This window comes from Seriola aureovittata, chromosome 4, assembly GCF_021018895.1.
Source record: "Seriola aureovittata isolate HTS-2021-v1 ecotype China chromosome 4, ASM2101889v1, whole genome shotgun sequence".
In the NCBI taxonomy this organism is placed as follows: domain Eukaryota; kingdom Metazoa; phylum Chordata; class Actinopteri; order Carangiformes; family Carangidae; genus Seriola; species Seriola aureovittata.
The window spans coordinates 11,569,124-12,584,123 of NC_079367.1; the positions used below are offsets into that span (position 1 = coordinate 11,569,124).

Consider the following 1,015,000-nt stretch of genomic DNA (forward strand, 5'->3'; position numbering starts at 1 on the left):
CAGATGGGGATAATGTTGGATGAATATGAGCTACACAGAGAAGGAGCAAGGAAGGAAACACAAAAAAGCAGAATGACAAGAAATCAACCCAGTAAATGATGATCCCAACTCAATTTGACAGACTTATAGACACGGTGACAACAAAAACAAACCTGAAGTGGGTTTTTTTTCACTCAAAATAATGTACTACAGAGCGCGAAATAGAGATGTGAAGAAAAGAAAATGAAGAAACACTAAAAAGAGGCAACAAAGGGCAAGAGAGAGGGAGGCCAGTCAGTAATTATTGTAAGAGAAATGTGTTATCATAAGTCTTTACCCTTGGTAGAGGAAGAGATTGGTGGCACATATGGGCCAGGAGAACAGTAGAAACTTAAAAGGATGAGTGGAATTCAGCAATCATTCCTTTCATTATTTACACATCTGCTTTTACTACCATGACTGCTGTTCAGGGGAAAAGGCCGATGGTGGATGTTGAGTGGAGCCACACGTGACCGAAATCATACAGAATAACATAGAGTGTTCATAAATGAGCGTAGCAGTAGCTATGCACTGTACACTGTATCATATGTAAGTGTGTGTATGTGTGTGTGTGTGTGTGTGCGTGTGTGTGCGTGTGTGTGTGTGTGTGTATTTGTGCGCACATTGTCTCTCAACTCTGAAAATGATAACCAAACCTTACTGAGTGTGGAGCATGGAAACAAACACAGACTCACTGTTTGGTTGATGTAAGTTGCTGATGTGTAATAAAGTTTGCAGTTTTTTTCTGCAGGAGTCTGTAGCTTTCATTGAAAAACAAAATTTGTTTTTTCTGTCACGCTTCCTTCAATAGAGGAAGAACAGACTAAAGTAAGAAAACACAAGTGAATGAGGAAGATAGACAATGATTTAATGTGTTTTTTCTTTTCTTTTAATTAGTTCCAGAGAAAACTTTTTTTGTTTTGTTTGATTTGCCTTTCTCCATCTTATATCGTCTCTTTCTATTTAACACTCATGCACACACACACACACACACACACACACAGACACACACACACACACACACACACACACACACACACACACACACACACACACACACACACACACACACACACACTATGTATGTATTTCTATCTTTGTTAGGACACTCATTGACATAATGCATTCCTTAACCCCTCACCCAAACCTTAACCTTCACATCTGAATGTCTGTGCAACCCAAAACCAAGTCTTAACCCTCAAACAGCTCTTTGAAGTTTCAAATTCAAACTTGTCCTCACAAAGATAGAAGTAGAAGTGCATACACACAGACACTTTTACACACCTATACACTTGATCCAGTACGCAAACGCTCCAATAGAAAAAGTTTCATCCTTTCAGTATAAGTAAGGATCATGATATATGATATAAATATATATGTATAGATCATCTGCCATATGGAAATCCATTTCTTGAGAAAAATATGAAGCCAGAATAAATGTAAAAAAACAGGGTGCTTTTACTGTGAAGGAAAAAAGAATGGTGATGTTTCTTATTATATATTTAATTCTTTCAAGACTGTTCTTTTCCCAACTGTGCTGGCTTTTGAACACAGAAACGCATTAGCAACAGAAAGCTGAGGAAAAATCTCTTGATTTTACCCTCATTTACACTGGGTCCCTTTAAGGCGAAGCTGAAAGGGAAAGGGACATGTGGCTGTGGCAGAAAAGAACATATGGCATCTGCTCTAGTGGAAAACCTTAATACGGGTAGAGTATTGGCACCCGTCGCCTCACTAGCATTAACATGCTGTCAGAGTTGTTCTGGCAGAACAAAAAGTGGAGCACACTTGCCCAGCACTGTTCCCAAGAGTGTTGCAGTGTGTCCCTTCCCACTTGCCATCCATCTTGGACCATCTTATCAGTGCTGTTATGGAAAGGCGAGAATTCAAACATGCTGGAGGAGCTCTGTTATCAGATTTCCAGCCAAAGATCCAGTCATAAGCACTGGTCTTGTTAACTTGGTGAGACAAAATAAAGACAGAAAAAACAGAAAGCTGGTAAAAATGAGAAGACCCACTGTAAGGTACCAGAGAAGTGGAGTTATACTTACACAAGCTGCAGCAATAGTATGGATATTTGCACAGTGTAATAGCTTATTCAAAGTCTACACCAGGCTATAATTTTTGTTTTAAGTGAGCAGCAACAAAAGTTACAAGCCCAGGTTGCATTTTGAAGAAACTTGCTTTTGGCTTTGTCCACAGCAAAAGACGGACATAGTGTGGGGCTTTAACTGAACATGCAGATAGGCAACATGTTTTGAGTTAACTCATTTTCTCGCAGGCAGCATAAAAAGGTAGTGAAATGGGACACTGGAAGATTTAAAAAAGATGGAAAGTGGGACAAGTGACATGAGCGTATCTGGGACAGACCACATTATATTAAAAAGACACACATTATAGAAAGAAACAGGCGTAACAATATAGAGAAAAAAATAAAAGGTAGGTATAATAAACATAACGTTCCATAGTCATAAGATAATGGCAAAAGCTCAACATTTCTAAATGAGTAAAAACAGCAGAAGCATCAATAGGAGAGACCCTGCATCCCCTCTAGCTAAGCATTTCCCACAGTGTGGACATTTGGTCGCAGAATTAAAATTCTGGTCCATACACATTATCAGTCCCCCGCCATCAGAGGTGGAGAACACAACCTGTTCTCTTTAGAGCAAAAGTTAAGTGGGTTTTTGATCTGGGTACTATGACTCCAGAGGGAGTTCAAGAGGAATGTGATCTTTGTTGAGATTTTCATGCAAAACTATCATTTGTGGGATAGTTTTGTGGTCTGCTCTCTTGGTCTCTTATTATTCTTGTCATTATCCTCATCATTGCCATAGCACTGCTGATGTGATCTTGATCATTATTTGTGTATGAGTTACCAAATGTGCTTTTTCTTAAACACTTGAGAGAAAAAGAAATAAATGTAAAGAATGACAAAAGATTGTTTTGAGCTGAGAAAGATGGCTGGCTGTGTAACAATGAGTACTGTGAGAGGCATTTGGAAGTATGATGAAGGGTGATGAAGTGTTTCACAGAATGTTAAAAAACAGAAGGAAAGTGAACGTTAGACTGCCGCTCTTTGACTATCTTTGCCTCTCATTATGCACTTCTCAGGGTTGTAACCGTGCAACTGGGTGACTCCAAGAACAGAGCACTTTTTTTTAATTATCGTCTGACCGGTGTGTGTGTGTGCGTGTGTGTGAGTGTTTGTGTTTCTGAGCATTTGTATGTATCTAAAATGTGTGTTTATGTGCATGTACGCACATCTTTCAATATTCATCAGACTTGACTTTAGGCTGTAATTAACAAAGTCATCCAGCCAAAGTAAACCAAAAGTCATCATTATCCAGATGATTAAGCCTTCTTCTTCTACTTTCATGTTAGGGGCAGAAAGCAACAGAAGGACATAAGCAAGAGAGAGTTTACTACAAAAAGTAGATCGTAACAAATGTTGCCTATTCCAAGGCTGCATTCACACCTCTACTTATTGAAGGTCTGATGTTCATTGTATATTCATTTGGTTCATTTAACAAGCCATGCAGATAATTGACATTGCCATCCTTGGTAGTTTTTAACACACTAGTTTCTGTCACACTAGTGCCTCCTCAGGGCTGCAATGTTCCGCCGGGAAGTAGCATATTCAACCATTTATTTGAGAAGTGGTCATTTCTTTGAATATAACAGAGTTGTTTAGGCTGTAGGAATGGTCTATGGACACCTTTATATGGTATATTTTGACACATCTATTCTCTTTCATGACCCTGGGTCACCATTTCAATCCATTGTAGCTGCTCTGAATCCACACTGACTAAAGCTATCAGTTTTCCGCGCCCCCTTTCAAACATGCAATGAATATTTGATATTCAAAGGTGAAGTAGCCCTTTAAGTAAAGCCAGATTTGAACAGTCAGCAGCAGTATGAATGATGGACTGGTCAAAATGGAGGAGCGAAGGGGGAGACTGACATCCAGAGCAGAGATAAGTGATATTGCTGGGGTGTAATATCTATGGTGATGTCAGTGTGATTGGCTGTAAATATAAAATGCTTTAACAGATTGCTGATGTTGCTTTGCTGTGGGACCTTTTAACCCCCCCTCACAACGGCTGAATGACACGGCTCAGTAGGAAACAAATTGCATCTCTGCTTGTCATTATCACATTAACTCTGCATCAGCTGTCAACAAAGGGCCGCAGCGTACGCATGCTTATTCGCATACACACAAACACACACACACACACACTCATCATCTTTCTTCTCCTTGACTAATCTCCAAACAAAGCTGGGAATGTTAGCCTCTAAAATCCTTTTACTTTGAATTTTGTTGAAAAAAAGAAATCCCTGGAGAAGAATAAAGAAGGACGACGCGGGCAAAGAAAGAGATGAAGAGACGAGCGCTGGCCAACTCCTGCTGAGACCTCTTTGATAGATGCAGTTTTTTGAAAAGGGAGTTTGGTTCATTTGCAAATCTCTCTGCTTGGGCTGTGGGCATTTTGTGTGTCTATTTGTATGTGACTCTATGTGTATGAGTCTGTTTTTTCAGTCACTGTGTATATACTGTATACACACACCAGGCCACTGCAGAGCTTTCTTGTGTTCCTACGCACATTTTTCTAGGGGATAACAGTTTTGTTCTTTCTTTTATTTGCTTATTTTGGGTAGCCCTCATTATCTGAATGCTGGACTCCTCATTGTGTAATCTGTCTTGTATCCTTTAAAGAGCCATTAGATTACCTTGATGTTTTACAATACTGCAAATTAGGCTTACTGGAATCCCAACACTAATAAGATTAAGCCTTCCTTTTCACTGTTAAAAAAGTCTACAAAATGTGAGATTGTACAGTTCCTCTGCTAAACTCTCAAAGCTGGGGAGTCCTGGTTTTACCCGCTCTGCATGAGAGAGAAGTAATTAGATCCCTCTACTTTGCTGCCAGATTTAAACGAATGGAGCACAAACGGTGACCTGCATATTTGATTAGAGCCGCTACTATCCCGTGCTTGAAGAGAAGAGAAGAGAAGGGAAGGGAAGGGAAGAGAAGAGAAGCTGTTAATAAGAGAGGGATACAGCCATAAGAGAAGTTATCAAACAGGAAGGAACAGGAAGAATGAAAGTAGCTACTGGGATTTCATGTGAGATTTTAGGTACTTGTTCTGCCACTGTCAGACTCAGACATGGTTTGGTGTAAGGATTTCCTTGGTTTCATATTGTACATGGTGTGGGAAGATATTATCATCCCTCCGCTTTGTTTCCACACCTGCGCAGGATCTGATGATAGCCTCAGTGTAATCCGTAGTGCTTTCCTTACATATTTTACAGTAAATTACTGTTTTCACAGATATGTTACTAAATCAATATTGAAATCTCAGGCAGAATACCTTAGATTAGCTCCTATTACTGACTTAAAGATATCACACACAATGACTTTTTTTTTATTTTTTTTATTGCAATGCAGACTCTTGTTGAACCAATTAAAACATTTAGAGTCTCATGTGACCAAACACCAGATGCCAATACTTTGCTTTCCTGTCGAGTTACCCCATTTCCTAAACAAATCCCACTTGTTTAACAAGGTTTAGTTCTTTAAATCTGTCACAGACTGAAAGTCACAGGCGTTTAAGCCTAGTGATGTCTCAGCACATAACACAGACCTGATATGAATAAAAAGCCAGGATTATGTGGGTTTACTGTAAGGACATAGGCTACATAAATTATAAGTAGTGTGACGAGCCCAGGTCTGATCACAAGTATGTGAAGTACTTAAATAAAACTGACGAGACACAGGAAGGTCATGGTCACAACAAAACCTGCAACAAAATGACATAAAAATCATGCAAAGTACAATGATTAGAATTTGATTTTATTTGCTACTTAACTGTAACCTGTTATAACTAAACTGTTAAATGGCTAAAAAGTTATTCTTCTGGTGCTTTGGGTAACAGTTACCAAACTGTTTCAGGTGCCTTACAGCTCTGTAGTGCTAGATTGGAATAGGGTTTAAGATTTGAATCTAAGGAAATGTGAGGCAGAAGCAATCAGATTTGAGTCCTGGGTAGCAGAGATACATGTCATGTGGCTGAATGTAAACAAAATTCAAAGAGTAAAAACTGGAAAGTCAGATTGTTTTCCAGAATTGTGGATGGGAATCTGGAGATTTTGGTGGAAAAAACAAAACATAAATGAGAATTACCACAATAACTACAATAGGAAATCATGACATTGTAACTGAGTTCTTCACAATCTTAGCGTGAGTTAGCTAAATTAGCATGAGCCAAGATGCCTCCCTCTCCTCTCTGTCTCTTAGCTCAGTCTTTGGCTATACCGATGGCTGAGTAGACCACCATGGCCTGTGTGTGTGTGTGTGTGTGTGTGTGTGTGTGTGTGTGTGTGTGTGTGTGTGTGTGTGTGTGTGTGTGTGTGTGTGTGTGTGTTTATCAATATGCTGTGTTGATGCGGTCATATTGCATAATTGTATTGTACCTTTGTGTCTTGGATTTATAGCTGTGTGTTATGTTACAGCCAGGGGTATGGAGTTGCTGTGTCACTGCAGGCCCTCTACACAGACAGAATAATCACCATAAACTGGTCCCACTGGGCCCATGAATAAATTAAGACTTTGTGGTGGTGTTTTATTTCACTTAAAAGGCCTCTGCAGCCACGCCCAGGCAGGACGCTGCCACAGCTCAGCAGTTAACCGCAATTTGAACTCAGGGAGACGCAAAGTCAATAAATCAGCGGCATCTTCTGTGACGGAGAGTGTCAGCTGTACTTCTTGTCACCTTGACAGATGAATGACACGTCTCCTTGTTATCCCATTGAAGATCTATACTTTTATCATTTCTCTACCTCTGTCTTATCCCCTTTACCTCTGTTCTCATTTGTCTTTATTTCTGTCTCTTGCACCGTGTCTCACTTGTACACTTGGCTCTAATGAATTCTTTCTTCCTGTACTTTTTGTAACTTTTGTCTATTCAACTGTCTTTTCTTTTAGCTTACTTTCACGTCCTTCCTCCTTCCTATTTTTCTTTGTCTCTTGCTTTTCTTCTTGGTGTTTTGTCTTCAAATCCTTCTGGTTATCTGAGGACATGGCACAGCATCATGTCTCAGGCCACTGGAGGACTTTTAGAAGTCAACAAGAGAGACGCTGTCATGGTCTCCCGGGTTCCTGCACACGCACACACACACACACACACACATACGCATGCACACACACACACACACACACACACACACACACACACACACACACACACACCAGTGTTAAGTTCTCCAATTCCCCTCAAAGAGCTTCACTCCCACAAGGCAAGATGCCACAGAGAGAAAAACAAAGAGATGGAATATTTTCTCCCTATCCTCCCCTTTCCTTATATTTCTCTCCTCCTCTCGCTGTAGTCTTCAGCACTTCTCTGCAGTGCAGTACAAACATGAGTGATCAAAGAGTCTGGGGTGTCAGAAGCGAGGGACAAGACGGACGTGTGTGGAAGACATGATGAGAAAGGGAGGCAGGAGAACAGAGCTGTCAATCAAACTTCCTATCAAACTCAGTGGAGCTTGTGTCCCAGTGGCACGTCAGCGGACTTCTGAGCTTACTTGGAGGACCATCAGTGTACTATCATACCTGCACCTTTGTTGTCACTCCTGGGCTTCCGTACGTCTATATTCAGGGGACTGACAGAAATGTGTGGAAATAATCTTTGTGCAAGATTTCTGTATGTCTGTATGTCTGTGCTTTGTCCAGAAAAAATATACACTTTAAATAAAAAAAATTATACTTTTGATCAAAATTCTGATTGAAAAAAAACCCGTCATATTAATAATTGATGATGATAATAATAATTAATAATGTTAAAGGAAAAGTTCCTCAATTTTCTCCTTTTCTCACTGGATAATAGTATGGAGAACTGAAACAATGACATACACCAGGTCTCCTCAAATAGCCTACAGTTGACTTTCCACATCTATTTGTGTTTGTTATCACGAGAAAATGCCTTTAAGTCTCCTCTAATGTGACCAGTTTAAAGTGTAATGAAAAGTACATTCATTAGGGAAAACTACCCCAGACCAAATTTAATTCCATCATTAACTAACTCACTGTGTAAAAAGAGCATTTTATCTTTGGCTTGAATGCTGATGCTGATGCTTAATAAGCTGAGGAAAACTTGTAGGGTAAGTTTGTTCAGAAAGAAGTCAAATTAATAATGTTTAAATTATGACAGTTTTATTCCAAAGCATGGCTGTGTGAACCATGGAGTCACAGCACCCTCTTCTGGATCCAGTGAGAAAAACATCTACAGTTGTACTTTTCAGGCTGTTTTATGTTCTCTGTGTGTTTTCTGCATTTTTGCGGATATTCACCTACATATATACAAAGGAATCATGAAGGAACCGTGTTTTATTTACCTTTACTGAAGATTAAATGTATTGTAATCACCATGTCAGATTTTTAAATAATTAAGACCAACATACTCATGGTTAAACTATCATAGCTCATTTTACTTGTGTTGCATACAAGGTACAAAATAAATAAAAAGTACTTGATTTAATGCTAATCTAAACTATGTACTTTTCTGTCTATTTATAATATAGTCAACCAACTATCCATGACTTTCTCACTCTTCGGCATTGCTCTTCTTTCTCATCCTCTCAACTCCTCAGGCCGCAGAGAAGAAAGCTCTGTGGGATTAGTGATGAAATCTCAACATCTGTGAGTGAGCAGTCCCAAAATTTTATCTGCCCTGATTCAGGGTGTAACTGAACAGGAAAATCTTCAGCACGACGATTGCATGTGACTGCGTGCTGTCCTAATAACACTGACTACACAAGGGCAGAAAAAAAAGAATAATTATTACAAAGCACTTTGAAACTAGCAATGGATTATAGCTGTGTCTTTTATTTAATGTGCAGAGAGGTGGGTTTTGAGTTAAAAGAATAGACAGTGTGCCATGGCTTACCTCTCATATACTTACTACAGACAAAATCAGGTCCTGGATTGGCTGCAGAACATCGTCCATGATTGGTCCAGTGGAGATGGAGGCCAGAATGACCCTTCTCATTTTCCCCAGATTAGATTGTCTAGCTCCACAAAGACCAAAATTAATAGCAATTTAGGTGCTTCTGTGTGAACTTGTAAAATCAAACTTTTCCAGTTTTAAGTTTTTTAAACTGTAAATAATATTGGTGATAAACTAGGGCTAGGTTTTGTGATACTTTTATACTATTAATTGTGATTTTTCAAAAAGACATGATGGGGTACTGGCAATTAGTGTTCAAGGTTAACATCACAATAAATATACCCATGTACATTTTATCTGTACAGCCCTGCAGGCAGACTACTAACAGGAGTAAAAAGGGGCAGCTGTGCCTGGCTTCCATTATTTATACTATGGAGTGGGTTTTTCTCCAGTGTAGTTCAGATAATACATTTATTATTGACAATTGAACCACCCCAACTCATATGTATATCTGGAGAATTTTACGAACTGACATGGATTAACTGAAACCTTCATTACAGTAAAAAGTTATAAAATATGTAATACAGACGGCTGCAAAGAACCAGTGTGTAAGATTTAGGGGGATCTATTGGCAGAAATTGAATAGAATATTAGCATAATATGAACTCACTTGAAAATAGTTTAAATGAGCCCTTCATATTTACACCTGGAGCAGGTCCTCTTCCATGGAGACTACCATGTTGAACCGTCATTTTTTTTACAGTAGCCCAGAATGGACAAACTAAATACTGACTCTAGGGAAGGGCTTGTCTTTTTATGTCACTGTCAAGGCCACTGTACGTTCTCCTACACACTTGGAAAGGGAGGGGTCAGGGGACGGGTATTCAGTTGGTTGTAATCTGTAAACTCACCACTAAAGCCTACAGACTGGCCCTTTAAATTTGCTAATCAGTGGATTTACCTGATTGGAAATGGTTGATTGACTATGATGGAATGCTGATGTGAATATTTCTGGCATATGCCATTATCACAGGTTTAAAGTGTTATGCAATTTATTATCCTGGCTCATACAGTAGTGGCTGTCAGAGATAACTGTCTTAAGGAGTCAGCTCACCAAAATCATAAATATATATTTTTTCTCATATATCTTTAGAAGATAAAAACCTCAAACCACTACAATAAAAAATCTGCTGATGAATCTAAATAATTTCTGAATCCTGGAAAGGAGACAAACTATTGGTATACCAATTAAAACTATTTGCAAAATAAAACACTGACCTAAAGTGTTTTCAATGAGATATTGAATTATGATTTTAAATTGTGCTCTAACTTGTGCTGTTTTTTACAGGCAGAGCCTGTTTGCCCACCACTATATCTGAGACCTTAAGAGTCTATTATCTTAACAGACCTCTTACCTCTGATTGTCTGTATAAAATCAGCAACAGTCAGCAGGATGCACTCTTATACAACATCCCTGCTGCCTAGCAACAAAGGAGCACTCTTTATAGTACATTTCTTCTCACTGCAGAAAGACAGGGGAGACAGAGACAGAGAGAAAGAGAACAATTATTGTGTTATTTTATTGATTTGCTTTACTCTAATAGCCAAAAGTTAGTTGTATTTTTATTTCTCATGTCAGTGGTTCAATTTTCAATTTCATTGGTTAGGTTGGTGTTGTAGAATAAGTGCTGGCAAAGGCTCTCTACACTGAGTGGTGAAATTCATCACCATGGAGAGTGACACAGTCATAAGATACATTCAACACCATGGACAGTGACAGTGGCAGCCCTGCCAACCAGGCTAAAAGAAACATTTGTTTTTCCACAGCGTGGTACCAACTCTACTCCACTCTCCTTGCTTTGGGTACCAGCTAATTCTTTTTCTACCGCAGATAGTACCCCCTCAATGCAGCGTCGTTACTATAGTGATGATGCACAAAGTTACTGTGACATCATCATTTGCCCAACGGTAAACCAAAAAAGGCAAGTAGAGTTGGGTCGAGTTGAGCCAGTACCAGACAGTGGAAAAAAATGTACTATTATTTTACAAAACAGTGCCATCCAACACTTATAACCATATACCATAAACACTCTGCTCACAGTAGAGTTTCATACAGACTTAAAATAAGAGGATTGATATGAGATTTTTGCCGATAATGTAGACACAGTAACTGTTGTAAGAAGTTTTTATTGTTTCTACTCTACCAGATTTATCCTTAACATTTCAAATTATATTAAAAAAGACTAAATAAGCCACTACTAGAAGCTCCAAAAGATTATTACAAACCACCACACAAAATGATTTGAAGAAAGAATGCATGCAAAATTTACTTTATGACCTGAGGCACTGTCCAAAATGAAAAGGATTCACTGACTAGGGAACCTGAATGTGTGCATTTCATGGCAATAATATGTTACTATTTTTGTGCAGCATTACACAGAACTCGATACCATTTGTTGCAGGGTCATTGGATTAGAGTAGGTATTTTTGTTCTTGTGTCCACCCTCTGTCTAAATGCATGTTTAAGCTAGTGGATGACCTGCCAGTAGATGGTCTACAACACTGCTGTGACAGTAATTTGAAAGCTCTTTCTCACTGTGGTCAGCAATGTTGTTATGCTAACCACATGGCTGGCAACCAGCCCACCCTCCCCCTCCACTTCCTCTCTGCTCTAAATGACTTAATGTTTTCAAACCACTCTCCATCCCAAGTCCCTCTTGCCGCTTACATTTCCTCTCTTCCTGTCTTGGCATTTTCTCTAATTCTCCTCTCCTCATTCCATTATCCTTACATCACCCACTTTTCTGAAAGCTGAGATTACCAGTCTGCTCAGAGGAATTATTGAGTCTTCTCCTCTGCCTCTATCCTCTACCCTCTTTGCCTCCACTAAGTAACAAGTGAAAAGGGGGATGAAAAGGTAATACATGTGACAACCAGTTAGTGTTTGCCTCTTTTATTTCCCAGTATCCTCTTCTCCTTCCTCCCTCCCAGGAAGGATGGATGGGGGAATGGATTAAAGGAGGGAGTTTGGGATGGTCTGTTTAATTTTTTGTTTGGCTGCATGGCAGTCTGGTTTCTCCAAGTAAGGTCTCCTCACCCATACACGTGTTGTACTTACCCAAAACGTATGCTTACTTTGGTGTTGTTACTTTTTATTTTTAATCAGAAAGGTAAATCTTATTTGGTTTTGATTCATGAAAATTCCGACATACAACAGTTATTGCTCACACGAGATCCTTTATTGATATGAATATGCCTGTCATCTTGATTTACGTGTATATATACAAAAGTGACACATTAAAGTAAAAACGACTATTAAATGCCTTTGTTTGGTCACCACAAGTCTCCAGAAAAGCATCAGTAGTCTTTGGCATTGACTCAATAGTGCTCTGGAGCTCTAATGGAAGGAAGGACATGTAGGGTATCTGAAGTACTGTATATTCTGTCATTTAGTGCTGTGATGATAGTAGCGGAGAATGCTGTGTAACACATCTCTCCAAAATTTTACATAGATGTTCAGTTTGCTTAAGATTTGTCATGGTCACAGTCACCTCCATGACACACAGAGATAAACTCATAAATCAGCTGTGGCAATGTATTTTAGCTTATTGCTGATATCAGTATCAATGTATATATTAACCACTAATAAAAAGAAATTGCAGTGCAGAACTGTAAAACTAGGTTTAAAGTAATTTATAAACTGAATGACATCCACCAGAGCATTGTGATCCTCGTAGCCTATTTTGTATGGAAGATAACAGTAGACTACATTTGATGTTTTTCCATTCAACTTTTCACTTTTACACCCATTTTATCTATTCCTGTTTTAATCTTATTCATTGCTCTTTAGTATACTTTAGTATACTCATCTACTATCCCTATAAGTCATTTGTTTACACCTTATCTGTGAGGGAGACAGCCTCCCTCTTATTGGAGTGCCCCCCCCCCCCTGCCCTCCCTTCTCAATCGCAAACAAAACCGACAACCACAAGATCAACCGCCATAAGGCTAAAGACACTGCCAGCCATGTCCTGCCTCTAAAACAAAAATACAGGGTTTTATTAGCATTTTAACGCATTCACTAAGAGCAGACCTGCTTCTCTTTTTCTATATATATATATTTTTTCTAGAGATAACAAGAAAAAAAACAGAAGGAGAGAAAATGTCTTCCCCCGCGCAGGAGAGGAGCTGTGGCGTTCAGCTGCTGAGCGCGGTGCTGCTGCTGCTCTCGCTCTCCGGTAAGAAACAAAAACAGTCATCGAAGCGATGATGCTCTGTTACATTGATACGCGGATCAACAGCTCGATTGGATGATAGCCCTCGCACACTGCTCCACTCTTAGGCATTCTCCTGTCATTTATGAGACTCGATATATATATATATATATATATATATATATATGTGTGTGTGTGTGTGTGTGTGTGTGTGTGTGTGTGTGTGTGACAGAGAGGAAGAGAGAGGAGGCGGTAATGGGTGTAATGTGAGATGATTTCGGTTAATTGTTAGTAGGCTGTTCCCGCATTTAGCCAATTTGATCAGACCGTGCATTAAAACAAGACGGTTGTGGCCGTCTTCCAAGACTTTTAGCAAAGCTGATTTGTGATCAGTTGTGTTAGTTCTGTAAGGTCTTATTTTCCTCATACGTCTCTGTTTAGCTTGTGTTGACAGCTAAATGAGCGCCCTGTTGTATCACAACCTTTAAACAGCGTTATGATGCACTACATAAAAATAAATATTGGCTTCGGCTGCAAACAGAACCATAGTGTACTCTGGGGCTCTGTGACTCCGTGTTGTGAGAGATGGATAGAAATAGGCCGGTAATAAGGTGCTAACAATGTGCTGCAGATATTTATAGGCCATGTATTCAGTAACAGGCTTATAAACCTACATATGTGGTCACCTGTAATAGGTCTATGGATTTCTACATGAACGCATGAAACAGAGAGCAGATGTGAACAGGTTGATATCCAGCCCACACTGGTTCATGATAATTCACAGATCAAAACACGCTTCCACAGTGTGACCCACATCTGATCAAACCCACAGCATCATTGCACAAATTCAGATGGGCCTTACTATAAAACCAGTGCTCTCCAGCCGATTTACAAACAAAGGCCAACCAGCAGTGTGCATAATTGAATAATAAATAATTAAATGCTACAGTAAAGCCACTTCCTGTCAATTTCAAAACTGTAACATGTATGTGCAACAAAAAACTCATAAAACTCAACAAGAATGAAATCTTCCTGGTATTTTGATAAGGGAAATTAGTAAGTGATCATTTCTTGTGCAGAGACCGACACCACCGCCTGATGCCAACTTACTGACGAAATAATAGTAGCACACTAGTTTGGGAAACTGAGTTTAATGAAGGTAAGTCGTCAAATTAACTTAACGATTTTATTGTGGGGTTTTGTCCTTCTTCACTGGGTGTCATATCCCAGCCAAGGTGAGATTATCAGCCTGAGCAGGAAAGATAATGTTGGCTAGAGTCATCATGCTGGGAGAGAGATCATTCAGTGGTTGAACCAGAGGGTTAGTAGTTAGGGAGTGAAAGGTATGGCAGGGGCAGAGGAGTGGGATCATTTCATTATCTTTGATGGTTTTAGCATCTGAATTTTTATTTACAGTTATTATGTAATTTACACCACAAGGCGATCATTGAAGACTACATTTTCAAGCATGTAAAAATAAAGGAGAAAAAATATCAGGCATATTTTGGGAGATTTAATTTTCATCCAATTTCATTGTCCCTTCAAAGCCATAGCTTACTGAATTTTGGGTTGAGTGAGACTGTGAGGAAATACTTGGCCCAGCTTGATACCACGCAAGCTAATGGAGTTGGGGAAATAGAGTTGAAATTTGTCTCCAATTGGTCCTTTTGTCTTCTTGTCTCATTGAATGTTGCAGTTCATTGGTTGGGTAATTATATAGGAGTGCTCACACAAGTGTATTTTTAGATGGTGTCAGCACCCTTGGCTTCTTCACCTATGCCAACTGAAAATAGATACCCAAAAGTTTACTGTTGCTGGGAAGATGGTTGCCCCTTTCTTTCTCTTTTCAACACAATGTAGCCTTTGCTAAATTAAAAATTAAAGATTACTACATTCCTCTTCAATTCGTATTTGTTAGCTGCGTTATTATCCAAATTAAAGAATATTACATAAAATACATTTTAAAAAAAATACATCTTTCATAGGCATCATCACTTTGAGGTATCAAAAACAAAATCTTGTTACATTCTCAAATATCTGGACCCATTAGTCGACTGTAACTTTCTTTAATTTTAAATGTATATATATTCATATGTATTAAAAGTTTAGACTGTTATATGCCCCTATGCTTCATGTCTGGACAAAAGATGTGGATCCAGACCCTGAGCTCTAAGGTCAACTAACTAAGGTCAGTAAAAGCAGCACTGCACACGTGGGAGCAAGGACAAAAGTTTCTGCCACTCACAAGGCAGCATTTTATAGACTCATTTCCATTAAACACACACACACTAACACTCCTTTCTGGGCATTTAAATCAGAGGAGAAAGCACTCAGTCACTCAGTTATGCAGTTTGATAGTAATTATGGTTACATTTTTTCTGTTGTGGGTTGTCTATCAGAAGAGCACTAACTGTAGCAAAGTGTGGCAGGGTAGTATTCCAATGGACTATGTGGTTATATTCCTTCTGCCCATTAGTATTATAACTTTCCTTTGCAACCACACGGTTGCAGTTACCACAGAGAGGCACTAGAGGGCAGCAGCACACTTAGAAGAGAGGGCATGTAAGCCCAGTGCTAAATGCACTGGCATGGACCTCAAACAAGCCAAAGTGCAAACTTTGCATGTGCGCACTGCATTGCCACAGTTCAGTCAAAACTTTAATGTAACAACTACATTTGTTTTTTCTAATGTTCCAAACAGTTGACTTTGGACTCTAGCCAGCAGAAAGATATATCTGTGAAGTGGGAGCCAACCACCGGCGCTGTGGCTTAGTTGGTTAAAGCGCCTGTCTAGTAAACAGGAGATCCTGGGTTCGAATCCCAGCAGTGCCTTTTCTCCATAGAAGTACACTTCCCACGGTGTCAACATGCCATTCAGAAGAAGTGTAGTTTTATCTTGAAAACATTAATCCTAGCCTATGATTTAATACTCCTTTAATAAGAGTAACATTCTTAAGATACCCTCCTCAACAGTTGAGAAACTAGCATTGTAAGACATATAGTTTAAAGAAATGTAGCAAATCCTTGGTTGTTAATAAAAGAAGTAAGTTACAGTTAATTTCATGCCAATTCCAAATGTAAAAAGGTTTATATGGGTATATATAAAGCTATATATTATCTAACAATAAACCTTTTAAATTAAATTTTCTTTTGCACTTTTCACCTGCATTCCTGTATTGAACTATCACTATTTCACTTTTTTCCCCCTGCAGTCCCACTATATTATAGTATATTCACCTCTCTAGTACAGAATTATAAACTTCAGTAATTTTTCTAATGTGTTAAAAACTGAATTTGTGAAACAAATCACTTAAGAGAGAAAATGAGCAAAAAAGGAAAGCTGCTGATGTTTCCTTGTTTTTTAGATGTCAATGGAACCAGGTTTTCTCTTCAGATTCCCATTCAGGAGATATAAATTGAAGTGAAATTTGGTGAACAATGAATTGAAACTTAACTGATGTTCATTGACATTGAGTTTACTCTGCTGATAATGTTTAACACTACCACCATCAAAACTAGAGGCCTTAGTGTACCTTTATGTCCATCTGTGTACGTCTGATTCCAGATGTAGATTCAACTCAAACGCTGTAGGTGCTTCTTGAAGGTTTAAAATGTACTGTATGTTAAAGCAGCCAGACTTTGTGACTCTGCTATAAGTAGACCAACTGTCGATAATGCATAAGAGTGAAAGACTGGAGGGGAGAGGAGGACAGGGAACGCAAAGTTCCTTTCAACTCTAACTCAGTCTGGTCAATACTTTCCTTGTTTGGTATTTTCAGTATTGATCATAAATGAGATTTTAAAAGGAGTACGGGCTTGTGCAGTTATTATGCCTGTAACATAGCATGGTGAAATAAGGTCAGTATGCTGGATAATGCATCCCTGTCTCCCACATGTAGCGGTGTTCACTCAACACTAATATTGCAGTAACATATCGATAACAAACAAAGATTCTGCAGGCTCACATAGTACTGTTTGTGTTTATAACTTTATCCCTATCCCAGTCTAGTCATTACATAATCAGAGAAAAGCTTTTTCCATCCCACAGGATTCCTGCAACTCCTCCATGAATCCCTGACAGATGTTATATTTTTGTAGGGAGCTGTATTGATTTCTGACTGCCCCCGCTTCTGGCACCTGAGGGTAGCGTGGTGCAGTGTGCAGAATGCAGTGCTACTTTCTCCAAAGCAGGGGGCAGTAGAGCTGAGCCCAACAGAACACAACTGAATCACAACTAAACAATTCCAGAACTGCAAGAATTTAAAAGACAGCATACAGGGGTCAACATATCAGCCACAAAAAAATAGATTTGTGCGGTAAAGCTGCAAATATAAAACTAATGATTCACGTTTGCGCCAGTCTTCTTCTGGTGTTAAGAGGCAAAAGCAAAAACAATGCTCTGTGCTGCTTGAGCAATACTTCTTGCTCTCTTTCCTCCCATTTGCATTCGAATTTGTGGACAGCTGCCAAAATACCAAATGGACAATTGGAATTTGTCAGCTGTTATACTTGGCATCACAGCGGTGAAGTTGAAGCGAAGTGAGTTACAAACAATGCGTTGTCTCTCTCTAAACTAACAAACCTCCAACACACATCATTTTTTTACCTGTGGCATAGAAAACCAAACATCCAGCTCTTCTTCATCAGACTCTGTCCCCCTGACTGCAGCCTGGCACTTAAAAAAATTCAACAAGCAATCTGAGAGCACATCTGGTGTTATGGCCTAACTCCTTGTGGTGCAATCATCATTAAGCTAACGACTCTGGGGACACATGACATTTACAAGTGCTCCCAGTTAGAGTGGGTTGTACTGTAGAGGCAGGTTCTGAAGGAGGTAAAGCAGCAGCCACCATTTAGTGTTGCTCAGCACTCTATAGATAGGACAAAAAAACAAACTTATCAAGCAGGAGGTTACCCATTTGATAACCCTGAACTGTCAACCCACTCAAGACCAGCATTTATGCCATCAAACCACTCAGGACCTGTAACTATCATACCTTAAATACAGTAAGAATCATCTTCATCACCAGAACATGCAAGTGGTGGTGCTTTTAGGGCTTGTATTCAGTCCTAGTAAATTATCGTTTTGGAACCTCCTCTAAATACTTGGCTGCAGCCCTTTGTGCCCTTAAAGCAGCTTTAAATCACTTTCAGAAGAAACCTTCAAAGAATGCTGTCAGTGATTTTGTCAAATTGGTCTTCAGGTCTCTGACTCAGGTATCCATATACTGTTTATTGCCTCCCTTTTTTTTTTTTAAATACAAATTGGAACATTATATTTTTTTACCTCATAGTTGTAATGATTGGCAGTACCATCTGGTACCAGTGAGGCAGGCAAATAGGCTTTACCCTTGTTACACCAGCTCTTTTAAATTAAAACTGATAGGATTACATGTATATGTAAAGCCTAATGAAAATGTGGTCATGCGGAGTAGGAAAAGAGGAATGGGGAGGGCAGGGAAGGATGATGTAACAGACCTACCTACGTTTTGCCTTTTTTTTCTGCATTGACCTTGTGAGAGAAGCGAACAATGGAGGAAAAAAGAAGGACGTAAGAGAGAATTGCATGGAGTGCTGAAAAGCGTAGATGGGGAGAGACAGAAAAACTGTAATATAGAGGGTAGTAGAGGGGTCAGACAGAAGAGGTACTAGGAAAGAGGCGTGAGAGGTAGCAAGAGAGGTGGACAAAGATGGGAGAGGAAAGAGGGAGGGGCAGAGAGAGGGAGGAGTCGCATGAGGCTGCTTCACTGCAGTATTTCATCTGTTAGCAAGTCTCTGTCTCTCTCCGTCTCTGCATCTGCCTCTCTTTCTCACCATCCACAGGACTGCTGAGTCAGCAGGACCTGTATCAAACTGTTTTTCACATCGTATATCTCTGTACGACTTACAGAAGCAAAGGCACATATGTGTATAGAGCGTGTGTGTGTTTGTGGCTGGGACAGTGGTGTCAGCTTGAAAGTGTCAGTGTTAGCTATATGTACAGATAGGTCAGTATGCAGGGATGACATTGACATAGCACAGCTAGCATGCTTAGCTCACTGCTGACAGTACACACCTTGTGGGATTACATGTATGAATTTGCATGTGTGTGTTTATTTGAGAGTGAGAGAGCAAGAAACAGGTGCTTCGCTGCATCACAAGACACCTGCCTGTGGTGAACTGTGTGCATGGAAAATTTGGTGCGTTTGTGTGTGTGTGTGTGTGTGTGTGTGTGTGTGTGTGTGTGTGTGTGTGTGTGTGTGTAAATTATACATATGGACGGTGGGTGGGGATGGGGATGTAGCAAGTGCGTGTGTGTGTGTGTGTGTGTGTGTGTGTGTGTGTGTGTGTGTGTGTGTGTGTGTCTGTGTGTGTTTGTGTGTGTGTGGTGCAGAGAGGCAGGCCTGTGGAGTGGTGCAGCAGCAGTGGGAAGGGAGCCAGAAACACCCGACTGCAGAGGAGAGAATGGTGCAGAGTCCCATCACACACATACACACACACACACACACACACAAACACACACACACACACACACACACACACACACACACACACACACACTGAGAGAGAGGAAGAGATTCTGTCTGGGGAGTGTAAACCCATGCGGAGACATAATGCTAGAGGGGAGGAGGAAACTAAACAATACTTTTATTTAATTTCAAGTTATATCAAGACGTATGCTTTTGACTTTCATTTTGGAATGTTAAACTCAAGATGTTTCCTAAAGTGGCTTAGTGGAGAGGTCTATGCACTTTTCTAACAGAGTCTCTAGGTACTATTGTACAAAACCTATCATGATGATGAGATTCTCTTCCAGTGTTCCAGATATACTATCCTGCCATGCTGACAACTTAATCAACTGCAGAGATTGTAATTACTTTGAATACACTTTACACAATAAGTTAAACATATTCCTTCAATTGATAAAAACATGCTTTTAAAAATCACATTCCCACAACACATAAGTGACACTCACTAACTGCACTTAATTCAACTGCTTCCGGGCCAAATTTCATTCATGCCAGATCACAGCGCCAAAAATCATCATGCCCCAGTTTCATCAAAGTTTCATCAAAATCATATCCATGATAACTGAAATGTTACATTTGACTGCCATCAGTCTGTTATATTTAACTGTTTTTTAGGACACAGTTTTGATGATTTAAGCAACACATACACAAAAATACTACAATGAAAATATGGCATCAATTTCATCTGAGTCTGAGAGTTTAAGGATCTCTTCTTCTAAGTTTTTGCTGTTGCTTAGCCAACATTAGCATTAACAGCTGTTTTCTTTCCAGTCTAGCAGAAATGTTGCAAGTTCAGCTTCAAACTTCATTCCTTTACCCAACAAGAGCTGTCTCCAGTGGGGGAAATAAACCCTCTGGTTTTGCTTCTATTTCTATCACTGTTTTTCTTCTACTGAAGTTAGCATGCTAACAAGCCCAGTTGGCCTGTCTCATCACTTTCCGATACTGAGTCACTGTAGAGTTTAAGCCTTTGCGCTGCTTAGAGGGTGTATTATAACCTCTTGTCTTCTAGATGCAACGATGGCCAAAGCTCCTGCAAATAAACAGTTGTAAACAGCTGTTAATGCTAACGTTGGCTATGTAGCAATAGTAAAACTTACAAATAGCTCCATTAAACCTGCTTACAATGATACAGTGAAAAACAATGAATCATGGCCACCACTACACTGATTATCCATATTATTCCATACATGGGCTTTGACATATTTTTGACATATCCTTAATTTATATAATTCATGCCACATACATAATTTGGCATAATTACAACATAACCCAATTCAAGGTGAAAAATACAATTCAATCGCTACCTGCTACATTTCAATGTAAAAAAAAAACAACTTTAAAACTGAAATCCCTGTGTTGGATGTCACATTTTCAAGCAGCATCACATAACTAGACAGAAATTATGTTTAAGCTCCCAGCCAAAATAGTGTTGTTCTTGTGAAAACTTGTGTAAAAGCCTGTTCTTTCTCTTGACAGCCATTGCTTGGAAAATGCAATATGCAAATCCATTTATGAAATATAGGCTCTTGCTGTAGATTTTAATAGATTAAACAAACAACACTACTTTCTGCTTGCTATGTTTTGAACAGACAGTACACGGCAGGAATGTTGCTTGATCTACAGCCACCTTGCAGGACTTGCCACATTTAAATGTGTTCTGTGAGTTGAAGAATTCACATCAAATGACTGTCAGCCTAAAAGACAGCACTCTCCAGATGTGTGGAGAGTGCAGAAGAACAGTCAGCAGTTTCATGGAGAAACACATCCCCATTAGAGTACGTATTGGCAAGTTTAAACTGCTGAGGAACTGCACATTTTACTTCTTTTCTTAACGTTGTTTTGCAGTATGTGCAGTTAAACACAAAGCTCTAAAATATCCTAGTTTTGGGTATTTAATCAGAAACCTATAGATGAAGCTAAATGAGGTACTACACTATACAACACATCGGCGGTGTGAACTTCATTTGCTCTACACAACTTTGACTACAGTCACAAATCGAACGTCCCTGGACTCACACTGACTAATTCAAAAGACAATTTCTACTTTCCATTGACTTTACCTAGAGACTAGTGATTTTACTTTTGGCATGGAGCATCTCCCCATACCTAAACTTGTGCAAGGAATTTCCTTTTCGGTATTTAGATTTATCTTCTTTTATATGTCTTAAACAATTACATTAATAAACACAATCTACCAATCTGTTATTGAGATCCATCATTTTCTGATGTAAAAATACGCATCAGTAATGGTCTTAGTCATGGCAAATATTTTGTCAAATTTGTTTCAGTCTTTACCACTGAGATATTTTATTGTTGTTGCTGCTTATTACCATTGTTGTTGTTTTTATTTATAGGTTGTTCAAGCATGGATGTGATCGTGGTCAATTCCATTAATGCACTGAATGGAACAACTGTCAAAATCCCCTGCACATTCACTTCCTGCTACAGGATGGATACTACCAAATTTTCCATGAACTGGACCTACCAAGAATCAATCAACGATACAGAGGAGATGGTAAAATGACTAGTCTTTGCATAATTAAAAACCCCAAAAACTTGGGGCACCTACATTTTAAATCTCTAAGCCAGTTATAAACTCTCTCTCTCTCTCTCTCTCTCTCTCTCTTTCTCACTCCATAGTTTATGACATACTATAAGAAAAAAGGGATGGTGCCTCTGCGTTCAGACCGGTTTGGAGAGCGTGTCATGTTTGCTGGGAACCTGGATAAGAATGATCTGTCAATCACCCTATCAGACGTCCAGGTGGAGGATGTGGGAATTTACAACTGCTATGTGAGAAACCCCCCAGACCGCATCCAGGGACATGGCGTCATACAGCTCAATGTTGTCACTGAACGTAAGATACTAACCCTAACTTCTGAAGATACAAAACTGTAATAGTCTATAAATCCTAACCCTTTCCTTAAAGATACACTTACTGTTTTAATTGGGCAACTCAACACTAATCCAGACATGCATTTTTGAGGTAGAGTGCTAGTGAGAAATATGTAGCATTGGATGTCTAGTCTTGGGTGAATATTGACTCACTGTGTCACTTATTTTATTCCCTCTTTCACAGACTTTATTTATGTGATGACCTTTTGAGCAGAACATTCATTGGCTGTTACATTAAGCATCTTCTGGGTCTAAATCAAGCATTTATAATATTTGTGGCTCATGAATAATTTCCAAACTTGCACCAACATATCGCTAAAAGACAAATTGTTAGGCAAGATTAGCTGTTTATGCTGCAGTATAAGTCGATAGAAGCTACAAATGGACAAAATGAATAACATAACATTTAAAGACTGAAAAGAACTGAACCCAAAATATGGACTTATTAAAGACATTTACTCTAAATATGACATACTGTATGAGCTGTCAACAGGGACGTGAAAATTAGCATCATTTGATTGTGTTTTGGAGTGCACCGATCTCTCTTGGCCACCGTACATTAAGGATAAATGCTATACAATAATTCTAACATACTCTGTGTGTTTCCTGAAGCACGATGACCTCGTGGTGATGAGTCAGCTCTTTACTTATTAATGACCAACAAGAGGTAGAACTTAGTCCCTCAGCATCTCTCTCTCCAACGCATGCACACAGTCGCATACACACACTCACGCATATGACACAGGCTAACTCAGCAGCACTTTCTTTCTTTCCACTCTGTTTAATCAGCCCAGTAGAGCTTTCAGCCAGCACTGCACTTGTCTCCATCCTTTGTCTAAAAAATATTTAACCCGCTCCTCTCCTCAGTTCCCCCTCCGAGGGATTCAACTATAGCAGTTGCGATTGGGGCATCAGTGGGCGGAGCATTGGCACTGCTGATCCTTTCCATGGTGGTAGTGAAATGTCTTCGTCGACACCGGAAACAGGAGCTGATTTCGGAAGAGAAGATGGAGGAGGAGGGAAAACTGGAGGCTGAGGGTGTTGCAGAGGAGGGAACCAAGTAAGAAATCTCACCATAAAATCTTTAATCAATCAATCAGTACTCAATCAGAAATCGTCAGTAGGACCAGGGTCAATAAGTAGCAATTGATATGCAACTTTTGTTTCAGTGGCACAAGCAAATTATCAATGGTACACCCAATTAGTATGCAGCTGCTGGTCTAGTGGCATATGCCATTTATAAGCAAAATGTCATTTTAGTTCTGGCAGATACCACTAGTGTATACTGATTTTTACTGCCATATTCCACTGGTGATTATGATATGCCATCACTGTGTTGCAGTTACAAAAAAATCTTACTAACATATGCCACTGCTGATTTAATTTAAGCCTATCTGCTGCATGCCACTCAAACAACATGTCAGTGATGGCCCACTGACAGATACTACTTCTACATTAAACAATTTAAAGAAAAAGATGTGTTATAGTGCAAGTTTTATTGACTGAAGTCCTGCTATATACAACAGTTTCTGTCCACAATATTATTTGCACAAAAGAAAAACCACACAGCTCAGACATTACTATGACTGAAGCACCTTCCTTCTCTTCTATAATTGAATTACAAAACTACGCAAAACTTCTCTCTATTGACTGAAAGCTAACCTGTTGTCATGATGTTGGGCATCTCTTCTTGTATATTTATAGACAACCATAGCTGGGAATTGTGATTGATCCAGGAGAATGTGGAGCTCTCACCCCCAACACCTCCTCTGGTAAATACATGCTCATGTCTACCAGTCTTGACTGTTGTTGTTGACTGCCATGAACACCATGTCTATCATAGAGCTTAGCAAAGTACCAGTCGAAGTCAAACATAAAGGACAGGAAATTGGTGTATTTGCAAGTTGCATGTTACACTAGGAATAGCAGAAAAATGGTAATCTTCTCTCTGTATGTATGCCAAATGTGCGTGCATGGGTGCAGAAGGGCATCTATCAAGCATTTTACTAGTTTCTCTGTTTTCTTTCAGACGTGTACCCCCCTCCCGAAGATCTATCGTAAACACTGCTTGAATCATTGTCCACTGATACTTCCATCTCCTCTGCATGTGTGTGTGTGCCGTAGCACACAAGTGTGCTGCTTCGTGTGTATGTGTGTGTAGCGTGCGTACTGAATGTGTCTATGTGTGCGTGCCTAATTCCGTATGTCTGTGTGAGATCTTGTGTGTCTCTTTCCATGAAATAAAGCAGGGAACACTTTCTGCAGCTTAACCACTAACCGCATATTAGTTTTTCATAGCAACAAGTCAATATCAAGCATAAGCATTAGAGGTCTCATGATAAGCGATGGCATTTTCATAGCACACTATAGGCTAGGGCTGGGCGGTATGATCTTAAACATATACCATGGTATATTTTGAATATGGAATGGCAACAATACCACAGCATCCCAACCTCTAATTTTAGCTCTCAAACTTTAATAGCAATTCAGTCCAGGGCTTTGGGACTGTTTATTGCCTCAAGTCCATTATTAACCGACTATTTAAACTTAACAGTGGTTATAGAGGCAGAGCTTCATAGCTGATAGAAGTTAAAAGCTTATCACACTGCAGAGCAGATGTTGTTGTTGTGTGTATCTGTTGTGTGATGGGATGCCGTCTGCTCCACTGTCTCACAACAGCTGCAGTCCAGCTTTGGGATTTTGTTTTGGGTGAAGTGTTTTGGTTTAACATACTGTGAATCCATTGCCTTAATGCCATGTTTCCCTGGGTACCATGTCTTAACATAGCTGCAGACATAATGCATGTGTGGTGTCCTTCCACATGTGCTTTTGCGAAATTATGTCTACATGTCTAAATGGTGTCAACTTCAAACATTCCTTAAAGGCATGGAGGTTTTTATAGCAAAAACAGTTGCCCTGCATAATGACTTGTTACAATAGGAAAAGCACAGATACTGCTAATCACATAAATGCTGGCTCTGTTTTATTCAAGTGTCCCATTAAGTCAATGACACTAGCTGTGTCCGAAATCACTGCCTATTTAGTATATAGTGCACTATATTCAGCCTTCACCATTTTCTTTGTATGTGTAAAATGTAGTCACTATATAGTGCCCCCAAAAAAATCCCACAATGGAACAAAAAAGTAGTGACAATACATTGTCTTATTTTGAAAAAGTGAAATTTATAGTCCAATAACATTAGTTTTTGGAAACACAAAATTTATTTTCATTCAAGTTTCTTAAATTTCTAAGTGTAGAATGAACAATTATATGAATGAATGAGAGAGCCGGTGTGACATTGAGTCAGCATGCACAATACCAGGACCCTGAACTTGAAGCAGCTAAATGGAGTTCAGCCATTAATCATTTTATTATTTACACCTGTGCTTTTTCTTCTGTGATAAGTCAGAAAGTCTTCTGTGCAAAGGGCAGCTGATGTTATCCAATTATCTCTTGGTCTTGCCTGTGTCTTTTATTTGTTTTTTTTTATTCATTCACTTTTAGTTAACAATCAAAAGTGTTTTTTTAGTGTAAAAGTTGTATGCTTGCTCTAAAAATAAGGGCAACTGCATTGGTTATAATGTGGTGAGTTGTAGAGATGCTTTCAGAGCACTTCATGTGACCTTATATTTATTTAATTCAGAACAAACAGCATAGCCAAATATATATACATATATATATATATATATATATATATATGTATTGTTGTCATTATAGGTTATACCATCCACCCCTATACTGGGTACTTGATCATCCAGCCTGGCCTTGTACAAAGGTTTGACATGTTAGTGAACCTGATACAGAGGTTGCAGTAGCAGGCACAGATTTCAGTTCAGTCTAGCAAGGGTTACAATTAGTCTTCATTCTTTAAGAGCATACAATACTTGCAATATTTGTAACTGCAATACATCGTACTACCATTTGCACATACTGCATAGGAAAAACAGTGACAGTGTTGAGCTTTCCTCTCAGAATATTTCCCTACAATACAAATAAAGCGGGAACTGGAGGACTATGAGGTTCAAGATAAAATGAGGTGAATTATTGTTGACTACATGAGTCAAAAACATATCAAAGACAATTTAAAGTGAAAATCTCACATTGCACCCACAATCATATAAGTCATGTTCATGTTAGCCTGTATTTATAATTATAGAGATAGAATTAAATAAAGGCTGCCTAAACAGAGACCTACACAGACAACAGTAGCACAACAACAACAGTAACCTTTACCATGACCCATATCACACACAGATAAGAGCCAAGTCCCACTAAAGACTAATTTAGGAAGTAATACTAAACAATGATCATAATTAAAATATAAGATGTTTATATTTATGACTGACAGAGAAGAGCTTATTGATGAATGTTTGGTTTGGTTAGTGTCTCCCTATAAATTGTAGTTGTTGTATCCACCTAACAAGTAGAATATGTTATTTTGGTTAAATGATGCCTGTACAATGTAATATAGTGCCATGAATTCATGTCAAACAATGCATATCAAAAAGAAAAATGTAATTAAAGAAAGTGAGAAAAATCTGTTCTGTTAGTTTTCCCAAAAAACCACAGTAATGTCAGTCAGCATGTTTAAGATGGTGTCATTTTTTATTAAATATTATGATACCTGATTTTCATTTTTAATTTAATTTTGATACATGCATATATATATATTTTGCTTGTGTATATCATTTATAGCGTGTCAGAGGTATTTGGTTGCAATTTGATATAATTAATTTGTCTCTTGTTAACTATCAATAAACAACTAAATCTTATATATTTCATATCATGAAAAAACATCCATACAAGCTCTTAAAATCTAAATCTTTTTACTCGTATTTCAACCAGAGTCCAGTTGGAACCAGAGATTTTTATGCATTTTAAAGCCATGGCACCTAGATACAATACACTTTTTTGTGTCTATTTTAAAGCAGATTAACATGTTAAACGTTGTAAGGATACAGGTTTTAAACCTTATATCCTAGCTCTTTCTCCAAAGTAATGCCTTTACCTCAACAGTGGTGTTTATAACTGTAGATATTGTTTTGCACATTAACACATTGACACCTAAATATAATCATAATGGAGAGCATGTAAATATAAAGGAAATGGAGAACACATATAAAGCTAACCTTATCAAGATGGTATATTGGAATGTGTGGCTGTCTTAACAGAAATATGTCATGGGATTGTATGGTTAAATGGGAAATGTATCAGTAGCTTACTTATTTGATCATTTATTTGGTTGGAGCACCTTGAATGTTACAAAATATATATATTCTCTTTAAAAAAACACTGAATCACTATTTAATGTCACTTTTACATGTTATAGCATGTGAGCTTTGTTAATCTCTGAATGTCCTATGATGTTTTAACTACAACAGGCCAGCTGTGTCTGTGCTACCTGTGATGTGTCATGCTGGTTAGCTGTGTCATCAAGCTATTGGAGGGTGGATAGTGCTTCCATATCTGGTGGCTGGGGCATTGCTGATTTTTGACATCGTTATAAAAAAAAACTGTGTACAGGTCTGTGTTTAGGCCTTTTAATGGTTTTTGTCATTTATGATTTTATAATCTATGTTTTCCAAAACTAAATGTGATGTATTGTGTGATTTCCTGACATATCAAAAGTGCATCTTTTGCATCAAAATAATATAAAATTCACAATTACGTGTTGCTCTGTAATGATCGATAAAGCTAGTGGTAATTTAAAGGAGCTATTTGTTAGTTTTGCTATTGCTACATAACTAACGTTAGCATTACCAGCTGTTTACTTCCCAGGTTTGCCGAGAGGTTCAGACATCATTGCATTTACAATACAAGAGGTTATAGTATGCCCTCTGAGCACTACTTCTTCAGGGCAGCCGTGACATTACGGTGATTTGGTTTCGAAACATTAAGACCGGGCCTAGCTGGTTAGCATGGTATATTCAATAGAAGAAAGGATGTGATAGAATAGAAGCAAAAAAAAGGATTGCTTTTCACTGCTGGAGACAACGCTTAGTGTGTTAAGGAAAGAAATTTGATGCAGAACTTGCAATGTTTCTTCTAGCCTGATAAGTAAACAGCTGTTAATGCTAACGTTAGCTATGTAACAATAGCAAAACTTACAAATACTCCTTTGAAACTATCATGCTGTGAAGAACAAAAATAAAGTGGCAGTTTATTGACATTTACAGAGTTGTTTGGTTGGGAGAGCCTTAATTCTGTCACATTTCCTGAGACACTGCTGTCTGTGTGTGATCATGCATGTTTAAGTTGCAGGGTTTGGGTGATAGACCCATAAGGTGATGACACGTAAACATTTGGGACAAATTTGCTTTGCAGTTTTTACCAGGAAGGTTTTGTTGTTAACATGAAGTCATACACACTACTGTATATATTATCTAGTCTGTTTGTCATTCAGAGGCAATTAAACAAAGAAAAACATTAATATCATGTTCTAGACAGATTTATCGGTGTACATCACTGTTTCCCACCTCTGGCTATGAAATTTGCCCTGAATAGTTGCTCTTGTATCACTTTAAATGTTAGTGGACACCAAACTAATGCTTGCACTGTGCTGCCTCTGAAAAAGCAGCTGCCATTACATTATGTATTTTAAATAAAGATGATTTAGGAAAATATCTGTTTGTCTGTACTTTCTTTTTTTTTTTTATCAAACCATCAAGGGGCTGGAGCCATTCCCAGATCAGATTGGTCACAAAGCAGGGAACACCACTGCACACCACCAGTCTATCACTGGACTGACAAATATTGGAAAGGCAGTTTGGAGTTCTCACTTTACCTATTGTAATGCCTTTGCACTGTAAGAGAAAACTGACAAAGAGATGGATAGATGTGCAAACTCAAGACCCGAGCAATTCCCTAATGGGCCCAGTCAGCATGTGGATTCGAACTCTTCACACCACAACCTCTTGTGAGGTGACCCTGCTAACAACTACACCACTGTGCCTCCTTACTTTATTATAGCTTCCTCATATCTTTCACCTCCTATGGCGTTTAATTTAGTTTAACAAAATGTCCTCTGGTGCATCATGTAAGACCAACCATTGCGTCTCCTCAGTGGCAGTACCACATATTTTGCTTTACTCTAACAGAATGTCATATTGCCAACATAGTGTATCATAGAGTATCAGAATTTTGGCTGTACATGTGCTTTATCTTTGACTACAACAAGTCAAGTATTGCATGTATGTGAGCAGTAAGCAGTCTCAAACCCATTAAGCCTGGTTGCTGATCTCATCAGGGAGGACAACCTGGAGCTGCTCCACTGAGAATCAGTCAGAGGTGACTTTGGGAATGTAGAGTATGTATATTCAGCTTTTGCAGCCAAACAGGATTCATTTTGGTTCTGAACTATAGCCCAGACCAAAAACAACCCTGCATTAAAACAATGCAATGGCTGTGATGGTGGGGGTGAATTGTTTTAATAATAATGAGATAATGCAATACAACCCAGAGGGGTCAGTTTGAGTAATTAATCCATGAGTTTCATAATTCTGTTAAATAGGATTTTAGAACTCTACAAGAGTTGTAAATAGCTGAAAATAATTTTAGCTTTTATTGCAACAATTGCAAGGTCAACAGTAGGAAAACAATGTTCACATTACAAACCAGTCTTTCACGTGCTTGCACATGTTTGACCGCCAGTGGTGCACCGATCCAGATGACAGTGCAATGTGTTGCAGTTACAGTTGAGTCTGGTTCAACTTTTTTCCAGATGGCCCTGCATTTTTTTTCCCAGAGCCCAGTGGCCTTATTCAAATATATGTGTTTTCTTTTTTTTTTTTACGCAATGCTGTTGTCTAAATATGGCATAAGAAATTTTGATTGATAATCACTCTAGCTTATAACCAATGTATATTGCTTAAAACAACATAGGTACTACAGGAAAATAGGCCACTGCACAGAATGTCAATGAGGCACAAAGTGAGAAAATAAATGTTATCCATCTATTTTTTTTGGCAAAACTGTTTCAAGTAAATAAATAGTGGGAATTAGGCATCTTTAAAAATTAAAATTGTAGCCCGAGATTTCATAGTTTTCATTGCATATTCAAGGAACAATTATGGAAGTAATTATTTAACATCCATTTTCAAAAATCACAATAAAAACACTTAACAATTAAATTGCAAAGTGTGCAGTTAATGATGGAAGTAGTATGACATATTTCATTCACTTAAATACATAATATTGTATCAGATTAAAAGATTAAATTAACGTTTCTTGTGAATATATAAGCCAGTGAAACACATAGTAAAACAATACTTAGAAGAAGAAGAAGAAGAAGAAGAAGCAGAAGAAGAAGAAGAAAGACATTGTAACATTGTGTCTGTGCACACACTCACACACCCCACAGACCTTGCAGTCTTTTTTAACATTTTAGTTAGTTAAACCATTTCCACACCCAGCCAACGTCTTCCCAAAGTTATGCCAACATCATGCAAAACATCGCCAATTTTAAAACACCCTCCTAACACCCAACTTCAAATCTGCACAACAATGCAAAATATGAAGCTGCAAGCATCCAAATCTCACCACCACCAAGAGAGCATGTTCTGCACTGGTTTCATTACATATCAGCACTGGAGTCTGGTACTTACAACTCTAACTTCCAAAGCGTGTGTGTGTGTGTGTGTGTGTGTGTGTGTGTGTGTGTGTGTGTGTGTGTGTGTGTGTTGTGTGTGTGTGTGTGTGTGTGTGTGTGTGTGTGTGTGTGTGTATCGGTATGTACTGCAGACCAGCTCTTAACTTTAGACAGGACTCACCTTTTGATGGTCACTGTTCCCCACTGACAGATGGATGGACGGACAGACATTAAAACAACAGGAGCACAAACCGCAGGGACAAAATAGATTGGAAGGACGCAAGGACAAGAAGAACAAGAACAGAACAGAAGAACAACAAGCACATGCATGCAACATTTAAAAGCAACAAAAAGAAGGTAAAATGAAAATGGGTACTGGAGAAACTAGTAAAGACAGATTGACCCGCCCAGATGAAGAAAAAGAGGAAGGCAAGATGAAAAGAGAGGTAGGCAGAGGCCCACCCCACTTGTCCTCCTTCACTCAGGATGCTTTCTGAAATCTGCTCACTCACCGGCTGGTGCAAAGAGAGAGAGAGAGAGAGAGAGAGAGCGGGAAGGGACGGGGGAGGGGGGGATAGAGCAGGTCCAAGTGTAGGGTGAGAGGAAGGTTAATCAGCGTGGAAGGTGATGGGTGGTGGGTGGTGGGTGGTGGGTGGTGGGTGGGAGACGATGAAGGAAGGGGCCGAGAGCTCAGATTCTCTGAGTAGCTGTGTTCGGACCGGCTCAGCTATGTAGCTTCACTGCAGCATTTCACTGCCTTGGCCGTCCCAAAAACGGATCCACCACTCCCTCCCTCCGCCTCTCATCTCACCTCCCTCCTTTGCCTCCTGTCATATCTCCTCCTCTCGCTCCCGTCGCCCCCCCACCTTCTCTCCTTCTCCTCTGTCAACTTTAGTCTCCTATACCTATCCTTTCATCTCCTTGAACTTCTCTGTTCCTCTCACCCCTCCTTATCCCTAACATTCTCCTTTCCTTTCCTTTCCTCTCCTCTCCTCTCCTCTCCTCTTCTCTCATCAGTGTAATGTCCTCTTTTGCTCCGCCTTCCTTCTATACACAGCATCCAAGGTCACCCTGTCCAGAGGCAGGTGTGTGTGCTTGTGCTCACATGAGACTATGTATTGGTGTGCATATGCAAAGATGCATGTGCGTACATATCCCTGTATGTTTGCATCTCATTCTCGCAATCTTTATATACTGTATATCTGTATCTGTGTATTTATTTCTAGTATCTATCTTCATTTTTATCTTATATGAGTTTGGGGGAGGTCAAGCATCCACCATCATGTCACTATGGATAGACAGGGGAATAGTTTAAAAAAAAAAAAAATAAGAACTGGAAAATGGTAATAAAACATCATAGTATAATAAGGAATAGAAGCGTCATAGTGTAATAACAAATAACAACGTCATATTCTAGTAAGGTAGAAAACATTATAGTATGTAATGAATAAAAAGGCCATATTCTAGTAATGTAATAGTATATTAAGACAAAAAATCTTATAAACATGATAATAAGTTATAAAATGTCATAGTATAGTAAGGCAAAAAATGTGATAAAACACAATAATAAGGTTTAAAATGTCATAGTATAGTAAGGCATAAAAACATCGTACTATAGTAAGGCTTAAAATACATTGTATAGCAAAGCATAAAAAGGTCATAGTATATTAAGTCTTGGATTGTGATAATATAATAAGGTATAAAAAGTCGTAAAAACATCATATTAGAATAGGACATGAAATGTCAGAAGATTGTCATAGTATACTAAGGCATAAAAATGCATAAAAACAACAAAGTACAGTAAACCGTAAAAAGTTAGAAAACTGACATGGTATAGTATGGCATAAAAAGTCATAAAATTGTCATAGTATAATAAGGCATAGAAAGTCATAAAATTGTCATGGTATGATAAGGCATAAAAACAAATGGTATAGTAAGGCATGAAAAGTCATAAAACAGCATAGTGTAATAAGGTATAAAAACGACATAGTATAGTATGGCATAAAAAGTCAAAAAAATGTCATAGTATAATAAGGCATAAAAAGTCATAAAATTTTCATATTATAGTAAGGCAAAAAAAAAATAGTATAGTAAGGCAAAAAAATTAATAAAACAGCACAGTGTAAAAAAGCATAAAAACGACATAGTATAGTATGGCATAAAAAGTCATAAAATTGTCATAGTATGGTAAGGCAAAAAAATTACATAGTATAGTAAGGCATAAAAATGCATAAAAACAACATAGTGTAATAAGGCACAAAAACGACATAGTATAGTATGGCATAAAAAGTAAAAAAAAATGTCATAGTATAATAAGGCATAAAAAGTCATAACATTGTCAGGGTATGATAAGGCATTAAAACAAATAGTATAGTAAGACATAAAAATGCATAAAAACAACATAGTGTAATAAGGCATAAAAACGACAATGTATAGTATGGCATAAAAAGTCAAAAAACAGCATAGTATAGTAAGGAATAAAAATGACATAGTATAGTATGGCATAAAAAGCCAAAAATATATCATAGTATAATAAGGCATAAAAAGTCATAAAATTGTCATAGTATAGTAAGGCATAAAAATGCCATGGTATAATAAGGCATAAAAAGTCATAAAATTGTCATAGTGTGTTAAGACATAAAAATGTCATACTATAGTATGGCATAAAAAGTCCAAAAAATGTCATAGTATAATAAGGCATAAAAAGTCATAAAATTGTCATAGTATGGTAAGGCATGAAAACAAATAGTATAGTAAGGCATAAAAAGGCATAAAACATCATAGTGTAATAAGTCATAAAAACGACATAGTATAGTATGGCATGAAAAGTAAAAAAATGTCATAGTATAATAAGTAATAAAAAGTCATAAAATTGTCATAGCATAGTAAGGCATAAAAATGTCATGGTATAATAAGACATAAAAAGTCATAAAATTGTCATAGTGTGGTAAGACATAAAAATGACATAGTATAGTATGGCATAAAAAGTCCAAAAAATGTCATGGTATAATGAGGCATAAAAAGTCATAAAATTGTCATAGTATGGTAAGGCATAAAAAGTCATAAAACAGCATAGTGTACTAAGGCATAAAAACCACAAAGTATAGTATGGCATAAAAAGTCAAAAATATGTCACACTACAAAAAGGCATAACAAGTCATAAAATTGTCACAGTATGGTAAGGCATGAAAACAAATAGTATAGTAAGGCATAAAAACGTCATAGTATAGTAAGGCATAAAAACTCATAAAAGCATAGTGTAATAAGGCATAAAAACGACATAGCATAGTATTACATAAAAAGTCAAAAATATGTTATAGTATAAAAAGGCATAAAAAGTCATAAAATTCTCATAGTTTGGTAAGGCATAAAAACAAATAGTATACTAAGGCATAAGAAGTCATAAAATAATCATAATATAGTAAGGCATAAAAACAACATAGTATAGTATGGCATAAAAAGTCAAAAATATGTCATAGTATAATAAGGCAAAAAAAGTCATAAAATTGTCATGGTATGACAAGGCACTAAAACAAATAGTATAGTAAGGCATAAAAATGCATAAAAACAACAAAGTGTAATAAGGCATAAAAATGACATAGTATAGTATGGCATAAAAAGTCAAAAATATGTTATAGTATAAAAAGGCATAAAAAGTCATAAAATTGTCATAGTATTGTAAGGCATAAAAACAAATAGTATAATAAGGCATAAGAAGTCAGTAATAAAACAACATATTGTAAAAAGGTTGAAAAACGACATAGTATAGTATGGCATAAAAAGTCAAAAATATGTTATAGTATAAAAAGGCATAAAAAGTCATAAAATTGTCATAGTATTGTAAGGCATAAAAACAAATAGTATAATATGGCATAAAAAGTCAAAAATATGTCATAGTATAATAAGGCATAAAAAGTCATAAAATTGTCATGGTATTAAGAGGCATTAAAACAAATTGTATAGTAAGGCATAAAAATGCATAAAAACTGTATAGTGTAATTAGGCATAAAAATGACATAGTATAGTATGGCATAAAAAGTCATAAAATTGTCATAGTATGGTAAGGCATGAAAAAAAATAGTATAGTAAGGCATAAAAAGTAATAAAACAGCATATTGTAAAAAGGTTGAAAAACGACATAGTATAGTATGGCATAAAAAGTAAAAAATGTCATTTTATAATGAGGCATAAAAAGTCATAAAATTGTCATGGTATGATAAGGCATTAAACAAATAGTATAGTAAGGCATAAAAATGTATAAAAACTGCATAGTGTAATTAGGCATAAAAACGACAGTACAATATGGCATAAAAAGTCAAAAAAATGTCATAGTATAAAAAGGCATAAAAAGTCATAAAATTGTCATAGTATGGTAAGGCATGAAAAAAAATAATATAGTAAGGCATAAAAAGTAATAAAACAACATATTGTGAAAAGGCAGAAAAACGACATAGTATAGTATGGCATAAAAAGTCATAAAATTGTCATAGTATGGTAAGGCATGAAAAAAAATAATATAGTAAGGCATAAAAAGTAATAAAACAACATATTGTAAAAAGGTTGAAAAACGACATAGTATAGTATGGCATGAAAAGTCAAAAAAATGTCATTTTATAATGAGGCATAAAAAGTCATAAAATTGTCATGGTATGATAAGGCATTAAAAAAATAGTATAGTAAGGCATAAAAATGCATAAAAACTGCATAGTGTAATTAGGCATAAAAACGACATAGTATAGCATGGCATAAAAAGTCAAAGAAATGTCATAGTATAAAAAGGCATAAAAAGTCATAAAATTCTCATAGTATGGTAAGGCATGAAAGTAAATAGTATAGTATGGCATAAAAATGCATAAAAACTGTATAGTGTAATTAGGCATAAAAACGACATAGTATAGTATGGCATAAAAAGTCATAAAAACGACAATGTATAGTATGGCATAAAAAGTCATAAAATTGTCATGGTATGATAAGGCATTAAAAAAATAGTATAGTAAGGCATAAAAACAACATAGTGTAAAAAGGCATAAAAAGTCATAAAAACGACAGTACAATATGGCATAAAAAGTCAAAAAAATGTCATAGTATGAAAAGGCATAAAAAGTCAAAAAAATGTCATAGTATAAAAAGGCATAAAAAGTCATAAAATTGTCATGGTATGATAAGGCATTAAAAAAATAGTATAGTAAGGCATAAAAATGCATAAAAACTGCATAGTGTAATTAGGCATAAAAACGACATAGTATAGCATGGCATAAAAAGTCAAAAAAATGTCATAGTATAAAAAGGCATAAAAAGTCATAAAATTGTCATGGTATGATAAGGCATTAAAACAAATAGTATAGTAAGGCATAAAAATGCATAAAAACTGTATAGTGTAATTAGGCATAAAAACGACATAGTATAGCATGGCATAAAAAGTCAAAAAAATGTCATAGTATAAAAAGGCATAAAAAGTCATAAAATTGTCATAGTATGGTAAGGCATGAAAAAAAATAATATAGTAAGGCATAAAAAGTAATAAAACAACATATTGTAAAAAGGTTGAAAAACGACATAGTATAGTATGGCATAAAAAGTCAAAAAAAAGTCATTTTATAATGAGGCATAAAAAGTCATAAAATTGTCATGGTATGATAAGGCATTAAAACAAATAGTATAGTAAGGCATAAAAATGCATAAAAACAACATAGTGTAAAAAGGCATAAAAACGACATAGTATAGTATGGCATAAAAAGTCAAAAAAATGTCATAGTATAAAAAGGCATAAAAAGTCATAAAATTGTCATGGTATGATAAGGCATTAAAACAAATAGTATAGTAAGGCATAAAAATGCATAAAAACTGTATAGTGTAATTAGGCATAAAAACGACATAGTATAGCATGGCATAAAAAGTCAAAAAAATGTCATAGTATAAAAAGGCATAAAAAGTCATAAAATTGTCATAGTATGGTAAGGCATGAAAAAAAATAATATAGTAAGGCATAAAAAGTAATAAAACAACATATTGTAAAAAGGTTGAAAAACGACATAGTATAGTATGGCATAAAAAGTCAAAAAAATGTCATAGTATAAAAAGGCATAAAAAGTCATAAAATTGTCATGGTATGATAAGGCATTAAAACAAATAGTATAGTAAGGCATAAAAATGCATAAAAACAGCATAGTGTAATAAGGCATAAAAACGACATAGTATAGCATGGCATAAAAAGTCAAAAATATGTCATAGTATAATAAGGCATAAAAAGTCATAAAATTGTCATGGTATTACAAGGCATTAAAACTAATAGTATAGTAAGGCATAAAAATGCATAAAAACTGTATAGTGTAATTAGGCATAAAAACGACATAGTATAGTATGGCATAAAAAGTCAAAAAAATGTCATAGTATAATAAGGCAAAAAACATCCAGATATGACATGGTTTATTAAGTCATAAAAACGACATAGTATAGTTAGACATAAAAATGCATAAAAACAACATTGTGTAATAAGGCATAAAAACGACATAGTATAGTATGGCATGAAAAGTCAAAAAAATGTCATTGTATAATGAGGCATAAAAAGTCATAAAATTGTCATGGTATGATAAGGCATTAAAACAAATAGTATAGTAAGGCATAAAAATGCATAAAAACTGCATAGTGTAATTAGGCATAAAAACGACATAGTATAGCATGGCATAAAAAGTCAAAAAAATGTCATAGTATAAAAAGGCATAAAAAGTCATAAAATTCTCATAGTATGGTAAGGCATGAAAGTAAATAGTATAGTAAGGCATAAAAAGTCATAAAAACTGTATAGTGTAATTAGGCATAAAAACGACATAGTATAGCATGGCATAAAAAGTCAAAAAAATGTCATAGTATAAAAAGGCATAAAAAGTCATAAAATTGTCATAGTATGGTAAGGCATGAAAAAAAATAATATAGTAAGGCATAAAAAGTAATAAAACAACATATTGTAAAAAGGTTGAAAAACGACATAGTATAGTATGGCATAAAAAGTCAAAAAAAAGTCATTTTATAATGAGGCATAAAAAGTCATAAAATTGTCATGGTATGATAAGGCATTAAAACAAATAGTATAGTAAGGCATAAAAATGCATAAAAACAACATAGTGTAAAAAGGCATAAAAACGACATAGTATAGTATGGCATAAAAAGTCAAAAAAATGTCATAGTATGAAAAGGCATAAAAAGTCATAAAATTGTCAGGGTATGATAAGGCATTAAACAAATAGTATAGTAAGGCATAAAAATGTATAAAAACTGCATAGTGTAATTAGGCATAAAAACGACATAGTATAGCATGGCATAAAAAGTCAAAAAAATGTCATAGTATAAAAAGGCATAAAAAGTCATAAAATTGTCATAGTATGGTAAGGCATGAAAAAAAATAATATAGTAAGGCATAAAAAGTAATAAAACAACATATTGTAAAAAGGTTGAAAAACGACATAGTATAGTATGGCATAAAAAGTCAAAAAAATGTCATTTTATAATGAGGCATAAAAAGTCATAAAATTGTCATGGTATGATAAGGCATTAAAACAAATAGTATAGTAAGGCATAAAAATGCATAAAAACAACATATTGTAATAAGGCATAAAAACAACATAGTATAGTATGGCATAAAAAGTCAAAAATATGTCATAGTATAATAAGGCATAAAAAGTCATAAAATTGTCATGGTATTACAAGGCATTAAAACTAATAGTATAGTAAGGCATAAAAATGCATAAAAACTGTATAGTGTAATTAGGCATAAAAACGACATAGTATAGTATGGCATAAAAAGTCAAAAAAATGTCATAGTATAATAAGGCAAAAAACATCCAGATATGTCATGGTTTATTAAGGCATTAAAACTAATAGTATAGTAAGGCATAAAAATGCATAAAAACAACATAGTGTAATAGGCATAAAAACGACATAGTATAGTATTGCATAAAAAGTCAAAAAAATGTTATAGTATAATAAGGCAAAAAACATCCAGATATGACATGGTTTATTAAGGCATAAAAACGAATAGTATAGTTAGACATAAAAATGCATAAAAACAACATTGTGTAATAAGGCATAAAAACGACATAGTATAGTATGGCATGAAAAGTCAAAAAAATGTCATTGTATAATGAGGCATAAAAAGTCATAAAATTGTCATGGTATGATAAGGCATTAAAACAAATAGTATAGTAAGGCATAAAAATGCATAAAAACTGCATAGTGTAATTAGGCATAAAAACGACATAGTATAGCATGGCATAAAAAGTCAAAAAAATGTCATAGTATAAAAAGGCATAAAAAGTCATAAAATTCTCATAGTATGGTAAGGCATGAAAGTAAATAGTATAGTAAGGCATAAAAAGTCATAAAAACTGTATAGTGTAATTAGGCATAAAAACGACATAGTATAGCATGGCATAAAAAGTCAAAAAAATGTCATAGTATAAAAAGGCATAAAAAGTCATAAAATTGTCATAGTATGGTAAGGCATGAAAAAAAATAATATAGTAAGGCATAAAAAGTAATAAAACAACATATTGTAAAAAGGTTGAAAAACGACATAGTATAGTATGGCATAAAAAGTCAAAAAAAAGTCATTTTATAATGAGGCATAAAAAGTCATAAAATTGTCATGGTATGATAAGGCATTAAAACAAATAGTATAGTAAGGCATAAAAATGCATAAAAACAACATAGTGTAAAAAGGCATAAAAACGACATAGTATAGTATGGCATAAAAAGTCAAAAAAATGTCATAGTATGAAAAGGCATAAAAAGTCATAAAATTGTCAGGGTATGATAAGGCATTAAAACAAATAGTATAGTAAGGCATAAAAATGTATAAAAACTGCATAGTGTAATTAGGCATAAAAACGACATAGTATAGCATGGCATAAAAAGTCAAAAAAATGTCATAGTATAAAAAGGCATAAAAAGTCATAAAATTGTCATAGTATGGTAAGGCATGAAAAAAAATAATATAGTAAGGCATAAAAAGTAATAAAACAACATATTGTAAAAAGGTTGAAAAACGACATAGTATAGTATGGCATAAAAAGTCAAAAAAATGTCATTTTATAATGAGGCATAAAAAGTCATAAAATTGTCATGGTATGATAAGGCATTAAAACAAATAGTATAGTAAGGCATAAAAATGCATAAAAACAACATATTGTAATAAGGCATAAAAACAACATAGTATAGTATGGCATAAAAAGTCAAAAAAATGTCATAGTATAAAAAGGCATAAAAAGTCATAAAATTGTCATGGTATTACAAGGCATTAAAAAAATAGTATAGTAAGGCATAAAAATGCATAAAAACTGCATAGTGTAATTAGGCATAAAAACGACATAGTATAGCATGGCATAAAAAGTCAAAAAAATGTCATAGTATAAAAAGGCATAAAAAGTCATAAAATTCTCATAGTATGGTAAGGCATGAAAGTAAATAGTATAGTAAGGCATAAAAAGTCATAAAAACTGTATAGTGTAATTAGGCATAAAAACGACATAGTATAGCATGGCATAAAAAGTCAAAAAAATGTCATAGTATAAAAAGGCATAAAAAGTCATAAAATTGTCATAGTATGGTAAGGCATGAAAAAAAATAATATAGTAAGGCATAAAAAGTAATAAAACAACATATTGTAAAAAGGTTGAAAAACGACATAGTATAGTATGGCATAAAAAGTCAAAAAAAAGTCATTTTATAATGAGGCATAAAAAGTCATAAAATTGTCATGGTATGATAAGGCATTAAAACAAATAGTATAGTAAGGCATAAAAATGCATAAAAACAACATAGTGTAAAAAGGCATAAAAACGACATAGTATAGTATGGCATAAAAAGTCAAAAAAATGTCATAGTATGAAAAGGCATAAAAAGTCATAAAATTGTCAGGTATGATAAGGCATTAAACAAATAGTATAGTAAGGCATAAAAATGTATAAAAACTGCATAGTGTAATTAGGCATAAAAACGACATAGTATAGCATGGCATAAAAAGTCAAAAAAATGTCATAGTATAAAAAGGCATAAAAAGTCATAAAATTGTCATAGTATGGTAAGGCATGAAAAAAAATAATATAGTAAGGCATAAAAAGTAATAAAACAACATATTGTAAAAAGGTTGAAAAACGACATAGTATAGTATGGCATAAAAAGTCAAAAAAATGTCATTTTATAATGAGGCATAAAAAGTCATAAAATTGTCATGGTATGATAAGGCATTAAAACAAATAGTATAGTAAGGCATAAAAATGCATAAAAACTGCATAGTGTAATTAGGCATAAAAACGACATAGTATAGTATGGCATAAAAAGTCAAAAAAATGTCATAGTATAATAAGGCATAAAAAGTCATAAAATTGTCATGGTATTACAAGGCATTAAAACTAATAGTATAGTAAGGCATAAAAATGCATAAAAACTGTATAGTGTAATTAGGCATAAAAACGACATAGTATAGCATGGCATAAAAAGTCAAAAAAATGTCATAGTATAAAAAGGCATAAAAAGTCATAAAATTGTCATAGTATAAAAAGGCATAAAAACAACATAGTGTAAAAAGGCATAAAAAGTAAAAAATGTCATAGTATAATAAGGCATAAAAAGTCATAAAAACTGTATAATGTAATTTGGCATAAAAACGACATAGTATAGCATGGCATAAAAAGTCAAAAAAATGTCATAGTATAAAAAGGCATAAAAAGTCATAAAATTGTCATAGTATGGTAAGGCATGAAAAAAAATAATATAGTAAGGCATAAAAAGGCATAAAAATGCATAAAAACAACATATTGTAAAAAGGTTGAAAAACGACATAGTATAGTATGGCATAAAAAGTCAAAAAAATGTCATTTTATAATGAGGCATAAAAAGTCATAAAATTGTCATGGTATGATAAGGCATTAAAACAAATAGTATAGTAAGGCATAAAAATGCATAAAAACAACATAGTGTAAAAAGGCATAAAAACGACATAGTATAGTATGGCATAAAAAGTCAAAAAAATGTCATAGTATAAAAAGGCATAAAAAGTCATAAAATTGTCATGGTATGATAAGGCATTAAAACAAATAGTATAGTAAGGCATAAAAATGTATAAAAACTGCATAGTGTAATTAGGCATAAAAACGACATAGTATAGTATGGCATAAAAAGTCAAAAAAATGTCATAGTATAATAAGGCATAAAAAGTCATAAAATTGTCATGGTTTATTAAGGCATAAAAACAAATAGTATAGTAAGGCATAAAAATGTATAAAAACTGCATAGTGTAATTAGGCATAAAAACGACATAGTATAGTATGGCATAAAAAGTCAAAAAAATGTCATAGTATAAAAAGGCATAAAAAGTCATAAAATTGTCATGGTATTACAAGGCATTAAAACTAATAGTATAGTAAGACATAAAAATGCATAAAAACAACATTGTGTAATAAGGCATAAAAACGACATAGTATAGTATGGCATAAAAAGTCAAAAAAAAGTCATTTTATAATGAGGCATAAAAAGTCATAAAATTGTCATGGTATGATAAGGCATTAAAACAAATAGTATAGTAAGGCATAAAAATGCATAAAAACAACATAGTGTAAAAAGGCATAAAAACGACATAGTATAGTATGGCATAAAAAGTCAAAAAAATGTCATAGTATGAAAAGGCATAAAAAGTCATAAAATTGTCAGGGTATGATAAGGCATTAAACAAATAGTATAGTAAGGCATAAAAATGTATAAAAACTGCATAGTGTAATTAGGCATAAAAACGACATAGTATAGCATGGCATAAAAAGTCAAAAAAATGTCATAGTATAAAAAGGCATAAAAAGTCATAAAATTGTCATAGTATGGTAAGGCATGAAAAAAAATAATATAGTAAGGCATAAAAAGTAATAAAACAACATATTGTAAAAAGTTGAAAAACGACATAGTATAGTATGGCATAAAAAGTCAAAAAAATGTCATTTTATAATGAGGCATAAAAAGTCATAAAATTGTCATGGTATGATAAGGCATTAAAACAAATAGTATAGTAAGGCATAAAAATGCATAAAAACAACATATTGTAATAAGGCATAAAAACAACATAGTATAGTATGGCATAAAAAGTCAAAAAAATGTCATAGTATAAAAAGGCATAAAAAGTCATAAAATTGTCATAGTATGGTAAGGCATGAAAAAAAATAGTATAGTAAGGCATAAAACGTAATAAAACAGCATATTGTAAAAAGGTTGAAAAACGACATAGTATAGTATGGCATAAAAAGTAAAAAATGTCATTTTATAATGAGGCATAAAAAGTCATAAAATTGTCATGGTATGATAAGGCATTAAAACAAATAGTATAGTAAGGCATAAAAATGCATAAAAACTGTATAGTGTAATTAGGCATAAAAACGACATAGTATAGTATGGCATAAAAAGTCAAAAAAATGTCATAGTATGAAATGGCATAAAAAGTCATAAAATTGTCAGGGTATGATAAGGCATTAAACAAATAGTATAGTAAGGCATAAAAATGTATAAAAACTGAATAGTGTAATTAGGCATAAAAACGACATAGTATAGTATGGCATAAAGAGTCAAAAAAATGTCATAGTATAAAAAGGCATAAAAAGTCATAAAATTGTCATAGTATGGTAAGGCATGAAAAAAAATAGTATAGTAAGGCATAAAACGTAATAAAACAGCATATTGTAAAAAGGTTGAAAAACGACATAGTATAGTATGGCATAAAAAGTAAAAAATATCATTTTATAATGAGGCATAAAAAGTCATAAAATTGTCATGGTATGATAAGGCATTAAAACAAATAGTATAGTAAGGCATAAAAATGCATAAAAACTGTATAGTGTAATTAGGCATAAAAACGACATAGTATAGTATGGCATAAAAAGTCAAAAAAATGTCATAGTATAAAAAGGCATAAAAAGTCATAAAATTGTCATAGTATGGTAAGGCATGAAAACAAATAGTATAGTAAGGCATAAAAAGTCATAAAAACTGTATAGTGTAATTAGGCATAAAAACGACATAGTATAGTATGGCATAAAAAGTCAAAAAAATGTCATAGTATGAAAAGGCATAAAAAGTCATAAAATTGTCAGGGTATGATAAGGCATTAAACAAATAGTATAGTAAGGCATAAAAATGTATAAAAACTGAATAGTGTAATTAGGCATAAAAACGACATAGTATAGTATGGCATAAAGAGTCAAAAAAATGTCATAGTATAAAAAGGCATAAAAAGTCATAAAATTGTCATAGTATGGTAAGGCATGAAAAAAAATAGTATAGTAAGGCATAAAACGTAATAAAACAGCATATTGTAAAAAGGTTGAAAAACGACATAGTATAGTATGGCATAAAAAGTAAAAAATATCATTTTATAATGAGGCATAAAAAGTCATAAAATTGTCATGGTATGATAAGGCATTAAAACAAATAGTATAGTAAGGCATAAAAATGCATAAAAACTGTATAGTGTAATTAGGCATAAAAACGACATAGTATAGTATGGCATAAAAAGTCAAAAAAATGTCATAGTATGAAATGGCATAAAAAGTCATAAAATTGTCAGGGTATGATAAGGCATTAAACAAATAGTATAGTAAGGCATAAAAATGTATAAAAACTGAAAAGTGTAATTAGGCATAAAAACGACATAGTATAGTATGGCATAAAGAGTAAAAAAAATGTCATAGTATAATAAGGCAAAAAACATCCAGATATGACATGGTTTATTAAGTCATAAAAACGACATAGTATATTTAGACATAAAAAGTCGTAAAAACTGTATAGTGTAATTAGGCATAAAAACGACATAGTATAGTATGGCATAAAAAGTCAAAAAAATGTCATTGTATAATGAGGCATAAAAAGTCATAAAATTGTCATGGTATGATAAGGCATTAAAACAAATAGTATAGTAAGGCATAAAAATGTATAAAAACATAATAGTGTAATTAGGCATAAAAACGACATAGTATAGTATGGCATAAAGAGTCAAAAAAATGTCATAGTATAATAAGGCAAAAAACATCCAGATATGACATGGTTTATTAATTCATAAAAACGACATAGTATAGTTAGACATAAAAATGCATAAAAACAACATTGTGTAATAAGGCATAAAAACGACATAGTATAGTATGGCATAAAAAGTCAAAAAACAGCATATTGTAAAAAGGTTGAAAAACGACATAGTATAGTATGGCATAAAAAGTAAAAAATGTCATTTTATAATGAGGCATAAAAAGTCAAAAAAATGTCACAGTATGAAAAGGCATAAAAAGTCATAAAATTGTCAGGGTATGATAAGGCATTAAAACAAATAGTATAGTAAGGCATAAAAATATATAAAAACTGAATAGTGTAATTAGGCATAAAAACGACATAGTATAGTATGGCATAAAGAGTCAAAAAAATGTCATAGTATAATAAGGCAAAAAACATCCAGATATGACATAGTTTATTAAGTCATAAAAACGACATAGTATAGTTAGACATAAAAATGCATAAAAACAACATTGTGTAATAAGGCATAAAAACGACATAGTATAGTATGGCATGAAAAGTCAAAAAAATGTCATTGTATAATGAGGCATAAAAAGTCATAAAATTGTCATGGTATGATAAGGCATTAAAACAAATAGTATAGTAAGGCATAAAAATGTATAAAAACTGCATAGTGTAATTAGGCATAAAAACGACATAGTATAGTATGGCATAAAAAGTCAAAAAAATGTCATAGTATAAAAAGGCATAAAAAGTCATAAAATTGTAATAGTATGGTAAGGCATGAAAAAAAATAATATAGTAAGGCATAAAAAGTAATAAAACAACATATTGTAAAAAGGTTGAAAAACGACATAGTATAGTATGGCATAAAAAGTCAAAAAAATGTCATAGTATGAAAAGGCATAAAAAGTCATAAAATTGTCAGGGTATGATAAGGCATTAAAACAAATAGTATAGTAAGGCAAAAAATGTATAAAAACTAAATAGTGTAATTAGGCATAAAAACGACATAGTATAGTATGGCATAAAAAGTCAAAAAAATGTCATAGTATAAAAAGGCATAAAAAGTCATAAAATTGTCATGGTATGATAAGGCATTAAAACAAATAGTATAGTAAGGCATAAAAAGTCATAAAACAGCATATTGTAAAAAGGCAGAAAAACGACATAGTATAGTATGGCATAAAAAGTCAAAAAAATGTCATAGTATGAAAAGGCATAAAAAGTCATAAAACTTTCAGGGTATGATAAGGCATTAAACAAATAGTATAGTAAGGCATAAAAAGTAATAAAACAACATATTATAAAAAGGTTGAAAAACGACATAGTATAGTATGGCATAAAAAGTCAAAAAAAAGTCATTTTATAATGAGGCATAAAAAGTCATAAAATTGTCATGGTATGATAAGGCATTAAAACAAATAGTATAGTAAGGCATAAAAATGCATAAAAACAACATATTGTAATAAGGCATAAAAACGACATAGTATAGTATGGCATAAAAAGTCAAAAAAATGTCATAGTATAAAAAGGCATAAAAAGTCATAAAATTGTCATAGTATGGTAAGGCATGAAAAAAAATAGTATAGTAAGGCATAAAAAGTCATAAAAAATCACATAGTATAGTAAGGCATAAAAACAACATAGTATAGTATGGCATAAAAAGTCAAAAATATGTCATAGTATAATAAGGCATAAAAAGTCATAAAATTGTCATGGTATTACAAGGCATTAAAACTAATAGTATAGTAAGGCATAAAAATGTATAAAAACTGAATAGTGTAATTAGGCATAAAAACGACATAGTATAGTATGGCATAAAGAGTCAAAAAAATGTCATAGTATAATAAGGCAAAAAACATCCAGATATGACATGGTTTATTAAGTCATAAAAACGACATAGTATAGTAAGGCATAAAAAGTCATAAAAACTGTATAGTGTAATTAGGCATAAAAACGACATAGTATAGTATGGCATAAAAAGTCAAAAAAATGTCATTGTATAATGAGGCATAAAAAGTCATAAAATTGTCATGGTATGATAAGGCATTAAACAAATAGTATAGTAAGGCATAAAAATGTATAAAAACTGCATAGTGTAATTAGGCATAAAAACGACATAGTATAGAATGGCATAAAAAGTCAAAAAAATGTCATAGTATAATAAGGCAAAAAACATCCAGATATGACATGGTTTATTAAATCATAAAAACGACATAGTATACTTAGACATAAAAATGCATAAAAACAACATTGTGTAATAAGGCATAAAAACGACATAGTATAGTATGCATAAAAAGTCAAAAAACAGCATATTGTAAAAAGGTTGAAAAACGACATAGTATAGTATGGCATAAAAAGTAAAAAATGTCATTTTATAATGAGGCATAAAAAGTCAAAAAAATGTCACAGTATGAAAAGGCATAAAAAGTCATAAAATTGTCAGGGTATGATAAGGCATTAAACAAATAGTATAGTAAGGCATAAAAATATATAAAAACTGAATAGTGTAATTAGGCATAAAAACGACATAGTATAGTATGGCATAAAGAGTCAAAAAAATGTCATAGTATAATAAGGCAAAAAACATCCAGATATGACATAGTTTATTAAGTCATAAAAACGACATAGTATAGTTAGACATAAAAATGCATAAAAACAACATTGTGTAATAAGGCATAAAAACGACATAGTATAGTATGGCATAAAAAGTCAAAAAAATGTCATAGTATAAAAAGGCATAAAAAGTCATAAAATTGTCATAGTATTGTAAGGCATAAAACAAATAGTATAATAAGGCATAAAAATGCATAAAAACAACATAGTATAGTAAGGCATAAAAACAACATAGTATAGTAAGGCATAAAAAGTCATAAAATTGTCATGGTATTACAAGGCATTAAACAAATTGTATAGTAAGGCATAAAAATGCATAAAAACTGTATAGTGTAATTAGGCATAAAAACGACATAGTATAGTATGGCATAAAAAGTCAAAAAACAGCATATTGTAAAAAGGTTGAAAAACGACATAGTATAGTATGGCATAAAAAGTAAAAAATGTCATTTTATAATGAGGCATAAAAAGTCAAAAAAATGTCACAGTATGAAAAGGCATAAAAAGTCATAAAATTGTCAGGGTATGATAAGGCATTAAACAAATAGTATAGTAAGGCATAAAAATATATAAAAACTGAATAGTGTAATTAGGCATAAAAACGACATAGTATAGTATGGCATAAAGAGTCAAAAAAATGTCATAGTATAATAAGGCAAAAAACATCCAGATATGACATAGTTTATTAAGTCATAAAAACGACATAGTATAGTTAGACATAAAAATGCATAAAAACAACATTGTGTAATAAGGCATAAAAACGACATAGTATAGTATGGCATGAAAAGTCAAAAAAATGTCATTGTATAATGAGGCATAAAAAGTCATAAAATTGTCATGGTATGATAAGGCATTAAACAAATAGTATAGTAAGGCATAAAAATGTATAAAAACTGCATAGTGTAATTAGGCATAAAAACGACATAGTATAGTATGGCATAAAAAGTCAAAAAAATGTCATAGTATAAAAAGGCATAAAAAGTCATAAAATTGTAATAGTATGGTAAGGCATGAAAAAAAATAATATAGTAAGGCATAAAAAGTAATAAAACAACATATTGTAAAAAGGTTGAAAAACGACATAGTATAGTATGGCATAAAAAGTCAAAAAAATGTCATTTTATAATGAGGCATAAAAAGTCATAAAATTGTCATGGTATGATAAGGCATTAAACAAATAGTATAGTAAGGCATAAAAATGCATAAAAACAACATATTGTAATAGGCATAAAAACAACATAGTATAGTATGGCATAAAAAGTCAAAAATATGTCATAGTATAATAAGGCATAAAAAGTCATAAAATTGTCATGGTATTACAAGGCATTAAAACTAATAGTATAGTAAGGCATAAAAATGCATAAAAACTGTATAGTGTAATTAGGCATAAAAACGACATAGTATAGTATGGCATAAAAAGTCAAAAAAATGTCATAGTATAAAAAGGCATAAAAAGTCATAAAATTCTCATAGTATGGTAAGGCATGAAAGTAAATAGTATAATAAGGCATAAAAATGCATAAAAAGTCATAAAAACTGTATAGTGTAATTAGGCATAAAAACGACATAGTATAGCATGGCATAAAAAGTCAAAAAAATGTCATAGTATAAAAAGGCATAAAAAGTCATAAAATTGTCATAGTATGGTAAGGCATGAAAAAAAATAATATAGTAAGGCATAAAAAGTAATAAAACAACATATTGTAAAAAGGTTGAAAAACGACATAGTATAGTATGGCATAAAAAGTCAAAAAAAAGTCATTTTATAATGAGGCATAAAAAGTCATAAAATTGTCATGGTATGATAAGGCATTAAAACAAATAGTATAGTAAGGCATAAAAATGCATAAAAACAACATAGTGTAAAAAGGCATAAAAACGACATAGTATAGTATGGCATAAAAAGTCAAAAAAATGTCATAGTATGAAAAGGCATAAAAAGTCATAAAATTGTCAGGGTATGATAAGGCATTAAACAAATAGTATAGTAAGGCATAAAAATGTATAAAAACTGCATAGTGTAATTAGGCATAAAAACGACATAGTATAGCATGGCATAAAAAGTCAAAAAAATGTCATAGTATAAAAAGGCATAAAAAGTCATAAAATTGTCATAGTATGGTAAGGCATGAAAAAAAATAATATAGTAAGGCATAAAAAGTAATAAAACAACATATTGTAAAAAGGTTGAAAAACGACATAGTATAGTATGGCATAAAAAGTCAAAAAAATGTCATTTTATAATGAGGCATAAAAAGTCATAAAATTGTCATGGTATGATAAGGCATTAAACAAATAGTATAGTAAGGCATAAAAATGCATAAAAACAACATATTGTAATAAGGCATAAAAACAACATAGTATAGTATGGCATAAAAAGTCAAAAATATGTCATAGTATAATAAGGCATAAAAAGTCATAAAATTGTCATGGTATTACAAGGCATTAAAACTAATAGTATAGTAAGGCATAAAAATGCATAAAAACTGTATAGTGTAATTAGGCATAAAAACGACATAGTATAGTATGGCATAAAAAGTCAAAAAAATGTCATAGTATAATAAGGCAAAAAACATCCAGATATGACATGGTTTATTAAATCATAAAAACGACATAGTATACTTAGACATAAAAATGCATAAAAACAACATTGTGTAATAAGGCATAAAAACGACATAGTATAGTATGGCATGAAAAGTCAAAAAAATGTCATTGTATAATGAGGCATAAAAAGTCATAAAATTGTCATGGTATGATAAGGCATTAAACAAATAGTATAGTAAGGCATAAAAATGCATAAAAACTGCATAGTGTAATTAGGCATAAAAACGACATAGTATAGTATGGCATAAAAAGTCAAAAAAATGTCATAGTATAAAAAGGCATAAAAAGTCATAAAATTGTCATAGTATGGTAAGGCATGAAAACAAATAGTATAGTAAGGCATAAAAAGTCATAAAAACTGTATAGTGTAATTAGGCATAAAAACGACATAGTATAGTATGGCATAAAAAGTCAAAAAAATGTCATAGTATGAAAAGGCATAAAAAGTCATAAAATTGTCAGGGTATGATAAGGCATTAAACAAATAGTATAGTAAGGCATAAAAATGTATAAAAACTGAATAGTGTAATTAGGCATAAAAACGACATAGTATAGTATGGCATAAAAAGTCAAAAAAATGTCATAGTATAAAAAGGCATAAAAAGTCATAAAATTGTCATAGTATGGTAAGGCATGAAAAAAAATAGTATAGTAAGGCATAAAACGTAATAAAACAGCATATTGTAAAAAGGTTGAAAAACGACATAGTATAGTATGGCATAAAAAGTAAAAAATATCATTTTATAATGAGGCATAATAAGTCATAAAATTGTCATGGTATGATAAGGCATTAAACAAATAGTAAGTAAGGCATAAAAATGCATAAAAACTGTATAGTGTAATTAGGCATAAAAACGACATAGTATAGTATGGCATAAAAAGTCAAAAAAATGTCATAGTATGAAATGGCATAAAAAGTCATAAAATTGTCAGGGTATGATAAGGCATTAAACAAATAGTATAGTAAGGCATAAAAATGTATAAAAACTGAATAGTGTAATTAGGCATAAAAACGACATAGTATAGTATGGCATAAAGAGTCAAAAAAATGTCATAGTATAATAAGGCAAAAAACATCCAGATATGACATGGTTTATTAAGTCATAAAAACGACATAGTATAGTTAGACATAAAAAGTCGTAAAAACTGTATAGTGTAATTAGGCATAAAAACGACATAGTATAGTATGGCATAAAAAGTCAAAAAAATGTCATTGTATAATGAGGCATAAAAAGTCATAAAATTGTCATGGTATGATAAGGCATTAAACAAATAGTATAGTAAGGCATAAAAATGTATAAAAACATAATAGTGTAATTAGGCATAAAAACGACATAGTATAGTATGGCATAAAGAGTCAAAAAAATGTCATAGTATAATAAGGCAAAAAACATCCAGATATGACATGGTTTATTAATTCATAAAAACGACATAGTATAGTTAGACATAAAAATGCATAAAAACAACATTGTGTAATAAGGCATAAAAACGACATAGTATAGTATGGCATAAAAAGTCAAAAAACAGCATATTGTAAAAAGGTTGAAAAACGACATAGTATAGTATGGCATAAAAAGTAAAAAATGTCATTTTATAATGAGGCATAAAAAGTCAAAAAAATGTCACAGTATGAAAAGGCATAAAAAGTCATAAAATTGTCAGGGTATGATAAGGCATTAAACAAATAGTATAGTAAGGCATAAAAATATATAAAAACTGAATAGTGTAATTAGGCATAAAAACGACATAGTATAGTATGGCATAAAGAGTCAAAAAAATGTCATAGTATAATAAGGCAAAAAACATCCAGATATGACATAGTTTATTAAGTCATAAAAACGACATAGTATAGTTAGACATAAAAATGCATAAAAACAACATTGTGTAATAAGGCATAAAAACGACATAGTATAGTATGGCATGAAAAGTCAAAAAAATGTCATTGTATAATGAGGCATAAAAAGTCATAAAATTGTCATGGTATGATAAGGCATTAAACAAATAGTATAGTAAGGCATAAAAATGTATAAAAACTGCATAGTGTAATTAGGCATAAAAACGACATAGTATAGTATGGCATAAAAAGTCAAAAAAATGTCATAGTATAAAAAGGCATAAAAAGTCATAAAATTGTAATAGTATGGTAAGGCATGAAAAAAAATAATATAGTAAGGCATAAAAAGTAATAAAACAACATATTGTAAAAAGGTTGAAAAACGACATAGTATAGTATGGCATAAAAAGTCAAAAAAATGTCATAGTATGAAAAGGCATAAAAAGTCATAAAACTTTCAGGGTATGATAAGGCATTAAACAAATAGTATAGTAAGGCATAAAAATGTATAAAAACTAAATAGTGTAATTAGGCATAAAAACGATATAGTATAGTATGGCATAAAGAGTCAAAAAAATGTCATAGTATAATAAGGCAAAAAACATCCAGATATGACATGGTTTATTAAGTCATAAAAACGACATAGTATAGTTAGACATAAAAATGCATAAAAACTGCATAGTGTAATTAGGCATAAAAACGACATAGTATAGTATGGCATAAAAAGTCAAAAAAATGTCATAGTATAAAAAGGCATAAAAAGTCATAAAATTGTAATAGTATGGTAAGGCATGAAAAAAAATAATATAGTAAGGCATAAAAAGTAATAAAACAACATATTGTAAAAAGGTTGAAAAACGACATAGTATAGTATGGCATAAAAAGTCAAAAAAATGTCATAGTATGAAAAGGCATAAAAAGTCATAAAACTTTCAGGGTATGATAAGGCATTAAACAAATAGTATAGTAAGGCATAAAAATGTATAAAAACTAAATAGTGTAATTAGGCATAAAAACGATATAGTATAGTATGGCATAAAGAGTAAAAAAAAAGTCATAGTATAATAAGGCAAAAAACATCCAGATATGACATGGTTTATTAAGTCATAAAAACGACATATTATAGTTAGACATAAAAATGCATAAAAACTGCATAGTGTAATTTGGCATAAAAACGACATAGTATAGTATGGCATAAAAAGTCAAAAAAATGTCATAGTATAAAAAGGCATAAAAAGTCATAAAATTGTCATAGTATGGTAAGGCATGAAAAAAAATAATATAGTAAGGCATAAGAAGTCATAAAATAATCATGGTATAGTAAGGCATAAAAACAACATAGTATAGTATGGCATAAAAAGTCAAAAAATGTCATAGTATAAAAAGGCATAAACAGTCATAAAATTGACATAGTATGGTAAGGCATTAAACAAATAGTATAGTAAGGCATAAAAATGTATAAAAACTAAATAGTGTAATTAGGCATAAAAACGATATAGTATAGTATGGCATAAACAGTCAAAAAAATGTCATAGTATAATAAGGCAAAAAACATCCAGATATGACATGGTATATTAAGTCATAAAAACGACATAGTATAGTTAGACATAAAAATGCATAAAAACAACATTGTGTAATAAGGCATAAAAACGACATAGTATAGTTTGGCATGAAAAGTCAAAAAAATGTCATTGTATAATGAGGCATAAAAAGTCATAAAATTGTCATGGTATGATAAGGCATTAAACAAATAGTATAGTAAGGCATTAAAATGTATAAAAACTGCATAGTGTAATTAGGCATAAAAACGACATATTATAGTATGGCATAAAAAGTCAAAAAAATGTCATAGTATAAAAAGGCATAAAAAGTCATAAAATTGTCATAGTATGGTAAGGCATGAAAAAAAATAATATAGTAAGGCATAAGAAGTCATAAAATAATCATGGTATAGTAAGGCATAAAAACAACATAGTATAGTATGGCATGAAAAGTCAAAAATATGTCATAGTATAATAAGGCATAAAAAGTCATAAAATTGTCATGGTATTACAAGGCATTAAAACAAATAGTATAGTAAGGCATAAAAATGCATAAAACTGTATAGTGTAATTAGGCATAAAAACGACATAGTATAGTATGGCATAAAAAGTCAAAAAATGTCATAGTATAAAAAGGCATAAACAGTCATAAAATTGACATAGTATGGTAAGGCATGAAAACAAATAGTATAGTAAGGCATAAAAAGTCATAAAACAGCATATTGTAAAAAGGCAGAAAAACGACATAGTATAGTATGGCATAAAAAGTCAAAAAAAAGTCATTGTATAATGAGGCATAAAAAGTCATAAAATTGTCATGGTATGATAAGGCATTAAACAAATAGTATAGTAAGGCATAAAAATGCATAAAAAGTGCATAGTGTAATTAGGCATAAAAACGACATAGTATAGCATGGCATAAAAAGTCAAAAAAATGTCATATTATAAAAAGGCATAAAAAGTCATAAAATTGTCATAGTATGGTAAGGCATGAAAAAAAATAATATAGTAAGGCATAAAAAGTAATAAAACAACATATTATAAAAAGGTTGAAAAACGACATAGTATAGTATGGCATAAAAAGTAAAAAAAAAGTCATTTTATAATGAGGCATAAAAAGTCATAAAATTGTCATGGTATGATAAGGCATTAAAACAAATAGTATAGTAAGGCATAAAAATGCATAAAAACAACATATTGTAATAAGGCATAAAAACGACATAGTATAGTATGGCATAAAAAGTCAAAAATATGTTATAGTATAAAAAGGCATAAAAAGTCATAAAATTGTCATAGTATTGTAAGGCATAAAAACAAATAGTATAATAAGGCATAAGAAGTCATAAAATAAACATAGTATAGTAAGGCATAAAAACAACATAGTATAGTATGGCATAAAAAGTCATAAAATTGTCATGGTATTACGAGGCATTAAAACAAATTGTATAGTAAGGCATAAAAATGCATAAAAACTGTATAGTGTAATTAGGCATAAATACGACATAGTATAGTATGGCATAAAAAGTCAAAAAACAGCATATTGTAAAAAGGTTGAAAAACGACATAGTATAGTATGGCATAAAAAGTAAAAAATGTCATTTTATAATGAGGCATAAAAAGTCATAAAATTGTCATGGTATGATAAGGCATTAAAACAAATAGTATAGTAAGACATAAAAATGCATAAAAACAACATAGTGTAATAAGGCATAAAAACGACATAGTATAGTATGGCATAAAAAGTCAAAAAAATGTCATTTTATAATGAGGCATAAAAAGTCATAAAATTGTCATGGTATTACGAGGCATTAAAACAAATAGTATAGTAAGACATAAAAATGCATAAAAACAACATAGTGTAATAAGGCATAAAAACGACATAGTATAGTATGGCATAAAAAGTCAAAAAAATGTCATTTTATAATGAGGCATAAAAAGTCATAAAATTGTCATGGTATTACGAGGCATTAAAACAAATAGTATAGTAAGGCATAAAAATGCATAAAAACTGTATAGTGTAATTGGGGATAAAAACGACATAGTATAGTATGGCATAAAAAGTCAAAAAAATGTCATAGTATAAAAAGGCATAAAAAGTCATAAAATTGTCATAGTATGGTAAGGCATGAAAACAAATAGTATAGTAAGGCATAAAAAGTCATAAAACAGCACATTGTAAAAAGGCAGAAAAACGACATAGTATAGTATGGCATAAAAAGTCAAAAATATGTTATAGTATAAAAAGGCATAAAAAGTCATAAAATTGTCATAGTATTGTAAGGCATAAAAACAAATAGTATAATAAGGCATAAGAAGTCATAAAATAAACATAGTATAGTAAGGCATAAAAACAACATAGTATAGCATGGCATAAAAAGTCAAAAAAATGTCATAGTATAAAAAGGCATAAAAAGTCATAAAATTGTCATAGTATGGTAAGGCATGAAAACAAATAGTATAGTAAGGCATAAAAAGTCATAAAACAGCACATTGTAAAAAGGCAGAAAAACGACATAGTATAGTATGGCATAAAAAGTCAAAAATATGTTATAGTATAAAAAGGCATAAAAAGTCATAAAATTGTCATAGTATTGTAAGGCATAAAAACAAATAGTATAATAAGGCATAAGAAGTCATAAAATAAACATAGTATAGTAAGGCATAAAAACAACATAGTATAGTAAGGCATAAAAAGTCATAAAATTGTCATGGTATTACGAGGCATTAAAACAAATTGTATAGTAAGGCATAAAAATGCATAAAAACTGTATAGTGTAATTAGGCATAAATACGACATAGTATAGTATGGCATAAAAAGTCAAAAAACAGCATATTGTAAAAAGGTTGAAAAACGACATAGTATAGTATGGCATAAAAAGTAAAAAATGTCATTTTATAATGAGGCATAAAAAGTCATAAAATTGTCATGGTATGATAAGGCATTAAAACAAATAGTATAGTAAGACATAAAAATGCATAAAAACAACATAGTGTAATAAGGCATAAAAACGACATAGTATAGTATGGCATAAAAAGTCAAAAAAATGTCATTTTATAATGAGGCATAAAAAGTCATAAAATTGTCATGGTATTACGAGGCATTAAAACAAATAGTATAGTAAGACATAAAAATGCATAAAAACAACATAGTGTAATAAGGCATAAAAACGACATAGTATAGTATGGCATAAAAAGTCAAAAAAATGTCATTTTATAATGAGGCATAAAAAGTCATAAAATTGTCATGGTATTACGAGGCATTAAAACAAATAGTATAGTAAGGCATAAAAATGCATAAAAACTGTATAGTGTAATTGGGGATAAAAACGACATAGTATAGTATGGCATAAAAAGTCAAAAAAATGTCATAGTATAAAAAGGCATAAAAAGTCATAAAATTGTCATAGTATGGTAAGGCATGAAAACAAATAGTATAGTAAGGCATAAAAAGTCATAAAACAGCACATTGTAAAAAGGCAGAAAAACGACATAGTATAGTATGGCATAAAAAGTCAAAAATATGTTATAGTATAAAAAGGCATAAAAAGTCATAAAATTGTCATAGTATTGTAAGGCATAAAAACAAATAGTATAATAAGGCATAAGAAGTCATAAAATAAACATAGTATAGTAAGGCATAAAAACAACATAGTATAGTATGGCATAAAAAGTCAAAAATATGTCATAGTATAATAAGGCATAAAAAGTCATAAAATTGTCATGGTATTACAAGGCATTAAAACAAATAGTATAGTAAGGCATAAAAAGTCGTAAAAACTGTATAGTGTAATTAGGCATAAAAACGACATAGTATAGTATGGCATAAAAAGTCAAAAAAATGTCATAGTATAAAAAGGCATAAAAAGTCATAAAATTGTCATAGTATGGTAAGGCATAAAAACAAATAGTATAGTAAGGCATAAAAAGTCATAAAACAGCACATTGTAAAAAGGCAGAAAAACGACATAGTATAGTATGGCATAAAAAGTCAAAAAAATGTCATAGTATAAAAAGGCATAAAAAGTCATAAAATTGTCATAGTATGGTAAGGCATGAAAAAAAATAGTATAGTAAGGCATAAAAAGTAATAAAACAGCATATTGTAAAAAGGTTGAAAAACGACATAGTATACTATGGCATAAAAAGTCAAAAAATGTCATAGTATAAAAAGGCATAAAAAGACATAAAATTGTCATGGTATGATAAGGCATTAAAACAAATAGTATAGTAAGACATAAAAATGCATAAAAACAACATAGTGTAATAAGGCATAAAAACTACATAGTATAGTATGGCATAAAAAGTCAAAAAAATGTCATTGTATAATGAGGCATAAAAAGTCATAAAATTGTCAGGGTATGATAAGGCATTAAACAAATAGTATAGTAAGGCATAAAAATGCATAAAAACTGCATAGTGTAATTAGGCATAAAAACGACATAGTATAGCATGGCATAAAAAGTCAAAAAAATGTCATAGTATAAAAAGGCATAAACAGTCATAAAATTGACATAGTATGGTAAGGCATGAAAACAAATAGTATAGTAAGGCATAAAAAGTCATAAAACAGCATATTGTAAAAAGGCAGAAAAACGACATAGTATAGTATGGCATAAAAAGGTAAAAAAATGTCATAGTATAATAAGGCAAAAAAAGTCCAGATATGACATGGTTTATTAAGTCATAAAAACGACATTTTATAGTAAGACATAAAAATGCATTAAAAACGACGTAGTATAGTATGGCATAAAAAGTCAAAAATATGTTATAGTATAAAAAGGCATGAAAAGTCAGAAAATTGTCATAGTATGGTAAGGCATAAAAACAAATAGTATAATAAGGCATAAGAAGTCATAAAATAATCATGGTATAGTAAGGCATAAAAACGACATAGTATAGTTTGGCATAAAAAGTCAAAAAAATGTCATTGTATGGTAAGGCATAAAAACAAATAGTATAGTAAGGCATAAAAAGTCATAAAACAGCACATTGTAAAAAGGCAGAAAAACGACATAGTATAGTATGGCATAAAAAGTCAAAAAAATGTCATAGTATAAAAAGGCATAAAAAGTCATAAAATTGTCATAGTATGGTAAGGCATGAAAAAAAATAGTATAGTAAGGCATAAAAAGTAATAAAACAGCATATTGTAAAAAGGTTGAAAAACGACATAGTATACTATGGCATAAAAAGTCAAAAAATGTCATAGTATAAAAAGGCATAAAAAGACATAAAATTGTCATGGTATGATAAGGCATTAAAACAAATAGTATAGTAAGACATAAAAATGCATAAAAACAACATAGTGTAATAAGGCATAAAAACTACATAGTATAGTATGGCATAAAAAGTCAAAAAAATGTCATTGTATAATGAGGCATAAAAAGTCATAAAATTGTCAGGGTATGATAAGGCATTAAAACAAATAGTATAGTAAGGCATAAAAATGCATAAAAACTGCATAGTGTAATTAGGCATAAAAACGACATAGTATAGCATGGCATAAAAAGTCAAAAAAATGTCATAGTATAAAAAGGCATAAACAGTCATAAAATTGACATAGTATGGTAAGGCATGAAAACAAATAGTATAGTAAGGCATAAAAAGTCATAAAACAGCATATTGTAAAAAGGCAGAAAAACGACATAGTATAGTATGGCATAAAAAGGTAAAAAAAATGTCATAGTATAATAAGGCAAAAAAAGTCCAGATATGACATGGTTTATTAAGTCATAAAAACGACATTTTATAGTAAGACATAAAAATGCATTAAAAACGACGTAGTATAGTATGGCATAAAAAGTCAAAAATATGTTATAGTATAAAAAGGCATGAAAAGTCAGAAAATTGTCATAGTATGGTAAGGCATAAAAACAAATAGTATAATAAGGCATAAGAAGTCATAAAATAATCATGGTATAGTAAGGCATAAAAACGACATAGTATAGTTTGGCATAAAAAGTCAAAAAAATGTCATTGTATAATGAGGCATAAAAAGTCATAAAATTGTCATGGTACGATAAGGCATTAAACAAATATTATAGTAAGGCATAAAAATGCATAAAAACTGCATAGTGTAATTAGGCATAAAAACGACATAGTATAGTATGGCATAAAAAGTCAAAAAAATGTCATAGTATAAAAAGGCATAAAAAGTCATAAAATTGTCATAGTATGGTAAGGCATGAAAAAAAATAGTATAGTAAGGCATAAAAAGTAATAAAACAGCATATTGTAAAAAGGTTGAAAAACGACATAGTATACTATGGCATAAAAAGTCAAAAAATGTCATAGTATAAAAAGGCATAAAAAGTCATAAAATTGTCATGGTATGATAAGGCATTAAAACAAATAGTATAGTAAGACATAAAAATGCATAAAAACAACATAGTGTAATAAGGCATAAAAACTACATAGTATAGTATGGCATAAAAAGTCAAAAAAATGTCATTGTATAATGAGGCATAAAAAGTCATAAAATTGTCAGGGTATGATAAGGCATTAAAACAAATAGTATAGTAAGGCATAAAAAGTCATAAAATAGCAAGGTGTAAAAAAGCATAAAAACGATATAGTATAGTATGGCATAAAAAGTCATAAAATTGTCATAGTATGGTAAGGCATAAAAACAAATAGTATAGTAAGGCTTAAAAATGCATAAAAACAACATTGTGTAATAAGGCATAAAAACGACATAGTATAGTATGGCATAAAAAGTAAAAAAAATGTTATAGAATAAAAGGGAATAAAAAGTCATAAAATTGTCATAGGATGGTAAGGCATAAAAACAAATAGTATAGTAAGGCATAAAAATCCATAAAATTGACATAGTATAGTAAGGCATTAAAACAAATAGTATAGTAAGGCATAAAAAGTCATAAAACAGCATAGTATAGTAAGGCATAAAAACGACATAGTATAGTATGGCATAAAAACTCAAAAAAGTGTCATAGTATAATAAGGCATAAAAAGTCATAAAATTGTCATAGTATGGTAAGGCATAGAATAAAATGTATAGTAAGGCATAAAAAGTCATAAAACAGCATAGTGTAATATGGCAGAAAAACGACATAGTATAGTATGGCATAAAAGTAAAAAAAAATGTCATAGTACAATAATGCATAAAAAGTCATAAAATAGTCATAGTAAAGTAAGGCATAAAAACGGCATGGTACAGTTAAGCATAAATACGACATAGTATATCAAGGCATAAAATCTCATTAAACAACATAGTATAGTAAGGCATAAAAACGGCCTAGTATAGTATGGCATAAAAAGTCATGAAACAACATTGTATAGTAAGGCATAAAAATGACATAGTATGTCTGGCATAAAAAGTCAAAAATATGTCATAGTATAATATGGCATAAAAAGTGATAAAATTGTGATAGTATGATAAGGCATTAAAACAAATAGTATAGTAAGGCATAAAAAGTCATAGTATAGTAATGCATAAAAAGTCATAAAATTGACATAGTAGAGTAAGGCATTAAAGCAAATAGTATAGTAAGGCATAAAAAGTCATAAAACAGCATAGTATAGTAAGGCACAAAAACAACATAGTATAATATGGCATAAAAACTGATAAAATTGTTATAGTATGGTAAGGCATAAAAATGACATAGTATAGTAAGGCATAAAAATGCACAAAAACAACATAGTGTAATAAGGCATAAAAATGACATTGTATAGTATGGCATAAAAAGTCAAAAAATTTCAGTATAATAAGGCATAAAAAGTCAGAAAATTGTCATAGTATAGTAAGGCATGAGAACGATATAGTATAGTAAGGCCTAACAATGACATAGTACAGTAAGGCATAAAAGTCACAAAACAACACACTTTAATAAGGCATAAGAAGTCAAAAAAATGTCATAATGGGGCGTCGTGTGGTGTAGTGGTCTAAGCAGGCGCCCCATGTGTAGAGGCTACAGTCCTCGCTGCAGTTGGCCCCGGTTCGAATCCCGCATCGGACGGCCCTTCGCTGCATGTCATTCCCCCTCTCTCTGCCTCCCCATTTCCTGTCTCTTTCAACTATACTGTCCAATAAAGGCATAAAAAGCCCCAAAAAATATACTTTAAAAGAAAAAAAAAAAAAAAGTCATAATATAATAAGGTATAAAAAGTCATAAGTCAAAAAAACGATAGTATAGTAAGGAATAAAAACAACGTAGTATAGTAAGGCATAAAAAGTAAAAAAAAAAAAAGCATAGTATAGTAAGGCATAAAAAATCATAAAATAACATACTATAGTAAGGTATAAAAACGTCAAAAAACGTCATAGTATAGTAATGCATAAAAACATCAAAAAACGTCATAGTATAGTAGGCCTAAGGCATAAAAACCTCAAAAAAAGTCATAGTATATGAGGCATTAAAAGTCATAAAAACATCATAGTTTAATAAGGCATAAAAAGCCATCAAAATTTCACAGTATAATAAGTGATAAAAATACATTAAGAAGTCATAAAACCATGATAGTATAACAAGGATTAAAAAGTCATAGTATAGTAACGCATAAAAACTGATAAAAACCTCATACTATAATCAGGCATAAAAAGTCATAAAATAGTCATAGTAAAGTAAGGCATAAAAACGGCATGGTACAGTTAAGCATAAATACGACATAGTATATCAAGGCATAAAATCTCATTAAACAACATAGTATAGTAAGGCATAAAAACGGCCTAGTATAGTATGGCATAAAAAGTCATGAAACAACATTGTATAGTAAGGCATAAAAATGACATAGTATGTCTGGCATAAAAAGTCAAAAATATGTCATAGTATAATATGGCATAAAAAGTGATAAAATTGTGATAGTATGATAAGGCATTAAAACAAATAGTATAGTAAGGCATAAAAATGCATAAAATTGACATAGTAGAGTAAGGCATTAAAGCAAATAGTATAGTAAGGCATAAAAAGTCATAAAACAGCATAGTATAGTAAGGCACAAAAACAACATAGTATAATATGGCATAAAAACTGATAAAATTGTTATAGTATGGTAAGGCATAAAAATGACATAGTATAGTAAGGCATAAAAATGCACAAAAACAACATAGTGTAATAAGGCATAAAAATGACATTGTATAGTATGGCATAAAAAAGTCAAAAAATTTCAGTATAATAAGGCATAAAAAGTCAGAAAATTGTCATAGTATAGTAAGGCATGAGAACGATATAGTATAGTAAGGCCTAACAATGACATAGTACAGTAAGGCATAAAAGTCACAAAACAACACACTTTAATAAGGCATAAGAAGTCAAAAAAATGTCATAATGGGGCGTCGTGTGGTGTAGTGGTCTAAGCAGGCGCCCCATGTGTAGAGGCTACAGTCCTCGCTGCAGTTGGCCCCGGTTCGAATCCCGCATCGGACGGCCCTTCGCTGCATGTCATTCCCCCTCTCTCTGCCTCCCCATTTCCTGTCTCTTTCAACTATACTGTCCAATAAAGGCATAAAAAGCCCCAAAAAATATACTTTAAAAGAAAAAAAAAAAAAAAAGTCATAATATAATAAGGTATAAAAAGTCATAAGTCAAAAAAACGATAGTATAGTAAGGAATAAAAACAACGTAGTATAGTAAGGCATAAAAAGTAAAAAAAAAAAAAGCATAGTATAGTAAGGCATAAAAAATCATAAAATAACATACTATAGTAAGGTATAAAAACGTCAAAAAACGTCATAGTATAGTAATGCATAAAAACATCAAAAAACGTCATAGTATAGTAGGCCTAAGGCATAAAAACCTCAAAAAAAGTCATAGTATATGAGGCATTAAAAGTCATAAAAACATCATAGTTTAATAAGGCATAAAAAGCCATCAAAATTTCACAGTATAATAAGTGATAAAAATACATTAAGAAGTCATAAAACCATGATAGTATAACAAGGATTAAAAAGTCATAGTATAGTAACGCATAAAAACTGATAAAAACCTCATACTATAATCAGGCATAAAAAAGTCATACGATATTAATTTATGAAAAGTCATAAAAACATCACAGTATAGTAAAGCATAAAAAGTCATATTATAGTAAGGCATAAAAAGTCATAAAACCATCATAGTATAATAAGGCATAAAAAGTCATAGTATAGTAAGGCATAAAAAGTCATAGTTTAGTAAGGCATTAAAGTCAGGGTTTAGTAAGGCATAAAAAGTCTTAAAAACATTATACTATAATAAGGCCTAAAAGAGTCATAGTATACTAAGGTATAAAAAGTCATAAAAATGTCATAGTACTGTAAGGCGTAAGAAATCATAGTATACTTAGTCAAAAGTCAAAAGACGTAAAAACCTCATAGTATAATGACGCATAACAAAGTCATAGTATAATAAGGCATAAAATGTCATAGTATAGTAAGGCATAAAAAGCCATAAAAATGTTGCAGTATTCTAAAGCATAAAAAGTCATAGTACAGTAATGCATAAAAACGTCATAGTACTAATATATTAGGCAAAGAAAATCAAAGACAATATATCATAAACTGTGCGTATTCGCCATTACCATTTAATTTTTTTCTTGTATTATGTTGAAATATGGCTCTCCACATTGAGAAAGTGAGTATAGTTAGAATATGGGCGTGAGATAATCACAGAATGAGCTTTAACCCACAATGTGCCAAAACTCCAGGGAGCGTAAAGTGATGCCAAAACATCACATATTTCTATAGTTCCAAGTCATCACAGAAATCATAAAAACCTGTTGTGTGATGCCAAGTCAACACGGAAATGTATAGTGTCTATTTAGGAAGACAAATAGTTGTTGCAATAAAAAGAAACATTGAAATACATGCCGAAGTATATAGGGAATTTCTATAGAATATAATAGAATAGAATAAAAATTCTACACCAGAAAGGTACAGTACAGTATGGTCAGATATATCTTATGTATAGGACTCAAGTGTTACAATACATGTTGCTATTTGGATCAGCAATGGGAAAAAACATTTTTTAACATGCCCTAGCATCTCATTGCTTTGTTCCTGCAACCAGACAAGCAGAACAAAGATGCAATGTGGTGGGTGGGCTGAGTCTGAAGTGATTGTTCTGACTTTGTGTATGACTATTCTGATGCATGAATACATTTATGTGAGATGTGGATGGGGCAAAAGGTTGGGTTCAGTTATATTCCACCGTACAGTAGGTGGTGGTGAGATTGCACTCGGTGTGTTAGCAGCTTAATGAGAGTTCCATTAGACAAGCCTATGCAAGTCTACGTTATATAACAATGTCCAACAAGATATCTCCTTCCACGTATTTAGCCGCAACCTCACTACAGGTCATCAGGGGAAGTAAAGGCTGGTAGACCTTGAAAAATCCCTTGCTTTTAATGTTAAGTTTTACTTTACCAGTAAGTAAAATGGGAAGTTGTTTAGGGTCTGCAGAAATGGTCTTCAGATGTCACTCTGTGTGGCCCTGATGTTGGTGATGACACTGTTGATGTGTCAGTCAATTGGTGAGGAAGTCATGAATCCTGTGAATGAGGTCAGACTGCACATTCAGGCTGTGGACTTTGGTGACCATTTACTGCTACAGGGCTGTGTTGAAGGCTGAGTTGAGATTGATGAAAGGTATGCTATAATTGTCCTGATGGTTCCATGTTTTGTAACACAGTGTGAAGGACACATTACTGCCCCTATGTGCCTTGGAGGCACGCTGTAAGGCATTTAATCTAGGAGCAGTTCCTTAAGGGGAGTTTGTGTCAAAGTCAGCGCCCTGGGTTTTGAACACAGGGTCTGTTATGGAGGTCCTCTATTGTGTAGTAACCTTTGTTCATTGTACAGATTTTATGAACAGATGATGTAAGATAGGCTGAACTTGAGTTGTCTGGGCCCTCTGTGTCTTGTTTGGCTTGCACCTACTGAGCATCAGACAAAAGTCATGTGGCAACGTTGAAATCTCAGAGATATGTATGAAAAGTAAAAAGTCTGTAGTATCAAAATGGATTCATCAAGTTTTGAGACACTCTGTGAAAGTAACAGCTAGTTCTGTTTTAATCAATTGTACCATGCAAATCATACTAACATTCCAATTATTTTACAGGAAGTCTTATGCCAATCACAATTTAAAGGTACAATAAACTATGTGTAGGGATGACAGAAGAATTAGTAACAAGGTAGAATTTTCTATATCAAACTCGACAGTATAACCTTTACCCTCCAAAAAACAGAGTTCTTCAACTGAGGAGGGAAAAGGGAAGGAGAGAGTTAAAACATGAGTCATTTGATCAAGATCCAATCTTGCCAATGCATTAGCCTACGACTACGGAGGTTTTAGTAGAAGCATGAAATGATAGAAGCAAGAAAGTGGAGACAGGACTAAAGGATGCAGTAAAGACAGGGGGTTATGGTATGGGTGAAGCACACAGCCTGTGTCCGACTCAGAGACCCTCTTGAGTAAGGCTGACTCAGCCTTACTGTGCTGGGTGCATATGTGTTTGTGCGTGCAATATGTGTTTGTACGTGCATGTGACAGCAGTTATCGCCCCCCCACCCCCCACCCCATTCCATTCTATCTCCTCCTCTCACTCACTCTCCTCATCTCTACCTCTGCAGTACCTCTCTTGCTCATTCCTCCCTGTGCCGGCTGGGGAGACACGCGTTTTCTGCTTTTCTGCCTGGCTGCTGGCTCTTCTCCAGCATCCCTGTGTGCCTCTCGTGTGCTATCCTCCCCCCTCCAGCCTATGTCTCCCCCTGAGGGGTTTGTTGGCCAGCCTGCTTCCCTGGTTGTTGCTGCTGCGCCGCTCCTGCTCTGCCTCGCTTCTCCTCTCTGCCTTTCGCCTCACACTCTGCTTTGCTGGATAATCAGCCACTGAGTCTGCCAAAGACAGCAACAGAGGACAGGAAGGGAGGGAGGCAGAAAGACAGAGAGCCTGCACTCTTCATTCAGCTGCTGCATTCTTCTGTCTTTTCCTTCGTTTTCCTTGGCTGCCAGAGTGCAGTGCAGGGAACGACTGAACGGGAGAGGGCTCCCCGAAGGAATCTATCCTCCCCTCTTTGCACTTCCTCCCGCTGTTCATTCCTGGGACAGAGTGCAGAAGAGAAGAGGGAGGGACTGGGAGCGGGACTTCAGACTCTGCCTTCAGCTGCACAGCTCAGTGTCCCACCTTGCTCCAGGGACACATGAGACAAACACACAGAGACACACGCACATTCAAATTAGATTAGACACGGCTCAAGCTGACCAGACTAGCAGAAAGGGGGACAGATTGACAAAGACACACAATATATAAATACAGAGACACAGACAAGACCACAGACAGACAGACAGACAGACAGGGGGTGTCATGGCGTCAGTGGACAGCACCGGTTCGAGTGTCTCTGGTCGGCTGAGATCAGGGGATCTACTACATGCTGGTCTGGCAGTTGCACTGCTGCTTGGTGAGTTATACTTCTCTCTATACCTTAAGCTGCCCTGTCATTCCTCACTCTTCCACTATATGGCTACATTACACCAGAATATTGTTCTTCTATGCCTCTGTTAAATGCTTTCATGTCAGCTCGTGGTTGGGTGAATCCTTTAAATTGTCTTCACATTTAAACTAGTTTCTGTGTCCTCTACACCTTCCTCTTTTGCTCCCTTTATTTCAGTGTTTTTTTTATGCCCATCTCAGTGGGTGGCTCATTGCTGTCATGGTAAATCCATAGCTTTATATTTTTTTATTGCTCCATACAAACATCTGCTGTTCTCTGCTTCAACAATGATGAGGCATCATTCTCTTTCCACACCTGAAGGCTAAAATGTGTGGTGATGTCACAGCTGATGTTTACTTGTTGCTGTACTGAGGGCATCAAGGTCAATAACATTCAACCCTCGGCCGATCTGAACTTGGACATGTTAGATATCTGGTTGCTGAGCTGGATTTCTCTTTATGGATGCACTTAATGAGGTGCCTTTTTCAAGGGGAAGATGAATAAAACTGAGAGAATATAATGCAGAAAAACTTTTGGTTTGAATGTACATAAAAACATATTTGTTGGAGCTACAGCCCATGTATGTGTGTGTGCGTGCGTATGTGTGGTGGTACTATTACTGGTAGTGACGTAGTGGTGCAGTGGTGATCTGTGCTTTTGCTCATACACTCCCTGATTTTGTTGTAGTGCCCAATAGTGCCCCCACATCACAAAATTTCTTCCTTGAGCCCAGTTGTTTGAAAACTTAGCACAGTTCAGAGTTGAGCTTTATGGCACAAAAACAAGATCAACGGGAGTATGTGAGGTACTTCATTTCAGTGCCACCCCTAGGTGAACTACATCATATTATGATATTTCAGTGATAGAATTAACCTCAAATGAAACAAAATAGGTTTCTGCTTTTTGAATTGTTCACTGCCACATTTTCCACAAATATTTAGCCACAGCTACCAGTAAAATTCACATTGTTTATGTTGTCCAACCAGGACATTAAGAAACCAGTTCATGCCCCACATCAAAGCAATTTAGATGGATAAAAGTCATTAGGGTTACACATTGGTCAAAGGAAGGTCTAGATAACAGATCACTGAGCATTTTCAGGAGTAACTCCCACCAAAACAGCATTTGTCACAATGGCCTCCGGTAAGACCCGTCTGTCTGCAGCTTATCACACACTAAATGCTTGTACAACCCTCACATGAGGAAAAATCTGCTTACTTTTTAAGGATTAAACATTAATGATGAGCATGTAAAATAAGACAAATGTTTACCATGAAATATTTATTCAGCAAAGACAGAAAAATACATAGGATGTGGGCACTAGGTCGTACACAGAGAAAAGTGCAGGAAAAGTGCAAAATCCAACACCATCTTGTCATTTTCTGTGCCATTTTGCCAGTAACATTTTGACATTATGCTTTATTTAGGATGGGTAAAACCATTGTGTTGAAATGTCAGTAGAACTTATCTTGAAATGTCAGTTAATAAAATATCATACATACAAGAATATGAGGCATTATTTTTTTAACTATCAGACAAATAGCTTTACAGTCGATCATGTTTTGCGATTGGCTGCAGAGCACGACTTTAGACTATGCTGACCTCATATTATAAGCATGAGTGGCCATTATTCAAAAGCTATAAAAAGATGTGCATAACAGTACTTTTATACCCTAATGTAAAATACAACTTTAGTTCCTGTCAGTGTTTTTCTTCCCAAAGCATCTTACTACAGTTGCATGTTGAAAAAATTTGGCATTGATATTTATATTATTTATATATATTCCATTCCCAACAGCTATTAAAAAGTACAAAAATAATAAAAGTGATGATAAAAATTTACAATTACCGATGGATAAATTACAGCATGCACTCAATGTGAGAAAAATGTAATGTAAGTCATACCAAGGGTCAGTTTTATGAAGCTGGTAATCCTGAGCAGGTCAATCTACATTGGTCCATGTTCCAGATTTTAGGGTTTACTGGATTTTATTCAGCAAATTCTGCCACACCAAAATTTGTTTTTTGAAAATGATTTGTTAGGATACTGTGGAGTTGTCAATCTGTGTCTTTAGTTGTGTTGTTTACCCCTTGGGATAGTTGCTGTTGTAATTAGTAGGTCACCATTTATTTTCGACTTAATTGCAGCAAGGTCTGGTAAATTCTGATGCATTCGATCCAGCTGAGGCAAGTTAATAAAATCTAATTTCAAAGGTAAAACAACAAACACAAATCCAGAAAGTTAAAAGATGTCACAGTCCTGTATAGTAATATGGGTTCATTTTAAGCTGGACAAACAAGGTATAACAAAGCCAAATAAATAAATAAGAGTTTAGTCACTGGTGTGAAAGTTATCAGTCTCTAGTGTGCTGATTGTGTTTTACAGGAACACACTCCAATTCAGATCTAGATCTGAAAATTCTGATCCAAAAACAATCCAGGTCCCAGTGGCAGCAACTGTGGTGCCTTCCTTACTGTCAATCAATTATCATCATTCCCTTGTTTTTGTATTGATCTTCTAAAGACCGTTGACCAAACTAATACTGAACACCATCAAATATGCTTTGGCAGCCATCTTGGGGCATCAATCAAATAACTATTCATTAGCTCTGATTTGTTTTATATACTGTCATTCCAGTCTTTGCAGTACTGTGGTTTGTTACTTAATTATCATGTCCACTATGTTATGCTGTCATAATGAATTCCCATCACTATTCAAGACCTCCAGTTTATCGCTGCTGTGGCACTCTCCAGTATTATAGCACTTAACATCACTTTTTGTTCTTCATATCCTATTCTGCAATGTCCTATATTCTATTTTAGACAGCATATGGTTATTTATCTGTATATGCACATTACACATCTGTTGACATTTCATGCCTGCATAGAAATGCACAACTGATTCTCTTCTTGAATTATTTTCCTAGACTTCTATAATCTTTGCCAGAAACACTGCAGCAATCTCTCTCAACAGACCCTTTGGCAACAGAAATGAAGCCAGGAAAAAACACGAGTGAAACAAAGTCCCATTTAAAGCTAGATGTGGAATGAAAGGAAAATACACTGAAAATCAGCAATCTTTCATTTATTACTGAAAGTTCTGCCTTTTAAACTACTTAACAATAAACCCTTTCATTGCAGTAATTTAAAGCTGCCACAACAATTAGAGATATGATACATGTATGTGAAAAATAACCGTAACTTGCCACATCCAAAGACCAAGATTATGACCTTGGAACTATTGTTCATCCTCAAAGTATCACTCCTTATTTGCATTAGACATGTAGAGATGTCGATGACGTCACAAACCCTCATTATAACAGATCCCCCTCAGAAAACAAAGATCAGCAATCCAAAAAGATCTGAGACATGCAAACGCACAGAAAAACTGTCACTTCAACCCTGACATAAAACTACTGTAATATTCTCCACCTTCCCTAGCCTCACTCCTTGTTGCCATATATAAATATAATGGCTTGTGCAGCAGAGAATAAACAACAAACAGCAGATAAAGTAGGAGCTGTGATACAACAAGCAATGAGGCAAACAGTTGTAGAGCAGTCCAGGTTGTAACTCAGCAAATACCAGTAATATTTTGCCAGTAGCTGGCATGTAGATGTGGTCATCATGTTGTCACCTGTTTATGTGGGGATCATATTACGTAAGTGTGTATCCGTATGTGTATGCGCAGTGTGAACGTGACCCCCACCCTCTCCACCAACACCCGCAGCTCTGTCGATTGAGTTACTCAGCTGCTGTTGTAATTCTCTGCCCTGCTGTCACTCATTCACCTTGGAGAGGACATCTCACTTCCTCTACCTCTCCCTATCCATCCCTGTGTTCTTCCCTAGTGACCCCCCTCCATCACTTCCTACACATTCTACCTCCTCCGTTACACCTGCCCCCCCCATTCATCTCTCTTATATTCTCCTCCTCCCTTCTCCCCCAACCCTCCCATCACTTCTCCCTCCCTCTCTCTCTCTCTCTCTCTCTCTCTCTCTGCCTCCCTTTCTTCTCTCATAGAGGTAACAGTGTCCTCGCCAGTTCTCTATGGGTTCAACTCAGAAATACATTAACCCCTCAATCTCTGGCCTACTTATCAAAAAAAAAAAAAGAAACACCTCACCTTGACAGTCAGCCAAGGACAAACAGGCACACACACACACACACAGTCAGTTGCCTTTTCTCCCATCAGTGATTCAGATATTGATGTTTCCCAAATGGGACAAAGAGATATTTGATAGTTGAGCTAAAAATATCAGACATTCCAACCTATTCCTCATGTTAGACACACACAAACACACACACACACACACACACACACACACACACACACACACACACACACACACACACACACACACACACACACACACAAACACAAACACACACACACACAAACACAAATACACACACACAAGTACATGCGCACACATACAAAGACAACCATGCATACATAACTAGCATAAGACATTACTGGAGCATGTGAATCTGTGGGTTTTGTCAGGATAAACTCTTAAGATAGAAGAAGAGCAGAGAAGAGGAAGGGGGCGGAGAGAAAAGGGATAGTAGAGAGAAGAGGTGTGAAACGAGGGAGGTGTGAAATCTATTTCTAGGCATGGGGGGGGGGGGGTTCCTCTCAGATATGTAAAAGATCATCATGCACTTGGTCACTAACCTTGCTCGCTGGCATTGTTCCACTAATTATGGACAGAGGGCAATTACTGTACTTTGCTCAGAGTTTAAAAGGCACTGAAAGGATTCCAGCAAGTAGCAAACTACAGGAAACATCTCAACCCTCTGAGCTGTCACTGAATCAACCACTGTCCCACAGAAAATAAATAAACACAAACATGAACAGTGGCTCCTCACATCTCTCCTCTTCTTATTTAGTTGTAGCGTCCCAGAGGAACAAGTTTTCAGTGCAAGAGAGACAGAAAGATTGAGTAGAAGGAGAGAGAGAGAGTGCCCAGTGCTGTGAAAAAGAAAAAAAAAAGCATAGTAAGAGCCCATTAAAAGAGAGCAAAACCAGAAACAGAAAAGAACAAGCAGAACCCAAGTGGCCTCGGTTGCTACTGAAAGTAAAGGAGACAAGTCTAGATGACAACAGAGGAGAGGTAAAAATATCAGATTTTAGAAGACGAGAGGAAGGGGTGAGACTGAGGAGACGCAGGAGCAAATTCAGGAAAATGATGAAAAAGAAAAAGTACAGCCAAACACACTGATAGCCCTTTTACCATGTACTTTTAATAGAACATTCAGAGATTTAACACTTAAGTGCCACATCAAATTGATATTTACTGGAAAATGGTAAAATATCTACCAGGGATAAATAATGTACTGTATATACTCTGCACTTGGGCATTATAAAGTTGAGTCATACACAGTACAGGTAATCTCTAAGATCTGGTTGTCTTCGACCATTTCTCTGTTAATCACCAAATCCTTAAGAATTGAATTAGCAATGAACTTGATGACCAAGTGAGGGATGGCTGCACACACAAATTTGAATTTACAGATTTGCATGTGTGTTTGTGTGTGTGTGTATTTGAAACATACCTGGTACTGTCATAACCTGAGATTATACAAAATTATAACAGCTGTGTTATAATGATACAATTTCTCTACCATTTGCTAGCTTCTAAGTGGTCAAACCATACTCATCACCCTTACCATAAGACATTTATTTTGATAGAACAACACCCTGAGTCTGCTACACACTGCAGTAAATTATAAATAACTACTTTTTGAGCTAGCTCAGTTAGCCCAGTTTTTGCTCCAACATACTGGTTCCTTGGTTTAGGTCCCAACTCGTAACATTCTTGACACTGGAGATGTTTTTTCAATTTTATATATATGCTTGAATGGGAAAGTGGTCTCAGACTTTTGGACCCCACTGTATATATATTTTAGTATCCACAGTTGCACTTGGCAATGTGCCACATAATCACAGTAACTTCAATTTACCTATTTTAGAATGTCAAAAAAAAGTCTGAAAATGTCAATTTATCCCACTTTTAAAGTGAGTGACCCAAACTGATTAGTGTGTCTAGAGCATTTAACACCTAACCTGCAACAGTAAACAGTGATTTGACCCAAAATGACCAGAGGGATTACACTGTTGTCTTCACACACAGGTGGTGCGAAATTCTTATATAGTTGTAAGTCCTTCAGAAACACATAGGCATACATGTCCTCTAATGCTGTTTGCACCATGCCTAAGTGCAATGTGATCCTGAGCAGGTCAGTGTGGAGGAGAGCATTTATAAATAGGCCCCAAGTGTGTGAGAGACACCAGAGCAACAATCTGGGAATTACACCAGCTGGCATTGCAAAACCAACATAACCCGCCCAGCAAGACCCAAATACCAATACAAGACATGCTGTCACTCTTTTGGAAATTAAACACTTTCTATGTGTTTTCTGCTTTGCGTAACAATATCGCAGGAAACCAGTAATATTATCTAATAAACTTGATTTATGTTTTTGTTTTGATTTGGGGACATTTCTGTCTGGCTGTTTAAGGGTAACGACGCTTTAAAATAGATCAGTCAGTACTGGCTTGTTCGTCATGTTAGTCATTCTCAGTCATTCTCAGTCAGTCAGCTGGTCAGTCGGTCAGTTATCTAAGTGTTACACACAGTCTGGTCACCTTGCTTGGTGTGCATACAGGAGCTGGATACACTGAGATATATGAGGAATTCATGTGAAATCAAGTCAAATGGATTATAAAGACCAGTGTGAGGGCAGGTGCTCATGTTTCTAGTATTGAGTGTTTTAAATTTGTAGTTGGTGACTCATGAGTTATTGAATGCTGTAAATACTTACAAAGTTTATAAGTATATTGTAGCACATTTGTATCGTATCATATTTTAAAAGAAGCTTGAATCCCTCCCAAAATCCAGTGACACTTTCTCCTCAGTAACATGTTTTCCACATCTTCCCTCTTCTTGACTCAATCACTGCATTGTGTAATTCATTTTTATGGAACTATGCAAAATGTCATGAGGAGACAGGAGGAAGTCAACTAGTCAAATAGAACTACTGTTTGGCTCTGAAAGAGATTCTAGATTTCCTGGAAACAGCATAAAAAATGAGGACATTATATTTTGCACAGAACTGCCATTTTGACGTAAAGCCAGAAAGATACAATAGTAGTCTCAAACAGAAGAAGCAGAGAGTAGAAGAGACGTAACTGGTGCCCTTAGAGTCAGAGTCAGAGTCAGAGAGTGGGTCAAAGTGGGCATCGCAATAACAATTTCAGAAGAAGACAGAAGAATGAGACATTTCGACCAGTTTTTTTTTAATATTTATAATTATAATGCCGCAGATATACCATAGTCATTGATCAGATGAATGTGTTTCATTATACAAACTGCATACCAAATTGCACAATTGTGTATCTAGCCAAAAAAAACATAGTCTGGCATGAAATACATTTTTGTTTTTTTCTAAATTTGGATCCCACAGTTCATGCTTTGGAGAAGACTCCAAAGAGTTTCTTTCAAAATCCTGCAACAGTGACAGTGAAAAAATTCCTCTGTTAAACTGGCCAAACAGTTAATGGCAATGAACCAAGACTTCTGTCTCTCTAAATGGATACAAATCTGGTAATGATGGCTGCATCATCAGTCATACACTGAATTTGAGTTTCAACTCAACTCAGAAAATCCAAAAAACTGATAACAGCATCTTTTATTTAGTTGATATCATAATTTAAAATGAAAATGGAGTAGTGGAGGAAAGAAAGTTGTCATTTCATGATTTGAACTTCAAGCAACATAAGCTAACTTTGTAATTCCAACTCAGTTGTACTCATCTTTTACAGCAACCCTAGCTGGACAATAACCCAGAGTCCCATCATAAAATCATTAATTTATCTTTTGTCATTTTTGTCCTAAAATGGTTTGAAATCAGTGTAGCCCGAACTATAATTGCTGACTTCTGCTTAGAGCGTGTTGTTTTGGGTTGGTGCTGTACTGTGACTTTTACTTTCTGTTTATTACTGTTCTGTTTATTTTCTTCACCGTTTACATTCTCTCTTGGTTCAGGTGTGTGGAGTGTTGGTGGGCTGGAGGTGTCAACAGGTAAAGTGTCTACAGTTGAAGCAATGAATGGCTCCACAGTTCTGCTGCCCTGCACCTACTCCTCCTGTATTGGCATCAAAAACCTATACTTCAACTGGCACTATAATGACAATGGAACCATGATGAGGGTACAATGCACATACACACGCATACACACACACACACACACACACACACACACACACACACACACCCACACACACACACCTGTAATAGCAACGTAGAGATGCTTTGGATACATTTAAGCATAGATAACTGATCTGTTTATATCTACATATGTACAAACGTGTGTGTGTGTGTGTGTAGTTATGTGAAGCAGAGATCCCTATGGAGGGTGTGGAGCCCAAGGTCTTTGTGTACCATGAACGTGTGGAGTTTGTCGGCTCCTCAAAGAGCAACAACATCTCCATCCTGCTGTGGAACATCACCTTTGAAGACCAAGGAGAGTACATCTGTTTCGCCAGAAACCCAAAAGAGAAGAACCGCAACCACAGTGCTGTCTTCACTCTTATAGTGGTGGACCAAAGTATGTGACAGATACACACACTTGCATACACTTGGCACACAAAAATACAACTTTATATGACAGTGCTTATGCTCTTAGACAGACACAGAACCTAGGTCTTCTCAATCTTGTTAACTCTTTCTCCACATTGTTTACATCATCTCCCTCTCCTTGTCTTTCTCTCTCACAATGTGTTTCCCTTCTCTTTTCAGTGAAGGAGGTTGACAACACTTTGACAGTCATCATTGTCTCAGTGCTGGGTGGAGTCATTGGCTTAGTTATCATTGTCATGGTGATAAAGGCCTTGGTTGTTCACTTCCTGCTGAAGGATGATGAGAAGAAGTGAGTAAATTCCTGACTATGGTCATAAGCACAGTTATAGGCTGGTTACCAAATATATTCCCGCTGATACTTGCTACCTGTACATAGTAATCTTTGCTCTTTTACTTTTTCATTTCAAATATTGTGATAATTTTATGTCCTTGGCTGTGTTTCTATGTAAATTATCGGGGTTGACCAACTGAACTGATGACAGTAATAATGTTATAGTGACAAATGACAGTGTGAACTGCAGTAATGTGACTATTAATCTATAAAATGACTATTAATATTATTAGTAAAAAAAGTTTTTAACGCTGTTTACAAACAAGTCCACTCATTCTCACTTATGATCTACAGAGCATTGCTGAAATAATGACAAAAATAGCACTTTTCACAATTTGTTACAACATCAGCTCCCTTCATTTATTCAACCTCAGAGTCTTCTTTCTGTCACATTGTGACAGTGGCTATTAACATACTCTTCAGAAACTTACTTTATACGAATGTGAGTGTAAACTCAGACAGCAGAGCTTGCATCATCAAGCTGTGAAAACTCACAACGAGAGACACAGATCAGTAAGGAGTACAAAATGATCTTCAGTAATGTGACTAAAAATAGAATCATCCAAATGTCTTAATTTGATAATGCCTACTATGATTTTATTTGGATTGAAAAAAAGTTTCATGGCCATTTCTAAATTAAAATGGCATCTTAATTTGGTTAATATGAGACTATTGTTGGCCATGTTGAAAAGGGATATTTGCTATAAATGTGAAAAATTTTAACTCACATAGCTGCAAATCCATCATAAAAATAATGTTTGACTACTCAGTGAAGATTGCAGCTAATAAAACAACAGCCAGAAATAACGAGACTGTTTATACTGTTTATTTGTCTTTTCACATCAATCACAGTTGTTATGTCAATAGTGAGCTGCAAATCATTCAGTACATCTATTAATGAAATATCATACATATCTATGATCCATATATAGTATACAAAATGTTATTAATAATGTGAGAATGGTAAGGCTTTCAATTAACTTCTTTGACATGTGTTGAAGTAAAATCTTAATTACATATTCCCAATTTGTGTCCAACACAAGATTATTATTTGGGGCTATGAGGGTCAGGCTATGCAAAATCCCTGCAGTATATATATAGAGCACTTATCACTCTTTAGTTCCTCCCATTACAGGTGTACATCTTAACCTCTGGTTTCTCTGTGCCCTGCAGTAAAGAGTGCCTGGTGAGCTCCTCAGGGAATGACAACACAGAAAATGGACTTTCAGGAGCCAAAGCGGACAACAAAGGGACACCAAAGGCATGAGCAAAATGCAAAGTATGTCTGTATGTTTGTATATATGTTAGACAAATGTACACGCTCAGAGGAAATGCTGTTAACAGTGGACTGTTTTATCTTACTAGTGGCTAACTAATACAACATGTAAATGTCTCTTTTAAATCATGCTTGAGATTTGGGAAGTGTGAGATGTGCATAGGCCTGGATCACTCCCTCACTTACATAGCAGCCCATTTGTTACAGTGTACAGCCTCTGTCATCAAATTTTGCTTTTCATCTTATAGAAATTCACTTACTCTACAGATCAGTCTCATGTGTTACATATATATAAATATATATATATATATAAGGCTTAATTTGGAATGTATAGGGCTGGTGTTATTCACAACTTCAATTCAAACTTGAACCCAAACAATCCTGACCAGTGGCAACACGCACACTTTGATATCATGATGAATTACCATAATCTATAAACTGCCATGTCAACTGGAAAACAGCACAAAACTGCTGAAATGCTTTTTTGTAACCCTCAAATGACACTGACAAATGAAAACTAACAGATATACATTTACATGCTCACTATTCTTGTGAGTAACTAGCTAAACTGCTGGCTTTCTAGAGGTCTTTGAAGCTATGTTTTCCGGATCTTTTTGATCTGATCTAACCATTGACCTTGATCTCTGCCATGCCAGCCTGAACTTTAACTTCATCAAGTTTACTGCTGGTTCCAGGTTTGACACACTGTCAGGATGTGCTTGGTTCATTAACGGCTAACAGCAGATTTTGATCAACTACTGGCAAGCTAAGGCTGACAACTGGGCTGCCTTCTTAGGTGACTAAAAGGATCCAGTTCTGCACAGGATTTATTGTTTTGCTTTAGATGAAACACAGGTGCCTGTTCTGCTTCTGCTCCCTCTGCTGGTGGGAGGATAAAAACACAAAAAAATTATAAAAATATTACCAACCCTCACCCTCATCAAAGACAATCCCCAGACTACCCAGCTCCCTATAGAAAGGAATGAACTTAATCATGCTGCTTCTTACTAATAACCAATGCATTTTTAGCATGTGCCGCATTTTATATAATGTCATATAAGTATATGTTGTCAAGTACCACAGTACAGGAACATTTATGTGTGTCTTTGTATGGCCCCATTTAACCCTTCACATCAACCTCAACTGACTGAAGCTCTGTCAATGCCTGATAAGCACCTCCCAACACTGCTATAACTTTTCTTACCCCTTTAACCAGGTCAGGGTGATTGAAAGGTGACTCCTCTTTTAGATTAATGGCCTGCAGGTGTTTGTGGGAAAAAGAGGGTGACATTTTACACTTACTAAACCGGAAGAACTTTTAAGTATCTTTAGATTTTAATCATCCAAGTTGATAAACTCTGCCAGAGAAGTTTATGAGGTTGGCACTTTGTTCGCATCAGCAGGATATACTGTAAGTGGGGAGAGCAACACACATATGCGGTTCTCCAGATAGCAATTCACTTTTACATTTCCACATTTGTATGCGGATTCTAACTGGCTCTGATGACCGAAAACACTTTAACAATACAGTACACATGCATTTTTAATTATGTTAAAGAGTCCAAATACGTCCGCTGATACAGCCTCTGTAATACAGGTAGCACAGCATTGGGACAGATCACTGCAAAAGAATGTAAAGACTCTGTCAGGGAATATATGTTAAATATTGTCCAAAAAGTATATTTTAATTCATTACAAAAATAATAAACAATGTGTTAGTGTTATTATAAAATGAATGTTTGAATATCTTAATAGGCCAGTAGGTAATTTTTCTTTGCCAACTGTCTTGGTCTGTGCACCTCTACAACCAGCCAATACTTTCAGTGTTTCACTCAGTTCAGAGTTCAGATCAACCAACAACTACTTGCTGTGACTGTATTTAAAAACGTAAGGCGCTGAAGATTATAAGATGTTTATTGTGAATTTCTAAATAGTACTAGTGTCTTAGCACTAAAAACTTAACTATTCAAGAGTTTGGTGGGAGCCGAGAGTGGTTGGGAGTAAATTGACAAATTGAAAACTATATATAGAGTAAATTTAAGCAGTAATCACATTTTGTTCAAGAAAAGAAAAAGTCAACAAAGTCTTTATAATATCACGTCTGTACTTAATCCTGTGATAAGTCAACAGGGATGAACTTAGTGCTAAAATATCCATTGGAGACTAGAATCTTTCTATGTGACTCTCAGTATGAGAGGTCACTTCTGTGAAGCTGGCAGACATGATCCGCCACACCCGTATACATAGCTTGAATAGCTATGACAGCTGAAAGCTACTCACAAACATACGCACACATATATATGCCTACACGTGTAACTCAGATACTAAGAAACAGTTTGATACCAGAGAGTAGTACACTGGCCTTGCATACAAACAATACAGCACTTTACCACTGTTCAGAGTGGCTGCACAAAACAGGAAATCATGGGAAAGATTTCACAGTCATCGTTCTTTTATAATATATTACGAGAGTTAACAAAAAACAACATTTTCAAATTTTGTTTGTCATGTTCGACTGAGCACCTGACAAAAGCATTATGTCAAAATGGTTTTAGCATTGTGTGACTACATGTTATCTCACTGGAATAGAGCTCTATGGGAAGATTTTATCTTATTTTTCTAAGTGTTCACTTCTGTCAGCCTGCTGCCCTCTAGTACTGGAGAGCATTTCCCTTCTTGCTTTCAATGGAAGCAATATGACAGACATCAGATTATGCAATAAACTGTTATAAGGCACTTTAGATGTGTCTGGACTGGCTGTGATGGCAACTCTGTCTGTCCAAGGCACTGTTCATTGTACGGTTGTATTTATCTACACTGGAGTAATGTATCTCAGTTGGATCGACATTAAGTTCATATATCTACATTAGACAGATTTAATGGCATTGGATCAATCTATATCAGATCCCATTTACACTTGGCATAAAATTCCCTGAGCAGATGGAAGATACATTAAGACGAGCTAGAGATTTAGGCTACATTATAAAACACCTCTGACTCCCTTGTATTGACCGAAGATAACTCTACAGTCAATTTCTGATAACCAATGTCTGTAATGGAATTTTCATATTCATCCTAATATGAAAAAACCTAAATTATGTGACCAAATACACAAAAATCAAGTAGGCTAAAAGACCACTGACAAAATTCAAAAACTCAAAACAGCTGCTCATGGGAAATTTATGAAAATAGTCCTAATGTTCTTGTGTCTATATTGGCCCATGTGCACCTAGTTGTTTCATGAAACTTATATACAGAGTACATTCTGATATAGTATGTAATCATACTACATCACAGCACAGTAAATACGGTATGACTGCCACCTAGTGGTAAATGCATCAAATAATAATCTCTAGCAGAGGCTGATGAGACATCATGTGCTTATTGAATTTTGATAAAGACTATAAAGGGTTGAATACAACTAAAATTATAATCTTATGTAACTGAGTGACAAAAATATTGCAACCCTTTTCACGTCTAAATTTCAGCTGGGTTCCAAAGAGCCTGACTGAAATCTGTCTGCTGTTTGCCACCTATAAAATGCCATTCAAGACAAACAATGTCCAGTGTCCCTCTCGGCACTTGTGATTTACAATTTCATGGTTTGCATTCTTATGTGATGGACTGATAGGACTTTTGGTTGCCATTATTGGCTTGGAGAGACATATGGATTTACTTGAAAACAATTTGAATAAAATGTGTCTCAGACAACATCCTGAATTGGTTCAGGTAATTAGATTGCAGATGCTTAAGAAGCATGAAACAACACAGGTTAAAATGGGCCACATGTTGGTGTCAAATGTTGCCCATTGGACAATTTAAGTGTATTTCAATTGGAATTTTATTGCTAGGTATAAATGGGATCAAGGCGGATCAATGTTCATAGAACTGAGGTAATATCTGATATGTGATGTACAACTGTGAGTGAAACCTGTAATAGCTACTAACATTGTAACTGTGCAGGGTTAGAAGTGATACAGTATCCTTGTTGTGTTGTAAAACTGTGAATGTTATGAATATGGAAGGAAGCACTACACACACACACACACACACACACACACACACACACACACACACACACACACACACACACACACACACACACACACACACACACACACACACACACACACACACACACACACTTGCTTCCTCATCTAACCAGTCATGTGCAAATCCCTCTGTAAAGAGGGTATATATGTACATCCAAAGTCTTCCTGTAGGGAAAAGCAATACTGTGGAGTTGATCTGTCTGTTACTAATAACCCTGATATAACATAGCAAATAGGTGGTTTCATGTAGGGATTGTGATGCATAACATGTATATTTGTGAGTACACATTCATTAGTCCCCATTTTTGTCTGTAACTCCTAACCAGATTTTTCAGTTTTTCTGGAGTGAGGCCCATTAACCCTGCCTTACAGTTTCAGGAAAGACTTTCTGATCTATGACTTGCTCTTACCGTATGGATTTATTTCCCTTAAGTAAAACTACTGACAAAGTGACAAAAAAAACACCATATCAAAAGGCATGTGAGGAGGGCGTAAGAGTGATGTTCTGTTTTAATGAAGGCCAAGGTACAGTATCTATGTGACAAATAGCATAATGTTACCTGAGTTCATGTATGAATGCAGTCTAGATCCAGTTGTGGAACGGCTGCCTTCTTAACCCCATCAAATTGTACTGGGTTATGAAACCACCAAAAGCAATGGCTGTTTTAACTTTTAAAATAAGATTTTTGTTTTCTCCCCACTACATTCTGACCTGCATGTCTTTCTCCAAGAAATCTTTGCCCTGAACCGAACATGAGTTTTGATGTCAGCCAACTGCTTGCAGTGATTGCTGCAGTACTGAGTCTGCCCTGAACAGTGTCGAATGCTCCTCTGCAGGGATGCAGTAGAGCACAGTAATACAGAATGACTGCCACCCAGTGGTGAATGACAAACACATCAAATAATCTTACATCTAGCAGAAGCTGATGAGACATACAACATGCGCTTATTGCAGTTTAATTCAGACTTTAAGGGTTGCATAATGAAAAAAACAGTGTCAGTTACAACTAAAGCTAAAACTATAATTTTATGTAACTGAGTGATACAATCATACAACAGTTTTCACACATCAATGTATGTCTATAAATAGTATTGAAACTGATGCTGATCGCTTTACATATAACTACTAGTTTATAAATATGCATAATTTAATCCTTGTGCCCATTTGGTGTTTTAACTACATTTAATATGGGGTGAACCACAATGCATACGTTTACACAGAATCTATTAGGAAAAGGATACATGAAACAATTTGTAGAAACATGGATTCTTCAAGAAATGGCTCCTAGTTGACAGCTATAGTGAGCTTAAAGAGTCACAGATAGTCGCATTTTTCACAAAAATAACAAAGTGTTGAGAGTTCTGACTGACCACTATGATTCTTTAGAGTTAGTATTGCTCTTACTGCCAGAGCGGCTGAAACTCATACTGCCAGTCCAAGAGTCTCATGTCTGCTGTTGTTATGACACTATTACAATGACACTCAACTCACTTTGTACACTTACACTATTAAAACATATTGTATTACGGTCTTCAGCTGTATTGATGGCATTTCAGTACTAAATTGTATATGATATTGCTCTATACTACTTATGTATTTCTAGCAGCTGAAACTCACACTGCCAAGCCAAGAGTCTGACGTCTGCTCTCTGCTTCCCACATTCCACACAGATCAAAAGATCGAACCACTGATCTAATGTTGGTTTAGTTGAGCAATAGGTTAATTTTACTACAATCCTGATGCAAGACAGTTATACATAAATGAGATTAAATAGGAGCAATATGTTCTTATTTTGGCTCAAATGCAATTGTTTCCATTGTGAGAATTTTGAGATAGCTAACAAAATGGTGAAAACAATTATTGTTAGCAATGCCAAACTATGATGCATATTGTGACATATTGTGTGTCAATATTACATCACAAGCCTAGCAAACTGCCTCCTCTAACTCTTAAAAGAGATTATTTTACAGACCAAGGCTAGCTAGCTACAGATTTGAATTATAAGCACAGACTGAGACTGACCTCTCCACCTTTTCTCACTGCAGTCCTGCATTTTGAACAATTTCAACAATATTTTTTACGCATCCAGCATCTGAAAATGTAATTATATCTTAACCCAAATAACAAATTCATATCTACACATCTTATCTTACGCTATATAACTCCACTAATGGTACACAAATAATAGTACTTTATAGTAGGTTGAAATCTTGCAGCAAATTCCTATATTTTGCTTTCATCAGTACAGTCCATTCAACACAATCACACACACAAAACAAATCTGCAACCCCAGGTTTCCTGGATCAACTTTTCTCTGAATGTTCAGCTGTTTGTCTGTGTTGTGACCATGTTGCTCATGCTCCCTTCATGACTATGCACCTCAAACTTTTGACTTGTTAAAAAAATACATACTGAAAATAAAATGTTGATTCCCAGAGCGTTGCTGAGTCTCATTTGTTTCTTTATCCAACTTTAGAGAATGTTCCTTCATTCAGTCTCTTCAAGATAGATAGATAGATCGATAGATAGATATTTTATTTATCCCCTAGGGGAAATTCATGTGTCCATTAGCTCACTGTTGATAATAATAAAAACAGTTAATAATAGATAAACAATAATAATTAGATTAGTCCACTTCCTTTGGCTGAGGTGTTGTATAGCCTGATGGCAGTGGGAACAAAGGATCTCCAGAACCGCTCTATTCTGCAGATGAGACGTTTGTTGCACCTGTAGCTGCTTCTCTGTACGGCCAGAATGTTGTGGAGAGGATGGTTGGTATTGTCTAAGATGGCCTCTATATTACATTGCATGTATCTCTCCGCAACAGTCCTGAGTCCAGACTCCTGCCAAGCACAGACCCAGCCTTTTTGATCAGCTTGTCCAGTCTCCTTGTGTTCATGTTGGACATGCTGCCGCCTCAGCAGACTGCAGCATAAAAAGTACACTGGCCACCACTGACTGATAAAACATGCGCAGCGTTTCACTGCAGACGTCAAAGGACCTGAGCTTCCTGAGGAAAAAGAGCTGAGTCTGCCCTTTCCGGTAGATGATCCAGTTTACTGTACAGGTGAACACCTAGGTATTTATAAGTGCGCACCACCTTAATGTCCTTCCCTTAAATGTTGACTGGCTGAAGGGCGGGCCTAGACCTCTGAAAGTCAACAACCATCTTCTTGGCCTTGGAGGTGTTCAGAAGGAGGCAGTTCTTGTTGCTCCATTCACTGAAGGCTATCGTCAGATTCCTGTACTCCTCATCCTGCCCGTTCCTGATACGCGCCACAATAGCTGTGTCATCTGAGTATTTCTGGATGTGGCAAAACTCAGAGTTGTATTTAAAGTCCACCATATACAGAGTGAGCATGAGTGCTAATCAATACTTGCACCATAATGATTCCTACAAAGACAATAAATCAAAAAATTTGAGTGAAATTCACAGATAGCTTTTAAAGTCTAGACTTAAGTTGGCTGGCATATTAATTGAATGGGAAATAAGATTGTATTCTTGGATTCTTGAAAAAAAATCACTGTGGTAGATGGGTGCAAATATCAAAATTAAAAACTATTTTACTACGGTTTGCAGTAGTTATGCTAGTTCTAACATCCTACTCACTCATCACTTACACCAAGCAAGATTCTTTCCACCTGCAGTTGTTCAGCCACATCTGTTCGTTTGGGAAGGAGAAAAACAGCCATTCTCAATTCTCTCCAAATATCTCAATTTAATGCCAAAGAAGAAGTTACAACTGCACAACTGTTTTTGTTGCGAAGCATCTGCCCTGTTAGCCTTAGCTATTCAAAAACACAATATGATAAGTAAATGGGGTGACATAAAAAGCCAAACTTCCAATGCCAAAAATAACACATTTTGTGTTGCTATTCACATATGTTATGTTGGTAACGGTCACATAAAATGTCCCAAATGCCATTTTCTGTGAGGCAGCCAGACATGTCGGGAAAAAAAACAAAAAATAACCGCAAACTGATTCTCATGTGCTTTGGCAATAGCTAATTCATGCCTCTTTCCTGGTTAACCCATTTAGAAAAGAAAGCCAAAGCCTGCTTATTAATTTTATCCTCTTAAGTTCTCATATCCCCATCTGTCATATTGTGTCATGTCACGCATGACGGATGGGATAAATGTGTATAATCAGATGGTATGTTAGATCTACTGAATTTGTATTAATGCGACTTGTAAAATAAAAAAATAAAACAATGGAAGACCTAATCATAATCTTTTCACTGTCACCAATGCCCACTGCGGAACTTAATGACAGGTCAAAACATAATTTAACATAAACATAGGGCTTCCATATATGTTCACCTAACTTCTGGCACATTGTCTATTTGATAAGACAATTTGACCAGTTTCCATGATTGTCAGTGAATAGATGAGATAATATAAAATAAGGATGTCCGGGTGGTTATTTTGGCAAATGATAAATCAACATCACCATTCCTTTAAATTGAGGAACATGTGATTATCAGCTAGCTCGATACAGCCACCTTGTGGAGGTTTCGTAGAACTGCGCCATGTTGGTTCCTGTCCTTGGAATCCGCTGCAGTCAACATAATTTCGGTCGACACATGGATAACACAGTTTGCGTGGTATTTTTGTGATCATACTCTGAATTTCCTTCCTCAAATCTAATGAAACAGAGCTGGCAGATATTGCCATGAACAAACATATGCAATCACGAAGAAAAAACGACCATACTTTTACAAAGGTGGCAAGCGATAACTGCGGCGTCAGTATGACGACATTTGAACCTTTTCAACCGAAAAAGAAAAAACCATAAAGGAAGGAAGTAGCTGTTCCCGCCCGGTTTCGAACCGAGAACCTTTCGCGTGTTAGGCGAACGTGATAACCACTACACTACGGGAACTTGCTACCGCAGAATTGTGGTAGGTGCAATCACGACGACATGACTAGTGTGCACATTAAACACATGGATCCAAAAGCCGTTTAACCATTTATTTTGTTCAGGAAATTCAGCAAAGAACTGATGGTAGGACAATGGGTGGATGATTTCTTCTGTACAACAAACAAAAGTAAATATCTTGCATACCACAAAAATAATAAAGAAAGGGTAATTAAAACATCTTACATTCTTAATGCATCCAAAGGAAAAAACGAATCTCTCTGAAACATTCACCAGGGTCCTGCTTATCCTGTTAACAAAGGACATATTTAAATACAGGATACAACTTATCTACTTCTGGTTCTAAATTAAAACAATTTGCCTTACTAGCATTGTTAATTAAAATTAATTGAAGGTAAACACAATTTGAAAGAAATTAACAATGAATAATATCAAAACAAAGGATATTAGTTTCCAGCATCTTACTGGTGAGGCAGCATGGTCTCTAACGATGGATTTCAGTTGTACACACCCAGTGCTTTTTTAAACTCCCCGATGCAATCTCCACCCACCCAGTTTGACATGTCAGCTTGAGATTTTGGAACAATAATAGAGTACAACACAATATAATAGAATATTTACACACTTTTTTGGCTGTAGTATCTGTTTTCAGAGAAATAGCTGTAAAAAGCCACTGTCTACTATGTCCTCAGCAGCAAACAGCAGACAGACAGTCAGAGAGTTGGTGAACGTAGTGGAGCATTTAGAAGCTTAAGAGACAGATTTCCCTCAGGAGGGACTACCAAGTCCTCATAGTCCCTCTGGACCACGTAGCCACTGGGTGAAGACAGCAGAGCTGGTTGCAAATGGCCTCCAACAGGCTGCTGGCACTGGGCCAGTTTGCTGGATGCGGAGAGAATCCAGCAACGGGACGTCCAGGGTGACATGGCGATCCGGACAAGGAGGGCCATCTCCTCTGCCCCATGCATCCTCTTCTGACAGTGGAGCCTCCACTCCTCCCACGAGATCCTCTGGATCACCTCAGAGTCAGTCAGGCCAAACATCCTGTGCTTCCCATACAGCTGGGACCACTAGGCACCTCCAGGGTCCACCTTAAAGATGCGGCCTCATCAATCAAGCCGCGATCCTGGAAAGGCCCCTCAGAGCCCTTGGAGAGGACGCTGATAAACACCTGGCCCGTACTCGATACCAACATTGGTAAGCCAGGCAGCCGTGTCAGAAGCAGCACCAGCGAGATTCTATTTTCACCTGGACAGAGAAAGTTTCAAATGTTAATATTTGTGTGTGAATTTAATATACACACAGCTGTGTTGTAAATGCAGCTGTAACAACATAATAAACTCTGATAAACTTTACTTGCCTTCATAATGCTTATGCTAATGCGCAAGCTAGCTGCCAAGGGAAGTGGCTAGCTTGCCCCCAGTGGGCCATGCGCCCAGCCAGCAAGCTGGCTGCCTGGGGAGGTGGCTAACCATGCGCCCACTTAAACAAAGACACAGGGAAAGAAATGCTTTTGTGGATGTCTGTATGTCTGACAAGTATGAATTTTGATCCTTGTAACTTCAGTGTCACATACTGCGGTAACTTTTGAAGAGAGTTTTACAGTTTTCTGCTCTGTATCAGGACAGATGTTAACTAAACCATTTCTTCTTTTTCAGTGTCTCGGTTTAACCTAAACACTGATCATTTGTTCAGTTTTGATTCAGACAAATACAAATCTCTTTGCCACAAGCACAATTTTTTCACGTGCACAAACTTGAATTTCGCATGCAGATTTATTTTACAGGTTTACAAAGGTTGATTTACAACTACAAACATTGGAATCATTTGTGAACATCACTTTACAAGTTCAAAATCATTTTGACCCTAATTTGAGCCTACATATGTATGGGTTGGAGTCATGCGCATGACTTACCATTTTTTGCTGGTTGTGGGAGACCATGAGGTTGGACTCTGGCATCCCATTGAAAACACAATGATAATCGTATTAAAATAAAATGACTTTCGGTTGCAAGGTGAACAAAGACATTTTAAGGAGCTCTTCTTTTGACTATGTTATGGTTTTGAAGAAATGTAAGGACATAAAACATTTATCAATCATTCATTTAAACATCATTTAGCATATACTACAAGTACAAAAGTATGAAAATTTACTAATATAAAATGTACCTATCAGTAGCTACAGCTAACAACAGTTTTTAAAAAGATCTGCTGCTAAACTAACATACATATGTTGACACCACATTTCTCAGCATAAACAGGCTATATTTAACCTTACATTAGTTGGATGTGGTTTAAATGGTAGTTTACAGTTTGTAGAGCTTTGGTCGGTGAAGTGTTAAACAGAGTTGTTACTGAGGAGTCTTCTGAGTCATCACTATATCACAATAAGGTCCTCAACAACAAATCAAAGACAGCAAGTTTCCAAACAAGTATTTTAACTATAGTATTCAAACCACATATACATTTAAAAAAAAAAAAAAAAAAAAAAAAAAAAAAGTAATATTCACATCCACGTTGTTTTCTGATGCATTAGTGATGATGATGATGATGATGATGACTTAAAAAAATAAATGTAACAAAAAGAATGTCATTTTAACTCATTTTCAATATTAAACTATGATCTGTGTGAAAATGCAATTACACAGTTTATATACTGCTTTTATTTTAGTAGATTTTCAAAATGGACAACAGCATAGGCTTGAAAATCTACTACACCTTTCAGGATATGCTGTGGATATGAAGGCAACAGAACCACCTGCCTGCTGAATGGATTCTGCTTTGTGATTGGACTGTCATAGTCCAGTTAGATTCAGGTGTCACACACTGTGTGGGAACTTTGACCACGAAGTTTTACACAAAACACTTTGTCTTTCACATTGTCTGTGTGTTACCTCACCACTGGTCATTTGCTCGTTTTATTCACAAAGCCTGTTTTTCTTTTTACAAATGCAAAACTTGTTCGCAGTGTTTCATTGACAGTAATTTGCAACACATTACAGCAGAACTCTGATGTATCACTTTACTGACCGAGGCTATACAACTGTAAAAACAACCACAATATGTTGATGGATTTCACTCTAGTTTACAATACAGTTCTGTTGTAATGTGTTGCAAATTACTCTCAACGACCATAAAATACTGTGAACGAGTTTTGCATTTGTAAAAAGAAAAACAAGAGTTTGTGAATAAAACCGAATAAATGACCAGTGGTGAAGTAACACACAGACACTGTGAAAGACAAAGTGCTTTGTGTAAAACGTTGTGCTCAAAGTTCTGACAGTGTGTGACATGGAAGTTACAAGTATAATTTTTTACACCTAAATCTAACTCGATAATGACAGGCCAATCACAAAACAGACTCCAATTAGAGGGCAAGTGCTTTTTTTGCCTTCTACCGATGAAGGCACCTGCCCTCTGCTTGTACTTTCCTCATTGATTCTACTTTAGCTTCAATGTCACACTGTCTGGGAGCTTTGAGCACTGGGTTTTCTGCTCTATATCTGTACACAGATGTTGACAAAAGCATTTCTTTCACACTCAGTGTGTTACCTCACCATTCAACAATATCATTCAACAAAAATATCACTTCAATGATTCAGCAACAACAAAAATTCAGTTCAATTTATTCAGCGTAGCGCTCTTCTCGAACAATCAATGTTTCAGTTCTTTTCAATTCATTGTTTTTACCCTATGCTTTTACCATGCAAGTGAGCCATCTTCCCAATCAAAATAGATCTCTGTTAGACTCTAAAACTCCGACCTGTCGGACTTACCTGCGGTACCAGGCAGTTGATTTCTTCTTACAGGTTGAGAGGGTTCCTGGAGACTGGCGTGATGAAGAGGCGGAGATCCACGTATATTCCTTATTAACCACGGCTTGTACACCGAGCCAGGGGTGATTCACTGACGCTATCATGAGTTTGTCGTCCATATTTAAATCTGAAATGGCGCCAACACTGCCCAATCACCACATGAGGGCAATGTATAGTGTTGCTCCCCGGTGCTCGGTTTCTTCCCCTCCCTTTCCTGCTCTTTACAGGTGTTCGTTTGTTCCCCACCATGGATATATTACTTGAACCTAATATGTCTTATAATAGGCCTACATCCATCCCACATCGATGGTTCCACAGTTTATTTTTTTATGCTGTTATTCATATGACTCGGCTGAGTCCGGAGTTGTAACGAGTTTTACCGCTTTGTCTCATTGATACAAAAGGAAAGAGTGAACCAGCAAACATGAAGTCCATCTGCAAGTGACACAAAATCCATAACGGAACGTTCAAAATTCATAAACTGCAGCTAAAATCCATGAACTGCAGAGGGAAAATTTATTCCCGACCAGTTGTGGGCTATGAATTATGTTCATTATTTAAACAGTTTGTTTCCGTTTGCTCAAAACGCGCACTTTGACGACGAGCTATCTCTGTTTCCGGCTCTCGACTTCCTTGTTCAATTTTCGTTGTACAAGTTGGATAATGGGTTAAGCTAACGCTTTGGCGCGCTGAATTGAATTGCACGATTTCATTCAATGGGACAATAACACACGTAAAGCGCTAACGACGTTTAGGCATCATTGGCTAATGAAGAAGGAGCTCACAAACTTCAACATACATTTGCACTAACACAAGTAGGACAATTAAATTAGGCAATACCTCCTAAGCTGGCATTTTGATTAACAACGTGAACAACTGCAGAAGAATTATACTTCACACACAGATCGTCTCAGTGGTTCCAGTTAACTTGAGTTACAAAATGGTTGCTAGCTAATAGCCTACGAATTAAGCTAACTCGTTATGCTATTTCACATAGACCTACTGTCACAAAGCCCGGACAGACCATAAATGGCACACGAAAATATTAAGAAATGGACCTCAATGAACGCAATTTCGGCAATGACGTATGCAAAAAAAAAACATCGCGTAAGTCAAGCGCGGTAGCCTTAAGCTAGCAAAGACTTCAAGGCCTCAGTGACCTCAGTCAAAGTTGTTTATGATTGTAGGAACTGAACGGGTGTGCCGGCGTTGTCGAAGTATGTATGTAGCTGTATCACAACAAAATGGATAATTTTACTGAGTGTAGACTTCACAGAGTAACAAATCTCGTTGCAGCTTACAAAGTTAGCTAAAAACATCTGCAAATGTGTTAGGAAATAATTGCGTTGTGTCCTGCCATGAAGGAAACTGTTCCCGGTATGTTTGTGGTGTGCTTTGTTTGGCTAGATAAGCATAGGCTGGGCTGTGATTTTGTATATAATAATGTTTTGTCTTGTGTAAGCCATGACAATGTGACCAAGCACCAATATGCATAATGGCTATACAGATTTTTGTCTTGGGTGTGGAGCCCTATACAATATAATCCATGAAATAATTAAAGTATTTTTGCTTATTAGTGCTAACATGCATCAGAACATGACATGACAACAACCAAATGTTGGGTTTAGTTTTTGGTAGACTATTGATTATTTTACTCTGCCTACATTCACAAAAATACAGCATCACTGGCCTCTGGAGAAAATGATGCTCTCTGCTGCATTCCCTCCTGTGGACACTTTGATTCTTCTGCTGACTTGTTGATGTTTCTACGGACAGGTAAGTTAGACAAACTACCAATCTCTACCTCTACTATCTCCTCCACCTCCAACACACCTCACTAGCACTTACAATGCGGTTTGGTGCACTAAGTGCTTTCTGTGCACTTCTTTACCTGATCTTGCAGTTACTGAATAGATGTAGTACTTAGTATTTACACAAAGGTCTCCTACTAACCTAAAGCTTTAGTGTTGTCCCTTGTAAGTTGCTTTGGTTAAAGGGGTCTGCTAAATGTGCGACTATCACTTCATTGACTGCAGATATCTCTTAGAGCTTCAATTGTGGATGATGATAAAGATTATCTTACAACTTGGGAAACCTCTTAATGTACAGTGTCTATAATGTACAGAGCAATTTATTGATTTTTATCTTGTCCGTTTTGAGTTCAGCTGAACTTTTTTGTAAGCAGTCAGCTACAGGCACTGTCGTGGGTTATTGACCAGTTTTCTCTCTGTGTCCTAAGCATCCCATCTGTCCGTATGTTCTTTTAATTGCCCTGCAACCGGGAACCTGACAAGGATCCCACTGTCTGCTGTTACTGGAAACAACGATAAATAAACTTGATCGACTGTCCTATTGATTACTTGCCACATCTTTCTGTTGACGATACTGGTGCGAGGGGAACATCAGTTGAAATTGATGGGGATGAGTTTGTATATCTTGAGTTGTGTGTGTGTATGTATGTATGTACGTGGGTAGGACCTTCTCATCAAGCAGTCTTCAGAGATAGATACGTCTATGGCCAACACCAGCCCTATCAATACTACTTTCACAAATTGTCTCTGGAGCGCATCGTAATCTGTCTCCCATGCTGGATACTGAGTCCACAAGCGGTTGTTAAAATGCACTTTACTTCAGTACAAGCCAGGCCAGCTCATCAATCTGTCACATGTTCCTTTCTGTGTTTGAATCTATTCACTTGATCCACACAAAGCCTTCAAATGATAAAACCCACAATTAGATGGACCTAATTTTCCTATTCCTCATAAAGTCAGGATATGGGCCTCTACAATATAGATCTCAGAAATAAATAAATATAGATATGCTAGCATAACATAGGCTATATGCTAATATATTATAATGGTGAGTTTGATAGGGCTGCAAGGCCTGAACTTTGAATGTTGCATACAGACTTATCTATCAGTCACTCAACCACTTCATCACAGTATGTCAAACAGTACTGGATGGTATCCACTAGATGGCGGAAGAGTATAAGAATTTTTATTAACAAGCTCTGCCGTCTTTTCACATCGACTCTGCTTCATGCAATAAGTAGCACAAGCACTAATGCAGAACCATATCGCAATATTTGGTCTTGGCGCTGCATGTTCAAGGATCTTTATGGTTTTCATAATTTCCAAACCTGCAAGTAAAATAAATTTAAATGTTTTGTTTTTTTTTTTACTTTAATTTGGTAAATTAGGGCCATCTTTGCGTCTTGTTATTTAACCGCCCACAAGTAAGAGAAAAATATGTCGTCTTAGTACAGTCCGCATGGCCCTATTTTGGGGAAAATACAGTGATTTTATTTATTATCTTATTTTCATCCTGAAATTGCATGAACACATTTATGCTAAACAAATGCATTCGTTTAAATGCAAATGGTCAAATTGATTATGTCTTCATTAAAAATATGTTTTTATATGATGATATAGAAATACAAGCCCTCATAGCATTATTCATCTAGAATAAATAGCTATAACATCACGTAAAATTCTCCCAAAACATCTAGCATAACAGGCGATTTTATCGGACGTGTGGAGCGAGACATGATTTTTCTTGGCTTATCTCAAGCTTTTATACATGGTCTATACATGGTCAAAATCTTGTGTATATAAAATCCATCTAACCTATGTGCTTTGATATAGGCCTGCAATGTCTTCTTTCGGTTTTCTTAGGACCCCCTCGCCTTGAAATTGTCCAGGCGTTTAAAATATGATTTTTATCCACTATTCCCTTGATGTCGCCCTCATTTTTGATTCATGTGCTGTCAAAAATACAACATAAAAATACATCTAATAAAAAACTTAAATTCGGATGTTGAATTTTTGTCAGAGATAGCCTACCTCCTCTTTTACAATTGCAGTGAAATGTATTTTAACTGGAATCATATCATTTGCCCAGTGAAGATGGATTATTTTCTCCACCAGAGAGATATTTTATTGCATTAGCTGCTCATTGGAAGCTACTGCGTTTGATTGGGTCGATAATTCTCCACACAGGGGCAGCATGCACTGGGTCAAATAGATCGTTGCAGGTTCTCACAATACGCACAGAAAAATTTAAATGAGAGGGAAATCATTACAATATTATAATTGACAAATAGGTGTGATAATAGATAGTAAAAATAAATACTTGATTGGACACATGATCCTAACATTTGTCTAAAATGCAGAAGGCCCATGATATGTAGAATAGCAAAGCAGTAATGGCCAAGATCAAATGTGGGCCTCCAGTGTTGATATTAAGCTGATTTCTGATTCCTATTAGGCCTAGTAATTTTAGACCTGTCTGTTTTAGCTTATTTAGACCAGATTTAAAGAAGAGGAAAATATGCATTATTATTATTATTATTATTATTATTATTATTATTATTATTATTATTTACCTTACAAGACAGGTTTAATTAAATTTACCCTTTTATGTTTATGATTTTATTTCTGGTGTTTTTAACCAAGTTAATAGAATATCAGAATGTCCATAACCTAATTTTTCAGTTTTGTTCCTAGACACAGGTTTGGTTGGACAAAGCAGTGATAAATATCCCTGTTGATCAGTTGATTGATTACCTTGCTCAAAGGTCACGCGGGCGCTGGTAATTTCCTTGTGCCGGAGGCTCCCTTTTCACTTTTAGTCTGCCTCGACAGCCCCAATACAGATCATGTTATTCTTTTAACCCCTGAACAGCTGAGTCCGCTACCACTGTAATACAGTAAAATCTAGTCTACCAAAACCTTTCTGTTTGAAGATCCCTCTGCTTTAAACATAAAGGCCTATAGAATCAGACTCGTTTGTTAACTGGTGTGTGTTCGCAAATTTAACGGCAAGTGCAAAAGTGAGGCAGTCTTTTAGTTTATACTTGCAACCGTGGGGGTCTCGAACCCAATTAATTTCTAATAATTACAAGCCACGGGGCTGCGGGGATCCGCGCACCGCTCCGCCCTGCCACCGGGTTCAGCGCATCATAATAAAATATGTATTGAGAAAGTGCTTCAGAGGGGAGAAGAGACGAGGGAAGAGGAGAGTGAGTTATTGCGGTGAATGAAAACTGTTTCCATTTAGGCTAATTGAGCGCGCCGCCTGAAGCTCTCTCTCTCTCTCTCTCTCTCTCTCTCTCTCTCTCTCTCTCCTCTCTCTCTCTCTCTCTCCCCCCCCGTGTTTGTGCTTGCGCGCGGCGCGCCACCCTCTCTAGTATAGGCCCAACTCACTTAATAGCACAATTTATGTCATTACAATAGAGGTAGGGTGAGGTACAACCACAATAAAGTATCATATTGACCTCTCTTAACTCGACCATTTAAATGAGGAATAGCGGTTCAAGGATGTCTCAGTTTTGGTAACTTTATTTTAATTTAGTTTTTTGAGCGTGGAACTACATCTTATAAAAAATGTAAAATTGAAAATGTAAATAAATCGAACGAAATACTTTTTGGAGCGTTATTTGCCCAGATCAGACATGCAAATATTTTTATTTACAACTCTGCACTGAAAGTGCCTTTTTCCTCAGAGGACCTTGAAATCATACAAAAATACATTGTGGCCTGTTTGGTTTCCTAATTGCTCACAGTGCACAGAGAGAGAGAGAGAGAAATTGTCTGCGCTGAAACTGGCTCTGCCACATTACCTTATGGCATGCTTTGGTTTTGGTCAGCCCTTATAGTTGATTTTTTTTCATGACATTGCATGATGTCACGTCTTCAATCAGTTTCAACACACTTTGGAATCGATAACTCGAGTTCACAACCCATTAAAGAGTTCATCTGCAAGGTCACGATGATCTCATGCGGATCTAATTAATTGCCAATTACTTTAATTATACAGTGTCACTATTTAGGGACGTATAAGCTACGCCTTTATGAGGTCAATGTGTGGACTGATGTGTGGATAAAATTTCTCCGTTTCTTTTTTCATACATTTTAGCAATAAAATGAATATTAACAAATCATGAATTGCTGGTTCTGTACCTGAATGGTACTCTATTTTGCTGCTATATGACTCAGTATCTAAATATGCCTCTATAAAATGTTTATGTGATAACAGCAGACATGCAGTGATTTTATTGACTTTTAGTGCCTGGATGGCATGCATTTATGAGTGTGGCCTTTTTTCTTAGAATCCAGAGCGGAAAAAAAAGTTGTTTCAAACATTATTTCACCGGCTGAGATGAAGGTTTAGTCAAAAGTCTTTTTCTTTCTCTCTTTTGATAGAGCCCTTTCTCCTTCCAAGTTAAATCAAGTAAAAACATCTTTATCGAGCCTTCAGCAGTTACCAAGTGATGGAATTTACACACTGCAACAGAGAAGTCTCAAACAGGCATTAATACTAAGCACTTAACATATTAATAATTGTCAGCACAAAGACAGAGAGAGAGAGAGAGAAAACTCTCATATTAGAGCTGTCAGTCGGGTGCCCAAGCGGGAGAGGGAGGGGGGGAAGTTTTTCATTCATTTTCTAGTGCTCGGTGTAATGGTCAAAACACAATTAAAATATATAAAATCTTTAATGACTATATTCAGCATTGGTAATTTAAGTGAACATTGATTAATGTGACTTCATTTCAAGAGAAAAGGTGCGCAGCAAGGATTGAGAATAAGGATCGTTATAATTAATGTCGTCTGCACTCTGTAGATCCGGGGTGCTGGCTGCACTGCAAAAAATATCCATCTTGACAAAGCTTTTCATTTAGTGCTCAGACTCAAAAACTTTTTTTTAATCTTTCAAAAAAAAAAGAAAACAACCCTGCCTGCCTGCTGCATAAGGAAAGCTCATTTGATTTAAGTTGTAAAATATTGTTTTTGCAGTTTCACTCATTTTGTTTCTTTATTTTTGGATACATGGCTTTTGTTTCGAGATGAGCCATGAAACAAGTCAAAGCTGCAGTGGAGGCATCTCAATTACAAAGTTTTCTCACGCGTTAAGTAAACAAGAACACGCAGGACTTGAAACTGACGCTGCAACATCGTTGGGACATTTTTTGCAGTGTGCCCCGCTTTCTCCTTCAGCGACCCTTTGAAAAGTTGACACGAAAGGAGATGTCGGCGATTCACCCATCTTGACCGGATCAGGTTAATATCAAAGTGATAAATCGTCCCAAACTTTTTCTGGCACTTGCTGCCGGCAGATTTCGAGCTGTGCGCATGTGCGAAGGTGTCCAGACTGACAATGCTGGAGAGATAGCGCGTTTGGATTGAGAAACCCAGAGAAAAAGGACAGAGAAAAAACAAAAAGGAGGAAAAAAGATCCAAGAAAAAATCCAAACAAACCCACGCCGAGAGACTGGCACCATGAGGTCCAAAGGCAGGGCACGGAAACTGGCCACGAGTAGGTGCAACATCCCTTTCTTTTTCCTTTTCAAACATGCCATCTTATATACCTATATACTGTCGCTGTTATCACTGCGTCTACTCATGGTTTCTGTTACGATTTCGTTGCCACCAGAAAACCATAATCGTCACTTTCACCCCGTTAGAAGCGACAGAATGGTGACATCGTCGCGAAGAAAAAAAAAAATGCTGTCACAAGAGTAGTGTAAACTTTAAAGTTGAGGGAGCGATGGAGGAACTTTCTGCAGGGCGTCCGCTCCTGTATTGGAATTGCTCGTTGCATGTAGTGGGCGCTGTAGTGTAATGTAGTGTATTGTAGGTTAAAATCCCATGTCCCGTGCATCGGCAGTTGTATTGCTATTGCTGCACACTGCTGCAGTGTGCTGCTGGTCTCTTCAGTTTGCGGGGAGCAACTTGGGGGAAAAAACAGGTTGATGGAGAGAAAAAAGGAGAAAACGAGGATTTAGGCAGGCATGGTAAATGTTTGAGTGACGGGCTGATCTTGTTTGTAACTGTTTGTGTATGTTAGTCATGTAGTGCGTTCCGAGCTCTTATTAATGTACAATGTGTGTTGATTGTTAGAGTACACGCCATTCTGAAAAAAACAAATTCAGACATTGATGTTTTTAATTCTTTTTATTCTCCAATGTTACGGTTTACATACTTTCGACTTCATGTCAGGACGCAGCTCCTTCACTATTAGCAAAATTCATTTAGGATAAAATTATAACTTCAAATATTCAATGGCTTTGATTAAATTAAGTATAATATCGAAACACTCTCGTCATTAAATCGATTTAATTACTTGAACGCAATCAACTAGAAGAATTTATGCAAGCAGATGATTGATATGGCTATTCATCCATTGATTTGCTGCAATAAATTATCAAGAATTATATTCTGTTTTTCTAAAGCTGTTTCAATCAAGCTCCAGTCCGCATGATGTAGATATATTTTTCATGAGTGGTGCGAACATTTCTGTGTTTTCATTTGAGTTTTGACTCTGAAGGCTGACTTTTAACTGTTGAGGTTCTGACTGCAGAATTCAAACCATGAATCCGATTGCATTGCAGTTTTTTTTTTCCTTTGCAAGAAATTATGCAGAGGTCAAACTCATACAGGCAACAGTGTAATGACCCTGCCTGCGATATTTTAGTCTTTGTAGAAATGTTAAAGGAGGTTATGATTTTCATGAGTTCATAGAGTTTCAGTCAGTTCAGCGTTTACATCCCGTGGCGTGTAGACCTGTATTTTTGCATAAAGATAAAGCTAAATAAACAGAATAAAACAATATGCTGCGACATATGCCAGTTAACGCCAGTAAGCAGCAGGTTATGAAGACGTTGTTTCATGTGGTCAGTTAAAAATAAGTTACTGTTTAATTAGTTTACATCACAGAAAAGTAGAAGCTGTAACACAGACATCGTGATGAAGTTTAATAAACATATCAAGTATGAATGCACAACTACTTTATTGTGATTCTATTGAGTGTTTAGAAAATATTGTGACATGAAATAAGAGAATAGGTGCAGAAACGAACACACACACACACACACACACACACAGAGTCATCATCATCATCATCATCTGCAGCAGCAGCAACAACAACAACAGGAAAAACACTTGTTTTTCTGTGCAGCGGCCCTCCAGGTCTCTGTACAGTGAAACACAACACTTTGTTTTAGAGTCGAGTTTTTATTAGCGTGTAGGAACGCACACAAAGAAGAGCAAGCAGCAACTGCACCAACTTCTCTAAATATTTTCGAGCCATTAAAGTCATTGAGAGAATATAGAAGGTAGTCTATTATTCACCGTGTATTGAAAGATTATTATTCTTGAGATGGAGGAGGAAGATTTCTACCTCTTCAGTCAGAATAGGGGAGTGTTCTGGGTCCCCGGAGGAGCGGGCCCGCTCTGGCCCTCAGCCAGGTCTGCACAGTGTCAACAGTGAATATTTAAATTCCCAGATCCCTCATAAGGGCTCTGCTGGTAAATGCGTTCAGTGTGTGCCTCCCGCCTGTCCGGAGAAGTCGTGTTAAAACGGGCATGTTCGGGGCCTCCTTGCAGAACAGTCGTGTGATTAAAAAAGGGGGGGATGTAATAGAGGAGGTGATGGAGAGGTGGTAAACGTAAGAGTGATTGATGGAGGCTAACTGATTAGCCCGCACGTCCAGATGTAATGCGGTGCGCCACAAAACTCGCTTTAGCTTCCCAACTATGTCCAGCCAAGGCGTGCAGGCTGCACCCCGTGGTGGATTGTGGGCTCCGGAAAGATGGAGGAGGAGGGCTTTGATGATCCAAACTTTGGTGCAGGCCTAATTAAAGATCCACTTAGCATATTTGTGTCTCAATAAAAACCTTTCTGATTGTAATGTGTTCGGGGGCTTTGATAATTTGTTAGGAATAATTTCAATAACGATTAATCTGACACAACCCACTTAGAGTAGTAATACTGTGATTTACAGACTTCTAGCATGTAAATCTTAATTTAGGGAAAATATAGACTTAAAGGAGAAGTTCCATGAAAAATATCTGGAAGCTTAACAAGTGGCTGTGGAGCGTTCAAATCCAGTTTGTGTCCCAAGGCCCAGACTTGTGCATTTGATAATAATTTTTCACATTCACCACAGTATTTTGTCAGTCATCACTCACTGATCCGCCTGTCTCCAGAAATGTGGAGTTATAGGCTGTCACGTTTTAGATGCATTATCTTTCAAATTGACACCCCTGATTGGCCCGCGAGAAGCTGTGCGTGCGTGCGTGCGTGCGTGCGTGCGTGCGTGAGTGGGCGCGCGTGCGTGTGTTTGAGGGAGAGAGAGGGAGAGAGGGAGGCCTCGCGCGCCTCGGGGTTTCGCTGTCTGTCAGCGCCTCTCCTCTCCTCTCCGGAGCTGAGAAGTGCGTCGTCCTCCCCACATTGTGCAATGGGCCATGCATCTCGCGTTTGTCTGGCGGAGCTCATTAAAACGGTTAATAGATCGGCCCATTTAAAAGGTGAGAAGGAGCGGGCCGGCGCGAGGAAAGTGAAATAGAGACCCCATTAAACAGCCCTTGTTGTCCCGGAGCGGAGCTCTTTGCCTGCGCTCTGCTTGGTGCCAAGCCCTGTATACAAATGTCCCATATCTCCCTCAGTAATGGAGTGGGTCAGGAATCATTGAGGCCCACGACAGAGGTTACTCCTCTCTGTTCTCTTGGCTTGGTTGCTTTGCATTTGTTTTCTGATGCAAAGAAATAACAATATAGCCAAATAATCTTTTTTTTTTTTCTTTCATCAAATGTTTCCAAAATTAGTTGTTTTGAATTTGAAACACAATTAATTGTTACACATCACTGGCAGGATAACTAGCTATTTAAAAGATTTTTGTTATTTATTTTTAAGGCTTCAGTGCAAAATTGAGTTTATGTGTTTGTTTTAGGTGAAATGCTCACTTAAACTTAAAGAAGCAGCACGTGTGGTGTGACACAAAAGCTTGTGTGAATAGGTGTAAAAGGGTTTCTGTCAGTACCTGTAGAACAGTTACATTTTTCCACTTCAGTGTCATGGCCACAAGTATGTGGTCTGTCTGCAAAGGGGTAAAAGTGACAAAGCATATTTATAAACATGCAGTGCAGCATTTCTGCTTGTTATAGTAGCTTATGATAGGAAGGCTGCAGAATGCTTGTCAAACCAGGTGTCAAGCATATCGCAGAGACATATGCTCACAGATGCACATGCAGCCTTTGTTGGGTGTATTAGCTGTGTTCTGAGGTATGTGTGTGTGCGCGCGCGTGTGTGTGTGTGTGTGTGTGTGTGTGTGTGTGTGTGTGTTAGTTAGTGGGTTTTGGGTGGCGGGGGCAGGTTGACTATGACCTAGGCCCTCTCATCTATCAACGCCCCCATCTGTCTGACATGTCGTCCACTCTCCTCCTCTCTTACGATGGGAGAACCGTTTCTCTCTCCCTCCCTCTCTCAGAAAATGGCTCTTTTGGAAGGTCTCTGATGTTAATGAGTCGTCCAGGACTCGGTCTCAGGGCTGTAAACACAGAGCTGACGAGGTTAGTGGTTTGTTTATGCACTGTTGTCACCCGCTTGAAGGATGGCCCCTGTCCCAAGCAACTAGGGAGCTACCAGGCCTCGTCGTGAGTCCCCTCTCAGGCCCTGACACAGCGGCCCTGCCCCAGGGGCTTCTCTCTCGTCTCTACTCCCTCTTGTCCAACTGCACTCCCGTATCTCAGTCCATCATGTATGTCAGGAATTTCATAATGCAAAAGAGCACCTAGGAAAGCATTAGTTTTTGAATGCTACTCAGGTGGCAGGTGAAAAAGTGAGAGTGTGTAGTTGTGCTGTCATTGCATGTTACACTTACAGACAACGGCATAGTGTTTGTGTGTTGATGGTGCTGTGTGTGTGTGAGTGTGTGTGTGTGTTGTTGTTGGGGGGGGGGGGTGCAGCAACCCAGACAGGGCAGTGTGGGAACACCAAGGGATGGATGGAGGGAAGGGAGGGTGGGAGGGAGGGTGTGCAGCAACATGTCAAGCCTGGGAACCGCTGTGTGTTTACCACAGGGAAACCGTACCAACACAGAACAATGAGAGAGCCTTACCCCTTCTAAATAAAAAAGGCATTTCTGCTTTCTTCCCCCCCCTAAAGGTCATGGAGTTAGAGATAGGGAGTCCACACAAAAGCCTCCTGTCTGTCGGCAGTCTGGTCTGGCCCAGTCCGGTGCCAAGGCTGAGGTCATTATCAACAGAGCAGTCCCAAGCTAAGCATATTTTTATAGATTGTGCTTGTGTGTGTGTGTGTGTGTGTGTGTGTGTGTGTGTGTGTGTGTGTGTGTGTGTGTGTGTGTGTGTGTGTGTATATGTGTGTGTATGTGTGTGTATGTGTATGTGTGTGTGTGTGTGTGTGTGTGTGTGTGTGTGTGTGTGTGTGTGTTTGCTAGAAAGGGAGGTGAGTGTGTGTATGTGCTTATTTGGTCGGGCTGAGTGTGTATGTGTGAGTTTCAGTGCATGTGCACAAAACAAAGGCGCTCTGCAGAGTATACAAGTACGGCGTAGTTGTCAAATGTGTGACACGCCGCCATTTTCTCATCACAAATTGGTCTAAGATAAATGGCATTTTGCTGAGTTGAAAAGTTTACCCAGACATCAAACTGATTTGTGTGTCGTTATGATGTCTGAGGAGTTATAATGTCAACAGATTGCTGATGGTGCGGTTCGCCCGGGCTATTAATGAGGCAGTGTGAAGTTAGTACTCCTTGGCATGCTTTGAGAAGAGATGTCTGTTAGCTAATTAAAGAAACTCAATCATTTTATACACCAATCAATTACCTGGAGCAGGTGGTAGAAACAGGGCCCGACACTCTGGCCCCATGTCTCACATCAGCTAACTACCCGAAGTCACTTTACTACATTGTTGAGTGCTTTTATGGGGAGGAAGACTAAACAAGAGGCTTGATGTGACTTTATGCTGGCTGCCAATCTTTGTGTGCTACACTTTACTCTGGACTGCAGATAATGATGTTATTTTTTGCATGTCAGTGTACAGGTGGAAGTGGGACCACTGAACTTTTTAAATATCTACCCCCCAGTAACCCCAGAATGGAATTAAGTGGGCACAGCAAATGAAACAATTCCATCAATTAATGATAAATATCTTTATACTGGCAGGTATGCTAAAGTCGCATGTGTTTGCTTGTGAACCTTGCTTTGTAATCACTCTCCTGGAGGGTTGACAGTGAGAACACTGTTTTTTTCACTCTTACACACTGGAGGGAGCACATTGCTATAAACAGGAATTACCCAACAATCGCTTTGTGAATGTGGTGATAACAGCGTGTTCCAGCACTGCTCGGGGATCTCCCTGGGTGGAGCAGCCTGGCCCAAGGGATGGAAGGAGTGAGGGAGGGAGGCACGGTCATTTCTGATTAACAGGGGCAAAACAGGGCATCAGGTAATGCCCATCTGTAGCACATGAGGTAGGACAGGACAGGACAGGACAGGACAGGACAGGGAAAATTTAGCCACAGGTACATTCATGTTTTTATGTGCTGTGTGTATTCCCCCCACTCTCCAGCCCGAAGCTCATTAAGTGGTGACCTCTCACCCCCACAAGGCGGGAAAGATGAGGGGAGGAGGTGTGATCAAAACCGGGGCCTTCCTGATGAAGTTTGTGCTATACCTCCTTCACCTGATTGGATCTGATAGCAGCTGTCGTGCCTCTGTTGAAGTTTGGCAATGGGACACAGAGATGAAAATTGATGAAAGTCAATTCTTTACCAAAGGCAAGATATTCATAAAGAGTAAGGCTGAAGTTTAAAGATTCAGATAAATCCATATGTTGCATTTTTTGGCAGGGGGTTATCACAGTACTCTTATGTTTTGTGGAACAACTTTTACATCGATGACTCCCTAATGAGAAATAATGTAGAAATTTCTTTTTTTATGCTTTATGAACCAAATTTTCTTATTGTGTTGCCAGTTCCCTGGACTCTGTTTTGAGGAGGTGGATCATCTTTTCACCATTTGTGAGACATGTACCATCAATATTCACCTCACTGTTCCACTCCCAATCCCAATGTCTGAGAAAAGGAAACACCACGTCCCTGTCCTCAGAGATCTGTCTTGATGACTTCCCCTTTGTGTATGTGTGTGACTGTATAAGCCGTGCAGCTTCTGTGTGTGCGCGTGTGTTGTTGGTCAGCCAGGGTCGCAGCAGAGGAAAGAATGCGGCCGTGGAAAGGAATGCTGGGCTGATTAGCGCTGCTTACCTGTAAGTGAACTGGACGTGCCGGCGTGTGATGAGACCGAGGAAACAAGGGAACAATAGGACAGTAGAGATTCCTTTCCACGCTGCATTCCAGCGATCCTGAAGCCGGGGCCCCCCGCTCGGAGCTTTGATGAACCCTTCTCGCGGCTTCCTGGGATTGTCGCTCCTCCACAAACACAAAAACATAAAGCGGTCGGTGAGCGGGGTCCAGGGAAGAGAGAGCACGGCCCTCCTCAGGATGTCCTGTTTTGATTAGCGTTAGCATCCTAAAAGCACCATAGAAATATTATTCTAACACGGAGAAGAGCTTAGTGGTGACACATCCACTTCTTTCCACTCTGTGACCTCCAGGGTCAGATACACTACAATGAGCCAGGAATCAAAGAGGTGCTCCTCACCCAGTGATATGACTGAGGAAATCATGTGAGGAAACCAAGGCGATGAAACGATAGGGAGAGATTTCAGGGCCTGCCAACAGGTGGAAGTTTGTCCGGACAGTGCTTTTAGAATTTTCTAAGAAATACATGACAATTTCTGGACATATTATTTAAATAACATATTGATGGCATCTCTAAAAACTGTTGTGTTTTTATTTGGATGACAAGAAGTAGTGAGTGGTGAAAGTAGTTTGAAGAAAATGCTTCCCTATAATAGGTTGGAAATTAAACTTGTGTTTTTGCATTTTGTTCCACCTTAATAACTACTGACAGCAAACAGTCTTGACTAAATTTTTACTTGATTCATTCTTTCATAAGACATAGTGTTAGAGAACTAATAGAGCTAGTGTTTATAACAATATAAGAGCCAAATGACTCAAATAGCTTTTATTCTCATAAAACTTTTCCTTTGAGTGAGCACCGTAGTTCTGTGTGTCGAGCACCAGCTCTTCCAACCAGTGTCCTTTTTCAGCAGCCCACACTACATCTTTTCTGTCTCCTGTGGAATCAGGGAGCAGTGAAGCATTGCAGCATAGTTTGTTGTTCTGCTGTTGCTTGAGGGCTTTAGTTTGACAGGAGGGCACCACTTTGTTCACCTCAGTGTCCAGAAGGGACCCCTAGGGACCCCTGGGCCTGGACGTCTCTGTCAGGGCTGTGGCAGGACTAGGGCAATGGGGGGCCCCGCTGCTCAATGGGTCAGTGGACAAGCTAATCGATTTTATCTCCGTTTCACACACCACGCCAAACCCCTACTGGCCTGATATTCACATGTTCACTGTTCAGAAGATTATGCTCCTTCCATCTTCTGTTTTTTTTTCTCTTTCTCTTTCAGTTTCTTTTTCTTTCTCTCCCACCACATTTCTTGTGTTTCTGGTTTGTCTTTTTTCTGTTCTGTTTTGTCTACCATTTCTCTTGTGTTTTATCTCCCTCCCTCTCTCCTTCCCTCACTCCATTTCTCTTTCCCCCCTTTTGGAGGGAGTGTTTTAAATTTAGCCTCCGTGCCCGTCTCCATGTTGGCGCTCCCCTTTTGGGAGGCTGGTGGGCAGGCGGAGGAGACCATGTTTTCTCGGCCATTCCTCTGGATGAAGCGTTGGAACAAGGGAATGAAAGCTTTGGGAAAGGTCTGGAAACTTCCCATTCATCAGTGTAAGGAGATACTGCGCTGACAGTTAGCAAACGGCCAGCCAAGTACAACACGGGACAGCCGCGTGGGCCTGCAGCGCTCAGCTCAACAGACAGACAGAGCGAGACCAGACCAAACACCCCACTCATCTCTGATCGGGGGAAATAACATATGTTAGCATTTTAGGCACTTATTCTGATTCTCTTGCGTGGAGTGACTCAAGTGCGAACAGTAGAATAAGTGAATGATTATGGGTGCAATCATAACTAATATAGTAATAAAGAAGAGCAGGGGGCAACAAAGTTATAGCACTGCAGACAAATAATGATCATATGCTGTCATTTAAGTAGTGGAGCAAGTTGTGGTAGGTTCAGTTATTTTCTGATTTGGCAAAATTGGCAACTTTTTGAACTTTGGTGCTAAAAGTGCATTGTGAGTTCTGTACTTGACTTTTTTTTTTTCTTGTCCTTTCTCCAGTCCCGCTGAGCCTCTCACCATATACTTCCCATCAGCCACTGCAGCAGGGCAGAATGCATTTATGAAATTATATGCAACATAAACTCATGCATGTTTGAATATTTATCCATCTTAACAAGAAATTTGGACACAGCATACTCAGATACAAATGCAGACACGTACCTGTATAGGGTGAGCTGAGATGGGACAGAGGATTGGCAGGGCCGTGCAGGGTGGGACATTGCAGGTGTGAGCCTGTGTCTCTCTGCCCAGCCATTAATCGCTGCCATCTGACAGTTCAATCTACGAGGGGCTGAGCAGAGCAGCCGGCTGGTTACCAGGGCAGGTCATTACTGAGCATGGAGGCAGCCAATCGCATCAGCGATCAATGACAAAGGCAGTAGAGGAGGAGAGAGCAAAAAGTGAGAAGAGAAGTGGAGGGAGCTAGGGTTGAAAGAGATAGGGGGTGAGAGAGGCAATGGAGATGTGAGGATGAAGGGAGTGGAGAGGAGAGGTATGGCAGGATAAAGGCAGTAATGCTGCTGAAGGTCAGTTCTTGGTTGTGGAGTGGATGACAAACAGGCTGTCAGCTGCCAAGAAATGGAGATATTCATCCGATGCTGCACAACAAAAAATATGGCCCCTTGCACGTGCGCACATAAATGCGCACAGACACAGCCATTGCCATAGAAGCTTGATTGAGAATGCAGCAGGGGAATTTAGTGTGAGCCATTGTTTTATGAATTCCATATACAAGGTGTTGGCAGTCTGCGCCGCCCTTTTAGTGGTCAGTTCGGGCTGCGCTGTGGTAAAAGTAATGACTGGCTGTGAATAAAAAAAATCAGTTCATGAAAACGCCACAACTCCCCTGTGGCTCCGCCTCCGCTGCCCACCACGTTACCACGGGAACAGCTGCCATGGCAAGGTCCGTCCAGTGGTGTTTACCCAGCTCCAAGAAGTCAAACACAGGCTCCCTCTAACAGAAGGAATTCCATACGCTTTACGACATTTATCATATTTCATTACCCAGCGAATGTCATTTTCACCTCCTCCCATATTTTTTCTCTGACTTTTTTATAAAAATGTTGACGAGGGAATTAATTGACGTTGTGGGTGACATTATTTGGCCAGGGCTCTGGTAAAACAACAGGGAGATCTCTCTTTTCTCCCCAGAGGCCTAGAATAGCAGAGCTGGTCGGTCGTTTATCCTGCACTATCTCTCAGCAAATCCACTGGCCCTCTCTCCCAGACACAGATTCTCACACACACACGCACGCACACACACACACACACACACACACACACACACACACACACACACACACACACACACACACACACACATACACACACACACACACACACACACACAAACAAATACATAGAGAGAGAGAGAGACCATGAGACCATCCCAGCGTGGACACCACTGAGTGATGATGAGTCATTATAGAGAGGGTGCCCTTCGACCTCCTCCAGTCTTTATGGATCACTCTCTGGCAGAATCATATTCCCTAATGCCAAGTTCCTGTCCATCTGCCTGCCTGTCTGTCAGACAGTCAGGCCCCTTAGTCTCTCTGTCTCTCTCTCCCATACTCTTTCACTTTCCCGCTCTCTCCCCTGAGTTTCACACACCAGTTCATCCCAGACATCTCTGTCTCTGTTTATTTTAATAACAAACAGGAAAAATATCTCCTTTTCCCATTACCAAATGTTTGAATTTGATAGTTTTCATGTATTCCATAGTGAGAATAATGGACATAAGTGTTGATTTGGTCTAAGGTCATTTTTAGATGAACTTGAGAAAGGCTTCAAAAGTTGTCTGTTATCCAAGGGTGTGGTAATTTAGAAGATTAATTGTATCTACTCATTCTAACTTACCATGTACTTCAATGTTGAGATTGGCATGCAGCATCACTTCAGCTGAATTCACAGTAATCCAATACATCTCTTAGCATGTAAGTGTTTTCCCCACATCTATTTCCTCACTTGCATGCGATCATGGTAATTCGTGCGCAGAGGAGCAGAGCAGCAAGGGAACGCAGAGGAAAGGAGTCAGTTTGGATTTCTACACATCCTCTTCTCTTATTCGATGTTACTTTGTTAATCCAATACTACCACTATGCCAAGGGTATTTGGTGTGGATCAGGCTGCTAATATGTTTGTTGTGGGCGCTAGCCATTTGATCCTTCTCTCGACAAATGCAATTTGCTTGGCTTGATTTGATCAGTTGCAGCAGCATATTTCCGTGCAGGCGGGAGCATGTAAACCTTCCATACAAAAGGAGTTAAAATGTTTTTGTGTCTGTGAAAGGGGAAACTCTATTACAGGTGTCCTGGACCACGGGGCCCTGCTGTCTCTGATGAAATGCTCTTTGGGTGTTAATGTAATTCTGATTTCGACTAGCCTGGAGACTAGCCACCTCTTGGGTTTTAAAACTGGCTCAGAAAGGCAGAAAACAAAGTCTGGATCTAAACCGTACAATTACAGTGGTGGAAACTTCGAAGGGCACTTCCTGATGTAACGTAGTAATCTCCCTCAGGAGAGACACCAGAGAATGATGCTGTATAATTTTGGTAATGTTTTTGTGGACTAAGCATTGTTGTATGTATGCAAAGTGCATGCAACTTAAGTGGCACTGTCCACAGCCAATGACATTGTATGCCCTTGACATGGAATATATTGTGTAAAACATAAGCAGGCTGGCATGAACACTGGTAAGATCACAGCCAATGAAAACAGGAAAACATTGTTGCTTGACTGAGGCTTTCTGGTAAAAGTATAGTCAGGAATCCATAAGGCCAGCAGGATTCTGTGTCTTTATAACAATAACGTCTGATTCGACAACTACTTGAAACTGTTGCAGTGGATGCAAAATCCACCACTGACAAAGCTAGGTTTTCATCCAACAGCGTACACCAGAGTTGTTAGGTCTGTGCACTGTAACAGAGTAGCACCAGCAAAACAGGAAAAACAACACCTTGCTCACAAGCAAAGTTGAGCCAGTTACTAAGGTAATATGTGTTTTAATGTATACTTTCTGTGATTAACAGCCACTGTATAATCACCTGTGAATGGCAGATGCCGTACTGAGACATAACTAGAAACATCATGTTTACTTTTAACATACAGTATATATATTATGAACATACAGTATTGAATTATTGAATAATTTTAGTGGTGACTGTTCACTCATTAGCTAGTGTTAAAACTGAAATTCTATAGCACCGTCTTGCTGTCAATAGGACGTGGTTGACTTAAGTTTGAATTGTCTCTCCTATACTTTCAGCTTTCATTAGACAATTGAATAAACTTGGTTTGATTTTTTGATTTTTTTCAAACTCACATTAAAAGCAAACCTCACTACAGTTGTGCCCAGAATTATATATCACTGAAAATACAACTGCTCTGTAAAACAAGTGACCCATTTCAGCCCCCTAGGGGTTCAGAGACATGGGGTACATGCTAGCTGTCACATAGTCAGCTCGCCCAGGGCCCCACAGATCAAATACAGGTATGATTTATGTCTGCTGTCTCAGCCTTCACACTGCATGTTCTCCTGCATTGGAGCTGTTGGTCAAACCCAACTGCAGTAGTAATTTGTCTCCTTACATGTGTAGGAGGTTAAGGGCGAAGGTCAGTGAAATGAAAATGACCAGACCTGACTTAATTGTTGTATCTATTTGCAGTTCGAGACAGGATGTCTGTCTGAATGTCTATCTGTCTATTTGTCCATCTGTCTCGCTTCTCTCTTGGCGCCATGTTTTGTGTCAGTGGGTCGAGACCCTCTGGCTGCAGTCAGCCATTATAGGCACTGATCTGATCCAGCAGGAGTACAGAGTTCACTGAAGAGATCTATTCGCGCCAGATAGCATCATTATCACAACACAGCCTGATGGAAAAGTTTTCTCTGGTTTCTCAGGCCTTTAATTGTTCTCCTGTTTACCCAAACAACAAACGTCCCATGCAAAAAATTACCTACAAAATAGATTTTTTTGTAATAATTTTTATTTATCACAATAATTATTATAATAATAATTTATTTATTATTCTCGTGTAAATTCTGTGAAGTCTACCGAATGTACTTTTTCATATATGAAGCTTCAACACCATTATGCCTCCAATTTCCTTGCCAGCTTGGCACATCTGACAGGGTTAAGCCAGTAAATTGTGGAGAGAAATGCTTCCTGTGTGTAATTACATTTATCATCTATAATTAGGAAGTTCTGCTCTGTCTACACATGATGACCCTTGACCTTGAATGTGACAGTTTTAGGCTGGTGTTGCCAGACACCCGAATGTGTTGTCCAGGTCGTGCTACTCCACAAAGTCTGGTTTCCGTTGCGGGATTGAGTATCTCAGCTTGGCTTTCTCTCTAAGCCTTTTGATTCGACAAACTTCTCTGTGATTCCTATGTTCGCAGAGAAGATGCGTGAATTCGGACCAGAATTTTAGATAAACTAGCAAAATCTAAAATTGTATTTTATTCATATGTAGATTGGTTTTGCTTGTAAATTTGTTTGGTTTGACATAGTTATGGAATAGTCATGTTTGCTGAGTGTAATTCTGTGTTTGATAGGGTTGTTGCTGTAGATGTTGTTAAAATAGGTAGCTGCTATGCTGTTTTTACTCTGGAGATGAATGTTGGATGGTGACTGTGAGGAATAAAAGGATTTGGTTCTAGCAACAGTTTCCAAGCGTACAATGGAGAAATGTATTACTGCTAAAGGTTGTGTGTCTCCACCAATATTTACGAGAGTTAGAGTACGTTTACTACAGTAAATAGCCCTTCAGTGAGTCTAAAGTTAATTTGGTTTCACTCTTTAAGCAAAGCAGTGTCAGCAGTGTAAAACCCTGGCCCTCAACAGTCTTTCTCCATTTGTTGATTCAGTGTGAAACACAGCTCTACGGCTATACTTTGCTAATTATTTAAGTCCTTCTCTAAATCTTAGGCTTTCTTTCTTCCTTTGTTTCCTTCCCTTTATCTTTCCCTCCTCCTGTCCATTGCTCTGTCATTTGTTCTTCCTTTTCCTTTGCGCTTGTACCCTTTTTGTGTTATAATTCCCACCTATTATTTCTGTCCCAGGCCCTCATTAGTCATGTCGCTGTCAGCCGCCAGCTGCAGACACACACACACACACACACAACGGCATATATTCTTGCACATGCACAGGTATGGAAGTCATCAAGGCAAGGTCAAAGGTCTGTCTCATTACCCAGCTCCAGTGAAAACTTTTGGTGTGTTTTATGCACTGGTATCAGAGAGCAGGAGGAGGGAAATGAGGGGGGGGGGGTGCGGTTTAGAAAAAGCAAGATAATGAAGAGGACTGATGTGATTTTAGGAGGACATAAGGGAAGTATCTGCATCATACCTGTTAACCAGATCAATATGTCCCAGTTACATGATGGGAAATTGGGGTTGGGTGGAGGGTTTGGGGGGTTGAATTGAGCTCTGAGGATGAAGGCCTACTAGTCTCACACTGCCAACCCCACAGACGCTGCTGGCAGCATACATGACTGGTGTTTCCTGACGTTAAACACAACATCTCTAAATAAAGTCATTAGGAGCAGTCCAACAGAAGCCCATTCATTCATTCATTCATTCACTCATTCGCTCATTCTCTTCTGCTCACACACACACACACCCACACACACACACACACACACACACACACACACACACACACACACACACTCATATACAGTACAGAGACTTCAAGTCTGCTTGGGACATGATACGCTGACATGTGACAGAAAGCAAAGCAGGAGTGGTAGTGCATGTTCAAGTTCAGCCTGGGAGGTCATAGAGGTGTGTGTGTGTGTGTGTGTGTGTGTGTGTGTGTGTGTGTGTGTGTGTGTGTGTGTGTGTGTGTCTGCTGGGGGCGTCAGCTGGGAGCAGTCAGGGGGGACACTGGTGATGCAGACTGACGGGGGACATAAACACTCAGTAGTATGCTGAAGGGGCCCATTGTCTCAATCGCCGCCATGCCAGGCTTTCTGTGTAATGGAATGATCTGTCTCTGTATGTTTGTCTAATTGCCCAATCTGTCTCTCTGTCTGTCTGTCTTCTGACATGTCTATCTCACTGTTTGACTGTGCCTTTCCATCTCCACTTCACTTTGCTTCTGTTCTGTCTATACTTACGCTCACATTTGAGGTATGAAGTAGATCTTCTAATCCCAAATGTCTGCTGGATGATCTGCCAATTTCATGACAGCTGTGTCAGTTTCTTTTATGTGTGTGTTGTTAACATGTGTTTTCCGCATCTCATGTCAGTTTTTCTAGGATGCACAGTCACACATCTGGTGTCTCAGCACACCTTACATTAAAAGAGAATTATACATGTGCAAATAATAAGAAAACATACAAAGAAATACAACAGTAGGCATACATGAGAGAATGACAGTAACAAAACTTTGGATTTTTGATTACGAGAAGTCCCATAGTTAGTAGTTAGTGGCAGAAGGGACCGTTAACAAGGCCAGTGGTACAGAACATGCAAGGGAGTTATTAGTTGTGGGATTTCAGAGCTGTGGCTGAGCCCAGAAAGGAGGTAAAGGTGTGTGGAGGATATGAGATCTTTGGGGTTGAGGTGCCGGGACTGTGATGAGGTGTGCGAGATTAATGCGAGTAAAGTTGTAAAAGAGTGGGAGGCAAGTAAGGGTGAGGTGCTGAGGACATGCCGAATGGCTGTTAGGGATTTACGTCCCTGTTTCTGTGTGTGTAGGTTTGCGTTTCTGTACTCGTGTATAAGTCGACACACACATTCACACGGGCTCACTGCTGATTGGAAGACAATCGTAATTCAAATTTTTAGTGGTGTTCTCACCTGAATTCAGGCTTGAGATCCTTAACCCAACGCCCTGTAACATCAACTCAAAATCCCACCGTGTAATATGAAAAATGTACGGTTGTCAAATCTGAAACCAGGCTGTTTTATTCATTCCTCACTAAGATTTCATTCAGCAGCAGAAACATGTGTTTAAAAAAAAAAAAAAAAAGAGAGAGAGAGAGAAAGTATTAGGATGTCTGAATTGAGGGGTTTACAGGCAAGTATGGAGGTGTTTAGGGAAGGCCAAAGTTCACCCATGTCTCTGGGCTGTTTTATGTGTTTGCTGCCACTCTCCATCTCAAGCTAGCACCGTCTTTTTTTTGCCAGTTAAATACTGTTACTGTTTGTTTTTTGAAATAGAAATTCAGCTTACCACATTTTAATAAACAAATATTTAAAACATATGGGCTGTTTATAATTTACATTTTTAGACAATTAAATAGTTTTAAAAGTGACCACATCCCTTAAAAAAATTATATAGCACAGTTTATGTTTTATACTCTTTAAAGTACTTCCAGGTGCTATTTCAGAAACTCATACACTTTTACTAAGACTCCTTTTTCTTTCTGCTTTCATTTTCTTTCCTCACACAGTTACCAGCTAGAGTTACTGGCACTACCATGTTTAGAAACAGAGAGGCTAAACTGTAGTAATAATCCAATTAGAATAATAAGTAGCCCATTGATTGACACTTCAGTCAAACACTGAAGGGGTTTTACGGCCATGTCTCTTGAAGGACATGTTTCCGTATGTTGGCCTCCTGTTCACACACACACACACACACACACACACACACACACACACACACACACACAGATGTCCAGATGAGTGGCTTCAGCTTAGCTTCTCTCTCTCAGTAGTTCGCAGTGTCTGTTTATTGTAGATGAGGTGTGGATGTTTATACTTTCTATGGAGCAAAACAAACTAGTCTGAAGTGTGAGTGAGGTGATTGTAAAATAATCCTCCCACTTCTTTGGCAAATTGACACCATGTCGTCCCTACTTGTATTATTTGCTCATTTTGTTCCTATAAATTCACTTACTCATTCACTTCCTCTGAGAGCAATGGCTAAAAGAAACAGCTTATACATACATATACTGGCTACCTGACCCGGTAATAATGTTAGTACCTTGTGTCTCTAAAGTCCATTGTTTTGTGACAGGTGATTTTTTTTTCCTGTTAAAACATAACAAATTTGTTGAAGATATACAGTAAATTATCTGTAGATATATAGTGTGACAGCTTCACTACTACATTGTCTGTATATCTTGCCTTTAAAATAAATGCATAAGGGAAGCTGACATATTGTTTTAAAGTCGTGAGATTAAAAAACACTTGATTATAATACCTGTTGTTGTTTGGAACTATATATTTTTTTATAAACAAATCGTAACATAATGTGTTTGGTTGTAGCAGCTGATACACATCATCGCATCATCACACTGAACAAATCAAATGAATAATTTAATTATCGTGGTATTCACATTTAACTAGGAAATAAGAATCAGTTGTTCTCAATGTCATAAAGGGTTGATATTGATTTTACAGTGCTTTGTGTCATCAAAGCACATTAAGGCTCAGAAGGTCACAGAGGCTACAATGTATCATGAAATCAAAACAAATGATGTTGTGTGGATATCTTTTCACACTGTCTAGCTTCTTTTCCCCCAGTTGCCAGTGCATTAACGTTTGTATAAATACATCATAGAAACACACACAATGGCCGAGGAGGGGTGGATGTCAGTGGTCAGAGCAGATAAGAATGACAAAGCTCTACACTAAGCCACGTCACCACCAGGCCTCTCACCTGCCTGTCTGTCACACAGAGTCACTCAACCATCACCGAGTGATTGTTTGTGCCCATGCATGTGTGTGTGTATGTGTGTGATTGATGCGCTTTGCCTTCCATCAACTTTACCCCCCCCCCCCCCCCCCGCTCCCTCTTGTCCCACCTCAGTCTGGACTGTCAAAGAAACATGAGGCCTTGGGAGATAGCAGCGCGCTCTCCTGGCCGGCCCTCGGCCCACTCTGTCTCTTTTTCTCTTCCTTGTGCCAGTCACCTACTGCTGTGGGAAAAGCAGAGGAGATGAGGCCTTAAAAAACAGATCATTGTCCGCCTTCTAGATTAAAGCCAGAGAATGTGAGCATTGTCCACTGAATGGCTAAACCTTCCTGCTGTCACTCAAACGCTGCTCTGAGCGCTACTTCATGTCTAAGAGGCTTATCTGCACTGAAAGGCCCCTAGCTGCTCTGGGGAGAGAGGACGTAATGAAGCGTGTTTTTTTTTTTTTTTTTTTTTTTTTTTTTTCCTCTGTAGGGAGAAACCTGCTGCTGGGGGGGTGGTGGTGGTGGTGGGTGTTTAGGGGATTCAGGGGGTGGACGTGGCCAGTGGGACAGCTGCAGAACCAAGCCCCTCTACCCCACCCCTCGCCCCAACCGCTCCCAATCCTTCTAACTGCCCCTCTCGAGAGAATTGTCATTTATCTAGTCTCACATGAGAGGGAGCGCCGTATACATGGCATACTGGCCTAACCCAGTGTGAGCAGGATGGGGGGACATGGGGACATTATGTGGGGACGTGCCTAGGGACCTGCCTGTTGTCCGCGCTCAGCCGTCTGTGGGGATGATCAGCAGGCCACTGATGTGGTCCTCTCTTTGTGCTACCCTGTTTGAAAAGGGGAAAGTTTAAGTGCTGCTTGCATTCAGGGCTGAGGGCCGGCCAGGCTTGGAGGGTTAGCTAAGCCCTGAGGCCTCTCTGTGTGTGTGTGCTCACATTATCATAGCCTGTATAAGAAAAACTGTACTTTTCTGTATCAGCATATGTGTAATATGTGCAATTTTATGGTTATACGTATGGTTTTATGCCATCACATTCTCATACCTGAGCTTTTTAAATTTTGTAACATCAATTTGTAATCTGTGAAATTGGCCCTTTGATGATTTCTAGCAAGTGTTCCCAAAACGCAAAACTTGTAAATCACCCAAAAAAAAATTTAATTTATTTTTTAACATAGAAGATCTGTTTTGTTTTATCAATGTAAACAAGAGGCCTTTGCTTATTGAAATGGTCCTTGTTTAGATAGTTTCTCTAATGCACTTTACCTCACAGCCCATATTTAGTTGATTCTGCTCAATCTGTTGATGGACGCTTAACTTTGTCAGTGATGGGACCACTGACCCCGCTTGCCGAGTTATGAAACATCTGCCGTGATCTCTGCTACAGCTGTGACATGCCACGTGTGGTTTCCCACAGTGGGTCCACATACATACTAGTTTCTGGATGATTTACAAAAGCCATTAGATTGTGTCTGTGTCACAACGGACACACCTGTGTCCTCCGCAGCCTCCTCTAACCTAACCTCCTCTAACCTAGCTATAAACTCTGTGTTCTTCCTGTCTGCTGAGGTGCTACGCCATTGACACAGGCCCTATAACAGAGCTGGCATACACAGTACACAGTGTGTTTGAATTTTGTTCTATTATTAAATCCTCAAACTAAATTCTTTATCTGTAATCTACATCTGAAACTAGGTTCTCACTCTTCTTCTGTTTTTTTATCGCCTTTTAAAAATGTGACTTTTTTCTGTCGTGTTGTATGGGTAAGAGAAGGGATGACAGATTGATTCAGTTTATGATCACAGAGATGATGTTTGCTCACTCTTCTCCCCATCACACCACGAGCCATGCATGCACTCTCCTAACGTGACCTTTGACCCAGGCATCTTGTGGGGTTAGTCCTGCCTCTGCCTATTCTGTGCTGTGTCGGGAGGTCGAGTGGGCTGGAAAGCCTCGGAGTAGACCAGAGGGGTTGTCGGCTGGAGGAGGATGGGAGGGGGATGTTAAGTGGTGTGGCCCAGCTGTGGAGGGTGGCCCAGTGGTCCATTTAGAGCTCCAACACCATGCTGGGAGATGGTACATCCTGACAAGCTGAGGGGACTCTATGGTACCAGCATGTTCTTGGCTCTGTCAAAATATGAATGTCAAATTGTAGGAACATCACTTGTGCAGCATGTTAAAATGGGAGCTCCAGGTGTCCTGTGGTGCTCTATCATTCATTTGTGGCTTCAAGAGCTTCAGACTAAGAAGAGGCACAACAACTAAGAAGCAAAGGTTTAATTTTAAAGAGCATTTGGACTATACTGATGACTGAGCTGCAGATATCCCCTTATAAAATTCAGTCTGTTGTGTAACAAAATAACAATATTCAAATGACGTTTATCTCACAAAATGTTTTTGTTTATCTCAAGAGGATGAGAATCGGATTCCTGAGAATTTGAATGTTAAATAGAAAATGATTCATGGGAATGATCGCTACATATCAATGATTCACATAACACAATGTGTCCATGCACCCAAGAGTGATAGGTGCCACATTGTGCAGGAGCTGGAGAGTGGATTTGAAGGTTCTTTTTCAGTAAACATTTAAAAGAGTGGAGAAGTGAACAAAAGCGTTAAGAAGGAGCTGTTTTGTTGCCCCTTTTTTAACCTAAATAGGCGGTCTGTCCGACCGAGGCCTTGGCTTCAAAGTATTATCCCACACATGCAATTACCATTTCTATCAACTGGGGAGAAAGATTATGCTTTTTGGGTGTTCTTCTGCGTTTCTTCCAGTGGATTCACTTGGTGAATGTGACACGTTTTGTGTCTCACCCCTATTGAATTTAAAAGTTCTCTATTCTCCGAGTGAGCTGAGGAGAGTCCTACACGCGGGCTGAATAGACACTAAATCTTTCAAGGTTAGGACTTAACCTTCTCCCACTCTAATTCATCTTCAAACTTTAGTCTGAAACCAATCAATATCAGATGATTGGTAAACAATGTGCAGTGTCTGATAGGCAGGTACCAAGGGCCCTCAATGGGATTGCAAATGCTTTGTGCGTCCCAAGTCGCTTTTGCTCTAAAGCACTGTCACAAAAAGTGAAATTACCATTCGCTTGGAATGATGCCATTCATCTTTGTCAGAGCGCCAAGCTCAGCACGCAAGCCGCTCCCCTCAAATTAATTCCTTGTTTTGCATCAGCTGAATTTGCCCAAATCCAGGAGGATGGCTCCGGCTACACCTCAGCTGCATTCTTTAATGTTGCAATTCCAGCTGATTTCAATATGCACAGGGCCCCATGGCTTTATTTACTGCCTAATTCACAAAGAAAAGGAAATAGATATGAAAATAAGTTGGGAAAATAAGATAAATCTGGTTGAGAAATTTCAGAGGCTGTGCATGTTCCAACCAGCAGAGTTAGAGTAGCATAATACACATAGCTGGCCCCTGAGAGCCCAGTGTGATGCTATTGTCAATTTGTCATTTCATGTTGCAAGAGCTCCTGTACAAAGGTAATGTCTTCCCAGAGGCTCTTACCCATGTAATATAAAGGGAAAACATTGTAGAATGAATGTCTGAGGGATTCATTTGTTATCCAGCATAAGATATTCTTCAATATGTCAGGACAGTTAAAGTATAATTTAGAAAGAAAACATAGTAAACAAAACACGGGGATTTATTTTCCTTTTTTATCAACACTTTGATGTGCAACCCTCAAGTAAAATGTGCATCACAGCAAATCAGTCTGCATTTGAAAGAAAAAGACTAAATTGTCTCTACTAACACGTTTAACATGAAACTCTTTGATGAGACAAGTCTCTTACAATAGTAGAATTCCATTTTCTCTTTTAATGTGCCAGAAACAGAACTAGTTGAGACATTTCCACTAGGGGGCTTTGACTTGATTTGTTCTTTCGTTCCCTCTCTTCTGTACTTCACTGAAGTCACTCTTGTCTGCCGGGTAACCCAGCCCTGCCCTCATAGGCCCGCCAGCATTTTAGTGGTTACATCTTTGTTGTTCTCTCCCTCCAGCTCATGTAGATGTTATCCCAGTGTCGTTTCATGGTGCAGAGCCCATAGTGACAGCAGTGATGAGATTTTAAAGAGCGGGTTGTCCTCTCTTTTCACCGTCCTCTCCCTGTTGGACTTAAATGCTAAAAATGGTTCTGAGACTAATTTATGGTTGTGGTGACTGTGACCGCTGATTTCTGATCCCCTATGTTTGTGTTTATGGAACATGGCTTATTTTCTTCATCTTATCTGCCGGCAGATGGACAACATGGTTTGACAGGGTTTATTTAGATGTTTGCTTTTTCCGGCACAAAGTATGATGGAGTGCAATTGCCAAGAATGTAGAATGAAGCCCTGGGGTCAAAGGCCTTTTCCTGTCTCCCTCCCTGGCATGAGTGGACCAATGTCTCTGTACCCAATTCCATGTTTAGGTTACAGAGACATCTGTACATCATCACAGCATTTCTCAGCATAGCAAAGTGAGGTGTATGCAGTGTTTACTCTAGGATTTTTTTCAGCAGCAGGGGCATCGGCGAAAAATATAAAAATACAGTAGTAAAAATACAGTCTATAACTTCAGCTTAGATTACTGAGAAGAAGACATCTCACTCTGTTTGTATGAACTAAAGAAACGCTCACATTTCTGGTTGTACAGTGGTGTTAGAGAGTGGAGCTTCTTCCCTCACAAACTATCTTTGACACAGTGGCGTGCAGAGGTCACACAAACCAACAACAGCCAAGTTTAATTTAGGCCTGACATCAAGTTGCTGACTAAATTAACATTAGTGACAACTGATTTGTCATTTTAACCACCAAGACCAACACTCAGCTACTATGGATAGTATGGAAAGCCGATTGAACCAAGCAAAGTCGTGTAATTGTGACTTCATGACATTTTGTACAATTCTGAAGCAGCAGTGGCAATAATTTTGCAACAGCGGCCCACCACTGCAAAATGTATATAGAGGAAACATTGGTATGGCCATTTTACATGTACATTTTAAGAATCTGAAGGTCTTGTTTGGAGGAATGTGATCAGGGACAGTAACATGAGAAGAGAAGGAGAAGGAGAAGGAGAAGAAGAAGAAGAAGAAGAAGAAGAAGAAGAAGAAGAAGAAGAGAAGCTCCTTTGGATAAGTGGGTCATGCCTGAGAGACTGTTCTTCACCTCAGACACCTGCACCTCTCCACAGAGCCCCCATCAAGGACTCACTTTGTCCCCAGGCTGCACCATTGTCAGCTGAAGGGCCCTCCAGACTTTGCTCTGAATACCTCCCTGTGCTACTCCAAGTGGACTGAGCCCAGCTTTTTCCCCAAGAGACAGACAAAACAGCGGATTCCAAAGCGCTGGCCCCTTGGCATTCCCCTGCCTTTGGGAGATAAAGAGGGGAACTTCGGCCTGATTCACTCCTCCACTCTTCATCCCTCTCCACAGTCCCCCAAAAACTTGGAGATGAGGAGGAGGAGCAGAAGAGGAGACTTGTGAGGGGTAGCAGAGGGGTGGTCTCAGAGGGTCACGGAGTTAGCAGTGAAGGGCAGATTGACGCTCCTTTTCCCCTTTGGTCCTCCTCCTCTGTGGTCACTGAGAAATGACTTCCACTGGGCTTACTGGGGAGTGTGGGTGGAGAGGGAAGTGGAGGAATTATTCCCTTCTGTCCGTCTGTCTGGACTATATTTAACCTGCCTGACAAGATGGATGTTTCCAGGGGAATGCTCCCCTCAGCATAAATGAAGCCATTATACTCGGCTCTCTTGTTCTCTCCTAAGCTTTTCATTAGAAACTGAGAGTTTATGATGAAATGTCAGGAGGACATTCAGAGTCAGGCTGAAATACAACCTGAGCACAAACGCAGACAAGCTGGGTCACCGCAGGCTCTGGTATGAATGTGTATGTTAATATTGCTAATTTTACTGCTTATTTTACATGAGACAAATCTATATCTGCACACTTTACGCATGTATAGTAGTGGGCCACAAAGTTTTTTCACATAGCACAACAGCACACGCATACAGCTGGGCTCACACGCAGTTAAACACACACTGGCATTTATACATGCACACAGACTCCCGCTGTAGTCCTGGTGTGGCCAGCCGGTGCAGGCCGTACGTAGGACTGGTGTGGAGGAGTTGGAAGTGATTAGGGAGAAATATGCCTGTCTCCCTGTAATGTCAGTAATAGGCAGCAGCACATCAAAGTCCAGCCCTGTCAGAATGATCCGGATCAAACCGGCCCCCATCTGGAAGCCATAACTGACTTTTCACTCATTTAAACACTCTTAAAACACACTGAACAGACATGGAGCTCCCGTCTCTACTCACCACTCACCACCACTCATATCAGCAGCCTCTGCCCTCTGCATCTGTGTGCGTGCGCGTGTGTGTGTGCGTGCGTGTGTGTGTGTGTGTGTGTGTGTGTGTGTGTGTGTGCGTGTGTGCGTGTGTGTGTGTGTGTGTGTGTGTGTGTGTGTGTGTGTGTGTGTGTGTGTGTGTGTGTCTCAGTACTCTCTCACTCCCTGCTTATTGTCCACCTCCGTATGTATTTTCACTTTTAATGGTAAGCCCATATGTTTCAGATTTGTATATTAGGCTACTAATTTCTGATGATGAATGTTTTCAGTCACACTCTCAGCCTCGTTTTTATAGAATGTAGGAGAAATACCTCCATTTACAGTGCGCCACTGATCCTGTTTTGACAGTTAAAATGATATCTATACATTGCTTAATGTGCAGGCAGATATTTTTAAAGCAGTATAAACATCTGCTGAACCATGAAATCAAAGATAATATTATTCTTTCTGGAGGGGATAAAAATTGGAATCAAGTGCAGGCCTGTTTTTCAGCTTTAGCTTAGAGTCAAGATAAGTATCTTGTCTGTGCATTAATGACGCTGTGCTTTCTGAGACAATGATGCAGAGTGCTTCCCTCTTGCCTGCTTGCTCACACCGTGTTGACTGGACTCCTGGACATATATTATCTTTCCAAACACAAGTCGGACATGGCTCTAAGTGTATTTTAATTGGCTTTGAGCCGCCTTCCTAAAGCAAACAGCTCGTGGTGTGGCTGGTGGTGCGGTGTGCGTGGTGACTGACGGGTGGCCCGCAGTCAGAGTAGGGTGGAGTCCAATTGCCTGTCTGTCCACTCCACTGACAATCAGGGCAATACAGGACTCCATTGTGTTTGTGTGTGTGTTTGTTTAATCTGACAACATGTCTGCGTACATGTACACATCTCACTTTCTGTGTGGGTGAGGCTGAATATCTTTCTGTCACTCCAGGGTGTTTCACATTTTTGTAGCGCTCAATCGCTACTGTTAAAGATCTTAACGCCTGGCAGATAGCATCTGCAGTTTAAGTGCAAGTGATTTAATACTAACAATTAAAGTAGGCATGTCAGTGGGCAGCCCAGGCCCCTGCTGCGGCCGGACAGGGAGGAAGCCCTCTCTCATATCTCCACCAGACAGGGAGACAGGGGGGCCCCTGGCTCCAGACATCACTGATGCTGCTAACGCACGCTACTTTTGAGAAATAGTCTTCTTGCTTTCTTTGTTTTTTATGCTTTGTAAAAATACATCATCCATGGACCAGAAATACCAGTTCCCATTGTCAAAAGATGTAATACTTCTTTTGTTTTGTTTTCTTTTTAAACATATATTTTATTTTGATTGACACAGGGGTACACAGTTGCTGGCCAACACTGTTAAGCAATTATGTATGTTGATGTTGATGTTGGATGTAGAGTCAAAAACAAGACTTCTGTTGGATTCATGAACTGGGGGGCCGGTAGAAAATGGAGTGGAGTGGTTTGGAGAAAAGGAAGACAGGATGGCAAGCAGAAGAAAACATTTTCAGAGCCTGAGCTCAGCATATGGAAAAAAGCCCTAAAAAACGATTCGTTTTACAAGAACCAAGGATCTCACTCCTAACATGGCCAACTCCACTCTCATAAAATCTATAGACATCCATTATAAAACACACAGGCCCTTATGAGTTGCTTTGCCCGAACCCAGCAACGGGCCTGTCTGCCTCCAAATCCCCTCTGGAAGTGTTTGAAAAACAAAGCGAGGCTTCACTTCAACCTCATTAACTAGTTATAATAAACAAAACAATGTGTTTTTAATGGATGGCAACTCCTGTCTCCCCCTACCCCTTCCAACTCTCGTCCAGAGTGACTGGCCAGTGGTGGGTTTCCCATGACTGCAGCTTGTGGTGTCATGATGATGGATGGGTAAGGTTGGTGGGGGCTGCCTCTTAACCTTCTCCTCTGGGACGTCCAATGGACTGACAGGCACATTGTGGCATACGACCCGTGCTGACGTACTGCTCCGCCCGCTGGCACAACCACAGACAGCCCCAGAAAATGCCCGCTTTTTCACTTTCACACTCACCACTGAGCAATGCACGCAGAAGCATAAGAAAGAGACAAACACAGTGTAGAGGAGTCAGTGGATACACAATGCAACATTGTTCCACTATATGAGGTAATTATGCAGAAAATGACACTGAATTAACCAAGAATCACGGTGGGTTGATTTTAAAAGTTTTGATTCTGTGATAATGTTGAATATTTAGCAGAGCAGATTTCATTGGTGTAGCTTTGGGGTTTGCGTGCGGAGCGATCACCTGAGCACCTGAGGACCCCTGCTGGCCCTCTGCGGGGGAGACATTAGCTTCCTGATGAGTAAACATCAACAGAAGCTCACCAGCCACAAGACGCACTCCTAATGCTGTTACACAAGCTTATGAGTAGCACACATGTTCAGATACGCTTCTCTCTCTCCTTCTCTTTCCCTCTGACTCAGTCAAACACACTCAACACCACACAGAGTGCCTCTGGAATAAAATTCTCCCGGCTAGTGTAAAACAATCCAATAACAGCCAGCACCTCTCAAAATAAAACAATAGCTCAGCTCATGCTGGTGTTGTAAAACAGCTCAGCCTATTACATGCACGTACATGTAACTATACTGTAAATTTGCCCTTTGGGTAATAGCATATTTTTCCTTCATTTGGTGATTTTGGGATTATAATAATAGCGATGCTTGTGTGTGTGTGTGTGTGTGTGTGTGTGTGTGTGTGTCTGTGTGTGTCTGTGTGTGTGTGTGTGTGGCAAGGTTAGTTCAGGTGTGTGTGGCAAGCGTTTTTCACACTTATTCTTTCATTGTTTTATGCACGTACATGCCTCTGGTTCAGTTTGTTGCTGCAGAGTGATGCCAAGCCAGCTACATCCTTTTTGAGTGTTCATATTTTTTTCCCAGGGGTAGTGATGTTGAATGCTTCATTAGGCCAAAGGTCATTTGAATAGAGGGATAAGATATAAGACTCAGACAGACAGAGTGTGAGGGTGTGAGTGACCATGACCCCTGCGACACTGCTCAACATGTTTGTAAACAGGATGTCATTAACACTGGGAACCGGCCAGGCTCACAATGACTTTTGTCTCCTTCAGTGTGTGTGTGTGTGTGTGTGTGTGTGTGTGTGTGTGTGTGTGTGTTTCTAGAGAGGGGTGAGGAGGGAGGGTGGAGGCCAGAGGAAGAGAGAGAGAGAGAGAGGGTGGGTGGGTGGAGGTGAGGTTGATAAAATTTCAAATAAAACACTTCACATACTTCCACTGATAAATCAGCACCCTCACAGTTTTCTCAGAACTGCCCTTGTACTTCTCTGTCTAAACAACATCCAGGTTAACTTTGTCACATCAGATAAGCACTGGCTAATGTGATGAAATTTATGGCTTGGCGTGGCTGCTGTACTAATACAGTGGTGGATTGTGTGAAGCTGGACTAAGTGCACTCAACTGTCAGCTCTTATTGTGGTGTCAGTCCTTCCTTCTAATTAGTGTCCTCAGCAGGCAGGAAGTGGGCCTGGGCTGGACTAATCTGTCAGTGAGGCCAGACCATCCTCGCCCCAGCGACTGTTTCCTTAGATAAACCCAGAGCCCTTTATCTAAAAGAGTTGCGACACTCAGGGGGTCTGGGAAGCCCCTAGCGATTCTGTTATTACTTCTTGGATCAAAATTTTGATGAATTTGATGTATAGCATATTTCAGTTTTAATCTAAGAGGCAATAACAAAGGTGGGATTTCTGTGAGTTAATCAGCACACCACTTTGAGATGTGCAGCAGCCACTTCAGGCACTGGGTTCATGTCATGGTACTGATCACCGTGGTGACAGGTGTTGATTGAGCATGAGAGGGAGGAAGTGTAGCGAAGGACACTTCCTGGCAGACAGTTTTATCAGTAAGGGAGCGGAGGGGTCAGAGAAAGGGTGGATGAGGTTATCACACTCTGGTAGTCATGTACTGTATGCGGTGCACCGAGAGCTTTTGGAGGCCTGGCAGCAGCCCAGAGTTGCTGACCAACGTAACTGTCTCTTTCATATAAACATTGTGTGAGTTATAGCCACATGTTGGGACTATCAAGTACTAAAGTCGTTTTTTTCTGCTTGGTTTATACTGTGCTGCCATGATTCAACAGGTCATGAAATAGGTGCTTGTATATGTATTGTCTAAGGGCACTGACACATCCTGGAGAGATATCTCATGCTTGTACAGCAAGGCCGTCTTTCAGTGACTAATGTGCGAACAAAACAGGCAGTTTGAGAAGCAAAACATGTATTTTAAAGTTTTTGACTCATTGTGACACTAGTCACAAAATAAAGTCAGTTAACAGGCTCAGGCAGGAAAAGAGAGAAAAGAAAGTGAGAGAGGAGGAGAAGGAGAGTGATGGGGGTGCTTTTCCCCACTCTCTCATTTGCACCCACCCTCCCTCCATCCTTCTTTCCCTCCTTTTCTCCTTTCCTACTCTCACCACCAGCAGGGTCCAATTCCTCCACTTGAGCGCTCAGGGCCAGCAGTGGACTGATTAGACCCACACCCCCAGCCGCGCTTCGCTGAGGACTCTGCAGCGGGACGACTTCAAATGCACCTCGCTCCTGCCACCCCAAATAAAACCTGACTGGTCCTAATGGACACGTTTTAATCTCCCTGGGTTATTTGAAGATTTCTCCAGCCCGCTGCTGGCCACAGCAGAAACAAATTCCTCTCGCTTTGTTGATTAAACCGCTGCCTCTCCACCATTGCTTATCGTCCAGCAACGAGCCGCTCTTTTTAATTAAAAGTGAGACACCACAAGTGTGCAATTAACAGCTGGTAATTATAGAGCTCTTCAGAAGTGCAACACTCCACCTTCATTTCAATTATATAATGGACAAGTGGCTTTTTGATCTCCAAATTAGTGAACTCTTGTAATATTTGTTTTGTGGCAGATTTGGAGGGTTAATAGTGGCCTATGGTGGCCTCCCTCCTCCATGATTGATGTAAGAGCAGAAAGAGGGATATTAAAAACTGGAACAGTCCATCAGGAAATGCAAATCACACCTTCATGTTAATGAGCAGGCAATGGGCCGGGCTGGCCAGCCGTGGCGTTTCATGTGGGAAAAACAAGCGCCCACTCTGCCGCAAACTGATTAGTACATTTGAATTTGAAAGTTTAATTAAGTGCTTCTAATACAGATCGTTTTGGAGAGTGACACATAACATTAAATTGTTTGATACTTAATTTAGCTGCCTTTTGATTGCAAAGCAAGCACGGGAAAATTTGCAACGCAAGTGTGGAGGCATTGAGTGCTATCCCAAAGGAGGCAGAAGCTATGGACTTCATTTAAAACCTTTAACTGATAACTGATGAAAATGTATTTAATGACCAATGCAGTCTTTGAGTGTATAAAGCGGAACACTTGTTCAGTTTTAATTACAATTGATTTCCATCTATGTACATGGTTGTGGCATTGTTAGTTTAGAGTTAGCGTTCTTTCACTCTACACAGTCCATCAATATGAAAAAAGTGGACCTTGATTGATTTTTGGCTGCATGAGTGCATGCAGCAGGTTAAAATGAGGCGATTATTAATTGGCTGCAACACTTTAATGTCTTTGGGGGATGCTTTCCATTCTGGCCCGTTTTACTGGATTGTCGATGTATCAAGTGGCTCAAAAGAAGTTTAATCTTTGTGCTGTTGTGATTTGTAATTGCTTTATTTCCCTAGTCAATGCAGTTCTTATAAAAATGCTTTTCTACTATGGGGGAGGTATAAAGGCACCTGCATTGCACTTGGCCATGTACCTATCGCGTCTTTAAGATTTGATGTCAGATTTTTGAAATGTATTCATTTGTGTTGAAACTTCATGCATTTTCATACATGATCACTCTGAAATTAAGTCAGCATTTCTTTACATAAATCTAATAAGATGTTAGACATAATTAAATATGATTAATTTGCCTTTATTCAATGAAGCTGTCAAATATAAAGAAATACAGTTTCAGGAATATAAGAACCATATTTTGGTGAAATTTAAGTCCAAGGATTAGAGCCCACTTGTAGAAATAACACCAAATCAAATTCATGAGCGTAAGAGATCGCCTGATAATCTGTTTTACTTTATGCTTAACATGTTCATGTTCAGGCAATCTGTCATTAATTCCACAGTCATGCCACTCCAAATATGTACAAAACAGGAAAACCAAAGAGAGAGAAAAAGCATGAAGTCAACAGTCTCAAGTCACTCAAGCACTTTGGAATTTTGCATTGGTGAATATTGGCAGCTCATTGCGAAATAAACACCAAGTTTTTAAATTCAAACCAGGTCATTATGGATAGTTCTTAAACAAAATGTCAGTCATTAGGGGAAGCCATGTGGCTCTGCTTAGAGACCCTGTTTGTTTGAATTAGGAAGAAGAAACGGGGGATTTCTGTGATCCTTCTCATCTGTCTGAATGACACACTGAGCACTCGTTACAGGACCGCATTTCCCATCTACCCCACTGAGCGCAGAGTAGGATCGTGATGTTCTTTGGAGTGTGTGTGTGTGTGTGTGTGTGTGTGTGTGTGTGTGTGTGCGCGCGTGTGTGTGTGTGTGCGTGTGTGTGTGTGTGTGTGTGTGTGTGTGTGTGTGTGCGTGTGCGCGCGCACTCGTGTATGTGATCTCAGTCTAATCTGAGTTGCTGTTACTGTCATGTTCCTCTCTGTCCCTCACTGTCCTTCTGCATTCCCACCTCAATCTCACTGTCATTTGGCAGCTGTCACTCTCCATTAATGTCTCGCCCCTACCCTCCTTCAAGCACACACACACACTCACATACTTCCATTCCTTTGGAGGCGTAAAATGCAAATAAGAATAAAACAGCCTGCTGGTTTTCACTGTGTCAAATTCGAAAGAAGAATTTGAATAATACAAAATATAAGAAAATTAATGCAAGTTTTTTTGTAATGCACATTTGTCATCCAATTAATGCATTAATTGACTGGTCTACATACTTTTACTATCTCTTAGCAAATTCAGATATGCATTTCATATATTACAACAGAAATTATTATGGAATTTAATAATATTCAAATCACAGTATAGTCTTGAATCACCAGGTCTGAACATTTAAATGTTAAAGTAATACAACTTTAAACACAACTCACAACTCACTGTAGTGACAGATTTTCCTGCAGTCTTGACAATGACCCACACTGTTTATGTCCAGTGTCATGCAGAGTTGTGCGGCGTTCTACACAGGGAGACAACAATCCCCACACAAGAGCGCAATCCTACTGTATTGTCCAGTTAAATCACCTCCTAAATAGAGGGAAATTGACATCCATAACAAATAACATAAACAGCTTCAGTGCTCCGAGGGGGATTTTGTTGCTCGGGGCGCAGGACTGAATGTTAGCCTTCCAACAATCATTAAACAAACATCCTCCCCAGGACCTTTCCATGCCCGGGTCTATTCCACATGTCGCACTGTGGTTTGGAAAGTCTCTGTAGCCGTGGACATTATTGTATGTAACAAGTTCGGTAACAAAGTTAAGGTGGAATTGGCCTGCTGCTGCGGTAGTGCTCGAGGCAGGCAGACCCTGAGAGTGGAAAAGCAACCCTCAGACAAAGTCTATTCGTATCTGAAAATATTAAATGGAAGATGTCAGGTTGGTAGTAGGTGGTCAGCTTGTCACATTAAAAATACTCCCGCTTTCCAATACTGTTTCTTTCTTTGCCATACACCAGCCCTTGCTTCTGATTGAATTCAGCTTGTTAAATGAGTATCAGGCCTGCTGTCTTGAATCTGTATCAGACATTTTTCTCAGAGTCTGTATTTGCTCACGCATCCGAATACTTGTAGAGGGGGGGGTTTCTGAATTCATGTAGCCCATTGTGCATGTGAAACAATGCCTGTATTGATAACCTCTGACTTGCCACTGTAGTGCCACAACAGCAAAATTAAGGGCCCTTTTTCAACAGTTTCGAGAGGCTGCCAGAGGTGAGAGAAAAGACTCATTAAATGTAGCTGAGCAAAGAAATGGGAAGCGGGGCTTTTTAAAGGTCCAGAGGTTCATTCACAAGAAGAAGCTTGTTAAAAGAGATGGGAGAGCTATGCAGGTTCAGCACCACTATGACTGCACAGTGTAGATAATTAAATTGTCAAATGCTATGTTGCTTTATGGAGTATCTGTGTGTGTTTGTGTTGTGTCTGTCTGTTGTTGCCTATGTGTGTTTAAGGTGTCCAAGTGATGAGTTTGAGTTTGTCAGATGCCTCAGCCCTGAGTTGAGGGCCATTTGTCATTGGTGGGATTCATTATACATGTCCCTAACCCCCCCTCAGCTGGGCAGTGTGATCACCACTGACCCCCTGTGACAACCACAGCACCTTCATTATGTCACAGCAACCACCCTGTCACTACAGCAACTCTCTAACTGTCTGGGTGACACCCCTGGGTGGGACTCCAATCTCTCATCTAGGGGCCTGTCTGTCTCTGAGCTTGTCACTGTGTGTGTGTGTGTGTGTGTGTGTGTGTGTGTGTGTGTGTGTGTGTGTGTGTGTGTGTGTCTTTAGGCATTACTCTTTGGTTTGTGTATTTTATTTTATTTCTATTTTATTATTTCTCAATAAATTTCTCACTTGGATGGTTTTGTTGGTCGGTTCAGTTTAGTTTCCTGTGACAAACAGATTGCCTGGCTGAATTATCTTAATATGGTCATCCACCTGGTTCCCCAAACAAGTATAAACAACGCTTTTCTTTTCCAGATTTTGCACCATCTCATATATTATCCCTTAACAATAATTTCAAGCGTAAAGTGACCCTTAAATTAATGAAATCATTTCCCAGTAGGTTTTAGGTGTATGTAGATTTAAATTTTTTGTTATTCCTTCCTCTGCTATATTATCATATTGTTCTTCCCAATGGGATAATTTCAGATAACACACTGGACACTGCTTTACTATTACCTCTCCCCCTATTTTCTAATCAGCAATTATTCAATTATGTCCCATTAGTTGGAGGGTGTTACCAATGTCGCCACCCTGGGCGTTTAGCCCCTGCTCTCTGTCAGGGGGAGAACCCGAGGGCCCCGCAGAACGCCTGTGATTAGTGTTGCGTCTGCAGAGAGGTGACAGAATCCCTCTTCAAATATTTTGTCTTCATTTTACGGCTCTGAGATGCAATTATGGAGCAGCAGTTCATTACGGCAGCACGCGGCGCTTCATGTTTTATGCATGCTGCCTCATTTAGGGCCTTTATTAACGAGCCAGGTCTGACCAGGCTGCTTTACTGCAGGCTGCGCTATGGCCACCACCGCTTGTGTGTGTGTGTGTGTGTGTGTGTGTGTGTGTGTGTGTGTGTGTGTGTGTGTGTGTGTGTGTGTGTCTGTGTGTGTGTGTGTGTGCTGGCAATATGAGTAAGCAAGAGTGAGGGAGTGAGTAAGAATGAAGTCTAGATGGAAAATAAGAAAAAGAAAGAAAAATGTGATTGAGAGAAAAGTGAATGATGCAGAGTGTGTGTGTGGTCAGTGTAGTGGTCACTTCACCGCTGTGCCCTCTTTGTCCCAGCAGCCGGCCTCATAACGTGGCTCTATAGTGTGGAGAGTGGCGCGGGCTGGCTTGGCTTTAAGGCAGTAGATTGAAGAGGTGGGGGCAGCAGGGGTGACTAACTGCACCTCCCTCAGCAGAAGAAACTCCATCTGCATCCAACATTGAGACAGATGAGGCCAATTTGGCTCCTTAAATTTCTGGGCTGTGATGGATGTGGGGTGGCTGTGCACACTGAGAGGTTGGTAGAAGGGGGCGAAAGCAGCGGGGGAGAGAGGGGAGACAGGTGAGAAAAGGGAGACAGAGTGAGATATCCCATGTAAGAAAGAAAGAGAGAATGAGAGTGAAGGAGACTCACCCCTGAGAATGAGCGGTTTGAATTTATTACTTAAACTGATTTATTTATTTATTTATTTAATGTACAAAACAGATACAGAAAGTTGGGGAAGAGCGACATGGTAGAAAAGTTTAGAGCTGGACTTTGATACTTTATAATAACTTGTGAGTGTGTTGAACTCACATATGAGTTATGTAGGTCATATGAGGTAGATATTGTACAGTATCCTATGTGATCCAACCCTCTGACCGGACAAATTAAGCTACAGGTCTAACAACAAACAGCAGTATATAATTTTGCCTGTGCCAATATACAGTATGTGTTGACACTGGCTTTCCAGGTTTCAACTGAGGCATATCTAAAGCTAATGTGCCGTAGCCGGAAATTTGTGTAGCCAAAAATTGTCTTTGATGGAAAATTTTCAGTTGGGAGGGTGGCCAACGGCATAATGTGCTCAATGCCCACCAGGCTTTTCTCTTCTGTAGCGTTCAGTGTTTGTATAGTGCACAATGCAAACATGTGGGGACAAGGTTATTGAGTCACTGATATACAGTACGGCTTCATGCATTTGATTCCAATCAGGTGTGCCTGATTATTCATGTCAAACACTTGAATGTGCTCAAGCTTGGTTGCATGACTTACAAAATAACATTTTTTATGTTACCAATACAAATTTCAAGTAGTCAGGTTGTATTTGCCTGCAGTTTTGCCCAGCTTTAACTGACTGATGGCCTTCTCACTGCAGACCGGCCAGAGCTCCCATCTGCACTGCAGATCCGCCCCCTTTTGATTAGAACTACCATCCTCAGGCCTACATAAATATTTTATCAAGTATAATGGAAATTGTCAAATCAATCTAATTGTGTAATGCATTATGAAGACATCAAACTTAAACAAAGCACATATGCTATCATTTCTTTTAACGACTGGGCCAGGTTGAGCTGGCGGTTTGGTACCCAGGGGGCCCTCCATAGGGCTGGGGGGAGGGGGGGAGGCGGCTGGCAGCAACCACTCTGGATATATACGTCTCTCTCTGCTCTGCCCAGACCTGCCTCGCTCACATTTCATCAAAGGAATCAATTTCTCAAATGTGCACAACTGTGAGCCATAATTATATTAGGGCCCAATGGCAGTCAGCCATGACATGAAAGAGGGAGAGAGGAAAGAGGGAGAGAGAGAATGCTCATCTATGCATGTTTGCATTGACATGTATTGTTACTAGTATAGCTTTGCAATAAACATTTGGTTTTACTTTTACTTTTAAATGCAGCTTTCCACAAAGTGTCTTTTTTCTGATGATTGTCAAATATATTTTCCAGATTGGTGTGTCACCTTTCTGTGGTGTTCGGCATTGAGTTGTTGTTTTCTTTTTTCTTTGGTGGGGGGAGGGATATTGCTGTTGTTGCTGTCTAAAAAGATAGAGGGATGGGGATGGAGGAACACGAAGAGCGATGGAAGGAATGGCACAGGTAACCAGAACAAACAAATCAAAAAGCTTAGGATGTGTGACATGTAGCAGGGTGCTGAGTTGGGATTGAATCAGAGGCAAAGACAGAAGAGACGATGGGATTAATGACCTTTGTCAACATGTTCTCTGTACGTCATGTTAAAGAAGAAACCAAATCAATGCTTTCAAAGACGTGTGTATATGCAGATGATACACACTCATACATCACTGACTCACGCACACAATAAGCACATGCAACAACTAAGATTTTTCTGCTCAACGTACAAATTTACAGCATATTGAGAGGCACAAACATGCATGGTCACAAGGACATTATTTTCCCTAATTTTAAATAGTTACAATAATCAAAATACCAAATCGCTACACCTCCACTTCACACTTAAAGTATAATCCTATTCCCCAGCTTTTTCCTCTTCTTCCCCCTCTCATCCTCTATCCCCCCTCTTTCCGATTTCTCCCACTCTTTCCTCTCATCTTCTCTATCCCGGGGTCAGTGTGTGATTCGGAGGGCCCTCCCTCTAAGCCCCCGGCTGATGTATGGCTTGTGGAAACAATGTGAGCGCCGGGTTGTTATTCTGTTTGCTTTACATTTGACAGGCTTGAGTTAGCGTCCGACTGGGATCCTATCTCATTAGGCCAAATGCGGGGCTAAACCAATCATAAAAATCGTTTGGCAACTGGCATCTCACTTAGGAACACCTGTCAACATACAGGCAGGAGATAAACTCTGCAAATTAGAGTCAGGACTGAGATTGAATCAGAGAGAGGGGCAGAGATGGAGGGAGGAGGGAGAGAGAGACATGCCCATATGCTCCATGTTGTTAGAGAGTTAATGATATGAAGTGGTTGGGCTGATGTGGAGGCTTCCTCGTTGATGATATTGATTGTGGTTTTAGGACGTAAACTGTGTATGTGTGTGTTTGTGTGTTGCACATCCATCTCTGTGTTCATCAGGACTTCATTCATTTGCATTTCATTAAAAATAAATGTAGTTTGTTAATCCGTCATATTGATTATCCCAAACAACCGCAGAAGTAGAAGCAAAGCAATTTGTCTTTAAATACAAATGTATCAAGTAGAGACAAATTTTTCAATAAAAGGTGTGTGTGTGTGTGTCACTCGGTAGCTTACAATTGCATGAATCAGTGCAAGTCTCCGCTAACTCTAACATACTTATTTTTCTTCTTTTATGCAAACACACATTCTCTCTCTCTCTCTCTCTCTCTCTCTCTCTCTCTCTCTCTCTCTCTCTCTCTCTCTCTCTCTCTCTCTCTCTCTCCCTCCCTCCCACGCACACACTTCTCTCTTTTCCTCTGCAGTATCTTCCCCTCCTCACCCTGTCCAAACATACATCTTTATCAAGCGGCTGTTGTCAGACAACATTAGATAATTAATAGGCCATTTGTCAGGCCTGTGAGAAACATGTTAAAATCCCCGAGCAGCTCCCCAGATAAATCCTGCTGCGCACACAGACGCCTTTGTTGTGTCAGCCTGCCATCGGAGCTGCAGATTTACCATTAAAGGACCCTCATTATTAATCACAACTAATGCTAATTAATTAGGTGTCTGTGTGTGTGTGTGTGTGTGTGTGTGTGTGTGTGTGTGTGTGTGTGTGTGTGTGTGTGTGTGTGTGTGTGTGTGTGTGTGTGTGTGTGTGTGTGTGTGTGTGTCTGTGTGTGTGTGTGTCCGCGCACATAGAGGGACCAGCTCTAAGTTTCAGTTTGTTGTGCAGTGTTAATTGGTTACTCGGCCCAGGGCCCTTAATGGAGTGTTTTCCATTTGGAATGGGGAGTAGTTGACTAACACAGGGGTGAAAAAACATGGACAATGCTCTCATTAATTAAGACTGCTCAGCTCATGTTACTCTGTGGTCTGTGTGTGTGCTTAAACAGTCTGTGCATTGTGAGCGCCTGTTTGTGAGCATATGCATGTGAAGACTTGTAAATAAAACTGCCTGTATGGCATTTCATTCTGACATACAGTACCTGTAATATTACCTGTTTTTTTCCTTAATTCTAGGAGTAGTTGCAGTTTTTCAGCTCTGCAAAATTACATCAAAGGCTAAAGTGTAAAGTTTAAAGCAACAGGCAAATACTAGCATGAAAGTAAACTTACTAGAACTACTTTTATGTTTTAAAAATAAGGTTAATTTGGGTAGCATTTATCCACGACTTTGCTTTTCTATTAAGGGTTTTTTGTTTTTTTGTTTTTTTGTTTTTTTTTACCATTTCTGCTTTAATGGATATTTTATAGTATTAAAAAGACAAAATGGGAAAAACAACACTGACAAAAGTCCAATTTTATTTGAAAATTTCACTTTTTTATGACATCATTCTAAATGATAAATTATGGACAACTGGCCAAAATGTTGTGTATACAGCTACCTAAGGCTATGAATCTTTGTGGTGTGTATCAGTCAGTTCCACAGTCACCCCAGTGGACCCACGCACCAAAAGACTCCCCAAAAGCAGCGCTAAGGCCTCCATTAAGCACAAAGACAGAGTTAATTAGGAAGCTTATTGCCTCTCCTGGGGGCATGGGGCTCCAAACACTCTCCTATACACCCTGCTGAGGGAATCTAGGCACAAAATGATGCACTGTAATTAACAGTGCTTAGCAAATCAACAGCAGCCATTTTCTGATTGGCAGTAGCTGTGAGAGTGTTGAAATTAACCAAATGAAAGATAATTATTTTTTATTTTCTTTTGAATAGAGTCACAATGAGTTGTCTCTCCCAGATGTCTACGCCTACGTCTCCCTGAGGGCATCCTCGTTTTTCAGGCAAATTACTCAATATACAATAACAGTAATTATGCCCCCCCCCATTCAATCCCTTCCACATATTTTGAATTCTCTAAATAATACCTGCATCGGTTTAACAACAGTGCAGTGACCGTGATAAAAATTATACTTCAACTGTGGTTCTGGTTCTTTTATTTTCAGTGGATATCTACCGCTAGATATTACATTTGTTGCAGAGTAATTTCTTTCTACCAGCACAAACACACACTCATGATGTCTTGGTGTAGAGCTATAGATAGGAAGCAGAAGAAGATGAAGGGTGCAGTTTCAGAGTTTGGATGATGACTAATGGAGGGGATCATTTGTGATTATGTATGACCTGTAGTACAAGGGTAAGCCCCCCGTCCCATTTGTCTGCTATCACAGGCAACAAATGATATCTAGAGATAAGCGTGAGGGCCAGTCCTCATAAGGTGAGGAGTTCATTTCCATATTTCATGATCTGAGACCCCATCAGTCAAGTGTTAGACCTCTGGATCTGGCTAGATGAAGTGATTTGTGAATTGGGTCCAGGCTAAGTAGATGAATAATGTTCTCACCTTGCACCTTACGGTGTTACAGCCTGTCTGGCATTGTACACTATAAGCAGAGATACAGTAGTGGAACATAAAGAAAATTTTAATTCAGTTAATCAAACTTTGAAATGTACAAATTTTTCTTTTGGTTTTAGCATTTTGTGAGTAAAGATACCAATTTCTGTATTTCCATGATTCAGTGTTACATTACAGATTATTTAAAAAACGTCAGTATTTTAAACGTAAGTGTTTTAATATAATTCCAGTCATGTGCTGTCAGAGATTTAAAAAGATCATATACCAAAAATGTAACGAAAAGACAGCAATGGAGTAAGAGCCAGAAAGACACAAGTACAGCCAAAATGAGGGGGGGTAGGGGTTGACTATGTCTACAGGTAGGTTATTTCTCAGTGTAAACATATGTATCCATTTGTCCCGTGGGTGCGTCCCCTTGGCGTCCCGTTGGCAGTGGCTGGGTCACACCTCCATTAGGGGCTTTGTCACAGTGATTAATAGCTCTTTCTATCATCTTTAATTCACTCCCTGATGATGGCGGCCCTGCTCGCTGCTCGGGGTAATCGTGTGATGTATGAGTCCGCCCAACACCTCATGGCAGAGGTGAAAATCATTCCACCCATGCAGATAGCAGCCCCGGGAACAAATGTTTTCCCTCTTAATAAAAATTAATGAATTTGGCGTTTAGCGCGAGCATTTGAATACATGCGATATAAGCGTGCGTGTGTGCTCGCGTGATTTTGATGGGGAGATAATATTGTTTTCCTTATTGTTTTACACTAAATCTTTTGTGTTGTCTTTTGAATACATCAGCATCAAAGTTTTTTTTTTTTTTTCTTTACACGTGCTTCCTTGTACTATCACGATGTGTCATCTATGTTATTAATGTAGTTAAAGTCTTGATGCTGCTCCCAGCTGGAGTTCCCCGTCTCAACCCAGAATTCTTTTAGAGTTCCTCTTTGATGAAGGGCGTCAGCTTGTAATGATGAAGTAATGTCCATCGCTGAACAAACAAACAGAACTATTTGCTTTAAGTATGCAGATACACACTGAAATACACACACACACACACACACACACACACACACACACACACACAAACAAACGTTCCAATATCATCGTCTGTGTGCAGTGTCTCTGCCGCCCTACACGTCTAAGCAGAGCTACGGACTTTGACTTATCAATCATCTGCACATGAAACCACAATTTTCAAAACTCTGAACATAGCATATTTGCTTTCAGCTAACGTTTACCTTACAGAAACATATATGTTTATGAGCTGAAATGCTCTCATTGAGTCCAGTGGACCAGGGGAATTTCTGGTCTAAATCAAATATAAACTTGGAGACCAGCGTGAGGGGGGAAATGTCAGAGGAGAAACAGCAATGGAGGGATACGGTTACCTTTAAAAGCTCTTGTCCCTCTACCATATGGCAAGCTTCACATCCAAGACTATAACCGCGTTACACAGTCTCTGTGCTGAAAATCATTACATTGACTCCCAGAGCCACATAGGGTTTCATGCCCGGCCCAGCTCAGCAGAGTTTCTAAAAGACTTACCCTCAAACACGCTGGGCCCACACAGCGCGTGTGTCAAACACAATAGATACGCAGACACTGTGATCAGGTATTGCTGCAGGGAATGACAACGAGAAATACTTAAGTTATAGATGTAGTCAAATACACACACACTATACTGCGTAACACAGAAAACACAGCCAGATATCTGTAATACACATTTCATTCAGCACAATGTGTTCGTGCATAGGTTTATTTCCCCACAGCAAATGCACATTTTGACAGGAATTATGATTTAACTGTCAGAGGAAAACACCTCATGTACTACTTATGCAATAGTTGACAGTTTTGCATTCCTTTTCACCAGACATTGTGCTTCGACCTTGCCAAAGTGGAAGCTGCACATTTAAGGATATTTACATACAATGCACTTGGCTTATCTTGCGCTTCAAGTAATGTGTCAACGTTTGTAACAGGAGGAGAGCGCACATGAAAAAGTTCAGTGATTCTGTCCAGGTCTTGAGTTAATCTTTCAGGTTAGTTTATGACCACCTGTGGCCAATCACAGTGACCCGTTCAGTCAATCAGAAGCATAGTTACTTCATGGCCAGTGAACAAGAAGTGTGTGTGTGTATCTTTGTGGATCAAAGGTTCCATGGCTGACAGCGCAGCGGTACAGTGTCACACAGGCAGCCCTTCAGGAATGTTCCTCAGCGCAGGGATGGGTTGTGGAGCCTCATTAGCAGAGCCCCCTCTCCCCTCGGCCTGTCAGCCTGCGTTAGGCACAGCCCACCACAGATGCACGCTGGGGGAGCGGCAGCTTCCTGTGGATCATTTCCGGCTTTTAGTGTCTATCTGTCTCACCGTGTGACACCTGGCTGGCGTCTTCATTAGCTTGTTGTCCGTCTGTATGTGAACTTTCTGCCTGTCTTCTTAATGTATGCTTTTTTTCTGATTTCTGTGCTTCTGTCTACCTACCTGCATTTAGGAGACAAACATTTTCAACTCTTAAGACCTGAGAGCAGTTCTACTCTGCTCTACCTGTGCACTGTGTCAGCACTGAATGAGTCAGTCCCTCTTCCACCATTAAGCCCCACCAGCCACGTGTGCCATTCTGAAGAAGCCCAGTGTGGGTTCAAGGGTCGTATTTCTATGTCCTGTTTCACTCTATTCACAATTAACCCTGGTGTGCTTCCCTCTGTTTTCACTGTACAGTGGAGAAAGAGTTCAGGAAAAGGAAACATAAAACAGTCAGAGCAGTACAATGCTGAGCAGACCCTGCTCGCCCACCTTGGCATCAGCTCAACCAAATGGCAAACATGCCATGTTGCTACTGCAGGTTTTTTCTTTTTGTTGTTGTTTGTTTATGACATATGTATGAAGTCTTATTTAAAATTTTGATTTTGATTTAAATGTGTGAGTTGGGTGTTTCTTATAGAACATACCCAGCAAGTACACATTAGAAACAAGCGTGCTTACTTCATGATCTCTGGTTCTCTTTACTACTAAGCTCAATCAAAACAGGATCAAGGCTTTGTTACGTAATGCACTTTTTTTCATTGTCAAACCTGTTGCTATCTATTTGACCATGTTAATACATGTCCACTTTGTATGTTTCACTCATTTGTCAGGAAGCTTCTTTAGAGTTTTTGTCAGTGCAGGCAGTTTCCTGACCGGAAACATAAACTGTTAATCCACCAATCACAAAGATGTCAGTGAGCATCAACCCTCACATAGAGACTCTTTCTATTTCTTTCACAGGTGATGGTGATGATGAGTTTGCCCTCTACTCGTCCGACATCTTAGATGATGTGTGTGGCTCTGATGGTGATCCTACACCTTCTTCGGCCCTGGCGGAGGACCCAGTGTCCCCTCCGCTGTCTGATGATGAGGCTTCACCCCAGGACTCCTTGTCATTCCAACACCCGAGCATCTTTTTATCCCAAGAAGATTTGACCATTCCCCTGGACTTTGAACTGCGGGAGTCAGCAGTTCCAGGAGGAGGCCTGGGCATCTGGAGCGGCAGGAAGGTAAACGTCGGGGAGCGTTTCGGACCATACGAAGGAGAGCACAGGCCTTGTCTCCGAGACCCTTCTCAAGGCTGGGAGGTAGGAACATAATAGATAACGAAGAGTTTGTGTGCATATTGTTAATGTGTTCTGAAATTATTGCTTTGCAGAGTCAGTACCTTCGTACACATAGATACTGACAGACACTTATGTTTCCTTAAGTGTGTTGCAGTTGAAAATCAAGAATTCATAGAGGAGGGAATTTTTATCAGCGGGCACCACATTTTTCAATGGTTTTGGGATATATTTCATGTCTGCTAGGTCAGAGAAATTTGCTGTACTTGTAACAGAGCAGCTTACGCTTTGGTTCAAATATAAACATGAAAATTATAGTCACGAGGTTTTCTCATCCAGTCGTAGCACACTTTCTGACAAGAGGGGTTTTCTTTGGCCAATATACACTGTAGCATTCACATCAGTCCTCTTTTTATTTCCTCCCATGTCGTCATGTTCACATTTAGCCCAGTGACCGCAAAGCTGTTGTTGTCGTTTGTTGCCCAGTGATGTAATGTTAGCTCAGTGCCACTGAAAGAAAGGGAGTCGAGGTTGTGCTCTTAACTCAATTAAAATGAAAAGCCATAAATCCCTTCTTCATCCTGGTTAGGGACCCAGTGCGGCCATTGGCAAATCACATATTGGTCAGCCGGCACAAAAAATCGAAGGCAGGGTCACAGGACAAGGTCAAAGGTTAGATGTGGTCTCTGTCAGTGTCAGGCTAGTTTGGTTTTATAGAGCAGGAGGAAGGGCCTGGCAGAGTATCAGCCTCATTTAGTCTCCCAAAATAGATCCTCTCTAATTTGGATGTGAGGATTTAGTCCTTCATATTCAGGCCTTTGTCCCTTTGTCGGGCAGAACCAAGCTCATTAAGAATCGCTGACCATGCAGTCCATAAAGTGAAAAGTCACAGGTTTAAATAAAAAGATGATTCAATACAGCGTTGATTCTCTTACTATAGTCTCCGTATCCCCTAAGTCCATTTTTAGGCAATTTTAATGCCGCACTTTAAAGCCGACTGAGAACGTGTTGGTAAAGTATCAACATTCTGCTCATATAAATAGTTTTGGATTTGGACTGGTGCTCGCTGGGTTTGCATCATAGAGCATTACTGTAGCCCATCAGCTCTGACTCAGTGGTTTTGGCTCGCACCAAACCAAAATAAATTTCTTTTTTTTTTTTCTTTTTTTTCCTTTTTTTTTTCTCTCTGGATTACATTTCTCCAGGACACAACTTCTCCCTCATTATCAACTACCGGGTGAGACGCAAAATATAAATGTATCTTAAATTGAAGTGAAAAAAAAAACTCAGAATCTAAATATAAAGTCTCTGTCTCTCCCTGAGAGATTTACAGCTGGTTGAACAAGCACTCTTGGTTATTCTTTTTTTCCCAGGGAAGGAAATAAAGGAAAAAGAGGTTTCATGAATTTTAATCCGGCGGTAATTTATGGGGAGCTTGAATAATAATATGTATTTAAAAAGCTGAGGAGCTGGGATCTGAGTGTGCATGTGTGTGTGTCTGGGGGCAGTGTTGAGGGGTGGGATGGGGGTGGGGGGGCTCGGGGGTGGTGGAGGGGGGAATCCAAGATGGGATCCTGGCGAGGCAGCACTGTATCACAATGTTTAATTACCATCCTGACAGCGAGCCATAACTCTTTCCATTAAGTAAATAAGTTGTAAAGAATTTATGATGAAATGCCACATTATTCAGAATGGATATTCAGTGATGACATCCCTCTGCATTAAATATGGTAAACGCCATTAAGCCCTCCTGACCCTCCCCCCTCTTCTCCCATGCCCAACCCTTTACCATCCCTCGCCCACTGCTCACCCCCACCCCCCCCCCTCGCCTGCAAACCGTCAATATGCCAATAAGCCTGCGGAGGGTCTGTAAAAATAAAATTGATTTGGTAAATGTGAGTTAAGATAGATATGTTTGCTTTCATCATCAATTCCGTGCGGCGCGGCGAGGTGATGTCACCGACCGGGGAACGATAAAGTGGCGCTCCCATCTGGAGCGTTTGATGGAGGGCCCCGAGCGGCTCAGGCCAGTGGTGACAGACTCAGGGAAGTTTGTCACCAGGGAGGCCACCGCTCCTCAGCGCCATCACCATAAATTTGGGGGCTTTATTCATAAAGGGGAAGAGTGAGTTATGACGGCCAAGATGCTTTATGAATACAGGAATGGTGACTTATGGGAAAGATAGCTTCGGTAAATAAGAGGTAGAGAGGCAGCAGTGAGGGGTCTGTCAGGCTGAGACGCTCGCCGACACTGTCGTATGCAGAACTGAAGTGCTGACTGTGCCAGCAATCATATGCCCACTGTGTGTATCTGTGTATGTGTGTGTGTGTGTGTGTGTGTGTGTGCATGCTTGTATTTGTGTGTTTTTAGTAAATGTGTTTGTGTTAATGATTTGTTCATGAATGTAATTATTTAGGTCAGATGTTATTGGTGTCAATATAAAAAACTTAAAGTCAAGCATCAGAATTGTGCCTTATGAAAAGGAGGATTTTCTCAATGCAGGATGAAAACCATGGAGATGGACCAAAGCCTGTTAATTAAATGAAGGTAAACATAGATGTTTTACATATTGGAATTGTTAAATCTAATCAGAAGAAACAACAATTTTTTTTGTTTGATCCCTCCCAACAACCAAAACCACTTTGACTTCAGATTTACTTTTAGTTCAAAAAATTCAAAGGTAAACTGAAACTAGATTGGATTTATAAACAATAAGGAATTCATGTTCATTAATTTCATTTGTATTTGAAATAGAAGATCAGTTGACATCTAATATAAAAAGAAAAAGAGTTTTGAAATACAAACGGCTTCAAACGTCTAGATAAAAAGTGAAGGTGGTGAGTCTCATTGGGATTCACCAGAACAAAGATGATGACCCATATACTACCAAAGATAAGTACATGGTCTTGACTTAAATTCATGTAACAGGTTATTTACTCAATGTGATTTAAAAAATGTACTTTGAAAATAAGAAGGAAAAAAAATGAGCTGCACAATAATACATTCTGTCTTTCATGTGACAGAATAAGGATGAGGTGGTCTTCACTGCATTTACATTTATTTCTCCATGGCTTTGCTTGAAAATACTCTTAATGCCTGGATGCCCTCCAGTCCATATTCTGCTGTCTCTCTCTCTGAGTCGTTAGGCACATTGAAATTCAAACTCCATTTGTGTCCATCCTCTTCTCAGCAGCAGCAACAATAAGACAGAGAGTTAGAGTCCGGGAGAGAGTTATCCAGCACTCAATGAGCCTTTGGGCTCACCCAAACTCACAACCCCACGGGATTATGGGTCCTAGGCTTAGAAAACTGGGTGCCTCCTGCTGTAGCAGCGATGGGCGGAGCAGGTTAGGGGTGCGAGAAGGGGTGGGATGGTGAGTGGGGCGGGACAGGGGCGCTTAGGGCCTTTGTGCACCTCTTGAGTGAGAGGCGGAGGTGGAGGTGGAGGCGATAGTGGTGGTGGTAGGGGTGGTGGTGGGGAGGTGGTGAAGGAGATTAGCAGTGATGGTGAATGGGAGTAGAGGATTAGGTGGCTGGGCAGGGCCTTTCCTGGCTCTGCCTGTCTCCTGAACCTCCTGGTCATGAGAGGATGGGAGGATGAAGGGAGGAGAGGCAGATGCCTGGCCAGGAGGAGCCCCATCCTTTAAACTGTTGTCAGCTGAAGATCTTGCTTTTCTAATGATCCACTGAGAAAAATGAATAAGTTCATATGCTTTTATTACTAAATGTTGGATGAAAAACTTTTGACTTCATATCCCAAAAGTAATTTTATGATAAAACTTTAGCATATAGAGCCTGTGGTTATGGTGCACACACATGATGGCTCATATTTACTAAACAGCAGAGACAACCAAAAAAATCTACCAGGCAGAGTTTTCAGGCCGTCTTAAAACTGTAGTGGGCTGCTGCTTTGGCAGTTTGTACAGACAGTATGAACTCTACGAAAGGTCAATTCTGGGATCAGGGTTTTGTGTGTCTGTGTGTTGCATGTGTGTACACATACGCTCTTGTGTATATGTGTGTGCATGCCTGCATGTGTGTGTAAGACAGAGTGTGAGAGTGTGGATGGAGGGCGTTTCGAGAGGGCGTATTTTTTGTGAACGCATAAGCCGATGTCCTGAATGAATGCAGATGTCTCTGGCTGGCTGTCCGCCTGTCCCCTGTGCGCTGACGGCCTGTCACCTCTCTCTGTCACATGGAGAAAGAGCCACTCTCAGTGCTGGCTAAAAGCCCCTTAATCCCCGAGCCCCTGCCACATCCCATCCACTGTCAGCGGAGATGGCCCTGCCCACAGCAGCGCTTAGAAAGGCAGGCGCTAGGGATGAACCTCTCTGTCACTCACGCACTTCTCAATGGACACACATCTTCACATTTCCACACACAAACGTACGCACACATATATAGTTTTTAGAAACTCAAAGTGAAAAAGTCCTAGGTCTGCAAAGGCGGTGTGAATGGCGGTTGTCAATGCATTGTGCTGCATGAGCACAACGCCTGCGCTGACATCATTGTGGGACCTGTTTTCTCTCTTGAGAAGAGCACCAACTGGCTGCTGAGACACTGTGTGTAATAATGAAGGAGCAGTTCACAGCATACACTTGGGTCTCATTGGCACTTGATGAATTGTAAGGAAGACAATAAAGACCATTAAAATCTGTTGTGTGAGACCGGATAGTGTGAAGAGGGAAATGTGTCACCGTGTAGACAGAGTGTTCTGAACAAGTGACTGTTTTTGTGTCTTACGAGAGCTGCGCTGCTGAGGAAACACCTATCCTTTAATTGTACCTTCTCTGATTGTAATTACAGCTATGCTCCTGAGCTCCGTGTGTAAGACTAGTAGTCGAGCCAAGTATGGTTGGATCAACCTGAGGGTAACATAACTGCTGGGGGTGGGAGTTGAAAGTAAATATAGAAGTGGGGAGAATGGTTGTGCTGGATTTGAGCTAAGACCAAGACTTAGTCTAGAATATGAAGTTGGGTAAGGGGTGTGAGGGTGTAGGATGGACTTTTCACCTGTCTTCCAGTCTAGTTTTCACCCCAGTGTCAAAATCAGTTCAAATGGAGACCAGGAGGCTCGCAGTATATGACCTCATTCCTACACTAACACTGTAGTGTGCTCTATATGTAGCATGGGAGGTGGCATGTAAGGAGCCAAAGGGAACCCAAGTTTCTATCCCATCACAAACCTACAATTATTGTTTTTTTTTCCATCACCCTCTTTTTTTTTACTGATATGGACCAATGGGTCTGAATTAAAGTTACTACTACTTTTCCTGATCTTAAAAAAATATTTTGAACATTATTCATACCTTAAATACAGTTTATTTGCTATATCAGCATAGTCATCTTAAATGCAAAAAATACAGTTGGACTTCTTTTTATCTTATATCATTTTACGCTCAAGTATATCACTGCAACCAGTCGCAGTAAGTGTCTCTAAGCTATTTTTGAGTAACTGTAACTTTCTATTTTATATAGTCATGTATAACAGTTTAACAGCTTGCATATGCTTTTCTAACTATATAATCAATTCACACATTGATTGGATTGAATTGGCACCAATCCTGGTGAGTAAACATCATGTGCATTTAACCTGCGAAGTTACCAGAACCCCCCTGGCCTCTTACTTCCTTCACATGGTGCAGAGTGTGCAGCCTTCCCTCTGTTAAAACAGCCCCAGTAATGCCTTCAGCCATGTGTGTCTGTGTCTGCTTTTGTCTCTCCCGGTGTCTGTGAGGGAGATGAGCTCCCCAACCAGTGTAACTGGAGCTTGATTGTCTTGGACGGGAGTGATGTCCATTCAAAATCCCCAAGACAAAACAAGCTGGGGGTCCATCTCCCTGCCTCTCAGTTGATTGGTAATCCTTTTCTTTGGGTTAATCTGTTGTTTGTTGGTGCTGGTTCAGGCTAGTGTGTGTCTGTTTGTGTGTGTGTGTTTGGGGGGGGGGCTGTTATTGAAGGTTTAATCTCATGTGAGAGGAGCTAGGGGAGACGAGGCACATTCATAAAGAGTGTAAGACAGAGAGAAAGTGTGAGAGGATTCTCCTACATGAGTGCAAGGTCAGTCAAATCCCTAACTTTATCTGGAAGCTACTCTTCACTCTCAGTTGAAAAGAATGAAAAAAAAACTATACAAATTTCTGATTTCCCTCTCACTCCTTAGCACTAACCCACCCCTACACCCTCCTCCTCCACCTCCTCCTCCTCCTCCTCCCTCCTTCTCTGTCTGAGTTCCCAGCAGGGAGGGGAAGCTAGGTTAACTAACTGAACAAAGTCAGAGTGAATTGCAGAAGGACAAAGGCGGGCGTGAGTGGGGGCTATGCCAGTCGGAAGGTGTAGCCAGCAGCACAATACCAGGTGAAGGAGGCTCTTGTCAGGGGTCCATCCAAGCAGGGCAAAGGTCGTGAGCCTTATTAGATCTGAAGTGAGTGGAAGGACTCGTTTGATTGAAAAAGGAGGTTGGGAAAGGGAGAGACGAGGAAGGAGTTCACCTGTTTGAAAAGCTCAGAGGGGGGGCATGTTTCGCCCCCCATTATATCTGACCTGTCGAGATGCAGATAAAAATCTGACTAGCTCATGGTGGGAGTCACAACACACCCGTAACTCACTGTGAGCTGAAAAAAAGAGGCTGATTTGATCGGAAACATGCAGGGCAAACTCAATAACACAATGACAAACGTCTAGACAGCCACAGATATAATAGAATTTATATGTAGGTGCTTGACTCATCGGCACGATATAAATGCTACTGCCTTGTAACACACATTTACATCATCTGTCCTCAGCTGTTATGGCACTCTGTATTCTGAGGTAGATGTACACTGCAAGACTCTGGGAACAAGGAAGATTCAATGTCGCTGTCAAAGCCATTATTTCTAAGACATTTCTGTCTTATTGGACGATTTACAGAGGACAGTAAAAGGAGTAATGAGAAGTTTAAAAGCTTGAATTTAATTCACCACAAGAATTAGATATCCATCTTGCCTACCAAATATCCCCAAAGATATTTTTTAAGGTTATATGCTGCTCTGAGTAAAACTTTGATTAAGAATGGGAAGTATCCTCCCATTAAATAGACAATTCTATAGACAGAAAATGTGGTAAAAGTGGTGAAGTAACAATAGGAAAGGGCTGAGGGGAATGTGCAAGAGCTGCTGACTCCACCCAGGTTAGGTATTCAAATCAAATGCACCTCGTCAACTGTCTACACAGCTCCCCAGGGCAAAAAAATACTTAAAAAGTGCTATTATTCACTTACACACACAGAGTACTCATAATTATAGCTGCATACTCACAGTTACCCCCAAATATACACCAACACGGCAAACCCCCAAGGTTTACACACACACACGCATACACACAAAATGTGCCCCCTGCACTCTGCACAGATAGGAGTGAAAATGAGGGGACCCCTAAACAGCAGACAGGAAACAGAGGTGATGAATTCCGTGTGCGGGGCCACAGAGCCAAGCTCATAGATACCTTATCTAGGGGGATTGATAGGGGAAAGGCCTTCCCTTAAAACACACTACTGATTGTTTCCAAATGTCTTCCCAATGGGGAGGGTTAGAGAAAGGGAGAGACAGTGACTCGGGGGCAGAGCTTGCAAGCTTTTTATTGGTCCAGTCCGGGGAAACCGAGAGGGAACAGCAACTCTGTCCCAGCTTTCCTGCCCCAAGTTGCTGCTAGTGCTTAACTATCAGTCAGATCGTATTACCCAGGCAGTAAATCTAAGTACCGGTTAACGCAAATAATCAAGAGCTAATACTGCTCTACGAAACCACTTTCTCTGTGTCTGTGGTCAGAGCTGTGCAAACAGGCACAAGCCAAGGCCCTCTGTCCTCTTAGCCTCTGCCAGACTCTCCCGCAATCTCTCACGGCTATTATAACCTACACACAGTCACAATCTCCACATGCTTATGTATCCATGTATCCCTTATGGAGTGTGCACCTCTGTGTGTATAGAGTGTTTGTGTTCATTCACATGTTTAAATCTCTTGTCTGTCTCTGCACTGGAGTTCAAAGGGTAATGGGATGGTGCGGTCTAGTTTGAGAGCTTATTACTGGTTTAAGCGCTTAAAAAAACGCAGGCCGGGCCACATTCAGCACAGTAACACCGTACCCCTCTTCCAATTACTCCATATTGCTGCTCCAATTAGAGTGGAGCAGGTCCAAAACCAGAACTGAGAGCTGCCAGGTTTAGAGAGAGAGAAAGCAGAGGCCCCGGGTGGCAGTAATGAGGTCTTAACCCCGACTTTGCTCTATTATGTCATAATGCTTTAATTCGAGCCATATGATAGGCTGCTGTGCACTCATATGTTATTGGAAAGTCAGTATTTGTTAGCTGGCCCTGTCTGTTCACCTCAGATGTGGCCTGGGAGTAAGTGCAAAAAGCCAAAAATTTCTGAGGAGCAAATCATTGACAGAAGAGAAGGCCGCATCAGGTTGCTCAGGGAGGAAGTACGTTGCGTACACTGCTTGCTAACTCCAATTATTAAATGATAAGATAAATAATTATGTTGTGTCTACCTTGGCCGATAGTCTATACAGCACTTTGTCATAGATTTAGCAGTAGTCAATGGAAAGGTGATAAACATAGCACCCCTGTAGTACTCCCAGTATTGGCAGTGTTATTACTAATAGCAGCAGTGTTGTTGCAGTTGTTTGTTGTCAAACTTCTTGATGGCAGCTCTACGTGTAAAGTAACATACAGGTAAATAAAGTCACACTACACAGCATCTGTGATAGCCACGTTCCACAAGGTGGAAAGTTATACCTTTTTTAAAGTACTTCACTTACAGTAAATATAATTCTGAGGTACTTATTTACATTTCATTCTTTATGTTACATTTCAGGGGGAAGAAACTGTACATTTTACTCACGAAGTAATTTACAGATTAATATTTCACATTTAAACTTATGATTGGTTTATAAAATATGATGCATTGTTATAGATAAAGTGAAACTACCCAAGAGAATCAGGTAAATGCAGCTCCACCTCAAATCCTGCTTATTGTATTAGTTATAATAATCAAATAATATAATATATCTAACTTTGTATTTGCTTATGGTCTGAATACATCTTCCCCATTCCCAGTTTATGTAGCTCTACTTCCCTGCCCACACACCTGAGACCAGCTGCTCATGGCATCACTTTGCAATCAAAAGCTGTTTTTTTAACCTACTTTTGCACCAAGCATCAATTATCTAACAGTGTATTTGTTAATAGTTTGTACAGTGCTTGAAGGTCACATTTTAAATTAGCGTGGTTCTTGTATTTAATAGGGTTAATTACCATGGTAATAACCCAGGACCACTTCCTGGTCAATAATTGTTTTGTAATTGGTTTCAGGTTGCATAATAATGATACAGTCCATCAATTCCTGTCATTGCATAATTACAATAAGGAGTGTTTAATCATATTCCGAATAAACACGCGTGCCTTGGTAGCTCACCTGGTACAGCTCAGTCCATACTGCAGTGGTCCAGGTTTGATTCCAGCCCGGGCCCCTTGCTGCATGTCACTCTCTCCCAAAACTATCCTGTCTCTATTTCATTGTTGCTGTCACAATAAAATCAAAAATGCCCATAAAATAACTTACAAAAATGCATGCCTTTTAAATAATAACTAAGTGGGTGGTTGATACTATCTTTTGAAAGGAGGGAAGTGTTTACTGTGCCTGCTTGTACAACTATAGAGTAACAAGATCAGAATAATTTATAACTCATGAAAGAAGTCATGAAAGGAATTGAGTAATAGTACATTACGGCTACAAAACATCTTCTTGCAAGTCTTCTTACAATTGCAAGTGTGTCTTGATACCACACTGTAGGCTGCATATGTTGCAAATCAGACTTCATTTGTGTTCTGCAGAGTTACATTTCTTGTTTACACTCAGAGTGACTCCAGGAATGTTATTCTAACTACGTTACAGCAGCTTTTGCAGGGTATCTTTTTCATACCCAGCATTGTTCATTGTTTGAAGACGTAAATTGAGCAATAAAAAGGGAATGCTTATTGGATATATTGGATTAGACATCCAGCGTACTGTATGCGCATGTGTTTTGTATCATATTTTCTAAACTTAAACACGGGGCAAGGGATTGAGCTCTACACATGGCAGTCACCCTTAAATCCACAGATAAATGCAGCTCACTCATCCGAAGATGGTGGGGAATAGATAGTGTTTCTCCTCCGGGGAGAGAGCAGAGGGGTGGGGGTGACAGGGATGAAAAAGGGAGTTAAAACATGGTTATGCATAGCGACCGAGGGGGTAGTCTGAGAGCAGATAGGATAGGCAAAACTAGACAACTAGACAGGGTGAAAACAAGAGTGATAGATGAGGCAGAAGAAAAAGAAAGACAGATAAAGGGGAGAGAAGAGTATAAGAGAGAGAGAAAATCAGTCAGAGTGAATAAAAGAGAGGCAAAATGAGCCGAGGAGGTGGAGAGAGAACTCGATGTCCTGTCTCTGGTACGTGCCGAGGGAGACAGATTTCCCGGTGGACTGTTCCCAAGTGTCCCCCTGCAGTCTGTAATAGGATTTTCCAGGCTACAGCAGGTAGTCTGTGAGGGAACTTTGTTCGTGGGCGCTCACAGATAAGGGTTAATGCAGCCCAAAGGTTCCTCCACTAAACAGGGCGCTCTGGGAATCTGTCGCTCCCTCCTCGTCGGCCTGCGTTGTCAGCACCAATCCGTCACAAAGGATTTCTTCCTGCAAAACTCAGTGGCCATTTCTGACATCTCCAACAAACTAATTGTTGTCTCCAGTCCTGGCAAGCCCTGTGAAGTCCTAACGAGTTAGCGTCTTCTGCACAGATGAGAAAAAGTCTTGCAAAATCAATTTCTCAGCCGAATTACGCTTTTTCATCAGCGCCAAAACAGGAGAGAGGAGAGGAGAGGAGAGGAGAGGAGAGGAAAGGAGAGGAAAGGAGAGGAGAGGAGAGGAGAGGATGCCAAGACAGACCAGGCCAGAGTCTCTTAGAGCAGGGTTTGTGTCATCCGTGTTCTCTCCTCCAATTGTTCTCTTTCCCCAGGCTGTTTTATGACTGCTTCCTTTCCCTCCAAGCCACTTTATGACAGGCATTGTAATGTCTTTAGAGTTCTGGGCAGCCTCTGATTGGGCCATGCAGTGCTTCTCTCTGGCCCTGAGTGACAGTGGGACCAGGTCCAACCGCCACCCAGGACACAGAGCCATAAATCATCCTGCTGGCACCAGGCTCCACTTCCTGAACAGCTACCAGTTCCTGCAGGGGACAAAAAGGCCTTTGTGGGCTTTAGGCTGCAAGAACTTCTCCGCTCTTTGAGGATTCTGAGGTTTACGAGCGATGCTGAGAAAGATTGTAGGGGAAAGAGAGAGAGAGCGTTTACACACATACTCTTTCTTTCTCTCTTATTAAGTGAGTTTAATAAGGCTATGACTAAGCTACGGCTAATAGCTACTGAATGTGAACACCTGTTGAACAGCAGGCCTTGATCAGATCAGCCACTGTTTGTTTATATCCGTCACCATGGAAACTTCCCATTGACGTTACTTCGCTAAGATAAAGTCATCAGCCTTCAGTGTCTGCAGGAGCCCAAGCTGGCGATTTCGTCACTGCTAATGTGAAGAATCGGACTGCCAGAGCTGCGGCGGCCCTCGCCAAAGGTGGCCTCCCTCCCTCCATCCCTCCCTCCCCTCCTTTACATTCCTCATTTCCACCAGTCTCCGTCCTCCCTGCGTGTTTGGATGGCTCCACCTCACTGTCAGGCTGTGAGGGACGGCTGTTTTCCTTGCAGGCCAGATCAAGACAGGAGATTGGCCCCAGGGGGCCCTAGGATGTGAAGCTTCTGACACGTCCCGTAAATCTAGGGTGTCCCATCTCCACTGCTCGATCTGCGCGCAGCAATGAGAACACCAATGAGGCGTGAGGATGAACATTCCTCAGGCCGTTCTCACACACAATAATACTTTGCTGCCCCTCTTAGCTGTCCACCTCAGCAAAAAGTCTGTCTTTCCACCCCTGGTGAAATAAGTCCCCAACCCCCAAACTTAAGAAGACATAAAAGTTTTCACAGGAGGGCCGCTTGCTTAGTGTATGGCTTTGTGTTTTCGTTAAATGATGAATATGAAATGGTGTGTTATTCTAGTGTCTATGGGAGGCAGTTACAAGCTGTCTATGTTGATATACTTAATTCTCATAATCCTCTGCCATGTCCGTCTCAATCCAACAGCATGGAGCTGGCAGAGCTCCGCAAACATAAGCAGACGAACTCATACGCACACTCACATACACACATATCCTTACACTCCTTGGTTGATTTTATGTATTATCTTTTTAACTCTTGCTGCATCCGTTTTTCTAACAAAACAACTTTTGCTGGCACCTCTGTTCTATCAAAGTACTTCAAATAAGAATTCCTCTTAAAGCAAGTATGTGGTTTGAAATTATTTATTATCTTAAATCGTCGAATGTTAAATGTTTGCACTGTGCTTTCATGTGTTTGTCTGGCACAATTAGCAGAACCCAGTCAGACAAGCAATCATACAGGCATATAAAGAGAAAGGGGAAATTCTGGGGAAGAGAAAGATAAAAGAGCCAGACTGAAAAGTACTTTGACCAACCAACAAGCAAACAGCAGACAGACTGGGCCCTGGCCAGCCCATGTGGCCCCTTTTCTCCTCACCCAGCCAGCCATGTTAGCCACGTTAGCCAGATTTTTCACCCAAATGGAAATGCAGCCTGTCACTTCCACGCAGCCTCCAACCGCTCTGTCTGTCCAATCCGTCACAGTGCGCCAACGGCCGCGCAAATAGGCCTGCCACTCTCACTGTCATCTGAGTAACGGATGTCCCATCGTTACCACAGGGTGGGACCAGGCAGCACTCAGGTCCACTTTCACTCCTCCTCATTTTTCCTCCATCCTCCTCCTACCTCATCCCAGTGATGAGCCTTTTGGACCTCTCTAGGAGTTCAAGGTGTATGTGTGTTGGCGGGTGCTTTTGAGAGCACAGGCATGTGTATTTTTTTTTTCTGTGTGCAATGAATGCTTCCCTCCCGATCCCCCCTTCCTATGCCCCAATCTCCCATCAAGACTCAAAAGCAGTGGTATAATAGGAGCAGGGGTGGGGTGAAATAAATTGTGTCCTGGACTGGTAACCTAACAGCCATCATAAATAATGTAGACCTATTTGAAAGGGAAGATGGGGCATTAGAAGCTATTTACACTGCAGGAGCCATGCTATCGATCAGCATGGGACGTCCCATAGATAAGAATGGGATGATGTCATGGTTATTTATGGTGATTCCCGATGGTAAGGCTACAAAAGGGATTTCAGGGCGACAGCATCATCAGTTTTTTTGGGGTGCGGGAGGGGGTATGATGCATTCTGTCATCAATGGAACAATCAGCAGGGTGGTTGTGGGAGGTGAGGTGGAGCGGGTGCATGCTTCTGACATACACAGACCCACACACACATTCAAGTGTGCACCCACATATACAGACAGACACGGACATAGACAACTTAACCAGCACACACAAACATTAAACATGCATACAAACACCCACACAATGCAAAGATAAATGCCACTGGTGTTATTAGGGTCTATAAAGAGTGGTGAGAGGAGATGGCTCAGAGGAGATACAGTACATCTCTGTCTCCCTGCCCCACATTCAGCAGCGTAACATATATTGTGAGAACTATAAAACACTGGTTCTCCACTGGTGTGCTGTGAAGTGAGCCAAAGGCCATATTCAATACGAGTCTGAGACAGAATTACCATTCAGGGATCACCGGTCGGGTCACATAGGTACATGAACCTCAGTTGTGTTAGATGAGAATTTAGGAACTGTGAGATATGGAGACTGGCTAAGGTGCACCTTGGGATTTGCTTTGATGTCATATATACTGTAGAGGGAGAAGAAATAACAGGAGGATATCTTGAAAAAGAAATCCGAGGTACCTTAATTACAAATCCAGCTCACCAGGTCACCCATCACAGAGGTCTGGCGGTCAGCATTGTGACACACGAATGGTTGAAGCAACATGAGGCAGTTAATAGAGCTCCACTGACGCCGAGCCATCAGATCAAACTTCTGCTTTATCGATTTTAAAACTACTCAATTATTTCATGTGTCAAAACAAACTCTCATGATACCTTATGCTAAACACAAACTTCATCAGTGAGGAGGAATACTGGTCAAATCTACTGTCAACATGGGTCACTGAGCTGTATGTTTGTAATGGAACTTTTGTTCATTTAGTTTATTCTTGTTGTTGTGCCAGTGTTTATTTATCATGTTATAAAAGCTTATTTCTAAATAGAATTTAAGTACTGCATGTATTTTTATATACAATAAAAAATAAAATATTTTTGTTGCAGTGCGGGGAACCTTATTCACAGATAAACAGTATATTGTGAATCCTGCTATAAAAGATATGTGACACTGACCACATACAGACACAAATGGACTATCAATTGTGTGCACACTTTGAACGCGCTTTGAACGTTGCCATAATGACAATGCTGGGATGCAGCAAACACACATGTACAATACATCAACAAACACTCTTCACTCTGCCATAAGCTTTAAAAATGGTTAAAGAATGGGGGAGTGAGAAGGGTAGAACTACAGAAAGAGAGACTCCCAGAGCTGAGGGAGGTGTGGTGGGGCAGTGGAAAGAGGAGAACAGGAGGGGAGTAAAAGCTGGCACGACTCCACAGTTTTTTCTGTCGCTGGCCCCTCGGAGCAGGAACATTATTGTGAATATTAGTTCAGAACTTCTGGCACCCATCCAGACACCGGCCTCTGCCTGTGCAGGGGAGGGGGGGGGGGGTTAGCAGCAGGGTTCGAGCCCCATCATACACACACACCACTACTGCCATTAACCACCACCCCACCCCCCCACCCCCCATCTCCTCAGCACACTCAAGACTAGAAAGGCTCCACAACAACAAGATGTGTGGAGCCTAAAGTCCTGCCCAGCCCTGATAACAAGTCCCAGCTTTTTAAAAATAAGCAAACACATGTGGCTGTTTGATGTCCCCCTTATCTCTGGTAACTTTAAATTCTCAGAGAGTTTCTCCAGCGAGATCAAATTCAGTAATTAATCTGCTAGCTTTTTTATGAATTATTATTGAGCAAAACTTTTGCTCAAACTCAAAAGCTCACTGCTGTGTCCGTGCACCAGTGGAGTTTTCAGCAGGCGTCTTTCATGCTGCTAATGAGAAAGTGGCAGAGAAGCCTGCAAAAGTCTGCTGAACTCCGTAAGGAGTTGTTTTGTTGAGAAACATTCAAGTTGTGTGGTTATTTTTTGGATCAACGGTGAGGAAGTATACAGTGATTCATGTGTGTTTGTTGTAATAGGGCTCAATGCTATTCACAGTTGTCTTCTTGACTCTTGGACTTCGGGGCCAGCTCAGACATGATCTCTTGTGAAAACAGATGAAAACAGATGATTGTCCATCAAATTGAATTCTTTTGTGTGTTTGAGTTTCATCTGAGGGGTGAAGAAGATGGAGGGAGGAAGCTTAGCTTAGAAGGAGGAAAAATGATTGAGACAAAAAAAATGACAGAGACTAAGAGGCATAATTATAATCAGGATATTGGTACAGGAGTCAGTAAGTGAAAGTGGTGATGCCACTGAACAGGCAGATAGCAGCTTGGCACAGAGTTGAAATAACAGAGAAACACAAAGAGGGGAAAAAAGTAGGAGTTGGGAGCAGTGGAAAGAGCACCTCCCTTCCAGGGGAGGAGGAGGGTGCATGGTCTATTCAAGGGGAACAAGGAGACACAATGCAACAGGGTCAATGCTGGGTCAGCAAAGTCCATGAACTGCAGGGTACAAGTGGTGGCAGGCAGGAGTGAGGTTGCAGAGGACAGACAGGTGAGCTGTTAGCATTAGCCATTAAGAATGGTGCTCATTCAAGGGCGGCAACATATATAATTATAACTGCACTTAACAAAAGCAATACACTGCGGCTTTATATGTGTGTGCGCATTTGTGCTTGCATACACATGTGTACTTAAGGGAGTACGTTTTTGGAGTGAAGACATTCAAAGGTTTTGTTAAGGGCTTTTTGACAAAGCCATCACAAAGGTCATGTATCTATAAGTATCTCTTTGACCTTTCAACCATGACCCCTAAGCCAGCCAAGACAACGAGGGGCTCAGAGAGGTGTTACCATGGAAACAATACCAATGGGTCAGTGAGGGGACAGATGGGGTATTCATAGTGTATGATTTGCATAGTATTTTTACACGTTAAATAATGTTTGAATGCGAATAAATGAGTGTTTTTAGGTATAGTATGCGTGTTCTTTGCTACATTAACCAATGCATGTGTCACCCTTAGCAGTGCGCTCAGTAAGACAGGGCACATCGAGGTCCCCGCTGCAGTTTTACCCTATTAAAAAAAAACAAGCACCCCCCTCATCACCAAACAAGCCCAGGGAGGATGAGTCGTTGATGGGCTCCCAGGTCTCTATCCCAGCCTGCCTTGGGGGAGGAAGAGGAGGAGGGATGTCGGGGTTTTGTCTCTCACCCCCCTTTTGTTAGAGTACCCCTCGTAATAAATCTGGATCTGGTAAATAGCCCATGAATAAAGGGAGATTTTATCCTCAGTGGCACAGGGAAGATTTAGTGGGCAGAGGCAGCGTCGCCTCTCTTCTGAAAAACTACAAAGTGGTCACTCAGCGAGCCTTAAGAGGCATAAAAAGCCTGCGGTAGTTCATTAAATCTCCAGCATGAAGATGGGACTGCTGCGGCTGTGATTTACGGCAGTCAGGTGCATATATCGTCGGTGGCACTCAGCCCCACCTCTCATTCTCTGTCTGTCCCAATGAGGAAATAACTAAGCATGCTGCGCTATTTATTGGCTGCATAGTTGGGAGACACACAGAGAGAGACAGGGACACTGAGAGGAAAGAGAAAGGGTTTGAACTAGAGAGGGGTGGGGGGGTGGGGGGTGGCAGAATGGTGTTTTTCCAACTCTTGTTTCTTTTTGTCACACTCTGAATAGGAGCAAGAATGGGTACCTGTGTCCTTCACATTGATCATGGGCCATTTTCAGAGTGGTTCCAGGTGAATGTGTTTGACCTCACGAGGAGTCAGTGGGGGGCACAGAGGGTAAAGGAGAGTCAGAGGTCAGTTCATGAGAGTTAAGCTGGTAACCCTAACTGGCTGTTTAGTTCAGGGGAGACATGGACATGTGATTCTAGCTGCTTTTGATGCTTTTACTCTCATGATTTAAAATGGTTTTTTATTCTCTACTTGAATTACTTTTGGTATTAAATATATCTGGTAGTAAAATACATTAACATTATGGAGGCTCTTTGCTGTATAATCACCCTTTGAAGCCATAGCCGGTGCATCTGTACTTTATATCATTCACTGTGCACTAACTGTATGTCGGGTTTGTGGTTTATATGGATTAGACACTTAATAACTGGCCCCTGGAAACATTTTCTCCCTAACTTATCGCCATTACAATAATATCCCGCAATGCATGTTAAACACATATGCTCGCAAATCTTTGCCTCCTTCACTGACTTCACTCTGACCTTGCCGTAATCACTTCACCTTATTATTTTCCATATTTTCCAAGTCACACTCTCTGACCTTGAAGCGCTTGCTACTGAGCCACTTAAGACAGGGAACATTAAATATTTGTTTCCAGATTCTTCTGTGCTTTCAGTCAGTGATAGGGCCTTCACTTACTGAGCATTTCATTTGTCCTGTTCAAACATTCACACTCGGATAAAGAGTGCAGTGTGTATCATCATAATCTCAGTCACAAAAGTTTTTGATAATGCTGTCATGTCCCAGAAAGTCGGAACAATTGCCAGTCTGTAGCTATGAAGCTAGTATTTAAGCCTTCGCCCGTGCAAACATGGTTGACAAACATTTTACACTTATCAACTCGGCCTAGCCACTGAATGAACCTGATTAAAGTTGGTGTCATATTGTGAGTAAATTAGAAGTTTTTTTCATGCGCTCGAAAAGTGTACAGGCCCAGTACTGATAGTGTTTTCAGTCTCTCAAGCATTGGAGATCACAATAAAATTCCATCTTACCATGTCAATGAAACCACCCCACCCATTACACTGTTTTTTCCACATAGTTTTCTTGACAACATATTCCTTCTATGTAAATTAATTTAAGATTTTACGCAGCAAACTCTTACTATTTACACTCTTGCCCTTCTTTCATTCTTGCCTCTGATTCAGAAGGTCATGTTCCCGTGGACAATCTGCACAGCAAATCTGTTAATCTCTTCACTGAAGGACAGCATAAGGACAGATAAATGCCATTTACCATGGGAGTACCACAGTATGACTCCCTAAATAGGATGATTTAGACTTGTATTAATCAAATTCAGAAATGTCAAGTTTTCCTTTCCTTTATAGGGTTCCTCTCTTTTTCCCTGTTTCTCTCTTCTGTCTCTGTCATTCCTCTCCTCTCCTTCTCTCTTTACCCTTCATCCACCTCTCTTTCTCTCTCTGATGTCAGTATAAAGATGTAGGGCCCGATCAGTGGAAGCTGATGTCCTAATAGAGAAGTAATGAGAATAGATCTGCTGGCTGCCCGGCTGTCTGCATGTCCCGGCGTGCCGCTGTGTTCAACCACTTATGAAAGACGCGAGGGGGAGAGTGCGATGTGCTCTGGCCCTTAGCGCAAAGATAATATTCACTGTTTTATCCACCTCTGCCTGACAAATGACTGTCATTAATCAGCAGCCATAAAGTCCGCCGTGTGTGTGTGTGTGTGTTGTGTGTGTGTTGTGTGTGTGTTGTGTGTGTGTATGTGTGTATGTGTGTATGTGTGTGTGTGTGTGTGTGTGTGTGTGTGTGTGTGTGTGTGTGTGTGTGTGTGTGTGTGTGTGTGTGTGTGTGCATGAATGGCAAGAAAAATGGAGGCACACAACATGTGCTTTTCTTGGTGTTTGTGCAAGGAAGAAATGCAAACATGCACACACACACACACACACACACCTTACCTATCTTGCTACAGATAAAGATAAAGAACATTCACTTATTGGTCGTTGGAGTTGTTGCCTCCTAGAATGATTTAGTTCACCTTCAAGCTGTGTATTGTCTTGTGCGTAATACAATAGAAGAGAACAGAGTTCAATAGAACAGAATCTATGCAGTGAGAGGGTAAAAAGAAATATCAAGCTTATAGAAAGAGGGATCTGGAGAAAGTGAAAGAGGGACAAGTGGGAGGAAAAATAAATGTGGAGGTTAACAGGCACAAAGGGCCGGTGTGAGGGCCAGTTGTTGGCCCCCTCAGTAGATGAGGTGGCAAAGAGAGAGAGGGCCCGAGCAGGGCCTTTGTGTGAATGAATGTGTCTCACCCTCCAATGTTATGATGGTGAGTCATTAATCACAATCCTGACAAAATACACAGTGACCAAGAATCACACACTTGGCAGCCAAGCACACACACACACACACACACACACACACACACACACACACACACACACACACACACACACACACAAGGACATACAAGGGCCCAGCCCTAACTCACACAAAATGTGTGTGTCTGTGCACATGCTTGTGTACATGTTTGTATTGCTCTCTAATTCACCTGCCCTGCCTAGAGACATACTTCACACCTCCTGTGGACCACAGCAGTGATTGCCAGATAACAACTAGTACAACCATGAGGTGGAGTAAGTACAAAGAGCAGCTGGAAAAAGCCCAAACTCTAGCTAGAGAAAAATATACTCATTCTGATTCATTTTCCTTTTGTTTTTACCAAAATGTCAAAGACTTCTTTACGTTACTGCCGTGAAACATCTCCCCGATACAGACTAACAAGCTACATAAAATTCTTTACTAAATCAAATTGCTGTAAGGGAGGTCTAAGTAGCTTAGTATGATAGGACTTGGCAGCCAAAAGCTGAGAGCTGTTGGCCTACAGAGCTGGTATCCTACACAGAGGCTCCACTCTCTGAGTTGGCTCTTGGCCCTGGTCCTTCCCTCTGGCCTCAGTCTGGCCTCGGTCTGGGCCTGCTTGTCCCCGGCTCTGCCAAACCTCCACCACATCCCCTAGGAGCATCACTGCATCTCTGATCTGCGCCACTCTGCTCCACTTTGCCAAGTACACACTCCAGCTGCCCATCCAAATCCAGGCATGACCTGCCAGGCACACTGCCCTGACTGTGAGCAGAGCTACCTCTCTAACACCAAACACAACCCACCTCCTCCTGTGACCTTCTTTTTCTTCTTACATTTCAAGGCCTGATGCTCATATTTTTATTCATGTGTATCTACTGCCGTTTCTGTCGGACTGTGTGTCACTGTTGCACACACATACATTTAATCCAAAGTCATTTGACACTGGCAGCCCTCTCACATGCACTGATGCCAATAACAGAACAAATGACTTTGTGTTGTGTTGCATGTTGTCATAGTGAACTCTCTTACACTCCTCATTTACAACTCTCTAAGACTCTTTTTTTTTTTTTCATGGTGTCCCAGTAAGTGAAGAGAGCTCTTTCATTTGCTTGTTTCCCAGCTTAGGCAAAGGTCCCACCTTTCCCATATTTCGTTTTCCTTTTTTTTCTTCTCTCCAGAAAACAAAATTGCATCTGAATGAATGGTGCAAAACATTTTTTTGTCCCTCATGTTTTAAAGAGTCTGTTGTCATTGTTATTTTACCCTGTGTTTTTGTGAAATTGTTCTGAAAATTAGCTTCAAAACATTCTTCCAATTGTCATGCCACTCACTTAAGCAATCTCAAGTGTGGGGCCATCTTAGAGTCTTATTTGTCACTTATTCTAAGACTGTTTAGTTTAAGTCTTCTGTACAGAGAACTCACTTTCTATCGTCTTTCAGTATTTTTGGGTGTTTTCAGCAGTTTCAGATGAAGAACACAAACGTGTGTATGAGACAGTCTTAACTGTCTTTTCTCTTAGTTTGGTTGGTCATAAATCTGACCCTGCATCTCAAGTAGGCTCTGCCAAATTCAACCACTCCGGCCAGTCAAGTTGTTTCTGAAGCGCCTCCCTCCACATCTTTATTTCTCCCTCTTTCCTCTCGTCCTGTGAGATCACAGAAGCAACAGTGAGCCCAGAGTGGGTAAGCCCAGAGTGGGTAAGCCCCAACTGGGATATGCCCACCAGGGAGCAGCCTGCTGCTGGAGCAGTGCCGCAGCAGCTAAGCTGTTTAGCTTTAGGAGACCGCTAAGTTACTGTGGTCACTCACAGGAGGGAGCCCAGTCCCTGCTCGCAGCAAAGCAGTACAGTTTATAGAGGAAGCCATTCAAAAAGAAGACGAAGAAAAAGGAACATCAGAGAGAAATGGGAGCAGAAATGTGAGAGGGATACGGCTTCATACAATGCCAGTTTACTGTTGAACCATTGATGGTGTTTTCCAGTGACCTGCCACTGTGTCTGACTCTATGTCTGACTCTTCCTGCTGTTTCTCTAAGCCCTCCCATTGTCTCTGTGTGCAAGGTTCACTGTCTGTCTCTCACCTCTGTTTGTGAGCCCATGTTTGTGTCCGTCTGTCAGCCAGTGTCCTGAGAAGAATGTGCGGCCTCCACATATGAGAGCGTTTAACAAGGCTGTAGCCGTCGTGTTTAATAGTTCTGGTGATGATAATTGTGGGCTGTGTGATGGCTCGTTAAAGCCACTGCAGTAAGAATGGATTTCAGGGCTGTAATTGCAGCTCGTTAGAATAATGCCAATCAGGAGCTTTGGCCCGGCTCGACGCCCATGTGGATTCACTGTGGCCCGGAGTTCCTGAGGGCCATCATGTCGGACCTCTGTAGTACATCAGCAGCATCCTCCATTAAACAAAACCCTGCAGTAGACACATTTCATACAGCATGATGGTTTGATTTTATCCTGTCGTTGACTTCATGAGGACCATTTTTGAGGTTTTAGTAATATTTAGTATTATTTTCACTTGCTGCACTTTTTGCTTTATTTTCCCACTTAGCAAAATACCTCAATTTCCATTAACTCTTAAATAGTCAAAGAGGAGATTTAACATATTTGTTTAATTTTATAGCCTATCAGTTTGCTTTACTCAATAGTTACAACAAAATAAAAAGCACATACTTCTTTCACACTGAGACAAAATGTGGTAAAAGACCACATTCTTTGATAGATTTTAAATATCTTCAGCTCTTAAAAAAAAAAGATGAAAATTTCTTCCTCGTTTATTGTCAAATAAAATTTGTATTCAGGCTGGCATTGTTTTACCCAGTGTGTCATGTTTTAGAGTTTGAGTCGGAGCCAGGTTTAGCCAGGCCTGGAAGTGGAAGCTCTGATGTGGCCTCTGTCCCTGCATGGGGGTGCACATAGCTGCGCATGGCTAGTGTATAATTTAAGATATCTAGTGAGCTAAATAGCACTCTAGCTCAATAGCCATCAATATGGCCGCTTGTAAAATGTGTCTGGGACCAGTTGGAGGCTGGCTGGCTTGTTAGGTGCTGGGAATGTTTTAGGCAGGTGGTGGAGGGCCAAGGCCAAGGTCCATATGGATCTGATCATAGAACAGTAGTGGCAGCTTATAGGGTTTTCTTGCTTTATTCCAGCACACAGTGTCTCTCTAGTTCCTCCAGTCAGTAGCTCTGTTTTTGTGCATGTCCAAATGTGTCTTTTTTGTCTTTTGTGTTATGTCTCACTGTGCGTGCGTGCGTGCGTGCGTGCGTGTGTGCGTGCTCATATGTCTTCCTGTTTCTCTCCTCACTCTTGCCATGTTCTCATCTTAACATTCTAATCTTTGTTTTTAGTTACTTTGCTTTCAGGTTTACTTTGTATTCAATGTCTATATCAAACTGTCATTTTGTCAGTTTCATCTGTGTTACACAACTTTAATAAGTTGTTTGCAGACTCGTGTTTAATGTTCAGGAGTATATCTGCAGCTTCGCAGAGAAGTATCTCAAGTAAAGAATGAAATTGTCTTGCCTTCCAGACCGCCTGACTTTTAATCACAATGTCATGTTTTCAAATGAACTAAATGAATCCCTTCTCCCCTCTTTGTCTCTAACCTCAAATATTTACTGTTGGCGTTGTCTGTTGGCGGCGGGTGAGGGAGGGAGCGGGCGGGTGGAGGGTTAGAGGAGCACAGAAGTCTGCAGTGTGCCTTGGCCAGAGAGGCAGAATGTGGGCCCAGCTCAACCCAGCCCTGAGGCCCCGAGTGTGTAGCCGAGCGGCTTAATTGAGATCTCAACGTGACATTGAGCGCTTGTAAATTACAATGTGCTAGCCAGACAAGCTAGAGAGGCCTTCATCTCAGCAGCAGCCCCACAAACATATGGTATGTGTGTTTATGTGTGTTTTCATGTGTGTGTGCGTCTTCCCGTGTGTCTGTGTGTGCAGTTGGCTGGTCTTACTTTTGTAAGTGTTGTTTTTGCATCCTCATTACCTCTGCCGCTCTCTTCCTAGATATGGATATAAAAAGTTACTTAGATACCAGTGCCAGCTTGAGTTATTGCAATCCTTTGTCCTAGACGTCCAATCCACTCTTTGTAGTTGAACTTACCTCAGCGAACGTCATCAGATCACTCCACCCTTTCTCTTCTATTACTCCTCCCATTTTCAGGCCTTTGTTAACACCCACCAGATGATTTAAAATCTAGTATGGCTTTGTAACTTTATAATTACCTAGGCAAAGTTGTAGGACATGTTTGAAGGGCATATCAGGATTTAACATCCAAGCATGCACAGATAAAATATAGTCTTTAATGCCCTATTAACAGTTACAATAATATAGCAGAAAGAAACTCATTAATTGAGTCATTAATGGAAGAAAAAAAAAGCACCTGCTCAATTAAAGCAGTCACAGGCAGATTGAGGACGATTATTGGGAATACAGCATTAAGCAGTGTCCCTGATGACACATGTATGCGCACATAGAACATACACACATGCTCTCACACATTTACAGGGTTACAGGAGAAGCACATCCCCTCACACACACTGGCTCACATGCATGTATACAGACTTGTCAGTCAAGTAGTGTGACTGTTTATATTTAGAAGTTGTAATGAGTGTGATGTCATTTCTCCACGCTCCTGAGAACAATCTGGCAATCTGGAAACTGTCAATCACTCTGTGCCTGCAGGCGTTAGAAGACTGAGGTGTGTGTGTGTGTGTGTGTGTGTGTGTGTGTGTGTGTGTGTGTGTGTGTGTGTCCGTAGAGAAGGGGGGGTAAGTTTGGAGGATGTGTGTGTGTGTGTTAGTTTAGTGTAGAGGTTTTGATGAGCAACTCTTTAACAAAGACCCAACATATGAGCTGCACATGGTGCCTTATTTGAGGAATGGGCTTCATCATTCTCACCTCATCACCGTAGCGACTGCACTCTTGCACACGCCTTAACACACACCCACACGTACCCCCTCTTAAAAGCACACCCTCACACGTCCACACTGCACACATGTATTGGTCTACCCCGTAGTGCATGCACACAGCTGCTGCACGCTCACAACACACACATTCACTTACCCGCAAACACCCGCCGTGCTGCTTTCCCCCCACAACCACTGGAAAAGATGGAAATCTGTTTACTTTTTACATTTTTCCCAAGCTGTAGCAGACAGGAAATGTGTGAGGGAGTCTGAAACGGACACTAATGACACTGACCCACTGTATGTGTGAAAACGGTGTGATTTTCCTCTTTGTTTGAGAATTATTAAGTAAGTTTCCCTACCACTCAATGTGGTAGGGAAAGGGGGAAACAGGAGATGTTATTCATTTCGTCTGGCAACTACAAACTTTGCACGTGTGAATTAGTTGTTTGAAACTCTCAAAGAACAGTGTCTCATGCAATGTAGAGTCTCAACCCATGCTCATTAGCATAATATAACAGTAATTACTGATGACTTTCCGAGAAGTTGCTTTGCGGAGCTGGGGGTAGGACAGAATGAGGATGACTGTTGGTAGGGCAGGCAGGCAAAGCGGGCAAGACAAGCAGGAGACTACAAAGTGACCAGCCAAGCGACCGCCGCTGTGTCTGTGTCCTTGCTCTTTTTGTCAAGTGCATGTTAATGTATTAATGAAATGCAAAAGAGAAGGGGGGGGGGGCATCCATATAAACGGCTAATTAAAATAATGAGGAAGGAAAAAGCATGTAGTGCAGTGTCACTATTGATTAATTCATTCATAAAGAACGGGCGGGCACAGCGGGCGTAGCCCCCTGACAGCCCCTCCACTTCACAGTGTTCCCAGAACTGCTCAAAGAAAAAGGAGGCTGGCGGGAAACAGAGGCAGACAGACAGGTACATTGTACAGTACTCAACTGTCAATATAGCACTTTATTCACCTACCCAGTGAGGCCAAGAAACTAACAATGGATTGTGGACCTAATAGGTCAAAGATGTGGCAGGCATAGGAACCCAGATCGTATGAGTCTGAAGTCAAATTTAAATAAACACTAACAAACTTTTGGACATAATACTACTAATTTACAGTAGACAAACATTTGTAGTTTCATCTCACAAACATAGCATCAGGAACACAAGCTTACCTTTCTTTGATTTAACTACAAAAAATGGCCACTATGAACAACATCCCTGATGTAAATATGTTTGAAATAACGTATGAAAAAACTATTTTGTACGTATTTTGGTTGTCATTTCGTTTTCACATGCTGCCTCATGTGTACACGTATGTGGTGTGGCCCACACTTATTTAACGTTCAAGCGTTTCCATTACCGCCTTCCTCTTAAGGTGACTTTGAATGTTGAACGTCTGTTTGAGTGATTTTATCAGGTCATTTGTATGTATCCTCGTTCTTTTGCAGACAGATTAGATTCTGATTGCTCTCTGTGTTCCCCACCTCATGTCCTTACTTCCTTGTTGGGTTCTGTGAATAACATGATACATGAACATGAACATGATAGCTGCCCATATCAGTTCACTTTGCTGTTATTCAAAACCTTTTCTCACGCTTCTTAAATAACAGTTTTTCTACTGCTGTGTATTTGTTACATGGTTGTGTAATGCATAAAAGACAGAAACCACAAGAAATGGCATTTTGAAATTATGCATCATGCATGATGTCTTCCAGTGTATTTATAAACTTTGTAAAGAAGGAGCCGGAGGACCTGTAGTCAGAAGTCATATTCAGTGAGTAACACATATGGACCCAGATCTAGTCTTCTAGATTTCCAGTCTGAAATGTTTCATATTTCCATTTCCTCCCCTGTATGTCTCATTCCCTGAATCTTTCTTTGTGTGTCAGTCTGTGTGCAGGCAGCAGCAGGGCAGCTTGAGTGCAGACAGACGTTCCCTGCTCCCTGCAGAATCAAGGCCCATCAATCATGTTAACATGTTAATTAGTGGGATTTATTTTATTCAGCAGAAATAACAGTGAGGATCCCATTACAGAGACTGGCCTGAGGGCAAAACCGTGTGTGTTAACGTGTGTGTGTGTGTGTGTGTCTGTATGCATGTGTACATGTGAAGGTGTAAATGTATGAGTTTGGGGGGGGGTCCTCTGGGGAAGACCCCCTTCTCTTCTTGTGTAACACCCAATCTCTCTCAGTGGCACACTGTGAGAAATAACGATAAAGCTGTAATCAATCAAAAAATTTTAAGTCAATCAATTTTTTAGAAAATCAAACATCATGTATTGTGATTTGTGTGGTCATTACACAACATACTACAACACATTTCCAATATGTCAAGCTTGATTCCTTGCTAAAAAGCAAACAGAAATGCAAAGCGTTGGCTTCATGTTATTTAGCGAAGTTAGCAGCAACATTCGTATGTGTGAAGTGGAGGCCTGCCCAGATACAGCTAAAGATTTACACTCCACTGCTCACTTTCAGAGTGCAAATAAGATTAGGAAATAATACCTGGCGTTCGAGTTACCCCACCTGACAGTCTATGATAGGTTTCGTGTTGCGTGAATAGCAGAGGCATAGACTGTATTACAGCCTGGCTGAGATGCATAAACTCGCTGTGCATTTGCTTGTGCTTGTTCCCTTTGTCTATACAGAGGTGAGGGTGATGCCAATAAATGTCATATTATGTTGATATATGGATAAGTACCTGTAGACATAGATGTGCAGTCTCTGTGTGTGTGTGTGTGTGTGTGTGTGTGGGTGGGCGTTTTATGGTCATGGATAATCAACTATGTGAGATCATCGAGTTCTTTTCGCTCACCTGTGTGTGCTGCGTATCTGTTTTCACCGGATGGACAAAATATCAGGGGCTCTGATACCACCTATATTACAACAGGGAAGTGTAGTTAAAGAGACGCAGGTGAATTAGAGAAGTGTTTTTTAAAGTGTAAGACATTAGAGATGTGCAATATACAATATAGTCTTTATTTTCAACATGCTTCTCTTCCTCTCTCAGCCTTTTGGCAAATCAACGACACACCCACAACAGTACTAAATAAAATAGTTTTCTATTTAAGCACATGTAGTTCCATTCATTTTCTGCATGTATGGGACACACTTTGTTCAGATTGTCCAAAGCTGACTTGAAATAACTGTTTCTACTGTATGTGACAAGTTCGTTGGTTTAGTGTAATAATCAGGTTGGACATATATTCTGAAGCAAATGGCAAGTGACTAGTTCATGTAGTTCATTTTCTGCTTTAGCAGGTAAACACAGATAAAACAGGGAAGCTGAGCGTGAGAGGCCAGTCACAATGTGTTAAAACATGTGACACAGCTGTTTAAGACACCAGGATACCCCTTAAGAGTCTTTTTTTCCCCTCTTAGATGTATGACTATGCGCTTTTTTCAATCAGTGCTCCATCAGTGTGGCAGGGCGTGTGCCACTGACACATAAAAAGGAAGGTGAAAGGCAGCAGAGGGAAACAGGAGCTGGGAATCTGATCCACCTTGTCTTTATCTGGCTCAGTAAAACAACACCACGCTCCATAGCAATTCAGCCGGCTGCGCACATGCACATATGTGCTCCTGCGTGTTCCTTGTTGTGTTTGTGTGTGTGTGTGTGTGTGTACGTGCGTGTGTGTGTTTTCCTCATACAAGCCTGTGTTCATTTATGGCCATGAAAGTGTGGCAGTATAAACAGTTTTGCTTGTTGCCATTTGTTGTTTTCATGCGTAAGTATTTTTTGTGTGTGTGTTTATGTGTACCGTTCTGTGTCTGTGTTTGTGTGTTTATGTGTGTGTGTGTGTGTGTGTGTGTGTGTGTGTGTGTGTGTGTGTGTGTGTGTGTGTGTGAGAGGCTGTTTGATTGTTTCACCACCTGTGCCCGCCATGTCCACAGATTAGTGCCTCCCACCCTGACACTCAAATCAAACACAGCTCAAGTTTCTCAGCTGTCTTTTGTGTCGAGCGTGTTAAGCGATTTTTAAAGTGGCCCTATCCGGTTTCTCCTCCGGGCTGAGGGGGCAAACTCTCACTGCCTCTCTATCTTATTTTTTCACCCCTTTGGTCAATTCCAGCTTCTCTTTTTCTTTTTTTCTTTTTTTTTTTTGTTATGCGAGGAATTAAAATGATGAAACGGTGAATAGATTGTGACAAATTAACAGAGAATCGTCCAAATTTAAGAATGAATTCCAGTTAGTTTTTTCAACGAAAGCTTCAAAGGGCCCAAAGCGATCCATTCCACAGACGAGTAGAAAGCTCATATCTCACTCCTCATTCAGCATTTTTACTGGCATCCTATTTGCATAGCTGAGAACAGTGGAGGGGGACAGGGAGATGTGTATGTGGTGGCTAACGAAGTGGCCTGGAGAGTGCATGGATGGATACTTGCCAAGCAACCCCCTCCTTGCACCCACTGCTTACTCCCGGTCACCCACCCTCCACCCCACCCACCCACAGCACATCGATGAGTGCACCCACTCTAAAAGCTCACAAATTCTGCTCCCTGCGACAATGGTTAGGTCAGCCTAGATAAAGCACGTCCATTAGAGGCAATTGAGCCGAGGGACAGAGAGACAGGGACAGACAGGAGGGCAGAAAAGGAGGGGAAGGAGTGGGAGGGCTTTGACAAATACCAAAGGTGGCCATAACTCTGCTTGTCTTCCTGGGAAATTTTAGCTTTTTTATTTTTTTTTTCTCTTAGAGCCTGATAAGTGTGTTTGAATCAAATGGGTTTTAATTAGCAGTTCCTAAGTGGCAACGTTCATTAGGAAGCTCATTAGCATATTGCCCGGGTGTTTGGCTGTTTGCATGGGGATGATGGTGCTGCTCTCTGGAGCTCACTCTGTCTTCCCTGTCTTTTTTTTTTTTTTTTTTTTTTTTTCCACAGCGGTAAACGAAAGGAGCCAAAAAGAGAGTCACTGAAAGAGGGACAGAATGAGCGAGTAAATAAAAGAAATAAAAGATGGAGAGAAAGAGAGATAAATCAAGACCGAAAAAAGTCGGACACCTCTTCAAACCACATCGCTTCTCATGTCTACCTTTTTATTCCTGTCCCCCGTGTTTGCTCTGTTACAATCCTTTCTCCACCTCCTTTTTCATCTATCTCAGTCATCCCTCCTTCCTTCCTCCACAGTTTCCCTCTCTCCCTCACTTTAAGTGGTTAGCTTGTGGTTATGTGGTGGTGGAAGTTGATGGCTGGCGGTTGGTGGCTGTTCTGTAGGGGCTTTGGAGGAATCCATCTGTGACCGAGTGGTTGTGGTTTCGTTAGACGGTGCAGACCGGCCTGCTGCGGTGGTGTTACTCGAGAGTGGTACTCGAGATGAAAACAGAGGACAGGGTCATCGTGAGACATCAGTCCAAATCCTGATGGCTACCGTGATGCCGTTGTTACTCAATAAGCAGGAGAGTCTGCCTGGAAATTTTGTGGTATCTATTGACAGGGAAGGTTAGGTGCAATGAGATTTTTAAAGTCAATGGAAGTTACTCTGGAAGAAAGAGTACTTAAGTATGGTGGAAACAGAAAAGAAACAAAGTTCGGGGTCGAAAGTTCAGAAAATAATTGTCTAATTCTGCACAATTTTCCCAAAATTCACCAAAGAAACAGCTACATTTTTCTTATAGATTTTCATCCCTCGATTTCTTGGCTGCTTTTTTTGTTTTTTTTATTTATTCGTTGCTGATAATACACAAGAGTCCACCTACGCCTGCCCTATATTTTGCAATAAATAATGTACAATTTCAAGTTGAAATAAAATAATGAAATGAAATATATTCGAATGTGAATGAAATTAAAAAAACTTGGGACAGATGTTTCTCTTGGTTGCAATTTAGTGTCCATGTATTGATGGAGTTTCCTGTGGTCCCCTAGTGGTCATGTTTTCATTAAATGAGCTGTGAGGTCAGTGACCTCGCCTTGACAAAAGCTTTGACCTCATTCTCAGGCTAATGGCCAATAGTATTGACAGATGTATCAGCACATGTCAATACATTTAACAGAAACATTACAGTTTGGACATAAAGATATACACCAACACCGAGAGGAGACATTGAAGGCAATCCCACATTCAAATGTAAGTACACACAGCCTATGGACTGTTTTTTTAAGGAATGGCTTCACACTACAGTCATGCACAAACACACCTGCCCGACCTATCACTATCTCACTCCTGCACACATAAATACACACACAGACACACACACACTGAGTAAGATAAGAAGCACTAAAGGAATATATTTGTTGTGATTTGAATTGCGTATGTGAGTACTGTGAGGGATCAATAGCTTTATATGGAATGGCGGGGGATGTCAATGCCATAGCGACAAGGACTGAGTAATGAGCAAGGGGTCTAATGGCAAAGAAAGAGGGGGGGGCAGAGTGTGTTCTCTCCCTATTACCTATGCCTTATTCCCCTCCTTCTTGTCTTCCTTAGAAATGTCCTTTTACCACTCACTTCCTTCCTCCTTTCCTCTTTCCCTTTCCTCCCCTCTTTCTATCCCTCCCTTCATACTGACATCACTCCCCTCCCTATGTGGTAATGTGTAATGTTCTAAAGTTGGCCCGGTCCATGGCAGACTGCTGCCGATACAGACTGATTAGCTATAAATCTGGCTGCAGTGACCAGTTACCTCATAGGGGTCAGACAGACAGAAAGACAGGCATGAGAGGAGATTGAGTGAGCGAGTGTATTTGTGTAAGCCCCGTGTGTGGATACCGCAGAGGTAGAACTGTCTGACTTACCAGGCCTTATTAATACAGCGATGACTGATAACACTCACTTTCAATCCATCTAGCTCCCAGTTTAAATATTAAGCCATAACCAAAAGCCAGGGCGGTGACCTGAGCTTTTCCAGGGATCTGCTGTCAAGCCTGTTTGAATGGGAAACACTTGATGAAATGCTCATAGTCCTTTTGACTAATCCCACAGGAATGTGTGTGTGTGTGTGTGTGCATGTTTTCTCTCGTTCCTTTGTCACCTGCTCTCATAGAATCAGATCGGTCCAGTCAACATCATCAACTCAAGCATATTGTTTTTAGTCCACACCAACTTCAACATCGACGTGAATCTGATCTAAAACATAATCAAGTGATACGCAATTCATAATTAAACTTTTACAGTACTTGGAATTTACCTACTTTCACTGAGCAAATTCCCAATTACTCTTATTGTAGACATTGTACACACTTGTATATACAGTAGTTAAGTTAATTAATGGATTGACTGCTTAATTAATGAAATTAATATTTAAAACTCAAATTTAATGTCACTGTAAAGTAGAAACCTTTTTTCCACTCTATTTAGAAATGTCTTGCTCTGGTAACTTTGCCACTGATGTTTGTTGGTAGGTGAAGAGATTAATCAATCAAACAAAAAATTATCAGATGCATTATTCAATAATCCTGTTCTCTGAACCGTACTCACATTCATTACAATGCAGAATTTTAAAATATCTCTTGATTGACACATCTTTGGACTGTGGGAGGAAAGTAGAACACCCAGAGGAAACCCCTGTGAAAATGGGGAGAGCGTCCAAGCTCCACACAGAAAGGGCCAGCATTCAAATTATGTGCAATTGTGGATTGACCCATATGGAAGATTTCCCTAAGTAGCTCGCGCTGCAAATTCACAAGAAGGTGCGGGTATTTGCAAAAACAGGCAACACATTTTAGCAACTTGTTGACAGTGGCGCTCATTATATCAGGCTGCTGGCTCTTTATTTCAAAACATTACAGATTTACTTTTTGTTGACAGAAGGGAGGTGGTGATGAGGACAATGAACAGACAGTTTGACCTTGACACTCTGACTCAGGCTTTGCTCTGGTGAGCCCAGAGAATGGCCTGAAGCTGCTCCCACAACGTGTTCACCACATGTCAGTCAGCCAGCCCAAGATTCTGCATTAATCCGTCCTTTTATCAGATCTTCATTTATGTTGCACAATTCCTCTGAATATTCTGCTAATATTTGGTGTGTGAACATTTGTCTGAACAGGTGTTTTCATGTGTGTATATTGCTCTGCACACACCTTCAAACATTGTTATTAGGTGCTGATTAATTGTCTGACAGTGTTCATAAACAGACCAAATCCCCGTTCTAGCCTATAGTAGTTTTACTGCTCTAGACCACTTTCAATTTAGAGCACACCAGATGCTTAATAAAAAAAAATAAAAAAAAGCGACGAGCAACAAGAAATATAAAGCACTTGGTTTGAAAAAGCAGCATGCACACATTTCAAATTTAATAAAAAGATTACAGAACAGTACAGCTGTTGCAAAAAAAAAAATGCTGTGTGATTATGGCCTACCAAAGAATATGATAATATAAAGAATATATTTCATTACACTGTAAAGCAAATGCAGTTGTAAAGCCAAACCAATGCAGGATCATACGCGGTGTATTAATAACATTTTGAGACCTTGTGGTAAAGTGACAATGTATGAGGAGTGCCCGTCTCAGGGAACCCAGTCTTGCACGAGACTTGCGGGTTGGAAGCATGTTTGGACTGTGAGAGCATGCTGTTCCACTCAACACAGACAAGCCCCTCTTCACCCAGTGTGTCTCCATGTCTGTTTCTTTTTCAAATTGCATTAATATTAACACATGATAATGAGGGTCCAGACACAGACAGAGAGGCCTTTTCTCTCTCTCACTCACACTCAGTCTTTCCCTCTCTCTGTCTCTCTCTTCCTGTGACAATCTAAACCAGATGCCACGGGTCACGGAGTTAAGGAAGAGGGTGATGGTGGTAGTGATGTGTGTATGTGTGTGTCAGTGTCCAGATATGTGTGTCTGTGCATACACGATTTTGGTGGGGATCAAAAGTCAGGACAGGAGGGGAGGGAGGAGAGGAGGGGAGTTAGGGTAGGGACGTGCCTTGCCAGGAGTCAGTCATCAGGGGCTGGGGTTGGTGCGGGGGGCACGGGTCATTAATTTGCTGTCCTTTGTTTTGTCAGTTTGTTTTCATGAGGCCCTGGTCGAGCCGAAAGTAAAAGCAGTCAGCCTGAAAATTGTCTGCCTGCTCTGCAGCATGTTCTCCCCTCAGGGCTGACCAAGCCACCCCTGGGATGAGGGGGATGCTGGGACAAGAAGGGGGTGGAGAGGGTGGGATGGGGGCACCGAGGTCGACCCCACTTCCCTCTCACACCAGCTACTTCGGCCAAGATTGATCACAGATTACAGATAGCAATCCTGCCCACTCCAGTGACTCCCCTTGTCTTTCACTTTGCCGCTCATGTCTCTGCTTCACTTTGCCTTCAGACAGGCGATCAGTCCGAGATAAGACCGCAACCCACCAATTAATATCAGGAAATGAGTGCAAGCAGTAGAGCCCTAATCAATGCACACTCATGAACACGCAAAGTTCTTTTGCTCCTTCAGCCAAGGAAACAGTGTTGTCTTTGTATTGCAGTGTCTTGATCTCACAGTGTTTTAGGACTTGTGAAAAACGTGTTGCTTTTGATGATGCATTTGTTTAAACAACGGCTGCTGTAGAATTTGATTGTTTTTTGCGAGACAGCGATTATACTGGATACTGATTACTTCTCTATTGGTTTTTGTATGAGCTAATACTTTAAACTACTAACTCTCTGATATCATTTCTAGACTAAAGATTCACACTTTGTTTAGACATTAAATAGATATATAAATGTCTAGTGCTGGAAAAGGACCTCTGGTCAGAAATAGGCATCAGTTGTAACTGTAATCACTGACCCACATAGATTATTAGAATTTCTACAATATTAATAATGATTATGCACATTTAGTATTCTAGTATAATAGATTTTTATTTTATTTTTCTTTAACTCACTTTGCCAGTTTTTGGTATAAGATATATACGTTTTCTGTGAAATCAAATGTAACTGAAAGCAACAATATCAATCGACATTATCTTAAACATTTCCCTTCGAGGTGGCTTGAACAGACAGGCCAGAGATGGGATTAGCACCCTAGTGCCTCAGGAGCAGCAGTACCTACGAACCACATATTGCAGCATACAGTATAATGCGTCATTAAAACCAACAGTGTAATCACTGCACTTGTGAAAACATATGTGAAAAGAAATACCACACACACTAAAGTGTCCCAGTCCTGTTGAAGACGTGAGGAAAGTTAAATATTGCTTTGGTGATAAATGCAGATATACAGTTTTTGGCATAGCCACAATATTGAAGTGCTTCATTTGTTTTTTACAGTAATTTGAAATGAAATGTGACTGTGTATATGTGTGTGTGTCTATGGATGTGTGTGTGTGTGAGTGAGAGAGAGAGAGAGAGAGAGAGAGAGAGAGTGACTGGCCCACTGCAGGCTGAACCAATAAAACTGAAAATCTGTGGAGTAAAACACTTTCCTTCTCTGGTTACACCACCCATGGTTTTCTGCTGTGTGCTGGAATTCCCACCTCTGCACCCTGGGTTTCACCTAGATTCCCCACAATGCATTGCTCGTGGGGCCAAATCCCCTGACACCCCATCAGGCTAAAAGAGAGAGAAAGTAGAGAGGAGAGGAGAAAAGGGGTCAGGAGTAAAGGAGGGAGTGAAGGAGGTGAGACAGAAGCAGAAAGATTGAGATGGAGGCGAGAGAGATTTAGAAGGTGCTGGCACCGTTCACGTTCTGCTGAAGTGGGATTGGAGGTGGCGGCGTACCTAGACTCAACTGGGCAGTGAGTGTGTGGGTGATGAGGATGGAGGGGGGAGCCAGTTTGGGCAAATGTGACTCCCAGATGTCACCTTTCCAACCACCAAACCAGCACACACACACAATCTGCAAACCCAAGCTGGCCTCAAAGTGAGTGAATGACTACAGAACTATGAAGTGTCTGTGTGTAACAGAGCAGCCTATGTCATACATGTACTGTGTGTGTGTGTGTGTGTGTGTTTGTGTGTGTGTGTGTGTGTGTGTGTGTGTGTGTGTGTGTGTGTGTGTGTGTGTGTGTGTGTGTGTGTGTGTGTGTGTGTGTGTGTGTGTGTGTGTGGCGAGTGTGTGTTTGAAACGCCTCCAGACTCAGGGTTGCAGGCCTTGTTTGATGCAGCTTCATGGCTATACGGAAGCTGAGAGTGTGTGTGTGTGTGTGTGTGTGTGTGTGTGTGTGTGTGTGTGTGTGTGTGTGTGTGTGTGTTGTGTGTGTGTGTGTGGTGTGTGTGTGTGTGTGGGTGGATGTGTGTGTTGAGGGGGGAGTTTAGCAGATTGTGGATGGAGGATATTAAAAGAAAGAGGGGCGGGTGCAGAGGGGCATATTTCACTGAGGCACCCCTGCCGAGTGCTGTGTACCCACATTGTTATGAGTGCACAGATCTTTAGGTCTGTAAAAATACCAGTGCTCCACTCAGCAGCAGCGTACAAAGGAAAGCCCTTGCGCTTTGTTACTCTCTCTCAAAAACGCCAAGTGACATCAGCCTCCCTTCCTTCTCTTTCCCTCACACTCTCTTCCGTGTCCCCCTCCCCACACTTCTCTTTCGCTCTCTCTCACCCTCTCCCTCTCGGTTTCTGTCTCTTTTAAAGTGTGTGTAATGGTGTTGTAATTTCTCTGTCTGTCTGTGCTCCGGGAGGCCCAGTGCAGCCAGATGACTGTGAGCCGACTAAAGTTTCACAACATGTAATTAGGGCCTAAGTAGCAAGGTCAGTGCTGCCTGGCCCTGCGGCCGGCCCTCTCACCCCTCCTGCCCTGTCCTGCTGCAGCTATCTCTCTCTCTTTCTCTCTCTCTCTCTCTCTCTCTCTCTCTCAATCTTTCATTTCCATTCACTTTTTAATTACACCTCCTTTTTTCTTCCCTGCTCCTCCTCCTTCCCTCTCCATGCCTCTTTCTGTCGGATCTTTTTCTCCTTCCTTCCCCTTTTCCTTCTTCCTCCCCTCAAATGAGGCACCCCGCTCCAGCTGTTTCACATATCCACACCATCTCATTTAGATAAAGCCTGCCATCTTCCAAAAAAGAATGGAAATGATGTGACAGCCTCTTTATAGAAACTTTTAATTTAATTGTAGTTTCTTCTCTTATAAATGGTTAATTGAAATGCCGGAGGGTAGCCTGGCTCGAAAGTCAATAAAAAGTCCTCAGAATAGAAGTTTATAGGGGTTGTCTATGTACATAATTAAACCCTTCAGGCGCTTTTAGAAAAAAAAATCTGTAAAATAAATGGTTATGCAAGACCAGCCTGCTGAGAGAGGGGATTGAGGGAGAAGGAGGGAGACAGATAAAGAGAGAAGGAGAGACAGAAGCTATTAGGACAGTGGAGCACACAAATCAGTGGCCCTACCGACACCTCAGGGATGCCTTCACGGTGGCTGACAAGAGCAATACTCCACAGCGCTCTGCCTCCCCGAAAAAACAACAAGGGAGGAAGGAGAAAGCACCCATTGACATTTTTTAAGCAAAGGGTGAAAAAGAGAACTTGAAGAGGGGGGCTTTGTCTTGAGAAGTTGCCTTTGAATTCTAGTTACAGTTGTTGGTTTTAGTTGGTTTAAGTCATGTTTTACAAAGAATGTAAGAACACACAGAAATTGCTCATCAGCGTGGTGTCATATGCAGTAATTTGTGTCTGACTTGTTACTGAAAGTGTGCACGTTTCTGGATCTCAAAGATTAATTGGTTGAAACGATGTGCACTACATAGTTAGTGGGGTGCAGAGACTGGACAAACACACCAAAAACACAACTAGTTATATGCTTACAGCATACTTCAGGGAACAAGGGAACCCGTTAAGACACTGCTGGGCTGCTGGGTCGACACAGGGAGGTCCTGACGATCACAACTTTGTTTGCGTGTGCTCACAAGCCTATATTTCATTCCACGTGGGTTTTATGACTTCTTTGTATGTCTCTTTTAATGACATGCATAGATCCACCACATGTATTTTATACCCGCACATCTGTTTGTTTTTTATGCTACTGCCGACCATGTGTATTTTTGAATGTATGCAACAGGCAAATGTGTCATTTTTGGATGTGCATGTGCGTGCAGGGGGGTGGCGGGGTTAGTGGTTAGCACATCTGTATGTGTGTTCTCCTTACACATCTGTTTGTGTGTGTGTGTGTGTGTGTGTGTGTGTGTGTGTGTGTGTGTGTGTGTGTGTGTGTGTGTGTGTGTGTGTGTGTGTGTGTGTGTGTGTGTGTGTGTGTGTGTGTGAGCCTTCTGTCGACTGCACTGGCCAGAAAGGTGGCCCGGCTTTTCCTGACTGATGATAAATGACAGCGCCAGGAGCAGATAACCCGTCAGGAGTTTTCGCTCTGGAGAACAGCGGTGGAGAACATTCTGAAACTCCCCGCTGACCTGACACACACTGCAGCCTCTGTCCTGTTTGTTTTCTCTGCCTGGCTGTCTCTCTCTCTCTCTCTCTCTCTCTCTCTCTTTCTAACATCTCCGCAATTGCTCCCTCTCCCCCTCTCTCCGTGCTCTGGTCAGTGATAGAGGAAGGGCCCAGAGCGACCTGCTCACTGTGGGCAGCACACCGTTCTTGGCGCCAGCCAGTCGCAGGAGCCCCCCTCACTGGAGATTTAGGGGGGTGGAGGGGTTCTTCTGCTGCCTCTCTTTCGCCAGTGTCTTGTACAGAGGCGAGAGGAAAAACCTAAAAAGAGGGGTTGATCTGTTATCAGGTTGCTGTGGCGTGGGTCGTGCCAGAGCTCCTGTCGTCCAGCCGTACATTGGGGTCTTTGTTCAGAAATGTGCCATTTGGGTGTGTGTGTGTGGTTACAGCAGATTGGTGTTTTTTTTATTGGAAGATGTGGGCGGATGAGTGGATGCATGCACGGTAGCCTGAAGCTGGAGACCAACAACGATCCTGTCGCTTGTTAAATCAAATGCTTAAATACATCTATTGGGGAATGAGGAGAAGTGTGGAGGGCTGCAGGCCGGGTTACAAAGGGGGTTGAGGAGGGGGAGATGGATGAGAGGAGGAGGAAGAAGAAGAGGAGGAAGAGGAGGGGAGGTGGGCTGCTTTTACAGCCGGGCAGCAGCAGCAGGCTCTGTTTAATATGAAGTAAAGAACAGATCCAACTGCGTCATTAACTCTCAATTACAGCCATGAGGCTAGCAGGCCGGGCTGAGCTGAGCTGGGCACTGTGTGTGTGTGCGTGCGTGCGTGCGTGCGTGCGTGCGTGTAGAAGCACACAAGTGCATTGTGATGGATAACATACTGCCTGGATTGGAGTTAAATCTGAATACAAACAGACATAGCAAGTATAAAGTATAATAATTTCTGTACTGTTTGTGCACTGTAAATATGTGCCATGTTTGTGTGTGTAGTGCTTTTAATTATATGACACCATTTTGTATAATATTGTCTTCATGGTGCAACAGGAGAGCCGGGTTCTTTGTAAAGCATTCTGCACTGCTTTCAAATCTCAGAAATCTTACTTTTTACTTACAATACAATATTTCTCGGGGCAATTTGGATGCACTGCAGCTAAATAGCTCTATGAGAATTAATTGGAAAATTTAAGAGTTACAATTCAGACTTTAATTGCCATTAAGCTCTGCAACTGTCAGCCGGGCTACTGGCAGAAGTCATAGGAAGTGCTGAGTGTATGAGGAGACAATTGTAAATCTATAAATCTCAGACAGCCTGAATAGAATAGAAATGGATTTCCCACATGCAATAAAGGCAAATGCAAGATGGGGAAACACAGCTGTAACCTGTTAGGATCATTTTGCTTAATTAAATGTTTCTATTAAAACAAAAAGCAGATTATGTTTCCTCGGAAGGCTGTCACTTAAAAAGCTGAAGCAGAAACTCTCACACTTAACTACTCGTTTCTCTCTCTCTCTATCTCTCTACCTCTCTCCCCACTTTCCGTCCTCTGCCTTCCCTTTCTTGTAGATGAGTAAATGTTGTAAAGTTAGCTGATCCAGATGAGGCCCATTGCCCACATGGGACTGAGATATATGTGTGTCTGTGTGTGCGTTTGGTTTCACACAGAGACTTTTCCACTTTGCAATAAACTCAATAACAGCATGTCCAGAGCTACAGACACAAACAGCCACCGGTGACAGTTACTTTCTCATTTATTAGAAAAGCACTGAAGGGCCTCATTTTAGCTTTTGATGAAATGCTCTTTCAAGTTTTTGTTGTTTTTAGAAGCTGCACACTGATAGACAGGTACAAAGACAGACAGACAGACAGGCATCCAGATAAGCAGACAGATAAGCAGACATAAATAGGCAAAATGACAGGAAAGACATTCACAGTACAGATAAACAAGATAAATATACAAACAGACCAAAGTTGTTGGGGTTTCAAAACAGTTGATCATGGAGGATATTTTTGGATTATCTTGCATGTACTGTAAACCATCTAATTCAGTCAAGGATAGATGTGTACACTACAAAGTGGATTTTAAAAGTCTTTCCTGAACTGTCTGGTCTTTGGGATGCCACAATGACAGTCTTGTTTTATTGGTTTTCTTTGAGGACATTCACATTCGGACTGGCTCCCTGTCAGTGTTTTGGGTTACATGGAGTTCTTCTTGGCACCCAAAAGAGAGGTTGGACCTGACTCGCATTATGCTCTCCTCTGGCGTGCCAGGAAGGGTTACAACGCGGGCAGTTTTTGGCTTGGCAGAGCGCAGCTTGGCTTGGCACTGCTCAGATTGGCGTTTCCATCAATACTGAATTTTAATGAATGGCAGCTACATGAGCAGTGCTCATCAGTGGCTACAGTGATGATGATCTTTGAGCAGATGAAAAAGTCCACAGAAGAACTGCTCATAGTTTGATACTAACTCAGAGACGAAGAAGAAGAAAAAAAGAACACAAGAAAATGTAGTGCACAAATGAAAGTCTGTTTGATGAACACAACACACCAGTTATTACAGATGCATTGCTCAAACCCTCTGAACTCAAGTGCAGCAGCTGCCATGACTATTATCAATTAGTGACAACGGACGCTCTCTCAGCACAATAACTGAAGCATTCAGTGTCTCATGTTTTCTCATTTTCACGCTGTCCTTCAGAGCTTCCCTCTATTCCCTCTATTGTAGCGCTCTCCTGTCCCATCCTCTCATCCTCCCACTGTGTTTGTGTGAAGAAGCTTGTTCCCCCGCTGGGCCAGGGTGCAGGGATGCCAGGCTGAAAGGCCCCAGGGGAGAGCGCTTTTTGAACCCCTCTTGTCCCCCTGGTTTGATGCAGTGCATCTCTCTGTTGTTGGGTGTCTTTGTCAGGCTCTCCAGGAGGTCCATTACTTCAGACCCCTCCAACGACAATCTTTGTGCCTCCCACCCTCCTTAAAATCCCCTCATCCTCTGAGTGTCCCCAAATATCTTCTGTCTGTGATCAGAGACAACCGGCATGCATCCTTATATTCAGCAATAGCAGAGCAGACACCATGAGAGCATGATCCAGTCGCTGAAACAGAACAGTTACTGGAGTAGAGAGATCACAGAATCTTCTGAAATCATCATCAGAATGAATAGATCTCACATCCCTCCTCCATCCAATCCTTTCAGTTTTGTTCTTACAGCTGTAACATGGATAGAAATGCACAAAGAGCAAAAATAAACAGACTAGGCATTACTTTGTAATTCACCACTCTGGCATTTCAAAATGATAGCGTCGAAAGTGGATTGATCCCACATCTATTCCAAACAGGGCAGCTACTCAAGAGTAGTGTGTATGCCCGAGGCCATGTGTGTGTTTCAGAGGGACCGCGCAGGCCTGAGACCCAGGGCAGCAGTAAAGTGGTGTGCTGTGCAGGGCTTCTCCCTGGGCATTTACTGGGGGATCTGACTGTTTGGACTGGTGATTTAGGATGTTCTCTGGGTCACAGGGCATAATTATACACTGAGGCCGGGGTCAGCTATGGATTGCCTTTCCGCCAGCTCTTCTCAGTTTACCCATGACGCCAGGCCCCCACCCCTACCCTCTCAATCACACCTCCCACATCCACACAGTACCACTGAACATCCCGATCATCTGATCAGACCATGGTTAATATCCCCAAAAGGTGAACTGGGTCATTTTTAGGAAATTTACCGACAAATTGATAGCCAGTCATTTTTTAACCATTACACTTTTGTATTTCAAACAGCCCACAAGTTAACAATTTCATAATATATGTAGTAGTAGTTTTAGTTTTAGATTTATTTGTCTAACTTCTAAAGACAAGGCATGTCATAGGAACAATATACACAATAACTGATTAATAAAAATAAAATCATAGGGCCATGAATAACACTAGACAGTACAATGAGAGTGCACGACTGGTCGTAACCATCACACAATCACCCATCCCTGCTCCATGTCCCTCTCAACCTCTCCACTGATGTCCTGTCAACAAGCTGTACATAAGCATCATGTATTCAGAAATGCAATGCTTTAAATTTTCATGCAAAATTGATGTTTATCACTTCATCTGCAGCTTCCTCTGGGTTTTGAGATGATGTTGGAGGACAGTAATGCTTTCAGTCTAAATAGAGGTTGAGAAAATATGACAAATTGAATGCAGTTGACAGAAGAGTGAGGCTGTCCCTTGTAATTTTTGGGAAAGTTCAGTTGTTAAACATAATGGGCTCTGCACTGTGAATGAACTTTCTTCCCTGGGCAATCTACCCTTATTCTTGTGCAAGATGATTTAAAACTGTTACATGAAAACGTGGAGCTTGCTGTTTGCACGCGATGGAAGTTGTCACAGTGTATCACAACAGAAATGACCTGATGAAAAATGTTTACCACCCCTCTGCCTCTAAATTTCAGTCATGTACCATGGCTCTTTTTCCTGCCATTCCTCAGGAGTTGTGGGTCTTCCCCTGCGTGACCACTGACAGGCCTTTACGGTAAAGAGCTGGAGAAGCTGAAAGGCCGTGTGTGTGCGAGAACACCCTGACTCCCCTGCTCTCCTCGTGTGAATACATTAATTCATTTACCACTTCGAGGTCGCCAAACCCAAATATTTGCCTCTGCACATATTTAATATTTATGATGACGAAAGCAAATATTGCCCGGTGGATTGAGTGACACGGAGAGGTCAAGCTCTGGGCTTGGCCGAAGGAGGCAGGAGGGAATGTTATTGGGGTGTGTGTGTGTGTCTGTGTGTGTCTGTGTGTGTCTGTGTGTGTCTGTGTGTCTGTCTGTCTGTGTGTGTGTGTGTGTGTGTGTGTGTGTGTGTGTGTGTGTGTGTGTGTGTGTGTGTGTGTGTGTGTGTGTGTGTGTGTGTGTGTGTGTGCGTGTGTGTGTGTGTCTGTGTCCTCTCCTGAGAGAGCCAGTCCACATCATAGGAGCAGTGCACACTGCTCTGTTTGCTCTGAAACACACATGCAAATATGACACGGTTCAGCAAACAATTTACATGAATTTGTGTATTATGGATTCATGAGCTTAAATCTCAACTTGTCTTCTAAGAAGGACAGCTGTGTTGATGAAAGGGTGTTAAAGTGTGTGTGTGGGTTTAGACGAAGGGGGAGTGTGTGGCCTTTGGTTGTATGCCTGTTCCTAGGTTTACATGTTTTCACATAGGCATCTGTGTGAGGCTGAGTCTACATCTTTGCATGTATGTACGTGCTATGCTTTTGTGTGTGCGTTTCAGTGAGGTGATCCATTAGGGGGGACAGTTTTACGAGCTGGTCTCAGATCTGGATCTGCTCAGATCAGATCCCATTTCCTTTGGACTGATCTCCCTCACCACTGATTCCGGCTCAAGAGCTGCATGACTAAATGGTGCATACCTAATCTCTTTTGAACTGCAACCCAATAGAAGCAGCTTTAAACTGTAATATCAAATTTGCTGACAAGCTCTACTTTCAGATTAAGTTGCATGTAGCTTTTGTAAATTTATAGTCCTTTGCTTCAGAGAGAATCTGTGAGTTAAGCAGGATGGTAAGAAATAAAGACATCAGGTGGCTCTTAGATATTCGTCTGTACACAAAGGCTTCTCATTTTCTAAAAATGAGCACACACATGCCTTCATATGTGATGTTAAACTGACTTTGACACACACACACACACCAAGTCTGTTGGTCTGCATCCCACCCACCATTCAAGCAACCTCTGAGACTGAGAGGGTTGGAGGAAGCAAACTCAGGAGATCTCTTATACACACAAATCACCTCTTCACCTCCCGGCCCCTATCTCCCCGCATTTCTGCCTTTTATCCTTTCTTTCATATGAGCTATCTTTCTTTTTGCCCTTCCTCCTTTCACCTCTGATAAGTGATTGTGCAAGTTTGTGGAATGTACACAGGCCAAGGATCTCGATGAAGTGTCATTGTTCTGTTTGTTGAAAGGCACGTCGCTCTCTTTCTTCTTCTCCTTCGGATATGAGCACGGGAAGAAAAGGCCTTCATGGCAGAGTGATAAACAGTCTTTCAATGAAAGAGACACAAAAAGATGAGGAAAGAAAGGAAGAAAATGAGACAATATTTGACAGTGATTCACCTACAGTTGACACCACCAAGGAGAGATATGGACTTAGTGACCTAGTCAAGGGGAAAGCAGGTGTGAGTTTTTGCCAAAATGATGTGTTTCTGCATGTGTATACAGTATGAATGTGTGAAAGAGATAGAGAGAGCTCATACATTTTTTATGTATTTAGTCAGTGATGATTCCAACACATTTACCTCACTTGTGTGCAGTTTGAGCACAAAACGTAAAAGGGTTACATGACAAAAGCAGCGGAAAAAAAGAAAAAACAAAGGCACACTTTCCACACGCCACTGACGGCAAGTTATTCACAAGGAGGAAAAGTCATCCCAACCAGCCAATTAAAGTCTCTCTGCAGCCACTGTGACAACCCAGGGGACCAATAGCTAAGAGCGATGGAGAAAGAGACAGCGAATGACAGAGTCCTGCTGTGACTCCAAGGACTCATCATATTAAAGCCCTCTTGATGTTGATGAAAATGGATGGATGCTTGGATGGATGGTTGGATGGATGTGGTTAGAGCCGAGAGGAAGGCAGGCCGAAAGCTAACTTCTCAAGCTAACTCTAACTTCTCATCTTCACCATTTAAAAGAACATTGGTGTCATTAAAAAGATTTGTGTATCAAGAAAAATACGTAGCCATTTAATTCAGTAAAGAGAATGTGGGATTTTCCATTGTACGGCTAGCAGTTCTTTGGCAGTAGTCAATGCAGAAAATATGATTTGTAATTTTGGGCAACAAGTTATTCTGAGTTGAGTGAATGAGAGAGGAAGATACAATGCCAGAACAGCCCCAGTACAAAATTCACAAAGTGGATAGGAAGTAAACTCTATAACAAAGTGTTTTCTGTGAGTTGATTAGATTCTGTGTAGGAGGTTAGAATGTATGAGTTTATGATCACCAATTTTAGCAGTATCGCTTAGGTTGTTACAAATGGTTTGCCAGTTAATATTAACAATGTCTGGGGGATTTTATAAGTCTAATAGTTGATTTTATTTGGTATTTTTTATTGTTTAAGAATTCAAAAAACTGGTTATAACAGCAGGCTGCCAGTTTTGGTGGGAACAGAAGATACTTGCTGCGCTCCAGAGTACATTTAGAAGCTCACCAAACCCCACGGTGCTTCACAGGATCAAGGCTGATGAAATGCATGTCTTTGGACGTGTCTAGTGGGCAATTGTAACAAGACAAGTGGAGTTACTTTGTGTAAATTAGTAGAATAAAGTAATTGTTGTGAAGGGGAGAGGGTCAAGGCCATGTTCATGGTAGTGCAGTGAAAGCAAGAGCCTGTGTGGGAATGACCTCACTGGGGCAGCTGGCAGCACTCCCTCTCTTCTTTTGTCAACTCCAACCATTTGATGCCATTGAAACGGAGCAAGGCAGAGAGATTGAGAGAGCAAAGGCGAGTGCTAGTGTGAAGGTGCAGAGCAGCGTGATGCAATGTGAGATAGCAGCTGAGTGAGCGCGCTCTGTGTGTAAGTGTGTGTAAGTGTGTGTGTGTGTGTGTTTGTGTGTGTACTTGTGCATGCATGCAGTGTGTGGAGAAATGACTGAATTTCCTTTAATCGCACCAGCCGGTCTATTATACCCCTCTCTCTCTCCATTATTAGCTCTCACTCATCCCTCACCCTCATCCTCCTCATCGCCAATCCATCCTTCAAACCCATTCTTTCATTTTGCCAGAATGAGGAGGAGGAGGAGGAGGAGGAGGTGTTTGTGGTGGTGGTGGTGGCACAGGGCGGGGGACTAGGTGATGTTTTGAAGGCGTTGTGAGTTCCACACCTGTGGGTGTAAGGACAGTTTGTAACCCTATCTCCTATGCTTTGTGTGTCTCCCTTTTCTTTGGCGCTGGATATGAACAAATTGAGCATTGTGTTTAGGCAGGGGCCAGGAGGATTTCGAAGGAAGGAAGCCAGCGAGTCCAGGCTCTGCACAGCAGTAGCCTGAGACGGGAGATCAGGAGTGATTCCATGTGTAAGATTCCTTCCTTCTCACGGACAGTGCTAATGAAGTGTGTGCACCCTTTGTTAGACAGGCTCCTCACGCAGGGCCCAGCACTCTTACAGACACTCCAGACATGACTTTATTCTCGCAAACATCTTTGCAGTGTATTTTTAGTGTCCTTAAGGTTACAGCAAGCAGTTACTGCACTGAAAGTATTCCAGAAAGTTTCAGAGCTTGCTGAAATATGTCATTAGGATGTATCCAAATAAGTTTTCTTATAGGTCTTACAGTAAAAATCACTTATCACAATCATTATAAAATACAGTATCACTCCCTCTATTAAAATCTACTTAACAATATCCTTTAAAAACATTATTTTAGGGTCTTGTTGATAGATATTGCTTAAAGAGACAGAAAAGAGACATACAAGGGATGAGCCACAGCACAGGCCATGAATCACATTGGATCCTGTGACATGGTAGGGAGTATACTGGTGGCTTTTCCAGCCCACAAACAACCAGTTTACCTCTTACAACTACAAGTTTTCAAAGACAATTTTACATGTCTCTCTCAGTTTTCATGTAATTTCTAAATTTACGTCATGCAACTGTAAGTACAATCTACCGTGTGTGCACATCAGAGGCGTATGTCTGCATAGAGCTATCGGAGTCCATGTCCGCTGTCACGCTCTCTTGTCTCCGCTCTGTTGGATGCAGATGAGGGGGAGAATTAGCCAGTGTGGGAATATCAGAAGAGACAGATACCCGTGTCACCATGCATCCTAATAGAAAGACTCCTGTTTCCAATTATAGCCAGCTGTAATGATAACGCGATGTGAGCAGCAAGACAATAGTACAACTGCCTGTCTACGAAGTCCCGGTCTAGTGCCTTAGAGGGAGAGAGAGGAGGGAGAAAAGAGGGGAGGAGGTGATGAGCTGAAGAGTGACGGATGAGGCAGGATGAGGGGCAGAGATGAGCTGGAGGATTGAAGCAGTAAACGAAGGCTGTTAACAGGAGGGAGGGGATTTTTGGGGTATTTTTAGGTTCATCTTTTCCAAAGATGTTCACACAATGTCATGTGGGAAGATGTAGGGGTGCAAACCAAGATAAAATAAACACATGGGTCCAAATGATAGCTTAAAGTATTTGTAATGTTCTGTTGCTATATCTTGCTAGACAGAACTTGGGCAGATCGCGTCGATAAATCAGGCACTCCAGCTGTTGCTTTTTGTTTTCTTATTTCCAATGTACTCTGTTAACCTCTACTTCTATTATTACCGCTGCCAAAGTCTTCATCATGGTGCTCCTTGGGACTGGAGAAGCTACCGAGAAACTTCCAGGACCACAAGTTGTGCTCCCTCAACCTATTTTACTCCCACTCCACACTCTATCTGTCTTGCTCACCCTAGCGTGACCCAAACATGCGGCCAGTGAATGCAATGTGTTTTCTATGGACATACAGGGAAGGTATGGAGGCTCCAAACCAAACCTCAGCCATGCCAGGCCTATGAGGGAAGGAGGGGCCCCTTTTTGAGGAAGTCATCACAGAGTCCAAATAACAGGGCCGTCCCCGCCTGGGGCCCGCTGTCAGGTCAATGATCGATGGTCTCAGTCTCAGATGCCTGCCCCAACTGGCCAGTGGTGAACAAAGAGGGGCAAATATAGAGACAGAGAGGGGGTCATCTCTGCCATGGAGGGAATGACACTCGGCCAGGGAGAAGGATGGAGGGAGGAAGAGAGAGAAGGAGGGAGAGAAGTAGTGTAAACCCCAGCATGTTGATTGCTAGTCTCTTCTTTGATTCAAAAAACAGACATGTCGTGCTGTTTTATTTCGTTTGTAACGTGTCCAGAAATCGTCGGCATTGAGACAGCGCTACATTTTAGTGATTGCAGCTCCCGCAGCTGTGGCCACAGGAATGCAGCCTGCCTTCCTTGCCCTCTTCCTCTCCTCTCCGTCTCCCTGTCTATCTCTCATTCAAGTCTTCTCTCGTTTCCTCACCTCTGTGCCTACCCTTCACTCTCTCACTCTTTCTGCCCTGAGGCGATGACTCTGGCTCTTCTGGGAAATCTCTGATTAACACTGAGGCCTTTTTTTTTTTTTTTTTAGACCAAGAAAGCCGTCTCTTTTCCCCTTTTCCCTCCCTTTCCTATTTTCTCCTCTTTCTAACATTCAACACGCTCCTGAGGTTTAGCCAGCATCAGTCAGACCTCAGGAGGGGGCTCTCCCTGGCTCAAGAGGAGGACCTGAGACAGACCCTCTGTTGTACCAAAAATGAGTGGTGATGACACACATTATCCACCTTCGGCAGGCCGTATGCATATTGAATGTACATCTCAGTCTCTGCAATATGGTTTTGAACCCAGTCTAAAGAATTAACGATTCTGGCTGCAAACTTTCGGTACGAGACTGATTATGTTGATGTCATCGTAGTTTATACAGCAAAAAAGTATTTTTTGACTGACTTCTTTTACTGCTTTTTCTTTTTTTATACTTAACAGAGTAGTTAAAACATCCAGAAACAGGTTTTTACCTGAGCGTTCTCATTGGCTGGTTTTCTGACAAACAAACCTCAATGGCCAAGATCCCCCTCAAACAATACTCTATCTGTGAATGGGAGAGAAAAAAAACAGCCCTGACTGTCAGCCAATCATCTATCCTAAGCAACCGTGCTGAGCTGAAAGCAGACAGCTTATTTTTAAGGGCTTTCAATAGCCACTTTCCCACAACTGCGCCAAGTAAGGCTTACAAGAACTAGGGCCAACTCCAGATGTTTATAATAGGAAATAGACAATGTTACTTGGCTTTTTGAATCTTTTGACCAGCTTATAAATTGTTCTTGTAGCAGACAAATCGTGAACAGCATCAATGAAATGTAGTTTTGGGAGAAACTGAGGTGATGTTTGTAAGTGAGTTCAGGCCAGGACGTGCTTGGCCCTGGAGTGGGAAGGAGGCCATTGTGAGAGCAGAAGAGCTGTGCTGCCTTCAAGGCCCTGACACACAAGCACTTATTGTTGTCTCCCCTCTCCATATAAGTCAAACTAAGCTGACTGAATGTACTTGACCCTTCACCCACCCCCTCTTTTCTCTCACACTCCTCCACTCTTCCTCTTCTCCACTTCTCTCCTCCTCTGCGTGTGGTCTTCCGTTAACCACCTGTCTCCATTACTGTTGGATTGTCCCATATCTAGTCTGGAACATAATTGAATGTGGTTTCATGTACTTGAATCAATTCAAGTGTGTTTCTCCCCAAGCCTCCAGAATTAATTTTGCTATTATTTAGGCCTGTGAGATAGTCACCCAATGCTTCTTGACACCCCCCCCATCTGATCATGAATACAACCTCCTCTCCCCATCACCTGGAATGGGCTTTCCTGACCCAGTCTGTTCATCCTCATAGAGATTTGGAACAGTTGAGGAATGGGTGTAAAAACCAGATGCTGGAAGATGGGATAAAATGCATAGCTCTAGCTTCACATAGTTACTGTAGCAAAAAGGGGTTATAAAATTTTATGGTACTCTGACGTAGAGTGGGCATTTCATAGAGTAGACACTGTGCTAAAATAGTGGACAAGCTAAAAAAAACAATCCTTTGGCTTCTACTGTTCATTTAAATTCAATTCAGCTTGATTCAATTTCATTAAATTAAATTAAATTGAATCCATTTCATTCATTCAAATCAATCCCAAATTGCTCTATTCTCCTCAGCTGAATTCAACCAAACTAAGCTCAGGTCATATTTTAATTGGGTTCTGCCAGCAGGGATTAAAAACATACAACAAATCAACATGTTATAGAAAAACTACCCATGCAGTCAAGCATCAAGAAAATGGCATTAAGAAGCCCAAAGAGGGAGTCAGCTGAAAAAACAAATCACTCATCAGTGTAAAGTACATAATGATAAATTAATCAATCACTGGTTCTTATACTCTTCAGTTTAGACACTCTGAAGTGGCACCTTAATGACTTTGGCTTTAATTGTTCTCTGGAGGGGTGACCAGGGCAGCCAATAATGGCAGCCGCTTTCCTCACCATGTGCCCAACTAAGATTTCAATCAGCTGTGCCCTGGTCACTCCAGTAACCATACAGATTATTTTCACTAAGTTCCTTGCTCTATTTTACTTGCTATTTTTAAATACAGTATGTTGCCGAGTCAGATTCAGTAAAACTTGGAAAAACAATGTAGCTGTCATTTTGCCAGTTTACAGATGTGGCGGTTATCTTTCCTACCTCCGCTCACACAGCACTGTTGTCATGTCTCTGTCACATAGTCATTAAAATGAATGAGACGCTGCATTTCTTTCGAGCAAGTGTGGGTGTGTACTTCTGTGCAGACTTGTCATGGTGTCTATTAGTGGACTATGACTGTTATGTATAATGGGTCATCTTCTTTCTCTCAGAGGGCCAGACAGAGATAATTAGCAGGGAGGAAATGAGTCAGGTCCCTGCTGTAGTGTGGATGATGTTTAGAGGAAATGACCACACATGACCAATTGGGGACGAGGAATGACTGAATCTGGGAGTATGTACGTGTTTGTGATCCATGTATGGCAAAATTGAAACTTAATTATGGAGCCTGCTCCTCCAAGAAATATGTTATCATTTCATGAAACATTGTTCACTACTGTCATGAGTAAGTCTGAACTTAAGTCTGAGGTGAGTTGGACAAATACAGTATGTGATGCCCACAAGAACCAACAGGGCAATTGAGAAAAGGATGATCTGTGGGGGATGATAGTTTGTACTATACTACGACCACTGGGACTCTACATTGTAAGAAAAGACAGTTCTTTTCTACCATTGAAGCAGTTCTTTTTCCTGAGCTCAACAGCCAAACTTATTGTCGAAACTACTTCTTTGCAGTCAATGCTCAAGATCAAAGCATTACATGCTGCGTTGTACGTGTTCTGTATTTGGTGAAAACTTATTATTGATGTCATATAACAACATAACGTACAAGCCTGCTTCTAGGATTTGTGTTGTGTTCTTAATTGTAGAACATGTTTTCTAATACTAGTCTTTCAAGATAATGTTTGATTTTCATGGAGGAGCTTGGAATTCAGTTCCACGTCGAGCCACAGGGTTGTTTTGCCCCCGCTGTTTGTTTTTTTTTTTTTTTTTTTTTTTTTTTTTGTCTTCTTCCATGCAAGCTGTTTATATTGTGTCCACCAGCAGCTATGCCGGTGGGCAGCATTACAGAGCTGAAGGAGTAATGCTGATCAGATGAGATATGTAGCAGGACTGTGCATTCATCAGTGTGTGAGCATGTGTGTGTTTGTGTTATACCTAATGTGAAGCCGATCATTTGGTCTGCTTCTTTAAAACAAAAGGGCTCTGGTCCAGCTCACTCCCGTGGGGAGGCTACCTCTGGCCAGGAGAGAGAGAGAGAGAGAGAGAGTGAGAGAGAGAGAGAGAGCGAGAGAATGAAACCACGCAGCTTGTTGGGTTCTCCGACGCTCACTCCACCACACTACTTTATGGGAGGGTCAAGGTAGTTAACTAGTGGCAGGCGTTCAGATGGGTTCTGCTCTGACTTCAAACAGGGAACATTATGGCCGTGCGCGCTCACAGGATATTGCACTGTAAGGCCACTGAACACGGCTGGGTTAGAGAGGGGAGGCTTTGTATCAAGCCCATTAGAGCCCTAAACCGATACTAATGAAGCCGTTTCCTGTACAAACGGAGCGGCTCAGGGGAAACCAGCTCTAGCTTTTAATAAGGCCCTCTCCAATCCCAGTTAAGATGCTGGAACTTTGTATCTGGGTACTGAGTGGGTTACTACTGGTTCCAAGCAGAACCTCCCTTTGGAAAAGTTAATTACGCATGATTAATGGAGCGTTTTCCTTCCAATGATATCTGTGACAGCACAAAGCTGTCGTAAGGCTTGTCAGGCCCAATTCGAGCTGAATAAGTATTTATGTGATCGCATGTGATGGGCCTCCTCTCACCAGCACCAGCCCTCATCAATCAAGCCCTGCTGCTCGCAGTAGTGGGAAATTGGTCTATCAGCGCGGCTGCCTCTACCCCCCCCTCACTGCCGCCACCACCACCGCCACCTCCCTCCCTCCCCATTCAATCAGGCCTGGGGCTACAATGCTTCTTTAGCTCTTACTTCTGACCAACGCAGGGGTCATGGGGGGGAAAGTGGGAGCCAGAGCTGAGCCCATCCATTACAGCTCTTGTTTCTCTCGGTGGCAGCCGGACGACGGGATTCTATTAAGAGCTCCGTCTATTCAGCACTGAGATTACACCAGGGCCCTCTCTCCGAGCGCACCTCACCACCAACCCCCGAGCCCTCACCAAAACCCTATACCCACCCTGGGGGCCTTATAGCCCCCCCCCCCCCCCCCCCCCCCCCCCCCACAACCACCAGCCCATTGCATCTCAGCCTCGCGCACCCCCCCCCTTTTTTTTTTCTTTTTACACTTCCCGCTAGTAGTGTTTTTTTTGTTTTTTTCAGCAGCCAGAATGACAATAATCACTGAGAGAAAGACAGAAAGAGAGAATGAGACAGAAAGACAAGACGAGAAGCTTGGAGAGGAATGAAAGCAGACAGTCTAACCTGAACCTGTTCCTGGTTGGGATGTGGACACACACACTGTCTGCCTGCCTGGACAGCATTCGACTTGTAAGCACTGCTACACATACACACATGCTTGCAGCGAATGAACACACACACGCACACGCACACACACACACACACACACACACTCCAAAGCCTTACTCTCCCTCTCAAACAGAAGACATAGAGCTTCAGCACCTGGCCAAGAGGCCGGGGCCATCTCCACCACAGTATAAACACACTTAGATGGGTAACATCACAAACACGACTCTGCCGCAGTTACGTCGTAAACACCCGCCGACACCAGATCAAACCGCCACTCCTCCGATGTTTAAGAAGCTCGTTTGTCTCCTGCCGGCTTGAAGAGACTCTTCATTTACTTAGTATGTGTTAGCACTTGAGAGAGAGAAAGAGAGGGGAGTGCTGCTAGGGTCGCGCCCCCTGCTTGGATGGATGGGGGTCTTCCTGTCAAGGAGAAGGAGAGAGACAGCGCTCCTGTCAAACAAACAGAAATTTAATACGTTGCCTTCTATCAGGATGTCCACAGTGTGTACATACTCTCTTGGGCTTGATTATGAATAACCCCCTCTGTCTTATAAACAAGTGGAGTGAAGGCATTCATCAGGGATAGAGAGGTAAGGGTGTGAAGAAGGTGGAATGTTCTCTCCTCCAAGGAGAGCCTGCTGTGGTGTCTCTCTGTGTGGAGGGGAGGAGAGGAGAGGGTGGATCACAGATTAGAGGATACAGGGAAGGAAGTACAAAGAGGACAGAGGAAGAGAAGAAAGAAGCGTATGATTAAAGAATAGAAAGCAAAGAAGATGAGAGACAAAGGAAGAAAAGAAAGTAGAGGAAATGAAGAGAGGGCAGAGGCCTGTCCTTGGCAGGGAGAGGGCACTCAGGGTGGGGCTGTGTGAGGTTTACTCTCCCAGTGCTTTGCTGCACGGCTTGGAATTGGCAGCCAGCGTGCGGGTTAACAGGATCGGAATGCTTCTTCAGGGGCAGCATAATCAGCACCAACTTCCTCTGATTCAGAAACCATAGGCCTCGTTCTCCGCCTCTTTTGTTTCAGCCGGGCTCCGCTGACAGCACGGAGGAAGCAGCCGTCTGACGGTCAGGGGAGATGTTGAGTGTGTATACACACCGTATCCAGGGAGGGAGAGAGAGAAACTGACAAACTTTAGTGCAGCTAATGTGTCTGTGCGTTGATAGGCGCTCGTGCCATCTGCGCGCATAGATGCACACACTTGTTTGTGTGACTTGGCGGTGCTTTGCACACACATTGTCGGCCTCTCTCAGTGGAAAACACGCAAGACATAAGTGAAAAAGGTTGTGTGAGGGATACTGTGCACACTAGCTCCGTACTCTGTCAGGCCAGTCATCTCCAGCTGCCCGCCTGAGACTTTTGTCTTTGTTAAATGTTGTGTGACAATGAGATTTTCCAAAGTGCCATCTAGATGAAGAAGTGGATTGAGAGAGAGGGAAAAAGAGGAGGGGGAGACTCCGATAAGAGCCGAGATGGTCTGGTCATAGTCCAGCAGCTGTTCATCACTGCTGCAGCCGCAGATATATCTCCTCTCTGTCTTTGAAGCACTCACATGCACACCTTCATCACTTTGTCTCTCTTCTCGCCTTCACAAACTAATACACACACTCCACAACTGCACCCAATCTCAATACACACACACACACACACACAAACACACACACACACACTCAAGCACACCTCTATTCCATCACTGTGGCTCTAGATCCACAATCGATCCTCGCAGCCCCCCAGCCCCCAGCAGACACCTGCAGGTGATTGATCCCCAAATCAGTCCCTCACAACCCCAGTGCCGTAAAAACCATAACAACCCATCATAAAAGCTGATTTATCTTCACCTAGCCCCAGGCCTCACGGTTAGAATATTAACCCAAAAGTGTATGACACCAGAATGATTGGTTTGGAATTGAATAAACCTGGGGAGTATTGACGCACATGTCTGATGGTTCATATCAAGTCTGACTACTGAAATGTGCCAAGTGAGATTGCATTGTCTCAGGACAGGGCCTGGTGCAAACATACACCCGTACATGGAGAACTTTTTGTTGTTTGCATCTGTTCTTGTATTTACAAGGCTGCATGCTCGAGGGCTGGGTCATTCCGTATCATCAGTTCTCGACCTTCAGCAGAATCATATTGTGACGTCTTTACATTAACTACTGCACAAGCTTTTACAAGATATGATCAAAGGCGGGTAACAAATTTAAGTTTTAGTCATATGGGGATTTTTAACTAATGTAATGGATAGCAGAACACAGTCCGTTACTTTGAACATTTTCTGGGTTTTTTGCATACATTTTCCATATTGTAATGCAGTGTATATCAATATTGGAAAATATCCTTATATGTGTCAATTTTGTGACAGTGTTTCCACTATATTGCCCAGCTGTAGCATGCACAGCTCTTTTAGTACAGTGAACTATTGAGAGATAAATGTTACTAATAGTTAAAAGTATTACACAGCTCGTACAGAGTAGTAAAAGTTTAAAACAAAAGTATTAAAAAAAAGTAGTAAAACAGAAATACCATATGGTAATATGTCTTTTTTTTGTTGTTTTGTTGTCAGTGTTTATGTGTTTTTGTCGTGTGTGTGCATTACTCCATGTGTGTGTTCCTGTAGGAAACAGTGCCCAAGCCACATTTTAATGAGAGCGTTGGTCTGGATGCCAGAAGCATGGTGTACTGGCAGCAGCATCAGCATGTGCCCTGTACTCAGCAGTGCAACAAGCTCCCAGGTTAAATATAATCCCAGCCTAACTCAGGGGCCTCTTTGATGCTACTGAAAGCCAGTGAAGCCTTTAATGGGAGCCACTCCGTGTCCCTGTGTTATGTGTGAGCTGCTCAGCTTTCCTTCACTTTAGGGTTGTAGCAACTGATTTGTTGTTTTTCGAGTTAATTCTGACTTTAATCATGCCCACATACACTGAGCTGACCTGAGCTGGGTAACAAATTCCTGTGTGTTTGTGTGTGTGTTTGTGTGTGTGTTTGTGTGTGTGTGTGTGTGTGTGTGTGTGTGTGTGTGTGGTTGTGTGTGGTTGTGTGTGGTTGTGTGTGTGTGTGTGTGTTGTGTGTGTGTGTGTGTGTGTGTGTGTGTGTGTGTGTGTGTGTGTGTGTGTGGGGTGGGGGTTTCCGTGAGTGTGCATGACGGACATACTGAACACACTTTCACAATCTGCTTATGCTTTGCACTTACTCAAGAACATTTTCTCACTTTCTCACATTGCAGTTTTGACCACTTGTAAATTTTGGATAAGAAATCCCCATTAGTCCCACTTGTCATGTTTCTCTATGTTTTTCTCTTCAGTACGGCAATATAAACCCTTTTTCTTTGCTTTGCATAAAAGGAAAATATCCAATAAAAGTAAATACCCAAAAGGGTCTGCATATCTGTGAGCCATCAACTCTTGGGTGTCTGTTTCCCCACCTGCCTCACCATCAGTGAAATGGTGTGTTTCAGAAATATTAGCAGTTGTTTCTTTTTCAAGCTTGGGTCAGTTGTTAATACAACAGTCAGAGAGACTTGCAGATAACTATTCTTTCATATCATATCGGGGGGGGGGGGGGCTTTTCTCCGAAATTCTGTTTTCCTATATATTCCTGTACAGGCATATTAAACTGACATGGCAGCATTTCCTCCTGTCACACTGAACAAGTATATCGTCTTATATCCGCCAACATTAAAATATTAGCCTTCCAATTAGACACAGTATATGAAAAGCAGATTGTCGCAGTACTACAGCGGAGCCCTTGCTTTAAACGTGAGAAGAGAGCTCAATAAATGTAATGAATGTGTGACACTTGAACATCTGAAGTGCCGTGTTCAGTTCCATACTGCTTTACCTCTTGTACATAAAAAGGTCTTTTAAAGATGATATCTATGAGCGTTTTAGAGCCAATTTGTTCACCCTGCGGCGACCAGCAACATGCTCTAATTACCTGCCCCCAACCCCTACCCCCCCACCCCTCCTCCTCTTCTCTGCTGGACTGGAGTGGGGTGGAGGGGGTTGTTTAAGTTTCCAGCCTGTCCCATGTGTATAGGATCTGTGTGCCCGCTGAATTTATGCTTGAAAAACGTGACCTTTGACTTTAGTGCAGCTTTATCGCACCCTGTAGCCCACATACAGTGTGGCCCTGTATGCTGAAGGTCTGCGAAGGAAGTGTCTGTGATTACCACAGCATGTACTACTTTCTGTACATCGCTGCCACCCCCACCCCCCTCACCCTCCAAAGACCCCCAACTGTCGCTGCAGCCATGCACATTCCAGGCACTGCTCCTCTAAACAACTGCACACATCGGGTTGCTTAATACTAATCATCTTTAAACGAAATTTTGAGTGTTGCATAATATCACTGTCCATTTTTACATCCCCCAACCCACCCCCCACCCTTTCCATGCTCAAATAATTTTGCTTTCACTGCTCCTTATAATGCAGCGACCATGTCCTGCTGTATTGGCAGTTCATGTCCTGGCATCACACTGAGGGACCACTGAACATCAAATTTATTCTAATTAAATATCCATGATAGAGATATTAGTTTATTTGTCCTAAATATGAATTTCAATTGTTAATTTATTTTTATATATATATAGTGCCAATACACAACAGAAGTTATCTCAAGGCGCTTTTCATATAGAGGTGGTCTAGACCATATTCCTTATAATATTGATAACAAAGACCCAACAGTTCCCAGCATGAGCATACATGGATGCCTATAACCCAGTGCTTGCTTCTGCAATATTAAAACCTAGATTTGTGTATTTATTTTGGGCTTGAATTGTGTTGTTTCGGGGGGGTCTTATAATTGAAATAATTTAAATTTGTTTCTCAATTTTCTTTTTATCTTTACTGATCTGCAGCTCAGCTCAACAAATGCATCCCTCTGTAAGAAGCCTCTATCACACCCTCCTTCTCTCAGCTGGTAGACATTGGATAGTTTATGTCTCCTCATAAATCCTCTCAATCCCGCATCATGTCCTGCGATGGCCCTCCCTGTTCCAATATTGACACTTTGTCTTTCTAAAAGTGATGAAAGGAATACTAATGTCCTCATGGATATAATATGGATTTTTTTTCACGCCACCAGAAGAACCCTCTAGTCTAAAGGAAAAATGGCCTATTGTTTTTAGGTTATAAATAAGATAATAAGGTATTTGTTAATATAGACATGTATGCAACGCTCTGGCCGACCTATCACTGCAGCTGGATGTCAAAGACGGACTGACGGTGCCAAAACAAAATGACCTGGTGCTAATTCAGCAGAACACGCCTTTATTGTTCCTCACAAGCCACCGAATTTGTCAAGAAATCATCCCTCTCTCTTTCTCTCTCTGTCGGAATGCCTGGCTGACCCCCGGCAAATGAAAATAATCCAAAGTAATTAGAAGTGAGCTGGTCTGGTCCTGAGAGCCCCCTGACGGCCGGGTAAACATGGCGGAGAGGCCGGGAGGGGCCAGTAGAAGTGGGGGGTGAGGCGGGGGGGTTGCTGACCTTGTCCACATAAAGCAGTGATTTATGAAGTGCAGGGCACAGCAGCAGGGCTTCTGTCTTCTCCCGCAGAACCAAATTACTGAGGTGGAGATTAACACGCCGCTCACAACGGGCCTACTTCCAGACCCAAGGAAATTTTTTATTTACATTTTCCCCTTTCATTTCCTCTGCTCTGTTTTAATGGTAATTGGTCTATATGGACACCAGGTCTACCCTTTAATATAGGGACTTAAAGCTGCACACATATTGTATTGTGCACTAATCTTGGCTGATGGACGTGGTAATTAAAGAAAAAGTTGCAGAGCGTTGTACAAACTGTAGGGCAACTGTTCGTTTGAGCCTTAAATGAGTTTTTAGCACTTGATTGAATCGCCCCACATTTAAGCAAAATAAAATGCGCAGGGGGCCGTGTGTATACAGAGTCATGATGGAGACTTAATGCAGCTTTTCGCCGGTGTCAATGGGAGGTCTCGCCGTGAATGGTGGAACTATTTCATGTGGATTTGGCTGCGATATTTTTCTTTCTCTCCTCTCTTTGCTTTTTTTTTTTTTCTTTCCGCTCTCCTGGAGGATGTGCTGGAATGCACCACACAGGCCTACACAGTGTTTCCATGTGGCCCCTCGGCTGCAGCGGTAGGCTCTGCAGTCCGCTGGCTGTGGAGTCAGTTTGCAACCCACACGGGAATCCCCCTCTTCTCCAGCCTGTCCCATCTGACTTCACATGGCTCTAGATTGAGCAGCAAAAATCCAAATCACTTTTTTTTCCTTCTTTATACCAGATAAATATTGCTGCAAAGTTATTCGAAGGGTAAAAAAAAAAAAAGAACGGGCCAATGAAGCTGAACCTCAGATCAAGTAAAATATGAGGCTATTTGATCATAAAAATTCTCTACATTCATGTATGAATTGGTTTTTGCGTGACTGAACTCCTAAAACAAACAAGAAAGCCGCAAGCAAAATAAGCATGGGCCCATTTCAGCAATTTAACCTCCTTTCAAGAATTTCACAGCACTTTAAAGCCTCAGCACTAAACATTATCCGGATGCTGTATGTTTTAAGAGTCCCCTAAATAAGTATGAAATGCTGTGTGGTATGATATAGTCGGAACTAACATACCCTGAAGCCTGCATGTGTTTGGTTTGTAATTTGTTGATAAACAGCTTTTCCACACCGCTATTTACTATGTCAAAATCATTATGACAAAGGCATGGCATAATTCAGATAAAACAGATGTGTTTAATCTCGGCACATCAGAATAGTGTTTATGGCAGATTGCTCAAATAAATATAAATTAGAGCTGTGCCTTGCAAATCATTCTCGTGGTTTATTAACAAATGAACAAGTGTTTTAAATTCACCTCCATCGGTCTTTTCAGTGTAGATTCAAGAGCTTTATGGCCGCTCGTTCAGGTGATTATATATTCAAGCCCATACAGCTGAATCTTTCATGTGCCTATCTAGCAATTTGACGCCTTAATGTAGATGTTTTGTGCTGCAATTCATACGGAGGAGAAAGAAATGACCCCCATCTTATAATAAGTCAAAAGGCTGACTGATAGAGCAGACTGTTACAAACAGAGATATAAGCTGCAGCGCTTTCAGTGTGAACGTAACGGCTCAGAAATAAAGACCAAAACGTGATCGACAAAGGAAAGTTAGATTGATTTTTTTTTTCTTCTTTTTTTTTTTGTAGCTGTGGGAGGTAATTTTCTCTAACCTGTGCCAAAACATCTGAAAACTACAACTTAAAAAACTGCTCTAATCGATTACATTTCTAGAGATAAAAAAACTGCTGATGTCTCATTAGTGTCATAAATTCATAAATAGACATGTAAGTCATCACATTATATTTCACTGATGCACACAGTTTAGTTCTGACGGTGATTATTTGATGTTATAACCTATTTGATGATCAGAAAAATAGTCTGAGTTCAGAAAAAGCTCACTTCACAACAGCGACAAATGCAGCCCTATAATTATGTCTAAGTATCATATTGTCATCTGAAATGTTCAACTATGCATTGGATTTCTTTTTTTCAGTCTATTTCAGTTGAGCACGCCATCTCCTGACAGGGGGAAGAAGTGCAGTGTTCCTTCATGTGTTCAGGCTTAGGGGTCCCGCCACTGTTTCCCCCATTTTTTTTTTTTTTACCCACGGTGATACCACACAAGCCCGGCGTGTTTATCCTCCTTTTTTTCGGACATTTCCTGCTTTTCAGAAAGGAGCTCAGACCCCCTCTCTCTATCAGAATCCCCCATCAGAGCCGGGGAGGCCGTGAAGCAATCACTTTCCCAGATTACTTGTATTTAATACACAATGCATCATAAAACAAATCCCTCATCCTGACAGGAAGAAAATAGAACAGCTCATTCGACTTGAGCTTTCCCAATTTATGGCTAAATTAAAAAGGCTTCCAACAATGGACAAGTCGAGGAGAGGCAGGAAATCAATGACCGGGCGGACCGGGGTGTCTCCTCGGTTCTCAAGGAGCGCGAGACGATGGGAATCGGTGGCGGGGTCCAGCCTTATTTACACATGATTTTTCCTGTCCTTCCTGCACATTTGCTCCACGATTTCGTAAAACAATGGGCATTATCTGGGATGGAAGGTCAATGTCACAGTGTGAGGCGTTATCCATCATCATCTGCTCTCATCAGCCAAAGTCCTGTCCTCTCTGGCTTTATGAGCTGCCTAATAAACTGCGCTCACTGACAACGAGGACGTTTCTTTATTATTCTATACCCTTGTCCTTGTTTATTCACAGTATCGCTCTCAGCTTTATACGTAGAAATTTAACATAGAACACCCCAGATATAAAACGAATGCAACATTTTCTTCGTCTTCTTGTGGGCTGGTTGTAAAGCAGGTGCACGGGCAGAGGCCACAGCAGTAAGGAAAGTAAATAAGATTTTAATTTTCAAGATGGATTCAAACACCACCAACTTTGAACTCTTGCTCTGTCAAGTTATCGTTTTTTGTTCTTTGATTACAAACTCGTTTCATGATCATTTAAAAATCATTCATACTTTGCTTGGTGTGTGTGTGTGTGTGTGTGTGTGTGTGTGTGTGTGTGTGTGTGTGTGTGTGTGTGTGTGTGTGTGTGTGTGTGTGTGTGTGTGTGTGAGTGGTGTGAGTGAGAGAGTGTGTGTGTGCGCGCGCGCGCACTGTGGTGAGGGGGGGGGGGGGTTCTGGTACAACAACACAGTATGTACCCTTTTAACAACCTGCAGCATTTTGTTCACGTCAGGAAAAAGCAGGTGATTAGGTCAGTGTTTCCCAAAATGTGGACTAGGGACTTCCAATGGTCCTTATGGAGTTTCCTGTAGGTCCCCAGGAGGAACACTTAAGTCTAGCTGTAACATAACTCCCCCCCACCAAAACACAATTAGAGACTGTTTTATTATAGTTCTCACTTGTCCTCTTGTTCTGTTCTCGCGTCCTAATAAAGGTGCAACTCAAGCCTAGCATATACATCATTACCTCCTGGTTAAAAACAGAATTAAATGGTAGAGCAGAAAGCTCTTTTCAGTTCGAATCTTCAGGTTAATAATGCCATAAAATGGTCCATGAACTGGCGCGGCATGTTGTGAAAAAGTTTGGGAACACGTGGATAATAATACGCCGCTTTGATGCTGATGTTGGTTCATTAAAATGTGCTGCCTGTGTGTGTGTAGTTCATCCCTTCAGAAGCCCCGTCCCGACCTCTCCCTGACCCCGCTCACCCTCTCCAACCCCGGACCCCTGTCACTTTAAAATTTACTGCGGAGAGGAGTCGCTTCCGACCGGGGACAGGGGCAAAGACAGTCCCGTTGCTTTGAGTCGTCTCTCTCCGGGCTTTAAGGATGGACGTGTCGGATTCTTCTTTATGAGACAAAGCGTGAAAGAGAAACATCACATAATCTGTCCGGGACGCGCAAAGTAGGGGGCGATACTTGAAATCACCCCCCCACTCAAACACACACACACACACACACACACACACACACACACACCCCTGAATCTGTCCGCTATCATATAGACGACACATCCCGACCGGCTGAGGAGGGGGGAGAGGAAGAGAAAAGTGAAAAGTTGAATGGCTACTAGAGGACACCTGGGTGCGTCAGGACAGGAGGGGTGACAAGAGAGGAGCGGACGAGCCAAAGCGAAGCGCACACAGTGAAAAGTTAGGAGCAAGTTGATGTACCGGAGGGGATTTAGTTCCGACCCGCGATGTCTGTAGGACAGTGAGAGGAGATCTACCGAGTCAGCGGTGTCTCTGAGACACTATAGTGAGAGAGGATTTACTTTCACCCACCGCGCGGCGTCTGAGGGACAGTGAAGCGTGTGCGCACCGGCGAGGAGTCGACTCGTCCCGCGGGTTGGAGTCGTGAAGAGACACCGACACCGAAGACAGCAAAACACTGGTGCTTTTTTTTTTACTATGCCAACAATCTGGACAAGGCGCCACAGCAAAGACAATTCATAGTTTTATTTTTCATCGACAGTCGAGTTTTGACCGTTCACAGTTTTTTAAAGCGGAGTTTTTATCACTTTTACTCAGTTAACAACGCGGTTATTATCCCAGGAGGTTTTAAGTGTCGCACGCCGCTGCAGAACAGTTTCAACGGTAAGAGGAAAGAGCCTGTGTGAACAAAAAGAAAACATTTGTTTTATTAAACGATTTGCACTGAGAGCAAAAAGCAAAACTAATACTCATTGTTCATTTCTTTGTAAACTTACTTTGGCGATTAAAAGACTTGATGTTATTTCTTGCAGGGTAAATGGGTAGATCCACTGTTAGTCTAGACAAAGGGCTTTCTGCAACCTAAATATTTATTCAGTGGCAGGTTATACAAAGGCAGAAAGACAGATTTGTGACCCTGAGAGAGATTCCGTTTTGCATCCCAGCAATCGGCTACGTCTTCATAATTCTTATCACTCGCGGTTTCCTGCAATTGATTTGTTTCCCGGTAAAGTTTACAGCTGTTGTATAATAAATAGTAACATATTAAAACAACATCATGCAGTTTACAATTAGTCGAGAGGAATGCTGTGTAAATATTTTGTAAACGATGGAAGTCCACTGATCTCATGATTTGCATCATAATTCAAATCATTGTGTTTATTGTTATTTTGTTCTTTACATGTTTGAAATGTATTGGTGTTGTAAATGAGAGCAATACAATAGACTTCTTCGTTTATCAGTATTATTATTATTATTTATTATATAGATTAATTGATTTTTAATAATTTAATAAATAATTTTCAACATTTTTTATCTCACCTTATAAGAACAGATAACATCAGTAGCCCATAGTTTTATTAAGTTATTCGTTAAAATTACAATTTTAGAAACGAATTCAAACGACAACTGCAGTCAATTTTAATCCAGACTCATCTAGCAATATTTTTTTATAATGTAAAATAACACAAGATTGATTAGCCAAAATTGAAAGTGAAATAAAATCAGCTTTTGTTTGTTGCATTACATATTTTTGCACTCTTGTTTAATTTTTTTTCTAATCCTATCAATTAAATAATTCATGTTCTGAGGGTCTTTACAGCCTTAAATGTGTACTGATTTATTATTATCACTTAGAATCATGAAAAACAATAATGTTATTTACATTCTTTTTTATTTTACACTGTAAATGACATAATTCTTTGAAAGCTTATTCAAGGCAAAAAATAATGAATGCCACAGATGGGCCTATATAATACATTTTATTAATTAAATTTATTGTTATTTTGTGGTTTTAAGAAAATGTTACAGGAATTTCCTTATAAATTACTGTTGTGATAATAATTACAAAAAATATATGTATCATGTTTTCAAATGCACACAATTATTTTCATATTACAAAGGAATTTTTAGATGATTAACATTGCTTTTTAATGTCTTCTACCCAATTTGTTTGTGAGTGTGCGTGTATGCGCATGCATGTGTGTGTGTGTGTGTGTGTGTGTGTGTGTGTGCGTGTGTGTGTGCGTGTGTGCATGTGTGTGTGTGAGAGCCACAGACCAACTCCTAACATTTGAGTCTTATTTCTCTGTGGGAGGTATGTGGTTAGTCAGTGTTTGGACACAGTAACCTGGACTGATACTGATCAAAGTCTGATCTCTCTCTCCCTCTCCCTCTTTCCCTCTCTCTGCAGATCTTGGATGGGTCAGGCCATGTAAAATTCTGCGTGGATGCCAGCAAGCCAGATATCGGGAGCTGGCTGAAGCACATCCAGTTTGCCCCTGTGGCCAAGCAGCATAACCTGACAGCGTGCCAGATAGATGATCAGGTACGTGGAGACACTCGCAGCCCGCCTGGCAGAACAACCTCCACAAAATACAAGTTGAATATGATCTGAAGAAAAAAAAAAAAAAGGGAGTGAAAAAACATGTGGAAGACTTGATTTTGAACTCCCAAATGGTGATGTGTCCTCTTCTGAATCTTGCTGTCTGGCAGGATGAAGCAAGTGCAACTGAGAGTCATACAGATCTTTGAACCTATGCTCTGCTTTTTTTTAAAACACAGCTCTGATGCCAGAAGGCTTCCCTGTATTTTCCGATGGTTGTCCTGTCTGCACGCTGTTGTGTTAAAAGGTGTTATTGTGATCTAAGTCAGATAGTCCCATGAGCGGCTGGCCCACCCTGCCTTCACTTCACACACACACTCATACACACACACAGCTCTCCCCTACGCTGCACCGCAGAGACTCCTCGCTATCTGTGTGTGTTTTCTTTCTGTAATTGTGCGCTGGCTTCTGCCGTGCAAGGACCACAGGGCAGGATCAGAGGCGGCCCGCCGAGATGATAGTTCCACACACTTCCCAGTCAAGCTTGCGATATAAAGTCTTAGATATGCCAGGAATGTCACAGTCCTTTTGCTGCTCACCTGGCTGTGCAGAGAGGTGCGTGCTGTACACATGTGGGCCTGTTCATCTCAGTAATCCCACAGCCAGGCGCTCCTCCTACACAGAAACGTTCAGTGGGGCAAAGAGGCTAAACTTTATTTGACACGTGTGTGGAGCATACCGTAGCTTGACCCGAATGAAAAACATAATCTAGCCTGCATGTTTGTCATCACTTCTCACCGGTGGTCTTGCTGAGTGTCACCCGTTGAAATGTCAGCAAAAAAAGTTCACGTCAGTAGAGTATTAAATAACATAATCTAAATACAGTAGTGGCCATATAGACTGTAATTAGATATGGACCTTTTCATTCAGATAAATGATGCTTTTGGTTTTATTGGCCAACAGATCATTTGGAAATCAAGAAATCGCCTGCTCTTCCTTCATACGTCTTTGTTCTTCTCACCCTTATGTGCTCTGAGAAAAGAAGTTAAGAGAGCAGATGGCCCACGCTCTTTTATAAAGAGAATTGGAAAGAAGAAGAGAAGCTTCCTAGAAGTATTTAAGCACTCTCTTTTAAAAGAGACCGAGAGACAAACAAGCAGAGAGAGCTTTCCTGAGCTGCCCTCTCCTCGAGGTGTGACTTGCTGTCAACACTGTGGTTCTGCTCGGGTGGCTGTGTAAGGCTCCGACAGGTCACGGACATGGCTATGATGAGGTGATTGTTAAGTATTACACACTGTCACAACACAGCACAATGTGGCGTCTTTAAGCCTTCCGGCCAACATTGGTGTTTTTGAAAACACGCTGTAGCGTCTCACAATGGCTGTCTGTATGTGTAAAATGAATAGAATAAGTGGGGTGGTCTTGTAAACCCGCTGTCAGTTTTTGGTTGTGTGTGTGTGTGTGTGTGTGTGTGTGTATGTGTGTGTGTGTGCGCGCACGCGCTTTTGAGGCCTTTTTGTGTGCATGTGTGCACAGATGTTTATGTGCACTGACTTGTTGTTGGTGTGTGAAGTGTTTCCTTGTATCCCTTGAGTGTGCATACACACCTGTAACTGTCTGTGTTTCTACATATATGTATGTGTGAACATTAATGTGTGTGTGTGTGCGCGCGTGTGTGTGTGTGCGCGTGCGTGCGTATGTGTGTGTGCGTGTGTACACGCTGCAGAACTGTGAATTGTTCATTGCGGTTCAGATGACTCCCCATGCTCCTCATTCCGAGCTGGAAATGTTTAAACACACAGTACCTGATTCCAACAGGTTTTTACTGCCACAGAGAAGTGCTGAGTCTAAACCCAGCCTGAAACCACATATTACACTCTCACCACACTACGTGTACCATCACCAGATTTCCACACAAGGGCCTGACCGAGCAACCCAGGGCTTACGTATTACATGTCCTGCTAAATCTGTCCTCAGAACCAAATTTAAATCTTCTCACACCATGCCATCAGCAGAGACCATTTGTTCTATGATTTATTTTAAGACGGTGTCATACAACGACTGCAATTTCCAGGTGTGTTGGTCATTATTTAGTCCTGGTTCTTTTCAAGCACCAGTTTAGCCCTGCCAGTGTGAGAGTAAAACTGGCCTCCATCCTCTTATTTCTGACCCAGTTCTGTTTATCATAAAACTTTATGACCAATCTCAGGAGGGTGAGGGAGAGAGAGGGAGAGGAATGAATGAGTGAGGAGAGAGAGAAAAAATAGCCAGTTTTGTCTTACTGGAGGAACTGTTGGGGATAGCACTTCTCCTTTTCTTCTCTGTTTCTCTCTCTCAGTTTAGGTTTTGCAGTCAGATCTACTACACTGGCAGAAACGATCTATGTTGAGAGATCATCTGCAGAAATATTGAAAGTTATAGATTCTACTATAATGCTATTATTAGCTGCAAATTCAGTATTTTAACTGAATTTAACAAGGACAGACTTTACTTGTATGCCCCTTCTGTTTTATTGCTTTATATATTTGACAGTGCAGAGAGGAGAGCAACAGGAAAGACTGGAGAGGAAGGAGATGGCAGGTGTCGCAGTTTTTGAGTCACCCTGAAATCTGTAGTTGATTCATCATGCTATAAGTCAGGATTGAATTCAGTCCTTAACAAATGAGAGCAGTTCTCTGAGGAAAATGGATTATCATACGTGTTTGGTTATTTTATTTTAATGAAAAAAACGTATATACATTTCTTCAAAAGTATTCAGAGATAATAAATAATGACAAAGATAAGGCAGGATAAGCTAATTTGTAATTGTTAAATCTTTTAACTGTGGCCTGCAGCCCGCTGCTGGTGTTTAATGTTAGCCTTTGACCATCCATGCCACAGTGCTAAAGCTCTACTGATAGCCTCATTTGTTTGTAGATGCACTGAGCAACGCAGCCTGAGCATTACTTGCATAGATCCGTCCATGATCAGCATGTTTTGTCGTTAAGATAATTAGGGCAATTAGTGCTCAAAAACCTTCCACTGCGCTCCTCACTCTACTGATTCAGTTGAAAGGAAAATGGATTAAAAGTGTAATTAACATCATCCAACGAGGCCCTGAAGAGCTTTTCATAAGACAGTGCAGAGGGATATGAGCGTTAATCTCATTCGCTCTATTGATTCTCACTCAGTATTGAGTGGAATGAAGTGGCTGAGGGGCATATTAGCAAAACACTGACAGTCATTCACTATGTAAATACAGAATCATGAAGTGAATACGTAATCATCAAGTGATTGTACCTCACTGAGAAACCAGTTTGAAGCTTATTCAGTTTTGGAACGCGTGCAAGAATTCATGGTAAAAAAGAGTTTAGATTTTAAAACTTAAAGATTGCACTAGAAAAACCCTGGAAAACCACCTACATTTTTACATTTTCACCTCTGATCCGTTTTACATCTGAATACATGCTTCCCACTGAGACTTTAGAATAATAAAACACCCAAAAAGTCATTCTGTAGATGCAATGTTTACACCTGACATTGATGATACCTCCTTTATGAGATACCAGAGTGTTTCTGCTTCTTCATAAGGTCACTTTCCCACAGCTGACTCAATCTAACATGAACAGAACCATGTTGGCTTCCTTACATGTTCATCCAATTTGCTGAAAGCAGCTGCACATTGTGTGCTCATACTCTTTATTGCTATCTAAGTCACGAAACGCTTTTGTTCAGAAGCCAAGTGATGGTGACTGCCAAACATACTGTACATGTTGCATGACCCTGATAGCTACAGGGAGGTTACAACACATGTGGATATGCACCATTGCTGTTACGCCACTGCTGAGCAAGCACAAGTAAACAAGGTAGTGGGCATTCTTCTTAAATTTGATGATACTTTGTGATTTATTTGGTTAGAAATAAATAATGTTGGGATTTCTGCATAACCATTTTTTGAAATGTATTGTTGTATCTGATGTAAACCTTAGTTGTGGGACTGAGGCCTCTTTCTTTTCCATGGTTTTGAAATTTCAAGTTTCACCCAGACTGAGAGTTCATTGTGGCAGGACAGCGTCAGTGAATGACATACCTGTCGAATGAGCTCTGTGTGAGCGAGGAGTCGGCCAACAGGGTGTGACCACAGGAAAATGTGACTGTGTTTACCCTGCTAATGACTAATGGTGTCAAAGTAACAAAGTAGTACGATTATAGCCCCTGATCCTCTCGTGGTTATAACCTTTGACACTGAAAGTAAGTGAGAGAGAGAAAGAGATAAGTAGCAACTCAAAACATGAACAGACATAGGGAGAAATAAGGTTTTTCTGTGTGTTTCTGTTTGCGTTAAGAAAAAGAAATGGCCTTGATGCTGTGGCTGCTGCTTTCTACAGTGTGAACTCAGACACCCTGGCTATCTTATCTGCAGAATAACCTGTTATTTTAAGCCACTGTGCGTGTGTGTGTGTGTGTGTGTGTGTGTGTGTGTGTGTGTGTGTGTGTGTGTGTGTGTGTGTGTGTGTGTGTGTGTGTGTGCATATGTGCGTGTGTGTGTATTAGCATGTCCATAACAAGCTAAGGATGACCCCTAGGATCAAACACAGTGTGAGTGTATGCCTGTTTGTTTATGTGTGTGTTTTCGCTGTTTATCTGTGGTGACCCTCGGGGAAGGGGTGGAGCATTTGGGGGAATTTCCCTCATATTCGTAATCACCCTCCTGTGCCCGCTCATGCACTTACGCCAACCTAAAATACATCTTCTTGTGTAGGGAGCACAGAGAAACAGAGCTACAAATGTTTATTGATCCCTATAAGAGAGAGGTCAAAGGTCAGACTCCAAGCCAGAGGGGTTCTTGCTGATGATCTCAGCGAAATCTTCAGTCTTCCTCACTAAGTGTTTCTTAATTATCTCCCATTATTTGTAAAACATACAAAAATTATAGACTTATAGTTGCATTTTACCTTGAACTTGTACTCTTGTATTTATGAACAAAGTGGTTTTGACAGCGTCCATTAATTTTTATGTTCCGAGACCTCAGTCCACGCCCTAGTAGCTTTCCAAAGAGCCTCCCTCCTCAGTCTCGGTATCAGTGTCTCAGAGCGGAATCCCTGCAGACTCACATGTCTGTTTGAACTGCTGTCTGACTGTTTCTAAATCACAATATTTTTGTGGCCTTACAGAGGTGACAGATACAGGAAAGAGTGTGTCTGTTTGTGTATGTGTGCATGTATGCTTTATGAAGGTCCATGAATGTTCGCTCATGTGTGTGTGTCTGTGGTGTAGACAGAGGTTAGAGTAGGGTCTGTCAGGGGATTAAAGCTCCTGTTGAGACCCTCACAGTTCAGTTCCCTTTATTCTTTCTTGGAAACAATGCGGATGCAGCACTGCTGCCGCTGACCAGCACTGCGTTTCTCTTCAGCCAGACAACGAAACAGCAAAAAGTTGGCAGCTTTGTCTGTACAGATGAAAACAAGAAAGTTTTTTTGGATTAAATTTGGTGTTTAATGTGTCTCTCCTGGTCTGGATAACTGTAATAACTCTGATTTAGCCCTTTAGTGGGAGTTGGACTTACACTGCCTCCCACTATCCCACTGACTTTCTTGGCAGTTTAAATAGTTTTAATGCCTGAATTTAGATCATACTTTTATGCTGCCACAAAACTACATCATTTACTATGCACCAATCACTGCTCAGTTATTTACATGCTAGAGCTTTGCTTTGGCCAGACTGGCTCCCTTTACCCCAGTGACTCTCAATCTATGAACTTCCTCTGCTTCAGTGCATCACAAAAAAAATCAGTAGTGTCATATTTAGTATTATATCATTTGCCAGAAGCTAGAACAATGACATGAACAATTATAGAATAGTGGACAGAATACATCATGATCTTTATTGTGACCAAGATATTTATCATAAGCCTCTGTGGAGCCAAAGTGGCTCAAGTGTTCTCGTGGTGCTCGCCAGGAATTCCCTCCATAAGCGGTGTACCTGTGACCCATGCCTTCCCAGAAGCCCCCTTCCGCCTTCCTATTGCATTTCTAATAAATTCCCCCATCATCATTGTCACGTCTATGCAGCAGAGGAAGGTAATATGTTAAACCTCCAAAGCATGCCAAAAATAACGCCATGTCTGATTGTTTCACAGAGAAAGGCTATTGTGTGTCCATGGGAAGCACCACAATCCCAGGGTCTTTCAGCTGATTCTTTAAAATGACTGCCCTCCTCCAAACACACACACATGTTTAGCCGGGGCATGCTTTCATAATCTGTATGCCTTGTGAACTAAATTAAATTTGTGCTGTGGCTTTTTATGTAGAAAATGCTGATGTTTTGAAAACGAGTAGGTATTGGGGAGTTGAGCTGTATTAAATGAGCACCTAGATGTGGTGTTAGTTCTTAATTGATCTCAATGTTGATTTCATCCATCACTGAAATACTCAATTAACAGAATGCATTTTTTAACAGCTTGCTTGTTTTTGCAGTTTATCACTGTTTGCTCCCCACACATTTCTTGGCTACTCTCTCCCCAGTATGAGCATTACTGGAGAGACCAGTTTGCATACATGTGTCTACAGTATTTATGAGACAGTATATTTATTCTACACTATGATTGTTTCCATGAAGATGGATGTCTTACATGATGATTAATAACAAGTTAATGAATATGTGTATTTTCATGTGTATGTCTCCTCTGTCTGTGCGGTGGTGGTGGTGCAAGTATAACAATCATGTTTGCGCAGCCGATTTGCATGTGTGTGTGTATTCATATGGTATGAAGAGCTACCCCAAGTGACCTCTGCTGGTTTAGAAAATTGTAACTTAGCCCACATTGCAATACAGTTCTGGACAATGTGAAAAAAATGCAGTCAAAACAAAAACAGCTGGAACATCTTTACAGGACACCAAAAATGGCAAATTCAGCACAGAAAAATGTATTGTTCTGCACACTTCTTGTTTGACTTTTGTAATTAAACTGAAATATTAAATATTAAGCAAACTTTAAACCATAAAACCATAAACCCTGTGTGTGTGTGTTGCAGATCTTCTACAAAGTCACCAGAGAGATTTTCCCCGGTGAGGAGCTACTACTTTTCATGAAGGCTGAAGAGTATTCATGTGACACCATGGCTCCTGATATTCATGGTCCGTACCACACGCGCACGCACACACACACACACACACACACACACACACACACACACAAATATATATTTCTATTCACTGTTGAAATCTGAGCCACAAATACACCTCACTTCATTACACAGAATGCTCATTTTTCTCCCTGTCACCCTGCAGAGGAGAGGCAGTACCGCTGTGAGGACTGTGACCAGCACTTTGAGTCCCGCAACCAGCTGCTGGATCACCAGAAGCAGCCATGTGGGATGCCCCCCTCCTCTTTCCTTAACCCAGGTTTGACTTTTATTTTTTTATTAGGTAGGCTATTTTCTGAAATTGAGATGACAATAATCCAGTGTGGAAAGAGAGACTGAGAGAGACTGCAAGAGTCAAGTTTATGCAAGCTGAGAGTAACAGAGGATGGCATTTTTCTACCAACAGAGTAGTGGTAGAACATGTATATAAAATACGTCTTATACAAGGTAAACCCAATGACCATACCGTTTGATATTTTTTTGCATTGTCTTGTAGTATAGACTACATTTAAACAGTCTTCCTTTCTTGCTTCATTTTTTTCTGGTGTATCTAGGTGGGGACAGTGACCTAAAGGCCCAGGAACCTCAAGACTTGCGACCCCTCCACATGTCCCATGGTCTACACGAGTGTAAGGAGTGTGACCAGGTCTTTCCTGACGTCCAGAGGTGGGTGAAAAGCTGGCACACTCAGTCACATCATTTTATCTGGGAGATTTTTGCTGACGTTCATCTCCATAGATGAATGCAGAGAGCTGGTGCTGTCCAACAGCCACATTATATAAAATATAATGTATAATATAATCTTTTCTCCATGAACAGATAAACCCTCATTGTTGTTGTATTTTCTGTGTTTCCTGCAGCCTGGAGGCCCATGTTCTGTCCCACTCTGAGGAGAGGGAATATAAGTGTGACCAGTGCCCCAAGGCCTTCAACTGGAAATCAAACCTGATCCGACATCAGATGTCACATGACAGTGGCAAGCACTACGAATGTGAAAACTGCTCAAAGGTAAAGTGATGACTTTTGAAGGTGCTATTTAATCAATGAGCATTTTTATTTTTCGTCTACATCTGTTTTTCTTTTTGTTTTTTTTTATTGCAGTTGTTTATTCTTTCCATGTTTGAAGAAGCAGATACTAACTCCCCCGTGTGTCTGTGTGGTTCCTTCCCCCAGCAGGTGTTCACAGACCCCAGTAACCTGCAGAGGCACATCCGCTCACAGCACGTCGGGGCACGGGCCCACGCCTGCTCCGACTGCGGCAAGACGTTCGCTACGTCTTCGGGCCTCAAGCAGCATAAGCACATCCACAGCAGTGTCAAGCCCTTCATGTGTAAGTCACTAAGACCCTACCTATGTAAGTCTCCTCAGTACGTTATAACAATAATAATAATAATAATAATAACAATATGCTTGTGACTTGCCTTTAATAGAACAACTGTTATGTTTTTGCAAAAATACATTGTTATCCTCCCTCAGCTAACCCTCAGGAGTCAGTCATCTAATGTTCTACAGGAATTACACATGGGATTACATAGTAGCTGTGTTTAGAGTGGCAGCACCATTTCTTTTAAAACAAGAGTCATCCAGTTATATTTGCATCAGCACTCTCACACAGTGCTGATATGGTGATAGCAGCATTTAAACGAGCTTGTAATTTGACTCAGTCCCACTTGTCTAACCTCACCGTTGCCTCTCACAGTGACCCAGCCTGACTGACTGTTGACACTACAGCTAACAGACGTTTTCTTTCTCTTTCACACACACACACACACTTCTGGTCTCTGCGCCTCAGTAAACGCTAACTCCTGCAAGACCCAAACACATTTTGACCTTTCACACTTTCACCACCTCACACCACAGATCTCATCTCCTTCCCCTAAAGCATTATGACCTTCACCCTTTGCCCCTACTCTCTTTCCCTGACCCGGCACACCAGCACACACACATGCAAGCTCGCGGAAACCTGTCCTCACACAAAATACACACACTCCCCTTCTCCTCAAACAAAGACACACATACACATATACATGCATATACATAGGTCGTAGTGACTGCATCTCCACTGGAGACCTCTGACTCCCCTCTCTCTCTCTCTCCTCTCTCCCTCCGCCACATCCACCATTCCTCACAAATAGCAACCACATGTACAGCCCTCTTCCTTGTGCTCCCTCTGAATAGGAGTCCATTTGCTGTAATCAGCAGAAAATATGCAGGTTTAAAAACAACTAATGCGCTGTGTAAAAAAGACAGGCAGCCTACAACATGACGGCTGCTTGCAAGAAACCATGTGTGTGTCCAAAGCGTTTGTTTATGCAAGTGGTCTTGAAGGGCATGTATGTGTTTTGGACAGTATTGTACTCTATGCACACGTGATTCTGTTTGTATGTTAGTGCACGCAATGTGTCAAGGTTGAGTGTGTATGTGTCTCAGAGCTTCTCTATGAAAGCAGAGCACCAAGGCATGCTGGGTTATTAATTCAGCCACTCAGCTAGCCACTACTCAGCCACCGCTCTACTCTCAGGAATGTGTTTATAATATTTTGTTTCAGTTTATTAAGAGCTGACGAATACACGCGTGTAGTGAATCAGGTCTCACACTCAGTGTGTCATGCGTGTGTGTTGTTAGTCTGTAAATGTCACAACTACATGATTTATGGTGTCGAGCTCTTTCTTGTAGTTTCCTCAGGCCATGTGGCTATACTTGTAAAAACATACACAAAAAGAGGGCAATAGAAGCAGCTACACCCACATCACACACTGAGTGGACAGATTTTAATAATAGCTTATATTCTATTAGCAATTGTTAATTCTTTGTGTTGATGATACAGCTTTTCACTGTAAGTCCAGTTAGATTCATTTTAATCAGTTAAAAAAATATCCACATATAGTATCCAGATTTCTTCATCTGTGTTGCAAGACAGATGCGCAGCTTCCAATGAAGAAACATCATGTGCAAAATCAAAGGAATCAGGCTATTTTTTTTTTTTCCAGATGTTTTCAAAATGTTTTCAACTACCGTTCTGCAGAGATTGTGTCCACAAAAGCCAAGCCACAAATACTCTTTATTTCAACTCAGTTTTCTGGTTCTATTCATTAAAATTGACTTTTTTATAAGATTACATTCATTCAATCTTGGCTCGAACATTCCCATTTGTCTTTCCTCTGGGGTGTTTATTTAAATCTGTTTCCACAATACTTTTTTCCCGCTCTTCCTCTCCATCTCCTTAAATTGCCTCTTGTGCACCTTGAGGTTGGAAGGCATCCAAAGTATGCAGAAGTGTAATCACAGTGTGAGCCTAACCACTTCCTTATCCTCGTTTTGAAGATCTAATAACAATGTGAGCAGAATCAATCATTCGGAGATGCTTCTAACTGCTTTCTGAAATTGTCGGTTGATGTCTTGTTGAAATGTCATCTGTAGTGTAGCTGAAATGCAAAATATCCTATAGTGTGGAGGAGGGGGGCAACAAAGAGGGCCATATTCCCTTTTTCATAAACTGCATTCTTGACTTTTATTAGAACAGAAAGAGAAAAGAGCATGGGAAAACAATAAGTACTTGGCTACCACCCCCCTTTGTAAATTTGAACAAGTCATCCTTTAGTATTGGATAATGTTGACAGATTAATAATGGCGACAGATAATGTCAGACGGTGAGGTTTTGTTTTGTGGCCGGGTGTCTCCCAGGGTCAGACAGAGTGACAGACGGGTATACAGGGGTTGACTGTGGGAAGGTCACAGGATGACAGGGACCCAGCTATGGGGACCAGGTGAAGGGGGCTGAGGGGGAAGAGGGAAGAGGGGCAGTAGAGGACGTGAGACCTGTCCCTGGGAACCGGACTGCAGGATAGGATTCATTCAACTCCGCTTCCTTCACAAACTTAAAATAGAGCCATTGTACTGCATGCGGCTGAGAATGTGTGTGTGTGTATCAGTATGTCAGCATGCGTGTGTGTGTGTGTGATTCATTTTCTCTGTGTTATGTGGATATTTTGTGAGTGTTCCTGCATGTCTATGTGTGTGTCTGCGTGTGATTGTTTATGGACTCCCTGGAAGTGTCCCTGGGAGGACAATGGGCCTGGAGATGCCTGGGAATTTAGTTTGATGTGCAGGTGATGAGTGGCAGCAACTGACTCACACCATCAACAGAACAGATTCACTTACAATACCAGGATCTGGACACTCCTCTCCTCCTTATTTTGATGGAAAACTATTGTCAAAGTATTGATGGGAACACAAGCATATCATTCATACTGTATTTCCTCTGCCTTAGCTTCAGTCAGCCTGAAGCATGTTAACAAGGGATGTCATATCATGTGGTGTTATTTTGTGTGCTTGTGTGTGTGTGTGTGTGTGTGTATGTGTGTGTGGGCGTGTATTGCATACTGATACGTTCTGTATCTGTCTCCATGTCCCTGCAGGCGAGGTATGCCACAAGTCCTACACCCAGTTTTCTAACCTGTGTCGTCACAAACGCATGCACGCTGACTGCCGCACACAGATCAAGTGCAAGGACTGTGGGCAGATGTTCAGCACCACGTCCTCCCTCAACAAGCACCGGCGCTTCTGTGAAGGAAAGAACCATTTCACAGCAGGGGGCTTGTTTGCCCAGGGTATGCCACTCCCTGGGGCCCCTGGCTTGGACAAATCAGCTCTGGCGATGGGCCACAGCAGTGCTGGACTGGCTGATTACTTTGGGGCCAGTCGCCACCATGGCGGGCTTACCTTCCCTGCTGCCCCAGCATTTCCTTTCAGCTTCCCTGGCCTCTTCCCCTCTGGACTCTACCACCGGCCACCGCTCATTCCTGCCACCACCTCTCCCGTCAGACAACCGTCCCATGCACCCATTACCGGGCCTGGTGCAGAGCTAAGTAAGAGTCCCCTGCTGCCTCCGAGCCCTGGCACTCAGGAGACCCGAGAGCTCCTCAAAGCTCTCCGTAAAGATGGCGGTTCACCTGGCAGTCAGATGCCAAGCTCAGAGCTCCACACTCAGAGCTCCTCATCCTCCACAAAGCAGCGAAACAAGCAGAGTGACCAGTCTGAGAGCAGCGACCTGGATGATGTCAGCACGCCCAGCGGCAGCGATCTGGAGAGCACATCAGGCTCCGAGCTGGAGAGCGACATGGACAGTGAGAGGGAGAGGGGGGCTGCTCGAGAAAATGGCAAAGGCCCCAAGAGGAAGGCCAGCGAGGGAGGCCCCCAGAGCCCCAGCCTGACGGGCAGCAGTGCTGCTAAAGACTTTCCAGGCCCTTCCCTCATCCCATCCTCGCTGGACGAGCACACAGCTGTAACAGGGGCTGTGAATGACTCTATTAAGGCCATTGCCTCCATTGCTGAGAAGTACTTTGGCTCCACAGGGCTGGCTGGCCTACAGGACAAGAAGGTCGGGTCTCTGCCCTATCCCTCCATGTTCCCACTGCCTTTCTTCCCAGCTTTCTCTCCTCCAGTTTACCCTTTCCCAGACAGGGACCTTAGACCTCCAGGCCTGAAGGGCGAGCCACAGTCTCCGGCAGATGACGGTAAGAAGGCCCAGGGAAAATCTTCAGCCGAGTCACCATTTGACCTCACTACCAAGCGAAAGGAGGAAAAGTCAGCCCCATTCACTCCCTCCAAACCAGAGGCCTCCCACTCTGTTGGTCAGGATCAGCCGCTAGACCTGAGCCTCGGCACCAGGGGCCGTGGACGCCATCCAAGAGAGGAGGAGACAAAGAAGAACCTGAATTATGAAGAGGAGAAGGGAGTGGTGGAGATCCCAAAGGCAGACACCTCCTTACAGCATGCCAGGCCCACCCCTTTCTTCATGGACCCTATCTACAGGTATTGTTATTCCCAGTAGCTTCATTCAGGTCACTACTGTAGTTTTACATAATGTGTGAACAGTTCAACAAACTACTCATCTGGTGTAATTTACTATCATGTGTTTGCTGATTGTAATTTATTTTAATACTGAATATGTGTACCAATATTTTCTGCTGTGCATGCGTTAAGAGCTGATAGAAATCTACTATTAGCAGGGTTGAGAAGAGGAGAATGAGCGATCCGTTTGAGACTCTGAAAGACAAGTACATGCGGCCAGCTCCAGGCTTCCTCTTCCATCCACAGGTAGGTTCTGATTGTGACATCCGCGGGAACTGGGACAACTTGGGGCCTTTACAGGAAATGCAATAAAGTGGCAACTGCACACTATCCTCTGGTACTCACCTATCCTCTGGTTTCTGTTTATTTAGCTTTAAAGTTGATCTAAGATGCCTATATTGACACTAGACTGATTAATTAGACAGCAACAGTCCTAATTGTATGGGTAGTTCTTGGTTAGTTCTGCCCATTTGAGTTCACAATGGCTGTGATTTGATGATTCGAGTCATCTTACCATGACAACATCATTGTTACAAATTCACTGTTAGCTTTCTATAGTTACAGATGTAACAGCAGCATTAAATCAGTCAAGATATATTATGATTCCTTCTATGAGGAGTTGTGGAGGCTGACCAATCTGGATTAATGAGGATTACTATATGGCTCCAGCCTTATCCAAGCTACTGCCTGTTAAGACCGTTGTTGGCTATCTGAAACAGATGTGGCAGAAAGAAAGGGCACCCTGTGACACGTCTTCCCATAACGTGTCTTTGATTACAATATAAAAAACGATACGCTCTTAAAGCAATGATTTCTGCCCCTGGGTTCTCTGTGCCAGTATTTCCAGTGTGAAACTCATGTACATGCGTGCATGTGTGTCTATGACATGTTGCATTGACGTTCATTTGTTCAATCTTCCCCTGCGGGTGAGAATGGTCCGTCGGAAAGTGAAAACACCACTTTCTCAGGCATATGATTTTTTTTCCTCTTTTCTGGCCGTTTCAGGTCTGGTTTTTACAGGCTGTTTCATTTGTCTGATTTATGTCCCCTGTCCAGACTGCTGCATGGGCCCAGGCTGCAGCAGCCACATGGCCGTCCAACACGCCTTAATGAGGTGTCCTATCAGTAGAAACACTAACAGAGTGCTTAGACCATCTTTATGACTTTATGATGTCTGGACACACAAATCATTCCCAGAAACACCAGACCTGGGTAGGTCTAAGCCAGACCAGGAAAGGGGCCCTTCTGTATACTTTTGAGGGGGTTTGTTTTCAGTCACCTGACTCACTATTGAGCCATATATCAAAAAAAGAGGTTGCAAAGCTGAGGGGACTGGAACTTTTTTCAACCTTTAGTGATTCAGCTTTTTATTTCCTGGCAGGAAATTTTACTGCTAAGCAATACTGGCTTAGATTACATACTGGAATTGTATTTGTAGCCTGCTATAATGAGCTTATTGAACACCAGGAAGTGTTGGGAACTATTAGAGCCTCCTATAATTCCAGCGCCATAACTCTGCAGATAGGCAGCTCATTGCTCATTCAAAGTTAATCACAGCGAGACCCATCATCCCGTCCGTACCCATATGTGACCAATCAAAAGCTGTTGATTCATGCGCCACTTCCTGGTTCTGACTGCTTTCTCTTTTCCTTCTGTTCCGCCCCTCAGTTTCGTTTGCCAGATCAGAGAACTTGGGTAAGTTCCTCTTTAACCTACAGTACCGCCATATGTCTGTACTTCTACCAAACAGACCCCATCCCCTAATTAATGCATGGGCTGCATAACAGTTTACGACTGACATCACCCAGCATTCGCATGGCTTCAGCCAATCACCATCACTGACTGGACTTGTGTCCGTTTCTGTGTTATTTGTAAGAAATATCATCTGAATGTTTACATTGAACATCATATAGTATATTGTAGTGATTCACCTTAAGTATTTAAGCCTTGCTTTTTGCTTTGTTTACATCCTTACATCTCGACATATCCCGTCTGATTCACATAAAAGGGTTTAAGCGGGGATTTCCAGCCGAGTTACACCCTGTCCATCCACCAGCTCTGAATATATGTTTGCTTATTTGGAGAATGAAGTACGGCTCTTGCAAATGGGCATGGGGGAGATGAGTGGAAGGTGGGGTGGAGGGTGGTGTATAGGGGGGCTGCTTTACATCAGCGCAAGGGTAACAGTCTCTTTGGGACACTGGCGGGGAGGGGGTTGGTGCAGGGGGTTAGTTCCTCCCTCCAAACATCTGGTTCCCGATTAAGATCAACAATTGAGAATGCATCTCACTAATTAAGGCCCTCACAGCATCACTGACATCTGAAGATAGCCAATCAACTGCTGGTCCCAGAGCGACGCTACAGCAACAAGCAAGTTCACAGACACTCACACACACCGCCCGGGGGGGAAGGATAAGGGGGTTTCGGGAGTTGTGTGTGTTTGGATATGCTTGTGTGTGTGTGTGGGTGGGTTATGGAGGGGGGTCTCTTATACAAAGGGGTGGGGGGTGGTATAAAACCTTTGAAAAATCACTTTAGAGCAAAATGTCGAGCCGTTTATCCTCCTGTCCTTTAAGTCGAACATTTCACACACATGGTATTGTCAGACAGTGGCCTAATGAACCTGACTCACCATCCATAAAAACGGCTCAATGGCTGAAGGTTTTTGAAGTGTAATCTGTGGCAGATTTATGGTTACTAGTTTAAATCATTATTAATATATCTAATCCATCGGATTGGATATGTGAACCATTTACTGCTTGACTGCAAAAAAAGCATTTGACTGGTTTAGAAAATCTGCCAAAACATTGTTGATTGTTTCTGGAACATTTTAACAACAAAATGTGATGCTACATAATAATACAAAGTAAAACATTTTATCTTCTTACACCAACATGGACAAAGCAGTGGGTTCAAAAATGGTTCCAACCTGTAGAAAAAAAAATCTATATCAGTTTTATTTTATATCACATACAAAGTTCAGTTGTTTGCTTTTTAAGAAAACATATTAATTCTTGCATTTGCCAAAGCACGGTAACAATGTTAAGTGCACAGTAGTATTAGTAGTATTATTCTGCTACATACAGCCAGACAAATACCAATATTTTGGAACTATGCCTTTACTTTAAAGGATACAGAGGCAAAGGCAGACCAGAAGTGTGAGATTAAACTCTTAATAGAGTGCAGCAGCATGAGTGGGTTGAGGTGGGCTCAGAATTCCCCAGTAGATGGAGCAGAGATGAAGTACTTTCAGCTCTAAAAAGTGTCTTATCGGACAGGCTCGATACTGCTGACAGCTTTAGGGGCCCTAATGTTCCCGAGAGTTATAGGTTCTCATTGAGCAAGGCAGACAAACTGAGTATTCACTCAAGTGCCTGAAAAGAGCCCAATGAAATACACAGCGCACATTCAAAAGAAATATGAAAGCATTTCACCTCCCTCTTCCCCACAACCCCTTGCCTATCTTTCAATTCATTTCCCTCCTTCTCTCTCTCGCTCTGTTCTCTCCCCCTCTGTCTCTCTCCCTCGCCTTTGATTCATGGCATGCAGCATTGGCATATTCATAATCAAACGGACCTGACACTCCACATCCTCCCTCAGTGGGAACGTCGACGGCTGCGGCAGGAACTTTACACTCGGCCGTCACTCCTAATCAGCCGCTCCCAACACCAGGTTCCACCACCATCCATCAGCCACTCTCTCCAGACTCTTTTTTTTTCTTTTGTACGTTCTTTCTTTCTTTCTTTCTTTCTTTTTCTTCTTCTTTCCTCCCACTCTTCTCCCCTATCATCTAGTCCTTCATCATGCTTCCTCTCCGATTCTCTTCCTCTCTTTCTTTCCCCTCAGTCTGCTCCATCTTGGCGTGAAGCCTGAGAGTGACAGGGGGTGAAAGCAGGAGATGGAATGTCAGAGTCGGAGCAGGGCTCTGGTGGAGGACCCGAATCACCATTGATTTGTTGCCTTATTGAAATAAGAATAAGAAACAGGCTGAAAATTCAATACACGCAAAATAATGCAAATTTGTGTGGCCCCTTTAAAAACTGAAGGAAAAAAAAAAAGTGTGTGTGTGTGTGTGAGATGGGCTGACAGGGCCCTGCGGCCTACTGGGACCCCCCTCACCCCCGCCCCTCGCTCTCCTCCTCCCTCTAGTCCTCCCTTCACTCCCCCTCCAGCCCCCGCTCCTCCCCCATCCCGCCCCCCTCAGCACAGCGATATCATTATTACCCGTGTCTGGCCCTTGATCAGTAATGTCAACATCTTTCATATTGACGAATGTGCTGTCTACCCACATTGTGCACAGAATGGTTTACAGCCCAGCAGTGGACATGAATCACTCCTCTGCCACACACAAACACACACACACACACAAACACACACACACACACACACTCACACAGACATGTATCTGACACCACAGAGATACGCACTAAGCATGTACAATCACGCTCACATACAATGCCCATGTCTATAAGTGCACACATTCTGCACACACACACTCACATGTACACGTGTATTACAAATACATTGTTCTCTCTCTCACATACACACACACACATCGATGGTAATTAATCAACTACGGCCACCATGCAGCATATAGTTTCTCATTCAAACACACACACACACACACACACACACACACACACACACACACACACACACATACATATCTCCTCAGAGAGTATCTGATGAAAGCAAATGTTCATTAGTAGATTGGCTGCAGTCCTTAATCCTATATATGCGTGTGTGTGTGTGTCTTTGTGTTTATGTATCTACTATGCATGAATATGTGTGTTTGCACAAGAGCAAGTGTTGGAATGAAATACACATAAAAAGTTTCACACCTGTGTAAAGTTCTGAAGCAGTATCACATGTACTTGTCATACACATATACCAGGGATTTGACCTTGTTATGCATGAATCATTAATGAACGTCATAAAAAGAATTCACCCAATACCCGTTTCACCTCATTTCACCTGGTATGATGCCTGTAAACAAGGCTCGTCAATCAAACCAGATATGAACAGATCTGTGCAGAATGTATTAATTATATCTTCAGTAAGAGTCTGAACTGTAAATCAGAATCAAATCTATTTGTGGTTAATGTAAAGACGTCCACAGCAAATGTAAAAATGTATGGTTGCTGTAATTCTTCCAGTGTTTAGAACATTTGTCCCTACCAGTACATCAGCCTAAATTATACATTTTGCCTTTTGCATTTTACTGCAATCAGAAACTAAATCAGGTGTACAGTGATATCTTGCAGCATAGCTCCGTGGCTACCTACAGTATCGAAGCTGTGAAAATAACCATTGAGTTATTTTCAACAAGTGTAAAGACAAGTGAACTCTCACAGCTTAAGATAATATCTTTCATTTCTGATTTAGATCAATTTGGTCCATTTTTATTTTTTTACCACAGGTGACATGGTCATGATAAGTGATGCAGCTGTCAGAACTGATCAAACTCCATTTCAGCATCAGTTTCTTTGCTATGCATGTTGGACTTTGCAATGCTAAATGAGCATTCAGTATGTTTTTAAGCACAACACTAACCACTTCACTCTGTCTCTTCTGTCTCCTCAGATGTCGGCCATCGAGAACATGGCAGAGAAGCTGGAGACGTTTGGCTCCTTGAAGCCGGAGTCTGGCGACCTGCTGCGCTCCGTCCCGTCCATGTTTGATTTCAGAGCCCCACCCTCTGCACTTCCAGAGACGCTGCTGCGCAAAGGCAAGGAGCGCTACACATGCAGGTAACCATAGCAGCTGATTTAGCATGTATTATTATTTAAATTTCTTTTAATGTATACATGCCATATGTTTCTTTTTTTTCTAAATGCTTTAATGTTAGTATTTTCTACAAGTGCTTTTGTGTTATTTTATGTTTTATGTGGCCATGTGTTACTGAGGATGAGTTATTGAAAATTAGATAATACAGTTTTTTAGATAACAAAAGTAAAATAGGTAAACCATACTTTAAAATGTGTTTTTTATTATATTACAGATATTGTGGGAAAATATTCCCGCGCTCTGCCAACCTGACCCGCCACCTCAGGACTCATACAGGAGAGCAACCATATAGGTAAGACTCTTTCTACAAGTCTGAAGAGCCACATTCACACACACTGTCTCTTCTTGGAGCTTGGTTTGTGTTGCTGAGCTGTTGCAAGGGAGAAGACACATGTCGGCTCAGTATCATCCTCCTCTCTCGCCATTGTCAGCATCCCCTCATCTATCCTCCTCACTCCCAGGAATACACACAATACAATACTTTATAGGCACATTACCGTATAGTCAGGAATTCAATTTGCACAATAGCATTTTAAATCCCCTGTGAAGAGCTGATTTTCTTTCCCGACAAATCTGAGCGAAAGCAGCAAATACATTTTCGAACAGTGTATTCTCAAGCAGACAGAAAGACAGAGAGGCTCAGCTCATTTGTAAACAGCACATGGATGTTTTCCCAGGGAACTCTACAGTTAGAACAGAGTTTATGTATGTTTTCTTATGCCGTAAAAGCCTGGAATAATTATCCTACTGCTAAATAATTTGCCTGATGAAAAATGGTGTCCGTCGCCTGGGTGACAGGACGGGGGTGGGGGGGTTGGGAGTTTGAAGCTGGGCTGTTAAAAGAGTAGAGCAAAGGGGAAGGGAGGAAGTTCGGAGGAAAATTGGGGAGATGAGGAGCGCGGGCAGATGTCCAGGCCCGGCAGCTGTGGTCATTTCTCTTGTGCGTTTGAGGCCAAGACTCGTAGTCATCTGCAAGCCCACTGGCTACTTGCCGCACCAAGTAAAGCTCTCCTGCCAACTAAAAAGGTTATCACAGAATCAAGTTTTTTTTTTTTTTTCAGGAACCATAGTAATAATAATAGTAATCATAGCAATTTTGTTTTGTGTTAGGGAGACTTTGGAAATCGTTAACAAAGACTCCCTCTTCTCACATCAACACTGCAGAATTTTCCAGGTGCTGCTGAGGTAGAAGTAACAATGCAGCAGCAGTTCAGTGCACGTGTAAAAATTAATCTTGCACATTTACTACATTTGGATAATGAGCGAGCCCTGGCTAGCACCGCTCGCCTTTGTAGTTACTAAGGTAGAGGAATGTTGGCCCAAAGCTTGGAGGAGGCCTGCTGACCACAGGGGAGAGAGAAAGATAGACGCAGGCCTCTACTGCCCCAGCCTGATAGCCTGCACTCCACACGCTGGCATGCCATTAAAGATCACCGCTGTTTATTGTAATTTTTTGTGGAGATAACCAGGGGGCTCCTGAGGGACAGCCAATCGAGCGAGCTAATTCCACCAGAAGAAAAGATGTAATCTTCTTGTATAATTTTGCATGAAGAAACTTGGCAAGAGGTTCTAATTTTGCAGGGTTAGAACCAAATCTGTTGCGTGCTTATTTTGTGAGAGAAGAATGCAATTTTATTGCGCTGGCTGGAGATAAGAGGCAGAGCTGTTTCACCTTAAACAAGCTCCTCCATCATGTCTGGGACTGTGGGACTGCTGGGACTGTCTGTATGTGTGTGTGTGTGTGTGTGTCGGTGTGTCTGTGTGTGTGTACTACATTATGTATCTCATTATGGTTCCCACAGAACAAACCGTGGGTTCCTGATTCATTACGCAGTACAGTTCTACTTATGAATAGCAGCATCTGTGTTTTTCTGTTTTTGACATTTAATAATTGTTTGAGTGAAATGTCTCCACTTTTCCTGCAGGTGTAAATACTGCGACCGCTCCTTCAGCATCTCCTCCAACCTGCAACGTCACATCCGCAACATCCACAACAAGGAGAAGCCCTTCAAGTGCCACTTGTGTGACCGTTGCTTCGGTCAGCAGACCAACTTGGACCGTCACCTCAAGAAGCATGAGAATGGCAACCTGTCAGGTGAGAAGCAAAAAGTCAACATACGTTTCTGGTTTGTAGACTGTGGAAATGTTACGTTTTCTTTCCTGTTTCAACTTTTTTTCCCCTGTATTTCATCAAAGAAAATGAGAGCTGGTTTGCTGATTTGTGAGATTTATAAATACTTCTGCTGATTAACAAAAATCATAATTTACTCATGATTGGAAACTATTTTAGAGGCTGAAAAATGAAATAATATAAATCTGTCATCTACCTCTGCAACAGCGCAAATATTTTTTGAATGAGCTGCTTTCATCAGCAGCACAGCTTATAGGTTTGATAGGTTGCATCAGCCTGACTCTGAATCAGCAGAACGAGCAGTGACACCTGGCCAGCAGCCGACAGCAACAAACAGCGTAGCCTTCAGCACATTCAGAGTGTGAACTGAGTCTCTGTGGATGACAGTGCACACACGGTATTTTGTGATAAAGACAACAGATTGAAAATGTTAAGCAGCAAAGGCTTTTTTTTCCCCCAACAGTTAAAATAATAAAACCACAGCCTCTTAAACCTCACAGACACTTTGGCAGCTCCATCATTACAAATGCATTTTGTGTGGCCAAACATTGTCAAATGCAGCATAACTTTATTTTAAATTGTAGTCAAGATCTTAAGGTCTCCAAAGATACCAAATAATTCATGGAGAATTCAGTGGAAATGTGTATAACATGGTGCACAATCCAATTTGTCCCTGTGATGTAATGGGTCCACCATTACATCAGTGGGGAAAAATTGGATTTGAATATTTCACTGACTTCAATAACACATTGTAACCAGCAGATACAGACAATGAAGAGAATGTGTTTCTGTTTGAAGATACTTGTGGAACATTTAACAGGAGCAGACAAACAAGGGTCATGGCATATTTTTTTATTTTCATTTTAGACAATAAAAAAAGAGTTAGAAGTTGTGTTTGTAGTGTTTTGAAATATCAAACGTACCTTTAGAGATGAAACTGGAATATTTTTTCTCTCTGCAGGCACTGCAATGTCGTCCCCTCAGTCTGAACTGGACAGTAGCAGTGCCATATTGGACGACAAAGAAGACTCTTATTTTAATGAAATAAGAAATTTCATCGGCAACACCGGCCAGAACCAGACATCCCCAGACCCGTCTGAGGAAGGGTGAGTACAGATTCATGTGTTCTGAGGGCTTTTTTTTTTCCTGAACAAATCTACATCTACAGAGAAAAAAAAAATATGATGATTACAAACAAATATTAACGAGAACTTCCAGTATGATTACTGATAAATTACTACTCACCAATACACTTCCACATCATGTAACTTTTATTTATCTGAATCTATTAGTCAGACCTACATTACTGCATGCTGAACTTTTACAGTAATTGTGGCTTCACCATTGTTGGACTTAAAAAGGCCAGAATAAGCTGCTTTCAGCCCATTTTGGACTTGCATTTTCATACCACCCAGCCAGCCCTCGTTAATAATCACATCATGTTCAGGGGTCTGGAGTAGAGAGCAATCATCTGTGATGACATTTAAGATAATCACTGGTTGTGGAAATGTGCAGGAGCTCTTTATATCAGTTGCCTTTTGGCCACACGTACGAACAGATATCTGCGTGCATGCAACTTTGCCTGAGCATTATGCAAATAAATTCTTGGAGCTGCGATCAGGTCGGATAGCAGCTGAGAGGTCTGCTCAGGTCCCTGAGTTTGTTTTCACGTGCCTCACGTTGGTGTGATCACAGGGCAGATTGTAAGGCCAGATAGAGATCTCACAGACTGGTGTATGATTGTGCAGAAGGCCTGTGAGAGCAGGACCGGGCGGTAGAGCGTCAGAGGGATGTGGAGAGAGGCAGGAGGGGGGAGTGCAGCACATCTGGAACCAACATGTCTGCCTACAGGAAGAGGGTAGAGGGGGTGGGGTCAAAGGGTCGGCCCGTGTTTCCTTTCAAAGTGCTTCTCTCCTGACTACTTCTGATAGATACTTTATCCTCAGCAAATTACCACGTTTGAAAGCGTAATTAGCGAATCTGTTTTCTTAATCACAGAGCTCTCGCTCGCTCTCGCGGAGCTAGTCCCTCTTCTCAGCCCTGCAAGCTCAACACAGCACGAACACCACCTTGTCAAACTCTCTGTCCCAGCGGGAGCTCTGTCGAAAGCACAATATTATCAGCTGCTGATAAAGATCCTGTATGCACTAAAATATAATCTGCGATAATTCCCTCCTCTGGAGTCACTGCACGCTCAAATGCATCCCTTTAAAATCCAGTGCAGGTATCCTGTTTATAAGCGTCCTGTAATTATGTGCTGATGTGCTTGATGTGTTTTGTTTCCTATCTGTCTACTTCTCCATGTCCAGTTCTCAGTCCTCATCTCTGAATCCTTTGTGTGAGAAATAGCATTTTTGGGAGCTGACGAAAGACGTCCCAGAGTGTAATTAGTGAATCAGTCTTAATGTGGTTCCAGATGATTTACCAAATGGTGGTTTCCTGTGGCGCTGAGACAGAGGGACAGATTAAGACTCAGGCAGTTTGGATAGCTGGCCCTGTCTCCCTCCGCAGGGATAGAGGAATGGGCCGGTTGGCAATGCTCTCATAACTCTCTCACCAAATGGGGCTGTCAGCTAAATATTTTGCCTATTAGATGAATACGAGATAGCAGAGAAAATAAACAAGGAGAGAGGCAGAGCACTCCAGTTAAGTACTGCAACGATCAACCCAGTGCTGCTGTGCCCAAAGGGGCCCCAGAGCCTCGATGACAAACGGGATTCCGGCTCTGCTCTATCCCAGCTGCCATGTCCTGCTTCAGATCCACCTCTCGGCTGTTTATTCCATGCGCTCCATTGTTTTTGTATATATTCAGAAAGAATGCACTTTTAGGAAACAAAACACTAAAGACAAAAGCCAGTACCCAGTAGATTTACTAACCCACTGTATAGTTTTCACTCCAGTGCCTCTTTCCTGATGTTACTAATTTAAGAAGCACAGATTTCGATTTTCAGTTTTGTTCATTGCTCTCTCTTTTCTTAAACTTAAATCGGTGTATATCTATAATGCACAGTTAATAAGGTGGATGTCACTGTCATTTATTCTTCCTAAAAATGTCTACTACTTCATCAGGCTGCATTGATCTTATCAATGTTCGTGGTCTGCAGGTTAAATGGCGGGCCATTTGAAGAAGAGAAGCCTCTGATGGCCAGCCATGTGTCACGTGACCTGGAAGACGAGGAGGCGGAGGAGCTTGGTGCTGATGAAGAAGAAGGGGAGGAGCCTAGCAACACCCCTGGGAAACCGGAAGGCGAGGTGCTCCCAAGCAACCTTAGTGATGACATCATACAAGACGAAATGGACTTCACTGGGCCAAATGACTTGAACCTCAACTGCAAAACCTCTCCCAGGGGGTAAGTTCAACACAGAGGCACACAACTAAAACACCATTTTATATTGTGAAAATGATTATGTCCTGTCCAAAGTATGTTGAAAATGTCTTATTTGAAATTTTCTGCTTGACCTCCAGGTATAAGGATGAGGAGGAGCAGAGCGGCTACTCAGCCCTGGATCATATTCGTCACTTTTCAGACATGCGCAAGCTGGAGGAAAGTGAACTGAGCGAAGGAGATGGAGATGAGGACGACGGATCATTTGGCTCCCCCTCCCTGAACGAGGCAGTCAAACAGCCACTCTTTAGGAAATCTAAGTCTCAGGTAACAGAAACATTGACAGTCCATATGCATGTTTGCCTATAAAATATACATTACTACTTGTATTGAAGCATGGTTGTTAAACGTTATCTGTCTCGCCCCCTCTCTCTCTCAGGCGTACGCCATGATGCTGTCTCTGGCTGAAAAGGACTCTCTCCACCCAGCCACCCACACCCCAGCCACCATGTGGCACAGTCTGGCACGGGCTGCTGCTGAATCCAGCGCAATCCAGTCCCTCAGCCATGTATGATGACACCCCTCTGCGCTTTCCCTTTCACTTCTCAACGCCCAACCCTGACCGATGGCACTGGGAGCCCATTACAGGGGGCTATTTGCGGGGGCCCCTGATCGTCCACAGAGTGACTGCTGAGCAGAACCACAGCCCATCTGACTGCTGAGTGGAGCGCCTTACACACAAAGCAGGGTTACTGTCCATGCAGAACCATGCCCAGCCCCAGCCCAAGAAAATCTCCAACAGATAGAGAGCAAAAATGTCCCCATGAGACCTTAAAATTTATTTCTTACATTAACACCAACCAGGATGTGGTGAAAATAATAATGGTAAAATAATAATAGCTGTATTTATTCTGCTGAATTTCTATGTTTTGCACAGCAAAGGCAGCTGGTGGACATGGAAGATGTGCTGATGTATCATTGCTAGACTGCATTTACTGCCCAGCACATACAAAGCAAGGAGAACATTTCATGCTGAGAGGGTGAGTTTGGTTGTGTCTCTAAGACAGCCGGTTTCAGCCTAGTGTGCTTCACTGTGCGTACAGCATAAGAACTCTCTCGTCTGACAAAATATATCTTTAAAATGTTTTTACAAGAAATCCCTTTAACCCCCAGAGATCCACAGGTGCTTCTCATAAATACATGTACTTGATGATAAAAATGAAGGGTGGGGTGAAGCAACCTCAGTTCAGATGAAAACCGCTCCATGTAAGGACAGCGCTAACAGCGCTTTAATATCACAAAAGGTATTGAAGAAGAAATAACAAAACGTAATTGTTAAACTGAAATCAGGCCAGTTTCCCATCTGCGTTTTCATAGCTGCGTGTGTCTGCACAATCACAGCACTGTACACAAGTGTCTACCAACTGTTCTCCACTGCACTCCATCCTGCCCGCCTGCGCTATCTGTGAAAGGATATAAATAGATTGTCTTTTTAGTGGAAGAGAAGAAAACACTTTTTTTTTACTGAGATAAGTAGCCAGTGCTGAAGTTAATTGTTGTTCTGTAAAGGGCATATGTCTTTTTCAAAACCCTTGAATCCATCCTAGTCAGCCAACAATACCACTAAATAGCCTGAATGCTAGTCGTTAGCTACTCCATGCTCGTGTGTCTTTCATTTTTAGACAATCATGATTTTGTTTTGTTTTTTTGTTTTTTTGTTGGTGTTGTTGTTGTTATTTGCTGTTGTATGTTGAGAATTGTATTTATTTCTTGGCAAACTGTAGTTTGTTTACTGAATAGCACTGCTCTTAGCCCAGGTGATGGGGAGATTCCTCACCGGGCTATCCCAGAGTTCAAAGGGGTTTGTAGATTACATTTGAGTGCCGGATAGTATTAAACATACAATTCACTCCTTATTCTTCTAATGAAACCGGTTGATGAATAGATATTACTTAGGTTTTTTTTTTCTATGACAATTTAATGATTCAATTGTAAAAAATGAAAAACATAAAGAATGAATAATGAAAAAAAAAAAAAAGCCAGGTATAATTTCTTCATAAGCGCATGATTGGTCTGGTAAGATCTGTATCTGACATTTTCTACGGTTGTCTGCAAGCTTGTGTGACGTTCGGTTCATGTTAATCCCTTGTGCCAAACTTATGATAAATAACAGATTACTTTCATTTATTCTCCCGTTTTGAGGGACCAGATTTTTTTGTTTGTTTTTGTCGTTGTTTTGTTTATAATCGATTTTAAAAAGTAATCAGCAAGTTGAGGTACTTTGTTTTAATGCTTTCTACAATGTAACTGTTATGCATTTCAATTCAATACTGTGGGAGGAACAACTAAGAAATAAAGGACAACAATGTGGATTGACATGTCTTCCGTTCTCTGGTTGTGTTTCCTTTAACATTTTACTCGCCCTTTTTCCTCACACCTCCACACTCTATATAGTCCTTCTGGCTGCCCATCATTTTGGCCCAAACAGAGATTTAAATGAAGAGACATGAGTCAGAAAACCACCTGGCGCTTTCTTCTGGCGCTCCCATGGCCTCCAGGAGTGAGGGAGAGCCTGAACTCTGGTCCTCTTTTTTTCCAGGCTTTGGCTCACAGAGAGAGAGGGAAGCAGAGAAAAGGCTGGAGAGGGCTTGAATGTGGTAGTGGGAGCGGAGGCAGGAATGTGTCCTCTTTATTTGTGTCCGTTTGTGGGGCATGATGGATGAGGTGGGTAGATGTGATGACCTGGCTCATCGCTCAAACGCTCAATAAGAGTCCCATCCTGCAGCAGGCCTCCCCATCCGGCACCCCCCTCTGTCACTGCTGCCAGCCGACGTGGGCGGACATTGTGGCTGGGAGGGTTGGAGGTTCAGCGGCTCCATTGTCCGGCGAGCCGCTTGGGTGGGGGGTTGGAGAATTGGGCATGACAGTGAGGATGGCTGGCGCTGACACTCCACATTTACAGTGCTCTTGGCACCCTAATGGATGGGGTGTTTTCTTAGGGCCTGTCGTCAGCCCTCAGGGCTCCGTGGGGCGTCCAGCTTTGATGAGGTCACAGGGGGTCACGCAGTGTTGATGAGGTCAGCATGGGTCGTCCAGCTTTGATGAGGTCAGCTGCTGTGATGGTAGTGATGGCGCAGGCCAGGGCCATAATGGAGTGGCAGTGATAATGGTCCTGTGTATGAGTTTGGCCACCTGTACTATTGTGGACTAATTTAAGCCTTTATGATCATGTGTACATGTCAGTAGTTCTGCAAGAGCATCACTTTTCTCTAACAGTTGTCTGCTAATCCAGTAGCTGCAGTTCCTAAACTTGCTATTACTGTTAGCATACAGTTGTCTATTTACAATTCCAGCAGCTAAAGAACAACATTATCATTGTCCTGTTTCTACCTGGCATTGGGTTAATTGAATTCACTCTCTTTATTCTTTTTTTGATCTCTTTGATTAGTAATATGTGGCTCTGCTAAATGCTCCACGACAATCACCAGCTAGTAGCTGTGTAACTTGTCTGTAAGTTGGTTGGTGCTGAGCAAATGGCAGTGGTGGGTTATTTTTAGAGCTTTTTCTGCTGAAAACAGCTGCCTGCTAAGGCCAGAAACGCTGCTGTGAGAGCGGTGAGAGTGAACCAAAACAGTAAAGCTGCAGGCCGCAAAACATAAACAACGACCTGAAAGACTATAAAACTAGTTTAGGAGAACTGCAGATTCGGGTGTAAATTCTCTGTCGTTTTGTCACTACAAGCTGCCCCTATTATGTTTGTTATGAGTCATTTGATCCAGTGTCATTTTAAAATTATTGATTATAACTGCTTTAACCACTATTTCTTTATTATATTTCCCGGTTTCACCATATTAATGTAATTTATGCCAGAAGCCAGATAGCACATGAAAACAGCACTAGCCTAAAAGAACTTACACTTTCACTTAGATGATCTATGTCTCATTGTGAAAAGGCTGCTCCATTCCCTTTTCACTAGGCCCTGATCCCCCACATTACCATTGTTTTGTCATTATCATGGTTATCAGTAATTTTAGTTGGATGTTTCTTTCCAGGTTCAGTTATTCAATACATTGGTTGTGAGATGTGGTTGATCTTCGCCTGTAGGTTCGATATTTTGGAAGGGTCGGCCTACTTTGTACATTTTCATTTGTTTGCCTAGGTGAGTGGGGTTGATCGGCAGCTCAATCAGGGAAAGGGGAAACAGGTGTGCGTCATTAGGTCTTCTTAGTAGTAGTGAGGGACTGGGCATGAACATGTGGGAAGATGGGTAGAACTGTTCTGCAGAAGATAACAGTGGGGTGAAACTTGTGCACTTATGAATAATATCTGGTGCTTATTGTATAGTGGGAACTGTCAGCATTAACAAAAGTTAGTATCGATGGTTGTATGGGGTTTGGCATGCTTGGACAGGATTGTGTGGGGTTAGCTCACCCCCATACTTATCTGAGCTGGTGGTAGGCTCCAGTTAGGTGAGAAGCAGAAGATAAGATGCCAGTCAGAAGTCAATAGAGAGAGACAGAGCGGGTGGCAGCTTGCTGTGAGGCTGCAGATTTTATTTCTTTGATGTTATGGTTTAAGTAGTTTTTTTGTGGAATTTCCCAGGGTTCATTTTTCTTCAGTTTGGTAATATTTTTGTTCATAAAATCAAAATTGTTTTTAAGCACTTACTCCAGCCTGCTGACCTGCTTTTTTTGGAACATCCCATTTTAAAGTTTCCAGTGCCCAAACACCATCATCTGCCCTTTTTATGGGGTGGCGTTGCTACATTCATTTTAAATAGCTGGAACAAACACAGAGACAATTGTAATCAGGATTATGCAAAGGGAAATGATGCATCATTCTGCAGGTGCAATAAAACTATCTGGAAGCAACCGCTCAACAAGCTTTCAACAAACGGGGATTATACCTTGACTACATCTGGGAACTAACCTGGCAGTGGGACTTTGCCACCACCCCTCACTGACCACACCCCCACCACTGCAATTCAAATTGCCCATGTAATTACATCACCTACATAAAGGACTTACCCCAGACAAAAGTCCAAAGGCACTGCCTCTTGAAAGAACACCAAAATATTATGAATACAGAGCAGTGTGCATAATGTCATTGTGTGTGGGCAGTGAAGAGGTGCGAGGAGGGCACTTGGGTGAGTTTGGCAGCTTAACATTTAACTGCTGTGCATGCACCGGTTTGATCAGTGTTGATTAGCGCATGCCAATGTCACCCATGTATCCTCTCACACTTAATCAACACGTTGGGACGAGTTATTGCCGTCATTAACCCACAGCTTCTCATAAAGGGCTCAGTGTGTATTGAAGTGTGGCTGGCAGAGCCTGAGATGAGTGTGTTTGTGTGTGTGTGTGTGTGTGTGTGTGTGTGTGTGTGTGTGTGTGTGTGTGTTTTAAAGAGCTAAGGAAGTCAGACATAAGAATGTGCATTAGTCAATGCAATCTGTTTTAGTTAAATGTGAAGTGTGTGTGTGTCAAAGGGGCTGGATCCCCAAGCTGCTGTGTCCCTACCGTGTGTGTATGTGGTCGGGTGGGCACACTGTGGGCAGCGGTTGGTGGGGCTTGGAGCCACTCAGCTAATGGGGCAGCTGGCACAGCCTCAGAATCCATCAGGCCTCATTACAGCTCCTGTTCAGCCACTGTCCGCTTTTTTCTTTCCTCCCCTCCTTCTTTCTGTCCTCACCCCAACCCTCCTTTCCTTTCCTCTGCCACCCGTCCACGCAGCCAGCCCTATGTGGCATGTAACTGCCCTGCTCCCCTTGCTGGAACATACATCACGGCCCCAGAGAGAGAGAGAGAGAGAGAGAGAGCGAGGCCATCACAGCTGGCAGCTCTCACGCTGATTGACTTGGCACCCATGCTGACTCAGACGCCAGGGGAAACATTTTCGGAGAGGGAGGCATGGGTGGGTGTGGGAGGGTAGTCTGCAACGAGGGATGGGGGTGTTTGTGTAGAGTGGTACTTGCTAACAGTTGGCACAAGTGTGTGTGTGTGTGTGTGTGTGTGTGTGGGTGGGTGGGGAGACTCCAAAATTCATCACATCAAGGTTTTGTTGTGTTTACAATAATGGTAGCACCTCCTCTGTCGGTTTGGTGTCCTCCCATGTGTGTGTGTGTGTGTGTGAGTGTGTGTGCAGAGCAGGCCACTCACACCCTGTCATTTTCTTCCCCTTCCTCTTCTTCTCTGCATATCTTCTCGTCTATTCTCCACCCCTGCCATCTCCCTCTAGGAAAGCACCAGAGCTTAAGGTTGTGGTTTCATTACACTGTTTGTTTTTCCCCCTAGAGGCTACAGGTCATTAGTGTTATTGATGGACACTCAGCACAGGACAGAGCAGAACAGCCGTGCACATGGTTTTAATATGACGACTCTAATCAGGACAGGCGTGGTGGCAGAACCACTTGGAGTCTGCTATTGAAATCATCTCATTCTTTACTCATGGAGTAGATTAGAGAGTAGCTCATCAGGCCTTCAGCTCCACGTTTGAAGGAGTGAAAATAACAGTTTAGAGTTCTGGTATTGTCGGAGTAACCTAAATATATATGCATCAGTATCAACTGAAATGTTTGTACTTTGTTATGTTCATTACAGTATACCAGAAGCCTGCATAATTATCCCACTAGATCCACAGAGCTTTCAGTCTCTTTTCCATTTTGAGTGCCATCTAGTGGTGTAAATAGCAACGTACACCTAACTACAGCTACACATTTAGGTTTCAACACTTCACTAATTAAATAAAAAAGAAACTTCAACTATAGTTTCTAGTTAGAAAAAGTCATAAGATGATTTCTGCTGAAACAAAAATGCAACTTTTGTTCAGGCTTATAGTCAGACACATCTAACCCGAAGGTACGCTCTTCACACCACACGGATTCCACAGAGTGTGGGAGAGTTCATTGATACGCATCTTGTTGCAGCCTTCACATTTAACATTTATTTTTCCAGGCAACAACCAAGCAAATGGTGCAGGAACGTGTTGAAATGATTTCCCCTTCATTCCTTTATCTGAGCCGACAGCTTTGTCAGCTGGAGTTCAAAACACTGTGGCCTTCTGGGAGCTCTGGTTCAATGCAGAGGGGCAGAAATTATCTCTGGGACGTGAAGCTATGGCAGTAAAGTGATAGAATCTCTTGTGCAAAGAGTGGTGTATGCTTAATTACAGTGAAAAAGTACCCATGATGCGATCTTACCTTTTACGGGCTATTTCATCGCCAGTTTCCTGCACCCTTCTCTCTCTCTCGACAATTCCTGATAAGCCAGTGTGCGTACAACAGAAGGCCATTTTTTTCCTCCAGAAGACTTTAAGCACAAAAAACATTTTTTTGCATGTATTTGTAATAAAACAAAAGTGGCTTTTAAAGTACTGAGATCATTTTAAGTGAACCAAGATGATGTCTGAATCAGCTCATTTTCCTATGAGCATCTTAAATCAAAAAAACTGTGCAGCCGTGTGCTAAGCGTACATAAGGTTTGGCTTCCACCGGAGCTACTTCTTGATCTTACCATTTAGATGTCTTTTGGCGTGCCAGCGCCTCATTTGTGGCACTGCTCTCTGCCGGCATTATGTGTGGAGAGCTGATCCAACAGTGCAGTGGCCACCCAGAGCTCAGTGGATGGATGGCCTCTCTGGGCCTGTTTGACTGGAAACAGGTGTGTGTCATCTGAAGATGAAGGCCCGGCTGATAAACATTATTGGAGAACATCTGCTGCTTGTCACAACACAGGGCGCGCTGGAACGGCCTCCCATCCATCAGCCACACCGGAGAGTGGGTGGTGGGGGGCTCCATCCTCTGCTGGCGGGCCCGTTCACCCATCACTCACCTCGGGGATGCTGGATGTGGGGTGCATGTTTGGTCCAGGCACCTGCTTGCCTCTGCCGGACCACAGCCGCCTCTGGCCGATAGAGGAGAAAATGCTCCAACGCACATGAAAAATGCCTTGGGGATAGCACTCTCTCTTCCTCTGACACTGACACCCCCCACACACACACACAGAAGAACAGGCACATACACACACCTTACACCACCAGTGCACCCTGCTCAGGTGCCTCCCACACCCCCACCCTCTTTATACTACTGTCAGGGAGGCAGACATGGCCTTAATGCTTGACCCCTTTCGGGCTGATGAGAGATGCCTGGTAGTAGCCTTGCACAAAAACACACACTGACATATCCACACACACAGGATCCCATAGGTCTCTTTGACAGCTGGACCCTCTCTCCCCCTTTTTCTACCTCCATAACTTTACTGTGCCCTCCGCCCCAATGAGCGATCACACAAATCACTACCATGCAACGCTGCATTCAGAGCACAAAAGTCAAAAATTGACGGTTAAAAGCAGGTGTCCCCGTATGTTGTTGTCATTTATTTGGTTCATGGCTCTTCTTCACTTTGTTGTATTTAAAACACAACCACAGATGAAAGAGACACATCACGGAGGAAGCAAAAAGACAACGGGAAGATAAAGTAAAAATCAAACAAAATGCATCACTGTAGCACCGCTGACCATCAGGAAATGAGCACAGTAGGTTATGACGGATAAATGACCTGAGATATAATACAAATACAGTTTTTGTAAAAGCTGAACCCTCAAAACAAATGCAGACGTATGGTAAATGATAGCAGTAGTGATATGGGATGGTTAAAAAAAGGCTTCTAATTTTGTACAAAGTATGTCAAAGTTTATTAACATCAATTTTATCATTTTTTTTACCTGACTCCCAAACTCTGTATCAGCTGCCGAGTCAATAAACACAGATTCGGAAAAAGTGCAATTTGCATGCAGTAAACTCCGTGATCAATGCCAATAAATGTGTTCCTAATGCTGGTAAATGGAGCTTGTTCTTGTCATATTCAAAATTAAGAAATAACTTACGGGCGGACAATATTTTACACAGACATCTGTAAAAGGAAGGTGTATGAACAGTTAAATAAGTTAAGGTGAGGATGAGTCCTGCAGCTAGGAAAAATCTTGTTTGGAATAATCTACAAATGTATGAACTAGCGATGGGAGCTGGATTCTTTTGGGAAATGATGCAGTTTCACAAAGAATACAATGAAAATGTGTAAAAATCAAAACATAAAATTGTAACAACAAATTATAAGCAAGGGAATAAACACAAACATAAGAAATATGTAAGTAATATGATTCCCTGTGTGTATGGCAGAGACAGAGAGACAGTTTGATGAGGATGCAACCTCTGTCTGAAGGATTCACATCAACACAAAAATCAGCATTTTTATCTTGCAATATTTGTGTGTAGTTACAGGCTTCAAAATATTCTTAACAAATATTTAAAGAAAAGAATTTGCCAATTTGATTTTGTTTGATTACAATTAAACTCCCCATCTACTCTAATGTGTTTCAGCTTTGAGGCTGTTTTCACACTCACCTGCTGAAGTGGGAAACTTTCTGTCTGCTCACCTTAAATCTGATTTACAGACAGATTTGTGGCATGATTTGTGCCAATCATAATTCAATACATAACTCACAGAAGTGTGATATGGAACCCTGAACCCTCCAGTGCACTTACACTGAGAAAACACATTTCACTAAAAGCAGGAGATATCTTCTGTGGAGTAATTAAAGTTATACTGATAGATTCTGGATTTCTGCCGGAGTAGATGCAATTTCCAGTTATTTAACCATGTGACTGAAGTTTGTTATGGAAAAAAATATCAGACATAAGTCATTATTCAAAGCAGAGTATTTTTTATATATTTTAACATATGTCTGGAGGTTTTTTTTTTTTTATCTTGAAACATCCTCTGCTTCGGCTCTTCTACTGGACCATATTTTTGTACTGCAGTCCCTGTGTGTGTGGATCTTGGGGATTTATTTTTCAGAATAAGTATATAAGTGACCCATATACATTTCTAAATCTGTTTTAGAGGCATTTAATTTTCACCAGAAATATGCTTGGCATTCTGTCACACTAACCATTGAGTTTTTTGTGGACACAAAAAAAAAGCAGATGTAAAGGCTCTCCAGCTACAAGAAAGTCTCCGATTCAGTCACACGTCTTGTCCAACTGCCCTTAAGAAAGAAACTGAACCCATAACAACTCATTAGCCGTCAAACTGGAAAGCAAAATTAACCACTTTCAATCAGCGATAGTAACAGATGTGATGCAGGTATTTGTGTGTATTGCTAAAAAGTCTGTGTAACCCTGGACTTTAAACCTTACGCAGACTGGGGTAGGTTTAGAGCTTGTGGTCCTTTGAGGGCCCCTCAAATGCCAGGTTCACTGGTTGATTATCTTGAACTCCGGGCTCAGTGATGTGGGGCTAGTTTCTGACAGCTGAGTACCAGTTTCACGAAAACATAGTAACACCAACATCACCTTCACCAAGATGATCGTAGTAATGTTTCACACAGCCAAGCCCTGTGTTTGAATGTCCAGTCAGGAGTTTGCACCTCTGCTTGGGTTATGTGGTTTTGCTTCCTGCTCTTCTCTTTCTCTGGGACACTGAGAAGTTCAGCAGTGCTGGGGTTTGGTGTAGCAGTGCTGAAAAGGAGAAGAAAAAAAAAAAAGCAAGAAGACATCAGCACTATTTGAAAATCAAAAGCAAATGTTCTGGGGTTTCTGGAGGAGAAGTAACTGGTGTGTAGTCTCCCGTGTGCTTGGCTTTGAGGAGGTAAAATGAAGACAGCCTCAAGCCTGGCTCCATGCTGGGTGCAGATTAAAATAACTGTCAGGAGACAGGAGCAGCTATTGAGGGAGACAGGGTGACACACAGAGTGATGGGGCTCAGCCTCTCACACTTCATGACACAGTATTTCACTAAAGCTGGTTCAGCTTTACAGCCTGTGACCCTCTGTGTGTGTGTGTGTGTGTGTGTGTGTGTGTGTGTGTGTGTGTGTGTGTGTCCGTGTCCGTGTGTGTGTCCGTTTTGTTTTAGCTTGACAACCCTCTGTGTGTATGCGTGTGTGGATGGCAATAGGAGCTTGCAGGAGGTTTACCTTCACTACAGGTGGGACCCAGCCAGGTGAGCGGGCACAGACATCGGCCCGTCAGCCCGTCGCAGTGGGCCCCATGGGAACACTGGCACGGCAGGGAGCAGTGGGGGCCAAAACGATCCCCACCACAGTCTGTAAAGAGGAGAGACGTTTAAAAAAGAAAAGAGCTTCTGCAGAACAGACACACATAGTTAACTTTTAAATTTTAACATCTTTTTTAGTCGTGTTAATAAAAGTGTGGTTCCCTCGTGCCTACTTTTTTCACATCTTTGTCCTGTCCTCCCTGGGGGACACAGACACCGTCCAGTCGATGGGTCACACGGGGCCTCACCAACACAGTCACACGACTTAGCACAGCTCAGTCCAAAGCTGCCGGCTTCACACCCTGAAAACAAAAAACACAGATACACACTCACAAATGTAGCTGCACTGATGTAGTTATGGACACTTTCATTGCCTTCATTAATCACATAACCCTCCTCTCTGCAGACTACAAGAAGGATGGACAGTCAGCTTATTGGTGAACTTACTTTTTAGATTGGAAAAGGTAGCGGTCGCACTAAACTCCACTTATGTTGAGAGAGTATACTATCATTATCTAACATGCCACAACCTATATGTATCTATTTATCTAGTCACATAAAGGACAAGTTAACAAAATGGACAATGTCCCAGAAAGTCCCAATTCTTATACACAAAAGTGCATTTAGTGATAAGAAAATGTGCATAGAGATTTTCTCACACAGACACACACACACACACATACACACACACACACACACACACACACACACACACACACTGTCTCTGCCTTACAGCTGCTCTGCAATGCTCAGTCATATCTCCTGCTGTGACTGAAGTGGCCATTTAGGCACTCACACTGCGGCTGAGAGCCCTGTGAGCAGGCAGGAGGGCACAAGGATGTAACAGGAACGCATTAAGCAGTCGGGAAACACCTGTCTCTCATCAAATAACCAGCCTGCCTGCCTGCCCACCTACCTACTTGCCTGTCCTTCTGCCTGCCAGAACACACTCACAACTTTTTTTTCTTTTTTTGTGTTGGAAATCTCTTATTCATTCATGCTCATATCTGCCCATGTACAACAGCAGCTGGGCATCCAGGTGGTTGTTTTTTTTTTTTTTTAATGAGCAGTGCTTGTGACTGTGAGCATGACATTGTTTCTGTCTTCTTGGTCCTAATGGAGTGTAAGTATTTCAAAAACATTAAATAATTAAAATATAAAATATGAGATATCTGTTAAAAGGGAGTGCAACTTTACATCTGATAATTAACGTTTGGATCTTCATATGTACTCACGTCTTTGGCATTGTGGCCCATAGTAGCCTGGTGGACACACACATTGGCCTGTCACATGGTCACATGTCTGACCGACCTTACAGTCACAGGTATGGGCACAGTTGACTCCAAAAAACCCTGAGGGGCATTCTGGGAGAGACATGAGAAACAGAGTTGAGGTTAAGGTTACTTGTTTAAGCTTATGGTTAAAAATCGTCATGTAATCATGTTGTATCAAGGTTCTTTCAAGTCCCACACTGTCAACGATTTCACAAGGGAAGCAAAGAAAAAAATCATATCGGTTTCAAAGTGTCAGCGAAACAAGTAGTAACCTTATCACCAAGTTTCCTTTTGTATTGTAAGTGAGGGTTTGCATACTGTGTTGACAGGAGTGGCCGTAGTATCCAGCAGTACAGCTGCAGGTGCCAGTGAAACGGTCGCAGGTCCCATTGTTGAAGCATGGACAATCTTGTGCGCAATCAAATCCATATTTTCCCTGTGAACAGGCTACACACACACACACACACACACACACACACACACACACACACACACACACACACACACACACACATGTGAACTGGATTGTAACTTCTCAATTAACAAATCAGTGGTACTCGTGAAGAAGCAACAGAAATGTCTAGACTAAATACAGTGATGGTGATAAACGGCAACTTTTGATAAGACTTCTAACGAAGCTGGGTCATATAAGGCTAATGGCAATTATCAGCGTTTATCAGCTATAAAACAAAGTCTGTCAATCAGCATTTTACATAATAAAAAAAAATGTAAACTCAAAATACAGTAAAACATAGAAAGGACAGGTACATAGTAATGTGGGAGCAAAAAATTAGAAAATAACGTTTTAAGCAGAAATAGCGTTAAAAACAATATGGGGATAAAAATGGGTCCTGAAGAGTTTTTTTTTTAATAGTCATCTGATAGCATGACTTTTTGTTTGCTATTCTTTTTCAAAGTTTTGATTTCCCGTGAACAGAACACAGTTTTGTTTAGTTCTTAGTATTTTCTGTTGTGTCTACTGCCTCTGAAGCTGTACCTGTGTCACACTGTGGTCCAGTCCAGCCCAGTCCACACTTGCAGGACCCGTCAACAGGGTCACACAGACCCCTGTTCTGACAGCTGCATGTGTTCCTGCACTGCAGACCGTAGCGCTCTCTGGGACACGCTGCAGACACATCCAGAAAACATCAGAGCGAGACAAGAGCTCCAGGCTCTTCTGTTCTACTCAGCAATCACACCAACGGGTGTAACACACTGATAACACACAAAGCACAGTGTGTGCTCTCTGTCTATCTGTCTCTTTCACACGTACCCACACACTTACACACACACAAACACACACACACACAAGACTGCACTAACCACATTCATGTTTATTTAAGCAACAGTTCATTAAAGAGATGGCAAAGTAGTCTAATTTGGCGCTGATATAAAAGAATAATCATGTTTCTTTGGGTAATTTAGATTGGGAACACAATAAGCAAGCCGTCTTTGATTTTCCTGTTTATTTATTTGCTTCCTTGCCAAATCCAGCGACACGGAACACAGAGAACGAGCTACTTATAGGTTTCTGTAAACATTCAACAAGAGGAACTTAAGAGGTGGTATGTCCCAAGTACATGCAGGAGGCTAAAGAAGAGAACATTTAGCACGGGCAGCGCTGGAAAGCCCCCGGTTGCAATCCAGCTGAATTGCTGATAAAGGGTGAGATTAAGAAAACTCAGCTCTGCCTCCGTTTCCCGCGAAAAACAGTCCTGTGATCATCAGAGGCCTCACACTGAGGAAATGGAGAATTTGTTACTTAAATATACAGTGAGAGATGTTGAAAAATACACCCTCATTTTGGTGGTGGTTTCTCACTTTCCAGTTAGGTCTCCTATTTCTGAAGAACTCATTAGGGCCAATGGTTTCCACTGATGCATGTCAGCCTCAGTGCTGACTCTTTGCATACTCAAGAGAATGGTAAGAGATAAAAGGCTGAATACAAACCATGTTTGATATCTATCTCAAAGCTCAATGATAAATTGCCTCTTGTAATTTAGTAGATATTTCTTCTTGCCTCAAAAAACTATCACTACATTTTAAAAGTGCGAGTATGAATTTTATACAACAAGTAATACCCTTTCAGCCAAACTGTATTTGTTAATAATTGTATTTTTGTTTTAACTTTTTAACTCATTTGACAGTCCTTAATGTTGACTAATTAATCATCTTAACTAGTGCAAAAATATTGATTACACATCAGACTTTGATAAAATTGACAGTAATAAAATTATTCACAGTGGTATAATATGCACCAAGTGAACTTTGTTTAGTTATACCAAAAGGGCTGGTGTGTCATAGGTCGCTAGTACAAGCCAATCAAAGACGGCATCAGTTACCTTGCTGGCAGGACTGTCCCATCCTACCGGGGGCACACATACACCTCCCAGTTGCTGTGTGGCACTGCCCTCCTTCCCCACAGGAGCACAGCTTAGCACAGTCTTTCCCATAGTATCCACTCGGACAACCTGCAGAAATAAACACGCCCTCATTTACTCAAAGCAACAAATCAAAAAGTAACGAGGATAAAAGTCTTCATATCATAGACCTTGTGGGTTGGTAGTTGACCAGCATCCCTAAAACACTAACTCCAAGTAATTATAATACCGGGGTGCTAAAAGTCATGACTCTTTCCTATTTGGGAGAACAAACAGGTGCAAGTTTTCTTGACTTACTCGAGCTGCAGTCAGCTCCAATGAAACCAGGAGAACAGTAGCAAGTCCCAGTCCTAAAGTCACAGCGACCACCATTGATGCAGCTACATCTGGACTTGCAGTTTGGCCCAAAAGTCCCTGCTCGACATCCTGGAGACAAACCATGACAACGAGCAGGAAAGAAAAAGAGGAGGAAAGGTAAGTGTTGTAACGTTGTTTGTTTGAAGTGTTTAATCCAGTTTTTTGGGTTTAGGTTATTCTACTTGCAGAGTTAAGGTGATGTTTTGTTCTTCAAGTGTTTTGCAGGTCTTCTTCTTTTCCCTCATTGGGTGCCTGAACCATCTCACCTGGAGCTTGTGCCAGACTGTCAGCTGTTTGTCACTTTCTCATCAGTGGACAGCTACATCAGCCTCCCAGAACTGGTGTTTCTGGCCTTTTTAGCCGCCAAGCTGCCTACTTATGTGTTGTGGTTGTTTTTTTAAGGCCTTGTTAGTACGATTCTTTCTTGTCCTTGCTGATTGAAGTGTTTCTGTTGTTCTTAATGCAGAGGAAGCTTTGTAGGGTTTCTGTGCCTTTTTTTTTGTTGTTTTTCTCATGTTTTGTGGCCAGTCAGGGAGGTTAGAGATTTCTTTTTGTTTGACTTTACAGATTACCTGAGGTATATTTCCTAGATAGTAAGGGGAGTTTTGTCTATTATTTTGGCCTCAGAGACCCCAATGTTTTTTTTTTTGCTTCCCTTAATTTAATATTAGTAGTTTGTTGCATTTTGTTACTTGTGTTACTCTGATATTAAACACCCGCTCCTGTTACACTTGCCATGTGTCTCAGTCACCTTGTGAACTTCATGTTACTCCTCATGTTCCCCTGGACATTTTTCTTAAGAGGGTCGTAACAGGTGACATGTTAGCACAACCTGATCTGCTTTGTGCTTGAGGGAAATTATATGCAAAAATCTGAGTAATAAATGTAAAACCAACACTCTGCCCTTATGGCAGGTGAACAAAAGGTCACTAAAGTTCTGGCTTTATCTATGAATAAGATATTAATCTTTGACTTCAATGGAAATCTACCCTGCTCCCATTTTTTCCACCCAACTCCCTGTTTAACTAAAGGCATATTAGTACATGCCCAATATCAGTCCACACTGACAGCAGGAAGAAAAAAAAAAAGCGGTGTACTCACGTAGCTCACAGTGTGCCCCGTAGTAACCAGGTAAGCAGCTACATTTCCCCGTCACAGGATGGCACTGCTCTTGATCACCTGAACATTGGCACAGCTGGCTGCAGTTTTGCCCGAACATGCCAGCAGGACAGGCTAAGACAATACATCCAGAAACATATCACATACTGTAGATGCTACACGGGTAAAATTATAAGGAAACAAACTTCATATTTTGTCTATATCTGCAATGCGATGTTGCACGCCAAAAATGAATCAAAAGTGAAAGTCCAGCATTGCATTGCATTTAAACTACAACAGCAGATATGGCTTTACACATGCACACACAGGTTCAGTAGTTTGTGGGAAGAAATACGAATGCCATTTCCCTGTCCTTCCTCACATTTCTCTGTGAACATACTGGGACATTCAGTATTGACTTGCAACAAAACCAACACTCCCAACAACTTTCCCTGGTGCCTAAAACCCAGATGGACGCACAGGGACATTCTTTCACACACTCCGTCTGCATACATACGTACACGCTCATCACAATAATGAATGGAGTCCACAGACAATCAGTCATAGCGAACAAGATGAATCTGTGAACCGAACATGTTTACGGGTGAGACCGCAGCACTCAGCTACTCAGTCAGGCAGCAGCAGGCAGCGTGGGGGACAGATAAGAAAGGACTCCAGACTAAAGAGGCAATTACGGCGCTGTCATTATGCATGTCTGCCTTCCAAAAGCCCTTATCCGCCGCCGAGGAGACAAAAACAATGCCTTCTGTTTTACTTGGCAACCGGTGTGTAACATTTATCAGATGTCTGGGGGAGTGTGTGAGGAGAGGAAGGGAGCTGAGGCAGTGAGGGGGGTGGTGGTGGTGGAAGGAGTGGTGAGGGGCTGAGTAGTGAAGCTGGTCGTATACAGTCCTAAAGGATATGGTCGAAATAATGAAACATTAGCATAAATTCCTGTGACAGTAAGGCTTTGGTACTGGTGTAGAGTGCATTTCCTGGAATGGAATAAATGGTAATCTTTTCCAGGAGGACTATGAAAAAAAAGGAAATTTTAATTAAGAATTAACAGAAGGATTCTTGGTGATCACTTCAATCCCATGATGCCTTTTCTTCCTGATGGGAGTGTGGCAAGGCACAAATGTCAACCAAATGGTTTTAAATGCATGACAGTGATATTAGCCGTGTGCCAAGGCTTTTTCAATAAGTTATACATGAAAGACATTTGTGAGATACAGCCGCTGCTCACCTCACCGTTAAAGAGCAAAGTTATGAGGAAAAATGTTTCTATTTGTGTCATAAAGTTTTGTTTTTTATTCTTTATAGTCTTACTTTTCTCACAGCCAGGCCCTGCGAGTCCAGCTGGGCAGCCACAACTCCCCGTCTCATGGTGACAGGACACCCCAGCCTGGCACTGACACCGCCGGGCACAGGAAGCGCCGTAGGACCCCGGGAGGCAGGCTGGGAGTGGACACACACATGCGGGCACACACAGTCAGTTTACTCTCATGTTCAAAGCTCACTCTATCGACAATTTCATTCACTTGCATTTTCCTCGATCCTATACACACTCACGTTTGTCACACCTGGCTCCCCTCCAGCCTGGCTCACACTCACAGCCGCCCGTCACGTGGTGACAACTGGAACCATGGATGCAGTCACACCTCTGCTCACAGCCCTCTCCAAAGAATCCCTTAGAACAGGCTTCAGACAAAACACACAAGCATTCTCGTTCAACATGCAACATTAGCGGCTGAAAAGAAAGTTTTTAAAAAATGTCAAGGTTTTTTTGTGCTTATTTACCCAAGGCTAATTGCACAAATTGTTTTGACACAGCAAGTTTTATGATTCCAGAAGTAAGTAACCCTGCACTTTTCTTTTGCTGCTGCTACACTGAAATGTTAACAAATGTGGCACAGATGCAAGCTGGGAGAAAAGGCTTCACTTCTCCAAGTTGGATGGCAGGTTAGCTAGATATCTATATGTCTCAATGGGAGAGGTGAAAAACACGTAATACTGTGTATTATGCCAAACAATAATTAAAAGACAATAAATAAAAAGTGATGTGTAATACAATAGTGCTGATGTGAAGTTTAGGAGGTCACCTGATTGACAGCGCTCTCCTGTCCAACCAGGCTGACACACACATCTTCCTGACACCTTGTCACATCTCCCTTCATTTGTACAACTGCAGGCCTGGGTGCAGCTCTCTCCATAACGTCCTTCCTCACACTCTAGGAGAGAGGAAGACGAACAGTTAGATGAATGTTACATTCTAGAAATGATGTATCTCACAAGTATAGCTTAAGGATGGATGGAAGATAGGAAGTAAGGCCTTACCTAACTCACAGGCGGCTCCAGTCCAGCTGGGCGGGCAGGAGCACTGACCAGTCACGCTGTCACAAGAGCCCCCATTTTGACATAGACACTGGCCAGAGCAATGTTCCCCATATTGTCCTGCAGGACAGGCTGAAATCACACACACATAACACAGAACAGACATTCAAATGAAGGAAATCTAAGATGAGTAAATAATGAAGACATTATCAGTCTATTGTCAGTCTAGAGTCAGGTGCCTACAGGAGAAATGAAAGTTGGCAAGTTTGGAAAAAGCAACACGAACACCTGCAAATTTAAATAGGTTTTCAATGAGTAAAGTATTTCAGTGAGAAGACGAGCATCAGGCTTCTTCATATATGAGATCATCCTCAGTAAGGTATTTACAAGTTTCTGCTCCACTTCAGCAAATCATGTCCATTTTTACATTTCTACTTACCATTTTCAAATTCAGGGTAGATCTTAATTTAACTTTTGTTCAGTTAGTTTTTCATTTTCTGATGTATTTTCTTTTAAGTTCCTTGAATCAGTTATTCCCCCGATATATTTCTTTATCAGGGATTTGAAGAAAACTGGCTGAGCATGAAATCCCACTGATATGGGTTCTTTAGGAAAGCAGCAGTAAATATTTCGACAACTTCATTCATTGTCATGCTGTGGAAGTGAGTGAGGAGCTACTCACGCAGTTGGCAGCTGACTCCAGTCCACCCGGCAGCGCAGCTGCATCGCCCGGTGACGTGGTCACACCTGGCTCCGTTCTGACACTCACAGGTCTGACTGCACTGCTCTCCAAAATGACCCTGCAGGCATTCTGCCCACACAAACCACACACACACACACACACGCACACACACGCACACACACGCAGACACACGCACACAACAAGCAGGCACAGGCACAGGCACACAAAACACATTCCCGCAAGTACCTTAAAATGAATTGCAGCTACATCCACTGAAAATGTATAAGGGCATTTTGGGGCATTAGGGTTTTCAGCACACATATTGTAAACTTCTTAATGATCAAAGTCCACGATGACATTTAGAGTCTAAGAAAGAGGAAAATGCGCTAATGACAGAGATGCATCATTAAGTCATGCTAGTGGCTTTCTGCTGACTCTGGCTCTGGTAGTTAGGACCACAAAATGGCTGTGGCAAGAGGAAAGTCTTGAATAAGACTGCAGAATGACAGACTAAGAACTTTAGTGGGCATTTCATTGGATTCATTAAAACAACGGCATGAAATCCTCAAGAAACTTTAGCATGAGAACACTGATTGGTTAGCTACTAAAAGACTCTTCCAAGTTATGTTCTCCCTTTCCTAATGTTGATCACTATAAACACGTGGGTGCATTTATCCAGAATAGACCTCAATTAAAGCGTGTATGCCAGAGGGCACTCTTGTCCTCCCTCCTTTCTCCACCCTTACCCATCCCTAAAAAAAGTAATCGGCAATGTCTCATTATAGAGATAATTGTTCACAAACACATCATAGTTGTGTTTAAGGAGAGGATGTCGTGATGGGCTGCAGTGAGGGCCTCCCTCACACCCCGTTTTAATGATGTGGCTTCCATTACCCAGAATGCAGTGTGGTCCTGCCCAGCCGGCGGTGCATAGGCAGGCTCCTGTGATGTGGTGGCAGCGGGCACCGTTCCTGCACTCGCACATCTGGCCACAGTCAAGACCGTAAAAGCCGTCCGGGCACACTGTGGGCCAAGATAAAACATCCGACTGGTTAGAACTGGCAGCTTCACAAAAGAGGAGAGGAAAAGGTCTAGATGCCAACTTTTCTTTTTTCTTTCTTTTTTTTTTTTAGTTCTTTCTCTTCCCTTCCCGATCTCTGACTCTCCTCTCCTCCTCTTACTTTCCCTCTCTGTCTTACCACCTACTGAAAATACCAATATCAAATTGCAGTACCACGCTGCGGCTGTTCATTTGCAGAGCGTCTGCGTTCGTTAAGTGAGCTCATGTCCCACATGTGTGGTGGATCTGGGCCACATCAAAGTCGACGGCGGCTCGGAGGCTGTTCCCTTTTGGGGGTAGAGGGGGCACGGAGAGCCGGTAATTAGAGCACCTGCTGAGTCCACAGGCCCCACCAATAGACTGCAAAACAAAGCCAGGTTACTGTGCCCCCCTAACACACACACACACACACACTCACACACACACACACCTACAGTATTGCTGCCGATGCAAGGAGATGCCAGTGTAAGAGTCTGTTTCCCATTCTCAAGGAGAGCAAGAGAGATTGTTTAAGTGTGTGTAGAGTCAATTGACACTCAGAGAGTTTGGTAAACATAGTGCCTCCTATCCACAAGAACTGAGCCAGAGGCTGCTGGATGAATGAGCCTTTCCACTACTGGGATGTAAATATTGTCTGTAAGCATGACTCCACCAGAGCAGGAAAGAATGACTCTGTTTATTCACGGCCTATTTTTGATCGCTCAATTTGTCACTGAACAGATCACAGCCTAACTCAAGCATGATAGGCGTATTTTGCAAAACAAAAAGTTCTGGTTCCATTCTGGACTTTATTTACAGGAATGCTGCCTCTTGCACCGCCAAAGTCTGACTGAGTGACAGCTGTTGTGGGCATCTCTCTCTTCGAGTGCCCTCTCCTGTTTTCTATTGCAGCACAAAGTGAGAAAAATCTGACCCTGGTGACGGTGTTGGTCTATCCCAGTGATCTCAGTTGCCAGCAATTTTTACAAATCTTTTATATACTACATCCTCTATCTATAAGGAAACAGTGGACTATGTTACCAAAGGAAAACACACACTGCAGAAATGTGGAGTTTGGTGGTTTTATGTATTCTAAATGCCACAGTGCAGTACTCAGGGTGTTCCCCTACAGTTTATGCATCATACCCTCCTTCTCCTGCTCCAATTGATGATGCTGTCCACTCCTACTTTTTCTGCTTCAGGGCCTCAAATTGGGAAAAGTATCTTTCCTGCTCAGCAGTTTCTGGCACAGCCATCGCCTTGTTCCCACGCTGACAGTATGACGTCTTTGCCTGCCTCTGTAGTGGTTAGGCTGAGATGTTATTAAAGCAAGCCCACTGAGGATGCTGTCATTTTAACCCAGCTGTACATCAGGTCTGTGGCGTTACTGTAGCAAAATCGCTGGTTTATTGTCTGTTGTTTATTATTATGATAGCTGTTACTGACACCATAGCAACAAGCTGGTCTTTCTGTCCTGCGGGAAAATGTTTCAGGAATGTCACTCTGATCATGATATCATTTATTTATACGTGAAATGCGTCTCTAATGTTAAAATATGAGCATAAAACATCTCAGATGAATGATGTTCCCTTTTAATGGAATTATTTAATTCTCCAGGCACAGTAATCAATTCAACATGTTAAAACACTTTCCTTCCTTTTCAACTGCGGCAGATAAAGTTTACTGCAGTACGCATACCGTATGTCAAATCTTCACGGAATATACTGCCACATCTGCCTGGCAAAGTTTATTATTTGTTTATGCCAGCAGGGGGCGACTGGTTTCCTTATTAACCACAGAACATCAATCTGTCATCTGATATTAGCACAGTGTCTGCTAGTGTTTGTAAATGTCGACTCTTCCCTCCTGAGTCTTTGTTTATAGGTAGGCACAGAGGATTCGGTCCACCACACACACACACACACACATACACACACACACACACACACACACACACACACACACACACACACACACACACACACACACACACTGTGCCATCGCTGAAAGACTCCATCTCTAGACTAAATGAGCTCTTTAAGACAGGAGGATTATTTCCAGATCCCTGGTTGTGTAAGAGCCACTGCTGTCAGCCCATAAAGCAGGTCCAGGGACCACACAGCCGGGGAGAACAGACCACAGAAATAGAGCGGATAGAGAGAACATAGAATAGGACTTCCTGGTGTTATTCAGGGTCCATACACCAGAAAAGGTCAACACAACAACAACAAAACAAACCAGTTCTGTTCAACAATAACGCGGATGTTCAATATCAGTCGGGCCAGAGTTCTTTACACTGCGACCAAATGAACTATTTTGATGCAAACTTCAAAGCTGCAGACCAGAAACGGAGCACGATCCACGTTAATTGAAGAAGTGGCGTGGTGTGCGGGACCCATGTCAGCACAATGCCTCGCTTTCTCCAACAAAACTTGACTGAAATGCTTAGCATCAACCTCTGTGACACATGATTGCTCAGCGAAACAATGCTTACCATAGTAACAAGCTGTCCGAGTCTTGCGGTACCTGTTATTTTCATGAATAATGAGATATAAGCCAGAGTTTGGATGAAAATTGCCCACGTTGGAGCAAACACCCGAAAGGAAAAATCATCTCTTTCCATTTTAATTCTGTGAAACAGATGAACTAGAGAGATCTGGTCCTTCTCACAGCACAGGCCTCTTCCTGACTTCTCGTGAAGGAAGAGGCCCAGCAGAAGACTGAGAAACTGGACACCTCTGTATGAGGGGAAAAAGGCCTTCAGAAAACAGAATCTGGTCAGACCGATAGCCGTATTTCCACAGCAACGTCCAATCAGAGCAACGTCGACGTCTGAGGCCATTAGACTGTTATGACTAGGGATGTGAAGCTCTGCTCTAGTGTGACATGGCCATGATTTACGATGCCCCACGCACTATGGAGGTGGTATGAATTTCTGGGCCTGGTAGTACACTTACAGTAAATCTTACACTTTGTAATAACATGAGGCCACTTTGAGTCAAAAGACTATAATCAAGAACAAATCTATTACATTGTTAAGACTCTGGGACTGTTGGCATGTCTTGCAGTTCAGGACAAATATCATAATGATGAGATGAATATTAGTTACATGACAAGTTTGCTATGGTAGGGTGACTATGAAATACAGTGCATCTACCCCAGAATGACTAATATAAATTATATCTTGGGATATGAGTGGTTTTAAAATGGTTTTCCTCATGACATTACACGGACAATCAGATGATTCATTGAATCTTTGTGATGATTCACTGAAACTGAAAAAATCAGAAGACCATCCTGCAGCGCCCTCTAGTGTAGTAAAAGTTAGACATGATCGAGATAATGTCACTTGCAATGGAGAGGAGCAGCGCAGCTTCGTCTGGGAATGTGGTTACACTCAATTTTTTACTTAAGACAAAGAAAAGCAGCAAATCCTCAGAACTGAGAAGCTGGAATGTTCTGCATTTTTGTTTAAAAAATTACATTAAACAATTAATTGATTATCAGAATGGTTGCTGATCAATTTTTTGCCCATCCACTAACTGATTCATCGACTAACTAATAAAATTAAAATCTAAATGAAATTCAAAAAAAAAAATGCAGGTTTGGTTATTTAATCAGGTTGAATGGGGGTATGGTATGTGTGTGGGACAGATGGAGAGGTCGTCCTGCAACCTTTATTACCTAAAATGAGCAAATCTCTCTCTCTCTCTGTATATATATATATATATATGTGTGTGTAAATATGCTTTCATTCTTGGGATTTTAAAATTAGTACAAAGTGGACCAATGTAAATTGAATCAATTATTTAAGTCTCTAAAATCCTTTAATAACTGTTTTAGAGGCGTTTAAGACTGATTAAAGGTTAAAATGACCCAAAACATAACATAACATACATGTTAGTCACTCATCATCAGAAACAAAACAAATCTTACTTTTTTCACAAAAGGTGCCAGCATATCCAGGGGAACATGTGCAGGCTCCGCTCACATGGTCACAATGGGCTCCATTTTGACACTGGCACTGCTGGGCACAGCCCTGGCCATAAGTGCCATTGACACACACTGTGAAAGGCAAAGTGCAAACATAACACAGAAAAGACTATATTTTGCAGTTTGAGTGCTAAATATTGTGTTATTCATCCCAGAATCGTAGGAGTTACATATAATTTATTCAAATCTCTAATTATACAGTACATTACAAGTCACAGGATCAAATTCAAAATTTACTGGAATCAAATGCTATGATAAAATTAAATATCAGGGAATTCTCTATTGTAAATTAAATCAAAAGCTGCTGTAACTGAAATCACCCCATGGTGGCAGCATTCACTAAATATAAATTTTTTGAAGCTCTTGTGAGATGCTAACTTACTCTTTTCACATTGGTCTCCGGTGAAGCCAGTCTCACACACACACTGACCAGTGACGGGGTCACAGCCCACAGAGCTGTCCTGGCAATGGCATTTAGTTTTGCACCCTTGGCCCCAGTAACCAGATTCACATGCTATGAAGGGCAGGAAGTATTGCAGTTAAACTTATGCACAGGGTTCTGAATGATACTTATTTTGCACTCAGCAACACTGTAACATTATAATTTCTTAAAACATAACAAAGAAACTGAAATGAAGACAATTACAGTTCTTACATGTTGTACAGTCGTGGCCTGTTTTGCCAGGAGGGCAGACACAGTGTCCAGTCTGTGGGTCGCAGCTGGCATCAGGGTGGCAGGAACAATGCAGAGAACAGCCTGGTCCATGGTACCCCGGGGGACACTCTGTACACAACAGACATCCATAGGAATCATGGTTTACTAATTTATTTTGACTGACAGATGGTTAGTGGAGGTAAAGAAAATATTCAATTTAAATGAAACTTTACGGTATGGACAGCTTTAAACATAATCCAAATATAAAGCAAATCTGACTACAGCAACTATACCATAATGACTTGTTTTGTTTCGTGAATCACAATACAGTTAAAACTCACCATCTTGGCAGAGGCTTCCTATGAAGCCTGGCTTACAGTCACAGCCTCCAGTCTGCTTGTTGCAGTAGCCTCTGTTCTCACAGGGAGGACACGATGACTGGCACTTCAACCCCCAGAATCCATCAGGGCAGTCTGGGGAGCATCAAGTGTCATTCAGATTAACTGAGCAGTAAGCCACTTACGTTAGTTATTTCTCTGTAAAGCCCTAAAGCCACTTATGCTTAAATAATTTGGGAGAGAAATGTATTAAATAGGTGTCTGAAAGAGGTTAACTATGCCACTAGGCAAGGAAGCTTCAAAGCAAAGGACAAAGAACATAAACACCATGGTCGTTCAGTAGGCTAAAGATAATTCTGCAAGTTTGTAATGTCAGTGAGTTCAAACTGTCCCTCATCACACTTTCTTCCCCCTAAACCTGCAACATGATCAGGCCAAACTGTCCCAAAACTAATATTAAAGGACAGTATAACAAAATAAATATACCTTCCTGACAGGAGTGTCCTATCTTCCCTCGAGGACAGATGCACTGTCCGGTTATGGGATCACAAGGAGCTCCTTCACAGTCACAGGTCAGGTGACAGTTTACTCCATAGCTCCCAGATTTGCAGGCTAGCAAAACATAATAAAAAAAAAATTGAAAATTAAAATCAGAGGTAGAAAACAAAACAGTCACAGTGTAGCACAAGACAAAAACACGAGACAGGATTACACAACACTGGGCAAATGGTTTAAGGGAGAAAACTGCGTGTGTGGAATTTTAGAAATACTCTAATTATTTTCTGTTTATTTATTCAGTCCCTGCCAGTAGCCTCTGCAGTAGTAACTGAAGTAAATTGCCCCTGTCATGACCTGGCCTGCAACTTAAGATAAATAGAATCCAGAAAATGTGGATGGATTTTTATTTTTATATTTGGCGTTGACAAACCCAGCAAGCCCAGGCCTGGACTGTAACTCTGCTCTGTTGTCTTAGTCCACTCCACAGAGACACAAAGTCATGTTTTTACCAGACGCTCCTGAACAATATTCTGTATCACTTTAGATCACAACCAAAAGATGTGAACTTTCCATCAACAAGCACAGTAAACAGACACCCTGCTGTGGAGGGACGCTCATATTTTCGGGTTGTACAGTTTGTAATAACAGGAACACCTGCATTGACCAGGTGAATTCAAGAGAAAGCCTCATTTATTTTCACCCACTCAATCCACTTAATCCATCAAAGGAATCAGAGAGTGAATGGAAGAAAACAGAATGAAGGAGGATTTATAGGTGTTATGGGAATTGAAAACGATTGCGACACAGGTGGAGAAATTCACTCATTTATAACAATTTGTGTTGTCATAGTTTATCAGAGAGGGTACACATTTGCACAAGCATGAAGTAGGCAAACAATAACCACACAAGTAGACACATGTGTCAGTATGCAGGCCCACGCATTTCACATAATCTGCACACACGCTCATATGAAGTGTATTCATAATGATCCTCTACTGTGTAACCACAAGAGAGCGCTGTGGAGTGGAGCTTTGTGGAGGACCTCACACTGTACATCAACAGTGTGGCTGAAACATTTTAAACGCAACAAAGGCAAAAAGAAAGTCTAAAAAACAAATTAGACCTAAAATAACTTTACTGTGTGCTTTACTTACATTGTTCTACCTCAGCATTTTCACAATTTGATGTTGATTAACAATGTTAATTAAATTCCACTGATGCAGCTTTTTGTCTCACCGAGCTGACATCTATCACCATGAAGTCCTGCAGGACACCGCTGGTGGCACTCTCCAGTCCTTGGGTCACATGACCCTCCACCTGGACAGTCACATGGCTGCTCACAGCCTGCACCGAAGAAGCCAGGATCACATTCTACGTGGGGAATAGAGACACATACACAGAACAAGGGAAGATGAACATGATGGATGAGCCATCATTTTGTACAATTATGCAGGTCAGACAGTCACTTGGGTTATTCCAATCTTAGCCAGTGATCAACTTGATGCTGTGATCACTGGAGGTTGTTTCCTGAGAGCGAGCACGGCAACTTCTTAGGCTTCTTTTCTCTTATAGATAATTACAGGAAACAGCATGCCTCCAAGTTTATCTGCAAGAAAATTACTGTAACTTGAAGATTTAAAATGCTTGAAGCTGTGAAATGGTCAGTACCGTAATATGTCCACTAAATCAATTTCTGGTTGAGAAGCCTAAGTGAGGCAGTTGACCTGAAAATGTTTACTGTGTGGGCAAAAAGTAACAAAACACAAATCTTGATGATGAGGAATGGATCATAGATGAAGCTTTCGTTGAATAAATGAGTTGGTGTGCTTATACCTTTCTCACACTGCGGGCCATGGTATGCAGCTTTACAGAAACAGCTCCCTGTTTTGGGGTCACAGCCAGAGGAATGTTCTTGAACACAGTCGCATTCCTTGGAACAGCCTGCACCGTGCGTCCACCTGGGACAAGCTGAGGAGCAGACCAGGGATCAGTCGAAAAAACAGACAAAAAGCATGAGTAAGGTTTGAGGTACAACAACGAATGGTTTCAAAATGTTCTCATGTTTGAATGATATTGTCCAAGACAACATACACATATGATTTAGACTTGAGGCATATAGCTAGGATCTACTAAAACAAATTAATAAAAGTTTTTAAAGCTAAGCAAAGATAATGCAGTTTTGCTTGTTAAAGTGAAGGTGGGCATGGTTCACTGAGAAAAAAATGTTGAAATGAAACCTTCTCTACTATCAGATTACATTTTGGTAAACACACAAACCCGACCACCATGTTATCACAACGTCAGACTTCTGCTAGTTTAAGTCATGTGACCACAGCCTTACTCAATTCATAGATCTTCATGCACAATTATGATGCATCATTTGTCCTTACTGAAGTATAATTAAGAATCTGACTTGAGACCAGACTGACTACTGCTGCAAGTGCTTTCTTGCAAAAGTTTGAGATCTAAAAGTAATGATGGTGGTGAGTTTGTGGCCACTGTTGTTGCAAAATCTATCACATAAACAGCAGCACTGAAAAAATAGATGTAATAGATCTAGAGGGTTATGTAAGACCTTTAAAACTTAAACACTGCCACATCCCCACTCTGTGTTTAGAACAATCAATCTGCATGAATTTTGCCAAGACTGTCCCTGTTCAGCAACAAAAACTGAACTCACTCCACCCTGTCCCTCTCGATATTGGCTTTATGTTAGGTGCAGCTGCAGGCTCTGGTTACACCCTCTCCACCCTCTCAATGTCCCGCTGCAGGATGGATCAGACAGCTGTGAGAATCTGATAATATTCCTCGTGCACATTCTTCCATCCTTCAGTTAGGCCTTCGAAGGGTAAGCAGCTTCTACATTGAGACATCCAGAGCAAGAAATTCATCGCCATGTCCATCCGGAGGCTCAGGAACAACCCTAAAATACTGGGGGATGTCAATATGGTGACAGAGGAGCTGAAGAATCTTTATTACAAGAGGCTGCTGCCGATAGAGAAATACTACTCTTTCCATCACTTTCACTCTCCGAGCTATGAGGACGCAGATTTTGACAACAAGCCAATGGTGCTGGTGATGGGTCAGTACTCAACAGGAAAGACCACTTTTATCAGGTAAGATTCTGGTCTTCCACAGTTCATGCATTTAAGAAAAAAACTGTGGGCGTCTTGTGTGTGTATGTACTAAAAAATGTGTTGGAGGAAAGAATGATGAGAGTGGTGGTTTGCGTATTGGTTGTCTTCAGGTATCTCATAGAACAGGATTTTCCTGGTAGCAGAGTTGGGCCAGAGCCAACCACTGACTGCTTCAGTGCCCTCATGTATGGAGAGACAGAGGGAATCATCCCTGGGAATGCCCTCACAGTGGATCCAAAAAAGCCCTTTCGCAACCTCGACCCTTTTGGAAATTCTTTTCTGAACAGGTAACACAACAGAAAAAAAGGAGACGGGCTTAGAGAGGTGATGGGAAAGAGAGACAGAGAAATAGTGGATTTTAAAATTTAAATAGTATCTTTGAGAAGTTATTATTTGATTCTTTTTTTCTCTCTTTTCTGAAAGTTCCCACCCATGTTCATCTTTCATAATCATAGAAATAGCTACTGATACAAACTTAGTGATGCTTTGCCAATATTCATTCATGGAAAGAATAGTGTACTATGTTGAATGGATTGTTTTTTTCAATGCAGGTTTCAGTGTGCTCAGATGCCAAATCAGGTCCTTGAAAGCATCAGCATTATCGACACACCGGGCATCTTAACCGCTGCTAAAAGAAAACTGAGTCGAGGTGAGAAAGAATACCTCTCTGATTTCTTTTTCATTGTCAGAAGGAATAAATGGGTCTTTACATCCATATATTCAGTTTTAAACAGCTAAAGTTGAACAGCATTGTTGCTGTCAGGAGGATTTAAATTCTTGGGAGAGTATAGAGTCATAGTAGATGTAATAAAATAAGAACATTTCTGCCCAACATAATTCAAACACTTGAAGTCAGAAGCACAGCACATGAAAGTAATTTGACAGTAAAGTTGGGAGGAGACGAACAGTGAGGAACTGAGCAGTCTTCGCTTTGTTTTATGGACGCATTAATCTATGGGTGTAACTGAAATGGCTTGAAACCAGTAAGGGCCACTGGGATATGTTACGTTTCCCTACATCTCGAGGCACTGAGGCTTGCCCCATTACAGACAGCGTTAATGAAAACCCTGTGTTTTTGTTGCTTATCCCCAGGCTATGACTTCCCAGCAGTGCTGCGGTGGTTCGCAGAGCGTGTGGATCGAATCATCCTGCTGTTTGATGCACATAAACTGGAGTTCTCTGATGAGCTCACACGGGCGTTTGGGGCCCTGAGTGGCTATGAGGACAAGTTGCGTGTGGTTCTCAACAAGGCTGACAGGGTGGACTCACAGCAGCTCATGAGAGTGTACGGCGCCCTCATGTGGTCACTGGGGAAAGTGTTTCGAACCCCCGAGATCCTGCGGGTTTACATCGGATCTTTCTGGTCGGAGCCGAGGCAGGTCTGTGACCACTACCAACTGATAGAGCTGGAGGAGGAGGATCTTTTAGCCGACATACGGAACCTGCCGCGCAATGCTGCAGTGCGCAAGCTGAATGACCTGGTGAAGAGGGCACGCTTAGTAAGGGTAAGAAATCCTATGTAACCCATGCTAAAATATCTACAACCCCAGCTGCAGTTATGGTGATCTTGTGTCTCATTTGAGCTTTGTTCCATTCCTAGGCTCATGCACACATTATCAGCTATCTTAAGCAGGAGATGCCAACCATTTTTTGCAAAGAGAGCAAAAAGCACAATCTGATTTACCAGCTGCCTGTGATTTTCACCAAGATCCAGCAACAGCATCGAGTCCCAGCTGGTGATTTCCCAGACTGCACCAAGATGCAGGTCAAACACTACTTTCTAATTGTTATATAAATACCATATTTTTAGAATTTATTTACATAAATGTATCTTGTGAGTCTAACATGTAATTGTATACATTTCCAGGAGAAACTTCTGGGTCAAGATTTCTCAAAGTTCAAGACACTGAAACCAAGTCTAATGGCTTCCTTGGATAAACTCCTGACCACCGACATAGCAAACCTGGTGCCTTTACTTCAACAACAGGAAGCAAGGAAGAAGTCCCTCCCTGGTGTGTTGGACGGGGATTTTTTGGGAACATTTAGGCCCGAGCATTACAGGAGAGATCCTTTCAAGGAACTCCCCAGAGACGACGAGAGCAGTGAGGCAGATTTTGACGACTGGGTCGTGGAGAAATACAAGCCGAAATACGATGAGATTTTCTACAACCTCAGTCCAAATGAAGGCAAACTCAGCGGCACCAAAGTCAAAGAGTGGATGACGACTACGCTTCTGCCTAACTCTGTGCTTGCTCATATCTGGAGGCTGTCTGATGTAGATGGAGATGGTATGTTGGACAATGAGGAGTTTGCTTTAGCAGTGCACCTTATTGAGGGAAAACTGGAGGGCCACTGGCTGCCCCGAGAGCTGCCCTCTCACCTGGTGCCACCGTCAAAACGGTTAAGTACAGCCAGTGATGATGAGTAAACATGACATGACTGAGGATATGTCATAATTACATGTAAAATTTGTGCATAAATTTCTATATATAATCAAATCTGTTGAAAGCGGGTTGATATTTAAAAAGAAGTGGACAATGCAATGTTAATCATCATGACACCAAAACACTATGATTGATGGTTTTGATCACTGCAATTGCAAAGATTTCATATTACATTTTCACCTCACATTTCACTTCTGTATTCTTCAGTAATGTTAATCGTCATTGGGGCGGAATTCTCCTTTAGGTTATATATTTGTTTTTACTCTCATATAATAATAATGTATTTGTTATTAATGACATTAAACCTGTGAAGATGACTAACCAGTATTATTTCATTGTTTGTGATAGCATCATCATCACCTTGATGCCGGGTGTATAAGGTCAGGTTGGTACTCACGCAGGTGGCAGTAACGACCATATAATCCTGGGGAGCACAGGCAGGCTCCATATAGACGATTGCAGTGTCCATTGTTGGGGCAGTTACACTTCCTTCTACAGTGCCTTCCGAAATAACCTCTTGGACAACCTGTGAGCACAAACGCCAGAAAAGTTACACCTTTGGGCAACATACCTGCTTCTGTAAAATGAGCTCCACTGTAATTTGAGCACGGGCCAACAATTAACGAAGCTAAGTTCAATTAAAAAATTGGACAATTTGTAGGACAACATCTTTAAAGGATTTAAGGATAAATTACATACACATACATATAGACATTACATACAGTCTATGAGCGGAGAGGACAGGAGCCTTTCATGGAAGTAAAAGCAAAAAAAAAAGCAAAACAATCATCATATTTTTTATTATTTGCAAATAAAGTATCTCTGCATCCAAAAAAAGAGCGCTTCTTGGAGGTTTGCGCATGCGTATTCAGGATAATCCTGGGATTTTCCACAGGTAGCCACCTGCGGAAAATCCGCGGTTATGCTACTGGTCTGAGATCAGATATGATCAGTGCAGCATTATACGCCTGCGTGTGTGGAAACTAAATTTGCGCGTTAAGCATGAAGAGGCAGCTGTAACAAGTAAACAAACAAATTGCGCTGATTCATCATCTCTGTGAAAGACCCGCTGCAAGTTTGAGAAGTTTGAGACGGAATATCATTACACAGGTAGCGCAGCTCCTTTCACAGTTCAGAGTTAGCTAGTTAGATAGCAGTTAGCAGTACAGCTGTGAACGTACAGTGCGATGTATGTATGTATGTGCACTGTAGGCTGTTTTTCAGTAAATAAATGCTACAACTCCTCAAGACCCAAGTTTCCGGGTCTCCCCAGTGCTTCCCAACTACAGTCCGGACTATGAAGAAAGGTTGACAACACTGAAGCAGGTAAATGCAGGATTCTGCAATGTCACTGGAGTGTGTCATTGTACCATAGAAGTGATCATTTTGCTCCATACTGTACATTTGATCGGTTTAATGTCAGTTCAGTAAAAAAATATCTTAATATTTGTTTCAGCCAGGAAGGAGAAAGGTGAAGATTTCCAGGCAGAGTGCAGCAAGATGCAGAGAGCGTTTCAGAACAAGGAAGACAGCTGGCACAAATCTTGACACAGGAATGGCCCTGCATTTAAGAGAGATTTGCTGCTACTGGTGACATGAAAAGGTAAGTTTTAGTCTGGTACATATTTTTGATGTGTAGTAAACAGCTGTGAAATAATTTAGTTAAATCCTATCAGGCCTTTAAAATCATTCAAATGAAACAATATCAGATGGGAATTACACTGCAGAAATTACTGATGCACAGCCCATGCTTGGATCACAAGTAGATTTTGAGTCTTTTCAACGGGTCATAAGCAAAAACAGTTTGGAACCACAGACCTAAGGCCTGGTTGTTCTATTTACACCCGTGTGTGTGAATGTTTGCTTAAAGTCGGTGTCTGTAGAGGAAAGAGTGTATACAAACCAACCATTCTCACAGAGCAGGCCCTCTACCCCTGGGGGGCACAAACACTTCCCAGTCACAGGGTCACACGAGCCTCCATTCTGACAACGGCACAGACTGTTACAGGCCGGCCCATAGGTCCCCTGTGGACAAGCTGGAGAGAGGGAGAGGAGGCAGGGTGCATGGGAAAAGAGCGCTGACACCTTAATATCAGTATTACTAATTGGATCAAATTGTGGGAAATTCAAGGTCTATGCACTGGTGGTAAGAAGTCAGTCAACACTTCCACCTTCCATCCTGTCTTTCCCCATGGTGTGTGCCCTCCTGACACGCTTAATCTCTCTGGCCTTGTTAGCAATTACAACATGAACCATCTGGCTGTTTAAGATGTGCTAGAGTGTTACAATCCATCAAGTGAATGTCTGCTTAAATTCCACGTCACACTTTCTTCCCAGCAGTTTTATGTCTCTCCATGGGAAGATAAACTACTTTAAAATAATATATGGAGGTAACAGCATTATAATAATATCAAAAAAACACTGAGAATACATTAAGATGATTATGTAAGGAATGAAAGAGCAGAAAAGGTTTAGTCTAACAAGTATAAGTGATCAGTGTTTTCTCAACACAAACATTTTTCATACATATGATTAAGTGGTGCTATCATTCGTGCCAGATGTGATGTGTACATGTTGAAATGCAACCAAAGTAAAAGAACAGCTCATTACAGTGGAGTTATGATTCTGCATTGATTCTGCTTCATGATAATGGAATTGATACTGACGTGTTTGTTAAAGCATGTTGAGGCATGATTGGGCAACATGCAAAACACACAGCTGTTTAAATGTGATGAGAGAACCTCTGAATTTTACCAATCGAATGGTAAAATTTTAAACCAGATGACGGTCTGTAAATGTACTCTTTGTACTTACTACTCACAACTCAAAAAGTATGTTGCCATGTTAGAGAAATCTTTTTAAAGAGATTTTTTATTTTCTAACTGAGATGTGGACTGTACAAAAGAAGCACAACATTCTGTGATTCTAGTATGATACAATATTCTGCTCATTCAGTACATGATCCTTTAGTGTAAATTAATTCATTATATTTCTTACAGCTATAACTTCATGGAATAAGATAAGGAAGTGACATCGATTCAGTCATATCTGACAAAGTGTTGAAAAAATTGTATTTATTTTATGTTTAAAGACCAAAGGAGATTCAAAATCATCACCATCTTTTGACCAGCCTTTGTTCTTTATAGACCGCTATGTTATTACCTACTGTAACAATTCCCATATCTTTGCTTCAGGCTATAACTTATGACATCTACCCCACCTGAAAATGCTACCCATGTCCAGACCCATCACCTTCAGGGAGTGCATCTGAATACAGCCACCTAAGGTTCGTGTTTCTAAAAGTGACAGATTGCTTCTAAGGGACTTACAGTATCCCACGTGGCTCTTTTCTTATGATTACCAGCCTGACTCGGGTTCAGACCGAAGACAGCCATTAATCATGGAGCTGGATGGTAACAATGGAGCCCTGCTTTCTAACCAAGTAGTGGACATCCTTGGCCTCAGGCGGTGCTCTTGCTGTGGGGCCCTGGCCTCACTCCAGTAACAGACAGATTGATTCCCCCGGTGCTCTTGTGTTCAGGAGCCCATAAACAACCCAGCCTCCCACGCAGAGGAGCCGACAGGTTTTGATACATGGCCCTGGATCCATGTGCACTGGGAGCTATCTCATCTCTCTCTATAACTAGACCCCATTACTATGAGTAGCTCAAGTAGACCTAGAAGAGGATGCGTCCTTTGGGAAAAAGTATGTGTGTGTACTGTACTGTTAACATTATCTACTTATCATGTGTGTGTGTATATATATATATATATATATGATCTGGGGATTTCTTTTGATCTCCCATCCATGCACATATCTTAGCCAGAGAGTCAATTATTTTTTACGCTCTACAAATTTAAATCTTCAGGTCTGTGAACTTTAAAAAAAATTGTTTGGAAAATAGTTTTGGAAACAATTATTTATTTATTATTTACTTTGTTACTAAAAGTTGCATGTACCACTGCAGCATGTTAAATAGTCAGATTTAGAGGTTCTACAATTTTCTTACCTTTGGACAGAGCCAGGCTGGTTGTTTCCCTCTGTTTCCAGACTTTATGCTAAGCTAAGCTAACTAGCGGTGGGCTGTACCTTAATATTTAACAGGCAGGATATGAGAGTGGTATCAATCTTCACATCTTATCCTTGGCAAAACAGTGAATAAGTGTATTTCCCCAAAAGGTCAAACTTGCTTTGAGACCGTCCTCAAATAAAAAACAAACCCATAGGTCGTTGGTGCAAGCAGCTTATTGTAACCCATAGTTATGTTTTACCGTTAAAAAACATCTAGTGGTTGCATCTTTTCAACAAACACCTTTCTTTCTTTTAGTGACCATAGGAACTGTGACGCTGTTATACAGCAATGAAGTGCATGTACAGAGGAGGTCAGGGTGGATGGACGGAGTTAAACACAGGAGGCTGCTGTTCATTCCCCGTTTCATCTTTTAACCATGATTATTACTTACATGTACTTATTTTAACCCAAACCGCCTTCTCTAAAGCTAAACAAGTTATTCTTGTGCCTAAACCTAGCCCACCTTAATCGTAGCATTATCACAAGATAAAAGGGTTAGTTATTTATTTTTTAATCGTGATTTTTAGAGGTTTATCTGTGGCATATCTCCTGCCGCCACACTTCCTCATATTAGAGGTGGAAAAACAACATGTGGCCATTTAGGCTGGAGGACATGTTGATTCTCTTACATAGTCGCAGGACATCCTTGGGGAAAATATATCTATAAGGAAGTAATATCAGTATACTTTTACAGTTTTTCACTATACAAGAAAAACATTCAAGCATTTTGAGGAGAGTGGTGAAGGTGCGGTCATGTTGGGTTGAGCCCGCTGTAGCTCTTGTCAAGAATTTGTGTTGCAATGAAAAGATGTAACACACGTTGCACAGAATGTCCAATAAACTACACTTACTCTTGTTGCAGATGATACCAGTCCATCCAGGTGAACAGTGACATCGGTCTCTGTTTTCACTACACACTCCGTTCACACAGTCTTCACAGCTCACACTGCAGTCATCCCCAAATGAGCCATCCAGACACACTGAAAAAGAACAGAAAATAAGTTTATTTTCCTTTCAGAACTTCCTGGTCTGAAGATTTAACAGAAAAACAACAAAATGATATCCATTGGCTTTCTCAACATGCATGCATCTTAGTCTCATCACTTGCACTTTTTACTGTACCTATGTGGCTGTCCAGCCTAAGTTCTCCCCTGCGGTCTCTCTGGATCTCAAATTCTTTTTCATTGTCACCACCATCACTACCATCATCATCGTCACCGTCATAACGGGCGTGCAAGGCTGCCGTGTACTGCAGCAGCTGAGGAGCCCGACGGAATAACAGGTCTGGTAATCTGTGGACTTCCAGCTGCTCCTCCTCTTCTTCCTCGTCCTCCTTTTCTTCTTCCAGTTCTCTGCCATACAGAGCTAAATGCACCCAGTACAAGTTTAGGGTTGTGATAAAATTGAATTCTTTTGAAACTGCAATTTACCTCATGTCTGTATGCAGTGACATTAAATAAAGATATAGCTGTGCTACCCAGGAATAACTAAAACACAAATGTTACTCACAGATGCAGGAGTGCTGGTCCTGATCCAAGCGGAAGCCCAGTCGACAAAAACACTCATATGTTCCCAGGGTGTTAACACAGTAGTGTTCGCAGCCTGAGGTCTCTGCTAGGCACTCGTCAATGTCTAACAGAAGAATTCACAAACATCACACAGTTACGAGAGCGACAGGGTAATAATAGCACAACTCAAGTGTAAACGTTGTCTCTGGATGCAGGTTGCATACAATAGTACAATAGTTTTTTTTTTTTTACTGGTGATGCATATGTTTAATGGAAGACAGGTTGTGAAGGTCAAGCTCAGGTCGGCCTTGTAGTTTGTCTCTAGCCAGAAGAAGATGTGACTGTTGTTTCACTAGAGAGAACTCATTTGATTGCTCTCTAATGCAGATGTGATACCCACCTGGCAGTTTCTCTTGTAATAAGTTTGCTCCTCAGTGAGGAAAATGTTCTGTTTCTAGCTTTCTGCTCTGAAATTGCTTGAAAACACTTTTTTTCTGAGCAATCAGTTAGGTAATGTGCTTTGGGATTTTGTGTCCTGCACAGCTTTGCCAAAACATAGAAAACACTTACAGTAAAAAGTACCAGACTAGGTAATCTGCTAACAATCCAAAACTCTTACCATCACAGCCACAGCCGTCTGGGTTTAGTCTGTGGCCAGCTCTGCAGCTGCACTCGTAGCCGCCTGGGTAGTTTCTGCAGAAGTGACTACAGCAGGAATCCCCGCTGACACATTCATCACTATCTGAGTAAAGCACACAGCGGTACAGGGTTGGTTTCAACACAAGGGCAGAAAGAAAGAAGCTGAAAGTTGGAAAGTGAAGGAAAATAAAAGAAGAGTGAAAGAGAAGGAATTAAAAAAAAAAAAAAAAAAAGATGGAGAACTAGACTCAGATGAAGAAGACGACTCAGACAGAAATTCTTACCTACACAGGTCTTCCTGTCTCGGTCCAGCTGGTAGCCGTGGTTGCAGGAGCAGAGAGGGCCGTTTGTGGTGTGCTCACAATGATGGGAGCAACCGCCGTTGTTCTTCTCACAGCTGTTGACGATCTCCATCTCAATGCCTGGAGGAGAGGGGACCAAAACCACAACTACAGTGCTGAAATATAAGGACAATGTTGTGGGGCATTTCTGGCTAATGAGGACTGTTTTGGTTTGTTCCAATCTGGTAATTACTAGCTACAAATTCTAAGAGGAAAAAATAAAAATTATTCAGCACAGATATAATGCACATTGCCATGGAAATAGAAAGGTTCAGTTTTTTGAGAAATTTGTCTTTACTTACGGTAACACTGTTTGCCATCTGCACCAAGTTCAAAGCCTGGATGACACACACAGCTGAAGGAGCCCAGCATGTTGACGCATCCATGGGAACACTTGGCATGGCCTGAACTGCACTCGTCAATATCTATAGGTGATAGGTAATAGAAGACACAGACATGCATGTTTACACACCAGTACAGATAGATAGATAGATAGATAGATAGATAGATAGATAGATAGATAGATAGATAGATAGATAGATAGATAGATAAGAGAACATTCACATGAGCATTATAAGTCATAGCAAAGAATTTATATGAAAGATTTATCTGTTTACAAAGTTGCAAAACACAAGAACAACAGGTCATATTGAGCCATATCCAAAGTTCAGAGCTTTTCAGAGGTCATGATACTGATGTATGTGTTCTTGTCCTACAATCTTTGACTAGAAGTAAGTAACCTGACCCTTAAAGCCAAGTCACAATTTACTCTTAGGACTTGAAGGACACACACACACACTCCCACACAAACACACAGAGTTACAATTGTTAAGGGTTTCTCGGGGGTTTGGTAGCAGGGGCTCAAAGGGGCCGAGATAAAGAGAAACTTGTAATTAACAATGCCTTTGGTTGGAGCTGGGTTTCTGACACTAGAGGTAAATGAACCAAACACATACTGTCACACAATGTTGCTTCCATATGGTCATAAAAAAATCTGGATGTGTAGCAAATACTTCCTCAGGCAGGAAGGCTTTGTCAGGGTTCACATTACGCTGGTTTCACCTCTCCTCCATAGGTGGAGCAGAAGAAATGTTTATGTGAGTAATGTCCAACATTAGCCTCTCAAATCTGCACAGGTCTGTTGTAACTTATGGAAAAATCATAAATGTAATTTTTTTAGACTGTAGCACACTCCAGGAAAGGCATTTTTCGGTCTGTTTGATATATCCGCTCTCTATTTTTTTCACTGTATATATACAGTGTGTGTGTTTGATTCCTCACCTTCACAGTTCTTGGCATCTCCAGCCAGTGTAAAACCAGGTCGGCAGCTGCACTGAACCCGGCCATCTTCCCAACGACACAGCTGGGCGCAGCCTCCATTCCTCTCATCACAGGGGTCCCTCACTGACACAGACACACACAGACACACACACACACACAAGCCAGGTCAACCCAGCAGGCGACTCTCTGACCCTACCGGTTAGTTCATGGGGACAGTTTTGATTTTTAATACCAGATTAACATCGTAATTGCAACTTCTTACAGGGTTTCCCCATTCTGTGTGAGTCTGGTTATGATATCTGATCCCTCATGAAACTAATAAATAGATTTTAAAATCCAGGAGGACAAATCTGATTTCCAACTCAGTGACTGTTTCCAAAGCTGCTTCTCACATTCCTTTCCTCTTTACATTTTCCTACCTTGCACACCAGCAGCAGCCACATAAGTTTCTTAATTATGCCGTGATTTGGTCATATTCATGCATGATGAGAACATCTGTGGGAAAAATGACTTACATTCACAGTGTCTTCCATCTCTCTTCAGCTGGTAGTTCTTTCGACACTCACATTTGTAGTGATTGTTCCCCATGTCCACACACTTGTGCTCACATCCACCGTTCAATACTGAGCAAGAAGTCACAGCTTAAAGGTAAAGCAGACACGCAATTTAAAATTTGAACTCGCCAAGGACGACATATAATTGAATTTGTTGGCAACCTAAAATGGCTTTAACACCTCAGACTCTGAAGCTGTGTAATTATGGAAAACACTTGGGTAAAGGCTGCCAACTGGAAAATCACATTCAGGCTGGGTCCAGTGGGTACCCCTGGTTACTTTCTAATGATCTTTCCATCCCATTTCTCCTGTGATTTAATGATGTGCCAAATATGAATATCAGGCGTGTGCCTTCTGGGTGCTCTAAACACAGACATGATGACACAGAAGGGCTGTAAAACTGAGAGACTGACTGGCTTTTAACATTGATGACTTCAACAGACACAATTAGCTACCCCTCTGACTCCATCTCTGTCCTTTGCCACAAAGCTACAGCCGGCAAATTACTGAGTATTAGAGAGAGAGAGAGAGGGATAAGACCAAAGGAAGTAGAGGAGCACTGATTTTCAGCAAGTAACAATTTCTCTCATTACCTGCAGGTTTTATGGTGCTAAAATGGGGGGAAAGTACTTTACCACATTATATTGCTCCCTGTACCTCATGTCAGAATTTCCCACTAGACACTGTAATCAATGAAGCTCAGCACTACTATTCTTGTCAGTGTTATTGGATCCATCCAAATACAGATTTGGGGACATTCTTCCATATGTTCTCTCATACTGGACATGGCCACTTTGGAAACAAACCACAAGGTGTGAATGAGTAGACAACATGGACCAGATGTCCACGCCCTATGTGAGCAGGCCATTAACCATTTTCACACATCAGAGTATGTGAGAAAAACTCAAGTGCTCACTGTGAAACCTGGAAGCTGTATTAGTACATTAATATTGAAATCTTTGTATGTGGAAGGGCCGTAAAGATTTGAGTTGTATGCATTGTTATGCAAAACCATGGAGACGTAATAGAATACAAAATCACATTAATATATTTTTTATTCATACTATATGTTGGATTTGATTTCTAGTTATGTTTAAATGATTTGTTTGATATTTTGAAAAGTATGCCTATTTGCTGTCTTGCTGAGAGTTAGATGAGACTATTGATACCACTCATCTTGTTGTTTTTTTTTTTTAATTAGTCCAAAAACTAAGTGTAAGAATAGACAATTTGCTATTTCAATTCGCCATGAGGTTGCCAGGCAACCAGCAAGGAGCAATTAGCTCTAACCACAGAAGCGTAATTTTTCCATCTGATTTTATCTTTCATTCCCCTACGTCACTGAGGGAACATTTGGAACAATCCTACAAGATTAATGTGGGGAGGATGACAGAGAAATTGGTTACCACAAATATAATAAATGTTTCTGTTTACTACTTACCAATGCAGGTCCGGCCATCAGTGTGCATGCGGAAGCCTTCACTACACTCACAGCGATAAGAGCCCGGTATGTTGACACACGTTTGCTGGCATCCTCCATTGAGCTCCTCACATTCATTTACATCTGAACATACATATTATGGTACATAAAGGATACATATAAACATACATAACTATGCATAGACAAATGCTCATTTAAAAAAGAACTGCTCACTCAGAACAGAATATAGTCACAAACCACAAGACTGCACGATAACCTACACCAATCAGGACTCATTAAACATCAGACTTGTTAGGAATGTCAGTCTGGCTATGTCAAAGATTTAACTTGCTCGCATGCCAGTCATGAACATGGCATAATTGGAAGCCCATTGAAATGGCCTCTCGCCTTGAGTCATCTTTTGTGTTAAAAATTGCAGTTTTGCTGAGGAATGACAGATTGAAAACTCTGGTCAATTGTGGGAAAATAACACTCAAATGAATGGAAGCTTAAATTGAGCTGCATTTCAGAAACAAGACATTTATTACATCCTTTATAAAATCTCACATCCAACTTTGTGGCGGTCTAATTGAACATTCCATCTGCTGTGAGCCAAATGAAAGTAAATGAAAAACACATTTTGAGTATTACGGATTACGGCTGAGAGTTGTAATTGCATAATTTTGATCAGATCTCAAATTTCTTCCCTGTTTTACCTTTATTAGGTTAAGCCTTCCTATCATCACTCCCAATTATTTAGTAATGAAGGAAAATACAACAAGTTTGTATTGTAAAGTTTCTATGCATTCCTTCCAATGTCGGCCAATGTGTCAATGTGCCTTTGACACTGAATCCAGAATTGCTTCAGAAGCATACTTTCATACCACTGACCCTGTGCTCTGTTTCCTCTAGGAAATAATATACATGTGTAATGTCTTCAGAGTAATGATGAATGGCTTATCACGCTGTTGTGCAGTTGTATGTGTGCAATCAATTTGTTTCCTGCACAGGAGACAGTTCCTCTGCACAGGATCCATATGTTTGCACATGTGTCAGATTGAAGCACATGCTCCACGGAGACAGAAGCAAGTTGATAAGACAAAGTACCTGAACAGTCCATTCAAGGACAATCAGATTTTTTTTTTTACACATCTGGACAACACATCACACATCCTCCTCCCTGTTGTCATCTCTGACTCACAGAGGCTTTTTCAGCTCGCACCAGTGATGACAGAGTAGATGTGTGAGGGGAGGGCAAAGCAGTGCTGCAGTTTCCTTTTTTGAACATGTGGTTCAGTTTATTTGAGCATGCAAGACTACCATCATTTTGGTTCCTCAGGGGTCAAAGCACTTCCCAAGTAGTGCAAATATTAGAAATCATTTTCAGGTAGTTCGCTTGCATATGTGTGTTCATGTGTGCAGCCTATTCTTCCTCTGAACTCTCAGCTCTCTGGCAGACCCATGAGAACAGCCCTCTTCAAAATGATCTCAGGACTATTTTAATTAGTTTGTGTCCATTAACGGGGGGGGGGGGGGGGCTTTCCCTGGTAAAGAATCCTTTTCATACCCTGCTCATAGATTAGTGTGATCAGGTTAAAGGAATTCATATCAATTTGTCCAGTTTATTTAGACAATCACAACCACCAATGATGAATTACATATTCATGAGCGGTTCTGTCATTCTGGGCTCTTTTGTACTTTAACACATTGGCAGCTATTGTAGAGGATCCCTAACATACAAAACAACAGACGCAAAGGGGAGGTTTTCCAAGGTTAATATACTTATTGCTCCCCTCATGTGAGAGGATTTCAATGGGAGACACACAATGGCTTCTTTTCACCGGTGGGTGAGGTGGTGTGTGTGGGAGTGGTGGTGGTGGTGTCGGAGGTCACGGGGCCATGAGTTCTGAATGGTATCGTGTGACACCGTCTGGCTCTAAGCGGAGCTGCTGAGTTAGCATCTACAATAAGACAAAGTAGCAGATGAAACATTTGGGGGCTCGGCTTTGGTGGAAGAAAGAAATGAACAGATGGTCTTCAGAAGGAGCGCAACAGGATCTGAATTTACTAAAAAACAAAAGAGAATCTCAGGCCCTGTTGTGACAGCAAAAATCTAAATGTGTGTATATATTCTTTGATAATTTATCCCTAAACTAAAGTTGAAAAAGAACACCAGTGTGGTCTCAGTTCTCAGTTTCCATAATGCAATACTGGCTTTAAAAGTTACCCAACAGAAACACATTTGAAAATCCACTCTTCCACTGTTTTTTTTCTGCTACAGTTCAAATTCAAACGTTGTCGCTCATTGTCTTTTCCCATAAATACGACCACACATACAATTCACAGAAAATCCTGTAAAAGAAGAACAGCTTCCGATGCTTCCGTTTGTCTTCTCCTCTGGTAACCTCTCAGACTTTAAATTATTACAGAGTGACAATATCCTGCCTGAAAGGTTAAAGGTCAGGGGCAAGTGTTCACACCTGTAGCTCTAAGGAACAAATGGTGCACAGCACTAACTCAGCATATTTCTGTCAGATGAGACTGACAAACTGAGAAAGCATGCTGTCTGAGAAGGTTATTAGAAAGCTGTGCTTGCCTGTGTGGCTGGTTCAGCCCTTAACAGCCTGAAGTCTAGACAGTTAAGTAGGTCCTCAGTAGGTCAGCATAGGCCAGTGAATTTAAACTGAATGACCTAGACTCGCTGCAAAATCATCAGGGCCATTGAATTACTTCAGATGGCTGGTCTTATCCACACACATTCACTTATATGTATGTATCTGAAGTATAGATGGCAACCATCAAACCAATGTTATTACTCTTTGGTAAATTTGGCATGCCAGTTTTATGGTGTCAAAAAATGAATTAAAGGTACCCCTGTAGGGTTTTTGAACAATAGTGGCACAATGGCAAAACAATGTTTTTTTTTTTTAATGAGTGGTTCCCCATATTGTTTAAGGGAGACTCTCGATTAACCTCTATGACCTGTAAGTCATGTGGCTGATGGAAATACAGAAGGCGTCAGTAGGTCTCTTTTCAGTAGCACTGCCAGCTTGTCTACGGTGAAGTAGCACATAACACAACTGTCAGCCACAGGAGAGCAAAGGGAAAACTGCAGTAAAATTTGTTCAAGTACAAGTACACAGCAACAGGGGTGTGTGATGCATATTTCTACTGAAGGCAGAAGAAGACCAAAGTAAATAATGCATGTTTCAGTGCGCTTAAAAAAAGCTTAGCAAAGGTTTTATGAGGTAGAAAATGCATTCATGATGTTTGAAGGCTTTAAGGCTACGCTCAGTGCATTTTAGTGAAGACCATATTTGTTCATAATGAAAACTTAACTTTAACTTCACAGTTTACCTCATTATTCAGTGTACCTATGACTAAAGAGTGGACCACCACTGCAGGGAGGAGATGTTTGAGGTGAACAGGATATTTCTATTTCATTCCTGCAAAAATGGATTAAGCATTCCATAATAAATCAGTTAATAAATTGACTAATAAGTATTTTCACAATACTCAATTTCACACCGGTAGAATAAGGATATAGAATACCAGCAGCAATTACCTGACAGAAATAACCATATATGTGAAAAAAGAGTATGGTACAAAATATTGATTCAAATACATTAACTGAAAAAAATTAAGAATCGTCAATCTAATATTCTCCCCTGAAATTGCGAAATTGGAAAATGGGGCTGCACTTCCCTTTCTAGTGGAAACAGTCCTGCACTTGCCACCCTTGCTCTATATTAATGGTGAGCCCGTTAAAAGGGCCCCTGTGGACTATTCTTGTAAACAAACAAAAGTTGTTTGTTACTCAAAACCTGTTATGTGTATTCTGAGGTCTAGCAAACCAATAAATGAATGCAATTCGTTTCTCATTAAACATTTCCAAACCCCATTTTTATGTAATCCTGCTTTGCTTACACCGATATTAACTACCTTGCAGTCTTGTTTTCCCTGCCTTTGGTGGCACATTGCTGCATCACCGCCACCTGTACTGTATCAGTAGAATAGTGTGAAACCATTGGTATGAATATGTATTGCATCCCCTGCTTGCAAGTGCTCTGTAGCGCTGGCAGAGGTTAAAAAGCTCACAGAGCACCTTTAAGGTACGTTATAGTTTGCTTTACACTGGATATTTTGTGCTGGTTTGGAAACACAACAGGCATCTTCAAAATCAAATAAATTCATTCATGCTCTACATTGGAAAAAAAAAAAAAAAATCTTCCATTCACAAAAAAGTACAGGAAGCCCCAGCTGGGCAGAGAGCCTGCTACAGTCTGTCTGTGTTTGTGCACGCTAGCTACATCCAGATGTCCATCTTACCGTGACATGCTTTGCCATCTGGCCCCAGTCTACTGCCTTCAGGACACTTGCAGTAGTAGCTGCCAATGGTGTTGCAACAGTACCCCTCACAGCCGCCATCATCCACTTCACATTCGTTAACATCTGAAAGAAAAGGATTAGAAGGCCAGTTTTACTAACAGAATGCTCAGTCCACAAAACGCTGCAGCTAAATCAGTTGTGAGGACAGAGAGGTTTCTTCTCGCCTTTCAGCTAACCTTTCCCGCTCTTCGCAGGGTTCCTTCCTGTTTTCTTTAGTTTTTTCCCTTTTCAGCAGAAACGAAGGCAACAAACCCTTTACCGAGTTTATTTTCCATCATCACTGTGTAGATCATGACCGTGCTGACTCTCAAGGTAATCTCATGCTTTGATGTCAGAGTTAAAAACCAACTGTTGTTAGTTAGTCTGTTGCCAATCTTTCAGGACCAGTGCACTCCTGGAGGCAAATAAAAAGAGCAGGAGAATCTATAACTTGTTATAGCCATATGATAACCCACATGTTGCAGCTCGCTAATGTAGATGATATTGAGAGACAGAATTATTTATATCTAGACCAGGAATAGAAAACATCTGATTTCCTTGTCACTTCATAAAACATATGCCAGGACATAAACACTGTAATTAGTGTGTATTTATATCTAATCAGCTATTTTCAAATAAGTCTTATGTTAACCCACTCTGTCAAGCATAAGAACTTTTTTCATGGTCCTCCTATATTTCCCATGTTCTTTTCTGCCTCTGGGGGTGAAATGATTTCCAGGTTGGTTCCTTGTTCTGCCCTTGGACTCCAGCAAAACACCTCAGCCTTCTTGCTCCGTTGCTATATAATGATCAGTTGTGCATCACCACCAAATAATCCCTTTTAAAAACAAATTATTTCCTAGTATACAAGGAGAAGTAACAACAGCATAGTGCTAGTGTTATTTTTTTTTTTTTATATATCAGATTGATCATTAGATAAAGAGATTTGACTAATATTGCTGTTTTGGAAAGACATTTAGCTTGCTGGTTAAATATTTGCACTATTTATATTCGAATAAAAAGTAAAAACATTCAAAAGACAGAAAATATACTTGTAAAGAGTGTGATTTGTGACACAATGAAATAAGTGATAGAACTTAATATGAAACAATGGGCATGTTTCTATCGTTATATGACACAGCCCTACTAATTTAATGAACTTTATCCCTGTCCTTGTGTAAACTGATTGAACTGCTACTACTGCCACTCAAGTTCTTGTCCACGTGGCAGCAACACAGCCAAACGTTTCACAGATGATACAGTGTTGAATGCTCAGTTTGGAAAAAGGAGAAGGTGACAGAGAAATGCATTTCACTTGCACGGACCCCCTGTCACAGAGAAAGACTAAGGTAACAGAGGGGAAAGGAAAAGATATTTAGTATTTTGTCCCCATCTGTTAAAAGATTTAATGGAATCCCTTAGCTGGGCATTGAGCAATAGTTTGTTTATCTATGAACAACAGGAAATTTCAGAAGCACAACTTGGAGAAACAATTTGGAAAGAGAGAAGACAGAAAGAGATGGGGTTAAGTAGAAACATACTTTACAGTAACAAGATGTTTGGCAACTTGTTGTTTTGACACATGACAAGTCAAGGTCTGCCGTTATAATCTTGGCTTGTCAAATGACTATGGCTCTTCTCTAATAATCAAGGAGGTGCATCTGATCATTACCAAGCTTTTAATTAAGGTTTTTAACATAGGATTCCCTAAATACCCTGGTGTTTAAGTATTTATGCAAATGTTAATCTAAAGCACGTAAGTTAAATGCATTGCCAATAAGAAATACGCAACATATTTGCACTCCAAGGCCCCTCTGGTAAAAAGCCTGAAAACAATATCTGTTCTAGAGTTTAACAAAGTAAACAACTGAACTTGGAGCATTGCCAGTATTCCCCTGTTGATCTGTTCAGGTACTTGTCACCCATGAAACAAAAGAAAACTTGGACAGTATTATAAACAGACAGCAGGGCATGAAAAACAGCCCCTGTTGCTCTCAAAAAGGTTGATGATAATGTCTCTGTCTCCATATGTGGTTGATGTTGAGTGCAATAAAAGCTGTCCAGAAACTGTTTTAACCCCCACCCCTGATTTATTATAACGTTAATTTGTCATGTTGGTATCAATTGTTGGTAATCTAAATTCTATCCTCTGTAGAATTCTGCAGGACCTCAGAAACTAAGGATGGGTCGCCACATTTCTTTTTCAGGCCACACCCACACTTGGTTTCTAAGGGCAGGCAGGGTTGTTTCAGGAATCTCTATAGAAGATGATGGACTGAGCAGATTATTACAGATGTAAGTGTAGCTGCCCTAAATTGTCATTTGGAAAATAAGGAATATTTGGCTTGTTAGGATTGTATTCTTGCAAATTTTTGTAATGTGCTTTGTTTTCCTCAGCAGAGGATAAATAGCAGTGACACTGCTGACTGCAGCTTTTCAACCCCTCACTGCCCTGCCTTGGCCTTTACAAGCTTCTCCTTACACAGCACATTCTCCTTCACTAGGGGGGACTCTAAAAGAAAAACACACACACACACACACACACACATGCACATACATGTAGTTCCACACAGAGAAACAGCCCTGTTCTGCACTTTTCATTAACTCATTTTGAGGTGACATGGGCCCTTAACCTCAGGCCCCTGCCCCCTTACACATCCTCACTTTGATCCCGCAGCCCCTGAGAGCCCTAATGAGCTCTCCATATCAGTTCAGGGTCATTTGCCATCACCGGCAAATGCCAAGTAGAGAGAAAAAAACAAATTTGGTGAAACATTCAGTCACTCCCTGTCAAGGCATTTGAGAATTTAGTTCTGGATAACATGATGTTTACAAGGTATGTTGCTCAGAGAGAGACATATTAGCAATGCCTACTTAATTATTTCTGACTACCAGAACTTATTATCCATCCTAAAAGAAAACTTTTACCTAAATGAAACCTCAAATAGAAACAGAAATCCACAGTTTTATGATGCAGTTTTATGAATTTTGCTACCTTTCACTTTGTGGCTTGGCCTGTCCTGAAAGTCATCAGTCACGCTCAGTGTCTCTAGCCTAACCAGACCATCATCAAATGAACATAGTGTTGAACTAAAAGCGCTTTAACATGACAACGAAAATAGCTGACTTGTTATTGCAATGCCAAACCTTTGCGAAAAGATTTAACTATAAAATGTATCATCATTTGAGAGGCTTCAGGGGTCGCTCTATGAAGATAGAATGAAATATAAATAACATTAGTCTACTGTTCATGCAGCCAAAAATACCCAAGTGGTTTGTACAACAGTCAGTGTGAGGGAGGTAGAGAATATTGTTTATTAGCAGCATAAAGTAGATTTATTGAAAAGCAATTATCACTTTTCTCTGTGTATAGAAATTTCAGCAGAATAAAAATCATGAAAATGTCACTAAAATATGCGGAAATGCAGGGTTTTACACTCCTGGATGAAATCTGCTAGATAGATTTGCTATCACATGATATCTAAACACTTTCTGAGAAGATATTCAATGACTTTCAAGACATTCTCATACCTAGAAAAAAAAAAAGATACTTGGCAAAAAGGGGCAAAGCAAAAAAAGAAGGATTTTCTATTGTTACTTAGACCCGTAAATTAAAAGGCAGAAACTCTGGCTTCACAGTCTTGTTAGCATATTGACCACGGCCACACAAGGTAATAACATAACGCAATAACATAAAAAATATGACAGTGTTGTGAGATGTGAACATTTGAGTTTTTTGGCTCTAGTAACTGATTTATTACGTGGTAGCAAGTAATAAACCCAAACACAAAATAAAAAAACATCCACTCAGAAACTTGCATGTGAAGTCACAGACGCTCTGTGAGTTTTCTACAGTCTATGGACATTCATGGACTTTTAGCTGAAGTGTCCTTAGCTTTGAACAGTGTTTTTCATTGTTGAACATAAACTAAATTGCTAGAGTAGAAAAGTAAGCATAAATACTTCCAGATGGGGCACAGTGTTAAAGCTTCATGCATAACAACACCTCTCAGATTCTCACTGGGAACTGCGACCTTGAGTAGTTTATTGCTTTATTAACTCAGTATATCTTAATACACATGTAGCCGTGAACAGTCTGCTTGCTGTCTCTCAGAACCCAGAAGAAATCCATTTAACTGTGACCCACAGTGGAGGATTTCGTTCATGGAAACCATCCTATTTGACTTTGAATCTGAATGTTACTCATGTCACATTTTGGCATTAAGATCTCTTGCCTTGGTTCAGCTGTCGTGACTTCAGCTGCATTACACAGGCCACCCTCAAAAACCGCAAATGCATGCATGCATTTATTTCTAAACGTTTCCATAGACCTGCCCGATGTCACAAGAGGACCTTTTATCCTCCGAGATAAAAGGTCTCAAAAGTCAAAATATGGTATCATCAAAACAAGTCTTTTTCTTCATGAGTCTTACACCCTCTACACTCAGCTTTATTCCTTTAGCATACATGCCTTTATTTGTTTTTTTGGGGGGGAAACTCTTGAATTCAAGCATATGGAAACCTGACAGTTAAACTTGTCACCCATTATCGTTTGAGTATATAAGCAACACGTAGTTCATTGAAGATGTTGTTAAGTGCTGTGACACCCCCTGTCACCCTGATAACACCCACGACCATGTGCACCAGCACGGCCTCCCTCACATGGCCTCTGAGTGTCATAACTACAAATCTGGATCATCAGTCTTTATTTCACTGATGGACTGAAAGGACAGACGACACATACTGCTTACCTCAACACGGAGTAATTATTTTATACATTTTGGAAAACCCTAACCTGAAAGTATTGTGCACGTCATGACTCCCCATCACTTTTTAACTCAGTGTTCTGCCGACACACACTTTATTAGCGATATCTTATAAGAAAATAATGTCTTACATCCAGCTCTGGAATACTTGTCATATCTTTTAAACCAATTAATTCATATGCATTCCTTTAAAGAGATCATTCATAGCTCAGAGTCAAATGGAAAGTGTTGGTCTCCTGTTGGTTTATGAATAGGGGGTGATAATTGTTTCCCATCAGGCAACGAAGAGAACAGACAGCTGCTTGAGTGCTCTTGTGCTCTCTGCAAATAAAAATCAGCCACTGAGACCCAGCTCCTGCTTATCTCATTAGGTGTTACTGACATTACTTGTCCTCTACAGTACAGTAACCCCCCCCCCCCTTTCCACTCTCTCCAAGGACCAATGCTCTTCCTCCTTCTAAAAGAAGGCAATTTGAAGGAACATGAACATTAAATAAATCAGCAAATGTTCAACTTTCTCTCTGTGCAATGTTTTTCACATTACACAGAGAGAAAGTCAAGATCAATAACTGGATCAGCTTGACTCAGCCGCATGGCATGTCTCTCAACCCTGTTCAATGAATGTGGAGGCTTTAAATCTCAATAAGTGATACCTGAAACTGAAATGATTTACTGTTTCTTCCTCACTAAATGGAATTTGAATCTCTGGCAGAAATGATTTGTATTTCTTACATTCTCAATATCTTTATTCCCACATTTCTATTGTAACAAATGGACACAGAAAAGGAATGCAACTTATCACACTAATAATAACTTGTCTGTGTCTATTATTGCAGCAGGTCTGGCAATGATCATTTAAGAAGTAAGCTGATAAACCTATTAAAACGTGTTTTGGAACAAAAACCTAACAATAAGCGCTCATTTTGCAAACTTTTTATTCAACTGAAAATGATACATTACCAAAATATATTTGATATTGCAACTGCTCCCCAAAGGAGGAAAAAAGGGAACTGTCATAACAGGAAACATTCTTTGATTTGCTCTTCTGAACATCACAAGGGCTATTGCAAGAGAGCCAGATAGTGAAGCTGTAAAATCACTGCTGTTTGGCAGTGGGCTCTTTATAATTAAATGCTGAGATGTTCCACCTACTGTTTTGATTGGTTCACTCCCACCTCCCACCTCCCAACACAGTTTTTTTTATTTTTTACTTTATCATCAGCCAGTGATGCATTCATTCTAATTTGTGAGTTGAAATGAGGGGCAACAAATCTTATTGTTTATTTGGATTATTTATTATTCATTGGCTCCATAGAACTACACTGCTGCAGCTGCATTGCTTCTGTGATATGTGCATTTACTGTTTTGTTTTTATTGTTTGCTATTAACTTGGGGCGCACTAAGTGGCATGCACAAGGTTTGATGTCATGTGTGTTTGGTTTGGTTCTAATTATCTTATCAACCACTGCTCTCAGTTCAGGGTGCCGTCACTCATGTCAATATGAATGTGGATCAGTATGAGGATGGCACTGTCTCTATGTCAGTCGGGAGTCAACCCACCACTGTGGTCCAAACTGTAATTCTACTGACTTTGGTCTACTGACTTCTCATGTAGGGGACTGTACAGTTAACTTCAACCACCTTATTCTAATAAACTCCTATAAACTAAGATTTAAACCAGTAACACCAGATACACATATTTGTATATTTTGGCTGCCATAACAGAACATTTGTTGCACTTTTTTCCTACTATAAAGAGCATTTGATCAGAGGAAAGAAAGGTCCATCAAGTGCTGTAAGGAAAAACAGACTAAAGGTCAAAGGTTGTTTATGGACAGCTGAGTATCTTAAGAGCCCTGTCAACGAGAGGAAAGTGATCTTCAACAACAAGCTCAGGAGCAAATAAAGATGAGATATAAGTTTTTTCAAGATGTTGCTTTGAATGAAATGAACAGTTAACTTGAGAGAGGGATACAATCACTCATGGCTTTCAACATTTGGGGAGAATGCAAGTTGTCATTATGTTATGAGTCAAGTAAACGATAATAGAGTGAAGAAGCACATAGCTCTCAGAGTGTTTTATTGTCTGTTGGATGTGATCATATGGCTGATCAAGGCGGGAACAAGCACTGTGAAAAACTACATATATTCCTCTGTTTCTTCCCACTGCTGTGAGGAACCATTTATCCTCTGGACGACATTGTTGCATGCCTTTACCACCTCCCTTCAGCAGCTCACATGTTTCCCATTTGTCCCTTCAACACAGAATTTATGCTCTAACATAATAAGCATTTTCAGAGACTGTATATTTCATATTTGAAACTGGAAACAGCTTCTTCACTTGTCGTTCACACATTTTTCATCACTTGCATTTTTTCATAGTGTGAATAAAACTTAATTTGTTTCCTAACAGCGCAGCATAAATAACTTGAATGATGAAAACTGGGAACTGCTCTGTTTTTTCTTCCACTTTTACTCCGTGGATACGCTAACACTTTCTCTATTAACTTGTTAATTATCAAATGTGGCATTCTGAAATAACATATTCAAAAACAAAACATAAGTTCATTGCTGTATATTCTTAAAGGGGAGTAAAAGAAAATGGAACTGCACACCTGCCCTGAAAGCCTCTGTCAACTTGGGCCTTCAACATCTGGAAAAGCCATCCCTGTTTAGTTTACCAAAGGATAGGACAGAAAATGTCTTGCACAGAAAAGGATGAAATGTGGCTGTAGATTTGTATGCTTTATGTTCTGCAGGTATGGGACTACCTGGCATCACAAAGTAAAACAGAAAACTTAGGAAAGACCTTAGAGCAGGAATTAAGCATGATTAATGCCAAGAATGATTATTCGACAGAATTTCCACTGAAAATTGATTTTAATCTAGACTTGGACCAGTCTCTCTAGTTTCTGAGAAACATCATGAAACAAATGTACTCAGTTACACAGCTTCAAATTTGCCATTGTCATAAACTTTACCATTACCCTGTCCCCCTGGTAGATACTGTAAGTGCATGTTAAAGTATTAGTTCACTAAAAACAATGAAAATTCATTCATCTTTTCCGCAGCCTCCTGTTTGTTTAAAGCTGGTAAAGTCTGTGTGTCCATGTGACTCGCAGATTTGGCTAGCTCAGCTCTTTGATAGCCCCCTACAAAACAGCAAATGGGAAAAACTGCATATTCCAAACACAGCCAAAAAATGACAGTAAAGCTCCAAAAAGGTCATACTGAAAAACAATCATCTTCACTCCCTAGTTCTGTAGCCAGACAGCTGCACTGTGGGTTCAAAAGTCAGATATTTATCCAGTGCTTAGACTGAATGAAGTCTCAGGCCATTATCAGAAGCCTTTTAAGGAGATTGTAATATGCTCACTTGAAGGGTCCCAACGGTGACTTCGCCTTCACAAGCTTATTTTCCTAAACCTAATGATAACACTAAATGGGAATAGCCAACCCAAGTTCAAGGAGGATGAACTGCTTTAATTTAAGAGTGCTCCGCTGCCACTGTAGGAATCTCACAGTGAGTCTTGGGAGCACATGGTCAATCACACAGACCATTAGCTCCAACCCACTCACTATTAACCTGGTAAACAATGGTGCCTTAATGCATTTGGAGAGATGAGGGTGTGCTTGTTTAGAGTGAGAACTTCCCTGCCATATGGCAACCATTAGGTTCCTAATGAGCTTCTTCCTCTGATAGCAGTGCTATGCATGTAGCACTCGCACTGCTCCTTGTGTCCTCCTGTCAGACCAGCAACCTTCAAGCCTGCTGGCATATAATTCCTACATCCACATAGTTAAAGGTCAGACTTGAGGAATGAAAACAGGAAGGGGAGGTACACAGGGCTTAAAGAAAGCAATATTAGTAAATGATAAGTGAAAACTGCCATCCTTAGTCTCACTGTTTTTCTGGACACACCTATGTTTTTCTACAGGAAGAGCTACACAAAATAGCTGCTTTGTTTTTATGTACATTCAGGCCTCTCCTTTTGCATTGAGGATCCCTGACCGTGTGACGGATTCACTGTTAGTCACAAGACTCTACCGTCAGTAATAAAAAAATAACACTGAAAGTGGAACAGCTGTGGCTGACATTGCATGTGGAAAAAACAATATGTTATTGTAATTCATCACAGCAGCCTTGGTTGGATCAATAAGCCACCTGGCCTTTTAAATCTTCCCAGAGGAAAAGTTTGTTCTTAAAATTCTGTCTGCCTTTTCAATATGGCAGATGCTTATATGGCAAGAAGAAAAAACTGTTGACAAACCTTTTTTTGCATTCAATTTTCTTTATTTCTTCCTTTCTAATTTTTTAGCTGAACACCAAAATGAGGGCTCGTGTTTCATAGCTGCTGTTAAGTGGTTTAGCAAAGTCTGTATCCATTACTGAAAGGTCTGATGTGTTCTCCCAGAAGCTTCAGTGGCTTTTAAGTCAGTTTTCAATAGTTGATCATTACTGTATACAATTGCCCTGAGTATTATCTTTAAAATGTTTTACTTATGCACAGTTCTGGGTCTCCAAAGAACATATAGGAATAAAAGTACTGATTACTCAGTGATTAAGTTCATATTACACCAGACCTGCCAACTTTAAAGGGATTTGTTCATCTCTGAAGGCTTACAATGTTAATATAGTCTTCAGTGAACCTTTTCAGTAACCGCCAATAAAAAGCTGCTAGCCAAAGCAAAGACCAAGCTGTCAGAGGTAATCATGAGGTTCTTTATGAAAACAAAGAACATCATGACATTCACACCTCAAAAACTTCAGCACCATAGCGGCTAGCGACTAAATTTTGGTTAAAGAATTCTTTGAAACGAGACCAAAACAAACAATAAGACCTGCCTTCATTACAAGCATATGGTTCCCATCATACCTCGATTCAGAATACAGTCTGCTGCACACTTTTCACACAATTCAAACCCTTTAATCTGTAAACTGGGCCTTTAGATTAGACTCCAGTAGTAGTTTCCAGGATTAAACAGTGGCATGACTGAGAGAGTTTGGTGCATAAAATGTTATTGCAAATGAGAATATGTCCTCACCTCGTTTGCTGACAATTATTTAGCCTGGAATTATAACAGCCCTAAAAATGTGTCCTTTTTTCTCACAAGAAATACCAGGGAAAATAGTCGTTCACGAGGTTCATGTCACTCAGGAGCCAAAACAAAATGTGCATAATTGACCTGGAGCTCTGCAGTGGACCTAACTGCATGGAAAGACTCTGAGAGGATAAACTCTGTGGATGGTATGTTAGTTAACTTAGAGTGGAAGATTTATTCCAAACCTGTAAAAGACATCACTGTTCCCTAAAGCTGTGAGAACAACCACAGGAGCTACTAAGACATCATCTCTTACTCCTTGCTTTTCATAACGGAATTGGGCTTAACACCACAATTTTTACCAAATTAAAACTTGGTCTAGATTTATTTACTTTTCCTCAGCTATGTTTTTGTTGTAACAACACCTTGAAATTTTGACTTGACTGCATTTTTTGCGCTTAATTACTTCCAGAAATCGGAAAGAAAATATAGTTTGTTTCCATTTTGAAAGACAAATTCTTTCACCGGCTCTCTTGGTAAGGGTCAGTGCAGGAGCAGCCATACCAGTAAAAATAATGCTGGGCAGACTTTTCCTTCTGTCCAATAGAAAGTCATGGGGATTTATGATGTTACAGCAAAAGATATGTGGACACAGTGGAAGAAAGGAGATCAAACTCCTGTGGCTAAGGATCCAAAAAGGACATCAGATCTATAATATACAATACCAACTGAGGACATCACAAGATCATTGTTCCAGAGTTTTCCCACAATGTAATAATTTTGAACTACATTAAAAAGCAGGTGGATGACGATAAGCAGTTTAACCTTCCTTAAAATATTCAGATTGGAACAAAAGCTAATTAAGAAAACCTATATTTGCTTAGTTTATGCTCTCAGGTTCAGCAGTAGTGGGATGTTATAGTGGAAGTGAAATGTACACTGTGTGTAAAGCACAAAGAAGGTCTCTGCAGAGATCTACAAGGGGAACACACAAACTGAGCCCCTGTAGTAAAAAAAGACAATAACAACACCTGTCTAGCATATACTCTAAACACTCTGCTCTTTCAGTACCAAAAATACAGACACAACAAAAGAGACTGCGAGGAGGAACTCCCTGAGGATTTTAAATCTAGTGCACTGAGTCAGCATCTTTTTCCCTAGTGTTTTATTCACCTTCCTCCCTCTAAAGAATGAGCCACTGACTTGTGGCGCTGACTCCTTACTATATTTCAGTCTACTATAAATTGTTGTTGTGGGGTCTCTCTGCCTTGATAGATTTTTGCTTAAGAAACATTTAGTGGTCCAATAACATTTGAACCCTTGCAATGTGGGCACTTTTTGTTTTAAGGGCTATATCTCCCACACAGCTCTTCTATATTGACATAACCCTATTCAAAGTAAAGCTGAGACTTTGCACTTCAATGGAGTATCCATTATTTTATTTCACATTGAATGTATTGAAGCAAAGAGCCTAAAGAACTGTCCAAATACTTACGGTATGGACTGCATGGTTTACAGGTATGCATGGACATACACAGAGACAGGTGTGTTTCATTTAATAAGGAAGGGAACCAATCCTGTCCAGACATGAGCTCAGTGATTGAGATAAGAACTGAGCCTATGGGAGACAAGACACTCAAGTTCATATGAAGAAAGATGATTCCCATGAGAGAGATTGAGATTCACATTGCAACTGTAAAGCTTTCTGCAGTGTTTCCCAGAGAAAAAGACTGGTGATAACACTGTCTACAGCACTTTTATTGGAAAATAATTTCTTACCCAATAAACTCCGTTTTGACTTTGGTAGTGTGTCTATCTGTGTGCATGTTCACAACCCAAATTCATTTTTTCCATTCTCTGTTTTCTCAAATTCAAGAAATTCCTAATAACTGCTGACGTTGTTAGCTGTCTTATTAGATTGCTAAAAGCTCCAGTATAACAGGATCCAGTGTAAGGCACTATCCATAATCACTCTTCTATAAAGTGCTTTGAAAACAGCCAGGCTTCTTTAGTGAGGACCAGATGGTTTCTGTCCTCACTGTTGTGCGCCTGTGCTCTCTTAATTTCATGCAGACCCATGCACCAATTTAACCAAAGCAAAGCCTAATCCAAGGCTTAATAGAGTGAGACAGAGTGGCATTCACAAGCAGGGGTAAATACAACTATTACAGAACAGACTCCAATGTCTAGGCACATACTTGGGCTGTGTTCAGGCTGTTAATTACCTCACAGTGTCAACACTATGGCTATAGTGTCACTGGCTGAGATACATTTCCACGGACGGTGCCTTCTGTCTCATATCAGAGATTGAAAGCAGCCCCCCACAGCACGCATTGGGCTTTAACACCACAACTTGGCATGATTACCAAAGAGGGTAATATTCAAGAAGCCAATTGACAATGAGTGCTGAAAAGAAGGGTGGAGGGTGAGCAGGGCATGGATTCTCACTTGAACTGTTACCAGAGCCAGACTATTCTTTAACACTGCTCACAGCGTGCATTCTCCCTCTACTCAAATCTATAGTGAATTTAGCTGAAAAGGCAACGCTGATATATTCTCTGTGTAGCTACCCCCATCCTTCATCCTTATGATTTATATCTGCAACAACATACTATTTGCATTAATAATGACAGTGAATGATCATTTGCTACATACAATAATCCAAAAAAGTGCTGTAATCGACAAGATCCACTTTCTCTGTAATGACCTAAATTCATCTCCTCAATCGTACTTCAGGTCAAGCCTATTCGCCCTTCAAAAGAAAAGCAGAAACAAGCTGTAACACGTCACCTTATAAGCTGATTTGATGAACTTGTAGCAAAAATATCAATAATAGTTGGTTTAATTCAGTTTGAAGCACACCAAGCTGCAACCTCTGGGTTGAAAATGAAGCCAACACTTAAGTGCCAAATACTGCAGTTCCTCATATGACCACTTGAGGCTGGGTCCAAAATTGAGTCATCCCCATAGACTCTCATGTTAAAATGCCTAACTCTACAGCAGAAATAAACATGTTTACAGCCTGGTGCAAAAAACCATCCTGGTCTCTAGCTAATTTCCCCCTTTGTGATAACTGTGCAGGGGGGTGATTTTTTTTATAACTCACCCATTTAAATTATTTACTAATTTATGAAGGCTTAAAGTTATGCATAATTGCGGCTGACTGTCTTTGTCTAGCCGTTAGCTGTCTGCTAGGCATCAGCTCAGCTAAATCAAGTCACTGAACATGACCTATCCAAAATTCTTCAAAAGGCACCCACACCACAAACAGGACTTTTTGGTGCAGCAGTCCACATGCACTGACTCAAGCTACAGTACAGGTGCAACATAAAATATACCAATCAATCAAACATGGCAGAGAAGATAGACCGAGATGCCAAATATGTACATGCTGCAATACTAGAGACATTATATGCACATACGGATTACTGTAAGAGCACATGAGAAAGGATAAAAAACATGCAGGAAGCACCTTATAATAAATCTAAAAACATCTCCATGGCCAAACAGCCAAGTCAAGATGCCTTTAACTTTCACTCCAAGATAAATCTACAGCGGCCAGCATTCCTGCTTTTCTACTGTATCTGCTCTTTCTCCATCATACATGAATCACATACGGGACAGTCATAAGTCTGTCACTGTGGAATGTAAAAGCTCACTACGGAAATCTAATAATCTACAGGGTTCCCCAGTGCAATTCTGGTGGCTCAGTATGCACATACAGACATCCAGGTTTCCAGGTCTCTCTTGGTAATTATGTTAAGCTGGAATGTGCCGTACATGCCTAATATCACACACACCCAGCGATAGACAGTTTCCTGATCTTGTTGTTTATTCTGTCCATCAAGGAATAAATCAAGATTTTGGGAGTAGCCCATTGCTCAGTTTACAGGTTAAGTAATGAGACACAGTTTGTGTTTCTACCAGAATGTTTTATATATACATTTTCACACATGTTCTATGTGATATTGTTATGAAGCACATTTTCTCTCACAACCATCTTCACCTAATTGGAAACGAAGCAAGTCACACTCGTGGGTGCCTATCCTTATGGGATGTAGTCCATGGTTCAAAACAACATGTTATTTCTATCATATTTACTGTACATCTTGCTAATTACTTGGCTTAACAGTCTTATCCATAGCATTCTAAATTAAATACTGCCTAACTTATGAGCTGCTACAAGTTCTTATATTCTCTCATTTAAGATAATGCCAGTGGCCTAAAATCACAGAAAGCCCTGGACCAAACTACTAGGAATGACTTTCACATCTATGCTCTCACCATTTAATGGGTGCTTTCCAAATTTTCTGAGCTCTGTGTATTCCTGTAAGTTTTCAGCAGTTAAGGAACACGCTTGAACTGTAGGACGGACAGGGAATGTATGATTTCACACCATTAGCACATGATACTGTGATACGCTTCACAGTCTTTCTGTTAATATCGTACAATTCAGGCATTACTTCACTCGGGCTTAAGCATAGCAAAAGCAGATGTTGCCTTTATAAAACACTGACACTTAGACAGTATTATCTCTTATTGTAGTCAAACCTCACTTAAGACTTTTACAAAATGTAAATAGACTGAGAATTGCAATTAGAATAATTTTTAATTGAAGAAATATGAAAAAAGTTAATTATGATTTGTCCTATTAATTACAACATATTCCGGATTATGATGATTTATTTCTCCCATTTATTTCTTCTTTTACCAGTGGCAAATACAGTGCGGTCAAGGAAACTGACTTGAACACAGGAGCTTGGCTGACTTTTTCCTTGTATAATGATTCTGGCAAGAGTGAGGATAAATCTGTCTCGAGAGATGGAGACGGAAAAACGCTTCACAACAAGAGAAAAGCGAGATGTGAGTTCTCAAGGAGGAGGATCGAGGCACAGGATGTGAAAGAGCGAAAGTAAAACCTAGAGGAATTCTGATTAGATGTAATATCTCCTATCTTTTCTCAATTCTGTCACTCCAATGTGTGAAAACCAAAGAGCCCGTGTCAAAACAAACGGACGGGAGAGCTACCTCAAACAAACAACGACACGTTCCTGTGAAATGTCTTAGCAAGAGGCAGGACTGTTAAAAACCTGTGGCAGGCAGGTCATTCCTTATGGGAAAGTCAAGGAACCAAACGGGAAAGCCTCTGCAGTGTGTGTGTTTGTGTGTTTGCAAGCAAGTGGGGGGTAGGAACCAAATATCCTCTGTTCACCATTTTGTCTCTGCGGGACTCTTCCAAAACACTAACAACCATCCTCCTGTTTGCATGTTGACGTAGACCGCAGGGGTTTGGACAGTAGAAAGAACAGACCATGCTCAGAGACAAGAGTAAGTGTAAGTGTTTACCATTTAATGTTGACAGATCCCAGATAAGGCTGTTCTGAATTTGACTACCAGCATCTCTAAATCTCTCTAATTTACAAGTTATATCTTATTTGCTTAATCCTCTGAGCAGCTGCCAGGCAACCAGCGGAGACTCCAGGAAGTTACTGCTTCCAGCCATGAAACCGTCCAGCACATAACAACTTGTAAAATGGCAAACTGTCATTTTTTCCCCAGTTTTTACGCAGGTTAAAGAAATTACATATACTGTATTAATTTGTGAGTTTAAGAAGTGTTTCTGTTCAACAGAGACAGACTAGCTGTTTCCCTGTTTCCTGTCACTATGCTATGCTAAACTAAGCTAACTAACTCTTCACCAGAAAGCCAATAAACATATTTCCATGTTCCCAAAATGCTTACTTAAGTTACTTGTCACGATAAAAACCTAATTTAAGTAATCCAATGTATAGACGTATGTATGTATTAAAATGTTGACCTTCTATTCCTGGAGTGAAATATTGTCATATGTGACAGGCATCTGTTCTAGGCTTTTACTTCCTTAACCATATAAAACCAGAACTGCAGATGCACTTATTAACATATAGTTTTTACAGAGTGGAGGCTCAGCTGGGTTAGCCACAGCACTTTAGGCTATAGCCTTCAAAGCAAGCCATTTCTCCCAGAGAGCACTTCTTCTACCTTTAACTACCCAGAGACCCCCACAGAGTAGCCTCATCCAATCACAGCAACACTACAGGCTCATTCTGCGCTTGCAAAGTGAAAGCATAAGGTCTGAGCTGGGCCTATTAAAGCTTTAACAACATGTTGTCCTCTGAGGATGTAAGTCAGTTCACTGACTAACAAAGCTGTGCTCAGCTGTCCTTATTGCTGCATATTGTACATGAATGCCTGAGAGATGTGTGTGACAAATGGAATATGCAGGTTTGTAAATATTTATTTATTGTATTGTTTTTATCAGATGGGAATGGAAACTCACCATACTGGCATTGCGTCCCTTTGAAGCCCAACGGACACTGACATATCTGGTCTCCAGTCTCTGCACATTGGCCTCCATTGAAACATGTATTGGCACCACACACCCCTGCAGATACCACATAGCATATACCATAATGCTGGTGATGTATCCATGTTCATTATTGTCTAAATATTAAATTGATACATATGACAGCTCCATAGCAATATCAGAACCAGCTCTATGAGATACGTATATGTAAAATCCTATTACTCACTATGTAGGCAGCCCATCTCTTCACCCTTCTGAGTCCAACCTGGGCAGCACTTGTAGACTGTGTGCAAATCCATGTTGTACATCTGCCTGTACGCTGTGTAGTATGCTGTCCTGAGAAGGAGACATGCTGTTATAGTCACATGATTGGATTTTCTGGCATAGGTTCATGCATATCATGAATATAACCTTATGTGTCAACATAGTGTATCATATATTTAGAGAATCACATCTACATGATTTCAGCATATACAAAGTAAAGATATGTTACTGTTACTCAAATGATGTCCTTGTACTGTCAGTTGCAAAGGACTATTGGTGTTACATCAGTAGTGTTAGTAATCAGTTTCAGAATGAAAAACACCAGTCCGTCTCCAGTTTTGCATATTTAGAGTTGCATTGTTCCTCATTTACAAGCAAGTAAATCAACTTAGGCAAATAAAAGAAGGGATGCTCTCCTTCCTTGATCCATCCTTTTTCACAAAGACATTGAGCCACATCACCCCAGGGTAACTTACAAATGGCAAAGACAAATGCATTTGACCAGGAAAACTAACAGTTATAACTCTGTGCCTATGTGTAAAACACTCCATCACCACTCACTGCAGGATTGCTTATGGATGAGATGTCAACAATAAACTGTTTGTGCATCGTTAAAGTATTTTTTGCTCTTACCTCCTCTCGTAGCCCATACACCATCTGTGGTTGGTGCAGCCCTGTTTCCACACCTTGACCATGCGGGTAAAAGCCTGGACACAGGGCTGACGTGCCCCCAGCATGGACATCTCCTGGTCAGCACAAACATTTGGCCTGTACATTGAAAACACACAAAAATAAATGGAAAATACTGTATACAACTAAAAAAATCAGCAATAAAAAAAACACACACACACACAATTAGCATGACAGCACTTTATTTCTCATTGTTCTATAATATGTTGAGGTGGGTAGTTCACTGGTAGAGCTTGGAGCACTGGTGGTCTAAGCCTCCTGCAGGGCTGATGTTTGTATTTCCAAAAGACATGAACTTCCAAATGTTCTACACATGTTCAGTTGCATGAACATAGCTCATCACAGACAGTGTTTGTCAGGCAATTATGCAGCTTCCTGTTTGGTGCTACAGCACCCAATAAACAACCAATGAAATTCCACAGGAAATTCAGTTTTTGCTCCCCAGAGTTGTTTGTATGTTCATGTGTATGCATGCAATGATGTGTTCATGTTCATTAAAGGGCATGGGGGTTTGTAATGTACAGCACTCTGTCATAAGTAACCTGCATCCATCTGTGTTGTCAGTGCAGGTAAACTGTTCAGAGGTGTCCTCCTCCACAAACCATCTGGCTTCAATACAAAGCAGCCTGAAGTTAATTAGAGGAAGTATTCGGCTTCTCCGGTAATGAAAACGATTTTTTCGATCCTGTCCAGCACAAGTCTATTTTCACTTGGAAACCTCTAGTAGAGTAACAAGCTATACAGAAAATTTCATTCCATTGGAAGCTATTATGAAGCACGTTACATCAGTGCTATAAAACACACATCCATCCTCATAGGGGACCTGAAAGAGCGACTCCTGGTGGGCATTGAACAGAGTAAACTATAAGGTAACAATTGCACCATAGACAAAAACAAAAATTGAATTACATGTCAAACTTGGGCTATAAATAATTGTCTTTTCTGAATGTAGGCTACGGCACGTTGCTGGTGTCTTATTATTTTAAAGCATGTAAAAGTAGGAGAGTAGCCCTTTCTCATTCACCTGACTACTCAATAAAATCTAATAAGTGCAAACAGTGGAAACGATCTGAAATACAACACCTTACTTACATGCCAGGTTGCAGCTCCAACGATGATGCGATGTGCATGGTGCTGAGTAATATCAAACACAAAATGAAAATATCTGGGACCATAATTTCAGCCAGTTACAGACACGGAGAGAAGTACTCAATCGCCGCAGCCTCAAATGAAGAGCAGCCTGCTATTTATGGACGTTCGCCTTACAACATGACTCAAATGTTTATCTTGAAGAGATGTTTCCCGAGATCCAGACGTGATTCCTCGTTTACCGGTAAAGCATAGGGACGACTTGTCTTTGAATGGCTCCGAGTAAACGCACCACCCACAATCACTGAGGGGCCAGCTCCCAAAACCCCCGGTGACACGAACCTGTGCACGCACTATTAACCTATTAACACAGTCAGCCTTGATTTCATATATCCTCTTGAATAAATACATGATATGATAAAATGTTAAGTAGATTTAGAAAATAAATAAATAATTATCTCATAAATTAATTTTGTGTTGAAGAATTTTGTCCACTTTGTCTATGAAAATTAGAAAAGAATAGACAAATATAAGGAATATCTTTAAATGTAATACAGTCCAATGGGCACTATTGATCTAAGAACAGTTGTCTAACGACATGATTTTTGTTAAATATATGTTTTATTGCATAAAATATGACACAATAAATATCCAACATACCTCATTTATAGATGACATTTTGTAGGATATATATTTTACATTGAATATTTGATTAGATTAAGGTAAGCTTTTTTGATTCTCAGGGAAATGTAGATCTAAGTGTTACAGCCGCAAAGTACAAAAACATTATACATTATGACATTATGAATGTCTAATATGTGGCATGAAAAATACAGTAAAATACATTATAAAAAAACAAAAACAGTGTATACATTGTAGATAAATTAAATTAAATCAAATTGTTCAAAACCTGAAAATAGATAAACCTGGACCAGATGAAACATCCATAGGATATCTCATGTTTGGACTTTTAATTTCGGCGCTTGGTGAGAGTGACGTAACTTCCTCCTGAGTTTCTGTACTTCCTGATTTGAGTACGGACAGAGGAAGAAGAGAGGTACCTCCTCTCTCATATCAACACAAGGCGATGCTTTGCAGCTACATTATCTGCCATACCTTCACTTAGCCGTGCCATTCGGAGTGTATTTAGAAGTTTGTATTCCCTTTAGGATTCGATTCATAAATCTTTGGGAGGTCGCTATCCTTAGCAACAAACAAAACGGTAAGAAACCGATGCTAACACGCTAGCTTGGAATGGCGCTAATGTGTTGTTAACCAAAACTAACCTCAGCTTCTGGATTCTGATAGATCTCCTGGCATTAAATTAAACCACAGAGCTACTCAGCAGTTGGTTACAAATTGTTGCCAATATTGGTAAATGTAGAGCATTCATGTTAAAGAAGATACATAGGCTGTAATGCGAGCAGCAGCTGTAGCAGCTCTTATCTGCTGCAGTCAAGACCTAACTGGTCCGTGTAGCCTCTCTTTGTTCCCCTCAGAAGATACTAAGTTATCATATGATTTTGTCATATGATTTGTTTTCCCTCTCTAACTCCTGCCCACAGCTGCACCAATATTTTTGTGATCTCTGTGGTCTGCAGTTTAATAAGCTGCACCATTAGAAATGCAGCACAACAAGTTCAACAGGAGTGACAATAAAACTATTAGAACACAGAGATCTCTCATGTTGGATTGTTTTATAGCCATAATGGTCATAAATTGCACCAGTAGAAATGCATGTTATCTGCATGTTGTGACCATTTTGAGGCTAACAATTAGCTCTGTGTTGCTAAACAAATTATTTCACACAGCCAAATGAACGGAGCAGCATTCCCCTCCCCTACGGCAGAGATGGCGGAGATGAACCGTATCCAGTATGAGCTGGAGTACACTGAGGGTATCAGCCAGAGGATGCGCATTCCTGAGATGCTCAAAGTGGCCCCTCAAGCCCACGAGGACCCTAATGTTGGATCTCAGGAGGTCCCCCGCAGTGTCATAATGCAAGTTCCTGAGAGAATTGTGATTGCAGGTTGGTATACTGTAAAAAGTTAAAAAAAAAAAAAGTGATGTTGAAAGAAAAGTGTTATCACAAACAAACTCTGCATGTCATTGATGCTGACAGCTGACTGTAATCTAGCTGTTATGTAGCTTTGTTACAGCCATTGAAAGATACTAGATATCCCTCTATCAATGCCTCAGGACTTTGTCCGCCCTGCTCTTAGAGGCCTATTTAACAGCATTACTATTGTGTCTGTTATTTAAGACGCAAAGTAAAAAAAAAAAATCTTAAGGCACAATGGCATGTTGGTTCACTGTGCATGTTAAACTGCTAGAGGGGGTTATTCAACTTTAGCTTTCAAATCGCAGTACATTGTTTAAATTAAGTGAAGTAGAGAATGTACCAGTTTCTAATTCTAAACTCCAGTACACTCCTCTTTCTGTCAGGAGACAGTAATGATGCCCAGTTCTCCAGACCCAGAGACCTGGACCTAATCCAGTCAACACCATTAGAAGCCCTATCACTGAAAACTCCACCCAGAGTCCTAACCCTCAATGAGAGGCCCCTGGACTTCCTAGAGGAGGAGCAGCGGGCGGCCCCAGATACTGAAGAGGTGGTACGTGATAAAACAATACATTTTATGTTACTAAGGACACTATATAAAATCCACTCATTGACTTAAATAATTTCCTAACAGTAATCCATAGCCTGAACAAATCAGTTGTCAATCCCCCCCACAGTTACAGCCCCAAGGACGAGTGCGGCGGGAACGCTCAGCCAGTGAGACTGCAGCTGTCTCTCATACCCGTCAGCTGATGAGAAATGATTCAGCGTGAGTATTGGCTTGGATATACCGTTATTAGCCTGGTGCTAGCTTCATCATATCTCCTACATGTGTGCACTAGCATGTTGCATCTTTCTTTTCATTCTATGCTCTGTTCCTTTGTCTGTGTGACATAGCTGGTTGTCTGTTGTTCCTGGCATTGTAAGCTGTTTTGCTGCTTTCAGTGATAATGCAGACTTCATCTGTTTTTGTCACTGCCACTAATCCATTAACTAATCATTTTTAAACAGCTGATATGTACTCGTCACTTTTGATTTGATCATTTTCAGATTTTAAAATGTACTAAATGGCTTCAGGATTAGTACAATAGAATGAAAATGTTGCTATTTAGTGTATAAGCACACTTAAAGGCCACACTGCCCTCTCAGAAACACTGGGACACCAAACAAAACACAAAGAAACCATTAAAGGAAAAGTAATGTTTTTGATAAAAATCTGTTCAGGTGTCAAGTGTACTTTACTTTTACTATGTGTGCTCTGTAGCTTTGTTGAGATAGAACATTTAAAAAATATCAGCTTGGGGCTTGGTATTTGCCTGAACTAACAATTATATAATTCTGGGGCAAAAATGTATTTTTATGTCCCGATTGCTTTCCGATGCTTTGTCGATGCCTTTAGTTCACATCTCCTTTTCCATTTCTGTTTTTGTTGGGTGTATTTTATGTTCGCAAATCACTGTAAGTGGTTGGCAAGTTAAATCTGTAGCTATTATTACAAAATTACTTTATTTACTTTCATTCAGTTGCAATTTTTACACAGTCAGTAAAGTTGAGGACAGTTTCTTTTCCTTATTTCTCTCCCTCTCCTCCTTCCTTCCCCTCTTTCCTCTTTTCTCTTCACTTGTCCTCCAAATTGGCTGCTCTTAATGGTGGGCACTGAGCAGTGCAACCTCATCCCCCCCAGCCACTGTCCACCCTTGCCCCACTCTCACCGAGACTGAGGATGAGCACAACCTGTACAGCGCTAGTGGTGTTCTATCTTTCATCCAGTCCACTACACGTCGGGCCTACCAGCAGGTCCTGGAGGTCTTGGATGAGAACCCTCGCAGGTGACCTCCCAATCATCCGGTCATTTTTTGCTTAAAAATAAGGAAAAAATTTGGCTTACTAGACATCATACAGACGAGACAATGCGTGGTGTCAGTAGTGTTTCTGAAATGTTGTTTGCCCCTTAATTATGTTGGAAGCTTGGGAGTATTTGTGTAGTAGTCTCAAACATTATGTGACCATTTTCTAACTGACCGTTTCTAACTTTCAGTAACAATATTAATATGGCATGTATTTATCAAAAAAGTTGTAGCAATGTTTTTTCTGCATCTTTTGGTTCAGGCCATTATAGTTACACATATTCCAGTCTAACAATCACTACTGAAGGACTGAAGTGTTGCCTAGTCACCAGCTTGTTTAGGTTGTGCTAGGACTTGTCAGACACGTTTAATTTAGCTTAAATGCCGGAGGAAATTTGTTTGTTGTATCGTCATCAGAAATAACAAAGATGCAGTGATGCTGAACCAAAAAGGATGCTATATAAAGGCAACCAGCCCTGACCACGCATTTGTCCTTGAAGCTACATGTTTACTCAAAACTTCTCAAGCACATATGGGTCAGGAGAAGCTGTAAACAAATGATAGTGGAAAAATGAACTGAGAGTGTGTGCAGCGGACGAGTTCATCACTGAGCAAAAAGAACCATAAAATACTCATATACACATTCCTCAGAGTTTTGCAACAGTCTGAACTTTTGACTGTTTGCCTTGCTGAGGACTGCATAAGGTGAAAGCAGAAAGAAAAATCTTCTAAATGTTACTCAAAGATGTGTATGCTATTCATACACTCTGCATACAAATGTGAGGTTAAGAACATGAAGAAATGTTTTGTAAATTACATTTCTTCATTTTCTTAACCTCTCATTTGGTAGAGGAAAGATTCCTGAAAACCAAAGCTGTAGATTTTTTTTTTTACCTATAGAAGCATCAATAAAGAAAAACTTATTTGACAGCACCTGTGTTAGATACGACATTGTAAAAAAATAAATAAAAATACTCTGGTTTTCAGGACAACACAAAAATTGTTGATATGTGAAGGATATGCAGGTTAGGAAAGGGTATTGTGTCTGCATGTGTGCAACACTGTACCATGTATGTTTCTCTATCTCTCTTATTTTCCCTTCTCCCAATCCTGTCTTTCCCCCACCTCTTCAGCAAACCATCTCTGCGAGGGGGGTCGGCTTCAAGCTCCAACCCCCTGCATGAATCCAGGTAACCTCACCTGGAATCTTCATTCTGTTCCCTTTTCATTTTCCTCATCTTTTCTTACCTTACATTCTCATTGCTGGGTCAAGATATAGGATTATAGAAAAATAATGTATTGTTGCAATTATTAACATGCCATCTAAAATATATGCTCCATCGCGACTGTTTGTGACCGTTTGTTCTCAAAGTTGCTGTTCTCTTCTCAAGGCTTGTATTATCAACATATGAAGCTACACTGGAGGGAGGGCCTGATGATATGACTGTGGTTGATGCAACAACACTTCGACGTCAGGTTAGTTTTTAATAAATACATTATCTCCATCTTGTGGCACGAGACCTAATCATGGAAACCCTGTGACTGACAAAACCTGCTTTCCTGGTTTATCCGTAGCTCATCAAGTTAAATCGGAGACTGCAACATTTGGAAGAGGAGAACAAGGAGCGAGCAAAGCGAGAGATGATCATGTACTCGGTCACTGTAGCTTTCTGGCTCATCAACACTTGGGTGTGGTTGCGACGTTAGAGCCGGCCTTTATTTCTGCCGTCACCTTGACAGGAGAACGCACTGTCCCTCATTCTGTGTGTCAAATGTTAGCTATTCGCTGCACTCAGGCCCTGTGTGAGGAAGACCTTGACACTTGTGCAAGGCCTGTTGCACACAGGGCTGATATTTTTGATTTTGTTTATTTAATACATGTACAGTTTTATTTTTTTACTCCTCTCTTGTTCTGTTTATTCTGTTTTCTCATACTTTCTCATGCTGTTTTTATTAGAGACCTTCTTGCTAAATGCTAAGCATGACTTGTTGTAAATATTTGTTCCTGTCACTCAGAGCTTTGGAAAGATCTCACCCAGAGCTACTGTACAACACAGTTTATCAAAAGAGGAAAATGGAGCTGTAATGCGGAGAAGTAACATGGTGAATATTTAATGCGGGGAGAGTAATATGTGACATGTACTGGGAAATGTAATACAGTTTAGTAAAACCACACACGACGTGTCGTCCTGTACTTTTATCGAAGCTTTATGTGAAAAATACACACACTACTATGATTTTGCAACTATGTGAACAACCACTCTTACATTAGCCTGGTGGTAGCTGAAATTTAACTTATTTCAGTTTTTATTTAAACTGGTTGAATTTTTTTAATCATAATTTCTGCTTAATGCAGAAATAGCATTTTTCATAATTTACTGTTACTGTAGGTTGTCTTCTTCCTGTAGATGCTCTGACAGCTTACAGAAAGTCAGTGTAAAGAGTGTTTATTTTTATTTTTATATAATAGTCATTAACATTTGTGTTCCCTTAATATAAAGGCATAAAGCTATTGTTGTCCCTAAACAAAAACATGAAAGAATACAGACCAGATCAAGAAAGATTTATTCTGATTTCATACAGTTTCCCAATTAACAACCACATAAACAAAATGTCTGACTTGTTTAACACAAACATGCAAAGCAATGAATAACCATATACTGTGTATCTTTTCAAAGCGAAATGTTTTTTAAATTAAAGCTGTGCTCTTATTAGGCTTTTTATGGTCTCACATGGCTGGTCTACTGCCTGTCAGCATTAAAACATATAATTGAAGCCATGTCCTGTGAGACTGTTTAAACCTAAAAAGCATCAATCCAGCTCCTCAATCAGGCAGCGTGGTGGAGAGGAGGTTTGGTTTGTCTTTGACTTTTCCACTGGTTCAAATACCAGTGGCTCAAAGGCATCCCAATCCCCTGGATACAGCAGTGATGAAGAATTGTGAGAGACTTCAGTGAACAAAGAGCTTTTGTCTGGACTTAAAGAGGGGATGGTCTCACTTTGGTTCCCAGTTGGCTCGTCCTCATCACTGCCTCCTGATATGACTTCTATTTTTGGTTTGAACACCTGCTGAGAAGAGAACATTGGAGTGAAGTCTTCAGTATCCACATCCTCCAAATCAGGCAGGTCATCAATATGGAGTAAGCTATGCAGTGGAAGGTGAATGGTTTCCAGCTGTTCTACATCCTCCAGCTCTGTAACCAGTGGTCCCGGACCATATGTTGGAACAACCTCATCTGTTTCAGGAGGTGCTGCCTTGACAGTCGGAGGCTGTTTCTTCTCACGCTGCTCACTCATGTTTGCCTGCTCTCTCTCTGCTTCATTTCTCATCAGCTGGATTACAACTGACTGGTTTTGTTGTTGTTGTGTGTTATCTTCTATTTTCTCAGTCTCTAACATTGCTGCAGTACTTTCTAGCTCTTGTGCTGACTGCTCTGGATTCACCATTTCTGTCTCTTCTCTCACAAGCTGCTTCTTCTGTGATTGGTCCTGGTCATCTTTCTGTAACTGCTCTCTCTGCAACCCATCACTTTTCTGCTCTGTCTCTCTAAGTTCACTTTTTGTCTTGTATTTGTGTGTTGCTTGACTCTGCAAGAACTCTTCATGGGCATCCAGGCTGTCCTGCACAAAGGCTTGGATCTTCACTTCTTGTGAAGTCAAAATCTCTGTGTTGTTTTCCTCACATGGAGCTGTGGAAACCTCAGTCTCCCCTGAAAAGAAACAGACAGACAACACTATTCAGTCATGCAAATCCACATTTACTCTATGTCTGTTTTGGCATGGGAAAAGCTGAGAATTTTGTTCACCTTTCTCCTGTAGCTCTTGCAGGTGTCGTCTCTCCTGAGCTTTTTTCCGAATCATTGCCATGCTATCCAAGCTGTCCTGAATTTTCTTCCTCTCTCGTGTTTCCCATTGCTCCCTTTCTTTGCGCTCCCCTTCCAGCCCTCCCACTGCCCATGCCTCTGCACATGCCCTGTCTTTGGGAAACACAGGGCGATCATCAAGGAAGGTCAGCTGCTTGAGCTGCACTATCATGGTCTTCCTGTAGTTTGGGATCTTATTCACTACCTCATTTCCCATTAGATTTAACACTCGCAGTTCTGGCATTGCCTCAAGTACAGGGAGGATCTCAGGGTCATTTAACAGGTTGTGAGATATATCGAGCACACTGACTGCCAGACACTGACTCAGGTGCTCTATGTCCTCCACAGTTTCCAGCTTGTTATGGGCAATCTGCAGAGTACTCAGGTCAGGAAGGCAAGAGATGTTCTCTATGGTGTGGATATAGTTGTTAGAGACATTCAAGGTGCAGAGTTTTTTCAGATGTTCAAGGTTTTCAAGCTTATATATGAGGTTTTGCTGAAGGAACAAGCAGCGCAGATCAGTCTGGGCATCCAGGTTCCCTATGCGTTGCAGCCCATTGCTTTCCAGCCAGAGACACTTCAGTCCTGTGTAGTCCTCTAAGTTCTCAATGGTGGAGAAACCTTTGAAATGCAGGTACAATGTGTCATTCAGGCATGGTGTTGAGTAAAGTTTGTTCTGCTTACAGTGGTCTTTCAGGAATTTTTTGGTCATTCGAGGCCATGACTTCTTTTCTGTTTCCTCTTGAAGTGGATTGTGCCGTTTTCTGTCATTTTCCTTGGTTTCTTGAGCTCCACCCGTTATCATGGCACTAAGGACTCCAGTTTTAACAGAAGTTCTTTCGGCATCTCCCCCTTCCGTTTGAGCTGCCTCTTTATCTCCCATTGTTTCTTGGTATTCTCCAGTGGACATTGCCAAAAAAATATATCGAAATAAGAAGCAGACGAAATTGAACAAATCTCTAGTAGTCCTGGGTATGTTTAATATCTGTCCGATTCGGTAAATTTCAGTCTTTCAGCCTGCTCTTTAAGCTAACGTGAGTTAACGTTTATGCTTGTTTCCATGGTAACGTTTGGTCATTAAGTTAGGACTGGCCTGGCCGGATATTGTTACTTGTTCCGCGCCGAACACATTTAGCTGTTGCAATCCGCTGTCACTGGATCGACATGGCGTCAGGGTACATACTAAATCGTGGGGTGCTAACATTAGGAATTCATTGCCAACGTGTTTGCAGAAATGTATCATTATCGCAGGTTAGAGAGAAAAAGCGATGGATGAAGGCATACACATACCTCATGGCAAAGAAGTTAAAACTGGAGGGACCGCCACCACCGAAGCCACGGTAAGGCTAACGTTAGCTAGCACAAGAGTTCACTAGAGAGCATTTCAAGGCCATTAATGTATTTTATATTTGTCAGTGTGTGTTTATTAGTATTAGCCGTTTGAAAAGGATTGATATAGATAACATTATAGTTGCATCGCTCAGGTTTTCACTGCAGACTTGTTAACCAGCGTGCAGGTTGTTACTATTTACACAGTTCTTAAAGTAAAACCAGGGGCATAGCTAGAAATCTTGGCTATATATTGGTGGAGTTTAAGATGAAGTTTTGCTCGTGATCAGCAAATACGCTTTCCTTTTCTGCTGTCATAAAGAGTTTTAATTCCAGTGTACAGTAAGTAAGAATCTCTTTATCAGCATAAATGCCACTAAACTGGGATTTTTTTCAATGCTAAACCTTAACAGCACCAATCAGAAGTAGTCACCATTTTCACGGTTGATTAACTCAATGTTTGACTTTCTTTCAGCTCTCAAAAACCTCTCTGGGATTACCATACTGAGGTTCAGGCTTTCAGCACCCGTCTCCATGAGAACTTTTCCTTGGAGCTACTCAAAACAGCCTTCATCAATCCCTGTTACCTAAAGGCTGAGCAAGAGAGGAGACAGGGGTTGGGCGTGGACTCTGAGACCACTGCTCTTGTTCTGAAAGATAATATTCAGCTAAAGGCAAATGGTGCAGGTTTCACCAAAAGCTTCCTGACCGACTGGTGCAGGGCCAGCTTTCCGAGCCTGCCCAGCGAGGGAGTGGAGAGTATCGTAGGGTACCTCAACAGTTCAGCAGTTGTTACCTATGTAGCCAGAAATCTCGGCATTGAAGACCTAACCATGAGTGCAGAATTCCCTGTTCCTGATGATGTGCTCCATTCTACATTCATGGCAGTGATTGGGTCTCTACAGGAGAGCAGTGGAGCAGAGCGAGCAGGATTCTTCCTAAGGGTAAGGTGCTTGGAGTACAGTAACATGAACGCTAACTGTCTGGCTGAGTTCTGGTTCTGTTGTCTCCACAGCAACATTGTATGACTTTTTCTTCCTGAGTTCACCTTCGACTTTTTTCCTCTGTAGGATTTCCTGGTCACTCAGCTGATAGGAAAGGACCTGTTTGATATGTGGATAGTGGTCAACCCAATGGGGCTACTGGTGGAAGAGCTTTCTAAGAGGAATATCTCTTTGCCCGAGCCTCGCCTCATCAGGTCTGCTGGAGCAAGCACTGTCCTGCCACTATACTTTGTTGGCTTGTACAGGTATGTGTGCTGTTGTGGATGCTGTTACCCAAAGTACAGTAATAAATTAAGAGTTTTAAATTAATATAAAAGGTGGAAGCTACAGCTGACATGTCCAAAAAATCACCTGACATTACAAATTACACTTTTGCAGTTTGAATAAGATGCAGATCATTTATAAAAGTTGTGATGGCGAACAGTATTCTGTGTATAATCTGCCTATGTTATTTATTTTTTGTCTGTTCTCACCTGTGTGTTGATTCAGTGATAAGAAGCTACTGGCTCAGGGTCCAGGAGAGACACTCGTGGCAGCCGAGGAGGAGGCAGCTCGTGTGGCCCTCCGGAAACTCTACGGCTACAATGAGAACCGCAGACCGTTTGACTTCTCTCCACAGCAGCAGGAGCATCGGCAGCCATTAATTCAGTCAGTCAGCAGCAATTAATGAAGTAACAGAACAAAATAATTTCAAGGGGTGAAGTCAAAAACCAAAGGAAGCTTGAACCTATTTAAAAGGTAATTTCAGATACAGTACATCTTGTTTGAGGAGTAGAAACCTGGTACAGATTGTAAGGAGAAAGTGAAGGAAGCTTGGGTCACCATCTACCTTGTTAAGCATCAGTCCAACAGTGCACTTGTCAGGATTGATTCTGTTGGGTATTCAAATGTCAGTTCCCCCGCAAAAAGGAGACTAAAAAGAGCCTCGATGTCCAAATAAAAGGTGTGACTCTGGTGTGAGATCCAAGTTTCCCCTGAATTGGGCAGTAATCTAATCAAAACATTTTTGAATAAACTGTATAACATAATCAAGTGTAAAGTCCATCTCACAAAATAGTCCTGATATGCGATTGTTCTTGTAAATAATACAATTGCCATTTGGTTTACTTGGTATTCTATTATTAAATGTTGTTCTCTATGTAATCTGTAATAAAAAGTCATATGTATGTGTACATCCTAACTCTGTTAAGGCATATTTCTTTGGATCATGACTTTTCCCCATAGATACCTACACATTCATTCTACTTAAATTTTATCTGAAGGTTGTTGCTTAAGAATTTGAAGGAGACTTTCCATTTGAATTTTGGCAATGTCAAGTATCTTTCAAATATCTCCATGGCACATAATTAAGTGACTGAATTAGTTTAGTCCCAAGAAATTGCTCGTGTTGTCCACCTGCTTAAGTCATAACAAAATGCATTCACCATCCTGCAACTATTAAAGTGTAGATTTCAAAGTGTTTGTCTAAAGGATTTTTCTTTAAGCTGGAACTCTGCGGAGAGTGAGCTGATGAGCAGTCAGACTTTCAGGCAAAAGAAAAACATTTTTACAGACTAATCCTTTGGCTTTTTATATGCATGCTTTCACCCTTATTTATTACATGTTTTGCTTTGTAATATTAATCAAATTAAAATTCCTTATTGCATTAAATCCTTCAGCATCCCACCCCCATAGTGTTGCAGTGACAACGCTAATCCGCATAGTGGCGACAGTGTGTTTAAAAAAGACTTGTAGCGGTCTGTGGACTGTCAGTACAACCAAGGAGGTCTCATTTTAGAGACAAGATAGTTAACACCCTCTTCTAACCCTCAGAATCCGGTTATTTTACACATGAAATTCCGCGGACTAATAACTTTGAGCCCTCCGTATCTATAATAATGTTTTCAATATACCTCACCATCCAATAATTGCAGGTAAACGAACATACATATTTGATAATAGCTGGAACATGAATTACTCTTAATTGTCGACGCCGGTTAAAACTGCGTATTATGGCTCTGCGCAGTACATATAGGACATTTGAGCAACATTGCTGTCGTGTGCGACCAAAACGTTGAAAGAAAGTCACCTTAGATAATTGCCGCAACAGATGTGTCTCAGGGAAAATTTGCTGAAAACATTTTGGAACGTACTTGATATATGACACTCATATTTGGCTCTGACACAAAGAGAAGCGGTGTAGTCTGTATAACGGGATTTAAGCGAAGGCGGAAGTAGGTGGCAGTAAAGCTCTTGTTCCGTTAGTGAACGTGATCCAACGCCTCAAACTCCTTGTTCGAGGAGACGCGAGGCCGCCGTGAAAACAGAGCGACCTGCCCATTTCTTCTCTGTCTTGAACACGGGTCGGCAACTGTTAAAAAGCACAGCCCTTTGTCTTAGTTGTAGCTGACCCTCCTGTCTCCCCCGGTTTTATTTAATCCTGCTGTATATCCCTCACCATGGCGGCGAGTGCTAAACGAAAACAAGAGGAGAAACACCTGAAGATGCTGAGAGAAATGACGAGTTTGCCTCCCAACAGAAAGTGCTTTGACTGCGACCAGCGCGGCCCAACCTATGCCAACATGACTGTGGGCTCCTTCGTTTGCACCTCCTGCTCTGGCATCCTGTAAGTATTAAGTTACTGGATGACCTTAGCTTAGACATGGCGCACACGATATAACGTTTTAGCACGCTTCAGCTACACACCGTAACCTAAGCCAGTTAGCCAACTAGCGCTAGCTAACGTTAGATAGGTAACCAGTAGTGTCAGTGTGAGTTTTGACATTGTCTTGCTGTGCTGTTGGGCGGGGTACGTAGAAGTGCCAATGCTCAGCACAGCAAGCTAGCAACCACCCGAGATGCTAGGTAACTTCATCTTTTACTGCTAGCTAGTGAACTTCTCTGGCACTTGAAAGCTAGGTCTGCGGATAGGGTCAGTGAACAACTCTTACTACCAATTGTTGGCAACGTTTGCAAGCACCACCTTGTAACCTGGCTAACTAACGGTTATGGTATACTCCCCACACACATACACATGAATACATGTTTTAATTGTCTGTTGGTCGAGGTTTCATTTTATATCTGTCGGATTTATATTATGTTGCTATTTCTAACATTACTTAATGGAACCACACTGAAAGTTATCAATTTTCTTTCAGTAACATTCTGTTTTCATTGCTAACAGTTGTAATATGGTACCCAGGTTTGTGAAGGCCACATCATTTTGAGATCGAACTGATAATGCAGTACCGGTATTCATGCTGTATATAGTTCAGCCATCTACAGTATCTTTGTATCAGATTTAAAAGCATTACACTAGTCAGTCTCTAACAGATGTACATTGAGGAAAAAATACTGGCATGATTTTCACACTTTTGGTTGGCTGCCTAAATCATTTTGTATGAATTCACTCATGTCAGTAGTTTACCCCTATAACAGCATAAGAACCTTTCCACAGCATTGAAATTTTTTCAGTGTAGCTGGGTGTTTGACTTTAGATAGCGTTTGCCTGACTTACAGCTTTGCTCTGCAGTTGTGTAACCAAGCATCTGTAGCTTGGGATTTGGGATTAGTGAAGCATTCCGTTTCTTCTTATTCAGCTAAAGTATCCCACCTAAATTCAGCTGTCAAATGTTGCGTGGTAAAATTGTTTTTGTGTGTAGATAGATCTGATTTTGGCCAGATTTAGAAAGAAATCCAAAGTAGTTTGATATATTAATTACACTTTAATGCACAATTCTCCTAAAGGTTTTTTAAAAGGTATTTCCTAATAAATGGCAGACTGACATTCAACTCTGAGGAAATGTTAGTCTTATATTATCCATAATGCATGACATTGTGCTAATTGGCACATAACCACTCTCCTCTGAAGAAAAATTAGGATTTCTCTGCTTTCTCTTCTAACTGCATCGACATTTGGTTCACTGGAAACCAAATTATGCCCACATACGGACAAATTAAAGGGAAAAACCTGAAAAATTAGTGGAGAAACAGATGACAGTGCCCATATCCATAGAGCACAGGGGGTCACTGAATGGTTTGATGATTATGAAACTTGGACCAGAGTGTTAGAATGTGCTCTGCACCACCATCATCAAAACACCAAATGAAATTCTTTCAGAAGAATGGTGTTCATCCCTCAAGTAGAATAGAGACTTGTGGAATCAATGCCAATGTGCATTGAAGATGTTCTGGTGGCACGTGGTGGCCCAACACCACGTGCCACCAGAAGGTGGCCCAACACCTTACTAAGATACTTTCTGTTGATTTGTTTTTCCTTGTATTTGTCACTTGTCAGTACATCAATTGCCCCCCAAAAAAACTCACAGTTCAGTTTCTCCCTTCATTTTAAATTTTAAATTCTGAATCCAATCTTTTCACACAAATAGTTTATCTTGGTTATTGTAAACATATAAATAATGTTTATGTAACAAAAGCCTGTGTAATTAAAAACACTTAAGAATAGCAAATTGACAGTGGCCTATTAGCAGGTATTTTAATAAGCTGTTCATTTGTCCATCCTGTTCTGCTCATTCACACTGCCAACAGCCTGCACTGGTCTGTCTTAATGCTTTATGGAAATAACCCTGCCATTGTCCATTTGGCAACGATAATTCTAATAATTTTGCAGGGGAAAGGGAAGGTATTTGTTGCTCAATCAGTAATTCTCTACTGATGACCTTTTAGTTTTAATAGTCGACAGAGGAACAGATGACTGCTTTGACACATTTTAAAATGGTCAGTCCCCCAGACTTTGCCTAAGATACCACCCTTGTTTGACTAGGTTTGTGACCTTAATCTGTGCAAACTGTTTTAGCTGTCTCCACTTTGAAGGTTATTTACTGTAGTACTGAAAAGAATGAGATTAATTGTGTGCTTGCTGATGGGTAGAGCTTGCCCTCCATTTCACTTCACTAGTGGGTCTGCAAGGACTCCACTGTGAAATTCCCATCTGCTCACCCCGTAGTGTTAAAGTCTGTAATGTGAGTTAATTGAGTTCTTTTATAGCTTGAGATCACAATTCCTCCCATTTTCTCTTCTGCTGCAAATCTCACTCACTTTTTATTTTGACAAAACATGCTGGGGGCGGGGTGGGGGCTAGAAAAAATTTCATCCCAGCAGAAGGGTGTGGGTTTTGAAAGGATTGATGTCTGTCAGATGTATGCAGGAAGCCTGGTGTGATTGTAGGCTCAGGAAGTGGTATGGCCTCACCGTGCTGCAACATCAGCAGCATGTGATTTTATATGTGCAACAGGAAGTGGCAGAGAGGTCACTGTCTGCCTCTCACTTTCCTTTTTAATTCTAGAGAGGCAATGTTGTTGAGCATTGTAAGAGAGTACCTAAAAATTCATTCTCAGACTCAATGTATTGTCTTCGTTATTTTACTACTATGATTTTTTTTTTTTATGAATAAAAAAGTGTATAATATACAATATTTTGTCCTCCACAAGGCACAGAACAAAACCCCTCAACACAGACATCCATCTCTGTATATATCCTCCATTTACCATGAAATATTGTGTTACTGGTTCAAAAAGAGTCTTTTAAGTCCTAAACATGTGAAAGATAGGGACATTACTAAGGCAATCTTAGAAGTGGTCTTTGATTTATGAAATTTGCAGGTTGTGCAGTAACAGTGTTTACTTGTTTAGGGGCACGACTACCTACTTTAAGACACTTTTGCCCCCATAGTTGTGGTAGTTTAATGGGTGGAGTTGGAATCTGCTATGTAAACACATTCCTTGTGAAGGTGGAGGCCTTCCCAGGAGGTACAGCACTCACAATGACTCTTTCTGGAGATTTGCTTATAGCAGGAAGTAACCCCACATGGCCTATCTGTTCCTGAGTAAAGCATGGCTGCAACAGTAACTAGGAACATCACAGAGGTGGGGAGGTGCCACTGAAACCAAATGTTCATGATAATATTAATCAACGGCATTTTAGCAGACATGACTTGAACTCTAAAACAATGGATGTTTGATTTCCTTGTGTCCCTGACAACATTTGACCTCTTCAAAATTTGCGCTGTAAAAGTGACAAATTGCTGATGCTGTAACTTGATATATATGCTGATTAAGTACTGAGATATTGAAATTATGAAGAGGCATTTTCTTATATAAAAGGTAATTAATACAATTGTTGAATGTGTAAAAGACATCCATTTGATAGGGACTTAGAGCAGCAAAGTGAAGGCTGGTGCATAGCCTCTCGTCTCTTTTGAGACTTAACATTGCCAGTTTCTCTCACCCTGGGGGTGTTGCACTATGCAAATGAACTGACTTCCCGTGGCTTAGCTGGTCTGATGTACAGTAGCGGCTAGGTCATAATTATTTTACTGTGCAATATGTGATACTGTAATGATGTAAAATTTGAACGTGGAAACTGGAGCTGAGCAATGGCTTGATTAAATTGTTAATCAGTGCTTTACAGATATTGTTCATGCGTACAATACTGTGTTGTAAGAAGTAATTTTATTACTTTATTTTAACAAATTAATAGTTACTGCTGTCAATTCATTCTCCCTATGAATATCATACTGTCACTGAACACTCTCACAATTGTATAGCTACTTTGTCCAGCAGAAATAGAGGGTGTGGGGGTCTGTAGGACCATAACATTGTGTTGCTGGGCTCTGTACCAGACTGGAATCTAGAACACAGGAATTGCCTGACAGTCGTAAACCACAGTCACTGGATATAAAAGACCCCAATTATAAGATGGTTCCCTCTTCTACAAGTTTTGGGATAAGACTTTTGAAAGTTGGGAGAGGCTTTGAATTAAAGAAGAGTGGCAGAAATGTATTTAATGTAAAATACAGTAAACTAACAAAAACAAAATAACCACTATCAGAATTCCTTAATTGGACAACTGGGTAGAGATGCTGCCATAATATTTAGGCCTTAAGGGCAATGGAACTTCCTCCCTGTGTTTGACCCAGTTTCATCTTCATGAGACTAGGATCTGATCACTCACCTACCTCAGGGCGCTGAAAAACACATTGAAGCTCAAATACACAGAGACTCATTCACACATTCTTTTCTTCTGCTTTTCTGCGGATACATTTATTTGCGACATTAGTTTATTGCTTCAATAATCTAAAAATGTTCAATAATCCAACTAGAGATACAACTAATAATTGTAAAATTAAAATTTTAACAACCATAATGTCTTTTTTGTGGAATGTGCAATGCAACCAATACATTTTATTTATTTATTTATTTATTTATTTAAATCATGCCTCCGCGTCAGCAACAGCCGTATCCATCCATCCATCCATCCATCCATCCATCCATCCATCCATTCATTCATCCATCCATCCTCTCCTCAGGAACCGCCTGGTTGGAATTTCATTACATCTGACGTCCACTTGGACTACTTGAGGATAAACTGATTATAATTTTGAGGTCAAAGGTCAAGGTCATTGTGACCTTACAAAACATGTATTTGGGCAAAACTTAAGAATTTATATATTAATTATAACAAAATACATGTAAAACCTTATATTAAAGACTTACTACACTACATATACAGTATTATGAGTCTGGACAAACATGAATGTAAACTGCAACATAACTGGTTGGCGGAGGCTTACAACCATGAGGCAGTAATTCTAGTTTGTTGATTGATTCATTATCATTTTTCTGTCTTTATGGTTAGGGTATTTAACCAGCTTCTGATTTCCCTGGTAAATCCTGCAAATGTTGAAATACAGCAGTTATTTTCTGTTAGGTCTGTGGCATTTTTTGACCTTATCTGTCTTCTCCAAGTGATACCAGCATAATATAACTGGGTAGAAGATGATAAAGGTGCTACCTTAGAAATAGCCCTAGTAGTTCCCATGGAGCTGTTCCAATTTTAGGTGAGGGCATATGGACAGCATTTTCAATAGACACATGGTCTTTGAATGTGAATTGACACAGCTACTTGGAGGTTCACATACAATGTGTGGACTAAGTTGTGGCTACTCTATTCCTTGTCAGAGCTAATTGTCATAAATATAATTGTTGTTTGAAACACTTTGCGGTACATTCAGCTGATCAGTGGATGTGTAAAGAATTGGTGGAGATGAGAACAAGTTCTGTAAGGGGTGACAGCAGTGAATAATTTAGCAGTCATGTCTAGTATTTCACTGCCTTTAGGATCTGACTCCTTTGTGTGTGTATAACATTGTGTTTGTAATTGTGACACTGTGGATCTCATTTCCTAGAGAGTTGTCATGACGACCTTATGAAAATGACCAAGTAAAAGTCAAATGGTATCAGGTGTAGACTACTAGCTGTAGATCTAACTTGATTTGTATTTAAATACTATGTCAAGAATAAAATTGAGTAAAGTAATGTACAGGCCAAAAGTATAATATCCCCAAATTATTCAACTTATGCTAGCAGTGTAAGTATCTAACCTCAGTGGGCATCCAGTAATAGTTTGATAATCCTAAATTCGTTTATGTAAGTTCTGTGTTCTGTCTCTATAGACAAGTAGCCTTTTAACGAAATGTGTTGCCTTTTAATAATTTCAGGACAGAAGAAGTAACAGAAACATCAGAACAGAATTTAAGAGCACAGAGAATGGATAAGGTATTTGATGCTTGACTTAAACATGTTTTTGACAAGCTCTGGCCTGCTCCACTGCTACACACCCTTTGAGAGTTCAGCCCAGGACAGAACAAAAAACACACAAATTAATGGTAAAAAAGGCCTGAACATCACCATATTCCATTTAGACATACAGATGCATGTGAAACATAAAAAATGGTGCTTAATTTATGAAGGTCCTTTGAAACACTAACTCCATGTATGGCAGAATACACTGAACACATTCAGCCATCGGCAGGGGTTAATATTGGAGTGATTCTTGTTATAATAAGACTTGAGTACAAGTAATTAGTTCTCTGCCTATTAGTGCTGAATTTTACTTCTTTTAATTGTGTGTCCTAAAATGGGTTGTCATGTCATTATGTCACTGTGTCATTAAAACATGTTGGTGTGTTTGAATTCATGTATAATTTTAGGTTGATAAGGGCTATGCTGGTTGTGTATTATCTACTTTCGTCCTACTTTACATGGATCCATTCACTGTTTGTTGGGCTGTGAGTGCTGTGAAAATGCTCCTCATTACACTTCAGTACTGTCGATGAATGAATCCACTGTAGACACTGAATCCAGCTGCTGCTGTTGTGCTGTTGACATGCTTGCCAGTGTAGAAATGGAGTAAAAAGATGCTTTGGGTCGCAATTTCTAGACAATTTAAAAGTTATCCTAATGATATCTGACTTATGGCTCCTATTTGATTCTACTTGACACTTAAGTTGTTGCAAAAAAGTATTTAAGTATTTAAATTGACTGCTGGTGATGTTTTTTTGTCATAGTATGAGAGATGAATTTATGACTTGGTTAATGGCTACAGACACTTTCTGCTAGCAACAAAAAGTTAATGTGGAAAGCACTCGGATAGAATTCGGTATTAGACTTTACAGCAATAATTAGTCTTTTCCTCATTCTGATGACTTTGGTTGCAGTTAAAGCATTCTGCTTGCATGCTAAATACTGATTGGTCACAGTCAAAGCAGGTGGCGACATTATTTTTCACTTACTGGTTGGTCCAGGGAAAAATATGCAGGCAAACAGGCCTGGAGCTTAATATAAAAGCCTAATGATGGCTCTTTTTAACAATTACAGTTACTAGGCATTTTTAATTTGGCCCGTTGTGGCATGAGCTGTGGCATGAGCTGTGACCTGCTCAGGAAAATGAGTAGGGCTAGTGTGGGCTAATGGGTGTTACTGCATAATGGAAGTTTCTATATTAAGGGAGATTGCTCATTCTTTTACTGTGCTGACAACCTCAGTTCAGTCAATAGCAGTCTCTGTCATTATTTGTCTCTGTCATTTCCCCTCTGTACTGCTGTCCCTCTCTCTCTCCGCAGTTACGCACACCAGCCAGTCAGATCGTTGCTGATTAAATGGCCTTGTCCTGAGAGGTGGCATCTGGAGAATGTCCAGATGAGGTTTTCGTGTACAGTGTCTTCAAATTAAATTGACCCTTGTTTCTGTTTCTTCACCTACAGACGAGGACTGAATCCACCCCACAGAGTCAAGTCCATCTCCATGACAACCTTCACGCAACAGGAAATCGAGTTCCTACAAAAACATGGCAATGAGGTAAGCATAGCGATTATCTACACAGTCACAGTTGTTAATTAAGGTTGAGGTCAACTTTCCCACTGCTTTAGCAGGTTTGCTTTACAGACTGTCCGTGTAGTTTAGCTTGACATTGTACCATTGCTGTTTTATCCTGTTTGCTGTCTATGTCTGTTATATTTTTAACTGACAATATGAAAATCAAATTGAATGGTCAGTTCTCAGAAATCGGGTTATATGTTATGTGAGAATCCATACATCATTATGCATCATCATGCAAATATTTCGGTCTTTGACAAGAAAAACTGTGCCCAGTTACCTTGGTCCAGAAATGATTCACTCAGTACAAAATATTTGAAATTTGAATTGAAAGTTTTTTTTCTGAGGAAAACATAGAGGCTTTTTTTTTTTTTTTTAATACTAGGACAAGACTCACTCCTGAGACAGGACAGTTCATTTGGGAAGATTAAGTATTTTATTTAAAAATATCGCAGTATTACAAATTATTATTTATAATGATAATATTTTTAGGCTCAGTTTTTTCTTTTCTACAGTAGAATGTGGACTTAATTGTGTAAATGCATCAAAGCAACAAGAATTCACATGGAAATGCATTCATTTCAAAGCTGTATTTATTCAGATATTGTGGCTTGAATCTAATGATTATGTACAATATGAGGGGTGTTACTTTCTATAACCCACAGTTATTTATTTTGAAGAAACACTTATTGCTTGGTTGATCCTTACAGCTCTTATCAGCCTTGTATTTGGCACCGTCAACGAGCTGTTTTCACTATACAAACTCTAATAAACCTATTGCACACTACCTGGCCACCACAAACCGGCAGATGACACAGTTGACAACAAGCTGATTAGGAAAGCCAAATAAGATCCACATATTTTCTGACCAAATCAGTACTGGAAGGCTGGTGAATTTTATGGCATTACTTTCTTCAGGTGGCCAGATAGACTTCGCTGGGATCAATATGTTCTGTGGCTGTTGGATGTGTGCAATTGTTTGTTAACATGTTAGCCATAATAGACTGTGAGTCTGTCATAATTGAGCTCTACTGTTAAAAGGTGCAATACATTTCAGTGACCCAGTTACACTTTTATGCAAAAATGTAATGAATTATATTGATACATACATAGTTTTGAACAATGCAACGTCTGTTTGTCTTTCAAAACCTGCAGCTCTCACCTATCCATCATAACCACAAGCACCCCATATTTGTACAGCACAGAAGAACCAAAGTACATCATCATTCAAGAACCATTTCTGGTAAACGGAGTATGAAATAGAGCAATACCACCTGGGAAGCACAGCCTATTAAAAGCTGTAGCAAAGTGGCAGGCCAGGCAGACATGCAGGAGACTCAAGGTTGGAGCTGATGCATATGTCCTTCAAGGCTTCTATATAAATACTACTGTATTCAAGTTGCTTTTTGTCTTTTCACAGAGAGCTCTTGGCACAGAATAAATTCATACAACAAGGTGCACTTTATATTTTCAGCAACTGCAATTTAAAAATCTAACTGATGAAAAAGAAAGACTGTGAAGAGCTGTGAATGCGTGAGCATGTGCACCAAAGCGAGCTAAAGAGATAGCAGCAGCAGCAGCAGCAGCAGCATATGAGCAACAAAAAAGCCATTCTCGCTCTTGCAGCACCATCATTCCATTTACATTAAGGCACCCTATACTGAGTGTACACACTTTTGAAGCCTATAAATCTCTCTTCACAGGATTAGGCAAATACTTAAGGAATGCTAGTTTCCAAGTTATAAGGCTACGGTGAGACTTACACTGATTTACACAGAGTGACTATGGTCAACCTGTATTTCCTAACATGGGGGCCAACTCATGCTAGACTCAAACATGGCGCCATCCTTCAGTGCAACCATTAACGCAAAGTGTTCATCTGTCCAGTGCACCACATAAATTTGCACATGGTTACAGTTTTAAATTATTAGTCAATGCTACTTTGAACTTAGCTGATTTATTTTTTCATTTCCTTTGGCTTAAAACTTAAATGGCTAATTGTGAAAGTTGACCAGCCGTGCACTTGTAAGGAGCTGTGTTTACTATAATAATGTACCAAAAATCACATGTTCTGTTACTCTGTGTGTTCTAGGTATGTAAACAGATCTGGCTTGGCCTTTATGATGACAGAACCTCCTCAGTACCAGACTTCAGAGAACCACAGAAAGTCAAGGAATTCCTTCAAGAGAAATACGAGAAGAAGCGATGGTAAGTCAGTTTTTCAAACTGGCAGTGCAAAGATATGAACAATCCTCTGACAAGGTGCACTGTGTAGATGTGTAGCTTTTCTTTATGTTTTTTTTTTTTTTTTTTTTAACTTCTCTGGCTTGGAATGTCTCACAGGCATCTCATAGCAGTTAGCCTCAAGCAAACCTCCAGATAACCTTCTTTAAATGCACAGAATGTAGGTCAGTACAGTAAAGCTGCTTCATGTGCAAGATTTACTTATTCCATGAAGTCATAGGTTTAATTGTTTTCAAATATGTATGAGGTTTGACATTCTTACTAGTGCATTGTGACTGTTGAGTGCCATAACTAATGAGAGCAGTTATTTTAGACAAATGAAACTAAGGGAAGACCATACCAACAAGTGCGTGTCTTATTGATAGATGCAAATTAGGGATTGGTTGTTAAAAGTAAATATTAGTGTGGATGTTGGTTCATGTAGTTATACTCCACAAAAAAAGTCATATCACTATGGGACCAGGCAGTCAAAGGACCAGCGAGCACGTGTTTACTTTTCAATTGTTTGACAAGTAAACATGTGCTCCTTGTCCTTTGACTGCTTGGTTTTATTTCACCCAAAAACATGCCAAAAATTCAAATGAATGAAAATAAGAACATTTTGTAAATAACTGGGCACTTAAAAGCAGTCAACCAAACAGAGCTCTACTTAAAAAACAAGACATTAATTCAACTAACTGCCCTAACAAGAGGAAGACATATATAATGGCTGATCAGACCATTAGAAACAAAAAGGGATGACTATTACCATCACACCTAACTAACACAAATGTTCTTTTTCTGTATGGACAGGTAATCATTTAGACTATGTAGCTAATAGTCGGCCATTAGATTAACACACCTATGAGATTGGGTAGTAGTATTTTTGTCTGACCAAAATGAGAGCAATGAGTGGCGCATGACTCAACATGCCCCATTTGCTGCAGACAGGCATTCTCACTCACAAAGGCCACTCTTCTGTAACACACAAATACACACACCAGTAATGGTACCACTGTGATGTAGTCTAATTTAATTCATGATGTGAACTGTTTCCCAGGTACGTACCTCCTGAGCAGGCCAAGGTAGTAGCATCAGTCCATGCTTCCATCTCTGGCTCCTCAAACAGCAGCACCAGCAGCACCCCAGAGGTTAGACCACTCAAATCCCTGCTGGGGGAGTCAGCACCCTCCCTACACCTCAACAAGAACACCCCACCAAATCAGGTGCGATTTCAACTTGCTTGCACTCCCCACCTGTTCCATGACATGCAATTATCATTACTTCAAAATAGTTAGTCTTTTTTGACAACTTATGTATTTACAATTTACAATGATTACAAAAAGTTCTCACACAGAAAGTGGTGCTGGACAAACACTCTCGAAGTGTTTATTATATGTAGGCACACATTGCATAGCAGAATCTTTTCCTGATGGTAATTAAATGGACACTGTTGCTAATTTCATACACCCCAGAATACTGGATTACCACCTATCCATAACGTACAATCTTCTTATTTTTGCATACTGTTAATTAGTGCACATCTGGGTATTAATCAAACTGTGTCAATCCATCCACACCAATAGTATGAGGATATGTTTTTAAGAGCCATTATTTTAAATTGGGTGTATTGTTGTGTGAATATGCACGAGATAGATTACGTTTGTGATAAATGCTTATACATGCACTGTATGAAGACACATTGTATACATAGAGACTGCCAGACACATTGTTCGTCTGCTTTTCAGAAGGCCACTCTCTTGTCTTTTTAGTTTTCAGAAAGGCATATGTAACTCACCTACACATGCCTGCAGTTTTTCTAATCCATCTCGTGTGTTCACCAGTCTCCAGTGGTGAGCCGTGGACAAATCCATCAGCAGCAGTTCCACGACAAGAAGTTCGACCTCCTCAGTGACTTGGGTGGAGACATCTTTGCTGCCCCGCCTAACATGAACGCAGGCGCCAGCTCCAGTTTTGCTAACTTTGCACATTTCAACAGCCACACAAGTAAGGAACACAGTGACTGCTTGAATATCTAAAAAGAAAAAAACTGAAAATCAATATGTCATACAAAAAAACATAGGAAATTGATATACTAGGCACAAATCAGTAAGGGAATACAGAAGAAATTAGCAATAACTCCTACCTCCAAATACAGGTGTTTATTGGTGAAATTACCTTCATTGTCTGGAGGAAAAATGTGATCAGTTTCATCTGAAACTTTAAAAATGTTTATATGTACATGTAGACATGTTTATCTAGAAGGAGTAGAACAGTCAGGCAAACGGTGTGAATACTAGACATAAAGTAATGGTGTTGCTTCCATTTAAAATGTTTAAGGTGCTTAAAGAGACGGACGTATGCTGAATGATGTTGCATTCTAATTCACACCTCTTATACATTGTGGCAGAATCTCCAAAATGTCAGCAGTCACATTCCCCCATGACTGAGAAACGTGGCCATACATTATGTGTGGGATGATATCCTCCAAGTTGTATATTCCATGATTGCAATGGAGGATACTGGGGAAACCTGCTTATACCATGGTCACTTAAAACAAAAATATCAGTCATCAATTTACACATATAAATGGTTCATTTTGATCTGGCTTTCCTATTTTAAGAATCATAAAATATAGTACCTGCGACTCAGAACTGAGGCATTGCTAGGCATCTTGCTAGGCATCTAGCTGAACAGGAAGGGGTTCACAAGTTTTAAAAGCAGAGAAGAGAAATATCAGTGATTCCTGTCAATCTTAAGAACAGATAGCAGCAATGTGTTCTGCTACATGACATTATTAAAACAGCAGAAATAATGTTACAGCACTCTCTGTCGACCTTACATTGGCTGCCACTGTTTTCCCCCTCCCTCTGTCACAAACACACACATGTTGCGCTCTTGCTGTCTTTCTCACACTCCCTCACTCTGACCTGTGACTTCTCCACATCTCTTTATTTTCTCTCCAGTTCTGGCCACTTTTGCCCAGGCTTCCAGCATCAGGCTTGCAGCATCAGTGCTTCCTGCATCATCATGACTAGCATTATTTAGCTCCTCTACTTAAGCCAACTTTCAGATTCAGGCAAATATGATACACATTTAAAATTACATTTGTGTGTTTCTCACTGAGAAGCTGTTTATTCTTTTTTTCAGCTCTTGTTGATGGTTACACAAATAACTCAAGTCTGTTAAGCTGAGGCTCAGCTGCTACTGTCTTTACCTACAGTTTAATATTAGCACATTTATTTAAGACACCAAACTAACACCTATGTGATAGTGGTCCGGTTAAGCCATCGAGTACTAAAAGTTAATCCACACCTTCCAAGAAATCAGAATCCTTAGTGGCCTTGGTATAAAGATTGATATCAGAGGTGCTATGGACAGAAACATCTCCATGATTACTAATGTCTACAACATAGGGCTATTAGTGTTTGCTTCCCATGGCGAATAATGTCCTCTCATTTCCCCCTCAAAGAGTCATCAAGACTTGCCCTTAATGCAGTGACTAAAGTGGCAACCACACATCTCTACATAGCAAACATGAGCACAGATGTGCACCTCTAAGTTGTATGATTTGTGTAGTCCTAAACACACACATTCGGTCTCATATGTGCTCAGCATGGAGTCCAGACAGCATCTCATGGGAGAGTGTAAATGTCAGACGATCCTGCCTGCCTTTAAAGCTGTTATGCATGTTATTGTTATGTTACACCACTCTATGATTATCTCTCATATTTAGCACATAATCCATTGTATTTGTTCTGCAGTCTGTCATCCATGCCTTTGGCTGTCATATGTATAAATCCATTCTATTATTATCTCATCCATTGTTATCCTCTCATTGTGTCTTTTTGTTCATCTGTCTGAACTTCATCCTGACACCACCTCCAGCGGCACAGAATGCCAACGCAAATGCAGACTTTGCAAATTTTGATGCATTCGGGAGCACTTCTGGGTCGACAGGTGGTTTCCCCTCCGCACCCCACGTCCCATTCCAACCCTCAAATACAGGTAGAGCAAGTTCTCTTCACTGGACAAACTACACACATCCAAATCACTCTGATAAGACATGAGCTTGTATAATTTTGTGTACACAGACACTTGAGAATGTACATACAGGTTAAACACAAAAACCTTTTCAAATGCAGCACAATGTCAGTCATGTCTTCTGTCAAGTCATCAACATTTGGCGTCACACATATCCTCTGCTTCCCAGAACTTTCCATATGTGCAGTGTCCATTCATCCAGTGTCAAATTTGAAAGGTTTCTGTGCATTAGTTTTACAACTAGCAAGTTTAACAGAATGTGCAAGTTTGGGAAAAAACTGCTAATGCATATTTGTTTTCATTAGCTCAGTTAATTGCTGTTGACTGCAGGTGAACACATAAGATAATGTTCACATTGTATGTGCCTAAGGCATAAAACTTAATATATTTATATATTATTAATATTATATTAAACTTATAATATCAAATATCTGTAGAATATGCTACATTCTGAATTAGTTATATTTCTAATAGTTAAACTGACCAACGAGGTAAAGATCACTGTGCAGTCATTAGGTAGACAGTACAGGACATGTAGTACAACAGGTTTGTTTGTGCTGTAGCACCGTAACCACATCGTGGATAAACCTATAGGAATATTTTATTACTATACTAGAGATTTAACAATAATGTAAACACACAGGCTGTGTGATTTAATAGAATGTATGCTTTGTACCTAAAGCTGGAATTTTAATTTGATATATTGTGGTCTTAAAAAAATGTAATTGGGGCTTAGTCTCAGGAAAATGTTGTATACTACAGTGCCCTCTGCTGGACATCCAGTTTGGTAACAATTTTAATGCAGAGCTGCACAGTGATCTCTTTAGCATGCCTATTGCCTGATGATAAAGCCCCCCTCTCTCTTGTGGCTTTGTAAGATAATCCCTTTCTCACAGACACTGACTGACTGTGCTATCTGGTCTCAGTTGTCCATTCTGTCTCATGTGTTTTTCATCCTTTGCTTCGGCATCAGTTGATTTGCTTTGACTTCATGCTTTTTAATTTTTTACCTCTGGTTTGGTTGACGTCTTTTCTTTGTTTCTCCGCCCTGTCTTACATTGCTCACTGCCCCATTTCTCCATCCCTCCCTCCTTCTTTGATTTTTGGCTGCCAGCGTTCACTGTGCTCTCATCCAGCCGCAGTATGGGTGAGTTTGCCACTGCTCTGCCTCTCCAGGGTGCACACAGTAAGTCTCTCTGGGCTTGCCCTCTTAACAGCTTTCACCCTTTCCACCGCCTCTAACGTGTAGTCACTCTGATCCTCCTATCTCTGGGTGTAATGTGTGTCTCAGCATGTAGCTCTTTTTGTGTCTGAAACTCTGCATCACAGTTGACAATCTCACTGGTTAAAAACAGGGATAATACGCTTTGATGGTTGCTGCTATTATTGAGAATGCCTGTGGAGAATCAACCAAATGGAACGACATAAGAGCTAAGTGGTATAGAATTAAAAAGGAATAAAGAAAAGAATCAAAATGTTGTTTTTGATAATGTTTAATGTTTTTTTTTAAACATGGTATAATCGGATAGTCACTGTACTATTTTTAACATACCCTTTACCTTTTACAATAATTAGGAAACTCAAGAGCACTATGCCCTTGAGGTCTAAACCATTAATTATTTATGGTAAATAATTTGGTTAAATTTATATATATATATTTACATATTCCTGGCATTAAACATCAAAGTAAAATAAATGGGCCAGAACAACATCAGTCATCTGCATAGTAGAAAGCTTGTCTTCTGGTTTTTATTTAGAAATACAAACATGTCTCTATCCTGTCCGAGGAGATTTTAACTGTTTGACTGATGGTATCAGTACTGTTCTGTCAAAATTCTTATTGTCCATTAAGCGGTTAAGTATAAATAACCCTAATCTGAAAAGAAAGTTGAATTTTTACCTGCAGGCATTCTTAGAGACATTGAACAAGAGCAAGAGAAGTGCCTGAATTAGCATGGTGGCCAAACATACACATACTATGTGAAACAAATTACATATATGGGTATTTACAGTGGTAAAATTCTAAGCAGTAAGTGTTTGCCCAGTAACAATCTGGGTTCTGGTTGATACTCTACTCATTACAAAGCTCAGTTATGCCTACGGGATGGTTTTGGCAGACTAACAGTCTTTTCCATTGAACTATCCAGCTGTTTTCCATGTCACATTAAATACTTTTTGGTTGGTTTTGCTTGTAACGCCCTTGATCCACAGTATGGTGCTGAACTCCTATGTAACTGAGACATGCAAGAAAGATGCTGTTCTGTACATCATATGTCTCTAACATAAAGAAATTTTAATTTAATGCGTTCTTCAGGTTCATAGACTATTGGAGAGCCGGCATAGTGCAGCATTGCGGACTTCTTTTAGAAGTATTGCTATCTATCCTATCGATAATTAAGGTATCCCAGCCCTAGCCCAACTCCACCCCAACTTTACCCTCCATGCAGCTTCTTCTCTCCCTGTCCACCATGTTAATGCTGTCACTCAAATCCAACAATCAAGGTCCCCCTTATGACTTTTTAATCTCTCTCTTTCATACAGGTAGCGCCTCAGGGGGACTAGCAAATGCCAGTTTTGCAAATTTTGACAACTTCCCCAAATCGTGTAGTGCTGACTTTGGATCCTTCAGTTCCTCCTCCCAGAGTAACTCCACAGGAGCTGGCAAAGATGCTGTACAGAGTACTAGCGTCCCTGCCGATAAATACGCAGCCCTGGCTGACCTGGATAACATGTTTAGCTCTGCCATAACAGAGCAAGGTAAACTTCTCCTGCCTAGCCTGTTTCATAGATCACAATTGTAGGGATAGAGGTTGACTGAAAAAGGAAGTTGACACAACTAACTCATAGATTTAAGTCCCAATGAGTCTTCCTCCCAGTGCAGGGACAGCCGCAATCGCTCTTTAAACAGGACTGATTTACATTTTCTAGCAAACATCTAAAACATCTACTCACCATCTTGTTTTTTTCAAATCGGTCTCCTGGCCTCATTGTTATGGAACCAGCCTGTGTAACAGGCCACTGCACATGGTGGAAATACCTCCTTGCTTTAAAGAATGTTTTATGTACTGGTTTCATTGGAGAGTTTTAATGTCACATGGTCAGAATTCTGGCACTCGAGCATCTGTGAATTATACTGGGCTGGTACTAGTTTATTTTGTTCATATTACAACCTGTGTTTCTGTGCTAGAAAACGCAAATTTCCTAATGATTGAACATTTATTCCCCATTATTTTTAGTAGGTTGAAAATGGTGGCTATCTCCGGCAGCTAATTTGAATTTTCCTCCTGGATTAGTTGAAGTGATGTGGACTGAACCCGGCTCTGCTCTTATTTGCTTCTATTGCAGGAGGTGGTATTCCTGGGGGGGTGAGCTCAGCCGCAGCCGCAGCCGCAGCAGCAGCAGCCGCCGCCGCAGCAGCAGCAGCAGCAGGAGTGGGTGGTTTGCCTCAGAAGCATCCAGCGATGCCAACAGGGGGGGACCGCTATGCAGCTCTAGCTGAGCTTGACACTGTCTTCAGTTCCTCAGCCCCTGCCACCAGTGTTTACAACACCACCAGCACCTCACAAGGGTGAGACTATGCAAAGCACATATACACACCACAGTACGCCCCCTGTTATTGTACAATCCAAAAATTGTTTTATTTATTCATTTAAGTTGATGCATTTAGCTTATTGAAGATGTTTACAGCTAAATTATTCACCTGATTGTTGGAACATAGGGATATAATAGCTGATGGATGTGAACCAATGTGCCAGAATACAGTTAGAATGCAGTCACAGCTAGCTGGAAATTTTCACCAGCAAAGTAACTTTTTTTATCCAAAGCAACTTGACATAGAGACATACAGTGACCACACTGTCTATCATACAGCATTATGCAGTGGTCTCTGGTCTTCTTGTTTTGCTGGCTCCCGGATGAGTCGGTGTGTTGATTTTGTTTCACTGCAGGGGTTTGTTTGGCTCAGAGGCTGGGGTGTCAACAGCACAAGCACAGCAGGCCCTGCCTGGCATGGCTCAAGGTTTTGGAGGTGAGTGAACCTGCATTTTCTCTTGCTTCTTATTGTGCTTGCAAATTGATATCGGTAATGATACAGAAATCTAGGGGGTGAGGCGCAGTGTACTTTAGGCAACTCTAGCTAGACAATTTACAACTTTTGTACCTTTGTGGGGTTCCTTGAGGACCTTCATGGTTGAGATGTGAAGAACAGTTTGCAGATGTGTTCAGAGAATATGTGTATGGATCATCAATCTGTAGCAAGTTCCATGCTTTGAAAAATCATCATGTTGTGTCAAACATGGATAAGCTTTACAAGAGTTATTGTTCCTTTTTTAGCCAAGCTGGCTCACAGGTCATTTTGGCACTTTGATTATAAAGTTGTTTTGAAAAATGTTGACTGTATATGCTCTAAAATTACAGCAGGTTTTTGGACATTTTATCATCTTACTTCTTAGAACTCTATGCAAAGCTTAATTTGGCAAAATGGATTTAGCCATGAACAGTTTGGTTGAAAGACACCAATTATGTAAAGGTCGTCAACAGGAGATAATTAATGTTCCAGAGATTTGAAGTGGGAGCAGGGGAGATCACTGACAGTAAACATCGGCATGTTGAAATGGAACCTCCTCCATCAATCAATGCTTTTGTATTTAATACATTTAGATCAAGCAGTTTATTGTTCTGTTTCACACTCTGTACTCATGTTTGGTGACTTGATTCCTCTCTCCAACAGCTCAGTCAACTAATCCGTTTGTAGCTGCTGGAGTTGCCCCAGCAGCAGCTCCCACCAACCCATTCCAGAGCAACGGCAGAGCCGCAACTGTGGCAGCAGCAGCAGGTGTGTTTATGTATATGTTTGTGTATCTGTGTAGTACAGATGGAACATCACCCAATCAGCAAGTTAGTACAAGAGTGCATATTAAAATCATTTTATTTGAAGGAAAAAAAAAATGCAACTGTGTTATGTTATCATACAATGGGCGTATCATGAGTTAGGTTACATTGCACACCCAAAGTGGCAACCTTTGCCCAGGCTGCCATAGCAATGAATATGCCTGAGGCCACAGTGCCAAACACAAGCAGAAAAGAAAATGATCACACAAAAAAAGTTCTGAATACCATCTTGTTCACTGTGGAAATGGGTAGCAGGACTAGCGTTGCCACTTACTGGTGTGCACATGAGGGATGAAAGATACAGTAAAGTGCAGAAATTGAGATTCAGTTGTCTGTCTGATTGCTCTTGCCATGCTGGACAGGCTTGATGAGGGTTCTTCATGGGCAGGGTTATCCTCCCACCTTTGGTAGGTTCTCTTGTGCTCTCTGTTTCCCCTTTGCTCTCCTGCATTTTGCTCTGGCAGCACATCCTTTTTCCTGTTTCACATGTATCAGGAAAATGTTGGGAGAGGTAAGCATAGCATCAAGATCCAGAAATACAGGTATGACAACATTTAATGCAATCAACAATTCACCATAGGGTACAATGGGCTAGGTTGAGTGGCTCCTGCAGCATGAGGCCATCATTTCATCCTAGTGTCTTGTAGGCCTGAGCTGATGAGCAAAGCAGTTTTGTTAAACAGACTACTCACTAGGTTCAATATCAATACACACAACATGTTAGTTTCCTTGAAGGATTTAAAAAATAAAGATGAGTCAGAAAGTGCAGTTTAAGAGAAGAGAGGTATAGATGGACATGAAGTGACCTGTATGCTGTGCTCTGTTTTTTTGAAAGTATAGTTATGACAAATTGAAGTATATATTGCTCATCTTACCCCACAAGTCTCAATGACAGTGGCTTCCTCAACATTTTCCTCTTATTAGTTGGCAGGAAGAATAAAGTCTGGTGTGTCTTTTCGAAGACATTGAATTATGAAAACTAACTCTAATGTACATAAAAAAATCATGTAGTCATTCATTAGGTTGATTCTCATAAAAATGCTTCATTCAGTGAATGAACCCAGTTAGACTGAAAATAATCCCCCAGAATCAATTTCAATACCAGCGAACCTGTTTGCTTTTACTCATTTATTCAATCAATTTTAGCTGCAGTAGTTGACTTTGTTTAACAGGCATTGAATGTAGCATTTGTACCAGATATTGGATTGTTCAATTGCCAGCTGACTGTCTTACTTACCACAGTTTAATTCCACTTGCGCTGTGGGGAAGTTGTGCTCCTGTGTGCTCATCAGAGGTCAGACACTGGTGCTACACTTACTGCAAGTGTTGTAGCCTCATGCCTGACTCTTGTTCAGACAATCCCTCCTTTTTCCTAAGGCTTGTCTGTAGACAACTGTATTCACAATTTGCATGTGTTTAAACAAAGTACAAATCCATGCACTGTAAGATTCTGAAGGAACGACACTATTGATTACAGAATCACATGTGCAGTTATTCACTTGCTAAAGTAACAATGGCCAAACTTACTGCATGGCATAATTGATATATTTGTAATTCCTAATTTGCTGTAGCAGTGTTTTTTTTCTTGTTGACCTGTCTGTAATGTTGTGTATCCTCTCACTTATTTTAAGTTTACTACGGTACTACAGTATACTGCTTCCTAACAAACTGCTTATATTAATAGCTGCCCTGTGTTTTTCTGCTGATGTGTACCCGCTCTTGTGTAATCTAACTTTTGTGTGTGTGTGTGTGTGTGTATGTGTGTGTGCGTGTGCGTGTGTGTGTGTGCGTGTGTGTGTGTGTGTGTGTGTGTGTGTGGCACAATACCATAATTTTGAAAATAAAATGAAGAAGCAAAAGGTGTTGTCTATGTTGTTGTATGACTTTAGGTGTTGTTGAGTCTTGTACAGGCTTCTTTAACCAGTTGCTGTCCTGCTGTGTGTAGCAGCATCATTTGGCACAGGCTCCATGAGTATGCCGTCTGGATTCGGGAATGCTGCAGCCTACAACCTCCCCACCAGCTTTAGTGGAACGTTCCAGCAACCCTTTCCTGGCCAGGCTCCCTTCCCTCAGCCTCCTGCGTATCCCCAGCAACCCAATGGTATGTATGCCTCTTTGTAGATTTTGTAGTTAAGACTTATCGGCATTAGTAACTACACTGAAGTTCAACATTACATGTGCATTTGACTGACACATTGTCACATTGCTACACTTAAATGTTTTTAAAATATGTCAGTTTTTAGGTAATTCTATTCTGCTGTGGTATTAGGTGTGATAAATAAGGAAGTCCTTCTTGATTTGTTGTTGCTTTAATTCATTTTTTGGGTGTGTTTTCCATTATATTTCCTAAATGACTGCACATGTCTTTCAGGTGGAGGATTTCCAGCCTTTGGCCAGGCTAAGCCTGTTGTGACTCCTTTTGGGCAGGCAATGCCTGGACCTATGGTCTCAAGCAACCCTTTCCTGGTTAGTAAGAGGTCTACATGGCATTGTTTCCTGTAGAAACTAGTCTTACATAAAGGAATGGGGGGGGCTTTAGTACCATGAGCCAAGATTGTTTGATAGAGATAAGGCAGTTAAATTATTCCTTTTTTAGTTCTGTTGAATAGACTGTTGATTTATTAGAACTGACACTTTGGTGGGTTTTAGGCTAGATGTGATCATTTTGTATTAATGCTACTGGATTTATTCTGACCCTCATTAATACTAAGTACTTCTCTGACTTTTCCTCTTTGTGTCTCCCTTTTTCATTTCAGGGTGCGGGTCCATCCGCACAATATCCAGCAGGAGGCTCTTCAACGAATCCCTTCTTATAGCGATCCATTCAATCAGCTGTACCACAGGGTCAACAACTGGCGCGCTTGCACCTATTGCACTGTTTTGTTTCACAAGTAGCTTTAAAAACACAATGTTTGTAAGGATTTGTATTTTTTATCGCAGTTTGTCACTAATGGAACAATATGACAGACAGTCATGCTGACAATGTCTATGGCTACAAAACAAAGTGATAGTGTGTGCAGAGGAAGAGGTTGATCCCCTCTTCTCTATTTAACCTGTGAACTGGCCTGGCCAATACTGAGCCACAATGTATAATCAAACTGGCTGAAAACTAAGTTATTGCATTCAGTATATTCTATTCATTATGCTGCAATTCTGTACATACTATTTTTCTTTTAGGAAATTAGGTCTTTGTGCATATCAGTATTTGTATCTAACACACAAGATTTGTTAAGACAGAGCTGTTGTTTGGAAAAGCTAATGGGTACTGCCAGTTACCGTCTTTGTAAAGAACCAAACTGTTTATTTGTGCAGGATCCTTCTAAGGTAAACTGTTCTCACTAAAGAAAAAAAAGAATGCATAGTCTGTTGTTGAGAGATGGAAAAAGGAGTGAATGCTGCATCAGGGATGGGTAGGGGACTCATTTCTCTGCCATCCCCTGCCCTGCTGCTCCTGAACTACAGTGAACCACATCGGTATGTGGCTAATAAGAACGATGAACTGAAAACCACTTACATTGGGTATTAGAGAATTTTAAGTTAATATGTAAATATATACAGTATATATATTAAAATGAATTTTAAGAAGAAATGACCAAACCATTCATTTACATGGATGTATGGAAATCTTGTATATTTGTTTTGTATAAAAAAAAAAAAAAATTATGTTCATGGTGTTGCGGTCAGTAATTTGAAGCTTTTTTTTTTTTTTTTTTCTTCCCCCAAATGTAGCCACAGTGAGGACCTAAAGTATGAGTGATTATCGTAGCTTGCAGTGTCAGAATGTGTGTTCGTCAAGGACGAGAGATTCGTTTTTGTCTGGAGGACTTGTCTCTTTTTTGTTTCTCTGCGCTTTCCAAATGGTAAACAGTCCCCGAAGTGAAAAAAGAACGGCAATGACTGAGAAGTAGCTGGAGTATATGGTGAACTGCAAAAGAGCACATGATTTTGTGATAAGTGCACGTATAAAGACTTTTTCTGCCTGCACATGTTTTCTGATCAGATAACTCACCTGAGGAATGATGGCCAGGCCCAATCCTCCACTGTCAACCACAACAGAAGTGATAATCGTCTGTAGAACCAGTGCCCCAAAGTTGTTTGCTCCAAAGACTAGTGCATATCTTTCCATCGTCAGGTCAGCTGCAATCTGGTACCTAAGAAGAAGATTTAAATGTTCTTTTTCCTTCACAGGTATTAGCTCTGTATCATGGGATAAAATGTAAACCACCTTATATCAAATGACTTAAAATTCTTACATGGCTATTGTTATCAGCAGCATGTAGAGGCACTTGAAAATGACGTAACTGGTGTAGCAGACCCATATGTTGTTGATTGACGTCATAAGGAAAAGTGCAGCTGCCCCAAGTCCAGAGAAACCCCCCAGGGCCAGCTCTCCCCACTTCTCCCATCTCACCTCAGTGAAGCCTATACCATAAGATGTAGCTGCACCTGAAAAACACATCCATTTAGGATTATTGTAGTAGAAAAGACAATTAAATACGCAGCAAGAAAATGAATTGGATATCTAACAAAAGCTGCTAAGTCATTTTCCTTTTTTGAAAACAAATATATCTACTCTTAATATGGTGTATTAGTAGAACACCTTACAGTGGCCACAACAATGCGACAGTCTGTTCGATTTGCCTAGATTTTCCTTTCCTAATCGGTATTCTGTCCTGAAAACCTTTATCTGATGTTGCTTACTCAACAGGTTGGACACCGCTTCCACGCCTCCATTGTAGATACTGAAGTTCTGAGAAGGCTGCACATGCTCCCACAGCACCTGCAGGGTATATTGTATATTACTTTTTTTGGTGTATCGCGGCTTGGATTTCCTGCGTTTAATCATATCCAACATTGGAATTTCATTTGCAGGTGTATCAACTGTACATTATTTGACCAGGAAGGAGTGGCACAATTTGATCTGCTGCAATCACACTTGGTGCTTTAGATTGGTGCAATGGTTGTATATTACATTTTCACGATAGCATAACCTTAAATTTTCACTTTTTATTTATCTTACATTTACGTTTATATTGCCTTCACAACTGACCTGCACATAGTTGACAGTCTGGTTATACCCGCAGGTGGCCATTGCCCACCACAATGACCAGTACAGCAGCTGTCTGGAGGAATAGCACTGGCAGAAGTCCCTCCACAGCTGCAGGAGAACTTGGCTGCAGCCTTCTGCACCAACCGATTCCTCAAAGTCCACAGCTTTAGGCACTTTTTCATCTTGTCCTTTGACAGCAACTTCCTCTGTTTCTCTGCTTATGTCCACCCTTTCATCTCGCGTGTCTTCCGAGGAGGTCTTTACTCTACTTGTGTGCTCTGTTGCATCCACAGTCCCATCTCTGTCGCTCTTTGTTGCCTCTGTTGCTGTTTTCTGTCTTGTATGTCTGCGATGAAAGAACATGCTCTGCTCTGGCATTGGCAGGAGACAGGAAGAGAGGAGAGCGATGCCAGTGAGAACCAGAGTAAGCACCATTATGTTGTTGTAGGACATGAGGTCGAAGCTGACGAGCAGCTGACCCAGAACAGAGCCCACCGTATACCCCAGCAGCTGGACACTGCGGCTGTAAGAGGTGGCCTTCCGGTACCGTTTCAGATCTACTACACTGTAATAAACAACACAGTCAAAATGTCATATCTGTGCCAATAATGCAAAATTCAGTTCCCTGACACCTGGCAGTACTGGTGCCATGCTTTGCCTTTTGACCTTCAGTAGATGAAGATGTACCTGTAGATGTAGGAGAAATAGGCCACCTCGCTGGCTGTCACCACCCCGTAGAAGAACTGCATGGCCTGCATGGCTGCTACAGTTTTGGTCCACAGAATCATCGCTGTGGTGATGAAGAGCATAACACACTGGAACACCACCACAGGCTTGTAACGCAACCAGTCCGTCAGCAGGAACACTGGCACCAGCACAGACAAGTAGGAGTACGTCCACACGGGGAAAATTTGATTATTAACCTGATGAGGAAACAGTAGTTTGAGAGTGATAAATGTGAAAGAGTGTATATATATGAGACGGGAACTGTATTGCTTCATAGCAAGGTTCAAGGGGCAAAAGTTTGTTTTTATCTTTAGTAGAGACACTTTTAGTCCGATGGCCAAAACAAAATGCGCACTTGTTCTGTCTCTCTTTAGTCATTCATATGCACATGTGTGCACATAACATACATAAAAAGCCTGAATGCAGAAGGTTTACTTGAATGTTAATAATAATAATGTTGATTTTAGGCAACAGAGCTCGAGTTTCCACAGTGATGCTCAATCTGATCTTTACATGATGTCAGAACACTTATTCTTGTTTTATTTTTCATTCAAGTCCCCAATTTATGGCATGATCTTTCACTGCAGATCACCTGTCTTTGTGTTTATGTTGCTCAGGCTGTTGCTGAGGGGATTTTCAGAATAATATTAAGCATTATAATAACTTTATAGATAATGTTCATATCATACCTATTTGCAGTACAAGCTCTGTAGGCATAGTAAATATAGTGAATATTTCTTTAGCTAATCTTAAAGAAGATATTTGAATACAAAACATTAAACTGATAGACTTTGGTTAGTGAACACTTAATCACTGAAATCTAAATACAATATCAACTGATTAGTTTTTGATTCTAAGGTGACTGGATTTATAATACACTTACAAACTGTTGGAGAGATTGTATTTAACTTTACTGTGATTCACCAGCTTGGTTATTTTGTATTTATTTATTTAATAATATTTCTCTGATTCATGATCTGCTTAACTCTCTGCTTAACCAATGTAGTTGTTTGTCTTTGCTTTAATACCTGCTCTGTTGTGAGATTCTTGTCCGGCCCTGTCAGGTATGGGATGAGGAAAGGCTCCAGGGGTTTAACTGTGCTGAAGAATCCATAGATGCACAGCAGAGTGGTGGGATACCTCCAGTCTGACCTCCAGCTCTTAACTGCTTCCATCTTCTGCCGTTTTTCTGCCTGTTTCTGCCTGTTTCAGGTGTGTTGTGTTCGTCAGTGTGCTACTCTTTCTGTCTTGCCTCATTGTGGGAAACTACTAAGTGTTGAGCTCGGTTTGTCAATCAATAACCCAGTCAAAGAGCAGCACAGCCTTGGCCAAGATACACGTGTAACAAATTAAACAGGTACAGACACACATCAGGGCTTTATCTTTAATATACTTCACTAATCATTGATAATTGCAGCTTTATTGTGTTTTTTATTGTGCTTGCAAGTTGTAGAGATGATATGAAAAACACTCATGGGATCAGTCAGCAACTAAGGAACATTGCAGTGTCTATGAGCACCATTTTTGAGGCAATAAGATGCTCAGTTTTGCACATATTACAGTGATGTATTTTTATTTTATTCCCAATCAACAAATGAAACAATCACCTGCTCATTTAGTGCTGTCCAGATTATAACAGTTTGTTAAACTTGGTCAGAAAGGGTCAGCAGCGATCACCTCCACACTGGACCTTTGCTCCTGGGCCTCTGTCTGCCCAGGCCTGTGACGATTTACACAGGCGGTGTAGGTCCCTCGGATCAGGAAGAGCACCGAGATGGTAGCGTAGTAGCTCCCGTAGATGATGAACTGCAGAGAGAGGTTTCTGTCATACTCAATGTTACTATTTCAGTCATGCCAAGTATCCATCTACATGTAACGTGTCTGGATGCAACAGTTAATGATAACCACCAGGTGTCACTCTTTCCTCACATTTTGGTGTTTGTTATCTAGCAGAAAGCTGGAGCTGTGTACATTCTTAATTCAGTTTGAGTTTACCCCAACAGGCTTTAATGATCGATATCCATGCTCTGCCAAAGATAGTATAGAAGTAAGATGTGTATAGGGGAGTGGATACATACCTGCGACACAATGTCCAGTCCAAGTGCAGCTTCATCAACAACAACGAACGTAATGATGGTCTGCAGTGAGAGGGCCACAAAAGTGTTGATCCCAAATGTCAAAGCATAGCACTCCATGGAGAGTTTAGATGCAATCTGAAAACTTAAAGGACAAAGGGGATATGACCTCTGAGAGAGCTTACAATAGACAAAGAGTGTCATAGATATTTATAGGTAATGCAAAAAAGAGCTGAAACAATAATATGCCGATCAGAAAGTATTTTGATAGTGAATTATTTGGCTCACTTTTCAAGCAAAAATACCAAACACTTGCTGTTACCAGCTTCTTAAATGAACATTTTCTTCTTTTCACTGTTGTATTTCTTTGTAAATTGATTATCTAAGGGCTTTGGAATGAACAATGAATATGTAATGTTTTGACATTTTATTACGTTTTTATGCACAAAATGATTAATCAAGTAATGGAGAAAGCAGACAAGAACTGGCAGATTAGTTGAAGTTGCAGCCCTAATCCAAAACCAGCCTTCTTTGTGAGTGAGCTTGTTTCACAGAAGGATCCTCGTAACAATCCCTCTTAGGAGCTGAGAAAGTTATTTCAGGCTTTGTGCTCTACTGTTCGTCCATCTACAGAGAGGAGCAATTTAGAGAAAGCTACCATGGAACTGGAGAACAATAGTTTGGTCGGAGGAATTCTCCAGTGAACTTACGTTGTGATGGTGATGAGAAGCATGTAGCAGGATTTGAATATGACATAACCAACATAGCATGCCCAGATACTGCTGGTGAGCGCCATCAGAAACACAGCACCTGCCCCTACTGCTGAGAACAACCCTAAAGCCAGCTCTCCCCACATGGCCCAGGTCACCTTGATGTAGCCCACAGAGAAGGCTGCTGTAGCACCTGGCCCGTGGATGAAAAAAAAATGAAGTGATTAATCTGTCATTCAGTGGACATCACCTCAAATGTGTCTGTGCATCCTTGTTGTGATTCATTCATCAATCCTAACATTTTTTTTTTTTCCTTGAACACTGGTATAAAGGGGAATATGGCCTCTAAACAAAACCTCTTGCTCTCACATGCCTTTGCTGGCCTCCTCAGCAGCTGCCCATTATGATGAACCACTTTCACCCGGCTCATGGAATCAGCAATTATCAGAGAACCCATTACCTTCTAACTCTATCTCCTTAATTGAAGCAATTACTCTTCTTCTTCTAATGCTGAGCCAGGTTGAGAGTGAGCCAACAGGACCATAGTGATGCTATTCCCTTTCAAAATCAATACAGATTTTCCATTTAATCAGGTACCCCCTATAACCAAGATTGACACCATTGTTTTCTTTTAACTGCAAGTTTTTATAGCTCTATGTGCCATCAGACATAGCAGATTTTAATAACAGTTAAATTTTATTTTGCTCTATATAATGCAGTTGTGCTGCAGCCACCGTCTTCTCCCCCTGTGTTAATTAAACTCAAGTGAAAGTCAGTGATCCCCTGCTTCTGTTAATCTTCTGATCCTCTGTGAGATTACAGTGTTCAACAGCAACTTTCACTCTTTCATTAAATGTGCTTTTGTGCATGTTATCTTGCAATTTTTTTTTTTTAGGACACTTGAATCTTTAGTTTATAAGTGGTTTGTCCTGTTTCTATGGTTATGTTTTGGATGGCGATATTTATGTAAGTTGATGGTGATACTGAATTAGACTGAAACAGCTCAAGTCAAGTGTACCAGCAGACTTACCTACAAGAGAACATGCGGCCTCTACACCTCCATTGTAGATGGATGATGTGGCAGATGGTTCTATATGGTCCCACATCAGCTGGATGTAGTTGAAGATCTGAACATAGCCAGCTGTTGCCAGAGCCCACCACAGGGACCAGTAGATTAAATGTCTGCAGGGTGGTCATTATGATAAAGATTATGATCCGGTATGAATACACAATAAACATTTTTTAAAAAACATACATCAAAAATCATCTAATTTGCTCATTTGCTAAATGCATTAAACTATGATTCAGGACAAAGTGTGAAAAAGTTGCATGCTCAGCACAGCTATACTAAAAGTGTATCAATAAAAAGTCAGAAAAAGGAAATGCCTGGAAGAGTACGACTCCCTGAAGCTTTGCCAGAGTAGATGACCTGCAGTGGCCACATTTTCTCTGCTGCACCAGCCAGGGCTGCCATTATGCTCCATTTTCTCTTTCCCTGAGCCAGCTCCCTCCTTATCCATCACTTGCTCCCCAGGCCTTTGTGCTCCCTGTGGCCCCTCCTGCTGGGACTGTGAGTGCACAGCTGCAGCTTTTTTCCCTTTGAAGAACATGTTCCTCTGGGGCATTGGCAACCAGAAGGAAACGAGAAAAGCCATGCTCACAATCCCCAGAGTGATAGCATTGATGTAGAAGTAGTCCACTCCTGTTGATTAGAGTTCATATTTCTTCAGCTCTTAGAGTTCTTCATGCAGTGCAGTACTTTCATACAGTAATTCCATTAGCAGTCATTATTGTTATGCAGGCAGGGCAGATTCATTGTATAGGAAAATACAGAGATACAATGTACATCTAATATTTTTTTATTTATTGTGTATTTAGGCTTGGAAGCCCTACCAAGGGAGACGAGCACTTGGCCGAGGCCGGCACCAAATGTATATCCAGCCAGCATGGCACTGCGCAGGTAACCAGTGGCTCTTTGGTAATTTTCAACTGGAATTATGCTGTAAATGTAGGAAAAGTAGGCCACCTCTGTGGAAGTCACTACAGCATAGTTGACCTGTTGATGGGAAACAGTTTTAAAGAGATTGTAGCCTGTGATCCCTTGTACCAGTAATGCATTACATAATGTATTCTATTTTTACAAGTTCCTCATGAGTAATATGCAGCAGTGCAGTGATACCACATTATGCCTGTGAAGGATTACAGTCTTTTGTATTATCTAAATAAGATATTTTTGGTTTTCAATAAACTTGATATCAGGATACACAGCAACAAGTGCATTTCTGAAGTATAAGTGCTGCATCTTTGATTATTCTGACTAAAACTTTAATGTTACATCAGGAACATTATTACTATTCAAATGTTTTCAATACAAGTTATCAAAATGTCAGCGGACCTGAAGGAAGATCATAGCAGGCAGACCTGGGGCAAAGCAAAGCAGGACATAGTTGGTGACGAGGAATAGCCCCTGTAACATTATGAGGGGCTTGTACCTCAGGAAGTCAGTCAGGAGGAAGACGGGGAAAAGGAAGGCCAGGTAGGAGTATGTCCAGATTGGGAACAGGTAGTTGGTCACCTGTAAACAGAAAGCAACATAGAACAAGAATGCTGATCTAGAGTCACTGGTTCCTTGTCTTGTCCATGCCATGCATATCTCATTGTCGATCAAAACTAGACAGCAGTTAATCTCAGATAAGTGCTCCTAAAATACTTAATGATTACAGACTGTACAGTAACTCTGCGTGAAATTTTTTGTAAATATGGGAATCTCTGTGTCTGCTGTCCTTACCACTTCTGCAGAGATGTTCTTGTGTGGTCCAATTAGGTATGGTGTGAGGAAGGGCTCTGCTACTCTGCAATTAGCAAAAAACCCATAGAGTGACAGGACAGCAGTGGGATAAGCCCAACTGGATGACTTCAGCTTTGCACAACAGCCCATGCTTTCACCCCGGCCGAATTTCTCAGAAACCGTGTTTGTTCTTTGTTTCCTATGGCCACCACGACAGTCTGACTACCTGAACTATCCCCTAAGCGCTGTGAGCTTCCCTGAACCTATCATTACTCATCAGTAGCTAGAACATACACACATAATCTTTATGATCTACACGTGCCTTAGTCAAAGTTTATGAGTGATAGACTTTGAGCTGGTAGGAAAACAGAGGGATAGCTGAAATGTGATGAAATCAGACATTCTTCAGGTTTGGTGATCAGTACAAGCCATGGGCCTGTGACAGATTATATCAGACAAGACATGAGACAATTTAAAGAGAGAAATGAAACCTTTTGTTGTTAGGCAGAGGCAGGAAAAATGAGCCTGGGAATAGGATGGCTCCCTTACAGCATAAAGGCATGGGTAACTATCATCAAGAATGTATTAGCCATTGATTAATCAATCATATAACTAAGAGTACAAACAGATGTACAAAGCAGTGACGTAATATTTGTTGTTTAACCTACTTCTAACACCACCATATAAAGGCCAAACCCAGGGGATGTCACGTCTGCCAGTGTACTGTACTTCATCGCCTTGTGTACGTGAAAATACAGGAGCGGTAACTAATGTCCTAGATAGGGTATTTTAACCATAAGCTGTTTAACCAACTTCACATTCAAGTGCTGGTTTGTTTATGTTCGTACTACGCATGCGTGATGAATGCACACGGGCACTTCGAGCGAGTCAGTCGCCATGGCAACTCTTTGTTGATATGTGTTGTGAAGACGTCTTAACACACAGCAAAATGAAACTCAAGCGGTTTCTTCTCCGATATTATCCTCCAGGTAATACATTTACACAAGTTAAGTTGTCACATTTTTTTCTTTTCATGGGAATATGCTGCTGCTGTAGCTTCAACTTCGACAACAACTTGCCGTAGCCTTACATTGGCTACTCTAATACTGATAATCGGACTTATTAGCATCATATATCGCTGTTTTACAGAGCTCAGCCGGCATGAGCGGCCTTTCCTGCTCTAAATGTTTTTTTTTTCTGCTGTCAGGTATAATCCTCGAATATGAGAGAGGAGGATACGAGAGGACCAAATCAATCGACCTTTTGGGTTTGACCCCAGAGTGAGTGAGATGTATCCTCTACCATCTTTACGAGTGTTATTGCTTTCCATCTCTCTTAAATACTACCATTTTATTACTTAACTTGCCAGACATATTTCCAAATAGCTCAATAACTCAGCGCTCCATACAATGGTAGGGCTGATCACTAAACATACCTACACTGAACGAATGTGATAGTAAACACTATGAAGTGAAGATGTGTTGTAAATTGTACTAGTTGCAGTAGATTTGTAGCTCCTTAATGTGACGTACCACCAGTCCGGTTTATGTATTGTTCTATGTTTCTGATGCGATTGTGACATTTTTATAGATTAGAAAGTTGTTCTTGATACCACATTTCGAATCAATCTTGTCCTCCTGAACTGCCTTTCTATGCATAAATCTAACAAGATGAGTGTTTCCTATACTTTTTTGGGTAAAAGGCTGAACGAATTGAATGCCTGTTAAACTGCATTTAATCTCCAACAGATCCTCTTTACATAGTTTCTGAAATCATCATTATCATGATTATCATCATATCATTTTCAGGTGTTCTTTTTTTAACATTTGATGATTAAAAATGTGTAAAACATGCGTTTTCCCACCATGCAGGACAAACCCAGATGAGCTGGTGGCAGAGATCAGGCATTCAGAGCCTCTGGTCACAGAGTCCCGGGCTGATCAGGTCAAACAGCTGATCCTTCGACTTCAGCAGAAACAGAGCCAGCAGAACCACCACAGGTTCTGTTTCTATAAGGTCAGACACTGGACTCATTATATACAAACCAGCACCTTGTCCTGCCATCTAGATTCAATAAAGTAGCTCATATTGGTTAAGAGTGTGTTGCTAATTAATGTCCCAGGGCAGGTTGTAAAATCTATGGTACAGTTTTGTGAAACAATTACAAATAGTTCTTTGTCTTTTGTATTGGCACAAACCCTTTTGTCACATCTATGTTTTACATCACTGAGGGACTAAAACAAATGCTGGTTGGATGTGTTGTTTGAATGCATTCCACACATCCAGTTGAAAAGGTTTGGGATGTTGCCTTTTTTAGCAATATCATCTAATTACAGCAGTATATTAGTTTTCATCTGTGGAAATTCAGGAGTTTGAGTTGTGAAATTAGCAGTGACTTCTCCATAGAGGCACTAGAGAGCAGTAGTGGTTAGGTTACTAAGTCTTACAATTGGGAAACAGCTAACATGATAACAAAAGTGCCTGTCTTAGAGTGTTATGGAATATATAAAACACAACTGCTCAGAGGTTAGGGTATAGTTTTTTGCCTGTGTCTAAAACTGGGGAGATTCTTCTCTCTGAGCTCAGTGAGGGAAGAAAATCATTCCATCACTGTTGAGCCAGGAGGGAGACCCTTCCCATTACATCAAAGTGAGATTAATTATATATGGATGGATATTACATGTGTAATCTTAATGATGAATGAAGTTAATAACTATATTGCCTTGGAGGTTATATTTTTCTAATCTCTGGGCTTTTTTTGCAGGATCTCAAGGCACACATACTGCCACTGACAAATGTTGCCTTTGACAAATCAGGGTCAAGGTAGGTTTATATGCAACACACAAAAGTGTGGCACATTGGAGTTTTCGTTTGTTGTATTGGTATTTACATCTCTCTTTCACTCTGCAGGTTTCTAACTGGGAGCTATGACAGGACATGTAGAGTTTGGGACACGGCCTCAGGCACAGAGCTGCATACACTAAAGGGTCACAGAAACGTGGTGTATGCAATTACATTCAATAACCCCTACGGGTAATGAGCAGTTTCAGCAAAACTTTCATAGCATCGAAGAACAGCATTGCTCTATTTTACACTATTTACACATTCAAAAGAGCTTTCCATCTTAGATAGATTAGAATAGTTTCTTTGCTTTTTTTCTCTTTATTAAACTTAGAGACAAGATCGCCACCGCCTCTTTCGATAAAACCTGCAAACTGTGGTGTGCTGAGACGGGCAAATGTTTTCATACCTTTCGCGGACACATCGCAGAGATAGTATGTATAACAATCTGTTTTATCTTATATTCAAATACGGTTTACTTTGGTGTTATGTTTAGTGCTTAGATAATAAATAAGTCTCTGCCAAATCCTGTTTTTGTCCTGGCTTTGTAGCAGAATCCAACACCAGTAACTATAAAAGGGAATTTTGTATTGTGTAGGTGTGCCTGGCGTTCAACCCTCAGAGTACACTGGTGGCCACAGGCAGCATGGACGCCACTGCCAAGCTGTGGGATGTGGAGACTGGGGAGGAAGTGGCCACTCTGAATGTGAGTTGTCTTTTTTTCTTATCCCGATGCCTCAATGCTTCTCTTGCTCTTTTTTTCTGGAAGCACGGCGCACATCCATTCATTAATAATGCAGTAATTAACTATTAATTTTCTTCTTAGAGTAATTAATGCTTAAGTGAGTGTTGTTACCTCTGCTGATGGCCAGCATCTTTACCACCTCATATATGCACCCAGGGGAGTAGGGAGTCCTCTTGATGTGCAGACTGCACGTGGGTCCATAGTGTGACTAGTTGGCTGCCTGGCTCTGTCTCAATGAGGAGCAACTCTTTGCAGCTCTCTCTGTTCTCTCAGCACTTCCCACCATGAAGAATCAATCATGCTGACAGCAGTCAATTGAGCGTAGAATCTTAAGCATATGCAAATTCTTATTTATTTATTTCAAGACTTTGAACATCTACCAGTAAGGCCAAAGTCTGTATTTTTATTTTAATAAATAATAATGCCTTTTTGATGTGCATTTTCATGCATAATGGGAGATAAGAGGGAGAGAGCAAGTGAGACAGTTGTGAGGGATAATGCTCTCTCTTTGATTCCATCCAGGATCACACTGCAGAGGTCCTTTCTCTGTGCTTTAACACAGTGGGAAATCAACTTGTCACTGGCTCCTTCGACCACACAGTTGTTATATGGGACGTTGCTTCAGCAAGGTCAGACATCATAATTGTTATCACAATGTATGCATTGATCTGTGCATTTGTGTGTGACTTGGGCATATGTGTTATGATTTTTACTGCACAGCACATGCATAACACCTATAGATTCTGCAAACAGGAGTACACAACTGACTTTATGCTGCTTTCTGTTTTTCTCAGACGTGTCCACACTCTGATCGGTCACACGGGGGAAATCTGCAGTGTTCAGTTTAACTGGGACTGTTCCCTTATAGTTACAGGCTCCATGGATAAAACCTGCAAGGTGAGCTATCATCTATCCAAAGACTTTAAAGCCTGTGTGTGTGTGTGTGTGTGTGTGTGTGTGTGTGTGTGTGTGTGTGTGTGTGTGTGTGTGTAATTTAACTCTTTGAAATAGTTATTTATCCAAAAAGCTTATAGGCTTAAATTGTATTTAAATAGTAATAATAACCCATTGAAATAGTTTCATAGTGACAGTCATTCATTTAGCTTTTTAAACTATTGCAAAAGATCGGTATTTGAGATACATGGCTCCTCTTGTCATTCATATTCACTCTCGTCCATTTCCCACTTTCCATCACTTCCCACTTCCTGTCTCTAAGGTCTCCATCATTTCAAGGAGAAAAATTAAATCCTAATTCCTTAATTATGCCAAGATCAGTCATGCTCACAAGAAAGAATTATCCACCTCACTGGATTCCTCCAGGGGAGATGGTTAAAATAAAGCCACTTAAGACAGCTAACAGCTACATGCAAGCATATTTTATGAGACTGTGTATATCTTTGTTCACATGAATGTGTGTGTTCCAGTTTTGTGTTTATGTGTTTAATTGTGTCACTTTTTTGCTATGTGTATGTATTTGCAGTTGTGGGAGGCAGTCAGTGGCAAGTGTGTGGCCACCCTAGTTGGACACAAAGAAGAGGTGCTGGATGTGTGTTTTGATTTAAGTGGTCAGCTCATTGCTACTGCCTCCGCTGATGGTGAGAAAATTTAAGTTTACATTACTATTAAACTTTTTCCTCACTGTGTTTTGATCTCATGCCCAAAGTTTATTTTAGAATTACAAAGAGGTCTTTTTTTCTGATGCCACAAGTCCTCCACATCCCAATATTTTGGTTCTCTTGAAGAATAACAACATTTTGACAAGTAAAAAAACTACAGTACGTGTACATTAACGACCATGCATGTCTCTGTCAGGTAGAGCGCGAGTGTTCAGTGCAACCACACATCAGTGTCTCCTGACCCTAGAGGGCCATGATGGAGAAATCTCCAAGGTAAATCACTAGACCCAAAATGGCTATTCAGCCATATCCTGTGTGTTATTCTGTGTTATTTTATGTCACCATAGAGATCCAAAATTTGTGTCGTTTACAGGGTAGCTTTAGCTTTAGGGTAGCATCAGTTTTGCAATGGAGTTTTGTTTTCAGGGTTTTTTTTTTTTTGTTAATCTGAAAAAAAAAAACATGAGTATTTTATGTGATAAGCTAAATTGGTATCCTATTATTCTAACTTGTAACGTAGAATGCTGAAGTTGAAGGTCCAGGCTATAGGCAGTTTGGTGCTTATTGTTTCACATAGTATAGCTCAGCAAGTCTGTCTGAATAGAGAGGTTTTTAAGCTTTTCACTACAGTGATGCTTCTGTTGATCTGACTAATTAAATCTCTAGGTTTCAAAGTAGATTTTCAATGTTTTCTACGAACAGCTCCATGAGAGATGATAAATACCATCTATTTCATCTCTGACCATAAGTGAGCATGGTCTCACCTAGCCTTTGAGCACCAAATGTTGCGCCCATGCCATCGCATGTAATCACACATGATCAAAACCCACTTTATAACCCAGTGTAACATGGCCTGTCATTAGTAAAATCAAACAAACAAATACTTTGGCATCGGGTGTGTGTGTGTGTTTGACCCTGAACTGATCTTGTCATTTAATGGGAGTGATTTAGTCTTTTCCAGGTTTTGTGCTGGGCATGAGTATATGTTTCCTGCAGTGGGCTTTTATGTATGAGGGGATGTGGAGCTACCTCTGTTTACTGAAACACATCAGGCAGTCAGTAATAAACAGGCTGGATGGAGGATGATTCCAGAGGATTATGACACTAATCTCTCCCTAACAGGACACTTCTCCCCTCCCCTCCATGCTTCTTAACCATGACCATATTTTTTATTTTTTTCTCACAGGTCTTTCTCTCTCTTTCAGTGTCTCGCTCTGTGTCTGCCCCTTGTTTCCCCCCTTTCATTTTTATTTTCATGTCGCCTCAATCTCTCCTCTTGTTACTTCACCTTGCTACCTTATCCTATTTTAAATCCTGGAAATTCAAATGCCCGAATGCATGTTTTTGTGGATTCTATGTGGTATTTCATGTAAGGAATTCACAAGACCTCTTGTTTTCAAATGTTTTGTTAGATGAATCCTTCCCATTTTGGATGCTCCATTGGCTTTTACTTTTAACTTCACATTGCATCACATTGTCATGGAATTTGTTAAGCGCATTTACATGCAGTATTTGCCCAAAAACAGCTACAGCTATGTTGGTCGATTTAAGTCTATCTCAAATGTTTCAAACTGCATTGAACACAGAAGCTTTAAGAGAAAAACACAGAGCAATTCAACAGTCAATTCAATTTTATGGACAATGACCTCGGCAGATGTACCACATTTAAAAGTCAAGCAATTTTAGTATGTATACAATAACAACTTTTGCAGTGTGAAACCCATATTTAAGACATGAGATTAGAATTGGGATACAACTTTTGTCTTTTTTGTCTCTACCTTGTTCTTATTGTTTACTCTTTCCTGAATTTTCTTTTCTCTCCATCAATTTCAATCTGTCTTCTTTCCATTTCTGTGCCTTTCTTAGCGTCCACTCATCTTCTCTCTCCGGTCTTCTATCTTTGTCAGCTTCTTCTCTAGTCAGTTTCCATTTCCTGTCTGGGGATGCTCCTTCGTGCTCAGTTTAGAGTTTTAATAAAAACACACTTTACTTTCATGGCCATCTAGAGCCAGCTTCATTTAATCATCCCTACCTTTACCTCACTGTGGGGATATAAAACCATTCATGAAACAATAAACCCTGGATTTAACATGATCAACTTCAGCCATGATTTTCATGATACTCTACTGGAAAACTCATCACTAAGTAGCGCCATCATTGCCTTTATCCTCCTTATGTATATAAAGTTGAATGACCTGTGTGGAATAATACCGCTGACGTGGTAAAAGTCTGCTAAACTCACTAAATTCTCACCTGCCTTTGTCATTTAAACCACATCTGGCATAATCTTGTATTCAGCACTCTCTCTTGCTCATTCTATCGCTCATGTAGCACACTTCTGAATAAGACCAACTCTCCTGACTAGAACTCTCTTGGTAGATCTGTTTCAACCCCCAGGGCAGCAGGGTTCTGACTGCCAGCTCAGACAAGACAGCTCGTCTGTGGGATGCTCAGTCTGGAGTCTGCCTACAAGTCCTGGAGGGGCACACAGACGAGATTTTCTCCTGTGTCTTCAACTACGAGGGTGACACCATCATTACAGGTATACACACACATACCATATCTGACAGCTACACATGGAGCTGACAACTGTGTGCTGATAAAATGTAGCCTTGAGCAGCTAATACACTTCTCTTTGCCAGCCCTCCCAATTGCTTGTATTGGCGCCACCTTCCTAGCTGACAGCCACAGTGTTTTTTGTAATTAAGTTGTATATATATTTTTATTTGTTTTTTTTTTTCAATTATGTTTCTTGGTTGATCCTCAGTTTTATTTAACATTAGTGTGCTCTTCTATTTCGCCAAGTCAAATTCCTGTGTACATTGTACATTTGGAGAATAAAGCGATTTTGATTCAGATATTGCACATTTTCCATGATGAAGTGTCACAGCTGTGTCCCTCTGTGCAAACCACCTGTTTGCGTTTGTGCTCCTGCAGGCAGCAAGGATAACACATGCCGGATCTGGTACTGACCCCTCCCCTTAACCCATCACGTGCTCCGGCGGGCATTATACATGGACACAAAAATCGATGTGTGTTTACCATGTACTGTATGATCCACTGTGTAACATCTTTAGTCACTTTGAGGTACAGTAAAAGTCTGGTTTACAGCAGATATGTGAAGTTTTAGTGGTTTTGCAAATCTGTACTGTACTAACTTGGTACTGGGCTTGACCAGTAGACCTGGCTTTTCATTTCATATGGCGTTAACAGTATGGTAAATGTCATCTCAAGTAGTTTGAATTCTTCGACAACAATTTTGGAACGGCTTTTGGAAATATTAGAGAATTTTAGCAATTATGAGCTGGACTCACACGAGCATTACTGTAAAGGTTTGCCTATGTTTCATCTTCATGAGCCCACCATCAGCTAGCAAAGGTAATAATATTTTTATATTTTGGTTCCCACTGCCTTGTATGTTTCTGTGATGTGTACAAAGCAGTATTTTCTGAAAGCACAATACAATGATGAATGTTTATTTAACAGCTTCCTAGCTTCCCAAAAGATCATATGGCTGTTGTTTTATAGTCTCACTGCATCTGTGACATGCTTTCGGGAAAACCAGGCAATATAGTGTAATACTAATGTGGATAAATGTGCTACTAACCAGTGTTCATTGCATTTCTGTTGAATGTTAAAGAAAGATTCAGACTGCTTGTATTTCACATCACAGAAATTTATTGATGTCAAAAGATAAATACATTCAGTTCTACTGTGACAGAGTTTACAGCTGAATCGTGTGCTTTTTTTCCCAATGCTGATGTAACACTAGAGTACCACTAAGTAGAGAAATAAACAGACCAAATTCACATACAAATTCAACATTACAAACCTTACTCTGTCTTTCTGACATAGTAAAAGCTAAAGAGAGCAGTCCACTACTCCAAGGTGCAGCAGTTCCAAATCTACAGTATATACAGTACAGCTATCCAAAATAATCAGTTCTCAAGTAACATGAACAAGATGGCGTACTTACTTAGAACTGAATTTCAAGGTCACAACAGAGGTGGTATGTTGGCTAATGAACACAACAAAGATATGGACATTTTGCTTATGCTAAGCAAATGTGCAATTCTAATTGGCTAACAAAAAAAGTGGGCTTTTCTGGGCTTCCATTTCAACAGCCTCTTTTACAAAGTAGTTTTGATACAAAAGGTGTGAGCATGTCAAGTTGTGGGGAGAATGGAACCTGATTTTCCTATCATCTATTGGTACTTTGCTTCCTGTGTGTTCATTTGGAATAAATAAATAAACAAACATAATTTGGTAGTGAGAATCTGTAAATATATATATTTATATATATATATATATAATCTAGAGCAGTTAAAACCTGCTGACTATAATCTCTTAAAGGCTGGTTCACTTCCAAGAGGAATGTCCAACCCGTATGCCTACAGTTTACTCTGCCTTTGTGTCTCACACTAGAGAGGTGAATCTGAAACAAAAACATGCTTTTATTAAAGGGAGACTGGTCCATTCATGGCTGCGAACAGACAAAAAGCATGACCTCCACAGAAAAGGGGTGAGCAGTGTGAGTTTCTCAAGTATGCTGATTGCGTCGTGCTTTCAGCTTGCAGTAGGCGACACTTGGTGTGATGATACAGGGTTGGGAAAACAGTTAGGAACATGTTAGAAGTGTGGGTGAATGATTGAACATGTGAGTTTTTGTTTGCGGGATGAGGAAGCTAATCTGGTCTACAGGCTCTCCAAAAGCCAATCAAACAGGCTGGACAGAGACCTGCCATCCTCTTCCTCTTTCTCTTTCTCATGTAGCTTACAGAACTGAACCACAGCACTGAACAAGTCTGCGATCCGCCACGCCTTCTGAGACATGAGGTGGACCACCCTCTGGAACTGAGAGAAGACACAATGAATCAAACAATAAATGCAAGGTCATCAACTTCAAGTATGTGTAAATCTTTTCTTTAAGAAATTACCAATATGTTACATAAGAGGTGATGTAATCTGACATTTTATCAAATACTGGAGCAATATACAATAAACAATATCAACAAGAATGTAAGAACATGGGAATGACTAGCAATGTCATCAGTAACAGTCTACTTTTAGGTTTTTTTTATTTGACTTCCTGTGCTTACCTTTGCAACCCTCTTCTCTTTGGACTTAATAAAGTAGAGCACAGGTAGGCCCAGCTCGGAGGCAGCGATCCACTGCAGGGCCACCCTCAGTTCCGAGTCCACGCACTCTGGCTCGAGGTCGCAGTTTACCACCAACAGCTCCCTGAGGTTGCCACTGCCGCTTGCCGTCCTCACTGAGCTGCTCTCTGAGATCAAAGATGATGGGACATACTGTATTAGGAGGGCATCCCTGCATAACACACCTTGAATGTTAAGTATGTTCTCACCATCAAAGCACTGCAGGCCTGCAAAGACAGTTCTTTCTTTTCTACACTTGCTTGGACATCAAAAGCCAGTGTGCCAAAGCTTCACATACAATCACACAGTACGATCAGCTTCATAAAATAGAAATATCCTGAGCTCAGTTTTGCTTTGAGGTAATGTTTGTTGGAGTGTAAGTCATTAAACAAAGATGAACTTTGTGCTGAGACACTTCTGTAACTTGGGCCCTTTTAAATTATTGATGACTCTCCTTATTTCAGAGAAGAGAATCGCCTCTACTCAAGCACATCCAGTTGAGGGATTAATCACACACACCCAGCACATGCTGTACTCCGAATCACTCCAGAACTCTTGGTGAGTAGGGGGACGTTAAAGCAGAAGGAGGAGGTGAGTAATTAACAAGTTGATAACATTGAGATGACATGAGAATCCATCACTATACTTACCAAATACATTCTCCTTAGTTCTTGCCAGATGGCCTTTCTCTGTCTCCTCACTGTGAGGGGGGAAAAAGACATACTGGTTGAAAGTTATAGTAACATACAGTATCACTTTACGCAATAGTTCAACATTCTGAGATATATGCTTATTCACCTTCTTGCCGAGAGTTAGATGAGAAATTTGATAACACTGTTTTAATGATGAAATATGATGCTACTGACAAAAGCTGGTTTGCTTAGCTTAAATAAAGCTTAACATAAATACTTAAAACAGCTAGTCTGGTTCAGTGCAAAGGCAACAAACTGTGCCTACCAGCACCTCTGAAGTTCACTAATTCACAAGTTACATCTTAGTTGTTGAATCCGCACAGAAACTGAAATTTTAAGAACAACACACTCTGTTTTTATGGGGCTATTTCATCTTCGGCAAAAAGGTGAATAAGTACATCCCCCAAAATGTTGAACTATTCTTTTAAGTATATATATATATATATAATATATATATATATACACATATACATATACATATACATACATATATATATGTATATATATATATATATATATATATGTATATATATAGATATATATATATGTATATATATATATATATATATATGTATATATATAGATATATATATATGTATATATATAGATATATATATATATATACATATACATACATATATATATATATATATGTATATATATAGATATATATATATATATATATATATATCATACTGTTAATCTGAATGTGTTTTAAACTTTACAGTTAAGATATATATGGGAGAGAGTAGAACAGAATAGTAGAAATGCAGCAGACTGTAGATGCAGAACTTTGTTATCTGCGGTAGAATGACAACAGAATATGCAATTAGCTATCATCATGTTAGTCCAGCAGCCTGTCACAGTCATGTGTCACCGGATTGCTGCACACTGCATGAGGACATGAGAAAAAGCAATATACTTTCTGTCGTATTAAAAAAATGTCATTATGGGCATCAGAGTGACACATTAATGAGAAATATTTCAGCACTGGCCTGTGACAGTTACCTGATTACTGTGCTCTGAGTGGGCACATCAGAAAAAGTATCTAGGTCTGCCAGGCCTAGACTGGATGCGCTGCTGGTCCCGTTCCTGTAAACCAATAAAAATTAAGAGATAGCGTCATTTGCATGTCCTCTTAAGACATCGGACACAATTGCTGACTTGTGAAGAGAACAATAACCAGGTGCAGTGATGCAGGTCATGTTTTTCGTTAGCTGGTGATTAACATATAAATAGCAGCTGCAGCAGAATTGGACGCTCAAGGTGGGAGAGCTGGTGATTTTTGTTTGGCAGCAAGCCTGTCTGAATGAGGATGAGGAGAGTTTGAGGCAGTTTAGGGGGGATAGGGTGCACAGTCAGGGGTGGTGGCAGCCACGCCCTTGTGTCACAACATGGATCAGAGATGAGGTGGAGTTAAATTAAGCAGGTAGATGGAGAGGTTGCAAGGAGCAGCAAGTGTTATGGTGGTGCACAGCTACCCTTGCAGCTGATTAAGCAACAAGCTGATATTTCATATCATTGCCACACTGAGCACATGGAGCCCTCCAGCTTCCCCTTTCCTCTTGAATCTACACGTCAATGCCTGTAGAAATAAATGCATTTGAGCATGCAGTTTAATTAACTTACTTAGTATTTCTAATATTATTTGGTCCATTATTATGGCATCTGTTTTATAAGGCAAAGAGAAAGCAGACTGACTACTACTATTAGCTTATTTCAACTAGTGAGCACAGAGCAGTGACTCCACTCTATTTTGCAAAAGTTGAAAAAGTTGGTGTAGTTAAAACAAATGAGAATTTAATGAAGCAGAGAATGGTGTTGCAAATGTTCTGCTCTAGAGGGCTTTTGATGTGAGCGATCACAGCCCTGTTCCACTGCAGCCCAATACTGCAGGTAGTTGTGCGTGGGGTGCAGGCAGAGTCTAGCAGAGAGGGTTTTGTGGAGTGACATCTCTGCCATACACCACCTCAGCAGGCGTGGATATTGCAGCAGCAGGGAGTAAATTGGCATTAGCACAGGAGAGCGTAAGTGTCAGTAGCAATGGGCCAATGAGAGTGGGGGTGAGGGTGAGAGTGGCAGCGTTTGGAGCAGCATCAAGGAGCAACGGTTACTGACCCCTCACTCAGCTGGATAAAACTACTGGTCTCCTCGTGGGGATCATCCTCAGGGCTTATATGGGACCAGCTTCCCATGCTCTCTTCACTGCTAGCACTCATAGAACGCTTGTCACTCTTCACTACTGCAGCCACCGCCACAGCTGGCCTGTCCCTCTCACTGCTGGGGAAAGCAAACCGCAAGATGGTGGGAAAACCATCGACCAGATGTGCACAGTGTCTGCTGTGATGTGTGGTTAGCGTTGGCTGTTTTTTTCAGTGTTGTTCCGTTGTTCCTCCTCAGCAAACATTAAGTTTTGTTTAAAAGGCAGTATCGGCACAGTTTCTGCTCTAAAAATGATAGATAGTACAGTAACTTCATACAAATGACAAGCCTTTGCAATCTGAAATAACTATGCACTTCATAAAAAGAAAGCTAATTCATTCCAATATCTTTACTGTGTCAGCAAACTGCATTCCCCTGAGGCACTGTTGGATTTTCAGTTTCTTTTTTAGGAAGCTGATTAAATTAAAGACATAATCAGATGATTGAGGGCTGCCATCCTCGACAATTCCAGAGGGAAATCAGGTTTTATTGACTAGGCGAGTGATTGAGTTCCACACTTACACAAGGGACAAACAGATGCACTCCACTTGTTCCTGGATTACATGTATTGTCAAGTAAAAAGGAACACATCTTTTGACTCTGCCGCGCTGTGGGAGCTGTTTTTCCTCTCATTCACTATTGAACATGTCTTATTTTGAGCATCTAAATGTCTTTAAAACAAAATACAAAATACTATTAGATCACAACTGATTTCTCACATCTTGATTTGTTGCTTTCCTCTATGTTACGCCTCGTGCTCGTTTGCATCTCTTTCCACTTCAGCAGGTTCATTTGATTCCAGACTGAGTTGCATCATGGATTCCTCTAGTCTTCATTACCCCCAGAATATCTACTAAGACATCTCCTGGGAGAGTCTACGCTCTGCTGCCTCCTCTGAAAGTCCAATCAGACACTGAGATTTTAGAATTAGAGTGAATCTTGCCACCTTGCTGAGCCCTTGTCTTGCTAAAATGTCAGTGGTTTGAATAAGACATGTAAGACTGGCCATGTCTAATAGTGTACTAATCAGAAGGATTACATACACTTATTACACATGAGTTGACTTAATATGAACACCATTCTTCAGCTAACCTGCTGCTAAACAACTTAAGCAACTCAAGCAAGCTTTCATCTAATGCGACCCTTGTTATTTTAGCTGTGTCACTGCAATCTAGATACCTATAAGTGTCAAGTGGTTTTAGTTTGTTAGACAAGCGTGGGTGCAGATTGTACTGATCAAGGTGAGTTCAACAGCCCCACAGCGGATAAAAGATGAAACCACTAAAAGCTTTCTGCACACACAGTACATCACCCAGACAGTGTGAGTCACAGCCTAGCCAAAGGTTTGTCAAACCCCACACACTGCTAAAATAGATTAGTTTTCCTTGGGAGTAGATCCTTGGTGTGCCAGTCACTCTTTGATCAGCCTTTACAAAATACCTTTGGTAAACTTGGACAGTTAGATGTTATTTGTTTAGTACCGGTTTTCTGATATGTTTATTGTTCATCTTAAAAATAACCATGTGATTCTTCATTTTTTTCTCTTACTTGTGTCACATAGATCAGTATCTACTCTTCACATCTACAGTATGATGATTCTGAAAAAGCAGATTCTGCCAGAAGGAGGGGTCTGACTGTCAGGACAGGACTGTGAACAGTGTAATACCTGCTGCCGCTGGCTGTAGCTCTCTCTGCGCGCTTGGTAGCTGACATGTCTGGGGGTGTTTCCTGAGGTCCTCCTTCAGGCCTTTCAAGGTTTGAAGGGGTCTCCTCATCCTTCTGATCTCCCTCAATGTGGATCAGTGGTACATCTCTGGGGCCCCTCATGCGGGGTGCACTGCTGTCACTAGTCCCTGACCCTACTCCAGTACCAGCTTGCTCCTGGCTTGACCGACTGCGACTGCAACTTAGATGAGATTGTTTGAACCCCCTCCTTCTTTCACCAACAGGCATGTGTGATCCAAACATTCCCCCAGCTACATCTTGCGGGCCTCCAAGTGCAGACTTGCCAATATCTACTATGTCAGCTGCCAGGCGATTGGCAAACTGCTGCACATGGGGCTGGGAGTCTCCTGCAGCCTCCAGCTCAATACTGTCCTCGGGATCAGCAATGATCTTATTCTTTCTCATCAAGGACTCAATGGAGCTTGACCAGGTCTCATGAATCAGCATATCAGTTATCTGGTCAGTCTTACCCCTTTGATAGAGGCAGGAGTCTGACTTACACAGTCCCATGGCTGACACTGAGCTGGTGGGGTAGATATTCAGCGTGTCTCCATGCACATTGCGGGCAAATCCATCAAAAGAGTTGGCTTTGATGGGTGAGTTGACAGTCAGCCGTGAGTCTGAGGAGCGCCGGTCTGGGACAGAAGACTGTCGTATGCAGAAGGGTGTCCTAGGAGAAGGGGGGAACAGACTGTTGCTCCATTCTTTAGTCTTAGCAATGCCATACTCTTTGTTTTCCTTATCCATGTCCCGAAGCATAAACCTGTAGAACTCCTCTGTGATGCTCTCTGTGCTGGACTGTTTGGACAGGCAGGATGAGGCCCTGACATTAAGGTGACCATTTTTCTTTGATGCAGCCTGTTGCACAGCTGCGGTCAGAATGCTGCTGGCATTTTTCCCTGCGTAGTAGTCCAGCAAAAGGTCAAAGCCCCTGCCCTCAGTCTCCATCTGGTTTACCATGAACCGTGAGAACTCATCAGTGATGCTCTCACAGCTGGACTGCTTAGAGATTGAGCTGCCACGACTCAAGTTCTGACCTAACCGACTGCCAGGCCCCAGTGTGTTTGGTGTGCCTGAGGGGTCTGCGTCTTCTTCTGGAATGCTCTCATAACTAGATGCCTTCCCACGGCTCCATCTCTCACACTGCAACCTGCTGCGTGGCTGGCCTGCTTTGGATGTATCTACAACATTAAGCTCAGGGCAGTTCATGATCCTAGCTGTGACTTCTGAAGCAAAGAGGGCAAATGGGTCCTGTGGTTCATCAGGGTTGACTGACTCGTCCACCACCCGGTTCACAAGCCGCTCCATCAGTTCTGGTTGCTCCTCTGTTTTTCTCTTGATCTCACTGAGGCGTGGCGCCCGATGCTTCTTGGAGGCGGCATTGCTGCTCTGACCCTCTTTCCTCCTGAGCACTGTGCGGCACGCGGGGATGACGTAGGCTTCTGGGCCTTCAGTAGATGCCCCTTTTAGGGCACAGAACCAGGGTTGTTTCCCAGTGGAGTTCTCCAGGCAGATGGCTGCTAATTCTGTGGCCATAGACACCACTGTAGTAGCCAAATCATCAGCGTAGCAGGTAATAGGGGTCCTGGATTCTGAGTCCATTCGAAAAGAGAGCAGAGAACTGCAAGAGTTGAGGGAGGACTGGGGCGTGAGGGAGGACTGCCTGCTGTCACCTCCTGTCACTAATCGTCCCCGCCTGTCGGTGGTGTGAACTGGGATTTCACTCAAAGGTTCTCTGATGGCCCCACTGCCCTGCTGGATCAGCTGGTGGTCAGCGAAGTCCTTGGCAGGCAAGGAGGTGGATTTAGACTGACTTTGTCTGCACAACAACTGCTGCTGTTGCTCTTTGCTGTGTGCTGTGGAGGAAGATACAAGGAGATCACTTTCCTCAAGCATATATTTCTCCTTCAGCCCAGAAACCATGGTGAACTTATCTGTGAAGTTCAGCGTGCCACTGTGGTTCTCACTATTAGTGGACTGGCTATGGCCAACTAACCAGTGTAATTGACTTAATGGATCCTTGCTCTCCTTGGTGATAGCAGGCTCCCTAGCACAAGTATCACCCTCTTGTGTCTCAACTGACCCTTGGTCAAATCTAGAGATGTGACTGATTTTCTTCTGTGTCAGGCAAAGGATATCAAACAGCAAATTGTTTACACTGTCCTGCAGACAAACCTGAAGGCTTGGTGCATCTTTTCCAGTCCCCTCCAGTTCTTTTTTTTTTTTTGCTTTCTCTAAAGCATGCTTAAATAGGCTGTCTGCAACCTCATTTATTAAGTCATCCACCTCTCTTTCATCCATGTAGGATTTCTTTGGACAAGTAATGCCATCTACTATCTTGTTATGTGTGGCCTCCAGCAAGTGAGCCACACTCCTGTAGCCTTGTGGCTGAGTCAGCACCTCTGCTGCTTCCCTGTGCAGGACTTCAGCAATGTTGGCACGAAATGCTTCAACACTGGTACCCTGTGACACACTGCAGTGCAGTGTGAAGGCTGCAGAGGCCTCGGCAGCAGACATCAGGCCGTGGGATGCTGTGTAGATGTCGGCAGAATCTGCGTCAGAATTGCCTCCCTCCCCTGACTCCTCTGTTACCTCCACAGCTGCTACAGCACCAGCTACCTGAGCCACACCACACATGGCTGAGGAGAGGGAGTAGTCACTACTCTCTTCTGGGTCCTGTAGTTCCTCCTCTGTGTCCTCCTCTGAAGCAGATTCCATGGTGAGCTGTTCTGTCAGCTGTGGCGTAGTGATGGTACCAATAACACTGGCAGCACAGGCCAAAGCCACTTCTACATGTTTGGAAGAGTGCCCTCTGTTGTGGTGGGGAATGTGAGCCTGTGTCCCATTCTCTGGCACCGCTTTGGCAGTGAGATCCTGGTCGGGCACATGAGACACCTGGGTCTCTGGCCATTCTGCAGCTCCGTCAGAGCTGTCTGGGCTTTGGACTATAACAATCTTGGGGAGTTCAAAAGAGCATGTACGCTGCTTGGAAGGCTCTTTGGTCTTTGAAGGACCACTGGAGTTGGATGGACAACTTGCAAGGGACACGCTGACAGCAGCCTCAGAGACAAAGGAGGTTTCATCTTGAGAGAGGCGTATGAAGGCGTCTTGTAGTACTGACTCGGCCAGATTGGTGGCGTAGTGACCAGCTGATTCCTTAGTCTTGAGGCTTGCTTGCTGATGCCCTTCTTTTTTCCCCTCAGGGTCCTCCCTGCTCTGATGATGGGCCAGCTGTCCCCTCTGACATGCTAGTCTGACACAATGTTTCTGCGCAACCTCTACCAAGCTCTCTGCCAGATCACCACTCTCTGGGTCTGTGAAAAGAGGGAGGGGGAAAACAGAAACACAGGGAATGAGAATGTCCACACTGATTACAAAGTAGCTCCATCAGTTTCCAAAGAGTCACAGCAGGAGTAGAATATTACCCTTTACCCTTCACTGAGCTGGGTTATGTCTTGTTTGTCTCATTCAATTTCCCCTTGGACAATATTTCAGATAATTATTTTCATCTAACACATTTCATGAATGGGGTAACACGGTAGCAATAAATATATACTTCTCTATTCTCAGTCACTATAGAAATCTTTCAGTGGTAGTTACAACACTGCCTTGGTAGTTTTGTTACAACTACAGGATTCAATGCCACTAAATATGCTGTATTCATTTTTTAAACTGGATGTCTGCTCAATAAAAACAAACAGGATTAAAATAGGATTTACAATATAAGAGTGAGCTCTAGTTAGATGTCAGTAATTATGTCAGAATAGTCTGAATATTGTCAATGTGGCTAGATAAGACAAATAGTGTTATAAACATTCAATGAGCACACACTTAACAATGAACCCGTCGTGTGTCAACACTTTAACCACTGCTGCACCATTTACATACAGCAGGGTAACCATCTCAATATGAACATTACATTGACTCAATGTAGAGCTGGCTGTGTTACATCTACATTAAAGTATTTTTGGAGCAACCTTTTCATGCTGCACAGTATGTGATCAACATTCTCTCTCTAAGGTTTTGAATGGACAGTTTGCTGACTCAAGATGTGAATAGTTGCAAATGTATCACAGGAACCCTGTGAGGCTGTTCAGGCCAACCATGTTTACATGATGTACAGATGTAAGATGAATTCTCTAACCACTAGGTCGTTGTGCACTGTGTCACACAAAGGACAGAAAGTGTCCTTGAGGCAACTATAATGAATGAAGCTTTTAGAGACAAAATTGACATTTATATAAAAGCTTAAATAAATGAGTGCATAAGTTAAAGCATTTTTCTAGCAACTATGATTATTCACAATATAAATAGGAATTTATGAGGATGAAGTAACATGACTTTTTGAAAATTAAAATTGTAGTTAGATTCAAGGGCATAATTTTGGTCTTAACATTGGTAGGGACAACAACCCCACCACCCCTCATAAAAAAAAAAAAAAGATTGATTTTAAGGCATAAAAAACGTCATAGTATAGTAAAGCATAGAAAAGTGATAGTATAGTAAGGCATTAAAACGATATAGTATTGTAAGGCACAAAAAGGCATAAAGACGTCATAGTATAGTAAAGCATTCCAAGGAAAAAAACCTCATACAATAGCAAGGCCTAAAAAAGTCATAGTATAGAAAGGCATAAAAATTCATAAAAACATCATAGTATAGTAAGGCATGAAATGTCATAAAACAGTCATAGTATAGTAAGGCATAAAATTATATAGTATAGTAAGGCATAAAAAGTCAAAAAAGTCATAGTATAGTAAGGCATAAAAAAGTCATAAAAACGTCATAGTATAGTAAGTCATAAAAACGTCATAGTATAGTAAGGCATAAAAAAATGATAGAACGACATAGTATAGTAAGGCATTAAAAGTCATAAAAACGACATAGTATAGTAAGGCAAAAAAGGTCATAAAAACATCACAGTATAGTGAGGCATTAAAAAGTCATAAAAATGTCATAGTATAGTAAGGCATAAAAACATCACAGTATAGTAAGGCATAAAAAGTCATAAAAACGTCATAATAAAGTAAGTCATAAAAAACCAATAGTATAGAAAGGCATAAAAAGTCATAAAAGCATCATAGTATAGTAAGGCATGAAATGTCATAAAACAGTCATAGTATAGTAAGGCATAAAAAGTCCTATAAACGTCATAAGGCATAAAATTACTTAGTATAGTAAGGCATAAAATTACATAGTATAGTAAGGCATAAAAAAGTCATAAAAACTTCATAGTATAGTAAGTCATAAAAACGACATAGTATAGTAAGTCATAAATACGAAATAGTATAGTAAGACAAAAAAGGTCATAAAAACATCACAGTATAGTGAGGCATAAAAAGTCATAAAAACATCACAGTATAGTAAGGCATAAAAAGTCATAGTATAGTAAGGCATGAAATGTCATAAAAAAGTCATACTATAGTAAGGCATGAAATGTCGTAAAACTGTTATAGTATAGTAAGGCATAAAAAAGTCATAATATAGTAAGGCATAAAAACATCACAGTATAGTAAGGCATGAAATGTCATAAAAAAGTCCTTACTATAGTCATAGTAAGGCCTAACAACGTAATAGTATATTAAAGCATAAAAATTCATAATAAAGTAAGTCATAAAAAGTCATAAAAACATCATAGTATAGTAAGGCATGAAATGTCATAAAACAGTCATAGTATAGTAAGGCATAAAAAGTCCTATAAACGTCATAAGGCATAAAATTACTTAGTATAGTAAGGCATAAAATTACATAGTATAGTAAGGCATAAAAAAGTCATAAAAACTTCATAGTATAGTAAGTCATAAAAACGGCATAGTATAGTAAGTCATAAATACGAAATAGTATAGTAAGACAAAAAAGGTCATAATAACATCACAGTATAGTGAGGCATAAAAAGTCATAAAAACGTCTTAGTATAGTAAGCCTTAAAAGTCATAATATAGTAAGGCATGAAATGTCATAAAAAAGTCATACTATAGTAAGGCATAAAAACATCACAGTATAGTAAGGCATGAAATGTCATAAAAAAGTCATAGTATAGTAAGGCCAAAAACGTAATAGTATATTAAGGCATAAAAATTCATAATAAAGTAAGTCATAAAAAACCAATAGTATAAAAAGGCATAAAAAGTCATAAAAACATCATAGTATAGTAAGGCATGAAATGTCATAAAACAGTCATAGTATAGTAAGGCATAGAAAGTCCTAAAAACGTCATAAGGCATAGAATTACTTAGTATAGTAAGGCATAAAATTACATAGTATAGTAAGGCATAAAAAAGTCATAAAAACTTCATAGTATAGTAAGTCATAAATACGAAATAGTATAGTAAGACAAAAAAGGTCATAAAAACATCACAGTATAGTGAGGCATAAAAAGTCATAAAAACGTCTTAGTATAGTAAGCCTTAAAAGTCATAATATAGTAAGGCATAAAAACATCACAGTATAGTAAGGCATAAAAAGTCATAGTATAGTAAGGCATGAAATGTCATAAAAAAGTCATACTATAGTAAGTCATGAAATGTCGTAAAACTGTTATAGTATAGTAAGGCATAAAAAACGTCCTAGTATAGCAAGGCATAAAAGTGATAATATAGTTAGTCATGAAAAATGATAGAACGACATTGTATAGTAAGGCATAAAAACATCACAATATAGTGAGGCATAAAAAGTTATAAAACCATCATAGTATGGTAAGGCATCAAATGAGATTGTATTGGAAGGCATAAAAATGACAAAAAAAGTCATAGTATATTAAGGCATAAAAGGTCATACAAACGTCGTACTATGGTAAAGAATAAAACAATATAGTATATTAAGGCATAAAAATGCCAAAAAAACGTCATATTAATGTATGGCACCAAAAAAAACGTCATAGTATAGTATGGCATAAAAATGTCAAAAAACGTCATTTTATGACATAGTATGGTATAAAAATGACATAGTATAGTAAGTCATAAATACGAAATAGTATAGTAAGGTAAAAAAAACATCATAGTATATTAAGGCATAAAACGTCATAGTATGGTAAGGAATAAAAAAATATAGTACAGTAAGGCATAAAAATGACAAACGTCATTGTATAGTATGGCATAAAAATGTCAAAAGACGTCATAGTATACTATGGCATAAAATGTCAAAAAAACATCATAGTATATTAAGGCATAAAAGGTCATTAAAACGTGATAGTATGGTAAGGCATCAAATGAAATTGTATTGGAAGGCATAAAAATGTCAAAAAACATCAAAGTATGGTATGGCATAAAAATGTCAAAAAACGTCATAGTATACTATGGCATAAAATGTCAAAAAAACATCATAGTATATTAAGGCATAAAAGGTCATTAAAACGTGATAGTATGGTAAGGCATCAAATGAAATTGTATTGGAAGGCATAAAAATGTCAAAAAATGTCATAGTATACTATGGCATAAAATGTCAAAAAAACATCATAGTATATTGAAGCATAAAAGGTCATAAAAACGTCATAGTATGGTAAGGCATCAAATGAAATTGTAATGGAAGGCATAAAAATGTCAAAAAACATCAAAGTATGGTATGGCATAAAAATGTCAAAAAACGTCATAGTATACTATGGCATAAAATGTCAAAAAAACAACATAGTATATTAAGGCATAAAAGGTCATAAAAACGTCATAGTATGGTAAGGCATCAAAGGAAATTGTATTGGATGGCATAAAAATGACAAAAAACGTCATTGTATAGTATAGCATAAAAATGTCAAAAGACGTCATAGTATACTATGGCATAAAATGTCAAAAAAACAACATAGTATATTAAGGCATAAAAGGTCATAAAAACGTCATAGTATGGTAAGGCATCAAAGGAAATTGTATTGGATGGCATAAAAATGACAAAAAACGTCATTGTATAGTATAGCATAAAAATGTCAAAAGACGTCATAGTATACTATGGCATAAAATGTCAAAAAAACATCATAGTATATTAAAGCATAAAAGGTCATAAAAACGTCATAGTATGGTAAGGCATCAAATGAAATTGTATTGGAAGGCATAAAAATGTCAAAAAACATCAAAGTATGGTATGGCATAAAAATGTCAAAAGACGTCATAGTATACTATGGCATAAAATGTCAAAAAAACATCATAGTATATTGAAGCATAAAAGGTCATAAAAACGTCATAGTATGGTAAGGCATCAAATGAAATTGTATTGGAAGGCATAAAAATGACAAAAAACATCGAAGTATGGTATGGCATAAAAATGTCAAAAAACGTCATAGTATACTATGGCATAAAATGTCAAAAAAACATCATAGTATATTAAAGCATAAAAGGTCATAAAAACGTCATAGTATGGTAAGGCATCAAATGAAATTGTATTGGAAGGCATAAAAATGTCAAAAAACATTAAAGTATGGTATGGCATAAAAATCTCAAAAAACGTCATAGTATATACTATGGCATAAAATGTTAAAAAAACACCATAGTATATTAAGGCATAAAATGTCATAAAAACGTCATAGTATGGTAAGGCATCAAATGAAATTGTATTGGAAGGCATAAAAATGTCAAAAAACATCAAAGTATGGTATGGCATAAAAATGTCAAAAAACGTCATAGTATACTATGGCATAAAATGTTAAAAAAACACCATAGTATATTAAGGCATAAAAGGTCATAAAAACGTCATAGTATGGTAAGGCATCAAATGAGATTGTATTGGAAGGCATAAAAATGACAAACGTCATTGTATAGTATGGCATAAAAATGTCAAAAGACGTCATAGTATACTATGGCATAAAATGTCAAAAAAACATCATAGTATATTAAGGCATAAAAGGTCATTAAAACGTGATAGTATGGTAAGGCATCAAATGAAATTGTATTGGAAGGCATAAAAATGACAAAAAACATCGAAGTATGGTATGGCATAAAAATGTCAAAAAACGTCATAGTATATTAATGCATAAAAGGTTATACAAACGTCATAGTATGGTAAGGAATAAAACAATATAGTACAGTAAGGCATAAAAATGTCAAAAAACGTCATAGTATACTATGGCATAAAATGTAAAAAAAAACACCATAGTATATTAAGGCATAAAAGGTCATAAAAATGTCATAGTATGGTAAGGCATCAAATGAAATTTTATTGGAAGGCATAAAAATGACAAAAAACATCATAGTATGGTGTGGCATAAAACATCAAAAAAACATCACAGTATAATAAGGCATAAGAAGTCATAATATAGTAAGGCATAAAAGTCATAATATAGTAAGCCATAAAAAACGATAGAACGACATAGCACAGTAAGGTATAAAAAGTCATAAAAATGTCATAGTATAGTAAGGTATAAAAATGACATAGTATAGTAAGGCAAAAAAAACATCATAAAAACGACATAGTATAGTATGGCATAGAAAAGTCATAATAAAGTAAGGCATAAAAAGCAAAAAAATGACATAGTATAGTAGGGCAAAAAAATGTCATAGTATAGAAAGGCATAAAAAGTCATAAAACAACATAGTAATGCATTAAAAGTAAAAAAAAAGTCTAGTATAGTATGGCATGGAAAAGTCATATAGTAAAAGGCATAAAAAGACACAGTAAGACTTTATAGGCATGAAAAGCCTGCATGGACCCCGGGACGGGATTGGTCGGAGAAGAAGGAAGGAGTCTCCAGTTCCACAGCTTTCTTTCCTCATAGATGTGGCAATCATCCAGCCAGTGCACACTACAACTGCAGACATTCTGGCATTCAGAAAAAGAGAGAGTTCAAAAGCCTGGACAGCACGTTATTCGCGGCAGCTCGCCTCTGTACCTCTTGTGATTGTGAATGTTTTGTATACACTGTGATTCATGTCTGAGGTAATAGTATTGCTTGTGGGGACTGGGCTAGGTCTTAGATACTGAATGTGCATTTCACACTTAGAAAGAACAGGGGTGCTACTTCCTGTGTTTTGGATTTTAGACTGAGCATAGGTAGGCTCTTTTGTTTCATCTCACTTTTAGTAAAAAAAATTGAGATTTGTAACTCCTTGTACGGTAGACTCGTCTTTTGGTTATGTTTTGTTTTTGAGTTAAGAAAGCATCAATTTTGCCCTGTTCCCCTGCTTTAGTTACACTATCGCCTTGTTTGTAATTTTGTTTACTCATTGACCCTCCTGACTATGCAATAAATTGTCTTTCCAAATACTACCTGGTTTTATGTTGCTTCCCTTTTTCCCTGATTGCGAGCTGAGTCATAACAGTACGGTATACAAATGTCACAGTATAATAAATAATTAAAAGGTCATAGTATCATGAAAACGTGATAAGAAGGAATAAAGTCATAAAAACATCAAAGAGTAAGGCATAAAAACATGACAATATAGTAAGGCATAAAAAGTCATAAAAACGTCATTAAAAAGTCATAGTAGTAAGGCATAAAAGTCATAGTATAGTAAGGTATAAGAACATCATACTAAAGTCAGGCATAAAAAGTAAAAAAAAAGTCATAGTATAGTAAGGAAAATAGTCATAGTATAGTAAGGTATAAAAATGACGTAGTATAGTAAGGCAAAAAAAGTCATAAAAACATAGTATAGTAAGGCATAACAGTCATAAAAAAGTCATAGTATAGTAAGGCATAAAAACGTCATAATAAAGTCATAGTATATTAAGGCATAAAAGTCATAATATAGTAAGGCATAAAAAGTCATAAAAACGTCATAGTACAGTAAGGTATAAAAATGACAGTATAGTAAGGCAAAAAAAGTAGTAAAAACATCATAGTATAGTATGGCATAAAAAGTCATAAAAACGTCATAGTATAGTAAGGCAAAAAAAGTCATAAAAACATCATAGTATAGTAAAGCATGAAATATCATAAAACCGTCATAGTATAGTAAGGCATAAAAATGACATAGTATGGCATAGAAAAGTCATGATAAAGTGAGGCATAAAAAGCAAAAAAACGACATAGTATAGTAAGTATACTATAGTAAAACACATCATAGTATAGGAAGGCAAAAAAGAATAGTATATTATCGCATAGAAAGGCTATAATATAGCAAGCCATAAAAAGGCATAAAAGACATAGTATAGTAGGGCATAAATAACGTCATAGTATAGAAATGCATAAAAAGTCAGTCTAGAAAGGTATAAAAAGGCATAAAAAGTCATAGTCTAGTAAGGCATAAAAAGGCATAAAACAACATAGTAACGCATTAAAGTCAAAAAAAGTCTAGTATAGTATGGCATGGAAAAGTCATAATATAGTAAAAGGCATAAAAAGACACAGTAAGACTTTATAGGCATGAAAAGCCTGCATGGACCCCGGGACGGGATTGGTCGGAGAAGAAGGAAGGAGTCTCCAGTTCCACAGCTTTCTTTCCTCATAGATGTGGCAATCATCCAGCCAGTGCACACTACAACTGCAGACATTCTGGCATTCAGAAGAAGAGAGAGTTCAAAAGCCTGGACAGCACGTTATTCGCGGCAGCTCGCCTCTGTACCTCTTGTGATTGTGAATGTTTTGTATACACTGTGATTCATGTTTGAGGTAATAGTATTGCTTGTGGGGACTGGGCTAGGGCTTAGATACTGATTGTGCATTTCACACTTAGAAAGAACAGGGGTGCTACTTCCTGTCTTTTTGGATTTTAGACTGAGCATAGGTAGGCTCTTTTGTTTCATCTCACTTTTAGTAAAAAAAATTGAGATTTGTAACTCCCTGTACGGTAGACTCGTCTTTTGGTTATGTTTTGTTTTTGAGTTAAGAAAGCATCCATTTTGCCCTGTTCCCCTGCTTTAGTTACACTATCGCCTTGTTTGTAATTTTGTTTACTTATTGACCCTCCTGACTATGCAATAAATTGTCTTTCCAAATACTACCTGGTTTTACGTTGCTCATAAACACATCATAAAAAAAACGTCATAGTATACTATGGCATAAAATGTCAAAAAAACACCATAGTATATTAAGGCATAAAAGGTCATAAAAACGTCATAGTATGGTAAGGCATCAAATGAGATTGTATTGGAAGGCATAAAAATGACAAACGTCATTGTATAGTATGGCATAAAAATGTCAAAAGACGTCATAGTATACTATGGCATAAAATGTCAAAAAAACATCATACTATATTAAGGCATAAAAGGTCATTAAAACGTGATAGTATGGTAAGGCATCAAATTAAATTGTATTGGAAGGCATAAAAATGTCAAAAAACGTCATAGTATACTATGGCATAAAATGTCAAAAAAACATCATAGTATATTGAAGCATAAGAGGACATAAAAACGTGATAGTATGGTAAGGCATCAAATGAAATTGTATTGGAAGGCATAAAATGTCAAAAAAACATCAAAGTATGGTATGGCATAAAATGTCAAAAAACGTCATAGTATACTATGGCATAAAATGTCAAAAAAACATCATAGTATATTGAAGCATAAGAGGACATAAAAACGTCATAGTATGGTAAGGCATCAAATGAAATTGTATTGGAAGGCATAAAATGTCAAAAAAACATCAAAGTATGGTATGGCATAAAAATGTCAAAAAACGTCATAGTATACTATGGCATAAAATGTCAAAAAAACACCATAGTATATTAAGGCATAAAAGGTCATAAAAACGTCATAGTATGGTAAGGCATCAAATGAGATTGTATTGGAAGGCATAAAAATGACAAAAAACATCAAAGTATGGTATGGCATAAAAATGTCAAAAAAAGTCATAGTATACTATGGCATAAAATGTCAAAAAAACATCATAGCATATTAAGGCATAAAAGGTCATTAAAACGTGATAGTATGGTAAGGCATCAAATGAAATTGTATTGGAAGGCATAAAAATGACAAAAAACATCAAAGTACGGTATGGCATAAAAATGTCAAAAAACGTCATAGTATACTATGGCATAAAATGTCAAAAAAACATCATGGTATATTAAAGCATAAAAGGTCATAAAAACGTCATAGTATGGTAAGGCATCAAATGAAATTGTATTGGAAGGCATAAAAATGTCAAAAAACATCAAAGTATGGTATGGCATAAAAATGTCAAAAAACGTCAGTATACTATGGCATAAAATGTCAAAAAAACACCATAGTATATTAAGGCATAAAAGGTCATAAAAACGTCATAGTATGGTAAGGCATCAAATGAGATTGTATTGGATGGCATAAAAATGACAAAAAACGTCATTGTATAGTATAGCATAAAAATGTCAAAAGACGTCATAGTATATTAATGCATAAAAGGTTATACAAACGTCATAGTATGGTAAGGAATAAAACAATATAGTACAGTAAGGCATAAAAATGTCAAAAAACGTCATAGTATACTATGGCATAAAATGTCAAAAAAAACACCATAGTATATTAAGGCATAAAAGGTCATAAAAATGTCATAGTATGGTAAAACATCAAATGAGATTGTATTGGAAGGCATAAAAATGTCAAACAACGTCATAGTATATTAAGGCATAAAAGTTCATAAAAACGTCATAGTATGGTAAAGAATAAAACAATATAGTACAGTAAGGCATAAAAATGACAAAAAACGTCATTGTATAGTATGGCATAAAATGTCAAAAAAAGATCATAATATATTAAGGCAAAAAAGGTCATAAAAACGTCATAGTATGGTAAGGCATCAAATGAAATTGTATTGGAAGGCATAAAAATGACAAAAAACATCAAAGTATGGTATGGCATAAAAATGTCAAAAAACGTCATAGTATACTATGGCATAAAATGTCAAAAAAACATCATAGTATATTGAAGCATAAGAGGACATCAAAACGTGATAGTATGGTAAGGCATCAAATGAAATTGTATTGGAAGGCATAAAATGTCAAAAAACATCAAAGTATGGTATGGCATAAAAATGTCAAAAAACGTCATAGTATACTATGGCATAAAATGTCAAAAAAACATCATAGTATATTGAAGCATAAGAGGACATAAAAACGTCATAGTATGGTAAGGCATCAAATGAAATTGTATTGGAAGGCATAAAAATGTCAAAAAACATCAAAGTATGGTATGGCATAAAAATGTCAAAAAACGTCATAGTATACTATGGCATAAAATGTCAAAAAAACACCATAGTATATTAAGGCATAAAAGGTCATAAAAACGTCATAGTATGGTAAGGCATCAAATGAGATTGTATTGGAAGGCATAAAAATGACAAAAAACATCAAAGTATGGTATGGCATAAAAATGTCAAAAAAAGTCATAGTATACTATGGCATAAAATGTCAAAAAAACATCATAGCATATTAAGGCATAAAAGGTCATTAAAACGTGATAGTATGGTAAGGCATCAAATGAAATTGTATTGGAAGGCATAAAAATGACAAAAAACATCAAAGTACGGTATGGCATAAAAATGTCAAAAAACGTCATAGTATACTATGGCATAAAATGTCAAAAAAACATCATAGCATATTAAGGCATAAAAGGTCATTAAAACGTGATAGTATGGTAAGGCATCAAATGAAATTGTATTGGAAGGCATAAAAATGACAAAAAACATCAAAGTACGGTATGGCATAAAAATGTCAAAAAACGTCATAGTATACTATGGCATAAAATGTCAAAAAAACATCATGGTATATTAAAGCATAAAAGGTCATAAAAACGTCATAGTATGGTAAGGCATCAAATGAAATTGTATTGGAAGGCATAAAAATGTCAAAAAACATCAAAGTATGGTATGGCATAAAAATGTCAAAAAACGTCATAGTATACTATGGCATAAAATGTCAAAAAAACATCATGGTATATTAAAGCATAAAAGGTCATAAAAACGTCATAGTATGGTAAGGCATCAAATGAAATTGTATTGGAAGGCATAAAAATGTCAAAAAACATCAAAGTATGGTATGGCATAAAAATGTCAAAAAACGTCAGTATACTATGGCATAAAATGTCAAAAAAACACCATAGTATATTAAGGCATAAAAGGTCATAAAAACGTCATAGTATGGTAAGGCATCAAATGAGATTGTATTGGATGGCATAAAAATGACAAAAAACGTCATTGTATAGTATAGCATAAAAATGTCAAAAGACGTCATAGTATATTAATGCATAAAAGGTTATACAAACGTCATAGTATGGTAAGGAATAAAACAATATAGTACAGTAAGGCATAAAAATGTCAAAAAACATCATAGTATACTATGGCATAAAATGTAAAAAAAAACACCATAGTATATTAAGGCATAAAAGGTCATAAAAATGTCATAGTATGGTAAAACATCAAATGAGATTGTATTGGAAGGCATAAAAATGTCAAACAACGTCATAGTATATTAAGGCATAAAAGGTCATAAAAACGTCATAGTATGGTAAAGAATAAAACAATATAGTACAGTAAGGCATAAAAATGACAAAAAACGTCATTGTATAGTATGGCATAAAAATGTCAAAAGACGTCATAGTATACTATGGCATAAAATGTCAAAAAAACATCATAGTATATTAAGGCATAAAAGGTCATAAAAATGTCAAAAAACGTCATAGTATGTTAAGGCATCAAATGAAATTGTATTGGAAGGCATAAAAATGACAAAAAACATCATAGTATGGTATGGCATAAAAATGTCAAAAAACGTCATAGTATACTATGGCATAAAAATGTCAAAAAAACATCATAGTATATTAAAGCATAAAAGGTCATAAAAACGTCATAGTATGGTAAGGCATCAAATGAAATTGTATTGGAAGGCATAAAAATGTCAAAAAAACATCAAAGTATGGTATGGCATAAAAATGTCAAAAAACGTCATAGTATACTATGGCATAAAATGTCAAAAAAACACCATAGTATATTAAGGCATAAAAGGTCATAAAAACGTCATAGTATGGTAAGGCATCAAATGAGATTGTATTGGATGGCATAAAAATGACAAAAAACGTCATTGTATAGTATAGCATAAAAATGTCAAAAGACGTCATAGTATATTAATGCATAAAAGGTTATACAAACGTCATAGTATGGTAAGGAATAAAACAATATAGTACAGTAAGGCATAAAAATGTCAAAAAACGTCATTGTATACTATGGCATAAAAATGTCAAAAAAACACCATAGTATATTAAGGCATAAAAGGTCATAAAAATGTCATAGTATGGTAAAACATCAAATGAGATTGTATTGGAAGGCATAAAAATGTCAAAAAACGTCATAGTATATTAAGGCATAAAAGGTCATAAAAATGTCAAAAAACGTCATTGTATAGTATGGCATAAAACGTCATAGTATGGTAAAGAATAAAACAATATAGTACAGTAAGGCATAAAAATGACAAAAAACGTCATTGTATAGTATGGCATAAAATGTCAAAAAAAGATCATAATATATTAAGGCATAAAAGTCATAATATAGTAAGGCATAAAAGGTCATAAAAACGTCATAGTATGGTAAGGCATCAAATGAAATTGTATTGGAAGGCATAAAAATGACAAAAAACATCATTGTATAGTATGGCATAAAAATGTCAAAAGACGTCATAGTATACTATGGCATAAAATGTCAAAAAAACATCATAGTATATTAAGGCATAAAAGGTCATAAAAACGTCATAGTATGGTAAGGCATCAAATGAAATTGTATTGGAAGGCATAAAAATGACAAAAAACATCAAAGTATGGTATGGCATAAAAATGTCAAAAAACGTCACAGTATACTATGGCATAAAATGTCAAAAAAAAACATCATAGTATATTAAAGCATAAAAGGTCATAAAAACGTCATAGTATGGTAAGGCATCAAATGAGATTGTATTGGATGGCATAAAAATGACAAAAAACGTCATTGTATAGTATAGCATAAAAATGTCAAAAGACGTCATAGTATACTATGGCATAAAATGTAAAAAAAACATAATTGTATATTAAGGCATAAAAGGTCATAAAAACGTCATAGTATAGTAAGGCATAAAAATGTCAAAAAACGTCATAGTATAGTAAGGCATAAAAGGTCATAAAAATGTCAAAAGATGTCATAGTATACTATGGCATAAAAATGTCAAAAAACGTCATAGTATACTATGGCATAAAAATGTAAAAAAAACATCATAGTATATTAAGGCATAAAAGGTCATAAAAACGTCATAGTATGGTAAGGCATCAAATGAAATTGTATTGGAAGGCATAAAAATGACAAAAAACGTCATTGTATACTATGGCATAAAACGTCAAAAAAACATCATAGTATATTAAGGCATAAAAGGTCATAAAAACGTCATAGTATGGTAAGGCATCAAATGAAATTGTATTGGAAGGCATAAAAATGACAAAAAACGTCATTGTATGGTATGGCATAAAAATGACAAAAAACGTCATTGTATAGTATGGCATAAAAACGTCAAAAAAACATCATAGTATATTAAGGCATAAAAGGTCATAAAAACGTCATTGTATTGTAAGGCATAAAAATGTCAAAAAAACATTATAGTATATTAAGGCATAAAACGTCATTGTATAGTATGGCATAAAAATGTCAAAAGACGTCATAGTATACTATGGCATAAAATGTCAAAAAAACATCATAGTATATTAAGGCATAAAAGGTCATAAAAACGTCATAGTATGGTAAGGCATCAAATGAAATTGTATTGGAAGGCATAAAAATGACAAAAAACGTCATTGTATAGTATGGTATAAAAATGTCAAAAAACGTCATAGTATACTATGGCATAAAATGTCAAAAAAACATTATAGTATATTAAGGCATAAAAGGTCATAAAAACGTCATAGTATGTTAAGGCATCAAATGAAATTGTATTGGAAGGCATAAAAATGACAAAAAACGTCATTGTATAGTATGGCATAAAATGTCAAAAAACGTCATAGTATACTATGGCATAAAACGTCAAAAAAACATCATAGTATATTAAGGCATAAAAGGTCATAAAAACGTCATAGTATGGTAAAGAATAAAACAATATAGTACAGTAAGGCATAAAAATGACAAAAAACGTCATTGTATAGTATGGCATAAAAATGTCAAAAGATGTCATAGTATACTATGGCATAAAATGTCAAAAAAACATCATAGTATATTAAGGCATAAAAGGTCATAAAAACGTCATAGTATGGTAAGGCAGCAAATGAAATTGTATTGGAAGGCATAAAAATGACAAAAAACGTCATTGTATAGTATGGTATAAAAATGTCAAAAAACGTCAAAAAAACATCATAGTATATTAAGGCATAAAAGGTCATAAAAACGTCATAGTATGGTAAAGAATAAAACAATATAGTACAGTAAGGCATAAAAATGCCAAAAAACGTCATATTAATGTATGGCGCAAAAAAAACCCCCAAAAAAACATCATAGTATATTATGGCATAAAAGGTCATAAAAACGTCATAGTATGGTAAGGCATCAAATGAAATTGTATTGGAAGGCATAAAAATGACAAAAAACGTCATTGTATAGTATGGCATAAAAATGTCAAAAGACGTCATAGTATACTATGGCATAAAATGTCAAAAAAACATCATAGTATATTAAGGCATAAAAGGTCATCAAAACGTCATAGTATGGTAAGGCATCAAATGAAATTGTATTGGAAGGCATAAAAATGACAAAAAACGTCATTGTATAGTATGGCATAAAATGTCAAAAAAACATCATAGTATATTAAGGCATAAAAGGTCATACAAACGTCATAGCATGGTAAGCAATATGACGGTATAGTATAGTCAGGCCTAGAAATGCAAAAAACAACGTCATAGTATAGTATGTCATAAAATGTCAAAAACGTCATAGTATAGTATGGCATAAAAATTTCAAAAAACGTCACAGTATAGTATGGCATAAAACGTCAAAAAATATGACAGTATAGTAAGGCATAAAAAGTCATAATATAGTAAGGCATAAAAACGTCATAATATAGTAAGGAAAAAAAAGTCATTATATTAAGGCATAAAAACATCACAGTATAGCAAGGCTTAAAAAGTCATAAAAACGTCATAGTATGGTAAGGCATAAAAGTCATAATATAGTAAGTCTTAAAAAAACGATTGAACGACATACTTGCTATAGTAAGGCATAAAAACGTCATAGTATAGTAAGGCATAAAAAGAAAAAAAAGTCATAGTATAATAAGGCATAAAAATGCATAAAAACTCATAGTATAGCAAGGCATAAAAACGTCAACATATAGTAAGGCATTAATATTCAAAAAATGAGTAAGTCATAACAAACCCCATAGTGTTGGCGTTAGGTACCACTGTGATATTCTCACATGATGTGAGTCTTCAGGTAGCCACCGCTGTTTTAGTAAATCAAATGTTAAGATGACTAACTCATTTGTCTTGGAGATGTAGCCTTTTGGAAGGCACTTTGGAATGATCTAATATGACTTAATTCCAGACATAGTGTAAAGAATTTCACTCAAATATTGGTAGCAACAATTCTGTCCTCGCAAAATATAATACATTTCCCTACCGCCCATATGCAATCCTACGCCCTTGGTTCGATCTTAATCTCTATCAGAATTTTCTTTTCATGCGCAGTGGTTCAAGAGAAAATAGTCAAGATACTTAATGTTAAAATATTGAGAAACCCATTTGAGATATCCTGCCAGCTGACACATATATGCACTTGAAAAGAAAACCTCTATGATGGAGGTAATGAGGCTCACCATTTCTGAATCCATCGTCCTCGCTGTCATCTCCAAGGTGTTCTGAAGCAGTCAGGAAGTCTTCTTCTATGGACGAGATAGAGCGATTTGTGTCATCTTCAATCCGCTGCCCTGCTCCTCGGCCCTGTTGATACTGCCGCTCCTTTCCCCACTGCAAACCTATCAGGAACTTGTTGATCTCAAAGATGATGCTGCCGGGCTGGGTAGAGCGTCTCTGCCCTGAACACTGAACCAGGCACACACCTGTGCTTCTCTGCTGCCCACCCTGAATGGAACATGTACAGATACCTGTTATGCATGCACACACAGAGACACATAATAACACACACATCATGTATACAAAACTCTTCCTGCAGACACACACAAAGGTGCACACCAATCATGCATAAACACACAGCTGACAACACATGTACATTATTTTAAGTCACAAATTATGAGCTATAATATCACAAACATCTTAAACCTTTAGTGAGTCAATGTAGCTACAATGGCTGTTTCTCCCCCTTTTATTCAAGATACTATAAACTCAATGGACTTGCTCATGCAAGTTTAATTGTCTGTGCAGGCTCCTCAGGCTGTGTATTGATTCTAACAGTGGTTTTATGCAGTGATGTATCTGGTGAGCCTCAAAAAGTCTATGAGATGGTCGATGGCTGTAACGGAACATTGTACTTAAAGAAAACTTCCACTAAACTAGTAATGGATGTTAGATATCCTTAATTGTTTGTGTATTTTTATGTTTGTTAAATGTTTCAAAGTATTCTGAGATAAAAATGTTATGTCATACAGTATATTTTTCTGTACCTGCAAGTGTTATTTCCTGTACATGCAAAATATTGGTTTTCTTAGAGTGAAAGGGAGAGGATGTGCCTACTTCTGTGGATTGTTCCCAGCACAAAAGGTTTAAATCTAATCACACAAAATTGTTGTACACAACAGTTTGCACGTCTTGTACTGTGGGGCAAGTTAATTCAAAGTCTGAAAATGCTCGCAAGGATTTGAAGACATCACTGCAAGACTCACCTGAGAGGGGGAGTGTGGGTGTGTTTGGCAGGCGTCTGAGGCTTCCAGGCCGCCGAGCAGTAGGATCTCATTTTCTTTCGGCTGGTGTACCGTAAGTAATTCAACAAGCTTTGGCAGATCTGGAGACACCGAAGCCAGTTTCTGCAGGAGACATGCCGAGCACAAAGAAACAATGCTGGATGATAACACAAAAAGCTTTTCTTCGAGTAACTTCAAAACTGAACATAATGTGTTCTCTGTCCTTCCAACTCAGAGACACATAATTATAAAATCCTTCCTGTAAGGAGTCTTGAACCATGTGGAATGATTATTGATCGCCCACCAGTGGCCCCACCAGTGGCCCCACCAGCTGCAAAAGGCTGCTAAATCTGCATACTATCTAAACAAATCAACCCTCTAATTCTGGGTAATGATCCTGAATCCATGGCAACTCAGCCAGTGTTTATATGTGAAATACAATGAACTCCTGGGGGATGAAAAGTGGGTGGGAAAGAAAAGGGGGTGCACGCAGGAGGGACAGGAGGAGGAGGAGGAGGAGGAGGGAAAGAATGAGGAAGCAGCTCACCTTGTTGTTTTTGTCATCACGACAGTCCGTTTTCTGGGGGTCCAGATTTACAAAACAAATCTGAGAGAGAGAGAAAGAAAGACAGAGAGTTACAGCGATGGACAAATTAGACCACAAAAGCTGAGCAGGAGTAGCCAACAAGTGCCATTTCTTCTGACAGAATGATAGCTTTCCTCTAAGTGACTCTCCATTTAAAAGGTACAGCAGTTTGTCGTGTCTGAATAACCACTGTAACTGCACTGTCTCTCATTGGTAGAGCCCTTTCTAAGAAGACTCCCTTGCTTCACTGCAGGTGTAGGTGTAAACCAGATTGTCTTTCCATCCCTATCATCCTTTTTCCTGCTTTCGTCTTCCTCTGTCTCCACTCCCTCACTCTGTCCCTGTCACACTCGATGTGCCCCTTCTCTTCCCATCTCACCCGCCTTCGCCTCCGGCTGCAGGTTTAATGGTCTGTGATGGAGTCCTCGTGTCAGTGTTGGGAGTCTGGGACTGTCCGACGTCTGCTGTTTGATTCTACAGCACACAAGCTTCTGATCTGAGTCTGCATAGCCAAGTTAGTCCTGTGTGGCTAAAAGGATAAAGCATTGCAGCAGCAGCAGCACTTGAGGGGGAGGGAGAGAGGGGGTTATTTCCCACTTGAGCACCCATACTCAGCATGTGTGTGCAGGGTACTGTGAAGTGCTTTGGGAGAAGTTACATTTTTGTGTCTCAGTCAGGAACATACACTTTTCTATATATGTTTAACATCTAAATGCTACCATGCTTGTCATCAATAATCAAACCTAGTTGTAATGTGACTCACTGAGGCGTTCTCAGTCTTTTCAATGTAAAACAGGCACAGGTAGGACTCTGCTGTCTCTATTTTTCCTGTGCCATCTGTATACCCGCTCTACCTGCTGCTATCTTCCCACCTTCTCTCCTCTTTAGACCTGCAAAAAATATATATATAGTTTCAAATAATCCCATCTTGACACACATCGGTGTTTGAAATCATTTCCTTTGAACTACCTGAGGTGTGCTTGATTCATCCTAAACAGCCTCAGCGCTTGTGAGATAGCATGATTTTCATCTTTTTTTTCTTCACGTGTCTTGTGTCTTATTTATCGAATCTTTTCCCAGAAAGTCATGTCAAGGTATAGACACCACAATAGATCCTGCATATCACGTTGTCTGTCTGTTTTCTAGCTGAAAGTGAAGCAAAGAAGAAATAAATGCAATAAATAGGTCAATATACTCACGCATATATTTGGAAATAAGGCTGTAATTTTGAGGCACTTTGTGTATTTTCCTACCTTTAAAACAGTCAGACAGTGGGTTTGAGTCATCAAAGTAAAAGCTAAGATTAATAGGCAACAATACCAGGGAACGACAAAACCTGTCTGCAAAGCTGCATCACATGCGCTAAAATATCCTTCGGTAATGCAGCACTTTCAAAACAGGCCAATTTCCCCCTCACCTACAATCTGGCATCCTGCAGTCAAACACAATATTTTCCAAACTAGCACGTCTAATGTGATGAAATTCTGATGCTTGAAAATTGATTCAGTCAAGTATAAAAAATGTGAAGTCAATGACAGCTGACAATGAAAGAATATTTGAAAAGGTTTTCCCATCTAACCCTGATCATACTGTGTGTGTGTGTGTGTGTGTGTGTGTGTGTGTGTGTGTGTGTGTGTGTGTGTGTGTGTGTGTGTGTGTGTGTGTGGAAGTGTTTTCCTCCTCTGCCCTTCATGGACTGCATATGTCACCTGTAACATTTATCTGAATACCAAGACTCTTCCTCCTTTGTTACCGTTCCCTCAAAATGACAGCCTGAGGAGGATAAACAGTTTGCTCATTGGCATCTGTTTTTCAGATCAGTTTAGTGAGTGTGATGAAGACCTGTCAGAATAGCTGTTAAATGTCAATGACATACACATAGGACCTGAGATTATTCTGCACCTTTTACTGAAAACAAATGGTATATGATATGGATATACTGTATGCTTGTATAATACAGGTGGAAGCATTTCTATCCATACCACAACATAAGAACAGGAGGTATGAGGCTCAGGAGAACCTCAGCAGTGTTCACTCGTACCAATATTGGAAATCATCCCGGAAAAGCAGCGATGACATCTTCCCCCTGCCAGCACCTCGCCTGCAGATAACACTCAGATTGAGGCAAAAGCGAAGCAAGTGATCCACGATTTTGACCTTGAGAAGGGTCAAAGCAATTTAACCCCATCAGACGGCAAGAGCCGAGAGGCAGTTGTTCTAAATTTGGGACATTTGAGGACCGTCTAGTCCTCTCTGTGTCCATGTGTGAGACGAGCCCAGGGACATGCTCTGATTCTATCACTTTTTCACAGACATGCTAGACGACACTAGCTTGCATCAGCCTGTCTCTGAAGGACTGACCACGTAAACATCAGCTGAGGGATATAAAGAGCGAGGGAGGAAAAGACATACAAAGACAGAGAGGGTGAAAGAAATAACGTGATGATGTAGGGATAAACTGATACGGTGAAAGCAAAGTGGTACACTCAAGGGCTTGAAAAGTGCTCTGGATGAGAGAGATGAGCGGTCATAACACTGTTAGGAGAAGTAGTGTTGTTGTTAAGTTTACAAGTAAGACTACACAGTTAAACCTCAAATAACTGATTTTCGGCTACTTTGGGGCATTAGAAACAAGCTCGGAACACAACACTGACATACTGACATATTACTACTTTTTAAGATGATCGGCAAACTTATTTAACCCATCCAGTAGATACAGAGCATATTGACAGTTGTGTATCTGGCCACTTTATGAATCTAAGATCAAAATCAGCGTCAGATTTAAACACTTTTGACATCCATGCGAAAAACAACATATAGGTTCAACATTCTTGATATAAACATCAGTTTTTTCCCATCGTGTTATCTCCACTCAGTAGCTGCAGCAGAGACCTTGGTAACTCTCCATGCTTTCTCGCATCACTAGGTGCTCAACTCATGCTAATCTACATCTGTGCTCAACACTGGCCCAACGAGCCAAAGTGAAACTCAGGGTGACTCTGGCCACCTGTGCTCATGGACCGCCAAGACCAAACTGGACAGCAGCAACGGGGATCTCAAATCAGGCTCAGAGGCAACAGGCAGCAACAGAGGCGTGTTTTAGTTTCACCTTCAGAAAAATGTTAATGCTTGAATAGATGGTTCTGCAAGGTAATATGAAGGCCATTTTAGGGATTCTTTGTAAAGGGAGACCATGCCAGTACTATAAAGCAAAGCAGTTACATTATGCAGTTTTGTCCAGTCAGTGTTAGCGGCTGCTTTATTTTCATTCTTGACCTTGACAAAACGATTCCAACTCAAGCCAACGTACTAGTTTTGTCCCCCCATCCACTTACTAGCTTACAAACCAACCAAATCAACCATCAACCATATCACACTTTCTATCAGTGGATGGAGTTTGCTCAGTTGATAGCTCTGTTGACAAGTGAGCTCTGTAGTTGTTTTTCAGCCCTTCAGTTGGTAGGGATGTGGATGCGCAGACCCAAGAGCCAGATTCAGCCACAGCATGTTATTATTGGAGGCACAGTGTGTGTGCATCTGCGATACACTAACAATACAGACACACACACACGGGTTGAATTGTCCCAATATATTTATGCATAAAATCCTATTTGGCCTTGGACATACAAAACTGTCAGGCAGGCAGATTTCTTTCTTTCCTCCACACACACACACACACACACACACACACACACACACACACACACACACACACACACACACACACACACACACACACACACACACACACACACACACACACACACACACACACACACACACACACACCTACAAATAGAGCTTATTCAGATACTTAGCCACAGTTTCAGTACAATATTACATTACCATTACAAACATGTCAGTCTCCTTTGTCCATCAAAGCTTCATTCCTCCTCAGCAGCCCTCTCTCTCTGCTCACTACTCTGATCTTCCCACACACAGCTGCTGCTCTCAGTCCTTCTGTCTCCTTTTTTTTCCTCTACTTTTTTTTTTTGCTCTTTTTCATGATTTGAAACATAAAACTATTTTTGTAGTTGTGTAGTCCTTCATTTTACCATGCTTATTTTGTGTGCAATGAAAAATGGCTACATAAAAGAATTAGTGAAATAAAAACTTCAGTTTTGGCAGCAGGTGGATCAATTATGAGAAACTAGTGCAGGACTCACTGGACTTATATACTGATCATACAACCATAGCTAAGTTCCTTTGCCCCTGCATTAGTACCGTCATTGTCTTCTGTCCAAAAGATAAGTTCCCATTTCCCACACCCCTGTGAAGCTCTACTGGTGCTGCATGTAAAATGTCCCTAATGCTGGCCACAAACAAGGGTTCAATCACAAAACTTAATATAGCTCCCTCCATTGTAAAGTGTTTTGACTTATCTCAGTGGCTGGCAACTTTAATTATATTCCATTTTAAGTTTAATTGAATTCAAATGAAGCTTGGAGGGAAATAACATTAAGGCTCAGTGACTCCTGCCATATTAATTTTGTGATGCGACCCACAAGCTAAACAGTGCTGGTGCAGGAACCAGACAGGCGTGCTGATCTCACGTATGGGTGAATGTAAACAGCCTTATTTTCTGTTCGTAATTTTAAGTGCTGATAAAATGCATAACATCAGCTGTTCACGAAGCACGACAGGAAATACCATATGATGAGATTCCACATGCTGCACATTGAGGTTGTTCGGGCTTTTTACCTATGAGTGAGCTGCTTCCTATTTAACTGCTATTTTGCTTCTAGTGTTTTACCAGTAAAAGTAAGATAGTGTAGGATGCACCGTCCTTGAATACATATGTGAAAACAGTGTGTACTTGATACAGCTGTGCCTTTCAACTGCGCAAGGAGTAAGGAGTATCAAACACACACACACGCACTCATTTACTCACAATTAATGTTTGGCTGTGAGTTGCTCAGCTTGGATGTTTTGCTTTAGCCTGGGGCTAAAGCGAACATCAAGAAGTTGATGCTGTCCTGGTTCTCCTCATGACTTGAATAATACGGCTATGTTATGGAAAAATGTTGAAAACAGAGGATGTATAGCATCTCTGGGGAGTGTATATGTTCTCCTGTGGGTCAGAAAATGTATACATTCACCAGAGGGTCCTCGATTTATTAGTAAAAAGGACTATGATGAAACTTGCTAACAGCAGGTTATGAGTGGATGATTGGTGGATGTTGAGAAGCTTCTGTCATCTTTGAAATGCATAAATTTGAATGTGCTGTTTTCACATTTGGAGAAGTGCTAAGATATGGTTTCGCCATGTTTTTCAAAATGTTCTACTGCTAAGTGTCACCATAAGAATATTTTTTTGCTCTAGGTCCAGAAAAAGAGAGCATGTGAAATAAGGCTCTAAGAGTAGCTTAACACTAAATTGACTTTTTTGAGTCAGTAAATGACATGTACAGTCACTTTATTACTCTATCTATTAAACCTGCTCCCACTCTATAGTTTTCAATACAACATTAGTTGTTTTCCTCTGTCCAGAGAGAATACTATAATTTTGTCTAGACCACCGCCCCAAAAGAATTTGTGAAATATCTATGATGTGCCCTGGGACACTCACAGAGTAGATGGACAGCTCTATTTTGAACAGTTCTATTTTTCTAAATAAATTTGCCTGAAATCAATCAAAATATCCAAAACTACTTTGGGGACGACGGTTTGAACAGGTCCCCACACCTCACTTTTGCTCTGTGGCCTCTTCAGATTAACCCAACCGTGTTTGCACTATAGACTTGTCCATAGACTCCCCATTTGTGCGCATTTTGTCTACAGATATTCGCTTTCAATCACACATGATGAACTTGTATTACCCAGAGGAGGGCTTCAACTTTTAGGGAAAAGAGGTCACACTTTGGACGACGACCCTGCACCAAAGACTGCATATTCTCATCTTGTCAGACAGACACTGTGAAGTTAAAGGTGTAGAGGAGAGGTTTAGGTTTAGAGGGAAGGAGAGAGTTTGTCTTCCTGCTCTGATCCTGCTGTAAGTCAGCGCTCCTGCCGCGGCACATGGCATATTTATTCTGGTCTCCCTCTCTCTGGGCTGGAAAGGGACAGGTCAGGACACAACACTTTACCCGGAGTGTGAAGTGTTTGAATCTGGTGATGAATGGATCACTCTCCTCCTGGGACTACAGCTTCAAAGGAGGAAGACAGATGTTGAGGAGGGACACTGAAAAGGTTCGGTCAAAAAAACAGATTTTCTGCAATCAATAAATACTCTTCCAAAATAACTGCTGGCATTGCGTTTAATTCTGGACACTTGACTGTTGCTCCCTCCTGGTTTGATCTTTTTGTTCATTAACATAACTTTAATTGCTTCTCTGTTTTAACTTTAAGCACACACTAACATTAGCTAAATAAATACATTGATTAAGAGAAATACATGGAAATCAGATGCAGAGATATGGTAACTGTTCTGCCTCGCAAAGAAAAAAATGATAAGGTCCCATCTTCCTCCTCAAAACGCTCACCCTGTCAAATCTCTCAGGGGTGTGATGAAATGCAGTGTGACTATCACAGCAACATGACACTTCTCTGTGACTTCATGCATTAAAACATGAGTGAGTGATCAAAGGTGACAACATGATGCAGCCAGAGGTGGGTGATGGAGCGAAAATCCTAAGCTTTTATTTTTTATTTAGCTCACAGTTTTTGGCCTTCCGCACTAATTATTTGGGACTATTCCTCTTCCCGAATACATAAACAATGGATTTTTTTGAATCACAAAAAATAATTTTATTAGAAAACTCAATACAATGGGGTATAATATGGGTAAATTTAGAGTATCAAAAAAGATCTCTAATTAGTCAGCTTCCAGTGTAATCAGAGTATGCTGTTTTTAACCTTTAACCAAACCCCAAAAACTCAATACTATAATTACTTGCTAGTCAATTAAAGCTAAATAAAAGGCCAAGTCAACAACATGAAAACAATCAGCTTCCTCTCTTCATTACCCTGTGGTCTGTGAGTTTTTGCATCACTCTCCACTTTCCAGTGTTTGTGTGTGGTTCAGTGGTTACTCCTCTCATTCTCTTTGGATCAGCATTCATTCTTTTTTTCAGTTTTTTTTTTCTTTTTTTTTCTTTGCTGTCTCTCTGCCTCTCTGTACAGTTCAGGCCAGGACAGAAGAATTTATTTCTCACACAGTGTCATCAATCGTAAGCTGCCATCTGATTGATTGGCCATGGGAACCACGGAAAAGCCGAATAGAGAATTGAGAGTCGGAAGAGCAATTTGTCACGTCAAAGTCCAAGAGCGATGCTGCGGGAGGACGGGCTGCATCTGCTCACACCCGCATTCAAGTTCCCCCTGATTCATAGAAAACTATCACAAAGTAGAAAAAAAAACAAAAACAAATGACCATTGTCTCTTTTAAATACAGACACCTATGAAAATTAAGCTGCTTTTGTTTTTACATTTCACCAAGATAAAAATGTCCGTATAATCCCAATCCCAGGTAGGTGCTTGAGAAGCGGTCTGTTCTGCAGAGACAAGGACAGTGCGAGTGATGTCTTTGTTTTCAAGTTGGCACTTGTCACAAACAGTATCTCAAGTTAAGACTGATGGCGAGGAAAAGCATTGAGGCGCAATGCGTAAATCTATTTCATGAGATGTGTTTGGTCATTTGAGCTGATGTACAGACCAGCTGCCCTCAGAAAACCCATTAAACTTTAATGAATGAGCTCTGTATTTGCCAAAACTTGTATCAGTGTATGTGAGGAGCTGTAGAAAACATTAAACACCTCTGAAAAGCTCATGCATATAACCCACACACAGTTTGAGTCGTGTGTACAACTTGTACTAGATAATACAGCTGGTGTCTGCGTGTTTTGGGAACATTCAATTCAGCATGTGGCTGCTCACATTTATGAAGTGCGACATGAGTGTGTGAGAACGGTGCTCTTTGCTAAATTACTGCTAGTCCTGTTACCTTGGTAATGATTATCAAACACTTGAGGCATGTTTTAGGGAAGTATAGGAAAAATGTCAAAACACTTTGTGTGTTATTTGCATTTATTCTACAAAACACAAACCAGTTGCAGTCCATGACAGAGGAATTAAAAATAAAAAAAGTAACTCAAGTTGCATGATTTGATGGTGTGGACGAACTGCAGGAAGTTTAAATGGCACTGTTTAAATAAGGCTTGAAAACCATGTTCTGGTCTTTGCTGTGTTTAATCATCCTTATGTTATTTATGATTCTTGACGCTGACCTGCCATGAAAACATTAACTATGCTGTGAAATGAGAGACGAGTATTCTACAGCCATGCAAAGACTACTAGTCTGTGAGGGTGTTCTTCAGAATCTCTCTGCGGGAAGAATTTTTTAAGGACTACACTTAATCCAGATCTGTGAGACTGACACCACTACTCTTGCAATGGAACCTGGATCACTGAGCCGAGGCTCTGATCAGTGAAGTGCAGGTCGTGACTCAGACACGGTGCTGCTCAGAGTCCAGAGGTAGGATCTTAGAAAAACCAACGAAAGAGGGAAGCATAGGAGATATTTGGCAGCAAGGGGTGAGAAAATTGACTTCACCTCTGAGGGAATGAAATTTAGATATATTATTAGGCTATCATTGAAGTGTGGGTGAATATGTCATTCTTAATGAGAAACAACAGTTCAGATGAAGTGATTAGTATTTCAGGTATGTTCTTTAATGAGGCCCAACAACAACATGGACACAGATCCAAATCTTTTCTTCCATAAAGAAAATCTGAGTTAGGTCGTGATGATCTGGTTTATAATCACATAACGTATACCGCTCCTGTTAACTGAACTGATACACTTGCCTGTTTTTCCTCCTAACAAAAACAAACGAGTGCCTGTGTGATGCAAATCCTGAAAGCAACTCATGCTTAACTTCCCATTTAAAATGTATGAGTGACCAAAGGGTTAGAACTGGGTGACAGAGAGGATTAAACCTCTCTTTTTAGCTTTCTCTCTTGATGTATTTTATAAATCCCCACATCCACCGTGTCCAGAATACTTTTGCTAAATAGCAGATTCTATAAAAAAGTGTTCTGGAGAACTGTAGATGAGTTATTTGTGTTGACTATATCAAACTTCTTTTAAATTTCAATATCATTTTTATGAGTTTTCTCCAATTTGGTGTCATTTGTCCCACAGGACAAGATCACGCGGTTTGATCTTGATGTTTCAAGACTTGTGTTTCTGCTAAATCTATTCCAACATGCACTCAATGAAGGCAAAGACGGTATGAAAATAGCTTATTTACAATATTATGTGCCAAGATACAAACTTAAAAGTGGTGTTTTAAATTGTACTTTGAATGACAGCGTATGATTTCTATTCATTCTTTCAATTCAGTCTCTGCAGGACACTACCGCTGCTTTGTTTAGTAAATGTACAGTTACAGTGTACAGATGGTGTAGTGACTGAATTTATGTACGTAGGTTGTTGTAGGTTTGTGTCATATTGATGTCTGTATGTGGAGCTGGAGTTAGCAACCATGCTAATGAAATAGGGGGTGTTGATTACAGTGATTAAAACACTGTAAACAAAGTATAAGAGTCAGAGAATTTTTACATTGACCAATTTGATCGAGGCTTACGTAAATAGCTTTTATTAAGTGATTGTTATTACGTTGAGAAGAAGCACTATGGGTCTTGCAGGATAAGCAGTTCTTCACATGGTGTCAGAGCTCAGGAGTCTGACATCATGTGATATTTATGTAGAATTTAAACAAGCTTAAACTGAAAAAGTATCTTTTGTGTAAAAACTAAACGTGTGGGTAGGCTATGTGTAAGTTTAAAGTGAACAACATCAGAATTCCTCTGGTCATTGGACAATATAAAGGGGTGGACAGAAACCAGAAGATATGTAAGATCTTTGTAATGATAATCCTGTAGGGGACGAGTATCATATTTTGTTTGCATGTAAGAATATAAACATAATGAAATATAGAGAAAGATTATTTAAGCCGATCATTTATGTTTAAATTAATATTGTTATTGCAATCAGATAATCCAAATGTTATTTGTAATCTTGTGCCACCGTTTTGTTATCAATGCATGTTCTGATCATGGTCTTGAGTCACATAAATAAATGAAAATGATCATGAACTATTAAAACCACTCTATGGCAGATTTTTTATTTTCAGTCACAGAGGGAGATAAAATTACCACAACAGGGATGCATCTACTACACAAAACCATCTTCCTTTAACGGTTTGATCACCAAGGACCTGCTGAGACTGAATTGAGCCTTTAACATCTGCAGAATAAACTAGCATCATTTATAACATCTGCTCAATGAAAATCATCTAGTATATTACAAGCAGTAAAGTGCTTTTGAGAAATGATATTCCATTAGTAGAGGCAAAAATAATTTTCAAGAATAAAAACACAAGCCAAATCCTTCTTTTCATTCACAGAACTGGCAATAAAGTAAGTGGAAAAACACTGACTGACATCATCAGAAGTAACACTGTTTATGGATTTAATAAAATAAAATATAAAATTTATGAATTAAATAATAGTTGTTTAAGGGGATATTTCCCGTCCATTAAGTGCATGAAGCCCATAAGCAAGGCACTAACCTCACAGTGATGTCAGTGCAATAACACACCCTAATGTACAACTCTACATCACTGTAGGAAGATGAGAAGTTAAACTGCTGGGGGTCAGAAAAAACAGCATTTTGATCAGCTGTTATGTCGTTCTTTAAATTCCAACTGCTCCAGTGGAGCTGCAGTGTGGCCTGCTGTGAAAGGGTGGACTGAGCTGGGAATATCACAGATGTTCACATGCATTTATGTGTAACATCATTTCGGCCTGAATCACTAACTCCTCACACAAGCTGTTGCTGCACATAAAGTAATACTTTCCTCTTCTACTTTAATACTATAAAAAAAAATTTTAGTAAAAGAAAAAATACAGGACAATTATTTCTCCATTGATAGATATTTTTTAGCGTTTTAAAGAAAGAGTAAAGAAAAGTGACATCTCACAGTTGCACTGCTCAGGACTGGTGCAGCCATTGTCCTGGACTAAGTCACATCCATTTTGTCCAAACATTCTCTCAACACAATACGAGAGACACATCAAACCTTGTGGCAGCTAAATAGCAGCAAGGAACCAGCAACAACCTGCTGTAAAAACATTTTTTTCCAACCACGTCCATGCCTACAAGCCACTCAGAGGGAGCACACTGAAGTGAGGGCAGTTTTTCGATGTCATCTCACATCAATTCTACCTGAAAATTCAGCCCCCTACCTCACTGTCATTTCAGGGCACAAACATACCTCCTGCAGCTTTAGCTCTCTACACTAGAAATGACTTGGTGCATCTTTGTTTCCATTAGTGTGCACATGTTTCATCACCCGCAGTATGCTACTCACCATGGTGCAGCTGCCTTCAGTGTCGTCGTCCAGCAGACCCAGTCTGCACAGAGCCTTCTCATTCCTCAGCCAGTACTCGGACGAGTCCAGCACACTGTTACTGCACAGAACCTGCAGCACACAGATAAACCCAGCTCAGGTATAGTAGCACTGAAGTCACACCACACAGGGACACACATGGAGCTTCCTTAATGACTCCACGCACACACATGCACACCCCAACTGAGTCACTCATTCACTTTCATCTGCCAGTCTCTGTGTTTTCCCTCTGGTAGATGGGATCAATTGACCTTTCTCCAGAACCTTCACTTCAGGATAAGTGTCTGCGACACAGGATCAATAATCTGTCAGCTAACCAGACACTGCACATTATATATACACAACAGTTATTGTCTCCTCCCTGGAGGGACACTTTAATGAAGCCTTTTTGTATGAAACCTACAGCCATGCAGCTGCTTTTGTCAATGACAAGTGTGCTGGTGACTGACACATTCATTTGTCACAGACTATTGACTTTGCAGCTTTAATAATCACCCAGTTCCAAAGCCAATTTGTTTACAAGGATGAATTTAAACATCCCCCTGATGCTAATCACAATTCAGAATTTACCCATATGGTATACTTCTATTTGTTTGTAAGGAAGTGTGCTGTGTTTATTTAATAAGGCACAGCAGGTAAGCAGTTAAAAGATTAAAAGCACATGCTATAAATAAAATAATTCTTATGCAGTTACTTTGACGTATGACAGATATTACGTGTGTTGTTCTCTCATCACTGTGTATTTTTAGTGACAAATCATGCCCCCCTTATGCTTGCACCCTCAGGAATGGGCCATCTGTGCAGGCCCTCGGCCAGGTAAAGGTGACGTAGACTCAGCTGATCTCACCGAGAACGATCGTATCAAAGGCTGCGGGCACAGGTCAGAGGAGCCCGAGCTCCAATTTGAACAAAGCTGTCACCTTGTGCCTCTATAGGAGGCTGGAGTGGAAGTCAGTTAAGATCATGAGCGGCAGGCTAATTAGGAACACAGCAGCCAGTCCACCTGCACACATACACTTACAGTAAGGGACACACACAAGTAGAACTACACACACTTTGAAAGAAAATTCAATCTAGCCTCCACCTCAGCCCACTGATCTGTACCATTTCCCCTCCTGTCTCTCTGGCACTGGGAGATGATAAATCTACTGGGCTGACCCCAGGGCCTGGCTGTGCCTCTTATTACACAACCCCTGGGTGTCACTGGCACCCTGGAGGAGGAAATGAAAATCTCTGGCACTGCTGGAAACACACAAAAGATAAAGTGACAAGGAGACAGATATGATGGTCAGGTGCACAAACACATGGACAGAGAAAAAACAAAACAAAAAGAAGTGGTCACACAGCAGACAGGCGGAGACACAAGTAGATAGACGCGTATTTCCAGCACAGCACAAACACATGAGACACAGCTCTGTTTTTTTTTTTTTTTACCTTCTTACAGGCGCTGATGGACGAGGCCACGGTGCTGTCTGTGCTGCCTCCCTCCACCTCGACAGCCTCTGAGCCTTCAAACATGGCAGATGACTGGAAGTTACTGCAAGGCAAAAAGGGCATGGAGTTGACTTTGTCAGAGTAAGTTCTTGTCAAACACTCAACACCTCCCCTTTTAAAAATGAACCAGTTCATGGCCATACAATATGACAATGCCAATCATTTACTAAGGAGTGCAAAGAGTTTTAGGGGCCGGTTTTTGGACGTCAAGACCTGTTTATCACATTATCATTCATGGGAAGTCATTGTAGCTAATGTTTCTTTAGGGATGTCTGTGATGTCTTTTCTCTCTACATGAGCTGGATAAATACACTCATGACACAGACTCTCTAGCAAAGAAGAGAAGGCAAAGCCAACTGCATGTTGGACCCATTAGTGAACTGCAGCTTTTTGCAGAGGGCTATTAGTGCGTTTAAGAGAGCCTGCAGCCAGTTTCCAATTTCTGTATTGCAGAAAATAGATGTCACACACATACTGTTTCCAACAAAGCATTGAAGTGTCAAAAAATCACCACCACTTTGCCAAATCATAAAATTTGTAAGCAGTGGCGACAGGAGGACAAACAGGGAAATGCAATATTTGGTGCATAGGACAAAATTATTCAACAAACTGTAGTGATGAGAATGTCTGTCAGACTATGGCAAGCCCAAAAAAGACAACATACCAAAGTCAAAAATCCCAGGATGGCATCATTATCCACCATGCATGCTTTCACTGAGATAAGCCGAATCGAAGCTTATCTAGAATGGCATTAATGAGGATCAATTTGGAAAATAAAGAGGCTGGGGATGCATATTTAAATAGGAGCAGCTGTTTTTTTCTGTAATCCGCATATTTCAAAGCAAATTAAAAGCATTCCATTTTGAAATCGCCGGAGGGATCACACGACTGGATCTATTTGCAGTTAATGATGTAAATAAGTGTGTCACAGGAAAAGTGAGTTTGCAGTGAATGGCTGGACACACTAAAAATCATGTAGAGGAGATAAGTGGATGCGATGTGATGTGCTTTATATAGGCTGCTGTGTCGGCCAGGCACACATCAAAACACCCATCTAACACACGCACACACACACACACACACACACACACACACACATACATACACATACATACACATACAGGCAATGATTCTGCAGTGAATATGTTGGATGCATGCAAGATATTGGAAGCGAATGACACTAAAAAAATGGAAATGGAAAACACTGTAAAATAGAGATCAGCGGGATACATTTTGTCACGCCACCTCCTTTCTAATCTTTGCGCTTAACGACCTTTCCATCACCACAACGTGATGATGGACAGGTCCTTGCGCTCTCGTGCTCCCGGGGCCCCAGGTACCCAGCAGGAATAAACCTGATGAGAGGACACAATAAACCCCTGAAGATGTCTGGCTTTCAAGGACAGCCGCCGGTCCCCTGTTGTAATTTACTGTAGCTGTCGTGGTTGAGGATTTCGCCAGACTCTGAAGGCCAGCATGCCCAGTTGACTACAGGCAACTTTTGGTGGCAGCCTTTGCATTGAACTGCTTTGGAAAGCGTTTAAATGGACTAAATAATCAGCGTGGAAAGTTTTAGGTCCTAAAGAATGCAGATGACAATAACTTGAAATGACTGAAGCTGAGTACTGAGATGTGAAAATTGAACTGCTGCCCTTTTTTTCTTTTTCTTTTTTTTTTTTTTTTAAATCAGACACACATTTCTACCAGCCAGGCCAGGCAAGCTAAAATATTATGTTTACTGCACACACACTGACAGTCTACTGTGAAAGCGGCTTTACTGCAACGCTCTGCATGGATTTTGGGGCGCTTTACTAAACACAAACTGACACACTTTGCACAGCCCAAAAAAAATCACTATGCTTTGATCCAATACAGCATTAAGGATATTCTGCACTGTCGCCTTACACTTAGCTATTTCAGTCCTGTGCTTTTGTGAAAATAGCTAAAATACTCTATTTTAGAAGGGTGCTACAAATATCACATCAAATCCATTAATGGGATATTGAGGACAAACAATTAAATGGCACCATAAAAACACTATAAAGGAGATGTTAACTACTGAATATCAAACATACAATTTCAGTGTGTTTGTTTGGAAATATGCGACAACGCTCATCGACATTGTGTTTTTGTCGTGGGATATTAAGCAGTCTCTTACCTCGGTGTTTTCAGAAGGCACTTTGCGCCTGCCATTCTGTCAAAACAACCAAACAAAAAAAAAAAGAAAAGAAAAACGCAAACTGTCCTCAACCGGTGTGATTATTTCCTCTGTGGGGGAAGGGGGACAGGCAGAGGTACAACAGAGCGCCTCCACGCGTAATTGTCCCCTGGAAACTCTACGGTCCAGATGCGCATCCCACACCGGGCACTGAAGGAATCCCAGACTGCTTCCCCGCCACTGGAGGAGGACTGTGATGCACTGAGCGGATACCCCGCGGTATCAGCAGCAGCAAACTACTGCCTGCAATCCGCGTCTGTCCGCCAAGTGCTCAGTGCAGGAGCAGGAGCCCTGCATGAATCAAACGTAATGAGCTGCACGACTCAGGCAAGGGCATGGATATGGACGCACGCGCATGTGTGTACAAACAGAGGCACGCGCACACGTACGTAGTCGTTTTGCTACCAGTACACCACATACGAACCCATGTTAACCACTTACAGTGCTGGACTCTGTTTTTTAAAGATACACTGAAGACTAATAAATGTATTGAACAGACTGATAAAGACATCCAGGAATGATACAGTGGAAATGCATAAGCTGCAGTGGAGAAATGAGCCCTAACAACATAGGCAGCAACAGCAGTGAAACGGTGAATTAATACAAGCTAAATAAATAGTATAAAAATGCTCTCCATCACCACTGAAACAATTCACATTTTTACATAAGCACGTTTTTAGATTAGGACGTCTCAAACTTTGTTATTGGAGAATTTTCAAGTGGACAAAGTGTAATGTCGTCATTGTTTTGGCATTTCTATATTGCAAATTCTTGTTACTTATCAGGTAACTTTACAGTATAGTTGTGTTTTATAATTTTTTTCCTTTTTTTTATCTTCATGGGTCAGTAAACTAAAACTAATCAGTTGTCAATTGTATGATTTGGCAACTGAAAAATGAATCAGAATCTAAAGATGGATTAAAGTATCAACACTCAGTGAATGAATAACTTTCTTAAATACTTTCTCAAAAAGTCAAATTCTTTGATATCTTAAAAATAAAAGCTTGAATCCTTTCACTTACAACCCTCTGAACTCTGATGGCCAGTGTAAAATATGAGGAATGAAAAAAAAAATAACACACACACGCCCCTGATGGATTCCCAATTGCCACTTGAGACAGTCCTCATCTCTGTCATCTCAAGGTGAAAGTCATCCTATGGAGAGAAATATCTATGATATCTACAGTATATCTGATGGATAGAGTAAAATTTCCCTCCTGTGTCCATTAGGGAAGTAACCAAAAAAGAAAAAGAAAAATCAAGAAGGAGCCGTGACCTTTAGCTCTCTATTATCCCACTGAGAATGTGTTGGGGGAGGAGTGAAGTGGTGGTGGGCAGAGAATGAGGAACATGGTGGATATTTGGGAGAAGAGGGTGGAGAGAAAGCAGGGGTCCTAATGAGATGTGAATGTGTGGGTGTGAGTGTGCATGAGACAGAGAGAGAGAGAGAGTCATGCTGTTGTGGATGACTACGCTTGCTTAAGTGTCTTCACTCTTCTGAAAGGATCATTTCTGCCAAAGGGAATGCTTATTTTCAGCGTGCCCTCTACCTCAAAGAAAATAGATTTTTACATGCTGTTATCAGCCACCATGTGATTTCACTCCCTCTAGATGCCTTTTGCTTTCATTCAGCTCCTAACAATATCAAAACCCAATTTCTGTGCTGGCCGTCTCTGTGTAACAATGCAGCCCACAGGGAACATGTGTGTTTACAAAACACTTGCTAGGCCTCACCTAATAAATATTGAACATTTAAATGTAATACCTTTCCCAATTCATGTATATTTGACCAGTTTGAATTAATAAATGCATTCACAAAGTCCTCATTGAGTATATGAACTTGACTAGCTCAGCCTGTTTCTTCACAATCTCTCATTACAGATTCTGATATAAATAGCAGAAGTCCTGCATTGGCCAGCACTTCTCACAAACTGTGAAAGTCCCTCCATGGTTATGTTCTGTACCAACTAATTTCATGCTTCTCTGCTGAGAAAAAAAAACCTTTTTTCAGCTGAATATTTTCTTAAAAATTATTAGAGTGGGGCGCTAGGAGAACAAAATGTATTCTTTAACATGGTCGTAATTACACAAGAAGTACATAAGAGAAAATTTTAAAAGAAAAGTGCCGTTCCCGTGCGGCAACAGGTTACCATGGCAAAAGAAAATGAACACAGAATGACCGAAATCAAAGTATCAGCATGGAAAAGGAGCTTCAGACTCACCACAGCCAGACTTATTGTATAAGCATGAAACAACAAAAGCTGTATGTAACACACTGAATCATCAAGTTTTCTGGCTTTTCAGAGGCCACTGTGTCTGAGAAATGTCACCACCCTCCCTCATCTGACAACTCAATACTAAAACCATCTTAAATGCAAGAGCATTGATGGGATGTGTATGACACGGTGTGAGCGGTATGTGTGCACACCATTCTGTATGCACACTTTTACATGTGTTTACAGCACTGGGCAATGACATCACATCACCTCTCAGGCTTTGCTGTTTGCTCGTGTGCATGAGTGACCTTAAAAGGTGACCCAAATAGAAAATCACCACAATCCCCCTCTGTCACCTGCACCATCTAAATATAGATTCAGGATCAGAGTTAAGATTGTGATGCAGCCTATACCATTATCCCCACAAAGCCAGGGATTTTTTTAATTTTTTTTTTTTAATGGGATGATGTGTTGCATATTATTTTTCACCCACAGCTAACCTGATATGCTGAGCTGTGACAGTAGGCAGACTTTCGACAGGCTTTCAACTCGACAGCTCTCTCTTTAGTCATTCTTTGGTCATGTTTGTGTTTACAACCAAGCGCAACATCATGAATGTCCTCGAGGAGAGAAACTGTGCACTATAATCCTCATCTGTACGATTCACTGCGTCTTGATGATGACAGGCTTTTAGCGACATCTTCAAGTGTGGCCATTTGGAGCAAGTATGAACACGCTTGTCTTTAGAAGTGGTTGTAGAAACTAGTTCATTTGTAGCTAATGAAGATCTTTTTAGTGTTTCAGTTATCATACTATCCACTTGCTCTGCATGGGTTTCTAATACAAAGCCTCCTAACAGCTCTGTGTGGGACTCATGCATTCAGACTCAGCATGCAGGATGTTGATGGTTCTGAAGATTTCATCACATTATTCCAGCAAAAGATCGCAGGGCTTCAAGCTGGTTTGAAAGAGTTTTAAACAGTCGCATAGCAACAGTGAATGACTTTTTGTGTTTTTCAAAGGGGCTGATAGACTGATGATAAACAACCAGTCACAGCAAACCAAGAGGAAAATACATCACAAACTGTTGCACATGAAGCTGCGCAGATGTTGAGCAGCCAGAACCAGCAAGAGTCAAACTTCACTGATGGTTAGTCTGACACACACACACACACACACACACACACACACACACACCACACACACACACACACACACACACACACACACACACACACACACACACACACACACACTAAATAGGATGCTCCCTCCTCCTTCAGTGTTTCCCCCCTTTTGCTCTTCACACCACTTCTTCTTTCTTCTCCTCCTTATCATCTCCTGCTCTTCCTCCTTCTTCTATTCTCTTTTTTCTTCTCTGATGCCTCGACTTCCTTCTTCTTCTTTTTAATCATCCTCTCTCTCGCCCCCCCACACATCTTAATCCAAAGGCTTTTGGGGGGTGGAGGTGGGGACAAACTAATCCATTGCACACTTTCTCAAAATAAAAGATGCAAGGACAACTAAAGTGGAGATGAAAGCGCAGGCTGCTCTCATCAGCAGAGAGGAGACATCAGACAGAGCTGGGAGTAAAAACCAAATGAAGACAGAATCAGCTGAAGTACAGACTCGCTCACTGTCAAGAACCCTGTCACAGCGGGGCTATTTTTAATTTAGTTACCGACTCCAAGACAGCAACACGTCACGTGAGCGGAGGAAAGTGAGGGAGAGGAGAAGGTATGATGATGAATCTGAGCAGTCGTGATGTGAAATGGTATTTATAGAACGTCAAGAGGGCAAAGGGTTCAACTTGGAGGGGTGGGGGTGGGGTGGGTGAGTAAATAAGTAAAGGTCGGTAAAAGCTGCAACCAGCATGTAATCCTACCTGCAGTTAGTGTGCTCAGTTCATGTGCCTCTGCTTGGATGTCTGGATCACAGCGGTTGAAAAAAAAATATAGCTGTTATATTAAAAGAAGTGGTTCACTTTTTACACTCATTTGGTTGTGTTGTCAAGTAAAGATAAGCAGTGCTCTGATAAAAATATGACAACAAATACTTAAATCAGCCTTTTAGAATAGAACTAATTTGAGAAAAGACAAAACGTACAGTTTACTGTTAAACTGAGATATGCATTTATTTAGTCTGTAGTGCAGTGTTGGATGAGCCAGTTCTCCAAACTCCACCAATAAACACTGTAACAAGCCCCACTAAGGTCAAATTCCACAAATTGATATTTAAAAGTTACTGACAGAAGTCTGAAAAGTTCTGTGCATGAGGATAAAACCAACAGAGAATTATATTATAAAATGGTGAAGACAATCCTGTCTTCTGGCTGGCATTAAGTGAAGTTATCAACTGGGTTTATGATAAGCCACAATTTGCCTCAGTCAAGAAGAGTTAGAAGCAAAAAAGGACCAGGGATCACCCCACTCATATTCTCACGTTTTATACATTATACATTTTAATTCTGTCAAGTATTCAAAATGCACAGGAATAGAACATTTTTCAAAGGTCATTTTCACACAGCTTTTGATATTTTATCATTTATCTGATGTAATGATGTTCTACTGGAGGTTGGTGTGCGTTTCCATCTCTGGCCAAACCCTGTCCTCACTGAGGGTAAGAAACGAGAGATGCTTAAACAGATCCAACCAGAGCTGAAACATTAAGTCGAATAATTGATAAGTTGCCTGAGAAAAATAAATAAAATAAAAATATTATATTATAAAAAATATTTTTTTTAATCCATTAGTCATTTCAGTTCTTTTTTCCACCAAAAATCTGTAAAAAATTGTCACATATTCTTTGGTTTCAGCTGGTTTTCTGACATTTCATAGACTCAAAAATTTGTCAAAAAATAGTTGCAAGATTAATTGATAATGACAAATCATTAGTTGCAGCCCTTGGTCAAACAAATCCTTTGCCCTTTTGGAAGATGTTTTCAAATATCATGTCCATTGATGAGATTTCTAGACACAATTTGCTCCACAGCGTCCAACAATCAACAGCAGAGAAGCTGCTCAGTTTTTCCCCTCACAACAACCAGACAATAAGGAGGTGGCTTGGGGCAGGTAGATATTGGCCTCCCATCTGAATCAGGGCTGTAGTTAGATCAGGAAACTGGATGTGGACCCATTCTTGCCATCTGGACCAGGTCAGGATAAAGAGTAGCCTTGCAGCAGTCTGTTGCCATTACACTTACTAACAGCGGCTATATCCAGACCTTACTCTAGCAAAAATATTAAACTGCTCTCCTTTGAAATGCTACAAGATGCAAACCAATGACCATTTTCACTCAAAACCCCTGAGACTCACACATACATGACTAACAGACAGTGCCAGGTACCTGTGAACATGAACCACAGTATTTACTAGCTGACAGTCTGTTCTGGGAAGCAATTTTAGGGTAATGGCCTTGTTAATCAGAGTAATCACAGCCCCTGCTCACCTCAGTTATTCCAGATTTATTTTTGTTTAACCTTTCCATCTATCTTCCTTTCCACCTGTGCTCTCATCATAATGGAAACTTATGATTACAGGACCTGATCATTATAAACGCATGAAAAGGTTAATGATAGTGAGAGTCATTGGCTTTGCATGAGCGCTGGGTCTCTTTTCAGTTTATTGAACAAAACCAAAATATAGAGGCCCACAATATACAAAGGGTTTGTCATAATCTTTCTCAATATGGATACTGCACCTTAATACCTGCTGAAATCTACACTAGCGCCCCTGATATTGTTCTTACTTTAATACTGTGTATTAAAATACACAACATTATGCATTAGGTTATCAGTAGGTAAGGTACATACAAAAAACAGAGTACTCTATTGATTTAGCAAATCACTCCTATAACACTGCCAGACTCAAAATGGACAGTCAGCTTTTTTCTACCACACACTCTTCTTCCTTGTCAAAACCTCGTACCTACATTAACCACAATGCAACTGGACCACAGATGGTTCAGGTGTGTTATGCTAGTAGCAGCTTGAGTAGCCTTGAGATGCTAGCCTCCAACAGAGCTGCAGAGGTGCAGAGATCTGGTGAGCTCGCTTCTCTCCAACCACACACCTTCAGATCTTTTTCATTTTCACACTTGTAGTTTTCAGCCCCAACCAACGCTGACTCAAGTGACATCATTTGAGGCAATTCATCAGACTTTGCGCAGCTCCCCCTAAAGCCCCAAAAAGTCTTATACAGCTGTGTTCGGCTATGCAGTGGTACTAATGCACTTTACTCCATATTTTTGTTTTGTTGAAGTGGCATATTGCTACAATCACACACTAATACTTCTTGAATTGTTCTGTGTTAAAATGTGTTATGAATGAATATACAGACACAATATCATTGTTTTCCTTCTGCTGTGGCATTTTAATATCGGAGGGTGACACAATAAAGCGAAGAAAGGCCAGGGCTGTTGATCGAAAACTCATATTTTCAAATATGTCATGTTAACATATATCCTCTGTTTTTATTCAATTTTCTACCTGAAAAATGTTTTTGTTTTCTCCTTAGTCTTAACTCTTTTCCTTTCTCCTCTTCTTTTATGTTTAATCCAAACAATGGCGACAGAAGCAGCCCTGATGTTTGCTCTGCTGCTTTTAGCTGCTTGTATTTTCTTAATATTATATAATATTTTCTTAATTATGTCATCTTAAATCTTAATGTAAATCTTAAACTTACTGCTGAATAGGAAGATGACGAATGACGTGAAAGATGGTGGAAGCAGAGTGGTGTGCAGGGCATAGTATTAGGGACATAGGATGATCGGGATGGGTAGGTGGTTTGAGCAGGGCAGGACACTGGAGCTGGAGCAGTAAATGCTGTAGGAGGGAATGCTAAAGGCTGGTGAGAGATGGAGGATGGCGGGAGAGGTGATGATAGCAGCACGGAGCTGTACTGTACTACAGTAGGAGTTGGTGGTGGTGACAGATTGTGTTTCTGGTCTGCTGCTGGGAAGATGCCTGCAGGTTTTGGGCCAGAAGCAGCCAGAGTCTTTGTTCGAGCCAAGTCAGTGACAAGCCTGCTGGGTAATGATATAATAAGTTGTATTTAATGCTGATGAGAATATCAGTAGACATGTATTCATATATGTGTACGGGGGAAAAAAACTCCTTCAGGTCACCTTGATTTAGGCTTAGTGGAGAGAATATCTGAACACAATGCAATGTTGAGAGGCTGGAAAAGATGACACAACGTCTCCTTGTGGTTTTATGACAAGTATTTGACTGCAACATCACTGAGTCAAGACTTCACTGTCAGATCACTAAGCTGCAAAGCTCATTGAAAACCTGAGCAGCAGGTTGAATTGATTTCCTGAAGACTCGGTATAATCTCTCCGTCTCTATCTGTACATCTCTCCCTGCTACTCTTCCTCCCCTTCTCCTGCTCTGAATGTAAAACCTTCTGTCATTCTGTCAGTCCATCACTTTGGCCACCCTTAGCAGTTGATTAGAGTCTGTCCACCCTAATCTTCCCCACAGACATGGCCTGTGTGACTGTTTAATCTAGCAGGAAGGAAAAACAAATGCTGACAAAGAACACGCATACAATCAATATACACTAATGGAAGACATATCAGTTGGGTGACACGTTGGTCCCAATTTGGCATTAAATATCATCTGCCAGTTTTGTGATTGGACATTAATAGGAATGAGGTTCTTGGTCATAACTAATAAAAACAGTCTATAAAGGAGTTTATAACCTGCAAATAAAATGTTCCTTCCACATTTAATTGTCTTTTAAATTGTGCAATAATAGTACAATAATATCCTCCTCCTCCTCACTCTGTATTTCTAATTTATTTTTAGAGATAGCCCCTACATGTTTGAACCCAGCATGATGTGAATTGTTTTAGTAGTTGTTTCTTGAAAACGCTAACCCAACTCAAGAATGATATATTTCAGTTTCTAATCATATGTGTGCCGGTTCCTGAAAACAAATTTTGTCATGAGGCAAAACAATGTGAGCACATTTAAAGTATAATGTAACTCCAAGGAACAGTAATGCAGTGTGCATGTGTTTGTGTTATTTTGTCCGCCTACATACCTCAAAATGTCTAGTTCAACACAACACAGCAACACAAAGTGCAGCCTGGAAAACAGTCATGGGATTGAATCAACACCTCTCTGACTCACTGTCAAAAACTGAACAGTGAAAATGAGTGAAAAGCGTCTTTTCTTCGTTAAATTTTAATCAGTCAGCATGAGGCCGCCACTGAGGGTGAAAACCTGTTCGGTCATTATTGGTCTGACCTTCGCTTTAAGGCACAAGTGTCAGAGGAAACATTGTCAACATCAAGACAGAACCTAATTAACACTCACAATTAACATGGAGAACAAATGGACTACCAGGTGCTTTGACTCCACAATTCAATTATTGCTTCTGACTGGCAAGAGAACCAGTGAAGGTTAAGGACATGCTAAAATTATGGAGCACTATGCACTATAACAGCAACAAGGATTATTGAGAGTCAAAGGTCTGTCTTTAAAAGATTAAATATGTCGTCTGTGGGCAGCGCTTGTGTAATTAAGAGAGAGTTACACGTCAGCCGCTAAACATGAGGGAAATGTGGCTCTGATGGAGATAATCACTGTGGAGTACCGAATCTTTTTGAACTCACAGTAGGAGAAACAAAAGTCCAAAGTGATCCAACTGTCATGACACTGTCTAACAGATGCTCCCAGATGTTAAGAAAAACCTCTTTAAGATGAAAAAAGACATGCATGTGCAAAAGAAATATATAATAATAATAATAATAATAATAATAATAAATAAGTTTGTAGACCTGAATCAGCTGTGCAAAGCCGGGCAAAATCCATCACATTTAAAACACATCTATCTGTGGGAGTTCCGTGCAGCTCAGTAGGAAAGAGATGAGTAACAACAAAAGCTTTTACCTTTGTTGGAGGAGGTAATTAGGTGAAATTAAAAACTCAGCCCCGGTGAAAACAGAGGTTGGTAGAATACAAACTTGGGGAGGTAAAGGAATTAAATGAAGTATCAGATGGCAGAGAACAAAGAATTTGTAGGTGAAGCTGGGTTGGGGCGAAGGTGAGAACAAGAACTGGATCTGCAATTACAAGATAATTATCAGACGCAAGGTAATCCATTCATGTGTGAAGATTTCATGGTCCAGGCTCAAAGGAAAATGGCTGGAGATTGAACTGTACTTGCTCTGTCTTACTTTTCCACGTGTGTGCATGCGCGCACACACGCACACACACACGCACACACACACGCACACACACACGCACACACACACACACACACACACACACACACACACACGTAATGGCAGGTGTGCGCACAGTCACACGTCTGAAATTTGATCAACCATTCTCAGGCTAGGAAATGACCTCCAGCAGATCAATATCACAGACTCATACCTTATTTCTAAAGCCCACTCAATTACCTGCGGACTGAGAAAAAAGGACACAGAACTCCACCTTCAGATGTCGGTGGAAACAGTGATTCATAATTCATCGCAACCTATCAAATCTGTGATCAATTAAGACCACAGTGAATGGGGGCAACTGTAATGACTGGTTTGCTGCTGCCTGTAGTGCAGAACAACTTGCACACGAGTGGCTGTGAGTGAATTATGACTGCTCTGAAAGAGGCGTTAGTGGTAAAGATTTCCACAGTTTAAACATTCATGAAGAAATGGAAAAGCTAAGAATGGCGCAGGAGAGGCGTAAACAGTGTGGATCAATGCTTGCTCCTTGTAGGGGCTAAATTTAGCCCAGCCTTGCACTGCGTCCCCACAAGCCTGGTTTATCAGTATCATTTATTAAAATCTGTGACAGGTCGGACTTCGCGGCTGCCGGAAAAAGGGCCTTTCTGGCTGCTCAGGAGGCATGAAATCACCTGGAAAGGGTGGGGATAGCACAGATGAATAAACTCTGAGTGGGAATATTAATCTAAGCCTAACATCTGTCCTTAGAGAGGGAGTAAGCGAAAGCTGCTCCTGCTGCTGACTCATTCTCTCTTTCAGTCCCCCTCCTCACTGCTTCATCACACATCCACCCTCTTTCCTCAGCTCTATTTGTTTTTGCCCCTTTGCTTGTTCTTTTTTCTTGTTCCCATCTGATATGGCCTGGTAATGGGCTTTCATGTTTCAGTAAATACTTACTGGGTATACAGTATTCTTCATCCCTGCCACGGAAGTGGGATGAGGGTAAACCTTGGAGACCTTTTTTTTTTTTTTTATTATGATGACATTCTTTCTGCTTTGGTTTGTGTAGTCAAAACTTGGAAAAGAGAGCAGTGTAGTGAATATCAGTGATCAGCTGTTTCATGTCCCCACAATGATGTGATGAACAGGCAGAGAGGTTGCACGTGATGTATCAAGTCTTGTGTGTCTAAAAATGGCAACTTTAAGCAGAGCAGGAAATAACCTGGATGAAAAAGCCACATCAGACCAGGAATAATACTGAATATCATTATTTTGTCTGTCCTCCCATACAGTGAGAAAATAAGACACGCACACACACACACACACACACACACACACCCACAGTTGTGCAGGTAACAGTCTATGAAAACTTTCTACAAAGGTTTTGTGAATTTCAACTTTAAACTGACTTTTGCATTGAGCACACACATGGTTACTAGACCTTCATGAATATGAATAAGCACCACACAAGTTCCATATATATGAACTTGATGCCACATAGATTATGCAACCAGGGATTGGATGAGGTTGAAACCCTGAATAATTCAGGTGGACCAAAGCTTGACGGGCCCCTGAAACACATGAAGATTATGGATAATGTCGTCCTGTCGTCAGGGAGCCAGAATTTACAGCTGTGGCCCGTCATGATCACGTTGTCTGACTTTTTCTCCAGCTTCACACATTCAGCCTTGTCTCCTCAAATTATTAATCAACATGTGGAAAATAAATTCAACCACACATATTCTTTAATCAACATGTTTTCAAAGAACACATCAGAGGAGTTGCAATATGTCAATACTGAACGCATCAACAAAACATTCACTATTTCCTTTGTTTTTCCAATGATATCTGCTTGTGGCAACGAGGCACAAGCCACATTTTTATGGTGGTTATGCGTGGGTACATGAGACGTGACATGTTTACTTTTTCAACCATAATCCATGCAGCAATTATTTTTCCTCCAAAACATATTAGGCAAAATCATTCAGTGGTATAAAAATGCAATTTGTTGGAGACACGTTTCCATATTTATACACTGATGACTCGTCTGCTCTGGATTTTCCAAGAATAGATGCTTTAGAGGGAAAAAGGGGCTTGAAACTCTTAGTGTCTCTCAATTATCAAACTGATATAAAGTATGTAATATCCTCTATCTACAATAAGAACAGATGTATGTATTCAGCTGTATAAAAGAGCCTTTTATACAACAGTATGACCTCCTGATGTATACTCACTATATAAACTGTATAAAATTTGATGCAGTAATTTTTTCATGATATAGCAGTGCAACTACCCTGACAGTGAAACAGTCAGTGTTTGCTGACGAAACACTTTAACTGAGTGACTGATGCTTTTCTATCAGCAGGGTGTGTGTTCAGCCCAGTGGAAAGACTGCAAACAAGGAATGAAAATACTCGCAGCACACACTGTTGTTTAGATAGGATGGCCCTCCTCCACCTCTCCTCTGCTCTCCTGCTTCCCTTTTCTCTTCGCTGGAGGCGGCTGAGTGCTCCTAATCAGCAATCATTTGAAAGGTCATGAATGAGACGCCTGTGGGAGAGGCTGCTGGCTGTAAGCTAACAGTTTGTCTCAGTCAACTGGTGCACTGAGCTGACACTTCCTGAGCTGTAGTTTAGCTAAATTGGCTCGAGACCCCCTTCACTGTACGTTTCCTTTATTTATTATTTTTATTTTCCTTCTGACTTTGTCATGACCGCTTTTGAGACTTTTATTATAAATATAAGAGGGAAAACAATTAGTCTAATTTGCTCATCATAACAGGTCTTCACCTCTTAATTATCATCCAAGGAACCTAATAACGACTTTTCCCTGAGGACATTTTGACATGTCACAGAAGGAAAAGCACAGGCATAAATAGTAAAATTAATGATGGCTGAATTCCAATTAGCTGCTTCAGTTTCAGGGTCCTGGTATGGTTCATGCTGACTCACTGTCACACTGTCATGTCTCACACGGACACTTGAAAATAACAGAGCCACTGTTAATGGTAATAGTAATAAATGTGACTTTCTTACTTTGATAAGTCAAATGTCTGCTGTGAAAAAGGCCTATGGCTCACATGTTGTGAATGTTTGATGTTGCTAAAATTAATCAAATAAGCGCCACATATTAGAGCTTATAAAAGGGCTAAATCCTCTTAAAGGAATCATTGTACATTATGGGAAATATGCCTTTTCATTTTCTTCTGTTAAAAGAGAAGATTGATACTTCTCTGCTAAACTGCTAAATATGAAGCTGCTTTGTTTGTCGGATGACGCTGAAACTTTTAAACAATTCTCAGACTTGTTGACACTGCATTTTTCAGAGTGCTCCAAAACTCCTTATGACTCCTTCATAACCGTGTGCAGAACGGTCTTAGAGCCGGTCTGTGCAGAGCGATGCTGGGGCAGATGGCTGAAGCCAGATTTACTCAGGCGTCCTACCGTCTAAAACCACAACTCCGTCTCCTTCGGTACAGATACAACAGTGTCCATCTGATCCCTACAACCACACAGCATCTGCTGAAGCATTCTGGGCTGTGTGTCATTGTGTGCGGGTACATATATACTTATGTGTGTTTATGCAGTGTGTCCTCATATCCGTTTTGTGTTGCTTGTGCTTCAGAGTTCAGAGTATCTAAACAGTATGTTAACATGCCAGTAATGTGAATACAAATGTTCCCCCCTGCTCTCTTGTTAAAAGCCTTCACCAGCACCTATCACCAGCAGCACCTAAGATGCAAATACACATTTGAGACACAGACATTTTTGAAATGATAGAGAGGGGCCTGAACGCGAGAGAACAAGAGCACTTCTAAAAAAGGGTTTCAGAACAGCACTGCAATCACTCAGTGAACTCAATGAACTCGATGAACTAACTACACTGTTAAAAAAAATTCTGTTCCCCGAATAACAATAAAACTGAGGGTCATGGCCCCTGCTCATCCCCGAACACAGAACCCCATTCACCCCTCATACACACACACACAGACACACACACGCACATTTGTAAGCAAACTCTACTGGCAGCCACCAGTGTGAAAAACACACTCTGCTTCTAATGACCCTCAGTCCTGCTTCTCATTATCCCTGCTCTTCCATGTGGCAAGCTTGGCCTGGCCTGCAGCTCTGCAGACAGCCCTTTATATGCTACTGTCACACGGGTCCTCCATTACCTGACACTGTACAAACACTATAGATCACTATTAATGATTTTACCCTCCCTACAGTAAAATGCAGTATTGTGATCCAATATAGTTTAATCACAGTGTCACTTATATTATCTATTATTGTCTTGGATATGAAATTCTGTAAACATTTAGCTTTCCACAGAGGATATATCCCAAAGATGTTGTTTTTACACTTGCGCTTATTTATGAACCCTGTTTGATATTTATCAAAACATCTGTATATTTTTTGTATTAAATGTTGGTTTTACTTTTATGGCTGCAGCATGGATGAAGAGCCCGAGACAAATTTCCCACTCTGTTAAACAATAAAGTTAATCTCAATCTTCAGGTATCAGAGAAACATGAAATACAACCCTGGAAGTCCAGTTTGAGTAGCTGATCTGCGACTCCATAGGTATCTCAAGTGGCAAAACAATGCACTATTTACTGTTTATAATACTATAAGACAGGATTTTACAAGTGTGAAAATTTATTACAGCAGTAATTGTTTTATATTTCACATGATGAGGGTGAGTTAAACAGTAGAAATGTATAGTTATAGTTAAAAAGTAATCCGTCAGGAATGTGAGCCTGCATGTATTGGCCAACTGGATGACACTGCATTGCGTTGTGACAAAAGGTAAGCCAGGTTAAACTTTTTCACCAGACAAACCTGGGACACCCTCGACTGGCAACCTGACAAGGCTGGCCAGCATGGAGTCTCTAAAACAATTTTATGGTGAAAAATAAATTAAAAAAAATAAAAATATTCAGCTATTCTACTATAGTTTTTAGTTATTCAGCCTAGTTTAAAATAAATACTGCAAGGCCAATTTATTTATTCCAATGCAAAAAGAAAAAACAAAAACTACAGAAAAGGTAAAGATGGCCAGAAATATATATGATGTACCATTTCTGCTTCGTCTGTTCTCGCTACAGTAGGACACTATGTCGAGTGAGAATGGCCAAGATAAAAATGCTTTCCTTCACTACATAAAGCTGTGTTAGTGCTAGCATTAATATGATCACGTATAGACCCTTTTCCACAAGTTTCTGTGCCAGTCAGTGTGACTGTTTTCCCAGCCTGGTCCTCCATCAGACCAGATGCTGATCTTCAGCCTTCTGCCTTCAGTGCTTCACTCAAACAAGTCCCCAAACTAAGAAGAGAGAGAGGATTATGAAATGAGGATACTTGCCACAGCTACTCGACTGGCCTGACAACACCCCTGATGATACTAAATGTAATTTAATCTCAACATTACTTCCTTCACCCTCTCGTGTGAAAACGTTGCCAACTCCTGTTTTGGGCCCTCCAAGACACCGTATCATGGCTTTTCTAGGAACAAATAAATCACACTCAGTGCATCTGATCTGCTGCTACAGTTTCCAAACAGTTTCTTTGATCCTGGTGGCAAACTGAGAGGTGTGATGTTGGCACCACACTCAGAACTGAGCCTTTCTCACCTCCCACAATCAACTTGAAAAGTCAAAGTCACTCTTTTTGTCCCTCTCCTCAAAATCAATGTTTTTTTCCATACAGTAAAAACACAAAAACATTTTACAGTAGAGAGTTGACATAAGTGCAGAAACAGTCTGCAAAACCAAGGGCTTAAAGAAAACTGCCCACTGCCTACAGAGAAATACAGCCTGTCTGACCATCATGCACTGATCCCTTGTTTGACACTCTGATCCAGGTATACTGCCAAATATCTAAGAACTTAACCCTTCATGCATGAAGGAAAGCGAGGCAGAATTGGAGATGTAGACAGGACATAGAAGCTGAGAGCAAAGAAGCCAGATAAAGCCTGAGCCCAGCAAGGGCTCCATGGTTGGAAGGCGCAGGGCCATTAGCATTGTTCTGCTTAATAGTGAGCTCATTCATCCAAAGAGAGAAATGGAGAGAGGCGGAGGAAGAGAGGAAAAAGAGACAGAAAGAAAATCGCTGCTGATTTACACCTGCTGTTACAAGCCCCATCTTCCCCTCTGATTAGTCTACTTCAGACGTAGCTCCCTGAGCACAGATTACATGCTTGCAACATCAGACACCTGCACACCTAGCAACGACTACAACCCTGCCTACCTGCATACATACATGAAGAGCTCTTGATTTGAGTCCATTTCGTGTTTACGACAAGGAAAAGCAGGCACACTCTCTTTAGCACTGGTGGCCATTTCCCCAAATGACTTTGACAGATCCTAGAACATCAAGCGAGGGTGCCATGCAATATGGGATCACTGCTGAGTAAAACTGTCTTTCTGTTCAGCTTGAAGTAGCTGTATAGTATCTGTATAGATTGTTCTCAATGAATGAATACCGTGTGCCAAATGCTTGACTCAGGATTTCTGCTACATATACAAAAAGAGTGCTGACTTCAGTCTAGCCGGTAATACACCAGATACTGAACATGTTTTCCTTGGGGAATATCAGCTACTGTTGGCTAATGGACAATTGAGGGCAAGGTTAGACTTTAACAGGCTGTGAGCTCGTGTTAGGCGAAAGGCAATGTGCAGTTATTTAGCAAATGCAACATAATGGTTGAAACGTTTTATGACTGGGGCACTGCAGGTCAGGATTGAGTATCTGTGTATGTCAGATATGAAGTTAAATGCCCTGCCATTGTCAAATTTATTGTGTTTTAGCCATACTAGCTGTATGGCTCTAGGGGTTGGCAATGATGGTTTTTCAGTCAGCCCACTACTTTGGTGCAAACTGAAACAGAGTGCTACAGGAATGAGTCTGTGGTTAACACAAGCTCAAGGCATTTTTATATTCTACAACATAAAATACGTCAGTAAATGTTCCACTCATGATTTTTTAAGCTTTCACGTGTCTTAAAAAAAATCAGAAGAGCAGCTAATGACACTACAGAGGTTGTTGGGGACATTAAAGGGTAAAAATGTCCAATGGCTCAGCTGACACCTGAGCTGTTTCATGTACTGTGTGGGCAGCTGGATTGAATATAATAGGCATGTATCTGTTCTGTCACAGGTGCATGAGACAGATGACTAAAAAAACCTGACTCCTGTGTAGACAAGGCGTAATCGTGTTCCCTCTTATGTGATAAACTTGACAATCGGAAAGAACTTTTTCGTTTCCTTTTCGTTTGACTTCATTCTTTCATTATAGTTATTATTATTATTCACTATTATACTTGAATTATTGAAGACGACAAGTGATTTCAAATATTTGGATCCAGGTTACAAAAAAGAAAGAAGAAAATTAGATTTTAAAAAAAGATGACAAAATGTAATCTAATGCAAGATTTAGACCAATTTCTACCTTTTTCCACAAAAAAAAAATGGTGTGTTAGTGCCGTGCAGAGTGTGACATCCTAGATTTCCATTTGTGCTTTTCCTAGTACACTACCACTGATTACAGCCTGTATCAACACTGTGTATGTGCTCAGCACTTGTCTACACACATAACAACCAGTGATGACAAATGAACCACATTCAAGCACCTGTGCACCCGTACACATCCAACTTGTTCTCTTCCCAAAGTACATTTTGACCTACAATTATCTTCTGCTCTACTTCAGTCTGTCCCAGGCGATTCAGCCGGATAAATCTCAGAGCATCTAAAGCAGGTGTTTCTGATGCCCTTCATCATTTATCACCTCTGTCTTTCAGAGCGCTCCCCTGAAGCTTGATCTCAACATCTGTATGATGCTGCTGTTCATGCTGATGGTTTTTCGTATTTTCCACAGAGAGTTCAAGGTTGTTTTAGGTCAAGTGTTGTTTTCCCTCAATATTATCTTTATTCTTCACTTAAATTGGAATCAAAACATGATTATGATTTTAAAGGATTTCATATCCTCTACTATATCCATGAATGTATTGAACATAGAATGACAGCTACGGCACTCAGGTGAAAGCTGTCCATCCAGTGCTCACTGAAAAAGTTTATATTGCTCTCATCTTTACTATTGCTTGCATGCATTATAGTGTTTTCCTATCCAACTGCTGGCCCACATAAATGACACAAAAGTCGGAGGAAAAAAATGGACACTGTCATTTCCCCAGAAAGTGAAAACAAATCACCGACAGCTGCACAACCCACAGCACATTATTTCAACCTCAGCTGCTGCCAATGTGAAGTTACTGATAACAAAACATCCTGTCCTGCTCCTCCACCTTCTTTCTAATATTACATAAAAAAACACACACAATGCTTGCACTCTTTTCAACATCTATGCCATTTATTTTTTTCTGTCTGACTCCAGGGCTGTGGCACCTGTTATGCCGGCCGTGCTGTTGAGACATCGGTGCTGTTGCTGATGATGAGGTGTCTCTCGGAGGCCTGTGCTCTCTCAGCAGCCTGACATCCATTAGTGCTTTATGACCAGCTCACTGCCTCAGCAGTCCCAGCACATGCACAAGTGCTTGGCTTTTCATTTTTCTCCCTCTCTCTTACCTGAGTCCCTGGGGCACACCGGCTCAGGCCCTTATGATAAATTGTGGCAATTACGCATTGTAATCACCCCTGGACCGGAGACAGATGTTAATGGGGTGCAGCAAAAAAAGAGTGCCCCCATGTGGTGGGAGGGGAAAATCCCTTAGTGGTGCAACGTGGCTACAGTATTTCATCTTGATGGGTTCAGACAATGTAAACTGAAACATATTGATCCCTATGAAGAGAGTGTGTCATTGAAAATAGTGACACAGAAAAGCAACAAAAACAGAAAAATGGATAGGATTTTGCAGATATCTGATAAAATTCTAACACAAAAAATGTGAAGAAGAATAGAAAAATATAGTGGATCCCAGCATTGTTACTCTTTGCTTAATAACAGCTTCCAGAATACCCACGCACTACATATCAGTTAAACACTTGACAGTGATGTTCAAAGAAATGCAATTAGTCAAACCTAAAAAAGTGTTTTAGGCTAATAGACATTTTTAGCAGGGGTAAATAATGATTACAGTTTCATCAGTAACAATGTCTAGGAAGCAGCTAGGGGCACAAAAGGAGCTAAAGTTTTTATTGGAATTAAGAGTCTACATCAAGTGTAAAATGAAGCGAACAGCAGTAACAGCACTCAGCAAGATGTGAAGATATGGAACGCAAGACTTTTGCATGCAGTAGTGAATCTCTAGAGAAGTCAGGAAATTATTAGTACAAGTACAAGAAAATGAGCGAGTTGGCATCTACCTACTGCAAGCACTGTTCGTTCACGGTCACCTCTACACAGCCTTATCCAAGGGAAAGACAACCAACTGCATCAAACTTATTGAAAGAAATGACAAAGGAATAACAGGCAACAGTTTTGCATACACACGGCTACTATAATTCTATATAAATAGCTGTAATTTGGTAACCAATGTTATATTAACTATCAAAAACAAAAATATTTCTATGATTCACCTTATCTGTTTGCACACAAATAAGGCAAAAGACATGTGTATGTGACCCCATCTGAAAGAGCCAAGCTGAAAACCAAAATTGAAACCCTAACTGCAGCCCTTGATCTACTCCGGGGTAAAATAACACATAATTTCCCAGCAATCTCCCAAGCTGAAGCTGTTGAAGGGCAACGGGAGAAGCCTTAAAACCAACAAAAAAAATCCATTGAGGATCTTAAAAACCCAGGTTAATGATTTTGTGAAGCAGAACCAGACTGGAAAAGTAGCAGAGATGACAAACCAGGATCTCCTTCATCAGCTGTCTAATATGCAATCAATATGGATCTCAGCTACAGGCTGGAGGAAGCCCATAAACAGCTGCAACAGCATACAAAAGAAGCCATCCACGCAGTATGCATCGATCTCTGTGTCGACATACAGGACATACAGGTGAAGGTAACAGAGAAGGACCATGAGCCTGTACTGTGCAACACAGAGAGTCAGAACCGACCTGCCTGCAGAACCTGGGCACAGATAGTTCACCATGTTAACAATGAAGAGCTTATTGAGAAAAAAAAGAGGAGGGAAAAGTGGTTTGCCTCAAGATGAGTGAGTTACAGAAAATCACGGACACCACAGTCAGTCAGATTTGGGAGGTAGGGGGACTATATGCTGAGGAGCAGCTAGCAAAAAAAGTTGCGCAAACCAAGGAGCAAGCGGTGGGCAGAGGAGGACCTGGTTTGTTCGGCTGTTCATATGCGACTCTGGACAAGATGCAGAACAGTAGGGGGATTGTGTAAGGGTTTTCAACCATGCACTGTAACCCTGAATTTATCTAGACCTAACTTGGATGAGCAATTGTCTGAATCATTTGGGCCAGGCATTAATCAGACTTTACCCAGTCAGCTCACTCGACCTCATTAAATCTACTAATAGGGATTAAAAAGGATATCCCTTTCAAAGCACCAGAAAAAGGATAGGATTGATTTTAGGGGAAGATTTTTCATTATTTTAAAGTATAACAAGGGCTGACATGGTGTGTACAGCAAGTGTGTAGGCGTATAACTGTGCAGTGTATAACCTGTAAACATCTGACAGCTTGCACAAGTCTTGCAGCCCTCTGATGTTTTAAGACTAGGTTAGGCACATTTTGTAGCTCTTTTCTTTCAAAATCATTTCTTACCTAAAACAAATCACTTTTTAGACGTAGTGATAATATAATGTTTGCTAGAAGTTTAAATGCTCCTGGAGGTATTTGATCAATATAAACATTCTAGACAATGGAAGAAAGTGTTGGTCTTACAGCTCAGTGAAGGTCCGCAGCACAGTGAACAATGACGACAGCATCTTCAGTCCGATTCTCCGTCTCCGTTCCTAATTTATCGGTCCAGGTTCTTTACCTGAAACACACAGAGACAGCAAAATGGATAAGAGTTTCTAAACACACACACACACACACACACACACACACACACACACACACAAATATAGTGTGAGAAGGTGGGAACAGATGGCTGCCCTTCTTTGAGACTATGTCCAGCAGTTTTCCAACCGCATCATCTGGCAGGTGTTGTGCTGTGGCATTGTGGGTATCAGCAATTTAAAGCACAGCAGTGAGTCTTCACCTCTCTCCCACACACACACACACACACACACACACACACACACACACACACTTTACAGACACACACACACGAGCATGTATGTTCATGCACAGACATACAAGAAAGTAAGACATGAACAAACGCACAGCTGTTAAGAAGGAATCCACATGTGTGACATGTCTCAGGGGATAATGACAACAGACCCTGCTTATTGTGGCTGATGCAGATAACAACACTGAACTGTTTTGCATGTTGAAGTTCACACTGTGATCCACACAAGCAAGAAAGGTTAAAACGTGAATGCTGAATATTTGCCATAATTGTAGTACAAGTGGACAAATGACAGTTACATCATTATTATAAACAGAAGCTGCAGCTGTTAACACGAGACAAAAGGCATAAATGCAACAGGCAGCTATAGATCCAAGCAGGCACACAATACAAAAGCCTGTGTTTGGAGAGAACCCAAAGAAAGCAAAAGAGGAAAAACACACAGCAAATACTATCAACTTTATAATGTGAAAATTCGTAGCTTCGTGTTGTTTGGAAGCCAACTGACAAGTTTCAATGTACAACATTTGGCTCCTTTACACAGACTCATGTAAGAGATCGGCTTAAGTTGCTGTGGAGTTGTGACTTCTCACCACACTGGCAAGATGTTCACATCAAAACACAAAAATTGAATGATTAAAGATATCCACTCATCAGCCCCTGACTCTCCAGAAACCTTAAATATCTAACCTAAAAGTGCACCTCGTCTCTCTGAAGTATTTCTTCTACAATTACATGTACACCAGAAGCCTTAGAGTTTACATCATCATTTATTATGTTAACATGAGGTTTATATGGTGTATATTTAGCATCCATATGGACTCTGCACCATATGGTCATCCCACACTGAGTATGAAGTCAGAAGACTGTGAAAGCACGTGCTGCACCATGCCTCAAACATTTAGTGTAGATTTTTCTGCGTGAAAAAAGACAGAAATGCCTTTATGGTTTTTTTATTTGTAATAAGTTCATGACATTGAAGTAGTAACAGACTGGTTTTCAACATTTGGGAGAGTGAAGAGCTGAGTGTGATTAACATTATCATCCACATTTGCGCGTACTTGTGGGTGGTCATGTATCGCGGTCTGGAGACAGTGTTGTAGAAAGCCTTTGGCGATGCTGCCAAGTCTGTGTGTAAAGTAAATGGACTCTTGGGCCTTCTAGTTACATAATATTATAGTCAATATCAGTGATCCCACTGAAATGTTTAAGCCACTAGATACACTCAGAATAATACCTTACAGTGACTGCAGCAATGGTCAACAAGATTTTTTGCTCACTGTATAGTCACACAGCCCGGTTGTCACGGCGCTATGATGAGGTCATGGAGATTTGTAATGAGGTTGCCGCACACATTAATTAAGTTAGGGGGCATTTTAATGAGGTCAGAGCACACAATGATGAAGTCATTAGACTTGTGTTGATGCTTAAGTTAATCTCATATAAACACACACATTGATTGCTTCCTGTAACACAATGAGGACACATCCTCCTGGTGATTGCTGAAGATGGATGCAAACTTGATTAATTCTCATTAATGCATTTTATGCAACGGCAAAGTGTATTAGTATAAGTCACACTGAGATTTGAACTGAGTCATAAAAACCAGTTCAGTCATTTACAATAGGTGCAATGGAAGGAAGATGGCAGTCATCAGTTAGTACTCTACTGTTTTATGTACCTGTTGGTGTCGTATGTTGGAGGCAAATAAACGTGAGAGTTGGCCTCAGACCTCAGACCACTATGTTTACTTTACCATGATCATTATTGTAACTATAACGATGACAGCCCCCTAACCTTAATGAAGTATACATTTCAACCCAAACTATGAAGATTTTCTAACCTTAATTATTTATTTTAACTGAAAACATCACTTCCCTACCTGTAAACAAGCCATTTTTGGCTCAACCTAACCAAACCTTAACCTTAGTGTTGTCACACACAAAAAAAACCTATTCAACAGTGATTTGAAAACATTTTGGAATGACAAGTTGATGGTGATAGGGACAACAGATCAGAAGACATGTCTGTGTGTCGTCCTCTTCGAAATGACTATATATTTTGCTGTTTAATTTGTAGGACTTGATGCGTACGGTACACATTGAATTCAGTATCTTAACTCACAACATCTCACTCTCATCTTTCCACCTCGCTGGTGTGGAACAGAGAGCAGCACGTGCATTAAATGAAACTGCAAAACATAACAAAAGGGATCAGAGCCATTATATTTTGAACTCATATGCACTAAGATGAGCATAAAATAGGATATCCTTTATTTTGGAATAAACGTTTCCTTATTGTGACATTTTCCTCAAATCACTGAATTTGATTACCTACCCGTGTAAAATGTGCAACTGCCCCGGGGGACTCTAGAGGCACTAAAAGCTCTAGGCTTACTTTGTGTCCATTGGACTGTGGTAATTTAATTTTTTGTTTATAATGTTTGTTTTTTGTTTTAATAATTTGTTCGGTAGGTTGTCAATATGCACCATCAATGCACAATATCGACTGACATGATAAAGCTCTGTCTTGAAAAAGGTTGCTTTGTCAAAGAGCTTCAAGACTTTCATTAGTCTTAGTCTTGAGCTTTTATGTTGCATATTTCTGAATTAATTTGTGTTTCATTTACCATACACAATAATTCTGGGGCCAGCCTAACACATATTTTGAGTATGGGAAGAACAGGAGAATAACAGGGGCCTAGCAGCTCACTTTGCCTCGGGGTCCTCTGAGGGGTTATTACGACCCAGGGTAAAACAAGACGCTTTAAACAGACAGAAAACATACATCATCAGAGTTTCCTCCTCCAAGTGGCTGCTACTGAAAACACAGTATTGCATTCTTTCACATCATCATCAGCGGAGGTACAAACAGAACAAACTTCAACTTTTTCAAAGAACATTAAGACCGCCGCTGGATGACAGCTTCACATCAGATCTACACACACTCAACAGCAAATCACTACTGCTAAAGCACGCCGCGCCCGTAACAAACATCTCAGTCTCATCAGATGAGACAATCAGCACACAGACAGGCAGGCCCTGATTGGCCCCTTCAGCTGCTCTCTTCAAGCAGATCCCAAGCACTGACAAAAGACAGGTTTGATTACATATCCATGCCCACATACAAAGGAAATGAGAATTGACTTGCATTGCTTTATTGATTCCTGCAGGACATGTTTCATCTTGTAGTATGTTGCTCAAGAACACTTCAGAACAACAGGTTCTATGTGTGATCTTCGTTAAGTTGTCTAAAGCAGTGAAAAACGTTTATGCAATGTTACGTCAGCCGGTGTCAGTCCGGGAGCATTGTAATACATTACTTTTTAAATCTACTTAGTCCGTCTGTTTCACCTCTGAAATCCATCTTGACCAATAAATAAAGCAAAACAAGGCATAAGGATCCCGGCGACAGCTCTAATGTCTTATTGATTAAATCTATATTACCACCAACTCTCAGCCTGACATAATTTTGACAGCTGCCTTCCTTCTTCTATTGATGGAAATCAAGGGGTAAGCTACAAAACTACAAATGAACCTGTTGCACAGACAGACAGAGACAAACCGAGACAGAGACTTTCTTATAAGACGAATATGAGGTCCCAAGGGAGAGAGTTTTGGGTAATTCGAAATGGTTCTTGTGAGGGTGGAGATAAACATCAAGAGAAGCAATCTGGCTTTGATGGCTACTCTTTGATCTTATCCAGTGTTCACAAGCACTTGAAAGGTTTTGGGAGAAAGATAGAGGAACATTAGAAAAAAGAAAAACAAATTTCAACACCGTTTCATTAGCCTGGCTTTTCCCCCCACGTCAGTCTGCTCAGTCATTTCAGATGGGAGGTCATTTCATGTCAACCAAGACTCACACAAGCAGGTGAACAGATAAAGTGTGATGGAAACTGTGTGTGTGTGCGTGTGTGTGTGTGTATGTAACATGTGTGTTTTAAGCCCTTCCATCTCTCTGAAGGGATCATTAGAGGCAGGAAGGCTGAAGGTAGTGGGGCTTAAGTAGAACACAATCAGCAAATGGATTTATTTTCACACCTGCCATTAAATGACTGATAGTTTGACTTGAGCAGGCCAGTAGGTCCGTGAAAACATCCTATAACCCGTGCATATTTTGTTCCTATCTGTTTTTCACACACATTCAAAATGAGTCCAGACAAAAGAAATGAATTAGTGGTACCTTATTGCGTGATAAGGGTGTTCTCTGTTTGACAGTTTGGCTACTCCGCTAGCTAGATAGACCTACAGTATATTGTTGCTTTGTGAGTTACCCAGTGAATGATACCAGCCCCCTCTTTCTAACATGCATCCTTTTTGTTTCAGTGCAGCATCCGTAAACATTTTCTGGTGGACCTTCAGAGAAGAGCTTCATCCTGCTTTGGCTGCTATAGCAACGTTTTCTGTGACACTCCACTTTATGCTGCATTAGGAATTTCAAAGTTTCCAAATTCAATTATTGGGAACATTGTGTTATGAGTTAATGTACAGTGGTGGACTTTATAACATCTATTCTGCTCCAGTTGTTTTTATCGTCTTCATTATATATTGAGGACACCCCCCTTTCCTTCCTTTCTCTCCCTCTTCCCTTCTCTCTTCATATTGTTACTGCAGTGCCTGTTGTGTTTGGCTGCTGTATGAGAGACTCGATGAATAATTGATGACATAAAAAATTGTTATGCAACATCAACAACATTGAAAGGATAATTTTGGTTTATCACAACTTCTCTTCATAAATGTGGCCATCATTTCCATCAGTAAAGATAACATTGTTAAGACTGATTAACTTAAGCACTTTACAAAAGTGAGAAGGTTCATATTGTTCATTAGACTTCCTCATTGTACAGGGCAACTCCAGTGGGTAAAAGTTGAACCAGAAAGTTTGAGAGTTTTGGGAATAATTTCTCCATTCAGCTTCATTTTTTCTTTATTGCCAACCAAGTTTGCCTTACCTGGGGTGTTGTTTGAAAACTTTAATTTTGACTGTGACTGTGTCTGACTGTGAGTGTTTTGTGCCCCACTTTTTTTTAGTAATGAAACCAAATTTTCATCTCAATTACTGTAACCTGAGGCATACAATGTTTTTAATACTGATAAGAATGATGACAAAAACTATGAAAATAAGACCCAATTTGTAATAAAAATTGTATTGATTAGTTCTTTTGTACTTCTAATTGGCACTGGGATGAGTTTGTTCTACTATTTTCCTACAAGCCATTTATATAGTATAGTTTGCTTCCCTCTGTTGAGACCCTGCCTATTATTTTAAGTGCCAAAACTTAAAAAAAAAAAAAAAAGGTCTTTAGAGTAAAGATCAACACAGTGAAGCTGCTCAGTTACCAAAATAGAATCTGAGACACACTAAGTAAGCACAAAAAAGAAGAAAATTAATAAAATACATTCCTTTATTGCATGTGTTCCACATTATGTTTTTTTTCCGCAGCGAGGCAAATGTCAAGGTGAAACAAGGTTAATGAGCCATTCTACTGTCTGAAGCCGTCTTCCAGAATACTGACGCATGTTCTAATTCACGTCATGAGTTTTCACACATCCCAGCTGTGACAAGCTCAATGTGTCTCAGGTGTTATATTGCAGTGGCGCGACAGGACATCTGCACCATGTTGAGAAGAGAGGGAATTGCAAATAACACTTAGCATTTGCTTTAACGCGTCGAAAAAAATATTCATGATAGATGAATGTGTTGTGATTGATATTTTAATCAAACTATCTGAATTATCTTTAAGGAGGTGAATAAGACAGATGTGAATCCAAAAGATTTATGTCAGAGAGATCCTTGAGTCAGGTCTGAAGAGGATGAAGGAGAGGAACTGAGGTAAGTAGGGCCAGGGGAACACTGTGACACTGTGAGCATCACTTGTTCTGCTTTTTCAGTAGGTGCAGGGAAATCAGGGTGGCAGCTCGGTGTCACTGAATCAGCCACGCAGCCCTTCCGGCACTTTTTGTACTAGCTGGGCTTCAGTATGACGCCAGGTCTCTCTACAGTACCTGCCAGAAAGCTTCTCTTCTAATTGATGGAACCAAGGAAAACAAGAAGAGAAAGGGGAAGAGGAGAAAACGGGAAAGGAAATGGAAATAGAGAACTGTGCCGACGTGTGTGTGTGTGTGTGTTAAAGTGGCAGCCACTGACAGTACACCAGCAGCAGCGATTGAAGCTCACAGTGTAACCTCTGCTGATTCAACAACTCTATCCTGATGAGGTTTGATAACCTTCATGCCTCCATCTTCCCTCCTTTCTTTTCCTTACATTTCCATATGCACCTCCATCAACTGTCGCAACTGTTCACGTCTCACTTCACTTATCTGCTGCGTAGCTGCTTTTTTTTCCTTTCAGGGGCTAATACTTTAATAAAACCACAATCATGAGAGCTGCTATTTGAATATCTTTAAAAAGACGACACCATCAGAGGAACCAGCCTTCACTCCGCATGTCCAGCATTTTCCCACTGTGATATTGTCTGCCTGATTATTATTGTAGCCTCTTTAAACTCTGTAATACTGTATATAATACTGTAATACGCCACCTGTTCTATACATAATGTACCATGTACCATGATTATTGATGGATTCAAAGACATATATGGGAATAAGAGAAAAAGGTCTACCTTGACCTCCAGACCTACGAGCAGCACACGATCCTGAGTCTTACAGTACGTAGATTATACACGGGAACAAAGGAAAAAAGTCAAGTGTAATATAGTAAAAGGAGTAGATACCAATGAGAAATAATTCCTGGACACAAGTTTCTGGTTGTGATTGAGTGCTTGTGTTTCACCAGTGATTATAATACGAGATATAAGCATTTAAACCAATGACCCTCTGGGAACCAGCCTCTCATGTAAACGCCTAGAATTCATGCTCAGGTGGCGACCTTTCGAGCTGTCTTTAAGTACTCGCTCAGCAGGATTATCTGTGGATCACATGCTAAAATCAGCTCCGTTATGTTATCAGGTTGTCAGTAAGTGACAAAGTGGCTGCAGGATGGAGGGGTGCAGCGTGGAGGGGAGGTGAGATGTTGACAATGCAAAATGAGTCATCAAGAGGAATAACCTGCGCGGGGAGCCTCATAGCCTGTCAGTGTGGAAGAGTCTACAAGTGCGTGTTCGTCGTCAGTGACAGAGCAACAGAGAGAGATGAAGAGTCTCTTGTTAGTCCTGTAAAAAGCTGCTTGTTGTTAGACTTGGGAGTGCCGGGTACTGTCTCTCCCTTATGTTTCGTTAATGGCTCATTATTGGCTTCAAGCTGTAGAGTGACTGTAGAAGTCTTAGAGAGACACTGGCTGGTGGCAGACTGGATCCACTACACTGCTTTTCGTTACTACTGAATACAAGAAAAAAATGCAAAGGTACACAGAGAACAGCAGCTGCCCACTCTCACCAGTGGAAAAATGATATGGGAGGTAAACAAAAAGCCTTGTGGCATGCTTCTACAGTTACATAAAAATTGAAGGTAAATTTAAAAAAAAAAAAAAAAACATAAAAAAATGCATGCTCATACTAAAAAATACCCACATATAAAAAGATAAACTCCTACTATGATTGGAAAAAGCAAAATATGGCACAAGCAAACAGCATGAACAGTGAGCTCTGAGCCACAGCACTGGTGCGAGCGGACGGCCACCGGAAGCCCCGCGGAAGAGCAAAAAGGAGGAGGAGGAGGAAAGTTGACGCTGGAGGGAAAGGTAGAGGGCAGGGACAGATGCACTGACATTTCACACCCATTACCATGGTCCACAGAGTGTGTGCTCGCTCGGCCCACAGACGCCGCTGCTCCTGGCTGCCGTGTGCATCGGTGTGGAATACGGACAGGCTGTAAATGGCCACATATTTGTAGAGCAACTTAAGGGAACAAGACCCAGACAAAGTTTTAAAGAAATGGAATATTAAGTTCTTGTAACTAGCACCACGTCATGGATGACAGTTAATGCTTCAGTAAATAAATGCTCTGATAAAATATAAATGGCATGTGGTAAATTTTATCGTATGTAAACAAACCAGTTTAACCTGCAAGAGTTTCTGAAGGCCGGTGGGAAAATTTAAATTCATGTTGACTTTACTGCGAAAATGAACCAATGATAGAATGAACAATAAACAATTCCAGCTGTCACGGAGAAAAAAAAAAAAGACATGTATAACAGACATACAATCAGCCACAATGCACACTGGCAATTGTCAGCAAACTGGGATTTATATATTCTTTGTCCAAGAGGTTCCCTGTTCAAATCCCCAAACTGGCAGAGCTATGAGTGAGGGAACTGAATGAATAACACTTCATCCTCCTTCAAGTACAGCACTCCTGACAAGTACCCAAGTACCACCTCTTAATGAACTTTTGAGGTGCTCAGTATCATTTCCTCCCTTCGTGACTTCTTGATTACGTCCTCTCAGGATGATCCGTCTATAAATGACTATCTATAAACATCTATTCACGACAGCGACGCCACAGCTGTACAGCAGGCGAGACACTGTATGTTGTAACAGTACAGACATGAGCATTTGAAGGCAACAACTGCAGCAATCAGAGAATTCATTGTTTCTTAAATAGCAACAGACAGTCTTTGCGTCAATTTGCTTGAATTTCCTAAAACCTCAGATGCTCCTTATGGCTGCTCGTCATTTTTTTTTTTTTTTTTTTTTTTTTTTTTACTTCCCCTCTCTCTCTCTCTTTCAACACCCCTCCCCCCCCACCCCTCTCCCTGCTGTATGCATACTGCATATTTGATAACCTTGTGTGTGTTTGATTCCACATGCCGAGCCTGGCTGTCTGGCACTGTATTGAATAAAGAGATTTCTAAATTGGGCTACTGTTTTTGTGTTTGCCTTGAAGGATTTCTGTGTATACAGTTTCAGCTTCTCTGAGTAAAAAGCAAACATGTTTGCTCTTCTCTGTATTATATAGCCATGCTGTGTGCTCCTTTATTTCCAACAGCAGAACTTAGCTTGTTTGAATATGGCTGTGAATATGTACATCACAGTGTTGAGTGAGGAGGCAGAAAAGAAGAAAGAAATTAGACACAGCGTTGACAGGCTAATAGGAACTGGAATAACCTGTATGTTTTTAGTGATCAAACAAGCGGTGTGTAAGTTTATCAATTAATAAATCAATAACGTAATGCAGGTTATACTAGTATTACACTGTATTATAAAAACCTGTGAAGTGTCTGATATGCACTGAAATACATTGATCCTCTGATCCCACGCAACATCAACAAAATATCTCTGAGCTAAGGGATTATTATTAATAATTATATCATTATTGTACAGGCTTCAAATATGCCTGTTACTGTACTGCATCTCTCTCTGGCCTTCATATTATTTTAAGTGTGAGCACTCCTCTTCAGAGAACTTCTTTTCCCTTACAACAAATGTGACTTAACACATCTGGTTGCCTCAGATTGTGGTTTTAACATGTTCGGGGAGATCTCTCCTGTTATCACATCACCAAGGGGTTGACTACTCAAAGAGATTGAGAACCATTGTTTTAAGGAACCATCAACAGCAGCCGCTGAACTGATGCATCATCTATGAGGGCTCTTTTAGCTTGTGTCTGACACAGTTATGGGAGTCATGTCATCCTCTGTATCAGGGGCAAATGCTAACTGAATGACGAATCATTCTTTCAGCACTCAGACAAAGAAGCAAACACAGGGCTCGTGTGAGTCAATTTTTCTGTGTTCCTCTGCTTCTTTATCTCCTCTCCCACTTGCGTTTCACTCCTAGCCCACTCTCTCAGTGGGAAAGAGGGACAAGCGCTGCTTAGCTAACGCTCCTGCTGGCTTGGTGTTAGTTTTAGTGCCAGTTTTTACTTATAAGTGCAACTTCACTAACAAATGGCCATTATGAGAGGGGTAACCAGATCTCAGCACATCACTGCCTCACAGTGGGATGTCTGGAGGACACATTGTAACTAAACAGTTGGTCTGGGAAGGAGGCTGATGCTCCAGGATTTGTCATCATTCAAACAAGTCAGGTTTTGCTTGAAAGGAGCTTTGCTTAAGAGAAGAAACTTTCTTTTGGGATGATGTGGCTCAATCAGGGACAGAAACCTTTTCTGAGTAAAAAATAAATGCTGCTAGAGATAAGTAGAAATTGCGATAAAAACAAACTAGAAGTGCCTCTTGCACTTGAATGTTCGAGAGGAAAAGTTCTTGAAAACAAGAAGCCACTCAACTTATGACTTTCCTCTTTAAGCTTCCTCGCCCCAGTTTCTCCAACATGACATGAGTCAGATATGTCCCACACGAGCTTAAGAAAAAACTGACTGCATAAATTCTGCAAACAACTCAAAATAACTTGTGGAGGGAGGAAATGGAAACAGACTGAATTTTGTTTACATACAATTTTACACCGCACTGCATTGTGCGTATCTTTAAGATTGAGCAAAGATGTTGAAAGCATTTTTCAACCCGTCTTACTGTTACAGTGCCACTTCCTACTGTACATTACCACAGAGAAGTGTTGATATGCGTAACTGCCCACTGCAGTCAGCAGAAATGTGTACGCTCGTGCTCATGGTGTGCATGTGTGTCCTTGTGCACATTTTTTTGCTATTCTCTACTATGTGTGAAAAGAGCTGAGAGGGTGAAAGGGGTATATAGATTTTGTAACTTGTCCTTGCCGAAAAATACTTCACAAAGACACACATAACATTGGGAAGTCACTTTAGTTATGCAATACTGTTACATTGCGTGTGTCCTTCAAAATATATACTGTATACAATATCATATGCGTCTTAGTTTAATCTTTAATCTTAAATCTTTAATATCTGCATCCACTATGTGTCTCTGTATGTGTGCCTATGTGGACTCTACGTAACATGCAATGTTCATGGGTGACTGTCAATCACCTTGCTTCTCCCCCTTTGAGGCTGGCACCCTTCACATCAGTGTGTCCTTTAATACGACACAAGTGCATTTCCCCTCTCAGCGGGACTCTGACCTTTAGAATAGTATTTAGACCTTCCAGCACATGACTAGCCTTAGGAAAAAGAGAAAGTGACCAAACAAGGTGTTTGATTGATGTGTAAGCACTTAAATCACTCGTACGTCTTACGTCACACACTTGCGACAAGACACAATATAGCCGTAAAAGCCGTCCGATGGTGACGTGGTGTGCAGTGCGTTAAGATCATGTCTTTACCATATTTTGCCAAAAACCAACTTGACGATTTCCATCTGTGAAAGGTGTACAGTGTTTCTGCAGAACTGTTACAGTCTAGGAGGTGTTTGTTACAACACCAAGAAACAGTGACACCTGTTTTCATTTCTTTACACTGGCTTGCTATCATATACAGAATCCAGTTCAAGATTTGTGTGGTTACGTGTAGAGCCTTATGTGGTCAGGCATCCGTCTACATTAAAAGAGCTGCTGTTGTAGCCCTACATCACCAGTAGGAAAGGAGTAGACAAAGGAAGACTGTGTTTTTGAGGTTGTAGCTCTGAAACTTTGGAACATCTCCCATTGGACTTAAGATCTGTGAACACTGTGGGAATCATAAAAGAAGCAGATGAAGACCCACTTGTTTGGACATACTTTTGTTTAGTTTTTAGTATCTAACTTTAGACTTTTCATGTTTTTAGTGTGTGTGTTTATGTCTGATTTCATGTCTGTGTCTCTGGTTACCTCTGCCAAGCAGGTTATGTTTGTTAGTCAGCATGATTACACAAAAACTACTGGACCGATTAGCACCAAACTTGGAGGAGGCATGGGGCATATGGCAGAGAAGAACCCATAAAATTCGGGCAGATCCAGATCATTTACTATGAATTTCTGGTGTATATTGTTTGACACTGGCCTTGGCAGAGGCCTGCGCTCTCTGAGTGCCCTTCTAGTTTTTATTTGATTCTTGTCTTTATTGTGAAACACTTTGTGTCATCTGCTCCTGAAAGATATGATACAAATAAACTCACTCATAAAATCTGTCTGTGGTTTTATTTGCGATTCACTGGCAAAGCTAAAAAAAATAGAAAAAGTGTGATTTTCATGCTGTGTCTCAAATATTTGAAACATTTTGAATTCACTTTAGCTCTTCAGACTCAGCTGATCCTGTCAGGGAACATTTACGTCTGTGTCTGAGTCATCTCAGTTCACCACACACATGTATGCATGCACACTCTTGCTATGTCATACAAAGACACAAATTTGTTTGTTTTGTAACAATATGGTCCAAAGGTTGTGTGTGTGTGTGTGTGTGTGTGTGCGCGCGTGTGTGGATGGATGGGTGGGTGAGTGTCTCTCTGTCTGATGTGGCCTGTCAGGTGCGACCATGCAGTGCCCAGTGGGAGAGGATTGAGGTGACTCAGACAGACACAGTAGTCTTGTCCCTACCGCTTGAAAAGGGCGGAATGTGGACAAGAGAGAGCATGAGAGACAGATGACCGAAATGCTGTGTGTGTGTGTGTGTGTGTGTGTGTGTGTGTGTGTGTGTGTAGAACCTGAGGGTCTCCCTCCTCACACTCACTCAAAGGGTTCCTCTGGCTGTTGAGCTGCTGTACAAATGAACTTGACACTCGGCTGGGCTGTTTGCTGTGTGTATCTTCTGGCAGGAGAAAAGGAAACTTTGTTTGGCATTTGGGGTTTCTGCCCCCCCCCGGAGGTGTAACTGTAATTAATGCTTTTTGCTAGAACTTTTTAGGTGCTACATTTTTGTGTGCCAAAAGTGAGCTTACTTTTCCTCCTACTGTGAGAAACTGTATACACATGTTTCTGTGACTGTTTGTTGTGAGGCAGCAGTGGGTCTATTTTTAGCACAACCTGGTGATGTATTTATCCACCAGTTATGCTGATGGGGCTCAAGCCGAACAGGTCCACAAGGCACTCAGGAATAAACCAAGCCTCGGCACAATGCTCCAATCAGGGGAGGAATCGAAAACAAAATAAAACACATTTCCCTACATCAATTTCACCTCCAATTACACCATGTCAATGCAGGATGTGTCTCAGAGGTATTTTTCAGTCCTTAGTTTTAATGTGCGTCAGACAGAGCAGATATACTTTTACTTAAACCAATGTATCCAGACACATTGGATAGATTTAAGTTTAAACAATGTATCTGGTTATACCGGGTGCATAGCAGCAGATTTTACAAGAGTAACTTTGACGAAAAGCATCTTTTTATTCTATATTCTATATCAAGTCTATTTTCTTCTAATTTACGAATGCAAGTATGTGATTGTGTACTGGCCTTTGACTGCTGTCAGATGCTTTTGAGAGCACAGTAGAACTGTAGCTGTATGGATAAAGTGTTGACATAGAAGACTACAGCTTGCTGTTGTGCTGCTGAAATGCTGCTCTTTCTTTTTGTAATGACACAGTCTTGTGCATCAATGCAAATAAATTGCAGTGTAACCTGCACTCAAAGCAAAGTGACCTTCACCCAGTCATTTAAACTGACTACAATATCTGGCCCGGTTTAGCTCAGCCAGTATAAGCCCGCACAGGTTAATCATGTCCATTCTAGTCTGTGTTTATCCGTCACATTTTTAAATCAAAAAATTAGATTAAACATCATTAGAAATATTACAACTGATAGTGAATGTTGGTGCAAAAGCGAATGGCAGTTTTTAATCACTTTGTACTACACTACATAAAGCTAATTGGGAGAGCCTCTGAGATCCCCAAGTTGGCTGCTATAAACATTAGATCATGCTTGAAAAGGCCAACGAGAGCTGTGACAGATTTACGGCAGCCAGATTCTGCTACGTCTTGGACATTTTATCCGTTTTTAGTAGTAAGTAAATATATATATATATGATCAAATGCTGCATTGTTGACTGACAGGTGTCGACAACTGGACAGTGAGCGCGAAACCTGCACATACATATTTATCAGATTTGCACTGATAACAACAAACAGTAACAACAGATGGCAGCAGCTCAGTGTGGTAGCATTGTTTCGACAGAAAGGTAACATGAATTTTTGGGTACAACCACTGTTCCCTGAAGGAAGGACGCCCGTAGTTTGCCCTTTTCCAGCCTGTCCTGTTCTCAGTGAACAGCAGCTGTTTAAATGAGCCCCAGCAGGTCTCAGCCTCCAAACCTGCCAGGACTCATCAGTGTTTTCAGGCATGACCAAAATTATCTTAATGATGAGTCAGGGAACTGTGTTTATCTCTGCAACCTTGTCTTGTTGTATTGAGAAATAATTGGTAATTTTCAATTCAAATGTACTACAAGGTCTATAACAGTTCAATACTTTTTCATTAGCAGTAATTTTTTGTCTCTTCTTAAACAATGTCTCATCCATTTACATAGACACAAACACAAACTACTCACACTAACATTTCCTCCAGTTTCCATTCATTCTTCTACACCTGTCACCATCCATCCCGTCTCCCTCCCCTCCTCCCTCCTGTTTGTTTTAGCCGTCTTTAATGGCCTCTCTGCATTATTTACATCTCCAGGCTATTTTCAGACACCTTGAATTATGTACATACAGTTTCTAAATGAGGCCTTCAAGCAACCAGGAAGTGTTTGATAGCTTCACTGATTCCTTGCACATGTGCTCAATTCCAGAGAGTACATACTCTGACAGCACAGTGTTTCTCCCGTTTGTTCTTTCTCTGGACAGATGTGTGGGACAGGTTGCATGAATAAATAGTGTGTGTAGGGTAGGTCATATACATACATATACCTACATTGTATTTTTATGTACAGTATGTAGATATCTGTACATCTGTATGTACGTGTGTGCGTGTGCGTGCGTGTGCGTGTGTGTGCTTGCGCGCGTGTGTGTGCCTAATGCCATGTGTTCCAGTAATACTGTAGAGATCAATTCTCTCTGTGTCCATTAGTGAAGCCGCCTGACCCTTTGGGATAAGCATGGAACTGGATGCCAGCACTATAGCAGCCTGGCAAAGCGTGCGCTCCCATCCATTTAATCCCTGTCTGCTCCTTTGTCTCTCTCACTCTCTCCTTCTGTTTCACCCTTTCCTCACCATCTTACAATCTATATCACAGTACATTTATCCTTTTCCGAGCTTCGCATCCTCACTTACGCTGATTAAATGCCCCCCTCAGCTGTACAATTTAGGCTTTTAACTTACACATGAATACAGCCCCAATGCACAATCACTGAGCAGATAAGAGTAAAAGGTCTTGCTTGTCACTTCTTAACAGGATTCAAAAAAACATGAATCACATTACTGGCACATCTGCTGTGTCAGTGAGATTGATAAACTACATAGAGATACACTGTGTAGCTGAAGTGTAATTTTGAATCCAAGATACATAACATGTGCTGGAAAAAAAAAGTGTTATGTATCTTGGATTCATCATGCTTGATGTTCAGTACTTACTAAGCACACATAAGGTTATTTCTAAAACTGAGCTCTCAAAGCTCACATGATCACTATTGTCACATTTATATAAAGAATTACCGCCTCGCGGTTGTGTGCCTCCGCCAACCAGCCAAGTCACAATCTTCACTTACTGAGTTACAGCAGTGAATAATGTTCAGAAGTATTTTTGCAGGACATGATGTCAGCATATAAACTGTCATCACTTTATCCTATTAGACATTTGTGTTACATTCTGTTGTAATTAGTGTATACATTTTGTGTGTTATGACCAAAAACATGTTTTGTGAGGTCACGGTGGCCTTGACCTTTGACCACCAAAATCTGATCAGTTCATCCTCGAGTGAGTTCATCAAAGTAAATGTTTGTGCCAAATTTGAAGAAATTCCCTCAAGGCCTCACTGAGATATCGCATTCATATTTACATTTAGTTATTTGGCAGACGCTTTTATCCAAAGTGACTTACAAGTGAGGGACATCACTAAAGCTTCTGTGCAGTACGAAACCTTGGCGTAAGTACTAAGTACTACATCTATTAAATAAGCGCAAGGAGAACAAGTAAAGAAGTGCACCGAAAGTGCATAGTAAGTGCAAGTTAGGCATGTTAGGGTGTTAAAGGTGTTAAGCCACATTCTGGACCATCTGCAAGGGTTTCACTGTGCACAAAGGGAGGCCTGCCAGAGGGACACTGCCGTCGTTGAGGCAAGAGATAACCATAGCCTGGACCAAGAGCTGGGTAGTGCACTGAGTCAGGTAAGGCCTGATTTTTCTGATGTATAGAGCAAAGCGGATGCAAGACAGATTTTTGCGACCCTGGTTGGGGTAAGGGATAAAGAGGATGTTCAGGGATGAAAAGGATATTCTGATTCTGGGATTCTGGGAGTTCAATCCTAAAGAGGGTTCAATTATGGTGATGTTCCTTCATCGATGCAGATATGTCTGAGAGACAGGCCGAGAACCGTGCAGAGACAGTGGCGTCGGTCATCTGGCGGGAAGGACAGGTATTTTTGGGTCTCATCTGCATAGCAGTGATATGAGAAGTCATGCGAGCAGAGAATTGGACCCAAGGAGGTGTTGTATATTGCAAAGAGGGGGGGCTCCAGTACCCTTCTGTGTGGCACTCTGGTGGGGAGGGATGAGGGGACAAATGTCCTTATCCCATCCCCTATGACACACTGAAGGAGCGCCCAGTAAGAGAAGATTCAAACCAAGAGAGAGCTTAGCCCGAGATGCCCATGTTGGAGAGTACAGAGAGTACGGGTAGCAGGATGCGGTGGTTCACTGTATCAAAGGCTGCTGAGAGGTCCAGCGAGATAAGAACTGAGAACTGACCTGCAGCTCTAGCTACCTTCCGGCTTCTGTCACAGACAACAAGGCCATTTCAGTGGAGCGGCCACTCTTAAAGCCCTACTGATTTGAATCAAGAAGGTCATTCCGTGAAGTGAATTCTGCGTTCATGAGAATGGGACAGGCGCACAGATGTAGAACCTGAAAAGTACAGTTGTTACTGTAACGCTGTTTCTTAACACCTCAACTTGAAAGGTGATATGTTTTATTCCCAACTCACAAACCACTTTAAAACTTAAAAATGCATAGCACTTTATTGTCCATGTACTTTGATGATATAGTCATCTGTGCAAATTCATGGGTATCATTCAGTTGTTTTTATATTTCAGTGACAAAACGGATTATTTTGTGGTAGCTGTAGACAAAAATCTTTTTTGACCTCAATTATCTTGTGCTGCATTTGCCAACATCTGCACCTTCCAAGTCTCTTGAGGTTAAATGAAGTGAATATGACGACTGCCTCACATAAAATCGCAGTGCATTAAATTGGCTGAGTGATGAAAAGGAGAAGTGTCCTACGAGAATGTGTTTTGATAATGACCGATAATAGGTGAGAGAGACATAAAGAGACGGGAAACGACAGACAGCATTCATTACTTACGTGCCAAAAAGCAGCTCACTGATGACTTACAGCTCAAACTAATCCCTGCTAATGTTTAATATCACTGAAAAGCTTGTTGAGGAAAGGAGAAGGGAAAGGGGAAGGTAGAGTGAGGGAGCAAAGGAGGGAATGAAATAATTAGACAATGAGAGACAGTGACTGGAGTTGGTCCAACCCATCTCTTTTTCCCACAAAAAATGAAGCCACTGTTATTGCTAAATGCCATGTGTGGGGTCAAACATGTAAAACTGTGGTTGAACTGGATCCATTTATTATTAATGATATGTTGCAACAGACACATGCTATTGAATGTGACTGTTGTCCTCATTATGGACAGTCACTTTGTGTAGAAGAAGCCAACATGTTTTCGATTTCTGTGTGGCTGCCAGAGGAAAAAATAAACACAAACAGGAGCACAACTCAGTGAAAAAATCAGTCAAGTCCTCACTCTCATTCCCATCTCCAGCTCCTTCAAAAGTCACGTCTCCTCTTTCTGTACCTTTGTCAAAGAGATTAATTGATTACATACTGTAGATTTGGCTCATTAGCAGGCTACTTGCCCACACATGAAATTTAACGAGCTCTGCAGCAGGGGAGCGCAGCCATGAGCTCATTAAGGTTTGTCAAGGCCCGCATTAATTGCTCCATCACACTGTTTGTCCAGTTTCTGTGGTAACGTGCTGCTTCATTGACTCAGCCAGGTATCACATTGGACACTGTCTGCTCTCCCTCTCTGACACTAACCAAATGTAGGCACATTTACGTATATGCTGCTTGTTTATGATGTCTATCTGTCGGTGAGCTGACAGCTCAAGTGGCCTTTGGTTTTAAGGAGGCAGTGCGACTTAGTAGTAATAAAAATCGGTTGTGTTGTTTGGTCTTTAATTGGCTGACGAACCAAGGCTAACTGACTGACTGAACTCAGAGACGGCATTGAGCAGGGCATTCATTTTGACATAGTGGCCATAGTTTAAATTACATGTCATTTGAAAGTGCCTTTTTCCCCTACACCATTCACAGACACAGTTTTTACTATTTGAGTCAGTAGGTCTGATGAGAACTAAAAAGTAATGAGATGCTATAACAAGATTATTGTTTTCGGTCCTTTCATGTTTTCACAGGGCAGATGTGTGAATGTGCTTTGGGACAAGGGGTGTAACAATTCACAGATAGAGACTGAAACCACGACAGAAACATCCACGCTCTCGTTGATCGAGTGATCGTGCCTGTGGCAAAAGTTAGGCTAGTTTAATTAGCGCAAGATGGATGATAACCTCCTCCATAAGAATGAATGAGATTCCATCACAGAACACGGTTCTCTTACAAAAAAAACCCCACTAAATATTTTAGTATGTAATAGTTTAGTTAACCTGGAAAGGGACACTTCTATATGTGTTTGGGTCAAGATAGCGGCACATAGAACACCGAGGCTATAAACACACAGGACAGACTGACTGAATAATCAAGTGAATAATCACAAGCACCTTTGGGCTGAACAGATGAAGTACATTTGCTGCTGGAAGTATTCTTTTCATCCCTGATTCAAGGTGGCTCAGAGTTTGAGAAACTAAATGTGTCACTGGAGGTTTAAATGAGTCTCAAGACCCTTTCAATGTCAGAAGTGCTTTTGATTGGACTCCTGAGCTGTTGGTCAGACCACTTAATTAAGAGCAGGTTAAGGAGACTGCTGACAGCCTGATGGTCTTTGTTGGAAGAGTATCAGCATCACAGTCGATTCCTTAACACCTTGCTATAGGGCTACAGGATTCATTTTATTAAAATTGTGATTTTGACTCGTACCTCTCTGCAGCCTTATTTTGTGAACGACAATTCTAACACATTTGCATTAGCAGGGAGATCTGATGAATCAAAGCAAGGGCATCTAATTTATGCCCAAAGCTGCATCAACGAATGGCAAAATCCCACATGAGAAACTGAGAGCACGCAGGACTAGTACTGTGGAAGAAGCTGCTTTGGACAAGCAACGTTTTTAAACCCTTTTTTATCTATAATTATGCAGTTTGCTGTTCCACCACATAACATGTGAGCAAGAACACAAACCAGGCTTTAATAAATTACATCCCTCTGGAAATTATTAAGGAGGACTACAAATTGGGGAAAAATCAAATAATTAAGTAAACACTTCCCAAAGTGTAGCACACAAGAGTGTGTGTGTGTGTGTGTGTGTGTGTGTGTTGCAGGAAGCAAAGAGATAACACTGAGGAGGAAGAGAGTGGAATTAAGGCTTCAGAAACGTGACATCCCTTATTACATACAAATCAGCCCAAGCACACACAGGCGTCGCAGTGATAGTCTAACAGTCTAAATCCATAGATTTACAAGTTCATTTTCATAATATAACGAAAACAGACAGACACAGTAGAAATCTTGCCGATAAGCCTTGAGGCTTAAGTTACCCACAATAACAAAGATTGAGCTCAAAAAAATGCAATCACGAGCTCAGTTTGTGGAGTGTGATGATACAACCACAGGTTATCAAGTAAAAGCGTATACATTTTCATGGCCCATCAACCCTGAATACATTTATTTGCTCGAATGTGATGAAATACTGAACAGATGACAACACTATGGGGAATTTTAGGCCATAATTCTCAGGACATACTGTGCAAATCTTATAGCTTTATTACCTCAGTTACCCAGTGCAGGCTGCAAAGGTTTGTTACTGAGGCAAGCCAAAGACATGTTTCCACACATTTGGGATAAAAGTACTGACTAAACCAGCCTCAGAGAAACACAGTAATACAGTGTATTCATTTTATCTCCTTGGTACAAAAAACTTTAAAGCATGCAATGTCTTTTTAAACAAGGCTTTTGGTATGGAAATAGTATGATTTTTTTAACTAATTTTATTAGACCTAAGGGGGGCAGGAAAATGAATAGGTTGATTATTATGAGGCTGGGGTCCAAAAACACACATTTAATCACAGCAAGCAAGAGTAAAGACAGTGCCCCTTTCTGCTAACACACCAGCGCAATGGAGGGAACCTCAGAACCAGATGACCATCTCCTCCCACACATAACATCACTCAACCCCCACACACACTGTGGAACACACTGTTCGGAGAGAGGAAAATAACTAAATTGAGTGATCATGTTTGAAGCCAGACCCACTTGGTAGACGTACTGATACTGGACCGCTTCCTGTGTCAGTCTTGCCATGGTCACACGCAGATGAAAATATCAGTCAGTTGACACATTTTGCACCATGCAGCCATTATTCATATCACCACAAAGTGAAAGAATATTTTGATTTAATTTGTTTAACAGTTTCTCTGTTTGCCCAACACATATGGAGGTCAGAGAAGATCTGCACTCTCAAAACTGGTATGATCCTCTTAAAACCACATTCTCTCTGCTCACTGCACCAGCCAGCTGCACCTAATTATATTTTGGACTTAGCTCCAGTAATGTGTTTTTGCTAGTGCGCACCACACTGCGCCACGGTCGAGGTACGAGAGCTCTAATATGATATAGCACACTCGCTATCACCAAAAATTGTCACTTAACATCCTTATAGCTCTGAGCTTTTGATCTGCCACTTGATCAATTTTCTGCCCTGTCAAAACCCATTAGCCAGTCACAGCCTCTTTTCATGGGTGTCAGGAAACAGAGAAGGACACTGACAGTATCACTGAACACAGATCACACGTCAGTGTAAACACATGGACAGGACAGACGTGGCATGACCAGCACACAGTCACAGATAGAGAGAGCATTACAGAGGAATTCAAGTGTTTTTTTCTGTGCTGTGCAATAATTGAGGATATATTTAAGTGCAGGGTCCAGTTATTAGCTTGCTCTCTGACCTAGTTTTTAACTCATGCCTGGGATTATATTGCTTATATTGGCTTCAGTTTTCTATTGTTTTTTGCCTATAAAATATATAAAATGACTGTAACTCTAGAAATAAAGCTGCTTTTTGTGAGGGCAAACTATAAGGATCTTTTTTATTTGGATTTAATGTTTCTCTGACACCACTGTACGAGGTTTATGGGCATAAGTCCATGAAAGCTATTATATATCCACAACAAATTCAGCGACTTTAGCCTTGTGTTTTTCAGTACATCCGCATGTTATAGCTTTTAAGCGTAGGAACACAATCTGAATAAAGAGTTGTGCATAATGCTGCAAACATAACCTGTGCTGTTTCAATGCACAGTTGACATGTGTCAAGTTTGTGCGACAGGTGTCAACTGATGCAAACAAAATGACAACACTGCAACGCCTAAGGTGTATATTGCAAGTAAGACTTTGAAGCTTTGGGCATGGCCTAGTGCTCATAATGCATACTGTGCCTGCGACGATCATGGTTTGATTCTACCCACAGACTTTAGTTTTCATGTCATTCTCCCCCTCCCCCTGTTTCCTGACTAAACTTTGCTCTTGTGGTGAGTGACATGTTTTAACCAAGGCTGTGTTGAGTATTTGCAGAGTGCGGAAACAATTCAACATTGGGTGGAAAAAGTGTTCAAATTATTTCAAATTATGCAAAAGATCAAATTCCATGAATTCTCACTGCCTCATACTGAAACTGTAGCTGTGATGAACACATGTGCAAAAATCCCAGCATAAAAGTCCTTGTATAGCACATGAGCTGAAATCCTTTTTAGTAGGAATTTAATGACAGTGTACCAAATGATGCACCTTTTCAGAGTAATGAGCAGAGATTGCTTAAGCTTTAATCAGATGAAAGTTTAATTGTCCAGTCTACCTGAAGAGACCCATGACGGAGTAATTTAATGACTCTGATGGAGACTTATTGAAGCATTAAACGCTATCACCAACAACAACGATAGATAACTAAAGTGGAAGGAAGTGTCACCTCTCTCTTTTTGGAAGTTATCTAATTTGGTGTCATCCTTTGCTTCATTACACAAACCTGAACTACTTAATGAAGATTTACATTGCAATGAGTCTGAACTGGTCAAGTGCCTCCGCATCACATGTATGGTTAAGTCTTCTTTTTGGTTACTCAAACACGTCTGTTTGATCATACTGTAGCGAGGATTGAATTTAATAGCCTCACTGCAGTTTGCAACAGAGGTCACATCAGTAAAACGTTAGTAGACTCCATACTTTGTCAGTCCATCCCAATGTTGAATCATTTCCTCTGCGTTCTCTCTCTCTTTCTCTCTCTCGGTGCTAAACCCTGAGTACACGATGAGCCAGAAGCAGCTTCAGTCCTCCTTTCTGCCTCATTACACATTCATCAAATCATTCAGTCTGTCTCAAGGCAGATTGAGTCTTTAATGTGAAAGGCCTAACTTCTCATCAATTAGTTCAGAGTAATCTTAATACTCATGTTTGACGTCACTCATGTTGTGAAAAGAGAGGCAGGGTAGATGGTAACGTCATCACCAGGCTGACGACATCCTCCTTCAGGCACTTTTGTCAGCTTTCTTGTTGAACGTCTTTGTCGGTCAGACTTTGATAATTGATTAGGTAATACAGGGCAGATATGTAATTTGTGTGTAGCACAATCAAAGAGGTGCTTCAATTTATCAAGCAGAGCTCACTGATTAGTGCCTAAAATAGCCCCGTACACTTGGCTGAGTTTATATTGAGCTTCATATGTAAACGAAAGCCGTTAAAAACTGTATGCGACAGTATGGTGGCAAACGAAAACAATGGGACACTTCATGTGAAACAACAAAGCGCTACAGTTTCTGGTCCTAAAGAGCATGTTTTAGTTTGGACAGTAGTTTTAATCTGTGATTCACAGAAGCTTAAAAATGGTTGTAGAGCCGAATAAGTCAGTCAGTGAAAAATACATCTCCAACAATTTGGATCATTTTATCAATACTAATTACTGTGCAAAGCAAACTTAGCATTAAATTGTAGATTTTGCTGCTTTTTTCATTGTAAAATAGATTTTTGATTTTGGACTGTTTGTTGAACAAATCAAACAATTTAGGCTCTCAGAACTTGTGACAGGCATTTATGACAACTATTAATTACCATTATCGTTATTGTTTGAAAGAAATATAACAGAAAGGTTCATCATAAATGGAAATAATGAGTTGCAGCCTGGAATGTTTCACAATTTGTTCCTCGGTATATAAATGACACTTTAACAGACATTTATGGAATTAATCTTGATTTATGAACTAATGTTACACAAAACCTGAATCTCACAAATGTGTTATCACTTGGTTAGTAATAAGGATGCAGAATCTTCTTTGTAAATCTGTTGCTGAAAGCCTGAATGAGGCCGGTGGCAGTGCTGCCGTCACTGCTGGACTGCTCTGTTGTGGCATTATGTGCAGACAATCTTATATCTTGTTACATGAGAAAGAAAGGAAACATGGCACCAGCACTGTAACCTGTCCGATATTCCTTCTATAAATGAGTCAATTGCGGTATAGTATATACGTGTGTGTGTGTGTGTGTGTGTGTGTGTGGTAAATCAGAAGGGAGCCAGTCAAAGCCATACATTCATATTACCCACAGATCAATAGGCCCCTGTCTCCTGTTGTGAGGTGAGTGAGGTACTGATATTAGTGATAGTGGAGTCTCCCCTGGACACTGCCCACTGTGGCACACACCAGTTTTGTGTATATGAGAAAACTATATATACAAAACAGACTCCGAACGTACACAGAGTGCGTGTGTGAGTGTTTTGTACCTGCATGTCCTGTCATCTGAGCACGTGTTAGTCAATCTTAACGGGGTTCTGCACAGAGCGGTGCTGTATGTATTCTGTATGCAGAGATGCTATAAAGGGAGCTTCTCCGTTTGTTGTTGGCTGATTGTATCTGTATTGATGTTCCAGCCTCATGTGCTTCCCTCTGATTCTGTTTGCATGTAGATAGCAGTAAATCATGTCAGCCTGCATTACGCCTGACTGCGAGTGAATATGGCAAATAGCTACGGCTATATTTGTACTCACGCTGCATTATGTATGTATGTGTAAGTGTCTGTACGCAGCGCTGTGTGCGATGTCACGTTCATAGGTTTAAATGCACGAGAAACAGACGGATCTCTGAGGCAGAAAAAGGCAGAAAAACAGCAGTGGGCGGCACCGAAAACTAAATTTCCCCTCATGTTTTTTGACGCACGTAACGTGAGGTCAATGCAGATCAAATCCATTTTGTCTCTGGAAATACTGTGTAATTAACTGTCGTAATTAGGGATGGCACAGATGACAGGTTATAAGATGAAAGGGATAAAGGGCAGTGTGGGCGTATGGGGAGAAAGAGCCACTGAGGGAAACAACATATATACTGTAGATAAACATCCTAAGAGTAAAAGAGAAGAGCAAAAAAGAAAGACAAGGAGACATCTGAAAAGTAGTAACAACTGCTAATTACAGTGGTGCATCATTTATGCTGCTTTTGTCTGAAAACTGTAGCAGTTAAATGGAAATTTCCATCTATATTCGATAGGAAATGTAATATTCATGCATTTTTAAACTTAAACACAGGAACAAAATTGATGTAATGAGGCATCTCCCCCTTGCTCGCTCTCTCCCCCTGCTGTTATTCGATGCCAGAGTCCCATCATTATAAGCTAGGTGATGTGGGAAAGGTGACCCTAATGGAAAATCAAAATGCTGCCACCGTCTGTGGAAAATAGTGCATCTGACCCCTTAATGCAATTAGATCTATCTGGCCTTGATGATTGATGGGTGGAGTAATGTGTGTCTATTTATTCATTCTGATACTTTTATTAGAATACCTTGGAGATACAGACAGGAGAAGAAAAATAAGTAATTACAAAACAAAAAAGAGTGCAAAAAACTAAAAGAGCAGTCTTTGACAGAAGCCTAATTTGGGAAAATTAAAGCAAACTTTTTAAAGAGCTTTTATCTCTGTATATTAAGCAATGTCCTTATCATAATCATTATGCTCACAATATCATGCATTACTGTGCACCTGTGTCCCATAACAGCCCATTAAACTCAGCTCAGATATGTGTTTCATTAAATTTGTATGGTTATATCACACTAATACAAAGAAACTACAGCACATGTTATGACAGGGTTCTGTGATTTCAATTTGTCACCTGCTGGAGATTTTGCAAAACCATACTGTGGTATCTATCCCTGTAACACGAGTGTATTGAAGCAAATAGTAGTTAGTTTATCCATTATCAGTTTCTCAAGGGATTTTTCCAAAAATGTGTTTGTGTATTGCAGTCTAATACTACAGTCTCACAATTAATCCAACAGTCACGAAGGTTACAATGTTCAGTTTTGAGTACAGGGTCTATCTATCCATTGTTTTCTCGATTAATCGTTTGATAGACACACAGCGGAGATGAATTCAAAAGTATTGTTTTATTTGGCCCAATGTCCAAAACCCAGATATACTCATTATACAGTGAAACATCAAGAAAACCATTAAAAGAGTAAAATAATTAGTTGATTATCGATAAGTAATTATTCATTTTTTGTTGATTGACTAATCAATTAATCAAATAATCATTAGGGCTGTCACTTTTTCCCAAAAAACTAGGTCAAACAACCTCATAAACTGCATCTACCAAAATGACCTTAAAGTTGAACCAACACTAAAACACTGCTGTTGCAGGACTGCTGGATTGGACTGTTTTTGCTCAGTGTACCAAATCACATTGACGACTCCTAGCAGAAAAATACATCCTGGGCTGTCCTCCTCAGAGAAAGACTCCTTTCATCAGTAAACAGGTGTGAAGTGGAGCTCCCACTGGTTAAAATCCACTATCAGTGTTATTTAGTACAAGGAGCCAGACATCAGTATGTTCAGACTATAGTCATTGTTCTTCTCTCCATCTGTACCACACAATAGCATGTTATCCCGCCTAAATTACACTCTATAGCTGAGAATTGTGGAGGCCTGATTACAAATACCAATGCAGCTGTATCATAAGGTTGTCGTGATTAAATGCATCTACACAGTGAAATGTATATTAGGTTTAATAAAGCCTCAACACTCTCTATTGTACTGACAGTTGCTCAGTTTGTGTATCGCTCGCAACATGCAGAGCATGTAGCCAAGATGTGTGACACAAAGAGAGAGAGGGAAAAAAAAAGAAAAAATGTGAAAAATACCCTATTTCTGTATCATGGCTGACTCATCAATTGTGTGAGCATTTAGCTGGGGAGCAAAAACTGTCAGTGAGATCTCCAGTGAGTTTGTGCTCCAAGAGGGGGGCTGGGCTTTGTTCTATTATTTCTTTAAACAGTGTGATCACACTTAAGGTCTGATCTGCAAACCAGACTCTGTGTCACTACTCAGCTTCAGCACACACACACACACACACACACACACACACACATACACACACACACACACACACACACACACACACACACACACACACACACACACGAAGAGAAAACATAAGAGCATGCAAATGAGGCACGTTGGATGTTGGTGAAAATAAACGTGAAGAATTTGTGAGAGTGCCAACATTTAAAGTGATTTCAAATGTATTTATTCTGTGTGCATGTGCATGTATGTACTGTGTGTGTGCATGTTTCTGTACACAGTTGTGTGTAACCCTGTTTCCTTTTTTCTAATCTAAGGAGTGTGACGGTCCAATACCAGGAGACAAGATCAGGAGTGATGGCTGGGCATGACTGACAACAGAAATCTGGGCATGGCTGTGAATCTCAGGTGTTATGTTTACGCTACAAAAACACTTTGTGTAAGTTTACGGAAAGATCATAGTGAGCGTTAGAGGCATTGTTGGCATATTTAGTTACCTCTGGAATTAGCAAGACTAGTTGTTGCTTTCAGTTTTCAGTTTCTATGCTAAGCTAAGTGTCGTTCCCACACTATTCATTTAAGCTCAGAAAAAGATTGTGGTTTTGATTATAAATAAAATCATTTAAGAGGCTAGAAATTATTCTTGAAAATTTACTAAAACAATCAATTATCAAAACAGTTACTACAGTCTATTAGAGACTTGTTGTATACACACATAACCTTCAGTGAGCGTTGTTGTGCAAGTAGTGTTGTAGAATCAGTGTTTTGTACTAGTAAAATAACACAGGGAGACAGGATGGCTTCTCACATAACTACAGCATGCACCGCCTGCCATTAATTTGAGTTGTTCCGATTAATATTAATAGCAAATCAACATTCATGCATTGAGCTCCTGCTAGGGACCAAAGGGCACAACGTAACAGATAGCTCCACAGTCGGACACACTAAACAGTAGGCTAGATTCTGCGTCGAGTCAAAATTCAAATCTTAATCTCACAGTCTGACAAATGGTTTGCTGCATAGACTTGATTATCACCACTGGCTCGAGCACAGTCTATGATCTTCTCCATTTATCGTCATCATGCGCAAAAGAAAGATTAGCTTAGCAAGACTTCGAGGGGAGAGAGAGACAGATGGAGAGAAAGACAGGAAGGGATCACAGACAGCAGGGATCGGCAAATGCAGAGGGAGGAAGAGAGACCAAGAGCATCTGTCTACTTCGCTCCCGGCGGGAGAATGTTTGTCACCACAAGCTGCTCAATATGAAACTAGGAGCCAGTTACAGTTAATGGTAAAATGAAGCATATGCTGAGATTACATCGCTGTTCAATTCCTCCCTCAGAGGCAGCAGCAGAAGCAGGGGCAGAAATGAATTCATTTACGGTCCGTCTGACCCGTCCACACTCTCCACAAGTTCACCTGAGCTGTAAGGGCTACTTGGTACACTTTCCATTTCTGGCTTGAAAACTGCTCAATAGATTGAGCCATAATTAAGACTATTGCTCCCTACAGGGAGAAGCATATTGACTGAATTTATTGAACTCTTAAGCAGCTGAAAAGTATTTTGCCTTCATTTTGTATTGTTATAGTCACACCTTTTGTTCATTAAAACTAATTTCTCAACCACTCAAGGTGGTTTAATGCGTACTGTATGTCAATTGCTCGTTTTGAGTACGAGACAATTAGCCTAATTAATAGATTGTTAGACTGCATATAAATACAGCTACTTGATTAACCAATTTACAAAGCACTAATCCCCCATCAGATACAACCATTACAAAGTGAGAATGAGAAACACTACAAGACATTAATTGAGATGCACAAGCTCAAGACAACAAATACAAGAGATACGCAGGGAGTCACTGAAAATATGGAGACGCCGGGTTATTAAACTTGCAGTGAGAGCAATTATGTAAAAATGTGCTGAGACCTCTGAGATTTTATGCATTTTTACTGTCGCTTTTTCACCACTATGAAATTAAACTTTTGACACTTGACACTGGTTAAGGCTGAGGAAAACTGTGACAGAGGGTGGATACAGAGGATTCAGTGTTTTGCTTCTGTTAAAAAAAAAAAAAAAAAAAAAAAAGATGGAGAGATGGTTGCTCCTTTCATTTTACACATTATTATTAATATCTGACATCCAGGATTTGCTGATTTGCAAAGCAGTTGATGAAGCAAATGACACTACCTGTAAAGTGTTGTGAAGCCGTGTAGATCGGCAAAGCGGATTTAGACCTGCTAGTTTGCTAAGGTGGATTAAAACGTATGTATAATGGCTTAGCTTCTTAGCATGACTGTCAGAGATATGTTCACTGGCTTTGCCACCTTGGAGATTTAGGCACTAAATTAATATACTTGCAATGACACAAGAACTGAAATATTGCGCCATATAATTTGGTCATCTGAACTAATGATGGCAAGCAAATGTTGCAAAGCCTGGCTGAAAATATAGAGATTCATTTTATCTAAATTACACTATTCAATTTACATTTACTAATTCAACTTTTTTAGTTAAGTTTTTAGTTATCTTGTAAAAAAAAAATGTTTCAATCAATAAAATTATCTTAAAGAAAAGCAACCTGCAGTCATCTCACGGACGACTGACATTGTTTCACACTGACACTGATGTTTCTTGACGGATTCTCAACTACTCACACTGCAATTTGTCACAAGGAGCTGTTCAATTAAAGGCTGAATGAGATTAAAGGGGCATAAAGAACAATTACAATCAGGAAAGTAATTTTAGTTATGAAACGGCTGCTGATGAAGGACTGATAGCGAGGCAATGTGAGGGGGATGTTGTGACAGACAGCTATAACAGCACAGACTTTTACCTGTGTAAAAAAGGCTGTCTTTGGTGGGGAAAGTCTTATTTGTCTTATTTACAGAATGAAATTCACATAAACAAAAACACGGAAACACATTTCAATGAAAACAGACACATGTAAATGGAGTTTGTTTATAGTCTAAAGAGACACTGTCATTTAATGGCTTCCTGTTCTGAAAGGGGAAAAAAAAAGAATGATCCATTTGATAGTGTATTTCTTCCCATCTCTTGGCCGTGCCGAGTTTACTTTTTGCTTCTCTTTCTTGTCCCCTCATTCTTAGTAAGTACCTCTTTATTCTCTTTGAGATTCTTCTCTTCTCACTAAACTTGTCTCCCGTCTCTCTCACCTACATCCTTGTCCTTTCTCACCTTATTTTGTTCGCTTCCTTCTTGCACGTCCTTCCTTATTTTTCCTTGTATTTTTTGCTGCTATTGTGTATGTCACTTAAATGTTGCATTTACCATCTCCTGGTTTTCCTCCTATGCTATATTCCACTGGTCTTCCGAGTAAATGCCCTCCGCTCTATCATGTGTGAGTTTTTGTTAGTGTAGCCCCCAAAAGTGCCAAGATGAATTCACACTATTTTGCAAGTAAAACCTCTCACTTTATTTGCAATGCCATGTGTAATCATCACAACATACTGTTCTGCTTTTTAGCATTTTGCTCACTACTCTCTTTGAAGAGTTTCCAATCACTTCACACTTAAAAAAAAAAAAAAAAGAAAAGGTGGCAATCAAGTCCACAGCTCCAATTTCAATTCTGGATGCAGATTGTAATTCAACTGTTTGCAAATTTCCGGCTACTAGTGTCAGCAGTCCGTCTTTGTGTCTATTTTACCAGCCTCTATATTTAAGATATATAATTTTAAGGATATGTCAAGTAAGTGTGATATGAATTGACTTTATTACTACAGTGTGTTCGAGCCTGCTCTTGCACACTAAAGTCTTTTTTTTTTTTTTTAAATCTGTGTAGGCAAAGATTGGCTTGAAATAACTTCAGAGCCATTTTTTACTTTCTTCTTTTCCCCCGGAAAGATGCATAAGCTTAGTTCGTGTGAGTAGGTGAGCTCTTTGAATCTCCTCTGTTGCTCTTTTGACATTAATCTAAGGCTTTTGATTCTAACACCGTTAACTGTTGGAGCTATTAATAGTCTGAGTCTCTGGGTTGTGTTAAGGGAGGGTGTGGAGGCAGCGAATGGGCAGCATTAGCAGAGGATGGAGGAGACTCCTCTCCCAAGGGCCTCAGAGAAATCACACACATGGGCCGTGAAATAAGCAATCTGCAGAGGATCTTTGGAGTCTTCAAGCTTCCAAAGATGCTCTGTTTTGAGGCTCGGGTCATCTGTTTTCAGAAGCGAGGATAGGCTGGGATGAAAATTTGTTGTTGTATTCGGTGGCTCCCCTACATGGTTACCAATCATTCGGTGTATCTGCTGTCACCTCACTTAGCCTACCCACAAAGGCCCCTCTTTGAAGTAATGAATAAAGATGAAAAGATTCCCCAGCTTCTATTAAAGTAACACAACGCTTTCTCCCTTTTTTTTACTGAGGAAATGAAGGTTAACAGCAGGGTTTCCTCACAGTGGATAAATATTACCCATATACTGTATCTGTAGCTCCCTGCATTCACCTCAGGACATTCAAGACAATGTCCCCAATCTGCAGCGAGATAGCACCATTACTTGCCTACTGGGGAGAGGGAGGGGAGGAAGGAGGGAAAAACAGGAATTTAATCTCTTTTTAAAGCCTGGTGAGTCACCCTAGCAAGAGTGTGTGTTGTTTTCTTTTTTCTCCCTGGAGTGAGATGCAGAATCCACTGGGAGCGAGAAAAGCCCATTCTGACCTTTCACTAAAAAGACATGCCTTTTGGTTTGCTTTTTCCTCTGGTGTACTCACACAGGCGAAATAGACCCATACCCCCCAAGTCAACCTTCTTCTTCTTCTTCTTCTTCTTAGGAGAAAATAATGTTTCAGAAAAAAGGACAATAATGAAATAGCATTTCCTCTGCCGGCTGACTGTTGTGGCAGGTGGTAATTTTTTTTCCCTTGCTGCTGCATACTAATATTAGACAGGATGTGAAAAGATGAAAGCTAAAGGTCTGGTGGTTAGACAGGTTGCACCAAAATACATTTTTCAAATGCAGCTAACAAATTTTACAGTCCAAAAAATATCTCAAAGTAAAAGTGAATGGATAAAAGACAATTTACTGAGAACTTAAATTAAGTCTGTCATTTGTTGCTTTCAAGTGACTGAACAATGTCCTATCACAGAGCGCTGATTACTCATCATCCATCAAGTGCTCCAACCAAGCAAAGCAGAAACATGGCAAAGGATGTAATTACCAAAATTCTCTTTCCTGTTTAGCACTTCATTCTTCTCTTCTCTTGGCTGTGTATGTGCCTGAAAATCCATGTGTTTAGTTCATTTAGGGCAACATCCCGTAAAGATGCAAAAAGAAAGAGACATGATTTGAGAGTGTGTGGTTGGTCGTGTGCGTGTGTGTCTGTGATGAATTAAGACTACATAAGTCAACCTCTGCTCTTGACCTGTGTTGCAGGTGTGGCTTATCTGCAGCAGGAAGAGCAGCTTCAGTGATCTATTGCACTGTTCGCTCACCATATCAATTTAATTAAATGCCATTGATTCCACAGCCTCACTCTCTCCGGCTCTCCTTTGTGTTCAGGCCCCCATCTGAGCCAGCTAAGTCCTTTTCAAACCGCACCTAGCGCAGCGCACAATGAAGAAGCTTCTCACCACTGGTGTCAGTGTCCTTTAGCCATTTACCCTCTACAGTTCTTTGCAATAGAACAATCAAAAGTGCGCTGGCTGTGACTTAGTTCCAGCTTATAGCATGGCACTGTAAAGCATGCTGAGGGAGAGTATTGTTAATGAGGCTTGATGATGATCATCATATTTGGAAGGTGTGGTCCGACTAGCGTGAAACAACGCTCCCGTCTAGAAAGCTATCAATTTTTTTCAATAATCTTTTGATTATGGCAACCTTTGACGACCTTTCCCGTAGTGCTGCCATCATGACACACTTAACTTCTCCCTCCTCAAGATACTGTAATGTTGACCAAGAAAGCAAAGTATAACAGGGGAAGATTTTAGGCACTGGCTCAGGTCTGCAGCCTCTTGAATGAGGTCTTTCTGATAGTGAGTCTAAAGTCGGCTGAATATTCTAAGTGTCTGAATAAGGCAACTAAAATCTTGGACAATACCAACCGTCCTCTCCACAACATTATGGCAGGACAAAGAAGCAGCCACAGGTGCAGCAAACGTCTCATCTCACTGTGCTGCAGAACAGAGAGGTTCAGGAGATCCTTTGTTCCCACTGCCATCAGGCTATACAGCCGCCTCAGCCAAAGGAAGTGGACTAATGTAATTATTATCGTTTATTTATTATTAACTGTTTTTATTATTATTTTCAACAATGAGCTAATGCACACATGAATTTCCCTTAGGGGATAAATAAAGTATCTATCCATCTACCTACCTACCTACCTACCTATCTAAAAGGATTACCCCCAAAACTGTGAAATATTCATTTGGAGTCTTACTGTGAGTTACTGTCAATATTCATTCATTGTTATGACTGAATATCTTTAGCCCAATTTCACACAAAGAATGGAAACAGGGAAAACAGCTATATACGGCTGAATAAAAGATCAAAAGTACAACTTTTAACAATTGTCTTTTTTTAAAAAGTTGTAAACAAGTAAACAAGATTTTAAACTATGATATAGCAGCAAACAACAGCAGAGTTGTTGCCTTGAGTCCAAGGCTGAATGTCTTTCCCTGTCAGACTGTGGAGCCAATACTGGTCTGGCTTTTCTGAGATGGAGAACGCTACGAGCTGCTAAAGGGCTCCAGCTCGACTCAGAACTGACTTTTCTTCTCCTCGATGTGCAAGTAACTTCACGGCTACACAATGTTACACGTCTGTTTTCATTAGTGACCAGCTACAGTAGGTATGATAATGTTAGCGTTTGGGATCATATTTGTACGGTTCAACATCCTCCGAGCCGTGCTGGGTGACCTGTTATGTGTATATTAATGGTTTTTAGGTTCTTTTGTTTCTCTGTAGGTAAGAGGTGAGAGAAGTTAATATTGGCATCCCTATTTCAGCATCAGGAAAAGCGAATCTGTCTGTCCTGTATAATGACCACAACTGTTTTATAGATGTTTTGTTGGGGTCCTGGTCCCTGCTGTTGATAACCACAGAGAGAATTAGCAACTTGGTGATAGAAAATGGCCCCTGTAGCTGTCAGCCTGTGTTTGAGGGTTGGTGTATGAGAAGATTCTGTTTATATTTGAATCCCCTAGGATTAAGATTGGTTTATCACTATGGAAGTGCTAATCTGGGATTTTCCTGTACGTGGGAGTGAGTATTGTGTTCTCATGTCGTCTCATCCAGGTTTTCTCCTCCACCAGTGGCATCTCCCCGTGGTGCTCATCCTGACGCTACATCCAAAGGTTTGTGGAGGCTCGGAGCGAGTCTCAGAGTCTTATTTTGACTTTTTGATGGAGCCCACTCATCATGTTTTTTCCGTTTCGACTGTGTTAGTCTTACTTTTTGGGGTTGCAGCCAGGAGGAGACCTCTGGGGAGAGTAGCTCGTGGGCGCCCTCTGATGAGGATGATTTTGGGGGACTAGACTGTCATCGGCCAGCTCTGCTGTCAGTTAGTGCCATTGTTGTTACTATATGGTTGTGGTTTGAACTGTGTGATGTTTGTGTTATTCCATCTGATTTTCAGGCTGACAGCTCCTCACAGGGTTGGAAGTTTCTGTAAGGGGAAGAAGGGAGAGAATGGTTGGTTTTTCCAGTATGAGAAGAGGGGGCGAGGACCCGGGAGAGGAGAAACTGGCGATGAAGGTCATAATCTTTTTTCTCCATCCCCCTTGTGTTATTTGGGGGAGAAATTTGTTTCCCGCCTTGCCTCTATTATTGAGAATTGGTAAGGGGTTAGCAAACCAGCCACCAATACATTCAGGAATCACAGCGCAGAGCCAGTGATTCTACGATGAGTGCAAGACTTCTGAGGAGCTCCTGGTCAGTAAGCTGCTCACTGAAGGAATAGTTTGACATTTCTGTCTGAGTGTTAGATGAAAAGATCATCTGAAATCAGTAAATATGTGAGATTTGCAGTGGTTGGAAGGCATCTTTGACAGACTAGCGGTTTTCCTCTTCCAATCATAAACACTGGAAGTGGTTTATGCATGTTTGGGTATTATAAAGACATTTTAAAAAAGAACATTTCCTACAATGGCAGACTGTCTTTTGACAGAAGATTTTTATTCGTCTCCTAGACATCCCTCAGAGGTTAATTTAAGGTTTGTAATAGAAACAATCTCTCTCTGCTGCCCTCAAAAGAAAACCACAAACTTCATTTCATTTCATATCAGTGTCTCCATCAGCAGCAGCAATCACTAACCGTCTAAGCAGCAAGTCTGCTTAGTGAAAATGCAACATGTGGAGCTAATATTATGAAGCCCTTGTTCTAGCCTCCATGACCGATGCCAGAGGCGGGGCGATCTCCTCCATCGAAGGGAAAGATTGAGCCGTAGTTTACAAAGATTGACTACACACTGGAGGGGGATTCATGTGTTCATGGCATTTTACATTTTCGGTGCTGCCGTGTCATTTCTACATTTTAACTTGTGGTAAGTCAGAAATGGGTTTTTTTTTCTCCCTCAATCACGCCGCTTTCTCCCTCCAAATGCAATTGAGACTGAGTCGTGGTTGGAGGGCATTTGAAATGAACTCCTCAGAGGCCCTGCTTAGGAAATGAAATTGCCTTGGCTACGGCCTTTTGTCATGTAGCTCCACAGCGCATATTAATGATCAGTGGCACGTGGCTCTCCGAACATTTACTGTCATTGTCTGTTAATCGTCACCTCTGGATCTTTCCTGCTTGTTTCCTTATTAGCCTGCCCTAATTCTCTTTTATTGTGAGGGTCCTGCATGAGCCAGTAGTTATTAATATGGCAGTTGCATTTGTTTCACTTTTCCAAAAGTATGCAAATGGCACAATTATTACAAGTGTTTTACCTTGAAACATCATTTCTAGTGAAAGGAATACATTTAGTGGCAACTTTCCTGAAACTTCCTCCTCAGGGATTCTTTAACTCAGCTCTATTGAGAATAAAAAGCTTCAACAGTGACAACATTTCACGTAAACAGTAAATTAATGTTGCAAGTTGTAATTCAAAACGGCAAATGAAGTTGAAAACATGGCTCTCACTGTGGAGGACATGGGGTTTTAATACACTATTAACATGATCTACAAACAGCAGCAATCAACACAAGACACAGCGTTGACTTATTGCTCATATTTCATCATGTCACAACTGAGCACACCAGTAACTAAAGCAATTTGTCAGAGTTGAAAGTACACTGCAGGCAGCCAATGCAAAGCAAGTTACCTGTTGTGTAACATTAAATTACCTGCTACGAGCGCAACAGTGAAAGATAATCATCTCATTCACCAAAATAGCTTTTGGTAACAACTTTTCTACAGACTTTCCAGGAAAGACGACGACCTTTATGTCTGAGGTGGTCAAAATTGTGCTGATACAGTGGTAAGCATGTTATTGGGACTGCAACAAATTATTATTGCCATCACGGATCAATATGTTGTTTACTCTTTCAATTAATCAGTGATAAGTCAGAAAAGCAACTGATCCGCACATTATAGAGGCTAGAGCCAAAAAACCCATGGCATTGAACAGTTAACTGAATATCAAAATTTCTGCAGATTAATTTTCTGTTGATTAACTTATTGCCTAATCAAATCAAATTATTTCACAACTCCACATCACTGCACAGAGCAAAGCAAAACTATGCAGAAGTTCAGCTGTTAAACATGCTCCTATCTCGAGACTAAGCAAAAAGTCTTCTTTGCTTGACCTAACACAAAAGGAAGAAAACTCCGTCTTAGTCACTTACCTAGAGCTATTATTTTAGGTGCAAGGCTCTGAAAATAATGTAACACTATCTGAAATAAATCTCCACTGTGAGTTAAGTCCCTCTCTGCTGGATGCATGCATGGGGAGGACAGATGAACATTATTTCACTATGCTCTCCATCCTAATGCTCCTCTGCGCCACTTGGTGTACGTGACTCTCACAGGAAGCAGGAGCACTACAGAGACAGGACTGGAAAAAGAACAAAAAGAGAGAAAGAAATAAAGTATAAATTACTGTAAACCTCAGTGTGAAATGTGAAAATGAAACTATCTCTGCCTCTCTCTCAGTCCCACTGTGCAGGGACAGCAGCACTAAAGCTGAAGAGAAACAAATGTTAACACACATACAAAAATGAATTCTCAGTGTCCTTTGAGATAATATGAACTACTTATCTGTCTCTTTTACTGCCTTTTAGATGATGTTTCTTAACTAAAAACGTGCTATATAAGCAGATCCAGGTGGGACAGTGTGACAATGTACAGTAAGTCTAAGTTGGACCAGGGAGTCGGGCTGTAAGCTGTGATAGATGTTTACAACAAACAGTTCGGGTTCAAATTTACTGTTCGCCTTTATTTTCTCCTCCAGATAAATGTTGGGACTTATATTCTCAGCAATTACTTTGTAAAGTAAAATGTAATAACTGAAAGAACCAGAGCCTGAAGCTACAAAAATAAAACCCAAGTTGCAATAAAGAACACTTTTTTGTTTAACATACAATTCATATTGATCTTGGCCTTACATTATGCTTTTTTTTTTGTCATCAAACAAAAGAAAGAACAACAGAAAGAAAACAGATTCAACAGTCCCCGTGAGCACAGCTTGTATGTCCCTGTGGAATAACAATGACCACACATTCGTCTCGTCTCTGGTCTGTCATTCTGGCCAATCTCTCCCATCGTCCTGTCAGCTAAATCCGTGGGAGCTTCAGCACTGTTGACCCCCCGAAGCTCGAGAGCAGCAATCACTCCCCGACCTCAAGCACACACAGACACATGCACATATTACACACTCACACACAATGTGTACATGTCTCCGAGTCCTAGAGTGTGGACACTACCAGGCCCTGAAGCACATCGGATGAAGACAATTATATTTGACAGAAATAATTTCGTTCTTTTGCTGCCATTTCACATGCAAGAGCTGTGTTACTGTTCCGCTGGTGATAGATGGTTATATCCATGCCTCACAGCTTCACCCTGTGTGTTGCCTTCAAAGTGTGCACACAAACAGTCCCATGGATCAGAATGACAGTTGAAGTGTCCAACACACATTTATACTTTAATTGTAATTGAACTAATTATTTTAATTTATAATAATACCTGGTGCATTAAGGCGTATTACGGTTCCCTTTCAATGTGTAAATGTGGGAAAGAATGAGTCAAGACAAGATTTCATCATTATTATTATAAACTGCATATCATTATATTTTGGATGGCTGGTCAGATAAAACAAGTAAGTAGGCTCCATTTTACATTATTTTATGACATTTTATGAACTAAATGATGTATCGATAAAATAATTCAGAGATAACTCAATAACAAAATAATTGTTAGTTGCAGCACTTGTGGATAGAAATGACTTAAATCAAACACTTGCATTCCCAGCAAGCTTCATGTTTAGTGCACTTCCACTCTTTCCTTATCTGTATTCAGGTGGCTGGTTTGGTTCAAAATGGCTGCTTAAATGATCACTGAGCCAAAGATAAAGGTAACATCAGGTAAACATGGCAGGGTCATGGACATGTCAGTAAGAAACGAATATGTTTTTCCTCTGACAGACAGGTGTCTCCCAGGTATAAGGAAGGAAAGTAAGAAGAGGGAGACAAGGTGACAGTGTGAGTGCTTCAGAGAGTCCGGTGGTGACAGAGAAGAGTGAGAACAGCTAAGTGTTGTGGCATGAGACACCCCAACAAACAACCATTTGGTGTCAACCTAGAGCCCATGACCTTTCATAATGTTATATGTTTAGAAGCAGCCATCCATGAGCAGACAGAGCACACTCCGTAGAAAGATTAAAAGTCCAATTCCTTACTGTTGAAAAAGACTGAGGCACAGAGGTAGAGTGTCAGTGTGATAGACTGAGAGAAAGGAAGACTGAGCAGTAGAATAAGAGAATAAAGTGTTTCATTTATCACCAAGTGAGAAAAAAAAAAGCCCATTCATCTATAATCCATTAATCTAGGACACTTGTGAGAGCCTCATTCGCGTCTCTCTCTCACTGTTTTATGACAAACGGAGCTAATCACTGAGAGCAGAGCGGAGAAGCACAGGCGGTTCAGCCCACACTGTAAAAAATACTGTCCTGCTCTACACTTGGACACTCTGGAGAGCAATGTGCTCCAAAAAACACCACATCAAAAGTTCCCACAGCCTACGGCGAGGTTTCAAATGTTTTGTTGACATGAAAGAATTCAATTAACAGTAATGTTTAACAGTGAAAACCTGCAAATCCCCACATTAGAGTAGCTGAGCCTGGCAAATGTTCTGAACATTGCATCTGTTGGGGATTACATATTTTTGTTGATCAGCTAATCAGTTCACATTGTTTAAGCACAAACAAAAAAAAATAGGACACATTATCCAAATATCAAAAAAAAGTAGAACATGCCAGCTGTATGTGAAGGAAGTGTCCCAAGTACATGCAAGATGAAACTTCTAATGAACTGTCAGGTGGCATGAACAAACAGCGAGCAGCCTCAGTGAACATGTCAATGCTGACAGTGGAGCACCAAAGCATGCAGGCAGCACGACTTCGAGGCTGTGCTCAGAAGAAAAAGTGGCAGCATTGTTCATTTGTTGAAATACCTAAAATAACTTAAGATTACAGTAGCTGCTATGGCCATGTTGTGATTTGGCACAGAAGCCAATATCGGCATCCCATGTCATACGAACTGTCAGTGGTGGATTCTTTTCACCATGACCATGATCTTTTCCTGAAAATAGTTCTTTTAAACATGGTCAGGATCATTCCCTAAACCCCAAACCATAATCTTCCCCAAAACTTAACCAAGTAGATTTTTGTTCTTAAACCCAAACAAGCCTTTGCCATATCATCGTATTTGTAACAGCCATGTTCATTTTGGAAGACATTCTCTAACGCTGTTATCTTCCCAAAGGCACAAAATCACAAAACATTCAGAACTGTCATTTTTGAAGACAATGACAAACAACCTGCTTTGTTGTGAAAACTATTCAAACTTCCCCATTTTGTTTATGTTGACAGGCTCATCAAATCCTGTTAAAGGTTTTCTTTCACATTTCCAGAATGACAGAATGACATTCCTCTGTCTCCACAGGTATTATACAAAATGTACGATACAGCAGGAAACCACTGGACCCTACATTTGCTGGTTATGTTCAAGAGTTTAATTGTCAAAGAAATCTCAATTTTATTGGCTTTATGAATTTCACTGTAGGATTACTATAGGCCAAGATGCAACTGTTCATGAAGATATAGATATCACATAGGGACTTGGTAATGGCAGATACTAATTCCAAATAGACAGTCTCTAAAATAAATATGGTATATTTTATTGATCTACACGGGGGAATGTTATGTTTAACCAAGCCCAAACAGGGGGGTTACAGTGCACATGGGTTACCCCTTTTGTTTCAGTGTCTAATTCAGAGAAGGCACCGGGCACCTTTGGTTACTGACCAGTCTCCCAATAAATTACTCAACTGTGTTTCCTTTTTTAACCTTACAGTATGTTCTCATAGTACACGGATGTGTTAGAGTAAGAATTTCCATCACTTTTATCAGTGCTGGCTCCTCTGTGTAATGTAAAAACAATGAAGAGATTCAGGGGGAAGGTAATCGGCTGCTGGGTGATGAGCCAGGGGATCCAGGGGCTCCTTGGCCAGCTATGATAAGGCCACACTCTTCCCACAACACCCACTGCTGCGGTTCAAGCTAATGCATTGGCTGCCGTCTGAAAATACATTTGTTTCCACACTGCCAACTCACAAAATCATTTTCAGAGAAACATTATTTTCTACAGAGAAGTAAACAGACGCACACACACACACAAACACATCCTTTAGCAAAGAGAGGGAAACAGAAAACAGGGAAATTCAGACTGAAACCCATTTCTGTAACTAAAGTATGACAACATCCATTTACTATAAAGTCACATGAAGCTATATCTCTAAAGAAATCTTTAAAAAAAGAAAAAAAAAACATGTTTCTGAGCTTGGTGCTGTTGAGTTTATGCTGGTGTTGAATGCCTTTGAGTGTTTGAGGGATTTGGTTCATGTGTATGGTCTGGTCATCACACCTTTCTTAATACAATACTCCCATTTCCATATACTGTATCACTGGCCCTGCTCACACCTGGCATTAACGTGCATCTTGGGTGATTTGATCATAAATGGACAGCTCTAACTACATCAATACACACCTGGAATTAGAAAACTTTAGTCTTAACATGTGTCTTCAGTGACCACTTCCCCACCCTATGCAAATAAACACGTACCTATTTCCATTTGCAAAGACTAAAATTGTTGTTGTTTTTAACCAGTGGGTAGCAGTTCCTACTTTGATAGAAATGAAAAGAAAGAAGAAAGAATACAGACTGGGTCTATTGCTTGGCATGTATCTCTGTGGCCTTTCCTAAATTTTCAGACAGTGTGGACAAAGCCAGCTTACGTGATTTGAGCACCAACTGAATGAGTACTTCTGCTTATGCAGAGTTAGTGCTTGTAACTTAGTTGATTGCAGATATATTGTTATTTTCATTTATGTCAGCTATTAATGCCTAATTTATTGATCTAGCTCCACTAGAACCGTCACGGAATGAAAAACAATGTTCATCACAGGTTCTCAGAGCAGGAACACATACAGTACGTTGTTGGCGAACATTTTGCAGATAAGTTCCAGATGAACATTTTGCAACTTGAAAAATATGACATATAAGTCCTTATTTTCTTGGTGAATTGTTTGAGAAAGGTGCTGTTTTAGAATTAGTCTCACTAGCAGTCTATAACTAAAGGTATTCATTGATAAAAACATAAAGCAGCGAACTCACAAATTTGAGAGGCTGGACAACAATAAACTGATTACCTCTCTGTCGACAGGCAGAGCAGTAAACTGTTTTAGCAAAAAATACAGAGTAACCAAACAAAAATTCTCCTTAATGCTTAAGCCTTACGTTAACCAGCACACACACATCATTTCCTCTACAGAGAGCAACAGGAGATTAGCTGAGAAATACCTGCTTATAAGGAACAGGCTAATGGTGGCATTGCAAAAGGATTTAATTAAAGGGAATCTATGACATGTTGAAACATTTTTCAAAAGGCCAGAGAAGAAAATCTCTTCAGAGTGACAGCAGCAACCTGAACCCCCCCCAACAGGATTACTACAGGGACACCTCTCCTCCTCCTGTGTCTTTATACCTCCACATTTCTCCTGCTTCACTTTCAGACTCCTCTCCTTTCTCCCAGACAACTTCTTTCCCCTTTTCTCCCCTCCATTTCCACTTCTCCCTCCCTCTTTTTCTCACTCTGACACACTTTCACTCTTGTCAACATGTTTCCTGTCACTTCCCGCGAGCTGATACTAAATCAGAGGCAGACAAATGGACAGGAGCAATGATGAATCACCCCTGTTTAGGCAACAGAAATGCACAAGATAAAATAGAAAAACCAGCATCTACTTACTGACTACATTTCTATGATGTGCTGGGTGTGGTAGGGTCCTTTGAGGATTTGGGATGTAGAAAATCCTAGAAATGCAGACAGAAAACCAGCATTAATCCTTTACTCATATGTATTTGTTAAATTGCAAAATATAAAAGGAACATGAAAAGGTCTTGAGGCACCAAGAATTTACAATTACTATAGAGTAAAAGTAGCTGCCTCCCACCATCGCTGTTGCTATGCTTCAAGTGTCGAGCTTTCTGTTCATGTACAGCCCAATCAATTTAAAATGAAAACAGGGGCATTAGGGGCATGGGGATATAGCCCCTGAAATTCTCCGATTTTTTTTGGAATGATTTTTTAAATTTACCAACGACTGTCAGTTTTGCTGGTTAGCATTTCATCAGCTGTGGCTTTGTATAAGAAGGATTCTGTCCCAAGATTTTTGATCCATAAGCAGTTGATCACTGTAACCATAATCACTATGAGCAGTCTCCACTGTAAAAAGAAAAGAAAAAAAAAATGGCATTCATGTATTGTTCATGTTTTACAAAACATTTACCCTGAGCAATGCCAAATGTCAAAGAATGACAGCAATCATATCACAACCAAACTGCCGTGGTAGTATACAGCCGTGAAAATATTTTTTGAACCATTCACTGCATACACACGTTCAGGTATCAGAATCAGTATCGTAAGGAGAAAATTGGATCGGAGCGTCTGACACAAGCACACACAAAATACAGCTCCCTCGTTATTATTGCATATACCATTTTTGACTCACACGGGCATTAACACTAATTGTGTTCAATGTGAACACAATTAAGGCTCATGCCTCATTAGCATGCCTGTGCTTGTATCCTGTTTATTCCTGCCTGTCCAGTCAGCTGCACTCTGGAGAATGTCAGCTGTCAAACTGCTGCACATACTGGCGGAACCTCATCACTGTCCTGACAGCATCCTGCACAACCCTAGTCCCCTCTGTACAGTGTGGTGTCCCCCCGGCAGGCACACCCATATTCACACACTGACACATACACAGTGAAAACACACAAACATATGCTACTGACACACACGCGAAAAGGCAAAAATATGCTGTCCGCCTATCTGTAGTTGAGCATATGATGGATGGTCCTGTGAGGGACCATTTCACCTCTGAATGCACTCTCTTTTCTCCTCCCCCGTTGCCAGGATACTGTGTACAACCCAATTCAGAATACATTATTAGGTTAAAAAAAAGAAAAAAAAGAAAAACATATATCACACCAACCTGAGAGGATAGGCGACATATGGCATTAATAACATTTTCTATGTTTTCTTGCATCTGGAGATTTTGGTCAAATCCAATGAGTTGGAGTTAAATTGAGTTTCATTTGTTTGCTTGAGCAGTGGATGAGTACAGATTAACTCATAATCAGAAAATCAATATAGTAACTCTGGGTTTCAGTAAACCATACCTCAAAACCAAATTCTGAGAGAAAAGAAAAATCAATACGGCTGTCAAAAGAATGTGTCTCTGTGCTCCTGTGGTTCGTCTGTATGTGTGTAGTAGATAAGTGAGACTCACTCACTCACTCACTCACTCACTCACTATTCACCTACAATTACAAATTCTACTGAAAGGTTTCCATGTGGATAAAATGTCCACCCAGGTCCAATACTGCCTAAAACAATTCCTACTTATTCTATCTTCCCAGTCAAAGAAAATTACTGAAGCAATAGGCTTCATGCAGACAGGACAGCCATACAGTTTTGTTAAAAATTTTGGATTCATAAAAGGTTATACTGTCCGTGGAATCGAGGGGCATAATTCCGAGTTGGCAACATTGCAATGAAAAATTTATCCTTCATAAGGGCTGCCAAAAAGCTTCCCCTGTACTGCCTATTGTGTTTCTACTGTTGATGGATTTGGCTAACAATGCCTGAAATAAAACTTACAATATTGATTATTTTTTTGCCATTGCCAGACAAAACTCATACTTTCAAACATGTTAAATGTAAATGTATATTCAAATAAACACATATGCGTTGTTGTTTTTACCCAGTTCAACTGACAGATGGGTCCGTTGTCAATGTGTTTGAGAGAGAGAGAGAGAGAGAATCAATGCACTGCATGCAGCTCTACAAAGAAATAAGGCTTCAGCTATTTGAAATAGTGAAAAAAAAAGAAAAAAAAGAAAAGAAAATCAATATGTGGTGGCCAAACATTCATTTTCAAGTCAAGTGAGCAAAGCAGCCAGCAGATACTTTGCTGGGCAACAAACGTGGTCACATGTTGCTATCTTTATTTCCAGTGAGTGCACAACGGCAGTGTTTGATTTGGGACAACACTACCCTGTCAGAATTCAAGTACTGCTAGTGAGTATACAGCGTACACAGTGTAGTACATGAGAGTGTACAGTATCTGATTTGAGACACAGCAAATGCGTCTTGGGTGCGTTCACACTCGTACTTAGAGCTGTCCACAGGACTTCATTGTTTGAAAGGGCAGAGCAGTTCTCGTATGGCGTCTGCTCAAATGATCATGTTAGGTGTTTTCAGAACAGTTTCTTTTAAAATTAAATGATGTCATGCATTAGGATCGGTTATTACAAAAATGGTGGTCTTGTCTGTATCGTCAACGTCTTTTGCAAGATCTGACCTACATCTGAAACACTGAGCCAGCGTTAGACAGGTTCATTAGTCTTTCAGAGCAACTTCAAATGAGAGAAAAGGGTTTATATTGCTCTAATGAGACTGTGACAGGGAGCTGGATCACTGAGGGGACTTGTGAGGATGAATCTGTTTAAAGTTTTCCAGACTGTCACCAGTTGGACATCCAAGCAGCTTTTGCTGGCTTTTCAGCAAACTATAGACTATATGGTTAGTCTGTAAAACCAGGATTTTTATGCAGTCAGATGGAAAAGCTCACAGTCTGACCTAAAGTACATGTTATAATAAGAAAACATTGGAATCAATTAATTTAATAGACTTTATTCAAAATTCTTTAAAATTGGTTTTGTGTGAGCTCTTCTCTTGAAACAAGCCGCAACACATCAGTGTAATATGTGAGCTCTTTTCTTGTAGCAGCAAAAGTCAGTTTTTTGGTATCTTGATACTGTTTATCTCAGTTGCTTTGGCTTTTCTATCACTGGGTGCTTGAACATACACAGATAATCATAGATGGAAGGTGCAGAGTTGTCAAAGTTGCGCAGAAGAATGGATTTGTCTTTGTCAGGTAGCCAGCAAAACTAACCTCAGGGAATGTAACAGCCGAATGAAAATGTCCTCTGCTTATAAGAGGAGCGTGACACCAAAGAGACATGAAAGTAAAATCACAGCTTTCTTCTTTTTTGAAATGGGGGTGGGTTCAAGGAGAATGGCGAGAGTGGAAAACATACAGCCGTCAGTGGTGGTAAATAAAAAGGCTGACCTTCGGCTGGTTACTAAAAATATTGATTCAAGGGAAACAATGTTTTCAGGCCTACAGTTATCAGTCCTTTCAGAAGGATATAGCCTCCAGAAAGCACCCAGCCAAGTTGCCACAAACTGAAGATTTAAAACAAGGACTCAAGGGAGGATAATGACTCATGAGACCCTGGTGACCTCCATCACACACAGAAATTTTGGATGAAGCACTGTTGTACAGGTGTCCTCCTGCCTTGTTTATGTCAGCCACCTACACCAGCTCACAGCCTCCATCATTACAAACACTAAGGAGTTCTTGGAGCTTTCTCCTCCGCATTAAAATGTTAATTTACACTGGGAGAATGGACAGGAAAGAATCTAAGCTGTGGCCTATGTACTGGGAGAGTCTATAAATAAACACTTGTGAATTGAGGCTCATACGTTTTGTGTTCATTGATGGTGATACTTTCTGCAAGAGTTTGTATAATTTAAAACCCCATGATCCCCCCCTCCAGCCCAGGCTTGTGAAACGGAGAGAGATAAGTAACCAGAAAGAGAGGTGAGAGAGCAATCGGATGAGAGCATCAGGGAGTGAGTGATACTGACACGTAAACAGTGAGAGACAAAGCGGGACAGAGATGAAAAGAGTCCTCTGTTGTTGCCCTGTTGTCATTATCTTCCATTGTTGAGAACAATACGAGAGGGCTGCAGCAGGGAGCAGAAATTGGCCAGAGAGGGTGGACTGGTGATGTAGATGCCATTGTTTCCTAACTATTATTAACTCATTGTTCCAGAGATCTGCAAGGGACATTATGTTACCCTGTACCGTAGCATATTATTGGCCTGCTTAGTAATCTCCCTACTCTATAATTGTGCCAGGGTTTTCATTAGGCTACATGCACATTAGTACTTCATGTGAAGATTAGAGCAACAACTAGTTGAGAGAGACTGAAAGATAAAGAAAAGAAAGGGGGAGCAGTGGGACTGTGAATAGGGATTTGTGAAACTGTGGGAATCATCACCAGAGTGACTGTAAGTAGGTTACACATTTTCTGCCTTTGGTCCTCATCACCGTGTGTTGATAAAAATCTACAGAATGTGCTGGAGATGGGATGTCTGTGGGTCACATGCAAAAACCAATGAGCTCAGTCGATCAGGCTCCAATATCATTATTTTGTTAGCATTGGAAATCATTCATGGTAAACCCAAATATACATAGTTACAGAAAGTCTATAGGTCATACATGAGATTTGTTGAGTTTGACCATCAAAATGAAGATGTGGTTAACTTACAACAGTGATGTGTGGCTCAAGTACAACCATGTCTCCTTTAATTTATTATTCAAACAAAAATGCCAAGCCTTCTCTAGTTTGCTGCTTTTCTTTGTCTTATGTGATAATAACCTGAGCAACAATCCAAACCCACCAACCGTTTACCGAGAAAATAAGATAAAGAGATAGAGCTTTGTTACACAAGATATGTGAGCAAACCTAGTCATATTCCTTGTAATTTTTATGAAATCAAAACTTAGAAATTAAAATGTTATGAATTTTTTTGATACACTTCATGGTCAGCAAATGGCAATAGCCATTTCAAGTATTTACATCCAGTCATTATCTCTATAGTAACGGCAGGGCACCAACAATGGCCGGGTCTGCCATCCCTGCACAAGATTCTAACTGCCTTTACATGCAGGAGGGATTCACAGGAGATGCAGCAGATAGTTTGCAGGTTTATCTAATTGATATTAGCCTCTGTTTACTCTCCCCCAGCTGTATCAGAGCTGAATTAAGTTACTGTCACTGCAAAGCAGACATTTGTTACTGCTGCTGCTTCATATTAAAAGCATTCAACTGCCAAAACACAGGTGGCTTTTATTGTGTAGCAGTTTGATGACTGCATTTGTCACAGAGGTTAGCCCTGATCACAATCATTCATTAACAATTGATCTACAAGGAAAGACAGCAGTTATTTTGAGCGGCAGATCAGCTTTAAATATTACAGGCAAAAATAACAAAGAGTAACAACGAGGAGCAACCACAGTGAACTGTTAGAGTTGCAGATGTGTGAGTGTTTGATGAGTGTTTGCTGTAAACTGCACTTACCATTACAGTAACCACAGAACTTGAACTGAAAATAACTCAGGTATAGCAGCTACAGTAACTAAGGTTACAAAGTCACTGCAGCCTTCAGCTCGAGAAGGTTAGTGGTTGTGTTTTTTTCAAAATCAGTAAAAACAAACATTTTGCCTTTCAATGAAACCAACAAATTCATCCTCTCGAGCTTTTTGACAGCCATAGGTTAAGAGACACGTGCATGAATTTTGACAGCATAAATAGCAGAGTTGAAGCTACACATTGACAGTAATGGCTGACATAACTCGCTCAAGCCCTGCGGTCAAGCATTTTGCTTTGTCCAATAAACAAGATCATCATCATGTTTAAAAGCCTGCATTCGGCACTCCACTAGTGCAAGCGAAGCATTGTCACAGGAGAGCAAAAGTAACCCAAAACAGATTTCAACAAATGATAGAGTTAATTACAAATTGTGACAATTTGTAGCAAAGCAAAATGAAGTGGAGATACTGTATAAGATGAATTAATGATTACACTTGAGTCACAGAAATAAGCAATGGTCAGGACACAGGACATGAAGCATCTTGTGCAAAAAACAATTACTTAATTTATGAAGACATGTCCCTGATCCTTTAACATGACTATAACCAGTATTTTTACAATGACAATATATCAAGTGACAATGTCAAAACTATATGAAAGGGGTCGCTCGTAATGATGAGCCTACAGGGAAGCATCCCCCATATCTGCAAAAACAAAACAAACAACAACAACAAAAAAAATAATGAGATTATCACTTTAAAGAGACTTCTATTCTGTCACTACAAAATATGTGTTCCTGTGTATATATGGGTGTGATTGTGTGTATTGCAGACATTGTGTCATTAGCTTGAGAGTGCTTGGGCTATATTTGATTTTCCTCTGTGGCGTCAGATTTGTGTGTGCACGAGCTGCAGAAGCTGCTGAAGTTTTGCTAAAGTAGCAGTGAGGCAGCAAATTAAGCAATCCCCACTGCGATAAAGATCACAGGAACAATATTGGCAATCTGAAGTGAACAAGATGAACCTTTGGCCTTTTGGAGCTTAAATTAAAAGAACTCTTTCCCCACTTTATTTTCCTGTGTTCCTGATGTGTTGTGGGGGGCAAAGTAAGTTGAGTAAAGGCCAGTCACAACCTTTTCCTTGCTTTCTCTCAGAAATCCCTTTTTCTTACTCCTTTAGACTGAATGTAATCTGTCCATTTCGTTCCACATATTGCTGTCTCGATGAACAGAGTCAAAATGTTTCATATATTAAAATACTGCAACTATTATAACCTTTATTCTCATGCTAGTGTAGTTTGTGCAGATGTAGCCTTGTTCTTTCTAAATCTGCCTCTGGAGCTCCTCATTACATTCTTTGAATTATATTTATCAGTTTTAGAGATGCAACAGCAGTCAATTTGAATAAAAGTCGCCCGCAGAAGAGCTTTTCTCCACCCTCAACAGCTAAAAATTTTGAGAGAGAGAGGGAGAAAGAGAGAGAGAAAGAGAGAGAGAGAGATATTCCTCTTTTGAAGCTGCAGGAAGCCAGCTAAACCGCCTTACACTAATCCAGTTAGCTCCACCATAATTCCTCTTTGTGTTAAACAGTTACAGCAGTCATCACCATACAAACATTGAATCCACTCTCTGTTCAAGTCATACAGCCAAGGTCCCTGAAAACAGCAGAGACATACTGTATGCTGTGTCCTAATTCCATACAACATGTACCAAATTGTGCTAGAGTGCATTTGACCATACCTGTTTGTTAGTAAACATGAAATCAATGTACTTTTAGCAGGGAATTACGGAATATCTGCACTGATGGACATGAGACAAACGACTACTCAGGAATGCCACTGCTAATTATGGCTCTAGGGATGATAGTGGGGTTGTGCTGATGAACGATATCATTGATCGACAATCATCAGAACGATCACCAATTGCTCATGACTTTGAAAATGTCAAGGCGATATTTGACTTATTATTATTTATAATATAAAATTAATGTTAAATTCAATTTGCCTTGCCAGAGTTTCACGCATACAACTGCATATAAACATGCTTGCAACACACGTGCACACACACACTCCGACCAGCTGATTGTAATGAAGCACTACTTGTGTGTTAGAGCGGAGCTGTGATTTACTTTGGTTTCTCAGTCACTGAGAGACGGATTATTTGTGATGATAATTTTGCTTTAACATAGATGACAAATACATTTTTATGGCTGACTGTCATCACTCAGGTTATCCTTGAAAGAGAGATAGAGAGGCGAGTAAAACTTGCTTGGAATTTACGAACTTGGGGCACAGCTCTTACATAGTCAAAATGAAATGTAAATTCTCACTAGTCTGCAGGGACCTGTGAAGGACAGTACAACAACAGGTCAAGTGTCAAGAAGCAAATGTGAAAGATTGAAAAAGAATATTACTATAAACATGCATTTAAGCACTTAGGCTCATTTGTGTTTTGAAAACACAGCCCTTGTGACGAAAATGGCATATACAGTAAACATGTACACATAATATATATTACGGCATTTTGGTGAACCACTCTGAACACAGGGGCCTTCTGACAACAACGGGAAAAACATTTCTGAACAAGCACTGATCTGCACATATACTAATGTCCAAGATGAGGGGTTGTAAACTTAAGATGCACCAGCTCTTCCTGTGTGTTGATGTTCATCATGGAGGATTAAATCATTTCTCCTAGGCATGGTGGAAAATGTGTAGGTGTCTTTTCCTGCATTTTGGATGTAGTGTACAAGTGCCGTGCCATTCCATCTTTTGATTAGTCCATGCCAACTCTCATCAGTTAGAAAGAGACAGAAGGTGAGAGAGAGCGCCAGACTTCAGCATGACTGATAGCCACTTGCCTGTCGACAAGCTCTGAGTCAGCAAACTTAACTTGGCACTCTGCTATGCATAGAAGCCACTGCACTATTATGCATACTACACACCATTACAAGCTGATAGAAAAAGACCAAATATAATCTCCGACTTTCAAATGAAGTGAATGAAATGCACCATGGCAGGTGTGCAGGGCTGGTTTAGTAAACCTGTGCTGTGTTTTGATGCATGTTGAGACCTTCTGCCCACTGAGCAATTTATGTGACCATGCAACCATGTAGAAACATGAGGTTTAGTGTAACATATGCCAACACAACACTCCTGTCATGCAATAGGGATGTCAACGAATTCAAGCTGAACATAATTGTGTTTGCCTGAATATTTCAAATTAAACCGTTGGGGGTGCGAGGAGCCACTGTTGCAAGAAGAAACAAGTAATTGCAGCAATGTTCACAAAGACCTTTGATACACACACACACACACACACGAAAAGGCATATGCACCCACCCCCCATCCACAGAGGAGGTACATCAAACAGGAACAGGTATCATTACAACATGACCAAAAGCACTCACCACACTCATGAGGGTCGATCACATCATATTTGTAGAGCGAGTTTAGACTTCTCTCTCTCTCTCTCTCTCTGTGGTTCGTTTTCTTAAAATCCGTCCCTGTTCTCATGCTACTTCTATCGCCTCAACCTCTCTGAGGCTCAGGATAGAGGGTATTTGGCTTGTGTGTGTGTGTGTGTGTGTGTGTGTGTGTGTATGTCTCTTAGTGTGCCTAATCCCTGCTGAGTGGAGTGGGTGCTAGGCAGCAAATGTTCACTGGAGAGTTAGACTCCCAACAGGGGTTAAATTGGGATTTGTTATGTGCTTTTATTATGGTGGCTCCAAGTGTTCTCATTGCTCTTTCATTACAGAATCATTATGTTTTACACGTGCAATTAAGTCATTTACTTGATAAATCATGAAATACTCCAAGTCAGTAGCTGTATGGCCCACATCACGTCACACTAATTTAAGGGGCAAATACGTGCCCACACTTGATCACATATACTGATCACATCCCTCTGTGCTACGCAGAGTGGGTGGTGAGTGCTGATGTCATTTCAAGATAAATGCTCATAAAAGTATGAATCCATATTTGTGTTCAAAGTAAGTAATATTCCCTCGGCCCCAATAGACAAGTTGAGTTTACTTTGTTATTTCAAATATGTCAAGGCCTGCTTCTGCCTAATGACATTTTGGTTTGTGCCTATGTGGTGGAACTTAACCCCAGATAACCCCGGTCCAATTTAACCCAGCATGTTTATTCTGAGGACTCAAATGGATTTGTGCCAACTAGCAAATGTCAGACAGAAGTACTGACTTTATGGAATATATACCAAGAACATGGTTGGACGGTAGAGTAGACCACCATGAGGTAAAATACATGTTATGGTAATGAAGCCAAATGAATGGGAACGAAGCTGATTTAATGTGTTTCACTAACAATCAATCTGCTGACGACAGTCCATCAGTATCAGCCACTAAGGACGTCAACCTACAGGACTGTAAACAATAGTTTATCTCACACACACACACACACGAAAAGGCATATGCACCCACCCCCCATCCACAGAGGAGGTACATCAAACAGGAACAGGTATCATTACAACATGACCAAAAGCACTCACCACACTCATGAGGGTCGATCACATCATATTTGTAGAGCGAGTTTAGACTTCTCTCTCTCTCTCTCTCTCTGTGGTTCGTTTTCTTAAAATCCGTCCCTGTTCTCATGCTACTTCTATCGCCTCAACCTCTCTGAGGCTCAGGATAGAGGGTATTTGGCTTGTGTGTGTGTGTGTGTGTGTGTGTGTGTGTGTGTGTGTGTGTGTGTGTGTGTATGTCTCTTAGTGTGCCTAATCCCTGCTGAGTGGAGTGGGTGCTAGGCAGCAAATGTTCACTGGAGAGTTAGACTCCCAACAGGGGTTAAATTGGGATTTGTTATGTGCTTTTATTATGGTGGCTCCAAGTGTTCTCATTGCTCTTTCATTACAGAATCATTATGTTTTACACGTGCAATTAAGTCATTTACTTGATAAATCATGAAATACTCCAAGTCAGTAGCTGTATGGCCCACATCACGTCACACTAATTTAAGGGGCAAATACGTGCCCACACTTGATCACATATACTGATCACATCCCTCTGTGCTACGCAGAGTGGGTGGTGAGTGCTGATGTCATTTCAAGATAAATGCTCATAAAAGTATGAATCCATATTTGTGTTCAAAGTAAGTAATATTCCCTCGGCCCCAATAGACAAGTTGAGTTTACTTTGTTATTTCAAATATGTCAAGGCCTGCTTCTGCCTAATGACATTTTGGTTTGTGCCTATGTGGTGGAACTTAACCCCAGATAACCCCGGTCCAATTTAACCCAGCATGTTTATTCTGAGGACTCAAATGGATTTGTGCCAACTAGCAAATGTCAGACAGAAGTACTGACTTTATGGAATATATACCAAGAACATGGTTGGACGGTAGAGTAGACCACCATGAGGTAAAATACATGTTATGGTAATGAAGCCAAATGAATGGGAACGAAGCTGATTTAATGTGTTTCACTAACAATCAATCTGCTGACGACAGTCCATCAGTATCAGCCACTAAGGACGTCAACCTACAGGACTGTAAACAATAGTTTATCTCACACACACACACACACAATGTTTAAGTAGATTAAGTAGATTAGTGGGCCGTATGATGAGCTCTTAACAGGACTAGTCCTTGACACAGAGGCCAGTGCAGGGCAACAAGCCCAAACTCTACTAATGCCTTTAGGGATGGTGATAACTTAAAGGGAACAGAGGTATGCTTCTGACTGGAAGGTTACCTGGCTGGAAAAACCCAGGGGAACGTGAACCAGTGCTGCCTTCTATGCTCTCAAGAGCCTTTAATCTGTCCTTGAATAAGGTCTATGAGCTCCAAATGCTTCAGCAGCATTGGACAGCAAACTGCAGCAACACTGCTGTATAAATATATTAAACAATGCAGAAAAAGATGCATAAACATTTAAAATAAAAAGAATCAACAGGTCAAAATATGAACTGTTTTCAAAAACCATCAACAAAATTGCATTAATTGTTTTCCTTTTGCATATTCTGTTTGTCTGTTTTCCCTCTGTGGGTGGACATGTAGACCTGAAGTGTCAATCATATTTACAAAGAGAGTAAAGCCAGGAACTATTTAAACCCTTTCAACCAGGTCTGTTGACTAATGGCAAATTCATATCAACAGCAAAAGACAGCAGGTGCATTTGCAGAGAGGAGCCTTTGCAGTGAGTGAAGGCGGGTTAAACACATACACAAATACCCAGAGGCTTCCCACTACTATCACATATGCCTGGACTATGTGCAGCTGGGTTTTCTGGGCATCAGAGAACTTCAGCTGCTGCCTAAAAGCCTGCCTTAATTTACTACATTTACAAATGTAATCAAAAACATAGCCAAGCCCCCCCCCCCCCAATTCTGATTGCACCAGAATAGGAGTCAGCAACTGGTATTGCTAACTGTTATTACAGGGTCAATCAAACAGAATGTGCTCTGCAATTTCAAACTCACCAAAAGTACAAAAATGAAGAATTTAAAATAGTCTTTTCATTCTGTATGTGCTGCTTGGAGTCTCTTCCTCAACATAAAATTATGCAGATAATCCTTCATATAGATAGATGTATTCACACACACACACACACACACACACACACACACACACACACACACACACACACACACACACCACAAGATAAATGTAGTTTATCTTGCCGTTTTAAAAGGAACTACAGCATCCACCAGTCAAGTATGAATACATTTTGGGGCCTAAAGCGTAAACACTGCACTTTGTCTATGTATTGAAGAAAATCAAAAGTACTGAAAACCGTCACTTCTTATGTATAGGCTACATACAAAAATTCCTCCTTCCATGGCTGAGTCAGACGATGTGCAGGGAGACTTCCAGCTGGCTTCCTTGCCGTGGAGGAGACATAAACAACCTGTTCTCCGTGTCTCAGTTCACAGGCTAAATTTCCCCTGCATCCTCTAAAATACACAGATGTGGAGAGACTAATTGGGCGAAAATGCACCTTGTACACCTATGATGCACTTATGCCTTGTTTGACCAAAGGGACTGCTCTCTGCACTTCTTGGTTGACAATTAAACCATTTCCTGGGCCACTGGTTTGCTGCAGTGACAGTCACTGTGACCAGTTCAGTCTAAGGTTTATTTAGGAGGCCTTTAACAAGTCCAACAATTGTTGACCCATTATGCAGTATTCAGAATATATACAAAACAAAATAGTTCCAGACCCTATGAAGGCACAGATAACAAAGGATGGTGGATTTTTGTACAGTGTTCTGCAGGTTTAAAGTCCTCGCCTGCCAAGCTGAAGATGATTTAATCACAATGATCTCTAAACTCCAAAGATGTCAAATGTTGACAAGGACTTCAAATTTTGTCTACAAAAATACTCAGCAACTACTGAGATAATAAGTTAACTACCTTGGCTAATGTTTGGACATCAAATCTGTGTTTGGCTGCACAATTCTGCTTAAAGGGATTGCTTTCAATTTTGTTAAAGATGATCCTTAACGGAACTGACACCTTCACAGTGGGGACAAGACATCTGAGAGGTAGTGTGCAGTTTCTATCTAAGATCAAACAAAACCCAGGTGAATCTGGATGGATTATTAACTGAATTCTCTATACTCACAGTGATGACTTCAGACAACAGATCATCTTTCTGAAATCTGGCCTTGCCTTTAACAGCAGAGTTGTTCAATCAGAAAGCCCAAAAAAATATTGCTAAGGGCGTCCTTATCTGGCAATCCAAATACGAGCCTTTCAACACAAAGAACGTGTTGTTCTGTTTTCATTTTATTCAACCTTTATCTAACCAGACAGGACAATTAAGATTTTTTTGATATGTAATTGATCCATTCACAACAGAGCTATTCAAGTTCAAAGATGGGCTCTTTATCTTCTTTTTTACTATACAATAAACATGACTTGTCAATCTGGGAAGAGGAAACTGTTGAAAACAGCCATACTCCAACCAAAACACTCCCTGACCCCATCATCTGCTGCAGCCCTCGCCTGCAGTTATTTTCTGCTGAGAAAACCTATCAGACATTTGTCTTCCTTTGCCAGGAGGGATAAAACACACATACACCCGGGAAGAAAAGTTAGGGGGGTGGCCATGGGGGAAATGCGGTGAGGAGAGACTGAGGGAGAAAGAGACAATTGAATAGAGTCCAACCAATTTATCTGTCAGCAGATTTTACATCACATATATATCGGTATCGGCGCATATATTCTCCGATATGTGCTGATATGATTACTTTCATTTAGAAGCAATAATGCTTCTCGGTTCAAGTCAAGTTATATAGGCAGCATTTTATGTATATTTGATCCTTTGTTTTCATTCAAGTTACACACACACACACACACACACCACACACACACACACACACACACACTCTAACTCGTGAGGTATTAGTTCAGTGATGACGGGATCTGGGAACTAGGTTTAGGTTTCATTTGTCATTTTCATACCTATCTTATTTCGGCGCTACACCTACAGATTATTCGACTGTCCAGTTTAACACTAAGTCTTATGGGTGGCTGCTGGAGAGTGTTTTGTCTTTGGCAGGTAAGATCAGTATAGGCAGGTAGGTCTTTATTTCGTTCGTTTCGGCTGTTTTCGGCTGCAGTGAGTTAGTGGGGATCGGCTGGGTTAGGAAGAGTGGTTTGTTTTGTTGGGTTCATGATTTGGCACCAGCCGCAGCCCTTTCCCTTTGTTCGTCGCCCTAATTTGATTCATTTTCAGTTGATTATTTGGTATTCAAATTCTAAGTAATTTTGTCGAAGAGTTCCTCCATTCCTGATATATTGTGTTTGTAAACTGTGTTTTTGGTCACTAATCAGTAAAAGGCAGAACTAGCCTGATAACATCGACAATATGTTGCTTCCCTTGTTCCTTTACATCTGCAGGTTGTAACAATGATTAACATTTGCGCTACATTTGGATTGAGGCCCAACTTGTGTCTCAGGCTCTCGCTGGAAAACTGAGTTTTCTATTGCAGTCGTCCCCCACTGGGCGGGAACATGTTCCCCGCCATTGGCTTTGATATCCCTCCACTTCTTTGTAATTTATAGAATGTTTCGGCTCTCTAAACCAGTGGTTCTTAAAGTGGGGTCTGGGGACCCCCAGGCGTCCTTGAGGAGGTTCCTGAGAGTACCCAACAAAAATAGTGAACGATCATTTTCACTTTAATTCACACCGACAAGTAGCAATGACAGCATGTATGACTGTTTAGGTCATGGGTTTCAAACATCTAGAGGCAAAGCTCTTATATGATGGGCAACCACGTGTCAAAATCTTATCAGATAGGGGTCCATGGTCTGGGGTCTTTGATGTGAAAAAGTTTGAGAACCACTGCTTTAAACTATCACTGTGCACTGGCTGCTGTGACAGCATGTTTTCTGTTACCATTCAGGCCAGAACTATGACTGCCTAGTGACCAATATAGTCTTAATGTCCACAACAAATGGCTCCACCTCTAATTTACATTCAGCATCAGCAATTAGGAAATGAAAGCAGCATGTTACAGGTGAAGCTAATTGGATAGATAAATGGGATGGTGACTAGAGAATGGCTCCTGTGTGGGTAAGTAAGAAGAGTGGTATACCTTCAGACTTAATTGTCAGGATGAAGTGAACCAGAAAGGAGGTAATTCTCAACTTTAAAACTGTCAGGATAATTTAGGAGGGCATAGTGACAGGGGGAAACCAGCATATGGATGAGTAGGAATGGTTTTTAAAACTGGGACTTTTTAGCATATCTTCTTCCCTTTTTTTAAAAAAAAAAAAAAAAAAAAAAAAAAAGGAAAATGTTTGTTTATTTTGCCTTTTCTCCCCACATCCAAGCAACCAGTAGGAGTCACTAGAGTAGCAACAAGGACATGAACCCACATCAGCTTGCACTCTGCCAATTGTGTTGATGGAGCACCGAGCCAAGCCTGAAGCACTGCAGCCAAAGACTGCAACTGGATCTCTGCCGTGGTGGGCGGGTGCTTTTTTCCTCCTGCATCATCCAAGCGCCCCTTGTATTATATGTTTTGGTGCATGGAAACTCTCATGCACACTCTACCTGGGCTCTCGCTCCAGTGTAAAAGGTCTGATAAATTGCTTCTTAACTGATTCGCAGTTAGGTTAGATGAGTCATGAAATGTGGAGAATTTGGGATTTTTTACTTAGACGTGCCAGTTTTTGCAAAACGGCATTCACAGGATGTGGCCTCACTGAGAAAGATACAGGCACAGAAAGAAACACCACCAAAGAAGAGAGACAAAGAGCAAGAAGACAGAGGGAAAAACAAAAGAGGCGAAAAGTGAGTTACTCACAGCATCTCTGAAACCGGTGGTGACAGAAAGGTAAACAGACCAGCAGAAAGTCTATCAAAGGAATCGGGGAGAAAGAGTAAGTAACAAAGAGAAAGGTCATGGTCATAATTGGGGCCATTCATCACGGGACAGTTTTAGGAGTAGGTGTTATGTGCCATCCATCCATTGAGCCACTGGCTCTCTGAGTGGCTGTTGATAAGACTGTCTGGAGACAGGCCAGCCAGCTAACGGCTTCTGTCCATTTACTGCTGCATAAAGCCTCAAAAAGCTGCTCATACATTCTCACAGTGAGGACAGTTTTAGCATGTGCATTGTTAGGCCCCACTTATACTTGTCATTTCAAGTGTCTTGTATCCAGATAAAAGTTTATAAAAAAAATAAAAGTTAAGAAAAAAAAGTTGTAGTTTTAGTTTTAAGACCCTCATTTATGCTTAGCTACATATGTTCATCTCTGTTGAGCAGATCAGAAATCTGACGGTATTTGGTATGCAGGGTTATTATAGTCAACTGATCATTTTCTATACTGAGAAGTATTTGAAATGTGTGAGTTTGAGTACAACAGAGACAGAATTATTAGGTGTAATACTGCCAAAGCTGTCAATAATTCCCTGGAAAGCTGAGATTTGATTAGGTATAGTATATTCTTTGAATATCAGTAAAGCCAACAAATTGAGCCTGCAGCAGAAGGCTGGTGTAACTACAGCCAAAAAAAAAGGGGGAGAAAAAAAACAAACAAACAAAAAAAAAAAAACTTAGGCCTATAATTAGAAAAGTGTGATCTCTCTTTCCCTTTCTTTGTAGAACCTGAAGGAACCTGAGAACAGCAGGAGGAGGAGCCACTGCTGTGTCCTGGAGGTGGTACAGGTTAATAGATGATGCTCTAAAATCAAAACGCTACATCAATCCTCCATCATCCCTGTTCAACTCTGATATATGGACAATGCAGTGAACTCTCCTCCACCGCAGCCTCATACAGGAAAATGGCAGCCTCCGAAGAACACAAGCCAAAAGGCGAAACGAGGCAGAGTATTGCTTTGGGGAGAGAAAAAGTGGATGAGAAGTGGAGGAAAAAAAAATGGAAAGAGAAAAAGGGAAAGAGCAGGAGGCATTAGACAGAAGAAGGAAAGAGTGGAGAAAGAGGTGAAAAAAGGGAGAGACTACAGACTGAGCAGCAGAGAGATGGGAGAGTGGGTACAAGGAAAGAGAAGCACAAAGAGACTGCAGCAAGAGAGAACAGATTTGAAATGTTACCAGCCATTTTTTTCTGTAACATAAAATTTATATGTAGCAGTCATCTTTTGGAAGTTTTTTTTCCTATTGCACTTTAGTTACATAACAAATTAAGACAATACTTACTCAAGTGTTTGCAGCTGCACAATTTACTTTGGATGTGAGCTACTTAAACATCACATATAATAACAGTATTTTGACAACATATTAGTATGAATAGATGGATATAATTTTTCAGTGTATACTAAAAATAACACATAAAGTCATGCAAACATGATTATCCTGTCTGAATAAAAGTACATAACCTTCTGAAAATATATCAAAAAGTGCAGACAAACAAAATCCTCTGTGGATAATCACTCACACGATAAGAAAAAAGCAAAAACATGAATGCTGGCTGAGCATACGGTGGTGTTTGACCTTGGCGATGGCCCTGAGTGAGTTCATGCATGTCTAGTTGAGGCTTCTACAGTGCAGTGTTGTGTCACACCCTTGAGGAAAGTGATGCTACATGGTAATGGGAGGGCTGTGGAGGTCATATTAGAAAACAATCCACAACAGATGAATATACAGAGTGTAGCCTTACATGTTATTCATGTAACTTCATCCACCCAAAAAACCCAAATATGTGTAATATTTGGGATGTTTTTACAGCTAATTTCTGGATGCCAGTTCGGTGTACTGTAACCATTCTGAGTTGTCCTTGGAGCTTGTAGGGCTCCTCTTAACCCTGCTGTCAACGCCAGAGGCCTTTTCACAGCAATCCCACACTGGTCTCAGTAGAGCCAACCCAATAAAGTTTTATAACATGAGCGCAGACAAACCACTGGTGTGCACAGAAGAGAGGACAGGACTGGTCCTGCTGTTTCTGTCCTTTTAGTTCCTTTTTATATTGAAACATTGAGTGGTATTGCTAAAAGTGACAAACTATAAGTAAAATGAATTCTGTCTGAATGGCAATCACAATATAATGCCTAACCCTAAGCATTAAATAAGTATTTTCGCTCTATGCAGGCTGCCCAGACCTGGCAACACTCAACGCTACTTCTCCTCAGAAACCACACCAATACAAGTTCTTGAAGTGTGAAATGAGGAGTTTGGAAAGACAGAAAATCATTCCTTACACCTCTTACAGAGCATTTAAACACAATATTTACAACATTTTCATCCTCCCCACAAAATTGGTAGATTCTTTATAAAACTGTAAACACAGTCAAACTCCCAAAGCAAAACTGTGACAGTTTTCTTCCTCTACATTTCAACTGCTGTACATCAAATAAGTGCTTTGTAACTTGGTATTCAGGGGTTAAGTCCTTGTCAGAGCTCCTGACCTCGAATCCTCGGGTAAGAAATCTAACACACTGTAACTCAACTGGCTAACTCTAATATAATAGAGTTGTGCTAGCTTGGACATGGCCTGGATCAACAAAATTCATCTCAGATACTAGAGAACCAAGGCAATTTGAGGTACTAAGCACAGACAACAGCAATAGCTGTTCACTTGTAAATTTAAGACAAAGCCCAATGTTATGCAATACTGTGTATGGGATGTCCTGTATATGCAGGAAAATATGCAGCAATGACATCAGGAACACATCGAGACCACAAAAATGTAAGCAGATGCAAGCAAAGACAGCCATGCGATAAACATTACAGCAACATCCAAATTCCTCTACACACTCACTTAAATGTCAGCTTAATAAAAACAAAACCCCAGCATCACCACACACAGTCAATCATAAGACATCCAGCTGATAGAGTAAGCTGGCTAAGAGACCAAATGCAGGCTGTTGATATCAAGACACTGGATCTCCTCACAATGCAAGCAGGATTTCATCACAAATCCAGCGCCAAGAGACTCTACGACAGCCAGGGGAAAAAAAAGGAGGATTGGAGCTTAGTGAGTGGGAAGGCTGCAGTCCTGAATGAAACATAAAGCATACATTGGTTAAATGGCTTGCTACTAATGCTATCTCCAACAAGGATGGTCTCTTGAGACCAAAATCTCTTGAGAAAGAGTTCTGGCAAAAATGGCAGCGCAATTATGTATCATGAACCAACACCGAGCTAACATCAAGGAAGAATTATGAAAGGAGAAAAGCATAAACAGCATTAAAACACATTTTCAGGGGAAAGGATGAAAACACCATTTCTTAACAAAAGCTAAAGCTAAGTATGTGTCACAGGGCAAAACTACCTGAAAAATATGATGTATTCAATATTATCCAAAAAAATCCATTTTGAGTGTAGCTGAGTAACATACACAACGAATAAGCCTTTCCTACTGAAGCACTTTATGGAAAGCTGTGAAAGAGTGAAGGAGAAAAATTACGCTCTAATCAAATCAGAACAAGGCCAGGACCCTTGGGTTTCTGCACCACCTAGACAGCATACACCACAACAAATCCACTAAGCTCTTTCAACTCTATCTATTTGATGTACATTAGAGGAGTTGTGGTGCATTAACATATACAGCCCATGGACAAATAAACTGCATGTAATTGGTTGTGTTCTTGTTTTCTTTTTTATATGCTTATAAGAAGTAAAAGGTAAATGAGAGAAGGGTTTCCCAGTGTGACAAACTCAAAAATTCCCTTTATTTGTGAGTGAAAATATTTGTAAATTTCAGGTGGAATTTTGCATTTCTCTGTTGATTAAACACTGTTTCTGAAGTTTACTTTGTGCAGTGCACAGCTATAGCAACAAAGGAATAATCTTGATTCCACACTGAGGAACACCTGTTTGTTGCCTCAATTCATGCCCCAATATGCATGTTTGTTTCTGTCCCTTTCTTTTATCTAAAGCAATACAAGGCAAGCTATCTAAAAATGCATCTGGCTTGAAAGCCTGAACTACAAAGTGATGCAACTTAAAAAGAGTTTCCCTTCCCACCTACTTGATGCTGTGGATTTGTCTTGTTTACCAAAAGTAAATTCTAGTGGATCTTTGTAGAAAGTGAATAGGCCTTTTTAGAAAGAAAGGCAATAATAGCAAGGCTAATCATTTATTTTTGGACAGAAAAAGCTGTCTACTTATTTCGAGAATGGCAAATATGGCAGCCCTCATTGCACTTCAGCAAACAAAAACAACAATGACTTTATCCTAGAAACAGACCTAGTTGCTTATGACTTTGTATGTTGCCTAAAATGCATATGCTCTTTTGAAATTTCTAGCAACCTACAAAAGCAAAAACATATGCTCTAAAGACGCAACATTGTTGTTTGGGTGATAAAGTGGTGGAGGACACAAATCAACTTGTGTCAGCAAGAGCATTTTGTCAGCACTCAATAGCAATAATTTCAACAGCAAATAATCTTACTGTACATGTGACGAGGACGACCTCTGCTAGGAGACCGCACTGTACAAAGCAGTCAGCAGAATTTTATCATAAACACAATGTATCAGTTTCAAACATCTATTAGTAAAAGACATTGGTGTGTGTGCATGTTTGGAATATGTGTCTTTCACTTAGCTGTGCATTTCAGTAAACCAACTCATAGACTTATTATATGAATCTAGAATATGTGCAGAGATTTAATTTGGTGTCTTGGCTCTGACCTCACCAGCAAGCACCAAGCACAGCATGGTGGAGTTTGGGGAATGGCAGCAATTAACTTCCCTCTTCAAAATCACATTAGATACAGAGCGCGATGCCAACCATTTTGTAGAATATGCTATTGTCAGGGCCAGGCCCCTGCCACCATGTGGCCATTTCCAGATGCAGCACCTCCATCCATTGTGGGAAATATATTGTCTATAGTCAACTGAGATGAGAAATAAAACACAATACAATACAGATAATCCGCAGCAGCAGATTCAGACTCACTTTAGCTATTAAGCATATTAAAATCCCCAAAATTCTGGCTTGGAGCAGACAATCAAAATGTTATAAGGCAGATGACCATCAGCACAGGCTGTGATTTTAAGGTAAAGATCAACACAGTGTAACTTTACAACATAAAAATAGAGCTCATGGATATATAGGTACATAAAGCAAGCCTTCACAAAAATCCATTGATTTTGAATGAAATATTTCTCTACTGCTTGGCCATACATGAAATCTGTGGGGAAAATGGGAATATGACTACATGTCCTATGGGTGGCTAAAGCAATGTTGAGTCAGTTTTATAGGAGCAGACATCCTGACATGTCATAGCAAGAAAATGAAAAGCACAAGTGTATTTAATTAACATTAATGTACTTCATAGGAAACCTAATGGCAATGAGGCATCGTTTGTAAAAATGAATCCCACCTGTGCTTTTCGTACTATATGTCAAAATATCTGCTTGGTCTGTTATGTGAATGGGCTGAGTGTAGGACAATACTCATGCTTTATTACCCACTAGAGACCTGCTTGCAATGAGTGAATAAAATAGTGGAACAACCTAAAACCAATAAAACTCATAATACTAAGCATGAAAGTAGCTACATTATTGCACATGCCATCTATAAAGGAGTGCAAGACAGAAAAGAGCCAAGCACAACAATTAGCAGCCACGTACAACAGCTTGGCTTAATGTATAGCTGCTGGACTTAAACACAGCACACAGACATGACTTAACAGAGCTAAGATACTCACTATATGCATGTTAGCACAAGCAGCAGATACTCACTTTGTTGAAATGCAGCGGTGGTTCCCGGCATCTCACAGGTGAGTAAATCCTTTGGGAAACAGAAAACTCCAGCTTCCGGTTTTGAAGCCCACAAATAGAGGAGCAGGGGAGCCGCAGGAAAACAAAGTTATTTCCACCACACAGCCACCTGACGCTACACAGTGTTGGGAGCAGGAGAGCTAGTTCATGAGATACTGGGTGGGAAACAGCAGGTAAGACACAAGGCAGCGCAGGTTTACTGAGAGTTTAAACAGCCCGCCCACTGTAAAGGGAGCGCTTGATATGTTATCTGTCGCCCCAGCCCTTAGCTCCATTTAGTGACAAAATTACTCAGTATAACTGTCACCATTACAATTATTAGCAGAGTATTTAACATGAAATTTTAAATATTAAATGTAGATGTATTTGTTTTTGTCTCAGTGTTAACATATTTTTTTTAACTGTGCTTCAAAACTGATTAGGGGGTTCAGAGACAGGTGCAGTACATTACCATTGGGTTAGACACAATCAGCTCAGTTTATAGGGTCTACTTTACCTATAAAGGAACAAAAATCATAGCAGGCAAGATTCAGCTTAGCAGAGTGATGGTAATACATCTTCCCACTAAAAATTAATCTATAGCTTTTATACATAAAGGAAATGTAGCCTTGAAAGACTGTCATGTTAAGCTTTTCTGCACATTCTCACCACAAATCTCAGTACTTTTACTGAATCCTCACTGGCAGCATGAGTTTCCAGACTTTTCTTATGTATGTGGAGTTTGACAAAATGCAGAAAGACTGGGTACCTGGGGCTGTAAACTCGGAAACAGTAATCAGTTGTGAATGGCGGTAGTGAGAGTCAACAGGAGAGGGGGGGATGGTGATGGAGGGGTGGCGAGCAAGCTCGTTAAGAGATGAGTAATATGCCCTCAAGGATTGCTGGACTTCATTAACCCTTCAGCTGAGGTCTCTCCTCTCTTGCTCTCTCTCCACTCAGTTTTCTGTCTTTCTCCTGCTGGCTCTACACCTCTGTGTGCCTCTCTAGCTCTCAGCCTCTTTCTCTCTAACCATGTGGATGACTGGCCTGTCAGACGGCTAACTGCACCACTCAGCTGGAAAATGAATGGCTTTTCATGTGGTGTGTTCGCTATAGTCAGTGAGGCGCGTTGGCTCTTTCAACATCCCCAACAGAAAGAATCCTGTAGGCACTGGAAAGTCCACCTATGTCTTTGTTGTATGGTAGAATATAAGCTTAGACCCTGACACATAGCCTTTCAATGGAGAAGGAGTAGTGTCAGGCTCATCAGTGTCTATATTTTTCTGTCCAAAGGTAATCAGAACATTAAATTATATCTTACCTTATGTAACAAATGATCTACTGTATTTGTTTCGTTTTCAGTAAATTATAAAACACAAAAACACAAATTCCTCAAAGGCACAGCAAACTGAGGCAAAGATGTGACGGCAGGGTTGCAAATGTTCAGCTTGAGTGAAAACTTGTGCATATCCCAGGGCTTTGTGAATCTGCTTCACAAATGCACGTAGACGAAGAGGAAAAAGGATAGAGACTAGAGGGTAATAACTGGAGTTTCTGGTGAGTCAGTCAGAGGTTGAGCTCAACAGAACCACACAGGAGAGATCCCACAGCCGAGGTCGGTGCGTCTGTTGCTAGCTAGCTTACAGCTAATATACGTACACTAGCTGTTTGGGGTTAATAACCCGTGCAAATGATGCACTTTGCATCCTGTTTGAACCGTCTGAGCACAATTTATAAATAGGTGCGTCATAGAGGAGTTCTACATGTTGTAAAGATTTCCTCTCACTGCCACTGCATTTAAGAAAATCTAATTATTGAATCAGTACATCAGACTTACATCAATGAGCAGGGTGAGTTAATGTACTTTTGTGCAGGATGAGAAGCATCCAGCACTTTCTCTGAGACCTGCTGCTTTTTTTTTTAGTCACATCAGCAGCTCCAGTGGATATCTAGTGGATATATTACCATGGCATTTGGTAGAGACATTCATGGTCATGGTCACTTCAAGATGAATAGTAATAACTGTGGGGACCCCTTAACTTTCCATGTAGTTTATCACGAAATACCTCGGGTAAAGTAAAGAATAAAGTTAACAGGCAGATTAAACACCTGCCAAATATGACAGAGGTAAGTAAGTTACAGAGACAAATCAGCTACATGCGTTTGTGTGTGCTTGATGTAACAATGACACAGACACACTTTAATATTGCTTTGGTGACATCATCATAAATGGCACCACATCATCTGATCTGACCTGTAATTCTTGGGCCAACTGTGTATTTCGTGTACTTCCAAATAGATGGTGTGCATTAAATCATCCGACTAGTCTCCTCACAGGAACACCTCTACATTTATTAAATTTTATGATGAATACTAACCTTATGCTCTTACGTAAAGTAGCTTTATGCTCTTGGCTCTTTCAGTATGTCTCCTCCTTATCACTAAGCCTACCAATCTTTTCATTATAAGCTGGCAGCTGTGCATGATTTCTCTCTGGTCTATCATAGAGGATGACTGAATGACCCTTGACACCAAGACACTGAAGACTGGAGGCAAATCAGGCACTTTAGAGTGTGATGTTCGCAATATAGTATGCCCATGCTCAGACGTATGCATTTTGAATTTGTGTGTGTGTGTGTGTGTGTGTGTGTGTGTGTGTGTGTGTGTGTGTGTGAGAGAGAGAGAGAGAGAGGGATACAGAGATAGAGGGAAAGAGAGAGAGGATATGAGTGATTTTTGGAGCTCATGTTTTTCTCTGCAGACATGCTTCACATCCCATCAGTTCTTCCATTTCTTACTCTTATCAGCACCTCATAGGGCATAAAATATAAGCCAGGCTTCTAGTACAGTAGGTTTGGTAGCAAGTCTTTTGCACAACACCACAAAGCATGAGAAGTAAACAGGGGGATGTTTTTCTTTTCCACGGATCCAAAGTGCATGTGAAGTCAGCGACTTGAGGACACTGTGAATAAAATACTTACCTTTTCATTTACATTTTTAGCTGCACATTTGAGTCCAATCATCAGTTTACTCTTATTTAAAAGTTGCAATTAATACCAAATTAATGTTTTGGTATTAAACAGATATACAATTATGATTTCTGATACTGCCTACAGCATGACAAGAACATCCATAGACATCCTCCTAATGTTGCATGCTATACTTCCACTCAGCAATAAATTTTACTCTGCTTTTTGTTTAATTTCCTTGTTAAGAAATATAATAGATCACAGATTATATCTTTATGCCAATGTGGTCAGATTTAATCGTGTGGCATCTTCACCTTTACTGAAGAATTTTTCCCTTAAGATCACCAGTAAGGTCACATGGCCAAGTGATGTGTTAAGACGAGTCCTGCTTTAGATAACATATACTATATATAAATATTTGGGGCTCTAAGGGCATATGCACATGTATGGTTCTCTCTAAATTTAACAGAGAGCCGGGATCAGTAAAATGGCTTTTAGAAGCGAATCACGAGACAAGTGTGTCATCAAAAATACATTTGCAATTCAGCTGGAAAGCAGCCTGCCCTTCTTGTAACATATTAAAAAACCTATCATCTGGGTGTTATATCATTACCTCGTTCCCAGCACCACCTCCTGATTCAAATTTTCAACACCTTAATGTGATTTTTTGGATGGTATATGAGAGTGACTTCGAGTGGAGTGGTGTTTCCTGTTCTGTAGTTCACAGATTCACTGCTGAAAACAACACCTTACTGAAGGAGTTCCAGCACAAGTGGTGTGGAGCCATTCCCAGATGAGTAATAAAAAAGATCCTACTCAAAAGGGCCCCACTTTCCTCTTTAGCAAACAGACCTCTTCTGCAGACACTAAATCATTTCAGGTAACCACCTGAAATCTATCAGTCACACTAGCTGAGTGTGAGTTAGGCAATGAATAAAATGCCTCCGGTGAAGATCAGAGATGTTGTAACACTAACAATTTTTCAAAGCCAGTATGCATATGTTTTTTAATTAAATTGTTAGTACATTCATCTGTGTGACACAGTGATGTAAAACACTCAAACTATCATTTCACTGTGGCTGGAAAACGTTGAACTCTGTTAATGAAAAAGATTAATTTGTCATGGCTTGTTGGGTTGAAACTGTCCTGTTTGTCAGTGCTAACACAGTCAGTTCCAAACTGAGCCAGTGCACTAGAAGAGACTCATTTCAAGCTGAATCTGTATTTTCATGCACCTGAATCAACCAAAAACCCCGTAGTGGCACACATGGTGGATCTCCTATCCCGGATGCAGAAATGTATAGATTTATAAATAAACCTCTGTAAACCTTGATATTGACCTGAATCACTTTGACACATCAACCTGACATCTGGACATGCTGTTTTCTAATACAATCTTTTTTCTCCGTCTTGCTGTCATCCTGTGTTGTCCCATCCACTGAGGACATGGACACCAGTAGAGTTTCTCAGACCCAGGCAGCCAAACGGACGCTCCCCTTTCCTTCACCAATGCTGCCACCGTTTGAACACAGGCCAACCGCCTGCTTTGGCCTCTGAACTCCCCGTCCTTGTTGTTTGCTCCCGCAAGGCCTGTAATGAACACAGAGGGTAGGCAAGGAAATGTCAGACCACTGATGTAATCACAGGGAAAGGTCAGGAGGAAGGAGGAGGGAGGCAAGGAATCCAATATTATTAAGTGTAGTGAGACTGAGGAGTGGAGATTGGCTGTCAACCAATGTAAAACTAAGGAGGGAATCACACAGATATTCTACCTAAAGGTTACATGATTATATTTGGCTGGCGCTGCCTGTCCACATTTCAACCTGTGGAACATTTACATACACCATATCTTTCTTTTTTTTTGCCATAGTAATATACTCGTTTGCATTGCATGTATCGTTAATGTTTGGAATAGAATATATATTTATTCAGATTAGTTTCATTTGTGCAAGTCCATCTGATGATAAAGTGAGTTTTCAGACGGACCCTAACACTGGATTAGCTTCCCCTGAAGCTGTTGAAACCCTTCATTACCACCAGAGGTGAAGAAGGTTTCCATGTTTGATGGGAGATTTGTCTTTGCCTGTATACCCTAAATTATACACGAAGACATATTATTATTCATGAAAAAAGTCCATTTGGTTCAAGTGCTACCTCTATATTTTCCTGTCATTGTCTACTCCCCTGAAGCAGTTTCCATGCCTTATTTATTCATGTGTTGAAGCGAGCTGTGACACCTGGAGACGAATCCAAGGACAATGGCTCGTTAAATAGTCGTATGTAATGTCAAGGGGACCGAATACAACTCTTCAAGGACTCCTGCAGTTTTAGGGCAATAGTCTAACAACACAGTCTGTTGATCCATGGCAGAGGTGTAGGAGGTGTGAAATTGTGTATCTGAAGATACATGTGTTAGTAGTTATATGTGGACCTAACACAGTGTCCTGACCTCGTTTCAGGTATTTTTTGCTCTCACAGTGGGTGAAGGAACAGCAGCTACTGTTACTGTCCACAGAGAGGAGAACACTTTAAACCTCTGTGTTCAGCTTGTTGTTGCTGTGTAGACACAGCGACAGCATGGAGCTTTAGTGTAGGACATACTGTATGTTTCTAATTCTTCATTTGAATGTTATAGGCTGGGATTTGAATGTCAAATGTAATTTCTGACAAATGTACATAATGAGATTGAGATTCCAGTATCACACACACGCACATACACACACACACACACACACACACACACACACACACATACACACACACATACACACACACACACACACACACACACACACACATACACACACACATGCACACACATACACACACACACACACACACACACGCACACACACACACACACACACACACTCACCCCTGCCTCTCCAAGAACTGAGCTGTGGTGGGATGTGACATGTTGAGAGGCAAGACAAGATAACCCAGAGGGAGGCGGTCCACGAACTACTTAGACACATGCAAGCACACATACACACACACACACACACCACACACACACACACACACACACACACACACAGACGTCCTTGAATAAAGGATAAAGACAACTGACAAGGTGTCTGGTTACAGACCAAGAGAATGTCTTTTCTGCTGACAGTTAATGGAAACAGTCTTACAAACTCTCCCACCCCCTTTAAACTGACTAAAAAAAAAAAAAAAAAAAAACTCTACTCCTTTGGGACTTACTCTTTAGAAACATTCAGAGGCCTTTGGAAGTTCAAATTCACAAGCAATTAAATACTAGGACTATTTTTTACTTACAACATGGTATTTAGGGGTGCGAGGACTCATGCAAACTCCTGGGCTCAACTGACTCCCTGAAAACCTTCCTTAGCAAACACTGATGACTGAGACCATTTCAAAAAAATTAAGGTTGGAGCAAATATAGAGTTGGTAGGTTTGGGATGAGCCACGAGTGTTGAGGTTGATTAAGTGATCCAGGGCTCCTTGCCTGGAGGCTGATGGTGCTCAAGTATGGAAAGATTGACCAAAGAAATTTGGAGGTGTGGCATGTGGACATGAAGAGAATACGAGTGGAAGTCGAATCGAACATGGCGGGTTAACTAACTCAAGGACTAAAGTCTGAGAATTTGAGGTTAAACTTGCAGCGCACTTGTTTAAATTTGTGTTATGAATTCAATTTTATAAAACATTTATGTTAATAGAGTAAAAATGGTAATTAGCCTATTGTACAAGGACACAGCTTCAGAAAACACATCCCATGCAATTTTAAGGCTCCTTTGGGCGAAATACAGACTGCGCTAATGAAGAGAGTAAATCAATACACTGACCAGTAACAAATTAATGAAATTAATCAGTGTCATCACATTAATCTTATATGAGTGTTATATAGTACAAAATCATATAATTCAACACCATTAAAAGGATTTATAGTTTAATGTGTAGTGCAGTACAGTGTATAGCAGAGAGTACATCATTGTATCTGTGATATTAGTAAGAATTGGATTTAGATTTGCAGAGTTAAAAGGTATTTTACAAATGGATTTTGCTGTGTCTGTACACCAAAACCAATTGACTGAACCTTTCAAACCTTATCTCTCATTTCAAGGATCGGGTATTTGATTTAATCATTCAAAAATCTCATTATAGTACTGTAGATGAACTGAAACCAGCAGAGCAATGTAAAAAAACAAAACAAATAAAAGTCCCAGCGAAGCATTAGCAGTAAAACGTAGTTAAAGTATTAAAGTAAAAGTACTGGTTTGGTCCCTCTTACTGATATATTATTATATATGACATCCTTAGATGATTAATACTCTAGCATCTGTGTGTGATGTTACTGCAGCTGCTGGAGGTGGAGCTAGTTTGAACTACTACATGGACACTAGATCTGAGGGGTTGTGAGACGATTAATGGGAGCGGAGAGAAGAAAAAGGAATGTTCTGATACACAGGTTTAAGTGTTTTCATCACTGATAGACTCGAGACCTTGTCCAAGCTAGTAGTATCTCTCTGTCACTGGTAAATGTTCTTGAAAACTAAGTGCAGTTTGTAGTATAAAAATTAAAGTTTGCTGCCAGAGAAGTGTCAGAGATCTTCACACTGAAGAGGTTAGTATTTGCTTTCAGGATTTTTATACAGCAGAGGTCTACGACATAGACCAACATCTGACTCACTAAACCATCATGAATGAGGCTGATTCTCTCTGTAATTCAACGTTAAATTGTTAAATTCTCCAATCCCTTCAGAGTAGGAGTATGAGTAGGTTGAAGGAGATAAATCAGACTGCAGATGATGCTTCTCACAGTGAGTATACACTTCTGTCTTATGTTTCACTGGTTCTAACCTGCAGCTCCGACTAAATACGCTCAGGTTGTCAAAACAGAGGGAAGGGTGTTTTATTTACTGAAGGTGGACAGCTATTGAGACAGACAGAAACATGACTGATACAGGGATCTCATGTTGGCAAAGTTCCAGCTGTAAAATGAATGCTCACATGCACATGAGAATAAAATATCTTGTGTTAAAAGAAGAATTAAACTAAACTAAGTGGTGGATTAATAGCAACATCCAGATGTTTTGTTGCTATAGTCTTACTATGACCAGCAGCTAACGTTTCATTACATACATTTCAGCAAACTACGGTATTGCGAAATTGACTTTGTGACCCTCCTGCTACTCCTATACTTTGTTTTAGCATTTTGCATTGTCCCATAATTGTAAGTTGCAGCCACAGCAGCTGTTGTTCAGCAAAGCTTTCATAAGTGAATTTTAAGTAGAATATCTCAATGCTTTTCCCATCACTGTATATTATACAAAAACTGACTCAGTGCTTTCAGTGGAGTGTAACATACTGTAAGGTTTCACATTCATACCAAGTCACATACTGCAAACCATCTCTAGTGTGTAACACTATAGTAGGCTTACTGTTATGTAACTTGCAATAACAGACAAGGCCTGACATCAGATAGTATCGTTCATTGAGAATGACAGGAGTGAGGGTCCTGAGGTTGTAAATCCAGGCTGCTCCTTATTTCAGTAGCACTGAGTCTGAGTCTCCCCCCCTCATCTAGAAAGAGTGACCTGTGACCTTTTCATTCCCCATGTAGCAAAGTGGAGAGTTAGGGTGATTATCTTTCATAAAGTTTGCAGACTGACGATGGGTAACATTATTACATCTGACAGCACTTTGCTGCTCAGCCCCATGTTCTGACAGCAGACATCCTGTACCTGATTACAGAGGAGTCAGTACACATTTTGTTGCACTCCGGTTCACTCTGGACCAGATTGCTGTAAAATGAATGGCCGTGATGTTCCCACACAGGACCCCGTATGACCTGTGATGCCCACGAGAGCATGTGCGCAGCATTCAGGGTTGAATTGAGTGCACACTTGGAAACAAACTCACCGATCACCTGAATTGCTTTCACTGCCAGTGGACCTTCCAGAAGATAATGAACAAGTCAAACAATCATCAGTCACAGTGGATGAGACCAGTAAAGAGTTTAGCTGGTCTGCTCAGTCACACAGAGCCTGCATCAATGTCACTTACTACAGTCATCTTGTCACCTTGTTGCTTCTGAGACTTCTGAGTCAAAACCTATCTATCCGCCACGGTCCTAATTGAAAATGACTTGATAGATCGTGTTGCTCAGATAGTAAGATTTCAATGGCACTACCTACAGCGACATGGAGACGAAACCCTGAGTCCTGTCTTTGCAATCAAATGTATTGGAAATATGTTATTTTCTCAAGTGTCCAGTTACTGAGAAAAAAAGTTTACCACCACTAACCTATCCATATGCAGTCACTGATCAGAGCAAGGCTTTAAGTGTCACAATTTGGTATTAAATTCAGTTTGGATCCCAGGGCTGATTCAGATACAGACACAAATGGATGGATGTACTAAAAATGATTTATTGGCATAAGCCAAACTCAGAAAATGCAAAGGGAGAGTTTTAGTGGGGAGTGCAGGAGGGAAAGAGATACAGGTGGAGGGTGGAGGCTGGTGGCGTCCAGAGTTGGAAAGCCGGTGCATGCAGGTGAGTATTTGGCGTGGAGATGGCAGGTGGGTATAGTGGCGGGTAATGGCAGTGGATCTTCAGCAGGAGCAGGCACAGCACTGGCTCTGGCAGTAACTGAAGTGAGGAGAAACAACAAGACAAGTGATCAAATAAGGTTTCTTTCACTAGAGCAACCGGTGGCCTGGAGCGTTACGACATCGAGTGCAGAACAATTGGGCGACGAGTGAGTGAAGAGCCGGGGTTCTTATACAGAGCTGGATGAGTGATGAGTAACAGGTGAGCCAGGTAGTCGGTGCTGTGCCACACCCCTGCTGAGAAGCACACACATACACTCACACAAAGAGGAGGAGACACAGGGAAAGACAGACAGGGAAAACAAACACAGGAAACACTGGGGAAATCTAGCAGTCACAGAGGGGCTGTGACATTAAGACCACAGCCAGGTGCCGGCCAGGTGAATGCACTTTACACTCACTGAGCACTTTATCAGGCACACCATACTAACACCGGGTAGAGCCTCCCTTTGCTCTCAAAACAGCCCCACTTCATCGTGGCATTGATTCCACAAGACATTGGAAGCATTCCTTTGAGATTCTGCTCCATGTGACATAACATCCTTTCTGCAGAGCTGTCAGCTGCACATTCATGCTGCCAATCTCCCGTTCTACCGCATCCCAAAGGTGTTCTACTGGATTCAGATGTGGTGACTGGGGAGGTCACTGAAGTACACTGAACTGTCATGTTCATGAAACCAGTTTGAGACGACTTTTGCTTTGTGATTTGGTGCATTATCATGCTGGTAGTAGCCTTTAGAAGAGGGTAAATTGTGGCCATAAAGGCGAGCTCATGGTCAGCAACAATTCTCCGATCGGCTGTTGCATCCAAACGATGATTGATTGGTGTTAAGGTGCCAAAAGCGGTAAGAAAACCTCCCCCACATCATCCCATCACCAGCAGCAGCCTGGACTGCTCACACAAGGCAAGTCACCGTCTTCTGTCATAGTTACAAGGTTTCTTCTTCATCGGTTTATCAGAAAAGCAGAATCATGAACTTGTTCAGATTCACTGGTATCTGCTACTGTACTGAACAGTAATATCACAGCAACATTTCCTTTGAGAATCAGGATGAAATAATGATTATTTTTTTGGCATGCAGCAACTAAAACAAATGTTGACTCCCTAAAAACATTCTGTGTCATAATAACGACAGATTTGTAAAAATGCATAATCCAACATTCACAGCAACCAAAACAATTGGCAGCCTATACAGTATCAGAGTGCCAGTAATTTGTAATTTGCTTTTTCTTCTTGTCTGATTAGGATAGTCAAACAGTTGTTCAGTTTTGTTCCAAAATTCTTCAAGCAAAATTTAGTTTACTTCTGTCAGATATTAATTTGGTTTGAAAATGTCTGCATTTCATATTTAGCTGCCGGTTTGTTATTATTGTGAAAGCAACAGACATTAGAAAGACATCATCTCAGGCACAAAACTCAAAGCATCAGTTATGTGACAGTATAAGACCACCTGGTTTCCAGTTGATTTAAGAACAATTTCTCACTGTGACATCAAGTCTTTGTTTTATTTAAGATATTCCAAAGGAAGAAATACTCAGCTACTCTAGGGGATACTTTGCTATCTGTTTGACTGAATGTCAACAAATAAAAGCTGATTTTTTTTCCCCCTCTTATTTCAACTTATACACTTTACAGAAAAATGATAAAGCCAACAACATTATCTCATTGTCAATATGGTTGGCTCTGCTCTAAGCCCTCTATTCTTTGAAATAGGAGTGCTTAATATCTACTGTATGCATTAAAGATGTCGATTCTATCACCGATGACAAACATGAAATCCATTTCCCATCTTGGATTAAGGTTATGAATCCCTTTCTCTCTCTCTCTCTCTCTCTCACACACACACACACACACACACACACACACACACACACACACACACACACACTCACACACACTAAGATGAACAGATAGCATGGTGCTGTGAGATCTGTCCTGTGTTCAGAGATATTTTAAAGATGTGCTATAAGCTCCTTCTCCCTCCTGCCCAACATCCCACAGAGCTTCTGGGCTTCAGGATCAAACCAGCTGAGCCACACAGGTAGGCCGCTGCTTCAGAAGGCGAAGCTAAATGTCATTGCTGAAAAACTCTTCTTCAGTTCAGGGGTGGCCACAGAGGCCCATTTCACTGCTTAGACATGAATCTATTTTTTTACTTGACAATATGGCCTAAAAACTGAAGTTTATTCACCTTGTTATAGGTAATTGACAGTGTTTACTATCAAGCTCAGATCTGGCTGTATGCTGAATTGTGGGTTAAAACCATGATCATGTGTGGTATTCTGATCTGCTACAATGATATGCGTTGAATGCTCAGTGATCTTTGTGTTCCTCTCAAAGGCGCTGACATGTGTGAAGGGAAGCAAATGTGAAGGGGCATCCATCCAGAAATCATGACATTTTCGATAAAGCAACCCTGTAGTGACTGAGAAGAGACTGAAACATTTCAAATATCCTCTTGGCACCTCCTATCATTTAGAACAATTCAAAGGGATGCTATTCAAACAGGCCGACTTTGTCTTAACATTTTTTTACTAATGTCATTTTAAAATTCCCCAATTTGAGGAATCACAAAGAGGTCACACTGTACTGAGGGATGAGGGGGAAAAATAGAAATGCTTCTGTTTTAGTCTAATTTCCCATTATGTAGTCAAATTAAAGACCAGGTCACTGACTATATCTAATTCAGCAGTTCATACTTTTACAAACGCTGCTATCTGGAAAGGGTGTAATATTCGGCTCTTGTGCCATTCCATTACTGCCATACCATCTTCTTCAGACAGTGTGCAAGCCAGTCCATCTGTTTTCTAACTGCTGAGCTATGATGACACCAAGTGGACAAAGTAGGTAACATCAGCTGTGTGTCATCAGGTCTTGAGTTCTGTTTTTAGACCTTCTTCACACGGTCACAAAGGGAAAAGTGCATTTTTTTCATTTTTTGTCATCCATCTATTCGTGTCTGAAATGTAATTCACAACCAATGAGACGTTTTGGCCAGTTGTTTATTTTTCTGAGCTGTTTTTCTGGCCCAGTCTGCAGGATGTGACAGAGCTGGATTAAACAGCTCTTCCCTCAACATCTGGGTGCAAGATGCCCAACCAGATGAGACGTGTCTTCATTCCTGTCACCTAGTCATCCAATTTATTTTTTCTGCACATGCATTCCTTTCCACTTTCTACTACAATCCTCTGCATTCTTCTCACTGCTTCTTTTCCAGTGCTTCTGTCCTCCTTTGGCAGCAGCCTGTCCAAATCTGCTTTTATCTACATGCAGAATGCAGTCCTACAATGAAGCAGATAAAGTCAAATAAAGTATCACCATTACACAGGAGTGGCATGAACAGCATATAATCTAACAATTATTAAAAGGAGATATTTTTTAAATGTAAAATAAATGTAATTTACTTTCACAGAAATCCAATTTGTTTATTTTTTCAGTAATGTTAGTTGTTTTAAACACCAACAGCTGTTTAAATAACATCAAAACAGCGCACAGTAGGACTTTAAAGAGCGAGCCACTGACATTCTTCCGGGATCTGTTTTAGTTTGTTGTTCTCTCAGACCTTTATCCCTTGTTCCTGACAAACCAGCTCCTCCTGGATCACAGTCCAGACATTTCCTGTCCCCCGGGGATTCAGGGCCGCATCTCATCTGTATGTGACTGTAGGTGTATTACAATAGTGATGTGCACTCAATCCTCAGGGATTAGGTTAACAGATGAATGAGAGAGTCTGGAGTCTGGAGTCCCCCCCCCCCCCCCCCCTTCATTCCTGTCTACATTTCATTACGACAGGAATCTTAAATCATATGAAAGCTTCAGGGACCAGTCCAACAGGAGGGGATGAGAGGGGATCTGGACATGATCAGAGGAAATGCTTTGTATGTCAGAAAAAATGAATGTAACTGAGGCTGTCCTCGTCATCACTCATCCTCAGGTCTGGAAGATACATTACCCCCAGTACTTTAGATGTTAAACTAGTTCTCTTTCCATCATGGTAACACTTCATATTTATGGATCCATAATAATTTCCCAATACTTTCCTCAGAACTTTCCTGGAAAAATATTACAGAGAAAGCAGAGACAGACGCAAATATGACATTTCTGTACAAGCAAACATCTATATCAACATTTAACATCAATAATGTTTTCAATTATCAAAAATAATGAATGAACAATTTCTTGGATTTGCTGTTTCAAGGAAATTCCTAATTTCCTCATAACTAGTACAATACTACTAAGTCCTTTCCAGCAAAGTATTGGGAAATTATTACAAAATAATGGTCCCATAAAACAAAGCGTTGCCCATATTATTTCTCAATTTTCTTAGAAATATGCTTTTGTCATGTTTTCTGTCAAGCTCAGTTTATAATGTATTTAATACAGTGGTATAAAGTTATCAAGAGTTCAACATGGTGATGACAGAGTACTCATGCCAGAGTAATTTTGCGCACAAAATTGAATGTAATGCCAGAACTGAATTAGCAGTGGTTATAATATGTATCTGTAACAATCACCACTAATAGAAAACTTATGCTTACTCTCTCTGAATGTTTGAAACCTAACCTATTGTTTCACCACACTGAACCATGTGGAACTATTTGCATCTTTTGCAATGTTAAGTGTTCTTTATCAGTCAAGCCAGGGGCAGAAAAAATGTGTACAGTTCCTGGTCCATTTCACACATATGTTGCACACACATGTTTACAGTACTCCACCACAGGCTCTCCAAGAGTCCTGGGCCCCTTGCTTGGGGAGCAGCAGCCCAGAGAAAAAAAAAAAAGAGAGAAAGGCAGAGATAGTGAGCGAATACGAGGAGTCTGATCAGCAGCCAGTATTGGCACTAGCTGCTCCCCTCCCCAGCCGGACCTCAAGCATGTGGGCCCTTGGCGGGTGGATAGACAGGCGGTTCTGGGACTTCGAGGAGGAAGAGCGGCCAGCTGGAGCGGTAACAGAGTGGTATTGTGAGCTGACTGACTGACTGACGCCTCAGTGAAGCAGAGATGCAGGCTGCCCGGGTGGCCTCTTTCTGGGCCCCACAGGGCCCCTCAGTGCTGATGCACTGCTGGAAGTGGGTCAGACAGACACAAGAGCACAGTGGAGAGCAATTGGAGAGTGTATGCTCAGTAGAGATCCAAGACAAAGAGGCATCTAAACAGTGAAGCTTGTGTGATCATGGTTGACGAGAACAGAGAAACGTTGCATCTGTTTAATGTAAAGCGTTGCTTAAATTATAAACAAAAATGCCTCTTTCTCTTTCAGGAGCAGTAGTTTCTGTAGAAAATGAATCAGAATGCACGAATTCAGGCTCTGTTACCTTTTATTTTTGAATCCTAGATGAGCAGCAGCAATGGACAGCAAAACAATGTGTTTCGCACCTGCCATACACAAAGCAATGATTATCATCATGAGGATTTGGACTGTTTATGACAGCATGTAAAGGCCTCTTTGAAACAAAATGTTCAAAGCAGAAGCTGTAGCCTGTCTTGCCAGAGGGAGGCAGTGTTCTCATTCAACGCACATTAACATTCTTCACAGCATCCATTTTGCCTCCAATTCTCTGCAGCTCTTAAGCTGCAAAATGATCGCCAGCCATAGAAGCACAGAGCAGCTAGTTATCTTGTTATTGATGTGGGCACGTTGAAGAGAAAGGGGTTTGCCACATTCTGGCAGACAAGAGGCCGGAGCTCAACAACACAATGAAAAAAAAGAGAAAGATCTGAGGAAGTCAGAGGAATGTGAGGAATGGTAAAAACCTCCTTCAGAGGATGGACAAAGCTGTGGCTGTGTCACACTTTAACCTGAAACATGCTTGGAAATGCCATAAAGTTATTTTTATGAGTGTTTCAGGGCATTGTGGCCACACACAGCAGAAGAGTGATTGTAGTAGAAGTGTTAAAATCCTCAAACCTGCTCACAATGCAGCATGAATGATGTTTCAAATACGTCAACCCCTCCTACACTTGTCAATTATGATCCCATGAAAAAAAGAGAATGAATAGCTTTTGTGTCAGACTGTGGCTTTAAGTCACATCCAAACATTTCTTAAAGCACACACGACACGTCAAAGCAGATATTACACAGAGAATAGTTTCAGGAAAATCACATTCCAGTGTGCAGCAACATGTGTGTATCGAGGATAAACTGACTGCGTGGTTACACTTTACATCTGTCCTGGCGCCCTGTCGGAGCATCATCTGGTTACTTATTTTGCTTGCTCTGAAACTGAACATGCTTTGTATTTGTCCTCCCACACACAGCCGCAGCAGGGAATCCAGTAAGTTAAAATCAAGCAGAGCTTAAAGAATAAAAACTTCTTTCAGTCAGGAACTAATGACAGCGGGGAATGAATGAATGAATGAATGAATGAATGAGGTGACATGAGATGTGGATTTGAGACAAAACAGACCACACCATCACACGCTTGGTGTTGGTAAATACTTTATATGCAATTGTTTCTTGATCTTTGCAAACACTGTATAGAAAACACTTAAGTAACATTTTTTCGAACATTTAAAGCGCGTCTGAGCTTTCAGACAGACATGACACAGTAATCTACAGCTTTATAAACACCCCCCCCCATCCTGTCCATACACACCCCTCACCACACTTCTCACCACATACAATCCCTTCAGAACACACACACACGCACACACACACACACACACACTTACACACACATGCTCACACAGCCACGGCTATCAGGCTCTCCACTTATTATTCACAGTAGGCTTTATAACATAACACTGTTTCTGTATCATATGATGTTCTCAATTTTTTTTTTTTTTATTTAAAATAGCTATCAACATTTATGCTGTAATATTTGGAAAGTGATACATTTGTATTTACATAAGCTTATTGAGCGAGATTCAAATACAATGTGTGTGTACATATGTATAGTCGTATGTAGGTGCATATATGTGAGAGTGTGTGCTGATCAGAGCCATCTGATCATTCTGTTTGAGTCACTGACCAAAGACCTTTTCTACTGACAGGGTCCAATCCTTTCAACACAGTCTAGTTAGAAAAGAAGAAAGTAACGTGGAGCTCTGGTGAGTTTTTTGCCCCACAATGATGCCTCAGTCGCTCGGAGAGGCAATGCAGGGCAGCAGAGCTAACTCGTCACCGACGCGCTCCCGTACAGCTGTCTGTGAGAGCATGAGGGGATTATCGGAGACTGAAGTGACTAGAGATGGTGTGAGATGCTCACAGCACGTCGGACTCATCGTACATTCAGCAGAGGCCAGGAGGTGCCAGTCGTTTTCTTGGACGGCTGTGATTTAAGGGTCCTACAACCTCAGTGACTGGCACATTCAGACGCTCATACTCATGCTTTCATTTCATACGAGATTAAAGTAAGAAAACGTGGCAAATGGTCACAGTACCATGTCTGATTTTAAAACGCCTCCCTGAAGCATCAAAGATGGATGCTTCCAGGGCGATGAGAAGTCTTCCCTCCCTCTAATCTTCCTTTTCTCTTTCACACACAGAGATGCAAGCACTCACGTGTACATTCATATATACAAAGTACAGAAGTAAGCAATTACACCTACACACACACACACACACACACACACACAGAAAGACCGACACGCACACGCACACACAGACACACACACACACACACACACACACACACACACACACACATACACACACTCTGGGACCTGGGTGAGAGACCAAACTAATGTGAGAGGAAAGTGAGGCACATAATCTGACAGGCAAAATCCAGCCTGAATTTTGGTATACTCAAAACAGAAGTCAGATGTGGATGATTAAGGTGTCTGAGACAGGCCCAGGCTTTCAGCCTAGAGAGAATTTCTAAAATGTAACATCATTTAGCACCTTTATTCTCCCAGGTGCCTTTAACATACTCAGGATCTTTAAGTACCTATTAAACAGAGACAGAGGTAGAAGCTCTAGCTCCATCGTCCACATGAGTAACAGCCATGCCGGCAAAGAATTTTGGGGTTGGACTAAGGTACTGTAGTGATGATATGAGTAGTGCTTAAAGGCTGGGCTTTTCTTTCACATCCTCATTTGCTATTATCAAGGTCGAAGGCATTGTAACAGAGATCCACATAATTAAACATTTAAAGAATTTATGTGCTCCAACAGTCTCATAAACTCTGGGCTGGAATCCAAAATAGGTCACAGGCCTATTTCTGCTGGGTCCTTACATGGCAAGAGTAGCAATAGATTTTCATAAGCTGGGGTCAGAAGAACAGGGACTAAACTTTGTTGTTTCTTAGATGGAAAAGCTTAAGAACCACAAACAGTGTTTCTGCTCGGTGCAGGAGTAACAGTGGTTGAAAATGGAAATGTTGAGTCAATCTCTTGAGGGCGTTTACAGAGGTGCTTAAAAGGCCCCGTGTGGGTCTTTGAGGGCCATTTACTCAAAGTGGCAGCACTTTGCTATCCCTGTATATAAGCGTAGGTCTTTTCCATCTACCATCCCTTTACAGTATTTAAAAGTTACTTCATTATCCTGGGTGTGTTGGTTCACAGGGTCAGTTAATTTTGTTCCAAATTGATAACAGAAAAGAGAGATTGTAGGGGAGAATGAGAGAGAGCAGGTAATCTGTCCATCCTTCCAGCCATCCCTCGCTTTGTTAGGATGGGGATCAGGAGCTTAGGTGAGTGTCAGTTCAACCGTCATCTGGGGTTGAGTCTTCAGGGGTGGATGAGTCCTCTGCAAAGTCGTCCGATGAGCCACTCTTATGGATGCGGCCGTCGCTGCGCATGCTGTGGAAAGTCTTGCGGAATGCCTCCATCATCGAGTGTGCCAGCTTCTTGGCTTCCAGCTTGCTCTCACACTCCACTGCGTGGCAGTCCATCTGGAAGGACAGGTCATCATTGATCTCCCTGTAGATCCAGGCAAATACGTTGGGTCTGATGCTATGGTCAGCTGTGCAGTAGGCGATCCGCGCCACCTGGTAGGTGTCCATGGTTACTGAGGCCTCGCCGTGCTCGTCCAGGTGGTGAAGGCGCACCTGGAAGGGCCGAATCTCTAGCAGAGAGTTGCCCGGAGGGTAAGTGCCCTGCTGCTGGGCACGACGTTCCACTAGACCTACCACTGCTGACTCTGTGCAGCCAGACAGGAACTGGGTCCCAGAGATAGTCACCTTACCCAGGTAGGTCACCTGCAGGAAAGGAGACGCACACAGATACTATTAGACTCATCTTCTCCACTGCTTGATGTGTAACAATTGTAAATATGCAGTTGGCTAAAATACATCACAGCAGTTTGAAAAGCAGTTTTTCACCAGATGTGCAGAAGCTGCAAATAGAAAAACAACAGGGGTGCCATATATATATATATATATATATATATATATATATATATATACACACACACACACACACACACACACACACACACACACACATATATATCATATATCTGTTTAAAAATAGTACAAACCATAAATGCAATAATAAGACACAAGGACAATAACATGCTGTGAAAAAGTAGGTAGAAAACACAAAATGGAAAACATGAAGAGATAAAACCAAGATGAAACATATTCACCCAGGCTTTCTTGGACAAGAGAGTTTTAAGAAGTGATTTTAAAGATGTTACAGACGTAGCCTGTGTAATCTCAACAGGCAAAGTATCCCAAACTCTGGGGGCTTTAACTGTGAACCCCTGGTCAACTTCTGGCACTAGGGTAGACATGTGAATAACCAGTAGACCCTATTGATCTAAGGGATGCACAGGCATGTAAGGGGTCAGCAAATCAATCACATATTTTGGTACAAGACCATTTAATGCCTTAGAAGTCAGGAGCAAAATTTAATGAATCAATATAGAATCTATCAGAGTCAATGCAAGTTGACCACGACAGGGATGATACATTTAAATTTCTTGGTGCCAGTAAATATTCCAAGCTGCAGCAGTCTGCACCTATTGGACCTGTTTGAGGGAAAGCTGACTGATACCACTATAAAGTACCGATTTATCATCATGAAATATGATGTCATTAAGACAGACAAGAAGAAGGCTTGACTACTACACTTGTTGGATAGCAGTGGAATGAATAACTGCATGTCATCTGCATAGCAATGGAAGGGGACATCATGGTTTTGTATGATGATGGGAAGTAAATAAATTGAAAACAACGGTGGGACAAGAATAGACCCCTGGGGAATGCCACAATTAAAACAGACAAGCGTCAAGAACATTTAGGTAAAAATATTAAGAGTGTGTTTAGTGATATTTTAGTGTACAGAGGGGACCAAAAGATCACTTTCCCAATGGGAAAAAGCGTCCACCCATTAACCTTGGACAGTTCTACAAAGAACTGATGTCTGCATGGTTAGGTTTAAAATCAGGATACCACAGGTCCCTTGTTTTCAGAGTCCAACCTACTAATTAACTGTTCAGGGGTAGATGTTCAGTGTCAACTCGTAAGATGGGGCAAAAACATTAACTGTGAAAAACAAGTGGACTGCATCCATTTCCATTTCATATCACCTCAGGCAGTTTTTAATATTAAAAACATTACTTCATGACAAGTACTGGGAGCTAATCACTGTGGAGCAAATTAAAAAATAATGTTTGACTGAACTAATAAATTTGATGTTCAGTGTACATCTTTAGGCCAATTAACCTCAAAAACTGGGGTACTTAAGTTGCTGTTTAGAGAAAGATGTTTTAAGAATCAACAGTGGTGATGAGAGGCTTTTCTAATTCACTGTGGTAACTTTGCTGACATGCTGAAGGCTGTGTATGTGTGTTATTTCCCAAAGAGAAGCTGTGGTTGCAACAAGGACCATAGAATACCATAGTAATGACACTGCATACCAGGAGCGCGATAGACTGAGGAGATGGAGAAGGATAAGGGGAGAGAGAGAGCTAAGAAGTGAACAAAGCTGGAGTTTTCTATGGGAATGTGGCCAATTCAAGAGCGTTCCAGGAATAATGGCTGACTTGTGCGCTTTCTCTACATGGTGTTCTTTATGGCTTTATAAAAATACACAGAGGAGGAGCCTGCTACGAGTCAAACACTCAAAGAGTTTTCACTCCTGTCTGTGTTTATACTGAGGCAGGGGAATACGCTACACTCTCAAGAGTTCATTACAGCTGGCTTACATACAGCACACATTTGACACGCAGCTGCAGATAACATGAGTCAAATGATAAGTGTGAATACTAAAGAAAAGATGTGTATCATATAACAGTCTGCAACATTTACAGAAGATGTGGCCTACATTCATGGCTCAATGCACATCTGCCAAATATCAAGCCCGTCTGTGGTCTTGATAACACAATTCCCTTAAGAAATTTAAGTGAACTATTATCTGTAAGTCTTTTCATTGCTTATGTTCTATGATGCTTATAACAGGAAAAAATCCCACCAAGCACATCAACAGATGCCAATGCATAAAGCATGACTGACTGACATAAAGCACCAGAAAGTGATACACAGCGGAGGCCTGGGTCCTGTTTTATTCATCACATGATGTGACTGTTTCTCTTCTTTCACAAGTTTTGATTAGTGTGCAACCGTCAAGTCTACCTGCCCTCATTCTCTGCTATGATTTTGACTGAATGGGATCTTTGAGAGTAAGCATGTAGAACAGTCAACCAGTCGCCAGTCTCTCAGTTAGACAGACAATTAGTCTTATGTAGGACAGGTGTAGCATTTACCATAAAGGTACAAAAATGTAACTAGAATTACGCCGTGTGATTGTATGCCTCTGCCAACCACTCAAGTTGCAGTTTACATGCATGTTTGTGTCTTTTTTTTGGGCAAAATGGAACTCACTACTATATCACTATATAGATATGTATGATTCCACAGGATACCTGAAGCTCAATATGAGCAAAACCAATGAGCTTGTGGTGGACTATGAGAGAAACAGGAGTCAGACAGGGAGAGGAAGTGAAGTCAAATCAATAACAAACTGAACTGGACTCACAACACTGACACCTTCAAAAGGAAGGGACGGATCAAGGCATTCCTGAGATACTGAGGCTGAAAACGTGTTTTGTGAGGTCACAGTGACCTTAACCTTTGACCACCAATATCTAATCAGTTCATCCTTGAGTCCAAGCGAACATTTGTGCCAAATTTGAGAAAATTACCTGAAAGCGTTACTGAGGTATTGCAGTCGCAAGAATGGGACAGACAGACAACCCGAAAACATAATGCCTCTAGACATGGCTGTTGTGAGGCATAAACACCCTTAATTATACACAAACACATATATGAAAGGATTGAAAGAATCTTTAAAAAGAAAAAGGAGGAAATGGAACAACAACTGCAATGCCAACATCAGAGATATGTCTCCACTGTGGGCAGACATTTCCTCTGACAGAATGCAGTGGTAAAATCAATTCTCAAAATATTGTAAACTCAACCAATGGTAACAAAATATTTTGTGTGAAAATCAGTTGAATGAACATATGTAGTTTATTTTCCCCAACTGATGTCAAAACCACAACAAGAGTGATTTGTGGTGAACATTATCCACATATACACAAACAAGAGGATCCTACCACTCGGCTGGATTGGCCCCCGAAATACCCTGATTGCAGCGCAACACAACATTGATTTCACAGTTTCCTATAGGCAACCATAAGAGATCCAGGCAGTGAAAGCAGCTGCCTCCTCATGCATGGTTTTCATTAGCAGTGACCACAGGGTGGGACATGCAGCCTTTGCACTGGATCCATCATTCAGCTGACTACCACAGGTCTGCAGGGGCAGCCTGGAGGCTGGGCTGGGCGGTTTGCTAGTCAACCACACTGACACCCTCTTGCAGCCAAAAGGCGGTCAGTCACTCAGCCGGCCAACAAATCCAAAGACTGAGCCAAGATACATCAACCATCCAGTGTGCTGTTTGTATGTCAAAAAGCAATAAAGAGTCATTATGGGCTGCTTTTCTCTGATGCTCCTATTTTGATATTGAGTTACTTGTTTAAACTGTGATCGTTTCCACTGATTGCTTGCTTCCTAGCTGAATGAAGGCTGACTGCTTTGCCAGGTTTGATTGTCTTACAGAAACTGGGAGTAGGCCAGTGTTTTCGCTCAATCTATACATCTCTGCTTTATTGTCTCTGTTCTGTGGAAGTAGGAAGTGATGTAGGTAATGTGCCTGGATAAATAATTTTTCTTTAAGTAACTTGTACCAGGCATGCAGATATGAATACAAATGAAATACACTTGTATAAGAGTGTGTGTGTGTGTGTGTGTGTGTGTGTGTGTGTGTGTGTATGGTTGAGAGAAAAGTAAGTGAGTGTGTGTGTATGTGTGAGGTGAGGAGGTCACCAGACAGAGCAAACATTAAACTTTGTGTTTTTGAATCCAAACATGCAGCAGCTGAAGAGGAAATTGTTACACTGCTTGAGCAGAAAGATGAGGGATAGATAGAAACGGAAAAAAATACAGCTTATAAGGCCGTGTTCATAAAAAACAAATACACCACTAAAGCTTTGGATACGCCTGATTTCTTTTTGGTTTTGAAGTGCATGAATCACCTATTTCACCCGTACAGACTTTTCCTTCAGGCCTAAGACGACACTGAGCCCATTTACACCTGGTATTAAAATGTGGTCTGTCGGTAAATTTAGCATCGTTAGAAGGATAGTTGAGTGTTTGTACATTCATGTGAAACTCAATGTGGAGTTTATTAAGTTTGCCTTCCAATAAATGGTGATGGGTAGACAAAAATGTTTTTTATTATTGGGTTAGAACTGAAACTACAATTACCGCATTTATGCCTCCACCAACTGCATTGTATAACAGCCAGAAATGTTTTTGCAGAACATCATGATGTCACATTGAAGTTGACCTTTGACCTTTTGGGTATAAAATGTCGACACTTCATAATTTTATCCTTTTAGATATTTTTTTTAAATTGTTTTATAATTAGCTTTTGAATTAGTGAGTTATGGCCAACAATATGTTTTGTGAGGTCACCGTGACCTTGACCTTTGACCACCAAAATCTAATCAGTTCATTCTTAAGTCCAAGTGACTGTTTGTACCAAATTTAAAGAAATTGCTTTGAATCAGATGTACAGACAGACAACCCGAGAACATAATGCTTCCAGCTGTGGATGTCGCTGGCGCAGAGGCGTAACAAAACATCATCACAGCCCCAGATGTAGAGTACATGGTCTGAGTCTTGTTTTGGTTTGTGGACAAACATTAAGGAAAATTATGCTTTTGCAGGCTGAAAGAAGCCAGGGAGAGATGTGAAAAATTAAGAACACAAATTTTTATCTAACACCTGACACCAGCTGAATTCCTGCATTAAATATGAGGCCTCAAAGCAACATCATATGGTGGTTCTGTGCACAATCTGTGTCTGGAAGCAAAGACCTGAGACAAGTTAGTTGGTGTCTTTTAACAGCTACAGCGTGTTTGTGAGCATCTTTGTGAGTTTGTGTGAACACACAAGGACAGTTTCCAAAGGTACAAATCATGGGTTATGACTGGAACAATGAAGAGACACACTGACTCAAATGATCATAAAATTCTGCAGACGGAGAAGAGACTGACTCACTGACAGCTCAGAAACAAGCTGCTTTCAAGAACTCCAAGCCAGAATGTAAACGCCTGCGTGAGGACTCTGTTAGTGTTTGTGCACAGCATGAAGCAAATCATTCTAGCTCTATTTTTCTACCCATCAAGCTCGGGACAAAATTGATACGTCAATCTGTGCATCCAGGACAGAAAACATCTGCTGTCCTGTGCTCTGGCGGCCTGCTCACCAGTCGTCTCAGTGCTGGCGAAGTCAGGCAGGCAGCTTAAATCATTCCAGAGATCTACTGAGTCCTCCCCTTTGTTTCAACTTTCCATGTGTTTCTCCTCTTTCTACTCCACTCTGAAACTCTGTTGTCTCTTCCTTCTTCCACTCCCACTTCTCTCTTTCACCCGTTTCTTCCTTGAACTCCTATCATCTGCCCCCCCCCCCATCTCTATCCTCACATCCCCTCTATTGTTCTGACTTCCTTCTGCAGCTAATTGTTAGCAGTTCTATACAGTCAAACTGAAAATATTGATTCCATGTGAAGCAATACAGAGACAGAAATAATGATCAGTTACAGGAACGAAGGCCTTGAGGGCTGCAAAGAAGGAATGCTGCAAAGCAAACATTGACAGAAAAACGGACAGACAACCAGACAACAAACATACGGGCTGAGGGAAGAAGGAGAAAAAAAAAATCAGGGTTTGGGAAACTAAACTTATGTCAAGTTGAAATTTAAAGTATCCGTTGGATTGGTGCTGCAGACGAGAAACTAAATGTGTTTGTATACCAGCTTCATAGGACAGAGACAAAAACAATGAAATGGATCGAGTTTGTGAGAGGAGGGAGGAGGAGTGTGGTTAAACATTTGCATGTGTGGTGAGACATGTGGCCACCATTACTCTTGGTTTATGGAGGTCATTGTCTTTTTCTATTCTTACTCTCTCCTACATTGGGAGACTCTTGATGGACTGCCTTGCTATACCTGCAAAGCAAAGGTCACATGACATGACGGAGACAGCTGATAATTCGTCAGTAGGCCACTTTTTGCTAGGATATATGATTATTGACTTTTTTGTCAGGGCAAGATGAGAAGATTATCACTGTCTTATCTGTGCGCTAAATATGAAGCTATTCATATTTACTGTACAGCTATGAGAGTGGTATCAATCTTTTCATCTAACCATTGTAATGAAAGGGAAAATCCATAATTCCCAAAATGTCAAACCTTTCCTTCAAGCTCTTTAATTGACCTACTCATTGTTTATCAGATTTTGAAAACTTTTCTGTACTACAGTTGTATTATCATAGAATTTTCCATCAAATTCCTCAATGAGTGCATCTGTGGCCCTGCAAAGTAATATCCACCAACTGTGATCTGTCTGGCTGGAAAAACATGAGATCATGAGGAGGAAAAAGCTAAATGTTATTGTGGTAGAAAGACAAAGGTTCAAATATCAATTCCTATTGAAATATATCAATTTTAATGTTAATAAAAACAAATCTAATGATATTGACAAGCCCACAGCCAGTGTGGTCTATAAAATATAAGGTAGCACTGTTATAATAGCTCACACAGCTGCCAATAAACATGCTAGAAAATTAGCTCGTTAGCGGTAGCACTTGTTAGTTAGGTGACCCAGCCTTACAGGTCATAGTGGTCCGTCGACAGTTTCCCCTCTTACATTCACATTACACATATGCAGACACACATTAATCAGTGCGCACACACCCTCTATGTGGTGATAACAAGAGCATACAGTATATGCTTATATCTAGCCAAAGTTTGGAGTCATATTGCTGATCCCAAGGTGTTGGTCGACTCTGTGCTAAGAGACATTTGTAGTAGGCATCGGAGAAGTTGTGCAAATGATGCATAGTATGCAAAAGACTGCAACTATTACTCATTAAAAACATTCTGTTGTACATGCATGCCAGCACAGTCACTCTGCCACCACTGCATGCCAGCAACAATCCTGTCTGAGGTTAATGATAAATGAGGCAAACAGATTTTAACATTTAACATTTTTTGATGAATCACTGCATGAAAAACCAACAATGCCTGACAAACCACAATTATGGAATGACAAAAGAGAACTAGACAGACACGCATAGAGAAACTTATTGATGTAAACGCATGGGGAGAAAAGACAGAAAAGCTGGTAGACAGTAATTGAATGCAAAGAAAGACAGAGGAAAGTGTGGGATACACAGAGGGAGACAGAAAAAACATCCGCAGCCCAGCAAGTGAGCCAGTGGGAAGAAAGACAGGAACATCCTGGTGCACTCACACACAACACACACTGTCTGTGTGTCTGTCTCAGTCAGAGGGAGTCTGTATCTGCGTGTAAGCGCACAGGCATGCATGTGTGTGTATGAGAGGTGTAGAGCTAGGGCAGCTGCTGCTGCTGGGGCCACAGCTGGTTCAGCTATCAAGCAGAAGAAAGGAGGTATGGGAAAAGGAGGAGGAGGAGAAGGAAGAGAGACTTAAGAGGAATCAATGAGGAGATACCTGTCCCTACGGAGAATCTTTGGGAACATGGAGAAAGGAGAAGAGAGGGGCTGAGATGACAGGAAGAGGGGCTTAGAGCAGAACAAGGAGGCAGTTGTTAAGGAAAGCAGTTTGGTCCTGTTGAATCAGGTCTGGGAACAGACTGATGTGAAGGTACAAACAGTCAGCAACCCTTCTGGAACTTGTCGTTTAAGCATTAGGCACTTTCCCAGACACTGGTCCAAGGACAAACAGGTGGTGCAGACAAAACACACAGTCTATCTCTCAGCGCTCTCTCTATCCAAATCTTTATCACTTCCAAACGGCATGAGTTGGGATGCCAATGTGAACTGTTTTGTTCATACCTCAAGCTGACTATTTGGAAACATATCAGATTTGTATCTGGCAGCGGTGATTTGATGTTGGCTGCTTGTCATAATCACTGTCTAAAAGGAAGCTTGTAACTTCCAAAGAGTTAACCTTTCAGTTAATTTAGAAAAGATGGGGAGCACATATTGTATGTCTGCTGATAAGTAATAAGAAACTGTAGTGCCATAAAACATATATTTTTGGGTACAGTATAGTAGTAGTGAGAAAATGAGTTTGACAAAAAAATCTTGGCACCAGGTCCACCTTGTTTAAAAATTTGACATGTGTCACTCAGCACATACTGTATCTGGGTCAGCATTTTCCCTTTTTCCACAATGTGTGTATTTTCTCTGTTTATATGGGGAAAAAACGCAAATATTGACAACATATCATTGTAATATCTGTATTGGATTCTGGTATCAGTCAGGCTATAGTCAGCACCATGGCATTGGGATAAAGACAGTTACTGAGTCACATACAGAAATGATACAGCATGTGTAAAACTGTCTGATGCTAAGGTTATCCTGGCGTTCTCCCTCAGTAGGCCCCTGCGTCTGGATCCCTCAACATGACTGGAAATCCACTGCTTGGGAACGCAGCATTCCTGAGGAGGTTGTTAACATTCCTCTAAACTTATTGAATCAGCACAGTACAGCTGGCTCCGCTTGCCACGGCATGCAAAGATGGATGAGGGTTTTTTTTTTTTTCTTTTTTTTTTTTTACAAGTGCTGTGTGTATTTGCCTTGTTTGTGTTGTGCATTGAGAAGAAGAAGGGTGGGTGTGTGTGTGTGTGTGTGTGTGTGTGTGTGTGTGTGTGCAAAACAGAGTCTGAGTGTTTCAGTGTAAGTCAAGACAGGAGCACCTCAGTGTACATGAAAGAAGCTTTCACATTCACAGCCCTTTCCATACAGTCTACTATAGGGTAAAATTCTCCATATTCCAATGGTGGTCATAAAATGTGTCTAGGTGTCACAGGAGCCAGCTACGTTTTCAATTTCTGGCCACAAAATATGGTCTCACCCACCCACACAAATTTGCAATGCAAATACAAAAGTGTATTAATGAAACTTTTATTTTCCCTTACAAACACATGCTATTAAGTCAGGGCTCATAGAAATGTTGTAAGTGCTGTACATTCACACCGTACTGGGTGCATCAGGATCAGCCTACAGAACACGTTGAGGTTCATCTAGTCCAGATGCTGAAGCATATTCCTGCTGACATTTGGTGAAAGGCAGGGTACACCATATAGATATGATATGGATATGTAAAGCTCTATAAACTTTTTTTTTTTATATTGTTGACCTGCACCATGAAACAGTGAACGTGAGTGACACAAAGAAAGAGCTGATGACTAAACTTTTGGTCTGACTATCCAGTCTTTTAATCTGAGAAGAGCCAAACAGCCTGGGTCAATCAGTGAGAGAAGCCCTGAACTGCAGCCCAGTCTGTCTCCCCGCTGATGAGCAGCAGTGCCAGCAGAGACAACACACCAGTTAACCTGAGGCCAGTTTCTTACAAACAAACAATAAAACAAGCATTGCAATACTAATTATCCTTAAAACAGATAAAAATGACCAACATAAACAGTGCACTTAGCTTTCCTGAAGACTACAGGTAGCAATCTCCAAATATGGTCACTGCAACTAAACCACAGGCACAGAACAACACCATACAAGTACTTTAGCTTTCATATTTCCTTGCAGTTCATCTGTCAATATATCCATCTGCAACCCTAGACTGGTGCACACAAATATTCTGCAAACATAACCAAACAGTAACAGGAAACTGACACTGAAATTTAAACACTTTGTGTGGAGCACCATCTTAATAACTGTGGTCAAAGGCAGAACCCATCTTCACACAGAAACATATCGGCTGCTCCCATTAGCTGTTAGGTCTGACAACAACATGATGGACACTGTTTAAGCTGGAAAGACACAACCCAGGAATGTTTGTACATTATCACAGATGGCAAAGCAAGCTAATGTCCAAAACCACTGATACAAAGGCTCCACCAGACCAAAACAGAGACAGACAGACATTCATGCATGCAGCAGGGAACTGGGAGCACCGGGCAGCTCACCCTGGATGGTTGCTAATCATCTAAATGTCATCACTGTGCGTGCTGTTCTCGTTCACTGGAGGAGAAGTGACGGCACGTCCAGCACACTGACTGACATCAGCATACCAATTACAGAGGGACAAAAAGCCTCTCTGCCTCACAGATAAGATAAAGACATGGTAGGACCAGCCTGTCCTGGGCCGCCAGCGTGAATGACATCAGTGTAGGAGAATCACGCACCATCATTGGTTTGGTTCAACTACACATGAGGGAAATTATGCCCAGCAGAGCAATCAGAAACAGACGTAACTTGGGCTGCAAATGACAACGGGCCCTATTTCACAGCAGACATTTTGACGTGTCATAGCAGTTAAAGCACACATGTTACTAATCACAGTTATGATGGCTCAGTTCTATTTAAGCGTCCCAAGCTAGTCATGACAGTGTAACAGTGAGCCAGCATGAGCAATATCAGGACCCTGAAACTGAAGCAGCTAGCAAGATGTCAGTCAATATTAAGATATATTTAGCTACAAATTCACAATTTTGAGCTTTGAAAGGAATAATTTCACATTTTAGGAAACAGACAAGAGCATTAAAGCATTAAACAAAAAGAAACAACTAAGAAGCTGGAACTAAAAAATGTTTGGCATTGCAAAATATTGTCAATGAACTAATTGATTGATTGTTGATAACTTCAACACAAATATGATCTTTTAGCAGCATTTTGATGGAGGAGTTTCTACTCAACATCCATGTTAACACATCTACAGTCTACACACTGTCTCACTACACATGCATAGCCAAGGGGCTACACTTTTATAAAACCTAATTTGACTAGTGAGGGTTCTAGCCTGACCCCCCTGAAAACATGACCCTGAAGAGACAAGAGCAGAGAGTTAAAATCCCTGACCAAACGGTGTAGTCCTCAGTGTCAGTGTGTTGATAACATTCTCTCTGTTTACGCTCTTGGAAAGTAGGGAGCAAATTAAATTAAAAACACAACAAAGTCATGAGCAAGGAGCCGAGTTGTGTTTTGAGCGGTCTCCAAAGTAATTTCACCATTGTCACGGAGTACGACTGTGGGGCTGGCATGGCTGTTAAGTGCATTGAGCACGTTTTCTCAATGGACATGAAGTGGACCTCTTTTGACAGCAGCAGCCCGGGCAGGGCAATGAGAGGTGGCCTTTCATCCTTGCTAGCTGTTAGCTTTGGCAGGGGCACAGCAGCCCTTAGCCAGCATTCCTGCCTGCCTGTAAACTGCGAGTACACCTGGGGGCTGGGAGAGAGCGGAGAGAAGGAGAAAGGAGTGAGAAATGAAAGAGAGGGAATATAAAGCAGTCCATGAGGATAATAAATTGTATCATATTGTATTGTAGGATATAAAAAAGCCAAGCATGAATGAGGGAAAGAAGTGCAAAGACCATTGTTTCCTCACTTTTCTCCCTTGAAAAGAAAATAATGTCTCTTTAAGGTCTAACAGTGGAAGCAGAGGTGCTGAAGCAGGTGGGCAGACAGATATGCAGACAAGCAGGTAGTGACTCAGACGGGAAGTTACACAAGCCAATACACAGGCAAACAGATGCAGGCGGCAAGACAGACAGACTTGCAAATAAGGAGGTCGCAGACAGATGAGGGAAATTAATTTTTTTTTGTGTGTGGCTGGTATTCTGCTGAATAGCTGTAGTGGTATCCATGGCAACATGGCTTTGGCATTCTCAGCAACGCTGGAAAGAGCAGTGGGTACAGAAAGAGGAGCGGGCAGCGAGAGGATGCTGGGATTCACACTAGACAGAGAGGGATACCAAGTCCAGCTCTGTGCAGCGTTCACCTAGGCGATATATCAATATTTATCTTCCATCACGGCAGCGATTGCCAGTCGGATGATAAGAGAGGCTGCTGTGTGTCACTGCTACCATGATTCCCACTGAATAACTGTGCATCATTATACTGCTGACTTTAGATAAAAAAATAAAGATAAACTCCTGTTAGAGCTGGACACTTCTTATTTCCAGTTCTAGGTCCACAAAAAAAAGAAAAAAAGAAAAAAAAGAAACACATTGCCAGTGCATGACAGGTGATTAAAAACAATTAATCAGTGGGAAATTGAGCATGACGCACTGAACACTGGGATGCTGATGAGTCAGTAAGTTGTGACGCAACATGTCACTTAGGTTATTATTGAGCGAAAAGTCTTAACGACACAGTCAAATAAAAACTACATTATCCATGATCTTGTGTTTGCTATTGTGTTTTATTATCAAGCATCTAGAGGTCAAATCTTAAAGTCCTGACGCTAAAATGTTTGATAATGCTTCCTGCATTTGTGGGAACGTGCATAAATGTATCCAATCAAATGTAATTTGTAGTGCCCAGCTAACCCCCTTATCATAAAGAATCACTTAGCTTGCTAAAAAGAACCCATATCTGTTAGCACATGGGGTACAGTAGCTATAACAGCAATATCATGGGTTTGGAAGTGTGTTTAGATATTATTTGGAACAGCTTGTTGAGGTTTTATTACCTCCTGTGTAACAACACATGGAGCATGTACAAGCTAAAGATGCTAAAATAATTTTACTGAGCCTTTAAGAACAATGAATGAATAAACTCTTCAAACTGTCACCCAACATTTAACATCTGTCAGTCCATTTCAGCCATTCATCTTCAACCTTTGTTTCTATAATGGAAAAAGACCTTAAAGAAGGAAGAGGAAGGGTGTCGGCTTTATATCCAGTCAGGACATAACCGAGACACAGTCGTTTTCTTTGGGGTTTTTTTTTCACCAAACATATTTAAATCACCAGACATGATGTAGTTTGCATCAGTGTCGCATTCTATATGTGACATTGATGAGAACATGAAGGAGTTTGAGTGTTATCTTACTAGTCTGCCTGTGTAGTTTTTATTCAGTGAAAACATGGTTTAACAATACCACTGCCGCATTTACAAGAGGAGGAAGTCTTGCTTGATTTTATCATAACTGGCAGGATAACAGCTGTCTTTAAGAGACATGAAGACACAGCAAGAGCAGCGTAACGGGTGAAAGGATTTGTAGTAAATAATGCATCAGCTAACATCACATCAGGAATGTTTTTTTTCTTTAATTTTAAAGAAAGTGGTCATCTGTCAGCTCTCATCACAGACCTCTCATCGTCTTAATTCACTGAATTAAAGATGAATTCTTGAATACATTCACAGCATTAGCTCCTATTTCATTAATCATATTGTTATTTAAGATTTAATAATTCCTACAACAAAACTAAGAGACCACTTTTATTTGACCATGAGTCAATGAAAACCCTGCTACTTACCCTGTTTATCACCATGTCTGGGTGTGTAAGTATGTCTGCCTGTAAAGACTCTCGACTTTCGCTTCATCTTCACATTTCAATTTCAGGAGTTTTTGGGAAGTTGCTTATGATGACTCAGCATTTTCAGCCTCTTAGCTGCCTTGGGAATTTTTTTTTTCAATGCATATAAATACATATACAGTATATGTCTGTGTGTGTTTCTGTTAGCTCTTCTGTACGGTGATCCAACAAACTCAAATATCAACATCAAGCATGGGGACTGTGTGTTCCATGTGTGTGTTTCTTGGCAATAATTTCAAGAGGGAATTATTTTTTCCTCAACATTTTAAGGCATCTGCCAGATATGAAATGTTTGTTTTAGTTAGGTAAAGTTGGAACAGCTTCAACTCCTTTCCTGACATGCTTGTTAACCGTACAGCACAAGTGACCAAAAACAACATTTTAAGAACTAAGAAAAAAAAAAAAAACCTAAATCCTTGTACCCACACGGCCCCGTCAAGTTGTCTCACATGTGCCCACAATCATCTCACTTTATTTGTTATGCTTACAATGCTCTGGCACAAGGCAAGCAAACGCACAAAGACACACTCAGTTACTCGGTTGGAAGTATTATGTGTAATAACAGAGCGTGGCTGCTATTTTAATCTGTAGCCCTGTTTGTTTTCTGTTTTGAGGACAATGAAAAAGAGAATAGGCTGCGAGTCCAACAGCTCATTGGTTGAAACCCAACATCTGACACTTAACAGAGCCAGGGAGAGGAAGAAAACAAACACACCCATGCCAGAGCGCACACACGCATACACGTGTGGCCACATACACACATTTAATATTAATTATTCAAAGATGTGATTCAGACACAAAACTCTCAAAAAGTGTGCTGGGGGGAGTGCACAGAGGAATGAATATAACTTGTGTGTCCAGAAAGAAAGGGAAAAACAGTTGGATTATGATTCTATTAATGCTATTATAGATTTACTGTTCAGGAACAGGCCTGGATTTGGGGATTATTAGGCTCATGTGATCCTACCTTGTATCCAGCATGGGTCCTGCTCTTTGTAAGCGGTGTGGTGGAGCAAAGCTCAATGGCCTCAGGCTCGTGAAAGATCACCGTGGGCAACGGTTCCTTCCTCAGCGTCAGCACATTTAGCTTGGTCTTCAGCATGGTCTGAAAGTGCTGATGGAGAAAGAAAGAAAGAAACACACCGTGCTTTAGGCAAACTTACAATGAGTATGAGACAAGTGCATGTCTATGGTTCAACATTTGTAGTTTCCTTGTCAACACTGCTGGAGGCTCAAAAAATTGCAAATTGCACAACACTGGCATTTTAGTGTTTTTGTCAGTTTTAAGTGTGTAATACAGTATTAAATAAGTCACCACTCACAAGTCTGGAAATATATATGATTTATACCACAGTATGAAAAGTGCAAGTAGAAAAAAATGCGACTTGTTGTTCCATAAAACCTTTATGAGGCTCAAAAGGGTCGAAATTTCAACAAAAGACATCAGGATATCATATTTTAAGCTATTATTTAACACATATCAAAAAGAAAGCAGTTTGAAATTTAAGACACATGTATTCCAGATTTACCCTCTCGCACACAGAAAACACATTCTAGTGGTGAAAACTGGAGATGAAGACTGAAAGTGAGATGGTGCAAGCGGTTTATTCTGCAGAAAGTGGAATGTGAGGAGCAGGAGAAGGGAGCTGTGCCTTCGCTGCCTCCGTCAAAACAAGAGCACAGAGCTGCCTGCTCTCACACTACAGTCCACGGCTGGTGTTTCCTGAAGCGGAGCAGAACCACATGGCCAGTCTGGCCCGGTGCGTTCCACCCTGTGGAATTTCTGGGCTTCCTCGAAACAGTCAAAGATAATACTGACAGCTAATGAGATCAGGATTTTCACAACTAAGGCAGAAATAGGCTGCCCTGTGGCACGTCTGCTGGGCTAGGTGTCTGCAGCCTGATCTCACTTATTTAGTGTCATCGAGCTCTTGCGGTGAGATCTTGAAAATGAATTATTCTTGTACAACATTTGAGTTGCCAACACAATTTTAACAAGTTTTGTATAATAAGCCAGGGGAATAAATTTGGCTAGCTGTTCTTGCCTTGATTCTCACGTTCATGATCATTGTATGTCATTCCCATTACTTCTCACCTATGTTATGTGCTAGCAGCACTGCGAGGCTAACTACAAGTCATCATGGTAATATGATCAAAATGACAATGCTAATATACTAATGTTAAACAGTTATGTTTATAGCATGTTCGCCATCTTAGTTTAGCATGTGAGCACGGTAACATTTGCTAATTAGCAGTAAAACAGTGCATCTGAGGCCAAGGGGAATGTTGGTATTTGGTCATAAACAAATGAATTGGACAAACTTTTTGAATTTTGATGGTAAATGAAAATTCAGAGGATTCTAATGTGCATTGCAAATTTTATGGCAATCCATCCAACAGTTGGAAACCACAAACATCAACCTCACAGTGGAGCTAGAGGGAAAGTCAGAGGATCACTTAAGCCCTCAGGATTCATAATCTCAACCTGTTTGTGCTGCTGAAGTTGATGTCAGGGGTTCGGTCTGACAGATCGGCATTATCATCCCTAGAGTTATGCTGCTGAAATTGCTAAAAACTAGAGAAAGGAGCCCTCCCCATGACTATAATGAGCCAGACGATCACAGAGGTCTTGAACTGGGTCTGTGTCACCTTCACCTGTTGGTCTTGTGGGCAACAAACTAGATGTATCCCAAAGTCTTGGCTTTGAGAAGATATTTGTTTTCCACTGTACACATAATCACTTGCAAGAGTATATGGGGTGAAAAAACAAATAACATTTTTGTGGATTTCCTCTTTAAGTACAGATTACTTTTACAAATGCTCCCATTCATTTTTTTTCCCTTTCCTTTTTGGCGCTTCAAAACTGTTTTCCATGTTGGACCTGCACAATGTCCATTTTTTTACACAACAGATGGTCAACATTTTCAGGCGATGAAAATAGTCAGTCCTGCCAATACAGGCCATGAACAGTCTTTTCTGATGTGTTGGTTTGGTAAAGCCAAGTAGACCATTCTCAGTCACCTTCAAGAAACAGGTTAGGTGTCCTCCTTCTACATTTAACACCACTACATCAAACGTTACGTACACTATAGTATTTTATATTTCCATTATCTTGTTTATCCTCCTAGGACCTGGCGTCCACATATGTGGACCTCACATTTTGGGTTCTCTATACCACAATACTAACTTTTTCTAAACGAGGGCCTGGTGACCACATATGAGGATATTATACTGCCACTCAGTAATCGAAATTTAAAACTAATGTCCTCATATTTGGACATAATTTTTCTCAGGTCCCAATCAGAATAAAGATCAAAGAGAAATCAAAAATGCACGCCATGCAAGAGTTCGGGTCTTAGGAGGTTAATAATACTGTTCTTTGTCCTCACCTATAGCAAAAACTATTTCGGGTGCCGGTTCGCATGCATTGTGGTTATAACATGACATGTTATGTACCGTATAACTAAAAAAATATTTCACACTTAATGCTAATTTAGTGCCACCCAACTAACAGGCCTAATCCTATGACCCTATGCCCTACAGTACAACCTGTTGCAGCAGAAACAACACCGCTGGGACCCAAGGTAGGCGCACTCACCATAGTGGACCTTCATGTTAAGAAAAGAATAAAGAGAAGGGGGGGGGGGTCCTCAGGAAAGATGAAGATAAGGCGAGAAAAAAAACAAGGAGCAGATGAAGGAAAAAAGGAGAAAAAGAAAGATGGAGTTGTGAAAGTAAAGCCACATGTGTGTAAACGCTCGCTGACCTCCGCATCAGCACTTTACAGCTTCCTGACAGCGGCTCACATTCCTGCGGTTGGCCCCAGTACGGACAGGGGGTGGGGTGTGTGTGTGTGTGTGTGTGGGGGTCTTCAGGGGCCTGTGGTGTGCTCCCCAACTCCTCCACCCCCCACCAGGAATAAAAGGTCTGAGCATAGGGCCGCTTGTGGCGTAAAGCTGGAATTCTATTCATAATATTTTCACTTCATTTTAATGTTTTTTTTTATTTCTCAATTCCCAACAGTCTCCTCATCGGGTTACTGCTGTTATTGATTCTATTTCTGACTGCAACTTGGATCCAGGCAGGTTTTCTGTCTCCACCGTCAGGCCACTGTGGGCTAGACTGGTTTTGAGGTGGTTACAAGACAATGGCCCTGTTTACACTTAAGAAAACCTGTAATGGTCCATTTAAGGATTATGAAAAACAATCTTGTTGTCTGGTAATGTGTGACTTAAGTTAAAGCCTCTACATGTTGAATATTTATGTGATTGTCACTCTCAAATGAATTTTAGCAGGTTCGAGACACACGTCACTGATGGACTTGAGGGAGTCAAAAAAAGACTTCTAATAACCTGGATCCCCAGAGTGTTCAAAATCATTACTGAGATGTGACACAGCCTATTTTAAAGCAGCTTATTTGATCATTTTAAAAAGAGAAACCCTGACAGACCATTCAGTTCTCATTCTACAGTCGTAGTGCTAAGATGTACTGTATTATGAAGAGGCTGAGCTACATGGTACAAAACATGCTACCAGTGTATTCATTCATTCCTAGCTGGTAGATTTCCTTCACTCACAAGAAAATATAAAATATTCCAGTGCATTAGCAGGTCTTTTGCAAGTGCTTTAAAGCGCATGTACGTTTAAAAGTTGAATAATTTATTATGACCAGTGACCTAAAAAATTGTTATACGAGTATGTCACTTCTTCACGTAGCGACACTTTTTAATTTTTCAGTTGCCAAAAGCATAGCTGGTTGTAAAGGTGATACAGTCCATGTGTTTTTAAATTCACGTGTTCTTTAAATTAAATCTTATGTCATTATTTAAAGTTTGTGACTCCCACTCTTTACATATTTAGACTTGCTGTAAATCGAATCAGAGTATTTGGTCATTCATAAGCCAGTTAGTACATTTACTGTTAAAACACCAAAGCTCTACATATTTAGCAGCATGACTATAACGCTAACGGCATCAACACTGACTCACTGCTGCCTGCGCCCATGTGATTAATTTGTATTTATAGTGCAAAGACGTTACAGTAAAAAGGAACCAGGCCCAATTCTGCCAAAACTCCAACAGTGTGACTTTTACAACACATTTATATTTTATGGCTCTCAAGGCCCATATAATGTGTATTTGCCTAAAATCAGTACTTCCAATAAACTATATCCCACAATATATAACATAGGGCTAACTTCTTTTTCTCTGGGAACAACTAATTGGGAGGACGACCAAGGTCAAATCTGAATCCTAACGCCAAACAGACCCAGGCCAGCGTTACCACCTAATTCTGAATGACTGCTCTCCAAGTATGTCACTGATTAATGCTGGTAATCACAAGTGTCATCAGAGCAAGTACCCATGCTAATTTCTCTAATGTCTCTACAAGTCAATAATTGTGAATTGTGCATTTAAAAACATGCAAATCCAGAAAAATACTTGAAGAATCATGTCCTCGAGAAATCAAGGCTTTGGAAAGTGTCTGCGCAGTTTGCCTCCTGCAGTGATGAGCTTAACAGGTCGCAGATGGTAAGTTAAACTTTTGGCCCCCTGAGGGAGCATTCTTACAGGAAAGAGGTTCCCAGGTCACTCTCATGGTAAGACACTGCATAACGGGGTAAAAACAGACCTCTGCCACACCCACTGAGACACACGAAAATGGCGTTATATGGATGTGCTCATGACAAAACTGTGGAAAACAGCTGGAAATGATGTTTAAAAGCCAGTGGAAGCTAAATGGGGAGATGTTCTGTGTCTGAACTGCATGATAATATGAAAAAATACATGCCTCGGACACATAAATGGCTACTGGTTCATGCCATAAACTGAAAACGTGGTCGGTGAGTATGGTTGGGATCTTAACACAGACCCTGAGACCAAGATGGTTTGTCAACAACATTAGCCTGTCTGCAACACATCTGCATACGCCAAGCCAGACACACTTGATGAAACAGTGTGTAGAGCTCTGTACCAGATGTTGTAGGTCTGTCGGGTGCTGGCAGAGAGCAAGACAGTGGGACATCACTGTTTGTTATCTGGGCATCTGTTCTGCATCTCATCTTTTCATTTCCACCAGCTCGACATTCAAACGTAGAGCCAGACTGAGTTTCGGATCAGAATCATCAGAATTCACTGTGTATTTCCATCAACAACAGAAAAGGTCTAGTATTGTGATATTTGGCACCATGAAAATGTTTAGAATAAATAAACAGTCACTAGGCTAATACATACAACTAATTTGTGCCAGGTACAAATGTTTGGTACATACTAGGGGTGTTCATTTTGAATTTTTTTCTGACAGATAGCAAACACTCGTTTACCGACAATTAACTGTTAACCGACATGATTAAAATGCACTATTTAGAATAAACGAGTGTCTGTGATCCATTAAAAACTACCAATACACTGTTGTTAAATTGGCCCCGAAATGATCTGCGAATCTAAACTGAGAGCGAGACAGACGAGCGCACTCATAGGTAGAATAGAAGCCCCTCCCAGCAGATCACACAGGGCGATGGCCCTTTTAATTTCATGTTGCAAAAGAACCAACGCCCCGCTTGTCCAGGAACTCATAAAAAGCTCTATGTAATAGTTCATGAGGTTCTTATAAAGATCAGCTCTACTGTAATAAAAAAAAAAGAGCAGAGGAGCAGAATCTTTTGTTGACCGGTGCAGATGAATGTGCTTCTGGTGTGAACAGCCAGACTACTGCTCACAACACAGAGCTGGACAGGCATTAAACATCAAAATGATATAAAATAGGCCAGGCCTACCTTACTCGTCAGCATAGCGGACAGCTTGTCTACTGGTTTTTATTCAGAAATAACAACATGTTGACATGCTGTTGGCATCAAGCACCGCTCGTTGAGCAGCACATTGGTCCTCTTCTTCTAGCTGACAAAACTTACAAGGTGCCCTGTGGAGTTTTCTTGTAACCCAAGTTCTGTTTACATCTAGTATTACTCACCAAAATGAAGCGCGTGTATGCTGGAGGCCTAACAAACATGTTGAACACATTTCCGGCATTGTTCACACTGATCTTTGCTTGCTAGCAGTCTTCTTCTTCCCTGTCTTTTGGTGGTGTATTCTTATGTTTCTTTGCCCGTTATAGCCACCTGTTGCCGAGCGGCATGGTGGGAAACCATTAGCATGGATGCGCATCATCTTTTGCATCTGTGAGCGTGCGCACGAGATGCCAACCAGATGGGGACAAACTCATTAAAAAAAAAACTCCACAGGGTGCTTTTATAGCAGGTGCAAAATATCTTTCTGCGAAAACAACAGACATTATAGCAACATCACCACATCCCACATAGAAATATTTTGTAACAGCTGAGGGTAGGATCATTCCTTTCTTCATTTGTGCCATTTGCCAGTGAGTAAACAGCACAGGAGCTGGAGTTACTCATCGAATGAACTGTTCATGAATTTGCTCCTGAAAACAGGCCTAGTTTAACCAACAAGTCTTTACAAACAGAGACTTAACTTAACAAACCTTGCGTCATCTTGTGCTGGCAACTAGCCGCATCCTGCCATTGTTTGTGCCTCAGACCCCAGTTCTACACACAAACACATCCTTCCTTTTGAAACCATCCTGAAGGAATACACTGTGGTCCACAGGTAGAGCAGGGGGAGGTTCACCTAGCATGTGGTGGCAATTACTTCCTGAAGCCAGGAGTTGGATGCAGCCCTCCACTTCCCCGCATGGTAAAGGACTGGGCAGTGTAACTATCTAAGCTGTCCTTCCATGTGTTTACAGCCTCCCCCTCTGATCCTGGCACAGTTTACGAGAGGAAATATGTCTGAATAGGCTCAACCCTGAGAGGACTGTGGGAGGTCCCTATGCAGAAGAAAACCTGTTTTTCTCAATTGTGATTGGAGCGCTAGGACACGTAGGAGGGAGAAGGTCAATAATGGATGTTATGACTGGTGGGTTACTTCTGCTGGAGGAAGTGGGTATTTAAGTACCCAAACCTCAGAGTCTGGGGGTGGCAATCTCTGTCTGGCAATAAAAACATCAACAACTCTTTGACGTAAACAATGAACCCACCGCAACATCTTAAATTGTCTACACGGTTTTAAGACATGTGAGAAAGACTCGCTGATGACATGATCCACGGACAAAAACTGGGGGGTGATGGATGTTTTAGTTTCTGATTAAGTTTCGTGGTTGTTCCTGGACGGCTAACTTTGGCCTTAAAGGTATAAAAATCAGCAAGCTTTGCGTCTTCTACACTCATGGTTAAAAACTTCCACTCCGACGATACGTTGTGTATGTGTGTGTGTAGCTGTGCTGTTGTGTGTGGGACGTGAACCGTCGTGTGGGGCATGAGTGTAAATTTGACCAGCACAGACTCGGGTATCTGAGACTGATCGGCCGGTCACCGATCACTCCGAAAACTGGTCTTTTCTCATCAGCGGCCCATCGATCTCTAGTGAAAACCTTTTGAAAAAATTTGTGGAATTGTAATATATTTTTATGTCTCTTTACGGTTGGAACTCTTAACTCAGGCAAATATATACAGGAGTCATTCTGACATGTTCCCGTGGCTTTTTGAGCTAAACATTCAGATCCACATGATGCGTTGCTGAAAGTTGGGAGATATGAGAGAACCTCTGCAACCTACGGTTAACCATAACACGCTTCTCCCCACAGACATGCAGAGACGTTTGTGTGTGTCTTTGCAGTGCCATTATTCCAGCCGTAGGCCTTATGGATATCTGAACTTTGCTAAAAATCAAGACATAACAGGAAAAGGAAAGTAAGACCACAGTGTACAATCTCTGGTAGTATTCTGCCCAAAAAACAAGTGAAAGAACAAAATACTAAATTACACAGCTGAGACAGCTCCATTTGACCAATGGGAAAGATAAAACTATCTGGCTAATGCAAATCTTGGAAAAAGCCTTGAAAAATTATAACTTCTGAAAACAGGAGATTACGCCCATTCATCAAATACAAAGACCCAACTAGTAAGCCAACAGCCATTTGTTCACAAGAGGCAAATGTCTGCTAGCTGAAAAAAACAAAACAAAACAAACAAAAAAAAAAAACCAGTTGAAGAACTGTAGGAATTTTGTGCCAGTCTGCTCGTGATTTCCTTCTTGCCACTGAGGCCACAGTCTCAACAACATAGCTGTGGCTACAAGGCAACCTCAGATAGACAAAGAGACAGACAGACACACAAAGAAATAAAGAAAGACCAAGATGGGCCACAGAAACAAATGAGGATGAACTGTGACTGGCTTTGACCATGCTTGACCTCAGTCGGCTATTTCTGCACTGTCAGGTCCACATCTTTTTCTCTGCTCAGCCCTGTTTGTCAGTGTCACACACATTAAAACGTCAAAAGTGGAAACCATGGCTAAAGAAACAGCTGCTGACAAGGGGAAAAGAACATATTTGGCAGCCTTAGGGATATTCAAAAAGGAAGTTGTTGTGCGCGCGTGTGTGTGTGTTAGTGTGTGTGTGTGTGCATGCGTAACCTGCCTGCAAACTTGCATGAGTGTATATATATGTGTGTGTGTGTGTGTGTGCATTTGTGCCCAGACGACTGCATATTGTGCAATCCGTCGTTGAACTAATGTGGCCCCTGCCTGTGGAGGAAGGGCCCCTGAAACTGACTGAGGGATGTGGTCAGCGAGAGATAGGAGGAGTGGGGAAGAGAGAGAGAGGGAGAGAAAACAGTGAGACATAATGCAGCACTAACACACAGCCCTCGCAACACACACTTTGCCTACAAACACAAGCAGCTTGCCACTGGTACTGCGTACCTCCAACGCCATGACCTGTATCTCCTCCCCCCCATCGCCTCCATCTACCCCCCCGCCCCCCTCCCCTTCCTGCCTGAGCGTGAAACAAAAATGCAGCAAGACATCAGGTGTTGCTATGGCAACAGAGGACAGCACAAGTGTGGACGGATGCCATAGTGAATGAAAACAACAAAACAGAAGATAATAAAAACAAGTATGTTCCAGATCAGCTACCTAACGGATTCTGCTCCAGAAAAGCCCACCATTCCTGATTCAAAAGAGGTGAAGGATACCAGCTGAAAGGATGGGTTGTCGCCATGGTTACAAAGCAGGGAAATGGCCAGGTACTGCTATCGTTCTATAACCACTTTTAAGGGTAAACTGTAACCTTTTATTTACTGATCCAAAAAGGTCCTGGCAGCCCATGTGGACCATGACCGATTCATTATGGTGTCTGCTCTTTACCCCGAGAACAGAACAACCTGGGTACACTTGATCCAAATTCTCCTCCAAAGTCATCCATCAAGTTAAACACTGCCACTCAGGGTTTCATAGTTTTTAAGTGGACAGCAAAAACATGCCATAGGCCTACTCCTTATCAAATCTGGGCCACAGCTGTTCTCCAAGAGTCAAGTGCTGGTTATCAAAAGAAAGATTGCTTTAAAGATGCAAACCTACCTTTGCCCTACAACAATTTAGAACTGCACTACCATAAAGCTGGATCCTACATTTCCCACTACGCAACTCAATAGCATCTGTCATTCGACCTCCCTGCCTGGTATTGCTGCATTCATGTCATACGGGTTGGATAAGAGAGAAAGGGCAGATTCACATATTTTGGGAACGTTCACGTCAACTCAAGATGGCTGCATGATTACAGGTTTGGTCAAGAGAAGGCTACAGTGCACTGACAATTTCCATCAAAGTGGGGGTTAATCACTTCGCACAACAGACTTGGGCTGAAATGAGGCATCCCTGTTTGCTTAATTTCCAAGCACTTCTTTAGTAGGAAGCTCCAGGTCAAATATACATGCAGGGGTTTTCAAAAAAGTCGGAGTTTCCCAGTCATAGTTACAACTTGTTGTATCTTGATGTTGTCATCTCTGCTATTTGCATGTGAGAATCTTGAAATCATGATAACTCCTTGATGATGACTTGAATGCAGCATAACACAATTTTTTTCAGACTTTAAAAAGCTCCCTTCAGAGGCCCTCCAAATGTTTACAGGCTGAGTTTCAATCCCAAAGATTAATAAACTGAACACATTGCCCCTTTAGAGAATACATCTACCTCCTGTTTTATATGTGCATAGCTTCCATAATCTAAATCCATCTAAAGTTTCACAGATGTTTCAATCTCACAGAGAGAATGCACAACCACCACAAGAGACTGAGAAACTGTTAAGAAATCAGTGTAGTGCTGATTAGGCTTGGGCGTTATCTAAAATTTAATATCTTGATACAGTCCAGCCCAAATATCGCGCGATATCCGATATTATCGGTCGGGTTCCTTTTTTTCCAGGAGGGGGTTTCCTTATATTGTTGTATTTTATGTTTCAGGTGTTTCAGCAGTAAAATGTGGGTTAACAGTTTCAGGGAATTCATGAGGATGGCAACACTGACAATGACAGCGTCCCATAGATCAGGCTGACTTACTCTAACGTGCACTTTACTGCTTATAGTTCTGTCACTCTGTTTTGAGCACTAAATGCGTGGAACTGGTGGGCTGAGAATGGCAGCAGTATAAACACCAATGTCCACTGAAGAAATGCAGGATAACAGTGAAATTAATAGACTGGGACATTCAGTTTGAATCAAGTATGACTGTTACTGTTCAGCACATGAGATGGGTAGACTAAGACTTTTTTTTACCTCAGATTTTTCAACCTTGCAGCACATTGCTGTCCATGTGGCTGTTTTTCTTTTGGCAAAGTTGGCAAAATGCGCGACTGGAATGATTCACTTATTCAAATGCACTACCCAAATTGACTTAAGCAACAAGCCACGGAAAATGTGAGATATATGGTGACTTTATGGCACTTGTTGAGCATGACACTGAAGCCCAGTGGCTCTAAACACTCTCAGTTGATCCAAAAATCACAGCGCAATGCTCCAAAACCGATAACCAATAACAGCTCATTCATAAGTTATAGAATGTTGTGTTAGCAGATGATAGTTCTGGAATGCGGTTGCTAGGCGACACATTAAGTATCACTGTCGGTCGTAACCACTTACAGCGTGGATGTATAAATTAGGGGAGAGGGGCGTGGGGTCTTGCAGATGTGTGTTTATGGGATAATTTACAGCGGCCCTTAACTCCACATGTGACTGGAGGACAAACACCGGAACTCTCGGTTTTAATAATAATTCGTGATTCCATCTTTTTGACGCCTGGGCAGAAGAGGGGATTGTGCAAGTTCACTTGGCAGGCAGTCCACAGGCCGACATCTGGAGAGCATTACGTCTGCAGGAGACGTGAAGCCAGGCTCGGTGCGCGGCTTGCCCCTGGATATCAAACTACGTGTCATTAACGATGTATGTGTGTGTGTGTGTGTGTGTGTGTTTCCATTTCTTAACAGGTCGCAGACGGCAGGTTACTGACCAGAGTCTGTTTCTCCTTCTTCTTCTTGTTTTGTCACAGCAATGAGGAGGAAAACTGAGTTTAAGCATCCTGATGTGGCATGAAGGGAAAATAAGAGTGACAACAGGAGGAGAAGGCCTCCAGTTGCACACAGGTTAGTCTGAAGGTAGAGTGTTAGATGAAACAGGCCTGTCGACCAAAATAACCATTCCACACATTTGCTGGAATATGCTCGTCACTGACATTTTAAGAAAATCTCCAGCGGAGGAGCCCACGAATGAAGCGGAGGTACAAATTGTTGCACGGCACCCCCGGCTTGCGTAACGTGAATAGGTGCGTTTAAAGGCAGCACCAACAGGGAATCATACAGCGACAGAGAGATATGGAGAAAATGATTGTTTGAATGCCCAGGACTCATTCCTGCCATTTAAAAGACGAGGGGACTGTGCACACAAATCATCTGTAGCTGCTCACAAACCGTAGCAAGTCTCTCCAAGCTGGAGCCATGCACAGCTCGGCGGGTTTTGGTAACTGTTAGCACGGATCAGCCGTTTATTTACTGCTGCCCTCTTGACAATAAGCGTTTCACACACACACCCGTACCCTACCTGCAATCGCTCCGACGCGGGTTGCCACATATTAGCAGAATCAGAGGTTCTCCGTCTGTACTACAGCTTGTTCTCTTTTCGTAGTCCGGCTCACATCTGTTCGCTTTCACGGCTTGACTCTCTGTCCTCCCTCAATCTGGACTGGTCGGTAATGAAGGATGTGTTTGCTCCGCCTGGCTGTACTTATGAAACTGGCCAGCAGGTGGCGGTGCATGCTCTCTGTGTCTGGCCGGCTCCTGGCGCTGCGTTCACGTGCTTTCGGAAATCGACCAGACAGTGAGACGGTTGGTATACTGTCTATGTGTAGATTTGAAGTTCGGGAAGGAAGCTAGCTTACATTTGCAGTTTGAAGTTGAGCATGATATCCCCTGAGGCAAACTTTCTTTCTTTTTATTTTTATTTTAGGAGCTTTCAGTGTATTCTATCCTTTTTTTTTAACCAGACAATCACATTTCCAGTATTCAAGCTTATAATTATCTTTAAAAAAAAATGTAAAGCTGCACTAATCAATATTTTTATTTTAACAATGGGCAAATAACTATGATGTAAAAGAGTTACCCCACAGAACGTTGCCACCCACAGAGTGATTTGGCACCTTTAAGCTAATTGTTTTGCTTTTATAGCTCACAATCTTACTGTTTTGGTTCATACTCACCACTCTTCATATTTATTTAATATAAAAATCAACATAAAAACCATAAAAACAAATTACTTTGCAGCTGGACACAGCTGGATTAGTCATCCAGACCGGGATAGCCAACAAGTGCAAGAATGCAGTTAAAAGGGAAATGAAAAAAACCTAACACAAATGGCACGGCAGGCATTATGTCAGTGGCTGGTTGCAATAAAAACTTGGTTGATTTAAATGTTCAGATTTCATAATTCCCAAATTTCACAAAGGCAGCTAAAGACAACGTCTATGGAGAATTGTCACAGTTATGCCCAAAGATTTTTATCTTTATAAGCTCCTCAAAAACAAGTTGTAACAAAAACACTTCCCCCAGATAGTTTTGCCTCGTGACTGGTTTGGTATGACCATGTTATTCTCAAAGTGATGTCTGGGAATTCACTGAAGTGTCATCCATTACTTTGTGGAAACTGTTGAATGAATTATTTTTACTCTTGCCAACATTTGGTACATATTTCAACTGTTGGGTTGAATTCTGTATTTTTCTGACAAATGATAGTTTTGTAACACAACCACCACACAACTGCTAAGACAATCTCAGTTTATCAAGATGGAGGCTTTGAAAGCCAACAGCAGTGTGTTATGGGACCTATGTAAAGCCAAACAGCATAAAGTTTGACCCTCCAGGCCATACAGAGGGCAAAGGCCAAGCACAAGGCCTTCAAAGCAGACCATAAGCAAAGGTGAGAGTCATCAATAACATCTGGTGCTCCTGCAATGTGTGTATGTTTGTGTACACATATAATATATGTAGGTGTGTTGAACGACATGGTTCCACAGTCACAGTCTGTATTTAGAGATGTTTACATGAGGAACATCTGGATAAAGCCTGAGGTCACTGAGGGTGTTCACATTACAGACACTCCATAAAAGGTCTTTCCCACGCTTGACGGTTCAGTCTGGTGGGTATGACCTTGGGACATTGCAGAAAAACAGACACTCTGGAGAATTTGCTTTTTTTTTTTTTTTTTTCTGAACACATCCATGTTTCCAAAACAGTTGAACCATTTCAGCCCAAAAACCTATTGCAGCATGCTATTGTGACATGTCATCATGGCTGAGTTAAGGTAACTACTAACTAGTCATGTAACTGCTGTACCTCCTTCTTCATCATACTAAAATTTAAGAACCCGTCAACAGTACCACCCAATAAATAAATCAATCAATCAATAGCAACTTAAATTTTATATTGTCTTCTCATTATCTGTTTAAATTGATGTTTTAACAAGTATGGTTAAAGCTGGGTATCAAACCTAAATACTTTCTTCCTTAGCAACAGGTGCTGAAAATTGAAAGTAGCAAAAGTTGACATCAAATATCTGGTCAGGTTTCTATTCTTGCTAACTTATTTTTATTTTTTATTTTTTATTTTTATTATTATTATTTGAGCTGAATTTGGGTCATTTCAGGCCCCTTTTTATTTGGCACTTTTATTCTACGGCTTCCAGTGTTTAGATAACATTAGACATTTGAGTCTGTATACTTTTATTAAGAAAAAATATTTGTATATCTCAAAATAAAAAGTATAATTTTGGTATGAGTACTGGCACTAATATTGAAAACTTTAAAAAACACCCTGCCCCCAATATGATGTATGCAGTACAAAACAGTGTGGCACAATCCAAATGTGCCACAAGGACACTGAGGAGAAAAACAAAAGTCCCTGGAGCATTAGTTTGTTGATCCCGACTAAGGCCTAGGTCAAGAAAATGCTACTTGCAGCTGTGATTGATTGATCGGTGATAGCTCTACATACATGGTTGTAAAAAACTTAAACAGTTTTAGGATGATTTATAAAAAAGCAGGCACCATCACTTGCTGTTGTCACTGCAGGAAACACAGTTAAGTTTTAGTCAGACTTCACACGAGACACCAGGGGAGTACTGTAGAGTATGTTCACTTGAATCTTTATTGTTTACATCATTCAACATAGATAATAGGTAATCATGTGGTTGCTGTGTTTAAAATGAGAGAGAAAAAAATCTGAGGATTAGCTGAGCTTATTGGTAAAACATTGCTTGACCTTGAGGGGAACAACACAGCTGCACAGACAGAGAGGTTTCCATTGGCAGGACACAGAAGCACATATATTCTGGAGTAGATATCATCCCTCTTCCTCTTCCTCCACCTCCTGCTTCTCTTTCTTCTACACCCTAAAGCCAGCAAGAGGCCACTCCAGCAAAGAAACTCTCATCCAGAAACTATGCAACACTGTCAATACTAGAGGTGAATTTGTACACTGGGATAAACAGGTGCACTGAGTAAAACCAACTATGTTTCTGTGCATTGAGAAATATACCTACCTATTATCCTAAATATCACTGAAATACATACAGTGGGATGGTAGGGTCACAGTACTCCAGTAAACCCACTTTCTTTACTATTCGTACACTTGCATGTAAAGAACAGGACCATATGCTTTTTAAAAAGAAAAATTTTGTGACTAGTATTTCATACATGTATTTGATCTACCAACCACAACTTACAAAAAGAAAAATATTTGGCACAATCTTGACGGAGAGAAATACAATGCAATGACAAAAATAACAACCAACAACCAAGTACAAAAGATTTTAAAATAATGCAGAGAGAACATCAAATCTAACCATGCACGAAGTAAGGCAACCTACTGCAGAATTTTTTAGATATAGAAAAAGATACAGTGTACGCACCATGAGGAGTGCACCTATTTCTACAACACCTGTAAGAACAGTTGTCAGCACTGTCAGAGCCCCACCTACAGACAGAGGTTACTGGTAGTGTTGCCCATCATTAATAACTTAAGTAATGCAAAGTATGCTCTTATGCTACAATAAAGCCTTATCGTGGACTTTGACAGGAAAATAGATGTATCAAATTCCAGATTTCTTCTTTTTAAACTACAGAGTATGTTTTGGATTTTTTTTCTCCACTTTACATTCAATTTTGTTTTACTGGTTTTTCTTTCTTAAGAAATACTTAAAGATTTATACTGACTTTCTCTATGCGTGTGTGTGTGTGTGTATACATGTGTAGTTGCATGTGTGCAGCTTGTGATGGTTGTGTTTTACAAATCCTTCGTCTTGATGAGGGTAACCAAAGGCTTGTCATCAGGACTGTAGTCTTCATAGGCGATGGGAGTGGCATCGTACATAGCAGGCCTGGACTTCTTGCCAAATCTAATAAGAAAGCATAAACAACAACTGTGCATCAATGGTGCATTACACACAATTAGTAGCCTACTATTTGCTGGTAGTTCTATCACTCCAGTAATTCAGTGGTGAACTTCTATAAAGTTAAAGGGACTAACAAAAGACAGAATATAATACAGCAGAGATAAAAAAAAAATGTATGCAGCACAGGCCAAGATACCCTGGCTTTTAGCTTAACAACCACTGGATCCTTCACCTCCCATGGTGCAACTCGTAGCATCTTATTGTTAGACCCACCTTGTCAAACAGGTCTTAAGTTAAAAAACAAACAAGTCTACATTGAGTTGAGTTTGTTTTGTTGTCCTTCTTCAGCAGCAGTACCAACACAGAACTGCGTAAATGAAGCTTTCTAATGGAAAATAATACCAAACTGTAATATCTATAGTGTGCCACTTCATAAGTAAACTATTCCTTAACAACACTTTGGTTAAATAATGTTTAAACATCTTCCTCTCACTGACCTGGCGTGGCGGATGGAGGCAATGGCGTTGCTGAACTCGCTGTCGATGCTGCGGCAGTTGTAGAACTCCTGGTAGGCGTGGCGTGACGAGCCCTGGTACTCGATGCGGCTGATGCGGCAGATGCCCACGATGAGGATGATGAGCATGAGCACGAAGGCCACGCACAGCGCTCCGATGATGATGTACAGGGAGTGGCGTGGCATGTTGGTCAGAGTGTCCTCAGTGTGTGCCGGCTTCCACTGGAGGTCTGATACACACACACACACACACACACACACACACACACACACACACACACACACACACACACACACACACACATAGAGGCATACAGCTTTGCACATGTCTCAGTTTGGATTAATAGCTGAACAGATTTTTTCTGACTTACGGATCTCACAGCTGGGCCCCACCCACCCAGGTTGACAGTGACAGGTGAAGCCATTTGATTGGTCAATGCAAGTGCCTCCATGGTGACAAGGATTGCTCTCACACTCATTGATGTCGACATCGCACTTCTCCCCTGATTGGACAGATAAGATTGCATTCAGTACCGATAAGAGCAATGCAGCTAAGAGCAGAAACTGAGGCAGATGGGTTATAGTATTTTGACTCCTGACAGGTGTTTTCACTTTGGGGTTTACAAGGAAAATGCAGAATTGCAATGTGTCACTATTATTTCACATCAGAAATAATCTCGTTGGGAACTCTGATCTTTCTATTTCTTTCTGTTCTTGGAATCCGTCGTGGAAAACCTAAGCTTATCTTAAGGAAGATTTCTAAATGCATAATTTTCCATTCTCCTTTATCATAAGCCATGCAAATCATATTAACAGGCAGCTAGTCTACTGGTTGTCAGGCTGATTATGGTCGCAGTGCTCACCCAGGTATCCAGGTGGGCAGGCACAGGAAGCATTGAGTCCCGCGCTCTCACAGCGGCCTCCATTCTGGCAATGCATCTTCAGACATGGATCCTTGTAGATTTCACAGTGTCTGCCTGCACACACACACACACACACACACACACACAACACACACACACACACACACACACACACACAGAGTAAACTTGTAATTAGTTTTCTTGATGCACGTTTAATGTGTACTGTGATGCTGTAACATGTAGAAGCAAGGATTATATACAGACATGTGCCTAAAACTAAAAATAATCACACTCACTCACATGCACACGCACGTACCTTCAAACTGTGGTGTGCAGACACACTCGTAGGCATTGATAAGATCCCTACAGGTGGCGTAGTTCTGGCAGGGGGCAGACAGACACTCATTGTACTCCTCCTCACAGTACAAGCCATGGTAGCCTTTATCAGACACAGACACATACAGCACGTTAGAGTCTTCAAAGAATATAACATGTGATTTTGCTGGTTTGCTGATGCACCCAGTCAGAGGACGTTTCAACCTGTATTTACCAAGGAAATGTTTTGCTGGAAGTGCATATTTTTAACTGCTATCAGCAGTTGTTAGCATTCATTCTAATGGTCAACTGGACCCAAGAAGTTCAGCTCTCTGATTTTGAGATTTTTCATATTGACTTAAGCCTCAGTCTCAAATCGACATGTGGTGTAGCAAATACACTGAACACTCTCTCTGTATATGTGTGTGTAGCTCTGTGTGTTTCCTTATGCGCAAGAAAGAGAGGGACACTTTCCTTCTCTTTCTTGCACATAAACCTGCATGTGTAATGTGGCATATTATTACTATTGCAGCAGCAGCAGCAGCAGCAGGCAGTAAACTGGGTTTATTACAAATGACATACTTGTTTAATCAGAGCGTCTCCTCTAATTCACAATTCACACCACCACGTCACAGCAGTGCAACCATAACATTCATCTGTCGGGCACTAAGGAGCAGAGAGTGTAGCGTCACAGTAAGTGCTTTCCTCATTCATTGTTCTTGCTCAGAGTGTGTCTAAACGATTAAGAGAGTTTCAGAAACCTTTTAGTTGGTCTTGTGTTATATGTACCTGATCTATTACTTCCTGTACACCTTGCATTCAAAGAGGAATTATATCCAGTAAGTGTATGAATATATCGTATTGTGGTATTGGCCATAAAGTCAAATGACATGCAGTGCACTGTGTTTTCCATAGGATGGCAGCTGTGCACTGAGGCAGAATAAGCCTGCAACATCTGAAAACATCAGCCAGACAATCACGCCTCTTCTTATGTTTCTCTTCAACAATCTTAAGCAGTTAAAAAGGAAAATACAAAGTGTAACGTACCGTATGTAAAAGGTAATACTGCATATCTGATTGCGTCTCTTTAAGTTGCACTGCTACAGTTTGTGTACTAGTTATGCAGATACAGCTTTAGGAACACAGGTAAAGACAGGAAGATGAAGTGATTGACAGTTTTTGTAAGTCAGCGTATGATTTTCTGGGGGTGTTTTTTATACACTTCTACAATAAATTAGGCCAGCAATTGTAATGCTTGTATATGCATTGATCTAACATTTGATGTACCCTCATACCTGCTCACACTCCCTGAATGTCTACACTTCATAGAAAATTTCCACCAACTACAACTAAGGAGCCCAAAATCACCAGAGGGCCAGTGTCTCTTGAGTCCTTCAACGACTAGTGTAGCAATCTGTTTTCATTAGCTCTGCTCCCATTTTGACTGACTGAATTTCTCAGTTGGGTCCCAGTCCCAGTCCAAGTTTCAACAAACCCTCACTGGGCCACAGCTAACGTGTATTTGGGGAAGGAGAGAGGGGGAATTAATGAGGAGCCCAGTTAGAGCCTCTAGGGTCCTCTCCGTGAAATGCCAGTGAAATGTCAAGTGCCTTTCCAAGACTCTGTCTGCTTTCTGTGGGCTGGCAGCCTCTCATGTGAGCTGGATTACAGGAAACTGGAGGACAGATCCTTCGACATATCAGCTCCCCAGCAGCTTTCTTTCAGACAGCCAGCAGGCATTTACACAACCCTTACACACATCCACTCACTTATACAAGGCAGACAAGCATGCAAACTAATGTAGTCACGTGCTCATGCACACAGACACTGAGATGCAAATGTTCATACCCAGCGTATGGATACACACACACACACACACAGATTCATACCTCAGACACCAGCTGGCATTCTGATGAGGTGAAGAAAAGGTCAACTCTGGTCCAAAACATTGTGTGTATGTGTGCATTCACGGTAATGTCTGGGATGCTAATTACAAATCACCAATTTCACCAGTCCCATTAGACAGGACCGTCTGAGTAGAGACATTTGATTGGATGGCAGCATCTGCCCAACCAGCATAGTCACAGACCCAGACAGTGGTTTGGGAGCCATATGAACACACATATGCATGCACACACATACTTGCAAGGTCTCACCATGGCAACCAGACAACAGAAGATGAGAGGGAAATGAAGTGAGGTAAACGGCAGGAAGATAAAGACGAGGAAGGACAAAAGGACAGGCGGAAGGGAAAAAAATGAAAGAAATGCAAAATAGAAAAACAACGTAAGACTGAGGATGTGGTGAAGAAAATGTACGATATCTGAATAATTGGAAAGCAGTGGACGCCTGCTCTGCACCAGGACACAGTGAGAGTGAAAGCATTTGAATAAACATGAAGACCATGAAATATGGAGGGATTATCAACTCATGCAATAAGTCTTCAGGGTTTTTTGTACCATAGGCTTAGGCGCTGCGTGTTTTTGTGGAGCCCCTTCAGCCAAATGAACAGCAAAAAGCATTAAAGAATGAATATGAAAGTAACGATGAGAGTTCTTTGTGCTGACAAAAAAAAATCTGAAAAGGAAAGGTAAACTGGCATCAGGAATGACCTGCCAATCAACAATCTGTGTTTGGACAATCACACAAACGTCGGATTGGTGTGTGACAGATGCTCTTTGCCGAGCTAATCAAGCAGCTGACTAGATATTTCTCGAGTGGTAGGAACAACCATCGATTTGGATAAGCAAATTGCAAGCTATTGATAAGCAAAGCCTCAACAAAGAATAAATGAGGTATTAACTTTTCTTGTTCGGGAGTAATTCTTGTGGATGTTTGGAATAGAGAGATAGAGAGCAGATTATGTAGCCTATTTTACAACAAAAGAAATTGGTAACCTAGCTAACTTACATTGATATACATGTGCTGAATTAAGTTTTAGTAGCCAGCGGAGCTAGTTAGTTGACGTTATGTAAAGATTGAAAGATCAAATGTTGGTTGGGAGCTAAACAAAGTTAGGCTGTGTCATTTTCTGTTGAAAACTGCAGGTCAATGCATTTCTCTCCTATTAAAAGAAACACTGTTCCAAAATGCAGTTCAGAGTGTCCTTTGTTCTAACCCATACTAACAAAGACTTAACATTAACAGGCTAGATTTGCTAGCGACTGAAATAAATACAAACACCACCCAGAAACTGTTCTTGTGTAGTTTTTCTCCACAAATGAATATTGGTGATACAATGTCAGGTCATATATTTAATTGTGTTATAATTCAAACGTAAGTTTCTCCATTGCTACCTTGTCAAAATTTTGACATTGCTTTGGGATGACAGGTCATGCTGCTCCTCTACTGAGCGTTCTTTTCCTGAGAAATTGAACTTCTTACATCTACAAATAATTACATATGTATTTCAACATGTTTATTCTTCCTATGTGTACAAGTAAAGGGACTCGATTTGATTAAATCTCATGTTCTAAACATCTTATTTGGTGAAATGAACAGATCTTTGGCTATAACTACATATAAGTGTTGCCGTCTTTCTTTGACAAACACGGTAAGGATAATGGCAGAAAACAATAACAAAACTCAACATAACTTAAAATTGCCTTTGAATAATTTCAAAGCTCCCAACCACCACCATCCCCCAGCACCTGAGTCATGTGAAAACCTGGGGAAAAACCTGCTCTTGTTAGTTCAAATATTTATTGAGACAGTTTTTTCCAGATTTGGAAAAACAAAATTTCAAGGTTCAAATATCATTCCAAAATCCAAACCGAGAAATGAAAGAACAGCTGTTTAGCAATTCATCTGTTTCCAAAACTATCAAGATCAATAACATAAGAAATTTCAATTCTGAATATTTTTCCAGTGAAAGACATATTATTGAAGAAGAAGCTGTAGAGTCTGCTGATACATGAGAATGAATACAAACATCAAATAAGTCATCAAGATGGCGACTGGCTTACACATTCAGCTGGCTGATGGTATAAAGAGGCGCCAGGGGCGGAGAGTCAAATTATGTTTGTGGGCCACTGGGAAAGTCATCTGTCTCACCATCCCAGCAAGGTAATTGCAAGACAATGGATAAATGATAAGTCATCATTCCACTCAATTGATTTCACCACAGAGGCATCAGCACCAGTGCCATGATCATCCTCTCTAAAAATAACTCATCATTCAGCCAGAGCACATTTACTGCTACTCTGAGCCTGAGCCAGTGCTACACCATACTTTTAGTTCTCACTAACTTTTATGTGCAGGTTGTTAAGTTAGATTTAGAGCGGTAATAGAGGCAATGTGACGATTCAGAAGGTTTCTAAAGGACGTGGATGGATTTCTGAATGAGTGTACCGAGCACAGGCCCAGAGGTCCCAAGGGTTATCAGCATTTCCTGTTAGAAAGTCTGATCATTTTTTGTTTTTATCTGTTTATTCTTGACCTTGTGAACATATTCTGTAATAAAAATTCTAAGCTCAATGGGCTTCACTCACCAATATATTATTAAATATTTTCTTAAATTCTTTCTTAAGTTGTTCTTAAGAAAGTTCTTAAGAAAACTTGTCAGATTCATGAATGTGTTCTTAAACCAAAGAATTGCGTGCACCTGTGTTATTAGATTGATGAATGCCAATCTCCTCGGAAATTGAAAGCCTGTGCCAGTTGGCCCCAATTAGCAGAAGTAAACGCCCAAAAATGCCCTTAAAAGGGCATGAGACTGAAGGGTCGTGTGCAGACACAGACATAGGTCACAAAGAGATACTGTAAAGGAAAGTTGAGAAAATGCCAAAATGAAAATCTAAAGATGGAGCACCGGAATCAAAACACAAAAGGACCTTTAGTAGTTTAGTGTTAATGTAGTGTTTAAAAGACCATAATGCTTTGTAAAATAACAAAAGTTATTTGTAAAAAAAAATATTATAAATGACAATAATATTATATAACTGTAGAACCGAAGAAAACGCAAAAAACACTTATTTTGCTCAAACGTGTCAGCACTCAAATGTCTTGAGTGTGCGTAGATTCTGTCTTACCTACGAACAAATCCCAAATAAGAAAACACTAGTGAATGTCAGAATCTTAGTGTGTAAGTGGGTTTTAAGAAGAAATTTCTTCTTAAGAATGGTTGGTGAATAAGGCCCAATGTTTCAGCCATAGCTAAGTGAACTTTTTCATTCATTCATTATTTGTTTGTGGATCAGTGGGGGTCGGCTGTTGCAGGAAGCTTTGGAAAAAGACTTTAACAATGTCTAATTTCCAGAATGAACAAAATAGGATCTGTTGTAAAAGTGCTTACATGTTTTACCTGAAAGATACAACACAAAATATTACTCAATGACTGCAAGTGGCACAGGGAGGGTGAAAAGTGGCTGGAGTCACCGAGGTGTCTGACGCCGCAGCTCACCTGGGACACACAGACACCTGTAGCTGTTGCCTACGCTGCGGCAGACCCCATGGGCGCAGGGGTTCAGGGCGCAGAAGTCCACCAGCTGGGCACAGGTAGGGCCGGTGAAGCCTGCTGTGCAGCTACAGCCGAACCCCAGGGGGCCGGGGCCCTGGGCGTAGCATGTCCCGTTATTGTGACAGGGGCTGGAGGCACACGGGTCCACCTTCTGCTCACATGTAGCACCCTGGTAGCCTATAAAAGGGGGAAGGCAGAGATGAGGGCGGGATGTGGAAGGACAAAGGGGGAGGGAAAGACAAAAGGAAATGATGAGAAACCAACACAAAAATGGTTTCTGTGCTAGTTCCCATATGTCTGGGAGAAAACAGAAGTTTTGAATGGATGGAAATGCTGCCAATTTCCCCGGATTTCAACAGTTTCTTAGAATCTCATATTGAACATGTGTCCTTATCTACAAGACCACACTAAGCACAAAGCTGAGGTGCAGGAGGATCGCCAGTTTTGCAGGCAAAAGTCAGATGAAACTCTTCTCCAGTTTGGTCTTTTCGAGGATTCGAATGAACCTAGAGGCGAGGAAGTGGGCAGCGCGGGGTTGGGTTTATGCAAATCAGGTGGTGCAGTGTGCTATGTGACATCCATTATGGCATAAAATTGTACCCACTCTTCAGCCCGCTAAGACCATGTCTTAATGCAAATAAGCTCACAAAGATTTTTTTGTGGGTTTAGTTGCACACAGAGACCTGTACCCAATATAGCCTATGGTGAGTTTTGAAAGCAAATGAGCCTCTTTCCCAAAATGTTGAACTGTTACCTCACGACAGCTCAGTTTTGTAGACGCAGATTTTGGGAGAATAACACCAGTGATTAAATAGTGAAAGACAGCAAGTGGTTTAATTCTCTCATCATCTACCACCCGAAATCACCACCTCCAGCAATTTCAATGTTCTTTCTTTTATCCTTTCCTCATCGTTGTTAGAGACAAACAGAGCGAAAGCATCTTAACATAAATGACTTCATGCTGTTGACAGGAATGTCGAAGTATTGTGTCACACCAGTGTCTGTGGCAGAAGGGGGATGTGTTTTTGTCGTGCTTTCTATGCAACAATGCCCATGCACTCCATTTGCCTTTGTGGATGACTAGTTGTGTGCTGAAGCCACTGATTTCTTCTTCACCTCCTCTCATTATCTTGTGAGCCTCTGCTACTCTCACCTTCCCTTCCCCTCTAAAAATAAACTCTGCTTTTTCACCCCTTCTCCTCCCCTGCCTTCACCTCCCGTGAGAACTGCCACTGTGCTGCTGCAGCGCGGAGAAAGACTCTGCTGTGTACATGCACATACCTTGCTGTGATACAGTGTGTGTGGGTGCTGTGATCTACAGTAGCAGTAGTAGTAAATCCCTGTGCTGACTGCACTGAACTGCACCCTCCATTGAGCGAATGAAGAGATCCCTCTCAAGCATCCATTGATCTGCAAGACTTTATTTCACCGTGTGAGGAGGACATTCATCATTCAGCAGCAGAGACAGGAGTAATCTGCAGCAGACAGGGGAATATCTCACCCAAAGCTCTCTCTTCTTCTTTCCCTCTGTGTCCACTGCCTCGCTCTGCTTCATCCTTTCCCTTTTCACTCCTCTGCCTCCTTCCAAGCTCCCTTCATCTCTTCCCCCTTCTTCCCCTTCCTCTCCATCGCTTGCAAACACACAGATGCTAGCCCACGCATACACACTAAAGCAAGATCTTGCATGAATTTAATTTTATGATTTGTATTTGTTCTGGCATGGTTTAATCCCTTGCTTTCCTCTGTATTTAGCTTCTTTGCTCTGCGTGAGAACTGTTTTTAAAAGTACATCCACATCTTGGGATAAATTTCTCTCTCTGTCTTTGTCTACACATCTATCCATGTAAAGATGCACAAACACACACGCACACACGCGCATACACACACACAGGGACATGAGACCTGGCTGACGTAGAGGAGTCTGTTCATTCCTGCTGCTGGCATTCAAACCTGCCAACATTAAAAACAGTTAGCAGTTTAAAATTAGCTTGCCCGCTCACCCCCCCGCCCTGCGAGTTCTGACTGGAGGCAGTGACAGTACTGACACTCACACTTTCTCTCCTCTGTCGGTGTGTATAAATGTGTGCGTGTGTGTGTGAAAAAAGGAGAAAGAGGATGATAAAGTACACTTCATATCAGTGCGGTAGTCTCTGTTGAGGAGTCGGAGCAGATCCATAGAATTCATGCTATGAATGGTTTCCATGCAGGTGTGACTCCTTAATCAGAGATTAAAAACTGGACGGTAGAAGACAACCTGAGATCATTGTGATCAACTTTTGAATATTTATGTTTTATTTTGAAGGGGAACTGTTTATTCGTAGAGTTATGTTTGTTTGTTTGTTGTGGCTGACCACATGGGCCAAGTTGATGGCAGTATGAGCACACTGTTACAACTTAAAGCCCCTGTCTCAGTCACCTTCATGATTGTGGGTTAAAAACAGTATCGGCCTGTGAAAAGATCTGACAAACACCACATTAGTCCATTTAGTTGTTACTTAGATCAAGTTCTTTCTCTTGTAATCTGTAGGTTTTTGAGGAATGCTGCTAACAGATAGACAGGAGTGCAAATAACATTACCTTGTCTACCTATCCCTGCAGGGTGAAATATCCCTGCCTCCCTAAGGATGTAGCAAATAAATATTCAGCTTTTGCTGTCGTTGTTGGCCAAGTGATCGCACAGTTGATATCTCTCTGATGATAGATGCTACAGTTTTCTTGCCATCATTCATTTTATTTATTGCTTGTGTCTATACAGGAAAACTGCAAGAAAACGTGGTGGTGATTTATGGGGGTGGGAGGGTAGAGTGTAAGCACTAACCAGCATGCAAAAATGGGGCCGCCTCTGTGCAAGATAATTTGGAATAGAATAGAAATGAGGATCGCTTCTCCTGCATAATGCATTAGAGTTAAAAACAATTAAAAAGAGATAGCTTCATACACATTAACACAATCCTAATATAAATAGATAAATAGATAAACATAAAGTGAAGATGTAATTCTTCACTGTGGAAAATTGCACAGGAATGATGAAAGTACTGTTTTTCATTTTGCATGATTGTGTTGATTAAGAGAGCAAATGCCTTAAAGAAAGTGTGTTCCTGAGTCTAATGGTCGGAGTTTTGAATGACCTGTAGCGCCCGCCAGAGGACAACAGGTCAAACAGGTGGGAACAGGGTGTGAACTGTCCTTTACAATGTGTCTGGCTCTGGAAAAGTAGCGGGTGTTGGCAATGTCTTCTCAAAGAGGGAGGAGGGCAGCCAGTGATTTTTTGCGCAGTGTTTTTTGGTTGGTCCTTTGAAAACACTGCTGTGCAGACAAGAGTCTTAATTACCATCTATTGTAAAGCATTTCTACTGTTTTCTGTCCCTAACAAACATGAGCAGAAAGGCTGAAAAGAACTTGTGACTTCTGCTCCAAACATCTTGGTCTCAGCCCTGAGGGAAATGAATGCTTGAACAAAAGAGAACAGCAGATCTAATTTTTTACAGACTTTTTAGTCTCCTTTCTCTTCCCTCTCCTCTTGTTGTCTCCCCCTGTTCTACACACTGAAAGGTTTTACACAAACGATACATAAAGCATTCTTGGACCTGGAGTGTTTTCAATAACGATCAAACGTTTTCTTGCACTTGGAAACTTTACATTACTATAAAGGATTTCATGTCCTGTATCCATGTTAAAAAATTCTGGGGGAGAAACATCTCTTCTATTTCGGATTGTTTTCCCAGAGGCTGTGTATTCAAATAGACACTGAAATCATCCTCCTCTGATATGTTCATCAGTATGGATGAACATTTCTCTTCATATCGCTGATCCTCTGAGTGTGTGTTGGAGGATCATGTTTTTGTCACTTAGGAGGACTTTTCAATGACTTACATGTCTCACACTAACATTAACCACAAACAGTACAATTTATTTCTGATATTCTTCAGACAATAAGAAAGAGTGGTGTCGTTTAGCTGTCCCTTAAACACTAACCACAACCTCAGCCTATAACTGCAGGAGTATTGTTCTGCATGCTGATTCAGGTATTGATTGATAACTTGTTAAAACAGTGCGTTCTGTACTAAGACATCCTTGTCTATGGATTTCCCATTTTGAGTTTGTATGGGTGGAGAGCTACTGATTTTCCCTGCTGAGTATTTCTGTATTTTTGCCAAACAAAGAAACTGCTGTCTTGCTGCAATGTGAAATGCATCATGTTCTCTGCACCAACTTTATCTACTGACAATTGCTTTTATAGTATTTGTATAGAAAAATTCAGAATATTTCCTGATGTTTTGTTGTTTGGAATCATTTCATAAACCACTGACAGTTGCACAGTTGTTGTTCTGATATGCAATGTTGTAGTCCTTTTTCACAGTAGCATCAACAATGGCTCTGTTCTATTCAAGTGTCCCAACAACTAAGCAGAAAAACTGACCCAGTGCAGTGTTACAGATTTATTTAACCTGCTGCTACCTGTAAATAAAAATTTCTCCAAAAGTCAAAGTTACCTCACATATAGTATGTAATAAACCAACGAAATTTTGCGTTCACTCTCTAAACAAAACCTCCACATTCTAATCAAGAGGTGCTGGCACGGTTCTCACTTCTGCTTTGTTTCTCTCATTTTATGAAAATAAACACACAAGGGGTGGATTATGAATTCCTTTCCACATTGGAAGCCATGGTTTTTTTTAGCAGCTTCAGATTAACAACACAGTCAGGTGTTGCAGTGTGAATGAGGCCTCCTCTAGATCGAGAATGAACTGACCGCTGGGTGCTGTACCTAGAACAATGAAACAACCTTTCCCACCAGGTTTTACATCCATCTACCAATTCCAAGGTCCATTGTTACCTAATCTTTTCCCTGTATTCTGTGTGTATGTATCTGCTGTTGTCGGCACACGGTGTGTGTTAATCGCAAACTAGAGAAATACTGTTTCGGCAGAAGTTTTGCTGCCACATATTTCCCCTGGGAGGTTGATGCAGGTCACCGAGGCTATAAGACTAATTAGAAAAGAGGAGGAAGGTTTGAATTAATCTTGGTGGCACAGATACTGTGAAACACGCCGCAGACAAACTGCTTGAATAACCCAGACAGAAAAAAAACTGACGTTATATTGCTCTGCAGTCACTTCTCTTATAGGCACACAAACCATGTATTTCTGGCAGCTTAACTCATGTACATCGAACACACACCAACAAACATACAGACATTGGTTCCAGCATGCACTGATGAGGCTCCTACCTTCGGGACAGTAGCATCTGGGCCCTGCCAGGCTGCTGAAACAAGTGGCTCCATTTTTGCACGGCTGAGAGAGACAGTGGTCAACCAGCAACTGGCAGCGCTCCCCTTCATAACCTGAGAAAAACATTCAAATCTCAGTCCACATGATTCATTACATTTGATCAAATAAGTTAAAAGTTGAGACTAGCATCAGCCAACCCTTGTGTTAGATTATAGCTATATTACTATATTACAGCCTGCTATCAAATACACAATAGGTTGTTGTGAAACATACAAGTTATCTTATAAGGCAGGTTACTAAATCATGTATTTTAACCTTGCAACCCAGGGTACAAGTTTATAAATTTAACACTAGATCATTTTTGTGAACCCCAGCAGCTAATAGGGATCCTAATAAAGAAATACAGAAATATTAAAACAAATCATCAAAAGGCACTGATTTAAGTCACATAGGTTAACTACATTTGACAGTGCTGTCTATTGTCTGTTTACACTATTTCATTTTTTCTCATTAGCCGCTCCCTGGGGGGAAGTGACGGGCCATCACTGGTCACCTGCGACATTTAACTTCCTACCGGAGGCCCTCGCTTCAAGTCCCTGTCCTAGAATAAATCTGACAAGATCAAAGGTTCAACACACGCACTCTTTTCTTTTGTTCTTATTTAGAGATTTTCTCAAACAAAGAGAGGACGGCTTTTATTCTTCATGTCTGCACAGCTCTAATCAAATCAACAGAGACCTCACAGTCAGGCTGAGACTCTTCATGAAGCCACATGTGAAACAGTATTTTCTCAAACAGCCCTGAAATCAACACATCTAAGGGCCTGAGGCCACGTGAAATGGTATAATGTACACATGGACACACACACACACCTGGAGGGCAGCTGCATGTGAAGTTGCGTCCTTCACCCCCCTGTCTAACGTCAGCGCAGGTGCCATTGTTGTGGCAAGGTCGGTGGTGGCAGGCATCAAATTCCTCGCAGAAGATTCCAGTGTAGCCGTCTTCACATTCACAGAAGAAAGTGCTCTGCCAAACGCAAACACACACTAATTTCACATGTCAAATCAATGAGCCTTGTTAAATAATTCAGTAACATAACAATGCAATAACAAGCAACAGTGACACAGTTTGATTTTCTCATAAAGTGAGAGTAATGGTAATGAGAAACTGAGCTAGAGACAAACAAACGTCTCTGCAACACCTCTATACTTTTGTTAATTCTTTCTCACACCCAGTGAGAGTCGCTACTGCTGCATCTCTTTTAGTTGGAGGTACGTATAGATTTAGGGGGTTGGACGTACGGTAAGTATGGATGTAGTGTTTTCATCTGCTGCAGCATTTTTTTTTCTGTCTTCAGAGTCGCTGATATAGTATAACCACCAGCTTATTTTCAAGCAGACCCATATGCATTTTAGACCATCAGCAGCAGATAATGATGAAAACTCCCCACAGTTTTAATAATAAAAAAAAACAGTGCACGTTGTAATCACGTTGCACTGCTGTAATTTGTGGCATTGCGTTGTGTTGGTCTGCGCTATCGTGGCTTTTGTTCTTTTGTTTTCTGCTCTGCGCTGGTCTCTGCTATTAAGTGAAACCCAGGGAGAGTGTTTTTTTTCTGCTATACACTCGTGAATAATGATCAAAAGGCTCTTGCATCACTGAACCCAATGATTCAGTGCAGTAACAATGTTGGGTTACAATAATATGGAAACTTTGCTTCGCTTTGCCTGTTTTGCAGTTGCACTATAGTTATAAGGTGTGAAGTGAATGGTTGCAGAGACCAAAAATAAAATAATGCTGCAAGTTTTTTCTCCTGTGTCTCTCAGCGTCATTCACACTAGAGCTCAAATGTTAGTCTTTATAAGAAGAAACATCCGGAGTTTTGAGGATTTTGTTTCCTTGATTTCTCACCTCAGACGGCTGTGTGATACATTTGCCTTTCCCGGAGCACTGAGGGTCACTGAAGCTGCTGCCGGGCTCCACACAGCTGCTGGCCTTCACTGTCAGGTTCAGACGCAGGGTGACCTCCGGGGCTGTGAGGGTGCCAACACGCAACACACCTACCACAGAAGAGTTGAGGGCTTTATTTAACTATTTATGTAGCACAGAGTTATTTTTTAATGACAGGTACCGCATGGGCATATATTACTGAATACATGATCCACAAGTCTTCGGAGAGAAGATTTGACTTAATGCTGGAGCGGTTTCTTTGACTCATTTGCAACCAGACGGAGCAGATATAATGGCATGAAATTCATGAGCAGACTCATGTGCAGACATTTATAGTCCTTAGAGGATGAATCCTACTGACTTTGATGATCCCCTGACTTTTGCTGTAATGCCACCATGAGGTTGACATTTGTGGTTTTGAGTGAAATGTCTAGACAACTATTGAAAGAAAAGCCATGAAACGGGTCATTCATATTCGTCTCATGATGAATTGTCAGAACTTTGGTGATCCCCTGACTTTTTATCTAACACCATGATCAGGTTTCAGTTTCTCCAACATTTTGCTTTATGACTAAATACCTGCAAAACCTTTGACCTTCCCTTGCATGGCTGTAGATTTGTGTTGTGTGCTGCAGAACACATTTTAAATGACTCCTCTCATGAAAAGTACTTTGCTGTTAAAAAAACAAAACAAAATAAAAAACAATACACTCCCATGTGAACTGATACAGGCCGCTCTTCATTGTGACCAAAATAGAGTGTGTGCCTCTCCGTCTTGTCTCTCTCTGGGTCTGTAAGTTCGGAACATCTCATTATATCTTCAATCAAAGCTGACAGCTACACGAGCCCCTGGATAAAAATAGCCTTGTAGTGAATATTAACTGCCATTTTTTAGAGCCTGATCTGAGGCCAATGAGCTGCGAGTCCACCAATGACGAGACGCTGATGATGTCAGCTCCTTAGCCAATCGGAGAGCTGACAAAACAACGCAGACTCTTCTGTCATCCCTGACCAAATGATCGTCAGCCCAATGACATCGAATGTTGGACCTGCAGAGTCATTGCTCCTTTCGAGACGTGAAAGCAGATCGTCGACATTCAGGCACAGTGACGTGTGAAGAAGGAAATGCAATGTCACTGCACTGCTCCTCCCTACTTACTGATGCCTTGCACAGATTTTCCCAGCTAGCATGCGCCTACGCAAGGTCACACACCTTCACGCCTACATGCCACCCACTTTTTAATTTGGGTGTAAATGAGAGTTTGCTCTTGTGAACATTACTCATTTATTATCCAGCCTGACTGCTGCAGCAGAAAGAACAGAAACAGCAGGAAAACCACCATGTCTTCATTCATCTGCAGTTTGACCTTCATTCTTCCTTCTGCATCCTCTGTCCCTTTGTCCTTTACTCTAATCCCTTTCTGTTTGCCATCTCTTCTTTCTTGTCTTTCTCTCCCTTTATCTGACTCTTCCTCTCTCCCACCCTCCATTATCCTCTCTCCCCTTAGATTTAACTCCCCAATGTCATCTACCTCTCTCTCTCTCTCTCTCTCTCTCTCTCTGGTAAAGCAGAAGCTGAGCTGCCACAGACATGTGAAGGTCAGCAGACAGGCAGCGTAGTGAAACAGCATCAGGTATGTATAGCACAGACAGAGGTCAGCCAGCCCGTCAGTCAATGAGTGAGCCTCCAATTACCCCCCCCCCCCAGCCCCCCAGCACCCACTGCAGCACATGACACTGTTTTTTTGTCACACTTGTGTGAGACTCTTTCACAAAATAATACAGATGGTTTATCAGAATAAAAACTTGTTTTTTTTAAAAAAATATGCAAATATAATACTCTGACTAACAACTGCAAATATTGTGTGGTTCTCCCCAATGATGTGTCAGGTATAAACACTGTAAATACAGTTTATTTAAATTCATTAATCCTCTGATGTGTTTGGCTCAGTTGTAAATGAGCTATGTAAAGATATTGCAGAATGTTTCCTATTCAGCTTCTTAACAGTTATTGGATAACTATCAGACAAATTAAAGGATAGGAACAGAGATAATTGACAGTATCAAATTAAAAGGATACATTTTCTCTTCTCTGTAAATTTGATCTGGTCTAAATGGGGATCTGACTGACGATGAAATAAACATTCAATATTTCTACCTCTGTGAGTATTTATTGTTACTGGTATTACTGATCAATGTGTCAATTATCGTTACCCATTAATACATTTTCCATACACTACCCAGCATTTTTGGCAGGCTCAGTTGCTGCTTTGTCTTTCAGTTTCACCAGTTACATGATGATGCCAATGAGCAAAAGCCTACATTTTTCCATTAAAAGTTTCCTTCTACAGACACTGTCTCAAAAACTGGCTCATTGACAGGTCAAACCGAGAGATCTTTATCCCATCAAGATTGCTTTCATCAAATAATCTGATCTGAACAGTCAAACCGCAATCAATTACTTTACTCACTTAATTTTGGTGCGGTGCATCATATGTGATTCACTAACATCAGTAATGTGTTAAAACCTTAAAGCATGTGGGGGTTTCTGTGGCTACAGGTCTACAGCAGTTTGATAAAGTAGAACTGATAAGAAAATATTTGTTGGAAACGGTTGTATATGCCAGAATAGGAGAATGGAGTCTTACTGAGGAAGTAGTTCTGTCCCAGGGGCAGCAAGTGGTCTGGCACCACCAGTCCATCAGGGGCCTGCAGGAACCACATCGTAGTGCCGTTCAAAATGGACGAACGGAGGAAACCCTCTTCATTCAAACGCCAAAGCACTGGAGCTCCACTGGCATTCACCACCACCCTGGTGGGAGACGCAAAGTAGGGGATGGTAGGATGGAGGATGAGGAGAGGAAGAGGGAAGGACAATCAGAAAGAGAATCTAATAATTTTGGGTTTGGTTTGCAGCAGTCTGGCCCTAAACGCAAGTTTATACCGAATGCAATCATCATTTCAACTGGAGTCTCAGCCACTTTTCCAGTTTTACTACAACACGCTTACAGTATTCACAGTGTAAATAATGAATGGCACCAGACTTTGGTAAGAAATACATTGAATATTAGAAACACAATCCACATTCTTCACCCGTACTCTGTAGTGAGCACTTGATTCATCATGACATCTTAAACAGTATTAAAATGTCAACAAAATCAGCTTCAGCAAGATAAATAACCTAATCCCCTATGTCAGCTTCTAATCCTGATTTTAGACTAAATAAGAAGCTCAATAAAATATCATCTATTCTCCACACATGGTCATCAGCGAAAGCTAAGCAGCCATGACGCTGACAGTCGGTGTCGCACTGACGGACACTTTGCCCCGTGTTTGAACTCAGAACTGTTGCTTAAAGGACAGTTTTCCTGTTTGTTGCTCCACTTTGGCATCATGCGAAGGTCTGGTGAGTAATAGTTGCCAGTGGTCTGACTCAGTGGGGGTTGCTTCCTGTGGAAAGACTGTGACCCTCATAAATTGTGAAATACAGCCTGTGTGGTCGCGGGGAGGGAGATATATCATTCATCAGGACCACAGACAATTTGTCCAAAAGAGAGAGAGACTGAGATGGACCAGAAAAACTGCAGGGAAGTGCAGGGAAGTATGGATGGGCACTTCAGCACTACACTGTGTTACTCAAACATGAATTATTTCACTTCACTTGCTTTCATTATTTTGTTGGAAGGTTCACACAGACATAAAATGCACTTAACTTTGTGCCAGTGAATGCATCCTGGTGACACAGTGGTCTCTGAAGACCACATCGTCCATACACTGCCATGAGGAAGCAACCAGACGCATTAAAATCCTGTCACATTGCCAGTAAGTACGTTTTTTGAGGCTACTGTTAAACCGGGGAAGAATTATAGTAAGAGTTTATTGATCCCTGCAAGAATCAATTACTTAAAAAACATGAGTGATTGGGGCAAATGTGTATGGTGATAACAACTATTAAGAGGACAAATCATTTGGACTTGTATTCCAGTCAACACTCATACACTTAAATAGAAATAGTTTTCTCTCTCTGGGTCCTCTCTGTGATGCAGGATCATGGAGCCAAAAAGAGCATCTTGAGGAGGCTCATAACTTTATCTGCAAACATCTGAGCAGAGCTGCCAGGGAGCTGCGTCCTGCTCGGCAGAGTGAGAACAACGACGCAGACTGTGTTTCCTTCCAGGGACACTGGGCTCCAACAGTGGCCAGACTGCTGAGGAGAGAGCGAACACCAGAGCCGAGCTGCGTTGCCTCGCTGAGTCCTCGTGACAGACAGACAGTAGAGCAGAATAAAACCTGCAGACCAGGGCAGTGAGAGCGACGCTGAACAGCTTGAATGAGGCTCCTCAACAATTAAATGCTTATAAGCACATCTCTAACCTCACTCCCACACCTGAAATAATCATTTTCATATTAATGAAAACAAATTTTTAAAAATGATCAATTATCCTCTCAGCCCTTGCCCCTGTGCATTTATTCTAATGACTGCTTGCATAACTAACAATAATTATCCTTACCTCCACAGTGCTTAAGAACTGCAGCTGAAAGCTCTTTAAAAGGGAAGATTAAAAATAGCAGATGCATGATGTGTTGACAGCTGACATCACACAAGTAGCAACACACTGATTTCTTATTAGAAGATAAAAGACACGCCTGATAGGCTCCACACACCTGTGTGAAACAACAAAATGATAATCAAAGAATCCGAAATCTTAACTAAAAGCCAACATTTAACATGTTTTTTTTTCTTAAAGTGATCATTCTAAAGTTTAGAGCCATAGGATAAAAAAATTCCTCCTTACTTGAGCCACTTTCAAATCTTCAGGCCTGCCAGGCACAGATTGGGATATATGAGGATATATTTTAGGTCATGTTCATGAGTGAGGGCAAGTCACAGTGTCACTGGATTGACATGATGGCTGTCCTAAAATGCTGAGGTGAAGAGGGAGCTGAGCCTGAGGGTGAATCTATGAGCAGGGACTGAAATAATAAGATGGTGGACAGGCTACTCGCAGCTGAAATGAATTTTCCTTCGCAGGGTGTCTGGGCTCAGCCAGAGGGACATTATGAGCAGCTGAGATATCTGGGGACCTACTGCTATTTTAAGTTGAAATGATCTATTTGGCATTTGATATGGATAGTTCTGTAAAAAGATGGCCTTTATTGGTGAATACATTTTTTAAATACATTAATTAAAGTTAATATAGTGGCCATTCAGTCATTATGAACACAGTTAATTATTATTTCAAATAAATTACTATCATCAAGTGATGATAAACATGTTAATATTATAAGTAATACTTACAGTGGTGTTGATATTGTTACCTAAAATGCTGCTTGTGTCTGTTAGTTTAGCAGCTGCATGACAACCACTGTCTCCAGCCTCTTTGGGATACAAGAGCCGTATTACATTATTATCAGGCAGCCTCTCCAAACCGATGTCACGTTTGGATCATTGCTTCATTTCCAAGTGGTGCATCTGTATTTGTATGTGAGTGTCCTTCACCGCCTGTGTCTCGGCGAGCGTTCAGGTGTCGTGTATAATTATACAGTAGAAAAAACAAAGCAGCAACAGTTGATTAACTTTCAGCTCATAGCTCCCAATCTGCGATCGTGATCAGGGCCCTGAGTTGTGCCGACCATCTGTAATGAGGGGCAACATCAAGGGCATTCAATATTTACCTTGACCATTGCTTCTGCATAATTCATTGACCCTGATTTACCAAGCCATTGTAATACTGTTTATGAGCAAACACGCTCTGAAAAAGATGGAATACACAGAGTGGTCTAATACAGTGTGTGTCTTCTGTGCCAGGAGCGGGTTATGAGGAGATTCAAATGGAAGGTCATTAGTTACAAAAGCTACAAGCTGTGCTATGTTGTCAACAAAAGTTGCTGCGTGGTAAGTATGCGGATAAGATGCCGTGCAAAGTAGGTTCTATTTTAAGCGCTTCTTTATGATTATGCAGACTGTACAACATGCTTTGTTGTTATTCCCATTGATTAGGCTAACAAGCACGGCCAATCTGGTTAATTAAGGCAGTTTGTAGGTTGGGTGCAGGGAGTTTGTGTCCTTACTTAAGACCAAGCTGAAAAACACTATTTCACTAACCACGTCTCGGTGAAACTTTCATATCTGCTATATCTGTAACCATGCCTATGACCTGTGACCACACCTGTGTAAATTTTCATATCATTGCAGTAATGCTGAGTTCACATGAAAATGTTCTGCATGTAATTATGAAATTATTTAAAAAGTCAAATAATTTAAAATGTTATTTATTAAACAAACTGCTCCAAATAAAATTATTCTGAGCAGCAAAAATAGCTAATGTAGGCAGGGTTGACCATCTTGGAATAATGCATGAACTCTGCCTCGCAATTTTGGGAAGGTTTTCTCCCCATTCTACTGACATTGAGGAACTACATCCTCTGGAGGTCAACAAAAACTGCACTGCATTACTTTTTACAAGAATACTTTCCAAGGCACTGCACTCACAGGTGTTTTCACTTATTCAGTCTGTTTTCACCTCTGCACAGGTTAAAGATGAGCAGAGCTATGCTGAGAATAGGCAGTTTAAATGTAATTCAGTTTGACATGTCACAGTAGGAAAAGCACAGGTGTGAATAATAAAATGAGTGTTGGCTGAATTCCTGGGTCCTGGTGCTGTGTATGTTGCTTCTCAGTCATGACTTACTGGGAAACTTGAATAGAATGGAGCCATCGTTAATGTTATTATTTACACCTGTGTGACGAGCCGAATGTGAGTTATTATATGAGTTAAAATGAGTTATCAGGAATATCGGACGGATACCAATATCTCCACCTTGGTGAAAAGAATTACAGAAGTGTGACAACACAACACGGTAAGAGCTTCATCTGGAGGTCAACAAAAACAAAATCTTTATTTGACTTTTTATAGCAATATTAAAGACCCTGCACACCCACTTTCCACTTTTAACCATTTTCACTTATTCTGGATGGCTACACCTTTGTACAGGTTGGAGTTGGGCAGAGCAAAATCCATGACGAAATGGTAAAAACTGTATAATTGTGTAATTGGTGTCACCACAACAGGTGCAAGAAAACTGACAGGACAAGTCACAGAGATGACCATCAAGGACATACTGCAGGTTCACACCCACACAGTCCTGAGAAACAGTCTAATCAGGCACAAGCGAAAACACCTGTGTGAGTGAAACCAAGAGACGTTAAGAGACAGTAAGGATCAAATATTCACTTCAAAGGCTGTTGATACTGGTTGCTATTGGAATCTACTTATGTCGTAAGTACTGTTTATCCAAAGGAGCAAGCTGCTGACTTTTTAGAGCCACTTTTCAAGCCTATATACCCACAAGTATTTAATACTCAGAACACAGATTTTTGGTGAACAGCTCCTTTAAGGCAAGAGTAGATTACTAACAGGCCCTGTGTCAAATGCTATTTTTAATACCTGTATTATTTCAGTAGATAGTATGTTTAATCAACACGACCACAAACTTACGGTCACACAGCAAACATGTAGCAGGAGAGTATTATAAAATAGTAGCACTGGTTAGTTTCTGGATCCCTGGGCAAAATAAATTAAGTTAAGTTATACTGTAGGCAACAGAATCTTGTACAAGGCAAAGGTAGTTGGAGAAACTGGGCATAAATAGGGGCCCAGAACTACATTTTGCCCAGGGCCCCCAAGCTAGTTAATCCAGCCCGGCACTTAGAGGGCTACTAGTCAGTCATAAAAGGTACATAATGGTACTCTTACTTTACAGCCGTCTCTTCAGGCACCTCCAGAGACAGAGTCAGAGTTCCTGATGTCAGCTCACACAACTCAGGACTCACACAGTGCAAACCCTCCGTCACCTGAAACACACACACACACCAACACACAACATATGTTATCTTTGAACATTTTAAAGTTAAACCCACAGGATCTTAAATTTAGCTTGGAGGTTATCTCACCCTGTCGGCCTCCCACGGCACCACCAGCAGCCTCTGCCCAGGTTTGGGTTGCCATGGCTGCAGGGTGGGAGGTGCTGGCGTTGTGGTGGAGGGCACAGTGGTTGGCTGTTGCGGCTGAGTGGCGGCTGCGGTGGTGGAGGCGACGGGGGTAGCCAGTTCAGGAGCGGAGGGGGTAGCAGGGTCCCAGTCAGCAGCCGGCAGGTCCAATAGGATTTGATCACACCTCTCCCCCTCGTAGCCTTCAGTGCATTCACAGGTGTAGGCCGGCTCCCCCTCCTCCCCACTGTCGCTCCGGCTGCAGTTTCCATGGAGACAGGGGCTGCTGGCACACGGGTCTGTGAGAAACTGAAATAACAGAGAAAATAAATAAAAACAGAGGGAGGGAGACAGAACAAAAACATTATTATCTAACTGTGCACTGCGGTACTCTGCACAATTTTTTTTTTGTACTTTTGTCCATTTTCCCAGTGAAAACCCAGAGTGTAGAGCTGGAATTCATTTATGAGTCCTTGTGAAGAGCAAGAAAATGTATGAGTAATTCAAAGTGTCACTGATCATTTTCCTCTCTCATGTTAGTCATATTATTCCTTTAGCGGCCTCTGAATCAGCTTCCTCGTTTACACTCTGCGCTCTGCTCTTTTCTTTTATAACATTTTGACTCTGTGTCCCTAATCAGTTTTTGCAGGACTGCTTTTCTGCCTCACTTGCTCCATCTTTCCAGACACACACACACACACACACACACACACACACCAGTATACACATGCCTGCAGATACACAGACTTGCATTTCGTCCCCAAACATGGTTTCCCGCATCATGTGACATTGTGAAAAATGTACCCTGACAGCTTCCTTCATGCTTTTTCCTGCATCAATAATTGATCAAATTTTGAAGGAAAACATTTCAGTATGGATGTTGAAGGTGAAAGAGGACAAAGCCAAGCTTGTGTAGCTTACTGCCTGACACCATGCTGCCTCTTGCTTGGCTTTCAGAGCCTTCTTAGGCTTAAGAACGTCTATAATCCTGCTGCCTCTTATTTATGAGGCAAATTTACTGAAACAACCTCAGGTAGGCTATCTGCAGCTCCAGCTGTCCGATTTAAATGTGCTCTGATAACAGTTTTAATAAAACCAGGAGAAAAACAAAAACCCATGCTGTAGAGACGTTGAGCAGAGGGATGGAAGTGATGCTCATAGCAAATCCCTTGGTGCATATCGATGTGCCTGTGAGCATGTGAATGTAGATATGTGTGTGTGTGTGTGTGTGTGTGTGTGTGTGTGTGTGTCTGTGAGTGAGTGAGTGAGTGAGTGAGTGAGTGAGTGAGTGAGTGAGTGAGTGAGTGAGTGAGTGAGTGAGTGAGTGAGTGAGTGAGAGAGAAAGAGAAACAGTGAGAAGCAGAACAACAGGGCGTCATTAACAGTCCACTCTCTCCACGACCGAGTCACAGCTCATTAGTGTTAATCTCTCTCAGGTTTGTACTCGCCGAGCCTCTATCAAACTCTGTCTCTCTGCTCTGGAGCACAGCAATCTCAACAGCCACAGCAGGCCACACTTCGGTTCTTACACAGTCTGCTGAGTTTATCTCTAGTCAAATGGCAACAGGGATCGAGTTTATCAACCTTTAGAGAACAGCAATGTTGGCTTGTCTGGGTTAAAGGAAGCATTGGAGTCCAGCTCGTGACCTTTTTCAACTGTCGCACCAGATTTCTCTTCCATCCTAAGAGTGTCCAGACCGCATAGAATGTGCTCCGACACGAAGAGGAACACAACAGGACTCACTAACACGGCCCAGTATATCATCTAAAATCTGTATCGCAACAACTCGGCATATGATGACAATCGTTGTAACAACTTTAGGTAAACCTATGTAATTCAATCTCATACAACAGCTCTGCAACATATTCTGTGTTTAGGAAGCTTACTTATATGCTTACTGAGTGGTAGTGAGTTGTGCTGTTGTAATGGACTACATTATGCTGGAATGTGTTTCTCACAGAGCTATATACATGTCTGGTTAGATGCCATTGATTGTTGAAGCAATTCATTAAGAGATTCAGTCTCACTAATCTTCATGTGTTTGCCTAATTAGACCTCTTCTCAGGTCACTGGAGCAGTACACAAAACCTGACTGACAGTTCCTTTTCTCTCTAATTGCACCTGTTGAGGTGGGATAACCTACACTTTTATCATTCTTATTGGTTCAGTATGTTGAGATCGAGCAGCCTGTGTCACTGCTTCACAGGTGCAGAACCTAACCTATATTTTGGTGGCATTTCTATGAATTCTATATGGTATTTGTTAGTTTGGTGCTTGGTGATATTAGTGGTGAAATCTATATATTATGCCTCGATCATGTTGCTTGTTAATCTCCAGCACAAAACAGCTCATATGCCCTCGGCTCTGACAATCAATTTCCTCTAACATCTGATAATAACACACATTAGTCCCTTTATCTATATTCCCACATTGACCAACAAACAGAACAAAGAGATTCTCTGAGGCCAAATTAATTGCTTCACAAGGTGCTGTGATCTATTTGCTAATTTGGGATGGCCGCCCTGAGGAGGAAGGATCAATGCAGGCAGATGGAGGGAAACAGCAACGCTACTTAAGCCATTGGCATCATCACTTTAACCTGGTGGAGAAGATGGATGAGTCTGTTTCTGGAGACATGACACACACACACACACACACACACACACACACACACATACACACAGGTTCTAGGTCACCTTTGGGGGCATTACTTGCATCCATTTCCTGGAGACTTACTCTAACCATAACCACTGACCAAAAAAACAGCTCTTCCCCAATCAAAGATAGGTCTTTCGTCTACAACTGGACAAGCCAAGTGGTCTTCAGTTTAAATTTGCCTCCAAAGGAAGACTATGACAGACACACGCACAGACAGCACACATATATTCTTCAAACTATGGGTGGGAGACACATTTATGCACATGCACATATTGACATGTTTTTCTGCACGTTCTGTTTTAATTGGATTGAAGGAATGAAACAAGCGTCAGTGTAAAAGCATAAAATCAGTAAAGGAAGCAAGATAGTGTGTAAATGTGAAAACTTCAGCTTTAAGTTTGTCCATTTGGAACATCATGACTTAAAAATGAAACTCAGCAAATGGATAATTTAATTTAGCAGTTTAAACTAAGCACATGACACTACATTACATCTCAGTCTCCACACAGGCAACACATCAATAATGTAAGTTAAAGATAAACTCAAATTGCTGACTATGCCTGGTGAGAATGGACTTACATGCAGGAGAGCATGAAATGCCCTTTTTTTTCATAAATGCAGCTGAAAGTCTTTTGAGTTCATTGACACCTAAAATGCTGAGCGTGAGAGATCGAGTAGCAAAGCGAACAATGCTTTTTAAATAAGCTGTTTATGTACGCACCTTACAACATGACATCCTCTGACAATCAACTAAAATGTGATGGTGTGGCAGTGTCAGATTTTTATTGAGGATTTTACTGACACCTTGACAGAAAGGAAATGTTTATACTCTGATGACGCAGCTAATAGATATGATGTGCTGTGTCAATGGACTGTAGCTTGAGAAATGAAAACAAGAAAATACATGTTTGAGTTAAAGCTGGTTTTCACTCAGTAACAGCCACTGAAATTCTGTTCCTTAGTTCCTTCAAATGGTGTGTAAAACATTCAACAACAGCTTACAATAACTTGGTTATTTGTTTAAGGGGAAATGAAGACTGTTCAATGAGAGATGGTATAGTTTAGTCAGTTTTCAGCCGGTGCACAGCATGGAGAGATACAAAAGAAAAAATAGGAAATTCATCTATAGGAAGCAAACAAATCAACATGTATGAAGAATAAAGTTTACAATAGTACATTCACAATGATTTATATTTCTTTGGGTTTTAATTAAGCTTTTCTTTAAAAAAAAAAAAAAAAAGAAAATCTCTTACGGATTTCTTTCCAGGAAATTATTAGTAAATTATGGACCTATAAAATATATCATTTGTAAGATGACTACATGGTTTTTGCAATGGCTGTGCAATAGTGTTTAAATAATTAAAAATCATTCAGTTAAGCTCCAAAGTTAGTAATTAATGGGACAAAGAAGCTCAGATAGAAAGCCTGACAGATGAGTCCTTGAGCGAGTCATTACAGTAAGTTCCAACCAGCCCAACACATCTGAAGCTGACCTCTGACCTTTGAGAGAGTAAAGAGAATTTCTCCACATAGATTAATAATGTTATTAAGAAACTGCCGCCTAGCTTCATTATATCACTGCATCCAGGGACTGAAGTGAGTTGTATTGCAGCCTGCTGAAGTTTTAAGAGGTAAACGCAGTCGGATATTGCAGAGTAAGTAGGTGTTGATAATAAACAGAGGGAAATCATTAGAAAAGGTAATGTGCTGAGGAAAAACGAAGCAGCAGTGTGATGATTTATCTTCTACAAACTGCTGTTGCTGGATAAAGACGTGCTGCAAGCGTTACAAGAACTTTACGAGAAAAATAGTCTTGTTTTTGGCCTGAGCATGTCTGAGCAGTATGTAATCCTTCAAGTAAGGCTACAAAAAGCTCAATAGCTGAAATTATGAGATTATTTTCAGTGTGCATTGCCTGAATCTGCACAGGAAAAACAAAAATGATTCATGTGCAAGAACAGTAACAAAGGTGTGTTATGGTGGTCAGTTATTTGGAGAAGGCTGTATTGTGAATGTTAAATTGTCAATGAATCAAATATGTGGCCAAAAGTATACTGACAACAATGTCCACATACTTTAGTAAGATTTTTTGGGGTCTGTTTTCACGGTTTTGCGAATATTTTAATACTGCAATGCTAAAGCTTACAATACATACAAGACTTGTGGCTGAACGGAAGCAAATCCCTGCAAAGGAGGTGGAGAGTGTGCACATTTAACTCCAGCTGGGGACAGGTGCAATAGAAAACCGTGAAGGCGAAGGTGAAGGTGATAAATTCAACGCATGTAGAGCATTTCCTTTCCAGATCTCTTTAGCCACAATCCAAAGTGTTGTGGAAAGCCTTCTCAGTTCAGTAGAGGATTTGGAAAGAGATGTTTCCTTTTCGTTTCAATCACTGCTTTTAGGAATTTAAGTTTAAGAACTTATTTTTAAGAACTATTGTACAGAAGAGGGTTCGGTCTGAACAGTCAGATCAGCTGCTGTGAACTTCCAACCCTGGTGGAGCTCAAGCTGTCAGCTGTTTCATAACAGCAGTTAACTGAGCACTCAATTTTACCAGTTTATCAGCCACTTACTGTTTATGGGGTGACTTTTTTGAGCGGTAGGTGATAATACTGCAGGGGTAGACTTTAATAGCCTAATCGTTCAGCTAATCACACACACACACACACACACACACACACACACACCACACACACACACACACAACACACACACACACACACACACACACACACACACAATACTAGTTGGAAAGGCAGGGCTGACTCAAACCCCACACCAAAACTCAACTGAAGTATACAATTGAAGAAACATGTCAACAAAATTTTAAAGTAAGGGACTGAAAAGAGGAGCAAAATCTTCACAGCTTTCTCTGGACTTTGAAGGCCACACAATACGTTTTCTACGACGTTCTCAGCAAACTCCACTTCACACCTGCGGTCAATCACCACATCAAGCTCTCAGTGCAAGAACCTCGGCTCTCCATTCGTCGCCATACTGTCCAGTCTACAATGTGGTAGACATACTCTTGGCCACTTTCTCTTCTTGAGTAAATCTCTAGTGCTAAATTGTTGTTTTCCTCAAGCCTGTTTGTTCTCCTGTGCTCAGTAATCCAGGGCCTGCCTTCAGCCAGTCTTCACCTGCCACACCATCTCAGCTGAAAATCTCCCCACCGTCATTCAAGATGCACCTCTAGCCGGACTCCTCCATTCCCTGCTTTCCCCTCAGCCAGTCTCCAGCCCACGCCTGCCGCCAACTTCCACACTCACCTCATCCTTTTAACATTAAACCACTTAAAACCAGCTCACCTTAGTCTGTGTCTGCCTTGGGGTCCAAACACAATTACACAAACTGTCACACTTTTCAGTATTTTGAACCTAATACATATGAGGTAGCATAACAGAGGAGGACACACATTCCCAGATATCTGCGTGCGTGCGCGCACACACACACACACACACACACACACACACACACACACACACACACACACACACACACACACACACACACTCTGTGTATAGTACTGTGTGCTAATTTCTTTCACGTTCCCTAGCTACTATAGCTATGGTAATGCATCTTGATCGTTATAAAAGGAGCTTTAAAACGATATCAGGCAACCTGCAGAGTGACCGTATCAGCTTCTCATGCTGTCTCACACACACTTTTCCTTAATTGTGTGCTTGTGTATGTGTTGTCATGCCCCCACTGCACCTGTTCCCTGTACAAACACACACACACACACACACACACACTCTCTAAGTATTTGTCCCATCATGCTGCAGAGAGACGATCTGTTTTATAATCCACTTACTTCCTAATCTGGGCTGTTTATCACCATTTTGCCTCCCTCAGTCAGGAGGACAACACCCCTTTGTGTGGAGGGAGAATACATACGGACGGCATTTGCTTAATCACTCTCTCATGAAAACACTTGCTCACAAATATGGAAAATATCTCTGCAGGATGTCAAAGAGGATAAATGTCTCTCATAAAGGTTCCTCCAAAGCTACATGTGAACGGACACAGTTTGTATCTGAACCACTGCAGTCTCTGTGATGCAGTGATGTCACAGTGCATCTGCAGTGTTGGTTGGTGAAGGTTGAACCTTGGCCGAACAATATCTGCAGACACTTCTCTTTTCTTTCTTTCTTTTTTGGTCCGAGCTGCAGCTTGTAAATGAGCAAACACTTAACAAGATTTATTTCTAAGAATAGTCTCTATTGTTCAAAGTGAAGTATTGTAGTTTGGTTGAGTATTAGGCCCATAACTCTGCTTCATAAAGATTTTTTTAGTGTTCAACCCTAGATTTTCTGTCTTTCCCTTGATAAGAACTGCTGTTTTAAATACCTGCAGATCATATATATATATAAAATTTCTTTTTATTTGGACTACATCCAACAACTAAACTGAATGAATACATTGCACAACTGCTTTTTGGAGCACTGCTTGTACTAACACCACATATAACAATATGTTTCCTACAAAACACATCACTCATTTGCTGCTGCACTTTAGTTGTATAGAAACGTGGATATATTTAAATTCGGACCTTGGTAGTGAACCAAACAGCTGACTAACACTGCTATCCATAGAGCCATGCGTTGCTTCTTTGACTGATTTGTTATGTTGCTGCAATATTGGTAGCCAATCACAGCCTGTCCAAAAGTGGCTATTTTTTAAATTTTTCACCTGAAGTCGTTTTCATTGCCATTCTGAAGTAATAAGTTGGATTGCCTATGCTAGAAAACATCCACTCATCAAATCGCTTATGATGAAGTTTCATCATGAAACTATACAAACACTTCAGCTGAAATTTTTTGTCGGTTATTCCAGATGCAATTTCATATAAATGGGTTATTGAATCAACTGAAAATCTATCAGGCAAAGAAACCTGGTGCTTTAAAGTACCAGTGTGTCAGGTTATGATAATGTGCTGCTGGAGTCTGAATATCAGCACAAACTTCATGTGACGTGTCTACAAGGGTCTTATATTTCATGTTTTACTAATGAGAGATGTAGTTAAAAATTGATGCGCCTGATCTAGATCCATCTTCTTTTTAAGACTGAGTGTGTATTTGTCAAGCATTCGCTTCTTGCTGAAGTCAAGGCTAAAGAGAGAAACTGGAGCATTTCTGCATTGCATAATCTCACAGGACCAGTACAAACATCAGGAAATATAAGGCTGGAGAGAAAACACAACCCTGCAACACACATGCCATGTACCTCCCAACACACATCTATAACTACATTAGTCTCCACAGATCGATAGCTGTGAAGCACACTGCATTACCACGGTGAGGGAATGACAACCAGAACTATGTGACTTTAACAGCTAGGGAATAAATACTAATTATATAATCAATCACACAGCAATTAGCTAGATGAACCAAATTAAACTTTCATATAGCCAGCAGTAATTTTTATCTCAAATGTGCAGTGCATAATGAGAACCCGCAATCCAGCTAAAACAAAATATTTAATTCATGATAGTGACAAAATAATACTTGAAAATCATCCCTCAATAGAGTAATTTCCCCCCGCAGTATTCTCTCCAGTCTCCTCTCATGAGGTTTGAGCCCTGCGATGTGATCTGATTATATAAAGAGAAACAAAAAAAAAGGATCCAGAAATGAAGTAAATACATTCAGAAAACCATGATAATTGCCGCTAGTACATAATTAACCATACTAATCAAGTCAAAAATGTGCTATTGCGGAAGTATCAGATTTCATATAGCCACAGGAATGTGTGTACGATACACAACTCTTTTGAGTTTGTATATTTGTGTCCAGACAAACAGGAAGATGCACTTTCCCCTGGGATATCCCTGCTTCCTAAGTAGAATGACTCAGGGATTCAAATGCAGCCGAGCAGGCGAAGTGGACCGAATGAAGCATTAAAAAAAACAAATAAACTAAAAAGTAAGGAACCAACAGAGCAAAGAAGTGGTTCAGACAGTGGGTGATGAAGACACAAGAGCTTTCAAGGTATAAATCCAGAGTGAATACAATTCTGGAGACCATACAGTCTGTCCCCAAGAAAGAAGCTGAGGGTCAAAATGTCTCACACTGTAAAGTGACTAAAATTCTGTCACAAGTACAAACTGAGTTTCATGTGTTTTTATATCAAGCTCGCATCATGATGCAAGGCTGTGTCAGACATTTTATATCCTTCCCAGCAAAGTCACAGGCCATGGCAGCAAGTAAGTCAAATTTGTCCTTCATTCATAATACAATAGACTGACTGAAAGAACTGCTGAGGAACTAGCCAAAGTGTCTAATAAAACTGAAAGACTTGATGAATCATGACCACTCTGAATATTTTAGGATGTGGCTGATGACTAGTGTTAATTTTAAGGCCTGTGAATAACACTTTTGCTTAGTTTTGAACTCTGTGCTGTGGATAAAATATGAACAAATGCACTGATGGTGTCAAAATACGCATGTCTTGTATCTTAATATACTGATAACGTTTTAATTGTCATTTTCTACTTTTGCTACAAAGACTCATTTCACTATAACTCAAATAATATTTGATGTCATGAGCGTCTTGTGTGTCCAGAAATGTCACAGAACAAGCACAGTGTCTTAAACACACATAGATTAAAAAACTAAATTATGGCATTAGAAGGCAGACTAATAAGTCTTAGTATTCCTCATAAATGGACAACTGACAAAAGTCTGACATGGGAAAAGAGCAGGATTTACATATAAAAGGGGAATATTGGGCTAAAGGATGCCTAAAGGAGAGCTTACTGTATTGTTTGTATGGAGTCACAGTCCATCAACCTGCTCAGGTATAAACACCAACACTGCTCAGTGTCAACTACAGTAGATCTCTGCTGATGCGAGGCTATTTCTGTGCTAACTCGTTAGCCACAACTACTCTCAGCTGAGGAGAAGCGGTGGCTGACTTTCTGTCAGAATCATTTGACGTTTTTCTGTCGTCTAATGGTCAAAAATCTGGTCATGTACATTTGGCATTATATCAGTCAAATCATGCGAGCTGCATTATAGTCTAGTAAAGGCTGAAAGTTTACAATTTCACAAAATGAAATATGAGCATATGTTGTTGTAATGGGATTAAATGAAGGCAGTTTGAGTGTGAGATTCCTCTGTTTGTGTTGATTGATTATTTGGTATGACAGCTCAGCATTAAGCACGGTCACCTCAGGGCAAAAACATCCATATGCATTTTGTCTTCTTCCAAATGCCCTGGTTTCGTCCCACAATCCAAAGCCATGCAGATGAATTGGAAACTAATTATCCTGTAGGTGTGAATGTGAGTGTTAAATAAGTTTGCCTCTCTACATACTAAAGTTGTGATGGACAGGAAACGAGTGAAAGATGTATTTTTGCTCAGTTCATGCTGGGATAGGCTCGGGTTCATGCTGGGATAGGCTCGGGTACACACCGCACAGAAGAAAGTGGATGGAAGTAGAAATAATTAAATGTCATGACAGATTTTTAATGTTTTGGGAACACTTTCAGAAAAAAAGCTAATAACCTGCCTGACCTTTGTCATGTCACCTGCCAACAATATCAACTCAGTAATATTCAGAGACAGGTTAATGTGGTGTTTTGAGCTTCTGCTTTAGCATTTAAGCAATATCCTGTCAGTATTCCAGGCAGACATTATTGTTGTTATGATTTATTACATCCGTCAGTCAGAAAACCATTCAGCATGAAACCCCTCATGAGCCAGCCTCATCCCTTCTGCTGTCTGCACAGACGCAGCTTAAAGACACCATTTCAGATACTCAGATGGACACTTTTTCTAATTTCTTGTCATGGTCATTCATGGAGGAGCAGATGACTGGTTGGATGTAGAAAACTTTCACTAGTCAGCTAATAACTAAATACTTTTTTGGCACCTTTTTGTCACTTTCCTTTTCCTTTAGGTCTTTTTCTGTCACAGTTGTTGAACCTAAGACTTCATTTCTGGACAATGAAAAAGAGCACAGATATCCTCATCTTCCTGTATCATGAAAACAAAACAACATTTTAATCTTTTCAGCCTGTGAATAAAACTGAATAATTGCGTTATTGTTTTTGGAGTCTGACTCATTAACATATATTAATGGAGACCCAGCAGAAACAGATCAGTAATGGTGCCTCAGTTTAAGAAGAAAGACAGTGTAAAAAAAAACAAACAAAAAAAACAGTCCTGAGGCCTTTGGCTGTTTAGTGCAAAGCAGACAGACATGAATCAAATCATCAACTGGGAAGAGAGTGACAGCTGTCGAGAGATATAAGAGCTGAGGTGCAAACAAGGCTGATCAGATAAAAAAAACGAAAAAACTTTGAGAGACAACCAAACTACTTACATAAATAAATATGGTTAAAAGAAAAGGAACACAAAACAGAGTGACCCTCTTTGTAACAAATGAGATCATTTTAATGATTCCCTTTGGGAAACTGGGAATGGAAAAAAGAAATTTTAAAGCTATTTTTGCATTCTTTGTTGTTTTGTCAGCACGATTCGTACTATTGTAAAAAATAAAAAAGGTAGAAGAGTAAATGATTGACATGTCACATTCAGATATCCTATGGTGCTTCTTTCAGAGTTTGGACACAGTCAGTGGAAAGAGTACTCAATGTTTTGGCCCAGTTTCGTCAGTACACCAGCAGGAGCAACAGCAGCAGTTCCCATGAAAATCCAGCTCTTTAGCCTCAACACCATGAACTGTCAATACAATCACTGTGCTGCATTGATCTCCTTAGGTAAACACTCTATGTTTTCCTCTCTTAATTAATAAAGTCAGTTTCTACTCAATATCTTCACTTGTACAGTATGTAGTTCCAAGAGACTGCACTCTTCAACAACACGTTTAAGCTTGTAAGCCATTTTGGGTGTAAACATAAAGACGAATGAATGAGCAGCAGCTGCCAGTCCTGCTATAGCATATGTGGGATGATTAACAAGTCTCAGACATAGGAAAAGCCTAGTGAGGCGGTGATGTCACTGACACCATAAACAACTAGTATGAGAGAATGTTTCTGGAAGTTAAAGCTAAACTTAAAGCTGCACTAATCTAATGTTTTCATAGTAACAATGGATTTCATATGAGAGTCATTCATAGTGACAAACCCACCAAGTATTATCAACCTACTGCTGCTCTATCAGCTTATGATTTTTAGCCCAAACTGTGCAACACAACTCCAAATGAAAACTAATGTTTCTCCATGTCTGCTGGATGTGTAAGGCAACTGTTTGCTAAAACGGCCATCATAGCAACTTAATAAGAGATAATATGTCAAGGTTGTGTTTTCAGCTTATTCTAATGGCCAAAAAAATCATAAAATGCAACTTTAAATCCGCATCAACTTTTCACCTTGAAGTTGAAATGGCAAACTTGTTGCCTATTTACACATAGGAGCAACATTTACATTCATTTGGAGGCACCTGGCCACTTGATAAATGTAAGTCAAAATATTCTCTGTCTTTTTGCACTGTTTTGGTCTCCACCAACTCCTGAGGAAAATCTCTGACTTCAAGGCTGCTAAATGCTCCACTATATTCAACCGCTTCATGATAACTTTTTTCATCTGTCTGGGTTTTTCAGATCCTTTTCACTGAAAGCAGACTCATAAAAACACATTATTATTATCAGACCAGCCTTGGGGGCGTGCAGCAGGAGAAAGATGGATTACATTCATTCACTCACTCTTAACACCTGTCTAGTGAAACAACTAAACAGCTTTGCTCAAGGGTGCTTAATGCAAACATTAACTGCTTCTAGAGGAAGACCCCAAAAATAGATTTTCCAGTTAACATTTGTAATGTCAAATCCAAGACTAATCCAATAAAGCACCATGGGAAGCATCTCAATGTACATACTACACCACTGCTACAACAGAAAACATAGAAAGACACAATACATATTCATAATCATCATTTCAATGGGAAAAAATACACAAAAAACTGTACTTGCTCCCAGTGCACACAGTAGGCCTACATTTTCCAAAATCATATCCCAAATCATTGTGGGATAAAGACAATCTGCAGCCATCTGCTCCATATTCATCCAAGTTGTTGTACCATCCAGTAACACAGGACGATGCTTGTGTTGTGGCCAGAAAGCGTGTTTTGTGTCAGCGAGCCTCTAATGTTATCTATTTCTGCACATCAAAGCGTCTACCATCCCTCCCTCTCTCTCAAACTTCCCCATCACTTCCTGGCCCAGTGGCTTCAAAGAGGAATTCCTCTTTCAAAATTTGGATCCATGAAACCTACATAAACATGGCCGGGCACCTTGATAAATTTCAATCATGCCTCGATGCATAAAGAGATGTAAATAGAGGAGCAGAGGGAAGATAGTGAGGGGAAAACATGCTAATGAGATGAAATGTCCCTTCATGCTCGTAATTTGCCGTCCAAATGATATATTTTACATCACAACATACCTTTTTTTTTTTTAAGTATTTTTTGTCTATTCTGCTCTTCTGTTTATACACATCTTTAATTTTTGTTGTCATATAGGAGTTTCATATTTTTTTCACAAAATCTGTCACCCGAAAGCAAACACACATGAGGAGGACACTAACTTCGATTTCATCAAACAAATGACATTAAATAACCTGCCATGACTGCCCGACATCATCACTCAAAACACAATTACCTCTCAACTCTGGCAAATGCCAAAATAGACAGAGAGATAGAGGGGGGCTGATGCAAGAAATGAGACCAAGCAGAGGAGGAGGAGGAGGAGGAGGAGGAGAGGAGTAAGGAGAATACTAAGTGAGAGGAGAATGATTTAAGAGAGGAGGTGCTGCAAGGCTCTATTTATACCTATCCAAGAAGAGCTGGGGCTGCAGGGGACATGGGCGTCTCTTCTTGAGGGCTGGGACACAGTTGTCTATCTTCTCATTTTGCCAGACAGGGACTAAAATGGATCAGGAGCTCTCAGGCTCTTTGTGAATTTATCAAAAGCTGCTTCTGCAGCAGATGCACTGACAGATAGAGGGTTTTTGTTTGGTATTGCATCTCCCATATGCAGCTCTTCCACATCACAATGACAGCTAGTCTGTCTGCTTGATAGATAATTACTCTAGTGAGGACACTTCACAACACTACCGTTATTCTTGATTAGCTCTGACTTTAACATCAGTTCTGCGTCAGCGCTAGGACTATAGTATTTTAGCTGTCACAACTAGAACAGCCAACGACACTTGACATATAGGCGCTTTTGTGCAGAGTGGAAAAATTTCATCCATTTTATTCCTCCTCAAATTTTCAGCTAGCTGCACACATGACATCCACAACATTCACATAAAAAATTTGTCATTTGCAGTCAATCACAGCCCCTGACAAAGACTTACAGCTGCTCTTTCTGGCTGCCGACTTTTCTTCTACATTGTAGTTCATGATTTAAACATATGAGTGAGTTAACTGAATCCAAAAATTAGACTTTGGACCAGTGACTGAAAAGATTAAAGTCTTGTTATTGCTGTAAAAAAGTATCCGGCGTTATCTTCCTGTGCAACTATAGCAGAAAGAAATTGGAGAAACAGACAAGAAGACCTTTAAATAGGATTTAAAAGAGCAAAATAAAATAGAAGATAAAAAATAAGCTAAAATAGAATAAAACAGATTAAACAGGATAATAAAAATTACAGTACAGTTAAAGGATTACAAGATATGAGTAAATTGTCCCATGTTTAATTTAATGAAATGCAGTGGCAAAGAGACAAATCTTAATCCCTGATTTAAAAGCTGAGAGTTGGAGCAGACCTCAACATATCTGGGAGTTTGTTCTAGCTATGTGGTGCATAAAAACTGAATGCTGCTTCTCGATGTCTAGCTCTGACTCTGGCAATGGCAATCAGATCTGTCGGAAACAACTTGAGAGGTCTGGATGCTTCATAACAGAGCAGCAGATCAGAAATGTATTGTGCCCCTGAACCATTCAATGCTTATATAAGAAATACAATTTCAAAATCAGTTCGTTTGACAAACAAGACACCAGTGTAAAGATTTGAGAGCTGAACTGTGTGTTCAGAATGTGTCCAGTTTCTTGGTCTTTGTGAGGACTCTAGTGGTGTTCTGAATGAGCTGCAGCTGTCTAGTCTACTTTTTAGAGAGACCCATAAACACAGCGTTCCAGTAATCGAGGCTATTGAAGATAAACACATGGATAAGTTTTTCCTAAATCTTGCTGATGCATAAGTCCTATTTTTTAGGCCTCTATAACACTTGAAGACCTCACAGTTTGACTCAATGCCACGCTTTAGCTTCTATTATGCCTGACAGTGTCTAGATGGAGCTATGTCTGTTCTCTGTAGCTAGGGTAACCAAGGTCTTATAGATAGTAATGTATGGGGAAGCATAACTTAGACATAACAATAGTTAGATAAGGACATGTGTCATCTGGGTTACATATGCTGCTGGACAAGACATCTTCAGAAATTGGGGTTGGCACAGATGGTGAACTAATTTCCTTGTCGCATGACCAGGAGGCACATACAGGAAAGTAAAATGCTCAATTTTAAGTCACGTGCACAAAAGCAGCCGTGGTCACATGTTGCACAGCACATCTACACCAAGATTTCTGGCCTGGTTTGTGGTGTTAAACATTAGTGACTGAAGCTGAGCACAGATTTTTAATCGTTATTCTTTGGGTGCGAAAACACATACACAGTCACCTGGTGGTATTGTTATATAAATCTGTGTCTCCTCAGTATATCTATGGTAAGATATTTAGTTGTCTTCTATAATCTGAGTCAGTGGAAACATGTAGTTTTTTAACGGAGGAGGCCCAATAATGGAGTCTTGGGGAACACCATGTTATTTTTGTACGCTCAGATGTGTAATTGCTGATCATTACAAACTAGTCCTTGTCCTTGAAATAGGATTCAAACCATCACTAAACCCACGGCTGCAAAACATTAAAACAGATTGTGGATGGTTGCTTGAGGACGTCTGTTGTAAAAAACAAAAAAAGCATTTAATCTTTGGAAAAACATTTTGTTTCTTTTTGTGAAGTTCCATTGTCACATTCAGAAGTCACAGCACATGTTGCATAACTTCCTGTTCGTACAGAACAGCCCAGTATATAATGTTTGTATATATATTTGACAGACTCATGGTCATGACAATGGTTTATCACCTGTAGGAGTGTATGAGACATACAGGGTAGGATTAAATCTTTTTTCACAGTTACAGACAGTTATAGTCTGACAGTGGACGGATCACTCAAACATTCATTTCAAGGACGTATAGCAATAACAGCATTCGGTCAGCAACAGGTCAACACAGAAGACTTAATGATTTGGATGGGAGCCCTCCCTCTGGCTTTTAAGTTGCCTCTCTGTGTGACATGCTGTTTCATCATTACTTTCTGCATAAAACGTTACTACCCACTGTGATACCACTTGCTGAGGAAAAGGAACAACAGTTATTATAGGTTATAGTAAATGTAGTGTAACAGGTTTCACATAGACAAAAGAATAACAGCATGAACAAATGTCTTTCTGCAAGAGAAAAACACTACAATTATATATAAGTCTAAAGGCTCAGCTGGTAGAGATGGATGTCATTCTGTGCTTTCATCTACGAGCTCACTGTTCACTCTGACCTACATACACAGAGGGGTCTTTGCAAAACAAGATATCTCCTCTCTTAAAAAAGGTGACACCTACTGCTGACATGATTAAACGGGGTCTGGCACAAAAGCCAAAGAGTTCCTGGAACTAACTCAAAGACATGAAGTGTCTTAAGGCTTTTGTCACTTTTGAAAACTAAGCGCATGATTTTTCAGGTCACATTGTATTGTTTTAAATAGGTATGTAGCAGATGTTAAAATAGTGAAAATCCCTCTTTGCTTCATGTCAAGCTAAAAATGGGTCTGGAGCTGGTCCTGCTGCCACAGGGAATTAGTCACTGAAAAGCTGGAAGTGTAACATCCTGTTCCCATTATCACCAAAAGATCTGATGAAAATTATCACCACTCATTTCACCTGCCTCTCATGAAGTCATGTAACAGCAGGGAGGCTATTGTGCACAAGAATAAAGGATCATACAAAGGAGCAACACTGAAAACATGTCTTACCTCCTACAGACTACTGAGTGCCTAATGTGGGCCACATGATTTGTTCTGTTCCCTTTCTTAATAACAAAAAAACAAAGTCCTCAACAACGAGCACAGGAAGTAGCACTGACATTTTCTGATGTGCGCTCTCCACCTGTTGATTTTTTGGCTCCCCTCGTCATTGCTCTGTTGCCATGGTGACCCTACAAGAGGAATGGGGGCATAGCACTGAAAACTGGGCCTCATAGTACGAGATGACACTGGACATGCATCAACGCTCTCCTCCCACGGGCTTTGTCCCCGAAGAAGAAGAAAATGTTCTTCGAAGCCACGACAGTGAAGACGCAGCTTTTTATTCTGTTTGAGGAGCTCCGGACCATCTGACTGTGATTTGCAACACCGCCTACAGAACATGTTCAAAAGATGACAGAGGGAGTGATGACAGGAAGGATGATCTCAACCGACAATATCAAATATGATTCAGGATTTTTTTCCTGAATAGAGTCAGGTTTGGTTTGGTGCTCATATTCTTGACTGGACTGCAATCGCAGGGCCAGACTGACAGACTGACTGACTACGTGATAAGGTTACACCATTGGTCGGTCAGCCGAGTTTGTCCATTTGGTTCCTTCTCAAGATGTAAATCTTTAAGTTCAGGTCACAAATATACTCTTTCTATACTGGTCTTTTTTTTCCACCAAAAAAGGTTAAATAATTTCCTGAAACAGCTGGGCACTGTAAATTTTAGCAAACGTTATTCAACCAGTAACGTTTGTTGGGAACCAACCAACGTTCGTTGAGAACTATCCTCAGCCATAGATGATTCACACTAGGTGCTCTTGTGTTATTTCCAGCAACAATGACTTACTACAAATATTTTTGGTATTTTCTGATGAACTACTGAACTTACTTGAATAGAACAGGCTACATTTATCCCTTAACCGTTGCCGTGCACATGTTGATGCAGATCCAGATACAGTTCCAAAGTTTCAGAATATTTTCTATTATTCAAATAATAAATTCTATATAATTGTGCAGCAGTTTTTTTAATTGTTGAATGTGTAGGTGTATATTAATGTCTCCCATAACTCTGCTTTACAAGCTATTCTTTACTAATTTATTCTAAGATGGCAAAGCTAGCTGTTTAAGGCACAGTGTGTTTTAAACCAGACTGAGTATGCCTGGTTATGCCTACATAATAGTATTGTATTGCAGCTTGTTCTGGAAAAGTTTAATTACTTTTATGAAATGTTGTGAACATGTACTCAAAAGGCAAAAGATGGCAATCTCATAAATGTGTACCACCCCAACTGATAAGCAGCGATAGACTGGTGATCAGTGAGGTTTGATGTGATCAGAGCGGAGCTGTTGGAGGCGGAAGAATCAGCAAGAGACGAAGCTCCAGACAGGATCGATTCCTCCCAGCAGAGAGATCAACTCTTCCCCTCCACAGCTCGAACTCAAGTGTGACACACATCACTGCCCACTGGTTACCCAACACGGTTTAAAAGACCCGTATCTACAGAAACTGCTGGGTTCATATATAATATAAACCATAATGTCTCCATTTACAACATGGGGAACATTTGAGAAATCTCCACTTTTAGTGCTTGAGTTATATTAGATAACTTATTACAACATGACATAATGCCATAAATACGTTATATACTGTACATTTAGTAAAGGTTTGGTAAAGTTTTATTTACCATCAGACCTGTTCTGCCCTAAAATCCCAACAGAGAACTTCAAAGTACTGCACAGCTTTTGCTACATTTTAAGTAGATTAGCAAATTGTAGTATGTAAACAGGGTATTGTATGTTCATTAGATGTAATTAATTAATACCAGTGTGTTATAATAGTTTAATTTTATTTCAACATCTTGAGTTTGATGTTTGTGTTAGAGTCCTCCTCCCACTACAATCAAAAACTCTTTTAACAAAACCCAATTTTAGGTGAACTTATCCATTATTTAAGGCTGTGTATTGACTTTTGGATGAATACATTTCCAGCACAATCCCCAACAGACAGCCAAATTTTCCACCGCGTCTCTCCTATCAAGTGGTAGACAGGCCCAGCTGTTAATACGAGCTAATCTCTGTGTCTAACGCCAAAGGCTGGTGACTGCACCTCGCTCCTTTCCCTGTCGGAGGTGCTCTACTGGTCCTGAAGGGATTTTTTTGGATTAAGCTGGCATTTATTGTCTGCAGCTAAGAGAAGACGTTCACGACGCACACCAGTACAGTACCCCCCCCACACACACACACACACACACACACACACACACACACACACACACACACACACACACACACACACACACACACACACACACACACACACACACACACACACACACACACACACACACGCTGGCTTGTCTCCCAGTTGGCTTCATTAAATAACATATTGTCAGATCAACTTAACTGACAAGTTGTGTGTGTCTGAAGAGGAGACAGCAAGAGTCAGTTCTGCATCTGTTGGTCCGGAGTTGGTCTCTTGCAGGAAAGAAGGGCAACAGAGCAGAGGGCGATACACACTCAAACTCAGCCATCAGTCCTCTTCTACACACTAAAACACTCTTGTACAGGATAAAGTCAATGGGTCGAAGTCTGTTTCCCCATAAACTTGTGCTTCCTGTTCCTTGAGCCCGAACCCTAACCAGTTATTTCTTCAATGCCTAAACATAATCTAAAGGGGGAATAGACTTCGACAAAAGATTCTAGTTTAATTGCTCATTTATTTGTGATTCTGATGAGGCATCCATATTCAAGTCTGAAGATGAGGTCATGAATGTATCACAAGAAGTCCATTTTATGTTCAAAGATTGTGCCTCATTCATTCATTAAAAGAGAATGCGCCGTAGCATCTTGCTTTGACTGAACCAGCTAACCAGCCATCTGTTTTACAGAGATGTTGATTTTAATACGCTGAATTCCAATTGAATCTGTTCTCGTTTACAGTTTTTCTCTTTCTGTTGTCAGTTGTGTTAGTGTGAAATCGTGACTGAAACATGGCCCATTGAGACGATATGTTAATATCCAAGCCATTTCCAAGCTGCTGCTCTGCATAGCTGAAATCCTGAATTTATAACCACGATGTCATCTGACAAAATGACCCAAAATATAAGTTCACGACAAAGACTGTGCTGCGATTTTTGGCAATATTCACTTGTAAAATGATCACTCAGAGAGAAAGAGAGCAAGAGCAATGGCCAAAGAAGAAACTCCACCAGTCGGCCGGCTGACCAATGGTGCAATATCGTCACTCAGTCAGCAACAGATATTTGCATTTATAGGGCAGGCTCCGCTTTTGTGGTCCAGCCAAAACAAGCACAGGGTGTCACACTTTACCAAACACACACACACACACCTCCCTCCCGTCAATACCCTCATTTATTTGGCAGCAACAACAACTAATCATTAGAAGTGACAGTACATTGACGATGTCAGTGCAGAGTCAGAGGGTTATTAGATGTGGTGAATTACTGCTGAGTAAGAGCTGCTTTGCCCTTTTTTACATTATACAGTGGATGGTGACACGACTCGCTGTTCCATTAAAGATAAAAATAGCAACAAGGGCAGACAAAAAGCAATAAAAAAATACCTACACTAAACCACTGGGAGAGATGTAATGAGTTTTTTCTCTATCCAGGACAGGGTGGGAAGTTTCGCTGCCAGACACAAGGAAAATTAAAGAGCCAATGACACGGAGATAAGAGCTCTGTTCATGATGAGTGGTGGCGATAAAAAAAGAAATGTGGGCTGCAGATATGTGAGCAGTCAGGAGTGCTTGAGAAATGTAGTGACTCATTAGATTGTATTTAAGGAAACAAGAAAAAAAAAAAAAAAAAAAAACACAAGAAAGAAGCAGAGATGAAACATGACTACTCAAACTAATTTAATTATCTTTCAATTATTGCTGGTGGAGTGAGTTCTGTGCTGTTCTGTGAATAATATTTTTCAACTGCCTTCAGCTGCCTTAAGGTTTAATAATACACATGACATTTTCATTTTATGAAGTGCTAACACAGTGACAATGCTACAGGATGATGTTGAGCAGGTTTATCGTTCAACATGTTCACCAGTTTAACATGTCAGCATGCTAACATTTGCTCATTCGCACTAAACACAAAGTCATTCATTTTTTGAGGTATTAAACTCGCCTAAAGAATTGGATGGACTGGACGGCAAACAGATTGAAAAGTTGTAATGTTTTCATTTTATGTCTTTGCTGGCTGATTATTTAAGCCAAAAAAGTTCCCACAGAACCCACACAATACCTAAAAAACGCTTTTAGATAATCTTCACATCATGATCAGAGAAATAGTCGTATCTACAGACATGTTTTTTCTCTCAGTTTTCTTATCCATTTTATGTCATTTTTTTTTTTTTTTTTACAAAACTTAACTTTAGTTTATTATTATTTACAGTCCATAGCTTCCATCTGTTTGAGTACTATTCATATTTATACAAAAATGAATTGAATACATTAATTTACATTTTAATACATAGATAAATTACTTTAGCTGAGTTGTCTTTCTATGACAGAGTGCAGTATGTAAGGAGACGAGTCCTACAGCGCACTACTGAACAACCTAACCTAGTCAAATACATCAAGTGATACTAAATTAAGTGTGACTATCAGCCGTCACTTTGAACCAACACATGACTGTAGCAATCAATATGTAGAGCATAAGTGCTTGGTGTTGAGCTGCTCATATCCACTGTTGGCAGTATCATCCATATGTATCTCACTACCACCTCCTCGTCCACTGATCAAAAGGCCAGGTGATGTGTGATATGGAAATGACCAAAGTGATTGGCCACGAGCCCTCCTGTTTAATAAAGGCAGCACGGCCTGCCTCGTAACATCTAAGGACATCAACATGAATAGCAGTGATAGCTCAGTGACAATAGCTCAAAGGAGTCTCTTTGATTTTGCTGATAGGTAGCTACTGTATCAAAGATATCGGCAGGGTTATAAGCAGCCTGTCACCAAAGTAACGTCTCCTGCTTTCATCAAACCATCTGTAACAGATTACATGAGGATGCATGTTTCCCTTTGCAAACGATGCAACAGTTTGCAGCAGCTTACCACCTGTTTTCCAAGTTGACTGTGAAAACTGGAACATACAGAAAAAATCTTTTAAGAAGTTGAACTCTCTCTACTTTGGATACTTGATGAGCTTTCTCTTGTATCAACCAAAGGGCCAAAATGTAAACTCTGCACACAAGATATCTTATAATCTAAAAGACAAATGTGCATCATGCTTTAAAGCCGATGAACTGTTTTCATTTTTAATGATCCCACACTCTCAACGAATTGGTTTACTGTTACGTGTTTAGCCCTGCTAACAAATTGATGCTGTGGTGTGTAATTACAGCCTCTAGGGGGTGGTAGTGTAGCTTCATTTAGTTTTCAATATCCTTAACCATGACTATTACAGTAGTGATCTGAAAAAAAACATAGAAATGCCTCTTTATTTAGTAATAGAACAGAATCAGAATCAGTTTTACTGGCCACATATGTGTGTGCATACAAGTAATTTGACTCCTGTGTCCAGTGGCTCTCAGTGTAGTTCCACACAGTACTAAGTCAGTCAGTAGGAAACAGGTGGTACAAGTTGTGGGAGAGTGTAAGGTGTGCTGAAATAAATACTAAGTGGGTAGTGTAATAAGTTTTTAATTTATACAAATACAGCAGGTGGTTATGCGCAGTATGTGCATCTATGTACACTACAGTAGGCTACATACAGCGTACTTGTATTTATATTTGACAAGTTCAGTGCTGTGCATGAACATGTTAAATGAGTGCCGTTCATTGAACGCCCTCATTTTTTGGTGAACTGTGAACTGAATGTATCCATTTGGAACTAATAAACAGTTAACAGTTAACAATGCTCACGCACGCAGTAAGGCATCAAAAAGATGTTTGCCAAAAAACATCAGAGGAAGAAGAACTGTGTTTTACTGTGGCACCCAAGGATTTACGGCTCCCGGTATGCGTCTGGTTGAGAAAAGCAGTGGGGAGAACATAAATCCCAGGGGAGCGCCAGCGCTGACTGTCTGGGAGCTGGATGCGATTTTCCCCAGCCTCACCTGCAGCTTCCTGTCTGTCAGGAAGTTGGACACAGTGAGCAGGGTGAGTCTGGAGAGGATCATTTCTGGAATGATGCTGTTGAACTCCAAGGTGAAGTTCACAGAGCTCCAGAGATGAAGATCTTAGTAAAGATTGGCGCCAGCTGGTCAGCGCAGACTTTCAGACAGGGGGGTGACACACAGTCTGGACCTGGTGCCTTCCTGATCTTCTGTCTCTGAAAGAGCTGATAAACACATCCTCTTCACAGATCCTGAGTGCGGGTGGGGAGTCAGTGGGGAGGTGCGTAGGCTGTGTGATATGTGAGATGGAGCACGTGAGGGGTGTGAAAATGGGTTTATCAAACCAACAGTAATTCTGCACTCCATTTACCTCGGAAGTTGGATGTCAGAGCTGGGAATGACGTCACATCCGAGTTGATCTTGTTTCAGTACAAGTCGAAAAATTGTTATTGTTGTTGCTTGCTTGTTGTTGTTATTGTTAGCAATAGTAGTTGATAACAAGACATTACGTGGTATTTTGTGCATACAAACAACATAGCAACAGATAGAAGTTGGACAGTACTGTATGTATGACTGATTTAATGAGACACAAAGTCACAAGTGCTAATAAACAGTATATTACTACAGCTTTCACTTCTGTTGATGCGCAGACCAGCCATCTTGGATTTTGAGGCTTTGAGTTTAATTTTTTTTTTTGTATTTCGATTCCGACTTCCCAGTTCAAATGGAACCATAAAATGCATTCAGGTCGTCAGCTGGTTGCTGATTCTCCACAGTACTGGGGAATGGTTTCCTGTAGCTGGTGATGTCCTGCAAGCCTCTGCACACTGACGCGGAACGTGTTTTCCAGCTTTTCAGTGTAGCCTCTCTTTGCTTCTCTGATTTCCTTGGTCAGTGTGTTTCTAGCCTGGTTCTACAGGATCCTGTCCCCACTTTTATAGGCCTCCTCCTCGGCCTGTTGGAGCTGCCTGAGTTTAGCTGTAAACCGGGGCTTGTTGTTGCTGGAAGTGGAGAAAATCTTACACAAAACCTGATGTGCGCTGTCATAGTGTCAGTGAGTTCATCCAAGTCAGTAGTTACAGCTTCAAAAACACTCCAATCAGTGCAGTCAAAGCAGGCCTATAGTTTCAGCTTTGCCTCGCTGGTCCATCTCCTCACAGTCTTGACCACAGACTTCTGCAGATTTTAGTTTCTGCTTTTAAGTCGGGAGAAGATGAAACAGACAGCGATGAGAGAGTTCCCAAAATGCATAAGGAACAGAGCCACAGGCATCTTTTAATATGGTGTCTTGATTTTAGAGCTAAAACAATTGATCGATTGATAGAGTTGTTGCTGATTAATTTTCTGATAATGAATTAATTGTCATTTATCCAGCAAACATTTCAAAAATTCTCTGGTTCCAGTGTTTCAAATGTGATGATTTGATACTTTTTTCTGTTTTATGTTATTTTAAATTAAATATTTTTGAATAAGATTAATCAATAATGGCAATATTCAATAGCTGCAGCCCTACTTGATTTCATAATTACTTCGTAACACACCAGAAAAGGCCATATGGAGGATCTTCTGAACAAATGAAACAATTCACTGACTTGTTTCAGTAAATAGAGCAATAAAAAGAAGTGCCTCTTCAGCAAGAGGACAAGAGAGTCCATGGACACACACACACACACACACACACACACACACATCATATATATATATATATATATATATACATACACCCTGTATATAGAAGTATATTCCGCGTGGCTTCTATCTTTCCTCTGACTAACAAGCCAGGGTATCAAAGAGACCAAAGGCTGGTGATGAGCTTTGAGCTCTGCTTAATTGGATGCAGCTCAGGCTGAATCTGTAGCAGCGAAGTGAATGGCCCTGGGAGACAAGAGCTGACCGCCACACACACACATACAGAGACTCCCCTTCCTCACAATTAAGATAAAACCGCATCAGGACTTGGCTTTGTTTACTTTCCCTGAGTTCTGTCAGGAAGATAATTTTTATTGCAACAAACTGTGTGTGGGAGAGTTGCCAGCCCAAGTGGAAAAAAAAAATCTGTCATTAACAAATGAATGTCACTTTGTGCTCAGCGCTTTTTTAAATTGGCAGGATTGCAGGTGAAATGATCTATGGTGTAAATAGCAAGTTTATCACTCCGCTCCCATCTTAACATCTAATTAACATCTTTAGTCTGTTACTGAGTCATGTGAAAATAAAACATCCGCCATGTATGAGATCATTTAAGTTGTTTCCAATGTAAATCAAGTTATTTCAAGAATTAAGTGCTTCTGGTTCTTTGATACTGGGAGCGGTACATCATATCAACATACTACTGTTTCATCCAGATTTATTAAACCTAAAGATTCAACATCTATCTTCTTATAGAGACATTAATATATATAAACACAAATACATGTCACAAATAACGCACAAAGGTTAAAGAAATGGGTCGATGTTTTGGGAAAAACACTTATCCATTTTCTTGCCAAGAGTTACATGAGAAAATTGATACCACTCTCATGTCTGTACAGGTAATATAAAGCTACCACCAGCAGGGAGTTAGCTTAGCATAGTATAAAGACTGGAAACAGGTGGCAAAACCTACCTTGGCTATTACCAAAGGTAACAAAGTCTGCCTAACCGTACCTCTGAAGCTCACTAAACTGTTAGTGAGCTTTAGACGTGCTGGTAGGCTGATTTTTTAAACTTTTTGAACAGATTTTATTTAAACTTTGGACAGAGACAGGCTAGCTGTTTCCACCCATTTCAAGTCTTTATACGATGCTACGCTAACCGGCTTATACTGTATGAGAGTGGGATCGATCTTCTCAACTAACTCTTGGCAAGAACATGAATGAAATGAGCATATTTCCAAAAATATCAAACTAATCCTTTAATATGCTTTTGCACAGAGTAAAAAAAGGGAACAGTAACAAGCCTGAGGTCTTAAAACAATGCTTATAAAACAGTGAGACTGAGGAACTGAGAGGAGTGAGAAAGCTGCTGTAGGTGTTGAGAGAAGGAACAGTGATGAGCAAAACTCTCAGCTGAGATTTTTTTAAAAAAATCATCATAGCAAGGATCATCAAATGTTCATTCCATCTCAGCTCTGACGTGCCCTGTGTGAGCTTATACAAGTAGGGCAGCTAAACTACTTCCGTGTTACCTCAGATATATCACCTCTTTCATCACCCTCAGTCCTACATCCCTTCTCTGAATAACAGTAAAATAAAAAATACATTCTGTGTTCATAATGCCAGGGCTTTAAAGTTCAGACTGCAAATTCTGCTATGATCCACTGCTTTCATATAACTGAATGGCTGCGCAACCCAGCAAGAGCTCCCTGGACTTGCCTCATGCCGGATGGCTGATTTGCACTGCTACAGCCCTATTGTGTCGTAGAGCAAGTTACCAAATCCATCAGGGCGCACAACAGGCCTTTCAATAATGAATAAGCTGGAGCATGAGAAGCCAATAACTCACAGAAAGGCTAGTGGCACTGAATTCCAGCAGGACAGCTTACAAGCTGCCGTCCAGAAAAGGTGCAGGCTGTTATTAAAACGCCGCTAGTTTAACAAGTAGAGTGTATTTGTTCTCCCCTGGTGCCTGCTGCTGTGGTTTGCATTAGGCTGCTTTGATTCCTGCAGTTTTTTAAAAAACAGTGAGGGGAGAAAAGCCACAAAGCAGGATTAGCAATTTAGCCAGATTATTTTTGAAATGTTGCAAAACATCCAGAAATCAACAGGTATGACCAAGTTTTAATCCTAAACCTAGTAGTTTTACAGATTCAGCTCAGTTTTTGCTCTAATCCCCCTTTGTGAAACGCACCCCAGGTTTGACAAAGAATGTGAGATAAAAGGAGTGAGCGTGAGAGAGAAAGAGAGAGAGAGGATGGTGAGTATATGACACTCGTTTATGAAAGCATTTCCTCACTAAGCTCCAAAACCAAGGCTTTACTCTCCTTAAGAAATGATTCATAGTTTTCTTCTGCTTGCTCTCCTCTTGCCTTTTTGTCATCGACTCTCTCCTGTTTAATTCCTCCTTCTCTCTTCCCCTAACTCTTTTCTCCTCTTGCTTTTCCTTTCCCTCCATCTCTTTCTTCAATCTCTCCTCCTCTCCTCTCACTGGACCATCTGCGTTGTGACGCATGCACAGGACAGGGGATGGAAACCAGCACCGTGCTCAGCCAATCAGGTCATTTACCAAATCTCAATTGACTGCTGCTCCAGTTTCCATGGAGAAGAAACATCCAGCGAGAGAGAGGCGAGGCAAAAATCAATGATCCCCCTCAGGCCCGGCCCAGAGCCCGTGCCAGACCTGAGCTTTGGCGCATAAGAGGGATAAAGCTGAAGTGGATGTTGATGTCTCAGGATTTTACAGCACAAGAGAACTGTGGGCTCTGTGCTCAAGGAAGGGTGTTTTTTTTTCCTGTTCTTAGTGTGAAAAATATGAGTGAAAATTCTCCCCCTGTGCACGTGTTGTCCAGCCCTCAATTCAGGCTGTGTGACAACATTGTCCTCTGTGGTTTGTGTGGAGCTGAGCGCAGTGAAGCAGGCTGCAGAGGTAACAAACTGCAGCTGCTTTCTATTCTGAGAGATGAAACCAGGACAGCCAAGGAGACAGTGATCAGGCCCCTGGCTAAATGCTCCACTAAATAGCTTCAATCCTGACTGCACACCACCAGCATGTTCACCTGTATATTCCTCCCATATGCATTCACAAGATAAACAAATGTACACTGCATGCGTATGCACATGTAAACAAAAGGAGGGGGTGTATGGCTGCCACCTGTTGGTGATCCTGCCAAAGTTTACCCAGTCACCTTGCCGTTTCCCTGCGTGATGCTGCAGCAGACTCATTTATCCTCTGCTGCTGCGTGCGGATGCTCTCTCTCACCTCAGCATGACTCACAGGCCTAGCTGCCTATTGAGCCTATTGCTACTAAAGCACAGCCACAGTCTATTCATTGTAAAGCTCAAATGGTTTATGTGGAGATCAATGAAGTGCTAAATCAAAACAAAAGAGGGCTCTTTCAGGACGTTAAATGTCCTTGAATTGGCACTAGTGTAAAAACAGGAAGCAGCAGGAAGAACAAAGCTGTGTAGGTCAACTTCAGGGACACATAATACAACGTGACAGTGGTTTATCTCTACTAGAAATTATCCTTGTTGACAAATCATTTTAATATCAGCCATAATACTCATGTATTTTTCCAGGGACTCTGTTGGAAATTTGGCATCTACATGATACTGGTACAGACGCACATGAAGGAGCAGAATTAAAACAGGGGGAAAAAGAAAAATCTGCAGTGAATTTTACGACTTCCATCAAACAAAAATGTTCATTGCTAAAGAACTAGCTTTATGCACATGGTCATATGAGATGCTGTGGAACCTGCTGTCTAGATGTTCCAGTTAATGAATGGAAAAGTGGAGATTATCTTATTTTCACCTGATAATCAGTGGCCCAGATGTTAGTAGATTCAACATTACCACAGGATCCTCTGTAACTGCACTACTTTTGGTTTGCAGAGAGAATATGTTCAAAATACTCAACAACTCACACCTGACACACAAACATATAGCACATATAGCCTACATATACTGCCTCACACAAACACACACGCATCTACTGTTTCCACAAGCATCTCACTCCTTTCCTCCTGTTGCCACAGCAACGCAGCATCCGTCTCTGTGTCTCAGTGACAGCACATGCTCCCATTAAAAAACCATCCGCGAACAGCAGAGAGCGAGAGCGCACTCTCACATACCGTCATCTAGCTACTGTACGGCACGCATGCAAATCAAAACACTCTTATGATGCGGGTTTATCTCACACATCGTCAAGGTGAACGCTCTGTGGTTTCAGCAGAGAGATGACAGCTAGTAGTTGTAATGTTTAAAACAAGACAATAATGATAATGGCTCCAAAAGACTCTAAAATGCAAAATACAAAACAAGAAACACCACACACAAAACTGAAACAATTCCATCAAAATAAAAATAGATTATTTGCTTTATAAGGTAATTAACACATGGACCAGAAGCCTGTTTTCTCTGCATTATGTAATTTCTGTCTAAAGAAGTAATTTCTGTCTAAAGAAGCCTAAAGAACAAACTGATCTCTCTCTCTCTCTCACACACACACACACACACACACACACACACACACACACACACACACACACACACGCACACACACAAAACCCTTACATCTACTAACTCTTACTATCTGTGCAATACCTCCCAAAAGCTACGCAATAAGATCAGACACATACACAGACGAGCTGAGTATTAACCCTGTGTTCATACAGGTAGATACCATTAAAAACTAAATGTGTTCATACCTCACAGTTCCGTCCCGTGAAGCCCTGGCTGCATGTACAGGTGTACTCCCAGGTGTCCTCTGGCCTGCCAGCGGAAGGGAGAGCCAGGCAGAAGCCCCCGTTGAGGCAGGGTCTGCCTTCGCAGGGGTCTGGGCGAGGTGTGGCCTGGGTCGGGGTGGGCTCAGCCGGGGCCGGGGTGTCCGGGGCCAGCTGGAACGGGGAAGGGACAGCCCCGATGCTGCTGCTGCTGCAGCTGCTCAGGAGCAGGAGGAGGAGGAGGAGAAGCAGAGGGGATGTGAAGCACCGCACAGTCTGTGTGGGACGGCAGCAGGGAACCGCCGGCACACTGCACATACTCGTCCTCATCCTGATCCTCTTAAGTCTGCTTTCTTCCCTTTCTTTTTTTGTTGTGTGTATCTTTCTCCTTTCCTCAGAGCTGGTGCTCGTGCTGACTGGGCTCAGCAGTAACTGAGAGGTGTGTGAGCAACTGTGTGTGTGTGTGTGTGTGTGTGTGTGTGTGAGAGAGAGAGAGAGAGAAAGGAGGAGGAGGAGGCTCTTGGGATGTTGAGCCTCAGCTGTGCGGAGGGAGAATGACTGGCTGATGGTGAGGAGGCTGAGGGAGAGAGAAGGGGAGAAGGGGAGGGCTCTCTGCTCTTTTTTGTCTCTGAGTCACAGTGACGACGATAGCTGACGACACTCGCACACACACACAGACACTCCAACCCTCCAACACCACCTCCACCTTCATACACACACGTCCTCTTTCTGTTTCCTGGCTTCTCTTACACACACACACACACACTGTGCAGTGCAGCGGAGGAGCTCTGCAACCTCCTCATTTAGAGTCTCATCATCTAAAACCTCTCCTTGGAGCCAGACTTCCAAGAAGAGCGAAAGGGAGGAGGCTGTGCTTGGGGGAAGACAGAGGAGAAAGAGTGGGAGGAAGAAGTGGTGGTGGTGGTGGTGCTGGTGCTGGTGGAGAAAATCCTCATCAGCTTTGCCATGAGATTAGCTGTGTTCCAGTGATAACAGGCAGTTTTACCACAAGGGAGATGTTCAGTCCGAAAAACAGCAGAATCATGCTGATGGAGTCTGAATGATGAAGGTTGGTTTAAGCAGCAGTGAAGGTCAGTCAAGTACTCAGAGCCTTCACTCAACTGAAAGTAACAATACAACAGTGTAAAATACTCCAATACTCCATTTCAAGTAAAAGTCCTGCATTTAAAATTCCACTGGTTTAATTTTCAGAAATATATTTTATAAGCTCATCAAATGGTTTAATGTCAGATTTAAAAGGTACAGTATTTTTATTTTCAGACTACCTCAGAAAAATCTGAATAAATTTGATTTGAATAAATTAACTTTTTGAATGAACTGCTGAGAGTTCACATAAAGGTTCTGTAAAAAAGATCATCACTGCCACTAGATGTAGCACTAGACCACAAGCATCTCAGACCAAAACAAATGCTTGGTGACCGGCCTCCCTTTGGCCAGAACTCCCCCTTCACGTCCTCAGTTAGCAAGGTGCTACAAAGAAAGTGAAAGCAGCCACTAAACACATAACAAAAAGCACAACTAAGTAAAGTTACACTATGTACACAAAGGCCAACAATAAACAATCCAAGTAAACAAATAGCCCAAGCTAGCATTGCTGTGATATGCTACAGCAATGCTCGCAGTAAGCCAGCTAGCTATAGCAACATAAATTCATAATAATGTTAACAGCAAATTAGCTAATGTCACAACCGCTTCTGTAGCCTTCATTAATGAAAAACAGACATGTAACATTATGTAGCCATGAAGTTACTTACATGTCCACAAGAAGAAAAGCCAGTTCAGGGTCGAGTTGGAGCTCTTTAGCAGCTTGTAGGGTTCTCCTCTTGGTAAAGCCTGGCTCCATGGTCAGATTGGAAAAGAAATTCAGTCTTGGACTTATCCAGTGGGATGGGGCACACTCATGACACTGACAGAGCTGGTAAAAACTTTTGGGATGTTCTGGGGTCCACCAAATGACTGTGATGTAAACCAGTATTCCCCATGGTCAGCCAATCTGCCTGTGCTCTGGTCTTATCTCAATCTTTGTAAGAGGCCTTTTTAGCTCAAAAAATAGTTTCTTCAGTCATGGAGGAAATTCTGGGAGGTTGCTTTCACCTGAACCCTGAGTACTGCACTGTGCTATCTCACCTGTGGGCGGTGCCTGGGTGTTCATAGACATGGGGAGGACCAACAGTTTAACAGGAGAGACTCGTGTACATACGCTAACATGCAGATGCTACCAGTCACCAAAAATAATGAATAGAGAAACTCAAATTTCAACACACACAGAGGGGGTGTGAGTTCATTCTCTGCTCAGGACGCCATTACTCCACTATACATTGAAAATAGCTGCTGTATTGTTCAAAATCTTGTTTATAGAACCAGTTAATGAGTTGGTTTTTCATTTTCTAAACTCACAGGATGATTTTGACCCACTGATTCAACCAAAGTTTATTTAACTCACATTTTTAAGGCAGCACAGGAACTTGTGTTTTTAAGTTGAACCATTTTTAAATGCTCTACAGTGGATATATGATGCAGTCCCAAAGGTCAGAGATCATCATTCATCATGTGATTATCTTTTTACAGTTGTGAGTGATCTGAGTAAATAACTTGAGGTGAAAATTGAAATTAGAATTCAAGTTTTTATTTCCATGGTCAAGTCTCATTAATCACAAAAGCAAGAGTTAGCTCTCTTTTTATGAGCATGAACCCACGGATAACAGAAATGTTTTGTTTATTGGAAAAGAGGAAAACAAGCACTCGTTTTCAGCTTTTACAGGGCCACACACAACTACATTGTTTTATAGTAGTTTCTGACATACTGCAGTTGGTGTTCAAAAGCATTTTTTGGGGGGTGGATTTTGTTTTTGTACACAAAGTCCCTGATCTTAAGTAATGCTTCTTTGTTAAAATCCTGCAGTGGGTGGTCACAGAGGGTTTTTCATTTGACTAAATAATCGATTACAGATCAGTAGTTTGTCAAGGACACTGAACATTAAAGGGGCAGTCCACCAAATTAACATGTCAAAGCCAATATACTAGTCACGGAGAGTACGACACAGCCTGAGATGAGGGCATTTACCAGACAGATACTTTTGAGCTGCATTATGGGAAGTATACCATCCAGCATTTTTGGAGCCCATTTTTTTTTTAAAACCATACTAGGGACTAAAAGTCAGGCCATTTGTCTCTCGCATGTCCAATAGGAACTTGCTGGAATGAGCCTTTAATTTGTATGAATGTGTGTGATTTACTAATCACATATCCTAACTTTTTCAGGCTGAGAATTAAAAAAAAAAAAGAACCCTGTCAAACTGCACTACTTAAGAAATATACTACATTAACTTCTTGACCTTGTCTCCCTCATCTCTCTATTACAGTCTTAAAGGCTGGTGTGTGAGATTCACAACCTCAGTTTTCTAGATTAAGTAGTTGGATGCCTCAGTGGGAGGGGTGCTGTTGTAGCATGCTCAGTATGATCAATATAAAAACCCTGTGGTTGATAATGAGATGTTGGCTTTACACTCTGGCCTCAACTTTTCCATTTTCATAATGAATTTTCCCACAGTGCAGTAAATCTGTCACCTTACACCACTCAATGAACACAGGTACTGCAGCAGACTGAAAACTCATGATGCCTGGAGTTTTTTTTCTGCTTAAAGTAAAAAAAAGAAAAAAAAAAGAAGACAGACCAGAATCAGTCAGCCCATCTGAGAGAGAAAAGCCATGGGGGTCATAGCAGAACATTTTCAGTACAGTTGATAACAGTATTCCAGTGAAAATGGGTTGAATCACTTCGGTCATGGTTATTTCATCACCCACACACATCTTGTGTAATGTCAAATCCACTGCTAAGCTTTTTCTTGTTTTTAAGAGACCCAGCTTAAGAACCAATGGTGCTGGTAAACTGTGCTGAGATCTAAAGGGCAACATTCCAGGTAAGTCAAATAATTCAGCTTTGACACGGTGTCCATGGCAACTGACCTAAACTTGCACACAGTAGAGTCCCATGGAGGACCCGAGTGTGTCAAGATTTGTTCTGAAAAAGATCTCTAACTGATTAGTTATAATCTTTAAGAAGACCCACTGAAAACTGTTCTACTGCATGCATCTCAAAGGGCCAACCTGCTGTAAAAGTAATGTGGTAAAGCGATGGAGGGATGGATAAATAAAACTAACAATGAACAAAGATGAGTCAAACAGTTACTTTATTTATGTTCAGGTAAAAACATGAACCTGATGCAGTAAATTATTGCAGATCTTAGAAACCAGCACATGAACGATTGGGCCAGGAGAGCATACAGTGGCGCCCTCCCCTGGCCACAGACTGCAGGTGCACACCACGGTTTGTTCCAAGCCAGCAGTGCAAAGAAAAAAATTATAATAATCAACTACAGCAAGAAATAAAGACAATATAGAAAATTAAAAAAAAAAGGTAAAGCAGATATTCCCACCTCAAACAGGGTGTGAAACTGCATATAAACTTTATTCCATAAATGAACTTGAAATGCTATCTGGCCATGAAACGATAAAATGAGACCAGCCAAATTTTGTGCCCAGCTACATTATGTGTTGAGGGTTGCTCAGAGCTTGGTCTACCAACCCTACACATCAGGTAGGGCCCAACAGAAAGACACTAAACTCTATCAAAATAGGAGCAAAACAAATTTACCTGATCAACACACTGGTTACAACTCTTCATTTGAGCTGAAGCTCTCTATAATAAGGAGGCCAGAACACAATCTCAACTTGGGTAGGGGAAAGAAAAAAAGATAATATGCGCTCATCACTACCCGCATTCAACCAACTGCAACTCTCGTTTCCACAACTTGAAGCAAAGACACACAGGGGGGGAAAGCCGAACCAAAACGCAACACACAAACTGGGGCCAATATAATACAGAACAAAATGCGAATGGACGAACTGAGGGGAAGAGACATGAGAACAAAGAGCTATTCTATCAAATGTGTAGAATGAGCAAAGTCTGCAAATTTGTCTGTACAAATGATCTTTGGAGCTAAAGTAAACCTAGCTTGCTCAATGGACACCCCCCACCCACCCCCACCCCCCTTCATCCCCGACACCCAGTGACATTGTCCACCACTCTGGAGAGGAGACATCCCTTTTTTTAAATATCACATAGCAATGCAATTTAAAATGTCACCCAGATGTTTTCATCTTTTTTAACATTACTCAACTACTGATATAAGTTTTACTCTCTTTTTTTAATATTTTAAGTTCTGTGAGTCATGGAACACCTTTCCATTTTTTTATTTTTTATATTTTTTTTTTGAGAGACAGGGGCAGCAAATATATATTTAAAGTCTTAATTTTTCTGCAAGCTGCTTTCTCTAACAAGAAGGCTGTACACGTAGCCTTAATGTATGTGATTACAAAAAAACTAAGAAGGAAGTCATGATTTCATCAATCGCTGTAGAAGGCATTTGAATGTGAGATGTGGAGAGATCAGGAAAGGTGGAAAGACTGCTGGCCCTCGCGAGCTGCAATCAACAGTTTCTCTCGCATGATCTCTATGCTGGAGTAGTCAGGCAGCTTCAGGTAGTTGACGCAGGTCATGACTGAGGGGAGGAAGTCATCCGGGTTCTCTGTCGACTCGAACGTCTTCCTCACAATCGTCAGAGGGGGATTCAGGCTCCGGAAACCTGAGAGAAAGAGAAACACCAGGGTCAGTGCAACATGCCATCACAATATTTTTGTAAGCTCTAAAAGAAATCTAATATTGGCCAGTGCTTTGTTTTTTAATTCAGTGATTCCTTTAAATAAGAATATAAGTGTGTATCAGGACTCACCTCCGACAGGCAGTCTGGGGCTTCCTGTGACGAACTGCAGGAAGAGTCTCTGCTGCTCGGCATCGAAGCTGCTCAACACCTCAAACAGGAACCGAACTGCACGGCTGCAGAACAATGAGATGAAATATGCATCAGCAATGGGTCTTGAGACTTTTGGTTTACCTATACCTATAATGTGTCATGAAGCAAGTAAGACAGAAGCTAGAACCCATATTTTATGGTGCTCCACACTGCACTGAATAAATGATCAGGTATAGGTTTCCAGTTTTTGATGGTGGTAAACTTGTACAACCAACCACTGTTGGCTCAGGAGCTAACAAAATGGTCAGTGTTGGTCATAACTGCAAATTGGATATGGTGTTGCTGATGTGGGTCTGCTACGGCTGCCTCAGATGGTATACTGTATGAGATTCAAAATAAATTAGACACAAATTGAGACTCATTATATTTTAGTGTTATTGGTTTGACGGTCTCACCTGTCATGTGTGTAGCCGTGGTCCGGTCGACAGCACTCCATCAGCGTCTTGACGTCCCACGTCTCTGATTTACTGCCACACAGCAACTGGTCAAGCTACGGCAGGAGAGGAGAGACAATGAGCAATTAAAGAACATGGGTTGCGTTTTTGTTTTACCAGTATAAATGATTGATGAAGAAGGAGAAAAAACAATACAAAAATTCTTACCTCCTCTGGATAGAAATACTGCAGGTGATGCAAAGGGAAGACTGACTCAAACCCTTCCCTAAATGACTCAAATTGCCTGGACACTCCTTCATTTAAAGTCCAGTACACCACCAACTAGAGGAAGAGAAATGGCAAAGTGGTACAAAAGATTAACGTTAAGAGGAACAATAGCAAGAGGAAAAAAGTTTGAACCAGAAAGAGATAGAGTCACATACCCTGAGGTACTCCTCCAGGTTGTAGATTGTGACTGGGACGTCTTTGCCGCCCTTTTTCAGCTCAATGTTTGGGAATCCTGGGAGGGTGAAATCCAAACCCAGTTCCTCCACTGAGCAGCCGTTCATGTTCAGGCTCTCCAGTGCCTGCTGCAGGGTCTCCCTTGTCTGACACGCACAAACATAGAAAAATACAGGTGCTAAGAGACAGGTGGAGAAACAGTGATGCAGACTTGCCTTGCATGTGAACATATTGCTGGAACGCTACAGGTATTTTTTATTTTTTGAGCTGCTGCTAAAAACATGTGGTAGCTGTTATCAGCTTTGATAATAAATGTCAATTTTGTCAATGGAGACTGATAACTTTACAAGGCAGATGCTTTCATGCAACCGACCAAAATGTGTTAGAAGAAAGGTCCTCACTTTTGATCTTTCGGAGCAGAGTCCAGGTGGTTCTGCTTTTACCTGTGATCGGTCCTGCTCCAGCCTCTTCTTCTGGCGGATAATATCCTCCAGGTGCTGGATGGACTTGGCCACACTGGGGTCAATGTTCACCAGGTCATGGGAGCTTATAGACATCTCGTGCCGCAGCATCCACTTGTAAAACGGCAGCCCCAGGGGCAGGTCCAGCTGGGAAAAAGAGCAGGAGAAAAAGTGTTTCATTAAGTCAGGTAACAACACAAACACATTTTACAGATAAAACATGTACAGGAACAAGTGATCACTTCAATTCTACAACAGTATTGTCTGGACATAGAGCGAACTACATAAGGTGCAAAAATGGACACATCTCATCCACAATGAAAGAAACCAAAGACTTGAAACTACTGCATGTCTAAATAAGTTTCATTTAGAGTTGGCAGAAGGCCATTCCTGAATGCTTATGCTCAGTTAAAAATATGAGCCTATTAGCTAAGACAGAAGTCATTACCAGTCTGAAATCCATAATGGCTTTGGCCATTAGCTTTCCTAAGAAACGGAACTTCATTTTAATTTTGGCTATGTGTGCTGGTTTGGTTGTCCTGCCAAAGGGAACAGCAAACAGTCCTCTGGAGCTGAACATGTACTTAGTTCCCTCTTGGCTTCCTGTTGGGCAGAGAAAAAAGGTATGGTCAGAGTCAAGTCAGGTAAAAATACTACAGTGTACTGGGTACCATCACATTTATATATAAAAATACAAGCTTTTACATTTGCATTCAGTGCAGATGTTTTACAAGTGAAAATAAGTAAAAGCAAGCTTGACATGCTGTTCATCATTTCTTATGTGTGTCTTAGGTTGAATGCATAAGATGATACCTTTAGGATTGGCCAGAGTGACCTCTTCGCCCCTCCACAGGCCAAGGTCGGCCCGCTGGAGCTCTTGAGATACCAGAGCATAGAACTCCAGAGTTGGGCCAAGGCCGGTGCCAACCTGAAAGAAGATAAAAATTAGATTCCAAAAATGCTTCCATCAAAGTGCATGTCTTGGAACAATTCAGGTTATAAAAAACTAAAGTACCTCATTCTCATACTGAATCTCCAACATTGCCCTGGAGCTGCCAAGGTCCTGCATCACAGACTCAGCTTGTTTGAGAAGCTCATCTCGGTTTATCGTCCTCTGAAAATGCAGGTCAAGAGAGGAAAGAGGGTTGAATTCAGGTCTCCTTAAAAACAATTATACAAATAGGTATCGAAATTTCACAAAGTAAATTAAACAATTTAATTATTGGAAACACACAAATTATTAAAGAATACATTTCATTAAATGTTACAAGTGCAGCACTTCTATGTGGCAACACACAGCACCTTTTTCCTGTCAAGACGTGGTGCAACTCTGCTGTCCTGAGAATCTGATTGGTTGATCTCAGGGTTTGTGTCCAGTAGGCGTTGCATGGCTCTGTCGCGATCAAAGGCAGTTACATAGAATAACATCTGCCGGGTGTCAAAGGGAAAGAAGAAAGGACTACGGAGAGAGAGAGAGAGACAGACAGAGAGAGAAATAATTAACTACTAACTAACATTAGCCAAATATATCAACATCTGTTTTGTAGTAAAACTGTATAATACAGGTGAAAGAACAGTTTCTTATTCCTCGCAGGTCAACAGTATGAAACACTTACCAGGTCTTTCCAAGCTCGATGAGCCAAGTAGGGATGTTCCCCGTCATGATGACCAGCGGGTCTTGTAGCTGACGGTTGGCTTTGGCTGTCAGCTTACTGTTAATGAATTCACTGGTAGGGATGATTTCCTTACACACAGCATTCTGCAAAACAACCAGAAATATTCATTTTATTTTATGTCATGAAACTATAACTGATACTAATTGCATGTAGGCCTGGGACAATATATTAATAGAAAGCCATAAATTGGGACAAGATTCTTAATTTAATATCAAAACAATGTTAAAATAAGTCTGTTTATGTGTATATTTTGAGAACTATACATCATTTTTTACAGCTTAAGGGGCATTATTTTAATTATTCATTCACCCAACACTTAGGAGTCTGGTACAATTTAAGTCACTGCTTTACATTTGTAATTCTTTGAGAAGGAGACTTACATCATATAAGTAGAACCAGTATCTACTGATGGAGTGCAGGACCCTCAGCAGCAGGTTGACCTCTAAAGAGGGGTCATCAAAGGTTATGGTCTCTGGTGGCTCCGAAGTGAGGTATGTCTCTAAGGGATTGATGACGCTGGGACACACACCATCTGGAAGTGATTGGAATTAACAATAGTAGTTAAAAGGTTCTGTAAATTTTAAACCATTATATAGCATGAAATTATGATTTTCTATATAAAGATGTAGTGTAGTGATGGTGTCCTGAGTAAAGAACGAAGTCCCATCCCCTCTGCATGTGTTGTAATCTGAGCTTCTCCGTTCTTTATTTTGGTATCTGGGATGGCGGCACGCGCATGTGCCCACGCGTGAGATGGCACAGTGCAGTACGCAGCCTTCAGGTCAAAATGATCTTCAAGAATTTCTTCCATTGAAGAAAAGGCCTCCAGTCAGCCAGTGGACCGTTAAAAAGTCCATTTAACTTTTTTAAGTTTTTACCGGCTCTGTCAATGTCATTCCTGTGGCCCAGCCCAGGTGTATAAGTCCAAGGTTGAATCACTTTCCTGGTCTCCCGATCTGTGGAGCCAATTCTGGTCTGCCTTTACCAAGAAGGACAACCCTATGAGCTGCTAAAAGGCTCCAGTATGACTCCGAAGTGGCTTTTCTCTGCTTGATGTGCAAGTAACTTGATGACTACATAATGCTACATGTCTGTTTACATTAGTGACCAGCTAAAGAAGCATGATAACATTAACTAACTTGCTGTTACTAATATTTTGAATGTATTTGGCAAATGTCGCTAGCTGGCTTACTGTCAGCATTACTATGGAGCATATCGTGGCAGTGCTAGCTTGGGCTACTGGTTGTGGCTTTTTTTTTTTTGGCTCTGGTGTACTCAGAGTAACTTTATTCAACTTCTTGTTGTCTGCTGAGTGGCTGCTTTCACTGAGCTTCGTAACACCTTTCTGACTCAGAACGAGAAGGAAGACGTTGTGGCCAAAGGGAAGCCGGAGGTGTGGCTGAACAAAGCATTTGTTTTTGGACCGAGATGCTCGTGGTCTAGTGCGACATCTAGTGGCAGTGACGATCGTTTACAGAACCTTTAAGTAAGAATTTCCAAGTAAAAATAACTTGAGCCCCTGCCGTGACAATGTAAAAGCTGACTTAAACAGTACAACGGTTCATATATGACCAAGTAATGAAAGAAATAGATGCAGCATGTTTTTCCTAAATCTGCACTGGATCAGCAGCTATAATTTTCCAGCGTTAGACAACAATACTGAAACTAGCATGAGAAGTTCTTCACTATGGGATATATTGAATTCTCACCATGCCACAGCTCATCCTGCTTCTTGGCGTTGCGAGGTGAGGTTTTGGTGGGAGCAGTCTGGGCTCGACCCCTCTTTCCACCCACAGCATCTTTGCTACCATCCTCATCCTCTCTCACAGGCTTATACCTGCCAGGAAACAAGAAAGGGCATTTTGTCTCTGGATGCTCTTATTGGCATGTACACTACAGTGTAACAAGTCAGTGTGAAACAAAGTATGGACAATATTTTTGTATTCAATATGTAGACATGTGTTTTGGACACTGATCATTTCAGCTCTTTACCTTTATGACAGGACTTTGGGTATCTGAACATTTTAAGGAGAAACTGCACTAAAGCCAATAACCTTTTGCAATTCCAACTAGTGGTAAGTACATGAGCTCATCATACTGTGTAATACAGCACTTCACAGTGCACTGTAGAGTATATCTCAATTAGTTATTATTAACACCACTAGGGTAAATGAGATAACATTTTCATTCAACTGACCATTCAAAGACTGGCCAATGAGATTCAAATGTTTCAAATGTTAAATTTAGTCAAAAAAGCATTTTTACCATATTGTGTGCGTTTTGGTCCAGATGCCAGCTCGCCCAAGTGGGTTTGCTTCATCGTCCGTTGACTCCCTTTCTTCTTCTGCTTGAAGACTGTACTGCCGTACAGCCTGGTACACCGTCATGTTGTATGGTAGCAGGTGGTCACCAATGTAGAACTGTAGTCTGTGACGCACGCTGCCAGAATTCAGGAACTGTGCCGCCTGGGTATTAAATTATATAGTGTATTAATAATATTAAACGTATAGTTCAATACACATATTCACAGAGGATTGTCTGCTTACAAATAAAAAGATAAGCCTTATCTGGCATAAATGGCCTCACATACCAGTGACTCATCTATTTCATCATCTGAACCATCATCATCACTGTCTTCGTCCTCTTCTCTGATTCGGCCGTACCCTACACAGACAAGATTTTAAGTTAGCAACCAAACTGTAACCCCAGTGTCCTTCTGGTCTAAGTTTTCCCTGTTTGAGGGGGGGGCCCCAGTAATCCCATCTGCATTAAAAGAGACTTGGCAGTCTATAAATCCTCCAAAACTATGCATGCAGTCCTTCACCTCTGACAACGAGATATCTCTCAATGGCTTGCACCAAGGCCAGGGGGTCTATCTTCACAGGGCCACCTTTCCACTGTTTAACATTAGTGCAATCTGGGTGTCTCTGCAGCTGACACTTGAGCTGATGTGTGTTGAAGAACTTCAGTGCCTGAGAGCCCCTGGAGAGAAAAATTCATCAAATTATACAAATGTATAACAAACAGTATAACTCATAGTGATTAGATATACACTTATGTAAAGCCACAGACCTGCTGCCATTTCCATTGCCACTGGGGAAGTCGTGCACTTTGACAGGGAACTGCTCCATTTGGCTCAGACAGCTGTTCATCTTGTGCACCAGTGCCAGGTAGGGCCCATTCTCCGTTGGGTCTAGACGACCTACAGGCTCCATTCCTGGAACCTACAGGAGGTCAGATTAGAAAGAGGTTAAATTCAACAGGGACAGCAAGACACAGTAAACATAGAGTAGGTCACCAATCCTCCAATGTGTGTGCACAGCAAAACACCCTCCAAGACTGAGCAAAATACAAAATGTGAGAAAGAAAACTGGTCACTGTGTACCATATACCTAACTTTAACAGTTAGGCTGTCTAAATATTTTAAGAAAAATATATATTGTTGTAGTCTCTCACCGGACAGCCAGCAAACACATGGAGGAACCTTTTGAGCCGCACGTCACGACTCAGCAAGTCCCTGTCCGTGTTGGAGGTCAGGTAGACCAAAAGCTGCTTCACCAGCCCACTGTGCTGGATCTCAAAAGACGACACATCAGATTCTGATACAATACTGGAGATCTCCAGCAGGCACTCCATACCACCATCCACCTGAGAAACAGGAACACAGAAGAAAAATGTCTCAGTACTGGAATGTATTTTATACAGAGAATCTTTGCTAAATGAATATCCTTTCAATATCAATATCTTTTCTTTCTTTGCCCAGCTTGCATTAACAGGACCTACTAAAGGTTTGTTACATACTAGTTTTGTCAATAGAGAGGTCAGCAATCCATGGCCTTAAATTTGTTGACATTTTGTTATTTTATGCTTGCTGTTCAATAAATGGATTAATGTATATTTTACCTGCAGGTTGAGCTGCTCAGTGGCTGTGCAAAGTCTCTGGAGTACATTCAGTGCTGGGTTGCTGCCATCCACATTTTCAGAGTTGAAGTAGCGTTCAACAAACTTACTCGCCTGTTCTTTGATCCAGGCCTTTATTTTGTCTCTGCAAAACAATACATAATGATTACCTACAGTGATCCACACATTACTCCCACAAACAGTGTCTGATCATTCTGCATTAATATTATACAGACAATCAAGTGCAAGAAAGAGTGTGATTAGGATAATAAAGTGGAAAAACATTAACTTTCTCCAATAATTCATCATCCCACCTGTTATTTGAAATTGAGTCCTTGGGAGGTGCCCTTGCTAGGCCACTGACCCCTGCTGTGCGTGAGGGCTCTGAGTTGGCATTGTTGGTCTGGGCACCCAGCTTGCCCCAGGTCTTGGGATTGAGACTCGCCAAGAAGGATGATTTGGGTGACTGAGTACTTGTAGGGCTCTTGGCTGTAAAGAGCCCAAATGTAGATTAGGAAAGTAATCTATGAGAATTTGTAAGAATCTAACCATGACCACAAAATGCCATTTCAACACTTTAACTTACCCTGATTGTCTACTTTATCATCATCTCTTGGAGGGGAGTATTTGGGCCTTCTAGGCCCTCTTTTAGGTAGTCGTTTCCTCTTTAGGACATCACTCAAGCGCCTTGATGGAGGAGAAAATAATTAATATAATGCCCTTGGGGTAAAGAAAATATCTCTTTGCCCATTCATTACAATAACAACTGACAAACATAAATATTAAAATAAATTGATAAAGAGTAGCATACACGATTTGCTGAATAAACACACCAATACTGTCTAATATGCTTAGATTTAAATCATCTGGGGATACAATCTTTTCCACAATCCCATGCCCCATCTGTAGACAGTGTGTTTAATCACTGATATCCCCTTTATACATTTGGATTTGGTTTACATTCAGTTTGGGACGGTTAAAATAGTTTTTCGGGATAGTTTTGGGATGGTGGAGAAAAAAAGTTAGTGTGGAGCTCTGCTTGTATACCTGAATCTGTCCCTGCAGCATCTCTGAGCTCCATTCCAGTTGTTATTCCCTGTAATTATGTTCCTTCTCAGATTCATTGCCCACCTGAGTCTACTCAATTCTTAATTACATATACCTTTAAGACCAGAAAGGTTTTTGGGCTGATTTATTTAAAAATTATAAGCCAGAAGCCAGCATCAGAAACTTGAATATTTTAGTTCCTCAAGCAGATCCAGATATTTTGGCTCTCAGAAACATGGCTCAAGAAAGACAGTGATTCTGAGGTGGCCATAAATAATTAGGAGTTCAACAGAAATGGAAGGGACGGTGTTGCCACTTATGTCAAATTCTTTTTATGCTTATATTCTACATGCTGTCACCGTGCCCAAATATTTTGAATTTACTGCCATAAAGATAAATTATGGGTCTCTCTAGTTTTAGTTAGTTTAGTTGTCATTGGGATTTATAGACCACCTTCTGCTGATGTTTGCTCTATTGATTATTTGGCAGAGTTATTCTCTTGGTGTACTAACACAGAAATGATAGATCTGGGAGATTTTAACACTGATTGGTTGTATGCTAATGCTTCTGATTATTTAAAGGAGATCTCCTCCAGCCTCGATTTATCTCAACTGATTGACGAACCCACTATGTCTTATCTAAAGATCCCTTTAAAGATCCACTTTAATTGATTTAATTGTTTCTAATGGGACGACAAATCACTGCAAGTGGTGCTTTCCATTTAGGAACAAAGCTGAAGAACTTAATCAAAAATCATAGTTAAGAGAAATGTAAGAAATTTGAATGAGCAAGCTTTTCTAAACAATCTCTGACAAAAACATTCCTTTCTGTTGTTAACAAGGACCCACCCTTTAAAAAGATCAGGGTGATAATAGAAAATAGATCCAATCTGTGGTCATCCCCTTAACTGCCCTCATTATTTTTGTCTAAAAACAAAGCTTGGACCCTCACTAGACACACTGAAGAGGAATCCCACTGTGCCTCAATTTGAAAATTTTGAAATAAATGTATGCCCTCTGTGAGAAAAACCTGTATATGAAATATTATTTGCTCTCCAGCTCGTATTCAAACCCAGCAGAATTCTGGAGTGTGGTACAATGTACTAACAACAATCCTGCTGCCTCCCTACCTTCTCATATCAAATGTAATGATGGATTTTACACAATTGTGATGAGATCTGTTCTGTTCTCACATATCGCACATTTTTTGAGGGTGAGAACAGTGAATCCCCTTCTCCTGACATCAACCATCTCTCCGTTAACCATAATTTTGTGGCTTCTTCTAATCATGTCCCTCAGTTCACTCTTGATACTGTCTTTCTCAATGTAGTTATCAAAGTTCTGGACCTTTTTTCCTTCCTCTCTCTGCTCTAATCTAATTGCCGAGCAAATAACTTGTTTTTTGCCCCTCTTAAACCCTTGGATGCTGTTTATCATTTCGCCTTAAGATTTATCACTTACAGTACTAATCATTGAATCCTGTCTGGAAAAGCTTGGTGGATTTCTGTGCAATAGACATGATGGGCATTTGTATGTTTTTTTCTTTACAAAGCTCTTATTGGGAAGCTAGTTTCCGCACAGGCTCAAGTGCAATCTGCATTTGAGATTAATTCCAGTGAGACACTGAATTTGGGTCTGTGCTAGAATAGTATTTTTGAAACACTTCCGTAAACAGCCAAACCAAAGCCACATGTGGCTACAGACTCACCCCTGTGGGCTGAGGTCCAGTGAGTCGTCCATGCTGTGCTGGAAGCTGGGTGAGCCCAGGTCTGGAGTTGCATTATTAGTAGATGTGGTGGATGCAGTGCTGATGGTGGTTGTGCACAGACTAGCAGTACCACTAGGGCAAGCCTTAGGGGGACTAGTGACTAGAAAGCTCTCAGACTCTGCCAGGTTCTTCACCTGGTGCATTACACCTGGAATGGAAAGAGAGGCATTACAAACTGTCTAAGGTCTTACACACAATACACAGCAAGTTTGACAGTTGTCACTTGCATCTGTCTAAGGACTGTAGATTAATGTGAAACGCAGGCAAGGAATAATGCCCTGGAAAGGAAATGCAAAGGAAAACACTGGCAGCAGTGCATTTTACTGCCAAGATAAAATATTAACAAACTGCATGAAACCATTTGCCTCATGGACTGTTAAGCTTTAGATGGTGGGAAAATATTTTTTGTCTATATGTCGAATGGGATCTCTAGTTGAACAAAACATATTTTTTTACTTTTTGGGTGGATCTCAACCCCTAAAGCTTCCACAGTTTCCATGTGGATAGATGCAGTTTTCAGCTATGAAATTTCCTGACAAAGATTGCCTAATACAAAACATAACAGGGTTATAACAACTGTACGACATGTTTGTCATGCAGTTTAGAAGTAGCTCAGGCCAACATTTTTAAATCACTGTAGGCCATCTACTGTGGTGAGCAGACAAGGTGGGACATGGGTTTTCCATGGGATAACACACTACCTTCTCTTCTGAAATAGACACTGAAGACATCAGGCAGTTTCTGCATGAGGATCTCAGCCATTTGCAGAGAACCTACTACAATCTTCAGGTCCTGACTGGACAGCATGGAGGCAATGTGACTGAAAAGATAAAACACACAAACACAAGTCAATTTACTTTCACTCAAAGAATACATTTGGTAATCATGATCTTAAAAGCAGCCCACAGCCCGGGCAGTGTTACCTGGACACAGCATGGTTCCTCAGCACATCCTTCAACAGCTCTGCATCAGCAAAGTAGATGATCCTGAGGATGGCTCTAAGGCACTTGTGTCTGACAGCAGGGCCAGCTGATGAGCTGTACACCTCATATAAGACCCCAAACAGGGTTTTGATAAAGCACTTTGCCAGTTCAGGATCCTCCTTCATCAACTGGGCTCGTGCATCTTCTCGACGAACCTCCTGGTGACTCCCTAGAGAGATAGTGAACAGGTTCCCCCTTTATACACAACTGGACAAGATTCAGCAACTGATTGGAGCATGCTGCTGACTGCTCTGTCTCACATAAAGCAGCTGTAATCTCTAGTAGAAAGAATCTGTGTGATGTAAATCCACATGCATGCAGATTGTAAAATAAAATGACGTAATTAAGCATTCTATCAATTACTTTCTTTTTTTTTTTTTGCCATAGTCACTGTTAGAACTGTAAATGTTGAAAATGTCCATCTTCCACAGTCTGATGTTCATGACTATTCCTCTACAACTGTGATGAACTGGTCAAGCCACCTTCATATAACAAATATCTGTAATTTTCCAAGACATGCATTACCTGTATTGGGGTTGGCAAGAGGATTTGGTTTCCTCTGGATACCACGTGCTGTTCCTGTGTCTTCATTTATCTGCTGCATAGAGTTGAAGTCAATCGTGTACACACGGCCCAGAGTTGACAAGCTGATCTCATCCTCTCCGTTCTGGTGGGCTGTCTGTGGGACCAGATAATCAAAAAATACATCTAACGTCAGTATCGCGTATGAATCAGTCCCACGTAATTGAATGTGTAAATGCTTACACAATGTAATTTAATGCATTTGTCACAAATTTTGAGATCATATAGATACAGTTTGTATCTGATGCATTTATACCTCTATGATGCGGCTGTCAATGCGGTTGTAAGGATGCCACAGCCCCCGGTCATCCCTCCACTGCCAGATTGCACCCTCAGTCGTCTGGGCACTACCCTTCTTCAGCATTACATCAACAGCAAAGATGCCCTCTCTAGGTAAGCAGGGCATCAGCTCACTGTCAGAAGAACAGAGGTGTCAGAAAGCTACAACACTGAGTTTTACCGAGATGACTCAGACATGACATGTTGTTTTATTAACAGACTATTCTGTGGTATGACTTAGTAGGTGTCCCTACAGTAGTGGCTATCACATAAAAGTGACAACTTGTTCTGTGGATTAATTTGAAAAACAACCCTTGCATGTCACTGTGTCTTCAATGCAAAATGTTCAAAACAATGTTGGCTGCTGTTGGACACTATTATAACTGTGCTTTAAACATATATATTTGGTTAGATGCTAATGGAGCACTGCAATATATAGTAAGAGGAAATGTAAATTTAGGAAATTTATACTAATGACCACTGCCATGGATTTATTATTATAAACTGACTACTGTGGCAAAGCAATTGCATCTGCTGTTCAAGGTCTGAGAGAAGCAGCAGTAACATTGGTGGCACTGTTGTAGGCCCCACGTCAGTGTGAGTATATTTTATAGTTTCTGTAAATTGTGCAGAGGACAATACAAGAACATTTGACAGGCATTTTAAAGCATCAAACTTAGCCCATACAATATTGAACAGATGTTACCATATGAGGGAGGTCAGTTCATAGAGCTCCTGGGGGCTCCGGGGTACCAGTTCAATCTGTTCCTGGCAGCTGCCATTTGATGCACCACACAAGAGGAAACGCAGAGTTTCGGCTATGTCTGTTTAGAGAAGGTAACACAAAGACATTTCTGTTGTCAGTTGGCCTGTTGCATCTTCAGCACAGAACATTCCTACACTAAAGCTACAGTCTGTTTAAATTGAATGCAAAGTGGATTTTAGAGGCATTCAACGACATGCAAGTCAATGTGAACAGACGGGGGGGGGGGGGGTTGGTCTGTGCATGTTTGAGGGTTACTCACTTTGTTTCATAAGCTGGACTGCCAGGCAGGGGCAGTTAGAGCACATGAGGGAAAACATGCGCACAACCATGATGAACATCCCCGAGCTCAGCACAGGAGGGGTCACTACCAGCAGCTGCTGAATATTGGTCAACAGATCCCGTGACGCCACCTCCTGCAGCAGGTTCTGTTTGATTTAAATACAGACACATATGCACATTAGGTGGGTTGGATTGTTAATGGAAAGGATAATATAGAGACAGCAAACATGGTGTTAAGTCTTAAAAAACAGAGGTACAAACCTCTTCATGTTGAAAGTTGTCCACCAGTCTGGCGAAACAGAGACAAGTGCTTTCGACGGATTTTTTATCCTGAAAGAGTTTTAAATGAATATAGTCATTAGTGAATGTTTTCTATAGGGTTAGACTGAAATGAAATACTTAAATAAATACTAATTGGAGCATCAATAGATGGAGGTTATGATACGGAGGAAGATGATACACTGAAAAATCCAAGTGAGCTCAAAGTGATCATTTGTATGTGTGCCCGAAAAAGTATATTTTTATGCCTACAAAAATCAGACTGTGTGACTGACAGTCTGTTTCTGCATCAATAACCTGCTGCAGCCAGTGCTGCTATGCAAATGTGGCATTAGGTACTCCTCAGACAACCTCTACAAGCTCATCCAAATTAATAATAATGCAGACGAGCAACATTTACTGGATACCATTGTTGATTCTTGTTAACTCCTGACAAAATGAACTATGCACAATTAAATCTTGACTCATTTTTCAATGAATGACCAGCAAAATAAAAGATGTGCTGCAATGTCTTTAAAAAGCTAGAGTTCAACAGAAAATATAAAGGTGATTACTGACTAATAAGCACCTTGACTAGCATGCTCATGCAGCTGTCTAATAACACAACGATGTCAACAATCTATAATATATTATCAGCTACATTAATGCACAAATATATTTGAATTTGTAGAATACACTATGAAAACACCAAGTACAGATGGTTTACCAATCTGCATTTAAATGGACAACACTGCTAGACACCCTCACCAAGCAGGAATTCTTTAGTTTGCCACATTGTTTCTCTTACTTGTGCTAAATGCATTTTAGATGCTGGCTGCTTGAAAAATGGAAAGAAGTATGATTGATTGTGAAATATGTGCTTTGAGCAAGCTAGTATGATTAGTATACATTTTTTTCCTTATCAAGCCCATCAAACACAGGTCTTTCTCATCATTGATGGCATTTTAAGAAAATTAACCCATGTGATTACTATCAATTTAACATCTCAATTGTGAAAATTCTTCCAAGAGGAACACCCCCAAGTACCACCTAAGCCAAAACCCCACTGTGATGGTGTTGTATTTTGTAGTTCGCTGTTCTCTGACATGGGGAGAAAAGTACCTGGTGTGTGAGTCTCTGAGTCAACAGTGGCAGAGAATCAGCAACAAAGTGGAACTCATCTGGAGTGATGCTCTGGCAGCAGTTGGCTGCAATGGCCAAAGCATTCCTCTGAGCATTGATGCTAAAGAACTCCAGGTAGAGGAGGCAGTCGGCGAGCCCACCCTGTGAGGGATAAAATTATAACGTTATTGTGGTCTATAATCGTGGCTAAAAGAGTGGTCTATAATCAGGGCTAAAAGATTTAAGGTTATGATAAAAAGAGAGTTGAAACACTTACAGCCTGCAAAATGGCTTTACTGTGTCGCCTTGACAACATCTCCAAGGCAGTCAGGGCCTGCTCTGCTACGTCAATGAATTGGATCACCTGAAGCTGCATACAAGAAGGTGGAACAAGTTATTAGCATATCAAAAGGCCACCACTGCGAATTAACAAGCGATTAGAGACAGACAGAGAACGCAATGTCTTACCTTCTCCAGGAAGACAGGAATAGCATCGACCACCACAGCAGAGGATCGAGGCAGTGCCTCCATCATATATGTGAGTGCACGAGAGGCATGATTCATCTATGTACACAGATCGAAGGCAAAAACAAACCCAGTACCATTACAAAAATGAATCAAACAAAAGACTACATGTGCAACCATAGAAGTTCATCATACTCACAATATCAAAGTTATGCTCCATTTGTAACAGTGTAATCTGTGAAAGAAAGTTGAGTATAAATATGGAATCAGATCAGTGGTAAATCAAATATTACACATACAATGTTTGACAAAATAATTTTCATTTTCTAGGAATTGCAGATTGTCCTATTGCAAAAAGCAAAGCAACATGGAAGCTATTTTACTCAGCTAAATAAAGTCTAGATAAGGTACAGCTGCAATACATACAGGAGACAATGAAAAGGTGAATGGCAGAACGGAATAAGACTGACCAGAGCGGGCACCACACTCTTGACGGGGAATCCACCAAGTGTCTCCTCATTGCCCATCACCAGCAGCTGGCACATCTCAATAGCAGCTTGGAGCTGCTGAGACTCGTCGCCTGTGGCCTGCAGGCCCTGCAGCAGTTGCTGAGCCTTGGAGCCTGAAAATAGGGGGCAGAATTTCTCAACAGTTATCTAGAGCTTACCAAACATGAATAACACTGATGTAGGGGTAAGAAGATTGCACTCACTGGCTCCACTGCCTATGGTCCTGTGAAATAGCTGCGACATGCGGGGTCCCAGAGGCCCGAAAAGATGTGGGGGGAGACCTCTGGCCTCCAGTAGGGCTACAAGGACAAAAACAGCAAGGTTTAGAAATCAACTATACTAAAGGTGAAACAGAGTTGTGTCTGCGTGTTTGTGTGTGTGTGTGTGTGTCTGCGTGTGTGGGGGTGGTGGGTTTAACATACCTTGAAGCCTTCCCATTTCAGAGTCATCAGACTCACTCTCTCCAGACGTGGTCATGCCAACTGCTCCAGCAACTGAGCTTGAAGCTGGACAAACAAACAGTATGAAAATAAAACTCACAGTCAAACTTAAATAGTAAAGAAAGAGAACAGTCTTTCAAGTTGCTGGCTTTTGATGCTACTTAGAAAAAGCCTTAAACTGTAGGCTTGAAGAGGTTTAATTATCGAGCAAATTAATGGAAAATTCTTGATCATCCAAAGGCTCCACTTCCCATAGCAAAAAAAGAATTTTTACTAGCAAAAAAGAATTGAAAAACTGATGATAGGTACCTGAAGCTCCTTGTGATGCCTCATCAGTGCGAGCAGCTGATGAGTTGGCCCCATCCTGGTTGTTGTCGGAGTCGGCCATTTTCTCCTGTCGGCGAGCGTCGGCTGCCCCGCGCTTGCCTAGGCCTGAACCCCGCCGACTATGGTATGAGCAAAAACAGATTGACAATGAGTGACAGTACAGTAATCACAAAACATAGCACATTCTGTGTTACCACTCTCAGTCAAATAAATACACAGCAGTGGTTCCCCTGGATATTTTTTCATGCTTTATATAATGATTATGCTCATGTAAACATCCAGATTTGTCCACGTTCTGATAGATACTGTGCAGTCCAAAATGCCAATTTATAGTCTTAGACATCTTCATGTGTGTGTTCAAGGTCACTGTTCATAGAGCCAATATATTCAGTGAAGTATTCTGCTTTATAGACAATAGTAATGATACCTAGGTCAACCCAAGGCTCTCCCCTTCAGTTTTTTAATGTGGTAAGTGAAGTAAACGTGAGTAATGGTCAAAACAATACCCTCCAGTTATTTCGTTTTGTGAAACAGCTTCATCAACTGAGACAGTACTGTCCTTTATCGTCCTCTGCATCAGGCTGATTTTCTTATTCTGTTTTGCCATCTTGCTTTGAAATCTAGCTATTATCCTGCAACGGTGCCTGGGTTTATGTGGAGTGGGACTTTACACAGAAAACAAAAGGTGAATTGCTGGCATTATATAAAAATAAATAAGGTCAGCACAGAGCTTTCACTGTGTCCTCAACTTCAATAAAGGATACAGTCACTGGGCCAAACAAAGCTTAAGTTAGCTCATTTCAATGCTCACTTGATTTGGAAAAGATCATCTTAAAGCAGCTTTGTTAAACATAAAAATTTCAAATAGCAGCAATTGAAAACATCTCTATTCAACAATCATAAATAAATATCAGATCACACCCAATATCAATATAAAACCAACATTAAAAAGACTGGAAGAAATAACAAAAAAAAATGCAAACTAAAAATCAGGACACCACAAAGTAATATCAATCATTTGGGTAAATTTATCATTCTAATAGTTACAACAATACTTTGTTTTGTACAAGAGACAGATCACTTATTAAAAATGTATCTTACAAAATAAAATACCAACTCTATTAGTGCCTTATTAGTGCTATAAATTGTTGTTGTTTAAAGTCTTCAAAACATACACTCTGGTGCCACTTGGGTACAACTGGCTAAAACCAATGCAGTCTAAAACGGCAGCCCTGCAATTAATTCTACCATGATGAAGGTTATAGTTCTGGTAAAAACTATTGGCACCTGAATTTCAAGTACATGATTCAGAATATCCTCAGAAATAAATTCGGATGAACCAATTTTGAAACAACAGTGACAATTATTGGCACCTATTGATCAATTGAAATTAGTTCCTCAAACAAAATAAAACTCACCTGTGCTTAATTTTCAGCGGTCACATGACCCAAATTAACCAATGAATGATGGATTTACTGCATAAAAGGGGGATGATTGTTTCCAGTTTCTTTTTCACAATGGCAAATGGCACAAAAGAGCTGTCTGAGAGCATCAGAAACGTTACAAGGCAAATTTCATGTACTTTTTTATGCAGCAATATTTATACTATAGCCTACACTGTCATCACTGTGATTTATACCTGGTGCTGGCACAGGAGCCCGTGGTCTTCTGGCGTGTGCTCCGCCGAAAGCTGGGGAGCTCTGCTGGAGGAGACTCGCTGCGCTTCTTAGTGGATTTCCTCAAACCTAAGGTGGGAAAAGCATAAACACTGGTATTTTTGATGGAAATACATTCTCAAAGCAAAATAAATCAAACTAGTTTGATATTTGTGTTGATTCACACGCCAGATATGAAACATTTGTCATCTAGCTATCAAAAGGCATTCACAACAAGTTTCACCTTGTATTAGGGTTGAATAATTAAACACAATACTATTCTTTTATGCATCACTTAACCATGGCACCACAATGGAAAACATATCAACATAGCATAATTATTGGTCATAGGGCTGTGAAAAATGTTGGCCAATCAAAGCACAGATTGATGCTGAGTGTTACTTTTCAATATTGTAAAGGCTCTGGTGTTGCCTGTTTGGAGCCCTGTACCACTGACTAGAAGGGTATTAATAGTAACCCAGCTATGGCGCTATGACAGGACAACCTTCATGCTGGATCCATGACTCATAATTCAGCAGTATAAAAATAAACATTTCAAAAATTAAGACCAAATTAATTGAAGAGATAAGAACTATTATTTCTTTTTTTGTACTTTATTTGACCATAGCTTTGTGTCCCACTTATAGCTGGCCAATTATAACTGGTCAAATAGTAATATATCTTCACACACATTTCTCCACAAGTTTCACAAAGATTCCAAATTAAGATTCAATTATCTACAGCCAATGCAATAATAAACCTTTCCCTATTGTTGAGGCTGCAGTAACATTTCTAATTCAACATGAATGCAAAATGACATTGTGCAATGGAAAGCCATACAGTATCACTGGAACACATGTTAACAGCATTGTATATGCTTACTCACCATTATAGCTGAAAGTAACAGAATCTGTGTGTAAAAAAGTTATTAAAGGCCGACAAATGAAGATATTCCAAGAGAGATGAAGTTTTTCCCCTCTTGACAGAAACAGCTTATGAGCCCTTCCCTGCCCTCAAACATACCCCTGGTCAGCTGGTGGGCCAACAAACCAAAGCCAACTTAGGAGGGGTCTCTCCATTTTGGCCCAGGGCCCATGGCACAGAGCCCACCTCAGTTTCTATCCTTTCACCTGCCTAGAACAGCCTGACCTCACACTGACCTGACAGCTTAAACTCACTTAACCACAGACACCAAATATCTACTGCAATATCTCTGTGTATCTGGCCTATTGTTCCTGCAATTTCTCCCCTCTACACACTATGGATACCAAACTTCAATACTTCTTTAGCGCGGACCAAATGGTGGCTGTTGCATTGCTTATTGGCAATTGTCAGATACCAAAAGTTAGTTTTGCTTCCTCTGATCAGATATTGTCTTATTCAAAACAATGTTTAGTTGACTGTCTTCTGTACTTTATTTAGGTTTCTTTAGAATGCTTGTAAGACCAACATTTAATACAGTTGATGCATTTCATAAGTTTGACCTATTTTGTTAAATAGGTTAAATATTTTGTTAAATAGGTCAAACATGTTTTTACGGAGCAAAGTATGGTATGTTATCTGGCCAAATATTTTAGTATTGGTACAAGAGCCCAACCAATAAATCAGCCTGGCAGATATTTCCAAACAATTTTAGATTATGATAGATATATCAGTGTATATGACAGCCAATATGTAACAAGAAATTGCAGTCCACAACTGTCAATAATACATTAATATGGTAATTTAGAAACATTTGCCATTGCATGGTTTGTCTGCCAGAGAGCACTGACAAAATGTAAGTTCTCCTTATCACAAATGATTACGATATGTATTTATGTTGGAGAAAAAAAAAAAAAAAATCAGACTATATCATCATACGATTCAAACTCAATTAATTAATAATTAGTACCAAATCTCTGCCCAAATTCATGGTTACAAAAAAAACTGATTGCCAACCTGACAACACAGCTACCAGCACAATCCCAAAAGACCAGAATCAAGTCACTATAATACACAACTAGTCAAAACAGCTAAATTTTTCCAGTTTTTACTGAAATTTTAATAGTGTAATGTCTGAGTGTTTTTGAAAATAAGACATACAACAAATAAATAATAAAGATTAAAAAAATGAATCATGTAATCTTAAATTCTAAATTTAATCAATCATTTAATAATTTTTGACTAATTCAGCAGGCAAATATACTTTTGCAGTTCTTTCTACTGGAAATTAAACACTGTTTTGAAGTTCCCACAAATGTGTTGCACTTGTAGGAACTGTTTGCATTAACTTTCAAGTCTTCATTTACTTCCATTGCTACAGGAAAGCTGTAAATTAGAAAATTCTTAATCCATGAAAAAGATCTGTTTTCTTTTAAATGTACATGATTTCAGTTTTTGGTGACCTTAACATTTTTTGTACCTTGAGCAGTTTACCACTTCCTTCATATCATGTAATGTTATTCACTGGACTTGAACTGCTGAAATTTCAATGGAAACTGGAAAATTAGGGTATTTCTCAAACTTTTGACTGATAGTGTAAATGCCACAATAAAGACCATTTTACTAGAAAAGTCCCTCTGAATTTGACTCTTTAAGTGTCTACCATACATGTGAAATCATACATTTTCTCCACACCGCTAACTGAGTGACCAGCAGTTTTTATGTATTTAGCTGCTCTCCAGTTTCAGGCTTCAGGTACTTAAGCCTGAAATCTGAGCCAGTTCACCAGCTCAGTGAAGTCCACACTCAGCACATGTCAACGAGACATGCTAGTCAAGAAACACATACGCACACTTTATTGTATGCATGTCAGAGTGTCACCATCTGCATTCATGCAAGATGTGTACATCATGAGTTACATAGATACCTGGATAAAGGCTTGGTGAAATGTTATCCCTATGTGTAAACAATGTATACTAATTTTTATTGAAGGTTATTCATTTATCTGTATGGTTACCGGTTTGGTGTATGTATGTTGTGATGTGTCTCAACTGGGTGACACTTAAACCAAATGTATTTGCTCCAAGCAAGTTAAGAGTGAGCTTTTGTAACTGATGCTGAGACACTACTCGGATCACAGGTCCTGTGATATTTAATCCCAGAGGTGTAACCTCCAACCAAGCACACAAGAATAATGTGCTGACCCTCAACAAGCCAACCATTAGCCTGTTTAAACCACTCTATCTTTTCATGCAATAACAAACCCATTAAAAAGGAAACCCTCACATACTTCCCTTCACCATACTCAACCGCTCCCATGGCTAATAGAAGACTGAATGAATTTAAATATGTAACGGTATGAAAACAACATCAAATATTTCTGAAATGGTATTAAATAGCACTGAAATACTCTCTTAACAAAAAGCTGTTAAAAAGAGATGCTACAGCTAAGAGAGTAGATAAAATGAGTGTTTCTACAATGAATAGAAGGGTTCCACACACAGGCAATGTGACTCACTTGCTAGTTTAGCTTGTAATCCTGATGGCCCAGGTTTGGAAGTCTCAGTTTTGGAGGATCCGGGCAAGGACAGTTTGGGTTTTGGCAGGTTGACTTTGGGGTTAAAGCGTGCTGCCCACTCAAATTTTGAAGAGCTGGCAGATTTGGCCTGCTCCTTGTCACGGGTACTACGGCGTGGGGAAGGGCTTGAGGCCGAGCGAGAGCGACGTGCCTTGGTCTGATCTTTTCCCTGTTTGACTCGAGCGCCCTGCGTGGTGGCGCTGTTGGTGCCTGTGGTGGAGGAGGAGGAAGAGGTGGAGGCAGAGGAAGAGGAGTCCGTCACGTTGCTACACCCAGCTTTGGCTGAGGCGGCCGATTTAGACGCCAGCTTGGTGGGTTTTGCAGTTCTGCCCTCAGTACGATTGGGGAGGGACCCAGCGGTACTACTTAGACCGGGGAGAGAGTCCGCTTTCTTCCGTTTCTGGATTGGTGAGGCCCCAGCGGACCCACTCTTCTTGCTCTGACCTCGACCTGACGATGCAGGTGGTTCTGAAGCAAGTGATCTTTTCTTGGACTTAGCTTGGCCTTTCTTGGTCTCTGAGGTATTGTCTCGGGGTGGTGGGAGCGATTTGGGCTTCTTGGCAGGGGTCGGTCCAAAAGTACTGATTTGGTCAGGAGCTTCGCTTCGCTTTAGCCCTCGGGTGCCTTCACTCTTTGACTGGCGGCCTGGTCGTTCTTGTTCAGATGTCCCTGCAGCCTCTGGGTCGTCTTGCAACACAAATGAAGCCACGGACAGAGTAAGACCGCTTCTGCCAGGGAGCAAGAGGGACAACAAAACACCATCTTAAGAAATTTCTGAAACCATAAGAAGTGATGAATTACAATGCCACATTCATTGTACTCATTAAGATTTAGCACAAAACCCAAAGGTGTACAATAAGTATGACGTTATTATATACAGTACAAATCCTACATACACAATCACACACGCACACATTGAGCACCAAGAAGAGAGGAGGGGTACCTTCTTGAGCTGTGCCCTCTGGACTGGCCAGTGGCTGTGCTGGCTGTGGCTTTGGAAGCCTTAGAATTAGGTCTTCTGCTTTCAGGTGGGGAATTTGCTTTATGTTTTACCTGCTCTGACTGCAACCTGTAAGGTTGGAAATTAAAGAGCAAGTGATAGTGTAGGTTTCTGTAATTAAGCCACATAAAAGAGAGACTTGATCAATCCCCAAATCAATTTGCCTGACTGCATCTGCATATCCTCTGAAGTTTAACACCTTTTGAGTAGCATGAAAAACAGCTAAAAAAGAGTTAATCACCATTTGACTATGATAAACAAACACAAGATAAGCTTGAACTTTGATCAAAGAGGCCAATATAACCATTCTGCATTACATTTCAATTTACAACACACAAACACCACCTATGAACTAAGAACAAACCCCTCTACTAAAACAGCCCTCTTTTATTTGTCCCTTCAAGAAAAACCCATGTGATGTTCCCACAAACTACAATTACTGCCTCTAACTTTGAACTGAGATTTTAACAAAAATTGGATGATAAGTTTGAGGACTTTGTAGGCTCACCTTCCTGCGACTGTGTGGTCTTGTGGCTGGGCCGCAGCAGTGTTCCTCTGTGAACGGCGCAGTGACCCCCCTGGATTGGAATTAGGCCGGTTGGACATTGGCACCTCTCTCCTGAAGGGACATACCCTTTCTAGACACTACCATTCACTGCAATCATAGAGAGAAAGAAACCAAATAAGAATACTGACAAAATGCAATGGTGAGCCTTGTATCTCGCTCTCTTACAACAACTGGTCATGGTTTCAAACAGATTGCTGTGCTGTTGGTGACAGCTATTACAGCTGTTGCCCCTTTAATCTCAGACCAACCCATCTAGCCCATTTGAGATGATTAGGTCCACAATCATCTCAAGATACAATCTCCCACCAGAAAACAACTGGAACCATGCTACTACTGACACTGCCATTTGTGTAGGGGCAGATACCTGGCATAAAAAAATCAAATGCAAGGAACCACGCAAATCACAGTTGATACAATTATTTTAAAAAACGACTGGGCTGAGACTTCAAATGATTTTATGAACTTGGTTCAAACAGATTTCATAGCCATTAATATGCTGTCTTCTAAAGAAAAAAAAGATGGCAAAATACACACAGCTCAGTTTATGTTCTCAGCACCCTCACACTTTCCCCAGTTTTTAAGTCTCCCAATAATGGTTACAACAAAGTGCATATTTCTGTGAACCACTCAAAGTAATCCACTGACATTTAAACATTAGAATAAATCTTAGTCTGTATCAAATTATGAAATATTGGCTTTAAGAGACAGCACTACAAATAGTTTTGTCACCATGTATTATGAGTAGATTGGCCATAAAGCTATAATCAAGTATCCTACTAACCTTATGATTATAAAATAAATACATTTGTACATTTACTTTTAACCCCTTGGCATTCATTCATCCAATAATCACAATCATCATGATCACCTTCATCACCAGAATATCACTTTACAATATTAACAAAACAACCTGAGAATCTAATTGAGTAATGATGAGCAAGGTCACAGACAAATATAAATAAACCTACCATGGGGAAGGCTGCAAATCAAACAAACCATACAAAAAGAGAATTATCTTTCAAAGCTATTTTTTCAAAGAATATTAACAGTAGCTGATATTCTTTAAATGGCCATATCATTCCATAACATTTGGTTGTTGGGGACACTGTAGTTTTCATTTTAGACAGGATATGAAAGAAAACGTGTTTCACATATTAAGTATGATTCATATGTGCTTCTAATAAGTCAGTGACATGAGGGTACTGAGAACAGGAGTGATTGATATGTTTTGAACACACAAACACACAGCTGGATGGTTTTAACAATTGATACACAGAGACTACTGAATCACAACCTTAATACTTTTTGCCATCTTGAAAAGCAAGATTATTACTTAACCCATTTAGTTAGGGTTTAAATCATGATATCATTGATCATAAAAATACGCCACACTTGGCAAGCTCACAGGGCCATTTTAGGCCTGCACTGACAGTGCATCCGAGTCTTTGTTTATTCGTCCATTCTGACAACTGGTGCACCACATTCGCGCATAACGTGACCAGTTAAGCACACCAAATAATCGGCAGTTTCAAACGCTGGCAGGTTCAAAGTTTCTTCTACTACACCACTAAACAAGCACGACAGTGTCCAATTTTTATACTCATGATTTACAGAGGCCTGTATTTCTGACGTAGTTGTCTACCACCACCGACTAGCATGTTTAGCTACTCATATCCTAGCTAGTCCCATACATTTTGACAGTAACTCAGTCTAATCCATATCTTTCCAAAAAACTACCACATCACAAACGCGAAGCTTGTAACCGCTTTATACTGAATATAATGGCAAGACAACGCTATAAAGCTAGTAATTACATACCAGGGACCCGTTAAAGTTACGTTGGCTAACGTAGCAGTGGCTCCATGGAAATGCGTAGTTGGCGTACCGGTGTATCAACCTATTTAGCTCCCTAACGAAACGCACTACCAAAATCGAACAGCTACCTTGTTTGTACTTTGTGTGTGGTATGAAAAGGCGACATTTCTACTGAATGACCAAGACAGGCCCCTCGAGTGGCAAATGACAAATACGTTCACCTGAGATTAGCTACACATCGAAAATGGCAGCATCGGCTGGACCGTCTTTCGAAAGCGGTTTAATGTAATATAGCTAGCAGGCTACCAGTTAACCAACGTAAGCTAACTTGGTATTCTCACTACCATGACACAGTGCTCTGTGTCTGGCAAACGATCAAGTTTAAAGAAAAAAAAATATAATGCATGTCTCGCCATCAAGTTAGCTCACCTTCTGTACTGTTTGATGGGATGATCAAATCAAAAATACACAGCTGTCAAGTGGACAGGTAACTAGGCAGATCCAGTAACACTCTCTTAGGAACTGTCAATGCGAATGTAGAGTACACAAGTAGAGCTAACTAATGTTAGCTGGCTGAGGATCACTAATGTTTTCTAAGCTGACTTAAGGCCAATGCCTGCCTCTGACTACAGCGCTGGTTAGCGTTTAGGCTACCGCTAGCCAGGCAGAAACAAGTTGACTACTAACAAGCAACGTGTCAACAAAGCACATACTTCCTATTTAGAGTTTGGGTGAGAGGCCAAAATAACGTCGAACATCTTATTTAGCTCCCGTTAAGACCAGAATGTCAAGTATCAAGGCTAATTATTAGCAAGCTAACGCTATTTTAGCTAAGTAAGATAGCAAATGTTTCTTCAATAACCGTTCACTCACCAACAATAAGTGGACAAAAATAAACACTTGACTGTTAGGTATACAAACTAACGTTCCTAGATGGTATTACTTAATATATCTGTCCGGGTGACAATAAATCCCTGACTTTATACTGAATTTGCGTCTGCGGGGCAGTCACGTAGATGACGTTAAGCGTTGTCAAATCAAACAAGAGCCATAGCTATTGCCAGCTAACCTTGGCATGCAAGCTAATTAATATTAGCAAGCCTTGTTGTCGCTGCCTAACGCATTGCCACCTCGACAGGATTGGGATTTCTAATACAAACGACAGCTTCGTTACAACTCACTAATTCTGTCTTTTGGGAACAATTTTGTCAAATTTTGTTAAAATTTACAAGTTGTCTAGCGTGCGGCTAGCACGTTAACGCTAGCTAGCAAAAAGAAATGGCCTCTGATACCTTTTAGACACAAAAAACAGGAAAGCAGGAACGGGATTCGAGATATTTTCGCAACAATGAATCATAATTCCTCCGATGTATTTCGACACTGAATACCCTCGAAGGTCCGAGAGACCGTTGGCTGACATGTCACTGAAAATTTCTACCTTTTGTATAATGTTGTTACCTATTTGTTCCAGTGTTGTAGTTGTAACAGACAGTGCACCAGCTCCTCTTTTCTCTCTGAACCCCTGCTACTTTCACATCAGCTGAGGGGCCTACAACTGCAGTATACATCCGCGCGATTCATCCGCTCAGGGACTACTTACTTCTGATTTTTAGCTTTCGACATCTGCTGTTTTTAAGCAAGCGACACAACTCTGGATGTGTTGCCATGTAAATTTATGAATATAACGACTAAAAACACAAAGATTGAGATTTAGTTGTCCGTTATCACAGTAACACTGAAGTCATTGGGAACATTAGCCTGTCACAATTATTAAGTATCAATCCGCTGGGTCGTGACCCCACCCCCCACCCCCCATATATATATATATATATATATATATATAATATATATATATATATATATATATATATATATACAAAAATCTTTATAAAAAAATCTCGAATAATTAATTCGATTTCATGTATTAGCTATTGCAATTAACCCACTTGAATGTAAGTTAAAGACCATCTAACAGTTTCGTCTGTTGTTGAGTAAATACTATTATTTCAAATGCTTTTTAGTTGTCATGGTTGCAAGTCTGCGTCCAAAATGGCGTCCTTGCTCGGGGAGCAACTATTTGAAATAAGTAGACAAGGTCCACCTCCTCCAAAAGATTTTTTCCAACTTGTTAATACGAAAAATGAGGTCGAGTATTTCTATTTTTAGTTTCTATTTATAAAACAGAGTGTGTTGGTAAAATCTGCTAAGTGTTTATAAAACCACTGTGCATATGTAACAGAAACTAGCTTAGTTTCCTCCTACAATGTTAAGTAGTTAGCCAGCTAGCTTTAAAAAAAAAAAAAAATACCGTGTTGGGCTACAATTTCATAGTTTGTAGATACTTATGCTGGTAAATTGAGCAAAGACTTCCATACGACTAATACAAGTTTTATTCAGTATTTCAAGTTGAAGTGAGTGATTTGGTGGAAAAATAAAATATATAAAAACAATATTCCATTTGGAAATTCAATAATCATGTAGGCCATTTTGGGTTAAAACATTTACAAACATAAATAGTATCTTGGATTCACGTGAACTTTACTGCATCACAAGTCATATCTTCAGTATGTCCTCACTGTTGTTAACTTTTACTAACTTTGACAAACTTTAGGTAATATTGAGATCATGGAGGATTTCTTTGCAACTTAATTGCCGGGGCGCTCCACCCAAAGAGCTGAGGACATCCCATCTTGAATTCCTACATCACAAAGTGCTACAGCGTAAGGTTTCGTCATCAGTGCCCTGTAGCGTTACATTATGTCCATGACACAGGATCCCTTTTTCACTTGTTTTTAATCTGCAATGAATCTTCTTTGGTGAAGTGGTACAGAACCCTGGTCTCAGCAATTTTGCTTAAATGAAAATCCATCATTTGACAGAGTAGGCTTATGTAAGGTTTCAAGTCTCTGACATCAAGTCTGTACTTTGTCACTTCTCACATGTAGAACAAATTGGCACTGTTTTTGGGCAGAGGATCCTGGAATACACAATATCACTTTGTCAAGGAAAGTTTGATTACCTGGAGCGCTTACCTGATAACCTGATGCTCTGCATCATGTCCTACCTAAAGCTGAAAGAGACAACACTTCTGGCACAGGTTTCCCATAGATTCAGAAAGGTGAGAGCCTATTAAAATGATAAGTTCACAACAATCCAGAGGAGTCTTCATTAGATAATGCAAATATGGTGTTTTAGTGTCTGTTTTGCTGTGTCACCAGTGTGTATGTTTGTCCTTCTATATATTCAAACATGGATAACTGTATTTGTAAATCTGCATTATATTTTGTTGTCCTCTGATTTTACTGTACTAGCTCTGCAATTCTGAGAAGTTTTGGGAGCACACTGTGAGGAATCGCTGTGCTGGGTTTACCAGTGACATGGAAGGCATAGCCAATGCCATGGGCTGGAGAAAGACCTTCTTTACCTTTTTCAACACCAGTGGCAGGAAGGAGCAGCAGTGAAGCAACTGAGCCTGTTCATTACTGTTCTGAAACACACATCACAGTGGATGAATAGCCAGTATTAATTTTGCACTTTGTTTCACATAACACGGTGCTTTCAGTGTTAGTTAGTTAGTAAGTGTTCTTAAATTTCAAATTTGGTGTTGAGATGTGTAATCTACAAAAAATATATATTCCGTTGCTTGAAAACTGCCAAATATTCTTGAAAACAAATCAGTATTTGTATGTGTCTCTAATTTCTTGTTGTTGCCACTAGTATGCAGTTACTTACAAGTTATGTTTTTTGGAAAGCGTTTACATGGTGTAATATTACTGGTACATTAAATTAGTGTACTAAATAAAACAGCATTTAGTGTTTCCATCTTGTTTCCTGAAAGATAAACTGGTAAAATATGAAATACTTAAGCGACTAGAGCCCTGCTGACATCATATCAAGGTCAATGGTTATTTCATCATATACTTCCTGTTTACATTTGCTGCTGAGAAGTTCTTGCGCCCTCTGCTGAAGGCCCTTGGCACTCAGTGCTTTCTCTGCCTACAGATAACCAGGGTTTGTATACGTTCTCTGTGCTGTGTTCACTCGTGCAGCCAGCAGAGGGAGCAATATGGCAAAGAAACCGGAGTCAGATGATGGGAGGAGGAGTATCAAGCAAATAAACCCTTGGGTAACGTGTGCAAAACAAGTGCTGTAATTCTAGTTACCACATCCAGGCCTAAAGGCTACAACACATTTATTCTGGACTGAAACCTTGTACAAATACGTCTGTAAGGGCATCTGCCACACCGGTCCTACCTCACCTGAAACCTGTACAAGCAAGCTACAGTAACGTAAGACAAAGGTATGCACTGTTTTTTTCTGTTTCTAACAGGTACCTTAGTGAATCAGAGACAACATATGGTACAATAAATGTCAACAAAAACAGCTACCTTCCAAATTAATGTTATTGTTTCAAAAGAGAAACAAAACACATAAGGTATTCCGTTGTGCTGTGTTAAGGCACAAAGAAAAGAATGTGTCATTTTACAGCACATTTTAAAATGCTGGTCTTTTTCCGTAAACAACAGATCCCCTCAACAATAAATATTCTTCTTCCCGGATGATAGCTTGGAGTTGGAGTGAACTGACCTGACCGCCCACAACCCGGACTGGTAGGTACTATGGCCTATTATTAGCCTCTGAACACTGGATACTGCCTTCTCAGCTGAGTCTGGTCTAGGAGAAAAAATATTCATTACGTAACAATAAAGGATCTGTCTCCCAGACCCACTTCCTGAATACCACAGCAGCAACTAGGCCCCAAACTGAGGCAGAGCGGAAGCCTCATCCATTTGTTTGCTGGAGCAGTGTAGAGCAGTGCCGGTTGTTTTCTGCTTATCCCTTGCCTCCACATATTCACCACGCCACCCCTCCTTCTCAGCTCCTCTTTGTGGGTCAGTGATGCAGCGGGAGTGACGCAGCAGTGGCAGCAGCCTCCAGAAGGCAAATATACACTGCAGGAACAGGGAACCTCTACTAGAACAGACAACAGTGAAGAAAGAAGATGGTTAAAGCCTGGGCCGAAGGGAGAACAGGAGCCAGGTAGTCACTCTGCTTTACTCCTTCTAAGCAAACACCAGAGAGACTTCCACAACGGCAGAGGCAGGCACAGCAAGACCTTCAGCACTGAAACACTTTTGGTAGGCAACTCAAAGTATGAGTGCTTGTTATGGCAGTGACTTAAGTGCTACCAGAGATGAGTGTCTTTGTATGCTAAGAGTGTGAATGCTTTGAGAATGAGGATGAGGCCTACTCAGCCTTGTACTGCGGTCTGTGTTTCCCTGCTGATCAGCGTCCCTACAGGCCGCAGCTGAGCTTACAGAGCATCAGAGGCACAAGGCCTGTAAACTTTGTCCTGGGGTTTTCACCACATCCTAGCTGTGATATCAAGTGTGCATGACAAGGTGATGCTTACAAAATACTCTTGAGGATCCACTATATGGAGCTCCATGAAAGCACTTTAAGGAAAATTTGCTTTTTCCATTTTCAGTTTTGATTCTGATTTAGCATGAGATCTATTTTGAAATGTGAATTTATAGTTCACATAGTTATATAGTTATAGTTATAGTTTTTTTTTTTACATAAATAATTCCCAATCCAGTAAAATGCGTAAAAGATTTATGGTCAAATATTGAGGAGAGCCTCTTTAGTTAAAAATGGTACAATGGTTAAAAATGGTCCTCTATTGTACAATGTTTTGTATTTTAAAATTATTTTTAAAAAACTGTAATTTTATTGGCTTACCACAGATGCGTTTCAGCCTACATGCATTCATCGTGTATACAATACACACTGCAGACCTACATACAAATTATTATTATTATTTTTATGTTAGAAGGACAATAAGAAGACTACGAGATCGCACAAAAAAGCAATTCATAGAACTATTAGTCTGCCCACCATCAAAACCTGCACTCATTGCAAGTCACTGAAATAACAGAGGAAGAGCTGAAATGAGGACACAAACTAAGAATGCTCAAAAATCTGTATATTCTTTTCAAATGCCAATGATCTTCCTGGCCTGGAGCTTAGATGCTAGAGAAAACCCCCATATATACTTCAGTCAACAAAAAAACCCTTCAACCTCTCTCTTTAAATATAATGGCAATAGATATTTGACCACAGGAAGTCAGGGTCTTATTTCTTAATTTGACTTCTTTGAATGTGCATCTCAGCTGTGAAGTTGAGAACTACAATTCTGTTATTTTTGACTGACAGTACTCTCAGTAAATCAGCTGCAATAGTTGCTGCATACTCAGCTCCAGCCAACCCCCTCCACCCCCTCAAATTTAGATTTTCTGGCTCCAGTAACAGAAGTGGCAATGAAGCCACTTTTTCACGTGACACTATCCCCCTCACGGCAACCGAGTGGCAAACCAAACCAACAGGTGGCTGCTATGAATGGACGGAGCGCTAATACCAGGAAGAAAATAAATATCCTGAAAAGGTAAAGGCCATCCAAATTAGGGATGATACTATCAGGTATCAGTCGCTCAGAGGTCGGTGGATGTTGAAATGCAGTCAGAAATTGAGGTTGAGGTTTAAGTTGAGGTTTCTACAGAATATGTAACTCAACACCTAAAGGCTAGTTGATGCCTTGTTCGATTTTAAAGCAGGTATCAGTTATTAGGTTATCAGTTTGATCAAAATCACAAGGTCTTCAAAAGATATTCTTCTTGTCTGTGGACAGCTTTGTAAAAATCTTTATATTATTAAATTTCATTACAAAAATATGATCCTAGAATGAATTGCTTTATCTTGTCTTTCTTCCTGTTAGTCTTTGGCTGTCTGGAATAACTTAACGGAAGTTTTTTCTGTTCTGTACAGTTTATTGCACAACAATTCTTTGCAACTTTACCAGTGTTTTCCTTTATTTTCCTTTGTGACAGCATATTGCTAAATACTGAATGAATACGGCATGTTTGCCATCTCTCAGGAGTGACCCTGGTGACCTCTGCAGATAGTGGTGTCACATGTATACCCTGCACTAACAAAAACAGCAGCAACTAATACAAAAAAAATCAAGTCTATAAATGTCCTTTGTAAACATAGGTGACAACACAGATTCCTTACTTTTTAAAGATTGCGGTTTATGCCCATAGTGGGTGTTGCTCATTTCTGAAAATATGATTTCTTACTCACAATATGGGACTTTAGTGCAATAAATGCCTTCATGACATCTATTACTATGGCCTACATTGTTGATGTGATACTATAGTTACTGCAGTGCCAGACCAATTGCCTGCATATGTTGGATGCTTTTACTGTTTCTAAAATGCAGCATTTGCATTGATACACGCTGATGAAGGCTGAAGTATGCTGGTGGGAAGTCAATAAAATATAGGTTTCTTAATACATTTTCGCTCCCAAAAGTTATGCACAATCAGAGTACTAAAGTGCTGAATAGAATCAAGTTTCAATAACTCTTTAGCACCCTTTTAAACTATTACATTTATACCTTTTTTTTTTTTTTTACTCTGATTTTGTGGAATACTTCCAATTATATCTTTATCTTGTAATGCATAACTGTTCTAATATGCTAGTTTAACATGTATTATTTTTACTGCAGCAGGTAAAGCTGAGGTATTCAAAGTAAAATTAGGTTGTTGGACATAAATATTCAGTGTGGAGTTTTCAAAAGCCCTAAAAGGATCAGTCCAATGTCCAAATATGAACAAAAGGGCGGTCCCACCACCAACAGTCAAAGAAAAGGATTGGGGCCATCAGTCTTGCTCAAATTGATTGACAATTAATACCAAAATAGACGAAAACTAAATCCAGGTTACTAATGATTTTGATAGAGTTATACATTTATTTATTCAGTAATTTCCAAAACAGCAAAACACTCCGTAAAAAGTTCTTTCAGTTATGAGTGTGAGTATACACTATTTGTGATTTACATTGTCATAAAATTGAGGAGTGGGCCTTTAGAGATGGAAAAAGATCTGTTGATAATCTGAAAGGATCACGAACCGACCGCCCTCTTTCCTCCTCTCTCTCCAGACAATTTCCTCTGATGATGGAAAACTCAAAGAGTGGTGGGTAGAATGCAGCACACAATGCCACCCAAAAACTGTGACTAAGGTCAGAAACCTTTACCACCTGAATGGCATTTTCATAATATTTTTGGTTTTCACACTGACATGGTCCAGTGTGGCAGATAATAGGAAAGGGTGAAAACTTAATTACCTGAAAGGCTGGCACACTGGCTGCTCCCCAGGTTAATGTATTGGGTCGTCAAGGAAGCAGGTCTTGCTGTCAACACCAAAAAATAGCAGACTGAGCCTGCGGTTAATTGTGTTTTCATGAAAGTATAGTAATATAATGCAACCAAACACAGACAGGGGAACAGGACAATACAGCAGCTAAGATTAAGTGTGATCATCAAGTGAATTTTAAGAGACGAAAACACAAACACTACATGAATAGCACGTGTCTTTTCCTTTAGGGCAATGAGTGAGTGCATGCATAATGATATGACACCTGCTTTGTCTTTCAAGTCAACTGCACATAAAATTAAATGGCTTTGAAACTGGTTTAAAGTGGGTTTCAGCCAGCATGAAGAGAAGACCTACACAACCACAGGACTCTATACTCAGTTATGTAAATAAAAGAGCTGCTTCCGTCCTCAGAGGCTAGCGAGAGACTCTCAGTGCCATGTCGGGTTCTGCTTCCTCCCCTCCCCCTCGTCTGCAGTGCTGACGCATCTGCTGCTTTTGCATCAATCAGCAGCCTCTATATAGGTATACCCAGAGTCTCCGCTGATAGCGGGACTGTCTTTTTCCTGTGTTTAGCTTGCACGATCACTGCAACTGTGAGAAAAAGCATCGATGAACATCTGTCCTGTGACTGCTGGATACACAATAGGACAGTAGTCATTGCCATCTTCCCTCGGGTTCTGCATTACCTAACCACAGTGACTGCGTAAGCACGGACGAAGGGCTTTGGTGTAATATACTGCTGCACAGACAGAGACTGAGTGCACAAGCATGAAACAGATGGTGTAGCGTTATGCATTCAACGTGCATGTTGTTTCTGCGAAGGCTACGGGTGATTTTGTTTCAAATGAGTGTTTTTCTGCAAAAGTAATTTTTCCTTTTGCTCACCATCGAGGTACATCAGGATTTGGCTGGTGTTGTGCTGAGGAGATTTAATACAGCATTTGTTGTACAGCAGAGGACCTCTCACTCTATGCTGCTACCAGCAATGCAGCTGAGCATTTTCCCTGACTGTAGCATCGAGTACAGAGCTGATGTGTGATGTAGCACCCAGCATCTCTCCGCTCTCCCCACAGCACTCTGCCATGCTTAATAAAAGTTGCCGTTTCCTGCTCAGTGGCTACAGTGCGAACGCTTCAGTAGCCCAGCTAACACAAAGGCAGACCCATACTCTGGATTAGCTATGCTGTATAAACTGTGAGTTTTTCCTATAGCTGTAGCAGGACAGAAGAGGGACAGTCAGAGGAGGGCAGGGTAGATCTAGCCCAGGACCTGGGCTGCATGGATAGAGGCGAAGGACGTTGGAGCTGGAGTCATCTGCACACAGAGAGGGAGGGAGAGGAAGAAAGACGTCAGAAAAAGCTCTGCTTCTGACAACACCACTGTTCAGCGACCATCATAGAAAGAAAACTACTTTCGCCTTGCTCTGACGAAATTGTTTTTCATGTATAGTTGTCTATACTGAGGGCTGTTCAAAAGGGATACTGCATGACACTGTTTCCTGTTCGCCCTGCATCATTTTCTCTGATTTACTAAGGTATGTTTTGCATGGTTTCCCTCAATTTATAACCTGTTTTTTGCGGAAGTACGCTTTGCAGAGGTGCGTCAAGTGTCTTTTGCTTTGACATTTCGCTCTTTGTTTGACTGTCTGTATACTATAGTGTCATTTGGTTTGTGGTTTAGTACGTGGTTTTTTTTATTTTACAGGTTGAAACATAAAAAATAATTTCACATGAGCTTTGAACAGAAAGTACGGTTGGGTGTGGCAAAATAAGAATCACTGATGACAAATTCAAAATTTCCGCTCAGCATGTGGTAGCAGTAAACCACAACAATTGGTACAAATTGTGAAAAATGAAAGTGTCTAAGTAAAATAGCAACCTGGGAGATAAGATGAAACTGTTTCTGTAAGCAGCACAAACTGAGAAACTAGTATAAAAGCTATGGCACATCACTTGCTGTTATCAGATGAGAAAGTCCTTTGGGTAGCATTTTTGCAGCAGACAAAGACACACAGACCAATACACACACGTAAAGTATATTGAAGCGGAGACAAAGGCAAACCTCGATTGCTCTGTAGACTGCTGTGTGTTGCAGGTTCTCAGACAGGGCAGGAATATTTGTGGGAGAGAGGGGACCGAATGCCCGGACAGCTAATACAATCTCTTGCCATCCAGCTGAATCCCAATAAGTGCTGCGCCATAGCATGTTGCCATGACAACGGAGGCCTGTCTGAGAAGGAGGGCGGGAGGCTGGTTGTGTTTTCAACTGTCTGAGAGGCTTTAAAGAACGGCGGCCATATTGTATTTATTGCACGAACACAAAATTGGAAACAATTAAAAATAAATAAATAAAATAAAATCACATCATTGATAAATTATCCAAACCCCTTTAGACAAAAACTGCTATAAATGTAATACCTTTAAAATAAAAAAATTCAACAAATTTCCAAATGGTGCGCAATGCCCAAGACAACAATTTGCAAAACACAAAACAAAATTAGATATCAAATTGAACTTCCTGTTCATTAAATATAATTTGAGACTCTATTTACAGTTCAGTTTGCAGAAACTAAATCTCAAATGGATCACAACAAACTAAACTCTACTTCTCCTGTTTTCCATTAAGTAAGCATGCAGAACAAAGAACAAGTTTACTACAGAGAGCCACTAAAAATAGCAGCATTACCTCCTGAGTAGCATTTAGCCAAGTCATCTCAGGGGGCAGAAAACCATGGTCTCATGGTAAAATGCACAATCCCTGTATGACTTTGACTGCAGCTGTAAATGAACTCCTCTCTGAGCTTAAGTCGGATGTTTGAACATCACTGATGCAGGTGTGATGACTCATCATTTACAAGGCTGAGTGTGTCTTAGCAGGTACAGTCATCATAAGACGCGCTAAATGACTCAGTATAGACTCAAACCACACTGACTCTGATATGAGTCGTCCACAGATAGAACATCATGCTGGGTGATACATCCTCTTTCAAAGTGAGAATGAATGAACTTTAACTTCCTCTAAGAGTTGCAGATAGCAGACTATTTTAGTTTATTGTCAAAATCAAACTAGTCCACAAATACTGCTTTGTCAATATAAAAAAAAACTGTGTCAATACCCGTCTGACCAGAAATCTTGTTTGCCTGAATAAACAGTATGTGCCTGTGAGTTATAACTGGAAGATCTTAAAGTAATACTATAGTATTACAGTATTACAGTGATTTTTATATTTCTCTGCTACATTGCTACATTATATAATCAATGGCACTTCCTGGCCGCCATTTCCATTTTGAGGTATTAATTAACAGTTTCCTGTTGTTAGAGTTGACAATAATTTGACACAAGTGAAAAGATGCCTCCATTCTGAATTGACAGACAAGTGAAGAGGGGATCATATGACTCATCGGGGCATTACTATCTGCATGTTCATATTAAGAAGGACTGCCATGACAACTAAACCAGACCTAGAGCAGAGCTATGGTAGCACAGTGATGACTACCAACCAAACTCAATTACCATTAGTAATAATGATGATAAATGAACTGAGTGGCAGCAGATTTTACCACAAGCAGGCCTTGACTTGCCTTGCATTTAGGGTACTGTTGTGTCTATCATCTTTCAGTATTGCACATTAGGTCACTGTATTTAAGACTCACATCCTTTGACTAAAAATACATTTTCACAGTACCTCTAAGAAGCTCAATGGCTTGCTCAAAGACATGTTGACAGTAGTTCCTGCATATTTCCTTACAGCTGGGAAACACTACCCTCAATCATTAATCCATTCCTCAAAACAATCACTATCCCACATCTTAGCACTGAAAAAAAAAGGTTTACAGAATCATCAAAACAATTATATTGTTATTACAGTATTACATCAGTGATGCCTGCCCCTGTTATACCATAGTGATGCAGGCTTTTAATTATGTCTACAGAAGCGTTTATTTATAGTCAATTTATTAGATTAGATTAAGGATCTCTTCTACAAGAGAGAAACAAGAATATGAAAAGGGAAAAAGAGACTACGAGAATTATGATAGTGGCAGAATACTGAATTAATTCAATAAAAGCATCCACTATGTGTAGTCATCATTTAATGGCCCTATAAAGAATTAAATGTCATGCAGGGTTTTTTGTAATGAAAAGGATGTCTTCATTACTTGATATGGCTTGAGTCACCTCGACTGTTGACCAGACCGTTAGGACTGGAGATCACCTGTCATCTGTCAGGACATTACTGCCATCTAGTGTTTAAACACTAGAAGAGCAAAATTGTTTTTCAAATACAAAATGTACATGCAAATCTTCTTGATCTTTTTAACAACATCAAAACAGTCAGATCCTTGGTTTTGTATAATCTGTTGTAATTATTTCTTTTCTTCTATTTTTAGATGACAGTGGTGTCCCCATGCACTCAGAATCTGATGGATAGTGCTCACCCTCACACCGTACTTAGCAAGCTGAATGAGCAGCGCTCACAGGGCCTCTTCTGTGATGTTACCATTGTGGTGGAGGATGTTAAGTTTCGTGCCCACAAGAACATCTTGGCAGCCTGCAGTGGGTACTTCAGGAACGCTTTGACAACTCCTGAGACATGGAGCTCCAGCCAAGTGCTGGAGCTGATGGACCTGAAGTCAGAGGTGTTTGCCAGTATCCTCAACTTCATCTACTGCTCAAAGGTGACATCACCTGCTGTAGAGGACACAGGGGGACTAGTTGCAGCTGGAAAAAGACTTGGAATCCCTTTTTTAGAGAAGCTCGCAGAACAAGAGAAAAAGGACAAATGTGTTAAATCGGCAGACTCTAGCACAGCCCCAGTGTCTAAAATAACTAAGAAGGAGGCTCCCAGGCCTGAGGAGATAGACAGTGCCAGAGGACCACGCATCACCAATGCCTTCTCTATCACTGAAGTGTGTCCTGGAAACAATCCTTTCACCCCTCTGGTACAACCCAGTGGGGAGAGGCAGTCACCAGATGTGGGACAGCTCCCATCAAGTTGCCCTACAACGTCCTGCCTCAGCGGGAACAATGAGACCACCCACGCCCTCTCAGAGCACTCATATGCAGTGAGCAAATCTACTGAAAGCAAAGACAGCAGTCAGCCGGACATTAAGAAAGTCTGTAAGCCAGCAATATTACAGCCAAAGCAGCTCCTTTACAAGAACACAGGCCCGCTTAAAAAGCGTCACAGGCTGAGAGGCATTGTGGGTAAAACAATACTTCCAGCACCAGCTGAACCACAAACAGATAAACCAAATACAATAACCTCCACATTAGCTGATGACGTTACTGCTGTTGCAGTCATGACACCACCTCCACTTTTTTCAGGGGTAGAAACAGAAAAGAGTGTGGACCCCGGGCTACCCACAGCCACTGACAATGTTCAGATGGAGTTAGGTCCACCAGCCCTTTCCCCTCACACAGAGGACAGCATCTCAATCTATGGATGCGAGCACTGTCCAGAGATATTCACAAATAAAGCTCTTCTCACCGTTCACTCAGAAGTACATAAAAAACGTTTCGTCAGTCATTTATTTTGCAAGTTTTGTCACAGAAAGTTCATACACCTCAAACGGCTGCGCAACCATGAACAGATCTGTCCTAAAGCTGTAAGAGATCCACCTAAACTAGATGCCACTGACATACCAGCCAAAGAGGTGGACCTCCATTCAGATGACATGCCGACCATTGAGAGCATCGTGACACAGCTTCCCCCTGCTGACCTCTCCAGCCCTTGCACCCCGGAGCCCCTTCAAGTGGACCAATCAGAGCTTCAACAGGAAGAGAGGGTCGTGAGGCCAGGTGGCAGTCAGAGGAGATACAACTGCAGTGTGTGTAAACGGGTCTATGTCACCCTGTCCAGTCTGAAGCGGCATGAGAATGTACATTCCTGGCAGAGGGCCTATCCCTGTCACTATTGTAATAAAGTGTTTGCTTTGGCAGAGTACCGTACAAAGCATGAAATCTGGCACACAGGTGAAAGACGTTATCAGTGCATTTTCTGCCTGGAGACATTCATGACATACTATATCTTGAAGAACCATCAGAAGTCTTTTCATGGCATTGATCCCAGTTTAGCTGTTAAGAAAAAATCTGCCAATGGTGGGTTGAAAGCCAGTGTTTACCCAATCAAGCTCTACAGGCTTCTGCCTATGAAGTTTAGAAAGAGAAAATACAAGACGTACAGTCAGACATACTCAGAGAGTGTTGAAAGAGGTGACCAAGCTCCACAAGACAGCAGCTCTCTTATCCCTCCATTTGAAGAAAATGGCCTGATCAGCCACCCTGACACTGTGTCATTGCCTCTGACATTCATGGCAACGACAAAGACGATGGCTCCTGTCATGCCTCGCATTACCTTTGACAAGCCATGTGACCAAGATATTGACGAAAGTCTGAGCAGTGAATTGGAAATTCCAAGAGGCACAAGAAAAGAGGCTGAGAATAGAGATTCCCCCTTCATTAACTACAACAGTACGTTCTCTTTGCAACCCGATACAGAGGGTTACAAAGGTGATCCTCCAGTGCTAATGAACTCAGAATACATCGGTCATAATGTGCCACTCTTAAACTCTTTGAACACTGTTAAAAAGTTAGGTGAGCTATCAGCCTCTGCAAAAAGAGTGGAGGATATGACCAAGGAGATACTTCAGTCAAGCACTGAGACTCTAGTGCGTGATAAAACGGTGGGCGCAAAGACAGAAACATATATTGCCAAACCTGCATGCCCAGGTCCATCAGTGGACGGTGATACCATGCCACTCTGTCAGATAACAGTGAAAATAGGCAATGAAGCCATCATCCGCCGCCGAATCAAAGGATCCAAGCTCTTCCCCAGAAAAAAAAGGAGAGTAAGAGAACTGAGGGACGACGAGAGCCCAAGTCAGTGCCCTTCAACAAGAGAAAGCTCAGAGAGCCCCAGGCTCCGCCTTAGACCTGAAGTCACTGTCACCAAAAGGCCAGAGACATACGATGATCCTAATGACTGTGACACAGGTGATAAGCTTTGGCGTCCCTACTATTCTTACAAAGCTAAAAAGAAAAGGAAGAAGCTGCGATTCAAGCACAGAAAAGCTTTGTTCCACCGTTATCCTGAAACAACTGTAGATAGAGATGCTGCCACTGAGGCCCACCTTGACAGAAGTAATTGGCTGACAGAAGAGTTCATCTCAGGTGGTAGTGCAGAGGTGAAACGTAGCCTTACCAGGAACTGCAGCCCGAGGGCCACCTACAACTGTGACATCTGTGATAGCTCTTTCATCACAGAGACCGGTCTGAGAGCTCACGTTATTGGTTCCCACCCATGTTTCTGCAGGACCTGTGGTAAACAAGGTCCCCCTGGTGAAGCACCCGCTGGCGGTGATTACATCTGCAACAGTTGTATGGAAAATGGCTCCTGCTTTGACAATACACCCCGGAGCCCCAACCCAGAAAAGAAGTATCGCTGCTCCTTCTGTCCCCAGCGTTTCCTCTACCTTGCCACCAAGAGAAGCCATGAGAAAAAACACCAAGAGACAAATGAGGAGGAATATAACTATGACAACTTTACACCATGCATTAAATACCTAGGTGAAGACAATAAACAAGACACCATCAAAACAGAAGACGGTGACAATCAAGGGGGCACTGACATAAAAAGTGAAAGGGGAGACGGAGGACATTTTATCATTGATAAAATTAAACCTAAAATTGAGGACACAACTGACTTTATGTCTTTGACTACATACCAAGACATGTCATATTCCAACATTAAAAATCCATTATCACCCTGCATTGACCCACTGTTTTCCCTGACATCCTCGAAGGTGAAACATAAAATGGTGAAAAAAAGGATCAACGCACTGCATTCCATGCATCTCATCTCAAAAAAGCAAGCCCGTGACAGAGACAGCGATAGCAACAAGGATATTTTGACGGGGCCAGCAACAAACAGTCACAATGAGACATCCTGTAAACTGTTTAGGAAAAATGACTCTGAGACTAAAGGTACCCACATTTCTATACACAAGCCAGAGAAATGGGTCTGCAAAGAGGAACCATTTTTTTAAAGATTGTTGAAGGACAGCGATCAACTATAGGCAAAAGTGAAAGTGAATACAATTTGACTGAGCCACTGCTTTGGTTAGGAGATGTAGAATTTGTAATTTGCAGCTGAGCTCAATAAAATGTTTGGAATAGATGTCACCAAACATGAGGATCTAATACCAGTGTGGGCTGTAATTGTTTCCCTCCTCAACTCAACAACTGAGTGATTTTTCACCTTTGTAAAAGATTTTTTTTTGGATAATATAGGATATTCTGACACAAACTGTACTTTGTCCATTGTCTATGCATATAAGGCAGACTCAGTGACATGACTGTAACCTCAAGAAGAGAAATGAATGTTGGTAACATTTCTAGTGTGCAGTTTCAGAACAGGGGTGGCATGTGTTGGACAACTGAAAACTGACTAGTGTAGTGACATCTTCACTTTTTAAAATAAGTCTGGGGAAAACAATATGAATTTTATGACTGTCACATTTTTTAATCTCCTGTTCAGTTAACTGGGCATGGTGAGTTGCACTTTATAGTCTGACTATGCTAATGTGTTGGTTAAATACTTTGATAATCCAATTTCACTTCTAAACACCATTGATATACTTCTAATTTCTAATTAACACATGGCACCATTGAGTTAGTACTTTTGTGTGTTTAATATGTATAAAACATGTAAAACTATTTAATAAATGTTGTTGATATTCTAAACAATTAGGCTCCATCCTGTCCTCCTTTAAGACTAATTAGAGATATGATAAATGCTTGACTATTAATTCACAGTAGAGACCAATGACCAACAAGTCATACTGACTGAGAGGCACATTTACTGATATTGATGGTAAGAGAATAGTTACAGAATCCCTAAAAATCACGCATTTAAATTGTGGAAATTTTTTAAATAGGAAACTTTAAATAGCAAGACCAAAACAGCCATACTGACGACCAAAAGATTTCCTAAATATAAAGCCACGTGGTGGTTATATGCTCCTGCTGGTCCTTCAGGGACCTGCAGCCCATCTGCAAAGTTCATTCCAGTCCTCTTCCTCACAAACTGCATCTGTATTTAGAGTTGGGCCTCAAAACACAATTTCCAGATGTTTCTAAATTCTTTGCTTCTTTCTAAGATTGGCTTTGTGATGTAACAGATGGATTATAACTTTATGGTAGAAGGAACACTCAACATACACACCCTATCCCAATGCAATCTGTCATTTAATAAAGGATGATTACTTATTAAATGCAGTGTTAGCAAAAAATCATGATGTTATTTATGTTATTCCAGATTAAATTTGAGAAGAATTTTCATTTTACTTTAAGTATAATGTCATCAGAAGATACTGCACTTTGAGAATATGGACACTAATGTGAATTTAAATCATTATATTGTGGGAGCAAAGTAAGGACCATATAAACACGCTTTATATTGTATATGCATTAGCAAAATATAAGATACAAATCCAACATACACTTAGTTCTAGTGTATGACCCTTATTAACCCTCATTTAATGAGCAAATACAGATATTTATGTTATACAGCCTTAACTGAATGGCTATATTTTTTTAAAAAACAAAAACAAAGATCTGACAAAGTATTTTACATTAATAGTCTTGATTCCACTAAAGAATACTGTACAGTGTAAAAGCTGTCACCTCTGAGATAATAAATATTTCCCTTTAATGAGGTAAAACAGTATAAACAGTAGGTATTAGTGTGTGCTACATGTTAACACGAGACTAAGATCATACATAGAAATTGGTAATAAAAATTATAATGCATACCTTACTGCCCTCTCAGGATCCCTGCCCCTATCAGCATTGAGGATCAGACCTGTATTTCACCCAACCAAAAGCAACATCACCTTGAAAGACAGGAGGAGAACACTGGATGATGGTCATATTTTCTGCCAAAGGAGGATACTGAATACAGTTTAAAATGAATTACCTTTCAAAATCTTGGAATATTATATTTGGGAAAACTGTGCAAAACATTGTGTACTGCTTACTCAATTGAAATAAGCATTCACAACATTAGCACAATGATTTGGAAATTAGTGTCATCTTAGCTATTAGTGTTCTGCTAAATGCTGGAAGTCAGGTAAGACACAACCACTATCATATATCTCTTTGATAAAAATGAGAGCAAAACATTACAGGATGTTTTTTTACAGAACTGTGCAATAACGTGTTTCAAATGATATTTGCAATGGATACTGGCATCTTTTATTACTAGCATAATACCAAAACTATTTTTAAACTGTTTTTTTTTTTTTTTTTTACTTTTACTTTTACTGTAGTTTGAGAGTCACTTCAATGTCCTATACTCTTTGGTTGATATCACAATTGGCTATTCATTAAAATGCTAACTTTAGCTGTATGCTGACAAATAACAGACTAACTAGCTGTCATGTGTGAATTTGTAGGCCTATGTGTTCGCAGACATATTTATATAATTTTTAAAATTAGTGACCAGGTTTCCAAGCTTTGAAGATTGTTCGAAGTGAAAATGTTTTAATTTGAGCTGGAATAACAATTAATCGATTAAGCAGAAAATTAATCGGCAGTAATTGTGATAATTAAATAATTTTAGTAATTTGTGTAGCTTCTTGTAACCTATATTTTGAGGATTTTGTGCTTATCTTTGTCACTCATTGTAGTAAATTGAATATTTAGGTTTTAGACTGTTGGTCAGATTAAACAAAACATATAAGGAGGTCATCTTAGACTGGGGGTATTTTGAACTTTTTTTCTAACATTTTACAGACAAAACAATTAGTCAATTAACTGAGAAAATAATCGGGACATTAATCATAAAAACAATAATTAGTTTTAATCAGTTCTTTGACAAGTGACAATTTTCGAAAATGTGTCTCACACATGTTATAGCCTATACAACAGGGTTAACCTAAAGCACTGACATCCAAGATTATCTAACTGAGTTATAGCTCCACAAGTTAAAGTATGTGTTCTTCACAAGCGTTACATAATGAACAACACTACTGAGATACCACAAATCCCTTTTAAAGCTCCTACCATCTCCAGATTGAAGCACTAACCAAAGCGCGGCGCTCGACTTTTGAGGAAGCTTGACATTTCTCCAGGCGTTTTAAGACATCAGTGTGTACGGGACCTGACGTGACGCGGCAGTGGGGCTGTCTTTCCTCCGCTCTGCCTGCATTCATAAACGGATATGATAACCCAGCGCTGAAAGCACCGGAGCAGCGACAACAGTCAGCTCTGACCATGGCGGAAGAGGACGACGCGCGGATTCGGATTTTACAGAGCCTGCGGGGTAAAATATGTAAGTTTGACTGGAGAGCCGGTGTTTTCCGTCTCCCACAGTGGGCGCAGGGTGGGAGAGAGGTCGGTAGAACCAGCGAGCGGCGAGAGGAGAAGCCGGAGGGGCGCGGCGTGCTATCGGCAGTCGACAGTGTGGAGGCAGAGACAGCCAGTTCATCTGGTCGGTCTGCTGGTTAACGTCAAGTTAGCCTCGCATGCTAGCAGCAGCTACTAGCTTGTTGTGAATGATTTCATTCATGGAGTAGCGCCTCACGACCGTCAGCTTAGATGTTCGAGTAAATCGGGTGTTTTTTGAGTATTACAAATGGTATCGTTTTCACAACACGGGAGTTTTGTGTAGACTTGAGGTGCCCGGTAAGCTAAGTTAACGCTGGTGGCAAAGCAGGCTAGCTACAAGCACTTCAGCCCGTCGTCACTAAACCATTCAGCTGTAACGTTACAAACTGCAGGCATCTGGCAGTCAGGTAACTCACCTAAAGTTAGATAATAACATACATTTCAGCGACAACACAAAGGTTTAACTCATCAAATAACGTCTCAAGGAGCAAAGTAATGGTCACTTAACGTTAGCTACTGAAGACACCCACCGTTAAATACCAACAATAACCCGGTAACGTTGACTGTAACTTGTTGACTTACTAGTGCCAGTCTTTGTATCGCAGTAATCTGCTGACTGATGGGTGACGACTTGAGGTCAGCTCCTGTCTAAACACACACAGTTTCTTTCAGCAGGTCTCTGGATCCGATCTGCATGTGGAGGCAGAGATGAAGAAACATCCAAACTATCATGTGTCATCCTTTTCCACTACATTAATTATTATATCACCCATGGGAATGAGTTAGTTGTCTTGCCTACATCACCAAATAATCTATTTCGCAAGGTATTAGTTATGATATTATAATTGACATGCATATAATAACAGTCCAAATCGGAAACATTGGCTTCAGAGTCAAATGTCTAACAAACCAGTTTCCTCATCCTCATTCACAGGCTGGGCTGGACCAGTAGAGTACCTGCCAAGATCCTGTGCTCCTGTTTGAATGTGCAATTGTGGTTTTTGTCAAATTACTCAAGTCCAAGATGTGTATCTCAGGTTTCAGCCATTACTAACATTTAGAGATTCAAATTACACAAGCTGTACTGATTCCCATAATATACTTTTAATTGTATATAACAGGGTGTTAAATATGTTGCAGCAAATTTGATTATCCTCACTTTTTAAACACACGCATTAGTTTACATCCCCTGCTGAATCACCATCCCTGTGTTGGTGTTTGAGGTGATTGATCATGGTTAGAATTAAATTTGCCACAATGGCATTGCTTCATCTTAATGGCAAAAGTAAAATTCAGTGCTTCCTCAGAAGAAGTCAGTTTATAATAGACTTGTAATATTATTGTAATGATAGTAATCATTATTATTGTGTGTTGTATTGAACATGTTTTTGTCAATACATTGTTTTTAGTATGCGCTTGGGAGACATTTTATGTTGTATGTATGTCATAACTAGCTTGTGACTTAATTATCTATTTACTGTAAGGTGAAAATAGGTTAACTAGTACGCAGGGCTTGTACATAGGCACACAATAGGAAGACAAATGTCAGTTTCACTACTATGAATTAATGAGAAAACGGTTAGCAGAACAAAATAGAGGAACTATCATGGCATGTAACTCACTTTGCAGTCTTACGAAACTCCATTCTTCCTCGTTCACACTTTGTCCTTTTTCCTTTAGCCTACATCAATGGAGGTGGCATTCTGTGAAGATGTATTCTCGTAGTAGTGTTTAGATGGCCAGGGCATTTTGATGTATGCAATTGTTTGCTTCACAGTCAGAATAAAAAAAGGAAGAGACCAGTTGTTAATATGACTAAGCAATCTCCAGCTAAGACAGGTATTATTTAGGCATACTCTCTGAACTTTAGGTCATGGTTTTCACAAGGTGACATGCTTCTGTTTTAGTTGAGATGTTATTGAAAAGAGATGGCATTTGGGTTGCTTGGTCAAACTATATTGTATGTGTTTGTGTCTGCGTGCTTGTGTGCCCTACTCCAGACCAGGTCATCCTGGTCTAAGCTTAGTGACAACTTGGCTGTTTTTACTGGCCATTCCTAAGATTAGCCATACACTCTTATTAATAGCCTGTTTAAAAAGCTGATCTCACTGGTGGCTTTTCTTAATTAGGTCCCAGCCTTGGCTTAGGGTACCTATCCAAAGCCAAGGATCATTTTAGACTACTGTCGTTGCCCCTCTAATCCACCAGTCTAAATCTGACTCATTGTGAAGTTATTGATAGTGCTCTGTTTGAGCAACTGCTGTTCTGATGGTTCAGGTTCAACTTGTGTAGCTTTGATTTGGTGCATTTTTTTATGCATACATTGCACAAAACCTCATGACATGTATTCTGCATTTGTCTGCAATGTAATGGAAGTGTGTGCAAGTGGTGTGTATTACAAAGGTGTTTGTCATTTGTGAATCAGCGCTGTACCGTCGCCATTGGTTATGCTGAGGAAGTCAATGTTTCATGTTTTTAACCACATATGAGCCTCAAGTCTACTTCAGCTACATCCGCTCTGCAGCTTACCCTGGCAACTGGCAAGAACCAGAGCCCCCATGTGAACATGAGGATTTTGAATTTAAAGGCATATTTTAGAAGTGTATTGTATGTGAGTGCAATCACATGTGCTTATATCGATTAAGATAAGCTTGTACTGAGGCAGCTTCAAACCTTTTATTTAAGGACAGTTTTTTAATTCAAGATTAAAAGTAGGACTTCACTTATCCAAACACAGGTTGTTGTGTTTTAGTTTAAGACTGCCACTTGTTTAGTGAACTGCATTGGCAGAGTGAACCATTTGTCAAGATCTATATGATCTCACAATCTCTTGAAGGTATATTATGTATCTGCTAAAATGTTGTTTAGTTCACTTCTCTGTATAAACCCGTATCATTGATGTACCAAAGACACTGTATGAGTGCATATATTTTTGCAATGGATTGACAATTGTTGTTCATTTAAACCAGGAAAGACTATTGTTATTTTGAGATAGTAATGATGTTCTTCTCTTTGTGCTGCAGGTGAAGCAAAGAACCTGGGTCCAGTCTCAGGTCCAAATCGACAAAGGGATCTCTGTACCTTTTGCACCATAAGTCTGGATCAGGAGGAGGTGTTTCGCACCAAGGGGTTTGACAAAAGCGTCAGGTAAGCAGGATAACCCTGTAACCTCTAACATGCATGGAGTGAAATTTCATGTTTATTCTTGTTCTAAACCCTATTTTCAGTTTTATTTCCAGTTGGGGTAACACTTTTACAGCTATTACTCAACACCTGTTCAGTTATGTTAACAATACAGTAATTCAAACATTACACTTTGAATACATTTCATAAATATCAAGATACACTGTGCCTACTTTAGTTATATGAGATGCTATTGGACTACATGATGAATAAGGATCTGCAAAAGTCTTTGGTTGATTAGACAGATTCAAGAAACGTCTGTATATATTATTTTAATGTAGCACATGTAGCTGGCTTATTCTTTGCTCTGATGTTGAGCACAGACTAGCTCTTTTGTCCTAGTTTACAGATTTACATATTGTTGACGAATTATAGATGAATAATGTAGTTTTAATAAGGAGCACTTTCCATATCTTTCTTAAAAATGGTAGAGCGGTAGTATTTGGCAAAAAAGATGGCTTCAGAATATAAAATCTCACTGGCTATATATAGAATAATAGTATAGTAGGTAGTAGGAAGTGTGAAATTACCAGTAATAACATATTGTAAAAGGTACATTGACATGCTTAGGGTAATCAATAAGTAGCAGGTTCGTATTATGAGTTGGAAAAAATAGCTGTGTGAGTAGTATGAAAATATTCTACGATTTAGTTCCTGGTCAGAGTTGTTCTTTAAGTGACATCGAAAAATACTTCAGACATCATCCTCTATATGACTCCATGTCAAGGCATTGCACACCTCATCTACATCAAGTAATGTTGGCTACACAAGAGATCCAAACATCCTTTTGTTTATATGGGCAGAGGTATTGGGTGCAGTTTCTTATTTGTTCCATTTCCGCCTCAAGTAAATCTTTCAACTTGATAACGGACCTTTTGTATGGTTCCCAGTGCTCTTTTACAATCTGTCTTTTGGCTTTGTCTGTTGGAACCTGGGAGGTCATTTACTCCATAAAGATTTGTTTCAGCCCTAGTATAATTAATGTACAGTGATGTTAATCGTTTATGTAGTAATGTAATGCAATAGCTGTCATGATGGATTGTTGATTCATACTTTTTATATTAAAGATGGGTGAATAACAGCCACATATATATACATTATATATATGTGTATAGTCTATCTATAGTATTAAATTAAGTGATTTTGCATTTGACCTGGGCACATATTCTTCTGGATGTAAGACACAGCTTACTCAAGTATCTTGCTAAGGAAAATCTCTCATGTGGAAACAATTATACTGAACTGTGTAGCCTTTTTGTTTGTTGTAGGCCTATCATGGGAAAAATATCCGGTTTGAAATGCAGTCATTTGATTACATCTTAGAAAGTGTCAATACGTGGCTCATAGCTGTATGTGTGTGTGTGTGTGTGTGTGTGTGTGTGTGTGTGTGTGTGTGTGTGTGTGTGTGTGTGTGTGTGTGTGTGTGTGTGTGTGTGTGTGTGTGTGTGTGTGTGTGTGTGTGTGGTACCACTTGAGCAGGGAAACATGAATATATTCTGACTGAAATGAGCTATTTTACCAATAGTTACATGCTCACAAGTTGGTTCAGAGAAAGGTGTGTGGCATTGGCATTCAGGAAACCTTTTAGGTTTCTATCTACATCATTGCACATCTCACTGTAAACATGGGCCTGCCTTCTCTAGGTATTTCACAACAGCTCTTTTTTTCTCTCTCCTGATTTCGGTGCCGTCAAAAGGATTTTATAGTCTCTGAGGAAGTGTGTCCTCCCACGCTCTCCCCTGTCTTTCTCTCTGTGTCACTCTCAACTACCTTAGCCTCTCTTTAGCATGTCTTAATAATCACTCAAATTTGGCCCACTGTTTATATGATGGTGCTTGACTCATGTGTGTTGTATGGGCTCCTGTTTCTAATGGTTTAAAAGCTGTATGGGTGCTCTAATTGCAGCTAATCCCAAGGATAAAGCAGGCATGTACAAACAGCTATGGTCAAGTGGTTCTACCTAGCATTCTCACATTGTTTAGAAGCTAGGATGACAACAGAAGGGAAGGTAGTATAGTGGGTGTATCTTTGAGTGTGTACAGAATAGGGAGGTTACAAGTGCACAATTCCATGTGATGCTGAGGAGTATGTGTGGGTGTACACTGGATGTGTTGGCCAAACCCAGTGCGAGAAGTGTCAGGAAAGATATTTCACCATCCAAGATGCATAAATTGTAGAAGGAAGAATCAGTGCAGAGATTAAAAAGGTATAGGATCAGGTTCTCTCAATACTGGCAGTGAATATTTATACAGATATGCTTGTTTTCAAGCCTATCCTACAACTCATTCAAGGCACCTGTCCCATAAGCTCCAGTAATATCTGACAGGCGAAGACATGTCTGAGTGTAGGTAATTTTTTTTCTGAAAAACTAGTGTATGTCTACACCAAGCAAGCGTCTACCAAGTTGTTTATATGCTAGTTTTTTTTTTTTTTCCACCCAAATGAACAGACGAGACTCAAAACTCTGTCAAGGTACCTCACCTGACATGACTGGTAAGAACATTTAAATCAGGGATCGCAGTTTTACTTGAACATATGAACAGTTAATCCAGTACAACTGTCTGAGTACTGCTCAGTCTGTTTGGGACAGGTGGTCCATCTGCAGGCAGCACGTACATCGAGGTAGTGCTTAACCTACAATCGGCTATGTCAGATCAAGCTGTCTTGCTCGCGGTCTTGGTCATGAGGTAGCTATGTTGGCAGGACTGAGTGGCACAGATGCTTGGGCCCTCTGTGTCTCTGCCCGCTCCAGCAGGGCAGTCAGTGTTGTCTGTTTATCTGTGTTTGCTGTGCAGTGGACGAGCAACCTGTCCAGGGTGTGAGGATGTGAATATCATCATAAAATGATTCAGTCCATATGATAATATTCAGGGAAAGGTCTCATTTAATTTACAGAAATCTTGAATATAAGTCTATAATATTTTTCATTCTGTAGACAATAATGTTTTTTGTATGTGGTTGCAGGTTGTAGTGAGACTTTACACATCTGCAAACCAAAAAGGAGACTGGTGCAATAGTGGATTGTGCAGGCTGTTTTATAGTTAATATTTGTTATTATTTCCTATAATTATTATAATTATTATTACTATTACAAAGCTAGGAAGCTTATCGGCAAATAAAGTGTCAGTTTCAGCAAAAAGTCAAAGTAATTTATTTTGTTTTGATTGGTTAATCCACTTTCTGACACATACTAGGAACTACTGTTATACAGCTGGGAAGTACTGACAAAAATGTGACAAATGTCAATAAATTTATATTTCATAATATGTAATATAATAATTGGTAATAAACGTATTAACACAAATTTATCATTCTTACTGGATTTCTGTCATTGTTTTAACGATATTAAACTATATTTTAAGTGGTAAAGTATTAAAAAAGGTCTGAAAAGGTCTTGATGAATGATTCGGTGAACATGGCAGAATTATTGCACAGCATGCTGGGATAGCAGCTAACCCCAAGCAGTCCTGCACAGTGTTAGTAGGTATAGTGGATGGATGGATATTTATTATTAGTCGAAGGACCCTTGCTCACATCTGTCCAGCTAGGTTGACAAAATCATGAGAATGTCAAGTTTGAGCTTTCCAGTAGAAAAAAAAAAACTTTTCTCAGTAGATTGTTTTTCCTGTAGCTGTATGATCTGGCTCTTTTCGGCACTTGAATTAAAAACCTAAGTCTGCCCTCTTTCATTTTGCTGTACAGATATTTGTGACACTTTCTAGTTGCATGTTTACTTTAATTTTCCCTTTTAGATTGGTGTACACTATTAGACTTCATATTAAGGAAAGGACAAGAAAGGTTATGGAGAGTATGGATGGCAAAAGTGACAGATTTAAACCTGTAACATGGCAAGAACATTCCCCTAAACCCTGATGAGTCATAAGGGCACCCCGTGTTGTCCACCTTCTGCTCAGGCAATCATTTCCCAGTAAACGAACAAATCCTGTGTATGTGATTTGCTAAAAATATGATAATGTTATTATGTTAAGGCTGGAGCACTACATACAGTCTACATAATCTATAGCCATAAACACAACTTTGTATAACAGTAATTACATCACTGTTATAATCCAACAGCAGTACATTACATGAGGAATTTAATTTAGTGATCAAATGATTTTACAGTATAGAATTAGGTCAGGTGAATGGGAACAATGCAGTTGAGGAGATTACAGCAATTATAGAGTGTATAAAGTGACTGTAATTGTTTGAAGCATGCAACACTATACAAGAATGTAATACTGATTGCATTACTCACATGACTATCATTTATTAGCTGCAATCAGCTGGTACTGTCTTGGTCTGTCCCAGGATCTGCAAGTACTGGAGAGCGTCTTTCCTAATGCCCACTCTTGTGGTTATTTGCAAGGAGTCAGGGGCCATCTTGGAAAGAAGAGGAAGTGTATGTTAAAACTGTGTGTATAGCATTTTTACTATACACAAGGGTTAAACCTGGATGATGATGCCATCCTGTTGCTCAGAATGTGATGCTTTTTGTAATGTTAAGCATAAAAACCCAGTGATCCCAATTGTTGATCTCCAATTTGCATTGGAACCAGTTGAAGTAAACTTTATTGACCATTAAGCAAAGTGAGTAAGATTATCATGCTCAATAAAACACAAAATGACAATTTTTATTTTTCGGCCGTAGCATCAATATTTAATCAGATAACAGGTGTTTAGAGCTGCATTGATTAGTCAATTAAACGATAAGTTGATTTAAAAAGTAGATTTATCATTTCAGCTACTTTTCACTCAAAGAAACTCAGAACAATTGGTGGTTTCCGGTTCCCAAATATGTGAATTTACTGTTTTTCTTTTTTATATATGATGTTTTATGACATTGTTGCGTTTTGGTCTGATGGACAGGAAAAATCAAGCAATTTTACGATGTCACCTTGGGCTGTGGGAAGTTTCAAGGGGCATTTTTCACTCCTTGTTGATATTTCATAGCGAATAATAGAGAAAATAATTTGCAGATTAATCAAGTAGGATAATAATTGTTAGTTGCAGCCCTACTGGTGTTGCACACAGTCAAGAATCAAGTGTCACGCTTAACAAATCATTAATTAAGCCCATGTGTCACAACTTCATTAAGGTAATCAGGCTATAGGCACTAATCTGATCACAGTTTATCACACATTACACCACCTACCAATACACATTCTTACACACTGCTGCTCCCTCCCAAAAAGATGAAACTGTGTTTGCTAATTTAAATCTCTGCCTTGATTTGCAGCCCTTTTTATGGAGAGGACTTCTACTTTGAGATCCCACGTCCATTTCAGTGTTTATCCTTCTATGTTTATGCCAAGAGTGTTTTCCAAAGGGAACTAGCTGTTGGTAAGTAGCATTAAGTAAGACACCTACACAAATATATTTTCTCATCTGCATGGATGAGTAGTAGTTTCATGTGTATGTTTGTTTGTTTGTCTTTTCAGGCAAGGTATCAATCCGGAAGGATGACCTGTGTAAATACAGTGGGAAGGAGCACTGGTTTAGCCTTCAGCCAGTAGATCCTAACTCAGAGGTCCAGGTAATTTCTCAGAAGAAGTTAAAATGTGTCACCTAATTTACAGCATATCTCATCCTGATAATATTTTTTAAACATTTTGGTCTTGACTCTTAACTGCTCTTGCTTTAAAGTTGACACTAAAGTTATTGATAATTAGGCTACATCACTGACCTCTGTCTCAGGGGATGCATGCTTTCACAGCTTGCAGCACCCCAACATAATAAACAGGAAATCCACTTGCATGTGGTCTGAAATTTGCATTCAGATAAGATCATTTCCATGTCAGAATAAGGTTTATAGTCTCTGTCCAAACTGTCTTGTTTTTACAGTTTGTAAATGAAACCAAGACAGGCTCAACTCTGTTCAGCGATACCCCGCTGCTGTCAGCCTACACGCAGTAACACCTCAGCATAGTCTGGTTGCAGAAAAATGAAATGCAATAAGCAAGACTCAGGTTTTGAATGTTTATGGCAGACCCGAATGAAGAAAAATACTATAGGATTTCTTAACTTTTAAACAAGAATCCTATATCTAAAAGGATTGCAGAACAACCATTTGCACATTGTATACACTTTAGTGTGTTATCATGAAAATATGACAAACTGTGGAGTATGACATTAAGACAGCAGGTGGCTTTAAACCCACATCACTGTGAATATTGTTTTTGGTATTGTACCATTGTTTGATCATCATTATTTGTGCCACCTGCAAGACTGAGATGTGACCGCCAATATACGAGCTCTTACATTGGACTTTGACATGGTGTTTCAAAAGTCTGGATAAAATTCATGAAGTATTTGTCCCTAGCTCTCTCCCATCTTTTATAACATGCAAATGTAACTGGTCTGTTGCTGTGACTGCATGCAAGATGGTTACTTAGAATTTGCATACTGCCTAAATCCAGGTAGTCATTGTATTATACCACCAGCGTGTCATCTGCCCAAAAGCCCAAGATAAAATATTGTAATGAAGTCAATACTCAGTGACATTAGTTGTCAACGTTGGAAACTTCACTGGGTGTCTATGAATTATGTGATTGATTAATTTTCTGTTAAAAGCCTTTTTTTCTACAGTTGTTTGCAGCTGGTTGGAGTAGTTAGCCTTCAGCTGTAGCACTCACTAATGATTACAATACTGTAGCTACTGTACAATCTTGACCAATCAGGTGTTTTTGGCCTACTGTCTGTCTTTATGTTTTGAAACGCTTTCTTTTTTTTCCTTCTCAGCATTTTATTGATAATTTCTTCAGGGGTGCAGTTCTAATTCTTATCACATATAGGGCATGTATGTGGGTTGTTCTATTTGATCAGATAGTTTCTGTGGTCTCGTTGCTTTGGGTGAAACTACAGCACACTACCACTTCTGTGCTGCTGTAGCTAACGTATTGACTCTAGCTGCCATTAGCCCACGCCAGACTATTCTGGGTATGTGCTGCTACACTGATTCACTCACAAGTAGACACTTTCAACTGCAGAGTTACATTAGTGAGTGATGGAGGTGTTTTTGCAATGCCTCTCTGGCTTGGTTTTATAGTCAAACAGGCGCTGTGTATGTATTCTGCGAGCAGTGTTAATCATATTCTAGTGAACTTGCCCAGTTTATAAAAAAATAAATAAAAAAATTGCAATGATAGAACAAACGCTACACATCTTTTTGACCACATTCATTTGCCAAAAGGGAAGACAGGGAGTCGTAATGTGAGCGTTCATTTGCTGATGATATTGGCCCATTCAGATCCTTGCAAAGTAGTTTGTATTAAATTGGCTTAAAGGCCTATCTTGCATCAGAAAGAACTACTCGCCATCTCACCCAAGTGCTGAATTGCAGAGATGGAGTGCAAGTGTGTGGGCGTTTTGTTTAGCTCTCTCTCTCTCTCTCTCTCTCTCTCTCTCTCTCTCTCTCTCTCTCTCTCTCTCTCTCTCTCTCTCTCTCTCTCTCTGTCACTCTCGCTCTGTACCTCTCTCTCACTCTCTGATACTTCCGAAGGCAAGACCGGCAGCCTTCACCACATCCGACCCCGTAAAGATCCTTCTGAGTGATGACAAAATTCACAGCTGTTGTGGCAGCTTGTAACACATGGTACCTCCATTAACCTGAAACAGCATGAAACATGAAGTGGAGCTGGGCCACAGGTCAGGGATGACCAGAGAATATTATACTTTCATTGCATTAAAACAAAATGCAATGAAAGTATTTTTACATGTCATCAGTAAAGTAAAAATTAGGCTTAGTGGGTAGGTGAACTGAGGGATTTGGCATCTGGTCATTTTCTCACAAGCACACACTACAGCCCACACTTATCTTGCTTTACAGCCCACATGTTAGCTTGCGATTCGGCTTGAAACTTTTGACTCTTGTGTCCTGATGTAAGACTGAGATCTCATGACTTGAATAATTTGTAACTTCTCAGCAGTGACTCTCCTCTCCTCATCTTCAACAGGGTAAGGTTCACCTTGAAATGCGATTGAATGAAGTGATCACAGAGAACGGCTCAGTAGGTCAGCACTTACTAGTCCGGTGAGTACCAAGGTTCCCCTGTTGCCAGGCAAGTTTGATCTAATTCACTTTGTTGTCTCATGAACTGGGTAAGTTTGGAAGGGATTTTACATCAAGGTAGAATTTTAAGAAGTTTTAAAAGCTGAGAGTTGAACCAAATGAACAAAAATCAAATCCTGTGTTCAGGTTTATTCATACAGCTCTTGAAAAACAAAACAAGTTTGTGCCAAAGTGCTTAACATAGGAAGATCAGGTATACATACAGTATACATACATGTGTCTTACATGTACAAAAACACACTTAGAAAGCAAAGGCTGCATTAAATAAGCCTGACTAAGCCTGAAATAACATAATAAAAACAGAAAATCAAAGTTATATGAGGCATAGAATTACAATAGACAATCAGGAAGACAAAAAATAAAAATAAACACAGAGTCATGCAGCAAATCAACAATTGTTAATCAGCATTTTAAGTTGTGTGGCTTGATGGGGGAAACACAACACCTCACTGTCCTGAACAGACTAAAAGGTTAGGGAGACTTTTTCCACACTATTCCCAAAACAAACAAACTGTGTATTGTAGCATTGTTTCACAGGCAGTAACAACGGCAATGGCTCACTGAAAAGCTCTTCCTCTTCTCTGAGCTGCAGTGAGTACAGCCAGTGAAAGGATTTTCAGCTGTATACGTTTTCTCAGTGATTGTAGTATTATATGTGTCTGGCTAGAAAATTATAAGAAATGCACTATTTGTGCTGTGTCCACTTTTCTTAATAGCTCTGAGAAAGATAAATGAGAAAGAAAAGAGAAATCCGTCAAAGCTGTGATCAAAATGTGGTCCTCATTGATGAGATCATATCATTTGGAAATCTTAGCTCTTAGCCCATTTGGTGTGTGTCACAATATTACTTTATCGATCACCTCTATGTCCCAGCTCTGCTATTGACATCAAAAAGTTGCCACAAGTACAAACTGTTACCAGATAATCATACAGTAGGATCAAAAGAACGCGCTCATTGAAGGACCAGGCGGAGCACATGTGCGTACAAGCATATGTGTCAGACCTGATGCTGTTTACGTGTGATGTTTTGCACCCCCCATTCATACTTGAAGAGCAGGCTAATGAGGAGGAAGTGATGGCATCTGAGCAGGAAGCCTGCGCTTCTCACACTGCAACCGCTGTGGTTTCTGCTGCCGTCATTCACTGTGTCACTCAGATTGTTTGCTTAAGCTGTAACTGCTCACTGTCAGCTTTCACCATATGTGCATGTTCACTCATCTGTGTCTGCATGGCGCCCTGCTGCAGTGTGATTAGCCACCAGAGATGGTCAGAGATGGGAATGAGTTTAAGAAAGAGATGCAAAGGAGAGACTACAGGGAATATTGTCATGACACCCTGGAAGATGATACACAAACATCCTGACATTCGCTCTGCGGGGCTTCTCCCTCTGGCATCACTTAGTGCTGGGCTGAATTCATTCTTATTCTCTGGTGACTCCTGCTTAGCAGCCACATCCTGTTTAGAGTGCCTACAGTGTCTGTTTGTTGTCACCTAAACACCTGTGAAAATAGCAGTGGTCCCTGTGTGACACAAGGCAAACGTGAGGGCATCGCAGTACCTCTAAATGAAGACTGTAACACCACGGTGTCGGTGCATAGCGCTGTTTTATATTGGTGACAGTCTGCTTTACTCTCCGCCTCCATGTCTGTTTGAGAAGCGAGGACTTGGCAGCAGTGTCATTTTTTAAATTGTGATCTTGACAATTGACTAAGCAAGACTGAGAACTGATTAACTGGACAAAAATGAAACAGAGAAAATCACTTTTGACTTGCAACCAAATTCATAGCAATATGTTAGTCCTTCTGTTCTGTGTCCAATGCTGCTTCCAGGCATCATGACCAATTTTTTTTTCTTCAACAAAATACAACACTATGAATCAATGCTTCATCGAGAGGGGAGGATCCAATAATTAGATTGATGATTATTTTTAAATGAAAATGTTGTCCTGAGTCAACATTTTACAATCACAGAATCTAAATAGGACATCAAAACATGGATTTGTTAGCTTTGTACAGTACAACCCTTATCAGCAGTGTTAGTGGTGCTTAAAAGGTTGTTTTTTTTTTTTTTTTTATATGATATGCATGAATTAAGCCTGATTTTAATTTGGGCAAAAAGTAATTAGTGAACTTTATATGTATTATTTACACCGAACATACTGTTATTGTGTGTTTGTGTTTGTGTTTGTGTTTGTGTTGGTGTTGGTGTGAGTGAGATAATTATGATGATGATGCTGCCCTGAAATTAGATTCTCATATTTTTATGGCTTATTACTTGACTCCTTGAGTTCATTTGTTTAAAAACTTGATGAGGTTGATGCCCACTGTGTTTATCAGTAACAGTGATTGGTTACTTGCTCTGTGGTGGTACATGAATATTACCTGAGGCAACACGTCAATATAAAGATTTGGTTTTATGATTATGTCCTGTTTTAAAAGTCAGAGATGTCTATTAAGCTGGTGTATGGAGACATCCATTGTCTCTGAAATAGTCTTCCCATTGTGTTACAGTGGTACCTCATAGTAGACTTCAAAATCTGAACTTATTTGATTATTCATGGGTGTCCTGTTTGAAGTAAATCTCTTTTTATACTCACTGCTGTGATAGTGCAGTGCAGACCATAGAGGGGTAATGGCAAAAGCATTTCTACTGAGGCAACAGGAAATTGTTTACCATTGATGAAGCTAATCTCTCCCAATGTCTGGGCCACTTTAAAGCCTGACGATCCATAATTGTTTGAAATTTTGAAAGTTATGTTGAAGATGAGCAGAAGCATTTAGAAGGATAGACCACCACCCTGCTGCCAATCTGAAACTATGTAAATGAAAACCTTCATAATAATAATAATAATAATAATAATAGCAAGTTGTGTCCCTGGATAGTAATTGTACTTATTTCTTTGTGACTTCCTGTAGGATAATCGAGTGCCAGGAGCTGCCTTTGATCAGTGGGCAGAACTGTGACCCCTATGCCACAGTGTCACTTGTTGGACCTGCCAGGTAACTGGATGCCACACACACCGCAGGAAGTGTTTTTAAGTATAGAAGCTGTATGAACTGTCTGACCACCTGCCAGGTTTAAATTATCTTTTTAAAATCAATGTATTCAAAACAGATTACACTGGATTTCTAGAGCTGGCTAACCAAAGCTCTACAGCCAGAATATTCCAAAGCATTTGGACTCTGGCTGTAAATGTCTGCTCACCTTTTGCCACTAACCTGGACCTTGTTTCAATTAGTAAGACAACATCTGAGGATTTTAAGTCATGTCCTGGCATTTACAGGATCATGAGCTCAGCAACGTAACCAGGGGCCAGAGCATGTAGTGCTTTAAATGTTAACAATAAAATGTTAAAACAGACTGGGCCAGTCGAGGGAAACTCATATCAGTTTGATATTTATGATCCATTTGCACCTGTAACTGTAGTTGCTAAAGGAAACTGAAGCTAAGGCAGTAGCATAATGATTTGCAATTATCTAATCTAGAGAAAGCAGTAGATTTAGATTTAGATTTATGGCTGCAATCTTGATGCAAAGAAATTAAAACAGGATTTAAAAACTATTGTGGAAATAGTATTTTTTGCTTACTATGAGCAGGGAAATTTTTTAAAATGTGAGTATCAAAGTTTTCTGTAACGTTTCTCCTCAGGTCTGACCAAAAGAAAACAAAGGTAAAGAAGAAAACCAGCAACCCTCATTTTGAAGAGACCTTCTTCTTTGAGGTAAATTCTGAAACTTCGCACTTTGCTGTTTAACCACATCATGGGTTTGAAATGATCTGCTGGTTGCATTGCTGTTGGATTATGTGAAAACAGAATCATAAAAAAAAAACTGTATTTGTACAAGTAAACCAGTAAGTAAGCCTTGACATGTTCATCCTCAGGTCACCCGGTCCAGCAGCTACTCTAAAAAATCTCATTTCCAAGTGGAGGAGGAGGACATTGAAAAACTTGAGATCAAGTGAGTTTTTTTTTTTTTTTTTTTTTTTTTTTTCATTCATTTGTGGTTTTCTCTCTCTCTTTCTCTCTCTCTCTCTCTCTCTCTCTTTCTCTCCCCTCCCACCCCCCCTCTCACTCTCTCTCTCTCTCTCTCCCACTCCCTCGCTCTCTTGTTCCCCCTCTATAGTCTTGACAGAAGAAAAATTATTTCTTAACAACTTGAGGACAAAAAAGTGAATTTGGATTTGGTGTGTTCTGACTACTGATAGAGAGCCTTGGTTTCTGGTTAAGGATATGTGGGGCTTCCATCACAGTGGACTCATAGCTCACTGGGTAAGACTAGACAGAGTCAAAGGTAAACACTCATGCATGGTTTTGAGGTTTGGATTTGAGGTGGTGTCATTGCACGGGTATTGTATTGACATTTATGCACCAAGCAGGTAAGCACCACTCAGGAGTGACAGTTATTTTGTCCCCTTTTCCATATTGGAATTGGGTGGTTACGTGTTTGTGCTGAACACATACACAAGCAACAAATGTTGTGTATTACTTGATGCACATGTGGTTTTGATGTTGTTTAATACGTTATATTCATAGATGAAATGCGTTGTTTCAGTTCTTCTCCTCCACCTTTGCAGAGTTGATTTGTGGAACAATGAGAATCTGGCTCAGGATGTGTTTCTGGGGGAGACGCGGGTCCCTGTCAAGATCCTGCGAAGTGACCACATCCACAAAGCCTGGTAAGGACGAGACAGAAGAAAATGTTGTTTAATTTCTAACATCTACCATCCGCAAGGAATGGAAACAAACACAAATGTGTAATTTAGGTATGAACAGATAGAAGAGCATCTCCTGTCACATGAGTTACACAATTTGCTACATACGTCAGACCTCTTCTTTCACAGAGTCTTATTCAGTCAAATCGAGACACACACTGCTACAATCTGCTGAACACAGTATTAGAGTATTTAAACATTCATAAATCCGTTTAGACAACATAAAAAAGACTCCTCTTATAACTCCAGATCTCGTGTCATATCCATCTGATTGAATGAGCTCTTCTGACTGGTGACCATCCAGACCCTTAATATTTGCACAGCTTTTATTTAGACTCACGTCAGACTTTGATTTACAAGGTGGGGTTCAAATACAAGTTTATTCTTTATAATTTGATTATTTTAGACACATAGTCAAGAAATTATTTTGTTTTGTCTTTTTTTGTGCGCAGCTAAACTTACAAATGTAATTATGAGGAATCCACACATAAGCATACAGATAGTAGCAGTGTGTTACACCCCTATTATCTGTCTATCTGTCTTAACACTAATCTTGCATGTTTAAAAATTGATTTGCAGAACCAAATCATTTTTTTTTTAATGAAGTCATAATTCAAGAAGCTTGAAAAAGCTGCCACACTCTCTTAAAAGCTTCATACTGTCAAATCTTCTGTCATACACAGGCCTGTTGTTCTGTCCTGAAGGCTTTCATGTACTACGAGGGCTGAAAATGAAAAGGCCCATTTTAGATTTCTGGGGGTAGATAATATGAAACTCCGAGACCTGTGCTGCATACATAGACCAGTATTGGCTCAAGTTTCTAACTACCAAAGACCTGATGATTTTTTTTTCCTATGGTTTTTGTTTTAGTACAGACAGGAACCCGTCATCTTGGTTGAAATTATTGGAAAGTGCAAACATAAAGAAGGGACAATGAGAAAAATAAGTCCAGGTTGTTATTTTTGTATCCAGAACAAATTCTGATGTGTTTGTTTCTTAAAAAAAAGTATTAGATTTTTTTCATTACACAAAACCAGGCAGAAACTGTCAATCTGACGTCATGACTCAGTCAGCTTCCTCTTAACTAGATCAGGTCTTTACAGGAGGTGAGGTGGAGCCTCTTACATTGGAATCTGCATCCTGCTTATCCATTATAACAACTTGTACTGTTAAGTTCTCCGTGCCAAGAAGCAGGTGATTTGAAAATCTTCCTAGATTTCTCAGTGTTCAGCAGTTTTTCCATTGTGTGGGTGTTTCCCTGCTTTGCGTCAGTGTAGGTGATGTGGGATTATGCCAGATAGCAATCTGTTGGTACATGAGGGCTGTGAGTTGAGTGCGTGGGTGGCTTTTTGCATGGTGGCAATACCTCATATCTTGTGTTTATGCTGGAAATCGTCCATGTAGCACACATAGAAACGGCTCAGCTTCATAGATTCGATGCAGGTGATCAGGTGACTTCTTCAGAGAAATGTCTCTGTGCCTGTTTACCATGATTACAGATAAAGCAGCTTATGAACGAACCTATAGTACATAGCTGCAGCTTTTGAAGTACTGCAGCTCAACTCTACATTGAATCGTTTTGTGTTTTGCTCCACCTGTTGGCTTCTAAGGAGATGTGCATGCAGCAGACAGATGAACAATATTCTCTTCAAACAAAGTGAACAAACCCGTTGATTTTAAGTGGAAATTATCCAGTCCACCACAATTGTTAAAACAACTGTAAAGTAAGTAGATAGCAAAGACAGCTGTCTGATTTATGTGGCATATACAGGAAGGCATTAGCTTTTTCGAGTAGTACTTAGAAACCCCTTTAACATAAAGTTTGAGCTGCCTTCATCTTAGTGACGCTTCAAGGTGACAGTAGATACAGCAAAACATCTTCTAGTTGTATTAATGAAATCTGCAATTATGTATTGTGCATACATTATACCTTATACATTATGCACTATTTGAACAGAAGCCCTAACATTTATGGATATACTTTTTTGGTTTTGTTTTCTGTTTATAAGGAGCTCTCATGCTTGTCGATTAAACCTTTAAAAGCTTTGCGATGCTAATTTCTGTCTAAAGGCAACACTGCCCCAGTTAGAAAACAGCGATATATAAGCTCCAGTGTTTACATAAAGTCTCTCATTTAAATATTACTATCTATACTGCAGTATTTCTCATGTTCATTGTCTCTATACGGTGCTTATGTATCTCTGTGCTGGTTTTATAACAGCTTTTAAACAGCGCAGTGTGTTCGTTCACAGCGCTGTGTCCAGAAAGTATTTTCCAACCAACATGTTCATCCTGTCATTTTTTAATGCAGAAAGGTAGTTGTATGCATAACTTATCACATATTTTTTTTGCCATGGTTTTCCCATGTGTAGATACTCTCTGTTTTCCCTTTACCTGTCTTTTTTTTTGCCTGTAATCAATGACTCAGTTGGTTTCTGCTGTGCTGAGCAGCTGGTTTCAGGACAACAGGATCAGGATCAGCATCTATTTCCTTATTTATTTGGCCTGTATGTAATTTTATACACAGTATACAGTGTACTGTGTACATGGCTGTGGTTGTGAATAGTGTCCATAGCGATGCAGAGAGCAGTAGTTCAGGGTGAAAACATTTACTGTTGCGTTATCTGGAGGTGAGCTGAAGTGTCCAGCCTGTGGCATAACTGACGGTCACTCACCTGCGTTCCTCAAACAGTTGATCTTAGTGTCTTCCGAGGTTACATTGCAAAATCCCTCTGTTTTCAAGCAGCCTGGTTAATTATGGTGACGTACAGTATTGTTTCCTCACTGCACAGCGCACTAACAAGCCGTTTGTCTCCCTGTGGTGTAACAGGTATCTCCTCCAGCCTAAAGGGAACGGCAGCAAGTCCAAGTCTGATGATTTAGGATCCTTGCGTTTGAAGCTGACCTACATAGAAGACACGGTGCTGCCATCTGCCTGCTACACACCACTCTGCAACCTGCTGCTCAAATCCCCAGATGTGAAGGTAAGGCAAAAGCTGAAGTTGCAGTGGATCCTAAGATGGAGGGAAAACCTTTAAGAAAGAATTTACACAGCTGTACATTTTTAATTTCAGGCAATATCAGAATCTAGGCCAGTGTACACTGAAATCATTCTGGGGCTCCTATTATATATAATTCCTGGTGGTGTAGCTTTCCTTTGTGTAGCTCAGTCACCTCAGTCTAATGTTTCTGAACTATATTGATAAATAATCATGGAATTGATTAGTCGCACATTGTTTTGTGTCGCGATTACTTCCCTCTCTTCAATTGGTGCATTTCCCCTTTTCACCCTTGCACTTTCTGCTCTCTTTGCCTCCTTCAGCCCATCTCAGCGTCAGCAGCACACATCTTGGGGGACATCTACAGAGAGCGATATGAGGCTGTTCTGCCTGTGGTTCGACTGCTGCTCCACCACAATCGCTTTGTGCCTTTTGTTTCTGCTGTGGCAGCGCTAGAGCTGGACAACACTCAGTGAGTCCTCACACATTCACAACACACAGTACAGGTACACACTGGTATGTAAGCAGACACATGTACAGAGAGATGTCATGACCACATTGTTACTTCTCTTATTTTTTTGAAAGCTTTAAGCTAAGTTCCTTTTTTGACAACCTGTGTGTGTGACTTAGTTTCTGCCATCATGAACAAAAATTAAGTTAGAAAACAGGAAACAGCGCTGGAAATTAATAGACATTTAAAGATGGATTCTCATCTTACCTTTATTTTAACTTTAATAAACTTGTAAAGCTTAGTATCTAGATAAAATGCCTTACCTGGACACTAAAAGCTTTGTAGGGAATGATGGCCATAACAACAAAAATTAGACCAAGGTCATAAAAACACAGATTTTTTTTAAGAAGCGCTGGACTGTCAAAACTTTGAATACTGAAACACAAGGAGTAGTTTAATTAGGATTACCTCATTTGTTTCAGAACTATGACAATATAAAAAAAAAAAAAAAATTGTGAAATGATGTTAAATGAATGATGTTTCTTTTTGTGGTCAAAAATGGTTTTAATATCTGGTTGGTATTTTTGTGTCCATACAGGGAGGCTAACACTATATTCCGTGGCAACTCACTGGCAACACGCTGCATTGATGACATGATGAAGATTGTGGGAAAGAATTACCTGGCAGTTACCCTGAAGCCTGTAATAGATGAGGTATGACTAAGATTACTAACAAGGACACACACACACACACACACACATACATACACATATCCAGATGCCAGAATAGGCATGAGTCACTGAGGTCAATATGGAAAACTCCACTTTCCACTGTAAGCAAGCAGATGTGCAGATGTAATTGGTAGGTTTGGAGTTTTTCCAGGCTACTGCATAAACCATTTGTTGAAACTGTTTTTCTATAATTTCCTCTAAATAGCATTACTATAATGAAATTGTAATTTTTTTGATCAGTCATAATTTTTTGGGCTTTTTGATGGTCTAACCATATGCCATATTGTATGTTTGGTTGTCTTCATATTTAGTCATTTATCTCTCATTCTATCTTTATTAAATGGAGTATTTAATTCTAAATTCTGAATGCAAACTCTTCATTTCTCATTACTACATTTGGCATGAACCTAATTCTTTGTTGTTGTTGTTTTTCCTTTTAACCTTACATAGATTTGTGAATCCAACAAAACATGTGAGATAGACCCTATTAAACTAAAGGAAGGTGACAACGTAGAGGTCAACAAGGTAAATGTACTCGTCTCTTACAAACCTGTCTACACACAGGCTAATAACATACTGTCTATCTCTCATGAAACAAAATTTCTGTCTTTATTTTGTCTTTATTTTAAGATGTCTGTCTGTTTCTATATGTAGAGTAATTAGAACTAATGTTCTTGTAAACTCTGCAGGAGAATCTACAGGGTTATGTCCATAAGGTCTTTTCCTCCATCACCCAGTCCAGTTCCAGCTGTCCCACACTCATGTGTGACGTCTTCAGGTCACTGAGACAATTGGCCTGCAAACGTTTCCCAGGTAAAAGCAAGAGCCTGTATGAGAGACTGTTGTGTCTTTGCAGCCACTTAGTCAGAGAAATGACAATCCAGGCATCTAAAAAAAAAAAACCCATCCAGACACATGTGCATAAAAAAAATCTGTGTATATCTGTCATCATTTTACTAATAAAATGTGTTGTCTCTATATTTCTATTACTCTGAGACAGTTCACCAGTTTATTGTTCCAAATTATTTTACAATTTATTGACTCATTTCAGTTTCTATATATTCATATTCATTTTTTAATGTTTTTGTTTCACTTTCTGCTGCATTATTTAGTGTTTATACCTTATATAAGTCTTTTAACAGATAAAATGACTGAGCTTTTATAGTCTGTTCATGTGTTAGTATATATGTCTACCACAAGGTGGAGCCAAAGCTTAACAGGAGTTTCATCTTTAGTAGTTTTTTTTTTTTTTTTTTTTCTTTCTGTGCTCTCCCTGAATAGTCATGACAGAAACACTCATAGTAAGCTGATGGTAATAAAGGTCACACTCTGGTCGCACAGTTTTTCCGAATGCTTTGAGAGACTTGCTTATTTCTTGTTCTCTTTCTCTTGACAGTTGACCCTCATGTTCAGTACTCAGCTGTTAGCAGCTTTGTGTTCCTGCGGTTCTTCGCTGTTGCTGTTCTCTCTCCACACTCCTTCCAGCTCCGCTCCCATCATCCTGTAAGTGCCTGGCCCCTGGCAACACAACACACCAAATTCACACTTGACCTATACATTGCTGTTTATTCTATATTTTCTTCAATTTTAGGATCCTGAGATTTCCCGAACACTCACACTCATCTCAAAAACCATCCAGACTCTGGGCAGCTGGGGTAGTTTATCAAAAAAACTGGTAAGATTAACAGTAGCTATATAACAGTGAGAATGATAAGAAGGATGAAGAGTCCTTCTTATCGTTCTTCTCATGATGAGGAGACTTTAGTCTGGTCTGAGCAAAGTGTAATTTCTTGTTTAGAATAATGCTGAATAATGTTAAAAATACAGGGGTAACGAGTAGGTAACGACTAGGACTTGATGTTTTTGATTATGTAGTAGTTAAATAAAAAATTTTTATACCTGTCACATGTCTCTTTTCAGTCTAGTTTCAAAGAAACCTACATGTATGACTTCTTCAAATCATTCCAAGAGGACAAGTGTATCGAGAAAGTTAAAAAGGTATTTGCTGATATACTCAAAGGTCTGCAAAATGTGAACGTTTCTGTATTTGTTCATCATTTCGAATGAGTAGCGCTGATATCGATGTCGATTCTGTTTTCCAGTTTCTGGATGAGATCTCCTCCAACGTCAGCAAGGAGTCTAGTGGGCTGGAGGATGCCTGGGTTCTCAAGGAGGGGTGAGTGTTCATTAGGAGCCTAATGAGAAAAGGTCATGTTTCTTCTTTAACCATTCTTCCCTACAAAATTGAAGCGGTCTGCTTTTATTGTGACCGTGTCTGAAGTTCCTTATCAGACTTTAACCAGGCAGACATCATTTTCTCTCTTCAGAAGAGGGCAGTCATTGTTGTAAAGTATGAAACCCAGCCTATACAGCCTTAACTGTTTCCCTGAGCTACAGTAAATAATCTTTCAGAGTGAACATGAGATACTAAAAGAGTTGCAATAGGCACATTAAAAAAAAAAAATTATAGTGTTGTAGTTAGTATGGGTGAAGCAAAAGTGCTGGATCTTAGATTTTCCAATATTCAATTTAGACTCAGGCATTGATTGACAAATTTTCTCAATGACCATGAAACTGTAATAAACGTTGTTGCTTTAAGCTTTGAATCAGATCAGATTTTCCATTGTAACTGGAGCCTTGTTCCAGCATTTTTAAGTCAGATCAGATTTTTTTTTTCTTATCCACAGTTATCGAAAGTTTTTTAAACATAACAAAAAGAAAATGCTGAAAATAAAGTTTTTGAGCCTCAATCTTGTGTATATACCTACAGGGAAGTACAGAAACGGACCCAAGGGAGAAAACGCCTTGGAAAGAAAAACTTCAAAAAAAGATGGCTCAGAGTGACCAGCAGGGAGCTCTCCTACCACAAACATAAAGGTGAGACCAGTATCTATCATTTAATTACTCCAACCAAATACATTTTTCAGCAAAACTCGTAGTGTAATATAAGATAAAACTAACAGGAGATGACTTTGTGCTGTTCGCTAAGATGTTCATAATGTCTTGTTGTACATGCCTATTAAAAGTAACAGAAAATATTGATAAAGTTTAATTAATTCACAAACTACTCAAACTTATGACCTAATTAGTTGTGATGGAAACTGCTCCTCAGTACCACCCCCCCAGGGTCACAAGTCAGTTAACTGTGTTTACTCTGCCTTAACTGATTGATGACATTTGGGTCACTATCACACATACTTAAGTTAGGAGTGCTTTTTAAAGTAAATAAAATCCTCTCACGGGATTTCAGGAAATGGTGAAGAGTGATGTGTGATGATAAATTAGAGTAATTTTCTGTATTTAATTATGACTTGTGGTGTCAAGATCTACCAGGAAGAACTTGTGTCACTACACACAAATTCTAGAAAAGATAAAGAATGAATACAGACAATTCAGTGTATGAAATCAAAAACAGTCTAGATGCTCTCAGGGGAGAAGTCACCATAAGAAGTGGGATGTTTGAAGGGTACACGTGGGTCTGACCCATCACTTAATGACATACTATGCTAACGTTTATCATGGGAGGCACCTGGCAATGTTAATTTCAACAGTAATTAATGTTATTATTCTCAGGAAAACAAACGCTTGTACTATTAAAATATTGAAAGGTGTGGACCTTTACATACACCTTCTTTACATAGTGTAATTTGTGTTTAACACCAAACAGCAGGCTAAAATATAGCTCATTGATACTTCTGACAGTCCAGTGTATTATTCTTGACATAAACTTGACGGAATAACTTCTGCTTTCCAGGGAAAGAGGCCCTCTGCACCATCAATGTCAAAAATATCCAGGCGGTGGAGAAACTGGATGAAAGTGCCTTTAACCGCAAAAATGTAAGCGAATTCCCCTCAGATGTTCAGTCATCACTTCTAAAATCTGGCCCCCTTGTAATGGAAATTTTAGCCTTATAACAATTTCCTGAAGTTAAAATAAACAAATGATGAAATATAATATTGATAGTCTTGTGAGCGTTCGCTGACATCTGCTAAATGAGTGTAAATGGTTTCAAACTTTTGACGTCAGCAGACGAGTAAGTTGTTTGTCACTTTAATGTGAAACAAAATTGCTCGCAGGTTGTTGCAGGTGAAATGTTAAAGTCATTAGTGGTCTGAGGGCAGCTCCAACCTGTTTGTTACTATTTTACATGAGATTGTAAAAGTGTTATGGAAATTACCTGGAAATGATATCTTTAACAGAGTGGGGGGAAAAAAACTTCTTTGCTCTCTCTCTTGTGTCAGATGTTTCAGGTGGTCCACTCTGAGAAGCCTCTGTATGTGCAAGCAGGAAACTGTGTAGAGGCCAGTGAGTGGTTGGAGGTCCTAGGCCAGGTCAGTCGCTGCAATGAGGGACGCCTAGCCACCTTCCACCCATCAAATTTCACCAGTGGAGCCTGGCAGTGCTGCAAAAACCAGAGTAACAACGCACCAGGCTGCAAGCCCTGCACAGCGTGAGTCTTTCCTCTGCATTGTCATCATCATCACCACCAGCAGGAAAAGAAGTATATCATCTATAAAGTATTCAGTATTCTTGCTGCTCTTTCGTGGGGCATGTGTTGCAGATCGCAATAAACACTTCATAAAATCGTTCACTGCCGTTTTGAAACCCTGCCACTGGTGGTAAATTTGACCAATCTTGTAGGTGCTCAGTCCAAGAGTAGAGCTGTGGGGAACGAAAACAGTCACGTTGTGTGGAAAGAGCAGATTTGAAAACACTCAACTCAAAAATGGCAAGTTGACAAAGTTGGTGGGCTGTTTTACAGCAGCTGCAAAACACTCGCCGTCTGTTGCCATAAACAGATTGGGGTTTTTTTGTTGTGGATCGACACATGAAAACCAAAGAACTACCATGTCAACACAGCAATTTCTTTAAGTTTGAAATATTTGACCAATATCCCTTTTCCACTGCTGGAACTCTTTCAGGGACCTTTTGTAGGAAATAAAGCAAACTTTATTTGATAATTGTTTGAGTTCAGTTTTGTACTACAACATAAAATAAGCAGAAAATGCTCATTAGGCCCTCACTACTTTGGAGACAGGCATGTGGCCTTTTTGATTTTTACCCCAATAAATATCCAATTAATTTAATTTTCTTGTGTCATACACTAACTAGCAAAATGCAAACTAGCAAACATTTGTATAGGAATGATTCTGTTCCAAGCTTTTTGATTGATCCATACAGGCGGATTCCACTGCATTGTTCTCTCTGTTATTCATTCCTGCTCAGAATTTTTCCTTCACTTCTCTTCTCTCCTGTTTCAGCACCATGCTGGCCAACCTGCAGCTTGACATAGACTGTGACCGGGAAACAGAGAGAATTTTCTCCCTTCTTTCTTCAAACGATACCAAACTCCAGGACATGGAGGGTCAGTGCCTGTTCATAAAGTACTGAGTCTGTTTATTAGCAGGTTTTGATGATTACACTCAAATGTTAGAAAAACTGCTCCAGAGCATTATTGGGTTCCTGGAACATTACGTCATTGTTAGAGATAATGACCTGTATTAATGATTTATACATTACATGCGTGACCATATATCTACGCTTAACTAGACCTTGTGAAACAGACATGACATGGCATGTGTGTCATTGTTTCAACTACTAATTCAAAAAAGACAGTGCCAACCTTCAGGCTGTTCATCCAACACATCTATGTTGGGCGAATAGCCCTTTTATACAGAGTCTTTCCATTTTGTATTTGAATACTCTTGACAGGCAAAATCAGTCACCTGATCTCAATCCAAATGAGCAGGTGTCTCTTACTGAAGTTTACTTACATGTTTGTTTGTATCCCCATTAGCTGCTAAATCATAGCAGCTATTCTTCCTGGGGTCCATGAAGATCAGACTAAAGGCAAAAGTTCAGCAAAACAGTCAAGATTTGAAGCTGGTTATATTACAGAACTGACTTATGTTAACTTGTCTGATTAGTTCACTTCGCTAAAACTGGGGGACAATGGCTACAGTGCCTACAGTGTTCATCTGATGTCATGTTTTCTCACTGTTTAATTTAAGAGTGTTAGAGGCGTTGCATTAGAGGCGACAGTGTCTCACCATTTCTGTAAATTTTCAAACCTGACAATTCAAACTTTGCACACAAAACGAGCGTCTGAACTAGTTCTGATTGAGCACAACCCGACCCTTCAGCTGCACTGTCTAATGATATTTGTCCTCTGCATAGATGCATGTGCCAGCATGGCGGTGTACCAGGGCCCTCAGCGGGAGCAGGAGGAATACTCCAAGTTCACCATTCAGGAACCCAAAGAGACCTTTCAGACACTCAAACAGCTCCGCAACGTCATGGAGGAACTTCAGATGCAGCACAACATCAGGAACGACACCACAGCGCAGTACGGCAGCCTGTAAGTCTGAACTGCTGTTACTTACATTGGTACTGTAATACATATGTAACGTGTGTTTGTGCGTATTGCTTGATCAAACTTTTTATGGATTAATTTTCAATCCGTATGTGGTGCATGACTTTGAATGTGTAACTTTTTATTTGTAAATGTGATGTGAACGTAGCTGCACCTTATCCTTTTCTGTTTCAGGGACAACCCGATAGTGGGGAAAACCTCCTAACCAGGACGGGCAGGTGTGGCCTGAGACGACCATACCAGCAGGTGACAGTACACCACAAAGAGCACCATAGTGACATGCTGGTGTCTTAAAGGAGCCCCGGGAATTTGTCCCAACGAGAACAGCTGCTGCATGTTCAGGAGAAGAGCAACTGATACACCCTGACCTCCAGACATCATGACTCCACTACAGCAAACGGGAAGTGGATGGATTGTGAGCTTTTCCAGGATCTCTCCTCGTGTCGCCCTCATCACCCCCACACCCCCTCCACTGCAGGTCCCTTATAAAGACACTCTTCCCTTGTCTTAACTTACGTCCTCTCTTACGTCTCCAGCTGTATGAAAAAGGCATCATTAGATGGAGTGTGAATAGGCTGCTATTTTTTTTATTCACCCAGTTTTATATCAACAGCTGTGATGATACTCTCACAATCTTTTAACATTTTGCTCTGACATCTCTCTTTGGCGTTGATTGATAATCATCTTTCTGGGGGCTCGTCCTCTACTTGTGCCCGAGTACACTTATATCTCTCTCCACTCTTGGTGTCCTTTCTCCTCTGAACAAATGGATATATATTTTCAGAGTACAGTTAAGTCGATGAAACCAATCTGCCTTACTATGATGGATGTTTCTTTCACATTAAATGCTGAGGGAATAATGCAGAAGCACTTTAAATATTTGGAGCACTCCAAATGTAAAATGATTAGATACTTGGTATCAGTCTCCCCCCTTTTGATCAGTTACATGATCTCGAGTACATTTTTGTTTCATTCCTGTACAATAACATTGATAGCCTGTAGTTTTTAAGATATTTTTCTTGACCAAAGACAATTTCATAGGTTTGACTTGAAAAAAAATAATGTATTTTGAATACAAATGTTTTAAAAGTGGATATTATGGAATATATATATATATTTGGTTTATCTGTACTTTTTTTTGCTAACATTTTAGTGACTTTAGACAAGTATGCTTTTCAGTTTTGAGTCCTGATAGCACATGACTGTGGTGTAGAGTTGTATTTCGCTGTGATTGTGAATCGTATTGGTACGGTGTGCATCGGATCTGTGCTGTCATGTCGAGAGCCTCGCAACATATCTATAGTGGTTTATGTAAGAAATGATGGAGGAATCAATAAGAGTAACAAATGAGCCCTGTTATCCCTAAATTGGTGTCGACAATCGATCAACACGGCAACCAACAAACACATCATGTCCTTGTTTTTTTCTTTATTTTCCAAACCAGCAGTACTGCGCAGCTCCAGCTGTTGTACTTTATGGCTTCAGAGAATTTGTTTGAAATGCGACACTCTGTGGCTTAGAGCTAAAAGTTGTGTTTTTAACTTTTCCATAGCTGTAAGTCGTAGCACTCCACTGCCAGTCAAGAAAAGTCTATGTAGTAAACAAGTTAAAATAAAAAAAAAATAAAAAAGATACATGCACTGATAAGTCACTTTTTAAGTGACTCATATCCTAGTTTTAATCCCAACAGTCATACGTTGCAGACGTAGCACTGCACCTGATCTTTACAGTAACAGAAAAGAAAAGAAAGATATTTGGTTGATTCTTTTTTTTAAACAATTCGGTTTATTACACAATAATGAAATGGATGTTACATGATATTGATACTGAAACCAAAACCTCAAAATTTTAGGTTGCGACTTTTTAAACATTTTTACTGTTTTTCTATCAATCAACTCATCGATTAATCAACAAATCATTTTTGTGCTGGAGAAAACTGATAAAAAAAAATCAAACCTCAATTTAATCCTGTTTCTCTAATGTTTTTTTTTAGCATAATTTGCCCATTTGAACAATGAAGTGTTTAAACGATAAAAAAAGAAACTTGAACTTATTTTAACAACAAAAGTTGAACATTTAATGCTGATAATACAGGGTTAACTTGTTTTGTTTGTTTTTTTTGCTTGTGGAAATAAGTTGTTTTGTGTTGTGTTTGGTCCGTCATATATTTCTAACATGCATGTCTTGTATATTTAACAATATATTTTTATAGGAAAGCGTTTTTGTAACTTTTTTTTAAACACTGATCAATGTGTTGCTATACTGGTATGGTACCGTGTTATTTGTCTGCAGCACTTCTTTGAGGCCGGCCGCTTTTTCTTTTTGTCCCTTTACTGACTGTATGTGGTTGTAGCTGCTGCCAAACCTCTACTTATATCGATAGCTCAACGCAGAGTTACTGAAGTGAATTTTGTGAGTGTGATGTCCCACCGGGCTGCAGCTGGCACTGAGTCTGTTCACATAAGGCTGTAGGTGAGTGAACTGCCTAATCAGAGCCAAAATACAAATGTATAATGATTTTAAGAAATTGATCATTGGATGAACTTTGTCTGTGCTTGTGAAAAGTTTTCAGTTGGACAAAATTGAAAGAAATAACTTCTCTGAACCAAATTTCAACAACGATATAATCAGAGCATAAAGCTGTTGTATACTGTGTAAGCTTGCATGTCAATTCAATTTTAATAAGAGCCGTTGAACTAGCAGTTGATGTCCTCTGGCCGTGTGCTAATTTTCATACAAAGGTGAACATGTTTTGGGTTTTTATTTCCATTCACTTGGTCACTGAATTATACTTTTTTATCTGCTTTTAATAAGAGTTTTTTTTTCTCCATTTGTTTTCCCATGTCCGTGCATTGTCATGAAATTAAAACGGTCTTTTTCAGTTTATGGATGAGATGCATGTGGAAACGCACGCAGCAGCCTGGTAGTTGTTGAAGTGCATTAGCACAGCAGCCGTCTTGACTTTCACACGTAGGACCGTTGCCAAAAGGATTAAGATTAGGGTTACCAAATGTTACCAAACTGAAAGGGAAATATTCATATTTGCTTTGAACTATGAGATGAATAACATCAGTGAAGGTAGTAGCCAACTCGTACATCTGATGTGGGTTTCTGAGGTCCTCATATTAATTATGGAAATGAGAGACGTTTTATTTTCCATACATGGTCTATTTTGTGTCATTTTAAAAGGATTAAAATAAACACTTTGCCAATGATTCTCCTATTTGTGACGTTTCTGCAAAAAGTCAAATATGAAGAAAGTACTTCTGAACATTGTAATAGATGAGACATCAGGTGGTAAAACTAGTTGTTACTTGCTGGGTTTTATGTTTTGGTCTTTTAGTGTGATGGATTTTGTGCTGCTGTATGACTTATCTTTTCTGTGGAAGGAATCTGGATTATCTCTATGAGTAATGAAGTAAAGCTGATCACATCATCACTAAGTTCATTTGAAAAAAGAAAAACAAATTTTTCCCTGAGAACAGTTTATTGTTATAATAAAAAAACAAAGCATTAACAGAAGGACAGGAAGGAAAGTTAGGTTTGAGAAGAACTCTACATCCCACTGACCCCTTTAAGTTTTGCTTTTGTTCACGTTCACCCCTTTCATCCCTGTTTTATTCTTGAAAACGGCAATAAATGTAATTAAAATTCGATAACCAGCTGTGAAAATATAGGCCTGTGATCTTGCAACTGTTTTAAGCTTTGTGTGGAGTTAATTATACTTCATACTTTTATGGGTCATCTGTCTTATGATCTTCAAGAGGAAACAACAAACACAAACACACGTCTCATAGAGAAGGGCTCACCATTTCTAGATTGTTCCACCTCATGTTTAGAAGCTGTAATCTGATCCTCTGAGCAGCACAAGAATGCAGGTAAATCATGTTTCTGCCAGTTGTCACCTCCTGCTTCACCTACCCTGGGCAGAGACATGCAATAGGTCTCCTGGCCCTCCTACATGGGGGTAAGCGCCACAGACTGAAAGAGACTCCAAACCACGAAATGCTTTGCTTGTAGTCGTTTTACATCTTTTTGATTTCATTTGTGTCTCTTTGAGGTCATTTGTTTCTCTGTGTGGTCGTTTTGAGTCTTTTCGTCATTGTTTTGCATCCATTTGTGGTTGTTTTGTGTCTCTTTACGATCATTTTGGATGTCTTTATAGATTCTCTAAAGACATTGGAAATACAAAAATAAGATTTCAAGATTTCACATTTGAAGGCAGCACACATCCTGTGATTGAAGTTTGTTATAGTTGTGTATTAAACTACTGTCTGCACCATCTTAAGCTCATGTTTCCTGCAGAAAAATACCTTGTCATACACACAGGATATACCAGAATGGCAATCTGTTAAGTCAATGCTATCTATGTAAACGTTTGTTTTCACAGTGATATTATATCAGTGTTAATGATAATTTACTGGCAGACTTTTAGATACTGTAGTTTCACACTGAAGCCAGCTGTACACTGTTAGGAGCTAAACTGCTACGTAGAGAAAAAAAGAGCCACAAAAATGGATTGTTTTACTCTCTATGACAAGTCTCCCGAGTTGATTGTAATTCCTTGTGCTCATTGCAGCTGTTTTCTAGTCTTTTCACACTTTTCTCTCCTCTCCCCCAAACTGACAGGAGGAGTCCGACTGCTGCAGTTGTGTAAAAACTGGAGCATGCAGCTTGTGAAGAATCTCATTTCTCATGTGCAGAGATTGTTTTTTCCCATTTCAACAGTAATATCAATCTACTGCACCCCAATGTGAAAAAATAATCATAACAGTAAGACTGGGCCATATGGCAAACAGAGCAGCTTAAGGCTTTAACTGTGTGTAACTAGAAATACATGCATATACAGTCGATGTATTATCAAGATTGATTTTCTTCTGTTTGTCTCTGCACTCCAGCACCTTAGTGCTGGTTAAAGTTGTGAGTTTTAGCTTTCTTGGTGTTTGAGGGCTTAGAGATCAATATTCACTATTGATAAAGATTAAATATGTACAACCTTTCATACCCATTTCCTAAATTTGAGGCTGATGCAGCATGACAATAACACCATACAGTTCTGGGGTTCATTCTACTAGGATAGTTTTGAGAAAGTCAGTCACTTGACCTCAAACTGATTGAGCATGGGTTTCAATGAAGAGGAGACTGAGAACAAAAAGCCCCTGAAACCGGCAAGACATGAAATCAGGTTGATGTCTGTGGTTTGCAGGCTTCAGTTGGACACTGACTAAAAAGCGTTTGCCACCAAATATTGACTATGATGACTTTATTTAACTCTATACTAACCCATTTTTAGCCTCCTAAAATTGGAATAAAAAATTACTACATTTGTTAAACTGTTCTTCTGATGTGAATGTTAACACTCAAATTAAAGCTGCCACAGCCCCTTCAGCTCTTTAAAAAGATATCTGGTATTATCACATATTAAGCATTGTATTACAGTACACTGTGCTGTTGCACTCCAACTTCTCATTACCTTAGAGGTTGTGTTTTTCACCCATGTTTGTTGGTTTGTTTGTTTATCAGCAGGATCACACAAAAAAATGTGCACTTCTCCTTCATTGGATAAAAGCATCTGCTATATGAGTAAATACATTGTAATGTAAATGTAAAAAAATAATGGACTGATTTGGACCAAACCTGGTGGAGGAATGAGGCATGGGCCAGGGATATGCCCATTAGATTTTGGTGCTGATCCAGTTGAAGAGGCTGATCCAGGAATTTCTTTTATCACATTCCTTAACATTGCGAGATAGGGAGATAGGGGGGAAATTGGCAGACGCTGGCAGAAGTTGAGGATTAATCATTCAGACCTCTCACACAAAGTCATCACTGGGTCATTTAGATATTTTTGTCAATTTCTCAGGAAATAATGTATGGCTCTTGATGTAAAGAGAAAAAGTTGCACATCGTCATGGTGTTGAGATCTATAAGGCTTTGTATAATTTGGTGCAGATCCAGATAATAACAGGGGTCTGACAGACGCGTGTAGGATTGTTTGGCCTTGGTGAAGGAATGCACTCCACTGAGTGCCACTCAGTTTATTCTTCTCTGCCCTGGCAGTGCTACGAGAAACAAAAACTGGCAGCATTTTTCTGTGCTGGTAAGTTTGCTGCTTTGCCCCTGCGTGCTGTCCCTGGCAGCTGAAAGCATAGGCTCATAGTCACTTATGGATAATGAACTCACAGACAGTACTAAGGTCTAAGTGACATGTTCTGTTTGAAACACTCAGTGAATTACATACAGCCTGTGCAAAACGCTGTCGGGTCTAGAAAAACAACTGTGCAGTAGACAGGAGGTATTTCAGAATTCCCACTTTTTTATGTGTACAAATTATATGGTTTTGAGAATGTTGGCGTGTTTATCAAAAGTCCTCAAACCAAGCTATTGAGTTACTGGGTTCACTCAACCATTACAGTGTAAAACATTCTTTCTTTATTTATCAAATTGATCAACATGAGTTTTGACAAGGAGTAGCACTGCAGCCGCACAGAGTGTGAGGTTTGTTTATGTTCAAGGTGGTCACAAATCTTCGGGTAACACAGTATAGTATGTGCGATACGGTTGGTTTAGGACGCTCCCTACACTTTGTTTGACATCTATATGTTAAAGTATTATGGATGGAAGATATTATACCTCCAATATCCATAGACAAAACATTGGTTATGTTCTTGGTGCAGCTGGGTGCTCAGGGGAGCTACACATACCTTGTTTTATCTATTTTTATTTGATTTCAATCTATACTGTATTTTATTTTGTTCTCCTTCCTGATGCTCTTGTATGTGTTGTTTTAATGTATTTTTATGCCTTGTGTAACTGTCTTTCAATCTCTTCTCTGTTTAAAAGCCGCTACACAAATAAACCTGCTTTGCCTACAGGGATACTCCTGGTTGAATTCCAACCATGTCATATAGCAGCAGACAGGATCTCTACCAGCTGTGGGGCGCTGTACCACTGCTGACCCCGCACTCTCACCTCCTGCGAGAAGGAAAACGATCCTACAGCCATCAGTGAAGAATCGCCTCTTTCTTCCAAAATGGCATTCCTGTCGAGTGTCTAAAGCAATATTTTGACATTTTAGGAAATACGCTTTTGGACAGAGCCAGGCTATCTCCCCTCATTTCAAGCCTTTATGTTAAGCTAACTGGCTTTATATGTAGCACATAATTATCAGAGCAGATATGGAGTTAGTAGATTTTATATTTATACCACACTGTTTGGTACATGACTTCATGCCTGAAAACAAATAACCTCTATTAGGAGGTCAGGGTGCTTTTTTTTCTTGGGAAATGCTTTGTTCCCATCCGTCACTGTCAGCATCGTCATATGTGGCAAGGCTCTGACCCACAAGCTGTCTTCACTTTTATTTGGAGGAAATCCAGTTCTGAAAGTCTCTGTGACAGGAAAATATTTGTTTTTCAAGGGTCAAATTTATACCACAGCATGAGATGTCTTCACGTTACAAGAGTACAAAGCTTCATCTGTGAAGGAAAACAGACACTCTAAAATGGTTGTTAAAACTTTAATGTAGAATACACACATCAATCTGCAACACGCTGCTTTCTGATCCCTGAGGCCTGTGTAAAGTCCTTATTGTGTTGTGATGCTTATACTTGTACTACTTCATCATTTCCTGTCTCCTGCAGCTATCAGACATAGCATGAAGGGTCAGGTCACCCAAAGGTCGGCCCAAAACGATGGAAGTAACATTTTGTTAGTCGTCATCAGACGGGTACAGTTACCTTGGAGCTGCACTCAACAGCAACATATCTGTCCTGAAATAATGTCCTGGATAATTTGGACAATTTTTTTCAGTTTATCTGTACAGAAAGGAGAGAGAGGCTGGGATTGTGGCTGAAAAGTGTGGTCTAACCGAGGTGTGTGTGTGTGTCTGAATACAGCAAAGTTTTTGTAGAAAACTGAGTTCACTTTATTCAATGGCACAGAAAATATACTGAGACAGAATGAGACGGTCCAACAGTAAAGCAACAATCTACCCTTGCCTTTCTCTTGTATAAATAAATGAACAGAGCCTCCTTAGTGAGCCCTAAAAGTTGGTGTTGTCAGAAATCCGTGAATTCTTTAAACACAATGTAGCTCCTAATACACATACACTATGTACTTTCTACATGTGTACCTACCACAGATGCACAGATGTACGCAAACAGGTCAGCATCATACTTATGTATTGCATTCCTCACAGGAATTGTTTTTACCATCTGAACTTTTCTTTAGTGTGCTCTGAGAAAACAGAATCACTAATGGGTGTGGTTGGTGGAGGTCAAAAGAGTTGCTCAGTTGCACCAGCACCCAATCCCAACAATGAGAGGAATAGGCTGTTTCCCAACATGCTGCAAATCCTTTTAGACTCTATGGTTGTCCACTAATGAAATGGGGTGCCTTCTCTTCTCTTCTCAAATTTTATTTTATTTTAAATCTGCAAAATGCAAATATTTCTTCTCTTTTAGGTTAATGATATATAAGCACATACAGCCATGAAATAGCAGTACTCTGAGCCTCCATGGTGCCCTGCTCTGTGACTGTGACTCATTTTTGGCTATTCTCACAGTGGTCTGGAAACGTCACAGCCTTCACATTCACAGTAAAACCATGAGGATATTTTGACTTTCATACTATATGGATGGTGAGGGTGTGTGACCCATCCTTATTTGACAGGACCGCTGTGTTAGTCGGCACTCTCAGCGGTGGACTCCTTCCCAAGAGAAATGTTTCCCAAACATGTGACTGACAGCCTGTTCTTAATCTGAGATCATTGGATTTCTCTCTTGAAGTTTGACCAAAGCTTTGTAATTGCCTCTTTTATGTGTTACTGGAAGCCAGTAGAAACGAGCTGAATATAGCCAACTGGTCGAGCCTGTATTGAAATGTAGCCCCTTTTCTGTGGTCAGTTTTCACTCCCAAACCAAGTTTTACTGACAAATGTAGAAGATTTCAATCTTGTGGTCTTGTTGTTCTCTGCTTTGTTCTGCTCCTTAATTTGTTTCCATTGTCGGATTATCATGCACTTGAGATTTGGACCACAGATTAAAGACAATTACTGTGTAGACTTTACTAATATGACTCTAATTGGTGACTGACACGTGGTACTGGGTTCAAAACTGTGTTTCAATCCAGCTGCAGAGCTGCCCCCTTTCTGCTTACTACCATTACTTCCGTGGACATGAGAGAGCGATCGAATAACAAAAAGCAGATTTAATTTAAATTGTCATCACTGAGGTTACTACGAGACCATATTAATATTCCAAGAACAAACTCAGTCAAACAAATTTTTTTTTGGTCAAGGAATCACATTGATTCACAGTGAAAGGTTGGCTCGACATCATCACACCACAGATGCCACCACTTGTTGTGCCTACAGTGGATGACTTAATTAAATTATACTTTGCAATCACATTTAGAAATTAAGAAATACTCATGACTTTAGCCCAGACTCCCCATATTATCATGAATATCCAGACTTGTGTGTGTGTGTGTGTGTGTGTGTGTGTGTGTGTGTGTGTGTGTGTGTGTGTGTGTGTGTGTGTGTGTGTGTGTGTGTGTGTGTGTGAGTGTGAGTGTGTGTGTGTGTGTGTGTGTGTGTGTGTGAGTGTGTGAGTGTGAGTGTGAGTGTGTGTGAGTATGTGATTTTTACATTAAGACATTCATGTCTGATTTCTGATGTTTTACCTTATGTGTTAAAAACATCACAAACACAATACATTCCTGACTTGCACTGCCCTATACTACTGATGCTTTATTACCACTCTAAATGAATATAATTTGTATATGGTATCACTGAGATTGTATACACTGGTATTTCACAAGCAACCTTGAAATGAATGCTTTACATATAGTCTACTCTTAGTTTATGGTACGGTATTTATTATATGCCCAAACGATTACATTTTTGTACAGATATTCATGGTCTAGAGACAATGATTTGTAATCACTGTGGTGATTCCCCTGACTATTCATACAACACTTACTTATTTAATTTTTCAACTGCAAAACTAATGAAATTCCCATCAACCTCAGAGGTACTTTCTCTTCTTTGAGCTAATTATGAAATGTTAGCATGCTAATACAATGAGCTAAGATAGTGAACATGGCAAACATTATGCCTGCAGAGCATCAGTATATTGACAATGTAATTTGTGAGCATGTTAGCATGCTGATGTTAGCTCTTAGCTCAAAGCAATCAAAGCCTCACAGAACTTGAGACTTGCTTGAGCTTCAGTTCTTCATATTTGCACAGCCTTATGAAATGTATCTTTATATCCTTAAATTAAGGAAATGAAATATTAATTTATCTGTATAAATGGTTCCTTTTTGCCAGATCTACGCAGTTCCCATGAGCTATTTTGATGTTTCTCTTTGTCATAGACTCATTTTCCAAAATGCTCTAATGATTGTCATTTGTGTTTTCACTGCTGACTCTTCATGTACATACAGTAGTTATTTACGCTGTTTGGACATATGGATCTACCTCTTGCAAAAACAGCATTATATGTTCTGTGACAGTTCTCCTAAATTCCTCACAATCTTTGACTGGAAGTAGCCTATGAAGAGTGTTTTACAGAGGAAAAGTACCCTGTAATCCCGACAGAGCTGGCGTACTATGAGTTCTTCTTGTTTTTCCCAACATCTTGTTGCCAGACCTACCTCACACTCCTCGGGCCATGTACTGTTTTGTGCATCATGCTTTCACAGAAGTGAACTGTGCTGTAAAAAATACATCAAATAGTGATGATCTTAAAAATATCTTGTGTTAGCAGTGTATGCTAAGCTATGTTTTCTGTCCAAAGTTGTTGTATATTTGTCTATATCATTTTCATATTTTAATTGTATGTTGTATTAAATGTATTTGTTAACCTAGCACTACAACAAGATGTAGTGATGAATGTGAGCTGCTCATTTACTCTGGATTTTCTAAATATTGACTCAAAAAACATCATTTTCATTTAAGTTTACTAAGTTTGTTACATTAAAGAGGTGCTATGTATAAGTGTTTGCCATTGCTACATAGCCAATGTTAGAAATAACAGCAGGTGTTTACTTACAAGTCTAGAATACATGTTTTGAGTTCAGTATCAAACGTCATACCTTTATTCACCAAAAGCTGTCTCCAGTGGTGGAAAGCAATGCCAGTGTTGACTCTTGTTTTGCTTCTATTTCTATCAATTAATTTCTTCTACTGAAATAAACACGCTAGCAAGCTGTACCAATGTGTCTTGTAATACTTTGTGATAGTGAGTCACTTCAATGTCCAGTGAGACTGTCCTGTAAAAAACAAGTCCATAGATCATCTGTACAGCAGGTTATTATGACCCATACTTATATTTTGTTGTTAGACAACATCAAGTCTATGCATATTGACGAGAGCAGGAGGAAGTTTGGGCAGATGGATGGGTCAAAAAAACAGAAATATCCATGTGAAACTAGAAGTTTATGTTTCTTTTATCCATGGCTGTTCAACAACCTTAACTTAATTGCAAGGGCGTAGGTTTGGTCTCAACATTGGTAGGGACGCAACAACCTTGCCACCCCTCCAAATCAAAGAGATTGGCTTTTTAATGCCATCAACCAAACTGTTTATCAACATATAAGACCTGAATTTACATTCAGGAATGCCTATAGGCAAATGTAATATATGTACATGTGTTTATTTTCCATATATGAAATACATATAAAGTAAAATCATGTAATCAAAGTATAGCCTATATATGTAAAAATTACATATGAAACCTGATAGAAATTGGAACAATATCATATATTGACATATAAGTCAAGCTAATGTAAACACGTATGGTGGTATGTCTGTTCATATTATAGACATATGTAAAATAAATATATATCCATCCCAAAGCCTTTCAGTATATGTTCATATTATATGTGTACATATAAAAGATACACATGTATGTTTAAGTTGAGAAATGTCATAGTATAGTAAAGCATAAAAAATCATAGTATAAAAAGGGATTAAAAAAAAGTCATAAACACGTTCATAGAATGTCATAAAAACGTCATAGTATTGTATGTCATAAAAACGTCATGATAAGGCAAAGAATTTCATAAAAATATCATAGTATATTAAAGGCATAAAATGTCAAAAAATGTCATAGTCTATTAAAGGCATAAAATTTGTTAGACACATAATTGTATAGTAAGGCATGAAATGTCATAAAAACGTCACAGTATACTAAGGCAAAAAGTGGCATATAAAAGTCATAGTATAGTAAGGCAAAACAATTTAATAAAAACATCATAGTATAGTAAGGCAAAAAAATTTCATAAAAGTGTCATAAAAACGTCATAGTATAGTAAGGCATAAAAGTGTCATAGTAGAGTAAGGCAAAAAAAAGTCATAAAAAAGTCATTGTATAGTAAGGCAAAAATGTCATAAAAAGGTCATAGTATAGTAAGGCAAAAAATGTTATAAAAAGGTCATATTATAGTAAATAAAAAAATGTCATAAAAAAGTCATAGTATAGTATGGCTAGAGGTCTCATAGTATAGTAAAGCAAAAAAATTTAATAAAAACATCATAGTTTAATAAGGCAAAAAAAACATTAAAGACGTAATTGTATAGTAAGGTATGAAGATGTAATAGTAAAGTAAGGCGGTAAAAATAAAAATAAACAGTATAGTATGGCAAAAAAGGTGAAAAAACAACTTTGTATAATAAGGCATAAAAACTTCAATATACGTCATAATATAGTGAGTTACAAAGATGTCATAGTATAGTAAGGCGTTAAAAGTAAAAAAAATCACACAGTATAGTATGGCAAAAAATTCTAAAATACGACATAGTATAGTAAGGCAAAAAACCATTGAAGTCTTCGTTGTATAGTAAGGTATAAAGATGTCATAGCATAGTAAGGCATTAAAAGTAAAAAAAAAAACGACATAGTATAGTATGGCAAAAAATTTGAAAAAATGACAAAGTATAATAAAGCATAAAAACTTCAAAAAACGTCATAATATGGTAAGGTATATAGACGTCAGTATGAGTAAGGCATTAAAAGCAAAAAAAAACACCATAGTATAGCATGGCAAAATATTTGAAAAAACAACAGTATAATAAGGCAAAAAATCATTAAAGACGTCATTGCATAGTAAGGTATAAAGACATAATAACATAGTAAGGCGTTAAAAGTAAAAAAAAAAGACATAGTATAGTATGGCAAAAAATTAGAAAAAACGACATAGTATAGTATGGCAAAAAATTAGAAAAAATGACTTATTATAATAAGGCATTCAAACTTCCAAAATCGTCATAATATAGTAAGTTACAAAGATGTCATAGCATAGTAAGGTGTTAAAAGTAAAGAAAAAGACATAGTATAGTATGGCAAAAAAGTGAAAAATCAACTTTGTATAATAAGGCATAAAAACTTCAATATACGTCATAATATAGTGAGTTACAAAGATGTCATAGTATAGTAAGGCGTTAAAAGTAAAAAAAATCACACAGTATAGTATGGCAAAAAATTCGAAAATACGACATAGTATAGTAAGGCAAAAAACCATTGAAGTCTTCGTTGTATAGTAAGGTATAAAGATGTCATAGCATAGTAAGGCATTAAAAGTAAAAAATAAAAACGACATAGTATAGTATGGCAAAAAATTAGAAAAAATGACTTATTATAATAAGGCATTCAAACTTCCAAAATCGTCATAATATAGTAAGTTACAAAGATGTCATAGCATAGTAAGGTGTTAAAAGTAAAGAAAAAGACATGGTATAGTATGGCAAAAAATTTGAAAAAACGACGTAGTACAGTATGGCAAAAAAGTGAAAAATCAACATGGTATAATAAGGCATAAAAACGTCAAAAAACATCACAATATGGTAAGGTATATAGACGTCAGTATGAGTAAGGTGTTAAAAGCGGAAAAAAACACCATAGAAAAAAATGTAAAAAAAACAACTTAGTATAATAAGGCATAAAAACTTCAAAATACGTCATTATATAGTGAGTTGCAAAGATGTCATAGTATAGTAAGGCGTTAAAAGTAAAAAACACCACACAGTATAGTATGGCAAAAAACGTGAAAAAACCACATAGTATAGTATGGCACAAAATTTGAAAAAACGACATAGTAAAATAAGGCAAAAAAACATTAAAGACGTCATTGTATAGTAATGTATAAAGATGCAATAGTATAGCAAGGCGTTAAAAGTAAAAATAAAACAACATATTATAGTATGGCAAAAAATTTGAAAAAACACCATAGTAAAAATTTGAAAACTGCTTAAATGCTTATAATAAAGCATTCAAACTTCCAAAAACGTCATAATATAGTAAGTTACAAAGATGTCATAGCATAGTAAGGCGTTAAAAGTAAAAAAAGAATAACATAGTATAGTATGGCAACAAATTTGAAAAAAATACACAGTATAGTAAAAGTAAAAGAAAAAACAACATAGTATAGTATGGAAAAAAATGTGAAAAAACGACATAGTGTAATAAGGCAAAAAAATATCAAAAACATCAAAATATAGGAAGTTACAAAGATGTCATAGTATAGTAAGGCGTTAAAAGTAAAAAAAACACATAGTATAGTATGGCAAACAATTTGAAAAATTACATGGCATGGCAAAATATTTGAAAAAACGACACAGTATAATAAGGCAAACAATCATTAAAGACATCACTGCATAGTAAGGTATAAAGATGCATTAGTATAGTATGGCAAATTTGAAATAAATTACACAGTATAGCATGGCAAAAAAGTGAAAAAGCATCATGGTATAATGAGGCATAAAAACTTCCAAAAACGTCATAATATAGTGAGTTAAAAGATGTCATAGCATAGTAAGGCATTAAAATTAAAGAAAAAGACATATTATAGTATGGCAAAAAATTTGAAAAAACGACATAGTATAGTATGGCAAAAAATTTAAAAAATGACATATAATAGCATGGCAAAATATTTGAAAAAACAACAGTATAATAAGGCAAAAAATCATTAAAGACGTCATTGCATAGTAAGGTATAAAGATGCAATAGTATAGTAAGGCGTTAAAAGTAAAAAAAAAACAACATAGTATAGTATAGCAAAAAATGTGAAAAAACACCATAGTATAGTATGCCAAAAAATGTGAAAAAACGACATAGTATAGTAAGACATAAAACCATCAAAAACATCAAAATATAGTAAGTTACAAAGATGTCATTGTATAGTAAGGCGTTAAAAGTAAAAAAAAAAACACATAGTATAGTATGGCAAATATTTGAAAAAAAGACATAGTAATAAGGCATAAAAATTTCAAAATACGTCATAATACGTACAGTAATTTACAAAGATGTCATATTATAGTAAGGTGTTAAAAGTAAAAAAAAAACACATAGTATAGTATGGCAAAAAATTGAAAAAAACGACATAGTATAGTATGGCAAAAAATTTGAAAAAACGACATAGTATATATGGCAAAAAATTTGAAAAAACGACACAGTATAATAAGGCAAAAAACCATTATAGACTTCATTGTTTAGTAAGGTATAAAGATTTAATCATATAGTAAGGCGTTAAAAGTATAAATAAACGACATAGTATAGTATGGCATAAAATGTGAAAAAACGACATAGTATAGTATGGCATAAAATGTGAAAAAACGACATAGTATAGTATGGCAAAAAAGTGACAATCAACATGTTATAATAAGGCATAAAAACGTCAAGAAAGTCATAATATAGCAAGGTATATAGACATCAGTATGAGTAAGTCGTTAAAAGTGAAAAAAACGACATAGTATAGTATGGCAAAAAATTTGAAAAAACAACATAGTATATATGGCAAAAAATTTGAAAAGAACGACACACTATAATAAGGTAAAAAACCATTATAGACTTCATTGTTTAGTAAGGTATAAAGATTTAATCATATAGTAAGGTGTTAAAAGTCAAAATAAACGACATAGTATAGTATGGCATAAAATGTGAAAAAACGACATAGTATAGTATGGCAAAAAAGTGAAAAATCAACATGTTATAATAAGGCATAAAAACGTCAAGAAAGTCATAATATAGCAAGGTATATAGACATCAGTATGAGTAAGTCGTTAAAAGTGAAAAAAACGACATAGTATAGTATGGCAAAAAATTTGAAAAAACAACATAGTATATATGGCAAAAAATTTGAAAAGAACGACACACTATAATAAGGTAAAAAACCATTATAGACTTCATTGTTTAGTAAGGTATAAAGATTTAATCATATAGTAAGGCGTTAAAAGTCAAAATAAACGACATAGTATAGTATGGCATAAAATGTGAAAAAACGACATAGTATAGTATGGCAAAAAAGTGAAAAATCAACATGTTATAATAAGGCATAAAAACGTCAAGAAAGTCATGATATAGCAAGGTATATAGACATCAGTATGAGTAAGTCGTTAAAAGTGAAAAAAACGACATAGTATAGTATGCCAAAAAATTTGAAAAAACGACATAGTATAGTAAGGCAAAAAAACATCAAAAACATCAAAATATAGTAAGTTACAATGATGTCATAGTATAGTAAGGCGTTAAAAGTAAAAAAAACCACATAGTATAGTATGGCAAAAAATTGGAAAAAATTACATATTATAGCATGGCAAAATTATTGAAAAAACATCACAGTATAATAAGGCAAAAAATCATTAAAGACCTTACTGCATAGTAAGGTATAAAGATGCATTAGTATAGTATGGCAAATTTGAAAAAGCATCATGGTATAATAAGGCATAAAAACTTCCAAAAACGTCATAATATAGTGAGTTAAAAGATGTCATAGCATAGTAAGGCGTTAAAATTAAAGAAAAAGACATATTATAGTACGGCAAAAAATTTGAAAAAACGACATAGTATATATGGCAAAAAATTTGAAAAAACGACACACTATAATAAGGTAAAAAACCATTATAGACTTCATTGTTTAGTAAGGTATAAAGATTTAATCATATAGTAAGGCGTTAAAAGTCAAAATAAACGACATAGTATAGTATGGCATAAAATGTGAAAAAACGACATAGTATAGTATGGCAAAAGAGTGAAAAATCAACATGTTATAATAAGGCATAAAAACGTCAAGAAAGTCATAATATAGCAAGGTATATAGACATCAGTATGAGTAAGTCGTTAAAAGTGAAAAAAACGACATAGTATAGTAAGGCAAAAAAACATCAAAAACATCAAAATATAGTAAGTTACAATGATGTCATAGTATAGTAAGGCGTTAAAAGTAAAAATAACACACAGTATAGTATGGCATAAAATGTGAAAAAACGACATAGTATAGTATGGCAAAAAAGTGAAAAATCAACATGTTATAATAAGGCATAAAAACGTCAAGAAAGTCATAATATAGCAAGGTATATAGACATCAGTATGAGTAAGTCGTTAAAAGTGAAAAAAACGACATAGTATAGTATGGCAAAAAATTTGAAAAAACAACATAGTATATATGGCAAAAAATTTGAAAAAAACGACACACTATAATAAGTTAAAAACCATTATAGACTTCATTGTTTAGTAAGGTATAAAGATTTAATCATATAGTAAGGCGTTAAAAGTCAAAATAAACGACATAGTATAGTATGGCATAAAATGTGAAAAAACGACATAGTATAGTATGGCAAAAAAGTGAAAAATCAACATGTTATAATAAGGCATAAAAACGTCAAGAAAGTCATAATATAGCAAGGTATATAGACATCAGTATGAGTAAGTCGTTAAAAGTGAAAAAAACGACATAGTATAGTATGCCAAAAAATTTGAAAAAACGACATAGTATAGTAAGGCAAAAAAACATCAAAAACACCAAAATATAGTAAGTTACAATGATGTCATAGTATAGTAAGGCGTTAAAAGTAAAAAAAAACACATAGTATAGTATGGCAAAAAATTGGAAAAAATTACATATTATAGCATGGCAAAATTATTGAAAAAACAACACAGTATAATAAGGCAAAAAATCATTAAAGACCTTACTGCATAGTAAGGTATAAAGATGCATTAGTATAGTATGGCAAATTTGAAAAAGCATCATGGTATAATAAGGCATAAAAACTTCCAAAAACGTCATAATATAGTGAGTTAAAAGATGTCATAGCATAGTAAGGCGTTAAAATTAAAGAAAAAGACATATTACAGTACGGCAAAAAATTTGAAAAAACGACATAGTATAGTATGGCAAAAAAGTGACAATCAACATGTTATAATAAGGCATAAAAACGTCAAGAAAGTCATAATATAGCAAGGTATATAGACATCAGTATGAGTAAGTCGTTAAAAGTGAAAAAAACGACATAGTATAGTATGGCAAAAAATTTGAAAAAACAACATAGTATATATGGCAAAAAATTTGAAAAAACGACACACTATAATAAGGTAAAAAACCATTATAGACTTCATTGTTTAGTAAGGTATAAAGATTTAATCATATAGTAAGGCGTTAAAAGTCAAAATAAACGACATAGTATAGTATGGCATAAAATGTGAAAAAACGACATAGTATAGTATGGCAAAAAAGTGAAAAATCAACATGTTATAATAAGGCATAAAAACGTCAAGAAAGTCATAATATAGCAAGGTATATAGACATCAGTATGAGTAAGTCGTTAAAAGTGAAAAAAACGACATAGTATAGTATGGCAAAAAATTTGAAAAAACAACATAGTATATATGGCAAAAAATTTGAAAAGAACGACACACTATAATAAGGTAAAAAACCATTATAGACTTCATTGTTTAGTAAGGTATAAAGATTTAATCATATAGTAAGGCGTTAAAAGTCAAAATAAACGACATAGTATAGTATGGCATAAAATGTGAAAAATCAACATGTTATAATAAGGCATAAAAACGTCAAGAAAGTCATGATATAGCAAGGTATATAGACATCAGTATGAGTAAGTCGTTAAAAGTGAAAAAAACGACATAGTATAGTATGCCAAAAAATTTGAAAAAACGACATAGTATAGTAAGGCAAAAAAACATCAAAAACATCAAAATATAGTAAGTTACAATGATGTCATAGTATAGTAAGGCGTTAAAAGTAAAAAAAACCACATAGTATAGTATGGCAAAAAATTGGAAAAATTACATATTATAGCATGGCAAAATTATTGAAAAAACAACACAGTATAATAAGGCAAAAAATCATTAAAGACCTTACTGCATAGTAAGGTATAAAGATGCATTAGTATAGTATGGCAAATTTGAAAAAGCATCATGGTATAATAAGGCATAAAAACTTCCAAAAACGTCATAATATAGTGAGTTAAAAGATGTCATAGCATAGTAAGGCGTTAAAATTAAAGAAAAAGACATATTATAGTACGGCAAAAAATTTGAAAAAACGACATAGTATATATGGCAAAAAATTTGAAAAAAACGACACACTATAATAAGGTAAAAAACCATTATAGACTTCATTGTTTAGTAAGGTATAAAGATTTAATCATATAGTAAGGCGTTAAAAGTCAAAATAAACGACATAGTATAGTATGGCATAAAATGTGAAAAAACGACATAGTATAGTATGGCAAAAGAGTGAAAAATCAACATGTTATAATAAGGCATAAAAACGTCAAGAAAGTCATAATATAGCAAGGTATATAGACATCAGTATGAGTAAGTCGTTAAAAGTGAAAAAAACGACATAGTATAGTAAGGCAAAAAAACATCAAAAACATCAAAATATAGTAAGTTACAATGATGTCATAGTATAGTAAGGCGTTAAAAGTAAAAATAACACACAGTATAGTATGGCATAAAATGTGAAAAAACGACATAGTATAGTATGGCAAAAAAGTGAAAAATCAACATGTTATAATAAGGCATAAAAACGTCAAGAAAGTCATAATATAGCAAGGTATATAGACATCAGTATGAGTAAGTCGTTAAAAGTGAAAAAAACGACATAGTATAGTATGCCAAAAAATTTGAAAAAACGACATAGTATAGTAAGGCAAAAAAACATCAAAAACACCAAAATATAGTAAGTTACAATGATGTCATAGTATAGTAAGGCGTTAAAAGTAAAAAAAAACACATAGTATAGTATGGCAAAAAATTGGAAAAAATTATATATTATAGCATGGCAAAATATTTGAAAAAACAACACAGTATAATAAGGCAAAAAATCATTAAAGACCTTACTGCATAGTAAGATATAAAGATGCAATAGTATAGTAAGGCGTTAAAAGTAAAAAAAAAAATGACATAGTATAGTATGGCAAAAAAGTGAAAAAACGACATAGTATAGTAAGACAAAAAACCATTAAAAACATCAAAATATAGTAAGTTACAAAGATGTCATAGTATAGTAAGGCGTTAAAAGTAAAAATAACACACAGTATAGTATGGCAAAAAATTGGAAAAAACGACATAGTATAGTATGGCAAAAAATTTGAAAAAACGACACAGTATAATAAGGCAAAAAACCATTATAGACTTCATTGTATAGTAAGGTATAAAGATTTAATCATATAGTAAGGCGTTAAAAGTCAAAATAAACGACATAGTATAGTATGGCATAAAATGTGAAAAAACGACATAGTATAGTATGGCAAAAAAGTGAAAAATCAACATGGTATAATAAGGCATAAAAACGTCAAGAAAGTCATAATATAGCAAGGTATATAGACATCAGTATGAGTAAGTCGTTAAAAGTGAAAAAAACGACATAGTATAGTATGGCAAAAAATTTGAAAAAACAACATAGTATATATGGCAAAAAATTTGAAAAGAACGACACACTATAATAAGGTAAAAAACCATTATAGACTTCATTGTTTAGTAAGGTATAAAGATTTAATCATATAGTAAGGCGTTAAAAGTAAAAAAAAAAAAAAACGACATAGTATAGTATGGCATAAAATGTGAAAAAACGACATAGTATAGTATGGCAAAAAAGTGAAAAATCAACATGGTATAATAAGGCATAAAAACGTCAAGAAAGTCATAATATAGCAAGGTATATAGACATCAGTATGAGTAAGTCGTTAAAAGTGAAAAAAACGACATAGTATAGTATGGCAAAAAATTTGAAAAAACAACATAGTATATATGGCAAAAAATTTGAAAAGAACGACACACTATAATAAGGTAAAAAACCATTATAGACTTCATTGTTTAGTAAGGTATAAAGATTTAATCATATAGTAAGGCGTTAAAAGTAAAAATAAACGACATAGTATAGTATGGCATAAAATGTGAAAAAACGACATAGTATAGTATGGCAAAAAAGTGAAAAATCAACATGTTATAATAAGGCATAAAAACGTCAAGAAAGTCATAATATAGCAAGGTATATAGACATCAGTATGAGTAAGTCGTTAAAAGTGAAAAAAACGACATAGTATAGTATGCCAAAAAATTTGAAAAAACGACATAGTATAGTAAGGCAAAAAAACATCAAAAACATCAAAATATAGTAAGTTACAATGATGTCATAGTATAGTAAGGCGTTAAAAGTAAAAAAAAACACATAGTATAGTATGGCAAAAAATTGGAAAAAATTACATATTATAGCATGGCAAAATATTTGAAAAAACAACACAGTATAATAAGGCAAAAAATCATTAAAGACCTTACTGCATAGTAAGATATAAAGATGCATTAGTATAGTAAGGCGTTAAAAGTAAAAAAAACACATAGTATAGTATGGTAAAAAATTGGAAGAAATGACATATTATAGCATGGCGAAAAACTTGAAAAAACGACACAGTATAATAAGGCTAAAAAAACTATTAAAGATGTCATTGCATAGTAAGGTATAAAGATGCAATAGTATATTAAGGCGTTAAAAGTAAAAATAAACGACAGAGTTTAGTATGGCATGAAATGTGAAAAAACGACATAGTGTAATAAGGCAAAAAAATATCAAAAACATCTAAATATAGTAAGTTACAAAGATGTCATAGCATTGTAAGGCATTAAAAAAAAAAACAACTTAGAACAAAAACATATAGTATAGCATGGCAAAAAATTAAAAAAATTACATAGTTTAGCATGGCAAAAAATTTGAAAAAACTACACAGTATAATAAGGCAAAAAAACATTAAAGACATCATTGCATAGTAAGGTATAAAGATGCATTAGTATAGTAAGGCGTTAAAAGTAAAAAAAAAACGACATAGTATAGTATGGCAAAAAATTTGAAAAAATTACACAGTATAGCATGGCAAAAAAGTAAAAAAGCAACATGGTATAGTAAGGCATTCAAACTTCCAAAAACGTCATAATATAGTAAGTTATGAAGATGTCATAGCATAGTAAGGCGTTAAAAGTAAAAAGTCATTCCCCCTCTCTGCCTCCCCATTTCCTGTCTCTCTCCACTATCCTGTCCAATAAAGGCACAAAAGCCCAAAAAAATATACTTTAAGACAAAAAAAAAAAAACATCAAAAACATCAAAATATAGTAAGCAAGTAAGACGTTAAAAGTTAAAAAAAAAGACATAGTATGGCAAAAAATTGGAAAAAATTACATAGTATAGTAAGACATAAAACCATCAAAAACATCAAAATATAGTAAGTTACAAAGATGTCATAGTATAGTAAGGCGTTAAAAGTTAAAAAAAAACACATAGTATAGTATGGAAAAAAATTTGAAAAAACGACATAGTATAGTAAGGCAAAAAAACATCAAAAACATCAAAATATAGTAAGTTACAATGATGTCATAGTATAGTAAGGCGTTAAAAGTAAAAAAAAACACATAGTATAGTATGGCAAAAAATTGGAAAAAATTACATATTATAGCATGGCAAAATATTTGAAAAAACAACACAGTATAATAAGGCAAAAAATCATTAAAGACCTTACTGCATAGTAAGATATAAAGATGCATTAGTATAGTAAGGCGTTAAAAGTAAAAAAAACACATAGTATAGTATGGTAAAAAATTGGAAGAAATGACATATTATAGCATGGCGAAAAACTTGAAAAAACGACACAGTATAATAAGGCTAAAAAAACTATTAAAGATGTCATTGCATAGTAAGGTATAAAGATGCAATAGTATATTAAGGCGTTAAAAGTAAAAATAAACGACAGAGTTTAGTATGGCATGAAATGTGAAAAAACGACATAGTGTAATAAGGCAAAAAAATATCAAAAACATCTAAATATAGTAAGTTACAAAGATGTCATAGCATTGTAAGGCATTAAAAAAAAAACAACTTAGAACAAAAACATATAGTATAGCATGGCAAAAAATTTAAAAAATTACATAGTTTAGCATGGCAAAAAATTTGAAAAAACTACACAGTATAATAAGGCAAAAAAACATTAAAGACATCATTGCATAGTAAGGTATAAAGATGCATTAGTATAGTAAGGCATTAAAAGTAAAAAAAAAACGACATAGTATAGTATGGCAAAAAATTTGAAAAAATTACACAGTATAGCATGGCAAAAAAGTAAAAAAGCAACATGGTATAGTAAGGCATTCAAACTTCCAAAAACGTCATAATATAGTAAGTTATGAAGATGTCATAGCATAGTAAGGCGTTAAAAGTAAAAAGTCATTCCCCCTCTCTGCCTCCCCATTTCCTGTCTCTCTCCACTATCCTGTCCAATAAAGGCACAAAAGCCCAAAAAAATATACTTTAAGAAAAAAAAAAAACATCAAAATATAGTAAGCAAGTAAGACGTTAAAAGTTAAAAAAAAAGACATAGTATGGCAAAAAATTGGAAAAAATTACATAGTATAGTAAGACATAAAACCATCAAAAACATCAAAATATAGTAAGTTACAAAGATGTCATAGTATAGTAAGGCGTTAAAAGTTAAAAAAAACACATAGTATAGTATGGAAAAAAATTTGAAAAGATTACATAGTATAGCATGGTGAAAAATTTGAAAAAACGACACAGTATAGTAAGACATAAAAACATCAAAAACATCTAAATATAGTAAGTTACAAAGATGTCATAGTATAGAAAGGCGTTAAAAGTAAAAAAAACACATAGTATAGTATGGCAAAAAAATTGGAAGAAATTACATATTATAGCATGGCAAAATATTTGAAAAAACATCACAGTATAATAAGGCAAAAAATCATTAAAGACGTCACTGCATAGTAAGATATAAAGATGCAATAGTATAGTAAGGCGTTAAAAGTAAAAAAAAAACGACATAGTATAGTATGGCAAAAAATGTGAAAAAACGACATAGTATAGTAAGACATAAAACCATCAAAAACATCAAAATATAATAAGTTACAAAGATGTCATAGTATAGTAAGGCGTTAAAAGTAAAAAAAAACACATAGTATAGTATGGAAAAAAATTTGAAAAAATTACATAGTATAGCATGGCGAAAAATTTGAAAAAACGACACAGTATAATAAGGCTAAAAAAACTATTAAAGATGTCATTGCATAGTAAGGTATAAAGATGCAATAGTATATTAAGGCATTAAAAGTAAAAATAAACAACAGAGTTTAGTATGGCATGAAATGTGAAAAAACGACATAGTATAGTATGGCAAAAAATGTGAAAAAACGACACAGTATAGTAAGACATAAAACCATCAGAAACATCAAAATATAGTAAGTTACAAAGATGTCATAGCATTGTAAAGCATTAAAAAAAAACAACATAGTACAAAAACATATAGTATAGCATGGCAAAAAAGTAAAAAAAAAAAAATGTAAAAAAAACACATAGTAGTATAGTATGGCAAATATTTGAAAAAAAGACATAGTAATAAGGCATAAAAATTTCAAAATACGTCATAATACGTACAGTAATTTACAAAGATGTCATATTATAGTAAGGAAAAACACCATAGTTTAGTATGGCATGAAATGTGAAAAAATAAACGACATAGTATAGTAAGACATAAAACCATCAAAAACATCAAAATATAGTAAGTTACAAAGATGTCATAGTATAGTAAGACATTAAAAGTAAAAAAAAAAGACAACATAGTATAGTATGGCAAAAAATGTGAAAAAACGACATGGTGTAATAAGGCAAAAAAATATCAAAAACATCTAAATATAGTAAGTTACAAAGATGTCATAGCATTGTAAGGCATTAAAAAAAAAACAACATAGTATAGTATGGCAAAAAATGTAAAAAAAACACATAGTATAGTATGGCAAAAAATTGGAAAAAATTACAAATTATAGCATGGAAAAATATTTGAAAAAACGACACAGTTTAATAAGGCAAAAAATCATTAAAGACGTCACTGCATAGTAAGATATAAAGATGCAATAGTATAGTAAGGCGTTAAAAGTAAAAAAAAAACGACATAGTATAGTATGGCAAAAAAAGTGAAAAAACGACATAGTATAGTATGACAAAAAACCATTAAAAACATCAAAATATAATAAGTTACAAAGATGTCATAGTATAGTAAGGCGTTAAAAGTAAAAATAACACAGTATAGTATGGCAAAAAATTTGAAAAAATTACATAGTATAGCATGGCAAAAAAGTGAAAAAGCAACATGGTATAATAAGTCATAAAAACTTCCAAAAACGTCATAATATAGTAAGTTAAAACATGCCATAGTGGGGCGTCGTGTGGCGTCGTGGTCTAAGCAGGCGTGTGTATAGGTTACAGTCCTTGCTGCTGTCGGCCCCGGTTCGAATCCCGCATCGGACGGCCCTTTGCTGCGTGTCATTCACCCTCTCTCTGCCTCCCCATTTCCTGTCTCTCTCCACTATACTGTCCAATAAAGGCATAAAAAGCCCAAAAAATATACTTAAAAAAACGAAAAAAAAAAAAAAGATGCCATAGCATTGTAAGGCGTTAAAAGTAAAAAAAAAACGACATAGTATAGTATGGCAAAAAATTTGAAAAGATGACACAGTATAGCATGGCAAAAAAGTGAAAAAGCAACATGGTATAGTAAGGCATTCAAACTTCCAAAAACGTCATAATATTGTAAGTTACAAAGATGTCATAGCATAATAAGGCGTTAAAAGTTAAAAAAAAACCCACATAGTATAGCATGGCAAAAAATTAGAAAAAATTACATATTATAGCATGGAGAAATATTTGAAAAAACAACAGTATAATAAGGCAAAAAATCATTAAAGACGTCATTGCATAGTAAGGTATAAAGATGCAATAGTATAGTAAGGTGTTAAAAGTAAAAAAAAAACGACATAGTATAGTATGGCAAAAAAATTTGAAAAAACACCATAGTATAGTATGGCAAAAAGTGTGAAAAAACAACATAGTATAGTAAGACATAAAACCATCAAAAACATCAAAATATAGTAAGTTAAAAGATGTCATAGCATAGTAAGGCGCTAAAAGTAAAAAAAAGACATAGTATAGTATGGTAAAAAATTTGAAAAAGTTACATAGTATAGTAAGGCAAAAAATTTTTAAAAATGACACAGTATAATAAGGCAAGAAACCATTAAAGATGTCATTGCATAGTAAGGTATAAAGATGAAATAGTATAGTAAGGCGTTAAAAGTAAAAATAAACGACAGAGTTCAGTATGGCATAAAATGTGAAAAAATGACATAGTATAGTATGGCAAAAAATGTGAAAAAACGACATAGTATAGTAAGACATAAAACCATCAAAAACATCAAAATATAGTAAGTTACAAAGATGTCATAGTATAGAAAGGCGTTAAAAGTAAAAAAAAACACATAGTATAGTATGGCAAAAAATTTGAAAAAACGACATAGTATAGCATGGCAAAAAAGTGAAAAAGCAACATGATATAAAAATTTGAAAAAACGACATAGTATATTATGGCAAAAAAATTGAAAAAACGACACAGTATAATAAGGCAAAAAACCATTATAGACTTCATTGTATAGTAAGGTATAAAGATTTAATCATATAATAAGTCGTTAAAAGTAAAAAAAACGACATAGTATAGTAAGGCAAAAAAACATCAAAAACATCAAAATATAGTAAGTTACAAAGATGTCATAGTATAGTAAGGCGTTAATAGTAATAAAAAACACATAGTATAGTATGATAAAAAATTTGAAAAAACGACATAGTATAGCAAGTCAAAAAATGTCATAAAAACGTCATTGTATAGTTAGGTAAAAAATGTTATAAAAAGGTCATAGAATACTAAGGCAAAACATGTAATAAAAAAGTCATAGTATTCTAAGGCATAAAAGTGTCATAGTATAGTAAGGAAAAATATTTTGATGAAAACATAGTATAGTAAGGCAAAAAATGTCACAAAAACATCATAGTATAGCAAGTCTAAAAATGTCATAAAAAAGTCATAGTTTAGCAAGTCAAAAAATTTAATAAAAAAGTCATAGTATTGTAAGGCATAAAAGTGTCATAGTATAGTTAGGCAAAAAGAAATTGATAAAAACATCATCGTATAGTAAGGCAAAAAATGTTATAAAAGTGTCATAGTATAGTAAGGAAAAATATTTTGATGAAAACATAGTATAGTTAGGCAAAATAATGTCACAAAAACATCACAGTATAGCAAGTCTAAAAAGGTCATAAAAAAGTCATAGTATAGCAAGTCAAAAAATTTAATAAAAAAGTCATAGTAAAGCAAGTTAAAAAATGTCATAAAAACGTCATAGTATAGTAAGGCAAAAAATTTAATAAAAAAGTCATAGTATTGTAAGGCATAAAAGTGTCATGGTATAGTAAGGCAAAAGAAATTGATGAAAATATCTGTATAGTAAAGCAAAAAATTTCATAAAAACGACATAGTATAGTAAGGCATAAATACATCATAGTATAGTAAGGCATTAAAAAGTCACAGTATAGTAAAGCACAATAAGTTATAGAATAGTAAGGCATAAAAATGTCATAATATAGTAACTTTTAAAAAAAAGTCACCGTATTCATGGTGATATTTTCTCAGGATAATTCAACAGAAATTATATAACATTTCGTTCCAACCAAGTAATCTTATTGGACGAGAGTTATTCCATGAGTGCTGATATAGTGTACCTGTGACCTTGTACCTATGACCAAATCACAGCCGTGCTGTTATTCATTCTTGTGTGATAAAGCCTAATTAAACTCATACTTTGATATATCCACCACTTTATGTTTACTCCTGCTAGCAACCTGTCTGTTAGCGTACAGAAGACAGAAGCCAGGGTTAGCTTGCTAGTCAACCTTAGCTAACATGGTTAACATCAGTTGACATAATTTTTCTGGTGATGTATTCTCACACGACGTGGCCTTCAGATACCCTCCACCTTTTAATCAATCAAATGCTAGCATACCTAAATCGGTTCTCCTGTGAGATGAAACCTCTTGCGTGGCACATTGGAATGATTTAATAACTTAGTGCATACGAATTCAGTCAAATATTGGTAGGGACAATTCTGTCCTCCCAAAATGTTGGTAGGGACATGTCCCTACTGTCCATATGCAAACCTATGCCCTTGTATAATTGTAACCATGACAATAAAGCTTAATAGTTTTTTTAACCCCAACTACAATCCTTTCCTAAACCACTCAAAGTATTTGTTGTGCCTAAATGTAACTAAAATAAACTAAACTGCCTTATGGTCACTATTTCAGAGGACACTGATATGGGTCGTGTCACAGGGTTGAAACAAACAACATAATATGGTTGGTCATGTTGTGCCCTGTCTCCACTCAGTTCAGAATGAGAGGTTTAAGAAATAGTGCTGCCTAGAGGGCGTATTCTCACCTTTTGTAAAAGCAATGATGGCCAATTCTCTTGGCAGGCAACCATCATCAACAGCACCACCACCGGCCGGTCCCAACAACAAACCACATTTGAAAACTTACACAGCAACTTTAAATGGATTTAGCCAAAATATAACTTTACAAATGGTAGTCCTGTAAAAGTAAAAGGTAAATTTGCACCCTTTCAAGTTTCAACTTTATTTAATTTATATAGCACTTTAAAAAGCAAACTGGTTTTGCACTGAAGTGCTTCACAAAGAAAGACATACAATGTAAACACATACAAGTATAAAGACGTGTGCATAACAGATACTGAGATTAAAAGATTAAAATAGAATCACAACACAAATTAAACACTATTCACTTTCAAACCTAATCTTTATAAACTGTCTCTCATAAGACAAACACAAACATCCTAGACAATCCCTACATACGTAGTATGTCATCAGGTTCTTATACTTAAACTGGTTTTTATCCACCACATATATTATGACTTAAAGACTCCAGACCAATCTCTTTTGACAAATCATTTATTTAATCACAATTTTCCAGGATTAATCCCTTATGTGTAAAAGTTAGTGTCCACAAGATCAGATTCAAGTTAAACTGTCCTCACTTCAGTTTAATGGCAGCACAGTCAGTTTGTCTTTTTGAGTCATCAGATCAATCCTGAAGTTACATCAATTACTGTTGATACAGTTTGCAGTTTAACCTGACACATTATAAAAAGTTCAGTATGAAGTACATTTGTGAAGCAAAATGTATTCTACAGAACAGTTAGTCAAAAAAACATAACATGTATGTACAGTATGTAAATCATGTGTTTGAGGTGCCTAATGGGACATAAATCAAACTTAAACACCCACAAAGGTGACACCACACACAAATCCATACATATTTATTACAAAAACCTGCTGGACTATTCAATTTTATTTATGTTAACATGAGATTTTAACTCTTATGTGTGGTTTCACTGATGTTTGTTAAAGAGTTAAAGTTTAAACACCCTTGTGTACACATGCAATGGACTGATGAAACACATTTATACTACATCATGTTTCATTTACAAACATTTTACAATTTAAGACCTTTATGTTTTTGAGAAATTATTGTAAAATATGTTATTAACTTTGCATACAATTGAAAGTAACAAGAAACTCTTTCCATGAATCTTCCCACATCTGCTTTTGGATATTTAGAAAAACAAAATCTTTATATTTCTACATAATGTTCAGACCAACATATCTGTCTTTTAGTTGTTCCAGCTTCCCTTCCTCACAACATTGACAAAAGTTAATGATAATAATAATAATCATAACAAAGCATCTCATCTCTTTATCCCTTTCTGTATGTATGTTTTCGGTCATTTTCTATTGAAAAGCTGCTGGTGGATTTCATGCAGAGAGGTCGTGGTCTCTGAAAGGCAGCAGGCTGGTCAGCGGGGCGAAGGGAGGAGGATTGGATTCTGAGTGAGGAGTCGATGCTGAGGGAAAGCTCTGCGAGGCAGCTGTCTTTTCTGCTGGAGTGAAATACATCGAGGCTCCCTGGATGAGAAAGACAGGTAAAACGAAAGAGAAGAAAGAGAAAAAAGGAAACAAAGAAAGAAGCTGACCACACACTTCCAAGTCTTTTATGTGCACTAAACACTGAAATTTGTGATAATCTATTACAAATGTTAAGAGTGATCTCACAATAATCTCTAGTATTGTTTGTTAAAAAAAAAAATGAAATCCTTGTTTTGCCAATGATTTAACAAATATAGGTGACTCAACACCCACTTACAAGCTTTTTACAAGCGTTTACCCAAATCTCACTGTTTTTATCGAACTGCTGATTTGAGATTCAAGAATGAGCTTTGATTACTTTCTGTTGATGTCAATTCCAGTAAACAGTCGTATAGTGAAGGTTATAGAAACTGGTTTCTTGTTCTGATGAAAATACAGCATTCGCGGTGCTAAACACATGGGTTTATTACACTTTAAATCAAAGCTGAAATTCCACAACCGAATATCGAATCAGTTGATCAAATGTGGGTGGTCAAGACTTATGTTCTTTAGTAACAGCACAACTTTTCCACAAAAACTGCTTTTTTTAGATGCTTTTTTTTGATGAAACATTGTGGTCAGTGCAAACCTCAGAGGCAAATACACTGCATTTCCAGTAGCTGCTGAAAGCTTTAAATTTCAAGCAGCGGCAGTAGAAAATGTTTGGTTAGCAGCCAAAATGTCTGATCAGGTGTTACGAGAGGAAACCAGTCTGATATTTAATAATAGATACATTTAGATAAATTTTAGATAAAAAAGATAAATTTACAAAAAAAGAATGCTGGATTACATGCTGCATCATTTCCTGTGAATCCCTTCTGTGCAGGTAACTTGACTACCGCTAACAATAAACTATCACAGAACATAAATACATTGGACAGCTATTGCGTATTGAGTTTCCAGGTGACATCATTAGTGAGATTTACAAGAACGTGTGGGGTAACAAAAACAAAAAAACAGAATGACTGATATCGAAAAAAGTAATGGGTGGAACATGTTGGATCATCTCAGAGCCACGGATTGCCATGGATTGGGTCTGATGGGAAAGTGGTCTCAGACTTTTGGACGGCATTGTATATGATGCTAAAAGATGGTGGACAGTTTTACAAAAGATTGTCCTCACATAAAAAAAACAACCCCCTAACATTTTATTGTTAGTCAACATCTGGAATTCGTGTGAGGCATCAGTTCCCAAAACGACATGTTTATGTTCAAGTGACAAGGGCTGACATGTGTAATCAACCTTTAACGACCCGACCCGAATGGGTCCCACTAGGATAGAACTGGAGCAGGCGGGTGGGTAGGGGAGGGAGGGAGGTCAGGGGGGCGGAATGTGCTAAGGCCAGGGCTGAATTTCTTTCCCAGTACAATGTACGTATGTACTAACATAACACATCTGGCATGTATTGCATGCATGGCAGACTTTTAGGAAAGAGAATGATTTTTATGCTACGTTATAAATATAATTACCAGAACGACCTGATGTCAAAGAGCAGTACATTTCTGACTTTAGTCGTGTGACTTCTGTGCTTTTAACCCGTGCTACCTGTTGATGGTTTGGGACTCTCACTGTTCATTTCTCATGACCTGTAGAACTAACTTTGTGCAATCTGTGTCAATGTTTATCAGCATCACTTAGCATCCCATTATCACTAATACTAGCCGTTTCTCATTGGTACAGTATATGTTAGTTAGCCAGAGCTGAAAGATATTAATCAAAATGTGGTGAGTGGGGAAGGAAACTTTTTGAAAAATAAGGTTGAGTAATGAATACAAATTCACCTCTAAAAAGTATTTTTACTGGTTTCATGGAAGTTGATCTATTTCTAGATGCTGATTGTTCATTTATAAGCCATTAAGGCGATGTGTTCTTTACCCCACCAGCTGTCGCACATGCTTGAATAACTAAAATCTGAAGGCACAGATACAGTATGATACACATACTGTTAGATTCAGTGTGACTTAAAGTTTCCGACGATATCACTGTCTCTGTTGTCAATTGAGAATAAATGTTCAAAATTCCTCATAGGAATCAGAATAAAGATACTCCTTGAACTCATGTCTTTAAGATTTCTTCAGTATCAGTGTGAGCCTGTGGTAGATTTCTGTATATCCATGGGTACATTTCATGCATCATGCTTAAGTGTAAACAAATACAGTCTAAATATCAAGGTTCAAGATGTTTCAGTTTTGTCTGAGGTGGAGCCCAAACTGTCAGACTTTGAACCTCTCTGCTTTAAAAGGATGTTTAATGGATGGATGTTGGGTTGAGATGAGGTTTATGTTGTTTGCATGACTAAGATGATTAGTCTCATGAGCAAAAAACATTAGGAGAAACTTGACTATACAAACATGTATGTTTGTAATGCTTATCTTGTGCTTGTGGATATGTGTGTGTGTGTGTGTGTGTGTGTGTGTGTGTGTGTGTGTGTTTGTGTGTGTGTGTGTGTGTGTGTGTGTAGACTGCACACGGACTGGGTGGAGTTGGTGAACTGTGTGTGTGTTGGCATCCGTCAGCAGAGGAGCTGTAGGGGAAGATGCTGTGCTCTCAGAGGGCTTCGTCACAGGGCTGCTACTCCTCTGACACAAAAAAGAAAAACACGCAGACACACACACACACACACACACACACACACACGCATGCGCACACGCACACGCACACGCACACACACACACACACACACACACACACACATACAGTGTGAATGTGTCAACAGTCACATTCAACCATTGTTTATCATGTTTACATCGCAATTGTCTCACCTCCCAAATGAGCATCGAGCCAGTTGGACCCATCACAATTCCAACAAGTCTTGGATTTCCACAATACGAAGTAACAGTAACAGTAAGAAGTGTCAGGTTATGACTGACGCGTTGTACACCTGCACCTGGTGGCCAAACAGCTTATGATAGAGAGTGAATGAAACAGTGGAGGCCAATCAGCTGTTGCGAGCACAACTTCAGTGCTGTGCCTGAAGGAACGTGAAGCTCCATCTGTTAAATGTCAGATTCTGAATCTTTTCTATGCATCATTCTGCATTCCAGCTGCTTCAGCTCGGTTCCATCGACTTCACTAAGAAAATCAAATGTTAGAAAACAGTGAGAACCCTCATGAAGGGAAATTAACTGGCTTCCTTTTTTCAATTACTATTTGGTACATTTGCCACTTGGTTAGTGACGATCAGTCTGCTCATTTTTGTGGTGTGGTTTGCAGAAGTCTTTGATGACTGTGCCTCACTATTGTGTCAGTCTCCATTTGGGTGGTCTGTCTGCAACACTCACAAGGTTAAACCCAAAACTGTTGCTGCTGGAAATCTATAAATTTGACAAAAAAAAACATCTGCAAAGCATTAATGTAAATATTTTTACATGACAAATAATCATTCATGGGACAGGCAACTCCAGACAATTAGTCACTGCACCACCATCAACGTCATGTACTTCATGACAGAGGAGTCATAAAATTTTATCTCATAAATGGATGTTAATTTGAAGTATCTACACATCATAGATATGTAAATATGGAATGTGGTTGCAATTGACAGATTAATGATTTAAAGACTGAATTATATTAAATTTAAGAACATAAAGAATAAATCTGAATAGCCCCATTCCCACAGTGAAAACAAAGATTAACAACTGATATAATAACAGTGATTTATGACAGTTGAGGGAGTCTGCTTCCTAAAATTGTAGCACATAATGTTATTTACCTAAAGAATACTTTTTGCATGATATAATGAAAAGAAGGAGGACAGCAGGACACAGGCTGTGTGGTCTGTTGTGGGGTCCATATCAGATCAATCTCTGGCAGCACGGAGTTCAATCATCTCCCCAAAGACCACAGACACAGAGTCTCTGTTTTAAGCAAGCGCGGCTGAAAAGCTGGAAACTATGAATTTTTAGCAATTTTTCTTGGTAAATAAAATAAAATAAAATATAGAAATAAAAAAATCAATGAAAATGACAAAATGATTAATCAATTATCAACAAAGTTCTTGTTCTTCCTTTCTCTTCACACTGGTCTCTAAACAATAAGATAAGTTATAGGGACAGTGAACTTTATCTTGGTGTAAAGCCTAAATCATATTATTATTATTATTATATTATTATATAGCTGGTATGTGTTAGCAGTTATTATTTTGAGAGCCATTTACCTAAAACTGTCAAAATGGATGCTATCATTTGACATCAAAATCAGCAGGTCGAGAGCAATGGAAACCAAACTTTTGTTGACACTTGTTTTTGCTCCTATAGTAAACATGATTATCTCCTTTCAGACTGTAAACCGCAATAATATGATGATATGATTTCAACAACAATATGAGAAGAAGTTTGATGGGAAAAGCAGGAGAGAGAAGGAATGCTTCTGATAAACCCCGCCGATGGATGGGGGCTTGGCATATGGAGACAGTCTGGGTTAACCCTGCTCATACAGCTATCAGTGTGTCTCAGATTTCATGTCCCACTTTCTCAACTTCACATCCTATCTTTGACGCTTTCACCATTACTCTGGTGCTTATGGGAGAGGGAGACAGAGCTCTGGCTGCAGCAGTAGAAGAGGGAAGAATGACCTCAAGCACCACAGGTACTTCACACAGGTACATGAGCTGATCTCAAGTTGTTTTAAGTTTGTCTTGCTCTAAAAAATTTGATGTAAAGATATATTTTGAAAAAATTAACATAATTATTGATTTATTTAAAGTCCATACAGGCTTCAGAATATTACAAATGACCATCAAAATATGTCGGGACCGAGACAGGAAATATAATTCAAACGACAGCCTTGGCACACCAGAGCGGTGTTACAACACAACAGCATCTGGACAGATGTGAACTTAATATGTGTTTACCAGTTTAGCGGTTTTCACTTGGCAGTGTCTTTTTTCCAGCCACCTGACCACAGCATGCAAGGCTCTTAACGCTCACACTCACTCACAAATAAAGCAGACTCATTTTCTCCCCCAACGTGCAGTATGTGCCTGAATGTTGGTATGCTGTTGAAGGAGCTCCACATTTAGCAAATTACATGTAAATACAACTAAAGACCATATCATTGACCTTCTCTGTTTTCCCACCAGAAAATATTTAATCAAATTATTACACACACATTACAACACTCCTTAGCACTCACTCGAATTATATTAAGTTTCATCACTTTTCTCCATCTACTATCTGAGAAATTAAGCTGACAGTGAACTAACTGGAACCCATATACAAGACAGACAAATTAAAGGAAAAACCAACATAAAGCAGTAAGGTGTTGAGCCACCAGAACAGCTCCAGTGCTCCAGTACTCCTTGGCATTGATTCTACAAGTGTCCGAACTCTACTGGAGGGATGAACATTCTTCCTAAAGATATTCCCTCATTTGGTTTCATCAAACCACTCAGTGACCCCTCGTGCCCTATGTATGGGGGTGTTGTCACCCTGTTCCTAAAGTGTTGACCATGCTATGTCATGCAACCAGAATAATAAGTAATAGTCCTGAAATCAAAAGCTATTTCCCTTTCAAAGCTGTACAGAATAATAGTTTTTGTTATAGTCATCTCTGAGATGTTTGTAATGAACTCCAGGCCTCCCCTGAATTCACTCTTCCATTTGTCTTTTCAGTGTAAATCTCATCAGCTGATCATGGTGGCATAATGCTAACTGACAGGTCTGGAGACTCAGTTTACATCATACCCTGAACCAGATAAAGTCTGCGCACAATGAGTCCCACATTGTGCCTGCAATGCAGTGGACACCATATGGACAATATTTTCTGGACTCCATGACACACCCCCACTGCTTTCTTATCCATTTCTCCTTGTGCACACAGTGCAAAATGATAAAGTGGCTTGAGGTTAGGAGGGTTAAGGCTTTACCCTGTGGTCCGATCCTATCAATTTTCTTTGTCATGGCAGACTTTGTGCTACAGGTCATCTTTGCGGTGCATCTGGCTGGATACAACATGCCATAGATTTTTTGGCTGCCATTTAGTCTCGGCTCACTATACAATAGTGGAATCCTGCAAGTTAAAGCGATTTTTCCTCATAAAAACTGAAGATTCTGTTGTGATCTTATCCCACCTCTCACCTCTCACAAAGTTGAATTTGACTAAACGCTGCAAAACTGTGAGAGCAACTAGCATCCAGGATATCTGAACGAGCGCAGAAGGAGGATGGTTTTTGGGTGAGAAAGTGTGAGTTGTTGCCTCGTCTTATTTGGAAAAACTGTAAGACGAAACAAAAAATGGTATTTTTAATGGTAATGTAAGCTTGCTCTACCAGCATGTGCTTGCAACCCCGTCCACACTACTTCATGTTCCACCTAATGTTACGTTTTCCGCTACAGTGTGAGAGAAAATAGTCCCCTGCCAATTCAGAACAGGTTCAGAATAGTCCACCTATATTAAGGCTCGACAGGCAGAAGCAAGCAAAAGCAACGAGTAACCAGCAGTGGCTGATAACAGGCAGGCAGGTAAAAGGCAAAATCTAGCAGACAGAGAGTCAAAAACCAGGCAAGAAAGGCTGGAAAGCACCAGCATGGACAGCACAATAGACAGTCTGGCAGGGAATGGGTGGAAATGGGCCAGTATAAATAGCCTACTAAGAGCTGATTAGGGAATTGGGAAAAAGTTGAGTAGGTGGGTGGGGATGAGTCAGTTGGCTGAAAGGCAGGAAAGCCAATGTTACTGCAGGGCAGGTTTGGTGCGTTCAACTTAATGTATCGCTCCGCAGCGCTGACTTAACTTGATGCATGTTGGACTTAAGACAATGCATAATGGTTAGAAATGTTGTCCGACTTTCACCGGCGCTGCAGACTGTCACAATGTCACATGACATTAAAACCTTGTGGGAGCAAGGCGGCTGTAGTTTTCAGAGTCAGGCTCTGCAGTTGCTCTCCTCCAGCTGCACCAAGTGGGAGCCACCTCTGTGACAACAGAACCTTGTCCTAATTGGCTTAAAGCTTCACTGATACACATGGTATGGTATGTGTGGTTTGTTTTTATTCTATGGTTATCTATCTCAAAGTTGATGCAATTCATTTGATCTCCTCCTTCTGGCAGCTCATATTTTACATATAGACACCACACTATAGTTTTCATTTGCACTTTGCTATTGTAAAAGAAGTAGGCCTAATGCCCTTGTAGGTCACATTTCTTATCCTTTAGATTTCTTTTCTTTTCACCCCCCTGGCAATATGGTGACCTTGATATGGTTCTCAGTATAACAGGAATAAATAAAAAATGTTATCTTTAAGTGCTGTTCTACTGGTTATTCCATGTCTGACTTTTCCCCCATACACCTCAACCCATTACCCTCAGTGCTTTCATAAAACATTATTTAGATTTTATGTGTAATATAATGAGTAAACTGTGTGTATAGATTTTGCAGAGCAGTCTGACATATTGAGGGTAACATTCGTATTTTCAAATAAAAAAAAAAAATCAAAGAAAAGCTGCACATGCCGCAAGATCAGCCATTGAGAACGAATTAAATGTTTCTGACTTGATGGCAATCTCTTTATACTCCGCGGTCACCGGCATTTCATGTCGACTATCGAGTCCGCTGAAGTCAAAAACAAATGCAGCTAATGACGCTTCTGCTCACATTGTCCTGGAGTTATTCTGCCACCTAATGGCCAAAAAACAATAAATGCACCTTTAAAGTCACAGTGAACTAGAGTAGAGCATCTTTTAGCTTCAGCAATGTGAGGAGTGAAACATAATATGTAGACAGGGTTTAATTGTGAGAGGGGATAAAAGAGGGATGTTGATATAAAAATACTCAAAAATCATTTTTTTTATGAACAAGAATGTAACAAGAGATAAATGAACAATTGACACAGAGACACAGGATTAGAAGTTAGAAAATATATTTTTCCTGTCAACGAATATTTAAAAGCCAAACCAAAGTTTGTGAGCCTCAAAACCCGTCTCTTTTTACTGTCAACAATTTTTAAAAGGAACTTTTCAATTTATTGTTAATGGTGAGCCTAAATGGTCTGGACTTTTATGAAGATGTGTCAGTGTGTGTGTGTGTGACTTACCGAGTCCTTGATGCTGCCAAGCACCGCTGTGGTCAGTATCCCTGTGAAGAGGGCCACGAGGTTCAGGCCAGTGAGTGTGCAGATCAAGATATAAAGAGTGAAAACTTCCTCGCAGCTTCGTACTCCAACAAACTCATAGTAGTTGTTGAGGTAGCCTCCGCTGCAGAACAAAACAACAGCTTAATAAAGATGATTTTTAGATTCTTAGAAAAAAGACTTATAAGTGGGAAGACAAACCCATGTCAATTCTGAAATAGTTGGCAGGATAATTTGGCAGATATTGTGTGTTACTTTGTTTAAATTGCGCTGATATGGCAGTGATAACAATATACTGATATGACATCACAGATTAACGATGCATCGTCTCACTTGGCGCAGTCGTACAGGTCGCAGCAGTAGCAGGTTCCACTTCGTACTGTCATGGTACAAGACTCCTTTAGATTCCAACATGACACCTGATAAAGAAAACACAGTTCAAAATGTTGTCACTGTCTCCCTGCAAATACAACACAGAAATGTTCAACACAACTTCAGCAGAAAACTACCTCCAAGGCCTATACTTCTAAGAGAAAATTGGGTAATAGCTGACCAAGCTTGCCATAATTAATTAATTCAGACTGTGATTACTTGTCTCAATTAGGCTCAAGGCAGTATATTTTCCTTGTATCATCCACACATCCTTACTCACTGAGGTGTAGAAATTTTCATAGACGTAGCTGGTGCCACTGCTGTAATACTGGCATCTCTCTGCTCTCAGTGGACGCATGTCCTGGCAAAAGTTAACAAATGAAAAAATATCACTCCCACAACCCCAATCAATCTTAATTCAGGATAAAAGACAGAAGTAAAAAAAAACAAGTTAAACTGACATTTATTCGACAAGATAATCCAGACTGCGAGTAAACAAATGTTGAGTTTGGAGTCTGTGAAAAATTGAAGAGGGCTTCTCAAAAGCGATTCTCAGTTCCACTGAACCAAATGATGTTTATGTCACAGTCACAGCCGTGACGTGTGTGTGTGTGTGTGGTTGAGGTATTACTCATGTTGTGGGGACCTTTGGTCTGTTTACACAGTCACATTATGGGAACTTCCTTATGGGAACAAAAAGCAAGTACCCATTACATAGGTTAGGGTAACGTCCTCTGAAGTCATGGAGACACGACTATGTGTCTGCCAGCACACCTGTCATCCATCTACTCATCAGCCCAACAGTTTCTCTATTCAGCCACTCTGGTATCTACTGGCTACATTATAAATTTGATCCAACATTTCTTTAAGTATTCAACTATATGTATATGTATATGTATATACCATGAACATAAGATATATTCTATTTATTATATAGTATAAAAAGGAACACAGACATATGGAGAAGAAGATCCTTATCTGGTTTGGAATAAGCTGAAGCCGGGTAAAATGTTGTGCTTTTATCTCTTAACTTTAACCAGTCAGTGCAAGAATCAAGAGACAGTCTCACACATACTAAAGCATGATGACATGAATTACAGTAAGTTTCGAAATTAGCACTTCTACATATTGTTAGTACAATAGTGCTGTAATTATAACCTTATATCATCTCATTTTTTCAAAGGAGAATACTGCTGCGATCTATAGTTAAAAATTAATCAAAATCTAGTTCATCTTTTGTGTTGCTAGAGTAAATGTAATTCCATTTTTAACTTTGTTTTCAACCATAAAGAAGAAGCACGCGCACACGATATTTCGTTGAAAGTACAAAGAATTCAAGATTGTGGTATGATTCCTTTACTGAATTTTATTGCACCAATAAGAAATATTTCCTTCTCCGGTGGGCCCTGATATTTGTCTGAAACATATTGGCACAATAAAATTCAGGGAAGGAACCCAGAACCATCCAGAAGCTTTTTGTACTTTCAACTAAATGTCGTATTTTCAGGGGCTGAGCTCCGTCTGATTGAAGTGGCAGGATCTGTTCTAAAGAAAACCAAACATTATTGTGTAAAACATTGCTTAAATGTAACATCTACACTAGCCTGGATTATGTTACTGTTTGGTCCAAAAAGGTAAACACAGAGATCTTCAAAACAAAACTGACAGGCCAGTATAATATGTGGTATTTACAGTATTTTGATCACATGTTGTTGAATCTGTACAATAAACAAGTGTAAAACAGGGGCAGGGTTTTTTGGCCAGCACAGCGTCTGTTGAACTAGAAAAAGACAGTGAGACAGTCACGCACATGTTGCAAAAATCTCACAGGGAGGGTAAATAATAATAATAAATAATAATCATAATATTCTTGAGAGTCAGAGGTGACAAATACCGGAAAGATTAAATACATCTGAATGAATGAAAAAGTTCAGTTCAATTCCTTTACATTTGAGAGGTTTTGCTTCCAGGCTACCAAGACTTCACAGTGCTCAGAGCAGGGTCATAGTTTTACTGTAATTTTTACAATTTAAAATGACGAAGACAATACCAGTCAAACTACGGTAAATTGAAGGTAGACAAAAACAAGACTCAAATGCATCACTCATAGCAATTGTGAATTAGATATGAATGAAGCATTGGGGATTTTAGACACCTAAATTTCATCTCAACGGCCCTTAAAAAAATGTGCTATCACTGAAATCATTTTCAGCCCTCTAACGTTAGATTTTGTGAAGCTGTCTGTTAGAGACAGGGGGCAAACTATTTCAGGTTCAAATGGCTTTATTTTAACAGGTTTAATATCCAGTATTCTGTACAAAGTCATGTTACACCCTCCACTAAAGTCAGTGACGGCATGCACCTATTGGCAGTCCACCATGCCAGGAAAACCAAAGAAGAAGAAGAAGGAGGAGGAGGTAAGTGAACTTCATGGCACAAAGTAGAACGCAAGTAAGTTGGCACGTTAGAAAATAACATCGCTGAATGTTCTGACAGAGAACGTCGGCTACTGTTAGCTCCTAATAGTGTACTAATATAGTGTTAGCTACAGTGTGAGTCCTTGCCTCAGGTTTCATTAATTAACTGCGGGCCCTCTTTAAAGCAGGTGTATTATATATGGAATAGAGAAGCCTGATTGAAAGTGATGATTAGCTTTTGTTTAGGTCTGTGCTTTGCTTTTTTTTTTTTTAACCTGTTGACCGTTCTTTAAGGGAGGCAGCTCACTCTTTATCACGGTAACGTCCATCACATTCAGTAAATATCAGTCATCCAGGTCCTCAGATTTCTGGATGTATTAAGCCAAAGACAACTGGACTTCCTGCAGAGAAACAGAGTTCTCTTGCACTGATCGACCCTCTTTCATATTAAGTGTCCAAGACCAAAGAGAAAGTTGTTTTTTTTCCTCACACTATGCTTTCACAACTGCTAATTTATTTAGGTTAAAAAGCAAAAAACACAGCTGGCAATTGTTATAAATACAGGGCTATAACATGTGGGAACTCTTTCCATGTTTAATAATATGTCAATATTGCCAGCAGAGTGGTGTTGGTACACACTGCGGCTGAAGAGGCTATCCAGGTGGATCACAGTCAACCAGCACAGCGGTTTATTTTCGCTTCACGGTCTACTGTTACTGCTGTGTTTCATCCCCAAATACTATTGTCTCTAGTGTTACAGCATACGCATGCAAGTGCAGGTAACTCACCATGTTTAAGACAATACAGACGCCATCAATCACCAGGCAAAGAAAAGAGGTGATGATCCCAAAGCTGAGGAATACAATCGCCGCCGTCAGCTTGAGGAGGAACAAAGGAAAAAGCACAAATATTATGATTTTTCAATTTGTGTAAAGCTTACTCCAGATTTGTGTTTCTCAACTGTGCTCAGCACTGGTTAGACTCCTAAAGCAAGTCTCCAAAGGTCAGATATAGTCTCAGAACATAAATATGGTAATCCTCTTTGTTTAAACAGCAACTCTTTAAAATCATAATATTAGTCCTGCCTACTTCATAGCGAAGAAAGCTAAATACTTGTGATAACTCTCTGTACTGCTTACAGTACAGACACCGGCTGTGCAGAGCTGAGATTCTCAACAGACTCTATCTCTCCTTCATTCCAGCTCTTCATTAATCACAGTCCAAATTTAACACATTCCAGAAAACACTCAGATAAATCAAAAATGGAAAATGAATTTCCACTATTAATCATTATCCTACACTGAATCTACTGAGTTACTTATCACAAAACGTCTCTCTCAGCAGTGAAAAGGATGAAAACATGAAACCAAATCCAAGCACAACAAGCTCGATCCAAAACCTGGAATGAATAGTATCAGAGAATTTAAGGTGAATCTTTTATTTGATTAAGCAATACCATGCCTGGAGGATGACATATAGAAGGAAGGTTTCTTTTTATATAGCCTTACCAAATTGAATCAAAGCAGATTTAATGTGAGTTTTTTATACTCATCAACAGAAAAAGCATAGGTTTTCTTACCAGACTGACTCACCAAATGTTGGATCTTACAATCAATTGACTCCACAAAGGTGACCCTCCATTTAACTAATTCTATAATGTCTAAAATCAATTGGCAACACTATTATTTAGGTGAGGACTGCTAAAGTGGGGGAATACGTGTGCAAATACTAATGAAAACATGGATTTTGGATTTTATTACCACTGCCAAGGAGGTTATGTTTTCACCTGTGTCTGTGTGTCAGCAGGATTACGTAAAACATACTGAACGGATTTCACGCATTCATGGTGTTGACATCTAGTTTGCACAATATGGTGCAGAAGAAAGTTGTGCAAAAAGAATGATTTTCATTCCACACAGAGTTGTACTTATTATTAATAATAAGGAACAGTGCATATGGCACCAGCATCAATAAGGGATGCTTACATCAGTATTTCATTCAACATGCAGTTAATAAAATTACACAAAAACAAAAGCAGTTGTGGCACAGCTACGATTCATACAACTGTAGAGCTTTATGAATTGATAAATGCTGATGTCATAACACAGGTAATAAAACTATACAGCTGTGAGACTATAAATAAAGAAATAAAGTTATAATTGAAAGCAAAAGACGTGTAGGATTCTTTGGCCTTGGTGGAGGTATGGACTCTACTGAGTGTTAGCCTAGTACCTAATCATTTCTTTAGATCACATTGTGGAGATTTCTTTTTACTTTGAGGCATTACAGGGGCTTTTTCCGTTGAACAGTTTCAAAAAAGGCACATTAAATTTAATCTGATTCAATGTTGTAAATCAATAAAACAATAAAACATCCAAGCAGCGAGAATATGTTTTATAAGCACTGAATATATTACTCCAGACCAAAGAGAGACAGACAACTGACTATCCTTGGACACAGGATAATAATGAATGACTACATAGCTACACATGTGAAATTATGTGGAAAAGGTGCCACAAATATTTGACATTAGGCATGAAATCTGATAAATGAAGGAAGAGCTAATTAACTTTTGATTTACTGGGAGAACTTTTTCAAATAAGCCACAGCAATTACCTCAGCAGCAATATACATAGTACAACAATTACCTAATTTCCTGTTCTCATAGTGTTAACAGCCATATGTTAGTTATAGGAAGCTAATGTACCTTATTACAGTTCTGTACCTCTTTAGACGGTTTTCACTTTGTAAAATGACACTATTGTGATAAGACAGAATGAGCAGCAGAGGTGTGATTCACATCACATGCATCTAGGTCTGTTTTTCTATTTATTGCTACTGCAACATTTAAAAGAAGCAGTATACAGGACGGACATCTGGAAAAAAAAAGATTCAACAAAAGGTTCAATAAAATAACATGAACATACCTAGTACATTCAATGAATACCAGATGTTAGAGTCTCATAGGCTCATTCTGTGAAAGCTGTCAATTAATTACATCTGAGAATCATTTATTAATAAAGAACAGATCAAAGACGGCAACATTTTTCTGGTGAAAAGGTTCTGGCCCGACATACACTGGGGTCCTAGGCCCATTTCTGGCCCATCTGGGATAATTGCGCCTGTTATCCCGCAGTGTTGACTGACAGCCAGGAAGATTTCCTGTGTGTACGTCAGGATTGGTTCAGATGTGGAAGTAGCATCTGACATGTAGTCATGCTGTACGTGGCCCAGGCAGACCAGTGTTCTTAATCTTTCGTACTGATGATTTAAGTTTAAGTGAGAGTTTCATGCACTTCCAAGTCATAGCTGAGGCTCAACTGGGAGTCACATAACATTGTCTTTGAGAAAAGTGAGCGTGACTTTTACATCTGGAACCAGAAAGGCCCACTTCTTCCCACTTTGCATCTCTATTGCAACTTTACCTCTTGTGTTTCTCCTCTAACTCCCAGCCAGGATTTAAATTGTTGTCTCCCGCAAAAATATGGACATTGCAAAAGTGAAGGCTGGGTTGAGACATGGGATAAGATTTGAGGATAGTATAAACAGGGGAAAAGAAGCCTACTCTTTGATACATATTAAAAGTCCCTGGTGTCACAGTGGGAGCCCACAAGATGTCTGCCGCGTGTTGTAGCGCTGCTGCTCACTGCGCTAACGTACTGTATCTCTCTGCCAAAGTAAACTCCCTCTTGGCGGGTCAGGAATGGGTGTGCACAGGGAAAACATAAGGGCGTAGTGTAGATATAGTGTGTGACTGTACATATGTGTTTTAAGATGAAGAGTTACAGGAAGAGGAGCAGAAGATTATACCAGCTGCTTGCGGTTTTCCTCAAGGCGGAGTCCCAGAAGTCCTAGGAACGATCCAAGGGTCAGCTGCAGAGAACAAAAAGATGAAGAAATATGGTTCATTTTCATTGCAAACTGTACACCTTGCTATGGTTTGGTTCTCTTCCAAGGCAGAAAGAAATCAACAAAATGAAGAGTGACATGCCATAATTAGCAATTAACAGTTATATGGAAATTGCTCATGTGGTACGACTTTAAAAACATATAGTGCATTTTATGTTACATAATGTTGTAAAAGGTATTAAAGCTATAAAATGATATATGATTCAGGAGCACCATGGGTCAAATCTCACCACACATTCATCCAGAGACTGATTTTGCCGGATGTAGTTTAGGGAGGAATTTGGCAGCACTTCCAGAAGACTCATCATGTTCTTCCACTTTGAAAGTCGGAGGCCTGCATGCAAAGCCGAGCTCCTGACTAATTACTGCAGGAAGTGCTCATGATGACGTCTGACTGAATCACAAAAGTGTCAATCATCAGTTTCACAGCCCACCGAAAACTGTGTCCGTCTCAAGGCCCACAATGAGCGAATCAAAACTGTTGGCCGGAGGATTGCAGCTTTGATTTCATAATGGATATCACATGCTGTAGCATGTTTTTGATGTGTTTCAAAACTTCCAGCTTTTTTCCTGAGTTTTTTTTTTTTACTTTATAAATCTTTCATCTCGCCATCTGACTAAATCACGATTACCAAGAGACAAATAAAGGACAACTTACAATAACCCCGGAGGTGTAGCCAGTCACATTCAGGCTCTCTGTTCGGGTGGTTGTGTAGACTCCCAGCACCACCAGCAGCAGGGACAGAGAGAGCATGCCCAGCACCAGCCACAGAGCTCTCCTGACCCTTACTATCATTTCTGGGAGAGAAACCCTCAGTCATGTTATATGGCACAGTGCAGGATGACTGAAACATAATAAACTACACCGAATGCGTGCCAGCTGTGAGTCTCTTGGCAGCTGCCTACCTGCATATTTCAAGATTAACAAAACAACCCTAATTTGATTTGATGTATTTCTATTTAACTTAATTTAGTCATTCTAAACACAATGATATGATCCAAACCCCATGTCCCCAGCTTGCCCATTTCAAATATCATGTTTACAACACAATGAAAGAAGTGACATTAATTCCATTGAGTTTGAATGCTCGCTGTAACCGTAACAAAAAACTCTCTCTGCTTTATACAATCAAACATCAGCTTTTAACGCTCAGGCTATTTGAAATACACAACAAGTTCCTTATTAATAAGCAAAATAAAAAATCCTACAGAAGAGTACATATCACTTTCAAACAGCTGAAATCACTTTGTCTCTGATCATGTACAAATAGTTGTGGACAACAGTAAATTACTGTATTCGTTACACACCCTTCAAGAAGTCAGCTGCTGGCAAAAGTAAAAACATACCCATCCAGTTTTTTTTCCCCAGAAACTGCTCTTTTCTTTCCCCCTCTTCTTCAATTTCCAATATTTAGGCTATCAGTAATGTCTACCATCAATCCACCAGAGTAATTTGTCTGGATATTTGTCTCCACCAACTCGAAGCTAAGATCCTCTCTCTAACAACCGCTGATAAACTAGAAGTTTTTACTGTCCTTTTTTTCTGCCTGAAAGTTAGCATTCCTTAGAATGTGTTTTCTAAAATGTACATCGAAGCTTTAATGACACAAAAACAAAACATCAAACACATTTGCCATAAAACCTTCTTATAAACTCCTTTTGTCTTCAACATCTTATTTATTTCTGTGTTGTTAGGTGAATAACAAAGGCCATGATGATATATATGTACTGCTGTATGTAAAGGAAAAGTACAAATGCTGTAGTAGTACTGTAAAAAATAAAATACCATAAAGTAAAATATCATCAATACTATCAAATATCATAGAAATATACATTAATTATAATAAAAAAACAATATGTAATATGTGTTTAATCCTCATCTATAGCAAAAATGCAAATTTAAATACATATTAAAAACAAAACAACGTTCATTAAACCTATGTTCCTTATTAAAGGCCAGTCATGAACTCACAAATGCACTCTGATGCAGACCTTAAAATGTTTACGGCATCATTGAGCTTTTGTGCCTCCCATCCTTAAATGCACCTGTTTGTAGTGAAACAAAGCTGAAATCGCTTTGCTCATTAATTGGCTTTTAGGTAAAAAAAAAAAAAAAAAGTCTTGTAAGCTTCAGCTGATCGCTGCTGCTGCTGCTGATGCTACGCCCCAACATTCACTGTTACTGTAGGAGTTTGTAAAACTGTCATTCAATGTTGATCCGGTTCAATGTCAAATGCGTGTGAAGTGAACGATTACAGCCATGCACATCTACACTGCTATTAACCTACCGATGGGTAATGTGTTATTGGGCCTTGAAATTAAGTAAATAGGCTAAATTTCACTAAATCTCGAGTAGCCTAATAATAACGTGATTTAGGTAAATCGCTTAATTTAATGCATCTATCTAATGTCACTACCTGAAAGGCGTACTAGTATAGAATCACATGACCACATCTGCTCCCAGTAAATTACCTGTTGCTCGGCTCTGAGGCACTGGTTTGTCCCGGCCCGCTGCTCCTTTGATCCTTGCAGTCATGATGGATCCACTTCTTTGAAATAAAAGTTTTCCCCCTGAGACAGTTAATGATTCGCTAGTTTCACTGCAGGTTCACAAGTCCTGTCTCAAAGCTTCCTGACGTCCTGCAGCACACACATCTACTGAGTGGATGTAAGTCTACTTGGGAGTGCAGCTGTGCGTGCAGATCAGTGCGTGACGCTCCGGCCTCTGCTGCATTCAAGGACGATCGGGAACGTGCCCTTCTACTGCTGTCAAAGCACTCCTGACAAGTTAGGATACAGAATGGCCAGCGTCCTTTGCATATCAAAAAAGTTTGACCCTGCAGTTTTACATCAAGCAACAGCATATACGTTGGGGTTAATGTGCTGCAGCAGCAGAGTGAGGAGGACAACATGACAGAATATGTGCAAAGGAGATGTTAATCAGTGGGAGTTTATGTCTATGGCATGGCTGGATTAACCTCCTATGATGGACAGGGAGCACATCTTTCCTGCAGGGCCCCTCTTAATACCTCCCACTCTCTAGGAAATGTGTACAGTTTTTCTATGCTACAGCTTTCTTTACTCCCATATGTGCTGTTTGGTAGTTGAATTAAATGCACAAAAAAAAAAAACACTGAAGGTCTTAAAACCAGATTCTGACTCAGGGACCTTCTTCAAGACAGGGCTTCAAGATGTGAAACTAAAGCAGCTGCAATATTTTTAGGATACCAATATTTTTGCATGTTGCCATACAAAATTTCAGTTAAATTAGCACAAACCAGGTGATCCAAAGTGAGCATTTTGGGCCCTTGGAGTCTCAGGACTTCTTGCTTTGCCCAGTTGGTAATCAAGCCCTTGTCTGTGTGAATAAAGCATATACACCAGAGCAGGTTAATGATACTGAAATAGTCTTGTGCCACATTGTGTAACGAATATTTAAACAGTTACTTGGACAAAGCCTGGAAGAGGAGGAAAAAGATCATTATTATTATTTATCCATGTTAACTGAAAGTATACACAATGTGATTTTGATATATAGCAGTGTTTTATATTCCCATGTGGGACAGGATTAATGTTGATATTTCACTAGCTCATCTTCAGGCATTTGACTTACTTACTTACTTACCTCCTAACTTAGATTTCTTGCAGCCGTGATTGCTTGGGCACTGCTTCATTGCTCAGCTCATGTCCTTTTTTATAACTCAATCAAACAGATGAAGAAAGACATTTAGAATAATAAAATTTACTGTAAAATGGCCTCAATATCCAGATCAATTACAAAACGAAATTGTTGTTGGGTTTTATTAGCTTATAAATTCTTATTGGTTTTATGTTCAAAAACATTTCACGGAACTATAATAATTGTGTAGCCTCTGGTGGAGAAATAAATCTAATTCATACATATTATTGAGAAAGTTTCTCTATGACCATCCAATTGTCACAGTAATCAATCAAATCCCAACAGCCAAGAAAATCCACATATTTAGAGTCAAGGAAATTTACTATGCAATTTATCATTTTTATGGAGCAGACAGATAAGTTGATATATCGACGTAAGAGGAGCCAACTCTACTTAACCTGGTTCCAGGCGTCCGAATCACCGCCTATATCTCACACTCATGTGTCCAGTGATTTAATGGAGTGGGAACGGCATGGTCCTTCAGTCATCAGAGCATCAGGCCAAGCTGGAAATTCACAGATGATTAAATATTTCATTACACACTTTCTGCTGTATTAAAGTGTAATTCAAGAGGAAAAGGGGAAGGAAATCTTTAAATCTGTCGCTTCTTCCTGTCATCCCTGCATCTGGCATTTGGACTGCCGTATAAATCTGTTAGATATAATCATCTTTGACATCTAGTTTCTCTTTGTTTGGGACAAATGATGCACCACAAACAAATCTTTCTGAAGGAGCAGTAGAGGAAGCTTGAACAGTATCTTTTATCTCCTGGTGCACTAACACTGATCTTGGGTCTGCACTGCAGAGACACTGCAGAGGGCTGCACACTGATTGATTGGTTGATTAAAAATCCATACACCCTATGTTGGAGTTCAAGGTCATGACCAGTTGGTGTAAAACATTTGAAAATGTACAGGAAAGATTTAACATGCAAGTATCTCCAGACTAGCTCAGAGGATTTCTTTCATCTGTATGTCACCATATCAAAATAAATGTAAATGTTATCCAATGTGAGGTGGATTTTATAAGACTTTATAAGAGACTTTATTCAAATTGTCACGTGGCCTTGCACAGTACGTGACCTTAACTAGATTACTGTGTGTCACTGGTGGTAAATTCATTAAGGAACGAGCATCTAAACTAAACTACATCAGTGATGATATGGCAGCACACTCCCATCTGAACTGAGGAATTCTCAAGAAAAAAACAGATGTTGCTGTGTGGTCTGTTCAGCTCACTTCATCTTAGAGAGCATAGACTGTATGAGGGCAGAAGTGATGCAAAACAGACAGCGTGTATGCGACCATCACATGATGTTTTAGGGTTTACATATACTTGCCAGTTAACAAGTCCTTTAACTGAAAGCCCTACTAGAATTTAATGTCTATGTTGTCTGTTGTATTAAGTGCATGCTGGGGCTTACACAGCTTTTGATTTTTACTAGTCACTACTTTTTGTAATGCCGTCACCGACAACGTTACAATAAGTGGTAACTATCAAAAATGTGTTGCATTTGAAGAGTGAAATATTCGTCATTTGAGAACTGTAAAAATACTACAGCACTACAAAGCTGAATAAAGACATATACAGTATGTAAATATATGGAAGCAACAATGATTCACAGACTGACTACAGGTTCATTAAACTATGCTTGGTATTTGTATTCTGTATTTTGAAGGAGAAGTTGGGCCGCTTTAGCTGTTCACTTGACTGGACCATTTTTTCGAAATTTCTGGATACAGTTCCTTTTCTTTGCATCAAGTTGGAATATTTTATTGTATAAATGCTACAATTCGGTCAGGTCGGTAAGGAAAGGTCTATAGAGTGTATTTAATAAGAAGAATTGGATGAATCTTCAAAAAGTCACTTTCAACAAAAACGTGAATGTCAAAACAAGGGAATTAAACATCTCCATATCCATATCTATATGTTAATCAGTGTGCATAAACCTGTAACCTGTACAATGTTAAGCCTGATAAAAGACATTTGTCACCTGTTTGACATAATATACTGAACCTGAAAACTCAGTTCTTTTTCTGCTATACTATTGTCCATGCAAGATGGGGCTATACAGACATGATGTAGTTGCTAGGAAACAGCGCCCTCTCCTGTTGCTATATAGACAAGACAGTTGCTAACCCAGCTAGCATTAGCACTCGATAGCAATACTGAACTGTTTTCGTCCATTTTGTGTAGCTTAGCTAGCCTGGCTAACGTTACCTTGAGTACTGAGCAGCAGAGATGGATGACGGTGACGAGCCGGGTCTAGTCCTCTCTCACAACACTTCTTCAGGCTCTAAGTCGGGCGGGGACAAGATGTTTTCCCTAAAGAAGTGGAATGCTGTAGCGATGTGGAGCTGGGACGTTGAATGCGACACCTGTGCCATCTGTCGGGTACAGGTGATGGGTAAGTGTCAGCGTTATACAGCTAGCTTAGCATAGCTCGGATACCGGCTAATGTAGCTAGCGCTGCTAATATACCCACTAATAGCTGAAATCCCAGCGTATCAACACTGAAACGCATTTTCCTTGATTTGCAGACGCTTGTCTCCGATGCCAGGCGGAAAACAAACAGGAGGATTGTGTTGGTAAGACCATGCCAACACTACAGCACAGCCCAGCTAACACTGTCTGGTCTGACTAAGCTGTCACACTGATTCAACAAGCCAAGCACTCTTTATTCATCTTTAAAAGGCTGATTCATTTCAGACTAAAGGCTAACACGTATCTGAGGTTGCATAGATAATAAGTGTTGGGGTGTATTTTTCGTTCTCAAACCCCAGCGTTTTGAAAATGCATTTACTCAAGTACTGTAATTCAGTGTAATTTGAGGTACTTGTATTTGAGTACCTTTCGTTTTCTGATACCTTATTCATACAGTCCACTATAGTACAGAGAGAAATGCTGCACTTTTTACTGCATTACATTTAGCTTGTTACAAGTAACTTTGCAGATTCAGATTAATAATACAAGATAAAATCAACAAACAAATTATGATTGATTATTATAGGTTAAAATAATACTTTATTGATCCCCAGAGAGGATATTCACAAGCTCCTCAGCCATAGTCATTTAAATGACCACCATTACCAACTCCAACATTAAAATTATGTAAACATTATTGCACAAATAATTCTACTCCAATAATATATGTTATTCAGAAATGTGACATTCTGCAGAAAGAGTACTTTTACTTGATGCTAATACTTATGTACTTTAACTGAATTTGAATTTTGAATGCAGGACTTTTACTTGTAACAGTAAAACATCAGTTTAATTCACTGTTCAGTAATATTGTTCTACTGTGATCTGAGTAACCCTCATGTTCAGATGTTCATTCATTGACTCACTCCCTATCGCTCTCTCTCTTGCTTTTTCCTCTTCTGTCTTTCAGTTGTATGGGGGGAGTGCAACCACTCCTTCCATAATTGCTGCATGTCCCTTTGGGTGAAGCAGAACAACCGCTGTCCCCTCTGCCAGCAGGACTGGGTGGTTCAGAGAATCGGCAAATAAACTCCACACCCGGGCGATCTAGATTCTCAGACAGCACCTGTATGCACCCAAAAGTGGTGACAGACTTGAAAATGATCACTGCAACATCCTGCGCAGAGCCACTGACATAAACAACTGTCCTCCTCCTTATGTTTGCATGTTCCTGTCACCCTGGTTTTGAAGGAGGACGAAGGACAAAATCAAAGCAGCGCAGACTCGGTTGATGTGGCTGGAGGGATCAAGAGTCATGAAGACACGGATGAAACTTGTTGCAGTGTTTGGTCACATGTTAGCTTTACATTATTGTCTGTGGTGGTGTTCGGCACCTTTAGAATATGTGACTGTCATTTAAAAAAAAAAATAAAGAATTGTGAATAGCTATAAATATGTATTTTTTCATCTAGTAGTTTGAATATGCTCTATATATAATTCCTATAAACAAATGAGATTATGGAAATTGGTACTATTTGTTGTTATACATGTTTAGATTCAGGAAAGAAAGGACTGGATATGGAACATAACTTTTTTTTTGCTACTGACAGAAATTTGTGCACGTCATGAAACAGTCAAAGTACAGAAATCTGGCGTTAAATTCTCACCAAAACTCATTTTTACTCATTGTTTAATCAAACAATTCTGATTCAATCCATTATTTTGACACGTTTTTTGTGCAGCTGCTTGTGTTTAGACATTTATAATTTACTTATTGTCTAATCAGACATTTTCTGGTCGAAACGTCAAAAGTTGTCTTCTTTTGTGCAATGAAAAAGTGTTACTTTTAATGTATCAAAAATATAAGTTTGTTATACAGAGTACCAAGACTCAAGTAATACTGGCAGGGCAGAGCGGAGAAGGTCTGACTATATATGAGAGAATTTCGTTTGCAGATCTGCAGAGGAGGTCACAACATGGAGTCAGCTCTTGATAACCACTATACCACCAGCACTTGTAACACAGGTTACAGGTGTTACAGGTTTCAAGCTTAACCTCCTTGTTGATTCTGACCTATTCACAGCAATCATTAAATCCAGGAGTTTGATCAATCAAACTAATTACATGGAAGGTGGGGATTTTTTTCTTAGCATTGTTCTAGCATAATGAATGCATCAACACGATAAACATGTTTTGTGGAATTTGCAGTGACGTCGGTGTAAAACAGTACAGTGTTCCCTCTGTAAAACTGCTGAATATAGTTTCCTTGTCATGGAATATTGTAAGTGGGGAAGACTGATAGGGGTAATTCACTTAGACATGAGGCTAATGACTAAAAGGTCACTGCTTCAACCTTGTTGATCATGTGGGTGGAAGTGAACAAGAAGCACTCCCTGTCTCAGTGTCTTCCAGCAAACGTTCAACTGATATTTTACTGGTATTAACAATTTGCAGTTATAGATATAAACCTTTGTAGATACACAAAGCCAAAATTCTAATGCTCTTTACACATGCTACTTGATCCTTGAATAAGAACTACACTTGTAAAGCTTATAATGTCAAATTGTTTGAATTTGTGACAGAGAGGTAACGATGTAGTTTTTGCACTGTCCTGGACACTGCATATTTCCACTTGTAGCATATGTACATTTTACTTTCTAACATATATTTATAATTCATTTTTATTTATCCTTTATGTTTCTTTTTTCTAACCCTCAGTTTTCACACTAGTCCTTTAGCATAACTATAGGAGCAATACATTGCATTGCACTTTGCAACAAACCTTTGAATCCATGAATCCTACAGCATAATGCCGACTTACACAACAGCACCACAAACAGTGGTCTCAAAGGATATCATAAACTTCAGTCAACATTTCTCCGTCAGAAACATTTTAAACAATTTAGGCTTGGAAAGGGCCATATCCTCTGCAAGACTGTTGTATTGAATTGCATCCGAATGGACAGGTGTTCATGTTATTTTGTGCACACTGTACACAGTGCGCAGTCTTCACTCTCCTGATTTCATCCGCTGCTTTAGGGTTAAATTAGTTATTAATTTTTTTCTCCTATAATAAGCCATGAAGTGTGCCAATTCATCCCATACTGCGCATTTTATACACACATAGCTCTATTAGTAGCTTCTTTATCTCATAAAAAGCTATAATCAACTGTAACTTGTTAAGGCCAGGAACTGCCACTTGATCATGACATGTTGGCAGCCCAATTACTGCACACAAGCAATTTGCATCTCCTAAAAATAGACCAGCCTAAAGCCTCTTAAGTTCAAACCACATAAGTTGCTTTCCCTGAGTGTCGTCTACGAATAAGCGTGCAAAGACACTTAACTGCCAACAAATCCCTGAGAATAGAGGCGTGGTACAAGAGTTGCAGGATGATCAGGATGCAGGTGCTTGAGGTGCTCATTTGTGCCTGGAACCTGCAGATGAGTGAACCCTAGTGTTTCACTTTAACAGCTACCTATTGGTATGCCACAGAATACGTCCAACATGGACGAACTGCCTGTACTGGACACCCTGGTGGCCAACACAGCCTACCTGAAGGCGCAGCAGATAGATTTAAATGAGCTGAAAAAGCGGAGGCTCACGCTGACACTGCCCAATCCAAAGAAGTCTTCTTCTCTGCAGGCCGCTGTAGGGAAGAATTTCGAGTCACTGTGTGAGCAACAGCCTATTGGAAGGAAATTGTTCCAGCAGTTTCTCCTGTCCTCTAACCCGCAGTATGTGGCTGCCACTGAGTTCCTTGAGGAGCTGAATAACTGGAGCTTTGCTGAAGATGAAATCAGAGAGACTTCCAAACAAACAATCCTCACTAAGTTCTGTCAACCTGAGTCCAGGAGTTTTCTCTCCTACCTTACAGGAGAGGATGCTGAGAAATGCAAGGATTTATCAGACAAGAACTTTGATGACGTGACGATGGGCCAGATGAGAGAAGCCACAAGGAATTTCCTGAAGGGAAAACCTTTCTCTGAGTACCTGAAAAGCCCCTTATTTTATAGGTTCTTGCAGTTTAAGGAGTATGAGAAGCAGAAGATTGATGACAAATACTTTTATGAGTTTAGGACTTTGGGAAGAGGCGGCTTTGGTGAGGTAGGTACCAGAAGTCCCAGCATGGAGGCTAATGTTAGCTTATATTAGCAAACTGTAGATTTATATTGCTATATAACAGACTTTAGTGAGTCAGTGAATTGACATGTGCTAATGTTTGCAATTATGTTTTAGCATTTAACATTAACCTGTAATTGTCACATGTAGCTAGAGAGGCCACTGTTCAGTAAAAGTTACAGTCTCGCTCTAAAGTCACAGCAAAAAGTAGCAAAAACATTTCAGGAGGACACAGTAACAACTGATACTAAAAGAGGAATAACCACTTAATAAAACTAAAGTAATGTTGCTTTGTCTGACAGGTATGTGCGGTGCAGGTGAAACACACAGGCCAAATGTATGCCTGCAAGAAGCTGAACAAGGCTCGTCTGAAGAAGAAAGGTGGCGAGAGGCTGGCCCTCCTGGAGAAGCAGATCCTGGAGAAGGTCAACAGCCTTTTCATTGTGAACCTGGCTTACGCTTTCGCCAACAGAACCCACCTGTGCCTGGTCATGGACCTCATGATCGGAGGAGACCTCAAATTTCATATCTATGAGCTTGGTGCGCGGGGTATCCGTATGGAGCGTGTTGTTTACTACGCGGCCCAGATAACCACTGGCATCCTCCACCTGCACTCCATGGACATTGTGTACCGGGATATGAAGCCTGAGAATGTACTGCTGGATGGAAAAGGACAGTGTCGACTATCAGACCTCGGATTGGCCGTGGAGATGCCGAAGGGCAAAATGATTTGCCAAAAGGTTAGTGTGGTGACCTGTTAGATGGACTGCTGATCATACTGTTCACATATAGAGAAATAGCTTTGTTATTACCCTACCCTCCATGGTTAATATTCAAAAATATACATACTACATATACTATAACACAAATGCTTCAATACTTGCTCTCTCTTTACTGCCACCATACCATATATGTGTTAACTGACCACTATAAGTAGCTTACCAGGAATAGATATGATTGCTCTCAGTCCTGCTCTTACCGACAACATAAGAGAGAATAACCCTGTGACCCAAATTAATCTTATTAAAAGGTGCCTGACCTCATCCCCAGCTGGAGGCTGCGCCGGTGGACAAATGTATGGAAGACTGACCAGAGCCAGTTAGCATTAGCTGGTTGAGCTTTGCTTTACTAATACCGGATATGGCTTCCATGAGTCTGTCCAAGAAGATGAGTCAGGAGATTCACAGCAGGGCTACACTCTCTACAGGTGGGACACATAGTGAATAATATAACGTCTGATTGGTCAGCCGACCGGCCTGATGGAGGGAAGTCAAAGCTGCATTATTTGCTTTAACAATGTTTTATTGTCAGTTCCCCATTTCTCACTGCATTCCTGTGTCTGTGTGTCTCCGTGTTTCATTAATTAATTATGTTTTCAATCATGTGGAGGTTGGTCAAGATAGTCTACTGCAGATAACTGAAATTAAATTTGAAAAGGTGAATTAATTACTGGCCTAGATTATCCTGTCTGGTCTCAGAAATGTCTGTCCTGCTTTGAGTAGAGAGTACATCATATGATTTTGCCTGCAGCAAAAATACAGAATATCTTATTTATTTTAATTGTAAAGGACCAGGTACATAGCAGTATGTACGGTACTGTGTCTATACTGCAGTGTCTCCCAACCTTTCTGAATTTGACCAGACCTGAATATTATTGTTGAAGTTATATAAGTATGGAGAAGGCTTATGTCTCTTTGAATTCTCCCTCATCCTGCGTCCCTTCTCCCCTCTGTGCGTTGTCAGGCTGGTACGACTGGCTACATGGCTCCTGAAATCCTGAAGCAGGAGTATTACCGCACGTCTGTGGACTGGTGGGCGCTGGGCTGCAGCATCTATGAGATGGTCGCTGCCCGTTTGCCCTTTAAAGACTTCAGAGAAAAGGTGCAGAATGAGGAGGTTACTCGCCGTACTCTGGAGGACGACTGCAAGTTTGAACACAATAGCTTTGATGCTCCCACCAAAGACATTATCAGCCACTTTCTCAAGAGGAAGGTGGAGCTTCGGCTGGGGTGTCGGTAAGTAAAAACTTCTCTCAGAGACACTGTAAAGTCTGTCACATGTGGTTATGGTATGGGTTTCATGGAGAGTATATTCCATCAAGAAAATTAAAAAAAAGGGGCCTAGGAGTACCAATTCAAAGTCCAGACAAGTGGCTACCAACCTGGAGGTCAAGACACCTTGAAGGGGTCACCAGATAAAAGGTTGCGAGATGATTAAAAGAACAGGGAAAATTACAAAACATACTGAAGTTCTGCTAAAATGTTGTTTTCTGACTTTTTCTGACTTTATTTATTGACTCTCTTTTTGATTCACTGACTTTTTTGGCAAGTTTTACTTCTGAAAGCCTCTAAACATTTTTAGATGTAACAATCTGAGAAAACATTGCTTCATTTTAAGGGGTCGTACACCAAAAATTTTAGGAACTACTGGTCTAGACAACAAGATTCAGGGGGTACAGATAGTAGAAATGAGCTTCCAGATTAAATCTGCTGAAGCACTACGTTCGTGCCAGCAGTGCTGATTTTATTTGGAAGACGAGTTAATACATTTAAGACGAGAAGGGCATTCAGAGAGAGCAGCCCTCTGTTCTTCCCTGGCCTATGCCCCATCCCTCCACCAAGATTGGTGCAAATAGTTTTTGCATAATGCTGTTGACAAATAAACAGAGACAGGTGAAAACATGTGCAACTGACTTGAATGCAACTTGTTCAAAGCACAGCAGCCAGATCGAAGGCACCTTTAGACTGTGAAACCCTGGTCGTTTGTTGTATGAAACACCGGGCGCTGCAACGTAAATAGAGAAAGAGAGATATGAGAGCAGTTTTGAATAAATTTTTTTCCTAAAGCCTACTCAAAACACATCACTTATGTCCTGGTCAATGGATGTCACTTCATGTCATATTCTGATTAGTTGGCTTGTAGACGTGGGGTCGTAGCAGTGGTCAAATGGTAAATTTGATCCTAATTTTCTGACACTCTGAATTTTGCCAGAGTCTGTCCTTGGTCCAAATCAGACATAGACTTTACCGCGTTTCTCTCACGACTGTCAACATCAGCGTCTCAGATGGCCCAAAATTACAATGTCTTTAAACAAGTACAACTAACTGTTACATCACACAGAACTGACTTTGACTTTCTTTTTATCACTTTCAGTACTCTTACTGGTACAGGTCAGTTTTAACTTTTACTGCCCTATACTCAGACTTTAACTGCCCTAAACTAAACAGAAGAGTGAGGGGGATGTCAGTGAAGGCATCTTATCAGAAAAACAGAAGAAAAACACTTTGTATGGGTCTCTTTCATATAATACAGTACAACATAATCAAATCAACTTGTGAAGCAACTTATAATGCCTCACATGAGAATCTTATGGCCCAGTTTAATTATTTCACCTGGCCCCTGCCCTTATATCATAACTTTCAATCTCAGTCCAGGCATTAAACATCTCCTGTATTGTGTCTTTCTAATATTAGTGGTGGTGACCCAAGAAGCCACGCTTTTTTCAAGAGTATCAATTTCTATCGTCTGGAGGCGGGGCTGGCGGAGCCCCCCTGGGTGCCAAAGCCCAACGTGGTCTACGCCAAAGACATGGACAAATTCATGCACACCTCCAAGGTCCAGGACGTTGCGCTTGATGATAAGGATGAGAAGTTTTTCAGGGAGTTCAGCACAGGTGCCGTCTCTATCCAGTGGCAGAAGGAGATGATTGACAGCGGATTGTTTGACCAGCTGAACGACCCCAAACCGAATGGACATGCCTCTGAGACTGTGTGGAAATCCAGCATGTGCATCATACTTTAAACATCTCATCGCCTGACTAACATGCAAAGATGAGATGAAACAACAATGCTTCTGAATAGTTAAGTGCCTGGCTATAATACCGCAGCTCAGGAACCATAAGCCCTTAAAATATTTTTTAACAACAACTTTTTTTTACAAAAGAGGAATCATCTTAGAAGTTGGATGGACAGAAACATACACTGACATTGAGCTGCAACTGTTTCTTTATGCTTGCCCTCTATTCCTGGTGAGACAGCACATCCCACAGCATTCATAGTTTCCATTACATCACTCTGCCATTTTGGCAGGCCTAAGTGTTTACATGTGTTTGTAAACAAGCTACATAATGGTTATATGTCACTGAATGGCAGCAGGATCATTACCAGTATTTGCAGAAATGTGCCACATTTGTAAGGAAGACTGAAGTGTCACAGAAAGGCCATGAAAGCCTCCTGCTAAGATGAATGGACAGTGTCATGTGACCTCAGTGCTGCAGACTGATGTGAAGTCGCTCAATAGCACAAGTTCACCACTAAGTGCCGCCAGACACCCATGAAGTGCATTCAACCTCCCGCAGCGCTCCTCATCATCCCTGTTGTCCTGGCTGTGCTGCTCTGGTATTTACAAGCACTGGATGACTCGTTCGGCTTTAACAAGGGGATGCTGGGAGACAAACTGTCGTATACACATAGTTTTTCCATTTAAAAAAACAAAAAACATCTTAATATAGAATTTTTGGCATTAAAAAGGCAATGCCAACCCTTTTATTACCCCCCCCCCCAAATCCCCTTGTGTTTACAAGCTATACACAACCTAAGTAAGAGATGTTAACAACTTATAACTTAGCAACAACAAACAACATAGGTTGTTTTTTAAAAGCTACCGATTTAGCCTTCACAGATGGTTCGTTCTTGTATCCATACAGTGTGGATTACTTTTCCTACTGCTCAGGTAGTGGGAGATCATCTGTGTCCAACTGTTCTTAAAAGTTTCATTTCAGATTTTTCATCCCCAGATGGATGACAGTGACTACTTGTTTTACTTGAGAAGATAAGGAGATTCTTTTTTTCTTTAATGTATTTTTGCCTTTATTATAGCGAGCAGAGAGAGAGGAGAAATAACATGTGACAAAGGTGTCTTATTTCTGACTTAACTCACTAATTTTACCTGTGTTTTACATTGTTTCATGCCCCCAGGTCTTAAAATGAAGATGTATTATGTAACGTAATGCATTTCTTTTTAGTTTTACACATAACTCACATATAGAGCTACATTGTTTGTATGTAACAGTGCCAATGATATTTTGTAACATTTAAATGTCATTTCATACTCATGATGTTTTCTACTATTTTCTGTGGGATGTTTTGGCTTGTAACGTTTTATATTGTTGTTTGTGATACTTCGCTACCATGCAGTTGAAATGTTTTTCACAACAGTGATTTCTGGTCTTCTCTGTGTTTGACAACAGTTTAGAGATGAAACTCCTTACACTGTATCTGCAGTTAACAGTTATGCAGTTATCTTGTTGCTCATCTCAAGGCCCAGATATCGTCAATCATCACCCTATCCAAACAGCCAGGACCAGTCTGAAAAACAGGAAGGTGCTTCTCTCTTCAAAAACATTACAGAAACCACAGTACTTTCATAATTACAGCATAATTTCACCTCAGTATTAGATTCAGAGTGTATCATCCGTCACTCAGTGTATCACTCCAAAACCTCAGACCCATTTAGATAATGAGGGACACATAAACATGTGCTGTGCTAATTCCTGCGAGGGGGGTGATCTTACAGGGCTGAGAAGTGGTTCCGTTCACGCTCGACTGTCATGAGATTAGAGCGTGGTTCAGATGGAAATCCAAGACGCAACCTGATCATCATCGGCTGCGAAGGCAGAGTGGGGAGTCCACTGTGGACGACGTGACGACAAGACAAACTCAGCAGAAGGTCTCCAGGAACATGTTTTTACCAGGCGCTTACAAGCCTCTGCCAGGGTTTAGTTCCCCATGGCCCGACGCTGTAACGCTGCCCTCCAATACACAAACTGCAGGAACAACTCTGCAAAACACACACACACGTTGTATGTATCGTTGCACATCTGCACTCATGCATGCAGATACACACACATGCATGCATCTTTACATACTTGTGATATGGCCGATCGTGCAGGCAAAGATGTACACAAACCACAAACACACTTTAATAAACACTTTCACATACACACTGTGATACACACTCACTTACTTAAACACTCTAGCTCTCTCTCTCTCACACACACACACATACACACACACACACACACACACACACACAATCGTATTACCTCTGTAGAAGCAGGCATGGGGTTTTAGAGATCAAAGCAGGACAGGGTGTAATTTGGTATCTGTTACATGCCCATGCCCTGAACTCACATCAAAGACATGTGCCACACTTCAGCTCTGCCCTGGCATCCTCGGGACGGTATCACACCACTGATATTGCTGTTTTTTGCCCTTCTTTGGCTGTAAGTGTATGTCTATATTTGTGCCTACATGCACGTGTGTGTCTCCACAAATGTAAAAATGAGAACTGCCCTGGTTTGTGACTATATATGCACTCGGGTGTGTCTGTGAGAGTGCGTGTGAGTATTTAGGATAGGTGAGAAAGTGGTTAAACAGTGGAGACAGAGAGGCCATTGTCTGCTGAGGGAAAGTGAGAGCCAGCCATGTGGGAGAGAGATTGAATGAGGAAGAGGGTTGTTGCTTGCTGTCTCGTACTCACAGCTAGTGTCAGGTCTTTATTTTTTGGGTCTAAAATTTTGTTTTTCAACAGATTAAATTTTTTTTCCTACTACTTTTCATACCATTTTATTTCACAACAATGTTGATAAATAAGGGTCAAGAAGCGGATCAGGCCCAAGATCCTCATTGAGCCACTAGGCTGACCCCACTACCGTTCAGGAAGTGTTTAGTTTTTGGTTAACATTCAGTTTTTCAAGCTTCATTGCTTGAATTCTTAACATTTCCACAAATAAGTGAATTCCTGCAGGGCGGTCCAACAGAAACAGAGCGTGTGTGTGCATGATGTTCTTCCCCAGTGAGGCCCAACGGGCAGTTTCCAAGGCGCCCAGACCTCAGACCCCTTCCACTGCCAGGGGCTGGACAACATCATGGATAGAGCGCCCAATCAGACACACACACACACACACACACACACACACACACACACACACACACACTTGTAAACAGTCCCACACTCTCAGCCCTTGTCCTATCTCTACACCATGTTTGGTCCCTTTACTGCAAAAATCATCTGTCTATGTCGTTTAATCTCATGTTCAGACTTCAATATTTATTTTTAACAAGAAAGAAAATTGTTGCCCGTGGGGCCAACTACTGCCACTAGTTCCCTGTATAGACCCATGTTTTGGGAATTTTCTGGAAAAGAGCATCAATGTCGTGAACTGTGACTGCACAGCAGTTAAAGAATAAAGAAAAAATACATGTTTGCACAGAATTCATGAAGCATGTTGATTTGTATTGGAAGCAGTGAAAATGATCTCACCACGTTAACAGATTGTTTTCACTTGATTCATGAAAATGGAATTTTATGGCTCAGTAATAGAAGGAACTGATTTTTTTTGCAGTGGGGTTTGGAGGGTTTCTTGCGATTATTTGCATGGGAAAAATCCTGAAAAAAGTTGCGTAAAAAAACAAAACATTTTGCTCAATAAATATATAAATTAAGCCGATTGCTAACCAGAAAATACTGTCCCAGTTCCCCAGACACGTATGGGTCCTAGAAGCCACAGGTTTACTCCATATCAGCTGGTTTTACATAACTGGATTAATTACAGATTTGATGAGGAAATTTGCACCATTAAAGTACAATATCTACTAAAACAGTGACTATTTCAATCGTTTATCAATTATTTTTAAATAATCATTTTATCTGTTTATCCATTACTTTTAGCTAACTGTTTACACTTCTCCTTTCACCCTCTTTCAATCACAGTTCTTCAATTGTTCCCCATCCCCCCCTGGAATATACCGTCTACAGGATATAGGCCTCAACCAGCCTGATTGCAGACCTCTGAATCACTGCAATTCAATCTGATTATAAGACTCCGACAACACCAGACTACTTAAACTTTCATCCGACTTCTTAACTTTCACAGTTTAGAGTTTACCAGTTTCTGTGATCAGCACTGTGCCACATCTCTCCGGTCACCTGTCACAGGGAGTAAAGTTCTCTCCCACAAGTAGAAAGTCCCAAGGAAACAGCTTAAAGTTCAAAAAGTTACAGCATCCTGAAACCCGAGCTGGCTGCAGTGTAAAGCTTTCTGATGTTCCTCACTCCTCCACTGCAGGCTGATTGAAGATCAGCACATCAAACGAAGGGAGAGGGATACAATGATACAGAGTACTGTATCAGGGAAACGGTTTACAACCCCTCATTCTGAACTGTGGAGGGAAAAAACAGTTGCGGTGCATGTGTTAATGTACTTTAATTACAGTACAACATGCTGCCTCGTGGGTCAGTGACCGAGCGGGTTTTGGCATCTGTGTTTGTGTGGACATCTCTGCCTGCCTGTGTGTGTGTGTGTGTGTGTTAGTGAATAGGAGAAGTGCTCAGAAGCAGGCATACAAGGAATTGATTCCACAGTGTTGAATGATGGTGACACAAAAACAGAAATATAAGCCGTGAGGTGGTATTCGTTCCTAAGAGTGTATCCAGTTTGATTTAATTAGCTGGTACTTATTGCATTCTTTGTTAGCGGTGTAATATGACTGACAGTTGGCACGGCAGCCAGTCTGGACTGAATCCAAGTCCATCTCTGCTGTTAGTGTGTGTGTTCCCAGACTCTACGACCTGCCTCTTCCAGTCTGTCACTGCGTTTCCAACTCACACTATTACATTGTGTTTGTGTGTCTCACTAAATTCGGTCCTATCAAAGCAACCTGGGACATCTGTGGTGTGTTAATACACAGCTGCTAATAGATAAAATTTAGTTTCTGACAAGTGTAAGATGTGTGTAAACTGGCTGCTTTTAGCTGAAAGACAAAGTTCGGGTCTGTTCAGTATTATACGAGACAACTACTCCCCATACTATGACCAAACTATGTGGTATTTCCCTGCAGGTACTCCTCATACCATGACTCATTTCGTTCCGAGCAGGAGGAGGAGGAAGAGGTATATTCAGATTCTTGGCAAACAGTTTAGACGCCTAAAAAGATGCACCTTGTCCAATTTTTTCATTCATTATGTACAGGATGTCAGGTTGTGGCTGAGGCCTGGAGAGTGTCCACTTTGGTGACAGCCGCCTGGCATCTGTGCTGTTTTCAGATGATGTCATGTTTACGGCTTCATAAGTCATAGAAACTGTCCCATCCAGGTGAGAGAGAAGCAGCTGCCCCAAGTTTAGGTATGAGTTCAGGTATGGTGTCTCAGGGCAGTTGAAGTTAGAAGTAGGGGTGTCACGATATCCACGTTAACCATGATATTTAAAAAATGATGTAATTATGTTAATTATAACCATATGATAATATCATGATGGCAGGCGTTAGGCCTTGTGAATCTGTTGTTTATTTTATTTTGGCTGATAGCATTATTATTATTGTTTTCTAATTTTCTGTATAGATCATGATGACATCGTTATTGTGAATTCTTTTGGCCAGTGAAAAGTGGAACACCCATAGACTGTATATAAGCATGATAACACTTAATATTGTAAAAACTACGGCCAAATGTAAAACAAGGCCACATACCTTTTTATCGCCTTTTATCACCTCTTTATGTCGCCTATTCTGTCTTTCAGCATACTCGCTCATTTGGTCAAAGGTCAAAGGTCAAAGGTCTGGTCGTTGGGTTTGTCCTCTCGGGTTGAAGCTCAAGCTCATGTGCTGTCGGGATATGCAGCGTTTTTTTCTGTTGCGTTTGTTTTGGGGCTTTGTGTGTTTTTGTTTTGGCATCGTTTCTGTATTTGCTGTTAATGTGTTTGTTTTGGCTTCCTGCAGCACGTCCTTCTTCATTTGCACCACGTTGTTGTATTTGTTTTGTATTTTTCATACGTGTTGTTTCGCATCGTTTCATCGGTTCTGAATCTCAGGCTTGTTTCTCCTAAAACGATATATCAAAGTAACAAATTAATAGCTCTGAAGAAGGTGCACTGTCGCCAAAGATGTCAGCTGTGGATTTAAATTCATGCCGACAGTGACTCTAAAGAGCTCCTGCCTCCTTTGGAAGCTATTATACTTATTTTCTACCTCCCCTGCAGTCTTGCGATTCCTCACTGTTCTGTGGAAAGGGAAAGAGGGATGTATCTCGGCAAATGGAGTAGAGAAGAGGGTAGCTGGAAGTCAGGGGCAAATGGGCAGTGATTAAGCCACCGTCATCAAACTGTAAACTGGAGGGCGTCACAGATGAGGGTCGAAATAACCTATGAAAGCTGTGTACCCTCTCATGACATTTGCGTCTGACCAAAATGCTACAGCTGAGTCAAATTATTGTGAAAGGGTTTGAGTTCATGAATCAGGGCTTCTCCGGGTGTAGCGGCAGGTGCATGTAGCCAATATTAAGAGTCCCATCTCATGGAAAAATTGCCATCACACAGAGAAAAAAAATTCGAAGAGGCTCCTCAGATACACCACCATGCTGGATAAATGAATACATGAATGGATTGATGCTGTACTCTCTGGTTCAAATGAGGATGATGTGTTGCCTAGTCTAATAAAATACTAGGCAAAACTGGGGCTAAACATTTTTTATCCTAATAAGCTTAAAACTCAGTACATTTGTTAGAAAAAAAGATTGATAATAAGAGTTCCCAGATGGAAAATACAGTTTGTAAGACTCTGTGACGCTGCGTCCTCAGAGGTACTACATCTTGTTTTGACAGACAGGCTAATTTAGGGAGTACTACTTTAGGCTCTTTCTTGCTGCAGGCCATCTCTTGGCATTTAAAATCAAACTGAGCTCAAGTGACGGCGGCCATAACTTCTGTTGAGAATGCCTTCAGCGGTAACACGCTGCAAATCTAAAAACTCCACAGCGTAACCTTATCGCCCCTTATATTTATCTTTGGTGAACGATGTTTTATACTCGCATGTACGATGGATTAACAAGCTGGGCATTATCTTGTGACGACCATGAAGATGTGGTCTGTGAGCTCCCACACACATGTATGCCAGCATAAATATATGCACACACTGCCCCCAGATGTTTCTTGACATGGTCTGCTGTGACTCCAGTACATTTGTTTATCCCTGCATGCATAGTTCACTCTCCATGCCATGCACAACAGAGCTCTGCACTTTTCCACTGGAGCTCTTTCCCACACACTGGATGGACAGAAGTAAAATGCACCTAAAATTGTAGGAATCAATGTTTTTTTTCTGTATACATTGAATTAAAACTATAATTGTCTCATTGGTGGACACTAAATCAGGACTGTTCTTGCCAAAAGATGCCACTATGCTTGTCATATATTTGCCCAACGGTATGAAACAGCATTATCAAACCAGCACATATTTTAATGACTGCATTATATCAGACATGCCATGGCAGGTGTCCCAATAGTGCCATCCAAATGAGCATTCACTAATGTTATGAATGGGGGGGTTGCCTCTTTATGTCTATTCATCTTCCTGAACCCTCTGGGATTCCTGCTTCAGAAACGCAGCGCTCTTTCTTCTCTGCTGCCTGTGTTACTTTCCTGTGCAGTTATAAAAAAGGACTATAAACAGACAATATTTTCTGGATGAGAGGTCAGTCCTACTACTTTTCTCAAACCAGCTGGGAAATGGAAAGTCTTGCAATTTCATCTGTCAAAGTCAATCAGATTGAACTATGACCCATGATATTGAAGTGAAGTGAAGGATGCAGGACTGGAAGCGACTGGAAGCCATTGCGCCTCACCTTCCACGTCCATCATCAATTCTATTACTTAAAATAAAACTGAAAAGTCAGTTTCATGTGTATTGAGGGATTCTTAGCAACTTTATGGGCGACCCCACCTTCAGCTTCACCTTAAAACAAAGTGGGAGCCAATCTGGCAACACTGTCAGCTCTTATGATCACCTGACTGCTTATGTTTGTGGCCCAGTCAGACTTATTCTCAGCAGCATTGTTGTGTTTTGAGGGACCAGCTTTAATGAAAACAATGTTATTATGACAGAAATGTCCAGAACTCTAAAAAATCATTTAAAAAAGTTGTACAAAACCAGCAGTTCAGCAATCCACCTTCAGTCCTTGAGTGTGACTCAACTCCAGGTCAAAGCCACAGAGCTCCTGAAGAGTCCTACGGCAAATCTAATTTCATCTTCACTTAAAGACAATTTCCTCGAAAAACAATTCTTTAGTCACTGTCCGCACCTGCAGATGTTCAGTTCCTGCTCTGGTGACAGCATGGGATGTTAATTTTGTCTAACAAACAAAGACCTCTTCAGAAATTTCTCTTACTATTAAAATCACGCCAGTAACTCCTGCTCTCTTCGCTTTTCTTTCTTAATCTCTCCTGCTTGAGATTCTGCAGTCACTTCCATGCTCCCATAGGTGAGAGTTCTGCAAACAGCTGCTCTGGGTCACATGCTTTGTCAGACTGTTAACACATAATAAGCCCACACACTCTTGTAAACATCAAAGACGGTCCTTTTTTCCAGTCAGTAATGTCCCCTCTGTTGTTGCTTTGAACACCATTATTACTGCTGGTGTGAGGAGATGGAGCATTTCGTAGAGGATGTTTACGCATTCCATGGGCGTAGATTTGGGTGTAGACAGTAGGGACAATGTCAAAGTGTTGCTGAATTGTCCCTTCCAATATTTTTACCCATCTCAAACGATCTTGGCATTTTAACTTAACTCTGTGTTACCGGTAAGATATAGGCAGCAACTATTGTTGCCAGGTTCGTGTGTTCTCTGCAAAATGTTGGTTATCAAGATAAAGAGTGATAGATTGGAGAAATGGGGGATACTCAACAATGATCTGGCAACCCCCAACTTCATCACACAGTGCTGACCAGCTGCAGGCTAGCAGTAGCAGTAATGGAGTTAGTGATGAGTGGTGGTGAATCTGAAACGATCAGTATTTATAGTTTAGAGCAGGGGTGTCCAAACTTTTTGCAGAGGGCCAGATTTGGTAAGGGGAAAATGTGTGGGGGCTGACCATTCAGCCTGACATTCTTTGAACCATTAACATTAAATACAAATGAACTATTTTATGAAATTTTTATTGCAAATGGCATACTTCCTTTTTTTTTTTCATTTTCAAGTTTTTGCCAAAATCACTCTGCCTTTCATATTTGAAGACCACATAAAATGAAGAAAAAGCAGTCTGGAAAAAAAACTTTTAGGAAGATGAAACATATCTAGGTTCATTTGAAACATTACATATTATTCACTATTAAATGCTCACTGTAAACTTCTAAATTCAAAACAGTGGTGCGTGCATATTCAAAACTTTGGTTTTGATCATCACAAAAAAATCAATTCACTGAGATGTAAGAATTTATTCACCTCAGAGGACTAAACACATATCTTGCCTGCACTAATGTGAAGGGTGATACTGAGATCTCGACTGCAGTATGTAGGCCTAGTCCAGGTCTGGCTCAGAAACAGTGGTTTTGATGCGCAAGACGTCACACAGGTGAGAGTCACTTAGTCTCGTCCTCACGCGGCTCTTGTTAATGTTCATAACCGAGAATGTCTTCTCGCACAAGTATGTCGAGCCAAACAAGCTCAGCATTTTCTTAGCAAATGTTCGAATCTCTTGCAACCTGCCTTCATCCAGCTGGAGGTAGAAGTTGACAAGAGGGAGCTGTTGGTGCCGACTGCTTCGTAATTCAGCGAAAAAATACTCCAATTTCCACTTGTCCTGGAAGCGGCGGCCCTCGCTGTCAACTTTTCTTTTTTTAGTTACAGTCGCCATGTCAGAAATGGGCTGGGCTGAAAGGATCACACAAGGGTCACGGCGGCCACAGGTCTACTGTCATCTTCTGGTGAAATGTAAAATAGCTTTTTTTGTACGCGTGTATTTTATACTGTGGTCAACAGTGCTGGCGGGCCGCATATTATTGATTTTATGACAGAGGCTGCGGGCCGGTGAAAATTTTAACACGGGCCACAATTGGCCCCCGGGCCGGACTTTGGACATGCCTGGTGTAACTGGTGCTGGATGTCCTAAACAGTCCGTCTCATCTTGTCACACCACTTTGTTCCTCAAGAGGTGATAGTGAGTCACTGTTGCGCCATAAACTTATCATATAACTTACTAATAGAACTTGAGGTACAGGTGAAACTGATGATCCTCACCCTGTGATAGTGAGTCATGTGACGACCTTAGTGTTCTCAACCGATTCCCATCCATCCACTGTACCACAGCACATGATGTAAGTTGCAAGAATAAAAGAAAGCACAAATGAATTCTTACATATAGTAACAGCATTGTGTCCAATGGAAACTATTTACAACATTTTTACCAGGGAAACAGTCAATGTCCAGTCTTTGCACTGTGCTCATTTTAACTTTCTATCTTGGTATTGTAGAGTTTTTAAGACCTTTTTAAGAGTGTGGTGAATGCAATTTAAGAATATAATTGAAAAGAAAAAAGAGCTGTCCACCAAAATAACGATTCAGTTACCGTCTTTGTCATCTTTGAATATATATATACAGTGGATATAAAAAGTCTCCACACCCCTGTTCAAATGCCAGGTTTTTGTCATGTAAAAAAATTACATCAAGATAAATAATTTCACAACATTTTCCACCTTTAATGTGACTTATAACCAGTACAACGCAATTGAAAAACTAACAGAAATCTTTCAGGGAGGTAAAGTAAAAATAAACAACTGAGATAATGTGGTTGCATAAGTGTGCACACCCTTTTATAACTGGGGATGTGGCTGTGTTCAGATTTAACCAATTACATTCAAACGCATGTTAAATTGGAGTCAGCACACACCTGTCACCAAATAAAGTGCCTCTGATCAACCCCAAATAAAGTTCAGCTGTTCTAGTAGGCTTTTCCTGACATTTTTGTAGCCACATCTTCCAGCACAAGCCATGGTCCGCAGAGAGCTTCCAAAGCATCAGAGGGATCTCATTATTCAAAGATATCAGTCAGGTGAAGGCTACAAAAGAATTTCCAAGGAATTAAATATACCATGGAATACAGTGAAGACCGTCATCATCAAGTGGAGAAAATATGGCACAACAGTGACATTACCAAGAACAGGACGTCCTTCCAAAATTGATGATAAGACGAGAAGAAAACTGGTCAGGGAGGCTGCTAAGAGGCCGACAGCAACACTGAAGGAGCTGCAGGAATTTCTGGCAAGTACTGGCTGTGTAGTACATGTGACAACAATCTCCCGTCTTCTTCATATGTCTGGGCTATGGGGTAGGGTGGCAAGACGGAAGCCTTATCTTACAAAGAAAAACATCAAAGCCCAGCTTAATTTTGAAAAAAGACATCTGAAATCTCCCAAACGCATGTGCGACAATGTGTTATGGTCTGATGAAACCAAGGTTGAACTTTTTGGACATAATTCCAAAAGGTATATTTGGCGCAAAAACAACACTGCTCATCACCAAAAGAACACCATACCTACAGTGAAGTATGGTGGTGGCAGCATCATGCTTTGGGGCTGTTTTTTTCTTCAGCTGGAACTGGGGCCTTAGTCAGGGTGAAGGGAATTATGAACAGTTTCAAATACCAGTCAGTGTTGGCACAAAACCTTCGGCCTTCTGTTAGAAAGCTGAAGATGAAGAGGAACTTCATCTTTCAGCACGACAATGACCCAAAGCACACATCTAAATCAACCAAAGAATGGCTTCACCGGAATGAGATTGAGGCTTTGGAATGGCCCAGCCAGAGTCCAGACCTGAATCCCATTGAACATCTGTGGGGTGATCTGAAGAGGGCTGTGCACAGGAGATGCCCTCGCATCTGTCAGATTTGGAGCGGTTTTGCAAAGAAGAGTGGGCAAATATTGCCACATCAAGATGTGCCACGCTGATAGGCTCCTACCCAAAAAGACTGAGTGCTGTAATAAAAGCCAAAGGTTCTCCAACAAAGTATTAGTTTAAGGTGTGCATATTTATGCAACCACGTTCTTTTAAGTTTTTTATTTTATATTTTTCCCCTTTAAAGGTTTCAGTTTGTTTTTCAATTGCATTGTACAGGTTATAGGTCACATTAAAGGCTGGTTGCCATGCTCATTTCAGTAGATAACTGAAATACAACAGATGGAGATCATGACATCACTGCGTTTCCTTCACACACTTGATAGTGTTGATTCATTTTTTGAACATTTTAAACTAAAGTCCTGGCCACATCTTATATTGCACCTTTACAGCACAACCAGCAACGCTGGCATTTAAAACTAAAGCTACATGTATTTTGCCAATACTTAAGTTAAAACTAAGACATTGAGCTTAACTGATATTGACACATTCGATGCATATAAAACATTTTGATTTGCTTTTACAGTATATAAATCTATGCTTGGAATATAAAATACAATCATGCTTTACTTTATACTTACATTCAATTTGTAACTTACGAACAATTGTATTTGCCCATTTTGCATTCAGGCCAGTAGATGTTGCACTGTTCACATGAAGCATTAAGATATAAACCCTTTGTGGAACCACTTTCCTGGGAAAGAAAAACCTCAGATGCTGTGGGACTCACATCCAGTACCAGGCAGTTGATTTCTGCAAACAAAGAAGACATAACAGCCCGGGAAATTTCACTCACCGAGTATTTCACTTACTGATCGTGGACTGCTCACAGAGGCAGGTTTCAGTTGCAGCCATGTTGGTTTCCATATACAAAGAAATCATGGTGTATTGTCCTCCCAGTCACCATATGTTGGCAGTCTTTATGTTACGACCCAGCTAGGGGAAAAGGGAAACAACATAAAACCAGGTGTTATTTGTAAATCAAATTTATTGCATAACCCGGATGCTAAATAAGGAAACAAAAATACAAACATGGTGAGAGGATAACTAAAGTAGGGGAACAGGAGCCAACAAAGAGCCCAACTGTGCGATTCTAACCAACCCCAAAACACAAGCAGCACCCCTGTTCCTAATGTGTCCAACAGTCTTTTTCTAAGGGTGTGATGCACAATCACAATTTTAAAACTAACCCAGTCCCCAACAATCACTACCAGCATCTCAAACCAAATCACAAATTACACACAAATGTTGACAAAGGCGGTAAAGAGGCGCGCTGCCTATCATATCAGCCACCACTAATGATGTGCTGGCCGGTTTCTTAAGCTCTTTTCCTCTGAATGCTTGAATGGCTACAGCTGTGGCGAGGACTCATTTGAACATATTTTTATGTCGTGCAAAAAGTCTAACAAGAAAGAGCTGAACTGATGACACAATTACGGACGATTGCCCCGGTAGAGCATAACATTAAAAGTATTCGAAAATTCCTGGAGAAATTTTGAATGCGCCTGCTGCTTGGTGCGTGTACTTCACTCTTCACGTTTCAACCTTTACAAAGGACGTTACTTTCAGTTTCATTCACGTCGTAGAGACTCATCTTGACACTGGCCTCAGTCACTGCAGGTGTCCTTCAAAAAGCCTTTTGGAGCCGTCACGACTGGCCAAAATAACTCATATTGATGGTTTCAAACACAAATGTGTCCCCACAACCATAGCAAGACATGTATACACACATGTACATGTCCTAACAGAAGTTGATCTGCAATAAAGCTATACCACTATATCCCTATATAGACTAGAATAGCTTGTAAGAACCTTTATGATATACCTTACCTGTTACCTTTTTGAGACTTATTTTGAAAGCAATATGTGAGGCTACATGGGAAAGTGGTCTCAGACTTTTGGCATACACTGTATATAAACTAACCCCATACTGAGAGGTGTTCCTAATTTTTTGTCCATCCCATGTATAGGAATTAGACTTTACAAACTATTAGGAACACTTCTCAGTACACTTAAACATTACCACAATTACAGGCTCCACACTGACCATTAAAATAAACCAACACTTTTCAAACAGATTCAGCAAATACTGAACATTATAAATCTCCTGAAGGAGGATTTACTGAAAGGCCTGTTCCATTATACTGCATTAGTTTCATCCAGGTTCACCTAATACATATATATGAATTCAAATTAAAAATCAAGGAGACTTACAAATGCTAAAACAAATCAGCCCTTTATTTAAAGTTTACCCAATATACAGCAACGCTTAATAAAATGCATTCCTTTGAACAGAATGGTTATGGGGTTAATGGGGCAGAAATAAGTGACTGCAGATTGCCTTAAAAGGTCCACTGTGTAACAGAGGTTTCACATGTCACAGAATTGAAAACATCTTCACTGGACTAAATTAACATCAGTTGACACTATATCTAAATTTCAGTGGTTAAGCGTTGGCTAATTTGTGAGGCGAAAATGCCTCCCAAAGTCATCATGTCCTTTTTAAAGACGAACTTAAGTGTAAGTAACAGTTAAGCTCAGCTAATAGGAATGTTCTGTGATCAATCTAAACATGTATCTGCTTTGAAATTAGCTGGAGAAATATTTACTGTTTAACACCTCCCTCCCCCTTCCATGAGTGGATTGCAAGCCGAGTTCTTACTGCATATGGGTGATTAAGACATGGACAAAGTAAATGAGCTTGAACAAACTGATTTGTTTGTTAATGTCAGGCATAATTTTATTCTGAAAATCCTGTCAGCAGCAGCTTGAGCAACATAGACAGGTGAGCTGCAGGCTCTCAGGTGAGCTCTGATGTCCTAGTGAAAGATCTTAAGTTCAAGAGGTGAATAAAAAATAATACAAGAATAAGTGTTTTGACATTTAAAGATCAGTTTGAGCATCACTGTGGCTCTGTCATGAAACTCTTGACTTCTGTTGCTCAAATCAATCGACAACATTAAAGGACGGAGCTACAGAAACCCAGGTGAGATTAGAAAATGGCTCACAGCAGATAGTTGGTTCACACACCATCTACAGGCTTTTATACATTCATTTCTTGTAACATTATATTGAATATCTATAGAAAATCTATAAAAAAAAATATCTGTTTAAAGTCAGAGAAAATCGTGATACACGTCCAGTTTCAGTAAAGTAATATCAGCAAACACTTCAAACTCAAATAAACTTTCTGCAGTCAGGCTCTTCATGTGTGTATGCGTGTGCAAACATGTGCGCATGAATGAAAATAAAGATAAAGGACGAGTGCGTATATTGTTTTAGATATAAAATGTCAGGACCAAAGATAAAACCAAACCTACGACCTTGTATCTTGCACACAGAATACACATGCAAATGCACATACACACACGCACACATGCACTCATATATATACAGCCAAGGCCCTGCATGTCTGAAAAGAACTCTTTGATGGTGCGGCCCTCACTCCTCATTTGCCGTTTGAGTTGGCATTGGCAGAGTTCTCCCGAGGTCCCCTGGCCCCTGCACGCATGCACACATGCGCATGCATGCACGCACGCACGCACGCACGCACACGCACTCACACACACACACACACGCACACGCACGCACACGCACGCACACGCACACGCACAGGCCTGAAAGCTTCATGGAGCCTGCAGGGAGTCAAACTGCTCTCACCTGTTGTCTCTGGCAGCCTAAGAGGAGACGATTAGCGCCCAGCACTGACAATATGCTCTTTGTTCCCCTCTTTCTCTCACTCTCCCTCTCTGCCATCTCATACTAACAGTCTGTCGCTTCTGCCACTGCTCATTTCTCCCTCTGCCCGGCCGTCTGTCTTCCTCTGTTTCTACCTCTCAGTGTCTCTCTGTCACTCTTTGTCTATGTGTCCATCTAGCTCGCTTACTATTTCTGTCTCCCTCCCTCTTCCTCTCGCTCTCTCTGTCTCTATCCATCTCTAATGCCCTTGTGGCCATGAGAGCAGTGTGTGGAAAACAGTTGAGCACTTTATCACAGATCAACGAGGTAATCACTTGCAAATACACTTCGTGATGGCGCTGGGCACATGTGCTGCGGAGGTCTCATCGGTGGTCCAATCACAATAACCGGACTCATTTTCCTCTGCGGTGTTATCAAGACTTGGAGGTCAAATGTTTTAAACATTAGTAACGATGTACAGTATCAGAAATGTGCGGTTCGCAGCATATGTTCCACTCTGAATGCATTAGCATGTATTAGTGAGGCCCGGTCATCCTTGACTGAGGGTGTAATAGAGCGGTGCGAGTGTCCCCCAGGCCAGGAAGAGCACAGAGGCTGCAAACAGCCCGGCTGTGACATTTCCTCAGGCTGGGTCACAGATGTACAGCTGTATAATGTGGCCTTTATGACATGAGGGAAAGACCTCTGTGAGATCTCAGTGAGCCGAGCTGGCATTCCTCCGTATACATTGTAAACATAGTGGAGGTGAAGAGAGGAAAGGCGTGTCTGTCAGATCAGTATCAGTTACACTTAGATATTAAAATAACATTCTTAAGTCTCCTCGGTTCCTTACTGGTTTTTTACTGGTTTTTTACTGGTAGTTACAATAAATGTAGGTACAGATGAAGAAAACAAGACAGTCAGAAATAAATGAGTACCAACTGGACATTTTAGAGGAAACTCATGGACATTGTTAGCAATTTTGGCAAAACTGCTTGTTTTCTACTCCAGCCTACGGCAGTGCTGGACAGACATGCCTGCCAAGAGCAATTATTACATTGTTAAGATTATTACATTACACAGTAAGAACCGGGTATGTGGTTCGTAATATAATGTGTGGCTGATCTCCGCTTTTTACTCTTTGATTACATAATAAGAATAAGGTTGTTAACACCAAAAGGAAAGTATTTAAAAATGTACTTACTGTATATACAGGATTTATAAATGTACCTATAAGAAAACCTTTTTTCTATTATTCATTTTCATGCTTTCTTCCACTGTACCTACATTTAATTACCAGTAGGAACCAGTAAGTATTTTATTGTACCTGATTCAAACAGCTACACTTTAAATTTTAGGTTGTATTACAAGGTGTTGCTGAAAAATACGCTCTTAATACATAAACATCATTAAAAGCAAGAACAATTAGGAACAAATAAAATGGTAGTATGTTTTTATAATTTCTGTACATAATTACTGGTCACATGTAATGTGATATTTCCAGTGCAAATACACTGGAGTATAACAGAAGTGGCTTCAATATCAATGTAGATGAATGTTCTGACAATTTACGGGACATTTGAAATCATTAGAAGAGAAACCTCTAAATGTGGTGTAGTTGAGGTGAAGGCTGGGGTGAAGTTGAAGTCAAAGTGAAAGGAGCTGAAGAGACAGTTGAACCTGAAGACCTGAAAGCAGTTCAAACGTAAGTCAGACCTGGAAATGTCAGTTGAAGAGGAAGTCAGGAAAATAAAATGAATCAGTTATTACTGATTATGAGACCATCCAGTGCTAGTTTAAACTAGAAATCAATTAAAGACAGGTTTCTTTGTACAGCCCAGAATCACAAATTTCCCTCACCGAGCTTTATTATATGTACATCTTAAAACACCCTCTATCCTCAGACACTTGATTTGAATAAGGAAAAACTCAACAACAAAACTTTGCCTTAGGCTTGAGGCAGAGCAACGGAGGAGGAATCCCTGTTCCAGGATGCAAGGACATACATAGAGTATATATGAAAAATCTATGTGAAGGAATTTTTCTACTTCTGGTTCCTTCCCTTACTTTGTAGGCCTCACTAACACTCCAAGAAGTACAGGTCATAAAAATCTCATAGTGTGCTCACTCTTTAGCTTCCATTATGATTGACACTGTCTAGATGGAGCCATCTTTATCCTCCGTAGCTATGGAAACCAAGGTCTTATGGATCAGAATGTAGGGAGGAGCGTAACTTAGTCAAGACTGTCCAAATCCAGTTCCAGACAAGTATGAGTGAAGAAGAACAAAAGGAAAGACGCACATAACAATAGTTTGATAAGGACATGTGGCATCTGGGTTATATTTGCTGCTGGACAAGACATCTTCAGAAATTGGTGTGGCACTACTCTGATTCACACGCTGTCTTTGTACTGCTCATCATTTTCTCCTCGACACCAAGCTTACAATCATTTTCTGCCTGAGACATCGGAACTGCTGCGGATCATCTTTGTCTCCAGCTCACACAATGTCAACCATGATCTATATGGAGTAACAGTATGGAAAGGGGAATGACAAAATTAGGTACATATATATATATATATATATATATACATATAGTAAATATTAAGTGTGATAAAAAAAATCACTGAGAAACAGAAGCTTTTCCTCTCCGTGTATACATGTAACATGAGGCATTGTGCATGAAGTTGGGAGCAGCACACACATAGACAAGTCTAACTTCATGGGTAGTTTATCTGTCTGTTTGAATGGGTTCCTTATCACACCTGCTGAAAAAGTGTTTCCGTTCTGACCAGTGTGAAAACACTACGGCCACTGCATGTACAATTCACACATTACTAATCAATGACTTTACTGTGTTTGGGAATGGGAAGGTATATATGTATGTATATATGTATACAGTAAATACTGTATTTTACAGGTATTCTAGTCACAATCAATATTTATAACCAGACCAACTTATTAATTAAGTCAATTATTCAAAATTGAAGCATCTTGACAAAAGTGATATAAAAACACATTTAGATGATTAAAATGAAAATAAAAAGATAAATGTATCAGCTATTGAAACGCAGCTTTAGTCAAAAGAAACACTCATCTAACTGCTCACTTGTTTCTGTTGGCCCCTCTGAAACTGCAGCACAGTGATTTGGTTTAAGTTGGCACTGCTGAGCAGCTGGAGCACAAACTACCTGTCAGCTGCTGGAGGCTCCTATCATCCTGCTATGATGCTGTCTCCCGGAAAAAGCAGTGGCAGCCGAGTCTCTGTTCTGCGTTTCCTCAGCACTGTGCTGTAGTTCATATGTCCTGACCCTGACGGCATGTTGTAAGATGTGAAGTAATCCATAATGTCCCGTGCTGGGATGTCATTCTAACTGCCTTTTTCCAAATCCACACTTTGCTGTAATGACAACCCCAGAGCCGATGTAGAGAGAGAGAAAAGAGAAACATGTTCCTGAGCCAGCTTCTCTCTGTGGTTCTTCTTTTACCGTCCATTGATGTCAGAACACATCGGCTGCTTCAGCTGGCTGCACTGAGCATTGGCAAGTATAGTAGAAGACACAGACCTGCCACCACTATGACTAATACATGGAAATAAGGTTCAAAATCAGTTAAGTGTTCCTTTAAACTAAGCATGTCTCAGGGCTGCAGGGCTCTGGGAACACCAAACTCTTGAAGGGACAGTAGGCGTCCTGACTGCTGAAACATCAACAGGGTTTCTTGAAGGTGCCGCTTCCAGCCACCTGTAGAATTTGGTTTTCACAGTAAATTATCTGAAGGCAGAGGCTACACAATACTGCTCAATCTTTGAAGAGTTTGAGGATTGAACAAAACTACACAGAGTTATGCGTCTTCTACACACATTATGTGTAATATGTAAACTGACCGGGAAAAATTCAAGTTTAACATTTGTCAGTTCCAGTTTTTGAAATGTAAGTAAGTATTGGCTGATTTGATTTGAAAAAACAAGTAACTGAGAAATGCTGCCGCCTAATTATTTGCAAACTCACTGATTGTGAAATTAGTTGTCGTAGTCCTACTATAGAGTAAACTACTGAGTGTTTAAAATATGGTGAATTAATTCGGACACGACCACAGTCCTTTTTCATGGATCTGACAGAGCTACACTGATGTAATTAGCCTGAAAACAAAACACTATTTTTTACAGAGATACTGACAAAATCTGGCAACAGAAAATCTAATAGATCCAGTAATAACATTTCTACACATATTGGCTTTAAATAATTTTTATTTCACATAATCCAGCAAAAGAAATATTCTCTGTATAAACTGCAGTCTTGTTCTTGAGAAGTTTAGCCTGGTGGCGAATCATTAAACGCTTATTTCTGCTGTCGCCTACAAACTGCAATGCACTGCATTTGTCAGTCAATATCAGTTGTCTCATACAGTTTAGGGCTAAGCCACTTCAGCCTTCATCAGTCAGGCTTAACGGTCAATACTGTGTCTCTATATCTAGTGTTTGCGGGATGGACTGTAGAGTTTAGACCAGCAGCACAGAGACAGTAGCAGCTCAGACCTGCTCAGTAACAAACACTGCCCCAGTGAGCTGTTAGGAATACAGCCATCGCTGTTTTTTTAGGGCTTCACTGATGGGCCTTGACAGATTGAGTCCCCCCTATGGATTGGGGCCTCTCTGCTCTCCGACATGCTGGAGCTTTATTAGACTTCAGTATGCCTCCCTGTGGAACCATGTTGCCCAGCGTGACCTAGACCACTGAGGCCACTGATTGGCCAAGAGCCCCCCAGCCACGGGCCATGACTCTCTCTGGCTGGGGGGAAACAATTCAGACACGCGTTGTAAATCAACAGGCAAAACAGTTCAGACATGTGCTGTAGATCATCAGGCCAGGACAATGACACCCAAGGAAACTAAACCTCTCCTGTCGGTGAACATGCTACATAATTCACGGCTGCTTACAGGTGTCAGGGTTGCAGGGAAACAGGATGGAGGACCCAAATGGAAACCACAAAATCAAAGATTTATTAACAATGAAAAACACAGAAGTTTTACTTCGGCAGGGAATCCAAAGTCCATAAACTAAGAGCCAAAACTCATGAACTTAAAAGGCTAACTAACCAAAATACAAGGAGCAACCAGGAAAGCTGAACAGAAGCATGAGGAGACTGAATACACAACTCAACTCAACAGAAACAAAAACAGATGAACTGAAAAAGACTGCTGTGTCTCAATTTGTGTACTACCATTCTCATACTTGCTGTTTGGAGTGAAGTAGGCCCATATGGCATCATGCAGTGCCCTACAAGTGCCTGGATGCCCCCCCCATACGGTCAAAAAGTTCACGGACACTTCTCACCCTCAACGGTTGCCGTCTTGGCTACATAGCAGAAGGGGAGGGAGCACCAACATATTTTCAAACTTGTGAAAACAGGAAGGTCACATAGACGGTGACGTTGGCGGCCTAATTTCCATGTCTGATGACACAAGAGGAACACAAAAGTTGGACAAGCTCTAGCTGCATCCACAGCGCCTGCTGGAAATGAAAGCTAGCTTTGCAATGTTTTCATAGCCTAGACTATTAGTTGAGCTTGACCTCTGCCTCACTGCAACTCTTCCTCACGAGTGTTTCAAATGTGGCTTGATTTGCTCGGAAAAGTAAAAAAAAAAGTAAGTAAATGAAAACATTAAAAACACTATCTACTGGTGGTCATTGGTACTGGTGGTATTTACATGTTATATTATGGACTAAATTTAAAAAAAACATGTATTTTTCCCCCACTATATTCATTGGACAGGTGTAGTTACTTTTTTGAGATTACTGAAATGCAGTAGAGTGATGAAAGATAAAGTATAGAAAAGGAAATACTCAAGTACAAGTGCCTCAAAAACAAGTAGTCCTTAAATGCACTTTAACCTACTTCCCACAACTAGACACACTGCAATCACATAATGGTAATAAGATATTATTATCTTCACATGCTGTATCTGTGAAACTGTCAGATTTGTTTAACCTGGAGAGAAACAAAATTCTGGAAATCTGCAGCCAAACTAAAAAGTTGCATTACCTTATATGCACTATCTCCATCTCTAATGACCCGGGTCTCCAGTCCATAAATGTGAAAAATGTTGCTTTCAGAACACATGACTATCTATCAGACATGCATATACAATATTAATGTTTTTTCTCAGTTCCAGAGAAAGGTTTTCCATCCAACATCTGTGATAGATGAAGCATTCTAGTTACCAGGATTTACATGGAGAAGTGAGAGCAATCAATATTGTAGCTCATCCTCCATCCTGCTGTTGAGACTGGGAGAGTTTGCTTTGCTGGCTGGAGCTTTACAGGATCAAGAACATAGAGAAAATTATTGAATGCTGACAGACTAAGCTGGTTTATTAATGCCCTCCACAGTGGCAGCTCTCCCAAAATCATCACCACACTGACACGCCGACACAACATAATGTAGAGAGAGGCAATATATTCATCTGTATGCTACGGATATCTCAGTGCACATATTTCATTTCAATCTGGAGAGACTAATAAGAGGAATGAAAGGCAATGAGAGGGTACCATGCGATTACATGAACAAAACAAAATGCATTACTCGATTTGTAAAAGAAAAAAAAAGTTCAGAGAGTCATGTATACATACTGTATGTGTACACAGCCCTCCCTGCCAAACAAACAGCATAGAATTCCTGACGAGTCTCACTGGAGACACTAAAAGCTTTGTTTCCTTCCTGCCTGACCGTATCTCTCACTTCTCCTCATGTCAAATCCATTCAAGGTTTTGCTTTCATGCCGGCTGCACCGAGGAGGTTGTTATGAGTCAGAGTTACCAGCTTGAAACCGGTGTTTTAGATCTTTATTATCTCCGAGATCAGCTTTCTGCTGAACAGTTTGGCATAGGGGCGATTATCTCACATCATCCTCCCTACTGTTCGTCTCCTGAACTCCCCCGTGTGCCTGAGTGTTATGAGGGCATGAAGTGACACAACACACACACACACACACACACACACACACACACACACACACACACACACACACTGTGGAATTAAAAGGCATAAGACTAATTTTTATGCTTAGAGCTGATATAATTACAACCAGATTAAATGTGACTGCATTCACAATGCTACAATGGGTCACAGCTCAGATAAAGAAACCTCTGGTGTTTTGTGCTTCTTGGGACATATTTACAGAAAAAAAATACAGTGCACATGTGTCAGTGCACGTGCAGCTTCTAATCCTTCTTTGATGAACATTCGTGGTAGATAGTGAGTTTTCAGAATCTGGGTAATAAAATGAAAGAAAAAACAGTCCAGACTCAGTAAATGCATGGAAATGTCAGCTCTGTTGAATAAAGCTTTTTCTGTAGTTTTATCTGGTTGGAAATCTAGTACAGGAATCCAACTGTGGCTGTGATTGTCAATAGTTCCCTCTGGACCGGGCATGAGTAATTAGAAGCCATTTGATGTGGACTCCACAAAAATACAAATATTCTCATTGGAATAAGTCAAAATGGAAAGGCTTTAGCCAAATGTAAACTTAATTTGTTTTTTTTCCCAGATCCTCTGAGTTTTCAGTTTTGAGAGAAGGGGGTAAGGTGAGATGGGATTAAAATATCAAATAGGCTTTTGGGACGATTACAAAAGAAACAGGATTTTTATATGTCCTCTTCAGCAAACCAGAGTAGGCTGTGTCCGTTGGCAGCTGGTGAATGTGTGCTCTATGTTCTGACAGACAGAAGAATGAACTGCTTTATTACCTCTGCACTGGGCTGCCAATCATCATAGGTGTCCCTCGCACTGCTGCAAAAACAGCTTGACTATAATGTATTAAGATATATGGTTCCATGTGCACAGATATCCATTGTCATATTAATATTGTAACTTGCAGTGCCTACGGTATTCCTGCACTTAATAATGACATTCCTGTGTACAGAAAAGAGTTTGTATTCTGTCCTGCTGTCATTTTATCTCTTATCAAATCCACACCCTCCGATGTTTTTCACCTCTTTTGTGGGAGTTCAACCATCTCCACTACCCAGCTACTCCCAGTGTCACACTCTCAATCCAGCTCAAATCCCATCTGATCCCGTTTTATCACAAGAATCACACCAGAAAGAATCCTGGAGCCAGCTCCTATCTGATGGCCTTGGTTGTTGCCTCCTCTAACTTTCATTTCCAGTGTTGATAAGCATCAAATACTATATCCACCTCATCCTGTACAGCAAAATGAACTGTTTGTCAGTGAAATCCAAAATGACCCAATGATATCTCAGGGTCTTTATCAGCGGATGGAGTTTGCTCAGTTGTCATGGAGATTGACATGTTAACATGCAAGCTCAGTAGCTGTTCTGGTTTCATAGTACTTTTAGGACCTTTCGGCCATGTTGGCTTATAAGTTAAGCATAAAAGTACATTCTTCACTTTGGATATAGTAGTTTGACACAACAATCCCAACTTGGGGTCTACATACCAGCTAGCTAGCTCCAGAAAAAGCTAGTAACTGGACTATGAGTCCACACTTTGTAGCCCAATTATAATCTCCGCAACCCTATCTATCTATGTATCTATCTATCTATCTATCTATCTATCTATCTATCTAACTAACTAACACACAGTATGTAACTTCTGCCGGTAAGGGTCTTTCAATAATAATTATAACAAAAGATGGCATTTTGGTGACAGTGTGAAGTACTGTGGGATCACAGAAGTTGTTGTCTTCACCACCATTGCCGTTACTGTAGTCAGCTTCTTCTGGTTAGGATTCTGTCAGTGTCAGTCATTCAGGAGGTTTTTATTTGGAGTCCAATTATCCGCAGAGGTCTCCAAAACAAACAAACCAAGTGATTATAACACTGAATAAAGCAGTTCCACATTAAAAGGTGGTGTTTAACTGATACTGCACAACAGACAGGGGACATCAGAGAGGGAGTGGGAGCTGAGACTCCCGTTGACCTATTGCTTCATTTGTTTCTGTGATAATTTATGATCCAGACACTTACTCCACACACATTACCAGCAGCCAAATTATCCGCAGAGATGTTCTCCTCTCCATACCTAAGAGCCCAGAGGATTAAAACCAGGAGAAACGCTAAAATAAAACAGATTTACTTGAAAAATCAGTAATTTTGCCAATTCTACAGAAAGTTTGGAGGGACTGGGATCTAAGCTGCCGAACAGTTGCTGGACTTGTTTCCCTGATAACTCAAAATCCAGACGTTTGATGACTAGAATCCGTCATCTGATAAAATCCGCATTTGAAAAAGATCTAAAACGTATATCGTAATAATGTGACTTAAAATTGGATAAAAGGGCAATTTTGTCTCCTTCTGGCAGGCAACCACAGCGCTGATGAAAGAGCACAAGAGATATGACGTCAAATGAAATGGACTGTTACCATGATTAAAATCACAGATTTTGCTACGTTTGAAAATTGCTGGAAACCTTTCGGATAATGTAAGTACACAACTCAGCAAAATATATAACATAGGCCTCTAAACCCTATATTAAGCATGCCTTATTAGAAAGTGATACCAAATATACCTTGTTAAAAAAGGTTTACAACCTTGTGTATTTTTAACTTATGTATATATTTTTAAAGCCTGCAGCTACTTTGCTGTATTACTGGAAGCTGTTGTAGCCTCTGAAGCATCCACGGAGGGTAACATCACTCTCCTCAGGGGCCTGTACTTGCCCCGCTGTAGTGCTGTTGGCACAGGGGCAGTAAGGTGATCTACAGGCTATCAGCAGGCCATCAGTATCATCCAGGGTATCTGTGTCATCTCTGGCATGTTCCAACCCAGGAGCCAGATTCTGTCTTCATTTCCATTACTCCATCACGAAATCAAAGATAAAAGATAGCAGCATGCCCCAGACTACACAGCCCACCGACGGCGAGGAGAAGTGATCTCCTTCGTTTGAGTTCTGCAATTAAGCCTTTGTTTAATCTCTGGCTGCTCCGTGTGTTTTCCACATGTCACCCAAATTCCATAACAGCGTGGCTTTATGCTGCAGCATACCCTGCCAAGACTTATCATATCAGCATGCGACTGGAGGGAGCCAATGTGAGTTAAACTTCACATTTTCCGGCACGCTCGAACACAACTGCAGCTCAGTCAGTAAGTCAGTCACTCTTGTCAAATGGCACTGGTCTGGTCTTGCATAAAACAAAAACCTCGAAATCTTAGACAAGTATAAGAACAAGGCAGAACTCTGTCTAGCCTGCAACCCCCCCACACCCCCCCTCTCTCTTATACACACATACCCCACCCGCTGACCCCCACCACCATATGCCAAAAATTATCATACAAGTTTCTCTTTGTATCCATATTTAAAACATGATGGAGAAGAATTGAGCCTTTATATGAGGGGGAGGTTGTGTGTTTATCCAGCAGCGCCAGCACCAGGAAACAAGAGAAAGCCCCCATTGCTGCTGGTGGAAGTAGGAAAGGGTCGGAGACTGCGGGACTGGTGGGAGGAGAGGTGACTGGAGACGGAGAGAGAGAGAAAGAAACTCTTTGAGTGACAGTAATTTAGGAACCTGGACTTTTTACGATTTTCCTGCTTTTGGGAAAACACACAGACTTCTGGGTATAGCACTTGGGACCGAATCAAAGACGTCTCTTACCATCAAACGGTGTGTGTGTGTGTGTGTGTGTGTGTGTGTGTGTGTGTGTGTGTGTTGTAAGTTTGTTTGCATGTCCATCTATCTGTATAGCCTGCACATGTTTGCATGAGCAGTATGTACAGTAAGTAAACCAATCGCCAAACAAATCAAAAAAGTTAAAGTCATATACAGCATATCGAGAGTGCAGCTATTGTGCATATTTTTATTTATTTATTGGACAGGTTGGTGTAAACAGTTTCTAAACTTCCGGGGCATTTCCCATGGCAACAGTTGATTGACATTTGAGAGCCAGCGTTGCTAGGACAGTCCTGTATATACTAGAAACACTGATTCAAGATGTTTGTTTATTTGTTTTTTTCCCCACATAGAGGACAAGTTTAGTCAAGCCTCTATTCCAGGGGTCTCAAACTCAACTTAGATGGGGGCCGCTGGAAGTAGAGTCTGGGTGAGGCTGGGCCGCAAGTATTCAAAAAAAAAAAAAGTACAACAGATCCAATCTTCTCAATCTTTATTATTAACAGTTCTTCACGTTTCAACCAAGTTTCAACCGTCGCCAATTCGCGCTGGACATTATGGTGCGTTCAAGTTGTGCTCGGAAGTCGGACTTTCTGAGCTCCGAGTAGGACATTTCAACTGGAAGTCTGAAATCGGAGTCGTTCCAATTTACAAGTTCCAACTTAACGGGAACGCACCATAACTTGACAACAAACGCAACACCGAAAGCTGTCATGAGCCTGCGCTATGGTAGCCCATAAGTGAAAAATAAAAGCCCAGGGCAAGCGCGGCTCGCCCAACAACTCGGCAAAAAGGTGCGCTTGAGAAAAACGCGCGGGCCGCACTAACACTAAACTTTGATGTCAAGTAGGGGGCCACAAAATAACATCCCGCAGGCCGCAATTGGCCCGCGGGCCGCGAGTTTGAGACCCATGCTCTATTCCACTAACTTCTGTAACTCAATGCCATCTGTTTGGTTTTCTTTCACTGACATTTCAAAAATCTGAGGGAGATCGGTATCCACTACCTACTTACTATAAGAAGCTGACATTTTCATGATTTGAAAAGTTAAATAACAATTATTTTGTGAGCACAGAAAAAAAAATCAAAGTGCATAAGCATGTGTACTTGCATCACCATAACTTGATTTCATTCGTATCCATAAAACTCACCATCTTCTTCCTCTAATGCTGTTTTTTTTTTTTTTTTTTTCAACTTTCAAGGTGTAATCGTCAAAGTCATCCTCTCTGTTGCCAAATGCAGATACTGCATGGCCTTCATGGTGATGAGGTGGTTAGGATTTAGTGGTGCCAAGCTATTTGGATCATTCAGGTTGTCCGTCGTAAGAGGGCAGCTATTTACGATTGCCATAGCCCCATACAATAAAGGCCGTAGGGAAGCGTCACTGAGTCTACCAGGGGAGAGTGAGAGTGTAGAGTTGAGTACATTACATGCAGTCCTTATCTGTCGCTCCCCCACACCACCGGCATAACTTGCATGATGTACGTTCTGTGGAGCTGCATCCAACTCATTTTTGGCACCTACAAAACTGGTACCTTGGTCACACTTAAGTTGTCTGACTGAACCGGGCAATGTACGGGCAACGCAGACCATTGATGAAAGCATCCGTTAATAGATCATCAAACCTCTCAACATGAATGGTAGAAGAGCTAAAGCATGTAAATAGCAGGCAGGGCCGCCGGAGGATGTTTTAAACTGGAGGTGCTGTAGTGACAGGAGCATTTTACCCCAACCCATTTACAATACAACCCATAGAAATACAACATAGGCCTACAACAATACTACTGTTCACACACCACAAAAGCAGTAGCAGTAACAACAACAGCAGCCATGTCTATAAGAAAAGATCTCTGCAATGCTATTGCACAATAATAGCTCACAATAATGCCATAACATTGCAATACACATGTCCAAAAGCCCTTTGGGCATGGCACACAAGAACATATCCAAATACGCACATTTTTTTCAACAAAGGTATATCAGTGTGATGTTAAAAGTAATTGACAACTGAATATTAAACTGCTCGGCGGCAGCTTAAACCAAATAACTTACCTTGAACTGCAGACAATGTGCTCCAGTAGTTATAATAATCCAAATGTGGCATTCAGGACGGCCTGGGTCCAGCTCCTCGGGAAGGTGAAGGGGCACCAAAACAACCGGTTTCCCTCTGCTGCCTCTTCACACAAGCACAACACACAACCTGACCACACTCATTATGAAGCCACTTTAGCTAACCAAATTGGTGTAACTGCACAGCTGAAAGTTTCTTTCCCAAAATGTCTGGCTGGAAAATTGAGGTTGGGTGGCTGGAGAGGCTCCTCAAGTCACTCCTAGCCTGACACCTGTTAGCAGCAGGCTCCTCAGTGGCGGCGGTGCTAATGCCGATACTCCGTCTATGAGGAGAAGTTACAACCAAACGAAAACAATGCTGGTGGAGCTGCTCTCCTGCGAAGGCTGGACTTCATTTGCTCTCTCTTTAACTGGTGGCTTGCCAAAAAAAACTGCAATACGCTTTTCCTCCATTGTGATTTTATCCTTGATTAGCTATCAATGCTACAGCAGCCGGGGAGAGTTGACATGATCCGCCCTACACTGCCTCTGATTGGCTAATGATCGGTGGCTTCGCTGGTTGGATCGGTTAGGTTAAGGCATGAGGAGTGAGATTGGTTAGGGTCAAGGTGAGAGGTCATTCTGTGGCAGAGTAGAACTGGTCATGTCAACAATATAAGAACATTATGCTCTCGCCACTAGTTCCCACAGCCATGATAGCAGGTGATATCAGAGGCAGTAGAGAAACCGAGACGGTTCATTTCTGATTATTTCCTGTATCTGTGTCACGTGGGGTTTCTCCAGCTCCCTGCCCGTTTAGGAGACCAGCAGTAGGTCTGAGTGTATTCATTCCAATGGGAGTGAACGAGATCACAGAAAATTAACTTGATTCGAGACCTGCCTGTGTCTCAGTACCAGGCGCTCGCGAGATCCGGCAACTGCCGACATCGTTTGCAAACTGATAATCAGATGTTTAGATGGACCAGAGTTATTTTTGGATTGACTTACTTATACGTGAAACTATGGATTAAACTTTTAAACTTAAATAAAATTTGTTTCATTGCTTAACAATTGCTATTGTTGTATGTTGTCATTATTTAAGTATTTTGAAGGAGAAAACAGAGAGTAGTTGGAGGGAAAACCAAGAAAATACATGAAACCTATTAGTTTTGGCCAAATAAGTACACAAGAAAATATATCCTGATTTTTAAGCGAAAATTTATTTTAATTTCAGCTTGATTTTAAGGAAGTGAATTTGATTGAATTTGGCTAAACAACCCAAACTCATTCTTTTTTAATGTGTACCACATGAGGCTCACACCATGGCTGTAAACATTTTGTGTTATTAGACCCCGTGTCCTCAGGCACCACAAGATCTGGCGCTCTAGTAAAACTCGGTACCAGCATTTGACATCAGCATTAGACAGCAGCTGCATGCCATCTTCATACCTTTCCTGGCATTTCCTTTAATGATCTGTTTAGAAAGTAAGATCTTCAAGACTATTTTAGTGTCATCATAGCTGTGAAATTTTCTGCCAGAAAGTTATTGAGAAGGGAACAAAATGTAGGAATGCAAGGGTTTATAAATGGTTCTACTGATGGATCTGTGTTTTTGCCTGTGTCAAAACAGAGCCAGGACTGAATAGGCCTCCTCATGACCCTCTGGCCTCGGTTCCATGTTCAGGCAGCTCAGGAAGGCCTGAGGTTTGGAGGTTTCAAACCACAACGACCTTCTCGCTCCTTTCGCTTCATTTTTGGGCTTTTTTATTCCGAAATGAGACACTGGATAAATTACGTTGACTATGAAGGGCCCCCTTGTTCACTTAGAATAATAAAGAAAGGGTACCCTGGTGGAGAACTTTGCAGTAATTTCACTGGTAAGTGTGTGTGAGTACGTCTGGGCTCAAGAGTTGGCTGAGCGAGACAGAGCCGGCAGAGGAGAGAAAGCGGGGGAGAGCCTCATTTCCTCCATGATGGATGAGCCTATTAGCTGTCTGGTGTTAGCGCAGGTTTAGCCTTACACCTTGGTCTCGTGGCACACACCACTGCTGATTATGGCAACTAAAGGGAGGAGAGAAGAGGGACTGCTGAGGATGAGATGACGAGCTCAAGTTTGGAAAATGTTTAAATCAAAGAAAGTAACACATACTGTACATATTCACGAGGATAACCATTCCTACAGTGAATTTACTTGGGCCTTGATGAGTTATTTAAATGAAACCATGTAAGAAGTTTAGAGGGTAAATGTCTCTTTGCTGAAACGTCTTAAGTATGTCAACGGGCCACAACTAGACTACTGTTTTGTAAGGGGTCACAAGTCAAGTCACAAGGCAATGCATTGTATCTTATTACATGATTCTTAATGTAACTTTAATCTGAAAAGTGACTAAAGCTATCAGTAAAAAGTAGCTTTAATATTTCCCTCGGAACTATCCTGGAGTAGAAGTATAAATTAGCAAATTATTTTAATAATCTGTAAACCGTGCTACACTCTCAGAAGAAACCTCAGGAGGAGCAACAGAGGAGGGATCCTCCAACAAGTAAATAACAGACTGGTTAGAAGTCAGACTTTATTCTCTCTCTATTCTCACAACATGAGGACTTTGTCGGATATCAAATCTAACAAGCAACAACACATTAACACGGTAGATCTGTAAGTCTTGGGACACATTCCCGTGCAAACTAATGGGGACAAATGCACATATGATAATATCCCACCTCTCCACACACACACCCACACACACACACACACACACACTTCTACATTAACACATACACACACCCTTCAGATGTGGAGTCTTTCCAGAGGAGAGTCCACCTGATTCCCTCATCCATCCACAGGTTATATTTAGGACTTGTTTGACGTACCAGTGCTGAGGCTTACAGAGTGGGCAGATGGGGGTTGGAGGGTGAGGGAGGTTGAGAAGGGGTGGGAGGGGGTGGGGGTTTAGAAGGCGATGGAGGGTCAAAGATAGTTGATATCCCTGTGCGTGTCCTCCAACCGCTCTTACTCTCTATAGAACCCCCCGCCTTCTTTCTGCTGCCAGCTTTCTCTCACATGCAGTTCTTTCTTTCTTTTTCTTTCTTTCTTTCTCTTTCTCTTTCTTTCTTTCTTTCACTCTGTATCTCAGTGTCGGCTCGCCATGTGTCCTGCCTCACTCACTCTGTGGAACATGTGTCACCCGCACTCTCCCTGGCATGCGCTCTATCTCTCGTGCTCTCTCGCTCTTTCTCTCTCTCCCCAGCTGACAGCATGTAATTGAAATGGTCAAACACATGAAAACATGACAAATGGCAAGAGGTATTTGTGCCTCATCATCATCATTGCAGAGCACTCTCGCTCTCACTCCCCTCAGCTGGAGCTTGGCTGACAGCTTGTAATCGAACTGCTCAGACACATGGCAAATGGCAGGAGATATTTGTGCTTCATCATCATAATTATAATGGACAACCAAACCCTTTACCCTCCACCCCCTGAACGTATCTACACACTTGGCTGCAGCACAGAATGAGTCAACATGTGTCAAAATATGAATTATGACTCTTTGGCCTGCACATGTTGTATTTCCCATCAGAGAGTCCCTGAGAAACGGGATATGCAGATTAACAAGATTAAGGAAGATCAACGTGATTAAATGTGTCTAAGTGAGTGGAGAACAACAAATTGATTTTAAACCCATCTTGCGTCTGAGCATATAATTTTTGGCCCACTCTGTGTGATCACTGCTGATCCACTTCTGAAGTCCTCTAAACTAAACAAGCCTGGAGGATCAAACTTCCTGGTGCCATGTTGGGGGCTTTTTTTCTGGTAAGAAAACAGAGATAAAACAGTTATCAAGATAGGACAGGAGGCACCATGCTGGGCCACTGACCTGGGTTTTATCACCAACAGTCAGTCCTGACAGCTAACACCATACACTGATAAAAGTGGGTGAGTCACTTGGTGTCAATCAGATCATCCACAAATCTGCAAGACATTATATAAACTGTATTTACAGTTCTGACATGCAGTTATGAAAATCAAAACTTAAAAAAAAAAAAAAAGGTAACTTTATAATACCGTCTTCAATTTATAGTCAGGTACCAATAAAACACCTAGTGTGTTCCACTGGTACTTAACTATAGTTACAGTGAAAGAAAAGGAGGACAGAAGAAATCAATTATGTTCTAAGTATGTATGTAAACACTGGATACCTACAGGCTACAATACTGGGAAACAAACCTGGAGTTTAGGAAACATGGTGTTACCACTGATCCTCTGCAGAACTACAGTATTTTGGAGTAAGTAATTATGGAGTAACATATTTCACAGTTACAAAACTGTGAGGGTACAGTAAGGTGAAGTACATATAAAATATTAAATTTTTATTCATTTATCAATTGCAGATCACTTTAATGAGAGGTTTTGTACTGTATATACAATGCTTATTATTCTTAACTGTGGACCATATCCACTAACTAACTTTTTCCAGAACTCACAGTCTTCATCGTTGGGTGGAGTGAGCTCAGTTGTCATGTTATTCATGAAAAAAAAAGTGGATGCGGAAAAGTGGATCTTGAGTTGAGGAAATAGTTCAACATTTTGGGAAATATGCTTTAGAATTTCTCGTAGGTGGATTTATTTTCTTATTTTTTTTGTGACCTTTAGACAGAGCCAGGCTGTTTCCCCCTGTTTTCCAGTCTTTGTGCTAAGCTATACTAACTGCCTCCTGGTTGTAGCTTCATATTTAATGCACAAATATGAGAATTTTATTAATCCTCTCATCAGACTCGATAAGAAACCAAATAAGAGTATTTGCAAAAATGTCAAACTATTCTTTTAAGTTTATTTTTGTCAAACCATTATCTCCAGGGTGAAGATTCAACGATTCACGCTCAGTGTGTATTTTTGTTGTTTTCATATTTTGTAATTGCCATTTTATGTTGTTTTGTCTCCACATTTATTGCAAAAGTTTAAGGTTTTTATTTACTGTCTTATGAACACACAAAGATTTATTTTTATTGTCCTTTACCTGTGGTAGCGCATAGTATGGAGCTGGACATGAAATGTGGGGAGATAGAGAGGGGACATTGCAGTTCTGTAGTCTTAGACCCCTTGGCCTCCAAGACACCCTAGTTGTTTCTTAGTCTGACATAAATAAATAAACACTTTCTGACATACTTGAGATGCAAAAATCCTGCTCATTGTAAATGTTTGCCGTGTCATTTTTTTATCTCAACTTAACAAGCCTTATTATGTAGAGCTCGTGAAATAAATGTTTTGTGATAATGAGAGGATGAAACATGAGAAAGAAAGTGCACAGATGTCCGTCTGTAACACTGCACCGTCCTGGTGGGAGATCTCTCTGTGAACAGACTGGTTTTCTTTTCCTAACAGTGTCTTAAGAGTTTTTCTGCTTTCACTGGGAGTCTTAAATTATTGGTGCCTGGCAGGTGGCGTGTGTTATGTCTTTTAAACAGGATATTTGTGCTTTGATTTGTTTATTTGTTTGTGTTCCATTGCTAAATACATTCATTTGATTAGTCAGATTCTTATATTATTAATTACTTTCGTCATGGTATGCTCGTTTTCAGTTCAAATAATTTAGATTTGATGGTTAACACTGGTTTTATGAGCAACCTTGACTTCACTTTGAGAAAAGAACATGTTACACTATAATGCCATCGAGCAAAACACCATAACCTGTTATTGGGTAGCTGAATGAAAACCTGTCAAACACAGACAAACAAAAACTTCAGAGGGTTATATTTATTACCGAGATTACATTGTGTGGTGTTCCTGATATTTTGCCCGCTACATATTTATCACGCTGCACTGTCTATTTGTGTTGTGAAGTCTTTTTTTGATTGAGGTATCATTTGAATCAGGATCCAAGTAAAGACCAGTGGTTAAAGAGTCACTGAGGTCTTTTTATTTAGCAGCAGAGCACAAAGCACAGCAGGCAGAGTTAAATCATACTGCCCTGCTGTTTTATTGTAGCTAACTCATGTTGATAATGATTTGATAACACGACACTGCAGACAATTACACGCAGAGGAATGTCAGCAGGGAATGCAACGTCTGGAATATCAACAACTGCTCCCCGCTGCCAAATGCATAATGAAGTTGTTTTGGTATCTCCAGCTATCTAAAGCAGCCATCTTTCAGCTATCCTAAGCAGCTATCTTATGTCTCTGTCCCCTCCGACATCAGACGGGGGACAGAACAGTGAGAGGCAGACAACACTGGATACACTGATAGTGCAGGGGTCTTGTTTTCCCATGTGCGTTGCCAGGATGTGATGTATAAATAGGCACCAGGCTGTTTGTGTGTGAGTGCAGGCTTAAGTTATGTGACTATAGCTTGATAGGGGCTGTACGTGGCTGCGAGGCTATGGTGGGTCGGGGCTGTCGGTGTTGTCTCATGTCCTGAGATCTGAGAGGCCTCTCCCACGAGGTGGTGACGGGCAGCAGAAGGGCACGGATTCAGAGTATTTTGGTGTTAATTGAGCTTATTGGCCTGCTATTCACAGCCTCGACGTGATTGATTTAAAGGCTAGTGTGAGACTGTGACAGGGTTGACCTCTCTGGTGGCGGCTCCTTAGATATGGTCTCAGGACTGCACAGCTGTGAGGAGTAATCCTCTCGCTTCATTTTTTTCAAAGAAGAGTGAGCAATCCGCCCTCCTTCAGTATTTTATTAGTTTTTCCGACAGTACAGATGAGAAGAAGAGGAGAGGGGAAAGAGAGGAGGGAGAAATGTGAGGGCCTGGCAGAAGCTGGGATTTGAACCTGTGCTCCATGGAGGGTTTTCCACACTGGTGCACTAGTTAGACCAACAGTTATTAAACATGTACAATAGTACTGTATTTACAATGAAAAGAGTCTGTAAATAGAATCTAACATTACTGGGTTCTGGAGAGTTCTCCTGAGATTTGATTGCAATAGAACAACATTGCAAGATTATTTTTTGCTTTCTGTGTATATGTGCATATACAAACCATTAAAATTTGAAAATTTGGGAAATACTCTTAATCAGTTTATTGCTGAGAGTCAGAGAAGATTTTTACCATTCTTATGTCTGTATGGTGAATTTTAAATCTGCTGTCAGCAGCTGTTTAACTTAGTTTAGCATATCTCGTTTTCCAGTCAGTCTTGTTTTTCAAAAATATCTCCTTTAAAGGTAATGCTTGTAAGCTACATAGCCAATGTTAGCATTAACATCTCTTCAGGACAGCCTGAACATTACAGTGACTCGGTATCGGAAAGTGAAATGAGCTGACTGGGCCAGAGCTAGCTTGTTAGCTAGTTATGCTACCTTAACTAGAAGAAATCAAAATAAGAGTTAACAATGGCATTGCTTTCCACAGCTGGAGACAGTTCCTAATGAGTAAAGGAACGAAGTTTGATACAGCAACATTTCTTCCAAACTGGTAAGTAAAGAGCTCTAAATGCTAAGGTTGGCTACTGTAGCAATAACAACACTTACAAATAGAAAGTTCCTTTAAATTGCATAAAGGTTGACATACTCTACTAATTTAGACCCTTTGCTAAGTAAGATCTCAAATGCCAAGAAGAGGGTTTACTGAACATATTCTAAATTCCAGTAAACCTATGTTATTTTCTTTGTGTGAGTACAGTTTCCAAAGCTGATTGACAGGCCTTGACAAAATAAACGGCAACTGCAAGTGTTATTTCAAGTCAGTCATGCTACTTGTTCCTTTAACCTTGTTCACTCCACCACCCCCCTCAATCCATTTTTAGTCCTTCCAGCCCGGCCTGGCCGACAGTCTAAAGTCATTCACTACATGCACTCTGACCCATAGTGAAGCACAATCAATCCCAGCACTTACTAGTGTCAATTATTCACATTCTGGGGAAGAAGAATTTAACATTTCCTGTTATACAACATAGGCAAACAGGCATTGTTTCTTATCATATCTTCCCACAGAAATTCTAAAAATCTGAACAACAAAATGTAATTGTTTGGGCTCCCCTCCCTAAAAACTTTATCTTTAATTATTTCTAATTCCTCTGACCCCACTTTCCCTCTGCGCAAAGCCTCAGCCATTCAAAACACCTCCCACCCCTCTCTACTATGGCTGCACGACCGCGCAGTAGTATTGCTTTCAACTGCATTGCTCCCCAAGGACATCTGAGAGTGGACCTGAGTGTGCCCAGAAACTTCAGCCTTTAAAAACAAAGAACACATTTAACTGTTGCAAATTGAGCCATTCAGCATTAGTCTTCCAGTGCAAACACACACATCCACATATTGCATGCAGACATACGTAAACACACCAATACCTCATCAGTCAATTTCATTTTTCTGCCATGGCTAAAGGACTGAAGATTATAATCCATATGTACTATACACTTCATTCTGACGTTTTTATTTTTCTCTGCATTGTCTGCTAATACATACTGTATACACATTTAGGACATTTGATACTTTAGCAATCTGTAACTCTATTTTTGTGTTTTTCTTGTTTGTTTGTTTTTTTAGTTGATTCAGCTGCAGAACCGAAACCCTATAGACTTCTTTCCCATGAGGCCCTTTGAATTTATGTCAAGTCGGGGTGGGATAGTTCAGAAAAAAGGTCAGCTGATGTATACCAAATGTTTTAACTATTATTTCAAGACAAACTTTTATTATTCTTGTCTTATAATGAACTTATTTCCCCAATGATTAATCAGTAAACAAAAAAAACAAACATTTGAATCACAGCAACCTTGTGTTTTCAAGTTACAATTCATTATTACTTTCACTTTTGTAAATCTATACAAGTTATTAATTAGGAGATGTAAATTAAGGGAAACAGTCAGAGGGATTTATTTTCTTGCATTGTGATATTTAAGACAAAGTAGCTGCAACTCAATATCAGATGTCCATTTAGCAAATGCTGTCAAAACCTGCTTTTAATGTCACATATATGGAATATTATTTCCATTGTTGCCAATTTTGTCTGTATTCTGTATCTTCTGACTTTATTTTCATCAACTATTGTCAAATCTGGCAACTTCTCACGTGTTTAAAATTCCATTATTTTCTGAATGATTGCTTCTTGGCTTCTTATTGCATCCATAAAACATATCAAGTTGTTGTCGTGTACCCAAAAGCAGGATAGCAGAGGCAGAGCCAGGTAAGATTAAGAGGCAGTTTACTTGGTCTCGAGTCAAAAACACGGTCGGCAACAGGCAAGCAACAGGAAAACAAAGAGAAATCAAAAAGGGGGCAGACAAGCAAGTAAAGATGAAAGAAAGACTAAACTCTGGCTGGACGCTGATCAGCACAATAGATGATCTGACAATTGTGAACCGCTGGTGGACCGGTGTATATAAAAGGTGACTGATTATGGGAATAAGGGGCAGGTGTGCAGGCAGGTGATGATCAGGTGACTGGGGATTGGCAAGAAAAGCTGGGTACAATTAGTGCATTGATGGAATGACAGGCTCTGGAATTACAGAAAATGTTAGTGCAGGCAGTGGCAGAAAAAGAAAAAGCCCTTCATCATGACTGTTATAGATAGAATATGTGAAGAACTGTCCTTTCTAGAACTCCAATCATCTTTAACTAAACACTCTCAGCTTTATACCTAAACTTAAGCATCTCAAGGCTTATACCTAAACATAACCAATGTTAATCTTACTGTAGATCTAAACCAAGCCTTTGTCATTGGTCAGTCAATCCAATACTACCACTATCCATGACCCTGCTGGGATCACACTTATTTGCACTACTTCTGGAGCGCCTAAAGATTCTTATGTACTTTTCAACATTTCTTTCATTTTAAACAGGAAACTGAAAAAATTAATCTTATTTCTATTTACCATCATCTTGCAACTTGTAGAAACTGTTTGAGCAACAAGCAGCCACTGTCTTTGAAAGCAATGCTGTTAAAATATTGTGTGTAGCCAGCTGGGAGCACAGATAGATAACTTCTAAATTCATCCAGTAACTTAGTTCTCATGATCAATGTTTACATGAATTCCACACTCAAGTGTTGAAGACTAGTTTTATAAATATAACAGTGTAGAAGAGCTGTTTAGTTTAAAACAGCTGCAGGAAACTACAATATATGTTTATACTGTACTCACTGTAGGTTGACACAGCACTGTTTTTATAGTACAAGAACAAGACATTACTGTACTAAACTGATGTTTTACAATCAAGAAAAGATCTGCATTGATTATGGAACACCACTACCCGTTGAAATTTTTTTCCCAAGGATTTATTACTTTAATTTCTGTGTTTGGAGCTGCTGAAGCCACCGTTCACAGTTGTTTCACTTTTTTTCCAGCTGTGAGTAGCTCCTCCATTTCCGCTGTGCATAGCGCTGTGGGACCATCGACAGCAGAATCATACATCAAGTGATTCCAGTATCCAAACTGGCTTTTTAAAATGTACTTTGTAGTTTTTCAACTACCACCAAAAAAGTTAGTATGTCTAGTTGCAGGGCTGTCTTGAATACATTTATTTTCAAAATGAAGTTATACTACTGCATTTCTAAAAAAAAACTTGGATCATTTTGAAATTTTGGGATGGTGAAATGGCTAAATTATCCATGTGTTTAATTCCAGTAATGCTGATATTTTGAGGATATGACAGCAGGGTCAGTCTTGCTACCTGCCACAGGCTGTGAAGGACATTATCTAGTTTCAAAACACTGGAGGATGAGGAACACAGATGGACTGAGGTGATGAACCAGGCCCATTCACTTCAGTCACCTAATAGCACTACATAAAATTGCATAACAGTGTAACTGAGACATTTTGTGCACACTGTCCTCTCATTACAGCAAATAACAAATTGTGGATTTGGAAAGAAGTGAACAATGTCACTTAAACAGACATCATAACTCTGTAGCCGTGATTAGAAAACAAGAGAACTCCAAATGCTGCTGCTAACTTTCACTTGTCTCCTGTGTCTGCTCATTCCCCTAGCACTGCATAAATTACAGATTATTACAACACAATATGAACAAAGAGATAATTACATGATCCAAGCCTCAACAATTTGCTATTATACTCCCTGTCAAAGACAGTACACTGGTTCAGATGTATTGCTTTAAGTGTGAGGTGTCTCTTATTACACCCATAACAATCTCAGACAGCCCGTGTCTCTGGGATAGTAATGTCATGCCAGGCTGTGGCAAGGCTCTCCCATTGTTCTCCACGGGATGTTTATAGCTTTGTGCCTGATATATGATAACCAATAAGTGAGAGGTAGTAATTACAAGGCCCACACTGCACCAGATTGCCTGATGAATGCGTGAAATGGGGGTTCTTTGTGGAGGCTAGTTATTACAAGACATACAGAGACTTGACATACGGCAGTACTATGAGAGGGGGAATGTTTGCAGGGGGAGAAATAAATAGCATATATCCATTTCCTCTACCAAATGGCAAAGTAAATAGCACTGACCCTCTTAAAACAACTCAGCTGCAAGCCAACGAGTGTCCAAATCAAAATACTCAGTTGCACATATTCCTAGTCTTTCCCCATTCTCTGTTCAGGTCAAGAAGAAATAACACAATTAGGTGAAATAAAAACACACAAAGAAGGCCCAATGGTATCCTATTGTAGGGCCCAGGACACAGATTAGTGGTGCGGTCAGACCTTGTGTCTCCTAAACTAATCAGCAGCGCAGTGCCAGTTATTCTTTATGGATGTCGCCCCAGAAGCGCAGTAGGGAATCAAAAGCCACCCAAACTCAGTGTATTCAATTGTTAATTTGTAAATCAACCCAGCAAGTGGTATCACAATGGTTCAAATGAATAGTTTGACAATTTGAGAAACTATGCTTATTTTTTATGCTTTTCTCTTCAGAGTTGGATGAGAAGATCAATACCACTCTCATGACTGCACAGTAAATATTAAGATACAGCAAGCTCCATATTAGTTTATTTTAGCATAGACTGGAAATGTGGGCAAACAGCTGGCCTGGCTCTGTCCAAAAGTAACAACATTTTCTAAATTTACGAGGGTTATGTGGCTGACTTTTTCTTGGCCTGGCACAGTAACTTCCTGAGATATAATCTGTTAATTAGTGAGCTTTAAAGGTGGAGGTAGGTAGATTTTGTTACCTTTGGACCATTAGACCGAGCCAGGCTAGCTATAAGATTGTTACAAAATATCCTAAAGAAATTGTGTGATGTTTTGGGAGATAGAGTTAGTTATTTGCTTTGATTATTGTATTTAATAATTATTTTAATGGCTCAACTTCCTCTACTTGTATATCCCTTTCTTGTCATTATTTTATTATATTATTTTGACATTTCAATCCTGTGTGTTTTGTTTTTATTTTCAAAAATATCTATTTCGTTGTTACTTCCTATCAGTAATTGATACTCCCTATAGGTAAGTGATGGTCAAATGTACCCTATGTATAAATTGAAAACATTTCTTAGGAGGTGCGATTCTGTTTTGGATAGGGATCCTTGCTTTAATTGAAGGCCTCAGACCTCAGACCTGGCGGTGGCAGTGGTTGGGAAATTACTTTTTTTTTACTTTTTGAATGCAGCCTTCGACAGTGAGATTGTTTTAATTCTTTACTGTATTCATTTGTTAAGTATAAGGCAGTAAAAGCCTGCAGCAAGTTAGCTTAGCTTAGTCTATCGACTGGAAAAAGGGGAAAAGAGCACCCACCAGCACTTCAAAAATTCACTAATTATGGTTTGTTTAAAAACAACACAACAAAATGTTAGCTGGAGCCAGGCCAGCTGTATCAATGTTTCTAGTCTCTATGATAAGCTAATATAACCTAAATGAAGCTAACTGGCTTCTGGTGGCAGCTTCAAATTTACACACAAATATGAAAGTGGTATCAGTCTTCTCAGTGACAAACTATTCTTTTAAGTTACGCAAAATAAGTTTTTGAGCGAATAAAACATAATCAATGCTTTTTCAGGGTTACTGTTAGTAGTTCAACACTCACAGATACAGACTGAGGGTCACTTAACTATAATCCAAACTGCTTTGAGGGTCAAACCTTGATCCACTAGTGTTCCCACCTTAAGAGGCTTTGTGACTTGGATACTAATACATCTTGATATGTGCTTCTTACCTTGGAGAGACATATCTCTCTGATAATAATCTGAGGCCTTCTAAGGGCACACTCGGGCTTCTCCTGGCCCTCTCCAATGACCCTTTGCCTTTGAAGTGTGAACTTGAAAATGTTAAAGTGGAGAGGCTGCTGAGTAGTAATGGAACTTCAGTCAAAGCATTTCTGTTTGATTCACCAAAACCCTCAGCGCTGACGTACAATAAGATATCATCTCGGAGCCTGGAATGTATTTCCTCCCCCGCTCGATCGGTCTTAATTTGAAGTTGGAGGCTTTGTTTTTTTCTACCTGACGCCAGATCAGATAAAACTGCACACACAGCCTTCATCTAGCTCAATTTGTCATCTAGAAAGCATAAGATGAGGAGATTTCCTTTCATAAAGCAAGGGTAAATTTACAGTCTGATCGTACAAAGTGCAGTATTTAAGCAGCAGTATTTTCACACCTCATTGGACAAGATCAAAATATTATTTGATACAGCTAAAGAAATGGGCCGCCATTTTGGGGAAAATTTTTTTTTTTCTTGCTGAGCGTTAAAAGAGAGGGTTGATATCACTCTCATATCTGTCAGATAAATATGAAGCTAGAGTTAGCAGCTGGTTAGCTTAGCTTAGCTTAGCATAAACAACGGAAACGGGGGGGGGGGGGGGGGGGGCATCTAGCCTGCCCCCTACATTCAGAGCTCACAAATTAACACATTCATCATGTTTGTTGAATCCATACAAAAAATGATTCATAAAATAAAAACAAAAATTTTAGGTTTCACTGCTAAGACGTAGTATAGCTCGTAACCCACAGTAAAAACCAAATTGTTATTTTATCACTCTTTTTTTATGCAAATTAAGTAAATGAGATGGATTTTTTAATTTCTCACGTTTTAGATGTAATTAGTGAGCTTCAATGGTGTTGGTAGGTTTTGTTACGTTCGGACAGGGCCAGGCTAGCTGTTATCTTTATGGTAGGCTAAGCTAACCAGCAACATAATGTTAGCATCAGCTGTTTACTGACCAGTCTAGAAAAAAACTTTGCGAGTTCAGCATCAAACCTCATTCCTTTATTCACCAAGAGCTGTTTCCAGCGATAGAAAGCAAAGACAAATTTAACTCTGCTTCTATTTCTATCACTTCTTTTCTTCTGCTGAAGTTAGCATGCTAACCAGCTAGCCCTAGCCTGTCCTGTCTCATGATACTACTTTGAGATAGTGAGTCACTGTAGCAAGCCACCATTATCACCACCTTCTACTCCCAGCAGGAAACTATATGGTCGGCAGCAGAGAAAACTTACTTATAGCATCTTTAACAAATGTAGCTTTGGTTAGGCCACATGCAAGAGGCCACAGCAACATTCTTACTTCTCAACATATTCAGTGTGTTATTAGCATTGATCTGAAAATTACAAACAAGTTGTTCTGAGGCCAGATAAATGCAAAACTGCCTTCACCAGACAGAGTTTTAACATAGGGACTAATAGAGATAGTATGCAGTTGACAGCCAATTCAGTCCTGCAGGGCGAGAGGCCAAAATCCTTGAGTTCCACCCCTGTTTGAGAAAAGATCAAATGCTCAGTGCAACAGCTGTGGGGCTGCAGGCTCTCCCCATTCAGCCACTAGATGGAAACAATAGTCCTTTGCTCAGTACAATCCCTCTTGCATTCATTTGTTGCATGTTATGCCTGATTCTGTGCACTGCTTTGTCTTTTTTGATCATGCCAATGCAAATCACCCTATTTATGGATTCATGGTGTTCATGTATCTCTGTGTTTTTAGAGAGACCATTCTTCAGCTGCTCCACCCTCAGGCACCTGCCTCCGCTGAAGTGCCTGTTAGCAAGGCAGTGAAACCCCTACCAGCTGCAGGAGCTTTTTGCTTTTAAGAGAACTGACCTGCAGGGCTCAATAAAGTTTCATATTATATCACATGAAAACATTAGCAGAAATGGTGAAAGAGTAATTATGAGTCAGCAACAGTAAAACGCCCATGGGACTATCATTTTACGATTTTACCAGTCATAGCCTACTGGAGTAAAATAAATTACTCAATGTTTGACTCAAAGCTGTAGTGGAAGATTTCTTATTATGGATCCAGAGGGGAAAGTTGTTGCCTCTTTAATATTCTTCAGTACTTCACTATTATACAGTAAACTTAACTGCTCAACAATATACTACACGTTAAAATGCTAATTATACTACCTCTGCAGAGGTGGAAAATAACAGAATGTTTACTGGAACACGGTATGTACAATTTAGAGGTGTTTTTACCTACAGTATTTATATACTTCTATTTTATGCTACTTAATACTTCACTGCATTTCAGTTTACATGTGAAGATTTTATGTAAAAAAAATGTAAGATGAGGTTATAATTATTTATGTATTGCTATATATAATTTTACCTAACACTATATAAAGTTGTTAAAATTAGGTCCATCTGGAACTTACTGATGCATGAATGTATGTAGTATCCACTGATATTACAAAACAACAACAGGGGGTGCATAATGAGTACTTTAACTATAAATACTTGGCAATGGCCTCAAAATGCTCCAAATTTACCGTGCAGAAATTAGTTCATAGTCATTTATTGAAATAAATATTATACACTGAAGGACCTGCATTTTTACCTAGTTTTAATACATGAAAAAAAATCTAATTTCATACATAAAAGTAAATGGTAAAGGACCTGAGTAGCAACAGCACCTCTTGCTCTGCAGCGCACACTTTGAAAAGCTTAATTTTTTCACTGGTTTTAACATTAGATTTTACAGCTGATATCCTGCTTACATGTTGTAGATTCTTACACAAATTTTGCATTTAATCAATTTAAAAGATGGCGAACACACAGTAAGGGGGGTGAGTTGGGGCCCACTGTTCATTTTTGCCCAGGGAAATGTAGCAAGTTAATCTGGTCCTGCTTAATGCTCAAGTATAATTTTGAATGCAGGATCTTTTAGTTGTGGAGTAGTTTTTACATATCTCTACTTCACCTTAGCAAAACATGTGATCACTTCTTCCGCCGCTTTGTATGAGTAATGATAAGTCAGTAAAGCTGTTCTGCTGAAAGAGCAGTGGTGGAGGAATTCACAGTGTAAGCACCAATAGCACACTATAAAAATACTTAATTAGAAATCCTGTATTCAAAGTATTATCTAAGTAAACATGTAGGGTATTAGCAAAAAATATTCAAAAGTAAAAGTATCCATTATGCAGAGAAATATAGCATTATACTGATATCAATGTTCAAGTAGTAAACTCTTAATTTGTAAAGTAACTACAGTTGTCAAATCTAATGTAGTAAAAAGTACAGCATGTTCCTAGTAGTGGAGTATAGGCTCATGTATGAAATGGAAATAAGTAAAGTGCAGTCACAATTGAAATGTGTACAGCACTTGACTACTTTAGGTACATTTTGCTGCTAATTTGTCTTGATTTAAATCATGAATGTAGCACTTTTACTTGTAATTGAATATTTTACATTGTGGTGTTTCTACTTTTACTCTAGTACGCGGTCTCAGAGTACTATTCAGGGCAGAAATGTCAGAGGTATTTGACCATCCTCCAGCATCTGTCTGATAATTTTCCTTGTGTGCTGCTCCGGTTGAAATGTGAGCGTCTCGGAGCCCCCCCTTACTCCCCACACCCCCGCCCCCTCCTCCCCGTCTCTCCTTGACTGAAGTCCCACTGAGCGGCTCTCAAACTTCAGTGTCGAGCCCGAAAGCGGAGGACGAAGAGCTGGAGCCGACAGACAGACAGACAGGCCGTCTAAACAGCTCCCTGGACCCGCTACAAGCGGCACAAACAGCCGCTTTGATATCTGCTTTTTATCCGCGGTCACTGACGGTCGGTTTGAGGATTTACACTCAGCTCTCGGTGTTTGCTTTTGATGATTTTCCTCCATTGTTTGTCAAAGTTTCCGACTGTCACGTTGTAGTTACGGACCTTCATCTCGCCTGTCTGTGGGATTAATCGTTTTAATTCAACGCTAAATCATCAGACAGTGTGCCAGTGTCTGTGTGCAGCTGTTTTTTTTGAGTGTTTTTCTAACGGAGCGGTGACGGTAAAGGCAAAATTTGGACCTGCCTTCGCCATGGGGAAATAGCGGGGCTCTCTCAGTAACCGACCCAGTGTTTTTTACCTGTTTTTCATGGTTGTTTTTAAAACACAGACCTCAGTTTTCTCTAAAAGAATGAGCATGGACGGTTGTCCGTTAAAGGTGGTGATTTTCCTGTGGTGTCTGCTGGTGATATCTGGCTCCAGCTTTGAGATAGGCTCCTACGACCTGGAGCGAGGCAAACCGGCCAAGTGCGAGCCCATCGTGATCCCCATGTGCGAGGGTATCGGCTACAACCTGACCCGGATGCCCAACTTCATGGACCACGACGACCAGAAGGAGGCTGCCATCAAGCTGAACGAGTTTTCCCCTCTGGTGGCTTACGGCTGTGATGTGCACCTCCGCTTCTTCCTCTGCTCCCTCTACGCCCCCATGTGCACGGACAAAGTGTCGACCTCCATCCCCGCCTGCAGACCCATGTGTGAGCAGGCCAGGGAGAGGTGTGCTCCCATCATGAAGAAGTTCAGCTACACCTGGCCGGACTCCCTCGACTGCTCCAAGCTGCCCACCAGAAACGACCCCAACGCTCTGTGCATGGAGGCCCCCGAGAACGAAACCAGGACAGAGGGCAAGAAAGGTGAAGGCATGCTTCCAGTGCCCCCTCGGCCCAGGCAAACGGGCACCAGTACTGGCCGCTCACCGGGCAGCATGGGCTCCTGTGAGAACCCAGACAAGTTCCAGTTTGTGGAGAAGAGCCAGTCTTGTGCACCACGCTGCTCCCCTGCTGTAGACGTCTTCTGGTCCAGACAGGATAAGGACTTTGCCTTCATTTGGATGACAGTGTGGTCCATCCTCTGCTTCGTCTCCACTGCCTTCACTGTCCTGACCTTCCTTCTGGAGCCTCACCGCTTCCAGTATCCAGAGAGGCCCATCATCTTCCTCTCCATGTGCTACAATGTCTACTCTGTGGCCTTCATCATCCGCTCGGTGGCTGGCGCTGAGAACATAGCCTGCGACCGGGAGCACGGTGAGCTGTACATTATCCAGGAGGGGCTGGAGTCTACAGGCTGCACCATTGTCTTCCTCATCCTCTACTACTTTGGCATGGCCTCCTCTATCTGGTGGGTCATCCTCACCCTCACCTGGTTCCTGGCTGCAGGCAAGAAGTGGGGCCATGAGGCCATTGAAGCCCATAGCAACTACTTCCACATGGCTGCTTGGGGCATCCCTGCTCTAAAGACAATCCTCATCCTCACGATGAGGAAGGTGGCTGGGGACGAACTGACAGGGCTGTGCTATGTAGGCAGCATGGACTCTGGGGCGCTCACCGGCTTCGTCCTCATCCCTCTCTCCTGCTACCTGATCATCGGCACCTCCTTCATCCTCACAGGCTTCGTGGCTCTCTTCCATATCCGCAAGGTGATGAAGACGGAGGGCACCAACACAGAAAAGCTGGAGAAGCTCATGGTGAAAATCGGCATCTACTCCATCCTCTACACGGTGCCGGCCACCTGCGTCATAGTCTGCTACTTCTACGAGAGGCTCAACATGGACTACTGGAAGCTGAGGGGGCTGCAGATGAAGTGCGGCTCGTTCAATAGCCACAGCAGCGACTGCTCGCTGCAGACGTCCGTGCCCACTGTGGCCGTGTTCATGCTGAAGATCTTCATGTCGCTGGTGGTGGGCATCACCAGCGGGGTGTGGGTTTGGAGCTCTAAGACCCTGCAGACCTGGCAGGGCTTGTGCAGCAGGAAGCTGACGGACAGGACTAGTAGTAGGAAACCGTGCAGCGGTGTGAGCTGCGGCAGCACACACTGCCACTACAAATCTCCTGCTGTGGTTCTGCACACGGCTAAGACTGACCTGCACTCAGACAACCCCACACACGTCTGAGAGGGAGCATGCATGGACACACACATTCACACTGCCAAACGCAAGTACACACACTCTCTCTCTCTCACACACACACACACGCACACACACACACCCTGTGTAAGGAGCTGCTAAAAGACTTTATAAGAAGAAGAGTGGTTGAATAGAACTGTCAGTTACTCCTCTGCTGCTGCCAAGGGACACACAGGTACAGGCATCACTATGAGAAACTAGCTATAAACAGTATTCAGTGCATAAAGGGAAATGTTCAGTATTGTTACCCATATTTTTCTGTTCATAGTGTTCTGTGCAGTAGACATGCCCAGTGTTTGCGAAGCAAAAAAAAAAGACTGTTATATGGGAGGCATCTTGGGAAATATTAGTCTATCCTCCTCCCTGAAAGTGGCATGATTAGCTGTATAAATCTGTATAAATGTTTTATTTATTGTAAATATATTTAATTTAAAGTTAACCTTGGCTCTTATCAGTTTTGTTGTTTAGATGCATTTATTAAAAGGTCAAGGGAAATGAAGTGCCTTTTATAAGAACTCTGGCCTTTTTGGAGGAAAATAAATTAGTGGAATTCATGTTCAACTTTCTCACTGCCTGGTGTCATTGTCATTTTGGTAACTGTCTCACATTGTCCTATAATGAATATTTAATAACTTCAACCGTCCTTAAACAGAGATTTAATAGTCACAAGTGATTGTTCATTTCAGTCTCATTTTCCCTGATTTCCCTGCCATTCTTCTCCAGAGATTCACATTTTTTTTATTCGACAGCGGGACTCCCCGCCAAATGTGTTGTTTTCCAAGTTTAAGCTACACACCCTAGAGGCGTCCCCAACAATAATCCTCAGAGAGAATCACTGATGAATAGAGTGACAAACCGTGGCAAGTATTAACGTTTGCATCATGGTCTTAAAATTCAGGAGCAGTTTGCGGAGGAATATATTTAATTAATGGGTGTTTTAATCCTTCCACAGAATCACTGTTGTTGCCCTCTTGCTGCTCCATTTGATCCCCGAGCAAACACTCAGCACTTTGATCTGAGAGGACAAATATGAAGTGGATTTCAGCCTTATTGCATGGTTTCACTGACAGATTTAAGTTTAGCAGAGGCACTCAGAATTGTGGTTGTTCATTGAGTAGATGGATTATTAACTTAATATTTAAGTTTCTATGTGGTTTGTGGCTCTTGGAAGCTGTATTTTGATATGAATTAAGGGAATTCCAGGTCACGAAAGATCAAAATTTCCATATTTAGGCGTTTGAATTTGTTACACTGCAAGGCTTTTTGTTTGGCTAAAGAAACAATGCACCGTAAATCCTGCAGAAACTACCATTAGGTAAAAACTGACTGATTCACAGAAAAAGTATGCATAACATTATTTTCAAAACTTAGTCTTGCAACTAACTTTTCAGTAATAAAGTCCATTTTATTACGCACAAGAGCCACCGTGTTCTCAGATGGTCTATAAAAAAGTGAAAATAAATAGCTTTTACATTACAGGACTTTAACATTTTAAGTGCCAACGTAAATTGAAGCCACACACAGCAAGTCATTTCACAGCAAAACACAGTGGAAATTACAGTGTTTGACAGCAGTGGAATCGATTGTTTATTATGTCTGTGTGTAATTGTGCGCTGTGTCACCACCAGCAGCAGAAGCAGCAACACATGGGAGTGATAGCATGGAAAAACTGTGATGACCAGGAGCTTGTTTTCATTACGTTACTGGAACCTCAGCAGTGTGAACCAGGCGTGTGCTCACTGACATCTCCAGAGGTTAAAAGTTGTTGTGTTTTCATTTTTCCACCATTTGCATTCCAGCAGAGTTAAAATAAGACTCATGTACTACAGCTTGTTCCACGCAGACTTTAGTGTTCATTTACTAAACACACACCAGTTTAAATCAAAGATGCACTGTGTCTCTGTAGTAAATTAACCACATTTCCACTCAGTGCAGTGTTGTGTGGATCTGTGCAACGCCTGAGTTAACTTCAATTACTTATTCCTTCCTTCTACAGAACAAGATGTGGGTTAACTACCAACATCCTCCCCTTTGTTGTTTTCATTACTCAGTCATTGCAGACGCTGTCCGTGGCTTGGCAGGCAGGCGCTTGCGAGTCCTGGACTCTGACACTGTGTGGATCACGTTTAACTATTAAAAAAAAAAAAAAAAAAAAAAAAAAAAAGGGCTGTTTTGCTTGGAGCGCGCTCGCAGCCAGAGACTCGGCTGGTGGTGTTTCAGCCACATGTTCCAGTTCATGGGTGCCTGAATGGGGGCGCGTGCTTCCTCCCCAGTTTACACTCCAGTGACATGACCCAGAGAGGCCAAACACTTGCTGTGTGAGACACAAACCAGCTTGTCCCACCTGCCCTGAGCTGCACTGATTAGATAGGAAGGAGGTAGCTGCAGAGGGTTAAGGACATGGGGGTAGACAAGAGGGCAAGTTTGTCTTCTGCAGCAGTGCCTTTGTTTAAACCTCTTTTTTTTTTCCCCTCTCAGCATTTCGTTCTACATCTTCTTTCCTTTCCTGCATTTCTGTTTCTAATTTTTCCATTTATTGCTGAATATGACTAAGACAGGTTTTTAAAAAATTACAAAGGTCAACAGAAACGACTTGGTATAGCAGCAACAGGATGTCTTAGCTCTGTTTCCTTTTCCACAAATATGAATTCTATCGCTACATTTCCAGGTCACTGACAGCTATTTTTAGCTTCTCTCTCTCGCTGAGGAAAGGAATCACACGGCACAGTGCTTCAGATAGAGGCAAGAAAGAAAGGTTCATTCCAAAAACATAGTTTGTTTGAGCTGTGGTTCCTTTGGCGCCAGAGATGTGGCTGCCGGGAACACCTTCCCTTTACACACACACACACACACACCTGAGGGCTGCAGTGATGGAGCAGCGCCAGCCAATCAACACCAAGCTTGTTTTGAGGAAGACCCCACCCCATCTTCCAGTAATGTCCAATTTCAGGGGTAAGTAAGCTCGGTCTCGTTTGAAAGATTTAGTTTGGCTGAGTCTCCACGCTGTTTTTCTTCTCCTCTGGCTCAGGAGGTTAAATAGTGTCAGAGTCAGTCGCACTGAGCAGCGAGTTTGTCTGGGCCAAAAGTGAGACTACTCCCAGAAAAGGCAACACTTTTCCTCATAGGTTTCTCAGGAATATTTCATTGTGTTGACTACTGTGAGCCTAACAGTGTATTTGTTGATTCTAAAGCACCACAGAACAGGTCTATTTATCCAGGATTTGTACAATTTGTTTTTTGTAAAAAGGCGTAAAAACACCTCAGCGGTTATCCCGCTTTGGATGCTGACACCATGTTTTTGTCTGCTGAGGAGAAATCCCTCCATCTGGTCATGGGTCTGATTAAAGGCGATCATTATGGCATCAATGCGCCTCCCTCATAGACTTAAACCCCTGCCCACCCCTGAGGGGGAAAAAAGAGAAAATAAAGCATCCTTCATTACCCTTCCCTCCCTCCTTCTGCAGTCCCTCACCCCCCTTGAGCACTATCCCTTTCCTGTGCTGTTTTGATGTGTAAATGAGCGTATTGAAAACCTGCAGGCCCCCAAAGAGATGCTTTCCATGAAAATGCAGCAGTCAGAGAGCACCAGAGTTCACACAGCTCAGCACTCCTCGCAACCGGACTCCAATCAGACAGCCAGTAGTACCCTGCTGCTCTCCCGCCTGTTAGAACAAGGCACAAACACACATTAAATCACACACACAGTTGCACAGAAAGCATGCTGACCCGTATCATCACGCAGACATAAACATTTACACAATGACCTCTGAGAAGAATCCGCTCCAGAGGTAAAAACACTGAGGGTGAGTTTGAGAGAATTTGGCTTTGCAGTGACTTTTTTGCTGAAATGAGGATACAGTGTCAAGTGGCTGAAGTGGCTGAAGAGATGCAGCAGCTGACATTTTTCTGCAGCATTTATCACGTCAGTGAAATGAAAGCACACAGGCCGAGAGATTAAATGTCTGTTGTGGAGTACAGAGGGTTGTTCACTGTTTTGGAATTTCGGCAGCACTGCAGAGGAAATACTTAAAGGTTTTTATTGCATGTTATCTAATCAACAGCAACACACTTATCAGGAGTTTATATGCAGCTAGATAAACCCCAAACCTTCTTCCTCTCCATATCTCCTCTCCATTTTGTCAGGATTCATCTTTCATCTTGGGCTGACATAATGCCAACTGTTACTGGTATTATTTATCATTTCGAGTGTCACTATATCAAAGCAAGGCTGGCAAATAAGGCAAATTGTTGCACTAGATTAAAGAATATGATTAAAGAATAAGATTTCATTAAAAGAAAAAAGTACATTTCTGTTGGAAACAATACATTTTCATGTCACTAACAGAAAACAACAAGACATTAAGCCTCAGTAAAAGACAGACTGATCATTCGGTCACTGCAGTGGAGATGTATTGCAGTGGATACACTGTAGTCTAATGTTGTAACTAGACTTGATGTGAGCTGAAGGACATAAATCGTCTGTCTCAATTTCCAGACGTCACCCTTTCATCTTTATCTAAAGAGGGTAGAGACATGAACTGGAAGGAATGTCCTTTTGAATTTAAATCAGAATGAAGTATAAATTAAACATCAGCCAAAAAGGACTTAAATGGGGATTTTAAACTTGAAATAACAGAAATACTTTCATTCTGACATGTTTAAAGACATGTTAAAAAAAAATACCCAGAGCTTGGAATAATACTTGGAGCAATAAACTTTTAAAAACTATAATTACTAGACAAAAGACATCTCCTCCTCTTGGTGTATGTGTGTAAGTTTCACACTGAACCACAACTGGCTTCCAAACTAGCTGTCATGTCACACAAGTCACGCTCATAAATCCACATTAAACTCAGATTTTAGGTGAGCACAGAGAAACTTTCCTCCTTCAGCAGCTGAATGTGAACACAGCCATTTTTTATCAATCTCTGCACAGACTGCACATCACTCTGCACAGTGAAGATCAAACATCCAAGTAAAGTAACAAGAAGCAAAGCACATTGGAGGGCGACCTTGACCTCAAATTAAAAACTGGTATACGGCATCTTATAAGCAGTGGCATATCAGGGATTTAGCTGGTGGCATCATCAGGACAGTGGATTAAATAAATAAAGATAGGTTAAGTTTTGTTCCATCCAAAACTAAAATAGAGTTTCTGAGCAACACTGATACTTTTTACCTTCAAAGTTCAAAGCGACAACATAAGAAAATTAGTAAATATTTTTTATGCATTTCATTGAAAGGCTTTATGTACTGTTAGAAGAGTGGAGTGACTTTCTCTCTTCAACCACTGACTGACGTTTTGTTACAGAAGGATGTATGATCTTTGATTACATCTAGATCTTGTTCATACAATGACTGAAAGCACTTATTGCAAGGGTGTTGGTTTGGTCTCAACATTGGTAGGGGCGCAACAACCCCACCACCCCTCCAACACAAAGAGGACTTTTTAATGCTGTCAGCCAAATGGTTTATTAACGTATAAGATCTGAATTTACATTTATAAATGTATTTACATAAAATGATGCAGTATCAGATCAAAGACTAAAACTTTTTTTAAAAATGATCATGTGTTTTAATAAATTATAAGCTAACATAAGAATAGGTGGACTATGGTTACATTACATATAAGTTAGTAATTAACAATTAATCCATAAAAGTGTACATTTAATCACACTGTCATTTTAAAAAACCTCAACTAAAACCATGCACCTGTTTCCTCCTCAGCCTCCTCTACTTCTCTGGTCTGCTGCACTTCCAGCACAGAAAATAATTCATTAATGGTGACAGTTTCATGGGACTTTGCAACAGAAAACTAAAACTAAAGTCATAGAATCTAATAATATATGAGCCCATAATGTATTTACTATAAATACAATAACCAATATTTGGAACTGGTATGCCAACACAAAATTATTGCAACATAAGGACTCTCGCCATGGCGTCAAAATGTTTCTATTATTTTGTCCACCCCATTTATATCAGGCTAAATAATAGAAACACCTCTGTATAATACAATATAACTACACACACTGCAGGACTGTTGTATTAGACTAAATCAGTTTTATCTACATGTTCCTAATGAACCGCAGTAAATTCTCCATCATGAAGGTTATAATGTTCAGTATTTATTAAAACTTATTTAGACAGTTGGTGATTCAACTGTACGATAGTTTTTGAGGATGACAACTGAGTGTATATTAGTAATTCTCAGTTGTATGCACAGGCTGCAAAGAGTCTGACTGGAATTAATTGGTTGATTTCAGTGCTGTCCTCACCTGTGAACTGACACACCTGGCAGCCTAAAGATGCTCTTTAATTTACTAGTTTTATCATATGTTGTTATTATTATCACCACCATAGAAATGTTTTACCCCTCCCCTTTTAAAATGTAATACCTTTACCCAGAGACATTTTAACTGACTCACTTCGTACTTTTAAATGAGAACATTTTTACACAGTAGTTTAACTTCTACTGTAGTAAAATGTCTTTGCAGCAACTGTAGTTAGTGACGGTTCATGTGCTGACTTCAGCAGTGTCTCATCTCATCTCTAGAGTTTCTGTTACTAGTAGCATTAATTGCTGCTCTATCTGAACAGTTAATGTTGTTTTCTTCATCACAGCCTTACTACCTGTTGTACATTTACTCTTACAGTAGTTCTGCGCCAGCACCCAGAGCTCTCTGCTACTTTTAGCGACTTTCATTAATTCAGCAGGTGTTTACTTGCTATTCAGATGTGCTAGTTACTTTAGCGTAGCAGTTAGCGCTAGCTCCTCTCCCTCTCTCTCCCTCTCTCGGTGTGTCTTGAACCAACAGATGAACTTGTTCATCAGAGTGCGGTGTTGTTGTAACTTCAGTGTAGAGGATTGTGATGTTTATTACTTCTTCAGTGATATCTGCTCTTACCTTCGACATACGGCTCCGCTTACTAACCGACGCTTCTCTCGTCCGTGCCAGTCTGTGGACACAGCAGCCTTCAGCGTGATAGGCTATTACTCGTGACGTATAACCAATCAGATCGTGCTGTGGGCGGGACAGTGCTGCAGACGACGGAGTGGAGACTACAGACTACAGACAGGCAGCGGCATTAGAGCCAAAGTAGTGCATTTGTATAAATAAATTAATTTTAATCGGTTATCGGTTAAAGAAAATAACGATACTAATGTGCCTACCGTCCATACTTTGAACAAATTAAGTGGAGTAATGAAATGTCAAAGAGGTCAAAGGTGCAGATAGGTCAGAATGGAGGAAAACGAGCTGTGGCACAACAAATGAGGTAAAGAAGGACTGAGGGCCATTCAGATTATATTAAGAACATGGCACAGGAGGAGAAAGTTTCAAGAAAAAGTTTCCAGCTTTTTGCTGTATTTTTTTTCCCCGTGTGTTTTTTCATGTCCTTTGATCAATAAGCAGAAGACAGAGAAGTAAAGCTTTCTCATCCCTCTGTACTCATTCCTGTGCTCTGTCTGCCTGTGGCTGAAGGAGAGATGAATCAGTGAACAGAGGGAGGTTCCGCCGCTCGCTCTCGCTCTCTGAAGCCAACAGCATTGCTGTGATCACTGTTAATCTCCTTTGCCACTCTGCTGCCATCTCCTCAAATACATTCATCTCATTTCCAATAGTGTTCACGGCCTCTTCTTCCTTTCTAATTAGGCACCGTCAAGATTTCAGAAGTCACCCTTTGGTGTTCTGCAGCAGGCGAGATCGCTCTTTGAGCTAGGGGGTCAGTGATGGCAAGTATTTGTTTGAGGGTTAAATCACAGCAGGCCTTTCATCATGTTGTTATGTTGCACGATCAGAGGCTTGGGATTATGTAGGTCAGACGTTGGAGAGTGAGAGCGCCCCTTTTGTAGCTGCCATTTTTATTCAGTTGCTAGGCAGCACCCGCTCTAATCTCTTGTACCAAAGAGTCTCTCCCTGGAGAAAAAGAGAGGGAGCAGGAGTTACAAAGGACGAAAAAAAAGAGTGAAAACAGCATCAACAAAGAACACAAACCCATGCAAGGACTGCTTTTAGAAACACTCTAAAGGGAGGGAGTGTAAAAGGACAGGATGTGTGAGTCTAAGCTCGGCCCTGAAACCTGCTCTGGCCCTCCTGAACATCTTTAAACCCCTGAGGTTTTGTTTGTGCCATTGACTGAATAACTAAAGGATGATCAACCAATCACACAACTCCAGCAGCAGGGTAGATTCAACATTCAAATCTGTGCCCCTTTGCAAATGCTGGGAAACATTATTTTAGTGTTAGGGTATGAGAACTTGGCATCTTTCAACTCTTGAGTCTAGCTTTTTGAAACAAGTGGAAATGCCCCAGTGGCTCAGAGAGAGCGCAGGACAGCTGACGTGAGTCACAATTTCGACGCAAATTGTCTGTCAACAGGTACCAAAGTGGATCAGAACTGTGCAGATCCGGGGCTCAGTCGTCTGGCAGCAAGTGCGTCTGCTGTCACACTGCCACTGCTGCACCCCCATCCTAAATGTGCTCATGTCACGCTCCGCCATCAAAGGCTCACCCCTCGGCTCTGTGTTCTGAGAGAGGAGGCAGACCCCCCCCACACACACACACACGCACTGATCCCCTCCCTCCCATCCCGGCCTCTGGGCTTGGGGTAAGGATCTGCTATTCTCTGCTGCATTTCACACTCTTTGATTTGGAGTTTTGAAGTTTGTTCTTGTCTGCGTTTTTTCCTCTTCTTTAAACTTGGTTGTTTCATATTGACTGTCTTGATTTGTGAAGTTTCCAGATGATGTGCGCTCTGCAAACTTGGCACTCTAGCACTGCTGGCTCTGGTGCTGCCTGTAATCACATGTAGTATAGCTGCTTTTCATCATTTAACATGTGCAAAGACGGATAAAGACAATACCTGTATGTGAGGAAAGATATTAGACTTTTTCTTTTTCTTACAGAGAATTGGATGAGAATATTGATACCACTCTCATGTCAATACAGCAAGCCAGCAGCTGTTTAGCTTAGCTTAGCATAAAGACTGGAAACGTATTGTTGCCTTTGGACATAGCCAGGCTAGCTGTTTCCCTCTGTTTCCAGTCTTTATGCTGAGCTAAGCTAACCGACTATAGCTTCATACTTACTGTAGAGACATGGGAGTGGTATTCTAATCTTTTCATCTAACGCTCTGCAAGAAATTTTTTCCCAAAATGCCAAAGTATTCCTTTAAAGCTAACAATTAATACTCTTGAACATGCAATAGACAAGAGTGAGTGAGTGAGTGAGTGAGTGAGTGAGTGAGTGAGTGAGTGAGTGGGACACATGTAGCAGTCTCAAACAGAGGAGTGATTTTACTCAACCAGACTGTCTAAAGGTATAAAAGTCCTTTGTGAAGCACCTCAAGAGTTTGTATGAGGGGGGTGGGGGTGTAATTGGCTAATTAGGGAGAAGCTGTGCGTGTGTTTGGTACACGCAAGTGTGTGTGCAGTTATGGGGATGGGGGGGTACCCATCGTAACACCAGTGGAAAAGTGGAAACTATTCTTTAGTCCTGGTTTCTGTTCTCGGTTCCTGCAAATGAACTCGTTAATTAACTCACATTTATATTTTTGCACATTATGCAAGTAGCTGGTGAGGCTGTCCAGGGTTGTTTGTATTTTTTCATCAATTAAGCTCCTTTTCTGGCCAAGACTGTTGACTCAAGCTGATCACTGTACATTAGCCAGTCTGTGTTGTAAAGGAAACCAGCTGGGGCCACACTCACTCTAACACTGGACCTTTTGTCAAGGTCTCAGCCCCCCTACAAGTAAAATAAAAACCTTGTTGCATGAGAGATACTCTTTGTGTAGAAGCAGACATTGTTCCTATTGTGGCGTGTCAAAGCTGACATGCCAGGTCCAACACAGTGCTGAATAAACTGTGGTTTGTGTACATACTGTAACTGTAGGCTGTGGAAAAGGAGCAAGGCAGCGGTCTGTGATGATCTTGGCGGCCGGTGAGGATTTGGCACGCAGAGCAAGAGCTAGAGCAGCAGTACCACATGCGGCCCTTTCCCTCAGGATAATAACTGCTTGTGGAGCAGAGAGGGAGAAAACCTGCAAGGATCAGCCTTCCTGTTCACACCCCATCATGCATGAGCTGGCAGGATCCTTGTGTTGTTCTGGTCATGAGACATTTCCTGTGTGTGTTTTGGGGTTGTTTCTGGGCTTGTTTACAGCCCAGGGTAGAGCCTCATTAAGTGGAACATGGTACTAGGCGAATGCAGGGGGGCTCAAGTGCCTATTAGTGGGGCCAGTCTGTAGCCCCAAACCAGAACCCAACTGGGCCAGGTGCTCCATGCTACAGCCTGGTTTCCACAACACAGCCAAACAGGGCTAAACAGGCCTTACTCATTAGAAAAGTGTGCATCGTTAATTTCCAACAAAAATTCCCCCTGACAAAGTCCACATGTTTTATCATCCATGATGATTTGTTAGCTTGAAAGAATAATGCTGGTGATAGTCTGATTTCTTAGGCCAAAACCAACAACCTGTAAGTCCATCTCTTCATACTTCTCAGCTATGTTTGTGGCTCTCAGTGCAGAGGCCGTACATTCCTACAGAAGATATCAAATCTTTGTCACAAATATATAATAATTTTTAAAATACGCTACATTATTTCTTGAAACTGGGCACCGTAGGAGTGAATAGTGCATTTGTTGGGGACTATTTTCAGCTGTGGATTAATATTCATTTAGTGTGCTGATGAATATTTATAGAAGTAAGACAGTGTGTATGTTGAACTGCCTTGAACTACAGTGCCTGCATTTATCATAATGAGATCTATGTCACAGATGAATAATATATATCAGGCTTAGGATACACTGATAATACTTTGTTAGTTTTCGGTCTTTTTGTAATAAGGAAAATATAGAATATCACCAGCTTTATCCTTTAGGAGGAAATAAATTGCACTGTGTGAGCCACTAAATACAGATTAAGCCATAAATATGATTAATAACAATTTGAGCCCACTCAGCTGTCCTTGATTCATCCCTCCTTTCTGGTTATGTATGTGCAAGGAGCCTTTACTCATTCATCTTTCTGTGCACACAGCTATGAGACCCTCACAGCCCACAGGTCCCTCTCTCAGCAGCAGCTACATGAATTCATCCACAGCTCCAGTGTGAAGTGTCCTGCAAAGACTAAAGCTGTGCAGCAGAGGACAAAGCAGAGAGGGAATAGCGTCCCCCGCCTCTCTGCTCATGCACACCCATACTGTGTAACACTCAACATAATCAAACACTCACCCAGTGTGACACACAACACAACCAAACACTCTTCTGGGGCTGTGCTACTAAAACAAACCCTGCGCTGGAACCCCTGGGGCTGAGGAGAGTGGCAGAGGAGCTGAGGAGGCGGATGTGAGGGAGGCCAAGAACTCATGGTGTTTATGCTGAACAGCCAGAGAGTGGGAAACGCATGGAACACGATCCCCATGTTTTCCTTACCCCAGCTAATCCGACAAAACGACAGAGGGAGCAGATTCCCTTACAGAGAAAGCTGCCACTTAGATATTTATCCTCACTAAGGCAAACATCTGGCCCCTGCGGGCTCTTTTCATAGGGCGATGTGAGTGGGTGTGATACTCGGCTACATTTATTTGGGTGTGAAGTTTTAATTAAAAGTGAAAGCGATGCCTGCCAGCATACCCCCCCCTCTGTCCATCCCCTGAGCTTCATCTGAGTGTGTAATGAAGACAGTAGTATAGACAAAAGTATAACTAGAGAAGAAGAGACAGACAGATGGCAGGGGAAAAAAAGAGAAGAAAATAGAGAAACAAATGCAGAGACAGAAGAAGAAGAGGTACAGCCAGGAGATATAGAGTAATTTATCCTCTCAGGAGGAGCTCAGGGTGTAAATTTCCCTTCTTGCTGTTTGTTTTCAGTTGCAGTCGGATGGAACAGCCTGAGTTACAGACAAAGTGCCCGTTGCCCCCACACACAGAGGAGGGCGTATTGCTTACAGAAAAATCTGCTTACTCTCCAGAGTCTGGTTTTCCAGAAGCACCCTTGCATGCAAGATCACCTCCGTCAACTGACTCAGAACAGGAAGGAATCACAAAAACTGGAAGGCAAATCCAAACTTTCATCCATTCTTTTCTGTGGTTTTCATGTTCTTGAGAATTGTCTCCATGTAGTGGTCCTCCCCTGAAACGTAAAGATATTTTCATTAAAGTAAGTCCTGACACCACGGCAGCTTTTGCATTGCGGTCACATTCGGAGCAGCAGTTTACAAGTGAGACTGAGCTCACGCTGTGTTTACCAATCGCCTCCGGATACAATGTGCTGGGGCCTCATTTATGAGCTGGCACATGGATTCCCTAATCACTTTAAACTAAAAAAAGCTCATTGTACGCACACCTTGTTTATAACAACACAGGTAATAAAGCTAAACCTTCCCTCTATCAGTTGCAACTGCCTTAAGGCGGCAGGGAAAAAAAGTGTGTGAATGAGCTTCAATGCCCCCACATGATAAATGTTCCAGGCTTCTTTTAATCAAAGCTGGTTGGGCTGGTTTTACTGACACAAAGCAGGGAACTTTCTGACATTTGTCAAGTTTAAGTTTTCAAATAATAAGAATGTAGATTTCTACATGTGCTCCAGAGGAAAACTTAAGTTACTTAATTTATTTATTTATGTTTTTATTTGTCATCACACTTATATGCTACATGGGGATCCTTGCTTTTTCGGCTGTGGTTACAGTGCTCAAAGGAATAGCTCAACCCAGCTAAAACCAGACGTCAATGTAACGTCAGAAAGATGCCGGACTCTAACAACTCTAACATCGGACTGACGTTAATTTTAATGACACAACTTAAAACCAACAAAATATCAATGTCAGCAAAATGTCAGCTGTCATCACTGTTTTATGTCAGATTTACGTTGGCATTAGACATTGTCCTGAATTTCGTTCACCCAACATCACAACATACATACTACCAAATTTCAACTTCTAACAACATTGGTGACCAGCTGCGTGCCTGAAGGGAACATTTTAAATGTGCTTATTTGTTTACATGAGTTTCATTTGACTCCACTTGGGGCTTTTTCTTGGAGCATTACATGTATTTTCTTTTGTTTGTCTTACACTTTTAAGCTCTTAACTGACCATTTTTTATTAATCTTACTTCATATTTGTAAAAACATAGAGTTTTATAATACTGTGGTGGGATGACCTTGTGGCTTGTTTTCTTCCTGTGACCACCATTGGCTCTCACATCTGAAAAAGCACTTGCCTCGGGTTGTATCCCTGACAGATGTCCAGCGCATGGATAGGTTAATGAGTCTCACCCCACCTGACTGTCTGCTGAGCTCTTTGCTTGAAAGAGTGTGGCCTATCATGTGTTACCTGGCCATGCTCTCGGTGTGAGAGGATGTTAATTGGCGGTGAGGCGCCAGTCTCTCCCCAGCCCTCTTCTGGCGTCAGTCAGAGCCAGGAAAGGTGGCATAAAGCCTGGCCTCGGAGCGCTCCAGACTCCCTGGGTCCGGAGGGAACCAGGAGCCATGATCCAGCATGTGGAGGCCATCCCTTAAGCACACACCTGGCCTGAACTTGTACGCTTGAATGGAAAACCTGCCCAGAGAGCAACACAGGGAACTCAAAGTTTTTCTTTCAGGAATAAAAGGGCGAATTATTTTCGATTTAAAAGCCTGAGTGGCTCAAAGAAAAACTCCTGTCTCCTGCTTAGTGCCGTGCAGAGTTCCCTCCTGGCTGATTGGAGTTCACCCAACGTGTGTGTGTATGTGTGTGTGTCTCTCCTGGCTCCTGTCTGCCGTCCGTCTGCCTCCCCTGGATTGGACTCCTGTCGCCTTCACAGTGAAGGGCCACTCAACCTGGGTGGATATTCTTTCCTTCACATCTGCTATGAATTTACCAGAGCCAAGCCATTCAAAGGCTCCTTTATGGAGCCGTCAGGAGCCCTGTGACTGCTTGCTATTAAGACACATGCACACTTAATACACATGCACATCTTGGCACACACACACACACACATGCATAAAGCATACACAGGTTTCTATTCATACACACATTTACACTCATGCCTACATTTAAATATGCAGTTTTATACAGTGTGGTGTCTTTTTTTCTCTCTCTCTTTCTCTTTCCCATATACTTAGATACACACACACATAAATATATGTACACACATCTCCAGAATACACTAAAATCTGAACTTAAGTAAGCCCCAACAGCTGCAGCCTTTTTTTTTTTTTTTTTAAAACAAGTGAATCACCCGTGCATGGTAGAGTGGTGCATGGGTGGTCATTGGGCCATTACACACTTTAATCTATTTATTGCTGACATCCCTCTCACTGGGCATATGCACACTCCAGAGAAACATGAGCTGTGACATCAGTAGGATTAGTGTGCAATAATCAACTTAATTTTACAAAAAAAACAGATGCTTTTGGAAAAACAGGTCTGGTGTGACAGGAAATGTTTTCCCCTTCTGTTATTAGATTAAGATTTCAACTGTGCTTTTTAAGCACTCCTTATCAAATGGAAACATTATTACAATGCAATGGTTTAACATTTTGAAAGCTAATTTGTTTTAGAGAGTTTGATTAAAAGAGTAATAACACTCCCATACAGTATTAAGCTACAGCCTGCAGCTGGTTAGCTTAGCATGGCTCTTCCCAAAGCTAACAAAATCTGCCTACCAACACCTCTAAAGTTCCCCAATTAATGTAAATATGTTTTTGTTTTATTTTTTTTAAATCCATGTAAAAACCGGAAACACATCATCCCCGTAAAACTGTTAATTTGATGTTTTTATATTTTGTCGTTTTTGTACCTTTGGACAGAGCCAGGCTTCGTTTAGCACAGCTAGCCTGGCTTTGTCCAAAGGTGGTCAGCCCACCAACACCTTTAGCTCACTAGTTAACATCTTATGTTTCATTTGTTTGACTTGTGCAAATACCTAAGTATTAAAACCGCAAGTTAAGGTTTCACAAGTGGTTACACTGAGCTATTTCTCAGCTGGTGCCAGTAACAGGACCAACTGATTTGCCCTGTTTCCTGTCTTTATGCTAACCTAACTGACTACTGGCTCTATCCTTAAACTATAATGGACCAATGTATTGATTTTTTCTCAGCAAATAATTGTGTGCCAAAATATCTAACTATTTCTTTAAGAAAGTTGGAAATTGGTGCTAGCCTGACTCAGCATCATAGTCCAAAACCAACAGAATCCACCGACAAGCACAGGTAAAAACTAACTAATCAACACATTACATCTCTGGACGTTATGTGCCAGTCAGAAATAGTCCACCACATAACCCACATAAATTTTGTGCATTTTGTTACTTTTGGACAGAGCCAGGCTAACTGTAAGATAACCTTCTCCTTCTCCTACACATTTCACAAAACTATTCCTTTAACAGAAAACATTTAAAAAAAGACACATTTTATATCATATGAACTGAGTAAGGTGCGTGCTCTGTGTAAGGTGCATGTGTTGTGAGAGAACTCATTTCAATATTATTATATTTTTTAAAACATCTTTGTGCCCTCTCAAAACAGCAAGAGGAAGTTAATTGGCTTTCTATCATCCACTGCTAAGCTTTACAATGAATCCAGAGATATATATAAGCCTATTCAACATTTGGGATCACTAGCTTGACTGAATGGTAAGATGAAACCTCAGTATGAATCATGAAAGGCCTCAGCCCACTTATTACGTCTACAAGTTTGACTGCCTTTCATCTTCCCCGTAGCACACTCATCCAATTGTTGCTGCTGCCATATCTGGATCCCAGAGTTCAAAGAAATCCCTGGGTGATTTTGAGGTTATTCTCCCCGGTCGTTTTTCAGATTGCCGTTAACATTTTTCAGATTTGGGCCTTCATGTAAATCTTAAATTAAAACGTTATTGATAAAGACGGAAGCAACATGTACAGGAATACTCTGCATTTACCTGTTTGATGAAAAGCCAGCCAGAGGATATAAGCACATAAGCAGGTCAAGTGTGTATCTTGGCACTGATGTTGCCGTGGCAGAGAGGATATATGACTGATATGTAAATGCTGCTGTTTGGAGCGTGGTCGACAGGAAGATTCAGACTGTTTCAGAAGAGTGCAGGATCCCCTTTGGGATGGGAGCTCTGTGTTCCCAAGAGAAAAGCCATCCTCTGAACTCCTCCTTTTCTGCACTGCCTCACTTTTCTCCCCTTTTACTTTGGTTATATCATCAAAAGGAGAGGACGCACATCAGTGGAGAAAATTGGGGGAGAGGGCTCTGTTTTGTGAATAATGCATTAATAATCATTTGTACTTGCATTTAAAGCAGAAGGGAAAGGGAAATTTAGGGCATGTCGCAGCTGCGGTCATATAAGTTGGTTTTGGCACTCAATTTTCAGGTCACCTTTATGCTCTGTGAATGATTATGTTACTTCACTTCTCTCTGTTCTGGCAGACTGTCAGGATTTTTCTGTGTCTTTCCCCCTTGTCCTCATTTTCTCTGTGTGCATTCCTGCGGCTGCCAGCATGATAGACTACTGACTGAGCTCATTCTGAAGTGTGCCATGATATGACACAAATCGAGTTTACGCTTACAGCTCAAAACTTCCCTTCATGCACCGCAACACCGACTCCAGCAGGAGAGCTTGACTCACTGTGTCATGTTGTGTGACGGCGCCGGTGGGACAGGTGTCAGAAATGCACAGAGTATGTCTCAGTATAACCTCATCTCAACCCATTCAAAATGTAGAATGAAGTTAATAAAGATTTGATCAATAGTGACATCCAAAGGTGATAGCTATTAAAGGCTAAGGCTAAAGGCCGAGTAAGGTGGTGGGCCACCACAAGCCTCCAGAACAGATTCAGTTTGCTTTAGCATAGACTCTACAAATCTCTGAACTCGATTTCTCCACTCACTAATTAGTTTTGTCCTTTAATTTGCCACCTGTCCTTAACTCTAAACAACACTGAAATTTAAAGGGTAACGTAACACCAAGCTGGAAAGCAGTGTCTCACTGACCTCGCTGCACCTGTAGCTGCAGCTAACAGTGAGGTCACAGTGTACCGACGTGCCCTGCAGTACACTTCTACATCACTGCAGCAGGGTGAGAAGTCAGGCCGAGTCAACTCTTTTTAACCAGACAAAAAGTTTAAAGAAGATAGAGGGAAGTAGGATATTGAGATAAATGTGTATTGTCTTTGTTCACCTATGTATTTTTATTGGATTCCCGTTAAATAACACTAATAACACAGAACAAAAAAAAACTACATGGTGATAGTTACATATAATGGTATTTGATAACAATATAACAGTCACATAACATATAATAACATAAGGAAATAAAGCAAGGACAAAAATTCATATAAAATGAAGCAAATTAGGAATAACAATGTTAAATTATTGGTACTTTACATTATGCTTTGATTAAACAAATGTCATCGCAGCTTCCTCGTTAGTTGGGTACTTCATTCACGAGCAGTAGAACCCTGTCAATATCGAATGACTCAACTCTCCTTTAATGTGGTCACAGTAATGTTAGATTCACTTGCAGCTCATCATGTCTGGTGGAATGAGAGTGAGAAATACACTTGTTCCCCTCCGTGCCAAGTGCCCTCTGCACTGACTTGGACCTGAGGTAAATATTTGCAGGGTGGGTTACTCTGCTATGCTCTTACACATACACACAGTGGGTGGATGGCTCGGTCATACTGCTGTCAGTTTGCACAGGGTTCAAAGATTAGTTTGCTTGTTCGAGAGCAAGAGCACCTGCTGCTGCTGCTGCTGCTGCTTCTGCTGCTTCTGCTGTTGTTGCTTTAACTTGTCGAGCCAGACTTGGCGATAATATTATAGCCAAGGAAACACACAACCTAATGTATGACCTATATATACAATAAATGTATGATATCACTAAAGAATTCGGTGGAAGTTGATCCATCCAGACACGTTAAATGAATGGCATGTGTCCTGAGGTGACCTTCTGTTGCTCAGTAATTTATCTTGTCAAACCACACCAATCCGCCACTACACACACACACACACACACACACACACACAGTGAAATATTTGCAAGTATTATTTAAAACCATGTCTGATCCACTGGAATATACTCAGACACAATTTTGGTTTGGGCTCCTTAAAAGCATTGTAGCACTATAAATTATGGTTCTTTGAAAGTGGTAAAAAGGAGACAATCTGAAGGTCAAGCATCATGTTTAACAGAAATGTATTTCAGCAGTGATCAGAGCATGTCAGTGTTTGGCTGTCTGACAAGAGGTGGACACACCGGCTGCTGCCCGGGTTCAAACTGTGACCTCAGGTCTAAAGTGAACTCAGAGCAGCTCCCCAGCTCTCTACTAATCACTCACCAAAATGAGTACAACAGGCCACAGACGGCTGTGAGGACATTATAGCTTCAAATAAAAATAATAAAATTTCACTATGTCAGGTGACATGGTCAGTAAATTCATTTACACTATACTGTGTTTGATCTACAACAGTCTAGATTCTCACTGCTCTCATGGCTTCATTTTTGTCAAAGAAAAAAAAAAATAAACACACACACTACCTACTCAGCACCAAAGAACAGACACAGTTAGCAAGTAGCTGGTGAAGACAGTGGAGCATTTGGTGGAGACCAAAAATAGAGATAAAAGTGCGAATGAGGGATGTTGCTGACAATAACCATGATATTTCAAAATGAAATATTGCTGTTGTGTTAATATTACACATATGATAATATGATGATGTCAGATGTTAGGCCTTATGGATCTTTTATCAGTTCATCTGGTTGCCTCCTCACTAACCATTAAGTGTAATTATTCTTTAGCCCACAACAACCGTGTAGTGAAAATGTGATATCATGACTTGGGCTAGAGGAAAAATATAACAGTCTATCCTGAGGGAGGAATTAATATCTGCAACAAATTTCATGACAATCCATCCAGCACTTGTTGAGATATTTCAGTCTGGACCAAAGTGGTGGACCAACTGATATAAGAGCATATGCCTCTAGCGTGGCTTAAGGTCATAGATAAGATACAGACAATATCAGCACTCACCAGACAGGATTCTTTCACTTTGTGTAACTGTATTTGAAGTTTTTCTGTACCTCTTACTACTGGTAGTTTTTTTTTTATACATAGCAGCATGTACAGTCATTGATTCCTTAGACCTCAACAGGGAGTAAATGTTTGGTGATTAATGCATGTCTCAGCCACGTATCAATGCGTAGGATGCACCATATGAGGGATGAACAATATGTCATGTTTCATGAGTTTGGAAAGACCCTGATAGACCTAAAACCAAACTTCTAAAAGTTAATATATCACGACTCCATTGTGTTTTATTCAAGTTAACAACAGATTCTTTCATGCTGAGAGGACGAAGCCTCCTAAGAGCGATGTGATTTACTTCTCAGAGTTCATTAGAAGTTCATTCAAATCACACAAAGTTCTTTTAGGTATACAGCAATGTTCAGTTGGGTTGGGCTCCATTACCCAAAACAGTCAGTTACCAAAACTGGCTATCACAGTGATCCAGTCAGCATTTAGCTTCAACATCAACAAAACATTCAAAAAGCTGTGATTTCTCTCCAACACTTTGGGGCTTGTAACTCTTCTTCTTTTTTGGCTGAAAATGCTGCAGTTACAAAGATCTCCTGGTAAACAGACACAGTAGACCTTTTTTTGAAATACAGAGGCTATAAGCAATGAAAGGCAGGTAAAAATTAGTTTTTAATATTTATACTGAGAATAATTTGTTGTAGAGGTCAATAAAGAGTACAACAGTGAAACATCATTTTAGGTTTATTATAGCTGAATTCAACTGCTGCCATGTTTGACCTGTCATTAATGAAGTGCTATGTTTCCACTGACTTTTCACATCTCTGACCTTTACACTGATCCATCTTAGCTTCTACACCTGTTGCCAAATTACAGATGGCTCACAGGCTGTCAGCACCTCACTGCTAGATATTTCAGAAGATCTCACTGTCCTCCTTGCACTCTCCTCTGCTCCATACATCACAACCGCACACTTCATTTTGTGTTTTTGTTAGTTGGTGGGGATCATTGCTGCAGCCAGCTACCTGTTCAGGCACATTTTGTGGAGCTCCCTATGAAAGTGACTTGAATCACTGAGTCCAGCAAAATTATTATTTTGGTCCATAAACAAACTTAGAAACCACATTCAATGACAGTCTAGACACTTTAATGACCTTGGATACATATCTGGAGCCTCGTGTCCACAGCTTTCTACCGGCCAAACTGAAATTGGTCTTTATTTCCTTGCAGTCTAATGAAATCATGCTGTTGTCTACAGATGTCGATGACCACCTTACAGTCAGACAAAAAGAAAGTTGGGTCAGTTCTGAGTCCAGGTTGTGCAATTGCATTGAAACTAACAGCTTCATATTTTCCACAAAATGTTTTCATGGAACAGTCTCAGTCCAAGTTGCCCATCTTTCTCTGTGAATAATGAAACTATTTGTCTTCTGTAATGACAGTTTTGGCTTCAACACACCATATTTGCAACTAATTTGGCTTCCAGGTGAAGATGCAGATGTTTCTGAGAAAAGAGTCCACACCAGAGGGAAAAGACAACCGTTTGATATTTTATTAAAAAGTAAAATTAGACATCAGTTGGTGGTCACGGCTAACCCGTTTTGCTCCCTGTTCATCGTTCATCGTTTTAATAACAAGGTTTACAGATGGCAGTGATGTCTGTCAGTCTGACCTGGGGATGCTCATCAGCTCAACAAATAAAACAGGGAGAACTACGGTCTTCGTCCATAGCCTTTATTGGAAATTCTTTACATGTAAATCCTCCGAACCTGCCCAAACCCAACTTTAGAGACTATAAATATATATATAAAAAAGGAAGTGTAAAAGACTTTTGCAGTTCCTCCAAGAATAAAGAAAGCATTTACAGTCAGGTCTCATTTTGAGAGGGGCAGTCACCTTTTGCTTCATGTCAGGAACAAAGCCGAATTGAAACAAAAATAATGAAGGGGCGTGGGGGGTAAAAAAAAAACAAAAAAACAATCAGTGGCCGAATGAAATCAGTAAAGTTTTGATGATAACAGCACTAGAAAAACAGGAGAACAACACAGCACAGTACAGACAGAAGAGGGCAAACCAACCACTGCCTTATCAGTATGTATATATGTATATATACACCTCGATACAAATTAGAGAAACTGCTGCACATTCAAAAAAGTTTTCATTTAAATGTTTTGTCTGATTCAAAATGAAAACAATTTGCTGCAGCAGTTTTCCTGCCCCCTGTTTAGAAGTTACTACAAAAGTCAAAATATACCAGCACTATGGAGCTCCCCTGCTTTAATGGACAGTGAGAGCACAAACCTGTGGCAGTCAGGTGTTACAGCAGCCCAGCAAACACAGCAGTATCACTGTAATACTTGGAAAATGCTGGGACAAAGAGCAGGAAGAGAGCACCACCTGGTGACTGAACCAGGACATGCTGGGAAACCTTCATTTACCTTGTTGCTTTAAGCCACAACATTTGTGTCACCAATTCCACATTAAGGAATGACAGGGGGCATTAGGGGTTTGTTACAAAATGTACAAGCAAGTGATGGTTTCTGCTGCGACAATGAAAACTACAATAACTCTGACATGTTTTCTGTATTGACTACGAGAGCCCTGGTTAAACCTTGCAATTTATTGGATGTGAATAAGATCATCAAGTTATCATTTACAATACCAAATAAAATGTGCAAAAAATATCAAATATTCAAAAATGCCCGTTTTTTTTTTTTTTTTAACAAACATCACATTTGTTGTTTTAAACACTGTTTACAAATGTTTATGCACAAAATTCAATAAAGTATGGTCCTGCAGCTGCTGGCATAGTAGGCGCACTTTACACAGGAGTGCAAACTGACGGAGCATTGAGGTACCGGTTCTTTTTAAAGTGGCAGGGCACTACAGAGGAGGAAAGGCTGGTCAGCTCTACGCACCAAGAATGAGACTCGAAGCTTGGCACCGAGAGCTGAGATGATTTTTTTTTTTCTCTCTTTTCTTCTTGCATTAAAATGATGTGACTACACACTGATCTGCAGTCTCGACTCGACTTTTCACAAGAAATCTGAACCTGGGCTGGAAAACAACTACTACAACTAGTAAAATCCTATCATGTTTATCTATAGACTTGCATTTGACCAAAGATAATCTTGGTGGCAAGATACTTAGTAGTAAGAGCGATTTACAGGTGACAGAAAAATTCATAATCAGCCATCAGTGCTGTTTCTAAGCCAAGAAAGAGGGTTTCAGCTACATTGACACCATCTCTTTAAGAAGTACTGTTAGTCAGTGAAAACATGATGACTTGTAACAGAGATGTGGGTGGGACAAACATTTTACAGCTGGACAACTATCCTGAAACACCCCAGTAAAGATGATGGCTGGACTATGAATGAGGACATATATCTGATTACGATGTACTGGTGCATGGGGAGAGCAAAGGTAAAAAACAAAGCAATGTATGTAAGGTTGTCAACTTGGAACTGAAATTCAAATCAAAGAGTCTTAAGAGCTATGAGGACCTCTCCATTACCTCTTTTCTTGGTTGGAAAAAAAGCATCACCAATATTAAACATGTTACAAATATAAATCAGTTTTGTCGTTTTTCAAAATATGAACATAAATTCAATAAAACAAAAGAGTCCTTCTGAGGATTGAGCCCCGCTGGCTGTGGGAGGAGATGGAGGGGTCTCGAGCTTTTTTTTTTTTCCTTTTCTTTTTTTTTTTCTCTTAAAAAGGAGCGGGACAAAAGATTTTTAAAGCAAAGAGACGACAAAAACAACAAAAAGCACCCTGGACTTCATGAGCGTTTCTGCCTCTTGGAATGTCGCTGCTGGCTGGACCGGTCATCGTCGCTGCTCGCCCCCCCTGCGTCACCCCGGCCCCCCCGCTGACGAGTTCTCCGTGTGTCCCGCTCACCATCGCTATCCGGCTCCCTGTAATCTTTCCTGCCTGAGGTGGCAGAGGTCCGCTTACTTCTCCTCCTTCCATCATCATCACCCTCCTCGTCATCCTCCTCCTCATCATCCCCCTCCTCCTCTTCTTGTTCTTCCTCACTCTCGCTCTCCTCATCCCTCCGTCCTCGACAATTTCTGCTTTTCTTACTGTTTGATTTGCCATTCTGCATCTTCTTCTTCGGCTCCTCTTCCTGCTCTTCATCCTCCTCCTCCTCTTCCTCCTCCTCTTCCTCCTCCGCCTCCTCAACATCTTCTTCTTCCTCGTCTTCCTCAGATGTTGCTGGGGCTTGGCTGACTCGTTTGCGTGAACGCCGGCGGAGGTAGCTGAGGCCAGGCAGCAGCTTTTGGAGCAGCTCGGTGAAGGTCTGCTCCGTCTTGACCATACAGGAGAGCACGGTGCTGCCCTGCTGGTTATACTCCTCTGCGTTGGAGAAGACCAGCTTGATGTCTTCCAGGAAGTCCTGGGCGTGACGATACGAACCCTGGCTGAACTTTCCCAGCATCGTCTGGAAATCCATGGGCTGAGAGATGATGTCCAAGTAGTCCTCTGCCTCCTCGGCGGACACGGGCTCCCTGAAAAAGGGGCAGAGCGTGAGCCGAGGGCCACGTGAGACTCAACGCTAAGGATCAGATCAATTCATGATGTCTAAACTTTGTCAGTCATTCCGGTAGCAGGTCATGTCAATGTACAACAACTAAAACAAAAGATTATAATCCAATTCAACGTATTTACAACGTATCTGGGCTCATTATGGTCAGTGCACTGCCTAGAAGGAAGTGTTGCCTGAGAAGCTCTGGGCTTGGACATACCAGGGATGAATTAGACACCCCTTGTTTGAAGAGGTTCAGTTATTACAGTTAGTGTTAACTACTCCAAACAATGTGTGGTTGCTCAAGAGTCAGTGTACTCACTACACTGAATACTAATTTTATTTTCACGCATGCAGATTATGCTCGCTGCTCACCTGAAAGGCCAGCTGTAGCGGAATTTCGTCAGTTTCTTGAGGATTTCCTCACACCTCTCCAGTTCCAGCGCCTGCCTGCGTACTCCTGACTGGGAACTCTGTCGCACCTGCAGGAACCGCACACACAGGCAACAATCAGAAAAAAAGCAATAATACAAAACTGATTTATTTTATGTTCTCAATGCAAATTTTCAAATGTCTGCAGGTTTGTGAAATACAAATGAACTCCTGCCATCACGTTTCCTACTTCAATCCTTACGGTTTCTTACCAGGTCATCAATGTCTGCAGGGCTGTTGGGGCCGGCCCTCTGTTTGCTGCTCTGACTACTAGACGACTGCTTCTTGGATTTACTTTTTGAACTTTTCTGCCGTGATGAAGTCTGCTTATTTTTCTTCCTTGATCTCACTGTAGAGAAACAAGAAAAATAAACAGAAATTAACGTCATGGATATGCTGCAGTTCTGCTTCTGGAATCTAAAATATCAAGTTAATGTTTAATTTGTCAGTGAACCAAACCAATCCCAGGCCACCATGGACTTGAGCCCTAGACTGTCAGTGGATTATCACACAGTCTGAGAACCATAATCTGTTCATAGGTGCACTGCCATCTTCTCTTTGACTATTAGGCATCAATGCGCTAAACTTCTTAATCGTTGACCTTAACATGCAGGCCTGAACTGACAGACAGGGATCATCCTGCCACATACTCTAAGTGAAGCCAGAGTGAGACATGGCTTCAAAGGAAGATCCAGACCTGAGCTGTGCTACATGACAACACACAGACAATAGAGACAGGGGCTGAAATTCCCCATCAGCATTCCTCTCATTCCCAAAACTTCAGCCCCAAGGACCAGCATTTTTCAAATGATCTGTGATATATCTCTTTGGACATCCCTTTTATTCAATTAAATTTTTTTTATTTTATTTTGTGCCATAGTGTTTAACAGAAAAATTTCATCTATTGATGGCACAAGGATTCCAGTTTTGAGTAGGTACATATAAAATGTCAATGATCACCTGGACAGACTGGAATATTTGGTCATATTCATCACCATCTTTTAACTGATGTACTCAGGGAAATGTGTGACATGAGGGTTAGAGTTAGGTTAGATCCCTTGTGATCACCGAGTTGAGACAATATTGCGAAACCAGGACGTAATTTCCTCTGATACTCACATCCGTGCCTAGTGGTTCTGTAGTCGCTGTCGTCCTCATCGTCCTCCTCTACTTCAGAGTCTTCCTCTTCAGACTCCTCCTCATCCTCTTCTTCCTCTGTGTCTTGGTTGTAATTCCTGCAACAGAGAGGATACCACAGCTCTATTCGTTTTTGCAATCATTTTGTATGGAGTTCAGCACTGGTTACAATGACAGTAGCCTGGCTTTTGTGAAGTCTGAAGTTTCTCATCAGAAAAAAGGAGATGAATCCCCCCCCCATTTTGTTTTAGTCTGTTTTTTGTTTTTTCAAAAAAAATATGAAACAGCATTACTTGTGCGCATACAGATTGTCACTGTAAATGTCCCACAGCACTCATTTCTGGGAGATAGATGTATAATGATTACAATGTTGTTTTAGCTGTGACAACCCACAGGGACTAGCTAGTTGAGTCAGGACACAGATTAAAATGGTGCTTTAAGATGGGACAACTCAAACAGTGTTGGGCGGACAGTTACCTTGACCGGGAGCCACGTCTGGCCACAGTGGGCTGGCAGGCAGGACACAGCCACTCTCCGTGAGGGATGCGGTACAGGGCCGGTCGCAGACAGAACAGGTGGAAGGCCTTGTTACACTCATCACAGAGGATAAGTTTCTCATCGTCACCTGGAAGACGTCAGTATAAATCATTAGACTGAGCTCAAGGGTTTTTCTTATCCATTTCACCTAATATTTACTAAGTATTCCTACATTTTCGTCTTTCTGTCTTACTTGTCCTCATCTTCCTTGTTCGTCTCTGTTGCTGTGCAAGTAATTAAGTTCTCATTGTCATCTTATCACTACAGGTTCACCTGTTGTCCTGCGGAGCTGCCGGCTCTGTATGTAGACCTGCCTGACACTACTTGTCTGTTCTGCTTTGAGCCTGCTGCTGATGCTGCCCTGTCTGGATCTGGGCCTAGACTCCATCAGCTGCAGCACAGATGGGCTCTGCCTGAGCACTAGACAGGGAGCACAAGGCTGGTTGGGTAGTGTAGCACTGCCTCACTCAAACAGGACTGACTGACCATGTAAATCAGTAAATTGGTTAGAAAAGACATCAGATCGTTGTATTGACCAAAAAACACAGTGGACCAGGGTTACTCTGGTTCAGTTGTGGTCTCTCAGGTACTCTTACCCATCCTGTTACAGGTTTTTGAACATGTAATTATAGTCAAAAATACGGAAAGCTATGATTCTTTCATCTGCTGCAAATAACTTGTTTGGTACAGGTATTCTTTAAAATTTCTGACTTTAAAAGACAGCAGTTGAAATCAGTCCTTACCTTTCCTGCGACAGACTTTGCAGCGAGCGTTCTCAGCAGACATGTCCCACTTTATGCAAGCGTCCAACATTCCCAGCAGTACATGCATGCGGGAGAAGGTCTGGGCCTCTCTGATAGCTGTCTTCCACTTCTCTACCGCTGTAGCTACCTAAGAGGAAAAGTTCAACATAGCACTGTGCTTAACAGATGACATTTATGCAGTTGCTGTGGTTAATAACTGCAAATGTGCATGACTAAAATCCTTATTATAACAGCAGTCAATGACTTGTCGTCATTTGTCACAAGTTAAAACCGAACACAAACAACTCTCTTTCTTACCCTCGCCTCCTCTGCCAGTCTCTTCTCCTCATCCACCTCTTCAGCCTTGCTGCTTTCTTCACCTCCGTGCTTTTTCTTCTTTTTCTGTTTAGGTGCCATGAATCCCTGCAGGAACTTCTTGATTACACAGGCCTGAATGGTGATGATGCACTCGCCAAAGTCTTTCAAGCTCTGCGTGTCTTTCAACTGTGTACAGACGATGACACAAGTTCAAGATTCACGCACTGACAAAGATGAATATATCAGCTGTGAGCTGAACACACACCAATTATTGATTGACCATCATAGACAACATACATTTCTCATTCTTCAGTGCACATAATAGTTAAACAAACTAATCACCCGATCTTCGATGTCTATGTTGTCATCCAGGTATCCCAGGCCTCCCTTCTGGAGCCGTGAAGCCACCTCCTGAATGTCACTGCACAGATATTTGAGCAGCTCTGTGTAGCCATCACAAGTCCTGAGGCCCAGTCTGGCCTTACGTGTCAGATGGATGGAGTGGACGATGTCCTGATACCTAAACATGGAAAGAAGAGCTTTGTATTTAGCTTTACATTTACTTTACATTGAAGTTTGTCTTCTCTGTAAAGGAAACACTGCGCTGTTCTTCTGGTCATCCTGGAGCAGTATCAAAACCAATAATGTGCATGTTTGCTTGCTTATATGTCTTTGCATATGTATTCAACATGTTTCCATTCTAAACATTATTATTTTTACTTTAGTTTTTTTAAGTAACCTGCATTACCCATATCTACAACTTTGCTGCTACTGTTTTTTTTACTGAATTTTGCAACCTCCCAACAACAGATCCCTGAAAGCCAGGAATGCAACGTATAAGAAGTGCAGTGAAAATGCATTTACCTGCTTTGTATCTTCGCCTTCAGTTCACTCTCTCTGACCCCCTGAGGATGAAGACCTTCCACCAGTTCTTCCAGGTCAGCTGGGTTGTCACATATGAACCTGGATCAAAAAGGCAGAAAATTATTTATATGGAGACGACAGTGTCAAAAGGAAAAAAGGGTGAAATCATTCGAATGAAAGAGAATACAGAAAGAGAAAGAGAAAGAAAGAGGCACAGCTCTTACCAGAGGTTCTGTCCCTGTTTTGGAACAGTGGTTTCTATACAGACGTCTGCTGCTGCTCCCTGCTGGGCTGCTTCACTAATAGCACCATCTATGCTACCATCATCCTTTTCAGTTCCTACAACATAACAGTTCATCATGTCAAAATTATAATACATACATTTCTACGACTACAAAGCAGAAAAAAATAATCTAACAAAACATAAAAAAGACACAAGTTGCAGAACTTTTGATGGCAGTACGAATATTGATAGAAAAAACATTTAGACAATTTGATAACAACTTAAATACTGTACCTTGTGAGTCATGAGCACCATCCTCCTCCTCTTCAGGCTCAGCTGGTTTTTCTTCAGGTGGAGGGGTGAAGCTGTAGTCGATGCTTTCATGCACCCAGCCTTTCTCAATATACAGACCAGGAACCACATCGGAGAAAAGCCAGTATCTGAACAAACACATCCAGCAAACATGGTTATAATTTACTGGAGTCATTAAAAGGGTTTCCATTTATCTGTAAATAATCAACCACTGTTTGTGTGCAGCACTCACCTGTTATGATTTCTGTCTGTACCCAGCGGGGTCCTGCGCATGACAAGTCTGGCTTTGGTTATCCCGTCCTGGAAGGCCCTCTCTGCAGCAGCCCTCTGTTTACGCATCCGCTCTTCTTCAGCCTCCTTCTCCATACGCTCTGCATCACAATGTATGAAATGATAATCTGTCTGGCATTGCTCTCAATGAGTCACATCACTACAAGATCCCAGTGTCGGACAAGCTGTATACGAATCGAACAAAACCAGAAATGATGTGTCTCGCACTAACCACGTTTCAAAGCTCATGTTTTTTTTTAAAGTCACATTTGAACTGTTCCACGCCCTGCGGTGAAGTTTACCTTTGTTCTGCCTGTCCATCTCCTCCTTCTCCTTCTTGGCCTGCATTGCCATCAGCCGCCGGCTCTTCACTGAGCTGATCATGTCCTCTGGCTCTGGCTCCTGCTCCACCTTTACTTCTTTTTTGGCCTCCTTCTTAGAACCCCCCTCTTTTTTCTTTTCACCTTTGAGACAAATAAAAAAGATAATTAAATTTAAAAAAAATATATATATTGGTACCAACTTGTATTTGTATGTATTTGACTAAAGACAGGCTGAAGGATTCTCTTTTCTCTGCCTTTTTTTTTTTTTTTTTTTTTTTTAAACAAAAACTAATTATCAGAATGTATTCATAATAAACCCACAGTTCAAGAAGCTTTTTGATTTGTGAGCTTTTTAGTGGTTAAAAGAGCGAGGTCTTCTCATTAGTTTCACTGCTACATAACAACTACACATAAAGCTCCGTGGTGATGCTCGCCTACCCTTGCCTTCCATCTCCTTCCGCCTCTTCCTCTCAGCCTTCTTGCGATCATTGACTTCTTTCAGCATAGCCAGGCGCTCCTTCCACAACTCAGCTGACCGCTGCTGCATTTCATCGACATGGTCTTCCACTGAGTAGGTCATGAGGATGCGGTGGCACAGCGCCACCAGCAGGCTGACCTTCTCCTCGGGGCTCAGCTCAAACACCTCGATTGTCTCAAGCTTCTCCAGGAACTCACTGGTTACCACATCATCAAAGCCCCCCATGGGCCCCAAGTCCTCTGAGCCCTTGCCACTCTCCTCACCATGAGCATCGCATGGTCGCAGACACAACCGTGCCAGCTCGGACACTGAGTGCATGGTAAGGGGGATCTCAGATAAGGGCATATCCAGCTCATTGTAGCCCTCTGCCAGCTCATCCTGCAGCAGCGTTTGGAGCAGCACCACCAACACACGGTTCAGGTAGAGGAAGCCGGACCGTTCCCCGGCCAACGCTTCCATCAGAGCCATTGCTGTGATGGGATATTGATCATCTGGCATCAACAGCCCTGCATAGCAGTGCAGGAAGTCCACGACCATGGCCACGTCACCGAACAGGGTGTTAGGCAACCCCTCAGGCATGTCTACAAGCTTGAACGTCGGCAGGGTCTTGCCACCTTCGATCTCCTGGTCCTCGTATCTACGTGATTGTTCGCGGCGGACCAGCATCTCCTTCTCGCGTCTCTCCTTGGCCTTTTCTCGCAGTTTCTCTTTGAGTTCCTCACGCCGCTTCTTCATCTCTTCCTGCCTTTCCTCTTCACTCATGGCTGCCCATCGTTTCTTTTGCTCCAGAAGCTCCCAGCGTTTCTGCACCAGCTCCCTGAGCTCCTCTGGCAGACGGCCACGATCATCTGGGGATAAGGTCTTTGCAGCCTTGGAGATGAGGGAGGAGAGGGAGTTCTTTTTGTCCTCTTTGCCTTTATTCTCCTTATAATAACGAAGGAGGTGGAGAGCCATCGGGTGCAGTGGCTTCCCCAGTTTAGGTGTGCCCATTCCAGTGCTACGGGCTCTCTTCTTAGGGCTCCCAGCAGAGGTGCTTTTAGCCAGATGCAGCAGAGTCATCTGCTTCATCTTCGGTGTCTTAGCACCAGCTTTACCATCCTTTTTAGAAGCTTTGAGCACATTGAGCTTCTTATCACCGCTCTTTCCAGTTTTCTTTCCTTCTTTCTTGTCGCCGGACTTTCTGCCTGATTTTGGAGTGGAGGTTGTAGAGCCTTTGCCTTCTCCTTTCTTAGGGGTTCCTGAGTTCTTAACCTTGAGTGGAGAACCATTCATTTTTATTTTCTGAAATACAGACAACATGAGCCCATTAACCAAAGCTTTGACTATTAAAAGGACCCCCATAATCAGTATTTACTATCCTTACAAAACTTAATCATGTACATAGAAGCCTGCTCACCTGCATGTGGCCCCAGATAGTAGGACTAAGGGGCATGCCTAAAGCATCTTTCTTCTTTTTCCTTTTCTTCTCTCCCTTTTCATTTCCTGAATCCTCTCCTGTTGTGTCAGAGGTCTTGAGCTTCTTACTTGGTTTACCCTCTGGAGATGTCAAACTCTTACGCTTTGTCGAGGGATTCTCTGCTAAAAACTTTAACCAAACAAAAAGAGTGTGAGCGAAGAACAAGCAACATTTTTAAATAAATCAATATGCAGAAAACCTAACTTGAGTAAATTACCTTGTGTGGATCAAGAAGAAAGTCACTGAATTTGCTGGGAAGGTTAAACTTTTTCACCAGTTCATCCTCGACCACCCAGGGAGCACTCTCTCCCATGCCCAGCCTCAGAGCATAGTGCCTAATGAAATAGCGCATGATCTCCTTGGTTGGAGGGCGCTCTGTTCTGTAAAGACTGTCTGCAGGGACATCACTGATCACCTGGAAGAGAAGTCAGTTCAAAGGATTAAAATCACTTTCTTTCAAAAATGCAAGACCATAACAAATAATGAACCCAACGTGGCATTTTTCAGAGACTGACTGTGGGCAAGAATACCAAAAATCATCATCAGTTGTAGCACAGAAAAACATAAGAGTAACAAACAGTCATAGGTTTCAAGACTTAACTTTATCTGAAAGCAACATGGCAAACATTTGTTGACTGCCAGTAACGTGATACAAACCTTATCCTCGTTGATGAGCTTCACATCGTACTTGTGAGGAAGGAATTTGGGCATTACCCACTTCTTCTTCTCTTCCTTCGTGGCAGTGGGAAGTTTCCTTGGAGAACGTCGTGCTCTGTCACCTGATAAGAGGCAAAACATTGTAAGAAAAAAAAGTAGGAATCCAGCTAACATGTTTTTTTTGCCACCAATACCAATACCAATATGATTGAGATTGACCGATACGAATCATTTTCAGCATGCATTGCAGATGTCATACGGTACATCAGTCTCACACACTTTGTAAAAGTTCCACACGGCTGACATGTTGTTTTGTTTTGGTGGCCTGTTGTGCGCTGGCGCAGTGAACAAGGTAGGAGGTGGGACTACACAGCACACCGTGCTTCTCTCAGTCGTAGACACCAGAGTATTAACCATAGGTGATCAGTGACTAGACGCATTAATTCCAATCTACTGATCACGTATTTTTAATGAACCAACGCCTGGAAAAAATACCATATATACCATTTTGATTTGTACTCACTGAGACTCTCCCTCCTGTTTTCTTCCTCTCGGGGAAGAGGCTCCTTTCTCTGGTTTTCCTGACTTGCGTTCTCCTTGTCGCTGGATGGAGAGTCACAGGCACCTTCGAGCTTCTTCTCCCCTGTCTCGCCCTCTGGATTTTCTAGGGGGTGGATCTTCACTACTTTCACTTGCAAACTTTTGTCTTTCCCCACCTGAAGACAATACACCAACAGGAAGTTTCCAATTAAACGTCCGCTTATCCCTGCCCTTCCACTAGGATGGGTTTCAGTTAGATCTTATGCAGGTTTGTCATTTTATAAAAATGTTCTCTACTGCATTAAAGTTTTGTATGGTAATTACAGTTTTAAGACTAGATGAAAGCAACTGAAGCAAATGGCTGCTAGTGAGGCAGAACATAAATACAAAAATATATGGAATGTTTTGCTAAATGCTCAGCAATACTTTTAGGTATGCATAATTAGCTGTGAATGATGATGAAAAAAACGTATGTATGGTCCTCTTAATATAATATTTGAAGCGGGATAGTTAACGCAGCATAACACTGCTTATGTTATGAGTCTGATCATCATATGATCTAAATACAAAGTTATATAACAGCCATATTTAACACACAAATTTAGAAATTTAAGAAGTTAAACTGACCAGGAAGTCGCACTCTTCACCCACAGCATACTTGGTAAGGATTTCCACCCAGGCCATTTCAACCAGTTTGTCTAAAGACACTGTGTTGTGGTGGACCATCTCCAGGACCGGCTTCTCAAACCACTGGGGATACTCCTCCTGAAGCCTGCAAATGGAGCATGAGGGGAGATTGGTACAACAAAAAAAAAAAAAAAAGTAAATGAAAACAAAGTATAATATAGTTTTTGCATTCCTATCATTTAGTGCTGGACTTCATTACGTATAAAGTGAGACACTGTTTTTAATGTCCTGATGGCATTTAAAAACAAGCTTAGTTGTCACGTCAGAAATAAATTGGATTCGATCATGGGTGTGATACACTCTATTCATGGCAAGACTTCTTTCACACTGTTTAGATTTTTGGCCTGCAGCCATAACAGGGACTACAGCATTACATAACAGGACAACAAAGGGCTGAGAGTGGCCAGTAGGGGGAGTAAAGTCTCTTGGCTGATATAATTAGACAGGGCTTAAATACAGCTCAGGATCCTGAGTGACTTGAGCTCTGGGCAGCTGAGCACTGCTCTGCCCTGACTTTGCTGCGGCATCTCTTTGGGCCACATATATAGTTTAGGTCACCTTCTTCTTGCTGACTGCACAAAAACAATACTATGTATTTACACCTGGTAGGTGATAAGTGAATTTATGAAGATATCAGCTGGACTAGTCTAATGTTTTTGTCTTTATTCTTCCCTTTGCAGATCAGAATAAGGAAGCTTTCACCAGGCCACTGCAGATTCAAGGATGACTCAATCACACACCCTCGAAATAGAATGAGAGGAGGAGCACCAGATTTATCCAATCATAGCAACGCAGCAAGCCTTGTGACCTTCACTGGGAGAGTATGGCTCTTTCATGATAGCACTGAGCTTCTGTAGAAGAGGCTAATCTGCATTTTTGGGCATGTGCATCTAAATTACCAGTAAAGGTTTACACATATAGGCTTTACTGGACATCTGAATGTGTTATGTATATGTTATGTGTATAGGCTGTGGATTGCACTGAGCTAAGAGTGCACTAACAGCTCGTTATGATGGCTGAACGGAATCGTGAACATGCACACACACACAAACTCTGGCTGAGATACTAACAGTTCGGTGACTTCTTGTTCCTCCTCCCATGCTTCTTTATGCGTCAGCTGGCTGCTTCCAGTGCTCTTGCATGTCCAGATGCGCTCATCATACCTCTGCAAGCGTGCCTCATACTCTCTGTAGTCATTTTGTCAAGGTAACTTACAATATTCACATGTAAACAGTTGCCTGTTTGGCCATTTGCTTATTCATTACCAGCAAGACATTTAAGGTCTATTGTTGACAAATGAGTGTCACTGATGCCAAAAGTTTAATAACAGGTTGGGGCAAAGCTGCACCCAGCATACACAGACAGGACTTCATAACAACTTAACAAAACTTAATCTATAGTTATACTCTGAGAAGTGTACTAAAGCGTGTAATAAAAATTCAAAACTGGGAAAGGGTCAGGGATGACGCTGGGGAACACAGGAAAATGGAATTGGCTACCTTGAACGAGGAAATTAAGTTTTGGGGCGAAAGGACAATAAACACACCTCTATGAGTTTTTTTGGGATGGGAGTGAAAAGTTTGACTCTAAAAAGCCACAACAATAAAGAGAACAACATTCCCAAGCCAAACTGAGTATAAAAGGGCAATGTGGAAAGGTAGACAGAAGGCCTTTGGTTCTCTCGGCTGCTCTTCACATAGTGATGATAACAGATATTAAAGTCAGATGCAAACAGTTAGCTGGATAAAATAGCTATGTCACTGCATGAATCCGAATCTACTACAACTTATACTAACTTAGGTTGCCATAAAAACATCTCGAGACCACTTTTAATACTACGTGTGTCACTTGGAGCTGTCGCAGCTAGCTTTATAATCTCGCTGACAGTTTGAAGTTTCCACATAAACATCTCCTAAACGAGAAGGTACAGTCACCTGAATGTTCCACCAGGACACTATCTACCCAAAAAAAACTTTTTTAACTAAGTTACCAAATGTTACTCAGCTGTTGTACTCTCTCTTTGTAAACTCAAAAACACAAATAGACCGGTAGCTAAGGTTTGTGTGCTAACGTTAGCAGCTAGCTCCAGCCTATGAGAGCAGACGACGGGCTATTGTGACATTATGGGGAATCAAACGTTAGTAGCATGCTAGCTAACTCTGCTAGCATTAGTGGCTGAAAGCGGGGCCGTAAAAGAAGAAAGTGAAAGGAAGGCCTTTTATAGCGGCTCTGTACATTTAGCTAAGCATAAGAACGGTACCCGACAAAATCTCTTATTTTCTCGCTTCGTGAAATAGCCAGCTGTAGCGAGTTGATTAGCAAAGCGATGTGAATATTGGCTAGCAGGGCTTGTCATCCAATGTGTTACACATGCGGGAAAACACTAAACGAGGGGAAAATGTCTGGTAATATCAAATTAGCTTCTTTAAGCCGGGTTACAGCCCTGTGCATGTAACTGAGTAGACATCATTTTACCCAGGCAGACAAAACCAACCAAACTGCATGCCGGCTGGCTCTCGCTAAGTCGAGACAGAGCATCAACACCATGTTAAAGGATACTCTTTGTTCCTGAAGGCCTCCTTGGTGTGCTCGATGATGTAGACCTCCTCTCCCGGGCCTGGTGGCTCGGCTAGCGGTTTAGCCAGAGGGTAAGGTTTCCGGCCCAAAAGCGGTGCCATTTCAAATCTTCAGATGGCACGGGTGCCAACGTTAAAATCAGATCTTCTAGAGACAATTTAGTACAATAATATACAATAAAATGTCCTTAGCATGTATCCAAGCGTCCCGAATTATCTTAGCACGGTTCACGTTACCGCCGGCAGGCCCGGCACCCAACGTGTAGCAGCTAGCTGACTAGCTAGTAGGCTGGATCGCTATCTTGTTGCAAAACAATAACAGTGCGCTTCTTGCCAACCGCCTCATCGCATCCTTCTTCTCTCCTCTAGTAGTGGTGTCATGATGGTTCCACGCTATGACTTGGGTGTAAAAAAGGTTGCTGGAGTTGTCTCTCGAGACAGTTGGTAAACTTTTAGCTCCGGATGAACACGAAAGGATGCAAAACCACACCAAAATCAAACTCGCGGCAACAGCCGAAGCTCAGCTCAGCATGAGGTCTGGCGCGCTGTACAGTCCCAAGTCTGTGCAAACTAGGCCTGCTCTCGTTCAATCAGTTGTCTTAGCTGCATTTTCGTACAGTCGGAACTTCTCCCTGTCAGATAAGAGTGTAAGGAAGCGTTACGAAAAAGTAACCCTGCATCAATCAAGAGGTTAATTCCTTGTCGAAATGGCGGGAGTTTCTAGCGCACCGGCACAATTCCCTACACCCTCAGAACTCCGTTTCCCCGGCAGCAAGCGGCGTTGCACACGCGCCCCACCTCCTCCCAACGTTCATTGGCTCTCTCAGTCAAGCGCCCTCATCGAATTGGTCTGATACGCCCTCTGATTGGCTGATATGCCCTGTCTATTGTCAGTCTAGGACAGTCCCTTCACATAAACCACGCCCATATAGAAAACAGAATCTGGAGGTCAGCTGATGACAATACAAATCATCACAATCAGCCTTTTTGACCAAGTATGTGCATGCAAGGAATTTGACTCCTGTTTCCAGTGGTTCTCAGTGTACTTAAACACAGTACCAATAGCTGCGAATTGGACATACAAAAGGACAACAAAACTGAGCAAAGATGAATAAACATCTTACTACTATGTTCAAGCCAGTGGGCAAAAATGTCAGGTGGTGCAAGGTGTGGAGAATGCAAAAAGTGCTGAAATTAATTTTAAGTGGGTAGTGTAGTAAGTTAATTCATATATATATATATATATATATATATATATATAGATACACAGTAGGTGGTTATGTGCTGGTAATACCCTGTGGACCTCTCCATGACTGATGCGGGTAATTGTTGAAAACTGATGTGCCATTCATTCCTCTTTGAATCATCACATTAACCTCTAAACCCACTGGCTGGGCTGTATTTTGAACAGGTATGATTAAACAATAGGTTACCCTGTATTGGCCCACTTTTATATATGTAGAGTGATTTTCGTAAAGATATTATGGTGAATAAATTTGAAACTTGCAGCATCAATGAATTGACATGGAAAGTAGCATTTATTATGGTTTACAAAACACTTTCTGTTATAAACATGGGCAAATTATATTACAAATATTTAAAAAAGAATTAATTCTTCAATGTGATAAGCCAAAAGAAGACCCGTTTCAGAAAGGGCATCATGTTTAATACAATGATAGCACATCTAAACATCTATCTCCATAGAGCTACACATTTAGCATCTTTTCAAAATGGCCTGTAAATCTCAAAAATAAAGCAACAGAATATGGAAACATGCAAAAGTAAAGTTCAACTGCATAAAGAGTAAATAAAAAACAGTTAGTTGCCAGAAAACTGGACATTTGTAGCATGTGAATGGAAATAAACACCGCCTGCTACCACAGTGACTTGCCACACAAAGTTTGGGAAGTCGTCTCCATTCATTTCAGAAATCGCTTTAAACAGACTTTAAAGACCTTTAAAAGTGAACAAAGAGTCTGCAGTAAATACTTTTTTTTTTCATTTGCTGAAATGTAATGAGTAATACCTGCGTAGCTATGTCAAGAGAACCTTACAATAATTTTGAAAGCTTAGCTAATCTGACAACTGAAGACAAGTATCATGTGCATTTTGACAAAATGATTATAAATAAGCTATCTTAGAACAGCATTTTCTCCTGTGCAAATCTTCTTTAAAGGAGGTGCTCCTGATTCATCCAGTTCCTCCTGTTAAATAAAAACAACATATGAAATATGTTATGTATGTTTTCACATGGTTAGGAACAATTCTAGTTTAAATTAAACTCAGTTTTACATCATGCAACAGACCACAGTGGTATGAATCAATCAAGGAAAATGTTTAGGGACGCCTTGAACCTGTATGTCTGGGGAACTCTGTCTGACAGTTCCTGATGAAAGAAGGTCCTCCTTGATGAGCGTAGGAGGCTCATCAGCCCCCTCCTGTCCTGAATGAACCGGCTCTGCATTCACAAGGAGCAGTGGAATTATAGCCTGATTATTGCAGCTTCGACAGGGAACAGACTCAGAGACAGCACAACACACAGCACAACACACAACCAAGTGTTGTTATCGTTAATTACTGTTACCACTAATCAATTACAAGAGATTGATGGGTAAACACCCAAGTATAAGAAAAGATGATCGAAAGAGCCATCCATACCATCCACACTCTCCTGGCCCAGCATCGGTGGCTGGGAGTCTTCAGTTCGGAGGCTGGAGGTATGTGGAGGGCTGACCTGCTGCGAGCTGGAGGTGCTGCTGCTGTTATCCATTTTAGGCTGGTAAACATCCGACAGAAAGCTCTGGTTGCTGTTTTCATCTGAAGCAAGGAGGACAGCAATTTCTTTTTTTAGTTTGGGTAGTTCTTTTGGCTTTTTGGCATATACATATCATTATACCTGCAATGGCTCTGTTATTTTATTAACAACAGCCAAAAAACTCACCAGTGAAATCCAGTAAAGAGTTTGTGTTTTCCAGGACCACATCTTTCAATCCTCTAACATCTCCACCTGTGGATTTGGTGCGATAAATCTGACAGCAGATAATCTAATGAGACTACTTATTCATAAACCCGGGGCATTCATAAAAGTCTGAAGTTATAACCAGCAACAGACATATATATGTGAATATATATACATATATACATATATATATATATATATATATATATATATATGTGTTTGTGTGTGTGTGTAAATAAATGTATGTGTAATGTTTTCATGACAGAGGACCCCACCTGCTTTGTTTCTGTTACTGGGACCCACTTGAATATGCGTAGGGATGTGTCTCCAACTGTCACCCATTTCTTCTCCCTGGGGATAAAATCAGTTTTACTAATTTTAGAGGGGAGCTCAGTTTAGCTCTAACATCACATTATCTGCTTTAATAGCATTAATCTGTAACATGACATACAGGCTCACGGTCCTCTCTGCCCACAGTAGAGATGACAGCTAATCACATATCCTATCATGCTCACTTATAGCTCTCGTTTACGTTACACGAGCTTGTAAAAATAACGAGAAAAGACCGCAGGGGGTTTATTATTTCATTAAGAAGTGATTACAGCCCGCATTACAGCGCGCGACATGTGGGGCTGTAGCCATATTGACAGCTCTCGACGGAAAAACTCAGCTAGCTCCGCCTCTTCTGTCAACCGCGGGCATTGATTGGTCAACAGGCCCGTCAATCATCTAACTTTTCCGACTGAAGTTTGTTGAGCGACGCAGCAGATATCAGCCCACGGTGTACTAACACATTTCCCTCCATATTGCCCGTCAAACAGCCTACATACCATTTGCGCACTTTCTCGATGGCTGCCAGGACCTTTTTAATGTCATCTTTAGCTCGACTTCGGGTCTCAGCGCGGCCTGATCGTCCCGACATCTTGATGCTGTTATGATTCATCTACAGATGCATCTGAAAACTTCAAGACCAAGCCCCAATCCTCCGTTACATCGGTAATCTCGCGAGATTTCCTAATCCCTAATCTGTTTTTTTTTTTTTTTTTTTTTTTCTTCGCTTCATCAGTATGCTCATACTGTATGTGGACATAGTGTGGACACATTTGGTGTTATTTAATTTATTTTGTCATTATATATTTAGTTATGTCATGAATGGAAGATTCTACTCACTGTGATCTGATGTACTGTATTTACTATACAATTAAGAAGCACTAGGCCTATTCTGTGCTACACTACACTTAAGCAATATTGTAGGCCTACTCTTTACTCAACTACGTTTATGTGACATATGCAGTTTCTAGTTACTTTCCATAGTGCATTGCTAAAGATAAAACCAGTGGTCCCCAACCATTTTGGCTTGTGGCCCCATATGAAAAAAGCAGCACCTGGTTGTGGCCCCTTGTCATGTTTCATACATCTGTTTGCAGTAGAACTCTCCAGTATTTCACAGGATACCAAATCCAAATAAATTAACACAGATTTGAGTTCCAGAACATCATTTTTTTTTTTTTCCCTACTGTGTTAATCGTCTCACGAACCCCCGCCCCAGATTTACTTTGTAACACTTGGGAGGGAGCCTGACCCCAGGCTCAGAACCACTGGACTACTTAACTGTATGTAGAGTAGATAAAAAAACAACTCAAACTTCAGCAGCTACAACAGTAAAATGCTTCTTACACATTGATACTTCAGTTTTAAAAATCTAGTTGCCTAAGTTGATATATTATGTGATACTAATCACAACAGCCAATTTTCAAGAATGAATACTTTAAATTTTCAAGTGCATGTAGCTATAGTGTAGCCGAGTTTTACTCATGTGGGATTTTAAATAAAAGACTTTTACTCTTAATTAAGTATATTTGCATTGTGCTTGGTGCTTTTACTGAAGTAAGGAATGTGAGTGTTTGTTCGGTAATTATTTATTTGTCTGACTGTGATTAATAGGATATTTTATTTTATGTATACTAGAATGAAAACCTCCAACTTGGTTTTCTTTGCTATATCTTTTTTGTTTTCTTAACCACTGCATCTGTTTAGACAAAAGTTTGTGTACACTAGTATTGATTTCTGGTTCCCATGTTTGAACAGCAGAGGGTAGCATTGAGGCATGCAGACTCACTGACTGAGATCAAGGGCTTGTAGTCTGTTGCAAGTCTGATTTTTTAATAACGTGATGCGAATAATCACTGACAGGAAATGATCTTTTGCTTGCCTTTATCTTCCAGGGAGTAGCAGGGTCAGCCCTGTTTATCCAGTTACCACCCACTCTTCCAAAACTGATCCAAGCAATAGTTTTACACCCCAGAGTATTTTGTGGTGTGGTGACATAGAGAGAAGTAGCATAATAAACCCTCCCACTCATCAGTCAATAATTTATGACATATTGTACGTTATCACTGATCAGACAGTGCTGATAGTGTTTATTTATATGCTTTACAGACAATGTTCATTGCCAGTCTGTTTCTGCCCACACAAACAAGCATGATTTCAATGTCTATATGCTATCTCTACACATATTGGTTGTCTTAATTTGCCTCTGCAATATCATATTAATCAGTAGTCTTGAAGTAGTTTTTCAAGCATCTCAATCATGTAAGACTGTGAACATTATTGTACCTGAGGTTGCCTGAATCACCCAGCCCAGCTCAAGAGACACTCATATTCTTGTAAAGATTTATACAGTATGTCATGTTTGTTTGATAATGGTATGATAACAGCTGCTGGTGCAGATTTTAAAATCAAAATCACAACAACTCATTACTGATGGTGTGGGTGGGGCCTGGTGGAGCTCCAGCCAGTGGCTGGCTACACTGGGAGGAGTCAGAGACAGTTGCCGGAGAAAATACCCAAATAAACTCCATAATATTCAGTCATACTCACAACAGCAGCTGAGGTGTTCCTATGAGGACGCTGTACGTAAAAGCTTTTCACGGAGATAGTGTGTTTTGTGCAGCAATGCATCGTTGCAAAACTGAGTTTGGAGACAAATATTGTGACTTCTGCAAAGTCCCCGCAGTTATTAGCACACCTTACTTCTGATTGTTCTTGACTTCCACCTGTTTTCACGAAGAAGAAGTGTTTGTAAAGCACATTTCCTGCTATATTTTTGTTAAAACTCTAATGCTAAGAGAACTAGGACATATGTCCTCTGCAACTCACTGTTTATGGTTAATTAGTAACAAGTAGGCCTGGTTACGACTACAGAACTAATACTGGCTGTTGTCAAAGGCCTACGGGTTATTTAAGCATTGCTGAAAAGAAGTTGTTGCTGTTGCTGTCAAGTCATTAAAGTTCAATATATGAAACAAACAGCTCTATTTTCCACGCACTACGTTCAATTTACATTTATTCAAAGACGCAAGTAAATGAATAGAGGCTTTATTTTGAAAGCGGAAGCGTGATCATCCTGAAACATGGCTAACTTTACACTGGTGCCGTTCAGGCTGCTCCTGTCATTTACTGGGGTGTTGGACAGAAAGGCCAAATGATTCAGTGAACGGGGCGACGAGTCCAGCACAGCATGGACTGCTGCCCGCCATAGTTAGTGCAGCTTTTCTTTTTTCTTTTCTTTTTTTTCTACAATTTAGCCTATTTATCGACTGAAAGTTAGTTTTTTTCTTTCGCTGCTGTGCGTTTTTCTGTCACAGACGACAATGGACCGAGTGAAAAGCTCCATGCAGCAAGTACCCAACGCTATCCCCAAAGTGATCCGAAGGACTGGAGGGGCCAACAGCCTGGAGCTGGAGAAAGAAAACTTTGAGAGAGGGCAGGTAAGGAGCAGACGGGATCATTTTAATGCAATAACATTATTGTGGTGAAAGCGTGGGATGAAGGTCCTGGCTGAGAGCCGCTTTATAAGGTGGGAGGATGATTGTCATGTTAGGCTGTTTGCTGCCAACCCCCGACACTAAACTATGCATTGTGAGATTTTGACTGAAGTGAGGATAGGACCCAGGATCCATCAAACATGACACACAGTCACTAACATTTTTCTCGTTTTGTTTATTTATTTTTGACATGGTTTAGTAATTCTTCCAGTTTTGACACTTCAATTACACCGTGCCTGTACTTGATCCAGATTATGGGTTATTTTAGTGGTACTTTCCCTGATGTCTGCCTGTGATCAGCAGATACCAATGAGTCCACTGCACAACAAAAGAGCTGTTGAAATGTAGGTCAATGGCCTTTTGAATTCAGATAACTGTGTTGTTAGCCTATCTGCTGGATAAACCCAGACAAGAGGGAGGCCAGCTGAAGCTCTGTATGACAGGCTGTCAGTGTCTTCTGTGGGCCTATAGTCTCAGCAGGATCAGCGGTGATGATGATGATGATGATGATGATGATGATGATGGTTTAAATGAGATCTGGGAAGTGAGTTCTTTATTATTTTAAGGCAGAGGAGATAAGGAGAGACTGTTTTTGTTTGTAATGTTTAGTTGTGATGTGATGGTTGCTGATGAATAATGAATGCTGTGTAGCTTCAAGAGCTACATCTGACTTTGCATGAAGTGCTCTCTCCCAGTGAACATATGTATGTAGGCTGCTGTTAGGCTGTGGAGCCCGCTGCTTCCTGCCTGGTGGTCTTCCCCTCCCCTCTCCCCAGACCAGGCACAGGGGAGGGAATGGGGGGGAAAGTAGGTCAGATGAATCAAGGCAGTCAAACTGCCATGGTAGTGCTGCAACATGCTTCTCCCACAGCGGCTGCTTAATCGGACAGTACGGTCAACACTATACTAAATGTGCAAGTCTGCCTCTAGATGGTCACATATAGTTTAACCCCCCAGCCCCCCACTCCATGCCTCTCCCATGCGGGACAGTAGCAGTGTGGATTAAAGGCGGGGAGAGACGCATGCGTGACTGTATGTGTCCAGAGCCAAGCCTGGTCACTAGGTCACTGTCAGGCTCCTGGGATCTCACCCTCTGGAAGTGTGTCAAGGCAATAACATGATACATGTACATAGTTTCTTCCCATGTCTTGTCTTTGCATGCAATTCTGATAGCATGTGTTTTGGCAGTCAGCGGAGAGGAAAAGGAATTTGGCCCTTCTCTGACATTTTTATGCATCTGCCTTATTAAAGCCCTCAATTATCTGAGGTCATTTAAACAAAACAAACAGCTTTGCAGCCGATCAGCTCACAGCTGCCGTGAAAGAGGGTGAAAATATTCATGCAAGATAAAACAAGCCCACGTTTGATTTGCTATTAGATATCGGTGTCCCAACATGACTAGACTGCAGCATGATGCATTCAACTGTTTTGTTCTTGACACTAATGGTGCCAGTTTCTCCTCTGTAAAGCTGTAATAGTAGGTTTCCACCTGGGCTTTAACAGCTTTTAAATCACTGACTAGGATTTGTTACGGCCATAGACCATCATGTGTTTTCTTTTTTTTTTTTGTGGTTGATTTTTGACTAGGGATCCAGAGTTGTGGCAGGCGGTACAGGAATCAATGAATCTGCTGTCGACTTTACAGGGGATCAGTGAGAGATAATCTCTTCTGATCTGTTGTGCTCTAAAGCTGCCTAAATCTGCTGGGTGGCTGGCTTTCACCTCCTCTATAGAAAACCAACTGTCTGTCTGCATATCTGTCTGTCCGCCTCTCTGTCTGTCTTAGATTTCCTCTCACCTCCAGCCTTTTCAGCTTCAACTAAACTTTTTGATATTTATATTGATAAGCCCATGTTAAATATGAAGTTCTAGATTTTTCATCTGACAGAAAACTGAAAAAAAAAGTCTCCAAAATTGAGTTGCTGAAAGGATCGCTTTAGAACTGCTACTAAGAAAGAGTTTTATTACTGATTAGTATTCATGATAAATCTGTTCATCATTTGTTCTATAAAATGTCAAACACTAGTGAAAAATGTATATTAATATTTCCCAGAGCCCAAACAGACACATTGAAATGTCTTTTTTCGTTCACACAACACTCCAAAACCAAAATGTACAAAGTTTCATATCATTTAAATCTAAGAAAACCTGTTTAGATACTGCAACTAGTGAAGTTTTGCTCAAAATGACGAAATTAATCGATAGTTTTCCATCAAAAAGCTAAATGATTAATCAACTAATTGTTTCAGCTGTAGAACTATTTTATAATTGTTTGCAACGGACTCAGAGAAGTGACAACTGTCAGCAGTGTGAGTAAACAGTGTGATACATTCAACATGTAACCTGAATTCAGTGCTCTACAGTTTCATTCATATGAATATGAGCAGTGTGCAGCACTACACACAGCAGGGTCTCCTGCTTTGACTTTAAAGGCATAGTTGTGTAAAACACTGATTCTGAGAAGTGCTCGCCTATCTCTCTCCGCCAAGTTGGATAAACAACCAGGGTGTGTTCAAAAGCCTCTCTGACATAGTGTCCACACAGGGTTATAAAAAGAATGAACCAGGGCAGCCACATAGCACACAGAGCTTGCTTTTAATGACATGTTTAGCCTCATAATAGCAGCTGACTCTTTAATTTAGAGTTTAGGCGGGATTTCATCTTCGGTGTGTTTGTCTCGGCATCATTGCATGTTTCGGTGTACTGTGGTGTTCTCAACGGCAATGAGAAAACCAACAAGTAAATAGTTAGCACTGAACACTACATATTTTATAATCTTTATCTTAAGGCTACAAAATGCCAGAGATGTCAACTCTCTCCTAGAAACAGTCTCTGAGCTGTCAGGGGCCAGAAGAGGTTTCTCATTTGAAAGCTGGTGTAGGTAGTAATCTCTGGACCAATAGGAACCACAATTGGTGCTTGTATAGAACATCTGGGGCAGCAGTTCCTCAGCTGGGACCTGGAGGTTGAGCCGCCGTATGACACCACACTTTATGTTACCAAATTAAGGCCCTAAATTAGACTGCCTGCCAGCCTCCTCCTCATTTCCTCTTTACTTGCCTGCTTGTGAGGTCACTCATGTTTGTATGTGTATTTGAGTGCATGTGTGTTTGGCTGTTAGTGTGACCGTGTACAGCAGTGACTCCCGAGCAAAATACCTCCACATCCTTACAGATGAGCTGAAGTACCTGTGAAGTACCCCTTCACTGACATCACCCGCCATGTCTGTTTGGTCAAGTATGAATTCTTACCGATTGGCCACTTGTAGCACAAGCTGGTTGTTTCTTCTATTTATGTATTACTTTAAGCTATCTATTTAAAACCTTTAACATTATCCGTTACTTTAAGATCACTATTTCAACTGTTTCTCCATTACTTTCAACACTTGTTCTTTGTTTCAGCCATTTATGTATTAATCACATCTAACAATTTCAACCATTTATCCATTACTATTAGCTAACAGCTAACTGTTTATCCACTATCTATTTCTTAGTTATCTGTTCCACCTGCTGTGCTCACCTGCTAACTAGTTTTTTACGCCTTTTTTTTTTAGAATCAAAGACTAATTTCAGTTTGTCAAATTAGTTGAGTTACTCCAAATCCTCGCCACAAGCACCCCCGGTTGTGAGTCACTGGTGTACAGTATGTGTGGACCTGCTCTAGTGGACACCCCTCATCCCCCTGCACCCTGCCGTGGTGCTGTTTGGTGCCCCAGCAGCTGTGGAATTCAGGGGAGGAGCGGGGCTGTGGCCCTCGGGCACAGTCAGGACTCGGCAGTGCGAACGTAGACAAGCATTTTTTTTTAATCACCCTGTCTCTCTTGCCTCTCTTTCTCCTCCGTCCTTTGTCTTTCTCTTTGCCTTGTTGTTCTCCCCTCCAACGCTCATTGTCTTGAGTCTTCCTCGCCTTTTTTTACATCCTGCAATTTAAAATGCTGGGAAGTTAGGAAGGGATATCCGCATACATGCAGCACACACACAGACGAGCATGCAGGCATGAAAGCGAGACCATTAAAAGCACTGAGGCAGCAGAAACAGCAGGCGGTGGTTTGTGGCCTCATTGCACTGACTGGCTGTAGAATAATAGAGCTAGACATGAGTGACAGGTCAGTAAGTGGAACAAAGTGCACCGATGAGTTCCTGGCGGCATTAACAATGGCTTTGATTTACAGATTGTTTTGGCGATCTCTTCTATGTTTTATGGCACAGTAAAGCGGAAAGAGAGAGAGGCAGAGATGGAGAGTTGTTTTTTGTTTCTCGTGCAGCAGAGGTCAAAAGTCAGTCTGAAACCTACATCCTCGCTGTAAGTGTGTGGTATGCAAATGAACCTACTTCAGCATGAGAGGCCTCATTTCAAATGATCATGCAATACAGTCGTCAGTTATGTGACAAAATACATCCTGCACTGACTAAGGCTGGGTTATCCTTCCACTACAAGTTGATAAACAACAATTGAATTGAATTATTGCCCCGCCTGAGAGCTGACCATGCTATCTCACATGGATTGCTGTTATGTAACATGTCAGGGTGAAAGTGAAAGTTTATGTATGTACGCAAAGGGCACATGCAGAAATTCACCCTCTGTAATCTTATAGTCTGATAGATGCCTGAGCCTGAAACCGTAAGTTAATTTATTATGGGCTCCTATGGCGCACACACACACAGACGATGAAGACTTAAGTTTCAGTGTTACTGAAGAACTTCCTTTATGAATAATGCATGAGCAGCTAGTCATCATTTGACCTGTATATGTACACAGCACAAACTCCAAGCGTTGAACAGCATGCTCAGTCACCTCTGTTGGCATTTTCCACGCAGAGACATAAAGTCATAACCATGTCGTAACCTCAGAGTCAGCCTTGAGTCGGTGGAAGAGACAACTACGTTAGAGGACTTTAACCCCTGCGCTCTGGATTCAGCCTGTTGCCTCAACACAGACCAAGTTTTGGCTTCACAACTTAACGGAAGTGATTCAAAGGATGTTTATGTGAATCAGTGTTATTACCACAACTACCTTTTTGTAGTAATACCTCACAGAAAAAGTGTACATGCACTAAATCGGTCATTCTACAGTTAGGAATCTGCATATGTTTAATTTTTGTTTCGGTGTTGACCGGCTTCAGTTTTTAACAGGACTTTAAATGTTTAAATATACTAAGGAATTTGGAGTATGTGACGTCAGCATTACGAAAAGTTTGTGATGTTTGATTTATACTTTTTTTTGTCTCAGGCACTTCATGTGTTTTTTGGTTAGATGGAATTTCATCTGCACGAGTCACAATAACCTGATGTATAATTTTCACTCCTTATCCTTATCATTAATGTTGTAATTGATTTCGAGGAATTGATTGGAATGAAAACATGACTCACAAGAGATGACACTGATAGACAATGAGATCACTAAACAGACAACCTGCTTGTATTAAAATGCACTTTCCATCATGTGCAGGATTAGAATAATCTCTTATCAGCATCAGTTTTCACCTGTTTGTCTATTTTGAGAGAACAGTTGTTTTATACACCTGGGTTATAACAGGAAGTGGAACTCAAAAATGCCCTTTATTCCAGGTGGGTGGACTTTATATAAAGGGCAAGAGTTTTTCAGTGGCCGAGTGAAAACCCAGGCAGTGACAGAGTGGGACTTTTGTATGTGAGAAATGCTGTGTGAGGCTGCCCTGGGCGAAGGGCCCACGCCGTACCAGGAAGTGAAGAGACTTGTTGGAAAAGAGCCGGCATTGTCTGGAGACAGACAGTTTATGCTGTGCAGCCTGGAGGTATAACGTGCTGCCCCGATGGTGTAATGAGTAGCATATTGATTATTGTGGCTGGCCGGGCCTCGGGTGGTCAGCTGATGTCCTGTGATTGTATAGAGAAGCCTTTTTAAAACAGTAGCCTGGATTTAAAAATGGATCTTTTGAGCTGATTGCTTGTGGATGGACCTACATGACAAAAGTAGCATTGTTGTCGTCTGTTAACAAAACAATTTACATTTGTGAAAAGATGGATGTGTTTTTTCAAAGCATATAATCCTTGATTTAATAATCTATATGAATAATTCATATTATTACTACTCTTAACGTTTTAACACATAATGTACCACATTTCTGCTGTAACAAATACAGTATATTACACATCAGTTTAGTTCTAATTGACTGGAATATATAGTCCACTTCATTATGTACACCTATACAATCTAATGCAATCCAGTACAACAGGTGTGCCACACATTCTACCTTTACAAAGCTTACAATGGTCAGTTCTTGTTAAAACTATATTTTTCAGTTGGCAGACAGAACAGTAACAGGTGTTTCTAATAACACTGATGATGGCTCTGTTGTTTTAAGTGTCCCAGTAAGATGCAACAGTCCTCAGCCTTATTCTAAAACTCCCATAGCATTTTATATACAAGGCTGCCTTTTTCACACACAGACACACACACACACACACACACACACACACACACACACACACAAACAAACACACACACCACAACACGACTGTATTGCCTTGAGGACAGGCAATCTCGGAGAAACCAGATGGGGGCATCAGTTACCTAGAGTTGCTCTCATGGTGAACACTGAGCTTTTTCCCCATTGAAAGTTGTTCTATTCAAGGCTTCATGTGTTTTTATAAGAACACAGTAACACTGCTCACAATCAAAAATAAGACCTAAATATAATTTGCATCTTAAACCGTCTTTTCATCTCACCAACTACTTACAAAATTATCGATACCATGTTCTACAATGTATTTTAGTGATGTATGTGTGTATGTGTTGTTACTGTTAGCACAGTGAGCAGGATTCAGAGGAGGTGGATGGGCCCCCACTCCTTTTCATTAAAATAAAATCATTTGATGATTGCACTGTTTTAATGATTAGTTAGTCCATCGATCAGCTGATTGATCAAAAATTAACTAACATTTATATTTTGATTATCAACTAAATGTCTTTTTTTTACCCGCTCAAGAACTGCCAAACATTCTGTGACATCAGTTCCTTCAATGTAAGGACAAAACAAGACATTTGTAGACACTGCCTTGGATCTTCAGGACAAGATCATATTTTAAGCGATTAATCAATTAAGATTTTTTTTTTTAAATTACATTAATTGAAAGGCTAATGAAATAAGTTGCAGCACTAGCTCACACTATCTGTACTAACTGGTAATGAATGGAACATCAGTGGAGATTCAGCTGTTTTCTTATTTCCTGGATCTCCCCCCACCCCCCTTTCACCTCCCCTCTTACAGGACCCCTGGCGGTCCTCGGACCCCAGCTTGGAAACCACCGGGTTTGAGCCGTCCCACTCTGCAGGCTCCATGCTACTATTGTCTACCAAGAGAGCGGGCTATTTGCAAAATAAAGGTATCCTCCTGTCTCGGTCTTAGCCGCTATGTGGGCTGATACATATACACATAAGCGGGGTGGTTTTAATGTGAGGCAGCGGTGAAATGAGCAGGTATTATCAGCGGTAGTCCTCTTCTTGTGTTTTTCCTCCCGGACAGCTTCGGCTCCTCGGCGGTCGGATGCTGGAAGTCCTCGCCGATAAGGGAGCACGTAGGGCTCGCAGAGAAAGGAGAAAGGACGCGGAAGGAAGGAAGGAAGGATAGGGGAGCATTTTAATACCAAATCGGGACACATGTTGAGCTAACGGCCCACTCCACCTCCCCCCTCCACCCCTTCTTCTCCTCCCAAATGCATTTGTTGCCTCAATCGCTTTCCCGTTACTAATTACTCCGCGTTAGGATAAAGCGAGCGGATCTCCTCTTCGGCTCCGAGGATCCACACTCACCGTTTCTGCTTGGACGATCATGGATCTCAGTAAAATTGTAAGTGCTCATCAACCGATTTGTTTTCTTTATTTTAAGAAGGAAAAAAATCACCCAAGGCAAAAGATACACTCGAGGGTCTTCATGTTTTTTTTTGGAGGTGGGGGTGGTGACGGTGTCCAAGAAGTCCTGTTGCACACACACTCAAACAGACACACGCACGCACACCGGTGCTGTTTGCGTGAATACATGCAAGTTATGCTCAATGCATGCAGGGACTTGTGTTTGTCTGGCGATATATTGTAGCTAAATGTGGCCGTGGGAAGTTTGGTTTTTGTTGTGGAGAAGTAGCCGTGAAGGTCTGAGCAGAAAGTCTCTCCAGCGTTTATTCCAGTGGTTTGCAAACTGGGACACAGGGTCCTTGAAGAGGGGGTCCCCTGGGTCCCAGCTACAGTTGGAATCCAGTTTTATTTAGTGGAAACAATCAGGAAAAGACTCGCGGATCTCAAGTTTCCCTTCAGTGACTCTGTGGGCACAATATTTCTAATAAACCAACTGCAACCACGGCCATCCTTTATTATTGACAGAGCAGTAACACATGAGGTTGTGCAGCTTTAACTGGGGTCTATTTTGGGGTCCAAGACATGAAAGTGTTTGAGATGTGCTCCTCTGTTGGCCCCAGCTTTCTATTTTTCACTTGGCTCAGTCTCCAGCCGCAGGTTAGTGGAAAAAGTTCAGCAGCTTAAATGTGCCATGAATGTCAATTACTGTTTGTATTGGTGTCTGTGAGAGACGAACCCATAGGCCAACAGTGTGTGGATGTGTGACTATCACTGTATTACACATATTAAAGAGACACCAGGTATGAAGGTAAAGTTAAGTGAGCTGGTATATTATCACAAGCAGGTCAGTAAAAACTGGAACAATGTGGACTTTATCACACATTCGAACAAACAGACTCTTGTGTGATTTTATTTTCCTTTGAGTCACAGTGCTGTGAATGATGCGCTAGAGGCTAACAGGCAGACTAAGTGTCCAGAGCGTACTGGAGCAGGTGCACATAAGCCAAGGCAACAAGACCGGCCTTTCACTGCCAACATGGATGGATGGGTGTACTTTTAGCCCTTGTATAGGTGTGGGGGAGGGTGGGTGACATGAAAGGACACCCAGAGTCCTTTTTCCAAAGATCCCCAGCGAAGGAATAGTCTTGAGGAGTTTGTGGAGTAGATGCTTCAAGGAGCAATAAAAGAAATAGCACACATAGATGGTGTAAAGAGGCACAAGATCCACACAGTTTCTTATGATACTGAAACAGGAAAATCACTCTGTGGTCTGTGAAATAAATCTGAGTTGCCCACATGAAGTCAGTCGGAGCATGAAGGCGCAGACATAGCGTAGGTGTAGAGATGGAAATTCTCCTCCAGAGGATCTCCGTTCAGTTGCACTTTACAGATTATTTCAGACAGACCTGTTGGTGTCAGCGGGAAACAGAACTCCTCAAGGCTGTTCTCTGTGGTTGACTGCCTTCTTTTTCTGCCACTATGTTTTGGCTTTTCGGCATGTAGCGAGGCACAGCGGTATGAAAACAAAGTCGCCAGTAGCACAGCAGAGCTTCATGGACCCAAAAGGGAATTTGATAGTGTAAAATTTAGAGAACATTTTGTATTAGAGATGCATGCTGATGTTGAAATTTTTCAACAATATCAGATAATTCAGTGTCATTCTGACTGATGTGATGCTGATATTTTTATGTTATTTTACTGCATTAGCTTTGTGTGTCGATTTTGGACTTCTACTCTGTTTGGGACTGGGAATAGTTTACCTTTGAGACCAGGTGTTTGTGCAGGTCAGTTAGAGCCAATCCTGATTTATTTCTGATTCTGTGTCCAAGTCTCAGGAATCATTTCTGTGATGTAGACATGTAACAGATATTTTCATTCCACATTTGGAGGGTATTTTAGTGTTTTATATGTTAGTTCACAGTGTAGATAAACAAGAAACCTCAGGAAGGAGTGATAGGAATGATAGCTGATGACATGCAACAAAGGTCTCCAGCCTGAATCCTAATGGGGTTGTGGTGATAACATGCTATCCACCTCGGACCACTATGGCCTTGGTTGACTCTTTTGCCATCTATATTCTCATTCTCACTGTGAAAACATCAGTGAAAACTTGACTTTTTGTAAATATCAGAAAATCTTAAATATACTATTTATGACAATTTTAATCAAGAAAATAATCTGCAGATGAATTGATACTGAAAATAAACATTATAGTCGCAGCTGTAAACAAAAGTGCATTTTTATAGCTAAAGTAATTATTTTTATTAACTCCTAGTCTTATTTTTAGATGTGGCTCGTTACATTGCAGAGGTTATTTCTCAGATGTCTTAAATTGTACCTAAATTTTAAAGCACATGTATGTACAGAGGAGTAAACTCTCTCCTCCCTGAATGACACCTGTTTTTGGGTCCAAATAAAAGAAAGTCTTTAAGGAAATGCATCAAGAGTTTTCTTGAACAAATGTAACAAATTGAGCTGCAGTTGCCAGTCAAATGGGCCGTGAAGTAAACAGTGAGTTTGGTGCAGCAGTTTTACAGTTGTGGGGTGGATTAATTGGTGTCAGATCACCACACAAGCCATCATCAAGTCCTTCAGGAAAATACACCCACACACACAGGCATATTCTGTGATGTTCATGCATGTTCAGTGTTGGGGAGTAACGAGCAAGTGGGCTGGAGAGCTTCACTGATCTGCACAGATGTTTCTTTTATAATGCATCTTTGTGACATCACCATTCCTGCAGGAAGCTGAGCTTCAGAGCTGAGGCTCCTTCACACAAGGCTGCAGAAAGCCAACTTATTAGGAAAGGCTCATAAACCTGCCATAGGGGTGTAGGATCTGAGAGTTTAATTATGCTGGAACCCGGCCTTCAGCATATATCTGTGTGTGTGCGTGTGTGTGTGTGTGTGTGTGTGTGTGTGTGTGTGTGTGTGTGTGTGTGTGTGTGTGTGTGTGTGTGTGTGTGTGTGTGTGTGTGTGTGTGTGTGTGTGTGTGTGTGTGTGTGTGTGCGTGCGTGCGTGCGTGTCTTTAACCAGCTGCTGCCCTCCACCTCTGCCCTCAGGAACAGAAGCCTGGTGCTCTGAGGTCACACACTCCAAATATCCTGTGTTTTCATGCTTTTTAATGGGCTCTTAAGAGACGGCTTCATCCCATTGGGCTTATCTGCATCACCAAATGCCCTGTTATGAATGGGATGGAAGATGCTCGGTGCATTTTGTGGAAAACAAGCTCCCACTTACAGTCTGAGAGGCTTGTACTTGTCCAGCAAATCATGTGAGCCCATCAGCTTTGATGTTGTTGATCATGATTAGGTTGATAGATGCTGAGGCAACACTGAAGCGTGGTTTCACCATCGCATATGAACAGAATTGTTAATTGCGATGCAGATTCTATTCACTGTGTTGATAATGGTGCAGATCAGTATCCAGACTGCCTCAGTTCCCTCCAGTGAAGCCTCCATAACGTCACCTCTGTGAGTTTGTAATTTTCCCTTCTCACAGCTGGGTCTTTCCCTGTGTGTGCATTCAAGTACACAGGAAAAATAGCTATTCTAAAAAAGGCCATCTTTTCCACTACCTTCCTCTCCTCAGTGCCAGCCAGCCTCTTTCTCAAGAGGTGTGGAGTGACTGTTGTATGGGAGCGGATGTTCATGTCAGATGCAACACGTAAAAAGGTCCTTAAACAAGCAACACAGAGGGCTCTGTTCAGAGGAGCGACCTTTTGAATTGGGTGGAGTTACTTTTGGAAAAATGTTTGGGCCCAAAATGCTTTTCCATTTATTATCTGATTCTTGAAAGCATTTGCAAAAAATGGCCTTTCATGCTGTTGTAACATGTGGTGAGGGAGGGTGTGTATTTGTGTGAAATGCACCGTGGTTAGGCTAGCTTTCGGTTTCAAATGTTTATTTTCATTCTTGCATATTGAACCATTAGGGGAGTTGTACTGTTGTCAAGCAAATGTATTTTTAGTTTGTGAAGCGTTCCTTTAGCCAAATATCATAAAAGTATACAAGAAACACTGAAAATAAAGCCCCAGCTGGTCAGTTACTCAACTGATGATGCTTTTGTGCCTGTGTAGCTCACAAGCGTAAACAAACCTTGAACTAAACTTTAAAAGACATTAAAGCTGTTATAATCTAACGTTTTATATGAACAAATGGATCTATGTGCATGTGAAAGTGGTTGCCCGCAGTGACAAACCACAGGAAATTGTCACCTGACCGTCTCAGCATTTCCATCCAGCTCTGTTGAGTCTTTTAGCCTCTTTCAGCCCATCGTTTTGGTTCTATGCCCTGCAGCGCTCACTGCTCTCATCAGTGTCAGAGCATTTTCATTGCAGAGAATAATTGCTGAAACCAACAAAGTCACTGCTGAGCACCGAACAGCAGCTTAAAAGCCAGATATTTCCTTCAGGAGTTGGTAGAGGCCAAAACAGAGCTAAGAGTGTGAATATTGGATTTATAATTGCCAGGTGACCAGAAACATAACTCTAATTAAAGGCTAACGTTGCTCTGTATCGCCTGCATGTGTAAATGGGAACCTGTTTGTTAAGTTCAGGTAAATACATATTTGGAAACACAAATAATCAGATAATTAGACAGTGATTGAGGAATGATTAGTGACATTACGAGTGTGGTCACTTTCAAGTTTTGCATCCAAATGGTATTTAAAAGTGGTTTAGATAATCTGTTTAATCTTTTGGCTTGTTTACAGGTATTATTATCTGACTGTCATGATTTTTGGCCCATATTTTAAGCAATGTCACATTGTTCCAACATCTCAGCAGTTACTCTGGCAAAGTTTTTTTTTTTTTTTTTTTTTAAATAAATGCTAGACAGAGCTGTGAAAAAAAGTTTTTATAAACCACAGTTTTTCCTTGAAAGACACCTGGAAGCTTCTGGCAGGAAATGTGAGAGCTGTAGCAAGAATGAAATGTTCGGCCTGACTGACTGTCTCAGCCGCTGCCTGTCTGGCTTGACTGAGCAAGGATTTTAGCTGGGGGTGGGGGGTGCGGCGGTGATGCTGGGCATTTTTCAGCAGGCAAGCAGGAAATGGCCAGTGCAGGGTGTGCCAAGACAGGAAACCTGACTGAGCGCCTGTACCCCCCCCCACCCCCCCACTAACGCCATCCCTACCACTACCTCCACCCCCAGTGGGTCAGCCACAATGACCATGCCTCCACTACTGCACCTCAGCATTACAGTGCCAATGGATTCACAAACAGCCATGTTTCCTGTTTTCAATCCTCCCTCCGTCCTCTTGCTGTTCACTTTCCGACTGTACAGCACAGTAGCCGGACAAGCCTCAGCAGCAGCAGTGTAGCCACCCATCTCCATTATGTGGCATCTGAACCAACATTCATTTATACTAAAATCTTAAGACAAAGTATTTTTTGGAAATGGGATTATTTATTGACTGATGGAGTCAGATACGACTTTGAAGTACAATTAACTGCGCAGTTCACAATCCTAATGCCAGGAACACGCTGGAAGCGTCGCGTGTGTGTCGCAGCTGTGGAACGTCTTGGTTGACGTGTGCGCCAAAATGAAAACCAAGGCATTCCGCAGCCGTCACACACACGCGTCACATCCAGTGTCCTGGCCTAAGGTGCAAGAAGGACAAAAACAGCAAATATTGAATATTGCTTTGTAATGATATAATGTGGGGCATTGGATACACATGCCAGGCTCTAAATCAGAGAAAAGCAGCATATACTCACATCTGGGAAGCTGAAACCAGAAAATGTTTTTGTTTGAAATGAATAATTGATTACCAAAATAATTCCTCTTTAATTTCCTTTCAATTAGCTAATTAATGGATTAATGGAATAATCATGTCAGCTCTCTACAAGTACAAACAGGGAAAACCTTCAGCCTGTACGTTAAATACGAATATTATTGAACTCCATCTATTCTGCGACATAACGCTCATATTCCCATAACACCCGTCACCCTGATGAAGTTATTGAGACCAACGATATCTTTCTTTTTCAATAAGATGATTAAAACAAGAGCCAGGAAGAAATGATGATTTGATAAATGTGTGATGGTAAAAGGACGGCTCAGTTTATCATGTGCCCTCCTCCTCCTCCTCCTAGACCTAAATGACGAGGGTCAGATAATCATAGTACTGCAACTAAGATTAATCACTCCACTCCCATAATAAATCGTCAGGGTCACATAAGGATACCTCCTCCGCCTCTACAACCATGAGAATTTAAATCCAGGGAGAACAAGTGTTTCCGAATTTACTCTGCCCCCTTTCATTTGGCTCTGGCGTGGCTTTCCACAGTCATTTTGTCATGATTGAACGGGCTGCGGGTTTGTCCCATCATTAATGATGATTTAAAATGTGCCACAGCAGAGACAGAAATATTCAAGAGCGTTGTCTTTTCTCTCCTACCAACACAAAGTGACAGTGATGCGATGACATATCTCTAGTTCTAACATGGAAATCAAATTGCCAAAGCGTGCATTAATAACATGCTTTCGTAAAAAACGCTCAGAGGAGTCACTGAGAATGGAGGCGGAGGATGAGGAAGTGTGTCGAGAGAAGGCTGTTTCATTTAGCAGGCAGAAGATGCTTCCTGTCTCTCTCTCTCTCTCTGCGCTCTGCACTGGCCCTTCAGTGGACACAGCCAGGCTACGATCAGCATATCAATGCCCAGCTTTCTACAGAACAGCCGATTGGGGCTTGCCAGGCCCAACTTAACATGCTTTCAACACTGTATCAATAACACTTTGTTTGAAAGCAAAGCTGTGGGGGAAAAAAAAAAGATGTTTCTTTAGATAACAAGATGCAAAGAGGAGTTTTGTATTCAGCAGGGATGTAATTGATTGAATTCTCATTATGATGGCTGGGTATAGTGTTTAAAATGAGTTAAGGGTGAAAGGAAAGCGTGAGGGAGAAAGCGCAGAGGATGGGAGTTGAGGTTAGCCCCCTGTGGACGCAGTGACGTATGTTTCTGTCCACAGTATGAAATCTAAGGAAGAGTGCCTCTGGTCTTATTTTTCCTCTTTATCCTTATAATCACTCACTTCTTACCTCTGATTTAATTTCTCATGGTTTCACTTTGTCAGCTGGTGTGCGTGGCCACACCACGAGGAGCTAACAGGCCATTGATGTATTGATGCCAGCAAGCCGCCTCAAGCCATTGCCAGGAGTCCCAGGCAGCTGGCATTCTCATTCAACCCAAACACAAAGTACAAAGTCTCACTGTGGGCTAATTGGGTCATCCTCATGTGGGAACCAGTTGCACTGGGACTTTCTCAATCATCCCTTCATTTTTGTGAGTGACAGAGAGGAAAAAAGGGGAAGTAAAATGATTCCGCACAACCCTGAAAAATTCAAAGTGAGGAAATTGATCTTCATGCGCTCTAGATGCGATATTAACGTCTCACACCAACCTATCAGTTTAAGGCTAGTCGTTGTTTTTTAAAACTCCAGTGACCTTTGTACTTATGACAACATAAGACAGTGTCATCATTTGTGGTTTTGGCAAATTAACAACTAGGGCTGTGACAGGAAATGACACAAAAGTCACTTCCCTCTTTGCTAATGCAACGCAGATGTGGCCAGAGTGTAAACAAAATGTTTACTGAATTTGGTTTGGGAACACAACCTTTCTGATAAACTCTCTTTGCTCGGGGGGAAAAGTATTTATTTAGTTAAAAAGCACATCCCTTGTACTGACTAGCTTTACATGCTAGAGGCGGAAATTAAACTCGTATGTTGCATAGATTGCATTCACACACACATTTTGAGCACTGCATTTAGGCTCATGACGTGAATGGTTGATTTTGAGAGGTGTGAACAAAGCCAATTAAATGTAAATAAGTGCATCATGCTTAATGTCATCTACACCATCACATTGTAGAGCGGTCCATTCTCAAACGTGCATCTTTAGTTTTTCATTCTGTGAATGCTTGACATAGCCAAATAAACCAAGATCAAAACACTGTTAAATTTTGACTGCGATAGTTCACTCCTGATTTTGGAAGCACTGGTATAACAAAATAACTCTAACTCAAGTTCTGCTTTCTGACTTTTTTCTGAGCTTTTTAACCACATCTCGGAGACCTTGAGTTAAGCCATAAATTCAGTTAAGTTTAATTCAAAATATTTCATTTTTCATTCAAGGCTGCGGTTTGAGCAAACAAAAACAGTCCATTCATACTGATAATCACGATCTAAAAACACAAAATATGACACGAAGAAGAAGGTTGAAATATAAGCGGGTTAATGACAGTGTCCAACGCCTTGAAGGTGCATTATGTAAAACAAATGCAAATGCATTTATCAATCAATACACAAAGCAAAGTGACCATCTCTTTTACCACAGCTGTTCACCTGGTCATCTGGAATAAAGTGAAAGGAACTTCTGTTTATTGTACAGACAGGCAATCAGGAATACAATCCTGACAGCATTAGCTTATGGATAATATTGATTTGTCCACTATTAAGCTGTGCAAGTGAACTGTGTTTTGCCAATCAATTCAAAACTGAGGCCCGACAGGAATTTTGCTCCTGTGTTGTTGACATTTTATCAGAACTGTGCCAATAAACAATCCACTTGTTTGTGATTTCTATTGACAAGCCCAAGCCAAGTTTATTTGTATACAGGAAGTGTAACCTCTTATAAAGCAGCTGCTCAAATTTAACTCTGTGACCTTTCCATTGTGGTCTCGATCAGAGGTCACAGAGTGTAGGTTTGACTTATTTCAGTTCGCCTGGACTGGACAGTGTAAGACCCGCTGTGTGTTGACCTTTACAGTACTGACACACACACACACACACACACACATGCGCACACACACACACACACACACACAGCCAAAGTCTTGGCTCAGGTTGTGCTGCTGATGCAACAGGACAGGTGTTGGACTTGTAGCTCCGGTGCTCATGTTTAGTCAACATCGTGCATGTTTAATGACAGGCGTGGAGGCACTGTCAGCCATCGTCATTACAACACTCTGTGGTGCCTCCTCATCACTGGCAGGATTACATATTTGAACACAGATGGGTGGACGATGTGGAATTTAGACTCAGGGATGTTGAAACAGCAGCCAGCGCTGCATTCCTCCTGCACTTCCTTCTCCTGTCCTCACACTGCCTGAACTTTAGTGAATTGCTCTTGTGACTTAATCTGAATTTCACCCCTAAATTAGATTTTTGTAAAGACAAAACTCGTGTCTGATGACTTGCTCGAACTGGTGAGGAAATGTCACGCAGGTCGCACAGTGCTGGTGTGTGGAGGATGCAGTCTGTTGTCTAGTGTTGTTTAGAGAAGACATGATCTGAATTTTGAACCAGATTGTTTTTCTCTTATCCCACCTTTGTTTTGAGCTGTCTGTTTGAAGGGATTATAGTTATTCATAAGACATTCTACAGACATTGTAGATTCAAAACAGTCTGTGACACTTGGTAGCATATTTGTTTTATTTGCTGTAAAGATACAGAAGGCTGCAGATGTTGTTTTTACTAATCATTTTAGGAGACTGCGTTGGTTTTGTCTCGTCCTAGTGACACTGATATGGACAAGTGCTCCCAAACTGTTCCTCCTCGCTTCTCTCCTTCTATCCTGCCTACTTCCTTCTCCAGCCCCCGTCCTCGTGGCCCACTCCTCCTCCTCTTCCTCCTCCAATGATTCCTCATGGTGAACTTCCAGTCCTGACAGCTCACATACTGGAAGAGGAGGAGCAGACTCAGGACATCTGTGGGAAGTGAGATTATGAAACAGGCCTCCCGTCCTCTTCTGACCCCAGCCACCATAGTCACAGTTCATGACACCATGCAAACGACTGTGACAAAATGCATGTTTTGACTTTAGCTTTGCTTTTTTTTTTTTTTTTTTTTTTTTTTTTTTTTAACCTTGGCTTTTCAGGCCCAGGTTCAGAGTTGAGGGGTTGAGAAGAATGATAATCTTGTTTTGATTTTCCTCTCGTGTGATGTGATATGTCAGCCAGATGCTGCTCCAGAACACCTTGTTTTGAAAACCATCTGAAACGGCTTAAACTCTCAAACAATGCAGGCTTGGAACTTATAGCAGGAACATATTTCAGGCTCCTTTTCATATTTTTTTAATCCTAGCACTTTCCTGTTTGGCTGCATAACCTTGATGGGAATTAAAGAAAAAGCATCAGAGCAGGAACAAGTACAAGGTCTTCACTGATTTTACACGTTAAAATCTGTTCACAGGTCTGGAGAAGTAGGCTAATGAATATGTGAGAAAAGAAAATGTAACGTCTGTCGTGGCTCTAGAAGACGCTACGTTTGGTTTTGATAAATTTGCCTCAAGTGATGTTGCTTGAGTCAGCATCAGTTTGGTCCAAGCGGCGACCTCAGTGTCTGAAAAATGAAGCCAACACTGAAGAACCAAAAAAACTGCACTTCTTCGACTGGCCGCTGGAGGCTGGCTCCAAAAGCGAGTCAATCCCCATAGACTCCCATCCCACGATATACCACACCGCTCTCTTTGAGATAGCATTTTCTCTCTGTGTAATGAACTTCACCAAAAAAAGAGAGACTGTGTTGTACAACAACTGTCAGCATTGCTTAATGAAAGCTTACTGAAGTCGCTGTCGACGCTGCCAACTCTAGCAGCTAATACTTCCATACTTCCATTAAAACTACCAGTGGTTACATTTCAGCCTGGTAATGGCGAACACTACCACCACAACAGCTCCCTGACTGTCACGTTAGCTGTCAGCTGTGTGTAATCAAAAAGCCATGACAGCTCTGTAGTGTCTCTGTAATATGCGTTCGATGATGTTCTTCATACTTGATATTTGAGTTGAAGTCGGAGGCGGTTTGTTTTTAGCCTGGCTAAAATTCCTCAGTAGTTTTCACAGCACAGACAGATACTCCACTGGTAATCCACACGCGAGCAAGTGCTCACTGATTTAGTCTCATTTTGCCCTCGTTCTGTATACTACCGTACATTTTGCAATTACAGTTCCTATGATTCAGCCAGGAAATAAACAGTTTTCTCCACGTTGAGCGTTAGAGGAGAGAGAGCACGTGCTCTACACCTTGACACCTTGCCCACTAACACGAATGTTACATGTTTTTTCCTCTCCTGCATCCGTCTCATTTGAAGTGATGAGTTAATTGTGCAGGTGAGACATGTCCATGTAATAGCATGTGTGTCATTTGCTGAGGCAGCTGTTTGCCTCTGAGGCTGCCGAGCTCCTAAAAAGCAGAGAGGAGCTCGGGCCTCTCAGCTGCTGCCTTGAATACCAACTCTGAAGAAAATGGGTCAGTCGCCCTTTATTAGAAAACTTTGCTGCTTCCCGTTCCCCAGGTGGTTATAAAAGGAGAAAGCAACTTTCTGAAAGGTGGGAGGGTGTCAGGTTTTAAATGGAACACTTGACACTTGAAGGTTTTTTTTAAATGTTTTTTTCTGTAAGCAGTGAGAAAAAAAAAGCTGTGGGCTGATCTGTGTTCTCTGTTTCTCTCCTCTGCCCTTCCTTTCCTGCTCTTCACAGGCTGTCAGCATCAATAAGGCCATCAACACACAGGAGGTCGCTGTCAAAGAGAAGCATGCCAGGAATATCCTCATATTGTCTGTGTGTATCTGTGTCTGTGTGTAGACGCTCTCCTCTGTGGCTGCAGGGTTATGTTCGTGCAAGATCAAAACAACAAACTGAGTGTAACCCCATCATCTACACGTGGCCCTGCCGCAGAGCTAATTTAGTCATGTGTGGAACAGACAGAGAGGAGCGCTGTTTGGAGGCTGCAGAGTTTTCTCCCATTTGTGTTTCATCAAGCACTCTCTCTCAAAAGCGCAGAGCAGTAGTCTAAAATCCCAAGGAGAGGGAAACGTTAATCCACTATATATTGGCTTCATTATTTTAGTTTTTTTTTAACAAAAAAGAGGTCTGTGGAATTATTTATGTATTTATCTTTTGCTTATTAAAAAACATGAAATTTAAAATTAGCATCTGCACTACAAACAAGCTGTAGTTTAACCATATTTTTGGTGTACTTTTTTTTTTTTTTTTTTTTACTTACTTAGACTCCTGCACATAATCAGCTGCTTATTTGTGTTTTTGTCTTTACTTTGAATAACCAAAAGCATTTTATGAGCAGTCAACGTTTCATGAAGAGTGGCATAAGAATAGACGTCCAGACATGCACGTTAACCCCTGTGATCCTTGACTGCCCTTGTCACCCTGCATCTTGGGGACCCATCATGAGAAAGGCGCCCACACTTTCTGGGCAGCGGTCAACCGGCTCCCTCTCTCCAGCAATGCGGTGCTCTGCTGGAAGTTCTGCCACGTCTTCCACAAGCTGCTGCGAGACGGACATCCGAACGTAAGTAATGACGGCATAACCATTTCCACTCGCGCGTCACAAAACAGACCCTGGCTTCTTATCTGTTTCGACTGTATCTTTGTCTCTGTTTAGTACGATGCGTCTGCACAGTCATCCACGCAACTCTGTCACACTTCTAGTTAATTATACTTAATCAGATCTTTGTGTTGTACTGATTTCTTTTCCCCTGCTTGGTCTCCTTCCTCTTCCTTCTGTTTCTGCTGTCGTCCCTCCAGGTGATAAAGGACTCCATGAGGAACAAGGCTGATTTAACTGATATGAGCAGGATGTGGGTAAGGACACAGAGATTATTATATGAATGTAGTCACATCACAGCGTGCGGTGATATGAGAATGAGGAATATGACCTTGTGCCATCTCTGCTGGTGACTCTGTATCTTGATTTAAAAACAAAAAACTAAAAGCAGTTGAATAACAGACTGAAACATGAAACATTAAATCAAGTGGGGTGATTCTAATATTACCTGTACTGGTGAGTGATTTCAAGTGAAACTGATTTATAGTAAGCCATGTGTATTTTTATTTTTTTATTTTTTTATTAAAAGCTGAATCAACATTCAGAAAGAGATATTAAAGTAGTTTGAAACTGGGTTAATAATTAAATCAGAGCTACATAGAAGCAGCTCCTGTAATTTGCCATCAGGAACCAAAACTCATATCACAAGAGAGGAGGGGGACTATTTTGTTAACCTCTTCTCCCTAGGCCTGTCTGAGTGGGCTTTTCTGACGTCAGGATTGGAGTGCGGCCAGAAGTGCATTTGTTCATTTGCCATTTAAAAAAAAAAAAAAAAAAAAAAAAAAAAAAATCAGTAGACTTTTGCATTAAAGAAGCTTGTATTTTGTTGAGAAACATAAGAGTGCAGCCTCCAACTGTCCTCTATGTCATGGCCATCACAACATGATAGCCTGCTGCTGTCAGAGTGGAGTGACAGACATAGTGGCCAGTGACAGACGAAGCCGTGTAAAAACACACCAAATGTGAGCGTCAGAGCTCACAACACCTCGTCTGCCAGCTTCATGTTCAGGCTGACAGACAGCGATATTATGTCATCGAGGTGAACTCTCTGCTCTCGCCTATTTAGCTTTTTCTGGGTGCCAGAAGAGAAAAACATTATTGGAGAAATGCATTGTGTAAAGATGAAAAGTCTTATTGGTGACAACGTTCGCATTGATCTAAGTGAGAACAAGTCTCGTCGCAGTATTGATTCACAGGTTTGCTGTGTAAACTTGTATGGACTGCACTCCAGCAAGCCGCGAAATCTGAACAGTCACCCCTTAGTTATGTCTTTAGTAACACTGACTTGGGTGGAAGCCTAGATTTTCCTTGTTGTAGTCCCTTTAAGTCATCAGCTTTTGCTGATGTCACAGGAGGATACAGGAAGTTTGGTCCCTGTGACGGAGGTTGTGGCCTCTCTTTCCTGTTGAGTCATCACCACCCCAGCACACCCAAGCTCGAGGAAAAAGGAAGTGAGAGGCAATTGGCCAAATAGTTGGGGCTGTTCAACTTTGCCCGTCCTCTCAGAACAGGGGCATGTTCACACGGACCGAGGTGGACTGTATCTGCTCCATACTCCACCAGTGTTTTTGCAGTCAAGTCTCTGTGGGCGGTGCAGTAAGAAGAGAGAGTATCTTGGCTGCTGTGGTGTAGTTTAGCCCCACAGTATGAAAGTGTTTATTGTATGCTGCTTTCAGCCAAAGTGCCACAACGAATTTTCCTCAAAATACCAAATGATTTGCTTCCCCTGTCGCTCTTTAACCAGCGAACCCTTCAAGTCTTCCAAGAAAAGGAGAGTGAATGTTCTACCTTTGATCATGTCTCTCCTCCTCTCTCTTAATGTCTCTTTGTTCCCCGTCTTCTCTCTTCCCCAGGGTCACCTGAGCGAAGGCTATGGGAAGCTGTGCAGCATCTACCTCAAACTGCTCATCACCAAAATGGAGTTTCACATCAAAGTGAGTTGGCCTGGCCTATAAAAACCCAGTGCCAGTCTCCCTCATCACTCATTATCTTTGTCTCAGACTCTCCTTTTAGTGCCAGCATGTCTCTGCGGGGGGGGGGGGGCGACTTCATAGAAAATTCTGGCTTTTACACTAATGGCCTCTTAAGAATCTGTAATGTTGCCTTTTTATGAGACAGCTGAGCAGACTGGTGCAGGGACCAAAAGTCAGTGTTGATGCTATCACAGGCAGATGTGGTTAGTTGCTGCTCTCCGGAAGGGGGCGGGGGTGAGGGGGCTGTTTGGCAAGACTCAACTCGTGAAGGTGTAATATGACACTGGCTTATAAACCATCTGATGTAGTTTTATTTCACGTCTCTACTGGGCTATATTTATTGTGATGTATACGTATGCATTGATCTGTAAGCTTCACGCATTATCTAAAATGACTCCGGAGCTCACAGAGGCAGAAATAATACAAATTCTCTCGTCACGCACTCGATAAAGGTCAATAAATCAACAATCAGCTCCTGTAAACAGTCTCATATTAGCTTTTAACCTGCAAAGAGCTGGCAAACTACCAAGAATTACTTGAAAAATAATCTCCATTTGCATAATATCCTAAACAAACTCAGTTTATGTGGAAAATATTCCACACAGAGAAAACTGCATTGTCTATTTTTTTTAATTTTTTTGTGTGTCTCTGGTGTCCTCATTTGAATAAATGGCATTCCTTCAAAAAGTGTAATTGGCAAGTTAACCTTCAGTGCTCCAGCTTTATGTAAATCCAGCATAACTGGCAGCCAGTCAGAAGTCGGTTTGATGCGGAGCCAGGGTTTTGTTTTGATTGGATTTAAAAAGTGAGAACATACGGTAGTCAACAGGGAACAAAGTTTGAGAGCAGGCAAGGTCCAAACAATGCATTAACCTGAGGGATTCAAATTGTTTCATCTCATAAACCAAACATCTGGTGGTGGAAGAAACATTCACATCCGTTACTTAAAGCTGCTCCAATCAGTGTTTTTGTATTTACATCAGATCACATCGCAGTCGAACACAGATGATTATCACCCAACTCCGTTTTGGTTTTTGGGGTTGCAGCGTTGCTGTTTCACTTCGCTCTCATCAATCTCATGGTTCAGTTTCAGCAAAAAGTGAAACTCTAAATGATGCACTGCCGTTTTAAACTGCTCAGCACCAAACGGCAGACAAAGTAAGCGACTAGCTGGACAGCTGAACTGTGTGTGATTTGAGTTTAAAGCTTCGTCCTGTTGTCGTCTCTTTCAGAACCCTCGTTTCCCCGGCAACCTGCAGATGTCAAACAGACAGCTCGACGAGGCGGGAGAGAACGACGTGAACAACTTGTGAGTGTGCCGTGCCGCAGCTTCGGATGCTGTTATTGTCGTCATTGTTGAGCTGGACCGCTGTCGGCAGGATCCCCCTGTTAATGAGTTTCAGTGTTAATTCTCAACTGTGGGGGCAAACGTGTGATATGAGCTTCTACTCATACATGAATAAACCAAATGAAGCTTAGAACGGCTTAAAGGTGTTGTAACAAACAACACACTCAGTTTAAATGTTTTAAATTATGGACACATTTTAGGGTTTTAATCATTCTAATAGATTAAGGGGTTGTTCTTCGCACTTTCAGGAAATCAAAAGGCAGAGACAAAACATCTAGTCGAATCTAATTCAGTTTATCACGATGATCAAATGAAAACACGAGACGTCAGTGGGTTTGACCTTTTCTTATCCGTCGTTTGTTCTTTTTTTGTACAAATGCTGAACAAAGTACCTGCTCTAACAAAACCGTGCCAACCATGATCTTTCATCAGAGGTTATGGCCTGGGTGTTTTAAGAGTTTCTTATTTTGAGGACACACACACAACCAGGCGTAGAAAAGTGCCAACTTCAAATCAAGTCTGTTAAAATTAAATCGCACAAAAGCTTTGCAGATCTTTGAGGATTCTTCAGCTTTTCAGATTTTCAGAGGATTGAAGAAGTAAAAGTATCTATACGTCACAAAAAGGCAAACAATTGAGAAAAGAGAGAATAAGATAATTGGTGTGCGTTATTCTGGGTGTTTTCCTTTTGAACATGATTCGATCATTACTCAGAAAGGCAATTCTGTGTGTGTGTGTGTGTGTGTGTGTGTGTGTGTGTGTGTGTGCGTGTGTGTGTGTGTGCGTGTGTGCGCACGCGCTTATTAAAGGCATTTTAAAAAGTGTAATCTCTCTCTCTGTCCGCCCACCTCTAGTTTCCAGTTGACAGTAGAGATGTTTGACTACCTGGAGTGTGAGCTCAACCTCTTCCTGGGTGGTAAGTTACTCTGTGCTACCAGCTGTGCCTATCTGAGACAGACCATGATGTAAACACACACAGATGCACGCAAGTTCAAACAGTGACAGACAGAAGTGATGCAGTCTGACAGAAATAGACACTTTCAGACAGACGTAGACTGATGATATCAACAGTATCTTCACAGCTCCACCTCATCTGTCTGCTGCAAGTCTGTAAGTGGTTACGTACTTACTGTAGCCCTTGTTGTTGTCTGGGTGAGTCATCCTAGGTTAATATCCTTTAAAGTATGGACTAGGCTAAAAATAGACGACCAGGATGTGACCAGGAGCTCAGACGAAATGCTGGAAAAGCTGAACGCTCTCGTTCATAAATGAACAGGGGGAAATTACATTCTGGTTTCTATTTATCATTGCCCTTCATTCTGTGTCCTGATGATGATATCATCTCCTCCTCCTCCTTCTCCTCCTTCTCCTCCTCCTCCTCTTTGTAGAGAAATGGATATATCTGCCAAAACCGTATCTCTGCATTAGTGTTCAAGACGAAACTTTCCCTGTTATGACTTGATATTTGAGTTTGGAGCTTTCTGTGATCAAATATTCCACTTTATGCCCAAAGAAAATCCACCACACATTAAAGTCTGTGTTAAATCACACCCAAGTCTCAAGGGTCTTGTCAGCTTCCTCCCCTGGTCTGGTGTATTTTAAAAGCATCACGTCATCTAAGGGTAAAGAGACCCAGCTTGAGGGTGTCTGTGTGTGTGTTGACGTGTCTGTGTTTGCTTATGTGTGTGTGTGTGTGTGTGTGTGTGTGTGTGTGTGTGTGTGTGTGTTTTCTAGCTGTGCAGGAAACCACGCCTCTGCAGTGCACAGAGGCTCTCAGGGTCTGGCTTTGGGGATGGTGTGAGCAGGGCAGTGGGGAAATGAAAGAGGGGTGTAATGATGGAGGCAGAGAGGGAGTCAGACAATCCTGTTAGTGTTTCAGGTTGCTGCTTCCTCTCCGCTCCATTTTAAACCACTTTTTTTTTTTTTTCATTTAAGCAGTCATGAGCTGTGTGTTGCTTTCAAATACTTGACTAGTTAATTTTAGTTGCCGACGCAGTGAAATGACTCGAGAACACAGCAGCGCAACTTGATTGATTCATGAAAGATTCATGATTGATGAGCCTGTGTCTCTGTGTTTGCATTAATAATCACTGATGTGTGTACGTGTGAATGTGTGGTGGCTCCTGCTGTGTGTTTGTATATATTGATCTTGTGAATACATCTATTGATCTTGCGTGTGTGTGTTTGTGTCTCTCTCTCTCCCCCTCCCCCCTCCCAGTATTCAGCTCTCTTGACATGTCTCGGTCAGTGTCTGTGACGGCAGCGGGTCAGTGTCGTCTGGCCCCCCTCATCCAAGTCATCCTGGACTGCAGCCACCTGTATGACTACACCGTTAAGCTGCTGTTTAAGCTGCACTCCTGTGAGTTTCACACACACACACACACACACACACACACACACACACACACACTCCTCTCTGTTGGTCAAACTGCTCAGAAACAGGCTCAGTAAAAATAGTACGTAGTAAAGGTTGCTCAATCTTTTTGGTCTGGACACAAGAATTCTGCACTTTTTATAATATTTCTATTCTGACTGGAAAACCTTGTTAACTCCGGTCTTGGTGAGTTGCAGGAGTGACTCAAGGCTAAAGGGAAATGCCACTTATTTTAATCATTCAGTTAATAAATGGGCTTCAAGCAAGGACCAGTCATACAAACAGATTTGTTCTTAAGTGGCCCCTATGAGCAACTTCAGGGAATCTGTGGCAATCTCCACGTTTCTGTAGTTTCTCTGTAATTTTCTACACACAAACCAAATTATTATAGGTACAAACAAAATTGATTATTAATTAATTTAGGATAAGAATACAGCAATGCATCAGGCCCACTGTTTATGAACTTTTTCTGCTCTCCGGTTTTTCATCAGTCCAGTTGTCACAGTAAAGTTAGCCTATCAACATGTGTGATTAAGAGTTTAAACATTAGTTGGCAGCTAGAACTTCAACAAAAAGCGGCAAAACATCATATTCAAGAAGCTGGAACCAGCAAAGATTTGGCCTTTCCTGCTTAAATTGTACTGCAATGTACTGTAGAAAATATTAGTACAGCTGTCAATGATATAAGTGTGAAGCCTTTAAGTTATGTATTAAGTGTTTTGCTCCTGTGGAAAAAGGCTTACTATCTTTACATGACTCATATGACAGGTCTGGGCCATTCATGAATTCCTTTAGTACCCGAGAAAAAATTCAAAGTACAAGAAAATCATGACACCTTTCAAAGAGCCACTGAATAAAGCAGATGTTTGGGAAATATAAAGTCTTTCATTGGCCAGCTTTGATATATTCATGCACAAATCCCATAATATATCTGAACATTTTGCATGTCCAAGCACTGACGTGTTTGTGTTTTGTGTGCACTTGCAGGCCTTCCAGCAGACACTCTCCAGGGCCACAGAGACCGCTTCCAGGAACAGTTTAAAAAGTATGAAGTTCACTCGCAGTCACACAAACACACACACACACACACAGGCAGAAAACCAGTTGGTCACAGCTTCACTGTACTCTCTGACTGAATGTGACCCAGAGGACGGAGCTCTTAGTACTGTGTTGAATTCATTTAGCTCCGTCTGCCCTTCTCACTCTCATTCTCTCACTGTTGCTCTTTCTCTTCTGTCCATCCTCATCCGTCGTTCTCTGTGTTTCAGGTTAAAGAGTCTGTTCTATCGCTCCAGTAACTTGCAGTATTTCAAGAGGCTGATTCAGATCCCACAGTTGCCTGAGGTGAGAACCGCCCTCACTGATTCTTTTTCCACATTTAACCACACCTAAGCACAGAGTTGACCCAGGATGGTTGTTTCAGGTTTCCGTTTAACAATCTTAATTAATTTCCCAAACAAGAGCTCTTTGCCCTTTGATAGTTTTACTTTGTATACTAGTTGTTTATACACTGTAAAACAATTCTTGATTGAAGCTCAGATGACCTTTAGTCTCTGTCACCATTCACATCTTATAATATCTTATTTTGTCTTTCTTTTCATACCGACCTCTCAGCTTATGTATTTTTGGCCTTTACAAAGCTGCAGGTGAATTGAGTATTGTAACCCATGTAGAACGAAGGCACCAGATATTCATGTAATTTAGATCTGAATAGGAAAAATACATGAAGCTTTTTGTTGTTCAGACTGATTTTAAGACTTTTTAAAAAAATAAATTTTAGCTGCAAAAATCTGCAAAAGCCTCAGACACGTGAACAGTAAAACATTTAAAGGCCAAGGACCAGTGTCAAACAAACACTAGACTTCAGAGAAAAAAATAATTCATAGTAAATGATCTGGATCTGCTCCAACATTTAATGGGTTCTTCCCTGGGCCGTGCCCGATCCCTCCACCAAGTTCGGTGCAAATCGGTTCAATACTTTTTGCGTAATTCCCATGACAGATAAACAGACATTGGTGAAAACATAAACCTCCTTGGCAGAGGTAATAATACACTGCTTAAATGTGTGCTTTCTGATCCTTGCAGAACCCTCCTAACTTCCTACGTGCGTCAGCTCTGTCAGAGCACATCAGCCCCGTGGTCGTGATCCCAGCCGAGTCCTCGTCCCCAGAGTCGGAGCACATGGTGGAGACAGACGACCTGGTGGACACAGACGTCCCCTCGCTGCCGGTAACTACACAAGACAAGTATCCCTGAATGGTACCGTCTTAGATCCATCTGTTTTGAAGCTCTCTGGCTCCTTAGCTAATAATATGTGTTGATGTAATCGGCGATCAAAAATTTAAAAAGGATGTTTCGGTTGTGGGAGTTTCAGCAGGGAATAGATGCAAAGAGGGAAAATGGAGGAGATAAAACTGGAAAGAGCCTGCTTCACTAACAGACTCCCCCATAAAAGCACATATATTTTAGATTCTTGGTAAAACAACTCTAAACATCTGGTTTATGTTTATGCTGACATGTCATGGTGTTAATTATATTTACTTTCAAATAGCTGGCTGTTGAGGTGAACTTGAAATGCAAAACATAGTTGTCTTCTTGTTAAATGGGAGATAATGAGGTAATTAATCTTATTTTGGATCCATAATACAGCTGAAAAACACCTGGATCATAGACTTTGTATGTCCAGTTGGCTTTGATGGGTAATGAATGTTGTTTTCAGATGTAAATCCAAACTAGCTCTGGTATATTCAGCTAATGACAACACTTTGAACTCAGAGGAACTATGGTGGATTGTATAAGGTGATCACTATGGGTGATTTTGGACCAAGCAGTTCTGGGGACTCCCTAACAGGAACTGCCCTCTGGGAAGCTCCCCCGAGACGGGTAACTAACTGTAACATTAGCTCATTGTAATGTTTTATTTCATGTGAACAAAATGTTTCAGTCTGGATCAATCATCATACGATTAGGTCACTCAAATTTCCTGTTGTGCTGGGAGAGTACCTACTCTCAAGTAGGGGCTGAAAAAATCCCTCAAAACGGGGTTCCAAAAACCTTGATCGTTCCCAGTTCCTGCAGTGTGGACACGATGAAATGGGGGGGGGGGGGGGGGGGGGGCTATATAAAAAGTTCCTCTGGTCTGAAAACCCCTTATGTTTCCGAATAACTGCGTAATTACGCTTATTAGGAAAGTAACTCCAAATAATAACCCAGGCTAGTTAATGATTAAAGCTCAACCAACAATAAAATGTTACCAGTGTAAGTTTTATATGCATATTTCATTTGATTTGTTCACATTCTTATTTTAAACTATAGGCTGCTCTGGAGACCAAGTTCGACGACCTGTTTGGCACCTCGGCTGCAATAGACCCGTTCAACTTCAACAGTCAGAACGGCATGCGCAAGGACGACAAGTAAGGCTCATCACAAGATCAAATTAAGATTTGTCTTGTATATGAAGATTATAACTGTCACAATGATTTGAGATCACCAAGAAGCAAAATAAAGCAAATACATATTGTCACATTTGCATAAAAAAAAAAAACACCTGAGTCGTCATCAGACACTGCTCACTCGGTGCCTGCTTCCTCAGCATGCTAATCATTTCCAGCAAAAACTAAGCGTATCAGATGTACCAATACTAAAATCTCCCTACGCTTGAACTCTGGACCCAAGTTACACCAAACATCCCCTCAATAAACTCGTCACATTACTTCTGTGTGGCTGCAGATACAGGACTTTAAAATGACTGGAGTTCCTGCAAAGCAGCTCGCTGAATACTACATATCAGGAGGATGTAATTATATGTGGGAATACATGATGTACATGCATGTGCATACGACCATATGTCCGCCATATTTATTTCATGTATCTGCATGTTTTCCTTGTGAGATATGATTATATTTATGTTGTATATGTTAAAGACAGCAACACATAGCTGTAAAACCTGATGCAAAGTTAGTGAAGACCATGGGCGAAAATCATGATAGGTGTGTATTTATTTATTTGATCAATGAGAGATATTTTGTCCGTGTCCGTCAGAGACCGTCTGATTGAACAGTTGACGAGGGAGATCCAGGCCCTCAAAGAAGAGCTTGAGTCTTTCAGACTGGAGGTAAAGAATCGAAAAACCCCTATTTCTTTTTTACTTGCCGTTGCATCTTTTAAACCTCACATAGAGCATAAATAAATCAAAACAAAAATAACAAAATCTTTTCTAACTCCATTCCTTCCTTTTCCGTCCGTCACCAGAGCGGTCGGTTGTGTCAGGTGTTGAGGGGGCGTGTCAATGAGCTGGAGGCGGAGCTCGCCGAGCAGAGCCACCTGAGGCTGCAGGCTGTGGGAGAGTGCGAGTTCCTGAAGGCCGAGCTGGACGACCTGAGGAGGGTCAGGGAGGACACGGAAAAGGAGCAGCGGAGCCTGACGGAGATAGAGAGTGAGCAGTTTGGAGTTGATGAACCTTTCCTGTTTTCAATTTGTTGCCTTTTTGTGTCAAAATCCAACTGTCTTCCAGTTAAATGAGCAACAACCAACACTAAAATCATTCAACGAATGCAATCTGACAGAGGAGTGTGTTCAAACCATAGATGCTTTTACAGAACAGGGACATTATTTGAAAATCTTTGGACACCGCATCACTCTCAACATGCAGTGTTTTATGTTTTAGCCCCCTCATTTCTTTTGCTCCTCGTTGTATCCTGACTCAACCGAGAAGTGTTGAAATACACCAGGAACAACAGGAAGTTAGGGATTTAAAAACACAATCATTTCTTAAACAGTGAGTCGCAGCGAAAGGAAGGAGAAATGAATAGCTTAGGGGGCTTTGGGCTTTATTGTAGCAATGGTTTACCTGCAGTTTCCTCAGATGCTGAAGTCATTTCATGTTCTGTTTCACTGATGTCGCTGCTTCCTCTGCTGATAATTGCGTCTCTGTGCCCTCATATGACTTACCAGGAAAAGCTCAGGCCAATGAGCAACGCTACACCAAACTGAAGGAGAAATACACAGAGTTGGTCCAGAGTCACGCAGACCTGTTGAGGAAGGTGAGACAGACAGATCCCACTTCTTCATGTTTAAAAAAACGTCTTTGTCCTTTTACCCGACTATAAAACCTGAAACCTCCAAGTTAAATTAAGTGCTGTCGTCTTAGTGTCCTTTTATATTTGCCCCGAGCTGAAGACCCAGTCTCTGTCCCAATTATTTTGTGGTGTGTTTCTTTCTGTGCATCTGTGTCCCATGACCTTTTGTGTGTGTGTTTGTGTGTATGTGTGTGTGTCTGTCTGTGTGTGTCTCTGTCGTAGAACGCAGAGGTGACCCGGCAGATGACAGTGGCCAGGGCGGCGCAGGATGAAGTGGAAGCAGTGAGGAGAGAGATGCAAGAGAAGGTGAAAGCAGCCCAGGAGGCTGCAGGCAGACAGGTGAGGACGAGACAAATGTTGTTTGCCCCGTGCCTTCCACTCCAGTGTTTTGCAGCCAAATGATTTGCTGTGGGTCCAACAGTTCTGTGGTGAAAAACTCAAAAGCTACTACTGTGGGGTGCATGTGCACAGAGCTCTGATGGTGAGGAAAATACGAGGCCCACGGTGCAGTCATTTGGCTACATTTCTTAAATCAAGTGTGTGTTGTTTGAGATATAACAACACACACTTGCTTTTGAGAAATTGTGGATACCTTTTTCAACCTGTACAAAACTGTAAACTTGAATTGAGTCAGCTGAAGTTTGTAAGACTTTCTCAGCCCCGACTCTAGACTGTAATTTCTCTTAAATCTTCTTGTTGTTGTTTGTTTACACACAGAGCTGACATGAGTTGTCTAAAGTGAGATTTTGACTTGTCTTTCTCAGGAGAGGGAACAGCTGGAGCAGCTTCAGGAGCTGCAGAGGGAGCTGGTGTCCAGCCGGACAGAGCTGGACTCCCTGAAGACCACCATGACCACGTCGCAACAGGTCACTCTCCTCTCACTTTTAACTACATTTCTCACAAAAAGAGGGGCTTAAATCTGCTAACTAGACCCCAGAGGTGCTGCTGTGAAAAGTTACTGAAATAATTCATGACGTCCCAATTTTCTGTCCTACTAAAAAGAAAAGATTAATGATATGAAACGTTTCATCCTGACTAACAGACCTGGGTAATGTTAATGGATTGAAGTCTGGATAAAACCTAATAATGGGCTGCTGGGACTCTGATTCCAGTCGTCAGTTATTTGATGATCTCACACACACCCCACCTTTGTAGTGTTAGTTACCACATGAATTGGCCTGTGCCAGGAATCTCTTTTCAGTTTTAGACACGAGTAACATGAGTCTGAATCCTGGATCAGACTTTTGAAGAACACATTTTGAAGACTAACACCTGACTTTATCTGGTAACAGCTGGTCCTGGATCCTGACTGGATCCTGGGGGAAGTTGACCGCTCCTGAGCTTCTATCAATGAGTGCATGCTCCAAATTGAAATCTTCCACCATAGTCCATGGTCCATAGACCATAATAAAATTTTCCATTTTCTGTCACACTCATACTGCTTAGAAACACACTCAAAACTGTTTTTGTGCCTTTTTTTCACCCTGTCCGTCATCCGCACCGTCACTCCCTCCTTTTCAGTTTTTGTCTTCCCTCTTAGTCACTGACTGTTCCTCTGCAGGAAACATTTCAGAGGCTCAAACACATCAAGTTTCTGACAGAACTGATATGCTAATGCATTGATTTGACATTAGTCATTGAATGAATTTGTTTTTAGAGTGGGGAAATTTGTTTCAACGGTAGCAAAACTACTTCTACCCCCTTCTTTTCTTCTTAATCCTCTCCCTGCCTGCGTTTGTCATCTCTGCACAGCTGAGCCAAGTGGAACTTGCAGATGCCAAGATGATGTTTATAACAGGCGCCTGAAAGCATTTATTTAAAAGAAGAGACCAGAATGAAAACACAGAAGGAGTGAAATCTTGTCCAAACAGCTGCTTGTGTAAATGCAGATGATTGGTTCCTTGCTTTGTGCACATTAGTGCAGGAGGATTTTATTACAGTATGAGCTTTATTCTGTATGCCTGTGAGTAGCTAACAAAAAATATGCATAAATATTTATAAGAGGATAATTGATTGGCAGAAATTAAGCTTCGAAAGCCATTAATTTACATTATTCATCCTCACAATCCCTCCCAAACACACTGATTTATTGTGACTCCCTTTGCTCCGATTTAACGTGTTTTTCTCTCCATGCACCACTCCCCGTACCTCTCATCTGTCTCTCAGCCTCCCACTCCTGTTGTCCTATTTTTGTAGCTACTACTTATCAACTCTGTCACTCTTTCTGTCCTCCTCCATCCCTCTAATCTCAATAGTTCTTTTCACATACATCAGCCCACAGTTTATTGCTCTCGTCTCATGCCTCCTGTGTCCAGCTCTCACAGGCTCCCGTCATAAAAATCATACTCTTAACAACTCTGTTTCTGGTCCATCTCTCAACATTTCTCCTTCTCTGTCGGACCTGCTGGCAACCCAGGCTGTAAGTCTCTCGCCTGCTCTTCATGCATACACCTCATTATTTAACTCTGCTTGCAAAATTATGGTAATTAATAGTCAAAATATTTAATTTCACAAACCTCCAGTGCACAGGATTCGATATAACTTCACTTTGTTGCCATAATTCATGATCACTGCATTGCAGCCAAGTTGCGTGAGTTCCTTCGATTGCATGCGTCACCTCAACCCGAATTTCTCTGGAGACTACACCTCTCCACAAACCTGAATGGGAGACAGTGTTGTTATAATCAGTGGCTGAAGATCAAAGTGTTTTTTATTGTGAGATCAGAGCACTCGCATCACACCGCATCCTGACAACCACGTACCATCGTAACCATGTCCTCCTGTCTGTTCAGTGTGCCTCAAAGTCATTCAAACCTTGTCTCTTTCTTCATCTTTATTTCTTTATCCCTCCATCTTTCATTTCCGCCGTGCAGTCGAGCAAGGTGCTCAGCACTCAGCTGGTCGCCCTGGAGTCTGAGAAGTCTGAGCTGGTGCAGTCCTTGTCCAAGGTGGAGGCGGAGCTGGTGATACAGGGAGAGGAGCTAGAGCGAGTCCAAAGCTCACTGGCAACTGAGATAGAAAGCGGGGTGAAGACAGCAGAAGCCCTGCAGAATCAGCTCAATGAGAAGGTGAAGAATTGTCATTTTCTTAATTAAGTCTCTTAATTAGCTGTAATAAATCAAGCAGATGTTTTAGCACCAAGTGATAGAACCACTGAGAACCGGTGTGTCTAATGAATAGCTTGACTTTTTGCATTTATATCTGCTTCTGGCTTATCTAATAAAGGTTCTGTGTGATAAGTTTAGCCTTTGTGTGTGTGTGTGTGTGTGTGTGTGTGTGTGTGTGTGTGTGTGTGTGTGTGTGTGTGTGTGTGTGTGTGTGTGTGTGTGTGTGTGTGTGTGTGTGTGTGTGTGTGTGTGTGTGTGTGTGTCCACAGGAGAGCAGGGAGCAGGCTTTGGAGAGCCAGCTGGTGGCAGCTCGCTGGTCCAGTCTGCAGGGAGCTGTGGAAGAGGCAGAGAGGATCATCCAGGACTCGCTGGCTCAGATAGACGACCCGGCACACATCAGCTGCACCAGCTCCGCGGGTCAGAAGCTAATGCTTTAACTCTATAATAGCACAGAACAATCCTGTTGTTACTCAGTGAAGGAGCACTGATTAGTGCTGTGTACTGTGTAGTAATGTTAGTGTGCATGCTCTCAATTTTATGCATTAGCTCCCATCTTACTCCCTTGTCTTTTTTTTTCTATCTCTGCAGACTACCTAGCATCCAGATGTCAGGCCTCTTTAGACTGTGTGGACCGACTCCATTCTGCCAGAGAGGCCTTCATAGCTGACAACACAGGTGAGAGGACTTATGATATGTAATGTTATCTAATAAGCTAGTACATAATTAGCTGTTTTAACTTATCTTGTGGCGCCCTTGATCTATCCAACAACCACAGACCTTAAATATATACCTGTATTCTAAGGTAGTGTACTCTACTATACTATATTTAATCTACTGCAGTTGTTCAATCAGCTGCAAACTTATGAAACATAAATAAAAAACATGAGACATATATAAAACCAAAACATATATCTTCAAAACAGCAATAGAATAGTGATGTAAGGTGACGTGTGTTTATATCGACTGAGGTATGTGTGAGAGCTCTGCGGCTGTACATTCCCAAAGATTTGTAATAATTTCTAACTGTAATCTCTTTGTCTAGGTGTGTCTGACCTGCTACGAGTGGTGACCCAGTGTGGCCACCTGCTGGGAGACACCATCGTTCAGGGTAGTGCCACCTCCCACATGGTGCCTGTTGAGCAAGCTGATGGTAAGTTTCTTGCTTGAGTGCGTGCCTTTGTGTGTATGATGCAGAGAGAGCAGGAGATGAATAGATTTTGGTCTCAGGTTCTCTCCCTGTGTTAATCTGTGGGCGAGTCAGTCAGCCTAGACATGTACATGTTCTGACAGGTCTGTGAGTGTTACATGTGTACAGTGAGGTTGGGCTGTGTAAGTTGAATCTGTTGTCTCGCTGGGATATACATTAAATTGCAGCGTTGGAAAATAATCTTCTGGTGAGTCTGAGACTGTAAAACCTTGTAGTCTTTGTATTTGAATGTCCTGCTGCTGCAGTTACACTGTGATAAGAAATAGCTCTTTAAATAGTCTTCAATGTAGAATCTCAGCCAAAACATACATGGATGGAACAAAATTGCTGACTTCACACTGAAGTAATGTTTGCAGAATTTGCTCTCGTGGGAGATGTGAGCAGCCTGGGTAAGTCCAAACATGCCCAAATATAATGGCACTCTGGCCAGCAGTCTTATTACTGCAACAAAAAACAAACACAGAGAATTGAAACTGGGTCGAACTGAAGCTGCGTCTGTAGCTGTGCCTCTGGAAATCGATTGAGAGTGCTTTGCATTGACCCTGTGTCCATCTATACTATGGAAAAACATTTGAATTGAGCTTTTAAAAGCCCATGTACAGTGGATGCAAATCAGCTGGCTCTCCTGCGTCTACCTCGGCAACTGCTGTGGAGATAGTTTTGGTTTCCCTCATCCTTCTGTCAGAGTGGCTGTTTGATCTGTTGGTTGACACTTGCCCTGGAGGGCATCAGTATAATTAACACTACAGCTGCAGCCACTAGTGCCACTGCTACACATCAGAGTTTACAGAGGACGCAATATTGTATTGTCACTGAAAACAGAGCGTAAATAATATCACAGAATGGAATATGAAAGCTTCTCTTTAAAATGTGTTTTTTTTTTTTCCACTGTCTGTTTGTATTTTTAAAGACAGTTATTTGGATGATAACACATGCCTGTCTTTGTCTGTGTCCCTGTCAGCCCTGTCAGAGAGTGTGAAAGCGTGCGGGGCCGAGGCCCTGGCTCTGCTGGGGCAGATGAAGCAGCAGGACAGCATGACTGCAGCTGACAACAGCAAACTGAAGGCAGTTCTGGAGGCCATCCTGGCCACTGCAGAGGTTTGTATTCTAAAATCTTTCCCATGATATAGACCCCAGTAAAAGGTTCTTGTGCTGTATTATTTGACTTAAGTCCCTGTTGGTCTTTTGACCGTTTCAGAAACTGCGTCCTCGGGGTTTGGAGCTCCAGCAGGGGGAGCTGGGAGATCTGGTGGAGCAAGAAATGGCTGCCACTTCTGCTGCTGTGGAGTCAGCTGCTGCAAGGATAGAGGTGTGTGTGTGTGTGTGTGTGTGTGTGTGTGTGTGTGTGTGTGTGTGTGTGTGTGTGTGTGTGTGTGTGGGTGTGTGGGTGTGTGGGTGTGGGTGTGGGTGTGGGTGTGGGTGTGTGTGTGTGTGTGTGTGTGGGTGTGTGTGTGTGTGTGTGTGTGTGTGTATCAACTGATGGCAAATGTGCATTTAGACATACTTGCTGTGCGTGTGAGCGGGTCGTCCTTTGCCTGCTGTGTGAAAACGTTGCCCCCTGTTTCACTTTACAGCAGTACTAACTTCAAAGTGTTTTTTTCCTCCTTTGTGCCTCTGTGTGTCCCAACAGGAAATGCTCAACAAGTCTCGAGCAGTTGATACAGGAATCAAGATGGAGGTCAATGAGAGGTAAAACACAGATTAGGGTTGGGTTTGAGAGCTGCACAGACATATTTTTTCTGTAACATCACTTAGTTAATCATAAGTTCAAAAACACAATCCCCTGTCATCCAGCTGAAAAAGTCAGTGTATTTAGCTTCTTTTGATTTTTCTTGATTATTGGGTCTGAATAATTATGTTTAAAAGGGCCAATAAAAATTCTCTATAGGAAAAAAAAAAGTATATATGGTCTAGTGTCTTCCAGAGAAAAAAAGTTTAACCCTCAAATTAACTGTATAATTGAAGAATCTTGCATCTAATGAGTTTGAAAAGGTTGCAAGAAGATTTGAAGTAGATCTTCCAAAAGTATCACCATCATCACTTACAAGAATATCACATTTTCCTCAAATAGAAATACAGTTGACCCACAAACAAACGTTTCTACTTTCTATGGTTTCTCTCTTCTCCATAGGATTAATAATGAAGAAGAAACCATAACTTAAGAAAACTGGAATTATCGGTGGCTAAAACCCAGAACAGCAGCAACTGTATCTCTGCGGTGAAAGAGAAGTGGCTAAATAAAAATATAAGAAAAATACAGAGATTGAGGAACTGGTTCATCTGTTACAAACAGATAAATACAGCATACCAAGCCCCCAACTATTTGTTTGTAAAAGAGCTGACCACAAAATGTAATAGATGCAAAGGCAATGAAGTGGAAGAGGAGGAAATTGAGATCCTTTTCAATGATCACATGGTATTTCAGTGCAATTGCAGATGGTCACACACTGGGGCCGGATGTACAAAGATTTTCATCAGTTCAGCTGCGAAGCCTCTGCAAACTGTGAAGTCTGAACCCGGTGCAGCACTTAATGTCTGTCTGGAAACCAACCTAATTCATTTTTCTCCAGTATTTAGTCTGTAGTTTTAATGTTTATCACTGGAGCAGCTTCACAAACTGTTATCACCTTATAAACATTACATTACATTATTGGGCAGAAGCTTGGCTCTCTCTCGTACCTCACATCAATGTGAGTGTGCATGTTGTCTAGTAATGAGATTTGCATCCTCTCTTCTTTAAACTCTAAAGACAAAGATAAAATTGTGTATGTGTAATAATTCTCTTTGTGTGTATATTAAGTCAATTGAACTGCACTCCCTTATTTCTCTGATCTCTCCAGGTCACTCAATTATTGATTTAAAAACTGTTGTTTTCTCAATAACTGCTGCACCACCGCTGTGAGAAATAATGATCGAAAGAAACAAACAGCTACTGCAGCTACAAATACTACTTTTGTTTATCTCAGTTGTGCTTTGGTCATTCAATAACTAGACTGTGGGGAAACTATTTCCCAATAATGAAGAGGCTGATCTCCCTCTGTTTTGAGCTCCACCGTTCAAAAAGAAGCAGCTGCAGGTCTGGTTTGATGATATTGTTTTGGCTACACACCTCACAAACTGAGCAGACTGGACAAGAACAAGTTGCATCCAAGATAACTTGTAGGCATAACACTGAACAGACTCCATGATGTGTTGCCTCCTATGAAACGGAGGGATCAGAATTAGCAGCAGCTGATACAGAGTTACAGTGTTTTCAGTGTTGGTGTCCTGTGCTCTGTCGCCCCCTGCAGGATCTTGGCCTCGTGCACAGAGCTGATGCAGGCGATCAAGGCGCTTGTTCTGTCTTCCAAAGATCTGCAAAGGGACATCGTGGAGAGTGGCAGGGTGAGCTACACTGCAGTTTCACTTCTTTACCTCTTCCCATAGTTAACAACGGAGAAGAGTTTTGTGTGATTGTTGGCAGACTTCTCACCAAATTTTGGATCGTTGGCAAATTTCTTAAATTACATCATGTAACCTCCCTTTTTCAAATTCACAAATTTAAATTTGCATGTATAAAGCCTAATTTCTTTCTCTTTTTCCTTTTATTATAAATTGAAATACTGAATATGCAGCTATGAAAAAATACCTCGAAAAACATAAGGAAATCCTTACATTATAATTTAGTCCAATCACTACTAACTTAGACCACAAAACTGGTCAGCATCTCTGACACACACTGAACAAAAAACGAACAAATGCAGCTCCACAGATCCTGTATTTATTGCAGGGTGTAATATTGGATTGTACTATGATGTACAGATCTGCCTCATACTGTGTACAGACTAGAGCTGGAACTATTTGGTGATAACTTTATTGTTCAAGCTTCTCCGATGTGTTTATCCTTGTCTGAAATTACAATAAACTTAATATCTTTTGGTTTTGGACTGTTTGTCAGACTAAACATGGCATTTGAATGCTCCCTTGGACATGTTTAAATAATAATAATTGGCAAATCAATCTATAATAAAAAATAAAAAAGTAATCAGTAGCGGCAGCCTCTGTGCTCATGGGAGTTTAAAAAGTGTAATTTCCTCTTTTATCCACCAGGGGGCAGCCTCCATGAAGGAATTTTATGCCAAGAACTCCCGCTGGACTGAGGGGCTGATCTCTGCCTCCAAAGCAGTGGGATGGGGCGCCACAATCATGGTGTAAGTGTCAGTCCTCCTGTGTGTGTCTCTTACTCACAACAGTCTATAGAAGTGCTTATGTTTATAGAGTTAGCAGTGGGAAAGTTTACTGCAAGCAGCTGCGACCACTCTGTGAATCCTAAATGTCCCAAAGGATGAAAAAAGAAATAAGATAGATAGATAGATAGATAGATAGATAGATAGATAGATAGATAGATAGATAGATAGATAGATAGATAGATAGATAGATAGATAGATAGATACTTTATTTATTCCCTAGGGGAAATTCATATGTCCATTAGCTCATTGTTGATAATAATAATAATAATAATAATAACAATATCAGTTGATAATAAATAAGTGACCTTTACAGGGAAATAAAGAACAATCAAAACATTCAGTCAGGTTTTACGTGGGCATGGGCGGACATTCATAAATTGGGTCAAGGACAAAGTAGTCTTAACCTCAATATTAAAATAACCTGACTTACTGAATCCCTTGGGTGTATTTTTGCTCTGTGTCATGTTGTTACAGGGATGCTGCTGATCTGGTGGTGCAGGGCAAAGGGAAGTTTGAGGAGTTGATGGTGTGCTCACATGAAATAGCTGCCAGCACTGCACAGCTAGTGGCTGCCTCTAAGGTGAGCAAAGACTACAAAGTTTTCACTCCCGCAGTGTAGTCTTTGTGTGGAGAAAACACGCTATAGCCCTTTTTCAATCTGTCTGGCGTTTTATACAAGAAAATGGCAAAGATCGTTTTTACTGGATGGTTTAAATTTTTTGGCGTTAAACTAAGACAGTTGGAGGAATACAGGTATAAGCAGCATTCCCATGGCATGTAGATGTCATGTCTCTTGCCTTGTTTTTATCTCTTCAGGTGAAAGCAGACAAAGACAGCGGCAACCTGCACCGTCTGCAGCAGGCCTCCCGCGGCGTCACGCAGGCCACCGCAGCTGTCGTGGCCTCCACCAAGTCTGGGAAGTCCCAAATTGAAGAGACAGGTGAGAGAATCACATTGACGAGAAGGTTAGATCGTTTGGTTTGATCCCTAGCTGATGCTTTACAGAGTTATTTATTTATTTTATTTGAGCTGAATTTGATCATAATACAAAATGTCCAGCTGTTATCTTTTCTAACTTTAAATTCACAAAGTTGTTGTTCTGAATTCCTACCAAAGGTCAAGTAGCATTTTTCTATTTAACCTATTAAGTTGAATGTAGACTTCTTCGCTTGTGTTTCCAGATACGATGGACTTCTCCAGCATGACTCTCACACAGATCAAACGACAAGAGATGGATGCACAGGTACGCAGCAGGTTACAACAGAAAGGCACTGAGCGAAATATCCATCTTAAAAAAGTCTTTCACTAAGTAACTTCACTCTTTGTGAGAGTTTGATCGAAAACCTCTTTCCACTTTGGGCCATAACATTAGAAAATCTTATTCTCTATGATTTTGAAAGTAACATGAGTTTGACTAAATATAAATTAAATGACTTTCCACATTAGATTCTGGAGGTATATTGTTTTTCATCCATTGAGAAGCTCAATTTCAAACTCGTAAGGACACTTCACTCTGTGTTGCGGCTCTGCTTCTCCCACAGTGAAAGAAAAACATTGAATGGTCTGGACCTGCTCACACACACACACATGCATGGCCCATTGTTGTAAACACACACAGAAATCTCCTGTGTGAAGGTTATTCAGTGTATTTTTAGGAGTCGAACTCAAACCTGTGTAAACAATGATTGTTAACTGGGTTTTAGAATTTTATTTACCGCTCCCCGGTGTAACCTAATTTAGCCTGGACTACATTTTTGTGTTTTTAAAGAAAGTATAATTAATTGTAAATCAAAAGTGACCTCTTATGAAACCTAGCTGTTCATAGGGAAATTACACCAAGGTAACACAGTTAACAATGAGTAAGTTCATCAAGTATCTCTCATGATACCCAAGAAGAATAATAGAATCAAATGATGTCAAGGATAGATAAGAGTGGCTCATTTAAATTGTATGAAGAAAATCATACATTCATACTTTCATTGTACAGTAAAAGCTGGTTTGATCCCTCCCAGTCTGTCTGCATGTAACACTTAAAAATCTGTTCAGGATTTTGGGTTTTCCCCCGGTTTACGAGGGGAAATAAAAGGCTACAGGGAAATGATGAGGGTGTTCGACCTCGCCCTGTCTGTGTTTCCTCAGGTCCTGGTTCTGGAGCTGGAGACTCGACTGCAGAAGGAGCGAGAGCGTCTTGGCGAGCTGAGGAAGAAGCATTACGAGCTGGCCGGGGTAGCAGAGGGCTGGGGCGCGGAAGAGGAGGGTGAGGATAAAGGGCAACCTCTCCGCAATGAATATACCCTAAAAGTACTGTCGTACAAATGTCAAAACGACTAAAATCTGTCCTTTCCGTCTTCTCCACAGGCACTGGTTGAGACCTCCCACCCCTCCCCAACCACCCCTCATCCCCCTCCTCTACCATAAGACCGGCTTCTGTCTGCCTCTTTCTATTTATACACACACTTTTCAGTCTCTTTCCCCCTTGTTTTCTTCTCTCTTTTTTTTTTGCTTGTTTGTTATCTAAGCCAAATGAAAAGGTGCTTCTTTTCTAAACCCGCTTCTCCACCTCTGTCCCGAAGCTTCCATAAGGGACAGCACCAAGGGCTCAGCGAAGGGGGTTGTCGAAGGGAGGAATAAATGGATGTAAGGAGCAGAGTGCAGGAGGGGGGGGGGCTACAGTGCAGCCTGATGTCACAGCCTCATGTCCCCCTCTGCCTCTCCCCCAGGACTGTGTCTGTCAAAAGAAGTTGATCCGTTCGGCCAAGTATTTATTGTCTTCTTCTTCTTCTTTTTTCTTTTTCCCACGGTTTTTAATAACGAGGAGTCGCAGCAGAAACGCTATGAGCACAAGGTCTACTCAAGACATCCCAGGATGCACTGCACAAGGGCCAAACTCTCAGCAGAAAAAGCGGAGATCAGTGACTGTTCGCCCCACCCCAGCCCCAACATCATGTCTCTGTGTAACATACACGGCATGCATGCTCTCCCATGAAAACAAGTGTTGTTGGTCCGCGTTGTGAGCTTATAAAGCTGTGGGAGCCTGAGCTGCTCTTCATCTGTCGGTGCAGTTTGACGCTCTCTTCCTCCCTAGTTTCTTCCTATTCTTTTCTCACTGTGAGTTATCACCTTATTAAGTCCATACCGCTTCACTGGCTGGTTCACTGGACTTTCTGCCTTTCCCCTCCTCACCTTTGTAACGACCATGACTGTTAACTTGACCTGCCCCCTCTTTTTTTTTTTGTTGTTGTTGTTGTTGTTTTTTCTTTTTCTTTTTTTTTTTTATATTGTAACAGAAGCTTGCCTGGAAATTTTAAAACTAGAACAGGGAAGTAGCACACAAAACAGTCTTCTCCCCGTGAGCGTTGAGACTGCCGTCTACCTCATGCTACATCGTCAGAGGTCAAAGGTAGCGGTGCATCATGGGGAGGTTGAGAAGTGTTGCTCAAACATTAATGACATGGGGTCATTTTTTGTTATTTTCCCCTTTAAACATTAAAGTTAGTAAAGGAGGTTTAATGAGAGGAAACCCTCTTTTTTATGTAGAAAAAAGCCACAACACTGAGGTCTACTACTTTTTCTGTTCAGTAAAGTGTTCATTTCTTCACAACAACAGCTCGTGTCTGGCAACAAACAAAGAGTTGTTAAATAAAGCTGGAGACCCCCTCTTGGTGCATATTTTTAGGTGTGTCTTTCAGTGGTCAAGCAGCACTACTGCAAACCTGACAAAGAAGCAGCAGCAGCAGCTTTGGAGGTAGAGCTGGGATCCAGTCACATAATGAACTGCTAACAGTGTCGTCTTCTGACAGACGGCAAGTATCTGCTCCTCCTGGAGACGTAGTGACCCTGCCAGCAGGACGACCGTGCTCCCGGTGAGGATGATAATCCTTTTAGGGTATTGCAGGAGACAGGACTGCCAGCTTAGTCAGATAAATCTGCAGAAGAAGCAAATGAAAATCCTTAAAAGGTTTGACATTTTTGAGTCAAAGTTGAATGTGAGGTTTCAAGAGTTTGAGGCCATCCCACTGCGCAAACCTTTTACTGATGAAATGTTAAAGATTTACCTGCCTCTTCAAATACCCTGCAGGACTGATAGTTGACTGCAGTTTTATAAATCCTTCACTAACGGCCTGCATTGCCAGGACAACAGTGGACTCTGAAGTATGCAGTACACAGACTGCAGTGTTTAATAGCTTCCTCAAGACCAAGTAGCTGTGTATATAAACTACAAGCCTTTTATTGTTGGAAATAATCTTTTGCTTTCTTTTAATCTAAAAGCATTCAGTGGCATCAATTTTTTGCATCTCTCCAAGTAAGGATTCAGTTTAATTGAATGAGGGATACAAAATGGTGCACATGAACGCCCCACATAACTAATATAAGTCATTATTTCTTCCGTAAGAGGTTGTTATTTAACAGAATTTCCTGCTGAGACTCATGAACTGACTTTCAACTTGTTTCCAGTGGACTCTTGTGAGAAGACTGACCATGTTTCTGTGTAAAAACCACAACATGAGCAGGCATCCATTTTGAACCTTATTTCTTCTTTCTGTTCGATGATGGCAATGATGATTCTCTTGGAGTTTGTCTCTCTCTGTGTCTTAACATACTTAGTTTTGACGCTCCGCTTCAGCTGCGTATCTCTAAACAGTTGTGACACTGGGTATTTAACAGACGCTGGTCAAATAGTATTTGCCAATAATTCTTAAAAACAAACAAAAAAGTTTTAAACCACTTGGAGCAGCAGATGGTTGAATCATAAAAAGTGAATTATTAAATATACTTATTATTTTTCCTATTCAACACCACCCATCTGCTGCACCAACCATGGCTAAAGCTAAGAGCAAGTATTATTTGTAGTACTGTTGGCTCCAGGTCTTTGTATTTAATAAGGATTTTAGCTGTGTTCTGTCACTTCTCCCACACATGGGCAAAACGGTAGCTGATTTCATTAGAATAATTGGAATATAAAACAAAAAACGTACCATAAAAGAAGGATACATCCGCTTTTTATGGTATTACAAGTGTCTTGAAAGATGAACTGAATGCACCTTGAGTGATGTTTTGGTTGTATTTTTTTCCCAAATATTCTTTATTAACCTCCCTCTCTCTTTGTCTCCTCTCTCTCTCTCTCTCTCTCTCTCGGGTCTGTGTCTGTAGTCCTACCAGCTCAGCCAGCCTTTCAAACTGCCTCACACTGTAGTCAAAGAGAAACAAATACTCACATAGCAACATTGAAATATGTCTTTGTATGATATACTAAAACTTTGTTGGTGGGTTTGTTTTATTTTTTCAGTTTTTAAAATAAATATTTCAACTCGTTAATACAGACCGAAGTGGGAGTGTGGTTTTTATTTTCCTTCTGTGTATTAGACAAAGCAGCTGCTTTCAGTGATCAGGAAATGTGATTAGTGAAGTGGGAGACAAAGTTATTTTCAGGTAATTCAGTTTTATGTTTTTCCTCTCCACAGTATTATTCTTGGAAAAGTTGGATGTTACATAACAATCACAAACAGATAAATTGCCTCAACTGCTGTTGTATTAATCCTCTTACTTTCTAATGCAACACACAGTGAAAAACCTCGAGGAACTCCAACAAAATTAATAAGTAATTGCATTTCAAGCTTTTCATTTTTTAAGGAGATAATTTGTAGAATGATGTCATTAATGATAGTGTTTTCAGTGCAAACAATAGGCTACTTGTGTGTGAGAGAGTGGAAGAAAATAAGGGTGTGTTAGCTCAGTAATTGTCTTTTACAGTAGGAGCAACCTCACATCTACATCAGGGGGAAGCTAAAATCATAATGCACCTAATTGATTTTTATTTATTTATATATTTATTTTTTTTATTTTTTTGGGGGGGTGGATTCTTTTCCAGTAAAAGCATTGACTCATGGAATTTAAAGTGCTTTGTTGGCATTGGATGGAAAATAAATTATTGTCAAGTTAGAGACAAAAAAAAAAAACTGTGTTGCTGCTCGTCCTGCACTGGTAACAAAGTAAAACACACAAAACATCCCCCTGCACGCACGCAAACACACACACACACACAGACACACACAGATTTGTTAGAGGTATTGCAGGACTTGTGAGTAAATGAATCAGCGTAATCTGAAACCACTGTGCTGAGATTACAGAAATCCATAATCTGGGCTAAAGTGTGCTCCGGGATCAGTCTTATTTCCTCGTAGCTTCAATGCAACAGACTCCTACTGAGACGCTAACACAGAAAAATAGAGGCTACTTGTTCCAAGATAATGTCAACCTATGTTATGAATGTTTCTTGTTTATTTCCTCTGCATTGTATATATCCAATGTTTTAATTAAGCTTGGCTGGATTTATTTGTGTATTTTTGTTTGTTTGTTTGTTTTTTTTGTTTGTTTTTTTGCTATCATTGAGATTAGAGGCTTGTCGACACCAAAAGCTCAAAAATTTAACAGTGCAATAGAGTACAAATGTTGACAGAATGAAGCTGTTCATATCCCTTCAAACTGGACAGGTGTTCCTCCACCAGTTAACGAGCCACACCTGGTGTCATGTACCCACAGACCAGGTGTGCCTCGTTAACTGACAGCAAGGACCATGAACCTGCAGGACTCTGGTACAAAATCACAAAATTACAGCAGTAAATCTTCTGTGTTTAAGCAACAACAAGCTGAGGAACTGTTGCAGCAGAAAGGCAAGTAGTAGATATGGTGATGAAAGATTTAGGGATGAGTTAAGTGTCTGCTCTAATTCAGTGGTTCATTCAGGTGTTTGCCAGTTGAGTATAGGTCATTTGTGGGATTAAAAGCTAACAGTGTTCTTGTTCACAGGCCAGTGACAGCTGTCATAGACATACATTTAAACAAATAGTCAGAGTTCATATGGACATCCAATTTCCCCAGATGCACAAACCTAATTCTGGAGACGTCAATTCAGGTTAAAGTTACACAGAGCTATGCTGGGAACCCTTGAAATAATAAGAAGGATAAAAGTGTGATTTGTTCCAATTTAAGAGGTGCAACAAAGCTAACAGGAGAGTCAATGATACAGTCTGCTAAAACGACAAATTGTGTGATGGAGGATCTGATCTAATCTGGCCGATGGTCCATGGTCTTCACAAGCAGAGTCTTCAGTCAGCACTACTTGTTCTCTTCTCCCTCAGTGACGTGGTATGACTTCATGTCCTCATTCAGCAGTGGGCAGGCTACCTCTGATGTGGTACAGTATGCAGTGGTGCTGTGTTGTTTTCTTCTGTGCTGCTGTTCTGTCACATGGGTAATGTGGTGGGTGGTGCCCGTGAGAAAGACGGGCTGAGCTATTTATAGTCTCTGCAGTTCTGTGCTGGGTTGCTTTACAGCAGGTCTCCTGGCGGCAGCAGCAGCAGTAGTGTCTCTGTTTGTCTCCCCTCTGCTCTCCAACACGAGCAGGGACCAACCAGCCACACATATATACGTACATGCTTTAAATCAGCAGGTACGATGACACCGACAGATACAGGCTGCCTGTTCAGTCACTCATGGAAAGAAATTTACCTACAGTGGTCTGCACAGGGATGAATAAAGGCCTCATTATATATCAGTGTGACTCAACATCAAATCTGTTGTTTGCTGCTGAAACAGCATACAAAACAAATGTAATAATATGTCAAATATTGACTCAAACATTAACACCAGTTGTTGAATCAGCATTTGATATGATCTCAACAGACATCTAACATTAGGCCTGGAGGTGTCACAATGCTGGTTGCACAATGTCAGACTTCTATATCTGTCTAGGACTAAGTGCAGCTGTTCATGTCAGTGTCTTCCTCTGGACATATGAAGTTTGCTCCCCTATCACAACCATGAAGAAATAACCTGCAAAATGATGTACCACAATATGGGTTTCCTATTCTTTCCTATATTTTCAATTGTCCCTGTGAAGATTCCTTGTTTTTTACAAAACAAGTTGATTAGTATACTTTTTCACTTGTTTTTAAAAAGGTTAGACTTTAAAGATTTGAATTTCAAACAACAAGGACTTGATGAGGAGAGTTTTGCAATGTTGAAGTAAATTTAAAGCAGACACACAAGAAGAGACAATGGTCGATAACTCGCATTTTCATTTTTACTGTAAACGGCCAGTGTTTCATTAAATTATCAAGATTTATTTCTGTGGTTGAGGGACCGAGTGTTGCATTTGTCAGCAGGCCGAGCTTTTCCTTGAAACCCCTCAGACTCATTGTAGCAACAACATACACACAACAAAATAATTGCAACATCATCACATATATAATTTCTATAATTAATCCTTTATATAATATACTGTACCTTCTTACTTTTTTCTTTAGATTTTCAGTTCTCCAAGAACATATTTGGCTCTAACATGAAGCTTGTTGAGTTTCATTCCCGCTTTGTATTGTATTATAAGTTCATTGGGAATAAATAAGGTAGCGGTAGTGTTTTAGCTAGTAGTTAGATATTGTACTGGGACTTACAGATAAACTGAGCTGGACTCATGCTCACTGCGTTTCACATCATACCCTTTGTTTTTATTCATCTTCTTACACATTGCTTAGACCGGACACAAGCTGGACTTTGATCCTCAAGAAAAAAACACAACTTTATACAAGCTGCCGAATATTTCGCCAATGCAGAATTACTCCTGATTCAAACTGGATTTAGTGGGAATTTTCAACAATTAATTGCAGCTATTTTTCAGCATCTGTTTGCCTGTTAACAGCTGATGATGTCATGGAGGTAAGGTTCAGGTGCAGCCCATGAGACTCAGCCTGCTGATGTCTTTTTGAGACAAAACATTTCAGGTGTTTCACTCTCTATGGCACAAATTTAAGGTTTACCAGATCATTTATTACAAGATATACCAAGAACCATTTAGGTGGCTTACTCAGTTGGACACATAACTCTTAAAGCAGTTAGTATAATCCTGGAAATTATGTCTTAATACATTTTTAACTGATGGACAGCTGCTATTTTCTGTGAATGAACAGAGATTAAAACACTTAATGATCATGTCTGTCCTTTCTACTGAAACTGCTCCTGGTCCACATGGATTAGTGTACTGCGAGCCAAATAAACCAAACCACATCCATTCAAGACCTAAAATAACAAATGACCTTTTAGCTATTTAAGGAGTCGTCAATCCAAATGGATAGAAAAGACATTGTCCTCTTCACTTGCAGCGGATGTTCATTAGGCACTTCAGTCCTAGACAAAGCTGAGACATTTATTTAATTAGACCCTTCTACATACCTTTAATATATAAAATTCCTAAAATAAAATCTGAAATGTCTACCTTAAAAATCTTGAAGCTATTAATATACAAATATTGTTCCCCAACTTCTATGCTTTAAATTGATAGAAAAAAATCTGGGTCAGACACTACACACACACACACACACACACACACACACACACACACTCTCACTCAAAGCACTGAGCTTCACCAGCAAAAACAGCCTCTTACCTGACTGGCCATCCAGGGAATATAAAGGCTGTGCGTGTAAAAATAACATAATTCTGTTTACATTTCATAGATGATGGCGACCCTCCAAAAATATCAGCTATTGGATCTGGGGCGTGACCTGAGCACAGCTGGAGAATCGCAGCTTCACCACCATGTGATGAAGGTCAGTGAAGGACACCTGAAAGGAACAACCTTTGTATTGTAAAACTGTCTGAATGCTCTTACTGTTTATGGAAGGGTTTATCTGAATACAAGTGTCCGCCTTCTGAACAGCAAAGTGTCATCACTCAGGCCGCCCTCACTGAAGGCCTTTGAATGCACTGTTTTGTGCTTGCCTTGAACATTGTATCCGGCAAGGCTGGCCTCGGCCCGCTTTTGAGTGCCTGACACAGATATGAGGTCACAGGGTGAGGAAAAAAGTCTTGCCCTCTCCACTGAGGCCTGTGGGCACTTCTTCCCAAGTAAACAAACAAGCAGGCGGTACTTTGCTTCCCTCAGGGGCCAATGATTCCCCTCAACAGAATGAAGAGCCACAAAAGCAGCTTTTAGATGCTGCTGCAGACAATCTCCTGGGGACGCTTCATGGCTACCTCATCAATATCTGGTACCGCTTAGCTGTATGACACAACCTTTTACAAAGGAGCAAGCACATCTTTATTTACTGAAAGTACACACAAAGTTATTTAGTGCTCTCATGAAGCAGTGTGTTGTTGTTCTTTGTGCTACGAGGCAACAGACTTCTAGGAGAATGATGAAGTGTTCGTGTTGTCTGTGTGATGCAGCTGGAAAAATAAATTAAAGTAATTAATCAGGGACAGAAGCATCATAATATGGTATGTGACTGCCATTTATTGTGTTTTTCCCCCCTCAGCACTACTAAAGTGTGATGGCGGTGGTTTTGTGAGAGTCTGTGACTGTCTGTGTGCATGATGGATGATTGCTCTGTGGGCCATTAGAGACTTTGGAGGCTTCTGTGTGACTGTGCTTCTGAACTTCTGTTTGTCAGGACCAAACGTTGCCACAATGGCATTTTGGAGAAAAGTTTAAAGGAGAAATCATTTGCTTTCTTTCCAAGTTAGATAAGAATATCATTAAATACCGTTAAGTACTAAAAGGTTAAGGGAGGTAAAACACACAATTTGTAAGACAGCAGCATCTTATTGCAAATGTATTTCTATATTTATTTCTTGCTTTCAAAATCTTAAATTTATTTACTTAATCTTCATACATTGTGTGCTTTCAGCTGCTGTAAATCCCTCCACCTCCCCTCAATTAAAACAATAAAAACTGTTGAGATAAACAGATGAAGTAGAGTGTAGAGTGTAGTGAGGCTATATTTAGGGTCCCTCCGTGTGTGTGTGTGTGTGTGTGTGTGTGTGTGTGTGTGTGTGTCCTCAGGCCAGGCAGCCTGAAAGCACAAGAACCAATACCATTTCAGGCTACAAGTCCTTAGTTGCCCTCCTGTGTTCATGAAGTACAGTGTGTGTGTCTGGGCAGAGCAGACTGTATATTGCAGCCTGCTGGACTGTGTCACGGTGTCGCATGTCTGTACATGCAAACCTGATGGTGTGATACACACACGTAGCTTTTGGCAGGTAGTAATAACATGAATGTGGGGGCAAAGTTGTTTTTAAACCCGGCGTGACCCAGATGTGATCTTTCCCTGCCATCACAACATACGTGAACGTCTGTAAAATCTAGGTCACATAGGGTTACAAATCACATCGGTTGTGGTGTCCTGCTTTGCCCATTTTGCCCATCAAATTTAATCATTACACATGTATAGTAATCCAGACAGTCAGCCCCCTGCCCTACTTTTGCATCTGAGAGAGAAAGAGACAGAGGCACAGACATAAACATAGACATCAACTAAGAGACAGAGGAGGGGTGGGGGCACGGCAGACCCAGACAGTGCATGACACCAACTCCTCTGCTGCTCTGCTTTAGGAAAGAGAGAGAGAGAGAGAGAGAGAGAGAGACTGGGTTGCTAGGAGACCTGGTCAATGCAAACCCAGCACCATCTGCTGCAGTGAGATCTGGAGTGGGTTAGCCAAGTCGGACAGAGAGAAATCAGCCCAGGAGGATCATTGAAAACAACACTATAGGGAGAGACAGAGGAGGACAGGGGACAGAGGGAGGGGGGAAAGGGATAAAGGATAATTGAAGAAGAAAGGGAGAAAAGAAAAAGCATATATATAAGAGTGGTGGTGGGGAGTTGAAATGAGGAAGGAAGAGGAGGAGAGTAAGCATGATGAGGAGCTTGATTAATGTATGACTAACAGGTGTGACTCTTACCCCACCCACTCATAGCCATCCTCCATGCGCATACACGCACACGCATCTTCAAATCCACTTTTACACCAAAAATCATCTGCACGATATTTCCTATATTAAATTGAGACGTGACACTGGTGGAAGAGAAACCAAGCTGCTGCTGCTGCTGCTGCTGCTGTTGTTGTTGCTGTTGTTGGCTGTTACTGTTTTTTCTCAGCCCCCCCCCCCCATAGTAACAGATGATGCATTTGTTACCATGGGGACAACAAAATGTCACCACCTATTATCACTGCTCGGTCGCAGCAGACTTTGTGCGCACATCCTCTGATGATGTCTGGTCAATTGACGCAAACATCCAGCCCATAATTAGAGTGAATGACTAATTTCTCTCACCATTATTGTTGATCATATGTGTGTTTTAATTAAGATAGAATGTTATTGGTGTGTAGAAGCTGTACTCGCATCTATCATCTGCAAAATCAAAGCAGCGGTTCAAATGAGTTATCTGACAAAGCTGCAAATTAAGTTTGTAATACCACATAAATAAGACAGTGTCTAAATCTTGAATCTTAGTTGAGAAAACAAGTAACTCCAGATAAACTGGATCTTACTAGCCTAGCTTAGCAGAGTAGCAGTAACTCATTGCTAGCGACGTTGAAACATACAAGATTTGAGGTGGTTAAGCTACTTTTAAATCATATTTTGAAATGTATTTAATTAAAGATGAATTTATTAAAGTAGGTCATTAGTTAAAATGGACGAGAGCTAAAAAAGAGAACACATTTTGATTGTGGTTTTATGTTTGTGATAGTGATCATAGTTAAAAAGGCATAAAATTAAGGTTTTACAACTTATATGTCTGTTACACACAAAGAGCCTTCAAACATCAAATAATTTTAAACTTAATATAATCAAGTCTTGCTATAAATAACCCTGATCACATCATCAAGGTTATCCCGAATTTGTCTTGAGACTTCAAATTCATAACAAAACCCCTGCATTATGAACTCGGGGGTGAAATTTGAAAGACATGGATGTCTACCATGCAGAGAGGGCCTAACACAAGACGCAATGTTCCCGCACTATGGAAAATGTAGATTCCAGTGTGTATGGCATTTGACCTGGGATATCTAAGCTCTGTTGCTTCAATTTGACCATTCTTTTCAAAATCTGTCTCTTTTGACCCCAGATTAATGAAAGTTGGCGTGCCCCTTTAAGGTGCATGACTCACAGTATCAAGATTTAAGGTTGTACATGAAGAAGCAAACTCTGTATTCCATACAGATATCAAGGTGCTTTTTATTAGATGAAGATCCAATGATATATAGTCAACATCAGCATCCTCCTTTACAAAAGACATTAAAATTGAAACATTTTCAGTAAAAAAGTAGTATCGTACAGCCAATGTGGGGTACCAGAGAGAAAGCATGACATGACCTAAATCATATTCATTCATCATCGTATAGATCATAGATAAAACACAATACATTAACACTATTTACAGTCTGTAACACGGAGGTTGACATGAATGGTAATCCTCATGGTGAATACAGTAAATAGAATATATTTATATATTAAGATCTTTTGTTTACAAAATCATAATGCATTATATATATCACAGAGAAAGGCTATCCACAACCTTGGCTTTCAGCTATGCACACACCCCCTTGTTTTGCAACACTTTGTCCAAGCAAAATGAGATCTTTTGTTTGGTCAACTTATTGTTGATGGGTGGGTTCTTTGGTTGTGCTGGGTTTAATGTCACAGCCTCCGACTGAACAATCAGCTGCTGAGTGTTACTGAAGAAGAAGAAGAGTTATCTGTTTAGGTTTGAGTTTTGAACAGGGCTCACCATATACAGGGCAACGTCCAGAGCAATGTTTGCAATGACAGGAAACTATGTTTGACAGGGCAACTAATTTAACTTTCCTAAACCAGGATCACATTTAATCTGCAGTGCTTTTGTGCCATTGCAGAGGGATCTCACAGCTCAAACGGACTGGGATGCAACTGATTAGATGTTGTATTACAGCACAAGGTTTCAGTGCAACTCTAATGCACACAATTTTTTTTTCACAAAAAACGTGATGAGGGCCGAGCACAAAACTGGTCAGAAAACTCTTAGTATTAGATCATGCATGCATTAACGTTCCACAGGATGGAGGCAGCTGTAATGGATTCTCTCATTTGAAAATAACACATTTCCATCAGAGAATAGCACATCCAGCACATTAAGTAAGATCCTGGGCTTAGCAAAGAAAAGTTAGTTTCAAGGTACCTGAGCAATGCTTCTCATTAATGTTTTCTCAAATATTACCCATGTGTCATAGCTCGAAGCCCGATGATGCATGAGGACTATTTAGCAAGTTAACTCAGGTGAGAAAAATGATCTAAAACTGGGGGAAAACCTAAGAAGGTAATGTGTTGGTGCATTAAGAAGCAAAAGAATAAGTAAGTAGGTCTGTCTAATGCATTGCTTCATGATGTTGCCCAGTAGGTTTGTTATAATGTTTTGTGAGGGCCAGTTGTGAAGTTCAGTGTAACAGCAGTTAAACAGCAGTCATCCCAGACTGAAAGAGAGTGATAGGTATTACCTTTTATACATATGCATTTACAGTGCACACCTCCGTGGTCATGTATGTACATTGTAATTTCAGTAAAAGTAAGTAATAACTTACTTTTTGTGTTTGTTTTTTACTATTTGCATTTCCCTTGGCGCATGAAACCAGTCATGCACTGGCAATTTGGTTCTTCAGATCAAACTATGGGGAGGTCTGTTATTCGCATGATAACCGGGGTTGTGTTTGTGTCTGACTGATCATTAGCCGTCCTCCCAAGCCTACAGAGCCTCGTCACCTTTGCTTATCAACCTACAACAGCAGAGAGATACCCACAGTGCTCGCAAACCTTTGGGAATCCCTGCCAAAATCACTCACCTGAGACAAGCTTATGTTGTATAATTCTATCTGGCCAAGTAACAAAGGTGGACAATGCGTCTGCCGACACCAGACACACATGGGGAGGATCAGCAGATCACATTACACGACTCTGTGTATCGAAGGATGAATAAAACCCAGGAGACCTGCTCTGCTGCTGCGAGGGCAAATTCCTGTGAGGTTTTAGGACAAGCTGGTGGCTGTCTGTCTGTATCTCTTTCACTGTCGGCCCACCCTGCTCGTCCTCAACCACATCACTGGCAAGACATGGAGTGGATCCCAGCCAGAGGCCATCAAAGCCACTGCATAACTGGATCAGGATCTTCCCCTCCCCATCATGTGGAGTGAGTGGCCCACCTCCCCCCGCCACAACCCAACGTCCATGTGCTCGGGCCTCCGTGCCAAGCCTCAGCGCCAGGCCTCATCACTGGCCCAGCTGGCATGGTCCCGATCAGCTGGATTTGCTATAATCATCTTAGGTCATCTCATTCACGCTCTGGACAGAGAGAATGTCCATCAGCTCTTCAGCCAAGGCCAGTGAACACCACCAGGCCAACTGGCCTCCTTCTGGCTAAATTTCCACTGATTTACCCGTTAACAACTGGTTTTAACATTATTATTAGAGAAGGTAGAATACTTCACACAATGAAGATATCTCCTAGCAGGTATAGGGGGAACGTTATCACCTTTTTAAGAGCTATCAAATCTTCAGTTTTGAAAAAAACATGAAAATGAGACATCTTGTCGTGTATTGCTGGCCAGTTACCTAGTCCTGCTAGCTGCGTACAAGCCTGCCTAGTCTGTCTCTCTGTCAAGCTGGGATGTCCGGGACCTTGATGTGTGTTTGTGTTTGTGTTTGTGTTTGTGTTTGTGTTTGTGTGTGTGTGTGTGTGTGTGTGTGTGTGTGTGTGTGTGTGTGTGTGTGTGTGTGTGTGTGTGTGTGTGTGTGTGTGTGTATGTTGTGTGTATACATCAAGAGGTGTGGTAGGGCGGGATGGGCAGAGAGTTACAGAGGTTAATAGTAAATCAGCCAAACCAAAGTCACACACTCACCCACCACATATGACCCACCATGCCCCCCCTCTTCCTCCCATCCATTTGTCCATCCATCCAGCCACCCAGTCCCCCCCTCCCCTCCACAGCTGTGGTCATGTCCCGACTGCTTGTCCCTCAGTCCCAGCCGTTGTCCTTGATCATGTGAGCCAGCTCGATGATGAACTTGCCCTCTTTATACTTCTGACTGCTCTCAAAGGCATGTTCCTGGAGGGTGTGGCAGAGGACAGGGGAGACAGAATTTAATTCAAATTACAGATGGACAGAGAATAATGAAGAGAGAGAAACATGTTTATATCTCTGACAGAGAGTAGGATAGTATAGGGAAAGACACAAGTAGACTAAAAAAACTTGCTCAGGACAGTCTTTTCAATCCTTGACTCAGTTCTGGCCTGTCTCTGCTCCTGGCTCTTTGGAAGCTGGTTATATAACCGTCAGTCACTAAACACTGCAGAGGAGCCTGCAGAATCAAAACTGACCAGACTGGGTCGTTATACCTTATATTGGCAGGAATGTGTCTCTAAGCACTAAATCTGCCAGAGAAAAACAAAAAAAAAACTGGAAACAAAAGGCCACAGGTTTGAGTCTTGCAACCACCAACACTGACGTAGAGTGTGCTCTAATTTTGCAGGCTGTAACGTGCATTTCTACTGTGAGGTAGAAATTCCTCTGGAAAATATGATTGGGATTTATAAGAAATACCAGAGCAAGAGTCTGAGCTACACAGAAGCTTATTAGCTGGACTAAGTGTTGCTCTATTAAGTAACATTTTCACCCATTTATTTATTCGTTTTTTCTCATTTGCTGAATGCAAAATGTCAATCATTTGAAAAGCATGACTGCAACAGTAATTAGCCTAGCTTAAAGAGATGCTGTAAACACAGTAAGAATAAGTATGTAATGTAAAGTAAAAGATCGAAAACCAAACTTGATGCCACTTGGTAACCGCAAAGGCTCTCTAATGTCTATTTCTTTGGTTTATATCTATGTACTTACTAACTAAAACAAATCACCTTAGCTTTGCTTTGTCTTTAGCGCTAATTAGCAAAAGACTTAACATCTATATGTTAGTTGTCATTGTGAGCATTTTAGCATGCTAACAGCATTTAACGCAAAGCAGGTTTGAGTACAACAATTTTAAGTTTAAAACAAGATTATGTTAGGAGCGTATATTTTTGATTAACAGCTGTTTCTCATGGTGGTCACACTCAGCTGTGGTGGCTGCTGCTCGCTAATCGCACCTAAATTTATTCTGCCTCCACCTCCCATATTCCCAAATAATTTTTTCCTGGCCCCAGTTACCAACCATATTAGCAGCAGGCAGTAAACCTATTTATATCGAATCCCGTTTTATAGTGTAAAATGTTTTTCAACCCCTTTTAACTAAACATTATATATGGGCAATATTTTGACAGAGCTCATGTTTTAAAGGCTATTACATACTTTCCATTTTGGATTACACACTACACAGAGTTGCTAATCAATGCCATAAAAATGTTACAAAATGACAACTTCTGCTTACTGTCCAAGTCCATTAACAACCTTGTGTTTTTCCTCAAAGCCCACTCACTGTGAGCCTCTCTTGAAAACAGTATCGCACAGTAGGTCGATACAAATGTTCTTTCACTGCGGAGCGTCTGTACCTTGTTTTGTCTTCAGCTATTTTGGTTCAGAGCTGCAGACACACGTTATCAGATTTCTCAGTGTAGAAGTGCAGTAGGTCAAGCCTCTCAATAAAACTTTGACGAGTGCAGAAAATCAGCACTGCTGCAACTGATATTAAAGGCAGCCGTCCATTAAGTCCTATCTAGTGTTATGAGCGTGTGCGTGCATATGACCTCTGTTTTCTTTGCCTTGTAGTGTCCTGACAGGAATAGGAGCCACCCAGAAAAGTAGCCACTTTTGAAGCTGGTTTACCATAAGGAAAAACTTAGATTTAGGTTTAAGGTTAGACACGTAGTGTGAATGTAACAGTTTGAGGTTAGGCAAAGAGTGCCGGTAATTGTCGCCTTTTCAGAAGCCAAACAACAAGGATACTGTGTGTGTATACATGTGTATATGAGTTAACCCTTTAAGGATACAGTCACACGACCTATAATGTAAACTCTCACCTCCATGCTGACAAGGTCCACCAGTGACAGCTGCACATGCTCAGCTCTGTTGATATATGAAGACGGCTAACATGTGGATCCTGTTTTGTTCACCCAGACATGGGACCTAAAATACCGTCTGTACTAAATACATACTGCACGTGTGTTTTGACACGCTATATCACAGCTCTGCAGAGACTCTGACTGTAAATATACCTGCAATATTAGCTAGAGGTACACGGTGAGGCTGTCAACATTATTTTAACACTCTGTTAAAATCAACCACACTGACAGAGTTTATGAGTTTAATCAACTATTATGACAGTTGTGATGATTAGCCATACTATACGACTACTATACTACTATAACAACGCCACTACAATGAAATCGATTATATTTTTCACTTCTGTTAAATGACAAAAACTCATCACAAGTCACATAAGATAAATTAAGACTTCTCCTTCTTGTCTCCAACTGCTCTGAGAAGTCTGTCTAATAAATAATTCAGTCCACAGCTGTACCACTGCAATGACCCTGAGAGAAGAGGAGGTCCAAACATAATTAGGGTGCAAATAAAATTAGGGAGTGCTATAATAGCAACCTCCCAGCTTATCATCCTCTAACCTTGGATGCAGTTTGTGGTGCTGCGCATCAAATCAGCCAAGGACACTTACGTATTTCCAGCCCAGGGTCGTCTTGCAGTTCTCACAGTAGATATCTGCTACAGCATGCAGGCCTGTGAGCAAAACTCTCTCCTCTGCAGGTCCACACCCGACATTCACCCTGAGAGAGGGAAAATCAGTGTATGGGGAGGAAAGTAGAGAGGAAGGAGACATAAGCAGAGAAACATGAGAAAAGTTAAAAAAAATAGCCATATGAAAGTGCCCAAGTTACTCAGATGCAGATACTGTATGATGTGCTCAGAGTGAGTCACTGCCTCACACCCACTCACACGGTGCATAGTGATAGGGCACCAGGCCGTGAAGCATAGATTCAAACAGCCTAATTTTCACACTCAATTCAGCTGATAATGACAACGCTTGAGGCACATGCTGGCTCCGTCTACACTGGGCTTGAAAAACAACACAACTACTAAGTGGAACAACACGTACTGTAAACCTATTTGATAAGACCTGAGCATGTTAGATCAGGTTTCTCCCGTGTGTCCAGCATATTTTTGCTAACACATAAAGTCACCTGCAAAGCCTTTTTTAAACAGGTGGGTGGAAATGTAGCAGGAGAGGTTTGTCCTTTGTGGACAGATACTCACACTGAGTTGAACAGGTACGCTCTGCCCTGGCTGCCCTGGAACGACTGCAGACACAAATGAGATGAGACAAAGATGAAAAGGCTGCAAGAATCTACCCTTTATACAGTGTAATAAGTCTATAAAAAAAATATAAGCATGCTCTTATATTGCCATAATGCTTCAGTCAAATAAGAAACCTGGTTTGGCCTAATTGTAAAAATGCCCTCATTATGATTAGACAAAATCAATAATAATATCTATCTATCTGTGTAGTCTGCCAGTAATAACCAATATGCTACCGATAACATCTTGGTTGACATATGCATAAGTAGCTTTAATACTAATAATGCAGTCTAAAATTTCCACAACATGAAAAGAGAGACACATTAACCAGATTTATTTAGAGCAGCTGTCTTACAATTGGCAAAAGGCCTTTGTGCACAGGTGAGCATGTTTTCATTTTTGCATGTGGAAAAAGTGATAGTGCATTCATAATCCAATTCACTAAACAGCTTATAACATAATCCATGCAGAGGAAATAGCGTGGCTGCAGCTGACACAGACATACAGGTGTTGAGCCTGCTGTTTATTTTTATCATTCCTGATCAGTTCTTCCTCTTTTACATCTTCAGCATTTGTCCTTTGAATTGCTGTTAACTGTAAATGATATTCTTTAACATGAACTGTTCTATAAATTGGAAGAGACAAATACTACACTGTAAATTGCTTGTTTCAAAAGTAAAACCTTACCCATAATAGAACAAAACATGAAGTTCATCTGCCTGTAAACTAGAACTAGTATGTAATAATTAGCTGCCTGAAGTACTATCCTAATGGTTTCCAGGGACAACCGCTGTTGGTAAGATGAGACAAGTTACTAGAGCAGTGCGCTGTTTTTGCTGCTGGTTACCTTGGAGATGAGCTCGTCGTGGTTGGCCAGGTGAGCTCGGCAGTGGATGCAACTGTAGGTTCGGTGGCAGCTAGGCAGGTACGCCTGGAAGGTCTTAGAGCGCGTCATTCTGACCATGGGCGGGGTTGGCGGGCGGTGCAAGAAGGGACTGCCAGCCCAGGTCGGCTCACAGGGGAAGCACCGCAACACGCAGGTGAGGGCCGTGGTGGGCGGTGGGTCGGGAGGCGAACACCTGAGCACAGGGAAGATAAAACAGCATCTAATGGTTACATGGTTGTGTAACAACTGCTTCCTTAAGCTAATGTTGCAAACTGAGCCACAGGTGTATAATTGCTGATGGGATTACAGTCTGCTCTGTGGGTTTAGAGATTCTCCAACCTGCCTGCATCTGTGAAACTCTTAAAACCTCAAAAATCTATGATGAGATGACATCGTGCATTATTAATGAGCCGGTCCCAGGCTGGGTCACTGCTGAAAACACTGATGGAAGTCTACTGCAGGAGATTCATTCAAACATGGTACAGGTTTCCCAACACAGGAAACCAACACATTGAAGAAGTGGCAGCGGTCCACTACTGAAGTATCAAGAAGTTCAAACTGAAATATCTCAACAACTACTGGATGAATTGCCATGACTTTTAGTGCACACATACATGCTCCTCTCATGGATGAACCATAATGACTTTGGTAAACCGCTAATTGTTGATCTAGCACCATCCCCATGTCAAAATTTGTCCAATGCAAGTATTTAATAAGCAAAACTAAAGTGGTGAAGTTGGCAAACATTATACCCGCTAAACATCACCATGTTAACATTTTGGATGTGAGCATGTTAGCATGTTGATGTTCTCAAAGTACCGCTGTGCCAGTACACAACAGACTGTTGAAAATATGATGGGTATTTCTCACTGACCAAGTAATTAATCAATAAATCAAGTAAGTATTGGCAGAAAATCAAACATCAAAACAGTCATTAATTGAAGGTGGAGTTCCTTTGCAGCTGTCTCCATTCTGCTCTGACTCCAGTTGAATGTCAGACCTTTTCAGTGCACAGAGGCAGCAAAGCTAGCTCACATTCTGTGTTTAAGTCTATGAGGCTGCAGAGATAATCTGCTTAGCCTAGCACAACCGTGAGGATCGTGCTATCCTCTCTCCATGATATCCAAATAGACCGAGCCCCTAAAATACTTCTGCTGGTATGCCCTGGTGACTGAGAAGATTAGCAAGCTGGCCTGGGAACCCATCCCAAAGGCTTGGGGCCAGGAGGACAGGAGTATGCTTTGACTAACTGTACAGGAGAAACTAAAAGGTTAGAGGCCTGTGCTCTCTACGTTGTGGTGCAGTTATAGTCCTTGTGGTTTTATTGATAATGCAACAGCACTGTGGCCATGCTGTTAAACACACCATACCAATCACATGATTTAATCTAGTTCTATCCCCATGTGGTACTTTTCATAAAGTTGTTGAGAAGCCTCACCTGTCTGCCTCTCTATTTCAACTACTATTCTTTCTAATTTAAATGTATACAGAAAACATGACATTTCTAACTAAATAACTTTTTTGTAGTTTACAAGACTGTGACTCTCTATTTAAGAAAACACTTTTAAAACTTTTATGAGTTGTTTCATCACCTTTACAATACACTATGTTGTCCCATTCTGTCTCTCCTCCTTCCTGTCCATCTTTACTGGACCATCTGGAAAAACTAATGAAATACTGAATGGGAGCAGGAGGCCTCTGTGAGTTCAGGACAAACAACAGAGAAAGGGGGAGAGTGGCCTCTTTCCTTTACTGCTCTGCAATATGATTGTTTTTAGTGTCGGACGGAGGCAATAAAGGCTCCAGTGCTGATGGGAAGGACCGGGGGATATAAATAAATAAGGCAGTGAGACGTGCCCTTGTTTTCTCTCCTCTGACTCCATGCCAGCGGCGTGGGACTGGCGCACAAAGACACGCTCAGTACAGTTGTCAGAGCTGACCCCTGATACACACACACACAGACACACTGACACACACACACACACACACACACCAGATATACAGACCGATGTTTAACCCAAAGCATGTTTTATCCTTTGTCATCTCAGGACAAGGAAGAAGTTTGTGAGGCATCCAGTCCTATCAATTCAGAAACCCTTTCCCACTCAATACATTTATATTTGGATGCTGTATTATTAAAAGAATTTAATTTAAGCTGAAACGGTTCGTTCATTGATTAGCTGAAATACATAAAATTAATTTTTATTTTTTGAAGCAAAATACGAACCATATTTGGTTCCAGCTACTTGCTCTCTAACGGCTATTTGCTCTTTTTATCTGTTCTATATCACTGTAAACTGAACATATTTGGGTTTTGTACTGTTGGTCAGAACAAACAAGACCTTGAACTTAAGGAAATTGTGAATGACATTTTTCACAATTTTCCTGCATCTTATAGATTAGATTATCGATTAATCAGTAGATAATGAAAATTTGTTACTCAGCCCTATACGTAAAAATAAAATTTGCAGTCTGATTACAGCAAAGTAATTAGTCTTAGGTACTGTAGGTAATCTAAGAACATAAGCTTCAAACTTGACCTTTTTAATTAGAATTTAATTACATTATATTTAAGCTTCTTCTTTTAAGCCTCTACTCCTGTATTTGGGACAAGACACTCAGGCAAGTACCAGCTAAATGTCATAAATGTAAATGTGACGTCCATCACAGCTGAGGCCAGATGACACAGACGAGATGTTTACTCAAACTAAGTGCTGTAGAAATCGCTCCATGGGATGCTATTACAGTTAGCTGTCAGCATGTTAACGTAGTGAATCTCCTGACGTGCTAATGTACCTTTAAACTGAGCGACATTCAACAGCAGTGCAGGATTATAGTATTGCACGTGTTACGCATCTTCTCATGGGTCATACATAATCCATGTGGAGTTCTCTCTGTGTATTATCTGCAGTCGCTCGCTGAAGAATCGCTTCATTACAGCCCTAACAACAGAGTGCCAGTGTATGTCAGCAGCTTTGGATGAACACTGATACTTCTTACTAATATGATTTAAAATATATTCTAATACAGTGAGTGAAGTCTTAGCTTTTATTTGCCAGGCCTATGGAGGGGCTGAGCACTAAAGTTGACATATTTATACAACTAGTTGATCAACAGAAAATTAATCAGCAACTATTTTGATTTATCAATTAATTGTTTAAGAAAAAAACACCCACCATTGGGTACTTATGAGGATTTGCTGTTTCTCTCTGTTCTTTTTATCATTGTAAATTGAATATTAATGGGTTTTGGACACACTGACAATAATCATCCTAATAATTATTGGCAGATTGATAGATAATGAAAATAATTGTTAGTTCCAGCCCTAGAGATGTTGTGGCTTTGATTTAGCAGGCATGAATTCCACTGATTTGGCCATAATATTTATTTTACTCTGTAACTGTCATCAAATGTTTTTTCTGGTTTTTCTGATATGCAGTCCCTAATGACAGAATTACAAAATAGAAAATAAGGAAATAGGTAGCTGTAAAGACAAGCAGTCTATCAATCATGAAATAAGCTGTAGGTAAACCACATTAAACAGATGAAAATGTCCTGGACCTGTTTAAGGCAGGACTATGACGCTGTATGACATTTCATAATAATTTCCATCAGCCTCCCAGAACAGGACAACACTCATCTTAGTGGGTGGACATGCTTGAAAATCATTTTGCAAGGCAACATTGTTTGTGTGAACAAGGATGTTGCTGACACACTGTAAAATGCTGACGCAAAGAGTCAATCCAGGCTGATTTGCACTAAAAAAAACCTCTGACAGAAAAACAGATAACATAACTGATTGGACGACTACAGAAGCAGATCGCAGAGATCCAGACAGGCTCCAGCAGCAGAAAATGTTATCAAAACTGACACGTCAGGGCAAAGACTGTCTAAATAACCTCAGTGTGTGTCTTTGGTGTTTGTCCATCTTTTACCAGTTTATCTTTCACTCCGCCTGCCTGTGTCTTCTCTTCATCTGTCTCGATGCCTCTCAGCATGTTTGTATATTTATTTTTTCCGTGTCACTCTGGCTATTCATCAGTCCTGCCGCAGGTCATTTGAGGTCATCGAGCTGTCCATTCTGGTCATTTCTGGGTGTCATCACAAAAGGCTACGTGCCACGCATCTCACCAGCCAAAAGGGCCCTTGTATCCCAACAAAAAAACCTTTGTTATGTAATGCACTGATGCTGCCGCTGCTGATGCTGTTTCTGACAATGATCGAGAGCGGGAGAAAGACAGAGGGGAGGAAGAGATGCGAGGGGGGGGGGGTGAGAGTCAGACAGGGACAGGGAGTTTGCTTAATGAACAGAGAAAGACAGAGGGAAGAAGCAGCGTGTATCCCTTCAGCGCTGGATGAGCTGTGTGTCCTATACAGCCCACGAGCTGCACCGACACAATTTCTGTACTTCGTGTACTTTCAGCATGCTCTCCATTCAGTGTTACACCAAGGCCAACAGCATACAGCAGCATGACATCACTGACTAGAGGAGGAAAAAAACTCCCCTCTCATATCAAATCTCACTGATGAAACGATGCTCTTGCATCCCAGGTGTGTGTGTCTGGTTGCAGTTGCTGTGTTTTATCTGTACCTCCATCTAATCTTCTTCTGTTAGGGGAAGTTTTATGGAGGGTGGTGCCTGTTTTCAGGTGCTTTTGACACATATTTTACTTCATTTACTCACAAAAAGACCTAAAAGAAACACACCTTGAATGCTCATTATCTTGCTTGCTCATTGTGTTTATGAGTCACACTTCCCTCATTCATGTGTGTATCATTTCGAAGGCATTTCTGAGAGGCTCACAAATGATAATGTGTCATAAAAAGGGACTAAAAACAAAGTGGGTGATGTGACAGAAAAGACTCTGTAGGCACAACACATAGACAACTTTTGTTTACATCTACAAGTCCTGTCTGTAAAGGATCACCTTTCAAGGCCGGCCTCTGTAACCCCTGTCTTCGATCACTGTGTTTTAACCCCTCACATGATCAATAACTATGTGCATGCACACTCTGCAAATGAAAACAGATTGTTGAGAGGAAAGGTTGTGACTTGATCAGGGTGTCTGTTCTTGAACTGACTCACGTGGACTTTATTTTGTAGATGGTTTTTTTTGGAGGGGGGGGGTTGCAGCATTTCCACCTGCTGGTCTACTTGCCTTGTACAGGATGGCAGAGTGACAGTGTCACATCATCTATACGTAACACTGTAACACATCAACAAATACACAAACTTGCAGGTTTAATGGTTAGAGCGTGTTTGTATCTGATTATTGGGATGAATCAAGTCACAGGCAGTGGCGCACTTTATCTGGGGCAGAACTTCAGCCACCACACGGAGCACAGATGGCGGGGATGCCTCGTCTCAGCAATGCTGAAAACACTCACACATGCGCACACTCACACGCACGCACACACGCGCACACCACCCGCTTTCAAAAGCTTTAACATCTGCGATGACTGGCAGATCAATGAGAATCAGGCGGTTGCCGTCAGAGTTTATGATCACATGAGCGTATATTACATGGTAACCCGCATCGATCACCGCTGACGTGCACAATCACTGTCAGGCGCGTGCACGCGGATGATGGCGCATACGTGCAGGACTGCTACCACAAACAGCATGCGTCCTAATAATAACCACTAGATACAGTAGGTCCATTACAAAGTAGACTTCAGCATCCCATCCATGGCGAAAACATCAGTCCTCACATGAAGAATAGTTATGACAAATAGTATTTAATGCGTGTTTGCAGGATACAATATCACAAACTTGTCTTTTGTTGTCATTTTACAGCATGTGTAGCTGCTGTCTATGTTAAAAGTTGCCTCGATAAAAAAAAGTATCGGACAGGCTGTATATAAGTACACAATAAGCTTCAGCGATATGAAAACAGTGCGTAACAACAAATGCAGCACAGTGGAAAAATAACGCAGAGGAAATCATTTTACCTTTGAAGGGAAGAAAAAGCGGATCTCCACGTAGCCTAGAAAATGTCGCACCTCCTCGTTTTCCTCGTGGCAGTGCCAATTCTAAACCTCGTTTCGCATTCCTTCTCAGGCAAATTTCCTCTTCTCTCTGGCCCTGGCAAGTCCTGCAGAGACGCAATGTTTTGACGCGCCGCGATGCCCAGCAGAGTTTAGAAGAGGCAGAGAGAGAGAGTGCTGAAAGAGCCAGCCGGAGCGAGAGGACACACTCCTTCCTACTTCCGTGTTTGCAGGAAACCCGTTATACAGGTAGAATTGTTTCTTTTATTCAACAGGACTGTCAGTTTCTGTCCTGTGTCTGTTTTTATGTTCCACGTAGACGTTTAGCAGCGTGGTTTTCATCGTCTATTTATCTATCCGGTTGTAATTCATATTTGTAGTTATTATTGTCTAAACACCATGGCGCGCATGCTCAGTATAAGTACAGCGACAGTTGATGTTTAACATGTTTCCTTGTTACATTATTGAAGTTAAGATTAACGCTGTAATAAATTTGATTTTCATCGTTGTTTTTATCTTCTAAGGGTAGTTGTGTCTGTTCACTTTTGAAAAAAAAAACATTTTACAAATTGGTGTAACCTTGCGAAACGACAGTTACTATTACAAATGTGCCTCTTGTCAGAAAAAACTTACCCTAACCCTAACCATCACAACCATCACAACCCTGCTTTCCATAACACGGTGGAAGAAATATTTAACTAAGTTACTTTACTGTTTGAGATATTCGCTCCTATTCATGAATAAATTGCTAAAAAAAAATATTAACCGTTAGCACGACAAGTCACGAGCGCACACTCCGGACGCCGCGAACCATCTTAACAACCGAATCGACGATCTTTGGTAAAAAAACGCACTGGCTGTTGACATGATGAGTAAGTGACAGCCGCGTCAGCCAATCAGCAAACCGATCAGGCATAGCAACACCGCCCTTATTGGTCGAAGGTAGAAGCGAGAAACCAATAATATCGAAGGAATCTCATATTTTTTTCACTGAACTCTCTAGGAAGTACACAAGCTACCTGTGAGAGTAGTTTTATCAGTCAACTTAAAGCAGGTGAAGAGCACAGAAAGACCTTGCCTGTTCAAGTGAGTAAAGAGAATGTTTCCGCCGGTGATTTTCTTGTAACAAGACATGTCCAGCTTCATTTACTTTCCAGCTGTAGAGAAAACTTCTTAAATCCCTCGCGTCTACAGCACCACCTCCTGTCAGTCTGCAGGTGGTTACCAAATATTTATCTATATAAATTGGCAAATATTTGTTGTTCAACATTATAAAACTGTTATTCTACTATACCACTTATCTAACTTTATTTTATTTTATTTTTTTATTGATATTGATTAAAAAAATGCACTTGTTCAATCACTTCTTGTCAAACACCATGTGGGTAAATTCTCATTTTGAGAGGTCCAAGCAGCCATGTCCCACAAACTGATTCTGTCAAACTCAGAACATATTCAAACACAACAGCTTATCAGATATTCATTTGAGCATGCAAAACAAATGTACACTCAGAACTGCACAGGTTATGTAATCAAAATATTCTAGAGTAAAATCATTAATGTAAAATCTGTAACATGATTGGTAGATCACAAGCCATTCTCCCAAAGAATGATGATTTTGGATGTACAGGTGTTTCCAAACAAAGTAAAATATCAGACATCAGATTTATCCCGGTGCATATTTCACTTGGACAAAATGACAAACAACAAACTGAAGTATTTTAAACTCCAATACTCACTGACTGCAAAATACCAAACAATATACAGTACATTCAACCAATACTACATTCAATACTGACCCTCACTGTGTGGTCACAAGTTTGAAACAGAATATCAGTGGTATGATAATCCTAATAATCTTTACACATTCAAACTTTGAAACCCACAGTGAGGTATTGCTAGTTAATCACCATCTTAAATAGATTTAAATTTCAAATCACTGAAATACAGCAATCAATCAACATTTATCAGTGCATCTACTTTGCCAGTACACTTCAAAGCCCATACATTTTTAGTGTTCATATTTCTTAAATATGAAGTTGAATGCTGTTGACGATCACATTAATACAGGTGAAAAAGGTACGACTTAGTACTAAAATAAGCAAGATGAAGTTCCTTATATTGTGCAAAATTTCTCTCTCCGATTGATTAATGGACAAATGATACCTCAGAGAAAAGTCTAGAGACTAAACAACTACACATAAACATACAACTATGTAGCAATGCATTGTCTTTGAAAACAACATAAAACAGTGGTTTATACAGAACAATCAACAGTTGAATTAAATTTGCCTGTGCTTTAATTTATTGTAAATATTGAGCAGTAGCACTTCTGACCTCAGTACTCAGACTCAGTGGAGCTGAGGACTTGTGTCTGTATCCTGTTATCTATGAGTTTTTTGTTTGCGTCTGACACATATAAAAATGTCTCAACTGCTTAAATTTGTGTATTAGTGCATGTGCTTAGTGACAGTCAGATTGTTCAAAAATAAATAAATAAACGGACCACAAAACATTATAAAGCAGCTGGTAAATTAACATTACATATGAATATCAAGCTGCATCTGCTGGTGTTCTTACTCGCACACTACACGATGCAGCAATACTGCAAATTGTCATTTATTTGAAGGCAGTAAGTAGTAAAGAGTAAAGAATTTTTTTCAAGCCGAAAGTCATGAATCTATTATGAACTTCAAGACTGATAAGATTTCTGAACAGCACATTTCAATGGCCATTTTGTCCCATTTTATAGCTATACTTTAAAAGATCAACTAGCTGTGTAATACTAATCTCACACTGATGTGTAGGTGTGCCACGAGGCAATAAAGCATCTGAAAAGACCACAACTCAAAGGAGATAACAACATATAGCAGGTACAGCATGGTCCTTTCAGTATTATTCTATGTGACTGAAAGTGCAAAAGTGTGTGTTACCAAGACAACAACTCGTTCCTGAAACCAGTGCAGGATGCAGAACATAAAGGAGATCCCTATTGCCTGTAAAACACAGTGTGAAAGTAGTAGCCCTGCTGGAATGCGTTCAGTAAAAGTGGGTGGGTGTTATTGGGGGCTGATTTGGCAGGTCAGTCAGGTTGAAGGATAATCACTGGTGGTCGTGGTGGTGGTGGTGGTGGGGGTTGGGGTTGAGGTAGATTTTGGCAGGTCACTGGAGCTTAGAAATGCCATTCCTGTCCATGAAGTCTTTAAGCCTGGTGGGAAAATCTGTCATAACTCCCGTGGCTCCCAAGTCAAACGCCCTCTGGAAGTCCTCCTCATCATTCAGCACCCATATGTACACCTGAAACGCACACAACACGCAGTACTGGGAGTCACAGTACGTTCAAGAATGCCTCTGTATTCTTAACAGTAGTGTTAGCGGCCTCTCCGGCCTATTTTTGAACTTGTAGGAAACGCTTACATTTCCCAGGAACTGCTTGTAACTACAGCGTAACACTGCAGCTACAACAAACAGCACTCTGCACGTAGACAGGTTCAGCAAGGATATTTCAGACTATGGAAAGTTCATTCTTGGTAGTAAAGATAATTTAGGGAAAGTGACTTAACCTTGACACAGTTCCGTATTAGTATCTAGTTAGTACATGTCAACATTGAATACACTGTTAAACTGTATAAAAAAAACCTGTAATGTAAACAAATTGTAAAACAAAGTGGCTGTTGGTCATTCTTATTCCTACAAACTCTACAGTTACCAATATGCACCCACTATGTATTCAGTCACCTGTATGTAGAATTTGTTTTGTGAGCACAACTACAGAGGGGACATAAAAGCAGTTTTACCTGTATTCCCCTGGCAGTAAGATGCTCAAAAAGAGTTTTCCTCATCAGCAAACTGCAAGAGAAAAATAAATGCTCATGTGCAAGGGGAAACTACAAGTATAGCAAACATAGAGTGAAGTTTAGTTGTAGAATTGTAAACTTTCTGCATTAATCACAGTCACACAGTAATGCACAGTGCGTGTATACAGTGTCCACAGTCAACAAAGTATCAGCACTAAAAGAAAAATACAAGGTGAAGTGATGAAAAAGCCCAGTTATACAAGTTTAAAACAATTATTTTATAAACGTCTATGGATTGAGCCACTCTGAAATTAAAATAAAGACAAATGAGTGACCTACGTGTCTGCCAGCCAGGTGATGAATCGCTGACTCCTAGTTAATCTGTTAGGATCCTTGAGTCTGCAGAATAACACAGAAACATAAAATAAGTTTTAAAAAAAAGGCACTGGTATGGATGCCATATTCAGACATGACAAAAATTTGTGGTGGGAAATTTTTTAATAATCAATCAGTTCACGTTCACTTTTGCATTCCAGGTTAGTTGATGTGCAAAATAATAACATACAGCTAAATTTATCCAAGTCAAACTGCTGAATGGAACAAGTTCAAGACTGAACTGGAGCTGAACTGACTGATTGAAATTCATTCTAGGAAGCAAAGGAAATCATTAACTAAAGAAGACATAAATGAGACAGCCTGGAAGAAAATGTCACAACTATCAAACAACAATTCCTGATCATGTAATACCTTGTCGAGCACATTTGAAACAACCGATTGTTTGTCCATGTATGTACATAAACAGTGGAACAGTGTTTGAGAGGTGAATTTGTATTAAGCAACTATTTAGTACAACTTAAACACTGTAGAACAACAGAAGTGTAATAATGAAAATCACTTAATCCTTAATGAATGTTCAGCATGTGTAATCTGCTCTGTGACCTTGATCCTTACAGTTCACTAACACACACTTTCCAGGCAAAGGGTGTGAATATCTCTTTTAATTACTTAATTGGTGAGTGAGATCATCTTTCAAACAGCATTGCGAGATAACAGAGACAGAACAGACTCACTGCAGACAGTTGAACAGTGGGTACATTGAGCCAGAACAAGATGTACTTTGTGAAATTTTTTAAAACCTGAATTAAAAATTCAAGGTACATTTAATTAAAGAAAACTAAGTAAAATCATGCATGTAACCAGACTTGTGTCTTTAGGAAGAAAAGGTCCACTTGCTGGAAATTTTCCAGAGCTTTCAACCACATCTTGTGGCCCTACATAAGCATATAGAGTTGACTCATCATCAGCACTTCAGTCCCTCCAGTCTTTGTTATCTCTTTTTGTTTTGTTTTGTGTTTTTCTTTTTTGTCTGGTTTGGTCGCTCTGTGTCTCATTTCAGTGGTTTTAGTGTTTTCTTTTTGTGTTTTTTTCATTTTTATGTGTAAACTTACTTGGTGATAATGGAGGGCATGGGGATCTCAAGGAACTGCTCCTTGAGGGGAACAAAGGGCAGAAGGCCGGTGTAGAAGAGGCCCAACAACTGCAATACTCTGGGTAAGCTGAACAACACTGGAATTTGTGGGTTCTGCAAAACACAAACATACAACCAGGATTCAAGCTCAGTTCCCTTGTGATTCATTCATAAAGTCTATACTTTCAAAGAGATCTCATCTCATCTTGAGATGATTTGTTTTTATAGTACTGACTCCACTAAGAAGTGGATACAAAGTTATTTATAATATTTGAATATCTCCATATGTGAAATATTCTCCACAGTGAGCCACCTACAGTATAGGACAGATAGCACTGTTTTCTACAGCACCTTATACATCCCACTATGAGGCCAACTTGGTGAAAAGAATATTATTACTGATGGCACGTTGTTCTTATCACTGATGATTCACTTTTTGAAATGGTTGAACCAAATGTGAATTTAACATAAAATACTGACAGTCTGCAAGTAAATAACAACAAAAAATGAATAAGCTGTATATCCAAATGTAAGGCGACACATCTCGTATAAAAGTACCTCTTTATAACACTTCTTGACAATCTGGTTGCTGGCGTTACCCCACACAGTCAGATGCTCTCTGTTGTACTTCACTACCAGCTCGGACACCTGCAAGGATTAAAAAGTCACACAATATAACATGTTACACAGACGTGAAACATGAGTCAAAAATGTTATGTTGTCATATTCCTCGTTGGTTATTGCCAAACCATTTTTGACACTGAGATTTGGGCTACTGAAGAGCAGATAGTCTTTAAAATTACAATGTACAGTTACAAAAGAATCTGACAATGACAAAATGTCAATGACAGATCTTTGTATCAGTATCTGCCTGCTAACTTACACCTTTTGACATATAATGAGATAACCACTAATGCTACTTTTTTTTTAAGGACATGCTAAAATCTGTGAATAGCAACTGCTGTCAAATGGATATTGCATGGAAAATTGAACAAACAAAAAGAAAGAGAAAAACAGGACAATTGTTTGATAGGAGGGTTAAAGTACCAAAAGAAAAAAAAAAACCTCAGAGATACAAACACACACCTTCTTGATGAGCGTGTCATTGTTGACCTTGATGTCAATGTTGACAGGGGTATTAGGAAAGGCATCAAAAACGTCCCTGAGGAGAGGGATGCGTTTGTCCTCTCCTCCTTCGCAGAAACACTCTGAACAGACAAGGACAAGTCAAAAACATTAAAGTGAACATATTTCTACAGTTTGCAAACTAAAAATGTATTTTTTTTTTTTTTGTCAAATGTCAAATATCATGTAAATGCAGTCATTACATACAGCAGATCATTGTGATTTTAAATTCTTTTGCAGATGAACTGGCCCATTGTACAACGTAAACTTTAAGTATACTTGTATATTTATTCCTACAAACAAACATCCATCACATATACATGCACATGTAACTGAGAACGCCGAGTAACACTTAGTTAGTTTTGTAGTAATTATGGGTATGTGATGCTCACCCCTCTGAAAAGTTACCCCCAGCTTGCAGAGGTATGGTGGTAGCTCCTGCAAAGAACACACAGCAGTCAGTGGTTAATAGACAAGAATTACAGCCTGTAGTCAGAGCCTGTACGTCCAGGGCAGTTGCGGACCTTTTATATTGACAATATAAAAAGAGACAGGAACCCAGCAAGGACACAGCAAAGCAACATTAATGTGAAGAGCTCTCTGTACTACAAGGCCAAAGATCACTAAAACTGCAAACTTAATCTTCAGTTCCACAAATATCACTTTGGTATCAAATTAGTGGCATTTATCAATACCATTTCCACTGATGTGATATTCAACTTTTAGTTGTGATCTCTGACCTTCAAACACACTGGACTTTGTAAGGCCTCTACGAAAAATCTTTTTTTCATTACACATTAAAAATGTAGGCCAGGGGTCAGCTATTACGTTAAACCATGGACCAGTTTTTTTCAGCATTGTTCAGGGGGGAGGGCAACATAGTTTTACAGGCAGTGGATATTTACATTTGTTTTGGGATTGTATATGATTGCAGATGTAATTTCTCCATTAGTAAGTGAGTGTTTTATTTAATACTAATTTGGCAAAAATAGTCAAGAATGACAGTGGCCTGCTTCGTTAATGGTCAAATTAAAGTGCTGTTGTTAATGTAGCTGCCATTGAATTGTTTTAAAATGGCAGGTTATTTCTGTTAGACCGCCACTTATTTGTGTTTGGGATGTTTGGGTTTGCCCACCACTGGGCAAAATAGACCATGAAAGTTGTTTATAACAGAAGAGAACAGAGATCCTAAGTGAGCAGCAACGGACTGACCAAGAATTTCTGCTGGATCGTTTTTTTTGTTGTTTTTTTTCTTTTAAATCAAGCAAAAGTTCATCATGTGACATAATCAGTTGACTTGGTATGAACCTCACCTGATCAACTCACATTTTCCATCAATGCTGTTACTTCCTTTACACAAGTCTAGTTCTTCATTTCAAGTTTTCTCAGTTTCAAGTTTTAACTCAAATATTTGTGCAAAATAAATTACTACTAATAAATTATTCAACTGATTAAATACTCATTAACATTTTCCTTTTTGCAGGTGCCTAGAAAGGGGAAAACAATTCATAAAGCCAGAAGGGAGATTAGAAAATAATAAAATGGTATTTATTTCTCTGTCAGATATGGAAATGGGATGACTAAAGAGAGAGCAGTAACTCACAGCGTAGACCATGTCGGAGACTTGCGCGTTCATTCCAGTGGCCCTCTTCAAGTTGGCATCATGTGAAACCACAACTTCTTCATCTTTCGTCAGGTGGCAGTCCAACTCCAGCATGTCTGTGCCGAGATCCACAGCGCTGCATGAACCAACACGCAGTACACACACAGTATTTATCACAATACCTGGGAGATTCCATTGACTTTTATCATCAATCTCACCACTGTGGTCACTGAGGTCAACCAACATGAAAAATCATAAACCAGTAAACTTCAACTTCCATTAATAAATCAATCAGAAATAACAGCAGTAAATCTTCAAAGACTTCAAAGACTTCAAAGTGATTTAAGGCGTCGCTGCCTGTGTGTTGTTGAAACAGGGTTTAACAGACAGACAAACAAAACGGACAGTTCAACTCATAAACTGAACACTATCGAGCTCAGATGACTCACACTTCCCACAATCACAAGTACAAGCACCAGATATGTTTCACACATGCATGCAGATAAACATACAAACAGCTTCTACTCACTGCTTGAAAGCTGCCATGGTGTTTTCCAGGTTTTCGCCTGCACCTGTAATGCAAAAAGTAAACACTTAGTGTAGGAGATTATTTTCTTTATATCTGCACTACTGTGGGACCAACAGCTGGAATGCTGCCATCACTGCTAGGAAAAGATAAGCAGAGACACCCATGATGTTCTGGGTGTCCTGTGCTGACATTTTATTTGCCCTAGGTATGAACCTTTGTATATTCACATACTGTTTATGTAACTTTACTTATCTCATTTTTAATTTTTAGTTTATCTAACCAGCTACAGCAGCATAAAAGACTTAATACAAAAGAAAACCCAGTCTTTGGTCAGCTACTGACAGTCCTGTCTGATAGAAGCATAGTTATAAATTCACCCCAATAAAGGCAAAACAATGCAAATACATCTATAAATGTTAACATCCCAGTTCTATTATTAGTTTATACATTAGTAACTAGCTCCCAGTGTGACACAAAAGTGGTCAAAATAACTGACTGAGTAAAAATTTACCAACTATTTCACAACAGTCCAACTATACAGATATTGATACTGTATTCAGATAAGAAACATTTTATAATTGTTGCATCTTATATAATCTTCATATACACAATCCCTTTTGGCATAATAAGTAGACTAACTAGTGAAAAAAATGTTAAAACTTCAGTGTGTGTGTGGGGGAGGGGGGTACATTATCATGCAACATTTTCTTTAAGGAGGATTTTGAACAAAAGAAAGAAAAATCAAATATGATAAATACTGAGATCTGAATGAGTGCCACTGACTCACCTCCACGGTGGGAAATGTGTCTGCTGCGGAAAGCCTCTCGCTTCCTCCGGTGCAAAAGATTCGGGCATTTCAGCAGCAGGGCAGAGGTGAGCACATAGCCCGTTACCGTCGACAGGACATACACAGCAGCACACATCTCCTATCAGTCTGCTACAAAACAAACACAACCCAGTTAACATGCACAGTGAAGCAGGATTTCAACAGTCTCACAGGCTGTGTTGATATTTGTCTATAAGAGAAATATTGAGTCCGCTAATAAGTATCTTCCAGTTGATTAATCACTTAATAAAATGTTTTATATGATTATTGGCCAAAGTGAAGACTTAAAGCTCCTTACTTAGTGTGAACAACAATTAAAACCCCCAAAATATGGCTACAAGACAATTATTTCTTTCATGATTGATTAATCTGATGATTATTCTCTCACAGTTATTAGCTGATTAATCATTTGCGCCATAAAATTCAAGAATATATAACTTCAGTAAAAGTAAAAAACAACTTAACAGCTAAGTGATAATAGGAGCTGTTGCTGATTAATGATCTGTTAATTGATTAATCAACTAATAGTTTCAACTCTACCCTGAAGAACTGAATCTTTAAGATTATAAGTGGAAAAAAGCAATTAAATCATTGCATGTGAATGACTGTGCGCAGTAAATGTTCAGAATTCATGCTCGGCAAATAATGAAGACTTATTTAGCTTGTGTAAAAATAACAATCTAGCAGCATTGTAACAAATAGATAATACAAGCTATAAGTGAGATATGGGACAAATTTGTGCCTTCTAAGTAATAGATGGAAGTCAAAAACCGAGGACGTTTTTATTACTGTGTTTTATTACGCTCTTTCAGAAAGGATTAGCACTAAACAGCAACTAATCTTGTCATCAAAGGAGTCAGAAAGACACTTTTTCCTGCTCCAAGTATTTAGGATATTATATTTCAACTGTAAGTGTGCAAGTGTCACTCTGCCTATTCGGTCTCTCATTGAGCCGCCTTGTTATCAGCGCTGGAGAAGCGGTTTGCATTCAGATGATATATCATTAAACATTAAAAACATAATTTCTCCCTAATAAACACACCGTTACAACAACTGTTAAATGACAATAACGTCGTTAGCGTGGTAGCTCGATTAAGCTAACGTTAGCTGAGCGGGGGTCGAACTTGGAAGATGAAATCTTACCTTTGTCATGAAAATGTTTGGGTTTTCTTAGTTCCTTTTGTCTTGACTAACCTAGTTAGTCCCCGAATGACTTAGTTAGTGTGCAGGAACCAGTGCAGAGAGCTATTCTGCATGAAGTATAAATATACAGTGATGGACTGGCCTCTCCTCTGCACCGCAGCTGTCTTTTGACTAAACTACTAAACACAACCGGCCGCTGTCAGCTGGATGCGCATGCGCAGGCCTGTACTTCCCCAAAAGGCAATAACATTGGCACTTCCGCTCGAATATTTCAGAATAAAACTGGCAACTCAAGCTGCACCTGTCTGTCAGAGAAAATCCAGTCATGAGGAACCCGAAATCTGTTCAAGTTGAAGTTCAAGTGTATTTGTCAGTCCAACAATAGAAATACAGACTGAAATTACCAACTGATTCTTCGAGACCAGTATATAAGAAATAGCAACATCTGTTACAACGAAAATATATTTAATAAACAAATAAATGATTAAGAAATAAATAGAAAAATAGAAATAAATTAGAGAAATGCCTTCTAACAAAACACGAGGGGTCACCGAATGATTTATTGAACATGAAAAAAAAGAAAATATACTATCATCTTCACAGTCACTAGTTCTCAACCCAATTAAACACCTATGGGAAATGTATTTTGAAGTTTAAGTAAAGTAGAAGTGTCAAAACACTCCTCTGACTGGCTGCTGTCAGTCGCTATGTGCAGGTTTTGCCATTAAAAAGAACGGATGGCATTTTCATAATAAACTATTGAAAAATTTTTTTTTTTTTAGTTATTGTTCCACTAATTTTTCATGTGGGTGAACAAATTACAACAGGCAAAACATTTCCCCTTGACTTTAGTCCCATTTGTAAAGTGAGTAGCTAACTTATTTATTCCACCAGATGTTGCTAATGTGCAGCTGTGTAAGCCACAAACAAACTATGCTGAAAGTTTAAATATGCACAAAATCAACAGCTAACAGGGAACTGGGTGAACCTTGGCAAAGGTGAATATGTAGACCTCTAGTCTTTGCATCGAATTTAATATTGTCTAAAGTAACCTGTTGCCTTTAGCTCTACTAGTGATAACTGAACAATGTGATAGCCAGAGAATTTCCTTGGAACAATGTCCAAGTGAAAATCTTACACATTTGCACTAGTCAAAGTTCACTTGATGCAATAAATCATCCATGGAGATGTGATACACACCCTGATGAGTTATCATTCAACCTAGCATTTCTTGTTTGTTAAACAAATAGAACTCAGTGCTGAGTTTAATTTGGCCAGGGTTTGTTGTCAGTAAAATTAAATGAAGATCAAAGTACTAGGAAAATGCCTCAGGGTTTAACAAACGTTCTGGAAGAGTGGAAAGGTTTGGACGACGAATATCAGCAACTTCAGGTGAGAAACGAACCAACTCAGCTGGAAGTATCAGGTTGTTAACATGCAGCAGTTGCATAAGTCTTGTGCTTAACATACTGTTTGCTTGCTGTTGTGTTGCTCAAACCATAGGATGAAATGCTCTTAATATTCAGCAATTAAACCCTTATAAAACTGACATGTATCGGTAATTCTTGGTTTAATGTCAAATGGCTTGATTCCATATCATAATCCACCGTGTACATTTACTTTGGTTATTGATGCAGCCCCATATTTTTATGCCATCCAGGAGACACACCGAATGTACTTACAGAAACTGGATGAAATTTCCAAACTACAAAACAACTGCTCCTCCTCAATTTCCCGTCAGCGGAAAAGACTGAAGGAGATATCCCAGCGAGTGAAAGAGTAAGTGTCCACACACACACACACACACACACACACACACATACATTTGCACAGACACAGATTATATATATAGAGAGATGAATACAGTACATCAGGTCACAAACAAAGTGGACCCTCCTCAGTTCATAGTTCATACTGTAAATATGACATGTTGTGCCAATCATAGAAACTTATCTTGTGCTCTTATATCATCCATCAGATGCAACAAAGGACCATCAGACGAAGATGCTAAAAACATGGATGAGATTAAAGAGAAAATCAAGACACGACCAAATGCTTTCTTTGAAATGGAATCTTTTCTTCCCAAGAAAAATGGGTGATGAATTCTTTTTATTCACAAAATTAGTGCAGATGCAATTGCTGCGATTAAAATACATAAAATCTGATTAATTACAGTAATAATTACCTTACCATACAAAGTTAGATAAGAGGGAATTAATATAACCATTACATATTGCAGGTTGTATCTCAGTCTGGTCCTTGGAAATGTGAATGTCACTCTTCTCAGCAAGCAGTCAAAGTAAGCAATGACCGTCCCTCTTTAGATTTATCTGTGTACCTATCAATCTGATGCAGTGAAATGCTTCACTGCCATAGGATCAGTACTCGAACTATGACATAGCATTTCCTTGATTGATGAATCTCTGCCTATTTCATTAGTGATTAGTGATCACTGAAAGGCTTTGCGCTGTATATGGAGTCCTGAATATATCACATCTTTGTCAGGTTTGCCTACAAAGATGAATATGAGAAGTTCAAGCTGTGCTCCACAGTCCTCCTGCTGCTGTGCTCCTTCATATGCTGTTTCTTTGTGAGCTACAGGTATGCATCAGTATGTCGCACGTCACAGCTGCTCCATCCTTGTAAGTTACAATGAGTTTATTACATGGACACTAAATGTGCTATATGTCTAAATCTGGCACTTGTGTTATGTCCCCAATTTTAGATTTCTCGATGCAATCCTCAATTTCCTGCTGGTGTGGTACTATTGTACATTAACTATCAGGGAAAGCATCCTCATCACTAATGGCTCCAGGTCAGCGACTCTCTAAATTTTACTCTTTCATTATCATATTTTATATATAATTTTGTACTAATAATGTACAAAACTAACCCTCCAACATTTAAGTTGTTTATCATAAAAAATACTTGTCATTGTGGCAGTTAATCATCTTTTTTTCATCTTATAATTTATTTTCACACTTAAATCTAGTTCCTGGAGCAAGTCTAATATCTGATCAAATGTGTCCTGTATTATAGAATTAAAGGCTGGTGGGTTTTTCATCACTACGTCTCAACTTTTTTGTCAGGTGTGATGCTGACATGGTGAGTAGAGGAAGATAAAAACCTTAATTACAGATTAAGAAACAATAAAACTCTGTTTTAAATACATTTCATTTAATGTATCAATTTATTTCACATACATACAATACTTGCGAAATTGTACTTTTTGTCTTTGTAATAACAAATTTCCCCCCTTTCATACCAAAGGCCAGATGGGAACCTCTACAAGGCATTCAGGAACCAGTTCCTCGCCTACTGCTTGTATCAAAGTAAGGTCAAAATACTTCAAATAAAATAATAGTCATGGTTCAAACTTTTGAAAAATCAAACCAAAGCCTGATTTCTTTCATCTGGCACGTGCAGGTTTTGTTCAGTGTCTGCAGTGCTATTATCAGAGTGGATGTCTGTACAGACTACGAGCCCTGGGAGAAAGACACAACATGGATCTGACCGTGGGTAAGGTATACACTGGAACATGTCAAGGACACGGAGAACAGATACACTCACCTTATCATAACTGTATAGTTTATAACGATGTTTAAGATTTGGAACCCACCACGTCTGTGGCTCTTTATTGTCACTGCTGTAATAAACAGATGTAGAGGGAAGAAAAACCCTTTGAACATTTGTCTGTCTCCTGTTTTCAGAGGGATTTCAGTCGTGGATGTGGAAAGGGCTGACGTTTCTTTTACCCTTCCTCTTTTTTGGTCATGTGAGTGTAGTCTGTGACACTGAGATTATGTGTGACTAAACTTGTTTAATTTCCTGCTTGGTTTACATTAAAAACAAGCTTTGTCATGGTTTAGACTGGATGACGGAGAAAAAGCTGATGAAAAATGCTAATGTCATTCTACGCCTGATATTACCCTGCATATTCAGGATTGATTTGAGACAATGTTTAGGTTTTTGGTGATCCGGAGAACAGTTTAACCTGTGCGTGCAAGTCTCTGTGTTTCCATCACTATACTACTGTATATCCATTCACTTTTATACATAAGAAACCCTTAAGTCCTCATATTTTGTCCTGTAGTTCTGGCAGCTCTTCAATGGCCTCTCTCTCTTCAGAATGGCTCAGCTCCCAGACTGTAAAGAATGGCAGGTCAGTGCTTTCACAGTCACCATGTTTTAGTATTTCACCCTGCACTGTTTTATTAACAGTTAAGGATTTACTGTATTTATCTTTCCAGCATCAACTTTTCTTATTTGCTAATAGCATCTATTTTTTTGGATAAATGTAGTTTTTCTATGAAATCAGCTTCAAGGATTTGCATTCACATACTTGAAAGTAACATTACTTCTGAATACTTCCCCACCCAATCTGCTCCATATATCAAGAAAATGATCATGAATATAGGTAGATATTATGCTTACTCATGTTTTGTTCTCTGTTTTCTCCATTTTTCCATGTCATGCCAGGTCTTGATGTGTGGTCTCTGCTTCCTTATTCTGTTCATGGGAAATTTCTTCACCACTCTTGCTGTGGTGCGTCAGAAGCTCAAGAGCAGAAACCAGAAACCAAAGAGTCTGTGATACAGTGTAATAAAATAAAGCATGTCTACAACATTTTGTCTCACATGTTCCTCTCTAAATGAAAGCTCATATTGTCATACTATCAAAGTTATTATATGTCTGCAGGCCATTACTACAAAACATGTCCAGTAGACACATAAATATGAAAAATGTGCTGTGATTAATCAATCACCAATAAAGGTTAAATTATGCTCTACAATGCCTCTGTGTTCTTATTTTTGTATAATTAGGAAAATGGCTCTCAGAGAAACAATGAATAAAAGCAATTTCCAATTAAATGTTAAATCTTACAGACACTATAGCCCCAGTGAAGCTACTCTTTAGCACATCTACGTCTTCTGTGATTGTCCATGCATGTCCTTTTTCATTTCTTTTTTTTGCCCTTTTATCTGGTGCAATTAAAGTTGGGTGGTTAAATTCTGAGTTTCCCTGCAGAGATATATGAAATGCTCTTCATCTTATTGCATTGTCAGCCAAGAGGGACATCTTACTGCCGAAAGACTACTTGTACTTTGATACTTTAAGTACATTATTCTCAATGGTTATTGATTTGAGTATTATTTTGAATGCAGGACTTTTACTTCCAATGGAGTATTATGAAACTGTGGTTTTGCTCACTTAAGGGTCTGAGAGGAGCTGAGCAAGAAAAACCCGCATTGGGTTATTGGGCTATCTACCATGTGTCCTTGGTGCTGTGAACATAAACAGCCTTTAAGCTGTGGAGGACACGTCTGACGAATCTGCCTTTCAGCCTGTCAGGGATACACAGAGTCTGTCGGTTGGATTACATAACCATGACCCTTAGCCTGCTACATCTCCACAGTTATTTATTTTAACAGGTTACATGTGCACATTGACATTAGGTAATGCCTTTATAGACCGACCCAAGTGAAATCACGTGTCTGCTAGAAACTAAAAACTAAACACCATGAAATCCGATAGTCCATAAGATTAGAATTGTCTCTTTTAAAAACACGTATCTACAGGTTTTCAACGATTAAAAAACATCCCCGGATATGATTTATATGGCATTGAAAGTGTAAGAGTACTCCCCCGCTGCCGGGCTGCAGTTGGTTTGAACCTACATGGCGTAAAGTTTCCTTCCGTATTAAGCACAGTGTGAGCCTGACACGAAGAGGAGAGCCGAGGGTAAGAACACACCAAACTCACATCTTCAACTTGACTTCTGTCGACCTCTAGTCTGTGGCAGTCTGTGGGACTGACACCTCAGGGATAATACCCTCTCTCCGAAACTATTAACTTTAAATATAGAGGAAATATTTAGCTTTTAAGGCAAACATTAGCTTGAGAGAAGTGCTGACTCTTCCGTTACGCAAACTGAGGCTAACTTATATCTCTTTTTGATCAGTCGTTTCTTTAGCATGTGTAGTTTAAAACCCTTTAATCCCATCAGCTTTATACATACCATGCTTTAGACGACATTATTATATGTCTGAATTAGTCTTTGTTTTTTTAGTGTCATGTTTACAGTCAAAATTCTCAGAGTCCAGGGAATAGCCAGGGCCCCCTAGTCCACTCCCGCAGGCTATCATGGTAATTTTTGTGGTTTTGCCCTAACTAGTGATTTATAAAGAGGTAAATATCCTTATCTTAGCTATCACTAGCATTAAAAACACGTCAAACCGGTATCTGTAACTTCTCACATGCGGTCAGAAACCGGTGCCACTATCTCGGTTGTTACACAATTATTTGCTCCAAGCAGAAGTCGTGAGGATGAACTGCAGTAAACCTCGTCCAATTCATTGATCATTTAAAAGCCCGGAGACAACAGCTTCTCAAAAGCTTCTTTCACTTGATGAACTTGCATTTAACCAAAGCCTCACATAGTTCTGAATAGCAGCGTACACTTGGATCTTCAGTACATAGGACAACTTTATCCATCAGAGGTATTTAAAAAACAGTCTGTTACTTGGACAACTTTTTTCCTTGGCCAGATTTGTAAAGCTTTCTTTGATATCAGAAAATAGTGAAACATGCCTGTTATAATTTCCCACAGCTCTAGGAGATGAATTCAGGTTGCTTGTTTAATTTGTTCTAGAAGACCAATATGTTCATTTTACTGTCATTCTGTCAAAGAAAAGCAGCAAGTTCTTACATTTGAGAGGCTGAAACCAGAGACTAATTGGCATTTCTGCTTGTAAAAGTATTAGCACAGTGAATCATTAATCAAAATAGTTGCTGATTCAGTTCCCTCATGTCATGTCTTTGACAGGGTGTACACCACTGTGTGTGGAAATCAATAAGAAAAATTAAATTACTTGATTAACTAAACTGCCTAGATAGTATTTTCCTGTTAGTAGCTGCTAACTTAAATTATGCAATGTGAACTTGAGACAGGAGGCACTTGTGTTTTCAGTTTGAGCTGATAATTGATCCTGCTGGGAGATCACTAAGCAGAGTAGTCGACATGGATACTGTATCCCAACAGACAGGAGACACCGTTGAAGTGTGAGTGATTTAGCTTGAGATCATTACCTTAGTGTGGTGCTTGTTTTCTCCAGGATGATCTGTAGTTTGTGGTACTGTTAACTGTATTGCTTCGTACAGAGGGATGTTTCTGTTATTTAGCCTGCCCTCATTGCTATAAATGAAGTGGACAAAATAATAGAAATAATTCTTATAATGCAAAACAATTAAACAGCACCACTAACTACAGCTGTCTAAAATGACCGTAAAATGTAATCAACACCGCAGTTGACCACACTCTCGACACAACTGTTTAATGTCATGTTAACAGTGTAAACTCCTAAATATTGGTATTGATTTTAAATCCATCACTGGTCAGGCAAAAGCTTTTATTAAGGAAACCACTGAATGCTATTATAAAACATAATTGATTACCACACTAGCTGGTTGTATGACTGGAACTTATTACCAACTTATTACCTGTGTAGCTAATTTTAAAAACAGCTCAAAACCTTGAATTGTTTAACTGCTCCATATAAAATGTTCCAGTACAAATCTTACACATAAAATGAACTGATATTCCATTACAGTTCACTGATTTGAGAAAGTGTTATTGAAATATTTGATTTAGGAATGTTTTTGACTGTGCTAGGTTTGTAGTATAATAGTTTTGCAGACCATAACTTCTGTACCTACTGAGGTTGACACACAGGTACCTCTCTACATGGTAGGTGAAGTGGTTTGCTGAATATCAGTGAGTCAGCAGTATAGTAAGTGATATCAGTCAGACTGTACTGTAGTTGTTAGCCAGCCAGCTCACAGGATCAGAGAAAACCTGATCTCATTGTTTTGAGTCCTTGAACCAAATTGTAAATGGAGAGCTGAGAACATGAAGTCCTCTCGTGCATAGTTTGAGAAGAGTTGCTTTCGCTGATGCATGATCAGAAATTCCTCATGTATAGAAAGCAGAGGGTTGCAGTTTTGTAATATGTTGAGCCAAGTGATAGAGCCAATTGTCCAATAACTCTTGCACAAAAGCTGTCATTCTATGGTTAACATGCATAATATGGCTCACATATGTTAGCAATCATATTGTTCTGTGCAGTGGCTTAACCAGTTTTCAGTTCCCTGTTTTGTTCAGCTGGAAATCTTTTTAACCATTACTGTAGACACAAAACACATTTTAAATGACAGGTTTTAAATTACAGCTTTCCCTCCGGGTTATATTAAACACACTGTAGTCAGTATCTGGGAGGACACCCCTGTAGGGCAACAAATTGTCTTTATTGAATAACTTTATGTTTATACTCTACATAACATAACCAGTAACCATTTGTACATGCTATATGACCAAAGCTGCTTTTCATTTTGTATATCATTTTGTTTATTTTGTATTTTACAGTTACAACCCTTCACTTTCACTACTCCATTACACTCTTATTTATTATGCACATTTTTTTATTTTAATGTATCTCTGTATGCACTTTTGCTGCTGTTTGCATGAAATTTTGTCGCACTGGTGCTTTTCTGTGCAAAGACAATAACATCTCATTTAATTTAACCATCAAATCAAAACCTAAAGGGATTTTTCTTTTATACAATCCTATGAGCTGGAAGTGTCGAGTGCTATTTTTACTTAATGATTAGTGGAAAAAATTATGGATTGGTTATCAAAGTCGATTAACTGTCTGTCAAATAATCAGTTTCAGCACTATATAAGTTCCTATTTTTTCACTGGTCTAATAGCTGTGATCTTTCCGTCCCCATGCAGAGTGTCAACATGGCAGACATGGACGCTGAGACCACCACACACACAGAGCCCATGGCGGATGAAGAGGAGCCTCTTTTCAGCAACCTGGACCTCTTCCTCTTTTCCCTGATAGTCGGCCTTCTCATTTATTGGTTCATGTCCCGCAAGAAGCCTGATCCCATCCCTGAATTCAAGAAGCTCGACACACCGTGAGTATCTGTCAGGGTACACCTGGGTTTTAGTTTTGTTGTTGTTGTTGTTGTTGTTGTTGTTGCTGTTGTTGTTTTTTTAATAAAAACATTCCCCAAAAAAGTTACAATTCAGATTTAAGGAGGAGAAAAAAAATTAGGGCTGCTGTGAGGTAAAGGTAAATGAATGAATAAGACACATTTATTATTTATCTTTTGAGAATGTGGTGTATTGTGTATATTTTATAGATTATTATTCTGAGTCCTGTTGACTCTTATAAAATCCTGATTCTGATTCTTGGCTTATTATTTAAACTGCATCTGCTGAAAGCAAAAAACACTTTTTATTTGTAGCCGATTTGACTGTCTTAAAAAATGTTGCATTTTCATACCTTGGTACCATGCTGTTAGAACAAGGCAATGTTATGTTTAAAACACATCCTCATTAATCTTTTTCTATGCAGGAATTGCATTTTGTTATATTATTACCGTTTTCTAAGAAGCTTATAACATTATCATCACTCATAAGTGCTAGCTAAACACAATACACACGTGTCGACGCATACTTAAACAGCACAGCTTTCAGGGATCACAGTTCTTTACAAAGTTGCATCTTCACACCTGATGTTTATCCAGTAACAACAAAATAGTATTTGCTGAACAATGCTCAGAAAGCGACACCATATTTACTTTGATACCTGAAATTCAAGTCATGTCTCTCAGTTTAGCTTTTGTCCCAGTGAATTAGTGAGATGATGTTCTATGTGTGCAGTTTAATTCACATTAGCACTGCTGATCTCAGCTCCTTATCAACCTTAACCTGGTGAAAGTGGCTTGAACTCTTTTGTTGGACCAAACTTTGTTGCACCGGTGATCTGTGTGTGTATACACCAGGGGGTGGTATTGGTTTCAGGTTTTTATTGTTGGTCATTGGTGTTTAAAATTCACAAGATGTTTTGTCATTTACTTAAAAATTAAATCCATAGCCAGATTCTGTTTCTCCTATGAGATTAAGTAACCACTTGATCTTAGACATACTTGAAATTGTGTAAAAAGCTGTAAAAACATGCTGATCCGGAGGTTGAGAAGACATGTTGCATCTAGATGGGATATTTTTATTTGAACACTGTTAAGTCAGTGTCTGGCTTACAAGGTTTTTTTTTTTTTTGTTGATATTTTTAGGGCTGCAAGTAACCATTTTTTTTATTATTGATTAATCTGCCAGTAAGATTCTTGATTAGTTGATCAATCATGTTGTCTCTAAAATGATAGAAAACAGTGAAACAGGCCTGTTATGATTCCCACAGTCTAAGATGATCTTCAATCTTCAAATGTCTTGTTTCGAGCAGCTACTCAGTTTACAATCATAAAACGGAGAGGCAGAAAATGCTCACAAGCTGGACCCATCAGGTGTTCTTCATTGCTGTTTAAAAAATGACCAAAGCGATTATTTGCAGATTAATTTTCAGTCTGTCAACTAATTGAGTCACTGACTAATCGTTGTAGCTGTACCTGTTTCCATTAGAGAAGAATGATGAGGATAAGTGTGTTTCTCTTTTGATCTGCCTGTGTCTTATCACACATAAGCAGTTTGAAAGAAACAAATGTTTTCCCTGAGTTAGACTCTGTCATTACATTCTGTGCACAAGCTGTCACTAAATTGGCCTTGAAGCAAGTGTGTGAGAGTGCATGGCTTAAGGCTCTTGTAAATGTTCCACTAGTAGCGACCTTTGCTGTCTGCCCCCCTCTTCTTTTGCACAGTCTTTCCCCTCTCTCACAAACTTATCTGATGTCTCTGTCTCTGTCTCTCTCTCTCTCTCTCTCTCTCTCTCTCTCTCTGTCTCTCTCGGACTGCCTCTTTCTCTCTCTGGTGTTAGTGCCTATGAGCTTTCCCTCCTCTGTTCCCTCCCCTCATCACTTATCAGTGGAGCGATGGAGGCTTGGCTTGATTTCAGTGGGCTCTCCTTCCACTGGCCACATTTTTACTCCCTCCCTGACCACAACACAATTTCTTTGGTCACCAGAGTAAAGCCACGGGCCAGCAGCAGCAGCCACGCTCGCTGTGTGGCTGAGGTCCTACGTTGGTTGTGTGAATGGAGACAGTGTTGGAGGCTGAGCTAGGGAGATCCTGACCATTTGTGTGAAAACAGGAGGTTGGCTAGAAGGGGGAAAGACCCCTGGAGGACATGTTTTGCTTTGGGAAGAGTGTGTATCTGTGGAGGGCGGGAGTACAGGAAGGGAACATAGAGCAACACAAGCGCCAAGCTGGTCTCCCCTCCCCTCAAAGGGAGCAGTGATTACCTAACTGTTATGAAGGGGGTGTAGTCTTCCATGTCTTTCCTGTGCTTTTGTTTTTGGCCCTGAACCCATTTTAAAAGTTCCCTGGAGAACAAACGAGGCAGGCGAGCCAAGCTCCTTTTGTGAGTCCTCTCCAAAGGTGGAAAGTTGAGGCAAAAGACAAGCAACCCTTTCTTTGCCCTGAGTTACTTTTTTTTATTCTTCTTTCCCCACTCCCCTTTTTTTCTTTCTAATGTGTGTGTGTGTGTGCGTGTGTGTGTGTGGGCTGAGCTGCACTGCCATTGGAGTAGGGCCATGTCACAAATGCAATCCTTTTATGATAAATGAGGTTGCTATAGCAATGACATTCCCCTCTCTCCTCCAGTGAGATGGGGGCGGGGGATACTTCAGAAAAAAACGACCATTCACAGCTCTTTCCCCCCCTTCAATGGTCCACCGAGGAGTTGCTCTGATAACTAGCCAAATTCTCAGAATGGATCTTGTAGACTTTTTCGTTCCGAACACCTTTCAGACCGGAGAGGGAAAGGGGCGGGGATGAAGAGGAAGGCATTTTCAGCCCGAGAGTGTTTCAGTGTGTGTTTGTGTGAGTCAAAACTGTGGGTCTGCAGCTCTGCTACATTTTATGGGAAAGTCAGTTTCCCACCATTGTGTCCACAGCGGTTGCCAGACACTGACAGGGCTTGTAGGCTGCTGTGCTCTGTGTGTGTGTGTGTGTGTGTGTGTGTGTGTGTGTGTGTGTGTGTGTGTGTGTGTGTGTGTGTGTGTGTGTGTGTGTGTGTGTGTGTGGAGAACAGACGCTGCTGGTTTCAGAGAGCAGCACAGGAAGAGGCAGAGTTCAGATCGTGTTGGAGCCTCTTAGGTGAAGGCAGGCAGCTCTTCCAAACCTGCGAGTGTCCTGCTGCCTTTCTGGACTGGTTTTGTTTTTCCATCTTGTGGTTGTGGAGTGTTGACGTCCTGCTTTTGATTTTGAGCGTGGTGGTTTCCGGCGTGGCCTAGCCAGTGGTGCTAGAGGCAGCGGTGAGCTACAGGGCTGCATGCCATGGGCTGTGTCTTCTCCCTGCCAGAGGACAGGAGAGATGCTGCTGAGAGGTCAGTAAAGTGCTTGATTTACTGCTGAGTAAGATGGAGTAAGATATTTTTTTGCGTGCTTGGAGTTGTCTTTACCACCATCTGCCATTGTTTAATCCTGCTGCTGAGTTTGATAGTACAGATCACATTGGGAGGGCAAGTTTTTGAATGACACCCTTCATAAGTATCAAACTGGTGGCTTTCAACATAAAAGGTGTAGTTGCTTGTTTGTATCACAGCCTGGGAAGATAATGGTTTCAAAAACCATTCAATGTTCCCAGTAGGTTACGTAAGAGGTGGTGATAAAATCTGTTTCACCACAAACACAATTTAATTATTGGGTCTTCTGCCCCCCCCCCCCCCCCCCCCTTTCCCACAAGCTCAGTCAATCATTTACCTCATTGGCCGTCACTGTCTTGCACATTTTAAAGGCTTGTTCCATTTCAATCAGTAAACAAACATAGCATCAGGTCTGATTTCCATTTCATTGGATTCAGGTCATAAAATGGAAAAATGTGTCATTGATTGTAGCATCATCAGATCACTTCCACGTTTGAACGGGCCTGAGTTACAGACAAAGACGGAACTGACTCAATGTGCTTGTGTGAAAAAGTTTAGTTCCTGTATGGATGAATGAATGGAAATTTTATTTTGACAGTATATACATATGACGAGCTCTGAACTGTGAATTGTTTAAACAGTGATTAAACACCAGCAGACGTGCATTTGTTTTTATATGGGACTCGAGCCAGTGCAGAAAGGAAAAGATCTTCAAGATTATGACCCTATTTGCATTTGCCGTTAAAATGTATTTATAGTTTTATTAATGTAATGGGTGTATGCTGCTGCACTCTCACAGGATCCATTTCCTCAATTAGTCTAATGTTATTAGAGTCAAACTTGCAGTCTTCACAGGTTACTTCCTGATATTTGAGATAACATCATTAGAAACGTATGATTTGCTAATACAACCTGTCTCCTTCAAGTTATGTTTCAGGCTGTAGCTAACAGCTCTGCAACGCTAGTGATTTGTTCTCAACCGTGATTCATTTCCTTTTTAGTTTTTGTCCATACGTTTTTTTGTTTTTTTTCACTTGTTAAAATCCTATCGCTGCCTGTCCTCACGAAATGCCTCTCAGAATATTACAGAATATTAGTTTGTATTTAGTGTTACAGAGATGGGAAAAGTGATATCCTTTGTTGTATGCACTGTATGTTTAGTTTTGCTCAAGGTATTTGCGTTTGTTGTCACAGCATTTTTAGTCCTGCCTAGATTCTGAAATCCGGTAACCTGGTTGTTGTGTAATGATGCAAAAAAAAAAAAGTCCTGTTGTTGAGTGACTCTGGGGCCGTTGAGGCAGACGTGAGCTGATAACAGTTCAGACAGATCCTGTTAAAGCTGTGAGGAATGCTTCAGCTTGGGGGCAAAGGCTTGTTCTTTTTAAATTTGTATCAGGAATTTACACTTTGCTTCAGAGTGTGATCCGTATTAGCCGTGGGGAGCTCGGTTTTTATGGCGTGTTGGGCATCAGTCCCACATGCCTGCACTCTGCACCCTGCTTCTTAGCTTTAAATCGTTTGACTAAATGTGTGTTGGAGACAAAATGTAATCCGATGCCTTCAAGTCTCACCTCTTATAGACAGCTGGTTAGGTTAAGGTAAAAAGAAACCAGTTCAATATGTTATGTAGGAAATTAATATTCTTTCTCTATTATTGCCTCTATTTCACTCAGATTTAATGGTTATCTTACCGGCTCCTGGATACAGAAAATCTGAAAACATTTTATTCTCACGTGACTATTTGTAGCCTTTTTATTCCTTTTTCAGTGCAGACAGAATAGCAGCTGTCCACTCAGAGCTTTGAAGCTGAATGAAGCGGCGTTGCCTTTTATTTGGTTTGATAATAGATTTTGCTTCATGTGCACCTTTATACTGACAGTTGTTGTTTTCCATTAATTACTTCCAGGATAAATCTGACACTTTTAAATTACCATGAGGCCTAAGCTGTAATGATTATGTATCTATCATTTCCCTTTTAATTATATAAAAAATAATGTAACATTAGTACGTGCTTGTACACATGGTTAGAATGACTAATGCTTGTGTGGCTGCTGAGTCACTGCTCTGCTGTTCCCTGTAGCTGTAAGAGTAAGCATTTATTTATATGGTGATCATTTAAAAATCTGCTCATGTCATGCTTTGCTGTAGGATTGGGCAATAACATGATCTTGATAAGATATGTTTTAATTTTTTGCATTCTTTTAAACGAAAGTTTGCTTAGAATCATAAATTTGACCAAAACACTTTTCAGTTCTGATCAGTGTGATCATCTTTCTGTGACAATGTGATTTCCTTAAAAATCAGTAAATGATGATGTCGACTCATGGCTCAGCTCTGCTCCCCTGTTTCTTTGGAGACCTTTCACACAGAAAATGATTACGTAGATGAGCCTGTTGAGCAATTGCCTTACATGTCACAGGATTGCCTGTTATCACAGGATGATGAGTCACTTCTCTCACCCATTGCTTTCTCAATGAGCTGAATCACTTGTGGAGTAAATCATATTTATTGATGTTGATCTGACCTCACTCTGAACTTCAAGTGACCTATTGTTCCCTGCTTTTTGTTTGGTCTAAAGTACAATCGGTGATCTAAATGTTAAATGTGGTCATCCCACCACCACAAATCAAAACACAGTATTACATTATGAATTTGTTTAGCTTTTCAAGTGACGTATAAACATTTAATAAATGGTTTATAACACTCTGTAATGTGGCTGTTATCAAATATATATTTCAAGGTCTCCTACATTGCTGAAACTCTTGATAAAAGCATCTGCCAAATGAGTAAATGTAAATGCAATGCTGTTAAAGGTTTTATTTAATATTAGAAATGTCAGCCTAAAAATAGGCCTATATTTTAAATTTTTATCATCCGAGCTATTGGACAGTAGCTTGTGTTTAATGTTAAGGGAACAAATGCTTATTTTGTCTAAAATGACTTAATTACTAGTGAAATCTTTTTTTTTTTTTTTATTTATTTATTTTCTTTTTCAGAGCACCCACCACAAGAGAGACAAGTTTCATTGAGAAAATGAAGAAAACCGTGAGTGATGTTCTTTTAACAACAATCTAGTTTTTCTCCTTGTCACTTCACACTTCCCATCACTTCTGTTTCGATTGTGTCAGTGGTTTCATCTTTTTTCTTTTTTTAAAAATAAAAATACGTTAGATTTTGTTGCTGTGAGCGAACATTGCAAATATACGGTGTTAAACGGTCTTAAATTTGTGGCCCTTCACCAGCAGCCTTGAAGTTGTTTTCCCAGTAAATGCCTGTTTTATCTGCAGGTCCTTAAATTGAAAGCTGGATTTGTAATATTTTTTATCCTGACTGCTTGAAGCATATGATTTTAAAAGAAACTACATTTATTAAAATGCTAAAGTTTCCCTCCTCCTTTGCTCCTTGACTATGATGAGTATAATGGTCCCCCTGCTAAGTTTTAGTTTTAGATTTGGACGCCCTGTTTTGACTTTGATGGTCGTCTGTTTTCAAGCCAGCCTTGAGAAAAGACTTTGGTTTTGAATCATGTGGGTTTTGCAGCAAATAGTTCACATACCATAATGGTGGCAGAATAGGAAGTTTGGCCCCCACTGCTATTTGATTTTGTTTTTCTTTGTTATGAATTATCATGGCAACATTGTAGGCAAGGATAAAGTATAACTTGATTCTTACAAATGTACATTCAGCTGTTTATTTATGTAAAGATAAACTCTATGTTGGAGAAACGTGAAATCATTTAAACCCAAAGTTGTATCAGTCTTTCTTTATTTTACATTATGCAGTTTCTGGTTGTGTTAGTATGATCTTTCTGTCAATGCGTTTCAGCATTTGGAATAAAATACATTCTGAATATATTTTAGCTAAATTACAATAGATGTAATGCATCTGTTGTACTCTTACATTGTTCCGTTATAATAGTAAACATAAGAGACGGGTTAGGTGTTTGTTATAGTTGTGGGAATAGTTGCGTTTTTTTCATGCAACATGTGAATGATTTTCTGTCGATTTGTAACCAGGGCAAGAACATCATCGTGTTCTACGGCTCCCAGACGGGCACAGCAGAGGAATTTGCTAACAGACTGTCCAAAGATGCTCAGCGTTATGGCATGAAAGGAATGGCAGCAGATCCAGAGGAGTATGACATGGTAATTGGCATCAGTGGAACAACACACAACCCACATAATTAAAATTAAAAGAAGTACTTCTCATTCTTGTGGATTATACTCGTTATAGCTGCCGGTGAATGATTGGTGATAGTGACATGGGAGAAGTATCACTGCAGTGCTGAAGACTGAAGAACTCAGTGTGTTACTGTGGCAAAGCAATCATTCAGTTAACACTGCAGTGGTGATAATCTGATTGTCCAGACATGTACAGACATGTAAATAAAATACATATAATGTACCATGGCAGATTCTAAATGAGCCATATAACAGCCAGACAAATGTGGTCTCTTCTAATTATAAATTTACTGTTCTGGGTAATAAAACAAGTAAGACGAGTGCAGACCATAAAAACCCAAGGACAGCACACACTCCTATCTCAATATGCATGCAGTTTCAGTAACAAAAATACAAAGTGCACAATATAATGATCTCAGGCTCTGTCCAAGAGTGTATTGCAACACTGAGAACCAAGTTTGCTGACAGGGCAACTCTTGAGACAGCTGGTCAGATTCTACAGTGGTCATTTTCTGATACTGATGTTTCATGTTCCAGGGGGAACTGTCCCGTCTGTCGGAGATTGAAAACTCCCTTGCCATATTTTGCATGGCCACCTATGGCGAAGGAGACCCAACAGATAACGCCCAGGACTTCTATGACTGGCTGCAGGAAAATGATGATGAAGACCTCAGCGGACTAAACTACACTGTGAGTTTTTATTGTCGTGTTTTTTCTTTCAAATTCTTACGACCTTACAAGAACACTGACAATTACATAAATGTTATGTATGTAATTAAAAGGTGATTGCATAGGAATTGTTTTTGTGTTAGTGATGCGTAAACATGCGTTACGTTTTCCATCAAATGTCACGACCAAAACGTTCTCAGTAAGGTGTTATGAGGCCCAGTGAAAGCAGCCACTAAACACACAACAGGAAGCACAACTGAATAAAGTTACCCATGTGTACATGAGAGCCACCGGAACGCACTGCAAGACCGGCTACCAAAACAATGACCAGAGTAAAAACTCGGATTGCAGCACACACAGAGGGGATGCGACTTTATTCTCTGTTCAGGACGCCATTGTTACACTATATCTTTACATAGAAAACAGTTGTTTGCTGAATTGTTTAAAAAGTGTGACCACATTTTTCAATGTCCACATTTAGTGTATATCCTCTGTTTTGCTCGTTACCTTCAGCCCTACACTATAATGATGGAAAAGTCATCCAGTTTTGAAAGAATGCGAATGATTTCCCTTTGGCATTTTTTAGAGGTAATGTTACATGGAAATTTGAATAGCTGGCTCGGAATATTTGGATAAACCAATACAGGCTGGATTTGCATTACTCCTACAATGAACATAAAGGATGTGAGTCACATTTAAATTCAAATTTTGTTCACCATTGTCCCTGCCCCAACCTGCTGATTTTATGAGTCACACTATGTCAGTTTGCATGGTTCTCTTATTGAGTTCGCAGGCTTCACTAGCACAAACTGCGTCGGGTTTTGTGTGCATCATGAAGGAAAGGCTTTGTGTGTTGTCATGTCTGGTCTGTCTGTGCGTGTGTGTCATTGTGTGATTGTTGGGGTGCAGCGCTCCTGGCCTCGTTTGCGTGAGGAACTTGACTGTGAGAAATCTGAAATTCTTGGGCACAGTCACATCCTTCCTACTGTATTTTATCTATTGTGTTTCTGGTCTGGATAAGAGTGATGCCATACACATTCAACATTAAACAGAAAAGCGTTCAAATATCTGCACTGGTAAATTGACTAATTGCAAAACACTAAACTTAGATTAATTGTTAACAATGTTTGATAACTGAAAAATGCAAATTCACCATGGTACACTGTGTTCCAGTGTCACTGCTCGTTCAAGCTCACTGACTGGTGTCTTGTTGTACCCTGTTCTGTCTTCAGGTATTCGCTTTGGGCAACAAGACATATGAACACTACAATGCAATGGGAAAATATGTTGACAAAAGGCTGGAAGAACTGAGAGCCAACCGCATCTTTGACCTCGGGTTGGGAGACGATGATGGGAAGTAAGTTACCAATTAATCCTCTGAGCTTATAAAGAAATGCTGACTTCCATTTTTTCTGGTCAGGGTTATTAATTACATGACAAGAAGAACAATCTGTGATTGTTTAAAACCCTCTGGAGTCTGTAATAGTAACATAATGTCATGCATGTGGCATCAGGACAATTTAAAAGGTTTTTAAAGACCAAAATGAATGCATGGATAACCGCCATAAATTAGCAAAATAAATCTGGACCTGAGGGTGAGGAAAATGGTGAGCAGCTGAAATTAGATGCATTCATGCTCCTTAGAGGATCAACCCTTTACCTTTTTAGCACTGCACAGACTTTTGAAGCCACCAAAAAACCATCTCAACCGTGAGATGGAATCAAAACTTTTTCAAGTTATCTCACTTGGGAATTTAACAAAACTTTCCAAAGAAAGGGTGCTGCATAATAAATAAGATAAAGATGTTTTTCAAAGGGTTTTCATGTTGTCGTAAATAAAAAGTGTAACTTAAATCAGCCTTTTTGAACAAATGTTAATTCAGATGCTCTGTTTTTGTCACTCAGTCTGGAAGAGGACTTCATTTCATGGAGAGAGCAGTTCTGGCCGGCCATCTGTGAGCACTTTGGAGTGGAAGCCTTAGGAGATGATTCAAGGTGCATTTGTAGACATTTCACAGTTTTTATGGTTTGACCACTTAGACCCTGTGTGAGCAGCCTCCTGCCTCTAGGCCTTAATTCAGCTGTAAGAGAGAAACTGTTGTTGTGTCCTCCTGAATTTGACCATAAAGGGAACATTGCACTGACGATGAAAGAGCAGAACTTGCAAATATGCAAACAAATGTTTTCTCAATTGTCAGATCAGAGGTAGTTTTCACACAATGCATATTTTTCAGTCCAGGTTAAATGAAAAACTAATCACAGACGGAAGTTACAAGTTGATCACCAGACAGGGATTTGCAAATGCGACACATCAGTGTCACATCGCTAGGTTTAAAATGATACTCTTGCCAAAATGTTTTTCTTTTTCCTTTTTTTTGAAACATCCATATCTTAACCAAGACTTGTCATGTAATGCTAAATCAGGACATATCTCAATTATGTGGTAAAACACCATTCAACTATATGTTAAATGAACAAATGCCAAGAATTATATATTAATTATAAGTCTTAAATTGGTCATGCATCAGCCTAAAAAACAAGAACAAGTGTGCCACCTTTACATAATTTATTTTAATTTGTTTCACTAGAAATGAAATAGATCTCATTATGTATGCGTGCAGTGTCTGAGGAGGCTAACTTCAAGTTGTTTCCCTCACAGCATACGGCAGTACGAGCTGCAGGAGCACACTGACATCAACATGAACAAAGTGTACACAGGAGAGATTGGTCGCCTGAAGAGTTTTGAGGTCCAGAAGCCGTAAGTACTGTAGCAGAGGCGATGTTCACTTCCAGGACTCGGTCATCCTTAAACAGCTCATTGTTTACGTTTCACCTACATTTGTTATCAACTGCAAAAGTTTATCAAAGGTCACTTTCTAAAAGTGAAGCTTTCTGCCCCCTTGTGGACATGGAAAATCATCACTCCTTTTTTTTTTTTTTTTTTTTTTTTTTTTTTTTTTTTAAATCAAACCTTGTAATTTATTTATTGAAAAATAGATCTTAATATTTTTTATTTAATAAAATCTCTTTTTTTGACTATTTTCAACCCCTTTGTAATTACATTTTTACATATAAGTGTTGCTCTTCTATTTACAGGCCCTTTGATTCGAAAAACCCTTTCCTAGCCCCAGTCACTGTCAACCGCAGACTCAACAAAGCTGGTGATAGACACCTAATGCACCTGGAACTCGACATAACAGGCTCCAAGATCAGGTGAGACTTGTTGAATAAATGATACATGAGGTGTCTGTAACTTTAAGCTAATTACTAGAGAGTTTCTTTTGCATATCTCTAACGCCATGGTACCAGATGGACAGGTCTCATTCTTGTTCTGTTTGAAGGCTTTATGAACACAGGTCAAAGTCTAAATTTGTCATATTCGGTTATTTCAGATATGAGTCAGGAGACCACGTTGCTGTTTTCCCTACAAATGACTCTGCGCTGGTGAACAAGCTGGGACACATCCTTGGAGTGGACCTTGATGTGGTTATCTCTCTCAACAACCTTGATGGTATGGCATTGAAAGCCCCAAGCACCTTGACTTAATTAACTTGTCCCACAAACCGTCTCACGAAATCCTCTCGATATCTAGACCTGGAGTATCAGTGCATGTATTGCATTTGAAGTGGATGATGGTTATTACTGCAATTACAAATTATTGCTGTAATATAACTTGTTGAGTATTTTTTATTAGTTAAATGCGTTTCATGTCATCATGAAGGTCATTGGTACTTGCTGGTTGCATAGGTGATAATTAAGGCTTTTTGTTTATGTATTTTATCAACATTCCTCAAAATTAAATGGATATATTTAAATACTTAATAGAAAATGTGCTAAGGTCATCGATATAATAATATATACAACAATATATTAATACAACAAAGAAGACATGACAGTAATTATTTCTGTGTCTTATATAATGAAAATACATTAGAATACAAAAGTTGGCCAGGCCGAGTGTTAATGATACAAACTTTACTTAATGTTTTTTGTTACCAGTAGACCATGAAAAGTGGAATTTCATGGTACCAAAAAATAAAGTTGTTAATGTGTGTTTTTTCTTTTTTTTTTCTTGTTTTTTTTTTCAGATGAGTCCAACAAGAAGCACCCTTTCCCCTGCCCCACCACCTACCGCACGGCCCTCACTCACTACCTGGACATCACACACCCCCCTCGCACCAATGTCCTCTACGAGCTGGCACAGTACGCCGCTGACCCCAAAGACCAGGAGAACATGCGCAAGATGGCCTCCTCCTCCCCCGAGGGCAAGGTCAGTGATGAATGGTGAAGTGTCATCGGTGGTGGTGTTATAATGCAAACTGATGCATGCGCTGTACCTTTGTACGTTTTTCCACCACTTATACTATGTTGTTGTCTTTTTGTTGCTGCCTATCTACAGGCTCTCTATCAGAGCTGGGTGTTGGATGCCAGTAGAAACATCCTCGCCATCCTGGAGGATATGCCTACTTTGAGGCCTCCCATTGACCATCTGTGTGAGCTGATGCCTCGGCTCCAGGCTCGCTATTATTCCATTGCCTCCTCCTCTAAAGTAATTCTCTATTTAAATCACAGGGAAAAGAAATTCAAGTCATATCGTTTTAATTTACTCCAAAGACGTTTTTTTATTGTTGGTGTTTTTAATTGATATTGGCAATAATGTTTCCTGGATTACAGGAGTAAACTGTTAATAACTCTCCTCTGTTATGTAGGTTCACCCCAACAGTATCCACATCTGTGCCGTAGTCGTGGAGTACAAGACCAAGACTGGCCGCATGAACAAAGGAGTTGCCACCAACTGGCTGAAAAACAAACTGATCTCTGACAATGGCCACAAGTCCACTGTTCCCATGTACATCCGCAAATCTCAGTTCCGCCTGCCCTTCAAAGCCACCAACCCAGTGATCATGATCGGCCCTGGGACAGGAATCGCTCCCTTCATGGGCTTCATCCAGGAGAGGGGCTGGCTAAAAGAGCAAGGTATTAACAGACGCTGTGTGCCATGGTGTGTGTGCCTGTGTGTGCTGTTGTTTGTCTGACCTTTCATAACCTTATGTCTCATTAAAGAAAGAAAAATGACGTGGTAGACCTCCAACTGCTCAGCTGCTAACAAAAAATATATATCCAAAGCATTAAGTGGTACAGATACAAATAAGGGTTGATGGATACAATTAAACAAATTTTCCAATAGTGGAAACACCTGTTTAAAAAGACATGTTTGACCAGCTTATTATTCATGTTGACCTATTCAGATAAATTGCACATATGCAATTTTTTACAGCTGTTTTAAGTAGAAACCGTGTGATATGGTATGCTTACAAAGTAAAAAGTATAAAACACGATGAAGGTTGGGTGTGACAATTTTGACAATGTTTTGTTTTGTTTCCTTTTACAGGAAAGGAGGTTGGAGAGACGGTGATGTACTTTGGCTGCAGGCATAAGAATGAGGATTATCTCTACCAGGAGGAGCTGGAGGAAGCAGAGAAGAATGGAGTCCTAACACAGCTTAATGTTGCCTTCTCCAGAGACCAGGAGCAGAAGGTACGACTGTCTGCGTCACTGGTGTTAGTGTCCCTTAGAGTTGAAGCTGGAAACTACTGGCTAGCTGTGATTATAGTTTACTGAAGCACCTTACAATAGCTGGAATCATACATGCTAAGTGTTTATCTCAAGTTATATAAAATTTAACGCTTATTTCAGCCAAGTAGTGTCTGTCTGTCTGTCTGTCTGTCTGTCTGTCTGTTCACCATGTGTTGCCTATAGCCTACAGTGCATACACTGCAACTACAACAACATTTGCTCCTTTCATTCATTCTCCACAATAAAGGTGTACGTGCAGCATCTCCTGAAGAATAATAAGGAGGACCTCTGGAAGCTGATTCACACAGAAAACGCTCATATCTACATCTGCGGGTAATAAGGAAATTTGACTGACAAAAAATATGATTTTCAGTAAATTCACAGTTAATTGTCACATTTGTGTATTGATTTTGTGAACTGAACTGATATGCACTGAATACTCCTTAGTTGAAGGTGCTGATACTTTGTGCCTCTAACTGAAATAATTTTGCATTTTTATGTTATTTAAAAGAATCAACCTGGACAAAAAAAAAAAAAAGAAGAAAACATTAGGATGAGTATTTCTTTGGAAAAGCAAAGTGTCTTTGGTGTGTTTGCACCTCCTAGTGGGGTAATGAGAAGTGTTTCAAACACTTCCATTACTTTACACCATGACTTGATCTGAATATTATTGCCAACCGATATCAGTTTATTTGATTAAATTGAAATATCCAGAAACATAGATGATTTAAAAAAAAAAAAAAAAAAAAAAAAAACACTATAACTATTAGAACCAGACATCTAAACTGATCTCTTTGCCGGTTTAGGGATGCAAGAAACATGGCTAAGGATGTGCAGACGACCTTCCATGAAATCGCAGAAGAAATGGGAGGCATGGTGCGCACCCAGGCCACAGATTACATCAAGAAACTGATGACCAAGGGACGCTACTCACAAGATGTCTGGAGTTAAAGAGCCTCAAACAGAGTCTGATTCTCACTACTCAAGTGGTGGTTTTAAAATTTCTATTTTTATTGGACATCTTGTTTTATCTGAACTGATTGTAAAAAAACACAAACAAACAAACAAAAAAAACACTTGTTCATACTCACCCTGGTTAATGAGAGCTACAAGTAGCAGATCATGAGGCAACCCCTACCTCAGAAGGTTGTAATAAACCCATTCAGCAATTTCAGTCTTTTTTTCCTATTTATGTATACTACATTTTATACCTGGACCACCAGCCTGTGTCTGCTGGAGTCCTCACTTGAGCCATGGTCTCAGACCAAACAACACTTACTTGGTTTCCAGAGACGGTTAAGGGATATATGAATGAGTGAATTAGTGTAATTGGGTGTACGACTGCAACTATGGCCATTCAGATTGGATGTAGGAACTCGCAGACATGAGTAAAATAAGAATGATAAGATGCAAATGCAGAAAATACTCATCTTATTTTCAGATTTAATTTTGATTAGACACACTTTTTTTTATACTAATGAGTCACTCAGTTTAGCTGTGCATCTTTTTAAATTGATGATGACTCTCAGTAGAAAATCCATCTGTTTAGTGGGACAGGGATGCCCCAATCCCAAGCTCTGGATGTACATAATATAATTCCACTGTGAACATACCGATTCACATTGAAAATTTAGAAAGCTCATTCTGTTTGCCATCATGAGGTATTTGTAACTTTCATCCAACTGATAAACATTGCAGTACTACAGCAGATAATATCCCATCATACTGTATGTCTAAGTGAACATAATGAGCGTTGTGTGTTCCTGTTGCAGTGTGAACACTCGGAAGCTTTAGTTTCGCCCAGAGCTGATCTCATAGTACTTTTATAAGTACTTGAAATACTTTAAATGTTTTAAAAACTTTGTTAAAATTCTGTGAGGAAAATGTTTGGTGTAACAAACTGGCGTCATAGGTACAATTATGTTTACCTTTGTATTTTGACAAGGGATTTTCCTTTTATGCATAAGTTGTTGTTCATTGTAATCAGTGAGGGTAACCTTTTGAAAGGCATGAAGAGTTGTGCAAAGGGAAAAATCATTAATAGAAAAAACATGAGATTATTTGCATTTAGTTTCCCAAACAAACCTGCCTGTAAACATGAGGAAAATGAATTCATAGGTACCCTGTGATATTTGTAAAATGTTAGACTTGAAACCAGATCTTGCCTCCTAAGTGGCAGTAGTTTATTTTATATGCATCTGACAGCAGAGGGTTATGAATTGGTTTTGTCTTGATAACCACCTCTGTTTTTTTTTTCTGTATTCTTTATTTTTGACCAATTACATATGCATCACTAGTTGGAGAAGATAACTGGACATATCAAAACATTTTGTGTGTCTCGAAGCATCTGTCAATCAGCGTTTATCACAGTACTTTCATGTGAACATGTGGAGGTCAGCCAACCAGTTAAAGTGCAGCTTGTGCCTTTTTAATACTGCCTTATATATTAAGTTAGCATTAAAACCTTCATCTTTTTAATAGTTTCTTTTTTCTTCCTTACTAAAATTTTGATAGAAAGTCCAATTCATGTGAGACACTTTACCCAGCGCTGTCACTTTTTGTCATTCCACTTTATGATGTGTTTGAATGCATTAAGGCATGCATTTTTTTAATGAATAAAATTGGAATAATTTGCCAGGTGGATGTCTTTTTTTTTTTTTTTTTTTTGTCATTACATGAGGTTAAACTTTGGGATTTACTTACATACAGTGGCCTAGTCGAGTGTATCAATACAACATGTTAAAACAGTGGAAGAAGTGTGTGTTCAGCAGCTTGCACACTTACACAAAAAATGATCTACATTGTACAAACTAAAACTAGTGAAACCTAGATCCAGATGTAAGAGTATTATAAATAATAGTTCTGAGTGTTTGAGACCATCGGTCTACAATCTATTAACTCTAGCAGATTATCTCAACCATCTGTTTGTCATCTGTCACCAGATATGAGGTTTCAGCTCCGTCACTCAATATTCATGAGGAAGTGACGATGAGATTTTAAAATCACTCTCGGCTGCGCTGTGTTCATGTTTTAATTGAATCAGTAGCTTCTCCTATTGCGTGACTTACAGTAACCTCACCAGCAGCTGTCTATGTAACATACCTGAACAAAACAGCACAAGCAAATCTGACAGTTTCACGGATTTGTGAAGATAGCACTGCAATCTTTTTACCATTACATGATTGCAGTGTTTTGTTTCCTGAAAAAGAAACTACTCCTTTATGGCAGCTCCTGCGCTTTTACCTCATCTTGGGGCATTTTTCTGCTCTATCCATTCATTTTTTACGTTCAGTGATTCTGTCTGCTGTTTCCATGCTGGATTACCTTTTCACACACGAAGTATATTTACTTTGTTCCAGTTTCAATATAATTAACATTTAAGCTCTCGACTGCTTTAGCTTTCCACAAAGCTAATGTACCTATCGCAAAAGTCCAATTAGCATCAAAATATGCTTAAAGTAACAAAAATGTACTCATTATGGCCTGTTTCAAATTAATGTATATTATATGACTGAATCATAATTATTGATGCATAAATGTGTTCATCACTTTTATGTTGCAGCTGTTTTATGTTGCAGGTGGAGCTAACTTTAATTACGTTGTGTACTGCTGGGTAGTTTGTTAATTTCCCCACAGGATAAATAAAGTCTGCAGGCTGAGCTGTGCGTTCATTGATTATTTGTTTATTTATATGAGAGAGTGCAGATAAATCAACACAAGATCAGTATAAATGTGCCGGTGTTAGCTCAATAGCTAACTGGCATCAGTAGTCCTGACACAAGTAAAACTGACAAATGTTAAAAAGCATTTTCCACATAAAGTTACAGTTAAAACAGAGAGGGCTGATGGTTCTCAGTGAGCAGCTCTTCTTCTGTTCCAGCAAGAAGTCTTGGCAGCGTGCATCTTTCTTAGTTGTTTAATTTTCTTTTGGAGAGCCTCCACAACTTTAAAAGTCTCCAGTTCGTAGTTCTCTGATTGGTTCCTCAGAGCCATTTCTCTTTTGAGCATCTGAGTGAGCTCCTTGGTGTCTTGAACTTGTGCTTCCTGCTTCTTCCCCTCCTGTTTCAGCTTGTCAGCGAGCATCTGGCTTTCAGCAGACAGCCTCTCTGTGACCATTCGGACTTCCTCCAATGTTTGGAAAAGACCCTCGCTGATTTTAACGGCCTCCAGTCTGCTCCTCTCTACCTCCGCCCTCAGTTTTCTCTCTGTCTGGAGCTGGCGGTTGAAGTCTCTATAGAAGACTTCCATGTTTCTGAAGTCTATAAGAGTTTCAGCCTCCGCCTGAATCGTCAGGTCTCTTTCTTGCTGGAACGTTTGCTGCAGCTGCAGGATTTGAACATGAAGTTGATCCTGTTTGCTTTTCTCCGATTTGAGTTCAGCTGAACACTCCTCAGAGGCCCTCTGCATGTCTTCAATTGTTTTGAAGAGAATGTCTGCAATCTCCACAGCCTCCAGTTTGTCTGCCTCTACCTGCATCCTCAAGTGCTTTTCTCTCTCCAGCTGCTGGTTGAGATTCTTCAGCTGCTGTTTGGCTGGAGTGAGCATCCGCTTTTCATCTGAATTCTGCCCTTTTCCTTCTTCATGTTGTTGAAGAAGTTCCTCCACTGTTGGAGAGCAGGCCCCCTTCTTTGCTCTCTTTTCCAGGGTCATGGCTTCAGTTCTCTGAAGCTCATTAAGCTCCTCCAACTTCATGTGCATGAACTGGGTTTCAACCTCTGCCTGGATCCTCAGGTCTTTTTCTTTCTGGAGCTTCTGGATTTCAAGATGAAGTTGATCTTGTTTGCTTTTCTCTGATTTGAGCTCAGCTGAACACTCCTCAGAGGCCCTCTGCATGTCTTCAATTGTTTTTAAGAGAATGTCTGCGATCTCCACAGCCTCCAGTTTGTCTGCCTCTACCTGCATCCTCGAGTGCTTTTCTCTCTCCAGCTGCTGGTTGGCTGCGATGAGCTCAGCGGTAAGCATCAGTTTTTCAGCTGAATGCTGCCTTTTTGCTCCTTCAAGTTGTTGAAGAAGTTCCTCCACGGCTGGAGAGCAGGCCCCCTTCTCTGCTCTCTTCTTCAGGGTCATGGCTTCAGTTCTCTGAAGCTCTTCCAATTTCATGCTCATGACCTCCTTTTGCTTACTCTCAGCTGCAATTTGAGCTTTCTAGTGCAGTTTCATCTAATGGTTCTTCAGCTGAAGAGCCTCCATCTCTACAGAGAGTTTCTTGATCTCCTCCTGACAGATGCTACAAAGGTCTTTGTACAGGTGCTGTGCTCTCAGTTTCTCCATTCTTGATCTCTTAGAATCGCTCTCTAAAAATGTCTTACAAAAACTCACTGGGACGAGTGTTTGAAATCACCAATGATTTACTTCTGCTGAAGTTCTGCTATGGAACTGAATGTCTGTGTCTGTGGTTCTAGATCACTCTTCTATGACATCAGAGAGAACACTGGAACATCATCATGTCAGTGCTAAAATATTATATTATACAAGTATGGTGATTGTCTATATTTTTCTTGTCATCATGGTTCCTACCAACGAGTGCTATGTCTGTATCAAAGCCTGATATATCTGACTCAACTGTGCCATAGAGCTCCATTGTTGTCCACAAACTGTTAAAACATATCAGTGAGCCACACTGTTGTACTGAATGACATGTTCATTGACACAATGAGATTTTTTTTTTTTCTTTTTACTGATATCATGATTAGATCTTCATGAGTAATTAACACACAGAATCTACAATTTGCAATGAAATGAACAAAAGATGAAACTAAAATAATTAGGTGGAGAATTGATGTTGGAGTTCAGTTTGATGTTAGTTCAGTTAATCATGATTTTAATTTGCCTAAAAGGTCATTTGTTTTCTACCGAGCTGATGACAAATGATTGTGCTGCTTGTGATTAATAACACACTGTATATATTTTTTAATAAACTTTTTCCAATGAATTGTGTATTTTTTTTACCCATGGAAACACACAAACAAGCTTCAGTTCTCATAATTAAAAACTAAACTGTTCTCACATGAATCTAGAGAATATTTGGCATTGGTAGGGAAAAAAATCTTATTTGTTGAATAAGTTCAGTGAATAAAACTAGTATGAAATATGTTTCTAATGTCGAACAACCTTCCGCCATAAACACAGTGAAACAGTAGGTGGCGGTAGTTTAAGTTAGCCTTGCATGAGCGCAGCGTGTTGAAACAGGCAGAGGAAGAAGTTGCATAAGGGAAGTACCGCAGTGACTTCAGCTCTGTTCTCCGCTGCGTACATGTCGGCCAGGGTTTTTATCAGCTATTCAGAACTAACGGGATTCATCTATTACTTTTAAACTATATATATATATATATATTGTTTCCATATAACGGCACAGAATGGCCACCGGTAAGTCAGCATGTCTTCTCATTGTAAATCTTTTGTATGAATAATGAAAAGTAGGTCAAATAGCATTGGAGCTAAATTAGCCGCTAACCGCGAGGCCAGGACTCGGGCTTCGTCTATTTCATGGAGCGTCTTTCATTAGCGCAGCCAAGTTGGCTTTATCGGGTATTTTACTAAACGTTTATTATTTGTAAGCAAACAAAATCCTTGTGATCACGCTTTTTTTTTTTTTTTTTTAAACTTTGCCCATTGTTAACAGGTAAGTGCGTGTGATTATCGCAGACAGAACAGGGCCGTGTCGCGGCTAACGTTGCTGTAGGTGTCTGCTAAATGCTTCTTTGTTTACACCGAAGCTATTGTTTCCCTTGCTGAACGAGAAACATTTTTGCGCTACCTGAGCAAATGTAGCTACAGGAAACGCTGTCAGTATTCACGTTTAAACGCCGTGTTTAAATACAGATTGTGTCGAGGAGGATGGACAGCATTTATGAAGCAAGGGTGGTTGGTCTCGTTTCAAAACTTAGCCCAAACCAAGACGGAATTGACCGCCATTTTTACAGCATTGGCGTGGTGACGGGCCTGTCCCACTGCATTCATACATCTGCCTTCCAGCCTATTCAGTTTCGTCAGCTGCTTAGTCACCTTCATCTATGTAGTAGACACGTTTTGTCCTTAATGCCCTACTAATGAAAAACACCTTTATTTCTTTCAGACTCGGGCTACGGTGGTTCACAAAGGTAATCGCATGACTCATCTCTATCTTTATTTTTTACTGTTGTGCACATGCTTATTCAAAACATGATTAACTTGTGACCATTACAGCCAAAATCAGTTGAATTAAAATATTAAATGAGCAGATACAAACTGTGAAAATGTTATCTTTCGATGGATTCAGTGAGTAGGGCTGAGGACTACAAATTGAGCCCCATTTCTTAGCTTTTATTTGTTTACATTTTGATAAATTAAACACACAAAATTCACTGTTAACAGTTCCTGTTTGCTATGTACCATTGGGTGGTCTGATGACAATCAATTACTTTTTGATAGCAGAATTTAGCAGAAAACTACCAAATCTTTCAAACCACCACCCAAGAGTTTTTAACATACTTATATCTGGAAGCTAAATACTTTTATCATTTATTTGTAGCTATGGATCATATGGCGGTCAGCAGGGTGGACAGGTAAGACCATTTCCTAAATAACAGCCTATTGACTGTAAGCATTATAATTTCAAATCCTTTTCTTTTTGATTATAACCTGTCTAAATGGCCTTTCTGCTCTACAGGGTTATGGACAAGGAAATGGCAGTGGCTCTTATGGGGGACAGACTTACACTGGCTATGGACAGCAAGGTATGATGCATGTATAAACCAGATTGATTTGTTAGATGAATTCTTTGATATTCATGTTTACAATATTATCCTGTACCATGAAGATATTGAAGGTTAAAATATTTGCTTTGAATAAAATACACCCCCCCACAGAAAAGTGACAGAAGAATTCAAGATGCTTTTCTCCAGTGTTTTGTTTTGGAAAGATGATATTGATTGGTTTTCTTGCATCATAGACCATAAAACAATGAATTAAACAGTGTAAGGTTTTGAAAGAAATCAGATGTTTATCCATTTTTTAACTTTCTTTTTGACTTTTGTTTTTACAGATGCTTATGGTCAGCCTCAGCAACAGAGCTATGATAATTATGGACAGGATTCATCTGGGTAAGATGCGAATTGTGAGAGTGCAGATCAAACAGTGTTAAATCGGTGCGACATGATTTTCACTGACAGTCTTTCTTGTAATATAGCTTAGTACATTAAGAGGTAGAATAATTATTTCTCATAATTTTAACAATAAAATGTTAACATCAAACAATACAAAACCAAACTATACAGCATACTGTTACACATCTATTAAATTCAGATGCATAATTTTTTTTACATAAGACTGAAAAGGCAGTCATGAAAACCAGCAAATCAATTATGTGATATATTTTAATTTGACTAATGACCAATGTTGCCATACTTGTCATACCTGCCTCAAGCTTTCAGATATTCAGCATCTCTGTTGTGCTAACTGTAATGATTTTTCTAAAACCACTTCAAGGTATGCCGACAAGTCCTCATCTTCTTTTGGACAACAAGGTTCTTACGGACAGCAAGGTTCCTTTGGTGGCCAGGGGCAGGGAGGAGACAGCTTTGGACAGCAAAGCTCCTATGGCAGCCAGGGACAGGGTGCTGCTGGAGCTGCACCTGGTGCTGCTGCTGCTGCTGGTGGTGGATATGGTAGCCAGGGGCAAGGAGCTGGCAGCTATGGAAGATGGAGTGAAGGTATGAATACCTGGATTAATCTCAATATGGAAACTACATCTGTGGTTACGTAAGTATCTACAAATGCTTTGTAATCAGTCAGGTGGTGTGCATAATAAATCTGTCTTTGCACCAGGTGAAGGTGGTGGTCAGGGTGGGAGGTTTGGACGTGACCAAGGAGACCGTTCAGAAGGAGGTGGCTATAGAGGCCGAGGCCGTGGTGGCTATGACCGTGGCAGTTATGACCGCAGTAGTGGATATGACCGTGGTGGATACGACCGTGGCGGAAGAGGTGGACCTCCTGGTATGGGGTAAGTTGCACAGTGCCACTGCCCCCAAGGTACCTCTATACACTGAAATGAGACATGACTTGTTGTCACTCACCCCATCATTACTCATCATCTACAAACCATCCACATAATTGATTTTGACAACTCATCTGCTTTGTGCTCCACATCCCCAAAACCTGGTAATGTTTTTTTTTTGTTGTTTTTATTTTTTATTTTTACCCCCCAAGGTTGTCACAGATCACATAGATAATATTCACCACCCCTCTGCATTTTGCTCCAGTTGCCTGAACCTTGTCAGAATTTCTTTATTCAAACTTGATTCACTCACAAGTTTTTAGGTAAGAGATATGCTGCTTTTAAATCGATCACATGATGGGTACTCGCATGTACTGTAGGTTGTTGTTAGAGGTTCCATTGGTGATTGCAGTCTTTGAGGTCTTAAGTAAATGGAGACTGAACACATGTCCGACCAAATAGCTCTAAAGGCAACAGAGACCCGGTTGTGCAGCCATCTTATCCGAGACATTGGGACTGGTTCTTTTCCGTTCTGCAACTGAACAGCCAATAAAAATAGAGCTTTACCTAAACCAATGATTCTGTAAGGACAAAAATGCTGCAGCACATCATTAAGATGTCTTACACAAACTTGTGCTCCACCATTGAAAATGGGCCCTTTTACCCTTTTTAGCACATGTCAGTTTTGAAGAGAGATTCTAGCTAAAGTACCCATCTGCCTGTGTTTCTCAGGAGAACGAATCGATAATGTGTTTTGCATTTTTTGGAGACCAACTTTGGTATGATTTGAGAGCTCCACATGCTGGGTGACTAGGCAACAATGTGAAGCCAACTGGTATAATGATGTTTCGTCACTGTATATTTTTTCTACAGTTTTTATATATTCTTAGACCAGTGAAAACCATTTAATGCAGACAACAGCTATTCTTTTTTTAATTTAAAAAAAAAAAAAAAAAAATTATTTGACCTTGATCTACACAGAGCGGTAATTTTATTTTCTTGTTGTTGTTGTGCTGCCATATTTTTGTCAAAGTTAAATCTCCAGCAGCCAAACTTTATATCTGCCAGAAACTCAACTTTGGTGTGTTCTTGTGCTCTGAAGACCACATAATAGTTTTTGAACAATGGAAATGACACTGACACAATGCCCTTAGACCTGGAGCCACATCTTCAGCTGCTTCACATTCAACAGGTTTCATTCAAGTGTTGTATATTTGACAATGGCGAACATATGTGTTGTGTTAACATGGATCTACATTTCATACTACAGGTGTTCAGAGTGATTGAACTAAAACTTGGACCTCAGTTAAAGGATCTCATAAACGCACTCAGTGGAAGATTGCTTATCAGTTGCTACACCCCTTCACACCAATTTGGCTTCTCATGTTAAAGAAAAATCACATTCAGCTTGTTTTTTCAGCTCTTGGTATCCAATCTGGTCACGTAAATAGAAAAAGTACCAAATTTGTTTTGTAAATGGTGATCCAGTGACATGTGATAATTGTCTTCACTCGTCTGCCTGATTGTAAAGTCAGCGCTTCCTAGTCGTCTGTTAATTGATCTCTAATGTCAAAGACTAACACATTCCTCGTGTGAGACATTTCCACCATAGTCGCACACCCTGGCAGGAGTGCATACTGATGGGGATGTAGGGGAGCTTTGAGCTCTCAGTTGGGACAAAGGAAAAGCCATCATATCTCCAATTTTTCCTCTGCAGAGGTGGTGACCGTGGTGGCTACAAAAATTACGGTGGTAAGTGACGAGCATCAGAACTGTGTCGGTGGGGGAGGAAAGAACTTGAGTTAGCAAAAAAAGAAAAAAGGAGGGGGATTTTAAAAAAAAAGTGAATGCCACCATTTTCATGTCCAGATCCCAAGGGACTCGACCTATTATTCTTAGCAGGATTTCTCATAAATGACTTCAGATATGGTAAAGAACATGGAGCCTGAGTTGTAAAATAATGGTATTGTTGCATGAAGACGAGGGCTGATTGTAAATGACAGAGGTGTTCCCAGGACGAAGAAGGAAATCTTTCTAAAACTGGAGACATTTTGGTGGTTTTCATTTCTGGTGTAAGCTCAAAAAAAGAAAACAGAACAGTTTTGTTCTTGTTGCAAGGTGTTGGTATGTGGTACAACGGTATGAAAACACCCATCAGAGAGCTGTAAACATGGACTTTGTTTAATTTTCTTTGTATCATTATGCATTGGTAGGGATGAAGTTAATAATTATTTCTGTGAAACAGTACGGACAGTTTTTAAGATTACTTCCTCAAGTGTTCTCTTCCATCCTCTCCTCTGTTTTACAGGCTCTCGAGACTACGGCTCAAGGGATGAACCAGGTAAAACTGGATTAGTAGTACATGCTTAATGAACGGTGGTTTGAACTAATCAATCTGTCCTAATCGAAAAATTTGTCCACTTACTGTAATCTGATAGCAGAATGATGATATCCCACCTGAATGATCTCCATATATAATCATTCACTACAGTCAGTGCTGATATCTTGGCTGACGTCTCCTCTGATCTCTTCCGCAGCTGGAGAGCAGGACAACTCTGACAACAACACCATTTTTGTACAGGGGCTGGGAGAAGATGCCACAGTCCAGGAAGTCGGCGACTTCTTCAAGCAAATTGGTATCATCAAGGTATTGAGTTAGTCCAGTTACATTTTGGCACTAATTTCCTTTCCCTAGACTGAATTAAATTCACACATCCACAGGACTGTAGAGCACTGTTTTTATTTAAGAGCCAAAGCCTTTGTCACACAGCAGTTCTTTATTCTTTGAACCAGTTACCTAAGTTTTAGTTGAGCGTTAAACCTGTCTGATTACCTGGCGCCCAGCCCCAAGCAGGTGTAGAAATGGTAAGTGCAAACAAATGCATTGAGAATTCAATGTATTTTTGTGCATTTAGGTAAACAAGAAGACCGGCCAGCCAATGATCAACATTTACTCTGACAAGGCCACCGGGCGGCCTAAAGGAGAAGCGACAGTGTCATTTGATGACCCGCCCTCTGCCAAAGCAGCTATTGACTGGTTTGATGGTAAGAGCACTGGCATATATTTCAAATTCCTCAGCAATAATTTAACATCACTCTCACTGACATCATGTTTTAATTTCAGGCAAGGAATTCAATGGCAAACCCATCAAAGTATCATTTGCTACTCGCAGAGCTGAGTTCACACAGAGAGGAGGCGGCGGCGGCAGAGGGGCGCGAGGAGGTGCGTAATGATCGAGATGTCCCAGGGTTCAAATACCAGAGAAAAGTTTTTAAGTTGTGTAATAATTTGTGTTGGATGTTGCTCCTCTGTTTTTCATCAATTGTCCTTTTGTTTTAAAGGTTTCAGAGGTCGTGGTGGTGGAGGGCCCAACTTTGACATTAAGGGAGGAGACTGGCCATGTCCCAACAGGTTTGTAGAAGGTTTCATGTTTTTAAAAAAAAAAAAAAAAAAAAAAAAAAAAAAAAATGTTAATGCACAGCTCATTTGGCCCCATTTTTGAAGTTAAATTGTATGTCAAGTGTCCGTCTGATCTTTCCTCAGCTCTTGTGGCAACATGAATTTTGCACGGCGGCAAGAGTGTAACAAGTGTGGTGCACCCAAACCAGGAGATGCAGGATTTGGAGGTGGAGGTGAGTACTTGAACTTTATGAGAAACAGTTCATGAGCTGCTTACTATCTGTTCACATTCCTGAAGACATGTTAAATTGAAAATAACAGAACAAGATGCTATTTAAAAAAAAAAAAAAAAAAAAAAATTGAGTAGGACAAAATGTTTTGATTGCATATAGAAAGTATCGGCTGCATGTCCGTCCAGTGCATGGTGTTTTACCCCGTTACGGCTTCCTCTCGTTTTACTGACCTAAGTTGTTGTGACTGTTTTCTAGAGCGTGGAGGCAGAGGAGGCTATGGTGGTGACAGAGGCGGTGGCTTCAGAGGTCGTGGAGGTTTCCGCGGGGGAGACCGTGGCAGCTACGGAGGAGGTGGTGGGGGAGGATTTGGAGGTGGCTACAAGATGGGAGGAAGGTTTGTGAAACTTTTGTTACATTTAAGCTGGACATTCTGCGAGAGGACACCTGTATGGTCTGTGGGTCTCTGCTGATGTAGTTTGGTTATATAACCAGAAGAGGGTGTAGCTAGCAAAGAAATCCTGGATCTGTAACTTGGGTTACAGATCCTGGTGTCACAGTTGCATACTGCATACTATCTGCACACAGCATGTGCTATATACCAATCTCAATTCAACATTTTTATACCCGCACTGGGAATCTTCAAGTTGTGAAAGGTCTTAAAGCAAAAATGTCTTAAATTGTATTTACGGAAGTTAAACATTTGTGCTTGCCTGCTGTAGGCAGTAACGTCAATCCTAAAACGTTTTTGTATACAATTGTCGGGAAGTGTTCAACTTTTAGCTTAGAAGACTGACTGTTGTGATGGTGGGTTATGTTGCAGGCGCTTGTTCGATCGTGTTTCATGGCGTTTCAGTCAACATCACCAAACATGGCAAACGTTGTCAGTAGTAGGGCCCCTGCTGTGAAGCTCTTAAATATGACACTTACCCATCATGAGACAAAGAGGTGAACCATAGAGTAGACCATATAGCCTCTACTGGTGTAACTTAGGTTTTGTTTTAACTGTGAGAAGCTGCTCTGTTGCCCTCTAGCATTGCTTTGTGGAGGCACATGCATCATCAGTATACTCAAATCAGTTTGTTTTTAGTGTGAATACAATGGATGTCACAATACCAGAATTTTAGTGGTAGGCACCAATGAAATAACATGATTGTCAGTACCAAATTTAAATATCACAGCAAAAAACATGGTATTTTCACATTTTGATTTATTGCTACTCACTGAAGAGGAAATGCTATGTTAGCAAACGGGTTGTTAAAGGAAGGACGGTTTGCTTTACTGAAAGCAAATGATGTTATCCATTTACAGATTTATGAGGGGAACATGTGGGTGAAGGAGAATCTGACACCGTATTTCATTCTCACCATAAATGTTAATTCAATGACAAAAGTTAATGTTGGTCTTACAAAAAAAAAAAAGAACCGCAGCCAGTAACAGATGTCTTTGTCTTTTCCCCACAGAGGTGACCGCAGAGACGACAGAAGAGACCGGCCATACTAAGCGTTGAACAGATGGAAGCCATTCCAGCCCTTGAGTTTGCCGTGGAGGGAGGGTTTAGTTTGGGAAAACTGCGAAAAAGGATCGGGAAAGGGGATAGATCAGATATTCTGATTTGTGTACCTTTTTGTAGCCGGTGCATCCCAACTATTACTGTTCATCTGTGAGTGAGGGAAGCATGTGTTGAGCTAATGTGAAGGGACTTTGGGCTGATTGGAACTGTTGGCATGTGGTCAAATGTTTTTTTTTTTTGTTGTTTTTTTTGTTTTTGTTTTTTTTTTTTCTATTTCTTTGTACATCCTTTTTAATTTTCTCCCAGATTCTAGTTGCGGATGTTTTGTGAGGTAGACTTCATACCATTGTTTTGTATGAACGAATAAAATGTTTTACTTGGGTTTTTTTTCCAAAATGATATTAAAAACTGTGATCTTTTTTCCCTGCCTTGTGTGAGTTTATACTCCATCATTTACAACAGTAAAGATGGGAAATGCATTTTGAATCCAGCCGTTATGTGCAGTAGGGAAATCCTGCTTTGCTCTGCTGGTATCTTGCCCTCAGCTGCGGGCGGACAGAGGGGGCGGTGCTGGCCCTCCCTCCCCCCGGTAACACTCCGGGTGGTTGACTAGGTCCTGTCAGTCTTCGCAGGGATGGAGATGTTGGGCGAGCTGCAGCATGCTCTCTCTCACTGACAGCGGAGGAAAATCAACAATGGAAAAAATATTAGGAGCTGAATGGAAATGCGCGGTGCATGTAGCTGTGTGCTGATCGCGTGGTTGTCCCGCAATGAGCCGCCGACCTCCGGACCACCCCTGCGGAGCTGGACGGGAGATGAGGGCAGCCTGGATCCTGACTGTGTGCGCCCTCTTCACCGCTCAGACTGCCGGAGGATCACCGCTGATCCCGGACCCCGAGGTATTCCTGTTAACCTACAGTGTGCCACTGTCACATGGTTAAAGTTTAAAGTACCTTATTTTACAGAAAAACTTAACTACAACTTTGAACTGACTGGGACCTCGCCTATAAAACGTATATAGTTAATGGACTTTTATATACTTGCTCTATAACTGCTGATGACATTATTTTTATGCAGTGCCACCCCTAAACCCCCAGTTAGCCTGTTGGGATTTCTGTGATAAGAGTTTTAGACTCGTCTGGGGTCTAATTAACCACAAACATGAGCCTGTTCACCATGTGAGATAACATACTGTATATGACTTCTGACAAACTAAAGGAGTATATACTTTTACATGCACAGCCCATAAAAGGTAATTGAAACATTTATTTTCTGTTTTTAAAAAAAGCGTTGGCATTTTTCATATTTTGACGTCTTCATCCAATGAAAAAATGTTTAGATGAAAACACTGGTTGGTTTTTGATTATTTTTTTTATTTCTATACATGAAAATAAGGTGGGTGTGGGTCTCTAAATAATGTGGTTACGTTCCTTCAAAATGAAAACAAGGCTATTTAAAATAGAAATGGCTACTGTACAGATATTAAAAGATTTTCCTAAAGAACTTTAAAGAATCTGTCGGAAGAAATATATTTCTAAGCTTAAGGAAAAGTAGATCCTGTCTTGAGAAGTGTATGTTTAGGTTATCGTCTACACTTACAGTTGCTGTGACTGACATATTTACACCATGTCAGCATTATAGCTGCATATAGTGACATACAATAGACCAAGCCCACTTTTAAAAGAAAATACAACTATTTGTGTTTCAGGGTGTTTCAGGATTTTACAGTTTAATCGCCTCAGTGTCGTTTGGACTGCACTAGTTAAATCTGACAGCTGTCTTCACTGGCCTTCCATAGGATGCACATTTTCCTCATCATCAAAGCTGTAAGACCATATGGCATCAGGCTATTACATGTGTTTTCCACAACTTCTCTCTTGTTCTTATGAAGCAGAGCCCTCTGGCCTATTTCAGTGTCTGTAATGGGACAAAGGGACATTTTCTGTTGCACATTCTTGTTTGCCCAAGCACAGCTGTCATCTCTTCAATTTTAATTTCCACCCCGGCTTCACCACATCTGTAATCATAGTTGCGGCTGCTGTTGTCTGAACATGAAACCTGCTATATACATATGAAGGGCCAAGATTGAAAGATCATAATATTAAACTATCAACATAACTAATCTCAAACCACAATGCTACAACATCTGTTGTCGGGTACCCTGTTGGTTCACTTTTTTAAACTGTTTTTTATATATGTGATAAACTTCAGAACTATTCTCGACTTGCATGTTTACATGAAATTCTTGTGAAATAATAACTATGAATTTTCAGTGACACCCCAAGGGTTTCTTTCTCTTATGGGTGGTCCAGATGTATGCATCCTGTCTTGGCAGCCTACAGCAGATTCAGTAAAAATGGAAAATTATCTTTTATCATTTGTCTTTTTCCTCACAGGGAGTTATGCCTCTCTCGGGATTTACCACTGTGTGTCTTTATGAGAAGCATTGTGTTCCTGTGAGATTTCTGGTCTGTAAAGTCGACATATCTTTATCCAAAACATGATTTTACGAACTTTAATATCTAAGCAGATTTTTACAGAGGGGCATTTGGAAGCAATGATGCAAACAAGTTTTGTGCTGGATTTTTCTGGTGGATTTATGTGTTTCATTTGAGCACTATTAACAAGTATGATTACAATGGCAGGTTTTTCTGGAAAAGTACGGCTACCTCCATCAGGACAACCACATCCACAATACGGTGGAGGTGCAGTCAGCCATCCGGTAGGTGATCCGGCTCTTCTTCATCTTGTAAAACATTTTCTTCACCAGTGAATGTGGAAATCACAGTGGGCAGTCAAAGGTCATAAAAATGTGATATGGTGTAATTACATCTCTGCACTTTGCCGATCAGAGTTAGCTGGTTGATCATTAGGGGGAAGGGTGAGCTCGGTGTGGGACAAGCCTCCGGGGGCTGAACGTCAGTGCAGGGCAGTAAAACACACCCTCACCTCTGCACTGGGAAACCTCTCATGAACCCTTTCTGAACCATGCAGGAATTTAAAGAACCTCGCCCTCTGGCCTGTACACTGACTGTACTGTAATGGGAATTGATTGAAAAGCTTTGCTCTTGCTGAAAACTTCGACTGAGTGATGGGTCAGTAAACTGTGTGGCTGACAGTCATATACAGTGTCAAAATGGTCATCTCCGGTATGTAGTCATTTAGCCAGATGTGACACATTTAGATCACCCAGATGTCAACTGATGCACATTGTCTTTGGTAAATAATTACAGTAGATGAAGGTCAGGAGGCAGAGGCTGCAGTCAGGTGCACTATGCCAGCTATAATCAAGCCTTGCCACTTTACTTGTGATTACCTTCAACATGTTTTAAGCTTATAATCTCATAAATGAAAATGATAAATGGTTGTATATACTTGACATTGTGAACCTCCTGAGCTATTCTTCTTATTCCTCCTCCTTGTTTTGAAAACAAGTACCGCCTTCCATCCCAACATGGGTTCATGACACCACATTACATTTAAGAAATTACAGTAATATCTTTATTCAGCAGCATAGTATTAAACCTCTCTAAACTCGTCTGAATCCTAGATCCACTATCAGTCAGGTATAACGTCGCTTTAAGTTGTTGCAAACATCAATATACTGTAAATAGACTTCACATTGTTAAATCAAGACTCTCAGGCTGGGTGTGTGGAGTTAGTTTTAAATTCCTGTTCATTCACATACTGTTGGCATGATTGAAAAGCCAAATGCCTGTTCAGGAAGAGCGTCATGCAAATGTTTCCTCTCTCTGCAGCGAGTTCCAGTGGTTGTCCCGGCTTCCTGTCACAGGTGAACTTGACGGCGCCACCCTGAGGCAGATGGCGGAGCCCCGCTGTGGGGTGTCGGATGAGGGCAGCCAGCAGATCTGGGCTCAGAGAGTGAACGCCATCTTTACTGGAAAAATGGCTGCTGCAGGGCGACCTCAGAGCCGCAGGAAGCGCTCTGCTGCACAAGGTACTGTGCGTTATGTGTACTTTCATGAGACACAATGTTAATATGTGTTTTTGAGTTTGTGCATGAGAGTATAAGAGAGAAACTGATATGATTCGTTACCTTGTGAGTGGAGTTTTTGTGTGTCCTGTTGTGGAGAGTCATAAAGAGACAACAATTCGCTGGGAGTGTCCACCTTCCTAAACTGAAGCACCAAACAGAGTCAGGGGTGTAATTAACGGTGGTGTCTGATGTTGCACGCGTCAGCCTGGAGGATTCCTGCTTTTAGTTGCAATTACACAAGTCCCTGTATCTTTCACGTCATCTTTACTGGGTTATTTTAACCTCAAGTTTGCACAGAAACATTTTTTGTTTGAGGAGTTACCTGCTCTTCTGTGGGTTGAGTATGTTTGAGGATCCCATTGAACCCACTGGATAGTGTTTGTAAAATGATTTGGAAGATGTCAGGGTTTCCCCGAACAACGGCAGTATATCCCGCAACTCCAGTTTCCAGTTTCTCTTTGAGCAATTTCCTCTATAAAGTTTTAATTTCAAATTCTGTCCTCGCAAATACTACAGATGTTTTATGTTTTGACCAGTGCTGTCACTTTGATTGTGTAGTTTGATTGTTCCCTAAAAATTTCTTTAGAAAATCACAGGGTCTCTTATTGGAGATTATCCTCATTTTCTAATCTAATGAGCACAGTAATAAAAGCATTCACTGGTGAGGAGATTGCTGCAATTTGAACTGCAGGATTTAAAGTGTTTAGCGGTGGTTAAGAGTGCAGCTGAGCACTCCAAATTTCTTGCAGACTACATGAAGTAATTGAGCACAAGGTCCTGCCCTCCCAGTTTAGGGTGCTTTACAGAAAATCTCTGAGAATTAGGTGAGGTGTAATTTCTGACCTTGTATGGGAGATGTTGAATGGGCAAAATCTCATAACCATAATGAACTTTTCTGCCAGGGTTTTCAGATGGGGTTGATAAATCCATGTGGCCCCAGTCTTGCTTTGATTAGCACGAATATGTGTGTGTGTTTTCAAGTATACTTCCATTGGATTATTACCTCCTCCAAGACTCTGTACTTACACACAGTGGACCAAAGTGGTGGATCGACCAACACTGTCACCCTTAGAGCCACCATGCTGCTATAGTGTGGCTAAAAACCACTCAACAGATTTCAATGAAACCCTGTGAGAAGTGAGACCACAGTGCAGGTAAAAAAGTGACTAGTTTTTGCTGTAGATCTGAATCCATTTGCTTCCTACTGTGGTTTTATAAGGAGACTAATAGCACTATGTGTAAATGCCTCTTATGCCCTATGTTTTTGTGTTTTTAGTCCCTGCTGTCTTTTCTTTGCTGCTGTCATTTCTCTGCTTGTGCCTCCAGCCTCATGGTGTGTGTGAAGCCTCTACATTCCTTCCTGTCACTGACGAGGTTGGCTAATGTTCAGGGAATGCAGCGGTGGCTGATGTTTGCTGCTGCCTCTTCATGTCAGTACCTGACATGCTCCTTCTGGTAAACACATCCATAACTGACTGACTGGATTACGCTGTTTGCCAAGCCGGCTGACTATCTCAATGGCCAGATATCTCTACTGGCTGAATGAGTGGATATCTTGCTGGGTGACTGACTGCTTGGCAGGATTACAGCCTGATCTGGTGTAAGAAAACAACTCTGTCATTATTTTAGTCCCAGACATGACTCACGTAAAAGGCAGCAGTATTATTTCAGAGTGGCGTTAATGGCGGATACTTTTACACCCTCTGGTCAAACCTCTCACAGAGCTGGCTTCAGATATCCACTGATGTAGTTGAGCAGTGTAATAACATAATTGTCAGTAGCAGTCCTGTACTGCTGTGTAACCACCACTTTGAACATCACGCTGCATTGTCCTCCTGAAGCAGCAGATATGTTTCTGCCTGTGGCTAGAAGAATGATCGCTGGAAAAGTTTCATGTTTGTATCAGACATTTAGTCGAAGAGAGTCAACCTTGGTAAAATGCCAATAAAACCTGCATTTTTTCTGGTTAACTATTAAATACTCAGCACACCGGGCGCAGTAACAACTGATTTGAAAGCCTCAGTTATTTTTAGCCATGTTCTGGATGGCAGTGTTAGTCAGTCGGTTCAGCACTTCGGTCCAGACCAAAAAAAGCAGCTAATGTGCTATTATGTAGGAGGGAGCTTTTAATATGTGAATGCATCATTGGAAGGTACTTGAAGATACTTAAGATTATCGGTCCGACCGCCTGTATTGTTTACCACTTTTCTCTAGCGGGTGAGGATGCATGTACCAAGCCGAACCATCCACGGCTTCAACTTAATGCTTCACTGTTTGAGCTGTTTGACCTTGACGGCTGACACCGGCTGCTAAATGAAGCTGCAGCAACATGCAGATGAGTCAGGCGCGTTGCCTGTTTATTCACTCACAGCTGTGGTGCGATGTGATTTTGTTTAGTGTTAGCATGGCTGCCTCTGAGCCTCGGGGAAACTATAAACAGACCTTGAGTTGTGGTAGAATCTGACGTTCATTGCAACTGATATTTGCAGAGCTGACATTCCACCGCCCCTGTCCAAGATAAGTGCTATAAGTGCGATAGGTAGGTGTGTGTGTGTGTGTGTGTGTGTGTGTGTGTGTGTGTGTGTGTGTGTGTGTGTGTGTGTGTGTGTGTGTGTGTGTGTGTTTTTTAGAGGTGTGCCCTTACGGATCTACACCCTGCCATTTAAACTGTTCACCACTTTGTTGCCATTTTGCAACATACTGTACCATTTAGTATAATTTACCCTTTTTCAGCAGCATGTGCATATAACGGAGTTCGGTGGCTTTGAACAATTAGTCGATTAGATGACCAACAGAAACTTAGAAATGCCTAAAATCCTTAGTTCCAGTTTCTAAAAATGTCACAATGTGGTGCCTTTCACTGTTTCATATAATTTTAGATTAAATGTCTTCGAGTGTTAGACTGTTGGCCAGACAAAACGAGCCATGTGATGATGTTAACTTGAGCCCTGATGGTCATTTTTAGCCACAACTAACTGCTTGGCTCCAGGGATCACAATGTTGGTCTGTGAGTCTCTCCACCACTTCAGTCCAGACTGAAATATCTCGACAAATATTGGATGGATTGCCATGAAATTCAGTTCAGCCCTTTAGGATTCCCTCACGATGAATTGTAACTTTGGTGATCCTGTAGTTTTTCCATCTCATCATCAGGTTGAAGTACAGTAGAGTACAATACACCGTCACAGCTCTGCTAGCGGACTGGTAACCTTGTTCATGATTTTCTTACATTATTTAGGCCAACTAATTAATCAATGAATCAATTAGTCAGTAATGACATATCTGCTGTATCAGTGACACATCACCTATCTGCCGGTATTTCTGTCCTTACTTTCCTCTTTGTGAATGAAACTTTAAATCTGTCACACAGAGACATCATTCAAAGTAGACTTTGCAGACAGAGCCATCTTTGTGTGTGTGTGTGTGTGTGTGTGTGTGTGTGTGTGTGTGTGTGTGTGTGTCAAACAGCCTCCTCGACACCAGCAACAAACAAAATCTCCCTGCACCTCCACAAACAATAACTTAAGCTATCAGATGATCTCAGTCACTTCCTAATGTCTGTGATAACCCACCCTCCTACACTGCTGCTATAGAGGGCATCATGTTAATTGCTTCCATAAGGGAAGTCGTGGAATGTCTTGTGTATCGGACTTCCTGGCTTCCCCGACCGTCCTCTGGGACCTCTTACTCTGCGGCGGTCTGGGATGGAGAGAAGGCGCCTTAGCTCTGCTGAGAATTCAGATTTACACACATCATGTGGCAACAGGCTTAAGTATTATAGTATAGTTCATCTGGGAATGAAAAATGGAGCTGGGTTGGAAAAAGCGCAGGACCGTGTTCAAGTGCCGCACTGACTTCAGTGTTTTGACATACTGAGAACCTGCTCAAGTGGTAAATCATGTTTAAAACTCAGACTTTTACTGGAAAATGCAGGTTGTGATTGTTACTTTTGTGTACCTTTCTTGAGTGAATGTAAATCAATAGGACGACTGTTATTCCCTCAAATACAGTTAAAGTGTTTGAGGCCCCAGGTGCTTCCACTCCTAATAACCCTGCAAACTTTGCAACAAAAATGCTATGGATCAAATTATATAACAGCTGCTGAAGCACAAATTCTGTTTGTGTGTTTACTCACAAAGAAACACACTCATGTCACTCCCAAACCCATGTCTTAATGGCTCCAGATACTCAGATATTTTCCTGTCTCCAGGGTGTATTGAGGTCTCTTGGTAATTCGCAGTATGTAGTGGGTACCTCTTGTTTATCGCTCTCATCTTTCACACGGCTCTTTGCTTCGTATTTTTTTTAACCGGCATCAAAATTGCTCAAATTTGAAACACAAACGCAGTCCACAAGTGCAGTCCGTACGGGGGCTGTGGGACTGAGCCGGGGTGTGTAACGCAGGCATGTGTGCAGACCTCCCACTCACATTTGGCCTCCACGTTGGGACACACATACATCGACTGCATTTTTAAATATTTTGACAACTGTAAGTGTGCGTGATTTATGTCACCGCTTTCTAGTTACGCCTCAAAAGTGAAGCTATGTGTGAATCCATAAAGTCCTTGTGGCAAGTCATCACAAGTGTGACTGCATCAATACTACTTCCATTGAATTTTCATTGTAGCACTCATTCTGTATCTCACCTTCTTAAACCGACCGGTCGTTTTTTTTCTTTCATGACTTTCCTGTCTCATGTTATTTGATATTTTCTCTTACTTGATATTTTCAAGTAAAATGAGTTGGCTGACATTGGCAGCACAATACTACAAGAAATGGTTTTATATAATGTTTCACATATAGGCACACACACTATATATATTCCATTCTTCCAGTGTTTCGCATATTGTTTATATTGTGGTATTAAGGTAAAGCACTAGAAGTATATTCAGGATCTTGCCCGTCAACATCTACTCTAAATATTTTCATCATCTCTTTAGCACTCTCTTGCCATATGGGAAAACTTTTTTCCAACACATTGGACAGAGCAATCTTGAATTAAGAAATGTTGGATGTTTTGCAGGGACTATTCACAATAGATGGGTTTACTCTAAACACAGTCTGAACATATTTTTATCAGCTCTTACAACCAGCTCTGTCCACTCACCCACTGGACTTGAGTGAGCGTCCAGCTGCCTCTCCTTAAAGGTCCACATTATCTAATGATTGTTTCCTGCGAGGCAGCCTCTCTGTCTGCCTGTTGTGGAGGTGTGCTGCATGGTTTACAGCTTGTGTGTGTTTGCTTTGTTTACAGATTGCTACATTGCGTAAACCTTTGTATATATAATGAGGTTGAATGGCTGAATCTAAACCCCCCCACCTTATCCCTGAACAAATGTGAGATTCTGAAGTTTGAGACACATGTAATTATGTCTAAGCTGAGAAACCACACACGCGTGTTGAAGTAAACTGTTTAGACAAGCATGTACTCAGAGTGCTTGTTAGTTTACCCAGCTGTGTGCTAACATGGTTAACATCCTATCATTTTGGCTCAGCCTGTTGGATGTGATGAGGCCCTACATCAAAACATCACGGGTGAACATGGGATGTCAGGCATCTGAATTTATAACACAAGATTTAAACGCATTTAGCTACTCCAGTGGATATAACAGTTACAACTGTTTGGAGAACTGTTTTGCAAATAGAGTGACCAGTGTTGTACAAATGAGGATAACACTGTAAAAGTTAACTAAACAAAGCCAATATAAATACCAAGCATCCATTCAAAAAGGCATAACCTCATAAAGAAAGAAAATGGCCAGATTAGTTGAATGAAAATAAATTCAGATTTTTGGTCAGTTAGTTTCCAGATTATTATTTATTAGTTTATTTGTAGGGTGGCAAAAAAATGCACTACTTTCCAGAGTCTAGACTACAACTTAAAATTGTTTCTTTTGACCAAAGATATTCAGTTAAGTGTGGCATTAAAACAAAAAAAGACCCCAAAACTGGGTAGTGTGTGACAGATGTGTTCCCAGTAACTGGAATGTTAAAATCCTGCTTGCTTACCTGTCTTTGATGGGCTGGTTTTAAGTCATTTATTTCAGGCCGGTGTTTAACTTCATTGATAAAGGTTATTCAATCAACAGAATAAAAAATTGCAAAAAAATTCCCTCTTTGTGCTTCTGCACCTCTGCCATGGCTCATATTATCTTCAGCTCAGTGTTTGGAGGAGTGAGCATTTTGTCTTTTGGAAGATTTGCAGCCCTGAGTTTTATTCGTGTGCGTCTGCTCTGTGATCAGTGACAGTGAAACCAGGTGAGCGTCATCCGCTCGTTAGATCAGTGAGTGACTGAGCAGCACTGAGATGCAGGAGGAAGGTAAAAGAGTTCTCAAGTCAATGACATTATATTAAAATTGATTTACTTACCACAGATATATTTTTTACTGCCATGATTCATGTTTAGTTCATTATTCTGTGTTGTTTGGGACCTTTGTATCAGTCTAGCCCACCCCTGGGTGACGTGAGCAGATGGTAGGTTCCCGTTAGATGAGGCTCGAAGGTAAAAGGCCAGTCAGTGGTTTGTGTTTTGTTAAAATGTTTGTTAATAATAAACGCCTCATTTTTATTGCATAGACTCCTGCCTACAGTTCTGCTTTTCAAAGTTATCCAGTGCTGACCAACATTAACTGCTCTTGATATGGTGGAGCAGCACTACACAGAAAAATATAATCATTCCCTTAAATGTAAAACTACATTGTGCAGTTCAAATTGAAAATATCAATGAGAGGAAAATGTAGAAGTGGTGGTCATGAATGTTTCAGTTTCTCTTCCATTCTTCTTTCATGGATTTGTTAATTTATACCTATTTATAATTTTTGTCCAATGTCCATATCTCTGACAGAGAAGAAATGCCACATACCATGGAAATATTTAATAACAATGTGAAATAACAATTTGTGTTGTTTTTTGATATTATAGACTGTGTTTTGCAGAGGAGAAGTTGAACTATTCTTGCTCACAGGAACACTGCCAGGGTTTTTGTTTTGGTTATCTGGTGAATTGAGCTTATCTGCAGTTGCACTGGCTGTAAGTTTGTGATGAATACATACCTGCACGTCTCATATCTCTGTTCCTCTTTCCCTTCTCTCTCTGTGGGTGATCTCCAGCTGAGAAGTGGTACAAACGTCACCTGACCTACCAGATAGTGAACTGGCCTCGCCATCTGTCTCTGGGTTCTGTGCGGCTGGCAGTGCGTGCAGCTTTCCAGCTGTGGAGCAATGTGTCGGGCCTGGTCTTTCAGGAGGCCCCTGAAGGACCCGCAGACATCCGGCTGGCCTTTTACGAGGGAGACCACAACGACGGGGCCAGCAATGCATTTGATGGACCAGGTCAGGGTCAGACACACACTGACTCTCGTCGTCACAGATCTATCTATCCAATCATATCTGAGCCCTGGCTTTCCAACTTAATGAGATAACATGCACATCAGATATCTGATCGCAGGATGGGTTCGTTAGAGAGAGAGAGAGTGTGTGTGTGTGTGTGTGTGTGTGTGTGTGCGTGTGTGTGCGTGTGCGTGCGTGCGTGTGTGCTCGTGGGCATGCATGGTTGTTGTGTGTATTGTGATCTTGTGTATGCTATTTGTTCTCAGGTCTCTCTTACAAAAGAGATCTTAATCCCTGATTACTGTGAATGATGTATGTGAATGTGTAAAAGATGTACTGTATATATCAGTCATGCTGATTTGGAATTAATTAAAGGGAAGTGTATCAGTTAAATACTGTTTCTACTTTCCCTCTAATTAATACCAAATTACATAGGTAATTTTAAAGCCACTTCTAGACACTAGTCAGAAATTACAGGCCTGTACAATAAAGTGTTACCCAGTTACTAAACAATGAAAACCAATAAAACAGGGTGTAACTGTACAACACAGGAGTCTGAATCGAGACATCATTTGACTTTCATTTGTCATCATCAGATGTGACTGCTGAAATATAAAAGTTACTCTGATATTATGTGACATGTTTCCTCTTACTTCCTCTGCTCTGACCCTCAGGAGGAACTCTGGCTCACGCCTTCCTGCCTCGCCGGGGCGAAGCTCACTTCGACATGGCGGAGAGGTGGACACTCAACGGACACAAAGGACACAACCTGTTCATGGTGACCGCCCACGAGATTGGACACACTCTGGGACTGGAGCACTCCCCGGTCCGTAACGCTCTGATGTCGCCGTACTACAGGAAGCTCGGACGCAGCCTGGTGCTGAGCTGGGACGACATCATCGCAGTGCAGCAGCTGTACGGTGAGAGGATGGTACTTTTTGTGGTGATTTATTCAACACCCATGGATCTTGTTTGAGGGTTTCATGTTACAAACTCATGTTGTCTGCACTTGTACAGTTTAAATTCTTTTCAAAATGAAGCTCAACAGCTACTCAAGTGAACTGTTTTCTTTCTTAAATGGAAAGTGTGTGGTCCCAAGGTCAGGGGAAGTGTTAAACATGGCACCTTCACTGAACACACAAAGATGTTTTGTCCTTTAAAGTTTGAGGGGTTGGAAAAAAAAAACTTTTTAGTGGACAGATGACAAATGTCTCACTGTCTGGCCTCAGGGCTGCTTAGTTAAAGATGGTGAAATGAGGCTGTGGTTTAGACTGAACTATTATTTGAATACATAGAACCAATTACATGAATTACTGACTTGTTATGAAACCAGACTGTCTTTGAAGAAACACAGAAGTAGAGTCATTTTTGCTCTGTGGCCCATTAAATCGGGAGTCATGGCACTGAGCTGTGAAACGGCCTGAGAGGCAGCCCTGAAGGCCACCAGCTGCAAACACAGAATGAGAAGAAGCAGAATAGCCAAGCCTGTTGAGAGCTCCATAAAGTCATTCAAACCTGGACAAAAACTAGAAATAAAAATTGATCCAGAAAGCCCATCAGTATCTTCCTAGCTGTATGCATTTGTACATTTAAGTGAGCAACACATTCTAGTGAAATGAAGCTAAACACCTACGAATGTGATACGAAAGAGATTAACTGAAAGACGTCATTTAGAACAGCAAGACAAAGAACAGACAACATTCTGCAGACACAAACAATCAAATCTTCATCACAAAGAGCTCAAACAACATCCTGCCTTTGTGTTTTTAGTCTTTAACAGCAGGAAGAGTCTGTTCTATCAGTTTCAGTTCTATAGCTGCTGGGAGATGTAGGTTTGGACGTGAGGGCGGCAGAGGTGGTGTGAACGTCAAAACAACACTCACTCTCTCTCACACACACACACACACACACACACACACACACACACACTCTCTCACTCAGTGGCTTATTTTCTATTTTATTATCAGCTGTACTACACACACTGTTTGCCTGGGAGTTTTGTCTGCTCTGCTGTGATAGATTACTGGTGCTGGTGCAGAGAGTGGGAGCATTACATACATGTTCTGTGTATGACAAATGTAAAGTTTCTGTTTACTGTGAGTGTGTCATCCTGGCATGTGTTAGGCAGGTTTCCACATGTGCCTCTTTGGAGAGTTCTCTTATGTGTTTTTTTTTTTTCTTGCTGCTAAGAAACTGATTTGAGCCACATTTGCACGAGAACATGTCGTCTTAACTTGTTTGCACCAAAAGCAGCTTGTTAACCACCTGACATCCTCTGATGATGGTGCAGTGCTTTGAATCTACAAGATGCGACCACAATGCATGAAGGGCTTTTCCCTGCTTTGACCCTGAAACGCAGGTGTAAAGCAGCTGCAAAGGGCCAGCGCCTTCTCAAGGAATGTTTCCATGGCTGCAGGACAGTCTCACAATCATTTGGATAATTCAGGTCGAAACCTGAGATTCAGCTCAAACAGAAGCGTGCAGACGGGCCACATCCAGATGCTGGCATTTTCTGTTTAATATCTGAAGAATGTCCCATCTGCTCTGCCTCTGGAGGTATCCTGGCCTCAGCTTCCTAAAATGGTATTTGCCAGCCCTTTCTCCCCAGAGCCTCCTTTATCACTCTGGATTTAAAAAACAAAAACAAAACAGCAACTGACCACTCTGCTGGCAAAGGCACATCGCTTTGATTTATAATGTGACCATAGATACTGCAATTAAAGAAACTGACACTACCAGGCAGGAGTTAAATAGATTAGTGTTTAGTTATTCATAGAGCTGCTTGTGGTTTGTTTTTACACTGCAAGCTGAACCTGGGAACATTTGCTTATCAGTCTTCAAAGAAAGAATCCAAGACGGCTCACTCTTCTTTTTATCGCTTAACAAAAAGTTCTTCCAGGATTCTTTAGCTGGCGCTCAGGTCGAGTTTAGCAATGTGCAACATGCTTTTCTTTACACACTGATATCATCCCTGTTGCAGTAGTTTCTGTGGACTGCAGCTGCTCCCACGTAAACATCAAACAGCTCCACAGGCAGATATGGACAAGAACTGCAACTGACAGGACTGCAGGCGCTATGAAATTGCTTGTGTGTCTGTGTATGTGTGTGTGTGGGGTGGGGTGGGGTGGGGGTGTGTGTGTGTGTGTGTGTGTGTGTGTGTGTGTGTGGGGGGGGGGGGTTGTGTGGGGGTGTGTGTGTTGGTGGGTGTGAGACAACCATGCTTGGTGTTGGCATTGTGATGTGATGGGAAGCAGATGTGAGGCAGCCTGAATATGTCAGTCTCCAGAGGTGATCTGGATCTGATTTGCTCTGTGACAAGACACATGAAAACACATAAAGCATCATACATTCAAGAAGACGCATGAGGTGTTTCTGTCTTATGAGACAATGTATGTACAGAGTATATAGTGTGGTGGAAGGAAGTATTCAGATCCTTAAGTAAAAGTAACAACACCACACTGTAAAAACACCCCAGTTCAAGTACTTCAAAATGTTACTCAGGTGAAAGTAGATATGTATTATTAGCAAAATGTATTTAGAGTATCGATGGTAAAAGTACTCGGTGCAGAAAATGACCCCTGTGAGTGTTATGGTATAGTGTTAAATCTCATATTATTGGATTATTATAATTACTAATACTTTCATGCCGAAGTAGCATTTTACTTTTGTAGTTGGTTTAGTTGGAGTTAATTTGAACAACTGTATAAACTTACACAGTTTGATCTGCACCAGTGTATTTTAAAGTACAGCACTTGAGTAAACGTACTTAGTTACTTTACGCTGAAAATTCACAGTAAAGATGAAGAACAGGAATAATATTTAACTAAACTCTAATGATAGGTTCAGAAGAGGAAATAACTTATCTTTCACACAAAATATTATGTTGCACACATCGTCCATTACAGCTGCTTCAAACCTTAATACTCATCACTGACTTCATTTCCTCTGTCTTGTAGTTCCAGCACAACAAGTACATATAGATCCCACTGTGTGTGACTGTATATCAAAGACAGCAGCAGAAAGAAACTATTATTCAAGTACTACCCTTGAATAATATTTTGAGGTACTTGTGAGGTACTTTATTCCACAGCTAGTTACTAGTTACTTTGCAGGTTCAGATTTTATACATACAAAACATATGATCATCTCCAAACCATATGTACATTTTTTAACATTTACTGCACCTGGATCAGCTGCAAGATTTAAGATTTAAATTCTGCAAACAGAAGAATTTCCCAAAGAATAACTGCTGAAACTAGTACTTTAAATACTGTAAGTACATTTTGGTAGTAATACTCACATACTTTCACTTAACTGCAAGATCTGAATACCTTTTCCTTCACTGATGAATTTAAACAGGGAATAAGGAGAGAGGTTTTAGGCGTGCAGCTCTTATCTTACCACACTGCTCGTATACTCTCTCACACACACACACACACACACACACACACACACACACACACACACACACACACACACACACACACACACACACACACACACACACACACACACACACACACACACACACACACACATTATGTGCAGCTGTCCATGTGTTATCCACTGTGGTTTGTATATCTATTTTTCCTGCAGTCTTCCTCCTGTTCTTGGGTGTGCTGATTTTATCCACCTCCTACACAAATGTTTGTTCAGCTCCTTGCAAACAAAGTGGCTGTAATCATGTCTAAAGCACAATCATTTACTCTTATGCTTTGGTATGTCGCACTCTTCTTTTTGTTCTGCTGTGGCTGTTCTTTATTCTTTTGATCTCATGTGCCTGGAGTCTGCACAAAAAAAGAATCAGTGGCTTGTTGTTGTTTTGGTGCAAAAAATTCAATAAGTTTAATGTTCCAGTCCGTGCTCTCTCTGAATCCTTTGTTTATTTCCTGTGCAGTATGTCGTTATCCATCAGTATACATCAACCCAGCCACATCCTGTGACAGACAATTTAAATGTAAACATTATCTGAATCCTGCTTTGGGAGAAGTCTCCACTGTTTGTCTTTCAATTTGTTCCTGCTGCTGCCCAATTTAGAAAATACTTAAATTGCTTTTGGCATGCATGAGAAATTAGACTGGTCTCTAACACACTGTCCTCAGAGTTTTGTTTGGTTATTGTGAGTTTCAAATAGCAGTCTCTGAATAACTTAATTATTATGGGTAATAATAACAGTGACAATGGCAGTAAATGGATTCATCTTTCACGGCCTTGTCTGATGCCTTTTAGTTCATTGTTTTGTTGCTTTGTTTTTGCCCTCAGGTAAGCCGTCAGGTGACCGCCCTGTGAGGTTGCCAGGTCAGGTTTTGCACGCCACGCTGCAGGAGTGGGAGACCACAGAGCTGAAGACCACAGGCCAGCCTCTCTACTGCCAGGGCATCTTTGATGCCATCACAATGGGTGAGGTCCAATTGAAGTATTGTTTGAAAAGAAACAGCCAGTCACATCTGACTGACAAACCTAAATCCTGCAGAGACACGAGGGAATCCTGTTATCATATTCATCTTTTTAAAACTGGTGGACAAACGCAATTAATGTATTTTGTCAGCTGAACTGTAAAATTACTTGAATTGAAACAAAATGATAAAGAGAGCATGCTGAGGAATATGAGATGCAGTTGAGACCTCTGTAAAAAGCTAACAGGTTAAGATTAGTTTGTGACACTGCTATTGCCAAGATCAAGAATGAACTTTCTTTGACGTGGTACATGTATTTACTCTTGTGCTTTTTGTGTGTGTGTATCCAGACCAGAATAACACCGTGCTGGTGTTTCGGGGCAGTATGTACTGGACAGTATCAGCTGAAGGCAGAGTGAGCGGCCCGCTGCCTCTCCGTCAGCGCTGGTCTGACCTCCCTCCGGCCATCGAGGCTGCTACCTTCTCCCCGCTGGACTCCAAGTGGTATTTTTTTAAAGGTGCTGCTTCACTGAGCTCATTAAAGTGACTCACACTTCCTTTTAAAGACATTCTCTAACCTAATGGCCAACTTCATACATCTGTTAAAGCCCCAAAATAGATTCTATTGTGCCTTTTCAAATAGGAAAGCTAGGAAAGAGCTATTTATAGACACTATACTGCACTTAAGCCTCAGCTGTAGTAGTTTCACCTTTGTGCTAGAGGCTAATAATGTGTTTGAAGTTATTGCCAAGTTTAACTTTGATGCCAAAAACCTGACGTTATCTCAATTCACTTATCTGTGAAATGCAAAAGAGTTTTGTGTAAAATGCAGACGCTCTGCTAAGACTCCATAAATCATCGCTACCCTTCTCTGTCCTTTGTTGTCTGAGAACTGAAAGAGACACTGCTGACACTTTGTCATAAGTAGCAGGCTGCATTTCCTCGAAACACTGAACCTCAAAATATTTCTTTCCAAGGTTCTTTGGATAAAGGAGCATGATAAAATTACTAACTGTCAAATCTTAGTTTTAAAAGAGCAGATCTTATTGTATCTCTATATCTTCATAGATATCTTAGTATCTTAAACAGCAAGTGGCAGAGTGAATTTGGGCTGTGAGTGTTATTTGAAGTACAGCATGAATTTGTGGAGATCTTTGGTGTAATGTTTAATTGTTGACTCTGTCACCACTTTCAGTTTTGGCTTTTTGTAAATCCTCCTCCTCTCCTGCTCTGCAGGGAAGCGGATGTGGCGCTACAAGGACAGTGTGCTGGACCCCGGCTTCCCCAGGAAGAGCAGTGATTTGGGGCTGCCTCGCCACCCTGACTGTGCCTTCTTTTACACCCCTCTGGGTCACATGGTCCTCTTCAAGGGCTCCCGCTACTCTGTGCTTAATCTCAAAACACTGCGCCAAGAGCCCTACTACCCCCGCAGGCTGACAGACTGGACTGGGGTACCACAGGGCACCAATGGGGTGCTGACCCGTCCAGGCGGACGCCTGTACTTGTTCAGAGAACAGCGCTTCTGGACTTTTGACCCAGTCAAGGTGCGAGTCACCAGAGATGGTCAGTGGGCTAAGGATCTGAGCTGGACCGGTTGTAGAAACACTCTGCAGAGCAACAACATTCTTTGACCAGCAGATGGAGCTGTAAGCTTGAGGTAAAGTGCAATTTGTTGATGTATACTGTAATACAGAGGTGCTACAACCCACATTGAGTTTATATGCTCCAAAAGTCTCCTGGCTCAAAAACTCCTTCCATGTATGGACTTACAGACACAAGCCCACTTGGTTTATACATTTTGAAGCATATACAGTATTTATACTGCAGAGCAATTAATCTTACTGTATATGGATGTGCAATTATAGCCTTTTTAATAATGTTTACACAATAATAGGACTGTGCACTCTAAATGGACCGGACCAAGAACTGTGGTTAAGTGGGGACAATATTACCATTACCATTTCTCTTGTAGTATTTGCACACTGACAGAGAAACAACAAGATTTGTGTTTTTATCATCTTGTCCACTAACATATGTAAGATATTATATAAATAACTATTACTTATGTTGGGCTGTGATTGTGCTTCGCTCCTAATGGCTTGCTAAGGTAGAAGGCCTAAATGTTTAACACCGATACCCACTGAGATCCAACTGTTTGGAAAATATGACGAGTACATCATTAAGTGTGTAGATGAATTGTAGAAGAGCAGTACAGGTTGGTGAGTTGTCAAGTGTGATGATAGATGGATGGTGGATGTTATCACAAAGCTGACAGCTGTGTCAACAACAGTGTGATGCATATTAAGAAACTGTTGTAGAGAAAAAAAAATTCTGCTATAACCATGAATGTTTCCACATTCAACCAACGATGAAATTCTGTCTGGTTTGGTCTTGAGCGCCAAACAGTAGCAGTGTGACAACAGTGTGATTATGCATTTTTGGAAACATCCAGCATTCACTTCTGAGCTTTTCATCCTACCAGAACATTATCTTTTGGTGTTTGATTTTTACATCACACTTCATCTGGTTCATCACTGTCAGAACACACACTTAACTGATAATTTGACAACAACAGAAAGCTGTTTTATTCAACTGTCTTTTAATACTAAGCCTTAAGACATTTCTCTACATCACTGAACAGTTTAGACACTAAAGAGCCTCATAGTTGATACTTCCTGACTAAGCCTTTTTTTCCAGTAACACCCATTAACAGTATACATCTTTGAGCTGCCCTGAACATCCACAGTGTCCTGTTGACCAGCTCATATTGTATAACCTTGAATCATATGCATTTGATCCAGCACTGGCCACAATCCACATGTAACACAAATGATCATTAGATTGAGTTTCACCTGTAGTAGGTGAGATTTAAAGTTTAAGTCAACAGGAAAAGGTGTAAAATAATTGTAGAGCAGACTAGTATGACCTGAGTCGTGAGAAATTAATAGATTTTTTTCCTCAACTAATACAACATTATCTTTTATCAGACTTATCAGTCTCTAGACAGCTATAATCAATACAATGATCATGTCCACTGTGCAAAATGTGGGTTTGACTACAATTAGTTGTACCTGATCAGTCCAATACATGATGGACTTGCGGATCTCTCATTTTACTGTGGCCTTAGTAATTAACATTTCTGAGGTCTCAGGCTGAGGATACATTTGAGACACCTTACATTAGAATAGTAAATATATCCAAATGTTTTCTTTGATTATTTATTTAGAAAATCCTGTTAACACTAGGCTATCAGAGGAAAAAAAATATCTGAGAAAATTCAATAGTCTTCAATACAGTAATTTGGCCAAGTCTAATCCACCACTTCTACATTTCAACACACAAATTCTAGAACAAGGATAATTTGAAGTGCATTAAAACAAATGTAATAAAAAGCCACTAGGCTATACTTTTACTATGTAAAGCCTGGTTTCAGATCTGTAACACAGACTGACCATGCTGCACTGTGAAGAGTAATCAGATCTCTAATCACGATCAACAGCAACATCAAAGTGTTTCACGCTGAGATCATCTTCATCTGTTTCAAAAGCAATCTGAAAATAAGACATTAGTTTTTCTAGCTGAGTAATGTGACAGAAACCTAGACTGGCATTAGTACCACATACAAAACCTTACCTTCACGTTTGCTATTCACAGGGCTACAAATTAGCAAAATATCTGTACAAATCATTAGTTTGATCTCAACATTATAAAGGTAATTTGGACATTCAACAATGTTATTACCTGCACTGTCTTACACAGCACTCACCTTGTGCTGCTCTTTTAACACATCTGTTAGAGTAGGATGTGGACAGTTATTCGGCTACTGTACATTTTGGAAATTTATTGGACTAGTCAAACCATTTTAAGAATTTATACTCCAAGACACTTTTGAGTGGAAAGTGTCTCCTGCAGCTGAACTTTGGTTTCCTCTATGTTCCAGAGCACTGCTCTTTTGTCAAACTACACATCCTCCTGTTTGACTTCAGATCCTCGTTAGAGGGTTTCTCATCTTCTCCATGTGATATGTTTTTAATTGCAATGTGATTATTACCACAGCATGTGGCACAGCAGCAGGAGTTTAGATGAAGAACTCATCCACTCCCTCCTCGTTTGTGCGTGCTGATAGCAGCTCAGCAGTAGTCCTATTCTCTACCACAGGCCCTTTGGAGGGGCTCTGTCCTACTGCCACAGTCCTGCTGCCACAGCCTTCCTTGGCTCCATCCGTATAACCAGCAGAGCCCCACGTCCTGGAGGGGCCCCGAGGGTGTGTGTGTGTCCGTGGCAGACACTCACTCAACTCCTTGGCCAGACTCTCGACGGCTGAAGCCCCAACGGCTGCAGGTCTCTCAGAGTGGAAAGTCATCAAAAGGTCTATGGAGGAAGAGCGAGTAATCGTTTTGGCTGCTGTGTCAGAGTGCAGTGAGACAGGGACTCCTGTGTCCACATTGGTCTCCGGCTCCTCCTCGTCCTCTTCCAGGAGGAGATGGGAGCAAGAACGGGTGATAGAGGGGCGCAGAGGAGATTCAGGGTGATTGGAGGTTGAGGGCGGGGCAGGGCTGCTGCGCTGGGATGAGTAACAGGAGCTGCCTGGAGGGGTGCTACAGCAGCTTCCTGATCCAAGGCTCTCTGCTCCACCTCCTCCTCCATGAAGCTTCTCCAGGAAGGGGTCACTGCGTGGTCTGTGACCTAGAAACAACCAACGATGTATCAAGCAGTCTCATAAAAGTGTCCAGTTAAAATGTAATGGACTCGATTGTAATTTGAGTAGTGTCAACTCAAGGTGACTGTAGAGAAAAGTTTCTCAACCTTGAAGTGAAATGGTATTTGATATATTTTTAATAAAAAATAATTGAAATGTTTAAAAATATATCATCTTGGACCTCCTTAAATGTAAATTGAAAAATGCTGTTTCCACATTTACAAGATGACTTGACAGCTCTCTAACTGCTGGGGTGATGAGATCGGATTTCAGTAGGATGAAGTTAATTAAACCTTTCTGCAGAAGACACTGACCCACTTCAAACAAACTGCATGTCAATGTAGCTAAATAGCTAGTTTAACTACTTTGCCTGAAGTTTCCTATCGTTACTCATTTCAAATATTAAGACTTCACACTTAGCTGGCAAACTCTCCATGTCTCTGATTCATTTTGGCCTGTTATGATCCAGTCTTACGTACAATATCCTCCCACATACAAATGATCACTTAATACACTGGCTGTCTGTGAGCTGTGGGAAAATTTAGAAAGAATACACTCATGAGTTGAGTCAAATCATCATATTCAACTCGGTGGCCTTTGGCAGACAGCTCAGCGTGATAGTAATTTAGAGACCTGTCTCACTACCAGTGATAGTGTCCCTGTTCAGATGGATGATGCCTCAGGCTCCTGACAATGAATCTGTGACTGGAAAGTACCAACTAATACCTGCAGCAGATTTACCACCCTGAAGATACATGAGTAGAGCATCTTAACTGCGCAAACACAGTTCTTCCTTCTGTACCTACCTTGTCTATGTGTTTGCCAGGGCAAGGGAGTGGTGAGGCTGCAGGGCGACAGGCTGTGGCCCTGTCCTGAGCTCCTGAGCTGCATTCCTCGAGGGGACACGCTGGGGCAGGTCAGGGGGAAAGCACAGGTCAGAGGTCGCTGAGGTTGAGCTGGGGTTTTCACCTGCAGCACAGGAGGCGAGGGATTATGATTTCCGCCCGGACTAGAGAGATTTAAGCATGCTAAGTATCTTTGACAGAATTAACATACACGCATCTATGGCTTTGAGTCTATTCTCTGAAAGACAGTAATCACATGCCTCTTTGATTTCATGATCACAGGAAGAATGACATAAGTGTTTTTTCCCCTTTCTATTGTTTAACTGATGCTTTTTTTTATCTTATGAGGTTCGTCATCTATGATTTTATCACCATCACAATAACTGAAGTATGTGTTTAAATGTTTAGGACTCTGTAAATCATGTGACAATTGTGAATCAAAAAAAAAGCTTCTCCTTGATTTATTCTTCGTTAAATAACCATCAGTTAACTGAAAGGCAACACATTATCATTCCTTCATCTCGTAAACAACTGCTGCTTTCCCTCAAAAGCAAACCTGTTATTTGACTGGGGAACACAGCAGCTGCATACTGTGTACAAAATTTCCTGTTGTACAAATCACGCTCTAACTGCAGGATGCACAAAGATCCTGCCTTTTACACTCTGTATTCTGTGATCTAATTATAGAGTAAATCTTCCAGCACAGTGCTGTGTGTTTTAAAGATAATGTAGGACTTTTTATGACTGTTGCAACCACTGACAAACCTCATCATCTAGTGTGGCACAAATCAAGGAGAATATTTTCTTTCATTCACAATTATCTCACGTTAAACGTTAAAGAGTGAGGCAAAAATAAAATACACATAACAGATATCACTCATTAAGCTGCATGTAAATTAAAAGACAGTAACTGAACAATTATGTCCACAATTATAGGAATTTTGTCATTTTGTACATTTTGTCGCATTTGACAACATTTTTTATCAAAACCTTTTCACTTTTTGGTGTCAGGTTACAATGAGGTCAGTATTGAGTTGCACTTACCTGGAAGAGAATCTTGTTTCCATCTAGGTCTTCTGTCTGCCAACGTGTATTGCTGATGGGTGTGCAGGGGTTTGGCAGCAGTGGGACCAGCTGGCCAATTTCTTCCACACTAAACTGCAGCACAGCAGAACTACATGTCTCCACTCGAACCCCTGGTGACAACTGCTTTAAAGCCAGCTGCAGGCACAACCCCGGCTCTGTGTGCGTGGGAGAAATCAGAGCAACAGGCAGAAATAAAGCAGAGCAGATCAAAACAGGATGGAATATCTTGAGGGACACTTTTAAAATGGTACAATTTTTATATTTAGAAATTTACTCTTAAACCTTTTTTAAAGATGTGATCTGACATTATCTGATTCCGCTCTGTTTCATGTTGTTCTATGCAGGTTCTATAATACAGTACAACTAATGTCTTAAAATGCTGCAGATAAAAATATAAGGATTCTGTAAAATAAACATATAGATGGACATGGCAAACAAATGATTTTGTGTCACTTTCACGCCTGTTTCCTTACTCTCAAGCTAACTCTCAAGGCTGGAGAGTTTGAGATGAAAATTTATATTTTTTTATTACTATAAAATATAAGAGCTGCACCAAAAAAAAACAAGAACAAACATGAAGTTACCAGTGTGGAGGGTGAACCAGCAGAAACCAGTCTTCTGCTCCTCTGCCTGTTGCTGTAGTACTGTCTCATACAGCCGCACAGCGTCCTCATAGTTGTCATATCCACTGTACAGTGTCACACGTAGTATTTCTCCTCCACAATGCACTGGTCGAACCCCCCACACAGGCATCCCTGCACCCAAACTATAGAAGTCTCTGCTAGGCAGGAGGTAGGGCCGCAGCAGGGCGTTGGCAGGGGAGCTGCTAGACGTAATGTGGATCCCTCCAGTTCGGTTGCCGCAGCTCTCGGTATGATGGTACTGCCAGGGAGGCCTTTGAAAGAAGTCCAGCACTTTGAGGATTCGTTCCTCTCCATAGGCCTCATGGAGGAAGAACGTGATGGCCAGGGAAGGGTAGCCTGAAACATTTTTGGCAAAGGTTTATTCTCAATCAACCTTAAATAAAAACAGATGCAATTCTAGAAGGGGAATCTCATAGTGGGATGGCATGTTTACACCATACACAGAATAAATGTAGTATTCAGTTAAGAGTACAACTTTTAAAGCGGTCTTTGACATGAACAGAAAGTTTAAATGGCGTACATTTCTGTGAACATGTCTTTTTTTCACATATGGAAAGTATTATTTTTCCTCTTTATGGAGAAAAATACACCTACAGGATATGCAATGAAATTAAATATACAGGCATGGTTTTGAATCCCTGCCAATGAAATACCTGAGACCTGAGTGAAGAACAAAATGTACCTTCATTAAATGCAGAATGCACAGCAAGGATCCTTACCTGAAACAGGACAGAGGTGGGTGTAACTCCTAAATGGGGAGGCCCTCTCTGACACATGGAAGATACGGAGGCTTGGACAGAGCCAGCACAGCAGGCGATCCAAGGTGTGCTGCAGCAGCAGAGAGTCTCCAGGATTGGCCAGCAGATGCAAATTCATTAGCAGGAGCTGCTGCTGCCGCTGTCGCTGCGGCTTGCCCCTTCTGGTAACGAGCTCAACTGGGGCAAAACACACACACAATGTAAGAAGTTATTTTAGACAGGTGCAAACATGCGTTAAAACCAGCACAGAAATACTACCAGATGGCAAAACAAATGTCTAGATAACTAAAAGGGCACTCTATCAATTTTACACATCAAGATCTTACTATGAAATTATTTATTTATGGGGCGGGACAGTGATGCAGTGGCCGCACAGTGAGAAGGTTATGGGTTCAAACCCCAGGCATTTCTGTTTCAGTTTGCATGTTCTCCCTGTGCCTGCGTGCGCTCTCTATGGGTACTCGGGTTTGCTCCTGCAGTCCAAATACATGCACTTTAGCTTTATTGGCGACTCTAATGCCTTACTATTCTATGACATTTTTATGCCCTACTACACTTTAATATTTTTAACTCTTTACTATATTTTTAATGCCTTACTATAGAATGACTTTTAGGCCTTACTATACTATGACAATTTTTGACGTTTTTATGCCTCATTATACTATGATGTTTTTTGATGTCTTTATGCCTTACTACAGTATGACTTTTTGTGCCTTTCTATACTATGACATTTTTTGACATTTTTATGCCTTACTGTACTGATGTTTTTTTGATGTTTTTACGCTTTAGTATACTATGGCGTTTTTATTCCTTACTATACTATGACGTTTTTTTAATTTTTTATGCCTTCCTATACTATGACGTTTTTTGACACTTTTTGCCTTACTATATTATGATGTTTTTTGACGTGTTTTTCCCTTAGTGTACTATGACATTTTTTGACATTTTTGCCTTACTATACTATGATGTTTTTTGACATTTTTATGCCTTACTATACTATGACTTTTTTATGTTATTATGCCTAATTATACTAAGACTTTTTATGCTTTACTATCGTATAATGTTTTTTGACATTTTTATGCCTTACTATACTAGGACGTTTTTCAACATTTTTATGCCTTGGTATACTATTTATACAATTTTTGACTTTTGTACTATACTATGACGTTTTATGCCTGATTAAATTATGATGTTTTAAGGCGTTTTTATGCCTCACTATACTATGATGTTTTTTGATTTTTTTTTATGCCTTACTTTACTATGAATTTTTATTCTTTACTATAATATGACATTTGTTAAGCATTTTTAATGTCTTATTGTACTATTACATTTTATGATGTTTTTATGCCACAGTATACTATGACGTTTTTATTCCTTACTATACTATGACGTTTTTTGAATTTTTTATGCCTTCCTATACAATGACGTTTTTTGACACTTTTTGCCATACTATATTATGAAGTTTTTATGACTTATTGCACTATGACGTTTTTTAGCATTTCTATGCCTCACTATTCTATGATGTTTTTTGATTATTTTTTTTATACCTTACTTTTATACTTTGCTATAATATGACATTTGTTAAGCATTTTTAATGTCTTATTGTACGATTATGTTTTATGATGTTTTTATGCCTTACTATATACTATGACCTTTTTCGACATTTTTTGCCTGACTATACTATGGCGTTTGACACTTTTTGCCTTACCATACTATGACTTTTTTTGACATTTTTTGCCTTAGTATACTATGACGTTTTTTGACACTTGTTGCCTTCCTATACTATGACATTTTTTGACATTCTTTACCTTACTATACTATGATGTTTTGACATTTTTTTGCCTTACTTCACTTTTTATGCCTTACTATACTATGATGTTTTTTGACACTTTTTGCCGTACTATACTATGACGTTTTTTGTAGTTTTTATGCCTTACTATACTATGACGTTTTTTTGACAATTTTATGGCTTAATATACTATGACTTATTTTTTAACATCTTAGTATAATTAGGCATAGAAACGTGAAAAAAGTAATAGTATAGAAAGGCATAAAAAAGGAATCGTATAGTAAGGCATAAAACTACAAAGGACATCATGGTACAATAAGGCATAAAAACTTGAAAAAAGTTATTGTTCTATGACGTTTTCATGCCTTGTTGTACTATGATGTTTTTAGAGATTTTTATACCTTACTAAACTATGACTTTTTTATATTTTACTATCCTATAATATTTTTTAAATGTCATGATATATTACTGTATAAAGATGTCATTGTATATTAAGGCCTAAAAAGTGAGAAAAACAACATAGTATAGTATGGCAAAAATAGTGAAGAAATGGTATGGTACTTTAAGGGATAAAAACATCAAAAACGTCATAATATACTACTGTATGAAGATGTCATTGTATATTAAGGCCTAAAAAGTGAGAAAAACGACATAGTATAGTATGGCAAAAAAAGTGAAAAAACGACATAGTATAGTATGGCAAAAACGGTGAAAAAATGGTATGGTATTTTAAGGCATAAAAACATCAAAAACTTCATAATAAACTAAGGTATGATGATGTTATAGTATAATGAGGCCTAAAAAGTGAGAAAAATGACATAGTATAGTATGGCAAAAATAGTGAAAAAATGGCATTGTATATTAAGGCATAAAAAGTGAGAAAAACGACACAGTGTAGTATGGCAAAAAAAGTGAAAAAACGATATAGTATAGTATGGCAAAAATGGTATGGTATTTTAAGGGATAAAAACATCAAAAACGTCATAATATACTAAGGTATGAAGATGTTATAGTATATTGAGGCCTAAAAAGTGAGAAAAACGACACAGTGTAGTATGGCAAAAAAAGTGCAAAAACGACATAGTATAGTATGGCAAAAATAGTGAAAAAATGGTATGGTACTTCAAGGGATAAAAACATCATAAATGTCACAATATACTACTGTATAAAGATGTCATTGTATATTAAGGCCTAATAAGTGAGAAAAACGACACAGTATAGTATGGCAAAAATAGTGAAAAAATGGTATGGTACTTCAAGGGATAAAAACATCACAAATGTCATAATATACTACTGTATAAAGATGTCATTGTATATTAAGGCCTAAAAAGTGAGAAAAACGACACAGTATTGCATGGCAAAAGTAGTGAAAAAACAACATAGTATAGTATGGCAAAAATAGTGTAAAAATGGCATAGTATTTTAGGCATAAAACATCCAAAATGTCATAATATACAACTGTATGAAGATGTCATCGTATATTATGGCCTAAAAGGTGAGAAAACGACATAGTATAGTATGGCAAAAGTAGTGAAAAAATGGTATGGTACTTCAAGGGATAAAAACATTTAAAATGTCATAGTATACTACTGTATAAAGAAGTCATAGTATATTAAGGCCTAAAAAGTGAGAAAAAAGACATAGTATAGTATGGCAAAAATAGTGAAAAAATGGTATGGTACTTCAAGGGATGAAAACATTTAAAATGTCATAGTATACTACTGTATAAAGAAGTCATAGTATATTAAGGCCTAAAAAGTGAGAAAAATGACATAGTATAGTATGGCAAAAAATTTTGAAAAAATTGTATAGTATATTAAGGGATAAAAGCATCAAAAACGTCATAATATACTAACGTATGAAGATGTCATAGTATAATAAGGCCTAAAAAGTGAGAAAAACGACAAAGTATAGTATGACAAAAAAAGTGAGAAAAACGACATAGTATAGTATGGCAAAAAAAGTGAAAAAATGGTATGGTACTTTAAGGGATAAAAACATTTAAAATGTCATAATATACTACTGTATAAAGATGTCATTGTATATTAAGGCCTAAAAAGTGAGAAAAACGACATAGTATAGTGTGGCAAAAAAAGTGAAAAAACGACATAGTATAGTATGGCAAAAGTAGCTAAAAAATGGTATGGTACTTTAAGGGATAAAAACATTTAAAATGTCATAATATACTACTGTATAAAGATGTCATTGTATATTAAGGCCTAAAAAGTGAAAAAACGACACAGTGTAGTATGGCAAAAAAAGTGCAAAAACGACATAGTATAGTATGGCAAAAATAGTGAAAAAATGGTATGGTACTTCAAGGGATAAAAACATCATAAATGTCACAATATACTACTGTATAAAGATGTCATTGTATATTAAGGCCTAATAAGTGAGAAAAACGACACAGTATAGTATGGCAAAAATAGTGAAAAAATGGTATGGTACTTCAAGGGATAAAAACATCACAAATGTCATAATATACTACTGTATAAAGATGTCATTGTATATTAAGGCCTAAAAAGTGAGAAAAACGACACAGTATTGCATGGCAAAAGTAGTGAAAAAACAACATAGTATAGTATGGCAAAAATAGTGTAAAAATGGCATAGTATTTTAGGCATAAAACATCCAAAATGTCATAATATACAACTGTATGAAGATGTCATTGTATATTAAGGCCTAAAAAGTGAGAAAAACGACATAGTATAGTATGGCAAAAGTAGTGAAAAAATGGTATGGTACTTCAAGGGATAAAAACATTTAAAATGTCATAGTATACTACTGTATAAAGAAGTCATAGTATATTAAGGCCTAAAAAGTGAGAAAAAAGACATAGTATAGTATGGCAAAAATAGTGAAAAAATGGTATGGTACTTCAAGGGATGAAAACATTTAAAATGTCATAGTATACTACTGTATAAAGAAGTCATAGTATATTAAGGCCTAAAAAGTGAGAAAAATGACATAGTATAGTATGGCAAAAATTGTGAAAAAATGGTATGGTACTTTAGGGGATAAAAACATTTAAAATGTCATAATATACTAACGTATGAAGATGTCATAGTATAATAAGGCCTAAAAAGTGAGAAAAATGACAAAGTATAGTATGACAAAAAAAGTGAAAAAACGACATAGTATAGTATGGCAAAAATAGTGAAAAAATGGCATTGTATATTAAGGCATAAAAACATCACAAATGTCATAACATACCACTGTATAAAGATGTCATTGTATATCAAGGCCTAAAAAGTGAGAAAAACGACATAGTATAATATGGCAAAAGTAGTGAAAAAATGGTATGGTACTTCAAGGGATAAAAACATTTAAAATGTCATAGTATACTACTGTATAAAGAAGTCATAGTATATTAAGGCCTAAAAAGTGAGAAAAAAGACATAGTATAGTATGACAAAAAAAGTGAGAAAAACGACATAGTATAGTATGGCAAAAAAAGTGAAAAAACAACATAGTATAGTATGGCAAAAATAGTGAAAAATTGGTATGGTACTTTAAGGGATAAAAACATTTAAAATGTCATAATATACTACTGTATAAAGATGTCATTGTATATTAAGGCCTAAAAAGTGAGAAAAACGACATAGTATAGTGTGGCAAAAAAAGTGAAAAAACGACATAGTATAGTATGGCAAAAGTAGTGAAAAAATGGTATGGTACTTTAAGGGATAAAAACATTTAAAATGTCATAATATACTACTGTATAAAGATGTCATTGTATATTAAGGCCTAAAAAGTGAGAAAGACGACACAGTATAGTATGGCAAAAGTAGTGAAAAAATGGTATGGTACTTTAGGGGATAAAAACATTTAAAATGTCATAATATACTACTGTATAAAGAAGTCATAGTATATTAAGGCATAAAAAGTGAGAAAAATGACATAGTATAGTATGACAAAAAAAGTGAAAAAACGACATAGTATAGTATGGCAAAAATTGTGAAAAAATGGCATTGTATATTAAGGCATAAAAACATCACAAATGTCATAACATACCACTGTATAAAGATGTCATTGTATATTAAGGCCTAAAAAGTGAGAAAAACAAATATAGTATAGTATGGCAAAAAAAGTGAAAAAACGACATAGTATAGTACGGCAAAAGTAGTGAAAAAATGGTATGGTACTTTAAGGGATAAAAACATTTAAAATGTCATAATATACTACTGTATAAAGATGTCATTGTATATTAAGGCCTAAAAAGTGAGAAAGACGACATAGTATAGTATGGCAAAAAAAGTGAGAAAGACGACATAGTATAGTACGGCAAAAGTAGTGAAAAAATGGTATGGTACTTTAGGGGATAAAAACATTTAAAATGTCATAATATACTACTGTATAAAGAAGTCATAGTATATTAAGGCATAAAAAGTGAGAAAAATGACATAGTATAGTATGACAAAAAAAGTGAAAAAACGACAGTATAGTATGGCAAAAATAGTGAAAAAATGGTATGTACTTTAAGGCATAAAAACATCAAAATGTCATAACATACCACTGTATAAAGATGTCATTGTATATTAAGGCCTAAAAAGTGAGAAAAACGAATATAGTATAGTGTGGCAAAAAAAGTGAAAAAACGACATAGTATAGTACGGCAAAAATAGTGAAAAAATGGTATTGTATATTAAGGCATAAAAACATCAAAAACGTCATAATATACTACTGTATAAAGATGTCATTGTATATTAAGGCCTAAAAAGTGAGAAAAACGAATATAGTATAGTATGAGAAAAAAAGTGAAAAAACAACATAGTATAGTATGGCAAAAATAGTGAAAAAAATGGTATGGTACTTTAAGGGATAAAAACATTTAAAATGTCATAATATACTACTGTATAAAGATGTCATTGTATATTAAGGCCTAAAAAGTGAGAAAAACGACATAGTATAGTGTGGCAAAAAAAGTGAAAAAACGACATAGTATAGTATGGCAAAAATAGTGAAAAAATGGCATTGTATATTAAGGCATAAAAACATCACAAACGTCATAACATACCACTGTATAAAGAAGTCATTGTATATTAAGGCCTAAAAAGTGAGAAAAACGAATATAGTATAGTATGAGAAAAAAAGTGAAAAAACGACATAGTATAGTATGGCAAAAATAGTGAAAAAAATGGTATGGTACTTTAAGGGATAAAAACATTTAAAATGTCATAATATACTACTGTATAAAGATGTCATTGTATATTAAGGCCTAAAAAGTGAAAAAAACTACATAGTATAGTGTGGCAAAAAAAGTGAAAAAACGACATAGTATAGTATGGCAAAAATTGTGAAAAAATGGCATTGTATATTAAGGCATAAAAACATCACAAATGTCATAATATACTACTGTATAAAGATGTCATTGTATATTAAGGCCTAAAAAGTGAGAAAGACGACACAGTATAGTATGGCAAAAGTAGTGAAAAAATGGTATGGTACTTTAAGGGATAAAAACATTTAAAATGTCATAATATACTACTGTATAAAGATGTCATTGTATATTAAGGCCTAAAAAGTGAGAAAAACGACATAGTATAGTGTGGCAAAAAAAGTGAAAAAACGACATAGTATAGTATGGCAAAAATAGTGAAAAAATGGCATTGTATATTAAGGCATAAAAACATCACAAACGTCATAACATACCACTGTATAAAGAAGTCATTGTATATTAAGGCCTAAAAAGTGAGAAAAACGAATATAGTATAGTATGAGAAAAAAAGTGAAAAAACGACATAGTATAGTATGGCAAAAATAGTGAAAAAAATGGTATGGTACTTTAAGGGATAAAAACATTTAAAATGTCATAATATACTACTGTATAAAGATGTCATTGTATATTAAGGCCTAAAAAGTGAAAAAACGACATAGTATAGTGTGGCAAAAAAAGTGAAAAAACGACATAGTATAGTATGGCAAAAATAGTGAAAAAATGGCATTGTATATTAAGGCATAAAAACATCACAAACGTCATAACATACCACTGTATAAAGAAGTCATTGTATATTAAGGCCTAAAAAGTGAGAAAAACGAATATAGTATAGTATGAGAAAAAAAGTGAAAAAACGACATAGTATAGTATGGCAAAAATAGTGAAAAAATGGTATGGTACTTTAAGGGATAAAAACATTTAAAATGTCATAATATACTACTGTATAAAGATGTCATTGTCTATTAAGGCCTAAAAAGTGAGAAAAACGACATAGTATAGTGTGGCAAAAAAAGTGAAAAAACGACATAGTATAGTATGGCAAAAGTAGTGAAAAAATGGTATGGTACTTTAAGGCATAAAAACATCACAAATGTCATAATATAGTAAGGTATAAAGATGTCATAGTATAGTAAGGCCTAAAAAGTGAAAAAAACAACATAGTATAGTATGGCAAAAGTAGTGAAAAAATGGTATGGTACTTTAAGGCATAAAAACATCACAAATGTCATAATATAGTAAGGTATAAAGATGTCATAGTATAGTAAGGCCTAAAAAGTGAAAAAAACAACATAGTATAGTATGGCAAAAATAGTGAAAAAATGGCATTGTATATTAAGGCATAAAAACATCACAAATGTCATAACATACCACTGTATAAAGATGTCATTGTATATTAAGGCCTAAAAAGTGAGAAAAACGACACAGTATAGTATTAAAAAAAAAGTGAAAAAACTAAATAGTATAGTATGGTAAAAACGGAGAAAAAATGGTATGGTACTTTAAGGGATAAAAACATTTAAAATGTCATAATATACTACTGTATAAAGATGTCATTGTATATTAAGGCCTAAAAAGTGAGAAAAACGACATAGTATAGTATGGCAAAAAAAGTGAAAAAACGACATAGTATAGTATGGCAAAAACGGTGAAAAAATGGTATGGTATATTAAGGGATAAAGACATCAAAAACATCATAATATATCATGGTATAAAGATGTCATAGTATCGTAAGGCATAAAAATCTCTTACTATAGTAAGAAACAAAAATGACGTGACGACCGCTCCACCAGGGCACTAGGTATCCTTGTTTTATTTTGCCGCTTTCTTTTTAGGTGCTAGATGCAGGGATCAGCCTGATGCCCTACACCTGAACGTGGTGTGCTGCATAACGTCTTCCCCCTTGAAGTATTGGCTCTCTGACCTCCTTGGCTATCTCTGTGGCTGTCTTCAACATCACTCCCACACGCCTCACACACCTGATGGCAGTGTTGGCCTTTCTATTGTTTATTGTATTTCAATTACTTGTTGACGAACATCTCATTGTTCTATTTCTTGAATAAATCATTTGAAACTGTGTCTCCCATTTCTTGTTGTCGAGCCATTGAGCAAGCTGTGAAACATACATATAGTAAGGCATAAAAAGTCATACTAAATTTAGTAGGGCATGAAAAAGTGAAAAAAATGGCAAGGTATATTAAGGCAGAAAAACATCAAACTAGTACATTTTTAATAGTAGTAGTAGTTTTTTTCTATATTAGTGGAGGTAGTAGTTTTTTTTCTAGATTAGTAGTAGAAGTAGTAGTAGTTTTTTTCTAGATTATTATTGTTAAAAGAAGTAGTTTTTTCCCTAGATTTTTAAAAGTAGTCTTTTTTTCTAGATTAGTAGAATAAGTATAAGTTTTTTTATAGATTGGTAGAATAAATAGTAGTGTTTTATCTAGATTATTTGAAGTAGTGGTTGTTTTTCTAGATTAGTAGACTAAACAGTCGTTTTTTTCTAGATTAGTTGAAGTTATGGTTGTTTTTCTAGATTAGTAGAAGTAATTTTTTTCTAGATTAGTAAAATAAGTATTAGTTTATTTCTAGATTAGTTGAAGTAGTCTTTTTTTCTAGATTAGTATAATAAGTAGTCGTTTTTTTCTAGATTAGTATAAGTAGTAGTAGTTTTTTTTCTAGATTACTTGAAGTAGTAGTTTTTTTCTAGATTAGTAGAAGTAGTTTTTTTCTAGATTATTAATAGTAGATTGTTTTCTAGATTATTAATAGTAGATTGTTTTCTAGATTACTTGAAGTAGTAGTTTTGTTTTTAGATCAGTAGAAGTAGCAGTTTAGTAGAATAAGTAGTAAAGAACTACTTTTACTTCAACTAATCTAAAAAATCCCCACTTATTCCATTAATCTAGAAAAAACTACTACTTCTTATAATCTAGAAACAAAACTACTACTATTATTCTAGAAAAAACTATTACTAATACTAATCTTGAAAAAAACTGCTTCTACTAATCTAGAAAAAACTACTACTTATTCCACTAATCTAGAAAAAAAACCTTCTATTAATTCTACTAATCTAGAAAAAACACTATATAGTATTTTAAGGCAGAAAAATACTAATGTATAAAGATGTCATACTATATTAAGGCCTAAAAAGTGAGAGAACAACATAGTACAGTATGGCAAAAAAAGTGAAAAAACGACATAGTATAGTATGGCAAAAACTGTGAAAAAATGGTCAGGTATTTTAAGGGATAAAAACATCAAACTAGTACATTACTAATAGGAGTAGTAGTTTTTTTCTATATTAGTGGAAGTAGTAGTTTTTTTCTAGATTAGTAGTAGAAGTAGTAGTAGTTTTTTTCTAGATTATTATTGTTAAAAGAAGTAGTTTTTCCCTAGATTTTTAAAAGTAGTCTTTTTTTCTAGATTAGTTGAAGTAATGGTTGTTTTTCTAGATTATTAGAAGTAATTTTTTTCTAGATTAGTAGAATAAGTATTAATTTATTTCTAGATTAGTTGAAGTAGTCTTTTTTTCTAGATTAGTATAATAAGTAGTCGTTTGTTTCTAGATTAGTATAAGTAGTAGTAGTTTTTTTCTAGATTACTTGAAGTAGTAGTAGTTTTTTTCTAGATTAGTAGAGGTAGTTTTTTCTAAATTACTTGAAGTAGTAGTAGTTTTTTTCTAGATTAGTAGAAGTAGTTTTTTCTAGATTATTAATAGTAGATTGTTTTATAGATTACTTGAAGTAGTAGTTTTGTTTTTAGATCAGTAGAAGGAGCAGTTTAGTAGAATAAGTAGTAAAGAACTACTTTTACTTCTACTAATCTAAAAAATCCCCACCTATTCCATTAATCTAGAAAAAAACTACTACTTCTTATAATCTAGAAAAAAACTACTACTATTATTCTAGAAAAAAACTACTACTATTATTCTAGAAAAAAACTATTACTAATACTAATCTAGAAAAAAACTGCTTCTACTAATCTAGAAAAAACTACTACTTATTCCACTAATCTAGAAAAAAAACCTACTATTAATTCTACTAATCTACAAAAACACTATATAGTATTTTTGATCAGTAGAAGGAGCAGTTTAGTAGAATAAGTAGTAAAGAACTACTTTTACTTCTACTAATCTAAAAAATCCCCACCTATTCCATTAATCTAGAAAAAAACTACTACTTCTTATAATCTAGAAAAAACTACTACTATTATTCTAGAAAAAAACTATTACTAATACTAATCTAGAAAAAAACTGCTTCTACTAATCTAGAAAAAACTACTACTTATTCCACTAATCTAAAAAAAAACCTACTATTAATTCTACTAATCTAGAAAAAACACTATATAGTATTTTAAGGCAGAAAAATACTAATGTATAAAGATGTCATACTATATTAAGGCCTAAAAAGTGAGAAAAACAACATAGTTTAATATGGCAAAAAAAGTGAAAAAACGACAAAGTATAGTATGAGAAAAAAAGTGAAAAAACGACATAGTATAGTATGGCAAAAACGGTGAAAAATGGTATGGTATATTAAGGGATAAAAACACCAAAAACGTCATAATATACTAAGGTATGACGATGTCATAGCATATTGAAGCCTAAAAAGTGAGAAAAACGTCATAGTATAGTATGAGAAAAAAAGTGAAAAAACGACATAGTATAGTATGGCAAAAAAAGTGAAATAACGACATAGTATAGTATGGCAAAAATAGTGAAAAAATGGTATGGTACTTTAAGGCATAAAAACATCACAAATATCATAATATACTAAGGTGTAAATATGTCATAGTATATTAAGGCCTAAAAGTGAGAAAAACGACATAGTATAGTATGACAAAAAAAGTGAAAAAACGACATAGTATAGTATGGCAAAAATAGTGAAAAAATGGTACGGTACTTCAAGGATAAAAACATTTAAAATGTCATAATATACTAAGGTATAAAGATGTCATAGTATATTAAGGCCTAATAAGTGAGAAAAACGACACAGTATAGTATGGCAAAAATAGTGAAAAAATGGTATGGTACTTCAAGGGATAAAAACATCACAAATGTCATAATATACTACTGTATAAAGATGTCATTGTATATTAAGGCCTAAAAAGTGAGAAAAACGACACAGTATTGCATGGCAAAAGTAGTGAAAAAACAACATAGTATAGTATGGCAAAAATAGTGTAAAAATGGCATAGTATTTTAGGCATAAAACATCCAAAATGTCATAATATACAACTGTATGAAGATGTCATCGTATATTATGGCCTAAAAGGTAAGAAAACGACATAGTATAGTATGGCAAAAGTAGTGAAAAAATGGTATGGTACTTCAAGGGATAAAAACATTTAAAATGTCATAGTATACTACTGTATAAAGAAGTCATAGTATATTAAGGCCTAAAAAGTGAGAAAAAAGACATAGTATAGTATGGCAAAAATAGTGAAAAAATGGTATGGTACTTCAAGGGATGAAAACATTTAAAATGTCATAGTATACTACTGTATAAAGAAGTCATAGTATATTAAGGCCTAAAAAGTGAGAAAAATGACATAGTATAGTATGGCAAAAAATTTTGAAAAAATTGTATAGTATATTAAGGGATAAAAGCATCAAAAACGTCATAATATACTAAGGTATGAAGATGTCATAGTATAATAAGGCCTAAAAAGTGAGAAAAACGACAAAGTATAGTATGACAAAAAAAGTGGGAAAACGACATAGTATAGTATGGCAAAAATAGTGAAAAAATGGTATGGTACTTTAAGGCATAAAAACATCACAAATATCATAATATACTAAGGTGTAAATATGTCATAGTATATTAAGGCCTAAAAAGTGAAAAAACGACATAGTATAGTATGACAAAAAAAGTGAAAAAACGACATAGTATAGTATGGCAAAAATAGTGAAAAAATGGTACGGTACTTCAAGGGATAAAAGCATCAAAAACGTCATAATATACTAAGGTATGAAGATGTCATAGTATAATAAGGCCTAAAAAGTGAGAAAAACGACAAAGTATAGTATGACAAAAAAAGTGGGAAAACGACATAGTATAGTATGGCAAAAATAGTGAAAAAATGGTATGGTACTTTAAGGCATAAAAACATCACAAATATCATAATATACTAAGGTGTAAATATGTCATAGTATATTAAGGCCTAAAAGTGAGAAAAACGACATAGTATAGTATGACAAAAAAAGTGAAAAAACGACATAGTATAGTATGGCAAAAATAGTGAAAAAATGGTACGGTACTTCAAGGGATAAAAACATTTAAAATGTCATAATATACTAAGGTATAAAGATGTCATAGTATATTAAGGCCTAAAAAGTGAGAAAAACGACATAGTATAGCATGGCAAAAAAAGTGAAAAAGCGACATAGTATAGTATGAGAAAAAAAGTGAAAAAATGGTATGGCATTTTAAGGGATAAACAAATTTAAAATGTCATAATATACTACTGTATAAAGCTGTCATTGTATATTAAGGCCTAAAAAGTGAAAAAACGACAAAGTATAGTATGAGAAAAAAAGTGAAAAAACGACATAGTATAGTATGGCAAAAACGGTGAAAAATGGTATGGTATATTAAGGGATAAAAACACCAAAAACGTCATAATATACTAAGGTATGACGATGTCATAGCATATTGAAGCCTAAAAAGTGAGAAAAACGTCATAGTATAGTATGAGAAAAAAAGTGAAAAAACGACATAGTATAGTATGGCAAAAAAAGTGAAATAACGACATAGTATAGTATGGCAAAAATAGTGAAAAAATGGTATGGTACTTTAAGGCATAAAAACATCACAAATATCATAATATACTAAGGTGTAAATATGTCATAGTATATTAAGGCCTAAAAGTGAGAAAAACGACATAGTATAGTATGACAAAAAAAGTGAAAAAACGACATAGTATAGTATGGCAAAAATAGTGAAAAAATGGTACGGTACTTCAAGGGATAAAAACATTTAAAATGTCATAATATACTAAGGTATAAAGATGTCATAGTATATTAAGGCCTAATAAGTGAGAAAAACGACACAGTATAGTATGGCAAAAATAGTGAAAAAATGGTATGGTACTTCAAGGGATAAAAACATCACAAATGTCATAATATACTACTGTATAAAGATGTCATTGTATATTAAGGCCTAAAAAGTGAGAAAAACGACACAGTATTGCATGGCAAAAGTAGTGAAAAAACAACATAGTATAGTATGGCAAAAATAGTGTAAAAATGGCATAGTATTTTAGGCATAAAAACATCCAAAATGTCATAATATACAACTGTATGAAGATGTCATCGTATATTATGGCCTAAAAGGTGATAAAACGACATAGTATAGTATGGCAAAAGTAGTGAAAAAATGGTATGGTACTTCAAGGGATAAAAACATTTAAAATGTCATAGTATACTACTGTATAAAGAAGTCATAGTATATTAAGGCCTAAAAAGTGAGAAAAAAGACATAGTATAGTATGGCAAAAATAGTGAAAAAATGGTATGGTACTTCAAGGGATGAAAACATTTAAAATGTCATAGTATACTACTGTATAAAGAAGTCATAGTATATTAAGGCCTAAAAAGTGAGAAAAATGACATAGTATAGTATGGCAAAAAATTTTGAAAAAATTGTATAGTATATTAAGGGATAAAAGCATCAAAAACGTCATAATATACTAACGTATGAAGATGTCATAGTATAATAAGGCCTAAAAAGTGAGAAAAACGACAAAGTATAGTATGACAAAAAAAGTGAGAAAAACGACATAGTATAGTATGGCAAAAAAAGTGAAATAACGACATAGTATAGTATGGCAAAAATAGTGAAAAAATGGTATGGTACTTTAAGGCATAAAAACATCACAAATATCATAATATACTAAGGTGTAAATATGTCATAGTATATTAAGGCCTAAAAGTGAGAAAAACGACAGTGTGCAACTGATTATTTGAATCTGCTTGTACTACTATATTGACCACCAAACCACTTCATGTGGATGTTCTTATCTGCAGGTATTTTGAGCCACTTGGTTATTTTTTATCTTTTTCTTCTTATCCTTTTGACTTCCCTTGTCTTACAATGGCATTCTATTGCCTGTAAATATTTCACTGTTTTTGTTTAATTATGAAATTTTATTGAGGTTTTTTTAAAAGGCAATTGACAAAAAAAGTGAAAAAACGACATAGTATAGTATGGCAAAAATAGTGAAAAAATGGTACGGTACTTCAAGGGATAAAAACATTTAAAATGTCATAATATACTAAGGTATAAAGATGTCATAGTATATTAAGGCCTAATAAGTGAGAAAAACGACACAGTATAGTATGGCAAAAATAGTTAAAAAATGGTATGGTACTTTAAGGGATAAAAACATTTAAAATGTCATAATATACTACTGTATAAAGATGTCATTGTATATTAAGGCCTAAAAAGTGAGAAAGACGACACAGTATAGTATGGCAAAAGTAGTGAAAAAATGGCATGGTACTTTAGGGGATAAAAACATTTAAAATGTCATAATATACTACTGTATAAAGAAGTCATAGTATATTAAGGCCTAAAAAGTGAGAAAAATGACATAGTATAGTATGACAAAAAAAGTGAAAAAACGACATAGTATAGTATGGCAAAAATAGTGAAAAAATGGCATTGTATATTAAGGCATAAAAACATCACAAATGTCATAACATACCACTGTATAAAGATGTCATTGTATATCAAGGCCTAAAAAGTGAGAAAAACGACATAGTATAGTATGGCAAAAATAGTGAAAAAATGGTATGGTACTTTAAGGGATAAAAACATTTAAAATGTCATAATATACTACTGTATAAAGATGTCATTGTATATTAAGGCCTAAAAAGTGAGAAAGACGACACAGTATAGTATTAAAAAAAAAGTGAAAAAACAACATAGTATAGTATGGCAAAAATAGTGTAAAAATGGCATAGTATTTTAGGCATAAAACATCCAAAATGTCATAATATACAACTGTATGAAGATGTCATCGTATATTATGGCCTAAAAGGTGAGAAAACGACATAGTATAGTATGGCAAAAGTAGTGAAAAAATGGTATGGTACTTCAAGGGATAAAAACATTTAAAATGTCATAGTATACTACTGTATAAAGAAGTCATAGTATATTAAGGCCTAAAAAGTGAGAAAAATGACATAGTATAGTATGGCAAAAAATTTTGAAAAAATTGTATAGTATATTAAGGGATAAAAGCATCAAAAACGTCAAAATATACTAACGTATGAAGATGTCATAGTATAATAAGGCCTAAAAAGTGAGAAAAACGACAAAGTATAGTATGACAAAAAAAGTGAGAAAAACAACATAGTATAGTATGGCAAAAATAGTGAAAAAAATGGTATGGTACTTTAAGGGATAAAAACATTTAAAATGTCATAATATACTACTGTATAAAGATGTCATTGTATATTAAGGCCTAAAAAGTGAGAAAAACGACATAGTATAGTGTGGCAAAAAAAGTGAAAAAACGACATAGTATAGTATGGCAAAAATAGTGAAAAAATGGCATTGTATATTAAGGCATAAAAACATCACAAACGTCATAACATACCACTGTATAAAGAAGTCATTGTATATTAAGGCCTAAAAAGTGAGAAAAATGAATATAGTATAGTATGAGAAAAAAAGTGAAAAAACGACATAGTATAGTATGGCAAAAATAGTGAAAAAATGGTATGGTACTTTAAGGGATAAAAACATTTAAAATGTCATAATATACTACTGTATAAAGATGTCATTGTCTATTAAGGCCTAAAAAGTGAGAAAAACGACATAGTATAGTGTGGCAAAAAAAGTGAAAAAACGACATAGTATAGTATGGCAAAAATAGTGAAAAAATTGCATTGTATATTAAGGCATAAAAACATCACAAATGTCATAATATACTACTGTATAAAGATGTCATTGTATATTAAGGCCTAAAAAGTGAGAAAAACGACATAGTATAGTATGGCAAAAAAAGTGAAAAAACGACATAGTATAGTATGGCAAAATAATTTTAAAAAATGGCATGGTAATTTAAGGCATAAAAACATCAAAAATGTCATAATATACTAAGGTATAAAGATGTCATAGTATATTAAGGCAAAAAAAGTGAAAAAACGACATAGTATAGTATGGCAAAAGTAGTGAAAAAATGGTATGGTACTTTAAGGCATAAAAACATCACAAATGTCATAATATACTAAAGTATAAAGATGTCATAGTATAGTAAGGCCTAAAAAGTGAAAAAAACAACATAGTATAGTATGGCAAAAATAGTGAAAAAATTGCATTGTATATTAAGGCATAAAAACATCACAAATGTCATAACATACCACTGTATAAAGATGTCATTGTATATCAAGGCCTAAAAAGTGAGAAAAACGACATAGTATAATATGGCAAAAGTAGTGAAAAAATGGTATGGTACTTCAAGGGATAAAAACATTTAAAATGTCATAGTATACTACTGTATAAAGAAGTCATAGTATATTAAGGCCTAAAAAGTGAGAAAAAAGACATAGTATAGTATGGCAAAAAAAGTGAAAAAACAACATAGTATAGTATGGCAAAAATAGTGAAAAAATGGTATGGTACTTTAAGGGATAAAAACATTTAAAATGTCATAATATACTACTGTATAAAGATGTCATTGTATATTAAGGCCTAAAAAGTGAGAAAAACGACACAGTATAGTATGGCAAAAGTAGTGAAAAAATGGTATGGTACTTTAGGGGATAAAAACATTTAAAATGTCATAATATACTACTGTATAAAGAAGTCATAGTATATTAAGGCCTAAAAAGTGAGAAAAATGACATAGTATAGTATGACAAAAAAAGTGAAAAAACGATATAGTATAGTATGGCAAAAATTGTGAAAAAATGGCATTGTATATTAAGGCATAAAAACATCACAAATGTCATAACATATCACTGTATAAAGATGTCATTGTATATTAAGGCCTAAAAAGTGAGAAAAACGAATATAGTATAGTATGGCAAAAAAAGTGAAAAAACGACATAGTATAGTACGGCAAAAGTAGTGAAAAAATGGTATGGTACTTTAAGGGATAAAAACATTTAAAATGTCATAATATACTACTGTATAAAGATGTCATTGTATATTAAGGCCTAAAAAGTGAGAAAGACGACACAGTATAGTATGGCAAAAGTAGTGAAAAAATGGTATGGTACTTTAAGGGATAAAAACATTTAAAATGTCATAATATACTACTGTATAAAGATGTCATTGTATATTAAGGCCTAAAAAGTGAGAAAGACGACACAGTATAGTATGGCAAAAGTAGTGAAAAAATGGTATGGTACTTTAAGGGATAAAAACATTTAAAATGTCATAATATACTACTGTATAAAGATGTCATTGTATATTAAGGCCTAAAAAGTGAGAAAGACGACACAGTATAGTATGGCAAAAATAGTGAAAAAATGGTATGGTACTTTAAGGGATAAAAACATTTAAAATGTCATAATATACTACTGTATAAAGATGTCATTGTCTATTAAGGCCTAAAAAGTGAGAAAAACGACATAGTATAGTGTGGCAAAAAAAGTGAAAAAACGACATAGTATAGTATGGCAAAAGTAGTGAAAAAAATGGTATGGTACTTTAAGGGATAAAAACATTTAAAATGTCATAATATACTACTGTATAAAGATGTCATTGTATATTAAGGCCTAAAAAGTGAGAAAAACGACATAGTATAGTATGGCAAAAAAAGTGAAAAAACGACATAGTATAGTATGGCAAAAGTAGTGAAAAAATGGTATGGTACTTTAAGGCATAAAAACATCACAAATGTCATAATATACTAAGGTATAAAGATGTCATAGTATAGTAAGGCCTAAAAAGTGAAAAAAACAACATAGTATAGTATGAGAAAAAAAGTGAAAAAACGACATAGTATAGTATGGCAAAAAAAGTGAAATAACGACATAGTATAGTATGGCAAAAATAGTGAAAAAATGGTATGGTACTTTAAGGCATAAAAACATCACAAATATCATAATATACTAAGGTGTAAATATGTCATAGTACATTAAGGCCTAAAAAGTGAGAAAAACGAGATATTATAGTATGACAAAAAAAGTGAAAAAACGACATAGTATAGTATGGCAAAATAATTTTAAAAAATGGCATGGTAATTTAAGGCATAAAAACATCAAAAATGTCATAATATACTAAGGTATAAAGATGTCATAGTATATTAAGGCCTAAAAAGTGAGAAAAACGACATAGTATAGTATGAGAAAAAAAAGTGAAAAACGACATAGTATAGTATGGCAAAAATAGTGAAAAAATGGTATGGTACTTTAAGGCATAAAAACATCACAAATATCATAATATACTAAGGTGTAAATATGTCATAGTACATTAAGGCCTAAAAAGTGAGAAAAACGAGATATTATAGTATGACAAAAAAAGTGAAAAAACGACATAGTATAGTATGGCAAAATAATTTTAAAAAATGGCATGGTAATTTAAGGCATAAAAACATCAAAAATGTCATAATATACTAAGGTATAAAGATGTCATAGTATATTAAGGCCTAAAAAGTGAGAAAAACGACATAGTATAGTATGAGAAAAAAAAGTGAAAAACGACATAGTATAGTATGGCAAAAACGGTGAAAAAATGGAATGGTATATTAAGGGATAAAAACATCCAAAATGTCATAATATACTAAGGTATGAAGATGTCATTGTATATTAAGGCCTAAAAAGTGAGAAAACCGACAATATATAGTATGGCAAAAAAAGTGAAAAAGCGGCCTAAAAAGTGAGAAAAAAAGTGAAAAAATGGTATGGCATTTTAAGGGATAAACACATTTAAAATGTCATAATATACTACTGTATAAAGCTGTCATTGTATATTAAGGCCTAAAAAGTGAAAAAACGAAAAAGTATAGTATGGCAAAAAGATTTAAAAATATAATGGCAAGAAAGAAAATTAAAAAATGGCATAGTGTATTAAGGCATAAAACAAATAATGTCGAAAAACATCATAGTACAGTAAGGCATAAAAATGTCAAAAAACGTCATAGTATAATAAGGCATAAAAACGTCAAAAAAATATTATGTAAAAAATCATAGTATAGTAAGGCATGGAAACATTAAAAGAGAGTCATAATATAGTAAGTCTTAGAATATTATAGTATATTAAGGCATAAAACAAATAATTTCAAAAACGTCACACTATAGTAAGGCATAAAGATGTCAAAAAACGTCATAGTATAATAAGGCATAAAAACGTCAAAAGAAACGTTATATAAAAAGTCATAGTATGGTCAGGTATAAAAATGTCATAGCAAAGCGTCAAAAAAAGGCCATAGGCACAAAAGATCATACTAAAGTAAGGCATAAAATCGTCATAGTACAGTAAGACATAAAAACGCCAAAAACCGTAATAGTACAGTAATGTATAAAGAGTCATAGCATGGTAAGGTATAAAAATGTCCATATGATGTGAGCGTTCAGTTGTATTAAGCAGTTGACTTGGAGATGTAGCTTCTTGGAGGGCCAATTGGAATGATCTAATATGACTTCACTCCAAACAGTGGGAATGGGTTATGCCTTACTATACTGACTCTTTTATGCCTTAGTATAGTGCAACTTTTTATGCCTTTTTATACTATCACATTTTATACTATGACTATGACTTATGACATATATATGACTTATATGTCCCCCTATAAGAGGATAAATTATTATGATATATACATCCTCTGGATATGAAGATATAAGTTCATGACATATATGAAATACTCTCTATGAAATACATATATAGTAAAATGCAAACATGCTTATTAAAATTCTATATGTTTGTATATGATTTCCTTAATAATTTCTTCTTAAATTTAAACATTCATGTCTATCTTTTATTTTTACATCTATAATATGAACATATACTAACAGGTTTTGGGATGGATGTCTATTTATGAAATACTCTCTATGAAATACTAATATAGTAAAATGCAAACAACATGCTTATTAAAATTCTATGTTTGTATATGATTTCCTTAATAATTTCATCTTAAATTTAAACATACATGTCTATCTTTTATTTTTACATCTATAATATGAATATATACTAACAGGTTTTGGGATGAATATATATTTATGTAACATGTGTCTATAATATAAACAGACAAACATAGACATATATGTCAATATTTGATATTGTTCCAATTTTGAAAAGTTTTAATACGCAATTTTTTACATATATAGGATATACTTTTAATACATATACGATTGTACTTCATATGTACATATATTTCATATATGAAAATTTAACATATATATTTCATTTGCGTATGGACATTGCTGAAGGTAAATTCAGATCTTATATGTTAATAAATCGTTTGGTTGACGGGGTTGCGGGGTTGTTGCGTCCCTGCCAATGTTGAGACCAAACTTACGCCCTTGCTTACTGCCAGTTGATGACATCCTGCTGCAGTCAGATCTAAAGAAGACACGAAATGAGAAGCACATGAGTGATTACCTCCCAGACACTTTTTGGTTTAGACTGGCTGGTGGAAAGACAAAAATCTGTCTCCATCTTGTGGTGGCTGGTTTGGAAACCTGCCCTTTTGCTTTGGTCACCATGACAACACATTATCTGTTGTTAGCTAACCTAAGCTTAAAAAGTCAATTTATGAGAAAATATCATGAAGAGTGCAGCAATAACAAGAAGTTGCACTTAAGTGGTAAGATGTTGAAACACACACTTCAGCTGCTGGTTTGAAATGTCAGCCCTCTCTCACTTTTCTGTCTTGGACTAAACTAATTTCCATTGTGGCTGCGGTTATACAGCGAAGCTAATGTTAGCCCGGAGCTAACGGTTGTTGACTCACTCGGCAGTCTCAGCTCCGGAGTCCACGTTTTCATCGTCAGCTCTCTTTAACTCCGCCGTTCCTCGAAACATCACCCGGTACACACTTTCACATTTGGCCCACTGTTCCGGACAGAAAGTTTGAGTGGTGTTTGCAGCAGCAGTCCTGGCTGAGAGTGAAAAGCATCCTGTTGGATTTCTTTCCACAGCCTGCTTTTAAAAAAAATGGGACGCCGTGCTGGGACACTGACGTCACCAGGCAACCATACACCGTTATGTTAAAATAAAGGTTCTGTATGATTATGAAGAAATACAGAAAAAAATAATAAACGGGGTGTCCTTACTCAAATTTAGACTACATACATGTTGCATCAAGTTTAAGAAGTTACAGGGACTAAATTCTGAGCGAAAGGGACCCGCTGAAGCGGTGCTACTTTACATCTAAAGCAGCCTATAACATGGAGCAGATGGCATGCGTCTAACAATATGAGAAGACAAAGGAGACAGTCCAGACGGGCTGGGCAGATTTAAAAGTGCAGGGTACGTGTGGAGGGGAGGCTCTAAACCCTGAAAATTAAAGTCACTGTTTGTTAAGACCTTGTTAAGCGCATTAAAACTCCTCAACAGCTCGCTTTTTGGAGCTGCTCATCGCGTTTTGACAGGACTAAGATCAAAGTAAGTTTATAAATGTGTTTTGGCATGAAGGCTTCTTCAGAGCATATACAACACATAAGACCAACAAGTTAAGAATCGGATATAATCCTATTAATATATATATATATATATATATATATACAGTATATATAAAAATTAATTGTAATACAAAAACCAAGCTGAGAAAAAAATATCAAAGTATCAAAAAGCATTGTAATGGATTTATATGACAGCACTTATGTCAATAAAGTCAACACAACAGCCCTGCAATATATCCTACCTTCATATATGGAGACTAAAAGTGTTGATACTGGACAACTGGGCAATCATGAATACACATCATGAAATAAAGTCCCATAAATTTAACCATGAAACTGTGAAATATTCCAATAAATGTTTAAAGCTCAATTTATTATTGAATGCTATTTCATCCTGCTTCTTCTGACAGCAACATTGTTGTCATTTTTATTTAATTCCAGTTGTTTTTATTTCAAAAAGTAAAGAAAAGAAAGAAAGAAAGTTAAAAAAAAAAAAGAAGAAAAAAGAATGGGTTATTTTACAACACCATTTTCCTCAGTTACCATTTTATTTAATAGTGCCACTTTATGAAAAAGTCTTTCTCTGTCAATCAAGACAAATTGAATAGAAGTTGTTGTTTTGGTCTGAATGAGCAGATAGACTATTATGCCTTTGAAATAGAAATAACTAGGATGAAAAAAAAGACCTGAAATAAACTCTGGTATTGTGAAAAAAGCAGGACAAGATGTTTCTCAATAAACATGTCTTGGAATATTTCACAATCTCATGGTTATATGACATTTCTGCATTTGTTGATATGATCTTATTATTTCTGTTCAATATTTAACACATTTAAGCTCCATAATAAAGTTTATAATGTTCAATTTTTGTTGAGATGATTTTAGAAAGGCTGTAGTTTATAGTGCATGAAAATTTTGTTCCATTCATTTTATACCAGAGGGTAAATATTATAAACACCTCTCAGTCTAACACAATACGATTCAACAGCAGCACAATCACAGCCTCAAAAATGACCATGCAGTTTCAGTAAAAATGAATATTTTAACTGTGTGCATTTTCTTATGAGGATTAAGATGTAAAGAAAAATGTTAAACTTAGATCACAAAATGCAGTAGACAAAGTACTTCAGAGGCTTGCAAAGTTCCTCTTGTGAACAGGGGATTTTGACTGTGGCTTACCATTTAAATTGAGCTTTAATTATGGTTAGAGAGGCAAGCATTTCTGACGTTTGCCAAGGCTTTCTCGTGACAGATGTTAAAAAAAGAAAACCCATCCCTTCATTTTTTTTAATTCTACATTTAATATGATGAAAACAAGGCCCTGTACAATCCACCTTCTCAGTGAGTACAATAATTATTTTACAATTTGTACACATTAGAACACGGTGCTAGACTGGTTCCACCTGTTCAAAATGCAGTCGAGAATGGAAAAAAAAATCCTCTTTGAAACCTGCACCACAAGGAACCTTCCATTCAAAGAGAGGAGATACGTTTTTGGCCAATCATACAGCAGGCCTGAAGTGAAAAATGTGTCATGAGAGACCAAACAGCATTTATGGAGCTTTTGTGTGTGCCTTATTCCCCTGATTGATCCATTAGATAAAAGCATGCTGTGAAGCTACAGCTCTTGATCTCTCTAACCACTAGTACAGACCTGGCCAAAGTATTGAAAATGGCATTAAATATTTCAAGTGAGGTGCACTTAATTCATATCAGACATTAAAACAACCTCAAAAAACAGACATATTTGCAACATAAATTAAGCACTCTTCATGTTTTCTCAAGTACTCAAAATGTATTTTACTGCTGTTGTAAACCAGGTCTGTGCCAGTTAACACTTTGTCCTCTTCTTTAAATTTAAAATCCTCTGGGAGGAAAAGGCCAAGAGTGCCTGTCAACCTGTACAGCCATCATTGTGCCACAAAACACAAACATAACACACTGACATCAACATTTTAAACAGGGGAGTGAATTCAAATGTTTTCTTGGTCTTCACGTAGCCACGCGTTTGCTCTAACATGTTGACGGTCGTTCTCGACAGCATGTAGGTAACTGGCAAACAGGCTCACCCAATTCTCTCCAAAGGCCACAAGAAACATGATTTTATACAAAACTAGATCCCCTCCTTTCATTTCTGTCAGTTGAAGAAATCTAATATTGATAGAAAACTTCCCCATCTTTTGCACGTTTTTTTTTTTTGTTTTTTTTTTTACACAATTTATGGAAGAAAAGTTAAGCTTCCCAGTGTTTCCCAGAATCAATGATGAAAGCACTTCCAAGTTCATTCAAACGCATAGCAGTCCACAAAAAAAACAAGGCTCTCAGTTTCTCTCAACTCGATGTTAGCTTTCATTGAATTCACTTGTTTTATGCTACATAAGTGTACACTTTGCGGTCCTCCGGTGTTCGTGCCAAATATTCCCTCTCAATGAGTCCTTCAATGCGCTTCTTGATGACTACAGGACTAGGGAGGAATCGAGCTCGCAACTGCTGTGTGACCTGTGGAGACACAAAACACAGTGTTCAGTATATAATAATCTATTTTTATACAAACATAGTCACTCATTTTAATCACCATTATCATCACCTTGGTTTATATCTTTTGCTTTCATTGTTTGTTCATTTACAGAATTAGACTGTCCAATACCGTGGACAGGTTGTGGCCAAAGAAAGGAAATTGTGCTGGGAATTTATATTGCTTTCATTAGGGAAAGTTTGTTATGCAAGACTTCTTTTCATTCGATCTTCAGCCTTGCCCCTTGTTCCTTGTTCCTTTGCTTAAAACCAGAAGGGCTAACTTCTTGTACATCATATCTCTTACCACTAGGGGGCTCACTGAGGAGACGATAATGTGCTCTGAAAAATGTGGAACCAAGTGTAATACACAATGCCATATTACAGCTTCTGGTTTTATAATAAAGTTTAGTTTTCCTTTAAATCACAGCAACCATTTCAGCCAACTGACCTCTGCTACTAGGACATTATGCTGCATCTTCTTTCTAGACTTCATGATGCGAACGATGGCAGCTTCGATCTCATGCTTCCTGTCGTCGTCCACTTTCTGTCGCGTCTCCTTCCTCTCTGGGTCTGACTCTCCCTGTTTAGCAGCCACTGGAAGGTGCACGAGAGGAAAGAAATGCAAAAGACAAGGAGGAATTACACCAAAAGAACATATTTTCTGTTTGTCAAGTAAGTGCTCTGAATAATTCCCGATGAGACAATTGGTAAGAGTTTCAAACATTTTGTTAAATTTACTGCAGTACATGGTACTATGACATTACAGTACTGAAAAACCTAATGTCACTGCATTGCAGTTAGTCTTCGAACTAAGTAAAAGTCTCTGCTATGCATATTAGACAAACATACAGTATATAGTAACAATGCATCAGTAACAAAATAATCAAGTTATTTTGTTTCTAGTCTGAAAACTTCATATGAACTTAATTCTTCTACCTGTCTGGATCTTGACACGGTGTAGTTTGGAGGTAAACTGGTCATTGACTGTAAACACATGGCCATTCTCAATCTCCTTGGACTTGGGCTCCTTGGTGAGGACTCTCTGAGTGGGTTTCCCACAGGCCAGCGACTGCAGCGCTCGCACCAGCTCCCTCTCTGGGATGTCTGTCTCCTGCTGGATCTCCTACAGGGTGGAGAGATCAAGTTCAGGTCTATGAGAATACAATAAGCAAGATGTAACAGACAGAGAAACTTGTATAAGAAATGTTTTCCAGGTGAAGTCATCCACTATCAATCAACAGGCTGTTGTTTGTGTTTTTGGCACAGAATATTGTTCAGTGATACAAGGGGAATATTGTGTAGCATATCGAGGCATTAAATACTGTACCTCAAAGGTGGACTTCTCTCTGTTGTTGAAAAGCATGAGGATGGTCATCTGGAAGGTGGAGACCTGCAGGATGTGCTTCCTGGTGTTGGAGCCTGTCACCTGGGCTCCTCCCACTCCAACCTCTGACCCGTCCTCCTGTGGGGATGAAAGACCACAATCTAAACAAATGGTTCGGAATCCCTTGCCACAAAAAAAAATACGTTTCGTGTTACTGAAAATCCTCCCAACACTATATTTCCTTGTTGTTCAAATAATGTAAATGTTCTTAACAAGAGAAAGTTATCACTACGTGAGAAATACACATGACATATGTCACATGGCAGTCTACCAGTGCAGATTCATTCTCAGTTTTGCACTCAGTAAAATACTGAGTCTTTTACAATTATTTGTCACATTTCGTTGTCTTCATTTATCTTTATACTTGTGCCAGTGTCACAACGTGTTTCTAGCATTACATTTAAAAGTAAAATATTATTTAAATACTTTAAACAACATTGCCTGGAAGACATTAGTCTCTAAACTTTCACAACTGAAACCATATATATATATGATATTCTTCTTATAGATGATACATACCTTTTTGATGGGACCATAGAAGGTGGCATTTAGATCTGCAGAGCCCATATGGTGCTGCAGTGTGAGTTGTCTGCCGCTGTGCTTACCAAGATAAAACCTAAAAGCAGGATGAAGTCACTCCAGGTTAACCTCTAAGAATAGTCAATATGCCACAATTAATCTCATTTAAGTGTTAGTACTTTCTGCAACAGGCCCTAGTAGAAGAACACCTTGACAATACAACATGGCACCAACTTATGATAATTATATTTCGCAGAATAACCACAAGCTTACATAACTGAAAAGCATTGTTACTCTGGTCAGCTTCCACTTGTAAAAAAACATAATGTGGCTTTGTAAGACTCTTCCCTTTGGATCATACAGAGAAACATTTCAGAAATATCTGGAGTGAAACCAAAGTGCTGCTGTAAAACAATGCACAAAGATAAACAATCAACCTCTGATTCTGTGCAAGAAGTGTATTAACTGACCAACCTCCTAAATACTTCAAATGCATGTCGTGGTGAAGGAGGGATATTGCACTTGGGTGTTGCTGATTGTGTTGGCCAGTATCCCGTGGTCAAGACTCTCACAGTGAGATCAACCCCTCCAAGTGACACCTGATGTTAGAAAAACACAAGACACACAATCAGGTTTCAGTCTATGCTGATGTAATTACACACTGTAGCTTACTGCTGCTGTACACTGATTTTATTGGTGCAATTAGAAGTTTAGAAACAAATGGAAAAGGTAGAACTTAGACAGAAAATAACTACAGACTACTGACACAAACTGGGTACACCCAAATCCGAAATCTTGTAATTTCTAATAATTACAATAAATTTTATTAAATTACCTTTTAAAAATAGCCTTTAGCTATAGACTGTGCAAAATCATGCGTAAATGATTACTGGAATTCACACTCCAAATGTGACACTTCCACTATGTGCTAAACATGAGTTGCGTTTCAGCAAATTACAATGACAATCAGACACAATAACAGACATTCTGGTGACAAAAAGCCATGCGACAGCACAGCACAACCAGAAATTAGCACAATGTATTCCCAGGATATGGATAGTTATGTGTGTAATTGTTTTAATTTAATTGAGTAACGTAGCAATACTAATTCGAGCAGCCATTATTCATGAATGACAGATAGCAAGTGGGCTTTTTATTTTGACAGAAACAGTTGTGGTGTGTAGTGTCTCCTCACCCCAGTTGTTTGTAGATGTTGTCTAAACTCATCCATGGTGGTGTTCGAGATGCTCATATCCCGGAACATGCCCTCCAGTTTGGATGTGAACTGACAGCCGCATTCAGTCTAAGCAGTGAAGACCAGAAGAAGGATCACATTTAGCTGATGAAAATGCTATTTACAGTAAATGGACACAGTGGATACAGTCTGCTTACTATGTGTCCTCTATCTAACCTTCCTTTGTCATGTACCTAGACACTGAATAAACTTTAAATCCTTACCATAGGGATTTGCAGTAGGTGCCGATTAACAAGATCATGCAAGGTGTGTGATAGTAACACCTTTTAGTATCAGCAGACGCATGGAAAATCTCAGTGATGTGATAAATTTAAAGAATCTTTTTTGGAATTGTTGAGCAGTTATAAGCACAGGAAAAAAAAGAAAAGAAGAAATACTGCATAAGACCGTTTCAGGTCGATAACCAATTTTTCTCATCTAAAGGCAGAAAGTTTTGAATTCGGTGCAAATCTTGACTGAAATCTCACTATTTTACTCCAAAGAAAATGACTTATATTGCACTCCTTCTCACCTTAAGCTTTGAGATCATGTTTTTCTCAGAGTCATCAGAGACGCTCTTGTTGGTGAGCAGCCTGCGGGCCAGGTGCTGCTTGTAGTACCTCTCAAACACGTCCTTTTCCTGCATGAAGCGGAAAAGCACCATGGCCTTGTCCAGTATAGACTCCACCTCCTGCTCTGTCAGCTGGATTAAATAAACAAAGATGTGACACAGCACACAACCAGGTTACACCCATTGTATAAGAACATACAGCAGGTGAGGACAGTCAAACAGACTCAATAGTCTACTCTGACTAGCATCTTTGATACTATTTACTACTACTGTATGTATTTTAGTAAGATGCAAATGAAATGTAGAATACTTCAGCTTGTGCTGTAGTATTTACATATGAAGATGATGCAACTAGACCAAATTAGAATAAACAGCAATAAAGGCTGGTTAGATTACCAGTTTATGGCAGTTACCTCCACCTGTATCAAACTGAGACAGAATTTTGCATCTCTCTAAATATAATAATGGCCCTTATTGTTTATGTAATATGTGGTTTAGCATAAAATCGAAACAGTTCTATGTTGCAGTGTGGCATTAAATCTTGAAATGCCAGTAACATCTGTGGCATGAATGTATAGAAGGCTCACCCCTTTAACACCTTTCTTCAATTTGTCATCGATGAAAAGTGAGAGGTACTCGGGCGAGCGAGAGTTGAGGTTAAGGAAGTACTCAAAGTCACCAGCAATGGTTTGTTTGAAGAGCCTGTCATTATTGAAAGACTCCTGGAGGAAGCGGTCGAAACGGGACTTCAGGTCCAGCAAACCCTGCAGGAAGGAGACAGGGATGAAGGAGGATGATTCGGCAGCAGTTTGCATTAGCAGTAGCTTAACACAGCAATTAAAGCTCCAACAGTAGCTACAGCAGAGGAGAGCCGATCTCATCAGAAAACACGGAGGCTGCTGTCTGTTAGCTGACAGTGAGAGCTGGAACGTAGGAGTGAAAGTGCAAACCACAGAAACTATTTTATACAGGAGCTTCAAAACTACTGTAGGATGCACATAACAAGGCTTTCAAATACAGTGCCTTCTCTTTAGTCACCTGAATGACCTCACATATTATTCAGCACAGTGCAACAACAGCGTGTGGTTGAGGGCACAGACCATCATGGTTCGTGGCAACAAATGCAGGGGGTCAGAGCAGTTATCCTCTGCTAGGAGGTAATAGAAGTATATTATGGTCAAAGCTTGGCATGCAATGGTGTGTTAAAGCTTGCTAAGCCAGTGGAAATTACTCCATGATCTCTTACATGGCTGAATGTTAGGAACAGTCTTTTACTCTCTCATTTGCTGAAAATATATATGTGGTTACAAGGTTATATTGCACTTCAACAGAGCATGTGTATGACCTAACCTGTCTCCCATCTTGCTGAGGCACATTAATTGAAAATTTCACATGATGTTCCTGCTGGTTCAGAAGGAATGAGCAATAATATAACCGCACTGCAGCATCTCCTGATAAATGAGCATCTCACCTGGATGTAGTCTACAGGATTCTTTCCCTCGCCCTCCTCTGACACGAGAGCCTTGCCTTGCTCCCGCAGGTATGAGCTCATACACTCACACATGGTCTTCAGCCCATTGGGAACCCTGCTGAACAGCTTGTACATGCACGCCAAGTCTGTAGATGGAGATGCATGAGTACACTTACACACGTCAGAAATCAGAAAACCAATTGAAAATGCCTGATCAGCTGAGATCTGTTTATTTGTGCAGAGTGAATTGAGAGACTTGAGCAGAAGGCAGAAAATTGAATCATTCTTGTATTCCTCATATTTCATTGTTTGACATGAGGAACGCAGGGGAACACTGTGACTGCATGACTGATATAGTGAGATATATCTCTTTTGCAAGTGACAGTTGCAAGGTTTATTAAAGAGTGTTGGGGATTTCTATTTCTCTGTGTCATGGCGTGAAGCAGAACCTCTCACTGCAACTTGTGTGGATTTCATTTTCACTGATAAATGACTAACTACAAATGCAGAACACATAAAGTGTAGGTTGCATACGATGGAGTACTTACCGTCTGTTTTGCCGTTCTTGAGCATGTGGACCAGGCCTGAGTTCTCCATCTCTACAATGGTTTTCATGTGTTTGGAGATGAGTTCCCTTTCCACCACCTTGACAATAGGCTCCTCTGTGGACTTATCCAGGCAGTGCATCACTCGCTCAATCTCCTCATTAATTCTGGCTTCCACCTTCTTTATGTACACGCTGGCACTGTTTTCCGCAAGGAACTTTTGGCTCTCCATCTGAGTAAAACAAGAAACACTTTTCTCAGACACATGTATTTTTTGTGTTAATTCAGAACCAAATTGTAAACTTCTGTTGTAAACAACTTCTCATGGATGCACTTCTCAATTTTAGTTATTTATCCTGTATGTAAATACAGTATATATACTGTATGCCATTGTTAAACCTTTTTCAAAGATGTTTCATCTATCATGACGTATTGTATTTTATTTATATGGATCTCGGAAAGGGAAGATGTATCCAAAGAAACAACAAACAGGGATCCAAATAAAGGATGAACTAAAATTACTGACTCATGGTTGTATGCCTCTGCCAATCAGCCAAGTTGCAGGAAATATGGTAACAATCTCCCCTTCCTGAGTTACAGCGTTGAATAATGTCTAATTGTGTTTTTGCAGAACATATGATGTCACAGTGAAGTTGACTTTTGACCTTTTGGATATGAAATGCCATCACTTAATTTTATCCTATTACAGACGTTTGTTGTGTTAAATTGTGTTATAATTAGCATTGAACTAATGAGTTATGGCCAAAAACATGTTTTGTGAGGTTACAGTGCCCCTTGACCTTTGACCACCAAATTCTAATCAGTTCATCCTTGAGTCCAAATGAATGTTTGTGCCAAATCTAAATAAATTCCCTCAGGTTGGTCTGAAGACATCACATTTAAGAGGCCAAAACTGTATCATGTTCACGAGAATGGGACAGACAAATGGACAATGCGAAAAATAATGCCTACAGCCCTGGCTGTCGACGGCATGGAGGCAACAATGATCAGTCATAGGAATGCTCTTTTTTCACAAACCTGGAAAAATTCTGCAGACATTTCTAAGAACGGTGCCTCAAAGTCTTCTTCATAAACAGATCTCCCTTCAAGGCCGAGGATCATTAACATCTGGCAGGCATTTCTAATGGCCCCCCTGGAGCAAAGGAGAAGCAGACCAAATGCTGAAGGCAAAATCAGTAATGCAAGACAATAAAACACAATAAATAAGATGCAATGCTAAATAAGAAAAGAAACAATAAAAACATTTCTGAATGCTCATGTCACACATACTCATACTTTATGGCTACCATTAAATTTTGGTTATTTGAAAATAAAATACTATCAGGCACACAAGGCTCATTAAAAAAAAAAAAAAATAAAAATAAAAATATCAATGTCAGAGGCTTCTTTCTATGAACATTCCAGCAGTTGAAACTGTATGAGACTTACCCGATGGCTCTTTTATTGATTATGCCAAAATCATGAAACCTGTCCACCTCTGGTAACACATGATGACTTATCATTTTCCATAATTATTTGACTAAGAATGATGTGATTTCCCTTTTCTTCCCAGTTTATGTGCAACTGAAATTAAAATGAACTTCTCAACATGAACTGGTAATTAATTAATTAGACTGTCATGCAATCAATCCTGTTTAAATTTGGCTACCTGTCCACCACTTCCCCCTTCCTCTCGCGTGCGATCATGTCCAGCAGGGTCTGTCGGAGGTGGTCTCTGATGCAGCCATAGCGAACCACCTGATCCCTAAAGATGATAAGACCCAGGTTGTAGACATTCTCTACATTGTTCTGCTGTACATAAACTCGGTCCTGCAGGACAAACAAAAAAAGAGAACATCATCATAAGACAAAAGCACTATTTAAAAGACATTGCATCTTCAACACCTTATATTGAATTTAAATGTGTTTCTGTTAGTTTAAGGAGGTTTCAGCTTAACTAAAATTCAATCTCATTACATGATAAGAAGGCACAGTGTTTAGTTTAATTTCAGTGTTACCTCCTGACTCAGCTGCTCACTTACGTATTACATTTTTTTTTGCCAAGATAATTTTTTTGCTGGGTAAGATTTCAGGTTCATTTTAAAATACATACAGTATCTGTTTCTGTGGTAATGTGTAAATATAACCATGGATCAACCGTGTATGTCCACACTATGGGCACCAGAGGAGTGCAAGCTGCTCTCTGTAGTTTAGTTAACTTAGTGGATACTTCCGGTTAGACTAACAAAACAGATAATTTCCCTAAGACACAGATATGCATATTTTTCTAAAATACTAACCAATATTCAGTTGTATAATTCTGCTGGTCTTCCTCATTGATAGGTGCTGTCATTCAGTTTGATGAAGAATACTTTCAGTAAGCTGTGTAAATGCCGGGTTGTGTGAGAGTCTTGGGAAACTTCAGCTACTCACCATATACATCAGGATGTCTCTGATCATGACCATCGCCGTCTGATGGTCATTCCAGGCCTGATTTAGGGTTTGGAGGAAGTTATTATTTAGGGAGTTGAGGACATCTTCTCGTACCTTTGAGCGAGACAGACAAACACACATGCAAAGGAGGGAAAATATTACAGTGTGACCCATGATGTTAGTGACAACAAAATGCCTGACCATGAACAAACAACTTGAAAAAGTATTGTTTAAAAGAAAAAATGCTTCTGAATCATGCTGAGACTAACATTTGAGATTTCTTACTCATGCAGTCTTTTATTGTGACCTTACTTGGCTGTTTCTTTAGTACCTTTTATCTAGTACTGAGGCACACAACAGCTTCATAATAGTCACACTGCAGTGTGACTCAGCACTGTAAACCAGCGTCTCTGTAGAGTAAGATTCTTAAGGACACACCGACCTTCCTTTTTTTCTCCTTTTGAGCAGAGATGCTAAATTATCATCTGCTTCTTATGTTACATGAGATCATCCCTCACAGACTCACTAACTTCTTTTAGAAATGCTTTAGTGCATTTATGAAGCAAACCCATTATCTGAACATACCTTTAAATCAAACATATATTGTGCACACTCATGGCTTACTTATAAAAGTAATTATGAGGTAACTATTACATCCTACAACTAATACATCTGTTCTGACTCAGTATAAAGCTGCTGCTCCATCATGTTAAACAATACCTTTAAGTAGTTTCGTATATTAAGCAATTGTTAAATTAATGTCATATTCATCATAAAATGATGTTAGAGGGATATGATGCACTACTACAAATAATCATAAAGGAAACACAAGTGTGATTTCGTCCATTGGTTTTTGGCTAGTTATACAGAGCCAGACAACATACGTATAACATTTGTTGCCGTGTTTTCCAGTCACTTGGAGAACATTAGAAGAAGTAACCACAAGTTTTAGTAGAAAAACACATGGTTGAACTAACATGCATGGAGACGAGAAGAATTTTACGCTCTTCTTCAGGCCTTATCTAGATATCAGTAGAGGAACTGTAACTGTTGCCTCTTTTATGCTGGCTTCAAAATTCACCTGCTGTTCTGTCTGCCTGGTCAGTGCTGGGCAGCGAACTGAGCCCAGAGAGTAAACCCGTTCTGTCAGTAATACTTGATGGCAGAAATCGTTAGGCCAAACACAGAACCAACTGAAAAGTAAAATGACTGCTGCATAGGAATAACCTTACAGTATTGTACAGTATGACTCAACAACAAAATTATCATCTTTGATTTGTTTTCTAAACTTAAGTCTGGTTGAAATGTCTGAGATCTGTCTGTAGATATTCAGGCTGTATGCAAACCATTATTACACATTTCTTTGAAAGTGATATTTGGATCATTATTAGATAATAAAAACATATTCTGGTGTCAGAGCTCTCTTCTTTGATTTGTTCCTTGTTGACAGTCCCTCACTGCTAATTTACTAAGCCTGCCAAGTTAAGAATGTGCATTTAATTAAGCTGTAAAACCATCTGCTGGTATACAACAGCAGCCTGCTCAAATATTGCTCATTGGGTATCTGCACACTGTATGCTGCACGGAAGCATTCACTTAAGAGATCACATGACTGAACTTAATTTGTTGGTAATTATATGCAACAAAATAAAAGGGGGAAAGTTTAGGAAAAACATTCACTGATGGCTCCTCTACCTTATTAGTAGAAATCTGAAATGAACTAGTGTCATCGTTAGATTGGATCGCTGTTCCTTGTGCAAATTATTATTATTATTTTTTTTTTTTTAAACGGACTGTGTAAAAATAATCCAATTCACTAACACTTGGCATGTCCACCATTTCATTTACAACTGTTCTCTGCAGGTAAATTTGAAAAAATTTGAAAAAACTGTCAGTCAAAAATTGTCAGTCACAGAAATGAGGAATCTGTGTAAAGGATGTCTGAGTGATCCTTAAAAGACTTTTGCAAATCTCCCACCAGAAAAGGATTGAGTAACCTTTGAAATCGTATTCCCCATTTTTCTGACTTCATTTAATGCTCACTCGCCCCCACAAGGCTGCTCATGAATGGAAACAGTGCCTGTTTCCTTGTATTACCTTTGTTTTGCAAGGATGACACACGGGCCAAAAAACAATATTAAGGTTAATATGAAACTTATGTCACATTCTGTTAAGAATCAACAGGGCAACTGAGAATGGGCTTTCAAGCAGTTAGCTTAAATTCAGATCCAAAATTCAATAGTTCTGATTACATTTTGAATGGGTTGGAGAAGGACATTAACACTATCCACAGGTCAGTTTTTTCTGTTGTACCACAAACTGTCACCACAAATCAATTAATCATTTAATCAAAGAATTCAGTGTTTCTAAATGTAGACCTAGTCCTACATTTTGGCAACACTAATTAAATATTAGGTAAGTATGTACCAGTAATGAACTATTACACACTTCAGTGACAGAGAGGTCAAATGCACTTTAAAAAACACAAAAACAGAAGCATAAATCACAAGTTTTAATTAAATCTGTTATTACCTGACTTTGAGTGTCTGGCAAATTAACTAAACTTAAGTGGTGCACCTTTGTGGGTGCTATAATTTCTTCTGACACTGACAAAGCACATTTTCTTGTTAAAGATATAGTGATATTTTCATGTAAATCAGCCTTTTATGTGAAGGCAACTGCATGGAAATTCAAAATACTATGAAGCTGAAGGGTTAAGAAATAACTAATGTGATAACTACAGGGTGTGTAATCTTGACTGGTCCTGCCAAAATATACTTAAAGTTCTGCAACTGTGGTAACCTGTAATCTCTGTTAGTCTTACTTTGTTGATAAGGTGTTCAGTGACGACCTCCCGCAGGCCTGTGTACAGCTTCTCTCCATGTTTGTGGAGCACCATTGTGTAGGCGTTCCTGTATAGTTCCTCAAAGCTCAGACCACTGTTATTCTTCCTCTGAATCTCCTGGATGGCATTCTTCAGAAGGTCCCAAATATTGTTGACGTACTTCTCATCCATCGTCATCTGCAAAAGCCAGTAATGGATTGAATAAACTGACCATCACCTATCATTGTTTGAAGCAACAATTAGAAACAAGGATATTTTTTGTAAATAAAGCCTCCCGATGCAGAAAGGCTCCCACCACTATGTATGGAAATGAGGGGCAGGGAATGGAATGCAGAATGAATGTTCTATCCGATTAGTCCCCATTAATAACCACAAACCTTGTAAAGGTCTATAATATTCCATAATTGTCAATTCACAGTCTTTAACTATCTACTTTATTACTGAGAATGAGCCACTAACAGGGCACTGTGTTCTACCTGAAATGACGGCAACACTTCTCCCACAAGCTCCCACATCGTTGCTGTTCACACATCCGTGGGCTTATACAAAAACATAAACGAGTAAGGGAACCTTCTGCTCCAGTCTGAAATTCTGAGGTGATACTTCCTCCCCTGTTGTGTTTAATGCCCTTGATGATCTCCACCAAACATATGCCTTAATACATAGATGATTAGGGTTGATATTTGAGCCTTGGTTGACGTTTGCTGATTATAGCAAATAATGGAGAAGTTTTACTAAACCTGAAAGAAAGGTCTGGAAGAATCAACCAGGGCAAATAAGCTGCCTTACATCAAAAAGGTCCTAATATGACAACTACATTAACAGCTCCAAGGAGTGCTGTTACCATGCCAACTCAATTAAATACAAACACAGGAGAATTAAGTTGTATTAAACACAAACTCACATACCAAAAAAGACTGAACTTAAATGTCACAAACGTGCCCCAAGTACTAAGTAGTTATTACTAAAAGCATTAGCTTTATGAAGAAGATGTAAAATTAAGGCGATACATGCCAATATCCATGCACTATGAGTAGGGCCTGTCAGTATGTAGGCCAACCAATTAGTATTAAATGTTTAAGAAACAATGATATATGTCCATAATTGTGAGATTACTCAGTTGGGGTTCTGTAATGCTTTATCTGCCAATCCCACACATTTTCTAAATATGACTAAACTGACCAAAACTGCAAAGTCCTTATTAGCTTCTTATGCACATTAAAACTGATTGCAACTTCAATTTTCTACGTTTTCACGTACCATTTAAAAGCTGGTGGTTTCAGATTGCATGGTCTGGTTGGAAAATGCATTTGATTCGTCAAGCTTTTAGTACAAATAGGTAATGCAAGAAACTTATCAGTCACACACATTTTTAACTTATCAGCAACAGAAAAAGTGGAGAAAAATGTAGTTTTGCACAGAACTGAGCTGTGGTGCATCATTATAATTAAAAATATCAAAAAGCTATAAACTTAAACAGTTATCATCAGCAAGCATGTAGGCTTCCCAATATCCAAAGACATGTTGGCCATGGGAGAAAATGTGCCACCCCAAGTCAAGAGGAACAGTGTGTGCAGTGTGCTTAGCAGACAAGCCCAAACACATGCATGTCAAGATGCTGCTCCGACAGCAGGTCTGTCAGGACTGAGCCACATTCAACAGGCTTACTTAAGTACAGGTGTTCTCTGTATTAACATGAGCAAACTATGTGGCCACTGCCACACAACTTGAAATTTTTGTTAGTTACCCTAATGTACAGACTTACTCAGCCAGTCACAGACAGGCTGAAATTTCATGTCATGCAGAATGAGGTCAGTTCATAAATGAGGTCTTTCAATGACTTGCAGACAAACGGAGTGCCAGCAAGACGAGGAGAGGAATCCTACATCACCGTTTTACTACGGACATAACAAAACCAGGACTTCGAATCAACACTGTCTGAGTCATTAATGCAAACCTAGAACTAGGTTAGATGGCTTGTTTTTTTTGTTTGCATCCATTTACAGCTGTGGTAACGTTGCTGCTTGTTCTTGCATGCATTTGGGAAATCTAGCAAGCATTTTAGTACAGAAACGTCAGCCAGATCTAGAGCTCAGACACAACGAAATGTGATGCATTTGATAAAGGGAAAGCCAAAAGCAGTCAAAACAACAAGTGTCAAGAGCCAGGGCTAACGCTAGCGTCGGCTATGTCGACAAACCCAATATGCAAGCTACGGTTTCGGGAGTTGTGACATATTTTAACGTTAAAGACAATGAAAGTGACTCATAAAATTTATCACCCAGGTCAACAGAGCAGCCACCCAACCGACCAACCAAGGGTGAGGGCGACTGGACATTTGACGGCTGCACTTTGTTTACGGATAGACAAATCGTATCTGCTGCTCAGCTGGTTAGCCTGCTAGCATTTAGCCAGCAGCCCAGACCGCGGTGGTCGAGTCACCGCCTGTCGGGCAGACAGAGCACCGACTGCGGTGTGCACTTACAGGAAAGGCCCGTATCCTCATTTTGGTGTCCTTCTTGGTGCCGCCTTTGCTGAGATTGGACATGGTTGCCTCGTCCGTGGGGCTCTGTATTCACATGAAAGTGTTATCCAGGGAGGGACGGGGGTGACTACTGGTTTATGGAGCAGCCGACGAGCTTTCACTCGACCTCGGTAGCTCCGCGTCCCGGCACCGCAAGTTTATTGTTGACAGCCAAACGCCAGATCCGATACTTCTTCATGCAGCAATGGCGGACTACCTGCAGTTCTCATTGCGCAGAGCTCACGCACTCCAACTCACGCGAGAAATCAATAATTGAGAACAATTTCACAACTTTACTTGCAGTTTTACCATAGAAACTGGTTTATGAAGTATTCAGAGCCTTTACCTCGGTAAAAATACTAATACCACACTGTGTATATAATGTCATTGTATTATTATTACTTTTAATCTGCCGATTATTTGGTTTTTTGGTAAAGTTTCTAGAAATAATTTAAAATGATAAAAAGATATACTTTACAATCATGTACACTAGTTTAATCTAATTTCATTAATTAATTTGGGTACTTCATTTACATAATGTATAGCAAATCATCATATTTTATAAATTCCTCATATGTTTTGTATTGAAAAATCTTAATCTATAATCAATGTCTATTTTGTAGGGCAAGTCTTCCTGAACCTGCTATGTGCCATGTTTGTAGTTATTTTTCAGTGGTGGAAGAAGTACAAAAAGTAGATTCTTTAGTTATTCTATTAAATAATCCCACCATAGGCAGATTATGAGAAAATGGGCCCCTGGACATAGACGGGTAAACAACACCCCCCCCCCCCCCTCCTATATTGGACCCCAGACAGATAATTTACATAAATTATCAAAATTAAAAACACCCATAATGCAGAATGGCCATTGTTTTATATTATGTGAAGAAAAGTTATGTAAAACAGTATCTTCATTTAAAACATTTTTACTGTGAATCACTTGTTTTTATTGAGGATGTAATTATGATTTTGTTCTTGGTATTTTCAATAATATGAGATGTCCCTGTCCGACTTCTGTTGACTACATTGTTGCATGCAAATAGGCTCTTGCAGAGCTCCACATACTAATACTTGCCCGTAATCTTTATAAAGCTAAAGGGTTATAAAGATAATGTTCTTTTTCTCAAATTCATTAATGAAATTGTACTTTGATTTCAATCAAATTTGAATTAGGATGTCAGATTTAATGCTCTACCTTTGATGACTTTCCTGGTTTGAATTTCAACACAACACTGTAAAGTTGCTTTGTTTTTGGAAAGGTCTATCTTATTCTAATTGGTATGGGACAATTTGATAAAATTCAGATGTGTATAGGAACAGACATCATTTTTGGCACATTATTGGCTAAAAATCCAATGAAGGAGTCCATGTCAAATTCTTAAATTATGCATATTTCATATAACTAATTTCTGTTTAATTAAATTTTACATCAGTTGGTTGTTTTTTGTTTGTCCTAGTAAAAGCTTCAGATACTGTAAAAACAAGTTATGATAATTTTACTTCAACTACATGCAGAATGTAGAGAGGACATAATGCTGACTGTTGGAGGGAGGAGTCAGTGTATGTGTTAATCTGGCCATGCTTTAACAGTATCAGTAGATGGGATGGGCCAACAGGATCAACAGAGATGCCACTGTGATGACTAAATCCATGTCACAGAGCCCCAATGTCACCTGATCCAAACTCACAACTACAGGCAACCAAGTACACTTTCCTGGTGAAGTAATAGTACAGTGCATGGTGAAACTGCAGTATCCTGTATGGTGTGTTGTGCACTTTTAGAGAAATCAACCATGAAGCCTTTCACCAGATTTATTCCAAGAAAGAAAAAAAAATCTAAATTTCACCCATTTGTCTTCTTGTCAAAAATGTCCTTATTCATTACATCTGAAGAAGAACAAGACCACCAGCACTCAGAACTCAACAAAACAAATAATCAACAGATGACTTGATTTAGTCCTCAGTATAAGCATTATTTATACATTTCAGATTAGTTTGGGTTCTTCTTTGTGGTAGAATATCATATGTATATCCTAAACGCACATATAGTTTTCTTTCATCCCCTCTGTCTAAATGTCTAAGTTCGGGGTTGTTCAAAAATGGCATGAAAAAAAAAGAGAACAGGATGCAACCACTTTAAATACATTACAGAATTGAAATACTTCCCATTGTAATAATGACAGACAATCAAGTAACATTTTCTTTTAAAACTTTGATATTTACAGCAATTATATTTTTGCCACTTTTAACAATTATGTCACAGGTGATCATTACAATGACACTACATCACAGGTTTGAGTCCTGCTGCTCTGTGATGATGGGAAATAGACTGGGTTCATACTTCCTGGATGAGCCGCAATTTCCAACCTGGTCATGATGTAACAGAAAAGTTTTATATGTAGACAGCCCTCATCAACACGCCAACGTCAGAGAACAAAAAATATTATATTTTTCCATTTTTCAGTTCGCAGCTTGGCCAGGAAGTAGAAAATGTTTGCTTGGCACATTTAGCCCTGACTTTTAAAAACAAACATGAAGGGACAGATACATACTCTGTATAGAAAACTGACCTAAGTCTGGACTCTCAAAAGAATTGAGAGAAACAAGCAGTCAGTTGACTTTTTAAAAAATTTTTTTTTTTAATGGAAACATCATGAACTAACTATTAAACGCCTTTGGGGACCCAGACCTAAAGTAATAATTTAACAAGAGGCATAGGTATTTACATAGGAATCTATGCAACATCACAGAGGCAGACACTTCATATTGCACGTGAAAAAGGCAGGTATGTATGTAAGTGGTTTAAAAATAACAGAAATGGGAAAACCACATGTGAGAGATAAAGAAAGAGAGAGAGAAAGAGGCTTTTCCACAAACACATCTTTATGCCCTTTTAAAACTTTATAGTAAAAAATATTCACTCCATGTACCAAACCAAGGCAGATCAAACAATTTCAGCCAATCGTGCCAATGCATTTCCCAGTGTAGGTATAACATATACATCAATCCACTTTGCTAACCAATTAACCTTCCTCCTTAATGCACCCTCATGAGACCCGTTCAAAGAAAAATTATATAATTAAATCCTATGATTGCAATATTTTTCCTTTCATCTACCTTCACTAGCATTATCAGTGCTGCATAAAGGAGAGATATTTTAAGAAATTCTAGCAGATCACTTGAGGTTTGTGTCTGTTTCATCTCTGTCAACAGCAGCTCAGTAAAGAAAAAGAGAAATGTTCGTTTCGACCAAACATTTCTCTCTTGATCTTCAACCGACTACCTCCAGACCTCTCTCTCTGTCTCTCTCTCACTCTCTCTCATCGACTCACCCACACGTCCATCCCTCATTCGCTCACCAACTCTCACCCCTCCGCACACTGCCTACATACAGTGGTGTCCATTACAGAAGTTTCTCTTTGTGTAACTTTTCTGTGGTTATCTTACCCTAACTCTGCAGCATTTCCTATCTGGAACATTGTACAATATTAAAACTGAATATGGCATATTGTAACACAAAACCCCACAGCCCCAACATGTCAGGTTTCCTACGAGGCACAATCTGAGAGCTTTAACTCTAAGTTTCCAAACATTTCCTTTGGAGTGCAGCAATTGTGAACTGTTGATGCGTTCAGGAAAGAGTCATTTCTGTGATGGGCACATCTCTAGTCCCTTCTTGAGAACAATTTGTGGGTGCACTGACAACTGAAAAAATGGTGTTGTGTCTGCCATATGTCCATTGGTCGCTGTATTCATAACTTAGAATAGAAAGAAGTGAAATGGCATGACATCTGAGGTCTTCACACAGGTATTTCACAAATATACATCTTCTGAGCATGGTGATCATTCAGTCAACACATTGATACTCAAACTATGTCTATAACAAATATACAACATACATACTAAACAGACGCTTTATTTCAATTTTCATATATTAAAAGCTCTAAGAAAGGCAGCAAAGATGCGCAATAAGGCAGATCCATATGACACACCCAATGACACACTCCATATAACACACTCTACTCTGGCACATTTACACTAACAGATGAGATGGATCTTTTAAAGGGCTTCGGTTGCTCTCTATCTAAAGTGGTTTAATGAGGAGATCCGTAAACTAAAAAAAATAAAACAAAGTCTAAAAGGTGCATGGGAGTGCACATGATGCTGAGAAAAATGAGGGTGGGTTTAAAATTAGGTATCTTTTGTGTTGAGGTGTAAATGCATACCTGATGCAGTGGCATCCAAATAATATGCACAGGGCATGTGTTTTCAATGTTTTATGTGTGGAGCGAGGTGTCATGGCGAGGGATCTGTGACTCTGTGAATGATCAGTGATTGTCAAATTGTCCCTTAAGCAACCCAAAAAAATGAGGAAAAGTGAATCAGTACACATGAGGGTTTAAATGTTGTCAAAGCAAATGAACAAATCTCCCTTGTGCAACTTCATGATCATGAATTAATTAAATATACTTCGAAGAGCTGAATAGAAAAATCTGTTCTGGTGGTATAAAAATGGACTGCATTAATTTCTTAACCATGGAGAAATCAACACTGACCGAGATAAAAGGAATAATACATGAGGTGTCCATACAGCATGCATTCATAAGCATCAGGTGAGGGACTACAGTATGGCAGCTGCTTGTGTGTGAACAAAGCTGAGCCATTTAAATCAATATAAGCTATTATGAAACATTTTACAGAAAGTATAGCACTTTATCTCACTGTTACATGTTGAAGTAGTCTTTTTCCATAACAATGACTTGTTTTTTCTCTGTCTTGTGTGTCTAAATGTTATGTGCATGTACATACGTGTGTCAGTGTGTGTGTGTGTTTTTACAATCTTAATCAGGATCAGTACTGTATGAATTAACTTGTGGTAAAAACTTATTTTTCCAGTAGAGCTGCTGAAAAAATATAAAGTCACCACCCTCTGCTTTCCTGAACTGGAGACACAAGCAACAAGTAGCATCTAATCACTGAACCAGCTCAGATGGATCCACTTGTTTCAAATCACTTGTCTGATTCAACTGGTTTGAAACTTTGTCCTGTCCAATCTGCATGGCTTGCTAAGCATCTAAGTGATTGACAGTAGCGAGACCCCTCCCTCTTAGGTCGCTAAAAAGGAATCCTCGGCCTCTTATTGGACCACAGAAAATTTCAGGAAATCGTCGGCAGCCCGCTGTCGTCACTGACCCCTCCCTCCCTCTGCATCGTCAAGGCAACCGTTGAGGCAGTGGTCGTCGCTCCCGAATGCACCCTGGGACTGCAGCAGCTCATATTCCTGGTCCAGGAAGTCTAGGCTGTTGTTGCTAGGCAACCCACGGATGGTGAACTTGTGGGACACTTTGGTCCACTGCTCCCGATTTGCCGCCACTCTCTCGTACAGCTCAGTGGCCCCAGGAAGCAGTTCAGATAGCAGCCTGGAAGGACAGAAGACAGCAGTGGCACATGAGCTGTTTGTTATTGTAAGACTCTGTGAAGAGAGGCTTCCACATGAGTAATGTATATTAGTCCCAAACTAAAAGGTATAAACGATCATTTAATAACAAATTCTTTTGAGTGCTTATATTCTTGCATGTCCTCTTTTTAACTGTGTTATATGGTATCTTTTTTTTTACACGACACCTGCAATCATGGCTTATTTGGCCTCTTGGGGGCAGAGACACCAAAACGCTCCAGGAAGCTGAGGGAAACTTGTCCATAAGAGTGACTCCTTTCACATTAAAAACAAATATTAAAAATATACTGTACAAAATCTAAATTCAGTTTACATACAGGGAAGAGATTTCTGATTACTATTTTCTGCTTGGAAGCAATATTCAAAATTATATTTCTCACCCAGTGTTCAATACTTGTAATGTGGGGACCAAGGTCAGTCCTAATGCTGAGACAAAGTGATATATGCCTAAAGCGATCTGGCTAGGAAGGATGTGATGTTTTAGTTTTTTTGTACGCACTTGTAGATGGGCATGGCGATATGTTCCATGAAGCTTATCTGTAGTTCTGGGATGTATGCTTTTTCTCTGTCCATCATCTCACTCGGCCTGTTCCCCATGGCTTTTTCCTGCACACACACGCACACACAGTACAGACAGACATGAATAATGAGCTGACCATTGTGTAAAATGACACACACTTTAGCCACTCGCTAAATCATTTCACATGTCATTTAACAGTCAGAGTTCACTGACACATACCAGATCTCCTTGAGAGAAGAACTCTTTATAAATCAGCTCCTGTGGACACAGAGGCAAACATCTGTTATTGTTCATACGGGTTCATATTCATAGTGACACAGATTGAGTTCCTCTTAAAATACAGCTTCCATTCATATAATGTTGAATATAAACTGACTCCACTTGATATTTCCTTATTGAGTGAAGTATAACCTCAACTCTAATCTCTACTGGCATTTTTTTTGAGAAAGACCAACACTCAATTTTACATTTTACATTCAACTTAAACATGTACATAAGCAATTTTGAAATTTAAAATGGGATATTTCAAGGTACTATGTAATGTAACATACAATACAATAATACAATATCTAATGGAAACCTGGTGTATCGCAGTCTGGGCTTGTAGCTTTAGGAGAGAATTTCCCATATTTGCAAACATTACTGTAACTGGATTATCCAAGATAAAGTACCAGCGCCCTTTATTACAATTTTGGTGTGATTGCTGTTTTTCATTAATCCTCATGCATATTATGGCCCATGAGAAAATAATGTACCAACTGAGACCAGTACAAACCAGACATTGTAGAATAATTTCCTCCCCTGAATTAAACAGAAATGCATTTTCAGTTTTTGGGAGCAAGGATTACAGTGCATTTGCTCTAGGTGTCCGGTATTTGGAGATTTAGGGTGCTGGATTTAGGACAAGGGTCAGGGTGTTGGTGTTGAAAAAGGGGGCAGACCAAGATTAAACATAATCCTAAAGTGGAGTGCAGTTTCACATGATAGAATATCATGGAATATAGACTGAAATGCTTTCTACTGTACAGCTTTGCATTTCATTATCTTGATCGTCCTAGAAATGAGTTCGTTTTACTGTATAGTCTACTGCATGTCGTCTAAAAGAGACAGTATGTTAATGTCCAGTTTCTACATCACGTCAAACATTTTTGGAATTTGTGGAACAAGCTGTTTTTAAATGTCAAAAGTGTATTAGACCACTTTAATTGCCACTACTACTTCCGAGACTACACTTCTGCAACTTGCACCACACTAATTACTGAGTATTATTATTAATAATTGTTCAAATTACTTGAATAATTGTTCATCATGGGACACATTTGCACAATTGAATATACTACAGTATAAAGGTGTAGAACCTCATATCGAGGCCATTTGCAGGAGTATGACAAAAATATCTGTGGGTGATGATTCATATATTGTTATGTAATTTCTTAAAGTTAAACCTGGCATCCCCTAATGTTTTGATAAATGAATGTATTTGCCAAATCATCAAGTCAGTGTTTTAAAAATGAAACACATTTTGACACAGACACAGGTATGGACTCGAACTGACAGCAATCTTGCGTGTGGTTTTCCAGCCCTTGGTTTGGTCTGACAGGTCACATGACGTCATCAACAGGCACAGCAGCATGGAGCGGTGGGTTCGGCTTTTTGGATTGTATCCGTCTGAAACGCACAGATATGAAAAATGGTAAACCACAGTAAAAATTCAGATTGAAACATTTAACTTATTAATAACAATTTTTTGAAACGCATTGCATTTTAGTGTCCCGTACTCAAAATATCCAGCTACTATGTATTTTTAGATTATGATGCTCAACAACCTCATTGAGATGTTAGGTAAGGACATTTTGTATATTTGTTAAGAGATGTTTAAATGTAACTTTGACTCTTTATATCTTCACTCCTTGTTTAGTTAAACTATTTCAGCCACATGATTGACAAGTTACACAGTCTGTGGTGTGAGGAGGTTGCTAACTCATTCTGAGGTTTTTAATGTCCTTGAATTGCTTTAACAACTAAAAATGGATTCCACTGAGGAGCCATCCACTCAGGATGCCTTATAATTGGCTGCATTCAGGCGTAACAAACCACTGGCCAGGAGGTTACAGCCAATTATATTACATAAGAGTGCAGTAAGCAACTGCCTCCTCAAAAGGGTAAATTGTTGAGAATTTTTAAGAATGTCAGTGATGAATGCTGCAAGTTTGAGTCCAGATCTCTGCAAAATAAGATGTGTAATGAAAGTATAGAGTCAGAATGTGCCTTTTGTGTGGTGCCAAGGGGGAGCCACGCTGCAGAAGAAATGGGTTAAAAATTTCACAATTTATATATTTATCAGTGATTATTTAGGTAAAGAATGAACCTAAGTTATATGGGTTTACTTGTGATTCATCACCAATCAGTCAATCACAAATCAAGAAAAATATATTTCTAATATTTAATAATATTCAAATATCATTTATATGATATGATAAATATGTTTTTTTTGTGAAAGAAAAAGTAAAAACACTGCTTTAGCGTCACCACTCTGGACCATGCATCTGAACAAAGCCTCCCTTTGCTGTGTGTGGCTGTGAGTAAAAAGCAAAGGTGTGGCTGTGCATACTGAACTATTGTGGCGTACCATCAGCCATCTTCTGTAAGTCCTTGAAAATGCGAAGGTGGTGAGCCAGGTCTGTCGCCAGAATGATGTCTCTCATCAAATCCAGCATGCGCTGGTAGTCCTAAAAACACATCAAAAACAACTTAAGCTTTCACACACAGTGACAGCTGAATGTGGAATCTAAATGAGAGAGAGAGAGAGACATTTGTATTGTGTGAATGTTAGATTTTATATCTCACCTTCCTGGAGAACTTCTCAAAGATGTTGCAGCCATGAGTGTTCAGAATGGCAATGGCCTGGGCGAAGTGATGTCTCTGTCGTGGCAAAAAAAAAAAAAAAAAGCATGATGGGAAAATGGTTGCTTCTGAAGTAATGTGGAACCAATATGCATGCCTCCCACTGCTACAAAGAATTCAAGTTTGATTTTGACCACTAGATGTCACACTGGAACACAACAATGTTAGTATTTCTCAGAGACTGAGGATTATTAACTATGAAAGAACAAACCAGTATAACCAGTGAGCAATGTAATTCAATGGTTGTGAGTTTACCTCCATCACGGATCCCTCGGAGCTGTAGAGAGCAGCCAACACAGATTGCTGAAAATAGAAAAAGAAAGACAAATGAAACACAATCCCTTCAGTGTACACGCTGTATTGACTCAAATGAATCATAATCCCTCAATAAAATACACTGACTTCTTTTTAAACATGCTTGTCAGCTTGAACATGAGGTTTGAAATATAAATCATAAAAGAGCTGATAAAGCTCTGATAAAATAATGAGTGACCTACGCTGCATAATGACAGTTGATAATATGTGTGTGTGTCATTTCGGTGCTGAAGGTTTATGCATGATTAGAGTGGAACAGAGCAACATGCTCCTAATCACAATGACATCTAGTGTCTCAGTGGGGCACTTTCGCAAATGCAGATACACAACCACGTACTGATATTACAGAAAAACACCCAGAGCCTGGCTCTTATTGATGTGCTTCATCTAAAAGTCAATTTTTTTGTCTGCATTTTTAAAGTGCTGGTGAAGTGTTGCTCTACTGCACTCTACGTGCTTGGGAGGATTAATGTTCTTATTCAATGCCATGCACTTCCTTTTCTTTCCACTTTGTATCACTCCCGACACTTCATCGTATGAACTCTAGTAAAACAGAAACATCATTTGTGCGCTCACCGAGGCGACTTGGAAAGAATTGTTAGTGCCACGGTGGTCCAGGTCATGGCACATACAGGAGACAAAGAGCGCTAAAATCTCTATATCCCTAAAAAGAGAAGACATCGGGCAAGGTGGGATCATTTTAGCGACATAAACAATGGTGAGATTACATTTCTAGAGTGTTTAAGATTGGCACACTCACTCGAGGTAGTTGGACAGCCCTAGGTTTTTGTAGAGCAGGTAGCAGAAGTGTGAGACGGAGAAGGCGTGCATCCAGTTGTGGTAGGGAGGGTCTCTGTAGCCTTTCTTCACCATCAGGCAGAACCTGACACCAAAGCAGCAGTTAAATTATGGTCTGCATCTCAGCATGTTGCCAGTGATAAATGTAGTATAAAGACACTGCGTATCAGGTCTCACAGTTGATTGACAGGGTCAATAAATATTTGAAAAATCCCTGATACAAGACACTCTAAAAGCAGTGACAACCAAAAACAGACTGGACGTGCATTCAATTTATCAATGCAGACTACTTAAAGTAATTGGAGGACACACACATACACACAGGCTCCTATATTCAGTACATGAATTGATGGTGCTTTCAGACCTGGCGAGCGTGTGCAGGTCAATCTTGTATGTGTTGATGAAACCCATATCTTCAAACATGCTGAGGACGCACTGCAGACACACACACAACAGGAGAGGTTACATCAGCTTTCTTTCCTTGTTTCTGCCTCATCTCATCTCTCCCCATCTCTCTCTCCTCTCCCTTTTCCTGTCAACCTCTGCTCCTCACCATGGGTGTGGTGTCATCCAGAAGGGAGCGAGGGGTGTATGTGAACTCGGCGAAGCAGGGGTGGATCTCCTTCACTGGATCAATCCCCGTCACCAGCAGCTTAGTCACCTCTTCCTCTGAAACCTGCAACATACACACACTGAATCATACTGAGTAAACGATATTGACTGTGTCAGAGAATACCACTGCGCCTGTGTGGGAGAGTGAGTGAGACGCGTCGAGGTGATTTTACCTTCATGTGGTACATCATCATTTCATTGGCCAGGTGGGACCTGAACTGAGCTTCATGGACCCTCTTGTAGAGCAGAGACTAGAGAAACAGACACCAGGTTATAGTAACACTATAACAAACAGTACAACAACACAGTAACCTGGCTACAATATGATGTACAGTGGTAGAGGAAAGGAACTTAATGAATGTAATCTAAAAATGTTTTCATTATTTTCATATATTCGCAAAAATAAACTGGGTCCAAAATAGCCTGATTTGAAAGTAAAGTCAAACGTTTTCTAATAATATCATCAGGAAATTGGAATTTACCCCAGCACTATACGCAAACTTTGTCTCCTACTGATTATAGATCATCCGGCTGAGCCCATTTTTGCCTTTCATGTTAATCTACTTGGGCAAATGTTTCTAAGTGTGTGTGTGTGTGCGTGTGTGCGTGTGTGTGTGTTTGTGTGTGTGTGTGTGTGCGTGTGTCCATCTTCAAATAGCAAACCAGAGATTTATGATTAACAACTGAATGCCGCTTACATTTCAGCACATGAGGGAACTGCTTTTTACAACCCACAGCATAATGTACACCATGATACAGAGTGAGCATCAATAAATAATGCATTTGGTCATGTTTAAATGATTGATGAGCTGCCTAGAAGGCAATTATTTTTCCAATCAAATATCTTTATAGTTTGTAGATAAACTATCGAGTACCTGCAGTCATTCAAAGGTCAGAAGCTACTTCATGTGAAGGTGAATTGGAAATGCTGAATTAAATATCATCACAGCTGTACTTCTTTCTTTCTTTCTTTCTTTCTATCTTTCTTTCTTTCTTTCCCTCCCTCCCTCCTTTCCTCCTTCATCTTGGTCTCTCTGCTTTAAGGCAGTCTGCATTATTATGCCTTTCTTATGGAACATCATGTGAAATTAGTTGTAAACATGTAATCAACAGTTAAGAAACTATACCAGTCAATTATTGATTTAATTCCTTTTTAAATCCATTAAACTCAAATGAATTGCATGACTGCCTGAGGCATTGTTAGAGGCAAGAGAAATCAATCCATTTACACAGAGTGAATCAATTTTAATCAATGTTTCCACTGTGTTCTGGTAAGAGCCGAAAGGTACCACAATAAAGAGAGACAAGTTTTATCATCACATTTAAAAAAAAAAAACTGCTTTAAAGCAAAATTTAAGACGACTATAAATGTTGTGTGTTTAGAAATCGATCTCAAAATCATCGCAATCAACAACACAACTACAGCGCAGCCCCCTAGCTCTCCTGTCTATGACCATCATTATCGTCACAAGCGTCCAAGTCCTCGCTGTCTTCTTCAACATGCAGAAGTTCGGCTGAATGTGTGTTAATGGGTTTGCGGCAGTCATACAATGCATATGAACTACACCATAAAAGCCACTCAGTCCCATCACAGACCCAATCTCTTTAAATTTCCCTCGAGACTTTGCTCTTCTCCGCCTTGACCGAGCATTTCACTCCCACTGAACTGATCCCGTTCGATCTTTCTGGCAGCACTAACAACAGATCTACCGCACTGCTTTAAGGGGTAAGAGACTCCTAATGATCGATACGCTGTGTGCACTTTCTGTTACTCCTCTCTGTGCACTTAGATTTAGTTCATGATTATAAAGCTGCATGGAGGTTGCAGAGATGAAACTGTTATACAGTACATTTATATTATGAGCTGTTTTTTAAAATCAAGGTGAGGATTGTTTACAATGGCCAGCTTGTATGAAGATGAATGTGTGGCTGCAAAAATGCTACATCTTAATGTTATATTGTTTCATACTTTTTCATTGCGGCTGCCGCTAACAACGATAATAAGTGTTAGAAGCTGTTAATTAATTTGCAACTGATAATGTTTCTCTAGCTGTTGGGGAGTTTATTTACTTCATGTTTAATACGCTTGGTTTATAGCTTGGCTTCTTTCTTTCTTCATATGGAACCATACAAGTGGACAAATATAAATATACCAGGAACAATTTAATGGCTTGCCTTTCAGTGGCTATTCAACATACTGAACCAGAAGATGTAAAGGTTATAGAGAATCCGTTCCCAAGACTTTCTTTCAGTGGGAGAGAAGACTTACATGGGCAATGCTAATACCACAGTAGATGGAGAAAGCTGTGGCCAGATCCTCATCGAAACGGTTGAACCACGGCCCATTCATTTTATTCACCAACTCAGCCACCCCGATCACCTCTAGAGGAAGAACGATTTAAAGAAAGTTGAGGTGGACAGAAGTAAAGAGAGAGAGAGAGAGAGGAAAAGCGTGAGAAAAGGAGGGTGGGCCGTTGAGGGGGGGTGAGTGGAGGATAGAAAGGAGTGATGGATGCAGAAATGGATGGATGCAGGGAGAGGAAGTTGGTGATGATAAAATGGAAAGTGGTAGATGAGAGTCAAGGATGAGAAAATGAGGCACAAGATGCAACAGTCCGAGGTGCAGAACAGACGTTGAATCTGCTAACCTAAATTAATTTCACACTGGAGCTGAGCCTAATCGCACATAAAAAGATCTGATTTTCAACTCTTAATCTGAGCGTCAGACAGTTTTTTAGATGGAGACAAATCACACAGGATCTAAAGTTTCTCTGCTTGGATACAGCAAGAAGTAGCGCCATCAAAGTCTGAGTTTTCTGTAATTTCTAAGTATGGAACAGACTGAAGACGGCTTCTAAAGTGCACTTTATGCACTTTGGAGACGCAACCGTCATTTAGGCACAAGAATGTGATGTAACAACTCTTCGTGCTATTCTGAGGGAGCACCTGTGTGGAAATGTAGCTTGGTTTTTAAAATAGTTTCTACCAATAATGTAATAAAACTAAATCTGACAGTGTAAAGAAATGTCAACAGCGGACTATAGATTAGTGCAGTATTAGACTCACGCTAAACCTAACCATTGAATTGTTTACTAAATGTTAGGTGAGTATTTGTGCCTACATTGTTGAACATTAGACTGTTCAATAAAGATGAATTAAACGTAACAAATATTCTGTAAACTTTCTGTAGGCGTACATAAAGTGTAACCATGTTTTTCTTGTTATAAATGTTTTAATTGTCTTTTATCTATTTTATTGTTTGCATTTTTTCACTTTTCACAAACTGTTGTTCGTGTGTGCATATGTTGAATTTACTGTAAACAACTTACCATTGTTTTCGTCTTTGATGGGGAAACAGAGGATGTTGCGAGTCTTGAAGCCGGTGCTGTCGTCCACGCCTCGGTAGAAGAGAGGATGGGAGTAGGCGTCTTTAATGTTTAGGATCTGACCAGTGGTTGCCACGTGGCCTGCGATACCCTGATCTGCTGGGATACGAAACTCATTCTGCACTCACACACACACGCACACACACACACACACACACACACACACACACACACACACACACACACACACACACACACATGCAATTGATGCATTTATTTGATGGTTGACACCAGAGACAGAGAGGGAACGTGTGGAGAGAGCAAAAGGGATGACGTGTGATCATGGTGCCCAAGCTGCATGTTGTACCTCTTCATCACTAACCACGCCCCCGTCAAACACCTTCGCCACCAGCTCATGACTGACACGATCCAGCAGGAACACGGAACAGCTGGAGGAACAGAGAGTGACAGAGTCAGAGGGGTAACGGAGAAAATAGGGTTTTTATCTCATTTCATCAATGTGGCGAGTTGGTTAATAACAAATTGCCAAGATAGCCTTTTGCAAATGGAGATAAAGACATCTACTCTATACGCACACACTGCTCTCTCTTTCACGCACGCACGCACACACACACACACACACACACACACACAACACACACACACACACTGAAGCATCCCTTTGAAGATGAATCAGAGGGCTTACATCTCTGCATCACTGAGGTTCCTGGCCTCCACTATAATTTCCTGTAACAGTACTGACACGTCATCTGAAAAAATTAGAGAGAGAGAGAGAAGAAGAGGGTGAGCGAGGAAATAAAAGGAAAAGAGAGGAAATGAAAAGAAAGCCCAGATAGACAGAAACACAGATTACACCGTGAGTACCGGTGGATCAGCTGTACAAGCTGATAAGAGCTTTTGTAATCAACGGTTCGGTACAGTGACAGGCAATTTGCTCTACCAGTGGATCAATTTTTTTGTAGCAGCAATCATGATGAATCATCAGTGACTTATTCTACTGTTGGTGCTCACTGTTAGATAAGAATCTAAATGCCTTGGTGTAATTATTGGATATGGGGGGGTGGGGGGTGCCTTTAATACCCTTTTGATTTTATGGTTATGATCCAGGGTGTAATCACCTTTAGGGACGGTAATATCTCATTCAATTACATGTGTCATTCGTTTCATTAGGTGACCACTCAAATATCAGCCATTAACACAAATTGTCCTACAACGTTCTTCCTTCACAGAGACGGACAGAGAGTGACAGAGACAGACAGACAGAGGAGGGAAAACTTACCCAAGTGTGTGAAGAGATTCTTGGCCACTTGCAAGAGTGCCTATGTGGTGAAACAGTGGACACCAAAAGCTGTTTAAAAAGGCAGCTTCATGTATATTTATGTATGCGTACAGTGTGTGTGTGTGAGTGAGTGACTGGGTGAGCGGGCATGTGCAGTACCTGGCACTCCACTTTGAGTTTCTGTTCTTTCTGGAAGGCCAAAGTTGAAGTGAGGACCGTTGAAGTGTAGCAGAAACAGTGCTGGATGGCATGCTCATCTGCCTCCGTGTGTCTGTGTTTGAGGACGTGCGCGCACACACACACACACACACACACACACACACACACACACACACACACCAGATATTCGTATTATACATATTGTGTGTCATCTTGTGTTGCTATTACAGTAGTACATTTCATTTCAAAAACATTTAAGAGAGTTGAAACTGTAATTTATTTATTTATTTATTTCTTCAGTGAATGGGTTAACTTTTTTTACAGTCATAGAACAATCATTCTGTGGTTCTATCTCCTTTAAGTTTTGGCAAACAAGACATCATTGTGGGCTTTGGAAGTAATTTTTCACCATTAAAAAAAATTTAATCATCTCTACCTCTGCTCCACTACATTTCAGAGGGAAATAATAACCCTTTTTGCTCTCAGTGCGTCTTCTACCACTGCATTTTATAGATCAATGAATGAATTAATGGAATAATTATGAAATAAAAACACAGATGAAGAAAGAATCACAGCTATGTAAGACTGAATTTAAGAAAATGTACTCTAATAGTGTATGACTGAATGACTGGGAATGACGTAAACTGAACCAATCTCTGATTTCCTGCAAGTACTGAATGCGGCTGTCACTCTCCTTTAAAATTAAATGATGTGTGAACTTAACAGCATTAATCAGAAAAATGAAATTATCTGCAGCGACCACAGAGATGCTCGTAATTGCCTGCAGTTACTTCTCTTTGCCTACAGAGGGCAGTGACACATTATTGTGATGAAGTCAGGAGCAGTGAACATTTCCGCAGCTTTCTTGCCCTGAGCTTAGACTCCCAGGAATCCTAGCAAAGAAGGCAGTATTTGTACCGAGCTCGGAAATGGCCAGGGAATCTCAGTTTAAGGGCGATTAAGTTCACTTTCCCACAAGAGGTACAAATCCTTTATGGCTGACATTCAGGAGAGATAATAAAGAGTAGGCTTCAGTCTTGTGAGTCAGGCTGTAGAATAATTTTTTTCTGTCACGATAGAAAATAAAGCTCCATTATTCCTGCAGCTAGAATGAAGACCAGCAGGAGTCCATTTTCAAAGACCAGAAGCACACAACAATTTCTACAACAGATCTGGTGTTTATGAAAAAGGTCGTGACTAATAATGTGTGTACTCTGTTTGGTCTTATGTGACACTGCCATGGAGTTGGTTGCAGTAATTATACAGTATATAAACTTCTTATACTGCCGCTTAGGATGCAGGTTTATATGATCAGCATTCTTTGCCATACTGTGCATTCTCAACCTGCTCTGTGCATATAACAAAATTCAGTTATGTTTGTGATGGAGTGTGTTGTGTGTTACAATCTCATCTGCTGGCACTAAAACTGAGTTATGGACCTGGTATCCCGATACATTTTCATGCACCTGTGACCTTGGGTAAGAGGTTACATCACACTTTTTTGAGGCCAGGCAGAGAGAAGTACAAGCAAACTCTGCATATGAATATGCCATTTGTGTGAGACGGGGATGTGTCTTTAAGATATATGTCTCTACTAAAATCTGGATGACTGAGCTGGAAGCATAGGATAGATTTATCTCATTTTATGCGCCGTTGTGACCATAATCCTGCTGCTGTTACCATGGTAATGAGATGCCAGCTCTGTCATCAGTGCCACTGGCAGAGGGAGAAATTATAGGACATGAACCCCTCTCTATCTATCTGAGTCTTCAGAGAGGAGAGAGAGAGAGCATGCAAGGGAGAGGGATTGTATGTGAGAGCATGCATGTGTGTGAGTGCGTGAGGTGTGTGTGAAGAGATAAAAAAGATAGATAAAATACGCTAATCTAAACATAAATCAAGACATGTTGCTGGACAAGGAGAGGGAGAAAGAAAGATGGATTATAACAAGACATTTAAAATTAAAATGTCAGCAGAAGATGACATGTAATATAAAATTAATACAAATAATTTAAAACAATCTTTCTTCCCAAATGTTTCTTAAGCAAACACAGACACACAGTTTTTACAGACTTCTGTATTCAGCAGATAGTGCAGCTCCTAGCAGCACGCACGCGCACGCACGCGCACGCACACACGCACGCACACACGCACGCACACACGCACGCACACATACACACACAAACAAAAGCCAAGACTTGGTGCCAAACCCAGCAACCAATTCATCCGCTGCTGTTAGACTCATGACCTGACTCTAGATCATCACATAGCCATCTGTATGGGCGCACACACACACACACACACACACACACACACACACACACACACACACACACACACACTGGCTCCAAAGTGATGGTATCCATTCATCAGGGGCTTGCAGCATGTTCTGCTGGTTAGTAGCAGATTTCAGTGGAAACAGCAGCACACTCTCCACTGCTACAAACACAACAAATCGGAGCTGTTCTGAGCTCAACCAATCAGGCGACCCATCCCAACATTACTGTAAGCCGCTGTCAGATAAATCTTTGTATCTTCCATGAGTCAGCGCTTCAGGATTTAGGAAAAGCCAAAGCATCTTCAGTCTGACAATCCAGCATTTTAAATATGCTCCAGCAATAAGCCACCAGTGACTGAGTCACAGTGATTTCTGAACAGCTAGCATGTTCAAAACAGGATTTCAGTGAGTGTTTCTTGAACTCTGAGGTTTTACTGTGACCTTATCATTAAAGAGAGGGAAAAAAACAGGACATAACCAAAAAGGGGAAAAAAAGGTTAATGATAGCTTACAGTATGAACACAGTCTTTCACATGTACATACCTCTGGCCACCCTGCTTGTTGAAGGCGCATGCTAGAGCCACCACCTGACCAGTGGCCCTGCTGACCACAGGGACACAGAGCATGGAGGAGATCTCACAGCCTAACATACTGGACAGCTGCCTACGCTCCTCCTGAGAGGAAGAGAGGCGCAAAGATTGGATTGATAGATATATAGATATATAGATAGATAGATAGATAGATAGATAGATGGATTCTTACAGCACTGATGTCCTGAAGAGTAATTGACTTCTTCTTCTCGACGACCTGACCGAAACGTCCAAACATCAGCTGAACAGACGAGAGAAAAGGAGAGACATAAAGACAGGGTGAGTGAAAAGGGTGGGGAGGTAAAGAAAAACAGAATAATGAGGGTGAGAGACAGGAAGAAAGGAGAACTGTTGAAAGAGTGCCTGGAGATTTTTATAGGGGTAAAATATATAAAGGATGTTTATTCTGAGGGAAGTCTGTTACCTCCCTTCTTAAATTAGCACAAATTGCCCATCAAGGAGGTGTTTTTTTTGTGTCTGAATATATCGCTACATCAAGTATTATCAAGATTTCACACATCATTACCCTGGTAAAAATGCTACGTCTGCACCACAACCAGGGACAGGAGACTTAAAGCAACCCAAAGGAAATGATTACTTCTACTGCCCAAATTTTCTTAATTATAACCACTGCCAGGGATTATAAGAGATTACATGTGGGAGGTTTGTTCTATCGTGTCATTCAAAGAAACCTACAACAAGGGTTACTGCACTGGCATCAAAAGTATGCTTGTTAAAAACTGCAACAAATCCTTCTGAATACACCTGAGTGTACTAGACCACCTCATGGCCCCCAGTGTGAGAAAAAAAAACACACACACAAGGGAATGAGTGACTGACTGACTGAAGGCAAGAATGAACACAAACTGGAAAATAAATGAAAAGACGAAATAAACAAATGAATATTTATTTATTATGAATAAATTATTGTTATTATTGTTTTTTGCCTCACCGGGAAGCTGATTTCCTCTTCCAGGACTTTGTCTCCAACAACCTAAAGGTCACAAAGGTCAAAGGTCACTGCTTATTCAAATGTTAATGTCAAAATTACTCTTTAGTGAATGAGTCATTGCTAAAATGGTAGATGTCTCTCTCTCTCTCTCTTCTCTCTCTGTGTATGTGTGCTTGTGTGCGTGTGTGTGTGTGTGTGGCAGGGGAGACTGAGAGAGATGAAGAGACCATGTGTGTGAGACAATTATAGTATTTGTGTGTGTTGTTTTTGTGCGGTATTTCAAAGAGAGATTATGAGAACAAATGTGTATGAGCGTGATAAAGATGTGGAGAGAATGTTTTTTGTGAGTATGTGTGTGTTTGTGTACTTGTACTTCTATCTTTGTGAGACCTTGGGAGTCACATTTATGGAACGTGACATTTTGGCAGGTCCTCACAACTTTGTTTGAGGGTTTAGACTTTAAGGGTTGTGGGTGTATGTGTGTGTGTTTGTACCTGGCAAAACAGCTGGTGGTTGTCCTCGGACACCAGCAGCAGACAACAACACTGCGACCGAGTCTGCTGCTGCAGCTGAAGGAGAGCACAAACACAACATCAGTCCTGAAATATAATCACAAAAATCTCTCTGTCAGACTCGGTCAGATTGTTTTTAAAGCCTCAATTTAAGATTCTTTGGAGCGTAGCCTCGGTGTGGAGATGAAATTAGAAATCAGTGGGCAATGGAAAATGCCTGGAGCTAGGGTGGGGCAAGAATTCAGTATTATCTTTGTTGTCTTGCAGTAGCATCAAATTGAGGATTAAGACTTACAAGTAGTAATAATAATAATAATGATCTTTATTTATGCGGCACTTTTCAAACTACAAGGGTGATATATGTTTCTATTATTCGCAGAAAATACTAACTAAATATTTAGTATAACATCTGGAATCAATCTAGAGTTTTATCACAACTAAAATAGTGTGAGTGAGAGGATTTATTGAACTGGTTTCTAAATGCAAGTCTGCAATGAACAATGATTTTATAAGATGGATGTACAGTTATTTTCTTTTCCAGTTAACAGCTTTACATTTATATACTTATTCATACATATTCCAACTAATATGACTTGATAAGTACGTTTGTATACCTAGGCTCATTTTTCACAACAATCTTCAATTCTTCACATTTCACTCATGAAAACTTGTAGTTAATCAGTGATCGTCTCATCGTAACATTCATACCTTATAAAATAACATAAAATACATTATCATGCCGAGGTTTTCCTTTGAACCGGAATGCTGAAAATCTCTCCACAAACAAGACAAGGTCACATTTAGGTGTCTGTGTGTGTATAAATGAGTCAGTGTCTCTGCAGTGAACATCTCTGCTGCCATGCTCTGTAAGACCTGCAGAGTTGCAACCAATATCCTGCTGCGGTCTGTGATGGGAAACATTTCATTCACATTAATAGTCTGAAACACACTCTGAGGTGCAAACACACACACACACACACACACACACACACACACACACACACACACACACACACACACACACACACACACCTTCATACACGCTGACACAAATACTGTAGGTACACAGGCATATACATGAGCATACATAGATGTTCACACACCCACACACAGTTATACCTAAGAGCAGCGTTGCCTCACACAATATTAGTCTCTGTAATCCACAGAGCTGGATGAAGAACAACCAGGACAGGAATAAACACCAGCCACTGCCAACGTGCTCGCCCTCAGTCACACAGCGCAAGCACTCAACATGCACTCACATATACATGCAGCACAAACACTCATACACATAAAGCATGTCGCTGCACCCACATACAATAAATCCCTCCACCCCCTTTTTCCCAAATACTGTTAATCCCATAAGAGCCGCCCCAAGCACTTCCCACCAAACTGACAATTCTTCAGAAGCAAAATCTCCTGCTGCTTTTCCTACCCCCACCCCCACCCCCACCCCCATTGCCCCCAACCCGCCACTCCCTTTTACAACCGTAACAATAAACAGGCAAAACAAATCATGTAGGATTCAAAATACATTTTCAAACCCCTGCAGCCTCATGCAGCACCTCAACCTCCCCTTTCCTTCAAATGCAGGAAAAATACTACAAAAGAAGGTTCGGAGGCACCAAAGGCTGACCGAGGTTTTACATTCAGGCTGTACTGCTGCAGCAGTGTTGTTTGACCACAGGACCACATTGGTTTGAACTGATTTTCACACAATTCTGTTTCCCCCCCTGCACCCAAAAGATATACTGTTAAAAATAAAGTGCAGTTAAAAGTAAATTCTTTTGATATTGACAGAAGACATTTTAGAAAATGAGGAGAAAAATGGGAAAGAAAAACTGAAAAAGAGGCAAAAATAACATGCTGATTATGCACCAGAGTCTCTAAAAAGTAAAACTTTGGTGAAAAACAATTAACATTTAAATTACTGAGTGCTTAGGATGCAAATTATAATTGTAAAATCTGATTTCCTCATACCATTAATGATTAAAAACAGAGTCTTATCTGTTATTTAATAATCAAAACAAGCCCTGATAAATTCCCAGACTTTTTGTTTTTGTATAAAACAATAATGAGGCCTTGTGATAATCTACCAGAGATTAAATATATTTTGTGTATCTAAATCTCCAAAAATCTAATCCAAGCATGAGGGTGGCAACTTTTCATTATCAAATTTTAGTTAACTGTCACAAGATACAAAGAAAAGCAGCAAGGTTTCACGACTGGTTAGCTGGAGCTGATGAATGCAAAGTATATATATTTCCTGTTAATAAAACAATGTAAAAGTTCAAAGTTTGCAGTGTGAAAATAATCACAAGTGTGTGCACACATCCTGATGGACTGACGCTTTGGGCTTTTGATGCAGTATAACCTTCAATGCTCCCTCCCACTCTTTTGGCCTATATCCTCCTCTTTCTCATATTTTCTTTATCTGTGAATAATTTCGTACATTTAAATTGTTTTCATGTTCCTGCACATACTATTACTGAAGCCTGGTATCTTCTCTTTCTCTCTCCTTCCTCCCACTCATCCAAAGCTCCTCTTTCCCTGCAATCAATCTCCGCACCTCTCCCCCCTGCTTCCCATCTTTTTACGGAGAGTACGTCATATATACGGAGGGGCACATACTATGTAGAGAATGATGAAGTAATTGTGGGATAAAAAGCTTGTGGTGTGGGTACTGACAGGAAAAGGCGAAAAAGTCACTGGGAAGGATTTCATGTTTTGCATGTGCTGTAAGTCTGCAACTGTGTGTATGTGTGTGTGGGAGGGTATGAGTGATCTCAGCCACTTACATAATTGATGACTTTGAGCTGGAGAGAGGCTGCATCAAGGTCATAGAGCTCACCTGAAAGAGAAAATGGAGAGAGAGAGAGAGTGAGGGAGTGATGGGAGTAAAAACCAGGGAGGAGGAAGGGCAGATTGGCGTTAAGGAAGGAGGGGAATGCAGAGCATGTACGCAAGTGGACAGAAAGCAATCCGGCGAGGGATGCATTGAGACAGCCAGGTCGTGGAAGGGTGAACAGGAACCAGCTAACAGAGGGACTAATAATGAAGACAAGACAAGGGATGGAGGGGTGCCCGGACTGCAGACTAAGACGGAAGGAAAGAGCTGGAAAGAGAAGCAGAAAGGCCAGAAAAAACTGAGGAGACTAAAGGCAGCTCATATTTGTTGACAATTACCAGGGAGTAAACAATGTTGATGTATGTTTATGTGCGCAGGAACGGCATTAGCGAGTCCACTTCCATTATGCATGAGATTTTAAACAGTGTTTTTGCAAAGCGTTCTGTTTTCACACAGGAGCTGTCACACATTCCTTTTGCAAGTGACAGAGTCCATCTAAATTCATAGAGCTTTTTATCCAGATGGGCTTACTCTATTAACATACCTCGCCTCTCATATACCAGTGTGTGTATGCATGTGTGAGAGATTATTTTTGCCTCAGAGTTTTGTGTTTGTCTATGCGAGGTGGAGGAAATATAAGATATATGTGACAGAAGGAAGAAAGAAGAGAGATGTAGGAGGTATTTAATGTGATGTTGCATATGTTGTTAATCAAACATGTTATCTGTGTGTGTTTGTGTGAGTATATGAGTGTGTATGTGTGTGTGTGTGCGGACATTACCGCAGAGTTGCAGGATGTTGCGGTCCAGCTCGCAGTAGTCCTGTTCTGACACATTGAGGTGCAGCAGTGCATTGTGGGACTGTATGGGTGAGGGGCTGAGGGGAGGCCTCTGGTAGGACGTCTGAACAGCCTGGACTCGCACACACGCCACCGCGGCCTGTGATGTCACGCAGGAAGAGACACACAGACAAGCTCCAGAGTCAGCTGACATTAAAGACTAAATACTGTTTGATGTCATTTTATTTTCATTCATCCAGAACAACAGAAATGAAAGGAAAGGCCATTGAAGTTAACGTTGCACCAGTCTCACACAGGATTCCCTACTGAGTTTGTGTGATCACAGAGATATATAGAGCAACAATGGCGAGACATGCTTGAAATCCAATGGATTCATAATATCAGAAATTGTCAAAAAATGTTATCATTAGAGTTATTGTAGCTATTTTATATTTACTTCATATAAGAAAGTTTTGCACTGTATCAGCAGTTCACTGTAAATTCACCTCTGCCTTAAATTCTGGACCAGTTTTGGTGATGTTGTTTTGAGACTGTGAAGACCTTTCCTGTTTATGTAACCCCGTGTTCTGCAACATCCTTTAGATGCTATCCATGTGTCTAGTTGTGTTTAAATAATTGACAAAGATTCTGCCTCCATATGGGTTGTGCTTTACCCCTTCTGTAAAATACCATGGTAATGGCCCTTGTGCTGAAAGATGTTCCTCTTCCAGTGAGTCAGCTATTGTTGCTCAGTTGTTGTTTTTTTCACATTTATGACCAAGACTGACAGAGACAGCGAGAGCTTACATGTTTTTCCAGCAATTTCAGATGCAGTTCATCCTGATCAGATAGTGGATTACAGCCCACCTGCAACACACAAAGACACATCAGTCCACACCATTGACTCTTGCAGGCTGTGTTGTCTCTGTGGGGTTCATTTAATTTGTATATGTTAAGTAAAGAAAAACTAATCCATATTCTGCATGTTGTTTGACGGTAAATGTATATAAGGCCATGATGTCATATGTAGCACCTTAATCATTACATCAGTTCATTACTTTATTGACACTCTTCTGTATGTGCAAGGACTCACCAGTAAGACAGCGACAGCCTTGTCCTGTTCCTGGTCCAAGATAGGAATAACAACAGCTGAAAGAAGGAAAGAAAGAAAGAAAGAAAGAAAGTATTCATAATACATAATGCATCAATTCAGAAAAAACAAAATCTGTCCTTTCCTTTCCTTTCCTTTCCATGTCCTTGTCTTGCTCTTAATCTTATTTGTTCTTCCTCTATGTTCTAATACTAATAGAAATATGCAGGGGAAATGAACATGGGCAAAAAATAAACAAAATGTCCTTGCATAACATTGTTTATTCCTTCCTTTCATTTTCTTTCATTTGCTATTCTCATCGATGTAAAGCAGATTGCAACAGCAGATCCTTACGGACAAAATAAATTCGATAATGGAGTGTTGTTGTGTGTGTGAACAGCAGCCGAAAAAGAAAACAAGCAGGATGGTGTGTTTGCCACATTGGAACCAAACTAACTCTTATTTTTGCATCATTGTTGAATGTTCAGTGGTATTTATTGATCCGTACAGTGCAGAGTGCAGAGCGGTCAGGCATGATCTCTCTATGATTACATCCCTCAAGGTTACGCTCTCATTTCTGCTTTTAGATAAAAACAAAAATTGTTAATTTGAAGAGGAATGTAGAGTCTATTCATTCTACTCAATTTGAACCTTGGATGTTTTTTTTTCTCGTCATAGACCTTTCATTCGTCTCTTGTCCAATTTTGTTGCCCACACAGCTCCATACCTCTCCCTCGGCAATCATCATCTCTTGTTCACTACTTCTCTCTTTACCTCCTTTCGTTTGTTTTTTTCCTCCCACGTTCTCTCTGCTCCTCTACATGCACAAGCACACGCTCACACATCCTCAAACAAGTGTACACACACATGCACACGCACACGCACACACACACACACACACACACTCAGATGTTGGTCCATTTGTCTGTCCACCAGCATCATTCAAGCCCTCGCTACACCCTTCAACATACACACATGCAACCACACACACACAGGCACACACCTCTTCTGTGTGCTGCTAACGGTGCCGCGAGGCAGATTCTGTATTTTTCTGGCAGTTCAGATGGAGGAAGGCCGGCACACTGACATCGCTTCAGCTGGTCCACGATACTCCTATGACAGGCAAATACAAGTTGAGCTTGACTCTCTCAGGTTTGAGAAAGACCATTATCTACAGCACATTAGCCAGAGCGAGAAACAGAGAGAGACAGTTTCACAGACACTGGGGAGACAAAGGGGAAGAGGGGATTTGGAAGAAAATCGTAAAAACAATCGCCAGCATTACAAAAACAGACACATAAAACCAGCAGAGAAAAATGTACGAATAGTCCTATTTTTTAATATGAAATTATATGAACTCAATACAGCCATTTGTGTGTGTGTCTGTGTGTAAGTATTGGCCAGGTGTGTAGCCAGGTGTGATGATGGCAGCGGTGCGAGTGTCTGCATGTGTTACATTCGATACAGACGGCAGCTTTCTTATGCTAAAATATGAGACGAGGAAGTGTTTATTCTGGACTGACTACTGCCAAAGATGCACACACACGCACGCACACGCACGCACACACACACATGCACACACACACACTTGTGTGGCAGCGTCACTGCACACTTCAGTAAACACACTGAGACTTGCATGAGTATGGAAATAGACGACAAAATGAAGGAAAGTAGTTTCACTCATGCACACAGGTAAATTTATGATGTATGTGCTCTACCCTCTAGCAGCTACACACACACACACACATACACACACACACACACACGCACAGCAGTAGTCCTCCCAGTCTCGGTTACATGCTCTGAAACCCCCTCCAACCATTGCAGCCAAATGTCTGCATGTTGCATTGATTTAAAAATGTCCATTTATTTCAGCTCACTGGGGAATAGTCTACTTCAGTCAAAAAACACTCTCATTGTAGTTTACCACTGTGGAAAAATACAGTTGACATTTGTTTAATGTCTTTGTTCAAAGCACCTTTCCTGCATGATCATGAAGCCAATTTATACTCTGCATGGAAAACAAAACAATAAAAAAAAAACACCCAGGGGCAGTAAGAACACTACTGTTATTTCATGTGCACATATGACAATATACTGTATGTATAATAACATATAGGTCAAAGCTGGAGTACCGTGTGCAGTGGTGGCCAATGGCAACAGTTAGTGGCAGCAGAAGCAAAGACTTGGACATGGAGATTTAAATGGACCACTCAGGTTCAGTCATGTCTGTGTGTAGGTGAGTAGCTGGCACTCGTAGAAATCAGCTGATGTTTAATTGATCTGGGTGGTGCTAATGACATCATATTCCTGCCTGAACCTGCACCATGAACTCCATTTGTCAGTTCCAAACAGCTGATGGTGTGTTGATGAGCAAAAACGAGACTAATTCTGAATCATTATGTCTTTCTTGAGATATGCTGTATGCAGTTATTGTATTGTATTTAGTTATTTTCTCTAGACAGTTTTGCAGATGAACCTTAAGCTCGACTGCAACAGTTATTAGTCTGTGTTCTTTTTGTCCATATGTTTGTTCAGTCATGCATTTAAGGATATAAAACTCTGGAGGGGAATTGCAGTACCTCTGCATGCATAGCTCAAAAAAATAAAACTGTTTTGAAGGAAAACACAGTGTGCAGGCGCTGTGGTAGAGGTTGCATGCTTGGCTGGTCACCTACATAATGTATAAATACATTTTCCTGCTGTGGATTTGGTGTGCTGCTGGTTGTGTTTTTGTAGTTGTAGCAAGTATGAGACTGGAAATTACACATTATTATATGAACTGAATGTGGTCAAAACAATAGTTATACATAATTTATCATCTGCAAATCTGTCAGTGATCCGCCAGTTAAGCTAAATGTAAATAGTACACAATAGTTTCACAAAATTGGTAAAAGTTCAATGGAAATGCAACTAACCTTCAACTAAAACTGTATTGCAGCAGTTGTGCAACTGCATTGTGTATCACTGTTTCCTGTGTTTTTTAAACCTTGGGTTGTGCATCTTCCCACTACAATACTTCTAACAATAGCTTGTTTTGGCTGAGAGACTTCAGTTATCTTGCACACAACACATAGTTTAGAGGATAAACAATCACAGAAGATGTCTTAGCTGAACTTGTTTGTGCATTTCTTCGTGTGTCTGTGTGTGTCCGGGTCCAGTTAATGGGCTGCTGTGTATTAGAAAGTGGGCTGGAATGAGGTTCAAACAATGTGGCCCTCTGCCTCTCAGATGGGTTCATTGAGTATGTTTATGTGGGTGTTTGTGCTTGTTTGTGAGTGTGTGTGTGTGTTTGTGTGTGTGTGTGTTTGTGTGTGTGTGTGTGTCTATGCCGAGGTCTTGATAACAGGCTTATGTAAGCAGGTGAATTTGAGGGAGAAAAGTAACAAAGTGCCCTGTAGCTCTTTTAATATCCCTACTACCTCTTGCCTGCATGCAGTACTGACAAATGCGTTTGCAAGTGCGTGTGTGTGTGTGTATGTGTGTGAGTGCACCGGTTTGAATGTGTGTGTCTGTGCCTCTGTGTCTTGTGTCCTTGTGTGTGCACAAGCATGTTTGTGTGTGATCCCATGTTTGTGTGGCAATGAGTTGTTGTGAAAAGGGTTCTTGTCTGACAAACAGACAGTTTCATCAATAATGTAGTGTTGGTTTTTGCGAGCGCCTGGGCAGCAGTTGCGGTCGCACACGGGGTTGTAGAGCTTCAGAGAGCACTTAAGAGAGGAGAGGATCGCCATGTCTCTCTGTGGGACCCCGGGCACTGTCACCTCGGCTATTAGCCCTGTGACGCTTCCATGGGGAGAAGGATTGAAGGTGAGAGATAAAGAGGAGCATCGAAGAGAGGGAGTGGGGGGAGTAGAAAGACCGAAGCACAGCCGGCTTAGTGCTTCATTGCTCTTCAGGGAGTGAGCGGGCTGAGAGCAGAAAAAAAAGGGCAAACACAGACTGATGCAGTGAGGTGGGAAGGTGAAATAGCAGATGACAACAGTGGGAAAGAGGCTGTCAGAGAGACAGAGAGCGGTGTGTAATAAGAGGGAGAAAAGTGAGATAAAGCAAGAGTTTTAATGAGAAAGCAATAGAGATGGGACATGGAAGAAGAAAGTAAGAAAGTAAGATGTGGTAAAAATGAGAGGATAAAAGAGATGGAGAGGGTCCACCTTGCTTCTCAATGATGAGATCTCTCTCTCTGTGACACTCCTCTCTGTTGATGATGTGATTTCGGGCTGAGCGGCTCATATTCATTCAGGTGACACCTGCTTTTCACACAGAGAAAACAGCCGTCTCTGTTTCCCCTCTTCATCTCACCCTTTTTCTATTGCTTTTCTGGGCATCGCCGCCCTCAGCAAAGCTGTAGCAAATCAGCGCACAGCGGTGATTCACTGAGACGAAACATCTGCAGCGTACTGCATTGAGACACACACACACAAACAGCACACACCTGATCTTTCCCTCCAGTTGCAGTTCATGTGGTGGGTCGTCAGATAGCAGCCTCGAGTCTCCCTCCAGCATGTAGACACATACACACTCCTAGAAACAAAACACACACATTTACGTGCACGTTCATTTGTAATATTAACAAGATTTTAATTAATTTAATGAGTGCTGAGCCTCATCCATTTGCAACAAGGCCTGGGTCTGTGTTCCCTTGGTCTTATGTCAGCACATTTAGCTCCACTACACTGAATACTAACAGGAAGCTTTTTTTTTTAATTTTAATTATTAGTCAGATAATAAATCAAGAAAATTTCAATTATGTTCAACTGTTTGTGCCAATATGAGTGTGTTTGTGTTCAAATACCGTGCTGGGTAGCAGCTCCTGTACGCTGTCTCGAAGGGCCACTCGCAGCGAGCGCGTGTCAACAACTGCCGCCAGCCGCAGCAAAGCATCCTGGGGAGGGAGACAAACAGATGCCCTGATTTCTGTTTGGTTGTTTGTTTATGATCTCAATGTGCATCTCCAAAAACCTGAGGCCTTGGCTATAGTTTTGTTTTTCTTTGTTGTATTTTTTTTTTTTTTTTTTTTGTGGGTACAAGGTTTATGGTGCAACAACTCTTGCTCTTCCCCAGATATTCAGCTTGGCAGGCTGCAAAGGCCTCTGAAACAATATTGAAACTGTGTCACACTCGGTAAACGTACAGCAATCTGTGCCTGCTGGAGACACGAGCGAGGCACTTAAACATGAACTGAACTCGTAGTCAGGGATTACTGGAGTTAGTTTTGCTCCTCAGGACACTTGGCGCTTTTGTTTCATTTTGGCACTGTAAAAACCAACCACTTGACAATGCATTTGCAGCGTTCATTAGGCAAGGAGAAGCAGATTATTTATGAAACGTGAGAGCGTATGTTGATACAGCTGGCAAATATCTAATGGCTCACAAATCACATATCTCCGTTCCTCGGTGATGCTTCCTTTGAAGCTTTGATAGAAGCACTTAACTTGGAGTTGAAGTGTTTGAAAACACGGTGGTTATCTTAATTACAGTCTGCCTCTGATCAGTTTGATCACATTTAACAAGAGCCAATCAATTTTTTTTTATCTCTTTTGACTTTGATGAATCATCTTTTCACATCAGAAATCAGCACATCCATAAATCCTCAAGAGAGACAAGCATGAAGGATCCCTCTCCAGAGTAAAGGCCGGGGTTGTGCTTAAAATAGATTAGTTCACCTGACATGTTGTCCAACTATGTCTAAAGGCAAGAGTGTTTATAGCTGTTCTGACTGGCCACACTTGAAGGCGGGGCGAAAGGCCTGCCACCATAGAGAGGGCTGAGGCAGGATGAACTACAGATGGAAATAATGTTGTTGTTGTGGCAGGAACTGAAAGAAGAGGGCTTGAGAGAGAAGTTCAAATCCTGTCTCTATTCTTCCGTTCACACAGCCAGACAAAAACTGGGCATGCTGGTCCAATTGTCAAAGAAAAACCAACTCTAGGGGCGTCGTGTAGCGTAGTGGTTTAAGCAGGCGCCCCATGTGTAGAGGCTACAGTCCTCGCTGCAGTCGGCCCCGGTTCGAATCCCGCATCGGACGGCCTTTCGCTGCATGTCATTCCCCCTCTCTCTGCCTCCCCGTTTCCTGTCACTCTCCACTGTGCTGTCCATTAAAGGCATAAAAGCCCCAAAAAATACACTTAAAAAAAAAGAAAAACCAACTCTACTGTCAGAGAGATGTGGGGGGAGGGTGCTTCAGGTGCCACTTGACCATCGGAGAAACACTTCATTTGAAGCATACTGACCCCTTAAAAGGGAAAATGTAATTGCAAGGTGAGAGCAGTTTGTTTTCCTTTCAGTCCTCCAAAAGCAGCTTTCTACTTTAATAAAGATGAGGTTGGAAACAGGAACAGGAAAACAGGAGAGTTGATCTGAGATAACAGCAGAGTTTATATTTACAGCTCATGCAAGATTGAGTTTTACCTCAAGGTTTTTTACATTTTTACCTTCCACATTATAATACAAACAGGCACACAGAGCTGCGTCGTCTCACAACTTTATCAGATGAGCGTTCGTAACATCCCATGTGACAACTATGAATTCATACCATAAAGATATTTACACTCTGTGTGCAGTCTACTTAAATCCCTACCAGTTGCAGTTATCACGCTGCATTATTATTACATGTTAGTGAGGTTTAAAGAAGCATCTCTGTGGGACTTCACAATCTGATCAAAGCATAGAAAAACACTGGATGAAATCGCAGAGGCTTAAGACTCTGCAGCTTTTAAAACTGTGTAATGAATATAAATTGGAAAGAAGATGATAATGTTGAAAATATTGCCCGTGACTGCCAGATCATCCTCTTCCAGTTGTTCTGACAAAGCTGTTAGTCACACAGCAGAGCCGGAAGGAAAGAGCATCTTGTTCCTTCCTTAAGCGCACAACGGCACAAAGGTACTGGTGCCGTTGTGAGGTGCTGCGCCTGCTGGGGGGGCTCTATGGTCTACTGAGGGTGTCCATCTGACACCCTCTATTTTATTTGACTTTTCCTCTTCTTTTTGACCCCCCCCCAGCCCTTCCATCCCTTTCTCCTCCATCTCTCACTCACGTTCAGTCTTGTTTTTCGACAGAGCAAACACGGAAGACAAGGGAGGGCATGGCGATGGAGAAAGACGAGTAGTTAGTGGGTGGTTGAGGGGTGGGGGTGTTAGGGAGTGAAGGGGGAGAGAGGAGGAAAAGGGAAAGATGGACAGAGAGGGGGGAGTCTTGCCATGCCTGAGCACTCAGTGTTGGTTATTACATATGATTAGATATGATTAAATGCGATTAGCTTTGATCACTCAATCAGCCTGCCAGAGTGCTGTTGTAATGAAGTTGGAGCCAGCCTGTGTGTGTGTGTGTGTGTGTGTGTGTGTGTGTTGTGTGTGTGTGTGTGTGTTTGACAGAGAAATAATTTGAATGTGTTGCATCTCAAGCCACAGATCTTGAAATGCTTGTGCAAATGCCGATAAGTAATGTTTGATAAAGTTGATCTGAGCAGCAGACGAACAACAATGTTTCTGGCTCCCCACACTCTGCTGTCAAGAATTTGTCAATGATAGAGGCTGAAACTGTGTGTTTCATGCAGTGTGTGTGTGTGTGTGTGTGTGTGTGCATTACTAGCAATAAAATGTATGCCTTGGTAAATGTCAGACTCTGTCTTATGACCTTTCACAATCATTCCTCGCCATAAACCTCAAACCACCTTTTATATTAATTTATATGCTTCTCCACCCATCATCACACATACACACACACACACACACACACACACACACACACACACAAAAACACACACACACACACACACACATCCAACCACCCACTCAACAGGTCTTGATGCACATACTGAAACACATGCATGTTTTTTATAAGCTTATAAAATAATCAGAGCTCAAACTTTTAATTGACCCCTATTTCCTATTTTGGCTTAATGAAATTTAATTTTAACACAATTCATTTGACTTGTTATCTTGAAATGTGCTCATTTACTTTCATTTATTTGCTTTCAGGTCAAAGCCCAATGTCTCAGAAACAGAAGCTCTTCAGCAACAGAAATGAAAAGCTTTGTTTTTTAATTGAACAACGTACTTTTAGAGATCATTTTTTAAGGGTCACTGAACCTCCCCAGCGAAAAGAATTACACAGAAAAATGTAATCCTTCCATTAGTTCAAAACTGAAGCATGACAGTCTCCAAAATTTGACTGAAAACAGCAATGTGATTTCATTACTCTAACGGTTTGTTTTTCTCTAATGACATTTCAGTTTATGTGAATTTGGCCGAAGCTTTTACCTGAATTGATTTGAAAAAACAGAGAACATTTTTTAATACAGGAGACACCAAATTCCCCCCTGACCACAGGGATAATAGCACTGAAACAGCATGACAGGACAATGTGCAGGGCCATTATCATAATAGTGCAAACTCGTTATTTTGATTTAATTATTTTGATTTAATTTCAGAAATACTCTCATGAATCCCACATTTATTCAACTCATTTTATTACTGTCATTCCCGATTTATTACAGTAATGCACTCATCTGACGCAGGATTTATTGTCCTGCTTAAAATGTTACATTTCTGTAAATGTAGATGTCAATCGTCTCTGTTCCTCTTGTTTTGCCCATTTCATCCCACCTCTCCTCCACACCTCTCTAACTTTCCTCTCTGGATCATTTCACCTGAACCCCAAAATTTCCCATGGATCTCCAGGTGTCTCCTCCTGTTGCCCCCCCACTCCTCCTCCCATCAGGGTGTAGTCTTTGCTGTGGTCTTTATCTGCAGCCTCTCTAATCACTTGCTGCACTCTGACATTTTGAAGGGCGCCTGTGATCAGCATAACTAAACACAGATTCAGCTCCCTCTTTATCTTTCTCAGACCCCCCTGACCTCCCCCACCCCTCACATGCATGCACACATATTTCCCTTGTCTGTTTCATGATACAGTTGTGCTGGTATCAAAACCTCGGCTCATAATCAAACTCAGTGGCTCCTCTGTTTACCATTTGACATTTTGCACATCACGCTGCTCACAGAGGACAGTGGGGTATGGATTATTTAAAAGCTGCCATCAAGAGGACAATTAAAACAATTGTTATTATTATTAAAGATTAAAGGTCAATATATCCTCCTCCCTGTGTGATTTGTACTTACTGCAGTTTTTTAACTGTAAGCATAAAGTTATGAAATATGTTCTCCTCTCCTGCATGAGCTCGGCTCAGTTTGCTCTTCAGGCGGGCACTTAAGCCTAAAAGTCTCTGTGACACTTCTCCGCGGTCGGTGTAACAAGCTGAGAGCGTGGTGGTCAGCCCACAGGTACAATGCTATTGAAATGAGATTATAGTAAAGCAGGACTTTACTATTGAACAAGAAAATGCAATGAAAACTGTTAATGAATGTAAAGGAAAAAAAAAAAAAACCAGCGCAAAATTTCACCCTGTCATTCAGTCTTTTCCCTGAACTGCAGCAGTCATAAATCAGCGTTAATAGAGAGGGAGGCAGACATTTGGAGCACAACTCCAGGAGGACAACTCACTGAAAAGTTTAATTAAGTCTACATGGACAGAGCTGTAGCTAGCAGGAGAAAACCACATCGGCTCTGTATAATGTTGAGATAATTTCCTACTGAGCAGAACTATGCCAGATAATATTTGCACATTCTTTTTAAGGCTTATTTTAGCCTGCTTTAGTTGCCTAGTGAGCAGGGATCCTTTTGGCACATAGAACAATACCACGAGTACCATATTGTTTGGCGCTGTACTTCTATATAAAAGACAACTTTCCCGACACCTCCTGATTTGTACATAATTTTATATGCCGTAGTATTTCCATCTGATTAAAACAAACTTATTCCCCACAGCTCTTTGACCCAGCTCTGTAAGTCAGCTCTCGCGTTCACCACTTTTGCTCTCTAATGGTGAAAGCATAATTTCACAAATAGCTATAGAGTCGTCTTTGTTGATACAGGATCTACTCTCTTAGGGATTCTTCATATGAATCTTGAATCTTGAAGCAGCAGCAGTAGCAGCGAAAGGTTCAGCAGGAAGCAGATTTGAACCCCTGAGGATCACAACAGGGAGATATGGAATGTGCATGATGTAAGACACGTGAAAATGGTAATGCAAATATATTTGATAAACAAGAAGAAAGAACAGGAGGGGGTGGTGATGTAGCGAGACGGTGGCAGAACCAGCTACGAGTGAATGAATAAAGAAACGACAAGTTAAACACTGTCAAATCTGTAAAATCTCAGATAGAGTTTTGAATTGACTTCAAATGAAGAGAAAATGGCCTTTATTTGAGCCAGGCTATCATCACAGACAATCTGATCTCCAGATGTTTTATATTTATATTTTCTATTTGACCAAAAACAAAAATTCAATTTTGGAAGCAAAAAAGGGCTTTACAATCATCAACACATGAAACCCTCCATCCTCAGACCCTCGGCTCTGATAGGAGAGAAACTTGAAAGATGAGGAGCAGTATGGAGAAACAGAATGACAATATTACGCAGCTTGATTAACATATATCAAGATTATGGATCTCTGTTGTCATGGTGATGGTTTGTTACCAAAAATTTCCAGTAAATGGACCTTGTGCTTGAGAATGATTTTGCAATATCACTTTAGAAAGAAACCTGCCTTGTTTGGCTATTATTCGAGAGCAGCTGTGATTTGACAATTTTGGTAAATGGCCCCGCTGGCACAGATGAATGAGTGGTGTTTATTTGGATCAGATGTTGGTCAGCCGATGTGATATGCATGACGTACACTAGGCCCAGTTTTTGGAACAATATCCATGACTATCAGAATAAAATCTGACAACAAATTGTTTGTGGATGATCAGAGCTATAACCATCATTAAAGAAAATCATATCAATTCATTTTCTTCTATTGACCCTCTTCCTGCACTATCAATAAAAATAAAGCCACTTTGCCACAGCAACATGAAAAATAATCATTTTTGAAAGGAAACACAAAAAGTTTTCTATCACAGAAGTTGACTTTCCATGTCTAAAGACATTTCTCTGAAACACAAATATTTCCACAAATTCTGTGGCCATGTGTTTTAAGAAAGAGCTGATTTTAATTCTGTTGTGAACTAAAGAAACTAAATAAGACGCTGCACTGGGAGAATCTACCTGGTTAGAGACTCAACAATCTTTACACTTCCTTTGAGTCACTGTCTCTGATGTCAGGTGTTGGTTGATTTCACTCATCTTGAACATGGGAATCACAGAGATCTGAGTTACATTCCTCATTATTAAACAGATCAACACCTCTGAAGCTCTAAACGACTGAGTACCTCACATTTACTTATCATTGAGAAAGTCTTCTGGAACAAAGGTTTTGTTTGAATTTGCAACGATATATTACACCTATTTGCAACTATATGACAATATATCTAAATGCGAAAACACCCTCAGATTGCTTAGTGCTTCATTACAGTCATGAATGTACTGAAGGTAACTCATTCATTTGGGATTCAGATATCAGATTAGCCATTTAGCTGAATACTAATGTTCTAAACTGGCCACATTAGATAAAGACCTAGTTTAGCTAAAGACTCGACTGGGAGGATTAGTTTAAGGAGCTAATTGGAGCCTTTAGGGTAACTCCCGTATTTCTTATCTGCTGCATTGTTCACAGAGCCGTCTAATGCCGTGAATCAAGCCAATCTGCATTTCAAGAGGTTCGACCTTGATCTCACAGCAAGAGGGTGAAGGGTAATGGCATCCCACTTGCAGATGATTAAAGGCATCCTCCTTCATGCCCATAGATTCTTATGTAAAATCAACTGTTTACATACTCTGACAAGCCCAGAGGTGCATTTTAGCAAATCACTTGCTCGCTCACTCTTTTACCTGCTGTGTGTTTACCCATGGATGTTTAAGTCCACAAGGGACGCACTGTTGAATCTTCAACATTCCAGCTAAGTGAATTACTGATGTAGATTGATTTTCGCCAGTCGTCTCATGTCGCTAAAGGGACAGAGGAGTGAAGAGGGGCAAATGTAAAGACTAAATCAGTGTGCATGCCTGTGTGTCTCTGAGAAAAAGACAGACAGAGGCCTGGGCACAAACAAACACACACTCACAGACACACACACACACACACACACACACACACACACACACACACACATACCCGCAGTATGGCCAGAGGGAGGCTGGTAGCGTTGCAGTGGGTCCTGGCTGTTATTCCAACAGAGCTGGGTCTCCAGTAGCATCACTAACATACTGGAGACACATGCACTGTAGAATACAGCCAAGCCATGAGGACGGGCCCCGCCATGCACATATACACACACATCCACTCACATGCAGTGCACACACACACACACACCACACACACACACACACACACACACACACACACACACACAAAGTCCCACTGATATTTCTAATAATAAAAATCAAAGTGCACAGAAATCAGAGGGGGCAAAAATTCAAAATCCATGGAGACAAACAGAGAAGAAGACAATTTAGAATATTCGCTTTTCCCACTCTCACACTCACACACACACACACACACAGATAAAAGACCTGAGGTGTAAAACAATAAAGCGTTGCTGCTATGGTGATGATAAGGCTGACCTATCACCGTGTGAAGAACAGGAGAAACAGGTGCCTCGTGGTGCTGCTGCTTAATTATCCAACCAGTGCGTGTGTGTAAAAGAGAGAGAGAGAGAGAGAGAGAGAGAGAGAAAGACAAAGAGAGACAGGATATTTTAAAGTTTTGAGTGCAATTTATCCAACTGACACCAGCCAACAGACCATGATTCATAAATATTTCCTCGGCATGACTCGAGGGAAGTGGATGATAGACAGAATGAGCGAGAAACACAAAGTCAGACCTGAAAGAAGAAGGAAAGAGGCAGCGATTGACAGACTAAACAGGGGAACCCAGTCCTATAAAGACAGAAAACTGCTCACTGATGAAATTCACACATCACTCAGAGGAGAGAGGAACGCGTTGATGCATTGCAAGGAAGTCTGGAGAGAGGCCAAGAAACAGAGATACACTGGAGATGATGTCTCTACTGTCACTGTATACCTGGACAAGTTCACTTTAGTCAACATAGATCCGATCTGTGCTTTGTGGTTACTGTACTCTAATATATCACATATCTATGATGAAAATCAATCATTTATATCATAATTCTTGGTAGTATCATTAAGACTTCATGTCTTAATTAAAGCCCATGGCGAAATTTCATATGAGCTCATCTATAACAACTCCAACAAGATTGATTAGAATCAGACCCACATGCTGTAAAACCTGACAATAATATTCTGGCAGTAATGAATGCCTGCCAGTTCTCCCCTCTGTCTGTCAGTCTAAGGCTGTTTTAGCATCTCCATAGACAACTGCAGACAGCTGTTCTCATCTGGTCTCATCAATATTATATTTTGATTAAAGAAGAAAAAGAAAAAAAAAGAATCAAAAAGGGGAAAAGTTATAAATAAAGCCCTGCAGATCTATAATCTGATTTAATGATGTAGCCTTTGTGAAACTTGTTAGATCACTTTCCTGTTTGTTAATCCTCAATTATACTATTAAAAACAACATGTTTTCTACTTTTTCTGGTTGACATTTCTGTAAAAAAAATACCAATGTATTAGGACCTGTAGTTGCTCTTTTATATGCAGGTTTTCATAGGTACTGCCATGCACAAAAAAAGCAGCGTACTATGTAAAATAAAAACCTGGTTCCAGACCTTTGAATCACCACCAACATTTTAGATTTGTTTGGCACATCAAATACATCACACATAGTGCTCATTGAAAACTGTTTAGAGGTTTGAGAAACAATTGATCAATCGCAGTTTAGAAGGCATGATTAAGAATGAGGATGACATGGCCACTGCCTCGCTACATTCATGAATAATAGCAACGGAAAGATGGCGGCAGGTGTGAAACAAAGTGATGCCAGTTGTTCTAAGTCCAGGAGGTCTTCAGTCAACATACTGTATCTCTGCCATCAGTGTGAAAATTCCGAACTGATTCGCTACAGCAGCTTCCAACAGAAAATGACGTCAGTCAGACAGATACACCAGACGCTGCTGATTGGTTACGGCAACACAAAAGAAAATAAATAACCCCCCCTCCCGACAAGAAATTGGCTGACATGAATACAATGTGAGGCTGAATGAATGAAGTGACACAAAATGGGAATTCAGTCTGATTATCAGGGTAGTCGAACACATTAACAATTTTGGTCTCCTAGCACTTACAGGCAAATAATACTGCTGATTTTGTGACATCTGAATGATTATAATGCTGTTTCGATGCACATTGTCTGTATTGATCTTTGTTATCAAGTTTTTGATAAAGTGGTTACAAACTCTTCATACCTTAAAGGCCCCAAAAAGTTTGAGGTATTTACTTTCATACCTTGATATTTTTTTGAAAATTGACAGTTTAATATTTTGAGTAATATCCCAGCCTTGGCTATGTGTTTGTTCCTGATGCAGACTGAGTAGTGATGCAGTAAAATGCTAAGCACCTTGTCTAATTTAAAAGGCTCTGATTGTCATCAGTTCTCACTGAGGGACTGGCCTCCTCTCAAATGTCAACAACTGCCAATCAGGCCTGTCTAAATATCATGGCCGCTCAAAAACTACAGTGTAAAAAATCCGATGTGCTGTGTACGATAGCACCTTTGTTAGAGACAATGATACATAAGCTCGTCTACTTTTTGTCTCGTTCCAGCAGCACTGCAGTGAGGAGCTATTCAAAGTTCAGGGCAGGGAAAAGGGGAGACTGATGGGAGTGCACCAGAGAAAAACACCAGGTCTTTCTCATTCACACAAATGCTGGCAGGGAGGCCACAATAATGGTCTCCATTCTTCATCCTCACCTTCTTTTTCATTTGCTCTCAACCTTTCACTCATCTGTATTTGATTCACGCTCTCCCCCTTTGTCGCTCTGTTCCCTCTAATGTTTTTCATAGTCTCACTATTCACAATTTCTGCTCCACCCCTTTCCCTCTGTCTCTTTGTCACCTATCTGTTTTTCCATTTGTCCGTCCCTTCATCCCATTATTTCTCTCTCTCTCTCTCTCTCTTTCTTTCTGTCTCTCCGCTGCAGGTGTTTGACAGTCACACTGTCGTCATATGGCTGTTGTTCTATTTTAATCTGACTCTTCTGTTCAGGAACAGACACCCACATGCTCTCGCCATTCTCTTGGCTCCATTCGCTCTCTATTCACTCTTTTTTCTCCTCCACTGGGTTTTACCGTGCTCGAACTTCTACTTTCAGCTCCATTTCTCTTTCTATTCTTGCTCTAACATCCTGCTGTTCCCCCTTCTATCTATCTATCTATCTATCTATCTATCTATCTATCTATCTATCTATCTATCTATCTATCTATCTATCTATCTATCTATCTATCTATATATCTATCTATATATCTATCTATCTATCTATCTATCTATCTATAAAAAGACTGTTTGCACTTACCAAGAAATAATGCCTTGTTTTGGCAAAATAAAAAATGGGCATGCTCAGACAAGGCAACAACTGTTGCTGCCTAGGAAACTGCAGGCATAGTAGACAACCAAGTCACCATGGATACAAATATCACAGCTGCCATGTAGTTCACAATGCAATGAGGCGCCTGATAATGTCACACTACAACAATGTTGTTTACTTTATTTTACAGGTCTGTGACTTCCTGATTATTTCCTGTTTCCTGGAAATTAAAAATAAAACAAAATAAAGACAAAGTTGTGAGGTGTGTATTTGAGCTTATCATCAGTTATTCATTTTCCAGAGAATTTTCTTTGGAAGAACTGCTAAATTTAAAAACAAGTAGATACTTCATAGGTCATTTAGACTCTCTCCTCCCAAGTACCTCAAAATGACTTATGTTATGTTCAAGTGACAAACCCCTGTAGTATTTGTAGAAATTATGACTGAAGGTCAGGTGACATAGTATAATGAGCAACAAAGTCTATGTTATGAGGAGGGTTGGGGTGGGTGGAAGGGTTGACAACCCTGTGGTGGTGTTGCTGAAGTTCCAAAACAAATTTGCATCACTTTTGTTTTATATTTGGAGTTGCACAACTTCAGCTTCTCGAGTTCTTGCTGTTCTCTGCTTCTAGGTTTTCTCCAGCTTGCACAAGCAAGATCTGCAGCAACCGGTCGCTGGAATCAGTCATGTTTGAAAATAGTTACAGGGGTGGAAAATTTGAAGGTCTGAGTTGCAGACTGAATCTGTGTTATGTCACATTACTCATGGGGACATGCAGGGATTCAAAGCCACTAGAAGTCCACCCATGGGATTCGTTTGGCAACAAGTAAAAGAGTCTCTTCTAAACCTGAAGTGGGATGATTGGCTGTAAAGCAGCTGTTACTTAGAAATAACAGACCTGATGAAAACTGAGTACAAAATATAAAAGGTGATACAACACTCAGCAGAACTGATAGAAATGCTTTAGGAGTTATGTTTGGATGATGTCATATTACTACCTAACCGTAGATTTCCACTCACAAAACCATCACTATATGGTTATTAATACATCTGAGAGGAAGCCAATGTACTTAATAGAGGCTGGTATATGTATGTTCACATGAATCTGCCAGCTATATAATAACTGGAACCAAAGAAATGACTGTTCTGGAAAGAAATCTATCCCATCAGACTTTTACTGAATTGAACTGTACGGATATTAACACTGTCATGGTTTTCGTTATTTTCAGCCTTGTTGTTAAATGATTAGCAATTATTTGCTCACGGCCAAATCTCCAGTAGCTCTTCGCTGTGGCTGCCAACAGATTTGTGATGCAACTGCATATGCTCCCTCCCTCTATGCCTGTCTTTTACTACGTTAACTGTCAACACCGAGGACTCCAAGTATTTCTTTTCTGAGGCAAGAAACAGGAATGCCTCTACACGTGAGAGAGAGCGAGAGAGAGAGAGAGAGAGAGAGAGAGAGAGAGAGAGAGAGAGAGAGAGAGAGAGAGAGAGAGAGAGAGAGAGAGAGAGAGAGAGGAAAGAGAGATGTATTCCCTGTGTTCACATGTTCATACACTTGTTATTTTAACTGTGGAGCTCTTCACCTGACTCTGGCTTTCTCTTTAACACGTCACTGTGTGAAAGGTTGCGCGCGCGCGTGTGTGTGTGTGTGTGCGTGCGTGTGTGTGTGTCTTTGTGTGTGTGTGCGCGCTTCAGATGTGAGATCCCACTTCAAAGTGTACACCTGTGGCAGCTACTGCACATGAATACAGGAAATTAAAAATGAAAATGTATTAAATTGAATTACAAACACGATGTGATTAGTTCAGCCAAACACACACACACACACACACACACACACACACACACGGAAATACGTACAGGTGCAAGCTCACAAATACAATTTTAATGACTGAATAGAAAACACATGAAATCAAACACAAACATACACGTTATTAGATTCAAAGAACACACACACACACACACACACACACACACACACACACACACGCACACACACTGTCCAAGGTGAGTGTTTTGATTTGACTGATTTAAATGTTTTGTTGTACTGTCTTGTACCCCTAGTGAGATTCAGAGGCTTTGTTTGTGTGTCTGTGTGTGAGCACTGTGTTTTTTTGTGTGTATGTGTGTGTGCATTATGCCATTGTTTAGGGGTAGAATAAATTTCCTGTTAAAAATTCCAGGATGGACTCCCCTCTGGGAGTTTCCTTGTTTATCTGCTCAGGAACACACAAACACAGACTCTCTTGCTCTCTCCCTCTCTTTCTCTCTCACACACACACACACACACACACACACACACAGAGAAGGACAGAGAGAGAGAGAGAGAGAGAGAGAGAGAGCGAGCAATACAATGCCTCAGCCTCCTGATGTTAACTCTAAGTCCTTGACATTTCGCTTACCTCTCCTTTTCCTCTCTTCCCCTCCCCCCATGCCTCCCTCTCCATCTTTTTCTTCTACTGGGACATCTCGCGCCCCTTTTCTCTCTCCTCTCCTTTCCCATGACCTCTTTTCCTCTGCTGTGTCTTTCCCCTGGAAAAATTCTTGGGTCACCTTGAGCAGTGTGTGAATATATGAATCTGAGGTGGAGCCTCCAGGAGTAGTGAGTGCACATGACCTGCAGCTGAGGGAGGACGCCTCAAGTGTCTGAAAAAAATGTCCTTTGTGATCCTCAGGTGTGCGTTCATAAATATACAGTTTCATTTCATACAGTTCAGGCTTTCAAACAGGGTTTGTCCCCCAAACCAATCGGGGGGGGGGGGGCGAGAAGAGCGAGAACACGTGAGTAGTGAACTGAGGTGTTGGCCCTGAAGACATGTCAACTATCATCGTCCTTACCAGGGCTGAAACTGGAACACCTCATTTTTAAGGCTGAAAAAGATCAGATCAGTTACTCAGCGAAGGTGTAGATCATATCACTGAAGCAGACTGATCATTTAAGTTTAATACTGTATATGTGTTCTGTAGATAACATGGAAACTGCGTCTGTACAGGTCTGACGGATGGAGAGGTGGTTTGCTTGATGCTGTCCATCCTCAGTGTGATTTTGTGCATTATCTTTTTTTTTATCTGAACACTTCCATTCATGCATAAAACCTTCATGTGAAAACATCACTAAAACCATTTTCCATAGCGCTTCTCCTGGTCAGGCTGCATGGGCTGGGTGAGAGGTGGCGTTCACTGTGGACAGACCTGGAGTAACAAACACGTAGACAGGCACTTTGACACCTACTGGCAGTGCAGTAGAGCTGAAACAATTAGCCAATTAATCGATTAGTGGACCGATAGACTGATAATTGGCAACTATTTCGGTAATTAATCAATCATTTACATTATTTTTTAAGCAGAAATGTCAAACATTCTCTGGTTCCAGTTTCTGTAATGTGACGACTTCCTGCTTCTCTTTGTTTTACATCACTGTAAATTGAATATTTGAAGTTCTGGTCTGTGGGTCAGATGAAACAAGACACTGCAGCACTCTGAGGAAATCCATACAGATAAAGGGAGGACACACAAAATCCACGCAGAAAGTCCAGAGACCAGGATTCAGACCCACAACCTTCTTGTGCCTTGCAGGGTGGCAGCGCTAACTGTTGATCCACCCATACCTTAAGCATCATCTGAAGTATCTATGAACCGTCAGGGGTGTGTTTCCATCCCTTTCCTCAGATAAACATGTTGGCACTATGACACCTAGTACTGTAATTTGCATCCCGTGTTAAAGGAGCTACTTTGAATATCATAAGTTATCTACTATATTTTCAAAAATCATTTTATTTTATAGACTATTTTTTAAGAGTAAATAATACTCATTATCTGATGTAAAAACTGGCAGCAGTCCTAGTGAACTACACTTTTTCAAATGTCGACGAAGTAAGCAAATTGACAAATGCACCGAACCGTAGCGTCTCATTATACAGCGCTCCTGGCACTGGCGCGGCTGACGTACACCCTAGGTTAGATGAAACACACGCTGCATTGTTTCATTTGGCAAAGAATATGATTCAGGAAAATAATTATAAGTCCTGATAACATGAACATAATATGGAACAAGCTCAGGAACAGTAATTACAAGCTGGCAAGATGGATCTATTAATTGGGAGGGAGCTAATTTTGTTGCCACTCTGGTCCTTGGATAATTAAAGGATTCCTGTGACACCTGACATGACAGATGATTCAAAGAAAAAAAACTTATCATGTTGAATTCTTAAGTGGGGGGTGGGGGGTGGGGGGGTTGTGTATTGGTTGTTACTTGTTCTTAAGAAAGTAATA

At 39.8% G+C, this 1,015,000-nt stretch overlaps 34 protein-coding genes, 4 long non-coding RNA genes and 2 other non-coding genes across 98 annotated transcripts in view; 21 read left to right on the forward strand and 19 right to left on the reverse strand.

The window, feature by feature from the left end:
* Positions 1 to 4,948: 4,948 nt before the first annotated feature.
* LOC130167925 (uncharacterized) lies at positions 4,949 to 31,667 on the reverse strand. Of its 4 annotated transcripts, XR_008827342.1 has the most exons (4): positions 31,352 to 31,667; positions 10,377 to 10,483; positions 8,962 to 9,082; positions 4,949 to 8,824 (listed from the first exon to the last, which is right to left on the reverse strand). It is a non-coding gene; the product is annotated as an uncharacterized LOC130167925 (long non-coding RNA). The 4 variants fall into 4 exon arrangements; XR_008827343.1 differs by having other exon boundaries at positions 4,949 to 9,082; XR_008827345.1 differs by having other exon boundaries at positions 4,949 to 9,086.
* scn2b (sodium channel, voltage-gated, type II, beta) lies at positions 12,952 to 29,206 on the forward strand. Of its 2 annotated transcripts, XM_056374467.1 has the most exons (6): positions 12,952 to 13,199; positions 22,042 to 22,202; positions 22,328 to 22,544; positions 23,450 to 23,642; positions 24,287 to 24,354; positions 24,612 to 29,206. In XM_056374467.1, exons 1-5 carry the CDS (start codon positions 13,124 to 13,126, stop codon positions 24,294 to 24,296), a joined length of 657 nt encoding a protein of 218 aa, XP_056230442.1. In that variant the 5' UTR covers positions 12,952 to 13,123; the 3' UTR covers positions 24,297 to 24,354; positions 24,612 to 29,206. The 2 variants fall into 2 exon arrangements, with proteins under 2 accessions (XP_056230442.1, XP_056230443.1); XM_056374468.1 differs by lacking the exons at positions 24,287 to 24,354; positions 24,612 to 29,206 and having other exon boundaries at positions 23,450 to 23,646.
* Positions 15,934 to 16,007, forward strand: trnat-agu (transfer RNA threonine (anticodon AGU)). The gene has a single exon. It is a non-coding gene; the product is annotated as a tRNA-Thr (tRNA).
* Positions 31,668 to 66,355: 34,688 nt separating the features above from the next.
* scn4ba (sodium channel, voltage-gated, type IV, beta a) lies at positions 66,356 to 83,962 on the forward strand. The gene is made up of 5 exons (XM_056373901.1): positions 66,356 to 67,189; positions 75,274 to 75,437; positions 75,616 to 75,835; positions 76,027 to 76,156; positions 77,372 to 83,962. The coding sequence occupies exons 1-5, from the start codon at positions 67,096 to 67,098 to the stop codon at positions 77,463 to 77,465; spliced, it is 702 nt and encodes a 233-aa protein (XP_056229876.1). The 5' UTR covers positions 66,356 to 67,095; the 3' UTR covers positions 77,466 to 83,962.
* A 2,375-nt stretch (positions 83,963 to 86,337) lies between these two features.
* Positions 86,338 to 86,410, reverse strand: trnav-aac (transfer RNA valine (anticodon AAC)). Its single transcript has one exon. It is a non-coding gene; the product is annotated as a tRNA-Val (tRNA).
* A 5,015-nt stretch (positions 86,411 to 91,425) lies between these two features.
* On the forward strand, positions 91,426 to 92,565 carry LOC130168283 (uncharacterized). Its single transcript, XR_008827409.1, has 3 exons — positions 91,426 to 91,599; positions 91,903 to 91,998; positions 92,462 to 92,565. It is a non-coding gene; the product is annotated as an uncharacterized LOC130168283 (long non-coding RNA).
* Positions 92,566 to 96,788: 4,223 nt separating this feature from the next.
* Positions 96,789 to 230,084, forward strand: mecom (MDS1 and EVI1 complex locus). 14 transcript variants are annotated; one of them, XM_056373844.1, is made up of 18 exons: positions 96,789 to 97,539; positions 139,218 to 139,564; positions 203,350 to 203,484; positions 210,495 to 210,597; positions 210,751 to 210,864; positions 211,160 to 211,271; positions 211,466 to 211,613; positions 211,779 to 211,959; positions 215,024 to 216,419; positions 216,617 to 216,704; positions 218,127 to 218,153; positions 222,042 to 222,208; positions 222,460 to 222,537; positions 224,171 to 224,340; positions 225,338 to 225,482; positions 227,481 to 227,726; positions 227,843 to 228,029; positions 228,142 to 230,084. In XM_056373844.1, the coding sequence occupies exons 1-18, from the start codon at positions 97,503 to 97,505 to the stop codon at positions 228,274 to 228,276; spliced, it is 3,816 nt and encodes a 1,271-aa protein (XP_056229819.1). In that variant the 5' UTR covers positions 96,789 to 97,502; the 3' UTR covers positions 228,277 to 230,084. The 14 variants fall into 14 exon arrangements, with proteins under 14 accessions (XP_056229819.1, XP_056229820.1, XP_056229824.1 ...); XM_056373845.1 differs by having other exon boundaries at positions 211,782 to 211,959; positions 216,614 to 216,704; XM_056373843.1 differs by having other exon boundaries at positions 96,790 to 97,539; positions 216,614 to 216,704.
* A 6,203-nt stretch (positions 230,085 to 236,287) lies between these two features.
* Positions 236,288 to 291,599, reverse strand: megf6 (multiple EGF like domains 6). Its single transcript, XM_056374703.1, has 38 exons — positions 291,369 to 291,599; positions 290,220 to 290,354; positions 289,549 to 289,658; positions 289,296 to 289,400; positions 273,129 to 273,251; positions 268,821 to 268,943; positions 267,341 to 267,466; positions 266,826 to 266,948; positions 265,847 to 265,969; positions 265,488 to 265,625; positions 265,184 to 265,306; positions 264,566 to 264,688; positions 264,179 to 264,421; positions 263,908 to 264,036; positions 260,891 to 261,019; positions 259,381 to 259,509; positions 255,236 to 255,370; positions 254,639 to 254,773; positions 253,391 to 253,516; positions 252,908 to 253,039; positions 252,567 to 252,695; positions 252,294 to 252,425; positions 251,855 to 251,983; positions 247,774 to 247,902; positions 246,880 to 247,008; positions 246,201 to 246,329; positions 245,966 to 246,094; positions 245,436 to 245,564; positions 245,193 to 245,321; positions 243,867 to 243,998; positions 242,706 to 242,834; positions 242,370 to 242,498; positions 241,025 to 241,153; positions 240,346 to 240,474; positions 239,989 to 240,117; positions 238,927 to 239,055; positions 238,674 to 238,802; positions 236,288 to 238,218 (listed from the first exon to the last, which is right to left on the reverse strand). Exons 1-38 carry the CDS (start codon positions 291,449 to 291,451, stop codon positions 238,139 to 238,141), a joined length of 4,872 nt encoding a protein of 1,623 aa, XP_056230678.1. The 5' UTR covers positions 291,452 to 291,599; the 3' UTR covers positions 236,288 to 238,138.
* LOC130168113 (EH domain-containing protein 2-like) lies at positions 256,151 to 259,300 on the forward strand. Its single transcript, XM_056374705.1, has 6 exons — positions 256,151 to 256,518; positions 256,650 to 256,826; positions 257,091 to 257,188; positions 257,632 to 258,044; positions 258,140 to 258,304; positions 258,407 to 259,300. The coding sequence occupies exons 1-6, from the start codon at positions 256,298 to 256,300 to the stop codon at positions 258,965 to 258,967; spliced, it is 1,635 nt and encodes a 544-aa protein (XP_056230680.1). The 5' UTR covers positions 256,151 to 256,297; the 3' UTR covers positions 258,968 to 259,300.
* On the forward strand, positions 259,903 to 268,884 carry LOC130168114 (uncharacterized). Of its 2 annotated transcripts, none has more exons than XR_008827380.1 (4): positions 259,903 to 260,309; positions 260,440 to 260,586; positions 262,178 to 262,269; positions 268,829 to 268,884. It is a non-coding gene; the product is annotated as an uncharacterized LOC130168114 (long non-coding RNA). The 2 variants fall into 2 exon arrangements; XR_008827381.1 differs by lacking the exon at positions 268,829 to 268,884 and adding an exon at positions 263,919 to 263,972.
* A 796-nt stretch (positions 291,600 to 292,395) lies between the features above and the next one.
* On the forward strand, positions 292,396 to 297,449 carry mffa (mitochondrial fission factor a). 3 transcript variants are annotated; one of them, XM_056374598.1, is made up of 8 exons: positions 292,396 to 292,587; positions 293,177 to 293,394; positions 293,811 to 293,980; positions 294,105 to 294,196; positions 295,092 to 295,256; positions 296,408 to 296,464; positions 296,666 to 296,750; positions 296,850 to 297,449. In XM_056374598.1, exons 2-8 carry the CDS (start codon positions 293,181 to 293,183, stop codon positions 296,979 to 296,981), a joined length of 915 nt encoding a protein of 304 aa, XP_056230573.1. In that variant the 5' UTR covers positions 292,396 to 292,587; positions 293,177 to 293,180; the 3' UTR covers positions 296,982 to 297,449. The 3 variants fall into 3 exon arrangements, with proteins under 3 accessions (XP_056230573.1, XP_056230574.1, XP_056230575.1); XM_056374599.1 differs by lacking the exon at positions 295,092 to 295,256; XM_056374600.1 differs by lacking the exons at positions 295,092 to 295,256; positions 296,408 to 296,464.
* A 373-nt stretch (positions 297,450 to 297,822) lies between these two features.
* dnaaf1 (dynein axonemal assembly factor 1) lies at positions 297,823 to 300,199 on the reverse strand. The gene is made up of 2 exons (XM_056374596.1): positions 299,081 to 300,199; positions 297,823 to 298,984 (listed from the first exon to the last, which is right to left on the reverse strand). The coding sequence occupies exons 1-2, from the start codon at positions 300,045 to 300,047 to the stop codon at positions 298,086 to 298,088; spliced, it is 1,866 nt and encodes a 621-aa protein (XP_056230571.1). The 5' UTR covers positions 300,048 to 300,199; the 3' UTR covers positions 297,823 to 298,085.
* Positions 300,200 to 300,260: 61 nt separating this feature from the next.
* Positions 300,261 to 302,650, forward strand: mrpl44 (mitochondrial ribosomal protein L44). Its single transcript, XM_056374597.1, has 4 exons — positions 300,261 to 300,477; positions 300,942 to 301,410; positions 301,537 to 301,715; positions 301,960 to 302,650. The coding sequence occupies exons 1-4, from the start codon at positions 300,302 to 300,304 to the stop codon at positions 302,135 to 302,137; spliced, it is 1,002 nt and encodes a 333-aa protein (XP_056230572.1). The 5' UTR covers positions 300,261 to 300,301; the 3' UTR covers positions 302,138 to 302,650.
* A 1,073-nt stretch (positions 302,651 to 303,723) lies between these two features.
* On the forward strand, positions 303,724 to 326,444 carry agfg1a (ArfGAP with FG repeats 1a). Of its 10 annotated transcripts, XM_056374574.1 has the most exons (16): positions 304,021 to 304,075; positions 311,513 to 311,606; positions 312,780 to 312,867; positions 313,717 to 313,832; positions 314,908 to 315,073; positions 315,692 to 315,854; positions 317,736 to 317,855; positions 319,006 to 319,077; positions 320,433 to 320,648; positions 321,237 to 321,459; positions 321,839 to 321,918; positions 322,621 to 322,725; positions 323,144 to 323,188; positions 324,727 to 324,882; positions 325,153 to 325,247; positions 325,538 to 326,444. In XM_056374574.1, exons 2-16 carry the CDS (start codon positions 311,596 to 311,598, stop codon positions 325,595 to 325,597), a joined length of 1,716 nt encoding a protein of 571 aa, XP_056230549.1. In that variant the 5' UTR covers positions 304,021 to 304,075; positions 311,513 to 311,595; the 3' UTR covers positions 325,598 to 326,444. The 10 variants fall into 10 exon arrangements, with proteins under 10 accessions (XP_056230542.1, XP_056230543.1, XP_056230544.1 ...); XM_056374567.1 differs by lacking the exon at positions 312,780 to 312,867 and having other exon boundaries at positions 303,724 to 304,075; XM_056374568.1 differs by lacking the exon at positions 312,780 to 312,867 and having other exon boundaries at positions 303,724 to 304,075; positions 324,730 to 324,882.
* Positions 326,445 to 326,545: 101 nt separating this feature from the next.
* slc19a3a (solute carrier family 19 member 3a) lies at positions 326,546 to 329,801 on the reverse strand. Of its 2 annotated transcripts, none has more exons than XM_056374578.1 (7): positions 329,586 to 329,801; positions 328,519 to 328,754; positions 327,832 to 328,396; positions 327,483 to 327,561; positions 327,035 to 327,227; positions 326,791 to 326,932; positions 326,546 to 326,706 (listed from the first exon to the last, which is right to left on the reverse strand). In XM_056374578.1, the coding sequence occupies exons 1-7, from the start codon at positions 329,730 to 329,732 to the stop codon at positions 326,557 to 326,559; spliced, it is 1,512 nt and encodes a 503-aa protein (XP_056230553.1). In that variant the 5' UTR covers positions 329,733 to 329,801; the 3' UTR covers positions 326,546 to 326,556. The 2 variants fall into 2 exon arrangements, with proteins under 2 accessions (XP_056230553.1, XP_056230554.1); XM_056374579.1 differs by having other exon boundaries at positions 328,519 to 328,696; positions 329,586 to 329,716.
* A 133-nt stretch (positions 329,802 to 329,934) lies between these two features.
* Positions 329,935 to 334,280, reverse strand: slc19a3b (solute carrier family 19 member 3b). The gene is made up of 8 exons (XM_056374177.1): positions 334,131 to 334,280; positions 333,738 to 333,917; positions 333,236 to 333,398; positions 332,741 to 333,044; positions 332,373 to 332,524; positions 331,343 to 331,535; positions 330,636 to 330,777; positions 329,935 to 330,363 (listed from the first exon to the last, which is right to left on the reverse strand). Exons 1-8 carry the CDS (start codon positions 334,278 to 334,280, stop codon positions 330,211 to 330,213), a joined length of 1,437 nt encoding a protein of 478 aa, XP_056230152.1. The 3' UTR covers positions 329,935 to 330,210.
* Positions 334,281 to 335,013: 733 nt separating this feature from the next.
* daw1 (dynein assembly factor with WDR repeat domains 1) lies at positions 335,014 to 343,055 on the forward strand. The gene is made up of 13 exons (XM_056374074.1): positions 335,014 to 335,119; positions 335,338 to 335,410; positions 336,002 to 336,146; positions 336,895 to 336,953; positions 337,041 to 337,163; positions 337,306 to 337,405; positions 337,570 to 337,677; positions 338,239 to 338,345; positions 338,511 to 338,613; positions 339,197 to 339,311; positions 339,529 to 339,605; positions 341,712 to 341,874; positions 342,270 to 343,055. The coding sequence occupies exons 1-13, from the start codon at positions 335,047 to 335,049 to the stop codon at positions 342,302 to 342,304; spliced, it is 1,281 nt and encodes a 426-aa protein (XP_056230049.1). The 5' UTR covers positions 335,014 to 335,046; the 3' UTR covers positions 342,305 to 343,055.
* Positions 342,988 to 469,750, reverse strand: sphkap (SPHK1 interactor, AKAP domain containing). Of its 3 annotated transcripts, XM_056374071.1 has the most exons (14): positions 469,601 to 469,750; positions 447,997 to 448,061; positions 405,711 to 405,807; positions 383,226 to 383,328; positions 381,753 to 381,863; positions 370,339 to 370,398; positions 369,774 to 369,914; positions 368,751 to 369,015; positions 349,049 to 352,421; positions 347,299 to 347,460; positions 346,189 to 346,272; positions 345,139 to 345,188; positions 344,432 to 344,616; positions 342,988 to 344,186 (listed from the first exon to the last, which is right to left on the reverse strand). In XM_056374071.1, exons 3-14 carry the CDS (start codon positions 405,752 to 405,754, stop codon positions 344,028 to 344,030), a joined length of 4,737 nt encoding a protein of 1,578 aa, XP_056230046.1. In that variant the 5' UTR covers positions 405,755 to 405,807; positions 447,997 to 448,061; positions 469,601 to 469,750; the 3' UTR covers positions 342,988 to 344,027. The 3 variants fall into 3 exon arrangements, with proteins under 3 accessions (XP_056230046.1, XP_056230048.1, XP_056230047.1); XM_056374073.1 differs by lacking the exon at positions 347,299 to 347,460 and having other exon boundaries at positions 469,601 to 469,749; XM_056374072.1 differs by lacking the exons at positions 405,711 to 405,807; positions 447,997 to 448,061; positions 469,601 to 469,750 and adding an exon at positions 385,444 to 385,869.
* Positions 469,751 to 485,589: 15,839 nt separating this feature from the next.
* On the reverse strand, positions 485,590 to 515,042 carry pid1 (phosphotyrosine interaction domain containing 1). The gene is made up of 3 exons (XM_056374763.1): positions 514,884 to 515,042; positions 502,908 to 503,054; positions 485,590 to 488,304 (listed from the first exon to the last, which is right to left on the reverse strand). Exons 1-3 carry the CDS (start codon positions 514,911 to 514,913, stop codon positions 487,810 to 487,812), a joined length of 672 nt encoding a protein of 223 aa, XP_056230738.1. The 5' UTR covers positions 514,914 to 515,042; the 3' UTR covers positions 485,590 to 487,809.
* A 2,410-nt stretch (positions 515,043 to 517,452) lies between these two features.
* Positions 517,453 to 570,765, reverse strand: dner (delta/notch-like EGF repeat containing). The gene is made up of 13 exons (XM_056375049.1): positions 570,185 to 570,765; positions 541,012 to 541,356; positions 540,815 to 540,912; positions 535,706 to 535,869; positions 533,019 to 533,167; positions 531,980 to 532,133; positions 531,107 to 531,220; positions 525,820 to 526,053; positions 520,420 to 520,542; positions 520,104 to 520,217; positions 519,612 to 519,743; positions 519,224 to 519,470; positions 517,453 to 518,729 (listed from the first exon to the last, which is right to left on the reverse strand). Exons 1-13 carry the CDS (start codon positions 570,527 to 570,529, stop codon positions 518,618 to 518,620), a joined length of 2,331 nt encoding a protein of 776 aa, XP_056231024.1. The 5' UTR covers positions 570,530 to 570,765; the 3' UTR covers positions 517,453 to 518,617.
* A 3,628-nt stretch (positions 570,766 to 574,393) lies between these two features.
* Positions 574,394 to 601,879, reverse strand: trip12 (thyroid hormone receptor interactor 12). 6 transcript variants are annotated; one of them, XM_056373730.1, is made up of 42 exons: positions 601,786 to 601,879; positions 598,453 to 598,599; positions 597,888 to 598,013; positions 596,885 to 597,672; positions 593,430 to 593,535; positions 591,773 to 591,909; positions 591,446 to 591,529; positions 591,227 to 591,322; positions 590,985 to 591,136; positions 590,714 to 590,749; positions 590,518 to 590,613; positions 590,327 to 590,419; positions 590,050 to 590,211; positions 588,931 to 588,999; positions 588,650 to 588,815; positions 588,331 to 588,448; positions 587,602 to 587,758; positions 587,289 to 587,442; positions 586,704 to 586,932; positions 586,482 to 586,600; positions 585,721 to 585,928; positions 583,553 to 583,653; positions 583,281 to 583,455; positions 582,970 to 583,111; positions 582,523 to 582,714; positions 582,139 to 582,290; positions 581,891 to 582,048; positions 581,657 to 581,730; positions 581,332 to 581,531; positions 580,776 to 580,903; positions 579,447 to 579,598; positions 579,007 to 579,149; positions 578,693 to 578,849; positions 578,406 to 578,504; positions 578,204 to 578,318; positions 577,839 to 577,993; positions 577,373 to 577,537; positions 576,911 to 577,075; positions 576,696 to 576,809; positions 576,489 to 576,583; positions 576,013 to 576,116; positions 574,394 to 575,865 (listed from the first exon to the last, which is right to left on the reverse strand). In XM_056373730.1, the coding sequence occupies exons 2-42, from the start codon at positions 598,548 to 598,550 to the stop codon at positions 575,669 to 575,671; spliced, it is 6,177 nt and encodes a 2,058-aa protein (XP_056229705.1). In that variant the 5' UTR covers positions 598,551 to 598,599; positions 601,786 to 601,879; the 3' UTR covers positions 574,394 to 575,668. The 6 variants fall into 6 exon arrangements, with proteins under 6 accessions (XP_056229705.1, XP_056229699.1, XP_056229700.1 ...); XM_056373724.1 differs by having other exon boundaries at positions 577,331 to 577,537; XM_056373725.1 differs by lacking the exon at positions 601,786 to 601,879 and adding an exon at positions 601,620 to 601,762 and having other exon boundaries at positions 577,331 to 577,537.
* A 2,362-nt stretch (positions 601,880 to 604,241) lies between these two features.
* Positions 604,242 to 617,291, forward strand: zbtb38 (zinc finger and BTB domain containing 38). 4 transcript variants are annotated; one of them, XM_056373732.1, is made up of 4 exons: positions 604,242 to 604,627; positions 604,854 to 604,937; positions 605,207 to 605,367; positions 612,935 to 617,291. In XM_056373732.1, the coding sequence occupies exon 4, from the start codon at positions 612,935 to 612,937 to the stop codon at positions 616,589 to 616,591; it is 3,657 nt and encodes a 1,218-aa protein (XP_056229707.1). In that variant the 5' UTR covers positions 604,242 to 604,627; positions 604,854 to 604,937; positions 605,207 to 605,367; the 3' UTR covers positions 616,592 to 617,291. The 4 variants fall into 4 exon arrangements, with proteins under 4 accessions (XP_056229707.1, XP_056229706.1, XP_056229708.1 ...); XM_056373731.1 differs by having other exon boundaries at positions 604,243 to 604,627; positions 605,207 to 605,465; XM_056373733.1 differs by having other exon boundaries at positions 604,243 to 604,627; positions 604,893 to 604,937; positions 605,207 to 605,465.
* Positions 617,292 to 618,374: 1,083 nt separating this feature from the next.
* rasa2 (RAS p21 protein activator 2) lies at positions 618,375 to 650,740 on the forward strand. The gene is made up of 24 exons (XM_056373735.1): positions 618,375 to 619,878; positions 622,958 to 623,081; positions 628,357 to 628,460; positions 628,559 to 628,653; positions 631,073 to 631,149; positions 634,104 to 634,187; positions 634,837 to 634,909; positions 635,071 to 635,147; positions 635,764 to 635,865; positions 638,732 to 638,885; positions 639,224 to 639,372; positions 639,950 to 640,064; positions 640,533 to 640,607; positions 640,772 to 640,895; positions 641,479 to 641,585; positions 641,674 to 641,757; positions 642,003 to 642,080; positions 642,185 to 642,258; positions 642,853 to 642,959; positions 643,837 to 643,919; positions 644,325 to 644,533; positions 645,345 to 645,448; positions 646,261 to 646,441; positions 646,631 to 650,740. Exons 1-24 carry the CDS (start codon positions 619,821 to 619,823, stop codon positions 646,659 to 646,661), a joined length of 2,469 nt encoding a protein of 822 aa, XP_056229710.1. The 5' UTR covers positions 618,375 to 619,820; the 3' UTR covers positions 646,662 to 650,740.
* A 24,850-nt stretch (positions 650,741 to 675,590) lies between these two features.
* Positions 675,591 to 695,545, reverse strand: LOC130167165 (transmembrane protein 255B). 5 transcript variants are annotated; one of them, XM_056373113.1, is made up of 11 exons: positions 695,016 to 695,545; positions 694,669 to 694,748; positions 693,863 to 693,939; positions 692,049 to 692,188; positions 691,292 to 691,354; positions 688,270 to 688,359; positions 685,345 to 685,425; positions 685,026 to 685,111; positions 684,657 to 684,816; positions 679,098 to 679,202; positions 675,591 to 676,622 (listed from the first exon to the last, which is right to left on the reverse strand). In XM_056373113.1, exons 3-11 carry the CDS (start codon positions 693,924 to 693,926, stop codon positions 676,473 to 676,475), a joined length of 939 nt encoding a protein of 312 aa, XP_056229088.1. In that variant the 5' UTR covers positions 693,927 to 693,939; positions 694,669 to 694,748; positions 695,016 to 695,545; the 3' UTR covers positions 675,591 to 676,472. The 5 variants fall into 5 exon arrangements, with proteins under 5 accessions (XP_056229088.1, XP_056229086.1, XP_056229087.1 ...); XM_056373111.1 differs by having other exon boundaries at positions 693,863 to 693,961; XM_056373112.1 differs by having other exon boundaries at positions 693,863 to 694,170.
* A 1,704-nt stretch (positions 695,546 to 697,249) lies between these two features.
* Positions 697,250 to 698,946, forward strand: rnf7 (ring finger protein 7). Its single transcript, XM_056373167.1, has 3 exons — positions 697,250 to 697,476; positions 697,610 to 697,657; positions 698,464 to 698,946. Exons 1-3 carry the CDS (start codon positions 697,311 to 697,313, stop codon positions 698,580 to 698,582), a joined length of 333 nt encoding a protein of 110 aa, XP_056229142.1. The 5' UTR covers positions 697,250 to 697,310; the 3' UTR covers positions 698,583 to 698,946.
* Positions 698,947 to 701,001: 2,055 nt separating this feature from the next.
* Positions 701,002 to 706,851, forward strand: grk7b (G protein-coupled receptor kinase 7b). Its single transcript, XM_056374509.1, has 4 exons — positions 701,002 to 701,601; positions 701,919 to 702,356; positions 703,360 to 703,631; positions 705,090 to 706,851. Exons 1-4 carry the CDS (start codon positions 701,002 to 701,004, stop codon positions 705,415 to 705,417), a joined length of 1,638 nt encoding a protein of 545 aa, XP_056230484.1. The 3' UTR covers positions 705,418 to 706,851.
* A 43,561-nt stretch (positions 706,852 to 750,412) lies between these two features.
* fzd9b (frizzled class receptor 9b) lies at positions 750,413 to 753,251 on the forward strand. The gene has a single exon (XM_056374757.1). The coding sequence runs from the start codon at positions 750,874 to 750,876 to the stop codon at positions 752,671 to 752,673; it is 1,800 nt and encodes a 599-aa protein (XP_056230732.1). The 5' UTR covers positions 750,413 to 750,873; the 3' UTR covers positions 752,674 to 753,251.
* A 2,974-nt stretch (positions 753,252 to 756,225) lies between these two features.
* Positions 756,226 to 768,737, reverse strand: LOC130168149 (uncharacterized). The gene is made up of 5 exons (XR_008827389.1): positions 768,590 to 768,737; positions 766,021 to 766,245; positions 764,652 to 764,819; positions 759,594 to 760,604; positions 756,226 to 756,347 (listed from the first exon to the last, which is right to left on the reverse strand). It is a non-coding gene; the product is annotated as an uncharacterized LOC130168149 (long non-coding RNA).
* A 4,484-nt stretch (positions 768,738 to 773,221) lies between these two features.
* baz1b (bromodomain adjacent to zinc finger domain, 1B) lies at positions 773,222 to 788,532 on the reverse strand. Of its 4 annotated transcripts, none has more exons than XM_056373941.1 (22): positions 787,757 to 788,532; positions 786,268 to 786,384; positions 785,138 to 785,282; positions 784,494 to 784,686; positions 783,971 to 784,092; positions 783,531 to 783,728; positions 783,254 to 783,442; positions 781,818 to 783,108; positions 781,359 to 781,520; positions 781,019 to 781,157; positions 780,769 to 780,914; positions 780,476 to 780,590; positions 780,252 to 780,350; positions 779,730 to 779,907; positions 779,388 to 779,573; positions 779,070 to 779,217; positions 778,600 to 778,746; positions 778,267 to 778,414; positions 777,772 to 777,887; positions 776,865 to 777,001; positions 776,596 to 776,702; positions 773,222 to 776,203 (listed from the first exon to the last, which is right to left on the reverse strand). In XM_056373941.1, the coding sequence occupies exons 1-22, from the start codon at positions 787,873 to 787,875 to the stop codon at positions 775,474 to 775,476; spliced, it is 4,932 nt and encodes a 1,643-aa protein (XP_056229916.1). In that variant the 5' UTR covers positions 787,876 to 788,532; the 3' UTR covers positions 773,222 to 775,473. The 4 variants fall into 4 exon arrangements, with proteins under 4 accessions (XP_056229916.1, XP_056229915.1, XP_056229914.1 ...); XM_056373940.1 differs by having other exon boundaries at positions 781,824 to 783,138; XM_056373939.1 differs by having other exon boundaries at positions 781,818 to 783,138.
* Positions 788,533 to 789,288: 756 nt separating this feature from the next.
* bcl7bb (BAF chromatin remodeling complex subunit BCL7B b) lies at positions 789,289 to 791,728 on the reverse strand. The gene is made up of 6 exons (XM_056374244.1): positions 791,563 to 791,728; positions 791,008 to 791,083; positions 790,715 to 790,802; positions 790,432 to 790,590; positions 790,128 to 790,231; positions 789,289 to 789,977 (listed from the first exon to the last, which is right to left on the reverse strand). The coding sequence occupies exons 1-6, from the start codon at positions 791,673 to 791,675 to the stop codon at positions 789,906 to 789,908; spliced, it is 612 nt and encodes a 203-aa protein (XP_056230219.1). The 5' UTR covers positions 791,676 to 791,728; the 3' UTR covers positions 789,289 to 789,905.
* Positions 791,729 to 794,196: 2,468 nt separating this feature from the next.
* On the forward strand, positions 794,197 to 839,376 carry hip1 (huntingtin interacting protein 1). Of its 2 annotated transcripts, none has more exons than XM_056373830.1 (31): positions 794,197 to 794,502; positions 813,876 to 813,939; positions 814,562 to 814,704; positions 814,941 to 814,997; positions 816,594 to 816,674; positions 817,946 to 818,022; positions 818,916 to 818,977; positions 820,280 to 820,420; positions 821,423 to 821,480; positions 821,704 to 821,779; positions 822,521 to 822,664; positions 823,751 to 823,848; positions 824,477 to 824,549; positions 824,687 to 824,870; positions 825,389 to 825,477; positions 825,736 to 825,852; positions 826,278 to 826,379; positions 828,387 to 828,581; positions 828,890 to 829,037; positions 829,209 to 829,295; positions 829,663 to 829,770; positions 830,789 to 830,925; positions 831,026 to 831,136; positions 831,458 to 831,516; positions 833,118 to 833,211; positions 833,917 to 834,017; positions 834,531 to 834,636; positions 834,873 to 834,996; positions 835,238 to 835,299; positions 836,196 to 836,313; positions 836,415 to 839,376. In XM_056373830.1, the coding sequence occupies exons 1-31, from the start codon at positions 794,386 to 794,388 to the stop codon at positions 836,423 to 836,425; spliced, it is 3,144 nt and encodes a 1,047-aa protein (XP_056229805.1). In that variant the 5' UTR covers positions 794,197 to 794,385; the 3' UTR covers positions 836,426 to 839,376. The 2 variants fall into 2 exon arrangements, with proteins under 2 accessions (XP_056229805.1, XP_056229806.1); XM_056373831.1 differs by lacking the exon at positions 794,197 to 794,502 and adding an exon at positions 801,883 to 802,387.
* A 7,677-nt stretch (positions 839,377 to 847,053) lies between these two features.
* On the reverse strand, positions 847,054 to 860,158 carry LOC130167589 (protein yippee-like 2). The gene is made up of 5 exons (XM_056373918.1): positions 860,002 to 860,158; positions 854,011 to 854,242; positions 853,122 to 853,165; positions 852,526 to 852,634; positions 847,054 to 849,968 (listed from the first exon to the last, which is right to left on the reverse strand). The coding sequence occupies exons 2-5, from the start codon at positions 854,125 to 854,127 to the stop codon at positions 849,879 to 849,881; spliced, it is 360 nt and encodes a 119-aa protein (XP_056229893.1). The 5' UTR covers positions 854,128 to 854,242; positions 860,002 to 860,158; the 3' UTR covers positions 847,054 to 849,878.
* Positions 860,159 to 860,192: 34 nt separating this feature from the next.
* Positions 860,193 to 875,154, forward strand: LOC130167587 (ion channel TACAN-like). 5 transcript variants are annotated; one of them, XM_056373915.1, is made up of 13 exons: positions 860,193 to 860,286; positions 865,298 to 865,385; positions 872,189 to 872,307; positions 872,507 to 872,623; positions 872,768 to 872,827; positions 873,034 to 873,129; positions 873,254 to 873,343; positions 873,568 to 873,633; positions 873,799 to 873,860; positions 873,955 to 874,047; positions 874,239 to 874,303; positions 874,622 to 874,690; positions 875,008 to 875,154. In XM_056373915.1, the coding sequence occupies exons 3-13, from the start codon at positions 872,201 to 872,203 to the stop codon at positions 875,119 to 875,121; spliced, it is 939 nt and encodes a 312-aa protein (XP_056229890.1). In that variant the 5' UTR covers positions 860,193 to 860,286; positions 865,298 to 865,385; positions 872,189 to 872,200; the 3' UTR covers positions 875,122 to 875,154. The 5 variants fall into 5 exon arrangements, with proteins under 5 accessions (XP_056229890.1, XP_056229889.1, XP_056229888.1 ...); XM_056373914.1 differs by lacking the exon at positions 860,193 to 860,286 and adding an exon at positions 861,051 to 861,123; XM_056373913.1 differs by lacking the exons at positions 860,193 to 860,286; positions 865,298 to 865,385 and adding an exon at positions 867,990 to 868,123.
* Positions 861,334 to 870,739, reverse strand: gdpd1 (glycerophosphodiester phosphodiesterase domain containing 1). The gene is made up of 11 exons (XM_056373917.1): positions 870,529 to 870,739; positions 869,347 to 869,496; positions 868,560 to 868,602; positions 868,031 to 868,166; positions 866,820 to 866,865; positions 866,389 to 866,510; positions 865,861 to 865,950; positions 865,283 to 865,416; positions 864,174 to 864,233; positions 863,835 to 863,886; positions 861,334 to 863,334 (listed from the first exon to the last, which is right to left on the reverse strand). Exons 2-11 carry the CDS (start codon positions 869,480 to 869,482, stop codon positions 863,200 to 863,202), a joined length of 954 nt encoding a protein of 317 aa, XP_056229892.1. The 5' UTR covers positions 869,483 to 869,496; positions 870,529 to 870,739; the 3' UTR covers positions 861,334 to 863,199.
* Positions 875,155 to 876,181: 1,027 nt separating the features above from the next.
* porb (P450 (cytochrome) oxidoreductase b) lies at positions 876,182 to 895,974 on the forward strand. 2 transcript variants are annotated; one of them, XM_056374193.1, is made up of 16 exons: positions 876,182 to 876,270; positions 879,320 to 879,507; positions 885,909 to 885,957; positions 886,929 to 887,057; positions 887,631 to 887,783; positions 888,995 to 889,119; positions 889,668 to 889,757; positions 890,422 to 890,520; positions 890,859 to 890,975; positions 891,155 to 891,273; positions 891,851 to 892,032; positions 892,162 to 892,311; positions 892,472 to 892,739; positions 893,155 to 893,300; positions 893,587 to 893,672; positions 894,146 to 895,974. In XM_056374193.1, exons 2-16 carry the CDS (start codon positions 879,329 to 879,331, stop codon positions 894,288 to 894,290), a joined length of 2,037 nt encoding a protein of 678 aa, XP_056230168.1. In that variant the 5' UTR covers positions 876,182 to 876,270; positions 879,320 to 879,328; the 3' UTR covers positions 894,291 to 895,974. The 2 variants fall into 2 exon arrangements, with proteins under 2 accessions (XP_056230168.1, XP_056230169.1); XM_056374194.1 differs by lacking the exons at positions 876,182 to 876,270; positions 879,320 to 879,507 and adding an exon at positions 882,417 to 882,873.
* A 3,570-nt stretch (positions 895,975 to 899,544) lies between these two features.
* taf15 (TAF15 RNA polymerase II, TATA box binding protein (TBP)-associated factor) lies at positions 899,545 to 907,876 on the forward strand. 2 transcript variants are annotated; one of them, XM_056373763.1, is made up of 16 exons: positions 899,545 to 899,705; positions 900,415 to 900,439; positions 900,850 to 900,883; positions 900,988 to 901,054; positions 901,363 to 901,420; positions 901,806 to 902,029; positions 902,145 to 902,319; positions 904,031 to 904,065; positions 904,622 to 904,654; positions 904,851 to 904,960; positions 905,229 to 905,358; positions 905,438 to 905,536; positions 905,656 to 905,725; positions 905,858 to 905,946; positions 906,202 to 906,340; positions 907,407 to 907,876. In XM_056373763.1, the coding sequence occupies exons 1-16, from the start codon at positions 899,696 to 899,698 to the stop codon at positions 907,444 to 907,446; spliced, it is 1,338 nt and encodes a 445-aa protein (XP_056229738.1). In that variant the 5' UTR covers positions 899,545 to 899,695; the 3' UTR covers positions 907,447 to 907,876. The 2 variants fall into 2 exon arrangements, with proteins under 2 accessions (XP_056229738.1, XP_056229740.1); XM_056373765.1 differs by lacking the exons at positions 899,545 to 899,705; positions 900,415 to 900,439; positions 904,031 to 904,065 and having other exon boundaries at positions 900,854 to 900,883.
* A 136-nt stretch (positions 907,877 to 908,012) lies between these two features.
* On the forward strand, positions 908,013 to 941,293 carry mmp28 (matrix metallopeptidase 28). Of its 3 annotated transcripts, none has more exons than XM_056373762.1 (9): positions 908,013 to 908,355; positions 910,102 to 910,178; positions 911,215 to 911,414; positions 918,564 to 918,785; positions 919,457 to 919,702; positions 924,045 to 924,182; positions 924,529 to 924,696; positions 925,415 to 925,835; positions 941,050 to 941,293. In XM_056373762.1, the coding sequence occupies exons 1-8, from the start codon at positions 908,227 to 908,229 to the stop codon at positions 925,807 to 925,809; spliced, it is 1,575 nt and encodes a 524-aa protein (XP_056229737.1). In that variant the 5' UTR covers positions 908,013 to 908,226; the 3' UTR covers positions 925,810 to 925,835; positions 941,050 to 941,293. The 3 variants fall into 3 exon arrangements, with proteins under 3 accessions (XP_056229737.1, XP_056229736.1, XP_056229735.1); XM_056373761.1 differs by lacking the exon at positions 941,050 to 941,293 and adding an exon at positions 930,794 to 930,922 and having other exon boundaries at positions 908,014 to 908,355; XM_056373760.1 differs by lacking the exon at positions 941,050 to 941,293 and having other exon boundaries at positions 908,014 to 908,355; positions 925,415 to 926,243.
* Positions 926,758 to 954,416, reverse strand: LOC130167498 (protein FAM124B). The gene is made up of 7 exons (XM_056373759.1): positions 954,122 to 954,416; positions 953,687 to 953,730; positions 932,172 to 932,387; positions 931,393 to 931,788; positions 930,767 to 930,963; positions 929,684 to 929,846; positions 926,758 to 928,864 (listed from the first exon to the last, which is right to left on the reverse strand). The coding sequence occupies exons 1-7, from the start codon at positions 954,190 to 954,192 to the stop codon at positions 928,257 to 928,259; spliced, it is 1,695 nt and encodes a 564-aa protein (XP_056229734.1). The 5' UTR covers positions 954,193 to 954,416; the 3' UTR covers positions 926,758 to 928,256.
* A 1,630-nt stretch (positions 954,417 to 956,046) lies between these two features.
* Positions 956,047 to 971,068, reverse strand: cul3b (cullin 3b). Of its 2 annotated transcripts, none has more exons than XM_056374595.1 (16): positions 970,796 to 971,068; positions 968,290 to 968,487; positions 965,466 to 965,579; positions 964,702 to 964,862; positions 964,071 to 964,185; positions 963,036 to 963,264; positions 962,488 to 962,633; positions 961,604 to 961,780; positions 960,978 to 961,148; positions 960,407 to 960,514; positions 959,686 to 959,810; positions 959,212 to 959,308; positions 958,636 to 958,770; positions 958,245 to 958,431; positions 957,757 to 957,902; positions 956,047 to 957,290 (listed from the first exon to the last, which is right to left on the reverse strand). In XM_056374595.1, the coding sequence occupies exons 1-16, from the start codon at positions 970,856 to 970,858 to the stop codon at positions 957,159 to 957,161; spliced, it is 2,304 nt and encodes a 767-aa protein (XP_056230570.1). In that variant the 5' UTR covers positions 970,859 to 971,068; the 3' UTR covers positions 956,047 to 957,158. The 2 variants fall into 2 exon arrangements, with proteins under 2 accessions (XP_056230570.1, XP_056230569.1); XM_056374594.1 differs by having other exon boundaries at positions 956,048 to 957,290; positions 958,636 to 958,767; positions 970,796 to 970,873.
* A 1,563-nt stretch (positions 971,069 to 972,631) lies between these two features.
* LOC130167472 (cGMP-dependent 3',5'-cyclic phosphodiesterase) overlaps positions 972,632 to 1,015,000 on the reverse strand; it is a 140,611-nt gene continuing 98,242 nt past the window's right edge. For both annotated transcript variants that reach the window (XM_056373699.1, XM_056373700.1), the window contains exons 3-31: positions 1,000,070 to 1,000,159; positions 999,710 to 999,798; positions 996,278 to 996,387; positions 995,278 to 995,333; positions 994,992 to 995,051; positions 994,188 to 994,344; positions 993,357 to 993,409; positions 990,541 to 990,615; positions 990,047 to 990,088; positions 989,267 to 989,335; positions 989,048 to 989,178; positions 986,227 to 986,338; positions 986,068 to 986,107; positions 985,474 to 985,537; positions 985,135 to 985,216; positions 984,771 to 984,945; positions 983,711 to 983,823; positions 981,615 to 981,692; positions 981,383 to 981,505; positions 981,194 to 981,264; positions 980,792 to 980,914; positions 980,608 to 980,695; positions 979,972 to 980,019; positions 979,660 to 979,734; positions 979,442 to 979,541; positions 978,368 to 978,480; positions 977,032 to 977,070; positions 976,792 to 976,898; positions 972,632 to 976,254 (exon numbers count right to left, since the gene is read on the reverse strand). In XM_056373699.1, the coding sequence (XP_056229674.1) occupies positions 976,020 to 976,254; positions 976,792 to 976,898; positions 977,032 to 977,070; positions 978,368 to 978,480; positions 979,442 to 979,541; positions 979,660 to 979,734; positions 979,972 to 980,019; positions 980,608 to 980,695; positions 980,792 to 980,914; positions 981,194 to 981,264; positions 981,383 to 981,505; positions 981,615 to 981,692; positions 983,711 to 983,823; positions 984,771 to 984,945; positions 985,135 to 985,216; positions 985,474 to 985,537; positions 986,068 to 986,107; positions 986,227 to 986,338; positions 989,048 to 989,178; positions 989,267 to 989,335; positions 990,047 to 990,088; positions 990,541 to 990,615; positions 993,357 to 993,409; positions 994,188 to 994,344; positions 994,992 to 995,051; positions 995,278 to 995,333; positions 996,278 to 996,387; positions 999,710 to 999,798; positions 1,000,070 to 1,000,159 (2,718 nt within the window). In that variant the 3' untranslated portion in view covers positions 972,632 to 976,019. The remainder of the gene's footprint in view (positions 976,255 to 976,791; positions 976,899 to 977,031; positions 977,071 to 978,367; positions 978,481 to 979,441; positions 979,542 to 979,659; positions 979,735 to 979,971; positions 980,020 to 980,607; positions 980,696 to 980,791; positions 980,915 to 981,193; positions 981,265 to 981,382; positions 981,506 to 981,614; positions 981,693 to 983,710; positions 983,824 to 984,770; positions 984,946 to 985,134; positions 985,217 to 985,473; positions 985,538 to 986,067; positions 986,108 to 986,226; positions 986,339 to 989,047; positions 989,179 to 989,266; positions 989,336 to 990,046; positions 990,089 to 990,540; positions 990,616 to 993,356; positions 993,410 to 994,187; positions 994,345 to 994,991; positions 995,052 to 995,277; positions 995,334 to 996,277; positions 996,388 to 999,709; positions 999,799 to 1,000,069; positions 1,000,160 to 1,015,000) is intronic.

Coding starts and splice junctions, on each gene's coding strand:
- scn2b (XM_056374467.1), top strand. CDS start 13,124: ATGTCTTCCCCCGCGCAGGAGAGGAGCTGTGGCGTTCAGCTGCTGAGC. Junction 22,203..22,327: donor TCAACGATACAGAGGAGATG/GTAAAATGACTA, acceptor CTCACTCCATAG/TTTATGACATACTATAAGAA. Junction 22,545..23,449: donor GCTCAATGTTGTCACTGAAC/GTAAGATACTAA, acceptor TCCTCTCCTCAG/TTCCCCCTCCGAGGGATTCA.
- scn4ba (XM_056373901.1), top strand. CDS start 67,096: ATGGCGTCAGTGGACAGCACCGGTTCGAGTGTCTCTGGTCGGCTGAGA. Junction 75,438..75,615: donor ACAATGGAACCATGATGAGG/GTACAATGCACA, acceptor GTGTGTGTGTAG/TTATGTGAAGCAGAGATCCC. Junction 76,157..77,371: donor CTGAAGGATGATGAGAAGAA/GTGAGTAAATTC, acceptor TGTGCCCTGCAG/TAAAGAGTGCCTGGTGAGCT.
- mecom (XM_056373843.1), top strand. CDS start 97,503: ATGAGGTCCAAAGGCAGGGCACGGAAACTGGCCACGA. Junction 222,538..224,170: donor ACAGGAGAGCAACCATATAG/GTAAGACTCTTT, acceptor CTTTTCCTGCAG/GTGTAAATACTGCGACCGCT. Junction 225,483..227,480: donor CCAGACCCGTCTGAGGAAGG/GTGAGTACAGAT, acceptor CGTGGTCTGCAG/GTTAAATGGCGGGCCATTTG.
- LOC130168113 (XM_056374705.1), top strand. CDS start 256,298: ATGTCCATCCGGAGGCTCAGGAACAACCCTAAAATACTGGGGGATGTC. Junction 256,519..256,649: donor GGAAAGACCACTTTTATCAG/GTAAGATTCTGG, acceptor GGTTGTCTTCAG/GTATCTCATAGAACAGGATT. Junction 258,305..258,406: donor CAGACTGCACCAAGATGCAG/GTCAAACACTAC, acceptor ATACATTTCCAG/GAGAAACTTCTGGGTCAAGA.
- megf6 (XM_056374703.1), bottom strand. CDS start 291,451: ATGGTCCCAGATATTTTCATTTTGTGTTTGATATTACTCAGCACCATG. Junction 247,009..247,773: donor AGGACCACACTGCATTCTGG/GTAATGGAAGCC, acceptor TTGTGTGGGCAG/AATGCCTGCAGGGTCATTTT. Junction 243,999..245,192: donor AGGGCCTGGCTGTGAGAAAA/GTAAGACTATAA, acceptor GTATTGTCTTAG/CCTGTCCTGCTGGCATGTTC.
- mffa (XM_056374598.1), top strand. CDS start 293,181: ATGAACGGAGCAGCATTCCCCTCCCCTACGGCAGAGATGGCGGAGATG. Junction 293,981..294,104: donor CCCCAGATACTGAAGAGGTG/GTACGTGATAAA, acceptor TCCCCCCCACAG/TTACAGCCCCAAGGACGAGT. Junction 295,257..296,407: donor TTGGATGAGAACCCTCGCAG/GTGACCTCCCAA, acceptor CCACCTCTTCAG/CAAACCATCTCTGCGAGGGG.
- dnaaf1 (XM_056374596.1), bottom strand. CDS start 300,047: ATGTCCACTGGAGAATACCAAGAAACAATGGGAGATAAAGAGGCAGCT. Junction 298,985..299,080: donor GCAAGAGCTACAGGAGAAAG/GTGAACAAAATT, acceptor GTTTCTTTTCAG/GGGAGACTGAGGTTTCCACA.
- mrpl44 (XM_056374597.1), top strand. CDS start 300,302: ATGGCGTCAGGGTACATACTAAATCGTGGGGTGCTAACATTAGGAATT. Junction 301,411..301,536: donor GAGCAGGATTCTTCCTAAGG/GTAAGGTGCTTG, acceptor TTTCCTCTGTAG/GATTTCCTGGTCACTCAGCT. Junction 301,716..301,959: donor TACTTTGTTGGCTTGTACAG/GTATGTGTGCTG, acceptor GTGTTGATTCAG/TGATAAGAAGCTACTGGCTC.
- agfg1a (XM_056374567.1), top strand. CDS start 303,909: ATGGCGGCGAGTGCTAAACGAAAACAAGAGGAGAAACACCTGAAGATG. Junction 317,856..319,005: donor ATTCCAACCCTCAAATACAG/GTAGAGCAAGTT, acceptor TTTGGCTGCCAG/CGTTCACTGTGCTCTCATCC. Junction 324,883..325,152: donor GTATCCCCAGCAACCCAATG/GTATGTATGCCT, acceptor CATGTCTTTCAG/GTGGAGGATTTCCAGCCTTT.
- slc19a3a (XM_056374578.1), bottom strand. CDS start 329,732: ATGGAAGCAGTTAAGAGCTGGAGGTCAGACTGGAGGTATCCCACCACT. Junction 328,397..328,518: donor TATTTCTCCTACATCTACAG/GTACATCTTCAT, acceptor TGTTTATTACAG/TGTAGTAGATCTGAAACGGT. Junction 326,707..326,790: donor GCCTGGCCATCATTCCTCAG/GTGAGTTATCTG, acceptor GCTCTTTTGCAG/TTCACCATATACTCCAGCTA.
- slc19a3b (XM_056374177.1), bottom strand. CDS start 334,280: ATGGGCTGTTGTGCAAAGCTGAAGTCATCCAGTTGGGCTTATCCCACT. Junction 333,918..334,130: donor AGAACATCTCTGCAGAAGTG/GTAAGGACAGCA, acceptor TTCTGTTTACAG/GTGACCAACTACCTGTTCCC. Junction 330,364..330,635: donor GACTGGACATTGTGTCGCAG/GTATGTATCCAC, acceptor CTCTCTCTGCAG/TTCATCATCTACGGGAGCTA.
- daw1 (XM_056374074.1), top strand. CDS start 335,047: ATGTGTTGTGAAGACGTCTTAACACACAGCAAAATGAAACTCAAGCGG. Junction 335,411..336,001: donor CTTTTGGGTTTGACCCCAGA/GTGAGTGAGATG, acceptor CCCACCATGCAG/GACAAACCCAGATGAGCTGG. Junction 339,312..339,528: donor TGCTACTGCCTCCGCTGATG/GTGAGAAAATTT, acceptor TGTCTCTGTCAG/GTAGAGCGCGAGTGTTCAGT.
- sphkap (XM_056374071.1), bottom strand. CDS start 405,754: ATGCTGTCGTCATTGTTCACTGTGCTGCGGACCTTCACTGAGCT. Junction 383,329..405,710: donor CTGCGGACCTTCACTGAGCT/GTAAGACCAACA, acceptor TTTGCCTTGCAG/TAACTTCCAGTCATCTGCCA. Junction 344,617..345,138: donor AACTAAGGAGAATGTATTTG/GTAAGTATAGTG, acceptor CTTTGATCTCAG/AGAGCAGCTCAGTGAGGACG.
- pid1 (XM_056374763.1), bottom strand. CDS start 514,913: ATGTGGCAACCCGCGTCGGAGCGATTGCAG. Junction 503,055..514,883: donor CCGCGTCGGAGCGATTGCAG/GTAGGGTACGGG, acceptor TTTCTCCATCAG/CACTTTCAGACCATGCTGAA. Junction 488,305..502,907: donor GGACCCATGCTGGATACAAG/GTAGGATCACAT, acceptor CCTTTCCTGCAG/GTGACCTACCTGGGTAAGGT.
- dner (XM_056375049.1), bottom strand. CDS start 570,529: ATGAGGACGAGTATGTGCAGTGTGCCGGCGGTTCCCTGCTGCCGTCCC. Junction 540,913..541,011: donor TGCCGTGGGAGGCCGACAGG/GTGAGATAACCT, acceptor TGTGTGTTTCAG/GTGACGGAGGGTTTGCACTG. Junction 519,471..519,611: donor GGGGCCCAGCTGTGAGATCC/GTAAGTCAGAAA, acceptor TGTGTGTATCAG/ACCTCCAGTGGAAGCCGGCA.
- trip12 (XM_056373724.1), bottom strand. CDS start 598,550: ATGTCCAACCGGCCTAATTCCAATCCAGGGGGGTCACTGCGCCGTTCA. Junction 587,443..587,601: donor TTGACAGCCGCATCATAGAG/GTATAAATGCAT, acceptor CTGGTCCCACAG/ACAGCCCACCAGAACGGAGA. Junction 583,654..585,720: donor CTGGACCTCAGCCCACAGGG/GTGAGTCTGTAG, acceptor TCCTCCATCAAG/GCGCTTGAGTGATGTCCTAA.
- zbtb38 (XM_056373732.1), top strand. CDS start 612,935: ATGACAGTGGTGTCCCCATGCACTCAGAATCTGATGGATAGTGCTCAC.
- rasa2 (XM_056373735.1), top strand. CDS start 619,821: ATGGCGGAAGAGGACGACGCGCGGATTCGGATTTTACAGAGCCTGCGG. Junction 642,259..642,852: donor GCCTGGGTTCTCAAGGAGGG/GTGAGTGTTCAT, acceptor ATATACCTACAG/GGAAGTACAGAAACGGACCC. Junction 645,449..646,260: donor CAAACTCCAGGACATGGAGG/GTCAGTGCCTGT, acceptor TCCTCTGCATAG/ATGCATGTGCCAGCATGGCG.
- LOC130167165 (XM_056373113.1), bottom strand. CDS start 693,926: ATGACTGCAAGGATCAAAGGAGCAGCGGGCCGGGACAAACCAGTGCCT. Junction 685,112..685,344: donor ATGAAAATTTCTACACCTCA/GTGAGTAAGGAT, acceptor TTTCTTTATCAG/GTGTCATGTTGGAATCTAAA. Junction 679,203..684,656: donor TTGGCAGCATCAAGGACTCG/GTAAGTCACACA, acceptor TTTTTGTGTCAG/AGGAGTAGCAGCCCTGTGAC.
- rnf7 (XM_056373167.1), top strand. CDS start 697,311: ATGGATGACGGTGACGAGCCGGGTCTAGTCCTCTCTCACAACACTTCT. Junction 697,477..697,609: donor CTGTCGGGTACAGGTGATGG/GTAAGTGTCAGC, acceptor CTTGATTTGCAG/ACGCTTGTCTCCGATGCCAG. Junction 697,658..698,463: donor CAAACAGGAGGATTGTGTTG/GTAAGACCATGC, acceptor TCTGTCTTTCAG/TTGTATGGGGGGAGTGCAAC.
- grk7b (XM_056374509.1), top strand. CDS start 701,002: ATGGACGAACTGCCTGTACTGGACACCCTGGTGGCCAACACAGCCTAC. Junction 702,357..703,359: donor GCAAAATGATTTGCCAAAAG/GTTAGTGTGGTG, acceptor GTGCGTTGTCAG/GCTGGTACGACTGGCTACAT. Junction 703,632..705,089: donor GAGCTTCGGCTGGGGTGTCG/GTAAGTAAAAAC, acceptor TTCTAATATTAG/TGGTGGTGACCCAAGAAGCC.
- fzd9b (XM_056374757.1), top strand. CDS start 750,874: ATGGTTGTTTTTAAAACACAGACCTCAGTTTTCTCTAAAAGAATGAGC.
- baz1b (XM_056373939.1), bottom strand. CDS start 787,875: ATGGCACCGCTTTTGGGCCGGAAACCTTACCCTCTGGCTAAACCGCTA. Junction 784,687..785,137: donor GTGAAGAGTGCGACTTCCTG/GTCAGTTTAACT, acceptor TATTGTCTTCAG/GTGGGGAAAGACAAAAGTTT. Junction 780,915..781,018: donor ACAGACAGAAATCATAACAG/GTGAGTGCTGCA, acceptor GTGTTTGTTCAG/ATACTGGCTTTTCTCCGATG.
- bcl7bb (XM_056374244.1), bottom strand. CDS start 791,675: ATGAATCATAACAGCATCAAGATGTCGGGACGATCAGGCCGCGCTGAG. Junction 791,084..791,562: donor ATCGAGAAAGTGCGCAAATG/GTATGTAGGCTG, acceptor TTTTATCCCCAG/GGAGAAGAAATGGGTGACAG. Junction 789,978..790,127: donor AGAGTTCCCCAGACATACAG/GTTCAAGGCGTC, acceptor TTTATTTAACAG/GAGGAACTGGATGAATCAGG.
- hip1 (XM_056373830.1), top strand. CDS start 794,386: ATGGACCGAGTGAAAAGCTCCATGCAGCAAGTACCCAACGCTATCCCC. Junction 814,705..814,940: donor TGCGAGACGGACATCCGAAC/GTAAGTAATGAC, acceptor TCGTCCCTCCAG/GTGATAAAGGACTCCATGAG. Junction 835,300..836,195: donor GACAAGAGATGGATGCACAG/GTACGCAGCAGG, acceptor GTGTTTCCTCAG/GTCCTGGTTCTGGAGCTGGA.
- LOC130167589 (XM_056373918.1), bottom strand. CDS start 854,127: ATGGTCAGAATGACGCGCTCTAAGACCTTCCAGGCGTACCTGCCTAGC. Junction 852,635..853,121: donor GCGTACCTGTTCAACTCAGT/GTGAGTATCTGT, acceptor TCCCTCTCTCAG/GGTGAATGTCGGGTGTGGAC. Junction 849,969..852,525: donor CGACCCTGGGCTGGAAATAC/GTAAGTGTCCTT, acceptor CACACCCTCCAG/GAACATGCCTTTGAGAGCAG.
- gdpd1 (XM_056373917.1), bottom strand. CDS start 869,482: ATGTGTGCTGCTGTGTATGTCCTGTCGACGGTAACGGGCTATGTGCTC. Junction 868,167..868,559: donor ACCATGGCAGCTTTCAAGCA/GTGAGTAGAAGC, acceptor TGGTTCATGCAG/CGCTGTGGATCTCGGCACAG. Junction 866,511..866,819: donor GGGGGTAACTTTTCAGAGGG/GTGAGCATCACA, acceptor TTGTCTGTTCAG/AGTGTTTCTGCGAAGGAGGA.
- LOC130167587 (XM_056373911.1), top strand. CDS start 871,852: ATGCCTCAGGGTTTAACAAACGTTCTGGAAGAGTGGAAAGGTTTGGAC. Junction 872,308..872,506: donor ATATCCCAGCGAGTGAAAGA/GTAAGTGTCCAC, acceptor ATCATCCATCAG/ATGCAACAAAGGACCATCAG. Junction 872,624..872,767: donor TTTCTTCCCAAGAAAAATGG/GTGATGAATTCT, acceptor TACATATTGCAG/GTTGTATCTCAGTCTGGTCC.
- porb (XM_056374193.1), top strand. CDS start 879,329: ATGGCAGACATGGACGCTGAGACCACCACACACACAGAGCCCATGGCG. Junction 890,521..890,858: donor AGTTTTGAGGTCCAGAAGCC/GTAAGTACTGTA, acceptor TTCTATTTACAG/GCCCTTTGATTCGAAAAACC. Junction 893,673..894,145: donor GCTCATATCTACATCTGCGG/GTAATAAGGAAA, acceptor TTGCCGGTTTAG/GGATGCAAGAAACATGGCTA.
- taf15 (XM_056373763.1), top strand. Junction 901,421..901,805: donor TATGGACAGGATTCATCTGG/GTAAGATGCGAA, acceptor AACCACTTCAAG/GTATGCCGACAAGTCCTCAT. Junction 905,537..905,655: donor CGGCAGAGGGGCGCGAGGAG/GTGCGTAATGAT, acceptor TTTGTTTTAAAG/GTTTCAGAGGTCGTGGTGGT.
- mmp28 (XM_056373762.1), top strand. CDS start 908,227: ATGAGCCGCCGACCTCCGGACCACCCCTGCGGAGCTGGACGGGAGATG. Junction 910,179..911,214: donor GAGGTGCAGTCAGCCATCCG/GTAGGTGATCCG, acceptor CTCTCTCTGCAG/CGAGTTCCAGTGGTTGTCCC. Junction 924,183..924,528: donor CTTTGATGCCATCACAATGG/GTGAGGTCCAAT, acceptor GTGTGTATCCAG/ACCAGAATAACACCGTGCTG.
- LOC130167498 (XM_056373759.1), bottom strand. CDS start 954,192: ATGTTTCGAGGAACGGCGGAGTTAAAGAGAGCTGACGATGAAAACGTG. Junction 953,731..954,121: donor TCCGGAGCTGAGACTGCCGA/GTGAGTCAACAA, acceptor TGTCTTCTTTAG/ATCTGACTGCAGCAGGATGT. Junction 931,789..932,171: donor CCACCTCTGTCCTGTTTCAG/GTAAGGATCCTT, acceptor AAAATGTTTCAG/GCTACCCTTCCCTGGCCATC.
- cul3b (XM_056374595.1), bottom strand. CDS start 970,858: ATGTCCAATCTCAGCAAAGGCGGCACCAAGAAGGACACCAAAATGAGG. Junction 965,580..968,289: donor CTGAACACCTTATCAACAAA/GTAAGACTAACA, acceptor TCTCGCTCAAAG/GTACGAGAAGATGTCCTCAA. Junction 958,771..959,211: donor TCTATGGTCCCATCAAAAAG/GTATGTATCATC, acceptor TCATCCCCACAG/GAGGACGGGTCAGAGGTTGG.